The sequence below is a fragment of the Microcebus murinus genome, chromosome 14 (assembly GCF_040939455.1).
Source record: "Microcebus murinus isolate Inina chromosome 14, M.murinus_Inina_mat1.0, whole genome shotgun sequence".
Taxonomy (NCBI): domain Eukaryota; kingdom Metazoa; phylum Chordata; class Mammalia; order Primates; family Cheirogaleidae; genus Microcebus; species Microcebus murinus.
In genome coordinates, this window is record NC_134117.1 from 59,932,116 (window position 1) to 61,041,198 (window position 1,109,083).

Sequence of the window (1,109,083 nt, forward strand, 5' to 3'; positions counted from 1 at the left end):
TTTGTTGCGGAATGTCCTTAAACATCTAACATTTTAACATTTGTCCAATGAGTATGTTCTATTTTTATTATATATGCCACATTTGCTAGTTTTTTTTCTACTATGTATATTCATAGGCTTGGAACTTCTCCTATCTCAACTTTTTCTAAGATCAAGATTATTATATTTTGAGGAGCTCCTCTGTGCACCCATAATGATTTCAGGTGCCCTTCTGGAGTGTGCAGCCTGTTAACCTGCTCCGTGTGCTGACTCACTTCAGTGGCTGACGTGCCTTGTTCTAGCTACTAGTTGGGACTGGGATCTTCTATTTTGCCTCAACCTCAACGCCACACATGGAATGATAGCCTGTAGTAAACAGTCTGTAATGACGCCTAGATTTTGTTTCCTGAGCCATAACTGATGACCTGAAATAACAACTCTACTTCAGTTGATTTGTAGTTTTTAGTATGTCGCTCTGTGGCAGAAAGATTTGTTTTCACCAAATAGTCTCTGTGCTCCCTCACATTTCACAGCCTTCCTTTCTAGGTTAGAACCACATGGCTAGTTTCAACCACTGGGCAACAGGCTGAAGAAATGTGTGTTACTTCTGGTTTAAATTAAGAACCAGAGTGAGTCATTCTCATCCCTCCCTTCTCCTTCATTAGCATCTCAGAAGCCTTGTGTTCCAGATGATGAGCTACAAGTTGGCAGAGCTGCCATTAGCCTGGACCCCTGAGTCCTGAGGGTAACTGAGGGGAGCAGACTCCCCCACTTGCTTTGGCATATAACAGCAGAAATAAACCTTACTGTATTAAGCCAAAGAGATGTTGAGCCAGGTGCGGTGGCTCATGCCTGTAATCCTAGTATTTTGGGAAGCCAAGGTGGGAGGATCACTTGAGGCCAGGAGTTCGAAACCAACAAGAACAAGACCCCATCTCTACAAAAAATAGAAAAATTAAGATATAAGACAAAAAAGAAAGCAAAATTAGCCAGGCATGGTGGTGCGTGCCTATAGTCCCAGCTACTTGGGAGGCTGAGGCAAGAGGATGGATTGGGCCTAGAAGTTTGAGGTTGCAGTGAGCTATGATGATGCCACTGCACTCTAGCCTGGGTGACAGAGAAAGACTTTGTCTCAAAAAAAAATTAGACACAGTAAAAGATTAATAATAACTAATAATAAAATAGAACAATTATAATAATATACTCTAATAAAAGTTATGTGAATGTGGTCTATCTCTCAAAATGTTTTATTATACTATACTCATCCTTCTTGTGAAGTGGTGCAATGGATGGAAGTACTCTGAACAACATGCAATTTAAAACTTATGACTTGTTTATTTCTGGAATTTTCTATTTAATATTTTTGGACCATGTTCACTGTGGGTAACTGAAACTGCAAAAACCAAAACCATGGATGGAGGGGACTTCTGTATGGAGGGGACTTCCTAAATGCAATACTTTACAAATACTCTTTTTTTTTTTTTTTTTTTTGAGACAGAGTCTCACTTTGTTGCCCAGGCTAGAGTGAGTGCCGTGGCGTCAGCCCAGCTCACAGCAACCTCCAACTCCTGGGCTCAAGCATCCTCCTGCCTCAGCCTCCCAAGTAGCTGGGACTACAGGCATGCGCCACCAGGCCCGGCTAATTTTTTGTATATATATTTTTAGTTGGTCAATTAATTTATTTCTATTTTTGGTAGAGACGGGGTCTCACTCAGGCTGGTTTCAACTCCTGACCTTGAGCGATCCGCCCACCTTGGCCTCCCAAAGTGCTAGGATTACAGGCATGAGCCACCACGCCCAGCTACAAATACTCTTCTTAAAGCCACACTTTTTTGTCCTTCTACCTTCTGCCATGTGAGGACACAGTGGTGTTCAAGGCTGCCCCTTGGAAGTGGAGAGCAGCCCTCGGCAGATCCTGCTGCCTTGATCTTTAACCTTCCAGCCTCCAGAACTGTGAGAGAAATTTCTATTCTTTATGAATTACTCAGTCCTGGGCCAGGCTCGTTGGCTCACATCTCTAATCCTAACACTCTGGGAGGCCAAGTCCGGAGGATTGCCTGAGCCAGGAGTTTGAGGTTGCTGTGAGCTAGGCTGATGCCACGGCACTCACTCTAGCCTGGGCAACAAAGTAAGACTCTGTCTCAAAAAAAAAAAAAAAAAAATTAGTCCTGGGCATTTTGTTCATAGCAGCACAAAATGGACTAAGACAGAAAAATTGGTTTGTTGGCTTCCATATAATTAGCTTTCTTATCACTGTAAGTTGAGTTTTTTTGAAATATAGATGTTGATTGGAAATGCAGCTGCATCTTAAAGTCTGCCCCAAGTCAGTTCAGTGGCCTTTGCAGCTTCTCAGCCTAGTCTTGGAGCTCTAAGAAACAGCTAATGACTTTGGAGCTGATTTACAGCGTGGCTAGGGGAAGCACACTTTATTCCTGTGAATTAAAGGAGTTGGGGACTGATATTGGGCATGGTGTGTGTAATTCTGTGGCTCCACTCAAAACCTCTGAGGACCATGTGGGAACTCAGGACTGAGGGAGCATGTTTGCCCAACATGGCTTTAAAGTGTTTGGTGTTGGCCGGGCGCGGTGGCTCACGCCTGTAATCCTAGCACTTTGGGAGGCCGAGGCGGGCAGACTGCTCAAGGTCAGGAGTTCGAAACCAGCCTGAGCAAGAGCGAGACCCCCGTCTCTACTAAAAATAGAAACAAATTAATTGGCCAACTAATATATATAGAAAAAATTAGCCGGGCATGGTGGTGCATGCCCGTAGTCCCAGCTACTACGGAGGCTGAGGCAGTAGGATCGCTGAGCCCAGGAGATTGAGGTTGCTGTGAGCCAGGCTGACTCCACGGCACTCACTCTAGCCTGGGCAACAAAGTGAGACTCTGTCTCAAAAAATAAATAAATAAATAAATAAAGTGTTTGGTGTAGCAATATTATTAGTAGATGACACAGTCATCTACTAATCATCTTAGACTTACTAGTAGTAAGTCTTAGTACATCTTAGACATCTACTAGTCTAAGACATCTACTAAGACTAGTACATCTTAGACATCTACTAGTCATCTTAGACTTACAATCTAAGTGATTTCCCTGAATTGGCTTGTTTAATCCTCATAACAATCCTCTTTAAATACTGCTATTATCCCCCATTTTACAGACTAGAAAACTGTGGTTCTGAGGTTGTGAGCATCTGGCAGGAGATCAGAATTCCCAGCTGGGCTCTTTAGCATTGGACTCTACTTGCCCCTCGGTGGGGTCTGAACTCAGAGTCTAGGCCTGAGGCCGCTGCTCAGTGAGAGTGGCCCTGTCCAGTTGTACAGGAGCCTAGGCCAGTGATGCCCTGACATCTGTAATCCCAGCACCCTGGGAGGCTGAGGAGGGAGGATTGCTTAAGGTCAGTAGTTTGAGACCAGCTTGAGCAAGAGTGAGACCCCAGTTTCTACTAAAAATAGAAACAATTAGCTGCGTGTGATAGTGCATACCTGTAGTCCCAGCTACTCAGGACACTGAGGCAGGAGGATCACTTGAGCACAGGAGTTGAGGTTGCTGTAAGCTAGACTGACGCACGGCACTCTAGACCAGGCAACAGAGCAAGACTCTGTCTCAAAAAAAAAAAAAAAAAAAAAAGCAGCCCTGAGGAGCTCATGACCTTGCTCAGGCACAGAGGCCCAAGGCCCAAGGCCCAAGGCCTTTGGCAGAAGGGGAAGCAGGCACCACCAAGGACCGGGGTGCACCAAGGCCAGAGGCCAGGAGGACCAAGTGGTCTCAGGGATAGAAGTAAGGAGTCCCGGCATTCAATGGATGAGGGATAGAGAAGGCACTGCTGTTAGCCACAGAGAAAAGAACCCTCCCAGGCCAGGCCTTGGGGAGGCTGAGGGCCCAACCACCTCCGGGCTGTGAGGACACTGCAGGTACCACTTTTTGGCCTGCAAAAGCCCCCCTCTTCATTCCTATAAGAAATATTTTACAGAGAATGAGTGAGGACACTGACTGCGCCCAGCAGGCAGCTGCAGGAGTTGGGGGCTCCTGGGCGGTGCCAGCCCCTGCTCATCGTCCCTCACCATCTCTGCCACCAGGCCACCGATGCTCTGCGCCTTTGTCATTCTGCATCCCACAGTGCCAGCTAAGTCACTCAGCTGTCACAGTGAGGCCCCGAGCTGCAGGATACAAAATAACTCTGGGGAGACCTCCCTGGGGGCGGGGGCCGAAAGGCCGGGCCTTTGGGGCGCACAGGAGCACCAGCTGCATCTTGCAAGTTGCTAAATTAGCCGGGCTGTTGTTTTTCTTTTAATTTTTGTGTGAATTCAAGAATAGGTCGCGGATGTCTTGGCAGCGTGTGAATGAGACCCTTTCTGAAAGAATTCACCTTGCTGAAGGGCCGCTGTCAGGCACACAAAACTCTGAGCGAAGCAGGCTTTGCCCGAAGCCTCTGCTGGCGCTCCCCCACCCGCCCCGGTCCTCCCGCTGCCTCCCTGCCTCCCCTCCCTCCTTCCTTCCCCTTCCTCCCCTCCCTCTCCTGCCTCCCCTGGCCTGCCCTTCCTCTCCTCCCTCCCAGAGCAGTGGGCAGGGGAAGGAGGCAGGGTAGAAGGCTCTGGAAACTGACAGGCTCCCTTGAGCCCTAAGGCCATCACCAGTCTGGCCTCAGCAATGGAGGGCAAGGAAAGGGTCACTCCAATGATGGTGGCCCCAGACACCTTACAGAAAGCAATACATGGCTGGTGTGTATTGGTGTTGGTTTTATTTAAACCCCACATCCAACTCCTTGCTGCCACCTTTCCCAGTGTGAATGTGCCCAAGGCCTCCTGGACTTGGGTCTCCGGTGTTAAGCCAAGGACCTGGGCACCACAACAAGCCTCTGATTGCCTCAGCTGATGCTTTTGCCCACCAGCCAGTGTCTTTACTGAGACTAGATAAGAATTGACGTGTTATATTTTCAAAATGTTTTGTGTATTTTTCAAATATATAGCCCAATATGAACAATTAAAAGTACAGCAAGGCCGGGCACGGTGGTTCAAGCCTGTAATCCTAGCTCTCTGGGAGGCCGAGGCGGGCAGATTGCTCAAGGTCAGGAGTTCGAAACCAGCCTGAGCAAGAGTGAGACCCATCTCTACTATAAATAGAAAGAAATTAATTAGCCAACTAATATATATAGAAAAAATTAGCCAGGCATGGTGGCGAATGCCTGTAGTCCCAGCTACTCGGGAGGCTGAGGCAGAAGAATTGCTTGAGCCCCAGAGTTTGAGATTGCTGTGAGCTAGGCTGACACCATGGCACTCACTCTAGCCTGGGCAACAAAGTGAGACTCTGTCTCAAAAAACAAAACAACAAAAAAAAAGTACAGCAAATAAGCATATGAAAAGTGGTCAGATTCACTATTCATCAAAGACATGATAATCAAAACTATGAGAGGCTATTTTTTTTCCTTCCAGATTAGCAAAATGAAAATATTGTCATTCCCCACACTGGCCTAGATGTGGTTAGTTTTGCACTCTCAGTGGGAGTGTAAATTGATATCAGGTTTCTGGAGAGTAACTTGGCAATTTTTATCAAGAATCTTAGAAATGCCCGAACTAGATGAAGGGCCTCTAAAGCAGGAGTTGGGGAGCCAAGCAGATCTGGGTCACTCTCACCGTTCCAGCCATGTGCTTTGTGACAAGCAACTTCACTTCCTTTAAACCCCTCTCCTCAAGCACAAAATGGAGATGCTGCTCCCTAACTCAATTGCTGTGACAGTGAATAGAATAAAACTACTTAACAAATGGCGATGGCTGTTACATAGATTCACTTTTCTTTCTGCTTGGCCCAGGAATCTGGATTCTCCCAATAGATAGTCTGAGGTATGGACCAACATTTATGCACAAAAGATGTCTATCAAAGTGTTATGATATAATCGTAAAACAAGAGAACAATGTGCCTGGCATTAAGAAAATTGTGATATAGCCACGTGATTTGACATATAAACTCTATTGATAGTTTATGATATACATGGTTCCGTAGCTCACTTTTTTCACTTAACACGGTGACATTGTGCAAGTTTTATGTGTGTCTGTAGGATAAATTTTTGGGTACTAGGATTTGCATTTTAGATTTTCACAGCTAGGGCCAACCTGCCCTGCATGGGTGCTGTTCCAGTGCTCACACTGACCTGGAGAGGCAGGACCTGTTTCCCCAGCTCTCCCTCCGCGCCAGCAGTATCAATCTTTCTTCTTGGCCAATGTGAAAGTGGTATCACTTGTGATTTCAATTTGCATTTTCTTATTATGAGTGGGGTTGTGCACCTTTTCGTGTATTTAAGAGCCATTTGTATTACCTTTTCATTGAACTGTCTGCTCAAGTACAATTGGCCTGGGTTTCTAATGGGTAGTGCTTTTTTTTTTTTTGACATTGACTTAGCCCTTCAGCTGACACATATGCAAATTTCCCCCCACTTTATCACTTGTCTTTTGACTTTTTTTTTTTTTTTTTTCTCACCAACTCTTAGCTTTGGATTTTGACTTTTTTTGATGGTATTTGCCACTAAGCATTCTTTTAATCAAGAAAAAAAAATAATTTTTTTTTTTTTTTGAGACAGAGTCTGGCTTTGTTGCCCAGGCTAGAGTGAGTGCTGTGGCTTCAGTCTAGCTCACAGCAACCTCAAACTCCTGGGCTCAAGCAATCCTTCAGCCTCAGCCTCCCGAGTAGCTGGGACTACAGGCATGTGCCACCATGCCCGGCTAATTTTTTCTATTTTTAGTAGAGACGGGTCTCACTCTTGCTCAAACTATCTGCCCATCTCATCCTCCCAGAGTGCTAGGATTAAAGGCGTGAGCCACCGCACCTGGCCTAAAGAAAAAATTTTTAACTCAAAATATGAATACATATTATCTAGGCTCTAAGTAATCTCTTTCTGTACTTTGACATACTGTATAATTGTAACTCATTGACCCCTCTTGCTCTCTAAGCTCCCTGAAGGCAGGAACGTTGAAGATTTTAGTTCACCGTTTGAACCCCAGTAGGCATGCAATAGATACTTTTCAGTGACTGCAGTTCCATTTTGTGACCAGCGAGTGCCAAGAACTTGTGGTAACCTAGGCATATCTGCATAGTACACAGGGAGAAAACATTCTGGTATTCTATCAAGTTCTGCCAGGAAACAGTCATGTTCGACTTACAAAAAATATGTGGTACATTTTCAAGGTATTACTCCAGCCTCAAAGGTCAGCAGTTTAACTTTGAAGGGCACATGAGTGAGTGCGGACAAGTTCACCCCCAGCCTTTGGCCAGGCCCAACCCCACTTCCTAGCCCCATATTCAACAACTCTCCCAGCCCCTCCCAGCCCCACAGTGCTCCAGCAGGTGGGCTGACAAATCCCTACCTACGTGGCCTGGGGCAGCTAGGCGGAAAAGGAAGGTCCTTTTTTAACCGGAAAGAACTGGGTGGCCCAGATTGTTATGCAAATGATAACTCTAATCTATGGAATCTCCAGAGCATTCCAGGGCCTGGCCAGGAAGAAACAAGGGAAAAAAAGGTAAAGTGAGTAGGTACAGAATAATTTCCAGCCTCTAACAGAGGGGGCTGGGTTAGGCATTGCTGCCAGGGTCTCCTGTATTGCTTGCTGTTGGGGGCAAATTTGAACCGAAGTGCAACTATTCTCCCCAAAAGGGATTTCATTTGGGAGCGAGGGACATAGGTGTTGCATCAGGAGGGCTGCGTTCAGGAACCAGTACTGCTATCCGGACGTCGTTAGCCCCATCCTCCCAGAAAGCATGATGGAGCCACTCTAAACAATCACCCCTACCATTCCTTTACTTACCTTAAAAGGCTTTCTTATTTGTAGCTTTTTATTCTGAAAAGCATGTCAACAGAAAAGTTGCAGAAACAGTTCAATGAACTCCCACACACTCCTTACCCAGATTCACCAATTGTTCAGATTTTTGCCACATTTACTTTTAGCATTCTGTATACAATATATACCATTAATATCTTTTTTAAAATTAACCTACTCACTGCTTTTTATTTCTTCCAAGTCAGTTTTGTTGATGAGCTTTATTCAGTGTTGCCGTCTGACAGCTTTAATTGTAACCCAAACAATAAACAAGTAATTTATTCTACATAATCCTATGTAACATGTAAGCATATTTTAATTTTTTTATTTCGAAATATTAAGGGGATACATGTTTTGGGTTACATGAATGGCTTTTGTAATGCTTGAGTCATAGCCGTAAGTGTGTCCATCACCCAAATAGTGTTCATTGTACCCATTAGGTAGGTTTTTGTCCCTCCCCCACCTACCTTTTTAATAAACTATTTGGGAGAAAATCATAGACTTTTGCCCCTAAATATTTAGAACTTCATTGCTAACATGAAGGGCATCCTCTTAAATAATCACAGTACAATTATCAAATTCAGAAAACATTGTTAAATTACTGTTATCTAATCCCAAATTCATATTCAAATTTCACTAATTGTCCCATTAAAGGCCTTTATAGCTTCCTCTTTTCCAAACCAGGAGCCAGTTTAGGATCACGTGTTGCATTTAGTTGTGTTTTCTTCATTTCTTTTATCTGCAAGAGTTCCTCAGCCTTCCCTGGTCTTTATGTCTTGATGTTTTTAAGGACTTCGAGCCAGTTTTGTAGAATTTCCTTTAGTTTGGATTATCTGATACTTCCTCATGATTAGTTTTAGATTATGTATATTCAATAAAATACTTATAAGTGATCATAATTCTTGTATATTATAACCAAATTATCAGGCGAGTTATGTTTTAAAACAGGTTTTTTCATTATAGTTCATATTGATTTGCTGTTTACTTTCTAATAAGTTGGTTTTTTCCTACATTTTCATACTGTCTCCATAGGCAATCTTTAAGCTTTGGGGAATAAATATATATTTTTTACTTAGTGGTTTTTTTTAGAAACTCTTTGTTCTGTTTTTGCATCTGTTTATAAGATTTTGATATTGACAGTTAATTTTGAAATAAATGAGTCGTTTCCCCCAGACCAAGTCTCTCTTGTTCTCTGTGGTATCCTGTGTCCAGCCACTATACCTGGCAACACTTATGTGAACTAAAATAAGATCTTAAGGCTCCCCACATACACACTGGCTGACTGAATGGACCCCCTCCTGGCCAAGGGCTTATCCTAAAACTGAATTGCCCGTCGACAGGATGGAGGTCAGAAATGCCTCTTCATTCCACCCTCCCTTCTCGTGATATCTTTTGTAACTCATTAACAGGCCTAAAGCTATTCAAGGCAAACCTGCAGGTCCTCAATTTACATAACAAATCACTGAGTTGGGGTAAATGTCTGGCTTGTCTCTGATTATTAGACCTCCTTACTTTAAAACATTCCAAGGCTTTAGACAAAGCTTCCAGTCTTTAAGCAATTACAAGTCAAAGAATCTTTAAACCCACCTATAATCTGTAAGCCCCACCCCCTGTTTGAGTTGGCCCAACTTTTTGAGCCAAACCAATCTATACCTTCTGTGTATTGATTTATGACTTTACCAGAAACCTCTGTCTCCCTGAAATGTATAAAACCAAACTGTAACCCAACCACAGCTAGTACACTTGCTCAAGGCTTCTTGGGCGTGGCTTCAGTCCATGGTCCTCAAATTTGGCTCAGAATAAACCTCTTTAAATTATTTTACAGAATTTGGCTTCTTTTCCATCAACATTTATTTGAGAAACATTGGTTTCTGAATGAATGAATACAGTTGCTAAACACACAGAATTTTCTGAAATCAGGTTTTACACAGGGAATAATTTAGGTTAATATTAATTACTGTACATAGTGAGAATTACAGCATATGAATTCAGGTATTACAGTATTACAAAAATTTCTTCTAATAATTTAAGTGTTTACATCTTCCGATGAACCCTAAGTCCACCATCTTTGCCTGGAACCCCACTGGGCGCTGGTACACTTGAAGGGGGGAGGTTGGAGGGAAGAGGAATGCAGCTGGTCTGAAGCTGGGCCTCTCTGGGGGAAAGGCTTCTCCCAGAAATGAAGGCAGCAGAGGCTGGCTCAGAGTTGTCAGGCTCTGTCAGGACAGCAAGTCTGAACCCAAGGAATTTCACCCAGACCCTCTTTGGGTTGAACCTTCCAGTTGCTCCTTTTATATTGCAGTCTGGCCCAGCCTGAGGGCCAGGGCATTTGGCCGTGGACATCCTACCCACCTCTCCATGCTCACACTCTCCCTCCGAACTTCTCTTCTCCCAGCAACAGCACCTTGTCCACTCCCGCCCTGGAGTTCATGGTTGGTGGATAGTCAGAAAGAGGGTCACACTCACAGAGAACTAACCAAATTCAAATTATGATGAAATATCAATTTTAGTTTATCAGATTGGCAAAGATTAGATAAATTACTTCCAGGAATGTGGCAAAAGAAGTACTTTTATGTACTTTTCATACATTTTCATTCAGCATCTGTTTAAACTTAAGGTGCCTTTACTTGTGGACTAACCAATTCCACTTCTGGGATTGTTACAGCCTTACCAAGTTCACTGCCCACTGCTCAAGAGGAAGCCAATATACTGAGACAGTAGGGTTTAAAGAGTTTAATATCACAGGTACCATTCAAGGAGACTCAGGAGACAGGGAGGAGTTCTCAATCTGTCTCCCTGAGTATTTGGGGAAAAAAAAATTTTTAAAGATAGTTTGGTGGGCAAAGGGCTAGGCAATTGGGTCTGCTGATTGGCTGGGTTTGGGGTGGAACCATATGGGTGTAGAAATTGTCTTCTTGTCCTGAGTCAGTACCTGGATGGGGGGTAACAAGACCAGTTGAATCAGTTCCTTGGTATGGGTCATTGGTCTGGGTGGGTCAGCAGATCCACCAGAATGAGGGGCCTAGAAGACATCTCCAAAACTAGCCTTAGGTTTCATGTTGTTATCTATAGGAGTAATGAAGAAAGTTAAGAATCCTTATGACCAACAGCTATGTGACTTCTGAGTAACAATTAGAGGAAAGCAAACTAGGGAACAATGGCTGCTTATATATATTTTTTAACTATGCTTATACCTTTGCAGAGTTCGGGCCCCTACCACAGTTCCCACCTGTGGACCTTTATTAATTTTATAAGGGGTGGTTTCAGGATTCTTTCCTATAGAAATACTTGCACAAGTGCAGAAAGAAATATGTAAAAGCATGTATGCTGTTGTCTTGTTTGTAGTAGTGACAAGATGGAAACCACTCCCTCAACTGTCCACCAATAGAGGCTGGTTAAATAGATTATGGCAAAACCTATAGTGTAACACAATCCAGCTGTTAAAAAGAACAAGGTAGATCTGCAAGAACTAATAAGGAACTTGTCCAAGATATATTAAGTCTAAAAAGCCATTTTCAAAAAGATTAAGCATGGCTATTAATATTGTGAAAATATTAATTACTCTATAGGTTAAAATATGCACAGCACAAAATCTGATACAATCTACAGTAAGCTATGAACAATGATTATCTCAGGAACATTGGATCACGGGAAGCTTTCATGTTCTTTGTTCTAAACATTTGTGATGTTTGAAATTTTTATAAGAAACGTTATTTGAAAATCAGAAAAAGCAAAGATTTTAAAAGCCCATGAATCCAAAAATGGTAGCGTGTGGGGTCAGGGAGTTGGCAGGGGCCCAGACTCTACAGTGACAACTGCTAAAGCCACTGGAGGGGTTCCTGGTACGATCTGCTTTTGTATGTGTTTGCATTTTTCCATAATAAAACATTTCAAACAACAACAACCACCACCCCTGGGGACATGCGGGGGCAGAGGAAGCACACCCCAGTGTCAGTTGCTGAAGGACAGAAGTTCTTTAAATATCTAAGTTTAGAGAATGAGGCTCATTGTCAACTTTTTAAGATATAAAAACTGATTTTAGGAATCATTGCTTTGTGTAATTTAAGTTGAAGGAGAGAGGATGGGGGGGGGGACCAAGTAGAAGGTCCAACTACAGGCTGGCAGCAATAAGGTGGCAGCGAGGGGGCGGTTGGTTAGAGGTGGCGTGGAGGCTGCATGGGAAAGTCACGGGGACTGTGTGGCTGTGGGAGGTGGGAGAGGAGTCCTGGGAAGCAGTTCTTCTCCTGAGGCCCTGGGAGGCTGACGGGGCCATTGACACTCTCAGAGGCTAATTTCCTGAGCACCATGTTCCCTTGGCTCCCCCTGGGGGAATCCCCCTGGCCCTGGTTTATTTCCGTTTTTGTTTTTTTTTGGGGGGGGGTGAGCAATCATCAGAGCATCTAATTTATAAAAAGATGCAACAATTTTATTTTTATTGTAAATCAACAATTTATAATTGTATAAATGTGTGGGGTACAAAGTGATGTCATCATTTATGAATACAAGATGGAATAATTAAATCAAACTGGTTAACATATCCATCACCTCAAATACTTAACATTTTTGTGGTAAGAACATTTGAAATTTACTGTCTTTGCAATTTTGTTTTGTTTTTTGTTTTTTTTTTTTTAGACAGTCTCACTCTGTTGCCTAGGCTAGAGTGAGTGCCGTGGCGTCAGCTTAGCTCACAGCAACCTCAAACTCCTGGGCTCAAGCAATCCTGCTGCCTCAGCCTCCTGAGTAGCTGGGACTACAGGCATGTGCCATCATGTCCGGCTGATTTTTTCTATATATATTAGTTGGCCAATTAATTTTTTTCTATTTATAGTAGAGACGGGGGTCTCGCTCTTGCTCAGGCTGGTTTTGAACTCCTGACCTTGAGCAATCCGCCCCGCCTCGGCCTCCCAGAGTGCTAGGATTACAGGCGTGAGCCACCACGCCCGGCCTGTTTTTTGTTTTTTTTTTTATTTCAGCATATCATGGGGGTACGAATGTTAAGGTTACGTATAGTGCCCATGCCCCCCCATCTTAGCAATTTTGAAATGTATAATACTCTAGTATTAATACATTTACCACGCTGTGCAATATTTCTTACCATAACATCCTCGAGGTTCATCTATGTTACAACATGTGGCAGAATCTCCTTCCTTTTAAGGCTGATTCTCATGTCATTGTATGAATATACCATGTTTTGTTTATCCATTCATCCGTCTACCGGCACTTGGGTTATTTCCACTTTTGGCTACGGTGAATACTGCTGCTGTGCACATGGGTATGCAAATATCTCTTCAAGTCCCTGCTTTTAAGTGTTTTGGGCATATACTCAGAAGTGGAATTGCTGGATCCTGTGGTAATTCTATTTTTAACTTTTTGAGGAACTGTCATGCTGTTTTCCAGAGAGGCTGCACCATTTTACATGCCCACCGACAGTGCACAAGTGTTCCAATTTCTCTGCATCTTTGCCAACACTTGTTATTTTCTGTTTCATTTCATTTTTGTTTTTGTTTTTTGATAGTAGCCATCCTAGTGGGTGTGAAGTGGTAGGATAGGCTTTATAAAGCAAAATTTATTTACAGCTGAGGTGCTCAAGAACATATGATAACCCCCACCCGCCCCTGGCCCCAATCCGAAACAGCAGCAATGGGAGGCAGGAGGCTTTGGGGAGGACCAAGGTTTGCACCATCTTCTTCCCAGGTATCTAGTCCCACTATACTGAATGCAGCACGCCCAGAGGGTTCCATTCACTGGGTCTGGAGCTGCTCTTGAGATCAGTTTCCCCATCTATAAGATGGGAATAATAATAGTATCCACCTCATAGGGTTGTTACGAAGATTAAATGAGTTAATTAATAAAAGGACTTAGAAAAGAGCCTGACACATTGCAAGCTCTGAATAAGCACTTGTTAAACAAAATAATAAAAAGTGGTTTTCCAGTTTTGTAGGTTCTTTGGAGGCACTAACACGTGAAACTCGTTCACTACAATAGAAAGAAACATTAAATTGTCAAACCTTTACTGAAAGCCTGTATGTCCAGGATTGTTCTAGGCATTGGAAGGGGACATAGGAGATGGCCCAGGATTGTGTGCAAGGCTGTGGTCCCCAGTGAGAACAGCTTCTGAACATCAATTTTCAGATTCTTGCCTGGGCGCAGTGGCTCACACCTGTAATCAATCCTAGCACTCTGGGAGGCCAAGGCAGGAGGATCCCTTAAGGTCAGGAGTTCAAAACTAGCCTAAGCAAGAGTGAGACCCCCGTCTCTCTACTAAAAATAACAAATTAATTGGCCAACTAAAAATATATAGAAAAAATTAGCCGGGCATGGTGGCGCATGCCTGTAGTCCCAACTACTTGGGAGGCTGAGGCAAAGGATCGCTTGAGCCCAGGAGTTTGAGGTTGCTTTGAGCTAGGCTGATGCCATGGCACTCTAGACAGGGAAACAGAGTGAGATTCTGTCTCAAAAAATTTTTAAAGTTTCAGATTTTCTAGAACTAAAAACACAACTGCTCAGCTTGCACAGACCCTGTAACAGTACCACGTGCTGGCCACTGCCCTGGACATTTATATCCCATTTCCAATCCTTAAACACCTTTGTAATGCAAAGGTTATTAATACCAATTTACAGATGATGAAACTGAGGCTCCAAGGGGTTATGACCTGCCCAAGGTGGGGAGCATGTGGGAGGGAGGCAGGGCCAGCTCAGCTCAGAGCTTGGGACCTTCAGGGTTAATGAAGATTCACTGACCGCCTGCCACATGGCAGGCCTGGACTAAACCTGTACACGGGGAACTCGTCACGGGACAGGGCGAACCATCTCCCAGGCGGGATAGTACTATCCTTTTTTACCAAAGAGGAACCAAGGTGAGAGGATAAATCACCAGCTAACAAATAGTGGGTTTATGCCCAATGCCACACACCTGGGAGGATGAGTTAAGCAATATTTAGTAATTTAAAAGGAAAACTCTTAAGTCAAAATCACTTGGGTTGCAAATCAAGATGCATATTCTTAGGCCTCACCGCAGGCCCATTAAATAGAAATCTGCCTAGGATTTGGATGTTTCTATAGAACTTTCCTTGGAACCTGCAAATAAGGAGAATAGAACTGCCTACAGAGAGTTAAACCATGAAATCAACACTAAAGAATCCAGGCGAGATATGCAAAGTCACTTCTAAAGGGACAGCTCCAACTTCCCCTTCCCTCTTAACACTAAGCAGATTGATCCTATTAACAAATTTAAAGGAAGAATGAATAATGAGAAAATGTTATGACCTAGGTACAGAGGAACATTTCTTAAACAAGACATAAAAATCACAAGCCTTAAAAGAAAAGAATTCAAAATTCAACTGTGTAAAGATAAAAAACTTCTGGACAAAAAAGATGTAATTAAAAAAGGAAGCAGAGGCCGGGCGCAGTGGCTCACGCCTGTAATCCTAGCATTCTGGGACACCGAGGCAGGTGGATCGTTCGAGGTCAGGAGTTCGAGACCAGCCTGAGCAAGAGCGAGGCCCCGTCTCTACTAAAAATAGAAAGAAATTAATTGGCCAACTAAAAATATATAGAAAAAATTAGCTGGGCATGGTGGCACATGCCTGTAGTCCCAGCTACTAGGGAGGCTGAGGCAGGAGGATTGCCTGAGCCCAGCAGTTTGAGGTTACTGTAAGCTAGGCTGATGCCATAGCACTCTAGCCAGGGCAACAGAGTGAGACTCTGTCTCAAAAAAAAAAAAAAAAAGGAAGCAGAGCCAGAGAATGGGAGAAGATATTTGTCTTCCATATAATCAACAATGGGTTGTGTACAATCAACAAAAGATCAGTATCTAGAATATATAAAGAACTTCTAAGGCCGGGCGCTGTGGCTCACGCCTGTAATCCTAGCTCTTGGGAGGCCGAGGCGGGCGGATTGCTCAAGGTCAGGAGTTCAAAACCAGCCTGAGCAAGAGCGAGACCCCGTCTCTACTATAAATAGAAAGAAATTAATTGGCCAACTGATATATATATAAAAAAAAAATTAGCCGGGCATGGTGGCGCATGCCTGTAGTCCCAGCTACTCGGGAGGCTGAGGCAGGAGGATCGCTTGAGCCCAGGAGTTTGAGGTTGCTGTGAGCTAGGCTGACGCCATGGCACTCACTCTAGCCTGGACAACAAAGTGAGACTCTGTCTCAAAAAAAAAAAAAAAAAAAGAACTTCTAAAAATCAATTTTAAAAAGGGAGAAATATCTCCATAGAATAACGATCAAAGGACACAAACAGGCAATCAGAAGAAAAGCCCAAACCACAAATAAACATGAGAAAAGGTGTTCAACTTCACCAGTGATGGGGAAATGCAAATTAAAACCACAAAGAGATATTTCAGGGGTTGGCGAGGCTGTGCAGAAAATGAAGCTTCTAGGCTGGCATCTCCCTTCTCTTTCTTTGAGATGCCACACGGTCTTCCTGCTCTCCTCTCCCCCTTCTCTCTCTCTTTCTCATTCTCTCTGTCCTTCTAGAGGATAAAATAAATTTTACTTATATATTTAAAAAAATAAATAAATAAAACGTAACTTCTCTACACACCGGTTCCAGGTAAAGTGGGACATCCTCTTTACAGAGCACTTTGGCAATCACTACTAACATTGTGGAGGCAAATACCCCCCCAATCTAGTTATTCACCTCTTAGGAAAATTCTGCCACATGTGCCCCGAGGGACAAACACAAAAATGTCCACTGCAGCATTGTGTATGATAAAAATGGAAATAACTTAAATGCCTATGAATAGGAGAATGAATCAATACTTCAACATATGGTCGCACAATAGAACACTATGCAAAAGTTAAAATTAATGAAGCAGGCTGGCCCAGTGGCTCACGCCTGTAATCCTAGCACTCTGGGAAGCCGAGGTGGAAGGATTGCTTGAGCTCAGGAGTTGGAGACCAGCCTGAGCAAGAGGGAGACCCCAGTCCCTACTATAAATAGAAAGAAATTAGCCAAACAACTAAAAATAGAAAAAAATTAGCTGGGCACGGTGGTGCGTGCCTATAGTTCCAGCTACCTGGGAGGCTGAGGCAGGAGGATCACTGAAGCCCAGGAGTTTGAGGTTGCTGTGAGCTAGGCTAATGCCACGGCACTCTAGCCAGGGCAACTGAGTGGGACTCTGTCTCAAATAAATAAATAAATTAAATTAAATTAAATTAATGAACCAGAGCTACATGTATCAACATTTCAAAATTTAAGTCAGACCATCTTTCTCCTCTGCTCAAAACTCTTCAATGGCTCACCATTGCATTTGGGTGAAAGCAAAATTCCTACAATGGCCTACAAGTCCCTCCATGACCAGCATCCCCACCCCACCCCAAACTACCCCGGCATTTTTCTGACATTACCTGGAACACACTCAATTTACAGTTGCAAAGGCTTCCCCCCTTGCTCTTCTCTAGCCCACCTGCTCTGCACTGTTTTCCTTTCTTTGTAGCATGATCTCCTTTCAAACATAGGATATAATTCACATACAACGTTTTTTTTTTTTTTTTTGAGACAGAGTCTCACTTTGTTGCCCAGGCTAGAGTGAGTGCTGTGGCGTCAGCCTAGCTCACAGCAACCTCAAACTCCTGGGCTCAAGCAATCCTCCTGCCTCAGCCTCCCAAGTAGCTGGGACTACAGGCATGCGCCACCATGCCCGGCTAATTTTTTCTCTATATATTAGTTGGCCAATTAATTTCTTTCTATTTTTATTAGAGACAGGGTCTCGCTCAGGCTGACCTCGAACAATCCGCCCGCCTCAGCCTCCCAGAGTGCTAGGATTACAGGTGTGAGACACCATGCCCAGCCCACATACAACATTTATTATTTACTTTCTGTTTTCCCTGCTGCAAGTCCCATGAGGGCAGGATCTCTGTCAGCTTTGTTTACTGATGTATTCCAAACACCAAAAATGAACAAACATGGCTAAATCTCAAAATCATAATGTTAACCAATAAAATCATGTTGCAGAAGGATGTTTATGGTATGATATCATCTATATAAAGTTTTAAGACATAAAATGATGCTATATAGCGTTTATTTGTACAAGCATATATAGTGAAAGTATAAAAACATAAAGGAATGGTGAACACCAAATTTAGGATAGTAAATTTGCATGTGTGGTTGATTATAATAGGTTTGTCATGTGTTATCTTAAAAATTGATCTGAAACGAATATGAAAATAATCCTAAGACTTGACCAAGCTGAGAGGTGAGATGTGGCATCAATTCTATTGCTTTCTATTCTTTGAGTGTCTTTGAAATATTTCATAACTTCAGAAGAAAGAAATAATAAATGAATTTTTAAAACTAAGGTTGGCCATGCTCACTCATACAAGGGCAGGTATGGGGAGGGGCTCTCCCACCAAGAAATCACTGCCGTTGCTTTAGCTAAAACCATCTTAATCTGAGGGGCAGGGGTCAGCTATGAAACATTGAGCCACCAAAGGCCACTGAGTGCTGATGAGGATGCACAATGGCACTTGCATATACTACTGGAAAACTGTGTCTCTGCATTATTGAGGCTGAACAGACTGTGTGCTATGATGCAGCAATCCCACTTTCAGGGGTCAAACTAACAGAAATGCACTGTAAGGCCTCAAAAAGCATTTTTAAGAATATTCAGAGCAGCATTATTCATAATAACTCCAAACAGGAAACAACCCAAATGTCCATCCAGGGAAGAACAGATATATAAATGGCACTGTATTCGTGTTGGAGTAGTATACAGCCATGAAGATGAATTGACTACAGCTACATAGAATACCACAGCTAAATGTGGAAACAAAAAAGCCAGGGAACCAGAAAATACATACTGTATGATTTCATTTATATATGGTTAAAACCCACAAAACAAAGTCATGGTGTCGGAAGGCATGAAAGTGGTTAGTTTGGGGAGGAAGGAGGAGGCAGTTGTTGGGAGGGGTCACAAGGCAGGGGCTTCTAGAAAACAAGATACTGGATTTCTTAACTGGGAGGTGGTTCCAAGGCTTTGTACACTCTGTGAAAGTTCCTTGAGCTGCATCCTTATGAATTTTACATATGTGTGTGTGTATACACGCACACACACACACACACACACACACGCACACACTCCATGGCATTAGCAGGGACATGCTAATCTCCATACTGTTCTGACTCTGGTTTTTGTGCTGTCAAAACAAACCCTCTAGGCCGGGCGCTGTGGCTCACGCCTGTAATCCTAGCTCTTGGGAGGCCGAGGCGGGCGGATTGCTCAAGGTCAGGAGTTCAAAACCAGCCTGAGCAAGAGTGAGACCCCGTCTCTACTATAAATAGAAAGAAATTAATTGGCCAACTGATATATATATATAAAATTAGCCGGGCACGGTGGCGCATGCCTGTAGTCCCAGCTACTCGGGAGGCTGAGGCAGCAGGATCACTCGAGCCCAGGAGTCTGAGGTTGCTGTGAGCTAGGCTGACGCCACGGCACTCACTGTAGCCTGGGCAACAAAGCGAGACTCTGTCTCAAAAAACAAAACAAAACAAAACAAAACCCTCTGTACATGCTATATGTCAATTAAATTTTGTTTTCATTTTTTTTCTTGCAATTAAATTTTTTAAACATAGAGTATCTGATTTATTTAACTCCCCTTGCTCTTATTCTAACTAACTTTCTAAATTTGATTTGGTTCCTTAAGGAAAGGAGAGAAGATGTTAGCCATATTATTTGGGGTTCCAGTCTTTGCAAGTTACGTATTCATTAATTCAACGACTACTTACAGACAGCCCACCAGGCTGAGTCCCCTGCTACAGGAGGAAACACAGTGGTGAACAAAATGGTGCCGCACTCAGGGGGCTTACAGACTTGTGCTATAGGCACTTGCTAATGAAATGGTCACGTAAAGAACACTATGTTTTACATTTTTACATTAAATACAGAGTTTGGGGGCTATTATGAGTGGTGCTGTTATGAACCTTTGTGTAAAAGTTTTTGGGTGGACATATGTTCTCATTTCTCTTGGTATCTACCTAGGAGTGGAATGACTGCCACGTGATGACTCTTCTTCTTCTTCTTCTTCTTCTTCTTCTTTCTTCTTCTTCCTCCTCTTCCTCCTTTTCCTCCTCCTCCTCCTCCTCTTCTTCTTCCTCCTCCTCCTCCTTCTCCTCCTCCTCCTGCTTCTCCTCCTCCTCTTCTTCTTCTTCTTCTTCTTATTCTTCTTCCTCCTCCTCCTCTTCCTCTTCTTCCTCTTCCTTCTTCTCCTCCTCTTCTTCTTCTTCTCCTCCTCTTCCTCCTCTTCCTCTTCTTCCTCTTCTTTCTTCTTCTGACATGATCTCAGGGTCTCACTCTGTCACCCAGGCTGTAGTGCAGTGGCACTATCATGGCTCACTGCAGCCTCGAACTCCTGGGCCTTCTGCATAGCTGAGACTACTGTCGCACGCCATCACATCCAGCCCCAGACTGTTTTCTGAAGCATCTGCAGCATTTTACATCCACTTCAGCAGTGCACGAGAGTTCCAATTTCTGCACATTCTTGCTAAAATTTATTATTATCTGTCTGTTTGATTCTAGGCATCACAGTGGTTGTGAAGTGGTATCTCACTGTGGTTTTGATTCACATTCCCATGCTGGTACATGATGTTGAGTTGCTTTTCGTGTGCTTATTGGCCACTTGTATATCTTCTTTGGAGAATTTCTATTCAGATCCTTTGCTCATTTTTAATTATTTATCTTTTTATTATTCAGTCAATGATGTTTTGTAGTTTTCACTGTGCCATCTTGCACTTTTTTTGTTAATTGTATTCCTATTTTATTCTTCTTGGTGCTAGTGTAGATTGTTTTCTTACTTTCATTTTCAGATTGGTTAATGCCAGTGTACAGAAATGCAACTGATTTTAGTACATTGATCTTGTATTATGCAACCTTTTGAACTTGTTTATTAGTTCTAATAATTTTTTGGTGGGTTCTTTAGGATTTTCTATATAGATGGTCATGTCATCCATGAAAGAGGTAGTTTTATTTTTCCCATTCCAAATATGCATGACTTTTATTTCTGTTCTTGCCTAATTGCCCTGGTTAAAACCTCCAGTATAATGTTGAATAGAAGTTATCAGAATAGATGCTTTTGTCTTATTCTTTTTTTTTTTTTTTGAGATAGAGTCTCACTTTGTTACCCAGGCTAGAGTGAGTGCCGTGGCATCAGCCTAGCTCACAGCAACCTCAAACTCCTGGGCTCAAGCGATCCTGCTGCCTCAGCCTCTCAAGTAGCTGGGACTACAGGAATGCGTCACCATGCCCGGCTAATTTTTTTCTATATATGTTAGTTGGCCAATTAATTTCTTTCTATTTATAGTAGAGACGGGGTCTCTTGTTCAGGCTGGTTTCAAACTCTTGACCTCCAGCAAACGGCCCGCCTCAGCCTCCCAGAGTACTAGGATTACAGGCGTGAGCCACCACGCCAGTCTCTTTCTTCTTTTTAATATAGACATGTAAAGCTGTTAAGTATTCCTCTGAGCACTGCTTTTGTTGCATTTCTTAAGTTTTGATATGTTGGATTTGTATTTTCATTCATCTCAAAGTATTTTCTAACTTTTTTTGTGACTTCTTTGACCCACTAGTTGTTTAAGAGTGTGTTGCATAATCTCCACATATTTGTAAATTTCCTAAATTTCTTTCTTCTTCCTTTTTTTTGTGATCAGAGGCATATTTGTATGATTTCAATCCTTTTACGTTTATTAAAATTTTTTATGGCCTAACATATGGTCTATCCTGGAAAATGCTCTACATGCACTTGAGACAAAAGTGTATTCTGCTGTTGCTAGAGTATTCTATAGATGTTTATTAGTTGGTTTATAGTTCTGTTCAATTCTTCTGTTTCTTTGTTGATCTTCTGCCTAGTTATTATATCCATTATTAAGAAAAGGAAATTGAAGTCTTCAACTATTATTATTGAATTATCTATTTCTCCCTTTGACTCTGTTTTTACTTCATCTATTTTGGGGCTCTGATATATAAATTGACATATATATTTATAATTATTATGTCTTCTTGATATATTGGCCATTTTATAATTATAAAATCTTCTTTTTTGTCTTTTGTAATATTTTTTGTTTAAAAGTTATTTTATATTTGTACAGATATTCCAGCTCTCTTTTGGTTACTGTTTGCATGATGTATCTTTCTCCATCTCTTTTCTTTTACTTATTTGTGTCTTTGAATCTAAAATGTGTCTCTTGGCCAGGCACAGTGGCTCATGCCTGTAATCCTAGCATTCTGGGAGGCTAAGGCGAGACGACTGCTTGAGCTCAGGAGTTCGAGACCAGCCTGAGCAATAGCAAGACCTCGTCTCTACTAAAAATAGAAAAAATTAGTCAGATGTGGTGGCACGCGCCTGTAGTAGCAGCTACTTGGGAGGCTGAAGCAGGAGGATCGCTTGAGCCCAGGAATTGGAGGTAGCTGTGAGCTAGGTTGAAGCCATGGCACTCTAGCCCAGGCAACAGCATGAGACTGTCTCCAAAAATAAAATAAAATAAGTCTCTTGTAAAGAGCATATAGTTGGATTATTTATCCATTCTGCAAATCTCTGCCTATTTTTTTTTTTTTTTTTTTTGAGACAGAGTCTTGCTTTCTTGCCTAGGCTAGAGTGAGTGCCGTGGCATCAGCCTAGCTCACAGCAACCTCAAACTCCTGGGCTCAAGCAATCCTACTGCCTCAGCCTCCCGAGTTGCTGGGACTACAGGCATGCGCCACCATGCCCGGCTAATTTCATATATATATATATTAGTTGGCCAATTAATTTATTTCTATTTTTTTATAGTAGAGACGGGGTCTTGCTCAGGCTGGTTTTGAACTCCTAACCTTGAGCAATCCGCCTGCCTCGGCCTCCCAGAGTGCTAGGATTACAAGCGTGAGCCACCGAGCCCGGCCAAATCTCTGCCTATTGATTAAAATGTTTAGTCCATTTACATTTGATTACTGATAATGTAGGATTTACATCTGCCATTTTGCTATTTGCTAATATGTGTTTTAGGTCTATTTTATTCCATTTTTCTTTTTTTGAGACAGAGTCTCGCTTTGTTGCCCAGGCTAGAGTGAGTGCCGTGGTGTCAGCCTAGCTCACAGCAACCTCAAACTCCTGGGCTCAAGCAATCCTCCTGCCTCAGCCTCCCGAGTAGCTGGGAATATAGGCATGCGCCACCATGCCTGGCTAATTTTTTCTATATATATTAGTTGGCCAATTAATTTGTTTCTATTTATAGTAGAGACGGGGTCTCGTTCTTGCTCAGGCTGGTTTCAAACTCCTGACCTTGAGCAATCCGCCCGCCTCAGTCTCCCAGAGTGCTAGGATTACAGGCGTGAGCCACCATGCCCAGCCTATTTTATTCCTTTATTACTCCATTATTGCCTTCTTTTTTGTTAAGTAGATTGATTTTTAGTGCACCATATTCATTCCATTGTTATTTCTTTTACTGTATTTTTTTAGTTATTTTCTTAGTGGTTCTCTGGGGATTACAATTAACATCTTAACGTAAAACAATACAGATTGGAATCATGCCAATTTGATTTCAATAGTATATAAAACTTTGCTCCTACATAGTTCCATCCCCTGCATCTTCCTTTGTGCTATTATTGCCAAGCAAATACATCTTCATAGACTATATGCCCATCAACATATATATATATATATATATATATATATTTTTTTTTTTTTTTTTGAGATAAGTCCTCCTTCTGTTGTCCAGGTTAGAGAGCAGTGGCATCATCATAGCTCACTGCAACTTCGAACTACTGGGTTCAAGCAGTCCTTCTGCCCCAGCCTCCAGACTAGCTGGGACTACAGGTATGTACCATGATGCCTGGCTAATTTTTCTATATATATATATATATATATTTTTTTTTTTTTTTTTTTTTTTGAGGCAGAGTCTCGTTCTGTTGCCCCGGCTAGAATGCCATGGTGTCAGCTTAGCTCACAGCAACCTCAAACTCCTGGGCTTAAGCGATCCTTCTGCCTCAGCCTCCCGAGTAGCTGGGACTACAGGCATGCACTACCATGCCGGGCTAATTTTTTCTAAATATTTTTTTAGTTGTCTAGCTAATTTTTTTTCTATTTTTTTAGTAGAGACAGGGTCTTACTCTTGCTCAGGCTGGTCTCAAACTCCTAAACTCAAACAATCTGCCCACCTCGGCCTCCTAGAATGCTAGGATTACAGGCATGAGCCACCGTGCCTGGCCTGACTGTATTTTTAATTATTTCACTATCTATATCAAAAATGTACATCTTGAATATATACAATAAAAAATTTAAATCTTTTTATTTAAAGGTACTTGCTGTTTTACTTAAAAGTAATCAGGCTGGGCATGGTGGCTCACACCTATAATCCTAGCACTGTGGGAGGCCGAGGCTGGTGGATAGTTCAAGGTCAGGAGTTGGAAACCAGCCTGAGCAAGAGCAAGACCCCGTCTCTACTATAAATAGAAAAAAATGAATTAGCCAACTAAAAATATATAGAAAAAATTAGCCGGGCATGGTGGCACATGGCTGTAGTCCCAGCTATTTGGAGGCTGAGGCAGGAGGATCGCCTCAGCCCAGGAGTTTGAGGTTGCTGAGCTAGGCTGACACCACGCCACTCTAGCCTGGGCAACAGAGTGAGACTCTGTCTCAAAATAAATAAATAAATAAAATAAAACAAAATAAACGTAATCAAAGGGAAATTTTAGATATCATAAATAGAAAAACCAGTACCACCTGCCTTTATTAATTAAATAAACATACAAATATTCCACATAACAAGGATTCTTTTGACCCTTTTGTGTATCCCCTAAAGGGATCCTGGGAACTGTATTTTGGGAAACATTACTTCTCATTCAGCCCTTTCCCCACCCAATACATTGGTCACTTGCTCGGTAAACAAGAATTTCTGTTTTTCCTTGTCTTTTTCCTTCTGAAGGGCTGACATGCTGTGTCCCCCGGAAAATGAAATTCCTCAGGTTTCACTTAATGTGAATTTATCTGGGGTCAGCTCAGAATAGTCCCCCAGGCTTTAGTGCCCGGGTTTGACTCTGCTGCCCTTGGCCTTCAGCCTGCGGTTGTTCCTATTTCATTGCATCTCCCTGGTGCCCTCCCCTTGGTGAGTTCACCATGATCTACCTTTGAGCACAAGACATTAGATTTTTATTGTCTATACATCTGATTACCCAGGAAGATTCAGGATAAGAACTCAGGTGAATATTCAGACCCATCAAGATAAAACCAAAATAGGCCGGGCATGGTGGCTCATGCCTGTAATCCTAGCACTCTGGGAGGCCAAGGCGGGAGGATCACTCAAGGTCAGGAGTTCGAAACCAGCCTGAGCAAGATAGAGACCCTGTCTCTACTAAAAATAGAAATAGAAAGAAAATTAATTGGCCAACTAAAACATACAGGAAAAAATTAGACGGACATGGTGGTGCACGCCTGTAGTCCCAGGTACTCTGGAGGCTGAGACTGAAGGATTGCTTGAGCCCAGGAGTTTGAGGTTGCTGTGAGCTAGGCTGACGCCACGGCACCATAGCCCGGGTAACAGAGTAAGACTCTGTCTCAAAAACAAAACAAAAAAACCCCATGTCATTATTATGTACTCCGTCATTGTTTCCGATTCTCTCAGGATTCATGTTTTATGTTGTGGAACACAGAATATCCCTAAGCTTTCTAGGAGAATTCTTTCTTGTAAAACATACTTCATAATTATATCATTGCAGCTGATCTGTCATTTCCATTATAAGCAAGTTTGCTGAGAGGTTCATAACTGAGCTTCAGTTCCCATAAAGTATCTTGTTGGCAGGTAGGTGTTGAATTGGATGCAAATCCTCTCCCTAAATTAAGTGAAAACTTGTGAAGTCACTTTATTTAGATCAAGGAGGGATTTTGATCTCTTTTTGGAGAGGATACAGACACTTTTTGGTTCTGCCACTTCCCATAGCTGTAGATGGCTGTTTTATGAAGAGAAGCTAGGGAAGTTGGCCTTCGTCCCCGTGGGTAAGTACTGCCGAAAACTGGAAGGCACTTCTCCTTTGGGATGCTCAGGGCAGAACTGCCAGGTGACAGGTAGCTGGGAAACTGTCCTCCTGCACTCCGCGGGGGGAGACCCGAAGCCTGAGGTGGGATCTCCCCCTGCTCCTGGCTTTGTCCCGTTCCCTGTTGAAGTCACTGCGGTGCATCTCTGGCATGGGGGGCCACAAGTGGCCGCAGGCCTGGGTCTCTTGGCCACATACCCTCCAGACTCCCACAGCTTTGGTCCTTGCCTTCTGCATTGTTTGGTTGGGAGGACCCTAGGGGCCCTTGTGAGAGGGATACATACTCTGGCCAATCCGAGCGGCTGGTAATTTTGCCAATGTCCCAAACTGACAAATGACTGTGGCAAATAAAACACAGTCACTAATTTTGAAATATAAAATCTAAAAGTTCTATCCGGGCTTTCTGAAACAGTATTAACCAGAAGTTTTTCTCACGGGCTCCAGTGAAGATCAACGATAAAGTGGTTTTCTGCTTCGTGGATGGGTGTGAAGGGGAAGGAAGGCAGCTCTTGACACCTTTTGTGTTCTTTTTTATTTTTAGAGACAGGGTCTTGTTCTGTTGCCCAGGCCAGAGTGCCAGAGCATCACAGCTCGCTGCAACCTTGAACTCCCAGCCTCAAGTGATCCTCCTGCCTCAGCCTCGCAAAGGGATCACATTCACGAGCCACTGCACCCGGCCCTGCATTTATTCTTTTGAACAATTTTATTCTTCAGGGACAACAGCTCAGTGACCACACAAGGGACAGCTGCAGCTCTGTCTGGGCTCTGAGTCGTTCCCATGTGCTCACATTTTCATGTTGACACAGGAACAATTCCTATGCAGAATTCACACCCCTGTTGTTAATGCTGGTGATTCCTGCCTGTCCCCACTCGGATGCTGCAGTCCTAGGTGCCGTGGGGCTGCAGTTTCCCAGGCTGCGGCCGCTCCTCCTCCTGTTTCATCTGCTTGGAAGTCTCATCCCTGTTTTCAACTGCTGATCTCAAATGCCATCTTCCCACCTCTCCCTACTTTAAATATCCATAGCACTTTGAGCATTTCTGCTACAGCTCCCCCCGCCTGTGCTATTAGAGCTCCCTGCAGCTTGTGGTCTCTACCCGCTGGGCTGCCTGCGCCCTGAAAACAGGACCTGTCTCGTCCTGTCCTGGATCCCCCCAGAGGGGCTGAGTACACTCTTCGTTAAGCCAAACTGCATCTCTCTTTGCTTGTATGTCGTTTCCCCATTTGAACCCTTAGCTTCAATTTCACTATTCTGGAAATATCCTTCTCTTTCTATTCATTCATCTCTACATTTGTTGAAAAGACATTTATCAAATGCTTTCCAAGGCCGGGCGCTGTGGCTCACGCCTGTAATCCTAGCTCTTGGGAGGCCGAGGCGGGCAGATTGCTCAAGGTCAGGAGTTCAAAACCAGCCTGAGCAAGAGTGAGACCCCGTCTCTACTATAAATAGAAAGAAATTAATTGGCCAACTGATATATATATAAAAAATTAGCCGGGCATGGTGGCACATGCCTGTAGTCCCAGCTACTCGGGAGGCTGAGGCAGGAGGATCGCTTGAGCCCAGGAGTTTGAGGTTGCTGTGAGCTAGGCTGACGCCACGGCACTCACTCTAGCCTGGACAACAAAGCGAAACTCTGTCTCAAAAAAAAAAAAAAAAAAATGCTTTCCAAGTGTTAGGAAGCGGACTAGGCACTGGGAGGTCCCTAGAAGCAAAACCCTGTTGCAGGTGCCAAGGAGGCCCGGGTTCATAGGGACTGGGGAGTGGGGGTGCAGGGCGTGGTGGGAGGGGCTGCCGGTCCATCGACTCATCAGTCCATCCACTCATCAGTCCATCCAGAGGAAGTAGGAGGGCTTCTAGGGCAGGCAGGTGCTCAGGGACAGGATACAGGACACCCCCTGCCTGGGTGCCCCACCCTCAATCCAGGGATCAAATCTCTGTCTCTCTGGGGGGCGCTGTGCCGTCCCCTCCTCCTGGAGGCGGCTCCTGTCTCAGCTTTCAAGACGGGCGCCCTCCTGGTCTTCCTGCATCGTGCGTGGTCTCCCTTCTCCAGTGTCAGTGGTGTCCCCAAGCTTTTGCTCCTGACCTTGTCCTCCCTCTTCCCCACTCGGCTCTCTCCTCCATGCAGATGACCTTCCACAGGTGTCTCTAAGGCCCAGTCTTCCCCTGGGGGCCCGGGGTTCCTTCCTCACGGCCTGCTGGATCTAGCCTCCTACAGACATTCTGCCATCTCCTCAAAAGTCAGACCTGTGGGGCAGACGCGGTGTTTTCTTCCGAGCGCCCGCTCCTGAGCCGCTCGGGTGGTCGCGGGTAGCTGCCAGCGGCCTCGGTCTGGAACCAGGCAGAAGGCGGCCCACTTGCGTTTGTCTTTTCACACAAGCCACAGAAACTCTGCCTGGGCCATGTTCTCTCCCATGCATGGGCGTCACTTGGTGACAGGTACAGCCATACTATTTTATTATTTGCCCCTGTTCTTAGGAACTGTTGTTTTCCTATCCTGTTACGTCAGGAAGTAACTTCCTGCTCACAGCTGATCTAACGACCGAATGGGGGCGCTGTGGCCTGGGCCCCACCGAGTAGCTGTCTGGACACTAGCGGGCCTGGCAGTCTGGGGGAGCCACTCGTGCTATCCACCAAGCACTCCCAGCCCTCTGCACCTCCCAGTGCCTGGCAGAATTGCGGGGGCCCTCCTGAGGTTGGGCGGGGCCGTGTCACTCGCCCTGGCCCAGGAGTCCTGAGGGGAAGCGCTGTGCGTGCCTGGGCTGCGGCATTTCATCCGAGCGAGCGCAAGACCCTCCCGAGATCGCTCTCCCTTTGCCATGGCAACTGGCAGAGTTTGAGATGACAGCTGCTTCCCCAGCCTGGGTCCCAGAATGAGGAGACAGGAGACGGTGGCCCCAGCCAACTCATGATACACACAGAGTGTGAGTGAGAAATAAACCTTTGTTGTTGGAAACCCCTGAGGTCGGCTGTCTGTAATGTAACTTACCCTGGCTGTGTGAAGGGAAACTCTCTTTAGCACCTTTTTATTTTTCAAGTAAGCGTGGGTTTTGTAAGTAAAGAGCTGACGTATCCGTTTCCTCGAACTCTGTAAATGAAATGCCCGAAAGAAATAGGTATTCTCTTCAAACGGTGGCTGAAAACATGCACATTGGTAGCGCATATTTTACGCAAACCTCCCTCGCCTGGGTGAAATCAGTGTGCGTTTCACACTTACTGAGTATTTAGGGGACCACACTCACTGTTGAGCTCACCTCAAACTCAAGCTGTCTCTGTGGCCACGCTGCACTGACTCGACGGGCTGATCCAGCACGCGTGACCTGGTGACCGCCTCAGGGACGTCGTTTCCACGGTCACCCACCTCGACAAGTCAGAAGTGGTGTCTCAACTGGTGTCACCCCCGATCTTCTATCTTTCTCATCCCTGTGCCAACTGGAGTTTCAAGTGGGAAGGGTCCCCAGTGGTCACCCTCAAACCCCAGGATAGAGGAAGGGAGACTAGTGGGGCGGTCGCCGAGTGGCCCAGGACAGACCCCGGGTTCCAGCCACGGCCGGTCCATGCAGTTCCTGAGGCGGGTCAGGCCTCGTCCAGCCGCCTGGAGTGCAGCTCCCTCTGCCTGGGCCTCTTCGGATCCTCAGGACTTTGCTCGAATGCAGTCCCCCTCCCAAGGGGGCTGACTGCGGCCCCAGGATTTAAAATTGCAACCGGCCCCCCTCACATTCCTGAAGGCTCCCTCGCCCCATGTCTTTCCTCCACAGCCCTTATCTCGCCAGAACACACTATATCATTTACTAATTTCTTATGCTCATTGTTTCTTTCTCTCCCTGCTGGAACATGAGCTCTACAAAAGCAGGGAATTTTGTCTGTTTCTATCAGCCTTGCATCCCAAGTAAACAGAACAGTTCTGGGCGCAAGAGATGCTTAATGAATATTTGTCGACTGAAAGAACAGGGTGGCCCAGGCATGGGTGGTTTTGACGGGCTTCACCAGTGATTTCCAGCAGAGCAGGGTGGAGAAACACCGCCCTCTGGTCCCTGTTCACCTGCGCTGTGCATAGTTCTCGTGCTTTCCTTGATTTGATGTAAGCGGCCAAGCATCTTCTGGTTTATTCCTGCCTGTCAGGGACAGCACCCTGCCCACAGCCTTGGTAGAGCAAGGACATGGAGTTGGTTCTTGGGAGCTCATGATGGCTTCTTCCCTAAGTGCTCATATTCTAAGTGGACACATACCAAAAAAGGACAGCAATCTTGGTGATACAGAACAATTTTTAATGTCTATTCAATGTGGCAATGGAAGTGGAGGACGCTTTCTCTAATTAAATTTCCAGAACAGAGGTCTCCCTGGCTTCCTGCGGCTGCCAATAGCGTGTGATGCCTGTGGTGGCATTGGTCTTGTTCTGAACCTTGGAGTCGCACCAGGGAGACGCAGAGTCATGGTATAGTTTGTCCTTTGCAAGACAGGACACTTCACAGTTGGCAAGCACACAGACTGTTTTTAAAAATATCTTTTATTTAAAGAGTACCCTTTGTCGATCATTTTTTACCTGATTTTGTTACAGTCTTATAGATTTTTGATCTGCCTTTTGTTTGCCATATTCTTTTCTTTAGGTTTTTTTCTTTTTTAAATCAATAAACTACATTTTAGAGCTGTTGTAGGTTGATACTAAATTGAACAAATAGTAGGAAGAGTTCCTATATGTCTCTCCCAGCACATAATTTTTCCTATTGTTAACATCTTGCATTAATGTTGCATTTTTATTAAAATTGATGAACCAATATTGATACTTTATTGTTAACTAAAGTCCACAGTTGACATTAGAGTTCACTCTTTGTATTACAGTTTCTGTGGGTTTTGACAAATGCCTAATGGCATGCATCCACCATTACAGCATCATACAGAACAGTTTCACTGCCCTAAAATTCCCTTGGGTCCCATCTATTCATTGCTCACTCTCTGCCCTGAGGTCCATGGCAACACTGATCTTTTTACTGTCTCTATAGTTTTGCTTTTCCACAATGTCATGTAGTTGGAATCATCTAGTTGGAACCAGGAGGGGGAAGGCAATGGGGAGCAGCTGTAAATACAGATGAAGCTTCCCTGGCTTGGCCCCTACTCCACTGGTTGCTCACCTCCTGCTGTCTGCACCCCTTCCTAAGTTTCATTCATGGAAGACAATTTTTCCACGGACCGGACTGGGGCAGTTGGGGTGGGGAGCATTGTGGGGCTCTGCCGTATGGTTCCTAACAGGCCATGGACTGGGACTGGCCCAGGGGTTGGGGGGGACCACAGAAGTACATAACCACTTCTGGTTGATTTATCTTACTAAGCAACATGCATTTAAGTTTCCTCCATGTTTTTTTGTGGTTTGATAGCTCATTTCTTTTTATAGCTGAATAATATTCCATTGTAGGATTAACATAGTTTGTTTATTCATTCACCTTTGGAAGCACATCTTGATTGCTTCCAGTTTTTACAATTATGAACAAAGCGGCTATAAACATTTGTGTATGGATTTTTGTGGGGGCACGTGTTCGACTCATTGGGGTGAACACCTGGAAGCACCATGCTGAATTGTATGGTAAGAGTAAGTTTAGCTTTTTTTTTTTTTTTTTTTTTTGCGACAGAGTCTCACTTTGTTGTCCAGGCTAGAGTGAGTGCCGTGGCGTCAGCCTAGCTCACAGCAACCTCAAACTCCTGGGCTTGAGTGATCCTTCTGCCTCAGCCTCCCGAGTAGCTGGGACTACAGGCATGCGCCACCATGCCCGGCTAATTTTTTATATATATATATCAGTTGGCCAATTAATTTCTTTCTATTTATAGTAGAGACGGGGTCTCGCTCTTGCTCAGGCTGGTTTTGAACTCCTGACCTTGAGCAATCCGCCCGCCTCGGCCTCCCAAGAGCTAGGATTACAGGCGTGAGCCACAGCGCCCGGCCGTAAGTTTAGCTTTGTAAGAAACTGCTAAACTGTCTTCCAAAGTGGCTGTACCATTTTGCATTCCCCTAGCAAGGAATGAGAGTTCCACATCCTTGCTAACACTTGGTACTGTCAATTCTTTGGATTTTAGCCATTTTAAAACGTATGCAGTACTTTTAATTGGCAATTCCTTAATGATAAATGATGTTGAGCAGCTTTTCTTATGCTTATTTGCCATATGTATAAAGTCTTTGGTAGAGGTGTCTATTCAGATATTTTGCCCATTTTTATTTTATTTTATTTTTTTTTTGAGACAGAGTCTCACTCTGTTGCCCAGGCTAGAGTGCCGTGGCATCAGCCTAGCTCACAGCAACCTCAAACTCCTGGGTTCAAACAATCCTTCTGCCTCAGCCTCCCGAGTAGCTGGGACTACAGGCATGTGCCACCATGCATGGCTAATTTTTTCTGTATATTTTTAGTTGGCCATTTCATTTCTTTCTATTTTTAGTAGAGATAGGGTCTCACTCTTGCTCAGGCTGGTCTCCAGCTCCTGACCTTGAGTGATCCTCCCACCTCGGCCTCCCAGAGTGCTAGGATTGCAGGCTGCAATTTTTTTTTAATATAATAGATTTGAAATATTTACACACTACACAATTCACCATTTTAAAGTGTAAAATTCAATGATATTTAGTATATCCAGAGTTGTGCAGATGTGAACAAAATTAATTTTAGAACATTATCATCACCCCAAGAAGAAACCCATGGCTATTAGCGGTCACTGCCCATATCCTCTGACATCTACAGTCCAAGGCAACCATTATTCTACTTTCTGTTTCTATAGATTTGTATATTCTTTTTTTTTTTTTTTTTTTTTTTTTGAGACAGAGTCTCACTCTGTCTCCCCAGCTAGAGTACAGTGACGTGATCATAGCTCACAGCAACCTCAAACTCCTGGGCTCAAGCAATCCTCCTGCCTCAGCTTCCCGAGTAACTGGGACTATAGGTGTGCACCACCATGCCTGGCTCATTTTTTCTGTTTTTAATAGAGATGGCATCTTGCTTTTGCTCAGGCTGGTCTGGAACTCCTGACTTCAAGCAATGCTCCTACCTCAACCTCTCAGAGTGCTAGGATTATAAGCATGAGCCACCATGCCCAGGCTGTCTACTCTTTTTTTTTTTTTTTTTGAGACAGAGTCTCGCTTTGTTGCCCAGGCTAGAGTGAGTGCCGTGGCATCAGCCTAGCTCACAGCAACCTCAAACTCCTGGGCTCGAGTGATCCTTCTGCCTCAGCCTCCCGAGTAGCTGGGACTACAGGCATGCGCCACCATGCCCGGCTAATTTTATATATATATATCAGTTGGCCAATTAATTTCTTTCTATTTATAGTAGAGACGGGGTCTCGCTCTTGCTCAGGCTGGTTTTGAACTCCTGACCTTGAGCAATCCGCCCGCCTCGGCCTCCCAAGAGCTAGGATTACAGGCGTGAGCCACAGCGCCCGCCCTGTCTACTCTTGACATTACGTATAAATGGAATAATATAATATGTGAGATTTGGGACTAACTTCTTTCATTTAGCATAATTTTTCAAAGCTTATCCACATGCCAGCTTTCATCAGTACCTTATTCCTTTAAATGGCTGAATAATATTCCATTGTATGGGATATTTTGTTTATCTGTTCATCAGTTGATGGACATTTGAATTGTTTTCACTTTTTAGCTATTATGAATAATGTTACTATAGATTTTTCTGTACAATTTTTTGAGGACATATCTTTGTGGTAACATTTTGTTTCACATTTTGAGGGGCCGCCAAACTGGTTTTCAAAATGGCTGCAGATTTTTATCTAACCACCAGCAAGGTATGAAGGTTCCAGAATTTCTCCACATTCTCATCCATACTTGTTATCATCTATCTTTTTGATTAAGGTCATCTTAGTAGGAGCAGTGGGTGTGAAGTATATCTCATTGTACTTTGGGTTTGCATTTTCCTGATGATTCATGATGCTGAGCATCTTTTCATGTGCTTATTCACTATTTGTAAGACTTCTTTGGAGAAATGTCTACTCGGATCCTTGCCCATTTTAAAATTGAGTTGTTTTTCTTCTTATTGAGTTGTAAGAGTTTGTTTATTTATTTATTTGAGACAGAGTCTCACTCTGTTGCCCAGGCTAGAGTACCGTGGTGTCAGCCTAGGTCACAGCAACCTCAAACTCCTGGGCTCAAGCGATCCTCCTGCCTCAGCCTCCTGAGTAGCTGGGACTATAGGCATGCGCCACCATGCTCAGATAAATTTTTTTCTGTATATTTTTTAGTTGTCCAGCTAATTTTCTATATATTTTTTTTTTAGTAGAGACGGGATCTCACTCTTGCTCGGGCTGGTCTCAAACTCCTGAGCTCAAATGAGCCACCCGCCTCGACCTCCCAGAGTTCTAGGATTACAGGCGTGAGCCACCTTGCCCGGCCTGTAAGAGTTCTTTATATATTCTGGATACTAGACTCTTGAGGAATATCTAATTAGCAAACATTTTCTCCCATTCTGTGAGTTGTCTTATTACTTTCTTTTCTTTCTTTTTTTCCAGAAACACAGTCTCACTGTGTCACCCATGCTTGAGTGCAGTGCAGCTCACTGTAATCGCGAATTCCTGGGCTCAAGGGATCTTCCTGCCTTAGCCTATTGAGTAGCTGAGACTATATGCGCATGCCACCATGCCTGGCTATTTTTTCTTTCTTTCTTTTTTTTTTGGAAACAGGGTCTCACTATGTTGCCCAGGGCTAGTCACAAACTTCTGGCCTCAAATGAGTCTCCTGCCTCAGCCTCCCAAAGTTAGGATTACAGGTGTGAGTCACTGTGCTTGTCCTCACTTTCTTGATAGTGTTCTTTAAATCACCAAAGTTTTTAATTTTGAAGAAGTCTAATTTATCAATTTTCTTTTTGTTGATTATGCTTTTGGTATATATCTAAGAAACCCTTGCTTAATCCAAGGTCATGTTAGATTTACATCTATGTTTTCTTCTAAGAGTTTTATAGTTTTAGTTTTTTTCTATTCATTTTCTCTTTTTTTCTATCTTTCTTATTTTAATGTCCTTTCACTCAAAACAGATTCTGACAAATAGTTTTAGTTCTTACATTTAGGTCTTTGATCCATTTTGAGTCAATTTTTTGCATATGGTACAGATGAGGAAGGGGTCCAACTTCATTCTTTTTTCTTTTTTTTTTTTTTCAGAGTCAAGGTCTTGTTCTGTCACCCAGGCTGGAGTGCAATGGCATGATCTTAGCTTACTGCAGCTGCTAACTCCTGGGCTCAAGTGAGCTTCCCACCTCAGCCTCCCTAATAGCTGAGACTACAGGCATGTGCTACCATACCGTGATAATTTTTTCTATTTCTAGTAGAGATGGGTGTCACTCTTGCTCAGGCTGGTCTCAAATTCCTGACCTCAAGCAATCCTCCCCCATTGGCCTCCCAGAGTGCTGGGATTCTAGGTGTGAGCACCTGGCCTAATTTTTTATTTTTTGCAGAGATGAGGTCTTGCTATGTTGCCCAGGCTGGTCTCAAACTCCTGGGCTTGAGTAATCCTCCTGCGTTGGCTTCCCAGAGTGCTGGGATTATAGGAGTGAGCCATCGTGCTTGACCTTAACTTCATTCTTTTACATGTGGATATCCAGTTATCCCAGCACTATTTGTTGAAGTGACAGCATACAGACCTTCAGTGAAGCAGCTAATTATGTTACATTTGAAAGAGGCAGAAGTGAACTTCTTGGTTCTCTGACTCTGTATTTTCCTTTAATTCAAAATACTGTTTATAGCAAGGAGTCATATTTTGGGGTACAATTTCCTGAGCTTCTTCACCAGATCATTTTCTTTGTTATTGCTTCCTGAGTGTTGATCTTGTGGCACTGATCAGTTACGATCTCTTTAGGTCAGAGATCGTGTTTTACATACCTTCTGGGTTATTTTTTGAGACAGGGTCTCGCTCTGTTGTCCAGGTTAGATTGCCATGGCATCATCATAGCTCATTGCAACCTCATGCTCTTGGGCTCGAGTGATTCTCCCATCTCAGCCTCCCAAGTAGCTGGGACAACAGGCACGTGCCACCATGCCCTGATAATTTTTCTATTTTTTGTAGAAACGGGGTCTTGCTTTTGCTCAGGCTGTTCTTGAACTCCTGACCTCGAGCCACCCTCCTCCCTTGGCCTCCCAAAGCAATGGGATGACAGGTGTAAGCCAGTGTGCCCAGGGCATTTACTCTGGTTTTTAAAAGTTAATATTCAGTAGACTTTTAAGTTCAGTTGAAAACCCTATTCTATTTACAAGTCTAGATAATTTTAGCAATTACTTTTAAGGAGTTTTAAAATAATAATTTGGTCTCATTTACACATTCAGCTAAATGCCTTTTTTTTTTTTTTTTTTTTTGAGACAGAGTCTCGCTTTGTTGTCCAGGCTAGAGTGAGTGCTGTGGCGTCAGCCTAGCTCACAGCAACCTCAAACTCCTGGGCTTGAGTGATCCTTCTGCCTCAGCCTCCCGAGTAGCTGGGACTACAGGCATGCGCCACCATGCCCGGCTAATTTTTTATATATATATCAGTTGGCCAATTAATTTCTTTCTATTTATAGTAGAAACGGGGTCTCGCTCTTGCTCAGGCTGGTTTTGAACTCCTGACCTTGAGCAATCCGCCCGCCTCGGCCTCCCAAGAGCTAGGATTACAGGCGTGAGCCACAGCGCCCGGCCAGCTAAATGCCTTTAACCATTTAAAACTGCATTTATAAATGGAACAGATTCTATTTCCTTTTTAAAAGTATGTACTTTAATTGTCTAACTGACAAACCCTCCCAAGTACCTAAGTGTAATAATTTTTATAAATCTAATAAATTAAACATATAGATATGGTGAACCTAATTTGCATTAAATATTTCACTACTGTACATAAGCTTAGTAAGATTTTTACTTAAAAACCACAAATCTAAATGAATTGCTTGATTACACGTTTTTGATGCAAACACAAAATTTTAGGAAAGTTAAAAAGATAGTACGAGGAATTTTTTTATCTGAACCATTTGAGAGTAAGTTGCCAACCTAATGTTCCATCAACTCTGAATATTTGCTACAAACAAAGACATTCTCCTATGTAACCACAACACACCATTAAAACCAGGAGATTTACACTGATATGTTACCACCATTAGATCCTCATACCCCACTCAAATATTGCCAGTAGCTCCAACAACGTCCTTTACAGCAGACAGATCCAGTTCAGAATCAGGTGTTGCATTTCGTTGTCGTCTCTTCATTGCTCGTCAGCCTGGAATTGTTCCTCAGCCTCATGGCCTTGTTATTTTTGAAGGTTACAGGCCAATTATTTTGCAGAATATCCCTCGGTGTGGGTATGTCTGGTCCTCATGATTGCATTCAGGTTATGCATGTTGGGCAGCAAAGTGACAGACACGATGCTGTGTCTTAGTGCCTCTTCTCACCTGGTGTGCGACATCAGCTTTTCCCCCTTATTCATGATGTTCACTTAGGTCACTTGATGAAGGTGGCGCCAGCCAGTCCTCTCCACTGTAAACTTAACTTTTTATTCTCTTTGTAACTAATCAGTATTCTGTAAAGATATATTTTGAATCTATGTAAATACCCTACTTTTTGTAAAAGTTCCGACAAAACTTTCCATTAATTTACTCATTTAGCTATGTCTGTATGATTCCTATGTTATTAAATGGGTTATAATCCACTACTATCATCCTTTCTTTTGAATCTCATATTGTCTCTAATCAAGCTGACATGTTTCTCTTGACATGCCCCCTATGATCTTGTCTTTTTGTTTTTTTTTTTTTTTTGAGCACACTTTTGCTTTCTAGAACAATAAGAAGTTTCAGGTTTGTATTGCACTTTGCCTGCGTGACCCCCAGAATCATTCATTCCTCCAAGGAGCTGTGGGAAATAGTGGTTAGAAGCCAAGACCCGAGCTTTAGGGTGCTCACTGCTGTTGTGGTGATGCTGTTCCTGCATCCTCCCGGTGAAGAGAATCACAGAGAGCCTGGCTTACCACGTTTTACTTATTTCATCAAAACTCGTTATGTCATGAGCCTCCCACCTGGGCCACCACCCTCTTCGTCCTGCCTGGGCTCTGACACCTACCCTGCGCCACCCTCGCATGCACCCCCTCTTCATCCTGCCCGAGATCCGACACTCTGCTCCTCACCCTCTTTCTGCAGACTCAGCCAGTTCTCACTACTCACAGCAGTTGTGTGGATCAAGTCACCAGGAGCACTGCAGTGGTGAATGTTGACCCACCGCGCCTCGGGGAGACACAAGGCTCGGTTCCTGCCAGCCTCTGGTCGCAACATTTTTTTTTTTTTTTTTTGAGACAGAGTCTCACTTTGTTGCCCAGGTTAGAGTGAGTGCCGTGGCGTCAGCCTAGCTCACAGCAACCTCAAACTCCTGGCTCAAGCAATCCTCCTGCCTCAGCCTCCCAAGTAGCTGGGACTACAGGCATGCGCCACCATGCCCGGCTAATTTTTTCTCTATATATTAGTTGGCCAATTAATTTCTTTCTATTTATAGTAAAGACGGGGTCTCGCTCTTGCTCAGGCTGGTTTCGAACTCCTGACCTCGAGCAATCCGCCCGCCTCGGCCTCCCAGAGAGCTAGGATTACAGGCGTGAGCCACCGCGCCCGGCTTACACAACATTTTTTGTCAACTGATTAATACATAACCTTATTTGATGTGTATTTCTGTTTAGGGGCACCTTATGAATAAATATTGTTGGTTCCTTAACATTAAATTAAGACCACAGCGCTGTAACTCGTGCCTGCACGAAGCTCATCCGGCACTCGTGTTTTCTCCAGAAGGCGGGTCACACAGTCTCCTTGTGCTTAGGAGCACCGGGTGGCACTTCAGCACTGCGCTTGGGGGCCATTTGGAACAGCAAAATCAACCAAAAAAGGGGACAAAAGTGTGAAAAACATGGCACTAAATTGACCATGAAAAGGGCATTTCCTCACAAAACGAGAGCCGAAACAGGAAGTCAGAGCATTGCCTCGTTCGGCCTTGACCGCAAGTGTGCCTGTCAGCTGACTCAAATGCTTCGCTGCCGCGTGGGTGACATCTGCAAAAGTGTCGTGTTGATTTGGGGGTTACAGGTAAATTTTAATGAGAGGCAAATGCCCAAATGTGGAATCCACAAATAATGAGGATCAACTGTATCCACTTCGCTCTGCCTCATCTAATGGCTTTAGGACGAAGGGAAGGAAAGAGAAAGAGAAAGAGCTTGATGACACATTGAAAATGGAAGTCACAAGGCGGAACTGTTATACCAACAGGCCAGATTCTTTTAAGCATTTTAAGTACCTAAAATACTAAATATGTATGAACATATTTATACAAAAACTATTACTGCTATGAATATTCTTCTTTTAAACATTTCCACACTTAATTATAATTTTTTTTTTTTTTTTTTTTTTTTTTTGAGACAGAGTCTCGCTTTGTTGTCCAGGCTAGAGTGAGTGCCGTGGCGTCAGCCTAGCTCACAGCAACCTCAAACTCCTGGGCTTGAGTGATCCTTCTGCCTCAGCCTCCCGAGTAGCTGGGACTACAGGCATGCGCCACCATGCCTGGCTAATTTTTTCTATATATTAATTGGCCAATTAATTTCTTTCTATTTATAGTAGAGACGGGGTCTCACTCTTGCTCAGGCTGGTTTTGAACTCCTGACCTTGAGCAATCCGCCCGCCTCGGCCTCCCAAGAGCTAGGATTACAGGCGTGAGCCACAGCGCCCGGCCTTTTTTTTTTTTTTTTGAGACAGCCTCTCACTCTGTTGCCCTAAGTAGAGTGCTGCGGCATCAGCCTAGCTCACAGCAACCTCAAATTCCTGGGCTCCAGCGATCCTCCTGCCTCAGCCTCTGGAGCAGCTGGGACTACAGGCATGCACCACCACTCCTGGCTCATTTTTCTATTTTTAGTAGAGACAAGATCTCGTTTTTTGCTCAGGCTTGTCTCGAACTCCTGAGGCCAAGGGATCCTCCCTCCTGGGCCTCCCAGAGTGCTAGGATTACAGATGTGAGCCATTTCGCCCAGCTTCCGCACTTGATTCTAAATTGTACCAGGTTTGAAAGAAAGATACCCACTAAGGGAATTATCATATTATCTCATACAATTTTTGGAGTTACCTTCTCATAGAGTTTTCGAGGTTTTGCCGCATTGACTTACAGGGGTTGAGGCGGCTGCCAAACTACCAGAGAAGCGCGCCCGCTGCTGGGTTCTTGCTGGTGACCTTGACGGGCTGAGGGAGGTCACCACCGCCCATGTGCAGGAGCCAGGAGGCAGCCAGGAGCTGTGCAGTCTCCTCCCGCCCTGTGTTCTGGGCCTACCTTCTGCTTCGTTTGAAATTGGCTGTGGTGGGTGTGTTTACACCACAGAAATCTGCAAATGCTACAAGTCAGGACTTTTTGTTTTGAAGAACTGGTTGTTAAACTGTAACCAGCACACCACCGCCATGCACTCTATTTATAGTTGCTGTACCAATGACTTCATAACCCAAAAAGGGAACGTTCGCCCAGCCAGACACCCTTCTAACCTCTGCTCACGAGTCCTCAACCCTTGTATCGCTTGTTTGGATACTGCATTTCTTTGGCTCTTAAGATATGTAACCCCAACTCTAGAGGCTTAAATGTAATGGATTCCAGCATTCTTCCTACGACCACACAACTCTTACAGCCATGGAAATAAAATCCGAGTCTAGGTCCTCTCTCTTGGCTTTGTTCAGTTCAATCATGACCTCGAGGTCATTTTATGTCCCACAACCCCCCTGCCAACAACCTCCAACCTAGTACACGTCCCCCAGTAGCCCCCAGCCCCAGATCCCTATGCTATAAACTTTCATCACGTCTCTCTCTCTCTCTCTCTCTCTTTTTTTTTTTTTTCTGTTTAGGGTCCAGACAAGGGGTCCTTTTGCAGACAAGTCCCCTGGCCTCACAGCCTCCTGGGGTGCAGGCACCCCTCGCCCCCACCTGCAGGTCTCCTCGAGCTGGGTAAGTGACCGCAGCCAGTTCCCTCAACACCTGGCACCAGCATGTGGACAAAGGACCCATGCTGTTGTGCGGAGCCTAGTGATTCAGGCTGTAAAACTGCAGGCCAAGTTGTTAAACCCGGATTCAGGTAGACAGCCAAACAAGGCCAAGGCCGCCCTGCATCTGGGTTTTGGCAGACAGAGCAGTTCCCCATCTGCGGGAGCCTTGGTGTGGCCTCTCCCTCCAGGAGGCAATGCTGCTATAATTTACTGGGCCATAATTGTTGAAAGGAACAGTCCTTAAAGCCATTCATTCAGGCCAAAAATATTTCTTTATTGAGCATTCCCAGTTTCTCAGCCTTGTGCTATGTGGTGGAGGTGGTGTGGGGTGTGTGTGTTTGTGTATGTGTGTTTGTGTGTGTGCACGTGTCTGTTTGTTTGTGTATATGTGTGTGTGTGTGTGTGTGTGTGTGCGTGTGTGTATGCAGGTATGGAGGGGACAGTCACAAAAAAGGCCAAGACCCTTCTGTAGCTCAGCCGTTAAGCAAGCCAGAAAGCAGAGCATGCTAAATGCCAAATGAATAGTAGAAGCAGATAATGTTAATAAATTTCAAAGGAAGCCCTTCTCGTAGTGACCTTGAATGTCACTAGGTTTGAAGGATGAATGGGATTTAGCCAGTGAAGATCCCGGCACGGGCGCCGGTCCGGGGAGAGGCAGTACAGGAGGGGCCCAGGGCTTGTCCAGGGAGTGGCAAGGTGGGACCCTGGAGAGGGTGTCCCCAGAGATGAGCCAGAGATGTGAGCAGGTGCCACCTGGGAGGGGACCCCCAATGACAGGAGAAGGAGTTTAAACTCCATTTTGTAAGTAACAAGGGACCTAATTAACAGTTTTTGAGCACGGGAGCGGCATGATCCGGTCTATGTCATCTGAAGGCAAAACTGGTGTTTCCACTCCCACTGGGGGAGGTGTTTTCTCTAAGGGGAGCACCAGCCACGTACCAAGGCCATCAGCCTGAGGGGACATGCATGGAGGAAGGTTGGGTGTGTTTCCAAGAGCAGCTCTTCTGCACTCACTGGGCTGTTCCCATTGTCCTTCACTGTCTGTAGAAGTCACGGATAACAAGGTGATTCCTAATAATAATTGTAGCAATGACAGTAATAGCCACAAAAAATAATAACTATAGGTAAATTTCATTAAGTAATTCTTATGTACTGGGCCCTGAGCTAAGAATGCTACATGAATTGTAAAATACTTACAATACTTCGACCCTATGAAGTAGATGCTATTATTTTCTACATTTTACAGAAAATATGAGAAAAATGGTTTATGAAAAAATATGGTTTTGGCCGGGCAAGGTGGCTCATACCTGTAATCCTAGCACTCTGGGAGGCCGAGGCAGGAGGATCACTCAAGGTCAGGAGTTCGAGACCAGCCTGAGCAAGAGCGAGACCCCCTTTCTCTGCTAAAAATAGGAAGAAATTAATTGGACAGCTAAAAATATATAGAAAAAATGAGCCAGGCATGGTGGCGCATGCCTGTAGTCCCAGCTACTTGGGAGGCTGAGGCAGAAGGATCGCTTGAGCCCAGGAGTTTGAGGTTGCTGTGAGCTAGGCTGACGCCATGACACTCTAGCCCTGGGCAACAAAGCAAGACTCTGTCTCAAAAACAAAACAAAAAACAAAAACCCCCAAAAACAAAAACACAGTTTTTATGAGAAAAACCACAGCACAGAGAAGTGAATGCATTTTCCTAAGGTTACACAGCCAGGAAGTGGCAGAGGGAAGATGAGAACCCGGCACTGCCCGACTCCACCATCCCCCTCTGCGAGGTGAGGTGCCTCCCCTGCAGCAGTCCTGGTGCGTCAGGGCGTGATGGTGAGTGGGGATGCTGCGTGTCCACCCAGGTAGGTGGCTGGAAGACGCATCCCGAGGGCGTCCTCAGCCTGCCTCGGAGGAGGGCGGTCTGCAGTGCACTTCACAAGCTTGCACCATCTTCCTTCTGCTAACGTTAGTGTAACAGTGACACAAATGAAGTGATCGGCTGCTAACTGGTGGCCCAGAGGACATGCCTGGTCCATGGATATTTTTGTTTGTCCCACATGCAGTTTAAAAAAAGAAATGGAATCAATATTTAAAAAATGATTTTACATAAAAGTCCAGAATGGCAGATTCTCTTAGAGAAGCTGGAGACACGGTGCGTTGGCATCCCTGCAGGGCAGCACCCTGATGGCGCCAGCGCGGCCGCCCCGCCGGGAGGGGCGCCGGGTTCTCTCGGCACAAGCCCTCGCCAGCGTGACCCTACATCCAGCCCTGTTGATCCACTTATGTCACCTCCTTGGCGTCCATGGGTATTTGATTTCTCAGCTCCATCAACAGGCGCCTCCCCACAGTCACAGGGGAAGAGGAAGTGGGAGGGGCAGTGACAACATGGATCCCAACAGAAAGCTCCAGAAAGATCTAGTCAACAGACGCATCTGCTGAAAGTTAATAGGGATAAATGCAAAGTCTCGTAATTGTCGATTAAGTCAATGGGACTAGTGTGGACATGAGGGTATGGTTTTGTAGTAATAAACTGCAAAAGAAAAGAAAAGAAAAGAAACAAAAAGTTTTTTAGTTGATGAAAACCTCAATATGGGCCAGGCACGGTGGCTCACATCTGTAATCCTAGCACCCTGGGAGGCCGAGGCAGGTGGATTGTTTGAGCTCAGGAGTTAAAGACCAGCCTGAGCAAGAGCAAGACCCCGTCTCTACTAAAAATAGAAAGAAATTAGCTGGACAACTAAAAATATATATAGAAAAAATTAGACAGGCATGGTGGCACATGCCTGTAGCCCCAGCTACTCGGGAGGCTGAGGCAGGAGGATCGCTTGAGCCCAGGAGTTTGAGGTTGCTGTGAGCTAGGTTGACGCCACAGCACTCTAGCCCGGTCAAGAGAGTGCGACTCTGTCTCAAAAAAAAAAAAAGAAAAGAAAAGAAAACCTGAATATGAATGGACAGTATTTCATGAGTGTCAAAACAGCTGTGGCTGTGAGCCGTATTTTTTTTTTTTTTTTTGAGACAGAGTCTCACTCTCTTGCCTGGGCCAGAGTGCCGTGGCGTCAGCCTCGCTCACAGCAACCTCAAACTCCTGGGCTCAAGCCATCGCCCGCCTCGGCCTCCCAGAGTGCTAGGATTACAGGCGTGAGCCACCGCACCGGGACGGGCCATGTTAATTGAGGTATAAAGCAACTGCTTAGCTTCCAAGCGGAAGGGACGAGAAGTGTCCTGTGCGGCCTCTCTGGGGCAGCACTGGTCCATTTCACAGGGTAGACACTAATGGAAGCCCCACTTGGGCACAGTGGAAAGAACCAGAGACGGACCAGCCTCAGAGGAGCCTTTCCCGGCAGCCCGTCTAGAACTCGTCTCTCCCCGGCCCGGCTGCCCTTCCTCCCGCCCTTAATGTGACCTGACATGCGAAGGGCTTCCTTGTTAATCACGTCTTACCTCCGGGAACACGGGCTCCGTGACAGCAGGGACTTGGTCCCTGGGCTCTTTCCCCAGGTCTCCATAAACGTTTTTGGATCAGATGGTTTGCAGCGGCGTTCTGGGTGGCTTTACTGCTTCCCAGAAAACCCACCCTCCAAACCATCCTGAGTTCACACCGAGTCACGGGTCCGTGGCGATCAGGCGGTGTCTGGAGAGAGCACGCCACCCTGCTGGCGCCAGGACTGGCCTGCCTGGGGCCAGCTCCTCCGCCCGGCCTGCCGCCCAGGTGGTTGAACGGTAGCAGCAGGAGTCGCAGAGCAGGGCAGGGGCTCCTAGGAGGAAAAGGCAGTTACTCCCATGGAGGGGACCCCGCAGGACAAAGCACCGGGCTTCTACTGAGCCGGACAGAATGGGAATGAGGAGCACTCACCAGCCCTGCCTGTCGATGGCGCGATTGTCTGGCACCCCAGCGTCAGAGCGGTTCGCAGACCCGCCCTCGCCCCAGACCCGCCGGCCGCTGCAGGCAAACCTTGCACGGGCTCCTTTCCGCCCAGCTGCCGCCCGCGCCTCTCCGCCTCGGTCACGTTTACTCCTTTGGCCTTAAGGGGCTGAGCCTGTTGTAGCAATCATTCGCCAGCAGTTCGTGCGCTGTCTAAACCTGTATTTCAAAGCTGCATCTGGCTTTAGAAATAAATTCCATCGGCTTGCAGGGCTTTGTGTGTGTGTGTTGGCCTTTGGCCTTGTTGGGCAGTGGGAGCTTTCGAGCTGAAAACTCAAAACAGTATCTTCTTCTTCTTCTTTTTTTTTTTTTTTTTGAGACAGAGTCTCGCTCTGTTGCCCAGGCTAGAGTGCCATGGCATCAGCCTAGCTCACAGCAACCTCAAACTTCTGGGCTCAAGCAATCCTCCTGCCTCAGCCTCCTGAGTAGCTGGGACTACAGGCATGCGCCACCATGCCCGGCTCTTTTTTTTTGTATATATATGTTAGTTGGCCAATTAATTTCTTTCTATTTATAGTAGAGACGGGGTCTCGCTCTCGGTCAGGCTGGTTTCGAACTTCTGACCTTGAGCAATCCGCCTGCCTCGGCCTCCCATAGTGCTAGGATTACAGGCAGGAGGCACCGCGCCCGGCCTCAAACTGTATCTTCTCATGGCAAGTGACCACGTGGATGCGGCTGTAGGTCTGAAATGAGGAAACGGTTTCAGATGACTGGGAATAGAATTATGTTTTGCATGACTTTGCTTTTAAAAAATCTAAGCGAAACAACTCACAGGGAGTTGGACTGAGAGCTGAAAAACAACATTTCAACTTCAGTAAGAATTAACTCGGCGATTAGCTATGTTTGTATTCTGCATTCGTCCCTCACTGCTTGCACATTTGTCCTTATTGCCAGAGCCTGCTGCGAGCGGGATCTGGCCTCGCAGGACTACCAGAAGCTCCCCCTTGAAGCAAACCCCTTTCCTCCAGGGTAGGGGCTGGAAATGTCCTGAAAACATACGTTTGGTGACACTTCGTATGTTCACTGTCCATTTCCTGGAGTGCAAAAATGGTGGAGGCCAAGACGTGGGACAGGCAGAGCTGGTGGCCCCTGTCAAGGCTCCGCAGCGCGTTATAAATGAGCTCTGGGACGAGCACAGAGCACACACACCGGCTTCCTTCTTGTGCTCCTGCTCTGTCTCTCTCAGCAGGACGGCGGGGCCTTAACCAGTGGGGTCCAGGAGTCGCTCCCCTTTCCAGCTCATGGGCCTAGAAAGTGCCTGGCAAAGGCTCCACATGTCATTATTTGAGTGGAATTGAATTCACAAAACAGGACTTTAGAAACAGAGGGCCTCAGAGATCAGCTAGGCTCGCAGAGCCTGATTTCCTAGCACCGGGCGCGAAGAGGTGATGTAATTTGCCCAAGATCCCACGAGGCTGGTCCCACCACCAACCAGGGCTTTTGCTTCCCTGCCAGACTTTTTCCACGAGAAAAACAGATGTTTCCAAGTTGGAAGTGGCCTTGGCATTTGTGAACATGTCTTCCAGTTTTGTGTGTGAGTGTGTGTGTGTGTGTGTGTGTGTGTGTTTGCTGGGTCACAACTAATTTTTTTCTGGTCATACCATAAAAGAGAGAAAAACCGAAAGTCATCTCTCTGATGCTGTCATTTTATAGATGAAAAGACGAGGTCCAGAATCACAATGTCATTGCTCAGGGTGACGCAGCTGTGTGAGTGGCAGGCAGGGCCCACTCCTCATTCTCCAGGCCCTTCCTCTCTGGAGCAGCAGGCACCCACCGAGGTGCCCACGGGCAGGTGGGACTAAGTCACCCAGTCACACCCAACACGGTCCACAACGTCACCCAGGCCAGAGACCTTGAGCCTGTGGCAGTGCCCAGCCCCTACCAGGGCCTGGAAAGTATCTGTTGAATAAAGGAAACACTATGGGTATTTTGAGGTGGACCGAGTAGAGAACAGCTATAAAGCTACTGCACAGAAAACAACATACATTTTTATAGAACATTTACATCTAAATGAGTTTTGTCTTCCAAAGAATTCACCTTGTGAGGCTATATACATTTATTTCAATACGCTGCTACTGAACAAAATACTTTTAAAAGCTCTCTTTTGGCCTTCCCTCCTGAGTTCATTAATAAGTCATAGAAAACCAAAGTCTCATTACTTCACAGTCACATTTTCTTTTTGACCTAAACACAATTTTCTCAGTAAGATTTCCCATCATCTTCATCATATTTTATTTATTCAAAGATGTTTATTAAATGACTTTTGCATGCCAGCATCACTGACTTCAAGATTTAGTATCCAATCTTAATATGTGTATCTATGCAGTGAATATTTATTGAATGCCAGCCACTATGCTTATAAGCACTTCACATAAACTGGTTTGTTTAATCCCCACAACAACTTTTCATAGGTATGAAAACTGAAGCTCGGAGAGGTTACACAGATGGTGCCACGACACACAGATGGGAAAAGATGGGTCTGAATCCAGGTCTGATGCCACAGCCCAATAGCTTAAATATTTTAACATTCAGCAAGTCAGAACACACTCTTTAACATGATTTTTAAGGACGATTGGTATTCCGTCCTACACGTGGACCATGATTTACCAAGGTGGTCTTCTCCTGCAGAACATTTAAATTATTTCCATTAAAAATATTTTAAGGAATTCGGTGATGAATGTCACTTGATCTTTTCTTCAGGAAAAAATATTCTAGACACAGAATTTCTAGGTCATATTTTAATTTTTTTTATTTTTTATTCATTTGTTTTTATTTTGGGGGGGATGGAGTCTTGCTTTGTCACCCGGGCTAGAGTGCCGTGGCATCAGCCTAACTCACAGCAACCTCAAACTCCTGGGCTCAAGTGATCCTCCTGCCTCAGCCTCTCAAGTAGCTGGGACTACAGGCATGTGTCACCATGCCCGGCTAATTTTTTTTTCTATATCTTTTTAGTTGGCCAATTAATTTCTTTCTATATTTGGTAGAGATGGGGTCTCGCTCTTGCTCAGGCTGGTTTTGAACTCCTGGCCTCGAGCAATCCGCCCGCCTCGGCCTCCCAGAGTGCTAGGATTACAGGTGTGAGCCACCTGGCCTGGCCAAATATTTCTTTTTTTTTTAATTCATATTCCTTTTTTGTGAATTGCCTTTTGTGCATTTTTCTACTGGGATGTATACCTTTTTCCTTCTGTTTTGCAAATGCATTTTCTAAATTAAGGCTATCAATCCTTTGTCTGCCTTTCACACAGCCAACATTTGTCTCTGGAGTTTGCCTTTTCATTTTTCTTAAGTGGAATTTAAGTTTTAAATTTTTATGTAGGCAAATCTATGCATCTCTTATAATTTTTTCTTTAGGTATTATGCTTGGAAAAACCTTTACCGCTCAAGATGGTATAAACACTTCCTATATTTTCTAGTTATTTTGTCTATAGTATTTGAAGAAATAGCTTATCTATTTAGAATTTGCTGTGATGACTGGCATGCAATGGGAACTCCAGCTTAATTTTCCCAACAGAGACTATATCAACGTTATTTGCTTGAATAATATTTTCCCTCTCTAAGTTTAAATGCTACCTTTATCATGTGCAAAATACTTGTATATACTTGAGTTTGTTTCAAGGTTTTAAGTTTTATTTCACCAATCTGTCTATTCTATGCCAAATTTCTCTGTTTTAAATACTATGGCTTTATAATAGGCTTTAATAACTTTGCAAATATCCTCTAATATTTCTTTTTGCCCCCCAAAATTTATTGACTCCCTTCTCCCAAAGTCTCTTTGATATTTTTTTGTTTTTGAGACAGAGTCTCACTTTGTTGCCAGGGCTAGAGTGCTGTGGCATCAGCCTAGCTCACAGCAACCTCAAACTCCTGGGCTCAAGCTATCCTTCTGCCTCAGCCTCCCAAGTAGTTGGGACTACAGGCATGTGCCACCATGCCTGGCTAATTTTTTCTATATATTTAGTTGGCCAATTAATTTCTTTCTATTTATAGTAGAGATGGGTTCTCGCTCTTGCTCAGGCTAGTTTTGAACTCCTGACCTCGAGCAATCCGTCCACCTCTGCCTCCCAGAGTGCTAGGATTACAGGTGTGAGCCACCACACCCGGCCATCTTTGATATTTTAATGGGCCCTACACTACATTTATTAATTAGTTTGAGAAGAACTAACTTCTTTATGATGTTGCATTTTCTCATACAGAGATGTTTCTCATTTATTTGTCTTCTTTTATGTACCTTGGTACAATTTTGCTCTACCCTTCATGCAGATTTTACATACTTTTTAAAGTTTATTCCTGGGTGATATATATATATATATATATATATATATATATATATATATATGAGCCAGGTGCAGTGGTTTATGCTTGTAATCCCTGCACTTTGAGAGGCAGAGGCAGGAGGATTGCTTGAGGCCAAGAGTTCGAGACCAGGCTGGGCAACACAGCAAAAAATTTAAAAATTAGCCAGATGTGGTGGCATGCACCTATAGTCCCAGCTACTTGGGAGGCTAAGGTGGGAGGATCACTTGAGCCCAGGAGGTCAAGCTTACAGTGAGCTATGATCGCACTACTGCACTCTAGCCTGGGTGACAGAGGGAGATCACGTCTAAAAAAAAACACACACACACACATATACACAATATAGATATGTATATATATTTGCTATAATTAGTACATGAATGGGATCTTTTTCTTCTTAATTTATTTTCATACTGATAATTGATAGTGAATATTCATTTACTCATTCAATAAATACTTATTGTCTACTGAGTGCCAGGCCCTGTGCTAGACTATACTAGTTAGTGTACAAAACAGACACAGTCTGTATATACTATGGATAGATTCTAATATATTGATTATCCTTGTATTTCTGGGACAGGACCTGCTTGGGTATGAAATATAATTATTTTAATATATTGTACTAATGAATTAGGATGTGTGTTTTAAGATTCCATATAAATAGCCTCAGTGAGATTCGTCTGGTCTGGCTTGAGCTGTGTGTGTGTGTGTGTCTGGTTTCGGTAGGAGGGTTATATTGGCTTCATAAAATAAATTGGAAAACTTGTCATTATTTCTATAGTTTACACAGCATTGGAATTAAGTGTTTCCTTCTTTTTTTTTTTTTTTTTTTGAGACAGAGTCTCACTAAGTGTTTCCTTCTTATTCCTTAACAATCACTTTAAATTATAAAGTTCAAACTAGAAGACTTGAACCGAGAAAAGGCCTCAGGTGTTCTGAATCAGACTTTGAAAGAACTTGCTGAAATGGGATAGAATGGGGATTTATAAACAATAAGACAGATGACATGAAATGTCTTTCTTGTTTTGGTCCTATCCCCTCGCAGGGGAACAGTGGTCTTGTATGTTCACTTCTTGAAAGGACTGACTTTGTTCCCAGGGAGGAGAGGTGTGCCCTCATCTTAGAGCTTTGATACGACTGGGGACCGCAGGACAACTGGCGCTACCAGGCAGGGGACGACTGATTGGCTTTGTACAAAGTGAGCAGAAAACTCCAGTGTCAGCAAGCTGGGGGCAAAAAGCAGCATCATTACTGTACCCTTCTCGTAGAACCTGCAGATATCAGACACAAACGAGAGTCCAATGTCTCCCACTTGTCTTCACCATTTGCATCTTTCTGAACTGATACAACTGGCTAAATGTGTTGCGTCGGGCCAGTTCCATGTCTACAGCAGGGTACAACGTGAGGGCCAACACGTGAGCTCAAAGCCCTGATTCTGTGATCTAATATAATACACAGTGGTTTTGTGTATATCCCTGAATGTGTCTTTCAATTTTTAAATTTAAGAACCAGCCCTCTTACCTTCCCTAACTAAGAACCTCTACACGCATGGGGTTCCTAGACCTCTACTTGCAAATAGCTCGTGCATTAGTTTTCTGTTGCTGTGTAACAGATTGCCACACACTTAGTAGCTTAAAACAGCACCCATCTATTATCTTGCACTTCTAGAGTTAGAAGTCTGGTAGGCTTGGCAGGTTACTGTCCTTAGGGTCTTAAAATGCTGAAATCAAGGAGTCAGCAAGGCTTTTTGCTCACTGGAGGCTCTTGAGAAGAAACTGCTAACCAGTTCATTCAGGTTGTTGGTCAGATTCAGTTCCTGGTGGCCGTTGGGCTGAGGTCCTGTTTCCTTTCTGTCAGCCTGGAGCCTCTGTCAGCGCCTTGAGGTTTCCTGTGTACCTTGTCACATTGCCCCTTCATCTTCAGAGCCAGCCATGGCACACTGAGTCCTTCTCAAGCTTTGAATCTAACTTCGACCTTGTCTTCCTGCCTCCTGCCAGAGAAAGTTCTCTGCTTTTCAAGGGTCATAGGATTACACTGGGCTCACCAGCCAATCTAGACTATCTCCTCGTTTTAAGATCCGTCACCTTAATCACATCTGCAGTGTCCCTTTGCCATGGTACATAAAACAATACTCACAGGTTGCAGGGATTAGAACATGGATATCTTTGTGGGATCCTTATGCTCATCAAAGCTTTTGTCTCTTTGTTTTCAATATAGGGTATTTTAGGATTCTCTTTTCCCTTAAGGAGGAAGTAGAACGCAGTTCCATCCTTTTGGAAAAAATAAACTGCCAGACACCATCATGCCCCAAATTCACACAGACATCATGCTTTCCTCTTGTGACCATGGAGTTGTTTGATTCTGGCATCAAACTCAGTAAAATTTATTTGGTGGTTTTAAGACTTGAGAGAGTCCAATTTTGACACACCGTTAGGTAGCACTTGATTAGAAGAAAGCTTGTTTCTTTCTGAAATTTCCCAAGGCAGCAATCCAACAAGATGGAAAGGAAATGCTGATGTAAAAGGGGCAGAGTGGATATACAACTGTTATGTCCCCATATAATAAAAAATTAAAAATTAAAGAAATACATAAAAGGGGCAGAGTGGAGAATGCTGTCCTTAGTGATTATGGGAAAGTCCTCAAAGGCAAAAACTGTCCAAGACTTGAAAGCAATTTGTACATTCAAGTTAACTTTAGAGAACTTAATTATTACTTAGCAAATGTAAATAGAGTATTTAAAATCATTTATATATGGTAGTTTAAAAAAATCATGGTGTTAAAAACTTCCAATATATTTTTTATTGGGCATAGCATTTGTCTTGTGGTATAAATTTGTCTTGTGGTATAAATCCCAGAGGTAGGAGAGGAGGCATATGAAAAAGAAGAAAAGAAAAGAAAAGAAAAAACCAAGCAAATATTCACTGAGTACTTACTACATGCAGGACAGGCATATAATGAGCACTACTATGTGTTTCTGCCTAACACCAGCCAAGATTTTGCTCCAATCTGTAATCCTCTGAAACAGCACAGTCCAACAGAAATGTCATGCCAGCCATGTATGTAATTTTTCAGTTGCTTTATAGAGATATAATTCATATAATATAAAGTTCACCAATACAAAGAGTATGATTCAATGGTATTTACTATGAGTTGTGTAACTATCACCATAATCTAATTTTAGAACTTTTTCATCATCCCCCCAAAAAGCTTACACCCATTAATAGTCACTTTGCATTCTCCCCTACTCCCAGACCTAGCCAACCACTAATCTACTTTCTGTCTGTACAGATTTTCCCGTTCTATGCACAGGATCATACAATATGTAGTCTTCTGTGATGACTTTTTTGCTCAGTATAACACTTTTGGGATTGATTCATGTTGCAGCATGTGTCAGCACTTGATTTTTTTAAATGAATAAATAATATTCCATTGTATGTATATAGCACATTCCCTTATCTACTCATCACCTGATGGACATTTGAGCTGTTGCTGATTTTTGGCTATTATGATTAATGCTGCTATGGAGATTTATGCACAGAGGTTTTGTGTGTGTGTGTGTGTGTGTAAATATACTTTTATTTCTTTTGAGTAGATATGGAGAGGTGGAATTGCTGGTTTAGATGGTAACTCCACATTTAGCTTTTTGAGCAACCACCCAACAGTTTGCCAAAGGGGCTGCAACATTTTACATTATCAACATATATGCAATTTTAAAATTATTTATTCATATATGATTGACATACAATCATATACATGCATGTATATAAAGTATATGATTTTGTAAGTTTTGACATATGCATCTATAAACCATCTCCACAATCACTCCAAAGTTATCTATCATTCCAAAATTTTCCTCCTGCCCTTTGAAATCCATTCGTCCCATCTCTCCCCACTCCATCACTCCATTATTCCCAAGAAACCACTGATTCACTTTCTGTAACTATGGTTTATTTTGCGTTTTCTAGGCATTTTCATAAATGAAATCCTACAGTATTTTTTTTTTTTTTTTTTTTTTTTTTTGAGACAGAGTCTCACTTTGTTGCCCAGGCTAGAGTGAGTGCCGTGGCGTCAGCCTAGCTCACAGCAACCTCAAACTCCTGGGCTCGAGTGATCCTTCTGCCTCAGCCTCCCGGGTAGCTGGGACTACAGGCATGCGCCACCATGCCCGGCTAATTTTATATATATATATCAGTTGGCCAATTAATTTCTTTCTATTTATAGTAGAGACGGGGTCTCGCTCTTGCTCAGGCTGGTTTTGAACTCCTGACCTTGAGCAATCCGCCCGCCTCGGCCTCCCAAGAGCTAGGATTACAGGCGTGAGCCACAGCGCCCGGCCCCCTACAGTATTTTTGTTGGGCTTTATTATTTTAAGCATAATTATTTTAAGATTCATCTGTGATGTTGAGTATATCAAAAATTCATTCCATTTTATTGATCGTAAATATTCCATTGTAGGTATATACCACAATTATTTTACCCATTCACCCGTTGATGAATATTTGGGTTGTTTCCAATTTAGGGCTATTACAAATAAAGCTGCTCTGAACATTCATATACAAGTCTTTATAGAGACAGATACTTTCATTTTTCTTGATTAAATACCTGAGTGGGAATATTTTGGTTATGTGATAACTATATATTAAACATTTAAGGAAACCTCCAAACTGCTTTCCAAAATTGTTGCACCGTTATGCATTCTTACCAGGACGGTATGCAAGTTTCAGTTCCTCTACATCTTTACCAGTACTTGGTATGATCAAACTTTTGAATTCTATCGATTCTAATAGGTGTGAAGAGGGAGCTCTCTGTGGTTTTAACTTGCACTTTGTGATGCTGAGCATCATTTCATGTGCTTATTTGGTGAAGTATTAATATGTGTTGAAATCTTCATCTATTTATAAAATTGGGTTTTTTAAAAATCAAGTTTCGAGAATTTGTTATATATTCTTGCTGCAAGTCCTTTATCAGATATATACTTTGCAAAAATATTCTACTAGTCTGTGGTTTACATTTTCATTTTCTTAACAGTGTCTTTTGAAGAACAGATTTAAAAAATTTTCATGAAGTCTAAATTATTGATTTGTCCTTTTAGTCTCATATCTAAACCTTTTTTGCCTAATTGACCACAAAAATAATTTTCTCCTTTTTTTTGGTAGAAGTTTTATAGTTTTAGATTTTATATTTCTCTCTATGGTCCATTTTGAGATAATTTTGTGTATATGAGATATATAAGATATGATTTGTGAGATAGGGGTTCAAGTATTTGTTGTTGTTTTGCATAGGACTATCTAATTGTTCTAGCACTGTTTGTTGAAAAACCATCCTTTCTCCACCAAATTGCTTTGGGACTTTCTAACAAGTATCAGTTGCCACAGAATTGAAACATCATAAATAAACCCTTACATTTATGATCAAATATTTTTCAACCAGGGTGTCAAGAAATAGCCTTTCCAACAAATAATGTTGGGAAAATTGGATAATCACATCCAAAAGAATGAAGTTGTACCTGTATCTCACACTGTACACAAAAATGAACCCCAAATAACTCATAGATCTAAATTTAAGAATTAAGACTATAAAACACTTAAAAGAAAATGTGGAAGTAAATATTTGTGACTTTGGGTAGGCAAGGATTTCTTAGTTATAAGACCAAAAAAACAAGCAACAAAAGAAAAAAGTAGATAAATTGGGCTACATCAAAATTGGAAACTTGTGCTATAAATGATAACATCAAGAAACAGAAAAGACAATTTATAGAATGAACGAAAATATTTGTAGATAACATAAGAGAATTCCTTTCAGAATATATAAAAATACTTGTAATGCAACAATAAATAGACAAATAACCCAATTAAAAATGAGCAAAGGATTTGAAAATACATCCATCTAAAGCAGTCAGATAAATGGCCAATAGCACATGAAAAGATGCTCAACATCAATGGTGATTAAGGGAATGCAAATCAAAACCACAATGAGATATCTCTTTATATTCACTACGATGGCCATAATAATTTAAAAAACACAGAAAATAACAAGTGTTGATGAGGATGTGGAGAAACTGGAAAGCTGTACATTGCTGGTGGGAATGTAAAATGGTGCAGCCACTGTGGAAAACAGTTTGGTGGTTTCTCAAAAGTTAACCATAAAATTTCCAGATGACCCCTTTTTTTTGAGACAGAGTCTCGCTTTGTTGCCCAAGCTAGAGTGAGTGCCGTGGCGTCAGCCTAGCGCACAGCAACCTCAATCTCCTGGGCTCAAGCGATCCTCCTGCCTCAGCCTCCCGAGTAGCTGGGACTACAGGCATGTGCCACCATGCCCGGCTAATTTTTTCTCTATATATTAGTTGGCCAATTAATTTCTTTCTATTTATAGTAGAGAAGGGGTCTCGCTCTTGCTCAGGCTGGTTTTGAACTCCTGACCTTGAGCAATCTGCCTGCCTTAGCCTGCCAGAGTGCTAGGAGTACAGGCGTGAGCCACCGCACCCAGCCCAGATGACCCTTGAATTCCACTCCTAGCTGTATATCCAAAAGGACTGAAAACAGACTCAAACAGGTATTTGTTAACGAACATTGTAGCATTATTCACAATAGCCCAAAGGTAGAAACAACCCAAGTGTTCATCCACTGATGAATGGATAAACAAAATGTGGTATATACATACAGTGGGAGAGTATTCATCCATAAAAAGGAATGACATTCTGATACATGCTATATACCATGCTTGAAAACTTTATGCTGAGTGAAATAAGCCAGACACAAAAAGACAAATATTGTATATTTCACTTATAAGAAATATCTATAATAGGCAAATTTATAGCAACAGAAAGTAGATAAGAGGTTACCAGGAGCTAGGAGTGTGGAGAGATGGGGAGTTATTGTTAATGAGTACAGAGTTTCTGCTTGGGGTGTTGGAAAAGTTTTGGAAATAGTGGTGATGGTGCAAAACATTGTGAATGCGATTAATGCCATTAAATTGTACACTTAAAACCATTAAAGGAAAACATATGCCCATACAAAAACTCTTACACAAATGTTCAAAGTAGCATTATTCATAATAGCCAAAAAGTGGGACTAACCCCAGTGTCCATCAAATGATGAATGAACAAAATGTGATATATCCGTACAATGGAATATTATTTGGTAACTGAAAGGAATAAAGTAATAACACATTCTCTAACATAGATGAACTTGAAAAATTTATGCTAAGGGAAAGAAGACAGTTACAGAAGACTAAACATCATATGCTTCCATTTATATAAAATGTCCAGAATAAGCAAATCTGTAAATACAGAAAATAGATTCATTGTTACTTAGGGTTGAGAAGGAGATAGTAGGGGAAATGCGAAGTTATTGTTACTAAGTACAGGATTTCTTTTTGGGTGGACAAAAATGTTCTAAAGATTGTGGTGATGGCTGCACAATCCATGAATTTATTTAAAAAACTTGACTTGGGCTGGGTGTGGTGGCTCATGCCTGTAATCCTAGCACTCTGGGAAGCCAAGATGGGAGGGTCGCTTGAGGTCAGGAGTTCAAGACCAGCCTGAGCAAGAGCAAGACTCTGTATCTACAAAAAATGGGAAAAAAATTAGCCAGATATGGTGGCACATGCCTGTAGTCCCAGCTACTTGGGAAACTGTGGCAGGAGGATTGCTTGAGCCCCAGAGTTGGAGATGGCAGGTTGCAGTGAGCTATGCTGATATCATTGCACTCTATCTGGGGTGACAGAGCAAGACTCTGTCAAAAGAAAAAAAAACAAAAACAATACAAAACTTGACTTGTACATTTTAAATGGATGAATAGTATGGTTTGTGAATGACATCTCATGAAGCTATTTAATAATCACTTGTTCATATATATGTAGGTATATTACTGAACTCTCTATTCTGTTCTACACACCAAGAGCCACTAAGTCTATAGCTCCTACCCAAGGAGTCTCCTTAATGATTTTGCTCTTGGAGTTGATGGGGCTTTGCATTCCTGAGTGGCCTAGACCACAGAGCAAAGATGTGGACATACAATGGGTCCACTTCCAGCAGCTATCTCACCAGAACAGAAGATACAGCCTAAAGGTGAGTACAGGCATTTGCCATAGGTCCTCTCTTTGGTTTTGTGCAGACAGAGTGGGAGAAAAATGCCCACACTCAGCTTCGCTGTGAAGGCAGAAGGAAATGGAACTCATCCAACACCCCAACCTTTCCAGCTACATCTAGAAAGTCTGGCTTCTACCTTACTGGTTTTGGGGTATGGACAGGACACAGCACATCCTAATCTCCCAGGGGCCACCAAAAACAGAGACAGCAGTCTGGACATATACAAAGATTTCACAGGCACCTTAAAATCTCTAGCCAGTTGGATTGGTGAGATCCCTACCTGGGGCTAGTCTGATAAGACAGCTATCTTATCTAATGTACAGAAACTAACACAGAAAGTCAAGGAAAATAAAGAAATAGGAGAATATATTCCAAATAAAAGAACAAGATAAAACTCCAGAACCCAACCCAAGTGAAGGAGAGACACATGATTTACCCAATAGGGAATTCAAAGTAATGTTCCTAAAGATGCTCACCAAGTTTAGGATAGCAACATAAGACCAAACTGAGACTTTCAACAAAGGGAGAGTATAAAAAAGTACCAAACGGAAATCATAGAGTTGAAGAATACTATAACTGCACTGAAAAATTCAATAGAGGGATCCAACAGCAGACTAGATCAAGCAGAAGAAAGGATCAGTGAACTTGAAGACAGGTCACTGGAAATCATCCAGTCTGAGGAGCAAAAACACAGAAGAATTTAAAAGAATAAATGTAGTTTAAAAGACCCATGGGTACCACCAAGTGTAAAACATATACATTATTTGTGTACCAGAAGAAGAGAAAGAGAGAAAAGAACAGAAAACATATCAAACAAATAATAGTAGAAAATTTCCCAAGCCTGGGCAAGAGGATAGAAATACAGATTCAGGAAGCCCAAAGGACACCAAATAAGATGAATCCAAAGAGACCCACACTGAGAAACATCATAATCAAATTGTCAAAAGTTAAAGTCAAAGAGAGAATTTGGAAGGCAGAAGGGAAAAAAGCAAATTATTACATACAAAGAAACCTCAATATATTTTTCAGTAGAAACCTTACAGGCCAGAAGGATATGGGATGACATATTCAAAATCCTAAAAGAAAAAGTCTTTCAACCAATAATACTATATCCATTAATCCTGTCTTTCAAAAAATGGAGTGCCAAAAGATTCTCTCAGACAAACAAAAGCTGAGAGAGTTTATCACTACTAGACCTACCTTACAAGAAATACCAAAGGGAGTTCTTTAAGCTGAAAGAAGTGGATGCTAATTAATAACATTAAAGCACATGAAAGTATAAATCTCACTGGTAAAAGTAAGCGCACTGTCAAATGCAAAACACTTTAATACTGTAATTGTGGTGCATAAATCAATTATACCTCTTGTATGAAGGTTAAAAAGCAAAATTATTAAAAACAATTGAAGCTATAATTTGTTAAGCAAAACAAATAAAACTATGTAAATTATGACATTAAAAACATAAGATGTTTTAGATAAGCCTCAGAGTAAGCACAAAGCAAAAGCCCATGACAGATATATGAGATAAAAAGAAAAAATCCAAAGCATACCATCACAGAAAGCCATAAAACCATAAAACAAGCAAACAATAATAGGAAAAAAGGAACAAAAGATCTATAGAACAATTAGAAAACAATTAATGAAATGGCACTGGTAAGTCCTTACCTATCAATAATTGTGTTGAATATAAACGGATTAAAATTTCCAATAAAAAGTCATAGAGTAGTTGAATGGATAAGAAACAAGACCCAACTATATGCTGCCTACAAGAGATTCACTTCACCTTAAAAAGACACTCATAGATCAAAAAATGAGGCATGGAAAAAGACATGCCATGCAAATGGAAACCAAAGAGAGCAAGGGTAGCTATACTTATTTAGACAAAATAGACTTTAGGTCAAAAACTGTTAAAAAGAGACAAAGATGGTCATTATGTAGTGATAAAGGAGTTATCAAGAAAATATAATAATTGTAACATATATACATCCAATATTGGAGCACCTAAATATATAAAGCAAACATTAAGAGATCTGAAGGTGAAGGCCCTGTCTTCACCACAATGCAATATATCAATGTAGCAAAATTGCCCTTCTTACCCTATGTATACATACAAATAAAAAAGAAGAGATCTGAAGGTACCCATAGACTGCAATACAATAATAGTAGGGGATTTCAGTAACTCACTTTCAACAATAGACAGATCATCCTGACAGAAAAATCAATAAGAAAACACTGGACTTGAACTACACTTCAGACCAAATGAGCCTAACAGACGTATACAGAACATTCCACCCTACAGCAACAGAGTACACATTCTTCTCCAGTGCACACAGAATGGTTTCCAGGATAGATCATATGTGATGCCACAAAACAAGTCTTAACAAATTTAAGAAGACTGAGATCCTATCAAGTATCTTTTCTGACCACAATGGTATAAAACTAGAAATCAATAACAGAAGGAATTGTGGGAAATTAACAAATATGTGGAAATTAAACAAAATGCTCTTGAATAACTATTGTGTTGAAGAATAAATTAAAGAGGAAATTAAAAAATATCGTGAGACAAATGAAAATAAAAACACAACATACCAAAACTTATGCAATATTGCTAAAGCAGTTCTAAGAGAAAAATTTGTTTATTTTATTTTATTTTAATCTGTTGAGACAGAGTGTCACTCTGTTGCCTGGACTAGAGTGCAGTGGCATCATCATAGCTCACTGCAACCTCAACTCCTGGGCTCAATCAATCCTCCTGTCTCATCCTCCCGAGTAGCTAGGACCTCAGGTGCATGTCACCATGCTGAACTAATTTTTGGATTTTCTGTAGAGATGGGTTCTCACTATGATACTCAGGCTGGTCTCAAACTTCTGGCTCCAAGTGGTCCACCTGCCCTGGCCCCCCAAAGTGCTAGGATTACAGGTATGAGCCACTGTTCCTGGCCTATTTTACGAATTTTATTACTTACTTTTTTTAGAGACAAGTTCTCACTATGTTCCTTAGGTTGGAGTGCAGTGGTGTTATCATAGCTCACTGTAACCTCAAACTCCTGGGCTTAAGCAATCCTCCTGCCTCAGCTTCCTGAGTAGCTGGGACTACAGGCATGCACAACCATGCCTGGCTAATTTTTCCATTTTTCACAGAGATGTGGTCTTGCTATGTTGCTCAGGCTAACCATATATCCATTTTCATTGCCATGGTGATTCTTTTTAAAAAGTATTCTATTTTTAATTGACAAATAATTGTGTATGTTTATGGAGTACGATGTGATGTTTGAATATATGTATACACTGTGGAATAATCAAATCAGGCTAATTAGCATATCCATCCCCTCAAATATTTATAATTTCTCTGTGGTAAGATTTAAAATCCTCTCTTTTGGCCGGGGGCGGTGGCTCATACCTGTAATCCTAGCACTCTGGGAGGCTGAGGTGGGAGGATTGCTCAAGGTCAGGAGTTGAAAACCAGCCTGAGCAAGAGTGAGACCCCGTCTCTACTAAAAATAGAAAGATATTGGCCAAAGAAATTGGCCAACTAAAAATATAGAAAGAATTAGCTGGTGTGGTGGCACATGCCTGTAGTCCCAGCTACTCGGGAGGCTGAGGCAGAAGGATCACTTGAGCCCAGGAGTTTGAGGTTGCTGTGAGCTAAGCTGACGCCACGACACTCTAGCCCAGGCAACAGAGTGAGACTCTGTCTCAAAAAAAAAAGTCCTCTTTTAGCTGTTTTGAAATATACATTATTATAACTCTAGTCTCCATGCTATGCAATAGATCGCCAGAACTTATTCCTCCCATCTAAATAAAAGTTTGTGTCCTTTAACCAATACTTCCTCTTTCCCAGTCCACAGCACCCCCATCCTCCACCAGCCTCTGTTAACCACCATTTTACTCTCTACTTCTGTGAGTTCAACTTTTTAAAATTCCACATGTAAGTGAGATCGTGTTGTATTTTTCTCTGTGTGTGTGGCTTATTTGACTTAGCACAATGTCCTCAGGTTCAACCATGTTGTCACAAATAACAGAATTTCCTGTTTTTAAAAGTATTATTCTATTCTATTGTGTACATATTCCACATTTTTGAATCCATTCATCCATTGATGGGCACTTCTGTTGTTTCCTTATCTTAGCTATGAACAACCTAAGAACAATACTGCAATGAACAGGGAGTACAGACAACTCTGACATAGTGATTTCAGTTCCTTTGGGTATGCACCCAGAAGAGGGATTGCTGGATCATATGGTAATTTTATTTTTAGTTTTTTGAGGAAGCTCCATACTGTTTTCCCAAATGATTATATTAATTTACAATATTATCAACAGTATACAAGAGTTTCATTTTCTCCACATCCTCACCAACATTTATTATCTTTCATCTTTTTGATAATAGCCAATCTAACAGATGTGAGGTAATATCTCATTGTGGTTTTAAGCTGCATTTCTCTGATGATTAGAGATGTCAAGCAAATTTTTTTCATATATCTGTTGGCTATTTACATGTCTTCTTTTGAGTATTCAAGTCCTTTGCCCATTTTTATTATTTTATTTATTTTTTGTTTGTTTGTTTTTTTGAGACATAGTCTCACTTTGTTGCCCAGGCTACAGTGAATGCCATGGCGTCAGCCTAGCTCACAGCAACCTCAAACTCCTGGGCTCAAGCAATCCTCCTGCTTCAGCCTCCCGAGTAGCTGGGACTACAGGCATGCGCCACCATGCCTGGCTAATTTTTTTTTTCTATATATATTAGTTGGCCAATTAATTTCTTTCTATTTATAGTAGAGGCAGGGTCTTGCTCTTGCTCAGGCTGGTTTCGAATTCCTGACCTTGAGCAATCCGCCCGCCTCAGCCTCCCAGAGTGCTAGGATTATAGGCATGAGCTGCCGCGCCTGGAGCTTTGCCCATTTTTTTTTTTTTTTTTTTTTTTTTTTTTGAGACAGAGTCTCGCTTTGTTGCCCAGGCTAGAATGAGTGCCGTGGCGTCAGCCTAGCTCACAGCAACCTCAAACTCCTGGGCTCAAGTGATCCTTCTGCCTCAGCCTCCCGGGTAGCTGGGACTACAGGCATGCGCCACCATGCCCGGCTAATTTTTTTTTTATATATATATCAGTTGGCCAATTAATTTCTTTCTATTTATAGTAGAGACGGGGTCTCGCTCTTGCTCAGGCTGGTTTTGAACTCCTGACCTTGAGCAATCCGCCCGCCTCGGCCTCCCAAGAGCTAGGATTACAGGCGTGAGCCACAGCGCCCGGCCAGCTTTGCCCATTTTTAAATAGTGTTGTTTTCTTACTGTTGAGTAGTTTGAGTTCCTTGTATATTTTGGATATTAGCCCTTTATTCAACGTATGATTTGCAAATATTTTCTACTTATCTGTGGGCTGTCTTTTCACACTATTAATTCTTTCCTTTACTGCATAGAAGCCTTTCGGTTTGATGGAATCCCATTTGTTTATTTCTGCTTTTGTTGTCTGTGCCTTTGGGATCATGTCTAAGAAATCAATCCCCAGACTGATGTTTTCCCTATGTTTTCTTCTAGTATTAAAGTTTTATAGTTTCAGGTTTTACATTTAAGTCTTTAATTCACTTTGAGTTGATTCTTGTAGAAGGGGTGAGGCAAGGATCCCTTTTTATTCTTCTGCCTGTGTATATCCAGTTTCTCAACACCATTTATTGAAGAGACTATCCTTTCCCCAGAGTGCGTTCTTGGCACCTTTGGCAAAAATCCACTGACCATAGATGTCCATATTTTTGGACTGTCTATCCTATTCCATTGGTCATTGTGTCTTCTAGTACTAATACTCTGTTGAACAGCAGTGGCTCATGCCCGTAATCCCAGCACTTTGGGAGGCCAGTGGGAGGATCGCTTGAGGCCAGGAGTTCGATGCCAGCCTGGGTACCACACTGAGACCCTGTCTCTATAGAAAATGAAAAAATTAGAAAGACATGGTGGTGCACATTTGTAGTCCCAGCTATTCAGGAGGCTGATGCAGGAGAATCACTTGAGTGCAGGAGTTCAAGGCCGCAGTGAGCTACAATCATGCCACTGAACCCCAGACTGGGTGATAGAGCGAGAACCTGTCTCAAAAAACACAAAAAATAAAAAAAAAAAAACCTTCAGCTTTTCACCACTGAGTATAATATTAGCTGTGGATTTGTTATATATGGCCTTAATTGTGTTGAGGAACATTCCTTCTCTACCTAATTTGTTGAGAGTTTTTACTATGAAAGGATATTGAATTTTGTCAAATGCTTTTACTGTATCAATTGAGATGATCATATGTTTTTTGTCCTTCATTCTGCTAATATGGTGAATCACATTTATTGATTTGCATATGTTGAATCAACCTTGCATCCCAGGGATAAATTCCACTTGATTGTGGCAAATGATCCTTTTAATGTACTGTTTTTTTTTTTGAGACAGAATCTTGCTGTTGCCCCAGTTAGAGTGCGTTAGCATCATCATAGCTCACAACAACCTCAAACTCCTAGGCTCAAGCAATCCTTCTGTCTCAGCCTCCTGAGTAGCTGGGATTCAAGGGATCCTCCTGCCTTGGCTTCCCAGAGTGCTAGGATTACAAGGTGTGAGCTAACACACACAGCCCAATAAAATTTGCTGGTATTTTGTTGAGGATTCTGCATCTATGTTCATCAGTTATACTGGCTTGTAGTTTTCTCTTCTTGTAGTGTATTTGGTCTGACTTTGGTATAAGGGTGATTCTGGCCTTGTAAAATGAGTTTGGAAGTACAGGTGGTCCCAGGTTACTGTCAAGATATGTTCCTGAGAACGTCTTTAGGTCAGGTATGCATGTAACTAAGATCCCTGATGAACAACACATAAACAGTAATAATAATAATAATTCTATAATGGCTGAGATGTGGTAATAACCCAGTGAATAATGTAATAATAATTCACCTGTACTGTAATAAGTCATAGAAGCTGTGGTGCTCATTTTTTAAAATTCAAACAAATAGTACATAAAAACCAACTCATATAAAACATTTAGACAGGAGACAAGAGAAATTTCAAAAGAGAATATGGAAGGTTAACACCTAACGTTGCACCAGTGCTAGGCTAATAGGAATGTTAGCTTATTTTGATCTTCTAACCAAATCAATAATAATCTTTCCATTTCAATAATTAATCCACTATGCTGCTTAGTAATAATTGATGTTTTCATAGGAACACAGCCTTTCACATGTTCCAATATTCTCACTTTATCCCTTATAATTGTTCTGATGGTCAAGCGACTGAAGCCTGATGCTTTCCCAGTGAATAGTGGCATCTGGCCTTTCTCCAAATGCTTAATTATTTCTACTTTGGTTTCCATTGTAATCACCTTTCTCTTTGCTGCAGGCTCACTTGAACTTGCAGTAGACTTTTGCTTTGGAGGCATGGTCACAAGGGTAAACACAGACTCAAAAAATAGAACAAAAAAGTTAAAAGTGATGCTGTGTGGGCCAGGTGCGGTGACTCCTGCCTGTAATCCTAGCACTCTGGGAGGCCGAGGCGGGAGGATCACTCATGGTCAGGAGTTCGAAACCAGCCTGAGCAAGAGAGAGAGGGACCCCTGTCTCTACTATAAATAGAAAGAAATTAATTGGTCAACTAAAAATATATAGAAAACAATAGCTGGGCATGGTGGCGCATGCCTGTAGTCCCAGCTACTCAGGAGGCTGAGGCAGAAGGATTGCTTGAGCCCAGGAGTTTGAGGGTGCTGTGAGCTAGGCTGATGCCACGGCACTCTAGCCTGGGCAACAGAGTGAGACTCTGTCTCAAAAAAAAAAAAAAAAAAAAAAAAAAGAAAAAAAAGGGACAGTGTGTGTAAGTGACCTTATAAACAATGAGACTAGCCACTAGCATAAAGATGCTGCACCAAAGAACTGTTTATCCCATGCGGGTTTGTTTACATGTGTAGAAGAAACTAGTTCCTGAATTGTTAATTTAATGATGTAATTATAAATTGTCCTTATGGGGAGCCTTGGGAGCCCGTTCTTAAGGATGGATTCCATAAGTCAGGTCATCCATTACCTGGGGCTGCCTGTATTCCCTCCTCTTCAATTTTTTGGAAGAGTTTGAGAAGGATTGGTATTATTTCTTCTTTAAATGTTTAGTAGAATTCAATCATAAAGTCATCTTGTCCTGGGCTTTTCTTTGATGGGAGATTTTAATTCAATCTCCTTATTTATTATTGATCTATTCAGATTTCCAGTTTCTTCATGATTTAGTTTTGGGAGGTTTTATGTTTCCAGGAATGTATACATTTCTTTCAGGTTGTCCAATTTTTTGGTGTATAATTGTTCATCATAGCTCTTATGATCCTTTGTATTTCTGTGTTATCAGAAATATGTCTTCTCTTCCATTTCTGATTTTATTATTTAAATCTTCTCTTTTCTTAGTCTAGCTAATGGTTTGTTAATTTTGTTTAGCTTTTCAAAAAATCCAAGAGTTTGAGGCTACAATGAGCTATGATCCTGCCATATTTAAAAAAATATGGATATCAAGTTGTTGTATTAATAGGACCATCTATTGGAAAGATTTTCCTTTCTCCACTGGGTTGCTCTGACATATTTGTAAAATATCAAACTATTTTCTATCTAACTTTCTTACAGTCCTCAGTTTATGATGGTTCAACTTAGGAGTTTTTGACTTTACAATGGTGTGAAAGCCACATGCATTCGGTATGCTCCCAACTTACAATGGGGTTATACCAGATAAGCCCATTGTAAGTTGAAAATACTGTATTTTAGGTTGAAAATACACTTTTGACTTACAGTATCTTCAATTTACAATGGGTTTAATGAGGCAACATAATACCATTGTAAGAGGAGCATCTGTATTTATAAAATGTTTTCACTTACATATTCTCTTACCATTCTCTCACTGGGGATAGGTGGGGGAAATGAGGAAGTATTTTCCTCATTTTACTGTTGATAAAACCAGGGCTCAGAGCAGTGTAAGAACTTGTCCAGGGACTTCAACCTAGAACTATCACTGAATCATAAAGAATTGTTTACATATTAAGCCTGATTTATTCCATGGAAATATTAAATAGATGTTTTCTGAGAGTGATGGAATAACAGAAATGAGTCAGTGCATATTTTTATATTTTAACACTAGTGGTATTTTTAGACTGTCAGCCCAACTCATGCTTCCTTTGTAGCCTTGTATATTGTCTAAAACAATCTTTATATTAGTATCTCCATGTTTTGAAAGGGTAAAAAATATACTTGCTTTACAAAACTGGGTAAAAGTAATAGCTGTTAGCCAAGGTTGCTTGGACTTTAAGAGAATATATTTCCCTCACTCTGATCTAAAAAGTAAGTCTTACTCTTCTTTGAAAGAAATAAAGCAGTACTTAAAGGTAGATGTAAGAACTAGAAGAAAACACAATAACTGCTCTTGCTCTTTTTTCCTTCTCTCCTACTTTTATATTTCAATATTCTGGCATCTAGCTTGTCTCCAAATGCTTGGTACCATTTTTATTATCACCTCATAGAAGCAGTTTTCTGGTGAGCTTGATGACTTGCTAAGACTAGGCTGACCTCAAGGCTCTAACTTTCCAGATCAACTAGGCTCCGCTCTTAGGTATCAGTTTCCTGTGCCCACCTCATTTGCTCAGCTGTGACATACAAATGAGCGGCCCCCAGCCTTTCTGGATCACTCCTCAGGTAAGAATGTCCTTCCCCCTCATACGGGGAGGCAACCTTGTTAACATCACAAATCTACACTAGAACTATACTTTAGGGATGTCAGAACTGCAGCATTTATACCCTGCAAATTATATAGAATTAAAGGGTGATACCCCTATTTGGAGCCATGCTACAGTCAGAACCCAAGTGTTCTTGACAAGTTCATTATTCTTCCCCCATACTGTGTGTCCTCCCTCAAATGCCTATTAAACCAAGATGCTGTAAAATTCCCCATTGCAAGATGGAAAAATTTAGGCTACAGAAGGGAATGCCTAACAGCTTAGAGGCAGGTTTCCTGAGCTCTAGTCTGCTAGACTAGTCATTATTTTTCATTTGTCCTTTACCAAAAGAAAGTACGAAAAAAGTATGCCATTACTGAAGGTCAAAAGACATATCTCAAGCACTATTTTTTATTACAAGTTAAGTTACATGTGATCTATATACATGTTAAGTACTACTAAATAACATGCTTTGGAAGCTCCTACAAATAGTGATTGTCAGAAAGATCTATCTGGTGACTGGTGCTCGGTCAACAGTCTTGGGGTAAGAGATTTTCGCATCAAAAAAAAGAGTAAAGATTTGTCAGTATTCTTCCTACTTACCTAAGAGGAAGACATTCTATAGTAGTTTTAATGTGATAAAAATACCCTAGAGCTCAAACTAATTGCTCTTGAGGGACAAAGTTGGAAGACTCACACTTTCTGATTTTAAAATGTACTACAAATCTCCAGTAATCAAGACAGTCTGGACTGGCATAAGGATAGATACATAGACAAATGCAATGGAATTGCAGGTCCAGAAAGAAAACCTTACATTTATGGTTGTCATAGTCCATTTAGTGTTGCCATAACAGAATACCTGAGGCTGAGTAATGCATAAAGAAAAGAGGTTTATTTAGTTTCTAGTTCTGCAGCCTGGGAAGTTCAAGGGAATGGCCCTGGCTTCTAGTGAGGGCTTTCTGCTGTGTCGTAACACAAAGAAGGAGGTCAAAGGGGAGGCAGACGTGTGCATAGAGGCAAAACCCCAGGGCGTCCTGGTTTTATAACAACCCACTCTCATGAGAGCTAATCTAGTCTCACCAGACCAAGAACTCAATCTCTATCCTAAGAATGACACTATGCTATTCATGAGGGATCTGCCCCTATGAACTGAACACTTCCTACTAGGCCCCACCTCCCAACACCACCACACAGGGGACCAAATGTCAACATGAATTTTTGTGGGGATAAAGAAGTCATATCCAAACCACAGCAATGATGAATGTAATTGCCCTTGATTTTTGACAATTCAATAATGGAGAAAATAGTCTTTTCGATAAGGTGCTAGGACAACTGGATATCCACATGTGAGAGAATTTAAACTCTTATACCATATACAAAAATAAACTAAAAATGGGTCAAAGTCAAACACTTAAATGTAAGAGCAAAAACTATAAAACTGTTAGAAGAGAATATAGGCATCAATCTTTGTGACCTTGGATTAGGCAGAGGTTTCTTTCTTCTTTTCTTTCTTTCTTTTCTTTCCTTCCTTCCTTCCTTCCTTCCTTCCTTCCTTCCTTCCTTCCTTCCTTCCTTCCTTCCTTCCTTCCTTCCTTCCTTCCTTCCTTCCTTCCTTCCTTCCTCCCTCCCTCCCTCCCTCCCTCCCTCCCTCCCTCCCTCCCTCCCTCTCTCTCTCTCTCTCTCTCTCTCTCTCTCTCTCTCTCTCTCTCTCTCTTTCTTTCTTTCTTTCTTTCTTTCTTTCTTTCTTTCTTTCTTTCTTTCTTTCTCAGAGTCTCACTTTATTGCCCAGGCTAGAGTGAGTGCCATGGCATCAGCCTAGCTCACAGCTACCTCAAACTCCTGGGGTCAAGCAATCCTCCTGCCTCAGCCTCCCAAGTAGCTGGGACTACAGGTATGTGCCACCATGCCCAGCTAATTTTTTCTCTCTATATATATTTTAGTTGGCCAATTAATTTCTTTCTATTTATAGTAGAGATGAGGTCTTGCTCTTGCTCAGGCTGGTCTCGAACTCTTGAGCTCAAACGATCCGCCTGCCTCAGCCTCCCAGAGAGCTAGGATTACGGGCGTGAGCCACCGTGCCCGGCTAGGCAGAGGTTTCTTAGATATCAAATCAAAAGCACAAGTGACAAAAGAAAAAATAAAATGGACTGCATCAAAATTAAAATTCTGCTTCAAAGGGCACCATCAAGAAAGCAAAACACAATGGACAGGATGGAAGAAAATATTTGTAAATCATATACCTGATAATGGATTTGTTTCCAGAATATATAAAGAATGCTTATAATTTGACAATAAAAAGACAAATCACTCAATTGAAAAATTAGCAAAGGATCTGAATAGACATTTCTCCAAAGAAAATGTATAAATGGCTAATACACATATGTAAAGATGCTCAACATCATTAGTCATTAGGGAAATGTAAACCAAAAACCATAATGGAATATCACTTCATACCCATCAAGATGGCTATAATCAAACAGATAATAGCAAGTGCTGGCAAAGATGTGAAAAAACTATAACCTTCATACATTTCTGGTGAGAATGCAAAATAGTGCAGCACCTTTGGAAAAATGTTTAGTAGTTTCTCAAAATGTAAAACATAGGGTTACCATATGACCCAGCAATTCCACTCCTAGATATATACCAAGAAAAAAAAACATATATGCACAAAACAAACTTGCATGCAAATGTTCCCAGCAGCATTAGTCACAACAGTTAAAAAGTGGAAACAACTTATATGTTCATCAACTAATGAATGGATAAACATAATGTGATATATCCATACAATGGAATATTATTTAGCAATAAAAAGAAATGAAGTACTGATACATGCTAAAGATGGATGAACTTTGCAAGCATCATGCTAAGTGAAAGAAGCTGGTCACAAAAGGGAAAATATAGGCTGGGTGAGGTGGCTCACGCCTGTAATCCTAGCACTTTGGCAGGTGGTAGCAGGAGGATCGCTTGAGGCCAGGAGTTTGAGATCAGTCTGAGCACCATAGTGAGACTCTGTCTCTACAAAAAAAGAAAAATGAGGCAGGTGTGGTGGTGCATGTCTGTAGTCCAGCTACTTGGGAGGCAGAAGGACCGCTTGAACCCAAGAGTTTGCGGCTGCAGTGAGATATGATCATGTCACACTGTCCTCTAGCCCAGGCAACAGAGGAATATCTTGTCTCAAAAAAAAAAAAAAAAAAAAAAAAGGCACAAACATTATGATTCCATTATTCCAGATAGGCAAATCTATAAAGACAGAAAAGAGAATAGTAGTTGTCAGGAAGAAAGGTGAATTAGAAGGTATAGGGTTTCTTTTTGGAGTGATGAAAATGTTCCTGATTTAGATCATGATGATGGCTGCAAAGTTTTATGAATATACTAAAAACTAATGTTTTAAAATGGTAAATGTTATGGTAATTTATATTTGAAAAAAAAAAAAAGACAAGAAAGCATAAGAGACCTTAAAGTTTACCTAAATATGAAACAAAACAACAAAAAAATCAAACCTTTTTCTATTATTTGAATTCAATTTTTTAAAATTATTTATTTATTTATTTATTTTTTGAGACAGAGTCTCACTCTGTCATCTGACCTAGAGTGCCATGGCATCTGCCTAGCTCACAGCAACCTCAAACTCCTGCCTCAGCCTCCTGAGTAGCTGGGACTACAGGCACACGCCACTAGGCCCAGCTAATTTTTTAAATATATTTTTAGTTGGCCAATTAATTTCTTTCTATTTTTAGTAAAGATGGGGTCTCACTGTTGCTCAGGCTGGTTTTGAACTCCTGACCTTGGGCAATCAGCCTGCCTCAATCTCCCAGAGTGTTAAGATTACACTGCGCCTGGCCCAATTTTTTTTAAAAAATTTCAGAATACTGTGGGGGTACAGATGTTTTGGTTACATGAATTACTTTTGTACAGTTTGAGTCAAAGTTGTAAGTGTGTCCATCACCCAGAGAGTGTACATTGTACCCGTTAGGTGTGAATTTACCCTTCTGCTCCTCCCCTCTCCCTGAATTCAGTTTTATAAATGTTATCTTTTTTCTTTCAACAATAATCATAATGATAAAAATAGCAGCTACTTATTAAGCACTCACAAGACACTGTACCGACTATTTTATACTTGGTATTCTCTCCCAAATCATCTCAACGACCTTATACATAGAGGTTATTATCCCATTTTACAGAAAGAAAACTGAGGCTTAAAGATTTGCCCAAGGTCATATAAGGTAACTAAATCCAACTCCAGAAGTTCTCTTATACCGTTTTGTCTTCCTTAAAAGAATGTTTTATTGGTCTCCAATACTAAGTTATTTTTCACTGTATTATGTTGTTCTTCCTAATTCCATCAACAAATTAGATATCATTTCAAGGCCCAATATTAAATGATCTTTCTTCCTTAGTTTGTTGATCACAGGAAAAGACAAAAAATTCCCATATGACAAGTTTTCTTTTGTGTCAAAATTACAGAGTTCCATAAGTACAAGATTATGATTTGAATATTGTAATATAACTTAAAATTTGGCACATTATTTAATTATTCAAAGTTTATTACATGTTTGAGTGCACATTGAAGAGATTATTTGGCATAATTTGGCAAGACAAATATTTCTGTACCTATTTTGACTATTTATATCATGTATATATCTTGTATATTTATGTATGTATGTACATGTTTTATGTACATATACATACTCCTAAATTAAATATATTTGTATAAAAAGCTCAAGATTGATGTGTTAAGATTAATTCATTTAGAAAACCTATTATATTAAATTGCATCTGCATTCAAAGCAGAAATGTAAAAAAGACTAAACAATTTACTAAATACACATGAATTTACAAAGTGATTGAAAATGAAATAAAAATTTCTATTGAAATGTTATATTCTTGTTTAATTGACATTTAAGTGGCACTATCAAACTATGGAAATAAACATCATTTTTAGGTTGTTGAGATAATAAAGATTCTATGAGCATTACTGTACCGTCTAGATTAAGATTGAACATTATTATAGTAGGAAAAGTTGGCAGATAATTTTCTTCTTTATTAATATGGGAATTCTCAGGAAGTAATCAGGGGGCCGTGTCTGTACTCCTGGGCTTGGGTTTTTTGCGGTTCCATCAGTGGAAGTCTGGTTTCTCAGGAAAGGTGCATCCAGTCCGTCTAATTATGACACTTGCTGCGTAGTGGCCAGCACGGATGCATTCAGTCAGAGGCTTGTCAGAGACCAGTTGAGATAGAAAACCTAGAACACGCAAAAAAGAACATGAGTATTGTGTAACAGCATGAGAAATGGCATATTTGCTCAGACCAAGATATGGTCTAAGCACCTTGAGATGTAAGTGATATGTCTCAAGCATGAGGTCTTTCCCAAACTTTATGAGCTTCCCCTCATATTTTTTCTAAAGAGCTCAAGTTGGGACATGCCAATTTGCCATCAAGTCAATCTGGTCTTTCTAAGCCTAACCTATTATGCTTTCCTTTCACTTTTGAGATTAAAAGTTTATAAGAAAGAAATACTGGGCAAATAATATTACTTTGGGTCTTTATAGCTGAGAATTTATTAGTTATCCCTCTTCCCTTCCCTCTAGACTGTTGTTATTATTCCTAGATATTTGGACAAAATTCTATTATCTAGATGTCTCCCCAAATACAACTTTGAGAGATGAAAAGTTATAAAGGACTTTACATCTCCCTTTCATTCCCAGAAGTAAAAGTGAAATAATTTCTGTAGTCAAGCACAATGGACCAGCTTGACATTAAAATAAATTATGATTAGGTAAAAAAAAAAAAAAATAGTGTTGAGGACTTCTGCTTCTGACCAAGATGGAATAAAAGGGACCAGACTTACTTTTCTACCAGAAACAACGAAATGAGACAAAATATATGAAACAAAGTTTTTCAAATATTGTACATCAGCCGCAAAGGATTCATGAAAGAGGGGAAACAAATGAGGTAAAACATAAAATTGCTCTAGCATACTGCCTAGAGAGAGTTAGCAGGCTATAACACAAGGAAGGACACCTAGGCAGATCCTTGACCAGGGGTCCTCAAACTTTTTAAATACGGGGCCAGTTCACTGTCCCTCAGACAGTCCCTCCAATGGGAGGGCCGGACTATAGTTAAAAAAAAAAACCATGAACAAATTCCTACGCACACTGCACATATCTTATTTTGAAGTAAAAAAACAAACAGGCAAAAACACCCGCATGTGGCCCGAGGGCCGTAGTTTGAGGATGCCTGTCCGTGACAGTATCACTGTGTTGAGAAGATGGAATTGGGAGTATAAATAGGCCTACATTAGCAAATCTTTAGTCACACTGATAGATAGAGAGAAGACACAAATGATCAATATTAGGAATGATAGGAGTGGTATCACTATAGAATCTACATATATTAAAAATATAATTAGGAAACATCAACAACATAAGCCAATAGATTGACAAGTTAGATGAAAAGGACAAATTCCTTGAAAGTCACAAACTATCAAAGCTTACTCAGGAAGAAATAGCTAACTTGAATAGCACTGTATATCTATCAAATATATTGTTTTTGTAGCTAAAAAGTTTCCCATATAGAAAGTCCCAGGTCTAGATGGTGTCACTGGTAAATTCTACCAAATATTTAAGGAAGAAATTAATACAAATACTATACAAACTTCTCAGAAAAATGAAAAGAAGGGAATACTTCCCAATTCAGTCTTTGAGGCTAGCATTACTCTGACACCAAAACCAGAAAACTACAGACCAATATTCCTCATGAATATAGATACAAATTTTCTAAAGAAAATTTTAGCAAATAAATCCAACAATATATTTGAAAAGACAGTAAGTCACGATAAACCGAGGTTTATTCTAGAAATGCAAGCAAGGTTGGTCTAACATTTAAAAATCAATCACTCTCAGCTTTAGGCAATTAAAAAAAAATAAATAAAAACCAATCAATGTAATTTACCAGATTAACTGAAAAAGTCATAAGATCATCTTAATAGATGCAGAAAAAGCATTTGATAAAATATGACATCCATTCCTAATAAAAATTTTCAGTAAACTAGGAATAGAGGGGAACTTTCTCAATTTAATACAGGGCACTTAGGAAAAACTTATGGCTAATATCATTCTTAAGGTGATTGATGGAATGTTTTCCTCTTAGCATAAAGAACAGGCAAGAGTGTTTGCTCTGAAACACCAAACTGGAGAGTCTAGCCAATGCAATAAGGCAAACAAAAGAAATAAAAGGCATCAAGATGGAAAAAGAAGTAAAACTGTCACTGTTTCAAAATGGCATGATTGTTGACATCTGTGGTTCTCAACAGTGGGCAGTTCTGCCCTCTCATAAGACATTTGGCAACATCTGGAGATACTCTGGCTGTCACAACTAGGGTGGGGGATACTACTTGCATTTAGTACGTAGAGGCCAGGGATGCTGCTAAACATTGTACAGCTTCAATAACGCCAACGTGGCTGGGCACGGTGGCTCACGCCTCTAATCCTAGCACTCTGGGAGGCTGAGGCGGGAGGATTGCTCAAGGTCAGGAGTTTGAAACCAGCCTGAGCAAGAGCGAGACCCTGTCTCTACTAAAAAAAGAAAGAAATTAATTGGCCAACTAAAAATATATAGAAAAAATTAGCTGGGCATGGTGGCGCATGCCTGTAGTCCCAGCTACTTGGGAGGCTGAGGCAGGAGGATCGCTTGAGCCCAGGAGTTTGAGGTTGCTGTGATGGCACTCTAGCCCAGGCAACAGAGTGAGACTCTGTCTCAAAAAAAAAAAAAAAACAAAAACAAAAAACGCCAACATTGAGAAATCCCAGTCTATGTAGAAAATCCTAAGGAATCTAGAAAAGAGTTACCAGAACTACTACGTGAGTTTAGCAAAGTTGCACAATACAAAAATCAATTGAATATCTATCCTAGTAATGTGTATATGTGTTGCAATTGTATATACTAGAAAATGACTAGTAGAAATTAATATTAAAAATATTTACCCATAGCATTAAATACGTGAAATGTCTGGGAATAAATCTGATGAAAGTTATGTAAGACCTGCACACTAAAAACGACAAAACAATGCTGACAGATATAAAAGAAACCTAAATCAATGGAGACATATAAAGTGTGCATAGGTCAGAAGATTCAATATGCTTATCAGTTCTGCAGAAATTTTTGTATTGATTCAGTGGAATACCAATCAAAATTCTAGCAGGCATTTTTTCTAGAAACTGACAAGCTACTTCTAAAATGTGTATGAAATGCAAAGATTAGCTAAAATACAACTCTAAAAAAGAACAAAGCCAGAGGATTTATACTATCTGATTTCAAAATTTATTACAGAATGACAATAATCAGGACTCTATAGCATTAGCATATAAAAATTGACAAATAGATCAATGGAACTGAATAGAATCCAGAAATAAACCTATTTCTATGTGGCCAATTGATTTTTGACTCAACTGCCCAAGCAATTCAATGGAGAAAGGATACTCTTTCTAACAAATTATATTATTATTATTATTATTATTTTTGAGACAGAGTCTCACTCTGTTGCCCAGGCTAGAGTGCTGTGGTATCAGCCTAGCTCGCAGCAACCTCAAACTCCTGGGCTCAAGCAATCCTTCTGCCTCAGCCTCCCGAGTAGCTGGGATTACAGGCATGTACCACCATGCCCAGGTAATTTTTTCTATATATATTTTTAGATGTCCAGCTAATTTGTTTGTATTTTTAGTAGAGATGGGGTCTCTCTCTTGCTCAGGCTGGTTTCGAACTCCTGACCTCGAGTGATCCTCCCGCCTTGGTCTCCCAGAGTGCTAGGATTGCAGGTGTGAGCCACCACACCTGGCCCTAACAAATTATATTATTTTATTTATTTATTTTTTTGAGACAGAGTCGCGCTTGTTGCCCAGGCTATAGTGAGTACCGTGACGTCAGCCTAGCTCACAGCAACCTCAAACTCCTGAGCTCAAGTAATCCTGCTGCCTCAGCCTCCCAAGTAGCTGGGACTACAGGCATGCACCACCATGCCCGGCTAATTTTATATATATATATGCCAATTAATTTCTTTTTATTTATAGTAGAGACGAGGTCTCGCTCTTGCTCAGGCTGGTTTCGAACTCCTGACCTTGAGCAATCCGCCCGCCTCGGCTTCCCAGAGAGCTAGGATTACAGGCGTGAGCCACCGCGCCCGGCCAAATTATATTATTAATAGAGCAAATAGATGCCATATATGAGGAAAAAAAGAAACACTTCAATCTTTACCTTATACCATCTACAAAAATTCACTTGAAATAAATCACAGACCTAAATGTAAGAGATAAAACTATAAAACTCTGAGAAGAAAACATAAGAGAAAATATTTATGATCTTGGCTTTGCTACCAATCACTAAGACATAAAAAGTACAAACTTTTGGCTGGGCACGGTGGCTCACACCTGTAATCCTAGCACTCGGAGGATTGCTTGAGCTCAGGAGTTTCAGACTAGCTTGAGCGAGAGCGAGGCCCCGTCTCTACTAAAAATAGAAAAATTAGCTGGTCATCTTGGCATGCACCTGTAGTCACAGTTACTCGGGAGGCTGAGGCAGGAGGAATCATCCCTTGAGCCCAGGATTTTGAGGTTATAGTGAGCTATGTTGACGCCACTGCACTGGGGCGACAGAGGGAGACTCCGTCTCCAAAAGAAAAAACAATACAAACTTTTATAGAAGAAAAAATAATTTAGACTTTATTAAAATTAAACATTTTTGTATAAGAAACAACTCATTAAAAAACAGGCATAAGTATTCAACATTTCAGCAAAGAAGAAAGATGCCAAATAGCACACGAAAAGATGTTTAATATCATTAATCATTAAAGAAATGCAAATTAAAATCACAATTAGATATCACTTCACATCCATCAGAGTGGCTAAAATTAAAAAGACTGACCATCACCCACCAAAAAAAAAAAAAAAAGAAAGAAAAAAATAAAAAATAAAAAAGTTATAGAAAAAAATAAAAACAAAAAAAAGACTGACCATACAAGTGTTGGCAAGGGTTGGAACTCTCATACACTGACTGTGGGAATGTAAAATGGTAAGACCACTTTGGAAAACCATTTGTCAGTGTCTTAAAAAGCTAAAACATACATCTCTACTATATGACCTGTTCTATTTCTAGGTATTTACCCAAGGTAATAAAAGCATACACCCACACAAAGACTTGTAAATAAATGTTCAGAGCAGCTTTACTTGTAACAGCCCCAGACTGGAAACAATCCAGGGATGAGACGGCAGGAAGGCGGGATTACAGAAGGCCATGAGAGTAGTGATACATCCATAGTGATGGTTTCATGAGTGTATGCCCATGTCCGGATTTATAAAACTGTACACTTTAAACACGTGTAGCTTATTGTATGTCAATTATACTGCAATAAAACTGTAAAGAAAAGTAAAAAGAAAAAAAGTGTAGTTGGAAGTAAGCTAGGTCAAGAGCAGAAGAATCTGGGCTACTTTCCCCTTAGGGGAAACTTGAGCTGCTGCAGCGGTACTCAGATACTCAGAACAGATGATAATGAGAAACTGTTCTGTAGCCAGACTTCTGGGCCTTCCCGTAGGCCCTGGGCAGCCTGAGGGGGATGAAGGTTAATTGAGAAGCTGTGGTATAATGACCTGTAGAGAGCATTATAAGAGATTTATGTCCTTCCTCTTCTACAATTCTGACCACACAGGCTTTTCCCAGCCAGATTTGGGGAATGCTCTGTATTAGATGAAATAAATAAGTATTCCCAACCAAAGAATAAAATTAGTATGGTTACTAGGATGATATATTTTGAAGACATTTGCTTAGACTGTGAAATCACTCTCTCAAGAGGTTTAGTAAGAGTATTTTAGCACTGAGTTTTCAGGTAACAGTCAGAGGTCAATATTAACTTTCTGCCAAACTGTGAGACTAAAATGCTCAGTCTACACAGTGAATGGAGCAGATGCCAAGTTCAGAGTCGGATCAGCTTACAATGGAAACACGTCTACTAGACGCCTTACAAGCAACATCTGTTTTCCTCATTTCTCCTGGTATGATCTTTGTGAGAAAAAGAAAAGCTTACATTTATGAAATATTTTTGTGAAGCAAAAGGACTAGTATGCTCTTTTTAAGAGAAGAGCTAGCTGATGAATGAAGTGCTCTGAAGAATCTTTTGCTTTGTCAAGTAGAAAACCTGGATGCTGAAAAAAGCTAAGATATTTGCCCAAGGTGAATATCAGTTTTTCAATAATTGATTTTTACGAACCAACTAAGCTGAACGACAGATATTACATGGTCCATTATAAGCAGAACCTTCAAAAAGCTGATGTGACTCTTAAAAGTTGTATAAAATTATATTTTTTAAAAAGGGAGCTTATATTTAAAGAACTATAGTGAATCCTTTTATAATGAATAAACATCCCCAAGATACTATTTTATTGTGAAAAATATACATAAAATTTACTATTTTATCAATTTTCAAATGCATAATTTGGTGGCAGTAAGCACATTCACAATGCCATGCAATTATCACCTCTGTCCATTCTCAGAACTTTTGTAACAGCCCAACAGAAACTCTGTATTCTTTAAACAATAACTCCCCATTCCTCTTCACCTCTAGCCCTTGGTAACTGCTATGCTGCCTTTTTGTCTCCATGAATTTGCCTATTCTAGGTGCTTCATGTAAGTGAGATCATACAATATTTGTCCTTTTGTGTCTGATTTATTTCACTTAGCATAATGTTTCTCAATATAATTTTAAGATTAGATTTTCAATTATTAGCCTGCCTAAAGAATATTTTATTTGGAAAGAATTTCAAATTCAGACAAAAGTTGTAGGAATAAAAATAGTACAAAAGCGCCTGTATATCCTTCACCCAGATGCACAATGCTGTTAACATTTTGCTCCATTTGCATGTACTCTTTGTCATTATACAATTTTATTTCCCTGGACTATTTCAGAGCAAGTTACATTTACTATGGCTTTCTACCTCTAAATACTTCAGTGTACCTTTCCTGAGAACAAGAATATTCTTTTACATAGCCACAGTCCAGTTTTTAACTTCATTAACACTGTTATAATACTGCTGTCTAATTTACTGTCCATATTCTAATTTTGTTGATTACCGAATAATGTGCTTCATAGAAATTTTCCCCTCCAAGATAGAATCTAGTTTAGGATTTAACTGTTACATCATTTAGGTCTTCTTTAATCTGGAACATTTCCTCAGTCTTTCTGTGACTTTTGTGACAGGGACATTTTTGAAAATACAGCCATCTCTTACCCACTTTTTAATAGAGTGATTCTCATTTTGGATTTGTCTGATATTTCCTAATTAAATTCAGACTAGCATTTCTGGGCAGAATATTACATAAATTATGTTGTATCCTTCTCAGAGCATCACATTTAGAGGCACATCATGTCCATCTGCTGTTTACTGGTGACATTAATTTTGATCACGTGATCAAGATGTTGTCCTATTTCTCCATTATATAGTAACTATTTTTTCTTTGCATTTAACAAGCAGATTGTGGATAGACAATTTAAGACCATGCAAGTATTCTGCTCCTCATCAAAGGTCCCCACTCATCTCCTAGATTTAGTACCCACTCATGATGCTTAACTGAAGTCAATCATATTGTGATCATTTTCCAACTCCAGCACATCTTTCACATTTCCCAGTCAGCCCTTGCCATTCCACCACAAACAAGAGCTCACCCCTTCTCTTATTATTTTTAAATGTATTTATTATCAATAAGGATGCAGAGATTCTTTTCTGAAATTAATGGTTTATAATTCCTTATGGCCCTTAATTAATATGGTGCTTAAAATGTCATAGTTTTTGCCATGAGATCCCCTTCAGGCTGGTGGCTACTGTGTCCTTGGACATGCCTTCACATTATTTTTGATCATTTTTTTATGTCCTAGGCTCAGCTGTGCCCTGGAATAAGCCATTTCTCTGAGGATAGCTGATTCCTTTTGGCATGGAATGGTATTAGACCAAGATCTGGTAGGTGTATTCTGTGCTTCTGGACCCTAACGATGAACAGAGGTAGGAAGCATGCACGTGTACATACACACACACACACACACACACACACACACACACACACACACATATTCATAAATGCACACAGACCTATTTTAGAAACTGAACTGAAGACAACACTTCCAATTCTAATGCATCCCCACAGGGTTCTTCTTGCCTTTCCCCATTCCATTATTTCTGTGTTCTTCCTTCTACACTGAGAATCCTAGCTTCCAACAATATCAACACATTTATTTATTCACTCAGTTTTATAATACATCTAAACTGGTTTCAGAATCGCTTTACCTCTAATGCTACAAAAAAAAAAATCTAGTAAGAGTTAAGGGTGGCCAGGTGTGGTGGCTCACTCCTGTAATCCTAGCACTATGGGAGGCCGAGGTGGGTGGATTGCTCAAGGCCAGGAGTTTGAAACCAGCCTGAGCAAGAGCGAGACCCTGTCTCTACTAAAATTAGAAAGAAATTAATTGGCCAACTAAAAATACATAGAAAAAATTAGCCAGCCATGGTGGCACATGCCTGTAGTCCCAGCTACTCGGGAGGCTGAGGGAGGAGGATCACTTGAGCCCAAAAGTTTGAGGTTGCTGTGAGCTAGGCTGATGCCAACAGAATGAGACTCTGTCTCAAAAAAAAAAAAAAAAAAAAAAAGAAAAAGAAAAAGAAAAAGAAAAAAAAGAATTGAGGGCTGGTTTGCTGTTCTCCCATGTAGTGAAATACTGTGCTGAGTATGTTACTTAGATTAGTTCTCTTTTGTACCCTCCTTTGGGGGACTTCATTTTGCTTAGGAAAAGAGCTGGGTGAAATTGTTCCAGTTTGCTTTAAGTTTTAGTCCCCCTCCCTCCATTCTACCCTTTGATTTAATGTTATTTTTAAAAACATGTAGAACATTAACATGCTTCTAAAGGTAAAAACTCTATAAAAGGTATACTCAGAGAAACGTCATTTTTCTTTGCCCTATGCCTCCTTCCCCATCCCTTGTAGGTAACCAGTCTCACTGTCTTCTGGGTTATCCCCCTGCATTTTTTTCACGGAGGCAACAGATACATGTATATTTTCTTACTTTGTCTTCTTTTTTTTCTCTCACATAAAGGCGGTAGCTCTCTTGCCCTTTGTTTTTTTCACTCAAATATATCTCCTGGAAATCATTCCACATCAATTCAGAGACCTTCCTCATTCTTTCTCAGTTTTACAGCTGCATAGTATTACCTCAGTGTGTAGATTCGCCGTAGTTTACTGAATCCATCTCCTGTGTGGACATTCATATAGTTTCCATTGTTTTGCAGTTACAAATAATGCTGCAATGTATACCTTTTTTTTTTTTTTTTTGAGACAGAGTCTCACTCTCTTATCCAGGCTATAGTGCCATGGCATCGGCCTAGCTCACAGCAACCTCAAACTCCTCAAGCAATCCTCCTGCCTCAGCCTCCTAAGTAGCTGGGACTACAGGCATGTGCCAGCATGCCCAGCTGATTTATATATATTTTTAGTTGGCCAATTAATTTCTTTCTATTTTTAGTAGAGATGAAGTCTCGTTCTTGCTTAGGCTGGTCTCGAACTCCTGACCTTGATCGATCTGCCTGCCTTGGCCTCCCAGTGTGCTAGGAGTACAGGCGTGAGCCACTGCGCTCGGCCAACATTTTTCTTATGAGTGAAATGATACATCTTTTTGCATGTTTAAAGAACAAATTTTTATGAATTGTTTGTTTTTATCTTTTGCTTATTTTTCTATAGGATTTTTTTGTCTTTTTTTCCCACCCTCTATTTTTAAAAGTTCTTTACATTTTAGGGATATTATTCCAATAGTATTTTAGGAAAAAATACCAACAATAATAATAATATGCTACTAATATATACAAATACTGTACTGTGTCCTCAAGTAAACAAAGTATTCTTTCATATTTTATTCACCGAAACACAGCCACAGGCCCCAGAGTGTGGTTGGTAAACACTATAGTAGGTAAATATGGCTTGCAGATATAAAATTTTGTTTTAAAAGTTTACTCTTTTTAAGTAAAGATTTTGGGTTTGCCAAGAATCCAAGAGGCAAAATCTTAAATAACTGACTTGGAATGTGTGTTCGATACGAAAAAGTCTCTTAGGATTCCTTTTTGCTAGTGCCATTAGCTTATGGTCCTTCTCAGTATATACATTGAAAATGACGAGTAAGGCTCTGTATACATGCTTTTCAACATAGCGAAGAGAATAGGAATAGGACATGTTACACTGGAGAACAAGAAACATCAACACAGGTTTCCACATCAAGAATTCATGCGCTGAGGCAATCGCTACTGCCTTTTTACTTTGGTTCCTTCTATCTTTTTATAGATAGGCTTATCTAAGGGTCTCTCAGACATTTCCCAGCTTTAGACCATGTTACGGACTTCAATTCCAATAGCTATTGAGGCATATGGTAAGTGAGAACCTCTCACTGATGCTGATTTTGATTCCTAGGGTCACTGTTGGCTGGCTCTGAATCTTGGAATAATCTCTCCAAATAAACCTCTCTTAATTAACAAATAGTGAAGCCTATTATCTTCTGGTTGCTTTTCTTTGGACTTTTCTTTTACTGATGTAACTGTGTAATTATATGATCAATTTTAGCTCAACTATATCTAGAGTCCGAGATGAGGCTTGAAACCTATATTGTACAGAGGGGAGGTGCCAAGAGAGTTTCCCCTAACCACATAGAGGTGGGATTGTTGGTGTGGTCAAAAGGCAATTTGAGTGGCTAAGAGATGTAATATCTAGAATTTTCTTAGTGTCATTTACAGAGAGTTGAGAAATTCTGTCAGTGAGTTTGGAAGCCTTAATAGACACACTTAATAAGAGCTAGCAGCGGCCGGGCGCAGTGGCTCAAACCTGTAAACCTAGCACTCTGGGAGGCCGAGGCAGGAGGACTGCTCAAGGTCAGGAGTTCGAAACCAGCCTGAGCAAGAGCCAGACCCCGTCTCTACTAAAAATAGAAACAAATTAGCTGGACATCTAAAAATATATAGAGAAAAAATTAGCCAGGCATGGTGGTACATGCCTGTAGTCCCAGCTACTAGGGAGGCTGAGGCAGAAGGATTGCTTGAGCCCAGGAGTTTAAGGTTGCTGTGAGCTAGGCTGATGCCATGGCACTCACTCTAGCCTGGGCAACAAAGCGAGACTCTGTCTCAAAAAACAAAAACAAAAACAAACAGCTAGCAGTATTTTAGAAGGAAATGAACAAAATCTACAAGTCAATTTTTTTCTTTTCCATATATAGTTCCTGCACTAATAGTTTTTGTGGTGGCTAGAATTAAAAACTCAGTAGATTTCATTATTGTTCATTTTACCTTCAACAGCAAAAAAGGGTGTATTAGCATTTCTAGTTGTCAACAAGTAAGAATGCCATGCCACACTGACATTATAAACTTGGAAAAATAAAATTTTAATAATTTACTTTTGGCCGGGTGTGGTAGCTCACGCCTGTAATCCTAGCACTCTGGGAGGCCGAGGCAGGTGGATTGCTCAAGGTCAGGAGTTCAAAACCAGCCTGAACAAGAGCCAGACCCTGTCTCTACTAAAAATAGAAAGAAATTAATTGGCCAACTAAAAATATATAGAAAAAATTAGCTGGGTGTGGTGCCACATCGGTTGAGCCCAGGAATATGAGGTTGCTGTGAGCTAGGCTAATGCCACGGCACTCTAGCCCAGGCAACAGAGTAAGACTCTGTCTCAAAAAAAAAAAACAACCACACAAAAATTTTGTATGTATTAAAAAGATAAGTTTCTAGAGTTTAGATGACTTTTATTTTCTGCTGTTTGCTTTTACTTTCTAAATATTCTATAATATGCAAATTGACCAAGAGGTTTTAAAACAATTCTATAACAAGTATTACTTTTTTTTTTTGAGACAGAGTCTTACTCTGTTGCCCTGGCTAGAGTGAGTGCCATGGCGTCAGCCTAGCTCACAGCAACCTCAATCTCCTGGGCTCAAGCAATCCTCCTGCCTCAGCGTCCCGAGTAGCTGGGACTACAGGCATGTGCCACCATGTCTGGCTAATTTTTTCTGTATGTTTTACTTGGCCAATTAATTTCTTCCTATTTATAGTAGAGACGGGGTCTCGCTCTTGCTCAGGCTGGTTTCGAACTCCTGACCTCGAGCAATCCTCCCGCCTCGGCCTCCCAGAGTGCTAGGATTACAGGCGTGAGCCACCGCGCCCGGCCTACTTTTTTTTTTTTTTGAGACAGAGTCTTGCTTTGTTTCCTAGGCTAGAGTGAGTGCCGTGGCGTCAGCCTAGCTCAAGCAACCTCAAACTCCTGGATTTTTTTTTTTTTGAGATAGAGTCTCACCCTGTTGTCCATGCTAGAGTGCCATGGCATCAGCCTAGCTCACAGCAACCTCAAACTTCTGGCCTCAAGTAATCCTGCTGCCTCAGCCTCCTGAGTAGCTGGGACTACAGGCATGTGCCACCATGCCCCGCTAATTTTTTCTCTCTATATATTTTTTAGTTAGCCAATTAATTTGTTTCTATTTTTAGTAGAGATGGGGGTCTCACTCTTGCTCAGGCTGGTTTCGAACTCCTGATCTTGAGTGATCTGCTCGCCTCGGCCTCCCAGAGTGCTAGGATTACAGGTGTGAGCCACCACGCCTGGCCTTCTATATATATTTTTAGTTGGCCAATTAATTTCTTTCTATTTTTAGTAGAGACGGGGTCTCGCTCTTGCTCAGGTTGGTTTCGAACTCCTGACCTTAAGGGATCCTCCCAGAGTGCTAAGATTACAGGCGTGAGCCATCATGCACGGCCTACATTACTCTTATAATAAGAAAAAATCAATAAACCTTCTTTTAAAAAATAACATAAGAACATTTAATTACTCAGAAAAACAGCTATTAAACTTGTTCAAGAGTTTAACTCATTAACTTATATTCAAGAGTTTCAGCTAAGTAATGTTTTATTCTAACAGTTTTCCATTCATGCCTTTGGAGTTCATTAATAATTGTAGCCAATTGGGACAGAGATTTCCACAAAGTAAATCAGTACAAGTATCAGTGTAAGTACAGTGAAATTGGTCACTCTTCTTAGAAGATTCCTCAAGGACATAAAGATTGTCACTCTTTTCTGTATTCTACTCTTAGGCTTAGGGAAATACATGCAGTTTGAGAGAGGGCAATTTATAAACTTTCTTAGGGAACCTTAGCACAATTTTTCATCCCCAAATGAAATCTTCAGTTATAGAAGCTGTGTACCAAGTAAATCAGTATGAATCTTTTGAAATGGAAATTCAAGGACTAATGTCTCCCTCATAGGGAATGCTGGGAGAATTTCTAAAAGAATTAAGCAGAAAGGATCTCTGTACTTGGACAGAGTGGCTGTCATGTGATATCAGTGAAAACAAGCATTTTGGTAAAAACTGTGAGGTCACTGGCCATAGGACACAAATCTAATCCTTAGGATCTCAGGACACTGTAATTGATCAAGTTAGGAAACGTGGACCACAGATACATACCCAAGATGTTGTTGTAAAGAGAGAGGTGGAAGAAAAAATTTTCCACTCGGACTTTTTAAAAAATTTAATTAATAGACTTTGCTTTTTTTCCAAGCAGTTTTAGGTTTACAGGAAAACTGAGCAGAAAATAGAGTTCCCCATATACCCTCTCATCCCCTCACCCCCAGTTTCCCCTATTGCTAACATCTTGCATTAGCGTGTTACATTTGTTGTAACTGATGAGCCATTATTAATATATTATTATTAAATAATGTCTATAGTTTGCCTTAGAGTTCACTCTTTGTATTGTATATTCTATGGGATTTGACAAATGTATAGTGACCTTTATTCGCCATTAAAATATAACACAGAACAGTTTCACTGCCTTAAAAATCCTCAGTGCTTCACCTATTCATCCCTTCCTCCTTGTCCATGGGAATCACTGATCTTTTACTATCTCCATAGTTTTGCCTTTTCCACAATTTCATATACAGTCATGTGTCAATTAAGGACAGGGATACATTCTGAGAAATGTGTCATCAGGCAATTGTGCCACTGTGTGAATGTTATAGAGTATACTTACACAAACTAGGTGGTATAGCCTACTACCTACCTAGGGTTTATGGTAGAGGCTATTGTTCCTAGGCTATAAGCCTGTATAGCATGTTACTATACTGAATACTGTAGGAAATTATAACATAGCGATAAATTTTATATATATAAACATAGAAAGGGTACAGTAAAATATGGTATTATAATCTTGTGAGACCACTGCTGTACATGCAATCCATCACTGACTGAAATGCCATTATGTGGTGTATCACTGTAGTTGGAATCATACAGAATATAGCTTTCAGATTGGCTACTTTCATTTAGCAATATGCATTTAAAGTTCCTTCATGTCTTTTCATGGTTTGATAGCTCATTTTTTTTTTTTTGAGACAGAGTCTCACTCTGTTGCCCAGATTATAGTGCCGTGGCATCAGCTTAGCTCACAGCAACTTCAAACTCCTGGGCTCAAGTGATCCTCCTGCCTCAGCCTCCTGAGTAAAGAGGCTACTCACCACCATGACTGGCTAATTTCTTCTGTTTTGTTGCCTGCCTAGTTTTTTTTTTTCTTCTATGTTTTTCAGAGACAGGGTCTCATTCTTGCTCAGGCTGATCTCTAACTCCTGCTCTCAATTGATCCTCCTGCCTTGGCCTCCCAGAGTGCTAGGATTATAGGTGTGAGCCACTGCACCCCACAGCTCATTTCTTTTTATCAGCTGAATCATATTTCATTATCTGGATATGCCAGTATGTTTATCCATTCACTTATTGAAAGACGTCTTAGTTGCTTCTAAGTTTTGTCAATTATAATAAAACTACTATAAACATTTGTGTGCAGGTTTTTGTGCAGACATAAATTTGTTTTCTTTTTTTTTGAGACAGAGTTTCACTCTGTTGCCCTGGCTAGAGTGCTGTGGTATCAGCCTAGCTGACAGCAATCTCAAACTCCTGGGCTCAAGCAATCCTTCTGCCTCAGCCTCCTGAGTAGCTGGGACTATAGTCATGTGCCACCATGCCCGGCTAATTTTTTCTATATATTTTTAGTTGGCCAATTAATTTCTTTCTATTTTTAGTAGAGAAGGGGTCTTGCTCTTGCTCAGGCTGGTTTCAAACTCCTGACCTGAGCAATCCTCCCACTTCAGCCTCCCAGAGTGCTAGGATTACAGGCGTGAGCCACCGCACCCGGCCCAGACATAAGTTTTGACTCATTTGGGTAACCAAAGAGCATTAGATTGATGGGTCTTCTGGTAAGAGTATGTTTAGTTTTGTAAGAAACTGCCAAACTATATTCCAAAGTGCCTGTACCATTTTGCATTTTCACCAGCAGTGAATGAGAGTTCCTGGTGCTATACATCCTTGCCACACAGGCCACAAGTACAAACTCAAGATGTTGGTAAAATGAGATGAGTGAAAGAAAGGTTTTTCCATTAAAAAAAAATTCTTAACATTTACTTAAAAAAAAACTACCTCCCAAAACAAATTGAACTGTTTAAAATTATATGCATTATGTTTCAAACTCACTTATCTATTCCAGTGCTTTGTCAACCTATTCACTTTATTATATGTTTGTTGTCTTCAGAAAGTTACATAATTCACCTCAGACTATGTTGATATTCTCCATGGCTTTGGCTCAGATCCTTGAGGACCAGGTACAATGACCTAATTAATCATTTGCATTCCTGATTGCCATAATCCTAGGATTTCCCTGCTGCCTTCATCCCTCGCTCCACTCCAGCTCATTCATTTAAGTTACCAATGTTCTTTATACATGAGTAATATCAAACTTCACACTGTATAGCAGTGACAAGTTAATTACACAGTTATTAAGAGATAATGTGGGACTAGTAACATAAGTTATCATGTAATTGCCTTTGTTCTTAGAGGCATTACCATGTAATTAAAGCAGACCTGATACAGTATTTTATAGCAACTAATAGTACTAAACTCAATTCTCTCTGTCTCCCTCCCCACACAAAATTTGCTCTCAGTCATTTCTGGGTCAATCTGGTTTTTCAATTCTTTGTTTATTTTCTATCTTTTTTAGATATATGCTCTTTAGTGATGATTTATGGCCTGCTTAAACTTCTTACTTTCTATACCAATGGTTAGCAGATATATGCTGGCACACTGCACACAAGGCAGTCGACTTAAAGACTCTATTTTTTTTAAAGGTTGTATTTTTATTACCTCCAGCTGTTTTAGGAAAAGGAATAAGAAATAAACTAAAATTTTTACTAATTTGAATCCTCAATTTATTAGACTCATACCACTACCACTTCTACACTAGATTTTATTGTAAAGAAGCAAATGAAAAGAAAGTTAAACCTAGACTATATCAAAACTATCTTGATTCATTCAATCAACCAACAGCTATTAAATGTGCAGATACTAGGCTGGATGCCAAAGGATTCAAAAATGGATAAAACACAGTGTTCTTAAGGATTTTACAACTTTAAAAGAGAAAGTCACATATGTACTTTTAAAAGAGAATAACTTAGTTTGGGGACATTTAGAAATGTTTCCTGAAGAAGGTGACATGAGTTATGCCTTGAAAGAATAACATTTTGCAGAAAAGATGGACATTATAGGCAAAAGAAAAAACAAGTACTATTGACAAGACAAAGTACATTTTGGAAAATAGTAAGGTCAGCTGAATTTGGGACATGGTGGCAGGAAAGACAAAACTGTTAAGGATCTTGCATGATGTGATATGGATTTATATGATAATCGGTAGAGAGCCAATATCTTTGAGCAGGGGAGGCATATAATTACATTGCTTTTAGGCAGCCAATCCTGGCAGAAGTATGGAGTATAAACTTACTAAGAGGTTGTTAGCAGAGAGATAAAATAGGAGTCTACTGCAGTATTTTAGAAATGGTTCTCAAAGATCCTGGATTAGTCACACACACATCTTAGCACAGGTTAATCTTAGATCAAGGTGACCTGATACTAACGTATGGCCTACCCTATTTCATGACTCACTCCATCTCACTGACAACATATCTCAATAACCAAATTCCTACATATACCAACTAGAATGGTTTTTGTTTGACAGTAGAGAACCAGTTTGTTTGCAGCTGTGCATATGATCGATTGATCGATTGATACAGTCATTCCCAATTATTATTTATTTATTTATTTATTTTGAGACAGAGTCTCACTTTGTTGCCCAGGCTAGAGTGAGTGCTGTGGCATCAGCCTAGCTCATAGCAACCTCAAACTCCTGGGCTCAAGCAATCCTGCTGCCTCAGCCTCCCGAGTAGCTGGGACTACAGGCATGTGCCACCATGCCTGGCTAATTTTTTTCTATATATATTAGTTGGCCAATTAACTTCTTTTTATTTATAGTAGAGACAGGGTCTCACTCTTGCTCAGGCTGGTTTCAAACTCCTGACCTCGAGCAGTCTGCCTGACTCGGGCCTCCCAGAGTGCTAGGATTACAGGCATGAGCCACCGCGCCCGGCCCCAATTATTATTTATTGAGGGTCTACTTTATTTCAGGCACTGTGCTGGATCTTGTGGATACATTGGTGAATAAGACACACACAGTCCCTGTTCTCCTGAAACTTATAGACTATTAAGAAAAAGAACTGTGTGCAACAGTAAACAACAGTAGTCAAGAGACCCATGTTAGACAGGATGATTAGAGAAAACTTTTAAAGGGTAAGGGAAGAGCATGCTAGGCAAAGTCAACTCCAAGTGTGAGGCCTTAAGGCCTCAAGGAAGACTGGTATAGCTGGAGCATACAGGCAAGGGTGAAAACGGCATGTAATAAAGGTCGGGATAGTAGATCATGTAGATTTTTTTAGACCACTAGGGGCTCAGATTTTTAGTCTAAGAGCAATAAAAAGCAACTGAAAGTTTGTAGGAGGGGGAATGATTAATTCAATTTCTACCCAAAGTGATTATTTTAGCTACTGTGTAGAAAATGGAATGAAGTGTCAGAAAGAGTGGAAGGAAGGATATTACTTAGGAAGCTATGGTGGAAAATAGGCCTGAGCTAAAGTCATGGCAGAAAAATAGAAGTGGATGAATTTGTGATGAGGATTTGAGATACATCCTTAAAAATGAATCAAAAGAACTCACTGAAGGTTTAGACAGAAGGAATGAAAGGACTCAAGAATGACTCCTAGGTTTCTAGCTTGAGATACAAGGTTTTTTGATGTTCCATGTATTGGTGATGGATGAATCATGTTATAGGGAACATTTTCAGAACTATATACATGGGAAAACTAAAGTAGACAAAGCAGGTAAACACAATGTTTATAGAGCTACCCATCCATTATCATTTAAGAAAAATCACTCCCAGCACTGCTGAGGGTCAGTGGAGATGTTTTGTGAATGTAAATCAACCTTTACTACTAATTGTACTAAGGTGTCGGCATCTGATCCAGAGACATACAGCTTATGGTTCTTTCAGTGTCCTCCTTGACACTGCACAAAAAGTGAATTGAGCTAATAATCTAGTGTCCTCTTTTAGGAGCCAGAAAGGAAAACAAAGGCTGGGAAGCTGACTATGAGGCAGGAATAAGCAGACATGTAATGCAGCTGATAACATTAGTGAGTGATGTACAAAGATTCATGAATATCTGCAGCTGAGGTCTCTAGAACTAACTTGAATCTAGAATCGCCATTCAACTACATTCTCAGTGAAAACTTGTCATTTTGGATCTTATTTGAAATTTGAAAGTCCTCTTAATAATAGGTAATACTTAAAGAATCTTGACTACATGTCAGGCATTGTGCTTTAATAAACATTACTTCATTTAACTTTCATAATAACACAAAAGAGGTACATACTCATTACCTTCATTTTTATAGATGAGGAAACGAGCTTAGAGATGTTAAGCAACTTGTCCATAGTGCCTGCCTTTGTCTGTTTGTGCTGCAATAACAGAATATCTGAGACTGGGTAATATATAAAGAAGATAAATTTATTTTCTAGGAGTTCTGGTGGCTGCAAAGTTCAAGATCAAGGTGCTGGCACTTGATGTCTGGTGAGAGCTGTCTTGCTATGTTCTCACATGGCAGAAGGTGGAAAGGCAAGTGAGAACAGAAGGGCAAGCTAGCCAAATGCTGCACGAAGCCTCTTTTATAAGGGCCTTCATCAAATTAACATGGAAGGAGCCCTCATGGCCTGGTCCTCTCTTTTTTTTTTAAAAAAATTAATTTCGTTAGAGACCAGAGGATGAGGGGAATCTCTCTATGTTGTTATGGCTGGACTCAAACTCCTAGGCTCAAGCAATCCTCCAGCCCCAGCCTCCCAAGTAGCTGAGACTATAGGCACATGCCCAGCTCCTAATTACTTCTTAAAGGGCCCACCTCTTAATACTATCTTATTGACAACACCTGAATTTTAGACAGGACACATTCAAATTATAGCTGTCCCACAATTGGTCAATGGTGGTACCAGAACTCAAAACTATGTCTTTTGACCTTATGTCTTTTTTCTGTGAGACACAGTCTCACTCTGTTGTCCTAGCTAGAGTGCGTCAGCCTAGCTCACAGCAACCTCTAACTCCTGGGCTCAAGCAATCCTTCTGCCTCAGCCTCCTGAGTAGCTGGGACTACAGGCATGCACCACCATGCCCGGCTAATTTTTTCTATGTATTTTTATTGGCCAATTAATTTCTTTCTATTTTTAGTAGAGACGGGGTCTCAGGGTCTCACTCTTGGTCAGGCTGGTTTCAAACTCCTGACCTTGAGCTATCCACCCGCCTCGGCCTCCCAGAGTGCTAGGATTGCAGGCATGAGCCATTGCGCCCGGCCTTGACCTTATGTCTTAGCCACTAGGTTATAATGTCTCTCTTATAAAAAAATTCCCTAACCTAAGCTAGGTAAAATGGGTTTCTGTTCCTTTTGACCAAAGGAGTCAAATGAAACAGTGCCTTGAAGCTAAAGTATAGCTGCCAACCAGGCACAGTGGCTCACATCTATAATGCCAGCACTCTGGGAGGCTGAGGCTGGAGGATCGCTTGGGCCCAGGAGTTTGAGGTTACAGTGAGCTATGATCATGCCATTGCACTCCAGCCTGGGTGACAGAGTGAGGCCCCATCTCAAAATTAAATAAATAAATAAAGTATAGCTGCCCTACTATATCCTGCTCTCCTCCTGATGCCAACAAGCTCCCTTACCTAGTTATCATTTTCAAGAAAACTGAATAAAATGAAATAAATCACTGTGTGGTGGGGAGCTTGAAATGTACATATAAAAAATAAGATAATACACTATAATCATAAATCCATATCCTTTCTTTTTCTCTGCTTGTCTTTGAATACTTTAATATAGAAGAAAGATCTAAATGTAATTTAGAGGAGCGAAAACCAATTTCCTCCTCTATTTTTTGAAAAATTAAAAGAAAGAACTCTAGAGGTGTCCTCTTCTGCAGCAAAATTTTATAAACTGCTACTTCATGGCTTAAAGATTTAACTCAGGGTACTGGCTTAGAACTACAGGTAGAGATAAACACATGACATAGCATATCAAAAACAAAGAAAATCCCCAACATCTTTTTTTTTTGTCTTTTTGACACAAAGAGTCTGTTATTTGTAAGCTTTAGAACTGGTCATCCTTGAGATATCATAATTTTTATTAGTCATTTGGACAGGCTGAGGCAGTAGTGCAAGAAGGCATAAGAAGTTTATTATAAAGCACTAAATTATTGGAGATGTTAGAAGACTCACTTTAAATATAATGGTCAAACTTATCATTATTACTGTTATTAGAGACAAAGTCTCACTCTGTTGCCCAGGCTGGAGTGCAGTGGCATGATCACAGCTTACAGAAAGCTCAAACTCCTGGGCTCAAGTGATTCTCCTGCTTCAGACTCCCAAGTAGGCTGGAACTGTGGGAATGGGTCACCATGCCTGGCTAATTTAAAAAAAAATTTCCTTTTGTAGAGTTCGGATGTCTTGTTATGTAGCTCAGGTTGGTCTTGAACTCCTGGCCTCAAGTGATCCGATCCTTGTGCCTCGGCCTCCAAAGTGCTGTGATGTTTTTCTGTTTTTCTAGACATTTGCAAGAGGGCAGGTAGAGTGTTTTTTTTTTTTTTTTTTGAGACAGAGTCTCACTTTGTTGCCCAGGCTAGAGTGAGTGCCGTGGCGTCAGCCTGGCTCACAGCAACCTCAATCTCCTGGGCTCAGCGATCCTACTGCCTCAGCCTCCCGAGTAGCTGGGACTACAGGCATGCGCCACCATGCCCAGCTAATTTTTTGTATATATATTTTTAGTTGGTCAATTAATTTATTTCTATTTTTGGTAGAGATGGGGTCTCGCTCAGGCTGGTTTCGAACTCCTGACCTTGAGCAATCCGCCCGCCTCGGCCTCCCAAAGTGCTAGGATTACAGGCGTGAGCCACCACGCCCGGCCGGGGGTAGAGTGTTTTTATGAATACCTCTCATCAAGCTCAAAAGCTAATGCAATTTCTATAGAAGGGAAGCAACTCCTTGCTCTGACTCTTGTCTTTTGCATGATGTGCAGTATCCCTTATTGTTTAGATCAGGGGTCCTCAAACTTTTTAGACAGGGGGCTAGTTCACTGTCCCTCAGATCGTTGGAGGGCCGGACTATAGTTAAAAAAAAAAACTATGAACAAATTCCTATGCACACTGCACATATCTTATTTTGAAGTAAAAAAACAAACAGGCAAAAACACTGGCATGTGGCCCACGGGCCGTAGTTTGAGGACGCCTGGTTTAGATGATAACTAACTTAAAGCAAGCTAGAATACTTAGAATCTTCTTTAATGAAGGCAGTTAGAAATAAGAGTAGCATTGACAGTTTTATGTGTCTAGGTCATGTTGTGCTACGAAAACATTTCAGTGTAATAAATATGCTAACTGAGTAATTTTTTCTACGAAAACATGTTTTAAATTATTTTATAATTGCTTTACTACTTCCTTAAGTTAACTTTTCAGAAAAATCATGCATTTCGTCTGCTGGTATGAGTACAGATACTGTCCTATTACATTGCTGTTGGCTCTAACTGTATTCTAGTGGTAGTCTAATTACTAGAGTGAGAAAAAGCCTGAAAAATCCTTAGACATTAAACTCATATATTTAACAAGTCACAACCTTGAAATCTTGTTCTACCTGAAAACACTGTTAAAGTGCTTGGCTATTATTACTAAGGGAAAGTTTTAATAAAAGCTAATTAAGCTACAAAACTCCCAAGTGGTTAACTGATTTTAGGGGCTAAATTTCTGGTACTTCTAATTATCCTCTGATGACTTTACTTAGTGTTTCACAACCATGACAGATGACAATGAAAAACTGCGGTGAAATTCATCCACCCTGACACTGTGCTAAGCACCAGCTTCTTCCTCTCCAAGTAAAATCAATACTCTGTTTGAGTAAACACGTTTACAGCTTTATTAGGATGTCTTGCTTGTTCTGTAACAGCTACTTGAAGCTGTGGTAACAAATCGACTCGACTCAGTTAAACCTAGAGAGCTGGGTAAGAGGCCTATCGATAAGGTTGTTATAAAAATAAACTGCAGGAGATCAGAAAGCTGGAGCAAACAGTCTGGCAAATGTCAATATTTTCCCTTACAGAGGATGACAAAAACAGTGAGATCACGTAGAAAGTCTTTCCCCCTTCTTAAAAATGTTACTTGTTTCAATTGAATAAAGCATTTCTACTTTTTATGCATAGCTCTTCTGAATGAAAATTTCACTTCCTAATTCCCATGTGCATGTGGAACAGGAAGTTCCAAGATATAAATACTTGGTATTTTTCATGCCATTTCAGATTTTTAATTTTCATTTATATTTAGAGACATATTTTGGTCTTCACTAACTTTATAAAATGACCATATCCCAGTTATCTGGAATACCTTTGGTAGGCCAGTTTTACCTTCTTTTTATTAATGAAACAAAATTTTTATTTACATTTAGGAAACCATTTGAATGCAATGTTCACTCTTGATGTAATATCTGTAAGACTTATGTTGTACCTTCAAAATTAAGTCTTCCATATTTTTGCATTTAATGAGAGCAAATAGTGTCTTTACAGAGGCTGAACAACCTCCTGTCTAGTGGTTAGTACATAAAAAATGTCTGCTACCCATTAAGAGCAAGTCTCCACAGTGAGTATAGATCTACCAAACAAGGACTCATATACCCTTGCTTAGATGTTCACAGGTTGCTCAAAGAACATCTGGCAGGAAATTCCCACTTCAATTTGGCTAGCTTAGACTATCCAGATGTGACAAAGTAATGGTTTCCCCCTGCTGAAAAGTGCTCAGATGTAAACTTTTTTCTTTTATTTTCTATGTAGTCTAGTTAGTAAAATTTTGTTTTGTTTTGACTTCATATTGACTACCAATTAGTCATGAACTCAAATAACAATTTGTGACCCATATGTTAGAAAACAGATTTTTCAGGGGAAAGGAAATCAACAAAATTAAATTTTGAAATAACTTAAAAAGCTACTGTGCCTGTCAGGATAAGGTTTGACCTAGCAGGTATTTGCATAATGAAAACCAAAGCTTAAGTGGTGTCAGATGGTGTAGTGGCTGACATGTACAGGAAGTCAATTCAGAGCAAAGAAGTCTTTAAAATAGCTTAGCACAACACACCCTTCCACATAAAGTGAGAAACTGAGAAACAATGTGTAATATATAGGCACAGGGTCAGTGCTATAGCTGTGAGAATAACTTTATTGTCTTATAGCTATGAGAATAACTTATTATTCCCTTTTAGTGGTGGCTGAAAATGGAAACCTATCAAGTTCTATTAACATGGCCTGGGACACTGCATTTGAATTGAAAACAACCCCCCCCCCCAACTTAAAAATGCCCCTAATTCAGAACAAAGCTCCTGAAGAGTACAACTAAGCAGTATGTTATACTCATACAGATAAGGTGCCCTTTCCTCCCACAATCCCTTTCAAAATACTTCTTTAAAGATCATTTTTCTTCATGGAACAAAAATGTACAAGATTGAGTCAGAATTTGATTTGATTTTTTTTTTTTTTGAGACAGAGTCTCGCTTTGTTGCCCAGGCTACAGTGAGTGCCGTGGCGTCAGCCTAGCTCACAGCAAACTCAAACTCCTGGCTCAAGCAATCCTCCTGCCTCAGCCTCGCAAGTAGCTGGGACTACAGGCATTCGCTACCATGCCCGGCTAATTTTTTGTATATATATTAGTTGGCCAATTAATTTCTTTCTATTTATAGTAGAGATAGGGTCTCGCTCTTGCTCAGGCTGGTTTCGAACTCCTGACCTCGAGCAATCCGCCCGCCTCGGCCTCCCAGAGAACTAGGATTACAGGCGTGAGCCACCACGCCCGGCTCAGAATTTGATTTTAAATATAATGTGTGACCTTTTGATATGTTCCCCAAATAGAAGTATAGCATATGCTTCTGTTTATTGTTAAAGTCAAACATCAAAAAACAAACAAAAAAAGAAAACAAAAAACCCCTCTTTCTGTGCATTTGAGATACTTATTCTTTACCTATATATTTCCAAGAGGCCTATATAAAAGACTACATAACTGACAACTTTCATTTGGATTATGAACAGATATAATTACTGCATAATAAATTAAGTAATCTGGCTTCTGGTGCCATATTTGCAATGAACTCCCTTGAACAACTTTACCTTACTTTGGGCCTTACTTTCTTCATTCATCAAATGAGAACTTTTGAATAGAGCAGGGTTTTCATACTTTTTATCATGAGCCACCAAATAAAATATGGATAGGGACAACTGGGGGTTCATTTAATTTCATTTCATTCTGATTCAGCTAAGACCTCATTTGAAAAGAGTTTTACTACTGAAAACAGTTTGAAAACCTGAAAACCAAAAAAATGTGATTTTAAAAAACTTTCTTTTTAGCACTAACATTCTAAGCAATATAGTTAAAAAGAAAAAGACTCATTGGGGCAAAGTCATAGATGTTGGAATAAGGAGATGATAGTAAGCTTGTTTATGTGAGGCTATGCGTATGTCCTAATTTATAAGCAAGATAATTAATTTTGTTACTATTTAACTCAATTCAAAACCCTGCATTTGATCAACTGACAATTTCTCATAGTGGATGGTTCTAAAATTTTAAGAGCATTTGATGACAGAAATCGATTTTTAATTTGCCATTTATTTCATGGGCTAGAAATAAAACATATATCTAAATTCTATAAAAGGTCAACATTAACTGGATAATTAAATGAAAACTAAATTAAGAGCTTGTGTTCATACCCCAGGTTTGAGAACTCATATATCTGAAGTGAGAGTAGCTGCTAATTTGACAATCGTGTTGCTAATTTTGTTCATTGTATTTAGACCTCTGCTGATATTAAATAGCCTTATAACATCAAAGGTTTCATGATATAAATTATCATATGGTTTGGAATGTTGTGTTTAATGACATATTTATCACAGTGAAGAGTTCGGCTAAGTGCTGAGGCTGGCTAGGCTCTGCATCAGTGCTATACACATGTGATTTTATTTATTTAGAAATTATATTAATTAAAAAGCCAATATAGGCACATTGTAAAAAAAAGTCAAACATCATTGAGATATACAGAATAAAAAGTAATTATCTCATTTGCCTACATCCCAGTATATCAACTGTTAACTGTTTGGTGTGTTTCTTTTTATAAATATACACATAATATACATACATAAGGCCTTTTCTTTTCCTTTTTTTTTTTTTTTTTGAGACAGGGTCTTGCTCTGATGCCCAGGCTATAGTGCAGTGGCATGATGATAGCCTGAAACTCCTGAAGTAATTCTCCCACCTCAGTCTTCCAAGTAGCTGGGACTATAGGCACATGCTGCCATACCGGCTAATTTATTAAAAAAATTTTTATGTAGAGATGGAGTCTTGCTATGTTGCCCAAACTGGTCTCAAACTCCTGGCTTGAGGTGATCCTCATGCATATAGGCCTCTCAAAGTGCTGGGATTACAGGTGTGAGCCACTGTGCCCAGACACAAAAGGCCATTTTTAACAATATAAATGGCATCATATTGTATTTACTATTCTGTGACTTTTTTATTTCCGCTTATAAGGATACCATCCAGAAGGCTTTATATGAAGAAATGGAATAGATACCACATAAGCCAAAAGTCTAATACCATTCAGGTCATCACCAGCCTTTATTTCAGTGCCATAAAAAAACTAGCCAAATAATTTTGTAGAATTAACAAATAAATATGGTTGATCAGTGAATCCTAGGCTTTTGGATGTCATAGAACATTGAAACTTTCCCAAAAAATGTTAGGGATAAACACAGTGTTGCCAAAGTTTCATTATGCTAGGTGGGAATATTTTTTAAAAATCCACTATTACTGGCTGGACGTGGTGGCTCACGCCTCTAATCCTAGCACTCAGGGAGGCCGAGGCGGGCGGATTGTTCGAGGTCAGGAGTTCGAAACTAGCCTGAGCAAGAGCGAGACCCCATCTCTACTATAAATAGAAAGAAATTAATTGGCCAACTAATATATATAGAAAAAATTAGCCAGGCATGGTGGTGCATGCCTGTAGTCCCAGCTACTCGGGAGGCTGAAGCAGGAGGATTGCTTGAGCCCATGAGTTTGAGTTTGCTGTGAGCTAGGCTGATGCCACGGCACTCACTCTAACCTGGGCAACAAAGCGAGACTTTGTCTCAAAAAAAAAAATCCACTATTACCAATATTATTCATAAAGGATAATTTAACTTACCAAAAGTAGGAAGGGCAAGATTTAAAACTGAATGCAATTAACTTTATGAAAACTTACTATTTTCCCCCTACATTTTTATATTGACTGTCAAAACTCTGTTATATCATAAAGTGGTACCAGTTTACAGACCAGTTTACAGACCAGTGTTTATGAAACCACTTTGGCTGTTTCTACTCATTTGGAGGCGGAGATAAGACGATATAGTACTGGAAGGGAGTATAGCAAAGTGTTAGGGGCAGGAACTCTGGGGTCAAATTTTGAGTTTGAATCCTGGCTTTCAATGTGACCTTGGGAAATTACTAAATCTCTCAAAACTCCAAGACCAGAGGAACTGTCTAGCATACTGTAGGCCCAGCTGCCAACCCACAAATTGTTGGAGCTAAATAAATGGATTGTTGTTTCAGGTTACTAAGTTTTCGAGGTGGTTAGTTATGCAGCAAAAGCTAACTGATATACATTGTATGAATCAGACAGATAAGACAGTAAACTTGACTAGATTCATGCAATAGATGCTGGGACTATTACAGGACTCAAACTAGTTCCAAGTGGCTCACTAATATTCTAGGTCAAGAAACTTATACACATATATTTTGTCAAGTCACAATTCTAAGAAAATGAACTTTAGAAATTTGACTTATGACATTTCCTCTGGACCTCTGCCACTAAATAAAACCTTTTCATATTAACATCATTTTCCTGGAATAAATATTTCTCAATAATCATCAAATGCAGGAAACCTAAGGTTCACATTTGAGCTTTGAGGTCTGATAGCCTACATGGCTCAGACTGTCTCTGTCTTATCCGCATCCCCAAAAGATAAAGTCCTTTGAATTCCATTATCTATTTACAATTTTTTCTAGATGGAGACCATTCAGGATATTAGATCTTTGAGGAAACATTAGTGTTTGTGAGAAATTCCAGACTTCACTCTAAAATCATCCTATATTTCACATGAACCAAAGTGATTTCTCTTTCTTATCATGGTCACAAAAGGATAATCCTTATTTCTTTTAACTAACAAAGGCTCAAATAATCATAGACAGGGTTTGTGACATTTGATGCTGGTTCAACTTCAGCTTATCTAAGACTCTGGATGTGTAACACTAGTGTAGCATCTGATGAAGCAACCTATGACTACGGAAGGGTGTGAACATCTCTTCCTTTCCCTTGCACAAACTTGAACTGCTTACCTATGATGAATGTTTTATATTCCTAATGACCAAAGCAATTCCATACTTCACTTGATGATTTTGAGGAAAATTTCTGCTTAAGACATATAACACAGAAGATGTCCTACAAGAGTACAAAGACAGGAAAGGTATTGACATGGGTGGTTTAGCAGTGGGTAGCTGTCATCTTGGTTACCATCAAGTCAATCCTCAGTAGACAGTGGGTCATATGAAGGTTTCGGTTGTAGCGGGAAGAAATGTAAGAAGCAATATATTTAACATTCACCAAATTATTTTCTAGTCTTCTGAGTTAGAGAGCAAAGGAAGAGGGTGGTGCAGAAAAACAAAATCACAAGAATTCTGCATCTCTTCTACGCACAGCACAATGAAACAGCAACTAAGAAGAATGGGAAGAAGCTATAAATGTTTGGAAGCAAACAAAAAAGATGAGGATAGAAAATGTGAAGATAATTAGAGAATCTCTATGGCTCTCAGAAGTATAGACAGGTGCTTGAACATGAAGAGGAAGTCGCATCCTTGTTCTGGAAACAATTTTTTTAAACCAAAATTCTTTTCTAAACATGAATTAGAAAGTGAAATTAATGCTCATAGAAAGATATGAAATAGGAGAATTATTTACATTGTGATTGCTAAATGGCTTGAATCATTTGCATATCATAGGTAATCCTTTCTGGAATAATACATTTTCCCTGCTAAAGCTGTCATGAGAATATTTAAAATAAAAAGTGTTTAGAGGCAGCATAGTTACCTTACTATCATTCAAAATAAAATGTTCCAAACTATACATGGCTCTTAACTACATTTAATGAAGGTTTTTTTATCCGAAAAATGTTGGTTGTTGGGTGAGGTTTCTAGTCTTTTATCTGGAAGTTGTATATATGTGCCTGAACATAATCTGTCAAAGGTGTTCTTACTCTTAGTCTAAAGATGATTTGTAGGTCTAGTCCATATTCCTACAGCTGCCATAAAACATACGACTAAATCATATTAGATTAACACAGGCTGGTATTGACAGCCCAGTGGGAACATATTGATTAGGTCTCCTTTCATGTTATTTGTTATGATTTTTCTTCTCAGTTTCATTTACTGGGAAGACACAGGGGAAGAGATTTCACCAGGAACAATGACAGTGCCTGTCACAAAAATGTTCTCAATGTTTCCATTTGTCACTATGGCAGTGACAAAGAGGGTTCCAAATGAAAAGGCAGACCTGCTGTGACAAAGCACAGCAGGACAACAGGAAGAAATTTTCTCCTGACCTGGGAAATTAGGAAATCATACTTAGAGATTATAGAATTGTCTCCATTTCCAAGGGTACAATCCTAACACTTGGGCTTTTGAGGAAAAATGTGAAAAGATTAGTTCCATCAGAGCTGGCCAGCGACAAAGAGCAAATGTTACAAAGTGCTTAAGACTTCCAAACAGAACAAGGAGGTATGCTTGTAGAGGCTAGAAGGATTTGTCACTGTCACTAAATCCTTGAGATGGAATTATGAATCTAATTTATGTACATTTGGGGTACTCATTTTAAAATTATACATGAAAATCCATGATGTAGTCATGTATCTTTTAACTGGCTAAAAGGAACACATGGCACTTTGGTACTGGGATAGGCAATTAAGCACATGGTAGCTGGAGTGATACTTTATCCAAAAACTTGAAATTTATGAAAAGAAAATTATTGTCCTTCAGAGAGTTAAATTACCACAAAGTAGACTGGAATATAGATATGCAAAGTCAGAAAAGACAGAAATACTCTTAGGCCAGCAAAACTTGAAAGTAACAGGATGAATATATAAACTACTCAAATATAGAATATGTCAATCAGAAAGGAGATATGTTAATTGGGCAATGAAGCAAAGAAAAAAAACCACATAGTAAATGTAAAAGTTGCCACTGCTTCCCTGGAGATTCATGTCCAAGGTAGAGAGAGTCTTCAACAGCTGGAGTTATTTTTATTCCCAGTAAAAAGGCTCTCACCAGTGTAGAGATGTAAGCAGGGGGGTTTAACCAATGGATTTTTTAGTATTAATAGACCATCTCTATTGTAAGATACATGTATCAGGTAGCTTAGCCTGGTGTTATTAAACAGCTGATTCACATTACTTCCCTTATTTAGAGTCCATGCTAACAAAGCAGTTTATGATCTAGCTTTCTGTATCGCTGTAGTGCAATCAATTTTACTGCTTAGCAAAAAGCTCTTGGTTCAAATTCACCAGGGACCACAGTTGTTCGATTCTCTTCCCTTTCAGTTTCTTTCCTTTCTGCAACAATCTTACCTTATAGTCCTCAGAACCTTATCACATAACAAAAGCCCCTCTTCTATAAATGAAGTCATCTATTCAGATAATAGGAAGATTCTCTTTGGTGAAACCAGTTTTTGTCAAGAAAGCTGACCTGTGGTTCTCAGTTCTAATGATGATATTTCCTTAAATGTTTAGAGACGCAATAAAGTCCAGTGAGTAAGAGGATTGACTCTGGAGCCAGACTGCCTGGGTTTGAATCCTGGCTCTGCTACCCTGTAGCTATGAGACTATGGGCATGTTACCTAACCTATCTTTACCCCAGTTTTCTCATCAGCAATTATGTTGTAGCTTGACTCACATTGACAGAATGTGCTGAATATGCCAACATAAGTATTCCATTCATAAACTGACATGGGTGTTCATCTCATTGCATGACCCAGTGTTTCAGGATCTGATTACCCCTAGTAACTGAGTAGGTTTAAAGTGAGAAAAATGGCTATCTAACTGAAGAATGGCCAATTCCTGGTTTTTGCCTGCCTTCTACTTTCTCTATTCTGATTTCAACAGTGTGTAGTGAAATCCAGTGTTTGGAGTCAGATATGCCAGAAATGAATAAAGTGAGGAAGTTGCCAATGCTTACACAAGGGGTTGGCAACCTGTAGCCTGTGGGCTGAATCTGGCCTATGGTCTGTTTTTGCACAGCTGGAAAGCTAAGAAAGATTTCACATTTTCAAAGTCTTGTAAACAATAAAAGGCAAGCAAACAAACAAAACAAGAAGACTATGCAATACAGCATGTGGCTTGAAAAGCCTAAAACAGGGGTCCTCAAACTTTTTTTTTTTTTTTTGAGACAGAGTCTCGCTTTGTTGCCTAGGCTAGAGTGAGTGCCGTGGCGTCAGCCTAGCTCACAGCAACCTCAAACTCCTGGGCTTATGCAATCCTCCTGCCTCAGCCTCCTGAGTAGCTGGGACTACAGGCATGCGCCACCATGCCCGGCTAATTTTTTCTATATATATTAGTTGGCCAATTAATTTCTTTCTATTTATAGTAGAGACGGGGTCTCGCTCTTGCTCAGGCTGGTTTTGAACTCCTGACCTTGAGCAATCCGCCCACCTCGGCCTCCCAGAGTGCTAGGATTACAGGCGTGAGCCACTGTGCCCAGCTGCCTCAAACTTTTTAAACAGGGGGCCAGTTCACTGTCCCTCAGACTAGAGTTTTAAAAAAACTATGAACAAATTCCTATGCACACTGCACATATCTTATTTTGAAGTAAAAAAACAAACGGGCAAAAACACCCACATGTGGCCTATGGGCCGTAGTTTGAGGATGCATGGCCCTAAAATATTCACTCTCAACCTTTTACAAACAAAAGGTTGTGAACCTCTGTTCCACACTCTATTTCTTTTTTACTAACTTAACTGTACCCTAACAGTAAATATAATGAACTTAGGCAAGTGGGATAAACAGATGTTGAAAATCCTCTAACAAAAATCATAACTGCTTTGATGAAGTAGTTTATCATTCTAGCCACAATACAAATGGTAGTCTCCTAAGAATGGCCTCTCCCTCAAAAAGTATGTATGTTCTTGCCTTGTACTGGTAGCATTACAGGTGGGTGTCTATAAGAAAATCTATTGTTGCAGGGCCAGGAAGCTCAGGACCCCAGGGCCAGATGTAGTAACTAATTAGGTCACCATCATATCTATGATGGCCTCATTTGGTATTTTACTGAATGTCAAAGAAATAGAATATTTACTGTTTAAAGATTTTAAAAACTTAATGCACATACAGGGTACAACTTTAAAAGTTTCTAGACTAAGATTCCTGGTTTAACCAATTTCTAACTAAGAAATTATTAGCATTTCCTTAATGTATTACAGAATATGGCTTAATTCAGAATAAAATATTTTTAGCCTATATAGTATAGCTCTAAAGAGTATGGAATAGGAAAATTAGCCACAAAGTACTCTGATATTACCAATAATGAAGATTTTCAAAGCAAGGAAATAAAAAATGCTAGCATAATGGTAAAGTAGAATGTTCTCTGTGGTATATACTCTTTCCAAAGAATATAGGGCATGGAACATCTTTACAGTTCATTTAAGACAGTGCACAAATAGTTCCAGAGCAAGAAAAATGAAAAATTCATGTTAGTAAAAAGACCATTAAAATAATTTTTTTTTTCTTTTGAGACAGGGTCTTGCTCTGTTGCCTAGGCTAGAGTACAGTGGCGTCATCATTGCTTTGCTGCAACCTCAAATTCCTGGGCAGCAAGGAGTTTGAGGGCTCAAGTGATCTTCCTGCCTCAGCCTCCCTAGTAGCTGGGACTACAAGTACACACCACCATGCCCAGCTAATTTTTTCTATTTTTTTTGTAGAAATGATGTCTTTTTCTTGCTCAGGCTGGTCTTGAACTCCTGACCTCAAGCAGTCTTCCTGCCCTGGCCTCTCAAAGTGCTAGGATTACAGGTGTGAGCTACTGTGCCTGGCCTTAAAAGAATATTTTTTTTAAAAAAAACAATATTATGTTAAATCTATCCCACAAACTTAAATAAGTTCCTCACGATTCAAATTATCCTCCAGGGAAAGGGAACAATGGCCAGCTCCATTTGCCTTTTTTTTTTTTTTTTGAGATAGTCTCACTCTGTTCCCTGGGCTAGAGTGCTGTGGCGTCAGCCTAGCTCACAGCAACCTCAAACTCCTGGGCTTCTGCCTTAGCCTCCCAAGTAGCGTGCCACCATGCCTGGCTAATTTTTTCTATATATTTTTAGTTGTCCAGCTAATTTCTTTCTATTTTTAGTAGAGACGGGGTTTTGCTCTTGCTCAGGCTGGTCTTGAACTCCTGAGCTCAAACGATCCACCCGCCTTGGCCTCCCAGAGTGCTATCCATTTGCCTTTACCTTGTCTTGCCTCATGCTATGAGAAAGAAACGAATAGGAATCTCCCTTTGGGCTATCTTTCAGGAATCTAAAGCTTTCTAGGGACCATAACCTAGCTCAATTAACTACACTTAGTAGAAGCTTGGATTTTTCAAAAGAACTTGAGTTAGATTTTAGATCAATCTAAGTCATTGAGCCAAAAATCTTCTAATTGTTTTGATCTTATTTTTGATCTTATTTTACGCATTCCCAAAATTATTAGTCTTTATAAAATTTGCCAGTTCTTACTGAGCCTAAATCAGGCAAAAATTTAACCCTTCTTAGTATAATAAACACACACTATTGCATTAGAGGCAGATGTTTTAACCAAAGGATATCATCCAAAGACATCGTCCTTAGTTATTAGCATGCTGTTTAATATTCACCACAACTTGTTTTGGAGAACAAAAATGTGCTAACATTTAAGCCTGAAGGGCTATGAATGCTATATACTGTACTTGATGCAGCTTGTTTATGCAATTTTCTGACAGATACAATTAATCTTGTGAAAATGACTAGGGTATAGCATAATAGCAAATTATCTTTGCCAAACACATATTTTTCCTGCAGTAAAATCCCCTTATAATACTTACAATGGTAGCATATGGAAAGAACATTACAAGTTATTTAAAAGAAATTAAAAGTTATTAAATTAATAAATCTTGATTATGTGGTAGAACAAGGGTTAAAACATTTAACTTATACGTAAGAATGAAATAAATTAGTCTGTACCTCCAACAAATGCATCTCCAGCTCCATTGGTGTCAATAATTTCTTTCTGGTCTTGATCCAAGACAGCGAAAGCAGTGACTTCACTATCTGCAATTACAACCAAAGAAAGGCAGACTGACTTCTCTTTGTAACACTCAATACAAAATCACCCAGTAAAGCTTGAAGCTCCTTCATCACTTATTATTCAAAGAGAGAGACAGGACATGAGCTCCATATTCTGTATGTGAGCACTTGGGAATTGAGGTGCAAAGTCATCTGCAAGTAGTACTTTTTTATAATTTTCAGCATATAGATGTTGCTGTATGTGTCTTGTGAGAATTATACATACCTAGGTAGTTCACATTTTTTTTGAATGACTGTAAAGGGTAGCAATACCTTTTTGGATAGTACAAAGGATTGAACAGAAACTATGAGCTACAGGAAGTGTTTGTATGGATTGAATCATAGGTCTCTAATAAAGCTTTAAGCCTGACTGCATTCCTGGCAGTGAAATTTTGGACACAGTTAAAGAGCTGTAAGTTAAAAAAAAAAGTATATATTTGTGTATATATACATACACATTCATATATGTATAAAATGAGTCTTGGGTGTTTCTCTATAGAAAATCACAATGGCACAATAAAAACATTACTACTATTCTGTTACAATAGTTCATGCCAATGTCAATGATTACTGATTTTAGCTGGCTGATTATAAATAACCTAATCTAGTTATGTTTTGCAAAGGAGTCACTATCAACTAGCAAACGGGAAAGATAGCACTAAATGCATGGGCAGAACAAAAGGGACTGTGCAGCCAGCTCTAGGACAGTGCTCCAGATGTCCTAGAGCAGTCTGGGCCAGGGCTTGGTTGTTTTGACTATAGAGTAACCTAATTTAATACTTCAAACATGGCACGTAACAGTGGAATGAAGTTACTTGTGATGAAATATGGCCTAGAGGCCATATATAAATGATTGGATAGAATTTCTTATTAGGGGCTGGAACTTCTAAAATCACAAATTTGCATCTATATGGGGACAGATGTGGCTAAAGATTTATAAACTTTGATTTCACTGAAGATCAAGATCAACAGGTAAAAGGCGATCTTGAGAACCTTAAGAATCTTAAAAAGCATATTCTGTCTGCTTTTTGCTACCTGATATTAATGGATACTGTCAACAAGAGATAAACATAGATATATTAATGAAAAAAGACCCTACTGGGCCAGGCGTGATGGCTCACTCCTGTAATCCTAGCACTCTGGAAGGCCGAGGTGGGCGGATCGTTTGAGCTCAGGAGTTCAAGACCAGCCTGAGCAAAAGCAAGACCCCATCTCTACTAAAAATAGAAAGAAATTAATTGGCCAACTAAAAATATATAGAAAAAATTAGCTGGGCATGGTGGCACATGCCTGTTGTCCCAGCTATTTGGGAGGCTGAGGCAGGAGGATTGGTTGAGCCCAGGAGTTTGAGGTTGCTGTGAGCTAGGCTGACGCTGCGGCATTCTAGCCTGGGCAATAGAGCAAAACTCTGTCTCAAAAAAAACAAAAAAACAAAAAAAAATCCTATTGGAAGTATTGATATCCAAGAAGAGGACTCATTTACTTAGTGATTGCTTTTTGACTATATGACTATAGATGCTAAAAAAAACTCCATAACAAAAGCATCTATTTAAACTCTTTTTTTTTTTTTTTTTGAGACAATCTCACTTTGTTGCCTAGGCTAGAGTGAGTGCCGTGGCGTCAGCCTAGCTCACAGCAACCTCAAACTACTGGGCTCAAGCAATCCTACTGCCTCAGCCTCCCAAGTAGCTGGGACTACAGGCATGCGCCACCATGCCCGGCTAATTTTTTGTATATATATTAGTTGGCCAATTAATTTCTTTCTATTTATAGTAGAGACGGGGTCTCGCTCAGGCTGGTTTCGAACTCCTGACCTCGAGCAATCCACCCGCCTCGGCCTCCCAGAGTGCTAGGATTACAGGCGTGAGCCACCGCGCCTGGGCCCTATTTAAACTCTTAAAGTAACTAAACTTTTTACACTTTGTAACACTAGGGACTACATAGCAGTTAACAAGATTTTGATTAATTACAAGTTATGGCATAAATATCCAAGATTAAATTTTCTAGGGAGTATGTAATACATACTGTTACACAGGCCAAGAAAAAAAAGAAAAAAAGATGTAAGCAGATTTTATTAGAAATAATTGGGAAAGGGCTGTAGTCTGATTTAGGAAAAGGTCTGTACCATAAATATTTATAAAGAAATCTAGCTTTATTACTTCCAAGTACAAACCATACTATAAAGGGAACTAACAACTATAAACTATTATATATAAGAACAAACAGGCATTAAATATGTGAAATGAGCTAAGTTAATGACACCATTATTCTTTATAATAGGTTACATCATGTAATAATATAACATGTCTATAAAACATTTTAGATAATATAAGAATTACTAGATTTATAGATTTGAAAATTATGTATAAATTGCAAGTAAGCCACAATTACATATAATTCCCTGAGTTTTTTGTTTGAAAAAGTTATTCATTTTTGATTGCATAATCTTTATAAAATCTAATTCACAATGGAAGAGATTATTTTGAACTTTGTTCTTAAGAATCATGACTTCTTGGTCTAAAAAGCTGAAAATTCTAAATAAGTGCAGTTTACTAAACGTTTTTTTCTGGATGTATGTATAGATCATTGAGATACTTTATTCTTAGTTGTTATCTGAAATTCAATTTCCTGATATGTAAAGCAGAATTGTTTTCCACCTTTATACTCTTTATATAAATAAGTATATAAAAATATCATGTATGCAAATGATGTCACAAATTCAGTACAGGTACAGCTCAGTTTTCATTATTTTCTATATCTAGAGCACTCTGAGAACTTCTTTCAAAATAATGACCCTGAAAATCTGCAAGATCCTTAAATATGTTCCTAGTCATGGAATAAGGATTTAAAAATGTTCAATACTATTTATAATCAATTACATTTTTGGTATGTTCTGTTTTTTTGAAATGTGATGATCTAAGCTGGTTTATAGAGCTATTAAAAAAAATCACACAACTGGCTGGGTATGGTGGCTCACGCCTGTAATCCTAGCTCTCTGGGAGGCTGGGGTGGGCAGATTGCTCTAGGTCAGGAGTTTGAAACCAGCCTGAGCAAGAGCAAGACCCAGTCTCTACTATAAATAGAAAGAAATTAATTGGCCAACTAACATATCTAGAAAAAAAATTAGGTGGGCATTGTGGCACATGCCTGTAGTCCCAGCTACTCGGGAGACTGAGGCAGAAGGATTGCTTGAGCCCAGGAGTTTGAGGTTGCTGTGAGCTAGGCTGACGCCACAGTACTCACTCTAGCCTGGGCAACAAAGTGAGACTCTGTCTCCAAAAAAAAAAAAAAAAAAAAAAAAATCACACAACTAACTAAACTAAATAACATTTACCAGCATGACCTATCCCATAGCCATTCTAGGCAATTTACTATATGACCATATGAAGTACATTCACTAAATCTGAAGATATGCTTATAGGCATGGACATTTTCAGCCAATGAAGCCCAAGACGCACACTCACATGACTCTCATGGGGACCAATTTTCTTAGGCATAAAATGGTCCTGGACTAGCTATGGCAACAAGTAGCAAAAACTAGCTTTCTGCCCTAATTGTAGAAAATGGCACTGTTAGTTTTGATTAAGTACTTCTACTTAGCTTAAGATAAGTCATAGCAATTATTTCTCAATTCATTGCAAACTCTTCATAAAGTGAGAAGGAAAAGAATTAGTAATAATTATTATTCCTATTTCTCAGACTTCTATGAAACCACATTAAATCATGAGCTTCCCTAAGCAGACACGAAACAAGCACTAACAATTCAGCTGATACCAGATTTTGTTTGTGTCATTTATTAGTTAAGACTCTCAGGGTAACCGTCATTCAAAACAATGAAATTTAGCTTACTTAGAATACAAAATAATCAATCTTATACATTCGCCAGACAGTCTATACAAACAAATAATTTATTCTTCACTTTACTAAGAGACAAGCTTCACTGCCTAATCACTTAAGAGGCCAGTCTAGCTACAATGAAAACATCTTCATGCATCTATTATATAATGCCAAGTCAAAAATAGTAGAGATGGCTAAGTTTGTATGAATACAGTCTCTAACTGAAAAATAATAAAAATTCAGTCACTCAGTGCTAAACAATTAGATTAAATGTTTCTGTACTTCTACCTCTAATAAATTAACTATATATTTTAACATATCCATTGAACCTCATGATTATTATAATATTCCTAGACAATTTTATTCAAGGTATTTTTTTAAATTATTATTATTTTTTGAGACAGAGTCTTGCTCTGTTGCCCAGGCTAGAGTGCCATGGAATCAGCCCAGCTCACAACAACCTCAAACTCCTAGGCTCAAGCAATCCTTCTGCCTCAGCCTCTCCAGTGGTTGGGACTACAGCCATGCACCACTATGCCTGGCTAATTTTTTCTATGTAGATTTTTTGTTGTCTGCTAATTTCTTTCTATTTTTAGTAGAGACAGGGTCTTGCTCTTGCTCAGGCTGGTCTTGAACTCCTGTCCTTGAGTAATCCTTCCACCTTAGCCTCCCAGAGTATTAGGATTACAGGTGCACCTGGCCTGTTAAAGGTATGTTACTCTTTTGTTGATATCCTCCTAAATTGTAGAGAAGATATACTGGAAAAGATCCACAGCAGGTTGAAAGGCAGGTAGATAGGTGTTTTTTAATCTCAAGGTAGACTATAGTCACCATCTCTGCCACTACTTCTGATCCAGCATCAACAGGCATGGAAGAAGAGACAGAAAAGTAATAGCAAAAACTTTACTGGAAAGTGAAAAGTATGACTAGGAAAAACAAGAACACTTAAGATTCTTATAAGAGGCTCCTGTATCTTGACCATTCCTTATAATGATGTAATTTTCAAAGCATTAATGTTTTCATTTATTTGTTTTAATCTTTTATTTGGAAATAATTTTATTTTATTTTATTTTTTTGTTATTTCAGCATGTCATGGGGGTACAAATGTTAAGGTTATGTATATTACCCTTGCTCTCCCTCCCGCCTCGAGTCACAGCTTCAAGCGTGACCATCCCCCAGATGGTACACATCTCACACATTATGTATGTATATACCCATCCACTCCTTCCCCTTCCCACCTGCCCGATATACAATAAATGTTATTCCTATATGTCCACTGAGGTGTTGATCAGTGAAACCAATTTGCTGGTGAGTACATGTGGTGCTTGTTTTTCCATTCTTGGGATACTTCACTTAGTAGAATAGGTTCCAGCTCTATCCAGGAAAATACAAGAGGTGCTATATCACCATTGTTTCTTATAGCTGAATAGTACTCCATGGTGTATATATATATATATATATATATATACACCACATTTTATTAATCTACTCGTGTATTGATGGGCACTTGGGTTGTTTCCACAACTTTGCAATTTTGAATTGTGCTGCTATAAACATTCGAGTGCAGATGTCTTTTTTATAGAGTACCTTTTGTTCTTTTGGGTAGATGCCCAGTAGTGGGATTGCTGGATCAAATGGTAGATCTACTTGAATAGATTTGAACCTAAGGTATGAAACTATTAGAATTCTAGAGGAAAACATTGGAAATACTCTTACTCAGATATAGAAAAAATGATTTCATGCTTCGTATGGAACCAGAGAAGACCCCATATAGCAAAAGCAATCCTAGGCAATAAAAACAAAATGGGAGGTATCAATCTACCAGACTTCAAACTATACTACAAGGCTATAGTAATTAAAATATCTTGGTACTGGCACAAGAACAGGGACATTGATCAGTGGAACAGAACTGAGAACCAAATATAAAACAATCCTTATATAGCCATCTAATCTTTGACAAAGCAGACAAAAACATACACTCGGGAAAAGAATCCTTATTCAATAAATGGTGCTGGGAAAACTGGATAGCCACATGTAGAAGACTGAAGCAGGATCCACACCTTTCACCTCTCACAAAAATCAACTCACACTAGGTAAGAGACTTAAACCTAAGATGTGAAACTATTAGAATTCTAGAGGAAAATGTTGGAAATATTCTTCTAGACATTGGCCTAGGCAAAGAATTTATAAAGAATACCCCAAAGGCAATCACAGCAGCCACAAAATTAAATAAATGGGACCTGATCAAACTAAAAAGCTTCTGCACAGCAAGGGAAACTGTCATAAGAGCAAACAGACAACCTACAGAATAGGAGAAAATATTCGCATGCTAGATATCCAATAAAGGGCTGATAACCAGAATCTATTTAAAACTCAGGAAAATCAGCAAGAAAAAATCAAACAACCCTATCAAAAAGCGGGCAAAGGATATGAACAGAAACTTTTCAAAAGAAGACAGAATGGCCAACAAACATATGAAAAAATGCTCAATATCTCTAATCATGAGGGAAATGCAAATCAAAACTACAATGAGATATTACTTATCTCTAGTGAGAATGGCCTTTATCAAAAAGTCCCAAAACAATAAATGTTGGTGTGGATACGGAGAGATAGGAACACTCCTACACTGCTGGTGGGACTGCAAACTAGTGCAACCTCTGGTGAAAGCAATATGGAGATACCTTAAAGGAAATAATTTTAAACTAACAGAAAAGTTCCAAGAAACATAAAGATAACTCTCATAAAACATTTATCCAGATTCACTAGTTTTTAACATTCTGCCACATTTGTTTTATCATTCCTCCTATATATGTATAGTATTATTTATTCTTTCAAACCTTTTGAGCATAGGTTACATAAATTATGCCCTTTATCCCTTAGTACTTCAGTGTGTACTTCTTAAGAAAAAGGATATTATATTAGGTAAGAAGTGTATAGTTCATAAATTTAGAAAAAAATTTAATTTTATCTAATCTATAGTCTATATTCCAATTTTGTTAATTATCCTAATGTCTTTTATAGCAATTTTTTTTCATCCAGTACAGGATTCAGTCACATATTGCAAAAATCACATATTGCTTTTAGTTGTGTTTATTTGCTTTTAACTTTTTGAATAGGTAATGTATTGATATGTTTCAAAAATATAAAAAATATGAAAAGGTATCCTTATAAAATCTCCCTCTTCCCCCTCTCCCATTTAGCTGGTTTCCATGCCTTCTACTTCTAATCTGGTTATCACTTTTATTGCTTTCAGAATTTCTCTATGCATATACAAGCAAAATACATTCTTAATCCCTCCCTCTTCCCCCCCCCCCAAAAAAAAAAATAGGTATCATACTATTCAGGCTACTCTGGGCCATATTTTTTTCACTTGGAGATCTTTCTATATTGGTAAACAGAGAATATTCTCATTATTTTTTATTGCTGCATAATAGTCCATTGTACAGATATACTATAATTAATTGACCAGTCCTTTACTGATAGACTTTTAGGTTATTTTCATTCTTCTATTATCATAAACAATGTTGTGAAGCATTAATACTTTTATTTTAAATAAACCTTAAATTTAATTACTTTGCTTAATAGCCAAGTCAATAATATCATTCCTACTTTATAGAGGGAACTGATACAAGGAAACTAAGTTGTTATGCTAATAGCATGAAACATGCCTATGTCAAAGAACAGGAAAAAAACGAGAATCCAGGAAATGCTTTTCTTTTCATTAGGACACACATACCAGGATATGAGCAAAGACACCCTGCTCAGAGTGCCCTAATAAACAGGGTAATGAAACAGATGACAAACTCTGCTAATAATAGAGATTTATAGAACAATCCTAATTAACAAGGACTTTTGGGGAATGAAGAACTCTGAGTTAATTTAATTTTCTAGTTAACTAAAGAAAAAGCAGAAAGTCTTTTTAGTTGGAAATCTTTCTAACTGTATTAATATAATATAATAATATACCATGACATCTCTGCTTTAATTAGTTTAGTTTATTGAAGTGAATGAAATTTTTCTTTGATAATAGAGAATCCTACAGCACATCTTAATGTCATTATTATGAATATCAATTCTTAGTGTAGTTCCAAAAGGTATTTAATGTAAGTGCTTTCATGAAAAGCAGGATAAATGAAATGGTGGGAAGTATACTAGATTAGGAGTAAAAAACCCCATGGTTTTAGTCTGGTTTTGGCTCGGCTATTTTATTTTATTTATTTTTTTATTTTTATTTTTTTTTGAGACAGAGTCTCACTTTGTTGCCCAGGCTAGAGTGAGTGCCATGGCATCAGCCTAGCTTACAGCAACCTCAATCTCCGGGGCTCAGGCGATCCTCCTGCCTCAGCCTCCCGAGTAGCTGGGACTACAGGCATGCGCCACCATGCCCGGCTAATTTTTTTTTTGTATATATATTTTTAGTTGGTCAATTAATTTATTTCTATTTTTGGTAGAGACGGGGTCTCGCTTTTACTCAGGCTGGTTTCGAACTCCTGATCTTGAGCAATCCGCCCGCCTCGGCCTCCCAGAGTGCTAGGATTACAGGCGTGAGCCACCACGCCCGGCTTATTTTATTTAACAAATATTTATTAAGAGCCTATCATGTGTCAGGTACTCTATTAGGAACTGGGAATACAGATGTGAACTGGACAAATAAAAACTGCTTTTAAGGGGCCTATATTCTAGTGTGGATAGACAATACACAAGGAACAAATGAACAAGGTAAGTTGAGATATGAATAGAATCCACAGAGAAAATAAAACAGGATAATGTGTTGAAGTGTGACAGAGGAGGAAAATGTTACTTCCTCATTGAGGAGGTGATATTTGAGTTGAGACTTCAAGGGCAAGAAGAAGCAAGCCACCTGAAGGTCCAGGGGTAGAAAATTCAAGTGCAGAGGTCCTGGGCTAGTAGCAAGCTTGGTGAACTAAGCCTATTTAAGGTAGAGGTGGCCACTGTAACTACAGTATGGTGAATGTGGGGGGTTTATAGTATTTCATTCTACGTAAAATGGAAAACCATTGGTTTTAAACAGGGGTGTGACACAATCCCATTTTTGATTTAAAAAGATTATTCTGTCAGCCTTATAGAGAATGGACTGGAATGGTGCAGGTTGAGAGTAGGGTCAATGATGGTATTTACCAAGAAACCTTACGCAAATCACAATGTAACTTAAACTCGGTTATTATTATTTAAAAATGAAGATATTACTTGCTGCACCTATTTTCTGTGACTATTACATGGATTAGGTAATAACAACATTATGAAAACACCCTGTCAAATATAAAGCCCTATATAATTTTATAAGGTATTCTTCGGAGCTTATTTTCTTTAATCAGACAATAAATATTTGTTGAATAATAGCTATGAGCTCTTCATACTGTTAGATTCTTTGGGGGAGATGCAGAAGAAATATTAAAACAGGATCTGTCTCCTCAAGTAGTTTAGAATCTAGATGGAAGGAGAAATCTAGCATATGTGAAAGAATTTATAAAGTATCATACAATGTAATACCCATTATAATTCCAACGGGAGTTCAAGGAAGGGGAGAAACAATATGAATTTAATTAACTGGAGATGGTTTCATGGAGAACACTGAACTTAAGCTAGATCTTAAAGATGTGGATAATAAAGAAGAGAGGAAAAGAAAGGTGTGTATGTTCTAGGAGGACTAGAGAGAGAAGAAAGTTTATTTCCCAGGTAAGGCAAAAAATAAAGCAAGATAGGTGGAGTCTAGCCATTTCTAGGGAGACTTTGAAAGCCAGCAAAAGTCTGGATTTGATGCATCAGGCAAAGGAATGCAACTGCAGTTTTTGAGTGAAAAAGTACTGCACCTAGTGCTTTACATAGTGTATTTATAAAGCACTTACATATTCTATTTAAGCATTTATATACTACACAAGAATACTCATATAATTCATTCTCACTGCAATCCCATGTGTTAGGTATTATTGACCTTATTTTATAAACAAAGACATTGAGACTCAGAGTTTGCCAACTGCCTAGGGTCCTATGGCAAAGGCAGGACTTAGGAGCAAAATGAATGGGAGAGAAGCAGTAAAATATGATTCCAAAGTTGCCATTCAAGCAATGGTGCCACCATTTTTTCTGAAAAAAGATGGTCATGGACAAAACAGATTTTGATTAAACAGCATACAGGAGTTAACTGACATTTAAATTCTCTTAAGCCTGGTACTAAATTTGACAAAATTAAATTGACAAATACTCCATAGAGAACAGAGGCAGTGTAACATTGTGGTTACAAGTATGAGCCAGACCGCGTGGGTTGATATTCCAACTTTGCCATTTACTATCTGATAACCAAGTTAAACCTTCTACGCCTCAATTTTCTCATACAATAATTACACGGATTTTGTGAATGGTAAATTAGTTCATACATATAAAACCACTTAGAGCAGCGGTTTCCAACCTTTTTGGCACCAGGGACTGGTTTCAAGGAAGATGATTTTTCCACAGACTGGGGTGGAGAGGGGATGGTTTGGGGATGATTTAAGCACATTACATTTATTGTCCACTTTATTTCTATTATTATTACATTGTAATATATAATGGAGTATACAATTCACCATAATGCAGAATCAGTGAGAGCCCTGAGCTTGTTTTCCTGTAACTAGACAGTCCCCTCAGGGGGTTATGGGAGACAGTGACTCATGTGACAGGAGGCAGAGCGCAAGTGGTGATGTGAGCGATGGGGAGTGGCTGTAAATACAGATGAAGCTTCGCTCGCTCACCTGCTGCTCACCACCTACTTTGTGGCCCAATTCCTAACAGGCCATAGACCTGTACCAGTCCACAGCATGGGGGTTGGGGACCGCAGTCTTAGAGTAAAAGTTGGTATAAAGTAAGCACTCGATAAGTCTTTTTTATGATAAAATGGACAAGAATATTATTAATCTTAAAATAAGACTTTTGAGGATAGGGGATTCAGGTTTCATTTAAAATTACTGCTTCTGAAGGCATGGTTTTGACTTTGTGGACTATCTGACTTGATATCACTGTTTGTGGTGAAGTCTCTTAGTTTGTTCAAATTTTCTTCTAATGTTCTACAAATGTTTCAAGTTAATTCCAGTTGAAGTCTTCAATGCTAAATGTAGACAAATAAGAGAATTAATGAATGGTTGCTCTGCATATGAAAATAGTTTTTCATAGAAAAGTGACCAAGAAAATGATAGACAGAATTACTACTCTAAAACTCCTTTGTTTAGTGTGTCTGGGTGAGTGAATATTTTCTTCTTTAAGCAGTTTCTGATATCTTTAGTAAAGCATATAACTTTAATCTTACTGTAAAAGTAGTTCTCTTTCAACCTGTTCTCCCTCTGCTTCTTTATGTGAATCTGCTCCATTCTCTTATCTATGAGAACTGGTTTCCTCTACTGGTTTAGCTCACAGGTCACTGGTCATCTAGGAGTTGTCTAACTTTAGTAAGGTTCAGTCAGTTGTACACAGAAAAGGAACTAGGGCTCATGGGATAAAACTTGGCTGCCTAGATAAGAGGGCTACAGAAAAGGCAATAATTTGTCTGATGATCCCTAGCATTCAGAACAATGAATGCCTGGCACATTATAGGTGCTCAATAAATATTTGTTGAATGAAAAGAGTCATTTTTCATGAATACAAACCTGATCATGTTATTTCTCTGTTAAAATAAAAACCCTTCAGCCAGGCACGGTGGCTCACACCTATAATCCTAGCACTCTGGGAGGCCGAGGTAGGTGGATTGCTCGAGGTCAGGAGTTCGAAACCAGCCTGAGCAAGAGCGAGACCCTGTCTCTACTTTAAATAGAAAGAAATTAATTGGCCAACTAATATATATATATAAATTAGCTGGGCATGGTGGCACATGCCTGTAGTCCCAGCTACTTGGGAAGCTGAGGCAGGAGGATTGCTTGAGCCCAGTAGTTTGAGGTTGCTGTGAGCTAGGCTGACTCCATGGCACTCACTAGCCTGGGCAACAAAGTGAGACTCTGTCTCAAAAATAAAATAAAAACCCTTCAATGGTTCTTTACTGAATGAAGTCTTAACTCTAGGATATGAATTCAGCCTACTGTTCACACTTCATCTTGTGCCATTCCCTAGCTTGTGGTTACTCTTTGGTTGTACTCATAAGTTCCCCAATAGGCCATGCTTTCTTTTTATTCCTGTGAACACATCAAGTATACTTCTCAAATTGTCTTTTACTCCAAATCCCACATAAGGCCATGTCCTCTTGGCTGTTGTTTCTGACCTCTAAGCAGAACTGATTACTTTCTCTTTTATGCCATCACTTAATCTTCACATACTTTCATGAAAGTATTTATAATTATTTATTTACAAATGTCTTCTCAACTAAACTGTGAAGTCCTTGTGGGTAAGAATCATGACTTACTCTCATTCCTAGCTTTTGATACTATACAGCACAATTAACATTTATTACTGAATGATTATTCCTACTATATTTTAAGTTCTTTGAGACTGGTGTCTATATGTTTTATATTTGATTCTCCCCTGAAATCTAGTGTAGTATGAACTCACTATATATTGACTGATTTTGACTAAGTAGTACATAACTATATACTTCTCTAGCTTAGTTTAGTAAACCAAGTAAGCCAAATAAACTAAAGGTTCTAGTTGTCAATGATTCTGCTTTTTAGAGTTATTAGGATTTAATATAGCATTTTAGATGCTTGCATAAAAGGAAATTGTACAATTGCTTTAAATTCAGAGAGTAGTATGCCATTTCAACAGTGAATAAATTCAACCTTGCATGACCTTTTTCAAAAAGCTTTTCAGAATCTGTGTTGAACACATTCTGGAGAAATCATGAAAATATGATTTGACGGGCACCTTCATGAAAGTTATTTTCTACCATTTTGAAATGAGGACTTGTTTATGACTAAATAAACCTAGATTTAGATCCTGCTTAAAGGTAGAAGGCTCTGATAAGAGGGCTTTGAGTTAGCACTTGGATTGGATCAAACTAGGGCAATCAATCCTGGTGACACATGTGGGGTTCACCTCATGACAATGCCTTATAAATCTAACAAACATCTGTATTAATATGCATGTGATTCTTCTTTATAAAGAGATCATGGATTCTTATGGCTGGGAGAATGGGAAGAAGCATTTATCAGATAATGTGGACCAAGGCATCACAGCTATGAAAAATACTGAGAGACCAAACATTAATGGCTTTCTTAATATTTTAGTGGACTGGTCCTCATCATTGTAGTAGTAGGATAAAGAATATTACTGGTATTCTGAAGTATCTCTTCTAAAAATCATAAAACTTCCTTTGAGTGTACCAGTCAAGATTTTAAAAACAGACATGAACATACAAAGCTATTCTCTGTTTTTAAAGAAGAAGCTATTGATGACACTACTTCTAATCATGGACTTTATTTACATCAGTAAAATTCCTGTTTGAATTGTTGATGGTAGCAATAGAAAATGTTTACAAGTTTAAAAGGAAAACTTGCCTTAGATAAGAGGGGACTGCTGATTCATTTTTTCTTTATGGAGTAGAAGAAATCTTAGAGTGATAGAAGCATTGCTGAAATATCACTGATGTTCAGTATAATCTGGTTTATAGGAATGATAATGACAATATTTTTAAAACATTCTATACTATATAATAAAACTAAAATCCCCAAAGTATGGAGTCAGTTTCAATGGATACCGTGACCATCAAACACTGACAAAAGTTCTGAGTACTATTTATTGTCCAATAAACTAAATTGGATTCACAGATTATGTGTCTACTTTGAATACAGCGATAAACACCACCAGATAACCATTTTATCCAATTTAAGCAGAACACTTTTCTTTATTGAGTAATTTGCCAATCTCTCTTGCAGTTAAAACCAGATTAAAATGTGTAAACGTATGGTTAATTACCTGTAACAAAAAGAACTTCTCAAGTACAAAATTTTACACTGCTTTTAAAGCTTGGCTGTACTCCTCAGAATTCTTTATGAACAGAAGCTGTAGCATTGAGTTTTAATAAAAAAGTTGCAGAAATACTATAAGGATCATACTCATCCTTCTGTTAAAGAAGGTAGAGTTGAGCTGTAGCCTACCTAAACTATCTGTGGTTCAGTAGAGTTTCTGGGCAAAGATACAGTTCTGGAAAAGACTGATTAATCTAAAGAACTAAACTAAAACCAAGATAATTCTGTCCCTTGATGATAGTGATTGGTGGGAGCAGTTCAGAAACAGAGTTCACACCAGCTTATATGAGTTGATTGTGCATTTCTCTTCCCAAATCACCTTGGTGGATTGACATGGTGAGTCATGGTGGGAATATTTACACCATAGAAATTGGAAAACACAACAAACTTGGCTTGCTATGAGATAGTTGTTAAAATATATACTAGCATACCTTTGATTAGGTTCCATCTTTACTACTATGCTATCTTTAAATTGCTATATATTTTTTATTTACCCTAAACAGAGACTGAAAATACAATTGCTATGTTGATACTGCTCAGTATTTCTATCTCACAAATGAATAGTAATCAGATTCCTTTGCAATGTCTGCTGAAAAGTAAATCATCATTCCCCATTTGTCCCTCATTCAGTTCTCTCAAATGAAGTACGCTTAATTTGGAAACTTTTTTTAAATTTTTTATTTGTTTTAGAGACAAGGTGTGTCGCCCAGGCTGAGTACAGTGGTGCAATCATAGCTCACTGCATCCTCCAACTCCTAGGCTCAGTGATCCTCCCACCTCAGCCTCCCAAGTAGCTAGGACTACAGGGGTATGCCACCATGCCTGGCTAATTTAAAACATTTTCTTGTAGAGGCAGGGTCTCCCTATGTTGCTCAGTCTGGTCTTGAACTCCTGCCTTTAAGCAATCCTCCTGCCTCAGCTTCCCAAAGTGCTGAGATTACAGGCATGAGCTCAGCCAATGCTCAGCCAATTAGGAAATTTTTGCAATAGAAAATCCCATAATGGCTGGGCATGGTGGCTCATGCCTGTAATCCTAGCACTCTGGGAGATCGAGGTGGGTGGATTGTTTGAGCTCAGGAGTTCGAGACCAGCCTAAGCAAGAGTGAGACGCCGTCTCTACCAAAAATAGAAAAAAGTTAGCCAGGCATGGTGGCACATGCCTGTAGTCCCAGCTACTTGGGAGGCTGAGGCAGAAGAATCGCTTGAGTCCAGGAGTTTGAGGTTGCTGTGAGCTAGGCTAACACCACAGCACACTAGCCCAGGGAACAGAATGAGACTCTGTCTCAAAAAAAAAAAAAGAAGAAAAAAAACCCGTGATGAGAACAGAGCCAGTCTAGATACTCTTTTTTATTCTTTTTTTTTTTTAACCCATGATGAGAAGAGAACCAGTCTAGATACACTTTTTTTTTTTTTTTTTTTTTGAGACAGATTCTTACTCTGTTGCCCAGGCTAGAGTGCCGTGGCATAAGCCTAGCTTTCAGCAACCTCAAACTCCTGGGCTCAAGCGATTCTTCTGCCTCAGCCTCCCGAGTAGCTGGGACTATAGGCATGTGCCACTGTGCTCGGCTAACTTTTTTTTTTTTTTTTTTGAGACAGAGTCTCGCTTTGTTGCCTAGGCTAGAGTGAGTGCCATGGCGTCAGCCTAGCTCATAGCAACCTCAAACTCCTGGCTCAAGCAATCCTACTGCCTCAGCCTCCCAAGTAGCTGGGACTACAGGCATTCGCCACCATGCCTGGCTAATTTTTTGTATATATATTAGTTGGCCAATTAATTTCTTTCTATTTTATAGTAGAGACGGGGTCTCGCTCTTGCTCAGGCTGGTTTCGAACTCCTGACCTCGAGCAATCCACCCGCCTCGGCCTCCCAGAGAGCTAGGATTACAGGCGTGAGCCACCGCGCCCGGCCTTCGGCTAACTTTTTTTTTCTATTTTTAGTTGTTTGGCTAATTTCTTTCTATTTATGGTAGAGATGGGATCTCACTCTTGCTTCGGCTGGTCTGAACTCCTGAGCTCAAAGGATCCACCCACCTTGGCCTCCCAGAGTGCTAGGATTATAGGCAGGAGCCACCATGCCCAGCCGTGTCTAGATACTCTTAAATTTGTTGTCATATTCATCAGAGATTAGGCCTGCTGTTCTAAGAGTCACTGGGCCCAACTTGGTGTGGGATGCCATATTCTCTTAATTATATTTTAATAGCTGTAACAAACCTTTAGACTCATGGTTGGAATTTTTGGCCACAAAGCCTAGGGAAGTTGGTTGTTTCTTTCATTGCTCTCATCATTAAAGGTTTTGCTATTGTTTTAAGTGCTTACAACTAAACCTTTTTGTTTATCATATTTCTTATTGGAGTTTAATTTATATAAAGCAAAGTGCACAAATCTTAAATGTACAGTTTGATGAGTTTTGAAAAATATGTACTTGTGTAGTTGACATGCTTGCCAAGCTATAGAACTGTGCCATCCAATATATAGTCACTAGCCACATGTGGCTATTTACATGTAAATTCATTGATATCAAATAAAATTAAAAATATAATTCCTTGGTTACATTTGCCACATGTCAAGTGCTCAATAGTGACACAGGCTACCATATTGGACAACACAGATATAGAATATGGCCATCACTGTAGACAGTTCTATTGGATAATGCTGCTATAAATATACTGATCTCAGAAAGTTCTTTTATGTCCCTTCACAGCCAAATTCCTTCTCATTAAAACAAAACAAAAAACAAAAAGCCTAAAATCAGGCATATTTGGCCCACTGCGTCCACCACTGGGGTCCAAAGACTGGCTCAGCTAGAGTATAATTCACTGGCAAAACTTCACCACAGCCTCAACTAGTAACTGTACTCTAAGCCACCAAGGAAATCACAGATACCATTGATCTGGTGTACTGCCTAAGAAATCAGACAAAGATCACACTATTGTAGGCACCTAAAACCAAAGCCAGTGTCCTATTTGACTAACAACATATTAATATACACATGTTCAGGAAAAATTCTCTCATTCAAAAGCAATTTCAAAAAATCAGAATAAGCAACTGTTACATTAGGTGTGCAGATGTCAATGGAAGGACACAGGAAATATGAAACCACCCAAGGACCCCCAAATCACTTAGCAATGAATCTTAATCAAAAAGAATTCTTTGTAATGCCAGATAAATAACTCCAAATATTGATTGTAAAGAAGCTAGTGATATTCAAGAGAAATGTAGAAATCAATACAAAGAAATCAGAAGATCAATTCAGGATATGAATGAGAAATTTACCAAGGAGATAGACATCTTTAAAAAAAATAAATAAATAAACCCAAACAAATTCTGGAGCTGAAAAATTCATTGAGAGAAATATAAAACTCATTCAAGAGCTTCAAGAACAATAGACCAATCAGAAGAAAGAATCTCAGAATTTAAAGACAGGTCTTTTGAAATAATCCAGTCAGATAAAAATATTTTAAGAAATGAGCAAAACCTCCCAGATGCCTGGGACGACATAAAGCAACCAAACTTACAAATTATTGGTAATCCTGAGGGGGAGGAGAGATTAAAAAGTTTACAAAATCTATTTAAGGAACTAATTGATGAAAACTTCTCAGGACTAGCAAAAGAGTTAGACATTCAGATATAAGAGGCCCAACAATCCCCAGGTGAATACACTACAAAAAGGACTTTACACATTATAATCAGAATGACTAAAGTCAAAATGAAAGAAACAATTTTAAAACTAGCAAGAGAAAACTGTCTAGTTCCCTATAAAGGAAACTCCATCAGACTAGTAGCAGACCTTTCTGCAGAAACCTTATAGGCCAGAAGAGAATGGGATGACATTTTCAAAGTGCTGAAAGAAAAAAAGTGCTGACAGCCAAGACTTTTTTATCCTGCCTAAATAAGCTTCATAAATGAAGGAGAAAAAACATCTTTTCCAGATAAGCACGTGCTGAGAGAATTTGTCCCTACTAGACCAGCTCTACAGGAAATGCTCAAAGTTGTCTTAAACATGGAAAAGGAAGGCCAATATTCCTCATCAAGAAAACACATGAACGTATAAAACTCAAAGGTCTAATAAAGCAATTACATAAAGGAGGAAGAAAAGAATTAAATGGTACCACGACAGAAGTTCAGCATACCACAAAGACAAAAAGGAACAAAGAATATATGAAACACCTAGAATTCAATTAATATGTCAAGAACAAAGCCTCATAAACCAAATATTAACCTTGAATGTAAATGGATTAAATGCTTCACTTAAAAGATATATAGATTGGCAGAATAGATTAAAAAACCATGATCCGACTATATGCCATTTACCAGAAACTCACTTTACCCATAGACATATACAGACTGAAAGTAAAGGGGTGGAAAAAGATATTCAATGCAAACAGAAACCAAAAGCAGGAAAGAATAGCTATATTTATATCAGATAAAACAGACTTCAAATCAAAAACAGTAAAACAAGACAAGGTCATTATATAATGATAAAGGTATCAATTTAAGCAAGAAGATACAATGATTCTAAATATATATGTGCCCAACATTGGAGCACCTACATTCTCAAAACAAATATTATTAGACTTAAAAGAGATATAGAATGACACAAAAATAGTGGGAGACTTCAATGCACAACTCATAGCACTAGATAGATCATTGAGACAGAAAATCAACAAAGAAACCTTGTACTTAAATTGGACTTTAGACCAAATAGACAAAACAGACATTTTCAGAACATTCTGCTCAACAACTGCAGAATATACATTCTTTTCATCAGCACATGGAACAAAGATAGACCACATTTTGCGTCACAAATCTTAAAAAATTGTAAAAAACCAAAATCATATCAAGTGCCTTCTCAGACCACAACAAAATAAAGTTAGGAATCAATACAAAATTAAAAAAATAAAGCATTTCTATACATTGACAATGACCAAACTGAGAACTAAATCAAAACAAATCAAAAACTCAATCCCCTTTATAATAGCTGCAAAAAATAGAATACTTAGGAATAAATTTAACCAAGGAGAGAAAGATCTCTACAAGGAAAACTACAAATCACTGATGAACAAAATCATAGATGATACAAACAAGTTGAAAAACGTCTCTTGCTCATGGATCAGAAGAATCAATATTGCTAAAATGTCCACACTGTCCAAAGCAATCCACAGATACAACAAAATTAGAGGCATCACATTACCTAACTTCAAATATACTACAATGGCATAGTAACCAAAACAGCATGGTATTGGCATAAAAGCAGACACAAAGATCAATGGACCAGAATAGAGAACCCAGAAATAAAACCATATATCATATCTACAACCAACTGCTCTTTGACAAAGTTGACAAAACAGATCCTGGGGAAAGGACAAACTATTCAATAAATGGTGTTGGGAAAATTGGGTAGGCATATGCAGAAGAATGAAATTGGATCCTCATCTCTCACCATATAAAAAATTAACTCAAGTTGGATTAAAGACTTAAATGTAAGACGTAGGCTGGGCGCGATAGCTCATGCCTGTAATCCCAGCATTTTGTGAGGCCAAGGCAGAAGGATTGCTTGAGGCCAGTAGTTCAAGACCAGCCTGGGTAACATAGTGAGACCCCCATCTCTACAAAAACAAAAACAAAAAGAGAGAGAAAAATTAAAAATTAGCCAAGCATGGTGGTATATATCTAGAGTCCCAGCTACTGGGGAGGCTGAGGTGGGAGGATGGCTTGAGTCCAGGAGTTCAAGGCTACAGTGAGCTAGACTGTGCCACTGCACTTCAGCCTGGCTGACAGAGTGAGACCCTGTCTGGCAGGGGGGATTGAAGGGAAGCAAGACCTGAAACAATAAGAATCTTTGAAGAAAACCTGGGAAAAACTCTTCTGGATGTTGGCCTAGGCAAAGAATTTATGACTAAAACCCAAAAGCAAATCCAATAACACCAAAACTAGATGTGACTTACTTAAACTATAAAGCTGCTGTACAGCAAAAGAATCAAAAGAATAAACAAACTACAGAATGGGAGAAAATACTTGCAAACTATGTGTCCGACAAAGGACTAATATTCAGAATCTATTCTAGAAAGAACTCAAACAACTCAGCAAGAAAAAAAGAACCCCATTAAAAAGTCGGCAAACAATATGAATAGGCATTTTTCAAAAGATATACAAATGGCCAAAAAACATGAAAAAATGCCGAATATCACTAATCATCAGAGAAATACAAATTAAAACCACAGGGAGGCCAGACATGGTGGCTCACGCCTGTAATCTTAGCACTCTGGAAGGCTGAGGCGGGTGGATTGTTTGAACTCAGGAGTTCATGACCAGCCTGAGCAAGAGCAAGACCCCATCTCTACTAAAAATAGAAAGAAATTAATTGGCCAACTAAAAATATGTAGAAAAACTTAGCCGGGCATGGTGGCGCATGCCTGTAGTCCCAGCTACTTGGGAGGCTGAGGCAGTAGGATTGCTTGAGCCCAGGAGTTTGAGGTTGCTGTGAGCTAGGCTGACGCCACAGTACTCACTCTAGCCTGGGCAACAAAGTGAGATTCTGTCTCAACCCCACCCCCCAAAAAAAAAAACCACAAGAAGATATCATCATACTCCAATAAGAATGGCCATTATTAAAAAAGTCAAAAAACAATAGATGTTGGCATAGATATGGAGAAAAAGAAACATTTATATGCTGTTGGTGGGAATGTAAATTAGTCGAACTTCTACGGAAAACAGTATGGAGATTTCTCAAAGAAGTAATAGTAGAACTACCATTTGATCCTACAATCCCACTACTGGGTATCTATCCAGAGGAAAATAAATCATTATATCAAAAAAATACCTGCACTGATATGTTTATTGCAGTACAATTCACGATCACAAAGACATGGAATCAGCCTAAGTACCAGTCAATTGATGAATGGATAAAGAAAATGTGGTATATATATATATCATGGAGTACTAATGAATGACAAGGAATAAAATAATATCTTTTACAGCTACTTGGATGAAACTAGAGCCCATTATCCTAAGTGAAGTAACTCAGAACAGAAATATTAATGCCACATCTTCACTTACAAGTGGGAGCTAAACTATGGCTACACAAGGGCACACAGAGTGGTATAATGGACATTTGAGACTCACAAGGGGGGCAGGAGAGGGTGAGGGATGAAAATTTACTTATGGGGTACAATGGCCACTACTCAGGTGATGGGTACACCAAAAGCACAGAGTTGACCACTGCATAATATATACATGTTAACAGAATCCAACTTGTATACCCTAAATCTATTATAATTTTTAAAACAAAAAATAACTTCCAAAAGCCATCACTATAAATTAATATTGCCTGTTTTAAATTCAAATAAATGTAATCATATAGTATATGTTCTTTTATATATGACTTCTTACCTCAGTACATTTTTTTACTATTTTTTTTTTTTTTTTTTTTTTGAGACGGAGTCTCACTTTGTTGCCCAGGCTAGAGTGAGTGCCGTGGCGTCAGCCTGGCTCACAGCAACCTCAATCTCCGGGGCTCAGCGATCCTACTGCCTCAGCCTCCCGAGTAGCTGGGACTACAGGCATGCGCCACCATGCCCGGCTAATTTTTTGTATATATATTTTTAGTTGGTCAATTAATTTATTTCTATTTTTGGTAGAGACAGGGTCTCGCTCAGGCTGGTTTCGAACTCCTGACCTCGAGCAATCCGCCCGCCTCGGCCTCCCAAAGTGCTAGGATTACAGGCGTGAGCCACCGCGCCTGGCCCCTCAGTACATTTTTTTAATATAATGTTTTTGAGATTTATTCATGTTATTGGTCCTATCAGTCATCCATTTCTCTTTTTTTTTTTTGAGAGAGAGTCTCTCTCTGTTGCCTGGGCTAGAATGTTGTGGCGTCAGCCTAGCTCACAGCAACCTCAAGCTCTTGGGCTCAAGCAATCCTTCTGCCTCAGCCTTCCGAGTAGCTGGGACTACAGGCATGTGCCACCATGCCCGGCTAATTATATATATATATATATATATATGTTTTGTTTTTAAGTTGTCCAGCTAATTTTTTTCTATTGTTTTTAGTAGAGATGGGGTCTTGCTCTTGCTCAGGTTGGTCTCGAATTCCTGAGCTCAAATGATCTGCTCACCTTGGCCTCCCAGAGTGCTAGGATTACAGGCAGTCAATCCATTTCAAGTGTCCAGTGGTGTGCTGGAGCCTGCTCACATTGGTTAATGAGAATTGATTTTGCATATACAAACCTCTTCTCAAATATAAGTTCAGTGACCTCACATTGGTAGCCTGAAATTAGCCACGGTGGGAGTATTTATACTATGACACAATTACTACAAATCTAGTCTCTTTTTCCTGGGAGCCAGTCATGAAACATTTACCAACACATCATCTATTCTGTCTTTAAGTATCTCCATCAACAGTGATAAAAGCAGAAAGAAATGTAGGTTGCAACTCTGGGATCTGTTTAGGCAGGAATGGGCAGGGAAGTCTAGCTATCATCACTTAAAAAACCTAGCTATATAATTAATAAAAACCCCTTACATTTTCCTCTTTGGTTTAAAACCTAGTTTGAAAGGGGCAATTTTCTAAACAAGAGAGTAGGATGTTCTTTCTGGAATTTTTCATCTGATTTCTTCATTTGACTCAAGGGTCTATCAAAAATGTTAAAGAAGGAAATGTTCCTTTTATATGGGATGTCACTAGACAAATAGTTTCTCCATAATTCAGGATTGCCAATGTCTGTCAGGAGATTAAGAAGAATGGCACAATGTATTAAAAAAAAATCAAGACCCTGTGTAAAACAGGCCAGTATTTGTCATCCAATACTGTACCAATTGTTGGCAATTCCTCACAAAACTGGTTCTGCTAATTACTCCTAGCTGGTACTTCTATTTTCTTCCCCAAAGCATCATTCTAAATGTCTACAACCCTTCTTAAGCCACCTACTAATTCTGAATCTCAGAGGAAATAGAAGTCATGAGGTGTCAAGTCTTTACCATGAGGTGTCAAGTGTAATCTAAAAAACCCTTAGATTAGAAAGACTTTGCTAGCTATGTTGAACTACTAATATCAGGTCATTAAATATGAAATATCCAATTTTGAATCAAAAGTCTAGTTTATTATATCTCAAACAAGGCACAGCACTATTAATCAAAGTGTGTGCCTAAAGTATTGACTCAGTTTTGCCATCATATTGGTAGCTTGGTTATGCTAGCAGCAAAGAAGTCTGGAGAGCAAATGGCAATGAAATAGCAACAGGCATTTTCCACAGTTTGTTGAGAACTGAATATTTTTCCTGGCAAGAAATGGTCCGAAGCCTGGAAGAAGCGGTAGTCAGTTGGTGAATTATAGTGGATGACAGAGAATTTCCAAGTCCAACTTCTGTAATTTGAAGCAGCATTGTTTTTTGCAACATGTGGTCTTGCAAGAAGACTGGCCTGTCTCTATTGACCAACCTTGGCTCCTTAATCGCAAGCATCCTCATCATGTCTTCTAATTGGTTGCAGCAGACATCCATTGTAATCGATTGACCAGGTTTCATTAAGCTACTGTGGATAATACCAGTGCTGGATCGCCAAACAGACGTCATTAGCTTTTTTTGATGAATATTCGGTTTTGGACTGTGTTTCAGCACTTCATCTTTATCCAACCATTGTGCCGAACACTTGCAGTTGTCAAAAAAGACTCCATTTTTCATCACATGTAACAATACAGCGTAGAAATGGTTCACCTTTATGTTGTGACAGCAAAGAAAGGCAAGCTTTGAGGAAATTTCTCTTCTGATGCTTATTTAATTCATGTGGTAATCATACATCTAGCTTCTTTACCTTGCTGATTTGTTTCAATTGGCCCAATTTTGTTGGAATAGTAATGTCGAACCTTGCTGCTAATTCATGCATAGGTTGAGATGGATTCTCTTCCACTACAGCTTTCAGCTCATTATTATCCACCTTGGTCTCAGGTCACCCAAATGGCTCATTTTCAAGATTAAAATCACCAGAATGGAACTTCTTAAACCATTAACGAACTGTGTATTCATCAGCCACATCCTTCCCAAACACTTCGTTGATATTTTGGAGCTGTCTGCGCTGCTTTGGTTCCATGATGGAACTCATATTCAAAAATAACACAAAATTTTTTTTTTTTGAGACAGATTCTTGCTCTGTTGCCCAGGCTAGAGTGCCATGGCGTCAGCCTAGCTCACAGCAACCTCAAACCCCTGAGCTCAAGTGATCCTCCTGCCTCAGCCTCTCAAATAGCTGGGAGCTGGGACTACAGGCACATGCCACTATGTCTGGCTAATTTTTCTATCTTTAATAGAGACAGGGTCTCACTCTTGCTTAGGCTGGTCTCAAACTCCTGAGCTCAAGCTGTCCACCTGCCTCAGCTTCCCAGAGTGCTAGGATTACAGGTGTGAGCCACCATGCCTGGCTCAACAATTATCCCTAGTTTCACAAAAGTTGCTCTAAAAAAAAAAAAATAGAATTGAAAGAAAATAGGCCAAAACATGCGTTTGAAAGAAATGAGGATGTACCTTCACAATAAAAAAATAGAATAAATAAATAAATAAAAACAAGTGTTAAAGGGGAAACGTCAGAGATATCAACTGTCAAACTTAGTACTTAAGGAAATTGGACATTCCATACTTAATAACCTAATATTTTTCCATAGAACAATATAAGAATTAGTATCTTTGTTTCTGAGAAGATGGGAGAGAGTTCATTTTAGGGATACTACATCATATAGCACAGAGGATACTATTTATACTCTAGTCTACACAAATGGCACCTGCTAGACAGACAACAGTACTATTTTTACTTCCTCAGATGACCCAGAAACCATATACAAACTGAGCAGGATATAGCCATCAGTTCTGCAAGGTGTCATTAATTGTATGGTATGTGAAGTCTTGACATTGGTTATACCTGGACAGAAGAAATTTGTGCCATGCTAATTCTTGGAAAAAACAAAATAATGCCAACAAGTCTCTATTTTTAATGTACTGATAGGCTATGTTAATAGTACCCCAAAGAAATAAAAGAAGCAACTGCTTCCCAGCCCAGATATCAATTTGTTCATCTATTTTAATATTTCATCTTAGATAAAAGTAAATGTTCTATGTGAGCTGTAAAGACAACGTAAGTATTAGCAATTACTTGCTACTTTACCATAGTGACTGCTGATAAGGAAGAGAAAATAACCCCTGTTTTGGTTCACTCAATTTGAAAGCCTAGAATTTGAGTGTCTAAAGGTGAGATGCACATTTTCTGATAGCAATAGTATATTCTACATACTCTGAGAGGGAAGAGAACCATATAGGTGCTTTCTACTTTTCACAATCAGGTGTTTTGATATTAAAGGCATGGATTCAGAAATAATCTATTACACCTTTGGGAAAGTCATGGGCACAAGCTGTTACATTTTTTAAAGCATAAATGAGGCTGAGAAATCTGAAAATGCAAACATTTTTTCTAGCATATTTCAAGACAGGGAAGTCACTTGACATCTGACAACTCTTCTTTCTTGATTATAGATTTAGTGGGAAGAATTAGTGGGAATTTAGTGGGAAGAAATGTAGATAATTGTTGAAACCTAGCAGGATGCCTATTATACTAACTACTCAATAAATATTTGTTGATTGGCTGGCAGAGTTTTAAAAACTCTTAAGCTAGCAATCAAGTATATTTTCTGAAAATCTAATTTTTACATACTATTTTAACAAAATAGAGATAACTTCTGTATTTCTTAGATACTTTCTTAGTGGTTACCATGGGGATTACAATTAACATCCTAAATTTATAACAATCTAGTTTGAATTCATACCAACTTAGCTTGGACAGTATATGAAAACTCTGCTTCTATATAGCTCTGTTCCCTTTGTGTTGTTACAGATTACATCTTTACACATGTCTGCCCATTAACATATACTTATTGTTTTATGCATCTGTCTTTTACATCATGAATGAAATAAAAGAAGAGTTATAAACCAGCAGTACTGGCATTTATGTTTACCGGTGTAGTTACCTTTACTGGAGTTCTTTATTTCTTCATATAGTTTTGAGTTACTGTCTAGCATTCTTTCATTTCAGCCTGAAACATTTCCATTTAACATTCCTTGTGGGATGGACCTATTAGCAATGAACTCCTTTAGCTTTTGTTTACCTGGAAATGTCTTTATTTCTCCTACATTTTTGAAGGATAATTTTGTCAGATAATAGAATAACTTCATTCTGAAGCCCATTTTTTCACATGGCAAGTTATATATATTATTGCAAAAAAGCTAACTTACCAAGTAGATTCTCCACAATTCATAATACATTTTAATTTACTGAAGGTCCAAGAAGATAAAATTGTAATGTGGGCAGAGATCAGTGTTGAACTCACGATAGGAAAGCTTTTCGGAAATTAGTTGCTGATTGTACTTTGATAATTAAATACACAAACCTATGATCCTTTTAGACTCAACTAATTATTATCAAATGAGTTTACTTAATTACAGCTGTAAATTAAATGCATAGGGCTGTCTCATCTCAAAATAATTATATATGCATTGTAATGTGAATTACAGAACATTAATTTGTAGTTTATCGATTATTCCCTAAACAGAGACTGGGATTCATTAGGACAAAATTATTATCACAACAGTTTTGATAAATAGGTCCTAGAAAAAGTTCCTGAATAACATTTGCAAACAAGTTCTTTAAAGGAGAGGTATAATACATGTGTCAGAGTTGGTAGTGCACAGACATTGATTGCAAAGTCCCAGTCTAGAAAAGTACGCTCGGCCAGGAGTGGTGGCTCACGCCTGTAATCATAGCACTCTGGTGGTGGGAGGATCACTCAAGGTCAGGAGTTCGAAACCAGCCTAAGCAAGAGCAAGACCCTGTCTCTACTAAAAATAGAAAGAAATTAATTGGCCAACTAAAAATATATAGAAAAAATTAGCTTGAGCCCAGGAATTTTGAGGTTGCTGTGAGCTAGGCTGACACCATGGCACTCTAGCCTGGGCAACAGAGTGAGACTCTGTCTCAAAAAAAAAAAAAAAAAAAGAAAAGAAAAGAAAAGTATGCTCCCTGAAGTATTCAGGTAAAGGCATATACATTAATATCTCTACCCACATTTGCACAGAGCTAGAACTTTTTCAAGTTAATAGTTGAGGCTGTAATTACTTTTCCAAAAAAGGATCTTTTAGCATAAAGATAAATAACTACAGGTCAAACTACTACCTCTAATAAACTAGCTCTTAGCAGATGGAGAATGTAATAGATTCACTATCATATTAAGACAGCTTCTGTTATGTCTATTATACCCAAGAACCACAAAAAAAGGGGACAAAACTCTACATCTTCCTCTAGTCTGTGAAGTTATCTTTATTCCCCTTTCTTTTGTGATTAAAAAAAAAATCTGAGAAGAAATATTTGCTGCTTTAAAATGAAAAGAGAATTATTAACAGCATAAATACAGACTAATCAGGGAAAGAAAACAATCTAACTCTAGAGAGTTTTTTTAAAGGAAATGACTATGTTGATCAAATGGAAAGAAACAGCCCAGTCCAAATGGGGCTTGCTCAATATACAATTTAGTACCTTTTAAGGGGTAGGAGGGCTTTAACCACAAATTAAAATATTTCAAATGCAATTTTATGAACAGGCCTTAGATTTTTCCTTAAATATAAAATGGATTTAAGTAAAAATGTGAGATTTTTGTGTTTAAAATACACAAACTACACAGACTAGCCAGACCCTTGCCTCCCATGCTTTAAATGCACCCACTGTTTTCCACATTTTCCCTTTCCCGCTCTCTGGTGAGACACTTCCCAATAACCACACCAATAACTGTGACTGAGCTTATATTGCTTCCCTTCATTTTTCCTTCGATATTTTGCACTGTGAAACTCTCTGCTGCCACAGAACCTGAAGACCACACTTGATTGCTTACTTACTGTAAATACTAACACTTGCTAGTTAGGAGTAGTGGCATTATCAGGCTTCAAAAGCAACAGCAGTAAAGGCTAAGCAGATATGTCAAAGGTTTTCTCTGCATTTAGAATTTCTAACTTTGGCTACCATAGCTTTTTTTCTCACTTTTTTTGGTAGTTTTCTGCCATCTTCTTTCTTTAAATATAGAGACTTAGGGGAAGACCTTCATATAATAATCCTATTTTAAATCAGCTCAATTTTGGCCTAAAGCAAACATCTAGTTACTCATGATTACTTCTAAAGAACATAACCTACCCTCATGTTCAATGGGTCTATGTTTGAATCTAACTAGTGGCTTCCTCTCATCTTTCATTGCCTTTCAGTCTTTCTTTTTCCTGTGTTAACTTAATCCCCAAAGTGACTGAAGAATTATAAACTGCTATTCCTGTACTGCACAAAATTTCTGTATTATGCAACTCACATTTCAAGGAACTCATATTATTATTAGCCTTGAATCATGCGTTCAAATTCAGTTTAAATTCAGACTATTCTGTAATAAATGACAAGATGCATGAGGGCACTATGATCTAGGCAACCATAATTATACAATTATTGATGAAGTTCCTGTTGATAAACAATGCAAACATTAGGAAATACTATTTTGCAATTAAGTGACGAAGAAAGCTGTTTACTGCCTTCCATTCTATCCTCTGTTAATAAGATTGAAGTTGCAGATGTTCATGTATGCTGCATTGATGTTAAATGGTGCATGATGCTCTAGGTGGTTCCCATAACCTTGCTTTGTTTACTCTGAACTGACTCAATTGATATGATAATAGAGAAAAGAGCTGGGCTGAACTGGCATAATTTGCATAGCCTTGAAATTTGCCATTATTGGACAGCCAACTGTTCCTAAAAGTTCTTGTTCAGTTGTCACTGACAACAATGTGTCAGGCAAACAATACAGGGTGTCCCAAAGTCTCTATACAAAGGAAAAATTTTGTGAAATTTTATAATGAATATCTTGCAAGTTAAGGTACATTTAGCTACAATTTACCATTTTCCATATGAATGGTGACTTTTGGGGCACCCTGTATTTTGAAATTAACCACACAGGTAGGGACATCACTTACTGAAGCTTTTATCCCATCAAACAAGAGATAAAGCTAACATTTTTAAAGCTAACAATTGGGAATTTTGTGATGTGGGGGGGTTCAATTACTATTACAGCAAGTATTAATATAAAGAAAGCAGAATCATTCAGCTCTCACAAAATAGTCACTCGCAGCTTTTTGACACAGGTATAACATTTAAAGAAACACCTTTCTCCCTTTCACAAAATCTGTATTTCCATCTCATTATTAAGTAAATAACTATTATGTTTTACATAAGAAATACAATCTTCAATGTTGCTCAATACTGTACTTTACTCATAAAAAAAAAATCATCATTAAGAGACCTCATATAAGAATAGTAGAAATTGCTCTGATGCATGAAAATAAAATGACACACTAGAGAACCTCAAACACTGAAGAAAAGTGAAAAACTTGCAAAAATATATTGAACAGCAATAGGAGAACAACCATAAATATAATGGAGAACTGGGAATCTCTGAGTTTGGAATTTATGGGCATATATGATGAATAAAAGGATAAAAGATGGTACATGTACCTGGGGATGGGGGGAGAGAATGAACAATTAAACAATTAGGAGAGGAGAGAAGAATTGTAAATAAATGAGAAGAATACAGTTTTGAAACAAAAATCCCAGAAAATCTAATATAGAAAACTTTAGTGCTAATAAAGGTATAATATGAAAAGTAAAACACACTTGTACCACACGCAGGCTGATATTAAATATTTAACTCCCCAAGAGCAAATTCTCAAATGATCAGTTGGATCAGATATGAGATAAAAGAATTTAGAGAAGCACCAGATGAAAGAAACTGTGTATACATAGATTTAATATTTTAAAGAAGGGCATTAAGAGTGGTTTTTAAAAATAAACCCAATTCTTTAGATTGAGTCAAAGTTTGAACAACAATAGCTTGTTTTAACTTTTGTTTTTAGTCAGTTTAAATCCTAAATTAAACTGAGATCTTTCATTCTGAACATTACTTTTATTATAAGAAAACCAGAATATAAGCTTGAAGGGAAACAGGGCCACTGCACATTGTATTCACTGCCCCTTCTTACTGAGCTCATCCTTATGGGAGAACTGTAATCTATTCATAAGGACTATACTTCTGGCTGAGCACAGTAATTCCAGCTACTTGGGAGGCTGAGATGGGAGTATCTCCTGAGGATGGGAGTTTGAGACCAGCCTGGGCAACACAGCAAGACTCTGCCCCTAATATAATATAATTTAATATAAATATAATATAATTTAATATAAATAAATATAAATATAATATAATTTAATATAAAATAAAATAAATTAGCTGGGTGTGGTGGTGCAAACCTGTAGTCCCAGCTACTAGGGAGGCTGAAGCAGGAGGATCACTTGAGCCCTAGAGTTGGAGGCTGCAGTGAGCTATGATGTTATGATGCTACTGCACTCCAGCCTGAGTAACAGAGTGAGACCCTGTATCAAAAAAAAGAGGCAAATTTCTAACAGAAGGAAACATTTTCTAACAATTTAGGGTTTATAAAACTGAAATGAAATGAATCTCCCGGGTTGTGTTTTAGAGGACTCCTGAATAGAGTTGGGAATAGAATAAAATTATCCCCATGGCCCTTTCAACTTTATGACCTTAGGGTTTTATAAGAATTCAGAGTGCACAGGGAAAAAAATTAAACTGAATTTTCTTAGGAGAATAAGTTTGGAAGAGCACTATATGATCCTAGATATGTAAAATTATGTAATAAGTTAGTTGTGCACGTAAGCACTCAGTAGAAAGATATATGGAAAGATAATCACTAAACTGTTAACTTTTCATATCTCTAGGGGGAATTTTAATGGATATTTTATATAAGAGAATATGCCAAAGATGACATCACTAACCATGAGATCAAGTATTGGAACTAAGAGTACTACATTAGAACAGTCATTCTCAAACTTTTTGTCCTCAGGCTCCTATAATACTCTTAAAAAATTGTTGAGGACCCCAAATAGATTTTATTTATGGGAGTTATCATTATTAACACTTACTGTATTAGAAATTAAAATAGAGAACTTAAAAATATTTATTAATAAACCTACTGCATTTTAACATATTTTTACAAAAAAATAACTATATATTCCAAACAAAAATATTAGTGAAGAGTATAACATTTACATTTCTGCCAATCTCTTTAATGTCTAGTTAAGAGAAGACAGCTTGATTCTCATATCTTCTTCAGTATTCAATCTGCTGGTGTATCACACATCTCTGGAAAACTGTACTGCCATTGAGAGTCAAAAAGGCAAATATCATCTCTGGATTATTGTGAAATAGTTTTGACTTCATAGAAGAGACTCCCTGAAAGTGCCTCAGAGACCCCCAATGGGTCCACACTTTGAGAACCACTGCATTAGAGTGAGGGCTATAGCTGTCACTATGCTTGGGAGGGTGGCCCTGCTCACTCTGGACAAGCTGTAATTACTACGCACGTATCAGCTCTGCTGTGCTCACAGCTGTGGCTAGTGGGATAGGCCAATAAGGAATTCATGCTCTGCAGCTTAGAAAATAAAGATCCCAAACAGTGCTCATGGGAAAGCAAGCTGGCCAACAAGAATATTTTAGACTTCTCTAGGTGGGTACCACTGTGTTGTTTATCCCTTTATGTAATAATAAGCCTGAAGTAATTATCCTAATCTGTAGTTGCTTTTTCATTGTTGGAAACAGAAGTAAATTCACTAGACAAACTATACTAGCTGAAGCCTGATGTGGGAGAACTAACAAAGGTGTCCAAAGTGAAGACAAACTGATTTACATGTTAGAATTCCGATAATTGGAGACCAAGATATAAACCCAACTCAAGACAGACAAGGATCTGAAGCCTGCCAAGCATGGAAGTTGCCCCCTATGGGACCACCAAAAAAATTAAAAAAATAAAGGTTTCACTGCCCACCCTCTACTAGGAAAGGCATGATTTAGCTCATTTTATCAGGATGAAAATTAACAGGCCCTTGAGCCCCTCTCCTAGTAGACTCCAAAATTTTGAAGATTTAAAAGAACCCAATCACAAGTGTTGCAGATATTATTTTTTTCTTCCTTAATTGGGAAGGCACAGGGTTTCTCTATTGTAGAGAATTTACTAAAACAGTTTGGTGACAGGGTACTTTTAAATTTCTCCCCATGGTGTTAAATCCTGATAGTGAAATAATATTTTATATTGGCTAATTTCTTTTTTTTTTTTGAGACAGAGTCTTGCTTTGTTGCCCAGGCTAGAGTGAGTGCTGTGGCGTCAGCCTAGCTCACAGCAACCTCAAACTCCTGGGCTCAAGAAATCCTCCTGCCTCAGCCTCCCAAGTAGCTGGGACTACAGGCATGCGCCACCATGCCTGGCTAATTTTATATATATATATATTAGTTGGCCAGTTAATTTCTTTCTATTTATAGTAGAGATGGGGGTCTCACTCTTGCTCAGGCTGGTTTTGAACTCCTGATCTCGAGCAATCCACCCTGGGCCTCCAAGAGTGCTAAGATTACAGGCATGAGCCACCGCGCCCAGCTTATATTGACTAATTTTTAAAAATAGAAAGTCTGAGCCAATGTTCTCCTCTGAAATAAGGTTTGTATGCTATCCCTCAAAGAATTCTTTTAATATGACATTCCCATTACATTAATATCTAGATACAGGGGTTGTAAAACTATGGCCCGAGACCCAAATCTGGCTAGCTGCCAATTTTTATAAATGAAATTTTATCGAATAAAGCTACATCTATTTATTTACATGTTGTTATGTACTATTATTACATAGTACATAGTACATGTTATGTACTATTGTTATGTACTATTATTATACATATGTACATATGTATTATTACATATTGTTATGTACAGCTGTATTCACACTACAGGGGCAGAGTTGAGCACTTGCAGAGATTGTATGCCTACAAAACAGAAAATATTTACTATTTGACCGTTTACAAAAAGTTTACTAACTCTTGATCCAGACATACACTGGATACATTAGAGTGAAAGATACATTAGAGATTTTCTACCCAGTCCTTTCATTTTACAGTTGAGTAAAGTGAGACCTAGAGAATTGAAAAAGCAGTACACTGAGCACACAGAAGACAAGTGGAAGCTTCCTAGCACATGGGATTCCTTCTTTGTTATTTTCTAGCCTATTCATTCCACACGAGGAATACTCTGCCTAAAGCAAGAGTCCTGCTGAGTCTCTTAAAAGCCACATATGGTTTTGGCACAGAAATTGTTTTTTCAACACCTGGGTAACCAGGCTGTGTAGGTCCCAGGAGTGTAGCAGTGCCCTCAGCTTCAGCTCTAGCCAATCCCCAAGGAGTTAGATCTGAGAGAGAGCCACTTCCAAGGCCCTGCCTCATTAGTCCCTGCTGCCACCAATCTAGCTCAGAGAAAACTGATCCTTCCCCCATGTCTGCTGCACCAAGGCCAATCTTGGGTAAAGAGGTTTTGTTCATAGAGGATTTGTTAATTAAGTCATCACTATACTAATAAAACCCCAGAGCTTCAGCCAAAAGTAGTCTATGCTATTTTAGGGTAGCTGAATTTGTATATTTATGATTAAAAGGAGTATGTTCTTTTAGAAAAAACTGATATATTTTTTAAAATATAAAAATAAGATATGGAAAATTCATAGTATTTATCATTTCACCTGCAGCATACTCACTCTTGCTACTTTGATTATAATGGCAGGTAATTTTATATTCTGATTTGTTTATACTTAAAGGAAAGTCCTCAAATCCTAAGTGATGAAATTTTACAGAGTGAATGAACCCATTGTGTTGGTTTACTTTTCATCTAACACAACACAACTGAAGATAGTCTGAAGTTGCTATGTTATTTTTAATGATGGCATCAAATAAACAACATACTTTACTTATTCAGGTTGTTTTCATTTTTTTAGTATTATACATAAAGGTAACATGAATGTCTTCACATGTAGATGCTCCCATATTTTTGATTACTTTTATAATTAATTCCAAGAACTGATATTACTATATTAAAGGGCATAGTTTTATCAATTTTTCCGCTAGCAATATTATCTACACTTTTTTTTTTTTGAGACAGAGTCTTGCTTTGTTGCCCAGGCTAGAGTGAGTGCTGTGGCGTCAGCCTAGCGCACAGCAACCTCAAACTCCTGGGCTCAAGGTATCCCACTGCCTCAGCCTCCCGAGTAGCTGGGACTACAGGCATGTGCCACCATGCCCGGCTAACTTTTTCTATATATATATTAGTTGGCCAATTAATTTCTTTCTATTTATAGTAGAGACGGGGGTCTCGCTCTTGTTCAGGCTGATTTCGAACTCCTGACCTTGAGCGATCCGCCTGCCTCAGCCTCCCAGAGTGCTAGGATTTCAGGCGTAAGCCACCGCGCCCGGCCTCTGCTAGCAATATTAAAAGAGCATCTGATTGATCACATCCCAACCATCAAATAACAATTCTTTAAAAGATTATCCTATCTCACATATTCTAATTTCAACTTTACTGAAGTCCCTATGTCTTCTAACATATCTGGGTTTAACCTACAGAATTAATCTTCAATAACTACAGCTCACATTGGTCTCAACCACAGCCAGGATGACATTGCCAGAAAGCCATTAATAATCTGATTCTAAAAGGAAAGCTCATTAATAAAAGCAAAAGCGTACAAAGGTTAAAAAAAGTTTTATTGAAAGTATTTGTTATGATACGGGACACCTGAGACATTGATCTTTCTACATCTCTGACAAGGAAAAAAAAACTAATGTGGTATTAATATGTTATAAAACCTGCTTAAAATCCTGTTTAACATCCACTCCACAGATACCAATTCAAGAAAAATAATCATCCAGAATTAGCACAAATTCACAAATACACAAAATCTATACCTTAATAAAGTATACTGCTTTAAAGGAGTACTGTAGTTAAAAATCATGACACTCAATTCATTTAAACTCAAGTAGTCTAGATTGCTTCGAGTTGTGTATATATATTTACAAATAGCCAACTCTTTTTTATATGGATAATGATATAGGACTTAAAATAGTATATCAGACCATTTCAAGATAAAATTAATTTCTCTTATTAACATCTTTATTGAAGCATGATTGACATACAATAAAGTGTACATATTTAAAGTGTACATTTTGATAAATCTGAATATGTATACACCCATGAAGCTATCACCACCATCAAAATAATGAACACATCCATCAATTCTGAAAGCTTCCTTGTGGTTCTTTGTAAGCTTCTACCCCTTTCTGCCCTCTAGTTGCCAGGCAGCCACTCATCTAGACCTGTAGTATCAGAATTTGATTTGGATTTCTAATCAATTACCCTCTAATGATTCAAGTAACACTGCCTGTCCCCAGTAAGTTTTGTCTCCATAAACGGATATGTAATTTGAACAACATAGGTTACTTTCTAGGAAAATTTCTGAACTACAGATTCTTTGGATCAACATCAACTTCAAGCATTCTGCTAAGCAACGTACCAGTCTTCTGTGGAGACTGACAGCCTTGTCACACATTAACATGTAATTATAGGCTTCTAGTATTACCTGATGATTGGTGGTTCTTGAAACAACAGTATTTCAAAACAAATGAGAGAAGAATTAACTTGATTATTTAGAACCAGGCATTTGGAACATTCATAGTAATTCTGTTTCTTTTTCCTTCAGTTATGCTATATATTTAAAGATTTTTCTTCTGAGTTAAGAAAAAATAATTCATACAAGAGATTTTTTTCTTTTAGTTTGTAATTTTGAAAAAAATTGTGCCACTGGTCAATATCAATTCTAGATGTTCATAAGAACCTATGATTAACATTTGATATTCAGAATTCCATTGATGAAACACATTTAGTGTCATCTCTCTCTCTCTCTCTCTCTCTCTCTCACACACACACACACACACACACACACACACACACACACACACACACACACACAAAAGACCTCCTAAGTATTTGATATCCCCACAGATGAAAAATGTCTATAAGCCATGTAATTCTTAACACCAAATTTCTTCTTCTAGTCACTTAAATTTAATTTAATTTAAATTTAATTAGTCACTTAAATTCAAAATATTAAGGTCATCTTTGTCTTCTTAGTCACTAAATCTTCTTTCATGATGTCTTTGGCCTTTAGTAATGTGGCCCTTCTTTATCTTTCTGGCTGGTTGTAAGAATGCTTACTGTGCACATAATAGATACACTGAACTATGTCCCCCCATGAATGATGCTCTACTCTTCTTTGCCTATGACTTTGTACATGCTGTTTGTTCTTCCTAAAATGTTGTGCTTTGCCTTCTTTATCTGGCAAACTTTACTTATATAATGTTAAATCTTGTATATGACATGTCTTAGACTCCTCCATACTATTAGCTACTCCCCGTTCTTGCGTCCTTAACATTTTAAACATTTATCATTATAGCTTTTCCTACAATGATTTGTGATGATTTCCTTACACCTATTTGTATTTCATATATTGATTTCCTTGAATGCAGAGATTACCATGTACCTAACCAAGTGCCTGGAACAGAGTAGGTCCTCAATTCCTGTAAGATGCAATGAATAAATTTTATTGCCTTCTTTTCTATTAGCTTGCCACCATTCTATTTCAAATTCCTATTGGTGCATATCTAAATTGTTGCTTCCAAACTGGTCTGCCTAGTTATAACCTCTCTTTCCTCCAGTCCAATTTGTACAATAGCATAGAATTATATCTCCTAAACATATTATTCCTCTGCTCAAAACCCTTCAATAGTTTCCCATATCCTTTCACATAAAACCTAATTCCTTAGCTAAGCACTCAAACTGGCATATCTATATGTAATAGGTTAAATAGTGTCCCCCAAAATTCATGTCCACTTGGAACTTCAGAATGTGACCTTTTTTGGAAATAAGTCTTTGCAGATATAATTTGTTTTTTTTTTTTTTTTTTTATTATTATTTTTTTTTGAGACAGAGTCTCGCTTTGTTGCCCAGGTGCAGATATAATTTGTAAAGATGAGGTGATAGTAAACTTGAGTAGGCCCTCTATCCAATTACTGGTGTTCTTATAATAAAAGGAGACAACACAGACACACACAGGGGAAAAGGCCAAGAAAAAGGCAGATATTGAATTGATACAGCTACAAACCAAGGAAAGCCAAGGATTGACAGCCAGGAGCCACTGATAGCTAGAAAGAGACAATGAAAATTTTCCTAGACTCTTCAGAGGGAGCATGGCCCTGTTGATATTTATTTTAGACTTCTAGCCTCCAGAACTGTGAGAGAATACCTTTCTGTTATTAATATTTTAACCACTCAGTTTGTGATAATTTGTTATTGCAGCCCTAGAAAACTACTATGCCATGTGATGGAATAATATATGGCAACAAAAAGAAGTAAAATACTGATATGGTATAACATAGATAAACCTTAGAAACATTATAGTAAGTGAAAGTAGTCTGACACAAAAGATCATATATTGTGAGAATCCATTTATATGAAATTTCCAGAATAAGCAAACGCATAGAGACAGAAAGTAGATTAGTGCTTGCCTAGGGCTGGGAGAGGTTAGGGAAAACTGGGAAGAGATAGTTTCTTTTTGGGAAGATAAAAATGTTCCAGAATTGATTATTTAATGGTTGTACAACCCTGTGAATATGCTAAAAAACACTGAATTGTATACTTTAAACAAGTAAACTGTACAGTATGTGAATTATATCTCATTGATACTGTTAGGAGAAAAAAAAAAGAAATACAGGAAAGATCAGAGCCAAAAACTGAGACTGGTTACCAATAAGAGGTGAGTGGAAATAGGATGAGAAGAATGGGAAAATGGGAATGGGAAAGAAGGAAGGAGAAGGAAATGACACTTGTCTTAGTATATCTTTGCGAATAGTTCTTGACTTTTAGAACCATGGTAATTTTCTATATACTTTAAAAAATTAATCAAAATTAACCAGGATGTATGGGAAACTCTGTGGTGTTTGAGTAGATGATATCAGTATGAATTCATGTTTTAAAAATATATATACGGGCAGGGTGTGTTGACTCATGTCTGTAATCCTAGCACTTTGGGAGTCCAAGGCAGGAGGATTGCTTGAGGCCAGAAGTTTGAGACCAGCCTGGGCAACATAGCAAGACCCTGTCTCTGCAAAAAATAAAAAAATAAAGATTAGCCAGGTGTGGTGGCACACACTTGTAGTCCCAGCTACTTGGGACGCTGAGGCAGGAGGATCGCTTGAATCCAGGAATTTGAGGTTGTAGTTAGCTATGATCGTGCCACTGCACTCCAGCCTGGGTGGCAGAGTAAGACCCTGTCTCTAAAAATAAAATAAAAAGTAGATAGATAGATAGATATAGGAATAGAAATAGATGTGTGTATACAGTCATATATTTCCTAATCCTATCCTGAGCCTAGAAGACAATCCAGTAGCAATAAGTACACCTAATATCAATAAAGGAAACAGGACTTCTTAGAGAAATGGCTGACTCCATGGCTGGCACAGGGAAAATAAAAGATGAGCCTGGAGGTCTTGTGGTGACAGAATGTAAGGAAGTCAAAAAATGGTGGAAGAGCACTGGAAGTTCACAAGAACCAACCTGAAGGTTCTTCCAGTGGCCAAACTAGGACAAATTGAGGAAGAAAATAAATAATGATAATATATTTTAATCTACAGAATAAAATATCCATGAGTCCATTTAATATAATAAGTAAAAAAATGAGGGAGAAGGTAAAGCTCTTCCTGATAGAATTTCAATTAATGAATGTATGAGGTACAATAAAAATTTAAAAATCATTATTTGGCTAATGCCACTATAATAATTATCATAGGTAAGATTAATCAATGGACATATGGAAGATACATAATCTCAAATTATCTCCCTCAGAGATATTTATTCATTAAGAAGAGAAAAATACTAACTTTACAATGAAGAAACCTGGCAGGCACCACCTTCACCAAGTGAAGTGAATCAAAGTCAACATCACCACTAATGAGGCTAATTGATATCATATGTCTCTGGATATGATTCACTGAGTATAATATTATTTCTGTGATATTCTTGCCAAAAATGCATAACGTGAATTTAATCACAGGAAAACATTAGTCAAACACAAATTGAGAGACATTTTACAAAATAACTGGGCAATACTCTTCAAAATGTCAAAGTTATAAAAGGTACAGACAGACTGCCAGATCGTAAGAGAGTAAGAGGACATGATTATTACCTACTAAATGTAGTGTAAGATCCTGGATTCTATCCTGGATGAGAAAAAAAAATAATTACTGGGATAACTGGCAACATCTGAATAAGGTCTATAGCTTTAATAATAGTATTATATCTATAGTAATTTTCTGGTTTTAAAATTTTATTTACTATCTATACATTTTTAATTGGCAAAAGTGTATATATTTATTAACTTCCTGGTTTTGATGATTGTACTCTGGTTATATAAAATGCTAATATTCAGGAAAGCTGAGTGAAGAATATATGGAAAATCACTACTATTTTTACAAATTTTTTGCTCCAAAATGAGAAGTTAAAATAAAAAATTTGAGATCAATGCTATGATGAACATCCTTACATGTAAATCTTGGTGCATATGCTAAATTATTCCATAGGATTAATTCCTGTAAGTTACTGAGTCAATGGATATGCATATTTTAAGGCTTTTGATATGCATTCTCAAGCTGTCACCAAGAAAAATTGTACACCAAAATTTTTCCCATTAGTAGTGGGTCTTAATTTTTCTCAAATTTCTAAGATGTACCAGATCATATCTAAGGTCATTTCTAGTATTTATTTGCATCAAAATCTCACTTACATTCCACAAACCAATTACATATCACTTTTAAAATATATTGTTTCTATGATCACCAGTTTAAAGGGAACTAATGCGTGCATTTTCTGTAGTATGTTTTTTGGTATAATTTACATAATCCTTTCTATATACTGTCTTCTTTTGCTTTTATTTTGAAACGTTTTGAAGACTTTCTTTTTAATGTCGCCTTTTTATTTTTTTTCTTTCTTTTTTTAAATTTTAGAGACAAGGTCTCGCTCTTTTGCCCAGGCTAGAATGCAGTGGCATCATATAATATCCTCATAGCTCGCTGAACTCCAGGGCTCCAGCGATCCTCTCACCTCAGCCTACTGAGTAGCTGTGACTACAGACACATTCCACCATTCCCAGATAATTTATTTTCTTTTTCTTTTTTTTCTTTAGAGACAAGGTATTGCCATGTTTCCCTGGCTGGTCTTGAACTCCTGGCCTTCAGCAATCCTCCCACCTCAGTCTCCTGAGTAGCTGGGATTACAGGACCCATGCCCAGTTTTTAGGTACTGTCTTCTGGTGTACATTTCACCTGCCTTACTTGGTATAAGCTCTTTCAAATGAGGGCCATATAACTTTGTATCCAATATTACTCCAAGTATGGTATACACAGCAGTGGTTCAATTTAGCATAAAAAAGTTACACAAGTGCAACTGGCTTCCTGCCATAGACACGTTCAGATACCTTATCTGCTGACATTTCAAGTCCCCATTTTGCTTGCATGTGGCTTTCATTTTTGCTCTGCTTATCTTTCCCAGGTCTTCATAGTTTAGGTTGCACTTACAGAGTTGGATATCAGCTCTAAGCTAGTTCCAACAAGGGCAGAATACAAATCATTATTAGGGTGCAGAATTATTTCAGACATCTAGACATAATCTGTGATGACCCAACTGTGACTGTAAAGCTGTATCTCAACAGCTCCATCATCTGTATTAAGTTTTTTTCAGGTCCTGCTGGGTCTTACTGACTTTTGTATTCAACAGAACCACTATGCCTCCTTCTTGGACCAATAATCTAGTTTACTACTATCTAATTTCGGACAGCTTTGGCTTGTGAACTAAAAAACAACACAAGAGGTCAACCATCAGCTAGATAAATGGGTCCAAAAAAAAAAAAAAAAAGAGGTCAACCAGAACTATGGTTGGTATGACTCATTTGCAGAAAAATTATCACCTCAATAACAAATAGATATTTTTATTTTTCTCTCATAGGTAAAATCCAGAATAACTAGAAGGAAAAATCTGGCTATGCTTTGAAGCTGAAGTGAGGCTACCAAATACATAGTAACACATGGAAAGCTGAGTTGCAAACAGATCCCAGATTAAATGTCAGGACTGTCAATGGTGACAAATGTCTCTATGCTTTATAGATAAGCTTACAAGTGTCATGCTGGGTTGGGTTCTTACTATCACCTGTCAAAGAAACCTAATGACCCCATTATGATCCACTTCCTATGCTCAAATACCAAGAAGAAAGCTTCTAAAACCTTTACTGCAGCCAACTATTCAAAAGGAAATTATGAATTCCTTTTTCCTCCAAAACTGCTTTGTATTTAAAAAATGCTCAATCAAACAAATCTGAATATGTAGAGCAATGTTAAGACAGACATTGATAAACCCAAAGCCATTTAAAAGAAAGCTTTTTTGATTACCCTGTGTGCCAAATTCACTAAGTAGCTAGAGCCAAGGCTCTAAAAAGCTTATTATATATATGGATTTGCTATGAGGGCTTAAAACGCTTTGATAGATCCCAGAATAAATGAATGCAAAAATACTGTTTATTTGATCATAACAAATGGCAATGTTGATTCTTCACAGTAATCATGTAATGATTTCTAATTTATGGTAGAAATAAAATGATAAATCTTACTGCCAGACACAGAAAGTCAAGGCCATAGTTTATGTTCCACAATTTATGGGAATATTCAGATTAGCAAGCAGTATAGACAGAAATATGAACCTTATAGGGATCCATATAACTATTCCAGGGAACTAGCCATTGCACTCTAGCTCTCCACCCATTGTTCCTCACCCAATCTTCCTTAAGACTTAGATACTCTCTAGATAGTTAAACAATATCTGGAGGAAACAAAACAATTTTAAAATAATTCCTTCATTGAAATTTGAGTCACAGAAGGAATGATGTTCCATAGAAAATTCAATCACAAAGATTTATCTAAAAATTTTCATAAAAATCACTTTGACTCATTGAATATAATTACATTATACATCTTATAAATGTAGACTCTTTAGTGAAGATATATTTCTACTGCTCTAATTTTCAGGTGATTCTACCATTTATTTCTTGACCACTAAACCAGAAATATTTCCTGGAAGTAGAGACATTTTTGTAAAGTTAACTGCTGCCTCTATGTGGATTTAAAATGGGATGAATATAACTTATTTTCTTTTAAACATTATTTTAAAGTCCTAACTTCCAGACTCTATTATCAGAATTTCTATAATTTTATTAGCAGCTGTAGTATCTCCTAATTTAGTATCAACTATGAATTTTATTAATGGGTTATTTACTTTTTCCTTAAAGAAAAAAAGTGCTCAGGTGCAGTGGTGTACACCTGTAGCTACTTGGAATACTGAGACAGGAGGATTGCTTGAGTCCAGGAGTTTGAGGCCAAGGGCAACAGTGAAAACTCATCTCAAAACGAAAAAAAAAAAAAAAAAAAGTACAAAAAAATTGCTTAATAAAATCTCATCTAGTAGCAATTCTTTTGGCAAGCACTTTGGTATAAACTTTCTCCATGACTGAATTCATTAGCCTTTTACATTAGTCTTTGTTTATCATCTTTAAACCAAGCCAATCTTTACTAATTATCTAAGGCAATTTCCCTAGAGCTTTTAGCATAATTTTTCTCTACAATTTTCCTAACCCTGTCATATTTGTCTCACTCTAACCCCATGGTATTGTTCATCACTAATACTTTTTAGAGGAATTATTGCAGTTTTTATCCTTTAGCATTTAATTTAAAAGATTTTCATCTTTAGTATTTATTGGTTCCTGTGAAACAAGATTACATAAATAGAAGTGTGATTCCTTTCTTTTATGTGTTTCTCAGTCCACAGGATCTCTTCTTTCTCTGTATATACTTTAAGCACTTACTCATGTATTATCCAGCATAGCACTCAAGACCCATCATAAGTTACCATTTCATGCTTACCCACACCTCCTTCCCCAATAATTCTTGTTCATTATAACACATCATAGCCTTTCAGTACTCTTAGCCTTTTGCCCTTATTACTTCATTAACTTTGGGTACCTTTGTAATTTCAACTTGCCAAAATTGTAAGGATTCTTCAAAGCCTAGTTCAAACATCACTTGCTTTGTGAAGCCTTCCCCAACTTCTTGTTCCTTCTGCTCTCCTACAAATATTGGTTCATAAAAGTCATATACCACTTCTCACAATGCATTAGTGAACTATGTCTCTCCTTCTAGATTTCAAGATTTATCTTTAGAACCACAATTTCTGACACAGAGTACGCACTCAGTAAAACCATACTCAATTGAATTTATTTGTGCTGTCACTTTATTGCTTTAAACATGTGTCTTGCTTCTCCAATTGGTCCTGCTTGAGATTAGAGATTCTCAGACTTCTTTAAGTTCTATATTAACTGGCATATTCTTAGCACATGATCAAGAATATTTTAACTAAAAGAAATATTAGAAAGAACACAGTTAAAAACCTCAATACATTTTACCAAATACCTTTGTTTAAATATCCATAATGATTAGTGTGACCATATGGACTGGTTTGCCCAGTACTGTCCTAGTATAAGCAATAGCATCCCCTCTTTCACTCTTGGAAGTACCTGAATTTTGATAATAAGTTATATAGTCATCCTAGTAGTGAAAGCTGCTTACTTCCTCTCAAGTACTGGACAGCTGAACAGTTCTAATTATTGTATCTTTTGCATTATGGAACGTGTAAATCACCTATTGAAAAACCATTTTTTAAAACTGTCCCTTCATTATGGGTGGGTAAGAGGTAGAGTTCTAGGACTAGAGGAAATAATTAAGAATACAGGTAAAATTTGTCATGATAAATAAATTGAATAAAAGTAAAAATGCCAAATTATTAATTTAACAAAAGAATTTGGACGATTTCTTGGACACTTTAGAATTGTTTATTAAACTAGAAAGGCTCTAAACATAAGAATTTAAAATAGCTTAATAATAGTAGAGAAAAGCTAAATAAACTTTCTGGGGCAAGACTTGGCAAAGGGGGGATAGATAGAACCTTAGAAATAATGGCTTCTATTGGGTTATTTAAAAAATTCAGTGAACGGAAAATGATGTGAGCTTCTAAAGTGGTTGAAACATCATACAGCATCTTGGTTAAGTTTTAAAAGAAATAAGGAAACAGTTAAGTCTGAATTTAAGTACAGTTTTTAGTATTCCGTGCGCAACCAGTTTATTCCTTTTAACCGAGGAAAATTTTAGCTGTTCAGTTATCTGAATCAGACTTTTCTGCTACACCTCCAAAGATTTTTATCTGAGCCAAAAACTTGCATGCAGTATTTCAGCCAAAAGAAAATTTTGCCGCCAAGTTGTAATGCTCTGAAAAATGAATTTTAGATTCTAATTGAATTTCAGAAGATACACTGACTGGGTACAAACAATAATTATTCTGGAAAACATTTGGTAATATACTTCTTTAATTAAATATCCATTTGTGTTATATTTTCAAGAGCTTTTGATTATAGAAATTGATTATTTGGAATTTTAAAAGAAGATGGATATATTCTTTATGAACCATTAACCTAATGTATACACACATATCTATAAATGTGTAGGTAAATGTCACTATCATCTAAATATCCATTCATGCATACAAAATGCATTTATAAGATATGCACATACAACTCTACATCAGAAAGTTTTCCAGCTCTAACAAATTCAAACTAAAGAGAAGTCTTAGAATTAGAGCTTATTTGGCAGAAGATCTGAGAAACACAGTTAACCAAATATGAATTAGATCATATAAGGACATTTTCTTGGGTCAAGGGGATGTATTTCTACAAGAAGCTTTATCCTACTCAAGTCTATTGGCATTGTGTAAAGACAAGGCAGCCAGTGATCCTTTAAATATACATTTTGATGTGTACTGTAAGCCAAGGCTTTTTAACTTTGGTGAAATTAATATTTTGAGCCAGATAATTCTTTGTTGGGGATGGCTGTCCTGTGCATTATAGGATGTATAGCAGCATCCCTGGCCTCTACCCACCAGATGCCAGTGGAACATCCAACTCCTCTCCAGGCCAGTTGTCACAACCAAAAATGAGGGGAAAAAATCATTCCTGATTGAAAACCATGGATGTAAGCAACATGGTATACAACATGGTATAGACTAGACTATATATTAGACTAGACTGGTATTTAAGAGAATGGGCTCTAATATGGCTACCTTTGTCTCTAATTTCAAGGGGTTCAATAAAAAACCCAATCCAGCAATTCTCAAGTGGAATATGAAGAATAGTATTCCTAAATCACCTAATGACCTTATATATTAATAACAAATAAATAAGCCCACTTTAACTTTCTCTATATTTTTCTAAACCAACTCCCATACTAAAAACAGGTAGGAAACTTTAGAAAATAAAAAAATAAAAAAGGAAAGTATGAGAGAGCTGCCAAGGTAGCTAAAACTTGGTAAGACAAGATTCCAGAGAGAAAAGAATCTTAAAGAGATAAGCTAGTATTCTAAAATTATTTTTCCCCTCAGGCATTTGCAAATTCTTGTGCTGGGTGAGAGGCTAAGAATCTGGGCAATGGGGCTATTACTGAGAAGCAAAGAAGTCAACAGAACCTTTGGCAATCTCTAGGGGTTGTGAGACAAAAATTGGAGTGTGGGACTGTCAAGGCAGTTAGAATTAAGGGTCATCCTGAAGAGGAGGGGAAAACAGTGAGGTAAGTCTGATACTCAGGGGTTTTCCTCTTGAGGGATTTGCCAAATTTGTCACATAACACAGGACAAGAAAGAAGCCAAGACACTAAGTAGAAGAACTCTAAATGGCAGAGTGGTGTTTTTGGTAGTTGTATGTTGCCAAAAAGATAAAAATTAGAGTTCCAAACCCACCAATGAGTAAGAACCCTAGTAAATACCTTAGGGTTTCAGTTGAGATTCCCAGGGAGGCTATGGTATAGGAGTGAGGGCAAATTAGAGGTAGACTGAGCCTTATAAAAACTATAACCCAAACTTGAGTTGGCTTAATTCTCGATCTATCTTTACTCTAGCTGCCTTTTACAGTAAGACAGTATCACTCATAGAAACTCTATAATATATCATGGACAATGTTTAACACTTGATAAAACATTATCAGGCAAACCAAGAAACAAACCCCAAAGAAAAGAAAACAAAAGAAAGAGACATATATACTGCCCAAAGTAATCTGCAAATTCAATGCAATCCCTATCAAAATACCAATGACTTTCTTCACAGAAACAGAAAAAACTAAAATTCATATGAACCACAAAAGATCCCTAAGAGCCAAAGCAATCCTTAGCAAAAAGAACAAAGCTGGAGACACCACACTACCAGACTTCAAAATATACTGTGAAGCTGTAGCAACCAAAACAGCATGGCAATGGCATAAAAATAGACACAGAGAACGATGTAACAAAATAGAGAACCCAGAAATTAATCCATGAATCTATAGACAACTGATTTTTGACAAAGGTGGCAATACATTCATTGGGGAAAGGACAGTCTCTTCAATAAATGGTGCTGGGAAAAGTGAATATGAAGACGAATGAAACTAGACCCCTACCTCTCACCCTATACAAAAATTAACTCAAAATGGATCAAAAATTTAAATTTAAGACCATAACTACAAACTACTAGAAGAAAACACATAGAGGAAATGCTTCAAGACGTTGGTCTGGGAAAAGATTTTATTAGTAAGACCTCAAAAGCACAGGCAACAAAAACAGAAATAAACAAATTACATCAAACTAAAAAGCTTCAATATAGCAAAGGAAATAATCAACAGAGTGAAAAGATAACCTACAGAATGGGAAAAAATATATGCAAACTACTCATCCAACAGGGGATTAATATTCAGAATATATAAGGAACTCAAACATCTCATAGCAAAAAATTAAACAACCCAATTTAAAAATAGGCAAATGATCTGAATAGACATTTCTCAAAAAAAAAAAAGATGATATAAAATGGCAAGCAAATATATTTTCAAATGCTCAACATCACTAATTATCAGGAAAATGCAAATCAAATCCACATTGTGGTATGATCTTATCCCAGTTAGGATGGCTATTATCAAAAAGATAAAAAATAAAGTGTTGGTGAGGACATGTAAAAAAGGGAACTCTTATAACCTGTTGGTAGGAATGTAAACTAGTAGATACACTGTGGAGAATGGTATGGAGGTTCCTCAAAAAATTACATATAATACTACCATATGATCTAATAATCCCACTATTGGGCATTTATGCAAAGGAAAGGAAATCAATATACCAAAGAGACTTCTGCAGCCCTGTGTTTATTGCACCACTATTCACAATAGCAAAGATATGAAATCAACCCAAATGTTCAATGAAAGACAAATGGATAAAGTAATGTGGTAGATATAAACAATTAAATACTATACAGCCATAAAATGAAGTACAGTCATCTGTGGCAACATGGATGAAACTGGAGAACATTGTGTTAAGTGAAATAAGCCAGGAACAGAAAGTTAAAGATCACAAATTCTCACTGATATGTAGAAGATAAAAAAGGCTGATTTCATAGACGTAAAGAGTAGAATGAGGATACAAGAGGCTGGAAAAGGTAGCAGACAGGGGATATAGGGAGATTTGTTAAAGGCTATAAAATTATAGCTAGATAGGAGGAATAAGTACTAATGTTCTATAGCACTGTAAGATGACTACAGGGAACAATAATATATTGTATAGTTTCAAATAGTGAGGATATCGAATGTTCTGAACACAAATGATAAATGTTTGAGATAATGGATATACTAATTCTGATCACTATATATTGCTTGTATACATTGTATGTATTGGGTACATCACTATGTACCCCATAAATATGTGCATTTTTATATGGAAATTAAAAAAATAAAATATTTTTAAAAGTAGACCTACAGATGACTAAAATATTGTAGTTTTCAGACATGGGATTTATTATTCCTAGTGTGATTAATATGTTAAAGAAATAGATGACAAGGTAGAGGATTACACTATAGAACTGGGATCAATGAAAAACAATGTAATAATTTAAAAAATGCTACTGAAGTAAATAATTCAATAGATATTTTAAAATTTAGATTGGACAAAGTAGAAGAGAGTACTAATAAGCTAAATACCAGGTCGGTACAAAATATACAGGCTGAAGCTTGAGGAAGAAAAGGATAAAAATATAAAAAAGAGGGCCAGGCACGGTGCTCATGCCTGTAATCCTAGCACTCTGGGAGACCGAGGTGGGTGGATTGCTGGAGGTCAGGAGTTTGAAACCAGCCTGAGCAAGAGCGAGACCCCCATCTCTCCTAAAAATAGAAAGAAGTTAATTGGACAACTAAAAAAATATACAAAAAATTAGCCGAGCATGGTGGCACATGCCTGTAGTCCCAGCTACTTGGGAGGCTGAGGCAGTAGGATCGCTGGAGCCCAGGAGTTTGAGGTTGCTGTGAGCTAGGCTGACGCCATGGCACTCACTCTAGCCTGGGCAACAAAGCGAGACTCTGTCTCAAAAAAAAAAAAAAAAAAAAAAAAATATATATATATATGGATAAAAGACATAGGGGATACGATGAAAAGACCTAACATATGTATAATTGGAATCCCGATTGAAAAGAGATGGGTCTAGTATCTTAAGAGATACTGGCTGAGAATTTTCCAAAATGAGAGCCATCAACTAGAGATTCAGGAAGTACTAAAAACTCCAGCAGGATAAATACAAGGAAAACCAGAATGAAGCACAAAGTTAAGGCTAAAGAAGAATTCTAGAAAGCAGCCAAAGAAAATAGAAATACATTCAAAGGAGCAAGAATAAGACTAACAGCTAACTCCTTGAACAAAAATAAGACTCCAAAAGATAATGGAAGGCCATCTGTAAAGAGCTCAAAAAATATAATTCCCAACATAGAGCTCACTGAAAAGCAAAATTAAAAATTTTCAAACAAAAACTGAGAGAATTTACACACTGAATGAAATATTAAATAAAGCTGTTTAGGCAGAGGAAAAATGATTTTAGATTAAAACACAAAAATGCAGAAAGAGAATAAAAGCAATGGTAAAAGTAAATTATTTTTTTTTTTAAGACAGAGTCTCGCTTTGTTGCCCAGGCTAGAGTGAGTGCCGTGGCATCAGCCTAGCTCACAGCAACCTCAAACTCCTGGGCTCGAGTGATCCTTCTGCCTCAGCCTCCCGGGTAGCTGGGACTACAGGCATGCGCCACCATGCCCGGCTAATTTTTTCTATATATATCAGTTGGCCAATTAATTTCTTTCTATTTATAGTAGAGACGGGGTCTCGTTCTTGCTCAGGCTGGTTTTGAACTCCTGACCTTGAGCAATCCGCCCGCCTCGGCCTCCCAAGAGCTAGGATTACAGGCGTGAGCCACAGCGCCCGGCCTGGTAAAAGTAAATTTGACTGCATAAAAATAATAGTATTTTGTCTCCACGAGGGTTTAAAATATATTTAGAATTAAGGTAACTGACAATAACACAAAATATTGTAAGGCTCTACTATTGTATGAGAAGTAGCAAAAGTTATAATTTACATTAGTAATTTATATTAAATATAAATAGACTATAATTAAAAGATAAAAATTCTGAGAATAAATAAAAAAACAAAAAATATATTCTAATGACAAAAAACATATCTTAGATTTAAGAACACAGAAAGGTTGAAAGGGATGGAAAAATATATATCATGCAAACACTAACCAATAGAAAGCTGGCATAATTATATTAATAATAGATACAATAGATATAAAGGGCAAGATGCATCATTACAGATAAAGGAGGACTTTATTTTGGGGTTTTTTTTGGAGACAGAGTCTCACTCTGTCACCTGGCTAGAGTAAAGTATAATCATCATAGCTCACAGCAACCTCAAACTCTTGGGCTCAAGTGTTTCTCCTGGCTCAGCCTCCTGAATAGCTGGGACAACAGGCATATCCTGCCATGCCTGCCTAATTTTTCTATGATTTGTAGAAACTGGTTTTCGTTCTTGCTCAGGCTGGTCTTGAACTCCTTGCCTCAAGCAATCCTCCTGCCTCACAGTCTCTCAGAGTGCTTGGATTACAGGCGTGAGCTACTATGCCTGGCCAAGAAGGACATTTCATAATTATAAAAGGTTTAATGCATCAAAAAGACATAAGAATTCTAAATTTATATACTTATAATAAGATAGGTTCAAAATATATAAAGCAAAATTTGATAGAACAAAAAAGAGAAATATACAATTCTCAACCACAGCAGGAAACTAAAAAATACCAAGCAGTTCAGGCACGGTGGCTCAAATCTATAATCCCAGCACTTTGGGAGGCTGAGGCGGGAGGATCTCTTGAGGCCAGGAATTTGAGACTAGCTTGGGAAACACAGCAAGATCCTGTTTCCATAAAGAATTAAAAAAAAATTACCCAGGTATGGTAGTGTGTGCCTATAGTCCCAGCTACTCGGGAGGCTGAGGCGGGAGGATCGCTTCAGCCCAGGAATTTGAGGCTGCAGTGAGCTATAAACATACAACTACACTCCAGCCTGGGTGACACAGTGAGACCTTGTCTCTAAAAAAAAAAAAAAAAACAGAAAAAAGAGTACATACAAAATGGACTAAATGCTGGGCAAAAGGGCAAAATTTGAATAAAATTTAAAGAATTAAAATCACTCAGTATATGTTCTCTGATGATGGTGGAATTAGATCAAAAATTAACAACAAAAAGATAATGAAAAAATCTCCAGGTATTTAGAAATTAACTAGAACTTTCTAAATAACTTATGGAATAAAGAAGAAATCACAATGGGAATTAGAAAATATTTTAAACCACAAACAATAAAAATAGGATATAACAAAATTTGCAAAATAAAAAAATACAGAAAACATTAGAAAGAAAATAAGAAACACCAGAAAATTTTTAAATGGAAAACAAATATATAAATAGACAAAATCAACAAAGGCAGAGTTAGTTCTTTATAAAACTAACAAAATTGATAAACCTTGTGGTGACCATGGAAATGTACCTCCCAGGTCTGCTGTATGGAGCATAATTGTTGCTCTGAGTCCACTACTGCATTCAAGCTGAGGCCACACTTGCCATGGATGTGGGACTGAGCACAGGAGGAATACTATGAAGACCTATTCCTGGGTGATGTGGGACTCCTGTGATGGGCAGCTTTGGATGTAGGACTCCCCACTGGCTTTGTCAAAACTTTCTTAAGTATCCTGCAGTACACTAAGCCCCTTCCTGCCCAACCTTCCTTTTCTCTCTCTCTCTCCAAGGGTCAAACTCACAACACGGTTTGACAGGTCTTTCTGCCTTCTCACATTTGATTTTCTCTCACAGATGTTTTTCATAAGACATTTCTTGAATGTCTAACCCCATCTTGGTATTTGCTTTTTGGAAAATCCAAATCAAACAAACCTTTAGAAAGAATGATCAAGAGAGAAAGAACACATATTTCTAAGATCAGGAATTAGAAAGGGAACATCACTACCGATCCAAAGGAAGATGTGAGAATACTATTAATAATTTTCTAATAATTAATTCGTCTATTTAGATGAAGTAGACAAATCCTTAGAAAAATACAACTTATCAAAATAAGCATAGAAGTAAAAAAAAACAAACCCATACATCCTATTTAATTAAATAATCTGTAATTAAAAAAAAAAATCCTACAAAGTACTCTCCAGGCCCAGATATTTTGATGGGTGAGCTCTTCCATATATTTACATAAAAATAGCATAAATCTTATATAAACTCTTCCACAACAGACAAAAGACATTTTCCAATTCACTTTATGAGGCCATCACAATATTCCTACCAAAACTAAGAAGGATGTTACAAGAAAAGAAAATTATAAGACAAACTAACAGACAAACACTGTAAAATTCCTAAACAATCATCAGATAAAATCCAATAAACATTAAAAGGATATCATGACAATGTTGGGATTATTCCAATAATGCAAAGGTGGATTACCATTCCAAAATTAATCTGTAATTCACACATTAAAAGCAAAAAATCATATAGTAATTTAGATGCACATAAGTTATTTGATAAAATTAAACACCTATTCATGATTTAAAAAAAAATCTTAACAATGACAACAAAAATAGAACTCTCAGCAAACTATTAAAGGAAAGAAATTTCTGGCCAGGTGCAGTGGCTCATGCCTGTAATCCCAGCACTTTGGAAGGCTGAGGTGGGAGGATTGCTGGAGTCCAGGAGTTTGAGACCAACCTGGACGATATACTGAGACCCCATCTCTTCAAAAAAAAATTTTTTAAATAGCTGGGTGTGGTAGCACATTCCTGTACCCTCAGCTACTGGGGAGGCTGAGGTGGGAGGATTGCTTGAGCCCAGGAATTCGAGGCTGCAGTGAACTCTGATCTGTGCCACTGTGCTCCAGCCTGGGCTGGATATATATATATATATATATGATCTTTATACCAAAAATAACAAAACAGTTTGAAAAAATTAAAGACCACAAATTAAGAGGAAAATAATGTATGGATTAGAAGACAAAATACTATAAAGAAGTACCTAGTTTCCAATTGATTATAGATTAAATATGATTTAAAAAATTCTAGTAAGGAACAGAAAAAAATGTTTTGGTGGCAATTAACAAGCTGATTCTAGAATTTATGTACAAATGCAACGGGCCAAGAAAAGCCAAGACAATCTTGAAGCAAAAAGACCAATATTACCAGTTAAAAAGACTGATTATAAACCTAGGTAATTAGGAGAGTGTGAAACTGGTAAAGGAGAATGAGAACAATGGAATAGTCTAGAAAAAGACTCACAAATATAAGGTCACCTGAAACATGACAAAGGTGTCAATGTAGTGCAGTTGAAGAAAGGATGTTCCTGTCAATGAATGATGGTGGATCAACTGGTTATTCATATGGGCAAAAGAAATGAATCATGCTCCCTATCCCATACCATATATGAAAATTTTAGATAGACTGTGCTAGTTGAAGAGTAAAAGAATAAAAGTTTTAGATTAATCACAAGGGAAAAACATTATGAATTGGACTACAATAAAATTAAGAGTTTTTTTAATCAAAAGATATCATGAAGAGAGTGAAAAGGCAAGCCAAAGCATGGGAGAAGATATATGAAACATATCTATCTAACAAAGGACTTATATGTAGACTGTAAAAAGAATTATAAATCCATAAGACAAGCCAAGATGGGCAAAAGACTTCAAGAGGAACACTATAAAAGGAGATATCCAAATGCCAGTAAGTAGATTAAAAGGAACCCTGCCTCACTATACATCAGGAAAATTCTAAATGAAATCAGTATGAGATCTATTATATACTTATCAGAAGGTAAAAATCAAAAGATAGATAGTAGCAAATACTGGTAAAGATGGATAACAATTAGAGCTGTACCTTAACATGCTGATGGGAGTGTTCACTGATACAATTCCTTGGAAATCAGAAACTGAAAAATGGAAATCTTCTGTATCATATAACTATGGTGATGGTTACATTATATGATCTTATGTATTTGTCAAAACCCATGAAACTTGGCACTAAAAAGAGTGAATTTTACTTATTGGGACAAACAAAAACAAAAACAACATCTAGGATGTGAAAAGAAATCAAAATGGAATACAAGCTCTAACAAAAGACCTTTACCTGTATTACAAAAGAATAATGTAATCACACTAAAGTGGATGGAATAAAAGAACTAACTTAAGTTACTCTGGATACCAATATTTTGTCTGGACACCATAGGAGTAAAGACAAGAAGAGCTGTAAACAAATACTATACTCTAGTAAGTATTAACATTAATAAATTGGTTTCTCACAAGGGTATGGGTAAACAGTTCAAAACTACTTTAGGATGAAATAAATAAGTAAATATATTTTAGATAATGAAAGCCAAATTTTCAATGTCAGAGGAAGAAGTTATAAATAAGGAAAGGGTGAAGACTAGAATGAACCCTGTGTTGTTGGACTGGAATAAGAGTTGTCATTATGACCTCATGGTCTTTAAATATATAAACAGACAGACAGATATAGAAATAAACATAGATGGATGTGTATACATAGGTTATTAGACACGCATATACTGCCCAGCTCTATTTGCTAAGAGGGCCTAGAAGCAATGATATTCAAGGAACAAAGAGCTTATCTGGGCTGGGCATGGTGGCTCATGTTTGTAATCCTAGCACTCTGGGAGGCTGAGGTGGACGGATTGCTTGACTTCAGGAGTCCGAAAGCAGTATGAGCAAAAGTGAGACCCGGTCCCTACTAAAAATAGAAAAATTAGCTAAGGTCCTGGTGCGCGCCTATAGTCTCCGCTTGAGCCCAGGAGTTTGAGGTTGTGGTAAGCTCTGATGACACCATTGCACTCTGACCAGGGCAAAGGGGTGACAGAGTGAGATGCTATCTTTAAAAAAAATAAGTATTTCTGGTGCCCAGATCTGGGTTTCTAAATACCATTCTTCAGTAAAAGAAACCAGGGTTCCCTGGAGAAGTGGCTGATTCGAGGACTGAGGCTGAGAAAATACAATATGAACCTGAGGCATCTTATGTTGTCAAAAAGTAGGAACGTACACACAAAAAGGATGGGCACAGAGCCAGACAAAAAGTCTACATATTGGGTGATTCCATTTCAAAATGGGGCAAAACTAATTGTTAGTAGTAGAAGACAAGATACTGGTTACCTTTGGTGGGGATAATAATTAGGATGGGGCCTATGGGGTGGCTTCTAAAGTGCCAGAAATGTTATATTTCTTGATGTGGTTGTAGTTACACAGGTGTGTCCACTTAATGAAAACTTGTACCAATTTTGCAGGCATATTACATTCCACAAACCATATGAGGTGTTCTATATTTTGATTGTGGTGGCTGTTACATGTTATTTAGGAAAATATATGTGAATTTTATTATATGTAATTTATATCTTAACAAATCTAAAGGCCCTTCAAGGCCGGGTGTGGTGGCTCACGCCTGTAATCCTAGCACTCTGGGAGGCCGAGGCGGGCAGATTGCTCAAGGTCAGGAGTTCAAAACCAGCCTGAGCGAGACCCCATCTCTACTATAAAAATAGAAAGAAATTAATTGGCCAACTAATATATATGTGTGTGTGTATATATATATGAAATTAGCCGGGCATGGTGGCTCGTGCCTGTAGTCCCAGCGACTCAGGAGGCTGAGGCAGCAGGATTGCTTGAGCCCAGGAGTTTGAGGATGCTGTGAGCTAGGCTGACACCACGGCACTCACTCTAGCCTAGGCAAGAAAGTGAGACTCTGTCTCAAAAAAAAATAAAAAAATAAAAAAAAAATATAAAATAAAGGCCCTTCAAGAAAAAGAAATCAATGCTATAATAGGGCTTCATTTGCCTAGTGTAGGCTGTCTCTCATTCTGCCTTCTAGTAGGGTCCTATTTGATAGAAAAGTAGGAGTTGAAAGAAGTCTCATTTCTTCAGGCCTGAGATCATTAAACTATATGAACCAAGCACCAAAGATATTACTTTGTCAGGAATGTGACAGTTCCACATCAGTTATTTTCGACCTGTTGGCTAATTAATTAAAGGACTTTGTCTTTTGTGGTTACAATAATCTAAAACTGTAACAGCTAATAACTTAGTTGTTTATATTCATAGATTAAGAAATATATTTTCTTTAAAATCTCATCTAGAAGAACCTTTTTCTGTAAATGTCATACACAGACATTCTAAAAGAATGCTACTCAATTTGTTCTATCCTTACCACAAGATCCCATGCCAACAAGATCATCATTTAAAATTGATTTGGCTGTAGTAGAGATAACATTTTCAAAATGATTTATATTAATATTTTGTAGCAGTAGGAGTTGGGATGATGTGCTGACATTCTTCCAACTGCTGAAATTGTTTTCCTTTAGAGTTTGCATTTTCTATTGCACACTTTCTGTGCTTTATGCCTACTAGAATTGCAAATCACATTGACCTTTTCTTAGAGTAATGGACAGCATTGAGTGTTTTCATAGAACATGAAAATGTAACTACCAGATGAGGTAACATGTTTCTCTAAGGACTTAGGAACATGAAGACAAGTAACTTCAATACACCCATTTACTTATAATGAAATGACAAAGAGCACTGTGATGTGACTATCTTAAATTATAAGCACCTCAAAGGTGAGAGAGTAAAGTAATCTGTAGGTTGCCTATTAAGAGTGAATGGGTCCTTGATACTTTTTGATGGATTGAAAGAGAGAAGCATTTACCAAGTTCTGACTTATTGAAGAACTAGATGCTTAGCTGTCTAGTTTTTTAAGGTCTGTTTTTATCATCCCATAGGATCATAGAACTTGAGGCAAGATTATCAAATCATCTTATTCAATGATTCTCAAAGTGAAAGGTGGAAGATAGACAGCATTGCTATATGACCTAAGGAAATTTTCTCAACAAATACACAACCCTACACTCCGCTTTCTCCAGACCCTATCACCTGCATTTGTATACATCTCCTTGAGGATGTATATTCTAATAGTCTTTGCAGGGATGTATCAGATTGAGGGAAAGGTGCTCTGAAGAAGACAGGGCTGCATTTACTAAAATCTCACTAGGTGATTTTGATATGACAGCATAAGTCTTCTAGTTGAAAACCTCTGACTTAATATATTTTCTCCCTTTGTGTAAAATTACAATTCAAACAGCCAGAAAGAATTTTGAAAGTATTCAGAAAAGTCTACAATTTATTTTTCAGTGGACCTATTTCATTGTTTCACTTTAAGCACCACTGTGTGAAATGTATTATTTTCAATTTAGAACAAAAGTCCTATTGCTTTTTCCAATTTTTAGTGCAGAAACTTTGAGAAATTTAAACTTTCTATAAATCTCTACATACATATGTATGTATACATGTACATATATATAAAATTTTTTACTACAACCCTTGATATAATAATGTGTTAACATATGAAGACCTCATTAACAGTTTCTGTCCAATAAGTAAAGAATTTTATAAATTTCTCTAAAGTTTATAGATAGACACAGAAATGGTTTTTTTCACTTGACTCTAATGTCACTAAACAGGTTCATTCAACATTTATTAAAAGGATCAAATTGGACAGAGTCATCTTTTCTTTTCTGCCTTCATCCCTAGCATCTTATTCTGGTTGTTTTGATATGTTTATTTTTTTAAATTGTGATAAAATATACAAAACATAAAATTTGCCATTTTAACCATTCTTGAGTATACAGCTCAGGTGCCATTAAGTACATTCATATTGTTCTACAGTCATCACCACCATCCATCTCCACAATTTTTTTCATCTTGCAAAACTGAAACTTTGTACGCATTAAACAATAACTGCCTGTCCATCCCTTCCCCAGCCCCTGGCTGCCACCACTCTAACTTCTGTCTCTATGAAGTTGACTACTCTACGAATCTCCAATAAGTGGAATCATATAGCATTTATCCTTTTGCATCTGGCTTATTTCACTTAGCATGTCTTCAAGATTCATCCATGTTGTAGCATGTGCCAGAATTTCCTTTTTAAGGCTGAATAATATTCCATTGTATGTATATAACACATTTTGTTTATCCATTCTTCTGTTGATGGACACTTGGGTTGTTTTCATCTTTTGGCTACTGTAAATAATGCTACTATGAACATGGGTGCACATATATCTGTTCAAATTCCTGCTTCCAATTCTTTTGGGCATATAACTAAATGTGGAATTGCCCAGTCTGTTACTCTTAATACTCTCCAGTTTTGGAACTCAATTAGCCTGAGAGCACTGAAACAATGATTGATATGTGACATAACCTCTGGCTGGATGGTAACCCAATCTGAAAGAGGAGTGACCAATAAAACAGGGTGAATGGAAAAGACTTTAGATTCACAGACAATTTAAATAAGAAGAATTTAAAGAATTAAATTTTTATAATAAGGGAAAGTGGTTTATAGATACCATATCTCAAAAGGAGAGAGATCTATAGTAAAATTCCAAGGAAACTGATTTTGTTACATTATTGCTAAATGCCACAAATTTAACAGTCAGATCATTTAAAAATACTACAGTGTGAAGTTTAAGGCACAATGATTCCTAATTAGTGTTTTAATAAGTGTGTTAGCACTGCCTTGTGCCATTCTGGAATGTCACTTATGGCAAATTAAGGGACACTTTCTTTCCCTATTTTCCATTAGTATTTTAATGCTAGGAGGTGGGAAAAAGCTGATCCATATTCAAGAGGAAAGGAGGGAAAACAATAACAAATTGGCATCTCTTCTGTGAATTGCCCCACAGGCCAAGCATTTTTATGTTCTTAATCATTATTAAATGACTTAACATGACACCCAGAGCCTGGCGAATGATTGCATCCTGACATGAGAACGAATTACAAATGAAATGAAAGATCAAGCCGTATTAGAGGACTGCCTCTGGGAAATGAAAATCTTTAATTCTCTTTTATTATTGACATTTATTTGGCTGCCATGAATAACAACATAGCAAAGAGATTCAGCTATGCTTGTGCACTGAATAGCTTATCCCAGGGCTCAAAACTGCATTAACATTTATCATGTTTGCTTTTGTAGCTGACACCACTGAACAGATTCTCTATCCATCTTGTATTTATCATGCATTGCAGATATAGTGCATCCTCTAATTTAAGTTCATTTTCATATGGTAGGAACAGCAAAGATTAGCCAGTGTCTTTCCTCAAATAAATTCCTGCTTGTAAGCATTCCTAAGAATGGTTTAATAGATTTAATAAAGAATAAAATGAGTTCACAAAGAAATTCAGTCACAGGATGGGGAGGCTAATTTTCAATTTTGGGAAAATTGTGCAAATTCACAATGACACTTGTATGGTATGTATATCTGGAATATATAAAGCCTTAAAATGAATGTTTCCATAAAGAAAAACCAAATAGTATTTTATGAATCTGAAGGTAGTACTACAGTTCTTATAAGAAGCCTGCATGTTTTTCACTTTTTTAAACTGCTCATTTCTAAGACAGGAATAAGGCCACATACAGGAAGAGACAGCAATTCAGATAGTTTACATCAATGCATGGATATCCTTTCAAAGTTCATTTCTTTTCTCTCTTATGCAAATTAACAACATGGCTTTTCCTGCCATAACAATAAAAGATTACATGGTACCTAGTGCCTTTGCTTACATGATTCTCTTTGACTGGAGTGCCCTCCTTTCTTAAAATCCTTTCTAGAACTTAAGGCTTAGCAAGGATATCAATGTATCTTGGGAAAGCCACTTAACAACTCTGAATCTTGTTTGAAAAATTATTTTTAACTTTTCTTTCTTTGTAATGCTTTAATTATAGATATTTCAAACATATACACAAGTGGAGATAATAACATAATGACCTCCCATATAGCCACTGCCCAGTTTCAACAATTAATTCATGACCAGTCTCATTTCATCTATACCATTACTTTATTCTCACTGAATTATTTTGAAACAAATATTTTTTTAAGTGAATCTCTGAATATTGCTTTTAACTATTCTAAAATAAGAGAGTTGATCTATAGTATCTATGTATCCCACAACATCATGCTGTAAACCTTAAATATACACAATAAAATTTATTTTTAAAAAGAAATAAGTAAAGTAAGAAAGTTGGAATGAATTACTTCTAGGGTCCCCAAATACAATATTTCATCTTAGATACTTTTCAGGCTTTATATCTAATCCAACAAAAATGTACTGCATATTCACTGTAACATCTTTCTTCAAGCTTTAGTGATCTCCTCCAAGTCAATACAACCCATACAGCTTACACTAATAAATAAGTATAATTATACTTGACTTTGTACTCATATTTTATGTGTATGAATTTCATTTCCCAGTTAAATCTTTAAGACTCATTTCTTATATATTTCAGTGTTCACCAGAGTACTGAACAAACACAAAGGGTAATATTAATAATTGCTACCATTTACAACACTTATTAATTAATTAACTGATTGGTTTTAACCTGGATGGTTCAGACAGAATTAAAAGGGTTATATTTTGGCTTTAATAGTAGGTAGCAGCATATAAACAGTATTAATCATTTTAATCAATAACATGTTTGTTTATTAGAAAAGATTCCTGTTTTGCGAGTGCTATAAAATAGATGGCTAAGTAAAAGCAAAAATGAAATTTTCTTCTTGAAGGAAAATCTGAGGAAGTTAACTTATTTCTGGATTTTATTTATTCATAATTGAGTAAATTTATTTCATTCTAGCACAAGTATTTTATTAGTAAGATATATTCTTTTTTTCAGGAAAGACATTTCTTGACTGAAAAAAACCTCAAAAATTTCAAAGTAAATAAACTATAAACTATATCAAAGTGATTTTATTCAATTGAATTTAAATAAACTATCTTCTTGAAAATGAAATCTTTGCTACTTAGAGGGTAGGAATATTTAGTAAAAAATTATAAAAGGTACATTGCATTGAATATATTATAATAGAAAGAATACAGAATTTTTCTTATAAATGATTAATCTCTATAATACTGGATTTCTCACACTGTTCCCACATGTACCTGTAGCCATTATGGTGTCATCTCTCCCTTGGGTGAAGATCACAATTCTCTGCCTCTTTGAGTTCGCCTTTGGCAGGGCTTGCGTCTTTTTGGCTATCTCTTTAATGTCTTTAGTCTATTAATAAAAAGGAGGAAAAAATTTTCATAACCAGTATAGCAAAATATAACTTTATTAGATTAACACCTAACATCTATTAAGAGAGTTTTAAAAATAAAGTTAATCAAATACAAAAATAAACAGAATAGTACAATAATGTCTAAGAAACCTATCATCAATGCAAACATTTGAAATTTATGATGAATCTTATTTCATCTATACCCTCACCCACCTGCCTTTCCTATTATTCTGAAGCAAACCCAAAGTACTATATAATTTTATCTATAAATGTTTTAGTATGTATTTCTAAAAGGTAATGACTTTAAACACAACCATATAACTATTATCATTTTTAAAAAAATGGCCAGGCATGGTGGCTCACACCTATAATCCTAGCACTGTGGGATGCTATGGTGGGAGGATGGCTTGAAGTCAGGAGTTTGAGACCAGCCTGAGCAAGAATGAGACCCCATCTCTACTAAAAAATAGAAAAAAAATGAGCTGAGTGTGGTGAGTGCCTGTAGTCCCAGCTATTTGGCAGGCTACTTGGAAGGCTGAAGCAAGAGGACTGTTTGAGCCCAGGAGTTTGAGGTTACAGTGAACTATGATGATGCCCCTGTAGTCTAGCCTGTGCAACAAAGCAGAGTCAGTCTCAGAAAATAAAAAAAAATTCCTTAATAATAGCAAATGTCCAGTTTTCAAATTTGCAATTAAGGAAGGGTTTCTAAAGAGAGGAATATTTAATTATTTTAGAGGTTTATGTAGCATAATTATGCTGACTTTGGAAATAATACAGTTGCTAAAATGCCAAATGTTTGCAAAGAACTAAAATAAGAGAAAGAAATACTATCCCTTTCTGACACTGGATCCCCACCTCTCACCTCTCACAAAAATCAACTCATGATGGATAACAGACTTAAACCTAAGGCATGAAACCTTAAGAATTCCAGAAGAATATGTTGGAAAAACTCTTATAGAAATAGGCCTAGGCACAGAATTTATGAAGAAGACCTCCAAAGCAATCACAGCACCAACAAAAATAAATAAATGGGACCTGGTCAAATTAAAATGCTTCTGCACAGCCAAGGAAACTATCATTAGAGCAAATGGACAACCTATAGAATGAGAGAAGATATTTGCTTTCTACATATCCAATAAAGGGCTGATAACAAGAATCTATACAGAACTTAAGAAAATCAGTAAGAAAAAAATCAAACAACCCCATCAGTAAATTAGCAAAGGACATGAACAGAAACTTTTCAAAAGAAGACAGAATAATGGCCAGCAAACATATAAAAAAGTGCTCAACATTTCTAATCATCAGGAAAATGCAAATCAAAACTACAATGAGATATCACCTAACTCCAGTGAGAATGGACTTTATCAAAATTCCCAAAACAACAAATGCTGGCGTGGATATGGAGAGATAGGAACACTCTTACATTGCTGGTGGGACTGCAAATTAGTATAACCCCTGTGGAAAGTAATTTGGAGATACTTCAAAGAGCTAAAAATATAAATACCATTTGATCCAGCAATCCCACTACTAGGCATCTACCCCCCAAAAAGACATTCTATAATGAAGACATCCGCACTCAAATGTTTATGGCAGCACAATTCACAATTGCAATGATGTGGAAACAACCTAAGTGCCCATCAATACATAGTGGATTAATAAAATGTGGTATATGTGTACCATGGACCACTACTCAACTACAAAAAACAATGGTGATCTAGCACCTCTTATATTATCCTGGATAGAGCTTGAGCTCATCCCTCGAAGTGAGGTATCACAAGAATGGAAAAACAAGTACCACATGTATTTGCCAACATATTGGTACTAACTGATCAACACTAAGGTGCTCACATGGTAGTAATATTCACTGGATGCTGGTAAGGTGGGGAGGCTGGGGATGGGTAAACTCACGACTAATGGAGGCAGAGCACACCGTATGGGAGAACAGCACGCTTGTAGCCCTGGTTTGGGCAAGGCAAATGCATTACATGTAACTAAAATGTTTACACTCCCCTTAATATGCAGAAGTAATAAAAAAAAGAGGATAAAGTTAAAAAATTATAAATTAATTGTCAAACCTTGATGCTGTTTTTCATACCACATAAGCCATGAAGTTTTATATAATAAATGTTCTCGAATCTTGTAATCTAACTCATAAGCTAAAAGTTTTCAACCATTTCAGAGAATTTAAAAATCCATTCCTGCATTCAGCCGGCCTCTAAAACTGTCCATGGTTTGGGGTTTGTTGGTAGTTTGCTCTATCACTGTGCAAAGTTTCAAATAGTTATGGAGAAGATATACCAGATGGGAAACACATATGAGAGGGAAAATATATCTGAGTGGCATAAATAAAGGCTATATAGGAGAGAAAAAACAGGATATATAGGAGAGGAAAATTTAGGTAAGCAAAGCAGACAAGTCATGGTGGTTTACAACAGTTACAAACAGTATCAGAAACTATGACATTTTTAAAAGTATGACAATCTGTTGTGAAATATTTGTATGTTGTTTGTTCACTAAATACTTAAGAAATTCCAGATAATGTATGAAACTAACCTTCTAATACACCTAATATGATGATTTCCAGAAGACTGTTGTTTCTGGAAAGAATCGCCACTTGTGGTAGGACAATGCTTCTGACTTCTCAGACATGCTAACTATTTTGCTTTTCGGTTGCTTATTTTAGAACAGAACTAAGCCTGAACTCTGATGAGAAAAATTCCCTCTAATAGACAGACTATTAGAAATGACTAGTAACAGCTGAAAGGACCAAAATATGCTATATAATAATAATGTCTTCATTCCCTTAAATAAGTGTACACATTTAATTAAAATGATACACATATATTCTGCCAATTTCCTTAGCACAAATATATTTTACCAGTACAGGATTTTTGCTCATGATTAAGTACAGTTCATATTTAATAAAGATAAAAGAGGCAAGCATATTCACTTAATCATCTTAAAAGCAGAATGTTATGCATGTACTAGATGTTTTTTAAAAGGAAGTCTTTCTTTAAGGTGGTATAAGGAATAAATTAAGAATAAGATTCCATGGTTGCTTTCTACCAACCCTGTGCCACTAATTTTGTTATGGGATATTTGGTAATTTAATCAAAGAAACCTTTCTTATGTCTCAAATTAAATCTTATAAAAATGGCAATCAAAGGTTGAAGTAAACTTTCCAAATATAAAACATAAATCTCTCCAGATTTATGTAAACTTTATTCTATTTGTATCCCAATCCACACTTACTACAAAATCTCTTTGTCACTCACTCTCGGATCACAGTCAGTAAGCACCTAATCTGCATTTCACACTATGCCTTGAGGAACCATTGCTTGCCCACAATAGTTGATTCCCATCTAGTATAAAATTTTTTCTCAAAACCTCAGTTTTATCTTCCCATAGCTATGTATTTCTAGTTGTACAGTATTTCCCCTTCTTGTACCCTACACTAAGTTCTTCTCTCTTACACTTAAGCTCACTCATCTTAACAATGAAATTACAAGGAATTTTAGAGTATGACAGATCTGGACTTACTATTTGTGTGACCTTCAGCAGGTTAATAAATCTCTCTAAGGCTCCATTTCCTCATCTACAAAACTAACAAAATTCACATTAAAGGATGCTGGGAGCTAAATATGCTAAAATTAGTGGGTAAAGTTTGAAATGGGATATTTACATAGTCTCAAAGTATCTTTTCCTAATATACTTATTCATAAGAAGAAAAAATAGTAATGTTACAATGGCAAAAACTGACAGACATCACCTTAATCCAGGGATCAATTTAGTGATGTTAAAATTAGTGGATGAAATTGGATATTTGCATAGTCCCAAAGTATCTCCTCTAAGATATTTATTAATATAAATATAAGATAATTAATAAATATAAGATATTTATTAATACTATATATATTAGTTGACCAATTAATTTCTTTCTATTTATAGTAGAAACGGGGTCTCGCTCTTGCTCAGGCTGGTTTGGAACTCCTGACCTCGAGCAATCCGCCCTCCTCTGCCTCCCAGAGTGCTAGGATTACAGGCGTGAGCCACTGCGCCCAGCCTTAACCACTTTTCTATGCTAGCTATAGATCATATTCCTTCTGTGAATTCTGGCAATGTGCTTTTTGTTGTTCTTATCACAAAACTATAGCATGTTCATCCTAAATAATTTTCTGCAACATTCACAAATAATTCCTGATCTTGTATTTAAGTATGCCATTTTTCTTAACTATTTTGGCTTACATTTTATCCCAATGAATTTCAATTTTTGAGTTTCAAGATATTTCTCACTTTTCAAGGTCATTTTGAAATCTAATCTCCCTTTCCAATATATTAGAATGTGTGAGAGAAAGCAGTGCAGTTTACAGTAAAGAGTACTAGACATAGAAAGCTGAGCTCTGCTTTTGGCTCCATTATGTATATAACCTTGAACAAGTTATATAGCCTATTTTTAATCTGTTGAACTGATAGGACTATACATACCCTATGTACTTCCCAAGGTTTGTGTAACTATTAAATGTATTAATGATATGTTGGAAAAGATTTTATAAACTGTGGAGCATTTTATAAATATAAAATTATGCTTTTATTGTCATTGGTGATTATATAATTTAAATTTAGCATTGTCTTCCAAATTAAAGAATATACTCTCTTCATTCCATTTTTAACAAGCTGGTGATACAAACATTAAACAATTCTGTCAGAAGCTACCTACTTCTATAGAAAGCCAATTGTGGTATTCCCACACATTTCTTCACCTACCCATACCCTTTGCTGTTTTGTTTTCCAAATAGAAACTCCCATAATAGTTATACTGTTCATATGATGTGTCAGTCACCAGCCTGATCTCATGCTCCCTCCTCACACATTCCATGCCAGTCACGTTGGCCTTCTGTCACTTCCTGGAGTACATGGTACATTATGTTCTTTCTTGTTTGGATGCCTTTGTGCTCCTGTTCGCTGTTTGAAATTTGTTTCCCTGTTCGTCTGGCTTTTTTCTGTCATTGCTAGATATTTGCGTTTTTCAGAGTTTACTTTCTCAGAGTCATCCTATGACCATCATACCTAAAATAGGAACCTATCCCACGTTCTCTTTCACAAAATACTCTCTGGTCATTTCCACCTTGTCTTCAGGGATTATCAGCATGGTAGGCACATAGTAAGTGCTAAGTAAATATTTGTTGAATAAATAAATTATTAAATGGAAAGAATTAGAAGACTATGTTATCTCTTTCCTTTAATCTAACTATTTTTAAATTGTCCTCTTTTGGGGTCCAGGCACTTATAAAAGCAGCACTGTACTCTCTTAGCCAGCAGGACTTAATTTAGTGTCTTACTTTCAGAAACTCTGAGTGATCATTCATTGCATTCTTTATTTTATATTTGTGAGAACATAGGAAACTTAGAATCACTTTAGAGAATTCTGTGGGAATCAACACTTCTTGAATATTCTCTGTGGACTTTCAGTCTGGTGCCAATCAATGGAACTTTCTCTTATGATATATATATGTTCTGTATCTGCACTATCCAATAAAATAGTCATTAGCTACATGGTCTGGAGAGCACTTGGAATATGCATAGTATGACTGAGGGACTGAATTTAAATTTTATTTAATTTTTAATTAATCTTAATTTAAATAGCTGCATGTGACTAGTAGATGCTATGTTAGCACAATTCTATATTTTTTTCTATCAGCAGTATAAGATGATAGAATCCTTTTTGGTCAGAAAAAGACTACAAGTCTGGGATCTTCTAGGAAATCATAGGCTATGGACGAAGTAGGAAGAGAGAAAAGGATTGTTTTGTTTCTTCTATGAACAGAAGTATTATATCTTAGAAATTTAAGATAAAAAATTAAAATTTGTTGCTTGCAGTAAAACTGAATAAATACTCCAGTTGAGAAGATATGAATTCTCTTCATCATTTGGCATATGGCTGTTGCACAGACAATGAAATAGAGAGAGTATCTATATTTAGGTTTTGGAGGTATTTTCTTCACTTTATTTAATTTAAATCAATTTTCAATAGTTTTTAAAAGGCTTCATTATGAAACATGCTTTTAAGCACCTTATTTTTGTCTTAAAAATACAAACCTTTAATTGGTTCAGCTCAACAAAAGGTAGATTTAAAAACACACTGCAGTCTGAACTGATTTTTCAGAATAATAAAAGGTCTTATGAAACTTTTTACTCCAAGAATTGTCATTTTAAATTCTTAGCAGGTCTGTCATTTAAATCAGGCACTATGCAATTTTCCATCACCTATAAAAAAAAAAATCCTCTCTTTTCTGCTTTGTGCTCTGCCCAGCTCCAGTTTTTATCTCATTCTCCAGTGCCCTCCTAAGCTGCTGCTTCTCACTGAAAATTGTGCAATTCATTTTAAAGATTAAAGATTTTTTTTTAAAAAAATAAAGATTATCTAAAATTTGCAGAGAAGCTAACCATACTATCATAAACAATGCCACTGAGGATATTTCCTGATGAATAAACACTGGTTATTTTTAGAGGCATTTGGATTGGTCTGTCAGCAGACAGATCACTAGTGGCAATACTCAGTGGCTTTGGGAACTGATTGGGATTTACAATAGAAAATGAGGGTAGGAGCAGTACTGGTGGAAAGGAAAAACTGCTCACCTTTTCTTCCTTTTAATCTTTTCATTTCCCTCTTCTCATTGATGCTCCAAATTTAGAGGCAAAATTAAAGTTTGGAGGGATAAAATGCAGATTTTTGTCTAGTTTGTCACACTAGACTTGAGAGCATTAACACATTTCCCTACAGAAAACTGTTAAGTTGAAGTGATTTATTCTTGTTTTATTCCTTAAGAATACCAAGTTCCAAACCTATGCTTTTTTATTTCAGTCTAACAGACCAAGGAAATTTTAATGACATTATAAAAACACTGAATTTGTCTAGATAGCATTCCATACATGGATTATATTTTATTAACAATGCTTACTTGAGGTCATCCCACTCATGGCTCATATATATTCTGCAATGCTTGTAATGTTTTGGGGAACCCATGAAGGGACACATCAAAATACTATGTGCCTTATCCAATCTAACAAATCACTGTCAATATCATTGACAGAGCAGTTTTGCTATGTCAGGAGATAATAAGGTATGTGATTATAATCATCATCATTTTCTTTATATGCTATAATCAATTATGGCAGATGTATGGCAAAGAGAAACAATTTTGGAATCAGTAAGGAAGAATTAATGGAAAGGTTAATATAGTGCTGGTTAGTAGAAAACAGAAAAAGTAGTTTGTTGCTAAGACTGAATGTAAACCAGGAATATTTAAAGCAAATAGCTCAAGAGGGCAATAACATTACGAATTAGTTAGGCTTAATAAACCATTTTTAAAAAACTATTATCTAGGTATTATAGGATCATGATTATTTGTTAGGCAACATGCTATATTTCCAAGTACCTGTAAAATTTATTTTATAGAACCAAAATATATTTTTTATGATAACACAGTACACTGACAGGGAACAAATTTATGTTCTATAAGCTTTTATCTGTGGAGATTTTGAAGTATCAACAGAAAATATCAATTTTTAATATTAAACCTTAAGATCAATAAAACTTTTAAAAAATGACTGAAAAAATTTTTTTCTCTCTCTATTTTTTAAAACAGGGTCTCACTGTGTTGTCCAGGCTGGAATGTAGTGCCATCATCAAAGTTCAGTGCTTAAACTCCTGGGCTCAAGCAATCCTTTTGTCTCAGCCTCTCAAGTAGCTGAGACTATAGGCACATGCTACTATACCTGTTTTGTTTTGTTTTTTCTTTTTTTTGTAAAGATGTGGTCTCATGTTGCTCAGGCTGGTCTCAAACTCCTGGCCTCAAGTAATCCTCTCGCCTCAGCCTCCCAAAATGATAGGATTACAGGTGTGAGTCACCTCGCCTGGCCTCACTTTTCATTACATTCTCATGATGAAAACATTTGATTTTTATTTTATTTTTAGTTTTTTGAGACAGAGTCTCACTTTGTTGCCCAGGCTAGAGTGAGTGCCGTGGCATCAGCCTAGCTCACAGCAACCTCAAACTCCTGGGCTCAAGCAATCCTACTGCCTCAGCCTCCCAAGTAGCTGGGACTACAGGCACGCACCACCATGCCCGGCTTGTTTTTTCTATGTATATTAGTTGGCCAATTAATTTCTTTCTATTTATAGTAGAGACGGGGTCTTGCTCTTACTCAGGGTGGTTTTGAACTCCTGACCTTGAGCAATCTGCCCGCCTCGGCCTCCCAGAATGTTAGGATTACAGGCATGAGCCACCGCGCCCGGCCTAAAACATTTGATTTTTAAACTGAATATTCTCCTGATTATATTTTGTCATACATATAGTTGTCAATTTGGGAAATTACAAAGTGAAACAAATAAGGGAAAAAAAAAAAAAACAACCTTGTAAATCCTTTCTCTACATGTGACTCAACTCTGTATTCACCAGACTATGGTAAAACAAAAAATGCAAACTTCCAAGAAACTATCACAGTTCCCAATAATTGAGTATTACGTGGCAGGGTTTCCTACCCTGAAATAGTTCTTTCATAGAATCTTGAGAGTCAAATAGTTATACCACATGCTCATTGTCATCCTCTAGGAAGAGGAAGCTCTATCTCTGGTTTGTCAAGTCCTATGATGTGAATAACACACACGTGTATTACTCTGTTGCTCAATAATGAATCTGCCTTTACTACATTTAAATAACAGTTCCATCACAAATTCATACAACACCTTTCTCTGAAGAGTTCAAAGTGAGCTTATTAGTACTATCCAATCAATGCTCACTGCTTCTCTAGAAGAAAGACAAATTTGAGAATGCAAATAAGGAGGGAGTTCCTATATTCCACAGCTCTAGTTAAATTTTTAAGAACTACTATTCTGTAACATTTTAAGTTGCTATACAGATCAGAGCATTCCACATAGCTCTGGCTTAATAAATATCAGAGTCATAAAAACCTCATAAACTCAGCTAATTCTCTGTCACTTAACCTGGGTTCATATTAGTGTTTTCTAACAATCAATTAGAAGATGGATATAATACGGAATAAAAAACATGGTCTTGACTGTTATCTCAATTTTGCCAACAACTACATGAGGCTTTGAATCTTGACAGGATAATACTTGTATCAGGAAAATAAAATCAGGACCTGGAAATTAAATCCATTATTCGTATTTTGTTTCAGAATATTTATGTATATTTTATGCTATCAAGAAAAAAGAGGGGAAGAGAAGAAAAATAGGTTCAAACAGGAAGTTTATATGAGCAGGATTTAAATTAATCAGTTCCTAACAACTGTTAAGTACAACCTTTTGGAAATTAATTTGCATAATGATAATCTACATGTGATAGGGTTGAAACTATTTAAATGACATTATATTTCATTATTTAGTCTTGCTCCACCACTGCTTTAGCAGTGAATCCTTATGAAATGTAATGCAGCTAATGAGGTAGCTTTTTAACTGAACAAACTGACAGGCCCCATATCTGCAGAGGCAGCTTGAAACCGTGCCCAACCTCTTGGCTTCCCAAGAGGCTTTTCAAAATTCAATAAATAACATCTGTAGGCGATGTTGGGTGCAGACCTAGCAGAGTGCGTCATAACACTGTGCTGGCAGAACAAAGAAACCATGACGACTGCCAAGTTTCCATGGCAACTGCTGCGAGGCTCTGAGAGTATAATAGCACATCAATCACTGTCCAAAAGAACTTCATTATCAGCTAGAAAAAACCTTTAGGATCTGTTTAGTGTGCAATTGTGGGTTAACTCACCTCAAAGCCTTGCTCTCTAGCAAAAGTGGCAGCTTCCTGAAATAAAAAAAAAAGAACAGTTAATTATAAAGTGCTAGGTAATGAAGAAATAATCCATTTTTGAAACTCATTCAAATAGTCTTCTTTTTACACAATTATCTCAATATACCCACATAGTTCAATTTTTATTCTTACACCAATAAAGATTTCTTTCTTCCCTTGGAGTAAGAAAAAAAAAAAGGCAGCATAATGTCAACACACTTCACAAGTTGGAATAAAGATGTAGTGTATGTTTTTACTATAGCTGCCACAGTGAGTTCAGGTGTTCTGACCTTAGTAAAGAAAGACAATCATTTGAAACTTAAGGAACATGCTGGTGGTTATGTTTTTAATTAAATTAAAAAATACCTCTCAGAAAGCTCTTCTGTAGAGAACAATGTCTAATAAACATATAGATTTAGAATAATCACCATTTTATAATCCTCATAATGAAATTTATTATGGACAAGGATCATCAATGGATGTTAAATTCATTGGGTGAAAGCATGATAGGGAACTGGGTATTTCCATGGAATCAAGTATCACAGATTATATGCTGGTCATGAGGAGCAAAACATAACTTTATAATGGAAGGATCAAGCTGTCATCACTTTAACCCAGTGATCTATGCTATCACTTATCATCACTAATAGTGGGATCACCAACTATTCTGTGCCTTCTGTTATGATGCAGTATGAAGTTCACAGCACCACCTATAAAGCATTCTGACCAAACAATTTAACATGAATTAATCAAAACGTCAGTCCAATATTAACTTGCAGTCTACAAGAAATACAGAAGATGGGAGAACACATTAAAGGACATACTGAAAAAGCAACTGGACAGATCCATAAGGTAGGACATTTCAATGTCATGGTATAGCAATAAGGGGAAAATGACCTATGAACGTATGGACCTTAATTGGATTCTGCTTTTTTTTTTTTTTTGAGACAGAGTCTCGCTTTGTTGCCCAGGCTAGAGTGAGTGCTGTGGCATCAGCCTACCCCACATCAACCTAAATCTCCTGGGCTCAGGCAATCCTCCTGCTTCAGCCTCCTGAGTAGCTGGGACTACAGGCATGCGCCACCATGCCCGGCTAATTTTTTCTATATATATTAGTTGGCCAATTAATTTCTTTCTATTTATAGTAGAGACGGGTCTCGCTCTTGCTCAGGCTGGTTTCGAACTCCTGACCTCGAGCAATCCGCCCGCCTCGGCCTCCCTGAGTGCTAGGATTACAGGCGTGAACCACCGCGCCTGGCCTGGATTCTGTTTTGAACAAACCAGCTATAAAGACATTTTGGGGCCAGCTGGAGAAATTTGAATATGAAATAAAAATTAGATGATATTAGGAATTATCAGTTTGAAAAGGAAAATGTCCTTAATTTTTAGAAATGCATCCTAAAGTATTTAGGGATGAAATGTCATGATATATGTAATTTACTTTAGAATGATTCAGAAAAAAAGTAAAGTGAAGGAAAAATGGTAAAACATTAATGACTGTCAAATCTAGATACATGTGAGGGTTCAGTATCTCTACTTTTTTGTATGTTTGAAAATTTTTATAATGAACAGCCAAAAATCCTCCAATTTTCCTTTAATAGAAGATGACAGGGTAACAAAAGTTGAACACTAAAAAATATATACAATTAAAAAATTTTTAATAGACAAAATTCTTCTAGATTTTAAATAGCTGAAGGGTACAATCTGATAAACATTATTATATGCCCTAATCTCCTTATAACAGTTTATCAAATGGCAAAAAACACATCTGTGTAACCAAATCCTTTCCCTTTCTTTGTTTTGTGCATATATTTTAATTTTAAGACTGAAAGAAAATAGAGGCAATATTACTTTTCAACTCCACTTCCCTCTTGAAAAAGAAAAAAACTGCAGACAACTGTCAAGAGCCTCTACATCTTAACTTACATTCCTCCCAAATTATCTTTGCCAAGAGATATTAATAGAAGGATGGGATTTGAGCCTGAGTAGTGAGCAGATCCAACTCAACTAAAACGACTGCTGCACCAAACCATGTAAGGCAGAAAGTACAGTCAGTGTCTCCAGCACAAATTTGGGTATTATCTATATCCTGAAGAAAATATTGAGTACAAAAATATATGTATGCACTGATGGTCCAATATACTAATAATATATAGATTTAGAGAACCATTTTGAGAATTTAGAAAGGTCAAAATGCATGATTACAGCTGAGCACTGAGGTTAATGGAAAGTGATAAGCTGAATGTACAACTCCTTAGGCTATTCACTAGAGAAACAAAAGCCTGACCAAGTTAGCCTTAGTTGATGTAAACCAAAAAAACCAAACCAAAACAAAACTTGATTTATGATCTTGACACTGGTGCAAGCAAGGTTAGCCTCTTGACAATTTACTTACAATAGAACTTTGTACATCACATAGTCAATATTTTATTTGCTGGCCAGGTATTAAGGAAATAGGATAAGGTTCAAAAGATATCAATGTAGTGCTTTCTAAGCTGTCATAATTAAGCAAGCCGAGTCTTATATGAAAAAGACAACAGAAAAGCTCTGCCAGAACTACTTATTTATGTGAAACTTCATTGGAGGTATGAAAGAACCCCAGAGGAATGTAAGACAAAGTTAAACTGAAGCATCTGTAGGACTAAAATTGCAGCAAGACATAAATATTCAAAATTTACATGTAGTATTTAAATTGTTTTTTTAATGTCCAGTTTTACTCATACAAATGTATAAGAAATTAACTCTGATCTGTTATGGTATAGAACTAATTGTAGGAAAACATATATATAAATGTCAAACCATTATATTTTAATGGAACCAGGTCTTAGGACACTTCTATGTTTGTAAACTAATCTAAGCATCAACATATTTCTGACTGAGGAAGGATGTACTTATGAAAAGTCAACTCAATTTTCTATTTTAGTGCAGCCTCACACAGGTTTGCCGAGCTGTGCCCTATCACTAGAAAAGCTAAGCACTTGTTCTGTGGCTTAAAATGATCTTATCTTCTGACTTCCTCCCACCTTCTTTTGATCTTGGGCTGGTGCCCCAAGTCACTCCATTAGAGAAGGCAGCTGGCTCACATCACTGCAATCTTTCCCACAGCTAACCTCTGATCTGAAGGTGTTTGTAGATACAATGATGGAACAACATTTATTTTTCCCTCTCAGCAAAACAAAACAACACAGGGGAATAGTTTGACCCAGTAAGAATTTTAAGCAGAATTTTACTTGTCAGATTCACTGCATGAAGGGACAGAAAGAAAAGGCATTAGGTCAGAAAACAAGGAAGAAAGAATGGCCATAGATGGTGGGCAGAAGGGTAAGGCAGGTTCCAAATATCAGGGGTAATTCCAAGTGAACTGATCGCACTAAATTGAAAAGGACTTTTTAGTGTGCCTTCGCAGTAAAAGTGAGAAAAGAAAACAAGCAAGTCCCCATCTGTGCTGCCCCAGGGCGCCTCGTACTGAGTTTCACAAATCTAATGAAGCAGTCAGGTTAAAATCCAACCGCAGAGTGGATGTGACATGTGGAGAACAGCTCGGGTTAGAATAGAGAAGCAGGGCGGTTCCTAATGCAGGTGATTATCCATGTGATAATCATTATATTTACAGGCTTTCCATTTTAGATCTGACATCAAAAATCACAAAAGAGGAGGGATTAAGGAAATAAACAACCGACACAGAGGCTTTCCTGCTCCCCTGAGATTATAGCACTTTCATTCATGCATGACAAGCAACAAAAGCAAAACCAAACAGCCCAGGAAAGAGTATTTCTGAGAAGGCTGGATTTCACATTAACACACTTTCCATTTTGATAACTTTCACTATTATTCAGTTTCTCAGTCAGGTCACATTTTCAGAATCAGTTCTCATTGTTGTCTATGCTATAATACAGTATCATTTTTGGTTTACAATGAATGATACTCACATATGTCTTTTATAACAACAGAGTCATTTTTCCTTCCTGGAATTGAGTGTTGTGAATAAAAGGACATATAATTAAAGTCTTAGACTCTCATCTGTACCATGCCACTTAGGATTTACAGTAGGCTTGCTGCTTCACCAACCAAGCTAAAAGGGAGCTGGTAGGACAACCTCAAATATGATTTTTGAATGGAGGTTAAAAAAAAGGCTGGAAATTCATAGTTAATGAAAACTATGGAATACTTACATTAATAGCTATTTAAAGGGATTAGCAAACCATTATTAAAAAGCACAATCCTCAGATTATACAGGAAAGGAAAGAGAAACTCAAATGCATGTTTGTGTGTATGAAAGACAACTATGTCCTTTATATTAAAGTGAGGGAAAAAACTATTCCTTTATATTTTGTCTGATAACACTCAAGTTCTTATTTATAAAGTAGAATTATCTGTAATCAATATTAAACTAAAACTGTAACTTGCCCATACTCCTAATTCAATTCCAATTATTTGTTACAGTTATATAGAAATACAATGATTTCTATAAATTTACAAGCCAAAGGGGAATGAGTCACTAGACCAGTTCTGCTTTTTTACTTTCCTTGTTCATTTCTCCATCCAACAAAATTTACCTCCTAAGTGTAATTTTAGATTACCTGCATCTAGAGGCATATCACCATTACAGCTGTTGCAGACTTTATAAAGGTATTAGACTTTGATACAATACTTGAAACAATCATACTATAACTCTTAAACAGTGTGGTATGAATGAGAGCCTAAGACAAGATGGTATCTCCCTCTCTTTATATATACATATATAATAAAGATTCATATATTTGTATATAAATTTAGAGATATAATGTTCTCTCTGAATGGCTTTAAATGCAACATAACACTGGTTAAGAGGCAGTTATAGCCAAATGGAAAGATTATGGAGCTTAAAATCAAAAGACCTGCCCTAAAGTCCCAGTTTTATAGCTTATTTGCTACGTAGTCTTGAGCAAGTTACTCAATATATCGGTTTCTTTATCAATCAAATTGGGGTTAACAATATCTATTTAATTGGATTGTTGCTAGGAATACATGAAATGTTTTATGTGAAAGTATAAAATAATTTTGGCTACAGAATTCAGGTTCTTGGTAAGATCTTGGGATAATTTAACAAATGAGTGTCAGAGCATCCAAAGTACATCCAATGATTTGTCCTACCTGTGGATTATATATTTTCTTGTGATATTGCATTAGTATTATACTATTTAAAATTTTATACTATTTCTGTTAAGGAATAGTTTTAATTTGTAAATATAGTAATTGAAGGCTGGAAAACTTAAGTAAAATGTGATCTGGGAACCTCTTTTTAAAATAAATTTCATTCACAAAAATATCTGTACTGGCTTTTCCAAGGAATATAGCATATAACTTTTTGGAGATTTTCAACCTGTGCTCTGACATTTATTACCATGTGCTTCCTGTCTGCAGAATGCTGAATAAAAATATTATTTAACATTTATTGAGTGCCAAAAACTGTGGGACAATGAATAGCTATAAAGACAGTCATGGCCTCTATCCAATAGGTTTATAATAAAAAGTAGATAGACAGTATATAAATTATACCTCAATAAACATGACTGAAAAAAACATTAGGCAGCCAAAACATAGGCCAAAAAATAAGGTTTTGTTTATAAGAAACTTAACCCTTTCACAAAGTGATTTATTAGCTGACTTGTCTAGTCTAGCAAGGAGAATTGTTCATTCCCACCTTTAAGCATATTTAATTGTGGTAACTAAAGAAAAAATTCAGTTAGAAAAAGTGCTTCATCAAAATTTAAGATTGATTAGCTACCGAGGCTAACTTCTTCTAGAACAATCCAAGTTTTTAGTTATTAAAGAAGGAGAATAGAAAGGATAACACAAGAAAATTCTCAGGATAGTAGTGTTCTTATTGGGTATTTTATTTCTGTTTTTAATGAGATAATAAGTGCTTGACATAAAGGAGATATCCAACAAATGTCAACTCTTTTCCTTTGTCTCATTTGATCTTTACAGAAATCCTAAATATTGGCATTATTTTCATTTTCCAGATGAAAATTTGAAGGCTCAGAAAGATTAGAGTATGTCTAAGACCATATAGCATTGCAGGTAATTGTAATAGCTGGCATTTGGATCTGAGGCTTTCTGAATGGTCTGTGAAGGTCTGCTACTGATGAACTCTTTCAGGTTTATATGTCTGAAAAAAATCTTTATTTTGCTTTTGTTTTTCAAAGATATTTTCACCAGGTATAGAATTCTGGGTTGATAATTTTCTTTCTGTGCTCCAAGGTCTAGCTTGCATTGATTCTGATGTAAGTTTGCTGTAATTCTTATCTTTGTTCCTCTGTATGTAATGTGTCTTCTAAAGACTTTTTTTTCTTTATTGCTGATTTTATACAATTTGATTATGATATGTCTTGGTGTAGTTTTTGTTTGTTTCTTTGGTTTTTGGTTTGTTGAACTGCTTGGATTTCTGAATTTATGGTTTTCATCAAATTAGGAAAATTTTCAGCCTTTATTTCTTCAAATATTTTTTGTCTCCCTCACCCGCCCTAGACTCCAAATATGTATATGAGATCGCTTGAAGTTTTCCCACAGCTCACAGCTAACATTTTTTTTTTTTTGAGACACAGTCTCACTCTGTTGCCTGGGCTAGAGTGCCATGGCATCAGCCTAGCTCACAGCAACCTCGAACTCCTGGGCTCAGGTGATCCTCCTGCTTCAGCCTCCCAAGTAGCTGGGACTACAGGCATGAGCCACCATGCCCGGCTAATTTTTTCTATATATTTTTAGTTGTTCAGCTAATTTCTTTCTACTTTTTTAGTAGAGACGGTCTCACTCTTGCTCAGGCTGGTCTCAAGCTCCTGAGCTCAAATGATCCACCCACCTTGGCCCCCCAGAGTGCTAGAATTATAGGTGTGAGCCACCATGCCCAGCCCATTGCTTGTTTTTCTAGTCTTTTTTTTCCTTGCAGTGTTTCATTTTGAATAGCTTCTATTGCTATATCTTCAAGACCATTAATTTTTTATTCTACAGTGTCATATTTCATCCAGTGTGTTTTCGTCTCAGATATGGTATTTCTCATCACTAGAAGTCAGATCTTTTTTTATATTTTCCATGACTCTCCTTAATAGGCTCATGCTTTGCTTTACGTTCTTGAAATATATATTTAGAAATGCTGTTTTAATGTCTGGTCAACTAATCCTAACAACTGTGTCATTTCTGAGTCCATTTCTATTAACTAATGTTTCTCCTCAAAAGGGGTTGTATTTTCCTGCTTCTTTAGATGAAAGGTAATTTTTATTTACTTATTTATTTATGTTTACAGATGGGATCTCACCATGTTGCCTGGGCTGGCCTCATACTCTGGCTCAAGCTATCCTCCTACCTTACACTCTCGAGTAGCTGGGACCACAGGTGCATGCCACTCATTTATTTTTTTTTTAAAGTGGCTTTCTCACTGAATGAATGGTAATTTTTGATTAGCTACCTGACATTATGAATTTTTATGTTTTTAGGTGTTGGATATTTTGTCATCTGAAATTCAGTTAGGTTACATGAAAACAGTTTGATTCTTTCCATACTTATTTTTAAGCTTTCTTTGCTAGGGGATATGAGAGCAGCTTTTAATCTGGAGCTAATCTGGTCCCCTATTGACATAATATCTTTTTCAATACTAAAAAGATGTTCCATTTATTAGAGATTTTTTCCACTCTGGCTATTGGGTGCATAAGGTATTATCAGCTTTATGTGAGTTCAGGGAATGTTCTGCCTGTTCCTTTCTAGAGGTTTTATCCCTGGCTTTTATAGTAGTTTCCTCACATACTTATGCTGATCAGTACTCAGCTGAACAATCAAGGGGAACCCTCTGCAGATATCCAGTGTGTGAACTCTCTGTGCAGCTCTCTCTTCTCTGGCATTCTCTTTTGCAAATTCTACCCACCTTGACCTCCCTCAATTCTCAGCTCTGTCTCAATTCAGTTAGAACATGGGACTCTATTAGGGATCTCCTTCCTGCACTGCAGGCTGGAAACTATCCAGGCAGAATGATATGGCAATTGCAGGGATTCCTCATTTGTTTTCTTTCTCTCAGGGATCACTGTCCAGTGTTGTTTAATGTCTAAAAACTGTTGTTTTGTATAGCTTGTATGGTTTTTGCATTGTTTAAGGAAGGAGGATAAATTTGGCCCCTCTTACTCCATGACTTTCAGTAGAGGTTCTGCATGGATCTACCTTAAAGTGTAGATCCTAAAGGATCTGGGTACATAAATAAGCCTGTAGTCTACCATTTATTGGTTTAACACATTGCCACACTAGAAAAAAATTTTTTTCCTTGGGGCCATGATGTTTTATTACAAAAATAGAATAAAAACTTCGAAAATAAAATGATCCTTTCTAATTTAATGAAAAATTTGTTTTTAAAATTATTTTCTGCATTCTTTTCAATAAAAAAGTAATATAAAAACTTGAAAATTAGTTGCATAAAAAGTAATATTGCTTGAAAAATACCTCATAAGAGTACAGTAGTTTTTTTTTTGACATGTCAGGCTTAAATGTAATTTAAAGGTAAACACAAATATAAAAATGGAATTTATTGACTTCTATTCATTTAATCCACATTTTTAGGATTAAATTGTCAATATTAATTGTACCAATAAGAATATCAACAAGTAAGATTTTCATGAAAGAACTGCAGGGTTTTGCCCAGGGGGCCACCCATCATGTAACATGTATGCTACAACATGACTTGCCTGCACACCAAGTGGCTCCCAAGGTAAAGAGATGTGTGAGTTATATATGCTCCATGAGGCCCTGAGTTCAAAACTAGTGTGAGTTAAATGCAATACACATGGCAGTTAATGTGTTAAAAAGCTTATCTATCAGGTCACAGACAAGACAGATTGACTGATATATTAAAAGTCTCATACACTATTCTTTACATCTCATTGTACAAAGGATACAGCTCCTGCTGCACTAAACCATAAACATTCTACTTCACCAGTAATCTACATTTGAAACCATCTGAAGAAAATACTCTACTCAGTTCTGAACCCTCCTTTACTTTACATATTTTATATTGTTGTCATTTTCTTGCTTTTTGTCTTACCAACAAGAAAGCTCCATATAGCTAATTGCAAGCTTTACACTGTTTTTTCCTACTCCTCTCTTCCAACCAATAGAGAGCCTTCTAATCAATATACTATGCCAGGGTCAGCAATCTACAGCATGCAGGATGAATTCAGCCTGTCACCTGTTTTTGTAAAGTTTTATTGAAACACAGCAAATGACTATTTGTTTACATATTATTCATGGTTGTTTTTACGCTACCACAGCAGAGGTGAAATAATTGAATAGTTCAACAGAGACCATCCTACCTAGACTATTACAGAAAAAGCTTTCTGATCCCTGCATTATGCTATAATTGGGATATTTGTAAGTTTCAAAATAGACTTTTTTCTTCTTCATTGAGTTACCAGTGAATAACTGAAGGATATATATAGAGCAGGCTCCAGCCTGCTAACCTTAAGATAATTGAAGTGTATATCTTTTGACAGGCTTTACTTCCTTCATTCACCAGCAAAACAATCTAAAAACCAAATCACATATATTAATAAAAAAGCAGTAAAAGATAAGATAAATAACCAATTCTTATAAGTTTAGATACTTGTTTATGCAGGACCATGAGAAAGACTTCACTGCTCAATGCTTCAAATCAGATTAAAAGAGGAAGGGAAGACCTCAGATGGGAAGAGACAGCATCCTTGTTAAGTGCCTTTCTAGTAATTCCTTTCAGTTCAAATGTACACCAATGTCTTTATATTTTCCACATCACACATTGTGAAGGTATGATAATCACTGCCACTATAAACCATCCAGGGATGCTCTAATAGCCCTAACTTATTCTAGTCTGGAAGTTTTACAAATTTAACTCCTAGAAAATAAGGTAAAAACAAAATAAAAACAAATATTATATAAAACACAGAAATAGACAAGTACACAGGGTACAGTTTTGGGTTTTTTAAAATCTACTATGAGTAAAGTGGGAAGGTGTGAGATGTGGTAGTTAACATGGATTAAAAAAAACATGGATTTTAAAGATACAGCACTAGTTTTGAGTTGTTTTGACTAGAACATATCACAAAATCTCCACTATTCTTTAGGTCTTTGGTTTTTTTGTTTTGTTTTGTTTTTTTGTTTTTTGAGACAGAGTCTCAGTTTGTTGCCCAGGCTAGAGTGAGTGCCATGGCGTCAGCCTAGCTCACAGCAACCTCAAACTCCTGGGCTAAAGCGCTCCTCCTGCCTCAGCCTCCCGAGTAGCTGGGACTACAGGCATGCACCACCATGCCTGGCTAATTTTTCTATATATATTATTTGGCCAATTAATTTCTTTCTATTTTATAGTAGAGAAGGGGTCTCGCTCTTGCTCAGGTTGGTCTCCAACTCCTGACCTCGAGCAATCGCCTGCCTCGGTCTCCCAGAGTGCTAGGATTACAGGCATGAGCCACCACACCTGGCCAGGTCTTTGGTTTTTTGAGGAAGAAGAGAGAATAGAATTAGAATCCTAGTAATATTTACATTCTAAAGAACACTGGATTAAATAAACAAGAAACTTATAGTAATACATTGTAATTTATTAACATAACAAAATGTAGTAAAAACAGAGAAGCTTCTGGTTTCCTACTCTTAGTGAAAAATAAAGGCAATTTCTCCCACGGTCAGAATTTTTAAGTATGGATAACATATCCAATCCAAATAGTACCAATAACCACTGTATTATTTTCTTCTTTCTTGCCAGCTGACTCACAGTAATTATGTACAGAGTATATTATAATGCTGCTGTCTTAAAAACAAATCCAATATAGACAAAATTTTCACAATAGCCAGTGGCAAGTAGCAAGGACAACTGCAGAAGTAATCAATACAGGTTTCTTAAGTAAAAAATAAAACCAAAAAAAAAAAACAAACCAAAACCAAAAAAACCCCACAATTATAAACCAACAGAGAAAAATCTGGACAGGTATAGTGGTTCATGCCTATAATTCCAGCACTCTGGGAGGTTGAGGCAGGAGGATTGCTTGAGGCCAAAGCAAGACCCTATCTCAAAAATAAATAAATAAATAAATAAATAGAAATCTACACCTATCCTTGCTATAAGGAAAAGAAACAGGTTTTAAGAGATACTGAATATTCTGCATTTGATAATAAAATAGGAACCAATTATCTTGGTCTACAGAATAGAATCAAGAAATATATCTTTCTACTTCACAGACCCTCTTGCTGGAATCTGACATAACACATTATCCAACCATAGTGTTTGCTCGTAGTATTTTGTAGTCTCTATGATAAAGGATGAGTTTTGCTTTGGTACTGATAATACATTGGGAATTTAAGGTAGTACAGCATGGAGTTAGTTACAAAGTATTGGCATTTTTATTGTACTGAACATTATAAAATGATTAGGCTAACAGATGAGATGTAGGATTATTTTTGTTAAGAACCATTTTGATTTATTATATGTAGTATTACAAATTTCAGCTACACCTATCTCAGAAACTGTTTTCTCATAGGTCACCAATCTCAGTCCTTCTTGACCTTTTTGAATAGGACTTCATTCTTTTTTCCCAGGGAAAAAGAATTTCTGCACAGTTTAACATTTGGGAATATTTATTTTAAGAAATAAAATGAATACTCCATTCCCCTCTATTCTTTCAGAGTTTTAATTTCAACTCTCCTCCACATTTCTTTGTATCTCTAATTACTCTTCATTTCTTGGGTAAATATTTTCCCTCCTTCAATTCTTTGGTCACTTTTCCTCACTTATTCCTGCACATTTAAGTTCTCTCATTTGGATCTCCCAACTCCACTGGATAATTTAATAGGTGAAAAATGAGACTTTATTGGTGTTTTAGAGTTTGAAATTTCTCACCCTTTCCTAGGAACTCTCTTCCCTACTTTTCTGTCACATATCTTGTTTCCCTTCTCTTTCACCTTTCTGTTGCTTGCCTTCTTCCTCATTTGTTAAACTCCCTAAATGTAGTCTTTCTCTAGAAATTCATTTCTCAACCTTCTAATCTTTTCTCTCTTTACTTTTTCTGGGAGTAATTTTCTTTTTTCCTTTCATCTGACATCATCAAGAGATATCCTGTCTCACTTCCTGAGTCTTTTTGACACCTTCTTTCTCTTTGCATCTGACAAGTTCCAAGTTCTGCCACGTCCATTTTATAAGCATAAGACTTATAATATCTACACCCTTGTTTCCAATCCTTCTGACTCAATCTAGGTCAATCTTGTACTAATTCTTGCATAGATTACTGCTATAGCCTATTAACCAGTCTCTAGTAGCCATCTCACCTAGTTTGAAAACATCCTTGCATACAATCATTAGATTTATCTTCCTGAATATCAACTGTGATTATCTTTTGCTTAAGAAGCTATTTATTGCTTCCTGATAAAAGTCCCAGTTCCATAGTTTGACTTTCAAAGGTCCTTCACAATGTGCCCCTACTTTTCCTTTCTAGCCTGATCTTTTACTATTCTCTTATACATGTACCAGATGCCACTCAAACTTAGAATACTTGCTATTCTCTGAACATGCCCCAGGCTTTTCTGCCTTTGTGCTACCTTGCTCATGTAGGCATTAAATGAATTAGAATACCTTCAACCACTCTTGTCAGAATCTTACCCATCCCTCCAGGGTTAGTTCAGCCATCTTTTGCTTTAATGGAAGCCTTTTTGAATTGTTCGTGGTCTCTCTTCTCTACCTCCAAAAGTGGCTTTCTGCACTGTACAAGAATTTTGCTCAAGTTGTGAAGGCTTCTCTTATGGCAATTATGCGCAGACTGCAAGCATACTTATTTATATAGATAGTTTATCTTGCCTACTGGATTATACATTCTTAGTGAAGAAACTCTTTTTCGGTTTGTATCTTGAAAGCATCTAACATATTGCTCTGTACAGAATAGATAATAAATCCTTATTGATTTACCAAATGAGAAGGATAAAGCACTCACCTACATTCAGCAAAGAAGAAAAGAGAAGCCCTCAAATACTTCTGCATTAGATTGATATTGACTTGATTTCTTGTGGTTCATACTTTATTTTGGGATCAGAGTTGACTGACATTAGTACTCTGATTATATTCTTCTATGATGCTGTTTCTTATGTTGAATTATAATTTATTTATAATCTGTTTTCTCCCTTAGTTTATCAGCTTCTTTTGAATAAAGTTTTGCATCACATCTTAAAACCATGCCTCATATATAGTATGAATTAAATGTGCACTGGAATGAGTTAAGTTGATTAATTTAATAGAATCTTTACTAAAAAAGTAAAAAAAAAAAATCCATCCATATGCATTGAGATTTTCAAGAATGGTATCTAAAATTTGGCTAAAAACTTGGGAAACTGCTGGTCTGATATGTTCCATGAGAGTATTTACGCAGTCCATATTTTATGCCTGTCTGCAGTTGTCCTGTTCTGGGAATTTACCCTAAAGGATTTTGGCATTTGTCTCATTTCCAATATCACACAAATAATCATGGAAACAGATTTTCCCAAAAGAATATTTTACCCTGAATTTTTTATTATAATTATAATTTCAAAGATGCATGCAGTCCAGACATTATTGGCAGATATAGGATATTGAAGAGTACAGTATAGCAGAATAGTAAGGACAAATGCAAACAGTTTGCTATAAAAGTAACAAGATTAGCAAAAAACAAAACTAACTAAACAAAAACCATAAAACAATACCTTACATACAGACAAAATAACAGGGATAAATATTAAATAAGTCCTGATTTAGTTTGAGTACTTGGTAAGTTATCAACAGAGCAATTTTATTACAAGCTACTATTTTACTTTGTTGACATGCAATTTAGTTAGAAAGTTTACAGCATATGGGATAGAAACATAAGTCTAAATGAGTTTATAACCAGCAATAACCTGCTAAGGTACACTTTCACAACTTCAAAATGATACTTTTTAAAAAATCTAGTAAATAAATGCTAATATAGATCCTATGTAATCTGTCATTTTTTACTGCCAGTGCACACATCATAATCACAGACACCACCACAAGTGTAGCTCAAGATGCACTCCTTAATTTTCTTGTGTCAAAAGAAGGGATTATATACAATACATTGATCTTGTTAAATGTCCCAAGGACAAGACCTGATTCAGATACTGACAACCTTGGAAATATAAGCTAAGGACTTTTATGGTAACAATCCTAAAAACCTTTTTGTGAATGGAATGATCTAAGATACATCTCTAATTAACTTGAACTGTACCTCATAAACAAGGAAAATCAATTCTTGATTAGCCAGAGCAGATTAGAGATGATTTAGACACAACAGGGGCCCGAGATGTGCTCACCAACTGAGCTTATCCTGGTAATTAGGCAGTATTGGGTTAATAGCAGCAGCACTGAAGGAAAGGAGCCTGGATTTAGGACTGGGCTGCTGCAGAGAAGGGCTCCATTTCTCCCATCTCCACTTCAAACAGAATAACTCACTAATCCTCTAAGCATGGTTAATTTTCACCTGGACAACCAACACTTAACAGTGGTTTTGTTATTATAGAGATTTTGAGTTGTTAGTAACTTCTCTTTCTCCTCTGCTACATTTATATTATCCTCTGCTAATCAATAGGTGACGATAATATATATTTATTATTCCAAAAGAATGGGAGTCTCAAGAAAGCAATGGTCCATTCTTAGGAAGAAAACAATAAATCATGTATGTGAGAGATGTTCTATCATCTTGGCTAGAGTTCTAGCCAAGATTTTCAGAAGCATCCTAAATCCTTGAGTGTTCTGTTGGCACAGCATCTGAAAATATAGCTGCCACAGAAAATGGTATAACTTTCTATGTAATTGTGTAAGAAAATATGGACTGTCATTAGTATCTACAAAGCAAAATGTGTACGCTGTATATTTTGTAGGTATTGTTTAAATTGTGAGATTTGGTAACTATGCTAGATTTGGAGCAGGCGTTTAATAGTTGAATATCTCCAGTCTCCATGAGACCACTGTGACAATGATAGACATTATTTAGTGTATGATAGGCACAGGTAGGACAGGATTTCTCTTGGTTGTGAAAACCTGGGCAGATTTTTGATTATCTGATGTAGAATAAAGGAGAATAGCAATAACTGTCTTCCATCTGCATCAAGAATTTTAATAACCAATGTACACACTAGATACTATTTATCTCTATAGTTATAGGGCACTCTTAAAGGCTCATTTGATTAAATAGAAATAAGGCAAAAGAATTAAGATGAAAGCAAAATTTAAAATCAGAATATAGTACACTGCAATTGAAATTAGAAGAAAAAAGAACAAAAGAGAGCCGGCCTAAGTTTAGACCTAAGTCTAGAAAGATGGGTGAAATTTCAGGTGCAGCTGTTATGTAAGGAAGGGATACAGTGATATGGAAAATGTGAGGTGTGTCCTGAGAACAGCAAGAGGTCCAGTTTGGCAGGATCATAAAAGATAAGCAGAAGAGTGGAAAGCACTAAGATTTGAAAGGTAGAATTAGTGTGTAACGGTTAAGAGGTTGTATTTAATCAATTTAACTGTGTGGTAGATAGAAGGGGTGCGAGATATTAAGGTTTTTGAGTAAGTGACATCATTAGGACTTTACACTGTAGAAAGATTAATTTATCAAGCATAAGTATGGAGACTCAATGTTAAAAGGAAAGATAATAGGTGAAAATCCTTAGATGGTAGGTCAAAAAACAGATGATAAACACAAAATATTTTAATTCAAATAGTGAAGCACAGAAATGACAAATTCCAAGATATAAAGAATATAATGAACTTTAGGCAAACCATCAGCTTGCTTTTCATGTTTCTTAAAATAATGGTATAAAAAGAAAGAGTTCTGGACTTGGAATCAAGAAACTGGGATTCTAGTTCTTCCTTTGTCTCTTACTTTATTCCTAATATGACTTTGGGTAAGATATTAATAGAAACTCTTTTTCTCTGATCCTTCATCTCAAAAATGAGAGGCTTATAACACTTTCTAAGGTCCTTTCTATCTGTAAAGTCAATCGGTGACTAAAAAAAAAAAAATTTAAAAGTCCTTTCTAACTCTAAAATTCAATGACCACACAAATAATTTCTTGGGAGGTCCCTGGCAACCACAGACAGACTACTATTAGGGAGGGTACCTTAAGCAAAAAGTCTGGAGATTCTATTAAAAAATGACTGGCCTAGGTCAGTGAGCAGATTTAAATACCTGCCATTTTTCTACTGTTATCTTTCTGTAAAAGGTAAAGCATCTTTTTAAAAGGCCATAGGAAAAGATTAATTACTTCTTTCTAGAAGCCAACATTCAAGTAACCTTTCTCTTTATTCATAGATACTTAAACTCTTGCCAAGAAAAACAAATTGTAAAATATAGAAGTTGGAAAATGTGAATCATCACTAGTATTAAAACCTACATTTAATAATTATGTTGCATTTTCAAACTACTGCTGAATCCCATTACATTTAAACACAAATTCAATAAGAATTCGTGATTTTATAAATGGCATTTAAATGTATTCAGAAGTAGAAACAAAAACCATCTGATAGAGATGTGACTGTGGTTAGAATGAAAAGGAGAAAATAAAGACATAAGGAGGCCAGAAGGTGAAGGAGAGGAAGAACAAAGAAACAGACTGAGATTGAGTGAACTACAGTAATGATTCTGTGGCTAAAGTCAAGAGGCAAATGCTCATAAATTCATTTTTTGTATTGTACATTTTTGTATTTGATGGGATTCTGAATTAATACTACAATAAGAGATGAGGCACCTGTCACTTGAGAGGCAGAAACTGTTTCAGCAGAACTTTGTGCCACACTTTGTGTTCAGGAATTTTAGAACATATGGAAATATGCACCACGTGACTGAAAACCACAATTTGGTCTTTATTCTACAACCAATTTGGATTTTATTTAACTGCCTTTTGAAAATTTTATTCCATCTTAATTTTAATCATATTTATTAATCTGAAACATAGAATGGCATGTGGGCTCTTATTACACTGTTCTACTTCCTAAAGCAAGGTTTACACTTTTTTACTGATATGACAACTTGCTTGAAAATCATCAGTATCATGGGCAGCAACCTTAAATTGTTAAAATCTTTAAGTTCCTCATTTAGTTGTTAGGTGAAAAGTCATGCAAATATTGTCTCATCAACTCAACATGTACATGTTAAGGGTACAGTAATGTTTCAGGAGTAATGTTTTGGAGGTGGGCTGAATTCTAAGACTTGTAATTAGACTCTCTGTGCTCCAAACTCCTCCTTTGTGAACGCTTTTTACTTTCACCTTAACTTGTGGCTCCCTGAGCTTTAAAATCATCCTTTAAATAATTTAGATTCCCACAAACACTGTATCCCCTTTTCTCCTTGTTACTAATACTTAGCAATTTTCTCAGGCCTTTGGGCACAGAATAGGGAAGGAAAAGAGTAAAAAGTCTATCTGGAGGAGCCAATACAAAATATCCAACACAGGAAGCTACTGAAGCTACTAGCCTTGGCCAAGATGCTCACGTCCTAGGAAGCAGCAGAGCCACTGAACTCTAAAGGATCACATGGTTTAACAGTGGGCATCTCAGTATAGTCAATGTGGACAGAAGATTCCAGGGGGCTGGAGGGAAGGGGAGATTAATTTCCTGAAAGTTTTGCTTTGTGTGAGATTCCTGAGTAGGTGAAGAAAAGCACCTCAAAAATGACTTATATTTAATTTTCCATGAAAGGAATTTAAAATATTTCATTTAAGGAAAATAAAATCAATGTGACTTTTTTTGCACATGTAAAATCAAGAACACAAACATAAAAAGCCTACTTTCAATACAAAATAATGTATGTATGACCAAGTGTATGATAGAATAGTATACAAGTGTTGAGAAATATATACTAAAATGTTGAGAAAATTAGAAGAATTTTTTAAAAATTTAATAGAGTTAGTCAGGAAAGATTTATTGAGAAAAAGCATTTCTGTGTTGGACCTTGTAAGAGAATTCTGGGAAGAAAAAGAGAGTAAAAGCTTAAAAACAAAATGAATTACAGGCTGCTAAGAAATCACAGGACTGGGGCTCATGGGCCATCAAAGAGAATAGTTGCAATACCATTAGTTTTCATAGGATTGAGAAGGTTTCCAGGTTTTGAAAATTAAAAGTAGTAGAATGCAATATAGTGCTTTCTTGTTTCAAGTGGCCTTCCTCCAAATCTTGATGGGTACATTTGATGTAAATGGTCTCTCCGGGAGATTGCTGAGATTCTGGCTTTTGACTTCAAGCAAAGAACTGTTAGAAGCCAAAGATGTAGATAGCAGAGAGATGCTTGGGGAAACTGGTAAGTGAAACAGGTTGTTTTCTAGATGTGCTTGTTGGGAGATCATTATACAATAGTACCCACTAGCACAGTGGCTTTTACAATTTATGACAGCAATCAAGATAAAATATTAGTTATTTTGCAACTTGCCACACTCAGACATATGTATACACACACTTATATAATGTACATTCTTATATTTTAAAGTTCTATTTCATTAAAATAGGTTAATTTTGTTACCTAAAGTAAAACTAAAAATATTACAAAATAACATGACTCTTTGGAACTCAGACTTATGAAATTTCCTTGAGGGCATTTTATAATGACTGGAACATAGTAAGTGCTCAATATGTCAATCCATCCTTTCACTTACCAAGCATCCACTATGTGCCAGTACTGAAGAGATTATTAAGAGTGATCTGAGATTTGGAGGAGTGGATAAAGAAGGAATCTCTGAGAATATTTTAAATTGAGACTTAAAGAATGAGTAAAAGTTACGTTGGTGAATAACACTGAATATAGGGTAAAAATAGGTCAAAGCAGAGGGAAGAACATGTGCAAAGAGGATGAAGGGACAGGAGAAAGAGCTCAGTTGTTTTAAAAACTGAAAGCAGCTGGGACTGGTAGCATACACCTGTAGTTCCAGCTACTCACAAGGCTGAGGTGGGAGGATCACTTGAGCCCAGAAGCTTGAGGCTGCAGTGCACCATAATCACACTTGAGAATAGCCACTGTGCTCCAGCCTAGGCAACATAGTGAGATCCCCTCTCTAAAAAAATAAAATAAAAAAACCCCAAAACTGAAAGCAGGCTAGAGAACAGTTAGTGGAGAGATGGTGTTATGGGTTCTGAATTTTGTACTAAGTTTAAAAAAAAAAAGAACCAAACATAACACAAAGAAAAAAAATTATATTCATTGAATATAAAACCAAACACAAAAACAAAATTTAATTTTGCCCTTGAAATGGTTGATAAGGATAGTTTTAAAGTTACAGAGTATAAAATATAACAAGAGTGTACTTGACACAAAAACACTGATTTAATTTCTTGCCAAAGCAGGCATTTACTGAAAGCACATGTACTACATTAAAAAGGATCCTAAAATTTTATGTGCCAGATTTGATAAGGGATCTAATTTATATTCTGGCATTTAGCTGGAAGCCTGGATTAGTGATGCAGCAACATAATAAGGACTTGATTTTTCCTTATTCTTTTATAGATATGTCATATTCACTTGGTCACTGGCAATTGTAATTACTATAAACCAATGCACTAATTTCAAACAAAGGTTAAAAGTTAGGGACAAAGAATAAGACTATCTCTAAAGAAATATGCAAATCATTAATCAATGAAAGTATGTTTGTACCCATTCCAATATACTCAAGTTCTTGAATCTGCCCCCAAATCAGAACCCTCATTGTTTTTCTACCAGTTCCAGTTACCCTAGTTTTGTACCAAGTGTCCCATACATACATTTTTTTTTTTAAAAAAAGAAGTCCTTATTCCTTTAACAATGCTATACAAGCCTGTTTATTCAAAAAGCATTTATTAAGCACCTAGTATGGGTCAAGCAGTGGGCCATAAAGAAAAAGCATGGGCCAGGCGCGGTGGCTCTCGCCTGGAGTTCGAAACCAGCCTGAGCAACAGCGAGACCCCGTCTCTACTATAAAATAGAAAGAATTAATTGGCCAAATAATATATATAGAAAAAATTAGCCAGGCATGGTGGCGCATGCCTGTAGTCCCAGCTACTCGGAAGGCTGAGGCAGAAGAATCGCTTGAGCCCAGGAGTTTGAGGTTGCTGTGAGCTAGGCTGGCGCCATGGCACTCACTCTAGCCTGGGAAACAAAGCGAGACTCTGTCTCAAAAAAAAAAAAAAAAAAAAAAAAAAGAAAGAAAAAGCATGAACAGTGTCCTTGTACCTCCCCTGTAAGACAATTATTTTCCACAATTAGTGCTGGTGTTTCCCTGTTTTATTTTTCTACTAGACTGTCTTGCTCACCATTGTATCAAGAGAAGTACTTGGTATATAACAGGCATTTTAATATTTTTTTGAATTAAGAAATGGTTTTTAGGGATGAATGAAGGGTGAGAAGTTTGTACAAGTGCTCAAGAGTACCATATATAAACGATTAAGAATACAATCTCACAACCAAATTTCACTTAAACTTAACTCAAGACCGTCAAATCAAAGGGTAAATTCTAGGGATCCATTGTGGAAAATTACAAGGCAAAGTTGGGAGGCAAGACAATGGGAAGTAGTAAAACTGTGTTACTTATCCTTATCAGACCTCTTAGAACATGTTTTGAACCCCACCAAAAGGGCAAAACTCATTTTCATAAAGTCGTCACTATAAAAGTACATTAAATATTCAGATGTTTAGTTTTGCATCCTTTTGTATTCTTTGTACACAGGAACATATTTCTACATACTAGGACCACTCTCCTATACAATGGCAGTATAAAGTGGCAATCAGAATTTAACTGAAGTAAACATGGAGTACTTTTAGGGTTCTACCTACTTTCTTAGATAAATCCTACAGGGCCTCAGGTGAGAGACTGAATTGAGAAGTTACCCTTCTGTCTCTCTCTCTCTCTTTCTCTCTCTCTCTCTTTCATTCATTCATTTATTTATGACAGAGTCTCACTCTGTTGCCGGGGTTAGAGTGCCGTGGTGTTAGCCTAGCTCACAGCAACCTCAAACTCCTGGGCCCAGGCAATCCTCCTGCCTCAGCCTCCCAAGTAGCTGAGACCACGGGCATGAGCCTGGCTAATTTTTTCTATTTTTTTTTTTTTTTTTTTTAGTAGACATGGGTCTCTCTCTTGCTCAGGCTGGTCTTGAACTCCTGAGCTCAAATGATCCACCCGCTTCAGCCTCCCAGAGTGCTAGGATTACAGGCGTGAGCCGCCGTGCCAGGCCTTACCCTTCTTTTATATTACAAAAACAAAAATAAATTTCACAGCCTTACTGGGCTTTGGATTTTGCATCTGTAAATGAAGGGAACTCTTCTAGTTCCAAAGCCTATTATACGACCAGTGACAAACCTTATTTTCTGAGTGTGGCTGAGGCTACTGGAATATGATTAAATCAACTGAAAGTGATTTGTGGAGTTGCTACTTGAAGGGGAAATGTTTTTGAGAATCAGAGACAAGAAAAGGATTCTCAGCTGAGCATGGCGGCTCACACCTGTAATTCCAGCACTTTGGGAGCAAGAGGATCACTTGAGCCCAGAGGTTTGAGGCTGCAGTGATCTAAGATTGTGCCAGTGTGCCCCTACCTGAGTAACAGATTAAGACCCTGACTCTAAAAATTAAAAAAAAAAAATCTTGTTTAAATTATGTCTAAATGATTATGATATCTTAAAAAAATTTTTTTTTGATGTCTCAATTTGGCTAGGCTGAACTACCCTCTTCAGTTATTCAATCTGGCACTAATCTAGTTGCTGCTGTGATGGAATTTTGCAGATGTTATTGGAGCTCCTAATCAGTTGACTTTAAGTTAATCAAAAGAGAGATTATCTTAGGTGGGCCTGGACCTATTTAGGTGAGCCCTTTAAAAGAGAGCTTAGGCTTTTCCTGAGCTGAGAGACTCTAAACAGGTTATGTTCATGGGATTCCAGTCTGCTCATGATCTTCCCTTTTTGAATGAACTTTGGACTTGCTTTGCAAGCCTCCACAACTGTGTAAGCCAATTCTTACTGATGAATCTCTAAATGTGTATACTGTGTTGGTTCTGATTCTCTGATTTAACACTGACTCATATAATGTTATTAAACAGTGAACATCTTAAAATATTTTAACTGGTCCCATTGAAAATACTCATCAATTTCAATAAAATGAATGGGTTTGGGGATCAGAAACATATATTAGACAAATAAAGTCTATTTTCAGATAATACTGAGGCATGCAAAGGTATCTTTGACGCCCTGTCCCTTGATTCATATTCTTCATCTTCCCCTTACCTCAGACTCCTAGCCTTCTGTTTCTTTCCTTCCTTATCCAGAAAAGGATCTTAAACTTATTCACACTGTAGTATTACATTTGATAACATTTAGTATGCTAACATTTCCAGGAGGGTATTATCTTTAATAAAGATGAAAGCTTTAATATGAAGGAAAATGGTGGAATAAGCAAGAAAATAAGTGTATTATGGCACGCTTAAATTCACAAATTCACAGTGACCCCTTATTCTGTTTACTTGTAATACTGGCCGCTTTTGGGTTTGGTGTTTGTTGTTGTTTTAATGATTTTAATGATTTCTTCACTTTACATTCTAGAAGTGACCACAACCAAAGCTCCCCCAAAAGTAACATTTCCTTAGCAGACAATATTGCTCACAGAAGAGATAACACTGTTTTGTTCTATTTGTTTTGGTTTGGGGAAGGGAAAGTCTTTCTACACTGTTGGGTAATGATCATTTGTTTTATTATTTAACTTTTGATGTACTTATGCCAAACATTCCAAACTAGATCATGAGCTCTTTGAAGATAGGATCATAATTTGCGCCTTAAACACACACACACACAAACATGGCACCACCTCTTTCTTTCTTGGAAGAGCCTAGCAATAAAGAGGTATCCAATAAACATCTATTGATTTCATAATTTGTAGAACAGTATATACAGTGAGGTTAATTGTGATTTGGCTTTTATCTAAGTGAATTTTTTTCTGCTCCATGTAAAATGCCAGTAGCTATATCTTTCACAATATCATTAACTTGGAAAGATACATATTTTAGCTACAAAACTAATATTTATAAGGACATAAAAGACTAAATTAACTAAATTTCAGAAAAGGACAAACTACTTGTTGCATATTAGTTTTTATTCCTGCTGTACATATTACATGTTACTATGACTTTATGGCAATATGCAGAAGTAGCTGGTAATCATTCCAGAGAATTTGTTCTGTTGCTAGGCTAAAATATCATTGTTGCAAATATGATTACATTCTTCTTAGATTGTATAGGCAAATATGATTATATTTTTCTTAGATTGTATGGGCAGTAATGACCTATCAGCTAACAAATTCTTGGTATACTAGGACCCAAATGATTAGCATTTGTAAATAAGTGAACAAATGCATATATTAGACCCATATGAAATGTACAATTTTTTTTTTTTTTGAGACAGAGTCTTACTTTGTTGTCCAGGCTAGAGTGAGTGCCGTGGTGTCAGCCTAGCTCACAGCAACCTCAAACTCCTGGGCTCAAGCAATCCTACTGCCTCAGCCTCCCGAGTAGCTGGGACTACAGGCATGTGCTACCATGCCCGGCTAATTTTTTATATATATATATCAGTTGGCCAATTAATTTCTTTCTATTTTTATAGTAGAGACGGGGTCTTGCTCTTGCTCAGGCTGGTTTTGAACTCCTGACCTCGAGCAATCCGCCCGCCTTGGCCTCCAGAGAGCTAGGATTACAGGCGTGAGCCACCACACCCAGCCTGAAATGTACAATTTAACATTACTAAATAAGGGAAAAGCCAGAAGCTATAAAGAACAAGACTAACAAATATGACTAAACACAAACTGAAAACTTCCATATACAAGAAAGCACCAAATACAAAATCAGTGAAAAAACTGGGAGAAATATTTATAAGTCAACTAGAGATTTACTTCCCACTAATCAAGGAAAAGCAAAACAAAAGTTAGTAGGAAAAACTGAATCATCCAAAAGAAAAAAATAATATAAATGGTCTATAATATATGAAAAGAAGTGGAACTATAACAATAATTCTAGAAATGAAATTAAAACAATATAATACCATTTTAACTTTATCAGTTTGGCAAAGCTTAAAAAGACATTTAAACTGGAAATATGATTTGGTAGAATCTCTCTGGAGGGCAATTTGGCAAAATTTATTGAAAGTTAAATTTTCTTTTCCTAAGAATTGGCAGTTTGATTCTAGAGATTGAGCCTATAGAAATATTTACACAAAAGAACATAAGACATACATTCCTACACCTCTATTTATAATAACAAAAATCAGAAAACAACCCATAAGCCTTCAATAGGAGAAAGAATATGGTGTATTCATAAAACAATATAATTCAGAAAAAATAAGGCAGAAAGTTTATACTAATAGGGAAAGAGGTCTAGCTATTTTATGTAAAAACATACAAAACAGAATTATAGTATGACTTTATTAAAATGAATATCTTTAAAAGCTTTAAAAATAAAATATAACCTGGAAGGACATACTCAAAACTAATAACAGAGATTATCTCACTATGAGATATGGTGGGATTATGAAAGAATTTTCTTTCTGCATTATCTATTTCTGTAATGTTCAGATTTTAAACAATGACCAAAAAAAAGAAATAAGGTTCAAGTACAAGGTTACAATATTTCCAGCCATTTGTTCTACTCTGTTCCAAATTATGTGTATACATAGGTATCCAAAATTACATAGTTTATGTAATACACAGCTACATGGTGTTTAGATTATAACAGAGATGAAAGGGTAGACACAAATATTACACAATCGACATGTAGCTCTGTCAGTAGTACCTAGTCAAATATATATGCCTATTTAGCTTCCTAAATTTACTAATTTATGTTTGAGGACCTATGAGTTATGTCTTACAAGTTTTGGTCAAGAGTATAAGGCAGTGAGAGAATAAAGCACTGTATTCTACTATATATAAAATAGCTATTACAGTAGTTTCAATAAGAATATTTAAAGTTTTAAATTTATAGCTCCAGTGACAATAGGTATAGTGTAGCCAGCAGCTCCAGTTGAAATTTATTTTGCTTATTTTATATGTGGTTACAAAGAGTTACACAGTAGCACCATTCCCTAATATGCCACAGCACTTGGACTGTTTCAAATAAATATCTGAAAAGATCCACAGTAACAGAGCTGTGCTCCTCCTTTATTTCTGGAGGTCTATATACTCTAAAAAATGCAAGAGTAAGGCATAAGTAGTGACCTGACAGCAACAATTACAGAAATCTGAAGTCTTTTTCTATACATACAGTGCTATATAACCTATATAATAATGGCCCTAAAAGGAACTTAATGGCATGCCTCCAGCTGTGTCTGGCATCCTCTGTCCTCAAATTCTAAAACAGACTCCTAAATTTTTTCACTTGACACATAAATGGAGACTGTGGGAGAAAAGCTAAGATTGGTTAAGAACTGGTCAATAAGATTGAAAAAATGTCTCCATGAATGAATGCTATATATGCTTCTCCTGCCAAATCTTCTAAGTGGCACTGATATTCCATAGAAGATATTTGGTTAAATATACAACAGCAGAATCCCTGCTGGTCAAAGCTAGAAGCTGTTCTTTTAGCTCAGCGGCAAAGAACACATACTATATAGTACAAGAGAGACTAGAGACTTGAAATATACTCCTGCCAATTGCTTTTTACTTTGAAAGCTATATAAATCAATGATAAGCTATCAGTACTGAGAAGGTTATGGAATAGCCTCAACTTGTATATATGCCGTCCTTATGTAGAAAATAAGCAGAGCTCATATGGCATATTGCTGTTCTCTATTTTAGAACTAGCACAGGAACCATGTGATATGTTCATTGCTATGGTAACTACATTTCAGTAGTGAACAGGAGAGCAAATGGGCATGTAAAACATGTATAAGTTGTCAATATATAAGTAATTGCTGCCCTGCAGCTGCAATAACTTAAATTTCACTGATGCATGACTTATTAGAATAAAAGCTACCCCTTCTATTTTTTAAAATGAGATTAATAAGCCTTCACTTCCCATTCAAGAAAATAAATGAATAGTGTCTTTCATCGTAGGTTGCTTCTTAGAGAACTATTGTTATTATTAGAGGCCCCACCCCCCAAAAATAGATGTGCCGCATCCTGTGTGATATAAGAATGAATGGAGCCTTAGACTTGGTCAATAGGAAAAATGCTCTGCCTAGTCTTCTCTGAGGGTTTGTGTCTACTGTTAGAATCAACTAAGTCAAATTTTGATGTTGATTATAGGAGGGAAAATCTCTGATTTGGCACCAAAGTTATCTCAATCTTCTAGGTGTTTTCTGGCCAGAGCACTTGAGAAATAAGATTCTCCCAAGACTTGATTATTCTTGATTTCTTTTAGATCAGTCTTTGTCCTGCATTTTAACGATATTTATAATAGTGTATATTTAATTTTAAACTTTCTGCACGGTGCCACTTAAGACAAAAATCTTAACGAGTTTTTCTGACTATTCTCTTGACTCCTCCTTCTCTTTCCATCCATAATTTTGGCTTATGGGACAGCTAACTGGATCTGACATTAATGACTTTTCTTAAAAAGTTAACGAGTTGAATCAGTTAAAAATATAAAGAGGCTGGGCATGGTGGCTCACACCTGTAATCCTAGCACTTTGGGAGGATCACTTGAGGCCAGGAGTTCAAGACCAGCCTGAGCAAGAGCCAGACCCCAGTCTCTACAAAAAACAGAAAAATTAGCCAGGCGTGGTGGCACATGCCTATAGTCCCAGCTACTCAGGAGGCTGAGGCAGGAGGATCACTTGAGCCCAAAGGTTTGAGGTTGCTGTGAACTATGATGATGCCACTACACTCTAGCCTGGGCAACAGAGTGAGAGTCTCTCATCTTGAACCTCGCCCCGCCACCAGAGAGAGAGAGAGAGAGAGAGAGAGAGAGAGAGAGAGAGAGAGAGAAATATAAGCCCTTAAAATAATAATTATTATTATTTGGAACCTCTGGAATTTCTGACTGACCAGCTTTAATTTCAGTTTCCCATAACTTCCTCCCTCTTTGGGTTTGATTAATTTGCTGGAGCAGCTCCCAGAACTCAGGGAAACACTTATGTTTACCAGTTATTATAAAGCAGGGGTCCTCAAACTTTTTAAACAGGGGCCAGTTCACTGTCCCTCAGACCATTGGAGAGTGTGCACTGTGGGCCTGGGACGGGTGGGCTGCTAAGCAGGACAGGCAGCGGAGGCAAAAATACCTGGAGGGCTGGATAAATGTGTTAGGCGGCCTGAATGTGGCCCGCGGGCCGTAGGTTGAGGACGTCTGTTATAAAGGGTATCACAAAGGATACAGATGAAGAGATGTGTAGGGCGAGGTATGGGGGAAGGGGAGCGGAGCTTTCATATCCCTCTGGGCACACCACCCTCCAGGAACCTCCACGTATTCAGCTATCTGGAAGCTCTCTGAACCCAGTCATCTTGGGTTTTTATGGAGGCTTCATTACATAGGCATGACAACAGTGTAGAAATGTGATTGGATAAAAAGCACATGATCTAAACACAGCAAGGCCTATCTGTGTAGCATTTCTCCCTTCAGAGGATAGGGCAGGACCCCTCTAGAATGAGGGTCTTTTCACTGACAACCAGAGTAGAGTCCTGCCTTGAGCAGTACAGGAGGACAGGAGAAGGTCAGAGAGAAATTATACCTCCTGAGGCCTGCTCCGGAGGCCTAAAGTGTCCCAACATTATAACAAGGACTATGGGAGTTATGAGCCAGGAACTGTGGATAAAAACTAATATATATATAATACCACATACAATATAACAGCTATTGACATAGCATTTCCATTGCATTGGGCATTATAAATAATCTGCACATGATTTTTTTTTTGAGACAGAGTCTCACTCTGTTGCCCAGGTTAGAGTGAGTGCCGTGGCGTCAGCCTAGCTCACAGCAACCTCAAACTCCTGGGCTCAAGCGATCTTTCTGCCTCAGCCTCCCAAGTAGCTGGGACTACAGGCATGCACCACTATGCTTGGCTAATTTTTTCTATTTTTGGTAGAGATAGGGTCTCGCTCTTGCTTAGGCTGTCTCGAACTCCTGAGCTCAAATCATCTGCCAGCCCCAGCCCTCCCAGAGTGCTAGGCCGTGTCCAGCCTCTGCAGATGATTTAAAGTATACAGGAGGATGTGTGTAGGTTATATGCAAATACTATGCCATGCTATGTAAGAGACTTGAGACTTCTTGGATTTTGGTATCCTTGGGGGGGCCTGGAACCAATCTCCTCAGGATACCCAGGGAGGGCTGTGTATCGTATGCATGAATCTATAAGTCTAAAGAATGTATTAATATATTTACTAAATGGCATAAAATCAGAAAAAATATAGCCTCAAAATAGTTTCTGCCTTTAGTTAAATATATAATAGGATTCTGTATTCTTAGTATTGGTTATAGAGAAAAAATATTTCATAATACATGATAATTTCATAATATACATAACCATATTCCCTTCCACTAGTCTTCCCTGGTAAACTTCCAGTAACTCCTTTTTTTTTAATTTATTTTTATTTTTTGGGACTTCTCATAATTCTTAAGCTCACTTTATGTCTTTTGACTTTCATAATTATATATTTTGATGAAAAGTCCTTAATTCTAATGAGTCCAATTTATTTTTTGTTGGCATTTTTGTATTCTTCATAAAGAATTTTTGCCTACCCAGCCAAGACGATGACATTTTTCTATGATTTCTTCTAGTTGCTTTACTGTTCTATATTTTACACTTATGTACAATTCATATGGAATTAATTTTGGTGTATGGTGTAAGGTGAGGGTCAAGGTTAATATTTTTCCATATAAATATCCACTGACTCCAGTAGTATTCTTTCTTCTCTATATTCCAGTGGCACCTTTGCTTTAAATTAGGTGACTGTATATGTGTGGGTCTATTTCTGAGCTCTATTCTTTGTCTATTAGTATATTCCTTGAGTCAGTACCACACTGCCTTAATTACTCTTGTCATGCAAGCTTGTCTTCATATAATAAAAAGTACTTAAAAAGTAATTCCGGCCGGGCGCGGAGGCTCACGCCTGTAATCCCAGCACTCTGGGAGGCTGAGGCGGGTGGATTGCTCGAGGTCAGGAGTTCAAAACTAGCCTGAGCAAGAGCGAGACCCTGTCTCTACCGTAAATAGAAAGAAATTAATTGGCCAACTAATATATATATAGAAAAAAAAATTAGCCGGGCATGGTGGCACATGCCTGCAGTCCCAGCTACTCGGGAGGCTGAGGCAGCAGGATTGCTTGAGCCCAGGAGTTTGAGGTTGCTGTGAGCTAGGCTGACGGCATGGCACTCACTCTAGCCTGGGCAACAAAGCAAGATCCTGTCTCAAAAAAAAAAAAAAAAGTAATTCCAAGCCAGGTGTGTGGCACACTCCTCTAGTTCTAGCTACTTTGGATGCTAAGGTGGGCAGATCACTTGAGGCCAGGAGTTCAAATATCTAGCATGGATAACAGAGCAAAACCCCATTTCTTGAAAAAAAAAAAGTAGTTCGATTATATATGAGTATAGCATATTATAAACTAAAGCTCAAATGAATATTAATAAGTAAAATTATGTAAATTAACAAAAATACAAGTACTGGCAGACCTATATTATTTAAAACAAAAACTCTTTCAGAATTGATTGCTGAATTATCTTGCCTCCCTACTATACCATGTCAGCTCCCCTTTTACTATCCGCCTATTCCAATCTATTAAACACAATATAGCAATGTCAAAGAACAGAACTAGTAATGTTACCACCCCTACTTAAAAATCTTCATTATCTTCCTATTATTGCTGCAGAGGGGGCAAGACCGGGGCAGGGAGAGCAATTATGAGGCTATTGCAATAATCTGGGCAAGTGATGACAGCATCAGGAACTAGAAGGGAAGAAGTGAAGGTGGTTAGAAGTAGTTCGATTTTCAACATATATTGAAGTCAAAAGTGATTATTTTGATTTAAGTTAATATGTGACAGTGTTTACCAAAGCGCATTGGACGTCTATCCCTGACCTAAAATAGCCACACAAGGTCTGGGAACTAAGAATGAAAACTAGGCATCATAAACTTCTTCAAGAGGCTCAAAGAATCCAGAAATAGTCTCTTATGTGCACATGGCATATCTAAAGCTATTAAAAATCTCCATTAAACTTTCAAAGACTCAATATGTAAATACATAAACATGTAAATAATTAGCACCTATTACATACATGAAATTAAGGGAGAATAAAAGTAAATTGAAACAATCCTTCCCAAAGAATTTAATTTAGTAAACTAAATTGTCCATGTAATTTTTTAAATGCGTAAGAACAAATGCAATAGCCCAAAGAGTGTTCTATAAATTTAGGGGGGAGATTAGTGAATGAAGATTTCATAAAAGAGACTGGATATATTCTTAAAGACACAATACCATCCACACTCAATTTGATCAGGTTTTTTTTTTAAGAATTCCCCATTCATTCTATATGAATTTAAAACAAAGCAAGTACTTTTCCTTCAAAACACCCATCCATTTGTAATTATAAGTTAAATGTCTTAATTGAATAAGTTAAATGTCTTAATTGAATAATTGTTTGCCTCTATCATAGACTGTAAAACCCATGAGGGTAGGGACCACATATGTGCTTGTTCACCAAAGTATGCCCTGCATTTGACATAAAGTAGCCACTTAATAAATCACTATAAAACAAATGAATAAAAGAAGGTAGGAAGTCCAAATTCTTCTGCCAGGTTTTCCAAGCTCATGGAAATTTGATCCATATCTACTTAGTTACAATAGATAATCTTTGTTCCAAATACCATGGTTTTATATAGAGTGCAAATTCATTTATTCATTCAACAAATATTTATTGAGTAACTACAGTACACGGACACTGTTTAAAGGATTGGGAATATAACAAAGAATGACACACAAAGTCTTTATCCTTATGGAGCATACGTCACAAAAACCATGCTCATTCTTAAGTGGCAATCTCAAACCATTCCTTCTGGGTAAAACATCTTCTTTACTCCCTCCATTACCTCTACCATGAAAATTTCCTGAATACTCAAGCCTCTGGTAGGGTTGCCAGATAAAATACAGGATGCTCAGTGAAATCTGAGTTTCAGATATACAATGAATAATTTTTTAGTATAGGTATGGCTTAAACATTGTGTATCCCAACTGAAATTCAAATTTAAATGGGCACCCTGTATTTTATTTGCTAAATCTGTCAACCTCATTATCTGGCAGTTTTCCCCTTTTCCAAATGTCCATTCTAATTATATTCAGAATCAAAGAGATTAACACTCAATTATCCTCTCCTAAAGAGTTTTTGTTTTGTTGCTCTATGTTTTAACAAATACTTGATAGACAGATTCAGAAATTAAAATTACAAAGATTTATTTACAAAGATGTTATTCCTAACTGTATTTATAATACTGAAAAAACAAACAGTAAAAATATCCAACAATAGAAGACTAATGAAAATAAATGATATTATACAGCCATCCAAAATGATAATTAAAATAACAATGACACTGGCAAGTGCTAAAAATATAGTATCAAGTAGGTAAAAAGATATAAAATTATATCAGAAATAATCTCAATTTGTTAATAATTTGCATATATAGAACAGGTGGCTATACTCCTTAAAAATGTCAATGTCATAAAAGAAAAAGACCAAAATTGTAAAGGTAATGCATGATCCTGGAAAACAAAATCTCTAGAAAGGACCATCCTGGGAAAACTAGAAGAATTTGAGTATGTGCTATAGTTAGGCATATATATTTTGAGAAAAAGAAAGACAGAATGCTCAAAGCTTAGGGGAGAATTTTTGTACTCTTCTTACAACTCTTCTCTAGATTGAAAATCAAAATAAAAGTATGTGGAATAAAAGTAAAAATTAAAAATGTGTGGGAAAAAACGCTGTAAAGAAACACATGAAAGAAATTTAGAGTAGTTAATGCTGGGTGATATGATGAATGTTAATTAAAATTTTTTTTTTTGCATGTTTCTGTATTTTTCAATCTCTACAATAAGCATATATTGTTACAGTTGAAAATTTTTAAAAAATAACTTAAAGTTACCTTGATGAAATATATAACTCATAACTCTTTAAACTGTCAAATTTATCTATTTTGATGTCTTATAAACCTCCAGGATAAGAAACTTTTTTGCATGTTTTACTAATAATCATTGTAAAATAAATCCTTCTCAACATTTTTTCCCAACTTAATACATTCTTGGTTATTGTCAATGAAATACCAAAAATGAATATCAAATCAGTTTGTCTATCTACCTGACAACCCAAAATAAGTGACTGAGGCAAAGATCTCAATCAATGGAGGTTTATTAAGCCAAAGTTTGAAGATACACCCAAGAAAAATACAAACCACAGAAATATCTGTGCCTTTTTTCCAAAGAGGGAATTGGGAACTTCAGTATTTAAGGGCAGAGGGCATACAGAAATAAAAAGGATGAAGGGGTTGGGCAGGGAGGCAAAGGGTTACATTTTTGTGAGTCCCAGGAAATCTACATTTTACATAAGATAAGGTGAGTGTTTGAAGAGAAAAAGAGAGTGAAGAAAGAATCAAGTGGATAAGTGGAAAAAGGATTGATCTTGCCTAGTCTCTGTTCTGTACCAAGGAAGATAAACTTGTAAATCAACATTACTGGTCCTAGAATTAAACAGACTTTAGTTTTATAATAGTTGCTAGACTTAACCTGTAGGACCTAAAACTACAATTTGCATGTCCTTGTTTAGGGGAGGCCAACAAAGAATTTCTGTATGAATGATCTGTGGGGATAGTCCTTACAGATGCCTGAGGCCTTTTACCTTTTCATGGGGATCTGGCTAAGGTATAATGTTGGTAACAACTATTCATTTGGAAGGGGGTGCCGCATGACTTAGACTCCAGGCCTGACCTTCCCTTTTGCATAAGGAGTTGGGGGAGTGGTCCTGAGATTTTTATTTTCCTTTATATACCCTAATATGGGACATTCTACAGGTTCACATTATAAGTTATTTATTTATTTTATGGGGGGGGGGTGAAGTTCAATTACCTTTTTACTTTTCTTCTTCTTCTTTTTTTTTTTTTTTTACTGAGACAGAGTCTCAGTCTGTCTCCCATGGTAGAGTGCAGTGGTATCATCATAGATCACTGTAACCTCAAACTCTTGAGCTCAAGGGATTGTCCTGCCTCAGCCTCCTAAGTAGCTGGGACTATAGGCACATGGCACAATGCCCAGCTAATTTTTCTATTTTTAGTAGAGATGGGGTCTCACTTTTGCTCTGGCTAGTCTCAACTCCTAAGCTCAAGCGATCCTCCTACCTCAGCCTCCCAGAGTGCTAGGAGTACAGGTGTGAGCCACCATGCCCGGCCTATAAGTAATTTTTAAATATTATAACTTGAAATTTATCTAGATATCTAGGAAATAACCTTCCAGATATATTTCCTGTACTCATGTTACCTATTATACACAGAGATAAAGGGACTGTGATAACTAAATCAGTGACATCTTTAAATATTTTCCCAATGTTTAGAATAAAAGAATAAAATGAAAATCCAGAGCTCAGTTAATATAAATCTAAGTGAGAGCAATTAAAGAAACAAAGATAAGAGTATTTCTAGAAAAGACCTGCCTCTTACCATGCTCTTGCCAGATAGTAATTAATGCACTGAAATCACATTTTAAAAGTCAACTCAGTCTTTCCCTTCTTCCATTTGTTATTTGAAAAATAGTACTAAGTTTCATTCAGTTGTGACAACATTCTTTGGTAAGTTTATGTCTTTTTCACCCATTTTGAAACTGTCTAAATGTCCTCAGCAATAAGCAAAAGTTCAGCTAACTTATTTTACAGTATTCCTTGTGGTGCATTTCTAGGTTCCATATAAGAAGAAAGATAAACTCTGACTTCAGCATAAGAGATGTAAAGTTTGATTATAAAGGAGTAAATTGAATTCACCTCCTAACCAGCATTTCCATTTTGGAAGGTGGTAGGAAATGAAGAAGTCATTTTTGTATTAATACCATGCTAAGAAAAAGAAAACTTATCTTTCCTCATATAAGAAATTATTTTTCTATAAATGGTCAATCCAAATTTGGATTGATGCTGTAATGAAATAATTTTATTTATCAAATAACTAACAACTCCATGTTTAATATTTACTTTTATTCAAGTCAATTACAAAAACATACATTGCCTTTCAGAATGAATTATTCTTTACAGCTCAAAAAGAATAGTTTAACAATAATTAAAAAACAACAGTAATGGAAACACCATATCCATTTGTCCCTGAAAATATCTAACACAAATCCTATGAGAAGTCATATTTCCGAATGAAAATTAGAATCCTTCAAGGAAAATGTGTTAAAAAGGGAGGAGCCAATCAGTTCTTGTATATAGAAAAAAGCGATAGATTTAAATCTTTTGTTTTTTGGTAGCAAAATTTGATAATATCAGGCTGAAGACCCTTAGTTTTACTTCTCTATACTATGGATTGAAACCAGAAAGGATAAAAATTGTCAAAATGTTTTTGGTGGAAACTAGAGTCTCTGGGCTTGTTAAATTATTATAGGAGTACTATACTAATTTGAGGCCCTTAAAACTATTCATATTACCTGAGACTCCCCTAAGCCTGACTTGACTTCCATATGTAAAAACATACTGCAATTGCAATTTTGAAAAAAGCTGAGAGGAAAGAGAATGTGACAAGTAACTAACTATATAATAGCAATGTTAACATTCTTAGAGATCTTTGAATACCTAGTACAGAGCACAGTGCCTGGCTCAGAATATGCTCTCAATAAATTGTGGTCAAATTTAAGTACATTATTACTGATGGAAAATGGCTGAGAAAAATAAAAAAAATGAAAAAAATATAGAAAAAAAAAAAATTTAAGTACATTAAATCTCCAAGAGAGCATCTTAAACAAAAAGGAAGACGTTAAAATAAACTTTCAATTCTATTCTTTTGAAAATCTATTGCATAATAATTCTGTTTTTATATTGACCACTTTACCAAGTAATACTATTTGGGGGTATTACCAAAACTGTGAAGGATATTTATTCTTTCATACTTATGTCTATATTCAGGATCATACAGATTCTACTTTACTCATTTTTTATTCTATAGTAACAGAGAGAAGATAAAATTTACTCCCTCATATACTGCCTTGTTTTTACATAGCCCTTTGTATTTCTGAAATCATATTCACATATTTTACTAAATACTGACAAAAACAGAGTATGCTTATTACCATTTTCAGATCAGAAAATGAAGGGCTAGAGAAGTTAAATGGGCTTGTCATCAACACACAACTAAATTTGCTAACAGATCAGAGGTCCTATGACTCCCAGGCTAGTACTCTAATCATACTAAAGAGTATATCTGGCATAGACACAAAGCATTAACATGTATAGCTATACCATTCACTTTTGGGAAAAAGGCTGAATGCAAATGATAAATTTGGAAATCTACTATTCATGGTTGAAATCAGGTTCAATGTACATGAGCAAGTCCCAGAGGCCCTACATCATGACATTCTAATTTTGAAAAGGTGACAACTGAAAGCAATGTAAAAATCCTTGCCACAAATAGTAATTACCCTATGTGCTATTTTAACCAAAAGTTGCAGACATCCTTGACTTCTCTCTTTCAATCTCACATGCAATCTATTAGCAAATCCTGTTGGCTTCAAAATGTATCCAGAATTAAAACAAATTAACTTCTCACTATTTCTGTCACTACCACCTTGGTCTAAGGCACTATCATCTTTTGCCCAGATTATTGCTGAAACCTAATAATTAATATCTTTGCTTTTGTCCCTTAGAGTATATTCTTTCCCAGCCACCACGCCCAGCAGCTTTGACTTTTAATTAGGTGGGAGGTAGGAGGATCACTTGAGGCCATAAGTTTGAGACCAGCCTGGGCAACATAGTGAGACCCCATCTCTACAAAAAAATAAAAAATTAGCTGGGTGTGGTGGCATGTGCCTATAGTCCTAGCCACTCAGGGAGCTGAGGCAGGAGGATCACTTGAGCCGAGGAGTCTGAGGCTGCAGTAAGCTATGATCACGCCACTGGATCACAGCCAGGAACAACAGAGGGAGACCTTGTCTCAAAAAAAACAACAATAACAAAGCCAATGGCCTTCAAGCCCCCGTTAATCTAGCATCCCATACAACTCTGACATTATCTCCTACTGTTCTCCTTTTCTAGCCACACTAGTTTCACAGCTGATTGCTTCTTGTCCCTCTGCCTGGAATGCACTTCCCTCTGACGTATGTCTTCCAGGTCTCTGCACAAACACCCTTTTTTCAGTGAGGTGTTGTTTTTTTCTTTCATTTTTTAAAATTTCAGCATATTATGGGGGTACAAATGTTAAGGTTAAATATATTGCCCATGGCCCCCATCCCAACTCCAGTAAGAGCTTCAAGCGTGACCATCCCCCAAACGTTACACATCTCACTCATTATGTTTGTACATACCCATCCCCTCCCTCCCCCCCACCTGCCCAACACTGGATAAATGTTATTCCTATATGTCCACTTAGGTGCTGATCAGTTAATACCAATTTGCTGGTGAGTATATGTGGTGCTGGTTTTCCCATTCTTGAGATACTTCACTTAGTAGAACGGGTTCCAGCTCTATCCAGGAAAATACAAGAGGTGCTATATCACCATTGTTTCTTAAAGCTGAATAGTACTCCATGGTATACATATACCACATTTTATTAATCCACTAATGTATTGATGGGCACCTGGGTTGTTTCCACAACTTTGCAATTGTGAACTGTGCTGCTATAAACATTCGAATGCAGGTGTCCCTTTTGTAGAGTGTCATTTGATCTTTTGGGTAGATGTCCAGTAGTGGAATTGCTGGATCAAATGGTAGATCTACTTGTATCGCTTTAAGGTATCTCCATACTGCTTTCCAGAGGCTAAACCAGTCTGCAGTCCCACCAGCAGTGTAGGAGTGTTCCTATCTCTCCATGTCCACACCAGTATTTATTATTTGGGGACTTTTTTGATAAAGGTCATTCTTACTGGAGATAAGTGATATCTCATTGCAGTTTTGATTTGAATTTCCCTGATGATTAGAGATGTTGAGCATTTTTTTCATATGTTTGTTGGCCATGAGAGGTGTTCTTTGACTATCCTATATAAAATAACTCCCTTACACCCACTACTCCCTAATTCTTTACTCTGTTTCATTCATATTTACTAGTTTAGCTTATTATTTCGCTTCACTCACCATGGTATATGTTTTATAAGGTTAGATACTCTGTCTACTTCTTCACTAAGTGCCTAAAATAGCTTCTAGTAAGTAGTAGGAACTCACATATTTATTTACTGAAAGAACATATAACAATTTAAAAATACCAGAATCCTCAGAGGTAATCATAGATGAAATAAAAATTTATTGCTGAATCTAATTCAGCATAGAATGTGACCCCATCAATAAGCAGTTCATATCTGCCTGGTATCGAGGGCCATCTATTCAAAAGTTCTTTCTTTCTCTCTATCAGTCCCATGTAATATTCTGTCGGATATTTCCTTTTGTTTTCTGATACTTTTTTTTTTGAGCTAGAGTCTCACTCTGTCTCCTGGGCTAGAGTGCAGTGGTATCATCATGGCTCACTGCAACCTCAAACTCCTGGGCTCAAGTGATCCTCCTGCCTCAGCCTCCCGAGTAGCTAGGAGTGTGCCACCACACCTGGCTGATTTTTCTTTCTTCTTCTTTTTTTTTGTAGAGACAGTGTCTTGCTCTTGCTCAGGCTTGTCTCAAATTCCTGAGCTCAAGTGATCCTTCTGCCACGGCTGATACGGTTTTTTTTTTTTTTTTTTTTTGAGACAGAGTCTCACTTTTGTTGCCCTGGCTAGAGTGAGTGCTGTGGCGTCAGCCTAGCTCACAGCAACCTCAAACTCCTGGGCTTAAGCGATCCTCCTGCCTCAGCCTCCCAAGTAGCTGGGACTACAGGCATGCACCACCATGCCCGGCTAATTTTTTGTATATATATTTTTAGTTGGTCAATTAATTTCTTTCTATTTTTAGTAGAGATGGGGTCTCGCTCAGGATGGTTTCGAACTCCCAACCTCAAGCAATCCGCCCTCCTCTGCCTCCCAGAGTGCTAGGATTACAGGCGTGAGCCACCGTGCCCGGCCCTGATATGTTTTTAATGTCTAAAATGTAGGATTATTTTAAAAAACATAACTACCATATCATTATTCATATCAAAAAATAACAATATTTCCTTAATAATAATAATCCAATCATTGGTGACTTCCCCCATGCCTTGTAAGTTCGTTTGCTTTTTCAAGCAGTTTATTTTAATTGGGAATGAGACCCCTCCCTCAAAGTTTATCCTTTTTCATTGACTGGCGTATTTTTTAGGTATATTTTAATACATAGATTAACTCACTCTCTTAAAATTTTGGCTTAAAAGTGAGTCATTTGTCCTGTAAAGTGTTTCTCAGTTTAGATTTTGATGATTGCACTTCTATGGTGTTAACATGTTCATTTCTCACAACAGTTAGATCTAGAGGTTTATAGATTTAGGTTCAAGTTTTTTCTTCCCCAAGACTACTTATATAGGCAGTGTTGCATACCCTATATTAGACGGTACATAATGATTGAATAGATTTTTATACACATAATAGCTAGAATAAAAACATACAATGAAAGCATGCCAGAAAGACTGTTCACAAAATAGAGTGCAATCTACTAGTCCAGAACAATCTAAAATACATTAATTACATAGAACAAAAACATGTTTGAATTAGAAAAATCAGAAGTAACAGAACTTAGGAAAAAATTAAAAATTTTTAAGAAAGTATTTCAAATATGACCATTAAACTAGAAGGAACACAGGATTATACAAACATAAGAAATAGTGCCTTAATAAAAACAAAAGGTAAAAAAAGAAAAATTTTAAAGAGAATATGAAGAAAGACATAAACATTTTTGAAAGACAGAAACATATTGAAGCCAGGCAAAGAAAATCCATCATATGGATAAAAAGAATCCCTGAAAAAAGGAAACCAAATAAAGATAATGTAACAAATACTAAAAACTATATTTTAAGAAAACTTTCATTTAAAAAAAGATTTAAAACTATACACCGAAAAGTGTAGATACCATGTTGCTGAGAATACTGACCCAGAATGACCAACAAAAAGATATGCTCTACTAAAATCACTAAAAGGAAAAAAAGCTTCATGCATCTAGGCAAAAAAGAGTACATGGCTTACAAGGGAACAAAAATTAGGTTATTATCAGATTTTGACAGCAAAGAAAATGGAGCAACATATTTAAAAAAGACAAGGAAAGAAAATATGAGGCAAGCATTTTAAATCCAGGAAGACTGAGTTTCATTTATAAAGGTTACAAAGTGTTACCAACATGAAAGAACTCAAGGAATATTGTTCCCATGAGCCCATTCTGAGGAAACCACTATAACACACTTCAGGAAATCAAATCAACTGAAGAAACATCAACATAGGATTGGTGGTGGGAATTAAATATATAGTTACTTATAGAACTAAGAATAAATGAGGGCTAATGGGGTGAATAGCATATATAATGGCTATATACTCTAAAAATATAGTTCAACTTGTAAAAATGGGGAAAATATAGAGATCAAAAGTCAAAACTATTTTCAGTAATCATATTGGTAGTGACAGTATTACTAATATTGTCATGAAACTATTATATATATCCTGTGGTATAAAGTAAATGAGCAAATATGTGGATTTCTAAGTCTATCATATTCTGTGCAATGAAGATCCAAGATTCTTAGTGTGAAAGAAAGGCAATAAAAGATATATTATAGGAGAAGTAAAAACACTATAACCCTAAAGATGAATGAGAAGTATCAACATGATTTCATGAGCTTGGGCCAGGCATGATGGGTCATTCCTGTAATCCTAGCACTTTGGGAGGCTGAGCTGGGAGGATCACTTGAGGCAAGAGTTCAAGACCAGCCTGAGCAAGAGTGAGACCCCCCTCTACAAAAAATAGAAAAATTAGCCAGGTGTGGTGGTATGTGCCTGTAGTCCCAGCTACTTGGGAGGCTGAGACAGGAAGATCACTTGAGCCCAAGAATTTGAGAGTTTGAGGTTGCAGTGAGCTATGATGATGCTACTGCCCTCTAGCCTGGGAGACAGAACAAAAAACCCTGTCTAAAAAAAAAAAAAAAAGAAAAGAAAAACGAAAAAATATTCATGGGCTTGTTAGGTTAAAAAATTAAATATATGTACATATGCATATATGTGTATATGTATGTGTAGATCACACACATTTCTGGCTCTGTCCACTGCAGAGAACTATAAACAATAAAGGAACAACTTTGCAGTAATGAGCATCCCTAGTTCCCAGACTGTAGTCTTGAAATAAAAAATGTCCTTAGCTTCCATTCTTATTTCTTTCATCATTTCAAATGTTATGTATTTGTGCTTTCTTTCATTTTTAAATTGATTATCTTAAATGATTTTGCACCACGTGTCACCACAATTACAAAGCTTCTGTAAATAATAATCTATTAAGAAAATTGTTATGTGGTATCATTACATCCGTAATGTGGTAAAATAAGGAGTACTTCTAGACTAAGACCTCAAAAGCACAGGCAACAAAAACAAATGGTTTGAAGATTGGTTCCTTAAATAATAATAATAATAATGAGAATAATTGACAAAGGGGACTTTAAAAAGCTTCTTCCCAGTGAAAGAAATAATTGACAGTGAAGAGACAACCTACAGAATGGGAAAAAAATTTGCAAACTGTTAATCTCACAAGGGTCTAATAACCAGAATATACAAGAAACTCAAACAACTCAACAGGAAACAAATGCATTAAAATGTGGGCAAAGGACATGAAATTTCTGAAAAGACATAAAAATGGCCCAACGAATATGTGAAAAAATGCTCAACATCACTAATCATCAGAGAAATGCAAATTAAAATCACAATGAGATATCATCTTACCCCAGTCAGAATGGCTATAATTATTAATAAAAAGACAAAAAATAACAGATATTGATGAGTATGCAGAGAAAAGGGAACTCTTACACACTGTTGGTAGGAATATAATCTAGTAAAGCCACTAAGGAAATCAGTATGGAGATTTCTCAAGAAACCAAAAATAGAATTACCATTTGATCCAGCAATCCCACTACTGAGTATCTACCCAAAGGAAAAGAAATCAATATATAAAAGGGATACTTGCACTCATATGTTTGTTGTAGCACTACAGCAAAGATATGGAACCATCCTAAGTGTTCATCAATGGATGAATGATAAAGAAAATGTGGTATATATACACAATAGAATACTATTCAGCCATTAAAAAAAATGAAATCATGTCCATGTCATTTGCAACAACATGAATGGAACTGGAGGTCATCTTAGGTGAAATGAGCTGAGCACAGGCAGACAAATATCACATGTTCTCACTTACATGTGGGAACTAAAAATTTGATCACATAGAGGTAGAGAACAGAAAGATAACAGAGACAGGGAAGGGTGAGTGGAGAGACAGGGGGCAGGATGAAGAGAATTGGGTTAGAGGGTACAAACATAAAATAAGATAGAAGCAATAAATTCAATGTTTGATAGCAGAGTAGGATGATTATACTTAACAAAAATGTATTACACTCGGGTAATAAATGCCCTAAACACTCTGACTTGATCACTACACATTACATAGATGTAACGAAACTTCACATGTACCCTCTAAGTTTGTACAAATAAATTTTTTTTTTTTTTAAAAAAAGAATATACCTAGTCCTTATCCTGGGTTCCTAGCACAGAGCTTCAAAAAACATTGGAATTTCCTGAATGATAGGAGAGTCTTTTTATGCTAATGAGGCGACTCACCAAGGGCCCAAGATAGTTTCAGGATTAGGGTCTTTCACTAGAAAGACCAACCACATGATTAGATGGTTAGAACTTTGGGTCAGTCTGACCAAAAGGGAAGAAAGAAGGAGTCTGGAGATTGAGTCCAATCACATGGCCAATGATTTAATTAATCATATGCCTATGTAATGAAATCCCAATAAAAACTCTGTTTACTGAGGCTTGGTGGAGATTTCTTGGTTGGGGAATAGGCTGATTTGCTGGGAGCATGATGTGCCCTGATTCCACAGGGATAGGGCATAGAAACTGTACGACCAGGTCCCTCCCAGACCTTGTCCTATGCATATCTTCATTTAGCTATTCCTAAGTTAGATCTTTTATAATAAAACTGTAATCATAAATATAGTGCTTTCTTCAGTTCTGTTAGTCATTTTAGCAAATTATTGAAAGTAAGAGGATTCTGGGAAGCCAAGTTGGTCAGAAGTGTGGGTGGCCTGGGGGTACCCAAAGCTTGGCTGAAGTATGAAATGGGGTCAGTCTCATGGAGAACTGAGCCTTTAACCCATAGAGTCTAATGCTAACTCCAGGTAGCTATAGTCAGAATTGAATCCCAGTCTACTCAAGCTGGAGTAGAAATAAAACTAAGGGAAGTAATGATCAAGAAAAAGCAAAATATACAAATCTATATTGTACATGCTGTCACCTAATGATCAGCCTAGAGGACAGGAAAAGTATTCTGTGCATTTTTTAAACTACAGAAATGACAGGGATGAATATTTTTCAGTTTTGCTCTATACTTACAAAAAATTTCTTCATACTATTCCAAAAGTTATACATTTTAGTCATTCAAATTCAAGAACCAATCCAACAGCACACCTAATGTATAATTTTGTATTTTATGAAGTAAGAAGGAAGGTATGAGTCAGCAGTGAAAAAAATATTCAGAGTGTATTAGCTACTGATTAAATTTAATTGTGCATTATTATGTTAAATATAATATGTAAAATTGTCAAAATAAGGGTCAATTATTTTATTGTCTAAAAATATTTTAAATTTGTCAATTATAATCTAAAGTAGTTATAAAGTTTAGTTTGGCAGATTCAGACTAAGGATCAAATCTTAAGATCTTAAGTATTTCTAAGGTTAAAGGTGGAGGTTGGGCACAGTGGCTCATACCTATAATCCCAGGAAGGCTGAAGTAGGAGGATTTTTTGAGGCCAGGAGTTCAAGGTTAAAGGTGGTGATTAAATTGAGAAAATTATATTTGTAAAGACAACTATTCTCTAAAATTTGCAAAGATTTGAAATCTCCCAGCAAAGAAAAAACTCATTCATTTATTAAATGTTTAATAAATATATATTACTTGTCAGGCAGTAGGAACACAGTGAAGAGTGAAAGTCACTGCTATGAAGGAATATATTCTAGTGTAAGAGAAAACACATTAACAAGTAATTACCAAACAATGTAAGCTTTAAAATTACAAAAGATCACAGAATCACATTTTTAAAATGAGCAACTGAATGGGAGTAGAGGAGAGAGAAGAAGGAAGGTAGGGAATACCTGAAATGAGTCTTGATGATATATAGAAATTTTGCCAGATAGAATTGGAAAGAGGTGAGGATAAAGACAGAGAGACTGGCATATGCAAAGACATAAAGGCAAAAATGAACATGATACATTCTAGAAAACATGAATAGTTATGTAGTGGGGAGAAAGGAAGAAGTACTTGTGGAAGAGAAGCAGAAGATAAAGATAAAAAAATAGGGCCAGAAAATGAAACTAAAGAGTATGTAATGGGGATTCATTCATATTCATCTAATGTTTCTAATAAAACAGCTAAAAAGAAATGAAAGTCTTTAAAGTCTATACCTTAAAAAATGATCACCTTTTATTTCCTGGATTATTTTTATTGTGCTGAAGTGAATTGGCTGGCAGAGACTGAATGCTACATTCTTAATTCAGTTTAATTCTTGTAGCAACTAAGTATTTGAAATGAAGCCAGTATTTTACACTTGTAATGAATTCTATTTGATGTCAATGCTTTAAAAACAGTTGATAGCCAAACATTAAAATAACCCCATTAGAAGTAAGCATTTTTCTTCACTAGGGGTTGGAGAGTAATTTAGCAATATCTAACAAAAGTATATATGCACTTATCCTTTGATCCAACAATCCCATTTTTAGGAATTTACTCTGAAGAAATACCTCTAACAATAGAAAAATATTTATGAATAAGGTTATTCATTGAAAGATTGTTTTTAACTGCAAAATTCTGGACACAGCCTTAATGTTCATACATAAGAGAGTGATTGAATAAACTATGGTTCATTCACATAAGGGGGAACAAGACAACCATAAAAATTGAGGAGATCTCTATAAGCTTTTATGGAATGATTTCCAAGATATACTTAAATGAAAAAAGTTAAGTGCAAAGAGGACCTATAGCATGTTACCTTTCATGTAACAAAGAATAATAAAATATTTATTAATCTGCTAATTTGTGCTAAAAGAAATATAGGAACATGAGCCAGAAACTAACAGAGTAGGTGAGAAGAAGCAGGGTTGGATGACTGAGAGAATGGAGAAATAGGTGGAAGAGGGATAAGGGGGGAGTAATACTTCTGTATAAAACTTTTTGTATAGTTCTGACATTTAGAACCACATAAATGTCTCACCTGCTTTTAAAAAACCACTAAAGTAGTTGGGAGGGGGCGGTAGAAGACTAACTTAAGTAACTAAAAAACAGTACTTTAACAATATACTTCAAGGCTAAGACCAAAGGACTGTACGCAAACATTGAACTCTACTTAGTAAATTTGTTTTTCACAGTATGTATTAGTTATTTATTATTGTATGACATTGCTCCAAAACTCAGTAACTTAAAACAACAAGCACTTATTAACTCATAGTTTCTGTGGATAGGGAATCCAGGCATGGCTTAGCTGGGTGCCTCTGATTCAAGGTCTCTCACAAGGATGCAATCAAGGTGTAGGTCAGAGCTGCAGTCATCTCATGTTTGAGTATCACTATAGAAAGCCCTTAGGCTACTGACTGGGAACATCAGTTCCTTGCCATGTGGATCTCTCCGTAAGTCTACTCAAAACGTGGCAGTTTGCTCCCCACAGAGCAAAGCCTCAAAGAGAGTGAGCGAGAGGGAAATGAGACGGAAGTAACAGTATTTTTCTAATCTAATTTTGGGAATAATATGTCACCATTTTTGTCATATTCTATTTGTTACAAGCAAGTCACAAGATCCAGCCCACTCTCAAGGGGAGGAGACTACACTACAATGTGACTACCAGGAGGCAAGCAGGGATCACAGGGGACATTTTAGAAGCTGCCAACCACAGTTCATCCTCTGGCCCCCAATGATTCATGTCCTTCCCACATGTAAAATATACTCACTCTTTCCCAAGAATGGCTTTGTAATTCTGAAACTACTTTATGTGTATTTTAGGTTGGAGAAAATAAGCAACTAAATTATAGATAATGAAAGCCAGATTTCTTATTGCCAAAGAAAGGATTTATGAATAAGGAAAGAAGGAAGGTTAGTTTTAACTCAGTGGGGTTAGACTGCAATCTGAGGTATCATTATTGCCTCACAGCAACATTATTGTACCATGGTTTTTATTATAAATATAGATATACAGATAAATAGAAAAATGGATATAGATGTATATATATATACATGTATTTCTTAGATCTGTTTAGAGGGCACAGACATAAAGATACCCAGTAGCACTGAGTGCATATAGTACTCAGCTCTTGGTTTCTAAATATCAATTTCTTTTCTTTTTTTTTCTTGAGACAGAATCTTACTCTGTCACCCTGGCTAGAGTGCAGTGGGGTCATGATAGCTAAATGAAACCTCAAATTCCTGGCCTCAAGTGATCCTCCTGCCTCAGCCTCCCCAGTAACTGGGACTATAGGCACATATCGTGACCCTCGGCTTATTTTTCTATTTTTAGTAGAGACAGGGTCTCATACTTGCTCAGGCTGGTCTCGAACTCCTGAGCTCAAATAATCCTCCCACCTCAGCCTCCCAGAGTGTTAGGATTACAGGCCTGAGCCACTTTGCACCGGGCCCTAAATAATCAATTTCTAACAAACCAGTTTCCAAGGAACTAAGACCCTCTGGAGAAATGGATGATTCCAGAGCTAAAACAGAGAAAATATAAGATGAACTTGGAACAACTTGTGGTGCCAGAATGTAAAGAAGTACTCAAAAAATGATTAGAGTACAAGAAAAGAACACAAGCAGCCAATATGAAGGAGCCCCCAGAGGCCAAATCAAGGACAACTTGAGCAAGAAAATAACAATTACAATGGATTATAACTCAAAGAATAAAATAAATATCCACCAGTTATACTGATATAAATAAATAAATAATAAATCAGTGAGAGAGAAGGGGCAGTTCTTGCTTATATAGAATTCCGGCTAATAAATGTAGAAGAAATCAAAGAAATAGAAAAACCACTATTTGGCAAATACCATAGTAATTATTGTTGGATGCAAGAATGCTAAAAGTAATGGGTGAATATACAATGAAAGATAAAGATATTTACACAATCTCAAAGATTTATCTATAATATACTTATTAAATTACAAACAGAAATAATAATTTTAAAGTAGATAAACTGGGCCAGTATCTCCTTAACCAAGTGATCAAACTTAATATGACCAGTAATAGAACATTAAAATCTTGAAATAATGCATGAAAAAACATACAACAGCATTTCTGTGGTATTCTTATAAAAAATGCATTAATCATGAAGAAACCCTACATTGAAGGCCATTCTACAAATAATTGGCCAATACTCTTCAAAATTTGTCATGGTCTTAAAAGACAAAGACTGAGGAACTACTCCAGATTAAACAGATTTAAGAAACATGATAACTAAATGCAATGTAAGGTCTTAGATTTGAGCTGAATCAGAAAAAGGATATTAGGATTTTTCCAAATGTTAACATTTTACATGACCATAGTAAAATTATAATATCAAAACTAAAAAATTAATGATGATAAAATACTATTAACTAATATATGGAACCTATTTAAACTTTGCCAATTACGTCCCTAATGTCAAAGAATTCAGGCTTTTTGGCTTGTATTTTCTGTACCTTGAAAGGCAAAGAAAACTCAAGAGCTGAGTTAAAACCAGGTTTTCTAAATTTAGGTATAGTGCTCTTTTTACTGTGATAAAAGTAATTTTTAAAAGGCATTAATAAGAACTTTAAATATTAACTCATTTTGATATCATGGCATATCATACAAATAATACCAAAATAATCACTTATAAATTTATAGTACAGTAACTGAAATAATCAAATAAATAAAAAGATTAATTGACAAACTGAATAACAGAGAAAGGCATTACTCCATAAAATATGATTATCTCCATAGTAATTCAAACCATTTCAAATTATAGGTCGTTTTTTTCCCCTTGAGTGTATTTATTTTCCCCTTGAAATTAAATACATTTAAATTCTCCTATTGATATTTTTTAATTTTTATTTTTTTTAAATTGACACACATAGTAATTACAGGGCTTTTTTTTTACACAAATGATGAATGGTAGGTTGGGATGATTTAAAAGCACTTTGTCTTCAGAGAGGAAATGCATCTGGTGAAAATAGGGAGACGATGAAAGGAGTAAGAACAGAAGGATCTGTGGTGAGAGTGAAAGAGAAAAGGAGAAAGGAGAGAGAAAGGAAGACAGATGCAAAATATATAGTAATATAGCCTGTGGCTCTTTCTGAGTACATCCCACAGCATGTCTGTACAACATGCCACTGACATTAGAAGCCTCCCTTGTGCTACAGTGAATTCCATTTTTCCCAGATGAGTAAATATATCATAAAGACCCTAAGAAGAAAGTTAAATTCAGAAGCTAAGCAGCATATGATGCCATAGCTCTGTGTTAACTGAAATTTCATTATCCCCAACAGAAAATACAAACATGTTGGAATTTTATAAAAACACAATACATTTTTTAAAAAAAAGGATTATGTATATTCTCTGAAAAAACTTCTTCCCACTTTCCTTGATCTTACAACAATCTTAGATTTTGTTTGTATCATAGGCTTCTCTCACGGCTTATAACAGAAAAAGGGGAATGGAAAGATCTATATGAACAGTCTCAGAAAGGTGACTTCTGTCTCTCCTAGGAAGAAACAAGGCACTTTTGTATACTTTAAAGGGGAGACGTACCATTTTTAGATACAGCCTCATTTCCTGCACGCATGCTGAAAACACCCTGATAAGAGGAAAGGAAAGCCCATCTTTTCCACTGTCAGAATATGGATCCAGGTAATAGTCTTACATGCCTGGAAATGCTTGGAAATCACATTCTTTAAAGAATTAGACTTGACAAAAAGATGTAAAAATTCAAAAAGGAATTCTCCGAGGATAAAAGGTATATAGACTTGAAAAGAGACTGTCTAAAAATTAAAAATAATTTTTAATTACCTTAGTTAAAATAGAGTCTCCTAACCAAACAGAGAATATCTAAATAAAGATGTATGCATATATAGCACTTCTCTTATTTGGTACACATTTATAGATTTACACATTGAAATAGTAAATGACTTCTATTTTACAGATGTGTAGAAACTGAAAAGTTACTTCAGATAAGACATCTGCATCAAGATTATTTACAATTTAATGAAGGATTGCTGTTTTCAAAATATTAACTTGCTATTAGACATATTAAAATGGATTTAACAGTGTAAACAAATACATCAGTAAAGTCTCTTCCAATGACCACTGAAACAAAATATGTGAAAGAAAAAGCCAATGTTTGGTCAAAAGATGATTTAGAGTTTACTTATGCAGAAACACAGCCATCATTCAGGTTTAAAAGACATAGATTCAAACATCTAATGCCAATTCTACATTTTCTTTCAAAATGTCCTGATCTATCTAGTAGCATTCCTGTTTTTGGCTGTACCAAGCACATCACTGTCCAAATATAACTGAATCTACTCAACAAAAACAACCACAAGAAAAAACTGCAGAATTTTGTTCAATGTTTTGTAATTCATACACTGATAAACTAGATATTTTTTAACAAGTTAAATCACCACACAGGAAATAAAGAGTAATTTCAATTTTTCTGGTCTCTATTAGAGAGTTTTAATATACTGAATCCTCTGTGAGGTCAATTGGTAAAATGGCTTTCCCTGTAAGGAAATCTACAATGTGGAAATATTGCCAGGAAAAGGATTGATGAAGCAGAGCCATATATTATCTTTATAAATTGAAATTATATGTGAGATTCAAAATACTAGGTATAAGGGGAGATTTATCTAAAATGTACCATTCTTATCCATATGAAAAAATTCAACTGAATTCTTCTGCCCAATTTCAAAGTGTATTTTATTACTTAAACTATCTTAAAGTACATGGCATGGATGATGTGACTTTTCACTGTGGAATTAAGTGGTAACTCTTGACAAAGCAGTTATTATCATGAGATAATTGACCCTATTTGAGAGTTAAGCATCCTGAGGCAAAGTTGAGTGTACTTAATCCTGGCAGGTTAATTATCTAGTGATTATGGAGCCTTGAAAGGTATTACTCTTAAGAACCATTTGCAAAATGACACTATTCAAAAAAACTTCTTAATTTAATAAAAATGAAAAACAAGAAGAATAATCAAGTTCTTTAGTCATGTGTTGCTAGATAATGACTACAAATCAGCTTGCATTAGCAGGCATCAATGAATATAATTACCTGCATGTAGAATGTCCTTTATTAAGCTGATTTCATTCTAACAAATGGTTGTTGCTAAAGGGAAATGTTTCAAACTTTGAAGATATCAGAAACAAATTAAAAATACAACATAACACTTAAAGAGTCTATATGCTAAAGTAGTTTCAAAACTACTTTAACAAGGGTAACTAATCAATTCAGATGTGTAATTTAAAAGTACAAAATGCAATGTAACAGGTTACTAAAGATTTTTTTTTTTTTTTTTTTTTTGAGACAGAGTCTCGCTTTGTTGCCCAGGCTAGAGTGAGTGCCATGGCATCAGCCTAGCTCACAGCAACCTCAAACTCTTGGGCTCAAGCCATCCTCCTGCCTCAGCCTCCCGAGTAGCTGGGACTACAGGCATGCACCACCATGCCCGGCTAATTTTTTCTCTATATATTAGTTGGCCAATTAATTTCTTTCTATTCATAGTAGAGACGGGGTCTCGCACTTGCTTAGGCTGGTTTCGAACTCCTAACCTCAAGCAATCCTCCCGCCTCAGCCTCCCAGAGTGCTAGGATTACAGGCGTGAGCCACCACGCCCGGCCGTTACTAAAGATTTGTAATTGAGAAAACCGAAATTTGTCTCTATGCATTTCTGAATCTCAGTTAAAAGTAAACTTTGCAAATCAAAACCACAATGAGATGCTACCTCACACCCATTAGGATGGCTATTATTTTAAAAAATGGAAAATAATAAGTGTTGAGGAGGTAGAGAAATTGGAACCCTTGTATACTCATGGTGGGAATAAAAATGGGGCAGCTGCTGTGAAAAACAATTTGGTGATTCCTCAAAAAGTTAAACAGTTAACCATATGATCCAACAATTCTACATTTAGGTATATACCCAAAGAGCTGAAAGCAGGAACTCAAACACATACGTGTACACTAATATTCATAGCAGCACTATTCACAACCACCAAAAGTGTAAACAAATCAAGTATGTATCAACAGATGAATGGATAAAACAAAATTTCATATATACATATAATTAAATACCATTGAGGCCTAAAAAAGGATGAAATTCTGATTCATGTTATAACATGAAGCTTTAAAACATTATGCTAAGTGAAATAAGTCCGACACATCAGACTATTGTGTGATACTACTTTGTATGAGGTAACTAGAATAGGCAAATTCATAGAGACAGACAGTAAAACAGTGGTTACTAGGGGCCAGGGGAGAGAGAAAAGAGAGAATGGGAATTTATTATTTGGTTGGTACAGAGCTTCTGCTTGGGATGATTAAAAAGTTCTGGAAATGGATAATGGTGATAGCTGTACAACACTGTGAATGGACTTGATGCCACTGAATTGTACACTTAAAAATTGTACAGTGGCTCATGCCTGTAATCCCACCACTTTGGGAGGCCCAGGAGAAGGATTTTTTTGAAGCCAGGAGTTTGAGACCAGCTTGAGCAACATAGTGAGACTCTGTCTCTACAAAAATAAAAAATTATCTGAGCATGGTGGCATGCACCTGTAGTCCCAGGTACTGGGCAGGCTGAGGCAGGAGGATTGCTTGACCCAGGAGTTTGAGGTTGCAGTGAGCTATGATGACACCACTGCACTCTAGTCCTGGCAACAGAGTGAGACTCTGTCTCAAAAAAAGAAAAAAAAGAGAGAGAGGTTTAAATGGTAAATTTTACATTACATATTTTTATGACAATGAAAAAAGAAAGAAAAGAAAGTAAATCATATCATTTAGCAATTTAGTAGTTACAGTTTGCTTATGTCACAAAAATATAGCAATGTGTATACCTCTATTTTGTCTCAGGATGTAGCCAATCAAATAGTTTCAGATATCCCTTGGAGAAGAATATCTTTTCCCCTGGGCTAATTAAAAACAGAGAAAAGAAATAGTGGGGTTAAAAATGGGGAAAATCCAGCTTGAAAGGCACTACAGTTAAGCCTATAGTAATAATGAGAAAAAAACTATCTAAAATTACTGTGTCAGGCATTATATTATTTTAGATTTCAGGACAAGGACTTTCTTATAATAAAATTTGTCAGTATTACTGAATATTAGAATGTGGGGAAAAATGAATCACTAGTTTTTACAACTTTTTGTTTTTGAGACAGGGTCTCACTCTGTTGCCCAGGCTAGAGCATAGTGGTGCAATCATAGCTCACTGTAAGCTCAAATTCCTGGGCTCAAATGATGTTCCTATAAGTTGTGTCCCACCAGGCTTGGCTAATTTGGTTTTTTTTGTTTTTTTGTTTTTTTTTTTTTAGTTTTTGCAGAGACAGAGTCTTTCTATGTTGCTTAGGTTGGTCTCAAACCCCTGGCTTCAAGTGATCCTTCCATCTTGACTTCCTAAAGTGCTAGGATTATAGGCATGAGTTACCATGCCTGGCCAATAGCGAACTTTAAAAAACAATTTATCTTTATTGAGTTTTGCACCCAAACTTCACTCATTAAGTTAATTCTCATTCTACTTGCACTAATATTTTATCAGAATATATAATATTTATTTGAATAATTATATAATGAACACAAATTTCATTTAAAAGTTTCAAAACAAACAAAACTGACTTTTTATAAACAAACAACTTTGTGGGAAAAAAAATAAGGTGGTATACTACAGAGTAGCATAATAGCCATGAGTTTTCTCTCATTCACTTGGCACTACTTATTATGTTTTCAAAGGGAATGAAGAGTGTAGGTTATCCAAGCAAGTAAGTTAAGTGAAAATTAATAGAGGAACAAGATCAACACTCCTAATACTACTACCAATACCATCTAGCAAAAACTGGGTATAGTCTATGAGCCAAGCTAACACTTTACATGCATTAAAAAAACAGCCACAGAATTGCTGTGTAGAATAAATGATGGTTTTGTGAATACCCTTTGTAACTTCAAAGCATTATTCAATGGCAGGGCATTTGTTTATCAAGATTACAACCCAGAACTATCATAGTACTCCTCCTGTGTCTTGGTATTGCTATTTAAATATAAGGGTATTTTCATGTAAATAACAGAAATTTAATACAAGGTGATCAAAAAAGAAAGAAAGAAACTGGCACTTCTACATTTTAACAATGTGTTTTTAGAAGTTATCTGAATGGCTCTAAATTGATTTTTCCTATTTTTAAACATATAAGTAGAATCACAAAATATGTGTTCTTTATAACAGCTTTACGGGACTATAAATGTCATACAATAGTGTACACAAATTAGAAGCATAAAATTAGATAAGTTTTTACATATGTATAAAGTCCTGCAACCTCAACCACAATTGGAACACATACATTACTCCTAAGTTTCCTCATGCCTCTCTGTGATTAGTGAAACACAGCACATTCCTGAGCCTAGGCAACAATGGATCCACTTTCTGTCATTATAAATTAGTCTGCATTTTCTAGAATTGAATAAAATGGAATCATATAGAATACACTTTTGTCTGGTATCTTTCACTCAGCATAAATATTCTGAGATTCATCAATGTTGTTGGTTCATTTCTTATTGATAGTTTATATCTTTTATAGCTGAGTAGTATTTTACTGCATGGATATATCACAATTTGTTTATCCAGCCACCAGTTGGTGGCCATTTGGGTTTTTTCCAGACTTTGGCTATCAGAAAACAAAGTTGCTATGAACATTTGTGCATGTCTTTATATGGACATACGCTTTCATTTTTCTTAGGAGAATATCTAGGAGTTAGATAGCTAGGTCATATGATGGATATATATCTAACTTTGTAACAAACAGGAGAAGCATTTTCCAAAGTAGTTATACCATTTTACATTCTAGCAGCTGAATATCCTTGCCAATATTTGGTATGGTCACAATTTTAATTTAATTAAATAAATAAATTATTTTTTTTTGAGACAGAGTCTCAACTCTGTTGCCTGGGCTAGAGTGCCATGGCATTGGCCTAGCTCACAGCAACCTCAAACTCCTGGGCTCAAGCCATCCTCCTGCCTCAGCCTCCTGAGTAGCTGGAACGACAGGCATACACTACCACGCCTGGTTAATTTTTTCTGTGTATTTTTAGTTGGCCAATCAATTTCTTTCTATTTTTAGTAGAGACGAGATCTCACTCTTGCTCAGGCTGGTCTCGAACTCCTGACCTTGAGCAATCTGCCCGCCTCAGCCTCCCAAAGTGATAGGATTACAGGTGTGAGTCACCATGCCCAGCCCACAATTTTAATTTTAGACATTCTAAATAGCTGCACAGTTGCAAATGGATTGAAGTTTGCCTTTTTTTTCCCATTATTTATTTATTTATTTTTTTGACAAGGTCTTAAGGCAGAAGTGTAGGGGCATGATCACAGTTCACTGCAACCTCAAACTTCTGGGGCTCAAGCGTGCTCCTGCCTCCGCCTCCCAAGTAGCTGGGACTACAAGCATGTACTACCACATCCATCTAATTTTTAAAAAAAATTTTGTAGAGACAGGGTCTCACTATGTTTCCCAGGCTGGTCTTGAATTCCTGGCTTCAAGTGATGCTCCTACCTTGGCCTCCCAAAGTGCTGGGATTACAGGTGTGAACCTCTATGCAGGGCCTAGGTTTTTATTTTTATTCTGTATCTTACAATCTTGCTAAACTCACTATTAGTTCTAACAGCTTTTTCAAGATTACATTGGATTTTCTGCAAGGATGATCATAGTGTTTGATAACAGAGACAGTTTTACTTGTTCCTTCCTAATCTGGATGCTTTTTATGCCTTATTAGCACTGGCTAGAACTTCTAGTACAATGTTGAATAGAAGTGGAAAGAGTGAACATCCTTGATTTGTCTCCCATTTTGGGGGAAAGCATTCAATCTTTCACCATTAAGTATGATGCTAGCTGTCCATTTTTCATGGATGTTCTTCGTTGACATGAAGCTGTCAGGGCTTTTATCAGCAATGGGTGTTACTTTGTCAAATGCTTTTTCTATGTCTATTGAGATGATCATGCATTTTTTTCATTTTCATATGATGAATTATATTGATAGATTTTTAAATGTTAAGCCAATTCTGCACTCCTGGTCATGATGAATTATCCTTTTTATATATGTTGGGTATGATTTGTTAAAATTTTAAGAATTTTTATATCTGTGTTTATGAGGGATACTGTAGTTTTCTTTTCCGGTAATACTTTGTTTGGTTTTGGTATCAAGTTAATGCTGACTCCATGGAATAAGTTGGCTAGTGTTTCTCCCTCTTTAATTTTCTGAGACAGTTTGTGTAGAACTGGTATTATGTCCTTCTTAAATGTGTGGTAGAATTCAACACTGAAGCCATCTGGCCCTAGAGTTTTCTTTGCAGCAAAGGTTTTAACTATAATACATAACCTAAATATTCTTTTCCTATTTCTTTAGCATGCTTTAGTACTTTGTGTCTCTGAAGGAATTTTTCCATTTCATAAAGGTTGTCAAATATATTGGAATAATATTGATAGAAGGGACCAGAACAACTTCTAGTTTAGAGCTAATTTTGCCCAACAAACAGGGCAAAAGTATTCTGAATACTCTATTTGAAGCCCCATGAATTATGAGGTTATCCACTCTGGCTAGTAGAACAGGAATGCTGATCTGTACTCAGCTGAAGACTTGGTGGGACGCTCTGCAAACATCCTATGTTCTCTCTGTATGCAACTCTCGTTTCTCTGGTACTTTTAACTTACAAACACTACCTGTCTTAGACTCTTGAACTTCCAGCTCCATCTCCTCATTCAATGAGACTGCCAGGCTTTAATTGGTTTACCCTACTGTGCTGTACCCTAGAAGTCCTCTCCAAGTAGTTAGCTGGAACAATCACTGGGTTTATCTCATTTCTTTCTTTTTTTTTTTTGAGACAGAGTCTCGCTTTGTTGCCCAGGCTAGAGTGAGTGCCATGGCATCAGCCTAGCTCACAGCAACCTCAAACTCCTGGGCTTAAGCGATCCTTCTGCCTCAGCCTCCCGAGTAGCTGGGACTACAGGCATGTGCCACCATGCCCGGCTAATTTTTTTCTATATATATTAGTTGGCCAATTGATTTCTTTCTATTTATAGCAGAGATGGGGTCTCACTCTTGCTCCGGCTGGTTTCGAACTCCTGACCTCAAGCAATCCTCCCGCCTTGGCCTCCCAGAGTGCTAGGATTACAGGCATGAGCCACTGCACCTGGCCTCATTTATTTCTTGTCTCACAGGGATCACTGATCATTACCTGTGAAGAAGTAGTCTTGATGGATAAGGTATTTTTTTTAAATACTGAGGCCATCAGGAAAGTTTTAAATCATCACTACTAGCATACAATCCTTTGAGAAAGAGACATCGGGTAGGAAATAAGGGCCAACTGTGTCTGGTTTTAGCTAAGTGCTGACATTTTGAAAATTTATACTAAACAAAGTTGATTTTATTTTTTTGGTGAGGGGAAGGAAAGGTAAAACAATCCTATATATATTCCCTGAGAAATACATTTTATACTTCATTGCATTTTAGAACTGAAATATGCCCCCTTTTTTCCAGGAGAACTGAAGATAATTTATCATTACTATAATATTCAAGAAGAACAAGAGATGATGAGACTAAAGGGATAAAACATATTACTCTATTTGTTTTTTATAATCAAATATGGTATCATTTTTATTATCTCTATTACGTTTTATCAGTCAACTGATATTTGCAGTCTATTAACACTTTTAAAAATCTGATTTTGACATTCAACTTACTTGATATTTATTAAGGTGTTGCATTATTTGCATTTGCATTATATACAAATATAACTTTATCTGAATCATTGGTAGTTCATTTGATCAAAGCTCAGAATAAACACTGATGCATACTACTAGAAATCCATTTATTTGTTAGCAGATCTTTTGAGACTAGTTCAATAGAATACCAAATACATCTAATTGTCCTATAGCCAATCTTTATTATTCTATAATCCATCCATGACAGATCTTTTCAAATATACTATGTTATCTACTGTTTACTGGTCTGCCATACTAGGTACCACATGAATACTTACCGAAACAAATTCAAATGAACAATAATCACAACAAAAGAGAAAAAGTTTTCCTGACATGAATTGTAGTCATGTAGCAGCTTATAGTTTTATAACTTCCACTTCTAGGTGGAGAAAAATAATTTCTTTAATAATCTATAAAAAGCTCTAATCAAACTTTATTTATTTGTAGAATTAATCTATTTTCAAAATTATGGTAAATTACATAAGATAAAATTTACCATTTTAACTATTTTAAGTATTCAATTCAATGGCATGAAGTACATTCACAATATGATACAACCATAACCACTCTCAATTTCCAGAACTTTTTCATCATCCTAAACAGAAGCCCTGTACCTATTAAACAACAATAATGCTCCATTCCTCCCCACCCCCACCACCTGATAACCACTATTCTGTCTGTCTCTGTAATTTGCCTATTCTAAGTACCTTATATAAGTGGAATTCTTATAGGAAAATCTAATAGTTGTCTGATGTATCTGACTTATTTAACATAATGCTTTCAAGATTCATTTATATTGTAGCATGTATCAAAATTTCATTTCTTTAAGGCTGAATAATATTCCATTGTATGTATTTCTGAAATTGTTTATTCATCTGTTGGACATCTGGTTCATTTTCTACTTTTGGCTATTGTGAATAGTGCTGCTATGAACATTGGTGTACAAGTACCTAAGTCCCTGCTTTCAGTTATTTTGGGTATATACCTAGAAGTGGAATTGCTGGATCACGTGGTAATAATTCTATGTTTAACTTCTTGAAGAGCCACCTATCTTCCACAGTAGCTGCATCATTTTACATTCCCATCAGCAATACACGAGTGTTGCAATTTTTCCACGTCCTCACCAACACTTACTTTCCTTTTTTTTTTTTTTTTTTTGACACAGCATCTCACTCTGTTGCCTGGGCTAGAGGGCCATGGCATCAGCCTAGCTCAAAGCAACCTCAAACTCCTGGGCTCAAGCTATCCTTCTGCCTCAGCCTCCCAAGTAACTGGGACTATAGGCATGCACCACCATGCCCGGCTAATTTTTTCTATATATTTTTAGTGGTCCAGCTAGTTTCTTTCTATTTTTAGCAGAGATGGGGTCTTGCTCTTGCTCAGGCTGGTCTCAAACTCCTGAGCTCAAATGATCCACCCGCCTTGGCCTCCCAGAGTGCTAGGATTACAGGTGTGAGCCACTGTGCCTGGCCTATTTTTTTTGATAATTGCCATTCTAACTGGCGTGAAGGGGTATCTAATTTTGGTTTTGATTTGCATTTCTCTACTGATCAGGTATGTTGAGCACGTTTTCATGTGTTTATTGGCAATCTGTATATCTTGTTTGGATAAATGTTTAATTTTTTTGACTATTATTGAATTGGGTTATAGGTTTTGTTGTTGTTGTCACTGAGTTATATATTTTGGATACTAATTCCTTGTCAGATATATGATTTGAAAATATTATTTTCCATTTTATGGGTTGCCTTTTTACATTTGTGATAGTTTCCTCTGATGCATAAAAGTTTTTAATTTTCATGATGTCCAATTTATCTATTTTTTCATTTGGTCCTTACATCTTGGAGTCTTTTTGTTGTTGTTGTTAAGTAAAGACCATTTTGATGTTATCAGCGTCTTCTGCAAACCTAAATCATTCTTGGGTCTCTTCTTTTCTATTCTAAGTCTATGCCAAATTTTTAGTATCATTTCCTGGTTCTAAATATGCTTTATATCTTTTGTTTACATGTTGTTTACAAATATGAGCCCTAATGAAACAGTTTTCTGTGTGCTCTGCAATTTTTAAGGCCCATCCCCATTCTCTTCTTAATTAGAGGTCATTTATGACCATAAAGTTCGATTGCATTTTTGATGGTATTAATCCTATTTAAGCTGTCCTTGTTTCCAAAATCTCATTCCTTGGAATCATATTTATCTTTTTAAAAAGTTTTAAATTTTGTCTTCTTAAAGTTTAGAGCACACATTCAAATGTTGCCAATCTGATCTTTCTTAACTAGAAAGAACTCAGACTAAGTGTCACTTTCTCCCAGTGATTCTCAGACTGCTGAGACCAGTTCAGCCATACTGATGACAAATTCTTTCATGTTACTAAAAGGGCTTTCACAGCACTTTTCCGAGTTATTTCCTTACTCTTTAGAAAATAAAACTGTTAATAAGGAAAATCTAAAAGGTAGATTTTAGTCAAATGAGACTTGCAGTAGCTATCTAGCAGTTAAAGGCTTTCACTACCATTTCTAGCCAATATGTCAGTTTGTGAATTGTCAAGAATACAGCATTTCCTTCTAGTGGTTATCACCTTTGTAGATCCTCACACCATGATATTACTTCTATAAATCAGTCCTTTAATATTTACCCAGGTGATCTCATAAATTATTTTCAGGTCAATTTGTATGTTATTCTAGGCAGATAGTACAGTTATCTTATTTAGATATAAAATTGATGAATATATTGAAACCATGTTAGTACTGTGGATTCAAAAGCAGAATGAATCTCTGGGATGATTAATACAACACCTTCATTTTATATATAAAACCTCCAAGGCTCACAAGAGTTAGGTGATGTGGCCAAGTCATAAAGATGCACTAATGACCTCTTTTTTTTAAATTCATGAATTTTTAAAGTCTACAGTTTAAACATAAGCAATAAATACTAAATAAGCAAAAATATCATTTTCTATAATTCCGAATGGAAGAAAACACATTCTTGGTGAAAATAAAAAGCTGTAATAGTTCAAATGAAATTCTATTTTATCACCATCAACATACAAATATTAGCAAAAATATTATTAATAAAGAAATAGAATATAAATTATAATATTTCAACATTTATTCATCAAATTAAAAATAAATAAACTCACACTTTAAAGAGACTAAAAAGTGATGAAAGTGTTTTTACATGATCGCGGTCATAGTAACAGGTGAGGTATGCATCTGTTAAAACTCAAATGCACAGTAAAAGGGGTGAACTTTACTATGTGCAAATTAAACCTTAAATGCCTAAACTTTAAAACACAAATGTTTTACTAAGTAATAATTTACTATATACTAATGGAAATACTGAAAATACTGAGTTACAGCAGTCTACATTGAGACAATTTTGTTATGCAATTCTCAAGGATATCTATACAAAATTTAGGTTTTTATTTATATTTTTCTAAACATATATGCAGATCAGAAACAAAAAGAAAGGTTATTTTTTTTAAAGAAAGGGTACCTTACCGTCTCATTTCCAAAAAGTATGTCAACATAAGGCATAACTTTCATCAATGGTTCCTTGTAGAACTGGCTAATAAATGGTGCAGACAGATTCAAAGTGAAAATCCTGTTGTTTTCAGAAGCATGGTGAGCCACTTTTAATATTGACTCTGGGGAAACGGTAAGAAAAAAGCCCTGGATAAAGGTAAAAAAAGGAAAAATTAGAAATGCCATCTCCGCAGAGTCACTTCGGTGAGAATAAAAGAACCGTATACGAAATACAAAGCATATATAAAATATGATTATAAAACACAAGGCAGTAAACAGTAGCACTTGACTAGAAGAAATTTTATCATATGAACTATATGCTTGATACATGCCATTACTTCAGAGAATAAAACATTACTTATTATATTTCATATTATATTTATATGCTCATTACTGGAAGAATTTTGGGAATATACAAAACAAAAAAATATTTGAAAGGTCTCATTCAGGACAATAATTACATTTAAATTAGGGAAATTGTACTAAGAAAGCAGATTGAATTCTTTTTTTTTTTTTTTTTTTGAGACAGAGTCTCACTTTGTTGCCCAGGCTAGAGTGAGTGCCGTGGCGTCAGCCTAGCTCACAGCAACCTCAAACTCCTGGGCTCGAGTGATCCTTCTGCCTCAGCCTCCCAGGTAGCTGGGACTACAGGCATGCGCCACCATGCCCGGCTAATTTTTTATATATATATCAGTTGGCCAATTAATTTCTTTCTATTTATAGTAGAGACGGGGTCTCGCTCTTGCTCAGGCTGGTTTTGAACTCCTGACCTTGAGCAATCCGCCCGCCTCGGCCTCCCAAGAGCTAGGATTACAGGCGTGAGCCACAGCGCCCGGCCCAGATTGAATTCTTATAGCTTTTTATCAACATTGTAGATTCTTATAAGTGACTAAAAAGTAATCTGTTTATTAAGATCATAGCTTGTTATCTTAAGAAACATCTAAACTGGATTTTGAGGAAGATTCTGAATTATAATTTTCAAATCATGAGAAAATAGTTCAGTAATATAATAGAAAATTATGTTAATTAAAATTTCATGTCAGAAAACCTACATTTTAAAATGCTATTTATCTACATCTTTAGTATTAATCAGGGTCTCATTAAATATACTTATGCTTTATAGATGAAAGTATAAGAAAAATATGGATGCATATATAGAAAATTAGTTTGGATGACGCACAAGTGAGAAAAGGAATACACAAAAGGTAATAATAGAAGATGATCTTCGAAAGGTCAGCTGAGTTAAGAACACAAAGGACCTTGAGTAACAGAGTTGGAGTCTACTTGGTAGGCAAAATGGGAGTGGGATAGGGATGGATTAGGGTAATGAACTTTTCCTTGAAAGAAAAGAATAATACGTTTGTAAGGAAATTTAAAGGAAAGTTAAGCTGGACAGCAACAATTCGGCAACATTTAATAAAAGTCTGTATTTTGTTGTAAAAGAAAACCATACTGGGAACACTAGATACAGGACTTGGCAATTGCCTAAGATGTGACAGGCAAAGGAGAAAAGTCAAAAGATGACTGAGATTTTTAAATCTGGCCCTACTATTAACAGAAATAGAAAAGTCCTTAATAAGATCTGGCTTAGATGGTAAAGAAAGAGCGTTTGTAGTTGTGGTCATACTACAGTTGAGGTGCTAACGGATCTCCAAATATCTACCAAAAAGTTGGACTCAGGAGAAAGGCCATGGAGGAATGTGATGGTTAGAGGGGTTGCAATTACCAAAGAAGAGGATGCAGAACAAAAAGACAACAAAGGACAGAACGGAGAACAATAAAAATAAGAGGATGGAGGGAAGAACAAAAGGAAGGTAAGTGAGGAAGGTAGAAATGACGATGGAGAAATCCAGCAAGGAAAATTTCAAGAAGTTACGTAAAGCTGCTCAATGCTCTTAAGACATAGAGAAAGAATAAACTGAGCAAAAGGTATGGGATTTGATGATTAGGAGAAAGCACTCAGTATGAAGATAAAAACAGTTGTTAAAGAAGGAATGGTGAAAAACAACAACAAAAAAAATAAAAAGAAAAAAAGAACGGTGAGAAAGTAAAGGTAAGGATTATAAATTATTTGGGGAGCTTTATCAGTGATGATAATAAAATGATCTGAACTTTACTGAGCAATTTTTGCACCCAGGTACTATACTAGAAGCTTTATATATAGTAAGTCAGTTATTATTGTTTCTTCCTTATATCATACATATACCATTACTAGTCTTATTTTATAAATAAAGAAAGCAAGTTAGAGAAGTTAAGAAATGCCCCCCAGGGCACACAGCTTACATGTGAAAGAGCCTGGATCCAAATTATTCCACACACTATGCCTCTAGTTTGAGTAGACAATAGAGAAGAAAAGGGCAGAGAGGCTTTCTTTGGTGGAGGAGGGAATGAGAGGGTTGTTTTTTTTTTAAGTTTTTAAATTTAAAATTTTTTTTTTAGAGATGGGGTCTTGTTATGTTGCCCAGGCTAGACTTGAACTCCTGAGCTCAAGAAATCCTCCTGCCTCAGCCTGCTGAGTAGCTAGCATTACAGTCACACACCACTGTGTTGGGGAGAAGCTTGTTTCTAACAACAAGGTAAATCTGATCATTTTTGCTTTTCAAAGGAAAGGATTTATGGAGAAACAGACGAAAGAAGAAGCAAGGAAGGGAGGATAATTAGAGTAAAAAACCAGAGGAAATGGGGACACTAGAAACTTGAAGGGGAGAAGAGCTAGCTTATAAATGGAAGAAATAACCTTCAAAATATAAAAGAAAATTGTTTAAAAAATGTTATTGAAATATTCATTTATGAGGGGGACTAACCATTTCCATCATGCAAACTTTAAAAAGAAAAAAAGATCTTTTTCCATTATTTTCAAATTTCAAATAAAATACTGTAAGAATACTAAAAGAATTAATTTTGTGGCAGGGGTAATATATATTGGGATCTATCTTTGAAGGGAGGATTTACTACCTAACTTATATTCTGAGACATTAACAAAGAATTTTATACTATAATTGTGTCAGGGCTCAGAACATGATACCCCAAAATATGGCATGCTGGCAACTGAGAAAATTGTACAAGCAAGGTCACTGTGACCTTCCCCCGCCTTTCTGTGTGAGAGCTGGCCATAAAGGAATTCTCTGATCTACCTCACCTGAAAATAGGTCATAAAACCCTTATTCTAAAGGGGTCCTGATCTATACCTGGAGACTAAGAAGAATCTGAACGGACTTGTTAGGTTCCAATCCCACCTTCCCCTCCCCAGTTTATTGTCATTAGATCATACCCTTTTTATCCAATCATATTTTTCCATAACTGTCCACTTCTTTAATCAGACTTAACATAAAAATGCAGTTTTCACTGAGTCTTTGGGCTTCATCTCTGAAGACTCTTGTGTCAGGTAAAACTTTGTTAAATTTATTATGCTTTTCTCTTGTTAATCTCTTTTGGTACAGGGGTATCAGCCATGTTCCTTGGGATGGGTGATAAAAAGATGTTACTTTTTCTCTCCTACAATTGTCTCTTATCACTTTAAAGTATTCCTAATAAAATTCTAATAAAGATAATGTTTTTCTATCATAATAATATCTGCCCATCATTTAAAAATTCCAATTACTAATATTCAACTGTTTTAAAAGGCAACAAGTCTGAGTCTTAGTTATCATTATTTTTTAAATGTTTTCATCTTTCTTTTTTAACCAAATACCATGTAACTTACAAACTATGAGCATCCAAGCTGCTTCCTTTGCTATTTCTGTCACTTGGAGAATTAAAATGAACAGTTTATACAGCATCTTGTCTCCATAGTAATATGTATGTACTATACTGGCTTTTTAGTCTTTCTTTTAATGAGAAGAATTTAAAGCCACCCCCCACCCCATTTCTCCCCAAACTGCTCCAGCATGAAATAAAAACCTCCCAGAGCTAGCATTCTGCCAGCTGTGGATTAACCACAGACAGCCATAGAATGGTCTACATAAATAGTAACCTGGTCAAATAATTAGGCTTCTCACCAACTTCAGACTGAAAATTTGATCTGTGCTAAAATACATATGATTGTAATTTAAGGTACAGAACACTATGCCCCTGGAGTCTAAATTTGGCCTCATTCCAAATGTGTGTATGCTGTGTGTTTTACTTTAAAGTACAACACAAAAATATTGTGATATGGATAGTATAATGTCGATTTTGTTAATTTTACAAAGAATATACAAAAACTTGTCAGCTTTTAAGTAAGAGGAATATTCACAATTTAAATTTATTCTATTTTTGAATGATCTCATTTTTCTTTAAGTAAATATTTAGTATTTAAACAATTTGGGATTTGTGCTCTGTTAGATTGCAAAGACTATAAAAATTGATGCCAACCATAATTTTTCTTCCTAGATTTATAACCTTTGCTAGGCCACATGTTCCAGACTATATTATCACCAAAAATAAAACTAGTGCCATTACAAAAAAAATTTTTTTCACATGTAAAGTCTACAATAAAAACAGCCCTATAGTTTATACATTTATAGTTTAGAAAATATAACCAACAAAATCTTGTGCTTTTCTAATTAGGTATTTCAGTCTATACAACAGTTAACTCTGTTTATTTATAAGCAACAAAAAGAAAAGTAGATTCTAACAGAGGTTGGATAATGTTAATCAGAACTGAGAGTAAAGTGGGACATTTGTATTCATAACAATGGAAAATGAAACAAAACAAAAAGGCAGAGGTAGGAGGGACAGAGAAAGACTAACGTAAAGTCAAAAAAACCATTTTAGCAGAGCAAGATTTAATGCTTCGAAATCTCAAAAACTTACATCTGTTATACAACAACTCTAAGGATTTCTCAGGGTAGTTTAAACATGGGGAACATTAGAAACAAGCTTGTTGAATATACTATCAATAAAAGAAAAGGAAAGGAATTACCCTTTTTGCTTTTTACCAATGTTTACCTTTACTGAAGGTAATAATTAGGGGTTCTTTTCAATTGCCCTTACCTAAGAACATAATTTTTTTTTTCATTTCTGTTAACAATGAGGAATAAGAATGTGTATGTGTGGGTGTATGTATGTACACACACCTCTATGTAAATTTCAGGGATTTATTACTCTTGGAAGTATAAGTTTATATTGATTCAAAAGGAAATAAAGCTATGCAAAGTAGCCATGACTACAATTATTAATTGTGGATATATGGTGATATATAAAAAAAAGGCCTTTGCTCTTGCTTGTAAAAATAATCTGATTGGAATATAACAGGGAGAAATAGATGGTATTATTATGAAATATTCAGATCAGTGAATTTTTTTTGTTTTTCAAGAGACAGGGTCTTGATTTGTTGCCCAGGGGCTATAGTGCAGTGGCGAGATCATACCTCACTGCAACCTCAAACTCTTGGGTTCAAGTGATGCTTCTGCCTCAGCCTCCTGAGTAGCTGGGACTACAGGTAAACACCACTATGCTTGCTAATTTTTCCCTTTTTTTTTTTTGCTTAGTCAAACAATTTTAATTAAGTTAAAGGTCAGCAGAAAAGGTGCAATCTGAAAAGACCCAGATTTTGCACGTTTAAACTGTTTTCCACTGTCTTTACTTGTAAGGTGTTGAAGGTGGGACCCACTCCTGAATCTTCTTTCTAGTGGTGGAATAAGGTACATACTGTTGTGGGGTGCCACTCATGTTGAATTTATGGTTTGTACAAATGAATTTATGAGCGATAGGTGGTTTTGTTGTTGGAGGATCGTCAGGCATACAGTGAAGCCAACAATGCCATTCAGGAGGCACCTTGTTTCCATCCACGTCCCAGAATGTGTTTTTGCCATTCATTTCAGTAGTACATATAACCACTGGTGATGGCCAAAAAATTGCTTGTTGTCTTCATAGTATTTGTTTCCATATTTGTCTACCGATATTAACGTACCAACCCTCACATCATTTGCCCTGAACAAAACTCGTAGAAAGCCATGGAGGCCACCGTGGCCACTGGCCTGCTGCAGCCCGTGCTTCAGAACCTGCACTAACTCCATCTTGTCCAAGAGGTCCCACCTAATTTTTCCATTTTTTTTTGTAGAGATAAGATCTCATTGTATTGCTCAGGCTGAGATCAGTGGATTTTATCCTGTTTGGGTCCATCTACTCCCCAAATAAATACACATATAGATAAAACTCTGCATGCAGTGGTGGTAGGTGGGACAATGGGTAAGCACTGGGTTTGACTGAAAGTTAAGAACTTGTAATGTAGTATCTTTTCTCACAATTACATAGCCATATAAATTCCAGTTTAATTAAAGTTAAGTTTATTTTAAATATATAGAAAATCTATAGTAAAAGAGAAGTAAATATCAAACTTCTAGAGTGGGAATGACTTTCAAGCTCAGAGAAAATATTATCTAAAGATTTGTCACAGAAAAATTAAAGTCTTCAGTTGATACTCATCCCAGGAGAGACGGGGAAAAAAGGGAACTAATTACCAGGAAAAATGTGACAAAATGCTAATATCTTTAGTCCATAAAGAACTTGAAAATGGATTAAAAATTAAACAAATAAGAATATATTATCACCAAAAATAAAAATAGTGCCATTACAAAATTTTTTTTCACATGTAAAGTTTGCAATAAAACCAACCCAATAGTTTATATATCTATAGTTTAGGAAATACAACCAACAAAATCTTGTGCTTTTCTAATTAGGTATTTCAGTCTACACAACAGTTAACTATGTTTGTCTATAAGCATTAGGGCAGCAATAGATAAGCAAGCCAAGAACATGAAAAAGCAATCCACTAAAAGAGAAGCAATAGTTAAGTAAATACATAGACAAATATTCCTCTCTAGTAACTGAAGAAACAACATGGTAGTACTTAATGATAAAAAAAGATTGGTGATGGTTGGGAGTCGTGGTTAGTGTCTGTATTCTTATCACTCTGGGAGACCAAGGTGGGAAGATTGCTTGAGGTCAGGAGTTCAAGACCAGCCTGAGCAAGAGTGAGACCTTGTCTCTATTAAAAATAGAAAAATTAGCCATTCGTGGTAGCATGCGCCTGTACTGCCAGCTACTCGGGAGGCTGAGGCAGGACTGCTTGAGCCCAGGAGTTTGAGGTTGCTGTGAGCTAGGCCAACGCCATGGCACTTTAGCCCAGGTGACAGAGCGAGACTCCATTAAAAAAAAAATGATAGATTGGTGAAACAAATATTAATATTGCTGATGGGAGTACAAAAGACATAGTCTTACAGGAAACAATTGGAAAATCCACTTGAGGAACCATAAACACATTCATATTCTTTGACACAATAATTCTACTTCTGAGAGTTTAAGGAAATAAACCAAATCATGGAAAAATATACATTTGTGAAGTGAACATATAAATATAATATTTATTTTATTGAAAACCTGAAAACTATGTAAATATTTAATAAAGAGGAATAAGTAGTCAAGTAAGAATTGCCTAGAGTAGGGGTGAGGAAGCTGCAGCCATAAGGCCACATGTGGCCTTCTAGGTCCTTGAGTGTGGTCTTTTGAATCCAAATTTTTCAGAACAAATCCTTTTATTTTTATTAATACATTTTTTGTTGGTCTTTTATATTTCTATTTTATTTTTTAAATGAATATATTTAAAATACCAAAGAATAAAGTAAGTTTTAATAAAATAATCCTCCCAGATTGGCCAGCACAATTAGAACATGAGTAAGCCATAAGGGTTAAATTGACAGCTGCCATGCTCATGATTTAGTTCTAACTTCCCCTGCCTGAACTGGCACCACTGCCGCAGGAGGCTGGTTGGTGAGAGTTTATGGGGGTGGAGTATGGCAGTCTGTTATCAGCCTTTGACAACAGTGCACTGTGTTCATGTTTCAAATAGAATTTGTGAATAGTTCCACAGCTCGACAGTATTTTTTAATTCCGTCTGCTTACCAGCCCATCATGTCAAAGAAGACCAAGAGAATGCTGAAGGAAGAAAACAGATTTTTAAATGAGGATTGGGAATTGCAATATTATCTTGTTTCTGCTAAAGATAAGATGATTTGCTTGCTTTGTGATACTATAGTATCAACATTAAAGAAATTCAACCCTCATCTGCATTATGACACTCATAAGGACCACAGATATTTTAAATTAGAGGGAGAGGCATGAAATTGTAGAAATTAAAACATGAAAAGTAAAAGCAAACACAATTCTTTCAAGCAGCAATAAGACCTGGAAATAATGCCACTGAAACGACTTATAAGTCAGCTTATATACTGGGGGGGGAAGGAAAGCCAGTCAGTGATGTAGAAATTGTGAAAGAAAGCGTTATCGAAGTTGTAGGATGCTTAGATCCCAGTAATGTTTCAAAGTACAAACAACTGCCTCTTTCAAGGAGAACCATAATTAATTGGAAGCATGAATTAGCCTTCAACTTAACAAAAAAACTTCATGCAATACTTCAAAAAGAAAATATATATTATTTAATCACTTGGATCACTCAACTGATATGACAAACTCATTGCAGGTTTTATACTTCATTTGGGTCATGACAGAAGATTTTCTTTGCTACAAGGAGTTACTTGCTTTGGGCACTCTTACAAACAGAACACAGGGAATAAATATCATTAACAACTCTAAAGATATATGTTGTGAAGGTGGACTGAATTCGACAGATTTAGTGGGTGTATGTACATACAGATGGTGCACCTTCCATGATGGGAAAACACGAAGGGTTTACTGTACAGATAAAAAAAGTATTAACAGATCCAGATGCTCTCATTTCTTTTCCTTGTATCTTGCGTCAGCTAAATCTCTGTGCTAAAGCTACTATTTTAAGTGACGCTTTACAACAAGTTATAAGTATTGTTAACTATATTCGTGCAGGTGCAACATAGCATCATCAGTTTCATAACATGCTAAAGTTGAACAATGAGGTGTTCCGTATGGATTTGCCACATCATTCTAAAGTGTGTGGGCTGTTTCAGGGACAGGTGTTAGCCAAAATTTTATCTCTGCAAGAACAGATATTTGAACAGAATGGCAATCAGCAATTATTGAAAGAAGATTTCTATAAGAATGCAGCATTTCTGTGTGATATGCCAAATCAAAATGACCTGAATATTTCTTTGCAAGGTAAAATTAAGTCTATTTGTGATATGGGGCAAAATTTCCAAGCATTTCAAAAAATGCTATCTTTTTTTCAAAACACTTCTTCAAAAGGAAATTTCAGATGAACATTTTCCCTGTTAGCAAAGGTCAATGATGAGCAGGATGATAAATGTGAATCATCTGAAGAATACGCAGCTGTTATAGACCTATTAATTGGAAAATACAATGAAAGGTTCAGTGACTAAGAATCATGATATCACATTCAAATTAGCATTTCAGCCTCACCTAGTTCATATCACCAAAGCACCTATAGAACTACAGATGGAATTGATTGAGCTCTCAGTAGATGACATTTTAAAGTCATCATTTGACGCTAAGAAAGATCCAATTGAAACACAGAAAAATACAGAATACCAATGCCTGCGGCAACATGCCCCTAAAATGCTTTCTTGCTTTTTAACAACTTATTGCTGTGAATCTAAATTCTCCTGTCTAGTCCAAATCAAGATGCCCTTAGGTCACAAATGACAAATGCCCATCTAGAGGATCAATTGAAACCATGGCCCTCCATGCTGTAACCAAATATTCAAATGCTTTCCAACAAAAAACAGACACAACAAAGTCATTGAAAGGTTAGTTAACTTTAAAATTAACAATTTTCATTTTTTGAAATTATTAAGTACATAGCAGTTAGATTTTTATGAAATAATGTACATTTCTAAGAATATCTAATTGAAGTTTCTTGAGTTTGGCCTTATTTGATTACAGGTAAATTAATATGGCCTTACAACACACAAAGATTCCCTTGGGCTACATACTGTAAAGCCCACTGTTAATCATTTAAAATGTGACTAATGTAACTGAGGACCTGAATTTTAAGTTTTATTTATATAAGTTTAAATAAAGAAGCTACATGTAGATGAAAAACACAAGTAATGTGGCTAGTATGACTATGGAACTAAGTTTTTTATTTAATTTCACTAATGTAAATATAAAAATGGTGACAGTATAAAATATTTTCCTGTTAAAATTATATTGTTTGGTAGAACTACATTTCATTTTGACATTGAAAGTTCAGTGACTGAATTCACTGTGTTATAAATGTAAAATAGATAAAACATTCCAAAGAGTATGAAAAGAAGAATGTTAAAAATCTAATGAAAGAAATTTATACATAATACAGTATACAATTTTTACATGATGAAAAAAGAAACATTTTAGATATATTGAGTCAACATATTATTAACCTATTTCTTTTTACTTTTTTAATATAAACTATAAATTGTAAACTATATATGTGGCTCATATATTTCTGTTGAAGGGTGCTGCTCTAGAGAATATTTTGAAGACATTACAAATGATGATGATGAAAGTAAAGTAGCAAGGTAGAAAATGTTTATGGGATACAAATGTTCAATGAAACAGAAGACATATAAATAGTATTTGTATAGTATGATTACAACCTACATTAAATCAACTGTAAAAAGACTAGAAGGGATTACATCAAATAAAAACGGACTGGGCCAGGCGCGGTAGCTCGTACCTATACTCCTAGCAATCTGGGAGGCCAGGACAGGAGGATTGCTTTAGCTCAGGAGTTTGAGACCAGCCTGAACAAGAGAGAGACACCACCCCTCCCTACTAAAAATAGAAATAATTAGCCAGGGGGTGGGTAGGTGGGGTGGGGGTGGTAGCGCTTGCCTGTGTTCATCTCTACTCAGGAAGCTGAGGCAGGAGGATCGATTAAGCCCAAGAGTTTGAGGTTGCGGTGAACTATGATGATGACACTGCTCTTTAGATGGGGCAACAAAGTAGGACTTTGTCTCCAAAGAAATTAAATTAATTAATTAAATGGTTGAATTTTCATAGAAAAATTATGAATAATTTAAATATTTTATTTTTGAAAATTTAGTGATGTGATTATTCTTCTGATAAAAAAATGGAATACTTTCAGCTTATAAACAATTTTTATCAGAAGAGTACACTAACCGCATCATTAAATTTTGAAAAATAAAGAAAATATTATGTGGGTAGATGGCCCGTAGTCCCAGTTACTCAGGAGGCTGAGGTGGGAGGATTGCTTGAGGCCAGGAGTTCAAGGTTATAGTGCACTATGATTGGACATGTGAATAGCCATTGCACTCCAGCCTAGGCAATATAGGGAGACTATGTCTCTTTGAAGAAAAAAATAAAAATAAAATATTATAACTATTCATAATTTTTCTACCCAAATTTAGCCATTTTTACTTCTGTTATATTTAGTTTTACACAAAGAAGACATGTTTATGAATAGTAAGAAGCTTAATTCAATAAACAAAAGTAGATAATTAATAGTAAACAGCTGGAAGTAAGTCTATATAAGGCTATATAAGTCTATATAAGGCTCAAAAAGGAACAAACGGAATATGAGACTAGTGACTTTAGAAAGTATAAAATATTATTTATAGAGGAAAAAGAGAAAATACATAAGGATGTATGGTAACAGAAAAATATTTGGACAACCAGAGAGCCCTACCAAGCCTAGACTAGCAGTGATGAGGAAAGGGCTGAATCTACCAGATGCTTGTGTCTCAAGATGTACTATTATTGTCTGTCCTAAGGAACATAATTAGCTTGTTTTCCATGGCATAATTTAGGTGCCATAATAACAGTAGTCAGAGAATGGGGTTGAGAGAATGAATAAATCAGAAGTCAAAAATAACAAATATAACAGCCATACAGCATGTTTTCTTCCTTATAATGGGTACTACATGTTTTGTGAATGTCCCAGATAGTGTAAAATATATCTCCTTGTAGGTGTGGGAGGATCAAATATGAATTATGACAAAGCATAGTTACTATCTGCTTGTAAGAAAAATACCTGCTTTGACAACCATTAAGATAATGTATAAATCATTTGCAATTATGTTATACAGTATTTCAAACAAATAACAGCAATAGGATTACTAAAAGAAGAAAGCTAGAACAAATATATTAGTGAATGCTGTAAAGTCTGTGTCACCACTGACTGAACGTAATGCAGCAAGAGAACAGAAGAGAATAATTCACCTAGCTCTTCCTGCCTATGTGGTTCCTTTTGGAAGCTTAAATACAGTCACCTGCAACCTTAACTATAACCTGAATGAAGTCAGTTTTCTTCTAACCATATAACTCCCTCCAAAGACACAGGTCAAATGAGGCAAAAAGGTGTAGTGGAGGTTGGGTGTGGCAGCTCACACCTATAGTACTAGCACTTTGGGAGGCTGAGGCAGGAGGATGGCTTGAGCACAGGAGTTCAAGACCAGCCTTAGCAACGCAGGGAACCACTGTCACTACCAAAAAAAGGAAAAAATTAGCCAGCCATGGTGGTGCCTGCCTGTAGTTTCAGCTAATTAGGAGGCTGAGGCAGGAGGATCACTGGAGCCCAGGAGTTTGAGGACGCAGTGAGCTATGATAACGCCAGTGCACTCTAGCCAGGGCGACAGAGTGAGACTCTGTTGTCCTCTACCCCAAAAAGAAAGAAAGAAAGATGTAGTGGAAAGAAGATAGGTTTTAGGGGTACACAGACACATAGGAGCATATTTATCACAGTTCTGCTGAAAGTGAAGGGGAGTGTGATGCATTCTAGGACTCTCTTTCCAGGAGAAAAGATAAGAAGATGGTGGTGAATACACACTATTACATAGAAAAAGTAGAAATATATGCATCAAATTGGACAAGCTATAAAAATCATAACTCATCCTTTTATATATTATGTGTAAACATGTGCAAACATCTAAAACAACACAATACAGTGTTCAAGGATACACAGAAATGTAAAAACACGTATGAAACACATTACAATCCCATGGTGCAAAGGGGAATGAGATTTGGGATCAGAAATGATGTGAAAAATAAAATGAGAGGAGTTATACCTGAGTCAAATGATGGCAATTTGATAGGACTCAAAGAGAAAAATTACCTCAATTCTCTGCAGTTTAAACAAAGAAGTACACTAATTTTTAAGAGTTTTGCCAATCTGTTTACTTATGAACTTTGTGCCTTTGGGCAACGCAAGTTTTGTAGGCCTCACTGTTCTCATCTGCAAAATGGAAATAATGATATCTCTTAAGGTAGTTGTGAGAATAAAGTGAGTGCTTAATATAGTGCCTGGAATATAGTATGCATTCCATACATGTTTACATTGTATTACTATTATTATCCTATTAATAACAAGAATGTTAGAAAGTCTTCCTCCTCTCCCAGGAATGGTAAGTTCTATGTTACAGCTGTTAATTACAATGCTGAACAAAAGTATGCTCTTTAACTTCCATCTACAGTTTGGCATTTCTTTTGAAATACAAATACATAAAACAAAATCCATCATTCCCTTTTTAAAAGCTACTCCTGACTCCTCTCTTTCTTTGATTTAATCATCCTATATCCTGCTGACAGATTAATCACCCTAATCACTCTTCTTTTCCTAGTAAATTAAATCCAAATGCCTCACACCCCAGCATTCAAAGCTCTCCATAATATTCTCCAACTTACACAGTAAACCAGCTGTAATCTCCATTACACCATAACGTATGTCCTTGCTTCAATCATATAGAATGATTTGCTTCTCCCAAAATAAATCTTAGTCTTTATGTTGTTCCTTCTATCTAAAATGTCCTCTATCTCTACCTGTTAAAATGTATCACTACATTAATACTTATTTAAACTCTGACTTCCATCCCACAAAACCTTTCTTCATTTTCGCCAACAGAGTAATTCTTCTTTGAATCTCCATAATATGTAATATCATGAAATAAATGAGAGTATTTATTTTATTTTTTTGAGACAGAGTCTCGCTCTGTCACCCAGGCTAGAGTGCCTTGGCGTCAGCCTAGCTCACAGCAACCTCAAAGCCCTAGGCTGAAGCAATCCTCCTGCCTCAGCCTCCAGAGTAGCTGGGACTACAGGCATGCGCCACTACACCCAGCTAATTTTTCTATGTTTAGTAGAGACGGGGTCTCACTCTTGCTCAGGCTGGTCTCAAACTTCTTACCTCAAGAGATCCTCCCACCTAGGCCTCTCAGAGTGTTAGGATTACAGGTGTGAGCCACTTCGCCTGGTCCATTTTATTTTACTTAATAATATAAGCAATTTGCATTTGTTTTACCACCCTCAGTTGACTGTAACCTTAAGGTCAGGAGCACTTCTTACAATTTTTGTTTGATTGAGCATAAAGCACAATGTACAGATAATTTAAAAATACTTGATTAAATTTTTATTGAGATTCCAATAAGTTGCCATGTCACGAAAATGCTATTTTGAAAGAAAAAAGACTGCTATATTTTCACATGCTTATGAAGATATTTTCATTTTAGGGCTGAACGACTCTAATTCAGAAGATATGAAACTTGTATAGTTTCACAGTGTTTTCAGTGTTTTTGTGATTTGTTCATGATGTGCTAACAAATGCCTAACAGTTAGGTCCAAACAATTTACTAAGTACGATCTTTGTAACTCAATATCCAGTTTGAAAAAATAATACATATAAACTGAAAAAAAAAATTTATTTAATTGAAAAATAACCACACTGCAGTTGATCCTTGAACAACATGGGCTGAACTGCATGGGTCCATTAATACATAAAATTTTCTCAATACAAATATTAGAAATTTTTTGGAGACCAAGAGGCAGCAGACAGGTTCCTGGTAGCTGTTAAGAAAATCATTGCTCATGAGTGGATTAACAAAATGTGGCATATGTATACCATGGAATACTACTCAGCCATGAAGAAGGATGATGTAATGCCTTTTGCAATGACTAGATAGAACTTGAGACCATTATCCTAAGTGAAATATCTAAAGAATGGAAAAAGAAACACCACATGTACTCACTATTAAATTGGAACTGACCAATGAGCACACATGTGCATACATGGAAGCAAAACTTAATGGAAATCAAGCAGGTGTTGGGGGCAGGAAGGGATGGGTGAAAACCTACCTAACAGGTACAATGCATACTTCTGGTGATGGGCACACTTATAACCATGACTCAAGCATTATAAAAGTGATCCATGTAACTAAAAATATTTGTACCCCCGTAATACTTTGAAATTTTCTTTAAAAAGAATCTATGAAAAAGAAAATCATTGAAGAGAAAGGATACCTACTTGAACAGATTTTTAATGCAGACAAAAGTGACCTACTGTGGAAAAAAAAATGCCACAAAGGACATTTATTAGTAACAAAGAGAAGCAAGCACCAGGATTTAAAGCAGGAAGGGACAAGGTAACCCTAATGTTTTGTTCAAATGCAGTTGGGTTTATGATCAGGACTGCCCTTATCTATAAAGTTATTAATCCCCAAGCCTTGAAGGGAAAAGATGAACCCCAGCTGCCAGTCTTTTGGTTGTATAAGAACATCTGGACAACAGAGAACCCTTTTTCTGGATTGGTTCTACTGATGCTTTGCCCTTGAAGTTAGAAAGTACCTTCCTAGTAAGGGACTGCCTTTTAAAGTTCCCAGAACTTCATGAGTTCAACACTGAAAGCATCAAAGTGATCTACCTGCTCCCAAACACACTATCTCTCATTTAACCTCTAGATCAGGAGGTCACAAGGACCTTTAAGGCCCATTACACACAGTACTCTATGGAAGAATTGTCAACACTATGAAAGAAGACTGCAATTAAAAAAACATCATGAATATCTGGAAGGATTACACCATTGAAGATGCCATCGTAATTACAGAAAAAGCCATGAAAGTCATCAAATACAAAACAATAAATTCCTGCTGGAGAAAACTGTATCCAGATATTGTGCATGATTTCACAGGATTCATGACAGAGCCAACCAAAGAAATCATGAGAGAGACTGTGCATATGGCAAAAAGGGGTAGAGGTGGGATTAAGATATGGATCCTGGAGAAATTGAAGAGCTAACAGACACCACACCAGAGGAAGTAACAGAAGAGAACTTAATGGAGACAAGTGCTTCTGAACCAGTACCAGATGAGGAGGAAGACCTATTTAATAGAAGAAACAGTGCAAGAAAACAAATTGACATTAGACAATCTGGCAGAAAGGTTCCAATTATTCAAGACTGCATTTTACTTCTTTAATAACATGGACACGTCTATGAAACAGGCATTGAAACTAAACAGTGGAAGGATTGATACTGTATAAAACATTTTTAGAGAAATGAAAAATCAAATTCAGATAGAAATTTATGATAAATTTTCATATAGTTACATTGAGTGTGCCTGCCTCCCTTGCCTACCCTTCCACCTCCTCCATCTCTTCTGCCTCTGCTACCCCTGAGATGGCAAGACTAACCCTGGCCCAGGGTGGTGGCTCACGCCTGTAATCCTAGCACTCTGGGAGGCGGAGGAAGGAGGATTGCTTGAGGTCAGGAGTTGGAGACCAGCCTGAACAAAAGCAAGACCCTGTCTCTACTAAAAATAGAAACAATTAGTCAGGCAACTACAAATAGAAAAAAAAGTAGCCAGAAGTGGCAGCGCATGCCTGTAGTCCCAGTTACTCAGGAGGATGAGGCAGGAGGATCGCTTGAACTTAGGAATGTGAAGTTGTTGTGAGCTGGGCTGATGCCACGGCACTCTAGCCATGGCAAAAGAGATTCTGTCTCTAAAAAAAAAAAACCAAAGAATAACTCCCTGCTCTTCTTCAGCCTTCTCATCGTGATGATGAGGATGCAGACCTTTATAGTAATACATTTCCCTTTAATGAGTAGTAAATATATTTTATTTTCCTTATGATTCTTAATAACATTTCCTTTTCTCTAATTTACTTTATTGTATGAATATAGTATATTATACATAGAATATATAAAATATGTGCTAACTGACTGTTTATGTTATAGGTAAGGCCTTTGGTCAACAGCAGGCTATTAGTAGTTAAGTTCTGGGGGAGTCAAAACTTATATATGGATTCTCTATTGGGGCGGGAGTGTTGTTCAAGGATCAACTGAACCTACTAATAGAATATGTGTTGCGGGGGAACATTTAATATTCTTGAAGCCTTGGATTCCAACTGGATACTGCCACCCTTGTTTCCTGTTCTGCATTGATTTTCCTGTTCTCCTTGCTTCTATGTACTTGCTTCTTTGACAACCACCATTCTTAAGAATATAACATCATTCCAAAGGAATGTAGTATGATCTAATATTGAAACTGATACAAAATACCCAGTAGCGCTCTCTTGAGTTTGCTACAATACCATGGGGTAGACGTCTCAGTGCCAGTCTGGGAAATGTGGCTCTATCTGAAGAAAATACCTTGAATAAGCCTTTTTATGTAAGAGAGTTAGAGCCCTTCTTGAACATGGTTCAGCATATTTAGAAAATACCTCCATGAGATAGCATAAGTAAATTTGTGTATTAGGATGGCATTCTGGAGAGCAAGGTAAGAACATTTTAAAAGAAATGAACCCTCACAAAATGATGGCAGCCAGGTGCCCTGAAGAGAAAATATGGCCAATTAAAACATTACCTGTGGCTGGGATGATTTAACAACTTTAGTAATGGTAATATCTAGAAATCAGGTTTAATTTGTTTCCTATCCCATGTGATGTTATAATCCTTCTCCATTAATTTAACCCTTCTATAAAAATTAGCTCTTTACTTCTCTAATACATATAATAATTTTTCATTTTACTACCCAATGAAGTGTTTTTTTTTTTTTTTGAGACAAGAGTCTCACTTTGTTGTCTGGGCTACAGTGAGTGCTGTGGTATCAGCCTAGCTCAGAGAAACCTCAAAGTCCTGGGCTTAAGCGATCCTCCTGCATCAGCCTCCCGAGTAGCTGGGATCATAGGCATGAGCCACCACATCTGGCTAATTTTTTGTTTCTATTTTTAGTTGACTAGCTAATTTGTTTTTCTATTTTTAGCAGAGACGGGGTCTTGCTCTTGCTCAGGCTGGTCTTGAACTCCTAACCTCAAGCGATCCTCCTGCCTCGGCTTCCCAGAGTGCTAGGATTAGCAGCCACTAGGACTAGCTAGGATTAGCAGCTAGGACGCAGCCACTGCGTCCAGCCTGCCCAATTAAGTTTTAAGCTAAGAATTATCTTTGTCTTGAATTTTAGTATCTAATGTCCTATACATTTTAACTATATAGTTAACCCTTGCAACCATGCTATCTTTCTCATTAATGTAACTTCAGTTGATAATTCCCATTACTTTACAAATATTACTGTAACTGTTTCCTGTTTTGGCAAAGCTCCTTTGCTCAAAAACCTTAAATGGCTCATTTCCTCAATAATATAGCTCAAGTTCCTGAAGTGGCATTAAAAATCCTCTAAGTTTGATAGTAATCTATCTTTCCTATATTATCTCTGATGATTTATATTCATGACACTCTTTCTTTGACCACATGGGGCTTCTAGCTAGCCTAAGTACAAATCCTAGATCTATACCTTTCTGCATCCTTTCCTTTGCTGGTGATATTTATTCACTCAACACAACTTGTTCTTCAACTTCCACTTGGTCAACAGAAGCAAGGTCTGGCAAATGTTTTCTGTGAAAGGCCGAATAAATATTTTAGGTTTGGCAGGCCACATGTTCTCTGTTGTAACACTCACCTCTGCTATTGGAGAGTATGGCCCATAGGCCATACTTTGCTGACCTCTTAACTAAAGCAAAAGATGGAAATACATACTAAATATAAATAAAAACAATAACCCAGATAAAAAGAATGTTGGAGATAATTATTAACAGCAAATTCATGTAAATTAGTAATGAGAGTGTAGCTTCCTCTTAGTAATAAAGAAATAAAGAAACTGAAAATTAAAGTGGATTTAGAGAGAAAGAAATCATGTAATTACATTTCCTAATGTTCTCTCTTGAAATGAGGACATCTGACTTATTTTCTGAGGCTAGTACTAAATCAACACGATTCCTTTACATCTGAATATAACACTCGGTCTCCAGAGGGTACTACATTATCTTGCTTTAGTTGTTGCTGCTTTCCATCTCCAACACTCAGCCTGACTCAATGTTTCTCCCCTTTAGACCTTCCATAAGCAGTGTAGGATCATGTATATAATTTTTATACACTAAATGTTCTTGTCTACTGAAAGAAACAAAAATTGTCAAGTGGTGGAATGTGCTAGCCAATTATTTTGAAGTAATTTTTTGATTTTTAAAAATGAATCATAATCACGGTAAGCTGGGTACAGTGGCTTGCACCTACAATCCCAGCTACTTGGGAGGCTGAGGCTTGTTTGAGACCAGAGGTTCAAGATCCCATGTTTAAGAAAATGAAAAAATTAACTAGTCATGGTAGTGCACAACTGTAGTCCCAGCTACTCCAGAGGCTGAGGCAGGAGGATCACTTGAGCCCAGAAGTTCAAGGCTGCAGTGAGCTATGATTGCACAATGCACTCCAGCCTGGGCAACAGAGCAAGATTCTGTTTCAGAAGTTTGGGGTTCATAAACCAAGCAAATGTGGACTAGATTTAAAATACAGGTTGCCTTCTTTGATTATCAAGGTACTTGAGGGAATAAGTTTCTTCTAATTTAAGCCCCGGCTTGCTTTTTGGCAAATTACTATTATATAATGAATACCGATCTTTGGAAATAAGTGGCACAAATGAAGCTATGTTTCTTTGTCTTTATTTTAATGTAAAAGTAACACTTGGAGTAATATGCTCCCATAAAAAATTAAAAATATAGTAATAGATAATAAAGTAGCATGTGATAGTCAAAAAAAAAAAAAAACCACTGGGCTACATATCCAGTAATTCAAATTCTAGTCTGGGTTTTGGAATAGCTAGTATGCAACATGAGTGATATACAGTATTTAATATTGATGAGCTTCAGTTTCTTCATTTGTAAAACATAGACAGGAAATTGGGTGGGATGGCCTTGAGAGGCACTATCATTTCAAAAATTCTAGAATTCAGTTAAGTTTTAAATTAACTGATTTCTTTAAAAAAAAAAAAAAGCAAAAACCTGAGGTGGGGAGGTGGGAGGGACAAAATTCTACCTAACAGGTACAATGAACACGATTTGGGTGATAGGCACACTTATAGCCATGACCCAGAATTACAAAAGTGATCCATGTAACCAAAATCATTTGTACCCTCTAAATATTTTGAAATTAAAAAAAAACTGAGGTGAAATTCAAATAACATAAAATTATATTCACAATGTTATGCAACTATTACCTCTATCTAGTCTAAAACATTTTTAGCACCTCAAAAATAAACTCTACTTCCCCATTAAAAAGTTATTCTCCATTCCTCATTTTCCACCACCCTCTGGTAACCACCAATCTGCTGTTTATATGGATTTACCTTTTATGGATATTTCATATAAGTGGAATCGTATAATATGTGATCTTTTGAGTATGGCTTCTTTCACTTCCACAATGATTTTGAGGTTCATTCACATAATAGAATGTATCAGCAATTTCTTTTTTTTTTTTTCTTTTTGAGACAAAGTCTCTGTTGCCCTGGGCAAGAGTGCTGTGGAGTTAGCATAGCTCACAGCAACCTCAAGTTCCTGGGCTCAAGCGATCCTCCAGCCTTAGCCTCCCGGGTAGCTGGGACTACAGGCATACGCCACCATGCCTAGCTATTTTTTCTATATATTTTTAGTTGTTTGGCTAATTTCTTTCTATTTTTAGTAGAAACGGGGTCTCACTCTTGCTCAGGCTGGTCTCGAACTCCTGACCTTGAACAATCCTCCCGCCTCGGCCTCCCAGAGTGCTAGGATTACAGGCGTGAGCCACCTCCCCTGGCCAATTTATTTCTTCTTATAGACAAATAATAGTCCATTGTATGATCTATCACAATGTATTTACCCATCTTTCTGCTTATTTTGGTTGTTTCCGTAACTGATTTTTTACATAATATTATCAGAAGCAAAAGATAATATAAAAACATGTACACATCAAAGATATACTTTTACAAAATATTTGAAGAGATATTCTGAGTAGGGAGTCTCTTTTATGCAGAAATTGACAAATCTTAACCAGAAATAAAACCAATTAGAACTTTTGATTCATAAAACTAATTGAGGCATTAGTGAAAATTTTATAAATACAAAATTCTATCCGTGATGAAAAAGTTTAAGAAATACATAGGTTGGGCTCTGAAAGAGAAGTAATGGCGGAACACAAGTGATCTTTAAGTACTTGCACTGAGATGATTATTTTTTTGGGCCATGTTTTATTGTGAAGTGATTTTCCATAGTTGTACTTAATAAAACACAAAACAGTGATTTTTTCCCAGTTACTACTGGATATAGTTGTTTTAAATCTCTGTGTTAAAAATGGCAAAAATGCAACCATTTTTCTGGGTAATTGTTTTGGCTCTCTGAAGTTTGCATTGTTTATTTCTATGAAAGTATCACTTTACAAATGGAAAATGACTAAGCTGAAAGCTATTGTTTTATTATTCTAAGTGGCCAGTGTTTCTGTTTTTGATAAAAGCCAAATTTTCAAATAATTTTCTGTAACATAAGAAAGAGCTAAGCTGTCAGTAAATATACTGATATCGACCCTGACATTTTCTTCTTAGGTACTGGCAGCAGGTCAAAAGGAAAGGATTGCTTTTAGACATGAATAATTTCTTTATTGCTAAAGCAAACTCTGATTGCTTCTGGATTACTATCTATACACTCACAACAGTAGCACAAAAGTAAACAAGGTATAGCTAGCCCATGACATTTGGTAGGAAACCGTTAAACCAGTTTCCCACATTACTTCATGATATTGGAAGCTTTGTATGCCATTTAAATATATTTTTCAGATATCATATATTACTCAGACATTAATTATCTTCTGTGTATTACTAAGTCATATGATTCAATTTTTAAAATAAGTAAAGTTATTAAAGGAATTTTAAACACTGATATAGGATAGTAGTTCTCAAAGTGTAATTTCTGATTCACTTGGAAACTTGCTAAAAAATGCAAATTCTTGGTCCCATCTCAGCCTTACTGAATCAGAAACTGGTAAACAGGATACAGCACTCTGTGTTTTCATAAGCTCTCCAGGTAATTTTGCAAACCACTCATAAAAAATATTGAAATATCCATTTATTATTCTTAAGATTTTTATCCATCACAGGTATACTCAAAATCTCTATGAAGATGGCAAAAAGGAGGGCCACTACAAAATATATAACTTGGTTATAGTAGAGGAAAAAGAAGCGTAGTAAAGGTTGTAGTGGAGGCTATGTTTCTTTGTTCCAAGAGGCAGCTCTAATCTTAACCTGAACAAAAATGACACTTCGTTTTTCTACAAATATGGCATGAGCCTGACCACAGTAGTTCTATTATTTGGTTTATATATTGGGCTTCCAAATTATTTCCCATTAAAACAGTGTCCTGTAGCTAAAAATATTTGATCTATTAATGCTCTTATTTTGCAGATGAAATTAAAGCCCAGAAAGTTTGCCCATTGTTATGCAACTTGATCTGAGGAGACAATAGAACTCTAGACTACTTGACTCATCTATCTTCTCACTCCTTTATATACACCCCTGCCACTGTTCCACATAACTGTGAAACAACTAAAAAAAAAAAAAAAATCAGGGAAAATATAACTTAGAACAGTATAAGATTGGGGAGAAAAAGAAATAAGTGACAAAGAGGTCCTGAATTAGCTTTGAATTTGGTTCTAAGTTTCTTGACAGTAAAAGCAAAAAGTCAGATATATTCAGTTATTTAGCTTTCATTCATGAAGAGATGAAAAATGCCACTTTCTTATAAGAAATACTTGGTTCTCAAATAAACTTCTTGGCTGGGCATGGTGGCTCACACTTGTAATCCTAGCATTTTCAGAGGCTGAGCTGGGAGGATTGCTTAAGGCCAGGAGTTTGAGACCAGCATGAGCAAGAGTGAGACCCTATCTCTACAAAGAAAACTAGAAAAATTAGCCAGGTGTGGTGCTATGCATCTATAGTCCTAGCTTCTCAGGAGGATCACTCAAGCCCAGGAGTTTGAGGTTTTACTGAGCTATGATGAGACCACTGCACTCCAGCTGGGGTGACAGGGTGAGATCTTGTCTCCAAAAGACCAAAAAAACCCAAACAAACAAATGATAAAATAAACTTCTCATGGCGTGCTTAACATGTTGAACACTAATTAATACAGAAGACTGTGTTGTCTTCAACAACTTCTCAACAATAAGGTCAGTCTTTATTATAGTATTAAAGTATTGTAGTATTAAAGATCAAGCGAATAGCTTTTGATGGTCCAAGCATAATTTGTAGAGTTTCCAGAGAAAAAAGAGACTATATGTTCCTTATAAATAATCTTATATCAATAACAATTCTCTAAAGCAGGGTGAGAAAAGAGCTTAAGAGTAGACGGTTTGAGGTTGTACTTTTTGCAAGAGTCTTGTCATTTGATATGCATTCCATAACACCATGCTGCCTACAATATTATAGTGTTTTAGAATTAAATAATTTATCATGGAAATCAGATCAGTGGTAAAAACTTTATGATTTACATAAGGCAAATGCTAATATAAGATGCATATTATTGTCTTATAACAAAATTTGTTCAAATACACTTTCTCAAAGAGGTCATCTTCAACTCTTGTAGGTAGCACTACAACCTCCCCAACCTTATTTTTATCTGGCTTGTTCTTTCCATCTGTCTGTCTGTCTATCTATCTACTTCTATATTTTTACAGATAGGGTGCTACTATGTTGCCCAAGTTGAGTACAGTGGCTATTCACAGGTACGATCATAGCTTACTATAGTTTTGAACTCCTGTGCTCAAGAGATCCTCCTGTCTCAGACTTCTGAATAACTGGGACTACAGGAGCACACCATTACACCGGGCTTATTCAATTTTTAAAATATAGCATTAATCAATACCTAATATTATATTACGTATTCACTTATTTATTTTGTTCTTTGTCTCTACCACTGGAATGTAATATCTATGAGGGCAAAGACATCTGTTTTGTTCATTACTGTATCCCTAGAACAATGCCTGGCACATAGTAAGCATTCATTTAACATTTTTCCAATGAATCAGCTCAGAATGGAGACAGAGGTGGTAGAAAAGGTGGTATATAAAGTTAAAACAAATTACACTGAGGAATTCTAGAAGCAGTGGTTGCCATCTAAATCCTGTCTCCCTCTAAAATAAGGAGAGAAAAATAAATCTATAAAAACACCAGGCCCTCAGCATAACTTGAAGACAAAAGAATGCCAAACTTCAAAATAACTACAAGTAAAAAGAGAAAATTCACCAAATCTCAGTGCATGCATCACCCCTACTCTACTATAAGGCCTTGTGGAAACTAACATATAAAGTAATACATTGGGACAAAGTAGAAAGAATTAACTAGAAAAAGGAAGATAAGAGACATGGGGAAGAGGAAATAGAATAAGCTCATGGACCATTGTAAAGGCAATAAATGAGACTTAAAGGATACCAACCAAAACAGAGAAACTACATAGTAAAAGGTAAAATAAAATAACAGAGGATTTAGGACAGTAGAAAAGGTGTATGGGCCGGGCGCTGTGGCTCACGCCTGTAATCCTAGCTCTTGGGAGGCCGAGGCGGGTGGATTGCTCAAGGTCAGGAGTTCAAAACCAGCCTGAGCAAGAGCGAGACCCCGTCTCTACTATAAATACAAAGAAATTAATTGGCCAACTGATATATATATAAAAAATTAGCCGGGCATGGTGGCGCATGCCTGTAGTCCCAGCTACTCGGGAGGCTGAGGCAGAAGGATCACTTAAGCCCAGGAGTTTGAGGTTGCTGTGAGCTAGGCTGACGCCACGGCACTCACTCTAGCCTGGACAACAAAGCGAGACTCTGTCTCAAAAAAAATAAAAAATAAAAAAAAAATAAAAAAAAAAAGGCCGGGCGCAGTGGCTCACGCCTGTAATCCTAGCTCTCTGGGAGGCTGAGGCGGGCGGATTGCTCAAGGTCAGGAGTTCAAAACCAGCCTGAGCAAGAGCGAGACCCCGTCTCTACTATAAATAGAGAGAAATTAATTGGCCAACTGATATATATATATAAAATTAGCCGGGCATGGTGGCGCATGCCTGTAGTCCCAGCTACTCGGGAGGCTGAGGCAGAAGGATCGCTCGAGCCCAGGAGTTTGAGGTTGCTGTGAGCTAGGCTGACGCCACGGCACTCACTCTAGCCTGGACAACAAAGCGAGACTCTGTCTCAAAAAAAAAAAAAAAAAAAAGAAAAAGAAAAGGTGTATGTATAAAGGTAAGAACTAAAACAAAAATACAAACTTTCTTCAATATATATGCAAAGAAATTTAATTTAAAAGCAAAAATGTGATTTTCATAGCCAGACTCAATGAATGAAGTGAGTGATCTTAATTCAAAAAGTCATTTCTCTTCTCTTTATTTGCTTGCAGGCCCAGCAAATAACGAACATCACTGTTTCTGGCAAATAGTAAGTAATTAATAAATGTTTATGAAAATGAGATAAAATTTTTCAGCCTATTGTTAATAGTTTGCCATTATTTTAATGTAGAAATGCTGATACTAGTAATGCTAGTAATCATACTTTTGTTCTGGTCAAAGGGAATACTACCTTAGTTCACAAAATATTATTGATTCCTAAATCCTTATTTAAATGGGTTAGATCATATAAAAGTAAGAGATTAAGGACAACTTCATTATAGGTTTCTAAATACTCATAGATTATAATGATAGATAATTGAATGATGTGGAGTTGGTTTTCAGATAGCATTGAAGTATAAATATTTCAGCATATTCTCCTCTAAAAAGTCATCTGAAAAAAATAATGAGAAATTAAAACCAAACTCCTTTGTAAATAAAACTAAAAGATACTGACCATCCTGGATTACGGTATTTGAAGGCAGAAAGTCCGTGGAGAAGAGGTTCACTAGATTAGTAGAGAGAAAAAAGATAAAATATAATATAAATGTCTACAAGGAGACTCCAAGAAACACCAAGTTGATTCATCCCAAACATTCTGGAAAATTCAGAAAATGGTGGTACCAGATATCTAGTGGGGCTGAAAATAGGGGAGATGATAAGAGTTGAACTTTTAGATCCCATTCCCACTCCATATAGCCTTTCCCTACCTCTATGGGATAATGGAGGAAGGGGAGGCTAGTGAAGAACTAGAAAGGCTTCAGATTCAGGAACTACAAGAACAAAGGAAGATAGAGTTGAGGGTGAAGTGCTGGACTAAGAACAAGCTAGGGTGGTTTTCTGAAAATGTACATACCAAAGAGTCAGCCCCTCAGACCCTTTTCCTACCAGTATTCATATATAAATTATCTCCCTTATGAAAAAGCTGTCTTTTATTCAACCCTAAGAAGGTAAAAAAGTCTCATCTTGTACTAGTCTATTCAAGTACAACCTTCTTAAATATAAATGGAAAACCAGTATTACTAGACATTTGAGAAAAGTATCCAAAAAATCTGAAGATATAAAAAAGGAATTCCAATGAAATAGACAAAAAATGAGAAAAGTAGAGGATCAATCCAGGAAGTCAAATTTCAATTAAAGAATTCACTAGAACTGACTTACTATCTAGATTTATAGGGACACAATGAATGAATGACAAGAAACCTACACCATTATTATTTATCATGAAATTTTAGAAAACAAGAGATAAAGATAGATTACAAATGCTTTTAGATAAAAAGCAGATCACATACAAAGGTTTACGAACAAAAAGAATGAAATCAGACTTCTCAAAAACATATGAGGCTAAAATATAATAGAGCAATGGTTTCAAGATTCTAAAGAAAATAAAATTTTCTTTCTAAAATTCCATATATAGCTAAACTATTAATCCAGAGTGAGAGTGAATGGAGATACTTTGAGACATATTAGGCCTCAAAGTATGTATCTCCCTTATATTCATTCTCAGAAAGTTAATGAAGGCTGACAGCGATGAAGAGTTTAAGGAAGAATGTATGGACTCCGGAAACTCAGGATTTAATATATATCAGAGGTGAAGGGAATTCAGGATGATGGTGAAGGGATGTCCCAGGTAAACGCTTAGAGCAGAAAAACAAAAGGGCTTAGAAGCAAGGTCTTCAAGCCAAACAAACAAACAAAAATTCTAGTGATATAGGTTTAACTGATAACTGGTAGGTTTAACTCTGCACAAAATAAATGTAAGAAGCTATTGGAAGGTATGGGTGTAGAAGGAGCGATAGGCGTAAGAAATCTAAGAAAATAAAAAGAATTCTAAACTCCAGGAGAAACTAAAAGTTGTTAAGACATTATAGAATATAATTTGTTTCAATGAATAATAAATATATAATGAATAATAAATATATAGATATAATAATATTTATGCTACAAATTGATTTAGCCAAAAACCCTATTTGAGAATTGGAGTAGAAGAGAGGGCAGGATGTATGTGTATAAGAGATTTAAATGTTCATCTTATCATAGTAATGAGTCAGTAAGTATGTAATATCTAAATAGATTAGGAGGTAAATAATAGAAGAAATAGCTAAAAGGGTTGTTAGGGAATGGGGTACTGATGTTTTCCATTGTATATACCCTTAAGCACAAAATGAGTTAATTATGTACATATATTATTTTAAAATATTAATTTAAGGAATTTTTCAGAATGAAAATAACCATAAATAATTCCATTTCATCATTCAATGCACTGGATCAAAATTTAATTTACTATGTCTCTATGTTTCTCTCCTATTTAATGACTACATTACAAGAATTTTAAATACTGCATACCATGTGAAGTATACTGCAAATACATATTCCACATTAAATAACCAAAGAATGTCTCAGGTAAAAATAATACCAATAATAATAAAATACATACATGACAGCTATTAAGTCATCTCCCTTCTGACCAAAGGTAAAATAAACATTCATAGTGGGTAGACATAAAATATTTGATATTTTAACATTTCCTATGACCTTTCAAAGATCTTTAAAAATATCTAATTCTTTACCTGTCAAGTAGGTACTATCATAATAAAAATGATAATAACTAATGTTTCTGAGAGCTTACTATATACCAAGAATTGCCCTAAATCAATGTATTATCTTATACACTACATGATTTGGGCATCATTATCCTCATTTTACATTAATTAGGTTCATTTTACAGATCTAAAAATTGAGGCTGAAAGCCAGCTAACCAATGCATAAAAAATGACAAAATGAAGAAAAAAATCACTATTTGGCAACCTCCATAGTTATAATTATTTCCAGCAAGAATTAACAATGGATGTCCAAACTAGGATGAAAATGCGCGATGAGAAATAGGATATTTACATAGTGTCAAAGTACGTTCCCCAAACATATTCATTATAGAGGGAAAATGGTAACTTTATGGTAGAAAAATTTGAATAATCATCTTATGATCAAAGCTAACATCATTACCAACAGTATGAAATAATCTTATGTATCTCCTGATATATTACATGAAAGACACATCATAGCCATGGTATTCTACCAAAAACGTATAACCCAAATCTAATCATGAGGAAATTTAAAACATTTAAATTAAGGTATATTCTACAAAATAAATAGCCTGTACTTTTCAAAATATCAAAGTTATCAAAAACAAAGTAAGTCAAGATTAAAAAACACTAAACAGGCATGACAACTAAATATAACAAGTGATCTTGTATTGAATCTAAGAATAATATCATTTAATTTTTCTTGTGCTATGCAGGACATTAGTGGCATAACTGAAAAGATTTGAATAAGGTCTCTAGATAAGACTAATATCTTGTCAATGTTAATTTCCTATTTTTGATAATGATACTGTGGTTATTATAATAAAATATCCATTTTTCATAACTACACCTGAAGTACTTAGGGATCAAAGAGGCATTATTTCTGCAACTTACTCTCAAGTGGTTTAAGAAAAAAAACTACTCATGCATATACAGAGATCTCAATGATAAATCAAATATAAAATATTAACATATGGGAATTCAATGAACTATTTGTGCAATATTTCTAAAGGTATAAAATTATTTCAAAATTAAAATTAAAAATATAAAACATCTTTGAGGCTTGTCTTGGGTAAACTCAAAAGGTAAAGTATAGAACTGAGAGTCATATTAATTTTCCCCTTAACCACAATAATACTACAATTTAGAGTTTCAATGGGAAAACACACACACACACACATTGAAAGAACTCAAATAAGATAATCTACATCCCGTAGTTATCTACTTAGTTACCAAAGATAAGTTGAAAATAAAAGGTCATTCATCAAATTATTGGTAAGAAAAATCAAAATACAGTCAATTATTATAAAGCCATAAGATTTAGCTTGTCTTCTATTGGTTTATGCCACAAATCACAACTTTCTTTAAAATACAGACTATATAGGGTAAAAAACCAAGAGGTCAAGTATTTTAAAGCAAATCTTTCAGTAGAAAACTCCAAGTTCAAGCCAGCTTAGGCAATATAGTGAGACATCTTCTCTTAAAAAAAGATAAAATACATTTTAAGGAAATGGGATGCACTGAGTAAATACATTTTATTTACACAACAAACACTCCTTGAGTATCTTCTATCTATAAGGCACTGTAAAAAAAAAGGCAATGTATGATCTTTAAGGAAAAATAGCGTACATGGTAAAGAGTGTTTTTTTCCTTCCATTTTAATCTGATTTAGCATTTAATATTTAATTGACAAATGCTTGTATATTATTAAAATCTTACTATTAGAATTCTACAAGGCTATTATTTTGGGTGACTAATTAATGTATCTTTTCTTTTTAGAATAAAAAGATATTCCTTTCCATAGAGAAGTACATATTAATAATTCTTCCTATAAATAACAAGTAAAAATTAAAATAATCACAAATCTATGAGTGTAAATCTGATCAAACACCTGGTATTTAAATATGTACCTATCTTCATCCTGGGAAGCTATCTGTTGAGTTACTACAGGAAAGAAAGTCAATAGAAAATTTCAAGCTAGAAGAGGCTTTTGGGAACATCTTATTCAATCCTACCAGGAAAAGACTAAGACAAAGATCAACTATAACTGATTTATCCAAGGATAAAAATAAAAAACAAACCCAAAAAACTTTATTATCAGACAGAAATGAATGGTGTGGAAGTCTTTTGGACTTTGGGCCAATTTCAGTTAGGATACATAGGCTGAAACAGGATCAAAATTTTTCTCTTATTTATTAGCACTATGGAAATAACTGTAACTATAAATAAATTAGGCTTCACAACTTTGTTCTACTTGTAACAGTATATTCTGGGAGAACATACACTGCATAGGGATATAGTATCTCTTGTACACTTTAGATATAGAGAAGGCAAAAAGACAAAAAGACTGCATTTTTAACTATAATTTCTTCTGTATAATTAAATTTGTGGCTGTTGGTAAATCTCTGGCAATAGTTTGTGGGTTAACATAGTTCTATACTATCATTAATTGCATAATACATACCATATGTTGAACCTATTCGAAGTTAGCATATAGGTATTTTTTACAAAAAGACATTGACAAAAATCAATATTGTAATGAATGCATAAAGAAGTTTTTATTTCTTCAAACATTTTTATCTAATTTGGAAAATCTTTTCTAAAACATTTTAAAAACATGGTTATTTTCTTCCTTATTGAAATTCAGATGCCATGGATTTGGAAAGGAGGAATAAAGGGAAACAAAAGAATTTTAAAGTCTATAGATAAGGACTGGCACCATGATTCATTTTCAGAAATATTGGTTAAATGCTCTTGCTCTAATGCATTAAAAAATATGGGCTCAAACATTATTAAAGATAAAATTGATGTGGGCTATTTATGATTTTTAAAAGTCATAAAAACTCAAATTATTTTATATGATTAAAAAAAAATCTCTTAAGCGAGCATTCCAAAACCCATTATATTATTCTTACTTACACAAGACTTTTTTTTCCCCTAACATTTGGTAGTTACAGTGAATTAGATATAATAATGTATTTTAGATCTAAAAAAAATCTCTGCATGCCATTTTAACTTGAGAAAATGGAAATTGGTTTAATTTTGTGCGTTACCATTTAGTAGTTTTGCATAGAATTTAAGTAGAGCCATCATACTGTGATCCAGTTGGAATAGTCAAAAAATTATCCCATTTTGCTTTGTGTCTGGCACAATAATAGCAGCATTTTCAGGACTAGGTATATCCCTGTTTCAAAGTATGCCTTAAGAAATAGAATGCTACCAAAAACAGAATGCAGAGGGAAATGAATTCTTAAGATCAAAATCTAATTGTAATCTAAACATTTCAAAAAACTTTTCCTCACATATGCACAGAGAGAGTGAGAGAGACAGAGACAGAGGGCTGAAGGTCTAGTCCACTCATGTACTACATGTATCTGTACCCTTGTTTAAGTCATTAAGTCCTTGTCCTGAGCTGGGAATGTCTCCTTTCCTTACTTCTCTAAGCTCTATCCAAAAATATACGACCTTCCTTTATTTATCCCAATTTGCCCAATTTCTCTGGGTAGTATTATTATAACATTTATCATAAAAAAACTCTCTGCCAGGTATATTCTTACGTATCTTGAGCTGAAATCTTCCTTTTTACGTTGTAGAACTGACTGAAAAGATGACTAAGCATAAGTAAAATGTTTCATATGAAATTTCTTTTCATATAAAATGCATAATTATCATGTCTATAAGTCAAACTATTACAGTGAACTCCTCAGTGGCTATCATGTCTTATATTATTACTCATCTTTCCTCAGTGAAGATCCAAATGCTAGTATCAGTAGTAGTAATAACAATAACAGTAGCAGCTATGATTTTTAGAACATTATTATGTACCAGGCTCTTTCCTAAGTGTTCCAAATATATGAACTCAATCATCACTAAAACCTTAAAATATAGTTATGTACTATTTTTATCCTGGTTGATGTTTGAGGAGACTGAGGTATAGATATGTGAAATGACATGTCTGAGATCACACAGCTGGTAAGTGATGGAATCAGAGTTTGGATCTGGACAATCTTACTAGAGAACCTCTAAGATTAGCTAATCAATCTCAGTACCTAAATATTCAATACAGACTTGTTGAACAAAGCTAAACACAAAATCCCAGATAGATCAATTAAATGTCTTTAATGTTTTAAAAATCCAGTTTTCATTAGTATTTAGAAATGAAATGGAAAAAAATAATTTAGATGCCTCCATTTCTGATTTGAAATTTAGAAAATTTTTTATTATGAAGGGGAAAAAACCCTGCCATTTAAATAAATAATATTTTCTGAAAAAATAACTCATTGAAAGTTATAAAAAGTATATTTACAATATTAATTAATTATTATTACCATACTTTTAAAATGTTTTTCTCTGTAGGTTTTTCTTCAACTTTTTTCCTTGAGACAGGGTCTTGCTCTGTTGCCCAGGCTAGAGCCCAGTGGGATCTTCATAGATTATTACAACCTCAAACTCCTGTGCTCAAGTGATCCTCCTGCCTCGGCCTCCCAAATAGCTGGGATTACAGGTATACACCACCATGCACGACTAATTTTTCTATTTTTTTATAGAGACAGGGTCTCACTATATTGGTTAGGCTGGCCTTGAACTCCTGGCCTCAAGCAATCCTCCTTCAGCCTCCCAAAGTGCTAGGATTACAGGTGTGAACCACCATGCCAGGTCCAACTTTTCATTCTGAAAAATACCAAACCTACAGAAAAAATTGAGAGAATGGTACAATGAACACTCTTAGACCATTTACTTACATTTATGAATTGTAACATGTTCTGTACATACATACACTCACCAACACACACATGCACAGGTCTTTTTTCTCCCTGAACCACTGGAAAATAAGTTGTAGACATCATGATCCTATAATATTATATTCAGTATGTATCTCATAAGACCAAGAAAATTTTCCTATATAAGCAGAAAATATGACAGTGACAATATAATAATATTATCTAATGTATGGTCCATATCTAAAAATTTCATATATCTTAAAAATGCTCTTTCTAGCTAGTTCCTTTCTTCCATTTAAAAATTGTGGATGCAGTGCCAATTAAAGGTCTAGTATTACATTTGTTTGTCAAGTCTCTTTAGTTTTCCTTAATCTAAAGCAGTCTCCTCCCACCCTCCCAACTACATCTTTTATGACAATGGTATTTTTAAAGAGTCCAGGACATTGTCTTATAGAAATGTTCTGCAGTGAAGATTTGTCTGATATTTTCCTTATGATTAGATTCAGGTTAAGTATCTGAAGCGAGAATGTATACAATGTTTTGTACTTTTCTTTGTATTCCATTGGGAGACACATTAAGTCATTTTAGTTAGGATGCTATATTGAATCACTTGGTGAGGATACATTATGTCTCCTTAAATGATTAAATGTAATGACTATAAGTTTTGGTTGGCTAAAATATATGATTTTCAGATAAGCCAAATAGTATGTTGAATGTAAAAGATAATTATGTGGGCTTTAATATGTTCTTTTTAACTATGCTAATATTTTTTCTAATTTTCTACTGGCATTTCCCTTATTTTCATTATTTAAAGCCCGATACTTCACAGCTTGGGATAATACAATACTATGAGGTCTTTCCCAAAAGCTCTGATGGAAAGTAATCATATTATATTTTGAAGGAAGATATGTGGCTTAATTGTCCTATATTTAATGTGGTATTTATGAATAAGTTTAAAAAGATAGTAGGAATTTCCTACAGGTCATACAACTTTAGGATCTTGAGGAAAATATTACTAAATTAGTTTTCAAAATAAGATAGGTTAAAAAATAACAATAGCCAAAAATTAAACTAGTTTAATCTGCCATCTTCATCCCAGTTTTAAAGTGCCCAGAAAAGAAGCAAAATGAACTATTTCATAAAATATTATAAATACTAAAGATTAAGACTGTAACTCATTTTAATAATTTAAAATTTTTTCTATATGATAAAAAAATTTTAATGTAAGTACTATATTTTCTTTTTTTCCCTATCATTCATTCTGAAACAAAATCACCAATCCATATAAGAACAAAATTCTTAACAGCAAATATTATGAGCATGTACAAAAAATAGGTTCTAATCACTTAGTTTAATTACAAGGCTTATTGTAAAATATTTATAGCTAACCTTTTTCTACATTTAACTGCATTATTTTAAAGAATATTAATGATTTGAAGAGCTTTTAATTTCTCATAAAGATATGATAACCAGTGTTTACAAGACCATTTTATGAACACAGGGCAACAACAGGGCTCTTCCAGTTCACAAAAACTAATTATGACTAGGAAGCCACTCTGAAGGAGTTGCACATAATCAAAAAAGATCTAATGGCAACCACTACAAAGGACACAGTTTGATAAGCTTAAATATAATACACAGTACATACAGATCTGTGAAACATTAATTCTTATCAAGAATAAAAAGTAGTAAGTTTTGAGTTCCTGAGAAACATAATAACAAATTCCCATCATCAAGGGCATAACATGTGCTAGCCAGAGTATACCTGTTATTTCTAATTCTCACCATAATCTTGAGGTATTATTATCTCATGTTACAGATAAAGAAAGTAAGAAGCAGAATGGTTCAATAACTGCCCTGAAATATCCAGTAAGTACCTGACAGAACTGGGACTCAAACTCACATCTGGGTCATTATTTGGGTCAAACGCACATTATGGCTTGAGAGACCACAATCATCCACATCACTCTGCCTCTAAAGAAAATAGGTTTTGACTAAAAATTATATACATATTCATGATAAAAGTTTAAACATTTACTGAAAACAACATATGTTTAAAACATCTATCATTTTTTTTTTTTTTTTTTTTTGAGACAGAGTCTCACTTTGTTGCCTAGGCTAGAGTGAGTGCCGTGGCGTCAGCCTAGCTCACAGCAACCTCAGACTCCTGGGCTCAAGCGATCCTTCTGTCTCAGCCTCCCAAGTAGCTGGGACTACAGGCATGCGCCACCATGCCCGGCTAATTTTTTCTATATATATTAGTTGGCCAATTAGTTTCTTTCTATTTATAGTAGAGACGGGGTCTCGCTCTTGCTCAGGCTGGTTTTGAACTCCCGACCTCGAGCAATCCGCCCGCCTCGGCCTCCCAGAGAGCTAGGATTACAGGCGTGAGCCACCGCGCCCGGCCATAAAACATCTATCATTAGCTTCAACACACTAATCAAAACGGAAGACCGTATCTGTTGGTGTGTTTCTGGATCTCCTGTTCTGTTCCATTATTTATCATTGCACAAATGTCGCAATGTCTTTACAACTATGTAAAAAGACTCAATATCCAGTAAATTGAATTCTCCCATCTTGATTGTCTTCAAGAGGGTCTTGGTACTATTTACCTTTTGAATTTTGAAAAAAATTCACTCATCAATTTATACACATACACACCCCTACTTGTTAGGATTTTAATTAGGATTACACTGAATTTATAAATTTAAGAACTGACAATATTTAGTCTTTATGATATTGAGTCTTCTAATCAACAAACATTTTTAAAATACATCTCCATTTATTTAGGTTTTTCTTTAACTTCTCTCCATTATGTTTATAATAATCTGTATAGAGGGCTTGTCCATGGTTTGTTAGATTAAGTTCTAGATACCAGATATAATTAGTGTCTAAAAGAAACAAAATTTTCTGGATAGCAGGGAATTCATATTTTTAACTTTAATAATAAATGTGAAAGTGTTGTGCGAAGTGTGTAAGAGTTATTCGTTCTAATCTTAGGCAGCATTCAAAATTGTTAAACTTTAAATTTTTTGTCAACTGGTATAAAATGACATCTCCCTGTGGATTTCATATACATTTCCCTGATTAATAATGAGGTAAAACAACTTTTCATTCCTTCACAAGACATGTGATTTTCTTCTAATTTAAATCTTCTGTTGGTCTCTTTGACTATTTTTCTCCTGAACCACTGGAAAATAAGTGGTTCATATTGATTTCTAGGAATTTTTTTCATATTGATTTCTAGGAATTTTTTTTATACGATAGATACTAATTCTTTTCTGGTTACTTGTGTTGTGCATATCTTCTATTAAGAGGCTTGCCTTTTTGTCTTTTAAGGGTGTCTTTTGGTGAACAAAGGTTCTTAATTTTAATGTGGTGCAATCTATTAGTCTTTGCGCCTTTATGCTTCTGTGTCTTGCTCAAGAAATTTTTCCTTATCCCAAAGGTCATACAGATATTCTTCAAAGTTACCTTCTAGAAGCTGTCATTTTAACTTTCATATTTAGATCTACAATCTGCCTGAAATTGATTTTTGCATACAGTGTAAAACGGAAATTTGATTTCTTTTTTCTTTATATGAAAAAGTAATTATTCCAGCACCATTTATTGAATAATAAACCATTTCCTTGCTGAGCTGCAATGCCAGCTCTTCCATAAATCAAGTTACTGCATATGAGGTATGCAGAACCTCTGTCTCTGTCCTCCCTTATTCCATTGGTCTATCACTGTGTGAATAATACATTGCTTAATCACAAAATCACAGAACACTTGGATATATGATAGGATACATCCTACTTCCCTTTTCATTATTCTTGCCTTTTTGCTGTTCCATGGAAACTATGGCAAAATTTCACAAAACTAGTTTGCATTTTGACTGGAATGGCATTGATTTTATGGGTAAACTGTAGGAATAGCTGACTTTTATGGTTTTTTTTGAGATACAGTCTTACTCTGTTGCTTAGGGTAGAGTGCAGTGGCATTATCATAGTTCACTGCAATCTTAAACTCCTGTAGCAACCTCCTGCCTCAGCCTACCTAATAGTTAGGACTAGAGGCACACACCACGATGCCTGGCTAATTTTTCTATTTTTAGTAGAGACAGAGTCTCATTCTTGCTCAGGTTGGTCTTGAATTCATGAGCTCAAGCAATCCTCTCCCCTCAGCCTCCCAGAGCGCTAGGAGCACCTGGCTGAGAACTGACATTTTTAAGGACATTAAATTTTTAAATTTATGAACATGGTACAAGACTGACATTTTAAATATTACACTTAAATTTAATAACCAAAAAGAAGGCTATTTCTTTAATAGTTGAAAGTGAATGAAAACTATGGTGAATCTTCCCTAATGTCACTAAGGGTTAAGGAAAAGGAAATGTGATATAAGGTACTTGATGAGTGGTAAGAAAAGACAGTTACAAGAATGGATTAATAAAATGTGGTATATGTACACCATGGAGTACTATTCAGCTCTAAGAAACAATGGTGATATAGCATACCTTATATTTTCCTGGTTAGAGCTGGAACCCATACTACTAAGTGAAGTATCCCAAGAATGGAAAAACAAGCACCAGATATATTCTCCAGCAAACTGGTATTAACTGAGTAGCACCTAAGTGGACACATAGGTGCTACAGTAATAGGGTATTGGGCAGGTGGGAGGGGGGAGGGGGGCGGGTATATACATACATAGTGAGTGAGATGTGCACCATCTGGGGGATGGTCATGATGGAGACTCAGACTTTTGGGGGGAGGGGGGAAATGGGCATTTATTGAAACCTTAAAATCTGTACCCCCATAATATACCAAAATAAAAAAAATAATTAAAAAAAAAAAAAAGAAAAGACAGTTACTTACTATTTGTATCCTGCTGAGTTCAGACCATTAAATGAACTGGTGTAACTGTATCATAAAGTAAATTCTTGGTAGTAAGAAACACATCTGCAACTATCTCTTATTTGAACGTCTTACAAAAAAGTTTGTGTAGAAAAACATGTTATCCAAAGATGAAAAATGAAAAAGGAACCAATATAGAATTTGTACAAAAGAAAAAAATAACTGGCAAAATAAATGACACATAAAAGACATTTAACAGAAATACACAGTAACAGAACAAATAAGAACTATAACCAAATGTATTGACAAAATTCATGAAGCAGTGATCCCTATTAAGGAGAGATACTAAAATATGGAGAAGTTATGATTAAAGATATTAACAGATGGTGAAATATAAACTGACTGGGCTTAAAAGAGTATAAGGAAAAATAAAACCATCACAGAAACGGAGAAAAGACACTGATAAGAATATAGAAAATGAAATGGAGATCAGAATTGGGTAAGTAAAATGAAATGGGAACTAATAAAACCAATAGAATAAAGAGGTAAAAGCAGAAACAAGAGGAAAAGTGCATGTATGGCAACACAAATGATGTAATGGAGTAATAAAGCTGTAGCACATAAAAGCAGTTAAAAATCTATTTGGGGATAACAGCAATTATCTGAAACCAAATTTCTCTTCAGATCCTCTCAATAAGCCACAAGAAGCAAAAATAAAACAACACATGACTATGGTTTCAACATTAATAGGATGCAGAATTCACGGAAGAAATGTAATAAAAAGAAAACTATCCCTGAAATAAATTACTAAGTGCCCAAGGCAGAATACATTCATTCAAATGAAAATCAAATTGGAGAGATGAAGGCAAACAATAAAGAACATGAAAATGAGATGAGATTGCTTCTTGGTCTTTTGGCTAAGATCAAATGAGGTAAGAAAGAACCAAAAAGGGTTAGAGAGAAAGTGGATGAAATGGAAGTTAGACAAAGAAGATCCAACATATACACAATTAGAACCATTGAAAAAGAAAAAGAAAACAATGAAATATAAGTAACATTTAAAATATAATCTAAGAAAACTTTCCAGAAATAGAAGACAATTTAAATCTACATATTTAAAGGATTTACTGCATATCTGGGAAAACTGATGCCAAAAAATCAAATCTAAGATATATCTTGGTAAAATTATTTTAATGATAAAGAAATTATTCCCAGCCTTCCAGGCAAAAAGATAAAATTACAAACAAGGGTAAGAAAATTAGGCTGGCATTATACGGGGTCTTCTCTGGTTCCATACAAAGCATAAAATAATTTTTTCTATATCTGTGAAAAATGATGATGGTATTTTCATAGGGGATGCATTGACTATGTAGATCACTTTGAGTAGTACAGATACTTTAACAATGTTGATTCTGCTGACTCACAAGCATTGCATGGTTTTCCACCTGTTTATGTCCTTTGTTATTTCCTCCCTCAGTGTTTCATAGTTCTCCCTGTAGAGGTCTTTTACCTCCTTAGTTAAATATATTCCTAGGTACTTCATTTTCTTTGTTGCTATTGTGAAGGGAATTGAGTCTTTGATTTGGTTCTCAGTTTGACTGTTATTGGCATATATGAATGCCTCTGATTTGTGTCTATTGATTTTGTATCCTGAGACTTTCAAGGAGTCTCTTGGTTGAATCCTTGGGGTTTTCTAGATATAATATCATATCATTGGCAAAAAGTGAGAATTTGATCTCTTCTGCCTCCATTTGGATACCCTTAATTCTGCTCTCTTGTCTGATTGCAAGGACTTCCAGCACTATGTTGAATAGAAGTGGAGATAGTGGGCAACCTTGCCTTATTCCAGTTCTAAGTGGGAATGCTTTCAATTTTTCCCCATTAGACTTCTCAAGAGCAATATACAAAGCAAGTCAATAGCAGAACATTATTTCCATGAAATAAAGTCAAAGATTTTATATCCAGCCAAGTATCAAAGTTATAGAAAAAAGAAAACACAGGGAATACTGTTCACACATGCCTTTCACGAGAAATATATTAGAAGACAAACTTACTCTAAGCATGAGATTATTGGGGAAAGACTCACATAGGATTGTTAGTGAGCATTACTATATTTAATAATAGAATTATAATTATAAATTGATAGGATAGAAAGAACAGTTTGTAGACATTACATATTCTGACAAAGTAGAAATAATGTAATTTAAAAACTGAGAATGGAGAGAGAAAAACACACAAAAAAATCACTGCTTTACAGATAGATCAAAGGATACCATTTAAAATTGTTAGACGTGGCTGGGCGTGGTGGCTCACGCCTGTAATCCCAGCACTCTGGGAGGCCGAGGCGGGCAGATCGCTCAAGGTCAGGGGTTCGAAACCAGCCTGAGCAAGAGCAAGACCCAGTCTCTACTAAAAATAGAAAGAAATTTAGTCAAAGCAGAAGTCTAATATAAAAAAAAATAGAAAGAAATTAATTGGTCAACTAAAAATACACAGAAAAAATTAGCTGGGCATAGTGGTACATGCCTGTAGTCCCAGCTACTTGGGAGGCTGAGGTAGTAGGATTGTTTGAGCCCATGAGTTTAAGGTTGCTGTGAGCTAGGCTGACACCACAGCACTCTAGCCTGGGCAACAGAGTGAGACTCTGTCTCAAAAAAAAGAAAACAATAAAATTGATAGACTTATAGTAAAATGTTATAAGAAAAAAGGAAGCTGTGTGTTGTGGCTCATGCCTATAATCACAGCTGCTCAGGAGGCTCAGGCGGGAGGATTGCTTGAGGCCAGAAAATTGAGACAAGTGCCTGGACAACAGAGCAACACTTTGTCTCTTAAAAAAAAAAAAAAAAAAGGCAGGGGGATTAAGGCCACTATAAAAGGTATATACATTTTTAAAAGATGACAACAACTAGAAAAGAAATATAAACCTTCCAAAATGTCAAAATAAAAAAATCTAAAAACGGCAAAGAGAATACACCATAGTATACATAATACGTTCAGTAATTGTAACATAGAATAACATGACATGTGTCAACAGCTAAACTTTTAGGATAAAAGCATATTCTAATTGCCTCAAGAAGTGAACTAAATTCTCTGCTGTACAGCAAAGATACACTAAAACAGAGTGATGCAAAAGTGGCTAAAAGGGAAAGAGAAAGATAAACCAGGCCGATGGGAACAGTAAGAAAACAGAAGTTACAATCCTGATATAAAGATTATATGGGAAAAAACTTTCTAGAAACAGAACAACATTGACACATAGTAGTTAAGACTGAGACATATCCTAGTAAAGGCATGGGAATTCAAAATTTAAAAAGAGTCCTTTGGTGAGCGAGCAAAAAAGATCAAAGTACTTATAAGGATGGAAGATAGGGCTGAATTGGTCTGGCATCACTAATTCAACAAATGTTTATAGATATATCCTAAGTAGTAACCACAAACTTAAGCTCTTGGAATTCAACATGGAACAAATCTGACCAAATCCCTTTACTATTGATGTTTGCATTCTATGAAATGGAGATAGACAGTAAGCAAAAAAGCCGAGGAATATATATGCCAGGTGGTAGAAAAATAAAACTAGATAAGGAACTGAGAGTTACCAATGAAGAGGGAAGAAATATGAGTGCTCAGACTCTTCAAAGCATCATTTAAAGTTCTAAGAGAATGGAGCAATGCCTATCACTTCCTCAAGTAAAGAAAGTCTAGCTAAGAATTTGTTATCTGACCAACCTACCATCTAAGTATTAATATAAATTAAAAGATAAAGTTGAACATAAAATAACTTGTGAAATATGGTTTCTATGTGACTTTCTGAAGAAACCACTAAGAATAAACTTCAGCAAACCAAGAGATAAACTAACTACTTTGAAAGGCTTAGGTATGAGGATTGATTCTTTTCATTGCTTTTTAATGGTATGAATAAGATGAAAAATTTACAGGGGAGAGGGTGAGAGTAGGTATGGTTACAGAACAGAATGTAAATATTATAAATCCTAGCAATAAAGAAATACATAAAATCTAGTAATTGAGAGAGGAAGGTGCAAGACTATGAGAATAAGTAAGATTTCCTCATCTTTTATAGCTAGTGGTCAAGGAGATCCTGAAAAGTTGAGGATCTAAGTATTGAGGTCTAAGTATTCTTAAAAACACAAAGGGAAAGAAAAATTTTCTAAGGAAAAGGAACAATGATTTTCTAATAAGAATACTTAATATGTTTTTTTTTTTTTTTTTTTTTTTTTTTGAGACAGAGTCTCACTTTGTTGCCCGGGCTAGAGTGAGTGCCGTGGCGTCAGCCTAGCTCACAGCAACCTCAAACTCCTGGGCTCGAGTGATCCTTCTGCCTCAGCCTCCCGGGTAGCTGGGACTACAGGCATGCGCCACCATGCCCGGCTAATTTTTTTATATATATATCAGTTGGCCAATTAATTTCTTTCTATTTTATAGTAGAGACGGGGTCTCGCTCAGGCTGGTTTTGAACTCCTGACCTTGAGCAATCCGCCCGCCTCGGCCTCCCAAGAGCTAGGATTACAGGCGTGAGCCACAGCGCCCGGCCTTAATATGTTTTTATTATGGAAATTTAATTGTTTTATATGAAGTTACAGATCTAAAGGTAATAACTAGAATAAAAATACAAGCCTGATGAATTATTAGAAGAAACACACACACAAATAAAACAGGGGTAGTGGAAGACATGGCGAAAGATAAAAACAAACAAATGAACTTCATAGAACAGAAGTGTAGCATACAATGACAAAAGTCAGCTTTAAACTATATATATTTCACATAATAAACATGAGCTATCGATTCACACAAGAATGAATCTTAAATGCATTTTGATAAGTGAAAGAAGCCAGAACCCAAAGGCTACATATTGTATCATTTCATTTATGTGACATTCTAAAAATATAATATAAAACAACAGAGATGAAAACCAGCTTAATGTTCCCCAGGGCTTAGAGTTACAGGGACGAGTTGACTGTAAAGGAGTCACACTTGAGAATTTTTAGAGTGATAGTATTGTTCTGTATGGTCCTGTAGCAGTGCTTTACCTTTTTCAAAAATTAGAGAATGATGACTTATAAATACTTATAGTGAATACAAATTTTAAAATATCAATTAGGATGTTGGGGGAATGCAGGATGGAATGCAAACTGTAACAAATTATGATAGTCTGTGTTACATACATATGATATAATCTTACTGAAAATTGTGGGGAAGGAACCAAAAATAACTGTAGCAACCAGTATTTTCTATATGTATTATAGGCCTAAAGACAAAAAGAACTGTATATAAACACTGAACTCTAATTGGTAAATTTATTTATCATATGGGTATGATTTAGCAATATTCAAACTACTTTACATGTATCCTGTGGTTGAATAAATAAGTAAATAAGTCAAACAATGAGAGTCGGCTTTCTCACTAATAGAAAAAGGGGTTACAAATAAAGAAAAGGGAAACACAGCATAAAGTCTGTGGTACTGAATTAGAATGAGAGATACAATTATGAACTCATGCTTTTATGTATATTATACATATGCACACAGGTACAGGATGTGTGTGTGTGTGTGTGTGTTGTATGAGTTAGTAGACATAAATATATTTCCTAACTCCATCTCCTGAGGAAACCTAGAAACAATGACTGCCAGCTACAAGCACAAAGAATACCGAGATGTTGGTTTCTAAGTACCATTCTTTAATAAAGGGAACGAGTGCTCCTTGAAGAAATAGGCTGCAGTATGAAAAGCCAATATCATCTTGTAGTGCCAGAAAGAAGTACTAAAAAAGGGAGGGTGTCTGGCACAAGGATACAGAAGCCAAACTGAAAGAGCTCTCAATAGTTAAAGCCACAATATGAGCAATAAAATTAATATAGTATTGGGTGCTAACTGAAATTACTAAACAAATATTCACAAGTGCGTACTGATATAAATGATTTAATTTTTTAAAAATGGGAGGAAAGAGACAAATCTTCCTTACAGAGTTCTAATTATTAAATGTAGAAGAAATGAGGGAAATAGAAAATCACCACTAGAACACCATGGTTATAAGTCCTATAGGCAAGATCCATCGATAAATACTAAAAATCCTGTGTAAAACTCTAAAATAAAAAATAAATAGGGTATCTGCATAGTTTCACAATATCTCCCTGTAAATATTTATTAATACTCTAGCACTTTTATCATATGTCAATAATTTCTTTGATAATCCTTCCTCCCAGAGGTAGAGCTTAATTCACCTTTCCCTGAGTGTGAGCTGGACTTAGTGACTCATTTCTAATGAACAGTAGTATATGGAAAGAAAAAAATAGTAACTTTACTGAGTAGAAACCTGACAGATATCACCTTAACTTGATAAAGGTTAACATCAACAGTAACAAGTCTCGTTGATATGATGTACACCTTGATGTGATAAACTAAGAAGGCAAAATCACCTCAGTGGTATTCTCAAAAACCCATAACCTCAGTCTAATTATAAGAAAACAATTCAAATTGAAAGATTAAGTCAAATTGAAGTATACTGTAAAAACTGACTTCTACTCTTCATAAGCATCAAGGCCATAAAACACAAGGAAAGGCCAAGCAACATGACAACTAAATGCCAAGTGGTATCAACTGGATTCTGGAAGAGACAAAGAACAATACTTGAAAAACCAGGAAAATAAAGTCTGTAGTTTAGTTAATGGTATTATACCAAAGTTGATCCTACAGTTGTGTAAGATGTTAACATTAGAAGTTAAGTGAAGAGTACACAGGACTTCTCTGTGCTATCTTTGCACCCTTCTTTTTTTTTTCATTAGGCTAGTCAAGTGCACCTTTCTATAAATCTAAAATTATTCCAAAATAAAACTATTGAAGAAAAAATATTCATAATGAGATACTAATCAATAACCATTAGAATTGGTTAAAATTAGAATGTCTGAAAATATCCCAAAATGGTATTGAGATAGTTAGAAAATGGAGTACAGAAAAAAAACCCCAAAATACTGTTATATCAGTTCCTTACCTTGGACCACTTTCTGCAAAGATGAAAATGTTCCTTTTCAATGTCCACTACAGCAGCCACTATCCACATATGGCTACTGAGCACTGGATGTGTGGCGACTGTGGCTGAAGTATTTTAAATTAAATTTTAGTAACTTAAAGGTAAATAGCCACATGTAGCTAGTGGCTATCATATTAGATAATGCATTTCTAGATCTTATTAGGAATTACAGGTGATAGAGGAATAATAATACAGGGAAGCACTGAGCCTCACGGAACATTATGTAGGACAAATGAACAGGCTTCTCTAACAAACCAATGGTATATAAAAAAGAAATGGAGGGGAGAGGAGGAAAAGGACTGCTACAGAAAGAAGAATCTTATGAGACATCAAAATTAGATATCATCTCAGTTGATGCAGAAAAAGCATTTGACAAAATCCAACACCTTTTCATGAATAAAAACAAAACAAAAAACAATTCAACAAACAAGGCATAGAAGGAAATTACCTCAACATAATAAAGCATACATGAAAAGCCCACAGCTAACATAACATTCAATGGTGAAAAGCTGAAAGCTTTCTAAGATCAGGAACAAGGCAAGGATGCCCAATATTACCACTTCTATTCAACACAGGGCTGGAAGTTCTAGTCACAGCAATCAAAGAAAGGAGAGAGAAAGAAAGAAAGAAAGAGAGGAGAGGAAAGAAGGAAATGAAAGGCCCAAATTGGAAAGGAAGAAGGAAAATTACCTGTTTGTAGGTAACACAATCTTGTAGAAAACCCTCCAGACTGTACAACAAAATCCATCAGAGCTAACAAATAAATTTAGAAAAGTTGCAGGATACAAAGTCAACACAAAACAATCAATTGTGTTTTTATATATTAATAATGAATAATCTAAAAAGGAAATTAAGGAAACAGCTGCACTTATAATAGACTCAAAAGGAATAAAATAGCTATAAATAAACTTAACCAATGAGGCACAAGACTTTTACACTGAAAACCACAAAACACTGCTGAAAGAAATTAAAGACACCAATAAATGGGAAGACACTCTGTGTTCATAGATTAGAAGACTTAACATTGTTAAAATACCTATACTACACAAAGCAATGTACACATTCAATACAATTCCTATAAAAATCCCAATGACATTTTTTGCAGAAATAGAGAAAACCATTCCAAAATTTATATGAAATTTCAAAGGTCCCTAATAGCCAAAACAATCTTAAGAAAGATGGAGGCCTCATACTTCCTGATTTCAAAACATATTACAAAGCAACAGTAATCAAAACCATATGGTAATAGTACACAGACAGACATACAGACCAATGGAACAGAAGAGAGAATCCCAAAATAAATCCACATGTATTTGGTCAGATGATTTTTGACAAAGGTGCCAAGGTAACAAAATAGGTAAAGGATAGTTTCTTCAACAAATGGTGGTGGGAAAAATAGGATATCCACATGCAAAAGAATGAAGTTGGACCCATACCTTACTGCATATGCAAAAATTAACTCAAAATGGATTAAAGACCTGGAAATTTAAAACCTGAAACTATAAAACTCCTAGAAGAAAACCAAGGAGAAAATTTCATGGCAATGGATTTGACAATGATTTCCTGAATATGACACCAAAAGCACAGGCAACAGAAGAAAAAATAACACAAATATAACTATTAAACTTTAAAACATCTGTACAGTAAAGCAAATAACAGACTGAAAAGGCAACTTATGGAATGGGAAAAAATATTTGCAAACCATGTATCTGATAAGGGGTTAATATCTAGAATATATAAATAACTCTTATAACTCAATAACAAAAAACCCCCAAATAATCCAAGTTAAAAATTGGCAAAGGGCTTGAATAGACATTTTTCCAAGATACAAAATGGTCAACAAGTACACGAAAAGATGCTTAACATCACTAACTAGAGAGAAACACAAATCAAAACACAATTATATATAATCATCTCATACCTACTGGGATGGCTACTACCAAAAAAACAAAAACCCAAAAAAACAAAACCATAACAATAACAAGTGTTAGCAAGGATGTGGAGAAATTGGAATCCTTGTGCACTGTTTTTGGGAATGTAAAATGTTGCAGCCACTGTGGAAAACAGTATGAAGTGTCCTCTAAAAATTAAGAATACCAGCAATCTCACTTCTGGAAATATATACAAAAGAATTAAAAACAGGATGTTAAGAGATATTTGCATACTCATGTTCATTGTAGGATTATTCACAATAGCCAAGAGGTGGAAGCAATCCAAATGTCTATTAACAGATAAATAGATTTAAAAAATGTGGTATAGGCCTGGTGCAGTGGCTCACATCTGTAATCCTAAGCACTCTGGGAAGCTGAGGCAGGAGGATCCCTTCAGGTCAGAACTTCAAGACCAGCCTGAGCAAGACAGAGACCCGTCTCTACTAAAAACAGAAAAAATTAGCTGAGCACGGTGGTGCATACCTATAGTCCCAGCTACTCGGCAGGCTGAGGCAGAAGGATTGCTTGAGCCCAGGAGTTTGAGATTACTGTGATCCACTGCACCTCTACCCAGGGCAACAGAATGAGACTCTGTCTCAAAAACAAAAGAAAACCAAAAAAAAAAAAAGTGGTATATATACACAATGGAATATTATTCAGCCTTCAGAAAAGAAGAAAATCCTGTTATATGCAACAACATGGATGAACCTTGAGGACATTATGCTATGTTAATGTGAAATAAGCCAGTCACAAAAAGACAAATACACCATGATTCCACCTACATGAGGTATCTAAAATAGTCAAATTCAAAGAATGGGATGGTGATTTACAGAGGTTGTGTGAAGGAGGAAAAGAGGAGTTGCTGTTCAATAGATATATAGAGTTTAAATTTTGCACAAAAGTTTATATAACAAGAGATCTATTGTACAACAATGTGCATTTAGTTTACATTACTGTATTTTACACTTAAAAATGGTTAAGATGGTAAATTTTACATTATGTATTTTTGACTAACATTAAAAAACACAACTAGATCATATATATACATACCCCTGGTCTAGATTATAATTTGAATGAAACAACAACAAAGCAACTATATACCATTATTATTGAGATAATATCTTAATATGGACTAGATATTAATTGAAATATTAATACAGGCTAGATATTAAAAGATATGAAAGATTACTGTTGATAAGATATGAAGATGGATAATGGATACACAGAGGTTCATTATGTTATTTACTTTTATCTTATTTATTTTTGTATATGATTAAAATTTTTCTATAAACTGTTCAAAGAATTATAGTCATAGATTTTTAGATCTGGAATAAACTTTAAATATAATCCTATTCATCTTTGAATTTTATTTTATTTTATTTTTTTAGAAAGAGTCTCACTCTGTCACCCCAGGTAGAGTACAGTGGTGTCATCGTAGCTCACTACACCCTCAAACTCCTGGGCTCAAGTGATCCTCCTGCCTCAGCCTCCCAAGTAGCTGGGACTACCAGCTTGTGTTCTGATGCCTGGCAGATTTTTTCTATTTTTAGTAGAGACAGGGACTCACTTTTGCTCAGGCTGGTCTCAAACTGCTGAGCTTAAGCTATCCTCCTGCCTCGGCCTCCCCAAGTGCTAGGATTATAGGTATGAACCACTGTGCCCAGCCCATCTTTGAATTTTAGAAGTATACTATAGGTCCAGAAAGATCATTAAACTTACACATTATACAAATTAGCAAAACTATGCCTAAAATACTTGAAATCCAATTTGCCATCTAACACTGTAACCAGTGCATAATTCTAACTCCTTCATAAAAAGTTCTATTAATAAGCATAGAGTATATATAATAAATTTTACTAATTATAACTAGCCAAAACATTAAAATCGTTCTATTAACACCTATTATCAAAAACTAACATAACATTATGTCATATTTGGAGTTTGTCATATTTGGTGGAGTGTATTTGTTTTTGGACACAGAGTCTCATTCTGTCACCCCAGCTAGAGTGCAGTGGTGTCATCATAGCTCACTGCAACCTCAAACTCCTGGGCTGATGAGATCCTCCTGCCTCAGCCACCCTAGTAGCTGTGATTACAGGCACACGCCACCATGCCTGGCTAATTTTTCCATTTTTTGTAGAGACAGGATCTTGCTTTTGCTCAAGGTGGTCTCAAACTCCTGGCCTCAAGCAATCCTCCTGCCTCATTCTTCCAAACTGTTCGGATTGCAGGTGTGAGCCATCTTGCCTAGCCAGCTCGTCACATTTGAAAGGATCATTAGATATTACTTAGGAAGGTTTGGAGAGTACAACTTTGTTAAAATTACAAAAGTAAAGGAAGTTTTGGTTTATTTAAGTCCTTCACCTCAACAATATCAAAAACAATCCAAAGATACCCCTAACGGGCAGCCTCAAAAGTAAGCATGGCAAAAAGTCAGTTAAGACACACCTTTTGTCTTGAGAAAGAGGTGGGGGGAAAGGCTCTCTTTAAGAGAAACAACTGTACATCTACTTTCCTATGGGCCTTTTAATACCACTAGTTACAACACCATCTTGTCACTCTTCCCCATCAGAATCATTGCCCAGTTGGGACCCTTGGGTAGAAACAGTACTGAATGGTAAAGGGCACATGAAAAGAGAAGTATAGTTGTACTTTAACGGTGTAATAAAATATAAAAAGTTAAGAGGAGGAAATAGCCTATACAGTGTAGTGAGAACTAATGAAGAAATGCAGTATGAAAAAAAAAGACAGGGTACCTGGGTTTGAGAACTGGCTGACAGTGACTAATGAGCTATATGACCTCTCTTTACCTAGTTTCATAAAGACTCTAGTTACCATATTAATAGAAATGAAATTCCAAAATAAACTATAATACAAAAATAACATTTAATATTCATTGTGATTCCAGGGCACAAAAGATCAGTTAATATCAGTTAATGTTTAATATATAGATTTAAACAAAAATAATGAAAATTAATATTTTCCTTATAAAAATGTTTTACGTAAAATTAAACAGAGAAAAACATAGAGACAAGTTCCCCATAATCCTACTTCCTATGAATTGTTCTACTATTAATAATCAACTACCATAAAAAGGAAAAGATTTCATTTATTATTGTTCTATTATGAAATTATCGACATAAATTCATTGAAAACTTTTTACTATAGTACAGCAACAAATGCAATAAGTTTTAATTTTTTATCATATTCTCTTGAATTCTAAGTATTAATGATGAGGCCATTTAGACTTTGAAATCAAAGACACAAAGAAAGCCCTGGAGATATAAATAATCTTTAACTTCAGGCTAACACATGTTGTGGCTTTCTGTACTATCAACTCAAATAGCCCAGAATGGCAGTTAATTGTCTTTCACTGCACCAAATTTGAAGTACTCTAGTAACTCACAGTTTCTTTGATACAGGCTTATAATAGTGATACCATGTGAAAAGGTTGTTCAGAAGCTAAAGAGACCAGTAAAAGCATCCATGAATCTTGTTTTAATGCTAAAAGATGCCACCGTCGTTTCTTTGAGGTCATTTACCTTCACTGTAACAGTGTAACAGAATTAAATAGAAAAAAAAAAGAGGGTGGTAATTGTGCTGCTGGATCAATAACCTACACTTAAAAGGGGGACTTTGATTTTTACCTTTTCCTTCTATAGTATCCATAAATCATTTAGAAATACATACATACATAGTAATACAAACACATGCATATATATATTCATTTATCATTATGCTGTTCTTGGAAGGACCTGAAATTTCATGAATTTATTCATCCAGATTTGTTAAAGTGAATTGAGAATTTTATTTATTGGATGTAAATACTACTAAATCATTAAATGTCTCAGGTAACATATTAAATGAAGACATGACATTTCAGCTAATGAAGGAAAGCCATTTATCTTGAAATTTTCTTGCTACAGAAAAAGAAACCTTTAAAAATGGCCTTAAGTTTGCAAAAATCAGCAACTTTAATCTATCCACTTTCTTTTGACCTTTACACTCAACCTCAAAAAAATGTTCAGCAACATAAATTCGATCTCAAAAGGCTGCTGCAGATCTCATTTTCTGCTGTTTTTCCATTAGGTATTTATGGGACTTGCTAGTGTTACAAGGGACTAGTAAAACGCCAAAGTAATCCTGCAGTTCCTGTGTATGAATTCAGCTTTTCCCTTTGAGATGGTAACTTTTTTCTCCCTTGCCAAGGCCTTTTCTGTTCTGAGTATAAAACTAAGATTATAAGTGTAATGTTCTTCATCAAGAGGTACTATGGGTTAGTAGGGACTGAAGGCAGAGGAAAGGAAAATTAACCAGATTTAGTAGTTCAACTATTGAAACAAAATAATTTTTTAAGCCATTAAAGTGGCTTGTTACACATTGGCACTAACTGAAATAACAGCATGCTTACATAGGATAGAAACGGAATATAAGGAGTTCTGAAGTTGAGTATCTCAGCTGTGTGCATGATTTCTCTTAACTGCATAGGAAACCAGCTGCTTCCATTTATGACATGTATTGAACACATGTGCTCTAGTATACCCATGACATAACATGTAACACTATACTTTCAGACAAGTTTGCCAAGAGGGGGACGGGGAGTTCAAATATGTTAGTGAGACAAAAACATTATACAGTGTATGTTTATTATTATTTTTGAATGATCGTAAGGCAAGGAAAGAATTTAAGTTTGTTTCTATTAATGTGCTTTATAATCCATTATAAAATATAATGAAATCAATGAACTTAAAAAGAAATCCATTCATTATAAATGTAGGAATATATCAAAGTCTAAGTCTAAATTAACTCTGAGACAAAGAAAAATATTAAGTTACTCAATAATACCTATCACTTATCCACCAGGAACATGGTACTACATTAGCCATGGGATGCTGGACTATGAGACTAAAACTTTACCTAATTTACATGAAACTAGACCAAATTATCCCCATTTGTCTCATCTCAGTTAATAGAGGTTCCATCCTTGACTGATTTCTTTCTTTCATAAACTACTTCCAATCCAACAGCAAATTCTATTAAATCTATCTGCAAACTATATCCAGAACCTGACTGTTTCTTACCACCTTTACTGTCAGTACTCTAGTCCAAGCCACCATGTCTCTCACCTGGATTATTGCAATGACCTCTAAATTGAAATTACCTCTCACCTGGATTATTGCAATGACCTCTAAATTGAAATGACCTGTTTTTGTCCCATTTAGTTCTTTGTCCACACAACAGCCAGAATAATCCTACCAAAATATAAGTCATGTTTTTCCTCTGAGCAAAACACTTCAAAGACTTTTGATCTTATTCAGAGTCAAACAAAACAAAACAAAAGAAGAACAAAGTCTTTATGATGGCCTGTAAAGTCTTCTTTAATATGCCCCTCAACTCTTTCCCACTTTATATATCTCCCACTACTTTTCCCATTGCTCACTCTACACCAGCCAATTAACCTCCTGGCTGTTTCTTAAACATGTTATTTCCCCCATATAGAGACTTTGTACTTGTTATTTATTCCCTGATTGTTTGTCTCCCTAATATGTGCATGACTTGCTCCTTGAAACTTCTATCTAAATGCTTCCTTATTGGATAAGACTTTCCCTAATGATGCTATAGGAAAGTGCAACATCTCATTCCAGGGATAAGTGCTCTTTCTCCCTCTTTTCTGTTTTATTTTATGTAATTATTATTTCTTATTATTATGTAATGTACTACATATTTTGTTTAAAGCATTAGCCACTAAAAGGTGAACACCTTGAGGACAACAATTTTTATTGGGTTGCTGTTATATTTTCAACACCTAGAAAAGTGGCTGTCATGTAGTATGCCTTTAATAGGAATGAATTAAGCATGCAAAATAACATTTAAATTTAAGTACATTTCAAAAAGTATCTTTTGGCTGGGCAGGGTGGCTCACACCTGTAATGCAACCACTTTGGGAGGCTGAAGTGGGAGGATCACTTGAGGCCAGGAGTATGAAACCAGCCCAGGCAATAGTGAGATCCTCTCTCTACAAAAAATACAAAAATTAGCTGGGTGTGGTAGTGTGCGTTTGTAGTCCCAGTGACTCCAGAGGCTGAGGCAGGAGCAAAACTTGAGCTCAGGAGTTTGAGGTTGCAGTGAGCTAAGATGATGCCACTGAGCTCCAGCTAGGGTGAAAGAGCAAGACCCTGTTTAAAAAAGAAAAAGAAGGCCGGGCGCTGTGGCTCACGCCTGTAATCCTAGCACTCTGGGAGGCCGAGGCGGGCGGATTGCTCGAGGTCAGGAGTTCGAAACCAGCCTGAGCAAGAGCGAGACCCCGTCTCTACTATAAATAGAAAGAAATTAATTGGCCAACTAATACATATATAGAAAAAAAAAATTAGCCGGGCATGGTGGCACATGCCTGTAGTCCCAGCTACTTGGGAGGCTGAGGCAGGAGGATTGCTTGAGCCCAGGAGTTTGAGGTTGCTGTGAGCTAGGCTGACGCCACGGCACTCACTCTAGCCTGAGCAACAAAGTGAGACTCTGTCTCAAAAAAAAAAAAAAAAGGAAAAAAAGTATTTATTAATTCAGTAAACTTCCTGTTAAGAAGTTTTGCTTATGACATTTCTCTCATACTTAGACCCTATATGGTTTTCAAATAACCTAATTTCTTGCTAAGAATATTTCCTTGAGTCTTACTATTTTTATATATACCTTGCCTAATTCCTGACAAGGATGTAAAGAAGACAAAAAAACCAAGACAAAAATTAGGTAGTAAGGAAGAAAACAAAGTAAACATTAACTGCATGCCATAATCTATACAACACAGATTTGTTTTTAGCCTTCTACCAATTAATGGGGAAAAAGAAGTATAGAAAAACTTAAACTGTACAAAGAAGTCGAGTGAATCTAACAAATAATAGATGTTTTTTGTTTAAAAAAACTATACAAAAATAAAATAATCACTTTTTTTTTAAGACTAGGTCTCATTATGTTGCCTATCCTGGCCTCAAACTCTTGAGCTCAAAGGATCTTCCTGCCTCAGCCTCCAGGGTGGCTGGCATGACAGGCATGTGCCACGACACCCAACAAAAATAATCACTTATTAGATAGAAATTTCTCAAAACTTTTAGTTTTCTATGTTTAGTGATGAAATGTGAGTTGTCACTATTTTGGAATTCCAAAAGACAGCTTTGAGGTCCTAACAAAGCCTTAAATCCCTAAGTATGGACATGCTAAAACTTCTGTTTTATCCTAAATTTTATATGAGAGTCACTTTCCTTTTATATGTATCTCTAAACTTAATCAGTATTATATTAATAGTCCCCCCCGCCCCATTTAAAGGTTCTTTTTCTTAAAAAAAAGTTTCCACATTCCAGAAAAGCAAATGTATATTTATTTGATAAGCTGTGAATAACAATAAAACACTGGATGCTAGACAGTTGACTAGAATCCTACTCTACTCCTAGCAAATATATGTTGAACTACCAATGCTAAATTTGTGAATGTCAAGGGATTACCTTGTTCTTTGATTTTGAAGATGATGATTCCATTATGACTAAACTGTAGACTACATGATAGTCAAAACACACAAAAATTACCTAGATTTAAAAAATTAGATATGAAACATATATTAATTATCGAATTACTTTCTGAAACTTCAGTATTAAGTATTGGAGAAAATGTGGTCTGTATTTTTAAAAAATTTTTCTATACTTTCTATACTTCTGTCTCTGTAGATTGATCCACAAAATTTTAGAAAAAAATTTTAACTGTACTTTTAGGTCCCCAGGGGTGGGACACTTTGCCATGGAGACCTTGGAAAGCTGCATTAATTTAGCTCTGATCAAATAAGGCCACATTCAAGAAATTTCAATTAGATATACTTAAAAATGTATATTATTTTGTAAAAATCTACTATGTGTTTAATAATTTCAAAACATGAAAACTATTTGTTAATATAAAGTTAACTAACCCGTTAATAACTTTGTTGTACTGCTTTATGTTGGAAAGCATTTGAATATTTGCTGGCAGCACAGAGGTCTGCAGTTTTAGCTGATCCTCTATATGGGTGTCAGTCATTTGTGATCTAAGGGCATCTTGATTTGGGTTAGGTAGGAGAATGTAGATTCACAGCAATAAGTGGTTGAAAAGAAAGCATTTTTTGAGCATGTTGCCAAAGGCGTGGGTATTCCACTGCATTTTTCCATACGTCAATTGGATCTTTCTTTGCATCAATGACTTTAAAATGTCATCTACTGAAAGCTCAATCAATTCTATCTGTAGTTCTATAGGTGCCTTGGTGATAATCAACTACATGAGGCTGAAATGCTAATTTGGATGTGATGCCATGATTCTCAAAGTCAGTGAACCTTTCATTGTATTCTCCAATTAATAGGTCTATAACAGCTGTGTATTCTTCAAATGATTTGCATATATCATCCTGCTCATCAGTGACCTTTGCTAACTGGGGAAAATGTTCATCTGAAATTCCCTTTTGAAGAAGTATTTTGAAAAATGATAGCTGTTTTCGAAATGATTGGAATTTTTGCTATATATCATATATAGACTTAGTTTTGCCTTGCAAAGAAATATTCAAGACATTTTGCCTTGGCATGATATCACATAGAAATGCTACATTCCTACAGAAATCTTCTTTCAATAATTCACATTGCTGACTGCTGTGCTGATTGCTGTTCTGTTCAAATATCTGTCCTTGCAGAGATAAAATTTTGGCTAACGCCTGTCCCTGCAATAAACAATGTACTTTAGAAGGATATGGCAAATCTACTCTGAATGCCTCACTGTTCAAATTTAGCATGTTATAAAACTGATGATGCCCTGGTGCATTTGTAGGAATATAGTTAACAATACTTAAAACTTGCTGCAAAGTGTCACTTAAAATAGTAGCTTTAGCACAGAGATATTGCTGATGCAAGATATAATAAAAAGGAATGAGAGCATCTGAATCTGTTAATACTTTTTTTTTAATCTGTTCAGTAAACCCTTCATGTTTTCCTGTCATGGAAGGTGCACTGTCTGTACCCACACCTACTAAATTGATCAAATTTGGTCCAACTTTACGACATTTATCTTGAAAGTTGTTGAAGACATCTATTCCCTGTGTTCTCTTTGCAAGAGTGCCCAAAGCAAGTAACTCTTCATAGCAAGAGAAAATATATATTTATTACAGAAGATTTTCTGTTATAAATTTCTGTTATAACCCAGATGAAGTATAAAACCTGTGCTCAGTCAATTGTATTAGTTGATTCATCCAAAGCAAATGAATAATGCTGCCATTTGGTTATGGTTATCCTTGAAAGGGGCAGATGTTTGTACTTTGAAATGATATCAGGATCTAAGCATCCTACAACTTCGATAATGCATTCTTTCACAATTTCTATATTACCGAATGTCTCCCCTTTTTTCCTGAGTCTATAAGCTACTTTATAAGATGCTTTGGTGGCATTATTTCCAGTTCTTATTGCAGCTTGAAAGAATTGCCTTTGCTTCTGCTTTTCATGTTTTAATTTCTGCAATACGTTTTGTGCCTCTACCTCTTATTTAAAATACCTGTGGTCCTTATGGGTGTTATAATGCTGAATAACACTGAACTGATCTTTAGCGTTAACAAGATAATACTGCAATTTTCAATCCTCATTAAAAAAATCTGTTTTCAGGCCGGGCGTGGTGGCTCACGCCTGTAATCCTAGCTCTTGGGAGGCCGAGGCGGGCGGATTGCTCAAGGTCAGGAGTTCGAAACCACCCTGAGCAAGAGCGAGACCCGTCTCTACTATAAATAGAAAGAAATTAATTGGCCAACTAATATATATAGAAAAAATTAGCCGGGCATGGTGGCGCATGCCTGTAGTCCCAGCTACTCGGAAGGCTGAGGCAGTAGGATTGCTTGAGCCCAGGAGTTTGAGGTTGCTGTGAGCTAGGCTGACGCCATGGCACTCACTCTAGCTTGGGCAACAAAGTGAGACTCTGTCTCAAAAAAAAAAATCTGTTTTCTTCCTTCAGCATTCTCTCAGTCTTCTTTGACATGATGGGCTGGTAAGCAGACAGAATTAAAAAATACTGTTGAGCTGTGCAACTATTTACAAATTCCACTTCAAACTGAAACACAGTGGACTGCTGTCAAAAGCTAATAACAGACTGGCATACTCCACCCCCATAAACTCTCACCAACCAGCCTCCTGCTGTACTGGTGCTAGTCAGGTGGGGGAGGGCAGAACTAAAACATGAACATAACAGCCATCACTTTAGCCCTTATGGCTTACTCATGTTCTAATTGTGCTCGTCAATCTTGGAGGATTATTTCATTGAAACTTATTTTATTCTTTCGTATTTTAAATATGTTCATTTTAAAAATAAAAACTAAAAGACAAGCAAAAATAAATTAATAAAAATAAAAAGGTTTATTCTGAAAAATTTGGATTCAGTCAAAAGGCCTCACTTAAGGACCCAGAAGGCCACATGTGGCCTTAGGCCACAGTTTCCCCACCCTTGTCCTAGAAACAGGATTTAATTTTCCTGAGAATGTCAGAAGATTTTTTTCTTAACATTCTATATTACTTCTAATTTTTCAAAATTATTAATTTTTTTCCATGTTCCCTGAAATAGGTCAATAATTGAGATTTTATCTAATTAAAAAATCTATTAATGATATCATAAAACTATCAAAAGCAATGTTCTAAATTTTCTGCTGCTTAGAACTCAATGTTCTGATACAAAAACAAAATAACAAACAAAACAGACATATAAAAAAGGGATTAGATTGTTCTCAAAACCTGCAAGAAATTTGTGTAAGATTTAAAACAGACATATGCTTTTAAAGAACTTTCAAATGCAACAGTTAATCCACATAATAATTCAATAACCAACATAGATTCAAAGTTCTAACAGATACCATATGCAACCTGTAATAAAACCTGAGTTAAGATATTTCAGGCAACAGGATAATTTTATTTTCCATTTTAAATACTCATTTATTTGTAGTTAACTGGCTATAAGACAGCACATGAAAACACTGTCATTATTGTACAATAAAACCCTAGGACAGATAAGATGTTTTATTATTAATCAGGAAGCTAAAATTTGGGGATCAATATTACAAAAATATTTTTCTAAGTTTACTATAGAAGATATACATACTGAATTTACTATTAATTTTATGAAATCTAGTACTTGTTCAGATAAATCTAGCTAAGGAAGTAAACAGTAGGAGAGTTATATTTAGACTACAAAATGTATGAGTTTCAACTCATCAATTATGTTGAATACCTACTATGTGTAAAGCTCCATTTCAGTTATAAAAGGAATATATGTTTATAAGATGTCATGCTATTATATTGGGAAATATAAAAAAATTAGTATTAGTATTGAGATAGGGAAGGGTCAGAGATATATCTAATATGCCATACCTTTTAAATCAAAATGAAACAACTAACTGAAATGCCAATAGTATTATCAAGAGCTTTTTTCCTTGCCAAAATAATCAAAGCCTTTGTTTTGATAATTACAATAGTATCAGGTTACACAAGCCATTCAGACTAAGAAGGTAAGAAAGTATTACAATAGAATCAATATGCAGATAAAATCAGATCTTAGCTGAGTAAAGCAAGAAGTATACGTATTGGTTTCTGCTAACAGTTTTTGAAGCAAAGGAACAAATGTCTAGCAGCTGAACCAAGAGAAGCTAGGAACTTAAATGGCATTGTTAAAAAATTTTTTTTCTATTTCTGGTTTCTCAAGTTTATAGCTGGTTTACTATAAGGACTTACTCTAAGTCTTCTTTACTTTAACCACAGAAGATATCCTGCAAATTTAAAAGCAGAAAACTGGCAACCCCCATCAGCAGTATATTACAATAGCGTCTTTTATTAGAAACTCAGTACTCCTTATTCATTCATCAGCTAGACAGAACTTCCTGGCTAACAGTCCACTGTGATGACATAATTTCTAACAAAGACATTCTCAGTCAAATGGAGACTACTAGGACTAATCATTATAGTTTTATTTTAAACATTTTCTTAAGCTGTTTGTAATTCATGGAAAAAAAGAAACACTTTACTAGAACATCCACATCATGTCCTGTCATCCTTTGGGAACAACTTCACAAAGGAAAGAACACAAACCAAAAAAAGCCTTGCAGATTTCATGTTTATTAGGGACAATTTTGCTTATACTACTGTTGTTTACAGGAGAGTGTTTAAGTTGTGTATGGTGAGGGTCAAAGTAAACAGAATAATCTGACACAGAGATGAAACCATTTATATTGAATATAAAATAACTGAAATTTTAGAAAAAACTTAAGTATCCTTCAATATGTCCCCATCATTTGCATTATAAAAAACTAATGAAGTCAATGAACATCTGAAAAAAACTACAATCCTTTTATAATTATGACACTTTTTAAAGCAACAATACTAAACATATATGCACGTGTGTATGTAAGAAATAAAAATCAAACCCACAAATTGGATATACTAATGTCTGAAATTTCACACTTGCAGAATAACAGACTCATAAGCACAAAAATAAAACAAGCTCCAACTTCCCCTCCCACTCTGTGCAACCAAAATGAATTAATCTGTGGTCTGTGTGTGCCTATTAGTATTACACAGTTTATGTCAAGAGGGCCTTTTGGTACACAGAGGTATCACAACAGATTTTTGGTTTTTTTTTTAACCAATAAATGCATTATTTGTGATAAGCTTGGGATAACAATGCTCAAAGAGTGCTCAATAGCAGGTGCTCTTTCACAGTATTTTCCTCTTGAGGTAGAAGAACAGTTAGATAGCCAGAGGCAGAAACAAACTTCCAAACCCAAATCTCTTTCTAATTTGAAATTTGAAAACAAAGTAGGGTGGCTTCTACTTCTTAAAAGTGTCAGTATAATTATGTGATCAAGGGCCTGGGTGGGGGTGGGACCATATTTGGATACTTTTTCTATTTTAACTCATTGGGAGACAGGAAAGAACCAATAAAAGTTGGTATGGCAATTAAGCAAGGAAGAAAAAAAATGCCTTATTTTAGCAGTGAAAATGTCTGACATTTGTCTACAGAGAGCTGATATTTTTTTTGTATTTGTTTTTTCTAAACTGTGTCCTGTTGAACTCTAATGTCCCTTGAAATGTAAAAAGATATTCTGTGAAAAAGGGGTTTTATTCCACAGTAAAGAAATCTGTTCAATTTTTGCCTATCCGAATATTTGCCAACTAATTTGGAAGCAAAATGTTTTTTCATGGAATATTATTTAGGAGAAATTGCTTTTCACCATATGTTAAGGTAGGGTATGTATGTGTATGTTAAAAATATTTTAGTCAAGTTTTGGTGAATTATTTCCTGTTCTTTTCCATAATAAACCTTAAATGATCAAAAGAACTCTTTAGTAAGGGTAAAACAACTAGGTAGATATATGGGATAGTCCTAAAGGTAAGGCAGCTGAATACTATTTCAGAAAGAAGTGGTATGGAAAAAAAAACCATTTACTTTTATTTGTTTTGGGGGCTGAGACAAGCGGCTGGCAGGACAGGTACGGTGAAGAGAATGGCCTATATACCAAATTGGATCTGCATCACTTTACTAGAACTACAGGGCAATAATAAAATATCCAAAGCCAAACTGAACAGTAATGTACAACTTTTCTTTGGAATAAGTCTCAGAGTACCCATTCCTGAATGACAGAAAAGAGAAATAACTTCCAATTGGGTTGTGATATGGTAAACCTGAGGGATAAATCTAAAGTTAAAATTTCTTGGTCCATTTAAAAAAAATGAGAATTCTGCATTAAAATGTTTTAGTGAAAAGTTTAAAAAATTACTCCTAGTTTTACATGCAAGAAGACATAGTCAATGTTTTAAGTATTCAGTCAGTCATTCAACAAATACTACTGATTATATGTTACATGCTAACCATTGTTTTTAGGGCTACAATCATTCTCCCCTCACACATATCCATTCCTATCCCTCTCATCACAAAGAACTTTGAGGACTTCCTACTCCTCAAAAACATCAAGCATGCTATACTGTGTCCCCTCTGCCTGCAATACTGGTATCGCAAATATATACATGACTTGCTGCCTCATTTAATTTCTGTCTCTGTCAACAGTCCCTTCCTTACAGAGATCTTCCATGAGCACCCTGTTTAAAAGGGAACAGCCCCCAATTCTTGTCAGTCATCCTCTAACAGATTTCCCTTATTTAGTCTTCTACAAAGTACTTACTGTCTGTCTCTACATTTAAGCATGAAAAATAAAATATAAAGTACTTTCTTTTGTTTGTTTTCTTTTTTCCAGTAGACCAGCAGACAGAGTAAAGTACTTACTATCACCTGAAATACTGTATATTTGTTTATAGTAAACCCTCCTCTTTCCACCATTAAATGAAAAGTTTCCTGGAAGCAAGGACTTTTGTTCCTATGGTATACCTGTTACCTAGCATATAGTATGGACTTACTAAATATTTGTTGTTGAACTTGTGAATAGCACATAGATGGAACTGAAGGAAGTGATGAGTGAAATGAAATCTGATGAAACTGTACAGTTAACTAGATATAGGAAGGTGAAAATATGAAAGAGTTGTTCTAGCAGAGGAGAATAAAACCTGAAAGGTCAGTGTAGCTGGAGCTCAGAGAACACTGTGGGAAGACGAGTAAGAAAGGCAAGTAGAAACCAGACAGGAAGTCTTTTTTGGAAGTCAAAAGATATTTAAATTAAATTCTCCCTCAAAGATATGCTGAGAGGAAGAGGCAAAGAATAGTTTTATGTGTTTTAAGATAGAAAACATTTCAGAAATACTCATTTAATTTAGATGAGTCAATATTCTTAAAAAAGGAAGTTAAGTATTTTCTATGCTATATGAATGAAGGTAACTTATGAGTCAAGAAATCAAACCTGGATTTCTGATCATACTGTTGAATAAGCAAACCACTTTACTTCTTATATAAATGAAAATGTCAGCTCTCTAAGGTATTCCTGAACAGCCAAGGAATGGGCAGATGCTATTTATTCAATTTAACTCAACCATAAATGCAAGGGGTAACTACCTTTTCTAAATTCTGATGTTGCTTTGTACATAGTTCTATTCCAATGAATTACAAAGAACTGTCTTTATTCTTATTCCAATACTGTCAAAGATACTATTTTTTTTATGTACAGATTTTTGTTTTATTGGGATCCGATTTCTCTCTTGGAATCTCCTTCACTAACTTTAGAATAAACAAACTTTTGGGGGGATATATAAGCAAACTTTAGAATAAACAAACCTATATGTAAACATATATAATTTAACATAGAGCCTGGCATATAATAATATCTTTATAGCAAACATCTAGTGAGTGTTTCTTGTGGGCCACGAACTGTTCTTATTTTATCCTTATAAGGTAGATATTATCATCCTCCCTACTGTTGGGGTTCAGGACACACAAACCCAAAAAATGGGCACCTTGGCATATCAAGTATTTTAAGATGAAAGTCTCTCTGACCTTACCCCATCCTTTACTCCTGAAGCAGACGATAAAACCTGAGAACTATTTTCTGAATTTCCCTGGAGGAGGTCACAAGATCCTCCCTATAAAGGAATATCTTTTTTTTTTTTTCTTGAGACAGAGTTTCACTTTGTTGCCCAGGCTAGAATGAGTGCTATGGCGTCAGCCTAGCTCACAGCAACCTCAATCTCCTGGGCTCAAGCAATCCTGCTGCCTCAGCCTCCCAAGTAGCTGGGATTACAGGCATGCACCACCATGCCCAGCTAGTTTTTTCTATATATATTAGTTGGCCAATTAATTTCTTTCTATTTATAGTAGAGACAGGGTCTCGCTCTTGCTCAGGCTGGTTTTGAACTCCTGACCTCAAGCAATCTGCCCATCTCAGCCTCCCAGAGTGCTAGGATTACAGGCGTGAGTCTTTGCCCTATCTTATTTCTCTTTATCACTCTTTATCAAAGCTGCTACAAAAAACACTTAGGGTTTAACTGTTTCTTTGGGACTTCATTTCCTTATGAAGGCTCACGTATAACTTTCATTTTAAATACAGTTGTATGCTTTTCTATATGTTGATCTGTTTTTTGTTATAGGGGCCACAGCCATAAGAAAAGAAGGGTAAAAGAGAAAGATATTTTTCCTCTCCTACTCCATCTTGCAGATGAAGAAAGTGAGGTTCAAAAGTTAACTGCCGGCCCAGGAGTAGCTGCGGAGTTGGGGAGGGTGGAAAGAAGCGAGGCCTGCTGCAGACTGCGGGTCTCAGACAGCCCCACCCCCACACCCAGACTTTCTAGCTGAGCGGGACCATTCCAGCCCCGCCCTGACAGCTTTCCCTGGAAGCAGACAACAGAACTTTGACCCCTGCTAACGGCCTGAGGGCAGGCTTACCCAACCCAGCTCCGCCCAGAAGGAGAGCTGATAACAGGACTCAAAATCAACACCATAGCCTGTTCCTCCTAGCAAACGCCACCTACTGACAGGGACGGCACCTTGCACAGCCTTTCCACGGCACCCACTGACTCAATATACAGGGAGTGGTCCAATTTCACCCACAGGTACCACCTAATGCCTCAGAAACTAAACAAGGTGTGTGAATACCCAAACGATAACCTAAGGAAAGAAACAACAACTGATCGACATGGGAATAAATCAGCGAAAGAACTCAGGAAATATGAAGAACCAAACGGAAAACACACCCCCAAAGAGGAGCACCAGCCCCCTAGAAACGGACACCGACCAAAATCAGGCATCCAATATGACAGAAGAGGAATTTCGTATGTGGAACATAAGAACACTCACCCAGCTACAACAACAACTCAATAACCAACACCAAGAAACCACAAAAAGTCTCCAGGATATGAGAAAAGAAATAGACACATTGAAGAAAAGTGTAACTGAACTCCTGGAAATGAAGAATCAATTCAAGGAACTACAAAATACAGTGGAAAGTCTCAAGAACAGGGTAGATGAAAGAGAAGAAAGAATCTCAGAGCTTGAAGATAACACCCTCCAATTAAATAAATCAGTCACAGAAATAGAGCAGAGAAACAAGAGAAAAGAGCAAAGCCTACAAGAGCTGTGGGATTATGTGAAGAAACCTAATGTGAGGGTCATAGGGTTACCAGAAGGGGAAGAAGACAACACTCAAGGGTTGGACAAGCTGTTTGAAGATATAATAGAGGAAAATTTCCCAGGCCTTGCTCAAAATCTTGATATACAAGTTCAAGAAGCTCAGAGGACCCCTGGGAGATTCAATGCAAACAGGAAGACGTCACGACATGCAGTCATCAGACTAACCAAAGTATCAACTAAAGAGGCCCTTCTAAGAGCTGTAAGACAAAAGAAGCAAGTAACATACAAGGGAAAGCCAATTCGAATAACATCAGACTTCTCTAATGAGACTTTACAAGCAAGGAGAGACTGGGGCCCCATTCTCACTCTTTTGAAACAAAACAATGCCCAGCCTAGACTATTATTCCCTGCAAAACTAAGCTTCGTATATGAAGGAGAAATAAAAACATTCTCAGACAAGCAAAGGCTCAGAGAATTCACCAAGACAAGACCAGCCCTACAAGAAGTACTTAAAACAGCATTATACACGGAACATCATAATAATAACCCATGAATATAAAAACAACCATAACCCAAAGATATTAAAGGCCAGATATTACAATGGCTCAAGACAGAAATCATAGCAACAACATCCAACCCAACAGAATGATCAGTAATCTACCTTACCTATCAGTTCTCTCAATAAATGTGAATGGCTTAAACTCTCCACTCAAGAGACATAGGCTGGCTGAATGGATAAGAAAATACAGGCCAAGTATATGCTGTCTTCAGGAAACACATCTAACCTGCAAGGATGCATATAGACTAAAAATAAAAGGGTGGAGATCAATATTCCAAGCAAATAGAAGCCAAAAGAAGGCTGGTGTGGCAGTTCTAATTTCAGACGATTTAGTTTTTAAACCAACAAAAGTAGTAAAAGACAAAGAGGGTCATTATATAATGGTGAAGGGCACAGTCCAACAAGAAGAGATAACAATTTTAAATATATATGCACCCAACTTAGGTGCACCCAGATTCATAAAGCAAACCTTACTGGAGCTAAGCAAATGGATTAATAGCAACTCCATAATCGCCGGAGATTTCAACACCCCACTGACGGCATGAGACAGATCCTCCAAACAGAAAATTAATAAAGAAATAATGGACTTAAACAAAACTCTAGAACAATTGGGTCTGACAGACATCTACAGAACATTCTACCCAAAATCCACTGAATATACATTCTTCTCATCAGCTCACGGGACATTCTCTAAGATTGACCATATCCTAGGACACAAAGAAAATCTCAAGAAATTTAAAAAAATAGAAATCATACCATGTACCTTCTCAGATCACAGTGGAATAAAACTAGAAATCAACCCTAACAGACACACACATTTCTACACAAAAACGTGGAAATTAAACAACCTCCTACTAAATGATTACTTCGTAAATGAAGAAATCAAGACGGAAATAAAAAAGTTCTATGAAGAAAACGACAATGGAGAGACAAGTTATCAACTCCTCTGGGACACAGCTAAAGCAGTTCTGAGAGGAAAGTTTATCTCCATAAATGCCTATAACCAAAAGACAAGAAGATCACAAATAGACAATCTAATGAAACGACTCAAAGAGCTGGAAAAAGAAGAACAGACCAACCCCAAACCCAGCAGAAGAAGTGAAATCAACAAGATCAAATCAGAACTAAACGAAATTGAAAACAGGGAAGCTATTCAGGAGATTAATAAAACAAAAAGTTGGTTCTTTGAAAAAATAAACAAAATTGACACACCATTGGCTAAGCTAACGAAAAGCAGAAAGGAGAAATCTCTAATAAGCTCCATCAGGAATAAAAAAGGAGATATCACAACTGATCCCAAAGAGATACAAGATACAATTTATGAATACTACAAAAATCTTTATGCACACAAACTGGAAAATGTGGAGGAAATGGACAAATTTCTAGAAACACACAGCCTCCCTAGGCTCAACCAGGAAGAAATAGATTCCCTGAACAGACCAATCTCAACAGCTGAAATAGAAACAGCAATTAAAAATCTCCCTAAAAAGAAAAGTCTCGGTCCAGATGGCTTCACACCTGAATTTTACCATACTTACAAAGAAGAACTAGTACCTATCTTGCAGAAACTATTCCACAACATCGAGAAGAACGGAAACCTCCCCGACACCTTTTATGAAGCGAATATTACTCTGATACCAAAACCAGGAAAGGATGCAACCAAAAAAGAAAACTACAGACCAATATCCCTAATGAATATAGATGCAAAAATTTTCAACAAAAGCTTAGCTAACCGAATCCAGACACTTATCAAAAAAATAATCCACCACGACCAAGTGGGCTTCATCCCAGGGATGCAGGGATGGTTCAACATACGTAAATCTATAAATGCAATTCACCACATCAACAGAAGCAAAAACAAAGACCACATGATTCTTTCAATAGATGCAGAAAAAGCTTTTGACAAAATTCAACACCCTTTCATGATACGAACACTTAAGAAAATAGGCATAGAAGGGACATACCTAAAAATGATACAAGCCATATATGACAGACCCATAGCCAACATCATACTGAATGGGGAAAGATTGAAATCATTCCCACTTAGAACTGGAACCAGACAAGGCTGCCCACTATCTCCACTTCTGTTCAACATAGTGCTGGAAGTCTTGGCTACAGCAATCAGACAGGAAAATGGAATCAAAGGTATCCAAATAGGGGCAGAAGAGATCAAACTTTCATTGTTTGCTGATGATATGATATTGCATCTAGAAAACCCCAAGGATTCAACCAAGAAACTCCTGGAACTGATCAATGAATTCAGTAAAGTCTCAGGATACAAAATCAATACACAGAAATCAGAGGCATTCATATACGCCAACAACAATCTAATTGAGAACCAAATCAAAGACTCAATTCCCTTCAAAATAGCAAAAAAGAAATTAAAGTACCTAGGAATTTACTTAACCAAGGACGTAAAAGACCTCTACAGGGAGAACTATGAAACACTGAGGAAGGAAATAGCAGAGGATGTAAACAGATGGAAATCCATACCATGCTCGTGGATCGGCAGACTCAATATCATCAAAATGTCTATACTACCCAAACTGATCTACAGATTCAATGCAATACCTATGAAAATCCCATCAGCATTCTTCACAGATATAGAAAAAATAATTTTACGCTTCGTATGGAACCAAAGAAGACCCCGAATATCAAGAGCAATTCTAGGCAACAAAAACAAAATGGGAGGCATTAATATGCCAGATATCAAACTATACTACAAAGCTGTAGTAATTAAAACAATATGGTATTGGCACAAAAACAGGAATATTGACCAGTGGAACAGATGTGAGAATCCTGATATAAAACCATCCTCATATAGCCATCTCATCTTTGACAAAGCAGACAAAAACATACGCTGGGGAAAAGAATCCCTCTTCAATAAATGGTGCTGGGAAAACTGGATAGCCACCTGTAGAAGGCTAAAACAGGACCCACACCTTTCACCTCTCACAAAAACGAACTCACACTGGATAACAGACTTAAACCTAAGATATGAAACTATTAGAACTCTAGAGGAAAAAGTTGGAAACACTCTCCTAGACATTGGCCTGGGCAAAGAGTTTATGAAGAAGTCCCCAAAGGCAATCACAGCAGCAACAAAAATAAATAAATGGGACATGATCAAACTACAAAGCTTCTGCACAGCCAAAGAAATAGTCATGAAAGTAAACAGACAACCTACAGAATGGGAGAAAATTTTTGCATCCTATGCATCCGATAAGGGACTGATAACTAGAATATACTTAGAACTCATGAAAATTAGGAAGAAAAAGACAAATAACCCCATTAAAAAGTGGACAAAGGACTTGAACAGAAATTTTTCTAAAGAAGACAGAAGAATGGCCAACAAACATATGAAGAAATGCTCAACATCTCTAATCATCAGGGAAATGCAAATCAAAACCACAATGAGATATCACTTAACCCCAGTGAGAATGGCCTTTATCAAAAAATCTCCAAACAATAAATGCTGGCGTGGTTGCGGAGAGAGAGGAACACTCCTACACTGCTGGTGGGACTGCAAACTAGTTCAACCTCTGTGGAAAGCAATATGGAGATACCTTAAAGCGATACAAGTGAATCCACCATTTGATCCAGCAATCCCATTGCTGGGCATCTACCCAAATGATCCAGTGACACTCTACAAAAAAGACACCTGCACTCGAATGTTTATAGCAGCACAATTCATAATTGCAAGGCTGTGGAAACAGCTCAAGTGCCCATCAATCCAAGAATGGATTAATAAAATGTGGTATATGTATACCATGGAGTACTATTCAGCTCTAAGAAACAATGGTGATATAGCACATCTTATATTTTCCTGGTTAGAGCTGGAACCCATACTACTAAGTGAAGTATCCCAAGAATGGAAAAACAAGCACCAGATATATTCTCCAGCAAACTGGTATTAACTGAGTAGCACCTAAGTGGACACATAGGTACTACAGTAATAGGGTATTGGGGAGGGGGGAGGGGGGCGAGTATATACATACATAATGAGTGAGATGTGCACCATCTGGGGGATGGTCATGATGGAGACTCAGACTTTTGAGGGGAGGGGGGGAAATGGGCATTTATTGAAACCTTAAAATCTGTACCCCCATAATATGCCAAAATAAAAAAAAAATTAAAAAATTAAAAAAAAAAAAAAGTTAACTGCCCAAGATCACACAGCTGGTAAGTAGTGAAACTTGGATTTATACTGACTCTAGGGCACACCCTCTTAACCAATATGCTATTCTTGCCCTAATATAGAATGAAGTTCCTAATAAATACTTGTTATTATTGTCATAGATATTTTAAAATAAAAAAGTATGAAAACACCAATATTGTTTGCATAAATGAATATGACATTTCATATACTCATTGAAATACTTTAAAACTCTTGCTAGTTACCTCAAATCCACTCTATTAATACTAATGAAACAAACTGAAACAAGTACTGTAATTGCAACTATGCCACTGACAAATACTAGGGAAACTGGAACAATTTTTTTTAAATAGGGAAAAAATAATGAAATAGTATCAATGATTTCTAAAATATATAAATGAAGTTAAAAGATTTATCTAATTAATTCTGTTGCATTCCTTTCCACTTAAGTGGCCTTTATTTAACAGTCTTCTGATATGCTAGAGAAAGGTCCATTCACTACAAAAGTTAATGAAACGACAGTATTATGGACATCTGTTAGCTACGAGAAAGAAAATTTTAAGATATTAAAACCCCAATTTAGAAAGAGTTCTGGCTGGCAAAAAAGGCTTAAAATATGTGCCTTTAGAGTTTTTTTAGTAATTACTAAATAATTTTTAGATTCAATTTTTATCATTATTCTCCAAATTCATTATGGCTTCTATCATGAATATCCATAAGCATAAAACAAAGCAGTTCTTAGAAAACACAAAACCAAAAATTTAATTAGTCTTTAAAAATTGTGTTAATTAAAATATTAAGTTATTGAATTACAAGTTTATAGATTATTACTTTTTATGAATCAATCAATGAAGTAATTGTTTCCATCCTTTTTTGTAGAATGTTATAGGATGGGGAGGAGAAAGAAAAGAGAGGGAAAGGAAATAATCATAAAATGATGAAGTAATTTTTAAAAGCAAAATCACTGAAAGGCCACTAATAACTTCAAGTGAAATGCCATATAAAAGCTTTTAATTGCCTTAAATTTGTGAAAAACTACCCAGGAGATCAACAAATTCACATCAATGAACTGCATTATACTAATAAGAGACCCCTGGCCCCAAGCCAGGTAGAACAACAAAATGAACCATTCTCACATGGCTGCAAATTATCCAAAAGGAGGAGAAAGAGACAAAGTCAAAGTAACATGTTTGCACTGTGGGAAAAAGATCAAATATTGATCAGTCCAAGCTGAGGTAATTAGAGCCATTGTCAGGGAGATGGCATGTATGTTCTTAGTCCTACAGAAATGCATCTTAAATGTTGAGCGAATTATTCATTAGTTGGACTTTTATTAAAAATAAATTCGATAAAACATCTGGTGTTTCTACTTTTAAAATCTAGTAACTTATTGACCCTTTAAAAAATCATCTTATTTGTGAGATTTTAAAAAAAGATTTAAGGATGAACACATAGATGTGCCTGGAAAAAACAAAAAAGATTTAATGATTTGTTTGAATTTCAGTTAAACGCATCTCAATGACCATAAGACTAATCATGAGCTAGTATGTTAAACCATGGCTTGTGCAAAACATTGCAAAATGAGAACAATTTTTAAATTAGTATATCTGATTAAGTACACACATTGATAAAGTATGGAATTTATGTTGTTCTAATTTTTATTATAGTAAAACCTATCCATTTCCTTTTTTGAGTTTACTATCACTAATCATTGTTGAAAATTTTAGAGATTATAGTAACATTAAAAAAGTGAAAAAATGTCTTAATAGTTTATGGCAGGAAGCAAATCAGAAATTTGTCTATAACTTGTTCACTATGAATCCTTTAAGAGCTATTCTAGTTATAACCACTAAGTATATATGGTAGTCCAGCATGGAAATGTTCACCCAGAATTAACTTGCCACATGAGATTATTCTTAAAAACACCTGAATATAATTCTTATTAGTGTTTCTGTAGCTAAATGAAGCTCCCATTTATGTATTTCCTGATATATAACCAAAGGATTCGGTTTCTATCTCTATTTATAAATTCATTGTTTTATAATGTTTAAATAAAAAAGAAAGCTTGTATGCCTAATCTCATTTCTTCCTACTGCATTCATATGTGTTGATTAGAGACTGACTTAAAAAATTCAGGAACAGTAAATCATTGAGCTGTGAAGGCAGTACCACAAAGTTTATACCATAAATTAAATACCATAAATCAGTACTATAGAAGCTGTTGATGTGTAGAATGAATGCCCATTTTCATATTCTGGCTAAGGACATAATTCCAAATTCAGTTAAAATTCTAGGCTACTCTGAAAATTCAAAATTCATTTATCTAAAATATATTTTTCATATTTTCTTGTTAACTGAGTCTATTTCCTTTCTTGCAAATTTACCAAAATTACCATTATTTGTTCAAGGTAGGGTATATCTTTCTTTTAATCATGTATTTTATACGTTGCTTAAGTTTTGTGTAACATGTCTATATTCTGAGAAATTATTAATAATTATAGCTGGTCCAAGCTGAGCAAGCCTAACAGGCAATTAAAATTTTTTAAAATTTTCCTTTACTTACCAAGTTGTGATTTAATGAAATGTTTCATCAATATATTAGTTCTTGTTCTTTCAAGCTCCCTTTCCCAAATTACCAAATACAGGAAAAAGTAAGCAAATAATCATTAGTTTTACATTAAGAGCTATGTTACTATTCTTTTTAAAAAATACAATTTTTTGTTTTCTTCTTTTCATTTTTTTTTGGCATTTTACACCTTCATTTTAGAATGACTTTGTTCTTTCATTCACTTCTTTGTAAAACAGAATGAATTACATCCATTTGTGCCAAATTCTTAATCCCAATGAATCTCTGACAGATGGAATGAAATACGCAAATAGTCACGTTAGTAGCTTTGCTATATATTAACTTTCCCACCCCCATTTTTCTTTCTAAATTGCTGGCAAAAGTGGATCAGGTCATCTGATGAAAATGAACCACAAATCTGGATGTCACCTCAGAAAGATAGGTTTCATTTCTAACTTTTTAGTTATATCTCAAAGAATAGAAATTATACTCATCTTTCGTCATTAGCATTTTTCGTTATATAATCATCTGATAAAAGCTACCAGTGCTTCTTAGGAAAGAACACAGCAAATTGTTCCACTGGACCCCTGCTTTTATTGTCTCTTTGGGAAAAAGTGGAAAAATATATATACTGCTTTGTATTTCGTTACCTAGTTTGCAGACAATTTTATTGGGTAATATAAATATGGCAATGTTTATCTTTCTAGTAATAAAATCACTAAAAAGGCATCAGAGCAGAATACGCTTTGCTCCTTCCCTCTTCTCACAACAAAATCTCTGTATGTCATTACTTGACTAAAAAATCATGAAATAAGAATTATTTTGCTTTATTCATAAAATCCCAGGCAAAATTCACTTAATTATGAAAAAATAATCAGTAGAGACCATTATTCTCATAAATTTTAAAAGCATGAATAACAAAATGGAAGCTGAAGATTTTTTTTTTTTTTTTTTGCTTTTTTGGGGCATTGTTCTAATGCTTAATTAGAAGTGGAAATACAGTGGAAAATAAAGCAATTTCTATATATTAATAGACAAATGACCTACAGATAAGACAGGAAGGTAAAAGATAGCATAGTTAATTAATCTTTAAGCCATTTATCTATTAAAGCTTTAATTCCCAAACAAATATTTGTATTCAGTAGGATAAAACTATAGCTGCTTTCCTTTACATTCAATTGTTTTGCCTTGTTCTACAGAAAACCTATTAAGATGTCTTGCTTACTGAAAGATAATCAAAGCAGACAAATTCTATAAAATTTTAAGACAAAATAAGCATTCAAATACATAAAAACAGGAACACTGAAAAATCAGTTTACTAATCCTTATTCAATTACATGATATATTTCAAGTATTTTGGTTTCTCTTGTTCTCAGAGGAGATGTATTACAAAACCAAGTTTGGATTTCTTGTGTATGTTGTTTTTAATTAATTCATCAGTGATATTTATTAGGTTTCTTTTTAGTGCAAAGCAATAAAGTGCTTAAAAGCAGACAAAATTGCATAATTCTTACTTTCAAAGGGTTTACATTCTTTTGGAGGAAGAGAGGAGGATGTAATAGAAAATTGCATTCTCCAATTTAAATACTGGGACTGTACTGATTCTTTTATATATACATATTTTAATTTTAGAAGCCTCTTCCCAGAAGAACTGTATTGATTCTTAACACTAATTTGGAAATGGTACTTTTGACTCCAAGTACAATCACATCCCAAAACGTATGACAGATTATACTTCAACACAGATAGGTTTTAAGTTATGTTTTTGTTCATTACTTACTCTGAGTACCTAAACAACAAACAATTGTTGGACACTTTTCCTGGTACTATGCCAGGCCATGGTGATACAAGGATAAACAACAAGCAATACCAGCTTTTAGAAACCTTGTAGTCTAGTTTAACTCTTGATACTACCATCAGCGCACATAAATGCTTAGGGAAAATCACTCCATTTCCATCAATCTAAATCTAAGATACGTTTGTTTCCTTTATAACACTCAGCAAAATACTAGGCACTAAACAGATTCTCAAGAAAAAAAAAGATATAATTAAGCATAATACATAAAAATAAAGATCAAAATACCCTGAACTTGCTATTTTTCAAAAAAATTTACCCCCCGAGAAGGCTTTCTTGATGTGACACCTTGACTAGGCTGCAGACTCCAGTTATTCAGTCTAGCACTAATCTAGGTATTGCTTTGAAGGTATTTTTCAGATATAATTAAAATCCCTAATTAGTTGCCTTCTTTAGTAAGGAAGTATTCTGGATAATCTGGAAGAGCCTGACTGAATCAGGTGAAAGGCCTTAAAAGCATAGATGAGGTTTCCTTGAAAGAGAGAATAAATTATACCTATGGATAATAGTTTCTCTCTTCCTGGTTGCCTGCCTATGGTTTCTGAACTACTTGGCCAGTCTCTATATGCCAATTCTTTGAAATCAATCAATCAATAAATTAATCTCATTTTTGCTTTATATATCACCTACTGGTTCTGCTTCTGTGGCTGAACCCTGACTGATACAACCTTATTATTCCAAATTAATATAATTATTATGCTAATATGTTTTCAAAGAATATGTGCCTCTGCTTTTTTATTGGAAAAATGGATATTTTAATGATTAAGAAAGCCAATATACAATCTGTCATGGTTTTTTTTTTAAAGCCAGTATTTATTATTGTATGAGTGTATATATAATAAAAGATATACACAAATCTGAATGCAGGTGAATGCAAGAACTGGTATAATCCTGAATAGGGATTCCTGACAATTTTTGGCCTAAACTTCAGCTTTCAATGAAAAGAGAAAACAGACTGTCAACATACACTTACTTTTCTCTGTGCCCAGAGCACTTCGCTAGGCATTAAGGAGTGTCATAAAGGAAAAAGAGGACATGGTTTTATGTAAAAGTCACTTATCATCCTGGGCAAGGTAAAAGCCTAGAAAGTCTATACAGAAGAGGAGATTGCATATTATGAATATTTATCATATACCAGATACTACATATATTTAAAAATAATGTATATATTTCTCACCATATCCTCATAACAATCTAATAAGGTAAAAATTATTCCTATTTCACAGATGGGAAAGCTAAGGCTTATAGTTGTCGAAGGTCACAAAGCTAGTAGGTGGCATAATAAGAATCTGAGCACAAGCCTAATGCTAAAGTTCCAACTTTTCTCTTCATTATAGACTCTTAAGGAAACGATTCTCTAACAGTATACAAATTATTTATTGAGCATTTACTGTGTGTCAGATCACTTTATTAAGCATTTTTGTGTATTTTTATTGACTTTTTACTACCTTTTGAGGAAAGTACTATCATGATGTCTATTTTACAACTGCAACTGGTCCTGTGAAGAAATTTCAAGGACCCAACTTTTTTTTAAATCCTCTCCCTTAAGTAACTACTTTACCTTTTGAGTCCTTTCCCAGAAATGATGGATTTTCTACAAGACAAAGGAGTTGAGATTCTGAGGGCCCTAGGGCAGATTCACCACCCTCACCCCTCAAAAAAGCCCATGATCTCCTTTAGGTGGAGGGATGGATTTGAGGCAGCTTCTTCCAATCTCCTGACAAGATGTCTGTCATATAAAAATTTCTTTCTTCCCTGGCAATCCTTGTTGTCTCAATAATTGGATCTGTTAGGTAGACAGGGAGGGATTCTGGATCTCATAGGGACAAATGTGCGTACCCCATCTTGGTGCTTCCCCATCCATAATCCTGCCCCAAGCAATTGCCACACAGTGGGCAGGAGGGAAGGAGGAACCCCTGCTACTCTGCAAACAATACAGGGAATCCCCCAACCCAAAGGCCAGGCAGCCCAGGCACAATGGGATTTGGAAAGTGACCTAAGTGACCTAAAGTTACCTAATTAGTAACCTAAGACTAATTATCATATCATTAACTGTCCATCAAAGTAGTTCAGTGGTGACATCTGAACCACAGGAGGGTCCAATCAATACACTATAAAATAAGACACCAGACTATAACCAGAGCCCTTTTGTTATGACAAGGAGTCTGTCTGTCTGTGGTGAAAGTTCCTTGCTCTTGCTCTGTAAACCTATCTTGTCCTTCCTCAATAAACTTAATTTCAGGCTTGCCTTGCCTTTGGTGTATCTGATTATTCTTTGGCCAAGAGCACACCAAGAAGCAAGAACAGACAACTATGACCTAACAGATCTTTGTGTGACGAGCAACTAGACCTAGACTAAACCCCTCTTGTGGTTTCAACAACAAAACTAAGATAGGAAATTGACACAGATTGCCAAGGTATTAGCTAAGCCTTCACAAGAACCTTAATTCAGTGCCCTGGTATTCGAGAATAGTCCATAGTGGAAGGAATCACAATATAACACTACAAAATATGGCACTTTGGTATAAGGATTATTTTGAGCTAAATGTAATTAAGAAACAGCACACACAGGAAGAGCTCTTTGTCCCCCACTCCCCTTTCTGATTAAAAGCAGGGCATAGATTCCTTCCCTTCTCCTTTATCTTCTTTTCTTTTCTTTTTCTCTCTCTCCTTCCTTTCCTTTCTTTCTTTCTTTCTTTTTTTTTTTTTCTTTTGAGACAGTGTCTCACTCTGCTGTCTGGGCTAGAGTGCCATGAGACACTGTGACACAGTCTCATTCTGTTGCTCAGCCTAGCTCACGGCAACCTTAAACTCCTGGGCTCAAGTGATCCTCCTATCTTAGCCTCCCAAGTAGCTGGGACTACAGGCATGCACCACCACGCTTGGCTAATTTTTCTATTTTTAGTAGAGATGAGTTCTTGCTCTTATTCAGGCTGGTCTCAAACTTCTGGCCTCCTGCCTTGACCTTCCCGAGTGCTAGGATTATAGGCATAAGCCCCACCTGTCCCCCAATACATTTCTCTTTTGTGAAGGAAATTTACATTTGTAATGGTGTCCTCCACTCAAATACCAGAGAGAGGAAACAACTCTTCTCACTTTAGTATGCATCACAAACTTTACTAAACAACCTTTATCTACCATGAATTTCCTAATCTCCTCCTGTAACAGAAGAAATGGCTTGAAAAAACAGCAAAAACATTCCCCATTCCTTTTGGAGAGATAGGACCTGCATCCATGCCTCAAACCAGTGGTCCACAGGAAGAGGGGAGTGTCTTTTGTTCTTTATGCCACAGGAGATGGGATTAATCTGGGCAGAGATAATGAGATCATTTTAGTTAAAATGGAATTAATCTGGGCTGAGATCACATCAGAATGTTTAAAAGCTCTGTACTGAGGAAGGAAATAGCAGAGGACGTAAACAGGTGGAAAACCATACCATGCTCATGGGTCGGCAGAATCAACATTGTTAAAATGTCTATATCACCCAATGCGATCTACAGAGTCAATGCAATCCCTACGAAAATACCGTCATCATTTTTCACAGATATAGAAAAAGTAATTTTACGCTTCGTATGGAACCAGAGAAGACTCCATATAGCAAAAGCAATTGCAGGCAATAAAAACAAAATGGGAGGTATCAATTTACCAGACTTCAAACTATACTACAGGGCTATAGTAATTAAAACAGCTTGATACGGGCAAAAGACATTGATCAGTGGAACAGAACTGAAAATCCAGATATAAAACCATCCTCGTTATAGCCACCTAATCTTTGACAAAGCAGACAAAAACATACATAGGGGAAAAGAATTCTGATTCAATGCTGGGAAAACTGGATAGCCACATGTAGAAAACTGAAGCAGGATCACACCTTTCACCTCTCACAAAAATCAACTCACACTGGGTAACAGACTTAAACCTAAGATGTGAAACTATTAGAATTCTAGAGGAAAATGTTGGAAATACTCTTCTAGACATTGGCCTAGGCAAAGAATTTATGTAGAAGACCCCAGAGGCAATCACATGCATCAACAAAAATAAATAAATGAGACCTGATCAAATTAAAAAGCTTCTGCATAGCCAAAGAAACTGTCATGAGAGCAAACAGACAACCTACAGAATGGGAGAAAATTTTTGCAAGCTACACATCCAATGAAGGGCTGATAACTAGAATCTATTTAGAACTCAGGAAAATCAGCAAAAAAAAAAAAAAAAATCAAACAACCCTATCAAAAAGTGAGCACAGGACATAAACAGAAACTTTGCAAAAGAAGACAGAATAATGGCCAACAAACATATGAAAAGATGCTCAACATCTCTAATCATCAGGGAAATGCAAATCAAAACCACAATGAGATATCACTTATCTCCAGTGAGAATGGCCTTTATCAAAAAGTCCCAAAACAATAAATGTTAGCATGGATGCGGAGAGATAGGAACACTCCTACACTGCTGATGGGACTACAAACTAGTGCAATCTCTGTGGAAAGCAATATGGAGATACCTTAAAGAGATACAAGTAGATCTACCATTTGATCCAGCAATCCCATTATGAGGCATCTACCCAAAAGAACAAAAGACATTCTATAAAAAAGACATCTGCACTTGAATGTTTATAGGAGCACAACTCACAATTGCAAAGATGTGGAAACAACTCAAGTGCCCATAGATACATGAGTGGATTAATAAAATGTGGTATATGTATACCATGGAGTACTATTCAGCTCTAAGAAACAATGGTGATATAGCACCTCTTGTATATTCCTGGACAGAGCTGGAACTCATTCTACTAAGTGAAGTATCCCAAGAATGGAAAAATAAGCACCACATGTACTCACAAGCAAACTGGTATTAACTGATCAACACCTAAGCAGACATATAGGAATAACATTTATTGAGCATTGGGCAGATGGGAGGGGGGAGGAAGGGATGGGTATATACATACATAATGAGTGAGATGTGTATCATCTGGGGGATGTACATGCTTGAAACTCTGACTACAGGGGGGAAGTGGGGGAAAAGGCAACACACATAACCTAAACATTTGTACCCCCATTACATGCTGAAATAAAAAAAAAAGAAAGGAGAATTAGACCACTTTAGATTAGACTACACACAAGACACAAGACAAGATGCTTTGATCTAAGTAGTGAGAACACAGGAAAAAGGAGACAACTTTCTGCTAATGAGGATATGGAGGCTATTACAATTCATTAGTAATAATTAAAAGACATATGTGACAATATTTCTTACTTAAAGCTAAACATATGAGTTATTCTGGTTGTAATTCTACTGCACAAATGCTATTTGTTCAATACAGAATTTGTGGTGCCAATAAATAAATAAATAAATAAATAAATAAAAGCTCTGTACTTCTGCTCAGAAGATGTAAGCTGTTACTTTGAGACAAGGAATCTGCCATTTGCTAGCAAATTAATAAATTTCTATTTCCTTCTCCTCAAACCACTTGTCCTTGTTCTTCTGATGTGGCATTGGGGACAAGTGCTGAACTTTCAGGAACACTTCTGCAACTCTCCACCCCACTCCACCAGAAGCCCAAGCCCCCTTTTTGTCTAGTCTGACTTCACCTAGTCTTTTTTCCATACTTTATTACTCTTCGTTAAAATGGTATTTAAGCTCCTAGGTCTAACTGCCTCTTTGGGGCTTTCAATTCTTTCCTGAGATCTAGCAGGGACTCCTTTGAGGGACTCCTCTGAGCCACCAAGTGTAAAGGAAAATCTTGTTCTCTCGGGATGTTTCAGACACCTGCATAGCTTTGCAAAGTGAATGGGCAACCTGATTAGAACAATGCCCTTAGTCACTGTTATAGAAACTGAAACCACAAATGGGTTTTGGCCTAGCTCTAGTTGCTCAATGCAAAAAGATCTAATTATTGGGACAACTAAGACTGCTAAGGAAGAAAGGAATTTTTTTATACAAAAGACATCTTTTCAGGAGAACAGGAGAAGCTGCTCAAATCTGTCTCTCCACTGAAGGAGATCATAGGCTTTTAAAGGAGGCGCTGTGTTCCCTGGGGCAGGTTGCAGGGAATGGCAAGTCTTGGTGTCAGGAAGTATGCCTGAGGCCTTCAAAATCTCAACTCCTTTATGTTGTAGAAAATTCACTATTTCTGGGAAACAATTCAAAAGGTCAAGTCATTAAGGGAAAGGGTTAAAAAAATACAGGGGGTCATTGAAATTTGTTCATGAAGCCAGTTACATCAAGAAGTGTTTTGGTTCCCTATGAAAACTAAAAGATGGCATCTTAACATGATCTTGTTTTTCAGAAACCCTTACCAGATGGAAAATGTAGATAAGGGGGAACTGAGGAATTGAATTCTGACTACCATTCTTTGTTTTACATTTCCCTGAGGAGCCTGCCAGACCCATCTCAACACTCCTTTCCCCTAATCCAAGAATCTCTGAATTCACCTATTCCTCTCACCCTCACTTCAAGATATTCTGCCTTTTTGGACCAGGACTTCCTAAAATGTACCTCAGCCTTTAAAAACCCTAGTTTCAGATTGAGCATGGTGGCTCATGCCTATAATTCTGTGCTTTTGGAGGTGGGAGGATGGTTTGAGGCCAGGAGTTTAAGACCAGCTTGGGCAACATAGCAAGATCCCTTCCCTACATAAAAAAATAAAATAAAAGCCAGAAGTCCTAGCTACACAGCTACATGGGAGGCTGAGGCCTGCCACTGCACTGCACTACAGTTAGGGGAAAGACTAAGACCTCCTCTCTTTAAAAAAAAAAAAAAAAAAAAAAAAAAAAAAGCTCTCCTTCCCCCACTAGGGCTTGTAAGCAATCGGGGAGTTGAGTTCCAGTTTTAAGCATTAGATGCTCATTCTCCTTGCATAGCACCCTCCAATAAAAATGTCTCTCTCTCCTGCTACAACTCTTAGCTCCAGTGTCTAGCTTTACTGCGCCAGGTAAGTGGACCCCAGTTTGGTTCGATAACACTCCCAAGTGCATACAAAATAAACCTTTCTTCCTGTTAATCTTTTGTTGGTTTAGTTCACAGGCCCCAACTCCTGAATATAAGAGGGTAGAGGAAAAGTTTTTCCTCTCCTATAGTAATTGTTCTACACCTTTTATGGGAGAATGAGGTAGTGATGTTTAAGTAAATATTGTAAATAGTACAGCTATTGATTTAATAATCAGCATGCACATACCAAAAGATGTTTGATAGAAATTATTACTGTATGTTCACAATGTCAGGTACATAAAAAAAACAAAAAATAAACAAATAAATTATACTGGAGGATGGAAGATTTAAAATGCTTTGAGTAAAACATTTATAAAAACAAAAAAACCTCAAAGCTTCCTAAATGGAAATCAACAAGTAAGAACCATGGGGTGGTTATAGTGTAATCATATGTACTTTGGCTTATAAAATCAATGTAAAAGTTTGCTGAAAATCATTGTACTACATTGTCTTTGACTTCTGACAACTAAAAAAATTTTTAAATCATTGTGCCACACAAATAAGAACAAATTGAAATGATAAAGGTAGTTTCCATGTTTTAAAAGCAACCAGAAACTAAAGAATAGTTGAAGATATTTACCTTCTATATTTCATTCACTGTATGTACCTGGGAATCATTAGCATAAAGGAATAAAAGCAAATGTATAATTATTCACTCTTTCACTATTCTTCCAAATTAGTCTTATATCACACTGCTTCTCAAAAGGATTTTATAGTTCCCAGTATAGAGTTCACACTCCTAAGTATGGACTATAAGGTCCTTCTGAGCATTCTCTTCTTTCCTACCATCATCTCCCATCATTCTTCCACATGCAACCTAGCTTAGTATTTCACAATTTGATCCACAGGGGTAGTTAATAAGCTCTCTTTGAAAAATGGCTTGACTGGCAAATAGATTTCTAAAAGCTGCATATCACATCCCCTTCTTGGATTTTTAAAATGAACACCAGCATATTAAGGTGGAAGGGGCTAGTTGGCAGGATTCCTGAGAAAGTAAGTAAATTAAATAAGGCTTACACAATTATGACAAGATTGCCCTCTTCCCTCCAAAAAACAAAAACAAAAAACAAAACATGGTGAAGTAATTAGAATTACTGAGAGAAATTATCAGTCTTAAATCAGTGTAAAAGAAAAAGTTAAGGCTCTTTAAAGTACATTCTATCCATTTCATCATTTACCTGGCAGAATCGATTCCCAACTTCATTGTTGGGTTTCAGCTAACAAACTATTTCTTTGTTTTGCCAACTTTTTAAATGTAACAAAAAATATATTTAAGCTGTGTGCTTCAATTAACTCTAAGTGTTAATAGCTACTGAAGTAATTCAAATCAAAATATTATATATAGTCATTAGTATATATATAAACAGATCTTTTATAAAAAGGTAGGCTCATGATAGAAATTCAATGTGTGAATTGCAATTTCTTTAAGAGAAGAAAGTAGTTATAACTCTTTCATTTATACTTGATGTTTTCCATTATCCTTTCTTAAAATTCTCAGTAAACTATTACTTGCACTCACTTTATAATTTAGATAAGGCTTCTCGGCCACTTCCTTTAAATAAGGATGCCAAGGTTAAGGGAGGTTAAATGCCTCAGTGTAGCTCAGAGGTGGAACTACCTCTACCGAGCTGTAGAGTTCTCAGGAAATAATTTACTCTTTCCTTCTAGCAGGTGTAAACATACCAGACGTGTGTTATGATAGACATTCCAAGCAGCTTCTTTTACATTTCAACCACTTTCCTTCACTCAAAGGCACTTATAAAGTATTGTGTAACAGCAAAAAAACATATAAAAGTTCCTTAATAAAGGAATTATTAATATTATTAACAGCATCAGCAACACCTTTTTACTTCATGGAATAAAAATTACATCATTGCCACTTAGTTATAAACTTGAAAATTCATTTGAGGAATGAATAACAAGAAACATAAGGTGTTAATACTGAAATTAATTAATGGTACATCAATGACATTCACACTGGTTATTAACATGTTAATCACTAAGAACTCAAGATAGGCTGAGGCGGGCAGATTGCTTGAGGTCAGGAGTTTGAAACCAGCCTGAGCAAGAGTGAGATCCCATCTCTACTATAAACAGAAAAAAATTAATTGACTAACTAAAAATATATATACAAAAAATTAGCTAGGCATGGTGGTGCATGCCTGTAGTCCCAGCTACTCGGGAGGCTGAGGCAGGAGGATTGCTTGAGCCCAGGAGATTGAGGTTGCTGTGAGTTAGGCTGCTGCCACAGCACTCACTCTAGCCTGGGCAACAAAGCCAGACTCTATCTCAAAAAAAAAAAAAAAAAAAAAAAGAACTCAAGACATGGCAAGCTAGGGGCATGTGATTTTAACAGAAGGTCTTTTCAACAGAGGCTGTATATAATATCTATAAATTTTGTTTCAGCACAGGAAGAGAAAAATTTTTTTGGAAAAATATCTGAGCAAGTATGTCAAAAAATTAATAGGCATGCAATAAATTAATTCTTTAAGAAAATAATTGAATTATATATTTACAATCCACAGTTTATGTTTGTTTGTCTAAATTAGTGATTGTGACATTAAAAAAACAAATTCTACCATGATGTTTCTATTCTCAGTGTCTTCTTACTGCTTCTTTTCTAACCTATACCTTTAATCTTCTGCATGTGTGTGCTACTATAATCAGATGTTGTGAAAATTATTATACTGTCACGGAAAATGGATTTTGTGATTTCTGGTGGGAAATAAAGCAGTCAGACAAATGAACCATTACAGAAAAAAATCTTATCTTTTATGAAAAGTAATGGATCAAGATATTAATGACCATCACCCCCGAACTCACTGCTGGATGCTGAGGAAAAAGAATTTAAACTCCTTAACTCTGAAATAAATGAAATGGCTTCTTTAAAAGACCAAACCCTCTTTTTCTATATTATAAATTATATGTTTATACTATAGCCATAAGAAAGAGATGTTGCCAGAGGCAGAAGCTGCCTTAAGGTACACTATACCAACCTCTCCCTATAAAACAGTGACTATCCATATTTACTTATTTTAATAAATACTTCAAAATACTCTAGGGAAGTAAGAACTATTTCATTCTTAACAGGGAAGGCTAGAGAAAAATGTAAAGATATTTATTCTTTAAAGAAAAAGGTTCAAGGCCGGGTACAGTGCTCACGTCTGTAATCCTAGCACTCCGGGAGGCCAGGGCATGAGGATTGCTTGAGCTCAGGAGTTAGAGACCAGCCTGAGCAAGAGTGAGACCTTGTCTCTACTAAAAATAGAAAAAACTAGCCGGGCATGGTGGTGCGTGCCTGTACCCAGGAGGCTGAAGCAAGAGGATCACTTGAGCCCGGGAATGTGAGGTTGCTGTGAGCTAGACTAACACCATGGCACTCTAGCCCAGGCAAGAGAGTGAGACTGTCTCAGAAAAAAAAGAGAAAAAAAAAGGTTCAAATCAGTTAAACGATCAAGATCAAACAGGAGATAAGCATGTCTACTAAATCCCAAGTATGTGTTCATTGCAAAATGGATAACTCTGCCCCATTCAAAATTCAAAACCTCAAGCCAAGATCTATCCTTAGGAAAGACTTCTCTTTCTCCTTTCTCACTATTGATACTGGCTTTCTTACCTAATTAATGCTTCAATTTAGCTTCATTAATTGTTAAGCCTTTATGCAATAATAATAAATTAACCAGCATTTGTATAGGGTGTTCTTCTGTGTGGAAATGTATTTTAATCTCTAAATAACTAAATTACAAATAGATTTGGGGCATATTGCTCATTTGGACAATGGATGGTCTAGGAAACGACTGATAAAGTGCCGGAGAGTTATTCATTTCAACAGGTAAGTCAACTGTATATACCTGATATGGATAGGCAGGCAATAGACCTGGTGATCTATAAAGTTCTGGTATCCATTTTTCCTCACTGGCTTACCAATATGTGGGTTTCATTATAAATACTACAATGTATTTATACAATAGGGACTACAGTAGAATAAATAAGTTAATACTATCATGATATTTGATAAAATTAAGAAAAAATTAGCAATTCTTTTACATTATTCCTCAAGGTGTTACATGTCCCTCCCTCTATAAATTTATGCCTTTAATACTACAAATAAATATATGTATAAACATTAACCTCTTTGGATACTTTGTTCTTAGGTGTACCAACTGGCAAATAGTCTAAAAGCTCTGTTAATACCATCTGTTTCTCAAAATAAAAGCTTTTTTGAGATCTAATTCACATATCATACAATGCTTCCATTTAAAGTGTACAATTCAGTGGCTTTTAGTGTATTCATAGGGATGTGCAACCATGACCACAATCAATTTTAGAACACTTTTCTAACCCCCAAAGAAATTTTCTATCCATTAGCAATCACTCACCAATATACTTTTTGTCTTTATGGACTTACCTATTCTGGACTTTTCTCATGAATGAAATAATATATGGCCCTTTGTAAATGGCTTCTTTCACTTATCACAATGTTTTGACGGTTTATCCATGTTGCAGGATGGATGAAAGTACTTTATCCTTATTATCACTAAATTATGTAAATATAATACATTTTTCTTTTAGCTTTTTTGAGGTATAATTAACAAAAATTACATATATTCACCCTGTAAAATGTTATGTCTTGATATAGGTATATATTGTGAAATGATTGCCAGAGTCAAGCCTTACATTAATATTTCCATGCCCGCACAAACTTATCTTTTTGTATATGGTGACAACACTTAAGAGCTACTCTCTTACATTTTAAGTTTGCAGGCTGGCAATGGTGGTTCAAGCCTATAATACCAGCACTTTGGAAGCCAAGGCAGGAGAATAGCTTGAGGCCAGGAGTCTGAGACCAGCTTTGGACAACACAGTAAGATCCTGTCTCTATGAAAATAAAAAATAAAAAAAATTAGCTGGGTGTGGTGGCACACAACTAGAGTCCTAGCTACTCAGAAGGCTGATGGAGAAAGACTGCTTAGCTTAGGAGTTCAAGGTTACAGAGAGCTATGATCGGACCACTATACTCCAGCCTGGGCAACAGAGCAAGACCCTGCCTCTTAAAAAAAATTTTTTTTTCAAGTATACAATACATAATTATTAACTATAGTCACTACTATAGTTACTATAGTGAGGATCATACAGTATTTGTGTTTCTGGCTTATTTCACCTTAGCATAACGTCCTCCAGGTTTATCTTGTTGTTGCAAATGGCAGGAATTCCTTCTTTTTAAAGGATGAGTAATTTTCCATTGTTTACATATACATATATTTTCTTGATCCATTCATCTGTTGAGACATTTACTTTGTTTCTATATCTTGGCTATTGTGAATAATGCTACCAATGCTGTACCAATTTACATTCCCACTAACAGTGTGCGTAGACAGTGTGTGTGTGTATGTAAGAGATGAGGTACCCAGGCTGGCCTAGAACTCCTGGGCTCAAGCCATCTTCCCGCTTCAGCCTCTTGAATAGCTGGGACTACAGGAGTGTGCCGCTGTGCTTGGCTTCATTGTGGTTTTTGATTTGCATTTCCTTGATAATTAGTGAATTTGAGCACTTTTTCATATACCTGTTGGCCACCTGTATGTCTTCTATGGAAAAATGTCTCTTCAAATTCTTGGCTCATTTTTTAATTGGGTTGTTTTGAGTTGTATGAGTTCTTATATATTTTGGATAATTAACATCTTATATGATTTACAAATATTTTCTTCCATGCCTTTTCATTTTATTGACTGTTTCCTTTCCTGTGAAGAAACTTTTTAGTTTGATGTAGTCCTACTTGCTTAATTTTGCCTTTGTTGTCTGAGCTTTTTGTATTACATCCAAAATATCAATGCCAAGACCAATGTCAGAGTTTTTCTCCTATGTTTTCTTCTAGGAGTTTAAAAGTCTTATGTTTAAAGGTTTAATCCATTTTGAGTTGATTTTTGTGTATGGTATAAGGTGAGGATCCAATTTTATTTTATTTTATGCATGTGGATATCCAGTTTGGATAAATACATTTTATTTATCCATTCATCAGTTGATGGACATTTGAGGTATTTCTACTTTTTGGCTATTATAAATAATGCTGCTGTAACATTCACGAACAAATTTTTGTGTAAATATAGACTTTCATTTCTCTTCAGTATATATCTAGAATTGCTGGGTCACATGGTAAGTTTATGTTTAGCCTTTTTAGGAACTGCCAACATTTTCACTTAGCAGTGCATGAGTGTTCTAATTTCTCTACATTCTGGTCAATACTTGTTATTATCTGTCTTATTGATTATAGACATACTAGTGGGTGTTAAGATGAAGCTCCTTGTGGTTTTGATTTGCATCTCTGATGGCTAATGACAGTTAGCATCTTTTCACGTGCTTACTAAAACCCCTTGCTTCTTTATTCGTGTATATATGTTTTCATAAAGTGGAGATAAGGGCCTCAGTTTGTAAAGCTAAGACTAATACTAAGGTAATGAAACTATAGTTAACTTGCTACCTTTGAGAGCATAGCTGAGGAGACCCTCACACATACTAAATAAGTACTTGTCACTCTAATTCATATTCCAATAGATCTTATTCTTCTTTGAAGATTGGTAGTTCAATAAAGACAGCACCCATGTTTTCTTCATCTTTGTACCTGTCACATTGCTTTACAGGGTACATATAAGTAGGCAGACTCAATGAATGATGGTTAAATCAAAATATTTAACATCTGATCTCATATTACCTTCACAATGCCTAAGATAGAATGGACTGATATTATTCAATCCTCTTGAAAAATGATAACCATACACAATTATGCCATGAAATGGTAGGGACATTATAAAATTCCAAATTTCCTAATCCCAAATTTAGTTCTCAGTGTTCTTTTGATTAGGTCAGAGATTTTTCAATGTTCAGATCTAAGTTTTAAAATAGTAATACCTACAATAAAACAATATATTTTGGTTTATGAACATGAATGGTAATTCACTTAATTTTAAACAAAATGATAACTAGATATCCTGTCATTAGGATATGCTAATGCCTAAGTAACTTATTCCTTAATTTAAAAATAAGCATTCAATAGAGCCTTTTGTTCTTCTCAAATATAAGAGGACAAATTGGGAATAATTTGGTTTCTATAAACCTATATAGACTATGAATATGGGCTCTGGTGTTAGAGGACCTGAGTTCTAGTCCAAATCTACCACTTAGGAGCTGGGTGAATTTGAGCCAATTATTTAACCTCTCTGAGCTGCAGTTGCTGCATTTTTCAAATGGATAACAGAATTTAACTAAGAAGACTAATGTGAGGACTAAATATGCAATGTACTAGCATGTAGTAAACACATATGGAAGTAAGCTATTATTATTCAAAGAAACATTGTAAATATGTCTAATGTGGAATCAATTTTCAAATTAAAAAAATTCTGTAAACACTATGAAGCTATTAGGATTATCTAAATCTCTTAGCTTGGGGAAAACTAGGAAATAGGGACAGGAAAAAGATAAACTTGTGAACTTATATATCTTGAATTATATATTATTTATATGTATTATATATTCAAAATAAATCAATAAAAACAAATAACCAACTTTAATCATTGACTATTAAAAATATCTTATAAGAAAACTATTAATATTTCTACGATATAAGTTAACAGAAATTATATGGGCTGCTAATACCAAATATATATGTTTATAGGAAATTATTCATATCTATATAAATTAAATCAAATTGGTTTGTAAGGAAAATTTGTGATTATTTCAAATTGGGACAATAATTTAAACATCAAAATGAACATAAAATGGCTTAACATTAGAGATTTAATTTTATGTGATATCCCTAGTATGTTTGCTTGATTTATTGTAAATTATAAATATTATAAACATGAAGACATATTTGCTGATTTAAGTAAACACTTTCCATATAAAGGCAAACTTTCCTTTGGAAGCCAAGACAGATTATAATCCATTAATATATCTTTCAACAAAAAGGATGAAATCTTCCACTGGTTAGGCTGATAAACTCTTTCGTGTCAAAACTAAGCCTCTTTATCATGATAACCCAGAATAATGGTTGGCTGCTCCAGGCACTTTATCTACTTTACAGATGAAAAATCAGTTCTACTTTCACGGAATTAGATTAATGCCATAACAGGAAATACTTCTGGGGCTGAACTTGCTTCGTGTCTTCAAAGCTGCCTGTAAATTTAAAGTACTTCCTGAACTCAAAAGATAAGACAGGAGAAGGAAAAAGAAAAACAGTACAGTGACCCCTTTACTGAAGAAAAATATTGCTTCCTGAAAAAGATGTTGAAAGCTACTTGCTAAGGGCATTATGCTCTAGAAAGCCTAGGGCAAGTCTGTTTTAGTTGAACATAAGGATTCTGGTCATATATCAGACAGTTGCTATAAATCTGTTCTTTCTATAATCCTTTTTGATAAACTTTCTTTAAGTCCTCTTGGTGAAAGCTAAAGTAATAACTTTCTCACCTTTTAATACATACAAAATTGCTCACTATTTTACATATGACATTTTATAAAGGATTACAGTTTAACACATTTGGAAAAATGCTGACCACAAGCTCTAGAATTAAATTTTGGTTCAGAACATAGATCAAAGGAAGTGAATCCAGTTGACATATTATTAGGCAGTCTAATCTAACATAAAGAAATAAGAGGCATTGTCTGGAACATATAAAAGAGTTTTTAAAATGGTGATCATGATACTGAAGATGATATACAGAAGACATACAAAATTAGGAAGAATACTGTCTATATGTATGCATTTGAACATACCTATATAAAATTGAAGATGAATACAATTAAACAAATGATTACATAACCTGAAAAGGCAGGATAAAGAAGGAAATAAGCCCACCATAAAAAAAAAAAGAAAATCAAGAGAATATACTAAATCAAGAGAAAATACTATGTCAATATATACATACCAGGTTGCTGACAATGTGCTCATCACTGCAGAGTATATAAAAGAAATAATATTCAACAGATGCATACTGAGCATATATTAAATACTAGGCACTATGCTAGTTGCCAGAGGTCCTTACCTTCTCATTAGCTGGAGGTATTAAACAAGTTAGCTACCAACTGAAGATACTTGCAATAAAGGAGACAAGCATGGTTAATTGGGAAGAGGGTTGGAAGAGTATAATGACAATAGTTTATGGAGGAGCAGGGGAAGCTACTTTAGATACCTAGCCAGAAAAAGACTCTCTAAGAGGATGACATCTGAGTTGAAAGCTAAAGGTTATCAATGAGTCAGCTCTTAGAAAACATGGTCAAGATTATTCTAGGAAGAAGGAATAAAAGTTGGACTTAAGAAAGAAAAGAACTTAGATATTCAAGGAATAATCAATAAAGAACAAAAGTAGAATACAGTGGTATTAGACAGGTAGGACAAAACTATGTAAAAACATGTAGGACTTCACAAACCATGGCGAATTTTGGAGTTTATTCTATGAGCAATAATTGGCAGCCACGGAAGGGATTTAAACATCAAGGTGTCTTATGCACATTTGCATTAAAAAAAAAATCACTCTAGCTATTCCGTGGAGAATAGTTTGAAAGAGGTTACAAAGTAAAAGGAAGGAGACCAGTTAGGAGACTATTGCAGTAGGGCAAGAGAAAAATAATGGCCTGAAATAGAATGGTAACTGCTAATAAAGAAGAGTACCTGGATCCAGATATACTTTAAACATAGGGACTTCCTAGTCAAGAAAGACACTTTAAAGATTGGGACTTCTAGTCAAGTATAACTCCTAGGGTTTGTCTAGAGTACTTGAGTCAAACCCTATAGTGGTACCCTATACTGAGATGTATTAAACATGAGAGAAACAGGATACATCGAGATTCTTGTTTGCATACAATCAAGGAGACGGCTGGACATGAAGTTTGGGAGATTGGAATAGAGATATGCACTAAAAATAGACATTTGGAAATCATCTCTTAAGTGGCACTTATAGCTATGAATCTAACATAGCAATGACAGTATAAATATTAACACATATATATATAAAGAAATATGTTAAAAATTAGAAAATTTCAGATTTTGTCAAACTTTTAAGTTTATTGGTCCAGTTTTTTTCTTAGATTTGTTTACTGATTAAACACTGCTTTTCAGTTCTAATATTGCTAACTTTTACCTTTTCTTTTTTCTTACCTGATTAATTCTAACAGCACTTTATTTCATTAATTTTATTTAAAAAGCAAAGGAAATTAGGAATATTTTATCCCAAAATATGACATTTTAACATTCTGGACTCACTGAAGAAGCCTCAAGGTCTCTCTGACCTTCCACCCCAAAATCAGAGAAGTGTCTTTATTTGTCTGAAATCAGACCCCCTAAGAGAACAATTGTGCTTTTCTTCCCCTTCCTGTAAGATGGGGGTAAGGGGTGTGAGCCTACACCAAATCAGACTCTTTAACATGTCCTCCCTCAGACTCATTTAAATTCCAAAGGGAAACTATTTGCCAGTTAATCTTCATCCCCATCCATTCATCCTCCCAGGTGGTCCTAGGTTGTCCCTAGACATAATTCTTCTTTTTCCTTCTCCAATAACCCATTTTACCAGAAAGGCATGTAAGAATCATCATTTTCTATGAGTTACCATGTATACACATTAAATAAATTTGATAGCTTTTCTTGTATTAATCTGCTTTATTGTGAGTTGATTTTCCAGCAAATTTCCTAGGGTGAAGGGGAAGTTTTGCCATCCTACCATAATCTACTTCATAGTCATATAAACTTAATTCTACTGAAATATAGAAACTTTACTCCTATATCACGATTTCCCCTCCTTTTGTGCTATTATTATATACATATGAAATCTATATATTACAAACCCAGGAATACATTTTTATACTTATACAGTTGATCCTCAAATAACAAGGGTTTGAACTGCACAGGTTCACTTACACACAGATTTTCTTCCAATTCTGCCACCCCTGAGACAGCAAGACCAACCCTTCTTTCTTCTCCTCTGCCTACTCAACATGAAGACAATAAGGATAAAGAACTTTATGATGATCCACTTCCATTAAATGAATAGTACATATATTTTCTGTTCTCATTAATAACATTTTCTTTAACTTAACTTTATTATCAGAATACAGTACATAATACATTTGATATACAAAATATGTGCCCATCAACTGTTAATGTTATAGGTAAGGCTTCTAGTCAACAGTAGGCTATTAGCAGTTACATTTCTGGGAAGTCAGTACTTATACGCATTAAAAAAAATTTTTTTTTTTGAGACAGAGTCTTGCTCTGTCACCTGGGCTAGAGTGCTGTGGTGTCAGCCTAGCTCACAGCAACCTCAAAGTCCTGGGGTCAAGGGATCCTCCTGCCTCAGACTCCTGAGTAGCTGGAACTACAGGCATGTGTCACCATGCCCAGTCAATTTTTTCTATTAGAGACTGGGTCTTACTCTTGCTCAGGCTGTTCACCAATTCTTGACCTCAAGCGATCCTCCTGCCTTGGCCTCCCAGAGTGTTAGGATTATAGCCGTGAGCCACTGTGCCTGGCAACAGGCATTATTTTTGGCCACATGAGGTTGGTATCCCTCCGCCCCCATGCTGTTCAAGGGTCAACTATATATATAATTTTATATCATTTATAAAAGAAAGAAGAGCAAGTATGTATTCACCAAGTTTGTTATAGTAACCTTCTAAATTACCATTCTGTTTCTCTTTATTTCTTCTTGCAAATTTAGTTTGCTATCTGGTATAATTTTCCTACTCTAATACAACTTTGTTGCCACTTACCTCCTTTCTGCTGTTACTGCCATATATATTACATTCTGATAAGTTATAGTGAGGCAGGAGACCAGAATAGGGATCACAGGTGGGAGTAGAATGACAGGAACAAAATTTGGGTTATAGATCAATGAAAACAAAAGCTGTAGTCAAAATGTTTCCTGTCTTTTATTTTAAACATCAAATTGTTTTAGTTGATTTAAAAAGGAAAAAAAAATACAGAAGACCAAAAAAAAAAAAAAAAAAAAAAGGCCAAGGGTATTGTTGGGGCGTCTGTCTAATGTGGAGGGTCTTTCATGAGGGGTCTCCTAAAAGAAAATGTTTTGATAAGCAAAAAAAAAAAAAAAAAAAGCTGTAGTCAAACTGAAAATGTAACCATTGCAAAAACACCTTGTTTACTACAGTGTGGGGAAGCACCTCGGGAGGCACTGTGCAGATGCAGGGCTAAAGTATCCCCAAGTAACTCCGACTTCATTATATCATCATTACCATAAATTATTATCCCCCTGAATGGGCTTTGGAAGCCATGACACAACCAGGCCTAAGCAAATAAAGTAATAAAACTCCCCGGCAGGACAGATGGCCGGGGCTAACATTCTTATTGGTCAGGGAAACAACAATGCAAGAGAGAGAAAAGGGGAACCTAAAGAAACCCAGGGCCACTGTCTACTTGGATGTGTGATAGAATCCGATATCAGTGTACTATCAGTGTACTATCCTCTGTTTACTTAAATAACTTCATTGTTTATTTATCAATTTAACAGCCCATTTCCATGACTGTTTGGGAATATATTTGCTGAATAAAACTTTCTGTTCATGCTTCGCTAGTTTGGTGTTTGTTTTCAATTCTTTCCTACTGGACACAAGGACCGAGGGAGATCATACAGTGGTACAATAGGGGCAAAATACAATTATATACATAGTACTGCATGTATTTTCTTTTAAATGAGTTGAAAGAATAAAGATATATGTAATTATACTGTTTTTTTATTTTATTTTATTTTATTTTTTTCACAACCTGGCCTTCAGAGAATGTTTTTTTAATTATTTACATAATTACCTTTACTGATGCTCCTTTTGTGTGTGTGTAGATTTGAATTGCTATCTGTTATTTAATTTCAGCTTAAAGAACTTTCTTTAGTATTTCCTGTAGATGTGTTAGTAACAAATTCCCTCAGATTCGCTTATCTAGGATAATCTTTATTTCATTTTATTTTTGATATTTTTGCTGGACATAGGATTATTTGTTGATTTCTTCCAGCACTTTAAACATGTTACCCTACTACCTTTTGCCTCCAAATAATCCTGGTGAGAAGCTGTCAATCTTATTTGTATTCCCTTGTGACAGTTGGTTTCTTTCTTGTTGCTCAAGATTTTCTTTGTCTTTGAACTTCTTAACTATTATGTATCTGGGTGTGTATCTCTTGCGTTTATCCTATTTGGTGTTCTGTTAGCTTCTTAGATGTATACATGAATGTTTTCCAATAAATTTGGGCTATTTTCAGCTATTATTTCTTCAAGTATTTTTCTGCTCTTCTTTTTTTTTTTTGAGACAGAGTCTTGCTTTGTTGCTCAGGCTAGAGTGAGTACTGTGGTGTCAGCCTAGCTCACAGCAACCTCAAACTCCTGGGCCCAAGCAATCCTGCTGCCTCAGCCTTCTGAGTAGCTGGGACTACTGGCATGCGCCACCATGCCCGGCTAATTTTTTCTAATATAGTTGGCCAATTAATTTCTTTCCATATATAGTAGAGACAGGGTCTCACTCTTGCTCAGGCTGGTTTCGAACTCATGACCTGGAGCAATCCACCCGCCTTGGCCTCCCAAAGTGTTAGGATTACAGGCGTCAGCCACTGCGCTGGCCTGCTCTTCTTTTCTATTTTGGTTTTTGAGACAGAGTCTTGCTTTGTCACCCAGGCTAGAGTGATCATAGTTCACTGTAACCTCGAGCTCCTGGGCTCAAGTGAGCTTCCTATCTCGGCCTCCAAACTAGCTGGGACTACAGGAACCTGCCACGACACTCAGCTAATTTTATTTTTTATAAAGACAGGGTCTTCCTGTTGCCCCTGCTAGTCTTGAACTCCAAGCGTGAAGTGAGCCTCTCGCCTCAGCCTCCCAAAGTGTTAGGATTACAGCGTTGAGCCACTGTGCCCAGCTGCCTTTATTTCAGACATGGTAGTAGTTACAGCATAGATCTAGGCATGAAAATATTGCCATTCTCTACCCACGTGATTGTGGATAAGACACTTAACATTACTTGTATCTCTATTTCCTTACATGTAAAGGGCGATGCATTATACCAACCATACTCCAACTAATTCACAGAATGCCTGTGAGGAACAAATTACAAACCTAATACACCACAAAATATTATATAAATGTATAATGTATTTTTCCAAGGATAAAGCCTTTATCTATAAGCCTCTGATCCCATTTCCATCCAGTAATTGCCACTCTTCCATATGGCATCATCAGTCTCCTCTGTTCTATCATATCTTCCTTAGATGATATACAAACTCAAATCTCTTATATCTTTAAGCAAACTTCCCTCTCATTAACACTCTTTTACTCTATGTCATCTGCCTACTAACACCATCTCTCTGGAATAGTGATTCTCAGATTCTGTGGTGAAGGTCAAGTTAGTTTTTATTCCCCAGTCCAACATGGTCCCAAATATGGTGCTACTGGGCATCACTAATTCATGGATTATACTATAAGGAACTCTCTACAGGTGTTTCCCAACATCTGACATTTGTCCATTCCTTGTTCAATGAGAAATCTGATAGGCATGCAATAGGATGTTGGCAGTGTTAAATAAAATTTATATGAAGCTATTAGTTTGGACTAAGCTCTTGCACTAGGTCCAACAGACCAATCCAAAATGGAGTCTTTATGTTGGAGATCCACACCAAGAAGCTGAAACTAAGTTGTTTGACCTTCAAAGATATCAGGAGAAAGGGACAACAGCCAAATCCCCAAACAGGCTACTTTTAGCTAGTATAATAAGAACATCCCCTCAACTTTAATGTTTGTAAGAAAAGTAACTGTGAAATGACCAATCTGCTTTTTGTTTCCTGTTTCTGATTTCCTTAGCCTTTTTCTATGCATAAAGCCAAATTTCTCTGCTCAGATCATTGGAATACTCGTTATACTTTACAGAATAAGGTGCTGCTTGATTCTATTAATATAATTACAAATAAAAGCCAATCAAGATCTTTAAATCTGTTATAAGTTTATCTTTTGACAGGGGCAGTATAAATTTGCTAAAAAGTTTCTAACTATTCTCGATTTTGATATTTAACTCATTGCAGACTGAGATCAAATAGTTCTCAGATCACATTTTTCTCCAATGAAGTGGTTTTTTTGTATTTTTTTACTGTCACTAGTGGTATAATCAAAGCCCATCAGTCATCTTACTGAGGGATGAACTCCTATATCTCAGAACCATCCTTCTCTATTTCCTCTGCTGATTTTAATTTCTTCCTCCACCATATAGGAAGCATTCCTGAAGATGTTTTTTGACATTCTTCTTCGGGTATTCAAACTCATTATGTATATGCACAATCATTCCTTCCTCTAGATTTACTATGAGAACCATGATTCTCTCAAGTCATACAAAAGGGCAACCTGTAACTCGTTTCACTGGGCTACACTCAAATATTTCTTTACAAGGGCCCTTGCATCCTCTCCTAATTTCTTACTTATATATCTTAGTCAAGGTTCTTCTATTCTCTTGCTTCAACCTAAAGTAATACCTTCCAGCTGGGCGGGGTGGCTCACACCTGTAATCCTAGCACTCTGGGAGGCCGAGTCGGGAGGATTGCTCGAGGTCAGGAGTTTGAAACCAGCCTGAGTAAGAGTGAGACCCCATCTCTATTATAAATAGAAAGAAATTAATTGGCCAACTAATATGTATATATGAAATAAATAAATAAAGTAATACCTTCCAATTTATGCCCCTGTAACTATCTTTCTCACCTCCAAAGACAAATTAATGTATCTAACATACTTTTGATCATATTACTTCCCTGCCTACTCAAAACTTTTCAATAGTCCTTTATTGCTTTAGTGATCCATACCAATTTAAAATTTTACCACTATCTGCTACTCTTATATGAATCCATTTTGACAAGTAAACAATTCCCTTAATGTATATAGTAATTGTAAGCATCTGTAAATAGTTATTAAATGAATGACTGATTTCAATGATTAAAACATTTGGATTCAAATAATTCTGAAAATAAAAAAATTACTATGCTGTTTATATCATGATTATACAGTCTTATAATTCTTATTTTACTAAAACCATTCCATAACCAATGTTATTTTCACATGTCTAATAATATTGCTGCTGGTTTTACTCTTGGATGAACTACATTCTAGCCTCCTGCTGTTACTGAGAAATGCATTAAAGCAGGTCACATGGTTTTCCTCATGTCAACAAATGATGGCTCAATTAGGCAGATAAGTATCTACAGCCCTCAGCAGAATCTTCAGTCCATTCTTAGCAGTTTAGAAAAGCACTCTGGTTAGCATTAGAGCCAAGGAAAGGAACACTTGTAATTCTTTAAGCATTCAATTAAATTTTTTAATTCAAGACTGGCTATTGAATGTTTCCAAACACAAACAGTGTGGAAGTAGATGTTCATCATGAATGAGCACTCTAAAATCTGGTGTGTATGTAAATTTCTTAATGAAATGAGATTATGACATTTCTGATGCACTGTTTGCAGTATAAACACTTATGGATGATCCATTTTAGTAATTTTGTCATGAACAGATGATTCTATGTTGGGTTGCTAATTAATGGACAGTGTTTGCTTGCATAGAGCCAAAAGAATTTCCAACTAAAAGATACACAGAGCTATTGCTGAGTCACTTTGTAAAGTAAAGCCTTATACTTAATGAAAGGAAATTTCAGGAATGCAGAGTATAAAAGAAAATTAAGAAGCAAAAAAGGTCCCAGAGTAGTCAAACACCTGAATATTTACCCCTCAGTTTATTTATTCTTTTCTAAAAATCTTACCTTCTGCATTAGATTTTTCACACCCCCTAAGAATTAGAAATAATAAAAAAGAAGGAGGTTGTTGAGGATGACATATTAATAGCTCCAGAAGTAGTTAAATTATTAAAAAGTATATATAAGGACTCAAAATATATCAAACTTTTGAGTCATTTCAAATAAAAGCAAATAAATGTATATACTTGAAAAGACCCATAGAATAGCCCCATAAATAACAGATATTATAGATGATAATCTTGTGTCATAAAGAAAACTGAATTATAGGCCGGGCGCGGTGGCTCACACCTGTAATCCTAGCACTCTGGGAGGCCAAGGCGGGCAGATCGCTCAAGGTCAGGAGTTCGAAACCAGCCTGAGCTAGAGCGAGACCCCATCTCTACTATAAATAGAAAGAAATTTATTGGCCAACTAAAAATATATAGAAAAAATTAACTGGGCATGGTGGTACCTGCCTGTAGTCCCAGGTACTTGGGAGGCTGAGGCAGGAAGATCACTTGAGCCCAGGAGTTTGAGGTTGCTGTGAGCTAAGCAGATGCCATGGCACTCTAGCCTGGGCGACAGAGTGAGACTCTGTCTCAAAAAAAAAGAAAACTGAATTATAATATTCATGGAATTGATGAAGATTATAAATTTGAAACATTCTATATAGTTATGTCTATATCTGAAAGAATAAAATCCAAAGGTTTCATTTCTGCCCAGAACAATTTTAGATAAATGATACATCACTAAACAAAGTTTCAGTAATACTAATAGCACTGCTAAATTTATCTAAATGAAAAAAAAATGTCTAAAATCATTTATCACTACTACCAGTACAAGGATGCATTGTGAAATATCACTCAATAACATGGAAATAAAAGGTATTCATAATGTCTTTTAGTCATCCATAAAACCACACAGTAGGATCAGATATGTAATATGGCCTGTTTGAATATATTAACAAATCTAGAAAAAGGATTATGTTGTGGATAGGGGCGGTGTTGATATTGGTATATTATGAGAGAGGGACAAAAGCAAATGTTAATACCACATATTAAAGATGAGCTCAGGAAGCCGTTGTCTATGGACTTTAATTTTTTAGGTCACTACTAAGGAGATAAATATATCATATTCAGATGCTTTTAAAGATTGATTTATGCAAGTCCCTTTATTCTGATTCTAAATTCAGTAATACACAAAATATTTATGTTGCAATGCAAGTTTGTCTACAGAAAGAGAATGTGCAGATTAAACAGACATAAACATTTGAGTTTGTGTGACAATTATATTTCCTACTATAAATGAATAAGGCAACCTCTTGGTTTCTGTATATCATTCTCTGAAACTTGTTGAGTCTTCTTGCCTCCTCTCCTTCTCTTACATCCACAACTGTCAACTCATCAAAAACAATTGTGAGATCTCCTTTAAAATATATCCAGAACCTAAACTATATTTAAAACCTCCACCACTAGTCTAAGGCCCCATCATCTGTCATATGGACTACTGGAATAGTCTCCTAATTGTTCTCCCTGCTTCAACTCTTGCCCAGCTACCATCTATTTTCTATATAGCAGCCAGTGATTTTAAAATATAATTAAGAGCATGCCATTCCTTTACTCAAACTATTCAATGGCTGCTTGTTTCACACTAGAAAAATCTAAAATCTTACCAAGGCCCACACATCTCATAGACCTGGTTCATAGCTGCTTTTTGGAGCTCATCTCCTTCCACTCTCTTTGCTGTGTGTCACACTGCTCTCCTCGCTGTGTCTCAAACACTCCAGGTATATTCCTAGCTCAAGGCCTCTGCACCTGTCCCCTCTACTTGACATGTGCTTTCCCCAGATGGCTATATGGGTTTTTCCCCCCTATCTTCCTTCAGGCCTCTTCAGAATGTCACCTTACCAAAAAGTCATTCCCTACTACTTACTCTCTACTATTATATTTATTGAGAGATAGTAGCATGTTAAGATTAAAAATTTAGAAGTAGTCTAATGAAAAGAAAATTGATGGTCACACAACTTGTGTAAAAATATTAACAGCAGCTTTTTTGTTAATATCCCAAACTGGCACCAACCAAGATATCCTTCAATGAGGTAAATAGTTAAACAAATTTGTGGCACATTCATACCAATACTACTTACCAATAAAAAGGAATAAACTATTGATACATGTAATAATCCAGATGAATCTCCACAGGATTATGCTGAGCAGAAAAAAGCCAATTCCAAAAGGTGAAAAATGTATGATTCTGTTCATAATCATTCTTAAAATGCAAAAATTATTTTAATGGAGGACAAATCAATGGTTGCCAGGGATTAAGGAGGGGACTGGGACAGGAGGAAAGTAGGTGGGCAATATGAAGGATCACTGTGGTGACAGATATATTTGGTATCTTGACTGTATCAGTGTCAATATGATGGTTGTGATATTGTTCTACAGTTTTGCAATAAGTTACCTGAGGAGGAAAATGAGTAAAGGGTATATCAGATCTCTCTGTATTACAACTGCATGCAAACCTACAAATTATCTCAAAATAAAAAAAGTAATTTAAAAAGGCCATTTGACACAAATCCATATGATGGGTTCAAATCCTGGTCTGCCATTTGTTAACTTTGAAAACTGGAAAAATTAATGCCTCTGTGTCTCTGTTTCTTCATCAATAAAATAGAGGGCTGGGTGTGGTGGCTCACACCTGTAATTCCAGCACTCTAGGAGGCTGAGGCAGGAGGATCACTTGGAGTCAGAAGTTTGAGACCAGCCTGAGCAAGAGTGAGACCCATCTCTATTAAAAATAGAAAAATTAACTGGGTATGGTGGCACGTGCCTATAATCCCAGCTATTCAGGAGGCTGAGACAGGAGGATTGCTTGAGGCTAGGAGTTTGAGGTTGCCGTGAGCTAGGCTGATGCCATGCACGGTACTCTAGCCCAGGCAACAGAGTGAGACTTCATCTCAAAAAACAAAAAAGCAAAATAAACAAAAATCATGTAATATGATGCAATTATATAAAAACTCAAAGAGACACATTCATATAAAATGAACATGTATAGTAGGATTATCTGTGATTTTAATAATCTCTATACTTTTCTATATTTCTCAAAAAATAAAAATAATAAATTACACTTGCAAACAAAAAGAGGGATTTCTGTCTCTGGTAGTAAAGCTAAGTAGGTACCCTAACACAACTCTTTTGCTGAAAACAACAACAAATGCTGGGTTAAAAGAAAAAGAAATCAAAAGAATCTTTTTCGAAATATATTGCTGGGTTGACACAGAATACTCAGAAATCAGGACTCCTCCCCCCCCACACACACACACACAGAGCCAGTTTTCAAATATTTAGCAGCACACTACCGAGCTCAAGGTTTAGGAGATAAATCCTAGGTATATTGAAGATAGCAAGTCTAATTAGACTCTCCATATAAAGTCAGGACTCTAAAGAGCTACATGTTAAGTGTTAAAAGTTAAATAGAATTAAGCCTACACCACAGCAAGGAAATTAGACTGTTTTAAACTTGATGTTGGGTGGAGGTAAAAATATCTTCCCTGAAAATTTATCCACAAAGTTTCTGGATCTGGAACTCATGTTACCTATGCAGCCCACAAAACTTTAAGCTCAAAATTTATCTGAATGTGTTCCCAGGTTGACAGTATCCCCAGGCTTTTGGCAGATTCTAATGTAAATACTCTCTCTGGAAACATATCTTCATCTCAGTGTCTGAAATTACCACAAATAATGAATACAAGCTAGCACACAGGAAAAAAAGGAAGCTTGAGTAAGAGCCAGTGGAAATAACAGACAGCAAAATCAGAACTGCAAAAAAGTTAAATATTAAGCTAGGTACAAAATGGAAAATAAGTTTAATATATTTAAGGAAATAAAAAAGAGTACTGTAAATATGAGAATGAAGTGAAAGTATCAAAATGATGAAATAAACTGATTTGAGAAAGAAATGAAAATGCAACAATGAATATGAAAACTCCATAAATAGGCAAAACAGAATATTAGACACTGCTGAAGACACAATTTGCAAAATCACAAGATAGATCTAAAGAAATTACCCAGAACATAGCAGACAAACAAAACAAAGAAAAGGAAACTATATAACAGATTAAGAGATGTGATAGAACAATTAGGGATGCAGATGTGATTAAGCTATAAAGAAAACCATGGGAATAAGAATCATAAAATTCAGGATAACAGTTATCTTGGGATAGAAAGAAGCAGGGGAAGGCCGGGCGCGGTGGCTCACGCCTGTAATCCTAGCACTCTGGGAGGCCGAGGCGGGTGGATTGCTCGAGGTCAGGAGTTCAAAACCAGCCTGAGCAAGACCCTGTCTCTAAAAAAAAAAAAAAAAAAAAAAAAAAAAAAAGAAAGAAGCAGGGGATAAAGAGTGATGCATAGAGATTCAAAGATTCTGGTACTATTTTATTTCTTTAGATGGGTGGTAGGTATACAGATATTCTGTTTTGTTTTTAAGTAAAGTTTTTTATTTGGGAATAATTTTAGATATATAAAAGAACTATAAGTATGACATACAGAGTTCCCATGTACCCCTCATCCAGTTGACCCTAATGTTAATGACTTAATATCTCACATTATCATGGTACATTTGTCCAATCTAAGAAACCAATGTGATGCATTACTAGTAACTAAAGTTAAGACTTTATTTAGATCTCACCACTTTTTACACTAATACTTTTTCTATTCTGGATTCAATCCAAGAAACCACATCATATTTAGCTCTTTCCTCATTTTTCATGACCGTGACAGTTTTGAGGAGTACTATTAATGTATTTTGTAGAATGATCATCAGTGTGGATTTCTCTGATCTTTTCCTTATGACTATATTGAGGCTACAGGTTTGGAGGAAGAATATCAGAGAGGCCATATTTCCTCTTCTCCATATCAACATGACTTCTCACTGGTGATGTTAACCTCAATCACTAGGTTAACATAGTCATTTGCCAGGTTTCTCCAATGTAAATAAAGTTGGCATTTTTCCCTTGTCCAAATTCAATTCTTTTGACTCACTCTCAGGGGAAGGGAAGTATGATCTACCTTCTGGAGGGGGAAATATGTTATTTAAAATTCTTCTGTGGGCCAGGACGGATGATAGGAGGAAAAAGAAAAATAAATAAATAAATAAAATTTTTTTGTAAACATTTTTATCTCTTCTCTCTCACTTATTTATTTATACAATTTATATGGCTATGAACTCATATATATTTAACTTATACTTTAGCCTTAATACAATGCTTTCCATCATCCATGTTTTATTTTGTTGTTCAAATTACTTACTGCTTTGGTTATTGGAAGATCTTTAAAGTTGGCTCCTGTGTCCCTTTTGGCATGCTCTATCTTTATTTTTTTTTAAGTACTCCTTTGCCTTCTTGGTACTATAAGATACTACATGCTCATATTGTATTTTCCCTGATCCAGTCATTTCTTCAAGGAGCCCTGGATTCTTTTGTTGAAGAATGGGATTACAAACCTGGATCATAGTTCTGGGTGTTGGGTGTTGGGTGTGTTTATTGCTACTGAAGTATCACTGCTTCTCAGCCCTCTCAGTGAACAGAGCTAGGAAATATTTGTGTGTATACCAATCCATGCATATACACATATCTGTATTTCTATACCTATCCATCTACATATATTAACTTAAACATGAGTTCATACTGATATTTCCAACTCTAATCCAGTACAACAGGGTTCATTCTAGCTCTCCCCTCTTGCATATTTTGTTTATCTGCAACATCCTTTTCTCACCATAAGAAACTTGGCTTCCATCATCCATTATCTATTTACTTATTTGTTCAACCCCAGTATATATGCAAAGTGAATTCAGAATTGTTAACCCATACTCCTATGAGAAACAAATTTACCAACTATTAATAGAATACACTGTTTCTATAGTGTAACTTTGTCTTAAGCTTTACATTTTCCAGTCAAAACACCATTTTCCAAACTTACATAGGTCAGCTCCTTCTCCCCCACCGATTTATTGGTTATGTCATACATTTGTAAAATAATTAGATTCATTTGTCACAGTCTGCACTCTATCCTGAAATCCCCAACATTAAGAAAAAAAAATGCATACATTAAAATTAATCCCTTGTGATATACAATTCTATGGTCTTTAAGAAATGCACAGAATCATGTATCTACCAATGTTGTACCATACAGCATAATACCACCACCCTAAAAATTACCCTTTGTATAACCTTTGTCGTCAACTACTTCCATTCCCCATCATTTGTAATTTCAATATCTTAAATGTTCATAAATCAGACTGTAAAAATTAAATATCAAGATTCTTCACAGAATAAATCTAAAATTATAAGGAGAGTTATTCCTTTAAAGTTAAATTGTAGGAAGCGTTACTGCTTAAAATTTATTAGCATTGAGGGCTTATAATATACCAATTTAGCATTTTAGACAGGAGAACAAACAACTATATTCCATAATTATCTTTTCTATGGTGCTATTCTACAACATGCAAAATTATGAGATCAACTTTGACACCATTCATGGTACACAGATTTGGATTCTAGTCCTAAGTACCTATTTTCTGCATTTATAATATATTTACCAAGGATGGAATCTCTAAGCTTTGCTCACAAAAGGAACTGGGATTACATTTTTAATTGTTTACCAGAGAAATATTAAAAACAAAACTACACTCTAGTAATAAAAAACTAGAAAACTACCTTAGAGGCTATTCATTTATCAGGTCTTTTTTTTTTTTTTTTTTTTTTTTTTTTGAGACAGAGTCTCACTTTGTTGCCCAGGCTAGAGTGAGTGCCGTGGCGTCAGCCTGGCTCACAGCAACCTCAATCTCCGGGGCTCAGCGATCCTACTGCCTCAGCCTCCCGAGTAGCTGGGACTACAGGCATGCGCCACCATGCCCGGCTAATTTTTTGTATATATATTTTTAGTTGGTCAATTAATTTATTTCTATTTTTGGTAGAGACGGGGTCTCGCTCAGGCTGGTTTCGAACTCCTGACCTTGAGCAATCCGCCCGCCTCGGCCTCCCAAAGTGCTAGGATTACAGGCGTGAGCCACCGCGCCCGGCCATTTATCAGGTCTTAATAGATATGCTATGATAGCTACAGTTCCATAGATCTACAGCATTCAATTTCAGAAGAATAGCTTAAGAAGATTAACAGATAAAGAGAAAATCATTAAAAAAATTCATTCAGGTTGCTTATTTGCATTCCCCGTCGATTCCCCCAATTCCAGCAATCAAAAGAGTATGAAAGTTTCCATTTTTGTTTGTTTGTTTTGAGACAGGGTTGCACTCTGTCACCCAGGCTGGAGTGCAGTGGCATGACCATAGCTCACTGCACCCTTGAACTCCTGGGCTCCAGTGATCTTCCTGCCTTACCCTCCCAACTAGCTGGGACTACGGGTGTGAACCATCACAGATAATTTTTTAAAAATTGTTTGTAGAGATGGAGTCTCACTTTGTTGCCCAAGCTGGTCTTGAACTCCTGGCCTTAAGCAATTCTTCTGTCTTGGCCTCCCAAAGTGCTGGGATTACCAGTGTAAGCCACCACTAGGCCTGAAAGTTTCCATTTTATTTACATTTTATAGTGTGTTAAGTCTACAGGTTTCACATACTACAGGTTTTGAGAATCATGCCCTAAAAGGCAGTATTATCTGGGGGAGGTGGTTAACTATGTAGGTCTAATAAGTTTAATCTATTTTCTGGTAGTATTATCCTCAGTTAAGAACTTTAAATTTTTAGCTTCCTCCCCCTGGTGGTAGTATCTGGATGGATAAGTTTTAAAAAGCATATTCAGATAGCATCTTAAGGTTTATGGCTATTACAGTCAACTGTAGGTAGGCAATCTGAGGACAGAAGTAGATTTAAATGAAATAGAAGCAGATTTCAAAACTCTAATGGAAGCACTTGCCTCCTATAGTTCTCTCTTTTTTTTTTTCCAAAATGCAATTACAACCATTACATCATTGTAAATTACATGCTGAGGTTATCTCAGTCGGTATCTGCCAAATGTAAAACTTACAGAAGGTCTTCAATGTAATAATGATGTTTTATCATTTTAATTACAAACTCTTTTAAAAACTCCCTAAAGTGTACCAATTGGGGTGGTCTAAATTAACAGTGTCTTGGTAGCCCAAGGGTAGCAAAAATAGATTGAACTACCAAATTTCATCATACTTATAGCAGCTGTCTTCCTGCCTCTAGGAAGCTAAGTATTTAACAAAGCAGACAGCTTGGCATTGGCATCTGATTAGCAGTGTGTGTATTGTCAGATAGAATGTGTTTGGCTCTTTTGTTCCAGGGTTTGATTGGAAATCTGGAGAGCAGAGGCATCATGTAAACTTTATTCTTAAAGCTTCTTAAAGGTAAATAAACTGTGATGCTTCCTCTGGTATTATACCTGAAAGACTGACTAATGCTTTTCTAGTAATATGCTTTATCACACCCTAAAAAATTTAAATAAAGGATTTTATTTTTTGGAAAAGTACCTCAAAAATTGAAAGAGGCCAATCCTAAAATCACTTTAGGTAAATATTTTATATACCAAAAATGTTTTTCCAATAGGGTGGTTTGCATATTGAATCTTGTAATTAAAATACTGTTGTTAGTAAGGATGAAGAATGGTTATTTTAGAGTGTGTGAATACAAGATTCTTTCTACTCCTAAACAATATGAATAGCCTAAATGAAGACCGAATTTTTTTTCTAAAATCATGTGAAAATCTTACTGGAAAAATAACACTATCTGTAAGAATAATATTATTTTGATGAAAGTGCCCAAACATTAAACTATAAAAGGGTAACTCTCATTACCTTTTCCCCACAAATTTCTTTGAAAATTTATTACAAATGATTGTGCTTACTGGCAGAGTTCAAAATCAGTAGAGTCTATGCAAACAATCTATTTCAATGAGAAGTACATTCTTTTACTCTATCAAATCCATCGGAGGTAATCAGACTGGATGTTTTATTCAACAGGGATAAAGAAAATTGTTCTACAATAGGTTAATTCAAAATGGCAGCATAGAAAATGCATCTGTCAGTGGGGATCAAATTACAGGGCAAGCTCCTCTCAATGCTTAGAAAAACAAGTCTGCAGTTCTACAGATTATGTGCCTGTGTGTGTTTAAAGGGGTGGGAAAGGAGCTAAATATCTGAGCTAACCTCCAATTAAAGTCAATCATAAAAACAGCCAATTTAATGAGTGCGGATTTCTTTGGGTAATTATAACACCAACCACTTTTTTCTCTTTTAAATCTGTAATTCTGCCTTCTTGTTATTGCTTGCTTTGTCATTAATCGCCTCAGGACCTTGATTTCCTAGCAACAGACTGCCACCAAACATTTGGCTCCTGTTCAACATTTTCTTTGTGAAAAATGGCACTGCTGTTGCCGCCTGGGCTGCTGCAGCTAGACTAACTGTGTAAGTGCTCTAATAATGTATTCCACTGGAAAAAAATTCACATGATACAGGGTGCAATGACTGAGCTCAGTTAATTATTGAGCTGGGAAGTTTATCTACAATCTAAAAGATGTGCTGAGGGAAAGGGGGCTATAAGGATTGAAAAGGTATTCCCTCCATTATCAATAACTTGCAGGTGAGAATTTACAAAGAAATATTTTATTCTTGAGTGTACAAGTTTCTGTATAAGTTTATTTAGAAAAGGGTACAAACGGCCAACGTCCACAAAATGTTGCTTGATGAAAACCTTTCTTTACAAAACAGCCTCAAACACACAAAAGGATCAGAGAATAGTTTGCTGAAATTTTAAGAAGCAAAATAATCTATGTTATCTTTTGTCTGTTACTTTTCTACTTAAGGCAAAAATCATTTGTATATATACATATGCTATGAGAGACCAAAATGAGGTTTTGATTCACAACATGAACACCAGACACTAAGAAAATAGAATTCAAAATATTGTGTTTTGATATGTTGTACACTTAAATGCTTAATAACTTATTATAAAAGAAAAAAAGATGCTTATCACTATTTTCAAAATGATTCAAGTGGGATCAAAGGGAATCAGGCCTCATAATTGGAAACCTAGTGATAAGGTAGATTATTTTGCTATTTTATACTAAGTAGATTTATTGAGATTCTCCATGCCTTAGAAATACTACTACTCGCAGTAATGATAGTTATGGAAATTAACATGGCATGTCAGATATGGTTCACTGACGCCTTGCTTTAGTTCTCAGAAATATGGCTTTATAAGACTGGCATGTTTCAGGATTGCTGTCAGGAAATGATAATTTAATATACCCAAGAGAACACTAAGTATTATGGAAGCATCTGTGAAACTAATAAGCCAGTGGACATTCTGATTCTTACCAATGTCTACACACTGTATAATAAATTTCCCACAAAGTATAGTCCCAATTCACCTTATCCGAGGACATTAAAGTACACAGTTTACCTTAAAACATCACAACCACTACCCTAATTCACTGAAATGAAAACGAAATTAGAGAACATCTACAAAGGTGCACTAAGGATTAAAAAATCTTTAGTTATATTCAAGTAGTTAAAATATACAGAATGTTTAAAACACAGCAAAGGAATTAATGATATTTAAATGATTTCAATATTCTGTGTATTTTTTGCAATAAGTCCACATCATTTCATGACTGAGTCTGATTCCCCACTTTAGTATATTTTTACAAAAACCAATTCCTGTTTGATATAAGAAAGCAAATAAATTGATACCTCCCATTTTGTTTTTATTGCCTAGGATTTCTTTTGTTAAATGGGGTCTTCTCTGGTTCCATACGAAGCGTAAAATTATTTTTTCTGTATCTGTGAAAAATGACGATGGTATTTTAATAGGGATGGCATTGATTTTGTAGATCACTTTGGGTAGTATAAACATTTTAACAATGTTGATTCTGCCAACCCACAAGCATGGTATGGTCTTCCATCAGTTTACGTACTCTGCTATTTCCTTCTTCAGTGTTTCATAGTTCTCCCTGTAGAGGTCTTTTACCTCCTTAGTTAAATATATTCCTAGGTACTTTATTTTCTTTGTTGCTATTTTGAAGGGAATTGAGTCTTTGATTTGGTTCTCACTTTGACTGTTGTTGGCATATATGAATGCCTCTGATTTGTGTATATTGATTTTGTATCCTGAGACTTTACTGAATTCATTTATCGATTCAAGTTGTCTCTTGGTTGAATCCTTGGGGTTTTCTAGATATAATATCACATCATCAGCAAAGAGTGTGAGTTTGATCTCTTCTGCGTTCATTTGGACGCCCTTAATTCCGCTCTCTTGTCTGATTGCTATAGCAAAGACTTCCAGCACTATGTTGAATAGAAGTGGAGATAGTGGGCAACCTAGCTTGTTCAGAGGTATCAGACTTCAAAGTATACTACAAGGCTATAGTAATTAAAACATCTTGGTACTAGCACAAAAACAGGGGCATTGACTAGTGGAACAGAACTGAGAACCCAGATATAAAACCATCCTCATATAGCCATCTTTGACAAAGCAGACGAAAACATACATAGGGGAAAGGAATCCTTATCCAATAAATGGTGCTGGGAAAACTGGATAGCCACATGTACAAGACTGAAACAAGACCCACACCTTTCACCTCTCACAAAAATCAACTCATGCTGGGTAACAGACTTGAATCTTAGGTGTGAAACTATTAGAATTCTAGAGGAAAATATTGGAAATACTCTTCTAGATGATGTCCTAGGCAAAGAATTTATGAAGAAGACTCCAAAGGCAATCACAGGCATCAACAAAAATAAATTAATGTGACCTGATCAAATTTAAAAGCTTCTGCACAGCCAAGAAACTATCAAGAGAGCAAACAGCCAACTGACAGAATAGGAGAAAATCTTCACACGCTACACATTCAATAAAGGGCTGATAACTAGAATCTATTTAGAACTCAGGAAAACCAGCAAGGAAAAAATCAAACAACCCTATCAAAAAGTAAGCAAGGGACATGAACAGAAACTTTGCAAAAGAAGACAGAATAATGGCCAACAAACATATGAAAAAATGCTCAATATTTCTAATCATTGTGGAAATGCAAATCAAACCCACAATGAGATATCACTTATCTCCAGTGAGAATGGCCTTTATTAACAAGTCCCAAAACAATAAAAGTTGGTGTGGATGTGGAGTGATAGGAACACCCCTACATTGCTGGTAGGACTGCAAACTAATTCAACCTCTGTGGAAAGCAATATGGAGATACCTTAAAGTGATACAAGTGGATCTACCATTTGATCCAGCAATCCCATTACTAGGCATCTACGCAGAAGAACTAAAGTCACTCTAAAAAAGACACCTGCACTCAAATGTTTATAGTAGCACAATTCACAATTGCAAAGATATGGAAACAACCCAAGTGCCCATCCATACATGAGTGGATTAATAAAATGTGGAATATGTATACCATGGAGAACTATTCAGCTATAAGAAACAACAGTGATATAGCACCTCTTGTATTTTCCTGGATAGAGCTTGAACCCATTGTATTAAGTGAAGTATCCAAAGAATGGAAAAATAAGCACCACATGTACTCACCAGCAAATTGGTATTAACTGATCAACACCTAAGTGGACATATAGGAATAACATTTATCGGGTGTCGGGCAGGTGGGAGGGAATGGGTACATACATACATAATGAGTGTGATGCACACCATCTGGGGGATGGACACTCTTGAAGCTCTGACTTGGGGGGGGGCAAGGGCAATACACGTACCCTTAATATCTGTACCCCCATAATATGCAGAAAGAAAGAAAGAAAGAGAGGGAGAGGGAGAGGGGGAGGGGGAGAGGGAGAGGGAGAGGGAGAGGGAGAGGGAGAGGGAGAGGGGGAGAGGGAGAGGGAGAGGGAGAGAGAGAGGGCAAATATACCATGGAATACTACTCAGCCATAAAAAATGAAATCATGTCTTTTGCAGCAACATGGATAGAACTAGAGGGCTTTATCTTAAGTGAAGCAGCTCAGAAACAGAAAGTCAAATACAGCATGTTCTCACGTATAAGTGGGAGCTGAATAATGTGTACACGTGGACATATGGAATAGAATAATAAACATTGGAGATTCGGAAGGATGGGAAGATGGGAGGGAGGTAAGGAATGAGAAATTACCTAATGGGTACAATAAATACCATTCAGGTGATGGTTACACAAAATGCCCAGATTTTACCACCATGCAAAATATTCATGTAACAAAATTGCACTTATAACTTCTAAATCTAAGAAAGCAAGGCAAAGCAAATCAAAGCAATGTTCACAGTCAGAAAAGTTTTAGAAATAGGGGTAAAGACCCAGAAAAAATGAAAACCACTCCTTGAAGCATATCAATCTATCTGGAAAATGTCAGGTGACATTCATAAAAGAAATAAATTTTAAAGATTTAGTCTATTATAGCTTTCAAATTGATAAATGTTAAACCTATAAGAAGCTATATATCTGTGAGAAAATTATTATTTATTATTATTTTGAGATAGGGTCTTGCTTTGTTGCTGGGGCTTAGAGTATAGTGGCATCATCCCAGCACACTGCAACATCAAACTCCTGGGTTCAAGCTATCGTCCTGCCTCAGCCTCTCAAGTAGTTGGGACTACAGGTACACACTACCTTGCCCAGCTAATTTTTCTATTTTTTGTAGAGACAGGGTCTCACTCTTGCTTAGGTTGGTCTCAAACTCCTGACCTCAGGTGATCCTCCTGCCTCAGCCTCCCAAAGTACTGGGATTACAGGTGTGAGCCACCACATCCTGCCAAAAAATTTATTTTTGAGGAATAAACAATACAACATACGGTGCTCGTTTATCATATATGTAGCTTTCTAAAAAAGATGAACTAAAACTTTTTGGTGTGTTAGTCTACATTTGATATTTGATTGTTACTATTTCTGTCATGTCCCTTAAACAATAATATAATAATACAAGATGATCTTAAATTATTGATAGAATGAAGACAGAAATAACTGCTTAGAAAGATGAATACCAAAAATGATTACTTAGGACAGTTAGAGTTGAGAGAACAGGCAGAAATTAGATGTTTGAGGTGGCCAGGCATGGTGGCTTATGCCTGTAATCCTAGCACTTTGGGAGGCCAAGGCAGGAGGATTGCTTGAGGTCAGGAGTTCAAGACCAGCCTGAACAAGGGCAAGACTCTGCCTCTACTAAAAATAGAAAAAATTAGCTAGGCATGCCCCTGTTGTCCCACATACTTGGGAGGCTGAGATAGGAGGATCACTTGAACCCAGGAGTTTGAGGTTGCAATGAGCTATGATGAGACCACTGCACTCTAACCAGGACAACAGAGTGATACTGTCTCAAAAAATAAAATAAAATAAAAATAGAAATAGAAATAAAAATAAAAAAATAGATGCCTGAGGTTGAGGGTGTAATAGGGGAAAATGGGAAAGAGTTACAAAGTTACAGAGAAAAGTACCCAAAGGCTTATGAAAATTTAAAGAAAACTCTGCCAGAAACCTGTTCAGAGAGCAAGGTAAATAAAATTCAAAGAAGTAGCAATATATCTTTGAGAACATCTCCAACAATTTAGGATTTACTAATATCTCTAATTATTTAGGACAATGTTAGTGAAAAAGAGAATATGCATATGTTCCAGAAGTCTAGAGCTTCAAAAAGCCATTTCCAAGGTATAGAAAGAAAACATATGATAGACTTAAGAGGTTTGTATTAAAAGAGACCTATTATACAGATGAGAAACCCATATTGCTCTGAAAACAGATAATAGGAAATATGGATTTATGTAAGAACTTGACTTTCTGGGTAAGTGAGGGAAAGAAAGAAGGCTGTTCTTATTTTTTCCTTCCACTTCACCAAATAAAATATTTTTTGAAAACTTCATCTATGCATGTCATTCATTCAAATCAGAAAAAAAAAGTTAAATGATATTTCAATAAAGAATTGGCTGCAAAACATGGCAATATTATATACAGAAGATATAAATGAGAACAAACGTTTAAAAGACCCACTTTTATAATACCTGCAATAGAGAAATAAGCAAGAGCAAGAGATTAGAATAGACTAATTGTGACTTCTATTACACATGCCAACAAATAAAGACATAAATACATTATTTGGGTAATAGGAACACTGCTATTATTTGTTGCCATACTACTTGGTTATCACTGAAATTACTATGAGAGATGTGGATATAAGATTAAATCCAAAGAGCATGGGGCATTGTTGCTAATGAGTACAATGTTTCTTTTTCTAGTGAGGTGCATATTCTAAAATTAGATTATGGTGATGGTAGCAGAACTGTGAATTCACTAATGAACACTGAATTACATACTTTAATGAGTGAATTCATGGTACATAAATACCTTAATAAAGCTGTTAAAAAAGATTAAATTCAATTTTATTTATCTGAAACAATAGAGACAACAGAATATATAGGTTAACTCTGCAGCCTCCAACCCGTGGGCCATGGATTGATACCAGAGCATGGCCTGTTAGGAACCAGGCTGCACAGCAGGAGGTGAGCAGTGGGTGAGCCAGTGAAGTTTCATCTGTATTTACAGCCACCTCCCACCACCTGCTTCCACATAAGCTCTGCCTCCTGTCAGATCAGCAGTGACATTAGATTCTCATAGGAACACAAACCCTACTGTAAACTGTATGCTCCTTATGAGAATCTAATGCCTGATGATCTGAGGTAGAGCTGAGGCCGTGCTGGTAGACTGGGGAGAGACTGCAAACACAGATTATCATTAGCAGAGAGGTTTGACTGTGTAATAAATGTAATGCGCTTGAATCATCCTGAGACCACTTCAATCCCTGTCTGTGGAAAAACTGTCTTCCATGAAAGAAGTCCCTGGTGCCAAAAAGGTTGGGGACCACTGGGTTAAATCATATTAAACTATAAAGATTCCGTAATATGTTTAGTAAATATGTTGGAATACAGATACACTTCTGCAGATACTCTATTGTTTATGTCCAGTTTATACATAATTTCAAAGATATGACAACTAGCACATAAAAACGTATACCGCCATCATAATGTTTATGTTTTCCCTCTCTTAATCATGTTTATTAAAGAGATTTAGTAAACATTTCATTTTCTCCAGAAACTGCTGATTGGTCTAAAATACATAAGATAAAAAGAAGTGGAAATATTCCAACAGATGATTTGTTAATTCATTTGAGGCTCTGTATAAGTGCCTGTTATCTTAATGACTAAATGCTACACATATGTTTATTTTCTTACCATTATGAGGCCCATAGTGTGGTTTCCAATTTCACATAAAATTCTCAGACTTCATTATTACACCACAAGTCTACAATACAGAGTCTTCCAATCTTTATCTTTAGTGCTCTATGCCTCTATAACTAACACTATCCTAATAACTCTAAGTAAGTAAAAAGATTACTCTATTTAATGGAAAATAATAACATCACTTTAATATTCCCCAAAATTTCCTCTCACTCTTAGGTTTTATAATACTTTTGAGAGCTGCCAAAAATAAGACTTTAGAAAAATTATAAGAATATAGGATTAAATTTCCCAACTTGGAGAAAATTTTTATCTATAAAAATCAGTTACTCCAAAAAAATTATATTTTTAGAATTTAACTTGCTGAAGAAACATAGTTCTAGGAAAATTGGAAATGACCAGGATTTCTATAACCACACTCTCATTTGAAAATTTATCTAGCAAGAATCAAAGATTGTCCCTATTAAGGAAGAGTAAAAACAGCAAATCATTTGTGTAACTCATTGAACATCAATAACATATGGAAAATGAAAAATTGAACTCTAATGTTAATGCTTAAGAAGCAACATAATTAAGTCTTTTTTGGTGAGTATACTTTATTTTATTGTACTTTGCAGATGTTCTGCATTTTTACAAATTGAAGATTTGGGACAACCCTATTTGTAGCAACCCTGCATTGAACAAGTCTATAGGTGCCATTTTTTCCAACTGTATATGTTCACTTCATGTCTCTGTGTCACATTATGGTAATTCTTGCAATATTTCAAACTTTTACATAATTATATCCATTATGGCTACCAGTAATCTTTGATATTACAACTGTAATTGTTTTGGGGAGCCATGAGCAATACCCATAGAATATGGTGAACTTAATTGATAAATTTTTGTGTGTTTTCACTGCTCTACTGACTGGCCATTCCTCCATCTCTCTCCCTCTCCTGGGGCCTCTATTTTCTGAGACACAACAATATTGACATTAGTCCAATTAATAACTCTTGAATGGCCTCTAAGTGTTCAAGTGAAAGGACGAGTCACATGCCTGTAACTTGAAATCAAAAGCTAGAAATTATTAAGATTAGTTAGGAAGGCATGCCAAGACCCAAGATGGGGTGGAAAGCTAAGCCTCTCATGCCATCAGCAAAGTTGTGAATGCAAAAGAAAAGCTCTTGAAGGAAATTAAAAGTGCCACTCCAGTGAACATATGAATAATAAGAAAGTGAATCAGCCTTATTACTGATATAGAGAAAGGAGGTAGAAATATCAACATTAATAGGAATTTGGAAGAAATAGATTCCAACCCTTATGGATAACTTTGAGGGGTTCAAGACTTCAGTACAAGAAGTAATTGCAGATGGGTGGAAACAGAAAGAAAACTAGAATTAGAAGTGGAGCTGGCAAATGTGACTAAATGGCTGCAATGTCATGATAAAACATGACCAGGTGAGGAGTTGCTTCTTATGAATGCACAAATAAAGTGTTTTATGGGGATGGAATTTATTCCTGGTGAAGATGTTGTGAACATTGTTGAAATGACAACAAAGGATTTTGGATATTCCATAAGCTTAACTGATAAAGCAGCAACACGGTTTGAGTGGATTGATTCCAATTTGGAAAGAAGTTCTACTGTGGATAAAATGCTATCTAAACAGCATTGCATGATACAAAGAAATCTTCCATTAAAGGAAGAGTCAAGCAATGTCATAAACTTCACTGTTGTCTTATTTTAAGAAATTGCCACAGCCACTCCAACCTTCAGCAGCCAGCACCCTGATCAGTTAGCAGCCATCAACACTGAGGCAAGACCCTCCACCAGCAAAATGATTACAACTCCCTGAAGGTTCAGATGGTCATTAGCATTTTATAGCAATGAAGTATTTTAAATTCAGATATGTATTATTTGGGGCCAAGTGTAATGGCTCATGCCTGTAATTCTAGTATTTTGGGAGGCCAAGGCAAGAGGATTGCTTGAGGCCAGGAGTTCAAGACCAGCCTGAGCAATATAGGGAGATCCCATCTCTATGAAAAAATTTAAAAATTAACCAGGCATGGTGGTATATGCTGGTTGTCCCAGCTACTTGCCAAAGTGAGACAGGAGGATCACTTGAGCCCAGGAGTTTGAGATTGCAGTGAGCTATGATAACGCCCCTACACTCCAGCCTGGGCAAGAGAGTAAGATGTGTTTCGAAAAAAAAAAAAGTGTTTTTTAGATATAATGCTACTATATACTTAACAGACTAACTATAGTATAAACATAAGTTTTATATGCACTGGGCAACCAAAAAAATTATGTGACTCACTTTATTATGACATTTGCTTTATTGCAGTGTTATGGAACTGAACTTACAACATCTCCAAAGTATGCCCATATTCTCTATATGTTACATCTGAGTTAAACAAAGATGTCTTCACCACATAATTTGGAATTTACTTGAAGGGACGTCAAATTGACTCTTAAAATTCTAAATCCTTGAATGAAAAAGATTCATATGTATTAAGTGTCAAGAATTTTACACTAACATGAGAAGCTCCAGATAGAACAAACAATCCCAGGTATTTCTTTTCATTTTATTTTTTTACTTTATAAATGAAACAGTTATGGTTGCCTGCAAGGACATTTTCAAATAATAGCTTAACAATTCACAGTGAATCCCTAATGAAGTCAATGAAGCAGTCCAGAATAGGATGTTAAAAAACTTGAGGTAAAAATACAGATATAAAGCCATATGGTGATCACTGATTTGGCCAATATAATGGGAGTTCTAATATATAAGAGTTCAAAAACTGCACTTGGAACAATAATGAAATAAAAGGCCAGATGTAGTTTAGCCACCCCACCTCTTTAATAATCTCAGAAGAATATTATAAAGATTAATTTATAAATTTCAAAAGGACTTTAGGCCGGGCGCTGTGGCTCACGCCTGTAATCCTAGCTCTTGGGAGGCCGAGGCGGGCGGATTGCTCAAGGTCAGGAGTTCAAAACCAGCCTGAGCAAGAGTGAGACCCCGTCTCTACTATAAATAGAAAGAAATTAATTGGCCAACTGATATATATATAAAAAATTAGCCGGGCATGGTGGCACATGCCTGTAGTCCCAGCTACTCGGGAGGCTGAGGCAGGAGGATCGCTTGAGCCCAGGAGTTTGAGGTTGCTGTGAGCTAGGCTGACGCCACGGCACTCACTCTAGCCTGGACAACAAAGCGAAACTCTGTCTCAAAAAAAAAAAAAAAAAGGACTTTAACTCTACTTAAATAATATATAAAAACCTGTGACTTATTAATCAATTGTCATTCACATAATAGCTTAAAAATCCATTAGTTTACTTACTCTGCAAAAGTGTGCTTGTTATAATAGTATAGCTTTTTTTTTTTTTTTTTGACAGAGTCTCGCTTTGTTGCCCAGGCTAGAGTGAGTGCCGTGGCGTCAGCCTAGCTCACAGCAACCTCAAACTCCTAGGCTCGAGCGATCCTTCTGCCTCAGCCTCCCGAGTAGCTGGGACTACAGGCATGCGCCACCATGCCCGGCTAATTTTTTATATATATATCAGTTGGCCAATTAATTTCTTTCTATTTATAGTAGAGACGGGGTCTCACTCTTGCTCAGGCTGGTTTTGAACTCCTGACCTTGAGCAATCCGCCCGCCTCGGCCTCCCAAGAGCTAGGATTACAGGCGTGAGCCACCGCGCCCGGCCAATAGTATAGCTTTTAAAGGATGATATTTCAAAGGCTTGTTCTTATGGTCTAATAAGGTTTAAGGCAATGGATTTAAGTAGCTGAATATAAGTTGGTAAAACTTTTCTGTCTTCAATGGTCCAGATTTTTGGGTGTGAGGGGAGTTAAATCTGAAACATGTATGTTAAAGTAATATTCATCTTTCTTACTTTTTTCTTTTTATATTACTTATATTTCTATTAGGTTACCATACCTAACATGAATGAATTCACTCTTTATTTTATTTTTTATTTTTTTGAGACAGAGTCTGGCTTTGTTGTCCAGGCTAGAGTGAGTGCCGTGGCGTCAGCCTAGCTCACAGCAACCTCAAACTCCTGGGCTCAAGCGATCCTCCTGCCTCAGCCTCCCGAGTAGCTGGGACTACAGGCATGCGCCACGATGCCCAGCTAATTTTTTTTATATATATATCAGTTGGCCAATTAATTTCTTTCTATTTATAGTAGAGACGGGGTCTCGCTCTTGCTCAAGCTGGTTTTGAACTCCTGACCTTGAGCAATCCGCCCGCCTCGGCCTCCCAGAGAGCTAGGATTACAGGCGTGAGCCACCGCGCCTGGCCTGAATTCACTCTTTCATTAGAAACTTTCTCAAATCTTTTCATGACAGAAGTACCAGGTGACACATTCTAAATTTTGAGCATGAAGCAAGCTTTTAAATTTCTCGTCACATTTTAATATAACCATATCTTTTAGTAAACGCTGTCAAAAGATAACCAAATTCTAAAAAAAGTAATTGTTTATTTCATTACATATTCAAACTTGTTATTCAATGTTCACAGATGACACTACTGACATGTAAAATTTCAGATATATGATTTCTAAGATTAGATTTGTTACAGTTTATCACACCACCTCATTTATGGACTTTAGTTATTGGTTTCATATTACTGATGAAGATATTTAATTGTAACTGATTACAAGTAAAATTTCCACTAGGCCGGGTGAGGTGGCTCACACCTGTAATCCTAGCACTTTAGGAGGCTGAGGTGGGAGGAATGATTGAGGCCAGGAGTTGAAAATGAGCCTGAGCAAGAGCAAGACTACATCTCTACAAAAAATAGAAAAATTAGTTGGGCGTGGTAGAGCATGCCTGTACTTCCCGGCTACTTGGGAAGTTGAGGCAAGAGAATCGCTTGAGCCCAGGTGTTCGAGGTTGCAGTGAGCTATGATGACAACACTGCACTCTAACCCAGGTGATGGAGCAAGAATTACTCTCAAAAAAAAAAGAGAAAAGTTCCATTAAGATAAATTATTACTCATGGCATAGGTATGAATTGTAGTAGAAAACTCAACTAGACCAAACAAGGCAGGAGATGTAAAACCTAAATATTTGTTAATCATTACTACTTGTCCTTTATATACAAATACTTCTATTTCTTCCCAAGTATGGATTCTAGTTCTTCCCTCCAAGGTTGTACACCTCTCCAAACCATGTTTCTTTTACTGACCTATAATCATACTCCCCTTATTCTAGAAGCAAACGTTAATAACACCTGAAAAATCTATACTCACAAGAAGCATATTCCTCAAAATGGTCAAATACTAGGCTGAGAATAGATAAAAGTAGTCAAGATGGAGTTATCAAATAAATGCAGACGGGGAAAAAGAGGACCTATAATAAGTAATAGAACTGTAAAAATCACAAAAAGAAAAAAATAAGAATGAGTGCTAAAGGAAAATTCAAAGTACATGTCTCATATTGTTACAATTATTGACAAAATATGATTTATTATTGTTTCATTTATAGTGCTTAATTTTCAATAACTGAAAAAGGGTACAAATCTGGCTGACTTTGTCTATGCAAAGTAAGTCACAAGGTACGGAAAGCTTTTTTAAAAATTCTCTTAAATGTCTTTTTAAAGTTTAAAATTCTCCCTATAATAAGCCTAAACTTGCAAGGTGATTAGTTCTTTACAGTGTGTTTGAAACTGGGAACCTTTTCCCCATAAAGAAATGTTATTTGTGAACAACTGTATCTTAGCTGAGAACTTTCACAATAATTTTTAAGTGATAAAATGGCAGTTAGAGAATTTTATAGACTCTAGAATAATATTTGGGGAGTTTTTCAGGCTAAATTAACTTGAAGATGAATTTAAGACTACAGTTGACCCTTGAACGCGAGTTTAAACTCCACAGGTCCACTTAGATGTGGATTTTCTTTTGCCACTGCCACCCCTGAGATAGCAAGACCTACCCTTCCTCTTCCTCCTCTTTCTCAACTTGAAGATGATGAGGATGAAGACCTTAATGATCATCTACTTCCACTTAATGAACAGTAAATATATTTTTTCTTCCTTATGATTTTCTTAATAACATTTTCTTTCCTCTAGGATACTTTATTGTAAGAATATATTTTATAATATATACCATTAAAATATGTGTTAGTTTACCATTTATATCATATGTAAGGCTTCCAGTCAACAGAATGCTATAAATAGTTAAATTTTGAGGGAGTCAAAAGTTATACGTGGATTTCTGAATATATGGGCAGCTGGCTTCCCTAACCTCTGTGTTGTTCAAGGGTCAACTATACTTTCTTACCACAACTTGCAATTTCTGCTTTTACTCAAATATTCCCTGTAACACATTTATCAGTGATGATTTTGGACACTCCAATAAGTAAAGGAGAAATAAAATTTGGAGACGAGAAAAGAAACAGTTAACTATGTTAACTGAGAACTAAATCTGCAGTTTAAAATGAATACCGTGTTCCAAGAAAAGTCAATATAGAACAAACATAGAGATAAATCATAGTTAAGTTATTATCAGGTTCAAATTCAATGTAAAAAACTAGGCAATCTAGCAGAAAAAGTAAGTAGAAAAAGGCAGCCTAGTAGAAAAAGAGAAAAACCAAAACCAGTCCACAGATTTCCACTTCCAACCAATATGGAGAATCAGGAAACAGATTTACAATCCCATATTAAATATCTAGAACAATGGACAAAACATATTAAACAATAATTTTCAGACACTGGACAATAATCAGAGAAGGCAAAAATAAGGTAAGCCCCACAATTATTCAAATTTATTCCCTGAATAGAGTTTCTAGGCTGTAGTACAGAAAAGAACCTAAACAGAGTCAATTAATCTCCATTCAGGGAGGCCAAGATAGCTAACATATGCAGGGGCAGAGTACTGAAGAGGAGAGAGCTACTTGAAGAAGAAAGAGGTACAAAGAGAGAATTCTAGAGATCTGCAGGAGTTTCCCTTTGAGTCTTCAGCACATGTATATGAAGAAACAACCTATGCCAAGGGAATAATCAGAAAACAAAAACCCATGATAGAATTAGTAGACAAGTATATTAAAACAATTGTTATATCTATATTTTATATGTTAAAAATGGCAAAGGACAACATGTGCTTTAAGTAGAGACATGGCAAGAGTAAAAACGTCCAAATCAAAGTTACAGAGATGAAAACTATGATGTTGTAGATAAAAAGTAGACTGGATGGGATTAATGACAGATTAAACACTGCAATAGAGATGATTACTAAACTTTATAGCAATATAAATTATTCAAAATGAAGGACAAAGAGAAAAAAGAAAAATACTGAAAAGTGCATCAATTTCAAGTGGCTTACCATTGAAGAGTCCCCAAAGGTGGATGGAGGTAGAAAGAGAAAATTTATTGGAATAAATATTTCCAAAGTGAATGAAAACTATAAACTCACAGATTAGATAAAACTATGCTAAGATATATAATAATAAAATTACCTAAAACCAATGAGAAAAAGAAAATCTTAAAAGGAGAGGAGGAAAAAAAAGATATATTGCATAAGGAGGAACAATAAGGACTGGATTTATCTTGCAACCAGAAACAACAAAAACAGAAAGACACAACGCATGAAACAATGGTTTTTTAAGACACTGGACATCAAGAATAAAAAGCACTGATCTCCGAGAGATGGGAAACAATCAACGTAAGTTCTATCGCCACAGCAGTTTATAGCCTGAACTGAGTTTCCATAATATGGCAAAGGGCAATCAACGTAAGTTCTATCGCCACAGCAGTTTATAGCCTGAACTGAGTTTCCATAATATGGCAAAGGGAGGGCAACTGACGTAGAGTTGAGGAGACAGAGCTGAGAGTCTGGAACATCACAGCAGTTAGAATTGAAAGGCTACAACATCAGAGAAGGCAAAGTTTTACAGAGAAACTTTAAACTCTGCGAGGGTCTTCCTTGAGGATTTACTAGGTCAGTGTCTGGGAAAGAAAAATCCAAAAGTATTAAGAGGGAAAAAAATTAGAAAAAACCTAAGGCATCCATATGTCTGGGCATAGTACCTGTTTCTTCCACCTAAGGCATAAAAACCCATTGTTTATGGAAAACTGCATAGAGTACTCAGAAAAGTCTGGCCTCAGTATAGGGAATATTTAGCTTTAGATCAGGGTTTCTTAACTTTGGCTCTAATGGTATTTTGAAATGAAAAAATTCTGCCTTTGGGGTGCTGTTCCATGCATTGGAAGATGCTTAGCAATTATCACCTGTCCTATACCTATCAGTATCAACAGTCATCACAATCAAAAATGTCTTCAGACATTGCCAAATGTCCCTAAGGAACAAAATTGTCTCTGGTTAAGAACCATTGCCATAGACTAAGCACTACTCTAGACTTATCTAACAAATCAAAAGAGCAAGACTCCAAAGTATCATAAAGGTTCCACGCAACTTAACTGCATTCCAGAATAGACCTCAAGATTTGTGGTAACACAAAAATATTCTATACCCTAAAAGGTAAAATTCACAATATTGGACAGTCAACAATTACTATGAACACTAAAAGCAGGAAAATATAACCCTTAATGAAAAGGATAAGCAAACACTCAAAACCACCCCAGAATTGGCACATATGTTAAAATTAAAAGGGATCATTAAAAGTTACCTTAACTGTACTTTATATGTTCAAAAAGTCAAGTAGAACCAAGGAGGAGGTAAAAGATCCAACTCAATATTCTAGATATGAAAACAACAAAATTGAGATGAAAATTGCATTGGAGGGGATTAATGACAATTCAGATATTATAGAAAAACATATTAGTGAACTAGAAGGCATAGCAAAGAAAGTATCCAAAAAGAAACACAGAGAAAAACATGAATTAAGACCAAAAAAAAAATAAAATAAAAAATAAGAACAGACCAGAACAGAACATCAGTGAGCTACAAGATAACTTGAAGTGGCATAAAGAGGTCACAAAATAAATTTAAAGAAATAATGATTGAAATCATTCCAAACATAATAAAAACTATAAACAAAGAAGTTAAACAAAACCAAAGCACAAGAAACATAAAGAAGAATACACAAAGGCACAACATAATCACATTGATAAAAACCAGTAATAGGCCGGGCGCGGTGGCTCACGCCTGTAATCCTAGCTCTTGGGAGGCCGAGGCCGGTGGATTGCTCAAGGTCAGGAGTTCAAAACCAGCCTGAGCAAGAGCGAGATCCCGTCTCTACTATAAATAGAAAGAAATTAATTGGCCAACTGATATATATATAAAAAAAATTAGCCGGGCATGGTGGCGCATGCCTGTAGTCCCAGCTACTCGGGAGGCTGAGGCAGAAGGATCGCTCGAGCCCAGGAGTTTGAGGTTGCTGTGAGCTAGGCTGACGCCACGGCACTCACTCTAGCCTGGACAACAAAGCCAGACTCTGTCTCAAAAAAAAAAAACAAAAAACAAAAAAAACCCAGTAATAAATAGGAAATCTTAAAAGCAGGAAGAGTTGGGGGCTGGTGGAGTGTCAAATACAGAGGAACAAAAATAAGGATGTCAGATTTCTTATTAAGAATAAGCAAGAAATTCAGTTTAGTGGTATATAAGACAAAAAATAAAAAACAGAAAAAATATACCATAAAAAAAAGAATAAGCAAGAAAGAAGACAAAGGGGCAATTCTTTAATGTACTGAAAAACTGTCAAAGTAGAACTACCTATCTGGCAAAAATGTCTTTCAAAAATGAAAGTGAGGCCGGGCGTTGTGGCTTACACCTGTAATCCTCGCATTCTGGGAGACTGAGGTGGGAGGATCACTTGAGGTCAGGAGTTCCAGACCAGTCTCAGCAAGAGTGAGACCCTCATCTCCACTAAAAATAGGAAGAGATTAGTAGGACACCTAAAAATAGAAAAAATTAGCTGAGTGTGGTCGCACACGCCTACAGTCCCAGCTACTTGGGAAGCTGAGGCAGGAGGATTGCTTGAGCCCAGGAGTTGGAGATTTCTGTGAGCTAGGCTGATGCCGTGGCACTCTGGCCCACGCAACAGAACAAGACTCTGTCTCAAAAAAAAAAAAAAAAAGAGAAAATAGAAAAAATGATGGTGAAGTAAAGATGTTTTCAAACACACAAAAGCTGAAAGAAGTCATTTCCAAGAGATCCAAATATAAGAACTGGTAAAGAATGTCCTTTAGACTTCTTTTAGGAGAATGACACCAGATGGAAATCTGATTTTAACAAAAAAGAATGAAGAGCACTGGAAATGGTGATTACATGAGTAAATGTATGCTTTTTTTCCTTATTATTTTAAGCTCTTTTAAAAGGTATCTGACAATTTAAACAAAAATAAACTTAATAGCAATGTGTTATATTATGGCTATATATAGAAGTAAAATATGTGTTGTATATTATGAGAATTATATGGTAACAAAGCTGTTTAAAAAATCAAATAATTAAAAAGTGAGATTCCTACAAAAATAAAAGAAATTTAAAAAATCAGCTGGGCATGATGATGTGAGACTCTAGTTCTAGCTACTCAGGAGGCTGAGGCAGGAGGATTGTTTGAGCCCAAGAGTTTGAGACCAGCTTGGGCAACACAGTGAGACCCCCATTTTTACAAAAAATAGAAAAATTAGCCAGGCATGTTGTTGTGCACTTGTAGTCCCAGCTGGTTGGGAGGCTGAGGCAGGAGGATTGCTTGAGCCCAGGAGTTTGAGGTTGCAGTGAGTGATGATGATGCCACTGCACTCTAGCCCAGGCAACAGAGTGAGATTGTGTCTCAAAATAAAAATAAAAATGTGACAATGAGATAGCATAATGGGTAGAAGGGGTGAAATGCAAGTATACTATTAAAAGGTTCTTATACTATATGTGAAGTCATATAGTAGTAATTGAATTCAAACTGCTGTGCACCATAGACCCTAATGCAACCACTAAAATAAAAAAAAAGAGATTAAGCCAACTAAAAAGATAAAAATACTGGATTAACCCCAAAGAGAGCAGGAAATAGGAAAAGGAGAATGAAGAACAGATGGGACAAATTGAAAACAAATACCAAGACAATAAAACTCAAACTTAACCATACTAATAATCACATTAAATAGAAATGGTATAAACATTCCAATTAAAGAGTACACACATTGTCAAGATGGACAAAAAAGTAAGACCCACCTATATGTTGCCTACAAGAAATGCAGTTTAAAAATAAAGACACAAATAGGTTATAAGTGAAAGGGAGGAAAAACATATACTATGACATCAATAATCAAAAGTAAGCTGGACTGGCTATATTAATATCAAACAAGGCTCAGTTGACTCATTTCCTTGGCCAGATATGGATGTACTGTTTTGTCGTGCCATCTCTTTTGCTCTCATTCCCCCACTCTCCTGCGTACCAGCAGGATAGCCCCAAAGCATATATGTTAATGCTACTCGACAAGTACTTCAACCAGCACTATGAGTATCGGCATGTCATGTTATCCAGAGAACTTTCCAAACAAGTACCCAAAACCCATTTGATGTCTAAAGAGGAGTGGAGGATACTCAGTGTCCAACATAGGCTAGGGTGCGTTCATTACATGATTCATGAACCAGAACTACATATTCTTCTCTTTAGACAACCTCTTCCAAAAGATCAACAAAAATGAAGTATACCTGGGATCGTCAATTAAATCTTTTTCAAACTTAATGTATATATGTATATCAGGTAGTACTCAATGAATACTTGAACAATGTACAAATCATTCATCCATACCTATACATGAGCTGTATTCGTCACAGCAACAGAGCTCAGTTAAATGTAACTCCAAGTACATTACTGTAGAGTGTTTAAGATAAAATTTCTTCTAGTTAGTTTTGCTCTTAATACAAATGCCTGTTTGACTTTACCTGATACTTTTGTTAAAAAAAGTTGGCATGTTGCATTTAAAAAAAAATGTATCAGACAAAGTAGATTTCAGGGCAAAGTATATAATCAGGGATATAAATTTCAAAATGATAACCAACCCTAGACTTTGTCCACCTAATAGGAGTTTCAATATATATTAAGTAAAGACTGATAGAATTTCAGGGAGGATATACCAATCCACAATTATAGTCAGAGGAAGATCTCTGGAAAATCCCCGTATCTAGAAATTAAACAACAGACATATACACAACTAATGATTGAAAGAAGAAATAAAAATAAATTAGAAAGTATTTAAAACTGAATGAAAATTAAAACATAATAGTATAATTTGTGGGATACAGCCAAATTAATATATAGAAATATATAGCACTCAGCATCTATAGTAGGAAAAAAGTCATGAATCAATGAATTATTTTTCCACTTTAAAAAGCAAACCAAAGGAATGGAGTGGGGTGGTGGGGAAGAAGAATAAGGAGGAGGAGGAGAAGAACAACAAATGAAATCCAAAGTAGAAAAAAAAGAAATAGGCTGGGAGCGGTGGCTCACGCCTGTAATCCTAGCACTCTGGGAGGTCAAGGCAGGAGGATTGCTTGAGCTCAGGAGTTCGAGCAAGAGCCTGAGCAAGAGCAAGACCCTGTCTTTACTAATAATAGAAAGAAATTAGCTGGACAACTAAAATATATATATAAAAAAATTAGCCAGGCATGGTGGCACATGCCTGTAGTCCCAGCTATTCGGGAGGCTAAGGCAGGAGGATCACTTGAGCCCAGGACTCTGAGGTTGCTGTGAGCTAGGCTGATGCCACAGCACTCTAGCCTAGGCAACAGAATGATACTCTGTCTAAAAAAGAAAAAAAAAAGGAAATAATAAAGAACAGAAATAAACATCAATCTTGGTTTAGGTTTTCCAGAAAAAGTCCATGAAGCAATGTTTGCAAAATATTACACCAAACAAGTTGTCATTTATGTAAAAGCAACTGGATGTAAATACTCAAGAAGGGAGGCACTCTGAGTTCTTTCTGTAAATAAAAATAGTTTGATGACAAGATGTAGCCAACTGAGGGATAATCAAAATAAGCAATAAAAGAATGGGAAAAGTGATAAAATAATTCGTAGCACTTAACTCATTTAAATATAGAATTAAGACTGTAAGAATTGTGGTTATAGAACAAAATGCAAATGTTTAAACACCTAAAAATGTAAAAAAAAAAAAAAAAAAGTAAAAATAGAACTACCAAAATGTAAGAAGCAGTATGAAACAATGAGTGCTAATTTTCTCATTTGTCAAAGCTGACTAATATAGCTTAAAAACGAAATAGTTTAGAAAAATAAATGGCTCCGCTTTCCTAATCAATTTCATAAGTCTTTCTTAAATATCAAAGGTCTAATTTTAGAAATATTATTTCTTCAGTAAGAAGAAACAGATACATATACCGATCTGATTCTAAGGTGAAGAGTACCTGAGATTTATGTTTTTAAAACCATAATTAGCTAGTCACCGTAATTAGTATTCTCTAATTACCTACTAACAAGGAATCTGAGAATTTGGTTTAAACATAGAAAAACTGAGTTTACATTGCATAAATGGGACACTTGCTATGAAAAGTAAAAAAATAAAATTAAACTAAAAATATATCAACATTTTACCATGTTTCCCTGAAAATAAGACCTACCCATAAAATAAGCCCTAGCAGGATTTCTAAGCATTTGCACAATATAAACCCTACCCTGAAAATAAGACCTAGTGATGGGCGTGGCTACGCAGCATATCTGCACAACCCATGCATTTCGTTGTGGAGCGGTAAAGAAGATGAGCAGCCCTTCTCATCTGCCCCATGACAGCTCTATTGCTCGCCATGAGAGATTGGGGCCAATGGTTCTAAAGGAAACAGAGTCGCAAGACATTCAGGATGGAATTCGGGCTTTGGAGAGTTATGATGATGTTCCAGAAGAAGACTTAACTATATCTGAATAAATGTAGATTGTTGTACCATACTTAAAACAAATAACACATCCCCTGAAAATAAGCCCTAGGGTGTCTTCTTGAAGAAAAATAAATATAAGACCCTGCCTTATTTTCAGGGAAACACGGTACTTAAATCAATAGAAGATACTGGTATATTTACATACAATTTCAGCTTTTTGTCAGGAAGGTTTATGATATGAACTCGTTCACTGCATTCAAGGTTTTGAATTTTCTTAATGTTCATGACTATTGCTAGTTCATGAAATAGTGGGAAGAAATAGAGCTGAGTATATAGATCTATGTAATCTATATAATGCAGAGAGATATCTTAATTACAGAAATTTGTTGAATAAACTAAGTTTCTTAGATCTAAAACTTTTTAGAATTAAAGAGTTCCCAAATTTTTAACTTGTTAAACCTCATTAGTGTATGATGATAATTTAAGGAGATTGCTGACCCAATAGAACCTGAAAGCATGGTGCAACCCAATTAGTTTGAGATTTGCACATATGCTAAGAAAAGACTATGCTACATCTCATTTCTGAATGCTCTGAATTCAAAGGAAATTAAAGGCTTTAAAAACCTGCAGAATGTCTTAGTGAAAATAGTCTTACATTTCAAAAGAGTTCACAGATTTTTAACGAGTAAGAATTATATGCTTTTAGTTACTAGCCAAATAAACATTTGTTGAATGCTGACCAAGAATATAGAGCATCCCAGGTATCCAATATGAGAATACTATTTTCAGAACTATTTTGAAATAAGCCAAGCTATGAGCAGAGAATAAATTTACCTGGCAATGTGAAAGAGCATTCTTTCTATGAAATTGCTGAAATAGAAGCTAAGAGCTAACAGCTACCAACAGAGATATCAACTGGCATCCATTTTGATATTTATTCTGGCTAAATATACCACCTAAGTCTCAAAAATAATCCCATTTTCCTTATTAATTTGACTAAAACTGATTACTTTATGCCTTATACAAAACTGTACTTTAGCATAAATATTTAATACTAGTATAAAACTCTATTCACCCAAATTTGGCTAGATGTGTTATACTACATAATTGTTAAAACTATGAATTGTTTGCATGTTGGGTCTATACTTCCATAAAAATTCCATTCTCCCAAAGTTGGCTAGATGCATTATACTGTATAACCATTAAAATGATGAGTTGTCTGCAAGTTGGCTCATAATTCAGGGTTGAACTACTATATACTGAAATACACAGAACTGTAGTTGTCAGGTTAAACATACTTTTTTATCAGAGTATATTGTCATATTTCATAGGCAATGATAATAATATACCTAAGTTATGCCAAACTTTAAACCATATGCTCGTTGAAAAACAAACCCTCAAACATGAGATCATCTGAAATAGTACCTAAATCCCCCCTAAAGAATCACATTACAAAAATACACTACCAAGACTTGAAAACTGAGACACAAATGAGACCATTTTGAGAAATAAAATAAAATGGAAATAATAAAGAGGTAAAAATCTTTAATTCTTGAAATGTTTTTCCCACACATTGGCAAGTAGAGATAGATAGCATGACTTTTCATTATATCATCTTCTCAATATAAGCATGTATTTGACACTTATAAAGGGGTAGGATTTGGAATACAGAGGAATCAATAACAATGTTGTAAAGTCTACAGCAGTGCACATAAACAAGCTGTAGGAGACGTTAACATTAGACTGAAAAAAATAATTATATTTTCAATAAACATGTTCCTACTGGATAATCAATTTTTTACATGTCTCACCAGCTGTTTCACACAGCTCAGGTAGTGAAATGGCAGCAGCTGTTATACCAAAACCATATATTATATGCATATGAGATGCTTTTAATTTTTCATGGGTATCTACTTATTTATGAGCAGCCACATTTAACACATATTAAATAAAAACAAGGTAATTGTGAGGTGGTTAATTCAGTAGGTATTTAGTACAGTTTTATTTTAGAAATGAATTCTTAACCAATTATTTTTATGTCAGAAGACTTAACAATTCAAATTACATGCTGCCCTTATTCCCAGATTTAAGAGATTTGTCACGACCAATGTTTGTGAAATACTAAATTAAAAGGTGTCATGGTAATTACTATGGAATAAATAGCAATTAAGATTTTTTTAGGCAAATAAGCTCAAACTCTTTGCAGTGAATATTTATACTACTAATATTTTCCCATACAATGCATGTGTCACTCACAAGTTGCCTAAAAATATAAAACGTAAGTTTGTAGAATTATTACAAAATATCTGAAGAAACTGATTTTACACAGACTTCCGCACTCACTTGAGAAGCATCTATATATAATGTATCTAAAATGGGGTAGACTTGAAGGTAAATATAAATTACAGTACCCACAGAAAGATCATATTTCTGTTCTGTATTTACAATAGTGAATCTAACAAATGCTTTAAGATGGGTAAATAATTTGCAAGATAAATAAAAGACAATTAAAAAAAAATGTATGTCGGACAACTATAATCTATTATTTTACCAGAAATTTGAAGTAAGCAAATACTTACAGCTATATAATAAACTCTTGCTTTTTCTACCAACATCCAGTTTTTCTCCAGATCAAGATGTTTTTCCTTTTTATAGCAATTGGCGGCAGCAAGATTAGCTACAAGGGACCTAAAACAATCAAAGAAATAGCAAGTAGACTTTACTTACTATTTTCAAATTTGGCATATATTGTCTATACAGTTAATTACCAATATTTTTTTGCAAATTATTTGATTTATAACATTTTAACTTGTAAATCTTCAAAACTGATGTTATTGATTGTTAAAATAAATGTAAATAAGAGCTTCAAGCATGTCCATCCCCCAAACGTTGCACATCTTACTGAAGGGGGGAGGGGAGCATGGGCAATATATGTAACCTTAACACTTGTACCCTCATAATATGCTAAAAATAAGTAAATAAAAAATAATTTTAACATAAATGTAAATAATATTAATTTTGTTTTGAGAACTTTCTGAGACTTCTATGTTGGTTCTGAGGTAAACAGAGACATGTTAATCCTTGCTCTAAACACCTGGTATTCTGAGAAAGTGGCATTTAAGTTTCCTTTTGATACTAAAATAAGATCTACTTTTCACAATTTAATAGTTCAAAAGGCAGTCAAGACAAAAAGCTACTAAGTCAATATGTAAAAAGAAATCTAAGCAACTAAAAACTTCAGCTGGGCATGGTGACTCACACGTGTAATCCTAGCACTCTGGGAGGCCAAGGTGGGAGGATCACTCAAGGTAAGGAGTTCGAGAGCAGCCTGAGCAACAGCGAGACCCTGTCTCTACTAAAAATAGAAAGAAATTAACTGGCCAACTAAAAATATATAGAAAAAATTAGCCGGGCATAGTGGCGCATGCCTGTAGTCCCAGCTACTCGGGAGGCTGAGGCAGAAGGATTGCTTGAACCCAGGAGTTTGAGGTCGTTGTGAGCTAAGCTAATGCCATGGCACTCTAGCCCAGGCAACAGAGTGAGATTCTATCTCAAAAAAAAAAAAAAAAAAAAAAAAAAAAAAACCCTTAATTTTTTATAGTGGAAAAATATCTTTATAAAAATATCAACCTAATATAATTGACTATTTAAGCTTTAAAAGCCAAGTATGGGATTAATTTCACAAAACACACATTCAATGTAGACCTTATTTACTATGAGGAATTAATTTGCAAACCATTCCATTTTAAGGACTGGAATCAATTAGAATTAGTCTCTATGGTTGAAAATTCCCCAGGCTGCTTCAGTTTTACAGCTGGAAAATCTAAGCAGGATACTACATTTAAAAATCTGGCTAAAAGTGCTACCTAGATCATTTAATTATAGCCCAACAATTAAATTTATGAGATAAAATAATTATTTGCATTATATATAGACTACTAAAAATGGTTTTCTTCCGCATTCTGACCAAGAATTTATAAAATTACTTGCAAATTTTTCTCTTTTTCTAATTAAATGGTAACAGTTATGGCTTACAAAAAAAAACCATTATTTGAGACTTTGGTAATAGGTTCCATTCCTCTATTAAAAAAAAGAAAAAGATTAGATTCTCTTCCAAAACGTATTTCCACTCATTCATATGCCAATTTACTACTAAAGGATACAACTGTTTATGTTCAATTAAATGAAGGAAAGTAAGAGTAATAAGTATGTATTCATATGCAAAATAAGAATCATCCTTAATTTATAAAAATATTTTAGTAATCATAACTTTAGGAAAATTGAGAAAAATGGCTACTAAATAAAAGCAAACACTTCTGGTATCAGATATTAAACTCTATTTTGGTAATAAAACTACTTTTTGATAGGAATCTACACAGTTTCTACAAAAGAAAAATATAAGTATTCTTACTTGCCCAATATATTTGGTTTTGACTTTGAAGAGTAAGAACCTGGATCAAGAAAGACACTGCCTTATCCAAACTTCTCAATTTCTGAGTTTTGGATAGTGATGGTGAGTTTTACTGGCTCTATCTAAAACAATTTATCCAACTCTATTAGATTCTAGAATTTGGATAATGAATTAGATAGCGAGGGTTTCTCTCCAGTTTTTGACTTCTCATAACATCTGAACAATACTGATCACCATAACCATAATACCAGTGTATAAATTAAGTTTTTGACTTCTGGAAACCAAATATTATCATAACTGTTCTTTAAAATAGTAATTTAACACACCAAAACAATTTAGCAATTTTAGTTTAGCCTTAGCGAGAATTAAAGCAAGGGGTTTAGGGAGAGAAGGTATGGTGGCACATGCCTATGGCCCCAACTACTTGGGAGGCTGAAGCAGGAGGATTGCTTGAGCCCAGGAATTCGAGGTGGAGTAAGCTATGATAGCACCACTGCACTCAAGCCTGGGCAACAGGGAAAGACCTGGTCTCTAAAAAAAAAAAAAAAAAAAAGAAATGAATGAAAGAGATAATCTTTGATGAGTCTAACAAAATAATCACTAGGAAAGTTATTTTGTTTTTCCTTTGCAAAGGAGAAGAAAACCTATGCTGATATGGTATAATGTTAGCAATACGTGAATGTACCGAAGGATTATCTACATAGAGCTACAAAAGAACAAATATACCCAATACATGGAAGGCCCTGAGAGATATATTTCAAGTTCATATGAAGAAGAATTTCCTAATAAGTTATATAGAAATATAGTTGGTTGTTTCTTGAGTTGTACATTACCTATGACTGGAGTTGTTTAATACGGATGGATGAATGACTATTTGCCAGAAATGCTTTAGATGACCTAATTCCTATTAGACTGAATATAATATTTTTATATATAAAATACACATAGACACATATTTTAATATTCTAATGTCAGGATATGCTGAAAAGAATATTCTTTCTAATCCAAGTTCATCAAAAAACCAGCTACAAAACATAGAAATATTTTCCATTTCTGTTCCTAATTATAAAAAGTAGAGACTGGACCAGATAATCTCAAACTTTCATTCCATTATGCCTCATGTATTCAATAGCATGTTTAACAAAAGTAAATTTAAAAACAAAAAAGGAAAAATGATACGAGGAAGTGTTTAATGAACATTAAAAACAATTATAAACAAGAAGTCTAAATTTCAAACTCACAATGGAATCAGATTTTACCAGTGTTTATATAGTCAGTTAGTATAGGACTTCCCTTGCAATTACACTGACCTGTTGTCACCAGTGATGCATGCAGCACAAGTTCCTGTTGGCTGCTCACTCTGCTCATAGTAATGGGCATCCACGTGGGCTTCAGCAGCTTTTTTCTTCAGGATCTCCCCAAATTTATCTATCCCAATGCATCCAAAAAATGTTGCTGCTTTATGTGGCTGCTGAATCATCCACTGAAAAATAAGAACAAAAATAATTTAATGGGTCAGAAAAATGATACACATAGTTCAATACCCTGCCATGGATAGTGGTATGAAAGGGATGCTTTGTGAGAAACTGTGGCTGTTACAAATGGAATTTCAATTCTGTACTGGCTTTTGTGACAACAAACTTGATAGCAAAACCATGTAAGAAGTAAAGTACACGTAGTGGGTAAAGGACTCAGAGGCCACAGTCATATAGACCTTAAGTCAAATGCTAGCTTGATACAGGAAAATAACAGTGAGTCCCAATATAAAGGGACTCAATACAGTAGTATTAGAAAAAGCCCAGAATCTATCTTGAAGACTATCTACGTTCAACTCCTACCTTTATCACTTAGTAGTTACATGAGTTAGAGTATGTCACTTAAGATTTCTATGCCTCACTTTCTTCATCTTTAATTTATAATTACAAATATATCTCACAAGGTTGTTGAAGATTAATCGAAATAATGTAAATTAATGTAGGTGCATTGCTGAGCATATACCCAGCACACAGTAAACATATATTATTTAATAGCTGTGGTTGCCACTATTACTGTCACATTTTTATAGTAATTCATCAAGGACTAGGTGGAACAAAGAGAGGAAATTCATGTTTAATGAATATAAAATTTCAGTGTTGCAAGATAAAAAATTTCTAGAGATCTGTAGTGCAAATGTGAATATTCTTAATATTACTGAACTGTACACTTAAAAATTGTTAAGATGGTAAAATTAATACTATGGTTTTTTTTGTTGTTTTTTTTTGAGACAGAGTCTCGCTTTGTTGTCCAGGCTAGATTGAGTGCCGTAGCGTCAGCCTAGCTCACAGCAACCTCAAACTCCTGGGCTCAAGCTATCCTACTGCCTCAGCCTCCCAAGTAGCTGGGACTACAGGCATGTGCCACGATGCCCGGCTAATTTTTTATATATATATCAGTTGGCCAATTAATTTCTTTGTATTTATAGTAGAGACGGGGGTCTCACTCTTGCTCAGGCTGGTTTTGAACTCCTGACCTTGAGCAATCCGTCCGCCTCAGCCTCCCAGAGAGCTAGGATTACGGGCATGAGCCACCGCGCCTGGCCATTACTATGTTTTTTTACCACAATAAAAACGAACATATATATTCTTGTTGTGTGCACATATATTCTTCAGAATTTATATATAATTTTAAGTTTCCTAATTTTGTAAAAAGAAACACAGGAAAAACTAGAAATTAAAAAAAATGCTTTTCTATGAGGGCAAGTGGGAACAGAATAGAGGAATAGGACTAGAAGACTTCTCTAACTATATTAAATTTAAATTTAACTTTTGAAACGTCAAAATTTTGCATTTCCAAATAAAACTTAACTTGAATTTCAAATTCAATTAGAAGATAAACAAATTGTGAAACTGAATACAATAGAAACAAAAAAATCAAATCATAACATAAGAACATAAAAAATAATGCAAAAAACTTTTCAATATTCTATTACAACTATATACTGTTAGTGGGATATATTGCTAGGAACAAAAACAAAGAACATAAAACAAATTTAGTGGGTTTATTGTTAGGAATATTATTGGTGAAACTATTTTGTATTGTAGGATAGAGCAAATGAAAATAAAGTTGATGCTCCTGGGAACTAGATTAGGATAAGGAAAATACAATATGGAACGGAGAAAGGGAAGAAGGTTCCAGGCAGGACATCTGAGGGATATACTATCTTAACCAAAGATCAGAGTTAGCATCACCAATAAAGCAATAAACCTTATAATGATGCAATGAGAAATACACAGCGTTGCGCTTATGTAATATTATTGCCAAAAATGTTTAACCTGAATCCAATTATGAGGATACAACCATATAAGTCCATAATGTGGCATCTTTTCCAAGCAATTGGTTTGGAATCTTGAAAGAAGAAAATGCCTTAACCAAAAAGATGGGAGGAAGGACTGTTTTAGATCAAAGTAAATGAAAGAAATAGCACAAATACATGCAATGTGTGATTCTTATTGGATCCTTGATTGAGAATAAAATTAAATAGCTATCAAGGACATTATTAGAATAACTGCTGAAACTGGAATATTGATTATATATCAGAAAACAGTATCAATGCTTAATTTCTTGTATAAAGAATAAATACTTTAAAATGGTTCTGGGAAAAATAAAAATACATATATTTATATAAAAGAACACATGTGGTGAGATGTTAACAATTGATCGATCAATATAAAGGGTATAGAGAACTTAATTTTATTATTCTTTTTACTTTTCTATAATTAGAAAATTTTCAAAATTAAAGAGTAGACAAAAGATACTGTAACTAAATCATTCCCATTAAAGAATTAACAGTAACTTTTTAAACTTTTTTTTTTGAGACAGGGTCTTGCTCTGTCACTCAGGCTGGAGTTCAGTGGCCTAATCATAGCTCACTGCAGTCTTGACGTGATCCTCTTGCCTCAGCCTCCTGAGTAGCTGGGATTACAGGTGCGTGCCACCACCCCCAGCTAATTATTTTTGTAGAGGCAGACTATGTTACCCAGGCTAGTCTGAAACTCCTGGCTTCAAGTGATCTTTCTACCTCAGCTTGCCAAAGTGCTGGGATTACAGGTATGAGCTGCCACACCTGGCCTAGAATAACAATAACTTAAACTTAATTTATTACTTTTTTGATATTATCACTCAATTTATCAAAATGAGTAAATCTCATGAAGCAGTTAGTTCGTTAAAATGCATCAATATCCATCCCCAAAAGATTTTAAATGACTTGAACCCACAATTAGGGAAAGTATACATTTACCAGTAGAAAATATCTATGTGTTATTTAATAATGTACTTTTATTCATATATTAAATCTTAACCATATCTGCTTTATGCAATAAAATACAAAAAGAAAACTAAAGTCAACAGCAACTTTTACTATGAAAATTTAAATGATGTGCCATCAAAAGAGGAAAACTTTGTTCAGTGAAAGTGAAGTCATTATAATGTAATTCAGCCAAATTATAATCAGAGAGTTCAAAGTATATCTATAATAGGGCTTATATCAGCTCATGAACAGCCCAGGTTTAAACCTGATTTATTAACCATACTGTAATGGGACTTAAATGAATTGAAATATTTCCATTATAAATAAATACTATTTGAACCTGCAAGGCAAAAATGGATAAATAGTAGAAATATTCAGCCGGTTTTGTCATACATTTACTACTCAATTTTTCAACACAGGACACTGGCTGACCTTCTGACAATTTCTGATATTAAGACCCCGAAAAATGTGAGAACATTACTTTTGATCAGTGATTTCCACTCAAAAGTCACTCAACTTAAAATCAGAATTTAGTAAGGCAAAAAATCTGTTTCTTTCAGAGACACAAAATAGAAGCCATATTAACTGCTTCAAAGGACTTAATAATCTAGGCACATAAAAAAAGATGTTATAATTGAGAATGCAATCGATTTTAAAAATTTGATTTAGAAACATTTAAAAATTTGCCAAGATTTCTGTTAAAATTTTAGTACATCTCTAAGTACTCAAACACAATGTGTCACCTACATCTAACCAATCTATTTCCTACCATTCTGACATTCAATCAACAAACATTTAAAGTATCCTAAAAAATACCTATCGGTACATCCTAAAAAATATCTATCTTTAACTTCTGCTCTGGCCATGAAGGAGTAGTAGGGTGCAGAATTACCCTGATGCTATAACAACTAGAAAACAAAACCAGAAGGAAACAACTACAGATTTTTCAGACATTGGATAACAGGCACAGTAGGACTGTGATCTCTGATAGAAAAGAAACAAGGTGAGCTCTGACATCATGCAGGCTCTCTGCCAGGAGACAATTTCCAGACCATGGAGAGGGAGGAAAAAGCCAAACAGAGCCTGGTATTCTCACTGAAATGAGGGGACAGAAAGAAGTGTTCAAGGAGAGCCAGTAGACTAGAAATTGTGAAAAAGATTTTCAGAGAAGAATGAGACAAAATCTATAGAGTTAGCCTTGTGGGTTTGGCTGGATACCAACTTGTGCATGCTTAGGGAATATATAAAATCATAAGAAATCTATATAAATGCTCTAGAATTAAAAAGTGAGTTAATTAAAGTCTCAAGATTTCAGATCAAACAAAAATCTAACATATTTCTATAAACTATCAAGAAACAATTGAAAATTAAAATGAAGAAACTATTATTCACAAGAGCACCAAAAAATGAAATATATAGGGATAAATTTAACCAAGGTATGTGCAAGACCTATACATAGAACACTATAAAAGATTATAGGAAAAAGCAACAGCAACAAACAACCTACATAAATGGAGAGCTATACTATGTGCATGAATTAGAAAACTCAATATTCTTTTTTTTTTGGAGACAGAGTCTCACTCTGTTGCCTGGACTAGAGTGACATGGTGTAAGCGTAGCTCACAGCAACCTCAAACTCCTGGGCTCAAGTGATCCTCCTGCCTCAGCCTCCCGAGTACCTGGGACTACAGGCATGTGCCACCATGCCCGGCTAATTTTTTCTATATATTTTTAGTTGTCCAGCTAATTTCTTTCCATTTTAAGTAGAGACAGGGTCTCGCTCTTCCGCAGGTTGGTCTCGAACTCCTGAGCTCAAATGATCCTCCGCCTTGGCCTCCCAGAGTGCTAAGATTATAGGCATGAGCGACCACATCTGACTTGTATTCTTTCTCCTTTCCTTTCTTTTTCGTTTTGTTTCGTTTCCTTCCTTCCTTCTTCTTTCTCTCTCTCTCTCTCTCTTTCTTCCTTTCCTTCCCTCCCTCCCTTCCTGTCTCTCTTCTTTTCTTTCCTTTCCTTTTCTTTTCTCTTTCTTTCTCTCTCTCTCCCTCCCTTCCTTCTTTTCTCTTCCTTCCTTCTTTTCCCTTCCTTCCTTCCTTCCCTCCTTCCTTCCTTCCTTCCTTCCTTCCTTCCTTCCTTCCTTCCTTCCTTCCTTCCTTCCTTCCTTCCTTCCTTCCTTCCTTCCTTCTTCTTTCTTTCTATTATCTATCTATCTATCTATCTATCTATCTATCTATCTATCTATCTATCTATCTATCTATCTATCTAGAAACAGGGTCTCATTCTATCACCCAGGCTAGATTGCAGTGACATCATCATAGCTCACTGCAACCTTAAACTCTTAGACTCAAGTGCTTCTCCTTCCCTCAGCCTCTAGAGGAGCTGGAACTACAGGTGCATACCACCACACCTTGCTAATTTTTGTATTTTTTGTAGAGACTGGGTCTCACTCTTTCTCAGGGTAGTCTCAAACTACTGACCTCAAGCCATCCTCCTGCCTTAGCCTCTGAAAGTGCTAGAATTATAGGTGTGAGCCACTATGCCTGGCCTAACTCAATATTCTTGCAACATCAATTCTCCCCAAATTGATTCATAGATTCAATGTAATCCCAGTCAAAATCTCAGTAGGATTCTGAGGAAATCAAAAAGTTGATTCTGTAACGAACAGTAAAAGTATAATAGCTAGAATAGTTAAAAGTTACAAGTATGTCATTGTGAGAAAAACTAACATTGTGAAACCTCAATTTCTTCAAATACAGAAGGTGAATTATATAACCTACAATTTTTTTTTTATTTCAGAAAATTATGCAGGTACATTTTGGTTACATGAACTGCTTTTATAGTTTGAATCAAAGTTATAAGTGTGTTCAGCAGCCAGGTAGCGTGCATTGTACCTCTTAGTTGCGTAGTTACTCCATCTCCTCTCTTCCCCGCCCCCTCCACCTGCTTGGTTTCCATTGAGTTTTACTTTCATATGTGCACGAGTATTGAATAATTAGTTCCAATTTAATAGTGGGTACATGCTGTGTTTGTTTTTCCATTCTTGTGATAGTTCACTTAGAAGAATGGTTTCCAGTTCACCCAGGTTGTTACAAAAGGTTCACCGTATTTTTTATGGCTGAGTAGTATTCTATGGTATATATATACCACATTTTATTAATCCATTCATGTATTGATGGGCACCTGGGTTGATTCCACATCTTTTGTGATTGAGAATTATGCTGCAGTAAACATTCGAATGACTTTTTTCCTTTGGGTAAATCTCCAGTAGTGGAATTGCTGAAGTAAATGGTAGTTAGTTCTTTGAGGTATCTCCACACTGTTTTCCATAGAGGTTGTACTAGTTTGCAGTCCCACCAGCAGTGTATAAGTGTTCCTTTCTCTCTGCATACATGACAGTAGCTAGTGTTTGGGATTTTTTTTTTTAAATTTCAGAGTATTACAGGGGTACAAACACTTTGGTTACATAAATTATCTTTGCACCACCTGACAAGCGTGCCCCATCACCCAGACAGTGCATACTACATCAATTTGGTGTTGATTTATCCATCCCTCCTCTCCCTTCCCACCTGCCCAACACCTTATGAATGTTACTTCTGATATGTGCACATTAGTGTTGATCAATTAGTACCAATTTAATAGTGAGTACATGTGGTGTGTATTTTTCCATTTTTGTGATACTTCACTTAGAAGAATGAGCTCCAGCTCCAGCCAGGATAATACAATAGGTAGTTCATCATTTTGTTTGTTTGTTTGTTTGTTTGTTTGTTTAAGACTGAGTAGTACCCCATGATATATATATACCATATATTATTAATCCATACATGTATTGATGGGCACTGGGTTGTTTCCACATTTTTGCAATTGTGAATTGTGCTGCTATAAACATTTGGGTGTAGATTTTTTTAAAAAATAGAATGTCTTTTTTTCCTTTGGGCAGATACTGAGTAGTGAGATTGCTGGATCAAATGGTAGTTATACTTTTAGTTCTTTGAGGTATCTCCATACTACTTTCCACAGAGGTTGTACTAGTAGCTTGCAGTCCCAGCAGCAGTGTCTGAGTGTTCCTATCTCTCTGTATCCTCACCAACATTTGTTGTTTCAGGACGTGTGTGTGCGCGTGTGCGCACGCTGCGGGAGCCCCAAGGCCAAAGCCTATCCCTGGCCTCCAGCCTGGACCACTTCTGTTTTAGGACTTTTTGATAAAAGCCATTCTCGCTGGAGTTAAGTGATATCTCATTGTAGTTTTGATTTGCATTTCCCTGATGATTAGAGATGTTGAGCATTTTTTCATATCTTTATTGGCCATTAGTCTATCTTCCGTTGAAAAGCTTCTGTTCATGTTTTTTACCCACATTTTTTATGTGGTTGTTTGATATTTACTTGCTGATTTGTTTGAGCTCTTCGTAGATTATGGTTATCAGGCCTTTATGGAATGTTATAGCATGCAAATATTATCTCCCATTCTATAGGTTGCTTATTCGCTCTATTGATTATTTCCTTGGCTGTGCAGAAGTATTTTTATTTAATCAAGTCTCATTTGTTAATTTTTGTTGTTGTTATGATTGCCTTTGGGGTCGTCTTCATTAATTCTTTGTCTAGGCTGATACCTGTAAGAGTTTTTCCACATTTTCTTCTAGAATTCTTATAGTTTCATGCCTTAGGTTTAAGACTGTGATCCATCGTGAATTAATTTTTGTGAGTAGTGAGAAGTCCAGATCCTGTTTCAGTCTTCTACATGTGGCTATCCAGTTTTCCGAGGATCATTTACTTAATAGGTTTTCTTTTCCCCAGTGTATGTTTTTGTATGATTTGTCAAAGATTAGATGGCTACATGAGGATGGTTTTATATCTGGGTTCTCTGTTCTGATCCATAGTTTTATGTCTCTGGTTTTGGGCCAATACAATGCAGTTTTGGTTACTATAGCCTTGTAGTGTAGCTTGAAGTCTGGTTAAGTGATGCCTTCCAATTTCTTCTTTTTGTTTAAGGTTGCTTTGGCTATTTGGGGTCTTTCCTGGTTCCATATGAAGTATAGAACCATGTTCTCTAGATCTGCAAAAAATGACTGTATTTTAATGGGAATTGCATTGAATCTGTAAATCACTTTGGGTAGTACAGACATTTTAACAATGTTGATTCTGTTGATTCCTGAGCAATCTATGTTTTTCCATTTGTTTACATCCTCTGCAATTTTCTTCTTCAGTGTTTTAGTTCTCCCTGTAGAGGTCTTTTACTTCCTTGGTTAAATATATATATGCCTAGGTATTTTATTTTCTTTGCTCCTACTGTGAAAGGTATTGAGTCTTTGATTTGATTCTCAGCTTGACTGTTGTTGGCGTATAGGAATGCTACTACTGACTTGTGTACATTGATTTTGTAACCTGAGACTCTACTGAATTTATTTATCAATTCCAAGAGTCTCTTGGCAGAATCTTTGGGGTTTTCTAGATATAAGATCATATAGCTTACAAACTTTTGAGAATTAGAAATAGACTAACAAGACATACAGTTTAACTTAGTATATGGTACCTGTTATTTTATTTGGATCACTTTTATACAGAGACTGAAAGGGCTCTCATTATACTTTAAGTAACTATATCTAATGGGAGAATAGGAAAACCACAGCCATAACTGATAACTTTAAATAAATACCTGAATTAGTTTGTTTTAACTTAAATAGTAATAATAAAGGCAGAATGTTACTAGAAAATACCCATGAGGAAGATTAATTGTAGCTGAGAGGATTGGAAAAGGCCTCCAAAGACAGGTGATATTATCAAGTGGTCTTTGAATTGTAAGTGTGATTTTCAAATTGGTTATGAACCATAAAGAAAGTGGAGGCATACAATATAGCACATGACTCCTTTCTTGTCTTAGGAATTTTAACATGGTGCCCCTAGGACAAGAGAAATTCCATTTATTAAATAATCAGTTCCAGCCCAAAGCATTTATTTCCTAACAATTTAGTGCCTGTTGGGCACAGCAAAATTCTCAAACCTTGGAACCAAACTAGTCACCACTACCATCATTTCCTGCTTCATAATGATTTTTGTGCAGTATTTGTTTTTTATCACAGAAACTGTCCAAAACCCAGTTTTAAAAAATATATAATGTCACTGAAAGCAAAATAATAATCTAATGCTAAAACTGAAATATCTGGAGTTAGTGGTTCAAGCTGTGTCTCATAGATGTCACTGTGTTTCCCTTGAAAATTTAAAATACCCTGTAGACTCCATGTGGGTTTGCTATAGCACCTTAAGGGGACCTAGTACACAGTTTGGGAAACAAGAGTATAGTGTTAACAAAAACAATGAAAAAAAGAAATAAATGACTATTAGGAGTATAATGACAGAGCAATTATATGGGAGGGAAGAGACTAATAGGAGAGGTAGAAGTAGGCCAGATCATTAAATGCTGCTTTAAGAAGTTTAAGAAACATTCTGTAAGTAGAAGGCAGCACATGCAAGTTTCTGGGCAAAGGAGTAAGATGATAAGAAATTATGTCTCTTTAAGGTAAGAAACCAGAACTGAATTTAAATAGGGGATAAATAAATGACATATTAAACTTCACCTCAAGACTCTTTAATAACATATGAAAAGATTTCTATTAACTTCATCCTCAACATGAATTTCCTTTTCATCACCTAAATACAACATTTAAGACAATATAACTGACAATGATGTCCAAAAGCCAGTCACTTCTAAGATAATGCCATATACTTTCATTTAATTCGTAATAAAATGATGAAGAATGACACCTAGATACTAAAATAGTTGCAAGATAAGCCAAAGACTTGAAATTGTATACCAGAAAACCCAATGAGGCATTTCAGGAAAATGGTAATGCACAACTAAAAGAAATTAAATGTCAAAACTGGAAAATAACAGCAACAAGTAGACTGTAAAGGGTGATGAGGAAATCAAAGTTGAAGTAGACTGATTAGGAAAACATCATAGATCACATAGCTTAAAGGATTAACCCTCAGATAATTATAACACCACCAAGTAAGACAAGGTGAAACATCAGATTTTCATAAATATTAAGAATCCATTCTCGTTCAATAACTAGTATATTATTAATATCCTTCTCTCCTGAAAAAACCACTCCATTGCCTCTGTTGGCAAGTATCCTATTAATAAAAATTGATTTCTAATAATCCTATTATTTCCCCAATAATAGTCCTTTTGTTATTTTGGTTAGTAAGTACCTGCTAACATCTTTTTCTTGCAACAGATTTTGGGAAACTTTGGCCTAGTAGAAAAAACACATAAACTTTAGCCTCAGATACATAACAGTTCATCTAGCCCCTTTCAGAGATTACATTTCTTGCAGAATTATTGGGAAGACTGAATTAGATAATGCAACCAAAGTGTCTAAGGCAGTGCCTGTTACAGAGCACAGATGATGATGATGATAACAGGGCACTGAAATATGATAAAAGGATTTTTAGTCTCTATTAGTTCCATTTAGTCCATCAATATTTTTTCAGCACCTACTATTTGTTGGACATTATTGTAGTTAATAATGGATAAAGCAGTTTTCTCTATCTCTTTTGTAGGCTTCTTTTCCTCTCCCTACCTCATAGTATTCCTCAGGCTTGGATCCAAGCGTTACCTGCTCTTCTCACCCTATACATGTTCTCTGGATATGATCTGGTTTCAATTATCATCTATATGCTAAGACCCCTCAACTCTGTTTTAAGTCATCTTCAATGACTAATCTGATATCCAAATACCTACTCAACTCTATCTTGCCTGTTACATCCACATATTTCTACTTAGATCTCCACTATCACCATTTTAGTGCAGACCACCATCTTCTCTCAATTAGACTACTGTAAAAGGTTCTTTTAATTATTTTTATTGAAATATATTCATATACCATAAAATTCACCACTTCGAAATGTATAACTCAGTTGTTTCCATATGGTTATATAACCATCACCACTATCTAATTCCAAGACATTTTCATTATCTTAAAAAGAAACCTGTACCCATTGGCAGTCATTCCCCATTCTCTCCCTCATCTCATTCTCCCACTCATGCAGCCATTTGCAAAAGCTTCCTAACTCATCTCCTTGCTTGTAGTTCTTTTTTCCTCCAATCCACTCTTCCTAAAATGTCCTTCAATAGTTACCCAATCTCTTAAGCAAAATTCAAACATAAATAACTTTATGATTGAACCATTAACTTCTTCTCCAAGTGCATCCTAAGATATTAACACTCTTGAATGCAATCTTCCAGTACAATAAATTCTTCATTCTGTCTCTCTATGTTCTTTCTAGCTTCCTACTTAGGTTTCAGGTCACTTTCTTAGGCAAACTTTTCCTGAACTCTAGACTATATGCCCATGTTGTATACTGCCATAGCAAACTGTGTCATTCCTATCATAAAATTAATTCCACTTAATTATAATTTCCTGTTCAACCAACTGTTTTCTCGGCTTATTTGAAGAGTTTTAGGGTGTGTTTCCAAATCTAGAAGAGTACCTGCTATATTCTATGCTATATTCTATTCCTTGAATGACAGGAAACTCACGCTTGACTCTTCATAAAGCTTACAATTTTAGGGTACATAAAAATTACAGACAAAAGTACCTTACTATTTATTATAAGAGATGAAGGAGCTATTGCAGCACATGGGAGTAACACCTAATTCACACTTTGGGGAGTGGTCAAAGAAGACTTCCTAAGATAAATATGAGAAACTATGTCCAAGGTTACATTTAACTACAACAGGGGTCAGGACATGCTACCCCAAAATATGGTACTTTGCATACTCGATATTTTCAGCTGAAGGAATTTGAGAAACATCAGGTACAGGAAGGACTTTTTGATATCCTCCAAAGCAGGTCATAAGATCTTCATGTGAGAGCATGAAGAAAGGACATCTTTATCTCTGAAGGAGGGACACTAAGATGAATCCTACCAAACATGCTCTGCTAAATTTCCCCCAATTTACTATTTTTAGCTCATACCCTTTTGTCCCATCACATTTCCCTCTAATTCTCTACTATCATCAAACCTAGTGCAAAAAACACTCAGGTTTAACTATTTCTTCAGACTTTCATTTCCTTAAGAAGGCTCCATATCACATAAAACTTGTTACTATAAATTTGTATGCTTTTCTTTTGTTTATCTGTCATTTGTTACAAGGGCCTTGCAGCAGCTAAGAACTTAGAAGGAAAAGATTATTCCTCCCCTACAACTGCAATTAGGAATTACAGGACATGTGAGTCTTCAGTGGGATAGCTAATTTTTATATTTTCAGAGAAAAAGGGCAGAGAGGCACAGAAGGAAAAAAGAGACAGAGAGACAGAGAGAGAGAGAGAGACAGAGACACTATTGAAATTAGGAAACTAAAAGTAAGTTCAATATTCTAAAAAGGATTCAGGTACTTTTGAATGCAAAGTGAATAAGAAAAGATCTTATACTCATATGCTTATAATCTCTTACTTAAATTCTGTATTCTAAAACATGTAGTATTTTCTAAAGCAGCCAGTAAAAGTATAGTGAATACATTCTATGTGGAGATATCATTAATAATATAACCATTAATACAGGTTGAAGGTATACCATTAGAACTTGGCATAAGGTTGGCACAGAATGAATTTTAATTATTATGATTATTACTACTATAATTACTGTATCAGTATCATTTACACTATTGTTATTTGTAAGGCAAATTGTTAAATATCTGGAATACTAAGGAGTATGAATATTATTTTCTGAGATTTGTAGCATTCCTGAAGTCCAAGGGCCCCTATCATGGCAGGGTGTGGGAAGGAGGAAAAATCAATAACTTCCTGAAATTGTAGGAAACTTTGATGATATTTTTAAGGAGAGGATTCACAGATTTTATCAGATTACTAAAAAGGTCTAGGCCACCCATACCAAAGGGAGGTAGGGGGAGAGTATATGCAGAACCCAGGCATAGCCAGTGAGGAAGCCTTTTTATTTTATTTTATTTTTTGTAATTTTTTTTTTAAGGAAAACCCTGTTTCTACAAATAAGGCTTTTTCTTTTTAAGCAAAAGAGCAACAATGTTATATAGGACTGTATCATATTAAGCAAGAAACTCATTTAATCCAAAGATATTTATCCAAATTTTAAATACTATGTAAATTGTGATTTTAAAAACAACTTACATTATCTGAAACTTTCACTGAATTTTCTTAAGACTAACAAACATAGGTTAAAAATAGCCTGGATTTATCTACAAAAAAGTCCAAAACTAGGGAATGAAAACATAACATAGCACCTGATTTAGTGTTATAATAGGCTTCATGATTTTATTCACTCATTCACCAGAAGCCTCTAAGAAACAAGATTTCTATAAAATAAATGGACAGTATATATCCTACATTTCTATGTTCTCCCAATATTTTAAAAATCTTGGCTACTTTTGCTTTTTGTTTCTTGTTTATGTATAATGAAGTAAGTCTTTCCTTTAGGTGAGAATAAACAAGGATCTCTTAAGGAGAAATAAGATCTTTTTAGAAAACCTACTAGAAAATGTCTTGACAATCAGAATTCAATACAGCATTTTTATAACATTAATTAAAACTGTTAAATTCCCTTAAATAGTGAGATGATGTTGTAAATGTATACAGTAGTACACTCAAGCAACTTTAAAGGAAATGTTAGTAATAGCTGCTCTGGAGTTTAAAGGACCTTTTTGTTTATCCATATATTTATCATAATTTTGAAATAATTTTAAAAATCATATATTCTAACACTCTCCCCTGGTAACTTAAGAAAACTTGTGCTAAAACCAAAGGTTCAGCTAAAAAACACTGATTAGCCAAATATGAGTTAAAACAACAACACTTAAGAGTTAAATTACTGAGTATGTACTATATGTTGGGCATTATGCTTTATCTACTATGTAATCTCACTTCAATTTTACAGTTAAGGAATCAGAGAAGGTAGGTCAAAGCAAGGCGTTTGATTTTAGAAGGTATCCTCTTAATCATTACTCTAGACATGGGAATGAAAGGCAAGTAAAGAAAAGCATAATGGAAGAAGTGTCATCAGACCTAGATACAGAGTTGGCCTAGAAAAGAGTAACTCTGTGACCTTGTATAAGTAAGCTAATTTCTAGGAATTATTGTCCTCAATTATGAAAAATCAGAAATTATGGTGATCTTCTAAGATATTTATCATTTCCAGTTATGGAAAAACAGAAGAATATACTATATATAAAACAAGAAAAAAATCACCATAGAAGTTTACTGTAGCAAATTAAAACTGAGGCAGAAAAGTGAGGAAAGGAAGAAACCTTTAGACAAAAACCACAGTGGTCTTTAGAAGTAAGAATGTCACTTAGATGCATTTGCCTAGAAATTCTACAAAATCCGCAGAGAAGCATACCAACTAATAACCAAAGAGCGAGAAAAGAATTGAGAACAATCCTTCCCCTTTACTATTTCTAGCATACACTTTATAAAAAGCAAAATCCCTCAAGGCAGTAAACATCTGCCCATCAACACCTATCAGCTGCAACATCAAAAACATAAGGCAAAGGTCAAGTCAAAGTTTATTGACAATGATGAACTATGACAGCCTCTATTAAATTACCCCTTCCTTCAAGGTGTATGTGATCAAAGCAGCAAAGATATTTTCACTCAGTCACATAACAAGCTATTTGTTGAGATTGAAACATCTGGTCAATATCTCCTAACACTGCAATTTCATGCACAGTTAGCATTAGGGCACATTTCTTCTCTTCTTCTTACAGGGTCCATAAGGGTGGCACATATGGCTGATCATTTCATTCAAAAAGGATTCAATTCAAGGCATTACACACAATCGTCTGTGCTTTATGGTGTTTTAAGTCTACCTGCCATCGTTTTCCATCATCATTGCTGACTGCTGTTCTCTTCTACCATAAAAGCCTGCAAATAAGACAGAGCACTTAAAGCTTAACAGCTTTCCTTTACTGGAGTTACAAAGAATTTAAGGCAAGGAATCATAAAGTGCCAGTTCATTTTCTATTGTCAAGAACTCCTAATACATTAAACTATTTACCATTTTGTTTACTATTTAGCAGAGATCTAGTATATATTAGAAAAGTATTTTTTAATGTCAATTCAATGCTCAGCTTTCTGCATGATAGATCTATGAAAGCATATTCTTCATCACAATTTGAAGTTATAATAAACAATTTGAAAACAGTATCATATAAACATTTAAAAATTAATTTTAACAGACATTTCCAGAATATTTTTTTAACTTGACAAAGAACAATTCTATATCAAAGAGAATAGTGATGCTATAATCTTATTAGTCCCATACACTAAAAATTTTCCACTTGAAATTCATGCATTTGTTGTCATGGTAACAGGGCCCTTCCTTAAACACTTACACTAGTAAACTTGAACTCACACCATAGATTTCTCTTTTTCCCTTTCTTCCTTTAGGATAACAGCTTCAAAGAAAAAATGGGGTGAAGAGAGAGACCTCTTTTAAGCTGTTGTTTCATGTTTCCTTTGACATGTCTTCCTGACAGGGAGTATGACTGTATAAGAACAGTTATCTCCTGAAATTTAAGGATTTGCCTAGATACTAATAACTAAATGAATTTCAACAAGAAATATTCTTCTATTGATAAAGAATCACTTATGACTATCTTCAAATAAGCAATATGCAATGGCTGATTAAGAAAAGAGAATATCAAAATAACAAAGTTGAACTGAAACCTAAGGTATAACGTCCAGGACTGCTACTCTAGCATATAATGTAAATATTTTGCTCATTCGTTCATAATTTAGTCACTTTAAATTTGTTCATTCGTTCATAATTTAGTCACTCAATCCAATCTAATAATATTTACTAAGATGGTTCTCAGGGCCAGGCACTCATGCTTTCACTGGAACACAAACTTGAATAAGTCAGGCATGATCCCCATCTCATGGAGATTCTAAACAAAACAAAACAAAATGAATACCAAAGAAAACAAAAAAAATTAAACAGAGAATTAAAACATGCAATTATAAGAAATGCTATGGGCCAGGCACGGTGGCTCACGTGTGTAATCCTAGCACTCTGGAAGGCCGAGGCGGGTGGATTGCTCGAGGTCAGGAGTTCAAAACCAGCCTGAACAAGAGCGAGACCCCATCTCTACTATAAATAGAAAGAAATTAATTGGCCAACTAATATATATATAAAAAAAATTAGCCAGGCATGGTGGCACATGCCTGTAATCCCAGCTACTTGGGAGGCTGAGGCAGTAGGATTGCTTGAGCCCAGGAGTTTGAGGTTGCTGTGAGCTAGGCTGATGCCACAGCACTCACTCTAGCCTGGGCAACAAAGTGAGACTCTGTCTCAAAAAAAAAATTAAATTAAAAAAAAAAACCAAGAAATGCTATGAAGAAAAAATAAATGGCTGAGAAGGGGACGGGTGGGAAAGGGACAAGGAAAGAATATATTTTAAATAGGCCTAAGGACATTTGAGCTATAAAATATGCAAATGAGTTTATCAGGCAAAAGGTGAACTTGTGGTTTAGGAAACTTTCTCAACAGAGGGATGAGTAAGTATAAAGCTTCGGAGGCAGGAAATACTTTGGCATATTAAAATAATTGAACACCAATATGGCTGTGAGCTCACTGAGGGAGATGGAAATGGTTAGAAAAAAATGCAGGTGCTAGATTATACAGGCTTCGTTAGCTATAGTAAGGAGAATAAATTTTATTGGGAGTGGAACAGTATGCCACTGAAGGATTTTAAACAAGAAAGTGAAATTATCAAATGTAAATAAGGATCACTTTTGCCACTGTGTATAATGTATAATAGGATTAGAGGAGAAGCAACAAGACCAGTTTGGGGGGGGGGGTGTTATTCACATTCCACATCCAGTCCATTGGAAAAGCCTATTAGCTCTATCCTCAAACTATTTCCAGATTTCAACCATTTTTCATTAATTCCACTGCTACCACCAATCTGAGATACCGTAACTTTTTCACTAGACTATTACAATAGTTTCCTAATCTCCTTGCACATAGGGCTATCCTTTCAAAATGTATCATTCTTTTGCTCAAACCCCTGCAATGCTCCCCATATCACTCAGTTAGAAGCAAAAATCCTTACAATAGTCTATAAGGCCCTACAGGTTCAAGCCACTCCCTTTACCACCTATTGCCTCTCTAACCTCACCTCCTACTATTCTCCATTTCTCTGCTCCAAACACTCTTAACTCCTTATAAGATTGTGAAATATGCCAAGCATGCTCTCCCTTAGCAAGTACCAATCCCTCAACTGGACTGGATTTCCCCCAGCTAGCCACATAGATCTTTACTAATCTTCAAAGTCTTTACTCAAATCTCACCTTCTCAATAAAACTCTGTTTAATATTATAAAATGCTCCTTCTGTCCAACATTCCCAATGCCACAAACACTCTTCTAACTAATGCATCCCAGCATCTGACACCTATGAGATAATAAGTATTTGATGAATTGTATCTTATTAACAGATCAATGGAGAGAAATGACTTGTTTATCTCAATAGCTAACAAAAATTTATTTTGATGATATTCAAAACATACCACTAAAACAACTATTATGTATAATACCACAATAGCATAAAATACTACAATAAATGTTAGCCATAATTTTATTGCAGGATGCATTAATATCACTGTCATTTTTTAACACTGTTACGGCCCATATAATTATATCCTAAAATTAAATGCAGGACTAAAAGTATTAAAAAGGTAAAAGCATAATATCACAATCTGCAAAAGATACAGGAAAACTAAAAATGAACATGTATTTTCTGCATATTATGGGAAATAACTCAATCTTCATTATAAATAAACCCTGTGAGGTAGGTACATGATCTACAATTCACAGATGAAAAACCTGAGGCACAGAAAGGCTAAGCAACCATCTTAGGATTTAATTCTAGATACTCTACCATCAAAGCTCAAATTTGAACCACTATTCTGTAATGGTTACTGAAGAGAATCTATGAAAAAACTATTAGAAATAGTAAAGAGAACTTGGTAGGATGTTCAGTTACTGAAACACATGCTTTAAAAACTTTCTGATATCCAGCAGAGACTGTCACAGAAAAGAAAAAAACAAAAAAAAAAAACAAAACAAAAAAAAAACTTTCTGATATATCAATAACCTACTAGAAAAAACAGTCAGGAAAAAATTCCATATATAATGGCACTCAAAAGAAACCATACTTGAACCCATTGATTAATCTCAGAATCATTAAAAGTAGAACAAACAGATATGATGGGTCATGGATGAGATAAAAATGAAATGATACAGCATCATTTTTAGAAGATTCTTGCCTAAAGAAATGAAATTCGAATCTAACCAAACTTCTAGCTCTATCAGCAAACACTAAACATGAGGCAACTGACCAAATTCAGAAAGTGAGATATTCTACTGGACAAATAACCTAGTTACTGTTAAAAAAAAAAGGTCAATGACACTTTAAAAAGTATAATTACTTACTAAAATGCACAAGGTACAAATCAGATGTTTGAATTCTTGTTTAAATACTGATCCAAATAAACCTATCCTAAAAGGATATTTTTGAAACAATTATGAAAATGTAAATCTAAATTAGATACTAAATAGCATTAAGATATTAGTATTGTGGATAATATCATGGTAGATATTTTTAAAGTATCATGCTTAGGCAATCTGAAGCATTTATAGATAAAATGATAAGATATCTGGGATTTGCTTTATAGGGGAGATACATAAATCGAGTATGGAAAATGTGAATAATTATTGAAGCTAATAGCTAGATAATGGATACATGGAGTTCATTATACCTACTATTCACTCTACTTCTGTGTAAGTTTGAAATTTTCTATAATAAAAAGTTATAAGAAGCCAGGCGTGGTGGCTTACGCCTGTAATCCTAGCACTCTGGGAGGCCAACGCGGGAGGATCACTCAAGGTCAGGAGCTTGAGACCAGACTGAGCAAGAGTGAGACCCCATCTCTACTAAAAATAGAAAGAAATTAGCTAGACAACTAAAAATATATATAAAAAATTAGCTGGGCATGGTGGTGCATGCCTGTAATCCCAGCTACTTGGGAGGCTGAGGCAGAAGGATTGCTTGAGACCAGGAGTTTTAGATTGCTGTGAGCTAGCCTGATGCCACAGCACTCTAGCCTAGGCAAAAGAGTAAGATTCTGTCTAAAAAAAAAAAAAGCTGTAAGAAATAAAAATGGAAAATCTTCATGTAGGCCAAAAAGGAAGACAAACATTTACTCTAAAATATTATTACAAAAATGTTATTTCTCTCCCAAAAACCTATAAACTCCAATGTGATATTTTGAAAACATCGATATAAATTTCAAATTCTCCTGAAAGGATAATAAGAAAGTACATTCTGAAAAAGATGAATAATAGTGATCGGGGTATGTGGGGAAGATTTACTAGCAGGTATTAAAATACATCATTTGGCAACTGTAATAAAAAGAATTGGTACGAATACAGAGATCAATAGAAGAAAAAAAAAAAAGAGTTTGAACACAGACCCAAGTACCTATGGTAATATAGTATAGGATAAAGATGACATTTCATGGAAATGGAAGAGAGGGAATAACTCAGTACATTGAACTCAGTACATAAATATATAGCCATTTTGGGAAAAAGTTTTCCCTTCCACACTTTAGCCAAAAATATAACATTTCAGATTCCAGATTTTCAGATTAGAGATGATCAATCAGTAAGTATAGAATGCAAATATTCCAAAATCTGAAAAAAATCCTAAACACTTCTGGTCCCAAGCATTTCTGATAAGGGATACTCAACGTGTTGAGGAAACAGGAGAGAGAGAAGGAGAAGGAGAGAGAGAGAGTATGCCCACACACATAAGGGAATGGGGATTATCAGTATCCTTAATGTAGGAAGCACTCTCAAAAATCAATAAGAAAAATATTTCCCAGGTTGTAACAACAAGGGTGGTGACTAATGCAGTGATATCCACAAACATAGGCAATGACAATACCCCTTTCAATCTAAGTAAAGAATGCAAGCATTGAAAACACAGAGAGGGTGAACATAGTAAGAAAATCAGTAGCACTGTACAAACAGAAGAGCAATCTTCACTGGCTATCTCATCTGTATTGAGGACACCACCGTTGACACTATTTCCTGTTCAAAGTGAGGACGCCATAAAATCTTTTAAGACATTCTCTTTGCCATTCTCATGGTGATGATGAGCTGCTTATGCCACTCTGGCCCCTCCTGACTGACTCTAATAAGAGACTATAGCTCTGAGCCTGCCTCTCCACCAGGTGTAAATATGTGGTAACAACTGTATCATAGTCCAGAGAGCTGATTGTGAGGACAAAAGAATCAAAGGACAATTTCCCAGATATATTCACACTCTGGAGAACTCACATTTAGGCTGTCTGTATCTATTTTTGCAAAATTATATTTTTTAAAAAAAGAAAGTCAATTATATGAACAGCAATGGACAATAAACATATATATTCTCAGCACAGTAACTAAAGAACTGCAAAATAAAATAATGAGAAATCATTTTTTAATCTGACAAAGATGTCATTTTCATATGGGAAAAAAGCAGAATGACAGTATCAATTATAGGGGTGGTAATATATGTTTTCTGTAAATCTGTCAATAGACACCCAGAAACAACATTGGTGATTTAGTTCTTACAGATAATTAAAATGTATAGAGTTCTTTCAGAAAAAAGATTTACACACAGAAAGTCTGAGAATATGATTAGTATCTCAATTGTAACATTATCAAAATAAAAATGTTACTGGGTACCCACAATGAAATTAGACACTTATTAATAGAATAAACTCTATTATAAACTCTTATTATATCCAAAGTACTCTGTGGGGGAATACAAACATAAATAAAGCTTTGAGTTGTTCACAGTCTAGGGGAGGAAGATGAAAACAAAGTACAAGGAGTGTTACACCACAGTATGGACAAAATATTCTGAAAGCACTAAGGAGTATGGGGCATAATGATAAGGTCAAAGAGAAAATGATACATACGTTAGTTCTTCAAGTTTGAAGATTTTATCAGGCTGAGAACAAGAAAAATAAAGTGAATTATACACAGAGAAACTTATATGTACAAAAACACAGAGGGATACTATGGTCATAGCTTTCTCAAGGAATTAGTAAAACATGGGGTCCATAATAGCAAATTTTATGGAGATCTAATAGTGCATGACATCAAAACACAGGCTAGGATCAGAGTTATATGATAAATCTATATTTCAGAAACATAATTTGGCAACAATGTACAGGAAACTAACAAAAAAAAATGTTGGGAGACAATTCTCCATAGGTCTCTCACATCTCTGCAGGACTTGTATCAAGTTTTGTTCTCAACTATCTTAAGAATGTCCCAGCAAATTGACATTAATGGATCAACACCTAAGTGGACATACAGCAATAACATTTATTGGGTGTTGGGCAGGTGGGAGGGGGGAGGAACGGATGGGTATATACAAACACAATGAGTGAGATGTGCAATGTTTGAGGGATGGTCACGCTTGAAGCTCTGACTCGAGGGGGCAGGAGGGGCATGGGCAATATACATAACCTTAACATTTGTACCCCCATAATATGCTGAAATAAATTTTAAAAAAAGAATGTTTATATAGCAAAAAGTCTTAGAGGAGAAAGACAGCATCTCCCTCAGAGTAAGGGGTATGCAGATTTCAAAGAACTTCAAAAGCCCGGAGTTTCCTAAGTTTGCGATTCCTCAATTGTGACGCAAACTTGTGAGCATAACTTCCACCTGGGCCCATCAACACAATGCCCCTAACGACTGTAGAGGAAAATAGAACCAAGGGGATAATGAAGCCTTAAGATATCTGCTCTGCCTGGAGTAATAAGTTCCTTTTTCTCTGACCCAGGAAGTTCTTGTCTTCTGTCAGCACCTATGAAACTGTGGCAGTCTAATTTGTTAGCTTGCAAGTAGGGTAAAAGTCAAGACATTTCACAGTTATTGACAAGAAGAGAAGGACAAGACAAGGACACAGAAAGACCAATTACCAGGCTATGTAGTGTTACAGGAGAGAGACGAGGATCTCAACCTTAAGAATTCTAAGAAAAGAATAAAATAGATTGAAGAAACATTTTTTGGAGGCAAAATTAACAAGTACTGGGACTGGGCAGGTATGACAAGTGAGGGAAAGTGAAAGTTGAGAGTATAACTATAATGTCTCTAATGAGATGATTGATAGATGGCTATGTCATTAATGGAGAAGGATAATATAAGAACAGAGGAGCAAGTACAATGTGAAAAAGCAGAGACAGGTGAGATGAGTTTAAACATACAGAATTATGAGGATATTCAGATAACGTTATCTACTAGAACATCAGAAGTAAGAGTTTGTATTTAATAGTTCCAGACAGAGGTCCAGAATAGAGAAACAGCATTGAGAATCAGTGATTCTCAAAGACGGGTCTATAGACCCCTGAAAGACCCTGAGAAGTTGTCGGAGGATCCACACGGTCAACTCAATTTTCACAATAATAGTAAGATATTATTTTGGCTGCCAGGCCCACACCTCGGCCAGCCCCAGGTCCTCCCTGCAGGTCTCCTGTGCACGCCCGTGCGACTGTGGTGGCTGGCCCTGGGGTATGCTCTTCCTCTACCTGCAGCCTGGCTCTGTGGCTCCACACTGGCACATCCCCACGTTCCTTCAGGTGTCACCACCTGCACTAGCTCTACCCTGCCTGCAGCTGCATGCCAGCCTGCCAGGACATGGCACACATGCCTTAGTGTGCTGTCCTAATGCCCAGAGATGGCGAGATGGACAAGCTCAGGATGCTAGAGATGGCGCTCATCACTAGCATCACTGGCCAGGATGGTTCATACTTGGCCGAGTTCCTGCTCGAGAAAGGCTATGAGGTCCATGGAACTGTACTGCGATCCAGTTCATTCAATACAGGTCGAATTGAACATGTGTATGAAACTCCCCAGGCTCATATTGAAGGAAGTATGTTTTTGAATCCTAGAAACATGAAATTGCGCTATGGTGATCTCACCGACAGTACCTCCCCTGTGAAGACCATTAATTAAGTAAAGCCTACAGAGATCTATAACCTGAGAGCCCAGAGCCACGTCAAAATATCCTTTGACTTAGTTGAGAATACTGTGGATGTTGGCGGCATTGGCACTTCAGGGTTTCTGGATGCAGTTAGGACTCGTGGCCTTACCAACTCTGTGAAGTTCTACCAAGCACCAACAAGTGAACTTTATGGGAAGTACAAGAAATACCTCAGAAGGAGACCACCCCAGCAAAACTATATGCCTACTGGATTGTGGTAAACTTCGTGAGGCGTATAATCTCTTCACAGTGAATGTTATTATCTTCAATCAAGAGAGTCCCAGATGAGGAGCTAATTTTGTTACTCAAATAATTAGCTGGTCAGTAGCTAAGATTTACCTTGGACAACTGGAATGCTTCAGTGTGGGAAATCTGGATGCTAAATGAGATTGGGCCCATGCCAAGGACTGGAAGTGATGTGGCTGATGTGGCAGAATGATGAGCCAGAAGACTTTGTCGTAGCTACTGGGGAAGTCCATAGTGCTCTGGTGTTTGTCAAGAAATCATGATTGCACATTGGAAAAACCAGTGTAGGAAGGAAAGAATGAAAATGAAGTGGGCAGATGTAAAGAGATCAGCAAAATTCACGTGACTGTGGACCCCAAATACGACCCACCAACACAAGTGGAGTTTCTAAAAGGAGATTGCACAAAAGCGAAACAAGTTGAACTGGAAACCCTGGGGGAGGGGTGTGAGTCGCTTTTAGTGAGCAGGTGAGGGAAATGGTGCGCGCCCCACAGGGAGCACAGGAGGACCAACCTCAATGCCTGGGCACAGCTGTAGAGTCCAACGCTGCCCCCAGCTTGCAGTCCCCGCATGGAGTTGCTGGTGCGGTGCAGGGCTGTAGGAGTGGGCACACACCTCGGGGACCCGTCGGTTCCCCACAACCCCCATGGCCACTGCATTGTCCCAGCCAGCCCGAGCTGGGACCACTGAAGTGTGTAGCAGCCAGTATGTGACACTCTGTGGTTTGGGCCACTTTGCTTTTGGTGAAGCCTCCCTTCTCTGAATGGTTTTGGGAAATCAAGATGTTTTAATCACATATTCACTTTACTTGAAATTATGTCGTTAGACAATAAATTGTAGGGCCTTCAAATTGTTTCTCTCTTTTCTTATTAAAAATGGCCTTTCTGTGAAGTAGTAAAAAAAATGTTCTTTGAATTTTTTCACTGTGTTGACATTTGCTTTCACAATTCAAATTCAATGGTAGGTAAAACTGCTGGTGCTTAAGGAAGAAGGCAATGGAATGAAGCTACGCTAACACTATATTCTTCACAATCCTGTGCTGGTATTAGAAAAACACTAATTTAACTTTTTGAAGAAGCAGCAAAATTTGTTGATTTTTATTATACATTGACCCTCAAATAAACATCTATTTAATATTCTCTGTGAGAAAATGGAAGTATGAATGACAATGATTTCATGAGGAAAAGCACATGTGCAGTTGAGTTTCTACAGCTGATTTCCACAGTTTCCACAATTTGTTTTAACAGCTTTACAGAGGTATAAATTACACAAAATTAATATATCTAAGATGTAAAATTTGTCTTATGTACATAGCTGATATACAATTAATTTTTAATGAATCATTCTATTGGTGTCATATGTAAGAAATCTTTCCACTTCATTTCATTCAATAATGTTATACAGTTTTCAGAGTAATAGTCTTGCATACCTTTTGTCAGATTAGTCCCTACGTATTTTGTATTATTGATGTTGTGGCAAACATTGCTTTTATTAAATTTCAAATTTTTTTGTTGCTAGTACAGAAAACTATACTTTCTTTTTATTTATTTTTTTTGAGACAGTCTCACTCTGTCACCCTGGGTACAGTGCACTGGCGTCATCTTAGCTCACTGCAAACTCCAACTCCTGGGCTCAAGTGACCCTCTTGCCTCAGCCTCCCAAGTAGGTGGGATTACAGGTGTGCACCATGACGCCTAGCTAATTTTTCTATTTTTAGTAGAGACAGAGTCTCACTCTTGTTCAGACTGGTCACTAACTCCAAAGCTCAAGCAATCCTGACACCTTGGCCTCCCAGAGTGCTAAGATTAGCGTGAGCCATCATGCTGGACCAATATTTGATTTTTAAATATTAATCTTGTATTCTGCAAGTGTGCTAAATTCAATTATTAATTCTAATACCTTTCTGCAGATTCTAGAAGACAATGTAGACAATGTACATAGAAGATGTCATTGAAGAATTACAGATTTACTCCTGCTTTTCTACTATAGATGTTTTTCTTTTTCTTGACTGATGCCACTTGCTAGAACCTTCAGTACAATGTTCAACCAGAAGCAGTGAAAGTACATATCTTTGTCTTTTTTTTTATGGACTATATTGAGTATTGAAAGATATCCTTGTCTTATTCTTGATCTTAGTGAGAAAGCATTTAGTTTTTCACCAGTAAATATGTTACCATTGGTTCTTTATTATCAGGTTCTAATTATCAGGTTGAGGAGGTTCCCCTCATTCCCAGTTTGCAGAGTGATTTTATGAGCAATGGATGTTGGATTTTATCAAATATTTTTTCTGCATATTATGAGATAAACATAGGATTTTTCTTTAATCCTTATTTCAGGTGCAGGGTAAATCCATTACTTCTTATTTCACCTTGTCAAAAAGTGGGAGCACCAAATTCCTTTAGTTTTAATGAATGAAAAACATATGTTTACTGGTGAATGCAATCAACTATGCAAACATACAGCTCTTATTTATTAAAGAATTCTTCTCACTCTTTATTAATGAATTAGCAGACTGTAGGTAAAATGGCTAAACTCAGTTTAAGTGGCTATTAATACCCATGGCAAAATACAGCATAATGGTCCAACATACTGTATGATGAGTAGTAATAATATTTCAGATAGAAATTTGAAGTAGACTAGTGAATTCTGGCAGAGCTAGAAAGTATAAATATGAAGCCCACTAAAACAATAACATTTATTACGGTTATGTTAAAAGTATCTGATGTGTGACGTTATTAAGAGATGAATGACATATAGCCTCCATAATAGTAAATGTTCACACAAAAAGAAATTCTGAAATATTAAGATAAAAAAATAAACTTCAAAAAGTCTATTAGGCTAGGCTCCCTGGCTCTATCCAACTATAGCAGATTCTTGTTTGCAGTTCTTATGTTTTACAAAGTTGTGATAAACACTGAATTAGTGAATACTGAATCGTTGCTGCTCGGGAAAATGTAGGATTAGGTTCCTGCAATGCTTCTGTCACATTTTGATCAACCAATCAATACCAATATGTAATTTTTTAAAATGTATGTTTGTGGTTACATCCACCTTATTTTATTTATATCTATATTTACCTACATTTAACTGTATACACAGATTGATAACTTTATATTTGATTCATTAACATTGAAATCACCTTCAACAGCACTGTTTAACACATTGACTGCCACATTAGAAAAAAAAATTTTCTTCCTTGGGGCCACAGTGTTTTATTAGGAAAATAGAATTAAAACTTTAAAAACAAAATGATCCTTTCTAATTTAATGAAAATTTGTTTTTTATTGTTTTCTGTGTGTGAGTTACATACAACTCGGAAATGAATTCTCACGGCTCCCAAGGAGAAGAGACATGTTAGTTACATATGCTTCATGAGACCCCAGGCTCAAAACTAGCATGAATTAAATACATCCTCACATGATAGTTAATGTGTTAACTCATGCCTGAATATAGTTTACCTATCACAGATATTTACTCTGTAAGGCATATCATAGCCTTCTTGTGCTTAGAAACACTAGACAGCATATCAGCACTATGCTTAAGGGCCCTTTTAAACAGAAAAATCACCAGCAGAGTACAAAAATATGAAGAGCATGGCACTAAAGACACATTGAAAAGGACACTTGTTGCAGCTGAAATAAGCAGGCAGAGAGCCACCTTCTTCAACATCGGATAAGAATGTGCACATAAGGTGAATCAAATTTTTTTGCTGCTCTGTATATGTCTGTGAATAACTGCAAAACCACTCTGAGTACTGGTTTTGGATTTACAAGTAAATTTTAGTTAGTAAGCAAATTCACAAATATAACACAAATAATGAGGATCAACTATTAATATATATGTAATGGGATCCACTGTGGCCTTTTATCAACATTTTATATCAGTGATTCTTAACCATTTTTTGAGTTTCAGATTCTTTTGAGAATATGACAAAAATTATGTATCTTCAGAAAAAAAGACACAATAAAAAATGGTAACTTTTAGTAGATTTATGGATCTCCTTAAGTCCATTCAACTGATATCAACTGAATCCAGAACCACACTTTTAAAATACCCGCTTTAAAGGTTTTAGGCAAAGAATTTTTGATTTTTTTGAGACAAGAGTCTCGCTCTGTTGCCCCAGGTAGAGTGCAGTGGTGTTAACATATAGCTCATTGCAACCTCAAACTCTTGGGCTCAATTGATCCTCCTGCCTCAGCCCCCCAAGTAGCTGGGACTACAGGCCCCCACCAAGACACTGGGTAATTTTTCTATTTTTAGTAGAAATGGAGTCTCACTCTTGCCCAGGTTGGTCTTCAACTCTTGATCTCAAGTGATCCTCCCTCCTTAGCCTTTCAGAGTACTAGGATTCCAGGCATAAGCCATTGTGCCTGGCCTAGGCAAAGAATTTTTAAAGCATCCTTTGATACTCACTTCAGATTTAAACAATTGGTAAACTCTTCATATTTAAAAAATAGCCACTGCTGTACATTTTCTGAATGCATAGTGCAACAAGGGTTTACTAACTAAATAAAAGGTATAGTTTTATAATAGACAAAAATGCATTTTCAGTTTTCATGCTTTCCAGAGAGAATTTTTCTTACAGAGTACTATTTTAAAGAATATTCAGAACGTAAGCAGAAAAGATATAAATTAACTTACAGAGCTCTTCTTGCTTCTTAAAATGCTCCAATTTTGATGTATGAACATAAAAAATGTAGGGTTTGATAGTACATTGATATCAGCTTTATAATTTTATTTGGTTCTCTACATATGAAATTCTAAAAACGCTGATTGCCATCCAATATCAATCTAGTCTCAAAGAAAATTTTCTTTGAAAGACTGCTAAGAACACTTTCATATCAGTTTACCTGGCAATTGTTTGGGAAGTATTAAGAAGAAGCAATGAATTTTTTTTAAAAAAAAAAAAGTAAACAAAAAAATGAATATCAGGAATTTGTTCAATGTTAATCAATGAAAGCTAGCTAATTGGCAAAAGAAATTACACCCTTTTTATAATTATATTTTAGTACATGAAGAACTGCTAAGTAGAACGTTCTATATTTAAAATTTCAAAAAGTACTGAATGTTTTAGTACAAAGACTAAAAAATAATTTACTACATTATAAATATAGAGGGTCTAGAGACGCTGATAATATTAAAGTAATTATGAAAACCAAGACTGTAATAATAGAGAACTTCAAAGGTCAAAATGTGGCTATGCTTTGATAATCATTAAACCTGGTAAGGTTCTACATCTGATCATTATAAACATATTTCTAGGTTAAAAACAAAAATCAAATTAAAAAATAGGCAAATAAGTTGAATATACATTTCTCCAAATAAGATAGACAAATGGCCAATGAGTGCCTGAAAAGAATTACTGCCATTAGTCATTAGGGAAAGGCAAATGAAAAGCATAACAAGATGTAACTTTATATCCACTGAGTTGAACATAATTTTAAAAAGTGGAAAATAACAAGTGTTAGTGAGGATGTACACAAACTGGAACCCTCATATGTTGCTGATGAAAATTTAAATTGTTGCAGATGCTGTGGGAAACAGTTTGGCAGTTCCTTAAAAAGTTAAATATAGAATTGCCATATGACCTAGCAATTACACTGCCAGGTATACACCCAAAATGAATAAAAAACAGATATTCAAAAGGCAAAAACAACCCAAATATCCATCAACTGATGAATGGATAACAAAGTGGTATTTCCATACAATGGAATATTATTCAACCATAAAAAGAAATGAAGTGCTAACAAATGCAACAACATTAATGAATCTCCAAAACATTATCCTAAGTGAAAGACCAGACAGAAAAGGTCATATATTGAAATGATTCTATATACATGAAAGCTCCAGAATAGGTAAGTTCATAGAAAGAGAAAGTTGATCAGTGGTTGCCAAGGGCTGGGGACAGGGGAGAATGAGAAATGACTGCTTAATGGGTATGATTTTCCCTCTGGGGTGATGAAAATGTCTTGGAACTAGGTAGAGATTATGGTTGCACAACATGGTCAATGGAATAAATGCCAATGAGTTGTATACTTTAAAATGAATAATTTCATGTTATAGTAATTTTATGTCAATTAAAAAAATTTTAAAGACAAGGCTGTTTTTATCCTAAATGTTAATATTAACCAATGAAGCATCATGTAACATGACAAAATTTGCCTTTTAGTAGGATTTTCAAAACCTTCCATTGAAGACAGACTGGAGGAGGGCCAGATTGGCTGTAGGGAGAATGGAGGAAAATCGTTCTGTAATCTAGAAGAGAAATGAATAAACTGGAACAAGAGAGGAACAAATAAAGATTGTGGGAAATGGTGATAACTGGAAAGACTAGGGAAATGGCGGTAACTGGGGTAGATTTTGTAAGACTCCCAGGAAGATAAAGGAGAAGAAAACACAAATAGTGCCAGTGACACCATGCCAGCTTAGTGCTAGAATCCATTAGAATTCATTTGCTAAGCGGCTGTGAGAGCATGCATACATGCACATCCCCCATGTGATAGCCGTGGGCTAAAGATTTAAAGGAAAGAAACATTGGAAGACCTGTAAGAGGCATTGCCAGTTGTAGAAAAGAGGAGAAGCCAGAAAAAAAAAGAAAAACCTGAAGGGAAAAGTATTACAGAAGCTAAGCAAGACAGAAAAAGTTTCAAAGTGTTAAGATCAACACCAATAAATGCCATAGATAGGTCAAATAAGACCTGAAAAGTGTTCAGTAGATTTGGCAACTAAAAGGTCATGGGTGACTCCTGCCAGCTAGATTTCAAAGAGGTGAGAGCAGCTGAATGGATAAGAGATAAAGAACTGTGAACTAAATTGTCAAGAAATTCAGCTAAAAAGGAATGAGATAGATAAGGCAGATGTTAAAGAGACATTTTCATATTTTATATTGGGATGGGAGCATATTTTTAACAAAGTTAGTAGAGATCAGGGAGGGGATAATATTTGAGATTAGACTCAAGGCATGAGAAGAAAACATAGATGGGGGTTTTAAACACAGAAGGAAAAAAGAGAAGTACTTATTTCTCAAACATTGGATAGAAATAAGAAAGTATAAGTGTGAATGCAATTAAGTATGGTTATATATACTTAATGACTCAAATGACTATTTACTAGGAGAAGATGAAAAGTTGTCTCCTACGAATGCCCCTCTGAGCCAATGAGATGGGTATCCATCCCCCAGCAGATCCCAAGGGGGGCCCAGTCACAGCTCCAGCATCTCACACTGCAATCAAAGAACTATTCTGTCTGTGCAGAGTCCCACTGGGAGGCACGTGCCCATCTGAGCCAACGTAACAGGCATCTGTCCCACAGCAGATCCCAAGGTGGTCTCAGCTCTGGCCTCTCCGGCTGAAGTTGGGAAACTATTCTGTCTATGCTGAGACCTGCTGGAAGATGTGTACCTGTCTGGGCCAATGAGATGGGCTCTCCAGCCTCTAAACCACAGGAGATCCCACGGGGGCCCCATCTCAGCTCCAGCCCCTTCTGATGCAGTCAGGGAATTACCTAGTCTGTGCAGGGTCTATTTGGGAGATATACACCTTGATCAGGCTCTCTGGGCTCTATCCCACAGCAGATCCTGAGGGGGCCCAGTTTCAGCTCTGGCCCCCACCAATGAAGTCAGTGAACTATCTCGTCTGTGCTGGGACCTGCTAGGAAGTGTGTGCCCATCTGAGCTAACATGGCAGGCGTGTCACCTCCATCCCACAGCAGATCCTGAGGTAGCCAGTCTCAAGTCTGGCCTCTCCTGTGGCAGTTGGGGAACTATCCTATCTGTGCAGGAACTTGCTAGATGATGTGTACCCCCACTGAACTAAGATCAGACTCTCTAGCCTCTGTCCCACAGAAGATCCCAAGGGGACACAGTATCATCCAGGGCCCCTTCTACTGCAGTCAGAGAACTATTCTTTCTGTGCAGGGACCTACTGGGAGATGCATGTCCACCTGAGCTAATGTGACAGGCACACCCACTTCCATTACACAGCAGATTCTGAGGAGGCCCAGTCTCAGCTCTACTGTCCAGCTGCAGTCAAGGAACTACCTAACTTGTGCAAAGACCCACTGAGTGACACATGCCTATCTGAGCCAACAAGATAGGCTGACCAGTCTCCTTTCCACAGCAGATCCTTAAGGGGACTAGTCTAAACTCTAGTCCTTCTCATGGTAGTCAGTGACCCATCCTGCCATACAGAGATCTGTTGAGAGATACGCCTGTCTAGGATACTGGGACAGTATACTGGACTCAGGTCCTCGGTCAGCCTTTCCATATAGCCCTAGTACCCTCCTTGCATTTGCCCAGGTACATTTAGGCCAGAGAGCCACATCAACCCTTCGAACCCTCATGAGACTCACAGCAAATGTGGGCTTAGAACATAGTCTAGTGCTTAGATGGTGACAGTGGTCAGAGGTCAAGGAATGCAGGCCAGGTGTGATGGCTCAGGCCTGTAATCCTAGCACTCTGGGGGACTGAGGCAGGAGGATCGTTTGAGCTCAGGAGTTTCAGACCAGCCTAAGCAAGAGTGAGACCCCATCTCTGCTAAAAATAGAAAAACTTAGCTGGTTGTTATGGTACAAGCCTATAGTTCCAGCTACTCAGGAAGCTGAGGCAGGAGGATTGCCTGAGCCCAGGAGTTTGAAGTTGCTGTGAGATAGGCTGATGCCACAGCACTCTAGCCTAGGTAACAGAGTGACTCTCTGTCTTAAAAAAAAAAAAAAAAAAAAAAAAAAAGCTGGGTGTGGTGGCTCACACCTGTAATCCTAGCACTCTGGGAGGCTGAGGCAGGAGGACTGCTTGAGCTCAGGAGTTCAAGACCAGCCTGAGCAAGAGCGAGACCCCGTCTCTACTATAAATAGAAAGAAATTAGCCAAACAACTAAAAATAGAAAAAAATTAGCTGGGCATGGTGGCACATGCCTATAGTCCCAAATTCTCAGGAGGTTGAGGCAGGAGGATTGCTTGAGCCCAGGAGTTTGAGGTTGCTGTGAGCTAGGCTGACACCACGGCACTCTAGCCCGGGTAACACATAGAGACTCTGTCTCAAAAAAAAAAAGTAAAAAAACCCCACAAAGAATGCAATATTCAGATGGCTTAAAATCCCTAGAAGGTCTATGAAGAAGTACAGGCACAAAGAAAGCCAGACTACAAAGACTAAATAACTAACCCCTCAGTGTATAGAGAACACTCAGGGAAATATACTATAAAGCTATAGTAACGAAAATAATAGTAACCAAAACAACACGGTACTGACATAAAAACATACACATAGACAAATAGAACAGAATAGAGAACTTGATATAAATCCACACACTTACAGCCACTTCATTTTTTATAAAGGCACCAAGTACATACATTGGGGAAAGGGCAATATCTTTAATAAATGGTTCTGGGAAAAGTAGATATCCACATACAGAAGAATAAAACTAATTCTCCATCTTTCACCACATACAAAAATCAACTCGACTAAAGACTTAAATGTAAGACCTGAAACTATGAAACTACTGGAAGAAAACATGGGGGAAACAGCCCAGGACATTGGTGTGGTTAAATATTTTTGGGTAAGATATCAAAAGCGCAAATAACAAAGACAAAAATAGACAAATGGAATTACATCAAGCTTCAAACCTTCTACATAGCAAAGAAAACAATTAGCAAAGAGACAACCTACAGAATGGAAGAAAATATTTGTAAACTATCCATCTGACAAGGGATTAATAACCACAATAGATAAGGAACTTAAATAACAGCAAAAAAATCAAATAACCCAATTGAAAAATGGGCAAAAGACCTGAATAGATATTTTTGAAGGAACACATATATAAATGGCCAACAGGTATATTAAAAAAATTTTTAACATCACTAATCACCAGGGAAATGGAAATCAAAACCACATTAAGATGTCCTCTCACCTCAGTTAGACTGGGTATTATCAAAAAGAAAAAACGTAAAAGATGCTGGTGAAGATGCAGGGAAAGGGAATGCTCAGAAACTGCTGGTAGGAATTTAATATAGTACAGCCATTATGGAAAATAGTATGGAGGTTCCTCAAAAAATGAAAAATAAACCTACCATATGATCCAGAAAACCCACTAGTGGGTACATATCCAAAAGAAAGAAAATCAGTATATCAAAGAGATAGCTGTAATTCCATATTTATTGCAGCACTATACAGAATGGCCAAAATATAGAATCAACCTAACTATCCATCAACAGATGAACAAAGAAAATGTAATATATATAAATAATAGAACTTTATTCAGCCATTAAAAAAGAATAAAATTCTCACACTTGCAGCAACATGTATGGAACTGGTGGTCATTATGTTAAGTGAAATAAGCCAGATATAGAAGACAAATTTGTATGTCTTTATTCACATATGGGAGCTAGAAAAGTGGATCTCATGGAGGTAGAGAGTACAATGTTGGTCAGAGAAGAAATAGGGGGAGGGAAGAGAATGAAGAAAAGTTGGTTAATGCATATAAACATACAGTTAGAGAGAAAGAATGAGTTTTAAATTTAAATAGTACAGTAGTGAAATTATTATATATTTCAAAATAGCCAGATGAGAAGAATTATAATATTCCCAACAAAAACAAAGAAAGATAAACGTTTTAGGTGACAGATATCGCAATCACCCTGACTTAATCATTACACATCATATAAATGTATCAAAATATCACATTGTGGGATACAAGCTAACCGCTATCTTGGCTTCTGTACCTTAGCTTTTGTAATTCACTTGCTTGCTTTCCACTTAGCCTGACTGAAGCCATGACAGGCTTCTACAAAGTAAAAGAAAAGAAAAAAAAAAAAAAGAGAACAAACAAGGCTCCAGGGAGGAAACCGGTAAGGCACTACCTGATAAGGTAGTGCAAAGTCCCTGGGACCTAGCCAACCAATCAATAAGTCAATACACAGCCAGCATGATCAGTGTGTGAACAGCTTGAATGGGATGTGTGGGTGCTAGGTGGGCTCCGGATACCACTTGTACCCAGTAACCTGAGTTGCACAACAACTAAAAGTATAAAACCTGTGCTAAAAACCTTGCCAAGGGTCCTTGTCTAAAGAGACCACTGAGCTGGTGCTCTGGGACTTGGACCCTAGCTAGAGCTAACCCCAATAAACTCCCTGTTGCAACCTAAATTATTGCGTGACCCGCTCTCTGTTCTAGGGTATTGGGATTCAGACATAACAACATGTATCCCCCAAAATATATACAACTATATCAATTGTGAAAATACAAAAAAGAAAACTTGTAACTGAAAGAGGGATAGGAGGATGGGCAGGAATTTGAGGATAGGAATAAATTATTACTGTAAATTCTGAAGAAAATATGAAAGAAAGCTGATCAATAGTAAATAAAAGAATTGAAAAGAAGGTAGAAGGCCCAACTCAGTCTGGAAAAGATTATTTCCCTCTGTATCAATCAGCCGGATTTTATGCAAATAATATTTCCTATCCAGCACTTATTCTATTATCCTTGTTTCATCTGGTACTACATGCAATTTTAAATACCTATGATTTAAAATATTATAGAAAACAGATCAATATGTACAAATTATGGATGTTGGTAAGATTTTTTTCTCAATCATGCTAGTTCTATCTGTACTTCAAAAATATTGCTATATTTATGAATGGATCTGCAGGTGTATTTGTAAGAAGTATTTGTTGATGATAGCTATTTAAAACAATAATACTTTTCTGTTTTTCTCCTACACTAAACACAAGTTAAAGAATTCCTAGCAGTGAGGACTGAAGATTTAATCACTTTGCTACCTCCTACTATGAGTGTGTGTGTGTGTGTGTGTGTGTATATATATAGTGTGTGTGTGTATGTGTGTGGTGTGTGGAGAGGTTTTCATTATAAAATTATAATCATAAAGAAGTAATCCATATGATTTTGCATAAACTATTTCTAGATTTTCAAAACAGAACAAGATATATTCTTCTGGTCACAAATTTTTCACACCTATTCTGTGTATATCTGAAAATAAAATTTGAAATAAATGCACCAATTTTGTATTAGACACAATGTTAAATCAACTGCTCTATATCACAGTTAATTTTAGAAGCTTATATTAATGATAAATTAAGGAATTTCCCTTTAATGTTCCGTAAGGTTTACTTACAAAACATAAGATTAATAATACCTAGAATATTTCAAAAACACTGACACTTGACATAGTATTTATGGGTATGAGGCAATATCATAACAAGTATAAAGAAATGCTCTAATTTTGCATCTGTCACAATTATGGGGTAAATTTAGGATGAGTTATTAAACTGTAAATAAGTTGTGAACTAAGTCCAGTTTTTTTTAGCTTGGCTTATAATTCTAAGTGGTGAAAAAAATGAAAATTTAAAAGTTTTAGAAGCATTTCTATTTTGTGGGCATTAAGTAGATTATTTTAACAAATAATTTATTTTTATCAAGGTCAATAAGCTTTTATTTTTTAATGTATTCTGAAATATGTGTATATACATAAACTTTATTCATATAAATAGTATCTCACCACTAGATATCCCAGCCTCAGTCTATCAGGTTTTTAGTTCAACATATGAGCTTGGGGAGAAAAATATTCAGACTTATTATGGATCATAGATCATAAGCATGTAAATGTGATAAAAATATTTATTTTATCTACTTATACCAAATACTAGTCATTAACACCGTATTTTCTAGTTAGTTTGTACATCCAGGTAAGGCTGGAAGCATAGAAAGGGCTCCAGGTTTACAAACAGACCTAAATTTAAGTTGCTGTTCTGCTACTTACTAACCATACAGCCCTACATGTCTGTAAACCAGTGTTAAGTCAGAAACAATGAAGGGCCAGATATTCAACATTATTTGCAAGCTACCAAATTAGTCAGCAGTAGCATGTATTTTTCTATCTATCTGCCTCTCCCACCCACACACATTCTCTTTCTTCCTCTTCCTCTTCCTCTCCCTCTTCTTCTTCCTCTTCCTCTCCCTCTCCCTCCCCTCCCCTCCCTCTCTCTCTCTCTCTCTCTCTCTCTCTCTCTCTCTCTCATACAAGAACTCTGGATCACGAACAAAGAAACAATTTATTTAATTTACTCAGGCAAGAGCAGCAGCTACAACAACTTATTCAGTCCAATTCCCTGAGTTCTACCGCCATGGAGCAATGCAGTAAGGGCTAGATGTTACTAGTGCATACAGTGGAGAGCATCACAGGAGAGTAACCCCCAAGCTAATCAACTTTAATCTTCTAATGGGATGCAACTCTGCTGTGCTCCAGAGAGAAAGATTACTCATTACTATAGAATGTAAGTTTCTCTCCTTGGGGAAGGGAAAAGAAGGTCTTTTATTTTTATTACCCTGGGATGTCTCCAGGGAGGGACATGTCACTAGTTTTACTATCCTGGAATTTCTCCTTATACAAAAATTGGTACTATAAATGCCTTTGCTTATAAGACCTGGAATAGGCAGAAACGTGAAAAATCCATGAATATCTCTCAACAGTTTCCCATCTGTAAATGGGGATAATAATGTACACATTGAAATTATACTGAAGCATTATAAGCTTTAAATGTAAAGTGCTTAACAGAGCAACTAACATATAGAATAATGAACTATTTGAGACAGTAGGAGTTGGAATAGGCTTGTAAGAGATGTACGAAACAGGAGTGCTTTTGATTCACTTGGAACAAAATAAAAAAAGCAAAATCCTACTATCCATTTATAACAACATACAAACTACCCTATGAAATTGTTATCTTATAAAACAATCCATAATGTCTACTACATAAACAAGAAGAAAAAGACCCCTCCATTTATTCTAATTAAGTTCTTTAACAGTGATTTTCAAGTTGTAGAGTGTGACTCCCTATCGGAAGGTGTTAACTGTAGGTTGGTCACAACCATTATTTTAAAATCTAATAGAACAGAATAAAATATCAAAGTGCACTGTGGCTACCAACAATATAAATTATTTACTGAAACTTTTCAGTTGCACATATATATACATACACAGGCATCCTCACTAGCAATGTAAACTATATTTTTCAGTGTGGACTAACTGGCAAACATATTCATTTGGTTTTATGATACGATAGATAAGGGGTACTGTGTCCAAGAATTGGGAATTTAAAAATAATACCTAATGCTTACCAACAAACAAATACTTAAGAAAATAAAAGAAGAAACCTGAGTTTTCAACATAATGAAAATCAGAAATTATATGAACCCAATGCCAAATTTCAATTGAAGAAAAGATAATAGGAATAAACTAAATTATAATAGCAAAAACCACATAAATGGTCCTGATTTAAAAGGGCTAAACATCTTAATTAAAAAGTTAGACATTTTTAAAAACCTCCCAACAACAATATGCTTTTCTGCTCAGTTTCTGAAAATTCTGCTAATCTTCCTCAACTTGTGTGATCTTTAGACTACATTTCTAATAATATACTAAGCATTAAAGAAGATAAATGTCATAAGAAACAATTACTACCCCAAAGCAGCTTATAACAAAACAAAATTAAATCATAGTCAATATACATTATACCATAAACTCTTGATTGCCCAGGGCTAAGTATATACCTTATATATTATCTAAAATGTTTCCCCTTCTGTTCCTTTGGGTCATTTTATTAGTCAGCAGAAACATTTTTAAAAAGTCACCTAATACATATGCTGTTAATAATTGCAAGAAGTGATCTGATCAGAAAGTTAAGTCCTTTACTAATATAGGCAGTTTATCTTATAAGATTCAATTTAGTCAGGAAAGCTGGACTTGAATACTTAGTCGTATCATATATACCTAGCCATGTAAGCTTGGCCAAATATTAGGTCATTAAATATGAAATGTCCAATTTCAAATCAAAAGTGTAGTTTAGTATATCTCAAAGCAGCAGGACAATTAATCAAAGTATGCACCCAAACTATCAACACAGTTTTGCCATCCTTTTGGCGGGAGTAGGGGGATACAGACTTTCCATTTGTTGCCCCAGGTAAGTGCAGTACCATCATCATAGCTCACTGCAACCTCAAACTCCTGGGCTCAGGTAATCCTCCCGCCTCAGCCTCCTGAGGCGCTGGTACTACAAGCATGTGCCACCATGCCTGGCTAATATTTTTTCTCTTTTATGTAGAGACATGGTCTCGCTCTTGCTTAGGCTGGTCTCAAACTCCTGATCTCAAGGAATCCTCCCACTTCAGCCTCCCAAAGTGCTAGGATTACAGGCATGAACCACCTATTCAATACTAGTCAGCAAGAAAAAAACTAAAGGCTTCCAAATTAGGAAGGGAGAAAGAAAATTACCTCTATTCACGTGACATAATTTTATATCTAGAAAATCATAACGAATCCACTAAAGTATTACAAGTAAATGAGTTCAGAAAGGCTGCGGTATACAAGATTAATATTTTTAAAAAACACAATTGTTTCTCTACCCACTTTTAATAAAAAATCTAACATGAAATTATGGAAACAGTTCCACTTAGAATAGAATTAAAAAGAAAAACATATTTAGGAAAAGGTTTTCTTTAAAGTGTAAAAATTATCCTCTGAAAACTACAAAACTAAATTACTGAAAGAAAATAAATATGATCTAAATAAATGGAAAAGCAACCCATGTTCAAGGAAGACTTCATTAAGATGGCACTATTAACCCCTTATGGATCTACAGATTCAACACAATCCCTATTAGAATCCCAGCTATATTCATTGTATAAATTAACAAAGTGATTCTAAAATTCATTTGGAATTGCAAGGGACCCAAATAAGTCAAGGAAGAAGAACTGAGTGGTGGCAGAGGTGGTGGTGGTGTGACAGCTAAAGTATATGAGGTTTCTTTTTGAGGTGACAAAAATGCCCAAAATTTGACTGCAGTGGTGAGTACACATGTCTATGAATATAAAATAGACAACTGAATTATTGTACCCTTTAAATGAATGAACTGTATGGTATATCTCAACTAAGTTTTAAAACTAGCATGAAAATAAAATTAAAGAACAATTTAATTTCCTTTATGGGAAGAAGGAGTCACAGAAAGGTACTAAGGAGTGATATCACTTAGGATAAGTATATGTTTTACTGTTCTTTAAGTTTTTAGAAATTTGAAAATAATCATATAACAGTAATTAACCAGAATAGCTCAAACCTGAGCATGCTAGCCTTGCATTACATACTGCTATGCTAAGGACGTTCATAAATGAAGAATTTTCTAGATAATTTTCAATGCAATGACAGCCAAATAAATATAAACACACAAAACATGAAGAATAGTGATTTGTATCATGCAAGCAACTACATTACATGGGGAACTATCATGAGAGCCAATACACAGTAGATTTTGGATAAAGTAAGCCTAAACACAGCTGGGTACAGCGGCTCATGCCTGTAATCCTAACACTCTGGGAGGCCGAGGCAGGAGTATGAGACCAGCCTAAGCAAGAGTGAGACCCTGCGTCTACTAAAAGTAGAAAAAATCAGCTGGGTGTGGTGGCACATGCCTGCAGTCCCAGCTACTCAGGAGGCTGAGGCAGGAGGATTGCTTGAGCCTAGGAGTTTGAGGCTGCTGTGAGCCAGGCTGACGCCACAGCACTCTAGCCTGGGCAAGGGACCAAAACTGTCTCGAAAAAATAAAAATAAAAGAAAGCCTAAACATATTAGAAATCTCTGAAGAAGTCAAGATGGCCAACAATGTAAACAAACAAAAATAGACACAAAGAAGTAAGTATAATATTTGCAAAAATCCTATCATCACATACAATATATCTCGGCAAGTATAAGAGACCTTGGTATAAGCATTGTAAAAATGCAAATCTAAATATAAAAGAAACAAATCTAGGACATCACTTTGAATATATTTGTCATAGTATATTATTAAGGAGAAGAAAAATAACTATAGGTAGAAAATTGTAACTTTGGGTGTCAATATAGCACAGTAAGATGAAAATAAGTGCTGTTCAATCAAACTAGTCATAAAATTTCATTCTAAATTTCTGACACAAAGAATGCTGATAGATGTTTAATGAATAGAGTTAATTTTACAATCATTAAGAAATATTTTCTTAAGGAAGAAATTTATGGAATTGTTTTTAAAAAGTATTTCACAGACAATGTTCCAATATGTTCCAATGTTCCAAAAATGTTCAACATATCAAACTGTTGCTGGTATAAATGCATTTTGCAAATGGACAATAATTAAATATTGACTAAATAAGTATATCTTGTATAAATCTGCCAGCCATTTTAATCTTTCAGAATTATATATTTATTTAAAATTGCTAATATACAGCATGCTATATACTCGATCAAAACAGTAAAAAAATGTACTAAGCGGAAAACAACTCTCCCACAAAAAGCAATTCTTCAGTTTTCCTCCACTTGTTGCTGTTTCACATGTGTTCTTACTGAATTTCCATTTTTATTTGTGTTTATTTCTTTTTTATTTCTTGACTCTATTCTAATCTCCTGATCTGTCAATAGATGAACACAGATAATATATATATGTTGAAATGTATATATCTTAGATTTTCCGAACCAGTCTAGATGTCTATTTCTTTATCAAAGCAAATGCTACATATGCCTTAATTTTCAAATAAGGTATGTTTGCTGACAGTTTTGAATAGTAACAAAGTTCCCATATTGGGAACTAAAATATAGCATATGAAATCTGGTTGAGAAAATATTTTAAAAATGAAAAGTTACCAGGTGGTGCTTGTGTAAATGAAGACCATCATAGTACTCAAATTATCAAAAATTTTATGAGACTATAGAAAAACAACTGGGTTTTTCTCATATAACATAAACAATGCAAAATGTAGACACATGATGAAACAATGAACACAGTTCTTTAGATTTATAACTGGAATTTTATACTTTTTTCTTCCCCCTATACTCACCAACAAGACTATTTTTCTGATCAACAGAGTTGAATCCTAAAATTATCTTAAATGAATATAAATTAATATGCTGTTATATTTGAAATCAAACTAAAAACAATTTATAGTAATAGAATAATATCAACTCAAATAGTTTAAATTCCTTATGTGTAAGTGAAAATTTGCCCTTCAAAATGGAAGGGTATTTCATCAACTGGTTCAAAAATAACAATGAAATAAAGAGCAGCATAGACAGGACTACTTTTGGCCTATGGCTTCCTTCAATATAGAAATATTATAAAGGGGTTGGGGGAGGAAAAAAAAAAAGAAATATTATAAAGGGAAAAGGAAGCCAGTATTGATATAATAAAGAAACCCTCACTTTAATAAATCATTTCTTCAGGAAAAGGAGAAGTCTGCAAAATCTTTGAAAGTGATTTATCTTCAGGTGAATAAAATGAACAGCAACTGACTTTGTACCAAGGGAGTGATTCTTTTACCACTTACAAATGTAACTCTGTTAAATATCACTAGAATAGGTTGGGTAATCTCATGTTTTGAATAATTTATTTGTACATTTAAGATTTAGGATTTATTCTAAAGTTTTACATCCAATGCCATAGTTTCAGTTGGACAATTAACTTGCCCATTATTCCATCATTTTCTGCATTTGTAAGATGAGTCCAGATTGATATGGGAGCAATATAGTAATGACATCACACACAGATTTGGGGAGACAGAGGTATGTCAGATTTAAGACCACTATGAGAAAGTGATGCATAAGCTGAGACATATGAAATGAGTATAACTGATCACATGAAGGAAAAGATCACATTGATCACATGAAGGAAAAGAATGATATACACACAGGAGATTGTACGTTTGTTATGAGATACATGACCACCAAAAGTTTCAAGTTACAACAGAGAATTCTGGACAAATCATGACTGTCCTCTTATTTAGTCTATAAAGTAGATCATTTTGAAAATAAAATCTACTTTACTTACATTTGTAATCCTGAAATTCTGTGAAGTTAAAAAAGCAATTTAGACAAAGGAAAAATAGTATATATGAAACTTATTTTCATGTGATTACTTTCTTAGTCTTTTAAGTCCTTGCTTAAAAGGGCTTTTTAAAAATACATATTATGGGAACATTCTGTCATGAAGAGAGAATCAGTTTAGATATATGAGACAAAGGATATGAGAAAATAGGACTGATTGAATCAAATATTAATTTTAGATTCACAAGAAGTTTCAAAAATAGTACAGAGGGCTTCCATGTTAGGCTTCACCCAACTTTCACTAATGACATAGTATATAACCATAGTCCATTATAAAATCCAGAAAATTGACATTCATACACTACTAACCTACAGATTCTATTCAAAATTCACTAATTTTTACATGTGTTCTTGTTTTTGTACGTTTGTATAGTTCTATAAAATTTTATCAACTGTAAAGATTCAAGTAATCCCTACCTCAAAGAAGCCCTCTCCTGCAATTCCTTTATAGTCACACCAATCCCTCTTCTCCCTCATCATCTCTAACTCCTGGCAAAAAGTGATCTATCTTCCAAGACTAAAATCTATTTTCATTTCAAGGATATTATATAATTAAAATCATATAGTATGTAACCTTTTGAGATTTGCTTTTTTTATTCAGTATGATACCCTTGAGGTCTATAGAAACTTTATTCCTTTGTAATATTACAGTTTGCTTATCTATTCACCTGTTGAAGACCATCTGGATTGTTTCCAGTTTGGGGCAATTACAAATAAAGCTGCTATAAATATTTATATAGATTTATATATAAACATAAATTTCCATTTCTCTATGATAAATATTCAGGAATGTGATTGCTGAGTCATACAGAAAACGTATGTTTAATTTCATAAAAAATGCCAAACTGTTTTCCAGAGTGGCTGGGTCATTTTACATTCTCATCAGCAATGTAAGAGAGATTCAGCTGTTCCAAATTCTCATCAATTTTTACTTCTGGTATTCAAATATATATGCAGTGGTATCTCATAGTGTGGTGGGGGTTTTTTTGTTTGTTTCTTTGGGGACAGAGTCTCACTCTGTTGCCTGGGATAGGCAACAGTGCCGTGGTTTCATCATACCTCACAGCAACCTCAAGTTCCTGGGCTCAAGCAATCCTGCCTCAGCCTCCCGAGTAGCTGGGACTACAGGCATGTCGGATCCACCTTGAGTGATCCGCCTGCCTTGGCCTCCCAGAATGCTAGGATTACAGGCGTAAGCCACTACGCCCAGCCTCATAGTGTGGTTTTTAATTTGCACTTCTCTAATAGCTAATTATATTGAAAATATTTTATATGGCTTATTTGCCATCTTATAGATCCTCTTTGATCATTTAAGATTTTAAAATACGTGATCTGAAGAGGGAATATGTAATAATATCTCTAAGTTCACAGTAAGCTCTTCTATGTAAATAGTAAGACAACTGGGACACATATACAAAAAGTTAATGAAGCTAAAAAGTGGAGACAAGCATAAGTATAGAAAATTTAATCTAATTTACTTAGAAAAATATCATTATAGGGATGATTTGATTAAAGCTATTTTAACACCCAAGAAAGCCACTTAAGTCATAGGGCATAAATCAGATACTCTTAGAGTCCCTCCCGTCTCCTTTGGACCTAACCATTTCCCTAACTCCAGACACTTCCAATAGTCAGTATCTTGCTCTATATGCCTCAGGCTTTTTCCTCTAAAATGCTGAAAGCTGCTATGCCCACACCATAGCAGTGGGTAGGTGTAGAGTCTTCTGGATGGCAGTCCACAGCTAGTAACAGGAAATACATTCACTCTCTCACTCTTCAGGTGAGTTAATCCTGAAATCAATTTTGACACTGATTTTTCCCAGAATTCTCCCACAAAATAAAACTCCACTAATCTACTCTAGTAGTTAAGTATTCATTGGTTGTCTTGTTTTCTTTGTATCAGTTCTTGCCCCACTGCCAGTGGGCTTTGTTCTAAAATCCTTGTCCCTGGTTCTGCTGCTGGGAAAACCTGTGTTAAATTAAGCCACTCACCACAACAAAATAACTCTCATTAGCTGCAGGAAGAAACTGCGTGGAGACAAATGCTTCTGCTGGCCCTTGTCCCTCTTCTCAGAATGAAAGTTTTTCTTGCGCCCTTTGGATATGATTTGCTATACTTCTGGCTGTGAAGAGGACTCTTGATCTTAGACCTTCCTCTGTATCACAGACATGGAGTGAAATGTGGTGGTGAAAATGTTTTCAAGGATATGAATTGAGGAAAGGAAGACAAAACTGACTCGCCAATTCTGTAAGAGTTGACTGTGTTCTAATTTTAGGGTTTTTTGTTTTGGTTTTTTTTTTTTTTTTTTTTTTTTGCTTTTCTTTTAAACGTTTTTATGCTTTCCAGTCTCTAGAATGAGCCTGTATAATTTTTGTCATCAGAAAAATAAAATTTTACTATTTTCAAAAATTATTTGGAAATATTTGGAAGAAAAAGGTAGTGACAATAAATGAAATGTATGTATAATTAGTCCTCTGTATCTGTGGGTTCTGCATCTACAAATTCAACCAATCACAGATGGAAGATATCTAGCCAGGGCGGAGGGCAAGAATGGATGGTTGCATCTGTACTGAACATGTACAGGCCTTTTTTCCCCTTCTCATTATTCCCTAAACAATATAGTACAAAAACTGTTTATATAACATTTACATCATATTATGTATTATAAGTAATCTAGAGATGATATATGAAGTATATGGAAGGATATGTGTGCGTAGGTTACATGCAAATACTACAACATTTTATATAAGTGACTTGAGCATCTTGGATTTTGGTATCCAAAGAGGGTCCTGGAATCAATCTCCCACAGGTACCAAGGAACAATTTCACTTTCCTCCATCTATGTATTTACTTTTTCTACTTATTAGTTACTATTTCATAACTCTCATCAACTACAAATTAATAGCATCTTCCTATGCATATTGAAAACATAATTTCTAATATGTCCATTACACTAAAATTAATAGTGAAGAATTAGATGCCTACAACTACAAATGTAAGAAATTTTGACTTGTAAAATGTAATAATTTCAACTTCTAGATTTAATTTCATGATTAGAGACCATAAAGATCAACAGATATAACCATATAGTTGATTCTCAAAAAAATACAAAAGCAATTAAAGAGATTTAAAAAGAATTTAGGAAAGGGTACTAGAACAAATGGATATCCATATGTCAAAGAAAAAACAAAAACCTCAAAACCAAAAAAAAACCCTCAGCTTTGTTCCATACCTCACCTTATATACACAAGAATTAACTCATTAGATCATAGACCTAAGTATAAAAAGTTAAACTACATAATTTCTAGAAGAAAATATAGAAGAAAATCTTTATGACCCTGGATTAGGCAAAGAGTTCTCAGGTATGACACAAAAACATAAACCATTAAAAAAACTAATAAATTGGTAAGAACTGCTTAGTGAAAAGACAAGTCATAGACTAGGAGAAAATATTTCCAAATCACACATCTGACAAAGGACTTATATACAGCATGAGTAAAGAATTCTCAAAATTCAATAACAAAAATAAAACAATTTTTTTTAAAAAAAGGGCAAACGATCTGAACAGACACTTCTTCAAGGAAGATATACAGATACTAAATAAGCAAATAAAAATATGCTTGACATCATTAGGAAAGTAGAAATTTAAAAAAATGAGATACTCTTCTACCCCTATTACAATTCATAAAATAACATAACTGATAATACCAAGTGCTGACAAGGATGTGGAACCACTAGAACTCTCATACATTACTACTAGGAATGTAACATGGCACAACCACTTTGGAAGTGTTTTGATAGTTTCTTATAAAATTAAACATATAATTGTCATATGAGCCATAAATCACACGCCTAGTGAAATTAAAATTTATGTTAACACAAAAACATATACATAAATGTTTATAGCAGTTTTATTTATAATCACCCCAAATCAGAAACAATTCAAACATCCCTCTAGAGTAGATGGATACACAACCTGCATTACATCATGATGCTGGAAAACTCAATTAAAAAAAAAAAAAACGAATGATACACAATAAAGACGCACTTACATCAGTTGAAGAAAGTCAGATCCAAAGGCTATGTACTACCGTGTTTCCCCCAAAATAAGACCTACCCATAAAATAAGCCCTAGCAGGATTTCTAAGCATTTGCACAATATAAGCTCTACCCTGAAAATAAGACCTAGTGATGGGGGTGGCTATGCAGCCTATATATACAACCCATGCATTTCCTTGCGGAGCAGTAAAGAGATGAGCAGTCCTTCTCATTTGCCACATGAGAGCTCTATTGATGTAAGATGAGAGATTGGGGCCAATGGTTCTAAAGGAAACAGAGTCACAAGAAACAGTATGGAATTTGGGCTTTGTAGAGTTATGATGATGTTCCAGAAGAAGACGACTTAATTATATTTGAATAAATGTAGACTGTTGTACCATACTTAAAAAAAATAACACATCCCCTGAAAATAAGCCCGAAAGTATCTTCTTGAGGAAAAAAATAAATATAAGACCCTGTCTTATTCTCGGGGAAACACGGTATTTGACTTCATTTGTGTGTATCAGGAACTCAGGAGAGCTGGAGAAAGCTGAGTTGACAGGTTTTGGCACAGCCAATTATGATAACAAGCCAATATAAAAGTCACATTCAAGTCTTTAATCACTTACTGTGATACAAGAAAGAGGTTTAACCAGAGAAAATGTCAGCTATCCCCCTGTTCCCTTTTCCCCCAAGCAATGGCACTCTGGTCAAGGGTCAGGTGGACCAGCACAGCTGTGGGAGTTGTACCACTGTCAAGGGAACCCTCAACAACAAAAGACTCCTGCAGTTTTATAGACCTGGGGTCAGGTGAAGGCTAGAAGTGCAAAAGTTAGGAATAGAAAAGTACTAAGTCACAGTGGACAAAAGAGTTTTTCAAGTGTTTTCTGTTCCTTTCTCTGATAAGGTCTTGGCAGAGGCACCTGAGGCAGGCCTAATCAAAGGCCCTAGATAAAGACACCTCTGAATGAAGGTACCTGAGCTAGGAATGCAGCTATGTATAAAAACATGCCTGAGTCCGTGACTGCAACTCGCTTCAGTCTGTAAGAAGTGTGCACCAAGTTTGGCATGGGGAGAGCTTTCCCCATGAAGCATACCAGGTAAAATATTTGTAAATGCCTATGATTGAACCAGAAAAAAGCACACAGGTTTTGGCCAGGAGCAGGGATCCTCAATATGAGACATAGAAAAAAACAAAACTATACATTATGTTTAGAAAATTATGGAGTATGGGCTTTGATTTTATCCTATTTAAAATCTAACCAAAAAGCCTGTTACTAATTCATGAATTAGACAAGAGACTCCTGGGTCAAAGAAAAAAAAGACTATTATTTATGGCAAAGCACAAAAACATCAGCATATCTGCACCTGTTTCCCTCACCCCAAGTCCTATGGGGGTAACTCAATATGGCTCAGATGGATGCTGTATATACAGAGGGTTTGCACTGGCAGATAAGGAACACTGAGCCTGGGGAATCCACCAATTTTATAGCAAGCACTAAGTAAGTTTGCTCTTTGGGGAGAGATGTAATCTTATGTCTCAAGTTTACCAGCTGCATATATAAACCTGACAAATGTCCCAGGAAAAAGAGCCTTATAGTCTTGGCAACCTATGCAAGGAGGACTGTCTCAGTCAACAAAAACAGAGCAAGGATGGCTAAGAGCCGAGGCAGTGGAAAGGATGACTACAAAGGGGGCACAGGGAAAGCTTTAGGGTGATAAAACTATTCTATATCTTATTTCTGATAGTGATTTCATGACTGTGTGCATCTGTCATAACTTATAGAAATGTACGCAACAAAGATCATTTTACTGTATATAAATTATAGCTTAATTTTTAAAATGAAAAGATATTTTTTAAAAAGTGAATCTTAAAAATACACAAACATACACACACACACACACACACACACACAAACACTTAGGACCCTGTGTTAACACTCCTGGTGTCCCTCTCTGCATGTGTCCACTTTCAGTAGCCAAATACCTAATGTTTGCAGCATTCATTTAAAGTCAATTAATTATACTTTAAGATATACTTAAATACCTATTCAAACTTATTAAAGCCACATAATTTCTAAATCTGTTTTTTATAATAGTTTTTGAGAAAGAAAATAGATTAAACTTGCAAAACACAACAAATTAAAATCTAGTATACAACAAATTAAAATCTAGTATAGTTTACAGTTGGCTTTCACCTCTTAAACTTACAAAACACAACAAATTAAAATCTAGTATAGTTTACAGTTGGCTTTCACCTCTCTATAGCAAGAGGTGAAAAATAAAATAAATAAAATAAATAAAATAACATTTGGCAGGCATCCCTTCACCCTTCCCACCACCAATATTAACTCACAAACAGGATAAATCCTCAAAATTATTAAATTGACATTGTTCAGGTTTCTCCTATTGACTAGTGATCTAACCACTCATTTTATTAAAGTTTTTAATAGAATGGAACATCTGTTTTATGTTACATGAGAGGCAGCAAAATTCTTCCTCTAACTGGATTATTAATGCTTGTGCCTTCTATGGCATTATACTCCTCATTCATATCCCCACACTAGCTCTCTAAAGTGCAACATACCCCCTGATGTAATACATTTTCCTGTAAACTGTACAATACCATAGATGCCATAATTTTAATGTGACATGCTGGTATTTCTATTTCAAAACCACAAATACATTTCTTATTCTCAATCACAAATTTAAATTTCCTGTGTATTCCCAGCCCACTAGACATTTTTCTTTTAAAATAGCTGGAAAAAAATAGATGATTTCAAGTTTTTGATTTGTCATCTCATTTTTTATAGACATCTCTCTAACTACTAACTCTTAGAATGAAAAAGTGAAACATATTTATTTTTTTATCCTTTTACTATAAAACCAACTTAAGCTTAAGAAATATTATAAACTACTACTACTTCTTAAGATGAATAGAAATAAAGTCCACAATGCATATAAAATTATTTAAAATAATAGATTTGCATTAAATTTAAGACAAATACCCTAAGGCATTCTTCCAGTATTCAAGTCTAGAAATATTTAACATGAATGTTTTCATTTATAAAAGTCCTTAGAATTTGACAAATATTCTTCGTGTCTGAGATTTATACTAAGATTTATCTGAGACCAACTTACATTTCATTGGTTAAAATGAAGACAAATAGTACTTCAAATGGAATAATTATTGTATTTCTAATACCTTCAGTTTTTCTTGTTGTGCAATATTTTGTTCATTACAAACAGATTCTTACAAAATTGAGAAAAACCACATCACTACTGATGACTCTCAATTAGTCCTTCAGTTCATTTCCCTTGCCTAATTCTAACTACATATGGTTTAAACCACTGATATTTTTTTACTTTCTGCTAATACACAAACCATGCTTTTTTGTGTTGAAAACATTCCCATGAATAATTATACTAGTCTCCAAAGAGACCAGATGGTAATAAATTCTAGAGCAAATCTGGAAGCTTTCCACAAATTTACCTTTTCATAGTATCACCATCATAATACAATTCTTTGTGCTATGGCATTAAAAAAAATACTGGTGATAGAAACAATATGAATAAACTTTGAACTTAAAATAAAAGATATACAACCATATTAGGGTCCTTCATAACTATACACACCTGTCACCTGATGTTGTTAGCAATTTTTAAGAGGGTATCATTACTTGACAGAGTATAACACTACTAATCAAATTATATGATTTTTACATTAGCAAAATATATTACTATTAAAGTAAAAGTCAAGAAATATGACCCAGCCAATGGCAGCAAATAACATGAAGTTAAAGAAATAGAAATTTAGACTGTTGTACAGTATTGCCACTGATTTTATTTGGTTATTCTTCTGGAAAACATAATCAAATTATACTGGCATTGCTATTTCAATTGAAGTCAAATGACTTGCACAATTATTATTACATGTATTAATCATAAATCGCTCCCTTTATTTAAGAGTATGTTTGTGAGAAATAAAAATCAAAAGCGGTTTTTAAAACCAGAAGCATTATTCAAGACTTCCAAAACACATTGTGGTATATAAAATTAAATTTTAGGCATCTCTTTGCATCTGTAAAAAGCAAAACACAGCCAAAGAGTGGCTTACTTTTGTACCTATAGACTTAAGCTACAATATTGGTGTAAAATATTAGCTCTATCATTTCTGGGATTAAATTATTCTTATAGCTCAAAACAATTATTTATAAAAGAAAGAAATAAAAACAAGAGGAGAAAAAAAGTTTAAATAGAAATTGTGGATGGGAAGGAGCAGAGATTGCAGAAAATGGATAAAAACAATGTCTGAGTAAAAGGGTTTTTTATTTTTGCAATTATAAATGAAGCTTATAGTTTACAGATAGTCTATTAAGTGTTTCAATGGAAGTATTTCTAATTTAAGTGCTTCAAATTTTTAAATATAGTAACTTTATTGATTTTCAGTTTCTAACAGTTTTTCACTTCATTCTATTGGGTTTTCCATGATAGAATCAACAAAGATAGTGTTAATTTTATTTTCCTATTTTTAATATTATACCTAACTTATCTGAGTTAACTATTAATACTAACGTCAGTATGATGTTAAATAATAGCAGCAAGAATGGAAATTCTTGTCTTATTCCTGACTTTAATTAGAATGTTTTAGACAGGTATGGTGGATCACACCTGTAATCCCAGCACTTTGGGTAGTGGAGAGGGGCAGAACGCTTGAGCCCAGAGTTCAAGACCAGCCTGAGCAACATAGTGAGATCTCATCTCTACAAAATCTAAAAATAAATTTGAAATTTAAATGTTTCCATATGTAACCTACGATGTATGATACTGGCATTGGAATTGAGAGACAATTTCTATCTTGTTCAAAAAGCATACATCTATTATCATGAATGGATCCTTTTGTTAGCATTCATAGAGATGATACTATTTTCTCTTTTGTTTTATTGATATATGACCCAAATAAAAGATTTTCTAATATTCAGCCACCCTTGCATTTCCACAATTAATTCAACTTCCCAACTTGGTCATTGTCCATTATTAATGTGGTACCAGATTCTACTTACAAATATTGAGATTTTTATAATAGTTATAAATGGCACTAATACCTAGGTTTTTTATAAATTTTATACTTACTTCTTTCCTTTTTTTCTGTTGTCTTTTGGGTTATGGTAACAATGTACACTCAGCTTCATAAAAAAGAATGTACAAGCTTTTGTCCCCCTATGCTTCAGAATGGTTTAAAATTATCATCTGCTCCTTATAGATTTGATATATCTTCCTAGTGAAGCCACCTAGGACTAATAGTTATCTTGAGGAAAGGAAACTCTTTGATAACCTGCTCTACTTTTTTGTGTGGGCATTAATCGATTCAGATTTTCTGCCTCTTGTTAGAATGAATTTTAGCAATGAATTAGAAAACAGTTTGCTTCCATCCAAACATTTCATTTCATCCAGAGAAATGTAAATGGGAACTTTTTTTTTTTTTTTTGAGACAGAGTCTCGGTTTGTTGTCCAGGCTAGAGTGAGTGCCGTGGCGTCGGCCTAGCTCACAGCAACCTCAAACTCCTGGACTCGAGCGATCCTTCTGCCTCAGCCTCCCGAGTAGCTGGGACTACAGGCATGCGCCACCATGCCCGGCTAATTTTTTTTATATATATATCAGTTGGCCAATTAATTTCTTTCTATTTATAGTAGAGACGGGGTCTCGCTCTTGCTCAGGCTGGTTTTGAACTCCTGACCTTGAGCAATCCGCCCGCCTCGGCCTCCCAAGAGCTAGGATTACAGGCGTGAGCCACCGCGCCCGGCCGTAAATGGGAACTTTTAATGGGATATTATTTTTTGCACATCACATTGGTAAAAAATACTCTGAATATTCTCTGAATTGTTGAGGACGCATTAAAACAAAAACACTGATCTACTTCTAGTGGAAATAAAAATCAGTGAAAACGTTTATGTGGAGACATTTGGCAACTTCTATAAAAATTTACCATGCCTGTGCCCTTTGAGCTAGCAATTCCACCTACAGGAATATATTATAAAGATATACTTACATGGATGGAAAATGACATGTATACTAAGGTCCTCACTGAAGCCTCTATTATATATATCGTTTATATATAAACGATTAAATGTCCAACAATAGAGGATTCTTTAAACAAATTGTAATACTGTCACAAAATGAACTACTATAGCCATTACAAAAAATTAGCCAGATCTATATTGTAATGATATGAAACAATTTCCAAGACATAATATTAAGACAAAAAAATCGGAGTTAACAAACTGTATATATAGTATGCTAACATATATATAAAACATACATAATAGATATGCACATGGCAGTAATGGAATAGAGTATTTTCTGGAAGGATGCACAAGAAACTCATTACAAGGGTCACATCTCATGAACTACTCTGGGCGAATAAACTACTGACACAGGAAAAACTTCCTACTTTTTACTCTACAACCTTCTATACATCATTTTGAATTTTGGACTATGTACATATTAATCATTGTTACTTCAAAACATAGTGGTTTAAAAGAAGAAACATCATCTCTTATAGTTCTTATGGCTCAGGAATTTGTGAGCAGCTTAGAGATGCATTTCTGACTTGGGGTATCTCATCAGGTTGCAGTCAATAAGTCAGCTAGGGCTCCAATCATCTGAAGGTTTGACTGGGGTTGGGTGAGTCACATGACTAGCATTATGCTTGTTGCTACTGGAAGGCTTCAGTTTCTATCCATGTGGGCCTCTTCAGAGGCTAATTGGGTGTCCTAAACGACACAGCAGTTGACTTCCACATTATGGGTATCCCAAGAGAAAATAATGTGGAAGCAACAATGCCTTTAATGACCTAGCCTAAAAAATAGCATGCCGTCATTGCCATACATTCTACTTGTTAGAAGCAACTCACTAATTCTGTGCCACACTGAAGAGTAAGGAAATCAGTCTCCACTTTCTAAATGGAAGCGTATCAAAGAACTTATGAACATATTTTTAAATAAATAAAATGTACATATTACATTTGGGGAAAAAATGTAAATAATTTTATAAAATTAAATCAAAAGATTCTGTGGAAGACAAACTTGTATCATTAACCAAAAAGATGATAAAGAGTACTGGGATATTTCACTTTATGAAATGACAATACACACCTCGATCCAAGATGAACATTTGTTAACATCTAAAATCCAATGGATAATAATACTGTAATTCTATCATAGTAGGTAGAGCGGCAATAAGGAATATATAACTAAAAATAACTTCAGAAGTGTCTGGGAATACTAATATAGGACTATTTTGAAACTAGCATTGTCCAATGCAATTTATCAATATGTACCACCTATGTCATAAATATTTTGTGAAAATACTGAGAAGTTAAACCACAGAGTCTTTAATGATAATGAAATCTAATAACATCTATCATAATAATGCTTTTATGTGCCAACCTTTTGACTACTATTATATACTACTCATATCTTCACTTTACAGTATACAAATTGAGCACACTGAAGCACAGGAAGACTAGGTAAACTTGTGCAAGATCATACACGCAGCAAGTAAGAAGTTTGTCATGTTCCTCTAAACATATCATTCCCAGAAGTAAGCACCACACTCAGAAAATGTATTGTACTTAGTTCATTTGCCTTGTTTTGGAATATTATTCTCACATTATTTTCCCTAAGATTGTATGTGAAGGTTCTGCAAACTATGTGACACAAACTGAGCTTACTTTAAAACACAAAGCAATATCATTTTTTCTCAAAACAGATGTAAAATTTTAAAAACTATGTAAAACACACTCACATACAACAAAGGAAAAAACAAGAAGTTATTGTCATTTTTCTTTTCTCTCCTTTTTAGTTTTCTAACATAAGTTTAATAATATCACTTAAAAATTATAAATCCCACAGATATGGAGATTTGAGGGAAAGTGTTAAGTCTGCCATAACTTCTTAAATGTTGGATTTAATTATCTGTAGAAGAGTCTAACAGCAGAGTTTGCTTCTCTACCTATATATAGCCTCACCATAGTCCTGTCAAATCAGAAGCTTGTATATATTCCAAAGCACTTTATATTATTTGTAGCCATTGCTGCTATATAAAATGACAATTCATCCCTTAGGAACCTAAAGGATATGGTTAGGAATTGATAGTTCCTGCTATAAAAAATTATAACACTGACTACACTATTAGTGATTATGATCTTTCACATTTAGTAAATTTTTCCTCAAGGTAGGATTAAGTCCATAAATTATGGAAAAGGAAAATAGCCTATTTCAAATAATTTAAACAAGTGCTCTATATAAAATTTTTATCATTTGAGGTACATTACACATTTATATAAATGCTTCACAGAGATTTCACTTTTTAGTTTCCTGATTTTTTTAATACCTCACATATTTCAAATATTAGTTTCCTGTGTTAGTTATGGTAGTCTACCTGAAAAACGTTTCATTTGATATTTTTTAAGAGGTGGAGTCTATGCTGCCCAGGCTGGACTGCAGTGGCTATCCATAGGTGTGATCAGAGGGCTCTGCAACCTCAAATACCTGGCCTCAAGCCATCCTCCTGCCTCAGCATCCCTAGTAGCTGGGATTACAGGTGTGCACCACTGCTTTCATTTGATTTCTAATATGAGAGTGGATGACAACTCTTACATAAAGCACAAACCATATTAGTCAGTAACCATGAGAAATTATCATTGTTAACAGAACTGGAAAGTAATCTGATTCATTTAATAATACACACAATTGTTCATATTTGCATAAATGACATACCATCTTCATAAAGGTCAGCAATTAGTACTGCTTTTATAAAAATCAAATCTAAGTTTCTCTCATATTGTGACAGATCTCCATTTCTAAAATTCTCATAAATTCTTCTATTTTTTCTTTTTTTTATTATTTATTTTATTTTTGAGACAGGGTCTCACTCTGTTGCTCAGGCTACCGTACAGTGGTGTCACCATAGCTCACTGCAAACTCAAAGTTCTAGGCTCAAGCAGTTCTCCTGCCACAGCCTCCCAACTAGGTGGGACTATAGGCATGTGCAACTACACCTGGTTACATTTTCTATTTTTTGTAGAGATGGTGTCTCGCTCTTGCCAGGCTGGTCTCAAACTCCTTAAGCTATCCTCCTACATCAGCCTCCCAGAGTGCAAGGATTACAAGGTGTGAGCCACTACACCCAGCCACCGTAATTTTCTTTTACATGTTTAACTACATACCACCTGCAACCTACCTGCTACTCCTACCAAGAGTAGTTTCTTAGTGGTCAACTAACATCCACTCATCCAACAAATGTTGTTCCTTATTTGAAAAGTCTGCTGCATAGCTGCTAATTTTCATGTAGAGATTTTTAAGGCAGATGAAAATATTCTGGTTCATAATAGGATGGACAGTGATTTCTTCCAAGTGAGGCCTTTGAAAACCAAGTCAAAGCTTATATACCACTACATGTAGGTAGAAAAGAATGAATGAGAAAGTATCAGGTGACTTCCCCAAGTTTACACTTGCCTTGCTAAACTTAATTCCACAGTACATCCTCCTCACCCCAAATCACTGTGCTATTTTATAATTTAGATTATTTGGGTTTTCTTTTTACCTTGTTATCTCAAGTACCTTACCACCAAAAGTAACAAAGAACACAAAAATACTCTAAAAACATTTTCTTTAAATAAGATTACAGAGTGACATCAGTAAAATGGAAAAGTAGGAGTTCTCTGGATCTCTCCTCCCTATAGAATTTCAGGTAGTAACTATCCAGTGGCAAGATTACTACCCTGAATATCCCAGAACTTGGGAGTGAAGCTGTGATGTTCTCTTGTACTACAGAGTTTAGAAACACTGTAATAAGATGGTAAGGCAGCAGTCCCCAACCTTCTTGGCACTGGGGAGCAGTTTCATGAAAGACAATTTTTCCATGGCCGGTGGAGCATTAGAGTCTCATAAGGAGCGTGCAACCTAGGTCCCTCGCGTGCAGAGTTTACAACAGGGTTCACACTCCTATGAGAATCTAATGCCACAGCTGATCTGACAGGGGGCAGAACTCAGGTGGTGATGTGAATGATGGGGAGCAGCTGTAAATACAGATGATGCTTGGCTCACTCATCTGCTGCTCACCTCCTACTGTGCAGCCTAGTTCCTAACAGGCCACGGATTTATACAGGTCTGCAGCCTGGGAGTTGGGGACCACAGCAGTAAGGGAAATAGTGTGATCCTGACACCCTTCCACCAAATCCACATAGTGCCATACATAGAACAGTCCCCTGGATGCAGAGTTCCTACAGTGGAAAAAGTGGGTGGGAGATGTATATTTGCCTTCCTGTAATGTTGATAAGTAAACCACTAATACTTTCAGTATGAAGATTAGAAGACAAACTATTAAAAATAATAACCACAACAATTGGTTACAGTATATACAATAAAAAAGTTGTTAAATTATAATATCAAAAATTCAAAATGTAGGGGAAGAAAAGAAGTTAATGCACAGATTTTTTTTTACTTTTTTAGCAATCAATGTTAAGTTGTCATCAGTTTGAAATAACCTGTTATAATTACGGTTGTTGTAAGCCTCATTATAACCACAAAGGAAAACCATATAATGCACACTAACAAAAAAAGCAAGGAATCAAAACATATTAATCACAAAGGAAGACAATAAGAGAGGAATAAAGGATCCACAAAACAACTAAAAAACAAATCTTAAAACAGCAGTAGTAGGCTGGGTGTGGTGGCTCATGCCTGTAATCCTAGCACTCTGGGAGGCTGAGGTGGGAGGATTGCTCAAGGTAAGGAGTTCAAGACCAGCCTGAGCAAGAGTGAGACCCTGTCTCTACTAAAAAGAGAAATAAATTAGCTGGACAACTAAAAACATATAGAAAAAAGTACCTGGGCATGGTGGCGCATGCCTGTATTCCCAGCTACTTGGGAGGCTGAGGCAGAAGGATTGCTTGAGCCCAAGAGTTTGAGGTTGCTATGAGTTAGCCTGATGCCACGGCACTCTAGCCCAGACAACACAGCAAGACTTGGTCTCAAAAAAAAAAAAAAAAAAAAAAAAACCAGCAGTAGTAAATGCCCACCTATCAATAATCACTTTGAATGTAAATGGATTAAATTTTACACCAAATAGGATAAAGTAGCTGAACGAATTTTAAAAAATAAGACCCAATGATAATAAGTTGCCTACAAGACATACTTCACCTGTAAGGACACACAAAGATTGAAAGTAAGGAGAAGGAAAAAGATATTCTATACAAATGGAAACCAAAAGGGAGTAGGAATAGCTATACTTACATGTGATAAAATAGACTTTAACTAAAAAACTGCAAAAAGAGGCTGGGCACAGTGGCTCATTCCTGTAATCCCAACACTTTGGGAAGCTAAGGAAGGAGGACTGCCTAAGGCCAGGATTTGAGATCAGCCATAATGGGCAGCATAATGAGATCCCATCACTAAAAAAATAAAAAATAGTGAAAAGAAACAACAAATAAGGTCATTATGTAATGATAATGGGGTAAATTCAGCAAGAGGACATAACAGTTGTGAACATATATATACCCAACATGGGAACACCTAAATAAATAAAGCAAATATCAACAGATCTAAAGGGAGAAATTGACTGCAATACAATAATACTAGGGGATTCCAACACACTACTTTCAGCAATAGAAAGATCATTCAGACAGAAAATCAACAAAGAAACACTGGATTTCAACTGTACTCTAGACCAAATACACCTAACAGACATTTACAGAAGATTCCATCTAACAGCTACAGATTACACATTATTCTCAACTGAACATGGAATATTCTCCAGGATGGAGCACATGTTAGACCACAAGTTCTGACAAATTTTAAAAGATCAAAATCATATCAAGCATCTTTTCTGACAAGAGTGGTATAAAACTAGAAATCAAAACAAGGGGAACTTCAGAAACTCTATAATACATGGGAATTAAACAACATGCTCCTGAACAACCAATGGGTCAATGAAGAAACTAAAAGAGAAACTGAAAGATTTCTTGAGACAATGAAAATGGAAATACAGCATATCAAAACCTATAGGATATAGCAAAAGCAGTTCTAAGAGGGAAATTTATAACAATAAACACCTACATCAAAAAAGAAGAAATATCTCAAATAACCAACCATTGCACCTCAAAGAAGTAAAAAACAAGAGTAAACTAAATCCAAAATTGGCAGAAGGAAAGAAATAATAAAGATCTGAGCATAAATGAATGAAACAGAGACTAAAAACATAATACAAAAGATCAATAAAATTTAGAATTGGCTTTTTGAAAACTTTAGCTAGATTAAGGAAAAAAGACACAAATAAAATAAGAAACCCAAAAGGAGACATTATAATTGATTCCACAGAAATACAAAAGAACAAAAGAGACTACTATAAATATATACCGACAAATTGGAAAATCTAGAAGAAATGGATAAATTCCAAGACACATATAACCTACCAAGATTAAATTATATACAGAAAATACTAAAACATACAAATCAGTAGTTTTTCTATACAGCATCAACAAACTATCTCAAAAAATATCATGAAAACAATTCCTTTTATAATAGCTACAAATAAATGAATGAATAAAATACTCAGGAATAAATTTAACCAAGGCAGTGAAAGATCTCTACAAGGAGAACTACAAATCACTGATGAAAGAAATTGTAGATGACAAAAACAAATGGAAAAACATCCCAAGCTCATGGATTAGAAGAATTAATATTGTTAAAATGTCCATATTGTCTAAAGTGATCTATTGATTCAATGCAATCTGTCTCAAAATAACAATGATATTCTTTACAGAAATAGAAAAACCAATCCTAAACTTTGTATGGAATCAAAACAAGACCCTCAAAAGCCAAAGCAATCTTGAGTACAAAGAACAAAGCTGGAGGCAATACACTGACTTCAAAATATTCTGCAAAGCTATAGTAAGCAATATATCAACAGAACCCTTGTACATTGTTGGTGGGAATATTAGTATAGCCACTATGGCAAACAATACAGAGGTTCCTCAAAAATTAACAATAGAACTACCATATGATCCAGCAATTCCATTACTTGGTATATATTCAATGGAAATGAAATTAATATGTCCAAGAGATATCAGCACTCCCATGTTTATTGCAGCATTATTCACAATAGCCAAGATATGGAATCAACCTAAGAGTCCATCAGGGAATGTAGGGATAACAAATATGTGGTACATATACACAACAGAATACTACTCATCCATTAAAAAAGAATGAAATCTTGTCATTTGTGAAAACATAGATAAACTTGGAGAATATCATGTTAAGTGAAATAAGCCAGGCACAGAAAGACAGACAATGAATGATATTGCGCATATCTGGGATCTAAAGAAGCTGATCATAGAAGAAGAGAATAGAATGGTGGTTACCAGAAGCTTGGGTGGTTAGTGAGGTAAGAGGATGGGGAGATGTTTGTCAGTCAAAAGATATACAATCAGTTAAATAGGATTTTTAAAAATTTCTAGAATAGGCAAACATACAGAAACATTATCTGGAGTAGTGGTAGGCGGAATAGGATGGGAGAGAGAGAGAGTGAAATGGGGAATGGCTACTAATAGTTATGGGGTTTCTTTATTTGGTGATGAAAATGTTCAGAAATTGTGGTGATGGTTACATAGCTCTGTGAACATACTAAAAGCCATTGGATAATACATTTTAAATGAGTGAATTGAATATGTGAGTTTTATTTCAAAAAAGCTGTTTAAGGAAAAAGGAAATGCATACTAATTTGAATATAAGTTTCAAAATCCAAACAATTAATTTCTTTGCTTCAAAAGAAAATGGCAGTTGACAGTACCACCATATAATTTAATTGACAAAAATCATCCTTGTCTGATCAATAAACAAATGAGACTTTTTTCAGAAAAAGTATATGTTTAATTTGCAGTTCAATTAAAAGAATATATCACCCATAGGATAAAAAAAAAAAGTTTCTGAATTCTAATTCCAAAACAGAATGAAAAGGAACAGAACGTTGGCAAATGTTTTATCCCCTTGATGAAATTAGGTCCTGTTGCTTACAGTATACCTTACTGAAGTTTTCTTTGCTTTGTTTTAGGCAAGACAGATATAACATCCAGTTGTACCCATGTTTACTGTCACACCCTTGGACACTGCATGACATTAAAGCCCAAGAGCACAGAGGTATGCCTTTCTTTTATAAAGTGGATAATTATGGTATGTATATATAGATTTGTACAAGACAACCTCAGAGCAAAATCATAACTACTGACACAGAACTAAAATGTTTTTACTAGAAGTGGTAAAACAATTTATTAAAGTAGAAAACAAAGTCTAGAGGTCAAAAAACTGGAAGAAATTAAAAAAAGGAAAGGAGAGCAGAAGAGAGGAAAGGGAGGAAAGAAGAAGAGATGAAATACTGATTTTGCCTTATATTAAAAGAATCTGACAAATTAGAAGAATGTCACAAACACATCAAAAATATCATTTAGGAAAATAAAACAGTGCTTTCTTCATCTTATTTTAGATACTAAAACCTTACAATCTAATTTGACAAGAGAAAAATATCATTAAAAAAGGGAGGTGTTAATTCATATTTAAATTTTAAAATTACAGGAGATATCATAATTACAGCTTTATTTTATAGGATCCGTGTTACTTAAAAGTATTTATTAATCTGAAAATTGGCATTAATAGGCACCTTTTTAATGACAGAAAGGACTGATGAGACTCTGTTTTGCATCACCATCTGTCACATCCTGCTCAGATATTTATAAATATAGTTGTGCTATTGACATTTCTATAACTGCTCCAGGTGTAAGGCATTAGAAGGGAGAATTCTCTTTGATCACTTCAATATCATATCTTCTTTTTACATCTAAGTAGTCTGGACTGCTCCCAGATTCCCAGTGGTATGTCTCATAAAAAGCCTTTTAACCTCTAACTAGTTTTTCTACATGAAATAGGTCACAAAAGAGATATTCAGAAATATTAATATATGAAAACTATATAGATTAACTTTTCCCAAAAAAAGATCTAGAAATAGATAAGCAACATGAGGCATCTGACTTAAATCAATTTAAACTTTTGAATACTATAAACTCAATTGGTAATGCTACATGGTTTTTAAAATGTCAATTTTATAATTTTTAGTTCAATGTTTCTATTTCATTCAAACATAACTCCTAAACCTCATTTTTTGTTCAATGTTTTTAGAAAATCATTGTACACAGGGTTTTGGAAAGCTTTCCATACAATTCTGAACACTGATTTATTATATGATGTTTTGCATCGAAAAACAATTAAAAGTATCCCCCTGAGATGTATAAAAAAATAAACACACAGGCATTTAGGCAGTTCTCTCAAAATTTAATTAAAAGCAAAACAAAAACATGATTAAAATTTTACTATAAGTTAAATACAAATATGGAGGCTTATCTAACTGGGAGAGAAATGTGACATTGGAAAATGAAAATTAACTGATCAGAAAAGCAGATTAGGAATTATAAGATAGAAATAAGGACATGATAAATAAAGAACAGACCAAGCTAAATGTTTAATGCTTATGTGAAGAAAAATGCAAATTTATTACTGATAGTTTTATATATGTGATTAAGAAAGAAAAGCTATAATTAGGATCATAGCATTATCTCTACTACCTAAAGAAAAATTGAAGAGAGAAATCTATTTGGCAAGAAACAGAAAAATTTTATACTTTACATGAAATGATTTCCAGTATAGTAAAGAAAGAAGTATTATTTACCCAAAGATCTCTGGTTAAATGAGAAGGCAAATTTTATTATATTTAGAAAAATGGCAGTTATTAAAGTAATAAGAGAATGTTTACTCTTTTTTTTTTTTTTGAGACAAGAGTCTTACTCTGTTGCCCCAGCTAGAGTACCATGGCAACAGCCTAGCTCACAGCAACCTCAAAGTCCTGGGCTCAAGAAATCTTCCTGCCTCAGCCTCCTAGGTAGCTGGGAAGACAGGCATGCACCACCATGCCTGGCTAATTGTTTCTATATATTTTTAGTTGTCCAGCTAGTTTCTATTTTTTTTGTAGAGACGGGGGTCTTGCTCTTGCTCAGGCTGGTCTCGAACTCCTGAGTTCAAATGACCCACCCACTTCAGCCTCCCAGAGTTCTAGGATTACAGGCATGAGCCACCGCGCCTGGCCTGTTTACCCTTTATTATTGAATAATTATAAAATTCCATATAACCTCAATGTTGTAGTAATGACAAAGAAAAAATAATTGATCCTAATAATTACTTGCTTATATTTTAGTTAACAAAGGATAGTAAAGGACTTAAAATTTATCAGATACACACAATACATCACAAAATGTTACTTTTAAAATAAATAAAAAACACTAGAAAAACCAATAAATCAAATTGCAGGAAGCTTAAAAACAAGCAAACTTATATAGCTTAAAACAAATAGAAATACCTGGTCAGGCACAGTGGCTCATGCCTATAATCCCAGCACTTTGGGAGCCAAGGCAGGAGGACTGCTTGAGCCAAGGTGGGAGGACTGCTTGAATTTGAGACCAGCCTGAGCAAGAGTGAGACCCCGTATCTACTAAAAATAGAAAAAATTAGCTGGGTGTGGTGGTCTGAGCCTATATTCCCAGCCACTTGGGAGACTGAGGCAGGAGGATAGCTTGGGCCCAAATGATGGAGGTTGCAGCGAGGTATGATGATGTTAGTGTAGTCTACCATGGGTAATAAAATGAGACACTGTCTCAGCAACAACAGCAACAAAAATCCAAATAGAAATACTTCATGTAGCTGGGCCACTGGGCTTCTGAAAAATGCAATAAATCAGATAACACCATATATTTCCAAGGGACAGAAAGATATCCAAGCTCCAAGGAAAAATGTTGTCCCCAGGAAACATGAAAGAAAGAGTCCATTTACTAAGGAATTGTATTTAAAATGATGTATACCTTACTCTCCGACAACCTCCAATTCTTCCCAAATCAAAGAAGACTATAAGAAGTAGAAAGAGTATGTCAAACACTACTGAAAAATTTCTAAAATTTGGAGAAATCAATACTGAAGCCTTTCAAAGATGAAATAAAAATCTCTAGTAAGAAGAACAAGCTGAAGTTACTAGTTAGAACACCAGGGTTCTAATTCTGCTTTGCTTAGTTACCTACCATGAAATATTTTTCTTATTTAATCAGAATCCTCATCATTAAAATGAAGAGTGAATCTTGCATACTGCATAGGCTGACATAAGGATCTAACGATTGAGAGGAAAACGATAGTATAACACAGAGCTGCTAAAAGGTAATATAAATAATATAAATAAGTAAAGTAGGTGCAGGTTAAAAAACCAATAGCTCCAATGTGAATAGAAAACAATGGACCCTTGACCTTAACATAGGCTGACCAATGTTTTACAAAGGTTTAGAAACATTTTAGAAACAGCCATATCACACCCCATATATATATATATATATATATATATATATATATATATATATCATTATATATATATCATTATATATAATGATATATATAGTAATAGATAGTAAATAATTATGATAATGATAATATATAGTAAATAATTATGAAGTACATTGGTGGAGTAGGCTGCTCCAAACTGTCTTCAAAAAAACAACTATCAAGCAGACCAACATATTCATTACAGGAATATCAGAAGGAGAAAAGAAGAGAGAGAAAATAATAGAAAAAATATTTGAAGATATAATGACCAAAAACTTTCCAAATTTCATGAAAGAAATGAATCTACGCATCCAACAAGCTCAATGAACTCTAAGCATGATAAACACAAAGAGAGTCCTACCAAGACTCATTATAGTCAAATACTGAAAGACAAAGACAAGGGAAGAATTTTGAAAGAAGTGACAGAAAAGCAACTTGTCACAACAAGGGTCCTCAATAAGATTAAGAACTAATTCTTATCAGGAACCATGGAGGCCAGAAGGGAGTTAGTTGACATATTTACTGTACTAAAAGAAAAACACCAGCAACCACAAATTCTATATTCAACAAAAGTATCCTTTAAGAATAAAGGCGATATTAAGACATTCTCAGATAAACAAAAGCCAATGAAGTTTGTTAATAGCAGACTTGCCCTACAAGAAATGCTACAGAGTCCTTCAGTGTAAAACAAAAGGACACTAGATACTAAGTAGAATCTATATGAAGAAATAAAGAACCCTGGTAAAGGTAACTACATAGGTAAATGTAAATGCCAGTATTACTGAATTTTTCATTTATAATTGCTGCTCTTTTACTCCTATATGATTTAAAAGGCAAATGAATAAAACACTAAGAAAAAAAAAAACAAGAAAAATAACAGGTCATGAATTCTTGCCTGGGCTGATATTCTGAAGAGATTTCCCAACATTTTCTTCTAGAATTCTTATGGTTTCATGTTTTAGATTTAAGTCTGTGACCCATCTTGAATTAATTTTTGTGAGTGGTGAGAGGTACAGATCCTGTTTCAGTCTTCTGCATGTGACTATCCAGTTTTCCCAGCAACATTTATTGAATAAGAATTCTTTTCCCTGGTGTATATTGCTGTCTACTTTGTCAAAGGTCAGATGGCAATATGTGGATAGTTTTATATCTGGATTGTCTATTCTGTTCTATTGGTCTATATCTCTATTTTTTTACCACTACCATACTGTTTTGGTTACTATACTCTTGTAGTATAGCTTAAAGTCTGGTAAAGTGATGCCTCCAGATTTATTCCTTTTCTTTAAGGTTGCTGTGGCTATTGGAGTTCTTTTCTGGTTCCAAACAAAACGTTACATTTTTTTTTTCTAGATCGGTGAAAAATGTCAGTACTTTGATGGGGATTGCATTGAATCTGTAAATCTCTTTGGGTAGTATGGACATTTTAACAATGTTGATTCTGACAATCTATGAGCATGATATGTTTTTCCATCTGTTTACATTATCTGCAATTTCCTACTGATTTGTGTACACTGATTTTGTAACCTGAGACTTTGTTGAATTTATTTATCAATTCCAGGAGTCTCTTGGCAGAATCCTTGGGGTTTTCTAGATATAAGATCATATCATCAGCAAAGAGGAATAGTATGACCTCTTTGTCCATTAGGATACCCTTGATTTCCTTTGAGCTTCTTGTGCGTGGATATCTAAATTTTATGGCAAGAGCAGAGAAGTTTTCTTCTATAATTCCCTCAAATAGTTTTTCCAACCCTTGTGTGGTGATTTCTTTACCCTCAGGGATGCCTATAATTCTTATGTTTGGCCTCTTTATATAATCCTCTATTTCTTTGAGGCTTTGTTTCTTCCTCTATATTCTCTTTCCCTTATCTGTGACTGATTTATTTAATTTGAAGATGTTGTCTTCAAGTTCTGAGATTCTTTCTTCCGCCTGGTCTATTCTTAAAGCCTTCCACTGTGTTTTGTATTTCCTTGAAAGAATTTTTCATTTCTAGAAGGTTTACTTGATTTTTTTTAATACTTTGATTTCTTTAGAGAATTTTTCATTCATTTCCTGAATTTTGTGTGTGTGTGGTTTGTGCTGGTTTTCCATTTTCTCTTTTTTTGTTGTTGAGCTTACTTATAATCTGTATTTGGAATTCTTTATCTGTCATTTCAATATTCTGATTTTGGTTGGTATCCATTGCTAGAGAGCTGGTGTTCCCTTTTTGGTGTGACCTTTTTTTGATTCTTCATACTTCCAGAGTTTTGTTTGTTTGTTTGTTTGTTTTTTGAGACAGAGTCTTACTCTGTTGCCCAGGTTAGAATGCCATGGCATCAGCCTAGCTCACAGCAACCTCAAAGTCCTGGGCTCAAGCAATCCTACTGCCTCCCAAGTAGCTGGGACTACAGGCATGCACCACCATGGCTGGCTAATTATATATATATATATATATTTTAGCTGTCCAGCTAATTTCTATTCTTTTAGTAGAGACGGGGCCTCACTCTTGCTCAGGCTGGTCTCAAACTCCTGAGCTCAAATGATCTGCCCGCCTCCACCTCCCAGAGTGCTAGGATTACAGGCATGAGCCACCATGCCCAGCCACTTTCAGAGTTCTTTCACTGATTCCTTCTCATCTGGAACAGCTATTGCTTATTTTTGGATTTTCTTTTGTTTAGATAATGTCATGCCCAGTTTAATCTCTGAAATAGTATGTGGTGCCTGTGGGTGAGAATCAACCACACCCTGTAAGACTGAGTCAGAAAATGCTGTAAAGGGCATGCAAATTGACCTGTCAGTAGGTGGCACTTGCTGGAAAGAACAAGCTGCAATGTTGTTTTTGGGTCTTGTAACTGGTTCTAGTCTCTTAGGAAAAGCATTCCAATGTCCCAGGTGGTGGGTGGGTGGAACTTCAGGTGAGTCCTAATTCTCTGCCATAGCAAAGGCAGGTGAGGGAGTACAGCTAGGCAGAGCTGGGTTGGGTAAGCATGCCATCAGGCTCCATAAAAGCTGGCATGGTATGTCTGTATATTCTTAAGATACATAAATGTAAAGACTTTTAAAAAGAATAGGTAACCCCAGTTTAATAAAAAAAAAAAGAATAATAAAATGCTTCTTTTTCTCCCATGAAATAAAATATTTTTACTTTTGTGTTTCCCTTCCAATAAAACTTCTCTGAATTGACTAGAGCCTTTAGGTCATCCTCCTTTTATGTGTGGTAAAACTTAATATAGGCAAATGTAAAATCTACTTTGACTTGCACCTCTGATATATGAGGCCCACATTCTTGTTGTCAGTCCAATTTGCTAATATCAAGCTAAATGTCCTCTCAATAAAAGCATGTAAACATAAAATATTTAGAATTTTATTCACTAGCAACAACAGGTGTTTAGATATACAGGAATTAGTTTGTAGTTCTATAAAAACATTCATCTACCTTTCATGTAAATGTATGTTTTAGTATTGTAGCTACTTATTAATCATTTCTTTTTCAATTTATAGATGCATTATATAGGCTTCTCCATGTCTAAAATGTCCATCATTTTAAAACACTCTGAAGGACAGTGGATGTCATCCTAAGTAAAATATCTCTTTTTCATAGAAATTATTTCGAAGCACAGAGGTAATCTGAATTTGTGGTATCAAAATTGGATTTCAAATAAGTTACAGTTTTAGTGAAGAAACCAAGAGTTCTATTTAACTTGGCTGCCCTTTTCTGGTGACTTTTTTCCTTGAGTTCTGAAGCACTCTTATTACATAAAAATGAGCCATTTGCTCATTGTATAAGTTTTTTCTAGCCTCCTTATGGCATCTTCAAATGTCATCAAATATATTTGGAGAAATAGCATATAAATTTTTGTTTTACTTTAATCTTTTTTTCCATTCTCATCCTCAATATATTGCCAAGTTAGAGGGTATTCTTCTTGTCCCACATTTCAATAATATTTTACTACAAGGCATCTTTTCTATGTCCAGCAACAATGACAGCTATCTTTTAGGCACATATCCAAGGAGGCCATCTTCTTGTTTCATTCAAGTCAAAAATCACATTAAGTGCTTCCACACATTTTTTTAAAAAACTGAAAAGTAACCATAAATGTTCATTATGAAAGCATCATATCACAGGTAAGCAAATCACACTGATTTTTAACAGTGTTGTCTATGAGGTATGCAAGACTTTACACAGATAAGATCTTTCCAATTTCATTAATAAGAAGTTTAGACTTAATGAAATTTGCAAAAATGTATACTTCTACTGTCTATCAAATATGCAGGTATATAAATCTTGAATTGCATTTGTACAAAATAACAACATTATGTTTTTGTTGCCTATGGTTTCATTAAAATCTTTAAGAACATGATTTGACAAATCAAAATAACTAACAGCTTTGGGAACATTTTGTTGTTGACATGATTTGGAACATATGTAAGTATGATTACTGGCAAGATCTGATAGAATGAGTTCTACATTATAAAGGGCCAACACATTATCAAAATTTTCCCTCTGATTCTCCCACAGGTCATTAGAGTTCTGAATCAGGAATTGTAACTCTATTCAGTTTCATAAAACGATCAAGGGCACAACATAATAATGCATGTTCATTTGTGTGGTATGCCTAAGCTAACTCACAGGCCATTATTTTCAACGAAGTATCAGTATCTTTTCAGGATACTAAATAATTGTTGACTAATTAAGAAGTAATTGCCTGTCATTTTCTACATTTGCTTTCAGATCCTCTTCTCTACTGTGTCCAATCCCCAATTTTTTCGTGCATATTATGAGGTATGCTGTTTTGGTAATTTATCTCCCTAATCCAGTTATATGAGTTTTATCATTAAAACATCAGGGCCATTTATCCTTCTTTTTGGTAATGTATAGGCTATGGTGGTATTGGTATTGAAGTCTTATCTGAACTCTTAGCAAACATGGTTATAATAACCAAAATGCTAAAAAATTAAATTAGCATTATCTAAATTCAAAGTACACAATTACTCAACAAAGTCAAAGACTAACTTTTAACACTTAACAATTACAAGGTTAAATCGCATACTATATTATTAATAGTTTTCTACTGGTACCAAAACAAATTACTCCAAACTTGGCAGCTTAAACAACAAAGATGTATTATCTTACAAAGACAGGAAAAAAGTCTCAAAGAGGTGTCAGGTCATTCAGGCTGTTGGCAGAATTCAGTTCCTACCAGTTGTAGAACTGACTGTCAGCTAAGGATCATTCCCAGGTACCAGAGACTACCTTCATGCCTTGGCTCATTGCCCTCTTCTACCTTCAAAGTCAGAGGTTAAGTCTTTTTCATACTTCAAATCACTTGCAACCATTTTTTTCCCATTCTCATTCACTTTTAAGTCTACATGTGATTAGATTGTGTCCTACCAGAAGAATCCAGAAGAATCTCCCATCTCAATGACCATAATCTTAATCACATGTGCATAGTCCCACATGCCATGTAAGGCATATTCACAAGGTCCAGGAATTTAGGAGGTAGGCATCTTTGAGGGCATCTTATATTCTGCCTAACACTTATACTTAAGTCACTTCACTCAGTGATACAGCACTGGCTGATCCATTCCTGTGAACCACAAATCACAGTTCCCAATAGTTCCCTCAGTAGTCAGAGGAAAAAGCAAAAGGTCATTATCAATTGAACATTATAATCAGTATTGCTTTCAGTCCCTATTTTTGAAGCCATCTTATTTGTCCAACTTCTACATCTACCACCAGAAAATGTCTTTTGGTATCCCAGAGAAGGGTTTCCCAAGAAGCCAGACTTTCATTGTTAAAACTAGGACAGTCCTGGTCAAACAAGGATACCTGGTCACCTTACCTACATCAGAGAGTAATTTTAAAAGGTGTGTAGTCTGTAGTAAACTATTAATAGAAAACAAGACCTCCTGAAAGGGAAAGTCGCTCTTCAGCATGATGATGTACTGTCATTTAGACATTTTAGTCCAGATAAGCCTCAAAAGAGAAGCAAAATCCATATCTTTGTATTTAACATAACTTATATCATGAGTATTAATTGTTGGCAATCTTTAAAAAATTTTTAAAAACAATGTACAGGTCAGACCATCAATGTGGATCATACTTGGATATAAGCCATGACTTTGTTTAAAAGCAGACTCAACTCGATCAAATATTGGTTCAAATCCTGACTCCATCATTATTAGCTATATTTTTCAGTGACAGAGAAACTAGGAGTAAAGGAGAATTCAAACAGATAAGAAAAGAGAGGCTGGGCACCGTGGCTCATGCCTATAATCCTAGCACTTTGGGAAGCCAAGGTGGGAGGATCACTGAGGCCAGGAGTTTGAGACCAGCCTCGCAACAAGAAAGAAACATACAACATAATCCGGCACCTTTGCTACTAGGTTGTTCCTGTCACCTTTCTACTGGATTTGCCTAGCCTTATACAAAGCTTCAAGCCCAACCTCAATTTCATCATTCATTCAACCCATAGGATACAACCAAAACTGTATTAGGATTAATCACTTTGTGGCTCTAAATATTTTCTTCAGATTATACTTAAACATTTAGGAAAAACAGCTTAAGTTACCAGTTACTGACTAGAACAACAACAAGCACATAGCAGATGTTCTGTAAAAAATAATTCTATGTACAAAGGGGCTAGTACCACCTATTAATGGAAAATCTGAGAAAGTCTCTCTAAAAGATATTTCTTCTAACCGAATATTTTTCAAAGCTGTATGGATATTCCTATCACAAATTACATTTTTACAATGTAATCAGATCATCAAATAGAAAGGAAAAATAGTCCGAAAATCTCTGGGGAAGTGAAAAACCACACAAGATACTCAGTTGAGGACTAAATTCCAGTAAGTATTTTTAAGAGAATGAAATTCACAAATCTGGTTCCTCTGTCCACAAGTAAGTAAATTTAAATCATGTGAAGATGAATAAAATTTGGGAAATGGTGAGGGGAAGTCTTTAATGCTCATATTTTCCAATTTTCTTTTAAAAAGTAGTATAACCTTTCTTAAAACTCATTCATAATCTAATTTAATCCTTATAACTTCCATCTGAACTAAACTTTTACCTCTTCATTTACAGATAAAACCACAGGAAGGTGAATAAATTGATCATGTCTTCATAACCAGTAAAATGAAAAAGCTTGAACTCAAATTCAGTTCTAATGTACTCCCATGCTCCCAGGAACAAACCCATGCTCTTGGCCTGTTATATTGCCTCATTGATTACTGAATAAGCTAATGAAATGTGTAACTTAAATTAGGCTAATGTTCCCTATAGAAGCATTTCTAAAATCTGTATGTTAAGTTTTTTATTAATTGTGGTAAATTATACGTAACCCAGAATTTATCATCTTAACCACTGAAAAGTGTGTAGCCACAATTCTACTTTCTGTCTCTATGAATTTGACTATTCTTGGTATCTCATATAAGTAGAATCCTACAGTATTTGTTCTTTTGTAATTGACTTATTTCACTTTACATATGTCCTCAGGGTTCATCCACGCTGTAGCATATGTCAAAATTTCTTTCCTTATTGACAATGAATAGTATTGTTTTATATACATGTAAATTACACACACACACTCCCACACACACACCACATTAAATATACCCTTATACACACACATACATACACACACACATACATTTTGCCACGTGCTGGGCAACATGGCTAGACCGTAACTGTACAAAAAATTAGCCAGGTGTGGTAGTGTGTGCCTATAGTCCTAGCTACTTGGGAGGATGAGGCGGGAAGATCCCTTGAGTCCAGGAGTTCAAAGCTGGACTGAGCTATGATAGCGGCACTATACTCCAGCCTGGGTGACAAAGCAAGACCATATCTATGAATGAATGAATGTTGGTTGAACTAAACTGAATTGAACTGAACTGCTCTGCAAATGATTTAAAGGAATGACTGACAGTCTGAGAATCAGAATAGGATTTCAATTCCAAATATACCACCAATTACAAAGTAAAAATATTGTATGAGCTTACTCAAAACTTCTATTTTATCATCTTGCTAAAGAACAAATAAACAATTACAAGAATACCTTGTTACAAAGCACATGAAGTATTACAAAAAGTGCAAAAGAATAACAATAGGCAGGGCATGGTGGCTCACACCTGTAATCCTAGCTCTCTGGGAGACCGAGGCAGGAGGATCGCTCAAGGTCAGGAGTTCAAGACCAGGCTGAACAAGAGCGAGACCCCGTCTCTACTATAAATAGAAAGAAATTAATTGGCCAATTAAAAATATATAGAAAAAATTAGCCAGGTATGGTGGTGCATGCCTGTAGTCCCAGCTACTCAGAGACTGAGGCAGAAGGATTGCTTGAGCCCAGGAGTTTGAGGTTGTTGTGAGCGAGGCTGACACCATGGCACTATAGCCCGGGCAACAGAGTGAGACTCTATCTCAACAACAACAACAACAAAAAGAATAACAATAGGCAATGACTGTTGTATTAGTGAGACCAACATCAGATAGAAATCTGAGAGAGAACTTGATATTAATTATATAATTAATACATTTTGAGAAGATAGAAATTGATGAAGATCCCCCAGAAAGGAGATAATTTATTAGTGAACAGCTAATAGCTCCCCAAATCTAGGAGGAGAAAAGACTGAAAATGTAGCAGAATATGCTTTGATAAATTGAGGCTTTAAGAAAAATATCTGTTGTAAACAAAACTATGTTGGCCTCCACCCCTACCAAATTCATAGATTGAAGCCCTAATCCCCTATGTGACTGTATTAGGAGACAGGGTCTTTAAGGAGATAATTAAAGTTAAATGGGATCATAAGGATGAGACACTAATCAGTAGGACTGGGTTCCTCATAAGAGGAGGAAGAAACACCAGACATCTCTCTCTCTAAAGGTGCATATAGGGAAGGCCAGGTGAGGCCAGAAAAAGAGGCCTCCCAACAAAACAACCCTGACAGTACCTTGATCTTGGACTTCTATACTCCAGGACTGTGAGAAAATAAATTTCTGTTGTTTAAGCCATCTAGTCTATGGTATTTTGTTATGGTAGCCTGGGCAGACTAATATAATATCTAAGGACAAAAAAGTAAATTTTTTTTTCTATTAATCTGAGTTCACATAGTGACAAGCAGGATGTTTTACAAATTAAAAAAAATTACAAATATGACAAATACAAAGACTTTCTCTCAGGCCACTTCACAATAATGACCATCTTAAAGATTAATTTTTACAGCCTAAAATATTTTAAACACTATTATTAAGTTTGAGCTTTGGAAGTATGTGGAATAATTATACTATAGGTCTAAATCAACTAAGACTTACTTCAAAGGAAAAGAAATCATTTTGAATTTTCCTTGTCAATTTTCTACTCTCTAGTCCTTGAAGTTAATTAGAATTCAAAGGGAAAGGCATTAGTCAATGAAAAAGAAAAATGATGCTATTTCATCAGAATTGACCTATGATTGTAGTGAGTGGGATTCTGAGCTAGCTTTCAAATTGCAGAGGTCAAAACCAAGAGGCATATAAAGCTGTTTTGTATCTTTCAGAGTTGCAAGTTTAAACAGACTACCCACATTCTCATTCAAGTCACTAGGTTAAACTAGTGACTCAAAGAGTATCTCAAAATGGGTTTATTCAATTTCCCATTGGAAAATATGAGTATAGGTACTGATATATAGATTCATATATACATAAAGGATAGATCCCAAGTGTATATATACACATACTTAGATATAAATATATCATGTATATTTATGTATGCATATGAATTTATGTATCTGTACACAATACAGAAGAATTTGTAGTATCTTATGGTAGGCATGTCCTTTCTAAAGAGACAGGCAGAAAACACAGAAGCCATGAAGTTTAATTATATTAAAAACTTAGATAGTTATATTTAAGAACTTTAGCATGGTAAAAGATACTACCGAGTTAACATATATATAAGAAATAAGGAATACTTTCAACTTATAAAATAAAATCCATGATATGAAGAATTTCTACAAATTACATGAAAAATTATAAAATAGCAAAAGGATACAAGTAATAAAGAAAAGAAAATTAGCAACAAACATTAAAAGATGTTCAAGCTTACAATAACCATCTAATAATTTTTATTAGATGGAAAATGACTGTTAAATCCCAATTCAAAATGAACAAAACTATTTTGCAGCAACAAAATATACATTGGAATAATTATGCAGAATGGTCAAAAGTCTAGAATCATTTTAACTTTTAAAATAATCAACCAACCTGAGCAACTTTCATTGAATTCTGGGTAGAGCCACCAGCATGATATTCAACTTTGAATTTTTTTACAAGTTCATCAAACCTGTAAGGAAATCACAGTAGAAAAAAGTAAGTTAGCATCTGTTAGTTGTCACAATGCAAGTTTTTCTGGTTAGAAGCACATTAAAACACAATTAGTGGAATTTTTAAATTGTATAATTATTGTGAATAAATGACTTAAATATTGTATAATAAATATGCTAAATTTCACATATTTAAGAAACTTTTCCCATAAGTATACAACCAAAAGAATTAAAGTATATAGACTGTCCATATTCAACCATAAGACTATACAGAAAGTAAAAATACAAATTAATAAATTGCCAAATGCAAGTCACATATAGCAAATTGGTGAAGTCAAAATCAGAAACCCAGTCTCATAATTACTTGTTAACTACAAACATGCAGAAATCAGTATACATTTCTCCTCATTTCAGATAACTCAAGAGTTTTCTATACAACCAAAATTTCACATATTAATGTTACCCTTGGAATCAGTTCAAGATATATAAAAATTATAGGCCCTTACACTTAAAGATGGATGAAAAAGCATTATGTTCACTTCCTCTTCCATGTCTTACTGAATATCAAAAAATGTTTTATATATAAAAAATGAATAGAAGTATAAAAGCACTGCAAAGTAAATAAAGAAAGGTAACATAAGCAGACCGCAACTTTGAGAAATAACAAGTTCTAGTTTAACAGAAAGCAAATGTAGTAGAACTGACAAAACACTGATAGGAGACACACTAATGAGGGAAATTACTTTGAACATTGTATTTGCCCAACCATTTCTATCTTATTCAAAGGAATAAAATGTTTAAGTGTGCCAGCTATCCATAGTAAGCCCTCCTTACTTGGGCAATTGTATAGATTCCTAGCTATTACCTGCCTCATTTTTTTGTCTTTCTTTTCATCTTTTTTTTTTTGGAGCAGAGGAGACTAACAGCTTTATTAATATATAATTCACATACCACGTTTCTCCGAAAATAAGACACAGTCTTATATTTATTTTTCCTCAACAAGACACCCTAGGGCTTATTTTCAGGGGATGTGTTATTTGTTTTAAGCACGGTACAATAATCTACATTTATTCAAATATAGTTAAGTCGTCTTCTTCTGGAACATCATCATAACTCCACAAACCCCAAATTCCATCCTGAATTTCTTGCGACTCTATTTCCTTTAGAACCATTGGCCCCGATCTCTCATGTCAAGCAATAGAGCTCTCATGGGGCAGATGAGAAGGGCTGCTCATCTTCTTTAGCACTCCACGACGAAATGCATGGGTTGTGCAGACAGGCTGCATAGCCACACCCATCACTAGGTCTTATTTTCGGGGTAGGGCTTATATTGCGCAAATGCTTAGAAATCCTGCTAGGGCTTATTTTATGGGGAGGTCTTATTTTTGGGGAAACACAGTACTATAAAATTCCCCTATTTAAAATGTATAAGCCAACTGGTATTTGGTTACTAAATTCTTTCATTTACCGTTATTTTCAAGGTTCATCCATGTTGTAGCATGTTTCAGTACTTTATTGCTTTTTATGGCCACATAATATTCCATTATATGTATATACCATATTTTGTTTATCCATTCATCTTTCAGTGGACACTTGGGTTGCTTCTTTTGTCTATTATGAATAATTCTACTATGAATATTCATGTAAAAGTTTTTGTGCGGACATAATGTTTTTATTTCTCTTGGGTGTGTATGTATTAGAATTGCTGGGTCACATACCTCCAATGTTTACCTTTCTGAGGAACTTCCACACTATTATCAATGTCCTGCCTAGTTTTAACACAGAGACAATATAGGGAAACCTGCCTAATTATATGAAAAGAAGCAACTAGAGAATAATAGAATTTCTTTGCATTAACTTAACACTACTGAAATTTAAAAAAATAAATAAATCACTAGTTGCATGGATGATCTTAGCAGTAAAAGTATGCATGGATAACAACTAAAACGAGGCCAGGTGTGGTGGCTCACTCTTATAATCCTAGCACTCTGGGAGGCCAAGGCAAGAGGATTGTTTAAGCTCAGGAGTTCAAGACTAACTTGAGCCCTGAGCAAGAGTGAGACCCTACCTCTACTAAAAACAGAAAATTAGCCAGGCATGGTGGTGCAAGCCTGCAGTCTCAAGAACTTAGGAGGCAGAGGTAGGAGGAATGTTTGAGCTCATGAGTTTGAGGTTGCTGTGAGCTAGACTTATGCCATGGCACTCTAGCCTCCACCCTTCTACCCCCACCAAGAAAAAAAAAAAAAATAGGAAAGTTGGATTTAAAAATACCAAAGAAGTATTAATATACAGGAAATATAGAAGATGGAAAATTTGAAAGAAAAACTAAAAGGTGTGGAGAATTGATCACGAACCCCAAGATCTATTTAAGAGAAAATACAGAGAGGGAAAATAGAGATAATAAAGAGTAAAAAAGAAAGAATAGGAAAGAAATTTTTCAAACAAGATGAAACATATAATCTTCAGGTTTTTCCAGACACCAAGAAGCTTTACTAGTGATTGGGACTCATGCCTAGACACATCTTATTAAATCTCTAATATTAAGAGAAAACCCTAAAAGCTTATGAAGTAATAAATAATAAATTACCTAAAAAGAAATAAGAATCAGACTAATACCAGATTTATTTTAAAAATACAGGATGCTAAAAAATAATGGAGTAGTGTATTCTATGCTAGCAGTAAAAAAAATATTTTGAAGCTAGAAATCAATATCCACTCAAATTATTAACTTAATAGTAAGGAAAAACAATATTTCCCAATCCTTTAAGCTATGTGAGAAATAAAAATAACTGAGAAAGTATGCCAACAACAATAACAAAAAAAAACAGAAGAAAAATGGCATGTGGTTAAAAAATGAGAGCAATGTATGACTTTGAAAAGGGAAGCCAGAAAGAAATTAAAGTGTTCATTATATACTACTAAATGCAAAATTCTTCTTTTCATGGAAAAGAGTCTGTAAGTATCTCTAATGTTAATAATCAATTTCATAAACAGAGGTTTTAACTGTTATTTAAGTGATAAACTGTTAGAAGAGTTAAAATATATCAGATAAATAAAATGTCTTCCAGAATAGAGTCAATAGAAATTGTATAAATTGTATAAATCTGTTAATTCAAGTAATAGGGCATAACTATATTATTTAGATTTATAATGGTAAACTAAAAACATTAACTCTTATTTACATCTCTATGGAGTAGGTACAGAGGATGTTATTTTTATTGGTGTTGTTTAGTTCTGTTTTTTATAAATTTCTTGAGAGAATGTAAAATAAATGTGCAGTTTTTAAAAAGTGAACACTTGTGTAACCACCACTCAGGTTAAGAAATAGAACACTAAAGTGATTTATAAACTTTCCTGTCCTACAACACATACATATACACTTGACTATTTCTGTGGACTGTAGATTCTGACCTATTGATGCAGACATCTATCCCTACACACTCTACCATGTCTTAATTACTATTGCATTGTAAGTCTTAAATAACAAGTGTCCTTACCTTGTTCTTCTTAATGAGTGCTCTGACTATTCTTGGTTCCTTGCATTTCCATATAAATTTACAACTAGTTGTCAAACTCCAAAAACACCTTATCAAATGGGCATTTATTGAAACCTTAAAATCTGTACCCCCATAATATGCCGAAATAAAAAAAAAGAAAAAAAGAAAAAAAAAAACAACTTATCAGGATTTTGATGGGGATTGTGGGCACTACTTCTATATATCTACACTGGGAAAGCGGTATCCTTCCAATATTACATCATCTAATACATAGTCACAGTATATACCACAGTATATTTATTTAGGTTTTCCTTAAATATCTCTCAATAAAGTTTCATAATGTTTGCCATAAAGCCTGTATATCTCTTCTTAGGGTCACTACTTCATATTTTCTATATTTTAACTATTTTAAGCAATATTTTTTAAACTTAATTTTTAATTGCTGCTGGTATTTAGAAACATACTTCTTCATATCAATTTTTTCCAGCCAAGTTTCTAATATCTAATTAATCCCAATGAATTATCTGTGTTCTTGCCATATATAATCATCATTTGTGAATAATGACAATTTTTTTCCTCCCCTTTTCTCGTCTTAGTGCAGAGACTAGTACTCCCAGCACAACATGCTTAGAAAATAAATAACAGTGGTTGGTAATGGGCAAATTTAGTTTTGTTCTAAATTTTCGTCTGATAAATCCTGATGAATGGCAGGGCAGGTCCAAACTAAAAGTCTTAGAAGTGTTTAATTTTTCACCTTGATTTACTGTTGTATGTATTGCTTTTACTAAAGAGTTAAACTTTTTTGGGTCTCAAAATGGAGGTAAAACCGCCATCCGGTCGCCCCCAGCCCGACTCTGGCCGCCGCCACCGCCAGGGGGAGGAGGGCCATGATCCAAAGGAACCAGAGCAGTTGAGAAAACTGTTTATTGATGGTCTGAGTTTTGAAACTACAGATGATAGCTTAAGAGAACATTTTGAGAAATGGGGCACACTCACAGATTGTGTGGTAATGAGAGACCCCCAAACAAAACGTTCTAGGGGCTTTGGTTTTGTGACTTACTCTTGTGTTGAAGAGGTGGATGCAGCAATGTGTGCTTGACCACACAAGGGTGATGGGCGTGTTGTGGAACCAAAGAGAGCTGTTTCTAGAGAGGATTCTGTAAAGCCTGGTGCCCATCTAACAGTGAAGAAAATTTTTGTTGGTGGTATTAAAGAAGATACAGAAGAATATAATTTGAGAGACTACTTTGAAAAGTATGGAAAGATTGAAACCATAGAAGTTATAGAAGACAGGCAGAGTGGAAAAAAGAGAGGATTTGCTTTTGTAACTTTCGATGATCATGATACTGTTGATAAAATTGTTCAGAAATACCACACTATTAATGGGCATAATTGTGAAGTGAAAAAGGCCCTTTCAAAACAAGAGATGCAGTCTGCTGGATCGCAAAGAGGTCGGGGACGTGGATCTGGCAACTTTATGGGTCGTGGAGGAAACTTTGGAGGTGGTGGAGGTAATTTTGGCCGTCGTGGAAACTTTGGTGGAAGAGGAGGCTATGGTGGTGGAGGTGGTGGCAGCAGAGGTAGTTATGGAGGAGGTGATGGTGGATACAATGGATTTGGAGGTGATGGTGGCAACTATGGCGGTGGTCCTGGTTATAGTAGTAGAGGGGGCTATGGTGGTGGACCAGGATATGGAAACCAAGGTGGTGGATATGGCGGTGGTGGAGGAGGATATGATGGTTACAATGAAGGAGGAAATTTTGGAGGTGGTAACTATGGTGGTGGTGGGAACTATAATGATTTTGGAAATTATAGTGGACAACAGCAATCAAATTATGGACCCATGAAAGGGGGCAGTTTTGGTGGAAGAAGCTCGGGCAGTCCATATGGTGGTGGTTATGGATCTGGTGGTGGAAATGGTGGATATGGTAGCAGAAGGTTCTAAAAACAGCAGAAAAGGGCTACAGTTCTTAGCAGGAGAGCGAGGAGTTGTCAGGAAAGCTGCAGGTTACTTTGAGACAGTCGTCCCAAATGCATTAGAGGATCTGTAAAAATCTGCCACAGAAGGAACGATGATCCATAGTCAGAAAAGTTACTGCAGTTTAAACAGGAAACCCTTCTTGTTCAGGACTGTCATAGCCACAGTTTGCAAAAAGTGCAGCTATCGATTAATGCAATGTAGTGTCAATTAGATGTACATTCCTGAGGTCTTTTATCTGTTGTAGCTTTGTCTTTTTCTTTTTCTTTTCATTACATCAGGTATATTGCCCTGTAAATTGTGGTAGTGGTACCAGGAATAAAAAATTAAGGAATTTTTAACTTTTCAATATTTGTGTAGTTCAGTTTTTCTACATTTTAGTACAGAAACTTTAACAAAATGCAGTTTTGAAGGTGTTTCCTTGTGAGTTAACAAGTAAAGAAGATCATTGTTAATTACTATTTTGTATGAATTTTGCTAAAGTTAACTGTAAAGAAACACCTGCTGACTTGCAATTTAAGGGGAATCTATTCTCCCCATTTCCAAACCCTGATATGAATGGGCGCTGACATGTGGAGAGAATAGATATTTGTATGTTTGTAATGTGTGTTTTAGATAAATAGGATTGGGTATTTAAATTAGCATATTTGTGAATTTAATAGCATTAAGATTACCATCCAATGAAAATCTCAAAATTTCTATTTAGTTTTTGTGCATTTTCTTCCAAAATATAATCATATGATTTTAGTGTGTTAGATTTGCTGAGTCCTAGCTGTGTTTAGAACATCTTCATTCTACATTTACCTTGGTCACATTTGAACTGCTGCCATAGTTTTTGGGTATAAAGAATGTCTACTGCCCACTATTTAAATTCTGGGAAGGGATAGTGGGCGTTTTCCCTCTTCCTCCTACTTTATGAAGACAGTTCTTAAGAACGTTTCAAAATAGAGGACCACTAAGCCTGCTATATCAGAGGAAATTAGTGGGTACTTTTTTTTTTCCTTTTTAAAAGCACAAGAGGCCCATAAATATCTTATTTTCCTTGGTTTAATTTTTTTTTTTCTCTATACACACTTTCAGAGCAAGAGAATAAAAATCATGCGTTATTTAAACCCTTAACTGGCTGGCATGCTTTCTGGTTTGTACCCTATACATTTTGCTGGAGGAAACCAAGAACAGTCCTAGGTATAGTTGTTTAAAATAACTTACTGCAGCAGAAATGTAGCATAGTTGCTTAGTACACTTGGGTGATCTGGAGTTCCTAAATTCCCAACGAACACATTGTTACTTCTTGTGTATATTTCAACCTAAATCATGTTGATGTGAGTTATCAATTTTTTTGGAAGGCCCTGGTTGAGAAGTTTTAGATAATAAGGTCATATATATGTAAATATAAACCAATGTCTACTGTTTTGCGCCAGCTAGTGCTTACAATTTCATTCGAGCCCTAAGTATGTGCCCTGCTGTTATTCTTTCTTTGGCAGTTGAACGTTGAATTCGAGATTTCATATTTTTGTTTTAAGAAGTACTAAGCAAAACAAGCAATAAAAAGGGGAATGGGGCGTGCTAGTGTTTGAATATGCTCTCTTGTTGCTTCTAATTCTGTGCCTCTGTGCATTATTAATATTTGGGTGCATGCAATGCCAGCATGGAAATTGGTCTTCACACATACTGCAGTTTTCCAGAAACACTCACAAACGAATAAATGTAACAGACATTCCATTTGTTAATGGGCATACATGTGAATAAGCAGTGTAGAAAATAGGCTAATATTAGAAAATGGTTAAGTACTTAAAACAACTTCAAGTGTGGTTATATAAATGGACACTGTCAATGTTCATAATTTCAACCTGGGTACCTGGTCAAAATGCTTGGGGAAACATTTTATTAAAATTAAGCTAAATTGAAAAAAAAAAAAAGAGTTAAACTTTTTTAAATGTTAAAGATTTATGTCTACTAATATTGATAATATTCCATTATCATGTCAATTTAGAATGTTAAATTACAACAACATATGCACAATATAATCCCTTTTCTTGTGCAAACAAAATTACCCAATATACATTTCTCCTGAAAAGAACCTAGAAGAATACAACCTAAGTGCTAACAGTGGTTATCTCCAAGTCAGGAGCAATATATATCTTTTATATATTTGTTTTATTTGTGCAATAAGCATATAAATTGTTTCATAATTTAAAAAAAATTAAAAATCAACTTCATTTTATAATAAAAGAAGAACATAGCAATCTTCCACACAGTTATTCAAAAAAATTATATATAAAATAAAACTGAATAAAAAGCACACAGCAGAGACGTAAGTGAATCTGAAAGAAGGAGACAGGGAAACTTTAACATTTGAACTAAAATTTGACAGTTAAGGAAGAAAAAATATTCAGGGCAGAGGGTAAAACAAAAAACATGACATAGTCAAAAAAACAGGTTAAACACATACTAAATATAAGTTAAAATCAAAGTAGTAAAAACCAGCAAAGTTAACTGCTAGGCTAGTAAGTTCAGACATTGTTTCAAAACTTACTAGAAATTATTAAAATCTGTTTAGTAATAGTGTGAAAAGCATATATTTTTTTTTATTGTGATAGCACTGTTTGGAGCACAGGGTAAAAATAGGCAGATTGTCTGCCTTTAGAATAACTCAGACCAAAGAGGATAAAATACTGAGCTAAAGGGATAGAGAAAAAGGATCAAACCCAAGAATCATTCTGAAGTTGATGACACAGGATGTGATTAATAACTAGAAGTGGAAAAGGGGAAGAGGGATGATTATTCTGAGATTTCTAGTTTGGATGACCAGTTGGATGGTGTTAGGAAAGAGAATACATGAGAAAAGAAAATCATAAGGAGCAAAGGAGACTCCTAAATAGTTGACTAACAAAACAAGAAACATTTCTCTTCAGGAAACTGATTGTACTGTAACAAGATTTGTTTCCTTTAATTTCTTACATGGATTGGGCACCTACGTCATATCTTGGTTTTCTCTGTGTACTTTTCTCGCTGATACAAAATTTTTTGTTTACCCATGAGTAATTAGTCTAACTTGTCTGTATAAAAAAGTATCAATGCACCCACTGGAAAACAGAAAGGACCATGTATCTCTAATGAAAGAAAAGGAAAAGTTTAGGCTAAAATATTAATAAACTTCAAACTAAGATTATACAGAGAAATAATTATGTATAAATCTTAACTATTTTCTAAATTGTTTAGGGATAAAAGAGTTTATCGTATCTTTACATTTTATAGGAAATGTCTACATATTTTCCTTATGTGACTTTCTATAAGGAGTGAAGTATTTTAGTATTTTATAGATTGATTCTTTCTCCTGATTCTTACTTTCTCCTTTTAGTTGAGCTTCTTTGTCTGAATGGAGTGGACATACAAACACCTCAATCAAAAGACTGGCAGAATTAAAGGACAGTGTCTGATCGATTTTCCTATTAACAACCTATTTCCAAAGCCCAAATTAATAAAGTATTAATACATAGCAATTATGATATTTAAAAAACTCCAAAGGAATGTTATGTATATAAAATGCAAGAGAGAACTTGAATTCTAACTCCTGGATAATAGTTTCCTATTGATAGAAGCAAACAAAGAATAAGAACAAATTTGATTATATGAAAAATTTGCATTGAAAAAGATCATTTTCGAAGCTGTATAGAAAATGGAATTGCCCAGAGTGGTGGTGTACATCTGTGTGCCTGTTGCTAGGGAGGCTGAGGAAAGAGGATCACTTGAGCCCATGACTTTCAAGCCAGCCTGGGCAACATAGTGAGACCCAGACATAGTGAGACACAGTGAGTTTCCAAAATAAAAATTGAAGCTTTTCTATCTAAAAGTAAAACTGAACAGATAAAAAATTTAAGTAAAATATAAAGGAAAAGAAATGCTTAATAGGAAAAGGGATATTATCTTTATCAAAAATAAATGCTCATACAAAAGAAAAATAAAATATGTCACAAAAATGTTCATACTCTGTTATCATAAAATTCTATTTGGGGGACTCTATCCTAGCGAAGTAATCCAAATCATAAAAAAATGCTACATGAAAAGCTGCCCATCCTATATAATAAAACTAAAAACAACATGAACAACCAAAAATAAAAGAAATTAAGTAAATAATGGTAATTATCATTGAAAAAAATTAAACTTGTAATATTATAATTACTTATATGTTGCATTGTTACAAGTAATGACAGCTTATAAAATATAAATAATATAGTGAATAAATGCATTAAACAAATATATGAAAATGACATTAAAAATAAGAAGCAAATTAAGATAAAGTCAAAAGAACAAAAATGTACAAAGTGCAGCTTATGAAAGCTGAAATATAACATGGGATGTCCTTATACTTAGTGTTCAATGAAATTATCATAGTATAAAAATTCAATGTGACCAGTATTTTTTTCCTTTAAAAATTAATAGAAAATGACCAAAATTAATAGAAATTGACATACACACAGCCTTTTATTATATAAGCCTTTTCCTTATGTTTTTTACAATTTGATGATGTACTTATATTCATTTTATAACAAAAACATTTTTATTTAAGAACACTTTTAAATAAAAACTAATGTCACAGGAATGTAATTTAGAATTTCTTGAGGACTAACTTTATGGACAAAAACAAAAACAATACCATACCTTCAACAAAAGTTTTAATACCTGTTCTGACAGTACATAGGAGAATTTAAATTCTAAGTAATGCTTTCTTTCCACTCTCATATCACATATCATGAAATATTTCATAAAGAACTGATAACTGCTAGATAATTAACATGATAGCTATAAATCTGCTTTGCTTTTAAGAAGAAAAGCATAGTACAAGGAAGTGAAGAAGCTTTCAAAGAATAATGAATAATGTGGTAGGAAAAGCTGTGACTAAATACTGGTCTTTTGATCCTGGTTTAGTATTAAATCTCTTGAGATATTATACTACTTTACAGTGGCATTGTATACAAGAAAAGGCATCAAATGAAATGATTCAATGTAGAAATTTAAAGTCTACTAAAACAAAGACAGCATTAACTTCTGGTAAAAATAAAAATAATGCTGATGATCATTAGCTTCCTACTGCCAGCAGCAAGAGCTTTTAATTGTGGAACAGCTGGGCAGTGACTAAATGACCAAAGTAAACATAGGCAAGCTAACACAATCCATCATTTACAATAAAAGCCCTTTTGGCATTGAAATCAAGGCACAAGTATTATTGCAAATAAATGCAGGATGGTATATAACAGAGAAATTCACCTTTTCAAAAGCAATAATTATTATACTAACTACAACAGGGACAGATAGGTTATACAAAAGTTCATGAACTGAACAATTTGAAGGAAGAGAATTATGATGTTATATTGAAGAGAGAATAGTTAGATTTTGTTGCTTGTCATTAAAATATACAGATCATTTCATAAGACTTCCAACTAGTTTCCACATTATAAAGTTAGAGCAAAGAAAAAATAAATGATTCTAATGATTTTTAATAAGTGAGATACAGAAACATAAGAGACTAAATAATACTACATCTGTTGTAACATGCCTATTTAACTTAATAGAAAATTTAGCCCTCAAGAATAATGAATAGGCCGGGCGCGGTGGCTCACGCCTGTAATCCTAGCACTTTGGGAGGCCGAGGCGGGCGGATCGCTCAAGGTCAGGAGTTCGAAACCAGCCTGAGCGAGACCCCGTCTCTACCAAAAATAGAAAGAAATTAATTGACCAACTAAAAATATATATACAAAAAATTAGCCGGGCATGGTGGCGCATGCCTGTAGTCCCAGCTACTCGGGAGGCTGAGGCAGTAGGATCGCTGAGCCCAGGAGATTGAGGTTTCTGTGAGTCAGGCTGACGCCACGGCACTCACTCTAGCCTGGGCAACAAAGCGAGACTCTGTCTCAAAAAAAAAAAAAAAAGAATAATGAATAATCAGCACACAAAAGTAAATAAAATCAAGTATATGAAAAGTAAGGAGAACAATGTTTGTTGGGAGATGCTAATATAATAACTATTAAATATAAATGTGAGAAATTTAATAGAAAATATTAAAAATATAAACTTCATATTTTCTGACATTCCTTAAAAACCTAAGTGACTAACCAAGGTATGATATTTTTCATATTACATAAAGTTAATTCCTAACAAGTCTGGCAATCTATGTTCAGCCTAAATATGTCATGGTAACAGTATAGTAACTACTGGTCCTAAAGATTTATTCCTAATTTCTAATTTAAACATGATTGATCAACTATTATATTTCAAAAATATATCTATTACTAAAGACATTTTAATATTTGCTATAAATGTTGACTTTGAAAAGAATATATAAAGAACTCTCAAAACTCAATAATGAGAATGCAATTCAATAAAAAATGGGGTAAAACGATTAATAAAAATGTTACCAAAAGAAATATAGATAGCAAGGCCTGGTGTTGTGGCTCAAGCCTGTAATCCTCCTACTTTGGAAGGTTATGGTGAGAGGATTGCTTTAGGCCAGTAGTACAAGACCAGGATGAATAAGAACGAGATCCCGTCTCTACAGAAAATAGAAAAATTAGCTGTGCTTGGTGGAGTGTGCTTCTAGTCCCAGCTACTCGGGAGGCTGAGGTAGGAGGATCTCTTGAGCCCAGGAGTTTCAGGTTGCAGTGAGCTATGATGATGCCACTGCACTCTAGCCCAGGCAACAAAGCAAGACCCTGTCTCCAAAAAAAGGAAAAAAGCAATTATAGATAGCAAATAAGCATAGAGCTCAGTATTATCAGGCACAAAGGAAACCCAAAATAAAACACAAGGAGATACATTAGAATGGATTTTTAAAAAGATTACAATTCCAAGTACTGTACTGACAATACTAATTGCTGACAAGGCAGTGTAACAACTGAAACTCTCAGACACTGCTGATGAAACTGCAAAACAGTATAGCTCCTTTGGAAAACAATTTGGCAATTTCTTCAAAAATTAAACATATATTTACTTGACAACTCAGGTATATGAATGTTTGTAACAGCCTTATTAATTATCTCCAAACACTTGAAACAACCCAAATGTCTATCAATAAATAAACCAATTGTGGTACATCCAGACAAGGAATACTACTACTAAGGGATAAAAAGAAACAAACAAAAAATACCTTCAATAACATGGATGAATCTCAAAAGTATCATGCTATGTGAAAGAAACCAAACATAAAAGGGCTACATATGGTATGATTCCATTTATCTTACATTCTGAATAAGACAAAACTATAGGGACAGAAATCAGAGTATTGGCTGCCAGGGGCTGAGAGAAGAGAAGACAAACTACGAAGTATGAGTCTTAGGAGCAAAGGAAATTTTCTATTTTGATGATGGTTACAAAACTGTGTATGTCCGTCAAAACTCACAGAATTTTATACATAAAAAGTATAAATTTTATTGTATGTAAATTTTACTTCAACATACCTTAATAAATCTCACTTCTTGAAGAATATATATACTATACCTAGGGAACCAATTAAGGAATTCCAAAGGACCGTCTCTATCCATGCAATCACCCATTCACATCGACCTTTGTTATATATGTAGATATGTATGTGCTTACCTACCTACCTACCTACACAGAAAGACATACACATGGACACACAGAGATACATAAGCAGCTCAAAATAATCCTTTGAGACAAAATTAATACCATTATCTTAATTTTCTAAGTAAAGATTCAAACTTAATAGTTCTAGTGACTCATTTTTTAAACTTCAGATTTTGAAATACTTTTAATCTTGTGGACATGCTGAAGGAATAATACAATTAACACCTGTACACCTTTTACCAAGACTCAACAATTTTTAACATTTTATATATCTTTTATTCTTTTCTCTGTAGATAAATAAATATTTAGTTTTTCCAAATCATTTTGGAGTTGGTTGCATATATCATGCACTTTTATCACTTATGATACCTCAGTGGGGGAACTCCTTAAGAAGATGAAGTTTGTATCTATGAAATCATTGGAACACATGAATTTGTAAGGATGTCTAATTCCAATATAATGCAGCCATTGCCTTTGTCTTCTCCCACTCCTTATCTTCTCCCTTTCTAGTATATATATATATATATATATATCTTTTTCCACAGTGAGATTCTTGGCTCTGAGGTCCAGAACAGGGCTCGGTACTCTCTACTGGACAAGCCCCTAACTGGAATGGACTAGGGATGGTGCACTAGGAAGACAGCCTGCCTGATCCTGCCCACCATCCAAAACACAGGTCTGTGACCTGTAAATTGGACTACTTCTTCTCAGGAGTGATGGTGTCTATTCTTGATCTACATTTTCTATGCCCCTCTCCTCTTTTTCAATCTCTTAAGCCTTCCCCCACCTCTGTTCTCCAAATGTACAGAGTTAAAGAAGCAGTAAGAATACTGAAATATGACTCTACTTATATGTTCCCTCTCTTAGCACTTCTGAATGTACAAATTATGTGATTGTATTTGTGTCCCTTGTTTTGTGAAGGATGAGAAAATTCAGATTCATTATCCTCCAAGCCCACTTTAAGTGGCTTTTGATGGAATAAGTGGCAGACTCAGGACTGAAGATCCACCCAATACTTAAGGACACATTAATACCACATAAAATAAAGAATATCTAGCATAAAACACCTTGTATCCTGAAACTACATGAATTACTTTCAAATAAAAGGCAGTTATGGCTTAATTATTTTTAGAATGCAACCAGAAAATGTATCCTAAAAAGCTAGAAAAATAAAAGGTAAAGAAGACAAAAAGGAAGAGAAAAGAAATGAAAGAATAGAAATAGATCTTTAATTTTTAATGTGTCATTTTTCTATTTATCTGACATGAAACAAATATTCCTTGAAATAAAAAAGATTTCAGGATTAAATCTTTTAATGTAGTGTCAATTATTCCTATATGAATAAAATCACTAATAAATAAGATATAAGAATTTTGAAAAGGAAAATGTTCACAAAACTACACTTCACAACTTCTAGTTCTATCTAAGGGCAATTGCTTTCCATTTTCACAGAACAGCCAGCGTGTCATTACAACTGTGGGGGTAGGAGTGGGGAAGAGAGCACACAGCATTATATCAGAAGAAGAAAGAAGACCTCGCATTGTGCTCACATCACCATAGCATAGAAACAACATCAACAATTTTTAATATTTCACACAGATAGACATATGAGGTATAAGACGCTTGATTAAAATCTTTACAGTAAAACTCCAAAAATGTAACTTCCTTAAGAAAGCATTTATAACTACCGAATAGGATTTCCGATAAAGTTCTTTCTCAAACTTCTCATCTAAACAAATAATAAATGAAAAACATAAGTAATTCTAAACAGGTTATACTTATTAAGACCAAATGTTAATAGAATAACACAGGGGGGGTAAATCCATAGGCAAATTTTAAGATTCAAAGCTTTGAAATCTTTTACCACAAATGTTTGGTGAGGTTGAAAAAATTCACTTAAATGTCAGTTTGATAAAAGCCAAAAGAACATTTGCCACATGTGTTTATATTTAAGCATATTTTTAAAAGATGGAAAAAGTAACAGTCATTGAAAACTAAGGTTAAGTTATTACTTCATAAGGATTGTAATTTATGGGTATTTCTCTAACCTCTAATTTTATTTTCTTTGATAAGAAAGCAGTTTTAAGCATGTCTTACTTAGATAAACCCTTATTCAATTCTAAAATGTTTTCAAGTTTAATTATTCCCATTTATAACTCTGAAGATGAAATTTTTTGCACTTGACATAATCAAATACGCCATTGAAAAGCACTTTGTATATAAGAATAGATGATCAAAATAAAATGAATTATTCCTAAATTAAGATGCATGCTATGTATAGATATATTAGGATTCTATCATTATAAAAACATAACAAAATTTCACTAAACGTATTTATAACTTTAATTAAATAGCAAATTTTTTGACATTTTTATTGTTTTATTTTTTTATTTATTTTTTTATTTTAGCGTATCATGGGGGTACAAGTGTTAAGGTTACTTATATTGCCCATGCCCCCAACATTTAGTTTTAAACCACATAACGAAAAGTCATATGTAAGGAAAAGAAAAATACTGCAAGACAGTGGTTCTCACAATGAGATGGGTAGTCTTCTGGTAAACCTAGAGTGTCATCACAAGCGGTTCTAAAACACAACTTATACCTCCCACTTACTGGTTTGCTTTCAGCTGGTATTTCTATCAGCGAGTTCATGGTTTATAACTGGGCCTCAGTTTCTCTGATCATAGAAAAATTCTAGAAACATATGTAACAAATATGGAGAGGAGAAAGTAGCCAAGCAATAACTAATCATTTCTCTCTACCAAACTTTAAAAAATAGCACTCATCAGAAACACTCAAACATTTAAATCTCTTATCAAAACATAACATATGGAACTTCCGATTCTGAGTAGCATATGGTACATCACAGCCAACATTCCTACTGACAACACCTAGAAAAGCCATATAAACCATAAGTCATATTATTAATGGTGCCAAAGAGCTATGGAAGCAACAAAGACAAACTGGATAAATTTCCAGAGAGGTGAGAAGTGTTTGCAGAGGGCAAGCCAGAACTGGCAGCTTTTTGTCCCACCTGCCCACATTTGCAGCCAGTAGCATGAAGATAGACAAATTTGATATTTCCCAAACCTCAAACACACAACTCGTTGGCCCCAGAACACATTTGCTTAATTCTGAAACTGAATGGTAAGTTAAGAAGGTTAACCAAAATAGTCTCAAAAGCAGAACATTCTCCAAATCTGGCAAAGCTTACAAAACAAAAAGACAGGAGAAGAAAAGGGGAACTAAAAATATAATAGGCAAGAAATGAAAGCCCTAGAAGGAGTGGAGGATAAAAACCAAGGATCCACAGGCATTTTCCCTCTGGGGTGTAGGGGTGAGCATATACCCATGTTGGTGATATCTAGAACCTGAAAATTCAGACTTTGGGCTTAGCAGAAGACAGGGATGGGCTGGAGGGCAAGAGGGGAAAACAATAGAGTCTTTGACAGTTACATAAGGATGAAGTAATAACACTGGAACCTGAAAGCCTCAAACAAAAGGTCAGTTTCCCCTTTGAGATAAATACCAAACTTTGAAGGCAGAAAGATAAAGATAAAGCTGCAAACCTCAAATTAAGCTGGAACCTTTGTCAGTTTGGTACCCTCCTTCTGGTGGACTGTTTCAGAGCATATGAGACAAAAACCAACTGGTCTCAATTAGAAGTCATAGAGATTCAGGCCCTGGGAATAGAGGCAAACTATAAAAAATGAAAATCAACTTTGTCCTAGCTTAATCCTTGATTTTCTTAAGATGGTCAGCCCTCCCCTCACGCCATATCAGCTTCATAAAGCAAGGGATCAATACTCTGGTAGAAGACACAATTTGAAGGATCAACAGTTCTTATATAAACAGTGTCTGGTAAACAATAAACAACTGAAAGTTATACCAAGAGGTAAAATAATTGGACTAAAAAAAAAAAAAAAAAAGAGTCAAGACAAGAGAAAAAGATTCAGAAAAAACTCAGACACTTCAAAATAACTATGATAGCCGGGCGTGGTGGCTCACGCCTGTAATCCTAGCTCTCTGGGAGGCCGAGGCAGGAGGATTGCTCAAGGTCAGGAGTTCGAAACCAGCCTGAGCAAGAGCGAGACCCCGTCTCTACTATAAATAGAAAGAAATTAATTGGCCAACTGATATATATATATAAAAAATTAGCCGGGCATGGTGGCGCATGCCTGTAGTCCCAGCTACTCGGGAGGCTGAGGCAGAGGATCGCTTGAGCCCAGGAGTTTGAGGTTGCTGTGAGCTAGGCTGACGCCATGGCACTCACTCTAGCCTGGACAACAAAGCGAGACTCTGTCTCAAAAAAAAAAAAAATAACTATGATAAAAAAATAACTATGGCCGGGCGCGGTGGCTCACGCCTGTAATCCTAGCTCTCTGGGAGGCCGAGGCGGGCGGATTGCTCGAGATCGGGAGTTCAAAACCAGCCTGAGCAAGAGCGAGACCCCGTCTCTACTATAAATAGAAAGAAACTAATTGGCCAACTAATATATATAGAAAAAATTAGCCGGGCATGGTGGCTCATGCCTGTAGTCCCAGCTACATGGGAGGCTGAGACAGAAGGATCGCTTGAGCCCAGGAGTTTGAGGTTGCTGTGAGCTAGGCTGATGCCACGGCACTCACTCTAGCCTAGGCAACAAAGCGAGACTCTGTCTCAAAAAAAAAAAAAAAAATAACTATGATTAATGTTTTCAAGGAAGCAAAGGAAAGGATGTATAAATTATATGAAAGAATGAAGGATTTCATCAGAGAATTGAAATTGCTTTTTAAAAAGATAAAATAAACACCTAGAACTGAATAATTTGATAGGTCAATTAAAAATGCACTGAATAGGTTTAAACTTAGACGATTATCTCTGTATCTGCCTAGTACTTAGCACCAGACATGGGTGCAGTCATAAGTGTGTGGCAGAGCTGAGAAAATTAAGCTGCAGTTCTTTGCACAGAAAACTGAAAAAGAAAGCTTCATGAAACCCCAAAATACTAGGCGTCTTGAAACATCTAAAAAATAATGAAAGATTCTGCAAAGAAATAAAAGATAAAAAGAAGAATAAATAAAAATTTGGAACTTAAAAATTCAATAGCTAAAAATTTAAAACTCATGAGATAAATTCCCAAATTTAACTAAAGACATACTCCTACAGATTCAAGAAGCTCAGAAACCCCAAGGGGGATAAACAAACAAACAAACAAAAAACAACCCATGCCCAGGCACAACAGAAGAACCCAAAGGGTGGAACTTGAGGGAATACCAAAAAGAAAGAGAAGTTATCAGCAAAGAGGCAGAGAATCAGTCACCTGAATGAAAAAGCCAAGAGAGAGTGAGATTTCAAGAAGGAAAAAAGGAATACCTAATATGGCCAAATTCCTTACTCAGGACATATAAGACCAATTTAATATCGATATATAATTTCATATCACTAGTCAGGGTAGGCAGTCTTTCTCAATGGTTAAAAGCAAAGGCTCTTATGTCAGACAGACTTGGTTTTAAGTTCCCATTCATCTAATTGTATGACATGGCGCAAGTATAGCTGGACTTGTGGAATCCGTGGGTTCCACATCCATGGATTTACCAACTACAAATCAAAAATATTTGGGAGGAAAAATATTGCAAATGTAAGGAACATATACAAAGTTTTTTCCCTTGTCATTATTCCTTAAACAATACAGTATAACAACTATTTACATATCATTTACATTGCATTAGGTATTAATTAAATATAAGTAATCTACAAATGATTTCAAGTATATGGGAGGATGTACATAGGCTGTATGCAAATATTTTATATCAAGGACTATTTTATATCAAGGACTTGGGTATCCAAGAGATGTCAAAAGAATTCAGAAAAACAAGGATGTAGAACATTGTTTTTGGAGAGACATTTAACTATAAAGACATAAATTTTAGACTAACACACAGATTTGGTATTACCTGCTAAGAAAAAAAAAATCAAACTTATTTCTAAACAACTAAGATTAAATAAGGTATTCCCACTTGCTCCACCAAGTAAGTGTGTGTGTGTGTGTGTGTGTGTGTGTGTGTGTGTGTGTGTGTGTGTGTAGTGTACTACTTTACTCTTTGGTTTCATTTACCTTAAACATAGCAACCCCTCAACAAATGTTACCAATTATTTTTATAATTGTGGAGAAATAACTTATTTTGCAAAGAATTTTCAATGAGGTTACCATTTAAAAAAATAACTAAATGAGTGACATCTTTAAAATTTTAAATTCATACTTTCCAATATTTTGGAAAACACTTGATACAAAGCATTCTCAATCCCCACTGTACTAAATAATGAATAACAAAATCTATTAAATAACCCATTAAGCAATTATCCAAATGTTACAGCTATATAAAACAAATACTAACTTCAAAAATATATACCACACACAATATTATTTTTACAGCACTGTTAATGCAATTCTCATTTTGCTATTACCTTTTAAAAGCAAGGATTTTGAAAACTGATCAGTATGGAAGTTTTATTTTACACATGCTTTTCCAGCAAAAGACATTAAAACCAATATGAAAAGTGTTTAGATACTGAGGAGATATTTTCTTTCATCTTCCAAATACTACAAACAAAGATTCCAATAAAGAAAACCACAAGTTTGCCAAAGTTTAAAACATCTGGGGAATATCTTAAGATATTCATTCTTAAGAGCTCCATATTAAAGAATAGCCTGAAGGGTAGATAATAAATCAGCTCTAAAACTGGAAGTGTGTTTTTAATCCCACTGAATATAAACAGGCTTTTTTTTTTAAAAGGGGCAACTATAATTCAGAATCAGAAGCAAAGTGCCAAGAGACAAAAATACTCCATAAAAGGAAGCTTTAAAAATAAAGAGTAGGGCTCAATTATAAAATAATCATGAGTATATGGTGTTTTTACTGAGATATTAGCAATCAGAAGGTAAAGTCAGTAATCCTTTTGGAACTGCTAACTGAAAAATACCAGGTAATACATTCACAGTTGATCATATCATTATTATGCCTCATGATTTCTGAACAGATTGTAATCCCAGCACATTGGGAGGCCAAGGAAGGAGGATTGCTTGAGACCAGGAGTTACAGACCAGCCGGAGCAATACAGTGAGACACACACCCCCACCTTCATCTCTACAAAAAAATTACAAAATTAGGCTGGTATGATTGTGCACACCTGTAGTCCCAGGCACTGAGGAGGCTTAGGCGGGAGGATTGCTTGAGCCCAGGAGTTCAAGGCTACAGCAAGCTATGTCTGTCTCACTGCACTCCAGCCTGGGCAACAGAGCAAGACTCTGTCTCAATCAATCAATAAATAATTAATGTATTTTTATATGGTCAAGCATCCATCTCAAGAATATAAAAAAAACTTTCAAATGAAAGCCAAAGCAGAAAAAAGGAAACAAAGAGAGCTGAATATGTAGAAACAGAAAACATACATGTTCTACAGAAGAAAAACAAAGCCAAAGTTCGTTCTTTGAAGAGGCTAATAAAATTGATGAACCCTTATAAAGAAGGCACAAATAATCGTTATCAAGAATAAAAAAAGATATAGCACTACAGATCATATACATATATTTTAAAATCACTAAAAGGTACTATAAACAATGGGATGCTAACACATTTTAATGTATAGACAAAATGTACAAATACTTAGGAAAAAATAACACCAACCATAGGAAAAATCTTCCAGAGAGAAGAAAAAGAAAGGAACACTAAAAAGAGGGATCACCTTAAAATAAGAACGTCTGTTCATCAAAAATACCATGCAGAGAATAAAAAAGCAAGTCAGAGAAGTCATATGCCAACCAAAAAAAATCATAACCTGAGCATACAGATTTTCTATGAATTGATCACAAATTATTAAACACCAAATAAAGAACTGTACAAAAATCTTAAGCATGTATTTCATAAAGAAATATATTCAAATAGTTAATAAATAATTTTTTTTAAAATGCTTAATTTTATTAGAGGTCATGGTCAGGAAAATAAAATAAAAACTACAATGAGATACCACTATTCACCCACTTCAACTCACCTACCAGTATAGATAAAAGGTATTAAAAAAAAAAAAAGATTGAAAACAACAGTGAAACAAATGAACTGTCGCAGTCTTGCTAATGAAAATATAACATTTTGGAAAATTTTTGTTAGTATCATATAAAGTTTAAAAAAAGCATATTCAGTGATCCAGTATTTCCATTCCTACATATAATTCCAAATGTGTGCACATGAGCACTGAGAGACACATATAAGAATGTTCATATACCAACATTACTTGTAATACAGCCAAACTAGAAACAAACCAACTATCCATTAATGGTAGAATATAAAAATAAATTGAGATGAATTCAAACAATGAAATAGGACACAGGGAAGAAAATGAACAAGGCAGTACTACATGCAACAATGTGGATAAATCTTACAAGCAAAGATGAGCTAAAGAAACCAAAGACAAAAAATACACACTATATGATTCCATTTACTTAAAGTTCAAAAACAGCCAAGCTAATCTCTGGTGTCAGAAGTCAGGATAGAGATACCTTTGGGGAAGAAGGAGCGGGTCAGGGGGTAGTTCTGGGCCACTGGCCAAGTTCTATTTCTAGAACTGGATGGTAGTTAAACAAGTGTGTTTACTTTGAGGTTATTCTTTCAGTGTATACTTATGATTTGTATACTTTTCTATGTGTGTTATAATTCAATTCATAAAAAGTTAATAAAAGAAGAATGAATATTGAATGCTGTCAAATGCTTTTCTAGCATCTGGGGAAATAATTATATAAAAATTTCTACAAAAATCTACTAATATAGTGCACTGGTCTGTGTCTAATCAAAAGATATAAAACACAGTAAGTTAAACAGGGGAAGTTTAACAAAGAATTATTTTAACTGTGATAAAAGAATAATTATAAGATATAAGAAAGCTCCATATGGTACCCCCCAGGGCTGACTGAAGAATATCCAACAAAAGAAAAAACTTGTAAAGGATCAGACCTCATTGGAGAAGATGTGGTTCAGTAACCAGATAGCAGAGAAGTTCACTGGCTTAGTGCATATGGAGTCAATGAGTAAACAACAGATACTCCCTGAGAAGCATGGTAAATTATATTAAGAGATACTCTAATTTTGAACAATTCTTTCATTTTGGAATAAACCCCACTGGAACTAGTCTCTTGATATTTTGCTGTATTCTGTTTATATTGCTGTTCATTTACAATTTGTGGCTTTTCATATATATAAAAAAATTTAAAAACATATTTTTGTATATTAATTTTATAACCACCCACTGTATAAATGGACTTTTTTTTTTTCTTTTTTTGAGACAGAGTCTCACTTTGTTGCCCAGGCTAGAGTGAGTGCCATGGCGTCAGCCTAGCTGACAGCAACCTCAAACTCCTGGGCTCAGGCGATCCTCCTGTCTCAGCCTCCCAAGTAGCTAGGACTACAGGCATGTGCCACCATGCCCGGCTAATTTTTTGTATATATATTTTTAGTTGTCCAATTAATTTCTTTCTATTTTTAGTAGAGACGGGGTCTTGCTCAGGCTGGTTCTGAACTCCTGACCTCGAGCAATCCGCCCGCCTCGGCCTCCCAGAGTTCTAGGATTACAGGCGTGAGCCACCGCGCCCGGCCTAAATGTTCTTGTTTCTAATTATTTTTCAGTTTATATTTTTGGTTTTGCAGAAATATAATCATTTCACCTATAAATAATATTTCCTTTACCATTTTTATACCTTACTCATTTTTATTTATGAGTATCAATATCTGGCTTACATTTTTAGAACATCAACTTGTCTGCTATGCCAAGAATATAATAAAAGTGACAAGGGTGGAAGGAGAGAAACTATTGCAATCATTGAGGCAAAGGATGATGGTGGCATAAAAGGGGAGGGGGACAGATGACTTTAGTGGTAGAGATGGTACAAGTCATTAGATTTCAGGGTATATTTCACAATATATCCAGTAGGATGTCAATAGGATTTCCTGTAGGATGTGAGATATGAGAGACAGAGGGGAATCAAGAAAGACTCTAAAGTTTATATCTTGAACAACTAGCAGGATAAAGTTGCTATCAAGTGAAATAGAGAAGGCTGCAAGTAGAATAGGCAGGCTTTGAGGCAAAAATTAGGAGTTCACTTTTGGACACACTGAGTTTAGGATATCAAAAATACAAGCACAGGCCCAGGCGTGGTAGCTCACACCTGTGATTCTAGCACTTTAGGAGGCTGGGGTGCAAGAATTGCTTGAGGCCACAAGTATGAGACCAGCCTGAGCAAGAGTGAGACCCTGTTCAACAAAAAATAGAAAAATTAGCTAAAGGTGGAATTGCATGCCTGTTGTCCTCTCTACTTGGGAGGCTGAGGTAGGAGGATCCTTTGAGCCCAGGAGTTTGAGATTGCAATGATCTATGATGACACTGCTGCACTTTAGCCCAGGCAACAGACCCTTTCTCAAAAAAAAAAAAAAAAAGCATATTCATTAAATAAATGCTCAAAGAACAAATCAATCTTTCAGGCATGACTGACTCCAATATTCCAATATTGCTATGATTAAAGACACAGAATGCTATGCCAGAAGACCCATTCTACTTCAATGCAAAGAAATGATTCCTTGACACACAAAAAGCATACAGACTTGACAACAGGTGTCATCTTCTCATGGCAGAAACTGGCCTATACACTGATTGCCACGTTCAGGGAAAAACAAAATGTACTCTTCTATGGCAGAACCAAAAGACTCAAATTCCCCTCTAGTATATTCCTTATCATCTTTGTAAATGCAGAAAATGAGTAAAGGACTGGTATTCTTGGTACAGCAGACAGTACTAAGCTCCTAATAGTTTCATGACAGACAGACAGACAGATACATACACAGCTATATAAATAAATCTGAAAAAAAGAAAAAGAAAAAATAATCCCACAGTTCATGGTTCTAGTAATGTAGTCATTCTGTGTCCCAGGGAAACCTGGCAAGTTTACTTGAAAAAAGACATCGTGAATTTAAAAGCTGAACTCTAGGGCCTTAAAAGTTCCTGTTTTCCAGTATGACATACTTTTCTTTGTTCCATTCTATTTCCCTTGATTCCTGCAAGAAAAGTCATGAGCAACAAAATATCATGCATATAAAAAAATTGAAGCATGCGATCATTGTGACATATATAAAAGTGGCCAAAATTAGAATCATATCTCCCCCCAACTACCCCTCAAAGAATTTCTAATATTGTAAAGCTATCATATAAGTAGATATGAGATAGCAAAGAAAATTATAAAAAAATCACCTGTAATATAAAAATATTTGAAAAATATCAATATTCCAATAATCACAATACTTTCCCAAGTTACTGACAATTATCATTAAGATTTAACCACTGCTGTACATCCTACACATAAAAGAATTTCAGAGTTTATGCTGGCTTCCTACCTGTCTATAACTCATAATAACTTAAACAATGCCTTGGTAAAAAATGCTTTCTTTTTGTTATATATTTCATCAAGGTTATTATTTTTTTGTTTGTTTTCATCAGGTGAAGACAATAATGAGCAAAATGCTTCTATATCCTTTAGTGTGTATTTTACATATGGGTGAAAAAATGAATTACAAAACATGTTCCATTTTAAGTTTGTTACTTGGCAGAAAATCTCCCACAGCGCTTAACTTATTATTATTATTTGCTACAGACTCTTCCTAAAGCAAGAGGCGGCCCATTTTCTTCAGATGACTCATTAACTAAAGGCAAAGTAGAATGAAATGTTCCAACTTGAAATACCAACAGCTAAATATAACCTCTTCTACAACGTTAGAAAATTCAGTGTCTTTCTTTGCTCTATAAGAGTCATCTTAAAGGGTCACCATAAAAAACACAACTAGCACACTAGGTGATCAGCAAGAAGAAAAAGCTTAAACAATGTAAAGTTGTTTTTTCTTTTTCAAACATTCAGCAAAAAGGGAGAAAACCTCACAAATCACAAAAAATGAAATAAATTTTTTTCTCATTCTTTAGGTAAAGCACTTGCCTCTTTCATAAAATCACTTAATATCTTAATATATGAATACTGGTCATAAATACCAAAATCTACTGGCCCCTGTAGTAAATTGGAAGACTTTTTCAGCCAATGAACAAATCAGAATCCATTCGCAGTTATTTCATTTGAGATTACCCTTTAGAGGAAGAATAAGGAAATATCTTAAATCTTAAATATTAAATCAAACTATTTTTTTCTGGATGTTTATTTTGCATATAATTAAAATATAGAAACAATATCTGAAATTACTAGTTAACCAGAAGTACAGATAGTTTTTTCAAATGAACAATAAAAAACTATCCCAAGACCACTACAGACATAGTAAACCAGAGTAAAAAAGGAAGAGTATAAAGACGCAGGCTGATAAAGTGAAGCTAACATAGACAGAGGAAAGAATTAAAGAAAAAAATCTGACAGCTTTGAGTCGTTAGATTTAGTCATCCCTAAAGCACCACTGAACACTTACATGTGTGCATGTGTGTAGTTTAGTGATTTGGGTTACTAAATTTCTTTTTTAACCTAAGATAGTGCTGGTGAGATTTCCCGTGAATTGTAACAAGGATTCCTAATACAGTGTAAAAATACTATTTTAAGAAAGAGTAATTGTTCACAGGGCTACAGAAATATACGAATTTTCAGGTATACTATGACATCATACATTCTATCTTCTCTTCTTTTTCCACAAAGGAGAATTTTCTTTCTCTTTTTTTTTTTTGGTTACCTTAAGAAAGAAAAATTCATCAACATGGTAGTTCACTTCTGAGCCAACATTTTTGAAAAGCACAAATTTAAGAAAGTAAATTGATAGCAATTTTCCTGCACAGTCATCTCTTTAAAAAATGTAGTACAACTTTTAAAAGAAAAATTGGTTGGAAGGGAATACAAAATGGTAATATGAGCGTTATATTCATGGCGAAATTACTGATGATCTTCATATTTTTTATTTTATTTTTATGTATTTTCCAAATTTTCAACAAAAAGCATAACACTCAAAGTCAGAAAGAAACATGCTACTTTTAAAATAACGATACATTTCTAAGTACTTTTAACTTTCATTATGGTTCAAAGGATATCTTTGCTTAAGCCTAATCTTCCCAGAGTTTTGAGAGGTGAAAAGCTTATTTAGTCCAATTCAGCAGATATTTATCAAATACTTCCTATGTTTAAAGCAGAGTGTTATATAAAAAATGTAGTTCCTGGAAGAAGCCATAAGAAAGACTTCAATGAATGTGTTTGTTTATACAGCTAAAAAAAATTTTTTTTGGTGTGATGTTTGTTTGAGTAGCAATAACAATTCAGGGCTGGGCGTGGTGGCTCACGCCTGTAATCCTAGCACTCTGGGAGGCAGCATGTGGATCCTTTGAGCTCAGGAGTTTGAGACCAGCCTGAGCAAGAGCGAGACCCCATCACTACTAAAAAAATAGAAAAAAACTAGCTGGACAACTAAAAATATGTAGGAAATATTAGCCGGGCATGGTGGCGCATGCCCGTAGTCCCAGCTACTTGGAAGGCTTAGGCAGAAGGATTGCCTGAGCCCAGGAATTTGAGGTTGCTGTGAGCTAGGCTGATGGCAGGGCACTCTAGCCCAGGCAATGGAGTGAGACTCTGTCTTAGGGAAAAAAAAACTTAATTTAGGCTTTACGCCACAAACACTATGGCTCAATTCAACAATGTTAAGAATAAATTCTGAAGTGAGCTGCTTTATTCTGATATTTTAATTTCCTATCTATTGACAATTTTCAAAGTATCCACCCACTCCCTAAATCAGCTGCAATACAAGATTATAAAACAACATTACTTATTTTTCATATAAATAATCTCTGAAAATAATTTAAGGCAAAAAACCTTCCATGAATATTAAGAAAGAAATGCAAAGTACAACGTTACCCATTTTAGATGCGATTTTCTACTATAGTAAATAGTTATCAAGGTTCCATTCCAAAGGTATGTAAAGAGATACCTCTACCGTAGCTCAACTTCACTGAAATACTTTATTAGTTAATAAATTTTGGCAAAAAAAAAAAATAAGACTTTAAGATAAATGACTCTATCAGACAACTGACTTGTTTGGCAAAAAAGAAAAAATAAAAAAATAAAATAAAAAAAAAAAAGATAAATGACTCTATAGTTAACTTTTAAAAGCTTATGGTCACTTTTTTCTAACCATAACACATATGCGCACATGATCTCTACTAAAAATACCATTTAAGATTCCAATAAGCAATCATTTTGTTTCATTTTCATATATTTTCTATCAGTCGTGTTTCATGGTACTATAGGTTGATATAACAATTTCAATATTGAATTTTATTTTATGATTACCCCCAAAATAATGTAAACCAAAATTTGTACATTAAATTTTATTCTCCATTAATTTACAAATATTTCAAATATGCTTTATATTTATGTCTAATAATTCTTAAAATAGCCATACTGTCTATGCCCCAGGTTTCTGCATGTAAATAGACATATAACATGGTATTTGAAGTTATAAGTTTTTTTAAAAAGTATTTATAAATAATATTTCTAAATCTAATAACTTTATGTCAATGCAAATAATCTTGCACTCCAGTTTTATACAAAATATATTTATACAGGATAAAAATATATTTTTTTATATTTTTTCTCTTCCAGTCAGTCAATAACACTGATTCTTTTGCCATTTATACTCCTACTCTAGCTGACAGGACATAACGTCTTCCACTTTAATGATTAATGCTCAATTTCCCTTTATTACTTGTTTTTCTGGCCAGCCCATTAATGTGGATTTCTTTAAACTCTAGCTTTTGTCTTCTTACCCAAGAGATTTATCTCGAGTAATCATATCCAGCCACTCCCATGTATATGTTGATAATTCATAAATATATAACTCTAGCTGAGATCTCTATCTTGAGCTTCAAGATAAATGGGACCACCTAGATTCAAATCTCGCCTTTTCAATTCAATTCCTAGATATGTGACCATGAGCAGGTCTCTATGCCTGTTTTCTCCTCTGCAAAACAGAGATAATAATGGTAACTATTTCATGATAATATTTTTGTGAGCATTAAATGTGATAATACAAACAAATCACTTGCCACAACGCATAAATGGTAGCTCTGAGGTCTGAAGTTGACTGGCCTTTGACTATATAATGAACCATATTTCTATCCTTGGGCAAGTTAACTTCAAATATCATGGTCTATAAATCAGGATGAATGATTCCTTGCTTGACAATCTGTTGTGTCTAACAAGATTATCAGTTTGTTTTCAGTACTGGAGAATGTGAAAACTGGAAGTTCAGAAGCTGTTTAAAGTAAAGAGATTCAACTAGATAGGCAAGTCTTAGAACTTCCACTGTGTTCCCTCTTTTAGGACTGAGAATGTTCCTGGGCCCATGGGCATTGAGTAAAGCCTTGATAAATTAAAAGACCTAAATGCCCACAGGAGGCCAAGGTATTTAAAAAACTGGAAGACCATTTAGGAAGTAGTGTACACAAATATTTATGCAGAGCCCTACATTATTAACTATGTATTATCATTAACATCTCCAATTGACAACCACCCTCCCAACCTGACTATAACCTGAGAAATCATTCCTCTCGCTTTTTAAACCACTAAGCCTGTTGATTACACCTCCAAGATAGCCTTCAATTCCACTTCTCTCCTCTTCAATCTCAGTGACATGTTTCAGGGCCTCCCTATTTCTTATTTGGGCTATTCCAACAGTCTAACGAGTCTTTCTTTCTTGAGACAGGGTCTTGCTTTGTTGCCCAGACTATAGTACCATGGTGTCATGATAGCTCACTGTGACCTCAATCTCCTTGGTTCAAGTGAACCTCCTACCTGGGCCTCCAAAAGTGTTAGGATTACTGGTGTGAGCCACCCCACCTGGCTGTGTTTCTATACTTTTGCAAAGACTATTCACAAGCATAACCATGCCACACACATACCCATCTATCATTTTTTCTAAGTTTCTACTTGTCTTTAAATACTCAGCTTAAGACATTATGTTCTCTGTGAAGCCTATTCTAACTGCTAATCTTCCAACTCTAGATATCCTTCTTCTATGCTCTCAGAGGTCCCTTTCAAGTATTTAACAAAATTCTTATAATAATTCTTATAAAAATCTTATATAATTCTTATAACTTGCTTATTGGATTACCAAGTGAATACTCAGAAATCTCTGAGATTCTGCTCATCTATACAGTGACTAATAACATCTATACTAAAGGACTGTTAAAGTATATAGCACTTAATAAATGTCCCAGTAAATGATAGCTGTACTATATAATTAATATTTTTCTAAAAAGCAAGCACCTTAGCATTTTCTAACCTCGTAGCTAGTCCAGTACTTGGTAAAAAATAAGTCATTATACATTTGTAAAATGAATAAATCAATGCTTCAAAAAGAGGACTCCTATAGCATTATAAAAGATGGATTTGAGGAAATCCTGCAAAAGACTCTTTAGGACCTCAGAAGGAAGGAAGAGAATCACTTACAGGGTGTTTTTAAAACCAAGTACACCTTCTGAGAAGATCTGGCACCTCAGTTGAGAATTAATACCAAAGGGAGATTTTGTTAATTTATGTGGTAGTAGGGGTGGGGAATGGGGAGGTAGGTGAAAGGGGACCCAATCCTTCACTGGGATAGAAAACTGGAAAGAGGGAGCAACTGTAGAAATGCAGCCAGAGAGAAGAGGACTATATATAGCAATTATGCAAGAGAAGAAGATGACAGCATCAAACATGAAAGTATTAAGAGAAGTAATAGTTGAGAGCCACTCTAGATGGTAATGAGAGCTGGTGAACAACCTGCTTTGAAGGTTTAAAAAGTGAGGATCAAAGATGGTTGAAAACGTCTAGTATGACAAAATAAGTTTATTGCAATAACCAGTCAAGAAGCAAGGCACACGATTAAATTGACCCAGGTTTAAAACCGGCAGAGTCCAAAGGAAAAGAGAATTGAGAGCAATGGGAAGATGTAGCTGAAAATCTGACCATGCTATTCATGCTGGATAAAGAGAACAAAGTAAAACCAGGAAGAAGCTAAACAGGAAGCTGACATAGATGTTTTTGTTTAAAGCAGTTACAGGTAGAAACTAGGTTCAGAATGTTCATATCATAAAAGAGGGCTGCTCAAATGGAATGGTGATAAAGGTAGTTATAGGAGTTCAAGAAGTGTGAAAACTGATGCTAGAAATATCATCTACATGAGAACTAATAAAATAGCAGAAAATAGAATATTTGTAAAATAGGTAACAAAATTTTTGAAGAACTGACAGAAGTCCAAAAGAATGACACAGATGAAAACTCCAACACCCTCCCAACAATCTTTCCTTAGCCTGATACAATGTGTGCCTTTCAGTTACTAAAGGCTAACTGAAGCTTGCTTTTGCTTTAATAAATTAGAACTTTTTTCCAGAATGCTGTTTTCCAGAACAAGTCCCTGACTACTCTCTGATATTTTTTGAATAGATACTTGAGAGCTTGTCATGGCCAGAAAATTACATTCTACAATCGGTGATTTTCATATATTGTAAAACAAAAATAACAGCACAAAAATCTGATTTCAAATAATGCTCATTTAATAATCTTATACTAGAAGATATCAGTGAACAATTGTTTATTTTAAAGGTTCTGGTAAGGGAATATGAAAACTAGAAAAAAAATTCATGTATATATTTGGCACAACCATGAACACTTCTGCAAAAATACATGTTTTCTGGAAAACTTCAGCTGTTCTCATCATCATACTATATCAATGGTTATTCTCATTACTATGCACAACTTTAAAAGCAACAAAACAATTTCTTAGTAAGGTGGTTAAATCCAACAAAGAAATAAAACTAAATCTTACAACTCTTAAAAGCTTAAGGGAATTATTACATTTTATGGCTGTTCATAATATTTTAGCACATTTTAAATGATCCAACTACAGTGTCTTTTCATAAGTACTTTGGTATCACCATGCAATTTTAATCCATATGCTTAAAACCCCTTTCACAGTTTACAGGAACAAAGCAGTTTTGATTCACAAACAATGCCCTGCAGTCAAATACACTCATGCGGTATTAATTTACAACTTCATCTGTGATCAGTTAAACTGCATGTGAAATCTTAAACATCCTTAAAAAGCTCACCACAAATAGTTCAATAAGAGATTTTTTGGTAACATTACTTTAACAAAAAACATGTAAGATTAAATTCTATTGTAAAATAAAACCAAATGCGGCTTGCTTTTAAGAGTAACCCACTAACAAAACAATCTTTTAAACTGTCACCTTTTGCATCTAAAATATTAATTAAAAATGTAACACTGGTATCAAAAACATGTGCTTCATAAGCTTTGGCAAGACAAGCCACAGATAAAAAAGAAAACCAATTTCATGAAGAAAATGTGCATATTTCAACAAATAAAATGTTTGTTTAATCATTCCTAGCAGCCAGATTTATTAAAATGTCAGGTCAACCTAAATCATACCAAACAAAAGATTAAAATTACTAGTTTTTCTAAACAACTAAAATGTCAGGTCCATACAAGTTATGGACAAAGACAGCAATAATGAAAGAACATAATATAAATTTCCAATTCAGCTTACATTAGTGAAAAACAATAATCACTAACATCTTAAAAACTGGCAGTTTCAATCTTCATATTTATGTAATATGAACCTTACAATGATTCTTTACTCAGGGTTTTTGTTTTTTTGTTGTTGTTTTTTTTGCTAGCTACAAGTAATAGTTATTTTGATTGTTTTCTAAACCAATCAGAGGAATTATTACCTCACATAACAAAAAGTCCAAAGATACAGCAGCTCTAGAGTTAGTTAATTTATGGTTCAACATGATCATCATGGACCTAGGTTTTTTCCGTGCCATCCTTAGTGTGATGACTTTCTATCCCCTAACAGTTTCAAAGTAGCTACACTAATTGCAAATAACACTTAATATAATGTCTAATGATCAGAAGAGAGATTGCCTTCTCCTTCCTTATGTTTCTTTAAAAAAAAGATTAGAGGGAACTTCCCTAATAAACTTCTTCTTGAGGCCACTCACTACTGGCCACTCATTATTAAATCAATGGCAAAGGGGATGATATAACCATGACTGCCCTGAGTTAATTCAGACTTGGTGCCTGAAGGTAATGGAGGACCCCAGCTTCCCACAAAGCACATGGCTATCTAACAAGTGATCAAAACTAAGGTAGTAAATCAATAGTATCAAAAGGAAAGCATCAAATCAACATTATGTTCATACATCGCATATAATAATGTAGAATAGCAATTATTTCCTTTATATATTTCAAATGAATATTATACAGGTAGAGTATCTCTTATTTGAAATGCTTGGGATCAGAAATGTTTTGATTCAGATTTTTTTTGGATTTGAGAATGTGTGATATACTTACCAGTTGAGTATCACTCATCCAAAAATCAGAAATCTGAAATGCCCCAATGAATATTTCTTCTCAGTGTCATGTCAATGCTCAAAAAGTTTTGGATTTTGGAGCATCCTAAGTATCAAATCATGGATATTCAACCTGTACAACCTGTTCCTAACACCAATATGGCAAAGCTTTTTGTAACCCTTAATATCTCAATTCTGATTAACTAAATATCTCACTAGAAAACTTAATTTTGCACCTACATTAGAAAAGATAAGAATAAAAGCTATAATTCAAAATATGTTAGAACCACAATGTAAATGATAGGGAAAAAAGGAAACAATTAATTAAAAAATATAAAATTTTTAAGAAAGGAAAAAAATAAATAAAATAGATGTCAAACTTCTAGTAAAACCAAAGGGCTGAATACATGCATGAACTTTTGATTCTTCCTGAAATCCCACTAAAACTACTCTCAAGGACAAAAAGGGTTGGGCCCAGTGGCTCACGCCTATAATCCTGGAGGTGGGCGGGTCGCTCAAGGTCAGGGTCAGGAGTTCGAAACCAGACACCAGCCTGAGCAAGAGCAAGACCCCATCTCTACTAAAAATAGAAACAAATTAATTGGCCAACTAATATATATAGAAAAAATTAGCCGAGCATGGTGGCACATGCCTGTAGTCCCAGCTACTTGGGAGGCTGAGGCAGTAGGATCGCTTGAGCCCAGGAGTTTGAGGTTGCTGTGAGCTAGGCTGACGCCACAGCACTCTAGCCACACTCTATCCAGGATAAGAGAGTAAGAATCTGTCTCAAAAAAAAAAAAAAAAACAGACAAAAAGAACATAAGAGAAAACAATGGTGAGAAAACAATGTGAATACTGGAAAGTAAAATGAGAAGCAGTGATTAACTGAATAGATCCAAGAAAGTTAATCCTAAACAGCAGTGGAGAAAGCCAGAAGAAAGTTGAGAAGCAAATAAATTTACACTGCCATACCCCCAAAAAGGGACTACACTGGGTGTCATTATAACCTCTATGAATGAGGGAGTGAAGGTTGGGCTTTAAAGCTTGTCTGAAACACAACTAGACTCAAAGAAACCCTCCCATACTGTGTACATCATGGTAAACGTCCCTCTTTCTCATCCAGGTAGAAAACGGGGCCATTTTCTAAAGAGGATAGAGGACTAGAAAAACATGTTGAAAACAATGAGGAATAATAGAAAGTTGACACACTCAACTTTGGAACTTCCTATTTTATCCTCTTTCTTGGCTCCCAGAAGGTAAGAACCTTGGAAACAGCATGTTCCTATAGTCAACCTGGTCTAAGAAATTATCTAATGATATCAATATCATGGAAACCCACTACAAAACAGCCCAGTCAGGTCACATAACAAGGTTCAAACAGTTGACATGTCCAACTTTTAATTTCCCACTCATAAAAATAAGCAAAGAGGCAAAGATCACCAGACATTTCAAGAAAACTACTACTGTGAAAGACAGAGACCAAAATAAACAAAAATTTTAAATGACAACTTGGAGAAAAAAAAGAGACTCGTAGTGGAAAAGAATTTGAGAAAAAAATCTACCTACCATTGATAGACTCAGGGGAATAAAAGAAGATACTGTATCCATGAGACAAGAACAGATGCTATTTTTAAAAAAAGTATCAACATATGCTATTTTAAAAGTATCAGCAAATAACAAGAATCCTTTGAATATTAAAAATGACAGCAAACATTAAAATTTCTCAAAAAATAAAATAAGAAGAAAAAAGATAATTTAAAAGAAGAATCCAAAATGTCCAATACCCAAATAACTGCAGTTCTTTAAAAAGAGAGAGGGAACAAAAGAAATGGGAAGAAAGAAATGATTCAAGAAAATTTCTCAAAACTGAAGGATATGATACTCCATATCAAAAGATTCCACCACCAAAGATTCCATCCAGCAAAATGGATGAAAAGAGAACCATACCAAGACTTCACTAGGGCAAAGAGAATCCTACAAAGACAACGTTTGTAGAAAAAACAAGTTTCCAACAAAGGATTAAGAATCAGAATGGCATCAGATTTCACCACAGCAACATTGAAAGCTAGAAGACAATATAGCACTGCTTTGAAAATGCAAAGGCAATTTTGACAAAAAACAAAAATGAAACACACTAGTAAGACTTACAATAGCTTTGCACCAAAATGTTCGCTTTAAGTAAGATGGTTTTACAATAACCAGTAACCCCAAAAAAGAGAGTAATATCACTCAAATCTGAGAAACTCTATATTTCAATTCTATACAAAAACTAAGAAAAATGGAGTTGTGGTTTAATTCAGGGTGTTTCCCACTCTCATTTTGAAACTTCTGACTGGAACTTATAATGTTATGGAATGCTTTCTTCCTCCTAGTAGAAATCTCGTAGAATCAAGGGTAACAAAAATAGCATTTTATTTTCAGTGAAATTAGGGAGAAAAATATAGTCAGCAGGTTTTGCAAATTAATAAGGAAAAGATGGAATATCAATTATAGTATGAAATAACTATAAATGTAGGGTATAATCTCTGTCAAAAGTAACTGCCTTACAGTAGGAAAAAAAGCACATAATGTGGTAAGAGGGTCCAGTGGTGGAAATTCACTAAAAAGAGCCTGTAAAATTACTTTTGAAGGTGAGAAGAATAATGTGAAATGCATAACTATACTACTAAATTGCCAAGTTAGCAATAAGACCAAGATGCCCACTATCACCACTAATATTTAACATTATATTGGCATACTAACTAATATCATTAAACAAAATGAAGGAAGTTAGAGATATAAATATTGGAAATCAAGTGGTAAATCCATTACTACTTAAAACTGTTATTATTGCATAGCTTTAAAACAATAACCGAAAACTTACTACATACACTAAGACAATGTGATAAGGTAGATGAGTAAAGAATATATAGAAGTCAATAACTTTCACTTACATAAACTAAGCTTAAAAACCAGCTTAAAAAGATCTTGAATCAATGAAAGAGACAAACTTTAAAAATGTATAAGACCTATAAGAAAATAAATATAAAACACTTCTGAAGGCATTAACAAAAGATTTGAAACAGGAAGAATGACAGGACACAGATGCTTTTGGTTAGGAAGACTCAGTATCAAGATTTACCTTAAGCTAATTTCTAACTTTAACATAATCCCCACATCAAGGCCATAGGTTTCAGGGTATTTTTGCTTTAAGATGAGACAAGATGGTGAAATGTTAAAAAATACACAAAAATAATAATAAAGTAGGAAACTCTAAAAAACAGAAGAATGACAGAATAGCCCAACTCAGAATAAAACTATTTTAATACTTCAATAATTAAACTATCACCTGAATAAAAGAGTACACCAATGGAACAAGTCAACAGTAAACCAAAATAGACACAAGTAAAGCAAAATAAACATAGAAATTTAGATATGATATTAACATATGGTAAAAGTTATATCTCAAAATAATGAGGAAGAGCTGACATAGTCAGAAAATGGTATAGAACACTGAATGAATAGCCAGCTACAAAATATAAAGGAGGATCCACACCCCATAGTATATCTGAGGATAAATTGTAAGTGGATCAAATATTTAAGAAAAACTGAATTTAGAAGTCTTAAAAGAAATAATAAATTCAATTACATATCCATGGCTAAATTAGCAAAATAAAAACCCAAATCATAAGCCTGTAAAATGTTTCCAACTTCTATCACAGATCAAGGGCTTATGTTTCTGACATATAAAAAATTCTATAAATCACTAAAAAGATACACAATTCCCCCAAAAAGGAAGTGTGGTACATACGATGTGAGCAGACATTTAACAGAAAAGAGAAAAGCAAATGGTTTTTAAACAAGGTCCTCAATTTCACCCATTAAAAAAAGTAGAAATTAGTGGTAACATAAAACACCATTATTTAGTAATCAACCTGGCAAAAAAAAAAAAAAAAAAATCAGAAGTTGAAAAGTTTGTCAGTAAGGCTCTGGGTAAAAGGCGCTCATTTTTTTTTTTTTTTTTTTTTTTAATTTCAGACAGGGTCTGGCTCTGTTACCCAGGCTGGAGTACAATGGCATGATTACAGCTCACTACAGCTTCAAACCACTTGGCTCAAGTGAAGCAATCCCCCTGCCTCGGCCTCCCCAATAGCTAGGACTACAGGTGTGTGCCACCATGCCTAGTCCTTTTTTTTTTTTAGAGATGGGGTCTTGCTATGCTGCCCTGGCTGTTCTCAAATTCTTGGCCTCTAACAATCCTCCACCTCAGACTCCCTGCATAGTGCCGGAGTTACAAGTGTGAGCTACTGCATTTGGCCCAGTCGCTTTTCTAAAAAAAGCCAAGAAAAGAGGAAAAAAAGAGGGACAAACAAAACTCAAAAGTCATAATTATATTAAAAGAGAAAGATTATAAAATTGAAGAAAGAAATCCAACTAATGGCCATTATGAAAGACACATCAAAAGCATAAGGATACCTAATGTTCAAAAGTGAAAGAAGATGGCATGATGCTGAACACTTACAGTCCCAGCTTCCTAGGAGGCTTAGACAGGAAGACTGCTTTTAGCCAAAACATAGAGGCTGCAATGTGCCATGATCACACCTGTGAATAGCCACTGCACTCCATCCTAGGCAACATAGCAATACCCTGTCTCTAAAAAATAAAGTGAAAATTAAAAATAACAAAAAAGTGAAAGAAGGAAAAGGATATACTGGTCAAATATTAACCAAGAAAGAAAGAAGTTTAACTACATGCAATTATTTATCACATAAACTTTAATATTAACTGATAAGGGAACCCCTCCATCTATTACTTGGTACATCAGGCACCAGAGAACCCCACATCTCATGGAAGACCCACATCAGCATAATACCAACCAGTTTCCTAGCCCATCAACTAGTTTATTGCTTAGCATCAGCATAACACTAAATCTATTGCCTCACACATCAACATAATATTAACCTATTGTGTGACACATCAACTAACCTACACCTGGTACCCCACCCCTTGGACCACCCCAACTTAATAAAAGTGGGAAAAATTGGGTAAGGTACTCAGAATTTGGTGGCAAGGCCCCTCTGAGCCCACTGGCGAAATAAACTTTGATTCTCCTAAACTTTGATTCTCCGACTCTCCGTGTGCCGCTAGGTTTGTCCAAGGGACCACCTGCTGTATGTAACACTTGCTGTAACAAACTAGGATAGAAAGGGTGAGAACATAATGCTTTTTTCTAGTTCAGATTATCAGTGACACAGCTTAATACTAAAAGTGTGTGCACCTAATAATCTTAAAATATATTAACCAAAAAACTAAAAAATCTGGAAAAGAAATTGATAAACCTGGCATCACAGATGTCAACACACACTTTTTCCATTATTGACCAAACATAAATAAAACAAAAAACTATATGCAGGAAATAATAATCTTAAACATGCATGGATCATATGACATATGGAATATATGGATTTCTGCATCCACCAATTAGAGAATGTATATTTTTATCAAATATACATAAAACCTTACAAAAAATAATCATATACCGAGAATTAAAATTTCAAAACTTTCTAAACACAGATAGTGTTACAGAAAGTTTGGACTTGTCCCTGAGGCCACAACAGAAGAATGAGGACAAGTGGCTTGAGGCAAAGAAAAGAGAAGTTTATTAATTTGCTAGTAAATGAGAAGGCTGGCAGACTCCACTCTTAAAGTATTCAGCATCCTGCTTTTGAGAAGTACAGAGCTTTTAAAGGTTTTGATTAATTCCATAGTCCTGTCTTTGGATAAGACAATCTTGTAACTTCTGCCTGAATTTGTCCTATCATCTGCTAAAATGATCTCTTGACCTCCACCTGGATTAATCCCATCTTCTGTGGCACAAAAAAACAAAGGACAGCCCCCGCCCCTCCCATCTGCTGGCCTGAGGCAGGGACACAGGTCCCAGTTCTCCATAAGAAGTGGATGATGTTTTAGACAAATATTTCTGCCATGTTTTCAAGCCATTTCTTCTGTTACAATATCACATGGAACTTGTGCTCTAACCACAACGTGCAATTAAAAAACAAATAGATAACTTTTTCAAAGCCCACATTTCAAAACAATTCCCAAAAACCTAAGGTATGAAACTATTAGAACTCTAGAGGAAAAAGTTGGAAACACTCTCCTAGACATTGGCCTGGGCAAAGAGTTTATGAAGAAGTCCCCAAAGGCAATCACAGCAGCAACAAAAATAAATAAATGGGACATGATCAAACTACAAAGCTTCTGCACAGCCAAAGAAATAGTCATGAAAGTAAACAGACAACCTACAGAATGGGAGAAAATTTTTGCATCCTATGCATCCGATAAGGGACTGATAACTAGAATATACTTAGAACTCACGAAAATTATGAAGAAAAAATCAAATAACCCCATTAAAAAGTGGGCAAAGGACTTGAACAGAAATTTTTCTAAAGAAGACAGAAGAATGGCCAACAAACATATGAAGAAATGCTCAACATCTCTAATCATCAGGGAAATGCAAATCAAAACCACAATGAGATATCACTTAACCCCAGTGAGAATGGCCTTTATCAAAAAATCTCCAAACAATAAATGCTGGCGTGGTTGCGGAGAGAGAGGAACACTCCTACACTGCTGGTGGGACTGCAAACTAGTTCAACCTCTGTGGAAAGTAATATGGAGATACCTTAAAGCGATACAAGTGAATCTACCATTTGATCCAGCAATCCCATTGCTGGGCATCTACCCAAATGATCCAATGACACTCTACAAAAAAGACACCTGCACTCGAATGTTTATAGCAGCACAATTCATAATTGCAAGGCTGTGGAAACAGCCCAAGTGCCCATCAATCCAAGAATGGATTAATAAAATGTGGTATATGTATACCATGGAGTACTATTCAGCTCTAAGAAACAATGGTGATATAGCACATCTTATATTTTCCTGGTTAGAGCTGGAACCCATACTACTAAGTGAAGTATCCCAAGAATGGAAAAACAAGCACCAGATATATTCTCCAGCAAACTGGTATTAACTGAGTAGCACCTAAGTAGACACATAGGTACTACAGTAATAGGGTATTGGGCAGGTGGGAGGGGGGAGGGGGGCGGGTATATACATACATAATGAGTGAGATGTGCACCATCTAGGGGATGGTCATGATGGAGACTCAGACTTTTGGGGGGAGGGGGCAAATGGGCATTTCTTGAAACCTTAAAATCTGTACCCCCATAATATGCCAAAATAAAAAAAAAAAAAGAACCAAATAGAAGTTATTTTTTCAATATGGAATATTAGACCTGAGAGAAGTTTTTTGATGTGAACAACTCCTTATACATTTTAATAGATTAACATCAAAAATTCTTTGTGTTTTGATCAAAACTGTATTTGAAATTCTTTCAGTACTCTACCATGAAACAAATTTAGTAAACAAATGTCACAGAGAATATTTCCCAGTTTAAAAAAAAAAAAAACAACAATTCCCAAATAATTAATGAGTCAAAAAGAAATCATAAGGGAAATTTAAAACACTTAGAAATGAAGAATTAAAACATTATGTGGCAAAATCTGGATGACACAACACAAACATATTTTGGGAAAAAATGTATAGCTTTAAGTACTCATCTAACAAAAGAAAAAAAGCTGTAAATGAGTCAGCTAAGTGTTAATATTATATTTAAAAAGGAATAAACCCAAAGAAAGTAAAAGTAGATTAAAAAACCAACAACAAAAACCAATGAAATAGCCGGGCACGGTGGCTCACGCCTGTAATCCTAGCTCTCTGGGAGGCCGAGGCGGGCGGATTGCTCAAGGTCAGGAGTTTGAAACCAGCCTGAGCAAGAGCAAGACCCCGTCTCTACTATAAATAGAAAGAAATTAATTGGCCAACTAATATATATAGAAAAAATTAGCCGGGTATGGTGGCACATGCCTGTAGTCCCAGCTACTTGGAAGGCTGAGGCAGAAGGATTGCTTGAGCCCAGGAGTTTGAGGTTGCTGTGAGCTAGGCTGACGCCACGGCACTCACTCTAGCCTGGGCAACAAAGCGAGACTCTGTCTCAAAAAAAAAAAAAAAAAAACCAATGAAATAGAAAGGTATAACAGGCCTTTCAATTAAAATACACACACAGACTGGGCATGGTGGTTCAAGCCTGTAATCCTAGCACTTTGGCAGAGGCAGGAGGATTGCTTAAGGCCAGGAGTTCAAGACTAGCCTGAGCAAGGGTGAGATGACTCCCATGTACAAAAAAATAGAAAAATTAGTGTTCCAGCTACTCAAGAGTTTCAGGCAAGAGGATCACTTGAACCCAGGAGTTTGAGGTTGCAGTAAGCTAAGATGATGCCACTACACTCTAGCACAGGCAACAGAGCAAGGCTCTGTCCCCGTACACCTCCCCCCCCCAAAAAAAAATCACAACACGTACACGCACAACTACAGACACAGCAGCGACTAAACAGGTAAAATACCCTCCATTCCCCCCACCAACAGCCAGCAAGCAAATGGGGACCTCAATCTTATGACTGCAAGTAATTGAATGCAGCCAACAAGCAGAATGAGCCTGGAAGCCAGGAAACATTCATTCCTAGAGCCTCCAGAAGTGAACACAGTCCTGGCAATATCTTGACTTGGGCCTTGTGAAACCTGGAGCAGAGAACCAGCTCATCAAGACACTGTACCAGATTTCTGACCTACCGAACTATGAGATAAGAAAAGCTAATTGTTTTATTTATTTATTTTTTTGAGACAAGAGTCTCACTTTGTTGTCCAGGCTAGAGTGAGTGCTGTGGTGTCAGCCTAATTCACAGCAACCTCTAACTCCTGGGCTCAAGCAATCCTACTGCCTCAGCCTCCCGAGTAGCTGGGACAACAGTCATGTGCCACCATGCCCAGCTAGTTTTTTCTATATATATTAGTTAGCCAATTAATTTCTTTCTATTTTTTAGTAGAGACGGGGTCTCGCTCTTGCTCAGGCTGGGTTCAAACTCCTGACCTTGAACAATCTGCCCACCTCAGCCTCCCAGAGTGCTAGGATTACAGGCCTGAGCCACCGCCCAGCCAGCTAATTGTTTTAAAGTTACAAAATTTGTGGCAATTTCTGTCAGCAACAGAAAACTAATACACTCACCTAGCTTATAAGAGTTAAGTGCTACTTCCTAGTGTTGGGGCTCAGAAAGCAGTATCACCAAATACTGGCACTTTGATATACTAAGAGGTCTTAGAAGCTGTGTCAGAATCAAGGTCGCTCTGGCTCTGTCCTGTCCTCTACCCCTGTGCAGGGAGAGACTCTCTGGAATTTCCTTATCAGACCAAAAAAGTTTCTTTCAAAAGAAATTGTCTTAAATTCCCTGCCCCTAGGGGTCTCATCAAATAATCAGGAAATATCAACCACTTGAGAAGAGACTGGTAGTCATTATCACTGCCCAGAAAGACTTTTCATCTATTCTTCTGAGGGCTGCTCCTAGAGATTACCTTGGGGACTTTGTCTGCATAATGAGACAATTTTTGCTCCTGTGTAGCTCTACCTCTCTCCTTCCCTTAATGTCTGCCTCCCACCTCCATTCTGTCTCCCTAATAACTTATTGGCCCTCAAAAGAACAGTCTACATTCTCCCATCTCCCTATTTAAAAAAAGAGAGAGAGAGAATAACTCTCGTACTGAATTACTGGGTAACTCTTTTTCTAAGAATCCTCCATACTATGCACTTTAAAATAAAATTGGTATGTCTTTTCTCCTATTAATCACCTCTTCTGCCTCTACCACCCCTGAGACAGCAAGACCTACTCCTCTTTTTCCTCCTCCTCTTCCTTAGCCTTCTCAAGGTGAATACAACAAGGACGAAGACCTTTATGATGATCCATCCACGTCCACTTTATGAATACTAAATATATTTTCTCTTCCTTACAATTTTATTAACATTTTTTTCTCTAGCTTACTTTATTGTAAGAATACAGTATTATAATACAGATAACATGCAAAATATGTGTTTCAACTGTGTGTGTTATCAGTAAGGCTTCTGCTCAACAGCAGGCTATTAGTAGTTGTGGACTAAAATAAAATCTTAAAGCTCCCCCCACCAACTGATTCAGTAGACTCCCTCTTGGCAAATGGGATACTCTAAGATTGAGCTATTGGCCAATAAGAAGGGATATGCCTCATCATGTCCCCCTCTCTTCTTATGGATATCCTTTGTAACTCATTAACAGACCTAAGGCTGTATAGGACAAACCTGCAGGTCCCAATTTACATAACAAATCACTTGAGTCTGGGTGTACGTCCAGCAGCTTGTCTCTGATTAACAGACTTCCTTATCTTAACTTAAAATATTCCAAGCCTTTAGACAAAGCTTCATTTCTTTAACCAATTATAAAACAAAGTCTTTAAACACAACTATAACCTGTAAGCCCCCACTTTGAGATGTCCCACCTTTTTGGGCCAAAGTCTGCCTTTGTTTATTATTAACAATTTATGATTGTATGTGTAATTCCCATCTCCTTAAAATGTATCACATCAAACCGTAATATGGCCACAGTGAGTCCACTTACTGTGGCTCCAGTCCATGGTCCTCAAATTTGGCTCAAAATAAACCTCTTTAAATTATTTTACATAATTTGGCTTCTTTTCCATTGACAAAGTTAAATTTTCAAGGAGTCAAAAGTTATACGTTGGCTGGGCACAGTGGCTCACGCCTGTAATCCTAGCACTCGGGGAGGCCGAGGCAGGCGGACTGCTCAAGGTCAGGAGTTCAAAACCAGCCTGAGCAAGAGCGAGACCCCGTCTCTACTATAAATAGAAAAAAATTAATTGGCCAACTAATATATATAGAAAAAATTAGGCGGGCATGGTGGCACATGCCTGTAGTCCCAGCGACTCGGGAAGCTGAGGCAGCAGGATTGCTTGAGAGCCCAGAAGTTTGAGGTTGCTATGAGCCAGGCTGATACCACGGCACTCACTTCAGCCTGGGCAACAAAGCGAGACTCTGTCTCAAAAAAAAAAAAAAAAAAATGTTTTTACGTGGATTTTTGACTGTAAGGGCCGGGGCATGGGTGTGGCAACATGCAAACCCCTATGTTGTTCAAGGGTAAATTATATTTAGTTTCACCCTGAGTCAAAAAAAAATCAAAAGCCTTTCCTTCTTAAATCTTTGATAAGACCTGTAATTTTCAAGTCTACCTTTAATAATGTAAAAGCTGTAAACCTTCTAAGAAAAATACAAATTCACAAAAATATTTGCACATAATTTTACAGAAAATTTAAGGACAATACTCCATACATCTGCCTGTTACAAGCTGGATTCTGTGAAAACAGACGCTGAGATAGTTTGGGGTGTAAGATGTTTATTAGTGATCAACCTCTATGAAAGGAATTGAGAAGAAAGCAAGATTGTGCAGAGGGAGAAATCAAATTACAGTACAGGCCCAACAAAGCTTCAGGCAACCTGGAAGGAATCTCTGGAGGTATTCAGGTCTGAACAAAATGGCTGGGCCTTTCTATTTGTCTTGCTTGGTTGCAGGATGACAGATGCTATAGGGAGCAAATGCCCCTGTCCCCATAAAGTTCACTGAAAAATCACTGACATGAGGTAGATTGATTAATAGGAAGAAAAAGAGACAAATTTATTTTAACGTGTATACATAGGAGCCTTCAGAATGAAAACTCAAATAAACGGGGGAAATTATCCATTTGTTACCAAAAGCTCGGCACTTGCCCCTGAGAATGCATCAGAAGAATGAGGATAAGTGGTTTGAGGAGAAGAAAAGAGAATTTTATCAATTTCCTGGCAAATGAGGAGGATGGCAGACTCCCATCTTAAAGTACCAAGATCCTGCCTCTGAGCAGGAATACAGAGCTTTTAAAGGGGAGATTTTCAGCTTTAAGGTGATTACTGTTCAACTATAGTTGATGGTTCTGACTAAACCCATCTTCAGCTAAGACAATCTCTATGTGGCCTCCACAGGACAATTCCCTTGAGCCATCTTCTGTGGTACAAAGAACAAAGGACACTCCCCTACCCCTTCCAAACAACCACTGGCCTGAGATAGGGATGTGGGTTTTATTAGTAATTCCCAAAAGCAGTGGAGGAGGTTTTAGAGAGACAGAAAACATTTTTACCCCTTTTCAGGCCATTACACATTTTTACACTTAGGTTTAACAAAGTATAGACAGCTGTGTAGAAATATGATTGGACAAAAGGGTATGTTCTAATGCCAAAAGACTGAGTGGGAAATACCAGCAAGTCCTGTCTAGATTCCTCTTGGCCTCTCTGAGCATGCCTTCCTTCCTTCTGGGTGTGGAGCAGGGCCCTCTCTGGATCAGGGCTCTTACAGTCAAAGAAGGTAGGTCAGATAATTACTTTATGGCCAGTTTTTACATAAAATAATTTTAGGTTTTATCGCTGGCTTTTGGGAAAAGGGGTTCTGGCTTTATGGTCCACCTTGGAAAGACAGATTATAGTTTCTATGGCTTGCCTCAGGGGAAAATGGGACTGAGAGGCAGGAGGGCAAGGAAAGGTCAGGGGATAACTTTTGCTTCTGAGGCCTTCCTTTTGGGGTACTGTTTTCTGAACCCCATCACTGCCCTGGGGAGAGTGTGACCTTAGGCAAGAAGGCTCTCTGCAGATGAGATAGACTCAGAAGTAGCTAACAGCTGAAGACTTTCTGATGACTGTCCTCCAGCAACTGGGCTGCAATTCTTCCTTGGTGGAGGATCTGGGCTGCACCTCTCCCTTTCTACCAAACTTATACTTAAGAACCCTTATTTCAACCATTTTAAAATCCTCTCCTCTTTTAGACTTTTCACTCTTCTCTTTTTTCCATTTCTTCTAATTATACCAGTGTGCTTAAGGCCCAAGCATCTGTAGCAGAGAAGATACACACTGTAAAGACCTTGCAAAAGGTACACTGTATAGACCATGGGGAGGCTACAGTTGAATAGAGGTAGAAGCAGCCTCACCCAGAGCAATAAGAAGACTAAAGTTTCTTTGTAAATTGCTGGCCAAAGATGTAAACTCAATAAGTAATTACATGAGAATAACTGACAAAATGAACAGCAAACTTAAAGTAGAAGACCTTCCACCAAACTGAGAATTAAACACATGTGCTTTATAATTTAACCATCACAGCAAGAAGCAGTGCAATATCATTATTTAGGGGCTATAAAACTGAACATTTATATACTTTTAAATACTTAAAATTATAATCAGAATAAGAAAATAAAGCATTTTTGGAATGTTTTCAACAGATGGTATTTAAATATACTCTTCTTTCTTTCCCTCCTTGTTTCCTACAACAATATGTAAGGTTCTTCTGTGTGCCAACCAATTCCTAGGCAGTAGATATACAAGGAACAGGACAATACTCCAGCCTTCAGGGAGCTTACATTCTATTCATAGTTAGAGGAGACAAGATCAAACAAAGAAAATAAATCATTTTAGATAGTAATAAGTGGTATGAGAAGGTGTCATTTGAGAACTGAAAGAAGTACTTCTTAAAAAGAACTCAAAGGAAAAGAACATTACAGAAAGAGGAAACAGCAAATGCCAAGTCTCCCAAGGTAGTACATAAGCATCTGTTCAACAAAAAACAACAAAGACAGTGTCACTGAAGCACTGTGAGCAAGTGTACCCTTACATGAGGTCAAAATGTCAACAGTCATGATCAATCATCTGTCCTTCTGTTAATCTGTTGTTACCTAGAAAGTCATGTAAATGATTAAGAAGGAGAGCTGATAAGCAAACACTTTCAGATCTTGCCAGAAACCAGTGCTGCTTCCTATCATTTGTTCTACTGTTCTTATAAAAAAGATTAAATCTACATTTTCACAGAAATTGAAGAGAAGAAACAGAAAAGAGGAATGAAAAAATTTCTCACATTCCTTACAAGGAAAATTAATTTTATATGTAACATTCAGTAATGCAAAACATATTAGCAACATTTCCCCTTTATGCAAATAACTACACATATTTTGACTCAGTCACATTAGAGACAGTAAACAAATCATCTACACATCATAACATAAGTATATTCAGAATAATTAAGGTTTCCCTACATGTTAAATCCCTGCAATTAATTTAGTATCAATGGATTTGCAGCACAGTTGGTTTCTATTCAGAAAAAACAAGTATTTATTTGCTTGACATATCAATGGAAAGTTCAAGCTAATATGAAAATGTCAAGTGGCTTTGTCATATCAAATAATTATAATTTTGATAAACACTATTAGAAAAAATGTTATATTTAAAACAAAAAATGACTTAAAATATACCTGAATATGTACAATAGATATACTTTTAATCCCTAAACATAAAAACATAAATGATTTAAGTGCTTAATGAAATGTTACAGCAAAAATATCCAACATTAGAATTGACAGTTATTACCAAATACTAACCGAGGTCTGTCCTGTCTCCAGCCTTCAGCTGAACAACTGCCAATTTGTAGGTATCAAAAACCTCGACCACTTGATATTAAGGCACATGTATGTTACACTAAGAATAATTCTCAATATAGAAGCCCCTATTTATAAGTAGGTTAAGTTCTATTTTTTCCTTAATCTAAAATGACCAATCCCTATATCCATTCTTGCCAAATATTAATAGAACACAACATTGTGATCCTGTGTTCCTTCCTGCGATATGTATTTTAATGAGCATTTTCCCCTAAAATATTCTAATTTTATCTACACTAAAAACTGGTTATGAGAAATAATTCCTCTTTTTTAAATTTCATTTTATTTCAGAGTATTACAGGGGTACAAATGTTTTGGTTACATGGATTGCTTTTGCATAGTTTGAGTCAAAGTTGTTAAGTGTGCCCATCATCCAGATAGGGTGCATAGTACCCGTTAGGTGTGAATCTACCCACTCCTTCCCCTCCCCACCACCTGCTTGGTTTCCAATGAGTTTTATTTCCATATGTGCACATAAGTGTTGTTCCATTAGTTCCAATTTAATGGTGAGTACACATGGTGTTTGTTTTTCCATTCTTGTGATACTTCACTTAGAGGAATGGTCTCCACTTCCACCCAGGTTAATATAAGAGGTATTAGTTCACTATTTTTTATGGCTGAGTAGTACTCCATGGTATACATATGCCACGTTTTATTAATCCACTCATGTACTGATGGGCACTTGGGTTGTTTCCACATCTTTGCAATCGTGAATTGTGCTGCTATAAATACTTGGGTGCAGGTGTCTTTTTTTATAAAATGTCGTTTTTTTCTTTGGATAAATACTCAGTAGTGGCATTGCTGGATCGGATAGTAGGTCTACTTTTAGCTCTTTGAGGTATCTCCATACTATTTTCTATAGAGGTTGTACTAGTTTGCAGTGCCACCAGCAGTGTATGAGTGTTTCTCTCTCTCCACATCCAGGCCAGCATTTGTTGTTTTGGGATTTTTTGATAAAAGTCATTCTCACTGAAGTTAGGTGATACCTCATTGTGGTTTTGATTTGTACTTCCCTGATGATTAGAGACGTTGAGCATTTTTCACATGTTTATTGGCCATTAGTCTGTCTTCTTTTGAAAAGTAATTCCTTTCATCTTGATGATCTCTGCCCAAGTACCATAAGAAGCTTTTTAGTAGCTATGGTTCCACAATTGCTGCTTTGCCACTTTTTTGGATATTATCTGGATTTAAAGAGCCTTAAGCCTATAGAATTTTTTCTGGCTGTGACAAGTTTGACCAGCAGCACCTACATATTCTGCTTTAGCCTTTAAAATTCTTAGTCTTTTAACATAAGATCAATAGACATCTGATATTGGTGCCCAGATTCTACTGTAAATTCAAAAGAATTTCTACCAATGTCTCTTACTGTACTTACTTTCAATGGCAAAGTTCTCACAGTATAATCCAAGGACCACCAGTGTCCCTCAAAATTTTTTCAGGAAATCCACAAGGTTAAAACAAGTTGCCTTCTACAATTTTATTCTCACACAACTGTATAGTAAAGTTTTCCATAGGTTAAATAGCATGTAATGACATCACTTTAGTAGCTAATGAAACGGATGCTTGTGTATTCTTAGTTTTTATTGCTTTGTTTTGTTTTTTTAGGATTCTTTAAGGTAATAGATCTAGGATATTAATGTGTGTTTTCAGTGATTTTTTTCTTAGTACTTCTGTGCTCTTACTAGCAATACCAGCTATGATGTATCTATTTGAGACCATATTTCATTCATATACTATATACTTCAACCAAAACAATATATTGCAACAAATTGAATGCAGAAGCATAGGAAAATCCAGCTGTCCTCTACTAAATCAGACATTAAAGAGATTTGCAAAAGTGTAAGACAATACCTCTTTTTACTCTTAATTACCATCAGATTGATACCTGGCTTTTTATTAGCATTTTATATTCTTACTGCTTTCACACCTATATAACACAACATTCGTTTTGTTTTGTTTTGTTTTGTTTTGTTTTTGGAAATAGACTCTTGCTCTGTCGCCTGGACTAGAGTGGTGGGCACATCAGCCTACCTCACAGCAACCTCAAACTCCTGGGCTCAAGTGATCCTCCTGCCTCAGCCTCCCAAGCAGCTGGGACCACAGGCATGCCCGACTGACCATGCCCAGCTAATTTTCTCTATTTTTAGTAGAGATGGGGGCTCGTTATTGCTCAGACATGTCGAGAACTCCTAACCTCAAGCAACCCTCCTGTCTCAGCCTCCCAGAGTTCTAGAATTAAAGGTGTGAGCCACCGCACCTAGCCAATACAACGTTCTTAAAAATAAATTGCAACTACAACATAAATACAGCAAACATAGTACAAAATAGTACAAAATAACAAACACAATAACCAACAATAAGATGACCAACCATGTCAGTTCACACCATCATTTGGTCTCGTAGTTTTATTTGTGTCTAGAAAATGTTATTTTGTAAAAATTAGTAAAGAGATCTTTATATTTTACATTTATTCAATTCTGAACAAAATATACCAATATAACACAGCTTATAGCTGACCAGATTTAAGTATGCCATAAGTCAAATGATGATGTATCACTATATTATTTTATAACAAAAATAATTAGTTCTATTTCATCGCTATCAAGAGTTTCAGGTGTACTGTTAGTTACTGAAAATGTAGGTTACTACATCTCTAATGTTCCAACAGTTTAAAAACCATTATGGAGGCTCTTTTCTTCAGACTACACACCAGTTAACCTAAATGGATTATAAAAGCTTTATAGTTGGTAGGGAAAAAATTATGATAAATACAAGCAATATTTTCTAATAAAGATGAATGGTAATTGAAAAATTAATGTTACATTTAAAATACGTTTCTGAATATTGTACACAGCAATGAAGCACTTTAATTAAAAAACAAGTTTAAACCATACTTAATCATTCATCTTTCTCTCTTGCTGCCAACTTCCTTCTATTCTTAAAACATATGAAGCAGTTTATATTATTTCCCCAAACAATAAAACCATTCATCATAATTTCACAATATTTATTGCTAGTCTTTAAAGATAATTTATATTTCCCAACGTAGATTAATTACAAGAAACCTGCAGAAGCTAAATCTACACATTCAATACTAGTATAAAAACACAGGTAAGTCATGAATAGGACAGTATCTGCCAACTGTCATTTTAAGCACTGAAAATGGTAATCAATAAATTGGTAATTTGAAAATAGATCATTATAAATTTACTATATTTGTGATATTAACAGATTATAAACTAATTTAAAACAGCTAGCAAGGGCTAATAAAGTCCAAAAGTATCAGGCTAATAACCATGCTTATAAGTGAACTAATATTTCTGGAATATCTAATATATGCCAGGCAGTAGGCTAAGTATTTCACCTACATTATCTTATTTTATCATTACAATAACTATATCAATAGGTATCATATTACTAATTTTGCAGTGAGGAAATGGACTCTGAGAAACCACACAACTACTAAGTAGCAGAGATAAGCTGAAAGTAGAAACAAATTCTGCTGAAATAAAATTGAAAGAATGAAAACAGGTTTTTTGTAAAGACTATTCAAGGGAAACAGTTGTAAGATGACTTTCTTAAAGAAATAACTGCCATTTTACAACCACTCTTTATTCCCATAAAAAGATCCAAATTTGCTTTGCAGAACTTTCCCTCCTATACTCTTAATCCATAAATTTTGAGTAGTACTAACTCTTATCTCCAGTTTCAGGAGTAGGTGTAGAGCCCAAACTAAGCCAAAGAGCCTACCTAATGTAACATAACACCACACCTGATTTGGGAGTCACCAGAACAGATGCACAAAAAAAAATGAGAAGGATATAAGTAAATAGCTGATTGCAGCAACCCTACCTCCAGGAGATAGTATCCTATTTGTAAATGGAATTAATAACAAGGAACAGAGCTAACAGTTGAAGAAGGTCCAAATAACATTATTTGAACCACTTGATCAAGGCTTCACCAAAAATCATCCATATAATGGTCTTTTTAGATATGTGACCCAGTAAACTTCTATTTCTTTAATCTAGATTGAGTTGGGGTTTCTGTCACTTGCACAATGCACATATCAATAAAAATGTAATGGTGTAATTTCATCACCAGAAATCAAATAATGCATTTAATTACAGAATCTTACAAAAAAAAAAAAAAAACAGGAATCAAGGAACCATTTTCAGTTCAATCATCGTTCAGTCTCTGCGAGGGGATTGATTCCAGGACTGCTTGCGGGATATCAAAATCCACACATCAAGTTCCACAGTGGACCCTGCCCAACCTGCAGATATGAAAAATTGGCCCTCTCCTCCCTATACACAGATTTCTCATCCCTTGAATACTGTACTTTCCATCGATGTTTGCTTGCTGATGGTGAACCCACCACATGGAGGGCCAACCATATTTATAGAAAAAAATCTACCTATACTTAGACCCACATAACTTAAACACATGTTGTTCAAAGGCCAACTGTATGTGCTTACAACCTATGCACATCCTTCCCTATACTTTAAATCATCTCTAGATTACTTATAATACCAAACAGTGTAAATGCTATGTAAATATTCATTATACTATACTGTTTAGGAAATAATGACAAGGAAGAAGTGTGTACATGTTCAGTATTGATATAATTTTTTTCCCTAATATTGTTGCTCCACAGTTGGTTGAATCCACCAATGCAGAACCCACAGATACAGAGGGCCTACTGTATTTCACAAAGCTCAATGGAATTGTACACTGACCTAGAATAAGGCCACTAAAATTTATTAAAACACCAAGTTCTGGCCAGGCGTAGTGACTCCTGCCTATAATCCTAACACTTTGGAAGGCTGAGGCGGGAAGAACGCTCGAGCCCAGGAGTTCGAAAGCAGAATGGGCAACACAGCAAGACCCAGTAACCACAAAAAATAAAAAAAATTAGCTAGGCATGGTGGTGTAGTACACTTTTAGTCCCAGCTATTCAAGAGGCGGAGGCAAGAGGATTGCTTGAGCCCAGGAGTTTCAGGTTATAATGAACTACAATGACGTCACTGCGCTGGCAAGAGTGAGACACTGTCTCAAAAAATTAATTAATTAAAAAAAAAAATCACCAAGTTCCTTTTGACTGAATCATTTCAACATGAAAATTTCAATTACCTTTTTTTTCATTTAAATTCTAAATGAAAACACATTTTCATATACAATCTTTAATTTAAAATTAGAAAAAGATTGTTATTAATACTTTTTAAATACAGCCTATTTGTAGACAAACTGCTTTAAAACACAAATCTCAGGAAATTTTTCAAAATGAACTGTAATGTTACTTTGAAATATACTCAATAAGACAATTCACTCATTTAATACACAAGCGATTCCTAACTAACCCCTTAATTTGCAACTGCCTTTCTATCTTTCCTCCCTGAGCTACTCAGCTCTCCGAGACTTCAAATAAGTAGTCTAAGCTAATGGCACCACCTAGTGTCCTGTACTGGTCACTATCTGACTCACTGCCTTCCACTTCCTTTTGCTGCTGAAGGACACGGGCTAGTTTTCTCCTATTGTTCTGTCTTCAGTAATTCTTCTAAAAGCCATTTCTTTCTCATTCATATTTATATATATTCATATAAACATATGTTCACATATATCTCCTCACATCTCTCTCAATAATTGTCCTGATACTTGAGGAATAACCATTTAGTATGCCCTTGTTCTTTGCCAGGTACTTGGTGCTTAGCCTACATTATCATCACAAATGATTTGTAAAGCTAAAACTATTAATAAAAGTATACCTAGACCTACCTCAGATCACTGGACACACAATATGACTCAAAAACCCATTTGCTTAATTACTATCCATAACCCATGCTGCTATTTTTAAAAATTCATACAATGGCCAAATCATAATTCCAATTTGTAAAACTGGTAGTAAATGAATCAGTTATATCTCAGAAGAAAACAAATAGCATTAAAAGTGAAACTTAGATTTTTTTTAAAATTTAGGCTCATATACCACTTGAAAGCATCTAGAAGTTCTGACTTTCAAAAAGTTATGAACTTATTTTCATTCTTTGGTAATTAAGCTAAGCTTTTCTCAAATACCATCACAGAAAAAAATGTTCTTGTTCACTTAGGCTAGTTGGACTAATGTAGTAATTACAATCTTCTAGTTTATTGTCAGTTATATCAATTTTGGGAGAAAGGCCTATACCTAACCACCTGTTCTTTTCATTTTAAGAAAGTTCAGATGATTTTTTTTTTTTTTTTTGAGATAGGGTCTCACTTTGTTGCCCAGGCTAGAGTGAGTGCCATGGCACCAGCCTGGCTCACAGCAACCTCAAACTCCTGGGCTCAAGCAATCCTACTGCCTCAGCCTCCCAAGTAGCTGGGATTACAGGTATGTGCCACCATGCCCGGCTAATTTTTTTCTATATATATTAGTTGGCCAATTAATTTCTTTCTATTTATAGTAGAGATGGGCTCTCGCTCTTGCTCAGGCTGGTTTTGAACTCCTGACCTTGAGCAATCTGCCTGCCTCGGCCTCCCAGAGTGCTAGCATTACAGGCGTGAGCCACCACGCCTGGCCCAGATGAAATATTGATATATGGATAAACAGACTAATATAACAGATAGAACCAGAAACTGATCCCCCACATAAACAGAAAATTTGATATATGACAATGGAGTTTTCAAAAAATTGCGCTAAAATAATTGGTTATCCATATGCAAAAAAACTCAATCCCGAACTCTAGCTCACAACCTACACAAAAATTATATTCAACTGGATAAAAGATATGTGTAGAGCACATACAGGAAACTCTTTTACCTTGAGGTAGGAAGGAATTTTTTAAACAAGGCAAAAGAGCATAAAGCATAAAAGAAAATAATTGGTAAATTTGATTACCGTAAATTTTAAAACTTGTGTGGGGCAAAAGACACCATGAAGTTAAAGACAAGTTACACACTGGGCACAGATACATGCAATAAATACAATCAAAGAGTCCCAGCTACTTGGGAGGCTGAGCCAAGGAGATCCATTGAGCCCAGGAGTTTGAGTCCAGCCTAGGCAATATAGTGAGACCCTGACTCTATACAAAAAAAAAAAATTTGTAAATACAGTAAAATAATTAATATCCATAAAATATAAAAAACTCCTCCCAGTAATTTAAAATATTCCATAAGAAATAAAAGCAGGCATAAAACACTAATAGGTAATTATGATGTGGAAATCCTAAAAGGCAAAAAAATATTAAAAAAAAAGATGATCAACCCCACTAGACATTTCTAAAGTGTAAATTAAAATGACCATGAGATACATTTCATACCTATCACAACAGAAATTAAAACTACTGTTGATACTAACTCTTAGCAAGACAATTAAGAAAGGGAACTCTCAGACGCTCCTGAAAAGAACAATTCAGCAATATCTAGTGAAGTGCAAGATGTGCATACCCAATGACCCAAGAATTACACACACAGGTATAAACCTTTAATTTCTCCCCTTCTCACACAGCTTACTAACATCTGTCACTAAATACAATGAAATCAAATTTGTGAAGGCCTAAAAATACCCAGTTGTATTTTTATGATGAATCATACCCTGTCACTAAAATGTTTTCTACATCTTAGTAAAAGCAATAAAAAAGGCAAAGTTTCTCTTTTTCTTATGGCTTTTTGATGTCTTACTCAATTCACCTGCGTAGTATTTGTGGAAATCAAGTATTTTGGTGTATCTGGTGGGAAACTTTGCTATACTCCCTTGGGATAATTCATGGATTCTTGAAACAGGCCATTGAGCCATTAGGTCAACTATAATATGTGTTTTAAATAATATTTAATCTACTTTGCTGCACTCCTTATTAAATGTTTATGTTTTGCAAGTATTGATAAACTCATAGGATCACCTATTAGGTCTTTCTGCCAAACAAGATACTCTGTTCTCTCCTAGTTTTAAAAATCAAAAGCTAATAAATGTGTTTATGAAAACAGAAAAAAGCATCACATTCCATTTAAAAGAAAGCAAGCCTGTCTTCAATTTCAAGTTTTCTCGAATTATTCTATCTTTATATTACTAAGAAGCACAAATACATGCTTTATCAATTATACTCCTACCAATCCTAAGATTGTAAATTGTATGACAGCAAGTACAGTATCACTTTGGTATTCCTAAAGACTAATACAATGTGACTGAATGAATAAATGAATATGAATGAATAAATGAAACTACGCATTTATTCATCAGTACCAAATGGGTTCCATATTGACTTGTTGTGCTTCATGATTTGGTAAGACAAAATAATATGAAAAACTGGAAATAAATATGCTTAATGAAGCAATTCTAACTCAATGTTGGAATGTCACACCAGAATTTAAAGTTCAAGTAGGAGAATCTCAAAGCTTCTTCCTCTCCCTTCCTTCCCTGCCTTACCCTCTACCTCGAAAAGAAAAAGAAAGTAATAAACAGAATAAAAGGCCAAATCCTGATTTTAAGGTTAAAAATCTCTTGTGTCTTTTTACAAGGTCTTGTCTATGGCAAGGTCTTCTCTCAGTGCTCCATTTAGCTAGGGCACTTATACTTGGGGATGACCTCTATTGGAAAAATGAGCAAAACAGGAGAAATATTTGGAATAGTTGGTTTTATCCATTAACTTTTTTTTTTTTTTTTTTTGAGACAGAGTCTTGCTTTGTTGCCTAGGCTAGAGTGAGTGCCGTGGCATCAGCCTAGTTCACAGCAACCTCAAACTCCTGGGCTCAAGCAATCCTGCTGCCTCAGCCTCCCGAGTAGCTGGGACTACAGGCATGTGCCACCATGCCCGGCTAATTTTTCCTATATATATATTAGTTGGCCGTTTAATTTCTTTCTGTTTATAGTAGAGACAGGGTCTCGCTCTTGCTCAGGCTTGTTTCGAACTCCTGAACTTGAGCAATCTGCCCACCTCGGCCTCCCCGAGTGCTAGGATTACAGGCGTAAGCCACCGCGCCCGGCCTATCCATTAACTCTTGAAGTAATTCTCTTATGCTTGTTTATCCCCATCAAAATGGTGAAGTTATAAGAAATGATATTAGGGTATGAATATAGGAGAAAATGGCCCAAAAGGCCTATACGCAGAAGGAATAAAAAATTAGCCTTTTTCAAGATGCAGGATTACAAATGGCCAATAAAACAAAAATGCTCTCAAATTAGACAATTATCTCATACCATATTAAAAAATCAACTCAAAATGGATTAAAAACTTAAAATGTAAGACCCAAAACTATGAAACTACTAGAAGAAAACAGGGGGAAGGCTCTATGACACTGGTCTGAGCAATGATCTTTTGAATATGACACTATTGGGCAACAATAGACAAATATGATTACAGCAAACTACAAAGCTTCAGTACAGTAAAGGAAATAATCAACAAAGAGACAACCTACAGAATGGGAGAAAATATTAATTTTGCAAACTATACATCTGACAGGGGTTAATATCCAAAAAATATAACCAACTCAATCCAATAGCAAGAAAACAACCTGAATAAAAATGGGCAAAGGATCTCAATAGAAATTTCTCAAAGGATGACATACAAATTGGCCAACAGGTATATGAAAAAATGCTCAACATCACTAATCATCAGGGCAATGCAAATTAAAACTACCTTATACCTGTTAGAATAGCTATTAGCAAAAAGACAAAATATAACAAGTGTTGGTCTGGATATGGAGAAAAGACAACACTTGTACACTGTTAGTGGGAATGTAAATTAGTTCAGCCATTATGGAAAATAGTATGGAAGTTCTTCAAAAATTAAAAATATAATTACCATATGATGCAGCAATCTCACTATCGGGTATATATTGAAAGGAGATGAAACCAGTATGTCAAAGAGATATCTGCATTTTCTTGTTCACTGCAGCACTATTCACAACTGCCAAGATACGGAATTAACCTAAGTGTTCATCAATGGATGAATTAATAAAGAAAATGTTGTATATATACATAATGGAATACTATTCAGCCATTTAAAAAAAGAGAAGAAAATCCTATTATTTCGACAGCATGGGTAAATCCGGAGGACATCATGTTAAATGAAATAAGCTAGGCACAGAAACACAAATATCAAATGATCTCACTCATGTGGAATCAAAAAAAGTTGATTTCACAGAGGTAGAGAGTAAAATGGTAGTTACCAGACACTGGGGCAGAGTTGGGTGGGGGAGAGGAATTGGGGCTTGGAAGGTGGTCAAAAGATACAAAATTTCAGTTAGGAGGAATGAGCTAAAGTTATCTACTGTACAACAGGTGACAGTAGTTAATAAGAATATATTGTATTCCTAGAAAATGCTAAGAGAGTGGATGTTAAGTGTTCTCACCACAAAAATAACTATGTGAATATGTCTGTTAATTAGCTAGATTTAGTCATTCTACAATGTATATATACTTCAATATATCATGTTATACATAATAAATACATGAAAATTGTATTGGTCAATTAAAAACATGTTTTTAATGCTTTCAACCTCAACCTCATAAAGAAAGTTTACTAGAACTGTCAAATCTCACATTTCCACCTATACAAGAAATATCAAGAAATAATATATTACTGTAATCCTACTATAGGCCAAGGCAACCACAATAACAACTCGAAATAAAATTAATTAAAAGTGGCTGCCTTTGGGATAGTGGGAATAGAGAAATGTGGGGCAGGATTTCTCTTGTTTTTCATAATAAGCCTATCTGTTGTATTTGATTTTTTGTTTTTTTTTTTGTTTTTTTGAGACAGAGTCTCACTTTGTTGCCCAGGCTAGAGTGAGTGCCGTGGCGTCAGCCTAGCTCACAGCAACCTCAAACTCCTGGGCTTGAGTGATCCTTCTGCCTCAGCCTCCCGGGTAGCTGGGACTACAGGCATGCGCCACCATGCCCGGCTAATTTTATATATATATATCAGTTGGCCAATTAATTTCTTTCTATTTATAGTAGAGACGGGGTCTCGCTCTTGCTCAGGCTGGTTTTGAACTCCTGACCTCGAGCAATCCGCCCGCCTCGGCCTCCCAAGAGCTAGGATTACAGGCGTGAGCCACCGCGCCCGGCCTGTATTTGATTTTTAACCGTGTGCATATATTACCTCTGAGTTTTAAAAAAGTGGCCCTGAGATACAATGGATCAAAAGACTAGGGTTTCCCTGAAACCTGTTAACAAAAATAATTTTCTCAAAAGGATAAAATGCATTTAACATAGTCTTCAAAACCTAGAAAATCCCCATCTAGAACATTCTTATAAAGAATTACAAGATAGGTAAGCAAAGAAATACTAATTTATTGGGAAGAAAGCTGGGTATGACAGAAAGTATTCCCAATAATACAAACATGTATTAAAAGAATAACTAATGAAATTCAATCTGAATCATTTAATTCAATGACAAGATAACTGAGAAAAATGATTACCTTGAGTTTATAACTCATTTCTAAGAATTCTGAGGCAAACTCAAATCACTACCTCAACAACAAAAAAACCATAACAAAGATCACTTTACTAAAAATTTTGAAGTTAATTATATCTAATCATCTTATTTCTTTTTTTTTTTTTTTTTTTTTTTGAGACAGAGTCTCACTTTTGTTGCCCAGGCTAGAGTGAGTGCTGTGGCGTCAGCCTAGCTCACAGCAACCTCAAACTCCTGGGCTCAAGCAATCCTCCTGCCTCAGCCTCCCGAGTAGCTGGGACTACAGGCATGCGCCACCATGCCCGGCTAATTTTTTGTATATGTATTTTTAGTTGGTCAATTAATTTCTTTCTATTTTTAGTAGAGACGGGGTCTCGCTCGGGATGGTTTTGAACTCCCAACCTCGAGCAATCCTCCTGCCTCGGCCTCCCAGAGTGCTAGGATTACAGGCGTGAGCCACCGGGCCCGGCCTAATCAGCTTATTTCTTTAACATGATTCTGAAAACATACATTTGTGCACATGCTTACATGTTCAAAACTACTAATACTTTGTGTGTGCCATTACAAAGAGAAGGTTAAAAAGCAATGAATTAAGGTATTCACAACTAAGGAATTATGACATTACATATATGTTAAACACCATGTTATAGAAAACTAGTAACATAAGAAAATAATGATAATGATTTAAGAAAAAAGGTAGAATATAAAACTTATTGTTATTATCATCTAAAGATATTACATAATGCCCACTTCAGCCATGGCACTCAACAATAAACATAATTGGCAATTGCACTCCTTCATTTTCTAGCAATGAACCTCTTATCAGTGCTGATATTTAAATTACTAGACATTATGACCTTTCATTTATTTCCCAGCTAAATAAAATGATTCACCATAAAATTTTGATTACTTCTAAATCTGTTGTATTAAGTCTGAAACCGATTAATGATGTACTGTATCCTGCTAAGTAGAATTAAATTAGGGTATAATTGATTAGTGTATATTGAAGCAGTTGTAGATTTACCAACTTTAATTAGGATGGCTTATTACAGATAATTTATACTATAATATGACAGAAAATAGAAGCAAGAAGTTCATCAAAACCTTAAATTAAGATCAGAGACACAATATTAAAGATTAGAAAAAGGGCTATATGTTAATACCAAGTACTTTGAAAGTAAATCATTTTAGTACAAATCCTTTTAGGGGGAAAATTGATTATTAACCTTTTAGCCTAGATTTATCAAGTAATTAAACTATTTATGGTAATCTACTATAATAGGTGATGCTAGCTTGTGTAAGTGAATGAAGGAATACATATCAATAATATTTCATCTATTTGCAACATTAAATTACACTAAAAAGAACATAGAAAATACTTGAATATTTCTCATAACTCCTTTAATCAGGTACTTAAACAAGAGAAAAACCTCATAACTCTAATCCTAAAAATTAAATAAAAACTAATTTATCAATAAAGAAGTAAGTGAGGAGAAAGAGCATCTCAACAACAAAATAAGTAGTGTCTGCAATTCTCTCAATACCCTTGTGTGTGGTAACTATAGCCCAGAAAGTTCCACACATAAATTGCTAACTCCCCAGAGTTTAAAGCCATGGTAATTAGGTTCATTATCTTACATGCTAATGACACAAAGATAATAAGTTTGCAATGAATAATTTATATACTACCAGCTCTCACAATGATGCTCATTGCTAATAGTTTATTTACAGTAGAAGTTACACTGAATTTTTTCTATAGTTTAAATTTATTATCTAGATAAACAGTAATCATTTAGTGTGAAAAAATCTAATTTATTATCAGTAAATGATAATAATCTCAAATATATATTAGTTTGTATATATGTATAATTTTACTTGTTATTCATAATTAGCTATGATAATCAAACCACCATAAGAATGTCTTATTGAAAGATTAAGATATCTATATAGATGATTATCCTAAGTTAAATTTCAAAATGATATCCTGAATTGATATCAATAAATCACAAATTGCTTTAGTAATTCATATTTTTCAAACAAATATTAATATCCCCACATTCCTTATTTTAAAATGTACATATCGATTATTGTGGAACTGTGAATATCGAAGTACAAGTGAAGCACTTAGAATGCTTATTATGCAAATACTTACTGTAAAATACAGTTGGACCCTTGAACCAGGCAGGCGCACGTGCAGATTTTTTTTTTCAACCAAACACGGGTAGAAAATACAGTATTTGTGGAATGAGAAAACTGCATATGAAGGAGGGCTGAATTTTTGTATATGCAGGTTTTGCAAGGCCAATGGAAGGAACTAAATATGTGCTGACTTGGGTATATTCAGGGGTCCTGGAACAAATCATCCACATAGACCGAGGGACAACTATAATATCATAAGTAAGATAAAATTCAGTAACCCATAAAATTGCAGTTTTCTTCAATTTTTTCCGATCTTTGCAACGATTTTAATATAACATTTGTATTTATGTTAATAAATTATAGATAAGGTCATATTAATCTCTTTCCAAATACTTTCTTAGTTTTAATAACTCATTTAGTAGTTTACATATATTATTTAAACTTTTACATTACTATGTACCTGAATTATTGTGGTTTGAATTTCTCTAAATTAAATAGGTAAAATTTTTCTATTAGTTTCTGTACCTCTACCATGATTCCTTTTAAAATAATTTTATTTCCAAGCTAAAACTGTTCTAATATATAGGTTGCATCACTAAAGAGAGGTTAGGTAAGGTTCAGGTAATACCAGGTAAGAACTGCAAAATCTCAGTGGCTTAACACAATAAGGCCTTTTTCTTTCTTACACTAGTTTTCCATCATCTGAGGGCCCTACTCCATGTCTTTTCATTTCAGTACCCAAGACGATAGAGCTATCATTATCTCAAATTCTAGCAGCCATCTTGCCAAATAGCAAGAGTGCTCTGGACAGTCTTACACTGATAATTAAATGCTCTGGCACAGAAAAACATATTTTACATCTGCTCATAACTCAGCACATTATCTAAGAAAGTTAAACCTTCAGAAAGTTTAAATCTTTTACATTTCAAAAAAATTTGTTTTCAGCAAGACATCTACCTAAGTAGGCCATGATGATAGGTTAGATAAAGTTCATGAAGGTCTCTGAAGACAAACAGCATTCGAAATTCCTTTCTATATTGAATAACTATCGTATCATAACAATCAGTTCTTGCCAAATCTGCTAAACATATAACCAGGATAATATTAAGTATCCTTTGAAAACTACAAATTTGAACATATCACCTGCTTGAAATCATATAATCTCCTCAACATGGCTCTCCACGAAATGATTCCCTGACTGCTTTTCTGTCATCTCTGAATACTCAAAACAATTTAGAAAATGCTCCAGGGAGAAAATAAACTAATAAATATGCTACATTCAAGCTTTCTTGCCTTTTCTCATGTCAGAATGCTTTCTCTATCACCTCCAGTTGAAATCTTACTCTTCTTTCAACTAAGCCTAAGTCCATCTCCACTGTGAAGCTTTTTCTGACTGATTACCATAACATCCAAAGTTTGCACTCCCCCAACAGTGATTCCACATTTCCACTGTTCATTGATTGACTACCCACTAGATTGTGAGCTACTCAAAAGCAGACACTATTATTTATACATCTGAATCTCTAGCACACAACAGGTACTAATTAAATTTACTTACTTTAATTAGTAAGTAAAAAATATCTAGAAAATGACTAATGTTCCACAATGCCAAATGAATGATCTTAAAGAAAAGCAGTATGTTTGATAAATGAAAAATAACTGTCCTTACCATCTATGGAGATATAATTGCAAAAGTGAGTGTACTTGACAAGTTCCTTTCAGTATTTAAATGCTAGAGTCAATGTATTGGTAGCAATTCTGATAAAAATTTAAAAGTTATATAATTTTTTTCATTCATTCCTCAGACCTTTATTTATTCAACTCTCATATACTAAATGCCAGCATCCAGGAGAGGTTCTAGAAATGGTATTAGTAACTATTAGAAGTGTTGTTGTCAATATACCCATCAGACAAAAACAGGTTGTTCAATATTTTGCTTGTCTGATTTTTAGATATCTTATGTTCACTTTGATCATCACCATAACAAGAAAGTTAATATTGTACAGGGTAATTTTACATTAACATAATTCACTGTAGTTACAAAAAAATTTATAACAATTATCACCTACTGGCTATAAAAGTGTCAACTATGTTCTGTTTATAAATCTTTTTTTGAAATATATTATAAAATATTTTCCAGGTTTACAACAATTTTAACATGAAATATTTTAATTAAACAAAAGCAAATTGACATTAAAATAAATGATTTTGTTTTTAGAAAAAAAATTAAGAAATAAAAAGGCCAGGTACAGTGGTTCAAGTCTATAATCCTAGCACTTTGGGAGGCTGAGAAGGGAGGATAGCTTAAAGTCAGGAGTTCAAGACCAGCAAGAACAAGAGCAAGACCCTGTCTCTATAAAACATAGAAAAATTAGCCAGGCATGGTGGCACATGCCTGTAAGGCCCATCTACTAGGGAGGCTGAGGCCAGGGAATTCCTTGAGCCCAGGAGATTGCAGTGAGCCATGCTGATGCCACTGCACTCTAGCCCATATGACATGGCAAGACCCAGGCTCAAAAAGAAAGGGGGCGGAGCAAGATGGCGGACGAATAACACCGCCAGACAGAGTGTCTCTGCAGAAAAGACAGATTCTAGCAGAAATTAGAGGAAAGAAGCAAGAAGACGAGCATACAGCGGACAAGGGCCGGAAGGAGGGGTACCTGAGACCCCGGGAGACTCCACTGGAGGAGGCTGCAGAGGAGAACTGGAGGCTGAGACCACCGGAGCAGCCCGGAGACCAGCGGCAAGGGTAGGTGGATTTGCTGTTTCCCCTCCCCTGCATTCGGGACTGCTGGTGGGCTCCCCAGCGGGTGGAGAGACCTGCGGACACCAGCCCAGAGACTGCCGCCGCCTGCCAACGGTGAGCCTGTAGCAGACGTGGCACCAGGTTCCCAACTTCCTCCGGGCACCTCCGGGTGCACAGACCTGAGCTGCGGGGCAGGCACCATATTGCTTCCTCCTCCCCTCCCCTGACCCTACCCGCGGCTGCCCAGAGAGACAATACAGCCACCAGCCAGAGGCACCTCCAGGGAACGGGACCTTCCTGTTTGGGACCCCGCCCGCCCTCCCAGGTGCTGCTGGCACCGTGTTCCCAGGAGAACGGTGCCGACTCAGAGGCTGAGAGACATAGACCCAGCTTGGGCTCCCTGTGGGTGAACTGGGACCGGAAATCCTCTCCCTGGTGGGGATACAGCTTGAACTCTGGGACCCAGAGGTCGGACCTGCAGACCAGATCCCCTGCACTAAGGGCTAGCATTGCCCGGGGCACAGAAGGGTTATACGTGAACAGCCTACTGAGGTGTGTGTGCCTCCAGGGGCGGATTGGCGTCCTAGAGGGCAACCCTCCTCCCAGGAGGAGGCCATGTGCCCAACCCAGGTGGCGTTCCTCTGCAGGGAACCTCCTCGCCGGCATCATAGTCCGGGGAGGCCTGGTGGCTTGTGGTCTGGCCCGCTGGCAGAGGCCCAGGAGTAGCTGCGGAGTTGGGGAGGGTGGAAAGAAGCGAGGACTGCTCCAGACTGCGGGTCTCAGACAGCCCCACCCCCACACCCAGACTTTCTGGCTGAGCGGGACCATTCCAGCCCCGCCCTGACAGCTTTCCCTGGAAGCAGACAACAGAACTCTGACCCCTGCTAACGGCCTGAGGGCAGGCTTACCCAACCCAGCTCCGCCCAGAACAAGAGCTGTTATCAGGACACAAAATCAACAGTATAGCCTGTTCCTCCAAGCAAACGGCACCTGCTGACAGGGACGGCATCTTGCACAGCCTTTCCACGGCACCCACCAACTCAATATACAGGGAGTGGTCCAATTTCACCCACAGACACCACCTAACGCCTCAGAAACTAAACAAGGTGTGTGAATACCCAAACAATAACCAAAAGGAAAGAAACAACAACTGATCGACATGGGAAGAAATCAGCGAAAGAACTCAGGAAATATGAAGAACCAAACGGAAAACACACCCCCAAAGAGGAGCACCAGCCCCTTAGAAACGGACACCAACCAAAATCAGGCAACCAATATGACAGAAGAGGAATTTCGTATGTGGATCATAAGAACACTCATTGACCTGCAACAACAACTCAATAACCAACACCAAGAAACCACAAAAAGCCTCCAGGAAATGGAACAAAGGTTCAACAAAGAGATTGACACAGTGAAGAAAACTTTAACCAAAGTCCTGGAGATGAAGAATCAACTCAGGGAACTACAAAATACTGTGGAAAGTCTCAAGAACAGGGTAGATCAAGCAGAAGAAAGAATCTCAGAGCTTGAAGATAACACCCTCCAATTAAATAAATCAGTCACAGAAATAGAGCAGAGAAACAAGAGAAAAGAGCAAAGCCTACAAGAGCTGTGGGATTATGTGAAGAAACCTAATGTGAGGGTCATAGGGTTACCAGAAGGGGAAGAAGACAACACCCAAGGATTGGACAAGCTATTTGAAGATATAATAGAGGAAAATTTCCCAGGCCTTGCTCAAAATCTCGATATACAAGAAGCTCAGAGGACCCCCTGGGAGATTCAAATGCAAACAGGAAGACGTCATGACATGCAGTCATCAGACTGACCAAAATATCAACTAAAGAGGCCCTTCTAAGTGCTATTGTACTTTGTTATCAGACCACAACCTATGCTTTATTATTTCTATTTACCTAGTATATAGTAAATATCTTTATCCTTTTTGAATCATTTCATTTTAGGGATATCTCTTACATAAAGCATAGATTTGGGTTTTGCTTAATGACCCAACTTTAAAATCATCTTCTTTTAATGGACAATTGAAGCCAGCTCACATTTATTGACATAATTGATACACGTTTCAATGTCATGTTTTTTCACTAATGGTATAATTATATTTATTGTGTCTTTCTCTATATGTGAAATAATAAAAAAAAAATACATATTGGTCTCTACTCCCAGTCCCTGACACTGAGCTCCTAAAAGTCTTGTAATTTTCTGAGTGATAGGCTTGCTAGGAGAATCTTTTGTTATAAAATTTGGGTTTGTTTTTGTTTTTGTGATACAGTCTTGCTCTGTTGCCTTGGGCAGACTACAGTGGCATCATCATAGCTTACCACAACTTCTGGGCTTAAGCAATCCTTCTGCCTCAGCCTCCCAAGTAGCTGGGATTGCAGGTGTACACCACAAGGCCTGGCTACTTTTTCTATTTTTAGGTAGAGACAGTGTCTCACTCTTGCTTAAGCTGGTCTTGAACTCTGAACTCAAGCAATCCTCCTGCCTCCCAGAGCACAAGATTACAGGTGTGAGCCACCATGCCCAGTCAATATCTGCTTTTTGACCCCAGTTCCTGACATAAAGCTCCTAAAGCCCTTGGAATTTCCTGGGTGATATAAGTGTCTTTTGTTCTTGTGAGGTGATTCTTGGTGGGCTCCTCCTGTAGGTGGGCTGGTTACAAGAGACCAAGACATGATTACAAGTGTATAGAGCTTTTAGCTCCACCACCTGTTCTCCAAGGAGGGGAGAGGGGCTAGAAATTAATTAATAGTCACTCATGCCTATATGATAAACCCTTCATAAAAATCCCTGGACTATCAGCAGATACTTTGTGGCCAAAAAAAAAAAAAAAAAAAAAAAAATCCCTGGACTATAGGATTTGAGGGGCCTCCAGGTTGGCAAACACATCCTTCCACCAGAAGGATGGCACACCCCAACTCTTCAGGAACAAAAGCCCCTGCACTCGGGATACTTTCAGATCTTGTTCCATGTATGTATCTGTTTATCTGTATACTTTATCATTATAGTCTTTATTAATAAACCAGTAAACATAAGTATTTCCCTGAGTTCTATGAGGCCCTCTAGCAAATTAATCAAACCCAACAAGAAGATGGTAGGAGACTCAATTTATAGCCAGTTAGTCAGAAGTAGAGGTGACAACCTACTTCTTGCAACTGGCATCTGAAGTTTGGGGGGGGGAGCAGTTTGGGAGGACCGAGCCTGTGGAATCTGACACTATCCCCAGCTAAATATTATCAGAATCGAATTGAATTATATAGGACATCCAGCTGGTGTCCATTAGAGAACTGCTTAGCATGTGGGGAAATACCCGCACACATCTTATATCAGAAGTGCTGTGCTAAGTGGTATGTGAGTGAAGGGAAAAAATAATTTGTTTTTTCCTTAAACATGTGGCCTCTTTGTTTTAGAAAAAAATTCTTTGAGTATTTCATAAGGTTTACTTACATTTTTGTTATAGGGGTTAACTTTGGATTAATATAATTTTTAGTGTTTTTAATCCTCTTTTTCTTAATTTTTTTACTATCTGGTCTGTCAGTTTGAAAACTGTATGTTCATTTTATTCCACATTCTCTTTTTTCCCTTTTCTTCCCTTTTTCTCAGCCTTCTTTCCATAGTGTTTATATACTATTCTTCTACCAACATCCCCCAACCATCTTAAGTCTTAGCTCTTCAATTAAATACAAGGTGCCAACCATCACTGCCTCTACTGAAGCTTCCCCAGTTATCACTTAGTTAGATGAAATTCACATCCTAGCATAACGGTCAACAAACTACAGCCCATAAGCCAAATGCAGTTACCCCCACATACCTGATGTTTTTTATGGCATGAGAGCTAAGAATAATTTTAACATTTTTAATAATTATATTTGAAATGGCTATATAAGTGCTTAATAATATCCTTGATTTTACATCTTGGCTTGCAAAGTATAAAATATTGAGTATCTGTTCCTGTAAGAAATATTTGACGACACTGCTATTTAGTAGATTCCTCAGGAAGGACAAATGTATGCAGTATTCTCTGAATTCTTACATACTCAAAACTTGATTCAATAGCTCAATACTACAAGGACAGCCCGGCTAGATGTAAAATCTTTTTTTTTTAATTTTTTAATTCTTATTTTATTATCTTTTTGTTTTGTTTTATAACCCAAGACTTCTGTTTTAACTAGAAGATGTAAAATCTTTGACTCACACTTTTTCCTTAAGGTTCTTGAAAATGTTGCTCCATTTTAGCTTTACTGTTTATGTGATAAGTCTGATACAAGTCTAATTTTCTGGCCCTTCAATCTTTTTGCCTAGGGTTCTTTAAGATATTTTTTAATCTTTGAAGTGATTAATAGTTTACTAGTCTCAGGATTGCTCTGTTTCAGGTTAATATTCCCAAGGTCCTTTCAATGTATAGATCTGGTCTTTTTTCATTCTTATTTAGAATTTTAAATATAAGTTGTGTTACCAGTTTTTCTTTTTCAAGGACCTCAACTATATGTATATTGAATCTCCTTGGCTTTTCTTCTATTTCAACCACATTCTGTCTGACCCATTTTACTTCTTTATGTCATGTTCATTCTCTTCATTATTTTCCAGTTTTTCTTCAATGCTCTGTATTACTTTTTCATTTGTATTTACTCTCTCTTGGGCATCCTGTAATGTAGTTTTCATTTCTGATATGAAGTCTTTCTTTCCTGAATTCAATCAATTCTTGTTGCATTTCTTCCCAATATTTTTCCCATTTTTTTGTTTTGTTTTTTGGAGACTGGGTCTCACTCTGTTGTCTGTACTGGAGTGTAATGGTGTCATCATAGCTCACTGCCACCTCAAACTCCTGCGCTCAACTGATCCTCCTGTCTGAGCCTCCCAAGTAGCTGGGACTACAGGCACACACCACCACACCCAGCTAATTTTCTATTTTTTATAGAGACAGGAGTCTCACCATGTTGCTCGGGCTGGTCTCAAACTCCTGGCCTCAAGTGATCCTTCCACTTTGGCTTCCCAAAATACTAGGATTATAGGCATGACCTACTGTGCCCAGCCTAATTTTTTAAAAATTACTTTCTGTTCTCAAATTTTTTATTTCTCATTCAAGGTGAGTTATTATGTCCAAATACTTGTTTGAAAATATTTAATTTAATTGAGGACTGTATTATAGTTTTCATCAACACTGTGGTTAGATTTTAGAGGTGAATTCTCATCAGCTGATATGCTTTAATTTTTTTCTGTTTTCTTATAAGTTTTAACGATGTATTCAGCTTTCTTGTGCTCTTACCCATTCTGCAGGTAAGGTCCTTAATTCAAGAGTACCCTTTTCTTTTGCAGTTTCTTTTATTGATGATATTGCTGGAAGAGAGGGGTTTTATTCTATAGGACCTTTAATTTCTCCCATTTTATTTTCTTCTTACCCTTTACTACTGTGTCCCTAAGGAGTTCTATACCTTCTCTTTTTTTTTTTGAGACAGAGTCTCGCTTTGTTGCCCAGACTAGAGTGAGTGCCGTGGCATCAGCCTAGCTCACAGCAACCTCAAACTCCTGGGCTCAAGCAATCCCGCTGCCTCAGCCTCCCGAGTAGCTGGGACTATAGGCATGCGCCACCATGCCCGGCTAATTTTTTCTATATATATTAGTTGGCCAATTAATTTCTTTCTATTTATAGTAGAGACAAGGTCTCGCTCTTGCTCAGGCTGGTTTTGAACTCCTGACCTCGAGCAATCCGCCCGCCTCGGCCTCCCAGAGTGCTAGGATTACAGGCGTGAGCCACCGCGCCGGTCTATACTTTCTCTACATACTGAATCTCCCTCAGAAACAATGCTTCTCCAAGGCTGTCACTTGTAGTCCCACTTCCTTTCAATCCTCTTCCCTGTAGCTGCTGCTGAAAACTACCAAGTCCTAAATTGTCTTTTGCATTTTGGCAAATTTTAGAATTTAGCTTTCTAACGGTATTTCCTTCTAACCCCAACAGGTGTACTGCAATTCAATTCTGGCATTAACTATTCCTATAGCCAGTAACTACAGGACATGGTTCACAGCATGACTCCCTCACCTCCAGTACCAACTGTACGTTTAGGGGTCCTTATGCCATGCACATTTCTGACTTACAAATACAAATCTTAAGGTTCCCATTACCCCCTCAGATTCAACAATTCCCTTGAATAATTCACATAACTCAGGAAAGTACTATACTCACAATTAAAGTTTTATAAAAACGGGAAAAATTCAGGAATAGCCAATTGAATAGACAAATAAGGCAAGGTCCGGAATGGTACTGAATACAGAGCTTCCATGCCTTCCCGATGGAATTAGGGCACATCACCTGACAAACTGTTGTACTCATTAATCAAGAAGCTCCACTGAGCTCCCATGTCCAGAGTTTTTATGCGGGTTTCATTACAAAAGCATGATTGATTAAACCATTGGCCACATGACTAAATTCAATCATCAACTCTCCTCTGCAGTGGTTAGGCTGCCTCAAAGTCCCAACCCTCTAATCACATTCTTTGGCCTTCCTGGGTGACCAACCCTCATCCTGAAGCTGCCTAGGTGCCCACCATAAGTCACCTCATTAGTCAAATGATACTGATAACATAGAGATCCAAGGAGCTCATGAATAACAAAGACACTTCTATTAATTGGGAAATTCCAAGGGTTCTAGTTGCTTTGTACCAGGAACACAAGACAAATGTTCTTACTTAGCTGGAACATAGTACAGGCCGTCTTTCCCCTCACCAAATCTCTCCCATTCCAATTCCTGAAGAATATTAATGAAGGAAACATTATCAAGGTTGCCAGAGCCATGTACTAGAAATATGTGATAAACTACTAGGGGAAAATACTATTACTTAAACTCGCTATAGTTATTAAAATTCTCCAATTCTTTTTGTTCATTTCAAACTCTTTACTTCTATTTCCTTCTACCACAATATTAACACATAGTACCATCTTAATTGTCATTTGATTTTCCTATTTCAAACACATATAACAAAATGAATTTTAGCTTTTGTTTCCTATGAGGAATGGATCCAGGTTTTGGGGGCCAGAACCTTCTACAATTTGGGTGACTTTCTTTAAGGAAAAGAATACAAAATTAGATGTGAAGTAAATATTTATCTAGAATATAAAAATAAATTCCAACAAATCACAAACTTTAAAAAGCTGACAAATACCACAAACTTCATAAATTCCAAAAAGAATGGCATATTTTTATTAACTGCCTGATCAACCTCTAATAATGATCTTTTTTTTTTTTTTGAGACAGAGTCTCGCTTTGTTGCCCAGACTAGAGTGAGTGCCGTGGCATCGGCCTAGCTCACAGCAACCTCAAACTCCTGGGCTCAAGCAATCCTTCTGCCTCAGCATCCCGAGTAGCTGGGACTATAGGCATGCGCCACCATGCCCGGCTAATTTTATATATTTATATTAGTTGGCCAATTAATTTCTTTCTATTTATAGTAGAGACGGGGTCTCACTCTTGCTCAGGCTGGTTTTGAACTCCTGACCTCGAGCAATCCGCCCACCTCGGCCTCCCAGAGTGCTAGGATTACAGGCGTGAGCCACCGCGCCCGGTCCTCTAATAATGATTTTATTTTCTTACATTTCTGGCTGCATACTTTATTGTTTCTTCATATAACAATTTTGCAATATTAAGAGAACAGAAAGATAATTCAGTCTATTCACCAGCATGTTTGATCAATTTTTAGTATTGACACTTTAGAGAAGTTTATATCAGCTTTACAACTTATTGCTGATAATATCATGCACATTCTTAGCAATGCTATCAAATTTAGGAAAACCACTATCAAATGTCTTTATAGATGAGCTCTAAGACTTAGAAAAATTTTCCAGACCAACTTTTGACTCTAGATACTTAAACCATGTTTCTCTTTCTCTGCCTATATACGTCCAGTACCAGACACATAGAACTTAGTTATATTGCTCTAAGATCCCAGACGCTGAATCTATGTATTTAATATCACAAAGTCAGGAAAGTAGACATAGTGGACAATGAAAATATTCCTGGAAGTAATGCTTATATCAGAATAGCTGACAATAACTAGACACATAAACAACTGCAAACCATATACTCCAACCAAATGCATCCCCTACTTAATTTCCCCGAATGCTACACAATATGAGGGTATGATAGAGGGGAAGTCAAAGTGAAAAGGGACAGCAGTTTTAACTGATTAAAATATCTAAAATTTAACCCCCCAAAATTATAATTATGTTAACACATTACTTGAGATCCTCCAAAAGCCTTGGAAGACCCTGTGTAAATAAAGAACCCTGAAACTTAGGTTAACTAACTACAAAGTAAATCTATTTCTATTACGTACTCTAATTTGAAGACCTACTTTCTATTCCTCTTACCTACATAAATGGTCAGAATAATCAGACTCATTTCCTCAATGACCCTTTGCTACCTTTAATATATAACATCTATATTCTTTTTTTTTTTTTTTTTTTTTTTTGAGACAGAGTCTCACTCTGTTGACTGGGCTAGAGTGCCGTGACATCAGCCTAGCTCCCGGGCTCAAGCGATCCTTCTGCCTCAGCCTCCCGAGTAGCTGGGACTACAGGCATGTGCCACCATGCCCGGCTAATTTTTCTATATATTTTTAGTTGGCCAATTAATTTCTTTCTATTTTTAGTAGTGACGGGGTCTCACTCTTGCTCAGGATAGTCTCATACTCCTAACCTTGAGCAATCCACCCGTCTCGGCCTCCCAGAATGCTAAGATTACAGACATGAGCCACCATGCCCAGCCTATATTTTAGAGCAGGTGTCCTCAAACTACGGCCCATGGGCCACATGCAGGTGTTTTAGGCCGTTTGTTTTTTTACTTCAAAATAAGATATGTGCAGTGTGCATAGGAATTTGTTCATAGTTTTTTTTAAACTATAGTCCAGCCCTCCAACGATCTGAGACTGTCCCCTGTTGAAAAAGTTTGAGGACCCCTGTTCTAGAGCATGGTCATCTCCAACTACTATGCCAGTAAGTTAGGCACATTGCCACTAAAATTGTCTTCTATTTCTGTTTTAATTGTGTCTTAACAGTAATGCAAGCCCTATGATGGCTTTCTATTGTACTTCAGATCAAGGATAAACACTTTAGACCTCCATTAGGGTTCTTTCAGTGGTAAATATGGAAAAAAGAAAAAAAAACTTGTAATTACCTTAAAATTTTCCTTATTTAAAAAAGCCTAATAAATTTCTTCTAATGTCACATAAAACCTAGTCCTGAGGCAGCATAGATTTAGGACTGGGTAATTTAGCAGCTCAAAAATATTATTAAGAATCCAAGTTCTCCCCACCTTTTCACTCTGCCATCCAGTGTTTTCATTTTATCTTGAACTTCCCCCCATATGGTTTACAAATTAGCTTCCACAATTCCAAGCACTCATCTAGATGGAAACATCCAGAAATGGGGAGTGGGAAACAACCTTCTCAGGATCCCCTATCTAACCTCCCCTAACCTCTCACTGGCCCCATATGAGTCATATGTCCATGTCTTAACTAATGACTAGCAAGAAAAATAGGATAAACATGACTGGCCTAGACTAAACAGGATTTACTCAAGTCACAGGGTAGAGAAGTGAGTCAACAACAGCAGCAAAGGATCTGCCACAAAGACTGCAGCAGTAATGAATGGCTTGTTGGGTAAGCTTTTTATTAAGTAAATTGAATAGCTAATTTTGACATTAATTATAGATTTTGGCTAAGACATATATGTGATTATATAGAGAGGAAGGCTAGATGATGTTTTTAGATCCTTTACAGATCTTATGTTGTACAAGACAGGCAAACAGCATAGTGGTTAAAAGCTTGGGTTTTAAAGTCAGACTGTCCTGGCTTTGAATACCTATCCACCACTTATTTGCTGTACAATCTTTGTCAAGATTCTGTCTCTCTTCTGAAAATCCTCAGCCACAAAAAAAAAAAAAAAAAAAAAAGGTGAACTAATATCTTTTGTATTAACCTGGGTGGAACTAGAGAACATTCTTGTAAGTGAAGTATCACAAGAATGGAAAAATAAGCACCACATGTCCCCACTATTAAATTGGAACTAATTGATCAATACTTATGTGCACATACAAAAATAACACTCACTGGAAATCAAGCAGGTAGGAGGGAGAGGAGGGCATGGGAAAATTCATACCTAGCGGGTACAATAACTTTGACTCAAACTGTACAAAGGCAATTTATGAAACCAAAATGTTTGTACTCCCATAATATTCTGAAATAAAATAAATAAATTAAAAAATGAAAATCCAAATAGTAAAAATATTTAACTCATACTGCTATGAGAATTAAATGGATGATGAGTGCAAAATGCTTAGTACTTACCTAAACTTCACAGGAAGAACTCAATAAATATTATTAGTCTATAACATATATAAACTATAATTATTGTAACTTTTATAACACTAATTTAGAACTTATAATAACTAAAACACTGTTTATTTCCAAACCAGAAAAATTATTGATTCTACCTCCCATACATTATAAATAACAAACAGGATTTGATGATATATCTAACTGCTCTCTCTCTCCTAAGTTTCCTCCTTTCTCTTTAATAGGCCTTTCATCCACTTAAACCTTAAATGCCTCTAACATTCCCTTAGATTTTACTTCCACAAACTCAATATTACAAAATGAAATTCATTAGTTGCCTCAACTGATGTTGCTTTTTGTTTTGAAGTTAATAGCATCAGCATTTATCTACACATATGCCAAAGACAAAACCTAAAATCTCTCTGGATATCCTCTCTCCTCATCAGTCAGTCATTAAATCCTGTCAATCTTACCTCTGAATTATATTTTTAATCCATCCCTGTGTTCTAAAGTTACTACTATTACCCTGTAAGAGACTCTCTTTGTTTTATTCATATCTATTATGAAGAGTTTTCAAATTGGTATACCTACTTCTAGCCTCAACTTCTCTCCACTTCATCCTGTATTCTGTCAATTATCTTTATAAAATGCAGACTACATATGCGTGCCTGCTTGAAAACCTTCTACAGATCCCAACTACCTCTCATATAAACATCTAACAACTTTAGCCTCATATCTTCTCTTACCCCTCCATTACATACTCAGTGTTTTAACCAAACTATACAATGTCTCACCATTCTGCAAATACACCTTGCCTAGTCATGCTTGCGTGTGTTCATGAGCATCCCTGTATTTTGGGGCATATGGGTAACTGCTCCTTTGATCCCCTTGTACCCAACTGTTTCTGCTCATCCTTCAAGGCCCACCTCTAATATCAACTCTTTGAGATAGCTTCTTACATCTCTCACAGCTAGAGAAATTTACTGTTCTTGTAGAATGTTATACATAATTCTATCATAACAGTTATCATACTATATAATGGCTAGTGAATGCCTGTCTATAATCCCAGATTGACTGGATTTTTTCAGAGCAGGGTAATATCTTACTCATTTCTCCATTTCTGATACATATAGTAAACACTCTATAACTGCTAAATGGATGAACAAATAGGTAGTAGCACAATAACTCAAGTCATTAGACTTCAAGTCCTAAGCTTTTTTAGTTTACATTATACTAGAAATACCTACTGGATAGGAAATTTAAAGCTTAAGTCTGCCTTCTGCATGAGACTGTAAACTTTATGAGTGAATGAAAATTACAGTCTGGCACCACTTTCAGTGTCTAAGGTTTTATACATAGGAAAAGATTAATAAATATCAATTAAATGAATACATGAATTAATTAATAAATAGAAGAATGGAATGATCTGCTAATCTGTACAATGGCAAGATAACCAGGAAAACTTTTCATTCAGTTCTGGTTAAATTTCTCAACTATGTAAATACCACAGGCAGCAATCTCATTTTTATTGTATATCTGACAGCAAGATTCTACAATGCCACAGATCTTATTTTGAAGAGAAGTGATAATCTATCAATCAATCAATCTTTATTGCTTCAACCTGGCTCATTTCAACTCATTTATTTCCTACTTAAACCCTGTAGTAATTTAACTTTATAACTCCTATGCCAGGCCTTCAACAAATGTTTGATGAATAAAACTCTGTGTGTCTGTGTGTACACGCACACATGTGTACATAAAATAAGAAATTATAAGATCTCAAATTCCTTTTGAAAGTCTTAAGGATATAAATGACATATAGAGAGAAGTACATGCAAAATGACACATGAATACCCATTCACAAATGAAAATAAAGTCAGTATTTTGCTATAATCCATTTATTTCTAGTGTTTGGGCTTTCTACTCTATATTCATAAAAACGTTTAAAGTTAATATTAAGAACATACATTTCCCTCTAGCATGCCAAGAAAATAGATTAAGAAAAGCTACAACCTTCCCCTACTAAATACTCTGTTAAATTAGGAGGCAATACAATATGTTTTAATGCAGTCATCATTCTAGTCATTATATTACAAAAGACCCTATTACTTATAAAGCCAGCAACAATTAAGGAATATTTCACCAAATATTGGTCATGGAATATTTTACTGGAAGATATAATGGCTTTTATTCTCCTTTCTACTGTTTTATCACCAAATACTACTGTTTTATCTTCCAAATTTCTGCTACCAATTTATAATCTCTTTAAATGGCTTGCAATAAAATAAACAAAACATAATTCCTCCAGGAGAATCAATAACACTGATCATGGCAAGACCACAGATCCATAAAATCTTCAGGTTTATTGACCAGCTGATATCAAAGTAGAATACATTTGTTAAACCAACCAATTGCCTTTTTAAATTCTTAGACACAAAATCTTATTTTCTTTTTTTTGAATTTTTTTTTTAATTTCGGCATATTATGGGGGTACAGACTTTAAGGTTTCAATAAATGCCCATTACAAAACCTTATTTTCAAGAAGTATACCTAAACACATAATAATAGAATCTTAAAGGTCATCTAACCCAATTAACCCTGTCTTCTAATTCATTGGCCAACATTCCTGCCAAGAGTCAATGAAACCATGCCCCAAAGGGTTAAAGAAACCAGTGACTAACAGAGCTTATCTTAGGGGATGGCAGATAAGAAAAGAAACAGCTTGTTAAAATAGAAATAGCTTGTTAAAATTCCCTCTGCTTGTGAGATAAAACTAGCTAAAATCAGTTGGAGCCAATATGGCTGACAGGAGTTTGCCGTCATAGCCCAAATTTCCATGAAACATACTAACTTCCCCTGAATTTGCACATGATCCATCAAGAGGCATAAAGAGACAACTGCACACACCCAGAAGACTTTCCAAACCTCACCTTTCCCTCTGCCAATCACTAACCAACCCCAAAACCCTTCCCTAAAAATCTCTCATTACAAAGTGACAATTTGAGCTGGTCTCCTATCTCCTTGATTGGCTGCCTTGCAATAAACCTTTCTCTCTACAAAAATCCAATGCTTTGGTGTTTGGCTTTCCATTATGTGCAGGCAAACAGACAAGTTCAGTTTAGTAACATCAATAATTTGGTCTATGCTTTACCACCTTCTGAGAAAGAAAATTCATTACCTCCAAAATAAACTGATTCTATTTTTATATTTCTTTACTACTAAAGTTTTCATTTATTGAGCTAAAAATCATTCAGTCCATGTCTTCCACCCATTGGTTCTTTTATCCTTGAGGTTTTACAAATAAGTCAATAAATCTAATGTCACTTCTAAATGAAGAACCTCTTTGAATAAAGAGGGCTATCATGCACATCCTAATCACCTTTCTACAAGTTAAAATTACCCAGTTTCTTCATGACATAATTTTAAATTCCTTCAACAATTAAAAAAGTGGGTGGTGGTTTAGAATCTACCACCCTCACCACAAGTTTCAACATGAGAAACAGTATATCCATCAAAAAAAAAAAAAGCAGTATACATACACACACACACACACACATATATATATAATTCTTAACATCTTAATTTTTAAAACTTTAGGATAGAATACTTGTTCTTCTATGGGTAGGCTGCCATAAATGTCCAGGGGCACTTGTAACCAATGTTTTACTGTTTAAGGAGGGGAAAAAAATTAAATAAGATAATAAAAGAGTCTCTAAAACACAAGAAGCTACTCTTTGCCCTCAACTTTATTCTTGTCAGTAAGGCTACACTATTTCATCTATCAATTTTTAATTCCGTTTTCTGCTAGAAAGTTCATACTTTATAGCAAGATTATACTAGACATTTTATGAGTTTAAAAGGCACCATTTTATCGTTGTTGAAAACCAGGTCAGTATTCCCAATTTACTCATGTACTTAATAAATATTATTAATACCAAACTAAGAAACAGTTTAAGGAGTGCAGGGGCTGTTATTAGGTTGGAGAATAAACAGCAAAACAGCTAATAAAATAAATCAAAGCAGTCAGGAGTCAGTAATCTAAGTAAAAAACTGGCTGAGTATACTTAACTACTTAACTTCTCTGGGCCTCAGAGTACTCTTATTTGTGAAATGAGGATAAAAAATTAGGATGACAAATTCTCATATACTTTCATCTCAGAACCCCCTCAGAAAAAGTACTGAGTAGTTCAAGGAGCTTTAATAACTATCCCTAGTGACCATATTAGAAATTAAAACACAGAGCTTCCAAACTGTATGTGGGAGTGGAGGAGGAAGTGTATGTGAGAGAAACTGTGGCAAAATATCAGTCTCCTACTTTTTTTTTTTTTTAAGTCAGGAAACCCCTGTAAACCACTGCCTTGGAGACTGACATCACATTTTATGTCTTCCTGGGAAGAGGTAGCCAAGTCAAAGGAGGATGCTAAATAGACTCTCTTGGGACCAAACACAGGAGTGGAACAAAAAGAGTCCAGGCCTATAGGGGATGGTTTTTGAGCCATCCACCCTGGGGTATGGGCCCAGCACACTCCCTAGTGTGCAGGTTTTTCCTCATTCATCTTCAAGTTTCACTTTGTGTTCTCACTCTCCCACCCTCTCCCCATGGGAAATCCTCAGCCCCATTCCATACACTCAAGGCAGTAGCCTAGTTGAGTGATTTCATGTGCCTCCTCATCATCAATAAGAGGAAGATGGACAAACATGAATGTACCCCACTTAAAACACTTACAAATGGAAGTTATTATAGTAAAATGGGGGGTGAGGCTGGGTGTGCCTGTTGGAGGTGGGATGGAAAAAATTAAAATGTGACTTTTAAAAATGTTTATTTTTTTAAAATAATAGACATTAAATGTCAATTACTAACATTTTATTAAAAATAACTATTTCCAAACCAAAAATATTTAGTAAGAAAAGTAGTTTTATAATTTTTGCAAATCTCTTTAATGTCTGGTTTATTAAACAAAAATTATAGGCCATTGTTTTGGACTAAACTCCTGCACCAGGCCCCAACAGACCTGACAGAAAATCAAAATGGAGTCACTTGTGCTCATCAATTCAAAACTGAGTTGATATCTGGATCTCCAAGAAATTTAAAGAGAGCCATAACAGCCTAACTTCACAAAAGAGGCTAGTTTTAATCTTCAATTGGCATATAATGAAATTCACTATTTTAACCCTTAACCTGAAGCAACTGGATGTTAACCAGTTATCTTTCTGTTGTTCTGTCTTCCTGTCCCCACCTTATAAAGGGAGTAACTTTGAAATGACCAATCCATTTTTTGTTCATGTCTGCTTTCTTCAGTCCTTTCTGTCTATAAAACCAACCCTCTCTACTCAATTCATTGGACCACTTACTCTATTTTATGAAATGTTGCCCAATTATACATCACAATAAAGCTAACGAAGATCTTTAAACTAAATTTGTTGTAATTTTGTCTTTTGAGAAGATTAACTGAGAACTGCTGGATTCTCATAAAACATGTATTTTCAATCAATATAACATGTCATATAACCTCTGGAAAACTCTACTTACACTCACGAGAGAATGAAAAGAGCAAACTATGTCTTAGTATTATTTTGAAAATAGTTCTCCCCTAACAGAACCCCTGAAAAGGTCTTATGCCCTCCCCCAGGCCTCAACCACTACGTCCCACAGGAGACCTGAACCACTCTTGAGAACTCCTGGACTAGAGAATCTGCAATACTCAATCAGACTGACAACAAGATTTTGATTTTTTTTAAAAAACCTGAAAATACACTTATCCACATCATGATAGAATGCATCACTCTTATGATTCCAAGAGATTCCAATGAGTTGGGCCTTTTTAAAATCAACTATAAAAAGCCACTTTGGAAAAGTAAAAAATAAAAAAACTACAGAATACAATATTCTTTGCGACTATGGAAATTCCTAAAAGGAAGAAAAACTGTCTAAATCATTGCCTTTGTAATATAATATTAGTATTAGGTTATTAAGTTCTAAATGTCTGATTTCCTTAAGTACTAAGTTTAATAGTTGATATCCCTGAAATTTCACTTTGACACTCTTGAGGGTTTTTTTCTTAATTGTAACAGTACATCCTCACATTTGGCTTGTGATTATCTTCCAATTTTTTTTAGAGCAATTTTTGTGAAACCAAGGATAAGTAAAACATTCTTGTTATTTTTTAATATGAGTTCCATCGTGGAACAATGCAGCATAGACAGTCTGAAATATCAATTAAGGGTTTGAGAAGGATGCAGCCAATGAACATACAGTATGTCAATGGTTTGAGAAGTTCCATTCTGGTGATTTTAATCTTGAAAATGAGCCATGTGGGTGACCAAGGTGGATAATGATGAGCTGAAAACCAGTGAAAGTGAAGCCATCTCAATCTATACATTAATTAGCAGCAAGGTTTGACATTACTATTCCAACAATATTGGACCACCTGAAACAAATGGGCAAGGTAAAGAAGCTGGATAGATGGGTTCCACATGAATTAAACAAGCATCAGAAGAGAAATTGTCTCAAAGTTTGCCTCTCTGTCACAAAATAAAGGCAAACCATTTTCACACCATATTGTTAGGTGTGATGAAAATGGATTCTTTCTAACAATCGTGAGCACAACGGTTGGATAAAGATGAAGTGCCCAAACACAGTCCAAAACCAAATGTTCATCAAAAAAAGCTAATGGTGGCCAGGCACGGTGGCTCACACCTGTAATCCTAGCACTCTGGGAGGCCGAGGCAGGCGGATTGCTCAAGGTCAGGAGTTCGAAACTGTGGGGCGCGGTGTCAACGCCATTACAAGATGGCGCCTGTTTCCGGCTTTGCCTAGAGCACGCGCAATTGTCGGTTACCCTGTGGCGCAAGTTCAGAGCACGCGCAATTGTCGGTTACCCTGTGGCGCAAGCATGCAAATGAAGGATCCTACTATGGACCAATGCTTTGGCGGCTCGACAGCTGAGCGGCCTATCCCAGCTTAGGGGTTGTGCTTCTAGGGTATATAGCAGCCTGCGTGCTGCCGGGCTGGGTCTTCCGCATCATGTAAGTCTAAAGGGAACCCCATTAAAGCACTGTCAGAAGAACTCCAGTTGCCGCGTCTTCCTTGCTGGCGAGGCGGGCGCGACACGAAACCAGCCTGAGCAAGAGCAAGACCCCATCTGTACTAACAACAGAAAGAAATTAATTGGCCAACTAAAAATATATAGAAAAAATTAGCCAGGCATGGTGGTGCATGCCTGTAGTCCCAGCTACCTGGGAGGTTGAGGCAAGAGGATCACTTGACCCCAGGAATTTGAGGTTGCTGTGAGCTAGGCTGACGCCCTAGCAACAGAGTGAGACTCTGTCTCAAAAAAAAAAAAGCTAATGGTGTCTGTTTGGTGGTCGAGCACTGGTATTATCCACTACATCTTCATGAAACCTAGTCAGTTGATTATAACATATCTACTGCAACCATGTGGATGAAATCATGAAGATACTTGTGATTAAGCAGCTGAAATTAGTCAACAGAGATAGGCCAATCCTCTTGCAAGAACACATGTTACAAAAAACAACTCTGCTTAAACTACAGCAGCTGGACTTGGAAAGTCTCTGTCATCCACCATATTCACCAGACTTTGCACCAACTGACTACCACTTCTTCCAGGTTTTGGACCACTTCTTGCAGGGAAAAATATTCAATTCTCAACAAGCCGTGGAAAACGTCTTTCATGATTTCAGTGACACTTGCTCTCTAGGCTTCTTCGCTGCTGGTGTAAGCAAGCTACCATTAAGGTAACAAAACCACGTCAATAGTTTAGGTGCATACTTTAATTAATTGTACTGTTTCTTGTTTGAGATATAATAAACTATACTTTTGATTCAAAATCAGACATTTCATATTAAATGACCTAATACTTACTATGACAAAACTATTCATTTATGCAATAAATATATACATGTCATCTCCTGTATGTAAAGCTCTGTGCTAAGTGGAATGAGGAAAACAAAGCATGAAGAACTTTATATTATAGCCTGAGCAACACAGCAGGATCTGGTCTCTACAAAATTTTTTTTTAAATTAGCTGGGCGTGGTGGTGTATGCCTATAGTCCCAGCTCTCCGGAGGGTCAGGCAGGAGGATCGCTTGAGCCAAGGAGTTTGAGGTTGCAGTGAGCTATGCAGAGGCCACTGCACTCAAGCCTGGGAGACAGAACAAGACCCTGTCTCAAAAAAAAGAAAACTCCTTTACATTCTTGTATTTTTCTAGAAGGGATCTGATGTATACTCCAAAACTATAATGCAAACTGAAAAAAAAAAAAAAAAAGACATGCTATGAAACAAGTTCAAATGAAGAATTATGGTAGTTCTTAATCTTAAGGGTATGGATGAAAATTATATTAAAGTAATTATGATTAACATATTCATTCAAAAACAAAGTATAAAAATACAAGAAATTCTATCTAAATTTACTGGCCTATAGAGACATGTTTCATTCTGTTATAAATAATTGAACACTGAATTCAAAGTTATACGTATACTTTTCCAGAGGAAAAACTCAAATGCAAGATTTAAAAACAAGTTTAATCTCACACATGCCATAAAATCATTGTTGGTATAGACAACAATGATTTTGGCAAATAGTTATAACAGCACCTGCATGCCTTTATGCCTTATGGCCAGACAGAAACACAGAGTAATGACAATGATGGCAGGCAGGGGGACGGAGGGAGGGGAAGGAAAGTACATTAAGATCCTAGAAACATTCTTAAGGCCTGGCTAAATTACTCAGACTTCACTGAAAAGTATATTTCTTTGGCTTAAATGAATACTCATTCAAGTCTGCATCAAATGAATATTGCATAATTGCTTTCTTTCTAGTACACAAATTAATTTAGAAGAGGCATCTTTTTCCCTTGTAAAAATAAAGAATTCCAGCCTTACTTTCCTTTATTTGAGAAATAATTACTAACACATAAATAACTAAAATATTTTCCTTAATTTGTATATAACTATGTAACCCAGGTAATATAATAATATTGTTTACTTAAAAGTGCAAAGAAAGCTTGAGTCAAATTTTGGTCACACATACCTCTTCTAATAAATAATTTTAAAATTTAGGCTAAATAGTGGGTTCTCTGCCATAAACTTTGGCAATGAATCTTTATCTCTATTAAGATAAACAGTACCAAATATAAGTTTATAACATTTTAATACTTCCTTCTACTAAACTCATCCATCCCCAAAATACTATGCTCAAATAATTCTAGGAGATCTTCCATACACTTTTTAAAATATTCTATATTCATTTATCCTACGTATTGCCACAGACAAAACAGACGAAACAGCACCATCTGGTGGGTATCACCTTAGTTTTCAAATAAGTTTTGACATTTATTTTAATAATACTTCCTTTAAAAAATTGCATAATAGGAAATCATTTATAAAGTACTTATAAATAAATAAGGAAAAGTGGCTTGATTTTTTTTTCTTTTCCTTTTTTTGTTGTTTTATTTTAGCGTATAATGGGGGTACAAGTGTTAAGATTACATATTATGCCCATGCGCTCCCTCCCCTGGAAAAGTAGCTTGATTAACAAGCAAAACTATACTTGAAAATTCAACCAAGGTTACAGCATTGCCTTGGTTTTTGATTGTTGAGAAGGTAATCATTATTGTAGTATCATTAAGGCTAAAGTAACTCAGAAATTAACCTTGCGGTTGTCTTAGTTTTTTTTAAAAGGGTCAATTTTAACAAAAATTTGTATTTTTTATATATAGGTAATAAACCTACACAATTCACTGAAGAGAATGAGATATGAACATAATCTTCACAAAAGAGAGCGTCAGTTATTTATGTTTTTGTTTGTTTGTTTGTTTTGAGACACAGTCTTACTCCATCACCCCAGGTACAGTGCAGTGGCGTCAGTGTAGTTTACTGCAACCACCAATTCCTGGACTCAAGTGATCCTCCTACCTCAGCCTCCCGAGTAGTTAGGACTACAGGTACCCACCACCAAGCCCAACTAATTTTTTCTGGTTTGGGTAGAGATAGGGTCTCACTCTTGCTCAAGCTGGTCTTGAACTCCTAAGTTCAAGGGATCCTCCTGCCTTGGCCTCCCAGAGTGCTAGGATTACAGCATGAGCCACACTGCCTGGCCTGTTATTTATGTTTAAATTTTTTTAAAAATAGGTGTGTCGGCTGAGTGCGGTGGCTGACGCCTGTAAACCTAGCACTCTGGGAGGCTGAGGTGGTATGACTGCTTGAGCTCAGGAGTTCAAGATCAGCCTGAGCAAGAGAAAGACCCTGTCTCTACTATAAATAGAAATTAACCAAACAACTAAAAATACAAAAAATTAGCTGGGCACGGTGGTCTGTGCCTGTAGTCCCAGCTACCTGGGAGGCTGAGGCAGGAGGATCACCTGAGCCCAGGAGTTTGAGGTTGCTGTGAGCTAGGCTGACGCCATGGCACTCTAGCCCCAGCAACAGAATGAGACTCTGTCTCAAGAAAAAAAAAAAAAAAAGGTATGTCAGCCGGGCGCGGAGGCTCACGCCTGTAATCCTAGCTCTCTGGGAGGCCGAGGTGGGCGGATTGCTCAAGGTCAGGAGTTCAAAACCAGCCTGAGCAAGAGCGAGACCCCGTCTCTACTATAAATAGAAAGAAACTAATTGGCCAACTGATATATATATAAAAATTAGCCGGGCATGGTGGCGCATGCCTGTAGTCCCAGCTACTCGGGAGGCTGAGACAGAAGGATCGCTTGAGCCCAGGAGTTTGAGGTTGCTGTGAGCTAGGCTGATGCCACAGCACTCACTGCAGCCTGGGCAACAAAGCAAGACTCTGTCTCAAAAAAAAAAAAAAAAAAAAAAGGTATGTCAAACGACTGAAATTAATAAGGCTGATCTTAAGGTTCATTAACAATAAAAGCTCCTTGAGTACTAACAGTGTGCTGGATAATGGTCAAAATATAAATTAGATCACAATTTATGAACTAAAACAAAGGAAGATAAACAAACCTAAAACAAAATAAAAAATAAGGTGGTGTTATTTATTTGGGTAAATTTCATATCAGGCTTTTAAATGTGAAATGAAGAAGAGGAGCAGGATCAAAACATTAAGGCCATAAAAAAGGTAGCATATTTCCTAAATGCACATTTAACTGTCTGAAATAAAACACTTAAATATATTTTCCAATAACTATTAGTTAGCCATATACTGTGTTACCCTGTGGTAGGCACTGAGTATACAATGGAAAGCAAACACAAACAAAGATATAAACCCATTCTCTCACAGAGTTTACAATGTAGCTATTGTTTTTCTTCCTAGTGTCCGAGAACATTTCAGATACAATTCTCCCTTTTAATTATGTTACCTTTTCCTAATGTAAGGGAATTAAACATCTCAATTTATACAACTTTTATATTAAAAAATACACTCACTATTAACTTTTACTTCAACACAAAAGATTTAAAGCAAAGTTAGTCTCTGTTCCTTGCACTAAAATGACAATTAACTCACAAGAACAGTATTTTTGGTGAAAAAAAATCTATGGTATGTTGAAGGCTTTAAAGCAACAGAAACAAAGAACCATTATCTGAACCAGCACATCAGATAAAATCTAAAACCAAAGGCTAAGGAGGAGAAAGAGAAGGCACAAATAAGAACAAATAGATTTATTTGCAGAACCACCAAAACAGTCAGAAATTTCTAGAGTAGGGCCTGTGTATCTGTATTAAAAAACAGATTAAACAAGAGTCTGCCCACTGAACGGCAAAATAAACTCCAGCTCACTTGAGTTTCCTTTTTCTCCATCTCTCCTTCTCCTCCTCCTCTACTCGCCCCAGCCTACCCCCTCCCTCCCACACACTCTCACCCACCAAACTCAACCCTCATCATGCTGGTGATATCCAAGTCTTATACACTGTAGGTGGGATATTAGAGAATTCTAATTAGGCCAAGAAATAGAAGACCTGTAGATACTGACATCTGGGGTTACCTCAAGGAAAAGACTAATCTGAACCAAATCATTCTATGGTGACGCCTTTCCATCCACAAGGCTTGCCCATACACACAGGGCATGCACACCAGTCAGCTTCTTAGTGTCTCACTCTAGAATATGAGAGGAGAGCCAAGAATCACTTGACATTTGAGGGACACGCTAACATGAAAGAGACCAAAATGGAAAAAAAAGAAACTCAGATGGAACAGAACCAATACAAGAAACAGAAGGAAATTTTTAAAAAATATATAATCATGGCAAATGCATATAGTCTCAGCTACTTGGAAGGCTGTAGCAAGAGGACTGCTTAAGCCCAGAAGTTCGACACTGTGTGAGCTATGAGTGTGCCACTGTACTCCAGATAAATAAGGTATATTTAGATCAAGTAACACAGAGGCAGAAACAGCATTCCAGTCTATGGAAGAGGAAGCCTACATTCTTTTAGTAAGTCCATTGCCACTATCCAGCAGTGTGACCTTCAGTATTTTAGTAATTTCCATGCACCTAGGTTTCTTCAATCATCAAATAAGAGGATTCAATTACAAATCTCTAAGGTGCCTGCACTAGATTCTACAATCTAAATTGTAGTGTCCATCTTTACTCTAATATGTGATGCTTTGTAAACTTACAAAGTTTATGCATAACACAAAACAACTTTCAAGATCTATTCCAAAAGAGGTCATATTGCTAAAGCAGGTAAAGTCTTCTATACATAGTACACGTTACCTTGTTGAAAAGGATTACCAAAACGTATGATACAGTTTTGATTTTTTACATTTGACTTTGGAATAAATGACATGATCATCATCTTGATGTTCTCATTTTACTATCTATGAGTTCTGAAAATTTAGCATGCATGAGAATCACCTGTAGAGCTTGCTAAAACACAGAGCACTGCATCTCACTCCCAGAGTTTCATAGTAGGTCTGGCATGGGGCTGAAGAATTTGCATTACTAGCAAGTTCCCATCCCATGATGCTGATGCTGATGCTGTTGGTTCAGAGACCACACTCTGAGAAACATTCTTCTATACTTTATAAATCATATTAGAACCAGTAAAGACTCTCTCCTCCACTAAACTCTAGACAGGCTCCTCTGAGCCCTTTTCAACTAGGTCCTATCCTTGAGCCTGTGCTCAAGAGCCTAGTTGCAGCAAGAATCTGCTAAGTCAGTTTAGTGAGAATCACCCACCCTTGATATCTGATTTCCTAAACCCCAACCACACCCAGGTGATATTGATTATCCTGGCCTGCCTTCAGCAAGAAGCTTGTCAAGTCCGTTTAGCCAGAATCCCCTCTTATCCCTGATGTTTTCTCTTAGTAATTTTCCACCCCTACTTGGCTCCCTGGCTACAAATGCTCACTTGTCCTTGCTGTATTTGGAGCTGAGCCCTATTCTATACTTAGTTCTCTTTTCTCTTATTGCAATAGTTCCTGAATAAAATGTTTTTGCTACTTTAACTAATGTCCAGCTCTGATGTCTTTGATACCATATATCACTGACAACAAATAAGGTTGAAGGATAAAATCAGCCTGGGAATAAAGTTATGCTCTAGAAATATTCTGATAATTAACTCTAATTTTAAAAGAATTAAATTATACATCAAAATCTTTTTACATTTTATAGAACATTCGACATAGAAAAATCAGAATCATTTATTTTTTTTTTTTTTTTTTGGAAATGGGACACAAATGGTAAAGAATCATTTAAAATTGCCTAAAAATCTATCTGTACATACTAGATAAACAGGAAATAAAAATACTGTCTTTTGCTTATGCTTTAAAAACTAATGTAATTTTGCTAAAATTCCTAAGGCATCATTTTTTTTATTTTTATTTTTTTTGAGACAGAGTCTCACTCTGTTGCCCAGGCTAGAGTGCCATGGCATCAGCCTAGCTCACAGCAACCTCAAACTCCTGACTCATGGGCTTAAGCAATCCTTCTGTCTCAGCCACCCGAGTAGCTGGGACTACAAGCATGTGCCACTATGCCTGGCTAATTTTTTTTCCTATATATTTTTAGTTGTCTAACTGATTTCTTTCTATTTTTAGTAGAGACAGGGTCTCCCACTCTTGCTCAGGTTGGTCTCAAACTCCTGAGCTCAAACAATCCTCCTCCCTCGGCCTCCCAGAGTACTAGGATTACTGGTGTGAGCCACTGCGCCTGGCCCTAAAAACATCATTTTCTTAAAATTTAACTTGTAATTCAAGTATTATTTATTCCATAACCCACAGGAATTTAATTCAACAACATCTACCATGTTTCCCCGAAAATAAGATAGGGTCTTATATTTATTTTTCCTCAACAACACACCCGAGGGCTTATTTTCAGGGGATGTGTTATTACACATTCACTGAATGTGTTATTCAGTACGGTACAACAATCTACATTTATTCAAATATAGTTAAATCGTCTTCTTCTGGAACATCATCACAACTCTCCAAACCCTGAATTCCATCCTGAATTTCTTGCAACTCTATTTCCTTGAGAACCACTGGCCCCAATCTCTCATGCCAAGCAATAGAGCTCTCATGGGGCAGATGAGAAGGGCTGCTCATCTTCTTTACCGCTCTGCAACGAAATGCATGGGTTGTGCAGATACGCTGCGTAGCCACGCCCATCGCTAGGTCTTATTTTTGGAGTAGGGCTTATATTGCACAAATGCTTAGAAATCCTGCTAGGGCTTATTTTATGGTTAGGTCTTATTTTCAGGGAAACACGGTAATGAGCAGACCTTTGTAATACACCCAGGACTGAATAGGAAAGTCACAGGCCTCAAGAAGCTCAGTCTAATATAGGGGACATGCAGACAAATTATAGTACAATAGAAGCAAACATATTTACGATTGAAGAGGGAGCTTTCTGGATGAAGCAGCTAAATTCTAAAGTCATCAAACAAACAAGATTGGGGACAGGTAGGAAAGCACATGCAAATATACAGAAACAATCACAAGCAATTAGATGTTACTGGCTAGGCAGAAGGCGGCTGTTGGCAGGAGATATGAATAGAGGGAAAAGCCAAGTTCCAATTATTAACTACTTCTAAAGCCATACTTAATAATTTGAAACTTACCTGTAGGCAATGGAGAACTACTACAGTCTTCTAATAGCATGGTCAAACAATGGAACAAATTAGTGTTCCAGTAAAGTGGATAGTGAGTAGGACAGAAACTAAAGTACAATGAACATTAAAAGAATATGTAGTATGGAAAAGAAAAAGGTGCGAGAATTTAGAAAGGGTAATCACATGAAGTGCTACTATAAAATTCCAGACAAGAATTATGAAAAGAAGAATGGATAGAATTGGAGACAATTAAGTATGATATTTATTCATTAAAAATGTATTGAAGGGCCGGGCGCGGTGGCTCACGCCTGTAATCCTAGCACTCTGGGAGGCCGAGGCGGGCGGATTGCTCGAGGTCAGGAGTTCAAAACCAGCCTGAGCGAGACCCCGTCTCTACCATAAAAATAGAAAGAAATTAATTGGCCAACTAATATATATAATATAAAAAAAAAATCAGCCGGGCATGGTGGCTCGTGCCTGTAGTCCCAGCTACTCGGGAGGCTGAGGCAGGAGGATCGCTTGAGCCCAGGAGTTTGAGGTTGCTGTGAGCTAGGCTGACGCCACGGCACTCACTCTAGCCTAGGCAAGAAAGCGAGACTCTGTCTCAAAAAAAAAAAAAAAAAAAAAAAAAAATGTATTGAAGTTCCTAAAATTTTATTGACATATTATCATATCAAGGCCTGAGGATACAAAGATAAACATATGTTTACCTTCGGCTAGCTCATTATCTAGAGGAGATTTTTTAAAACCTAAACAGAATTATAAAATAATCTAGTGACTCCTCTAACATAAATTCTGGGCATACTCCCGATTGAGGAGGTCAAGAAAGCTTTCCAGGTAAAGATCTAAATCCTCAGGTAAGAAGAGTGGATCCTACAAGCAGGAGGTTTTTAAGGAGGCAGCAATGTATACACAGATATATGGGCAAGAGGGACATCTTCAGTGAACTGCAAATAGACGCCAGAACTAAGTAACAAAAAGTAGATGATGTCCTACAGGCTTCATCATGCAGACAAAGGGGAGATACTGAAATCTTTTAATCCAGAAACAGATCAGAGTTTCAGTTTAGAAAAATCAGCTTAGCATGGTGGCTTGTGCCTGTATTCACAGCGCTTTGGAAGGCTGAGGCAAAAAGAAGAATCACTTGAGCCCAGGAGTTCGAGACCAGCCTGGGAAACATAGCAAGACCCCATCTCTACAAAATTAGCTGGACATGGTGGTGGACGCTGGTAGGAGGATCACTTGAGCCCAGGAGTTCCAGGCTGCAGTAAATTGTGATTGCACCACTGCACTCTAGCCTAAACAACAGAATCAGACTCTGTCTCAAAAAAATAATAATAATAAAAATTTAAAAAATTATAATGGGCCAAATACAAATAATGTGCATATTTGAATGTCCCCATGCATGGGAACTAGTTAGGTAATTTACATGAATTATCTTACACAATACAAAAGCTAATGATGAAAAAGGAGCCAAGAGCTACATTGATTTAAGAGTGTTATTCAACAATGACATATACATTGTGATCTTGAGCAAGTATACTTTTTAAGTTTCTATTAATACAAAGAAATATTACTATGACTTCAAAGAGATCATGACAATATAGGAGAGACTTTTTAATCATTAGGTATTAGTATTTTATGTGAGCTTTCTCTACCTATATTCAAAACTAGAAATTCATGGTTGGAAAATAAAGAAAAAAGCTCCTTTTCTTAAAGGGAATAAATTCAAAATTTAATATGCTTTCCTAATGCATATACTAGGGGGAAAATACAAGTTGGTAAAACAGAAAGAAAAATGGACCAAAAAATCAGAATAACCAGCTTTTTTATTGCCAATTATGATTGTATGCCTCAGCTTCATTAGTAAAGTTAAAGGAATGGTACTAAATGTAGGCCAGGTGTGGTGGCATACGCCTTTAATCTTAGCACTCTGGGAGGCCCTGATGGGAGGATTGCTTGAGCTCAGGAGTTTGAGACCAGCCTGAGCAAAAGTGAGACCCTGTCTCTATTAAATATAGAAAAATTAGCTGGGTGTCATGGTGCACACCTGTAGTCTCAGCTACTTGGGATGCTGAGGCAAGGAGATCCCTTGAGCCCAGGAGTTTGAGGTTGCAGTGAGGTATGATGATGCCACTGCACTCTACCCAGGGCAACAGAATGAGACTCTGTCTCAAAAAAAATGGAGTCTGTGCACGTGTGGGGGCATGGAGTATATGGTAAATTTCTGTACCTTTGCTCAATTTTGCTGTGAACCTAAAGCTGCTCTAAAAAATAAAATCTATTTTTATTTTTTAGGATAAATCCACTTTTATTTATTCACTTTTCATTAGTTTAAATCCCTGGGAGGTACATCATCATATTGATTCTGTGTCTAATCGTCTTAGCAAGAAGGTTGCTTCAGAATTGGGCAAGAACTATGACTGAGTTACCCTTACCCCAGATCACTCTGGTTTTGTTTGCTTTGGCACAAGAAATCACTGTGTTGTTCTTTGCTTTGTATACACAAGCACATCTCTTGCCCAGATAGAATTTTCACCTCATGAATAAACAACTTCAATTTTAAGAAGAGCTGTATTCTCTCTTTGGTTCTGGACACCTTATAGCCAGCAAAAATGGCCTTGGACCATAGCCTTCCAGACATATCTGCCTTTTAGAAGTCCTGTTCCCAGCAGACTGACACAGGTTCCAAGATGGCAGAAAGAGAATAAAGTCTATTAAAAAAAGAGAACTTCTGCATAAAATTCTCACAGATTGACATTACACTGTATGCTAAATCATTCCTGGAATTAAACTTACATAATAGTTTTATTTATTCTGCCTTACAAATGTGGACAAAGGATAATTATGAAAGATAGTGATAACACGGTCAAACAAAACCAAATCCAAATCAGTCCTATTGATAAGTTTTGTTTTACAATATCAATAAAACACTCCAGAAAGAAAATAGTTAACATAGTTAGCATAACATAATAGTTATGCTTCCACACAAAAGTTTCCCAAATACTGAAACCTGAAATGAGCAATAAAAAGAAATGCTTTATATCATATAATATTCGTTTTTCCAAATAACTGACAGTGGGTTTAAAAGGCTTGAAATTATTACGGTTTAGTGATTAAGTTTAGTGGGGAAGGCATGCTGAAAGCCAAGACAGGGGGAAAGTTAGGCCTCTCACACCAAACAGCCAAGTTGTGAATGCAAAGGAAAAGGAACTTAAAAGTGCTACTCTAGTGGACACACAAATGATAAAGTGAAACAACCTTATTGCTGATGTGGAGAGTATTGGTGGTCTGGATAGGAGATCAAACCAGCCACAGCATTCTCTTAAGCCAACCTAATCCAGAGAAAGGCCCTAACTCTCTTCAATTCTTTGAAGGCTGAGACAGATGAGGAAGGTGCAGAAGAAAAGTCTGAAGCTAGCAGAGGTTGGTTCATGCGGCTTAAGAAGCTATCTCCATGACATAAAAGTACAAAATGAAGCAGTAAGTGCTAATGTAGAAGCTGCAGAAAGTTACCAATATGATTGATGAAGGTGGCTATACTCCACAACAGATTTTCAATGTACAAAAAACCACATTCTATTAGAAGATGCCATCTAGGACTTTCATAGCTAGAGAGAAGTAAATACTTGGCTTCAAAGCTTCAAAGGACAGGCTGACTCTCTTATTAGGGGCTAATGCAGCTGGTGACTTAAATTGAATCCAATGTTCATTAACCATTCTGAAAATCCTAAGACTCTTAAGAATTACACTAAAGCTACCCTGCCTATGCTCTATCAACAGAACAACAAAGCCTGGATGATAGCACATCTATTTACAGAATGGTTTACTGGATATTTAAGCCCACTGTTGAGACCCATTGCTCAGAAGAAAAAACTTTTCAAAATAGTACTGCTCCTGGTAGTGCACCTGGTCACCCAATAGCGCTGATGGAAATGTATAAGGAGATTAATGCTTTTTTTCATGCCTGCTAACACCACACCCATTCTGCAGCCTATAGATCAAGCAGCTATTTTGACTTTCAAGTCTTGTTAGTTAAGAAATACATTTGGTAAGGCTATAGCTACCATAAATAGGGATTCCTCTAATGGATCCAGGCAAAGTAAATTGAAAACCTTCTGCATAGGATTCAGTATTCTAGATGCCATTAAGAACACTCATGAATCATTGGATGACACTGAAATAGCAATATTAACAGGAGGAGTTTGGAAGAAGTACATTCCAACCCTCATGGATGACTTTAAGGGTTTCAAGACTTCAGTGGAGGAAGTAACTGCAGATGGGCTGGAAACAGCAAGAGAACTAGAAGTAGAGCCCAAAGATGTGCATCATAAAATTCGACGAGATAAAGAGTTGACTCTCATGAATGAGCAAAGAAAGTGGTTTCTTGAGATAAACTCTATTCCTGGTGAGGATGCCATCCGTGAATGCTGTTGAAATGACAGCAAAGGATGTTGGATATTCCGTAAACTTAGTTGGTAAAGCAGGGGCAAGGTTTGAGAGGACTGACTCGAATTTTGAAAAGAGTCCTACTGTGGGTAAAATGCTATCAAACAGCATCATGTGCTAAAAAGAAATCCTTCTGAAAAGAGTCAAGCAATGCAGCAGACTTCACTGTTGTCTTATTTTAATAAATTGCCACAGCCACCCCAACCTTCAGCAGCCAACACCCTGATCAGTCAGCAGCCGTCAATCAACCCTGAAGCAAGACCCTTCACCAGCAAAACAATTACAACTGGCTGAAGGCTCAGATGATCATTATCCATTTTTTAGCAATAAGATATATTTAAAGTAAGGTATGTATATTTCTTTAGATATAATGCTACTGCACACTTAGACTACAGTACAGTGCAAACATACCTTTTATATGCACTGGAAAACCAAAAAATTCATGTGACTTGCTTTATAAGGAACATCTGCTTTATTGCAGCGCTCTAGAACCAAACTCGCAATATCTCCAAGGTATGCTTGTATAGGAAAACAATATTACTACTTTAAGGGCATAATATGTGCTTTATAGATAACAAAGGATGGATTTATTGTATCAATAAAATTGTTCTATCTATTCTTTTAAGCAATTCTCTTATATCAAATTCATTCAAGATCAAGAAACATAAAAAGAATTAGAATATCCTTGAATTTCTTTATGCCACCATACTGTATGTCTGTCTGTATAAACCATATTATATTTTAACAGAATAAAGCTATTTAGTATTTTAAAGGACTTTAAATATAATTATCCTACAAAATTGTTTAAAAGCCTACTCACACATAATCCTAAGAACATTCTTCAGTCTACTTAGAAAAGAACATAGTTAAATATTTATAAATTGAAAAAGCATATGTACTTTAGTTCTTTTCCTATCCTATTATGTTTTAGTTCCTAGCTTTAGGGTTGATTACAGTTTTCTCACTTTTCTGAATTCCATGTTGCATGTCAATCATATTCCCTCTGCCTTCATGGAATTTACATTATAATTAAAAATTTATAGCTCTTTAAAGAGCTAATTATACAATTTATTATTTAATATAAAATCTTTTAGGTGAGTGTCTTTGCTGCTGCTATAACAGAATACCTATGATTGGGGAATTTCTAAAGGAAAAAAATTTATTTCTCACAGTTCTGAAGGCTGGAAAGTCTAAGAGGATGGCACCAGCATCTGCTCAGGGACTTCTTGCCCTGGCAGAAGGCAAGAGGGCAAGCAAGTGTGTGGAAAAAGAGAAAGCAACCCATTCTGGAGATAACTAACCCACTCCAATTTTAATCGATTGATGAGGGTGGAGTCCAATAACCTAATCACTTTTATTATTTTTTGAGACAGCGTGTTGCCCAGGCTAGAGTGAGTGCCGTGGCGTCAGCCTAGCTCACAGCAACCTCAAACTCCTGGGCTCAAGCAATCCTTCTGCCTCAGCCTCCCAAGTGGCTGGGACTACAGGCATGCACCACCATGCCCGGCTAATTTTATATATATATATATATATATAATATTAGTTGGCCAATTAATTTCTATTTATAGCAGAGACGGGGTCTCGCTCTTGCTCAGGCTGGTTTCGAACTCCTGACCTCAAGCAATCTGCCTGCCTCAGCCTCCCAGAGTGCTAGAATTACAGGCGTGAGCCACCGTGCCCGGCCCCTAATCACTTCTTAAATAACTCCACCTTTTAACACTGTTACAATGGCAATTAAACTTCAACATAAGTTTTAGAGGGGACAAATATTCAATCCACAACAGAAAGAAAGGAGAAAAAGTTGTGGTGAAAGAAATATCTGCACTCCCACACAGAGAAATTAGTAAATTAGTAGTAAAATTTGCTAACAAAGGATTTTCCTATAAGAGCATAAATTCATAGAAATAAATTGTATACATGAAGTTTTTTCACATTTCTTTGTTGGACTTTAGGATCTTGCTAAGATATTTTTCTTTGCTCTTCTTCCATGTAGAAATTTGCTTTTCCTTTTTTTTTTTTTTTTTTTTTTTTTGAGACATGATCTCACTCTGTTGCCCAGGCTAGAGTGCCGTGGCATCAGCCTAGCTCACAGCAACCTCAAACCCCTAGGCTCAAGCAATCCTACTGCCTTAGCCTCCCAAATATCTAGGACTACAAGTGTGTAGCATCATGCCTGACTAATTTTTTAATTGTTTTGTAGAGATGGGGTCTTGCTATTGCCCAGTCTGGTCTCAAACTCCTGAGCTCAAGCAGTCCTCCTGCCTTGGCCTCTCAAAGTGCGAGGATTACAGGCATGATCCACTGCACCCAGCCAGCTTTTCCCTTTTTTTAACAAGGCAAAAGGTAACACTTATACTAAAACAAAAAAAGACCCCATGGGAATTGATTAAAATAGGAAGTAAAGTTTTACAGGGAAATTTTATAATCTATTCTAAGTAATGTTTCAATCACTTTTCTAAATTACTGAAAAAGTCTAGCTGCAATCTTAATGAAGTTCTACAGAGGGAGCTAGCATCACAAAGAATAAAGTGATAATACACTGAACTTCGAAAGACCTAGTCTGTTGGAAACAGCAGATTTTCATTCATCAACATGAGCTCAGTTTATCCTCTAAGATTTTACCTTAATGACTAGCCAACTCAAAATAAAACACAGTATTGCCTACAAACTGCAACATATTTCTAGTGAACTATTCCAAAACTTATGTCATAAATACCTATAAACTGTAGTTATCCTCATTATAAACAATATTATTCCTCAAAAAAATGTAAAAATAATTTTCCTAAGTCACCGAACTTAGGCAAAATGGAAAGGAATCAAAAAGATCTAATATCAAATCACAGTTCTAGCCTTTTCTGCTATGAGACAAGTTGTGGAATATCTTTAACCCTCAGTTTCCTTGTCTGTAGAATGGAAATGATTGTATCTACTTCGTAGGATTGCTGTGAGGATTAAATTAGATCATGAAATTAAAATAATACCCTTCCATCCTTGCTCTTTAATGTTATTTATTCAATACTTTCCAAAAATAAATTAATAATTATAGTAAAAAATGTTTTCAAGGATTAGATTAGCTACTAGATGCTTAGAAGTTCCCTCAAGACCCTCAAATCTTTATCATTCCCAAAAGGTCTGACTCAATCCTTAAGGAGAAACAGATAGTGTTGGCATAACTCATACATTAATATCTGCCATAACTTCATTCTCAAAGTATTCTTATTTGTTGTAAACCAAGGAAAAGAATTCATGATACCAGTAGTTTCCGCTCTCTCAATCCCATGTTGCCCTCAATAAAATATGCATCCCATATATATCACACAGTGAATATTGTCAAGTAAATTGTAGCAAAGATCAATGAACTACACTTGGACTGAAAAACTTTGGATAAAGCTTCCAGGAAATATGTTACCCTTTCTTCTAAAAAGTAAAGGGGTAGACAGACCATTATCTTATTTTTTTCCCCCTGAAGAGTTTTATGCTAGAAACTCAGAAGGTATAACCACCAAAAGGATTACTGAATAGATTAAAAGATAAGTCGATAAAGAAATCATTTGCTTAATGGACAATAAGACAGCAAAACACTAATCTAAATCCAAAATGGGATTTGAGAGACAGCTTACCTAAGAGTAGAAGCCAACGCCAGAGGATATGTTTATAATCATCATCACAATCCAAAAAACCTACAGAACTAACCTTTATATAGTTCTTTGTACTTCAAAACTTTTTCACACATGTAATTTAATCTAATCTTCTTCATCAAATCTTATATGATAAAATTATCACCATTTTACAAATGAAGAAATTAAGTTCAGAAGACTGATTAACTCAAAGTTTTAAACTATGTCAACTACAACTACATTTCCAGGAATTTCCTCCCCTGATTGGTTTCATGTTAAGATTTGCCCCAAGCGATATCTGTGTAAGATTTGGGGATGCAAGTGAAGCAGCAGCCATTTCATTCCAAAGGTAGTCATTGGTTAGAGGTAGTAAAGGACAGACACAAGGGTGTGGGCAAAAGTTCAATTTGTCCTTACATATCCCTACTCCATCCCACATTTGCAACTACCAAGCCCAAACCTAACACCAGATACTTCACTGAAAACTCATAAAGGTGGAGCTGCAAAGAGCCATCAACCCACCAGCCTCCTTTACAGTTTGATTCCAGCAGTTAGACATGCCTACCTGAAAGCTCCAACTCATTCACCTCCATCAGAGCAGTTTAGGTGACTTTTCTCTGATCTTTTTTGAACCTTAATATACCTAGTTTTTCCTATAATTGAATAACATTTAATTCCTATAATAAATTCCTTATTTCTTAATACTCATTGTGGCACTGAATCCTAATTGATATAGCAAGGTTACAAGCCTGTGGCAAAGTTTATACAAAGGGATAATTTTGCAGTAAACTTGGCCTTTTAGCAAGGTTATAGCCTGTAGCAAAATTCATACATAAACTAAGTTTCTTCTAATGCTAAGTCCAGGACACTAGACATTTCTTCAAAAGAAAAGCAGAAGGTGGCAATTTAGGGTTAATCATTTAGAGGTTTTAGATTTTATCACTAATGACAAACTTTTTCATTTACCTATCATGCACAAATGTAAGGCCAAGGTTAAACACAAATTATCCCTTGTGCTGCCTTTCTTCATTACGGAGTTAATTATTTTCTTTTAAAGAAAATATTTAAGCAAACCTTTCAGAAGTTTAATAATTCAGGTATAAAAATTTCATAGAAGAAATTATGAAACTCTAGAATTTTAAAGTAAGATCACCAAAAAGTAAATTCTGGTCTCAACTGGTTGAGAAGCGTTTGTAGAATATGCATACACCTGAAATGACCTCAATCAATGCTAATTTAGGATACTTACAGAAGTCACCTGATGGTATCAGTAAAAAAGGAGCAAAGAAACCTAACATAGATTTTTAGTGCTTATGCCTGAAGATGCAACCTCATAAGGACAAATAATGAATGTTATTATAAAGAGCTCTTTAGAGCCTAATTTATAAAGCAATATAGTAAATGGTTACCATACAAAGATCACGACTATTTACAAAAACCAATTTTAAAAAAACTTTTATGTAAGAGGCATGTAGCTTAGGATAAAAGTACCAGTGAACGTATCATACACGGAATCAAACAACTAGGATGGAAAAAGACTGATGTGTTCTAGAGAAAAGGACTCCAGTAAAGACAAAGACACTGATGATGAAGATTCTGAATAAGATTGTTCAAATAAATGAGATGCAAAAAAAGAACAAGTAGTTTAAAATTATTTTACATAATATGTGGTTGTAAAATGTATAATGTAATTAAATTAAATTGTAAGTGTAAAATTGACTTATTTCACAAGCTTTTTGTACCAAAAGTTGGCCAAAAAGCTTTGACTTATATCCTCTCCCTGGAAGAATGTGAACTGCCTTGTATTTGAAAGTCAGTCATAGATAGCAGATTGATTCGCAACTCACTCAATATTGGCGATGGGTCTGAAATGGATTCTAAAACCACAGCACAATACTGTGAAATTAATTTAATCAGCTACTGAGTTCATTATAATCAGTTACTGCATCCTCCAATAGATATTAATGCCTTTTAAAAATTACTGTATACTTAAAGAGCTGCTTGGTATGACAAGAAAAATCACTTAAATGGAAACCAAGAGACTTGGATTCTCAGCCAGTATTGTCATTAAATAGCAGTATAACCTGTAGCAAGTAACCGTATCAATGTGAATCTCACTAGTAATGATAAAATATGGATAGTGGCTCAACGGTTAATTTCTAGAATCAAAGTAAGATAATTTAAAAGATATGAAAGAGGCCGGGCACGGTGGCTCAAGCCTGTAATCCTAGCACTCTGGGAGGCCGAGGCGGGCGGATTGCTCGAGGTCAGGAGTTCGAAACCAGCCTGAGCAAGAGCAAGACCCCGTCTCTACTATAAATAGAAAGAAATTAATTGGCCAACTAATATATATATATATATATATATATATATATATATATATATATAAAAAAATTAGCCGGGCATGGTGGCACATGCCTGTAGTCCCAGCTACTCGGGAGGCTGAGGCAGAAGGATTGCTTGAGCCCAGGAGTTTGAGGTTGCTGTGAGCTAGGCTGACGCCACGGCACTCACTCTAGCCTGTGCAACAAAGTGAGACTCTGTCTCAAAAAAAAAAAAAAAAAAAAAAAAAAGATATGAAAGAAAACAGCCCTGTGAATAGGATCATAAAAATGTTTATATTTTCAAAACTGTACTTTATTTATGAACACTGAAAAAATATTAAGAATTTAACTTTTTGTTGGTCCTAACTTCTTTATTTCAATTTTGACTTTTTTGTTTGCCAGGGTTCTTTTTTCTCTTTTGCTTTAAACAAATACATTTTGCCATGAACAAAATCTATTTATTAGTTTTACAGGCATTCAGTTCTTAAATCATGCTTACTAAAACAATCTTGATGTAGTCAAAGAAATGCAAAGTCACAACACTAATAATAATGAATTTAAGAGCATACCAGATGTTACTGATTGTCTCTAACTGCTCTGAACATATTCTTAAACATGCCCTTAAATACTTATATATCTCCCCTGCTATTTTAAAAATTGAACACTATGCTATAATAAATTATAATACTTTTACAGTGCATCAAAGAGCAAGGTCTAAGAGCTTCTTTTCCAATACTCTTGCATAATTTATTTTCTCCCATTTCATCATAATCCTAAATTGACAAAAACTTAAATACTAATTTTTATAGGACAAAATTTAAAATGTGAGAATTCTGACAAAATAATTTAATTTTGACATTAAAATATCATTATAGAATTCGTTCAATATCAGAAGGGAAAATATACTTCATATTTAGAACAGTATACACTGCTTATGTAAATTCACACTTTAACTTGGTAGCTATTTTGAAAAAAAGTAAATAAACGTGAATCTCTTTTAAAGAGGTTTTCCCCATGCCTTACATAGTACAGCAAAACTAAAAAATCCTCAGATGTGCTGTTGCTGCGTCTTTACGTGAAGAAAAATAAATTCTCAGATAACAAGTTATCTCCATATATGTTAAGTGCTATGGTTACATCTGAATTTAGATTTGCTTTTAGAATTTGCCCCTAACTTCAATCAATATTTAACTTTCCTTACAGTTAAATATTATAACTTATAATTATAACTAAATATTATAACTTATAATTAAATATTATAACTTATATATTATAAATATATAATCCTTATAATCAGATCTCAATATTCTTTTCAAGGTAATATCGAATTTATATGATTCATGGAAACAGAATGGTTCTATCTTCTACAACAGCAGATGTGTCCAACAATAAGAAAACCCACTACTGGAGAGTAAGTCTTCAGTTATAAATGAAGTCAGTATCTTTTTTTTTCTTAAATCACTTTATTGAGGTACAACTGATACATAAAAAGCTATGGTATCTTTTCTTTAAATAATGCCCAGTAGTGAAAAAGTAGGTGAAAAAAAATACATATTGCATAAAATGATGTTTCTCTAATTTATTTTAAATTTCTCCATTTACAAAACTAAAACTCTCATTTAAAAAAATCTATAGACGACTGATAAAACCAGTTCATTATTGGATCACCCATATAGCAAAGTATAAATCCCACAGTTTTAGATTAATCACATCACAACTTTAATTGCTCGGCTTTCCCTACTTAAAATCATCCCCTAGAGTCTGCAGTATGTAGAATAATGAAAAACAGAAACCTAAGAAAAAACATTTTTCTCAGAAAAACAAGTGTTACTGCTGACCAATTTTTCCCTGTTTTGTTGCATATCAGTCTTTCTCAGACAAAAAAATAACAAGTGTATTTGTGAAGCATGAATAGGTATAAATGCAATATGAATCATCAGATTTCAGGAACTAAGAATGTTTTTAATGAAAACATAGTTAATATTTACCATATACAACAATATAAGGTTAGTTCAATCTATGATTATACTTTTTTATTGGTACACTTATAGAATTAGAATACTTATCCTCAAAAAGCCAATGTGATGGTGCCAACACATTTTATACAACATGAGGATAAATCAAGACTGTCTTGAATAGATTAGAATTAAGAAGCAGTAATATGTTTTATGAGAATAAAGCATGAAACTATTGATTGTATAATTAAATTTAGTTTTATATCCTATCTCTTCTGATATTTTTAAAAACTTGGTCTTGAGCACAAAGAGATTTTAATTTTTTAATGAAGCAGGTGAGTTGTTATACATTCCTTAGTGGATTATGACTTCCATGGCCACTGTCCTGCTAAGAGATTTTGGCTATCTGAATTGCAAAGAGACAAATGAGATTATTTACAAACAGCTTTCATAAAGAGCTGCTGTTGAATTTTTTTTAATTAATATTCTGCTCTTACGGTGACATGTACAACTGAAAGTTTTCTTTAGTATGTAGGTCAAAAACTACAAGGCAGAGAGCCAGCCAGGCATAGTGGCTCATGCCTGTAATCCTAGCACTCTGGGAGGCCAAGGCAGGAGGATCGCTCAAGGTCAGGAGTTCGAAACCAGCCTGAGCAAGAGCAAGACCCTGTCTCTACCAAAAATAGAATGAAATTAATTGGCTATCTAAAAAAAAAAAAAAATATATATATATATATATATATATAAAAATTAGCTAGGCATGGTGGCACATGCCTGTAGTCCCAGCTACTTGGGTGGCTGGGGCAGAAGGATTGCTTGAGCCCAGGAGTGACAGGATGCAGTGAGCTAAGATCATGCCACTGCACTCCAGCCTAGGTGACAAAGCAAGACCTTGTCTCAAAAAAATATATATACACACACATATATTTGAGAACTCACTATGGAGATTATAATCAAATAAGCAAACAAGGATAGAACAAATATATAAATATTGATGACTGGCTATTAGTATAACATTGAAATATATAAATTGTAACAATTCTTAAAGAAATTCTCTCCCAGCACATTGGTCCTACCATTTTACAATTAATACTTAGCATAATATTTTTTTTTTTTTTGAGACAGAGTCTCACTTTATTGCCCAGACTAGAGTGAGTGCCATGGCATCGGCCTCCCAGAGTGCTAGGATTACAGGCGTGAGCCACCGCACCAGGCCTATAATATCTCTTTAATAGGAGAGAAGAAAAAAAATAATTTACAGAAGATTCAGGACAGTTTTTAAAAAGCAGTTTAAAGGTACTTAGAAAAAATATTACTTAATCTCAAGAGAAAATAATAGTCTTGAAATACTCTATAAAGAAAAAAAAGGTCATTCTCCATATAGATGAGTACATATGAAGATTACATTAAACTAAACCAAGAGGGATCTTAGCTATTAAACTATTTTTAACATTGGAATGTATCAAACATTAGGGAAACTCCCAAGGAAGTTTGTAAAATTCACCAATAAATTTATGAACAGGATAGACTCTTAAACATTATCAAGAATAAGTCTGGTCTAATCTGAAGGTGTAGTTTGCTTCGAATGCCTCAAATTCTTTTTTTTTTTTTTTTTTTTTTTTTGAGACAGAGTCTCGCTTTGTTGCCCAGGCTAGAGTGAGTGCCGTGGCGTCAGCCTAGCTCACAGCAACCTCAAACTCCTGGGCTTGAGTGATCCTTCTGCCTCAGCCTCCCGAGTAGCTGGGACTACAGGCATGCGCCACCATGCCCGGCTAATTTTTTATATATATATCAGTTGGCCAATTAATTTCTTTCTATTTATAGTAGAGACGGGGTCTCGCTCTTGCTCAGGCTGGTTTTGAACTCCTGACCTTGAGCAATCCGCCCGCCTCAGCCTCCCAAGAGCTAGGATTACAGGCGTGAGCCACAGCGCCCGGCCTCAAATTCTTAATTCTACAGTATAATCTGACATTAGGTGTTTACATAATAATTATCACCAAAATTTTTCTTATTGCACAATGGGAAAAAACTACACTAGCTAGAAAATGGACGCACATAATTTTTTTTTTTTTATTTTAGCTTCCCTCTTTGGATCACCCTAAGATATTCAAAAGGTTGAGAAATTTAAAAATTCCCAAGCCTATCACTTTCAATTAAAAGATGGTTCCTATAAGGAACCATCTTTTAAATACTACCTTAGGGCAGAAAAATAGCAATGGAGATAACCCAGAATCATATATACAGTTATTTTTTAAAGTAAAAGGTAGAATCCTAAGAGAGGTACATTAAAATTTTTAAAGGCAATGAAATTTTATTCACATTTCAAAGTTTATATCTAAATTGTTTTATATTAAACAATAGCTAGACATTTACTTTTTCATAAAGCAACAAAAGAAACAAAATTATATTTCTCCATCATTAGCATGGGAGTTGGGAAGCCATCTGAATAAGATAAAATTATCTTATAAGATAATAAAATAATAAAAATTAGCAAGGACAATTTAATATTTTATTTGGGGAAAGAAAATGAAATGACATATTTCCCAATGTGCCTTTAATCTAGATGATGGAATACAATACTACATATTTTCATGCACACACAAGAGCAATTACATCCTGTGTAAACCTTAAGTAGTGTAAATTACAGCTTTATATACTATATAATTTTAAAAACAGATTGTTTACATACATCTACTTCATAAAGTAAACTAGGTACAACTTGGGTTTAATGCACTTACAGTTCCTTGTGCTTATCTTCAGCCAAGATTTGGTCATTTGGTTTCAAAGAATATCTATAACACAGAAACAAAAATATACTGGTCATACAAACATAGCATCAACATACAGTCAGTTGACCCCTAGCAAACAAGTTGCTACTGCATTATTATAGGTCTCTAGCTTAATTGATAAAACACCAAAAATGCTCAAACAGATGTTTCTTTGCTGTTCTATTAGTTACTTCCATGAACACCACCCCAGGGACCAAAGGGAAATCAACTCAACCATGAATCATCTATAATGTCACACTCATCCACCAAGTCAAAAAATTCAAGAAACTATCACAACGTTAAATATTTTAGAGTTCACAAAACAATATTCATTCATTAAATACACAACAAGCATCTACTACGTACCAGGCTTTGTATTAAGTAGTGTGACACAGGAGAAAATATAAGCTTTGGAGTTTCTGACTGACCATTTACTAGCTTAATGACCACTGGCAAGTATTTCACTTATTTAAGTCTGTTTCTCTCTCCCTATAAAATAGAAATTGCTATAAATATTACATCAGGGATCTTTCACAATACCATATATTTTTACTGCTGAAGATAAACAGACTTTCTGAAGGGTACACAGAAAAAAATAAACAGCAATGGACAAAAATTCCCAGGTCTTCAATTTTTCATTCCCACTCAACCCTTTCTTAAAACAAATCTACCTGACAATGGATCAGAGGTCCCGTCCTGGTGGAAAGGTCATGTTGATTTTCTTTTCCTGCCTCCCCTTTCACAAGTGTCTTTACCCACTGCTATGGTTTGAAAATTTGTTTCCTCAAAAACTCACACTAAAATTTAATCCTCAATGTGGCAGTATTAAGAATTGGGGCCTTTAAGAGGTGATTGGATCATGAGGACTCCAACCCTTATGAATGGGTTAATCCATTCATGGATTAATAGGTTATGTGAGGGGAACTAGTGCCTTTATAAGAAGAGGAAGAGAGACCTGAGCTAGCATATCAGCATGCTCAGCTCCCTTATCATGTGATATCCTGTGCCTAAGGACCCTGTAGGGAGTCCCTATCATCAAGAAGGCTCTCACCAGATGCAGCCACTCGACCTTGGACTTCTCAGCCTCCATAACTATAAGAAATAAATTCCTTTTCTTATAAATTACCCAACTTCAGGCATTCTGTTATAAGCAATATAAAATGAACTAAGACAACGACTTTATAAAAAGAATGACACACTTCTCATCCATTCTGAATGGAACTGTACAGTATTTTATTGCCTGGGGTATAAAAACCTCTGAAGTGCTAAACAAAGAATGATTCATAATATTTTATCTGCAAAGTCTTCTTTAGTTAAAAAGCACAAACTTCAGGGCTTCCCATTTTATATTATTTCTGTAAAGACTAAAGCTGGAAATTAGAGATAGGGAATTCCCACAATATGTTCTATTAATACTTTCAGATATATTATAGAGTGGGGCAGAAGTGGATTAAAATCATTTTAAAAGTTTCTCTCTCCCATCTTTTGTTTATCATCTAAGAATGCATTACTTTTCAAGAAGAGTCCTGTAAAGCAATGCTAAGAGAGTTTCCAATAAGACAGATGGTGTTAACTTACTTCTTCCAGGCAACAAATCAACGCTCCTTGCCCTTCCACTTGTTTACTGAGAAATAAATATCAGAAGATGGCTGTCACAGGAAAATATATCAATCCATTTACTTGAATTGAAACATGAAGTTAGACTTTTGTTATTATGAAAAGTATTCTAATTGGTCTATTATGAAAGTAAATCTAATTGGTTTGACAATGAAGAATAGTTTTGCCAAAAAGGTTATGAGACAGACAATGGCCTTTAACTGAATAAACAGTTTTGGGTAAAACATGTTGACTAAACCTGACAAGGCACTTGATAAAAACATTTTATCAAAAAAATATCCTTTTGACATAGGTTTATTGAAATTAACAATATTTAACTTTTCCTAGCACTACCTGAAATATTCAGGTAAACATGATACCAAGTGAAAGGCTGATAGATATAATTAAAAACTACTTAAGAAGCCTTCATAAAGCTCTTCTTGGTATACTTTCCAGATTGCATGTCTTTAACAATTCTAATAACTGAAAGCCAATTGATTGCTAATTCTTTCCTTCTAAAAAAACTGAAGAGGGACCTAATCAAATTGTCAGCTGATAAATAAAATAATTTTTATAATAGAGTCCAAATAATTGAGTGACATTGCTGAAAACTCAGTCCATTACAATCCAATTAATTATGTGAATAGATTTCTCAGCACTTACACCTCCAAAAAAAGAAAAGAAATAGGCCAGCAGCTCATCCTATAATCCTAGCATGCTGGAAGGTTGACTGGAAGGATTGCTTGAGCTCAGAAGTTTGAGACCAGCCTGATCAACAGCAGGACCCCATCTCTACTAAAAACAGAAAAATTAGCCAGGCATCGTGGTTCTATAATCTCAAACAAGCTTTAAAGCTCTCTTTGGGTAAGGCCAAATTCTTTACTAAATATATGCCTATGTGCATGTCTATTTATTTACCTAAGTCTACAAATATTCTGATGTATATGTATGTGTATTTCTTTATTTATAAACTCTGTCTAGATCTGTACTTGTCATAGAAATCTCCCTTATAAATATCCACTTTACTCAATTTTAGTTAGGTCAATCACTATTTAAAATGTCACTAAAATAACCTACAGTTATTAATCAACTTTCTGCCTAAAAGAATATACTAATTTTAAAAACTGGAACACTGATTTAGTTTACAAATTAGAAAAAGGGGCCGGGCGCGGTGGCTCACGCCTGTAATCCCAGCTCTCTGGGAGGCCGAGGCGGGCGGATTGCTCGAGGTCAGGAGTTCGAAACCAGCCTGAGCAAGAGGGAGACCCCGTCTCTACTATAAATAGAAAGAAATTAATTGGCCAACTAATATATATACAAAAAAAAAATTAGCCGGGCATGGTGGCGAATGCCTGTAGTCCCAGCTACTTGGGAGGCTGAGGCAGAAGGATTGCTTGAGCCCAGGAGTTTGAGGTTGCTGTGAGCTAGGCTGACGCCATGGCACTCACTCTAGCCTGGGCAACAAAGTGAGACTCTGTCTCAAAAAAAAAGAAAAGAAAAGAAAAAGGGTGGTCTCAGAGGTAATTTGTTCCTTCAGGTACTTAAATACATTTCTAAAGTTCATAAACTATAATCAAACTCCATATTTATAGACAGTTACTTGTAAAGGAAAAAGTTTATAAAATACCTTTAAAAAGTACATGAAAAATAACATACATCTATAATTGTCAAAATTATGTTATAAACGAAAATGACTGCCTCAAATTCATTCTGAAAGTAGTGAAGTATAAACTATAAATATAAATATAAGGTAAATATGCCATCAGGACCATAAACCTTACTAATGAGATGGAGTTATTTCCCACTGAAAAATACAGTTATGTTTGTTTAAATGTGGGTTTATAATTTTATGTAGTTCTCATTTTCATTTAACATATCCTGTTCTGCCAACCTTACTGCTATTGGCAAGACAGAAGATACAATCAGCTTATATCTATGGGCTCCACATCTGCGAATTCAACCAGCCACATATTGAAAATATCTGAAGGGGAGGGGAGAGGAGAAGGATGGTGGTGTCTGTATAAAATTGAACACGTACAAGATTTTTTCTTGTCATTATTCCCTAAACAATACAGTATAACAACATAGCATTTACATTGTATTAAGTATTATAAGTAATCTAGAGATGATTTAAAGTATATGGGAGGATATACACAGGTTATATGCAAACACTACACCATTTTATATAATATAAGGGGCTTGAGTATCAGTGGATTTTGGTATCTGAGGAGGTTCCTAGAACCAATCCCCCATGGATAGTGAGGGACAGCTGTACAGCCTTTGATTCTATCATATTTAACTCATCCTCTAAATACTCAATGTTTAAATTAACAAACTTCAAAGGGAAAAGTCAGCTTAGTAGAAAGCTGTAACTCAACTTCCCACCATGTCTTTCCCAGAATGATGCAAAGCACAGGCTATTTTGCTTGGGTTTTATTTCCTAATGGCATAATTAGATAGATGTCCTGCTTTTACAGCCATTTCTTAGATTCAAACATGAATACAGACCCTAAAAACTAGAGATGGGAAAATGGTACAGTGGTAGTTCTCAACTTTTTTCTTCCCTAAACTTAGCAGAGGAAAACGATATACACACCAAAGAGCAGAAGATGGGAAGGAAGAGAGAACTCAGGGAAAGGCCCTCTTTATCCTGCCTCTAGCCTCCTCTAAGAGAACCTCTGAAGAAGAAACACTAGATTAAAATTCAAAAGACTTGCACTATTCTCCTGATTCTGCCATTAATTAGTTCTCTGAACTGGGCAAGGCATATAATTTCTCTAATGAGGATAAAACTGCCTATGTCACAGGGTTGCTCTCCAGATCAAATCACACACATGAAAAGTACCCAGCACATTATTTAATATGTAATAAATACTCATCACTGTTCCCCTTCTTAGAACCTTCCACCTCTGTAAAATGAATAATCCAATTAGTTCAAAGAGAAGGGAAAGGGCGATTTAAAGTGTTCATAACTTTTATAACAGCCTTTTATAAGAGACTGATATATTTTTTATTCAAATGTGCTCTTTCTCTGAAGATTAGCATGGCATAGAAATTAGTGTCTTGAAAGGTCCTTGTGGAGACTGTGAAGTCCAGAAACAAACAAGCCAGTCATGAGAGAAGTGCCATACCCAACGTGACCCAGCCAGTCAATACTATGCTAAGACTTGGTACATAGCAGGATGACAATAAAATATTCTATAAATAATTGAAACCAAAATTGCCTTCTAAGAAGTAAACAACCAAAAAAAAAATCTAGAAATCTACAAATATTAACACATCAGCCAAAGAATCCCAATAGTGTTAAGCAAAGTTTTACAGAATTGGCAAAACCAATCAAGTAGACAGTGTGAATGTGGTGAGATTTTAAACAACTTAACATGTTTAATTGGCTCTTCCAATCAAAAAATAAAAGTAGATTAAAATATATTAAAACGGGGCAGGGCACAGTTGGTCACGCCTGTAATCCTAGCACTCTGGGAGGCCGAGGCAGGAGGATCACTCAAGGTCAGGAGTCCCAAACCAGCCTGAGCAAGAGCGAGATAGAAAGAAATTAATTGGCCAACTAAAAATATATAGAAAAAATTAGCCAGGCATGCTGGCACATGCCTGTAGTCCCAGCTACTCGGGAGGCTGAGGCAGAAAGATTGCTTGAGCCCAGGAATTTGAGGTTGCTGTGAGCAGGCTGATGCCATGGCACTCTACCCCAGGCAACAGAATGAGACACTGTCTCAAAAACATATATATATTAAAACGGAAAAAAATGGGGCCAAGTGTTAATCACCACAACAATGTCTTCAGACTAAAGCTGGACTAAAATTTAAGAAGCTTATAAAGAAACAGATTAAGAGTAAATCACAGGGTTAGAATGAAAATAATAGCAAAAAGTTACAAGGTTATGAAAATAATATTTTAAATTCTCATTAGCAAAGTATACAAGAATTAAAACTCAATTAGAAAAAGCTGAAGGAAAAAATTAAACTAGATTTAAACCTAAATACATAGAACACTTTTTGTATTCCTAAATTTTTCTTTACTTATTTTTTTTAAGAGTCTCTTATCATGTATATTTTAGTGAAGCAAGACAGATTTAAAAAAAAGAGAGAGAGTGTGTCTCACTCTGTCACACAGGCTAGAGTGCTATGGCATCAGCCTAGCACACAGCAACTTCAAACTCCTGGGTTCAAGTAATCCCTCTGTCTCAGCCTCCCCAGTAACTAGGACTATAGGCATGTATCACTATGCCTGACTAATTTTTTCTATTTTTTATAGAAATGGGGTCTCACTCTTGCTCAGGCTGGTCTCAAACTCCTGACTCCAAGCTATCCTCTGCCTCCATCTCCCAGAGTGCTAGGATTACAGACATGAGCCACTGCACTCAGCATATTGACTACTCTTATACAAACTCACTATACTTTGTGAGACCCTTAGTTTTCCTGATAAGCTCACTATTTCTTAGTCTTCTTCCAAAATTATTCTTTATCCATCTATTCATTAAATATTCTACCTCCAGCCCACTTCTCCTTTTACTTTTCACCCTTTCTCTAGAAAAACTCATCTTATCAGTTGCTTTAAATATCACCTACATAATGATAATAATAATGGTAATAACAGCTCCCATTATTGAATGACATTGTGTCAATGCACATTAAAGAGTCGACCATGACTCTTCCACCCACCAAAAAACATAAATCAAACTGTATTCTGAATATGCTCATCCAGATATCACAGTCATCTCAAGCACAAGCAAAATTGAACTCAATCCCTTGACCCCTCCCCTAACAAATCCTCCTCCCATACTTCCTAACTCAATTGTAAATACCACCATCTACTCAGTCACCAAAACCAAAAATTGTGGTGTCATCCCTGTCTCCTTTACCCTATTCATTAAATCAATCAAGTCTTAACCTTTATAACAGTAAAATATCATTGTATTCTCTCCCAACTTTTCTACTGTAACTATTAATACAATGATCAGTCATCACCTCTCAACAAGTTTATTATTACAGCCTCCTCAAATCTATTGATCCACTACAGACATAATGATTTATATATTTCTAAAATGTGAATCCAACCATGTTATCCCCCTGCTTAAACCTCTCAAGTGTTCTCCACTACCCACCAGAGGAATAGGAGAGACATTTCAAGCTCCTCAGTAGTCAATAATATTACCTAACATGTGCCAAACACAAATTATCTCATTCAATACTCAAAACAGGCTGGCCACAGTGGCTCATACCTGTAATCCTAGCACCCTGGGAGGCAGAGACAGGAGGATGGCTTGAGGTCGGGAGATCGAGACCAGCCTGAGCAAGAGCAAGACCCCGTCTCTACTAAAAATAGAAAAAATTAGCTAATTAGCTGGATGTTAAGTTTATTCTCTGGAGAAATTAAACAGAATCAGTTCTGAACTAAGGTACAACAGAAGTAGGGAGGTACAGATGAAATTGCCTATTTAACTTTTCATACCTGTAGCCCCTTTCTCTGGCCAGCTCTAAGAATAAAGTGACCAGGCTTATACCTCCCAAAAGGAGCCTTCTTCATAGAGCAGAAGGCTGCTCTATGAAGAAACTGAACAGACTCAGAGAAAAGGCTCCCAGGTACTAATATTAGAGGTTGTTTCCCTCCCTCATACAACAAAAAAAAGTAGGCTTTCAGCATAATCAAGCCACAATAAAGTCCCACCAGTCAATAACCCAAGCATCATACCAACCTACCAATAAGTTTTTGCATGTGTATATGTGTTCAAACATTTGTGCTTTATTTATTAGTGCTCTTTGTGTAACAAAACTTAGCAGCTTAAAACAACAGTCATTTCACACCATTTCTGAGGGTCAGGAATCCAGGAATGGCTTAGTTTAGTGACTCTGGCTCAAAGTCTTTCACAAAGTAGCAGTGAAGCTGTGAAGCAGAGCTGTAGTCATCTCAGGACTCAACACAAGATGGAGAATCCACATCTAAGCTCACTTACATGGCTGCTAGTCAGTTTCTGGCTGACTGTAGTCCAGAGACCTCTGTGTCCTTTCATAGTGGAAGAAAGGGAAGGGCAAAGGAGCTCTCTCTTTAACCTGGAGCCCTTTCATAAGGATGCTAATCCCATTCATGAGGGCAGAGCCACACCTCTTAATACTATTACATTGGGGGTAAATTTTAACATGAATTTTGGAGGGGACATCATCATTCAAATCATAACTGTACAGAACTTATCAAACTGTTCTGGATAATTTATTTACACCGTTCAAATGTAAAATACTGAAACATAAGCTAAACATAGTTTAATGAAATCTGTAAGGCTCGTGGCAGGTCCCCTCCCTTCCCTAGATCAAAAAAGAAAAGGCTCATGAGACCAGACCCACCAAGGACCTGCCAAGGACAACTGCCCCACTGAAAACTACCACACCCAGATAAGAAAGTTTTGGCTCCTAGATTCCACAAATATCGCCGGCCCTCCTATTTCTCAATAACCACCAAAGGTTGCCCCAGCTCTTCCTGCCAAAAGTCCCTAGCCAGGCCCAAATGGTATAAAAGGCCTCACCCCCTTCAAAAGGAGGCAACTTCTGGGGCCCCCTCTCTTGGGACCCCAGAACCTCGTCCAGGAGTGCTAAATAAAGCCACATGGTTTGGCCTTACTCTTTCTCCGTCTGTCTTTTCTTTTCGCCACCACCAAAAAATCTTACAAAATCATATGAAACATTTTCAAAAGTATTTTGGAAGAAATGGTCAGGGATATAATATAGGCAAGTCTCTACCTTATATGGTCCAAAATCTTGCTTTTTATCTTCAAGTATGGATTTCAAAATCAGGGCTAAAGATCAAAACTTTTTTGAAATAAAATAAAACTTCAGTTAGCCATTTAGGATCAGCTGCTAGTAAAACAAAGAAGTTACTTGAGTTCCCAATAGTGTCACCACACAGCTGCCAGGTCATAATCATTCTGATCACATTTGTGTGAATTTTTAAAGAGATCCAAAACATAGTGTTGAGTGAAAAACAGCAAATTACCTAAATACTACACATAGTATTGTCCGAAATACATAAATCTCTGGGTTATAGATGCATAAGAGATGTCTGGAGGCATGTTCACCAAAATAATAACACTGGTTATATATGTGTCAAAGTTGGTCATACAAACAGCCATTCTTGTCATACCCAGCTAAGACAGAGGCAAGAGGCCAGAGGCGAAAAGCACTCAGAGCACATAATATTGGTCCAAGAATTTATTTCTCTGCAGGCCTGGCTGCTGAAACTGTCTGTTGTAACCTGAAACCAGTTTTATCTAATAGCTACTGAAACAACATGCTGTGGACTCTTAGACTATTTTTACCTAATTTTACCTAAGAATGGAATAGTTGAATCAAAAAGTATGTAGTCTCCATCTTATGTACGTTTAACTTTTGAAGAAACTGTCAAATTCGGTGCATCATTTTACATTCCCATAAGCAAAAAGTTCCAGTTCTTCCACATACTAGCCAACATTTGGTATGTTCTGCTTTTATATTTTAGCTCTTCTAACATATTTACAGTGGTATTTTGTTGTGCCTTTAATTTATATTTCCCAAATGACTAAAGATGTTAGTATCTTTTTTTGTGCTTATTAACCTTCCATATATCCTTGGCAAATGTTTATATATTTTGCCCATTTTTTAATTGGGTTTTCTAATTATAACAAATACGAAAAATATATTAACAAAGTAATAAGCTCTTTATATATTCTGAACACAAAGTCTTAATCAGATATATGCTTTACAAACATTTCTCCCAGACTGTGGCTTGTCCTTTTATTCTCTTAACAGCGTCTTTCCAACAGCAGAAATTTTCCATTTTAATGAAGTCCAATTCATCAATTATTTCCTTTTATGGAACATGCTTCTGGTGTTTCTATATATAAGAAATTTTGGTTTAAACCAGTCACAGAGACTTTCTCCTATGTTATCATCCAGAAATCTTATAGTTTTAGTTTTTACATTAGTTTTATCAGTTAATTTTGTATATGGTGCAAAATATGGAACCAAGTTCATTTTTTTTTTGTTTTTGGTACATGAAGATCCAATAGTTCCAGTACCATTTGTTAAAAAGGAATCCTTTCTCCACTCAATTGCTTTGCCCCTTTGTCAAAAATCAGCTGTTCATTTATGTGTGGGTGCATTTTTGGGTTTTCTATTCTATGCCAATAATCTATTTTTGCATTGATACACTGTTTTGATTACAATAGCTTTATAATTCTTGAAATCAAGGTAGTAAAGCTTTTTGTAGATTCCATTAGATACTCTACATAGATGATCATGTCTTCTGGAAATAGAAACAGTTTATTTCTTCCTTCACAATCTGGGTGTCTTTTGTTCTTATCTGATTGCAGTGACTAGACTCTCCAGTATCACTCTAAACATTGTGAATAGAAATAATGAAAGCTGACATCTTTGAATTGTTCCTGATCTTAGAGGAGAATTTTCAGTCTTTCAGATAAAAATGATGCTGTTAGGCTTCTCCCTAAAGTAACATTTATGAAGTTAGGCAAGTTTCCTTCTATCCCTAGATCATTGTAAGTTATTTATTTTCAGGCCTAGATATTAGTTTTTGTCAAAAGGTTTTTCTATGTCTGTTGAGATGATTTTTTTTTAATTTTTTAGTCTGTTAATAAAATGAATTACTCTAATTACATTCCAAATGTTAAACCTTCTTTACACTCTTAGTACACTGTAATAAACGATATATACAGTACAAGTAGCATAAACGTAAGTCATTTTCAACTTGCACTATCAATTTGAATTCAAAGTTGAAAACGCTTAACTACAGATAGATAAAAGAATGAAAATATATCAACCTTAATATAAAAATTAAAAATATAGTTAACAGAAGTCAGGAAATAGAAAGAGGGAAGCAGTAGCTGAAGGAAGAATAGAGGTAGCAGTAATTTTATCCTACATAATGAGAAGTCAAGAGATTCTATTGAAAGTTGATAGAACAAGAACTTTAAGAAATTTGCGTATATTATTTAAAAGTGCAAAGTAACCAGAAGAACTAAAATTATTAACATTAACAATATACAGGAGTGTTTTCTGATTTGTATCTGATGACCACAGGAGGTCTACAGAAAAACAAATTGTTTAAAGATAAAAGAAAAAACAAATTAAAAAAATAAAATTTGTATCTGAATGTTTTAGGATAAGACACATCTTCTAGTTTATCCTAGGCCCGAACACATTTCCTATTATATTACAATAGATCAAATTTACACATGTATAAGTTTTTGCCTGACCCTTTCACATTAGGTTTATTCAAATATAGTTGCAAGGGTAATCTCCAGGATATCAAAAAAGCTTGTTAAAAATTGTCTTCCCCTATAATCAGTAGGATTTCTATACACTAGCAATGAACAACCCAAAAAATGAAAGAAAACAATTTCATTTACAATAGCATCAAAAATAATGAAATAATTAAGATTAAATTTAACCAAAGAAGTAGAAGGCTTATATACTAAAAACCTAACAAATGTTGTTGAAAGAATTTTTAAAAGACCTAAATAGGCCGGGCGCGGTGGCTCACGCCTGTAATCTCTGGGAGGCCAAGGCAAGCGGATTGCTTGAAGTCAGGAGTTCAGAACCAGCCTGAGCAGGAGCGAGACCCCGTCTCTACTATAAATAGAGAGAAATTAATTGGCCAACTAATATACATAGAAAAAAATTAGCCGGGCATGGTGGCGCATGCCTGTAGTCCCAGCTACTTGGAAGGCTGAGGCAGCAGGATTGCCTGAGCCCAGAAGTTTGAGGTTGCTGTGAGCTAAGCTGATGCCACGGGACTCACTGTAGCCTGGGCAACAAAGCGAGACTCTGTCTCAAAAAAAAAAAAAAAAAAAAAACCCTAAATAAATGGAAATATATTTTGTGTTATTGACTTGGAAGACTTAATACTATTAAAATGGCAATACATTCAAAATTGATCTATAGATCCAATGTAATTACAATCAAAATTCGAACTGCATTTTTTGCAGAAGTGGACAAGCTGATACAAAAATTCATATGGGATTTCAAGGGATCTTGAATACAAAAAACAATCTTGAAAAACAACAAAGTCAGAGAACTCACAATTCCTAACTTCAGTATTTACTACAAAGCTACATTAGTCAAAACAGTGCAGTACCGCCATGAGGACAGACATAGATCAATGGAATAGAGAATCCAGAAATTTACCCATACATCTATGGTCAATTGATATTTGTCAAGGGTGCCAAGGCCATTCAATGGGGAACACAATAGCCTTTGCAACAAATGGTGCTTGGGACTAGATTTTCACATTCAAAAAAATGAAGATGAACCCTTACTTCATACCCTATACAAAAAATTAGCTAAAAATGGGTCAAATACCTAAATTTAAGACCTAAAACTCTTAGAAGAAAACAGAGGAATAAATCTTCTTGATCTTGGATTTAACAATGGATTCTTAGATATGACAGCAAAAGCCTAAGCAACAAAAGAAAAATAAATTGGACATCATAAAATTTAAAACTTCTGTGCATCAAAGGACAAAAAAATTAAAGACAATCCACAGAATAAGAGAAATGTTTGCAAATCATACACTAGCCAGAATACAAAAAGAACTTTTGCAACTTAACAACAAAAACAACCCAATTAACAAACGGGCAAAGAACTTCAATAGACATTTTCCCAAAGATATACAAATGGCCAATAAGCAAATGGAAAGATGCTAACATTCATCAGTCATTAGAAAAATGCAAATAAAAAACACAAAAAGATATCACTTCACACCTACTCATATGGCTATAATTTAAAAAATGGAAAAGAACAAGTTTTGGCAAGGATGTGGAGAAACTGGAGCCTTTATATTAATACAATGCTGGTAGGAATGCAAAATGGTACAGCTGCTGTAGAAAACAGTTTGGTAGTTCCTCAAAAAGTTAAACACAGAATTACTATATGACCAAGCAATTCCACTCCTATGTGTATACACAAGAGAAATGAAAACATATTTGCACACAACAGCTTGTGCACAAATGTTCATAAACCAGCACTGTTCATAACAGACAAAAATAAAAACAACCCAGTGTCCATCAACAAGTGAATGGATGAATACAATGTGGTATATTCGTACAATGGAATATTATTCTACCATAAAAAGGAATGAAGCACTGATAATTGCTACAACATGAATGAATCTTGACAGCACTATGCCAAATGAAATAAACCAATAGACACAAAAGGTTACATATTATTGTAAGATTCCATTTATATAAAATGCCCAGAATAAGCAAATCCATAGAAAAAGAAAGTATATTGGTGGTTCCCAGGTAATTGGGCCAGAGGAGGGAATAGTGAATGACTGCTTAATGATTATGGGGCTTCATTTTGGGATGACAAAACCATCAAGAATCAGATAGTGGTGGTGGTTGCATGACATTGTAAAGTGCTGGCAGTCACTAAATTGTATGATAAATTTCATGTCATGTGAATTTTACCTCGATTTTTTCTTTTTCTTTCTTTTTTTTTTGTTTTTTTGAGACAGAGTCTCATTCTGTTGCCCTGGCTACAGTGCCGTGGCGTCAACCTAGCCCACACCAACCTCAAACTCCTGGGCTCAAGCGATCCTTCTGCCTCAGCTTCCCTAGTAGCTGGCACTGCGGGCATGCGCCACCATGACCAGCTAATTTTTTTCTACATATATTTAGTTGGCCAATTAATTTCTTCCTATTTTTAGTAGAGAAGAGGTCTCGCTCTTGCTCAGGCTGGTTTCAAACTCCTGACCTCGAGCGATCTGCCTGCCTTGGCCTCCCAGAGTGCTAGGATTAACAAGCTTGAGCCACCACCCCCAGACCCAATTTTTTCAAAAAGTGGTTTTCCTGGGCACAGAATTTAGAGTGTGAGAGTGGAGGGAGATCTTGATTTCTCTTCATTAATCCCCTTTTCCTACTTAATTTTTCCATGTCCCTTTATCTGAGGACACAAACTAATTTCTTAGCTAAGCTAAAAACACTGAAAGTGATTTATTAAGAGAGAAATAGAGACTCGTGGCCTTTGAATTATATCCTGCATATTCTCATCTTCTCTAATAGTCCTTCTTTCTTCTCTCACTTATGCTATGGATTATAGATTTAGTTCACTGACAGTAATTTAAAAAATTGAGGAATTAAATCCTTAGGTAAATCACATATACTTCTTCCTTTCAAATAATAAACAATAAATTTTAAGTGAAAATAGTAATCAGAATGAACAAATGTATATAAGTTTTCCCAAGGAAAATTGTGGTCATTACTCAATAACGACTTTGCACTTGCTACAGATTCCAATTTCCTGAGTTTTCCTCCAATTGAAGGTATTCGACAATAAATTCACTTCTTCAGTTTTCTTCAGACACAAGTTTTGCATAGTACATATGAAGAATTTAATACTTACTTATGAAGGAAATCTTTGTCCACTACAGCAGAGATGTCAAGCAGAGGATTTCCCATTCCAAAGAGGATATTTTCACTAAACAAATACAAACAGAATACAAGCACAAGTTAGAAATACTTCTGAAAGTTGATATGTAAAATGCACATAAATATAAAAATAGATATCTTCATTTTATCCTGAGAAGAAATGTAGCAAGGTTTATTAAGCCTTTGGGTTTTTGTTGTTGTTGTTGTTTTCTTTTTGTATATTTATTTTAGCGTATTATGGGGGTACAAGTGTTAAGGTTACATATATTGCCCATGCCCCCCTCCTCCCTCAAGTAAGAGCTTCAAGCATGTCCATCCCCCAAACGTTGCACATCTTACTCGTTGTTAAACCTTTGATTTGCTTATTACATGTAGAACATTTTAGAAATAGCAAAGCCATTTAGGAAAACAATAACTTATGAATTGGATGGAATAAAATATAACAAAAGAAGAAACCAAATCACATGACTTTATTCATAGTATTCAACAGCTAATGATTAAAACTACTATTAATAATTTCAAAGTTCTTTTGGGTTTTTTTTTGGTTTTTTTTTGAGACAGAGTCTCGATTTGTTGCCCAGGCTACAGTGAGTGCCATGGCGTCAGCCTAGCTCACAGTAACCTCAAACTCCTAGGCTCAAGCAATCCTGCTGACTCAGCCTCCCAAGTAGCTGGGACTACAGGCATGCACCACCATGCCTAGCTAATTTTTTCTATGTATATTAGTTGGCCAATTAATTTCTCTCTATTTATAGTAGAGACGGGGTCTCGCTCTTGCTCAGGTTGGTTTCCAACTCCTGAGCTCAAACGATCCACCCTCCTTGGCCTTCCAGAGAGCTAGGATTACAGGCGTGAGCCACTGTGCCCAGCCTCAAAGTCCTTTTTTTAAAAAAGGCCTATTACAACACAGTCCTATACTCCATAAACATGATGAACAATTAACTCTAGCTAGTAAGATACTCAACCACCAAGAGCTATTAGAAGCCAGGAGTGGTGGTGCACACCTACAGTCCTAGCTACTCAGGAGGCTGAGGCAGGAGGATCACCTGACCCAGCAGTTCAAGGCTGCAGTGAACCATGATTGCACCACTATACTCCAGCCTGGGCAACAGAGTGAGACTCTGTCTCTAAAAAATGAATGAATGAAAGAATAAATGTTATTAGGGAGCATGTGGCAAATCCTGGAGGAGCCCAAGCATAAGCTCTACCCTTGACAAATTATAAATGACTGTGTAGCACTTCACAATAGGTATCAGAGATGATAATTATCCATCATGTATATTGAGTGATTTTGTGATTCTAGGTTCTGACCTGAGAATACACTGCTGCCTTTCTCAGGTTCTTATAAGTCACGGTTGACTTTAGAGTAAAGTTAGATTTTTAAAAGTTCTTACATGGAAAATGAAGTGATATAACACTAATTCAAAACAGGTTTTGATAAGTTAAGAATGAATATTGCACTTCCTAGAATAATCACTAAATGTCAATATATGGAAGTATAATTAAAAATCCATTAGAAGATATGTTAATAAAATGAAATACTAAATTATACTCAATTTTTTAAAAAGATAAAAAAGAAAAAAAAGGATAAGACAAATAGTAAACAAAAAGATGGTATACTTATACCCAACCATATTAGTAATTACATTAAATGTAAGTCGATTAACCACTCCAATCAAAAGACAAAGACAGCTACACTGTATGAAAAAAAAAAAAGGCCAAATTACATGCTATTTAGTAGAGATACACTTTAAATATAAGGACATGAGGAGTTTGAAAATAAAAGGCTGGAAAAAAGATATACCATAAAAACATTAATCCTAAGAAAGAAAGTTGCAGTGGCTCCATTAGTATCAGACAAGATAAACTATCACCAGATACAAAAGGATTTCATAAAAATAGGTCAATTCAACAAGAAAATATAACAACATGAAGTATATATGCACCAAATAAAAAGGTTTCAAAATACTTGGGAAAAAACTTGAGAAAAACAAAAGAAATAGACAAATGTACAATCTTAGTTGATTTTAATACTCCTCTTTTATCAGTAATTGGTAAAAAAGGCAGACACAAAAATAAGTAAGGAATCACACTACTGGTTAGTTATCCTAAATAAATAGCTTCACAGAGAACTAAGCTTCACACAGAAACCTGGACAAAAATGTTCATACTAGATTTATTTATAAGTGTAAAAAACTGGAAACAACCCAAATGCCCTTCACCAGGTGAATAGGTAAACAAACTGTGGTATACCATAATATGGACTACCACTCAGCAATAAAAAGGAAGGAACTATGATATACACAGTAACTGGGATGGATCTCACAGGCATTGTGCTGAGTGAAAAAAGCCCTACATATGGGTTATATACTATATGATTCTATTTACATAACACTTTCAAAGTCACAAAATTACAGTGATGGAGAACAGATCAGTAGTTGCCAGAGGTCAAGGTTTGGGGAAGGGCATGATTATAGAGATAGCAAGAAGGAGTTTCTTTGTGGTTACAAACAGTTTGGTACCCTGATTGTGGCAACAGTTACACAAATCTAGACATGATAAAATTTTATAGAACTATACACCACTTCTTCCTCAATAAAAAGAGTATATTAAAAAACCTTATGGGGGCGCGGTGGCTCACGCCTGTAATCCTACCACTCTGGGAGGCCGAGGCAGGCAGATTGCTCAAGGTCAGGAGTTCAAAACCAGCCTGAGCAAGAGCGAGACCCCATCTCTACTATAAATAGAAAGAAATTAATTGGCCAATTAATATATAGAGAAAAAATTAGCCGGGCATGGTGGCGAATGCCTGTAGTCCCAGCTACTAGGGAAGCTGAGGCAGAAGGATTGCTTGAGCCCAGGAGTTTGAGGTTACTGTGAGCTAGGCTGATGCCATGGCACTCACTCTAGCCTGGGCAACAAAGTGAGACTCTGTCTCAAAAAAAAAACAAAAAACCTTATGGGAACCCAGTCTTGTCCAATAAAATAAAAGAACAAAAAATTAAAAAAAGAAAACTGGTGAAATTCTAATAAGGTCTATAGTCAACTTAATGGTATTGTACCAATATCAATTTCCTAGTTTTGGTAAGATACTATGGTTTTGTAAGATATAACACTAGGGGAAGTTTAGTGAATAGTACACAGCAACCCTGTACTATTTTTGCAATTTCTTGTGAGTCGTAAACTATTTCAAAAGAAAAGAGGGAAAAGGATACAAAAATAGATATAAAAATGTTTAGGAAACAATTAAGATGACATCATTGGGAATGGTGGAGTAAGGACCTCCAAAAATTCTCTCTTCCATAAAAGGAACAAGAATACTGGCAAAAAATGTCAAAATCAACTTTTTCAGAACTCTGAGTATTAAACAAAGACTTGCAACAATTGGAGTAGGATTTATTCAAAAAAGACGGCTGAATCTCAGTAAGAACAGCAAACTTTGTGGCATTTTACCTTGCCCTAATCCCATTCCCCTCTCCCCAGCTCCATGGTAGCCTTGAAAAGCAACAGCCCTCAAATACAGTGTAATACAGGAGACTTGCAGCCACTGGAGGGGTCAGAACGGGGTTGGAGCTCTTTCAAAGACCCAGTTTCAGAGAACTGCTATTATCTGAGCTGACTGGCAGTTCCCTGAAAAACCCCACTCCCATGGCTTCCTGTTATTTGACCTCATTCAGAGCTTGTCCAGTGCTGGCAGCCTTTTCCCCAAGGGTATTTATTTGTCAAAAACAATCAGCTGCAATGGGTTAACATTCCAGCTACCTAATGCAGCTGGGGCAAAAACAAGGTAACCAAAAAACACAAAAGGAAAAGTAGAATGGGATGTCCATAGAGGGTTTTGAAAACTTCTGAAATTCCTGAGACTTTAGAAGGCCATATGCATGTGCCCAAAGCTGGAGCACACTGGGAAAAACCTCAGAAGGCCCTAAGCAATCACCTCTGACTGAGTATAAAGCTTTGCACAAGCAGGAAGTGAAGGCTATGGCAGAGCTATAAGCCTGGCTGAGTGTTGAAGGTGTGTCCCAACAAGCACACAGAGCCTCTCGGCAAAGACTGGAAAACAACAAGTATTGATAAGAATATGGAGAAACTGGAATCTTCATACATTGCTATTGGGAATGTCCTCAAAAAACTAAACATTATGACCCAGCAATTCCATTCCTAGGAGAAATGAAAACATATGACAACACAAAAACTTATACATAAATGTTTATAACACCATTATTCATAACAGCCAAAAGTGAAAATAATCCAAATATCAACTGATAAGCAGATAAACAAAATGTGGTATAGCTATACAATGAAACATTATTCAGCCATAGAAGTAATGAAATACCAATACATGCTACAACATGGATGAACCTTGAAAACATACTCAGTGAAAAAAGTCAGCCACAAAGGGCCAAGAATATGATTCCACTTATGAAATGTACAGAATAGGCAAATTCATAGAGACAAAGTAGAGTAGTGGTTGCCAGGGGTTGGGAGTTTGAGAGAGATGGAGAATAACTGCTGACAGGTATATGGTTTCATTTTGGGGTGATGAAAAAAATGTCCTGGAATTAGACAGTGATGATGGTTGTACAACTTTGCGAACATAAAAACTGCCAAGCTATACAGTTTAAAAACAGTGGACTTTATAGCATCTGAATTATATCTCAATATAAGTAATAAGTAAACTATTTGACCTATTGGTAGTTTTTGGAACACTAAACTCAACAACTGCAGTATATATTGTATTTAATGAATGATGTACAAAGTAACCACATTGAAAACTTCAAAATATGTATGTCCCTTGGCTACATAAGGCCAATCCTTCCATTCTAGATCCTATCATTCTAGTTTCTATCCCTTCTTGCATATTCAAGAATACTGATCTCTCTATCCTGATTTAGATACCAAAAAAAAAAAAGAATATTGATCTCTTCCCTCTGTCAAGCATCATCTATGTTTTTGCTTTCTAATGGATCATTTTTTTCAGCAAATGTTAAATATTTTTTTTTTTTGAGACAGAGTCTCGCTTTATTGCCCAGGCTAGAGTGAGTGCCATGACATCAGCCTAGCTCACAGTAACCTCAAACTCCTAGGCTCAAGTAATCCTACTGCCTCAGCCTCCAGAGTAGCTGGGACTACAGGCATGCACCACCATGCCCGGCTAATTTTTTCTCTATATATTAATTGGCCAATTAATTTCTTTCTATATATAGTAGAGACGGGGTCTCGCTCTTGCTCAGGTTGGTTTCCAACTCCTGAGCTCAAACGATCCGCCCACCTTGGCCTCCCAGAGAGCTAGGATTACAGGCGTGAGCCACCACGCCCAGCCTGCAGCAAATGTTAAAAATGTCAACCTCTCCCCCAAAAACCTCAACCCAGCATGTATTTCCAACTACAATTATTTCCCTGCTCCTCTTTACAGCAAAACACTTCTAAAAAGTTGTCAATGCTCTATTAAATGGCAAGTTCCCCTAATCTAAATAAAATGATTCATTTTAAATTCAATTTTCAGGAACACATGTGTGACATAATGACTAACACACAGCAATTTCTGGCTTTTTTTAATAATGCATTTTTTTATATGTTATCTCTTTAAAATCCTCAAAATAACTATGTAGTGTATCGCTATTATCTGTTTAACAGATGAGAAAACAAGAGGTTCAGCAAGGTTACATAACCTGCCAAAGGTCTGACAACAAATAAATGATTCCTAACTTCAAATCATGAGCTTTCTTGTGCAATACACTACATTTAGACACTCAGAACTTTTTCTTAATACGATAAAAATGTCCAATTAGAAATATACAAATCTAGCCAAAACAGACTAATATTTCATTATCTTATGGTCCTACTTCGAATAACATTGCAACAAGCAAAACCTACTATGACAAAATGATTATAATGTATGAGTAGGTAACCAGATAATTTATTATCCAAATGGGACGCTTTTGAAAGTAAACGAGATGTTATTAATCATTATGTCAGAGTAACAGGCATGATCCAGGATTGTCCAGGGCAAACTGGGACATACAGTCATCCTATTCATAAGCTAGCTTTGCTATTTTAAAAAATTAAATCTGCACTTGTGTTTTATTACAGTATTTTTTAAATACTTTAAAGCCAAGGAGGTATGAAAAGGTAAAGAGACATGACTGTTAACCAATATTGCAGGAAACAGTTAACATTCAGTCTAGACAATCATTTTGTTTCAGGTTTATCTTTGACAGTTCTGCTTAATGTAGCAATACTGTGGCTGGAAAGATTTGGACTTAGAAAACCTTGTATACTTTTTTCAAACAAAGATGACCTATTTATAAACATGAGCATTAATAGCTGACAACACTGTACATAAGAGAAAGATTCCTGTTTTAGTTCTTCAAAATATTTCATAAATGATACAATTTCATTTTATTTTAAAAGCTCATTTGCCTAAGAAATGCCATAGCATAAAAAAGTTTGTGCAGCAATCTGAATTTACAATTCTTACTTTAAACCCAGGTCAAAATGACTTTGAAAACTCTTTTGAAAGGTTCTAAAGGAAACAACAAAGACAGTTTCAATCTTAGCCAGATTTTAGTCTCCATATGAATGTCCTCTGAGTGGCTTGGCAGATTCTATCTCGTACCTCAAAGTCTAGAATGTTAGGAAAAAAATACTCCAGACCCTACCCACAGCCCACATAAGCTTTCCAATGTAGGCCTAACCCACAGAAGTGGTTTCAGAATCATCATGCAGGGCACAGTCATGTCCGGAGTCCCAGAATAGTCTTAAACCAAATTTGTTTGACCTGTCTGGGAAGGCCAAAGAAGAGGTCTCCTTAGCTCTACAGCAAACACTCTCCCTGTCTCCCCAGCTCCTTTCCCCAGTCTCTCTGGCACAAACACAAGCTATAAGCAATGCCCAAAACTAGACTAGACATTGATTGTTAGGAAAACAAGGCAATATTCAGAGGGGAATTTTGAAATAGTGTTGCTCAGTAAAAAATGCCTAACGTAGGAGTCAGAAGATCCAAATTCTATCTTAGGCTCTACCACTATCTAAGTAGGACATACTTCACTTTGGACACATGGGCCGGTATAGAAAAAGAAGAAAAGTAAAATGCCCTTTAAGATCCTCTTTCAGTCCTGATATTCTACATTTTCCTGTGTCTCCTGAATTAAATTCAGGCTTCAACTTTCTTATTGGGCCAATTAAAAATGACAAAAGCATCAGTTTATCAAATATGTTCTATCATTTACCAAATGAAGACCAGCTGGAATCTGATATACATAACAAAAGATAAAAGTTGTTCTCCAAGGATAATTGGTTTAGGAGGCTGTAAATTTAGACTTTTTATCAGTAATTATGTATTAATAGAATACAAATGATGAAAGTCCCACTATCTTCAGTAAAATTCAAAGATCTTAAACTTTTTTAAAAACCAGCTTTTGTTTAAAATCACCATTTAGGAATTCTTAATAGTAGAATGCTACACTAGAAAGGGCATTGAATGAGGAATCTAGAGATCTGGGTTCTAGTTCAATATATGCAACTATTTATGTAAACTTGAACAAGTCATAGTATCTCTGGGCTTCAGTTTCTTCAACTGTAAAATGAGAGAATTAGATAGGTAAGTTTGTTTCCTTTCTAAAATTTTAAGATTTAAACATTTCTTTTCAGATAACACCATTTTCTAGAGGGCTCAGAGAGCTTTTAATAAGAGGATATTCCATTTACAAAATGCTAATTTACTAACAAAAGCACTTTTACACTTATCCAATGATGCTATAGGAAACATATTAGTATCATCACTACTGAATTATTAAACAAATGTCCAGAGCAGAAAAGAGAAATAGAAGATGAGTAACTCATAAAAAGGCCTCAAATAGACCCCAGGTATGCTGACCACTCGTCCTCATTGATTTCCAATCCTATATTCTTAGTCATTGTATAGAGTCACATAAAACCAACATAACAACAATTATTTTAAGTGTTGTATAAAAACAAGAACATTGGATATGCAGTCAGATTTGGATATCTTATATCCAGTAAAGGGGGCCCATAATACTTATCTTTTAGGCTACTGTCAGACTGAGCACAAAATGGGAACATACCTAACACGATGATTGTGAAAACTAAAGATATGACATAACTACATTAAATGCAGTACTCACTAGGAACTGGCTGGAGTGTGTAGGATTACCAACTCATGCAAAACTGTCATCATATACAGTCTAGAGTCGCCTCACCTTCAGTGGTCTCCTGAGTAGCTGGGACTACAGGCATGTGCCACCATGCCTGGCTAATTTTTTCTATATATATTAGTTGGCTAATTAATTTATTTCTCTTTATAGTAGAGATGGGGTCTCGCTCTTGCTCCGGCTGGTTTCGAACTCCTGACCTTGAGTGATCTGCCTGCCTCGGCCTCCCAGAGTCCTAGGATTACAGGCGTGAGCTACTGCGCCCGGCCTCCCTGCCTACTTTTGAACCTAACTTATCAAGTTCTTTGCAGGACCAGAGGAAAGCAAAACAGTTATGACAGTTGTCTCTCATAATGCTCTACAATTTTACAAAAAAGCAGCAGCTTTTTCAGGAAATTTTAGTATAATGTTTCTATAAAGGCACCATGCAGAGCAATAGATCTGGAGATCAAGATTCAATTCCTACCTTTGCCACTAACTGATTTTGCACAAAGAATTCAACTTTTCTTTGTCTTAGTTTCCTTGGGTATAAAATGTAATAGCTGGTTTAGATTACATCTAAAAGAGCTGTTTCGAGCCATGTCACTATAGTTCAAGACCATGTAAAATGTAGACTAACATCTGAAGAAACAAGCATAAGTAAATTTTACTATCACTTAACTGTTCTTTCAAAATATTAAATATGTCAAATAAGGCTGAAGTCAACCTTCACATAGGTCTTTTAAAAACAACAACCATTCACCTCCTACATTAAAAGACACACCCTGCTGTCACTTGCTAAACAGCAGCGTTAGATTTGGCTGCTTCTCCAATGAAGAACAGCCAGGAAGATCATGGTTAATTAAAACTGAATTTAAATAAGAACTGATTCTTAACATAGAATGTATTTGACCCATAGCATTCTGTAGTGATGGAAGTGGGAGTGGGGAGAAGAGGAATTAACTCTTGGTATAACAGCATAATCCTAATTCATCCTAAAACACTGTTAGCTTTAAAAGCTCAATTTATATACCCCAATATAGTTTACTGTGAAACCTTTCCATGTGGGTCTTCATGTTTCAGCACCTGTATTTCTTCTTCTGCATAATGAGATGAGAACTCTTTGTCTATGTTAACATAGAATTACGCAATTTAAGAGAGGGACTGTGTCCATCCATGTTCAGCACAGTTATATCTTACCTTATCTTACCTGAGGGTTAGGTGCTAAAACTATTTCTTAAAATACGGTGTAGTCAAAATTACCATTGAGAAGCCTTAAATCACCAGGATTTAGGGCCCTGGAAAGCTCACAGACCAAAAATTAACTTATTTTATTTCTCTTCACATTTGTGCTTGGGCCTCCCTTTCTCGAGGACAATTTAAAGGCCAAGGTCTGCTTTAAAAGAGGCAAGTCAGAACACTGGTCAAATAAGGCAATTTATCTCTTTTTATAAATAGTGCAATTAGCATAAGTTAAACATTCAATTGAAGCTACTGGCAGAAAGTGGACAAGCCCATTATCCTGTCGCCCATTAACCAAAAAAAAACAAAAACCTTTAAAACTCTGGAAAGAGCAATTGGGGGGAAATCTCCAGTTTTATTGCTCTCCTTACATGCCTACTATCTCACAACTCATTTCACTTGAGAATCTCAGATAAATGGAGGTAAACAAGATGGTACCTTTGGGAACCAGGGTACTAATTCGTGCCATAAGGGCAAACATTTCAGGGACACACAATTTCACAACTTGGGGACAATACACCTGCATCAGAGAAGGGCCAACTTCGCAGGTCTGCTCGCGGCCAACAAAGAAGTTCTGTCAGAGGGCACGACACGCGGGCAGGGACACACACCGTGCACGTCACGTTCCCTCGGGCCGTGGGTCACCGCCGGGGGCGGGGGGTAGCTACATTTTTCATGAGAAATCCACTTCACACACAAGAAAGCTTCAACCCTTGGAATCTGGGCGAGGGTCACCTCCACGAAGCAGCAACTAATAGCGCCACGTGCCACAGAGCCAAAAACTTCTGAGGAAAGCAGAAATGCCCACACGAAAAGTGCCGAGAGAACCTCCAACACGAGGGGGACTGGTGGCAAAGGGAGGCTCCAGACCACTCAGAAAGGGCGACAGCTCTCGGTCGGGAGGCTGTCGCCCAGCCCGGGAGCAGAGTAAGCCGCCGCCCTCTCATTACCTGACGGACGTCATAGCTTCACCTTCCTGCCCCAAGCCACAGCGCCCGCGACCGATGCTCCGCGTCCGCCCGGGCAGCTGCAGGTACCACAGCAACTGCTCCTCTGCTCAGGCACTCAGCAACTGGGAGCGCGTCCTCACACACCCCGCGCGCGGGCGGCCCCGGGCGAGCCGGCTCTGCGCGCTGATTGGCCGCGGCCGGAGAGGGCGGGCGCTCCGCCCGGGGCGGACCGCAGACCACCCCCGGGCGCCGCGGGCCAAGGCAAGCAGCCCACACGTCTCATGCTGGCTCGCGGGCTCGCGGGCTGGCTAGCGGGCGCGGTGGCCATCTTGAGTCTCGGTAACAGCGCGCCCCCCGCCCCCCGCCCCCCGTCCCGGCTACAGGGCACGAGGTTGGGTGCCCGCCTCAAAAATGGCCGCGCCGCTGGCTACTGGTTTGGCAGTCACATGGCCACAGTCTACCTCTGCAAGCTCAGGTCTCTTTTAACAGCACTGGGGACGCTGTCAGGGCAAATCTTCGGGGATGGGGTTTAACAGTCTGCAAAATCCATTTCCAGAAGAAAAAAAAAAAAAGCAACAGCCTAGGAAGCCTCAGCCGGGGAAAATCGAACGCGTGGCAACAGCAGCATGACGTGCTAAATTCCAATTCGCAGCCTTTCAGAGTCAATTGCTGGGTCTGATGTTCCCAAATGTTCTTGAACTTCAGAAACACTTTGAGCAGCTTACTTATTATGGAATTGTCCGGAGTTCACTCTAAACTTTACGAATCAGAATCTAGAAAAGTGAAGCCCGGACATTGGTATTTTTAGCATGTACCTGATGACACAGGTACACAGAAAATTTTACAACCGTTGGGCCACACTAGCCCCACTCAGACTATCCTATCTGCCACACTTATTTATCAGACTACCTGGCTTTCCTGAAAAGTATGCAGGCTATAAAACATCTAAGGCCACAGGAAAAATATTGGAAGGTATTCTAACTCCTGGCTCTAACTTTACAATTTTGTGCGGTTAAAGGGCTAAGAAACGGACTGTGAACCACTAATGGAAGACGGGCTAAATTAATTCCAACGGGGGTGGAGGGTGGGAAGGGTTGGATCAGTAAGTGCTTTATGACCAAAATAGCTTTTCTTTATTCCTCCTTTATTCTCTGTACAATAATATTATATTATTAAACTACAACATCTTGTGGCATTCATATACTGACCATACAGGATGGTTATCAATTTTATAGGTCTGAAATCAGTTGCATCATAAACACAAGGAAACACCATGTGATACTGAAATGTAGCTGATGGGACTGAAGAACTGAATTTTCAATTTATTTAATTTCAATTCATTTAAATTTTAAAACTAAATCAATATAAAATATTGTCCCATTAAACACAATTCTACTATTTTGGTTGAACTACATTTCACTTTTTAACCGTTGAAAATTTAACAGTCAAAAGACATGAAGTGTAAAATACATACTGGTACAAGTACAAAATATATGAAATATCTTCTGATAATTTTTTATATTAATTACATGTTGAAATGATATGTTGGGATATACTGTGTTAAAGAAATCATTCAGATTAATTTAAACTGTTTCTTTTTACTTTTTTAATGTGCCTACTAGAAAATTTAAAATTATGTGTCTTGCATTATATTTCTACTGGATAGTGCTGTTCTACAATCTAAGTTAAGTTAGCCTTACTTCTTTTCTTACCTATCACTGCTCCTGTGACAGAATAATTATGTTCACAAAATGAAATTAGTAAAAGGCAAAAGATTTATACAATCTGAAGAAAAACCAGAATATCACAAAATGAAATTAATAAGGGAGCCATTTTATACAAATCTGTGTTTCCTTGCTAATCACATAAAACATCAAAATTTCCAGAGGATTTTAAGTTTCCTTAGAAAATGCTATATTTAGCATTGTTCTCTTTAATTTGGGAAATACCTATCCAGAATGGCGCCATGGATTATAAATCTGATACATTCAAGCCATGAGTAAAAGTTGAAAACAAGAAGCTATACTTGGCAATCTGAGACTTTGACCAAATGCCCACAAGCAGAATTAGTCAGTTGTTCCTCTGGATTAAACAGGACCCAAAGCCAAGAAGCAGCTGGATAGCAATCTGAAGTGGTGGAGACACTGATCCTCTTCCTCTGTGGAAAATGTTAATTGTTAATTCATATAGACTAAAACCCCCTAGGAGTAATCCTTAGGATTTCAAAACCTCAATGTAACTTTTAATATGGAGCATAGTATATTGTAAACCAGTGCTTCTCAAACTGTAATATGCAGACAAATCACATGGGGGATCTTGTTAAAATGCAGGTTTGACTCAGTAGGTCTCAGTGGCCAAGATTTTGCATTTCTTTATATTTCCAGGTCTCACCAGTTGCTTCTGGTCTGTGGACCAGGCTGAGTAGCAAGGTTTTAAAGGTACCAAGACAAATCTGCTTGAGAATTCCTGCTTGACTTCCTATATAACCTATGTGACCTGGAGCTGGTTCTTAACCTGTTTATCCCTCAGTTTACCCATTACATGCTTTTCAGGGTATTGTGAAGGTTAAAATTTAATTACCTGTAGTAAAGTGTCTAATAGAATCCGTGGCACATGGTGTAATTATTACTTTGTTATTATCATACCAGTTAAAATTAAATCTCTGGGAAGCATGATCCAAAAGCTAACATGAACTTGGCTCTCTGAAAAATCAAATGCCCTTTTGCTCATTCTCAACATACTTTGGGAACTCGTACTTTTGATTTTTAATATTAAAATTTTCAAATTAAAAAAATCTAATTGTGATACCAAAACAATTAGACTTAAAACTTTAGGTTTTTTTTTAACAAATATACTAAATTCTGTGTCACTGAGGGAAGACATGAGTCTGCAATATTCAAATTTTTAATAAAATTGAAGCTGTACCACAAAGATTTTTTTCAAAAAAAAAAATCCTCATTTTTGTTAAGTAATACTTTGCATCTTACTTAAAATTTTAAATGTTTTTAACTCATAGTCGACAAAACTTTCAAAAAGTTTATTCCCTCAAAATGTACTTAGGTATCAGTCATTTCAGCAGATATAAACACAAAAATATTATTTCAACAAATGGGACTCATGTGTGATTGTTGTTTCAGAGTCAATCAGGTAGGGACAAAAGTAAAGGTATGTTTTTCCAGGTAAAGGCAGAAGTTCCTTCTATTTTCAGCAACGTCCCTTCCCCAGCCTCTCATGTTTTTTCTAATCTGTCTCTATCCCCCATCCACCCAGTTTTTCTTAAAACACACACAGAGTTGACTACTGAGCACTACTTTTGATCAATTTTCTAAGCAATTTATTTCAACCCTATTGTTTTCCTAAAGGCCTTGCTTATCTACCACTTTAAGGGAAAACAGTCAATGGAAATCTTTAACTTTCAGAAACCTTAAATTTAAAATAGTTGAATCAAGATAAATGGGGGATCAGAATAGTATGTTCTTGGTAAGACTGATAAGTAAATATTCTGTCTACTTTATCTAATCTTGTGGTTAGTCTGTCCCTGTAAAAGCAAAGAGATCCCTAGCTAGTATAACAAAAGATGTGGACCTACATACTAATCTTTTCAACAAGTGCTTCAGGCCCCCAAATAATATCAGCCTTCTCTTAAATACAACCAGTTTGTTGTTAAGGGTGCAATAAAACAAGCACTCCCCTACATTATTCATGGGAGTATAAATTAGTACATTTCTAGAAAGCTTACTGGCAATAAATGTCAATAAATTTCATTTTTCAGGCAACTAATGTAAAAAAAGAAAAAAAGAGACCAATGTGAACAAAGATTTGTATACCCAGTTATTCATTTCAGCATTATTAACAATAATAAAAATTTATTATATCTTAAATAACCAGAAATAGGGTAATATTTAAATAAATTACAGAAGAATGTTACAGAACTATTGTGCTTCCATAGACTTTTTAGGAACATAGGAAAATGGGTCAGGCCAGGTAGCTTGTAATCCCAGCACTTTGGGGGACCAAGATGGGAAGATCACTTGAGGCCAGGAGTTCGACACCAGCCTGAGCAAATAGAGCAAGAGAACTGTCTCTACAAAAACAAAAAGTTAGCCAGGTGTGGTGACATGTACCTCTAGTCCCAGCTACTCAGGAGGCTGAGGTAGAAGGAATAATTAAGTCCAGAAGTTAGAGGTTGCAGTGACCTATGAATGTGCCACTGCACTCCAGAAAGAACATAGGAAAATGCTCATGATGCAATGTTAAATGAAAAAACACAAAACAAATGAAATGTGGAGTATGATCTTGGCTGTGTTAAAAAAAAAAAATACATGCCATATATGCACAGAAAAAATGATTTGAAAGAAACATACCTAAATGTTATTGTTTCTCAGGGAAGTAGTATTATGTATAATTTTTACTTCATTAATATATTAATCTAGCTTATAAATGTTCTACTACATATTGATTTTATAGTCATAAATTTATATAGTTATTACTAAATTTTAACTCATCGTTCTGGTTTGGTTTAGTTTTATTAGAGACAGGGTCTCGCTGCCACCCAATCTGGAGGGCAGTGGCACTATCATAGCTCACCATAACCCCGAACTCCTGGACTCTAGCGATCTTCTTGCCTCGGCCTCCTGAGAAGCTAGGACTATAGGTGCACCACAACACTCAGATAATTTTTCTATTTTTTGTAGAAACAGGTTCTTGCTATGTTGCCGGGGCTGGTCTCCAACTCCTGAGTTCAAGCATTCCTCCTGCCTTGGCCTCCCAAAGCACTGGGGTTATATTAATACGTTTTGTAAATGTTTTAGAAATGCAAAACTTATTCCTGCCATTTTTTTTAATGACAACCATCAAAATTACTCTTATTTTCAGAGGAATTGGGCTTATTTTATAAATGTCTTTCCATTTGTAAAGATTCTTTCAGACAAGAATAACAAAATGTCTCTATGATTTTCTTGGTTAATTTTAAATTATAACTTGACAAAAGTTACAAGTGTAAATACCACTTTTGGAGCTTTGCAAACCCTTTTAGAGCCCAGCTGTCATAACATGAATGTTACCCTTACTATTACTTAAAAAAATCTCTTCATTTAATATGAATTAAAATATTGATAAAATAGGCCGGGCGCGGTGGCTCACCCCTGTAATCCTAGCACTCTGGGAGGCCAAGGCGGGCAGATTGCTTGAGGTCAGGAATTCGAAACCAGCCTGAGCAAGAGCGAGGCCCCGTGTCTACTATAAATAGAAAGAAATTAATTGGCCAACTAATATATGGAAAAAAAAATTAGCCGGGAATGGTGGTGCATGCCTGTAGTCCCAGCTACCCAGGAGGCTGAGGTGGTAGGATCGCTTGAGCCCAGGAGTTTGAGGTTGCTGTGAGCTAGGCTGACGCCATGGCACTCACTCTAGCCTGGGCAACCAAGCGAGACTCTGTCTCAAAAAAAAAAAAAAAAAAATTGATAAAATAATTTGAAAGCAATCTACATCACATTCCAAAAAGAGAAGCTTCTTAAAACGTGTCTCCCTAAAATGGTGTGCCACAGTGTAAAAGTTCAGGAGCCTGGGAATCAGGCAAAGGGATTCTATTTCTGAACCTACCAATAATTTATTACCTCTGACAAACCATTACCTCTTTGGCCATCAGTTTCCTTATCTGAAACACAAAGGAGTTTGTTATAAGGTCACATCCCAGATCCCTTTCAGTTCTTATTAGACAATGAAAGAAAAAACTTTCCACTTGTGTCTCAATACCAATCGGGTTGTTTTAAAGAGTTAATCAATTTTAATGCAATTTTAGTTAGCTTTCATAGGACAAGGTTATTCAAAGAAACACTGCTAAATATATAAACTCTCTCACCCAGAAGACATTTTAAGAGGTCCATTATTTTTATTTCCTTTTAATTATCATCTGTAGATTCTTATGTCACATTTCACTTTAACATCACATATTCAAACAGAATACAATCTTTTTTTTTTTTTTTTTTTTTCCTCATTGATTTGGTGAAATAAGAATACAATCTTTAAATGGAACCTGACAATTTATTTCTCTGGAGAATTTGAAGAATACAATAACATTTGATTGATTGAACTTTATTTAGTAAGAACTCTTAGCAAGACTCATTCCCAGGCACACCCACACAGTGCTTCTTTATTTTCAGTGAACTACAAATCCCTGAAACTCAAAGAAAACTCCAATCTAAAAGTACAGGACAAGAGAGCTTCCCAATTATTTATGCTTCAAAGAACATTATTTTTAAACTATACAATTGAATGTCATTATCATTCTATAATAGAAAGGGCATTTTAATACAAAAATATAAGGACATGACAGAAATTAAAAAATAGCCCTCCCCAAAGGATTATTGGTAACTTTATGAAACATATTTTCTACATAAAAGGTTTTAGTTATGTTTATAATTTCATCATAGATCTAATCTATGATATTTTACAAACAGGCTCTTAGGATTCATTCATTAACTCAACAAATATTTATTGACTATCTACTACATTAGACACTAGAGAGTGAAGAGAGATCAAGAACTTGTGCTGCCCTTATGCAACTTACCTTCTAAGAGGATACAGGTGAATAATGAAGTAACAAGAAAAACAGATGATCATAAGTGATACGCAGAGAATTAAAACCAGCAGATCAACATAGAGGAGAAAGGCTCCTTTACACTGAATAGTCAAGGAAGTTCTCTCTCTACCAGGGGAGAACAGGGTGACCAGGAACAGCCAAGTGGGCATTCCAGAAGGAACAGCCCTAAAACTAGAAGGCCTAGAACAAAAAGGGCATTCCAGATGGAACAGCCCTAAAACTAGAAGGCCAGTATGAAAAAAAGCAAGGGAGAGAGGAAGAATGGTATGTGGTAAGAGCAAGAAGCAAATCATTTTAGACTTCATGAACCTAAGTTTTGATTTTGTTATGAGCATGTCAGGAAGCCACTGTAATTGAGTTTTCAACAGAGAAATGACATAATTTCATTTTGTTTTAAAAGATCGCCCTGGCTGTAGTGTGAAGAATGAACTAGAGGAGCATGAAATCAGAAAGACCAAATTAGAAGCCTATTACAATGATCCAGATGACAGATAATATTAGTTTGAACCATGGAGATGGTGGACAAGAAGAAGATAGATCCAAGACATATTTTGGAGGTAGACTGGCAGGACTTGCTGGTGGACTCCATATGGAGTACTAAGGAAAAGGAATCAAGAGTAAACCCTAGATTTGGAACCTGAGAAATTGGGTGAATGGTTCTGCTATTTACTGAGATAAATGGAGAGGACAGGGAGAAGCTTAGAAGACTGGAATTCTGAGAAAGGTCAGGAAGGGAGACAGACACTTGGGAAACAGATTTTTCTTTCTAGTCTTTCTTACTCCATAGTGCCTACTGTATTATATTGACAGACTAAAAATAAATATCTAGAATTTTTTATATGCAGTTTCACCTGGACAATACCCTAAGAGGGGAACAATTCTACCTTGGCATCTGAAAGCAGCCATAGGTCTGTATATAAGCAGAATAATAGGTAAAACTTACTGAGTGCTTAATATGTGCCAGACGCCATACTAAATATCTTTCACGTACTATCCCATAGTAATAAATTTACTATCAAGCTACGTCAGTCCCCCATCAGCTTGTTCAAATCAGTTTAGACTTCAGCTGGGCACAGTGGCATACGCCTGTAGTACCAGTTACTTGGGAGGCTAAGGCAGGAGGACCATATGAGCCCAGGAGTTTGAGGCTGAAGTTTGCAATGATTGCATCTGTGAATAGCCACTGCAGCTCAGCCTGGACAACAAAGTAAGACCTCATTAAAAAAAAATTTTTATACTTCAATAAAAATTACAAATTATTTCATGTCAAGATCTTTCAAGACTCAGAAATTGAGACCACAAATGTTCACAAAAGGTTCCACTATAAATTTTTTTTTTTTTTTACTTATATAGTCCTTGGGTATATCCTTAAGTCTAACTCTTAGTGTTCACCATTTTCCATGTAAGGGTAAAAATGTATCAAACTGAATATGCAGTTTCATCTGAAAAATGTCCTAAAAATAATCACTTCTATCTGGTTGTTTTCTAAATGCTGGAGCTGATATCAAAACAGTTTTCCTTTATCCAACGTTTTTGTTTTCTTTACTGAGGGGAGGGATTTGGGGAGGCAACATGGGAGCAGATTTCTCATTCCTTAAGGTCTCAACAAGAATATAACAGCCTCAGATTGACTGTACATGAAGGGAGAGAATAATTAAATCCAAATGTAATCTTCAGGCATTGTGAGAAGGCAGATCCTTTTGCATGCCAAATGGACTTTTTAGGTAGTAGTAAGCAGTAAACTTAAGATGCCACAGAAATGTTTAAACCTTAAATCATTTCATCAAAAACATAAAACCATCAGTATTTCATGGAAAAATAATATGCATATTTAAACTGAACTTTCAAACCATAAATAGACACAGTTCCCAATGAAGGAGGAAAAGCACCATTAAAAGCAACCATCTTTCAAAGGACAATAACAGAATTAAAAAGCTTAGACATATTAATATAATTCAGTCATATTTTTCTAAACTATTTTACCATAATTTTGGCAGGTTTTAAATGGTCAAATCTTCTTCTTCTTCTTCTTTTTTTCTTTCTTTTTTTGTTGTTGTTGTTGTTTTTTTTTTTTTTTGGTTTTTTTTTAGACTTGATCTCACCCTGTTGCCCAGGTTGGAGTACACTGGCACAATCATAGCTCACTGCAGCCTCAAACTCCTGGGCTCAAGCCACCCTCCATCCTCCCACCCGCCTCAGCCTCTCAAGTAGCTGGGACTACAGGTACACACCACTGCATTCAGCTAATTTTTTTTTTTATTTTTTTTTTTGTAGACATCGTCTTGCTATGTTGCCCAGGCTGGCTTGAATTCCTGACCCCAAGTGCTTCAACCTCTCAAAGTGCTGGGACTATAGTCGTGAGCCATCATGCCAGGCCATAAAATACAAAATGGCCATGATTTCTTAGAGATAAGAAGCCCATGCCCTCTCCTCTTAAATCTGAGCTAGCCTGGAACTCTTCTAACCAACAGTGTATAATGGAAGTGATGCTGTGCCTGATTCCAGGCTAGCCTGTGAAGAGGCTGCTAGCTCCTGCCCAGATCTCCTGGAGCCCTGAGCTGCCATGTAAGAAGTTCAATTACCCAGCTAAAGAAACCACACAGAGAGGCTCTCAAACTACATGAAGAGGGAAAGGAGTCGAGTTGAGCCAAGCCTCCAGTCATCCTCATCAAGGCACAAGACAAGTGAGTAAAAGACAAGTGGGACTCTCCAAACCAGATCTGTTGGCAGCTAAATACTCTCAAGTGATCCCAGTCTCCACATGGAACAGAATAAATAGGCCAAGCTGTGTCTGAATTCCTGGCCCACAAAACTGTGAAATCTAATAAAATGGCTATTTTAAGCCACTAAATTTTGGGATAGAAAATCAAACTCACTGTGAAAAATACATTTTACATTGCAACCCAGTACCCTGTAAATATATATAACTGAAACAATGCTTCACAAAGTAATACTTACCCTTATATACTCAATACATTGATAAGTTTATTCTATTTGTTTTATAACATGCCAGTAGTTTGAGACTCAAATTGATTCATATTCTAGCTTGAGAAACACTTTAGTCTATGCAACTCACTTCACAGGTGCATACACAAATCTAATAGGACCCAGGTGTCCTGATTCCTAATCCAAAGCTCCTTTCTTTGTACCTTGCTAACAGCCCATAGTTATTAGAGTTCATAACCTTAAGTTTCTCACAAACTTACATACATACTTCAGAGCTAAGTGAAAGCTGAAAAGCTGCTTGGAGGTCATGTAAATATCAGAACTAAGAGGAACTGAGACTTTTCCTCTTTTTTATCACCTCTTGTGTTTCTCCTCTCCTTCCCTGTTCATAGATCTATATTTCCCTCCCCTACTTCCTCTTTCCTGTGCTTATCAAGCATTACGAAATTGAGGTTTTTAAATATAATCAGTTGTACTGAACGAAATATTATACTCCTATTCTTTAAAATAGGCTAAGTGAACATTTTATCATTTTTCAAAAAGATTGCTTTATTTCATTGTATGAGGTCTAAGGTTAATTGTTACTGTGGGTCATTTCTAACGAAAAAGACAACTTCTCATTGCACTATCTCACACCTGGTAGAACATTTTTATAGGATTTTATTTTTTATTTTTATTTTTTTGAGACAGAGTCTCAGAGTCTCGCACAGGCTAAAGTGAGTGTCGTGGCATCAGCCTGGCTCACAGCAACCTCAAACTCCTGGGCTCAAGCGACCCTGCTGCCTCAGCCTCCTGAGTAGCCGGGACTACAGGCATGCGCCACCATGCCCGGCTAATTTTTTCTATATATATTAGTTGGCCAATTAATTTCTTTCTATTTATAGTAGAGATGGAGTCTTGCTCTTCCTCAGGCTTGTTTTGAACTCCTGACCTTGAGCAATACACCCACCTCGGCCTCCCAGAGTGCTAGGATTACAGGCGTGAGCCACCATGCTTGGCCAGGATTTTAAATTATTAATAGTATTAAAAGATTAACAGCTTTTTAGAAGATTACTAGTAATTGTTTCATGTATAAGAATACTTTTTGAAACAAAGGGCCTGTTTAACTTTTTTAACCCTATAAATACCATTGATTGCTGTTGTTGCTTATATAATACCTGAAAACTGGAGATAATTACTAATAATATTAAAGTAAGACAGCTTCAGGTTTGAATCCTATCCCTGCATCTTACTGTGTGATCTTGGGCGCATTATATAAACTCTCTAAAACTGAGTTTCCTCATCTGCAGAAGAGTAGTTATGTTATGTTAGTATAATAATTAAAACACTGAAATCAAACATCAAGGAAAAATACAAAATCTCCAAAGTATTAAAAAATGTTGTTAACTGGGACATTTTAACTCTTAAATATAGGCAAAATTGGTTTGTCCAAAGTTTTAACTCGAAAACACAATCTGCTCAAAATTTAAGTTAAATAAGTTAGTTATTCCACTTGTAAAGCACACCATTAAGTATATCCTACCAGAGAAAATTTATTCTTAGGAAAAAAAGGTATGTGTGAAGAAAACTTGAAAGACACAGGTCTAAACAAAATTAAAAAAACACATTGCCACAGAATTTCTTTAAATAGTGTGCTTATCTAGCACACACAGAATTCATTTTGACAACTTCTCAATTTATATCTTCATAGTGTAATATAAACAACAAGAAGTATGAGTCAGAAGTCCTGAGTGTGTAATGAGCGTTTAATACTTAGGGACTCTTTTTTTGTTGTTTTGTTTTGTTTTGGGGTTTTTTTGTTGTTGTTTGTTGAGACAGGGTCTCACTCTGTCACTCATGCTGGAGTGCAATGGCACAATCATAGCTCACTGCGGCTTCCAACTCCTGGGCTCAAGCAATCCTTCCACCTCAGCCTCCCAAGTAGCTGGAACTACAGGTGCATGTCACCATGCCCAGTTCATTTTTAAATTTTTTTGTAGAGACAAGGCGCTATGTTGACCTTGAATTCCCAGCCTCAAGTGTTCCTGCTGCCTCAGCCTCCCAAAGTGCTGGGTTTAGGGACTCTTACTCTCTCTCTGGGTCTATTTTCTCAGCAAAAAGACAGTTTAACTGGTGGCCTTCTTGTGAGGAGCAATAAGAAAATATAAGTGAAAGTAGTTGATGTTTTCTTTAAATATGTTATTCTTATCTTTAAAAAAAAAAGTCCAAAGTAAACTGATGCTTCATTTCTTGTTCCAGAGCCTAGTACTATGGGAAGTTATTAAGACTTGGGATCAAATCTCAGCTTAGATACTTACTACTGAGCGATAAGTAACTGACTGTGTTACCTTACTGATATTACTTAACCTCTCTAGACCTCAATTCCCTCAACTGTATAATGCAAATACTGGACTCTGATTTTAAGTACCTCATCAAGTATAACAATCTAAAGAGTCTAAAACATGTTCAAAGAGTTTTCAAAAATCACACAACACGGTCAACCACCATTTCAAAGCCACATCTGGCTGATACTGAGATCCACTGATGCTTCCACAGTCCAACTCCATGATTCGCAGGAAATCTCAACTGTAGGAGAAAAAATTTCCCATTCTACCTGGGAATTTGCACCCTTAGGCATCTCCTCCCACACCCTGCTTCTACCCCCATTCCCACCAGCATACCTAAGCAGTGTTTGGAAATACCAAAGTAGCTTCTCAAAGGAAAAGGCTTAGAGGACCTGTTTGAACCTGTTTCATGAGAACAAAGCAGCAACATCTTGGCCAAAAAGAAAACACTTAAAGACCTCTGAATCTCACTGATAACTACAGGATATTAACAAGTCTTCTCAAGAATGTGGTTTATTCAAGCTTCACATAGAACTGAGGTCAAAGGTCTCAGAAGTGGTTGGTGTTTTCTTTTCCACTAATGGAAAAATGTGGAGAGGAATGCTACACAAATAAGGGGGAAAGAGTGCTAAAGAAGGGATTCCTCTTTTCCAGAGGAGGCTAGGCAAAGATAAAGATCGGTGAGTATAACTCTGGAATTTACATGTTCCTCTATAGAACACACTTAGGATATTCAAACACAGGGATGAATTCACCCAAAGAAATCAAACTTACCATGTAAAAAAGAACCTACACCTCCCACAAAAAAGGATAAATGTTTTCCTTTGAGTTTTTTTGCCTACTAAAATACTATTTTTTAATACTAAACATTTGTACAAAAGGCCAGGTATGGGTGGTGGCTCATGCCTACAATCCCAACACTTTGGGAGGCGGAGGTGGAAAGACCACTTTAGGCCAGGAGTTTGAGACAAGCCTGGGCAACATAGCCATATGCCCTCTCTACAAAAATATTTAAAAAATTAGCCAGGTGTGATGGTGCATGCCTATAGTCTTGGGTGCTTAGAAGGCTAAGGCAGGAGTGTCACTTGAGCCTAGGAGTTAGAAGTTACAGTAAACTATGATTACACCACCGTATTCTAGTCTGGGTGACAGAGCCTGTCTTATAATAATAATAATAATAATAATAATAATAATAATAACAACTGGTACTGTTAAGCAGATAATGACGGATTCCAGGTTTCCTAGGGACAAAAGTGGGTGCTTTGCCTTGGTGTAACTGCTCTACCCTAACCCTCTCCATACCTGGGGAAGAAGGTAACACCCTACCAATCTGCCAATCGGAACTTAGCATGCCAGCTGCAAAAGAATGCCAAAGACTCTCTAGCCCATGGGCTAAGCAGCATAGGTACCATAAAGTCTGGAAATTGACCTAGAACAACCTACATGTAGCAAAACGGGTCACGCAACTCCCAACTGTCCAAACAAAGTGGTTCTATGGTGACCTCTGAACCACAAGGGAGGTCCCAATCTGGGCACTATAAAACAAGACACAGACCATACCAGTCCCTTTTTTTGGCCCCTTCCTTTGGTTCTCCCTTTGCTGCAGCAATAGGTCCTGTTGTCATCTGTGGCTTATGTACCATGCTCTATAAACCTATATCTTGCTCTATAATCCTATCTTTCTCTGCTCAATAAACTTCATTTTCATGCTTGCCTAACTTTGGTGCATCTGGTCATTCTTTGGCCATGAGTGCACCAAGAATCGACATTTTCACACTAAAACCTGACAGTACTATTTACTGAATTTAATATTGTAACCAAGTTTTATTGTAATATTTCAAATCTAAACAATCCAATTCATACATTTAGGTGAGCAAGCACTAAGTAAAATAAACAAGACAAAGTAGAATTTTGTCAGCATACTTTAATGTGCACCACCGTGCTATCCCATGCTAAAATACAATATCATCAGTTCATCCTGAGTGGGTGAGAACAGACATAAGCAAGAGTGTAACTCTTATATCACTTCTACAATTTAGTGGCTTCAATCTTCCACAAAACTAGGAACCAAAAAATGAGAACTAAGGTCTCGGCTCTGCTGAAAAAAAGAATTTTGAAAAACTCTATTTTAGGAGGAACCTAAGACTTCCTCAGTCATGGCTATAAAACAAGAAAATATTCAAATCTCTAATGTGGTTAACTTCAAAGACAACACATGTGAACTGTTTATTTGTAAAGAAGATAATTTTCTTGTATTTCAATGTGTTTACCCAGATGGTTTTTCAGACTTCAGCTCTGTTTCTGAGTGAAACACAATTTATTTTGCTATATCAAGCTTAAAGGAATTTGAGAAAAGCTAAGACATCTGAATTTGATTCCTTTGCCATATTTTGTTTTCAGGTCACCTCTCCCGGATGAATCAATACAGACAAACTTCTTAAAAAGGCCATTTTGAGGTATTTTCCATTGATAACACAGTAAATTATGTTACACAATACACTATGAAATTCAAAACAGTATTGCTTAACTTCAATGTTCTTGGAGCCCTAATTACACTGCAAACAGCCTTACTAATTTTTTTTTTTTTTTTTTTTTTGAGACAGAATCTCACTTTGTTGCCCAGGCTAGAGTGAGTGCCGTGGCATCAGCCGAGCTCACAGCAACCTCAAACTCCCAGGCTCAAGCAATCCTTCTGTCTCAGCCTCCCGAGTTGCTGGGACTACAGGCAGGCACCACCATGCCCGGCTAATTTTTTATATCTATACTTTTAGTTGTCCAGCTAATTTCTTTCTATTTTCTTAGTAAAGACAGGGTCTCGCTCTTGCTCAGGCTGGTCTTAAACTCCTGAGCTCAAATGATTCCCCCCTCCACCTTGGCCACCCAGAGTGCTAGGATTACAGGAGTGAGCCACCACCGCCCAGCCTAGCCTTACTATCGTGTTTCCTGGAAAATAAGACCTACCCATAAAATAAGCCCTAGCAGGATTTCTAAGCATTTGTGCAATATAAGCCCTACCCCGAAAATAAGACCTAGTGATGGGTGTGGCTACACAACCCTTGCATTTCGTCCCAGAGTGGTAAAGAAGAAAGCAGCCCTTCTCATCCGCCCCCTGACAGCTCTATTGCTAGACATAAGAGACTGGGGCCAATGGTTCTAAAGGAAATAGAGTCGTAAGAAATTCAGGATGGAATTCAGGGTTTGGAGAGTTGTGATGATGTTCCAGAAGAAGACGACTTAACTATATTTGAATAAATGTAGATTATTGTACCGTACGTAAAACAAATAACGCATCCCCTGAAAATAAGCCCTAGGGTGTCTTGTTGAGGAAAAATAAATATAAGACCCTGTCTCATTTTCGGGGAAACACAGTAATTAAGGACTTGCTAAACCCAGAGGAAAGAGATTCACCTTTCTTATAGGTCATTGAGATCTTCTTTGTAAATTCACTTACAGAAAATCCACTGCCCACCAAATAAGTAATTCTAATAAGAAAAAAGAAAAAGAAAGGAAAGAAAGAAAGAGAGAGGGAGGGAGGGAGGGAGGAAGGAAGGAAGAGAGGGAGAGAGGGAGGAGAAGGAAGGAAAAAACATTTGACTGCTGGGCCTTAATAAAATGCTACTGTTTATATAAGAGAAGTATATTCATTGTGAGGGAATTTTCTGCATGGACAAAAACAAGAAATTATTATTATAATCAAAGCTCCCAATAGTCATCAGAAAGAGCAGAAATGCAATCTAAGAGTACATTTCTTGCCTCTACTGTCCTCCAGAATCAGACTGATTTTGCACACAAGGTCACTCACTCCATGTAACAGGAAAAACAAAAGGCCCAAGAACCATGTAGTATTTTCAGGTAAGGGTTTTATCAACTCTCACGAATAGATAAGAATTTACAGGTAATACCCGAATCCATTTTGCACCACTGAGTGCCACAAACATAACCTTAAAACATTGTTAAAGAGTTAAGAATTCATTAATTCAACAAAAATTTAGAGCCTGTTATATTGCAATGAAGTAATCAGCTATAAGGCACTATGAGGTTATTCAACTAGTTTCCTGACAACTGGTAAGATAAAACATGCATGTACTATACACTGCAGTAATTCAAAGTATAAAGTACAAACTGCCAGAGAAGGCACCATTTCCAGGCTGGGTGAGTAGGAAAATTCTACAGAGAAGATAGACTTTGACTAGACTTTGAAGAATTAGGTTGGTTTTTTAGGTGGGGTGAGGAGGGAAGTTGTTTAACAAATTTTTTTTCTTTTTTTTTCAGATAGTGTCTCACTCTGTCTCCTAAGCTGGAGTGCAGTGGTGTGATCATAGCTCACTGTAGCTTCCAACTCCTGTGCTCAGGCTATCCACCTGCCTCAGCCTCCTATGGCACCCAGCCTAATAAATATTTTCTATACATACTATTGGATTGTTCTTTTGCTAAGGGAACACCACCGCTCTCACTCTAAAAGGTCCTGGTGGAGTTGCTGATCACAGTGTCCCCCTGGACATCCATCATCTTCCCCTGCATATGTGAACAAGGCCAACAGTCACTGGCTCTCCATATATACTAGTACCACCTACACATACATACACACACACACCACGTGCACATGTGCATGTGCCCATACACACTGGATTGACTGGGGGTGAGAATGTATCCAAGGTTAACCATAATCTCCACCTCTGGAGCTATTGGTATAGCTATTGGTACAGCTATAGCTATTGGTTCAATGGTGCTATGTAACCCAGACAGAAACAGAGTTCTCTCAAAATTGATAAATGAATGTGGAAAAGTCTCTTCCTTTGGGTTCATGAGATTTTGGGTTAGAGTTGAGAACTGTCATCTTTCTTGTTACACTGATGGCCCGTGTGAAAAATAAATCCAATACCAAAGGACAAAAGAGGTAAGAAGACAGGCATGGTAGATAGCTTACACCTACAATCCCAGCACTTTGGAAGGCCAAGGCAGATGAATTGCTTGAGCCCAGGAGTTTGTGACCAGATGGGCAACATAGGGAGACCTGTCTTTACAAAAAATTAAAAAATTAGCCAGTCCTGTGGCACACACCTGTAGTCTCAGCTACCTAGGAAGATGAGGTGGGAGAATCGCTTGAGCCCAGAAGTTTAAAGTTACAGCAAACTATTCTAACAGCTCTATGAACAAATTTCAATGACCCCTATATTTTTTTATAATTCTCTCCTCCCTTAACTAACTACTAGACCTTTCAAGTTTCCCAGAAATGGTGGATTGTCTGCAAGACAAAGGAGCTGAGATTCTGAAGGCCCCAGGGCAGACTTCCTGACCCCCCCCCCCCCCCCCAAGATTCACCATCTCCCACAACCTGGCCTCAAAGCACTTAGCTTCTGGTTAGTTATACCATGACCTGATATACGCCCATCCTTTAAAAGCCCCAGATCTCTGATAGCCTTGGATTTCAGGCAGTTTTTTTCCCTTCTCCCAACAAGACATCTTTCATATTAAAAATTAAACATCTTTCATATTAAAAATATTTCATATTAAACTCCCAAGGAGCTGATACTACAGGCATACACTACCATGCCAGGCTAATTTTTCTATTTTTTGGAGAAATGGGGTCCAGCTCTTGCTCAGGCTGGTCTCAAACTCCCAACCTCAAGCAATCCTCCCACCTCAGCCTTCCCAAGTGGTAGGATTACAGGTGTGAGCCACTGTGCTTGGCCATCATCTCAAACCTTTTTAAAAAACTTTCAGTTTCCAGAGCTTTGGAATTTCAGATACATAGATTCAAAGATCACAACCTAAAAGTCATAATAATTATTTTACAAAATTTCAGATGTATTTGGCATCCCAGAGGTTCAATCTGTAATGGTAATGGCCAATTAGCACTTGGCCAAATATGTATTTAGTGCACATCAGGTTTCTCCAGCTTAAAAATCAACAGTCCTAACATATACATTCAGTGTAGAAAAGTTGGAAAATACAAAAAAAGAACTAAAAAAGAACTCACAATCCTTCTACCTAGAGATAACCACTATTAAATTTGGGATGTCTAAATTTTCAGACTCTATCCATTAATAAATTAGAATCAAAATGACTATAGTTTTAGTATGTATTTTTGTTTTCATCTTACTAGGGACATGGAATGCCCTCTCAACTTGAAGACTATTCTTTTTTTTTTTTTTTTTTTGAGACAGAGTCTTGCTTTGTCACCCTGGCTAGAGTGCGGTGGCGTCATCATAGCTCACTGCAACCTCAAGCTCCTGAGCTCAAGCAATCCTCCTGCCTCAGCCTCATGAGGGAAAAAAAAAAGCCAATTTTGATAATACAGATAAAAAATGAATCAAATATCTAGGTCCCAAACTTAAGAGAAAGGAAGGTTAGTGATGCCATTAACAGATGCAGAAACCATCAGAGAAGGTACAGATTTAGGACAACAGATGAATTCAGTTTGGTATATAAGACTTTGAAGTGTCAGCAAGTCACTGACTAGGAAATATTCAGCAGATAGTTAACGTCAGGATCTGAGAACTATTATAATAGAAAGACCACATGTGAAAGCATCTAGTACAAAACCTGGACCCCTATACCTCTGCTTCGTTCAGACCAATCATCTGCAGTTCTCCAACAGAGGCAGCTCTCTCCCAGCTCTGCCTCCAAACAAACTTTCCTATAAAGGCAGAGACATACTACTTCACCTCTGGTTAACTCCTAGTCATCTTTAAGAATGCTTAGGTGTCATTTTTCCAAACCCCACTTATTTCCCACCAGGAGGATGACACCTTGGTCTTAGTTCTCTCTCTCTTGCTCTCGCTCTCGCACTATACACACACACATACACACACAGTTTTTAGCATCATGCCTAAAATAGCAGGTATTTGAAAGACAAACCAAGGAACAGACTTGGCACGTCCTCAACAAGACTTGGAAGGCACTGTATCCTCTTAGAGGTGACCGCTAGAGAAATGAACTTGGATGAGATTTCCAAAGGAAAGAAAAGAAAACTAAGTGGTACTAAATATAGGTGATCATCATGAAACATCTTCATCTAGGGAGTAGTTCCCAAAAATGTTTCCTGACTTCTTTCGGTCATAAATACTTCGTCTGTAACACAGGGATCATTATTCCTACCTCATAGGTCACTGGGAGGATTAAATGAGATAGCATATATAAAGTACCTTATGTTTAACACTTAATTAAGGTTTCCTTCTTTTCCTCAACTCTACCTGAAAACATATTAGAGCATTATTTATTCTTTCTTTGCAACTTTAGCAACTGCTATACCCTGAAAAGCAACCCAGTCTAGAAAAATAATGGCTATTTGAGAAAGGGTAACTAGATTTATGATATGCTCCCCCTACAGCAGAGTTTCTCAATCTCAACATTAGTAACAATTTTGGCCAGAAAATCCTTTATTGAAGGGGCTGCCCTATGCACAGTAGGATGTTTAGCAGCATCCTTGAATTCTACCTATTAGGTACAGTAGCACTCCTCACCAAAAATGTTTCCAGACCTTGTGCAAATGTCCCCTGGAAGGCAAAATTTCCCCTGGTTGAGAACTACTGCCCTGGAGCTAACTGAAATTCTCACAGAACCCTAAATCCTTTCCCTGACATCTACAAATATATCTCATTAAATATACATCTCTGTGCCTGTTTCCCCATTGGTAAAATGGAGATAATTATACTGTCTACCTTATAGGCTGTTATGGAATTAAGTGATTTAAAATATGTAAGGTGCTGAAACAGTGCCTGGCACATACATATTTAAATATTAAGCATTATTATTTATCATTATATTTGAGGATACATAAGCAGAGAAAATCATATCTTGGGTGGCTGTGTAAAAGTAAGAACAGTAGAGTCAAATAATAAAATTGCATGTAGATGCCCTGGGTTCATACTTCTGTTCCTTAACTAGTTGTTTCCATTTGGGCTTCAAAATCCTCAGCCGTAAAATAGGAGTAATTCTTGCTTTCCTCCAATCACAGAGCTGTGCAACGAGATAATAAATAGGAAAGCACTGTGAAAATGGATCAGCATTATATATATTTATTTTGATTACAGAAAAACCTAAGGGGTGTATGTTTAGTAGGATAGCAGGGAAAAGTTGCATCTGTCTTCCAATTTGGTTGGGAAGCTTGGTGAAGGAGGTGCCTTTTAAGGAATATTCTAATAAAGGGCTGAGTAGGAAAAGCACATGCCTTGAACTCAGGTAAGTCTAATTCAAAAGCCCTTGCTGTTTTATTGTACACATAGTTTGAAAGCTTAAAATAAAAATATAATATCCTGACTTGTTTTTTTAAAAAGTTTATGTTCTTGGTTTAAGGTAAGCACAACTAACCGTTTGATGGTAGTAGGACTACATTAAAGGCATGGGGAGGGATTTAGTCACCCTCCATTCAAAACAGCCAGAACACACACCCAGGTCCTTAAGTGACCTATTCTTTTCAATTGTGAATGACTCATTCTTTCTGAGGAGAAGAGTGATGCTGGAAGAAACGGGATTTTTCTTGTATAATGAGAAGTGCCCCAATAGTTTCTTGAATCAGTGGATGTCTATTTTTAGACAGAAAAACCATTGTCTTCCAACGAACATTTCAAAATCATCAAAGACTGTTCATGCTGCACTTATTAGGAAGGAATACTTTAACAAACAACTTTTTATAAGTAAAAGTTGCAACATCAATCACATGTGAAGCAGGTGTTAGGAGCAGTACTATCTCCGCTCCTGCCAAAAAGTGCAAACAAAAAGGAAAAATCAACCTTTCCTATCCATTCAGCCAAATGCTGACCCTGCAAAGCCTCGGAGGTGGAGTCTGGGTCCCTGGTACAGGGCCTTCAAAGGTGCAAGCTTTCAGAACGTGTAAGAAAAGGTCAAGGTGTCCTTCTGCGACACTTCCCAAAAAATCCCCAAGAATTCTGTCTTTGCCCCAGGGTAAAACAAGCACTGGACCTCCTCCCTGTCATGCCCCAGGGAAGAGAAGGTGGCCGCGAAGGTGGCGGACTCTGCTCCGGTCGGGTCCTACCGGGTCGTACCAACCCAGCCGGGACAGGCTAGCACGTGGCGCCTGCTGCTTGACCTCAGCCGGCTCGGCCCCTGGGCCGGCCGCTCTGATTGGCCAATGGCTGCACGGGAGCAGGCGGCGACTCTGCCAGATTGAGAGAGCTCCAGGCAAGGGGTCGCGGCCTCGCGGGCAGATCCCTGAGCTGCAGGTCTTGCGTGTTGGCCCCACGTGGGTTGTGGGACACCACCCAGCGCCGGGGCCGAGCAACCCAACTTGGGCCCTGGCTTGCAGCAGGCGCCGTCACCCTCCTCCCACGTCCAGCAGCGCTCACCTCAGCGCTTGCGGCGCCTCCACCTTCAGCTTTTTGGGCTTCGGCTCCTCCTCAGCAGCTGCCATCTTCGCGCTCCCTCCCTACTTTGGCTCCACCGCCCAGGCCCGCCCCCCACTCTGGCCCCGCCCCCTCCTCACAGCACCGCCTCCTTCTCCCCAAATCCCTCCCCTCGCGACTCCGCCCATTTCGTGTCTCTTCCATCTACAACCATTGGCTCTACCCCTTGGCCCACACAGCTAATGCCCCACCCCTTTCCCAACCCCGCCTACCCACTGCGGGGGACCCCAGACTGAGTTAGGCTGCAGATTAACGCCTGAATCCAGGTTGTGCGAAGCCCACCATTCTTCTATATCCTTGGTGATCTAGAAGATTTATATCTTAAGTTTCAAGAGCCGTTTTTCCTCTCATTTAACGTCTTCCTGCTTATTTAATCTTTCTAACACCGTAGACCAAAGTCGGTGTCTTTGAAGCTGTTAAATCAGGCAAACTCCTGGGCACTCCAACTGCGGGGTCCTCACGGTCTTCTCTGCTGTCTCTGGTTTGGTCCGAGGGGACCCGGCGCCGAATCACTGACCTGCCCAGGTGTCGAGGTGAGTACGAGGGGCGGGAAGCCTGGGGACTGGGAACAGCTCGAAAATTGGGGAGTAGGCTGAATAACTAGGGCTCTAGACTCCAGCCTGGGCTCCAGGAGCGCCTCTGGTGCTATGGGCCAGGGCCGCGCTTCCCCACTCCCCCAGCCTTCCGGGCTTTCTTGCCAGCAGGGCCGGAAGGGAGCGGTGCACCTGCAGCCCAGTGTTTTCAGGCACCCAGGCCCAGGAGGTCAAGCTTGTTAGGCTTTCTTTCCTTACTCTGGCGAGGGGAAAAAGGTCTTGCCATCCGTAGTGAGAGCTAAAGTACCAATGACTGGAACCTAAGCCCAAGGCTTCCGCTCTGGAGGACAAAAACCCCTGACGGACCTGAGCGGACGTCCTATTAGAGGATGGCGCCTGGAAGAGCGTGGTGTGGGGAATACAGTGAGGAAGGTGTTACAGTTCTTCAGAAGAGGGGTGACAGGGATCTAAACTGTGGAGGTGGCAATGAGTATGGCAAAGTGATGACCGATGTAGCTTTGGTGGATGTCGCCTTTGATGGATTTGTTTGAGCCTACATGATTAAGAAGGTGGTGCCACTATAAAATTAGGAGCCCTGACTTGAGGAGGGGGAATTTTGTGGCGTTTATATTTATTGAATTTAAAACAGTGCTTTAAGTGGATGTGGTAGAAAGATTAAAAGAATAAAAAATAAAAACCTGAGAATTAAGCTGGAAAAACTTTAAAGATGAGAACCAAAACAGGTGAAGTTGCATATAAAAGGGCATTTGTTTTGTTTGGGGGAAAGTTGCCATTGGCATAAAATGCTGCAAGGGTCAAAGGAGGAAGTTGAAGTCTGAGAATAGGTCGTTGGATTTGGTAATTAAAAAGTCATTGAGCTATTCGAGAGCTGCTCTAGTAGAGTCAGTGACTGAGGAAAGACTAAGTGTAGACTTATACTTCATTCGGAGCATGAAGCAAGATTACTGAGAGTGGCAAGGTGGGGGAAAAAGGGTTTGGGTTTGTTTTAAAGAATACAAGACATGTTTGAGCGCAGGAAGCAAGTAACCAATGTATAATAATTAAGGTTTCAAGAAAGGAGAAATAAGATCCCAGAAGAGAAGGAAAGGAATGGGATCAAGATTACAAGTGAAAGGATTAATTTTGGGAAAAAAGAGGGAATTGAGACCATAGGAAAAGTGGAGTGAATGAGGTTAATGAAGAATTATCTGAAACTTACATATGTTTAGTAGGAAAGCTCTCTTTGCAGCAAGGCTAGTTTTTCTTACTGAATCTTTTGATTTTTGTTTCTAACATTCAACATAATATACTGTTAGAGTTCCTTGCTTTTTAAGTAGCTCAGTCTCAAATCGTGAGTACCAAATGGTATTTGTAGAGGAAGAGAGAATTTCTTCTCTCCTGTTACACAGAAAATAGAAGCCATCATCTTGCAGCCAAATATATAAACCTTCCCTTCTATTTGAAGAGGAAAAAATGTCTCCTTAAGGAAAGCAAACCGTTTCACCTAGTATCCCAATACCAGCCACTCCTGCCTTCTTAGGGTCCTCTTTCTTTCAGTTATTCCCTTGCGCACTCTTTCAGCTTTTCCTTTTCTATTCAAACCTTCCCTTCAGCATTGAAATATATTCTTCCTTTGCTTTAGGCACTACTTCATTTATTTTCCTGTCTTCTCATCCCCTTCACAGCTAGACTTCTTGAATCTACTCTACTTATCTCTATTTTTTTCATACTTCTTGCTGTTTATTTCTTAGTCCTCTGCAATGTCTCATTTCCAGCATTCCACTGTACTACCACTGAAACTATTTTTACCAAGCTCACCAATGTCCTCTATGTGTTAAATCGTGCATTCTCAGTGTGGACAAAAACTTCTTGTGAGGGTGAAAAAAAAAATCATACTCTTTTTGTGTATAAAGCCTACTTAACAATACATAAACAGACACTATTCTGTTGTATTAATATTGTATGGGGATATTAATTAGCTTGATTTAATTCCACATTTTATTCATAAATCATAATATCACTTTGTATCACTAAATATATACAACTATAATAATTTGATAATTTATAATTGAAAAAGTAAGAATTATTCTTCCAAAAAAATTTTATAGGAAAGGTGGAGGGAGGGGAGAGTAAAGTCTAAAAAGGCTCCTTAGCAGGCTGTGAGGAATAGAAAGTTGAGAAACACTGCTAAGTCAACAAATGTTTTCAGTTTTTCATATTGCTTGACCTCTTTGTGCCATTTAATAGTTTTTACTACTCCGTTCTTCTGGAAATACACTAACATGCTCTACATGCTCTAGTTACTAAAAACAACCCCCCTACTTGTTTGTTATGCCTCTTCAGCCACATCTCAGTCTTTTTTTAGGTCCACTTCCTTGACCCACCTGCTATTCAAACATTGGAGTTCTTCCCATAGACTGTCTACTTACTATGCACAGTCTTTCTTTTGTTTTAGTTCTCTTTATTTTATTTATTTATTTATTTATTTATTTATTTATTTATTTTTGAGACAGGGTCTCACTCTCTTGCCTGGGCTAGAGTTCCATGGCGTCAGCCTAGCTCACAGCAACCTCCAACTCCTGGGCTCAAGCGATCCTCCTGCCTCAGCCTCTCGGGTAGCTGGGACTACACACATGCGCCACTGTGGCCAGCTAATTTTTTCTATTTTTAGTTGTTTTTTTGTTTTTTTTTTTTTTTGAGACAGAGTCTCACTCTGTTGCCCAGGCTAGAGTGAGTGCTGTGGCGTCAGCCTAGCTCACAGCAACCTCAAACTCCTGGGCTCAAGCGATCCTTCTGTCTCAGCCTCCCAAGTAGCTGGGACTACAGGCATGAGCCACCATGCCCGGCTAATTTTTTTTTCTATATATATTAGTTGGCCAATTAGTTTCTTTCTATTTATAGCAGAGACGGGGTCTCGCTCTTGCTCAGGCTGGTTTCGAACTCCTGACCTCGAGCAATCCGACCGCCTCGGCCTCCCAGAGAGCTAGGATTACAGGCGTGAGCCACCGCGCCCGGCTATTTTTTAGTTGTTTTGGCTAATTTCTTTGTATTTATAGTAGAGATGGGGTCTCGCTCTTGCTCAGGCTGGTCTTGAACTCCTGAGCTCAAGCAGTCCTCCCACCACGACCTCCCAGAGTTCTAGGATTACAGGCTTGAGCCACCGTGCCCAGCCTTGTGACTCCTTTTTTTTTTTTTTTTTTTGAGACAGAGTCTCGCTTTGTTGCCTAGGCTAGAGTAAGTGCCATGGCATCAGCCTAGCTCACAGCAACCTCAAACTCCTGGGCTCAAGCAATCCTACTGCCTCAGCCTCCCGAGTGGCTGGGATTACAGGCATGTGCCACCATGCCTGGCTAATTTTTCTATATATGTTAGTTGGCCAATTAATTTCTTTCTATTTGTAGTAGAGACAGGGTCTCACTCTTGCTCAGGCTTGTTTCCAACACCTGACCTCGAGCAATCTGCCCACCTTGGCCTCCCAGAGTGCTAGGATTACAGGCATGAGCCACCAAGCCCCGCCTTGTTTTAGTTCTCTTTATAGTTCCAATTCCCATTAGCAAAAAATCTTGATTATTCACAAATCTGTCTCCAGCCTGATGTGTCTGCAGCACCACATGTGTATATACAATAGATGATTTGTTTTATTTTTTCTTCAATAGATTTATGGGATTCAAGTGGAGTTTTATTATATGGATATATTATACAGTGGTGAGGTCTGGGCTTTAGGTGTACCCATCACTTGAATAGTGTATGCTATACCAATAGGTAGCTTTTTTATCCTTCACTATCTTCCACCCTTCCCCATCCTTTGTCTGCAATGTCCATGTGCCACTCTGTATGACCATGCATACCCATAGCTTAGCTCCTACTTACAAGTGAGAACATGCAGTATTTGGTTTTTATTCCTGAGTTACTTCATTTAGGATAATGGCCTCCAGTTCCAATCAAGTTGCTACAAAAAAAAAAAAAAAAAAAAACCATTTCCTCTTTCTTATGGCTGAGTAGTATTCCATGGTGTGTGTATATACATTTTCTTTATCTAGTCCTCAATTGATAAACACTTAGGTTGACTCCCATATCTTTGGATTGTGAATTATGCTGCAGTAAACATACAGGTGCAGGTATCTTTTTGATATAATGATTTCTTTTCCTTTGCTGGATCAAATAGTAGATCTACTTTTAGTTCTTTGACAAATCTCCATACCAATTTCCGTAGAGGTGGTACTAATGTACATTCCCACCCACAGTGTGTAAGCATTCCCTTCTCACTACATCCATATCAATATCTATTTTTTTTTTTTTTGAGACAGAGTCTCGCTTTGTTGCCCAGGCTAGAGTGAGTGTCGAGGCGTTAGCCTCGCTCACAGCAACCTCAATCTCCTGGGCTCAAGGGATCCTCCTGCCTCAGCCTCCCGAGTAGCTGGGACTACAGGTATGCACCACCATGCCCGGCTAAGTTTTTCTATATATATTAGTAGGCCAATTAATTTCTTTCTATTTATAGTAGAGACGGGGTCTCGCTCTTGCTCAGACTGGTTTTGAACTCCTGACCTCGAGCAGTCTGCCCGCCTCGGCCTCCCGGAGTGCTAGGATTATAGGTGTGAGCCACCACGCCCGGCAATATCTATTATTTTTGACTTTTTAGTAATGGCCATTCTGATTGGAGTAAAATGGTATCTCATTGTGGTTTCAGTTTGCATTTCTCTGATAATTAGTGGTTTCTTCATGTTTGTTGGCCATTTGTATATCTTTTTTGAAAAATGTCAGTTCATGGCCTTTGTCCACTTTTTAATGGGGTTGTTTGTTTCTTGCTGAATTGTCTGAGTTCCTTTTAGTTCTAGATGTTATTCCTTTGTCAGAGGCATGATCTACAGATATATTCTCCCATTCTGTAAGTTGTCTGTTGACTCTGTTGATTATTTCTTTTGCCATGCAGGAACTTTTTAGTTTAAGGTCCATTTGTTTATATTTGTTTTGGGGGTCTTAGTCATAAATTCTTTGCCTAGGACAATGTCCAGAAGAGTTTTTCCTAGGTTTTCTTCTAGAATTTTTTATGGTTTTGGGTGTACATTTACATTGGGACTTACATTTAAGTCTTTAATCTGTCTTAAGTTTTATAGATGATGAGAGATAACAGATCCAGTTTAATTCTTCTGTATGTGCCTATCTAATTTTCCCAGCACCATTTATTGAATAGAGTGTCCTTTCCCCAGTGCATCTTTTTGTCTGCTTTGTCAAAGATCAGTTGGTTGTCAGTATATGGCTTTATTTCTGGGTTCTTCGTTCTATTTCATTGATCTTTGTGTCTATTTTTATGCCAATACCATGCTGTTTTGGTTACGATAGTATTGCATAATTTGAAGTCAGGTAATGTGATCCCCCTAGTTTTGTTCTTTTTGCTTAGGATTGCTTTGGCTCTTAAGGCTCTTTTAGTTTCATATGAATTTTAGGATTGTTTTTTCTAATTCTGTGAAAAATGACATTGGTATTTTCATAGGAATTGCATTGAATCTTTAGATTGCTTTTAGTAGTACGGTCATTTTAACTATTAATTCTTCCAATCCATGAGCATGTCTTTTATTTCTTTCTCTTGCCTGATTACTCTGGCTAGGATTTCTAGTACTATGCTCAATAAAAGTGGCGAAAGTGGGCATCCTTGTCTTATTTCAGTTCTTAGGGGGAATGTTTTCAATTTTTCTCTGTTCAGTATGATGTTGGCTGTGGGTTTGCCATATATGGCTTTTATGATGTTGAGATATGCTCCTTCTGTGTCTAGTTTGTTGAGGGATTTTATCTTGAAAGGATGCTGGATTTTATTGAATGCTTTTTCTGCATCTACTGAGATGATTATATGGTTTTGTTCTTAATTCTTTATATTTTTAATTTTTATGTGGAATCACATTTATAGACTTGTACATCTTGAACCATCCTTGCATCGCTGGGGTGATACCCACTTGATCATGGCGAATTATCTTTTTGATTTGCTGTTGGATTTGGTTTGCTAGTATTTTCTTGGGGATTTTTGCATGTATGTATCAGGGTGATTCTGGTTTCATAGAATGAGTTAAGGAGGATTCTTGATCTTTTGGAACAGTTTCAGTAGGATTGGTGCTAGTTCTTTGTACATCTGGTAGAATTTGGTTGTGAATCAGTCTGGTCTTTGGCTTTTTTTTGGGGGGGGGAGCTTTTTTTATTACTGATTCAGTCTCGCTACTCGTTATTGGTCTGTTCAGGATTTCTATTGTCTATTTCTTCCTGATTCAAGCTTGACTTCATTGTTGACCCAAAGATCATTCAGGAGCAAGTTGCTTAATTTTGATGTATTTGTATAATTTCTAGAGTACCCCTCGGAATTGATTTCTAGTTTTATTCCACTATGGTCTGAAAAGATACTTGATATGATTTCGATTTCTTAAAACTTATTGAGACTTAATTGTGGTCTAACATATAGTCTACCTTGGAAAATGTTCACATGCTAATGAGAAGAATGTATGCTCTAGCTGTTAGGTAGGTTTTTCTGTAAATATCTGTTAAGTCTATTTTTTCTAGAATCCAGTTTAAGTCCAGTGTTTCTTTGTTGATTTTCTGCCTTAGTGACCTGTCTAGTGTTGTCAATAGAGTGTTGAAGTTCCTAACAATATATTATTGTACTGTTATCATTCTCTTTTCTTAGGTCTAGTAGTATTTGTTTTATGAATCTGGAAGCTCTGATGTTAGGTACATATATATTTAGGGTTGTTATATCATCTTGTTGAATTGATCTGTTTATCATTATATAATGACCTTCTTTATTTTTTCTGTTGTTGATTTAAAGTCTGTTTTTATCTGATATAACTACTCCTGCATGCTTTTGGTTTCTATTTGCATGGAAAATTTTTCCTACTCCTTTACTTTTGATTCTTTAAAAATATTTACCAGTTAAGAGTTTCTTGAAGGCAGCAGATAGTGGATTGTGTCTTCTTATCCGTTTTGCCAATCTATATCTTTTAAGTAGAGCATGTGGTCCATTTACATTTAAAGTTAATATTGATATGTGAGATTCTGTTCCTGCCATTGTGTTGTTATCCAGTTGCTTTGTAATAGTTGTTTGAGTATATTGATTTGAGTCAAATATATCCAGAATTGGGTCAAATTATCCAGGAATAGGGATAAATGCCTCATCTTCTCTCTTATCTCCACCCCTCCCCACAAGCCAAAATGTTTTTTTGCTCAAAACCCTAAATGTTTTTCTTTATCTTTTCACTTTACTTCATCCCTGACATCAAGCATCTAGTCTAGGCAATCACCACTCATTTCTTAACTGGTGTCACAGTATTTAGATCCCTGTTATCCAATTTCCACAGTGTAATTAGTATAGTCTTTCTAAAAATGTAAATCAGATTGCCTGATTACCCTGCAAAACAAAAAAAAATTAAAGATGACTTTATGTTGCACTAAGGATAAAGTTCAAACTTCCTAATAAGTTTAGCATTGCCCCATGAACCAATCTCTGCTTAACTGCTTCGTTAGTTTCATCTCACCATGTCCCGTCATATTCCAAAATGGCTTAATTTATTCTGGATTTCTTTGACTTGTGTTCTCTCTCACCAGCAAGCCTTATAGATTCTGATAGCACACTGTACTTCCTCTGTCATATTAGGAATTACGTCTTACTGTATTCTTTGTCTTCTCTGCTGAACTCTAAATGCTGTGAGGGTACAGGTATTCCATTTTGTTCATCCTTGTACCCCCAGTGCCTAGTATATAAAACATATTCAAAAGTATTTTTCCTTTTTTTTATTTATTTTTTTTTGAGACAGAGTCTCACTCTGTTGCCCAGGCTAGAGTGCCGTGGCATCAGCCTAGCTCACAGCAACCTCCAACTCCTGGGCTCAAGCAATCCTCCTGCCTCAGCCTCCCAAGTAGCTGGGACTACAGACAGGCATGTGCCACCATGCCCGGCTAATTTTTTCTATATATTTTTAGTTTGCCAATTAATTTCTTTCTATTTTTTAGTAGAGACGGGGTCTCAATCTTGCTCAGGCTAGTTTCAAACTCCTGACCTCAAGCGATCCGCCCACCTCGGCCTCCCAGAGTGCTAGGATTACAGGCGTGAGCCACCGCTACCGGCCAAAAGTATTTTTCTAGATGAATAAATGGCCAAGATATTGGCTGAGAATCAGAAGAGCTAGATTTTTTCCTGGTCTCATTCTCTCACTTTCAATATAGGCCCTTCTATGCCTCCATTCTATTATATATAGAAAGAATACATTGTCTTTTTTATATACTGTCTTCCAAGATTTGTTTGTTTTGTTTTTGTTTTTGTTTGAGATAGGGTCTTGCTCTATTGCCCAGGCTAAAGTACAGTGGCATCATCATATCTAACTGCAACCTCAAACTCCTGTGCTCAAGCAATTCTCCTCCCTCACCCTCCCAAGTAGCTGGGACTACAGGCATGTGCTACCATGCCCAGCTGATTTTTTCTATCTTTTGTGTCTTGGTATGTTGTTCAGGCTGCCAAGGATATTTTGACTATTTTAAATGCATTGCTTGTGAATTAGCAGGAGGAGTATACAATGTTTAGTAAAGAAGATTTATAAAGTATTTAATCTACAGTCAAATCTCTGACGGGACTGCCTGTTAACACAGTTTCTCGGTTGACATTAAAGTAAACTGGGAGAATTCTGTTTTAAGACTCAAAAGTCCCTAGGAACAAAAAGATGGTTGTGGTGGTAGTGAGTGTGCAGCTTTTCCAGAAAGTTTATTAAAACAATGAAAGAAGTAACTACAGCTACTAAAAGGATGGTAAGTAGCTAAAGAGACCGGACGCAGTGGCTCACGCCTGTAATCCTAGCACTCTGGGAGGCCAAGGCAGGTGGATTGCTCGAGGTCAGGAGTTTGAAACCAGCCTGAGCAATAGCAAGACCCATCTCTACTATAAATAGAAAGAAATTAATTGGCCAACTAATATATAGAGAAAAAAATTAGCCGGGCATGGTGGCACATGCCTGTAGTCTCAGCTACTTGGGAGGCTGAGGCAGCAGGATTGCTCGAGCCCAGGAGTTTGAGGTTGCTGTGAGCTAGGCTGACGCCACGGCACTCACTCTAGCCTGGGCAACAAAGCGAAACTCTGTCTCAAAAAAAAAAAGGATGGTGAGTAGCTAAAGAAACAGGCTATGCATTAGGCCCTTGGTTATTCATGTTCATATTCATAATATAAATAGAAGAAATAAGCTCTCTTTTCCTATTACAAAGGGTTAAGATTGATTTTAAAGCTAAGCATTGTTGAGAACTATAAGTGTTATGCTTTCATCTCAGCACTAAGGATAACAACAATAAATCCAGCAGGCTGGTTTAACTTACTGTATTCTTCTGAGACCTGAACTACTGCCAATGAAAACAACTTTGATGGAAACTTTCCTGGAAAGAATTTTTCACCAGCTTAAGAGGATGAGTGGAAAGAAACTACAAAGGCACTTGCTTCAAGAACAAGCAGCTCTTTCAGGGTATATAGTGAGAGTGGAGTACTGTAAATCCATCTACAGGATGAATAGTTTCAAATAACCTGTGTCAGCTCTTTTAAATATAATGTCTACTCTAAATAATTCATTAAACTTTCTCAGCATAAAAACTAAAACATGTTTTGGTTTCCAGCTAACCAAGAAATACATCCTTCAACTCTTCTCTTAAACAGCACATTCACTGTACCGTTCAATATGGTGACTACTAACTACATGTGGTTATTTAGATTTAACTAATTAAAATTAAAACTTCAGTACATCAGTTACATTAGGCACAGTTCAAGTGCTTGGTAGTCACATGTCCAGTGGCTACCATATTGGACAGCACAGATATACGACATTTCCATCATTGCAGAAAACCCTATTGGACAGTGCTTCATTAGAATGTGTTCCTAATAATTAGTCTCTAGGCCTGGCGCAGTGGCTCACGCCTGTAATCCTAGCACTTTGGGAGGCCGAGGCAGGTGGATTGCTCAAGGTCAGGCGTTTGAAACCAGCCTGAGCAAGAGTGAGACCCCGTCTCTACTATAAATAAAAGGAAATTAATTGGCCAACTAATATATATAGAAAAAATTAGCCGGGCATGGTGGCACATGCCTGTAGTCCCAGCTACTCGGGAGGCTGAGGCAGTAGGATTGCTTTGAGCCCAGGAGTTTGAGGTTGCTGTGAGCTAGGCTGACACCACGGCATTCACTCTATCACTGTAGCCTGGGCAACAAAGCACAACTCTGTCTCAAAAAAAATAAAAATAATTAGTCTCTAAGAGGCAAATGAGAGCAGGAGCTCAGGATTCAGCTGGATCTAGATTTAAATTCTAGCTCTGACATTTACTATATGATCTTAGGTAATTGACTTAACTTTTCTGAGACTTTCTTGTCTTATCTGTAAAATGCAGATAAGAGCAATATTTATAGTGTAGCATTGTTAAGATAAAATGAGATAATGTAGGTAAAGTGTCTAGCATAATGTCTGGCCCACAATAAGTACTCAATACATTTTAGATATTATTTCATTTATCCTTAATGAATAAAACATTTTGGAGCAAAGGATGCCCTATCCCATACCTGACTCACCTGAATTGCTCAAATGTAGGTCTCTGAGTTGATTACAGTGCTCCATTTGAAGCCATACTTTATATTTCAGATGCTGATTTTATTCCAGGAAAAAGGCATAATAATAAAAATTTAGTTGCAGATCTTATGGCTGGATTTTTTTTTTCATTTTAAAAAGGAAAAGTTTAAAGTCTCAGGTTCTGTCTAGCAAGTCTGTGTATTCCAGTGACACTTACTGTATTAATACCCAAACAGAAATATAAGGCTGACACAAAGCAAACCTTCTCAGCAAAGTATCTGCTAGATAAACTTGAAAACTCAAGTTGATTGCTTGGCTAAATAGAGATGGCTGTGAACAAAGAAACTTTTTTGTTACTAATAAACAGGAACCTTAAACTATTTTTTTTCTTGCCTTATGTTTTTTTTTTCCCCAGCATATTACGAGGATACAAATGTTTAGATTATATATATTGCCTTTGCTCCACCCCAGTCAGAGCTTCAAGTGTGTCCATCCCCCAGATGATGCGCACTACATCCATTAGGTGTGAATTTACCCATCCTTTCCCCTTTCCACCTTCCAGACACCCAGTGAATGCTACTACTATATGTGCACATAATTGTTGATCAGTTATTACCAATTTGGTCGTGAGTACATGTGGTGCTTGTTTTTCCAACTATTGAACATGTGCCAAATGGAAAAGGGAAATCATCAACAGATATTTAAGTCTTAGCTGCTTTCATAAAATAAATGACTTCTTCTGAAAAGAATTAATCAGGTCGATGTCTTTGTTGTGTCAACAGAACTGAATGAATTAATTCTGGAAAGTCTTCCATTCTCTTTGGAATTTATTTTAATGCATAGAAACTGTAATCTTAGGGTGTGTGTGTGTGTGTGTGTGTGTGTGTGTGTGTGTGTGTGTGTGTGTGTGTTTTTAAGAGACAGGATCTTGCTCTGTTGCCAAGACTGGAGTACAGTGGTACAATCATAGATCACTGTAACCTTGAACTCCTGGGCTCACGTGATCCTCCCACCTCAGCCTCCTGAGTAGCTAGGACTGCCAGCATATGCTACCATGCCTGGTCGACTTTTTTAGTTTTTTTGTAGAGACAGGGTCTTGCTCTGTCACCCAGGTTGGTCTTGAACTCCCAGCCACAAACAATCTGCCTGAGGCTCCCAGAGTACTTAGATTACAGGTGTGAGCCACTGTGCTGGGCCTGTCGATTTTAAATTCTTTCTCCTAAGGCTACATTTATCATACAATACTATTAATATAATTGGACCACTGGACTAAATACGTAATACTGGTACTTATAAAAGATAAGAACAGATTAAGGTAATTAGACATTTTTTCCACTGTCCTCAATTTTGTAGGGACAATAAACTTCTTATTTGAAGCATAACTAACACTTGGAAAAGCATACAAATCATAACTATAGCCCAGTGAATTACCACAAAATGAACATACCTTGTAAATATCATCAGATCAAGAAATAAAACATCAGCACCTTGGAAGACCATCCTCTTGTCCCTCTCAGTCATTACCCTTTTTCATAAAGGAAACCATTTGATTTCTTAAATGATAGATTAGTTTTACCTGTTCCAGAACTTTATACAAGTGGAATCATACTGTATATATTCCTTTGCATCTGACTTTGCTTGTTTCAGTTTCTTCCCATCTTGCCAATACTTTTTATTGTCTACCTTTTTGATTATAGTTAGCCTCTTGGGTATAAATGTTATCTCGTGATTTTGATTTACATTTCCCTAATGACTTATGATATTGAACATCTTTTTATGTGGCCATCTATATCTTCTTTGGAAAAATATCTTTTCAAATCTTTTGCCCATTTTTTAATTGAGTTGTCTTTTTATTATTGAGTAAGAATTCTTTATACATTCTCTCATTTTGTGGGTTTTTACTTTGTTTATAATGTCCTTTGAAATAACAAAATTTTAATTTTGATGAAGTCCAGGTTATCAATTTTTTATTTTTCTTGTGCTTTTGTTGTCATATCTAAAAATTTGTCAAAAAGATTTATGCATAATTTTTTTCTAATGGGTTTTATAATTTTAGCTCTTCCATTTAGGTCTTTAATACATTTTGTGCTACTTTTTGTATAGGATGTGAGGTAGAGATCCAGTTTTATTCTTTTGCACGTGGAAATCAGTTGCCCCAGCACCACTTGTTGAAAGGCTGTTCTCTTTCCAAATGAATGGTCTTGGCACCCTTGTTAAAAATCAATTGACCATGAATGTAAAGGTTAATTTTGGAACTCTCAATTCTGTTCCTTTGATCTATCTGTCTATCCTTGTTCTAGTACCACTGAGTAGCTTTGTAGTAAGTTTTGAAATCAGGAAGTGTGAGTCCTCCACCTTTATTCTTCTTTTTAAGATTATTTTGGCTGTTTTTGGTCTTTTTCATTTCCATGTGGATTTTGGGATTAGCCTGTCAATTGCCACAAAAAAGGCAGCTGGGGTTTTGATAGGGATTGCATTGAATCTATAGATCAGTTCTGGGAGTATTGCCATCTTAATGATATTAAATCTTCTAATCCATGAACATGGAATGTCTTTCCATTTTTTAGATCTTTTCAATTTATTTCAACAATGTTTTGTAACATATAGCGTATAAGTCTTACAATTCTTTTGTTAAATTTCCTAAGTATTTAAATTTTTTGATGCTATTATAAATAAAATTTTCTTAGTTTCATTTTCAAATTATTGCTATAATATACAGAATACAATTTATATTGACTTATATATTGCAACCTTGTTGAACTCATTTATTAGCTGTAATTGTTTTGTGTGTGTATGTGTGTGTATTCCTTAGGATTTTCTATATACAAGATTGTGTCTTCTACAATAGAGACAGTTTTACTAATTTCTTTCCAATTGGAAGCTTTTTGTTTTATTTTCTTACTTAACTGCCCTAGCTAGAACCTCCACGTTGAATAGCAATGGTGAGAGTGGACATCCTTGTTGTTAAATGTAATGTTACCTGTGAGGTTTTCGTAGATGCTTTTTATCAGGTTAAGGAAGCTTCTCTGGAATAAATCTTACTTGGTCAGGGTGTATAATTTTTTTTTTTATATGTGACTGGATTCAGTTTGCTAGTGTTTTGTTGAGACTTTTTATATCTTTATTTATAAGTGATATTGGTCTGTAGCTTCTTTTATTTCCTTTGGTTTTGTGTCAGTGTAATACAAGTGTATGTTTTGATGTATAATAAATTTAAACCTTTTTTGTCTCCAACAGAAAATGATCCACAGTCTATTTCTCATAAACTGTTCTGGTGACATATTTCTAGAGAAGCACTGGAAGAGTGTTGTGAGCCAGTCTGTCTGTGATTATTTCTTTGAAGCTCAGGAAAAAGCTGCTGATGTTGAGAATGTACCACCTGTCATTTCAACACCTCACCACTACCTCATCAGTATCTACCGTGATAAGCTCTTCTTTGTGTCTGTCATACAGACTGAGGTACCACCTCTCTTTGTAATTGAGTTCCTACATCGAGTTGCTGACACTTTTCAGGTTGGTTATCCATCAAACCTTTCTAACTTAAATTACCCAAGTTAGTTGGAGGTGAAACATGATTACATTCTTTAATTACTCAGCTCTTGATGTATACTCTCTGTCTCTCGTTTTAACTAAGATTAAGTTCATAAACTCTTTTCTGTGTGGTGTATAGTGGCTCACATGGTTGCTGTTTTCACTATTTTTTACGTGTATTACAAATTACAGTTGGCCCTCATATCTGTGGGTTCCACATCCATGAATTCAACCAGCATCAAGAAAAAAAATTGCATCTGTACTGGACATGGACAGAATTTTTTTCTTGTTTATTTCCTAAACAATGCAGCATAACAATTATTTACATAGTTTCTATATTACATTAGGTATAATAAGTAATCTAGAGGTGATTTAAAGTATATAGGAAGATGTGCATAAGTTCTGTGCAAGTAATATGCCATTTTATGTGAGGGACTTAAGTATCTGTGGATTTGGGTATCCATGGGGGTTCCTGGAACCAGTCCCCACAAATACCCAGGGCTGACTGTATATCATCAGGAAACAATAGTGGCCTCCACATATAGTTCTCTGGATGGTCCCAAGATTTTTTTTATTGGTTATGGAAACCCTTCTGTATTTACATTTTATTATATCCTCTTGTCTTGCTGAATATACCAAATAATTTAAACTTATCCATTTGTGTTTCACAGTAGTTAATCAGGGCAAATGAAGTTTGTAGTTCACTTTCCAGTTTAATGTTTCAGTAGTTTCTGGTATGATACGTGATGTGAATGCAATTCAATCTACAAATTTTAAGAAAATATTAAGGAATAGTGTTAGGACTATAGAGGGCTTTCCCCCCCCTCTGCTTTATATATATCCAGCATCTTAAACAATGAATTATGCTACAGTGAGTTTATTATGTATATTTTGTTAGGACTACTTTGGTGAGTGTTCAGAGGCTGCAATTAAGGATAATGTGGTCATAGTATATGAACTCTTAGAAGAAATGTTAGACAATGGATTTCCACTGGCTACTGAATCTAACATTTTGAAAGAATTGATTAAACCACCAACAATTCTACGTTCTGTTGTCAACTCTATTACAGGTAAGATAAAAACATTACTAGGAACTGAGCAGTTAAAACTTTATGAACAGGCTGGGCGTGGTGGCTCACACCTGTAATCCTAGCACTCTGGGAGGCTGAGGCGGGCAGATTGCTCGAGGTCAGGAGTTCAAAACCAGCCTGAGCAAGAGGGAGACCCCTTCCCTATTATAAATAGAAGGAAATTAATTGGCCAACTAATATATACAGAAAAAATTAGCCGGGCATGGTGGTGCATGCCTGTAGTCCCAGCTACTCGGGAGGCTGAGGCAGTAGGATTGCTTGAGGCCAGGAGTTTGAGGTTGCTGTGCGCTAGGCTAATGCCACGGCACTAACTCTAGCCTGGGCAACAAAGTGAGACTCTGTCTCAAAAAAAAAAAAAACTTTATGAACAACTTCTTGTTGCTTATGATCTGACAGATGATTAAAGTAGTCCAGTTTGGCCAGAATTAAAGTACTAGTAATGTGAAAAATGGATGTACTGTGTATTTCTTTCCATCGAAAGAGGCTGGGTCTTAAATGGTTTTGGTTATTTTGGTTATTACTCTTCTTGTGAAAGGTTTTTTTCCCTACAAGACCATAATAGTATTATTACTATTATTTAACACAAAATAATAAGACTGAATAAATTATCCCAGTTAATTCTAAAGAAGCTAGTATATGAGCCCACTTAGAAGAGCATTTAGTCTATTTATAGCCTGGCATTTTAATATTTAAAATAGCATTATATAACTGGCATGCTGCTACCCCACAATTACTAGAATATAGAAAATTTAAGACTCTTTGCCATACAATATGTACTGTCTCCTCCAGTTTTTTGTTTTCATACATGCAAAAGATGTATTAAAACAAGAGGAAATAGGGAATTAGTTTACTTGTGAGAGCTCATGCATTGTGGGCCTGTACTTCTGTGATAAGCTTCCAGTTGGGCTTCATTCTTGAGTATAGCTAGAAATTAGGTACATCCAGATGGCAATATTCTTTTGAAAGTATTAAAGTCTTTTAGAGAAAGATTCCTATGAAATGTTATATGCCACTATGAAATGTTATACTGTCCACCATTGTAAACTCCTCTCCAGTACATTGATCTAAAAATGGGATGAGAACAGCCTAAAAGAAAATGATCATTCAGCAGCTCTTTATTCATCCTCTGTGCAAGAGTGAGTGCTAAGAAAAATTCAGAGAAAGATAAGGTGGAGTGTCTGTGCTCCTAAAACTTAACACTCTGAGTGGAAGACTGGAAAAGAAATTCAAACACATAAATAACAGTATAAGACTTGAAAAAGCAATTCCATACTTTATAGATAATGTGATGACATTGGAAAGTACACATGATATAATATTAAATGGAAAACCCAGCACAAAACCATAAAAAGTTATTCTTAGTTATATGTAAATTTTCACACAGACAAAAAAGTTCTAAAATATTTACAATGTTTATCTCCAGCTAAGGAAATACAGATTATCTTTTTTTTTGCTTTATACTTTTTAATTTTCCAAAATAAACATGTTTATAGTCAGAAAAAATTACTAAAATATAGAATATAAAAATATAGCATAGATTCATGAGGCAGTATGTTACAAAGTTCAAGAGAATGGTTCGATAGATGAAGTAATCCCTCCTGAACTGTACTGGGTGACCTTCAACCACCCTAGAGAATCAGAATTAGGAAGATGGGGGAAAAGAGCATTCTTCACAGCTGAACCTCTATGAGAAAAAACACACATGAAGTGAAAAACCTTGAGTTATATTAACCTCTTTAGCAGAAATAGAGCTGTTTTTGGTTGAGAAGTTTGAGATAAAATTGAAAAGTTGAGAAAGTCCTTGAATGCTATGCTAAATATTCAGCTTTTTTCATAAAGCCAGTGGGGAAACATTGAAAGTTTTTGAATAGGAAGATAACATGATTAAAGTAGTGCTTTTTGAAAATTCTTCTGGAAGGCGACAGGTTGGAGATAGGAACACCAACCACAAGTAAACCACAAAATTGTGTTAATATATACGGTATTATTGCTACTATATTTTAAAGTGCAATTAAAAACAAAATTATAAAATAGAAAAAATAATAAATGCCACCTATTCATGGGGGATATGTTTAAAGAAATTTGCCAGAATACTATAATGTAATATTAAAATGTTAATACCATTATGTTAACAGAAATGTTAATGATAGTTGTATTTTGGTAGTAAGAAGATAGTTTATTTTTAAAGCCACATTTCTGGACTTCCTACATTTTTTTTTTTAATTTTGATTAAGCACATACTACTTTTGAATTGGAAATGTAAATTAACCAATACAATGTTAAGTTAGTCACAGCTCAAGGATATATATTTTGGATAACCAGATTTATTTTTAGTTGCATGTCAGTTTACCAGGAAATTAGCCAGATATTAAAAATTAGCTATATGGCAGCCATATGAATGTGCTGACCTGAAAATGAGAAAAAGCCAGAGTACATTCTTCATCTAGTTCCTCCACTGAGGCCTGCTTGGCAGCATCTCATATAGAATTAAGCTGAATAGGGAATGGCCTAGTTATAACTCCGTATTCTCAGTGGAGGTATTTTATTGGCAGAAGAAACAACCAGCCTCTTTTTTTCATCAGTGGCATCAGGATGAGATTCTGTTCTTGAGCCACTGGAATTAGGTTAAGTTACCATTAACACACAGGAAGCAAAAGATAAGTAAATGAATTTAACGTGGTTTGGCAGGTAGACAGACAAACACATGGCCTATTTCTGTCTTCTGGAAATTTGATCATGTTAGCATGGATATGCCTCTGACAATTCTGGAGACCATCCACAACTTCAATGAAGAAAAACCCAAACACTGAAGAAGCAGCTAAAGCATTCTTTGTTTCTTTTTTCTGGCAATAGCTTTTCTGATGACCATTTTATATATCAGCTTTGCTTTCTCCTTTTCCGGTTTCTAGGCAGTAGTAATGTTGGGGATACACTCCCCACTGGGCAGCTGTCCAACATCCCATGGCGTCGGGCAGGGGTAAAATACACAAACAATGAAGCCTATTTTGATGTCGTTGAAGAAATAGATGCAATTATAGATAAATCAGGTAATTATGTGCATGTGGTCATATTTGGGGGAAAACAATTCAGCTGACACAAGCTAAATAGAAAATTGAAATCCCTTAGCAATATGATTTCAGTGGAAAGGCATTTGTCTTCTAATGATTTAAAACTCTATTTTGACCAGAGGCTACATATAATTTTCACAACCACTAGTTGAAATCTGCCAAACATTAATAAATCAGAACTTATGATGCCTTACTTTAAGTCAATTATTACCTTGGATACCTCTCCCACTTGTTTATTCATTGTAACATTTATTGCATATCCACCTTATACCATACTTTTGCTACTACTTTATGTACAGTACTTCCAGGAAGGGCCCCTTTCTGATTATTTTGGAACCAGACAAAACAACAATACTCTATTGGGATCATGATATTTTATTATTAAAAAGATCTAATCTTATCCTTACCTTTTATACACAAGGAAACTGAGGCACAGAACAGTTAAGTGAACTGCTCATGGTCACGCAACTAATTGTTATGTGATAATGACTTTTTGTAAATTATAAGCCAATATCTTTTTTCAGTGAGTGCCCTTTCCATTATAACATTCCATGTTATAGAATAATAGATTTTCTATTATGGCTCCTATTTCCTAAAAGCTAACAAGTAGTTTAGTCCATTTCTTATGAAACTTGCCTCATTTTAAAATTCTATTACATTCAGTTCTGTGATGTTCCATGAAAAGAAAAAAAATAAAATAAAATAAAAATAAAATAAAATTCTATTACAAATGTTTTAAACTCATAGCCAGTACTCTTAAAGGGTTGACTCTATAAAGGAAACAGTTTGATTTTCCTTAGAATTATCATATTCTAACCTGAGTTAGGTACGGACCATAGCACTTCAGTAAAGAAGCTATCTGAACTCGTGTCATGGATCCTCTGTCCACTGATTTGTTAATATAGGTACAAAGCTTCAGTAAGTCTGACACCCAGGGGGTATGTCCATTACCCCAGATATAGCAGTAGCTCTAGTAAAGACCCAGATTTCATTGTTTTAATCTCCCTTTTTATTTCTTTCTTCAGGATCTACAGTCTTTGCCGAAATTCAGGGAGTCATTGATGCTTGCATTAAGCTATCTGGAATGCCTGATCTCTCCCTTTCCTTCATGGTAAATTTTATTCTCATGTGCTGTAGTCCCTTGTATGCCTAATACATGTGAAGAACAGAATGCAATGATAAATACTGTGATAAGTTTGTATCTTAGATTGGAAAGGATTATCTCAAAAATATTCCTAGTACAGCTTCCCATTCAATCACTTAGAAGATGAGCATGGCCTTTATGGAAATGAGGAGAGGGCTTTGCCTAAGTGTGCTAGAAGTGGCTTAAAATTGGCTGGCTGGCTTATGCAGATCTCCCGTATCATTTTTACTGAATAATTATTTGCTTTGCTGATATGAAAGGGGATTGGTCTTTTGTGTCATTTTAGACTCAGCATGAAATACTGCTAAAAACAATTTAGAGAACTGATTTCTGGTGCTGTCTCTGTCACCAGTTTGTCCTGACCTTAAGTTCTTTGAACCTCAGTTTTTTCATCTATGAAATGGAAATGATACTACTGGCCTTTTATCCCTAATAGTTATAGAAATTCAAATAAAATAATGTATATAAAATATTGCAAACTTTAAAGCATTATGAAACAATAAGGTTGCGTCATAGTAAACTCTTATATGACTGCTTTATCTTTAAGGAGCATATCAATCTTTCATAGTACCAGAGTAGAATTTCCATATTCATCATATTATATGAATACAGCTCTCTTCTGTTTTCCTGGCAGAACCCCAGGCTTCTGGATGATGTCAGCTTCCACCCCTGCATCCGGTTCAAGCGCTGGGAATCTGAAAGAGTTTTGTCATTTATTCCTCCAGATGGAAATTTCCGACTCATATCATACCGTGTCAGCTCACAAAAGTATGTTAATACATCAACCATAGTCTGCCATCAAATATATCAGTATATTGAGTAGAACTCACATTTCCCTGTTTCATTCTGACATTTGGGTGCTTGAGTTCATCAATACTCACTTTAACCATGGCTCACCAGGAGACCCAGTGAGAACTGCTGAATGTATGTGCCTAGAATAACCAATACACCTTGAATCTAAGAGTGTAGAGTAGTAGTAAATGAGACTATAATATAATCTGTAGCTGAGAGCAAGCATTTTTGGACCACACATAATCTAGGCAAAACTATGAACTGGTGCCATAATTTTACTATGGTCTGTAGACTTTGTGGCAAATAGGAGACACATCTACCTATAGCTCCCTCCCCAGGACATTCCCCAAATTACCTGCTTCAAGTCACTGCTTGAGTTTTAAAGGAACAATTTAGTATTGTGGGTCATAGCTAGCTTGTCCCCTGAAAATATCAGAAATTATTTCAGTAACATCAGAATAGGTCTCAAAAGTAAAGGAATTATTTCTTGGTTCTTATCACATAGGAACTGTTTTATATTTAAAAAATCAGATATTTTAAATTATCTTTCAATGGGATTTTAACTCATTTTTTTTAAGCTAGAGGCATTTGCCCCAAATGTTTATGCTATAATTAAACTTCAGATTTCTGTCTTGATTTTATATACTTGTTGCTGAAAAATCACACAGTTCCTAGCACAGTGGTACCATTGGGCTACACTCAGCACTCCCTTGCCCAGATGCTGAATCTCCAGTTCTAGAGGTACAGTTGTCCCTTGTTATCCTTGGGGGTTTCGTTCTAGGACCACCACCCACCCCATGGATACCAAAATCAGCAGGTGCTCAAGTCCCTATATAAAATGTAGTATTTGCATATAACGTATGCACAGCCTCCTATATACTCTAAATCATCTCCAAATTACTTGTAATACTTAATACAATGTAAATGCCATGGAAATAATTGGTATATGCCATGTTGGGTTTTTTTGCTTTTGCTTTTGTTCTTGTTTTTGTTTTTGTTTTTTTGAGACAGATTCTTACTCTGTTGCCCAGGCTAGAGTGCCTAGCTCACAGCAACCTCAAACTCCTGGGCTCAAGCAGTCCTTCTGCCTCAGCCTCCCTAATAGCTGGGACTACAGGCATGTGCCACCATGCCTGGCTAGTTTTTTTTATATATACTTTTAGTTGTCCAGCTAATTTCTATTTTTTTAGTAGGGACAGCGTCTTGCTCTTGCTCAGGCTGGTCTCGAACTCCTGCCCTCAAGCGATCTTCCCACCTCAGCCTCCCAGAGTGCTAGGATTACAGGCATGAGCTACCGCGCCCAGCCCCATGTTAGTTTTTTATCTTCTTTTTTTTTTTTTTTTATTGTTACTGGCTTATTTTTTCTTAAATATTTTGTTTTTGTTTTTGAGACAGGGTCTCGCTCTGTTGTCCAATCCAGGATGTAGTGGCATCAGCATAGCTCACTGCAACCTCAAACTTCTAGGCTCAAGCCATGCTCCTGCCTTAGCCTCCCAAGTAGCTAGGACTACAGGCACACACCACCATGCCTAGCTAATTTTCTTTTTATGTTTTATAGAGACAGGGTCTCACTATTGTCCAGGCGGGTCTTGAACTCTTGGCCTCAAGTGATCCTCCTACCTCAGTCTCCCGATGTGGTAGGATTATAGGCCTGAGGCACCACATCCAGTCCCAAATATTCTCAGTCCACAGTTGGCTGACTTCAAGGATGCAGAACCACAGATAAGGAAGGCCAACTGTATAGAGCCCTATTGTGCAGTCAGAGGCAGGGTAGGCTACTCTGGACTGAGGTTTTCAGGCCATCTCTGAAGCTGTCCCACACCATTAATTGTGTATATGTGTTCTTTTGTGTCTTTGTTTCTCTATTTAGTCTAGTGGCAATACCAGTATATGTAAAACATAATATCAGCTTTAAGGAGAACAGTTCTTGTGGCAGATTTGATATAACAATTGGACCAAAACAGAACATGGGAAAAACTATTGAAGGAATTACAGTGACAGTTCACATGCCAAAAGTTGTGCTGAATATGAACCTGACACCAACACAAGGCAGCTATACATTTGATCCAGTCACCAAGGTACAGCCACTTCACATCAAGAGTGAGCAAGTGTTTCTGCAATATATTTTGTGATTTGTGGGGAGGGACAGAGGGAATGGTTTAGAATCTTATTTAAAAGTAAAGCTCCTATCAAAACCTAGAGAGTACTGTGCTGTGCTTCTGCCACTGGCTGTGGAGGGAATCCTGCATCTGCTACTGAGTGGGTAAATGGAAAAGTGAGACTCATTCTGTCCTTTTTCAGAGTGTGCTTTACTCATCCATTGCTAATCCAGAGACTCCACTATCTAATGAGATAAAAGAAATAAAAGATTTTTTAAAAGAAATTTATATTATGTGGATACAAGAAGCTATTATGCTAGTCTCTTATTAAAATTTCCATAGAAATTGATCAAGGCTTTTATCTTCCCTTTTAATTTAAAAGCATCATTTCATACTCTTTCACAGGGGATGTTGGCTAGGAAAGTTGCTTCCTCCCCCTACTTATGCCTCTAGCAGAGGGTTTTCAGAGAAACCATAGAAGATTATTTTCTCTCAGCTTCCTGTTGGGTAAAAAATATGATTGTTTTCAACAGCAAGGTCATTGAGCTGCCTGATAAATGATAAGGCATATTTTTTAATAAAGTCATGGAATTTTAAAAATCATTTAACCCAGTCCTAAGGATTCAAAGAACCTCCCCAGAGACTACATAGGGGTGAGAAGGGGAGCTTCACATTCCTGGCCCTTTACCCAGGCTTCAACTTTGCTTCCTCATCTACTGTTGAGCTTACACACTAAAGATTTCATTTGAACAGAGGGTTCCATAGCTAAGTTTAAAAACATCAACCTCAGTCAGTCTTAATTTACAGAAAAACAAAAAGGTCCAGAGAAAAGTAGTGAAGATGGTATAATGGAAGGAACATTTGAAATCAGATGGCCTTAGGTTCACGTCCCAACTTTGCCTCTACCTAGCTGTGTGACCCTGTCATTTGATCTCTCTGACCTACTCATTGGTAAATAGAGGACAAAATCTACTTCCCTGCCTTCTATGAGATAACATGGGAACAGTGCTGAGCACCGTGCTAATCCAAAAGTAAATGCTCAACAAATGTGGAGTCTCCACCCTCCATCTCTATTCAAAATCACAGAGCTAATTAGTGGTAAACTCAACATAGCTCTCAGGTCGCTTGTTCTCAAGACTGTGCTTCATTTTGTATAGAAGTTATGGTGTCTTTGAGCATTTGTCTTTAACAAATGGTTTTGATTGTTTTTGATTGTATGTCTTTTTAAGGTACTAACATGGGATGTAGGGAAAATTACTCCTCAGAAGCTCCCAAGTCTTAAAGGACTGGTAAATTTACAGTCTGGAGCACCCAAACCAGAAGAGAATCCAAGCCTCAACATACAGTTCAAGATCCAGCAGCTTGCTATTTCAGGTAAGGATAAGTCTGACTTGTGTTTAAGGGTAATTGAGTTTGCTGAGCTCAATTATTAAGAGGCTAGAAGAGTAACAAACATTCCCTCTCTAGAAAGTGGAAGGGCTCCAGTTTGCCTTTTACACTGCTTGGGAGCCAGCCCCTGAGACATTAATGGTTTTGGAAAGAACTTTTATTTCAGAGCTTCCCCTCACCCCCACCCTCATTTGAGCACCAAAGAGGAAGTCAATTCATTTTTACAAAGAGTAGAATTATCCTTAACAGACATTCCCTGCCTATATGGGAATCTTAACTAAAACCATACCCTCACAGTGCATTCATTCACAAATGGTAGAAGAGCCATTGCTTCCAAATGGCGGAAGGGACACTGGTTAATGTCAATGTAGTGTTCATTGCTAACAATGAGTTAGCATAACTGTATTGGTGTGACTGTAATAATTTGTTCCTTTTCATTCTTTTGGACACAGGCTTAAAAGTAAACCGCTTGGACATGTATGGGGAGAAATATAAGCCATTTAAAGGAGTCAAATATGTCACAAAAGCTGGAAAGTTCCAAGTGAGGACATGAGAAGAGGCCAAAATTTCTCAAGATCAGTTTGTTTTCCAAGTGTCATTACAATTTATTACTATTAGGTACCAAGTGGGTGGGAATACGTATTCTAGTTAAAGCATTTGTGTCGAGCTACATACCGCTAACAAAGTAGCTTAGTAATTAATGTAGGGTTCTTAAGGAGCTTTAAGCTAAGGAAACTTTTTTAATGACTTAGCTTATTTTGTATCTTTTCACTTAGGAAGATTTTGGAGGTAATTTCTTCCACAGTGGGGTACCACCTGGATGCTGTACATTGTAACAGGAAAGGCAGAAACTACAGTGATAACCTCTCCTAAAACAAGTTAACTGGTCTCATCCAGCAGGAGCGATCTTAATCTGTGACATGATGTGTCAGGTGCAGTCAAATGTCACACCTTCTGATCTTAGCCATCCCAAATCAGTGTCTCTCCCAACAGAGGGAATCCTTCCCCACCGCCCAAGAAGTTTACAAAAAACTGCCTCTTCAAGTGTTTGCCTTATTCAGCTTTTCACTTGTGCCATTAAGCAAGCACTGTAGCAAAAGCCACATCCACATGGCCCTGGCAGGGAGCACTGCTGCTCCATGCTCCATTCTCACTGTACTTGGTATTGTATTTTTTATAAATAAGATTTTTATGTAAAGCTCAGATTTTGATTTACAGGGACCTTGCTGCAGTAAATAACATCTCAATTTGTGCCACTGGTTCAGCTGTTAGCATAATAAATATCATTTGTATCAAAGGGGCAAATGCTTTATTAAGGTAGTAAAAGGGAACACTACTTCTGCTTTTAGGAAGTTTTTGCAAGCACAAGCATTTGCACTTTTAAGCAAATTAAAGTAGTAAAAGAGAAACTTAAGTGAAACCTTTGTCATCTTCATGTTTTATAAAGCTTATCTAATACCACTTAAACCATAGTCAGCCTAAATGCTTCATGCCCCAGTTCAGCAAAAGGAGGAAAACGTGCCTGCCTCACTATGCTCAGTCTTTATTAATCTTTTATCTTTTTGTTGCTGTTCTGAGGGGGTTGAATTTGCCTGCATCCCTCTTTATACTGTGTGCTTCCCAAGGGTAGAGTCATAGATTCCTTCCTAAACTATTGTCATAATTATTACTTGAGTAGTTAAATGTCTCTACTGACAAAATACATGGAAGTGCATTATAATGAGGCAGAAACAAAACTCTCAGTAACATTGATGATACCACACTGATCATCATGGTTAGAAAGTCAGTCAAGAGTTGTATCATTTCACTCAACTTCATTGTGTCATTTCATTCAACTTCACAGGCTTGGGAGTCCTGGCCTGGTTATTTTGCCTCATTAGACATGAAGAAATGGAGAAAGGCTGAAGGTTAAGATATAAGTGCTTGTTCTTCACATTTCCTTCTTGTTCTTACGTATACTATTAGTTTTCTTCTCCTTGTGGCTCCATTATTTTCTTTCAATCTTCTCAGCTTGTAGCTGACTTGCCCTATTACGCTAAAGACAGCCCTTACACTCGATCCTGTTTGTGCTGTCAAGGACTAGGTGGTTGGTGCCGGTAGAGGGAGCCCACTGCACAGCGGCATTCTTACCTTTGCCTGCCCAGGGTGCAGCCTGCTTCTCATCTCCTAAGAAAGGCCACTTTTGCAACTTCTGAATTTCTAGAGTAACCAATCTCATATTAGCAACTAAAGTCAAAATGTTGCCAAATATTTATTCCTTTTGCCTAAGGTTGGTTTTACCCAGTGCAATTGCTTTTCATTGTTAATGTCTTACTCTTCAGAGTTCTTACCTCAAAAGAGCAGCAAGAACATTTGCTTTTCTTTCTGTATAATCCCTAATCCCAACAATCCATCCCTGGACTGTCAAGTTTCCTCCTATGCTGTCTTCTCTTCCATTCAAGCAGAATATATGCTAAGAGACCCTTGCCTCTAGCAGTTTCTGCTATATCCAAGTAGACTGTTTCCTTTCACAATTAAATTATTATATTTATTAATTTGATAGAATTCAGTAAACCATTTCTCTAGCTCTGGCTATACTATCAATAAAAAGATGAAAACAACAAATCGTTTTTGTTTTTGTTTTTAAGCCTCACTGTTGTTCAAACATTCTGAGATGTGTGAGGCTCAGTGTCAGAGCAGGCTGAACATGACCAGATTTTTTCTGTATCATCACACAAGCTTTGACAGTTGCTCACCTAACCTCAATATCTTAACAGCCATTCTTACTTTCTTTAAGCATCACACTTCTGGCCACAGACTGAGATCAAAGCTACCTTCCGAACTACCACCTACCAATAACAAATATTCATGAATACTTAGTAGTAGTATTTTTCAAGGTTTTTCAATATTAGAAAATATTGAAATCCCAGCTAATCCCAGATTATTCCCTTTTCCTAAATTCATAAAGGAGTCTATCCCAAGAGCAAATGAAATAGATTATTGTCTGCATGAGGGCCTCAATATCATCTTAATCAAAGGGAGTGCATCTGATGGGCTCATTCCTTAACCGGTGCTATAGAAGAACCCTTGGAAAATGCTAGTCTTACTGCTGCTTTTAGAGGCAACAGATCTGAGAGAACAACTATAATGCAGCAGGAAGGCAGCACCAGTGAGCATGGTAAATAGCAGAAATGAGACAGTTTTAGCGATTGCTAATTCAGCAGCTTTGGACATTTTTCTTTACTTCAAACAGCCTGGGATCTGCCTCTATAGTCGGCAGCTTTTCTGAGTTAAAGCAGTGGTAAAAGCATTTGGCAACACTAAATATGAATATCACCCTTTAATGATATTCACTCCTTTCAGATCTAGAAAAACAGGCAAAAACAATGATGTCCCAATTCTACTCCAAGTACCTGCTCCTACCTTTATAGCCAGTGCTCCTCAAGCAAGAAGAGGAATATGTCCCCCAAAACTAACTCTGCCTCATAGCCCTGTTGGATCCCTGACAACTGTACTATTCTATACTAGGCTTTGGAATATGAAAAATGGACCTGTGGTGCTCCTGCATATTTAACAACTTCAGCTTTTTAGGGGATAGTGATGGTCTCCATGAATAGCTAGAATCTTCTGAGATGAAGACAAACTACTCCCCCTGGGGGGTAATTCACATCATCTGGCTGCCTTCTGCCTACTGTTAACCTTTGTCACTTCGTTCCTTCTATGGTATGATCCCCAAAGTTGTCCATTATCACACAGATCCTCATTAAGCAAATATACTACTGTTGATTTCTTCTTCTAAAACATTTGGATTAAATAAAAATCTTTAGTTTTCAGATCTTGAAGATTAGTTTCATTGGCTATTCTTCAAAATGAAGGAGAAACCTGACCTAAAAGTTCTTACTAAAATAACATACCCATCGTTTAAACCATTATTTATACAAATGCATTTTATTGTTTTAAACAGAACAAAAGAGGCAGAAAATATTTGCATATAATAAATCTTAGCTTATAAATGTAGTTTTTTAGTGGTGACATATCTAATCATTCAGGGATTTTTTTTTTTTTTTGTCTTTTAAATTGCTTCACTGTGTCTTGAGCACTGATACTAGAGAAAAAGCATATCTGGCATGAAGTATAAACCAGTGTCTCGAACCTCTGGAAGAACTTGGAGAGCAAACATGATTTTTCTTATTTCCTCTAATCTTTAGTAAAACAAAAGGTGATCTTTGGCATAGATTCATACTTTAAAGGCATTAATATTGCATTTATATCAGGTAAGCACTATACAAATATGCTGAGGGCTTGGAAAATAACCTTCATCAATTAAAAGGAAATAAAGGAAGCCTGAGTGTACAGGACTAACCACCTTAACACAAGTTCTACACATTCAGTGTTGGGATCAAACACACATTGAGGGCTGGAAGGAAGGACATTTAGGCTAGAGTTCTTACTCCTTTATCTCGTTCTGGGCTCCGGGAGGAAATATGGTTTCATATGCTAGGAAATACTTAGCAGTGATAGGTACAAAAAAGGAAAAATTGTCCTAACTTTGCCTAATAGGAATCTTACTGTGGTGATAAATATTATACCCATTACTCTCTTGAATGTACTTGGATGAGAATGTAGGGGGCTTGGTTGTGGCTGGCTGAAGGGGGGAAGGAATTACAAAGGAGTATTTCCCACTGATTCATTCCTAGTAGCACCAGAATTCTAGTCTGTAGATACCACTCTGCCTTAGGCAGGAAATGTCCTTCAGACAGGATTACCTTTCCACTAACACTCTTGGGAGGCAAGAATAAATTCTTAGGACTTAATTTCAAAAGGATCTTCCAAAACTACAGATGAACACCTACATATCTTTAAAATCTTGTTTAGGAAGGGTATGGGGGAAGACTACAAAAACCAGGATGGGAGACATGATTTGGTTAAAAAATAAATGCAGCATTTCAGCTCAGAAAGAACAATTAAGAGCTAAAAATGAATGATAAGGCCTCAGCACAGACCTCCGCAGGCAGTGACAAAGCATAGAGCGCCTAGGAGTGGCCCCACCAGGAAGATGGGCAGGGCCACACCCCAGCTACTCTGCCCCTCCAGTGGCAGAGAGCACCAGGACACAGTGTTTGTGGGATGGCTACCTTGGTGGCCATGGCAGGATATGGGATGGGAAGTTTCCCTAGCACAGACATTGCTCGGGGGCATGGTAAAGACAGGATCATATAATTCTGATTTCCTCTGTGAAATTTGGTTTTGTACACTGTGGAAAACTAGAAGGATTAAATTGGGGAAGGGCAGGAAATTAATCCAGGCCCCATATGCTGGGGCTCCCCAGAGGCCACCTTCCCCTGCAGCAGCGAAGCTCACTTCTGAAAAGGACCCAAGTAGCACAGCCCAGGGAAGGTAGGCAGGGTCAGCAGCAGCATGGAAAGCTCAAAACAATTGTTGGAGGCACAGTGATTTCCTTCTTAACTGACTTGCCTGGGCCCTGGGTCTTGGGAACCAGAAGGGTAAATGGGGTCCAGCAGAGGCAGACAGAGGGAGATGCCTCCTAGGGATCAAGGGCAGAGCAGGGTGTCTGGCTAGTATTCACTCTTGGATTCTGAGCTCATGTGAAGTCCATGAGCTAGAAACCCAGCCTGCCTATTTGGGATTGAGTGTGCACGAGCATAACTGTGTTTGAGAATACAGGCTTTATACGGAGACACATTTCAAAGTGTCCATGAAAAAAGTATAAATGTTTTCTAATGTGAAGAGGCCCCTATTCCTTTCTGATGTGCCAGGCCAGGATGTGGCTTTCATTGCCCAGCAAATTTGGGTGGCTCCTGGGACTCAGATCATTTTCCTTCTGTTTAGTAGGGGTTTCTGTCCCAGCAGGCTCAGCCAGGTGCCTACTGGTACCAAGGAGTCTTTCTAACCCAGCGCAGTGTAAAGCCAGCATCTGTTCGAATTTTGATTGAAGCAGCTTCTGCTTCTCGCACCGTCTCCTTCACAGACTGCATGAGGTTCTGGGCGTTGTGAACCAGCATCTCTGTGGCCTGCAAGGAAAGAGGTATTCTCCATTACTCACAGTCCCTGATGCAGCCCTGCCTCCAAAATAGGTTTAAGCCAGGTGTAGACTACAGTTAACCCCATTGGTACCTGGCATACCCTGTACTTGCCCATATCACTGGTGGTTTAGCTGGATCACCAAAAAGGACCCAAAAGTGGACCATCACTGACTGTGTACCTTCACATGGCCTATAGCATATACTCTCTCTTCATCGTCAGACATGCTCATCCTTCAGGACCCGCTGTTCCCTCTACCTGGAAGGTTCTTTCTCCAAGTATCCCCCATCTCCCCCCTCACCTCCTTTAGATCTTTGTTCAATTTTCACCTTGGTGAGGCCTTCCCTGCTCATATTTAAATCACAAACCATCTCCCCAACTCCCAGCATTGCTCATGCTTCAATTCTTTCTTCATTTTTCTCCATGGAACTTATCATTACTGATAAACTACATAGTTTACCTAGGTTGTTTGGTTTTTTGTTTTGTTTTGTTTTTTGAGATAGAGTCTTGCTCTGTGACCAGGGCTAGAGTGCCGTGGCATCAGCCTAGCTCATAGCAACCTCAAACTCCTAGGCTCAAGCAATTCTCCTACCTCAGCCTACTGAGTAGCTGGGATTACAGGTGCTTGTCACCATGCCAGGCTACTTTTTTCTATTTTTAGTAGAGATAAGGTCTCACTCTTGTTCAGGTTGGTCTCGATCTCCTGACCTCAAATGATCCGCCCACCTTGGCCTCTCAGAATGCTAGGATTACAGGCGTGAGCCACTGAGCCCAGCCAGTTGTTTGGGTTTGTTTGTGGTTTGGGGGGGAGGGGTTGTTTGTTTTTGAGACACAGTCTTGCTCTGTCACCCAGGCTAGAGTGCAGTGTATGATCATAGCTCACTGCAACCTCAAACTCCTAGGTTCAAGCGATCCTCCTGCCTCAACCTCCTGAGTAGCTGGGACTACAGGCACATGCCACCACACCCAGCTAATTTTTAGCTATTTTTAGTAGAGATGGGTCTCGCTCTTTCTCAGGCTGGTCTGGAACTCCCGAGCTCAAGGGATGTTCCTGCCTCAGCCTCTCAAGTAGCTAGGATTACAGGCACATGCCTCCATGCCTGGCTCATCCTTATTTCTATCTCTATCAGAGAAACTTAAAGAGAATACAAGAGAAGCACCTCCTTTGAGCTATCATTTCATTCTCCGCACAGGCCTACCCACCTCCTGTCAATGATAAAAAAAAACCTACCCTATTCATCCTCCCTGAGGCACTAACTGCCCAAGGCTGGAAAGCATGCAGTGGGTGAGAGTGAATAAGCCCTGGAGGCCTCAGAAAACCAAACCCATTCCCAGGGGTAAACAACTGAGTCCTAACTGCCACTGATTCATAGTGTTACTTCAGACACTTAAACCTCCCTACACCTCAATTTCCTATCTGCTGGCTGACAAAAGTTGCACAAGAGCTTTACTTTCAATTCCAAAGTTCCAATGTGTCTCCCCAACACATCTGTCCCCTCCTGAGAGTAAGAGTCCATCCAAATACTGAATACTCAATTCAGAAGTAAAATTCCCCCAAAGCTGTATAAAATTGCTGCAAAATGGCAGAGGCTGCTGGCAAGAAACCAAAAGCAGCAGACACATACCTGCTCAGACTCCTCATCACTGATGTTGGTCCGGCCCAGCATGGTGGCCTTCACTGTGGACAGGATTTTGAGCTGGGTGCTTATGGTTGGAATCCGCTCACATACCTAAAGAGAAAGTTGAAGTGGGTATGTTTCCATTTGTCTGCCCTGGAAGCTGCTTGAGGACAAGACTTATCCACCTCTGCATTCCCAGTGGCTGGCCCCCAGAAGACACTCAATACATTAGCAGCAAGATTCCACTTGTTTTCTCCCTGGGTCAGTATAGTCCCTTTGTCCAGAAACAGAAGCAGTCAAATTCTTTCATCTGATTAGGAAGTAAACTTTCCTGACTCTGTTTTTCCCAACTACATATGTGCATTTCCCTTCTGCTGCTATTCTTTCCCCTATGAGGTGCCTCTTCTTCCTCTACTCGCCTTTCTCTCTCCTGCTTTTCTTCCTCTCATATCCCTCCCACTCTGAGACACGCACACGCACATGCACACACAGGGTCTCTTTCCTGAGTACCTGTAAGAGATTGGTTCTAATCCGCTTATCTGTGCACTGCTTGGCAACCTCCTTGGCCAACCGTGTCACCTCGTCTGAGGCCTTGGCGATGTCCTTGGCACACTGGATGAGTGCCCGCTTCGTACCACTGCCCCCTCTTACCAGCCGAGACATCTCAGCCATCAGCAGAGCCATGCGCTTGGCTGCTGCGATGATGTCATTGCCCTAGAGAGAAGCAAAGACACAGTGTGAGCTCTGCCCACGCTCTGGCCAAGTTAAGAAAGGAAGTGGAAGTACAGAGAAGAGAGGAGGGAGCCTGCCACTCCAGCATCCCTCTGGAAGGGGGAGAAGAGGAGAAAACGACCATTCTTGAGTGATATGGATAGCACTGGAGGAACAACGAGAATGAGCCAGGGCACTCGCCCCAGCTCTCCATGTCAAAGAGAGAAAAATGACACAGTCTGAGAGAAGAGGGGGGAGAGAGAAGAGGGAAGGATGGACAGAGACATCTGCTGACTGAGAAAAAGAAGACCTAGATATTAGTCTGAGGGCAGCATGTGCGCCCCAGGCATGGCACAGAATAAGCACTTCAGCATCTCCAGGTTAATCATGTCAATAACATGGGGCCGGGGCCAAGGAGTTGGTTAAACAGGCATTTTCATTTCCACATGGAGAAAGCAGCAGAGCTGACCTGAGGGGAAAAATACAGAGGAGCCTTTCCAGGCGCTAAAATCAGCCCCCTCATCCTCACCCTTGTTGCAAACAGCAGCCAAGGACTCTTGGTGCTTAACCAGAATTTAAAACCCCAAGTAACTATTCTCAGCTTGAGTGAGAAAAAAAAAGATATTTTCTGATCTAGACTGCTTCAGCCCTCCCTCTACTGCCTCTTGTTTTTCCCATCAGCCTGAAAGAACATGTTGCTTTAATTTTTCACATGTAAAAGGGTAAAGAATCAATTCTTCAGGCCCCTCAGCTAAGTGAAGCCTCTGGTTAAGGGAAGCTCCAGCTAAGAGGATGCTGGGAGAGAGGCATCAGGAAAGCAGAAATCCTCCATCAGGCTAGAACTGGAACCCCCTCCAGCCAATGGCAGTTTATCTTAGACTTGGCATTTTGGTTTACTAAAATCTTCATAGGTCATAATAAAGAAATACACAAGTCATTGATTTTATGCCCTGAAAAGGCTCATCTTTTGGCTAATAACCCAAAATAACAGCCACTGCCATGTTCAAAACTACCTAAAAGGCCAGGCCCGACTCATTTTTCCCCTCATGCTCTTCAATTTCTACACAATGCAGTGAGGCAAACACAGACCATGCCACTGCAGGGTGCTCTGTGAGAGACTCCACAGCACCTTGAAGTCGCTGATCACTTATGCCGGAGGGGGGTGTGGCATCTCAGGCACTAATTGGGGCCGGAGGGAACACAGGTATGAGAAGGAATCATGAGGCAAGAGGTGTGTTAGATGAGCCCTCTGAGTCTGCCTCTTCCAGTGCAGACCTGGGGTCATTCCAGGATCTCACGACCTTGGTTAGAAAACAGCACAGTGCCACAGTTAGTTATTACCCATCACTCTGCAAACCCTTTCTTCTTGTAACATGCCACCTTGAAATGGAAAACAGTGATCACTCCCATCCCCCTACTCCCCAAACTAGCTTTGCTTCAGTCCCCAAGGACTGCAATTGCTACCTGTCCTACAGCCTTGAGCGTTCCCTGTTTCCCACCCCATCCCACTTAGACACCTGGACAAGCAGTCAGTGAAGCTCCCTTCTCTGTGGGCTCCCATCAAGGCCAGCATCTGCCACACAGCCAAGTGCAGGGCAGCAAGCAGTCCTCCCCAGAGACCCTGCCATGTAAAGCTGCTCCCAACCCTGACCAGCTCTGCCTAAGCCAACAGTGAGAGGTCAATGGGAGGCTCAATGGTCAGGCCAGGTGACCTTTTAATGGTCTACAATGGTTCTTGACCTGGGAGTCATTGAGACACACATCCATGGCTTCCCCAGGGATTTAAAGTTCCATTGATGGCCACAAGGTCAGTAAGAAAATGAATCTTTTCAAACAATGACCCCACCTCTCTCCATCCCCAGAACATAAATGCAACCCAATTAATCTGGCATTAGCAGACCTAGGAAACTTGTGAAGCCAGTCCTAACAACATGGTGCAGACACACAGATTCCCGCCCTGCTCAGACTCACAGGACCCGCACAGATCATGAGTGATGCAATGTGTCAAGGCTGCACATGGCAGGATGCATTTGGAGCAGCCCCCAACTGGGGGTGCTGATCAGTACCTTACTAGACCACTTGGTAGCTTCCCGATGCAAGGACTGAGCCGCGGCCAGAATGGGCTGGTTGACTGGCTGATTGGATGGCATTAACAGCAGCTCAGGTTCGTAATCGTCTTCCATGTCAGGGGGGACAGGGAACCCAACAGCATCAGCCGCATCTGCCTCAGCTACAACACCTATACCCACCTGAGCGGCTGGGATACCCGGCTTTGTCGATGGCGGGAAGGATGAGAAACAGGGATAGTGTTAGTAAGAGCAAAAGGACTTGGGAAACTGAGCTTCAGCTAGTTTAGTAACCAAAGCTTGCCTAGGATGGGAAAGAAAATGGCGCACACTCCAGAAACCAGACACCTGGCTCCACAGGAAGGGGGACTTGGCCTCCTGCACCACTCGGTCCAGGCCACCCTGTGGTGAATGAAGAAAAGGGACTCACTCCACTGGCAAAGGGTTTGCAGAGAAATATTTATACCAAGAAGCAAATGGCATTCATTTTTTAATACACTTACTACCAAAGTTAACTTTGACAAGAGTAATTCTCACATCAGAATATTTCTGAGGAGCCAAACGACCAAACAATAGTAGCCAATTACCTTTAAAAGGAATCCAGAGAAAAAAAGGAAATGCAGCCACATAAGTTGCTTTGAACAAAGTGAACACCCTGCTGGATCATATGGTCACTGTTCTACATTTTCCCGGGACACAGGAGGTAACTTGGGTCAGCTCTGTAGCTGCCAGACACAGATATCTCCTTCATGAGTTAAAAGTCCCAGAATTTAAAATGATAACATCAGAGGTAACAAATAACCAGGAAAGAGGCAGGAAAACAAACATGATGGTGAGTAAAGAGGACTTACCAAGTACCCAGCAATCACCCAGCCGGAAGGAGCTTCAAGAAGACACCCACCCACCCACCCTCCCATCTCAGGGAACCCACGTGTCAGACCAGCTCCTTACACTGTCAAGGTTTGCAGCGACAAAGCTTCCCCAATCTCTTAGCGCATCCACTGCCAGTACTAACGCAGAAAGCTTTTCCTTTGGTACAACCCAAATCTCTTCTGTTGCAAAATAGGTTCTCACTCAGCCCAAACTCAACTGATCTAATTCGCAGACAGAATAACATGTGGACTTAGCAACCGACCAGCTGAGCCCAGAGAAGCCCTCATAGGAACCCACAATTGGTGCTGATGAAAGAACAGGAAGCATGATGGGAAGAACATGAATTTAGCACCGGGGTGGGATTATAAAAGGCCAGGGAGAAGGCAAGGGGACCAGATGCTAAAAATAGCTGAGGTGGAAAGAAAATAAAAGGAATTGCCTCAATGAAGCCTAATCATTTAGATGAGGAATGGTGAAAATAGGTTTTTTACATCAAACATCTATAACCAAGAGGAAGTAGGAGTTTGCGTGGAATTTTGAGATTGCTGTCACTCCTAAAAGTTTTTTCTGCACATGAAGCCTTTCTCCCAAAGGGTGACGAAGAAGTTGTAGGACTCAGAGCCTGTAAGGGGTTCAGATACCATCTAAACTCTTTTTCCTAAACTCTGTCTCAACCATGACTTGTCGATAACACAGATTATTTCCTTCATGAGTTAAAAGGAGAAGAAGCCAGCTCACTGCTGCTAGGGTTCAGGGTACCAAAGTATACAGAGACAGATTGACAGTACACACATATATTCCTCTCTATCACCAAAGGAAAAACACACACACACACACACACATACAAGATTCAAGTAGCTCCTAACTTCACACAACTCAAAGTCAGCAAATCCTTGATGCTCCAAACCTCAGACAACAGACAGACCTAAGGACTTATGATCACAAACAACACAGTGGGGTAAATATGTAGGTCAATACTGTCTATGTATATTTTGTGTTTCACTGCACAATGTATCTGGGTTTATTGTAATGAAATGTTAATTTCCTTTAAAATCTTTGAGTAAAATCAAGCTTCACTGTCACCCTCCACCAGCCCATGGGCACTGGGACTCTGCCACATAGTCCCAGGGGTGTGCATGCCCCAGTTGGAGAGATACTATTACAAATAATTCCACACGTCGAGTCCCACGCCAGCAAAGTCTCCGTTCCTTCTTAGCACCTAGGCTTTCAGCTAACAGTTCTGAAGAACACAGAGTTAAAAATCAAGGTGAATTTCCCAGCCTGAAAAAAATCCAAGATTAGCTGCAGGTGTGAGAGGTTCCTGAGGACATACAATCAACACAAGAGCTTGAATGCACTGAGGATATGAAAAGAATGAAGGCAAACAGATGGTAGGAATAAAGATCTAGGGTTGTGTGAGGAACAGTTTAGGACTAAGTCAGAACAACATTTCACTGCAAGGTTAGCAATAATATTTTGCTCTAATCTAGAAAAGCTACCATTCACTTTTCATCATTTAGGGGAAAATAGGCAAAGTTTATTCATGGGACATGACGGTTGCAACATCCAAATGTTCACCAGCCACATTAATATCTGCACCTTCAGATTTGCGGAGTTGGAGTTAGCCTGGAGCTGCCTTAGTTGAGAAGATGATTGTGAGAAAGGACAGAGCATATAGCTTCTAAGATACCAATCTACCTGCTTCAGTGAAAAAAAGGAAAGAAAATGCAAACATTTCCTCTAGATGTAGCACACTGAGCTCTGATGATAAGCAATGTAGCAACTAAAAACACTCAGCAATCCCAAGAAAGATAAGCAAGTTCTAAAAGATCCCAAATGTCCAGGGCAGGATAGCTGACACACTAATGAACAGAGAGGAAAGGAACCCTGTTCTCAAAGCTCAGGCATCCTCGCTCTCACTTTGGCTGTGAGGAGAAATCATCGAGCACTGTAAACATCTCACTAAACCCAAGAAAGAACATACTATCGGCAATATAGGAACCAAAGCAGAGAGAGAAGGCAAGTCCTAATAGACTCTTGTTCCCAGGCTGTGCATGTGGTTGTTCATCTTTGCTCAGAAGACATCCTTTCTCAACAAGAAAAGCCTCGTTACTTACCTTGCTGGACCATTTGCGAGCTTCATCGTGGAGCTGCCTGGCAGCCATCATCATCGGCTGGTTAATCACCTCCCCGGCTTTCTGCTCAGGGAACTCTTCATCCTTCTCCTCTGGCGGTGGAGGCCTGGGCGGAGGGACTTCACCCTCAGGCAGAGGTGGTTTTGGAGGAGCAAGCTCATCTGTTAGCTAAAAAAGAGAATATGTAGGTTGTAAGTAAAGCCTCAGAAACTACTCCCCCTAGTATTCTTTCCTTTCCTCTGAAAAGCATCCCTGGAAAAGCCACGCACACCCACTCCATACAAGACTACCCACACTGAGCAACAAGGACCACCTGCTTCAATCTCAACAGAAGCATATTTTCTTCATTTTCTTCTCCACAAAAAGCTAGCAGCTACTGTTTTGGTCACAACCCAGGGAGGCATGTACAACACTACCAGATCAAGGATTCTGAAAACGTCCCCACAGATGTAAGTTCTGGTCCTGGTTCTGTCAGACAGCAGCTGCATAGGCAAGAAACTTCTTTCCCCATGGCCTCAGGTTCCTCATCTGTCAGTGGTGGGTAGCTAGACCAAATGCCCTCTAAGATTCTCATTCTAAATGTCAAGACTATTGATCACAAAAGAAAGCATTGCCCAGGAATAGCCTGGCCCTAACCACCCACGAAGAACCCAGCTGGAAAGAACCAAAGGAAGCGTTGGAGGTTGGGAAGCACTGTTCCTTAGCTATGTGTGCAATGACCCAATTTTGTCCTCAGCCAACTTAGAAACTTAACATCTTACACTAACATTAAATATGGAAAAGTATCAAAGAGAGTAAATCAAATTATTGCCTTAATAAGCTACTCCAAAGGTCAAGGTGTTTCTAATAATACTATCAGAGTAAATATCTAAAAATAATCACGATTTCTGTTTTTAGGATTTGTGTCTGCAAGATATTGCCCAACTATTCTCTTCCTACACCATGGAAAAATATATCCATGGTACTTTGGGGAAGCGGGGTATACCAAAAGATTTTAAATTATGGTTGGAAAAAAAATGTTTTTAAAGCATGCATTACTTTTGTTACTTAAAAAAAAAAAAGTCAAGTAAAGGGAAGAACCTACATAAAATTTCAACCACCTCAGTTTTACCATTATCAACTAGGAACATAGAAAACCTTCTTACCATAAGCTGTGCAGATTATTTTACTACAACTCACTACTTCATCACTCCTCATTTCTACACTTACCGAAGCCAGTTCCTCTGCTCCAGCCACTCCCCGTCACGGCAGGCCAATGCCACACATTGGCCTGCTACCAACCCGTCCATAAGAACTAGGTTATAACTGCACTAGATTTAGGAATGAAAATCAAGATCTGCCTCCCTCTAAGCTTCAAATAAAAGCTAAACCAAGCCACAGTGACTGAGGCTCAAAAACAATCTTCCTCTCTCTTGCTATAGTCACAATACCATACTGCTCAATTCTCCCATCTCTGAATTCACTTACTCGGAGCTGTTCAAGGTCTGGTGGAGGAGGCGGGAAGTCAGGCTCCTGAGGTTGGAAGGCTTCTCTGACCTTGGCCACTGCTCCCAGGATCCGATATCCCGAGTCCAGGAAGCTCTTTTGCAGGCCTAAACACGAGACACCCTCACTTTCAGCCGGGCAGGTCAGTGCCCCAGAGCACTGTCTATCCAGCAGCAGAACTGGTTTCCATTAACAAAAGCCGGTGACGCTGCCAGTAAGCACCACAGGCAGTGATTGGAGGGGAAGGAAGGTAGGGCACGGCAGATACCCTGAGGCCTGCAAAGAGTTGGAAGTGTCATAAACCGGCTCTTCTGTAGTGTTCATGGTGCCTTATTGGCCCTATACAACTAACAAGTACTTAGGAGATTCTTGGGTGTGAACACTGTGGGTTCAGGTGGCCCCCACTGCCTCTCATGATGAGGCAGTCGAGAGATAAGCCTGCCCAACTCAGAACACGGGAGATGTCCGTTTCAGATCGGGCATACGTTCCCTATGGTACTTCTCAAGTTTCTCTCTACTCCTTTGCTCTACTTGGCATCCAGCATGTTAACCCTTATGTTGAGCTGCTGCTACTGTGTCCGGTTGCCTGGAATTCAGTAATCCACTCAAACTACTAGAAACTCCAATTAGGAAACCAAGCATGTCCTCAGTGATGGTAGAATGAGGATGTTAGAAAGATTCTGCCTGAGCCAGGGAGGAACAGGGCAGGCAGCCCCTCCTTCCCACTCTCGCCCACTGACTACACTCTACTCATAGATGAGCCTAGAAACACTAGATGTTCAAAACAGGAAGGAATTCAGGTGATTCCAACCAAAGGAGCAGCTCCAATGATTATCTGCTTTGGATCATATCCAAAATATGATCAAAATTCACCTAAAGGAAACCTGGATCATTCAGTGTACAATGTAGGAGACCTAGAGGTCAACTTAAGCCCTCCAGAGTTAACAGCAATAGAGAATGCTTTACAGAGAAAAAAACATTTTAAGAAAAGCATAAGAGAAGTTAACACAAGCTACATAAATTAAATGGATGGCAAATTGGTTAGCACGCATCTTTTGAGAAATTTCCAAAATAAGGACTGACTAGAGCAAGGAGCTCTTTAGCCAGACAACATTAAGAAGCATAGGGAAGTTGGTACAGAGAAACTAACTTATGACAAGCCTGCCAATACTGCAGAGATTTGGATAGAAAAAGATTAATCTAGCATTCTTGAACTAAGTGTGATTTTTGCTCCCAGACTTTGTACGCGGTGACTGTGGGGTACACATTCTCCCACTACCTTTCCTGAGTCGCTCTCAGCCGAGGGGAGCCCCAGTGCCAGCACTGCTTACCAGGGTCAGAAATGTTTCCAGCCACGGCCTTTGCATCCATGACCATCGGGGAGATGGTTTTGCTCAATTCATCAGAGGCAGCTTTCACGGCCTCACGGAACTTGGGATCCTCAGAGTTCTCCACCTCCCTCTTAGCCACCAGCAGGATCCGGTTGGCCCGACGAGCAATGCTGGTTGCCCCAGCAACCAACATCTGGGGCTGAATGTTGGCCATGGCTACCTTACACTTGTCCAGGTCTTTTTTAATTGCTTCTTCAGAAGCATCCAACAGAGATTTGGTATCAATGGCTTCGTCCACCAGCCCTGTTAGAACAAAAATAGAATTTAGTTTCAATTTTAGAAGAACAGAGACTCCAAAACACTATTGTCCGCTCAAGTGTCTCACAAGAAAGTATAATGCCCAGAATTCTCTCCTTCAGCTCAGAACTCTTCCTAACACACAATCAAAAGCTTCCAGGTAAACACGACAGTAAAACAATTTTTAGAAAGTGAGGATGCAGCCCAGAAGGCCATATGGATTTGCAGCATTGACACCAACCGTGGTCACTGGCCTTCCTGTATCCACCACAGACAACCAGAAACGCAACATCCGGAGGAAACAGGGAAGGCGTCTGAACCCATCGCCGCATCACCGCATTATCTATTGTAACACTTTCTCCCTCCCGTCTCATTCCCCAGCCATCTGTTGCTTGTTGGCAGCTTGTAGTGCCCAGGATGAGCCACGCAGAGGACTCCAATAACCCTAGCAGCCTGCGTCTTGTTTCTGTTACCTGTCTTCAGACACCTCGGCAGCTCTGCTTTCATGTCTGGCTGCCGCGGACCCCTGTCACAGCAGGTTCTGCAGGGACAGCGAAAAGCCTACATTCCTCATTTCTTCCCATCCCTCCTATCCCTCCCTCCACGGAGAACGAAGAAGAGTCAGAGGTGCCACTTCAATGGCACAGACACAGGTTTGTTGGTAGTTGGTTTCTCCTTTTTTTAAAAAAAGAAAAACTACGTATTTGATAAGTTGGAGGAAACGCTGAGACAAGTTGTATTAAATGGTAGCTATTGTGGTTCCTTGAAATGTGAACCCGCTGACAATGACAGGGACACTTACTGTATCCACAAACACCGCCTCCCAGCCTCTGAAACCAAACTCTGGATCAGACTGAGCAAAGACACTATTCAAAGAGAAGATAGGAGCTGTGACAATAAACATCACACTGGGAGGCCGGCATTAAAATAAAAGAGACTCAAAGAGTCTCTCTTCTGACAAAGTTGCAAGGCTTGAATGAGAAGCCGCCACCGCTCAGCAGCCTTAATCAGAGCCAAGTGCACTGTCGAGCACGTGACTGTCCCTTTATCCAGTTACAGCTGAGTCACATAACCAGTCCCGCCTGAGGAACTCATTCCTCATGGATTAGACAACAAGAACTTTATACAAAATTCTACCTGTCATTTTTTCAACATTATCGATCCACTGGTTCTTCATGGTCTCAAAATGTTCATGAGCAGCTTGATTTCCAGGGTTCCTAAGTAAGATACGAGCAGCCGAGACCACCTGGCAACGATAAAACAACCTTTAAACAACACCAGAGCACGCTCATGCTCCAAATCAAAGCAGCAGTGAATCTTTCTCCTCTTTACCTACAGATGGCACTATAAAGCCAGAAAGTGACAGGTCTCTTCATGCTGAACACTACAGGTTTGGTCTCATAAACAGCTCCCCAGAATGGGCCCACACACAAAGTTTTTACTGTCACAGCCTGATTTTAAGAAGGTAATAAAGTGACAAAGTAAATGCATACTTATTTGATACTTCAGAAGCCCATATGCAAAACTGACAAATATTTAAATCACTGGTGTCAATTCTTCCACTTAAAATTCTTCCACTTAAAAAACAGCATTAAAGGCTGGGCATGGTGGCTCTTGCCTGTAATACTAGCACTCTGGGAGGCCACGGCGGGAGGATCTCTTGAGCTCAGGAGTTCGAGATCAGCCTGAGCAAGACTGAGACCCTGACTCTACAAAAAAATAGAAAAAGTTAGCTGAGTGTGGTGGCAGGTGCCTGGAGCTCTAGCTACTCAGGAGGCTGAGGTGGAAGGAACCCTTGAGCCCAGGAGTTTGAGGTTGCAGTGAGCTATGATCAGATCACACCACTGCACTCTAGCCAGGACAATAAGGCAAGAAGACCCTTTCTCAAAAACAAAAAAACAAAAAGCAGCATTAAGAAAGATACTAAAAATTACTCAAAACTGATTTATGAATGATATTAATAAAAATACCTGTCTATAGTTAACAAAGTGCTTTCACATCCATTATCTTACTGAATCCTCACAAAAATCCTCTGAGAGAAATAGGACAAGTAATATTTCTACTTTATAGCTGCAAAAAACAGACTCAGAAATTTTAAATAGCTTCCTCTAGAGGTCTGGGCTGGTCAGGGATAGCAGTTTGGAACTATACTAATATTTACTAAGTAAGAACTAATATTTACTAAGTATTTGGTAAAATAAAAGCTGTACATGCATATTCTTAAGCCTCAAAATAACTCATTAGAAAGAAATTAGCTCCATTGTACAGATGAGGAAACTAAGCCTCCAGGTCACAAAGGATTCAAGTCTAGATCTGTCTACAAAGCCCTCATTCATTTCCATAATTGCTATCTTAAGCCTAGTTTGTCTTTTTTAGGAATCTCAGTTTTATACTAAATTTTATGTTTGATATTTTATGGAAGCTTATTTAAAAAGTTAGACATGTTCATATTTTTTAAAAGTTGGAAAAAGTATGACTATTTAAGAGATTCTGATTTGTTAATATACCACGCAGGCAAAAGTTGAACAATTAAGAAACATGTCCCATCTCTCCCCACAAGTTCCCACATAAGCCAGTGTCACAGACTTGTATAGCCTAGCATAATTCCTATTACAGGCACTTAATATTTGAATAAATGAATGAAAAAAATGGCTCTTCTATAATTTGAATAGAAGAAAACTGCACAAACATCACACCAAATGATGTTGAGTTGGTATTTTTAAGAAAATCTATTACATATTAGACGTTTAATTCCTGTTCTTCCTGTTCCGTTAGTTTCTTTTGTTTCCAATCTTCTTTTGCTCCCACACTTACTACTTATACCTTGGTTATACAAATGACTGTATACCTTGGTCATATAATTAAGTAGAAAAAAGAAAATAAGTTATGGACACAGCTGAAATTTTTTAAGTATCCTCACAGAGATGTGGGGAAAGATATAAACTCTAAAATCAACACAAACTAACCTCTCAAAATTATCCAAATATTTTCCTAATTATGTGTGTGTGGCACACACAATTATGTATACGTATAAAGTAGAAAGTCCCCTATAATCCTAACCTTAAAGATTACTAAGTTTGACACTGGAGTACATATGTTTTTATTCCATCTAATAATAAATGTTCAAAAATGTAAAGGAACTGTTCTGTAATTGACTTTCTTTACTGAATAGTGTATGATGAGTATTGAAATGAAGAGTGAGCAGAACCCAACCTGAGGTGTGAGTTCCCGGGCCGTCTTCACTGATGCCTGAATGCCTTCCACCGTTGACTTATTAGCAGTACCAACAGCAGCCGCCTTCTCTGCTGTGGCACCAAGCCTTCCTGAATGGTTTTCAAAGTTAGCTGCCCTCTCGTCAAATACCTTGAGGAAAAAACAAAGACATCAAGAAAATGTATTTTAATAAAATGGATCAGGCAGCCTGAGAAAAAGTCTCTCTCTTTAGCAAAGGCAGCAAATGTTCAAACAAAGACTTTAGAGGTGAAATCAAACCCTAGTTAATAAAATAATCAAACTCCAAATCTTGGCCTTGGCAGATCTCCTCAGAGGTTTAAGACAGACATAACACACACACACACACAGCTGCACACGCACGCTTTAGTTTCAGTTCAACTAGTGCTTACCAAGTACAAGCAGAACACACAGCATGGTATACTCTGCAACGGGTAATTCACAGAATGTGAATTCCTATTCTCAAAAGCTTATCCTTTAGTTTGAAGAAGACAGTCAAACCCACTCCAGGCTCTACTGTAGGTGGCTGGGTGCACTAACAGCCCAGAATATCCAGAGAGAGTCCTAAACTGAGCTCTACCCTGCCCAGAACAGTATCCCTCATATATCCCATTACCATTAATGTTGTAAAAACTCTGCCCCTGACCTCCAAGAGAAAAACAATAGCTAGGACTCACTCTCGGGCATGACACAGGGCAAGGATTGCTGATTTTTTTAACCCCAAATGCAAAACCATCTACGTAATTGTTCATTCTGCTCTCAAATTTTAAAAAAGTTAATTTTTCCTTCAACATGGGTATTATGTAAGGTTGCATCCCATGAAGGGGACTATTTAATTCTTTAAAGCTCTTTAGTCATTTATTTACCTCTGCCTAAAATCCCTAATTTTCTAGTCCCCTTCTCCTGGCCTCAGTCCTTTTACCCTAGCTGGGCTCCCACACTCTGGATTTATAGGGCTTCTGTCTGCCCTGGTTAACCATCTCAATCCCGGACCACATCTGCTGATCCCTTTGATTTCAGTGACTGCTTAACTTGCTTTTCTTGTCACTCAGCCAAAATTTGCTGAGCATCTACTACATGCCAGACCCTGGGATAGGTACTGAAATGAATAAGATACAATAACTGCATGTCAAGGAGCCCAGAGCCTAGTGAGTGAAATGGACCTATAAACAGATATTTATAAAGCAATGTGCTATGTACAATAATAGAGCTAAACATTGATATTATGGGAGCAAAAGGAAGAACTTAATCTATCTAGGAAGCAAACAATCACAGGATAAAGGATAAACAGGAATTAGCTTGAAGAGAAAAAGGCGAAGATAATTAGGCAGAGAGACAGAAAGTAAAAAGACATGGAACAGACAGAGTAAGCCAGAAACAAGCAAGTAGGTCCTGCCAGGGCAAGAACAGAGAGGCAGGGGTTTGTAGGAAATAAGTATCGAAAGATTATTAGAAGCCAGGTCACAGAGCTCTGGCTTCATCCTACGTGAAAGGGAAAGTTCCACTGAATGGTTTAAGCAGAAGAATATCAGGATCAGATTTGTATTTTGATTTTATTGGTGGCCTAGTGACAGATTCAAAGACCAGTTAGAGCACTGTAGTCATACAGGAAGCAGGGGACAAGGATCAGAATTTGAGCTGTGGCAAGACAAAAGGAAAAAGGAAAGGATTCAAGAAGCCTTAGTGAGGTCAATTTTGCATGCCCTAGCTGTTTACTGGTATGAGATGATGAGGGGAAAAAGGGAAAACTCAACAGAGACTCACAAATGTCCAAGAAAAAACAGAAGACAACATATACTGAGCTATCTATGAAGCTTCTAGGTGGAAAGGACCAGCAGATAGTTGGTCTGAAAGTCAGAGAAGAAGTCTGGAATGAAAAAATAACAAATCAGACCGCAGAAGGGTTGAGCTGAACTGCCCAGTAACCTAGGCTAGAGAAAAAAATTGGGGTCATTTGGAAATAAGAATAACACAAACGTCGACCCACCAGTCCTACATTATCTTGAGTACCTGACCCAAATCCCTTCTCCTTTGCTGCCAATACTATAAAGACTAGAAAACCAAATCCTTATTTTCCTAAATTACTATGCAGCTGAGATGGCCATGAGACAGAGTTGTAGCCAATGAGATAAAAGCAAAGCTCTCCTGGAGGATTTCTGGGAAAGCCTTTACTTTCATTCATTCATTGAGCACCAACAATGTGCCAGGCATTGTTCTAGGAACTGGGAATAAAGCATTGAGGAAACAAAGTCTCTGCCTGGATGAAGCTTTCATGCTAAGGGACAGGAGACCGACAAAGGAGAAAAGTAGGATATGGAGATTAAGAAATCCCTGGGGGTGGGGTTGTTATGATAGGTGGTCACCCAAAAATGACATTTCAGTAGAGACCTGAAGTGAGTGAATAATAGATACAGTTATCTGTGGAAAGACCAGACAGAAGAAGTAAAAAGGCCCTAGTATTTCTTGTGTATGTTCAGAACATGTAAACATGTTATATGTTTAGAATATATAAACATATACAAGGAATACTAGGAACACAATTCAAGGAGGTCAGCCTGGACAGGAGAGCATGAGAAGGAAGGGTGGTACCACACAAAGTCAGAGAAGGAGATGGGGAACTAGATTCGGTATTGTGCTGAAGCCACTTGTACTGACTCCGACACCAGCTTACGAGAGCCAAACATGCCCATCTCCTCCCAATTATGCTTCCAGTGACTTCATGTTGACACAGTCATGGTGGGAGTATTTACATCATGGAAATCAACAAATATTACAAATCAGGGCTGTTTGTGTTCCTGGAGAGTTGGTTTACCAGCACATCACTGACACTGTTAGGACTCCGGCTTCACTCTCGGACAGGGAGAGTCACTGGGAGGGTTTGTGTAGAAGAATGACATCAATTTATTTAAAAGATTGTCCTGATTTCTGGATTGAAAATAAAGTGCCCTAATAAAAGGGACAGTTGTGACTGGAATACCCCCATCCTTCATTTCTTCCTGACTTTAACAGGATGCCTGAGGCTGCAACAGCCATCCCACGCCATGAGGGAAAGACCAAGAAAATCATAGAAATGCCAGTTTTCATGATGTTAAGCGGCTGAACCACTGCCAGAACTATCTATTGTCATGTTTCTTGGTTTGTGATGAAAATAAAGCCCTTTTTCATCTCTGATGGTCAGGTCTTCTATTGCTTACAACTAAAGACATTCCTAACTGATTTACTTGGTGACTAAAAGAAGAAATAGTGAGGCCTTCCTCCTTCTACTCTTCCTTCCACCCTTCATCTATAATTTCCCAACCACTGCTCCTGCTGTACACCGTAATCGCATTTCACCTTTACATGTGTCTATAGGGCAGGCCAACAGAGAAAATGGAAGCCCTCAGATACCCACCTCTTCCCTACCGGGTGCATCGGGAGGGGCAGTGGCCGCCACTGCCAACAGCTTGATGGGAGTTGTGGTATCGCTGAAAACATCCGACACCTCCTGAGTCATGGCCTCCTGCATCCGAGCTTTCAGGTCCTTAAAAACATTGTTTACAAATGAAAATGTTCAGAAATATCCCTAAAGCATATCTGCTAATGTCCTTAAGTCACTAACACATTGATTCATTCATTAGGCCTTTCATTCAATAAATATCTGAGCGTCAACTGTGTACAAAGCACTGAGCTAGCACAGAACAGGTATAACATGAATCCTGCCCTCTAAGAGGTTAGTGGTCTAGTAGAAGAAGTAAGACATGACCCACATGTCCCAGAGACTCTTCCACCCAATCAAGGGATCTTATTTCCTTTCTTGGTGGCCTCTATGAAATGATACTGAGAATTACAGGGTTGAGCCCAAAGAAAGCCCTGAGAAGAGAGAGTTTCACACCATTCCCAATGCTGGAGGGGCCTGGTGACAGCCAGGGTGACTGTAAGGATTGTTTGGTGCACATATTATCAACTTGCTAAGCAATTTATGTCCTTAAGAAAAAAGAAATAAAGAATGAGAATTTCTTTTATCCAGGTTTTTTCAACCAAGTTTCTAATATACTAACATACTTAGGAATTTCTTAACATGGGACCAAAGAAGAGGATTCTTGATAGCCTCGAAAAAGCACTTTTTCATAGTTATCACACATAGTCCAATTTAAGTTTTCTGGATTTATACAAAGACATCTCTGTCATCCTCATTGTTTCTCAAGATGGGTGGCGGGCAGGCTGGTGATGCCTGAGATGATTCTAGGTGTTATATAGACAAATGTTTTTATTTTAGTAATTATGTTATTTAGTAATTAAAGGATAATAGAAAAACTAGCTTATCGAAGCCATGATTTCAGGATTATTATGAAGTTTTCTTTTAAATTTTAAGTTTTAAAAAGGAGACAATTTTAAGATAAACACTAAATAACAGTACAAGTGATATGTGGATAGAACAAAATTATGAAGCGCTATTGAATGAGTGAAATTTGGGAAGGACAAATTTGGTTGCAAGCACATACTGGTGAGCTTTTTCCTAATAAGGTCTGGATTTCCGTATATCTTTTACTTTCCCCAGACACAAGAAATTATATATTTTTAAAAACTCCATCTCTCCTCACTCATTTTTCAATAATAGTAAGCATAAAAAATATAATGAAACTTTGGGAGGCTGAGGTGGAAGGATCACTTGAGCCCAGGAGTTCAAGACCAGCCTAGGCAATATTGAGACCCCCATCTCTACAAAAATAAAATATTTAGCCAGGCATGTGGACATGCACCTGTAGACCCAGCTACTCAGGAGGCTGAGGCAAGAGGATCACTTACACCTAAGAGTTTAAGCTACGAGGACGCCACTGCACTGTAGCCTAGGCAAGTATAAGACCCTGTCTCAAAAAAAAACAAAAAATGAGTTCTACCTTTAAGGAATCTTGGAGCTGAGATGCAAGTGCTCGAGCCTGAGGACTCTCCCCTTCCCCTCTGGCAGCCAGGTCAGCCAGCTGGGCCGTCAGCTGATCCACTCGGTCACACTTGGCCAGAAGATCTTGGCGATAAGGCCCCATCATGACATTAGCCAGACGATGCCCTTCAGCCACAAGCCCCCGGATGGCAGCCTGGCCTGGCCCAAGAGAAAAACAATGAAATTTTCATAGACCCAGAAAAAGCAGCTGAAATTCTTTTTTTAAATAATGACATTTAATAAGTGGGAATTTTCCTAAAAAAGAAAAAATTTGGAAAATACAAAAAAAGTATAAACAAGAATATATAAAACACCATAATCCCATCACTTAGAGATTAATATATTAGAAGATTTCCTTCTAGTCTTTTTTAAAATTCATTCCATATAGCTATACACATATATATTTCTTTTACAAAACTAGGATTATACATTAACTTTTGTTTCTTGATCCTTTTTATTTAACATTTTAATTCCTTTTTTTCCCACTATCTATTTTAGTTAGATATTTAACTAACTATCTTTGAAAATCATGATCTAAAAATCTATGCAACATTTTATCATATTAACTATAATCATTTCACCTTTTACTTATCATTAAACATTTATACTGTGTACAGACATCCTTATGTGTAACTTTTTGGAAACACATCTAATTATTTCTTAGGAAAAAATCCTTTAAAGTCAAATTGTTGAGTCAATAGGTATGAGCTTTTTGAAAGCACTTGACATATAATACCAAGTTCAAAAAGTTTGTACCGGCCGGGCTCAGTGGCTCACGCCTGTAATCCTTGCACTCTGGGAGGCCGAGGCGGGAGGATTGCTCAAGGTCAGGAGTTTGAAACCAGCCTGAGCAAGAGTGAGACCCTGTCTCTACTATAAATTTAAAAAAAAGAAATTAATTGGCCAACTAATATATCTAGAAAAAATTACCCGGGCATGGTGGCTCATGCCTGTAATCCCAGCTACTCGGGAGGCTGAGACAGCAGGATTGCTTGAGCCCAGGAGTTTGAGGTTGCTGTGAGCTAGGCTGACGCCACAGCACTCACTCTAGTCTCGGCAATAAAGCGAAACTCTGTGTCAAAAAAAAAAAAAAAAGCTTGTACCAATTTATTTCTCTACCAGTAAATTATACATCTGCCTGATTCCCCAACCCCTCACAACTCTGGGTACCACTAATTAAAAAATTTATCTTTTTATCCAATGGACATAGCAAATGAAGTAAGTAGACCTTTCAGCCGGGCAGGCTTGCTATCATAAAATGACCTTAAGTCTTCAGATCCATTCCTAAAGCCTCCCCAAAATCAAAATTTTAGGTTATAAATTTCACAGGTGACTGTGCATTGCAAGAGCTCTCACAACTGAAATAACCTTGGTAGTTAAGTGCCTTATACTTGTTTTCAAAAATTCTATACTTTGCAAGGACAGTAATAACAGAGATACTATAGAATGGATATATACATAGGAGTGGCAATAATTAGTTCAGTTTCAATTTCAACATAAGGACCTTTCTATTTGCCCACAACAAAATCATCTATTCTCTAATATTTCTTGATTAAATCACAGGAATTTTATTATCTGCATTTGGAAATGGAATCACATTGAAAAATGACTGACTGACGAGGAGCTAAAAAACCCTTTCTGCACCTAATTACAGATGTTACAGGACCCCTATCAACAAAATGCTTATTTGCACTGAGACCAACTTAATGCGGGTTAAGTGCACTGATGCCCTTACCAACTCCCCGGTCATCCAGTGTGGGATTATCGATCCACCGCTGCGCTTGCTCAATCTTGCCCTCGAGGTGCACAGCTGCTTTGGCGGGTCTGCTGTTGGCCACAGCCCTGTTGGTTTTGGTCTGCAAGTTCTGCAGGGCTGTGGCCACCTGCTTGGCCAATGCTCGAGCCTCTGGGGAATCTCCTTTCCCCCTGCAGAGAAAAAAACAGCCCTCTTGTCACACACAGACGCGGTTCACATTGAGATAATTTCATTGCTAATACAAATGCTAATGAGTTGACAAATTGCTAATTATTACTATTAAATTGGTTTGAAAGGGATGGTTTCTTTATTTGGACCTTATATAAGTAATCAATAATTTGAAATCAGATTATTTCATCCTAGTTAAGAAATCAAATATGAGTTTGCATCAATCTAGCACAAACAAATTATTCGGTTAGCTGAGCTCAATCAATCATCACTAGGTTAGCTGCACCCTGAGCCTGTCATCCCTGAAAACACTGGCTCCCTTTGGAATTAGGTGGGCCCATACTGTTTTGTTGCAGCAGTTGTAACAGAACTAGTTGTAGTACTATCTTTTGAATCCTAACTCTGCCAGGTACTGTTGCAAGTACTCTTCTTATACTATTTAATCCTCACAACAACCCTATGAGGTAAATAGCAGTATTATCCCTTTTACTCAAAACACAAAACTGAAGCACAAGATTGGATAACTTGCCCAACGTCCCATTACTTACTTTGATGGAGTCAGGATGCAAACCCAGCCCTGTGACTTCAGAGTCCTCACTCTTAAACTATTATACCTTTGATATCACATAATCACCAATCTTCGCCATAACTGATTGAACTGGGTGGTTATCTAATTCAAAGACAACATATCCACAGCCAGACAGGGCATTCAATTAGATTCTGGTGGTTCTCAAAGTCCAGTGTGAATAAAAGTCACCTGGCATCTTGTTTTTGAGACAGAGTCTCACTCTGTTGCCTGGGGCTAGAGAGCAGTGGCACCACCATAGCTCACTACAACCTCAAACTCCTGGGTTCAATCAATCCCCTGCCTCAGCTTCCTAAGTAACTGGGACTACAGTCACATGCCATCATGCCTGGCTAATGTTTTCCATTTTTTGTAGAGCCAGGATCTTGCTTGTGCTCAGGCTGGTCTTGAACTCCTGGCCTCAAGTGATCTTCCCACCATAGCCTCCCAAAGTGCTAGGATTATAGGCGTAAGCCACCGTACCCAGACTTATTTTTAAACACAGATAGTTAAACCCACCATCAAAAGAGATTCTGATTAAGTATGTCTGGGGTGGGGTCCAGGGGTCTGCATTTTTAACTTTTTCAACTGATTCTGAGACAGGTGACCCTTAGTCCATACTTGAACAAACACTGCATAATCAACCAGTGATAGGATCTGGAGTTGAAAAGTCATATTAAGCCTGAGCCATGCTAGCTCAAAGCCAGAGGAACAACCGCCCAATAAATAAACAAGGTCAACACAACGAGTGAAACAGACATAGAGGACACCAAACAGACCCTTAGAGGTAAAGGGAGGGGCTTCTAGTTGCCACAAGATCTGGTCATAGTTCAAGCTGTTGGGTTCCATTAGATGCCTGTATTTTCAGTAAACCTCCACTTTTTACTTCAGCTAGTTCCTTGCAACCAAAGAACCTGAACAAGAATATCAACACAAAAATAAAAAGACAACCACAATTATATCACAAAGAGAGATAACTGCCCCCAAAACCTTACTGCAGAGATGTCCACTTCTAACCACTATGAAAATACCAAGAATCTGACTCATTTTACATCTCAAGTCCACTTAGCCACAGAAAAGTCGCCTTCAGGCCATCTTATCTATCTCATCTGTAAAAATGAAAATATTAGCCTCCCTGTCAAAATGACTAATTTAGTTACTCTATTAAGAGCACCTTTACAGTATAGATTTTTATAACATTGTCCATTATGAAGTTGGACAAAGCAGGCATTTAACATGGTTGTGATCATAGCTACTCCTGCTACCACGAGGTTACATACATATACGTTTGTGTGTGTGTTACAGTAATAAACAATGATGGCAAAAGTGACCACACATGAAGGTCTGCTGTTACCTCCATTACCATTAATTACCTCTTCGTCACTAAGAAACATTAACGAGTGCCTATTATGTGTATGGACTTATGTTAGGTCCTGAGAATACAGAATATCTGACTTCGAATATTTTAAAATCTATTATGAATATACACACTATACTAATGGGTTAATATTAATGAACACAGGCCTAACTATATAGACATTATATTTCACAATTGATAAATGGTATGTCTTCCCCACCTAAATAATTCAAGATTTGAGGCATAAACAGTGCTCTCCAAATGACTGAGCTTGATACATGATCAAATTTGAGCTGTTACCCAAGTTGGTGTCTATCACCGTAACCTCCTCCCACCAAACTTATTTCACGATCCTAGGCAGGACTTTGTTTTCTTAGCCAGCATTGCCCGCTTAGTCAATAGAAGACTTCAAAGAACTTTGAAGCACCCCTCACTGGAAAAAAAAAAAAATTAGGTTTCTCCCATGGAAGAACAGGAGATGAAACATGTAAGTTAAATGAAAAGCAAAATATCTCAAGACACTTGACCGTAGTTATCCCTGGAGAATGGGGCTGGAAGACTGAGGAGGAAAAAAGAGCAACTTTTACTTTGGATGCTATACTCTTCCCTTAGTGTTCTTTTAACATGTTTTGCAGTTTTGCTTTGTTTTATTTAAAGAGAGAAAAATACCTATCAAAAGAAGAAAGCAACCCTTCTTTTCCATATAATCAAAGTAGATGCCATGAAAGCCTTTAAGAGCTATGGTAAGTAAGGATGTTGTTACAGGAACAATCACCCAGGAAGTGCAATTTAAGGATCTTTTATAATTACTACTTACAAGATAGCATTGCTGTAAAGGAAGAAAGTACCTGCTTATGCCTCTCCCCTGCCCTACCCACACAAGAGTCTTTGCGTAGCTAACCATAAAAATTTTCCGCCTATGTCTGTGAAACAGGCATGTCACAAATATGATAAAGCAGGGAAAATCCTAGCTTAGCGATTTCAAAATATATCTCAAAAAAGGAGTCGTCAACATATTGTATTTATTAATTTAAAATTGTGTGACCAGCAATAAATCATTAAACCTCAGTTATATCACTGACACAATAGAAGTAGTATCTGACCCAGCCAGGTCACACAGAATCAATGAGGATACAGTGGAGAAGCATCATACATGCATTTAGCCTAGAGGAATCCAAACATGTATGTTCTTAGGCAGAAAAAGAGAAAGGGAGAGGAAGGGGAGAGAGAAAAAAATATACTAAAGGGCAATTTAAGGGATTAAATACATACTGTCTTCGTAGATCTGCTAATTTAGAAGTCAGAGCAGATATTTCTCCAAGGGAACGTAGAATGTCATCTCTTTCTTTAGGATCATCACACAATTCTGCTATTTTCCGAGCTTCAGCCAAAGCCCCTCGAATCTGTTCTTCTCCTTCCGGTCCACCGTTTGGATCTGCGAGCCAATTCTACACACACAAATGGAAAAGAAGCACACAGTGATCTCCTCGTGAACCACATTACATTAAACTTAACAAGGCCATCAGAAGTATTTCTAAAGTAATCACAAAGCACACCAGTAGTCATTTTATAATGCTGAATCTTATTGTACAGAGGTTCTTAGCTCAGGGAAGATTGAATCAATCCCTCATGTTTTTAAAATCAATTTTTTTAATCCCCATTAGAATAAAGTGCCTTCCCAAGCTTTATCTCATTTTTAAATTAACCACATCTTATTAGGTCTTCAATTTCTCAAACATTTGTGTTTGTGCAATGCTTTAAAATCATTTACAGTAGAGCAGCAGCAGAAAACTTTAACCCTTTAACATTGCTATGACCAAACATCTGTGGATTCTGAAACAAAGAATAGTTTTAATGTTCTGTAATCTATATCAGGAAGTAGCATTCTCTTGGTACTCAAAGTGCTTACTTTTAACTAATTGAAGTACTGAAAATTAAGATCTTTATTTCAAGATATAAACATTAGTCTAAGTCTGTGGTGGCAAAGGAGGTGTTAACATTGGTAACTACTGGGAATCAGTCATCACTTAGAAACAACCATTATCCAACCACAGTAAATGATGAAAGAGAGGATATTAGGATATTTATGGAACATTTTCTCTTCTATTTCCCACCCTCCTAAAAATCATCATCACTACCTGAGCAGCATCAATCTTCTTCGCAATGCTCTGCTTTGAGTTTGTCATGGCTTCCAGCTTACGAGCTGCATTTTCCACTTTTGCTGTGAGCACATCCAGACCCTGAGACACCTGCTGGGCTTTCTGCATGGCCACCGGTGAAGATCCTTGTCCTCTACTCAAAACAGACAGACGTAGTCATTGTACTCTCTCAAATACCTAATAACGTAATATTTCTAACACCATAGTACATGTTATTTTTGTTAACATGCATGTCTTTTTCCTTCTCACCAGTAGATCTGGGGTAGCACAAGAAAAAGAAACAAACAAGGCATGACACCCAAACCATCTATTTTCTCTTTTGCTTATAAAAATATGCATTAGCTTCATGGAATTAAATAACCACTTTGAAGACCAGACCAGCAAATTTTGATAATAATTATTCTCAGCTAGGTGCAGTGGCTCACACCTGTAATCTCAGCACTTTGAGAGGTCAAGGTGGAAAGACAGCTTCAGGCCAGGAGTTCAAGACCAGCCTAGGCACCATAGTGAGATCCCATCTCTACAAAAAACTAGCTGGGTGTGGTGGCACATGCCTGTAGTCCCAGCTACTTGGGAGGCTGTGGTGGGAGGATTACTTGTGCCAAGAAGTTCAGGATGACAGCAAGCTATAACTGCACTACTGCACTCATTACACTCCAGCCTGGGCAACAGAGCAAGCAAGACCCTGCCTCCTAAAGAATAAAAAAAAAAAAAAAAAAAAAAAAAAAAAAAAAAAAATGCTCTTGGTGGTGATTACATAACCAAACCCAAACTTCAGTGGGAAAACGTGCTTGTGATCTTATTGCTATGCAGGAGCTTTGTTACCATAGTAATATGTGCTTTAGCAATAAGTAGCCTGTTAAATTGTCTTATTTACAGGCAAGTATATATTGAAAATGTTTCAGAAGGCAGCACACATAGTATTTGAAAAGCATACCATACTGGGAACAAGCAGATCTGTGTTCAAATCCTGACTTTTTGGTACTTATGGATCTTGTTTATGATGTTTAACCTTCTTGGGCATCAGTATTTTAACTTATAAAATGAAGGCAGGTAAAAACAATTATCCTGCTTCTTTAACAGAATGGCTTCAAGATCAAGATAATATACTTGAAAATACTTTGGCAATAAAACAATACAAATATATAAATTACTATTATTGAATTATCATCACTATTATAATGAATCTAATGATAATCTTAAATGTCTACCTTCTAGTTCTAGGCAGCCTATAAATATCAAAACTAGTTTGTATTGAAGAGTAAAAAAGCACATTTTGATAAAAAAATATTGTTTGCCACCAATTTACTAAAGAACTAATTTTACTATTTTCCTCTCTCAGATATGGTATACTATTACTCCAAAAAATGAGGAGTTAGTGGAAACCTTTTTCTCTACGCAAGAGACTTTCCAAGTCATAAAGTAAGATTTGCCATCATTATACAAGCTTAGATTTTTTTAATCCACTCAGCCTGGTAAACTCACTGATAGGGGTGGCAATATTATTTGGTAGAATGGCATGGCTGATCATACTAATTTAAACTTCTAATTTTTGGATGAACTCTAAGACATCTTTGTTTCCATTCATAATATTGATCTGTTATTCATTTTTCTATCCTCTTTTCTAAATTCATCTCTGTTTTTCATCTATACCAATACTTGAGGTAATGAACTCCATAAATTTATTGCCAGGTATATAAAAGGTGTATATATATACACCTTTTACTTGGACTTGAGGCCTTCCTTGTACATAGCAGAAGAGTGGAAGACTTTCAGGAAACCTACTCCTTTATAATTTAATTTGCTTTTTTTCCTCAAAGCTAGTAATTCATGATGAGGGATCTTTTTGGTATAAGACTCTAACTGTGAAAAAGTAAAAATATTTATGAGCTACATAGTTTATTCATTCAAAATAAAAAGTTTATTGAGTCCTATGTGGGTAAAAATATATACTTACAACTAGAAACCCTACATAGCTGAATAGAAAAATATCAATGAAGATACTCTTACTATATTTCAGCCACTAAAATGTTAAATAGCTGGGTATATTTAAAAAGGGCTAAAAGGGAGGCAGCTTTCTGATCTCTCACTGTGAAAGGATAGTGCAGGCTCCACTGTGAAGCAGGCCCATAGCTACTCACTGTTCTAAGCCTTTTCTCTTTCCAGATTAATGGCTGATCACATACAAGTACCTCATTCTCTTGCTCATATTCATCTTTTTCTAAACACACACAACTGTGTATTTGAGAATTCCAAGTGAAAACTGTCTACCACACTGTGAAAAGGCACAAAAAGTAAGAAATCAGAAGAGCCAAGAATCTTGTCAAACTGCATTGGCATTTTTCCGAATGAGAACAAAACTTCTTTTTGTCCCTTCTACAAAGTTCTTGTCATGCTCGTGGGGTGGGGGGACTGCTTCTCAGCAGAAGAAAAGATTCACTGAGTTCAATAAGATCACATTTATTGAAGCTGTTTCTTCTTGCCTTCCAGATAGAGACTCAACCTGAAATCCCTGAAGCTTCCAGGGCTACAGTGATTCCACAAACCTCTGGAATTACATATAATATTGTATGGACATGTTTATATGCATCTTTTTAGGTAGAAATGAATACTTTCAACAGATTATAAATGTGATATTGGTATAAAAAAAGGTTAAGAACCATTCCTTTAAGATCTGTATTCTCAAAATTCTGGAGGCATCAATTTGCCAGACTTCAAAAGCTATACTACAAGGCTATAGTAACCAAAATACCATGGTACTGGCACAAAAACAGAGACATTGACTAATGGATCAGAACAGAGTACCCAGATATAAAACCATTCTCATGTTGCCATCTGATCTTTGAAAAAGCAGACAAAGACATACACTGGGGAAAAGAATCCCTATCCAATAAATAGTGCTGGAAAAATTGGATAGCCACATGTAGAAGACTGAAACAGGATCCATACCTCTTTCCATTCACAAAAATTAATTCACGATGGATAACAGAATTAAATCTATGGCATGAAACTGTAAGAATTCTGGAAGAAAATGTTGGAAAAATTCTTATAGCTATTGGCCTAGGCAAAGAATTTATGAAGACCCCAAAGGCAATCACAGCAACAACAAAAATAAATGGGACCTGATCAAATTAAAAAGCTTCTGCACAGCCAAGGAAGCAACCAATACAGAGAAAAACAACCTACAGAATGGGAGAAAAAATCTGCATGCTATACATCTGATAAAGGGCTAATAACCTAAATCTATACAGAACTCAAACAAAATAGCAAGAAAAAAAATCAAACCACCCCATTAAAAAGTGGGCAAAAGAAATGAACAGAAGCTTTTCAAAAGAAAAAGGACTAATTAATAGCCAAATGAACATATGAAAAAACGCTCAATGTCTCTAATCATCAGGGAAATGCAAATCAAAACCACAATGAGGTATCACCTAACTCTAGTGAGAATGGCTTTTATCAAAAAGTCCCAAAACAACAGATGCTGGCATGGATGCAGAGAGAAAGGAATGCTTATACACTGTTGGTGGGACTGCAAACTAGTACAACCTCTATGGAAAGCAGTATGGAGATACCTCAAAGAACTAAAAGTAGAACTACCATTTGATCTAGCAATCCTATTATTGGGCATTTACCCAAAGGAAAAGAAGTCATTTTATTTTAAAAAGACACTTGCACTAGAATGTTTATTGTGGCACAATTCTCAATTGCAAAGGTGTGCAATCAACCCAAGTGCCCATCAATATATGAGTGGATTAATAAAATGTAGTATATGTATACCATGGAGTTCTACTTAGCCATTAAAAAAATCAGGAACTAATTCCTTTTGTAACAACCTGGATGGAACTGAAGACCATTCTTCTAAGTGAAGTATCACATGAATAGTAAAACAAACACCGCATGTACTCACTATTAAAATGGAACTAATCAATCAACACTTACATGCACATATGGAAGTAAAACTCAGTGGAAATCAAGCGGTGGGAGGGCCGAAAAGGGGTTAGGTAAATTCACACCTAATGGGTACAATGCACACTATCTGGGTGATGAGCATACTTAAAACATTGACTCAAACTATACAAAAGCAATACATGTAACCAAAGCATTTGTACCTCTGTAATATTCTGAAATTTAAAACAAAAAATCTGTATTCTTAAATCTATTGCATTAATACTTTGAGATCAAAAGGTATAATGGTGCACAACATGTAGGGGAGTGTTTCTGAGCCCTATTTGAGTGGAGACCCTGAGTATCCCAACTATCTCAAGATGTTTCAAGACATTCTCAAAGCAAAATTAAACTTCATCTATACTAGTATATCATCATACTTCAATTTTTCTTAAAGCTTATATTGCAAAATTCTATAAAATGAAGATCTTCAATCCTAGCACTCTGGGAGGCCAAGGCTGGAAGATTGCTTGAGCTCAAGAGTTCAAGACCAGCCTGAGCAAGAGCGAGACCCTGTCTCTACTAAAAACAGAAAAAATTAGCCAGGCATCATGGTGCACACCAGTAGTCCCAGCTACTCAGGAGGCTAAGGCAGGAGGATTGCTTGAGCCCAGGAGTTAGAGGTTGCAGTGAGGTATGATGATGCCACTGCACTCCACATCAGGCAACAGAGCAAGACTCTGTCTCCACAAAAAAAAAAAAAGAAGAAGAAGAAGAATCTTTTAGAACTTAATTAACTCCATTAATCCTATAGATGAATTCCAAACAAATCTGTATTATATTGCATTTTCTTAATAGCAACTATGTACATTTAGTTTATGGGGGGAAAAGTTCTAAAAGTCAAGACTTGAGGAGGGCATAAGGAAGGTAAATTAATTATGAAACCAAATAAATAAGGGGCAAAATAGTGGGAAAAGAGGGGGGAGGGGAGGGAAGGGGAGGGGAGGGGAGAAAAGGCGTGGTGGCTCACGCCTGTAATCCTAGCACTCTGGGAGGCGGGAGGATCGCTCAAGGTCAGGAGTTCGAAACCAGCCTGAACAAGAGCGAGACCCCATCTCTACCAAAAATAGAAAGAAATTAATTGGCCAACTAAAAATATATAGAAAAATTAGCCGGGCATGGTGGCACATGCCTATAATCCCAGCTACTCAGGAGGCTGAGACAGGATTGCTTGAGCCCAGGAGTTTGAGGTTGCTATGAGCTAGGCTGACGCCATGGCACTCTAGCCAGGGCAACACAATGAGACTCTGTCTCACAAAAAAAAATAAGAAAAGAACTTTCATGTGAGGAATGCACGTCCTTTTACATTATCAGGCCCAGAGAGAGACATTAAAATGAGACAGCAATCATGTCCTACACCTCCTTTTGAGCTATGTATTCACCTCTTGAGACTGCTTGCTATTGCCACAAGTGGGCTCTAAGTTAACCTAATAATGCTGCATTGGACACCATAACCCATATCCTATAGCTTAACAACATATAGTCAATCACTAATCAATGTTATTTGTATAAAACAGTGAGAATTCCTGACAAAAGACATAATCCCACTCCCTGTCCACCCCCCCCACCCCCCCCTTTTTTTTTGCCTTTAAAAACCTGTTTATAACACAGGCCAGATGGAGCTCATATCCAAGGTTACTTGGGTCTGAGTCTTCCAGGTAGCTGTCCTTACTTTGGCTCAAGTAAACTCTTTTTTATCTGAAAGGGTCTCGCTCTGTCGCTCAGGATAGAGTGCAGTGGCATGATCATAGCTCACTGAAACCAACCTCAAACTCCAGGGCTCAAGTAATCCTTCTGCCTCAGCCTCCTAAGTAGCTTGGACTACAGGCACGTACCAGCATGCCCAGATAATTTTTTTTTTTTTTTGTAGAGATGGCATCTCACTATTTTGCCCAGGCTGATCTCGAACTCCTGGCCTCAAGTTATCCCCCTACCTCAGTCTTCCAAAGCACTGAAATTATAGGCATGAGCCACTGCATCTGACCTCAAACTCTTTTTTTTTTTTCTTTTTTTGAGACAGAGTCTCACTTTGTTGCCCAGGCTAGAGTGAGTGCCGTGGCGTCAGCCTGGCTCACAACAACCTCAATCTCCGGGGCTCAGCGATCCTACTGCCTCAGCCTCCCGAGTAGCTGGGACTACAGGCATGCACCACCATGCCCGGCTAATTTTTTGTATATATATTTTTAGTTGGTCAATTAATTTATTTCTATTTTTGGTAGAGACGGGGTCTCGCTCAGGCTGGTTTTGAACTCCTGACCTTGAGCAATCCGCCCGCCTCAGCCTCCCAAAGTGCTAGGATTACAGGTGTGAGCCACCACGCCCGGCTTGACCTCAAACTCTTTAAATCATGTCTTGTGCTTTAGCCTCTTCCTTTTAGGTCAATAACAATAATTTTAAAAAGCCCAGAAATTACCAACTTAGAGGATAACCTAAAAATGACATGTGAAACAATTCCAATGTTTTCACTCTGTTCCTTTCTATTCATCCTTCATAAAACATATCTACCCCAAGCAAGACTTCACCACTGCCCCTTACTTTTTATAAGCCTATGGCTAGAAACTAAAAAAAAACAAACAGATTTGTATTTCATTTTCAATTACAGAATAAGTTTCAACTTTATTATTAGGCAATTGTATATTTTAAAAGTCATTCAGCAAAGGGGAAGCTCACCTCAATTTCAAAAACATTAACAGACTATATCTATGTTACCTATTAGCCAAGACGAGACAGTAAAATTGGCAGAGACTTGCTTTCTGAGGCACCCCATTAGGAACGAGTTATCCACTGCTGCCCTGCAAGGGCAGAGGAACCTTACCTGGCTCGGAGGTCAGCCACTTGATCAGTCATCTGCCCTAGCATTTTGCACGTTCCCAGGATCTCCCTGCGTTCTTTGCCTGCACAGAGTTCACCAACTTTTCCAGCTTCATCTAAGATCTGTCTGATGGCCTGCTCACCGGCATCTCCTAAAATAGAGAGATTCAATATCTACATTGTTGATAGATTCATTAATTATTTAGAGAGGATACTTTACAAGTCATTTCATTCATGAAGGAATGGATGGTTTTAAACAAGACAAGTGAATAGAAGGCAATATATCTGACAGCTAACAGCCAAGCGGTGCCCTTACAACCATAGGGTGAGGTTTCAACCACAGATACTGCTAAAAAAGAGACTTGGAACCGTATTTATTTGGAGATACTATTATAAGTAGCTTGTGGTAAAATGTGAATGATGAAAATAGGATCTAAGAATTTAATAGTATTTAGCACCTCCAACCTCCATTAGGGTTTTCACATTCATTCAAATATTACTCTAAAACAGAATAAATATTAGATTAGGAAATCCATAAAGCCTTGTTCAATAACCTATTTGGGTCTTATCTTTATATAGTCAACTTCACTTTCCAATTCTTATTGGCATCACCATTTAATCTGCTTAATTAAGGACTTTGTTGACATAAATGGAAGTCTGCTCAATGGGAACTAGAAGAGAACAGCTTTCATTCAAGATAAATTACCTTTCTGATTCAGGGAAGGGGTAAACCAACAATTTTACGAAGAATGCCCAGCTCAGCTTGGTTTATTCCTCCATGAAGAGAAGCAATATAGTCCATGCCTTTCATTCTTTTAAGGCCCAGTGTTGCTTTAATTAGTCAAAACTATCAGAGAATGGAGTGTGCCTCAAAAATGGTAGAGTAGGTATCTTAGGATTATGAGATTACGGGAGGATTTCTTTCTTTGTTTCATTAGCTTGGTCTTTAGCTTACTGTATCTGTCAGAAAAACAGAATTAGAGGATTACCTGGAGAGGCATTGGGATCACGGAGCCAACCTTTGGCCTGGTTTAGTTTGGAGTCTATGGAGGCCAATGCTCTCTTCATGGCTTCAGTGTCCTTTTGAAGAGAAATCCCATAATTATTTTTTTGCAAAAACTGGGATACCACAATGCAAATTAAGACAGAAACGAAGTTACAGCATTAACATACAATAGCTAAGGTAGTCAGTCCTACAAGAGCCTTTAAAATATTGTCATCACACCACAATTCTTATTTCTGTCCAAATGCAGCATCTTGCATGCAAATCTTCAGTTAATTCTACTCTGTTTCCTGGTGTCCCTATTGCTAAAACTGTGAAAACTGGTAAAACTGCTCAAGCCAAAAGATGTTTAATGTCTTCAGCAGGAAAAAGCCCTGTTGTCACATGCCTTGTCATCAGCCTTGCCACCAGTCAACAGTCATCTCCTGCAGCCTTGCCAAAGCCCTCTCCACTTCAGGGAAGCCTCATTAGTATGTGATGCAACAAATCACAGTCCTTTTACGTCTTGTTTTGAAATATACACAATAGATGATATTTCACTAAATTTAATTAATCTGAAAAACTTGGAATTACTAGTTGGGGAAAAAACTAAAAATATTAATCTAGCAATTTAATTTTAACTCTACAAATAAACCGCTAAATGTAATATAATAAAAAAGTATTTTCTGGCCTTCCCTGCTACTCCTTATCCTTAGTTCCCTTACCATCCCTAACCTGGAAGAAGAGGCAGGATAAAATAAATGGGTCTCAATTTATTGTTTACAGCCAGGATTCATGATGACTAGCATAAAATCTTCCACAATCCAGTATAGGGAGCTGAAACAACAGACGAATCACTTTAAAATATATATATATTTTTAATGTATTTTTTAAGATATAGAAAAATGCATAGAACAGTATAATAAATACTCATGTGCCCATCCTCTAAATTGACAGACTGGTCATCTCTTAAGTCTCTATTTAACAACTTAAAAGACTACCTATCTCCTTTGTACTGTAGGGAACTGACTCTTACAGAGTTAATCCATCAAAGCACAAAGTTAACTTCTGAAATTCTAGACAATGTCCCAGATCCCTAACTTCTTTCAGTTTCTAAACCTGCAGAACTGGGATTCCTAAAGGTGTTATACCACCAGTTTTCCACATGAGGGCACCAAGAGCATCCCCCACTTTGAATTCAACAAGCCCCCGCACTAACACAAATGAGCACTGGCAGCACTCAGAGTTAGGCTTAAGGTCAGCAGCTTGACATCAGCTTTTCCAAGTATCTATTCAAATGATAGGACCCTCAGCTTTAGAATTTTCTCCTTCCCCATCTACACAGACACAGATAGTTCTCCTCTTGTATCCTTGGCTATGTAAGACTTTAAATAGCAAACTCTCAGCCACAGCAACAAAAAAAGTACTGAAAAATGGAAATATTTTATTACCAGGTTAGATGTAATTATGATAGCTATCAATAAAAGGCAAAGTTTTTAGAGGATCTATTTCAAAATCCACTTGTAATTACCACAAGTAGATAAGTAGCATTTTTAAAGTACTTTGATTCTCAAATGGTTTAAATATCTGCTTCTCTCTTCTACCGTGTGTTTTACATTAATTTGTACAGCAAATCTTGCCTTCAAAAGTAAAGCAAAGGACAACTTTAGCTTAATTCTAAATTAGCAAAGCCCAAATTAATATCTTTTTTAAAGAGAGTCTTAGGGTAACTCATAACCTCAGAGAATTGGACATCCTCCAGGGTCTAACACAAGTTATAGGGTATAGCATTAAGTTGTCTAGGTACAGATTTTTGAAAAACCACAAGCTCTTAGGAAGTAGATGCACACGCTAGTGAATTATGTCAATGTAAAAATACTTCATTTAAAACCTGTTAATAATCATTTTCATAACACAATTTTATTTTCAAAGAGAAAACCAACAGATATTTATTGCCATTTCAAAAATCTAATTGAAAGGGAAACAAAGGCCAGAAATTTTTGTATCTAGAATTAAAGGCTACTACTAGTTAGGAAACTAACTTTAATTGACATGTATTTAATTTAACATGCATCTCCTGCAATGTTAAGTTCTGTTTTAGCCACTTTTCTCCTCATTATCTCATTGAATCTCAAATTTAAATGTATTAAATAATTTAATATTACAGATTAAGAAACAGAGACTCCTAGAAACCTAATTTGATCTCTGGTTTGTTGACTCCAAATTTCATTATTTTATATCAGATGAAACTCAAGAATTTTTTTCTTTTGTCAAAGAGAATTACCAAAGATTCTGCTAACCTTCTATAATAGTCAGCAAATCTCTGCCTTGTCAATTTTGATTTTGGCTAATACTACATAGAAAATAAGCTCTAGAAATCAAATTCATAATCCTCCAATGCCCAAAAATGATTTGAAATACAATGGAACTAGCTTTGCTCTATTTAGCATCCTAAAAATCTTTTCTTTTTTCTCCCTAATAAAGCTCAAATGACCCTGCACTACAAGGAAAGAATGTGATTCTCAGGAAGTGAATAATTTACTCCTGAGTGAGAGATGTGACAACATCAAGAAGTTAAAATTAAGAGATGCTCATTTTCCCCTAAAAGGAATTAATGGCAAATTTGGAGTGAAGCTGCATTTTAAAACTGGGAATTTCAATGAGTTACCATACCCTAAGTTTTTAATAGCATGAATTTTAGACAATTATGGAGATTTAAAACAGTCACTGAAAGGGCCACCTTAAATTCTTTGTGGAACACAGCAGAATTTAAACACAATATATTTGAAAGTCATATCTACTAAAAACAAAATATATATGGGAACAAATTTTTTTTTTTTTTTGAGACCGAGTCTCCCTTTGTTGCCTAGGCTACAGTGAGTGCCGTGTCGTCAGCCTAGCTCACAGCAACCTCAAACTCCTGGGCTCAAGCAATCCTTCTGCCTCAGCCTCCCAAGTAGCTGGGACTACAGGCATGCACCACCATGCCCGGCTAATTTTTTCTATATTTATTAGTTGGCCAATTAATTTCTTTCTATTTATAGTAGAGACGGGGTCTCGCTCTTGCTCAGGCTGGTTTCAAACTCCTGACCTTGAGCAATCCGCACGCCTTGGCCTCCCAGAGAGCTAGGATTACAGGCGTGAGCCACCGTGCCCGGCCAGAACAAATATTTTGATCTACCAAGAATCTCATATCTATTTATTTTGAAGGGCAGTATTTTAAAACACAATCAACAGAAATCTGTTATAAGCAACATAAGAAGTATACAAACATCGGATATGATATAAACAAATTCACTGGACAACAACCAGGACTAGAAGTCAATCTGGAAATATATTTATAAAGGATGAAAATAACTATAATCCTGTGGTCAACTATATTGTGTACCACAAAGCATTTCACTAAACCTTGTCATGTAAGTCTCTAAGTACCTACAGTACAATCTGGGTATGAAATAGAAGAGAAAAAAAAAACTATACCTTCATTTGAATACTGTTCTTTATAAAAACTCATATATGGGAAAGAGAAGAGTCCCCGTCAATCTCTTACCTGTTTAGGTTTTATTTTGTGTAAGAACGAATTTAAAAAGACCAGATCTAGTCATGCAGCTTTGGGGACAGCTGGAAGGAATCTATCCGGTTCCCTACCTCTACGGTTCTTTTTACCATAAAATTCTTATGGGTTGAAGTTTTTTTATTTTATTTATTTATTTATTTATTTATTTATTTTGAGACAGAGTCTCACTTTGTTGCCCAGGCTAGAGTGAGTGCTGTGGCATCAGCCTAGCTCACAGCAACCTCAAACTCCTGGGCTCAAGCAATCCTCCTGCCTCAGCCTCCCGAGTAGCTGGGACTACAGGCATGCACCACCATGCCCGGCTAATTTTTTTTTTCTATATATATTAGTTGGCCAAATAATTTCTTTCTATTTATAGCAGAGACAGGGTCTCGCTCAGGCTGGTTTCAAACTCCTGACCTCGAGCAATCCACCTGCCTTGGCCTTCCAAAGTGCTAGGATTACAGGTGTGAGCCACCACGCCCGGAAGTTTTAAACAAAAAAACACAGTGCCTTTCCCAGGAACTGAAACAATCCTAAAACTTAATATAGACTTAGACCTCAAGAACACCTGTGAACAATAATGAGATCCTCCTATGGATAATCAAAAGGAACTGTGCTTAGAAATCTTAGAAATCTTGAAAACTCCAGACTCTTGAAAACTTCAGATATGGGGAATAAGGACCCCTCTCCATCACTGTCCAACATGCTCTCCTTCTACTAACACCTCCCTTCCCACTCCATCCATTTCTGACCACATTTCCACCCTCAAATCAATGTTTTAAACAAAGATGTTTCTAGAAAGAATAGACTGGGCAGTAGAACAAAATCTTACAAATTACATTTAAACAATGAGAGAAAATTATCTAGTCCTCCTGCGCATGGTGACTCATGCCTGTAATCCTAGCACTTTGCGAAGCTGAGGTGGGAGGATCACTTGAGGCCAGGAGTTTAAGACCAACCTGATCACGAGCAAGACCTCATCTCCACAAAACAATGAAAAAATTAGGCGAGCATGGTGGCACACACCAGTAGTCCCAGCTACTCCAAAGGCTGAAGCAAGAGGATCACTTGAGCCCAGGAATTGGAGGTTGCAGTGAGCTATGATTACACCATTGCACTCTAGCTCAGGGAACAGAGACAAACCCTGTCTCCAAAAAATAAAAAATAAAAAAATTATCTAGTCCTGAGACTTCAGGCAAGTTACCTTCTCTGGGTCTCAGTTCCTTATTTCTAAGAATATCTTCTTAGCTCTAAAAATCTGTGCTAACTATGAGTGTACAATCAGATGTACCAACTAAAGATAACTTAGATCAGAAGGGAAATGTCAATTTCTTTAACATTTTAGGATTTTCTCCTTATTGGGGGGGGTGGATAAAGTATCATAAATGCCTGATCTCAAACCCCTAGAGCTGCTAAAATAAAGCACTAGAACACTCACTCATAAAAAGCTCACACACAACCTTATTTTTTTTTAAAAAAATCAAATAAAAATCAGCCCTTAAGTCCCAATGTTCTGCAGTAAGGGCTAGTATTACACAATTGCATATTCTAACCAATATTTCCTTCTTTGGTTAAGTATAGTAATCTTCTGTGTAAGACATCTGAGTCAGTCACTACTTTAACCCACCACCAGCTTGGGACCACAGTGGGAGGAGACTCACCACAGGTACTAATTCTGAATAGTAGTGTCTAATGACTCAAGGTGCAAAGCTGCAAGAGCACCTATGTAGGGTCCAGAAAGTCTTAGCAGTGAGATGTTTTTAATTTTCTCTCACTTCCACTTAATTCTCAGCATGCATCAAAAAAAATTAATTAGAATTGTGTTCAACTCAAGTTCTTTTGATTCATAATGTATTCCCAGGGAAAATGCTAACTTTATTTTTAATGACCACTGATTTAAGAAAGGGTCAATTTTTAGTTTCAAAATAAGTGAAGTGCTTAAAGTCAAAGACACTTTTAAACTTATAAATCTGCAACTTGAATGTAGATATAAAAGGTAAAATAATTAGTTACTGCATTGCCTCTTTAAAAGTCTTAACTTATTTGGCAAGACGTAGTTTTACCAAGAATTTTTTCCACTTACTTTCTTCCCCCACTTTTCTAGAGGAACCATCACTTTCCAGAAGAATACTGCACCAATGGGGAAGCATGAAACAAGTATGGTAAAACAAAGTTAATTATTTATTGGTAGGGGCGAAAGGAAGTGAAAGACACTATACGCATTAAACAGAATGGGAACCTGGTGGTCACAGTCAGACAAAAGGTCTGATCAATTCACTGTTTATACTTGAGCAGTGAAAGCTGCATAATGCTACAAAACTGAAAATTAGCCAAAATTCTTATTATCAATTTCCATTTTCAGGGTAAAATTTTTTTCTAAATATTTTTGTAACTATTAACAATAATTACTCCTGGGGGTGAGGAGAGGTAGAATGGATGGGAATGGGGTTGAGAGGAAAATCTGTTATGTATATCTTTTTATAGCATCTTGATTTTTGAACCAGGTAAATATTTAACAAAAACAAAATCAAGTTTAAAAATGAACATCCTTTGTTTATGCTGATGTCATTATGTACTTGAGCTTGTTTTGGCTGAACTAATTTAATTTACTTCTCTTTCATTTCTGATGTTAGTTTTGCAGCATCCTAACACACTGATTTCCTCCCAGATCAACATCAAACTGGACCATCTACAAGTCTGTACATGTTAAGGACCAGGTTTGTTTCCCTTGTATATTCGTCCCCAAGAGCACGATCCTAGTCCTGAAAAACTCAACTGACCACATTTTTAAAATAAAAACAGCTCTTGATGGCATGTGCACAAAATAAAGCTCAGTAACATTTATTCACTAACTGATGGATGACTTCCCCCTCTGAAAATAGAGATACGTTAAAGTTAACTGCCTGTTCCTCCTTATTACTTTCCCATCTGCTAAAAGCAAAGGAAAGAGAATAAGGAGAGAGATTACGTTAGGGAGACATGAGGTCATGGAGAGCTATGACTGACTCACAGTTTAGACAGCAGAACATGCAGTAAGCCATGGACTGTAGTTAGGAAAACCTTTAGATACACTTAACTTCGTTTTTCCTTTTGATATTGAAGGCTAGGATTATTATGGAAGACAGCTACCTCACCTAAGCTCTCTAGCTTATCCATTGTCATTACGGCTTAAAATCTCATTGATGCATCTCCACAAGCAAATTTTAGAGCCTGCAAAGCAGACTGGTGGGAGAGGCAAACACAGAGATAGCATCAGCTGCCAGTCTCCTTTCCCAGGAGTAGGGTCCACAGGTAACTCAGGAGTCACCTAGCTACCTGAGCAAACCTGTCTCTCAAATGAAGTCAGTGAGAAAGACAAGGCCAAAAAAGATCTCAGGAGCCTGCTCAAAGAGATGAAAGCACCCACCAAATATAGAAAGCCTAATAGCCCACAGTAATGTCTTTCCTTTAGCTTTCCCCAAAGAAATAGCTCAAGATGAGACACAAACAATCTGCTCAGCACAGCCCAGAGTCCCATATTAAGTCACATTCTGACGCATGTTCGAGCACAGTGTCACACACTGGCACACAGAATAAGGCACAGCACACAGCACAAGAAAACCTCACAGACATGCTTTTTCTCTTTTTAAGCGAAAAAGAAACTAGATGGCAAGAGAACGCTTACCTTCTAAACGTGAGAAAAAGAATACAACAAACAAGAGAACAAAAAAAGATGCATAAAGAAGTCATAACAGGGAAGTGAAAGTTGTCAAGTGTGCAAAAGCAAAATTAAATAAAATATCAAAGACTTGAAATGATTTTACCATATAGATTTGAAACAAATTCTTAGAACCTATTTGAGAATTTCACATCTATGAGAAAATGCCTTTCATAGTTTAGATAAGCTGATGAATGTACTGACATAGTTAAATTAGCTTTCTGGGCAATAAGAGAGAGGGCTAGTGATTTCAGCCCCCAGCTTTTTACCTTACCTTACAGGTGTCCTGGAGGTCAAATGTAGCTCTATTGAGCACTCAATAGGAGTCAAAGTACACAATGCCCTTTTTAGTCTGTACATTGGTGGCCCTGGAGACAACATCTGTGTCATATGTGGGTAAGCTAGATCCTGTAGACAGTGTGTCTCTCCCATTGTCTGCATCTTGGGCTTCCAGAAGGACCGTAAACCCAAGTATCTCTGTTCCCTCAGACCTGGAAGCTTTGTTCCCAGTCACTACACCAGGAGAAGCAGACCAGAGCAGCAGCAACACAAAACCGTTGCTGATGGGCTCTAGAAGGAATCTACCAGCCCCTTTGTAGTCCAAGAAGAGAGTCTAGACAAAGGGTGAAGGAACCCCTCAAACTAACTGATGAATGTGAAGACTCATATTTAAAACAAACTTTCCTTAGGGAGGATGGAATGATCAAGGGAGACATACAGAAGTGCCAAGAGTTTCCTCTGTACATTTCTCTGGATCAAAGATTGGTTTTCCATAAAGTTCAGAATTATAGGCATATTCTACATCTTACTTGGTCACCTGGCAACAGCCACCCTCATAAAAGGCAGAGCTCTCACCTAGGAGAACATACATACCGCAATTCCTCCACAGCCCAAGCAGTGAGACTCTGGCCTGAGGGAAAAGCTACACATCTCATCCTTTAACCAATATTCACTCCATATGCCTATTTATTTGTTCTACCTTGGAACAAAATAAATTTGCAAAGGCAGCAAATAACCCATGAAACAAAAGCGAGGAAGAAATTACTTTCACAGTATCTAAGTACTCTTATGCTACAAACAAGTAACAAAATAGAATGAGAGACAGGGGACAAAGTCCCCAGGAGGGGGCAGTTCTGGACTTCACTTATTTCTTCTCCAATAACCCTTACCTTGCTGGCCCAAGCATCTTCATCCCAAGAAGTGAGTTGTAATACACGAATGATCTCATTAATTTCAGCACTCATTTTTTCTACAGTGAAATTTCGATTTTTCAAAGCCTCTTCTATTCCTTGGTTTTTTGAGTTTTTAGTTGTAACAAAAATCTTCATAGCTGTAAAAATAAACAAAAGATCAGGAACTAAGCTTAGAATTTAATCTGGCTGTATAACAATAGTCACATAAGACATTCCACACTTTGAACATGTTTTGGGTTTCTAAGGTCTTAAAAAGAATACACAAAACAAATACTGCAAGTCTGCTAATAAAATTCCAACATCAGCAACCTTCATGGTGAAAACAAACAAACGACAACAAAAAAAACCCTCAAATTACAAAACATCACCACAATTAGGGAACCAATTTAACATATATATATTGATAACCTATAATCATAAAATATCTAATATCTTTCATAAGATAAGTCAGTTATCATCCTAGCCCTCACACCAATTCCATCCACCATAAACCTAATGGGACAAAGTGAAAACCATCAGTAAAGCTGTGAATGCTACTGCCCCTAATCCCAGCAGATTCCAAATTGTCAAGTTTATCAACCAGGATTTCTCTCAGCGTATAGCAGGGACTTGCTAACCCCTAAAAGTAAAGCAGAAGAAATAAGAATAATAATACAGAATATGGAAAAAGAAAATATCTTCCCATAAAATAATTAAAATTTTATAAACAAAGATTAATCAACATGTTATTGAGTTACCCAGATTAGAAAGAAATGCTCTTCCCAACAACCTTCTGCCACAAAGAACAGTTGGCCTCAAAACATATTTCCCATGGAGATTATAAGATTCTATTTACAAATTTTTGTTTTCTAGTGTAACAGTTTCTGAACTCTTACATTCATATCTCCTTTTTTAACCACTACTTGAAACACCAGAGAAGGTAGCTGGGGAATCGCAGTGGCATGCATCGTAAGATTTTTAAAATAAAACTGCCTTCTGAGAGTTAAACTAATTAACCCATAACTTGACTAAGATAACTTACGTAAACCATGAGGTGTTTGACCTCATGAGGTGTTTGACACATACTAGACACTCAATAAGGGCAACTGCCTTTTGCTAGTTGAGAGAGCAGCCGCCATGTTTGCATTTCTGGACTCTGCTCAAAGGGAAGGTGGTCCCAGCTGGTGACCGAAGAACTCATCTATTCATAATTTAGAGAACAGTTGAATATCTTATAGAAAGCCTTATGTTAACATAATTTTTGAAAAGGGATATGAATTCATTTCTTTATCGTACTGTGCTTTATAATATCCATTCTAGCTCCTAATTATTTTTCTACAACACAAATAAAGATATAAAAAGTTAATGTCCCAGACTAGAGTTTCCAGAAGAGATTCCATCTCCCAGGATAGGGGCTTGTTAGAGCTTTAGGAGAAGAGAACAAGGCCACAAAAAGGCAATTTCAAATGAAGAGCAGAAGGACAGGATTCAAGAAGATGAAGACTAGCTCTAAGCCAATCAGCTGCAGCCATCATGTAATACCCTCACAATCAGGTCTCATTTTCACCTAGGCTGAAGGACATGCAGTGAAGCAGCAAAAGACAGTGAACCTCAGAGTTTAGAACATGCTAACATTTTTGCCCCTACCAAGAACAGGCAGGAAATACCTGAAATGAGAACTGGCAGCAACTCTTTCACCGTGTTCATCGAGTTCACCAACATCACTCGGTGCTCCTGGTGCGTCAACTCCTGCTGTCTCTCATCAATCATCTTGGCCATCTTAGTCATTCCTGCGGCACGTGGAAGAAATTGTGCAGGATGAGTAGTCAAACAATCCACGGTCTGGCTTTCTCAGCCTAAATTCATTATAAAATACTATGAAAGTCCAAACTGTCCACTTATTTAAACAACAGAAACTATCGCTGAACTCTAGCATTTATGCAATTTTATTCTTTTCAACAAAAAACTCTTGCTCAGGCTGGTTTCAAACTCCTGACCTTGAGCGATCCTCCCGCCTCAGCCTCCCAGAGTGCTAGGATTACAGGCGTGAGCCACTGCACCCGGCCTTATTCTTTTCAACAAAATTTATTAAATGTAAATGGTAAATGTGATATAATTTTCACGTTTGACATAAATATATTCACATGAAATTTTGAAATGAATAAATATGTATTTGTAAAAATAAATTCACAAGTGGGAGGATATTTTGCCAGGCTTCTATGCATACAGGTTTCAATGTGGTCACTGTGTTGTTATGTAAGAATCTCATGTGAGCCTAGCACTGAATGTAGTAGCTGGGAAAAGTTCTCAGAATGTCAATGATGTGTTTTGTTTTCATCTTTACATTTTTCTGAACTTTCAAATTCATCCAAAATAAGCATGTACCACTGTTATAATTAGAAACAAATAGAAATATTATAAAAATAATTATAGTGATGACAGTGTTGGAAAGCATCTGGTATTTTGGAATCAGCCTACTAGCATTTTTTGTTTACTTTGGTTATTATTCAGAGGTGCTATTTGATTCTCCAAAGCTTTGATTTTTAAACTGCTCCTAGGATTTCTCGTCTCATAGTCCATTAAGACCAAAAGAAAGCAAAAAGGTAGGGCTACCCCTGCTTCACCCAGAGTAGCTCCATTTTGACTTTTACATGATGGGATTCTGCATAAGATTCCATTTGGAGAAATAAAGTCTTTTGCCAGTGCTATGAGAAAGTTTAAAGAGGACTGCTCTAAAGCTACCAAAGAAAGCCATTCAATGATGGCCCCAAGAAATTCTTTACCACCATAAGTTTATAAAACAACTACACTGGAAACTTGTGAAAATACTGTTAATTAGAAATCAACCAGCTGGGTGTGGTGGCTCACGCCTTGTAATCCTAGCACTCTGGGAGGCCTAGGTGGGAGGACTGCGTAAGGTCAGGAGTTCGAAACCAGCCTGAGCAAGAGCAAGACCCCATCTCTACCAAAAATAGAAAGAAATTAATTGGCCAACTAAAAATATATATAGAAAAAATTCACTAGGCATAGTGGCACATGCCTGTAGTCCCAGCTACTTGTGAGGCTGAGGCAGAAGGATCGCTTGAACCCAGGAGTTTGAGGTTGCTGTGAGCTAGGCTGATGCCATGGCACTTTAGCCAGGAAAACAGAGTGAGACTCTGTCTTAAAAAAAAAATAAAAGAAACCAACCTTACACATAAAACAAAAGAATTTTATAAGGTGGTAAACATCAAGTTAAACAAGCTAAACATTGAATGCATTTTATCATTGGTTTCATTCATACTTTAAGGACCTTTAAGTTCACGTTACATGTCTATAATATCAAAAGCTGGTAACTGCCTAGTTTGAATATTTAATACTCAGGTGCCTAAACAATCATTTCCTAATGAGATTTAACCACAATTGCTCATCTCTCCTTCTAGGTCTGATTATATTATGCAGCCTTGGGCTAGGGCATGAATCCATAATAGTAGGCAGGCTAATTAGCAAGCTAAGAGGTCATAAAGCACTCCAGGCCAGCTGGCAGACAGTGAGGGAATGCTGTGGAATGTGGAAAGGAGAGGTCAGGATTCAGGGTGGCCTTGAGCATTACAGTAATAGAAAAGTATTTCCTACATTCTCCAGCAACATTTGCAATATCTGGTTTAGTTCATTAGGATGGGGCCAGGATTTATAGAAAGCAGATTCATATTTCAGAGACAATGACACCTCCTCAGTTAAAGCACAGAGTCAGCTCCATCAACGCAGTACAGATACCTGAAAGCCCAACACAGCATCATCCACGTGATACCAAAAGTAGGAGGAAGGGCACCCTTTCGTCTTGATCCAACAAGGACAGTCCATAAAAAATTTTACTATAAAAATTGAATATGACTAACCTGGCCCAAGATTCTTTGTGTAAGTGACCAAATCTTCCATAGTCTCCACCACCTCTGCCACTGTAAGATACTCCAAAATTCCTTTGCAAACTCTAATAATTTTACGAACCTGAAAATATATTTCAGAGTATTCAGTCGAGTGGACAGTAAGTATTACAGAAAACATGGTAATGTAAATGTGTGGCTATTCAGTATTTTTTCATCCTAAACAATTATCAATCCTCCATGATTATCTTTAAGACTAGGCTTTTTTTCTGGAAGAGACTGGCATGGGCCTCAGGTTGCCTACCTCTGCCTCATCGAAGGTAAGGAGCAGGTCAGATGTGCCAGAGAGAATGCCCCTTGACCCGTCGATTAGGTAATCTCGAGCAGGCACTGAGTAAGGGTCTGACTGAAGCATCTGGGCTGCCTGGACAAGCTTGGTGCAAGCATTCTCAACCCTGTGTAGAGGAACATAGGTTAACTCGCCCGGCAGAACCAAGCAGAAGAATATCATATGCAAATGAATAGAATGTAAATGTATATAAATTCACATTATTTCCCCTACATGGAAAATAGCCAAGACCAAGTAATAATAGGACCTGAGTTTTTACATTTAAAACTTTACAGTTATAGGCAGCACATTCATTCATTCATTCAATGTACTAAGCCGTTATTCTTCATTACCTCCTGGCAACAAAAATGAGCAGCAAATATTTGAGGCCTTTTAGGTTGCAATACGTCTATAACATCTTTGTTTCCTTATTCCTCCCAACTCTATCCATACTGCTATTAAAACATACTACAGAAAAAACGGAAATCTTTGACAGTATTTTCAGATCTAACAACTGGAAATAAAATGCCAAAGTATTATGTTAAGTGAAATTTAATAACCAAAGCAAAGAAATGGGAGGAAACACAAAGTAGAAGTTTGAAGTAATACGTAAATTTCTCATTTATCTAGCCGTTTGAAAACAGCTATATAAAACTCTGTTGTTAACTAAAAGGTCACTAGTATTAATAACTGAATCAGTTAATAATAGTTTAATATTAATATAGTTTAATATAGACCACTAGAACAGCCAACGGTTGCTGGGGTGGAGGGAATTCATTTAAAAGAGGAACTCAGGCCAGGCACGGTGGCTCACGCCTATAATCCTAGCACTCTGGGAGGCCGAGGCGGGTGGATCGCTCAAGGTCAGGAGTTTGAAACTAGCCTGAGCAAGATTGAGACCCCGTCTCTACTAAAAAATAGAAAGAAATTAATTGGCAAACTAAAAATATATAGAAAAAATTAGCCGGGCATGGTGGCGCATCCCTGTAGTCCCAGCTACTTGGGAGGCTGAGGCAGCAGGATTGCTTGAACCCAGGAGTTTGAGGTTGCTGTGAGCTAGGCTGACACCATGGCACTCACTCTAGCCCCACTAACAGAGTGAGACTCTGTCTCAAAATAAAATAAAATAGGAACTCAAAATGCATAAACCACATATTCTCCTTGACCTTCTTGTACTACTAACATGTATTCATTCACTCAATTACTCATCCATACAGAGTTAAAAAGAATCTAATAGATCATCTCTTCTAATCTCATATTCAATATACCCATTATGTTATCACTGAGTAACTTATAAAGATAAGGAACAAATTATTTAAAGTTAAAATGCTTAGCCAAAACTATATATTCTCATTTGAAAACATAGAAAATGTCAGCCAGACATGGTGGCTCACTCCTGTAATCCTTGCACTCTGGGAAGCCAAGGCGGGAGGATCGCTCAGCGTCAGGAGTTCGAAACCAGCCTGAGCAAGAGAGGGACCCTGTCTCTACTAAAAATAGAAAGAAATTAGTTGGATAACTAAAAATATGTAGAAAAGATTAGCCGGGCATGGTGGCGCATACCTGTAGTCCCAGCTACTTGGGAGGCTGAGGCAGAAGGATTGCTTCAGCCCAGGAGTTTGAGGTTGCTGTGAGCTAGGCTGACACCACAGCACTCTAGCCTAGGCAACAGAGTGAGACTCTGTCTCAAAAAAAAGAAAACATAGGAAATGTCACATGCAAATAAAAATCTCCCTCACAGGGTTGTTTTGAAGATCTATTAAAATAATGCAAAAACTCCACAAATATAAAGCAGGGCTACATTGTTAATAAATAGGATTAAACCAACTTATGAATTTCATCTACATAAAAAACACTGGGCTGTGGACACTGTAGGTATGTATATAAAGATGTAAAAGCACTATATTAACTCTCATGGAGCACGCTTTACTAAGCTAAGACAAACACTGGTGCATAAAGCCGTGTATTACAAATATCAGTGAAAGGCAAGGCCTCTTTGATATGGCTTTTGATTAGTCTTAAAGGACTGGGTTTTGTTCTTTCTAATTTTAATTTAAATTTTAATTAAATTTTAAATAAATAAAATGTATATTCACATATACATATACACATATTTAAAACTAAAAGGGTATACAGTGAAAAATCTCCTTCCCTCCACTATGTTCCAGACACTGAAATTCTATCCCACTTAAAGCCAATGGTGAGTTTCCCCCAAAGTTGTATTTCCTCTGTATGTAATGCCCTTCATGGGACATTTCAGGTAGACAGAAGCAAACTGTACATTTCCCCCTTTTTTACACAAATAGAATCATACCATGCACACTCTCTGCATTCTGCTTTTTTCACTTGGAGATGTTTTATTACAATAAATGTACATAAAGAGACTCCTCATACTTTTACACAGCTACATAATAGTCCCTAATTTATTAGTCTCCTGCAATGACTCACCTTGCATATTTATCATTTTACCCTGTATATCTGTAGGATACTTTCTAGACATACAATTAATTGAGTCAAAGGTATGAATGTTTATAATTTTAACAAACATTGCCATATTGCAGTCTGCAAAAATTATAGTAATTTACATTCCCACCACAATGGATAAGAGTATCGAAACAGTTCTCACCGTCACATCAATTCGAATCAAAATTTCACATCTGTAATCAGTTTTAAATCTTTACCAATGATAGACCAAAATTGGATCCCAATATAGTTTCTTTCCAATTGAGGTGAAATTCACATAACATACAAATAACCATTTTAAAGGGTAAAATTCAGTAGCATTTAATGTATTTACTATATTGTACAACCACCACTCTCTTGAGTGTCAAAACTCATCATCTCAGTAAAGCACCCAATACTCACTAAGTAATCACTCCCCATCCTTTCCTCCCCCCACCCCCTGACAACTACAAATCTGCTTTCTGTCTCACTGGTTTGCCTATTCTGGATATGTCATATAAAAGGATTCACACACTATGTGATCTTTCTTGTGTGGCTTCTTTCATTTAACATAAGTTTCAAGGTTCAAGTTATATCCTGTATCAGTACCTCATTCCTTTTTATGGCTGAATATTCTACTGTATGAATATGCCACTATTTATTTATTCATTCATCCACTAATGGACATTTGGGTTGTTTATACCTTTTGGCAATTATGAATAATGCTGATATAAACATTCATGTGCAAACTTCTGCATAGGTATGTTTTCATTTTGCTTAGGTATGTACCCAGGAGGGGAATTGCTAGTTTATATGGTAGTTCCATGTTTAACATTTTGAGAAATGACCCAACTGTTTCACAGCACTGTACCATATTACATTCCCACCAGCAACATACTGATTCTCCATATCCTCACCAAATTTTTTAAATTAAAGCCACCATAGTGAGTGTGATGTGGCATCTCACTGTGGTTTTCGTTAATAACCAATGATGGTAAACATCTTTTCATGTGCTTGTCAATTTTTATCTTTTCTGGAGAAATGTCTATTCAAGTCCTTTGCCTGTGTTTCAATTGGGTTCTTTATCTTTTGTTGCTGAGTTATAAGAGTTCTTTATGTAAGCTAGATATTAAACCCTCATCAGATATACAATTGTAAATATTTTCTCCCAGTCTGTAGGTTTACTCAACACAGTTTTAACTTCCATTCTTATGAATGAGGTTGAGGATTTTCATAGTTTTTAAATTACAAAATAAAATCACACACATAAAAGATCATAAAAACTTTCATTCAAACAAATACTAATAATCATGCTTCAGAAATAAAATACCACCAGACATGGTGGCACGTGCCCATAATCCCAGCTACTCAACCAGGAGGATGACTTAAGCCGTGGAGTTCAAAGCCAGCCTAGGCAACATAGCATGACCCAGACTCTAAAAACAAATAAATTTTTTTTAAAGAAATATAATAATACCAAGTACTTTAGAATCCCACCTTAACCAAATCCTCCTTCCTATTCTCCAGAGGTAATCATTACTCTGAATGTTGTGTTAATCATTTTCTTGATTTTCTTTATATTAATATTTTTGTCACCTATATATGTATATACACATAAGCAACATATAGTTTAGTTTTGCATGTATTGGAGCTTTGCTTAGGCAGAATTATACTATTATGTATGTTTCTATGATCATTCTTTTTGTTCACTATTGTATTGTTGAGACACATAATGTTAACAACTGTAGTTACTCTGTTGTATTTCACTGTATGGATATACCGTAATTTACTTACCCATTCTACTTCTAGTGGACATTAGAGGTATTCTAAGTTATCATTTGTGTTATTGGTGCCAATATGAATAATATTGCTGTGGAATGTTTTATACTGGCTTCTGTTACACACACACAGAGTTTAAATTATATATCTAGTAGTAGAAATACTGAGTTATAGAGACTACATATATTCAACTTTATCAGGGAATGCCAAACTGTTTTCCAAAATGATTGTATTAATATCAATTTAATACTCCCACTAGCAGTGTTCACAATCGGTCCTCAATGTCTGAAATTTTAATTTGCCAGTCGGTCAATGTGAAATGATAATATTATTGTGAATTTAATTTGCATTTTTCTTTTACTAGTGAAACTCAAATGTGTTTTTTTCATGTTTATGGGCCCATGAGTTTTGATAGGTAGCATTTTTTGTTACTCAGTCTAAATAATTTTCATTATGATTTCTTTAATAATAAGTTGTTTGGAAACTTGAAAATATACTTCAAAATATTGGGCACTCTTCTACTTACTGTCTCATTATTGATGTATCACTCAAATGCATTCTGTCAGAGAATGTGATCTATGAGACACTGAAATGTGTTTAGGCTAGTTTAATGTCTTAACATATGGTCACTTTTTATAGATTTTCTATGTATGCTTGGAAAGAATGAGGGTGATCCAACTTTTAGGCAAAATATTTTACATATTCCATTAGCTCAAGCTTGTTAGTTGTAATGTTCAAATCTTCTACATCCTTCCTGATTTCTTGGTCTGTTTTATCCATCAATTACTGAGTGTTAAAATCTCCCACCATAACAATGGATTTGTCCATATCTTCTTGTAGTTCTGTTTTTGTTTTATATATATTGAGGCTACCTTATTAACTACATATAAGTTTATTATCATTATATCTTTCTAGTGACTAGAACCTACTTATAATTATACAGTGCCTTCTTTATCACCAGTAATGTTTGCTGCCTTAATATCTGTTTTGTCTGATATTAATTGTACAAACCTGCTTTCTTTGGTTATTTTATCTGACTGGTATATCTTTTCCATCTTGTATTTCAAGCTCTCAGTACCCTTATGTTTTAGGTGTATCTTTTAGAAATACCATACAGCTATATTGTTAAATCCAGCCTAGCAACTTCTAAGTTAATAATTTATCTCATTTACATTTATTGAAATTACTGATATATTTAGAATTATTACCATATCTTATTTTTGTTCTATATATGTTTCAATTCCCCGCCCCCTTCTTTATTCTTTTTGTGGATTCAGAAGGGTTTTTTCTCACTGTTTTTTTTCCTTTTTTGTTGTTTTTTTGTGTTTTTTTGAGACAAGATCTCACTCTGTTGCCTGGGCATAAGGACAGTGGCATCATCATAGCTCATTACAACCTCAAACTCCTGAGCTCAAGCAATCCTGCTGCCTCAGCCTCCCAAGTAGCTAAGACTACAGGCGTGCGCTACCATACCTGGTTAATTTTTCTATTTTTTTGTAGAGACAAGGTCTCACTTTGTTGCTCAGGCTGGTCTCAAACTTCTGACCTCAAGCAATCCTCCCACCTCAGCCTCCGAAAGTGCTGGGATTACAGGCCAGGCATGAGCTAAAGCGCCAGGTCATATTAACTTTAAAGAGTCCCAACCTTGATTTTTATTTCCAGGAAATGTGCATGTTGATAAAATTATAGCAAACAAACTAAAGAATCACAGAATGCAACTCTTGTTATATACCTATTCATGAGGACCTGGTTACTGTATGAGTTTTTCAAACTTGGAAAAAACAAAAACCAAATGATGGGAATAACCATTACGGAGAAAGGAAACTGAAAAAGAAGAGATAAAATGAAAAAGGTTTGCAGGAATCAAATTGATTTTTCACTAATGGTTCCCTTGTGTGGTAAAATGATAGGTCCAAAACAGACACTGCACCATTTTTTTGTACAATAAGACATCTGATCTGCACATTAAAATTTAATGACATTCATAAAAGCCAAACAAATCCCACTATGACTAACCAGCAGTCAGAAACAGGAAGAAGTCTGTCTTGTCTGTGGAAAATTTGATTTTATTTAAACATTCAATCTGCCTGGCTTCTTAAAGTGATCTTCTACAATAGAAATTTGAATTTTTTTTTTTTTTTTTTTTTTGAGACAGAGTCTCGCTTTGTTGCCCAGGCTAGAGTGAGTGCCGTGGCGTCAGCCTAGCTCACAGCAACCTCAATCTCCTGGGCTCGAGTGATCCTACTGCCTCAGCCTCCCAGGTAGCTGGGACTACAGGCATGCGCCACCATGCCCGGCTAATTATTTTTTTTATATATATATCAGTTGGCCAATTAATTTCTTTCTGTTTATAGTAGAGACGGGGTCTCGCTCTTGCTCAGGCTGGTTTTGAACTCCTGACCTTGAGCAATCCGCCCGCCTCGGCCTCCCAAGAGCTAGGATTACAGGCGTGAGCCACCGCGCCCGGCTAGAAATTTGAATTTTTAAAAAGCATTTTAAAGAATGAAAGTAGAGATGCAGTCAGTTTCCTAAATAATCATGGATCTTAACTATATACGAATAATATTTGCTTCAATACTTTAAATGAATCAATTAGTATAGATTAAGGCATCTCTCTGCCTTTGAGTCTTCAACCTAAATAACTAGAAAAATTCTTATAGTATATATCAAATGGACCAATGACAGCGTCATGGGATCCCAAAATATGCTCACTCATGAACCACTAACATATTCTTCCCAGAATTACCACCTGATCTAATTTGAGACAACTTAAGAAGCCAAACTCCTCAACTCCATGTGATTTCAATGATCACTAATCAAGCTGCTTAAACTTATGCTGAATTTTTTTAAGAAGAAAAAGAGGAAAATACATCCAGAGATTATGAAAATTCTGCCATTAGTCCTTCTTAAAGCTTCTTTAAGACTGTACCCAGAAAAAGTGAGTTACTAATCTTAAATTCCTTTAGCTGAATTCTTTCATATATTTATTCATCTGATATATTAAGGACCTTCTATATCTTATGATTCCTAGAAATAGGAAGTTTTGGGTTTTTTTTTTAAGTCCTTACCTTTAAGGAAGATCTTGGTAGCAGGAGAAAGACATATAAACAAACTAGTACAAATTAGTATTTAGAATTATGGCCAGTGTGTACTGAGGGCACAGAAGCAGGAATAGTCATTTTCACCTAAGAGGTTAGGAAAGTTGGGATGGAGACAGTAATGACTACGCTGCCTCTGCCTTCAGAAGCTCAGCACTGTTTAAAAAGATGATTCTCTCCACAGCATCTCTGAGGGGTTCTTTTTCCCCAGTGGATCTCTCTATATATAATACACACACACAAACACACATAAAGTCCTTTCTGTGAAAAATAACATGCATTTGCAATAGAACCAGTTCGACTAGGGAGGGCAGTCTACCATCATAAAACACAGGTAACTCACTCATTCTGAAGCTAAACAAGCTCAATCTGTTTCAATAAAAGTCAATCATGGTATCCCAGCTCACTGGTTTAGCCATTTAAAGGAGAGAGAGCTTTAGACAAAATAATATAAAGGAGATAATCTAATTAGTCTATGTAGACATGCACAGTCCATAATTTCAAACTGGAAAGCTCTCTAAAACAGTTGGCAAATTAAACTTTCACCCTCGCCCCCCCAAAAATGTTGGGGAAGGGTGGAGGTAACTCATCCTTTATCAAATTCACTGTTTCAATAAAAACAGAAAAACAAAAACTGACCTTGAACAGTATAGCCATTTAGGTTATAAAAACTGTCAAGAAAAATGCATTCTGTTCGCTAAAGACTGAAGTGCTACGGAGCAGAACACCTGCAAATTTGATTTCATGGAAGTCGCAGTGTCCTGGAGCACATCCAAGGAAACAGGTGTTTACATCTTGGGACCTCTGTTTTAGAAAGAGAGCACACTGGTGGGACCACAAACATATCTGATCACAGAAAGCATTGACAACACTTGGGAGCCAGGAAGGAAACAGGTGGAAGGAAGGAAGTTAGAGAACATGATCAGCTGATCAGTGGTTTTCTCTGCTATGGCTACGGCACGCAGCACCTCCCTCACTGTCATTTCCAACCAGTCTGGCCCTGACATAATTATGTGGCAGGCAAAATCGATTGTCAGGGCTATTTCTGCTCTGTTCTTTTTTTCTTTTTTGAGACATGGTCTCATTCTGTCACTAGGGGTAGAGTGCAGTGATGTCATCATAGCTAATTACAACCTCTAATTCCTGGGCTCAAGCAATCCTTCACCTCAACCTCCCAAGTAGCTGGGATTACAGGCATACGCCACTGCACCTGGCTAATTTTTCTATTTTTTGTAGAGATGGGGTCTCACTCTTGCTCAGGCTTGTCTCAAACTCCTGACCTCAAGCAATCCTCCTGGGTCTCCCAAAATACTAGGATTACAGGTGTCAGCCACCACGCCTGGCCCCTCTGCTCTGTTCTTAACCCTTGTCGAGGCCTTCCTTCTCTTCCCATCTGAACAGGGTACCTCAGAGATCAAGGCCCAGATCACTTCCAAGTTTGAGAAGCCTATCACATTTAAAAATGAAGAAATGCCAAAACAGGTTCATAAAATTGGTGGTATATTCAAGTGCTTATGTTTAATAATTTTAATTGCATGATAATATCTTCTTTTAAGACTCCTTTTCTCTGTGACTACATGCATGGCCTCGTTTGAAGACGTTAAGATTTAAATTGTTAGGCTGGATGTGTTGGCTCATGCCTGTAACCCCAGCACTTTGGAAAGCCAAGGTGGGAGAAGGTGGCCAAGGGAGAGCCAAGGTGCTTGAGGTCAGGAGTTCCAGATGAGCCTGGGCAACATAATGAGACCCCATCTTTAAAAAAAAAAAATTTTTTTAGTTAATTAGCCAGGTATGGTAGCACACACCTATAGTCCCAGCTGCGGGAAGCTGAGGTGGGAAGATCAGGTAAGCCTAGAAGTCCAAGACTGTGGTGAGCTATGATTGCATCACTGCACTACAGCCTGGGCGACAGAGTGACACTTCATTTCTTTAAAAAAAAAAAAAAAAATTGTTCCCCTGAGGAATGAGCTCCAATAAAATTTTAGGCATCAGCAACTGGTAGTTCAGCCATTCTAGTACATCCCTCAAACAGGAAGTACTGTCTTTTTCATCAACTCATTCCCTCCATAGATCTTTTTGTGTATATACATATGGTTAAAAAAATAAAAATAATATATGTCAATATTTCAAGACTCAAGGAGATTCATGAAAAGAACGTTTTCTTTTATATATCAGCCATTTTGCACAGATTTTACTTTAAAACAGTAGAAATAGACTCATTCTGTGGCAGCCCAGTAATAGCTAATATGCTTTGCTCTGGAGTTGCCGTTTTGGGAAAGGTCAAGGATCTTCAGCCATTAGTCATCTACAGACCTGCATGAAGGCCACAGCATAGTTGCAGTTTTTAGGAGGGAGTTGGGAACACAGAGTACAATGACAAGCTTTAATCTAGTTCAAGTAGCAAGTGCACAGCACTGACTCACCCACGTGGACACTGTGTGATAATACTAAAACATGCTGTTCCAACCCCATGCTCCTAGATTTAAAGATCCTACAGACCTCATCCATGAAGTATTCCTTTCCCTGTCCCAACGCTCTCTTTTTTTTTTTTTTTTGAGACAGAGTCTCGCTTTGTTGCCCAGGCTAGAGTGAGTGCCGTGGCGTCAGCCTAGCTCACAGCAACCTCAATCTCCTGGGCTCAAGCAATCCTTCTCCCTCAGCCTCCCAAGTAGCTGGGACTACAGGCATGCGCCACCATGCCTGGCTAATTTCTTCTATATATATTAGTTGGCCAATTAATTTCTTTCTATTTATAGTAGAGATGGGGTCTCGCTCTTGCTCAGACTGGTTTCGAACTCCTGAGTTGAGCAATCTGCCCACCTCAGCCTCCCAGAGTGCTAGGCCAACTCTCTTATTAAAGTAAAACATAATGCAAAATAGTCTTCTTGCTCTTCTCAAGGCCACACAGTGACAGTACAGGACACTGCATGTGTATACCCAAAACTAAAATTAGAAACATACTAATACATCTTAAATATATACAATTTTCATTTGTCAATTAAAAATAAAGCTCCTGTATTCCTAGCATTCTGGGAAGCCGAAGCAGGAGGATTGCTTGATGTTAGGAGTTGAGACCAGCCTGAGCAAGAGCGAGACCCCCATCTCTACAAAAATTAGAACAATTAGTCAGGCATAGTGGCACAGGCCTGTAGTCTCAGCTACTCAGGAGGCTGAGGCAGAAGGATCACTGGAGCCCAGGAGTTGGAGGTTGCAGTGAGCTATGATCTCACCAGTGCACTGTAGCCAGAACAACACAGCAAGACCCTGTCTTAAAGAAAAAAAAAAATGCTGAGGGGAAAAAATAAGTTAAATGAAACCCTTACAATGAGTCATATTGAAAACAGTCAAAAACACTTTAAGGTTTTTACCAAATTCTCTTTTGCTAGAACATGTAGATTGAGATAATAAGGCTAAAATACGCATGCACACACAACCCTCAGGCTCAATAAATCCTTTTATTTCAGATTTGATTAGGAAGGTATGCAGCCAGTTTTGACTTCACCTTCAAACAAAACAGGATTTTGCCTGAGTCAAGAGATAATTAATGGAAGGGGAAGCAGCATGTGGGGAATGAGAGGGTTACAAATGTTACAGCTGCCCAAGATTTATGCTCCTAAAGGCGTTGTAAGCAGCTTATTTGAAAGACAGAGTATGAGTCACAACCCTTGAATCCTTTAAAGCCTGCATGAAAGTCCTGTTCCTTTTCCCCTCTTCCTTGACCTCCTTGTCAAATCTGGCATCAGTGCAAGAAGACATTCTGAGCCTGCAAAGTTCAATCAAGAACACTGGTCCGTCAGCTCCTAGTCCTTCCTCCATCTCATGCTAGGGTTATAGCAGAAAAGATTGAGTATACTAGTAAGTATGTCTTACAGATACTAGTAGTTTTCAAATGTATGGTGATGCTGTTGTGATGATAAAATAAAAAATTATTTTAAAATATTACTAGGTTCTTTGTATCTTTTTGTTCTTATTCATTTCTTAACCAATGAATAAATAAAAATCTTTAGCTGTTGTTTCCCATTCAAAAACAAATAAATAAATAAATAAATAAAAATTTAAAAATGAAAAAATAAAAGTGTCGCTATTATTTGAAGGTCTTTAGGCTGAAAAAAATTGACAATCACTGTTCTATTGGAATGAAAGAGTTAGAGATGTGGCTACCTAAATACAAAATGAAGTGGAAGAGACACAATAATAGGATATTTTCACTTATGAAGAAAACTGCCCAAAACTAGGATGGGATGTGGATTAAAAAAAAAAAAGAACAAAATCTGGAGATACAAGCCAACAGCAGGCTGACATTAATCAAAAGTCATTCTAAAAAAAAAAGATAATAAATAACAAATCATTAACAGACTTCAGAACCCAGGAGAATAAAAAACTTATAACCTAACAATATCACTTTGAAATATATAAAGCTAACACTGACAATTATAAGAATAATTGACAAGCCTACAATTAGTGCAGGAGATTTTAACATACATCAATTATAAACTGATAGTTCAAATGGACAAAATAGTAAGCCTATAAACAGTTTGATCAGTAATACTTACATGTTGACCTAAACAATATAAATAGAATGGTATACCCAAAGCAAAAGAGAATACATTTTCTTGTTAAGCACACATAGTTCACTAACCAAAACTAACCACATACTATGTCACAAAATAATTTCCAAGATTTGATATTATATAAACCACGTCTTTGGGCACAATGTAATTAAAAATCAGAAATATAACAAAAAGATAGTAAAAAGAATTTTTAAAACTTTAAAATGTACTCATAAATAAAATACATGGTTAAAGAAGTATTCGCAACCAAAATTACAAAATATTTAGGGTTGAATGACAGTTAAAGTAGGTAGGGTTTATCATAGAAATGCAAGGATGGTTCATAATCAGAAAATCTACATTCATGTAGCAGACCACAGACTATCTTAACAGAGTAAAGGATAAAAATTGTATAATCTTCTCAACAGATACAGAACGGGTATTAAATACAAACTGGCAATCATCATCAAAAACAAACATTCAAACTACAGAAGACTATAAGTTAGGGGAAATATATCTGTGAGAAAAGCTTAAAAAGTAACTGAAGAATCAAATCATTTATTCAAAGAAAACAATTGAGAAAAAAAGATTAAGAAGCTATGGAAGGAAGCTAATATGTAATCACCGTATATCGTTTTTTTCCTTTTCAGGTACTTTCACATACATTATTTCACTCATTTAAGCCCCACAATAACTATTACATCAGAAGAAGAGATTCTTGGCCAGGCCCAGTGGCCCACACCTGTAATCCTAGCACTCTATGAGGCCGAAGTGGGAGGATCAAGTCACTGGAGCTCAGAAGTTAGAGACCAGCCCAAGCATGAGCAAGACCCCATCTCTACTAAAAATAGAAAAATTAGCTGGGTGTGGTGGCACATGCCTGTAGTCCCAGCTACTCAAGAGGCTGAGGCAGGAGGATCACTTGAGCCCAGGAGTTTGAGGTTGCTGTGAGCTAGGCTGACACCACTGCACCTCTACCCAGGCCAACAGAGAAAGGCTCTGTCTCAAAAAAATAAAAATAAAAAATAATTTTTAAAATTGAAAAAAAAGAGATTCTTGTGAAGAAGAGTGAGAAAATGCCTTAGCATACTGTAATTAGAATTCTACTTTTGCCATTTCTGTACTGAGTAGCTTTCAACAAGTTACTGAGCTTTTCTGAGTCTCAGCTTCCTCAACTGCAAAATGAGGTGACTAAATAACACAACTTAAAGTACTCAGCACTTAGAAGGTATTTAAGAAATTGATCTATTTTTATAAGGTTCTTTTGGCTCTATTAAGGAAAGAACAACAAAGATTTTAAATGACTGCAGAAAAAAATCTTAAACCTTGAGAGCTTCTTAAATTAGAACAATATATAGGAAAAGTAAAGGTAATTATTAAGTGAATACTGTATCTAACTGCTTTTAGTGTTTGTTTGTTTTTGTAGGGTAGGGTTGGGGCAGCTGATGACCTCAAATCATCTATAAAATAAAGCAGTGGGTTAAATAATCTCTGATTCCTTTTAACTTTAAAATTTTTATGACTTTAATTTCTGTAGAATTTAAGAGTTGCAAGACAATGCAGTACATCACAAATCACATCCGTACTGTTCCTTCTTTGTAAATACTTAGGAAAAGTGTAAACTGTTATCCTCTAAGAGTAATACAAAGTTAGTACTACCTACAATGCAAGGAATGGGCTACATGACTTCCTGGAAGGTTGGATTATGGAAACAACATGGACTCGGAAGCCATGAGACCACCAATAGGAAACCTGTCCTGCCATTTACTAGCTGAGCAATCTTGAGAGTTTGAGAGTTAAGTTTATCAAATCTCAGTCTTTTTATCTGTAAAGTGAGTTTATTAACACCTTGAAATTGGTGTTCTCAGAATTATATGAGTAAACGAAAATACCATATATAAGTACCTGGTCCAATAATAGGTATTCAATAACTGTAAGTTCTGTTGGCCCCTTGAGTTCTTTTCAATTATGTAATTTTGATTACTCTGTAAACAACAAAAATTAAAGCACAGTCACGTGACACATAATGATGCTTCCATCAATGACAAATGGCATGTAAGACAGGGGTCTCAAAAGATACTGTACTGTTACTGTACCTTTTCTATGTTTAGATATACAAATACTGATCATTGTATTACAAATGCCTACAGTATTCAGTACAGTAACATACTGTACAGGCTTGTAGACTAGGAGCAATACACTATATATATGGCCTAGGCATATAGCATAGTAGGTATACTATCCAGGTTTGCATAAGTACTTTCCATGATGTTCGTATTTCTCAGAACATATCCCTATCATTAAACAACACATGACTATATTACCTAACGTTTTATTTATTTCTTACTAATAAAGGATATACAAAGTAAACCAAAGATTCAATCCCTGCTAATCTATTTAGAACTCCTCTTCAAGAAGACTCAAAAATTCACAAATCATTTTGTTTGAGAGTCTGTGAAAAACAGTAGTACCCAACTATGTTTAATGTGGCAAGTCCAAAGGTGAACTATTTAAAGTTTGAGTGCTTGCTCTAGGTCAAAAATGTAGCAAGGCAGCTGACAGAGGTGAATGATTGTCTCACAGAAACTTGGTCACCCATGTTAACAGACAAAAATCTTCTCTTATAATACAGTACCAGTGGAAAAGACCACAAAAACTCAAGATAAAAAAAAAAACACACATTAGAATTACACATTAGCCTCAGGCAAACAAAGGGCAATAAGTGGTAAGATCAAAGAATTAATTGTAAAAAAAAAGATATTCTAGGCACTTTCACCCACAAGTGTGTTTAAAAATACAAATTTCATCACAAATTATTTTGAGTGTTCAAGATCATAAGCAAAGAAAAAACTAAATATAAGAGCTGGTGGTCTAAAAATACGACGCTATTACTTTAGGTCAAAAGAGATCTAAATTAAGTACAGGCATGTTTTAATCCTTTTCAAATTTCTTCTTTGTACATGAATATAAATTCTGGTAAAATCACACAAGTATATACCATAATTGTGCTTAACTTATAAAGTTTAAGGGTTAAAACAAGGTAATTCCCAGGAAATGTGATTAATGGCAATCATGTAGCAATAGCGTACCCTTTCCCACAGTATTTTAGGAACATTCTTTTATTCAATAAGCCTAGACAATATGTTTCAAAAAATAGTCCAAGCTGGTGAATCAATCCAAGTTTTGATGATTTAAAGTTTTGACTGTTGAGAGCAGCACTGAGGCAGAAATTGACAACACTTCAGTTCTATGTGAAACTGTCATTTGCCTGCTTACAATGTGCACTATGCCCTTTTCAAGGCGTTCATATCACAAGACCCCCTCAGCAGTGATGTCTTTTGATCCATTCAGATACTGAACACCTTGGAGAGGGTCCAAGAACTGCCTTCCTCATTCATTTCTGCTCCGTTGCAGAAATAAGAATGAAATTCCATTGTATACTGCAGTGGCAATTTTTCCATGGCACATAAAATAGTTTGCCATAAACATTTCTCATCTAGAAGGAATCAAATTGAAGCAAATCCAAGCGGACAGAAAACGAATCTGGCTGGTTTGACATACAGCTTATTCTTCCTCATTACAGCTCTGGCACCTATTACTCATTCTGTATTTGGTTATGAATCTTTCTGAAAAATGACTTTCATGTTGTCATCCTCCTGCTCGAGAACTGCAGTACTTCTTTGCTGCTCAATTCTAAATTCCTCTGCCTGGCTCTGAAGGACCTTCACCACTTAGCCCCACCTACCTATCCAAGCTTGGTTCCCACCCCCTCCCGGTGACTTCTCTTTCCTCACAGGCCCTGGGGACCTGCTCCTGCCATTCACTGCCACCAGAGTTTTCTCCCTTCTCCCTACATTTGTCCCTCCTCCCAGGTCCCACTTCCTGCATAAACCATCTTTCTACTCCTCCTTCTTATAGTGATAGACCTCTGTAACTATTATAAAGTCAATCTGTGTTACAACTTTTGAATTTGAAACTTCTTAAAATATTTCTTTTTAAAAAATTTCTCTGCAGCAGCAGTTTCCACCTTTGCTCCTCCATCATACATAGAAAAGGAATACATGTATGTGACATGCCCCCATGGGTGTGCCTGGGATGATGCACAATTTCCAGCCACAACACCTGTCATTTCACTCATTTCTCTCCCACTAAAGAAAGCATAATAAAAAGCAAATGAGCACATTATATTTAAATGAAAGTTAACAAAAATACATAGTGAGCAGGAATAAGAGGAACTGACCTTAAATATGTTCAATTTTTTTTTTTTTAGTAAAGCATTAGTATACTTTGGCACTTTATTACTATTAATAAATCATTTGGGCCAGGCGTGGTGGCTCACGCCTGTAATCCTAGCACTCTGGGAGGCTGAGGTGGGCAGATTGCTCGAGGTCAGGAGTTCGAAACCAGCCTGAGCAAGAGCGAGACCCCGTCTCTATTATAAATAGAAAGAAATTAATTGGCCAACTAATATATATAGAAAAAAAATTAGCCGGGCATGGTGGCGCATGCCTGTAGTCCCAGCTACTTGGGAGGCTGAGGGAGAAGGATTGCTTGAGCCCAGGAGATTGAGGTTGCTGTGAGCTAGACTGACGCCACGGCACTCACTCTAGCCTGGGCAACAAAGTGAGACTCTGTCTCAAAAAATAAATAAATAAATAAAAATAAATCATTTACAGCTAGGAGTGGTGTCATGTCTATAATCCCAGCACTTTGGGAGGTCCAGGCGGGAGGACTGCTTATAGCCAGCAGTTCGAGACCAGCCTAGCAGCATAGTGAAACCCCGACTCTACAAAATATTAAAAAAATTGGCTTGGCACAGTGGCTCATGCCTTTAATGCTAGCATTCTGGGAGGCTGAGGCAGGAGGGTCACTCAAGGTCAGGAGTTAGAGACCACCGTGAGCAAGAGGGAGACTCCGTCTCTACTAAAAATAGAAAGAAATTAGCTGGACAACTAAAAATATATATACAGAAAAAATTAGCTGAGCATGGTGGTGCATTTCTGTAGTCCCAGCTACTAGGGAGCCTGAGGCAGAAGGATTGCTTGAGCCTAGGAGTTTGAGGTTGCTGTGAGCTAGGCTGATGCCATGGCACTCTAGCCTGGGCAATAGAACCAGACTCTGTCTCAAAAAAATTTAGCCAGGCATGGTAGTGCACACCTGTAGTCCCAACTTGGGAAGCTGAGGAAGGAGGATCACCTGAGCCCGGGCATTAGAATTTGCAGTGAGCTATGATCAGGCCACTACACTCCAGCCTGGGCAATACAGCAAGACCTTATGTGTCTCTAGAAAAACAAAAATAAAAAATAAATTATTTGTAATACTTCTCACAAGTGATCATTTGTTATACACTGGCAAGAACAACTATTCAACATAGCACTTCGCATGCTGGGCACACAGATGGCCAACATGAGTGTCTAGCCCATTAATCAATCAATTGCACATATATATTAACTACTGCTACAGCTGTCTGATGATGATGGGGAGGAGGATGGTGATGATGAAGATGATAATGATACAAAATGCAAACATGGAGTACCGTAGCTGACTCCCCTGCTGACAGTCTCAAATGGAACAAATGACTTCTTATGGGGTGAGTCTAACCAATATTTTCACAGTACAGCATGGCTGTTGCACTCCTGAAGATTATGACAATTGGGGCAGTTTCCATGGCAATCATCATGCAATCCTACACCTCTTGTGCAACAGTGTAGCTATTATTGGAATCTTGGGTAAAATTAGTAAATTGTGAACTCTACCTGCCAGTGCAGTTAGGGATCAGATAACTTTCATTCTACCCAAAAGAAAGGCTATAACAATGCAAATCTTGTTCTATTAATATATTAAAATCGTTCTCACTTTTATAATAAGGAATTGCCTGAGTACTTGGAAGTCCCTCATTGACAATGATAATCCAAATATATCATTTTTAAATAATATTAAACTCATTTTCCAACATGTCCTTAATTGCCAGTTACACAAATAGCCTATATGATATGATTTTGAGACCCCCCAAATCCTGAAAACGTTATATCCTTTCCTGAAAAAATCTTTAAATATACATCAGATGACTATCTACAGGCCAAGTATCAGCTGTTTTCTCTAGCACTGGTATCCTAACATACTAGGAGTAGAGATTGATTTAATAATAAATTTTTAAAATTTATTTATTCTTTCGTGTTGTCTAAGCAGTCACTATTTAAAAATCCTTATAAAAGTAGACTATAGAGTAAGCTTCAGTCGGTCATGCCCTGGAAACTTCTAAACATCAACTAAACAGCTCAAAAGAATGTCCTACTGAACAGTTCCAAGGATGTCATTAATTGCTTCCATCTGTTTCCCTCTCTGTCCCTGCCCTCTCCAAGTCAAGGCACCTACTTTTTCCTGCTTCATTTTGCATTCAACAGAAAAGCATAAAGAGCCATCATGTTTTAAATTATAGAATTTTTACTTAACCCAAAAGTTGTTTGACAACCACAGCCATATTGTTGTTTGTACTCCAGGCTATTTTCAAGTAACATTTCAGAGGGTGACATATTAAGATTCGTGGTTTTTAAAAACTGCTCAGCAAATGTTTCAGTTGGTCCTAACACACTGTTTTTCCCTGATCCCCCCATGAAGATCAGGTTTTTTCCCCATGGCACAATAAAAGTTCAAACCTCTGAATGGTTTCATCCATTGTCTATCCTTACCTACAACAATTATTTCATTAAAAGTCACAAAATGGGCCGGGCGTGGTGGCTCACGCTTGTAATCCTAGCACTCTGGGAGGCCGAGGCAGGCGGATTGCTCAAGGTCAGGAGTTCAAAACCAGCCTGAGCGAGACCCTGTCTCTACTATAAAAATAGAAAGAAATTAATTGGCCAACAAATATATATATATAAAATTAGCCGGGCATGGTGGCGCGTGCCTGTAGTCCCAGCTACTCGGGAGGCTGAGGCAGGAGGATTGCTTGAGCCCAGGAGTTTGAGGTTGCTGTGAGCTAGGCTGACGCCAGGGCACTCACTCTAGCCTGGGCAACAAAGCGAGACTCTGTCTCAAAAAAAAAAAAAAAAAAAAAAAAAAGTCACAAAATGATGATTTTCTAATTCTGTTATTCCCTCCACTTTTATTGGTTAGAATTTCCTTTGACTACGGCCAGTGGGCTACTCTGAAATAAAATATGTCAGTTAAGTCAGGAAAAATGGTTACTTCTTTCCTTTAAACTAGTAATGCCAGAGTAAGAGGTTTGTGCCCTAGTTACCACCAAGGGTGATCAATGAAGCTTTGTTTGTTTTAAAGTTATCTGGTTTTTTTGCAAATATTATCACAACTAGGGCATGTTCCTCTTTAATTTTTCTAACTCCCCAACAAAGTCTGTGAGAGCACGTAGCATATTTCAAGAATATATCTCTGGGAATGAACAGCAATGAGTTTTCTGACAAAATCCACTTACCAGTCAAATGATATCCATAGACTTGGGTTGTCAGGGTTAAAAGAAACATTTTATAGGATCACCTAGTGCAATTACCTACCTGATAGTAAAATCCCCTGCTCATTCTCTCACCACATTCTGAACCTTCCAAGAGGTGATGGGCAACCTGGTATAATCTGGAGGTGTATTTTTAATGTAATGTAAATGTAAGTTTAATTATATATGTTTAACTGACAGTATAAGAGTCCTCTTAATACTAACAGATTGATAGAATGTTATATAAACAAATTAGACTCATGTTGGTTAGATTTTGAAGAAACCTTAAAGTCACCAATTCCAATGGAGGTAAGACAAAAAAGATACTCACACAAAACAGGCTCTATAAAAAAGATGCTTCCAGTACCTTACTTCCTGACACATGAAGACATTTTGCAAAATTAACAGAAACACTTCTATAGAATCACCCACCCACTCAAATAAGTTAGAAATAAGAACACACCAATATGAGTGAAAATTTTGCATCTGTCCAGTGAAATGATAGAACATAAGGAGGATAAAAATAAATGAACAGTTTTAGCTTTATTCAAAATTGTGATATATAACACTTTTAGCTTTATTTAAAATTATGATATATAACATGCATATAGAAAATTCCATAAAACAAATACATAATAATTATAAAATAATCACTCATGTAACTCATCACCTAGGTCAAGAAATAGAACATTATTACTATTTTAGAAGCCCCTGTGTGCCTCTCCCTGAATATAAGACTCTTCCTCCCTCCCAGAGATACCACTATGCTGACTGTGGTGATTATTATTTTCTTATTCATCTTTATCTTTTTACCATATAAACAGGCATATCTAAACAACATAGTTTGTTTCTGCATGTTTTTGAACATTAAATAAATGGAATCTATTCATTTATCCATCATTTGTTTCCCCAATTGCTTTCATTCATTCCTTTTTTTCCCTTTCTTTCTTTTTTTTTTTTTTTTGAGACAGTCTCACTCTGTTGCCCTGCATAGAGTGCAGTGGCATCATCATAGTTCACTGTAACCTCAAACTCCTGGGTTCAAATGATCCACCTGCCTCAGCCTCCCAAGTAGCTCAGACTACAGGCACATGCCACAACACCCAGCTAATTTTTCTATTTTTAGTAGATATAGGGTCTGGCTCTTGTTCAGGCTGGTCTCGAAGCTCAAGCAATCCTCCTACCTCAGCCTTCCCAGAGTGCTAGGATTACAGGAGTGAGCCACTGCACCCAGCCCCATTCTTTTTTTCAATTTAGGTGAAACTCATATAACATAGGATTGACCATTTTAAAATGAAAATTTCTCATTGCTTTTTGTTTTTTATTTTTAGAGACAGGGGTCTCACTATGTTGCCCAGGCTGGTCTGGAACTCCTGACCACAAGCAATCTTCCCGCTTCAGCCTCCTAAAGTGCTAAGGTTACAGGCATGAGCCATTACACCTGGCCTTATTCCTTTTTATTACTGATTAATATTACAATTTATACCATGATTGTTTCTATTCGTTCTACTCTAAATAGACCAGTGGGGTCATCGTGAACAATGCTGACAGAAGAGTTTTGTATATGGACTATGTACACATGCAAGAGTATTTCTAGGGAAGATACTTGTGAGTGGAATCTCTTATCTTCCATTTCACTAGTATCAAATTGTTTTCCAAAATAGATGCAAAAATTCACATTCCCAACAGCAGTGTAAGAGCATTCCGGATGCTCCACATCCTTATCCACAACTGATAATACCACGCTTCTTAATTTAGGGGTTTCTAGTAGAATAATTTGTACTTCCTTGATGACTAATAATAGAGAACACCTTTTCATATGTTTATTTGCCATTTGGATTTCCTCTCTTTTAAAGTGCCTACTGAAATCCTAGGGGCCCCACACACACACACTTTTTAGTAGTCTTATTCTTACTGACTTCTCTGAGTTCTACTCTTGTGTGTGTGTGTGTGCCTTTTTTTGTTTGTTTTGAAAGACAGGGTCTACCTCTGTACCCTGGCTGGAGTACAGTGGTGTGATCATAGATCACTGTAACCTCAAACTTCTCGGCTCAAGCCATCCTCCTGCCTTAGCCTCCCAAGTAATGAGGAGTACAGGAATGCACCACCATACTAGGCCAATTTTTAAAAATGTCTTTAGAGATGGGATCTCACTTGTGTTGCCCAGGCTGGTCTTAAACTCCTAGATTCAAGTGATCCTCCCACCTCAGCCTACCAAAGTGCTGGGTACATCTGGCCTTTTTCTTTTTCCTTATTCACCAGCCTTTACTTTTACCTAGGACTGACTGCCACGTAGAACAAAACTACTAATAAAAGATAACATAAGAACCTGAGAAGCTTTAATTAATTAAAATTAGTATCTCTGCTTGTTTTACATAGGATAGGCCTAAATGTCTGGAAATTATTTGTAGGGGTACTAGGAGGTATGCAAATATAACTTAAATTTAAAATGCTACTGAAATATACAACAATACTTTTTTAAGTTTAGTTTATATCTACTGTCATCCCTTATCTTCAAGCAAAGGTCTTCAGTATACAATTCAGACTCATGCATGCTATAGTCAGAATGTGTATCTGAATCCTTTCCATTTTGAAAAGCAAAACTCAGAAGTCATAGTTTTATTAAAAATTATTATGTCAGCTGGGCACAGTGGCTCACACCTGTAATCCTAGCCCTTTGGAAGGCCATGGTGGAAGGAGTGCTTTAGGTGAGGAGTTCGAGATCAGCCTGAGCAAGAAAGAATGAGACCCCCTCTCTACAAAAAATAGGAAAAATTAGCCGGGCATGGTTACATGTGCCTGTAGTCCCAGCTACTGGGGAGGCTGAGGCAGGAGGATTGCTTAAGCCCAGGAGTTTGAGGTTGCAGTGAGCTAGGATAACACCACTGCACTCCAGCCAAGGTGACAGAGCAAGAAAAAAAAAAAAAAAAAATGATGTCAAAAATGTCTAAAACCGGGGGGGAAATGGGCATTTACTGAAACCTTAAAATCTGTACCCCCATAATATGCCGAAAAAAAAAAAAAATGTCTAAAACCAATGCTAAAATCAACAGTAAAAAACAAAAAATGTTAAAAGACAAAAAAGTTGAAATTTCAATTGTAAACACAAGTCCTAAGTTTTATACCCCCCCAAAAAAAATTTGTTCCTGGAATCAGTTACTTTTTCTTTCCAATAAGAGTATTATTCTGCTTAGCAACAGAAGAATATTTTAATGACTCACTTAATAAATGCTGGTGGCATGTCTCTCTTCAAAATCTGATCCTCAGTGGTTTGAACAGTCTCTTTTCCAACCTACAAGGGGGAAAAAAATTCATGATTCAAATATAAATTCTCAGACTTTTAAAAACTATTACTTAAACATTTTGTTAAAATATACATATAACCTACCATTAAAGTTTCTGGATTCAAAGGACATTTCTGGATTTTTAAAAATTATTAAGATTGCTCCCATAATATCCTTCCATAATATACTCAAATAACAATATGGAATACAAACAAAATGTGGTATTACCCCTTCTCCAGAATAACTAAGGTATTATTGAACACAGTAAGAAAAAAAGAGAAATTCATCACTGAGAATATATTAAATATATATATGTCTGTTTAATTGAAAAACTCAGCTACATGTCTAAAAGTTTACATGAAGTACATGAATCAAGTTAGACTAAACTGTTTTTTCTATACAGAAAAAAACAGAAGTTACTGGAACTGGGAAAAATATTTTAAGCAATTATACCTCTGAAACTAGAAACCAAACATGAAAATATGCAGCTTCATTAGTAATCAAAAAAAAACTGAAATTAAAACAACATGGTATTTTTCCCTAATTTTAGAGCAACTTAAAAAGAAATAACATATAATGCTGAATGCAACAATGGAATAGTTACATACCCTGCATGAGGCAATATAAATTGTTATATTCTCTTTGGAAAATCGTTTGCTAGTGTGTGTTAAGAGATATAAAAAATGTCATACCTAGGAATTCCACTTATGGAGAATATAACCTACAAGCGATTACACCAAATGTGGTAATAACAATACTCAGAAAAGTATTCACTATGATGTTAGTTATAAAAGCTAAGATACTTTTTAAATAACTAATCCAAAATAGATTGAGTATTATGGGGGCCATTAAAACAATACTTATAAAGACTCAGCACTAGGGGAAAATGTTTATGACATTACATTTCATTTAAAAGAAGGAATATAAATGACAAATACACCACGATTACAACAAACAAAATAATCCATATGTATAAAACAAAAACACTGAAAGAATATAAAACAAAATGTTAACAGAGGTTATATTAATGCTTGGGAAATTTTGAGTGAATTTGTATATGCATTTCCTGTTTTTTCTGAAATGTGAGTTGTTTTTACAAGTTTTGTAATTTAAAAATACTAAAATGTTACTCTAAGTTATTCAGGTATAATTATTTCCTACCTAATAATTTTAGTGCACAATTATCTGTCATTTTGTATACATTTTCCAAATAGTAATGGTCAAAAAATTTTAAAAATTATCAAAACATTAAACATCACACTAAGTAGATTATATATGTGCACATGTAGGTATAATATTATATCACAAATAGTACACATACTCCATTCTTCAAAATTATTCTTATGTAGGGCTTGGATATCAATTTTTCTTCCACCATATCACATATTACAAAGTACTACATAAGAATAAATTTTAATATAGTGAATGGTGAAAGTCACCCATTTTATCAATAGAAGCCACCTAAGAATGCTAACCATAAATATAAACCATATCCAATGTATTATAGAAATGGGTAAAATTTTTAAACCCATAATAGAAAGTATCTCAGTCCTACTATTTAATCATTTAACTCTTGATTGAGTTTAAAGAGGGGGAAAAAAATGAAGAAAAAAATCCCTAAGTGCACAGTAAATCAGCTAAAAAAAATAACACAATAAACTATTCTCAGGAAATACAAGTATGCATAAGTTAGTGAATACAAGTTTTTTTTCTCTCAAGTTAATAGCTCAGAAAAAGCAACACACATATACCACTGTGTAATAGCCAGTGCTTTTGCAGACAATAGATTGTCTGTATCATAATAACAGGCTTTCAAATCAACAGCTGGTTCTCTGGAGTTTCTCAGATCAAAACATGACAGAATATTTCCAGATGTATTGTTCACTATATTTTCCAACTGAAACCAACCATTCAAAAAGCTGTGGCCATGATTTCATGAAGCAGAAGATGAAGTTCAGCCACAAAGTCACTGGTTCATACTAAGTATAAAGGGACTGGAAAGGACTATACTAAAGGGCCTGGAAGGACAGTCATATTTAAGAAACATGGAGATTTCTTTTACCTACGTGGGGGAAGAGGGGACACAGACACACAGAGCAAGGGGAGGGAGGGAGAGTGAGTTCCTCTTATATCTCCTTTAGAAAACAGTCATTCAGCACAGCGCTATTAAACATTTTTTGAACACAACTACATGTGCCAAGCACTGTTCTAGGTACTGGAGACAGAGCAGAGAATGAAAATAAGTTTCTTGCCATTATGGAACTTGTATTCTAGTGGGAGAGACATAACATACCTAAGTAAATAAACAAACAATATAATTCCAGACAGTAGTAAGGATGATGCTCTAGAAAGTATGGGATGGAAGCAGAGGGGAGCAGAGGGAGGCTACTTGTAAAGCAGGGACAAAGTGATATGGAAAATGTCGGGTGCCGGACGGGCTGCTTGCCACCTCCCCTTAGCTCCGCATTTCCTTGGGCCAGCGCTAAGCATGGCCAGTTGGAGGGCACGCTGCTGGAGCCGGCCCCATGGCAGACAGCCGTCTGGGACCCTGTGGCAGAGAGCCCGCTGGAACACCTCGTGCAGCCCTGCCGCAGGGACCCCAAGCCATGTGCTGCTGCCTGCTTCCGGCCCCCACTGCTTACGTAATCCTGATAGGGTCATTTTTGAATCCCACTGCTTTTGATTGGATGTTAAAGCTTGTAGTTGATTGGACGCTTCTTGAGCCCTTCCAAGGGTATAAAAGCAGGAGCAGAAGGAGGGGAAGGGGCAGAAGATCAGAAGATGTGAAGAGAGCTGTAACACTAGGTATGCTGAGCCTGCTGTAGAAGAATAAAGGCTGTTCTCTGACTCTTCGTGTGCCGCCCGGTTCTTTCCCTGGTCAAATGAGTAAGAGCTGTAACAAGTGCTCTGATGCTAGCTGTACACACTGCCGCAACAAAAGCATTCTCTGAATAAGCAACACTTTCCTGAGACTTTGAAGCTAAGAAGAAACCACTCAAGCAAGAGCTGGGAAAGAAGGGCAACTAGGAAGAAAAACACCCTAAGGCAGGAAAAATTGGGTGTGTTTTAGGAACTGGAACGAGGCCAGAATGGCTGAAGCTCAGGGAGGGAAGGAAGCTGGTGTGGTGATGCGGTCAGGAAAGCAAGGGTCAGATCGCAGAGTCTGTCAAGTCAGCTTGAGGTGTCTGGAATCCTTTCTAAGGACAATAGGAAGTTCTAAACGAGACACTAATATGATCTGATTTTCTTTTTAAAAGGTCAGCTTCCCTATGTGAAGAAGTGATTAATCTTAAGGGGGAAGGGGGAAGCAGGGTGACCAGTTAGGAGGCTACTACAGTCATCCAGGGGAACGACAGTAAAACAAGATGTGAAGATGAAAATGGAGAAAAGAACAGAATTACAGTATTTTTTGAAGGAAGAACTATTATTAGGACTTGCTCTTAGACTGAGTGCGATGGGGGATGAGGATTACATTGAGGTAAAAAAATAAAAAATGACTTATAGGTCAATGAAATGAAAAGCCTTCAAAGGTAGCAATGCAAAGATTTGTCAACAAAAGGTAAAACAATCATGACTTTCCCAGGCAACACCATTAAAATAGTTTTACAAATAACCAACATTCTAACCCCAGTAGAGGTCATTACTAAAAAAATGAATTGCATTTTATTACTTTATGTCTTCTTTTGCAAGGATAGGAGTAGGTGGAGGAAAGAAAATGGGTAATGAAAACATATTCAAGGAATATTTATTTAAAAGCTGCTTTTGAGTATTCATGTGACAGACACTAAATCTGATTTTGTTATTCTAGGCTACATTCATACTTGAAGTGATAGTATCCACTATCACTCTGATTCTCAATACACTCAGCCCAGAATTAGGTTAGGTACAGCAAATAGCCCAGTTTTTAAGGTATAACACATAAAAGATGACTATGAAGAATGAATGCCATTTTTACTTTGGGGGTTGATTTTAGGCAGTGTTGTCCAACAGAATTTTCTCTTATGATAGAAATGTTCCATTTAATCGGTGTTGTTCCATTTAATATAGTAACCATTAGCCACACATGGGTATTGAGCACTTGAAATGTGGCTAATGCAAATGAGGAACTGAATTTTTACTTTAATTACCACATGTGGCTAGTGGTTACCATATTGGACAGCTCAGATCCACGGGACCTTCACCATCTAAAACTGGTCTTCCTGCCTCCAGACTCTTCCTTCTTCTAATTCATTCTTCACACAGCTGCTAGATTAACCTTCATTTATGTCTTTGCTATGAGGTCTCTTCATAGAAAGGAAAGGAAAAGCCTGGAAAGATAGAAAGTTGCCCGTCAAGAAGAGAAGATCAGAGAGCCCATACAGAAAGAAGAGCCCAGGCAAGGCTCAGTCGGATGTGTGAGTACAAGGTTGTCTGACTAGAAAGACGGGTGTGCCTCAGCAAAGGAAATAAGGCTAGAAAGAAAGCTCAGTCAGTCCGGGAAGGGCTTTGTATATTAAGTGAAGTCAGAGAGGATTATGTTACCTTGACCTGCCCATTTAGTCAAAGGTTGTCATTCTCTGTTCTAGATTTTTCCAATTCATTGTTCTATCCCTGAAGTATCAAGTCAAGAACTTCCAAAGAAGCCAGTTTCTAAAGACAGAACCAGAAAGGCATGTCCTATTTGTGAACAACTTGCAAAGCCTGTCTAGGAGAAACAAAGACAAAGCTTTACATTTTTAAGCCATTAACCACGAGATAATAGGAAATGCACTTTCCTCCTCTCTCCCCACATCATCAAAACAGAAACAGTTTCTATAGTACCCATCTGTTCCAAATAAAAATAGAGTAGAACAACAAGAAAGGGACTAATTCACAAAATGCTCTTTGTTAACTAGCAAGAATCTTCATGGCTGTGGGAAAACATTATTCCTGGAGGTCAGCTTAGTATGGGGAAGCATATGATTTCCAATATAGCCTACAATTTTGCAAACAAATAGCTCAGTAAATCAACAAATGGGAGTCTTGGTTACTGATTTTTTTCACTCAGCAAATTTCTAAGATTCAGTGACCTTTTTTCACTCAACATGTTTCTAACATTTTGTTGTATTATAGCTGTCATTCATTCATTTTCATTGATATATATTTCATTGTGTGATTTTATGATATGTTGCTAAGGAATACATATTAATACATATATGATGATAAAATTATACATCTAAAAAATAATCAACAAATGCCCTTTTTTTTTTTTTTAGAGATGGGGTCTTGCTATGTTGCCTAGGCTAGACTCGAACTCCTAGGATCAAAACATTCTCGCACGTCAGCCTCCCAAGTAGCTAGGACTACAGGTGTCACACCACCATGCCCAGCTAACAAATGCTTCTGGAACCTATACACCACCAGCTCATCTAAACACCCAACATGTTAAGCCAAAATTTTTACTACATAATGTTAAAAGCACATGCACTGGAATTTGGTCCAGCTTAACTAATAAATGACTATGTGTCCTCAAATAAGTCATTTAATTACTCGGATATTTCTTGTACCACTTCTGATCTAGGTTTCTCCTTACTTGTCTACTGGTGGTTGGCCAAACTCCATTTTGGCTCTCTGATAAAGGAAACATACTTTTAACTTTCTCTTTTCTACCTTACGTTCTCATTTATTACTTCAGATTCTTTAAGGAACAAGACAATGTATAAAACAATTCATAAATACAAAATTTAAAACTCTCACTTCCTGTATATTTTACATACACATTTTACAATTATGAGATTCAACTAAAATCGATGCCTGATTTTTTTGTATCCTTACAATAAGTCTTATTCCTTCTGAAAAAAGACCTATGGATTAAAGGGTAAAAAAACACAAGAGAAAAGAACAACACATAGGTCTTATTTATGGCCTAAGTTCTGAGCAGGTTTTCTAGGTTGGTATTTAAAAGCAATCCTCACAGAATAATCTGACTTTATAGCAAACATACTTGTCCCGAGACATCTGTGGGGAATTGGTGTCAGAACCCTCTCACCCTCATGGATACCAAAATCCACCAATGCTCAAGTCTCTTGTATAAAATGGCATCACATTTGCATAACCTGAGAACATACTTTACAACATCTCTAGATGTCTTACAGTACCTACTTAATACTATGTAAATAGTTGTTATACTACATAGTTTAAGGAATGACATGGGGGGGGGGGAGTCTGTGCATGTTCAGTCCAGATGCAACCATCATTTTTTCCCCAAATATTTTAATCCACAATTGGATGAATCCAGAGATTCATGGACCCCACACATACAGAGAGCCAACTGTACATGTTATCCTTTCCTCTCTTTATTCCACTGCTGAGAGAAACCCAAATGTATTGGTTCTATTCACTGCTGAAATTATTTCTCCTTTATTTTCTTCTTCAGAGAATAGCCTTTAACTCTTAAGGCCTGATTCCATTCAATTCAATAAACAGGCAGTAAGTGCCAACTATGTGTCCACTAGGTGGTGGGAAGAGAATGAGATAAGAAATAAAACATCCTTAGACATAAACTGAAATAATGGTAATGAATGAGTAAGAGGCCTGGGGGCATTTTTACGGGGCTTGGCAGGAAGCCCTGTTTCTTTTGAAGGGCTCTTACTTTGTTCTGTAGTTAATTTAAATATCTTTTGTTCAATAAGTGACTTTAGTTCAAAATTCTATGTGAGAGGCCTTTTGTCTTCTGCTGTTGTTATTATTACTCCTTTCAACACAATCTACTCGATTTGGTTCAGTAATGTAGAGAGACTTGGTCTCTTTCCAAAAAAAAAAAAAGCTTGGCTGGTTCAAGTTACTACCTAGACTAAAAAATATGTTAATGTAGATGTATATAAGAAAACAGAAAGATAAAACACAGCAGGAAGGACTTGTGTTACCGATTTGTACAATGTAAGTGGTAACCATAGAGCATTACATTAAAAAGGTGGCAGGGAGATGTTTTCAATGTATCTAGACAAAAGGTTCTTAATGCATTTTGAAAAGAGGATACATGTGATGAAAATGTAAGTATTTACAGTGTGCCAACCCCTGGGGCCAACTGATTGTGACCAGACATGGGAATGTGCACCCATTTGTCTTTCTTACTTAGGCTCCAATCAATGTCTTATGGCACAAGTGTTATGCTGATCAATCTATTGTACCCAACAACCATTCTGATATGGAGCTGTGTTCAGTGCCAGGCCTGGGCCATACAGAATAATAATAATGTATGTGACCCACCATCAGCAATGCTTTTGATTGTTTTCCTATAGTGGCGATGGGCTTGTGATCCATCCACCCCTCACTGATATCCTTTGTATCATTTATATATGTCCAGCAAGAGTCCAGTGTCTAAGAGGCCACATCCAGAAAAACTAAGACTCTCTAATCTTCTCTGATTTCCAAATCATTCATTCTATCAAGCATTTAATGAGCACTTCCTATATGGTAGCCATTGTGTCTGTCACTCTGTGATGGGGATACAAAAGTAAGTAAAACTCAGTCCTTGCCCTTCATAGACAAGACAAATGCTTAAACAAGTAATTGTAATGCAGTGAAATGCATGCTCTAATAGAGATATTTCCAAGTTTCAGCTCTGCATAAGTGAGGTACAAGAGGTTTCACAGAGGAAAAAACTCTAGGAACGCTGAATAACAGTTATCCAGGAATAATGGGATTCAAGGTAAAAAAGAGAGCTTTCCAGTTAGTGGGGCAGTATATGTGAAGGCATAACCGGTTCAGGGAACATAGATCCACATGGCTAGAACACAGGGTACTTGGTGGAGAGGAGGTGTGGAGAAGATAGGAAGTGGAGAAGCAGAAAGGGGCCTTGTATACAGTGCAAGACTTTATCTTCTAAGCAATGGAAATTATTTAATGATTCTATGCAAAATATATTGTTAGGTTTGCATTTCAAATAGAAAAATCCAGCACCAAGAATGGACCAGAGCTAAGAAAACTAGGAAGACAAGTTTGTTTGCAAGTTCACTTATTCACTCAACAAATATTTATATAACATATAATGTATCAAGTATTATAGACAGTGATGAAGAAAATAAACATGGCCTCGATCTCATGGAGCTTAGAGTCTTGGTGTAAGATAAACTAGAGATAAACTAAAGCAGCAGCAGTGTGGGTGGAGATAAGAGCGCAGATGTAAGAGATGCATCTACACATGAAACTCAATGTGGAGGGTGAGAGAGAAATCTAGGATGACTCCCAGCTCCTAACTAAAGGGACTGGGACAATAGATAACATAGGAAGACAGCCAGATCTAGGAGGCAAACTAATTAGCACTGGGATGTTCAGATGGAGATGTCCAATAAGCAATTGAATAGATGGTTCCTCAGTTCACTTACCAGGGCTAACGAAATGGATCTGAAAGAAACAAGCCATCAAGTGGTTCTAAAAGCCATGGACAATGAATGAAATCAAGACCCAATAACATGGGAGGGGGGCGAGTATATACATATATAATGAGTGAGATGTGCACCATCTGGGGGATGGTCATGCTGGAGACTCAGACTTGTGGGGGGAGGGAGAGAATGGGCATTTATTAAAATCTTAAAATCTGTACCCCCATAATAGGCTGAAATAAAAAAAAAAATGGGATAAAAAAAAAGACCCAATAACACCAACAGATAAGTAGCTGGTGGGAGAAGCAGCTGGTGAAAAGAACTGTGAAAAAAATATGAGATGGGGGTAAGGTGAATGGCAGAACTATATCACGAAAGTCAAAAGAACAGAATTTTGAGAACAGTCAATAGTGTCAACTGCCAGAGAGAGGTTAATGGTTTCTATTAATTCACAGAGTTGTACCACCATCACCACAATCAATTTTTGAATATTTTCATCACCCCAAAGAGAGACCCAGTAACCCTTAGCAGTCAACACCAATCCTTCCCCATTTAGCCCCAATCCTTTCCTACTCCTACCCAGCCTTAGGCAACTACTAATCTACTTTCCCTCTCTACAGATTTGCTTATTATGAATATTTGATATAAACAGAATCACGGCCAGGCGCGGTGGCTCACGCCTGTAATCCTAGCACTCTGGGAGGCCAAGGCGGGCAGATTGCTCGAGGTCAGGAGTTTGAAACCAGCCTGAGCAAGAGCGAGACCCCGTCTCTACTATAAATAGAAAAAAATTAATTGGCCAACTAATATATAGAGAAAAAATTAGCCGGGCATGGTGGCGCATGCCTGTAGTCCCAGCTACTCAGGAGGCTGAGGCAGGTGGATTGCTTGAGCCCAGTAGTTTGAGGTTGCTGTGAGCTAGGCTGACGCCAGGGCACTCACTCTAGCCTGGGCAATAGAGCGAGACTCTGTCTCAAAAAGAAAAAACAAACAACAACAAAAAATACCAGAATCACATAAGTTGTGATCTTTAGTGACTGGCTTCTTTCATGCTGTAGCATGTATCAGTATTTCATTTCTTTTTATTGCCAAATAATATTTCATTATATGTTTATACCACATTTTATCTATCCATTCATTAGTTGATGGACATCTGAACTGTTTTCACTTTTTGGCTATAATGAATAATGCTGCTATCAACATTAGTGTACAAGGTTTTGTATGGAAATATGTTTTCATTTATCTTGGTGTTAAATTGCTGCATCATATGATAACTCTATGTTTAACCATTTGAGGAACTGCCAGACGACTTTTTCAAAGAGGCTGAATCATTTAACATTCCCACTAGGAAATGTATGAGGGTTCCAATTTCTCTAACTCTTCTTCAGCAACTCTTGTTGTCATCTATCTTATTATAGCCATCCTGGTGAAGTGGTATCTCATTGTGGTTTTGATTTACGTATCCCTGATAGCTAATGATGCTGAGCATCTTTTTATGTACTTATTGACCATTTATGCATCTTCTTTGGAGAAATGTCCACTCAGATGCTTGGTCGCCTGGGCTAGAGTGCAGTGGTGTCATCATGGCTCACTGCAACCTCAAACGTTTGGCCTCAAGTGATCCTCCTGCCTCAGCCTCCCAGAATGCTAGGATTCCAGATGTAAACCACCACACGCATCCTGCCCATATTTTAGTTTGAGTTATTTGTTGTTTGCAGATATCTTTCTCAATCTATGGGCTGTCTTTTCACTTTCTTGATAGTGTCCCTTGCAGCACAAAAGTTTCTAATTTTGATGAAGTCAAATTTATCTATTTCTTCTTTTGTTGCTTATGCTTTTGGTATAGTATCTAAGGTTTCGCCTAATCCAAAGTCATGCGATTTACTCTTGTGTTTTATACCAAGAATTTTATAATGTTAGTTCTTGCATTTAGGTCTATGATCCATTTGGAGTTAATTTTTGTGTTTGGTGTAAGGAAAGTGTTGTCATTTTGTTCAAATAGGAGAAAACCAAGCACAGTCTTAGGTTAAGGGAAAGGGGGCAGTAAATAAGAGACTGATTCTGAAGCAAGGTTCCTGAAAAGGCAGGGATAGAACCTAGAGCAGGTAGAAAGATTAACATTTACCTCTACCTCAGGAGAGATGATGGGGGAAATGAGTAGAGATAGAGATATAACTGTAGGAAGTGTGTATTCAGGGCAACGTGAATCTATGCTCACAGTTTAAAAGAGTGACAGAGAGAAAACCGTAACTGTGGAGTAATGGGCTGCTTCTTAGGAATTTCTAAGGCACATCAGCATATTGAAGGATCTCAGATAACCTTCAGTCAGGAAATCTGTTCAATTTTGTTTAACTCACTATTTTCCAAATTCATTTGACCAATAATTCTTTATTTCTTATTTCTTTCACATCTATTAACCTGTGATGGAATTAAGATTTATAGTACATACTTAGGAAACAGTGATATAGGCCATTTTGCACAATTAGTGGCCTTTGCACAGAATTTGGGACAAGTGTGGTTTTTGTTTAGTCCACACACTATTTTTAAAATTCAAGAAATTTTACAAAGATCCAAATTCTGATCTCTTGAAATATCAGAAGATCTAGCCATATTAGATCTAAATTGCAGTGGGGAAAAAAATTGCTGGAACCCAAATGTCCCATATGGAGAATATAATCTCTGAACCACTCCCTATACCCTTAACATCTAATCCATTTTACTCATTTATGTCACAGCCTGATTCCTGTATCTGGGTATATCAATTCCTAAACTAAGCAACCCTCTTGGTGTCTATACAGAGTAAAAAAAGTTCCTGAAGCCACTCCTAGAAACTCTTCATCCAACTCCCCTCTAATTGGCTTTTATATTACCTTTTAATTCATAAATAGTAACTATACATATTTCTGAGGATACATAGTCATGTTTCCATATATGCAATGTATGGTGATCAGATCAGGGTAATTAGCACATGCATTATCCCAAACATTTATCATTTCTATGACTAAACATTTTCTTTAACATTTTCTTTAATAAAAAGTGCCAATCTTGTGAGAGCTGTGAGAAAGAATGAGAAGCATTTATATCAGAAGTGACAAAATCGCAATATATGGGCCATGTACAACATACAGACCTATTTTGTTTTACCTGCACAGTATTTTTAAACATGGGAAATTTCACATTAAAGAGAAATCGAGATTTCTAAATTTTCTTGAAAATTAGGAATGTAAGGCTGGTGGCGGGCCCCCTCCCTTTCCTAGATCAAAAAAGAAAAGGCTCATGAGACCAGACCCACCAAGGACAAAACTGCCAGGCCCCGCTGAGAGGATCCACACCCAGATGTCCACCTGGATAAGAACGGTTTGGCTCTTGGATTCCACAAATACCTCCAGCCCCTCCTAAAATCCCCAGCTCTTCCCGCCAAAAGTCCCTAGCTAGGCCCAAAGGGTGTAAAAGGCCTCAGCCCCTTCAAACAGCGGCGACTTCTGGGGTCCCCCTCTCTTGGGGCCCCAGAACCTCGTCCACGAGTGTATAATAAAGCCACGTGGTTTGGCCCCCACTCTTTCTGTCTTTTCTTTTAATCACCACTGAAAAACCTTACAAAGAAGATCTGGTAACAGGCCCTCTTTCTACATGAACATAATAAGCTAAAGATGGTAGTAACTTAGTCTTCAGTCAGGGCCTGCACCACAGTCCTGACCACACCCCAGTGTCCTATAATTGACCTGACTCACTCATTAACCATTTGGCCCCTAAGGCATGAAGTCTGTGCCACCTGATTTAGCAAACAAGATTTAATCTTAATTAGCACAGTCCTACTCCCCAATATTATAAGTGCTAAGTGAAATTTTACTTAAGCCTCAACTATTTCATTAATGATGAAACATTCCACTCTTCCCCAAATACATATCTGCATTAAAAAAAAAAAAAATGACTGGAAGGAAACATATAATGGAAGTAGAATTTCAGGTGATTTTTATTTCCTTCTTAATCCTTTTCTGTCTTTTCTAGATTTTTTTTTTAAATGAGTATATATTGCCTTCATAATCAGAAAAACACAGACCAGATTCTAAAATGTATCAACAATATTCTTGGTAAATAACAATCTATAGGCCAGGTGTGGTGGCTCATGCCTGTAATCTTAGCACTCTGGGAGGCCAAGGCGGGAGGAATGCTCAAGGTCAGGAGTTCAAAACCACCCTGAGCAAGAGTGAGACCCCCCCCCCATCTCTACTAAAATTAGAAAGAAATTAATTGGCCAACTAAAAATATATAGAAAAAATTAGCCGGGCATGGTGGCACATGCCTGTAGTCCCAGCTACTCGGGAGGCTGAGGCAGAAGGATCGCTTGAGCCCAGGAGTTTGAGGATGCTGTGTGCTAGGCTGATGCCACGGCACTCTACCCTGGGCAACAGAGTGAGACTCTGTCTCCAAAAAAAAAAAAAAAAAAAAAAAAATCTATAAAGTTATGAGAAACCACTAGTGCCTACAGGTTCAAATTTTGACCAAATGCCACAAAATTAACTTAAATGTACATCAGTGCGAACACAATCACATGGGTTAAACAGCAGATGTAGTGGCAAGTTGTTTTTGGTTTTTGTGAGATAGGGTCTTGCCCTGTTGCCCAGGTGGAGTGCAGTAGCCTCATCATAGCTCACTGCAACTTCAAACTGCTGGGCCCAAGCCATCCTCCTACCTCAGCCTCCTGAGTAGCTGGGATTACAGGCCCGTGCCACCATGCCCTGCTAATTTTTCTATAGTGACAGAGGTCTTGCTCTTGCTTACATTTGTCTCAAACTCCTGGCCTCAAGCAATCCTCCCATCTCAACCTCCCAAAGTGGTAGGATCACAAGCGTGAGCCACTGCGCCCCGTCTGGCAAGTTCTAATGTCAACCAATCATCTGATGCCACATACTTTCCTTAGAACTAAAGTTAAGCTGCCTTGGCAGCAGCTGTTTATTCTAACCCAACATGAGTCTGAGTGTATCAATTAAGGCTAGATAAATGTTAGCTGAGCAGCCTTGCTCACCAGATCCCCATTATGAAGATACTGTGAATAGGTTGCCAGTGTGCAAATACTTCATTCTCTCCCTCAAGATAGTTCTACAAACTTAACAACCACCTACATTTGTCTTCTGGAGAACCAGCGAATTAATAGTAAACAGGTCATCAGCACAGGGAACTTCTCCCCATCACCCACTTTCTACCCCAACTGCCTCAGAGAAACACAAGAGAAGCTCCTCTCATTTCACAGATAGAAGATTGTAGAGTGGGAGAAAAATTGGCAATCTAACCCAAATGGTTCACTTTATAAATAAGGATTGGAGAGATTATTTCTCTGAAAGTTACAGAACTTGAATTTGAATCCAAGCAAGTGGTTCCATTTCCAGTGTTTTCAGGTTCACTTCCTAACTTGCAAGCAAGACATCTGTTAAATGCCAACCATCCCTCCACTCATTTGAAGTACATTAAATCCTACTTAAAGTGATTTCCATTTTGGTTTCAAATATTCATAAGCAAATGCTACATAACAAAACACAATGGTCCCCTGGACGTCTAGTGGTTAGGATTCAGGACTCTCAAAACACAAAGGTCCCCCAACTCCCACCATTCAGCCCTTATTTTAGTGACATGAAGTCAAGCAACAATTATGGGAAAAGAAAAGGAACTTTTTTACTCACAATCTCCTTTAGTTTTCCCAGTTTTCTTAGTTATTAAACAAATTATTTAAATAAGAAGTATTATTCCCACTAGTTATAATTAAATAACCATTATATACTCATAAACATTGGTGGGGAGGAAAAGATCATTGGATGATCTAAATGTAATCTTTAGCAAGTGCTTCAGGTAAAGAGCAAATTCCTTAAGGAACTTAAGACTTAGGATCCGTGACTGTTTTTTTCCCTCATAGCCATGACACACAGTGACTGGCACATAGTAAGTGCTCAGAAATTAAGTGCCAACTGAAGTAAGTAAAATAGCCTAACATTTAATTCTACTATCCTCATACCTGTACACACATTAAATCTTTAGCTCCTCTATTCCACTGAAGTCCTACACAATTAAACTCAGAAAAACCTTCTTTCTTTTATTTTCATTCTTTCTACGATATACCTATAAACTTTAATACTGCATGACTGTATGAAAGTGACTACCTGGGTTCCCACATGCCATTTTTTAAAAATGGGTAAACATATATAGTTTTAAAAAGGGAAAGCTAAATATTGCCAAGGGAAATTAGGTCAACACCTGTCCTCTCTCTCTCTCATGCTGAACTAAGGAAAAGGAAATAATACTCATGAATGTCTAGTCTCTTAAGGAATCCCAGAAGCCCCACCAGAATTAAACAGTCCTCATCTTCTCCCCCAAGGCCCACTAACCAAACCTGCTTTTCTCAAAGTAATATCATCCCACAGTATTTAAAACATATTCTTGTTATTTTTTTGTTTTTCTCTGCTTTAATAGCTAGAATCGTAAATACATTTTTTTCCTTAACAGTTTTAGTTTACAAATGTGCAGAATTTCAATTACATTGTAGCATTGGCACATAAACCTGGGCATGTAACCAACATTTATAACACTGTCTCTATAGAAAAATAACTCCAAACAACCAATTTATAAATGAATTTTTTAAACTGGACCCATTTTCATGATAGGGAAACTAGATCCTACTCCTCATCCTGGAAAGTAAATGGAGTAATGGAAAAAGAATTGAGGCTTTGGAATGAGGCAGTCTGAATCTCACCACACTCTGCTACTGCTACCTTTGCGTCCTTGAGCATGTAAATGAAGCTCTTTGATCTTCAGTCTCCTTACAGTAAACGGGAAAAGTAAAATCTCCCTCAGGGCTAAATGATGTAATACATATAGAAATCACATAATATAGGGCCTGCTAGATAACAGGCGCTAAATAAACTTTAATCTCTTTTTCTTTCTCTCAGCCATTGCAGTAGTCATTTGTGCTTTCAGTTTTCTCCTTTAAAAAAATGATTTTTTTTTTTTAGCCAAGCACATGCTGTAAGTCAGGAGCACTTTATTACCTCATTAAATCCTTATAACAACCCTATGAGGTAGGTTCCACTTACTATCCCATTTTACAGATAAGGAACAGAGGCACAAAGAGGTTAAACTGATTTGCCTAAAGTCACTGGGATACAGCACACCCATGCTTTAATCCCAAATAACTATACTGTGTCTTTTCAAATGAGAGAACAGGATTCAATGAAGTCTAATGTTTTCTGCTGTTGTACCGCACAATTCTATAAATCCGCGGAGCTATCTGATGGCAGGAAGGACAAGAAAAATTTCAAGGGCACAATAGGCAAATATTAATATACACCATAAGGATGCAGTCTGACCAAACTGACGTCCAATTGTCCTGGTTTTCCTTCCTGGAAGCTGGCAGATTTCCACAGCCAAGGTCGATTAGGCTTACTAGGGCTTCAACTCCTTATTGCTCAGTAAAGATCCACTGAATCAACCTGGCCTAAACTAGGTTTTAAAATTAAACCAGGACTAACCAACAATGTAGCCTTGCCCACCACCCCACCCCACCACACCTTTTGTTTTTCTTTTTAAATTGCAGGTGTGGTCAAAAGTTGAAATAGTAACCCAATGGCAAAAGTCTTTACTAATGTTGGGAGCCACCCTGCTTACTAACTGAAGATTATTCAGAAATCATTTTCACAATATAGTAATTGAATTTGGCTCCAGGCCATAATAAACACTCTGACCCATTAAATTAGGGCCACAAGCAAAAAATCACTCGATTTCTTTGCTCAAGCTACAAACACATTTCTTACAGGCAGCCAGAACTGGAAATTCTATGTTTTATAATATCCGTGTGTCAAATGGCAAGGCTACCAATTAAAATTCTCATAGAAAGAATCTTTTATGGTACCTATACTAAATAAGCTTCCAAAGTTTTACCTTCAGGCTTTTCTTCTTAATGTTTTTATCTTTTCTTTTCGACTACTAAAAAACACAATTTAATGTGACTACATATGAACTGAGCAATTCTAAACTTGCTGAAAAGTGAAATAAGAGAACAGCTGCAGCACTTACAGACCACACTGGCCAAGATGTACCAATAGAAAAAAAAGCTGAAAACCATCTTCAGCAATACTATTTGTGTTTGTGCCTTTTGCAGATTGTATTTCATTACTGCTCTTCATCTAACATTAATAGATTAGACACAGCCTTGGTCTAAACCAAGAGAAAGACTCTTCAGGATTATTAAATTTATTTCCTTTTGTTTCACTTGCTTACCAATATAAAACATCAATACTGCAGCCTAGATCTTCAACAGTTGTCACAGACGACAAAACCCATTAATTAAGTTCTGGCTCTACTACCTCAGATAACTTATTCCCTTATTCTACTTGAGTAAAAGGAAGAAACAGAATTAGTCAGAATTGAGAAAATTATACTGTAATGAACATCCATTAGTTTATCTAGTTTGTTGTTGTCTTAAGGAAAGCACAGTTATACACTGCTTAATGACAGGTATATGTCCTGAGAAATGTCTGGCGACTATGTTGTATGAACATCATAGAGGGTACTTACACAAACCTAGATGGCATGGCCTACACCTAGGCCATATAGTATATAGCCTATTGCTCCTAGGCTACAAACCTGCCCAGCATGTGACTATACTGAATACTGTAGAAAATTATAACACTATGGTATCTGTGTGTCTAAACACAGAAAAGACTCAGTGAAAATACAGGACCAGTGTCACATATATGGCCCGTCATATTTATTTATGGTGTATGATTATATTAAAGACAGTGCTGGTAAAGCACTTATTCACTAAGCTACTATCCTTTATCTTCAGTGCTTAATAAACATAAAGTTCACTCCTAATGATTCATTAAAGAACAACACAAGTCTATATTGAGTTCATAAATGGGAACCATCTCAAACTGAGAGTTTAAATGGACAATATAACAGCAGAGAGTCTCTGGAGATTGAAAGAGAGGGTTTTCATTGTTGAATTTGATTTTAAAATGCGAATTCCTACCTTAGCAGGCAAGTTTCTATAAACCTAGTAATCAACAAATATGCTAACGGCTTAAATAATCATCATACAATTGCCTACTCTTCCTTAGGACAAAGCTAACTTTTCACCCAGGGTGTACATACTATATCAATTGCTAGGTGGATGTGACAGATAAACTCTCTATGACACCTAAATAGCTGATCCCATTTTAAAAATATCATCCAGTGCTGCTATAATTTCTCTTTCCTTTTCTTTTTTTTTTTTTTTTTTTTGGAGACAGAGTCTCACTCTGTTGCCCGGGCTACAGTGCCATGGTATCAGCCTAGCTCACAGCAACCTCAAATCCTGGGCTCAAGCAATCCTACTGCCTCAGCCTCCCAAGTAGCTGGGACTATAGGCATGTGCCACCATGCCTGGCTAATTTTTTCTATATATTTTTAGTTGTCCAGCTAATTTATTTCTATTTTTTTAGCAGAAACAGGGTCTTCGCTCTTGCTCAGGCTGGTCTCAAACTCCTGAGCTCAAAGGATCCGCCCGCCTTGGCCTCCCAGAGTGCTAGGATTACAGGCGTCTCTTTTTTAATAGAAGAGATGTAAATTAGAGATGTTTAATGCATCGCTTTTATCTGGCTAATTTTTAGATTAGTTCATTCTTGGAATTACGTCCTGAGAATTCTATGTATACGGCCCTGTGCAGATGACACTTCTTCAGGTAACACAAAGATGCACAGTTAGGGAGCTTACAGCCTGGAACAGCATCAGGACCACATCAATGACTGCTAAGTACCAAAAGGGAGGAATAACTCAGCACTCCTGGGGGGTCAGTGGACAAAGAGTTTATCTAGTTCTTGGGATCAGGAAAGCCAGTACTTGAGCTGAGATTAAAGCATGGGTATAATTTCTGGAGGGACAAAGGCATCTTATATGGAAGGAAATGCAGTGTATGTAGAATCAGAAGTTTGTGCATGAAACTGGAGTTTGGGCATGAAATGCCAAGCAGTGTCACTGGGCTGGTCCAGACTTCATGGGAGGGCACCACTTCATGGTGGGCTAGGATCAGCACTGGATTCTGATTTTGGCTTCTCTGCTACCAAAACAGAAGGCACTCTACCAGTGCCTTAGATACACTGTTGATTATGTCTGAGAATATATTTTCTTATTCTTAAAATAAGAATCTCAGCCTGGCGGGGTGGCTCATGCCTGTAATCCTAGCACTTTGGGAGGCCGAGGCAGGCGGATTGCTCGAGGTCAGGAGTTAGAAACCAGCTTAAGCTAAGCCTAAGCAAGAGCGAGACCCCGTCTCTACTATAAATAGAAGGAAATTAATTGGCCAACTTATATATACAGAAAAAATTAGCCGGGCATGGTGGCGCATGCCTGTAGTCCCAGCTACTCGGGAGGCTGAGGCAGTAGAATTGCTTGAGCCCAGGAGTTTGAGGTTGCTGTGTGCTAGGCTGATGCCACGGCATTCACTCACTCTAGCCTGGAGAACAAAGTGAGACTCTGTCTCAAAAATAAAAATAAAAAGAATCTCGTAGGTGTATTGCCAACTCTATAAATGTATGACTCTAGGTTATGGGTTGGCAAATATTTTCTATAAAGGGCCAAATAGTAAATATTTTAGGCTCTGTGGGTCATATGATCTCCGCTACAATTTCTCAACATTGTCGTTGTAGTGTAAAAGTAGCCATAGAGGATACACAAATGAACAGGCATGACTGTAGTCCAATAAAACTTTATTTATGGGCCAGGTGTGGTCGCTTACCCCTGTAATCCTAGCACTCTGGGAGACAGAGGTGAGTGGATCGCTCAAGGTCAGAGTTCAAAACCAGCCTGAGCAAGAGCGGCATCCCCTGACTCTACTAAAAATAGAAAGAAATTAATTGGCCAACTAAAATATATATAGAAAAAATTAGCTGGGCATGGTGGCACATGCCTGTAGTCCCAGCTACTTGGGAGGCTGAGGTAGGAGGATCGCCTGAGCCCAAGAGTTTGAGGTTGCTATGAGCTAGGCTGATGCCACAGCACTCTAGCCCGGGCAACAGAGTGAGATTCTATCTCAAAAAAAAAAAAAAAAAACTTTATTTATGGATGCTGAAAATTTAATTTTGCCTAATTTCTTGTATCACAAAACATTATTTTTCTTTTGATTTTTTCCAAATATTAAAAAATGTAAACACTATTCTCAGCTCCTGGGCAGTACAAATTTAGCAAGCAGGCTATAGTTTGCTGACTCCTGCTTTCCATAGAGAAAAAGATCAGGAAGGGGTTAGGGATGTGATAGCCCTTAAGAGCTAGAATAAAGACCAGGCTCACAGGCTCACACCTGTAATCCTAGCACTCTGGGAGGCAGAGGCAGGAGCTTGAGATGAGGAGTTGGAGATCAGCATGAACAAGAGGGAGAACCCATCTCTACCAAAAATAGAAAAAATTAGCCAGGCATGGTGGCATGCACCTATAGTTCCACCTACTTGGGAGGTGGTGGCAGGAGGATCCCTTGAGCCCAGGAGTTTGAAGTTGCAGGGAACTATGATGACGCCACTGCACTCAGTCTCACTAGGCTGGTCCAGATTTCATGGGAGGCCATCATGGTGGGGTAGGACCAGCCCAGTGATCAAATCTTATAGGAACACAGCAAAGGGAGATTAATTATAACTGAATAGCCTGGGAAAGCTTCATGGAAAGAGTGGTATCTGCATTGGGTCCATTCTACCAAGAAACAAAGGACACTGTGCAAGACCCTGTCTCCAAAAAAAAAAAAAAAAAAAAAAAAAGCTAGCATAAGGAATTTAGATGAATCTAGAAGACAATGGGAAGAGGGATAGAAGGTTTCTGATCAAGAAGGTATTGAGATCAGAGCTATACTTAAGAAAGATCTACTTGGCAGTAATGGAGAGGAAGGAGAGATTAGAAGATAGCAACCTACCTAATCTAGACTGGTAGCTTTGAGGAAGGAAAAGAAGAAAAAAAGATATGCAAGGAAAGATCAACAGAACACTAGTTGAAAAAAAAGGAAATGGTTTATTTATCTGGCAAGCATAAATAAAATAGGTCAATTTCCAGACAAGGGATTTAAAATCGGTGATTTTTGCATTCTCATTCCCAAATGCCACCAGTTGTGGTATATGACTGCAGAAGACTAATTGAGGAATTTGCCTTTTTATGGAAGCTTTACGACAGCCCAAGTTGGAGCTTCCAGTCCAAAAACACAGTCTTCTGGTATATGTCAGGTAGAATGCAGCAATCATGTTTTAGTTTTAAAGATGTAATAGATATGGCAGTTTTACAGATGATGTTTGCTTATTTATGGCTCTTTTTACTCTAGAGACTTCCCAAATTAGGAAAGAGTATTCATCTGGTGTGCATTAATATATCATTACCCTCAGAATTTTAAATGACTCTGCTGACTATGACTCAGAATTTTTATCTATCTTTTCTCGTTCTGACAGAAAAAAACTGCAGTGCTGCAAATGCAACCAATTCAACATTAAAGTATGTAACTACTGTGCAAATAATCCTACTCTATGGGAGTACTAGATGCCTTCTAGAATTCAAATCTGGAAGCAAGATGGAGATTAGAGGAAGTTGAGATGAAACAGACATGAACACAAGTAGTTCTAATTCATGATCGTATCTGCTAAGAATCATAGTCAAATCTTACAGGAACACAGCAAAGGGAGAGATTAATTTCAACTGAGCAGCCTAGGAAGAGCCTCATGGAAAGAGTGGCATCTGCACTGGGCCCGTTCTACTGAGAGATGAAGGTCAATCACCATCAGTCAGAAGAGTACAAACAATAACAACAAATAGATGGGGGGTGGGTGGTTCTTATTTCAAAAGTGGCACAAGTTGCTAGGAAGAAAGCATGAATTGTGGTAAGAAAAAACTTTTTTAACCTGAAATCCCATCACTCAATCCCACCACATTTTTGCATATTCTCTTCATATATAGCATAATACAAAATGGGATAATTCTAAACATATTATCCTACTGTTTTTTTGCTTAATATCTTATCAGCATAGATATCTGTTCCATGCCAGCTTGGAATACATATTGCAGTGATTAAAAACCACTGGCATACCTGAGTTCAAGCCCTCTTCTTACAGATCTTCCTTTGAGCTCTTGCTTCAAACTTTTTTCTTCCAGCATCTCTGGAGGTGGATCCATGCTACTAGCTATTGTATTTAGGTTTTTTTCATCCAAATGAAATCAAAAAGGTATGGGCATGACTTGTTTCATATACAACTTCAATAAAATCATTGTTGAGATCTTTTATATTTGATAAGGATTCTAGGTTTTCTGCCCTACATTTCAAAGTAAGCTCATCTGTGTAATTAAAATACTTAAGTTCTGGCACTGCCAATTACTAGCTCTGGACAAGTTACTCAAATTCTTTGAGGCTTAGTTTCCTCACCTGTAAAATGAGGACAATAACCACATAGTGTTGCTCTGAGGATAAATAAGTTAATAAATAAACATTTGTTTTATTTATTCATTTTTGAAATTGAGAATATTATGAATCCAAATATAAATTATGTAATAAAGAGGCTGTTCTAGAATCTGTCCCTCCCCTTTCTATATCTGCACTCCTCCCACTACCTGAAGGCAGCTTTTACTATCTCTTGCTTGGATGAATGGTTCTCCAACTCCAGTGTCTCACTGGTGTTCCATTCTACCTGGTAATTGCTGTTAGCAGGATTATCTTACCCAAATTTATAGCTCAGCTTAAAATCCCTCTGTTGCCTAACATTCAATTTTTAGTATGTTCTGCTTCTAGAAATTATCCTATAAATGTACTTGTACACACAAAATGTCATATTTGTGTCATTCTAAATAAATTATAACACGTTATAACCATCAAAGGACTATTACATAACTATCAAAAGAAGAGAAAGCTCTGTATGTACTGATAGAAAATATTCTCCAAAATATGTTAAAGGGGAAAAAAATCCAGAAACAAGACAGTATAACAGGTCACCATTTGTATAAAAGGAGAATACATATTGCATGAATATGCACAAACTATCCTAGAAGCATAGACATTAGGTTTCCTAAGTCCATTGGTTTCCTATGAGGAGAGAAATTGGATGGCCAGAGTTCAAGGGTGAGAAGGAGACTTTCCACTACATACCTTTTAAATTTTGAACCAGGTGAATTGTTTGGCTATTCAGAATTATAGTGTTGTTTTTTTTTAAACTGATTTATAGGCCATGTAAGTCCCTTCCTAAACTGGCACAATCTACCTTAACAGTCTCACTACTAAAGCTCCCCCATTCCCTAACTGCACATTCACACTCTTCTATCTTTGCATTCACACTGCTCAGAGCGCTTTCCCATTTTCTCTGGCTGGCAAAGTTCCTCATGTTTCAAACACTGCCTTTCCAAAGTAGCATGAGAACTTTCCTTTCTGTCTTCCCGCCATATTCTTTCAAAAGGGCCTTTGGCCTACTTCAATTACATGTTTGCTCTCTGACATCAGAGGTTGGGCTCACAGTCCTAGCCCAAGTCTATCAGAAGCTTACAGCCTTCAGGGACAGAGTCCAGACCTTATAAGGCAATCAAAGTATGATGAAATAGCAGCATTATTTACAATAGCCAAAAGGTGGAAGCAAATGTCCACGGCACTCTAGCCTGAGCAACAGAGTGAGACTTTGTCTCAAATGTCCATCAATGGATGAATGAATAAACAAAATGTGGTATGTACACAGAATATAACTCAGTCTTAAAAAGGAAGGAAATTCTAACACATGCTACAACAGATGAACTTTGAAGACCTTAAGCTAAGTAAAATAAGCCAATCACAAAAAAACAAGTAATATATGATTCCACTTATTTGAGGTACGCAGGGTAGTCAAATTCACTGAGATGGAAAGAATAATGTTTGCCAGAGGTTTGGGGCAGGGAGAAATGGGGAATTTCAGTTGGGGAAAATGAAAAGGTTCTGGAGGTATGTGGTAGTAATAGTTGTACAACAATGTAAATGGACTTAATGTGACAGAGCTATACCCTTAAAAATGGTTAAGATGGGCCGGGTGCGGTGGCTCATGCCTGTAATCCCAACACTCTGGAAGGCCAAGGCAGGAGGATCACTCAAAGTCAGGAGTTTGAAACCAGCAAGAGCGAGACCTGGACTCTACTATAAAATACAAAGAAATTAATTGGCCAACTCAAAATATATATAGAAAAAATTAGCTAGGCACAGGAGCATGCCTGTAGTCCCAGCTACTCAGGAGGCTGAGGCAGGAGGATCACTTGAGCCCAGGAGTTTGAGGTTGCAGTGAGCTAAGCTGTCACCATGGCGCTCTAGCCTGAGCAACGGAGTGAGACTTTGTCTCAAAAAAAAAAAAAAAAATAGTTAAGATGGTAAAATAAAATTTAAAAAAAAAAAAAAGAATGAGGGATTTTTACAATCTCAAGACAGTAATATTATCCTGGCATTTCACCTGGTTTTAAAAGTGTCTTGCTATTCTCCCCCTGGTATTAAACTCTTGCAGTTTCTATAATCCAAGAAAAAAAAAATAACAATTTTTTAAAAAGCTTGATTAAAGAACAAGAGACTATCAAAAGTGAAGCAGATTTTGAAAAAGATCCAAATGGAATTCTAGAAGTAAAAAATACTGTCATTTAAATTTAAAACTCAGTGGATGTATTAAATAGCATGTTAGACACAGCTGCATGAGAATTAGCAAACTGGAAGAGCTGAAGAAATTACCAAGTGGGAAATATAAACTGTTACGAGACATGGAGGATAAAGTGAGAAAGTCCAACATGTCTCTAATTACAGTTCCAACGGGAGAGATAAGATCTTAAAAAATCCAGGGAAAAAAGACATAACCTGCAGGGAAACAACAGTTAGATGGCTGATATGATGGTAGAAGATACTGATATAATATCTTCAAAGTGCTGAAAAAAATTACTATCAGCCTAGATTAGTATAGGCAATTAAACTGTCTTTCAGAAAAGAGGGCAAATAAGGATATTTTCAGACAAATAAAAACTTACAGTGTGGCCGGGCGCGGTGGCTCACGCCTGTAATCCTAGCACTCTGGGAGGCCGAGGCGGGTGGATCGCTCTAGGTCAGGAGTTCGAAACCAGCCTGAGCAAGAGCGAGACCCCCGTCTCTACTATAAATAGAAAGAAATTAATTGGCCAACTAATATATACAGAAAAAATTAGCCAGGCATGGTGGCGCATGCCTGTAGTCCCAGCTACTGGGGAGGCTGAGGCAGTAGGATTGCTTGAGCCCAGGAGATTGAGGTTGCTGTGAGTGAGGCTGACGCCAAAAAAAAAAAAAACTTACAGTGTATATTGCCCAAAGACCCCACTAAAGATATTAGTGAAGGATAGACTTCAGGAACAAGAGAAACGGACTAGAAGGAAAGTTTGTTCATCATTTCTCTTGCATCTCAAAGAAAATGGTAAATTTGGGTAAACTGGGGAGAAAAACTATATAAGACAACAATAGTATCTAATTCGTGGACTGAAAAAATATCAATACAAATGAAATCTTAGACAACAGAATATAGGGGACAATGGAATTAAAAGTCTGTTAAGATCCTTTTATTACTCAGGAAAAAAGTGAAGATCCTAATTAATTTAAGACTTCGAAGTTAAATATGCATGGTAAAAAACTTCTAGAAAGCCACTGAAAGACTAGAAATAATAGGAATAACTTCCAAACTAGTTAGTTAAGGTCTCCTTAATCTCATTTTCAACTCTATTACTCCTATATTTGATAGGAAGTCTGAAAGTGATTTTATCCCTCCTTTCAGGCAAGAGATATTAAGCTGGTCCAGTATCTGACATAGAAGGTACTAATTAAATATTTGTTAAACTAAATTGGCTGGTCTAGAATATAACAAACCCACATCACAAATGCATCATCATACTTCTCCACTTTGCCTGCAAAGCTGGGTCCATCTTATTATTTTACTGAGTAGCCTAGCTACCCCTTTGGTTTTATGAGATTTTCTTTTTCTTTCTTTTTTTTTTTTTTGTTTATTTCTTTAGAAAATAGGACGATGAATGCTTGCACTAAAATCCCAAAACCTAAGCTCCAATTCTTGCTTCTAACTTGGAGAAGAAGAAAAAAAAATACACTTTCCCCTTACTATTTCTCCCAACAAAAGAGATATAAAGTAGAAATTCAGACATTTATCTTTAATCACGGGAAACTGGCAATCAGAGGTTCAGACACCTAAAACTGTGAGTGGTATTTTCCCCACAGTTGGTAAAACTGTATATTCCACAACATATGGAATCCTACTGAAAGCTTTCATTGGCATTTTGCCTTGTTGGGTAAAAGAAGCTATGCTTAGACATTTAAAGAAAAAAATCAACACTGCCTTTTCATTAGACTAACATTTAAAATATGACTTCAAAAATCACAGGAAAATATATTAATGATAATAGCTAACACTCAATGAGCTCTTAACTATGTGTCAGCAATAGTCCTAAACATTTTAATGAACTCGTTTAATCCTCACAATAACATTATGAGTCAAGTACTATTTTTATTGTTGTTTTGGGTTTTTTTTAGTGAGCCATGCAGTTTAATCAGGTACTATCTTTAGCTTTGTTTTACAGAGGAGGACCATGAGAAATGGAGATTAAATAACTTCCTCAATGTTACCTATCTCAAAGGTGTTAACAGTGGGATTTGAAACTAAGGAGTTTAACTCTTAACCATTACACCCCAGTGGTACAATCATAGCTCACTATAACCTTAAATTCCTGGGCTCAAGCAATCCTCCTGCCTCAGCCTCCCAAGTATGTAAGACTACAGGTGTGCACCACCACACCTGGCTAATTTTTTTATTTGTATTTTTTTAGAGATGGAATCTTGCTATATTGCCCAGGCTGGTCTTGAACTCCAAGCCTAAGATGAGCCTCCGGCCATGGCATTCCAAAATGCTGGGATTACAGGCATGAGCCATTGCACCTGGCCTTATTTTTATTTATACTTATATATTCTGCATAATCCTGTGTTGGGCTAGACAGGATTATCACCATCTGTACCCCAGGACCCTGACTAGAATTTATTCATTCAGAAAACATGAATTGGACGATCCTATTGCATGCAATGCCCTGTGTTAAGCAATGATTCACAGCTACTTTCCTAATTGGCAGTTAAATTTCACCAAGATTTAACCACAGCATAATATATACTTCTCCAAAGAAGCTTAAAACCGTTTTTTGGGTCAGGCATGGTGCTTATGCCTGTAATCCTAGGACTTTGGGAGGCTGAGGCAGAAAGATCACTCTAACCCCTAGGCAACAGAGGGAAACCTTGTTTCAAAACAAAACAAAAACAAAAAAAAACAGTTTTTGGTAGGGAAGCAGCAAATGGTCTTCCCATTTGTATGGGAATATTTCTCAAAACACTACTATGTGCCAAGCACCATAATGGGTACTAGAAATTCAGGGGCAAACAGCAGAGTCAGTATTTGCCTCTAGGGCTCTGGTGGGGGGGAAAGATGTAAAACAATTACTAATCATACAAATAATTAATTATAATTGTGATAAGCATAATAAGGAAAAAATATAGAAAGCATATGATAGAGGGACATAACTTAGTTCAAAGGTAGATAGGGAGGCCGGGCGCTGTGGCTCACGCCTGTAATCCTAGCTCTTGGGAGGCCGAGGCGGGCGGATTGCTCAAGGTCAGGAGTTCGAAACCAGCCTGAGCAAGAGCGAGACCCCGTCTCTACTATAAATAGAAAGAAATTAATTGGCCAACTGATATATATATAAAAAATTAGCCGGGCATGGTAGCGCATGCCTGTAGTCCCAGCTACCCAGGAGGCTGAGGCAGAAGGATCACTCGAGCCCAGGAGTTTGAGGTTGCTGTGAGCTAGGCTGACGCCACGGCACTCACTCTAGCCTGGGCAACAAAGCGAGACTCTGTCTCAAAAAAAAAAAAAAGGTAGATAGGGAAAGTGTCCCTAAAAATGGGACATTTGATATGGAAACTTATCCATATCATTTATCCAAGTAGAACTTATCCAAGTGAAGAAGTACAGAGGAGCTGTTCAGGCAGATGGAACAGTACATACGAAGCATACCAGAAGCACTGTGCTTTGGAGGACATGAAAACCCAGAGAGCCTGGGGTGCCACAAGCAGAGAGCTGCAGAGGCCAATGCTCAAAGGTCTTGTCCTAACTTTGGGTCCACCCTCTGCTCACTCCTTCCTATTTGCTGCTGGCCCATTATGTGTTTGTCACTTTTCCCCTCACATCGTTACAAGTTCACATCTTTTCCATGACTCCAAAGAATAAAAACCACTGTATTTACAGTAGTAACATACAACCCTTTGAGATGCATAATTTAAATTCTGCAACAATTTCATTGGTGGAGAGAATGTAGACAAGTATTTTGTAAGATTACTAATTTTATCTGTATTTTAAGCAACTTGAGGCCAGAGATCATAACATAGATATCCTAGTATCGTTTACACCATAGAAATGCACATAGCTAGAGTTTGACAGATAATCTTGCTATTTGGGGAGAAGAAATGTAGAATGAAAAATTTAAGTGTTGCTGGTCTAGATTTTTTTAAAATAAGATTGACTAGCCCATTCATATATCCTTACCCACTTAAATTGCATGAGTAAAAACATGTCTGCCTGGTAGATAAAAGATGAGCCAATTTTCCAGTGATGGGGAGGGGACAGAAAGATGGCTGGAAACATAGGGAACCTATATAATAGAGGTCCCTCAACTCTCAACTCTAAGAACAAATGTGCCATTTCTCTTTCTTCACAGAAAGCTTACTCGTGGGAATAATTTAAGCTTATTTCAAAAGAAGGAATGACTTTGACTTGGATTATGGCCAGCTGTGGTAAGAACTGCTGTGAAATCCAGCCACTTTCCCCTTAAAAGTCTTTCAACTGGAAATTTTATCAGTGGGAAATTCTCCAAGGGTCAAAGACTCTATTTTCTGCAACTTACTATTTGTAAAACATTTTTAGTTCTAAGATTCACCACATCTCATCCTCTATACACACACACACACACACACACACACACACACACACACACACACACTCATACCAATCCAACAAGCTGACTTCTGATAGAAGTGACATGGAATTTTTTGGAATCTAAAGATCTAAAATATATAACCAACACAATACAATGTCATTTATGAATCTTTGTTTCTCTTTACAATTATGTAGGCATTTGGTATATAGCAATATTTGAGGGCAGGAAAAAAGAATCACCATGCCTTCCAATGAAGGCAAGAGATAGTAAGGTAGGTATCCTCATCATCATGAAATAACCTAGTACACCAAGTATCAAAGTACAACACACTGGGCCAGGTACAGTGGCTCACGCCCGTAATCCCAGCACTCTGGGAGACTGAGATGGGTGGATCGTTTGAGCTCAGGAGTTCGAGACCAGCCCGAGTAAGAGCGAGACCCTATCTCTACTAAAAAAATAGAAAAGAAATTAGCTGGACGCCTAAAAATATATAGAAAAAATTAGCCAGGCATGGTGGTGCATGCCTGCAGTCCCAGCTACTCAGGAGGCTGAGGCAGTAGGATTACTTGAGCCCAATTTGAGGTTGCTGTGAGCCAGGCTGATGCCACAGCACTCTAGCCCAGGCAACAGAGTGAGACTGTCAAAAAAAAAAAAAAAAAAAAAAGGTACAACACACTTATCAAGGGACTACCATGAGCAAGGGACTATGATAAGCACAATACTGAGAATATTGAGAATACAACCCAGCTTTGCCCTCAAGAAACCAATAGTCTAAAGGCTGAGAAACACTTGGGAGAAGATTGTGACTACACATAGATCTCTAAATTTTGAACAATAAAAATGTAATACTTTCATAACAAGAAAAATTCTGTCCTAATTCTACGACCTTGAAAAAAAAAAAAAAAAGAAAAGAAAAATTCTGTTATTTTTTTCAAAGACTGTATGAAGACTGGACATGATAAAAAATGATTACTAATAGTATACTGTTCAATAGAATTTTTTGTGTTATATGAAGATTAAAATGCTTTGTGATAAAAATACAAATGAACAAAATTCCATATTTAAACGTTAATCTCATCTTCCTTCTCTAATAAAACCTTTATAACTTAAGAAGAAAAAGGACAATCTTCCTCTCCATAACCATTCCCAATGGAAACAGAGTAAGTACTAAAATGGCTGAAAAATAAAAAGAAGCATCCACTTAGAGAATTTGAAACTTATGTTATCTGAACTTATATAGCCCAATATTGCAAGAATTCTACTAGTTCGGGATACAACACAAAGAGAAAGACTGATGAAAGCTTCCAATGGGAGATATTTCCTCAAATATGTCAACTTTCTTCTCTTGGTGTTTCAGAGTCTTTTTTTTTTTTTTTTTTTTGAGACAGAGTCTCACTCTGACCCCTTGGTAGAGTGCAGTGGCATCATCATAGCTCACTGCAGCCTCAGACTCCTGGGTTCAAGTGATCCTCTTGCCTCAGCCTCCCCAGTAGTTACGACTACAGGCATGCAATGCTAAGCCCAACTAATTTTTTCTAATTTTAGTAGAGATGGGATCTCGCTCTTTCTTGCTCAGGCTGGTCTCCAACTCCTCAGCTCAAGCAACCTCCACCTCCACCCTACCTTGGCCTCCCAGAGTGCTAGGATTACAGGCATGTGCCACAGCTCTCAGCCTTATTTCAGAGTCTTATTACAGACTTGAACTTTCCTCCCAAAGCTCATTCTGAAGGATTTATATTATACAGCAATGAAGCTTGTTGAAACTTGACAATGCCAAGGCATTTTGCTTTCTTCTTCTAGTCCTGTCTACAGGGGAAAGTTTAAGAACTGACCTGCCTGAAAGCAACAAGAACTGATTGAGTGATCATTTTTTTATCAAAAGTCCTAAGCACAGAGCATAATTCAAGAGAGAAACCAGCTAGCAAATCTGTGACATTTGCTCATTAAGAGCTGCTTCTTTTGATACTGCCCTAATACTGGTTTATTATGTGAAAATATATCCCACTATCATAACAATGGCATAGAGGTTTAATGAAAAGGTGGGGCCCAAATCAACCAGAAAGCAAAACAGCAGATCAACTTTATGATATCTTTGTCGGTTGCCATATGGTTCAAGGAAATAAAGATCCTTTAATGAGGAATTCATGACTCATAGTATGAGACTACACTGTAACCAGCAAGCCTCCAAATAATATATCAACATCTGGTCTAAATCATTAAATTTTAAAGAGACACTCCCAAGAAGAGAATGCAAAATCCCAATGCCACTTTCAGATAGAAGGCAACATATTCTCAAGTTATGAATTTAGTAAGTGGCCTGCATAGTTGAAATGACTCTGAAACAGAGAAACCACAACTCAAAATAGCCTGAACACTTTTGTTATCTCAAACAATGGGCAGTTAGCCATTCATTCCTCCCTCTTATATATATTCTACTTGTTTTAGTCAAAGCACATTATAAATTTGATGAGACTCTTCAAATTTGGCTATACCAAATGTTTGAAAGCTAGGGACTGGAAATATTGCTTGCACAATAATTCTTATTACTGTTATTTTATACATAAAAAAAAATGAAGCCAGGCATGGTGGTTCATGCCTGTAATCCTAATACTCTGAGAGGCCGAGGTGCAAGAATCCCGTGAGGCCAGAAGTTCAAGACCAGCTTAGGCAAAAGTGAGATAGCCCATCTCTACAAAAAACTTAAATTAGCCAGGCGTGGTGGTGTACTCCAACAGTCCAGGCTACTTAGGAGGCTGAGGCAGAAGGATCGCTTGAGCTCAGGAGTTTAAGGTTGCAATGAGCTATGATACCACTGCACTCTAGCCCAAGCAGCACAGCAAGACCTTGCTGTCTCCAAAAAACAAACAAAATCAATGCTATGCCTATGTTTATTTAATTTAAAAAATTATATTGCATACGTCCAGGACCATGCCACTGAAGAACCTGCAATCTCGTGGAGAAGACAACCCCAGAACAAGTATGATGAGTGCTACAGAGCGTATACATGCTATGCTGGACTGGAGGCTGTGCATCATAAGGACATTTCCATCCTACCCACTTCCTAAGGGTGCAAGGAAAGACCAGGAAGTTGTCCAATGGCTTTTAAAATGACGACCCTCTCAGTTGTGATATATATAAAACATAAGCATTTTATAATGATATAAATGACCAGTAATCACATTAAATACAGGTTGAATATTCTTTATCCTGAAATGCTTGGGACAGAAGTGTTTCAGATTTTGGATTTTTTTTTCAAATTTTGGAATATTTCACATTTTGGAATATTATATACATAATGAGCTATCTTAGGATGGTACCCAAGTCCAAACACAAAATTCATTTATGTTTCATATATACTTTATACATATAGCCTGAATGTAATTTAATAACTGTATGTACTAAAGTTTTTTTGTTTTTTTTTTGTTTTTTTTTTTTGAGACAGAGTCTCGCTTGTTGCCCAGGCTAGAGTGAGTGCCGTGGCGTCAGCCTAGCTCACAGCAACCTCAAACTCCTGGGCTCAAGCAATCCTGCTGCCTCAGCCTCCCAAGTAGCTGGGACTACAGGCATGCGCCACCATGCCCGGCTAATTTTCTATATATATTAGTTGGCCAATTAATTTCTTTCTATTTATAGTAGAGACGGGGTCTCGCTCTTGCTCAGGCTGGTTTCGAACTCCTGACCTCGAGCAATCCGCCCGCCTCAGCCTCCCAGAGTGCTAGGATTACAGGCGTGAGCCACCGCGCCCGGCTGTACTAAAGTTTTGACTGTGACCCATTACATGAAGTCAGGTGTGGAATTTTCCACTTGTGGTGTCATGTTCACAACTCAAAAAGTTTCAGATTTTGGAGCATTTCAGATTTCAGATTTTCAGACTAAGGATATTCAACCTATATAAAATGACCAGGCTAATTTGTTTTTAAACAAATATACAAGAAATACTAAAACCTAAATGAGTCCTATCCTCATAAAATTAGTTGCCATAATGCTTTACTTACTCCAGGACTGTAACAAGAGGACCCAATCTAAGCTACTTGATTGATACCATAAGACTTTTGCACTAACTCTTACTTTGTCCATTTAAAGTTATACCAGTGCTATTTATAAAACAGTTTTAGAAAAGCCGAACTTTCCACTGTGTAGATATAAACAAACATTTAAACTGGAGCTCCAATAAAATTATAACTATAGTTGTGGAAACCTATGCACTTGGCCCTCTGTAGCCACCAGTTCCACATCCACAGATTCAATCAACCATGGATAGAAAATCCTCGGAAAAAAATACACAGTATAACAACTATTTATATAGCATTTGCACTGTATTAGACATATATATAAGTAATCCAGAGATGACATCAAGTATACAGGAGGGGCCAGACATGGTGGCTCACACCTGTATTCCTAGCATTTTGGGAGGCCAAAGTGGGAGGATCACTTGAGGCCAGGAATTCAAGACCAGCCTGAACAACATAGTTGTTTTCTACAAAAAATAGAAAAATTAGCCAGGCTTGGTGGGGCACACCTGTAGCTCCAGCTACTCAGATGGCTGAGGCAGGAGGATTGCTTGAGGCTAGAAGTTTGAGGTTATAGTAAGCTATGATGATGCCACTTACTCTACCCAAGGCAACAGAGGGAGACACTGTCTCAAAGACTAATAAATAAATAAGTAAATAAATAAATAGCATACAGGAGGATGTATGTAGGTTATATGCAAATACTACATTTTATATAAGGCTGTGGTCTCAAACCCCTGGGCAGAGGACTGGTATCAGTCCATGGCCTATTAGGAACCGGGTCACACAGCAGGAAGTGAGCTGCAGGCCAGTGAAGCTTCATCTGTATTTACAGCCACTCCCCATCACTTGCATCACTGCCTGAGCTCTGTCTCCTGTCAGATCAGCTGCATTAGATTCTGCATTATGATGAGTTGTATAATTATTTCAATATATATTATAATATAATAATAATAGAAATAAAGTACACAATATATGTAATGTACTTGAATCAACCCCAAACCATTCTCCCTTTCCCCCGGGGTCTATGGAAAAATTGTCTTCCATAAAACTGACCCCTGGTGCCAAAAAGTCTGGGGACCACTGATGAGACTCGAGCACCCACAGATTTTGGTATCTAAAGGAAGTCCTGGAACCAATCCCCCAAGGATACCAAGGGACAATCTCCAAAAATCTTCTGCTTTCTCAGCCACATGATTAAATATTAAATATTACTGGAGTAAATTTCACATCTGTCTCAATCTTGTATCTCTTTTGACTGGGAAACAAAGTTTTTCAAATGAAAACTGATCAACCCAAAGAATTGATTCCCCAAAGAATCTATAACTTTACTTTAAATACTATTTAGTTCTAATAAGCTTCAAACTAAGTAGTCACGTATACTATAAAAAGCCTTTATCTGTTCCGCAGGCATAAATAATTTTGTGCTGATCTTTATCTACCCCTACTTCTCAAAAAAGTAAATGCTATGAAATCGAGTATGGCTATGAAACAGAAGCCTACAGCCACATCATTCTCACACAGGCCCTTCTTGCTAGTTATGCCAAGGCTAGGCTCTAAACAGATACTGTTGCCAGGCCCAGAACAAATGGAAACTCTTTGACTAACAGCATTCTTGTTGTTTCTGATTCTAGGTGGAAAACCTCCGTTGATATTTAACAATTTTGCTCTAAATGGATGTGGAATAGTGGAGTGAAAGAAAACAGAGGATCTGGAATAACAGGAACAGAGTGTAAGTCCAGGCTAACTAGCAGTGCCACTATGGGCAGTTACTTAATTTCTCTAAACTACAGTGTCCTCATCTGTAAAATAGGGATCACAGTAATACCACCCATGGGATTGCTATAACATTATAAATATGAAAGTATTTTATAAGCTGTAAAGGATTATACAAATGTTTTTGTTTTGTTTTGAGAGAGAGTCTCACTGCCACCCTAGATAGAGTGCAGTGGTATCATCACAGCTCACTGCAACCTCAAACTCCTGGGCTCAAGCAATCCTTCCTCAGCCTCTCGTGTAGCTGGGACTACAGGCCTGTGCCACAATGCCCAGCTAATTTTCCTATTTTAGCAGAGACAGGGTCTCGCTCTTGCTCAGGCTGGTCTCGAACTCCTGACCTCAAGCACCACCAGCTCAGCCTCCCAGAGTGCTACAATTACAGGCATGAGCCACCATACCTGTCTAAATGGTCTTATTATTTACTTAATTTTTTCCTTGGTATAGAAATTACATATTAATTTTAAAAATTGGAAAATACAGAAAAGTATTAAGAAAAAAAAATCACCTACCCAATACTGTTATTTATTTTAACTGCAATAAAGTCTAATGCCAACCAAAACAAATTAAAGCCAAAATATTTTCAGATGTTAATATTGATAATTACAAGTGACAAAATTAATTGCTGATCTCTTTTTAAGGGTAGAGCAGCCTTTCCCATCTATCAGTTTAAAGTGAAGACAATGCTACTATTTGTACCAGAGCTGGTCCCAAGAGCATATGATATATGGATGAAGCCCATAAAAGTCAAGGCCACAAAAACTCTCAAGATAAATATTTCATGAGCCCGAGGACTAGTTACAACACATGCCCTCAGATGCATTGGAGAAGGCAAAGTATCTGATGGCCCATTAATAAAAATGGCATGACTGTTATGGTCATATCAAAGGCTGACATTTCTATGGGCCACTTTAATGAGGAAAAAAAGAAAAAAATGTATATACCATGCTAAAAAATAGGCAATCTAAGACTTCTAACTTTTTCACATTGCTTATCGAATCCCATCTTTCTTAGAACTTCTTATGCCCCTCCTCTACTTTTCCTTTCCCACCCTTCCTTTTCCTACCTCCTCTCCCTCATTTTATTATTGCATTGGACTTGCTCTATGTGTTTAAAATGGCCTCATTCCATGTAATGGAATATTATTCAGCAATAAAAAGGAATGCAGCTCTGATGCATGCTGTATCTATCACGGGTGAATCTTGAAAACATTATGTTAAGTGAAAGAGGCCAGACACAAAATACCATGTATTATATGATTCCATTTATATGAAATGTCCAGAACAGGCAAATCCACAAAGATAGAAGAATGTTGATTAGTGGCTGCCAGGGACTGGGGGCAGGGGAAGAGAATGAATGAAGACTAATGGGTATGGGGTTTCTTTTTAAAGGGTCAAAAGTGTTCTAAAATTAGAGTGCAGTGATAGTTGTACAACTCTGGCAATGTACCAAAAAACATTGAATTATATACTTTAAACAGGTGAATTGTATAGTATGTGAAATCATGTTTCAACAAAGCTATTATTAAAATGATCTTTTTCAGGATCCTGAGTAAAAAAAAAAAATGGCCATGTGAACAAATATTCCAACCCTACCCTCTAGCTAAGTATGGAGTAAAAGTGATGACTCAGTTGTGATATGCTATGTATATACAGTGACCAGACTACTTTGCTTAACAAACATACATGAAATCACAAACCCAAATGAGTCCTGCCCCTGTAAAAGTAGTTACCTTAATAATGCCCTAAGTTAAATTCTAGAAAATTCTGTGCCTTTGTTTGGATAGTTTCTTCCACTTGTAACACCTTTCTTACCACATCTTTAAATGTTCAGATCTCACCTATCTTTAAGGCCCAGCTCAAACCTTACATCCTCCATGAAGCCTTCCCTGATTTTTTTTTTTTTTTTTGAGACAGAGTCTCGATTTGTTGCCCAGGCTAGAGTGAGTGCCGTGGCATCAGCGTAGCTCACAGCAACCTCAAACACCTGGGCTCAAGCAATCCTACTGCCTCAGCCTCCCGAGTAGCTGAGACTACAGGCATGCACCACCATGCCAGGCTAATTTTTCTATATATATTAGTTGTTAAATTAATTTCTTTGTATTTATAGTAGAGACAGGGTCTCACTCTTGCTCAGGCTGGTCTCAAACTCCTGACCTTGAGCAATCCGCCCACCTCAGCCTCCCAGAGCACCTCAGCCTCCCAGAGCGCTAGGATTACAGGTGTGAGCCACTGTGCTTGGCCCCTGATTCTCCCATCAAAAGTAATCTCACCCCTCTGAACTTCCACAGCACTTCCTGAGTGCAATTTAGGACTTGCAATCCAGTATCACACTTATTCTGCCCAGTATCATTCTTATTACTTTGACATTCGAAGGGGTCTCAATAAATACCTGTTTGATAAGTCAATGACTATGCACAACAATTGATAATTTAATTCCAGAATATTTGTTCAAAAATCAGTTTCAGGGAGGAGGGGAAAGGAGGAGATAGGTGAAAACCTCTACCTAATGGGTACAATGAACACCATCTGGGTGACGGGCACACTTTTAACCCTGACTTGAGTATTACAAAAGCAATCCAGGTAACCAAAAACATTTGAACCCCCCATCATACTTTGAAATTTAAAAAAAATCAGTTTCATTATTTTATATCAATAGTAATACCACACTTTTCCTAGCAAATTCAGTTTAATCATCAAGTTCTATTATTTCTTCTTCTAATATATATTTTTCTTCTTTTTTCTTATTTCTTGAGACAGGGTTTCATTATGTTTCCCAGGCTGGAGTGCAGTACAGCCTTGAACTCCTGATCTCAAGCAATTCTCCTGCCTCAGCCTCTAAAGTAGCTGGGACTACAGGCATGCACCACTGTGCCTGGCTTCTAATATATTTCTGATTAATTCCTTCTTCATTTTTCTCTGCCACATCCCAAATCCAGGCCATATTCTTCATGACCAACCAATTTTAAAAGTCTCCTAATTTTTCTCCCTTCCCATAGTGCCTTCTTTCCTTCAACAAAATTTATCAAGCCATCCTGTGTGCCAATGTTGAGGCAGGAACTGGGGAGTAGATAAAGAAATATCAAACAAGGTCTGTTCTCCAGATACTATCTTGAGGCATGAACAGGATCCATACATTTAAGGGCCACAACTGGTACTGAGAAATTGAAGCCCTGAGTAGGTCCTCTGGCCTCCCCAGAACACAACCCATATAGTCTTCCTCACACACCATTCTCATCCTCCCTCTCTCACTCTCTTGGTTCCTCTTACTGATAAGGCCTTTTGCTAAACTGCCCCTATGTCAAACACCAACTTTATCTCCAATTTCTCTCCAACTTGCCTCCTGAGCTGCAACAAGGCAATCTACTTGCTGTAACCTGGAAGTTGCTAACAAGTACCTTTGTTCATGGCTGACTATTCATCAGCACACTCCTCCCCACTTTCTCTCTGCCAACAAATATTTATCACCAATCTTAAGTCCCTTCTTTTGTTTGTGTTGGGAAGTTTGTAACTATGTAATTTTTTCAGCTTATGACTGGCCTTTTTCTTTTGTATTTGTCTCACAGTGTCTATTACAGTATTTCCTAAGGGTATATCAGAATCACCTACAGAGCTTCTTAAAATTGTAAAGGCCTTGACCTTACCCATGAAGAGCTCCTCAGTCAGGCTGAGGTGGGAGCTGAACATCTTTATATCTAAAAAGTCCTTCTGATCATTGTCATGCACCCTCCAAGCTGAGAACTACTGATTTACTGCAATGCTCTCTATACAGCAGACATTCAGTGCTTATTCATTCATGGCATGGAGGCCCATAAATAACTTTTCTCTAAATAGCCTAACCAGATATCAACCCCTAGACTACACTAGCTCTGTTCCAAGTGCAACATGTGGTTTTGAGATTTCATTTCCTGAAGTACTACATGGAGGGACACTGTTACCTTGTCTCTTTACATTGTTTCCTATTTGGTGAAAAATGGAGGCCTGGAATGCAGCCATGTTAGACAACACTACATAAGAATGTACTCTGGAGTGTTAGATTAAAATTACTTATACAAAGAACAAGAACAATGTAGAACTAGAGATTTTGAATGAATACAGTATGCTTACTGAATAGACTTTCTAAATTTGTACAGAAAACAAGACCAGGAATTTGTTCAGTGGTGTCACCCTAGCTACCAGTCTCCTCAACTGCTTAAGGCAGTCCAGGGGCCCCTGTAGACTGAGGAAGACTTTCGGCTTCTAAAGTGCCTCTAAGTGCAGTGAAGTGCTCTAATCAGATAAGTATTAATAACCCAGGCCCCACCCAGAGCCACAGTTGCTTCCAAGCACCAACTACCAAGACGGTACACTATTTACAGAGCTCAGTCGGGAAGCAATAGGAACTTTTTGCAAAGTTGTTCCTCACAGGCAGGAGCAGTCTGAGTCACCCACCCAGGGTGGGAAAGAAAACTGTGACATTAGCCAGGGCAACGTTAGGAGTCTGATCTCAGCACCTCTTTTCCCATTTCAGGAATGGGCTCCACCTCCTCCAGGAATCGCCTCAGTTATTAGTCACAGCTGTGGCTATAGGGGTCTGCAGAGCCACTCAGCCACCAGGAAAGTTGTGGACTGGGAAGGGGACGACCCCGCCTCCTCTCTGGCGGGCCGCAGATCCCAGATTCCACAGGCCTCTCCCGGAGCTCCATCTTGCTTCCTGCCAGGAGGAGGGGCCGAAAGAGGAGGGCCCTCGAGTCTGGAAAGGCCCCAGTGGGAGGAAGCCGTTTGACAGCAGGTAAGGCCAGGTGGAAATCTCCACGGCAGGGAACAACATGCAAGGCAGCAGGGTTAAGCGAAAGGAAAAGCGGGGCTCGTGGTCATGAATTACTGCATAAAGGTGTGGGAGAGTGCCAGAGGTGTGAGCCTAAGTGCGAGCCCAGGAGGGGAGCAGGAGGCGACAGAGGGACGACAGAGGGACGTGTGGCCAGTAAGACAAGTAGAAAAAAGGGCCAGACACAGGGAGGGCGGGGGTGGGGGTGGGGGCGGCAGGTTTCAGGGTGAGGAGAAGTATTAGAAAGGAGAACAACGTGGCTCCAATAAGAATCTCTGGAAGGAAAGGCAGGGAATCAGTAGGAGAATCCGCCCCCACGCCCCAAACACAAGCCAGACTGGGGAGGCCTCAAAAGGAGCTGAGAGCAAGGTAGAGGGAGGGACGACAGCCTGCGGAGGGGATGGGACCACCGGACACCTATCATTTACTGGGCGCCTGCTATGGGCCACACGCTGCGCTAGGCACTTCGCAAATAATGCCCCACCGAGTCTTAACAAACCCACAAGGCAGGCTTTATTATGATTGCCCCCATTCCACAGATGAGGAAACTGAGGCCCGGAGAGGCTCAGCGTCTCGCTCAAGGTCACGGAGCGGGGGACCGGCACTGGAACCCACGGTGTCTGGCTCCAGAGTCCACGCGCACAGCCACAGCAGGGAGCCGGCGAAGGGGAGTCGCGAGGCGGGCCGGGACGCCGGGACCCCTCCCGCCCCCGCCCAGCGCGCTCACCCGAACGAGGTTGCTGACGGCCGCCTGCACGGCGGCCACGGGCGCGGTCAGGTCAGGGATGGCTTTGCCGTCCACCTCGCCCTCCTCGTGCATGATCACCAGGTGCGAGATCTGCTGTGCCACCGGCTCCAGGATGCTCTCGATCGTGCGCGTGTGAAACACCGGCATCGCGGCGGCGAGCGGGGCGGCGAACCGCGGGCGACAGAGAAGTGGGCTCGGCGGGGCCGGGGACCGGCAGGAGGGACAGACTCCGAGCAGAGACTACGGAGTCGGGGCTTCCCTCGGCGTAACCAACCTCACGGAGGCCCCGCCCCCTCGCGTCGCCGCGCCCAATGGCAGCGCCGCTCAGACCTGGGCCGCCACTCCCATTGGCCCCGCTTCCAGATGCTCCGCCCCAGCCACCGCGCCGCCAAACCCCGCCCCGCCCCCATTCCCAAGGGAGGGGGCTGGGATTGGGGCTGCGCCGCAGGGATTGCGACCGGATTCCCGAGCCCTAACGCGGGCGCTCCTTATAAGGGCATGGTGGGAGCGGAGCGAGCGGCTGGAGTCGGCGGGCCCCGCCCCCGAGGCCGCCTCCCGCCCCGGCTCTGCAGAGCTCCGCCCCTCTGCAGAATCACCTCAGCGGGGCGGCGTCTCCTCACCTCAGGCGGCGCGAGAGTCTGAGGAGACCTGGGGGCCGCGGGTCTCCCTCGCCACCTCCTCTACTTTTCAGTTCTCAAAATACGTTCAAAATACTCCTGCATTTCCTCCCAGCGACACATGGAAACGTTTTCTGGTAAGAGAGTTAAACAGTAGAAGTGCACGGAGAGACACCAGCGTCCCATTCATTTACACACAGGCTCCACCCACGGCCCTCCTGGGAGAGACTCGCTGTTAAGTTTGATGTTAGCCTTCTACACCTTTGTGCATTTACTTGTACATACATATTTTCTAAAGTAATGAGATTAATAACTAGGTATTTTTTCCCCTTAATGAAAATGTCCCTGATTATCTTTCACTGTTGGTGAATATAGGTTTATCTCGTTCTTTTTAATGACTGTATGGTATTCCATTGCATAAAATAAAACTATATAACCAACTTTCTAGTAATGGACTTGTGTTGGGTTCTGGTTTTCACTATTAAAAAATAATTCTGCATGGATCATACTTGCCTGTCTGTTGTGTGCACGTGTATTTATCTAGGACAGATGCCTCCAAGTGAAGTGAAAATGCAAAAGTATGTACATTTTACATTTCGATAAGCAATACCAAATTACTCGATTCCCTCACAGCATGCTTTGCATAAGATATCTTCCGAATGTCTTCCTCACCTCAAATTCTCTTTTGCCCAAGCTTCCCCATTCTGAGATGAAACACTTTCGCTAATGCCTCCAAGCAAAAGATCCTCAAATCAAATGAAAACTTTGGTCTAGTACAACCACAGCTACCAAAGCTGTTTCCCCTGCCCATTGCTTCGTGTTAATAGTATTGATATTGGGTGATGGAACTATTTATGATGATTTTTCTGTAATCCCCACTCTTTCCCCACTTTGCTGATTGGATACTTACATACAGTTTAACATGTTCTTCTGTGGTATGCGTTTCCTGAAAATTGGCACCAGGATACAGAGGCTTGATCATGGCATAGTCTTTTATGTGTAACATATCATCCCTGCTTTCAATCTGTAACCAGGCTACTCCTGACTGGCCATATTAACCCCCCCCCAAAATCACACATTGCACATCCAGCCCACTTGCTCCCCTCCATGCACTTTCATATCCCCCTCGTCCTCACATTCACTCACACCCTCTAAAATCTTTCTTGGCACCTGTTAACACATGCGCCACTGCCCTCCACAATCTTGGTCCAGAACAACCTTACTGCCACCTGCTCACCACCCAGAGCCACAGACAGGAGGTTAAACAGCAAAAGCACAACAAACTCAGAGTCATCCAGAGCTCAACCTACAATCCCAGCTTTACAACGTGATTCAGATATAACTCTGGCAAGTGGTTTTCTTGTCTCTGCCTGAATTTCTCTCTTCATAAAAGTAGGATAATACTACCTTCATAAAGCTGATGTAAGGACTGGTGAATGAATTGATATAAAGTGCCCAGGAGACCCTCAGTAAAAAAAAAAAAAAAAAAAAAAGCCACCAGTAGAGCAGTCACAAGCAGACATATTCAGTCTCCAAAAATCCCTCGTGGAGTTTCACTTTTGAGATTTTAGTCTATATTTCTTTCCCACCAAAAAGCTCTCTATTCTCATCTAAATCTTACCTATGGTGCTAGACAGAATTCTAAGAAGTCCCCCAAGATTTCCTATCCCTGGTGTACACACTCTGTATAATCTCCCAGGACTGTGAATAAAATGGAATTTACTTTCATGATTAGATTATGTTATATAGCACCATGTTTTGTTTTGTTTTGTTTTGTTTTTTTTGAGACTCTGTCTCACTTTGTTGCCCAGATGAGAGTGAGTGCCGTGGCATCAGCCTAGCTCAGCAACCACAATCTCCTGGGCTCAAGCAATCCTACTGCCTCAGCCTCCCGAGTAGCTAGGACTATAGGCATGTGCCACCGGCTAATTTTTTCTATATATTTTTAGTTGGTCAATTAATTTCTTTCTATTTTTAGTAGAGACGGGGGTCTCACTCTTGCTCAGGCTGGTTTTGAACTCCTGACCTCGAGCGATCCGCCTGCCTCGGCCTCCCAGAGTGCTAGGATTACAGGTGTGAGCCACCGCGTCCAGCCTATATAGCACCATTGACTATAAAATAGGGAAATACCCAGGTGAGCCATGCCTAAACAGAGCAGCTGGTCACAACAGAAGAAATCAAAGGTTATAGCTGGGCAAAGTGGCTCCTGCCTGTATCCTAGCACTCTGGGAGGCCAAGAGGGGAGGATTACTTGAGTTCAAGAAATTGAGACCAGCCTGAGTAAGAATGAGACCCGTCTCTACTATAAATAGAAAAAATTAGCCAGAGGTAGTGGTTCTGGCCTTTAGTCCCAGCCTCTTGGAAGGCTGAGGCAGGAGGATAGCTTGAGCCCAGGAGTTTGAGGTGGCAGTGAGCTAAGATGACGCCACTGCACTCTAGCCAGGGTGTCAGAGCGAGACTCTGTCTCAAAAAAAAAAAAAAAAAAAAAGATTAAAAGCAAAAATAGGATTTGATGAGCTGTTGCTGGATTAAAGATGCAGGAGATCAGAGGTCAAGGAATGTGTGCAGCCTCTACGAGCTGAGAGTGGCCCCTGGCCAAGTAGCAGTAAGGAAACAGGTAGCTCAGTCCTACAGTTACAAGGAACTGAATTCTACCAACAAGAAGAATGATATTAGAAACAGATTTTTCCCCAGAGCCTCCAGGTGGAACTCAGTCCAGTGGACACCTTGATTTCAGCCTTGTGATGCTGTGCAGAAAACCCAGTCACACCATGAGGGACTTCCAACCACTATATCTATGAAATTGTGAGATAAATAAGCGTTTTTGCTTTTGTAGTTTTTTGAGACAGAGTCTCACTTTGTTGCCCAGGCTAGAGAGAGTGCCATGGCATCAGCCTAGCTCACAGCAACCTCAATCTCCCGGGCTCAAGCGATCCTACTGCCTCAGATCCTAGTGCCTCACCATCCCGAGTAGCTACAGGGACTACAGGCATGCGCCACTATGCCCAGCTGATTTTTTGTATATATGTTTTTAGTTGGTCAATTAATTTCTTTCTGTTTTCAGTAGAGATGGGGTCTCACTCAGGCTGGTTTCGAACTCCTGACCTCGAGCAATCCTCCCACCTCGGCCTCCCAGATTGCTAGGATTACAGGCGTGAGAATAAGTGTTGTTTTAAGCCACCAGGTTTGTAGTAACTTGTTACATAACAATAGAACACTAATATAGCTACCTTCAAGGTCCACTTCTTCTAGTCCTTTCTGTATGATTTCCCACGATAAGGCCCTGGCATGAGCTGTTTGTACTAATCCTTTCTCCTTCACAGCACTTATCACTTGTCTTTTTTTTACTTTTCTCTCCTGTCTATGACAGAGGCTGCTAGATGTCCTCCAATATCTATTCTGCTCTTTCTCCACAGTTATAGAATCCCAGATTTATAGCCCAGAACATAATAACCACCAAGTGTTCTAATTTGATATTAATAGTTGGCATATTACAAATCCTTGATTCTCTCATGTCTAAAATGGAAATAATAAAGTTTTCAATCTCATTAAACAAAAAGCATATATTAAAGGACTCAAAAAGTGTTACCAGAGAGAGAGGTTAATTCATAGCAGGCACTAGACTAAGGCACCATCATGAAACTAAGTTGCAAATATGTGGCAAAGACCAAGTGGGCTTCAAATTCCTAGTAGAAGGAGATCAGCATGGGCCTAAGGGTAAGAGTCTATGGGGCAGTGGAACTAAATCTTCCCTCAAAGGAAGAACAATGTTTGGTTAGGCAGACAAAAGGGTAGACATTCCAGAATGAGCAAGGCAGGAAGTGGGTGAATGTTTCAGGTCAGTGATTAAATTAGTTACAGTGAAGTGAATGTTCATGCAACTCAAAGATAAGGATGAAAAGGTAATTTCTACAAAATTATAACTTACAGAGGTTAAGGACTGTGTGACATATGCTCTTGGTTGTGGCTAGCTCAACATGACTCCTCACCATGTAATTAGTTGGAAGACCACTGATGATAGGGAGCATTGTAAGATACATAAAAATTTAGCATTTCCAAGTTAGAAATAATTGGGGAAGAGTTTTTGATGGTGGCAATTATATTACACACTGCTCTATGGCCTGGGAAACTTTCGATTCTTTGAAGTCCATAGCAATTCTCTGAGGTAGGTGAAAAAAAGAAATCTCTCTCTCTTTCACATACAGACTGGGAAATTGAGACATAGTTGCAACTGTCAGTTGTGAGTACAATTTGTGGAATTTTTAGTCAGGGATAGAACTGCATATAAAACCTGAGCCATCTTTATTTTGTTGGGATGCTCACTTTCTCTCCTGGTTTTTATGCTCTCCCTGATTAGATTTTGGATGGCTGTATATAGGTGATGTAGCTAAGAATTTACTAACATCTTTCAACACACTCCAGTACACTTTGTGCCCACATGAGTGAATCTACAACTTACACATACAAACACACACACACACACACACACAGAGTGCATCCCCCAGCTCACCACAGACGAACCCTCCGTCTCTATCTAGAGGACCTCACCAGCCCTGTCCCCACACCGTCCCCCACATGAAAACCACACAGTGGCTTGGTTAGTAGATCTTTCTTCCCCTCCTTAAATGCTGACAAGTACACCACGCCCCACCCTCCACCTCCACCCAAACCCACAACCATTTCCCCCCATCACGTTGAAAACAATGTGACTCTTCTCTTTGCTTGACCATTTTTTTAATTCAATGTGAATTTAAGTCATTTTCAACTTTACACATTTTCCGATTATCACACTTCTTTAGTACACTTCAATTTTCTGTATTGTATGAGAAAGCCACAAACAAGGCACTTAAAATTTTATAAAATTCCAGTTGCTAGAGATAACTACTATTAGCATTTTCATGTATTCTCTTTCACCTTATTCCTGTTCATATTTATTTCATGTGTGTGTTCAATTTTTTTCCCATATAAATTTTTATTGAGATCATTTACATACCATAAAGTTCACCCCTTTAAAGTATAATGTTCAATTTTTATTCCTGCTATTTTCACCTTATATTAATATATCAAGAACATATGTCTAGGTTTTGAATGTGTTAAAAAAATATGTCCATGACATTAAATATTCTTCAAAAACATGATTTTTCATGGCTATATAATATTTAAAGTGCACAAGAAACACAACTTATTTAACCATCTCCCTATTATTGGACATATAGGTTGTCTCCAACCTTTTATTATTATAAGTTATACATTGAAAAATACCCTTGGCCAGGCATGGTGGCTCACGCCTGTAATCCTAGCACTCTGGGAGGCCAAGGTAGGCAGATCGCTTGAGGCCATGAGTTCAAGACCAGCTTGAGCAAAAGCAAGATCCCTTCTCTACAAAAAATAGAAAAATTATCCAGACATCATGGTGCATAACTGTAGTCCCAGCTACTTGGGAGGCTGAGGCAGGAGGATTGCTTGAGTCCAGGAGTTTGAGCTTGCAGTGAGCTAAAATGACGCCACTGCACTCTAGCCAGGACAACAGAGCAAGACTCTTCCTTGAGTTTTTGTTTTTATAGGCATTGAATTATTATTTGAACACATTTATTCTTATGACAGGAACAAACACTGTTGGTTTCCCATCCAACAGGCATTCTCTCCTTCATCTTTACATAATGGAATCCAAGATTGTGAAGAAGTGTATTAGTTATCTGTTGCTGCATATAAATCACTCCCAAACAATAATCCTTTGTATCTCTCCCAGTTTCTTTAGCTCAGAAATTTGAAAGTGGTTTGGCTGTGATGTTCCAGCTCAGAGTGAGTTTGCAGTCAGATGGCAGCTACAGCTGGGGTCAGCTCCAGAGCTTCTTCACTCACATGTCTGATACCTGAACTGCAAAAACTTGAAGAGCTGGGGATTGAACAGATGGATGTCTTCAGGAATCTCTTTCTGTTTCTGTGTGTTCCCTAAGCATGGTCTTTCAAGCATGGCAGCTTCAGAGTAGCTATATTTCTTATATGGGATTCAGAACTCCAAAAGTATATCTCCCAAGAGATCAAGAGCTAGGCAGAAGCTGTATCACTTTTTCTATCGAAGCCTTGCAAGTCACAAACATAACTTCTGCCCATGTCATACATCTGGGCTTGCCCAGATTTCAGGAAAGGAAATATAGACCTCACTCCTTAATGAAGACTTATCAATGTAACATTGTAAGAAGAGTATTTGGAAAATATTAATACAATCTGCAGAAGAAGACAAACGTGCCCAGAGAATCTGGGTCCCTATCCCAACCTAAGCATAAACTATGCTTTATCTAAGGACACTGCTAGTTTGTCCACCCAAAATTTATTTCTACTTCCTCCTGTTGGAACCCAGCTAAACATACTAAATTACATAGGCTCCCTTGCAGCTAGGGTAGCCAAGTGACATGTTTTGCCCAATGAACTAAGCTCAGAGATCTAAGAAAGCTTTTGTTTTCCTGATGTAAGCATTTGCCCCTTCCTGATGCACAGGAATACAGTCTATCCACCTGGTTCATAGTGATTGATTCAGAAATGAGCAATGGACCCAGATTGATCCGATGTGAGAAAGAGTGACTCCTAGATACCAAAGTACCAAAGACATGCTTTCTATTCCCCTTGATGTACGATGTAAAATGGGAAGCATATGCAGCCATGTAGCTTTTATTAATATAATGGGAAATCCTGGAGATCTAGGAAACATCATAAGGAGCTTAAACTTGAAAGCAACACCATGGAGAGAGACAAAAAGAGAGATAGACAAAAAGAGAGACAGAGAGAGAGAGATGTTTTTGGTGAAATTTTGATTTTGAACTCAATCCTCACCTGATATCAGACTGACCTTAGGATTTTCCAGTTTCTGAGTGTATTCATCAGAATTTCCCAGAGAAATGAAATCAATAGGAGATATACAGTTATATCTCCTATTGTCTCACACAATTATGGAGGCAGGAAAACCCAAGATCTGCAGAGTGAGTTGGCAAGCTGAAAACCAGGAGAGCTAATGTTACAGTTCAAGTCCGAAGGCAGGAAAAAAGCCTAGTTCAAAAGCAGTCAGGTAGGAAAGAATTATCTCACTTAGGGGAAAATCATCCTTTTCCCTACATTCAGATCTTTAACTGATTGGATGAGGCTGGCCCAAATCTTCTTTACTAAGCCTATCAATTTAAACATTAATCTTATCGAAGAACACCCTCACAGAAACACCCAGAATAATGTTTGTCCAATTATCTGGGCGCCCCCTAGCCCAGTCAAGTAGACAGGAAATTAACCAACACACCAAATAAATAAATCCCTCTATGGTTTAGGCTAGTTTGACTTGGTTTAACTTTCACCTGCAACCAAAAGAGACTTATGTGATTGTATTTATCATATTTACTGTTTTAGAAAAAATTGATAAATCTTTTATGTATTTATTTATGAATTCATTTGAAACAATAATAAACTTATCACCTTTTAATATAAATAACATTTTATGAAAAAATAATGAGAATCCCTTAAAAGCGTCTCAAAGACCCTTAGGGTTTCTTAAACCACACTTTAAGAGCTACAGGTACATGCTGACGAGTTTCTGCCCTTATTGTAACATTTTGTAGCAGTAATCTCTTATTTTGACTTCCCAGGATCACACCCATCTTTGTTTGGTGACAAAATTCTTTCCTAAAAGTAATCTATTTGAGATGACATATGAGGCTGGCCACAACTCTTTTCCAACTCAGTGGTAAACATGTGATCTATGGTTGGTCAGAATTTCTTCTGGAACTCTGATGCTGAGCTATTAGAAAACTCTCTCTCTCACTCTCACTCTTACTCTCTCCCTCCCCCCCCCACCACGACCACCTAGCAGCTTTGTGAATCTTGGACTGAAAATGGCTTTCTTGCCCATTAAGTGGAGAGGCAGCCTTCTTAGAAGTGAGAAGACCCATTCACCAAATAAGTTCACATTAAAGAAAAAAGAAAGAAAGAAAAGAAAAGAAAAGAAAAGAAAAGAAAAGAAAAGAAAAGAAAAGAAAAGAAAAGAAAGAAAAAGAAAAGAAAAGGACCTAGTCTTTGAAGACATAATTTGAGTCTTGGAGCAAGCTATGACTGAAAAGTCTCCCTTCCATCTTCTTGGTTGTGTAAGCCAGTTTGCCTAAGTTGGGTTTTCTATCACTGACAACTGAAGGAGACCTGATTAATACATATCACTAACATTTGTACACCAGTTGTGACCTCCAGTACCTTAAGAGTGATGTGAGAATTTCAGGCACTATCATAGGACAACAGGAAAAATATTTGGGGGTATGGAATCTTCCAGAAATCTAAAAAAAATTGGCTGCACCTTAGAATCAACAAAATTCCTTTTTCACAACACAAATTCCTAGGCCCTGCCCATAACAGTCTGATTCATAAGGCCTGGGGTGGGGCCCAAAGAATCTATATGGTTCCTTGATGATCCTGATGCAACTAATTCAAGATCAGCATTTGGTAAAAACTAACCTATGAAATTACTAACTCCATCAGAAGAATAATTCTTGCTACAGTGTGGATTTATATGCCTCTATAAAGAAAACTTCCTTGGCTGATACAGAAATGCCAGGATTTTCAGAAATTCACTGAAGAGAAATCCTGAAGTTTATAAATTTAGTAAAATGTTCCCACAAGGTATAACACCCACTTACTTCCAACCCCCTTTCAGGCTAGATTATTTAAGAGTTTCTCAATGTCATCTTCAACTTTCTATCTTGTCCACAGTTTTGCCAGTGAAACTGTTAACTGTATGTGTCACGCAGTCCAATTCTGCACAGCATCTGGCAACTCAGCATTTTGCCAACCATAACAGACATCATTCAAATGTGCTAATCAAATGTGCTAAAAACTACTAATGAGGACACCATATTGAACACCGCTATGTTGGGCACCAAAGCAAAATCTAGAAAACCCAGGCACAACTTTCGAATTAATTGATCATTGTCAGATTTTAGCTGATCAGTTTTGTGGTTGGGTGGATTTTGTGAGAAAATTCTCAGGATGCCTCCCTAAAAAATATATAGTTATGGTTTTTCTAGATATGGATCCTGTAAAAGGATGATCCTATATAATCATGATTATAAAGGTTTTGTTTTGTGTTCTTTCAATAAAGTGTTATTGCTTTTTTCACTAGATGCACCTATGTTATTAAATTTATTTATTGGTATTCGTAGTTTGTTGACAGCTAGAATGGCTTTTTTAAAATTACTCTTCCTAGGAAATTATTTCTGATTTAAAGAAAAGCTATTTTTAAATTCCTATAAGATAAATTATCTTATTAACTATAAATAAGGTTAAGTCTTGGTAGAGTCTTTTTTTTATTTTTTATTTTTAGAGACAGGGTCTTGCTCTTGCTGGTCTCAAAGTCCTGAGCTCAAGCAAGCCTCCCGCCTCAGGCTCCTAGAGTGCTAGGATTACAGCTGTGAGTCAGCACACCCAGCCAAGTCTCTTAATATTTTCTTTTTATGCAATTATACCATATGAAAAAAATTAAACTTTCTTTGCCCATTTGTTTCCAATATTTATTCCCATATGTTTTGTTTTCTTATCTTATTGCATTATCCACAACCTTCAACACATCCAATACAGAGATGATGATAGTATTCTTCTTTTTTACTGATGATTTTATCATATCACCATTTAAAATAATGTTATTTTTTGTTTTGATAAATAGTAAAGATTATATTTTAGTTAAAATACATATGAGCTACCTAAATGATTGTAAAGATGGCATATATTCATTAAGAATGCTTTTAGCTGCAAAGAGCAGAGAATTGAACTAAGACTAGCATAAACAAACAGGAATTACACTTCCAATCTTGACCAACAACAGACTAACAGAGACTATCTTTACCTTCTTGTCTAAAAACTAAAAAAGAAGACAAATATATGAAACCATTTTCAAAATATGGATAAGAGGCAGTGCCTGACAGCAATCCCTAAAGGAAGGGAAACAAGTGAAGCAAGCTTTACACTTTGCCTTGGCCTTCCAAAATGCTGGGATTACAGGCATGAGCACTGGCTTACTACCAATGCAGGAAAGAGAAACTCAAAGAGTCCATAGTTTCCCTGAGTTGAGGAAGGGGTGGCTAGGAATACTAAGAGGTCAGGAAGACTATAATTCACTGTAAAAAGTACCAGAGAGGCAAGAGCTGCACATGAAGAGAGCTCTGAAGATTTGCAAAGGATCACCTGTGGGTCCTTAACTGACTACTATTTAGGACATGCATGTGAGAAAACTACCCAAGGCTAGGAAAAGAATCATCTGAAAGGAGCGAGTGAAACAACTCACAGAATTCAAATGGTGGTGGGAATAGTTCCTGTTCCCAGTAGCCAGAATGGAAAAATCTTTTTTTTTTTTTTTTTTTTTTTTTTTTTTTTTTTGAGACAGAGTATCACTTTGTTGCCCAGGCTAGAGTGAGTGCCCTGGCGTTAGCCTAGCTCACAGCAACCTCAAACTCCTGGGCTCGAGCGGTCCTTCTGCCTCAGCCTCCCGAGTAGCTGGGACTACAGGCATGTGCCACCATGCCCGGCTAATTTTTTTTTATATATATATCAGTTGGCCAATTAATTTCTTTCTATTTATAGTAGAGACGGGGTCTTGCTCTTGCTCAGGCTGGTTTTGAACTCCTGACCTTGAGCAATCCGCCCGCCTCGGCCTCCCAAGAGCTAGGATTACAGGCGTGAGCCACCGCGCCCGGCCGGAAAAATCTTTTAATGCATGGGTCATCAAGTAGCATACTGTGTTAGTCAGCACTCTCTAGATAAACAGAACCAATAGGAGATGTAGATGTAGATATAAACATAGATACACATATACACACTTACATAAATATTTATATATAATATATGTATATATCTATACATATATAGAGAGATTTATAATGGAAATTAGATAAGAATCACAGAATACTTCTCATTGGAAACAATGAAAGCAAGAAGTCAATGGAGTGATATCTTTAAAGTACAGGTATGCATCCCTTAATGATAGGAATATGTTCTGAGAAATGTATCGTTAGGCAATTTCTTCATTGTGCAAACATCATAGAATGTACTTACACAAACCTAGATGCTATAGCCTACTACACACCTAGACTATATGGTATAGCATATAGCATATATATGTGATCACAGCTAACTGCAACCTAGAACTCCTGGGTTCAAGTGATCCTCTTGTCTCAGCCTCCTGAGTAGCTAGGACTACAGGCATGTGCCACCATGCCTGGCTAATTTTTTTATTATTATTTTTTGTAGAGATGAGTTCTTGTTATGTTGCCCAGGCTGGTCTCAAACTCCTGGCATCAAGCAATCCTCCTGCCTTGGCCTCCCAAAGTGCTGGGATTACAGGCATGAGCCACCGTGCCCAGCCTATCCATTTTCTGATAACATACACATTCATTTGCTTTGGAGAATTCCTCTCATACTTCATATAACCTTGTGAGGATCTTAATTGTCATTATCTCTTTTCTCTAACCACCTTACCTGGACCATTACCAACTGGAATGTATATGACCCAGGATTAGCCAATCATAGTATCCCACCTTGGTAATAGTCAACCATTCAAAAGTAGACATATAACCCTAGCAGAGCCAATTAGAATCCTTCCCTGAAATTAATATATGGCTACTGAGAGAGAATAATTCTTTTTGGACTTGCTATGTTTGAAAGACATGAAATTGGAATTGTTGAAGCCATTTTTTCCAAAAGTCTGGAGAAAGCAAAATGGAGGCCAAACCACTGAAAGAAGCAGGGAACAAAGACTGGGAAGGAGGGAAAGATCTGACTCATTGTTTGAGGCCCTGAAACCAGTTATGCTTAAAGCCAGAGCCTGAACCACCCAAATATAGATACCAATAAATTCCCTTTGGCTTTAGCTAGGTTAAGTTAGGAGTCTCCCTTCTGCAGTCGAAAGAGCCTGATTAAGGCACATTGCGATTCCCGAGTCTTGTCGATGTCCCTAGACTGAGAAAAGAAATATAGAGTACACTAAATGGTTTGTATCTTTATCTTGGAAGAAGATAAATGTATTAAAATCACCCAAAGAAGAAGAGTATTGCTTCCCTTTACCCACCACTCCCAATCCACACCCTCTAGCATAAGGTACACAACTAGTATTTTTATTTAGGGACTCATTTTGAGAACAGCACAGTACTGTAGTTTGGAGTTTTGTGGATAATGATATTAGTAAATTTTCTAAGGGAGTTTTTATTTTCTCTCTGGTAGGTGATCTATAAAAACTTTGCTTTTTAAAAAGGTTTTATTTTTATTGTACTTCCTAAATATATGTATAATTAGAGTGCTTAAGGACCCCTGGATCTGGTGATTTTTTTTTTATTTCGGTATATTATAGGGGTATAAATTTTAAGGTTTAAAAAAATGCCCTTTTCCCCTGGTGCACATCTCACTCATTATGTATGTATATACCCGCCACCCACCCCCTCCCACCTGCCCAATACCCTATTGCTGTAGTACCTATGTGTCCACTTAGGTGCCGGATCTGGTGATTTTTAATGGGAGTTGATAACAGAATGTAAGCCACATAGCAAAATTCCTAAAGCGCAATTTATATTTCTAAGCCAGGGTGTCTACTGTATGTGCTCAGAAGTGATTGCTTCAGAAATTAGAGTAGATTCATAAATAAAGTGATCCTGGAGCATGGTATTTTATGAATGACAGAGAATCTTAGAAAGTGGGTGAGAAATAATTAATATTAACCGTCCGCCTGTTGTGAAGCAATTATTTTACCCAGGTAACCCAAATGTCTGGGCCTCATTAGCCTAGCACTGCAAATTTTCACCATATTTCCATTAATACTAAAACAACTACTCAATACTTATTCCTCTGACTGCCAAAAGTTACCTCTCAGTGTGACCCAGTAGGAGGGGGCTGTGTGTTGAGGGGTCAGGAGTAGGTCTGCAATATTCTGTCTTCTCTCCTCTTGACCTCTCTCAGCCCCCCTCATAAGATCACCCCTGCAGAAGACACTGAAGTCCCCCGCTGGTCCTCGCCATGGTGACCCACACTCTGGTGTCATGGGGAATGGGGTATTGCTCTCCTCCTAGCTACTATTCCAAGTGTGGTGGTCTTAGCCAGAAATCAGATTGACTTAAACAAAAAGCCACGTGTTGCACAGAGAGAATAATATCTCAGCATCCAAGGGTAGGATTTACAGCCTAGCCTCGTAAGAGACAAAACAAAAAGAATTAGGAAGTGGTCAAGTACTGAGGCAGATCCCTTCTATTTCTGCATCTTCTTTTGGGGCCTCTCGGTTTTGTGGGCACATGCTTCATGCTCCTCTCTCTAAAGTCTGATGTTCTTTACTTTGCCATCCACAGCGTGGAAAATGACTGTCCCGGCCTCTCTTGGTTCCCTCTTCATTTTCTTTTTCAGGCACATATCCTAATAAATTTCTTACATATTTAATACCATCTTCATTCTACTTTTCAGAGGTCCCAGACTAACACAGCCAGCATCAATACATTCTAGTTATTTAGTTTTTTTAAAAATACCACATGAAGGGCAGCAATAGCCCCAAGCAGTCACTGTGTACAATCTCCCTCCAACATGAGGTGAGGTTCACACCTATGGCCTCTCCTACAATCCCAGGTTCCTTCATAAGCAATAACTGGGGGAAAAAATGAAACACAAGTCTCTAAGAACAAGCAATAATTTACAGGCATAATGCAGCCTAAATTCATAAAGAACAGGTTCTCCTTCAAGTTTGCTAAAACAGACACTCAATTTACATGATAAAGCACTTAATTTCTTGGTCTAAAACAACTGAATTTGAGTTAGTTTACTGTCTTCAATTTTTCTCCCAGGAACAATGGGTGGATACTTTGTCATTTGCATAATTTAAATAAACACAAAGTGATGTCTCTCCCAGAACAGAAAGCAGTTGACCCTCAATGTGTTTCCAAAACTTCCATTTTTAGCAGGCAGGAACTGCTTGTAACTTTTAAGTAACAAGTTTGTAGTCTACTTTTAAAATCTTCCCCCATCCAGTCTCTATCAAAAACAATCCATTGCACATACATTCTCTCATTTAATCCTAAGAACAATAATGTCTTTCATTAATCCCCATTTTACAGAAGCAGAAAATGCATTTCAGAGAAATTGGGAAAGTTGCCCAAGGTTGCTGCACTAACTGCTAGACACAGAAATTAAAGCCAGCTCATTCTAGCTCATAATCTTACATCTTTTTTCTGATTTCAGAGAAGCTGCTGAAATTCTAGTTTACTAAGATCTCAGTTAATAAAATACGCAGCATTTAAGCAAACTTGCTTGTAGTACTTTTTGTTATTTAAGAATGAATGGTCTGTTAACTACTTGGTCAAAATAGTTGAATAAATGTTGGCCAACATATATTGCTTAAGTTTCTGACACACTGAAGAAAAAAAAAGCCTTTTTTCTTCCTCTTCCCCTTCATTTGTACTGAGCTTTCCACTGGTGGCCAGTGAGGGGTGGAGGTCAGCATGTTTGGAGTTAAGCAAATAAATGATTGCAAGTTTCTCACTTTCAGAGAAAGGAGTTACAAATATGGAAACTGGGAAGCATATATCCTGTAGTGTTGCATAGAATTGGAGGTATCAGTTTCGTGGTCTGATTAGATAGACAAAGAAATACAGGGTGTGGGGGGATGGGTGTTTTTGTTTTCTTTCTCTTTCTTTCTTTCTTTCTTTCTTTCTTTCTTTCTTTCTTTCTTTCTTTCTTTCTTTCTTTCTTTCTTTCCTTCCTTCCTTCCTTCCTTCCTTCCTTCCTTCCTTCCTTCCTTCCTTCCTTCCTTCCTTCCTTCCTTCCTTTCTTTCTTTCTTTTCTTTCCTTTCTTTTCTTTCTTACAGAATCTCACTGTCTTGCCCTGGCTAGAGTGCCATGGCATCAGCCTAGCTCACAGCAACCTCAAACTCCTGGGCTCACGCGATCCGCCTGCCTCAGCTTTCCGGATAGCTGGGACTACAGGCACATTCCACCATGCCCGGCTAATTTTTTCTATTTTCAGTTGTTTGGCTAATTTCTTTCTATTTATAGTAGAAATGGGGTCTCGCTCTTGCTCAGGCTGGTCTTGAACTCCTGAGCTCAAGCAATCCTCCTGCCTCGGCCTCCCAGAGTGCTAGGATTACAGGTGTGAGCCACCACGCCCGGCGGAGACCACAGGTGTTTGTGTTTTCTAGGTCTGTCCATGAGAGGACCTACATGTAATGACATTCTAATAACAACAAGCACAGATCTTGGTTTCTAAATACCATTATCCACTAAAAGGAACCAGAGCTCCTTAAAAAAATGGCTGACTCCAGGGCTGGAGCAAGGAAAATACTAAATGTGTTTAGAATGTTTTATGATACCAGAAGGCAAAGAAGTGCTTGGGGAATGATGGAACATGTCTATGAGACACAGTAACTAGCTGAAAGGGGCTCCTGCTGGAGAAGTCTGGGACAATTTGAATATCAAGATAAATTATGATAACAGATTGTAACCCTGTAAGTAAAAAAGGAGACCTGAGCCCATACTGATATTAATTAATTAATAAGGGAGAAAGGAAAGCTCTGTCCCACCTAATAAATCTAGAAGGAATAATAGGATAGAACATTCCTATTTGGTAATCATCAGAGTAATTATTTAGGTTAGAGTCATTGATGAATGCTAAAACTGGTGCAAGTTTGATGAGAAACATTTTTTTTTTTTTGAGACAGAGTCTCCCTCTGTTGCCTGAGCTAGAGTGCTATGGCATAAGCCTAGCTCACAGCAACCTCAAACTCCTGGGCTCAAGTCATCCTCCTGCCTCAGCCTCCCTAGTAGCTGGGTTTACAGGCGCTTTCACCAGGCCCAGCTAATGTTTTGTTTCTATTTTTAGTTGCCCAGCTAATTGTTTCTACTTTTAGTAGGGACGGGGTCTCGCTCAGGCTGGTCTCAAACTCCTGACCTCAAGTTATCCTCCTGCCTCAGCCTCCCAGAGTGCTAGGATCATAGGTGTTAGCCACCGCGCCCCGCTGAGAAACAAGATATTTACATCATCTTATTCTAAGATTCTTGTTTCAAAATAATTAATAATTACTTTACAGTGGAGAACCTGGCAGACACCATGTTAGCTAAATGATAAAAGTTAACATCACCATTAATGGACCATATCAACATCATGTACCTCTTTATGTGCTGCACTGAGACTAGCACAGCATAATTTCTGTGATGGTTCTGCCCAAATGCATATATTATATACATCAGACAAATCCCCCAAATTAAACGACATTCTCAAAAATAATTGGCCTGGGCTCTTCAAAACTATCAAGGTAGCCGGGCATGGTGGCGCAACTTTCCAAACACATTTAGTATTTTCCTTGCTTCAGCCCTGGAGTCAGCCATTTCTTTAAGGAGCTCTGGTTTCTTTTAGTGGGTAATGATATTTAGAAACCAAGATTAGAAACCAAGTAGCTGTAGTTCCAGCTACTCTAAGGCAGGAGGATAGCTTGACATCAGCTATTTGAAGCTGCAGTGGGCTATGATCGCACCACTGCAGTCCAGCTCTGGCAACAGAGTAAGACCCTGTCTCTAGAAAAATGTAAACGTTTTAAAAACTATAAAAGCAACGTGTGTTCCTGGATTGGCTCCTGGACCTGTAGGGACATTATTGGGAAAATGGGGGAGGTTTGAATTGAGTCTGTAGATTAGATGATATTATCAGATCAATGTTATTAATAATTTCTCGATTTTGATTGTCGTGCTGTATCACTGAACTCAAGAAATGTAAATTGAAGTATTAAAAGGGAATAAGGCATCATGTCTACAACTTATTCTCTAATGATTCAGAAAAAAATAATATGTGGAGGATCTAGGTGAAGGGCACATGGAAGCTCTGTGTTCTATTTTGCAACAATTTCTGCAAGTACAATTATTTCCAAATAAAAAGTTTTAAGAATGAAAAACTGTGACAGTTTTTTCCCTGAAGAGCTCTAAGAAGAGCAAAGCCCACAAACACCTGTGAGATTATGAGATTTAGAGAAAACAAAACAAAAATATTCATCTCAGTTATTTATGGCTGCATAATAAACCATTCCAAAATTCAGTGGCATGAAACAGCACCATTGTATTGTCCTCATGAGACTGTGGATTTACTGGGCTCAGCTGGGCAGTTCTTCTGCTCCATGTGATGTCAGATGGGGCTGCAGTCATTTGATGGAATGTGCAACATGGTACATTCACATGTCTGGTGTCTTGGTGAGGATGGTTGGACAGCTGGGGTCCCAGCGCTGGGCTGCTGGGATGGCTGGGCCTTTTTCCCCATGCAGTCTCAGGGCCTCTCCCATTCTGCATGGCCTCTCCAAGTCCCTTCTCCATGTGATCGCTCCAGCAGGGTGGCCAGACTTCTTACATGGCAATTCAGGACTCTTTTCAAAAGTGCAAAACCCAAAATTGTCAGGGAGTCTTAAAGCTTAGGTCCTGAACTGGTGCAGTATCACTTTCACTATATTTTATTGGTTAAAAAAAAACAAAAGCATATACATGTGTTCGAACATACAAAAAGTACATAAGCTCTCATGTACCCATCATCCAGCTTCAAAATTTTATATGATATTTTAATTCTAATTAAAATTATTAGTAATTTAGAAAATGAATTACAAGGTAAATCTAGAGTCTATGTGGGAGGGGATTACACAAAAGCATGAATAGCAGGAGGCATATCAGGTACAGGAGCCATTTCTGGAAATTAGCTATCGATCACACCATCACAGCTAATTTACTTGTCTCCTTGCCAGAAATATGTTATATTTTAAAATCATGTTAAATGAGGTCTTTAAAAGCCAAATATAAGCTGGGCATGATGGCTTATACTTACAATCCTAGCACTCTGCGTGGCTGAGGTGGGAGGATTACTTGACCTCAAAAGTTTGAGACCAGCCTGAGCAAGAGCGAGACTCTGTCTCTACAAAAAATAGAAACATTAGCTAGGCATGATGGCAGCACCTATAGCTCCAGCTACTCAGGAGGCTGAGGCAGGAGGATCAGTTAAGCTCAGGAGTTTGAGGTTACAGTGAGCTAGGATGACGCCATTGCACTGTAGCCAGGGCGACAGAGTAAGACTCCATCTCCAAAAAATAAATACAATAAAAGCCAAATATAGACCAAAGCAAAATAGATTAAAGCTTTTGTTTTTAGAGACATACTTTAGATTCTTGCATAAATTGTCTTCTCTTCCCTCTGCCTGACTAGTATATAATTTTGTGGTTGTTTCTTGTGGTTTCTAGAAATTTACTTTCTCTCCTCGTTATAACTTTGTCATATCTGAGTAACAAAGTACCTACCTTGATTTTTGAAGGTGTTCTTGATTATTTTTATTAATTCTTTTGATTTCAAGGACTGGTTAAAACTTTATACATTTAAACTATATGTTCAAGGTTTTTAGCATGTTTGCAGTTTTACAACCATTGCCACAATCAATTTTGGATTTTTTTTTTTTTTAGATAGAGGCTTGTTCTGTTGCCTGGGCTAGATTGCAGTGGTATCATCATAGCTCACTGCAACCTCAAACTCCTGGCCTCAAGCGATCCATCTGCCTCAGCCTCCCCAGTAGCTGAACTACAAGCACACACCACCATGCATGGCTAATTTTTCTGTTTTTTGTAGAGACAGGATCTTGCTATATTGCCCAGGCTGCTCTCAAACTCCTGGCCTCAAGTGATCCTCCCACCTCTGCCTTCCAAAGTGCTGGGATTACAGGCATAAGCCCGTGCCCAGCCCAATTTTGGAATATTTTTATCTACCACGAAAACTCCTACCCATTTGTAGTCACTCCCCATTCCACCACCCCCACCCCTCGTCCTAGGAACCACTAATCTACTTTCTGTCACTATAGATTTGCTTATTCTGGACATTTCAAATAAATGGAATCATAAGATATATGGTCTTATGATGTGACCAGCTTCTTTCACTTAGAAAAATATTTTCATGATTTATCCATGTTGTAGCATGTTTTCGTTCCTTTTAATGGCCAAGTAATATTCCATTATACAAATATACCACATTTTGTTGATTAATCACCAGTTCATGGGCTTTTGGATGGTTTCACTTTTTGGCTATTATGAGTAACTTTGCTATGAACACTCATGTACACATTTTTGTATGGACATGTGTTTTCATTTCTCTCAGAAAGGTACTTGGGCTTGTGAATTGATATTTTTATGAGAAAGTCAATGATTATTTTCCAATTATTAAACTCCATCTTTCTGATATATAGTGAACTATAAATAATAGTTAATTTGGGGGAAGAGAGGTAAGAAAAAAGTTAATGGAGAACTTCACCTAAAGTATAAAGGAATTTAAGAGAATAGGTGCTGAAGTATGTATGGTTTAAAAATCTTGATTCTGTCTCTTATGTCTCCTGAGGCTTCAGTTTCCTTGTCTATAAAATGGAGAAAAACATAATAATACTTATCTCATAAGATTGTTGTTGAGGATTGAATCAGATAGCTCTAAACCCAATGTTGGGCACTTTATAAATGCTCATTAATAGTTAACAATTATTATTCATAGTTTACATACGACTGTATTTTTATAATGAGCATGCATTACTTTTGCAATTTTAAAAACAACTTTAAGATGTGTGAAATAAATCTCAGTTTTGTATGTTTACTAATGTAAATGCATTTTTACCTTATCAAATCATGCTTTAAGCTGGAAAATAGTGCTTTGACCCTGCTTCCTTGCCGTCTGTGTTTTAGATTAACCAAGGAAATGGAGACTGCTGACTTCAGGTCTGAATCGTACTTTAGTTATTCTTTTTCATTTTATAAATCAAGAGAGAGAATTCCCTGGACCAAAAATATTCATGAAGTAGCAGTGCCGTTTTCACCAAAATTGATCCTGAGACAAATATGAACAATATTAAATTTTGCAGTCTACAAAGAGTTACTTTTATTTTCCCATTGATACTTTGGATCTTTGAAGTGAAGCAATTCTAACTAAATTTCCTTTTGACCCTTAAGCCTTTTTGTTTTTGCGCAAAAGAAACGTGTTAATAATCTAGCATCTTGCCAAAGAGCCTGTCTCATCTCCCCATAGCTGATTTGAGCATTCCATTTTAATTCATTGCCTGTGGAATTAGTAATTATATGATTTCTCCAGTGACTCCAATCTTAAATAATGATATCCTTCTAATAAGGCTTATTCTATTTATAGAGCTTAAAGAGAGATTAGATTTTTAAGAAGAAACAGTAGAAATAATTGTTAAAATGTACTGTAGAAGCCATTTTCTGGCCTGTTTTCTTTTGTTTTATTCATATTTCTGGCCAGAAGAACAGGAGTACAGAATGGTGAATTTGTGAGGCCTTTTTCCTGCTCCTCCCACCTGTGCTTGGACCCAACAAGTGGCCACTTACTAGGAGCTCTGAACAGGACACCAGGTCCATTTTCCAGATCCCAAGAACCTGTAGCCTTTTAACCAATCAACTTGCAAGTACCTGCAGGGTAATAAGTACTGTGCTCAAGACTACCTTTGTGTGTCTGTGTGTCCGCGTGTAACAGCTTTATTGAGATATAGATGGGAAAAAGGTTCAAAAAGTTAAGTATTAATAACTTACTAAAAGTCATTTAACAGATTATATGTGGAGGACTGGGATTTTAACCCAAATCTATTTGTGGTTTCGACAACACTATGATCATACCACTGTACTCCAACCTGGGTGACAGAGCAAGACCCTGTCTCTGAAGAAAAAAAACAAAAAAGATTCAAGTTTCCAGAATTCTTTGATCTCTTATGGAGCACTTGCATCTTCTAACCCTGAGAGATTGAGCAGGCCCTAGGAGTAGATGGAGCAAGGCACAAGGGTATAAATTATAGGACATTGTAATGTGTCCCCCTGTCTTAATCAGCTTGGGCTGCCATAACAAAATACCGTAGACTGGGTGGCTTAAACAATAGGAATTTATTTCTCACCGTTCTAGAGGCTGGGAAGTCCAACATCAAGGTGATGGCCAATTCAGTTCCCTGGTGAGGGCTTTCTTCCTAGCTTACGGATGGCCGCCTTCTCACTGTGTGCTCGCATGGCATGGGGGTGGGGGACGGCAGTTGGCGGGGAGCAAGCTCTGTCCTCTCTTCCTCTTTTCATGAGGACACTAATCCTCATGGGAGTCCTATACTCATGATCTCACCTAAACCCAATTTCCTCCCAAAGGCCTCACCTCCAAATACCATCATATGGGGTAGGGCTTCAACATATGAATTTTGGTGACACAAACTTTCAGTGCATAAGACCTCTATATCGCAACAAAATTCTTCATTTCTCTTGCAGCAGCATTCCTGGTCACAGCAGTTAGAAGTTCATACAGGCTGGGTGCGCTGGCTCACGCCTGTAATCCTAGCACTATGGGAGGCCAAGGAGGGAGGATTGCTCAATGTCAGGAGTTCAAAACCAGCCTGAACAAGAGCAAGACCCCGTCTCTACTATAAATAGAAAGAAATTAATTGGCCAACTAATATATATAGAAAAAATTAGCTGGGCATGGTGGCACATGCCTGTAGTCCCAGCTACTCGGGAGGCTGAGGCAGGAGGATTGCTTGAGCCCAGGAGTATGAGGTTGCTGTGAGCTAGGCTAATGCCACAGCACTCACTCTAGCCTGGGCAACAAAGCGAGACTCTGTCTCAAAAAAAACAAAAAAAAAAAAACAGAAGTTCATACAGGCTAGTAAATTTTTTGTTGTAGTCACTCACCCCTTAGTGCAAATTAATAACCATGCTTTCCTTCTAACCTCTGTTTAAATACTGTTGGCTCAAACTAGGGGGCTCTGATAACAGAAGAAGTATTTAAAAGGGATGGGAAAAGAGTAATTTTAGAGTCTTAGAAGGTTGATTGAGAATATACTGCATGCATTACATTTATTAGGTCATTTACTCCTCATAGCAACTATATTGATACTAATAGCAACTAGTAAAAACTGTTATTTTTACGTTGCAAGAAAGGAAAAAGGCTCAAAAAGTTCAGTACTAATAACTGACAGAAGGTCATTTAACAGATTATACGTGGATAACTGGGATTTTAACCCAAATCAATTTGATTCAAAGGAATCAAAGCATCCTTTCTATTCTGAATAGAGAGCAGGCACTGGTGGGAGTCTGGGGCTGGGAAGAGGGACGGGGAGGGTAGGGGTGTGTGCCAAAGCCAAATATTGCCTTCTCTACAAGTTTTTTTTCATGTTCCTGGTTGTCACAACCATTTGCTGGCAGCACCCCCGCCCCCCAATGGTTTGGCTGTGCAGAAGTGCTAATGAGTCCCTAAATGCTGCCCGGCTTAGTGGAGCTGCTGTACTCAACTAAGTTAGTGCTCCAACTGCTGCTGCCCGGCCACACACGCTCCAGCCAAACTTCCTTATTTGGAAAAGCCTTTTCCATCCTATTCGGGCAGAAAGAATACAATCTCATATTTAAGAAAAACAAAATGCCTTGACCTACAACAGAAGGGGCACTTGAAAACACTAAAAAGATCAAGTATGTTCTGAACTGCTTCGGTTCATGTGGAAGGTAGCAGGGGTCGGGGAATGCTTCAGCAGAGCTAAAAGAACATTCACAAGTCCCTTTTTCTTTAACCCCAGAAGCTGTTCTAGGTAGCAATACGCTTTGAATCTCGGTTATATGAAATGCAGCACACTTTTTACTGGAGTGAATAAAATATACATTTTTAAAATTGTTTATACTTGTCAAAGCCAAGAGAGGCCGGAGCGGCAGGAGAATATACTTTCTCAGATGGGATTTAGCACTGCTTCTGACAGCTGGTGCAGAGGTAATGTTTGAAAAGACAGGAACAAGTAGGCATCTGCAGGGTGAGCCAGTGGGGTCAACCTGAGCACCCACTCCTGCCACTCCTGGAACTTGCCTGGGAGCAACTTGGTAGAAAGATGAAAAGCGGAGACTTGAGTCAAGTCTCAACTCTAACCTTGCTGGGTGAACTTGAGCAAAGTACTTAACCTCTCTGGGCCTGTTTGCTCTTCTCTGAAGAGGGGTTGATTAAACAACTTCCAGAGGCCTTCCCTGAACTGGCATTCTATTTTATGATTTCGGTGATTGTGGAAAGGGCTTGTCTAGGCTCGAGTGTGCAATAGAAGACATGGGTTTCCAATGCCCTCTAGATCCACTCCCTTTTTCCCAACTAACCTCTTGGTCTTCTCACCCCCTCAGCCCTCAGGAGCCTGAGGTCTTGGTGTTGCTTCCCGGCTTCCTGGAGCAACCCTGAGGGCTCCATTGGTATGCAAAACATAAAAACCTCTCTCCCCCATGCCTACCCAATCTATCTGTGCCATGTTTCACTGGCCCGGAGTCTGTGCTCAACCACCTGGTCCTGGGTGATGATGGATTAAGTCAGATAAAATAACCCTCATTGAAATTTGCTCATGTGTGTGACCCCTTCTCACAAAAATACCTTTAAAAAATCAGAATATACATATTCCCCCCCCCCCAAAGGTCCTAATATCTGCATTCTTCGTTTATGTGGAGGTAGAGTGCTGATCCAACCGGGTTCTTCTGCTGCTCAGATTGCATGAGGGTTGAGCTGCCCTCTCTAATAAGGGAGACTTGGAGAAGTTGTGTTATCTTGGCAGGAATATTGTAAACGCAAGATGGAGATTTTGTTTTCCTCCGCATTAATCTGCAGCTAATGCCAGTGAACATTATCCTTGTTTAATTACATTCGCTAACCAACTGACACAACTTCCCCTGGGAAGACGCTTATCCGACTCTGACTCATGCTTTACAGCATGTTGGATTTGAGGAAATGGATAATATACGCCCCGCTGGCTTTGGAATTTTAAACAGAAACCCACATGCCGCTGAGTCTCAGGCTTACTCCCAAATATGGGAGAATGTGTGCCCCAGCCGGGGTGCAGGAGGCTCGCTCAGTGTGACAAAAGGCCAAACCCACGGTGTGTGCGGGGAGTGCCAGGCAGGGAGGGCCGGAGCCAGCAGCCACTTAAAGGAGAAGGACCGAAAGGGCAGGGAGGCTGACACCCCTCAGGCCTGTTCCCCTTTTCTGGAGTTATCTTGATGATGTCGTAACAGTGAATGTCTTATTGAAAGTAAAACACGTCCCCAGCATCCGGGACCAGAGAGGGGCCAACTTTTAGAGGCTTTTAGAGCAGTGTTCACAGACACAGCGTGTCAGAACAGGAGATGATTCAGTGACAATGCTGGTATAAATTCTTGAAAAAAAAGAAAAACAAAATAATTGAAAGAAATAAAACAAAAAAAGAAAAAGAAAAAAAATATATATATATAAAGAACAGGAGATGAAATGATATAAGCCTCTTGGACTGGTCGGGTCACCCTGGCCCCAGATCATGGTGAGGAACCCTCTGGAAGCCAGTGTGGCCCTGGATTCTCTGAGAGGTTGAGCTGTCCTCAGGGTACAGCAACTGGGGTCACTGTTCTTGTCCCTGAAGGCAGGTGGAGGGTCAGTGTGCCTGGGCGACTCCCGATCACTGCAGTCCCCCAAGGCTGCACCCCATCCTCCTTCTGCCCACACCCCCGAGCCTCCACGTGCCCTCTCACAAACTCTCTTCCCTTCATGACTGTCCTTATGTTTCTTTTCTTTAAAAAAAACTTTTATTGTTTTTATTTTTAAAATATGTATGTTCATTGAAAAACAATCCAACAATGTAGAAATATAACAACGATCACTCCCATTTAGAACATTTTCTTTGCATAAGACATTGTACAAAAGCACTAAATGTGCCTCATTTTATTTAAACTTCCCCAAATCCCCGTGAAGTAGGAGTATTATCATCCCCATTTCCAGGTAAGAAAATTAAAGTTCATACAGGTGAAGTAACTCGCCCGAAGTCACAGAGCTAGCACTTGTCGTGGCAAAGCTGGGACCCAGACCCAAGCAGTCACTCCTCAAAGGCTGTGTGCTTGAGCATTGCAGATGCTGCCTTCAGAAGCACAGGGGCAGAGAAATGCCAGCCCACCACTAGGATGACCACTGTTGTCATCCTTCCAGGCCTCCCTTTATAAGTACATATCCTGATTTCAGTAGAATGAAATCTAGGGTTGGTTGGGCTTCCGAGAAGAGAGGGAGCTGAATGTAATTTTCCCATATTTCTCTTCCCCTTAAGAAGCTCTAGCTCAGGGAACCTGCACTTGGCTGAGTTCCATTGTTCTGGTCTCTGACAGGCTCCAGTGTCATGCCAGGTGCATCATGCCAAGCACACAGTAGGCACACAATGAGTTCTCTCCAGTGGTATTGTCAGGGGTCAGAAATAGTTTTTTATTTTCATTTCATTTTTTTAGAGACAAGATCTCACTCTATGGCCCAAGCTGGAGGGAAGTGGATGGATCATAGCTTGCTGCAGGCTTGAACTCTTTTTTGCTCAAGCAATCTTCCCTCCTCAACATCCCAAGTAGCTGGGATTACAGGCACGCACCACCACACTCAGCTAATTTTTTAGACAGGGTCTTGCTGTATTGCCCAGGCTGGTCTTGAACTACTGGCCTCAAGTGCTCCTCCCACCTGAGCCTCCTGAGTAATGGGCAGGTACTTCTGTGATCCATAGGTTCTGCTCCCATGTAGAAATTTAAGAGCTGTGAGTTCTTTCCCCTCTGTGGATGGTGCTGGGTGCCAATGCTATAGAACCAGTAGCTCCAGTGAGCCTAGAACCTGCAGGCGTGTCATCACTCAAAGAGCAAAATTGATGCCACTACTTCGGTCTCAAGACTGCCATTTAAAACCCTTGCTGCATTTGTAATCCTGTTTTTCTCATGGCTGCTGATGAGGAGAGAAGCTTTGGGGACGGAGATGGACACAGGCCAAGCTGTATGTGTAGATTCTGGGAGTGGGGGGAAGGGAGTTACTGCAGTGGGACCTGGATTCAATGGCACTTCTGGACCTCACAGGAGCTCCTGTCATCTGGGCCAGCCTGGCTTCTGGGGGATGGAGAATCACCCATAGCCAATGAAGGGACTGACTTCAAGGGACAGTGACATTTCCCTGCTTGGTCATGAGACTTTAGCTGAGCAAGCAGAGCAAGTGCTTGTCATCTCAAGGCAGGCCACGACAGAAGCTAATCGGTACTCCTCACCAACCAGCAACCCCCCACCCCCACACACAAAACCACACATTTTCTCTGGAAAAAAAAAAGATATCACAAAACGGTAAGTTTTGTTATGTATATTTTACCACAATTTTTTTTTTTTTAAGACAGAGTCTCGCTTTGTTGCCCAGGCTAGAGTGAGTGCCGTGGCATCAGCCTAGCTCACAGCAACCTCAAACTCCGGGGCTCAGGCAATCCTTCTGCCTCAGCCTCCCGAGTAGCTGCCACTACAGGCATGTGCCACCAAGACCGGCTAATTTTTTCTATATATATTAGTTGGCCAATTAATTTCTTTCTATTTATTGTAGAGACGGGGTCTTGCTCTTGCTCAGGCTGGTTTTGAACTCCTGACCTCAAGCAATCCTCCTGCCTCGGCCTCCCAGAGTGCTAGGATTACAGGTGTGAGCCACCGCACCCGGCCTTACCACAATTTTTAAAAAGATACCAAACTAGGTTAAATAGTCTATTCTCTCTCCTTATTCCTATATCTATATATTCCTGAGGTTTTTTTTTTTCCCAAACACTGTAATGCACATTTTTTGCATTTGATTCCCTTAACTTGTGATATAATTAATGGTTATTATTAGTTACCTAAACCAGGTATTACTAATTAGTTTTTTGCTCTTTGTTAACTTTCTATTGATGTACTAATATATATAGGGAAGTGTATAGATCGTATAAAATTACATTAATATCTATAAATTTGCAAAAGGTAAAACAGCCCCATGTAACCAACACCTAAATGAAGAAGCAAAACATCACAATCACCCAGAGGCCCCCTCTTGAGCCCTTGTAGTCACTAATCTCCAGTAATATTTATCCATAGATTAGCAGCATAGATTGAGTTTGTGTGTTTTTGAACTTGACATAAATAGAATGATAAGGATGTACTCTTTTGTGTCTAACTTTTTTTTTTTTGAGACAGAGTCTCGCTTTGTTGCCCAGGCTAGAGTGAGTGCCATGGCATCAGCCTAGCTCACAGCAACCTCAAACTCCTGGGCTCAAGCGATCCTCCTGCCTCAGCCTCCCGAGTAGATGGGACTACAGGCATGCGCCACCATGCCTGGCTAATTTTTTCTGTATATATTAGTTGGCCAATTAATTTCTTTCTATTTATATTTTTTTTCTATTTATAGACACAGGTGCCAGGCCTGTGTCTAACTTCTTACACTTAATATTGTGTCTGGGCCGGGCGCAGTGGCTCATGCCTGTAATTCTAGCACTCTGGGAGGCTGAGGCGGGCAGATTGTTAGAGCTCAGGAGTTCGAAACCAGCCTGAGTAAGAGTGAGACCCTGTCTCTACTAAAAAAATAGAAAGAAATTAATTGGCCAACTAAAAATATATAGAAAAAATTAGCCGGGCATGGTAGCACATACCTGTAGTCTCAGCTACTCAGGAGTCTGAGGCAGGAGGATTGCTTGAGCCCAGGAGTTTGAGGTTGCTGTGAGCTAGGCTGACCATTTGAATATTCTAGGGACTTTCTAAAGGTTTTTTTCCCCCCTTTGGTTATTAAAGTAATATACGCTAATTAAAGAAGGTTTGGCAAATACTGAAAGGAATCATGGTAGTTCTGTACTATGTCAATTTGGCTAAACTAGAAAACCTGTTTTTCAGAATTCCTTTCCCTGTATGGTTCTGAGCTAGGGTTGGCCACAAGAAAATTTGCACAAGATTTAGAAGGCAGACGTACAGCAGGCACAGCTATGCTCAGAAGGTCGGTGGAGAGTCAGAAGCTGTTGTAACTTGCAGGTCTCAGACCCGCTGTCACCGTGGGACAGCAGTTGAGTCCATATCTCTTTCACTTCCTGATCTCCTCCTTCAGCTTTGTAAATTCTTGAGCCAAGTGTGTGTTCACCTTCGTGACAAAGGGCCCCACAATTTCGCTGAAGCAGGAGGTTTTAGAGGCAATGGAGAGACTGAAGCAGGTTCCCGTTCATCCTTGCTGGTGTCCCCTTGCTCTTTCGGGTTCCCATCTGTCCTTGCTCTCCCAGCCTTCACATCTATCTGTTCTTCCTGATTTCACACCCAACACCAGAAGCAGAAGCAAAAGTTTTACACAAACTGCTTAACCAGTACCCACAGCAGCATAACATCAAAGCCCTGTAAGAAACATCTCGCTCTGTGCCATTCCTGCTAGCTCTGCTTCTCTGATTAAATCCCGGCTGATAACAGGCATTAGGAAGTAAATGGAATTCACCTGTAATCCCAACCCCCAGAGAGGACCACTCCCAACGTCTTAGACTGTATTCTTCCTGCCTGAGATATGTTAACTGCAGGGAATGAGCCTGGGACAGGTTAAGTGACTGCTCAGGGCTCAGCGAGCTGGTGGCAGAGCCAGGCCTTCAGAAGCCTGGTTTCAACCCTGCTAATCTTTACCTCTGCCATTCCTGGGGGGCCTCCTTGCTCTGGGCACAGGCCCCGGGACCTGCCAGGGTAGCTTCTCTACACATTTCTCCCTGGGCTTTGCAGCCACCTGCTTTTACAGCTTCCCCATTTTGTTCTCACCAGACTGTAGGAGTTTCACCTTCCTGTTCCTCTTCAGGAAAAAAAAAAAAAAGATCTTTTAAACCAGAGTCATGCTATGTCATCTACATCTGGGGCACTAACTGAGAATTGGTGGCCACCAGGGGGCCAGAGACAGCCCTGTGGCTTTCCCTCCCTGCAGAACACAGATGTCAGTTGCAGAAGTCCTCAGATTGAAGCATGGCTCTCTCAAGGTTTCCCTTTTAAAATATAAGTACTCCTGAGAGAGGGAGCATGTGAACTCCTTAATGCTTCCGAATGAATGATTCAGAAGGTGCAGTGATAAGTGATATGGTGTCATAAAACTTTTGGCAAATTGAGTAGGGAGGGCACCGGGGGGGAAGAGGAGGCCGAGACAAATCTTGTCTACTTTGCCATTTGGCTGGGAGCCTCCTAGACTCTGAGTTTTACAAGAACTAGAGTTAACAGGGCTTTTCTGCCCAAACCTGAGTCCTGGGCCTGGGTCGAGTTCCTCACCTGGAGGTGGAAGCCTGAGGAAGACACGTGTGCTTTCCTGAGAAGAGCAGAACCCGCAACTAGGGATGGGGTGTAATTTAGAAACCAGTGACAATGAGAAGTAACTGGTGACACACACCCCACTGGCATGTCAGTTCTGCCTGGCTGGTTTCTTGAAGAGGAACGAAAAGTGGATGTTATAGTTAAGGGTTTCTTGCTTTGTTTTCTTTTCTCTTCCAACAGCTGTGAATTCCGGTGGCCTCTCTCTGGGCCTGCTCCTGTCCCTGCCCCCTGAGTGGAGGGGCCAGTGGCCCCGCAGGTTGGCTGCCAAGCTGGAGACCCAGGCTGGCAGGGAGGCCACAGCCCCAAGCACAGGAGCACCCAGGGGTAACATTATCCTGCCAGAGCCAAACAAGGAACTGAGTGTTTAGAATAACTTCAAGAAACTTGTGGGTGTTTCCCCTGTCAGGGAAACAAGAAACCACAGTGAGATAATGGATAGCTATATTCAGGTCACAGATTATCAGCTGCTACTGCTGCTTCCTGTTCAGAATTTGATGAAACTTCTTTCTAGTCACTGGAGCCTCATGGATTCCGTGAGTGTGGCATCGTTTAGTGATGTGGGGCTTGGGATTCCACCTGGGGATCTGACATAGCCCAGGTGGGGAGGCTTCAGGGGCCAGGTCCTGGCAGAGAAGATGGTGGGTAAGGGACCAACAGTAAGAATAACTTTTACTGAACTTTGCAGGCACTTAGGCTAAGAGATCTTTGTGTATTTTTTTTTTTTTTTTTTTTTTGAGGCAGAGTTTGTTGCCCAGGCTAGAGTGAGTGCCGTGACGTCAGCCTAGCTCACAGCAACTTCAAACTCCTGGGCTCAGGCAATCCTCCTGCCTCAGCCTCCTGAGTAACTGGCACTACAGGCATGCACCACCATGCCCAGTTAATTTTTCCTATATATATTAATTGGCCAATTAATTTCTTTCTATTTATAGTAGAGACTGGGTCTCGCTCTTGCTCAGGCTGGTTTTGAACTCCTGACCTCAAGCAATCCACCTGCCTCGGCCTCCCACTGTGCTAGAATTACAGGCGTAAGCCACCGTGCCTGGCCAAAGATTTTTGTGTATTTTCTCATTGGACTCTCAACCCAACCTCCATGAGAGAGGTACTATTATTATTATTTAATATTAGTATTATTTTAAAGAGACAGGGTCTCTGTTTTATGAATATATCAACCAATTTATTTCTCCATCCTCCTATTGTTGAATATTTGGATGTTTTTCCCAGTTTTAGGCTATTTGAATAACACTTCCATGGACAGTCTTTTTTAGCATGAATTATGTTTACTTTTATGAAATACTGCCAAACAGTTTTCCAAAGTGATTAGGCCATTTTATACTCCTAACAACCCTGCATGAGAGTTCTAGTTGCTCCACATCTTTGTCAACACATGAATTTGTCAGCCTGTTCATTTTGGCCATTAGAGTACAGGTGAGAGTCGGGTCGCTCTGATTGCAAAGCCTGAGCAGCGTCACAAAATGCTGGATCTGAGCTTCTGCTCCATCCACAGCTCTCTATCTTGGGTGGGAGCAAGAGGCCTAAGTACCACTTAATCCTGGCAGCTAGAACGGAAAGTAGCTCCCCAGGATGGCTGGGTGCCTGGAACTCTATCTCCTCCATCATTTCTGAAGGGTGTCCACCAACTTGAAGATTGAATGTGTACATGCCATTTTCTAAGAAAGACTCTTGCAGAAGCTCTCTTGCGGCTTCTGGTACAAGTGTCTGCCAAGTGTGTGGCCAGTGTGGTCAGAGCCCGCTGTGGGATCAGCCCTGTTCTTCTTTCCTAACAGCTTGAAGTGGTTCAAGCCAGAACATCAGAGGCTCCCAAGGATGGGACCTGGCCCAGGAGGCACTGTGATTTGAGACATAGAAACCCTCCAATTATGTTCCAGCTTGGCTTCACCCCCTAACATGACCTTGGGAAAGTCATTTAACCTCTCCGTAACTCAGTTTACTTTCCTCTTAAATGGGGCAACAATGCCTGCCCGCTGTATCACACAAGGTCCGTCAAAGACTTCTTGCTGTTTCAAGGATGTCTGTTTCTCTAGCTCATCTTCTCCACATGTCCCCTGTGCTTTTGCCACACTGACCTATTTAACATCCATAAGCAGGATATCCTTTTTACTTCTCTGTCTTGTTATAAAAGGTGTTTTTATACACGGTGTTCTCTTTCTCTGTAATGGCCTTCCTCACCCAGTCCGGCTAGCAAACTCCTCCTCATTCCTCAAGACTCGGCTTAAGCAACACTTCCTCTATGAAGCCTTCCCTGGTCATTCCTGAGCTCTCCTGGCAGACAGATGCCCCATGATATTTTGTGTTATACATCCTCGCAAACCACAGTGCTTTCTTGTGACTCTCCCTGCCAGACCATGAGCCTAAGAAGCAGCACATGTCAGGCACAAGCTGATGCTCAATAAGCATTTATTGAATGAATGAATGAATGAATGAATGGAGATATGGAAATAGAAAACAAGGAAATTAACTGTCATTATTGTCTCTGACAGTAAAAAAATATATATGCATATTGTAAAATATTCAAGCAATAGAAAGGGGTGATTTCCTTTAATCCACCCTACACCCACGGATAGATCTTTTTCTGTATATATACATATTTTTCCCAAAAAACTGGGGTTATACTGCTTGAATCTGTTTTTTGTTATATCATGAACATCTTTTGGAAATGGTTTTTAAAAATTATTATTCAAAAATGAGTTGAAAGAACAGGTCCCAAAGTTGGTAAATAGATCAGAGAGAAACTTAAGGACTGAATTTCCTTTTCAATTTACCCTTCTGAGAACCCCCCAAAAGTCCCTTATATACCTATTAATTCATTTACTCATTTATTCATTCTAGTTACAAAAGTAACACATGTGCATTATGACAAATTCAGACAATACAGAAATATGTAAATAAAAAGGTAGACATCGGCCGGGCGCGGTGGCTCACGCCTGTAATCCTAGCACTCTGGGAGGCCGAGGCGGGAGGATTGCTCAAGGTCAGGAGTTTGAAACCAGCCTGAGCAAGAGCAAGACCCTGTCTCTACTATAAATAGAAAGAAATTAATTGGCTAACTAAGATATATATACAAAAAATTAGCCAGGCATGGTGGCACATGCCTGTAGTCCCAGCTACTTCGGAGGCTGAGGCAGTAGGATCGCTTGAGCCCAGGAATTTGAGGTTGCTGTGAGCTAGGCTGACACCACGGCACTCACTCTAGCCTGGGCAACAAAGTGAGACTCTGTCTCAAAAAAAAAAAAATGTAGACATCTCCCAGATATGTGTGTGTATGTGTGTTTATAATTTTTTAAAAGAAAAATAATACTGTACTCTATGGATTCTGTAACTTGCTTTTTTCACTTACTAGCTCATGGGCATCTTTCTATGTCAATAAACATATAATACCTTATTCTTTTTCATGGTTGCATAGTATTCCATTGAATAATGTACCATCATTTGGATGTCTTCTAATCCTGTGCTAATATAATGTATCTGTTTAATAGACACTTACTGAGAACCAACAGGAAAAACTCAATGACGGCGTGGGGCTTCTGATGGCAGGTTTAGACCAGGATGGGAGCCCAGAGGAGGCACAGGCCTGTTTGACAGCCCCCGCATCATCACGAATGGAGCTGGACGGTGGGAACATACCCGGCCAGCTGCCCAGCCCAGCACTCTCCCTCCCACCAGGACTCGAATTTCATTGGCCACAGGGCAAGGCAGGATCCAGGACCCCCAGAGGAAGCATAGTTTGCTTTGCATGAACAAATTGGTTTTACAGAAACAGGAAATTTCTCTCATACTTTAGGTCCTAAAATAGAAGAGATACGCTGGGATGCACAGGGATTTGGGGAATTTGGTTAACATCATGAAATAAATTTGATGTGCGTTCTGAACCTGACAATCTCAATGTGCGCTGTTACACGCTTCTCAAAAAGGCTTTTATTGAAAAATCAAAGAATGTTCACACTGTAATAGATTAGAGTGAAGAAAACACCTCTAAATATTGCTGGTCTCAAAGGTGCAGGTCCCTCTGAGTGCTGTGGGGAAACTACAACCTGGCAGCGCAGAGGGCTGACCGTGGCCTGGCCCTGCCTTCGTCTGCACCCCGGCTGCCTCGATCTCCTCCCTGCACAGGGGCCTCGGTGTTCCCCCACTTCAGCACACTCTGTTCCACCTCAGAGCCTCCACACAGGCCCTCCCTTTGTCTGCAAGGCTCTTCCTCCCTCAGTCGTGCCCCGGTCTCCCCGGTCTATTCCTATTCATCCTCTAGTTCTCAGCTCAGTGGAGGCTGCCCACCCCCAGCATAAATCAGTTTCCTCGGTCTGCATTCTCTGACAATCCTATTCTTCAGAGCAGTTACCACAGTGGCAATAATGTATTGATTCGTGTGATTATTTGTGTAGTGATAATGTTCTCTGCTAGGAACTGGGTCTGTTTTGTTCATAGCTAAATTCCTAAGGCCACATAAATGTCTGTCTGAGACAAAATAGACATCCAATAAATATTTGTTGAATGACTGAATGCTTTTAGAAGGCAATCTCTATCAAAATTGTAAATGCGATAGCGTGTGACTGAGCCATCCAAATGAAAGAATCTGTCCTTCAGAAATAGCACAATTGCACTAAGATACGGGTGCAAGGGTATTCATGGATGGAACATTCTTATCAGCAGAGGGTTAGAAAATGCCTGCATTGTGGTACATTATTCAATGAAATGCTATGTTACTATTAAAAAGGATGGCATAGATATACATTTAGTGATACAAAAAATGTGGAGGGAGGGACGATTAGACAGTGTACAAAGGATTTTTAGGGCAATGAAAAGACCTATGATATTATTGAGGTGGATACATGTCATTACACGTTTATCAAAACCCATAGAATATATGACACCAAGAGTGAACCCTAATGTAAACTATGGATTTTGGGTGATAATGACGTGTCAATGTAGGTTCATCGATTGCAACAAATGTACTGCTGTCACCCAGGATGTTGATAGCAGGGGAGGGGAGGCATGCGTGGGGCAAAGGGACAGGGACTCCCTGTTCCTCCCACTCAATTCTACTGTGAACCTAAAAGTGCTCTTAAAAATAAAATCGATTTTTTATAATAAAAATTCATGAGCCATATATGGGATATTTCTAGTTTTTAATTCATATATTGACATGTTTTCTGAATGTGTCACACTGCACATGTGTTATAACACTTTTGTAATTAAGAAATACTGAAGATCAAAGCAAAGGAAGAATAAACACAGTCAGTCCACGCATACAGTCCATACTGTGCATCCAAATACATGCAGAGTAACAGACAGACATGTACACATGCTCACAGTCTGGAACCAACAATAGCAGCACGCGAGCTTTTCCCCAGACACCCGCAGGCTGACACATTTTCATTGACATGTCGGCTTCTCGGAGGCAGAAGATAGTTGCTCGTTTCCAGAAGATTTGCTCAAACCGGCCCCTGGGAGAAGATGAGCCCAGGACTCTGTGGGGGGTAAGAATCTGTGCAAGACACCCAGGAAGGTATCTTCTGAGCATGACATTGTATTCTTCTAGGCAGGCCCAAATGAGGTTTTTTCTCATACTTATAAAATGTATACATTTTTATTGTAAAATATTCACACAATACAGAAAAGCACAGAGAAGAGAATTAATCACTTAGCAGTTCCACATCTTAGTAATAAAATGATCTAGAGATAATAGCATGTTGGTGTAAAATCTTCCAAACTTTAAAATTTTAGCAAGGTGTGGTGGTGAGCACCTGTAGTCCCAGCTACAGGGGAGGCTGAGGCAGGAGGATTGCTTGAGTCCAGGAGTTTGAGGTTGCAGTGAGCTATGATGATGCCACTGCTCTCTAGCTCCAGCCACAGAGTGAGACCCTGTCTCAAAAATATAAAAAATTTAAAATTAAAAAATATAACAAAATAGAATTCATATGTATACAAGCACATATGTACACATCCATATTATGTATATGCACCTGATTGACATATTTACCTATTTTCATTTATTTTATATGCCTTTGGGTGCAGCTTTTACAGTTTTCTTTTTCATTCTTCTTTTGGAATAATTTTAGAATTACAGAAAAGTCGCAAAGACGATACAGAGTGTTCCTGTATACCCTTTCACTCTGCTTGCCTTAATGTTAACACGTTACATTACGTACTGTGGTACATTTGTTGAAACTAAGAAATTAACATTGGTACAGTACTACTAACTAAACTACAGACATTATTCATTTTATACCAGTCTTCCCACTAAGTCTTGTTTCTGTTCCAGGAGGCCACACTGTGTTTAGACAAGTTTTTATGAATTTCAACTCTTCCTTGAGTTGCTCCTTTTCTTTCCCCACCACGTGTAGTAACAGGGGTCAGAATGCCTTCCTTGCTTGCAGGCCAAATGTTTGTTTTCCTTACATGTTTCTCCACATATCCCCTTTGGGGACTCCTAGATGTAAAGTCTCCCCAAAGACTTCTCTGATGGAACAAATCCTACTCACTGTCCCCTCTCTGAGTAGTTTCATTCCAGCCAGGAGGTCCGCCCACCGGGAGATGGCTCACCCAAGACTGCACTGAGTCCCTTGCATTCTGCTTCCCTTCAGCATGGGTCTGCTCTGTACCTGTCACTCAGATTCCAATCCCAGGACTCCTCTGCATGTCCCCTGGGGGGGGCTGATCCTTTACCTGCTTTCTCACCCATGTAAAACCTGTGCCACCTTGAAATGCCCGTAAGATGCCCGAAGTGTTTCGTGATGATCTTTGCTGTCTTTCCTTTGAAATCCAAATTTTATTTAGCTACCAATCTTGCAGTTATTAAGGGGTCATTCCTTAAGGGGTCACTCCTAATGCCCTTAATGTTGACTATCTGTGTAAAATTTTTCAAGGACAATTTCCCGCCCCCACCCCCATACAGAGAGTTGAACAAATCTTTTCGGTTCATGGTATATATACCATTATTTACCTTTGGTAGCGAGGTGTCCTCTCTTTTTTTCCCCCACTCATTCATCCCCTTCTCATTCATCCTCTCCCCATCCCCTAAGGGGCTCAATATAATGTGTTTAAAGAATGTCCTTAGGTATATAGGCATTCCTAAAGACACACAACACTCTTTTGTGAGTAGATGTGACTTTAGCCTACATAAATGGTATTATACCATAGAGCTTATTATATTTCTTCTTTAGATGAGACATATTTTAAGATTGTTGTATGGCTCTAAGTACATCTAGCTCACTGTGGCTGACTGCTGTTCAGTACTGCAAAGTGTGCATTTATACATTTTACTTCTCCATTCTCCAGTGATGAACCCCTAGGTGGCCTCCATACACAGTCCTTTGATGAATATGCTTGTTTATGTTCCATTAGGGACATGAGATTGCTGGCTCATTGGCTCCATGCATATTTAAATTCATGAGATAGAGTCAGATGGCTTCCAGAATGGCTCTACGAGTTTGTACTCCCATCAACAATGGTTCCCTTTTCACTCCACCCTTGCCAACACTTGCTAGGAATTATCTGACTTGCCTAACTTTTGCCAATCTAACTGGGAAAAAGTGATATCATGTTTTAATTTGCATTGCTCGGAGCGTGTCTAAGGTCGAGCATCTCTTCACACACTTTGCCAGACATCCTGATTTTCCTTCTGCCATTTCCTACTTTTTTTCTGTGCTCACTTTTCCATTGGATTTCTGGCCTTTTTCTTGTTGCTCTGCAGGAGTGTCTTGTACATTCCAGATATTAACCCTGTGCAGCTTTAGACATTGCAAATATCTTCTCCTACTTGGAGAAGGCCTACTTTCCTGGGTTTGAGCTCAGTCCCAGGAAATTAATTCGTTTGCTGAGATCTAGCCTCTCATTGTCAGCTAAATCTCTCAAGCCCCAGTCATCCTCCCCGATCCAAAAATGACTAAACTTTCCCCTTTGTTGCTAACCTATTTGTTAAAAGACACTTAGGTATATATATCTAGCTTGTTTTCCAAAATATCCACCTTGATTGCTACAAAACTCAGGATACTGGTGGTTTATGGGAGGAGAGAGGAAGTTGTGATTGAAGCAGAACACATGGAATGTCTTCTGGAGAAGCTGGAAAAGATTTATTTCTTAACCTCGGTAGTTTTACCTTATAATAAGCTAAACATTTTATAGTGCGTTTTTCTTTTCTATGTCTTATTTTACAATAAATGAAAGCTATGCTTCATTTTTCCACTGCTCTTCTGATTGCAAGACCAAAATTCATTTTTCAAACAAATCTAGTTTCTCCCTGAGTCAGAGGAAACCTGATTCCTAGAGTGCTCTGGAAATGGGCTTTTAAAATTATTACAAATCTGCTTTTCCTCTTTATTGTCCATTAATAAAACTGACCACCCTGCGGTGGTGGAATCCACATCCACGGCAAGGGCCTGTGCAGCCAACCCTGGGCCAGTGGCCGTGGGAGGGCAGGGTTTCAGCAGCCTCTGAATCTGCCTCAGGAACCTGGAAGTTAGCTCTGCACAGGCCCCAGGAGGCTCGGGGAACATAAAAAGCAAGAGAAAGAATGTGGGGAGGTTGCTACTTCTAGAAACCTAAGGGCCCAAAACTTCACACCCCCACAAATGTTTTTTTGACCATGTGAAACTAAGCTGCTTTTTCTACAGTGTAGAGTTTCCATTTGCAATATTGGATGAGAATCGGGGTGAAGGGGCAACAGCAAGCTGTGGTGGCATAAACCGCTTTGCTCATGGTGACCAAAACCCCTGTCTATTTGAAGTGAGCCTTCGCCAGACCTGAAAGGCTCTGTTTTCCCAACAACCTGACACCAGCTCCGGTCAAGGCACTCGCCGCAGCAGCTGCACTAAGCCACAGGCTCCCATGTGCTATTTTCATCTCAGATGCCCATTGGGACCCACTGGGTCACCAGTATGCTCAGGGAAGGGCTTGGGGGCCTGAATCCTATCATCTACCCCATGGGGAGAAAGGCCACAGGGACAACGAAGAGGCATTTTAATTAAATGGCTGATGAAGGCTCCTGCATGCCCTCAGAACAAGGTTCTTTAGTAAAAGCTGGATGGGAGAACCCAGCTTTAGCCAGGAGCCCTCCGCGAGCCCTCCTGCTCCCTGTCTCTGAGCCTGAGAGTTCACGACCCGACCAGCTGTGCGGAGGAGGACGGCTGCCCTGCTCAGAGAGGCCAGGTCCTTTATGGTCACCATATGGGGTCAGGAAGCAGAAGAGAAGAAACTGAGTCATGAATTTGCATCCAGCAATAGAACATTCCTGCCCTTGGGTTCAGACATCTTGCCCTCAGGCCTGGACTCCCTGCCTCGCCCCCAGCAGCACTAGCCTAACCACGTATTACACCCCTAGCGTGGCCTAGACAACCCTGAGGTAAACAACGCTTGTCTTCTTTGAGTCCCTTCTGACCCCAGGGTCCTTGCGCTGCCCACCAGGCCACCCCACCCAGCCACTCCTTTCTCGGCAGAGTTTGGGCACCACCCATGCTCGGTCGCCTTTCATCGCCAGCCCAGCAGGGGCCGCCAGAGCGATGCAGATGGAGCCGGAGCTGGCCGGTCACCAGGAGAAGGGCTCCCACAGGGCCGAGCCCTCCAGTGTCCTGTCCTTCGGAAGCTCGGAAGCTCGCAGGCCAGCGCCCGGCGGGACAGGCACTCAGTCTCCCACGTCAAGCTCTTTTTCCCCTTCCCAGAGGTGAAGACAGGGCCAGGCTACTTCTGTTTTATCACTTTAAAAAATTACGTTTACTACTTTTATTTTTTTAAGACACCTGATATATTTTTTAAATACCAAAACAAGGTTACTAAAATTGTGGTACTTTTGAAGTTGTTTACATTTAGCAAATTAAAACTGTGACACCCCCTACTATACACATACATATACATAGTCACACACGTGTATAGACATATACACACACGTATACATAGTCACACACGTGTATAGATATATACACACATATACATAGTCACACACATGTGTATAGACATATACACATACATATACATAGTCACAAACACATGTATAGACATATACACACATATACATAGTCATGTGTATAGACATATACACACATATATACATAGTCACACACATGTGTATAGACATACATATACATAGTCACACACATGTATAGACATATACACACACTTATATACATAGGCACACACATAAGTGTATAGATATATATGCACACATATAGTCACACACACATACGTGTATAGACATATGCACACACATATATATAAGGCAACATAATTCACAAGCTGTACGAAAATAATATGAATTTACAGCACTCTTGTGCTGGTAATGGGACCGAGTTTAGGATGTGTGTCTTGTGTTGATCCCACTGAGTGAGGCTCAGTGCAGCTCTGTGACCAGTGCGCAACTCCACACCTTTAACGAGGCCCTGTGTAAACGTGAGGCCTTACCCCATGGCCCTCCTGGTCCACTGACTGCTCCCCCACCCGTGGTCCAGGCCACCGGGAGGTATTGTACTAAGTGTAGAGTGAAGAAGAAGGAGGGGCATCAAAAGTTACTTGGCCGCCCTCTTCCAGTTCCAACCTGTCACACAGCGGAGAAATGCTCTCAGCTGGCTTGAGGAATAGGGGTGGACAGAGAGAAAAAAACGTCTCTGCTTCCCGACTGTTGTCTGTATCAGCCTTCTTCTCAAAAGTCTGGTCCATTATCCCCTCTCCTTAGGCCCCAGAGCACTCTTCCTGTGTTTGTGCTGTTTTTGTCAGAGCAGGAAATCTTCCTGGAAATCCTCCAAAAATGCAACATCCTCCTCCTTACCCAGGGGACCCTGGCCGTAGGCGTGCAGCCCACCCCACCTCGGCCAGCTGAGGTAGTGAGAAAGAACAACAGGAAGCCACTTCCTAGGAACCCAGAGCCTCACCTGGGGCGAGCATCACTCTGGACCTGCCTTCCCTCTGCAGCCACACTGAGAGCTGTGACAGCTCACGGTAGAAAACGACAAGAAGGGAGGGAAAGCTTGTCATTTTAAAAGGAAACTTGAAAACTGCAGAAGAGCACACAGAAGAAAACAACAGTGACCCTTGTGTCCATAATGCTGCTCTTCTTGGTGTCCCTTTTCCCACCTGAGCCTGAAGGCTGAGTCAGAACTCCCTGACCAGCTCTGCACCGTGCTCGGGCTCCCAACCTCTTCCTCTGTGTGTGACGGTCAGGGCCCTCGACTCGCCTAGGCTCTCGGTAAGGCTAACGTGTGAACGGCCGATGGTGCCCACCCTCCCCGGGCATAGACCGATAGCTCGGGGCGTCCTCCGCGTCCATGAGACGCCAGTCCTGTTAGATGCTCTGGAAAAGGGGATTCGGAGGCCAAACGTTCCATTGTAACCAGATCAACCACCCTGTATCCAAGTGCCGACGGCCAAAAAGACCTGAAAACTAAAAGTTTTTTTTTTTATAACTCAGGGGTAAAACCTGACCTAAATTGACGTATGGCTTTTCAGATTCATCATTCGACCTGCACACCCGTATGTTTTGCTGGAGAAATGTGTGTTTGCTCACAGAGCCTTCCCCACTCTGCTGGGTGCTATGGAATAAATAGCATATTCACCATTTTAATGTATTCAAATCCAAAAAATTCTGAATTCCAAATACATCTGGCCCCAAGGGTTTGGGGTACTAGATGGTGAGCTGTATAAAATCCTGCTATTTTTCTTTTGTTTGTTTGTTTGTTTTGAGACAGGGTCTTACTCTGCTGTCCAGGCTGGAGTGCAGTGGCACAACCATAACTCACTGTAACCTCAAATTCCTGGGCTCAAACAATCCTCCTCTCAGCCTCCAGAGGAGGAGATAGGACTACAGGTGTGTGTCACCGTGCCTGGCTAATTTGTTTTATTTTAGCTTTTGTAGAGTGGGGTTCTCACTATGTTGCTCAGGCTGGTCTTGAACTCCTGGCCTCAAGCCATCTCCTACCTCAGCCTCCCAATGTGCTGGGATTACAGGCATGAGTCACTGCGACCAGTGTGAGGGGTATAAATTATTTTTATGGACTGACTTTTAATCTGTTTATAGCATTTTAAATGCTCTGAGAAACCTTGTAAACAGTCATTCCCCAAACTTATTTGGCTACAGAAACCTTTTGTTCCACTTGGTACTTATGAACAGATCACAGAATTCCCATGTGGACACTTGGGAAACATGGGATATTGAGAATTTAACTCTCTAGCAGTGAGTTTTGAGATGTAGGAAGAGGATGGACCTTCCTGGGGGCTCTGAGATCCCAGGCCCTAGGGACACTTCATCCCTGTTCTCAGGGCTAAGACTGCAGGCAAGATGAGAAGCTGGAATAGGGATGACTGAGGCAAGACTTCGATGGCTCACGTGGCCCTGAGACAGGGCCACAGCTTGCTGGAAAACCCAATTGGGACGGACCCGTATATTGAGAGTCAAACCAGAAAGCCAAACAAGAACCAGGAGAAAAACAGTCGAAAGTTGAGCTAAAGATCAGAAACCAGGAGATCTGCAAGATTTAAAGCACTCAGGAGTCCAGGTACCCAGTAACAACAGATCCTTGAAAGTAAGGCTGCCTGTTGCCTCATCCTGAGAGCTTTTACATGCTTCCTAGAAAGGCCTGCACCCATTCTCGAGTTTACAGGTTGAAAAACAAGTGAGAGCTCCTGGCTGGTGTGTTAGACCAGTGAATAGGCAGCTGGGACCCACCTGGTTAGTATTTTCTCTGGACACAGGTGAAGGTATTATATCAAGTGATGCTACTAAGGGACTGACAAGAATACAGATTCAGGCAATGAGGAATTGCATATATTCCTTGGGTCTCTGGCTTCCCAGCTGCTAATGTTAGAATTCTTTGAAATTATGCATTGACCAGAAATGTCATGCTTGGGTATCATGTCTCAGCAGGATGGGAGCTGGGAGCCCTGGCTTGTCAGAATATGTCTGTGGGGAGTTGGCCACCTTGGCGAGTACCCCTTAACAGGGAGACTGTGGGGTGACAGGAAACCCTTCAGAGCTGGCCCTGAGGAACTAGGATAATTCATTAGCAGTTTCCTCTGAGCTCTTAAGGCTGCTGCTTGGGAGCTGCAGGAACACACTGGGAAAGGACATCCTTCCAGGCTTTGTGATAGCTGACCCCTGTCTCTTAATGCTGTAAGTATGGTACATACAAAGCCTTTTAAAAAATGTCCCTTCCAAAACTGTGACACTCGCCTGTTGGCTACCTCCCCATGCCTACCCTCAATAACTTATTCTCCATTTCAGGATTTCTCAGTCTTGGCACTGTTGACATTTTGAGCCAGATATTTCTTTGTTGTGTGTAGCTGTCCCATGCATTGTAGGATGTTAGTTACCCACTAGATGCCAGTAGCATGCTCCCAGTTGTGACAACCAAATATGTTTCCAGACACTGTCAAATGTCTCCTGAGGGGCAAAGTCCTCACTGTCATTGAGAACCACTGCTCTATCCAAATGGGGAGGTCACATGTCCGGGTGAGACTCTCTTTCTGTCTGGGCTAGCCGTGTGCCCAGACGTCTATACTGTTTCTTTTGTCGCCTTATAAGAGCTCCTGCTGAATTGAACCTCTCTGAACCTAATATTCCTTACTCATAAAATAGAAAAAAATGACAGTAAAAATCTCAGGGGCTTCTCGGGAGGATTAAATGAGCTAACTCGTAAAAAGATTACAATGCCTGGCACAACAGAGCATTCTAATACACGTGGATTATTGTTAACCCCTGTGGCCTGGAGCTCGACGCCTGTTTTCAAGGTGACCACTAACTGGCCCTACATTAAGTTATAAAATACTCCCTGATCTGACCTTACCTCTCTAGCTTCATTGTTCCACATACCCCTTCCAGACTCGTCACTCCAGACCTGTGGACTGTTTGCCAAGGTTTTTATGGCCCCTGCCGTCCTTGCATATGTCACGTTCCCTATGCCTGGAGCTGCTCCCGTTGGAAAAACTCCTGCGCACCCTCCAGCTCTCAGCTTGGACATCACCCAGCCAGGAAGGCTTTCCTTCCCCATGTCTGGGCAGAGGAGCCTCTTTGGCGGTTCCCTGGTGTCTGTACTTGGCTTCACACTTCTGACACTGCACGGTCATTGCCTGGTTGTCTGTCTGAATTGGGATCCCTGTGAGGCAGGGGTCGCCGTCTTGCCGATGTGGAGTCCCTAGCACGGTGCCTGACATCCAATGGGGACCCCACAATGTTCGTCCAGTCAGTGATGAACTTTATGCAGTGCTTTAGCACTAATATGGAAAAAGACTCTTTTTTTCTTTCTTCCCAGGTAACCACGTATTATTCTTTCCATTTGAATAGGTAGTACTCAGAAATGGAGCACAATTTAAAAGATACCAAAGGGTGTGTGAAGAGTAGGACTTCCTTCCCTGTCCTCCAGCCATTCAGTTTCCTATCGTGGGGGCAACTCTATTACCAGTTCTCATGCAAACTTCTGGAGAGAATCCAACTGAATGTTATTTTATTTTTTTGAGACAGGGTCTTGTTCTGCTGCCCAGGCTGGAGTGTAGTGGTGTGATCACAGCTCACTGTGGCCTCAAACTCCTGGGCTCAAATGATCCTCCTGCCTCAGCCTCCTGAGTAACTAGGTCTATAAGTCGGTGCCACCACACCTGGATAATTTTTTAATTTCTTTTTTAGAGACAGGGTCTTGCTATGTTGCCCAGGCTGGTGTCAAACTCCTGGGCTCAAGCGGTCCTCTCACCTTGGCCTCCCAAAGTGCTGGGATTACAGGCATGAGTCACCGCTCCCAGCCCCAACTGTGCATTTTATATGAAGCCTTTGTAATCCAAAGACTGACTGTCCTCAGTGCTGTCTCACTGTGGGGACTCCAGTCTGCACAGTCAGCAAAAAGCCCTCCCAGGTTGCCTTAAACCCACCCTGCCTAAGCAACAAAAATGGACTCACTGGGGCAGGAAACAAACTTTTGGCTCTCGTCAAAGGGCGTCAGGGTGGGAGGAGGCAGAGGACACACACACACACACACACACACACACACACACACACACACACACACACACACAGTGAAAGCCGAAGCTGTGGATGCTCTAGGGCAGCGGTCCCAACAATTTTTGACACCAGGGACCGGCTTCATGAAGACAGTTTGTCCAAGGACAGAGGCAGCGCCTCTTCAGCTTGGCTACCCCTCAGATCATCAGGCGTTGGATTCTCATGGGGAGCACGCAACCTGGCTCCCTCCGCACTTTGGGGTAGTTCGCATCCTAAAGTGATTCCCCGATGATCTGCTGGAGGGGTGGGGTGGGGCACAGACGGTGATGCGAGCGATGGGGTGCAGCCGTGGGTGCAGGCGGGGCTTCACTCACTTGCCCACTGCTCCCCTCTGGCTGTGCAGCCCGGTTCCCAGCGGGGCACTGGGGATGGCAGCCCTAAGGGACACCTCTGGAGCACTGTCACCTGCAAAGCCCCACCCTCTCTCTCCCTCCCTACCTTGAGAAATCAAGGGGCAGGGCCAGGCACACACAGCTTGGGGCTTCCTCCTTTAAACCCCCCTCCCCAGTGAGAGGAAGGGAACTTCAATGCTTAGTCATTTCCCATCGGGTTGGGCTTTACCTGGGAGTCTGAGTCACCACCCAGGTGCCAGGGAGGGAGAGGTGCTGCCCAACATGACACATCTGCCTGCCCAGGAAGGAGGTCAGCCACTGGGGGTAAGGTGTTGGGGGTCAGGGGCCACTGCAAGTCTGACCCTGGGTGCTAAGAACCCTTGCTGCTCTGTGAGGGGTTTTGGAGTCGCAGGCCAGGGTGGAGGCCCCAGGGCATCAAGAGCCCAGGGCTTCTTGCTATCCAACACCTCTTCCCATCTCTCCCCCTCCTCCCCTGCACCGCCAGGGAGCCAGCCAACCTGGTCTGCATGTCCCAGTACCTCAGGAGGCAAAACCACAGCCCTCCTAGAAAGCTTGGGCAAATGCCCCACAGACCCAGGCATGGTAACAACAGTGACATTTACCTTCTGCCCTGTGAGTTGAGAAGAAAGCCCAGGGCCTGAGCAGCACTAGGAAGAGTGCCGATCCCACGGCAGTGGCAGTGGCTGACCTAACTTTTAGCCATGTCAGGGGCTTCCTGGAGCTGACCAGAGCTGACCACCCCCCCCCAGTGCCAGGAGGGACTGGACTCTAGATTAGGGATCTCTACCTCCGCTTGACTTTTTAAAACAGTTTTTAAAAGTTTTTAAGGGTTGGGCGTGGTGGCTCACGCCTGTAATCCTAGCACTCTGGGAGGCCGAGGTGGGAGGATCACTCAAAGTCAGGAGTTCAAAACCAGCCTGAGCAAGAGTGAGACCCCGTCTCTACTAAATATAGAAAGAAATTAATTGGCCAACTAAAAATATATAGAAAAATTAGCTGGGTGTGGTGGCGCATGCATGTAGTCCCAGCTACTTGGGAGGCTGAGGCAGAAGGATTGCTTGAGACCAGGAGTTTGAGGTTGCTGTGAGCTAGACTGATGCCATGGCACTCTAGCCCAGGCAACAGAGTGAGACTCTGTCTCAAAAAATAAATAAAATAAAAATGTTTAATTGACTAATAATAATTTAATTGACTAATAATTTAATTGACTAATATATTTAGGGGGTACAATGTGATATTTCAATACATGTATATATTATGGAATGAGCATATCAGGCTAATTAACATATCCATCACCTCCAATATTTATCATTTCTTTGTGGTGAGAACATTTAAAATCCCATTTTAGCTATTTTGAAATATACAAGCGCTTTCTTAGGGCAGCAGGCAGCATGTTGGTCTCATAATTTGCAATATACATGATTATTAACTGCAGTCACTGTACCGTGCAACAGATGTCAGAACTTACTATCTGAAACTTTGTACCCGCTGACTAGTGTTTCCCCTTTACCTGTCCACCCGCCCACTGCTTGACTTTCATGGTCCTTCCAGCAATTTCTTCCACTCTTTTTAAAAAAAATCTGTGCTGACTATAGTAGGCTAAATAATGTCCTCCTAAAGATGTCAACATCCTTGTCCCTGGGACCTATAAATATGTTCCCTTACACAGCAAAGCAGTCTTTGCTGTGTGATTAAGTTAACAATCGTGAGATGGGGAGATTATCCTGGTGGACCCAATGTAATCACTAGGGTCCTTATAAGGGGGAACAGCAGGACCAGAGTAAGCAAAGGGGATGTCATGACGGAAGCAGAGGTCACAGTGGTCCTGGGCCATGGGCCAAGGAATGCAGGAAGCCTCTCGAAGTTGGAAAAGGCAAGAAACAGAGTCTGCCTAGAGCCTCCAGACCTGCTGACCCATTTTGGACTTTTGACCTCCAGAAGCGTAAGATAATACATTTGTGTTGTATTAAGCCACTGAGTGTGTGGTCATTTGTTACTACAACAATAGGAAATCAATACAGATTTTGGTACCAGGCGTAGGGTGCTAATGTAATAAATACCTAAAAAACCAAGTGGCTTTGGAATTGGGCAGTAGGAAGCGGATGGAAGAATTTTAAGGGCCATGATAGAAAAAGCCTAGATTGCCTTGAACTAAGGATGTTGAAAACTTTTGTGAAGAGATCAAAAGGAAGTGAGGGGCCGGGTGCGGTGGCTCCTAGCACTCTGGGAGGCCAAGGCAGGAGGATTACTCGAGGTCAGGAGTTCGAAACCAGCCTGAGCAAGAGCGAGACCCGTCTCTACTATAAATAGAAAGAAATTAATTGGCCACCTAATATATATAGAAAAAATTAGCCAGGCATGGTGGCGCATGCCTGTAGTCCCAGGTACTCGGGAGGCTGAGGCAGCAGGATTGCTTGAGCCCAGGAGTTTGAGGTTGCTGTGAGCTAGGCTGACACCATGGCACTCACTCTAACCTGGGCCACAAAGGGAGACTCTGTCTCAAAACAAAAAACAAACAAAAAAAGGAAGTGAGGGGCGGGATGTGGTGGCTCATGCCTTTAATCCTAGCCCTTTGGAAGGGTGTAGGGGGGGAATCGCTTGAGACCAGGAGTTCAAGACCAGCCTGAGCAAGAACCTGTCTCTACTAAAAATAGAAAAATTAGTGGGATGTGGTGGCACACGCCTGTAGTCCCAGCTACTCAGAGGCTGAGGCAGGAGGATCCCTTGAGCCCAGGAGTTTGAGGTTGCTGTGAGCTACGATGATGACGCCACTAGACTCTAGCCTGGGCGACAGAGTAAGACCCTATTCCAAAAAATAAAAAAAGGAAGTGAGGAGTACAGTAAACCTATATTGCCTTAGATAATATCTAATCATCATGAATAGGATATTGGTAGAAATATGGACATTAAAGATGCTACTGGTGAGAGTTTATAAGAAAGTGAGAAACATGTTATTGGAAACTGAAGGAAGCACAGAGGTAATTGGTATACAGTGGGAAAAAAGTTAGCCGAATTGTGTCCCACCGCTATATGGAAAGTAGAAGTTGTAAGCAATGAACTTGGATATTTAGCTGAGGAGATTTCCAAGCAAAGTGTTGAATATGCAGCATGGTTTATTCTTGCTGTTTGTGACAAAATTTGAGAGAAAAGAGATACATTACGAGGAAAACTATAAGCAAAAAAGGAATTAGGATTGGGGGACTTGGGAAATTTTCAACCTATCCACATTGAAAAAGGTGTCAAAATTAGGAGATTCACTGTGAGGAGAGAATGGTCTGGAGAAAAAGCCACGGGTGTGCTGGACAGACTTTTGCTAGTGCTTTGGAAGGATCATAAGCTCAGAGTATTCAGTTACATGGAAGCCTCTTTGCAAAGACTAGGCTCTGACTCATGGACCCCCCTCAGCCACCTAGAGATGGCATTACCCAGGACAAATCTGTGGAGATGCTTCTTGTCTAAAGGAGTGACTGTCTGTGAAACATGAGAAACTCATACAGGTCTTAAGAATTTAATACTAACAGAAACATTGCCAGCTTGGACTAAAAAGAACAGGGAGGATGAAATGAAAGAAGGCGGTCGGATTCCCAGCATTCTACAGTTAGGAAATAGGCTAAAAAATTACTCAGCTACCAACATGAGTTACCCTTTTCCAGAAAAAGGAAGAATGATTCTAAGAGTGGATGGGGCAGGCCCAGAGGACAGAGCCTTGAGCCACAGAAAATTATTCTCAGGGCTTGAGACCTAAAGGTGTTTTCCCAGCCAGATTTTGAAGTTATGTGGCAACTTCTTTTCCCTTTTCATTTTCTCCCTTTTTGAATGGGATAGATACTTGTAACTGTTTTTCTATGCATGTCCCTTGGAGCAGATAAAATGTTTCTTGAGTTTCACATGTTCACAGATGAAAAGCATTGTGCCTTAGAGTGGAGTATACCCATCACCTCACCCATCCCTTATTGAGATTTAGGTAATGAGTTTGGGGGCTTTTGAACTGATGAGATTTGGGGCTTTGAGTTGATGCTCTACTGGGTTGATATTTGGGGGGATGTTGGGATAAGATGAGTGTATTTTGCATCTGAGATAAATGTGAATCTTTGGGGGCCAGAGAGCAGACTGTGGCAGGCTGTCCCCAAAATATCCACATCCTAATCTCTGGAATCTGTGAATATGTTAGCTCACATGACAAAAAAGGACTTCACAGGTGTGATTAAATTAAGGATCTTGAGACAAGGGGATTATCCTCAGTTATCTGGGTGGAGCCAAAGTAATCACATGTTTTAGGGAATCCTTATAAGAGGGAAACAGGAGGGTCAGAGCCAGAGAAGATGTGATGACAGAAGCAAAGGTCAGAGTGATGTGAGGTCATGAGCCAAGGAATGCAGAAAGCCTCTAGAAGCTGAAAAAGGCAAAGAGATGGATTCTCCCCCACAGCCTCCAGAAGGAACCCAGCCCTGCTGACCTATTTTGGATTTCTGACCTTGAAATTTTTAAAATAATACATTTGTGTTATTTTAAGCCATTACGTTTGTTACAGCAGCAATAGGAAACTGATACACTAACCTCTTCCAATACCAAGCTCCACAGCGTCCAAGCCAGCACACTCACTCTCCCCCTGAAGCGCCTCCTACCTTTCTCCCCCCTCCCCCATTTCCAACATGAAAATGCCTAACTGGCCTCCCATAGGCTTCCACCAAGCGTTTCCTTGGCACTCTTTCACTTTCTCCTATTTCCTGACCCTTCCCAAATCTACCTCTCTCTTTAACCTTATAGTTTTTAACTCTAACTACCCAGTAAAATCACGTGGTGTGAAGCATTTAAAAAACACTGAAGCCTCAGCCTGGATCAATTAAGTCAGACTCTATAGAGGTGGGGCTCAGGTTATCAGATAATTTTTTTAAATTTCCCTCAGGTGACTCTAATGTGCATCCAGCATTGACAACTCTTGCCAACCTGTTGCGTGATGGTCATCAAACTTCAGAATGCAAAAGAATCACCTGGCAAGCTCTGAATGTAGATGCCAGTACCTCAGGCCCAGAGATTCTGAATCAATATATTGGATACAGGCTCGAGCTCCTGCTTTTCTAACAAGCTCCCCAGAGGTTCGAGTGCAGGTGGCATTTGGAACATTGAGAGACATCTTAACAGCCCTTCTGTCTGTACCCTCCCCAGGAGACTCAGCTAATAGATAAGATGAATTCTTTAGATCAATGAATCCCAATGTTTGATGAATATCAGAATCACCTAGGGAACTTACTAAAAATATAGCTGCCCAGACACCAGTCCAGTTTTGTTGAACCAGGCTATACCTAACAAGCTGCCCAGGCAGGTAGGAGGCATACTGAAGTCTGGGGATCAATGCCTACAATAGTGGTTCTCAAACTTGAGCGTGTGATAGAATCACTGGAGGGCTTATTAAAACACAGACTGCTGGGCCCCCCCTCCAGAGTTGCTGATCCAGTGAATCTGGGATGGGGCCCAAGAACTGGCACTCCTAACAAGTGATGCAGAAGTTGCTCACTTGGGAATTGTACTTGCTTTAGATTGATGTTCTCAGCAAACTGTTTTTCCCATTGCCTCTCCATTCCACCATTTCTCCTCATTCTCTCAGCCACAAGAGAGTTCAGTAGAACAGAGAGAAAGGGCTGAGGGAGTACCCAAGGAATTATTGACTCGAGGGAATTACAAGAAGGGACTTTCAGAGAAGAACTTCTGCTAAGCTCACCACTGGGGCACCCTGGCATAATTCTAATAGCTCTCCAAGGCCAGGGATGGTGGCCAAATTCTAGTGGAGAATGAAAGTGATCTGATCAATAGCTGTTAACTCCACACATGTGTCTGCCCCAATGGGACCAAAGAGTTCAGAGCTTCCCTGGCAGAACCTTTCAGCCTGTGGCGGTGAGAGGTGTGCAGATATAGTGAAGAATAGGAGAAAATTTGAGGTTGAGGCTGATACTTGTCACCAAGATAATTAAAGGGAAAAGCCAACTGGAGATACAAAGTCCTGCTCTCTCATGGCATCAACCCCAGTTTGCACACACGCCCTGGAGCAAGAGAGCTAAGACTGTAGGGTGAGGATGGGAAGAGTCAGGTGAGAGAGAGAAGTCATTCCCTTTTCCTTACATGGAGAAGGAGTGAGAAATTAAGGGCACTGGCAGACCACAGGAAAGAGGGATGCAGGGAGCAGGCTGAGAACCCCACCAGCCAGAAGCCGTAGAAAAATCTGCTCCCTTCCCATACCCTGCATGCTAGAACTTGGCTCTGTGCTGAGTTCATATGATCTGTTTACGCACCAGAAGTCACATTTCCGATGAAGGAAGTCAGAAGGCAAACATCTAGATGTAGAATCTGCTGATCCCCTTATACATACCACAGATCTACCCCCTAGTTCACTAGCAGTGCATCACAGGACCAGGAGGTTTGGGAGAAGTTCCTGGAGTTAGAGCCACAGTCACAGGGCTGAACAGGCCTGGGGTATTTAGGGGAACAAGCATCAGCACTGCAAGTCATCACTGCTTGGTGATTATGGTGATGGGGAAATTCTCCAATTGGGTGGACAGAGACAGGGACGTCATTAGCAGGGCTAGCTGCCCTGAGGCACTGATTCTCAAAATTCTACCAGTGACAACTCTAGCTTGGTCAACCACCTACTAGATATTGCTTTAGGGAATCACTTATGGTGGAGCCTCAGTTTATTACCTGTAAAATTATATCTTAGCTGCCCAAAGGCAAGAGACCAAACCAAATGATACCTCCTTCTCCTTCCATCCCTAGCCAGGTGCCAAGTCTATTTTATCTTCACAAGATCTCCCATGTCTGTACCCTTCCCTGATACTCCACTGCCACAGTCCTGGTTCAGACACACTTCTGCCCCTACCTGGCTAATTGTAATAGTCTCCAAACTGGTTTTCCCTGTAGTCTCACCCAAGCCCAAGAATGTTCCTTTGATCAATTTTTCACACTGCTCCAAATTCTTTTTTTTTTTTTTGAGACAGAATCTCGCTCTGTCACCCCAGTTAGTATGTAGTGTCATCATCTTGGCTCACTGTAACCTCAAACTCCTGGGCTCCAGTGATCCTCCTCCCTCAGCCTCCCAAATACTTGGGACTACAGGTGCATGCCACCATGCCCAGCTAATTTTTCTACTTTTTGTAGAGACGGGGTCTTGCTCTTGCTCAGGCTGGTCTTAAATTCCTGTTCTCAAGCAATCCTCCTGCCTTGGCCTTCCAGAGTGCTAGGATTACAGGCATGAGCCACCGTGCCTGGCCTCCAAACTCTTTAACTATTGCCCATCTCAATAAAGGCCAGAGTCCTCTAGGCCCTTAGGTTCCAGCCAAATCTTGTCTTCAATGCTAGCCCATACCCTAGCCACTTGAACAACCTGCAATTCTTTGAGTGCCCTGTGCTTCCTCCTTCCTCTTTACCTTGCATGTGCTATTTCCTCTGCTCAGACCGGCATTTCTCTCTTTCATACTTGCCCTCCAGGATCCCCCCTGAGGTCACCTCCTCCTTGCTCCCTTAGCCCTCCGTGCCCACCTTGCACATCTTCCTCACCACGATGCTCTCACTGTACTCTATTCATTTACACATCTCTTCCCCGACTTGACCTTTAGTTCACTGAGGTTGAGCCCTTTAGCTCATTTCAGTAGAGCTAAAGGGCTTTCATCTCTATACCTAGTACTTTCATCTCTATACCTAGTACTTTCATCTCTATACCTAGTACACAGCACAGTGCCAGGCTTACGACCAACTCCCAGTAAGTGTTTGTTCCATGAACGAGTGAATCATTGAATCAGTGAAACCCTCGGGTCCTCTTTTAGCCCCCAAACTGCATCAACTTTGGCTAAGAGTGCCGCCCTTTTAGCGATCCTTTTAAAAAATGCAAACCTCCTTGGGCTGGTAGGACATTGAAGTTAATAAGTTACTTTAGACCGTAAACCGGTGATCAAGCAGAACAAGGGCACGGAACAAATGCCGGAGGAAAAGAGGTATAAAAGCAGGGGTGGGGAGGGCACCAGAGATAAATGCAACCCACGTCTCATTTGAAATGCAAATAATACTGTCTCCTGTCTACATATAGTTTACCAAGTACTTTCACATACTTTATCTATGATGCCTCAAACCTGAAAGTTAGGTTGGATGAGTGTTATTATTAACCACGTTGTATATAAAGCTTGGAGAGATCTGTAATACGATAGGAAAACTCTAATGATAAAATAGTCAAAGGAAAAGATGATATACAAAATTATGTGTAGAATGTAAACACAACTATGTGAAAAAGAAGCAGAGGAGAAGAAGGAAATACACCAGAAGCATTCATTCAATGAATATTTATTAACTGTCTGCCATATCCCAAACATCATGCTAGGAGCTGGGGCTGGAATGGTGATCAAAAACACACTGTCCTTGACCTCATGGAAGTTTCAAGTTTGTGGGGGCAAAAACCAAACGTTAATCAAATACCGATACAGCAAAGGTAAAATTACAACAGTGACAAGTGTATCAAAGAGGTGGTACATGGTACAGTGAGACTGTAGACAAAATAATGGGATCTTATATAGATACAGGTGGCCTGGGAAAGACTTCCTTGAAGAACTGATCCTGAAGCATGAGCAAGAACCTATCTAGCCCAAGAAAGTTAGGAAGAAAGTCCCAGGCAGAAGGAACATCATGTGCAAAGGCCCTGTGGGGGGAGAGGGATTGGCCAGTAAGAGAATGGCTGAGTGGGGCAAGCCTGGGGGAGTTGGTGCCAGGTGGAGCTAAGAGAGGTGGGGGGAGCAGACCCTATAAAAGCTTGCAGGCCACCCTTAAGGAGCACTGGGAGTCATTCAGCATATTTACATTTTCAAAAGATTACTCTGCTTTAGGTAAGCAGAATAGAATGGCAGGGGTGTGGGAAGGAGTGGAGGGAGAGACACAGTGGATGGGGAAAGCCAGCTGGGAAGCTATTGCAGGAGTCCAGGCAAGATCTGATGGTAGCTTGGGCTCAACTAATGGTGGTGGTGGAGATGGAGAGAAATGGATGACTTCAGGAGATATTAGGCAAACTGCCCGGATTTGGTGGTGGAGGGGAGGCAGGGGGCGAGGAGAGAGAAGCATCAAGTTTCTGGCTTGTGTAATTGAATGGATGTGGTGCCATCATCTGAGACAGGGAGTGATGGAAGAGGTCCAGGTTGGGGCATGAAGACAGGGCCAATTTAGGGCAGGCTGACCTTGAGGTGCCTTGTGTGTGACATCCAAAAGTGGTGTCAAGTAGACAATAAAAAACAAAAGTTTGGAGTGCAGAGGAGAGGTCTGGCTGGAGATAAGCCTTTGTGAGTCATCTATTTATTTGTGGTAATTTAAGCCTGTGTGTGAACGAGATGGTGAGGGAGAAAGTTGAGAGTGGGAAGAGGAGAAGATTTAGGATCAGGCTTTGGGGAAGCCAACATTCAAGGCCAAATAGAGGAGGTTGGGATTGCAAAGGAAACTCAAGAAGCCAGAGATGTTAACAATGGCTGTGGAATGCTATGAAAGTGGTTTGCTTTTATAGCTATTTCTATAATTGGGTGAAAATTTTTAGATAAAAAAATAATTTTTTTTATGGCTCCTTGACCTTAATTAACTAACTTTCTAGATTTTACAAAATAGTATGAGAGGGCAAGAGGCGATATTCAAAATATTTTAACTGGCAAGACTTCCCAATGTCAACACTTTGGCAGCTGGAGGAGGCCCCTACTGTGCCAGGCATTAACCCTGTGGTTGTGATCATGAAGAAGGGGACAGAGGCTGATGGCTCAGAGTCACGAGAAGAGGATCTCAGGATGGCAGTTCTTTAGTGACTGAGCAGAAGCAGTTCCTGCTGCTGGGCCTCAGCCCTGCCTAAGGGTCCCCACCAGCTCCTTGCCCCACCCCACTCTCTACCTGCTCCTTGCCCCCAGATGCTATTCTACCACAACAGTCTGTTCATTTCCCGAGAGCGCCTTGCCTTTTCATGCCTCCATGATCCTTCCTGTGCCTAGATTGCCTTTCTCCCTCTTGTTTGGCAAATATCTATGCACATTTGAAGGCCCAGGTGGGCCTGGATGGAACTTGAAAACATCATGCTAAGTGAAAGAGGCCAGTTACAAAGGTCCACATATTATAGGATTCTATTGATATGAAATGTCCAGAATTGGCAAATCCGTAGAGACAACAGAAAGTAGATTAGGGGTTGCCTAGGGCTGAGAAGTTTGGGGAGAAAAAAGGAGTGATTGCTAATGGGTAAAGAGTTTCTTTGGGAGGTGATGCATGTACTAAAATCCATTGAGTTGTCACCTTACATGGATGGCCAGGCACACGGCTGTAATCCCAGCTGCTCAGGAAGCTGAGGCAAGAGGATCACCTGAGTCCAGGAGTTTGAGACCAGCCTGGACAACATAAAGAGATCCTGTTTGTACTAAATAAAAAGAATAAGTGGGTGAATTGTATAGTATATGGACTATATCTCAAAAGAACTGTTATTTATAAAACAGCAACTGCTCTCACTGTGTCTGACTCTAAGGGAGGGCTCCAGTGCTGCCTGCTGGGGAGGAAGAGGGATGCAGTGGGGGGGCGTGTGCAGGGGTGTAGCTGGCGTGCCCTGATAATACAACGGCCGCAGAATATTTCAGAAGGAGGGCTTCTGGTGAAAACGGAAACCACTTCAATGAAACCAGATTTCAGCAGAGAGGCTGAGGTTAGCTTGAGAAGGGTGAACTGTACTTTGAAACTGGTGGCTGAATGTGGTCTCCTCACCTGGCCTGGGAATCTTTTAAGAGAAAAGAATTATGAGCTAGGAGAGGGTTGGAATTCTGATATATTTTTCCTGGAAACCCAGCATCCCTGAAGTTGGATGCTTGAAAGGAAGGCAGCTCTCCAGGCCCCCATTTGGGCCCTCCTGAGAGGTGATCTGTCATAGTGCCAGGCGTGTGGACCCAGGTTCAAATCCTGCATCTTTGAGTTTGCACCTGCATTGATTTGTGCAAGTCACTCAACCTCTCTGTGCATCCATTTGCTCTACTGTTAAATGCGGCTAATTAATGATAGCACCTTCCTCATAGGATTGTTGTGAGGGTTAACTCAGACAACATGTGAAGAATTTAGCACAGTGCTCAGTCATGTAAGCACTAGCAGGTAATCTCTAAAGTGAGAATCTGGAGCCATGAAACTGGTTGCCAAAGAAGTGGCCGGTGAGAGTCCCGAGTGAGATCTAGGATGGAGGAAAGAGACAGCAGATAGCTGGGGGTCGGGTGGTGGCTGGGAAATGGTCTGAAGATTATTAGCAGCCTCATTGCTCAACCCTGTCAGTGGGGCTCATACTTCCTGTTTTCCGTGTCTTGGAGCCCTGATGCTGGAGCTGCACAAGTTTGAACAAGATCTTTCTTGGCCCCTGGGGGGAATGCAGAGGCCACGCAGCAACTCAGCCTGGGCTGGGCCCCTTAGCTTCAAATCATGCATTTCTTCCCTAGGAAGTTTCCATTCCCATAAAACAACGCAATTCTGAGGTGGGTGAGGGGAGGAAGTTCCCATCCAATGCTACAAGAATTTACTTAGCTTTGTAATAACAGCCATCATTTGAAGGCTTTTATTAGATGCCAGGGTTGTGCTAAGAGATGTATGAACTCGTGAATCCTTATATCAATCCAGGGAGGTAAATATTATTATCTCTTTTTTACAGGTAAAGAAACCGAGGCACAGAGAGACTAACAGTCTTCCCCAAGTCACACAGCTAGTGTCCGAGCCGGGATTGCTGTCCAGGCCACCTAACTCCAAAATCATGCTCTGAACCCCCGCATCGCACTGTAGAAGACAACACGGAGATTAAGGGGATTAAAAACTGAATACTCTGGGTTCTTCCTCTGCTGGGAGCCACAGTCTGGGGAGCTCTGAACCCTATTCAGAAACCAGCTGTTGATGCAGAGAACTCATGCATACCATATCTGGAATTCGGGTCCTTCATATATTTTGACCAGTTGTTCCCAAAGGTTCCTAATCAGTGCTGCATATCAGAAATACCTGGGAGTTTTCCTAAAACCACCAGCCCTTGGCACTAGCCCTGACCTGAATCACAATTTTACAGGTGGAGCACAGGTATGTATATAGTTTTAAAAGGTTCTCAGGTGACTCGGTTAAGAAACACTGCTAAAACCCATTAACACAACTTGAAAATTCCAATATTTCAGCATCCAACTATATCTCCCAGCCTGCCTATACACCCCAGTTCTTCAGAACCTGATTTTTTTGTTTGTTTGTTTCTGTTTTTTTGAGACAGAGTCTCACTCTGTTGCCCAGGCTAGAGTGCCGTGGCATCAGCCTAGCTCACAGCAACCTCAAACTTCTGGGCTCAAGCGATCCTTCTGCCCCAGACTCCTAAGTAGCTGGGACTACAGGGATACGCCACCATGCCCCGCTAATTTTTTCTATATATTTTTAGTTGGCCAGTTAATTTCTTTCTATTTTTTAGTAGAGTCAGGGGTCTCGCTCTTGCTCAGGCTGGTTTCAAACTTCTGACCTTGAGCGATCCTCCTGCCTTGGCTTCATAGAGTGCTAGGATTACAGGGGTGAGCCACCGTGTACAGCCAGAACCTGATGTTTTATTTCAAACATATGGTCCCCCCATTGGACATCACCCAGCTTTAGATTCTGAGCCCCCTAATGGTAGGGCTAGCAAAGGCTGGTCCACACATCACTGCCTGAGCTCTGTACCACCCTCCCCCCACCCACCACACCTTACCCCTCCACCCCTGGTCTGTGGAAAAATTCTCTTCCATGAAACCAGTTGCTCGTGCCAAAAAGGTAGGGGACTGCTGCATTAACGCACTGAGAAAACTAAGCTCCAGCCCCACACACAGATCATGGGAAATTATGTTTTCTGTTCACTGAAAGTCACAAACTCAAGCTGGAGTTTTAGATCAGCAATTTTCACTCATGCAAGTGTTCTTGGTTGAGGTTAGCCCAAAGATCAATGAGAGCAGAGTGAAGAGAATGTGGAATACAGTTTATCCTAAAGAGGACCACTGTGTACAGTTGTACAAGATGTGCACTGCACAAAGGCATCAGGTTAAGGAGGCAATTGGGAGCTGAAACTCAGCCTGCACACCACTTACCACGCCATGGGCCCCTGGCTTGGGGCACCTTTTTGTACCATATGTATTATGGAGGCCCTGCCCTATAACTCTCCTAACATCTACCTCCCAAAGCCCCATTAGGCCCAGAGATGCAGCCCCAAAGACACTGCAAGGTGCATGCCACCCTCATCATTTTCTACTTCTTAGGCTCCCCAACTCCCTCCCATACAAGCACCAGGGAGAAGCCAAAGTCTTCAGAAAAATCACATTTTATTGATCAGTTTTATTCAAAATTATAAAAATAGATATAAATAAAAATAACAGAAAATAGTTATTAAATATTCAGTGTACAGGAGTGGTCCTCACCCCACTCAGTGAGGATTGGATGAACCAGGCTGAAAGGTAAAAAGGGATAACTGGCCAAGAAAGGAACATCTGTGTGACAATGAAACTGAGCCATTGAAGTGCTGGTCACAGGTCATGCCCCGGAATAATATGTTCACAGGCATCATCACGTGGGGGCCTGCGGCCCTGAGAGTGACGCAGAACCTCTCCAGACAGACCGTCCTGTGTGGCATCACAGTTCAAACAGTTTAGGGAAATCTCTAGACTTGCAATCCGACACCAGCTCTTACTCACACTCACACTCACAGCCGGGGCACAAGTGTACAAAGGCACACGCATACATAACGTTTCCTGGCACATTTGTACAATGTCAGAGCCTGTCCCCCAAGTCATTAGTGTCTCTACTCCCCAAACTGCTGTTCCCACATTGGTCAAGCTCCCCCAAGAGACCTCAGCTGTTACACTTCCTAATTGAGAAATTATTCATTTCTCAACAATGGGCCTCATGAATGCCCATTGTCGGGGGAGCTGACTGTCCTTCCACCCATGCCCGAGAGATGCCATTTTCAGCTCCTGAAGGCTTTAGTCTAGAAAAAGACAAATGACTGGTCAATACCAGCCTGAGTCAGGACCCCCCCTGCTCCATCCTGGCCGGGGGGGTCTGGGCGGCCAGCACCCAGGCCTGCGTCCTAGGATAAAGCGGTTGTCGCTCGCCCTGGTGGGCAGCACAAGCAAACCCATCTCTGCAGAGCCTGTCTTCCCAGGCTCTTCTGGCAGCTGATGGAGACGACCCTACTGCAAAAATGACGGTCAGCGAGGGAGCAGGTGGTGTCCATTTCCTCCCTCGGCACCCTGGGGGCCCTCAGAGGCCGTTCTCTTCCCCAGTGTGAGCACGGATCCAGGGCAGGAATCGTGAGACCCTGGTGTAGACGCCTGGCTTGTCCTTCAAAGCACACCCACGGCCCCAGCTCACGATCCCAGTCAGAGTCAGGCGGCCTTGGGTGGAGCAGATGAGGGGGCCCCCCGAGTCTCCCTAGAAAACCAAAGACACAAAACAGTGAGCTCTGGGACAAGTGAGGAGGGGGCCTTCTGATCCCACCACCCAACCGTGCCTGAGAGAGAGGGGAGAGTTTCCTAGAGTCAAAGTCCTCAGTGGCTCCCTGTTTCCTACCACAGCAAGTTCAAAATCCTCTGCTGGCTTTCAAAGCCTGTCCCCTGCCACTGTGCCATCTACACTCCCAGACCCTCCTTGTCTTCCCCATCTTGGACGTAACAGGCTCCTTCAACGTTTTGTATATTTCAACTGAAACACCGTCTTTTCTCCCCCTCCTCATCAAATCCCCATGGAGTGACATTCTCCTTAAAGCCGCCCCTCCCTGGCCACCTAGTCGGCACTCACCTCCCTCTCCTAAACATCTGGTCATTTAAAATTCACAGCACACCCTGAGCACTGAGCTATACTGTCTTCTACTCTTTCCTCGTTCTATGGTCTCAGTCCTCCCCCGTCTGAAGTCCCCAGCACAGAGCTGGGCTCATGATGTTTGGCAAACAAATAAGAAGTCAGCTCCTGGGGCTTTGGCTGAAGAGAGACTCCCCAATGCTGGCAGGGATGAGCCCAGGAGCGCTGGGGAGGTTTGGGGGTGACAGAGAGAGAAGCTCGGAACCCTCACCTGGCAGGAATCTGTCTCCCACTGTGGGTCAGCGGCACACAGCATTTTGGAAGTGACTTCAGAGCCATAGTAGTGGGGCTGCTGGCACTGCTGGTGGGAAATCAGCTTCACAACAGTCATTTTCAGCTGCTCTGGATACAGATAGTCGGCTAGGTGGAGGGAAGCGGGAGGAGTTTGTGTTAAGATGTGTCTGTTCATTGAGACTCTCAGCCAGGGAGGGAAACAAAAAGCGTCTCTACCAGGGAAAGCCCTTATTCCTTTCCACCCAAATCTGAGCCTTCACCCCTCTGACAGTCTCTCACCCCTGTCTACTCCCGCTTGTGGCCCGTCACTCCCTAAACAACACCCCCACTCCACCCCGCACCCGTCTGCCGCCCCATAGAGCTCCCATCTCTGACTCCACAGTCTTCCCTTGGTCATACTGGGCTCACTTCCAGGTCACGACACTCCCCCAGGACCCCTCAGTCAGCCCCAAATGTCACTTACTGTGATTTTCTTTTCCAAAACCAGTGATCTCACAGCTTGTGCCAAAACGAGCATCGCCATACATCGGGGGCAGGCAGATGGTCTGTATGGACCGGGAGGGCTGCGCACACTGGCCCTCACTGGTCCGGATCTTCAGCAAGGCTGGGGGAGGAGAGACAGTCAGAGGGGAAAGATTACCACCTAGTAATCAGATGGCCCCCATCTCGCCCCTCCAAATGCTCAGGGAGTCTCTATGTCTAGCCCTAGGTCAGTTATGGTCAGAGGTCATCCAGGGAGGTCTGTTGGTAGCTTGTCACCTGGAGCCCCTCATGCCCCAAGGACTTTGCTCCAGCTGCTGACAAAGGCTTGGACAGTCAGGGCTGCCATATACAGCTGTACAGGTGGTTTCCTGCAAAAAGCCCCTGCTAAAGTACCTGGGCTGAAATCCAGCCCAAACCTTTCTCCTCCGAGTTCTGTATCCTGGTACCGACAGGGGCTGCATCCAACAGAGAAAGGAACGTCTTCTAATTCCCATAAGCAGGGCATTCCCAGCCATAGACCCACGGGGGACCAGGCCCCTCATATGCTCCACTCTGAACTCTTCTCCTCCACTTCCTTTGTTGCATAAAGTAGGGGCTTCAAGTTCCCTGACAGCCTCAACCTCTTCTCGGGTCTTTCCTTGGACGCCTCTTTCCCCAAGCCGCCATCATCCTGGCGGCGACGGTTTTCCACTCACCAATATCGTTATGGTGAGCAAGAGTGTCAGCACTATAGTCCTCATGCAGGATAAGCTCTTCCACCTCAAACTTCATCTCCCCATGCGTGTTGGAGTTAAGTCTTGACCGGCCCAGGTAGACGATGTAGTCCTCCTTCCGTGGGGAATTACTGTGGGAGGTGACACCTGTCAGACAGGCTGTTCCCTTGAAATCCTGTCCCCTCCTCCACCCCACCTTAGAAGCCTCAAAGCATGATTTGTCCCCAAGGCCATGGGACACATGGCGAGGGGCTGATGAGGGAGAATCGAGGGGGAACCCTCCGCCAGGAAGGAGAAGGGGTGGGGCAGGAGGGTCAGAGAGAAGAGAGGGAGGACGCACATGAAGCAGTGCGTGGCGCTGAGCACCCAGCAAGGGCTGATGAGGCTGCCCCCGCAGAAGTAGCTGACGGAGCCTCCCCGGTGCCTCCTGTAGATGGCTGCAAACCAGGGCTGGTTCTCGATGGAGGTGAACTCTCCTCCGACAATCTTAAAGCGGGGCCTCAGAGCCTTCTGGCCACACTGAAACTCCGACTGTTCTGGAGGAGAGAAGGGCCTTGTTCCTGGAGGATTAAAGAAGGGGATGTCTTGAGGAGGCAGGTAGGATAATGCATCCCTCTCGGGCAGCATCCCTTCTCGCCCCTCCTGTGATGGCACAAGGGGGCATATGAGTTGTCCCCTCCACACCACTGTCACAGGCACGTCAGTGACACTCACCAACAGAGCAGTCGGGCACCTTGCACTCTTGGACAATCTGCTTTAGGCCCACCTGCACGTAGCACCAGGGCCGCCTCTGGTTGTCTGGGTTCCTGGCAACACAGAGGGGCAGGGGTGTCATTCCAGCCCAGAAAGCCTCCCCGGCACCCTCCCCTCCAGGGAAGACACCACCAGAGCCCTCGCTTTTCTCATGCTATGACCTCTGGGAGCAGAAGGGGATGGTAACAGGGTTTCTGAGGCCTGGCGAGGGCTCTTGGGCCTTGTGGCCCCCACCTCACCTGCAGTAATTGTGTTTCCCCAGGCCCAGCTGAAGGGCGTCAGGTCTGTGGGCGTGGTATGTTTGCAGAAAGACAGGGTTAGAGTTCCAGGCCAGGCAGGGTCGGCCCCTGATGTCGGTGTTGGCCTTTCCTCGGTAAGAGTGACCATTCCCATGATAGCAGGTTTTTGCGGTATCTATGGAAGGACATTAGGACAAGAGAATATTAGAAAGAAGAAAGTTCACACAGGCATTTTAGAGATTACCTGATTTCAGACCTGGCAGAGAAAACTAGAAAGGGTCTCCTTCCATCCCCATCTCACATTCGTGGAACCACTGCACACATGAGAGTGTGTGTGTGTGTTTATCTTTGATTGTGTATGTCACACAGAGATGAAGATGTCACCCACCCCATCTCCAGCTCCTGACTCCTGCCTGCTCTTGCATCCTGCCCATCTCTCCCTGGCCCCAAATGTCTGGTGCCTCCACCTTCCCAGTTAGAGCCTGGATCTCCATACCTATCTCACAGTGCTCCCCTTGGAATTTCTTAGGGCAGTTGCATCGCCGAATGTTGGAGAAGTACTTGTAGGACACACATGTTCCTCCATTCAGACAGCCGCAGTTCGCTGGGGAGCACAAAGGTGGGATAAGCAAGGAGCTGGGGAGAAGGGGGAGGGGAGCCAGGCCTGCAGCAGGGCCTGGGAGGTCCCCCTGACGCTTTTCCAAGATGTCTGTGCAGCCAACTATTGTGCAAGGGGTGGATACTCACATGCATCAGACCCTCGGTGAAGCTCGTGGCTGTCCTGGAAGAGATTGGGGGAGGGGGTCACCAAAGATCCCATGCACCTGGCACTCCAGGGTGAGGATAAATTGGGCCCAATCCCCAAACCTACTTTTCCTTCCAGCTCCCTCTCTCCTCACTCGGTTTGGTTCAGTTCGTAACTAACTAGCCCTCAGATGAAAGATCATGGGTTTCCAGCAGGGAGAAACGGATTGACTCAGACAAGCTTCACATGCCAGGTGCCCTCAGGCTGGGGCAGTCCCTGGGGCTTCTTCCTGCCTCACCAGGAGTGCAATCCCCTAGTTCGAAGACCCTCGCTGCCACACCTGTCCTATTTCCCCCCCTGCGCAGCCCCTCCCGTCCCCCGGCGCGGTTCAGAGGTCCTGCAAGCCCCCTCCTGCGACATGTCAGGACCGGGCAGCCACTCACTTTGGAGGCGCTCACGACCAGGACGCAGAGGAGCAGGCAGGCGGGCAGGACTCTCATGGTGGCGAGGCGGGGGCTCTGGACAGACAGCGGCTCTGCAAGGGAAGGAGAAGTCAGGGCGAGAAGCGGAGGCGCGAGGAGGCGGGTGGGGTGGGTTACTGCACTTCTGGGGAGGAGCCCGCGGTGCCCAGGCTCCCCAGCCCGCCGCCCTGGGGGCTCTGGGCTCCCGGCGCAGCACGGCCGGGCACCGCAGGGGCGCGCACGGAAGGGGACCGCGACTCGTGCGGCCGCGGTGCAGCCCCGGCCGCCCGAGGTGGGGGAAGGGAGGCGCACCCGAGCGCGGCCGCCGCGCATCCCGCCGGGGCTCCTAGGGCCGCCGGCACTCACCGTGGCTGCGGCGGGAGGGCGCGGGCCGGCACTGCGGGGACAGGTTGGGACTAGGCCGGGCTCTGGGGCTCCAGTCTCCGCGCTGTGCCGCCGGCCGGCGACGCGGGCTCTATATTAGGACCCGCCCAGCCCCGGCCCCGCCCGCCAGTCGCTCGCTCCACTCCCTTCCCTCCCCTTCCCCGCGGCCGGCGGTGACCTGGACCCCACGTGCTCCCGCAACTTCGACAAAGTTGGGGTGGCAGCGCGATCCCAGCGGGGGACGAACGGAGTCTGGACCCGGGGCTAGAGAGGCATACCCGTTCTGCGCCCTTCCTACCTTGCGCGCGGCCGTGGGCCCCGCGCCAGCGCAGGGGACCGTCCCTTCCCCCCAAGTGCGGAGAAGAGAGGGCGCTCGGAGACTCCCTTCCCAGCCCAGCTCTGATTAGGACCTCCTTTGGGGTCCCCTAATCAGTTCTTCTCCAGCTTCGCCACCCTCGTCCCCCACCTGCCTAAGAGTGATTCAGACCCCTGGGTGTTGGGGCAGAGTCCGCAGCTCACGTAGTTGCAAAGTGTCTTGGTTGATGTGAAAATTGTAGGTGACTTACGCGCACCCCGAAACACAGACACAGAAGCCTGCCAGCAGGGGCCCCCTCCGCCCAATGCCAGGTCACCAAATACCACCAACACACCAGTGGGTAAGACAAAGCTTACAGTGGCTGCGGCGGCGGGAGTATGGTTTAAAGTCAGTCTTTGAAAGTGGGGGATTGATAAGGATTGAATAAGGGTCATGTATGATATTGTAGGATCATAGGAACCAAGTCCTAGGGCACAAATTATTGATGCTTCTTATTGAAATGTTGATGGATCTTGGGAAGTTCCTATAATGAACAATCCATATCCCCCCCACTCCAGAGTAAAGTTAATTATAAAGACAATGGAATAGTAAAAACTTATTATTGTAGACAGTAAACTGTGGAGGGGTAGGATGTTCTGTTCTCTCCTCTGAGGAGTGGGGACTGGAGGACAAGATGAGAGGGAGACTTCTTTTTCACTGCATGTCCTTTTATACTGTTTACATTTTAAAAACACATCCTTGTATCACCCATTCCAAAAGGATAATTATTTTTTTAAATGTATGTACATTTAGTATTCTACTTCCTCATATGGCCTTGTTTCTATTAAAACAAGAACAATTGTTTATCAAATAAAATTGGCCTCCAGAATGACAGATCGTGTGTAAATGATTCCACCTGCCCTTCCTGTGTGAGGATGAGCACACACATTTCTGTACAGACACACACATGTGCATGCACGCACATCCCATGGGCACCGCTGCAGGAGCACAGCAGGCACCCTGTGGTTCAGTCACCCCCGTCTCTTTCTGCTAGTGTCAGGAACCAGGGTTGGGGTCACTTCAATGCCACCTGGCAGGACTGGCTCCCTTAACGGGAGGAAGGAGGCTGAGTTCCTATAATTCATTAGAGGCCCAAGGTTTGGTGTCTTTCCCTGCCTAGGCCTGCAGCATTTTGCTGGCTTGCAAACCTGGACCTTGGGTCTGGGTCCACTTGAGAGGGGCAGAAGGAAGGCAGGGAGAGCACCAGAGGGCAGAAAGGAGGAAGGTTCCTTTGCTCTACCCCAGCTAGAGGTCTCAGGGTGCCAGCCACTGGCTGGGGGGAAGCGCAAGCTAACCATCCAGACTTTGGGACTCAAGTGACCCATTGTCCTCTGGAAAGAGTTTTGCTGTGCCTGCTGACCTGCTAGCCTCCCAGGGGGTGCAGACTGAGTCAGAGGAGCTACAGGCCTCAGAGCTGGCCTTGCTACTTCCTCTAGAAGACTGTGGCCAGTTTTGTTTGAATTTGAGAACCTATTAATTGTAAATAAACGTGATCGCAATGTAAACAGAGATGTTGCAGCCTGAGGACTTACCCCGAAACTCCTAGGTTAGGTATCAGGAAATTCCCAGAGGCTGTCATGATTCACGTTGCTCCCCTAGCAGCTCTCATGACTCCAGATTACTTGGCTGGAGGCTGTCATGCTGATTCTCCAGGGCAGGATGACTTCATTTCCTCCTGGACAAAGGCGAGGAGACCAGACCGTTATGCAGCGTGACACCCCTCCTCCCCCTCCACCCCCTTCTCCTCTCCTTCCTCCCCCCTACCATCTCTTCCCCTAGCTCCTCCCACTCTTCACAGAGCTTCCTTAATCCACTGGCTGATCCTGGCGCTCTCTGAAATCTCTGTGACCGTCTTCTGGTGCTCAGTCTGTGCTAGACTTTCAGTTGCTTGAGGGCAAAGATCTCCCTCAGCACTTGGTACATGCCTTGTTCTTGTAGATGCCTTATTGTGCCTGAATCAGTGCACGAGTAGGAAGAGAGAGCTTTGGGGTACCTTGGAAGGTTCCTTCCTTTGTCTTTTTTTTTGTTCTCTTTTCATAAAAAATAGTACCGGCTTGTACCATTTTTTGTACTCTATTTCTTTCTTGTGCTTAAAGGATCTTTGTTGTAAACCATTCCTCTTTAACCTCATAACTGCCTTGTGATGTAGACTGGGGTGGTTGTTCCCATTTTACAGATGAGGAAAATGAGGTGGAGAGATGAAACATAGTCGATGAGTGGTAAAGTGGGCACTGGAACTAGAAGTCTTCTGATCCTTGTTCCTATGCTCTACACCTCACTGTCTCCACAGAGACACAGACCGCTGAGAAATAAGGACCAGGTAATGTAAGGTGTCCCAGCTCAGGGGAGCCCTCCTACAGACTTTGGAGACCTTCTAGAAACACTACTCAAACTATGGGTTCAGAGGTCCTAAGGTGCCCTCCCTGTCGCGTAAGTTAGTTGCTTGCCTGAATTTCATGAATTGACTTTGGGTCTAGGCTAGCTGAAATTTCTATCGAAGGTAAAAGAATAAGGAACTGAATGTGTGTGATTTCATTCTTTTCCTGATTCCTAGAATGAAGCCACCCACCTCCTGCCTCTGTGGCTCCGGGGACCAGGCCTCCTGAGTCAGATGGCAACAGAGACTGATGGAGAGGCTGCCTTTCCGGAGCTGCTCATAAAAGGGCAAGCAGATGCCAGCTGTGCAGGGAGGGGCAGGGTATCTGAACCTGGCCCTGAGACCGTGTCCAGGAAACTAGGCCCCGGAAGGGCTATTTTCTGACCAGCTTGACCCAAAGGGAAGTTCCCATGGAGTCATAGGATATATTCCGGGGTTACTATACAAAGAATATTCAGCATGGTACTATAGAAACACCACAGTGTCTAGCCATGAGTCTGCCACATCCAAGTTGAATGATCTTAGTCAAGTCGCTTAACTGTTTTGATCTCAGTTCTCGCTTTGGTAAAATGAAGCAACTCCCGTCCTCCCGGGCCTTGTTTTGCAGATTGCGTGAGATCGTGCTTGGGTGTACAAGCACTCATTCATTCCTTTATTCATTCAGTATTTGTCATGGACCTACTATGTGCCGGGCACAGTTCTAGATGCTAGAGATAGGAGGATGAACTTTGTAAACTACAATTCGTAGCTCAAGTGCCTGCCTTCCTTTCCCGATTATGGCTGTGTTGGCGCAGAAGAGCAACTCGTGCTGGAGACCATTCCAGGATTCCAGTTAAGTGGGGATGCCGTGTCCTTGGACAGCAGTTCCCAGCAACTAGGCAGCCAGGACACACAGCTGCATGTGCTGCTCACCCCACAGCCCTGACTCCCACCCCCTCTCCCTCCTCTCTGTGGCTCTGCGTGGCCTGACGCTCTTCTCTCTCCCTCCTACACACAGGGCAGATGGACTCCTCAGCAGTTCTGGGAAGGAGGCACCTGGCTTCCGAGAGTCTGAGGACCCCCTTCCGCCTGCATGCTTGGTGCGGAGGTGAAGCTGGCTGGCGACAGCAGGCAGGGAGAGCCACCTCTGGGCCTGTAACGGGATAGGGGAGGTGCTGGAGCTGCTGGGCCCCCAGCGGCCTGTGGAAAGGGTGGAGGGAAGTCACATACTTGCTTCCTTACTCATGGAAAGCAAAGAGCCCAGAGCTGGACCCTGAGGTTATACTCTGTCGTCAATAGCACCATCCACGGGAGCCAAGTTTGTTCCTCCAGCATCAGCCTACGACCCCCAACCCACCTCGCCGTTTCCCGACTCACCATCTCTGACCCGATTCCTAGGCCCACCCAGGCCAGCCAGACCTCTCCTTGAATATCTTGAGCCTTGGCCAAATTTTTCTTTGTCCCTAATCCAAACCCAGTTACTACCCAAGTCAGGAACTCATTACCGCAAAGGAGTATTGGTCATGACTTTGCAGACCTTCGGGATTCTGAGTCCCTCACCAGGAACCAAGGTCAGGCCCTGCTCCTAGAACATCTGCTTTTAGCTCAGGCTACCATGTTGGATGGCGATGGATGCTTAACTGGAAGGTGAGGGGCATACCCAGGAACAAGGGGCTGTGATAGTTACCCAGAAACTGGGGGGTTTGCTGAAGACTTCCAAGAAGTTGATAATGTTTAGGGAAATATGTTCAGCCAGGAGCTGAAACACTAAAAAACTTCTGATCAGAAGAAAACCAACATAGCATCCATAACCCGCATGATGTATAACTTTCCCAAGCTGGACTCTGTACGCTTCTCTATCTTCAAAGCAAGTGCAAGTCCTCCCCTTTCCATTACATGGAAAGGAAAACGGAGGCTAATGTAGGGAAGTGAATCATCTGAGTTCATTCACAAAAATGATGAGATTCAGAATTCACAGATTTTTTAGGAACTTAGTGACACATTTCCATCCTCTTCTCTCCTATTCTGAATCCTCAGCTCCTCCCTTCCTGGTCATTGTCCACCTCACCCTCTATCTCTTTGCCTTCCCTACCCTCCTGTACAAGGTGCTTCTTTTCTCTGGTTTGATGAGCCTCTGGGTAGGGTTTGGAGGCAGCCAAGTCCTGTGAAGAGGACAGTCTCCTTTTAGAAGGCACTGTAGGACTGAATGCATGGATTTGGGTGGGAAGAGGAAGCAGGGACCCAGCAGGAACCCCTGGGGACAGGTGTGTGTGCAGAGCGAGTGGCAGGAGCAGTACGTGGGTAGTCCCCTAGCCAGGATGCTCCTTGGTTATTCTGGAGGCAGTGATTGAAGGAAATGTAGCAGAAGCTAAAGAAGAGGAAGTCTGTTGTCTCCAGGGAACATTATAATCTATCCCTTATTAAGATAGATAACAATAATCCACTTTTTTGGGGGGAGGGGGAGACAGAGTCTCACTCTGTTGCCTGGGCTAGAGTGCCATGGCATCAGCCTAGCTCACAACAACCTCAAATTCCTGGGCTCAAGCAATCCTTTTGCCTCAGCCTCCTGAGTAGCTGGGACTACAGGCATGTGCCACCATGCCCGGCTAATTCTTTCTATATATTTTTAGTTGTCCAGCTAATTTCTTTCTATTTTTTTTAGTAGAAATGAGGTCTCACTCTTGCTCAGGCTGGCCTCGAACTCCTGAGCTCAAACGATCCTTCCACCTCGGCCTCCCAGAGTATTAGGATTACAGGCGTGAGCCACTGTGCCCCGCCCAATTATCTACTTTTAATTGCATTACATTCATTTAACAACAACCTTTAAGGAGGGTACTATTAATATCACCATTTTATGGATGGGAAAACTGAGGTTCACAGGGTTTAAGCAATTTCCCCAAATTTACACCATAGGTAAAAGGTAGAGCTGAGGCCGGTCGTGGTGGATCATGCCTGTAATCCTAGCACTTTGGGAGGCCGAGGCCGAAGCATCCCTTGAGCTCAGGAGTTCGAGACCAGCAAGAGTAAGAGCGAGACCCTGTCTCTACTAAAAATAGAAAGAAATTAGCCAGGCGTGGTGGTGCGCGCCCTAGGATAGCTTGAGCCCAGGAGTTTGAAGTTGCTATGAGCTAGGCTGATGCCACGGCACTCTAACCTGGGCAACACAGTGAGACTCTGTCTCAAAAAATAAATAAGTAAGTAAATAAAAAATAAGTAAGTAAAAAAAAAAAAAAAATCTCAGTTAGAGCTGAGATTCACACCCAGACCTGGTTGGTTCCAGAGTTTGGAGACCTATCTCTGAGGCAGCATCAAATTCAGTCAGGAAGATGGGGGTGGTTGTCCATATAGCTGGGAATCTTCTTACTTCTACCCATGGTGACATCCCAGGATAGCTCCAGCTGTCCAAGTCATGTCTGCATGGGTTCCTGCCTGCCCAACTCGAGCCAGAGTTTGATAAAAGTGTTCTTTTTGTTTAATATAACTAGCCGCAGTCACGTCTGCTGGGTCTAGTCAGAGAAGTGATCACTGGGTCTTCTGCCTGTGCTTATATATCTGTGTGGCTCCCTGGAGCCATCCATGGCCCATCTTCCTTTTTCACAACCATTATTCACCCACGTTTATATCACGGGGATCCCCTAGGGTTCCTCTGTGGAGAAATAACAATAGCATCTATTTGTTGAGCATGTCTTTTATGTAGCAGGCGTTGGGCTAAGAGTCCTGTACGCATTATCTCATTTAATCCTCAGTGATGGAGATGCACTATCAACCCCACTTTATGGATAAGAAAACTGAGGTTCTGAGAGGTTAAATTACTTGCCAAGGCAGGTCAAACCCAGGTTCCTTGCTCTAAAGCCTGTGTTGATAATCACTAGGATAGTGTTGTCTCTTTACCCCTCCCTGAAGAAAAAAAAAAGTGCCTTGTTGAGTAGATGCCCAAGTATCTGAAATAATAAGTATTCACTGTTGTTATGTTTGCCAAACTTGTCTGATAGTAACAGTTACCTGGCTTGAGGGTTAAAAAAGTACAGATTTTTAGGTTACCCCCTTGTAAATTGTGATTATTTAGTTGTAAGATGGGGCCCAGAAATCTGATTCTTAACAAACAGTCACTCCAGAGGATTCTTGTCACCAGATAAGTTTGGGGAAAATGTCAGCCAATGCATATCTAGGAGTGCTGGTTTATTTTTTCACCTGAGAATGCCCAAATACACCATAACCTTTCTTTCCTTTTTTTTTTTTTTTTTTTTTTTTTTTTTTTTTTTTTTTTTTTTTTGAGACAGAGTCTCACTTTGTTGCCCAGGCTAGAGTGAGCACTGTGGTGTCAGCCTAGCTCACAGCAACCTCAAACTCCTGGGCTCAAGCAATCCTTCTGCCTCAGCCTCCCGAGTAGCTGGGACTACAGGCATGTGCCACCATGCCCGGCTAATTTTTCCTATATATATATTAGTTGGCCGTTTAATTTCTTTCTGTTTATAGTAGAGACAGGGTCTCGCTCTTGCTCAGGCTGGTTTTGAACTCCTGACCTCAAGCAATCTACTCACCTTGGCCTCCCAGAGTGCTAGGATTACAGGCATGAGCCACCGCGCCCGGCCACCATAACCTTTCTATTCTATCTTCGGGGGCTTCTACTCGATCTCCATCTTTTGGAATGGGGGCCAGAAAACATGCAGGTGGGAAAGGCCCAAAGCTGAAGGCAGAGCTGGGAGCAGAATTCCCCAGGCAGGGATGAATCAAGGGAGGGATGTGCACCTGAGACCTTGTGCCAAATGATCCGCCTGGAGGCAACTTTTCTAAAGAATCTGTTCTCAGAAAGTTAATTGCTTCAGCACTCTTGTATGTGTTCTTTTTTTAGATTCCCAGTGATCATTTCATTTTTAAAATGCCAAATGGTTGGCTAAATGGAGGGACTTTTCCATACAGACTAAAAGAGCTTGGAGACTCAGGGTAACCTTCAAAAATCACAGCATGGATGAGAAATTGGCTCCCCAAGACCTCAGGAAAATTGGGGGAGGCTAAGTAGGGGTTAGAACAAAGCAGACTTGAGAATTCCTGTATTCACTAGTACCTGTCTATCTGGGATATTTCCTCACTGTCCCTGGGCTGGTCCTCTTCCCAGCTTCTCAAGGTCTGTTTTTGTTTTTGTTTTTATTTCTAAGGTCTTTGGGTTCCACCTGAATAGACTTGTGTCTCCAGAGCATTGTGCTTTTGCAGGGAGGGTAGAACTGGCAGCTTCTGGGATGACCACAATATTTGCATTCGGTGCATTTGCACTGAAGGAACAGTGACATTGTCCCCATGAAGACTCTCTGCTCTAAGGTGTGTAGTGTCCTGAAGATGTTTTAGTCTGTATCATGGCAGTCAGCTTGTTCTATTTGTGAAGAAAATTCTACCGCAAGTTCTAAAAATAAAAAAAACTGAGCTCAACTCAAACTGTTAATTTTATCCAATCAACCAGAAAGTACTTTCAAATACCTAAGGCGGGCCTAGGATGGCTACAATAATGGGAGGAAAAAAAAAAAACCCAGAAAATAACAAGTGTTTGTGAGGATGTGGAAAAATTGGAACACTTATGCATTGTCGGTAAGATTGTGAAATGGCACAACTGCTCTATGGCAGTTCCTCAAAAAATTGGAACTACCAAATGATCCAGCAATTCCACTTCTGGGTATAAATCCAAAAGAAGTAAGAGCAGGGTCTAGACGAGATATTTGCCCACCCATGTTCGTAGCAGCGCTATTCACAATAGCCAAGCAGTGGAAGCAACCCAAATATCCATTGGCAGATAAATGATTAAATAAAATGTGGTATATCCAAATAATGGAATATTAGTCAGCCTTAAAAAGGAAGAAATCCTGTCATATGCTACAACGTGGATGAACCTTAAGACACTATAAGTGGAAAAAACCACTCCTAAAAAATGCAAATACTGTATGATTCTAATTATATGAAGAATCTATAAGAGTCAAATGAACCCATAGAAAAAGAAAGTAGAATAGTGGGGCTTAGGAAGGAGAAATGGGGAGTTATTATTTAATGTATATAGAGCTTCAGTTTCGCAAAATGTAAAAGTTCTGGAAATCTGTTGCACAATAAGTAAATGTACTTAACACTACTGAACTGTGCACTTAAAAATGGTTAACATAGTAAATATTATGTTATGTGTTTTTTACCAAGATTTTTTAAAAAGTTGTTAAGCATTAAACAGTCTGACCACTGGCCATAAATGTAGCAGAAGCTTACAGAACTGAGATAGTCAAGTTAGACATTTCCTGGCCCACTCAATTTAAAAAAAAGTGAAGAAAGAAAAAAATTTCCACAGACCCACTCAATTTTAAAAAAGAAAAAAAAAGAAAACAATTTCCTGGACCTGAACAAATCTTGAAAGATGGGTCAGGTTGGGATTGGGAGAGGGCAGGAAAAAAGAAGTTTTAGGCAAGACTCCTGGAAAGAGGCAGGAGCTGGGAATAAACGTTTTATGTGTTGTGGAGAATAAACCTGTATGTGTTTAACTGTGGGGAGTGTGTATGTGTATGTTTGTGTGTGTACATGGGTACACAAGCAAGGAAGGTTTACATTGCAGATTAATGAGAACTAAGTACAAATGGGTAGGGTGAGGTCAGATTGTAAAGGGACTTAAAAGCCAAGTAGAAGTCTGCACTTGATATCACAGGCAACAGAAAGGCATTATAGGTTCCTGAGCAAGGATGTATGTAAGTTTTTTAGTAAAGCTGAAAATTCCCATCAGTCTCAGTTGAAATATGGGAAGCAAGAGACAGTGACTTGAATTCTTTCTGGGCTTGGGCTGGAAAGGATGGGAAAATGATAACCCCCCAGGCTTTGTACAGCAGTGGGAATGAGAAATGAAATGAGCGAACGCCCCGAGAGGAAGTGAGAGTGCAAGGGAAGAGATGAGGACTCGTATAGCTGTCATCTTTCCTACGTTTAGTTTAGGGGCTTTTGTCTTTCCAAACTTGGCAGTCACGTGCTTTGCTTCAGAAAAAGTCTTAGAAGTCTTCCTTTTAAAGGACTGTGCCATAACATCCATCTTCGAAGGCCAATAGTGTCCTAGATTGGAGTGGGAAGGGTGGAGAGCCCCGCTGCCCAATCCCAGCGGCACCTGTCAAGTCCAAATGTCATGTCTCCGAGCAAGATCTGAAGCCTCCTCTCGAGGAAGCGAGCAACTGCCTTGCTGAAGGCTGTGGTTTCGGAGTCAGAGAATGAGCCCTGTTCCCGGCTAGTCGCTGACTCCATCTGTGAACCTGGCTGAGTCACTTCCCTCCATAGGCCTCTGTTTTCCCTTGCGTGGAATGGAGAAGGACGTTTTTCCCACCTGCTTTCACAGAAGACAGAAGTGGCTGAAAGAAAAAGAAATTTACATCAGATACCTTTAAGTGAAGGGGTGAGGCCGGGGCTGAAGCAGAGCCCAGGATGTCTGCAGCCCGTGGGGGCCAGGTTTGACGCGCCATGCCTTGACATCAGAAGTCCGTAGAGAGGATGTAAGTAGTAAACACTATAAACACATGTTGCCCCAGAGAGCCTGGGTTCTGGGAATATGAACAGGGAGTCCTGACCAAAATTCCAGGTCTCCAAGTTCCCCTCAAGGAGTCATGAGGCTGCTCAGGCCGGGGGTGAATCACCACACCAAGTGGCTGCCTTGGAGACCTCAGCCTAAATCTGAGCTTTGGCGGAGGAAGGGGCTAGAGGGAGACCTGATTCAAATAGCTCGGGGGTTGTAGCCAGAGAAATATAAGATGTTCCCTTGGGTTTGGATGGGACCGAGAAACAATTTTGCCCAAGGCTCTAGATGCTGTCCTAGTTCTGAGGTCAGTGGCAGGTCAAAGCCATAGTCGGTCCCCATGGAGTCAGCACAGTTGCCTCTGGTCTGGAACACAACATGGAAAAAGGAACTCAGAAGATTATGGGCCTAAAGAAATTGCATTCGTATTCTTCCCAGAGTCTGTGTTATTTCTTGGCACAACTCTACATCAGCAAAATGCAGAAAAGTAAGTAGCTCTTCAGAGCTTAGAAGAGAGACCAGAGGGTGCAGGAGAAAGAAGCACGTTGGCTGCCCAACTGCAATGGTGGCATCACTGCCACTGAGAAATCCCAATTGTCAGAGCTGCGAGGGGCAGACCCTGTGAGCCTGGGACACTCGGGTTTCTGGAGCGCTGTGTTCAAAAAGGATCTCACGTACTATCTCACACCCATTAGGATAGCTATGATCCAAAATAAATACATACATAAAAACCCAGGAAACAAAAAGTGTTGGCGAGGATGTGGACAAACTTGAACTCTTGTGCATTGCTGGTACAAATGTAAAATGGTGCGGCCACCGTGGAAAACATTTTGGTGGTTCCTTGAAAAGTTGAACACAGGCCAGGCATGGTGGCTCATGCCTGTGATCCTAGCACTCTGGGAGGCCAAGGCGGGAGGATCACTCAAGGTCAGGAGTTCGAGACAAGCTGAGCAAGAGGGAGACCCCCGTCTCTAATAAAAATAGAAAGAAATTATCTGGACAACTAAAACAATATATACATATATATATATATATTAGCCGGCCATGGTGGCACATACCTGTAGTTCCAGCTACTTGGGAGGCTGAGGCAGTAGGATTGCTTGAGCCTGGGAATTTGAGGTTGCTGTGAGCTAGGCTGATGCCACAGCACTCTAGCCTGGGGAACAAAGCAAGACTCTGTCTCAAAAATATAAAATAAAATAAAATATAAAAAGTTGAACATAGAATTACCACATGATCAAGCAATTCCACTTCTAGTATACACCCAACAGAGTTGAAAGCAGGGACCCAAAGAGATATGTGTGCAACCATGTTCACAACAGGCAAAAGGTGGGAGCAACCCAAGTGCCCATCGACAGATGAATGGATAAACAAAATGTGGCTTATACATATAGGGGATATTATTCAGCCTTAAAAAGGAAGGAAGGAAGCATAGTGCTGTGTGCCTATAATCCCAGCTCCTCGGGAGGCCAACACAGGAGGATTGCTCGAGCCTAGAAGTCCCAGGCTGCAGCAGCCTGGGCAACCTAGCGAGACTCTCTTAAAAAGAAAGAAAGAAAGAAAGAAAGAAAGAAAGAAAGAAAGAAAGAAAGAAAGAAAGAAAGAAAGAAAGAAAGAAAGAAAGAAAGAAGGAAGGAAGGAAGGAAGGAAGGAAGGAAGGAAGGAAGGAAGGAAGGAAGGAAGGAAGGAAGGAAGGAAGGAAGGAAGGAAGGAAGGAAGGAAGGAAGGAAGGAAGGAAATTCTAATACCTGCTACAATGTGGATGACCCTTGAAAACATTGTGCTTAGTGAAATAAGCCAGACACAAAAGGTCACATGTTGTATGACTCCACTTACATGAGGTATGTCGCATAGGCAAACTCATAGAGACCAAAAGTCGAATGGTGGTTACCAGGGGCTGAGAGGAGAGGGACTAGGTGGGAGTTATTATGCATGGGAAGATGAAAAAGTTCTGGAAATGGATAGTGGTGATGATTGCACAACAATGTGAATGTACTTAATGCCACTGAACTTTCCATTTAAAAAGGTAAATTTTATGTTATTTATATTATATTTTACTACTAAACAATTGCCAGAGAGAGAGGGAATCCCACAACACAGGGATCTACCAGGCTCTGAGGGTGAGACTCAGAGACACAGGACATGGGAAGGCAGCAGCCACGACATTCAGAGGTGTGAGCTGAGGCGGAGATGGAGACAAAGTAGCCCGTCCACAAGGGAAAAGGACCAAGTGTAAGAGTCAGAGTCAAAAGACGGAGAAATTAACCCAAATGGAGCCCTGTTGGGGGTAGGGTTGAGTTTGGAGAAAGAAATGGGCGTTGCCAGGACTGATTTTAAAAATGAATCTTGAGTCTGGGTCTTTTCCTTGGCAGGCACATGGGTTTCCGTGTTTAACCCCGCAGGGCTTGTGGTGGGATGCTTCTAGAACCTCCATCCGCTCTGCAGTGGTCAGCCCGCAATTCCCCTCTGAGGCTTCCTGTCTCTTTTTAGAGATGATAGACACCACAGTGAGTCAGTCCTACCAAGGCTTGACTCATTTTTAACCCAGTTCTGGTGATCAAACATAATACCCTGGAATTTGGCACTACAGCTCAAAAGGTATGGCGGACACGTGGTTGGTAAGAAACCCAGGCTCCCAGCTGCTTCCCGTAGCCCCATCCCATTTCTTTGTAAAAGCTGATGTGAACTGCATTTAAAGTCTGAGAGACGTGGGTTCAAATTCTGACCTGAACTCTTGCTCGCTGTGCTACCTTGGGCACGTGACTTAACCTCCATAAGCACGGTGTCCTTGTCTGTAAAATGGGCTGCAGAGCTGCACTATTGTGGGGATTAGATGGATAATATATGCAGAGCTTCTCAGTGCTCTGTTTGTTCCAAAGAAATTACCCAGTAAGTTAAGGTTGTTATTATCACCACTACTATTATTAATAGTACTCCGAGATCTTTGGTTACCTAAGATCACTCCACCAAAAGGGAAACGGGAGACATATCTGGGGAGTTTCAGCGACCCAGACTCCTGTAGTGCTGGATGTAGACTCGGAAGACCTGAATCTGATCTGGATACCCCCATTGCTAGCTGGGTGACCTTGGTCAGTTTTTTCATTTGTAAAACAGGGATGATTACACAGAGTTGTAAATATCAGATGAAATAATATATGCAAAAGCTTTATAAATGGCCACACACACAAAAAAAAAAACCACAAAGAGGTATAATGTACTCAGGATCAGAAGCAAGGATGTACCTGGGCCAACGTTAGGGTCAAGACAGGAATCAAAGCCAGGCACAGTTACAATCCCAGATACTACAGAGGCTGAGGTGGGGTGATCACTTGAGCCCTGGGCAACATAGCCAGATCCCATCTCTAAAAGTTTAAAACCAAAAAGATCCAGAAGTGGACACTTCTGCCAAAAATAAAATAATAAATAAATAAAAACAAACACAAAAAGAGATGGGAACCAAGGTTGGGATTGGCCCTAGAGCTGGAAAATCAAGATCAGAGGTAGCATGGGGGTCACACAAAGTTTTGGGCGAGGGTGAGGGGGAGAGTGTCAAGAGCAGGATCATGGCAGGGGGGTGGGCGTGGTCTGGGTTTGGGGTAGGAATCCAGGCAGGGAGGTGTGCACTGTCTGAGCCCTGAGGGGACACAGCAACGCTGCAGTGACTCAGAGGCCACGGTGCTGCCTTGGTTAAGGCACTAATCCAGTGAGCCTGGTTTGGGGGAAAGTAGAGCGTGGGATTTAACAAATCCTAGGAGACCTGCAAAAGCATAGGCTTTTACAGAGACAGGTCAACTGGAGTAGTTCAACCACCTCATTTTCTTCATCCTCCTCCCCTGACCCTGGTAGGTAGCTGTCAGATCAAGTATCAGGGTGTCTCCGGGGACGTCCTGCGCAGAGCTGGTCCTCACAGCTCTGATCATCCCTTCTCCGCCAATCATCCATCATCCTGTCAATCACCCACATATCATTGTCGATCTATCCAGCCAGCCAGCCAAGATTTATTGAGTACTTACTATGGGTCCAGCACTCTGCTAGACCCTGAGGATGGAGCAATGACAGAGGCAAGGCATGCTGCCTGTCCTCGTGGACCTTCAATCTAGAAGGAGAGAACAAAATGCTGTGGATTTCCACCTTCTGCATTTATGTGTATTTGTGGGAGTAGTGGGAGATTCTAAAATCAGTTCAGGAAGTGAAGATTGCAAATTTATTCTTGAAAATCCCTTAAATTACCAGGATCTGGGCATTTAGAAGCACAAGAGCCAAGAAATAACATCCATTTCTCTTTGTACTTTGAATGTGACCCTGAGGCAGCAGATGTCACGATCTGGCTTTAATGGCAGCATGTGTCTTCAAATCAAGGATGTCTTTGTTTCTTGCTCTTTTAGCTGAGTATGTCTAGTTGGGTTTAACTTAACTGCATTAATGATGGGCCCCCACTATAAACACAAATTAAAGCAGTGTGTATGAAATTATTGTAAATATGTTAAGGAGGAACACAGCAGAGGGACATAACCTGATAAGGGGTGGAGGAGTGAACGATGTGGAAGGCTTCACTGAAGAGGTGACATTTAAGCTGACTCCTAAAGAATGAGTATGAGTTAGCCTGTCACGAAGGGGAGAAAGAACTTTCCAGACAGAGGAATTGACACAAGGCAGAAAGGAACACAGAGCATCTTAGGAACGGAAAGCCAGTCGGGTTGGAAATGTTGGAGAGATAACTAAGGGCCTCCCCTCATTAGTGCTCAAGCTGAGGCTCTATTTCACATGCTCTGACATAGTGCATTTAACATCATGAAGGTAAGGCAGTCTGGGACTCAATGAACTAAATAATTCAGAGTACAGGGCTAGAGAAACAGAAATAATCAGTCAATATATTTTGGAATCACTGGGCTAGCTATCCTGTGGGATGAAAAGAAGAATAGGACACAAACTATTGGATCCAGAGATGGTGGGATTCATGGCTATGGTGGAGTAGCCTACACATAGACGTAAACCAGGGCATGAGCACCCAAGAAGCTAAGCAGGTAACATAAAGAGAAAAGCAGTCTGAGTGTAGGACGATAGGGAGGGGTAGAGACTATGGCAAACTGGAGAGCTCTTACCTTGTCTAACAGGGCAACTGCTACTGGGCTCCCACTAACCATTGCCAAGTGGGAACTGAGGACCAATTTTGCTAGGTCTTCTGTATTGTAGCAGACCCTGTCTATGTCAGCTTCCTCTGGCCTCTGGAGCCCACTCTTTCCTACTGTGCAGCAGCCCAGAAGTCCCCCAGGAATTACCCCTGCCATCACGCCTCCGTCCCCTACACCATATCAGCCCCCAACCAATGGCTGATGAGTTTGGTGGACAAATTCCCAAATGCCCTTGCCTCTCAGGTGTGGTAACTCTGAGCCACATGTTCAACACTTTTCCCAGAGTTCCCCAGGAGAATGGAGCTCCAGTTGCCCCTCTGGTAACTTCCTTGGTAATCATCCTTACTGACTGCCCCCTTCCTGTCCCTGTCTCACTTCCTCATTGCAGTTTCCTAGGCTCAATTCCCAAATAAACCACTGGCCACAAAAGCCTGTCATAGGCCTGCTTCTAGGAGAAACTGACATAAGGACACACAATACTAAGAAATATTTGAGATCTGGGTTTTTAATGTTAAAACTTCCCAATTAAAATTATGCATGTCAACAAAAACAGGTCTGAGGGCTGTTTGGCCAGCATCCCAACAGATTGGGGATTCTGACATAAGCTAAGACTTTGTCTTGCTTACAACCACCACCCAGAAAAGGAACATGTGAACTAAAGAAAAGTGCTTAAGAAAGAGCTGGATGAGAAAGTTCTGAGGGTGGAGACTTGTGCCACATGAAAATGGCTGCAAACATTGGGGGCATTAGAGAAGGGCTCAGCAATGATGAATGTTCCTGCTGGAGCCGCAGTTCCTGTCCATGGCTCCCTGCTGCAAGCTTCCTCCTTTGAATCCGCCTTCGGCAGCCACTATTCGCACGAAGGTAAGTCATATGAAGGCGCCGTGGGAAGTCCCAGACCCTGGCAGCTGCACACCAAACTGGTTCTGTAGCTACATTGACAAGCCAGGGCCTGCCAGCTGTAGGGTCCTCAGAATCAAACTTTCCTAGTACCCAGGCCACAACCCTCCCTGGCGCCATAATCACAGCTGTTTTCCGCATGAACTTAGCCCAGTTCACCTGGCCTCTCGGCACAAGGAAAGGTCCCAAGGGTGCAGGGATGAGGAGCTGATGGGGGGCCAGGGAGCTGTAGGCCCCCTCCCTCTAGCCAAGCCAGCTTTCTAGGTAGTCATCAAATTCAGCCACTCAAAATGCTGACAAGAGGCACTGTCATCCTGGTGCTGCATACAGGAAGACAGGCCAGACCCTGGAGGGTGGAGGGCTGCACCTGGCTGGGATGCCCAGACAGGCCCACTGGTGACAGACAGCACCTTATGCCCCAAGCCCAGTCTCCAGCGGTGTTTGCAGACCTTGTGCTATTTTAGGTTCCTTTGTCATCACTGCAGGCAAACTGGACTGGAGGAGTCTGATTAGAAGGGAAAGAACTGGTTTAGCAGAGCTGGGGTGGTGGGGGTTGCCTCCCGAAGTTGGCACTTAGCACCAGGCAGAAGAGCCTGTGTCAATACTTCTGAGGCTCAGGATTAGGTTAGGATTTCAGCGCTGGTTTCCGACAACTTGTCAGATAAAAGAGGCAAAGAGGAGAACTTTGAGCATCAGGGGCCAGATGCTATAATTTCCATCTCAGGAATAATCATGACAATAATACCTTGTTATAAATGTGCTTTTTAATATATAAGATACCTTCATAGACATTATCTCATTTGACCCATACTGCAGTCCTATTAGTCATTCTACCTTAAACATAAGAAATATAAGGAATCTAAGTCTCACCAAAGTGAGTGACTTGCCCAAAGTCACAGTCCTAAGAAAGTGGCAATGGTAGGGCCTGAGTCAGGGAACTTAGACCTGTACTTCTAGAGGCCTTTGCAGCAAGAAGGGAACTCAGGGAAAAGGGGGAGCCCTGCCCTTAGGCTGAGGACCCAGAAAATAGGGGCCTTCCTGGATCTGTGGCTGGAGGAGTGGACCCATGCACAGAGCCTGTTGGTGGTCTGGCACTACGGGGCCATCACAGCGGGCCTCAGGGCAGCTTCATCTCCTCCCGTAGCTGGTGGGTAGGAAGGGTTTTCTGTTTCCCTCATGCCGCCCCCTGAGTCAGCTCTCTGGCATTGCCCTGGCATGTCCTGGGCCCCACGCCCAGGCAGTGAGGAGGCGCTGGCAGATTGCCTGGGAATGCTGCTGTCTTAACTTAGGCCAAGTCCTAATTACAGCCCCCTTCCCAGAGGCAGCCTGACAATGGCTGCATTGGGGGCTGCAACTTGTAGGCACCGGGTGAGTTTCCCCTGCCCCTTGGACTTCCTGGTACAGGTGTCACTGGGCACACGTCTTTACCTGATGGCTGCAGCCCTAGAGGGGATGCAGGGACCGAATCCATTTTATAGACTTTGGCTGAGCCAGGCTTCTACCCCAGGGCCCTGCTTGGGTTTCTGGTCACATCCAAAGAGCTAAGGAGGAAGTTGCTTTTGTACAGAAAGGAAAGACAGCCAAGACTCCAGCCTGAAGCTGCCTCAGCTGTTTCTGGGGCTCTGACTCAGAAGCTGCTTCTCAGGAATGTTGAGCACCTGGGCCTCCGAGACCCTTGTCCAGCCACAGTGGAATGAACAGCTGGGCGTGGGAGATGTTTTACCCTCCGCTCTCTTCTCTGAAAACATCCTTGCAGAGAAACCCACCACTGGCCAGGTTTCAGGCTCATCCCGGGAGGCGCTGGTTAGCTCACCTAGGAAGGAAGCCTTCCCACACCGTCAGCTCCCAGGGATCTACCCCTAGCAATGACCATTGGCAACAAACTTGCCGTTAGAAAAATGCTGCACTGGGTAGGAGGCTGTCTCTACCCCTCTATCTTATCTCCCCAGCTCTGTTGTGACTTCCTGGACCTCGTGTTCTCTTTTTTGTACCCTGAACATCACACTCATTTGATAAGTGCATTGATTGACTGATAATCTAAGAAAAAGGAGCAAAGAAAAGAGAGGCAAAGAGAAATCAGTGAGAAAACAAGCAGGCTGGGTCACATCCCCAAATCTGGAGAACCTGCTTCCCTTCCCAGGCAAAGTTCCCAGGCCATTTGGAGAGAGGAAAGCAGAAGAGCTCTGTGGAGATGGCCTGGCACTTCCTCGTTCCTGGTGCCCAGCCCAACCCCAGATGCCCTGAGATCTGCCAGAAGACACCAGGGATCCATCCACCTCCAGAGAGGAGGGGACTCTGCAGTGATTCTCCAAATGTGGGCAGTTTTCCTCTCTCCGCCTCTGGCCTTTATTTCCTTGCCCTACAGCAGGTAAATGTCCTGCAGGATAATCCACAGTGAAATGAGATCCAGGGAGATCTAACCCTGGAATAGAAATCCTGTCAGCAGTTCATTACACAATGCAGTAATTTTAGGTTTGCGTGCCTCCGTTAGATCAGAAGAGCTGGGAGGGCAGGAATAGAGTCTGTCTTGTTCACCAAGCTAGTCTCAGAGTAGAGCATGCTGCACAGCAGGCCACAGACGCTCAGTTGGGTGTTCCAGATACATTTGTTGATTTGGTTCACTGAGGGGCATCTGGAACCTGCCAGTACACTCCTGCCATCCAGCTGCCATCAGCAACTTTTATTCTGGAGCTCATTCCAGGTCTGAGATCTGATGATCTATTAGAAGAAAGGGAGGCCAGAGGCGCTCATAGACTGTTTCTGGGGCCTTGGGTTCTAAGACAGACTTGGTATTGGAGATGACTCCTGGGGCGGGGTGGGCTGAGTAATCCGGTAGCCCCGCTGGCTCTCTAAAACCAGGCCTGAGGCGGCCTCTAGTGGACAAGCAGAATCACTGCCCGCTTGGGGCGGAGGCCCAGCTCCCTCACCTCCGCGGCAACAGCACCCTCAGGTTCGCCATCCTCGGGCCCAGGGTCAAGAGCATTCAAGATGGCAGCACTTGCAAGGAAAGTGGACTGTATCAGAGCGATAGGCCAGCCATCCAACAGACCAATCCACTAAAAAGCACTCGTTGGCTGGGCACAGTGGTTCACGCCTGCAATCCTAGCACTCGGGGAGGCCAAGACTGGAGGATCCTTTGAGCTCAGAAGTTTAAGACCAGCCTGAGCAAGAGTGAGACCCCATCTCTACTAAAAATAGAAAAATTAGCTGGGCGTGGTGATGTGCACCTATAGTCCCAGCTACTCTGGAGGCTGAGGACAGAGGATCGCTTGAGCCCAGGAGTCTGAGGTTGCTGTGAGCCAAGATGACACCACAGCCCTCGAGCCCAGGCAATAGAGTGAGACTCTATCTCAAAAATAAATTAATTAGGCTGGACGCAGTGGCTCATGTCTGTAATCCTAGCACTCTGGGAGGCCAAGGCAGGAGGATCACTCAAGGTCAGGAGTTTGAAACCAGCCTGAGCAAGAGTGAGACCCCCGTCTCTACTATAAATAGAAAGAAATTAATTGGCCAACTAATATGTATAGAAAAAAAAATTAGCCAGGCATGGTGGTGCATGCCTGTAGTCCCAGCTACTTGGGAGGCTGAGGCAGGAGGATCGCTTGAGCCCAGGAGTTTGAGGTTGCTGTGAGCTAGGCTGACGCCACGGCACTCACTCTAGCCTGGGCAACAAAGCAAGACTCTGTCTCAAAAAATATATTAATTAATTAATTAAATTAAAAAAATAAAAAGCACTCATAATGTACATACAGTACATAGTACATAGTTTTCTGCTGAAAGCTGTGAGGAAAGGGGAGAGGGAGATAGAAGGATAAAACAAAGACTCTTCTCTTAAGGAGCCTATGCTCTAAATAGAAGGCAAAACCAAAACTTTAAAAAAAGCAAGCAGGCCGGGCGCGGTGGCTCACGCCTGTAATCCTAGCACTCTGGGAGGCCGAGGCGGGCGGATTGCTCGAGGTCAGGAGTTCAAAACCAGCCTGAGCAAGACCCCGTCTCTACCAAAATATAGAAAGAAATTAATTGACCAACTAAAAATATATATACAAAAAAAAATTAGCCGGGCATGGTGGCGCATGCCTGTAGTCCCAGCTACTAGGGAGGCTGAGGCAGTAGGATCGCTGAGCCTAGGAGATTGAGGTTGCTGTGAGCCAGGCTGACGCCACGGCACTCACTCTAGCCTGGGCAAGAAAGTGAGACTCTGTCTCAAAAAAAAAAAAAAAAAAAAAAAAAAAAAGCAAGCAGACAGCCCATAATGAGGTGCCAATGATCTCAAAGGCTGAGTTCAGAGAATCAGCACCACCTCTCTGTGCCTCGGTTTTCTCATCTGTAAAATGGACACAATAAAACTTACCCTGTAGGGTTGTTACAATGATTAAAATAAGTTGATGGGGAAAACATATGACATTCTTGTTGTTCAAGTAGTCTATGTTCAACATAAAATATGTAGAAAGCACATTTAAGGAAGAAAACAAGTTCACACCAATACTACCATCAGAGAAAAGAATTATTAATCTAATGGCATACATGCTTAAGCATGTGGAATCTGTCTACAAAAGCAGGGGCATTTTGGAAGTGGAACAAAACCACAAGATTGACTAGAATTACGGAGGTTCTAGGAGGTTATATGTAGGTGCTCACAATTAATTCTGAGGAAACAGCATTTTAGCAAAGATGTGGCCATCGAAAGTGATATTATTTCTTGCAGCTCTCTGCCTGTATGTTCATCTCAGCAGCGGGGCCTTCCCTGACCACTCTATATTAAATACAACCCCCCATCACTCTCTAATTCCTTTTCCTGCCTTAATTTTCTTCATAGCACTTACCACTACCTGATGTATTAAATATGGATTTGTTCATTTGTTCCTTTTTTTTTTTTTTTTTTGAGACAGAGTCTCACTCTGTCACTGGGGCTAGAGAGCCATGGCATCAGCCTAGCTCACAGCAACCTCAAACTCCTGGGCTCAGGTGATCCTCCTGCCTCAACCTCCTGAGTAGCTGGGACTATAGGCATGCGCCACAATGCCCAGCTAATTTTTTCTGTATATATTTTTAGTTGGCCAATTAATTTCTTTCTATTTATAGCAGAGACAAGGTCTCACTCTTGCTCAGGCTGGTTTTGAACTCATGACCTTGAGTGATCCACCCACCTTGGCCTCCCAGAGTGCTAGGATTACAGGCGTGAGCCACCACACCCAGCCTCATTTGTTTCTTTGTTATCCCTTTCATGAGAAGATAGGCTTCTTGAGGGTAGGGATGTCATCTATTTTGTTTACTGATATATCCCCAGCACCAAATCAATGCCCTGAAAAGTGTTCCATTCATATTTCTTAAAAGAATAAATAAACAAATGAAAGTGGAAAATAAAATGGGTCAGCAAAATTAGAAGGAGGGCCACTGCCAGAAATTCAGGAGGGCAAGTAGACCTCATCTAGGGTGGTGGGAGGGAAATTGAAAAGAAGGGATGGAGACAGGGACATTTAAAGGGAAAAATACATGGGTGTTGGTTCCTGATGACACACAGGAGGATAATAACGACCATTCATTTATCATCAGGCACCAAACCATTCACTTATAAATATTATCATTAAATTATTATAGTAACACGATAGTGAAAGTTACCATCTTTATTTTAACAATGAGGAACATGAAGCTCAGGGAGCTTCAGTAACTTGCCCAAGGTCACACAACTAGTAAGTGGCAGTGCCACAATTCAAACCTGGCTATGCCCCTTAAGTGAGATAAGGGACAAGTCAAAGTTGACTCTAAGATTCTGAACCTAGGTCATTGGCAAAGTAGTCCTGTCACTGTCAGAGCCAAGGGAGCTGGAGGAGAAAACTGGTTAAGGGTGGCAAGGGGACTAGTTATAATAGCTAATGTTTATTGAGCCCTAACTATTCAAGGCACTATTTTACCTTTTATGTGTACTAATAATTTACTCCTCATAAAACCCTATGATTAGATAGGAGGAATAAGTTCAAGAGATCTATTGTACAGCATGGTGACTATAATTAATAACAATGTATTGTATTCTTGAAAATTGCTAAGCCAGTAGAGTTCAAGTGTTCTCACCACAAAAAAATAAGTATGCAAGGTGATACGTATGTTAATTAGCTTGGTTTAACCACTCCACAATGTATATATATTTCAAAAGAATGTGTTGTACACAATAAATATATATATAATTTTTTGTCAGTTAAAATAAATAAACAAGATGTTAATTTTTTTTTTAAAAACCCAACCCTTTGAAGTAAGTGCCATTATTATTCTTATTTTGCCAGTGAGAAAACTGAGGCTACCGTGGTTAGTAAGAGGCAGAGCCAGGATTTGGTTTCAGTGTTCTTAACCACCATGCCATACTGCCTCTCAATTTGATTAATTTGGATTTGGGTCATGTTGAATTTGGGTGGCTGGCAGGATATTCAAGAGGGAATGTTTGGTAGGTAACCACTCGTAGCTCAGGTCTGGGACCTGGCGGCCTCTGGACCTGCCCAGGAGTCCAGCACGTGGGACACTGGTCCTTCCTGAGGCCCACCCTATCCTGGCCTGTCAGCCCAGCCGCAGCCAGACACTGTTTGTACCTGGCTGGTCCCCAGCTTTATGGCCTGTTTCTCCCCTCATCACCCCCTCCCCTCCAGTTCACCTGACAACCCAGTTTCCCAGACACCTGCCAAGTTCTCAGTATCTCAGGGACTGATTCACACTCGCTTTTCCACTAGCAATGCCCCCTCTACTCCCCTCCATCTGCCAACACCCTTCCTCTCCTCCCATCTCCTCCATTAGGTCTTTTCTGACTGTTCCAACTGATTTGGTTTCTCCCCCTTTGAAAGTCCCACAGTGCTTTGCTTGTACCTTCCAAGCATTATTGACTCCTTACCGCAGCCCAGGCGCTTTGGACGCCGGGGATACCAGGAAGAACACAAACAGACACAGACGTACCCCCATGAGGGCTACACTCATACAAATTACACATGTAAAATGACACTTGGGACAAGTGCTTTGCAGAAGTGGCAGATGGTAGTTTGGAGGCTGTCATTGCAAAGATTTGATCTGGCCAGGAGGCCAGGGAAAGCCACTCTGAGGAGGTGATGGTGGAGCAGAGACCTGGGGGATAGGCAAAGGGGGAGGGGAGAGCAGTCCAGGCAGCCACTTGTACAAAGAGCCAGGGGTTGTCCGTGGTACTAATCTTTTGGCTTGTATCATCGTTTCATTATCGTGCTTATCTTCTTGCCCCCAGTGAGTAAAGCTCCTTAAAGGCAGGGCCTATTTCTGGCCCATCTTTCTATCAGCTACAAGAGTTAGGACTTAAGCTTGCCCAGGGCAGGGAGATAGTTGACTAAATGAATGAGGGGACACTGACTGTTTCTGCAGAGACCCTCAACATACCGCCCCCAGAGCCCCTGGAGCACTGAGAAGGCATCCTTTTTCCAGTCTCTACCAATCTCCTTTGTGGTGGCCAAAGAAGAGTGTCGTTTCTGGCTCCAGGCCCACATTTATGTCTGTCCTCGATGCATCAGGACAGCCATCAGCTTCTCACCTGGAGCTGGGGTTTCAGGCTTCATGCATTTGTGAGCATGGAGGGAGCCTGCCCTCGTGGACTCCCTGTGAGCTGCAGAGTTTGAGGACTCATAAGAAACACCAGGGTGGTTGTACCAGGACAGAGAGGCTTATTAGGGCCTCTGGGTCCTATTCTACTGCCGCCCCCTTGCTCACTCTGTTTGGCCACCAACCTTCTTTCTACCCCTTGAATACACCGTGACCGTTTTTATCTCAGGCCTTTGCCACTGCTCCTTTCACCAGGAATGCTCTTGTTTGGATCTTTAAACAACCACCTCTCTATCATCATTTCTAAATGTCATTCCTAAATGTCTCCCTTAAAAGTCACTTTCAGAGGGCAGCCATGTCTGAGTACCTCAGTTAAAGGCGTTCTCTGTGTTCACCTCTCCTGTCATGATCTGTCCTCATTACTTGATTTTATTTTCTCTGTAATAGAAAAATTACCTCTTTCTAGGTTCGTTGCCTACCTACAAGAATATAAATTCCACGAGAACAGGAATTTCTCTGGATTATCCTCTTCTGTTTCCCAAGTGACTGGAAGAGAGGAGGTACTCATAAAATGAATGAATGAATGAATAAGTGAGTGAATGAATGTCCCCTCTAAGTGCCTGGATTCACAGCTGGGATGATATTGAGTTTAAGATTAAATCTTAAACTCCTATTTGGAGGTGTGAGCACATCCGAATTGTCTCCCCACACCACTTAACCAACCCCATTATCTCTTTTTATATTCACTGCCCTTCAATGACATTATCCCAGCCAGTACCACAAACTACTAGCTATTTGCGGTAGGCAGGCGACTGCACCTCTCTAAACTTCGCTTTCCTCCTGCATAAACGGGGCTGAGGGCTCCTACGCTCGCGGCGTGGCGGTGAGGGTTCACTGGCATGGCTTAGGGAGAGCGCTTAGTGCACGTGCCTCGCAAGTAGCACGCTCTCCCTAAACGTTAGCCGCCCCCGTGGTTTTTGTCATCTTCACCACGTCTCCCTCCGTCATTCGCGGCCGCTGCCTTCCAGTCTCTCCCGCGCGCTGCTCGCCCGCCCGCCAGGGGGCTCCACGCGCCGCGCCGCCCGTCCCGGCGACGAGCGCGGGCGCAGGCAGCCAGCCGGGGGCCTCAGGGCCGCCCCGCGCCTCTGACGACAGCTCTGTCACCTCCCCACCCGTGCTGCCTCTTCACTCCAAATTTCTCAGTCCCTTGCCCCCACACTTCATTCATTCCACACATATTTACCCAGCGCCCACTATATGCCAGACGTGGTCACGGCAGGTGTTGAGGATACAGGAGACAGATCGGGTAGCCCTGCCTTCAAGAAGGGATGGCAGAGCCGGGTCAGAGGCAGAGGGAGTCTGACCCGGGCTTGGGGGCTGGGAAGGCCAGGTTCAGATCACTGTTTGGAATCAGCCCTCTGGAGAATGGAAGGGAGCTCCTCCCCTCAGCTCCTGCCTCTAAATACCTGGGCTCCTCATACCATGTATGCTACAGCTCCCCTGAATCGCCCAGCTCAGCTCTTCGTGCCCAGTGCCTCGCCTAGGACCCTATTCTACACACCCCAGCTCCTCGCCCCAAATGCTGCAGCCCGCACCCCAAACAGCCTCTGCATCTCACCCCAAAATCTCAGTCCCCGATGCTCAAGCCCTCAGGAGCTCAGCCCTCACCCCAAATCCCTCAGCTCCTCCTTTAAGAAACACTATAGTTTTGCTGATTTAATCTGGGGTTCTTAGTCTTTTTTCTGCCCTTAGACACACAAGGGATGCGGAAACACTCCTACTGAGGACAGCGGCTCGGTTGGGAGCAGTTCTTCCCCAGGGCTGGGGCCTACCAGCTTTTCTGTGCATGGTGGAGATTTGAAAAAGCCCACTGGCTTTTTCTAATGTGTCTTCCAGGGGAGAGAGAGGTATCCCTCACTCCTTCTCGGTTTGACAATTGCTTATTTAAATGCTTTTATTGGTCTTTCTCACTCTATCCTAGCCCCATTATTACATCTTTTCTCTAGTTTCAAATACCTCACCACTAATAATTTTCTCAGAGTTCCTGGAGAGAGGCCACGACCTCATTACTCATAATTCTCCAAAACTAGTCATAGAATCTTAAAGTAGGAGGGAACCCCAGAAGTCCAGTGGGTATCACACTTCTTTTTAGCCAGGGACTCTTCAACTAAATCTTAAGCGGAACCCCAATATATATGTTGAGTAGCTGCTAGGACCTGGCCATGAAACCCCCAGGATTCTGCCAAATATGGATTGAAAAACTCTCATGGAGACAAGACTGCAGAGGTTTCCAAGAGAAAGATCAGGATGACAGAGGGTCCCAGCCAGTGGGGCACCTCTGGTGATTATCAGGGCATCGATTTCCTGTGTCATTCCCTGTTCTCTGAGCTCTGGGCACAGCCTGAGTGCTGGCGCTGCCCAGGGGAGCGGCTGCAACCGGAACAGCGCAGCCCAACGACCCCATGAGGTTGCCATAGATACTGATGCGCAGGGAGCTGGTGAGCTCGTTATTATTTGTCTGTATCTTCCCTCTAATTGCTGTGGGGTAGCTGGAGGTTGTGTGGGTGCTCCAGCAATGGGGATTCAGGAGGGTGTGTGCGAGGGTGTGTGTTTGTGTGTGCACACACAAGTGTCTATAGGCTCCAAACTGGCACTGTGGATGCATCAGAGTACGTGCCATGGAGGGAAATAGTGAAGGAGGAAGGGAGAAGTGAGGTAGAGATAGAAGGGAAAAAAGTGAGAATGGATTGAATTTCCTTCTAATTGTGTAAATTCTGACTTTCCACTTTATTTGGATACTTTGCAAAGTAAAAGGCAGTGCCAAGCCCATAGTAAGCAGTTGATAAGTATTTGTTGAAAGACAGCTAGCTCCACTTACATAGTATACTGTGAGTTGTCCCCAAGGCTTCACCCCAATATTTTTCTCATCGCTCTTCCCTTTACCTAGAGACACAATGTAAAATGCTTTATATGGTTACCCTGAAAGGGCCAGTGTAGACCTCTCACCCTCAGCCATGATGCTATACCTTTCACAGCAGGCACATGAGATTGGTCAGGGCTGTAGTCCTGTTTTTACATTTGTCTCAGGGGTCCCCTTAGGGGATTCCATGGCAGCCTTAGTCTGTGCTTGTTCTGACCTCTCTGGTCTCCTCATTGCACCTTACATTAATGACTATAAAGTTTCAAGTATCAGTCTGGAGGTCAGGAACCAAGTCGCCTTGAGCACTCGGGAAGGGCACATTGATGATCAACTGATATGCGGCCCCCATTTCTAGAGTGCAGGCTAGCAGTTGCTTTGCCTTTGAGATGGATGACAGAAACTCAACACTTACTGGCATCCCCATGTACAATCTCATTGCCCTACCCCACGCTGGGACTTGGGACCTGGCTCTCTCCCAGGTGCTCTGCGATAGGAAGTGGCCTTACTCCCCACCGCTTTACTTCCTGTTGCCCTGGGGAGGGGTGGGGCATGGTGCTCTGTCACCTCTACCCTTTCCCTTGGCCCTCTCTGCCCTCCTCCCTAGCAATCTGCTAATGCTTTTCCTCTTGTGCTCCACTCCCTCCTGTTCCCTAATCACTCTCCCTGGGCAGTCTGCTTCTCAGAGCAGCTCCCAGGGATGCTGGATAAGGACCGGAGGGGAGCCCTTCCTGAGAGCTTTGCTCCACCTACCTCTCAGGGAGGTGGCTTAGGAGGCTGGGACGCCTGTCAGCCTCTCAGCTGCCTCCTCTGGCTTCTGGCGGAGCCAGCCTGCTGACACTGGAGGCCAGACTCCCAGTGGATGTCCTGCTGTAATCAAAACTGAGCTGCAGCAGTTGGCTAAGCTCTACTCTGCCCAGTTGAGGCTGGCCCCCAACTCCGACTGGGTACAGCAGCTGCCCAGGCAGGTAGGGAACCTGCCTAGCCTGTTTGTCCTCCATCAAGACAGTTATGTGCCTTTGTCCCCACCAACCTGTGATGGTGGGGACAGAGGAAGGAGTGGAACTCCCTCTGCCATTCTGCAAATATTTACTGAGTGTGTGGTGCTGAGTGAGTATACAATGGTGAACAAAGGAGGCAGGAGCCCTGCCCTATTGGAGCCTACAATTTATTGGGAAGGCAAATATTAAATAAATAATAACAGCAAACATAGTTCTAATTAGGTACCAGGCACTATTCTAAGTACTTAATGTGATTTGGCCCATTTAATGCTCATAGCCTGTGCAGTAGATACTACTATTAACCCCAGTTTTCAGACTAGGTAACTGAGGCACAGAAAGATTAAGTGACTTGCTCAAGGTCACGCAGCTGGTCAGTGAGTTGCGCAGAAATCCAAGCCAGGCCGTTTGATCCCAGAGTTCACTCTTTAGACAGCTATGCTTTTGCTCTTCAGCCTCTGAGACCAGTAAATGTATCAACAAAAATTTGTTAAGTGCCATAAAATAAAAGTACATGGTGCCCCACAAGAAAATGGGGATAGTTCCTCCTTTTTCCCACTTGCTCTTCTAGCTCCTAGCGCACAAAACCTTTTCAAATCGTTCCCACTTTACCCCTTTCATTACTGACCTGACAGCGCAACATTTTTCTCACCTCTAAGGTTGAAGTGCAGGAAGCCAGTGTCCCACCTGCATCCTTGCTCCTGGCCTGGTTTCCCTGATTGAAAGGAGCCTAAAGTGTTTATTTGTTTTCCTAATAATGGCCCCATGCTTGCACGAGTCTAACTGTCAGATCCCCGAGGGAAGGCTGCTGGCATCTGGCTCTGCACAGGCTGGGGGGCACCTCCTGAGCGTGCAGTCCGACACAGGCTCCTTGACCTTGGCCCTCTCTCCACACTGTGAGAGCCAGGTTGGGGGCTTGGGACCCTCTAGTGGGGCCCCACCAGAGACCTATGTGGTCTAAACCCCTACGCCACTCTTAACACACACACTCTCGCCCGCACATTCCGAGCCCTTGCAGGGTCCGACTCTTTGCTCGCCCTTGTGGGACAAGCGCACAGGTCGCGCGCGAACCTTTCAGCTCTGTCAGCCTGGGCGGGTGGCCCAGATTGGAACCCCCTCCCCTCGGCTCCCCCACGCGCCCTGCCCAGCCCGGGCGGCTCCCGGGGCGGGGCGGGGCCGGCGGCGGGAGGCCCCTCCCCGGGGGCGGTCCGGGGGCCGGGCGGGGGGCCGGCGGGGCTGGGGGCGGGGCGGGCGGGCGGCGCGGGGGTGTCCCTCCCTCCCTCGCTCTCCCCGGTAAAGTCTCGCGGTGCTGCCGGGCTCAGCCCCGTCTCCTCCTCTTGCTCCCTCGGCCGGGCGGCGGTGACTGTGCACCGACGTCGGCGCGGGCTGCACCGCGGCGTCCGCCCGCCCGCCAGCATGGCCACCACCGCCACCTGCACCCGCTTCACGGACGACTACCAGCTCTTCGAGGAGCTCGGCAAGTACGGCCCGCCCGCCGCCCGTCGCGGCCCCCCACCCTGCCCCTGCCGCCCGGGCGCTATGCGGCTCCTCGCCCCGCCCCCCGGCCCTGCACCGGCCGCTGCAGCGCCCCCTCCGCCCGCCCCACCCCCAGCCTTTCCCGCCCGCCGCCTCCGGGGGCCCCAGGGCCCCCAGCTCCCAGCCCTGCAGCCCCCTCTGCGCCCTGCAGCAGCTGCCCGGGCTGCTGCACCCGCGCTGCCGCTGGCACTGCAGCCCCCGGACCGCTCCTGGGCGCCCTCCAGCCCCGCCCCTCCCGCACCCCTCAGGCGCCCCCACCCTCCGGCGACCCCTCTTTCTCGCTGCCCCCTCCCCACCCTGTTCTGGGGCTCACTCTGCACACCGAAGCCAGGTCCCACGCGCCTGGCACTCAGGACCCTCCCCAGCCCTGCAGCTCCAACCCCGCTGCGGTGCTCGGGTGTGGGGGGATGTTTGGTCCCGGCCCCGCCCCCCGCTAGTGTCGCTTCCAGGATCCCAGCCCTGGTGCTGGGCAGTGCTGCGGCACCCCCGTCCCCTCCCCCCATCCCTGCAGTGGTCCCGGGAGCCGCGCCGCAGCCGCAGCATCCCCCTCCCCTCCGCGCCGAGCTGGCCGCAGCGGCAGCCCCGGCCCCCCACCCCCACCGGAGGCGCCGAGCCCGGCCACTGCAGCCCCCGCCCTGCCCGCCCCCTCGGCATTTCCAGAGCCGGAGAGTGCCCGCTCCCATTTTGGGGGGGCATAAAGGAAAATATCGTGGGGAAGGGGAGCTGTGGACGTCACTCTGTGCCCTCTCTTTCCTTGCTGTCAGTTGAGCCGGGATGCAGTGGGATGAAGCTGATTGTGGGGGGTTGAGCCTCACTTTCCTCCATGGTTGAGGGAGATTTCTCTCTCAGGGGATTATACCCTCTTTTTAATCACTCCTTCCCCTGCCCGCAACTCTTCCTCCTGAGAGAAGAGTGGGGTCTCTCTGGTCGCTTCTCTCTCCTGGCTCTCTTGGCCAGGACTGCGGGGCTACCAGTGAGATGCAGCAGGTGTGTGTCTTAAGCGTCGCCCACCAGCTCCTGATGCACAGCCTGAGGTTGGGGCTGTCGCTGTGCGGGGACTCACGAGGGGGTGGGAGCCGGGCGGTACACCACCCACATCTGTTCAGTGTCATGCGGAGGCCTCATCCTTCTGCTTGGTGTTGGATGGTGGTGGTCACTGCGCTGGTGTGTGCGTGTGACTAAAGGGCTGGTGGTGGGAGCAGCATCACTGTCCTCAGACCTGAAATGTGTCTGTGTCACTCTGCCCTGCTCCGTGTCCCAGTTCTTTCCCCCTTCTCCCTCCAGGGGTGCTTTCTCTGTGGTCCGCAGGTGTGTGAAGAAAACCTCTACGCAGGAGTATGCAGCAAAAATCATCAATACCAAGAAGTTGTCTGCCCGGGGTGAGTGTTCCTCATCTTGGCCTCTTCCCGGGGGTGCCTCCAGGGGCTATGGCTTCTTCTGAAGATGCCCCAGGAGTTGGGGCTTGTGTGTTTTAGCACTTGAAGAAGAGTTGGAATTTCACAATGGGTGAACTTTGAAGTCAGACAGGGAATTGCGTGGGGAACCCGAAGTGCTCAGGTAGAAAGAATGAAGTCAGAGACGTAGGTAGTAGCTGCAGTGGTCCTCAGAGGCTCAAGGGAGTTCAGTCCTTAGGGAGGTGGAGGCTGTGTAGGTAGTGAGTGGCATGGAATGGAGAGATCTTAATTTGGGGCATTTGGAGCCTCTCTCTTTGGGGCAGTGGTGGCCACTGCAGGCTTGTCCTCATCCCTGTGCCCCAGTGGTGACATAGGATAGAAATGCAGTAAGTGAGCAGCTCTGACAAAGCCAGCCTCCCCTGCCCACCAGGCGGCAGAACAGACTCCCAAGGGAAGGGAATCTGTAAACATCAGGGGAGGCTGCTACTGGCGAGGGCTTCTCGGGAACAAATCCTGCCAGATGAACTTGATTGCTTTTTTGATCAAATTACAAAGTTGGTGGTGCAGCAGCAGATGTAGTCTGTCCTGGGTGGAGGGTGATGCCTCCTGGTCTAGAAATCTCAGTGGTCTGGGCAGGAGCTGCACTGCCTGGGGGTGTGAGGAGTGTGAAGGCCCAGGCCTTGGAGCCTCGCTTGTGAGGTCCTCCCAAGTAGGGAGGCTGGGAGGGTCGGGGCCTGTCTTTCACACCTCTACAGTAAACTTTCTGAGCCCCGTGTTGGGTGCTCGCCAAACTCACCTCATCTGATAGGTGTAGACCCAGCAATGTGTGACGTGCTCTGGGAATAGGGCTGGTGGGTACGGAGGTGGGGTTGTCGAGGGCTGGAGGGTGTAACTAGGGGACAAAGGTTATGAGACTCAGAGAAAGGAATTAGGGCTGGGCGACAGGACACCGTAAATGTATTAGGAGCCGGGACAGATGCCCTGGGGAAGATGTGGGCTTTGGCCAATAATGACGTGGGCATCTCTGGGGTAAGAGATGTAATAGATGTCCCAGGCTCTCAGAGAAGCTATAAAATTCCACAGAGATGACAGTGGGCTTCTGTCATGTTGGCAGTTGTTCTGGGACCTGTTTGGCAGGGCCGCGTCTGCCCCTGGCTGGGGAGTCTCTCTTCATCGCCACCAGCAGGGCTTGTCTGGCTGTCTCCTACCCAGCCCTCGTCTCTTGCTGTTCCTGTGCATGGGCTGTAAAGTTGACTTGCTTGTTTTCTTTCTCTCTGGGTACCTTGAGTCCGAGGACAGTTGCCATAGAGATATGTGGATGGTCAGATGCTCTCCTCCCCTGGGATGGGGGAGCACTGGGGGCTGGGCTCTCTGGCAGACGTCCTCTGGCCAAGGATGGAAGGTGCAGGCAGGGACGATGGTCTGAGGGTGGACACCTCCCTGTGCCCACACAGCAGCGCCCTGGTGCATCAGAAATGGGGCTGGTGTCTGGTGTCTCCAGCTGATGATGCAATGCTTTGCTCTGCTCATCTCACCAGTGTCCTCCAACCCAGGGCTGAGGGAGGGAGAGACAGCTGGGAGCCCGAATTCTGGGGTGTGAGAGTAGCTGCTGTGGTGACTTTGTGGGGCTGCCTGACTCGAGCTTTCATTTTCCACTCCTTCCCTTCCCACCTGAGCGTTCCTGGCCTGCGTGACACCATCCACTCCTCACCTCCCTTTAACCTTGCCTCATCTTTCCCAATTGGTATCTTTTCTCTCCTGCCCAAACTGAATGAGGTTTGATTTCTCTTTGATTTCTTTCCCCCTCAAGAAGAGGATTCTTGTGTAAAATTCCATGCTTCACACAGCAGTTTTCCCTCTCTGCAGGTGCTTATGCCAAGTCTGGGCTCTGTTATGTGGCCTGTGTACCAGGTTAACTTTGGGACAGAGGTCTGGTCCTGGCCGATAGGCACAGAAGCCACCCAGAGGGGTCAGGAATGTGTGAGTGCCAGCCAGTACTGCTCGGAGGTGGGAGGATGGGAGGGGGTTGTCTTGGAGGTGGAAGGGGTTCTGGGCTGTGAGTGTGGACATGGGGCATGTGAGCTCCTGGGAGGGTTGGGCCGGGGTACCCACCATGGGGTTAGGGAGTGAGGGCTGCGGCTTCCTGCAGCCTCTCGGTTTACGCTGTATATTTTATAAAGGTGCAGCAGCTGGGGCTGGGTTTCAGTCGTCACTGTCTGTCTAGGGCTCCGCAGGTGTTGGATTTCCGTGTCAGGGTATGGCGTGGGCCCACCAGGGTCATCTCTGAAGGTCTGAAGGGGCTTGCTGTGTTTGCTGGGTCTCCCTACCTGCTTGCTTTCTTGTTTGTGATTCTCTGTGCTGCAAACCGAAAGGACAGAAAGGGTACAGAGCTGTTTCTCCTTGACTTCCATGCTGAGGTGGCCCAGGAGCCAGGGAGAGAGATCACCTGGTTTTCTGGGGGGTCAGACCCAGATGGGAAGCCTTCTTTTGGGCTGTTGTGTCTTGACATCGTGGCCTCCGAGGCCCACGTTGGCAGCTGGGTTGCAAGGTAGGGAGTTCATGCGGATGTGTGTTGAGCATCATCTTTATCTGTGGGCCTGTCTACATAAAGTCACTGAAAGTCACATACGTCACTCCATTTGCTTCAGAACAGCGATAGGAGTGGAGTTGGGGCTCTTAAGGGAGCCCATGGTTCCAAGCTTAGCTCCGCTAGGCCGAAGGAGGCATTTAAAATAGGCTTGGATGCAGGAGCTAGTGGGCCAGGTGATGGCAATGATAAGTCGTTATTTTAAGATTTAAGAGCACCCCCCAAGGAGCCTGAGCCCTTATGTCTCTTTTTATTTTTAAATCTTCATACTCCCTTCTTATCTTTATTCATATGCATACATATTTTCACCTCGTGGAGCATAACATTTTATATCCTGCTCTCTTTGCTTATATCCAGAACATTTCCCCATATCGCTGCAGTTGAAGGGCAAATGATCCTTTCTTTCTTCTACATATTTTAGAATTTACCCTTGGAACAATCAGCATCATAAGAAACTCTGTATTTGGACCATTTATCTGGATGCCAGTTGCTTTCACTAAGATGGATACTGGGCTAATGCCCTTGGCCTTACTAAGAGATGCTACCCGAAACAGTGTTTTGAAATATGTTACAGCACTTGCTATATTTATTTATTTAATCTGTATACCCCATGTGAAGAAATTTCTGTTGAAGCTAAACGTAAGCAAAAGCTTTCCTCTTTGTGAGAACTTGGAAGGAGAGGTAAGAGTCCTCATCTGTTTCTCTATTTCTGCGTGGGCAGGCCCTAGCAAAGTGCCCGACAGGTACCAAGCGCATACACGTTACATGAATGGATTCAGAGGACTGTGTAACCTGTCATGCTTGCGTTTTGGCTTTGGCTCCCGGGAATCTCAGAGTCAAGTTGCTAGAGCCCGTGTACCCTGTTGCTGGCTTGGGTCCTCCTTTTCTGATCCAGAGAGCCAGGCTGCAGACCTGATATGGTGGCTGGAAGAGAGGACAGATGAGGATAAAGACCTGTGCTTAGGGCATAAGGCTGGGTAGGAGATGCAGGAAGACAGTGTAGTTTAGGATTCCTCCTTCCTGGTCATTAATGGCCTAATCTGCCACTGTTGGGACTTCCTCTAAGGAGTGATTTTCGATTTTTGTATATGTAAGTTTCACCTTGAGTATTGTTTAAGAATGCAGATTCCTGGGCTTTATTCACAGAGATTCTGCTTCGGGAGGTCTGGGGTGGGGCCCCAGAATCAGTGTGTTTAATACATGCTCTGGCAAAATTTCACACAGGTGGTATGCAGTGTTTAAGAGATGTCATCTAAAATCAGCAACAGCAGTGACAGTTGCTCTTGCCATGCTCTCTGGAATTTGCCAGACACACCTTGGCCCAGCCTTCCCCAGGTGGTGTCTCTGCTAGTCTGTGGACATCTGTGCACATACATGGGCTGTTCTGTGATTAGGGGCCTCATTCTGGGCCCCCAGATTGGGGTGTCAGTCTGTGGCTGGCTGGGTGGCTGGGGTTGTGGCATGTTGGCCACCAGAAGGATAAAGGCTGTCCCTTTCTGGGTCCAGCTGGCCCTGGGGACTGAAATGGGATCCCCCTTGATGGTGCCAGCTGAAAGTCCCCACCCCCTTAGAGTTGGCCTGAGTAGCCCCCATGACATTTGTGTCCCCTGTGTTATCTCCAAGTGAGACTCTCCTGTTAAGGGTCTGGACGAAGGGCGGGAGAGAGGAGGAGGGGGATAAGGAGGAGAAATCCATGCAGCTCAGGGCGCTGGGCTTCGAGGAAGCATTTAAGGAGGCTGTGTGCAAAATCGTGCTTTCCTCCTGGGGATAAAGGAGGCCAATTTCTGTAAACACAGAAATGGGCATCCTGCTTATGAGTGATGATTGAACGCCCCTGACTCCTCCTGAAGAGACGAGGAAGGGAGGTCCCCCCTCTGTGCCAAGGCTCCTGCTGGGCTGCTTTCATGGTGCAGTCACGACGCAGGCTGTGGGCCTTAACGCACACAACACTGGCCTGTCACTCGGCCCTGCCGCCCACCTTCCCAGAGTGACTTGGGGTGCTGCATTGCGGGGTGCGGGGGACAGAGGTTGGAAGGTGGCTCCATCCTGTAAGAGAGGCTTCTGCTCTCCCCCTGCTGCTTGCTCTGGCCCCAGGTCACCATACCCTTGTCAGAAAGCTGGGCTGAAACCCTAGAGGTGAGTGGCTGACCCCGTTCTCTGCTGAGGCTGGAGATGGGGAAGGGGAGGGCTGGGTGTGCCCAGCCCCTGCCTGCCCCCGCCTCTGTGCTTGCTGCGCTCTGAACAGCCTTGGCAGGCCGACAAAGGCCTGATCCCATGGGTGCCAATGGGGTGGTGACAGGAAGAGATGGGCACTTTGCACCTCTTGAGTGCCTCTCTGCAGAGGTCCTCTGTCGTCTGCCCATGGCCAGAGACAGATCTGCCCCATGGCTAGTGGGGAAACCAAGGCACAAAAGGATTGACTGGAGGTGTGTGGGTTTCATTTTTGGCTTTGAGCTGTGGGTACACCTGTGATTTTGTCTGTGCTCAGACCCAGCATCCTCAGGCCTTCACTTGCCCTGTGTCTCCTCTCTTCGACACACAGGTTCTGGGTACTCTGTTCCCATGGTGCATGCTGGCATGTCGCCCCACACCCCTCCGTCTAGGCCCAGAGCTCCAAGCCCGGTGGAGCGGATCCCTCCTTGTTGCTGGCTGAGGGCCCGCTCTCGTCTGAACCCACTCTCCGGGCGCTCTGTGGGGAGATTTCCAGCCACTCCTCCCCAACACCACCTCTACTTCCTGGGCCCTATCAGCAGCAGCCGCAGCTTCCCATCTGCTCCCCTCTTTTCTCCTCCCTGTCTTCCCCTCCCCCATGCTTGCTGCTGCCCTGGGAGGAGCTATTTTTAGGGGCTGCTTCCTGGGATGTTTTACTTGGGGCTGGTTACCATGAAGGAAATGTCACCAAAACAGTGGGCAAAGGCTGCAGGCACCAGGAGCCCTGCCGGGGGCACAGAGAACTCGCAGGCTGTGACCCTGTTCTGGCCCATGAGAGTGGCCAGAGTGTCCACAGGCAGAGCCTTGCCTTCTTGGGGCTTGCTAGTGACCCTTGGGGATTTTCTCGTCAAAGCTGGTTGAGCTGTGGGCACTTCTTGGCGCCTGTCCCCTTTCCCTCCTTAGTTAGAGCTTTCCTTGTCTCGAGGTCCAGAGGCCAAAGTGGGGCCCAGGTCTTTCTGTCTCCTGGTTAAAACTGTTCGAGGTAGTGTTGAAGAGGGGGGTGCTAGGTTAAGGGTCAGGGCCTTGGGGGTGCACAGGGGCACGTTTCAGGCCTTGTCTTGCTGTAGTCACAGCCCTCAGCCAGGCCCTGGGTGCACAGGTGTGAAGCCATGGCTTGTGGTCTTACATGGCAGATGGACTTTGCTCTTAATTGGAGATTCTTTGCACCTTTAGCATGAAATTCGAAGAGGAAGGGATGTGGCGTTGCAGTGTCAGGGTGGAGGCAATGGGACGGTGGCCTGTGACTGCCACTGGTCAGTACTCAAGGCCTGGGGCTGTTTATAAGCAGCTGGGGAGGGTGAGTTATGACACCAAATCCCTGCGCTGCCCTTGTTTCTACTCTTCAGGGTGATGCTCACGGGGGCAGAGGGGACCTCTTGCTGCTTGGGAAGGAGACGAGCAACACTCGGGAGGGCAGGAAGCTAAGGCCACCCCCAGCGAGCGTCTGAAATCAGTGGGGCTACAGGAAGCTTCTCACATCCGTGATAGGGTCACCGGCACAGACCTGTGAAGCACCTTTGGAAAGTGAGGGTGTCTTTGAGATTGGGGAACTTGAAAGTCCTCATAGCCAGAGTGGGCTCTGTGTCCTTTCCCACACACAGAGGGTTGTATGTTTAGGTGGCAGCGGGCTCTTATTTGAAGCTAGTGCTGGCATTTGTGGTTTTTTAGAAAAATATCACTAAATCAGTGGGCACATCCCTGTGGCGGGGCCATGGAGAACCAGTGGTCTTCCCTGGCCCCCGACCCTGGGAAGGAAAGAAAGTGCATCTGGAGCGGGCTTCTCTCTTCGAGCTGGAAGGGGGAGCTGGTTCTAGGGCCCTGTGCACCCCTTTGCTGCATGATGTCACTTCACTATCTGCTTCCTCTTTTCTGCCTCCCTTGGTGCATCTTGTCACTCCTTGCCGTCTTTCCTGTGAAGTCGCGGTGCCCTGGACCAAGTCCTGAAGCACTTGGCGGGAGAAGGCAAGGGAGGCCAGGTTTCCGGGATCCTTGTTTCCCAGGGCCTCCTGGCTCTGCCTGGGCGGGCTGTTGGGGAAGGGCCCAAGCTGGGCCTGGAGGGTCCCTGACAAGCTGCTTCTGCTTTCTGCTCCTGGGGCCACCTCTGCTCTTGAGGGGAAAAACCTGCCGAGTGCTGTGGTTGGAGCTGGGCTGAAGGCCGGCCGGGGTGGGTCTCTCCATGGCAGTAGCACACAGGCGGGCAGGAAGTGGCCCTGTGCAAAAGCGGGAAGTGGCTGTTGTCAAACAGGAAGAGGGGGCTGGGCTGCAGAGGGGGCGGGGACCAGCCTGGTGGAAAGGTGAGTGGGAGCGGGGTCAGCCTCTAGAAGGTCCCTGTAGTGGTTCTGGAAGGAGGGGTGACTCAGAGGAGGAGGCACCTTTGTGGCAAGAAGGTCAGCTGGTGTGCTGTCTGTCACCTTGGGATGCTGAGCCAGGGCCTGTTCCTGCCACTGTGGACCAAGCTGGTTCAGGGGCCTCGCGCCTCTTGGAGTTGGGGACGCTGTGTTCAGCGGGGACGCCCTTGCAGTCAGGAAAGGCACTCGACAAACCGTCGCTTGTTCCTGAAATACCGCTTCTGCCGCTGCTGGGGTGGAGCGCTCGGCTTCTTCCCAGCCATGGACCAGCCCTGGAGGTGACTACAGGACAGGAAGTGTGGGGGGAAGAGACGGGAGACAACAGCTGGAGAGGCTGGGGTGGAGGCAGGAGGAGGGAAAGCGTGGTGGGCAGAAACTGCTGGGATCATTGAGCAGAGCTTCTGGATGGCAGGGCGCCACGGCCAGCGAGGAAGAGGAGGGATCGAGATCCCGTGGGCAGCGGTGCTTCCTGCTGTCGCTAACCTTCACCTGCAGAGTGTAGACGTGGTGGGCCCCACCCCCAGGGAGAAGCCCCAAGGCCAGGTTGGAGGCTCAGTTGGCGTGTTGTGGATCCTGCATCTGCCCAGGGTGAGGGGAGAGTGGGTCCCGCTCTTAACGTCTCTGGTGGTAGCTGTGGCCACAGCCTGGCCCAGGAGACCTTGTCCGCCGTGTCACTGGGCCCCTGGGAAGGAGGCTCTTACTATGTGCCAGGCCCTGTGCTAAATACTCTCCCCATATTACCTCATTTCAACCTCAGATATCGCTGTCTTCATTTTAGAAGTGAGGAAACTCTTGCCCGTGAAATGTGCCTGGCTCACTCTCTCACCTCCCTTGGATCCTAATCAAATGTCACCTCCTCACTGAGGCTTTCCCCGACCACCCTGTTTAAATGTGCCCTCTCTCCCTTCCCTGCTTTATTTTTCTACATAGCACCTGCCATGACATCTCACATGCCATTGAGTTTGCTCATTGTCCGTCCCTTCCCCACACCCGGCCCACTTAGAATGTCAGCTCCACGAGGGCAGGGAATTTTGTCTGTTTTGTTCACCACTGTCTCCCAGCATCTAGAATGGTGCCTCAATAAATGTTTTTTCAAGGAATGAATGAGACTCGGGTGGGTTTAATAACTTGACAGACGTGGCCAAGCTGGACTCAGCCCAGGGCTGTCTGACTCTGTAACGGATGTGTTAGTTGCCGTACTCCATGGCATAGAGTCAGAGCGAGGACCAAGGGACAGCCCCAGAGAAAAGAGAGGATGTGGGCCTTTTCTGCAACGTAGGGCTCAGCTCCTTGGAGTTACGGTTGAACTAAGAGTGTAACAAGGACCCTGTGGACCCTGGGCAGCTCCTTCGAGGAGCTGGGAGCCTGGGTCTGTGTCTCTCCTCTCGCCACTCTGAGTCACTGGTAAAGCCAGAGTGTCCTTATTTTTAGTGCTGTTGCTGTTGTGCGACTGTAACCATTAGCCAGTAAGAGACTTAAGGGAGGAGATAAACATTAATCTTCTGGGCCTTCCCCTCAGCTGCCACCTCCGCATTGCAAGATGCTGTTCTCCCACACCTGCCTGGGCAACCAGGCCCACGAGCTGTGGGCTGGAGGCGGGGGAGGTGAGTGGCCAGAGCGGGCCTGTGGGTCTGTAGCTTTAGGGCTGGCTAGCTTGGTACCTCCAGCTCACGTCCAGGGGCTGGTGGGGGAGGAAGTGGGGTCACGCTAACATCCATCCAGATCTAGAAGAAGCAAGCCCCCCAGCCACCAAGTATCGCTGCTGCCTCCAGTCCCCAGCTTCTGGCGATTGCTGGCCACATCTCTGTGCCTGGGACCAAGGAATATGGGCGATGTAGGAGTTGGGGGTTACCTGGGGTTCTCTTGGCTGCATTGTGGTCAGTGGTCATGCCGGACCGAAGGACAGGAAGGAGGGCCTGACCCAGATCTTTGGGCAGCTGGGATGGATTAGCTGGGCAGCAGGAACTAATCTCTGCCTGTTCCCACCTCCTTCCACAAAGCAGAGCTGTTGCTGTAGGAAAAGTTTAGGACAAAGCTGGGGTTGGTTGGTGAAACAATAAATATGAATTCTTTCTAGCCTATAATCTACATTATCTCAAACTGACTTCTTGGGTTTGAATCCCAGTTTTATCCCTTTCTTGCTGTGGGACCTCAGGCAAGTTACTTAACCTCTCTGGGCCTCAGTTTCATCATCTGTAAAATGGGGACAGTCATAGCACCTACCTGATGAGATCACTGTGAGGGTCATGGGAGGCTTTATAGAGGTTTTTTTTGCTGTTTAGGGTAGAGGCAAGGTGGGGAGAAACCCCTACCAAGGGAGACAGGAATCGCTTGGCAGGTGTGGATGTGAGGGCACCTGCTGGGCCTGGAGCAGTCAGGGCGAACTGCACCCTGCCCTCCAGTGCCTGGAGTCTTTACTTGATGCTCTCCCTTTTCTTTATCTGCTCATCATAGCATAGTGGTGGAAAAAGAGGGCTCTAGACTCAGACCACCTGCATCTACTACTGCCTGTGTTACCTTGGGCAGGTTACTTTATCTTTTTAAACTTCAGTTTCCTCATTTGTAATGCAACGGAGCTAATCAAATCCCTGGTTCACAGAGTTTCTCGGGGGATAAAATATGACAGACAATCTGTACCTCTGCCTGTTGTGTAGTAAATGCTTAGTAAGTGATAGTTACTGCTACTCCTGTTGTTATTGATAAACCCTTAGTAAGCCCTGTTTACGGAAGGAACTCTAGGAAGCACTGCTCAGAAAGGTCCCCTCCTTTGAGGAGCTCGTGACCGAAAGATAACTGATGTAATATATGAAGTGAGAACCACGAGAAGTGCAGCGGGAGATTGGGCAGGAGACGGTCACAGCAGGGAAAAGGCACAGTCTACCGAGAGGAGACTTCGGCAGGATTCTAGCAGGCAGAGATGGGGAGGGGGCCTGGGCCTCCCTGCTTTGAGTGGCGTCCTCTCCTTCCGCTGCCTGGAGCTCTGCCTTCCTGTTCCACGGAAACAGGACTTGGCCCGTGCAGCTCACTTGGATCTGGGCACTCGTGGATTCTGGTCATTTCACCAAAACAGAGTGAGCCCAGAGCCTGAGTGTGAAGAGGTCAGAGCTCACAGCCTTGGGTGGCCAGGACAAGCAGGATTTGTGTCCTGTTTCTCCTTCTACATTATGGGCATCATAGTAGCGACAACCTCCTAGAGTTGTTACGAGGATAAATTAAAAGGTGTATCTGCCCAGTGTAGAAATAAGCTCTCAATAAATGTTAGCTGCTGTTATTATTATAAATCATCATTGTCTTGATCATCAACATTTTTATTGTCAGCATCATTATGTCTCAGGGTTACCATGAGTACTACACCGAGAATATACGCGAAACTCCTAGCACGGTGTCACGTAGACATTAGGTCCCCAACACAACTTAGCTATTATTAGTATTTCTAACAAGAAAGAGATTCTGGACACCTTGGCCCAGTGAAATCCCTGTTGTAGTAGAAAGAGCATCAGAGGGCCGGGCGTGGTGGCTCACGCCTGTAATCCTAGCACTCTGAGAGGCCAAGGCGGGAGGATCGTTTGAGCTCAGGAGTTCAAAACCAGCCTGAGCAAGGGTGAGACCCCCGTCTCTACTATAAATAGAAAGAAATTAATTGGCCAACTAATATATATAGAAAAAATGAGCCGGGCATGGTGGCACATGCCTGTAGTCCCAGCTACTCGGGAGGCTGAGGCAAGAGGATCACTTGAGCCCAGGAGTTTGAGGTTGCTGTGAGCTAGGCTGACGCCATGGCACTCTAGCCCTGGTAACAGAGTGGGACTCTGTCTCAAAAAAAAAAAAAAAAAAAAAAAAAAAAGAGCATCAGAGTTTGAGGTGAAAACCTGGATTCAGATCCCAGCTCTGCCACTCACTGGCTCAGAGTGTTTACCCTCTCCGGTCGTTTCCTCATCTGGAAAAGGTGGTCACATAACTGTCTCCGGAATGGCTGTGCCTTGCCGCAGGAAGTCAGCACGTCAGCACAAGTGCACAGCTGGTGCCTACAAGTGGAAGGAACGAGGATCGCCAGGTGACTACAAGGAGAATAGGTGGTTGATGGCTTTGTTTTCTCTCTTCTGCTTTTAGATCACCAGAAACTAGAACGTGAGGCTCGGATATGTCGACTTCTGAAGCATCCAAACATTGGTGAGTGCCGCTGCACGGAGTATTTTGAGGGTGTTTTGTGGAAGGTGGTAAGGACAGAGATCTACTGCTTTTGCGTGTGAGATCGTCTCCGTCCACGGACCTTCATCTGGTGTCTGTGTTTGCTGGAGCAGGGCGGCAGCTCCGTCTTGCGGGGCATCCTAGTTGGGGGACCTGCGTGTCCTCGTGGACATGGCGCCGTCTCAGGGCCGGGCTGTGTGGCATCAGAACAAGGTTTCAGACTCTTTCTTCTCTTTCTCCTTCTGTCTTCGGGCTGAGGTCCAAGGTTCTCAGCGTGTGAGGTTCCGGGCTACTAGCCTGCCAGCGTCCCTCACAGGGGCCATCCACCGCCCTCATGAGAGGGTCAGGACTTTGTTTCTGGACCTGAAAGAGTTTTGTTCCTGCTGCAGTGTCCTGCACGCTCTGGGGGTTTCCATGGTGCTACCGTTTTTATTTCTGTTTGCTGCCCACCCGCCTGGCTTCCCTGGAGCAAGGATGGCAGGAGCCACTCAGATGGGAAAGGAGAAAAAATTAAGAGGATTTCTCCCTCTCCTACCCTGACTGGGGGGACAAGGGCACATTGTTGGCTGTTCTAAAGGCTGAGGAGTTTTGCCTGCCACAACCCACTCCAGCTCAGTTTTACATTGTTCAACTGAAACAGTCTTTGCCAAAAGCGTTGGCCCTGATTTGGGGCTCCTTGCAGAAGGGACAGAAACTGGGCTGGCTGCAGCGTCTGAGCAGAAACCCCAGTGTTGACTTGAGGCAGAGCAGGGAGCATCTCCTAGGTTTTCTCTGAAAGCCCTGAGTCATCACAAAAGACAACACGTATCCTGTGCTCCTCAGGCATGGCCTAAATATCGGGGCTCCCACAGTGCCCCGCAGGCTGCCCGCTCTGCTCTCCTGGCGACCAGGGCTGTGAGGCGACTTGCCGAAGCTTGATGCTTCCTTCTCCAGAGCTGCCCAGCCTCTGGCTTCCCAGACCTCAGGCTAGAATCCTCCCTGTGAGCTCTGGCGTGGAAGAGCCGAGGTCGCACCCCGGCCCACGGGGAGAGGAGCAGTTCTGAGGTTACCACAATGACAACCACGCAGGGCTTCATAGATGGCAGTCGGCAGCTGGGATTATACCCAAAGCAGATTGGCATTTCCAGTGATCGGCTCTGCCTGGTCCAGTGTGTTCCACGGGCCAGCGCCTCTCAGCTGGCAGGTCCCGGCCTCAGAACTGCTGGAGCTCCTGGGTGGTCTCTGAGGTTAGACCCTCACCTGCGAACAGCGTGGTGGGAACCCACGTGTTGCCTCAGGTAGGAGAGGGCAAACAGACAGAAACACCTAGAACAGCAGTCACAAATTCAGGCATGTTTTGCTTGGCTGGCCCAGTGGTCTAAAAATATTTTTATTATTTGCCAATATTTAAAAACGAGATTTCACATTTTAGAAAAAAAAGGCTATTTCCCCGCCTTTCAAATCAGAAGGCTGGGCTCATGGCCAGAGTTGCTGCGGCTGAGCGGTGGCTGCTCCCTCAGCCCACTGGCCACTGCCCCCGCCACTCCCTGTAATCTCACATTTGCATTGCCTACCTGGGCCCCGTAGGCCTTGTGAGCTTGTATCCTCTGACCTAGAAGTTCCAGAACAGGAAAAAAAAAAAAAAGCATGTGAGTGACTAAAGCTGCTCATGAGCACAGAAGCATTTTGGTGGTCCAGTCCTGGGTCTCAAGGTCCGGGCAGTAACTTCCTTTCCTTTGTGCCCCTTGTGACCGGCTCGTACAGCAATGATAAGTTGTCCTCATGTAGGGAGGAGAGCCAGGGGGAGGGGCTGATGATGCAGGAGGCAGAACCACGTCTGCATCACCTGTGACACGGGCGCGGTTGACCACAGAAGGGTCAGGGTATAATGAAGACAATTGAGAAGCAAACAGGAAGGACAAAAATGGGACTCTTGCTGAAAAAAGTCCTAGCCTTCCTTTTATGTATTTCTTTCTTTTTTTTCTTTTTCCTTTCTTCTTTTTGAGAAAGAGTTTGTCTCTGTCACCCCCAGTAGAGTGTAATGGCATCATCATAGCTCACAGCAACCTCAAACTCCTGGGCTCAAGTGATCCTCCTGCCTCAGCCTCCTGAGTAGCTGGGACCACAGGTGTGCACCAGGACACCTGATTAATTTTTCTATTTTTAGTAGATTTGGGGTCTCGCTCTTGCTCAGGTTGGTCTCGAACTCCTGAGCCCAAGCAATCTTCCCACCTCAGCCTCTTAGAGTGCTAGGATTACAGGCATGAACCACTGTGCCCAGCCCTTTGTATGTATTTCTAGAATTATGCTTTTTGACTTCTTAGACTTGACTTGGTTTGGTAACTCTTTCCTTTGGGCCCCTGCCCCCAGCTCAGAATAGAGGCAGCCAGGGGCACTGTCTGTCCTAGCCATCTGCTCTGTTAGGAAGGCAGCGCGACCCAGGAAAGGCCAGGCGTGGCAGGGTCACTTCGTTGGCATCTGATTGCCTAGAAATGTGCTTTCATTTTGTGACTGCTCCCAGGTCCTGAGCGTTGTTGGTCTGAGGACCTGTTCTGGGGTCAAGGGCAGGCAGAAGGGCAAGAGAGTCAGGTCCTGGGAGCCTGTGTCCTGGGAGCCCTGGCATCCAGTGAGAACCAGGACTCCTGGAGATGCGGCCGAGCTCAGGTCCAAGAGGCGGGGTTGCCATGGATCTGGACCTGGCTCGTGGCAGGGGAGCAGGCAGTTTTGTGCCCCTTAATTCACTATTCCTCTCCGGTCTCCACTGCTCCATCCTTCAGAACTGTGCCCCTTTTGGCTCTGGCCTCTTGAGAGGGAGACTAGCAGAGCAGCCCGGGAACGGTGCAGTTGAGGGAGCTGAGAGCAAAGAGCACAGGTCAGCCCGGCTGACTCGGAGGCACGTGGGTTCACATGGGGAACTCGGTGCTAGGGGCCAGGCATCCTCCGCTTTTTCCCTGATAGATATTCTGTCCCAGGAGTTAAAAAGCCTGTTCGAAGAGCTGACCCTGATGTAAACCGTGGACTTTGGTGATAATGAGTTATCAGCGTGGGTTCACTGACTGTCGCGAAAGTACCACTGTGGTGCGGGGTGTTGATGGGGGGGCTGTGTGTGTGTCGGGGGGTTGGGGGGACCTGGGGTATTTGGGAACTCCCTGTACTTTCCGCTCCATTTACTGTGAACCTATAACTGCTCTAAAAACAAAGTTTATTAATTAAAAACAAACAAACACACACAACAAAGTGCCTGTTGGGTGTGAGACATAGTGCTGTACTCAAAACAGCCCTGGGAGAGTGGCCAGCAGTGGGAGTGGAGAGCAGACTGCGAGCGAGTGCCCGAGTCCGAGGGCTGAATGAAGTGCCGGCCACCTGTGATCTGCCCGCTCCCTGCTCCACATTTCTCTAATGAATAGGCTCTGTCTTCCTTCGTGCTGAGCAGCCCCAGCAGTTTCTATCACAGTCTGGCCTTGTGGTTTAGAGCAGCACTTCTGAAACTTTTATGTGCGTGTGACTCACCCAGGGATCGTGTTAAAATTCAGATTCTGACTCGGTAAGTCTGGGGCGGGCCCTGAGATTCCGCGTGCCTGACATCTCCAGGTGGCGCTCTGGCTGCTGGTCTGTGGTCCATACTTGGAGAAGCCAAAGGTCTGTGGCTTTGGAGTCACATCCAGATTTGGGATTTGAATCTGGGATTTGCTAGTTAGTGACTGTGACCTCCAGCAAGTTATTTAGCCAGTCTGCTTTGTCACCTGAGCCCCTTCCTTATTGAGAGAGAGTCAGGAATAAAGGAGGCTAGGACACGCAGAGATGAGGAGAACGGAAGCGGAGAGATCCCAGCCCCCAGAGGGGCTTGCTCCTCCATCCGAAGCCCCAACTCTGTTTCCAAATTATCCAAGCCAGGCTACCATTTACCTTGGGCCTGTTCAGCTAACAGTAAGTGTAGCAAAAATAGTTACAAAGAAAGAGAAGGAAACATTGAATCATGACTGAGCTGCTTCTAAATCCCTGCTGGGGGTGGGTGGGTAGAGGGGAATCCTGCTACCACAGCTCCTGGGGGCCGGCTGAGTCCCCCACAAGCCCCCCACGAGCCCCAAGAGCAATGGGACCTCCTTCCCACTCTGTTATTGCTGTAGACATTTTTAACAGTGACAGTTTTTCAGTGCTTTTTTGAGAAAGATTTGTTAAAATGTGGCATATTGTTGGGTGGTTTTTAAAGAATTGGAAATAGACACAACATTTGGGTTGTGGCTATCTCAGTCCTTGAAGGTATGAAATATCAAGCAAAGATATTTAGGTGTTTGGGCCTGTCCTATCTTCCACAGCTTAAAAGAACAGTGATTAGGTTTGTGGCTGAGATGTAGTGAATGCTTTATCGTCATTTTCCCAGGTCTTCTTGTCCGCAGACTTGGTCCGGCCCTCCTTGGCCATTACGCCCTGTCACTACCCGTGGAATGGGCTGGGTGTCAGATGATCTTATTCCACGCATCCGTATTAGCCTTTGCTTCTGCCTCACAGCGCTCAACTCCATTGTGCTTAGTTACATATTTGTGTAATTGCTGGTTTAAAGTCTGTCTTCCCCTTGCCTGGAAGCTCGGGGTAGCAGGGTGCGCTCCTCTTCTTCCCAGCTGTTTCCATGGCACGCACAGCCTTGCCCCTTCAGGGTAGGTGCCTAATGGGCGTTGTGAAGCCAATCAGAATTGCTAGGGGCGGTAAGAACAGTTTGGAGCTCTTTTGCCTAAGAGTTTGGAGAAAGTAACTACCCAGCGATTCTGCAATACGGGGGTCTCGATGTCAGTTTGTCTTGGCTTCAAGTCCTGGTTGTGCACATAGTATGATTTGGGGCAGGTTTCTTTTAGAGCCTCAGTTTCCTCTCCTGTCCGATGGGCATGTATAAGTAGCTACCCTACAGAGTTCATGGGAGGGTTCAATAAAATAATGTCTGTGCAGCACATGGAACAATGCCTGGCGTGTAGGAAGAGCTCAGCTAAGTGTTAGTTTTATCATTTCAATCATTATCAAAAATCTGCTAGTTGGGTATTTAGGATGATACAGTCGTTTCTCCTCTTGTCCTCAGTTCCTGTTAAATTCTTTACGAATTAAAAAAAGATGAGCGCAGTCTTATTCAGATATGAGGGCCCCCCTTCCCCCTTGTCTTGGCGGGTGCCTTGCTCTGGGGCTCACATCAAAGCTGTTCTCTCCGCTGGGTGGCCTGGGAGGATTAGTGTTCCTTTGCTGCTCCTCTCTCCTAATTCCCCTCCCCAGCTTCCTCCCACCTGGGCTCTGTGTGTGGCCTTCCTGGAGAAGGGCAGATGCCAGGGACTCCATGTCTGGGCAGAGGCATGGGTGCCTGTGCCTTTTGCCCTGTTCTCAGCCCTGCTGGGCTGGGATGGGGGGAGGGAGTGGAGGTCTGGGTCAGGCAGGGCTCAAAGCCAGGCCTGGGCAGGGCCCAGAGCTGTGCGACTCCCCTGGGAGTGGTCGTTAGCATTGTACCTGCTGTCCCGTGAGCTCAGCATCCTGCTGCCGTTAGTTACCTCCCTAATGAAGCTGGTCGTTAGCTTCTGGGACAGCTGATTTCCAGGGGATTATTTGTATTACACACTTTAATGCTTTTTAATAGCAAATTTTTAATTAAATGGAAAGTCCTTTTGGAAGTGAGGGAGCAGCAGCTGCAGTAAGACTCAGCGTGTGGCTCTGACTGACATCAGAGACGCAGTGAGGACTTGTGGGACGTGACCGAGCGTGTCCAGGTTAGGTGGGTGGGAGGGAAGCAGGGTCTGGCTCTGGTACCCTCCTTCTGTCCTAAATCCTTCCTCTGTCATCTGCAGGTCTAAGGAAGTGGTAGCTTGTTTGCCCAAATACAGGAGAGAACGGTTTGAGGAGGAACATTAGAAGTATCACCTGCCTTTGATCCTGTGCACAGAAATACTGAGATTGGGGTGGGATTTGGGGGTCGAGTAACCACACCAGATCCAATAAGGTAGCACTGTGACCTGGCAGGCCTGAGTCCCCGTTGGAGTGAGAACCACCAGGGGCCTGTCTCGATGGTTCAGTGCCTTGGGGTGGGGCAGTCTGGGCTGTGCATTTTGCCTTCTGCCCATCTTGCTTCGGTGGGGAGGGCTGGGAGAGGACGTGGGGAAGCGCTGAGGAAGCGCTCTGACGCTGGCAATGGAAGCAGCGGGGCCTGCCAAGGAAGAGACATGGCGACGTCCTTGTCTCCAAGCAGCTTACCAGTCGGTTTGGTGTCAGGCCATTCCTGAAGTGCTTCATGAGGTGCTCCCGGAACTGCCAAGGATCGGAGCAAAGGTCAGTCGGAGGGAGCCCTTTGGAACAGAGGTTCCCCGGCAAGAGAGTTCAGGTGAGGGGACAGACAGGGCACGGGCGGCCAAAGCATAGTCGTGTCTGCATTAGAGTGATGCTCAGGGGTTGGCATTTCACCCAGAGGTGGCTTTGTGGGCAGAAGCTTGAAGAGGAGACCTCAGAAGACATTAGGTTGGTTTTTTGCCCAAGAGCTTTGGAGGCGGGGAGTGGAAAGGGCTTCTGCGGGCCAGCCTTTTCTCATGGTTGTGAATTGTCCTGGTTATCTCCGTGCACTGCCCTCTCGGACCTGTCCACCACGCTGTTGTAGGGACACGTGTGAGCAGTCTTTCTTGCAGGCTCCTGGATGTGTGGGCTGCCCCATGTTTCTTGTAGGAAGCGGTGGTGTAGACCAGTCTTTGGAGTCACAGAGCACTGGGTTCACATCTAGACCCACCACTTGGAAGCTCTCGTGGCCTTGGGCAAGAGACCTTGTATCCTGAGCCTTGGGTGTTTTCATCTGCTAATTGGGAATAACATTCGTCTCAGGGTGGTTGGGAGGAGCAGTCAGCTCCTCAGAGGCAGGTGCTGTGTCTGTCCCTCCTGAATCCTACCACCTAGCACAGGATCTGGCACACAGTAGGTGCTCAGTAAACGCTTGTGGAATCAGTAATGTATGCCAAGAGCTGTACACAGGCCCGGCACATCGTAAGCACTTAATAAGTGGTTATTCTCGTGGTTGCCTGAAAGTGCATGTGGCTCCTGGCCCTCCCCCATTTCCCCGCGCTGGGCTTGGCCTTTCCACTTTCTCCCCCGCCCCTTCCTGTCTACCCCCCTGAAAGAGCTCTCTGCTCCCTGGGCGAGTCGCTGTCCGCCCTGCTGTCAGCATCCCTAGGTGCTGCTCTCTCTGTGTCACACCCTCATACATCACTCACATCCCAGGGCCACCTTCTCTGAGACCAGTCCCTTCCAGGAAGGTTCCTCCTCCTCCTCTTCTCCATCTTGACTGACTTCTTAGCCAGGAAGCTTCTGTCTCTTGCCCGAGTCTGAGGGGGCGACCTGAGCGCCGGGGTCTCTGGCTCAGAGGCCGTGTAACCCAGATGGGGGGGCGTCGGGCATGTTGCCACTTCTCCCCGAGGCTCCGAGAGCTGACAGGACCGGGCAGGGGTGGGGCTGCTGGGGCGGAGGAGAATAGGATTTCGGAGTTTTCTCTCTGTTAATCTCTGTCCCCGTCTCCTCTCTTGCAGTGCGCCTCCATGACAGTATTTCTGAAGAAGGGTTTCACTACCTCGTGTTTGATCTGTAAGTGCCACTCTCTGCGGGTGTAGGGGCCTTTCCCTCCAGCCGGCTCAAGATGAGGGCTTGGGAAAGGCCTGAACAGGGTCTCCAGCCTCTGCCCAGGGTCCCTGTCCTTCGCCTGAGGGAAAGGATTTGAGTGTGAGCTTCTCCGGTAACGAGGTCGCTGGCCCAGAGCCCCCAGGGGTCCTGCTGCTCACTCAGTAGCTCCCCGGGGCTCAGTCCCAGCATGGCATGGCCCTCGCCTCTCTGTTCAGCAGCACACCTGCCGTAGATGCCTTTTTATTGTTTCTCGTGTGCTCCCCTTAGCGGAGAAATGAAATCCAGCTAGCTCTTTGCATGGCCTTAACCATTCTGGGAAATTGAAAGTAGCTTTTATCAGTCGTAAGCCAGGCTCCATTTGGTCTCTCCTCCACTTTGCTTGTGTTTTAATTTCTTAAAAGTAGCTCTTCACCTCCTGGAAACTCCTTTCTGGCATTTCCAGGGTTGGAGCTCTCTGTCATTGGTCTGATTATTCTTCAACTTCAGGAGTATGTCTGTCCTTCTCGGGCAGCTGTATTTTAGTGTTCATACTGGTCTCAGAGCAATGGCTTTGGGGTAGGTTGGCTGTTTTCTCTAAGATCCCCACACCTCCATCTCTGTTTGAGTATTAGCTCACCTGTGGGCTATAGAAACAGCAATGTCCAGAAGGAAGGGAGGGCCCATGATACCTCAAGGAGAAGCCCCATGTCATTGAAGGATTGAGCCTGTTCTAGGCTCTCAGACAAAATGCATGTGGAGTTGCGATTTCTCTAAAAGCCATTCTACACTGTGACCCTGTTCCGCGTTGGACATTGGGGTTGGCCTACGGACCCCTGCCTCCTCTGACCCTCTTCTTCTGTTGGTTGCAGTGTTACCGGTGGGGAGCTGTTTGAAGACATTGTGGCCAGAGAGTACTACAGTGAAGCAGATGCCAGGTGAGATGAGGGCCCAGTAGTTCAAGTGTAGCTCTGGAGTTTGGGATTGAAATAAATCTTGGCCACCTTGAGGGGCCTACATTGCACCTATTCAAATAGTCTTTGGGGAAAGATCAGAGAGCTGTTGTCTAGATAGCAGCTAGGCTAGGGCATCATACTGTGGACAATATTAGAAATTAAAAATTCAGGGCCAGGAAGGGTGGCTCACACCTGTAATCCTAGCACTTTGGGAGGTCAAGACAGGAGGATCACTTGAGGCCAAGAGTTTGAGACCAGCTGGGCCAACATAGCAAGACCCTGTCTCTCTAAAAAAAAAAACAAATTAGCCAGGCCCAGTGCCGCATGCCTGTAGTCACAGCTGCTCAGGAGACTGAGAGGCAGTAGGATTGCTTGAGCCCAGAAATTCAAAGTTACAGTGAGCTATGATCAGGCCACTGCACTCTGGCTTGGGTGACAGAGTGTAACCCTGTCTCAAAAAAAAAAAAAAAAAAAACATTTCCAGGTCAATTTTTTACAAAGCTCTTATAAGTCTCCTTTACCCCGTCATCCCAGAATACCATGTTTTGTACTACCGAGTCCTCACACACATGCACAAGGGCTCACTCTACCCCCTTCTTTCCTTTGACAAGTCCTAGTATGGACAAGCCACTGAGCTGAGGTCCTGGTGTGATCCAGAGATGGAGAAAACATGGCTTCTGACTGAGGGAGTGTAGGGTTCTGGGTTAATCTAACCGGGGAGCCTCCTCAGGAGCTGTCAGCCTCTGCCACCCTGTCTCTTGACCTCCATGACCAGCCTCCGTGTGGGGCTCCCTGGCTGGGGACCATTCCCTGGCCACATGCCTCAGCTCCCAGCCCTCCCTGGAAGCCCTGGAACCTCCTTCGTGTGACACAGCAGAATTCCTCCCACACCACCGCGCTCGGCGTCTGTTTGGCCTGCCTTTCCCGCCTCGGCTCTTCCCCCAGCCGCGCTGTTCTCCGAGGGCGATGTCCTTACAACCTGGTTTTGATCATCCTGCCTGCAGCTTATCTGGCTTATGTGGCAGCTCTGCTGCCGCTGGAGAGGGGGAGTGCAGCTTCCTCACAGATTTCTCAACCCTCAGAGGCCAATGTTTGCTGATCAACTTCAGATGCTTCAGCCTCGGGAAAAGTTCTCAAGTGGGGAGATGAATTCCAGTGCCAGCAGGGGAGGACCAGGCTCTGGGGCGGAGGAGGCAGCGATAGCTCCATAGCTCCCGGGAGCCTGGGAGGAGGAGGGAGAGCTGGGGAGGGGGGCGGGCCGAGGCCGGTGACTGTACCAGTGGGCTTGGCCTGGCTCTGCTGGGACACTTCGCACTTTTGCCATTTTTGGCCAGAAGGCTCTCCCTGCTAGCCCGGCTCTGTTCTAATTATACATTTCTGTGGAGACTCGCCTGTTCAGCTCAGTCTTAAAGTCTCTTTGGCCCATTCTCGGGCTGTGTCCTATGGGGAGGCCTGAGCCTCAGCCTCCAGGGTCCCATTAAGACCCCCATGGCTCTTGTGGGAACCCCAGCATTGGATTTTAGAGAAAGGAATAATAAGCCCAAGCCCCCCAGGCCAGCACAGCAGGACTGCATAGCTGGTGGTCCTGGTGTGGGAATCTGTTTTCTCGACCAGGTTTCCTCAACCTTGGTGCTACTGACGTTTTAGGCCACAGAATACTTTGTTGTGAGGGCCTCTCCTGGGCATTGTAGACATTTAGAAGCATCCTTGGCCTCCTACCCACTAAATGCCGGTAGCAACCCCCTCCCTCAGTTGTAACAATCAGAAATGTCCCTAGGCATCGCCACATGTCCCCTAAGGAGGCAAACTCAGTTGAAAACCACTGCTCTAGATTGCCTTCACTCCCTGCCAGGAGTTTGACTGCAGAGTGAGCAGGATGGTTTGCAAGGTGGACAGTCTAATTCAAGAATGTGATCCTGGCCTGCCATCCTAGCTACTTGGGATGCTGAGGTGGGAGGATTGCTTGAGCTCAGGAATTGGTGACCAACCCGGGCAACATAGCAAGACCCCACCTCTAAAAAAAAGTGACTCTGGGTTAGTTTGTCTTTTTCTTTACAAAATCATCAGAAACACTCCTCCTTGAGTACCCTGTTTGGAACCCTCTTAAGTACATTGTTTCTTAAAGGTATGTGTATACTTGTTTTGTCTCCCCTACCAGATGATAAACTTTGGCGCAGGGACTGTGTCTTGCTCATCTTTCTATCCTGTGTGGTCCCAAGCGCAATGCCTTCTAGGCACTCAGTAAATGTTAGATAAATGAACACGTGCACCCACCTCCAAAATTACTTAGGTGGTTTATTTGAACTCTCCTTTCTAAGTTGCTAGTACAAGCCTCTCCTCCAAGGACAAAGTTACTATATAGGGAAAGAAAGGAAAGGAAGGGGTTGGATGGTCTCATCTTTCTCAAGAGTCTGGGGGAGTCTCCTACTCTCTTGGAAGTGAATTGGTTATGTTAGACCTTTATGGTCAAAAGGAGGTGGGAGGTGTGGTGGACCCGTTCTAGTCTGTCCTCTGCCATTATCTAGCAAGTGATGGTGGAAAATCCACTTATTCTGCTGGGCCTCAGTTTCCTTTTCATGAAATAAATTGAACCAAAGGATGTCTAAGGTCGTCGTTCAATGATTCTGCATGAACCTCTGACCCATCGTTACGTGCCTTAGCCCACAGCGGACGAGACCGTTTAACTTTGCACTGACGTTTCTTTTCCTTCTGCTTTTCCAGCCACTGTATACATCAGATTCTGGAGAGTGTTAACCACATCCACCAGCATGACATCGTGCACCGGGACCTGAAGGTACTACCCAGGCTCTCCCCTGCCTCCGCTTGTGGGGTGTTGGCGCCACCTGGTGCCATGCAGTGGTACTGCATGGACCCAAACCAGGCCCACCTTGGGTGGCAGGGCGGGTGCCTCACAAGGTTCTCTCTGCTCCTTCTGCAGCCTGAAAACCTGCTCCTGGCGAGTAAATGCAAAGGTGCCGCCGTCAAGCTGGCTGATTTTGGCCTAGCCATCGAAGTGCAGGGAGAGCAGCAGGCTTGGTTCGGTAAGGGCAATCTTGTCTTCCTGGAATACAGCCCCCACCCTTCCTCCTCTTCCTGAGCTGCCTTCCTCCTGTAGAACCAGAAGCCAGACTCTTAATGGTCCTGGCCTCCTCAGAGACCGGAGGAGGGTGGGAGGGCGCAGAGCTCCCTCCTGGCCCCGTGTGACTCAGTACAGTGAGTCTAGCTGCCGTCAGCACTTCCTTCTTACTGCCTCAGGGGAGGATTTGGGAGTTCCTGGTAGGCATGCGGACTTGCCCTCTGATTTAGATTCCAGACACTCCAAGGAGCCCAGCCTGTCATCTCTTGCTGCCTGTGTGCGGAGAGCTTATGTAGCAGAAGCAGCAGGAATGAGAGGACACTTGGGGGAAATTGCTGATGTAGGTTTCATGAGAGAGAAAGCGGGTTCAGTGTGCCTCTGCCCTCTCTTCTGTACAGGTTTTGCTGGCACCCCAGGTTACTTGTCCCCTGAGGTCTTGAGGAAAGATCCCTATGGAAAACCTGTGGATATCTGGGCCTGCGGTAAGCCCATTCCACACTCTCAGCTTTTCGGTGTTAAGGGCCCTCGACTTCCGATGATGGCGAGAAAGAGGCATCGCTATTCCTTGCGGGTCGCACGAGTGGCTGGTGTGTGTGAAATCACGGTGTTTGCTCTAGTGCCCCTGGGGTGGCTGTTCCCATCACACTCTCCTCCCCATGTACTTCCTGGATTGTTTTGCATCCTTCTTGGAGAGGGATTTGCCCATGCCTTCTTGGAGAGGGATGGGTTGTGCCTAGAGAAATCCACGAGGAGTGAGGCAGAGCGGCAGCAGGGGCTAGTGGCACAGCGTTACCAGCTGGTATCCACTTCCAACTCTGGTACGGCCCTCGCCTTTCTGGGTGGCTCTGAGCCCTGCATGGCTTTTCTTGGTTCCTCAGGGAGGGAGGGAGTGACCCCAGTGACCTCTGTGTTCTGTCTCGCAGGGGTCATCCTGTATATCCTTCTGGTGGGATACCCTCCCTTCTGGGATGAGGATCAGCACAAGCTGTATCAGCAGATCAAGGCTGGAGCCTATGATGTAAGGACCGGTTTGCTGGAGAGCTGAGCAACCGAGCAGGTCCCCTGCTCCTCTGGCTCTGTCCACAGGAGGAAGCTTGTTTAGTGTGTCACATGATACGGGGTATCAGGGGACTTTGAGGACCCGGAGATGGGCATACAGGGCTCGATTCTTGCCACCCCATGTCCCAGGAGCAACTTTTTTTTTGCCATAGCCTTCTAGGTAGCTATAAAATTGAGGAGCCTGCTGAAGCCCTTTGACCTTTATTTGCAAAGACTGGAGCAGCCTCAGGGTGTGCTGCATGACACAGGGAAGAGAAGTCTGGAGGCTCCTTCCACCGCAGTGGTACCTTGGGCCCATCACTGAGCCTCTGTGTTTCTTCCTAAGTCGAGAAATGAACCAGAGAATGTTGGTGTCCCCTTCCTGCTCTGATCTGATATTCCGCATTCTTTTTTTTTTTTTTTTTTTTTTTTTTTTTTTTTTTTTTTTTACATTAAAGGCTCACATCAGCATGATATTCCGCATTCTAACCATGATTGTTCTGTCTTCCTTTCTTAGTCTTTAAGCTGACACAGGTTCTGGGATATTGCCAGGGCTTCTCCAGCTCTCTGCTGGGCAGAATTAGGTACCGCAGAGTATCCCAATTATAGGAGTGGGGTCCAAGGCAGAGGCTACATTTCAGGCTGTGAGGCTCACAGATTTCATATCCCTTCTCCCCCTGTTCCTTCTCCTTAGTTTCCATCACCGGAATGGGACACGGTGACTCCTGAAGCCAAGAACTTGATCAACCAGATGCTGACCATAAACCCAGCAAAGCGCATCACGGCTGACCAGGCTCTCAAGCACCCATGGGTCTGTGTAAGTGCCTTGGCCTGGGGTCGATGACCTCAGGGATGCCAGCCCTCCACGTGCCTTCAGGACCCCTCCCCCTTCTTCCCATCAGAGAAGCACTCTGGGTCCTGAGCAAGGACTCAGCAGGAGGGCAGGGGACTGGTGAGGCTCAAGGCCAATAAATGTCACCAGGAGGGACTCAGGAGGCTGATTGGGCTAACAGGGCCTCTACTCATCTCACCCCACCCACTGTTGTCAGGTTGGGGTTTGGTTCTGTTCTTGAAGGGAGGGCTTGGGTTTGACCCATGCAGACTCTGGGTAGTTGATATTAGAAAGCCACTGATAGGACCCAAAGTGAATCCCAAGCTTAGGGTGCACACTCAGGTCTCAACTCACACAGCTCTAATGGAACTGTGATCAAGACCCAACGAATCATCAAAGGGGGCCTCTCACGCCTGTAATCCTAGCACTTCAGGAGGCTGAAGTAGGAGGATAGCTTGAGGCTAGGAGTTCAATATAAGCCTGAGCAAGAGTGAGACCTTGTCTCTACCAAAAATAGAAAGATGAGCTGGGCGAGGTGGTACAGGCCTGTAGTCCCAGCTACTTTGGGAGGCTGAAGCAGGAGGATCACTTGAGCCCAGGAGTTTGAGGCTATAGTGAGCTGTGATGGTGCCACTCTAGCCAGAGTGACAGAGTGAGACTCTGTATCAAAAAACAAAAGAAAAAAAAGAGGGGGCCTCTGAGTCATTATAAAGAGCACCCTGAAGCTCAGTTATAAAGTTTCTGTCTGAATTCCTAGGAGAGCTTTCCAGGCTATCAATGTGGGGCGGCAGGCTCTGTTTTCCTGCGTAGTCCTATTGAGTTGAAAATCTACTTTCACACAAAGAAGAGTCTGGTACAGTTAGACATCTTGACAACCGTAAGGCATTATTTATTTGTCCTTTCCTGAGTTTATTGAGTGACTCTTTGATGCTGGTCGCCAGGTGGGTATTAGAGATACAAAGATGAATGAGGCATGGTCTCTGCCCCGAAAGATCTCAAAGATTATCTGGGAAGACAGACACTCAACCACACTATGATGTGATGCGTGTGCACAAGAATCTGATGAGAATATAGAAGCTCCTACTGTCCATGGTGGGCAGTGTGGTTACTGAAGGGTGCATGGAGAAGGTGACCTCTGCTCTGGTTCTTGGAAGACAACTAGCAGGTCCCCAGGTCCTACAGATCGAGGTTAGCGTGGACCAGGGTGAGAGGTTGTGGGGAATCCTGGAGAATGTAAGAAATGTTAAGTAGTTTAGTTGCAGATGAGGCTATGACTACTGTGAGAAAAGATGATGATTTTAGTTTGCACATACTGAGCATGGTGTCTGGGGACCTCCGGCTGGAGATACCCATTGAGCAGTTAGAAATAGGGTTCTAGAGATTAGAAAATAAGTTAAAAATTGGAAATACTGGTCCTGTCATTTCTGTGTAGTTGGGAGTCTGTAGAAACAGGTTCGATTGTTCCTGTGCTGATTGAATTTTTTTTTTTTTTTTGAGACAGAGTCTCACTCTGTTGCCAGGGCTAGAGTGCTGTGGCATCAGCCTAGCTCACAGCAACCTCAAACTCCTGGGCTCAAGCGATCCTCCTGCCTCAGCCTCCCGAGTAGCTGGGACTACAGGCATGTGCCACCATGCCCGGCTAATTTTTTCTATATATTTTTAGTTGGCCAATTTCTTTCTATTTTTAGTAGAGACCTGGGTCTTGCTCTTGTTCAGGCTAGTTTTGAACTCCTAACCTTGAAGGATCCTCCCGCCTCGGCCTCCCAGAGTGCTAGGGTTAGGGGCGTGAGCCACCTCGCCCGGCCTTGAATTCTTAATGTGAACTCGAATTGCTTCAGTCAGAGCAGAGATGGGCACCAGCATCGAATGACACTTAGGAGAGTTAGGGGAGCCAGCAAAGGTGACTGAGAATGAGAACTTCCGGAGCAGGAGGGAAATCAGGAGCAGAAGATCCAGAAGCGAAGGAATAAGAGATCTCAGGAAGGGAGTGTCAGCAGTGGGTCTCTGATGACGATGGAAAAGAATCCACTGGCTCTGACCAAGTAGAGGCCATTGCTTCATCATTTCACTGTGTAGACAGTGGAGTGAGGGAGACAGAAGCCCGTTTTCAGTGACGTGAGGGAGTGTGAGGAGGGGTGTGGGAAGCTAGGCAGTGAAGGGCAGGAACTGTCTTACTTAGAGGAGTCAGGGCAGGGGGAGAGGCTTGAATATAATGTATAGACTGCAGAGAAGCATCTAGTTCAGAGGAAGGGTTTGAAAATATTGGCTAATTAGTCTTAAGCTCTTTTAGAATTTGTCTAACAGGTTTTCCAGTCCTCACTGGAAGACCCCCCCTAAAATTATTTTTTAAAAAATTAAGAGGCCGGGCATGGTGGCTCACACCTGTAATCCTAGCACTCTGGGAGGCCGAGGCGGGAGGATCGCTCAAGGTCAGGAGTTTGAAACCAGCCTGAGCGAGACCCTGTCTCTACTAAAAATAGAAAGAAATTAATTGACCAACTAAAAAGCATATATAGAAAAAATTAGCCGGGCATGGTGGCGCATGCCTGTAGTCCCAGCTACTCGGGAGGCTGAGGCAGGAGGATCACTTGAGCCCAGGAGATTGAGGTTGCTGTGAGCCAGGCTGACACCACGACACTCACTCTAGCCTGGGCAACAAAGTGAGACTCTGTCTCAAAAAAAAAAAAAATAAGAAAATATTGGGTAATGGAGGAAGCAAAGGGGTTTGGATAGCGGAAAAGAGAGGGGGGCCCAGGCATGCGCAATGATGCGTCTGGGACTCAGATCAGGTTGCAGGCGGTGGAAATCAGCTTGTGGGGAGGTGGGCTGAAGTCAAAGGTGTTCTCTCGTTTCTTTTTGTGGTGAAGCTTACACCGAGGAGGAAGTGGAGGAGGAGGTGAAGTGAGAGAGTAGGGGGAAGGTGAGAAGGTGGGGAGAGCTGCCTCAGGAACCAGGAAATGGAGTGGGCCAGGGATGAGGGGACGGGTTGCGAGGCAGCCCCCCCCCCCCGGGGGTTGTGGGCACCAGGCTGCAGGTCCTAGGATCTGTTTTTCTAACACTCTGGTGAAGACAGCGACAGCAAAAGGAGAGGGTCAGCAACTTAAAACAGGCACTCAAAAATTAGAGAAATGTTATATTCTGGGGGCCATTGTTGTAGCCCCCACCGTCTACAATCCTGAGTATCTCTGTAGCCCCTGAGGACTTCACTGTGTCGTGATGTCATATAATAACTGGTGCTCGTATTGACAACCTGAGTCATCAGGGAAATGCAGACCGTGTCTGATGGACTCTGTATGAGGAGTCCAGGAAGTTAGCAGTAAAAACACTGAAGAAAAATTTCCATTCAAAATGGTGAAAAGAATTGATGCTCCAAGATAAAGACCCTTAGCTTCTGGGGATGCAGCTTCCTTCGGGACCTCGCCGGGGAAGTGCTGAGCGGGGCTCCTGGAAGGAAGGAGCCCTGCCGGATCCCCCCTGCTGAGAATCTGGACCGTAGTGGGTGGTCAGAAGTACTGGGCTGGGGATCACGACACACAGGCTATACCCTCCCGTCCCGCAGCCTCCGTTTCCCGAGGAAGGTCAGAGTGCTCCTTGAGCACCTTCGCCCAGCATCAGTGGTTATCAGTGGTGTTGTCATGTTCAGATTGGGATCTCGGGGTAGTGCTTTCATCTTAAAAGTATTTTCACGTCTGTGACCTCATTTTATCTTCAGAGCCACTCTGGGGTGGCCGAACGCATGACCCTGTCCTGGGCATGGCCGTCGGCGCAGGGACTGTGGTGGGGGGGCCAAGGATCTGGGCTGGGGGCTCACAGGCCTGTCTGTTCGGCTTCCAGCAACGGTCCACGGTGGCATCCATGATGCATCGTCAGGAGACTGTGGAGTGCTTGCGCAAGTTCAACGCCCGGAGAAAACTGAAGGTGAGTCTTGGCTCTGGGCTGCCAGCCTCCTTGAAATCATGCCGTGTAACTGTGAGGCTCCTGCCCCGTCACAGAAGGAAGCTCCCTCCTGCCTGGAGCTGAGCTATGAAGGTTACACATGTTGGGGGTGGGGGGAGCCCCGAGACCTGATGTCTTCAGGTTCTAGCCAGGAGCTGCCTTTGCCTGAGACCGGGCTACCGTTTTCTGGAGTCAGATGAATTCACAGGTCCTTCCTCTTCCCCCAGGGTGCCATCCTCACCACCATGCTTGTCTCCAGGAACTTTTCAGGTATGTTTTCCCAGCTGTGCACTTTAAGCCCGCCGAGGTGAGTGGGTCAGGAACGGGGCACTGCCGTCCTGTGTGGTGCTGGGGGGTGGGGCAACACCTTAACCGGGATGAATGAGGGTCCTGTTTTGAGGGGCTGCTGCTGAGCACCATTACTGAGATTCTGGGGGCTTTGGTCGGGCTCACATTTATGAATTCTGTTCCCTAGAACCTCCCAAGCCTGCCCAGCCTCCCACATACCTTGTCCCCGTGGATTCTTATTTCATTCTCTGAAGACGCTCAGCACTTCAAGATTTTAGCCAGTCTAGGTGTAGTGGAGGATGCGCTGGGGGAAGAGAGATGGAATATAGTGCATCTTCTCAGTCTCCGCCATTAATCTGCCAGCTGGGATGATCTCTTACTCTATTGTGTCCAAGTGGAGATGACTAAGAAATTATTCCAGTTGTTTAAACCTTTGACAGCAACTTGTACTTAAAATATTCTCTGTGATACTAGCAGTAAAAAGTGAAGGAATAGCCGGGCGAGGTGGCTCACGCCTGTAATCCTAGCTCTTGGGAGGCTGAGGCGGGCGGATTGCTCAAGGTCAGGAGTTCAAAACCAGCCTGAGCAAGAGCGAGACCCCGTCTCTACTATAAATACAAAGAAATTAATTGGCCAACTGATATATATATAAAAAATTAGCTGGGCATGGTGGCGCATGCCTGTAGTCCCAGCTACTTGGGAGGCTGAGGCAGAAGGATTGCTCGAGCCCAGGAGTTTGAGGTTGCTGTGAGCTAGGCTGACGCCACGGCACTCACTCTAGCCTGGGCAACAAAGCGAGACTCTGTCTCAAAAAAAAAAAAAAAAAAAAGTGAAGGAATAGAGACCAGCAGGAGAGAGGGAAAGGAACTTGCTTCAATTTGCATAAGGAATTGGGAGAGCTGGGACCAGCAATTTGTAAATCACACCTGACATTTCTTTTTAAGATGCAAGACACTCCACTGCCCGCCCCTGTCCCCACCCTCACCCCAACCCCATCATTGTTTGCCTTCAGCGTGGGAAGCGCCGTGGCTTTTCTGTGAGGAAAAGATTAATGTCAAGACTTAACCGAAGACAGAGGCCTCTCCCTGGCTTGCGTTTCCCCTGGTCTTCCCTCCTTCTAACCCCTAGCCTTGCTGTTTTGATTCAAGAACACCCTCCCCACCCTCATAACAAGACTCCTTCCCCTGCTGTCCCTCTGCACCGCCACGGAAGGGGGTTGTGCAGGAGCGCCAGCCACTGCTGGGCAGAGGGTGCGCCCCTGAGCTCGAGTCCTGGGACTCGCCTGTGCTGCTTCCAGGTAACCCACGGCCTGGGCTGGGAGGCTGCTGCGGGCAGGCCTAGCGCTTCACAAGCTCCAGCCTCAGGCCCCAGATCTTCACAATGCCAGGACTGGATAGTGAGCCGAGTGCCCCACCTCAGGCCCACCCCCTGGGACCCCAGTTTGGGGCGCGCTCTCTGGTTGTGGGTACCCACAAGGGGGAAGATTGTGGTTCTGGACTCAGGTGTCACAGGTGGGAACAGGAAAGCGCAGTTGGCCACCACCAACAGAACTGTAGTCCCACACTGCGCTTCTTGTCCTTTAATCACTTGCAGCTTCTACTTTCTGGGTTTGACACCTTTCTAGGGGACACTCAGGACATTTCTGTGCTGCCCCTGGAGTGGCGATCGTCCTCTGTTCTCTGAGGCAAAGGCAGGCTATGCTGCTTTTAGCCTGGCCAATCAGTAGCAAGCACCCTGTCCCGTGGCCTCAACCTCCCCCTCATCCACATCAGCCTCCCCCTCCATTTCAGGAAATTGCTGTTGTGGTTTCAGGAAACCAGGCTCTCTGTCAGAACAGAGCACTTTTATTCATCCCTAAAGAGCCTCCTGTCCTTATTACCTGGACCTTTACTGGCCTTTGAGCTCACTTTGCCCTGGGTCAGAGGAGACCAAAAAAAAAAAAATTTGCTGCAAACGCTCCAGGATGGCCTCTTCTGCCCTGACTGTGGGACAGGTGAGGACAGAGCCTGTCTCCGGAAACTTATGCAGAAAGAGGTGTCTACAGATGTAATTAAGAAGGAAGGGCACCTGTGTGTTCCCTCAGGCGTGAGCTAGTCTGGTTTCGGAGCCCTGGACTCCAGCCGCTTGGCTGATAGTGAAATCAGGGCTTCTAGAACGAACGCATTGCATCAGCAGCCTTTGTTTTCCTTCTGGTGGCTCGCTTCACCCTCAGCACGCTGTGAAATGCAGGCTGAGAAAAGCTGCCTCTCCTGGCTACCACCTAAAGAAAGGGGCCTGTGTCTCTGAGGAGCTGGGGCCCATCGGCAGCTGCACAGGGCCATCCCCCACCCCTGCCCGTCCCCAGACCCCGAGTCCGGCCTCTCCACTGTGAGGAATGTGCTGAGAGGATGGGGCAGCCCTGTGCTGCAGGCTCTCTGATAATGGGCTCATTTAGGTCCAGGGAGGGAAGGTCTGAAGGTGAGGCTCAGTCTCCTCATAGCCTTAAGCTAGGGCTGGGCCACCTCCGAAAGGCCACCTGCCTCTCACCAAGTCAGGCTTTTACCCGTGGGCCTGAGGTCGTAGGACGGGCACTGACGCCATCTCCGTGAAGCGGAGACGTGGTACTCCCTACGCCCTGGCCAAGGCCCGTCTTCTCAGGCCCCCGGGCTGCTGCAGGGCTGGCTGCACCTGCCCCATCGGCCTGCCCCCGGCGCCTCCGCTCCCCGGCTCGGCTGGCTTGGCCACGCCGCCTGGGCCCTGCTGCGTGTGGGCGGCCGGCCGGCGGGTTCCTGCGCCTCGTGCTGGGGCATGCTCGCTGCTGACGGGCCCCCGTGGCTTTGCGGCAGCTCTGTGCACTGAGAGACTGTATCCCCTCAGTTGGCAGGCAGAGCTCCGCCCCCGCCTCGCCTGCCACGAGCGCCGCCGGCCTGGCCGGGCAAGGTACGTGGCATGAGTCCTCCCCGACCGCCTGCCTCGGCTCCCTGCCACCCCACCAGGAGGGCCAGCATGCCAGGCCCACTCACCAGGGAGGCGAGTCCCATGCTTGCGGGCTGAGATGGGCATGCCGACGGACCACCTAACTTGGCATCTGCGAGCGCATTGGTGTTACGGAGCCCCCTAACCAGCCGTGCATGCTGGGCGCTTGCCAACTCGCAGGAGGCAATAGCCTGGGGACGTGGAGCTGGGCAGCGGGAGCCTGTCCTCCAGACGGCCGAGAGCCTGACCTGCCTGTGCGGGCTGCAGCTGACGTGGCCCCCAGAGACAGCCCTGGGCGTGGCCCGGAGCTGCCCAGTGCTAGGACTAGCCTTCTGCAGCACTGTTTAAGACCCCACAGAGAAGCCACACCCCTCAAAATTATGGAGTCTGGCATTTGCCAGCCTCCAGGTCTGAAAGGCTCTAGAAGGCAGACGCCTTGGAGTCAGCCATCCCTGGGTTTGGATCCTAGCCCTGCCACACCCTGAGCAAGTCACATCAGCTCTTCCAGCCTCAGTTTCCTCATCTCTCCCATGGGGATAATGAATAAGCTGGCGATGCTTAAGATCACTGTGTCAGAGGCTCTCAACCCTTCCCGTACAGGACAACCAGTTACCTGGGATCTCATAAAAATTCTGATGTTGGCACCCCACTCAGACAAAATCAGAATCCCTAGGTGACGGGATAGGTATAAGCATTTTTTAAGCTCCCCAGATGATTCTAATGGGCAACCAGAGTTCAGAACTGGCTGCTGTCTGTAAAGCACTTAGACAGTATGTGGTCAGGCATAGCAGTAAACACATTAAAAAAATTAATTTTCGAATCCAGCATGACTGGAGATAGGACTAAAGGCCATTATTAAGAGTCAGAATTCTTGTGATTTAGAGTCAGCATTCCTGTTCTCACTGGAGAGAGATGGGACACAGCTTTGGAGGAATGGCCACCTGAAGAGCGGGAGGGTAGCAGTTATAGTGACAATGGTTAACACTTACTGAGTACTTGCTATGTGCCAAGTACACTTACTGAGTACTCTGCTAAGTGCTTTTCATGCATGATCCCATTGGCTCCCCACCACTGCTCTGTGACCTAGACCCTGGTTTATCCCCTTTTATAGATAAAGAAATTGAGGCTCAGAGAAGTTAAGTAACTCACTGAAGGTCACACAGCTAGCAAATGGTAGAACCAAGATGCAAATGCAGGACAGACCATGTGGATCAGACAGTTGGGTTGATTCCATCTCCCCGTGCCTCACGGACTTTCCACCACTGTCTGCTGCCTTCCTGTGGCCTTTGTGGCCAGCCAGGGTCACCAGCCTTCTGGCACAGAGCTCATCAGCCTTGAGTGTCACCCCATGCCTGGCTAGAATCTATTTGACAGCTCATTATTCTGCCCAGTCCTTCCTGCTCATGGGTCCAGAGAGTGGACTCTGGGGAAAGGGTGGCAGCTAGGACCCACCCCTCAAACCTGGTCAGGACCTGCCCAGTGAAGGCTTCAACCCCCTGGCAAAACCCTCCTGTAGGTGGTCCTGGTTTCTGTGTCTGTGTCTGTCTGTCCTCACGTCTGGCCTTCTTTGTGAACTGTGACACTCTGTTTCTTGAGAACACTCAGGAGATGTCTTGCATTCTTTCAGTCTGGCCATCCAGAGACCCTCCGTGGCACCTAGGAGCGGAGCCCTCACCCTTTCGCCTTGGCAGTCTGCTTCCAGGCCTGGGTGGCAGCTGTCAGAGGCAGAGTCCCCTGTGCCCCAGGCAGCTCCAGTACTGAACACGGTTTCTCCTCCTAAGCGCAGTGTGTCCATTTCCGCTGAGCCCTCTTCCATGGCAGAGGAGATCCTGGGGTGCCACCCAGAGGGCTCTGGCCGCTGGAGATGCCCTTCTTGCTGAGGGGCTACTTGGAAGGGCCTCCTCCGGGGCTTTTGGGAGACCCCGGCCCTCTTGTCAGACACAGCAGTCTCTTGTGGATCCAGCTGCCAGGCTTCGGGTTGGGATCGGGTACAATGCAGGGGACGTGATTTTCCTCTTTGTTTTCACAGCTGCCAAAAGCCTACTGAACAAGAAGTCAGACGGTGGTGTCAAGGTAGGTGTCGCTCCAGCTCCCTGACCAGAGACTGGCCTCTCTCTCCCCCAGCAGTCACAGTGGGGAATTCTGGTACTTTCTCCCCCTTGCCCGGGAACCCTCCTGTTCTTGCTACTCTGCTTTAAACCGGAAGGCTTTGTGCTCGGAACAGCAGGTCCCACTGGCCTGAGAGGGCGGAGGGAGAGGTGTTGCTCCTGACCCTGGCTGGGTGGGAAGGACTCGGGGGACGTGACCCGAGTTGCAGGTCACTAGATCCGAATCCCAAACCTGACTTCTGCACACGTGCCTCATCTCCAGAGCTTGCCTTTCTTTGTTTTTTAGGCCATTTGGGTCATCTTTTTGTTGTTGTTTTTCTTTTTTCTTTCTACAGCACAAACACTTTTAATCAAATGAGAGCAAGCTTTGCCTGAGTGGGTCAGGCAGGGCATAGGGCGTGGAACCCAAAGCCACTCTCCTTGCGTTCTTTTTCCTTATCTCTATGGTACGTCCAGAACCCAGTCAGATGCCAGCAAATGAAAATGTCTTAAGTTCTCTTGGGGCGTAGGCTCCTCAGGAAAAGGCAAAGGACGCGCTGTATTGCGGCTCAGTCCTGTTTGATGAGGGAGCTTTTCCTGTGGGGCTGGGGCAAGAGGAGGGGGCCGGGGCCCCCACAGGGACCAGCAGGAAGCCCTCGCTGGGAGCGGCTGCTTGGCTGAGGTAGAGGAGAGGTGGCTGGGGGTACCCACAAGGCCAGGGTGTTCTGCAGGTGCTGTGGAGGCAGAAAGGGTCTTGGGGTGGGGGCATTGGATAGGGGTTCATGCTATCTTGAGCCATTCAAACCACGAAACTATTCAAACCTTCACATCTCCAACAGAAGTTTAAGTTGGGTCTTTTTGCCAGGATCTTGTGTCCACAGCTGAGATATAGACACCTGCCCCGTTCCCTTCCCCCCCCTTCCGTCTTTCCCTCCATGTCTGCATGCCTGCTTTGTGTCCGTCTGCCCCCTGGAGGGGAGTTTGGGCTCCGTGCAAACCTTGTGACATGGAGCTGGGGTGGCCACACAGACCCCCAGTTCTGGGCCTGAGCTAGATGGGCAGAACCAAGTTAGGAAAAAGGGGCAGGTTTAGTTTGAGAGAGATTTGGGATATTTCTCCCTGGGGAAAATGTTAAAAATCAATCAGTCTTTACAGAGTATTGAGTAAGTATCAGAGGTCCAGTGCTGTCTTCAGTTTTTATTTTTGTTTTGTTTTGTTTTGTTTTTTTAAGTCAGGATCTCCCTTTGTTGCCCAGGTTAGAGTGCAGTGGTGCAATCATGGCTCACTGTAACCTTGAACTCCTAGGCTCAAGTGATCCTCCCAAGTAGCTGAGACTACAGGCATGCGCCACCATGCCTGGCTAATTTAAAAAATGAGGGTCTCACTATGTTGCCCAGGCTGGTCTTGAACTCCTGGCCTCAAGCAATCCTCCTACCTTGCCCTCCAAAAGCACTGAGATTACAAGCATGACCCACTGTTCCCAGCCTACACACAGTTCTAAGAGGCACACAAAAGAGATAAAATAGGCGGTGCGGTTTTCAGCTCACCTTTAGAAGAGGAAAACAGGTGCACCGGAATCAACTAATCACTGGTGCTGGACTCTGCATAGGATGATTTGGCCCTACAAACCTATAGGTAAAAGCTTACTGGAGAAAGCTGAAGGGATATAGGGAAATTAGAACCACATCAGTGATTGCCTCTAAGTGTGGAATTGGAGGTGAGGGCAGGGAGGCAAACTATTCACTTTTACTTTGTACTATGTGTTTGTTTTTTTTTTTTAAATGAGGATGTATATTCTATAACTTAAAAACAAAGATTTTTATGGGTTTTCTTATACATGTTGATGTTCTCTGCCCAATGGGAACACAGGGTGTGTGGTAGAAGAATGTCAAAAATATGGCAGGGGGCTGGGTGTGGTGACTCATGCCTATAATCCTAGCACTTTGGGAGGCTGAGGTGGGAAGATCGCTTGAAGCCAGGAGTTCGAGATCAGCCTAAGCAAGAGCAAGACCATGTCTTTACAAAAAAAAATAGTAAAATTAGCTCGACATGGTGGCACGCACTTGTTGTCTGAGCTACTCGGGAGGCTGAAGCAGGAGGATCACTTGAGCCCAGGAGTTTGGGGCCACAGTGAGCTATGATGACACCACTGTACTCTAGCCTGGGTGACAGTGTAAGATCATATCTAAAAATAAAAAAAGAGGTGGGGCAGAATTGGATGTTTCTGTGTTAGACCACAGGAAATACCAAAGGTCACCCAACAGGGGTGCAGTGATAAGAGAGATTTGACTGAGGGTGTAAGGGCAAATGGAAAAGGGGACACAGAGGTAGACACAGAGGTATCAACTAGTATTTGTTGGAATCTAGGGGTAGGGTGGAGAAGAAAAGGTGATTAGAAGTATTATAGAAAAGTATAATATTTAAAATAATTAAGCAGCAGGACAGCACAGGCACCCACCGAGCAGAATAGGTGTTGCCTGTAGGAGACTAGTCCAGCTGTCCCCATGATGCTGGAAATAATCAGCTCTGGTTAGAAGCAGGAATCTCACACTGCATATGGGGGATTAAAAAAGGATCCATCAGAGATGACGTCAAGGTTTCTAGCCTTGAATGTTGGATGAATTGGTGGTACCTCTACTAGAAATGGGAGTAAGTTATGAAGGAAATGCCCATTTAGGTAGGAAGAGTTTTGTTTTGACCACACTGAGATTGAGGGACAGGTGGAGTATCTGGGTGGAGATGTTATAAGAGGCCCTAGGAAACACCTGGTGTAGCCCAGGGAAGAAGCCAGCACCAGACATGTAGACTTGGGACTCACATGAATGAATCACACACGAGTGTACTCCATCAGCCTTTGTTTGTTAGATGCCGGCTGTGCCCCAGGAGCTGGGAAGGCAGCAACATGATCTGCCTTTTACGGTGTTTACAGTGGAAGAGACAGGGCAGCCTCCGGTTCTGGTGCAGGCTGATAAGGTCCACGGGGGAGGGGAGCACAGGGCCGATGCCAGGGCAGCAGAGAGATGAGCATCCAAACCATGACACGAAATCTTCCTAAAGGAGGTGGCCCAAGAACTGGGCTTAAAGCACTGACCAGTTGGATTTTGCCAGGTTAAGGAGAGAGGAGGGGAAGGGTGTTCCAGGCAGAGGAGATAAGAAGATAAATGAGATTGAAACCGTTTGGTGATTCTGGGAGCTTCAGTAGCTTCTGCATGGCTGAAGGGAAGAGCAATTGCACAAAGCAGGACCTGAAATAAAGCAGTAACTGCTGAGGTGGAGGGGAGCGGTTGGATAAAGGAGCCATTAAGGAACAGGTTTCTGGCAGAACTTTCTAGGCACCAGTTCCAAAGATGAATGTCAGGTACAGTCATATAAGATTAGCCCAAGGAACTAACTAAAAATACACACATTCCAGGGCCCAGATTACAGTTCAGATTCCGGAGGTCTTGGGCAGGAGGCAGGATCTGAGAATTTTAATAACACTTTCCTTCCCCCACATGACTCCAAAGCACATGAGATTTAAGAGCCTGGTAAAGGCAAAATTTCTGGGTTGTTTTAAGAAGGGGCTCAAGGCAGGGTGCAGTAGCTCACGCCTGTAATCCTAGCACTCTGGGAAGCTGAGGTGGGAGGATCACTTAAACTCAGGAGTTTGAGACTAGCAAGAGTGACACCCCCTCTCTACCAAAAAAAAAAAAAATTAGAAAAAATTAGCCAGGCATGGTGGCGCACACTTGTAGTCCCAACTACTCAGGAAGCCGAAGCAGGAGGATCACGTGAGGCCAGGAGTTAGAGGTTGCAGTTAGCTCTGATGACGCCACTGCACTCTAGCCTGGGTGACAGAGCGAGACCTTATCTCAAAAAAAAAAAAAAAAAAAAAAAGAAGGGGCTTGAGAAAGACAAGTCAGCAAAGGAAGTGGAGAAAGAATAGAGAAGTGGGGGAAGAACAGAGATATGCAACAGTGTCAGGGTGTCAGGTCTACAGGAATGCTGAGGGTGAGAGTTGGGCAGACAGAATCGTTAAATAAATTGCTTTCAATGAGGATGTGGGGAACTAGCCCTGCTCTGTGTTAGCTGTTTGACCCTGGTATGTGCTCATTTATGCTACTCTTTGGAGAAAAGGGTTTCAATATCATGGTAGGACCAGAGGCCAAGATACAGGTGCTTCAGAAGAGAATGACCAATGAAAATTAAAAGCCCAACAGCAGATAGGCTGGGGAAAATATTCACAGCAGTTGTGATGGGAGGAGTTAATATTATTTTTATTAAAAGAGTTTCTCTAAGAAATAAGAATCTCCCCCTACCCAGCAAAACCCAGTAGATAGATCAAAGAAGATGAATTTATAATCTGAAAGCAAGAAAGTAGAACTGGATAACAAATGTGTAAAAATTTCTGGGCTCACTAGTATCAGCGAAATGCAAGTTGAAACAAGGTGCTATTTTTGGACTCTTTAGTTAGTGATGGTTGTGAAAACCAGAATGGTCCTTTCTCAAACAGCCCGTGTGTCCAAAACCATAAAAATATTTCTACCTTTTTTACCCTATAATTCTACTTCTAGGAATTTTTCCTAAAGAAATAATTGAAGATAGGGAAAAGCTGAAAGCAGAAAGATGTTCACCATGACATTATTTATAACTGTGAAAAGACTGGAGACAATCTCCAAAGCCAATGAGGAAATGACTGAATAATTATGGGAAATCCATTTAATAGACCATTACAAAGTTGTTAATTTTCATGACTACAGTGACAGACATGTTTTATATTAAGTGAAAAATATAGTGGGGAATATTTTATAAAGTGGGATAATAAAGGAGTACACACACTGTCATCTAAATTTGGTTTTAAAAACATGTTTGTAGATACTTATTATAATATGTGGGTAGAAAAAGAACTGGAAGAAAGCCCACTGAAATGTTAATAGTAACTTCACTGGGTGATGGGAATTTGGGAAACTTTATTTTTTTTTTATACATTTTTCCATATTCTACATGTTTACCTAGATCATGCATTACTGTTAGAATAAAAATCAAAATACTATTTATTTTTAAAGTAAGGTATAAACTTGTATATAGCTTATAATTATGTTTTTTAATTGCATTTTTTAAAAAGATTAGAAAAGTGATGGAAGTATGAGTGTTTTTTCCCCTGTTCTCTGTTTTCCAAATTGCTTGTGATGTCGCTCTAGTCCTTGTATAAGCAGGAACATGGATATAACAATTAACGGCGTGGTTGCATCAAAGGGCTGAGAAACGAGAAGGGAAGGGCAGAGTGAAATGTGTGGAGTTTGGCCTTTCTAGGCTCTCTTGAAAGTTGAGGTGATGATCTGTGCTGTGAGGGAGGCCTGCAACGTTGTTCAGAAGGTCTTGAACTTTTAGAGCTCATCTTCCCTTCCTAGCTCCCCCTTCCCCAGTTCCTACTGGTCAAGTGTCCATAGGGAGGTTTCTTTCTTACTGTTCAGAAGCTTTCTGCAAGATGCTGAAAATACTAGCATTGGTTTGAGCAGCTAATCTATCTTATGCTCTTGAATTTGGGGATTTCACCTTCTGTTTAGGTTTCTTTGAAGGTAGATGCTGGTGACCACAAGCTGTGGAAGAGTAGGAGTCACTTGTGAGGACAAAACTCTCAGGTCCCAAAAGGCCCCTAGTCTAGGACAGCTCATGCCTTCCGCTGCTCCCAGGCCGGAATGGGACTAGCAGAAGTTTAATGTTTAAAAAAGAGAAAGCAAGCAAGAACAAAAAGAGGTTATAGTTATTTCCGTACATACTGTTTGAATATTTCTCTATTTAAATTAAGTATGCAAAGGAGGCTTGAACACTTTTCTGGTCTCAAATTTTAAATAAATAGACAGTTTTTAAATAAAAGTGAGATATGTTCTTTAACAGTGATCTGGCATTTAGACAGTGCTGCAGCGTGCTGGCCAAGCTGGCATCCAGCTATGCATGGCTGAGGGCAAAGCCCTGAAAGAATGGAGAGAGACACTGAAAATGTAAACTAACCTGAGAAACCACCTTTGAATGGAAAAGAGTGATCTCAGGTTCACATGCGAGGCAGTTTAGGAGGAAGAGAGCCAGCTAGGGGAACGTTAGGAACTTATTCCCCATTGAGTTGAAAGTCTTCTACTTTAAGGCAAGATGCAGGTAAAAGTGGCCTGCAATGGCTTTTGACAACAAGCCCCTGAAAATCACCGGAACAAAGACTGGGCCTGGTGAGTGGGTTTCGGGACAGAGTTCTCACTGCTGTGATTCAGTGTGAGTTCAAAGCCTCGCTCTGCTTTAGCCTGGGAAAAACCAGAGCCAGCAAACCCAGTTCAGCTCGGCAAACTGTTGTTGATCATATGCTGACTGTAAAGTGTTTTGCTAGGAACTGTGGAGATTACAAAGATATATAAGATATGCACCTTCCCTCAAAGTATTAACACTCTAGTTGGGCAAAAGGATAAGGAGATATATATTAATATACATAGACATATATATATATATAGAGAGAGAGAGAAAGAGGGAGATACACATAAATATGAAACATTCGTATCTATATATAAATGAATGTAAGGCAACTCCCTTTTGAGGGATAACTTTGGAAGTAAAATCTCATATTTAGGCATATTCTAAAGGCTAATGCAGAAGAAGCCTAATTAAATTAGGTTTGTCTTTTTCTTTAGATTTAATTCTAAATTGTAGACCATTCTTTTAAATATTTGTAGCCTCCTTTTAATTATAGTACATGCCTGAAAATGTCTTTTAAAGTAGAATGTCAGTCTGTTGAGGGCAGGAGCGATTTGTCAGATGTGTTTAGACTGTGCCTAAAACCACCTTCAATAAGTGTTTGTTGGGTATTAAATGAATATGCAAAAGTCAAACAACAGACGGACATATTCCAAGGGGCTGTCTCCCATTGAGCTAATTGTAAAATTAATAATTACTCTTCACCTTTTAGGCACAGTCTTCTGAGATATGTTCACAGTGTTCCGTGTGGTCTTTATTTTGATGCTCTTGTTTCACATCTGAACATAAAGTCGTGAGCATCTCGTTGAGACCAGGGAATCACTGCATTCAGCGTTCTCTGTGGCTTACATCTCTGCGTCTTTGTGTCACTGCAGTTTTAATCACTGGCACTCCTGTGTTTCCATTTCCCACTCATTGCAAAATGCAAAAAAATGTTCACATCTTTTTCTTTTTTTTTTTTTTTTTTTTGAGACAGAGTCTCGCTTTGTTGCCCAGGCTAGAGTGAGTGCCGTGGCGTCAGCCTAGCTCACAGCAACCTCAGACTCCTGGGCTGAAGTGATCCTGCTGCCTCAGCCTCCCCAGTGGCTGGGACTACAGGCATGCGCCACCATGCCCATCTAATTTTTTCTATATATATTAGTTGGCCAATTAATTTCTTCCTATTTATAGTAGAGACGGGGTCTCGCTCTTGCTCAGGCTGGTTTCGAACTCCTGACCTCAAGCAATCCGCCCACCTGGGCCTCCCACAGTGCTAGGATTACAGGCGTTGTTCACATCTTTTAAACAAGCATGGCCATACTGACAAAGCAGGAGAAGCCAAAATTTAACAGTTAGATGATTTTCAAATGCTCAACATTTGTATCTGAAAAGCGGTTTAGGGGTATGGCGAAGTCTAGGTTCAGAAGTCAAATGTTATTAAAGCTGAGGACAGCCTGTAGCAGCTTTTTCTGTATACCTGGTAGCTGCTCACTCAAATTGCAGATAGGCCTAGTAATGAGAGAAAATAAATAACCTTATAGGTGAGTTAGCCTTATAAACCCAAACCTGTTCATTTGTAGCAAAATGTTACTTACCCTCATAGACTTGTGACCTAACCTTAAGAAGCTGTCTCTGGGCAAGGCTGAGACATCTCAGTACATACCAAGTCTGTGTCTGGGAAGCTGACAGCAAAGGAGCTCTTCCTCTCCCGGGGTCTGGAGGGGTGTGAGTGCCTGTCTGTCCACGTGCTATTTTAACCTCCTGGCGCTGGACTCCGAGTCTCGTCCTTCTGCTCCTCTCTCCCGGTGATGCAGAGCCCAGCGCTGGTGCACTAACCTGCAGCGTCTCTGTGCTTCTCTTCTTACCTCCTCTTTCCCCTTCTCTCTCCCTCTTGCTGTGGTGTGTCCAGAAAAGGAAGTCGAGTTCCAGCGTGCACCTGATGGTGAGCCTTGCCTGCCCACCCATCCACCCACTCCATGCTGCCTGCGCCCGCCTGCAGCCACGCAAACCCATTCTGCCATGTGCGTGTGCTTCACTCATCCTCACTGCATGTCTGTGCTGTGTGGGCAGGTGTGGCCTGTCCTGCCAGGCCGGGGCCGTTGCCCAAGGTCACCCAGTGGCCTAAAAAGTGGGCATTGGAGGGTGTGGTGTGGCACCTGCCGCTGTGGAGGTTGAACAGCCCCCAGCAGCCCAGAGCAGGAAGTGACGCTGGCAGAGACCGGGGCTAGGTGGCAAGCACAGGGAGAGACCCTCACTCATGCCGCTCAGGAGGAGAGGCCCTGCTTACCAGGCATGAGCAGCTGCTTCCTGCAGACTGGCAGCCAGAGGCCAACTGTGTGGTGGGCAGAGAGAGGAACTGGTAATAGGCTCCTGGCTCTGAGCCTCTCTCTCCTGACTTTTCCCCTGTGCAAGTCCTGTCGTCTAGCTGTGCCCAAAGTTTCATCCTGCCCACTCAGCCCTCATCAGGGAGGGGACAGCTGAAGGGCCACAGTGAGCTTATCATCTTTGTCATGGTGCACAGGGCACCAAGGGGAACCCAGCAGCCTGAGTTGTTATGAAACCATCCATGAAAGCGAGAGGTGGGGGCACATGGTGACATCCCAGCCCTCTGCAGTTAAGGCAGGTTTCACGGGCACCCTGGAATCCTTGCCCCCTGCGAGGCTCTTGGTCTCAGCTGGGCTTTGCAGGCGAGGCAGCCTTCCTCAATCAGCCCCTAACAGGGGCTCAGCATTGGCCGCTGAGGTAGGAGGACGCTGCTCCTTCCTGGGAGGAGTAGGGCAGAGCAGAGCTCGTGTGCGTTCAGACCTGTGGCCTGACTACTCCTGGGACCCTTCTTCTCCAGCCTGCAGAGCCCAGTGGGGCCTTGCAGCACTTGGTGCCTGGCTTACAGTTCCGAGTCTTGCCCTGGGTCTGGGGATGTCAGCCAGTGACAGCAAGCTGGGGGGGGGGGATGGCTTCAGGTCTGGTCCAGGAGGCCTCCAGGTGCGTAGAACAGTCAGGATGCTATCGGTGTGTGTCCTAGGAAAGAAGAAGTGTCCTGTCAGTGTGTCCTCGTGCACCCTGCACAGAGTCGGTAGCCACGTATTTGTCTCACTGCCTGTTGAAGAACTTGCAGGCCTCAGGCCACACTCTTCAGTGGCCTCTGACTCCACTGGGACTTCCAGCGAGACCAAGTGCACTGGTTAGGGAATTGGAGAGGCAGAGAGCATGGCATTGATATGGTTCCTGTCCTGGACATGCGCCTCCTTCCTTCCTACCATCCTGCTCCTGCCCCTTCTTTGCTGTGCCACTCAGTATAACATTTTGAAACGCAAGGAGATACCCCTGGTGATCCTGTTGCTGCTAGCAATGTTGGACTTTGGGTATCCTCTTCTGTCCTATGGGCTGGGTTCTTGGAGCTCTGCCCTCACTTGCAGCTGATCAAGTTCAAGCTTTATCAGGCAGAAGGGTAAAGAGCACACAGCCCTGTGTCTGCTCCTTGGGGTCAGTGGATGCATTTTTATCCAAAGTCGACTTCCACCCCTGTCCTTTCTGGACACCAACTCCTAGGCCAGCTATTCTTTCTCTTCTCCTTCCTCTTCTTTTCAGGTCAGGCTTCAAGCTGGTGTTGTAAGGGGAAGGAAATGTGGGTGCTGAGTTGAAAGGGCAGCAGGAGGTCCCACAGATAGAGGACCCAGAATTTCTGAATTTCTGCTTTCTTACAAACCACCCTCCTTTCCCCCTGTAAAGTGGGAAGAAGATCTTGAGTTTCTTTGGGTCAGGAATGGTTGTGCAGTGACCTGGCACCTGGCACAAGCAGAGATTTCTGGAGAGATGTTTTAAAACAAGTCTTTGGTCTGGGGATGCCTCCAGAGCTAGGTCTCTGGGCCGCTCCAGACACGCCCTTCCTCTGCCCATCTCTCCAGCCATTGCTCCCATCTGCATAGAGTTATGGAGGCCGCCTCGGGCCTCACTCCCCCAGGCCAGGCCGGGGGGCAAGGGAGGTCTGGGAGTTGAACCTGAGCAGCTTTGGTGACTCTGGAGAAACTAAACCATCTGTTTTCTTGTCTCAGCCACAGAGCAACAACAAAAACAGTCTCGTAAGCCCAGCCCAAGAGCCCGCGCCCTTGCAGACGGCCATGGTACCTCCTGACTACAGCTTCTCCGCCTCTGCCCCTGGCTGTCCCCTGCTCCTTCCCTCTTCCTCTTCTTGCCCTCCCTCCCAGGCCGCCTCAGCTTGTTCCTTTCTCGAACCCTGCAGAGTAGGCTGCTCTGTGTGCTGCCCTGTAGGCCCCTTTCCCATCATTGTCCCGCTTGGCTGCCCTCATCCTGCATGGCAGAACTGCTGCTCCTGCTCCTCTCACTGTGCTGTTGGGGGGAAGAGTTGCCAGGGCTCTCAGCTAAACCTCCCAGCCCCAGCCGGGGACCCCCAGTGGGTCTGCTGTGGGGGCCGGGAAGGTGAGTCGCTTATAAAAGGAGAGAGTAGGAGCTTTCTTGGAACCTGTACATTAGTTCTTGGAGGCCTCTCTGTAAAACCTGTCCCAGCCTCTCCTCTGTAAAGCCAGGAAACAGGAAGGAGGGCTGGGTCCCCACCTCTGGATGGTGCTGAGGGCTCTGGGTTCCTGGAGAGCCCTGTGCTGTTGGGTTCTCTCTGGGCTCTTCCGAGGCGCGCTGTGTGCTCTCGAGCTCTCTCTGCTAGTGGGGGCTCACTGGAGAGTGAGCAGGGTGTGACCGAGAGAGAAGGAGGGGTGACTGTGCCTGCTTCTCCCCTCCTTCCTGCAGTCCCTTGTGCTGCCCGATGTGGTGCTGCTGTAGGGCCAGGAATTTGGGGGAAGGCCAAGGGTAGGTGAGGCAGGCAGCTCCCTGGGCTCAGTTTGCTGAGGGGGCTTCCTGGGTCTTTGGGGGAGACCTTCTCCTTCTACTCCCGTGTCCCTGCTTTCTGTGCACCTGTTGATGAGCACTGTGGGCAGGGCTGGGCCTGTGTTTTCAGTCCCGCAGCTCCTCCAGTATACTGATCCGCGGGACCCCCATGTGGAAAGAACCCTCAGAACCAGTAGGAGGCAGAGGCCCTGGTCCTCCCGGCCTCCTGGGCAGCTGCTTCTGTTAAGTGCCAAGCCTCTCCTTCTTATCGGCAGTGCTCCTGCCTAAATTCAGGGCTCCCCAGCTGTCTGGGACCCGAACTGAGCCAGACTATTTTGTCTATTGGGGATGGCCAGTGGGCAGGCCTCAGTGGTCATCATAGGGTCTATGGGGGTACCAGGGTGGGGTTGGGGTCCCTTAGGGAAGACCTGTGGGTCTGTCCCCAAGTCAGGAGGATAATCTTCATTTTCTCTCGCAGGAGCCACAAACCACCGTGGTGCATAATGCTACAGATGGGATCAAGGTGAGTGGTTCCTGAGCCTGTCTCCTGCGCTCCAGGTCAGTAGGAGACAGGTGGGCTGGGTCACAGGGGTCTAGAGGTCCTGCAGGTGGCAGGCTACAGGCTGGACCCCAAGGCCGAGCTGTTGTAGAGGCCGGGCGGGGGGCAGCGTGTGCCTGCCAGCTGTTCCGTTCCAAAGAAGGGCCTTACCCCCGAGTGATGCGGGCCCGGCTCTGCAGACACATAGACCTGGTTTGAATCCTGGCTCGGTGCCACCCAGCAAGTCACTTGACCTCTCTGCACCTCAGTTTTCTTTATCTGTAAATTAGGGAGAATAATAATAGACTCTTCCATGAATTGTGATGTTTAAATAAGGATAAACTTTAGCTAAAAAACAGGCAAGAAAATTATCAGACCCTAGAGCATTCTCCATTACCTCACCCCTGCGTGCCCTCTGTATCTTCACTAACATTAGTAAATGTTTATTGAGCCCAAGCACCATCTGGTTCGAGCTTACAGAGGTGACAAGACAAATTCCCTGTCCACGGGGTGGGGGAAGGGGCAGATAGCAAACCAGTAATTGAATAAGATAAAATCCAACCCTGATAAGTGCTCTGAAGAAAATGGCACAAAGTAAATAGAGAGGGTGAACAGGGCCTTTAATTAAGTGGTCAGGAAAGTGCCTTGCCCCTGACTCTCTGGGTCATGGGGTGCCCTAGGCGGAGGGAACTACAGGCAAGAAATCAAGCCAAGTGAGCAAGGGGGAGAGTGGTGGGAGGGTAAGGAACCGGAGAAGCAGCAGGGCCTGCCACCCCAGGCCCTTCACAGTGTGTGTGTTTTCTCCACCAGCAAGGGGAAGCTGTTGGCATTCTTAGCAGGAGTAACAGAATCCAATTTACAATCTAAAAGGTCACTCTGGCCTTATCCTGGGCCAAGAACTCTAGGGGGGAGGCAAGCATGGAAGTGGGGAGACCAGGAAGCTGCTGTCATAGTTTAGGTGCAAGATGCTGGTGGCTCGGGCTCAAGTTGTAGCCGTGCATTTGAAGAGAAGAAGTAAAATGTAGGATTTATTTTAAAGGCAGAACTGACAGGTTTTATTTTAGATTGGGTGGTCAGGAGATAAGGGAAAGGGAGAAAGAGAAGAATCAAGGATGACTTCAGGTTTTCATGAGTAACTGGGTGGATGGTGCCAGTTGCTGAGTTGAGGAATCCCAGGGAGGGGATGTGGGATGCAGAATTTTGTAAGAGTCGGGTAGCAAGGGTGCAAGTAGGTTGTCTGTGATTCCTCCGTGCGCCTCTTGTTAAGAGCACATGCTCTGCTTTTGTTCTGCTCGGCTCCTCTGGTGTCTAAGGGCCAGAACATATAGAAACATGTGCTTTTCGGCCTACAGGGCTCCACAGAGAGCTGCAACACCACCACAGAAGACGAGGACCTCAAAGGTAAGTGCTGGCCCTTCGTGGGGAAAGAACCCCAGCAGTGACCCAAGTACCTTGTCTCCAGTGGGGCACTTGTCTTGTCTGCCCCCAGAACTGGGAATGGTGGCCCCTTAAACCCCCAGGAGAGATAAAAGTAGCCAAAAAAAGCTACTTGCCATGAGCCAAGACATGAGGCCCCTGTCTGGTGTTCTTGGGCTGGGCAAGAGGCTTCTCTTCTTTGACTCACTCCAAGTCTAGAATATCTAAATTAGAGATTCTCCAGGGTCCAGGGCTCAAAAAAACGGTTCCTGTTGCTGGTAATGATGTGGCATCCCAGAATAGGGGCATCTCAAGTCCCTGCAGAGGTAGCCCACAAGTGTCATAAGCTATAAGTAGAGTGACCAATTCTTCTGTTTTCCCAGAACTGAGTTGATTCCCAAGATGCAAAACTTTCCATTTTAAAACCAGGACAGTCCTGGGCCCACTGGGACGAGGTGTAGTCAGTCTGGTCCCAAGATCTTGGCCTGAATGATGGAGTCAGAAGTCAGTCTGACAGCTGTGAAGCCACACATGGCTGTGTCCTAGTGGTCTGCTAAGGACCACCAGCCTAAGCTTGGGGCTGGCCAGAGTGCCAGCGGTCGTGGGAGGGCATGGCAGGCCAGAGCACTGGGAATCTCTGTCCTGCTCTTTGGTTTGGCCTCCTGGAATTGCTCCCTTTGCCTTCCTTAAGTGACCTTAGGCTAGACTATCAGATAAGATGCAGGAATGTCATAGGACAGAGCTGAGAGAACATGCCCAGGAGCTGTACGGGGCCACTAAACCTTTGGGAACGAAAAAAACAAAACAAGTAGAAGCATAAATGATTACAGCAGTAAAGAATGGCACTGTCAGGCTGCTGGAGTGTGGTCAAATCAATTTGACCCTGGCGATGCTAGCAGAATGGGAGGTGCCTTCACTGCTGGGCTCTTGACCTTGTGGCCTAGCCCACTCAAACATCTTCCCCAGGAGCAGGGGTCCTTGTACAGGCTGTTCTTAGGCTCTTCTGGAAGCCATAAACCCAGGTCTGTGCACCGGCCTGGTGCTCTCGGCTGGGAGGCCTCTCTGGCAGAGGTGGCGGCATGGGATGTGGTCCAGTGTCCACAGCAGCCCGAGGCGTCACCTTGCCCCGGCTCTGCAGTGCCACGGGCTCGGGTCCTGTCCGGCTTGCTCGCTCACCTGCCTTGTTCTGTTTGTTTTGGCTGCTCTGCCTTGCCCTGCCCTGCCCTGGCTGGCTAGCTGCCCCGCTCCGCACTGGGAATGGCAGCTTGGTGCCTGAAGGACGGAGCTCCCGGGACAGAACAGCCCCCTCTGCAGGCATGCAGCCCCAGCCTTCTCTCTGCTCCTCAGCCAGTAAGTGTGAGGGAGGCACATTCTGGCTTCCGTCTCCCTGGCTCATCCTGAAGCCCCTCAGGGACCCCCACCAGAGCCGTCAGCCCAGCCCGCTGCCCTTCGTCCTAAACTCCGGGAGCACGGCGTCCGCTGGGGTGGGGGAGCCAGCTGGAGGCTCTGCTAATCCCAGGCAGGGCCCTGAGTCTGGGGCCCAGAGAAATAGCAGAAGAGTGGGTGGCAGACCATGGCATGGAGGGAGGGAGTAGAAGGCCACTGGGATGTGCAGTGGCCTTGCCTCAGCACCGAGCCCGGAGGAAGGGCAGAGGCAGAAGTCAGGTCTGCAGACACGGGAGGGGGGCTGATGGGGAAACCGCAAGAGCCGAGAACTGTGCTGGGCGTGCAGTGTTTCCTCGGGCTCAGGGTAATGTCAAGAGCATGGGGTTTGGGGTGAGACAAACCTGAGTGTGAATCCCAGCTACACTCCCTTCAAAAGTGTGTGAAGTAGTTTAACCTCCCTTAGCTGCAGTTTCCTTACCTGTAAAGTGGAAACAAAAATGGCACCTACCTCGTAGTGTTGTCACAAAAAATAGAAGAAATAGTAGAAAGTCTTGGTGCAACGCCTTGCTGGGCTAATGGTAACTCGTGTTTATATTTTTAGTTCTGTCTGTGTTAGAGGATGCCCTTGTCTGCTTCTCCTCCCACCATCTCTCCTCTTAGTTTCTAAACACAACCCTGTTCACCTACAGGGCCCCAGTCAGGTCCTGCAGGTGGGGGTGGAGAGGGGACGTGTGTTGTGTGTGCTTACCTACCTGATGCTTCTTTAGAAAGTGTATCCACTTTCTTGTTTGGTGGTTCCCCTAACTGGCTGTTTGTCCCCTGGAGCTGCCACCTAGTGGTGCTGATGGCTGTGGGGCCCCCTCCTGGATGCACCTTTGGCTGCACCGCCCCCTCCCAGCTGTGCTCCTGGGCTGTGCTGGCCCAGCGGTGCCATGGTGGTGCTGTTCTAATGCTTGCATTTGTCTTGCAGCCTCTCGCTCCCGTGAGGAAAAGCTTGTGGCCTGGGCCAGCCCAGGGCTCAGGTCAGGGTTAGCCCGAGCTCAGTCTGAGCCCTTTCCCCTGGCGGCACCCCTTGCTAATAGTGGTGCTCCCTGTAAGTGAGCTGCCCGTGAGACCAGGATGTCACCAGCTGTCCCTTGGCTTGGGATAGGGTGGGGAGGGGCATCTGAGGGCACCAACTCTGCCCGCTGGTCAGTTTGAGCCTTGTCTTGGTTTTCCTGAGGAACACATCCCAGCACGAGAGTTAGTGTGAAATATATAGCTTTCCGGGGTAAATGGCGTGGTCTCTGGTGAGAGGCTGTTCAAGAGATTTTATAGTTCCAAGACCACTGATCCCAGAAAAGCATGGCGAAGCATCCATTCTAGGGCTCTGTTCATCCTGTGGAGCCCTCATCCCTGGCTCGATTCTGCTCTCAGCAAATGTGAAGCAGTGTTACTGCCCAAGGCTAAGTTCTGGAGCACTGAGTGAGGGCTAAGTGTGGTAACTGAGACCTGACTGAGCCCCTTCTGGTGAAAGAAGGCAGCAGGGGTGGAAACAGCCACACAGGGACATGCTTCTCAGAGAGGCTGAACCTGCTGGGGACGGGATGCACAGTCTCTGTTCCAGGACCCTCACCTGTTAGAGACAAGAGTGTTTTCTGCAACCCGGTTGTTGATGGAGAGGAAGGCAAAGGCCAGAGAACCATAACTAACGGGTTATGGAGGAAGGGTCGTTGTCTCTGCCGACACCAGAGGAGGGGATGGAGGGAAAGGCGGGCTCACTCTTCCTGCCAAGGGCCTTAAAGACAGAGAAGAGGGATGTCTGTGTCATCACAGGGGACTCCCTGAAGGATTGAGGGAGGCTCGCTGTCACTTGGGAGGTTCCCCAGCAGGTAAATTGGTGGATTTTTCCCTCCACAGTGCGAAAACAGGAGATCATTAAGATCACGGAACAGCTGATTGAAGCCATCAACAACGGGGACTTTGAGGCCTACACGTGAGTAGAAACCATTTCCTTATGACCTAAGTCATCTCTCAAGGCCTTCCTTGCTTCCAAACAGCAGTTAGGACCCTGGGGAAGGGGAAGGCTGGGCCTTGGGCATAGTTTCTGAGTTAAACCCCAGGCCCCTAGGCTGGGAGCCCTTCCAGGTAGATTCCCTGTGACTGAGCTCACCCAAGGTGTCCTGGCAGTGGGCAGGTGGAAAGGCCAGGGCTGAACAGCCCAGCAGGCAGGCCCTGAGGACCTTAGCAGTCTTGTCAGGCGTGGCCCACGGCCAACCTGCTGCTATGGCATAGCTACCACTGATGAGGAAGAAAGACAAGGAACGCCATAGCAGCCTGACAGGTTTTTTGGTTTTGTTTTTTTTCCCCCCTACAGGAAGATTTGTGATCCAGGCCTCACTTCCTTTGAGCCTGAGGCCCTTGGTAACCTCGTGGAGGGGATGGATTTCCATAAGTTTTACTTTGAGAATCGTGAGTGGGTTCGTGCTGCTGATATACTCCTGCCTGCCCCTTCACCCCCTCTGCCTCTGTCCCCTGCTCACCTCCTCATCCCAGTTGCTCACTTTTCCCTGATTTGACCTTTCTGCTGCACCCCTACTCTGTCTGCTTGCCTCCTTGTGCCCTGATGGTCTTAAATGGACACCTCCAAAGGCCCAGCTCCAGAGCCCTAAGTGCCCATTCATTCTGCAGCTGCCTCATGGCAGTGCTGGTGGTCACAATCAGGGTCACTGTACTTCTTTAAGCCTCACTTCTTTCCAAGACAGATTGGAAACCTTTTGAGATTAGGTTGAGATGATCTGAGCAAGTAATAATAAAGCTCTATGTGTGTAGGTTTCATAATAGAGAAAATTAAAACCAGGATAAAGAATGTACAAGCAAGCAACAGGCACTGTTGGTGATTTGTGAGGTCAGAAGTTGTGGCTAGGATCTCCCTGAATATCAAGCAAGGCAGGCATCCTGGATGGGCCTGGGGCATACATGCTGGCCAGTTTGTGGAAGTCCCAGGGAATAAGAAGTGAATCATCACTGCCTCCTATCTTTCTCTCCACTTTCTGAGACCCTCACTCTCCTTATTTTTTTCTCTTTCCTACTTTATCCAGGGCCTTCCCTGTCCTGCCCTGAGTTTTATTTAGTCACTATTTTCTGTACTGATTCCCACCCTCTCCACATCTCAGCTGCACATGTAAACCCTTGGCTATCTAAGTAATTCTGTTAGCCAGAAGCAATGCTGAAGTTTATATTATTTCTAGGGAAGGTCTCATGTAGCCCCTGTCTAACATTTGAATTGAACTAAAATGTGAATTTCAATAAAAGCAACACAATTTGCACAGCATGTGCTGATAACGACACTCCAGCTTCTTTTGCCTTTCTCCTGGAGGGTCCTGGGAGCCCTGGGACTATCCTGAGCTTGGTGCTTTGGTGAATGGTGTCTTTTAAAAGAAAATCACATCAATTTTATTGGATAAGTTCATGATTTTTCTCTGCAGCCCTAATTAGGGACAAGCCAATCCTTATGAAATCTAAACATCAGCCTAACAGAGTAGAACTGTAGGCTTTAGTTAGAGTCACATGGCCCTGAGGTCAAATGAGTGATTTGGGCAAATTACTTAATCTCCTTGAGTTTATTTCCTTATTTTATAATGAAGAAAATATTATGGACCAAGCAAGAAATACAGCTCATGCATGTAAAACCCCCAGCACAATGCCTTATTAAAAGAACAGCTGCTATTATCATCGTTACCCACTTTTCTCTTCCTTTTGGATAATGGAGACTAATGTAATGGGTATCCTGGCCTCTGGAGGGTGTATGGGAGGATTTGGAGAGTCTGGGAATGGTTGCTGGACAGAGGGTGAGACGTGGAAGTGCAGGCTGGGTGGAAAATGCAGGTGCCCAGGCCTGACGCCCTCCTACCTGCCCCGCCCCCTGCAGTCCTGTCCAAGAACAGCAAGCCCATCCATACTACCATCCTAAACCCACACGTCCACGTGATTGGGGAGGACGCAGCTTGCATCGCCTACATCCGCCTCACCCAGTACATCGACGGGCAGGGTCGGCCTCGCACCAGCCAGTCAGAGGAGACCCGGGTCTGGCACCGCCGGGATGGCAAGTGGCTCAATGTCCACTATCACTGCTCAGGGGCCCCTGCTGCACCGCTGCAGTGAGCTCAGCCACAGGTGCTCCTGGTTTGGGGGGAGAGGGGCTGGGAGGGGCTGGGACAGGTGGGGTCAGAGGAGGAAGACAAGGCTGGGAGGTGGCTCTGGGAGAGGAGGTGTGGGCCATCCCAGAGGAGCAGCAGAGGCTGGGGAGTATGGTTACAGTAAGTTATGCTCTGAAATGAGATAGACTTGTGTCTGGCTCCATAACTTCCAATTGGGTGGCCTCAGACAGGTTACTTCCCCTCCCCAAGCTCAATTTCCTGTGAAAAAGAGAGAAAGAGTGATACCTACCTCACTGAATTGTTGTGAGGATTAGATAAGATATTAGAAGTAAGGTACTTAGTAAGTGCTCAGCGAATGTGAAGCAGTGTTGTATTTCACATTAGCTTCACCCTTTCCCCATCTCCTCAGGCAGACTTGGCCACATGTGTAGTGTGCAGTGTGCTTACGTCCCTGGAACTCATCTGTGTGCTCACTGTCCTCTGTTCTGTTACCACGTTCTGTCCTGTTTGACAGGGGCATTAGGAGATTCCAGCTGGAGGTCGAACCTTCGCAGCCAGTGGCTCTGGAGGGCCTGAGTGACAGCGGCAGTCCTGTTCGTTTGAGGTTTAAAACAATTAAATTACAAAGCGGCAGCAGCCAATGCACGCCCCTGCATGCAGCCCTCCCGCCCGCCCTTCGTGTCTGTCTCTGCTGTACCGAGGTGTTTTTTACATTTAAGAAAAAAAAAAAGAAAAAAGATTGTTTAAAAAAAAAAAAATGGAATCCGTACCGTGATGCGTTTTAAAACCACCGATAGCCCTTGGGCTGGCAAGGAGGCAGGAGTTTGTGTGATGCCCATCCTGGCAGGAGCGGCGGGCTCACCCACCAGCCTTGAAGAGGGTGAGCTCGGCCTCTGGCCCCCATGGACTCAGGGGGACCAGGCAAGAACTCTGACAGAGCTTTGGGGGCCGTGATGTGATTGCAGCTCCTGAGGTGGCCTGCTTACCCCAAGTCTAGGAATGGACTTCTTCAGAACTTGCATGGGCGCCTAGAAGGAGGCTGATGAGAACGTCGTGGCCATCAGATCTACTTGGGAGAGAACACAGAGCTCCCAGCCTGCTGTGGAGGCAGCTGAGAAGCAGTGGCCTCAGGCCTGAGAGCCCGGACATTGGTGTACTGTTTCATTTAGCGTAGAAGGGAAGAGAATTGGTGCTGCAGAAGTGTGTCCGCTACGAAGCCGATGAGAAACCTCATGTTAGTCTGACATGCACTTACTCACTCATCCATTTCTATAGGATGCACAATGCACGTGGGCCCTGATACTGAGGCCTGATCCCTGCAGCTAGAAAGGGGGAGGGGTTGCTGCTTTGCTTCGTGTTTGTTTTCTTACAACTTAGCGAGGAGAGAGCCAGGCCCTGGTGAGGGCTCCCCTTGCCACCTTTGGCAGTTCTATTTCTGTGCGGATCTGAACCATCTTTGTCTTGCCTTTTCATGGTGGTGGTCCCCTTGCTGACCCTCATCTGGGCCTGGGCCCTCTGCCAAGTGCCCCTGTGGGATGGGAGGAGTGAGGCAGTGGGATAAGAGGTGGTGGTTGTTTCTATGCATTCAGGTTGCCTCAGGGCAGCCTCCCTTACTCTATCCTTACTGCACGTCCATCTCTTTTCCTGTCTGCTCTGGCAAGAAGTGTCCTCCTTAAAGAGGCCTCTTTATTGACCAACTGAAGTGTAGACTTACTGCTGGGCAATCTGCATGGGCATCACCCCACACACACACCTGCATGTACCCAAAAGAGGTATCCAGAGCCAAGGCTTCTACATTCATTGTCACTCTCTGTGCTCAAGGAGTTCCATTCCAGGAGGGAAAGATCTATACCCTAAGCAGATAGCAAAGAAGATAATGGAGGAGCAATTGGTCATGGCTTTGGTTTCTCCCGTAACAACTCTGCAGATTTATCTGCACAAATGTCTGCACTTTGGGGAGAAAGGTTGGTAGACTCTGGCTCCCTGGACTACCTTCAGGAGGCACAAGAGCTGGGAGAAGAGGCAAAGCTACAGGTTTACTTTGGAACCAGCTGAGAAGAGAGCAGATTCATAGGTGCTGGTGCTTGGATTTAGCCAGGCTCCTCTGAGCACCTCATGCATGTCCCAGCCCCTGGGCCCTAGCCCTGTCCTGCCCTGCAGCCCGCAGTGCCAGCACGCAGATCCCTTCACCACCGGGTTTGGTTTTGCTGGCTTGAAGACAAATGGTCTTAGAGTTCATTGAGACCCATAGCTTCATATGGCTGCTCCAGCCCCACTTCTTAGCATTCTTACTCCTCTTCTGGGGCTAATGTCAGCATCTATAGACAATAGACTATTAAAAAAAATCCACCTTTTAAACAGGAAATGGAAGGCATTTGATGCAGAATTTTTGCATGATGACATAGAAATAATTTAAAAATAGTGTTTGTTCTGAATGTTGGTAGACCCTTCATAGCTTTGTTACAATGAAACCTTGAACTGAAGATATTTAATAAAATAACCTTTAAACAGTCCATTGTGTTACTGCTGTTGGAGGCTTATGGCCAGTGGCTTAGATTTCAGCGGCCTGGGTTACAAGTCTTCTGATGTAGAGAAGGGACCTTCTCCTACTCCCTGTGGGCCCTTTTTAGACTAAAACTTCCTCACGAACCCATCAGCCTCCAAGCAATCTCCGGCCTGGTCTGGGGTGGGCGGGGGAATGTGGGCCCTGGAGGGACGGGCTGAGGCGTCGCCCCGCCCCCGGGCCCGCCCCACCCCCTCCCCGGGTGGGCCGGCCGGCCCGGCTCCCCTTCCGCGGGCTGAGTGGACGAGTCCGCGCCTCGGCCCGCCCCTGCCCGGGAGCCGCGGCGGCCGACGCTCGCCGGACTGTGCCACCGGGCAGGGAGCGGGGGGTGCGCCTTTGCAGGCGGGCGCGGAGCCAGCCGCCTCGGAGGTCGCGGCTTGGCTTAGCACTGAGGAGGACCGTTTGGTCTCCTCGCATCTTGGTCGCGCGGCTGCCAGATCTGGAGCCGGTGGGGACCCAAGCGGTGCCACGAGCGGCAGCGCCGCTTCCCCCCCTTCCGTGGGAGCGGTGGTTGGGCCCAGCTGCGGCAGAGCGTTCGCTCGGAGATGGCGGAGCAGCCGCGACGCCGCCGGAGGCCCAGAAAGCTGGGAAGCCGGGCAGCCCCGGGACGCGGCGGAGCCCGGGGACAGCGGGGACGCCGCCCAGTCCGCCGGGTGAGCCGCCCTTTAGAAGAACCCCTCCCCCGCCCGTAGTGTGGCTCCCACCCACGGTCGCCTTCCCCTCACAGACTTCCCTTGAGTGTTGCCACCAAAACCACCCGCAGGGTCGTCCCGGGCGGCGCGTCAGTGCGGCCCAGCGCGCCCCTCGCCCCTTGTGTCCCTTCCACTAACCTCCCTCCTAGTTACCTTGTTCCCCTCAGTTCGTCTCCTCAGTACGGGGCGCCCTCCTCCCCTCGGGCTCTTCCAGCCCAGTGCCTGTCTCGATGTCACCCCAGAATCGCCTCAGCGCGCCCCTTGCCCTTTCCCCTTGAATGTCCCACCTCGATGCGCTCCTCATATCCACCTGTGACGCCTTATTCCCCCTCAACAGGGTCCCTCCCTCCGCGAGCCCCAGTCCCCACTCGGTCCCCCTGCTCCGTCTCGTCTCGCAGCGCTGGGCCCACACCCCAGCCTGCCCCGTCCCCGCTGGTATTGCGCGCTCTGCTCGGCCTGGGTGACCTGTTCAGTGTCGCCCCCAGAAACCTCCCGCCGCTGCACACACGCATCCTACCTACACACACCCTGTTGCTGCTTCAATGTTTATCATCTCGCCCCTGCGCTGCCCAGCAGCGCTCTCAGCGCCCCTTCCCTGAATGTTGTTGCTTCTTCTAGGAATGAAGCTAAAATGCAGTGGTTAAGAGCACCGGCTCTGGAGCTCCACAGGCCCGATTTTGAATCCCAGCCCCTCCGCTGACTGAGCCTGTGCGATCCTGGGCAAGTTACTAAGTTTCTCTGGGCCTCAAATTATTCGTTCATAGAATGGGGATAATTATAGTATGTACCTATACCTACCTCTTAGGGCTGTGTGAGGAGGAAATATATGTAAAGGTCTTATAAGAATGTCTGGCAAGTTCTGAGTTCTCAGTAACTGTTAACTGTTATTAATGCTATCTATGGCTGATATACCCGGAATATCAACTTTCCCTTAGTGACTTCTCATTACTGTGTTTTCCCTAAAAAGTTTTCTCTAATTCTTAGGATTCACCTCTTCTTGTCACCATTTTGATCCTCTCTTCCAGCTCTTTTCTCATGTCCATTAGTTTTACACAGGCCAAAGCTGAACTATTCCTTTTTTTCTTCTTTTTTTTAGAGACAAGGTCTTGCTCTGTTGCCCAGGCTGGAATATAGTGGGCTGATCATAACTCACTGCAGCCTTGAACACCTGGGCTCAAGTGATCCTACTGCCTCTGCCTCCTACGTAGCTAGAACTACAGGTGCACACCACCATGCCTGACTAACTTTTTTTTTGTAGAGACAGGATCTTGCTATGTTGCCCAGGCTGGTCTCGAACTCCTGGCCTAAAGCAGTCCTCCCCACTTAGCCTCCGAAAGTGCTGGGATTACAGGTGTGAGCCACCGCACTTGACCTTTGGACAGTTCTTAAATCATCTCTGTCAATTCTGAAGAATTGACACCTAATCACCCCTGAGATGTGTGCATATGGGAGTGAGTGGTAGAGAAGGATCACTAGCCACTGGCCTTACTAGGAGTGGCTAAGGTAGGGAGAGTAACAATAAAGCTTATAGAAGCAGTGCACTTAAAGAAAAAGGCCCGGCATGGTGGCTCACACCTGTAATCCTAGCTCTCTGGGAGGCCAAGGTGGGAGGATCGCTTAAGGTCAAGAGTTTGAAACCAGCCTGAGCAAGAGTGAGACCCCCGTCTCTGCTAAAAATAGAAAGAAATTAATTGGCCAACTAAAAATATATATAGAAAAAATTAGCCAGGCATGGTGGTGCATGCTTGTAGTCCCAGCTACTCAGGAGGCTAAGGCAGAAGGGTTGCTTGAGCCCAGGAGTTTGAGGTTGCTGTGAGCTAGGCTGACACCATGGCACTCTAACTCAGGCAACAGAGTGAGACTCTGTGTCAAAAAGGAAAAAAAAAAGAAAAGAAAAAGAAAAAAAGATGTCCCCCAAATTGGGTTTTCTTAAAACCTAATAGATTTTCTGATCACACTGTCCTTACTCTTTTTCTCTTTCTCTCGTTGATTAGATATGACTTAAGTTCCAGTTACTGTCTGTCATCCAGCCCTTCTCAGGTTGTTTTGTTTTTATAAATGGACTCAATCCCTCATGTTTCTCCAGGCTGGGTCAGTGACTGTTCTGAGCTATTAGGATTAGGGGTATAGTACCACCTTGGCTAAGTTAGGGAGGAGAACTAGAGTGGACAGGAAGAGAAACTCTGGACTCAGCTTGCTGACTTTTCTCAGGTCTCTGTGATGTGGTCTGCTCTGGGGTTACATTTTTATTTCCTTTAGCACATGTGAGGTGAAGGGCAAGGGTGGATAATTTTTTACAAGCAATGGGAAGGAGAATCTTCAAGTTTGGGGTTTGGAAGCTAATAGAATGATTAACTATCATGATCTCTCTTTCCTCTTGAATTCCCCCTCCATAGTGAATTCCCCCACCTGACTGCAAGTTCATTAGTGCTGTTGGCTGTGATGTTGAGTTTGACTGATGAGGAAGATTAGCAGACTCATGAGTTTCCTCTTATCTGATATTTCGTTGGAGCATGGGACTTCTTGGGCTTCCTGTGCCTTCTTCACAGACCAGAGGCCAGCTGCTCAGTCACAGGCTAGGAACTCTGTTCAGAGAAGGCCTGTTTTCAGCCTCCTGGGCTGTTTGGCCTCTTGATGATGGGAAATTTGCTCCCTCCTAGCACCTGAATATACTCTAGTATATTCAAGTGAGCTTGCTTTAGGAAGAATTTGGACATTCTTTGGGGAATTCTTTTTTGGATACAGAGTCTTGCTCTGTCACCCTGGCTCGAGTGCAATGGCATCATCATAGCTCACTGCAACCTCAAATTCCTGGGCTCAAGCAATCCTCCTGCCTCAGCCTCCTGAGTAGCTGGGACTACAGATGTACACCCCCACACTCAGCTAAGTTTTCTATTTTTTGTAGAGATGAGGTCTGGCTTAGGCTGGTCTCGAACTCCTGAGCTCAAGCCATCCTCCTGCCTCAGCCTTTCAGAGTGCTAGGATTATAGGCATGAGCCACTGTGCCTGGCCTCATTTGGGTATTCTAAGAAGGGGAACAAGCTGTGAAGCTAAGCTTTAGGACTCAGCTTGTGTTCTTATCCTACAAGAGCTTTTTTCTGGAGAACAAATCATTCAGTAAGCAGGAGGTAAGAGATGGGGTGAGGAGGATTAATGATGTAGTTTCAAGGGGAGAAGTAACCCATTGATTTCTCTGTCTTACAGATAGTGGGAACAGAAATTGTGAACTTTGCTGATCTCCAATGTGAGGAGCTCAGTCAGGACCAAGGGTGGAGCCTGGCAAGAATTGCAACCTGAAGCCATGGGCCAGGGGGCCATGGTGACCTGAGACTAGTGGACTCTGTCCAGTTGCCCCCTGCTTCCCCTTTTACCTCTCCTACCCTATACTAAGGGGACTTGTCTCCACTTGTTCAGGGAACTGCCCCTGAGGGAATCCCTTTCCCCTCTTTTCCTATCCTTCTACCCTTCCAAGACAGTACTAGCCTATAGAACTCCTATCCCTTCCCCTGAGGTGGTCCCCATCCCTCCCTCCCTTCCTTACCCGCCATGCTCCAGCTGTGGAAGGTAGTACGCCCAGCTCGGCAGCTGGAACTGCATCGCCTCATATTGCTGCTGATTGCCTTCAGCCTAGGCTCCATGGGCTTCCTGGCTTACTACGTGTCTACCAGCCCCAAGGCCAAGGAACCCTTGCCCCTGCCTTTGGGAGACTGCAGCAGTGGTGGGGCAGCTGGCCCTGGCCTTGCACGGCCTCCAGTTCCACCTCGGCCCCCCAGGCCTCCAGAGACAGCTCGAACTGAACCTGTGGTACTTGTGTTTGTGGAGAGTGCATACTCACAGCTGGGGCAGGAGATTGTGGCCATCCTGGAGTCTAGTCGTTTTCGCTATAGCACTGAGCTGGCACCTGGCCGAGGGGACATGCCCACGTTGACTGATCATACCCGTGGGCGCTATGTCTTGGTCATTTATGAAAACCTGCTCAAGTACGTCAACCTGGATGCCTGGAGTCGGGAACTGCTAGACCGGTACTGTGTGGAATATGGTGTGGGCATCATTGGCTTTTTCCGAGCCCATGAGCACAGCCTACTGAGTGCCCAGCTCAAGGGCTTTCCCCTTTTTCTACACTCAAACTTGGGGCTTCGGGATTACCAAGTGAATCCTTCTGCGCCTCTACTGCATCTCACACGCCCCAGCCACCTGGAGCCTGGGCCACTGCCTGGTGATGACTGGACCATCTTCCAGTCCAATCATAGCACATATGAACCAGTGCTTCTTGCCAGCCTTCGGCCAGCTGAACCCCCTGTGCCAGGACCAGTGCCTCGTCGGGCCCGGCTTCCCACTGTGGTACAGGACCTGGGGCTTCATGATGGCATCCAGCGGGTGCTCTTTGGTCATGGCCTTTCCTTCTGGCTCCACAAACTTATTTTCGTCGATGCCGTTGCATACCTCACTGGCAAGCGCCTCTGCCTAGACCTTGACCGCTACATCTTGGTAGATATTGATGACATCTTTGTGGGCAAGGAAGGAACTCGCATGAAGGTGGCTGATGTTGAGGTCAGTCTTTCTTTTTCATTACTTAAATTTGTTTTCTTAGAAACTATTCAATCTCTGGCCTGTCAGACTCCCTTCCCTTGATTCTGAGTTTGTCGTAGATACACTCCTTGCCCTGCCCTTTCCAGGCAGGAAGAATGCTACTTCTCATATATTCCTCCTCAGTCTGCTCTTATCTTATTTCTCATGTCCCTGTTACTCTTCCTAGGCTCTGTTGACCACCCAGAACAAACTCAGGACCTTAGTCCCTAACTTCACCTTCAACTTGGGCTTCTCGGGCAAGTTCTATCATACTGGTGAGCTTATTTATCTGTTCCTTCAGTGTATCATTCTTAGTTTGGTCTGTCCCTTCACTGTCCATCTCCATGGGCAGATAAGTTGGAGGAAAGGTTCAAGGTTTGGGGTCAGAGTCCTGTGAGGAGCCAGTAGTGGGCATGAATTTAGGTTAGCATGGGTGGCTGGAGGGCAAGTTGGCAATGGGGCAAATAAAAAATCTTAGGTGGGCAGGGGTCATTAATGTCACAAGAATGGAAGGTAGTCAATGTTGTCACAAAACAAAGGAGGGCACAGGGGCTGACTGGCTGTGGTCAGTGGTCAGTGTGTGGTCATAGGGACAGAGGAGGAGGATGCAGGGGACGACATGCTGCTGAAGCACCGCAAAGAGTTCTGGTGGTTCCCCCACATGTGGAGCCACATGCAGCCACACCTGTTCCACAATCGCTCCGTGCTGGCTGACCAGATGAGGCTCAACAAACAGTTTGCTCTGGTGAGACTCTTGGATCTCTTCCCCATACTTTCTCCCAGAGATAAAGCTTCCTTTTCAACCGTCCCCTAATGTGATACCCTTTCCCTACCCTTTCCATTTTTCTTTCTGTGGAGGCTTCCCCACCCTCTTTACCCTCTACTCCTCAAACCTCACCAGGTCCTGGTGAGAGTCTATGCCATTCCCAGGAACATGGGATTCCCACGGATCTGGGATATGCTGTGGCCCCCCACCACTCGGGTGTGTACCCCATCCACACGCAGCTCTATGAGGCCTGGAAATCTGTGTGGGGCATCCAGGTGACCAGCACTGAGGAATATCCCCATCTCCGTCCTGCCCGCTACCGCCGTGGCTTCATTCACAATGGCATTATGGTGAGGGACTCCCAGTACAAACTTGAATCAAGCCCACATTTAGACAGTCTCCAACCTCCATTCACCTATGTCCTGTCTACTGCCAGTCCATGTTCATTCACATAATGGGGGTAGAAGGGAGAAAAGTCAAAATGCACATAGAGCTTTATCACTGTAACTTCAGACTGAGTCCTCTATAAACCTAGGGAATCCCGGTGCCTCAAGACTTTTGTCCTTCATCTACTTCTCATTCTATCTATTAAATCTCATCTATCCCTGTTTCTTGTTTTCCCTCGAGGTGCTGCCCCGGCAGACATGTGGCCTCTTCACTCACACTATCTTCTATAATGAGTATCCTGGAGGCTCTCGTGAACTAGACCGGAGCATCCGAGGTGGAGAGCTCTTTCTGACGGTGCTGCTTAATCCGGTAAGGTGCCGAGAGGAAGGGCTAGAAGATTGGAGAGCCAGGGTGTTCGCAGGCTGGGAGCTTTACTCAACAAGGCTGATTCTGAGGTGGGGTAGGCTCTCCAGATCTGACATGCAGACACCCTCTTACAGATCAGCATCTTTATGACCCATCTGTCCAATTATGGAAATGACCGGCTGGGCCTGTACACCTTTGAGAGCCTGGTGCGCTTCCTCCAGTGCTGGACACAGCTGCGCCTGCAGACCCTTCCTCCTGTCCCTCTTGCACAAAAGTACTTTGAACTTTTCCCTCAGGAGCGAAGCCCACTTTGGCAGGTAGGGGAGAGGAGGCTAACCAGAGACGTGTTGAGGGCAGGAGGTTAAGAGAAGACTAGGCCTTATCTGATTCTTGGCGTCTTCAGAATCCCTGTGATGACAAGAGGCATAAAGATATTTGGTCCAAGGAGAAAACCTGTGATCGGCTCCCAAAGTTCCTCATCGTGGGACCCCAAAAGACAGGTGAATTATCCTTAGCCAACTTCTCTTGCCCTGCCGTAAACCCAAAGGATCCTTTTGCCAAGGAACTCCTTTTTCATACCCACTCCTTATTAATCCAGTCCCTTGAGGCAGTGAATCTTAACCCTGATTGTATTTCTGAATCATGTGTGAAGTTTTTAAAAGATCAACAAGTGATTCTGATGCACAATTGAGGCTGAGAACCGCTGTTTAAACCCTTCCCTGGGCCTCTCAGACTTTCCTCCTCTCGTTGTAGTTTGGCCAAAGGGGATTTTGCTACTCTGAGTGGTTACTTTCTCACTTCCTTCAAACTCATGCTGTTGAGCCAGCTTCTCTCCTGCAATGAATGACCTGGTCTTTCTTTCCCATTTAGGGACCACAGCTATTCACTTCTTCCTGAGCCTGCATCCAGCTGTGACTAGCAGCTTCCCTAGCCCCAGCACCTTTGAGGAGATTCAGTTCTTCAACGGCCCTAATTATCACAAGGGTATTGACTGGTGAGACTGATCCCTTGAATGCTTCTCAGAGGAACACTCCTTCTGTAAAAATACCCCATTCCAGCTTCCCCCAGCACAGATATCTGGCTCCTTTACTTAGCAAATTCCTCTGCCTTTCTTCTCTGTTCTACTTCTTAGGTACATGGACTTCTTCCCTGTCCCTTCCAATGCCAGCACTGACTTCCTATTTGAAAAAAGTGCCGCCTACTTTGACTCAGAGGTTGTACCACGGCGGGGGGCAGCCCTCTTGCCACGAGCCAAGATCATCACTGTGCTCACCAATCCTGCTGACAGGGCCTACTCCTGGTACCAGGTCTGCCTAAAGCTAGGGACTTAACGTTGGGGCTTAAGGTGGAGGGGAAGTGGTGACTACTAGAGACAGCAGGAATGAAGGTAGAGAAACTAGATTAGTGCCTTGGAAATAAGGGTACCTATGCTGTCTATCACCAGAACAAGAGTAAAGTCAGAATAATACTGTCAAATCACCATTCCTTTACTTTCCTACTCCTTGTCTTTCAGCACCAGCGAGCACATGGAGATCTAGTTGCTCTGAACTATACCTTCTACCAGGTGATTTCAGCCTCCTCCCAGGCCCCTGTGGCACTTCGCTCCCTGCAGAACCGTTGTCTTGTCCCTGGCTACTATTCTACCCATCTGCAACGCTGGCTGACTTACTACCCCTCTGGACAGGTATAATCCCCCAAGATCCCTCAGTGGGGTCCTCCTTCCCCTCCTCTTCCCTTCAGCCCAGAGGCTTCTTAGGAACATAGAGGGAACCACATCCCTGTCCCTTTAGTTGCTGATTGTGGATGGGCAAGAGCTGCGTACCAACCCAGCAGCCTCAATGGAGAACATCCAGAAGTTCCTGGGTATCACACCCTTTCTGAACTACACACGGACCCTCAGGTGGGAGAGCATGACCCAGGCGAGGAGTACTCTGGGGGAAATGGGGAAGCAGGTTGACCATGTCTGGAAGAGACATGGATTTATTCTGTCTCACAAGCAGAGACATGTGTCCCTGTGGGCTGGGAGGGGTAGTGTGCATTTATGGTGCTTGAATTTTTCTTCTTGCTACCTAATGGCTTCTTCCTGTTGAGCAGGTTTGATGAAGATAAGGGATTTTGGTGCCAGGGACTTGAAGGTGGTAAGACTCGCTGTCTAGGCAGGAGCAAAGGCCGGAAGTACCCAGATATGGACACTGAGGTAAGCAAGCCTAGGCCAGGGTATCCCCTTCCACCTCTAGGATCTAATTCTGTCCTCTTCCTTACCACGTCTGCCTTCATTTTCTCCTGTCAGTCTCGCCTTTTCCTTACGGATTTTTTCCGGAACCATAATTTGGAGTTGTCGAAGCTGCTGAGCCGGCTTGGACAGCCAGTGCCCTCGTGGCTTCGGGAAGAACTACAGCATTCCAGTCTGGGCTGACATCCCAGCCTTCTATACCAGCAAAAAAAAAAACAAACCCTACATCCCTAAGGGGCAAGCCCAGAGCAGGGTCCACAAAGGGCTTAGGATGGCCTGGCTCCTCCCCCTTCTACCTCAGTGGCCCCCAGGCCTGAGATGGGGCCTGATAAAGGGGCTCCCTTGGTACCCAATTTCATGGTACTAGGCATCTTTGACCCATAATCTTGGGAGGTGGGGAGGAGTGAGAGGGTCCAGGCAGGGTGTAGAGGAATGTATTAGTCCAATGATTTCCCTCTTCATTCCCAGCAGTGTATCTGTCTATACCTGGCTATGGGAGGGGCCCCTTAATGTGGCCCTTTTAGTCAGGCGGTGGGATCTACCTGTGGCCCGGCCTCCTAATGTCATTCACATTGAATGGGGATGAGGTCGGACAGTGGCTCATAGAGCTGAGTATGAGCCCTAGCTGTGGGCTAGAAATGTCCTTAATAAACATCCTTATTTTTCTGTTTTGTCTGCCTCACTGGAGTGGGAAAAACCTAGAATAAAGCAAGTGTCAGACATTTCCTCCCCCAGTTCAAAGTTCATCTGCACATGGAAGGAAAGAAGGGAAAGGCCACACAGACTAGAGTAAAAAAAGGAGTTTATATATTTATAAATGCCAAATAAATACCAGAGGCTACCCAACGCCCCCTCCCAGACAGGGCTGACTCTCCCAGCCCTAGGCTTCTAGGGTCTGAAACATCTTGGCCCCAAGCTACAGCCCAAGAGCAGCTGCCAGTCTGGGCTACCAGGGAACTGAGTGGGGATGATCTGTCCAGCCAAGATTCACTCCCCCTGTGTGAGGGGCCCCCATAGCCACAGGCCTGTGTCCCCGTATAGGGCCCTAGCAGGGAAAGACTCAGGGGGAGAAGGTAGTCATCTCGAGTGAGACCCGCTGCCACAGCTCCTTGGTCTGTTTGCTGCGCTTGAGGTTCTGTAGGATGTCGTTGAACTGCATCATGCCCATGGGCGTCAGGCAGAAGGCGCTGCGAGCACTGCGGATCGCATTCACAAAGTCGTCGTAGTCGGCAGGAGTCAGGTGAATCAAGCGATGGTGGATGTACTAGAGGAAAATGTGTGCAAGATGAGCCTTAATACAAAGCACTGAATGAGGCCCCGCCTCCCTTACATGCTAGGTGATCTGGTCCATGCCACCCAGGAGGTACTCCACCCTGCTCCATACTTCTGGATTGTCACCTGCATGTACGCCTGCTGGCAGCGCTGCACCAGCTGGTGGAAGGCCGGGGCACGCAGGTGGTTGTGGGCATGAGCAGGGCTCAGCCGCTGCAGCGTCTCCATGACGATCTCCTGCAGCACAAACGGGCTCAGCACCCCCTTGGCTGCCCCCACACAGAACTGGTGCACGTAGTTCACTCCTGGGGGGCAGGGGGGAGGGGCATGAGACGGGGGTGGCCACCTCTGCCCTAGGGACCCAACTTATTTATCTCAGCTCTGGCCTGGCAGACAGCCTCCCTCCTCCCCAGGAGCTGAGGTAACCCTCCGCCCCCCGCGCACGCACACATACCCGACCAAGGCCTCAACTCTGAGCAAGAGCTAGGAAGGAGGTCTGGGATAGGAAGGTGGGGGGAGCAGGTGGGGGGGACAATGGTCCTGGGGAGGGGAGGTGTTACCCAGCTTTGCTGCCAGCCCCAGCAACCATTTGACATCATCAGTGTAGGGGGGGGAGCGGGAGAAGTTGTTGGGGTGATCGTTGTGTGCCCGGCGACCCAGCATCTCCAGTGCCAGCATTCCTGGAAGATAAGGGGGCGCACATGGTGGGGTGCATCCTTTTTACCCTCTACCCCAGCCTGGTACCTGACCCCACAATGAACAGATTAAGAGTTCGTGGAGGGAGTGCCCTGAAGAGCCTCTGGCACAACTGCAGGTGGGAACACAGAAAGGGACCTCCTCTCACCAACACGGTAGGCAGCGTGCAGGTGATGCAGGCTGTGCGGATTGACAGGCTGGCTGTGCGTCTCTTCCTCGGGTGGTGGAAAACCCCCGCTCACCAAGGGGCTGGGCTGTGTGGTCAGGGCAGGCAGTGAGGCACCCTGGATGGCTGGAAATGTGGATGCTGGATGGACACTGCTCACTGAGGGTGAGATGGAAACCACATGAGGAACTCAGAACCCAAGGAAGGGCAGAGAAGATTCCCTCCCCATCTCCCCTGCCCAGTGTACCGCCCCCTCCATTCACCTGCTCCCTGTCCCCACAACTCACAGGCCACACTGGTGGTCAGCGGGAGCCCTGGTTCTGTGTGGTAGGGATGTACTGTGATGGGTGCCATGGAAGGGACGGGGAAAGACACAGCAGTGGCAGCAAGTGAGGGAGGAGTCACCGAGTAAGGATACTGAGCCCCCAGGAATGCAGGATGCACACCCTAGAGGCAGGGGGAAGAGGGGAAGGAAGAAACCAAGTTATATGAGAATGCAGCTCTCCTTTGCTCCACAAATGGGCATGCCTCTGTTTCTTATATTAGTTGGGCTGGGTCCCCCAGACTCCCCCACCTCATCAAGACTCGTAGCCCTATTATTCCCCGAGTACCCCACTCCAACCCCCCATGAATTCCCAATATTCTCCCCCATGCCCCACCCCCCAGAACACTGGTCTCACCTGTGGGTATGCAGAGCTGGGCACGGGGAAGACAGCAGGCCGGGGCATGTGAGGCATGGGGTGGGCGGGGTGAGCTGGGTGGGTGAGGTACTGAGGGCTGCAGGGCAGGTGGGGCTGTAGAGCAGTGTAGGGGTGCAGGCCAGGGGAGTGACCATGCCCCAGTCCTGGACCCGGATATAAACTGGACCCCACTGAGATGACTGGCACCACTGTGGCTGCCGCTGTCACTGCTGCTGCCGCCACGGTAACTGGCTCAGTCCCTGGGCCCCCTCTGCCCTCAGGCAGCCCCCGCCCAGCCTCCCCAGCTGCTCTGATCCCACTGGCACTACAGCTTGTAGCCCCTTCACGAGCTGTGGATGAGCCACCTGCTGTTTGCTCATATAGCCAGAACCACTGGTGAGCAACCTCAAACAACACTTCGGGGTACACGCCCCCACCCTTAGCCGCCTCTTCCACTGCCATGCAGGCCTTCTCCAACATCAGGTTATCCTGAAAGGGAGGGGCACACAGTGTAAGGGGAAAGGCCTTTACCCCAGGGATGGTGTCAGATGACATTCCAATGTCTCCCTCAGAGCTGGCTAGTTCCCAGGGAGGCATTGGAGGTCAGGGTCAATGCTCAGAGTCAGTGTCAGCAGTGAGGGCTCCACACAGACACTGAACAAATACTTACTGATGAAAAGACTCAGGTTATAGTCCCAGTTCCAAGCTAATTTAACAACCCCCTCCTATCCAAGGCCCATTTCTCTGAGGCCTGCCCTAAGTTTTCTATCCTGGGTGATCATCTTTGTCCCTAAACTATAGGCTTCCATTTCCTTATCTGTAAAATAGGAATAACCCTAACCTTACAGTTATAAGGTAAAGGAAATTAGGATGTGAAAGCACATTAAGATGTAAAATATCACCATGTGAGGACAAACGACAGTTTGTAAACTCTAGGAAATGGAGATTAAGAGCTGGGCCCTCAGCTTTCCCCATCTTCAGCCTCCCTGCCCAGATGCCCGAGACCAGATCCCCAGATTGCCTGTAGAAATACCTGCTCCTTGCACTGCACCAAAGCCCGCTGGATCTCATTGGGGTTCAATGCATGGGCATGAGGCAGGCAGCTCAGGGCCAGCTCCGCCGCTGCCCTCACCATATTGGAGTCTCGTGCTCGTGATGCCCTGTCAGCCAGGGATGCAACCTCAGGGGGTGTCAGGTGCCCATCCCAGCATTCTACCAGTATGGTCAGGGCTGCACTGCCGATCTCCATTGCCTGGCCTTCAGGGAAAGGAGAGATGAGCAAAGTGGGGTTAGCGTGGGCACCACTGGGGCATGAGAATGATGTCTATCAGAACAGTAATTCTAGAAAGATAAGGTTCTTATCTCTACCAATTAATCCCCCTCCTGTACCCAAATCAGGACCAGGATTTACCTGTAATCCAGGAAACGTGGGAAGAATAGGTACGTGAGAGCCAGTTGGGAGAAACAAAGTTGTGCAGGCCAAGGGCATAAAGCCCAATCTCGAAGGCGCAAAGGTGTAGGTTGCGGTGAGGACCCTGGTGGCCCCCTGAGGAAGATGGATGTGTGAAAATGGAAGTGCTGCTGTTGCCCCCTGCCTTGATCAGCACCGTCTTCGCCAGCTCGAAGTAGAAGTGTGCAGCTGCCTCTGACGGCTGATTGGGTACATGAGGGGCATGACTCTCGGGGCGGCGACCCTTGTACCTGAAGGGGCAACGGGGTAGGGACGGGAGTTGGGGCTTCTTTGAAATGGGTGTCCACGTAGGCTGGGAAGGACCAGGGTAAGTGAGGATGTTGGGGGACAATGGTTGGATTACACCAGGGATATGGCTCTGAGGGTGGACCAGATCAGGCGAGATGGGTATTTCTTTCCACTGACCTGCCAACTTCAACTGTCTTTGCCCGGGCACCTCCACTGGCACTGGCCCGGCGACTTCCACTTGAGGATGAGGAGCCCAGGGAGTCGGAAGAAGAGCTGCTAATGCTGTCACTGTCTTGTCCTCGACCCCAAGAGGTGGGAGCCCAGCCCCCTCGAAGTGGCCTCCGGCTTAGGGTGGGGGAGCTATCTGATGTTGTTTCAGGGGCACTGCTGTCAATGCTGGCCATGCCTAAACTCCCAAGACAAGTCAGTCTCAGGAGTCAGACTCCAGCCTTCAGGGATACCTACCCTCCACGCCATCCCACAGGCTGCCCTACCTGTGTGCTTCTTCTTAGGCCGCCCTGGGGAGCCCCATCCTCGTCCATTATATCCTCCACGACTGCCAAGTGCCAGGCGGCTGGGAACCTTCCCCTCTGGCCTTGGGGTCAAAGCCACCTCAGATGGGAGACCCTCACAGGGGGAATGTGGGGAACTCTCTAGGTGGGGAAAATAGGACATTGGGATGAGCCCAAGAAAGGTGACCCCAACGTGATTCCATACCATTCATCCCCCCTGCCCAGTGCCCCCACCTCACCAGGCACATTCTTCTCTGTGAAGCCCTCAGTGGGGCCTGGCCCAGCCCCGGCCACACTCCCTGGCTGGGCAGGCCCTGCAGAGCCTGAGGTCAGTGGTGGCAGAGCCCCTGGGGCAGATGGGCCCCCGTGCTTTGAAGGAGACCTCTGACTAGCTGTGGCTGGACGGCTAGATGAGTAGAAAGAACTCAGTGTCTGTGGCTTATGCGTCTGGCTTTCTCGGTCCAATAGTTTGTCTAAGATCTGGAAGACAGAAAAGCAGTGACCGCCAGAGAAGCAGTGATAGGTTGCCCTTTATTTCCTGACTTCTGTTACCTTCCTTTCTCCTTGAAATAGCCAACTGCTACCTCCTCAGGAAGGGTTCCCCAGTTAAAACTGCAGGATAACTTCCTGTTCACATATCCTGGTATCCATTATAACGCCACAGGGCTGAACACACTGATATTAAATAAATGCTGAAGTAAATTAATGAATGCCCTCTGCTCTTCTTCCACTCCATGCCCAAGCACTCCTATGAGAACCACTGGTGCCTCTTGTTTATGAGATGTCCTCAGGATTCCCTACTTACTGCCTGCGGGCAGAGTAGCACTTTATTCATTGTACTGGAAACCCCTTGAGAAAGGTGGTGAAATTTTCTGTCCCAGTCAAAAGACCAGTATCTGAGTCCCTTACCTTCTTGAGCTTGGCCTGGTCATCCTTGTAAGTGATCATTAGTGCTAATGCCAGGTCACCCTTCTCCCGACGTGTGCCTTCACATAGGAGGGGATGTTCTGCTTCACTCACTGTTGTCTTCATGCCTGTGAGAAGGAGGGCTTCATGGGGCTTGAGAGCAGATGTACAGCAAAGGCAAATGGGCCAGGGTCCCTAGCCACCAGCATGTGAGGGAAGGGGTTCCCAGTCCAACCCACATCACCTAGAGCATTCTATAAGTACCTATTATATCCAGCCTAACCTCTGGTCTGCTTTTCAAGATGTTTATAACCTGGCCCCCTCTAGCTACCCAGCATGCACCTATCACTTCAGGGAAGCTGCTCTCCTCACTCTCATGAAGACTTGATTGCATTATGTCTTTATTCATGGTATTCCCCCATCTAGAACCTACAGATCTTTTGGCCCACATTCCATATTCTAGCACGTCCCCAAGGCCTTTCCCTAGATTTTTGTTTGCTGCCCTTCTAACACCTGACACCATACCACACATTTTTGCCTTAGATTACTGTCTTACAGGCCCCTAGTTGGCTCACACATGTCACCCTAAATTTCCTATTACCATAGAGCCCTTAGCAATAAGGCCCAGATCTCATGCCCATCAAGGCCTGGGCCAGCCTGAGCTCATGGATATGCTCAAGTCACTGACAGACTCACCCAAGGCAGCAACTGCTGCTTCAAATCCCAGCTCCTCATCCCCAGGCATCTCATTGTTCCAGTTGCGACTTGGGGGCCGGGAACCTGTGGGAGAAACTACTGGATGAAAGATGTGGTTATCCTAGCTTTGGGGGAAAAAAAAGAAGAAGAAGAAAGTTGGGGTAAGTCAGGTAGACAGAAGTATCACAGGAAAGAATGGAAGGGAACCCAAGATGCTCATCATAGACCTGTACCCAGCTGCTTGACAGTCCTAAAGGTGACTCAGAACCTTGGGGCTCTTGGTTTTTCCTTAGAGAAAGCTACCCCTACCCTAGCTCCCCATTTACTATAAGGTCAGACACCTTACCTGGAGCACAGAGAACGTCAAAGATGAAACTGGCCAACATGAGGGGCAACACAGGCCGATAGTCACAGAGGGTCCCCTCCCGAAGCTCCTCTGCCCGGCACCGCATGGTACTCATCTCACTCGGGCCTAGAGGGATCTTCTTGAGCAGGGCAGCCACCTCAGACTCCTGATATGCCAGCTTCACCTAAGGGCATGGGAAGGAGCTCAAACTTCCAGTACCTCAATGGAGTTCAAGGTGCAAGGATCTAGAGAGATTGAGGTAAAAGGCTCAGATAGGACCTCTGACCTCCAAGGCCTTGGTAGAAGCTGGGGGCCGCTGTAGCTCCAAGGCAAACATGCCGACTTGGAAGGCCAGGTTGTGGTGCTCTGGGCGCTCACTTAGCACTGTCAACAGGAAGGCTGCCTTGGTCAGGGTGTTGGTAGCCACCCAGGTCTGACGGCTCGTGGATACCTTGTTCTTCTTGCCCTAGAGAGGGAGACACAGGAGACAGGCAGATGAGTCTGACTCACCTGGGTGTCTGCCTCAGAAGGAGGCTCTCACTTGGGGTGGGACATGGGAGCAGGCCAGGGGTAAGGGTGTGTCAGGAAGGTAGAGGAAGGGGGTCTCTCACCTTGGCAGGGGGCGGCTCTACCTTGAGGTCAGGAGGGTTGGCTAGCAGGTCCTGGGCAAGCTCCACAGTGAGGCGGGAGGCCTCATTGCTATAGCCATGTGCATGCAAGGCCTCAGCACAGGCAAATAATACCTGGAGAGAGGACATGGGACCAAACAGATTGAAGCCCCAACTTCCAGGGGCAGGACATCATGCTCAGTCATGTAGCAACATTCCTTGAACACTTAGTATATGCTGGGCCCTATGCTGGTCCTGGGTATACCACAAGAGCTCAGTTTGGTTAGAGAGACAGCACAAAAGTGACTGATGCCAGCTACTACTAGAAAGGTCAAGAGGGGAGCAGGAGGGAGGACACCTCACTGGGTCTCGGGGCAGAGGAACAGTATGAGGGAAGAATTCCTAGAGGAAGTGATCTTTATGATCTCTGAGACCTGAAGAAGGATAGGAGCTACCCAGGCAAGATGGGAGAAGAGCATTCCAGCAGAGAAGCCGATCTGCACAAAAGCATGAATGCAAGAGGGAGCATGGAAGGCTACAGGCATGATCCAGCTGACTGAAGTGTAAGGGACAGAGTAGCCAGATGAGCAGGCAAAGTTCAGATCAAATGGAACCGCACAAGTCATGCCAACGACCTTCATTTTTAGCCTAAGGGTAATGGGAAACCACTGAAGGGTTTTAACAGCAGCACGACACAATCAGACATTCCAGAAACATCATGTGGAAGCAGCGAAGAGAATGGACTGCAGGCAGGGAGGCCAGTTAGGAGCCTGCTACAGGATTCTAGCAGTCCTGCTAACAGTCCTGACACTCCCAACTACAGCTAGATGGTCACCTCCACCTGTGGCTAAGGAGCACCCAGCCCTCCCTCCCTCAGTCTCCCCAGAGTCCCCTCACCTCCATGCGGCTCTCCTGTTCCAGTGGCTTCAGCCCAGCAAACAGGTCGTGCTCCTCCCCAGCCCCGCCCTCTGCCTTCTCCTCCTCGCCTCCAGCCCCATCCTGGGCATTCATATAATATGCCTGGTAGTCATCATCTTCCTCTCCAACTGCAGGGGCTGCCTCTTTGGTTTTGAGAAGCCCGTTGCCACTGTCATCTGTGGAAGGGAGGTCGTCCCGGGTACAGACCTCCCCAGGCAGTAGGCCGGGGGAGCCAGCAGAGGCTGTGGGAGGCTCAGGCCCTTCTGAGAAGTACACACCCCCATCTTCTTCATAAGCATCTGGGGGCTCAGGAAGGAAAGTGGAAGCGCCTCGGGAGCCACCAGGTGGAGGACAGGGGGGAGGGCTCTCAGGGAATCCACCAAAGGTGCTGGCTTCTGCACCCAGGGCCAGGCTGCTGTCATCCAGGCTCATCTCTGCCAGATCCGGCTCCAGGGAGCTGTCCTCACTGCTCAGCCGCCGCTTGCTCCCGCTGCCTGCTGAGCCCTTGCTCCCACTGCCAGCCCCACCCAGTGCCTTGGCTTTGCCCCCACTTGGACCCATCTTATGCAGAGCCTTATCTCCCCCTTCAGCTGAGAGGCGGCGGGGACCCCGCTGCGATGAGGGGACCCCCTCACCCAATCCCTTGCGCTTGGCACCAGGCTCTTTGGGCCGCACAGCTGGTTCAGCAGGAAGAGGTCGGGGCCGGTCCCGGGATTCCTCCAGGCCCCCAGAGCGGGAGGCAGCTGGCCTAGAGGGCAGGGCCCGGGCCCAGCACATTGCCAACTTCCGGTCAGTGCCGCTGTAGGTGACACCAGGAAGTGGGTAAGCCTCTTCCCAGTTAAAGTAGCAGGCCTCCACTGCTGGCCGGAAACCAGGGAAGAGTCGATCCAGGGTCTTCTTATGTTGTCCTCGCTTTACATTCTCAATCACCTTCAGCTGCCACTGACGCAGCTGCGTGCACAGCTCCCGGCGGCTGTGGGAACAAAGGGCAGGAGGCTGCTGGGGAGGCTACAGTCTGCACTGGGAAGGGAAAGGAGGGGATGGGGTAGGTGTATACCCTGAAGATGGGCATGGGGAAAGGACACAGGGAGATATTTCTTGAGCTAGCCCACAGACATCACTGCAACACTTGGGAATTTTGGAAAGTTGATGCTACTTAGGGGAGGGAAGAAATAAAGCCTTTCAGGAAAAGGACTCAGAAATCTTTGGTAACACTAGTGCTCAGCATCCGCCATCTCCCTAGATCTAGAACAACGGCATGTCCCTGTACACAGAGATGAAGGCTCAGTATGTCCTCAGCTGGCCCAGGCTCGGTGCTGTGGTAAGCCTTGGAGGAGACTCACCGCTGGGGGCTGAGTGCAGGGTCCAGCACGGCGAGCCTCCATAGTGTTACCATCTCGTCACACATGCTCGCACAGGCATGGGCTGCCACCTCTGACTGACCATTGCTGCGGCCGGTGTGCCCGCTGGCACTGCTGTGTGAAGCTGAGGTGCGCACGCTGTACCACCAACCTGTTATCTAGAGCCAAAAGGAACATGAGATGCACCTGAGAGCTCGGAAAGACAGAGGAGCCCTCCCTGGTGTCCCTTCCAGAAAGAGAAGCATGAAGTGGAGGGAGGGAGAGAATGAGCCCCACTCTGAGGGACTACCTGTTCGTAGGTGAGGCACTGGTCAGTGAGGATTTCCAACAAGGGGGCAGCATTGCTGTCCCTCCTCTTGAACATCTCCCGCACAATGCTAAGCAGGTTCCAGACACCCTCTGGCTCCCGGCCCCTCAGAGGGCGCAGCAGACACGCCCATTCGGCAGCTGCCGGAGGCTCCGTGGAAGACAGATACATGGAGTTCACGTCACTGGAAGTAGTAGAGCAGAAAGTGATGACTCTAAGATGGAGCTGAATGAAGCAGGTGAAAATGCAATAGGCCTGTGACCCAAAAGGGATTCTAACCCCAAAATACAGAGCATAGAGAAAAGGACATCACTAACAAAAATTCTTAATCTTGCCAGGTGCGGTGGCTCATGTCTGTAATTTTAACACTCTGGGAGGCTGAGGCAGGAAGATTGCTCAAGGCCAGGAGTTTGAGACAAGCCTGAGCAAAAACAAGACCCTGTCTCTACAAAAAACAGAAAAATTAGCCAGGCATGGTGGCACCTGCCTGTAGTCTCAGCTACTCAGGAGGCTAAGGCAGGAGGATCACTTGAGCCCAGGAGTTTGAGGTTGCAGTGAGCTATGATGACACCACTGCACTCTAGCAGGGTGACAGAGCGATACTCTGTCTCTAAAAAAAGAAAAAAAATTCTTAATCTTTCTCTGCCTCAATTTCCTGATCTGTCAAAGGAAAAAAAAAATTCTTGCTCTAACTGGATAAGAACAGACCACTCTGAGCCTATACAAGGTCATCATCTATTGATTGATTAGTGACATCTTCTGTATGCCAGGCACTGTGCCAGTGCAGGGAGTAAAAGGTGGGGGTCACAGGCATTAACAGAACTGTGGATCGAGCAACAGCCTGAGGGATGTTCCCCCTACACAGCAGATGCAAGTAGACAGAGATCCGATTACCTGAAGACCACAGGGGAGGGGCCACAGAACTTGTGCAGTGTCTTCTTAATGTTGTCAGTGAGCGTAGATTCATCCAAATACCAAGTACTCTGGTCCGATGCCGAGGGTCCTGCTGTGGGGTCTGGGGATGACAGCCAATCAGTCACCTAGAGAAGGGGCCTGGATTCCCCTGACAGCAGCGCTGTGTGCTACCAGCTCCTTCCTCCTGCTGCCCATCTTTCTCAGCACACTCACCCGGGGCTCCACACACCGTATTGATGGCTGTCGACTGGGAGGAGAGGAGTTCATCCAGGAGACGCTGGGCTGTGGGGAGGATCTAAGGGGAAAGGACAAAGGCAGAGAGAACAAGGCATAGGTGAACCCACGGCGGCCTGGGGCTAACAGCAGTCTGATGTGCCCTGGAGCTAGTCGTAGGGAGGGCATGCCAACCTTGCTCACCTGCTGAGGGAGCTCACTGATGAGGTACTGAGCAAACTTCTGCAGCTGGTCCCTTTGTAGCCGAGACAGGGACTCTGAGACTGGCGCTCGCAGGCAGACTGCAGAAGCCTGAAGGGGACAGAGAGAGAGAGAGAATAATCTGAGAAAAGGCTTGCTGGAGCTGGAGCTGGAGCTGGGGACGGAGAGGCAGAGTAGGGGAGGCGAGGGGGCTCACATTGTGGCCAGCATGCAGCAGACAAGGGGGGATGGAGCACAGGATAGGGCCAGGATAAATTGGGAGGGCCTCACGTTGTGGATGCGGAAGAGACAGAGTGCCACGACGTGGGTGCACCATTTGGCCCCAGCCCCACAGGTACAGCTGCAGGAAGTGACCCGGCAGCGGTCAAACATCACAGCCACGTTGTAGGCCCCTTTGGGAGGGACCATCTGGGGTGGCACCACTGTAGCACTCAGGTGGAACCCTGGGGAGAAATGTGGGCATGGTCAAGGAGAGTAGCCAAGACCTAGGTCTCTGCCCTTGACCCTAGCCCTGCAGTTATTCAGACAATGTGTTCCAGCTTTTGCAGTGCATCCTGAATTCAAAACACAGGGGATGGGATGAGCAGGGGTTGCCACACGGCATGAAGGGACCCTCACCTATCTGCAGTGGGTCCTTCACAGCCCTCATGCGGAATAGCTGGTCCCCTCGCTGGAACTCATCTGCACTGCCATTGGCCAGGCATGAATACAGCCTGGGGGGTGAAGAAGAGGACATAACCCCAAGTCAGCAAATAACATTCAGCAGACCCTGTCAGAGACCATAATGTCTCAGCACTTTTGTGCCAGCGTCACTCCTTCTTGGGGAAAATCCCAAGCACTCTCTCCTCCCTTGTCTCCCTCTCACCACAGCCCACATACATCTCCTTTGTTCTGCGGGAAGCCCAGCAGACAGTGGAATAGCAGTACCCCCCTTCCCACCACCAGTCCTTAGCCTCACCTAATGTCTTCTTCATTCTCAGGGAAGCTCCAAAATGCAATTCTGAGCTGTAGCTGCTCAGGCACTGGGGGGTAAACTTTCTCCACCACTTCAAATGGGATGTGGAATGCCACCTGCTTTGCTGATAGCTCCACCAATGGGATCACCAGTCCATCTTTGGAAACAAAGGTTGGGGTCAGCAAACAGAAGGGGAAATGAAAAGGGCCATGAGTAAGTGGCACCCATGCCAGTGCCACATCCTCGGGCCCCACCTTCACTATGAAAGAAAGAGGAGACCTAGATGAAAATCCTAGGGATCATCCTGTCAGGATACACCACCCTTAAGATTCCATCTGGGGGAAGGGAGCTGGACAATCCCCAGCCCACAGCCTGCTCCCTAAGGTCTAGAACGGAAGATACCAGGGATATCCCAGAAAACTTCTGGCCAGACAGGTGAGTTCCAGGACCCTAGGAAATAACCCTGTTCACTTGGCTCAGCATTGAATTTCCCACATACCACAAACACTTTAGATTCTTATTACATTGTTGATGTCTCTCCTCTGCCATTCTCATCTCTGATTGCTTTTTCACTATCCCTTTCTCTCTACATGACTCTAGGGCCCATCTAAGGAGAAAAAACAGGCCACTGCCCAGAGAGTTTAAAAGGAACCCCAAGAAGCAAGAGGGGCTGCACTGCCTTTGGGACACCTAGCTGCTGACTTCCTACCCTGGAAGCCCCTCCTGGGGAGACAGTTATCCCAGGGACCTGGCTGCTGCTGCTCCTGGAATCACCTAGAGTAGGATGGAGTTACCAATCAAGAAGGCTTTCCACACTGTTTTAATCAAAAAGCAGTGATAACACAACAGACTGCACATCTCACCAAATTGCCAGTCAGATTAGAAGACCGATCAGAACATCATAGAATTGAAAAAAACCTTAAAAAAAAAAGTTAACTCTTCTATTTTACAAGAGAGCAATTGAAGGTAGCAGGGGGTGGGGGATATGGCATGCTTTCCCAGATTTTAACCTGTCTAGGAAAATACCAACATGTGGAAAATCTTCACCATTATGACTCCAGTTACGTCCCCCAAAGTAAGGGCGCTCTAGTCCCCAAGGCTACCCACGCGTACAAATATGAAAGAAGTGGGCAGGCCACAGAAGATGCAAAGTGAAATCACCTATGACCTGTGTGTGTGTAACCACTCCTAACAGTCCTAAAAAGTGACACATGTAAATTTATTTCTGTTCCAAAGGGGCACCAGAAATCTCTGCAGCACAGTTTGGAATGGCCTGAGTAGAATCATGCAAATTAAACCGAAGAAAGCCAACTTCCACTGAGGCCCAGGACAAAAACTGTGCCATGAGGAAAGAATGGAAAGGATGTGCTGAGTGCTGAGCCTGTGGAGCTTCTCTTACAATCACTCTCCCCTCCATCTCCTCTAATAAAAACAAAATTTTTCACAGCACTTATCAGTTAATTCAATGAAAGACTCAAGGATAAAAGAAACTCAGGAAAAATGTTTCATGAGAGCCTACAGACAATTACCCACAGGCTTCCCCAGGCCCCAGAAATGGAAATCTAAGGCTCCAATCCAGTGGTCCCAGCTGTGGCTTCTGACAGATGAATGGTATGGCCAGGAGCAAAGCCTCTAATGTATGAACTATGGAATCTCCTCTCTCAGACCAGTTCACCTCCACTTTCCTCTGGGTGGGATCCCTTTTTGGTGCATCTGGGATCAGAGATTATTACCCTGAAGCAAGAAGCTCCCAATGCACTTTGCACCTCAGGTGGTCACTTCTTCACAATCTGGCCCCTACACACATTCTTTTCTGTCTGCTTTCTGGTTTGCCTTGGGCTGAACTCAGTTAGGTATTCCCAAGTCAGACAGGGGCTTCTTCTCCCTTACCTCATCTCTAAGGCAAAAGAACGACAAAAGATCTTTCTGTCCTACACAGAATTTCCCTGCCATAACACGCGCGCGCGCGCGCGCGCGCACACACACACACAGACACAGGTGTGGAGAAGCCAGGCCACCCAAGGAAGGCCCGAAAAGCAAGTCCATTCTAAGCTTGGGACAGCTCCCAGCTGAGGACAGCTCCGCTCCCGGTACCGGACAGCTCCCGAGCAAGGTCCGACCAGGGCCTGCACGCAGCTCCCCTCCTCCCCTCTCTCACCTCGCATTCTGGTACCGCCACTGCCACCTCCGCCACCGCCGCCAGTGGGGGAATTGGGCCCCGCTGACTGTTTGCGCCATCCCCGCCAGTTCTGGCAGAGGCTCTCGGCCTCGGAGATGAAGGAACAGAGTGAATCCTCCTCAAAGCGGTCCGAATCCTCGAATGAGAAGCGCTCTCCGTCCTCCCACTCCGCGAACATCAGCTCCATAGGGCCCGCACCCCCCGGGGCCGGGTCCCCCCCCGCGGATCCGGGGCCTGGGCCGCCGGCCGGGGGCTGAGGGGAGGCCCGGAGCCTGAGGGGCGAGCCGGGGCTGGGGGTGGCCGGGGCGCTCAGGGCGGCCGTGCCGGGCGAGGATCTCAGGCCTGGGAGAGAGACCGGACCGGGCCTCGCCCAACAGCGAGGTGCGAACGGTGATCTTGGCTAGTCTCCGAGACTCAGGGCCGGGACGAAGCGCTCGGCGGCCGGGGCCTCTAGGCGGCTGCGGCGCCGCCTCCCCCATCAGCTGATCTGAACTTCCGGCCGCGCCGGCCACCGCCACTTCCGTCCTCGGGCGCTCAGAAATCAGATCGAGTACGGGCGGAGGAAGGGGACATGTTTGTTTAATTGCTGCATTTTTCAGCTTTTTTTCTCGAGCCCACCCTCAGACATCATAAGGGGAGGCCAACCCCCAACGATATACGAAACGACTACAGATCCCAGCAATAACTCGGCGTCCACAATGTCTCCAAGGCATAAACAGCCGCCATGTATGTTGGGAATTGTAGGCTGTCAAGAGACAGCAAAGGAACTATTGGATAGAGTTGTCGTTCTAACTCCGGGTAGGCCCCGAGGCCGCATCACCTTCTGGGAATTGTAGTCCAGAGCCCTGCACGCCAACGTATCCTTTATAGCTTCGGTCCCTAACCCTCTGACCCTCTAACCCCAACACCCCCCCCCCCCCCCCCCCCCCGTCACCCGCCGCCCTCCCCCGACCGACCCTGTTAGGGACGGGGCCGCAGAGCTCCGCTGTCCGACCCGTGAAAAAATTGTCTTCCATGAAACGTAGGAAGAGGGGTGGAAAGGGGGGCGAGCAATGAGGGAAGCTTCATCTGTGTTTACAGCTGCCCCATCGCTCCCATCACCGCCTGAGCTCCTCTCCCGACCCTGCAGTTCTGGGGAATTCGTGGAAAAATTGTATTCCCTGAAACCGGTCCCTGGTGCCAAATAGGTTGGGGACCGCTGCTTTATAGGGTCTAATTGGGGAAACACCAAGAAAGAAAGCATTTGATTTAAGGAAACAGTTGTACTGTTTGTCAGCACAGCCTTTGAGTCTAAGAATTCTTAACCTTTGTCCAATGGACCCTTTAGGAGTCTGGTGAAGTCCCTGGACCTCCTTCTCAGATTGTTTATAAATGCATACAATAAAACACAAGTATTACAAAGGAAACCAATGATATTGAAATACAATCATCAAATATTAATACAACAAATTGTAGTAGTGCTTCTTTATTTATGTATGAAATGACAAGATCTAGCAGGAAGTGTAAAAACTATCTTCACTTTCAAGCTAGGGCCCGTCTCAGGTGGCTCATGCCTGTAATCCCAGCAATTTGGGAGGCCAAGGACTGAGAATCACTTGAGGCCAGGAGTTAGAGACCATAGTGAAACCCCACCTTCATAAAAAATGAAAAATTAGCTGGGCATAGTGGCATGTGCCTGAAGTCCTAGCTACTGAGGAAGTTGAGGAAGAAAGATCATTTGAGCCCAAGAACTGAAGGCTGCAGTGAGATGAGATCTGGCCACTGCACTGGGCCTGAGTGACAGAGACCCTAGCTCAAGAAAAAAAACCAAATTCTTTTTGGCTGGTCACAGTGGCTCACGCTGGCAATCCTAGCACCCTGGGAAGCCAAAGTGGGAGGATCACTTGAGGTCAGGAATTCCAGACCAGCTTGAGCTAGACTGAGACCCCCATCTCTACAAAAAATAGAAAAATTAGCCGGGTGTGGTGGCACACGCCTGTAGTCTGAGCTACTTGGGAGGCTGAGGCAGAAGGATCACTTGAGCCCAGGAGTTTAAGTTTCAGTGAGCTGTGCTAGAGCTGCACTCTAGCCAGGAGGACAGAGTGAGACTCTATCTCCAAAAAAAAAAGTTTTTTTGAAGCTTGTGATGACTATAAATGATATTTTGAGTATTTGTAACTATAAAATGATATGAAAATACCATGATTTCATATAGGTATTGCTAATGCTACTGTGGTTTGTTTCCTACAGTCTTATTTATTTATTTTTTTTTTGAGACAGATTCTCACTGTGTTGCCCGGGGCTAGAGTGCTGTGGCATCAGCCTAGCTCACAGCAACCTCTAACTCCTGGGCTCAAGCAATCCTACTACCTCAGCCTCCCGAGTAGCTGGGACTACAGGCATGCGCCACCATGCCTGGCTAATTTTTTCTCTATATATTTTTAGTTGTCCAGCTAATTTCTTTCTATTTTTTTAGTGGACACGGGGTCTCACTCTTGCTGAGGCTGGTCTTGAACTCCTGAGCTCAAATGATCCACCCACCTTGGTCTCTCAGAGTGCTAGGCTACAGTCTTAATTGAAATGCTAAATTTCAGTTGTACTTAAAAATATAATTTTTTCCCCCATCCAAGTTCACAGACCTCTTACTGGGAGTCTATTGACCTAGGTTAAGAAGTCCTTAGTCCAAAGCTCTTAAGTAAGCACTGAGCTTCTTCCCATAGCTAAAAGGCTCAGACTGCAGAATTAGGCAGTTGCCCAGTTCTCTACCCATGGAATATGAGGAGGGGGGTGCAGTGGGGGAGGCAGCTGCCAGGGGGGTCAGGAAGGCAAGACCCTTTCTCACATTAATAATTATCCCACTGGAGCATTAAAAACCACTGATCTCTTTCTCCTTTATTTCATGTTGTAAGGTACATACAAAGGTTAACTCTATTATGCTTGAAAGAGGCAGGAGGATCACTTGAGGCCAGGAGGTCAAGACTAGACTGGGTAGCACAGTGAGACCTTGTCTCTAAAAAATTTTTTTTAATTACCCAGGTATGGTGGCATATGCCTTTAGTCCTGGCTACTTGGGAGGCTGAGGCAGGAGGATTGCTGGAGCTCAGGAATTCTAGGCTGTAGTGAGCTGACTGAGCCACTGTACTAGCCTGGGTGAGATGCTGTCTCTAAAAAAACAGAAAATAATAAAAAATTTAAAAATATAGATCAGTATTGAGAAAAGGAAAGAAATTTTAAAAAATAAATGAATAAAAATAAATTTAAATATTATGCCTGCAAGGGCAGAGTATGCATAAAATGCTATGTAATTCCTAATATTGGGGGATCACAAAAGTAAATGCTTTCAGCAACTAGGCAGATAACTTGAGAGAAGTGAACAGGTAATAAGTCTGTTTCACTATTTAGGAAGGTCCAGTGATAAGATCACTGGAGAACAGGGACGAATGATAACTGGCTCTATTGTGAGGTACAGTGGCTGATGCCTATAATCCCAGCACTTTGAGAGGTCAAGGCAGGAGGATCACTTGAGGCCTGGAGTTTAAAACCAGCCTGGGCAACATTGCAAGACCCTATCTCTAAAAAAAAAAAAAAGAAAAAAAAGATCATCAGCTCTACCTGTTATTGTCAGGTGGGAATAAGAAAAAAGGGCTACTTTTAGTTTTTCTAAAAAAGGAAAAGCTAAAATGTGGATTTTTTAAATGACCTTTTTTCCCCATTTTTGAATGTGGTGAGCTAATTTAAAAACATTTTTTTAACTACATAGATCAAATAAAATACATCTCAGAACCTCTGGTCACCAGTTTTGTTTTTTTTTTTTTTTTTTTTTTTTTTGAGACAGAGTCTCGCTTTGTTGCCCAGGCTAGAGTGAGTGCCGTGGCGTCAGCCTAGCTCACAGCAACCTCAAACTCCTGGGCTCAAGCGATCCTGCTGCCTCAGCCTCCCAAGTAGCTGGGACTACAGGCATGCGCCACCATGCCTGGCTAATTTTTTCTATATATATTAGTTGGCCAATTAATTTCTTTCTATTTATAGTAGATATGGGGTCTCGCTCAGGCTGGTTTCGAACTCTTGACCTTGAGCAATCCACCCGCCTCAGCCTCCCAGAGTGCTAGGATTACAGGCGTGAGCCACCGCACCCGGCCCTGGTCACCAGCTTTTGAAAGTGATTATTCAGGGAGTACCTTGCAGGGGCTATGCACAAAACAGGCAGTCACTAAATACTTACAGATGATGGTAAACTTCAACATCTTTAGTGCATCCAAAGGCAAGGGCATTCAGACATTGTCTTCAGAAATGGGATTAAAAAAAAAAGAATAAAAATAATATAAATAAAAAAGATTTAAAAAGTAATTTAAAAAAAAAAGACAAAGGCAAGGGCATTAAATGCTGTAAAGGACTTCAAATGCAGAAAAAGACAAGATGAAAGTTTTTGTCCTGCTCCAGGGCAAATCAGGGAGCAAAGAACTTCCAGGGTCTAGGAGAGGATACAGGGTTCAAGAATGGAGCACATAATTCACAACAAAAGGCCAAATTCTCTTCAGGGGACTTTATTTCAAGATAAAGCATAACTTCTACCCAGGCCACGATTCCAAAGGTATGGCAGTGCAAACGTCTCTAAAATGCCTCTGCATGGTTCTCAGAGGGTATAGTCCAGTCATTGAAAATGCTTCTCCATTTTCAGCTGAGGTTAGATTTGTTAGGAAACCTCTGTAACAACTTATTCAATTTCTTGGGAGGTAAACTCCCAGACTCTCCCAGGGTCTCCTGGATTGATCTCATCCTTCGGGCTTCCTGAAAATACAGAACAAAAACAAAAATGACAGTTCTAAAGTTTGTTCTGACCTAGGCCCATAGTTCTCATTCTCACAAAGCCCTAAAGTGCACCAATATATTAACCATCCCAGAGAGATCTGTGTCAGTTACTTTCAACAGAAGAGACTTGGAAGCTACAAATGACTGTATAGTCAGAAGCTACTATGCCAGCTAGCAATTAAATATAGGCCAGAAACCAAACAACCCATCTTTAGATAACGTCACTATCTTTAGTTCTATTTCAGGAAATAATGTCTACTTAAGCAGTATAATTCCAAAGTTTCAAAATGGTTTTCCTATTCATTATTTCATTTGACACTCACAAAATTCTGTATGGTGGTTATTAATATGAACCTCATTTTACATATGGCAAAGCTAAAGAGCAGAGTAGTAAATAAATCGGTCAACATAACACAGCCTTTGGCGGGGTGCGGTGGCTCACACTTGTAATCCTAGCACCCTGGGAAGCAGAGGCTGGAGGATGGTTTAAGGCCACGAGTTCAAGACCAGCCTGAGCAAGAGCAAGACCCAGTCTCTACTAAAAACAGAAATATTAGCCAGGCATCGTGATGCATGCCTGTAGTCCCAGCTACTCTGGAGGCCAAGGCAAGAGGATGCCTTGAGCCCAGAAGCTTGAGGTTGCTGTGAGCTACGATGACAGCATTGAACTCTACCTAGGGCAGAGTGAGACTCTGTGTCACTAGTGAACTCTAGGGCAGAGTGAGACTCTTTGTCAAAACAAACAAACAAAAAAACCCTTCAAAACTAGTTTTCCCTCCTTTTCTATGTGTGATGTAGCTCCCAAACGAATGAGAGGGGCTTTTCTATTACTTAGCAAAGGGCAAGGAGAACTATTACTTGTATCCCCCCATTCTCTTCCCAAGAAGGCACCCAAGAGCCATGTCACCTGAGCTTTCGAAGCACAATCGAAGAAGCTCTGGATTTCTTTTCTGCATGCATCGTCGCGGAATTCATTCTGCTTCCAGCAGGCCATCATCACCGACATCTCCGTTATGCAGGTCGCCTCTGAAGGGGCAGAACAGCGGGACCCTCAGTGACGAGAAAGCACCTACCTTTTCACCCTCATACCCAGGTGCCCTTTCCCCCTTCTGGCTTCCACTCCGGGGCTTCCTCAGCTCCAAATGCTCACCGCCCCTCTCCCGGCGCCGCTCCCCGACGCGGTTAGCTAGGATAAGGGGTTTGTTGGGCTTCAGTACAGGCCTCCGCGGGTTCCCAAGGCGCGCCAGGCGACCCCGCAAGCTGGGCGTCGCCATTGTGCGCCGAGCTCCCAGCAGGCTCCGCGGCTGCGTGCGTGACCTCACGTAACCCCTAAGGGCAGGACGAAGCTCGGCGCGGAGCTGGCGGAAAGGTGGGTAGACTGCTGCTGTGCACCTCTTTCTTTTCGTCGCCTGGTCAGCAGCAAGGCTGGTGTTCATGCCCAACAGTAGGTTAGGAGAAGACTCTGTGCTCTCTGAGCTCTTAAATCTCGGAACAGTATTGGGCTGGGGACTTCCAGGAAAGGGCCCTGATAAATGGACACGTTTCTGGTGGATGACAACTGGTCTACAGAGTGATTGACGTGGTCAAGGGCAGAAAGGATGGGAGCAAATCAAAACATGAAACTTTTAAGATGTAAGATTCGGAAAGATTTCTGTCTTTTTTTTTTTTTGAGACAGAGTCTCGCTTTGTTGCCCAGGCTAGAGTGAGTGCCATGGCGTCAGCCTAGCTCACAGCAACCTCAAACTCCTGGGCTCAAGTGATCCTACTGCCTCAGCCTCCCGAGTAGCTGAGACTACAGGCATGTGCCACCATGCCTGGCTAATTTTTTGTATATATATTAGTTGGCCAATTAATTTCTTTCTATTTATAGTAGAGATGGGGTCTCGCTCTTGCTCAGGCTAGTTTCGAACTCCTGACCTTCAGCAATCCACTCGCCTTGGCCTCCCAGAGTGCTAGGATTACAGGTGTGAGCCACCGCCCGGCCAGATTTTTATCTTAATAGACCTACAAGAATTGTTTTTGATTACCTTCAGGACCATTCAGAAGCTACAAAGTAAAATTAGGCTCATCTATTTTATTTATTTATTTATTTATTTGTATTTTATTTTATAATAACTACTGCTAATACAGACACTGTTTGCTCATTTGTAACGATCTCATTGGGTACAGTGAGGCTTAAACATTTTCTCATTCATCGTCTTTTTAAATCCTCTCGCCAATCTTGTGAAGGTACTTGGTAGTATCATTCCTATTTATAGACTTGGACCTTCAGTAGTTCATAAGTGACTTCTGGCCGTTTACAAAATTCATTCCAAAGATGTGCCGTGTATTCTCTAGGCTTTTCTAGATTAGCTCCAAGAAATGTTTCTAGTAATGAAAGCAACTTGAACACGCCTGTAGTCCATGACTACTTTGGAGGAACAATATTTATCAAATTGTCTTTTGGGGTTTTTTTGAAATGAGGTCTTGCTTTGTTGCCCAGGCAGGAGTGAAGTGGCGCAATTCACAGTTCACTGGAGCCTTAAACTCTTGGGCTCAAGTGTTCCTCTGGCTTCAGCCTTCTAAGTGGTGGGCATTACATGAGTGCTGCCACCACACTGGGCTTTTTTTTATTTATTTATTTATTTATTTATTTATTTATTTATTTATTTTTTTTTTTTGAGACAGAGTCTCGCTTTGTTATCCAGGCTAGAGTGAGTGCCGTGGCGTCAGCCTAGCTCACAGCAACCTCAAACTCCTGGGCTCAAGCAATCCTCCTGCCTCAGCCTCCCACGTAGCTGGGACTACAGGCATGTGCCACCATGCCCGGCTAGTTTTTTTTTTTTTATATATATATATCAGTTGGCCAATTAATTTCTTTCTATTTATAGTAGAGACGGGGTCTCGCTCTTGCTCAGGCTGGTTTTGAACTCCTGACCTTGAGCAATCCGCCCGCCTCGGCCTCCCAAGAGCTAGGATTACAGGCGTGAGCCACAGCGCCCGGCCTGGGCTTTTTTTTAATTTAATTTTTTTTAGAAACAGGCTCAAATTCCTTGCCTGAAGGGATCCTCCCATCTTCTTACTGTCTCAACCTATTTATTTTCTACCTAGCACCTATCACAGTCTGAATCGTCTAGTTCATTTGTTTATGGCCTTACCTATCCCCAACACTTATTTTAAAATGTAAACATGAGAGAAGGGCCCTTGTCTATATTGTTCATTACTGAATCCTCAGTGCCTAGAATAATGCAGATAAATACTTGTTAAATCAAATGTTTGAAATACTGTTTTTACAAGTTTCCAACTTTATCATCCCCACCCCCCAAAAAATAACCAAGCAGACGACACTATGTAAAAAGCAATTTATTATACAAAATGAAGCCCAAGATAATAGAAATAGCAACACTTCCAGTAATAAAGGCATCAGCCTAGCACTCCACCTCCATATTCCAGAAGTGTGATTAAAACAGACTCTGATTAGACACTTCTACCACCAATAATCCCAACATGTACTAAGTCTGCTGCTATATACAGAGCAAGCTAGGCCCCAAATCAGAGAAAATTCACATTGCTTGCTTTCTCTGTAGGGAAAGTGAAGCTTTTAGTTGTTAAGTACCTCATGGCTATTCCTGGTTCTATAATACTTTCTCCTGTGGAAATGTAACAGGTTTACTCTGCTCTTTTGTGAATACTTACATGGTGTTAAGGATAAGGGAAAAAGTCTGGGAAGCACCCAAGCACAAAGAGGCCTGAGATACTAGCACCAGTGATTCATAAACAACTGCCCTATTTTGTACACAAAAGTGCTAAAAGAATGCCAATATGAGCTGATGTAATTAGGAGAGGTAAGGATGATTCTACACCTTGTATAACTGTCATTTACCCTTTTTTTTTTTTTTTCGAGACCAAGTCTCACTCGGTTGGCCAGGCTAGAGTGCCATGGCATCAGCCTAGCTTACAGCAACCTGAAACTCCTGGGCTCAAGCAATCCTCCTGCCTCAGCCTCCAGAGTGGCTGACTACAGGCACTTGACACACGTCCGGCTAATTTTTTGTTTCTACTTTGTAGTTGTCTGGCTATTTTTTTAATTTTTAGTAGAGACAAGGTCTCATGCTTGCTCAGACTGCTCTCGAACTCCTTAAGCAATCCTCTCACTTGTCCTCCCAGAGTGCTAGGATTACAGGTATCAGCCACCATACTTGGCCTCATTTACCCTTTTTATTGCACATAATGAAATTTAAGTCCTATCCTAGGTCTGCATTTGTGTGATATACATTTTGCACTGTAAATCAGCATCTGCATTTAAAAAGATTGCAAGCATAGAAATCACAGTCCTGCATTTGACTTCTGTCAGTGTCTGTTATATCAAATTTTTTTTTTTTTTTTAAATAGAGACGGGGTCTCGCTATGTTGCCCAGGCTGGAGTACAGTGGCTATTCACAGGCGCGATCCCACTACTGATCAGCACGGGAGTTTTGACCTGCTCCGTTTCCGACCTGGGCCGGTTCACCCCTCCTTAGGCAACCTGGTGGTCCCCCGCTCCCGGGAGGTCACCATATTGATGCCGAACTTAGTGCGGACACCCGATCGGCATAGCGCACTACAGCCCAGAACTCCTGGGCTCAAGCGATCCTCCCATCTCAGCCTCCCGAGTAGCTGGGACTACAGGCGCGCGCCACCGCGTCCGGCTGTTATATCAAATTTTATTAGATGTTTTGATTGTTTTTTTTGTTGTTGTTGACAGGGGGCATCTTGCTTTGTTGCCCAGACTGGAGTGCAGCGGCTATTCACTGCACAATCATAGCATACTGCAGCCTTGAACTGGGTTCAGACAATCCTCTGGCCTGAGCTGTTGCGACTACAGCCATTTACCACTGTACCTGGTTCAGATTTATTTCTAAAGATCAGTCTCTCCCTCTTGTTCTTTTCTACAAAAGGCTGAACAGGTTAAGCAAAGTTTCCATGCTGTTACAAAGGACCTATTTTATAAAGAATTAAATGAAAAAAGAACAACTTTGGCAATGAAAGGAATCCAGCCTAAATTACAGCTTTTCTTGGCCACATCCTTAGACGTCAGAATATTAAATGTGGACCCCAGTTGTTGAAGCATCTAACATACATCTATTTTTGTATCTATATATAGATATATAGGTATAAATTTATAACCAGATATGTTGATAAGCTATGGAACTTCTCTAGTGATAATCGATTAAGAAAACAGTACAACCAGAATAGCACTAAGGTCCAAGGTAATCTTTCTTGTTCCACTGCCCCAGAGAAAGCACGTGGTCTCCTTGCTCTTTAGGCTGTATGTTCAAACCACAGCAACAGAAGGGTTTGGCTTTATGCCCAAATCTGACTAAGCTTTTTATTCAGTCAGCCTCTTAGGGTGGCTTAAGTCTTTTGCTTACCTTCTCATCCCCTTGAGCAGATGCCATCAAAAAGTAGGCTCAGTACTATAAAGTTGTATGTAAGTAATAGAGTGAATGAAGGTGGACTGTTCATTGCACTTAAAGTGAAAAGTGCTACAGATTATGAGACTGCTGGGCTTTTTCCATGACTCTTTGCAGCAAATAGGACTTTGTAGTATATAAAAACAGTAAAATAGAAGAGTTCATTAGGTAGACAGAAAAGAACAAAGATCTATAAAAATTTGCACTCCTTTTTTCCTTTTTTTTTTTTTTTTGGTCAACCTACTCACCAAAATTTGCACTTTGATTCATATTGGCCTATTTTAACATTTCAAAATCATTTAAATTTTTAAAAATGTATATATGTGTGTGTGTGTGTGTGTATATATATATATATATATATATAACTATTTCTGCCATGATTTCCAGCCTTAGTCTCCATCTTTGATCTAAAACAGAACAGGAAAGGCCAGGTGTGGTGGCTCACACCTGTAATCCTAGCACTCTGGGAGGCCGAGGTGGGCAGATTGCTGAAGGTCAGGAGTTCGAAACCAGCCTAAGCAAGAGTGAGACTCTGTCTCTACTATAAATAGAAAAAAAATTAATTGGCCAACTAACATATATAGGAAAAAATTAGCTGAGCATGGTGGCGCATGCCTGTAGTCCCAGCTACTCGGGAGGCTGAGGCAGGAGGATCGCTTGAGCCTAGGAGTTTGAGGTTGCTGTGAGCTAGGCTGATGCCATGGCACTCACTCTAGCTTGGGCAACAAATGGGAGACTGTCTCAAAAAAAATAAAAATAAAATAAAATAGAACAGGGCAATACATTAAATTGACATGGCATATAATAGCCACTGAATCCTACTATTCTTGAGATGAGAAGGAACCCCAGATATACCCTAAATAAGAAGTAAACCAGCAGTAAGAATAATTAATAGCAAAGTTTCTGTATCACCATCACAAATTGTGGGAAATGGCCTAAAACCAGGAAAGGAAAAGCCATTTAAAATAAAAAGTTTCCCAGAAAAACAAAGTAAATGATATAAAAAAATACAACCCTAAAAAAACAGAATACAGGCCGGGCCCAGTGGCTCATGCCTCTAATCCTAGCTCTCTGGGAGGCCGAGGCGGGTGGATCGTTTGAGCTCAGGAGTTCGAAACCAACCTGAGCAAGAGTGAGACCCCATCTCTACTATAAATAGAAAGAAATTAATTGGCCAACTAATATATATAGAAAAAATTAGCCGGGCATGGTGGCACATGCCTGTAGTCCCAGCTACTTGGGAGGCTGAGACAGAAGGATCGCTTGAGCCCAGGAGTTTGAGGTTGCTGTGAGCTAAGCTGACACCATGGCACTCTAGCCCAGGCAACAAAAGCGAGACTCTGTCTCAAAAAAATAAAATAAAATAAAATAAAATAAAATAAAATAAAATAACATTTTATAGAGGAAGAGATGAGGAAAAGAAATTATTGGGAAAGGTACTGAATAATGAGGGGCTTGGGGACTAGAACAGAAGTTATAAGTCATAACCTGGCCCATATTACTTTACTGGTAGTGAAGAACAGTCGAAAGGATAAAACAGAAAAGTGGGCAATCCTTTTAAAATTCTTTTATTTTTTTTTTATTTTTTTATTTTTTTGAGACAGAGTCTCGCTTTGTTGTCCAGGCTAGAGTGAGTGCCGTGGCGTCAGCCTAGCTCACAGCAACCTCAATCTCCTGGGCTCGAGAGATCCTTCTGCCTCAGCCTCCCGAGTAGCTGGGACTACAGGCATGCGCCACCATGCCCGGCTAATTTTTTTATATACATATCAGTTGGCCAATTAATTTCTTTCTGTTTATAGTAGAGACGGGGTCTTGCTCTTGCTCAGGCTGGTTTTGAACTCCTGACCTTGAGCAATCCGCCCGCCTCGGCCTCCCAGAGAGCTAGGATTACAGGCGTGAGCCACCGCGCCCGGCTAAAATTCTTTTAGACCAGCACCTCAAATCAAATGGGTGTTTCAGGCTTCTATTTCCCACTGAACCAAGAATTATATGCCTCTGTCTCTCCTTGATGCCCTATTTCCATAGGCTGAGACCTTAGCTCTCCATCATTAAGATAAAATAGCAGTGGATATAATTGGAATTCTCTGAATCCACGAAAAGATAATGTTTAGTAAGGGTCTGTGCAGTGGATGTTCCTTATGTTCCATGGCAGAATAAGATCTCCTTTGCTCTACCAAGTTAAAGAATCTTGCAAGGGCAGTTAGAGATTTTGGTTCCTTTTCATGAAGATCTTATGTAGGTAATCCCAAAATTTCCTTTCCTGTGTTTCATTGTTGTGGATCATAGCAGTGAGAGCTTCCCCCTGGTCCAGACCTTGCCAATAATCTTGCAGCCACATGTCCTTCCAGCTGAAATATCAAAATGGGGTTGGATTATTGAACTGTAGCACAGCTATAAGTCCTGCTTTTCTCTATATAGGGCCAAAGAAATCTTAATCAGATACAGTAGTCTTTGGACAGGACAAGATTCTGCTCTGAAGGGAAGGAAATGTGAAGTAAATCCACTAGCCCACGTGACAGGGAGTAAGCCACAAACATAAAGATATTACACAGCCATCCAATGACTTAAAAATCCTGATCTGCCTTCTTCTGGCTCCCAGATGTGGAAGGAGTTCACAGGCAGGCACAGCAGTGGCCAAACTATGGAAGCAGTAGTCTCCCTAAAGAAAGTGAGGGAGCACGGGTCTTCATATGGATAACTTTTAAATTTCACTTTTTTTTGGTTTGTTTTTTGAGAGACAGGGTCTCACTCTGTCACCTGGTTGAAGAGCAGTGGTACCATCATAACTCACTGAAACCTCAAACCCCTGGGCTGAAGTAGTCCTTCTGGCTCAGCCTCCCAAGTAGCTGGGACTATTGATGTACCACCACTACTAAGCTCAGCTAATTTTTTTTTAAGAGACAGGATATTGGCCAGGCGCGGTGGCTCACTCTTGTAATTCTAGCACTCTGGGAGGCCGAGGAGGGAGGATTGTTTGAGCTCAGGAGTTCGAGACCAGCCTGAGCAAGAGTGAGACCCCGTCTCTACTAAAAAAAATAGAAAGATATTAGCTGGACAACTAAAAATATATAGAAAAAATTAGCCAGGCATGGTGGCACATACCTGTAGTCCCAGCTACTTGGGAGGCTGAGGCAGAAGGATTGCTTGAGCCCAGGAGTTTGAGGTTGCTGTGAGCTAGGCTGATGCCACTGCACTCTAACCTGGGCAACAAAGTGAGACTCTGTCTCAAAAAAAAAAAAGAAAGGGACAGGATCTCACTATGTTTGCCCAAGCAAGCCTTTTTTTTTTTTTTTTTGAGACAGAGTCTTGCTTTGTTGCCCAGGATAGAGTGAGTGCCGTGGCATCAGCCTAGCTCACAGCAACCTCAAACTCCTGGGCTCAAGCAATCCTGCTGCCTCAGCCTCCAGAGTGGCTGGGACTACAGGCATGTGCCACCATGCCTGGCTAATTTTCATATATATATATATATATATATAATTTGGGCAATTAATTTCTTTCTATTTATAGTAGAGACGGGGTCTCGCTCTTGCTCAGGCTGGTTTTGAACTCCTGACCTAGAGCAATCCTCCTGCCTCAGCCTCCCAGAGTGCTAGGATTACAGGCATGAGCCACCACGCCCGGCCTTATTTTCTTAATGTTTTACATTTTTAAATACTTTTCCTCTAGGAAATCCCAATATTATGTTCGGCATAGAGTAGGTAGAAATTACTTGGTTAGGGACTCCACCATCAGGACCAAACTGTGCCAGTGGCATAGTAACAAAGAGCCCTCTGCTGCCATCCACTGTCCAAGTCAGTCTCTGCAGGCCATTCTAGCAACCTCTCTTTCTCCAGTTTAATTATTTTTTTAGTAAATATATATATTTTTTCTAGAGACAGGATCTCACTATGTTTCCCAGGCTGGACTCAAGCGATCCTCTCCCCTCAACCTCCAAGTAGCTGGGACTATAGGGACTACAAGTGTGTGCCACTGCACCTGGCACTCCAGTGTAATAATCTTATTACCTCTCCCCCGACAGGTATGGCTTGCTGCAAGTGGCTTCAACCCCACCTCCCATGCCTACCTTGTTTTCTGATGCCACCACCTGCCACCTACTATAGCAGCCTACTCACTTCCCTTCCAACCCATACTGCCCACCATTATTAATCTTTTGAAAGCATTCCTCCAATTCTGTTAAGATGAATATAATGTATCATCCTAATCAGGGTACTTTTTTTTGAGACAGAGTCTCACTTTGTTGCCCAGGCTAGAGTGAGTGCCTCGGCCTCACAGCTAATCAGGGTACTTTTAAGGGTGAAAGGAGGTGCTACTAATAATTAATCTTGGCTCTTCTAGTTATGCTCTTCTAGTGTCCCCATACACAGTAGCCACCAGGAGCTTTTTCTCAACACAGCTGCTTTAAAAAGAGGAAAAAAAAAAAAAAAAGAGCCAGGTGTGGTGGCTCACGCCTATAATCCCAGCAACTGGGAGGCTGAGGCTGGAGGATCAATTACTTAATGCCAGGAGTTCAATACCAGCATGGACAAAGGAGTGACACATGGTCTTACAAAAAAAAAAAAAAATTAATGCCTGGTTAACAGGTGTAAGCCTATTGCAGGAACACCTCCCTTAAAATACTCATGTCTGCATTCCCCACCATATAAAAGGTACTCAAATAGCTGAGTTAATTTTCAGGACAGTCCAAACTCCTGAGCCTAGTATTCAGAATATTTATAGTCTGGCCACAGTTTATTTGCCAACTTTCTCTCTCCCTCATCACCTCCCTGCACAGGCCCTGTGCTCTAATTCAAGACTTTTTTGAACCACTATTGCAAATGTCCATATAAGCCAATCTTCATATGTTGTTGCCTTGAATTATATTTTACAACCCTCTCTCTCTCTTTTTTTTTTTAAAGGCAAATTCTTTGCTCTAGTGCCCAGGCTGGAGTACAGTGCCATAATCATAGCTCAGGGCAGCCTGGAACTCCTCGGCTCAAGGGATCCTCCTACCTCAGCTTTCCTAGTAGTTGGGACTACAGGCATGCACCACCACACCTGGCTAATTTAAATTTTTTTTTTTTTTTTGAGACAGAGTCTTGCTTTGTTGCCCAGGCTAGAGTGCCGTGGCATCAGCCTAGCTCACAGCAACCTCAAACTCCTGGGCTCAAGCGATCCTCCTGCCTCAGCCTCCCGAGTAGCTGGGACTACAGGCATGGGCCACCATGCCTGGCTAATTTTTTCTATATATATTAGTTGGCCAATTAATTTCTTTCTATTTATAGTAGAGACGGGGTCTCACTCTCGCTCAGGCCGTTTTCAAACTCCTGACCTCGAGCAATCCACCCGCCTCAGCCTCCCAAAGTCCTCCCAAAGGATTACAGGCGTGAGCCACCACGCTTGACCTTAATTTTAATTTTTGTAATGAACGAGTCTCATTGTGTAGCCCAGGTTGGTCCCAAACTCCTGGCCTCGAGTGATCCTCCCACCTCGGTCTGCCGAAGTGCTGGGATTACAGGTGTGAGCCACTGCACCTGGCTATTTTACATCTTTACTCCGTCTTCTCAGTTTGCCTATCTCCCCCACTACACTCTTGATACCGTAAAGGGAGACTGAGTCTATGTGATAATTTCCTCCTACACTCGCCTCGACACCCAGTGCTAGTTCACTGCTCACAGTAAGTTGATTTGATAGCCGCGGGGAACCCCAGCAACTCTTACCTGTCATTCTCAGGAATCTCTTCCACACTGCCAAACCCAGGTGTGGGCATTGGACAGTCCATGTGTGAGGGCTGGGCGATGTGAGGCTTAGGGACAGGGATGTCCCCAGGAGAGGCTGCGTGGGCTTTCTCGGCATCTAGACGAGCCAGCTCATGGTCACAGATGAAGCACTCAAAGCCGTTGAGATAGTTAGGCAGTAAAGGATCATTCACTCCCCACTCCCGGTGCTTCAGACTATCCAGAAGGAACTGGTTGGTGATGCCCCCCGGTTGCTTGTATGCCAGGTATTTCATATATTCCTCATCATTCTTGTCTAGAAAGTCAATAAATTCTGCCAGCTTCTGAGGAGACTCAAAGTCATCAATAAGGATGATGGAGTGATTGTTCGGCATCCAGTCCCTCACAGAAGGAGAGCCTCGATACACGGGCACTGCACCCAGATGCATGGGGCGCCACAGTTTTTCTGTCATGTAGTCGTTACAGATGGCATTTTCGAGGGCTAAGTGGAACTTATAGCGGGACAAGAAGGCCAAGAGCTCTGGATCCTCGGTGGTGGCCGTGGCCGTGTCCTGTAATCGCGCGGTGGGCAGCTCCCGATTCTGTAGGCATTTCCCGTATGAGTCCACCTGAGCGGGGCAGAGTAAGGCGGTCAAGAGGGCATGGCCTGGAGGCCTGGACACCTGGGGTCCTGGCCTCTGCCCGGCCCATCCCCTCCCCGCCCTCACCCACCGGGATGTAGCGCATGAGCTCCCGCACATAGCGGTCCCGGTCCGCAGGCACGTCGCAGTGGGACTGCAGGTACAGCAGCGGCGCGTAGCCCCGGCGGCGCCACTCCGCGCGCTCCTGCAGCGGAGGCGCCGGGCGGCGCAGATAGCCAGTCCCGGGCAGCCACTGCAACGACAGCGGGTAGTCCGAGTGGCGGCTGAAGGTGGAGGTGAGATTGAAGAGGCGGATGCCCGGACCGTGGCTCAGCAAGAAGTTGTTGAGGGGCGACTCCTCGTGCAGGAGCGCCCAGCTCTGGTGCGCCAGGCGCGGCAGCGGCGCGTCGGACGCGCGGAAGTCGGTGCCATAGAAGAGCAGCGCGCGCGTCCGCGAGTCTCTCTGCAGCCGCCTGTCCCGGGACGCCACGCACGCGCCACGCGCACACTCGATGAGCTCCGAGTCTCCCGGGAAGTGGGGAAACAGCCCTGGACTCCACCACAGCAGCACCGGCAAGTCTCCCGCCTCCTCCCTCCCCGGCCGCGGGGTCCCGGGATCGCGCACCACCCCCACCGAGCCCAGCGCCGAGGGAGGCCGGAAAACCGCGCCGTCCCACGGTTCCGCCCACTCCGCCTCCCCGCCGGCCTCTCCCTCTGCCACAGGCCCAGAGCTGCAGGCAGCACACACACTGAGCACCCCCAGGGCGGCCAGCACAACCCCCGTGGGGCCGGCCGCCATGTCCACTCTGGCAGCCGGCGCCCCTCGGACAACACAAGTCCCCGCCCCGCGACCAGTCGTGACCGGACGGGGTCCTACGCCACAGGGGCACGGGGCGCATGCGCGACTCCACACAGCTGACAGGGCCAAAGGGGAAGTGAGACTTCGCATTTAAGAATGAGCCTACTGGTTACATCTTAATTTATTTCTTTACAAATTAAAGATGCATTGAAAAATAAACCAATGAAGAGAAATGAGAATCCAGAGCAGGGGCATCCCAGGCTGGGGGCAGGCAAGCCTGGCCACCATCAAGCCTAGCCCTTGTCCTGCCCCAGCCAGTTGGAGTTGGAAGATAACTGTCAGCCACTCAAATCAATACCAAAGCCCAAGTAGTGTCCTGGCGGGAGAGAACAGAGAGCTCCAGCTGCCTCTGCCTCTCTCCCCAATAACCCCCGGCTTGTGTTTCCAGTGGGAGCTCAGAGTGGGATGTGAGCTGGCTCTGTGAGGTATTGCAAGTTGATGACCAGGCCCCCTACAGAACCATCCAGTGTTGAGGCATCTCCAGATGGAAACGAGGCTGGTATCTCTCCCAAGTTTTAATATACTTTGCAACTCAGTTCCCAGGCTCATTCAACTCTGATAATGTGCCTCTATCCATGGAGTGATCAATCATTGCAGAGAGAGTGAGTGCAGTGGAAACAGAAACACACAAACCACCCTCATTAACTGACTCGACTGCTGACTTCCAGGCCCAAGAACAACTGATCGATCACTTTCTCTTCACCACCTATGGTCTATACCCCAGCTCTTGTGCACCTGTATGTTTTATCCCTAATATAGGAAGTTGTTGATGACACTGAGCTGAATAAACCATCCCCTGTAGTAACCCTGGGATCCCCACTCTTTCCTGCCTGCCCCTCTCCTCTTGGAGGCTGGTCCAAAGGGACACAAAGTATTGCCAGAGTCTGGGTGCCTCCAAACCCCCAACACCAAATCATATACAGTGAACTGAGAAACTACATTCATTATGACAGGATTAGCAGGAAAAGGAGGGTAGAGTAAGGGGACAGGGGCACCTTCCATCAGCAGGACATGACAGAGTGGTAAGATAATTGAGCCCAGAAAGAAGGTGTCTCCTTACATCTCCCCCTCCCCCCAAAGAGACTGAGGTCAGCTTACATAACTTATAACATATAGAACTGTCCCAATTTCTCTGTTGTCCTGGGGTACTTTCAGGAAGCTGGCCTGGGACGCTATGCCATTTACCAACTTGCTTTAGCTCAGTAGTTGCCGAATCTCCTTGTGCATATGACAGAGAAAGTCCACATAGGATGCTCCCCCACTTAGGCTCTTGTCTTCCACGAGGAAGTGCTTGAACAGCATCTCCAGCTTGTCCTCCTGTTTCACCACGATAAGCTAAGGCCAGAATGCAGGGTCATGAAGTAAGGCCAAAGGAAATTAAACATGCCCAGGAATCCTATTATATTACCCAGTTATTTATTCATTCCCCACCCCACCCCCCTTCCAGGTGAGGACTTGTCAAGGTACGAAATCCAAGGTGCAAGGCTGGGCGCAGTGGCTCACGCCTGCAATCCTAGCACTCTGGGAGGCCGAGGCGAGTGGATTGCTCAAGGTCAGGAGTTCGAAACTAGCCTGAGCAAGAGCAAGACCCCATCTCTACTATAAATAAAAAGAAATTAATTGGCCAACTAATATATATAGAAAAAATTAGCCGGGCATGGTGGCGCATGCCTGTAGTCCCAGCTACTCGGGAGGCTGAGGCAGCAGGATTGCTTGAGCCCAGGAGTTTGAAGTTGCTGTGAGCTAGGCTGATGCCACGGCACTCACTCTAGCCTGGGCAACAAAGTGAGGCCCTGTCTCAAAAAAGAAAAGAAATCCAAGGTGCAGATCAGTGTTACCTTCATGTACCGTGATCTCTGTGCCCTCAAGCTATCGATGAGGTCTCGAACCTTCTTGGACAGTGGATTATCCAGAACTGGCAGAACACTCTAAAACACAAAATTCATTCATCCTTATAATAAGGTGCTCTGAGTTCAGTCAAGATGGGGCAGCACAGATTTATGCATCATCTGAAACTAGGAAGCCTAGGAAGAATGGCAGCACCCTCCCTTCTCCCCAGGTGTTCCCTGACATCTAAGAGTAGCACACTAAATTAATTGGCTCCCACTCATTTCACAAAGCATATTTCCACACCCATATTCTCCTTGACTCCCTGCTCTCACCAAGCCACTGGTGATCTGACTGAAGGAGGAGACGCTGAAAAGGCTCTGGACAACACCCTGCTGGACACTTGCTCCCACCCAGAGGAAGAGGTTGAGCCCATTCTCCAGCAAATACACATCCCCGTTGCTTAGACGCTCTTCAGATGCTCGAACTGCTGGTGGCTCAGTAGTACTCTCGATGGGAGACTTTGTCTAGACAAAAAGAAGGGGGCAAAAGTTTACCAAGGACTATAAGATAAGCTTGCCTCCAACCACACACAAAACTCAGAAAGCTAAGTCCCCAGACACCACCCCTTCTGTGGTCTTAGTAACTCTCTCAGTATGAGAATTATACCCGATAATGTATATAAAAACAAATTCATTGGTGTCATACACAGATAATATTAACCATTCCTTTTGTCCTTCTAAAAGGGCCTTTTCTCAGTGCAATGTCTCATACTCCAACCCTCAATCGCACCAACGGTAGGAGCCGAGGGTAGAAGAAGACATTGGTCTCAGCCACATCCATGGAGGTAACTAGCTGTCGGACATAGGCACGATCATCAGTAGTGACTTCAGCTCCAGGCTGCAGGACATCACTCTTCAACACACAGTTCAGGTAAACTGGGAGTAGCTTCATGCACTCAGGAAGGATCAACTGAGGAGGTTATCAAAATAAAGTCGATGATCATGAGAAAACCTTCTCAAATGCAAACATTTGTCCCCGCATCCCCTGCTACTTGCCCCACCTGTCCTGCAGAGGAGGGGCTGGCACAGTTCTTTCTGTAACAGGCCAGGATCTGGGCACACTGGGTGATAAGAGTGTCACGAACAGCCTTCACAGGATTACTTAGGACTCCCCGGTATGCTGGATGGGAAAGGGAGATACACGGTCACTGGTCAGCTGCCCATCACATACACCTTCCCACCGCCATACCTACTCAGGCATGCTGAATCACTGACCATCCTGGACCTTTCTCTCAGCCCCAGTCCCACCCTGCCCTGCCTCTGTCCTCACCAAATTTGGCCATGTAGTTGATGAGCGTGTCAGTCTCACAGTTTCGATACAGATCAGCCAGCTGGGTGCAGCAGTTCAGAGCCAGGTTATGAATTCGGAGCCGACGCTGCCCTGCACAGCTGGTATAAAGCAGGGCACACTAGGAGAAAGGAGAAAGGAGGAACTTACACTCCTCCCTCACAAGGCCCTCTGAAAAACTGCCCCTTTGCTATGTTACAAACTACAAGAGAGAAATGAGCCACTCCCCCACCCAGTCTCTTCTTCTAGTGCTTTCTACCCACTCCTCACCCTTTTTTTCCCTGCAGCCTATTGATACCCAGCAAATGACACCTGACACCTCCTCCCTAACCCCTGACCCCTGGCTGACACCTGCAGGAGGGCTCCACTCTCTTCATTGAGCCGATCATCATGCTTGAACTCCACAGTCACCGTCTTGTCCCCATCCAGCCCAGCCAGCTCCACATCTGTTGTGTTGCTCATGTAGAAAGCTCCAAAGAAATCTACAGCACGGATACCTGAGGCCACATGCATATAGGGTCAGAACTAAAAGTATGACAGGTACCATATGCCTCCCTCCTAGACTTAGCCCCCCACCTGCTCTTCCGCAACTAGGACTGACCAGTGCTCGTCCGGACCCGCATCACAGCATCAAAGCCAACAACCTTCTGGACATCACGACGCAGATCACTCAGGAACCGTTCCTGGTCATTCTCCACCTGCAGCCACACAGGCCCAGAGTCACCTCACTATGTAGCTCATCCTGCAGACAATCTCTCTGCACCTCTTTTTTTCACTCTACAAGGCTGCTTCATCATAAGGATAACATTGAAGATGATAACAATGTTGATGACAATAACTTACTTTTTTTTTTTTTTAAAGAGACAGGGGTCTCGCTCTGTCACCCAGGGTGGAGTGCAGTAGCACAATCATAGCTTGCTGCAGCCATGAACTCCTGGGCTCAAACAATCCCCCCAACCTCAGCCTCAGCCTATAATAACTGGGTCTGCAGGTGCAAACCACTGCACCTGGTGGCATATATGGTGATAGCTTTCAAGCACTTACTACATGCCAGATACCACACTGAGTGCTTTACATACAATGATCTAATTCTATAGACAGATCTTAATAAGTATTAGTCCCCATTTTTGGCCGGGCACGGTGGCTCACACCTGTAATCCTAGCACTCTGGGAGGCTGAGGCAGATGGATCGCTCAAGATCAGGAGTTCGAGACCAGCCTGAGCAAGAGCAAGACCCCGTCTCTACTAAAAATAGAAAGAAATTAGCTGGACAACTAAAAATATATATCGAAAAAATTGGCCGAGCATGGTGGCACATGCCTATAGTCCCAGCTACTTGGGAGGCTGAGGCAGGAGGATTCCTTGAGCCCAGGAGTTTGGGGTTGTTGTGAACTAGGCTGACATTACGGCACTCTACTCAGGGCAATAGAGTGAGACTCTGTCTCAAAAAAAAAAAAAAAGAAGAATACATTTCCAGCCCTGCTGCACGTGCCACCCAGAATCCCACAACATACCTGAAAGCAAGCATATTTGTAGACGGAGCCACCAGTGAGCTGGGGGACAACAGAGAGCGTCGCTACATCCACATACTGATTAGGAAAGAGGAAGAGATCTACACAGCAGCCTTGGGCTACGCACTCTTTGGCCAGGGTCTGATAGGCACCTGTCTGAGGCTGGAACAGAGTCTGGGGAGAAGCAAAAGAAGATGCTCAAGTATCTCAGCTCTTCCCTATTTGAGAACTGTATATGTAATATGAGATACTCAAACACATGTAAGACTTCAGATCTACTTCCTGGGAGTTTGCTATAGTAGTAGAAAGTTTTCTTTAAAAAACAAGAGGCTACCAAGATGGTAGACTACTATGGATGGTAAGTGAGATAGGTGACAGGGTAGAGAGGTGTGGCAGCAGTAGAGAAGGTTGGCAGTCACAGATGTGACATATGAAAGCAAAGTGACTGGTCCTAGTTCCCATCAAGAAAGTTAAGAGTATGGCATTTTGAAGAGTCCCCACTTTCCTCCATAATGGAAAGTCCTCCTCCAACCTATCTTCTAGTTCCACACCTTCTCCTTGTCTGTGTTGATTAGCTTCCTGTCATCTCTGTTCTTCAGTTTCCCTGGGGCCTCTGCCATGGGCAGTGATGTATGGAACAGAAAGAGCTTCCCTGCACACTCAGCAGCCTAGGAAAAAAAGAGAGGATTACTTGTTCATTCTTTCTTTATTCATCCACTATTCATTCATCCCTTCCCTTGCCATGTATTAAGCACCAACTATGTCAAGACAGGTTAACTACTGGACAGTCATCAATCACTGAAGCAGCAGAGGTTGTATTCCAGAGAGTAAGATGGTCAAAAGAAAGTGAGGAAGAGGAGGTTGCTGGGGACTCAAGCTTACCTTCAGAGCCTCCATCCCAGCTTGAATAACTGGGGCAAATACTGTCTCTGTTTCCCTTGTGTCTGCAAACATTTCTGGAATCTGATCCAATAAGCTGAAGAGACAGTAACAGGGAACAATCAAAATTGCTACATAGATTCCAGATGCCTCAGTTCTCAATTCCCTGACGAGTCATCTTGCCTCCACATACTGACAACTCCTGAGCCATACTCCCCCATCCATCTACTGTCCAACCCCTCTGCTCAACTCTCTGGCCTTCTATGATTGTATTCATGCCAGCCCCATGTCTTCCCTTTACCTCTATAGCCTGACTCTTACCTGGTGATGACTGCCCGAGACTCATTGACATTGACCAGGAAGCCATCCAGCAGTGGCACAAACATGTCAGCCACATCAGATACAACCATCATCTGTGGCTGGGCCAATGAGCTCTTCACATTGTAGAAGTGGAGCACCTTATTGTAGGTGACAAAGCCAACGCGGATTGCTGACTCTTCTGCCCCGCCCTCCCTGTAGAAGGTGACATTGTTACCCAGACCTGCCACCTTGTCCACCACCTACAACTTCATGATATTAGGCTCTATCTGTCCAGTCAACCCAGACACCCCCATCACCAACCAAAGGAAGCACCTTGGCTCCATAACTCTCACCTAGGTAGAAAATCTAACAGTGATTTGAGCTCCTCACAGAGGAGCCTAACAAGACCAGTCCTAATGGCATTGTAGGAGACGTCAATCATGAAGATGAAGGCAGGAGGGCTGGGGAACTTATTGTTCTGTGGAGGAAGGAAATGTTGGGGGGAGAGGGGTATCGGTAAGCAGGCTAGTTGCCTAAGGGGAAGTCAGCATCAAAGGGGTGAGGGAAATAACAGCAATTCTTAGCTGTCTCATTATCCTCCACCCACTGCTCCTCCCATGCTACCTTCCCTCACCTTGCAGTAATCTACAGTGGCCAAGAATTCATAAGAGCCCAGGGATAACTCAGGACGGTCATAAGCATCCACACGTTTGCCGGTATGATCCAGATGTTGAAAATACTGGGGGGGAACTGTGGGGAGTATGGCAGTGTGTTACTCAAAGATCCACTCTCAATCTTAGTATGTCTAGCTCTGGCTAAAGTCACTCTGCTGGCCCACATTCCCACGTGCGCCCTACTCCCCCAGCTCCTGAAAAACAGACCCTATCTATCTAACTAGAACAAGAACAATGAAGATGCATTCAAGACCTTCCCCTGCCCCAGATCACAGCTTCTGTGAACATACCATCATTGATACAGCTACAAAAGCAGCACTGGAAGCGCCTCCCTCCCTCGATGAACTGCATGAAGGGGCACATGTATGCTTTGCAGCGATTGCAGCGCAAAGGGCCAGATTCCCCATGGTCCACAACATATGGTGAAGCCTAAGGAGCAAAGGGGAGGGGATCAGACATACAGGGAAGCTACAGTAGGTTCAGACATGTGCCAACAGATGAAGAAGAACAACCTGGAAGGAGAAGGGGCGTGGCTCAGATCTGTGCCTGGGGAGGGAGTACAATAGAAGGGAATGAGGACAAATGATGAGGGTACTGATCACAGGAAAATATCCCTAAGAGTCTAAATTCTATAGTTTCCTCTTTCTATTCCCCAGCCCCAGAACTGCATGTCTCACTGAAAGAGAAGAGGCACTGTGAAACTGGCCATACCAAGCCAGAGGCTGCCATGGGCATATGAGGAGAAAGCTGAGATTACCTAGGATTCATGTTTCTGGCCCCATCTTCAAGCCTCTTCACTCTTGCCCTACGGATCTTGACTTCTGCTTCCTTCTCTAACCAAGTCTCTATAACACTTCTCCTCCCCCATCCCTGGGATTCTGTGACACCAAGCAGATGTCACTCTGCAGATAAGAGACCAGTGTCCAACCATCCCCAATGGGACCCAGAAAGAAACAGAAAAACACACAAAGGGAGCAGAATATAAACTGAGCCTTGAACTTCCAGTTATAGAGAACTCTATTTAGATAAGTAAAGCTTGAACTTGAGGGTTTCCTACCAAGGCCTGGTGCAATAGCGGTCTAGCTGTCTCTTTTTTCATACTGATTTCAGATACTGGGGTGACAGATCAGGGCCCAAGCCAGGTGAGGGAAGAACTACTGGATCCTAATCTACCTTTTCTCTTATATCCTATCCTAACATGCCTAACCTACCTGGGATGACAAGTCAGCATATAAGGAAAAAGTAGAATAATGTCCTTATCATCATCTGGGGATGACCATGATATGAGTGGTTCCTACACTCAGTGGTCTTCTCCCCTATTAAGCTGGCCCTGCCTGTTTTCATATTGTTTATTTCCTCTATGGACCCTGTTCCCACCCAGCAATTTCTTGGACTTTGCTCTCTTCCCTACCATATCCTCCGGGCATGGGGCCTGGGATAGAAAGCTACTAAAACTACTCTCCCCTCTTGCCCAAACAAGATGTCTTCTATTGTGACAGCTAGAATCACATCTAGGAAGAAGGTTTATTCTCCCTCCTTCCCTTCCTTTCATTATACCCTAGCCCCGTCCCTGACTCACCTCCTCTGGGGGCAGCCTTGCCAGCGGCTTGATAACAGCTGCCAGGGGCACCTGAGCCTGCTTAGCCATGTCAGACGTGCAAGGGATATTATAGGATGTGCATCGGATGTATCGGGGACTTGCATTCCCTGACGGAGGAGGTAGAAGACATGAGTTAGATCACAGAATCCCTCCAGACACCAGGACTCCATTGGGGATCTACCCCATCACCTCTGCAAATGCTAGAGCTGATGGTGGTTTTTCCCCCCTAGAAGGACTGGGGGGAAATGGTCTTTGGTTCAAGACTGACAAAAGCCCCATCCAGAGTTAATAATCTTGAAGAAAAAGCCACTGTAGGGAGGAGTTAATACCCTTCTCACCTTGATCTTTCACCAGGAAGTTGGTGGTGACTAAGGGTGGCACCTGGCCCCGTACTCCAGTAACAAATGGCTCTGTACCCCGGTTGTTCCTGTCATCTTCAATGACCTGAATCTGCAGGGAAGAAGTGAAATGAGTGTAGTGACAGAAGAAAAGGAAGTGCCTGGTCCCAGAGTACCAAGAAAAAGAAAGGCTAGAGCTGCAGCACAGAAACTAAAAATTTGACAAAGAACACCCCATGCACCAGGCCTGCTGTCCTCGCGAGATCATATAAAATGCTACAGTGCCAGTCTTCCACTCTACAGCACCAAGATACTGGGCAGGCAACACTGAGAATGGGCTACTTTATGAATTACCCCGACCCCCAATCAATGCTGAGCACCCTCCTATTCCTCCCATTCCAGGAAAGCTCCAGCTCTCGTCACAAATCTTCAGACACGATTAGATTCCACTCCCCTGCCCCATCAAGCCTTCCTCCCTCCTTTCCCCAAGACACATTCTGAGTCAGAGCAGGAAAACAGACAACAGTAACCATGTATAAATGAATCTACCTAGAATGACTCTACACTCAGTGAAATTACAAGGGACAGGGTGAGAAGAGGATTAAACAGCCAGAAATGATCAGGTACAGTGAGGAAATAGATGCTGCCTTACTTTCAAGTAAGCATCAGTGTGGATATATGGGAGGAGAAAATAAGTACCCAATTCCTATAGCTCAGTCCTCAGTCCCCCACATTGTGACAGCCCAGTGAAGGGAAAAAAAGGATTTGCAATGCTAGTAAGACCCTTGTGCAGAGTGATGACCTTTGGTCAGTTACTTCAAGATGGGTTTGGTAAAACCAGAAAAAGTAAAGGGCAAATAAGACTTTGTATCTCATAGCAGAAACATTGAAGTTTAGAAATATATCAGAGTCAAAAAGACTCTCTAGATGAGAAAGTGGCCCACACTTTCCCAAACCAGCAGTCCCTTCTCCTGCAAGAAATGCCAGTTTGGGATACCATGAACCTGTACATAAGTAGCCACCTACCCAACTGCTTCTCAACAACAAGCTATATACAAATCAAACCCAAAGGGGAAGGATTTACCACTCAACTTTGTCCTGTTCCATCACACATCACATGCAGGCTCCTGGAGGAGGCAGCAAGACTAAAACCAAAGCTTAACATGCCACCTGGCCCACCCTTAGAGCCTGACCTTCTACCATCCCATACTCAAGGCACTGCTAACACCTTGCTACCTCTTCATTACATGGTACCTTGAGGCCTGGATATCCTTCTAGCTTGTAAAAGTGAGGATCTAGAAAGGCTAAGGGAAGAGAATGGAGAGGGATGGACATGGTGGATGAGGTGAAGATGAGGTCACAGGCATGCATGGATGGCACTAACAAAGGAATGACACACACACACCCACCCTCTGCACTTACTGGACTAGGAATGGCATCAGGGTCTATTCTGTGCCTGGTTTTCTGCTGAGGAGGCAGCTCATTAAGTTGCTTTTAGTGTTTTAATAATAAAGGCAGCAGGGGAATACAGGGAGGGAGACAAAAGAACAAGAGGCAGATGTTACTTCTCTCAACCCTGATGAGTTAGACATGAGCAGCTGGAGCCTAGCTTACACTGCTGAAACAAGTCCCCTCTAGATATGAAATTCCAAATCTTTCTGGCCTAACACAGAGGCTTTAATGGCTCAGACTGTGATGTGGAAAGTTAAGGGAATGGGGCAAACAGGAGGCAAGCAGGGGTTATACAGGGCGGGGCTCAAGGGAAGAAATCTTAAGGAAGAGGAATGTTCCAAAAGGCCAAACCTCCCATCTAAGGATGCATCTTATACTGAAAGAAGCCTCCCCTCACATTTAACTAGAATCTTCTTCTCACTGAAGGAAGGGAAAAGAAGGAGGGGCTGCTTAATTCTCTCAAGTCCCCCTTAGCCAACAGGCTTCCTCACCTGGTAGTTCCCCAAAGGAAGAGGGAAGAGAACAGAATGGAATATGACAATGGCTAAGCATGGTGAGGTAACCGACGTAGCAAATGTTACAGACAGAACTATAAAGTCACCCCTACTTGGGAGTACAGTCCCAGTCTCTGAGTCTGATGAGGAGGGCCTCAGGATCCTGATGGCTCTGGGGGTGAGATTCACCCTCTTCTTCAGAGATGCAGTTTCCCCAGTGGGGCTTTACACACACACTGCCATCGTAAACTGTAGATGATGCCTCCCCATCCACACAGCAGGGACTACCAAACAAGAGTACCGGGGGCTTCCTCCTAAAACTGCCCAACTAAGAGGAGGGAGAAAACACTGAAGCTTTCCTTCATTTAACATCTAATATTAGAGAATTTCCACCTGCCCTACCTATTAGGAAGAATGCTAGCCTATTAGATCTAAGGGGACACGAGCCAGCCACTACTCCACATAAGGGCAAAGGTTCCCATGCTATGTATATCCAACAGTGACAGAATGCAGCCCTCAACCCACAGTGATCTACTGACACTGATCACTCTTGGCTTCCCTTCCCCATCCCTGCCCAGCTATAGAGTAAAACTGCCCCTAAAAGACTCCTGGAACTTCAAGCTCTAGTTAAAAGAATCAAAAATCACATTTAGATTCTAGGCCTACAAGATGATGAACAAAAAGGGAAAATTTTCAGAAAATGCTGGGCAAACATCTCATCTAGATTGACCTGCTTATCTGGCAAACACAAACTCCTTCCCCAGGACCAGGTAAGTATCTACTCACAGGGCTTGGGATGGCATCCGGGTCCAGGCGCTTAGGAGGCAGAGGCTGAGGAGGCCCAGGCTGACTGCCAAAGGTGGCTGCTCCAGGATAGGGGCTTCCATAATTAGGTTGAGGGCCCCGGGCTGGTCCAAAAGAACCTAGAGACAAGGGCACAAGGTTGATAAACTCAAAATCCCCTCCCTACATCTTCTTAAGGCCTTGCAAAAATGACTAGATTCCTATAAACATAGAATTATGAGGTACACTAGTGCCTGGTAAAGCCATTCAGAGAAAGACCACACTTTGAACTATGAGAAAAAAAGACTATCTTATAAACCCCACATCCTAGTAATAATACCCTGAATTTGTCCACCTAGTGTACCACTTAGCAAGCAACACTAAAAACAAAAACCAAAAAACATCTGAATAGCTGAAGCCTTTGGCTTTTAGCTAGACTTTGGCAAAGACTCACCATTTTGTTGCAGCTGATAGCCTGGCTGCTGGGGGGAGTGCATAGGTGGTGGTGGTCCCGGGGGCCCAGTCATTTGGGTGCCAGGGGGCAGAGCTTGAGGAGAGGGTGAGGACACATGGTTGGGCTGGCTCACTGGGGGCCCTCCAAAACCCTGTCCAGGCAGGAGTGGACCAGTCACTGAAGGCATCCGAGGACCCCCTGAAGCTGGGGGTGTGAAGCTGGAGGCCTGTGATGGGGCAGATCGCTGGGGAGTCTGGACCCCAAGATAACCTTGGGCCTGGCCAATGGGAGGAGCCTGGCCCTGAGGATAGGAGCCATACAGACCAGAGTTAGGGAAACTTCCTGAGGCTGAGGCCAGCGATGTTGGTGGGCCTAAGAAGTAGAAGAGGTAGAGTCAGAAGCCCAGTCATTCTGCCTTCTTGTTCAGTAAATCACTTCCCTCTCCACACAAGAGGGGCAGGTATGACTGTCTCGTCTTCTGGGGCTCAGAGGCACAGGAAATAAAAAGAGATTCAAGTATACTCCCAGAGCCTAATGCCTCTGAAAAGAAGGGAACAGTATCAATCTGTGGTCACAGCTACTTACCATAGCCCAGCCCTGAAGTGGGAGGAGCTGGGGCCACAGCACCGCTGATCTGCATTCCAGCCAGCTGTGTGGTCACCTGTGCACTTGTCGGGGGAGGGCCATAGGGCTGAAGCACAGCTGGCTGGCTGACCACAGGGGCCAATGGGGACCCAAATGGTTGAGACCCAGGTAGCCTGTGAAGATGAAGAGAAGGAAAGAAGTGACTAGTGGGACTGGGACAGCCTTTGAAGTTGGCAGGAGCTCTACATCATAGAGGAAGCTACTTTGTTTTGCAGCATCTTACTCCCACCCTGAGCTCTTTTATTGCTTCATACTTTATTTGCAGGCAAATTACATTCCTGATTATCTACACTATGATTATTTTTAGACCTGTTTTGTTTTTTTTTGAGACAGAGTCTCGCTTGTTGACCAGGCTAGAGTGAGTGCCGTGGCATCAGCCTAGCTCACAGCAACCTCAAACTCCTGGGTTCAAGCAATCCTTCTGCCTCAGCCTCCCAAGTAGCTGGGACTACAGGCATGCGCCACCATGCCCGGCTAATTTTATATATATATTAGTTGGCCAATTAATTTATTTCTATTTATAGTAGAGACGGGGTCTTGCTCTTGCTCAGGCTGGTTTCGAACTCCTGACCTCGAGCAATCCGCCCGCCTCAGCCTCCCAGAGTGCTAGGATTACAGGCGTGAGCCACCGCTCCCGGCTTACACTATTATTATTAATGGAAAATCTTTTTTCCACTAGGTTCACTCGACAAACATATGCCGAGCACCCTCAGGTCAAATATTATTTTTCTCTGCTAATTAAATTATTGCCTCCTCTGCCTCAATTCTTTGTTGACAAACCTCCTCAGCGTTGTGATCTGAAACCCTGAAGGAACTGAAAGGGAAGGCACACATAAGCATGTACACATAGGCACTAATAAATGTGGTATCAAACAAATGCAATTTGATTATTCAACTTTTAAACCAAAGTATTTATTAGTTTATCCTGGGAAAAGTGTTAGAAAAATCTGTAAGATCAGAGAAGCAGCCCAGCTGAGTTTGGCATTCAGTATTGATCAGAATGATGATGCTAACTGTACCAGAAATGGACTACAGAAACAGGACATAAACTGGGTAGCCTTCCAGCTGGGTCTATTTAGCAACACCTTGTTACTTGGATAGCTATGTTGGAAACCTGCATGGTATCAGACAGCACATTTAAATATAAATAAAAAAGTCATTCCAATATAATTGCATGCTAACTATAAGCAACTGCACTGATATTTTATGCTGATATTACTGCAGATGTCTACAGCATAGGATGGTTTTTTCTTAATTTTTTTTTTGAGATGGCAACTTACTCTGTTACCCAGGCTGCAGTGCAGTGGCATCATCATAGCTCACTGTAGTCTTGAATTCCTGGACTCAAGAGATGTTTCTGCCTCAGCCTCAGTCCTTGAGTAGCTAGGACTACAGGTGTGTACAACCATGCCTGGCTAATTTTTTTTGTTGTTTTCTTGGTAGAGACAAGGTCTTGCTATGTTACCCAGGCTGGGTGTGAATTCCTGACCTCAAGGAATCCTCCACCTCAGCCTCCAAAGGTGCTGGGATTATAGGCATGAGCCACTGTGCTTGGCTTGAATAGCTTTTTAAGTGTTCTTTGGCCAATTATATCTCTTATAAAGTACTAGTTCTAGTTTTTTCCATTATTTTTTTCAATTGAATTGTCTTTTTATTGGTTAGCAGGAGTTTTTTATATATTGTGAATATGACTTCATCTGTTTATGTCTATTTTATGTGTAAATATCTTTTTCCATTCTACAACCTATCTTTCCAGTACAGTTTCCACTCAATGTCTTCCTCTCTGATTATTTCCATCAGCACAAAAGCATACAAACATCTCAAAAGAATAACCAAGTACAGTGGAGACAACTCAAATGTCTCTCAACAGAAGAATGGATAAACAAAATGTGGTGTATAACCACGTAATGAAATACCACTTGCTCACCCAAAGGAATGAAGTTCTGATATATGCTACACAACACAACACAGATAAGCCTTGAAAACATATGATTCCATTCTTCTTTTTTCATTCCTTAGAGACAAGGTCTCACTATGTTGCCCAGGCTAGTCTCAAACTTCTGGCCTTGGCCTGGCGTGGTGGCTCACGCCTGTAATCCTAGCACCCTGGGAGGCTGAGGCTCGAGGGTAGCTTGAGGTTAGGAGTTCAGAACCAGCCTGAGGGAGAGTGAGACCCATCTCTACTAAAAACAGAAAGGAAAAAAAAATATGTTAGCTGGTGTTTTGGCACACACCTGTAGTCCCAGCTCCTTGGGAGGCTGAGAAGGAGCATCACTTGAGCCCAGGAGTTTGAAGATGCTGTGAGCTAGGCTGATGCCGCTAGGACTCTAGCTCAGACAACAGAGTGAGGATGTCTCAAAAAAAAAAAAAAAAAAAAATCCAACCAAATGACCTCACAGCCCCTTCAATCTTTTTGCTCCCCTTTTTGTTAAACATTACCAAAAAATTGGTTTACTTTGTCTCTAATTGCTGTTTCTTTCTCTCTTTAAAGATCCTTCTTCGGCCGGGCACGGTGGCTCACACCTGTAATCCTAGCTCTCTGGGAGGCCGAGGCGGGTGTGAGCCACCGCGCCCAGCCTAGTGGGTTATTTTTCTGAATATTTTCCATCCACAGATGATTGAATCCACAAATGAGAAACCGATGAATACAGAGGGCTGACTATATTTTCAATACCCCTATTACTACCAAATCAAGATTATCTCTTACCTGAACTACTACAGTAGCCTCCCAATAGGATTCCCTACTTTTCCTTTAAAAAAAAAAGCAGATCCCATGGAGAACTACCTATTTTTACTCTTGAATCCAGCAAAGGGATCTCTTTTGTTTTTAATTTTTAATTATTATGGGTACATAATAGTTGTATGTATTTAGAGGGTACATGTATATTTTGATACAGGTATACAATGTGAATTAATCAAATCAGGGTAATTGGGGTATCCATCAACTTATTTCTTTGTGTTAGGAAAATTCCAATTCCACTTTTAGTTATTTTAGGGCTTTCTGTTGTTGTTGTTGTTGAGACAGAGTCTCACTCTGTTGCCCGGGCTAGAGTGCCATGGCGTCAGCCTAGCTCACAGCAACCTCAAACTCCTGGGCTCAGGCAATCCTTCTGCCTTAGTCTGCCAAGTAGCTGGGACTACAGGCCCATGCCTGGCTAATTTTTTCTATATAGTTTTAGCTGTCCAGCTAATTTCTTTCTAATTTTAGTAGGGGCAGTGTCTCACTCTTGCTCAGGCTGGTCTCGAACTCCTGAGCTCAAACAATCCTCCCTCCTTGGCCTCCCAGAGTGCTAGGATTATAGGCGTGAGCCACTGTGCCTGGCCATCTTTTAGTTATTTTACAGTGATCTGTTTTTTAAAATAAATTTTTTTTTGAAAATTATTAGAGAATGGGGAGAGCATATACAAAATAAATTTGACGTTTTTAGCAATAACATTGATGATCATGTTATTACTGTTGTATTGATTACTGTTGCATGTAATAAAGGATGGAATAAATGAGAAATTGTGGCATATTCCAATATTCTATCATCCCCATGTCCTTAAGAACTAATATTCCTGGTATGAAAGAAAAGAGATACAGATGTAATAGAGAAAAGGTTAAGTAAAGGCTCTGTAGTCTTGAATTTGAAGTACAAATATAAGCAAATGAGGTAGTTTATCTTTAATATACATAAATGCATGTTTCTTAGCTCTGGTTAGCTAAAGGGCCTAGAATATAATGAGTCCAGGAACAATGAGCATTCCTTATGCCCAGATTATAGCCTTGAAATATCATTTCTCACTAAAAATAAGGATTTCTTGGAAAAATGGCTAATTTCTAGCCTGGAACTACTAGAGTCATGTCAAAAGGACTTAGGAGCCAACCTGAACTTCAATGATGATAACTGCAGTACACTAAAACCCACCAAATACATTGAAACCTAATATTCATAACAACATTTAAGAGAAGAAGAGAGATGGGGTGTGGTGGCTCAAGTCTATAATCCCAGCACTTTGGGAGGCTGAGGTGAGAAGATCACTTGAGGCTAGGAGTTTGGGACTAGCTTGGGTAATATAGCAAGATCCTGTCTCTATAAAAAGAAAATTAAAAAAAAAAAGAAGTACCTAGCAGGGAAAGGTGGTACATGCCTATAGTCCCAGCTACTTAGAAGCTGAGGTGGGAGTATTGCTTGAGCTCAGGAGCTCAAGGCTACAGTGAGTTATGATTGTGCCACTGCACTCTAGCCTAGGTGACAGAGCAAGACCTTGTCTCAAAAAAAAGACTGGTCATGTACAGTAGATGACAGGGAACCAATGCATTCCCTTGTAAACCAGTAAAGAAAGGTAAAGAATCAAGTATTTATCCTACATGAAGTGGTAGGATATGAAACTGGTAACCAAATAACAGATAATGAGAATTGACTATAATGGTATTCAAACAAATAAAAAAGAAAAAAGAAATGTTATCACCGTTTTGTAAACTCCTTGAATTAACACATATAGGCATTAAGCATCAACAACTGCTAACATCACAAAAAGATAGAAAGCAAGACATTATTCGCCTTCTATAGTCTTGTCCCACACTATCCAAAGGATCAAATCTAAGTCTGACACAGTCTCTGGATCTAAATGCCAATCTGCAGAAAATACAGAGGGATAAGAAACATGTTGACCTATAACATGAATATGCAACTAGAAGAATCCAGACTGCGGGAAAATCTTCTGGCCAATTGGCTTGTTTTCTTCAACAGATAAATAGTAAGAAAAAAAGTAAGGGAGAGGCAGAACCTATAAACTTAAGACACATCAAATTTTTTCATGTGGGCAAAACTAAATCATGTTATCTAGGGATGTACATTTTAGTGTAAACTATTTTAAAATCACAAGAAACTAGTTACTATAAAAGTCAGAATAATAGTTACTTATGGGGAAGGGAGAGAGCAATGGTTGAACTGGGGCACATAGAAAGGATTCCTAGGTGGGGGGCAGGGTTCCATTTCTTGAATCATAATTTACTAAGACATATATTTGTTTTATATGGGTTTTTTAATGGGCTTCATATCACAATGAAAAGATCCACTACATAAACAAACAAATAAATAATGGAAATGTTTTTCTCTCCAGCTTAAAACTCTCCAATGGCTTCTCACTACTCCTAAAATCAACTTTAAACTTCTTACTATGGCTTATAAAGCACTATATAATATGACTCCGCCAATGTTTCTACCTTGTCTCTTCCGCTCTGCTCTAGCCACACTGATCTTCTTGCTCTTCCTCAGGGCCTTTGCACTTATTGTCCCTTAATATACTCTTTCCTGGCTGGGTGCAGTGGCTCACACCTGTAATCCTAGCACTCTGGGAGGCCAAAGTGAGAAGATCGCTTAAGGTCAGAAGTTCCAGAGCAGCCTGAGCAAGAGTGAGACCCTGTCTCTACTAAAAATCGAAAAAATTAGCCAGGCAAGTAAATAACAGATTTATTTGGGTGTTGTGTCAAGTACCTGTAGTCCCAGCTACTAGGGAGGCTGAGGCAGGAGGATTGCTTGAGCCCAGGGGTTTGAAGTTGCTGTGAGCTAGGCTGACCCCACGGCATTCTAGCCTGAGCAAGAGAGTGAGACTCTGTCTTAAGAAAAAAAAAAAATTCCATAGAGGTGGTACGAGTAAAAATAAATAAATAAATTAAAAAAAAAAAAAAAAAAAAGATACTCTTCCCCCCAGGTTTTTGTATGGCTCATAACTCACTTCACTGAGGTCTCAAACATCACTTTGGAGAGGCTTTCTTTGATTAGATTATTTAAAATAGCTCCCTATCTCCTCACTAGTCAGTCTCTATATCCTCACTGTGTTTTATAACTTTATGTATATTTGTCAACTTATTATCTTGTATGTACTCCACTCATTTGCCTTACCAAGGCTTACAGTCAATGCTAAAAATATGTATTCTGGACACCCAGTGAAAGCATCAGAAAGTGACTCTTTCATTACCACACCCTCTACCCAGTTATACCTTATTCTTTATTTACCAAAAACAAACTACACTCCAACAGAGATGACTGCCCTCCTTTAATGAACTTCCATGCTAAGATGAGTTTATTGGGTCATGCACCACTGAAGTTTTCATGATTTACTTGGTTTTCTTTTGAGTATCTTTTGGTTCATAAATGGTCATTCCCAAATTTAACCAGTCAGTCCTATTAAGTGGCTAGTAGAAGAAAGAGGAAGTCAGAGGAGACAAATAATCCTGAGGTCGCCTCTTCCCATTTCTCCCTTAGAGTGGGTTCAGTAGGACTCTAACCATTATTAAAGATATATGTCAGCTAACAAAAAAAACCTCGAGTTTATAGAAAATGAAGAACATGAAAAGGAACCCAGGTACTAAGATAGGTCAATAATCCACATGGCCGGACATCAGCAGCACCTGTAACTTGGAAAAAAGAACAAAAAATACAAAAGGGTAAAGAAAAAAGGGGATATGTAAGAAAGGCAAAGGGGAAAAAAAAGGAAATAGACCCCCACACATACCTAGCCTTTCTACTTTTCACCAGATCCACTTTAGGTTGACCTAAATACATACCTTTGCATCTGAACAGTGGAGCTTGGCCCATTCTGTACATCTCCTTGGCCAAACTGGCCATATGTAGGCTGGGCACAAGGGGCCTGTGTTGTTGAGGCTGGAGCCCCTGAGGAAGGTGGGGCTCTTGACATACCTGAGGGTAAAGGACAGAAACTAAATTATTGGGAAATAACTTTCACCTCCACCCCAAGCCAGGAATGTAAAGCAAGGATCGATAAGCTCAGACCTTCACTGACCCAATACCACAGCTTCAAAGCAAAAATGACACTATAACATGCAGCTCTAGCTACAGCAGATTCTGAACACAGATGTCTAACAGAGGGCCAACACTCTCCTAGACAGGCATCCTAGAAGTGAAGCAGTAGCTACAGCCACAAAAATGTAGGGCCTTCCTGTTATCACCATACTTTCTCACTTAATCCAGGACAGTCTAACATTCTTATCATAGACAAAAAGTCAACATTTTTAAGGAAAAGATCTAACTCCAGAACTCAGAAACCTGGAGCACATATGGCACATATGTGCCACAGAAGATGACCAAGTGATATGCTGAACTAGGTTTTAAAGAAAGGCAGCTCTTGCCAAGTGCAGTGGCTCACACCTGTAATCTCAGCACTTTGGGAGGCTGAGGCGGGAGGATCCCCTGAAACCAGGAGTTTGAGGTTACAGTGAGCTATGATCACGCCACTGCACTCCAGCCTGGGTGACAGAGTGAGACTCCATCTCTTAAAAAAAGAAAGAAAAAGAAAAAACAAAGGCAGCTCTTGGGGAGAGTATTTTGCCACCCTCTTCTCCATTCATTCTCCTTATACTAACCATATCCATTTTAACCAGTTCAAAGTATGGAAGCTTCCAATAGCACATGACTGAGCAAAGTGTCCCCATAGGCTGGAGACCTTGTTTCTCCCCAATAGTTCAGTCAGGACAGTTGGCCTGTCCTCCCATTAGTGCTGTCACCTATAGGCTCACAAAAGCTGTACTCTGTCCTTTTCAGTCATCAGAGCTGCCAGCAAAGTTACTTCATTAACGAGGAATGAAATGTAGGAAGTGATTAGTTATTTGGCACATCACTTTTGAAATGTTCATGACCCCTGTTCAAAGAATTGCTTTTCGTTTGCTCTGCCTCAGTAGAGATTAAACATTATAGAACCTGCCTGCTGGACCATGATTTGTAAACTTTCTCACTAACCATCACAGAACCAGAATGTTTTCCTCTCCATAACAAAGCTTTCTCTTGAGAGAATGCCAAACTCCATCTTTTTTTTTCTTAAAACAGAGACGGAGGTCTTGCAATGTTGCCCAGGCTGGTCTAGAATTCCTGGCCTCAAGCAATCCTCCCACCTCAGCCTCCCAAAGTGCTGAGATTATAGGAGTGAGCCACCACATTGGGCCTCAAATTCCATCTTGATAAGTCAGGACTTGACAAAGCAGGGATGAACTCTGACCAGCCAAAGTCCTAGCCCAGAGTACAGCTCTTCTAAAGATCTGAGACCTAATTTCACCACTTCAAATTTATTTTTCAGTTATAATTAAAATGGTAATGATTCATTTCCCAACTCTTACCTATGCCTCCGTGGTGCCTTCTTTTTCCCATATCTCTTTATGGAATTCATTCTCTTAAAAAGCATAAAGAGTCGGGTGTATCCTAAGTCCTCAGGTAGCCTAGAGATCTGCTGTTAACTACTTTCCAAAAAGCCTCTCTGGATAATCTGTAGAGTACCAGCTGCTCTTCTTGAAAAAGTAATGTAAAAGTCAAACACTAAACCTTAAGGAGCATCAAATTAGTCTTCTCTGATTGCTCTGATATTATAGAGCAGCTAAGAAGCAGAGGAAACTCACACAAAGGAAAAGGAATGATATCAGAAAAAGATATGAGAGGTACCAAAAGTCAGGCACACAAATACCACATTTTTCTAACTATCTCTCCTTGCCCCAGAGTCATTTATAGATAGAACTAGCAGTCCAATGAGAAGCAATCTCAATATATATGAGCAACAGGTGATTTCAAGGAGACTTTAGGTCAACAGGAAATATTCAATCCTGGCCATAGACTCTGGAGAAGCTGTGACCACAACCCTTCCATTCAGCTCTGAACAATGCAGCAAGGTGAGGCTGCACCACGTAACACCCAGAGGAAGTGATCTGCCATTGAACCTGGAAGATGTGCTCCCACTACATGTCTTAAGGCAGAAACACAGTCACCCTACCTAAAAGCAGGGAAGCGCAAACTGCCCACAGGGGTCTCAGTTACAGAGACCCAGATTCATGTCCCTCAATCCCAGTCACCCAAACTCTCCAACTAAGGCAGCTTAGCTAGAGCAAACAACCCAACCTGAAGACTTCTTTTCCTAGCTCAAAGGAAACTTAGAAACATACCTTGGGGAGGTGTCTGCTGATAGCCTGGTACTGGGCCATTGTAAGCTCCATAGGGAGTGGGGGGTGCTGTGGACCCTGGCTGCCCACCATAGCCAGATTGATGATACCCTGGATAGATGGGCTGGGGTTGCCCAAATGGCGGCACAGGTGGAGCTGACTGGTTGACGTTCATTATGAAAGCATCCCCGATTTGGTCTCACCTATTAGATAAGAGAGAAAAGAGAAATTAGTCAAAAGGAACTTTCTAAAGAAAGAGCAACTAATCAGGGCTGGAAAAAATGATAAAAAGAAACTGATCATATCAGGCAGTGGTCAGTTTAATCATTCCCACACTATCACAGGATTTTAGTAATTTTCTGCCCCAGCCAGTACCCAAATTACCTCCTAAAAGCAGGGATTTTGTTACTCTGAATGTCATGTTTTGTCACTGCCAGGAGGGTATAAATTTCAACTTCAGACAGGCCCACTGGAATGGAGCAGCAGTCTCCATTCCCCAGTGGTATGAGTTCTAGTGTCTAGTCACACAAGGTGTCCTGTGGCTGATGAATTACTATGTTACAGGCAAGTGAAACAGTGTTCTAACTTTCCACTCATTCATTCTAGCATCCATTCATCCATTCATTCGACAAACATTAAGTACTCTCTAGTGTGCTAGTCATTTTAAATCACTCAGGCTAAATGTCTACAACAGATCAGCTAACATTGTTCCTCTTCAATGACAAAATTTTGAGTAATGACATTCTTTGGCTAAACTGACATAATCCCTGCCAAGGCAGTGGACTTGAGCTAGCAAGAAAAAAATAATAATAAAATAAATAAACTGCCATAATCCAAATGCTACTCCATCCCCAGTCTTTCCACCAAAAGAGTGGATGGACCTTAAAATTGAAACCTTAAAATCACGAAATGCAAAGGACACCTGAAAACTCTATCAAGGCAACAGATTAGAACTGAATGCAGGCCCGGCACAAAAACTTCTTCACATAATCAAGGGAAGCAGTTCAAGAATCAGTGGCAAATCTAGATTTCATGGAAAAGATCACTTATCTTTTCCCTCAAGCAGGAGACTGTAAGTATTGTGAATCCCAATGCACTTCTCCAACTATCCTGTTTCTGCTCCCCTTATATGATTGTTATAAATCTAGGCCACCATCAAAATTATTACAATCTTGCTCAACAACAGAGGGATGAGGATGCCTTTCTAGGTCGGGCCTTTCCAAGAAGAAAACTATCTGACCACATCTAAACAGCCTTATCATTCCAATAGACTTCCTATAGACTGAAGTGGCCCAGGAAGCAGGAGTGCTCACAATTGCTGCAGTGGAACAACAGGCCTCACCCTTTTGCTAGGAAGGGCCATCTTCACTAAGAAAAGCAAAGCTGATTCTGGACTAGAACTTTATAAACTCAAAGCCATCTCAGTAGCTGTTCTTCCAAATCTTAAACCTTACACAGATCATTGACATTAAGCTTGACAGACGTCCCCCTTCCTTTATCTTTCTAAAGTCAGCAGGGAGGGGAAAGGAAAGGATCTTCTTCTCCAGGAAATAATCTCCTCAAACACACTCAAGAGTCTGAAATCAGGCTGAAGTCTCGACTCTATTCTGGGTGGATAGTTGAGGGTGACAACCCAAAGGGGCGGGGCAAGCTTCCTAGAACTCTGAAAGTAGTCAAGCTGTGGAGGCTGGGAGCGCCGAGGATCAAGATCAGGAAGCCGGGACGCCAACTTCTAGGGCCACGATAAGAGAGGCGGCTGGTCTGTTAAGCATAGAGCCCGAGCGTCTTGCGCCCCTCAATGGGCTAGGGGCAGGAAGCGGGAGCCGGAATCTGGGCCGGGAGGCGAAGGGAGGGTCTAGGACCTATCCAGGATCGGGGATGCGTGAGGGTCCCTTCCTGGGCCCCGCCCCCAGGCCCCTCCCTTCCTTCTGAAACCGTACCCCGATCTGGCCAGTAATACCCTGGCCTCTCCTTTGCTTTCCTACCCACCAACGTCCCAATGCCACTCCTCACCCGGCTCCAGATCCAGGTTCGACTTCGTTCCTAACGTCAAGGCTCCCAGGCTCCACTTCCGGTTCCGAGGGAGCCGTTGCGTCACCCCCGGAAGTTCCTCCCCCACGCTCCAGGGCAGGACGACTACTTCTGCCACGTCTGCACTAGGCACACATTCAGAAACCCGGATGCCGCGCATGCGCCACTGCTCTCTCCCATCATGGCCGCCCCGGGTAGGCTCCGCTGGGTCTGATGCATTTTTTTTTTCTTTTTGTTCTTTTTGTTTTTCAGGTGTCCTGGTCACTTTATGGCCTCACCAAGTGAGTTGCGATTTAAAAAGCTGAGTCAAACTATCTTTAGTAACGCCCCTTCAATCCATCTTTGTCATATTAGTGACCTCTGATCTAGAGTCTTGTCATTTCCTGTTGACCCCTGACCCCATTGATTTCCATCCTCTAGGTGGATTTCACCCACGACCTTTGCTGGTCATGAAATTTGCAGAACGTGTGGTGGTGGTAAAGGGCACTAACTCTGCTATCAGGCTGAGCATGGGATTGAGTTCTGGTTCGGTAGTTTGGGCAACTTAATCTGTGCATCCAGTATTTTTATCTGGAGTTATAATGGAGATAATACCCATCCAAGCTTGTTGAGAGGATGGAATTAGATAGGTCGCATAGATTGCATGACATCATAGTAAGTGCTCAGTAAAGGTCAGTTGTTATTAACCATTTTTATACAGCACCTGTTTAGGTACAGAGCTCTACCACAGCCAAAAGATCTCTGCTCTCTGTAGAAGAGCTATAGTTCCTGTAGCAAGTATTATTACCCCATTTAATAAGAGTAATTGTAGATAACATTTGCAGGATTTTTTTTCATATACATGATCTCTTTTAAGCCTTTGAATACTATTTATTCGCTGTGAACTAAAATAAAATCTTAAGGGACACCCCCACACACACTGAATGGACCTCCTCTTGGCCAAGGGGATATCCTAAAACTAAATTGCCTGCCACAAGGAGGGAGGTCAGACAAGCCTCTTCATGCCCCCCACTTCTTGGAGGCATCCTTTGTAACTCATTAACAGGCCTAAAGGTATGCAAGACAAAACTGCAGGTGCTCAATTTACACAATAACTATATGTCCAGGGGCTTGTCTCTGATTAACAGCTCCTTATCTTAATCTTAAAACATTCCAAGCCTTTAGACAAAGCTTCATGTCTTTTAGCCAATTACAAGTCAAAGAATCTTTAAACCCCACATATAACCCATAGCCCCCCCACCCCCCAACCCTGCTTTGAGATGGCCCCCCACCTTTATGGGCCAAACCAACGTATGACTCCCACATATTGATTTATGACTTTACCTGTAACCCCTGTCTCCCTGAAATGTGTAAAACCAAACTGTAACCCAACCACAGCCAGTCCACTTGCTCAAGGTTTTTTGGGCGTGGCTCCAGGTCATGGTCTTCACATTTGGCTCAGAATAAATATCTTTTTTTTTTTTTTTAAGCTTTATAGGTCTTGTACAGAATAAATATCTTTAAAGTTATTTTACAGGGTTTGGCTTCTTTTCCATTAATATCACTTAATAATTTTTTGAGCACTGCTGTGTGCCAAGCCATGTTACAGGTTCTGGAAATACAATAGTGAACAAATGTTCTTGCTCTCATATTGTTGGCAGTTCATACTAGTTATTCTGAGACACAGAATGGTTCATTCATTGAAAAATGTATACATTAGTCTGTACTGGAAACTATATTAGTCATTGAGGAAACAGACATTCTGTATCAGTATATAGTTGAGGTCAGTGGTTATCAAAGTGTGATCCTGGGATCAAAAGTATCGGTATCACCTGGGAACTTGTTAGAAATGCAAATTTCAGACTTACCCTAGATATATAGTCAGAAATTCTGGAGGTTGGGCCCAGCAAGCTATAGTTTAACAAGCCCTCCAGAGGATTCCGTTGCCCACTGAAGATCGAAAACCACTGGTCTAGAATAATTTGCCAAATCCAGCTAACATTTGTTGAGCACCTGTCCTAGGCTGGGCCTTCTGCTAAGCACTGTCCCATTATTATCCCACTTAACTCTCATATCAGCATAGGAAAGTAGGTATCCTCTGTCTTGCTTAAGATTTCACCCCTATTTGAACATTAGAACTCATGGGAAAGAAAAAAAAAAAAAAGATTTCACCCCTAGTAATTGGTAGATCCTAGATTCATAGTATCTTGAGGACAGAGGCTTATGTGTTGCATTTAGTTGAGTTTTGTAGCTCTACTCAGTGATTCTCAACCTTGGTTGCACATTAGAATCATCTGTGGTGCTTTTAAAATTCCAATACTGGTTGGGCGCAGTGGCTCACACCTGTAATCCTAACACTCTGGGAGGGCAAGGTAGGAGAATCCCTTGAGCTCATGAGTTCAAGCGAGACCATGAGGTTGCTGTGAGCTAGGCTGATGCCACCACACTCTAGCTCAGGTGACAGAACAAGACTCCATCTCAAAAAATTTGTTTTAATTTAAAAAATTAAAAATGTCAATACTGAGTAAGAGACCAATAAAATTGGAATCTCTAAGGCTGAGGCCTTGGGGTGGGGGGTAAGTTGTATAAAATCTTATTACACAATCATCTAATCCTATATGGTTCTGTCCTTTTTTTTTTTTTTTTTTTAAGAGATGGATTTCTTATGAATGATCTGTGGGGCAAAAAAAAAAAAAAAGAGAGAGAGAGATGGAATTTGGCTCTATCACCCAGGATGGAGTGCAGTGGCACAATCAGCTCATTGCAACCTCCAACTACTGGGCTCAAGCAATTCTCCCACCTCAGCCTCCCAAGTAGCTAGGACTACAGGCACATGCCACCATGGCCAGCTAATTTTTTAATTTTTTGTGGGAACTGGGGTCTCAAATTCCTGGCCTCTCAAAGTGCTGGGATTACAGGCATGAATCACCATACCCAGCCTATGCTCTCTTATCATAGGGAATTAATAGCTTTAAAAGTTTTCCAGGTGATTGTATTATATACTGTGGGTTAATTGAAAATCACTGGTATAGCACAATGACTCACTCACATGTAGCTGACACTCAATAAATGTTTGAATAGCGAATGAATGGAATATTTCGATTCTTTCTTTACTGATGAGGACAAGTGACTGCCTGAGGTCACACAGCTAATAAATAATGGAACAAGAACTCAAATCCAGTTCTGAACCGAAATCCCAAATGTTTTCTATGACTACATCATACATCAAGGCAAACAGCATTTAGTGCACTAGGGGAGCAGCTATTCCACAAAACTGTGTAGCCCTTTGTACAGTTACAGCACCATGTCATGTTTTGTAACAGAAAAAGATCTCTTAATGTAGGGCACATTCGTGTACTGGAAACCTAGAAACAGGTACATATTTTCATAACATTGGTTAGCATATTTATACACACCCGTCTGGGTCTACTTTTCCATAATGACCTATGTATGTGTTGTAATAGGTAATTTAATTCGGCAAGCATTTATTGAGTACCCAATATATCAGTCATTACCCTGTGGGCTGTTGATTGGTTGTTGTCCTTGCCCTCAACTTTCTCACAGTCTGGGAAGGAAGATAGGCAAACACACAAACTATACTAGTGGCTGAGAAATACAACAGTAGAAATATGAACAAAATACATATGTTGCCCACAGAAAGGAAGGATTAATTCTATAAGTGGGGAGTCGGGAGGTGGTCAGGAGAGTTTTTACGGAAGGAGAAACAGTTCAACTTGAGCAAGGCTGGTCAGAATTCCTCTTTACGGCACCAAGCACTGCAATAGAATATAGATTTCCATTTTGATGAACAAGTACATTCATATAGCAAGGGGGCACTCTTTCCTAGAAGTCTCGGACTTTGTGGAGCCAAACAAGCCATCGTTGCCACCTCTGAAATTGAAGCCTCTGCTATTGCCACTTTGAAATGGGCTTTGGAGAAAAGTGGTTGGAATTAGTCCATGATCCTATCAGGGAAAGTGCAGTTCCTGAAAGGGTGTACATTAGGTATAAAGCTGGGAGAGTACTCTGAGTCCTGAGTAAAAGGCTCATACAGGAGAATGAGGGACATGGAGGGCAGAAGTCTGTACTATAATTAGCTCTAGGAGTAACACAGATGGGGGAGGGGGAGAGGACAGCAGGCAACTATTTTGAGCACAGCTCCGATTGACGGGACACGTGTGCTGGACTGTACTGATCCCAGGGCCGAATTGCCTGTCTGTAATGTGTGTTGTGGGGGAGGCCCAGGGCAACAGGAACAGGACAGCCGGACAGGCAGGCCGGACCGAGTACTAGCACCTCGACTTCTCTCCTTGGGACACTGTCTAACCTCCAGGGGCCATAGACCAAGCTGAGCGATGGGTGCTGAGGAGGAGGTGCTGGTCACACTATCAGGGGGAGCACCCTGGGGCTTCCGACTTCAGGGGGGGGCCGAGCAGAGGAAACCCTTACAGGTGTCCAAGGTAAGGGAGAGCCCCTGAAATGAGGTTTCAGGGAAAGGGGAGCCCAGTGGATCCTGGGAAGTCTCATGTATTGGCCGATGGAGTGGGGGAGGAGGCTATGAAGATGGGGTGGGTAGGTGGGCAGGGAAGCATGCTCAAGTCTGGTAGAGGGAGTAGTGTCTGACCACAAGTTTTTGGGGGGTTATTAAAAAAAGAGAATTCCTGGATTCTAGGGAGCAGAGAAAAAGAAAGGCTCTGCGTTTATTCCCTACAGCACCATAGTAGTTGAGGTCTGGGTCTGGTCATCTAGTGTTTGCTCTCCTGCGTATGTGCTTCTACTCCAAACTCCAGGAATGTAGGGAAGGTCCTAATTTCTCTCTCTGATGAAACTGATGTATAATGAATTGAGGCTGTCTCACCCAGCCCAGCCCTGCCCTGCCCATGCCTTCACTGCCCCTCTTTCCCTAAGTTAGACCCTTTCTCTCACTGGGTAAGACTCTTTTAGGTACTAGGAGGGTTATAGGCTGGCCTCTCAGATGAGAGTCATTACCCTTTTGGCTTCACCCTACAGACTAGTTTTCTGAATTGTAAGATGTGGATAATAATAGTATCTGTACCATTCTAAGGATTAAATGCAGTAATACATATAGTATGGTGCCCAACACTTAGCAAGAACTCAATAAATGGTAGTCACTATTTTTTTTTATTATTTTAACATATGTACATGTGTGCACACATGGCACACACAAACACACATAATCACAATCTCCTAGAATCTGCTGGACTCCCTCCAATCTAGAATACCATTCTAAAATCTTGACTGTGTAACGGCACCTGGAATTCCAAGGCCTAGGAAATATTGGCCAGTATAGACATTGCCCTTTCTCATGCAGTTTTCCCCAAGCCTCTTTCATTCAGTGGTTACCCTTCCTCCCATCATGTGATGTATTACTCCCTTCAATCTGCGTACCTTCTTCCCCCTAGACAGACTCCTTCAACTGCAGCTCCACATACATCCCCACCCATCTTACTCTGCAAAGTAAAATCCCTTCACGTGGGTCCTTCCTGTCCTCTCTTTTCATTCTTTCCCCTTTGGAGCCCTCCTTCACCTATTATCTTTCCTCCAACATCTCAGATCCGAAGACGTAGCCAGGCTGGCAGAGCAGGACTCCGAGAGAGGGACCAGCTCTTAGCAATCAATGGGGTCTCTTGCACCAGCCTCTCTCATGCCAGTGCCATGAGCCTCATCGATGCCTCAGGGAATCAGCTTGTCCTCACTGTGCGGCGGTATGGACCTCCCTCCCTTCTTTTTCCCTAGTCTAGGACTCCTATTGCCTGTCTCAGTTCTATGTCTCCCTGGCCTGGCTTCAGCAACTAACAAGTGCCTACTTCTGCTTGTGTATTTCTGCTGGAGTGTGGATGTTTGTGAATGTCTCCCAAAGGGCTTGATTTGTATCTGCAATTAAGGCACGGGGGTGTCAAGTGGATATTTGAGTGATGGGCCTACTTCGACCCCTGCCTGACTCTTCATCACATCTTCCTCTAAGCCCATTTCTAAGCACATCTGCCTCACAGTGTGTCTTCATATCTTCACTTTTCTCGGCCAAGCCATTCCAACTATGTACCAGTCCCCTCTGTCTCCTTTACCTCTTCCCCCAATCCCCTCCAGAGCTCTCAAGCTGTCAGTCACCCAGTACATCTCTCAAGTTTTGGCATCTTTTCCATCCAGGGCAGCAGACGAGGGGTCTGTGCGATCTCCATCTCCTGGTGAGCTTCAGGTGCTGTCACCCTTATCTCCGCTGAGTCCTGAACCCCCTGGTGCTCCAGTTCCCCAACCTCTTCAGCCTGGGAGCCTTCTCTCACCTCCTGACAGTGAGGCTTACTATGGAGAGACAGACAGTGATGCTGATGGTCCAGCCACCCAGGAGAAACCCCGCCGACCTCGCCGCCGAGGTCCTATGAGGCCCACTCCTCCCGGTGCCCCACCTGATGAGGTCTACCTGTCTGACAGCCCAGCAGAGCCAGCACCTGCAATCCCTGGCCCTCCGAGCCAGGGTGACAGCCGTGTGAGCTCACCATCTTGGGAGGATGGAGCAGCCCTTCAGCCACCTCCAGCTGAAGCCCTGCTGTTACCCCATGGCCCACTCCGGCCTGGCCCTCATCTCATCCCTATGGTGGGGCCTGTTCCCCACCCAGTGGCAGAAGATCTTACTACTACCTACACGCAGAAGGCCAAGCAAGCCAGTGAGTGCACAAACCCTTTTTCCCCAGCCAGGGTCCTTCAATCTGAGCCCTAACTCTACCCCTTCATAACCATACATTCTACCTACCTTATGTCCCTCAGATACAGTCTTGAGGACAAAAGGGAAAAAGTGATGGCTGGAAGGGAAGCATAGTTACTGTCATGGTCCCCATTATTTTTGTTGTTTGAACCAATCTAGCAAAAAGGTACAGCAGGTTCAGTCCAACCCAGGAACAGGATAAGGAGGGAAGTTGGAAAGGGACATGAATAGATGAAGGGTTTGGTGGTGGTTGTTGCTATAGATTGTCAGGATTGTATAAGGATGGGGTGAGGGCAGAGTATGGACTCAGGGCAGGGAAGTATTGGAAAGGAGGGTGAGGCTATAGGGGTTCTTTACAGAGTTAATTGCAGGCATAGCATCAGAGCTACCTTTGAGTAAGTTCAGTTAGGATTCCTGGCAACTGGGAGGCTATGGCATAGTCATAAGATCCCTAGGAAGTGGTAGAAGGAGAGATCTCTACCTCCTTATCCTTATCTCAAGCAAGAATGTTGGCCTGGACAGAAAAAGCCAGTTCTACTTATCTCAGGCTCTTTGCTATTTTTGATGTGAGCTACAGAACAAGGTCTATGGGTGAACTTTCTCCCTGCTCTATGCCTCCCATGCCCCTCCCACAGATACCTTACTTGTTACCCTGTAAATCTCAGGATTCCCCCTCTGGTTTTCATCTTTCTTTCCTCCCCTCCACCATTCTGATTCCTGATCCATAGAATTTTGTGCCTCTAAGTTTGGAATACAGGCCAAGTACATGATGGTTTAGAGTCTGACATCCCTGAGAGTGACCAATATCCCACAAAGAAATTCCAGAGGCAGACTCAGGATCCCATGCTTTCCCCACATCTCAATTTAGCACCCCCTCCCTTCCTATCATGCTGGGTGAGACTGTAGTTAGTGGCTCAGAGATATTTTTAGCCAAGCAGACCTCATTGTCCACTGAGGTGGAGTTGGGGGAAGGGGAGGCAGGTGCCCACGTCCATCACACCAGGGCTTGTGGGGCAGTGGAGAGAAGGGAGGGGGCCAGGTTCCAAAAATAGTACAGTGAGCTCATTCAGCTGCCAGCTCTTGGGACAAGACAAAGGGGCTTTAAAAGGCGTGGGGGGTGGCTCAAGCTGGTCCTGCTCCAGCCAACACTGCCTTTCTCGGCATGGAGACCTTTGAGCCCATCAGCCAAGAGCCCCTCAGTCAAGCCTACTGCGACAAAACCCCAGACCCAGTTCCTGAGCTCCAAGACTCATTCTATGCAGGTACTATACTCCCATGTCTAAGAGAGTTCTGGGGTCTAGAATGAAGGGGAAAACATCAACAGTTTAAGAAGGGCAGTCTTTGGAAAGGTCTTATTCTCTTGTTCCCTCCTTTTCCTGTCCTCTTTCTCCTTTTCTCAGGAGAGTTTTAGTGCTCCTTTCTCAGTGGTGCTATGGCCACATGTCAAAGGGTTTTATGACCACATGAGCCATAAAAAACTCATGAGAACAGACTATGTGTGTGACAGGTCTGAGTACACTATGAATACACGAAGGCATGCAGGCATGAGTCTGTGGGAGAAGATGTGTGAATAAGAAAGTGCCTATGTGTGTGCTAGAGAAATCTTTGACAGTAGCAGTTCCTCACAGTGGACCATAGTGTTGTGTTCAGTGCTAAATTTACCTATATTATGGTCACTTAATCCTATTAGCAATCCTGTGAGGTAGCCATTATCACCTTCATTTAAAGATGAGGAAACTGAAGTTCAATGAGGTGAAGTAACTCTCCCATTATCAAAATCCTGAACAAACCTGTCTCTAATGCCTGTTCTCTCATCCACAGTACTGTTCTGTGGTATAAACGTTGGGATCAGAGGAATAAGAATTTGGTATCTTGAGTGGAAAATAGATGGAATTTCGAGAATTTTTCAGGAGGAACTGGGGACCATCAACCAGAGAATATCCATGGCCAAGACAGGGTCCTAGCTGGAGAGCAACCTCTCCCATTTCCTGGCCCCACCTATCCAGGCCCCACATGGCATGGGAAGCCCTGCCCTGGCTCCCTTTAGCACATAGTCCTTGCGTGCCTGCCTGGCAGCAGCTGCCAAAGCTCTTTACCTAGAAGGCTTGAAAAATAGGGGGCAGCTCTGAGGCCCAAAGAAGCCTACCCACGACCATCCCCAGCTTGGAGAAAAGGACAATATATTTAGCTGATGACCTTGAGATATTCTAAAGATTTGGAGGGTTACTTTGGAGACCAGCACTCTGGGTTTTCCTGCATCTTGGATTCAAGACTACCCCTGGCTGTGAGTAGCAGGGATGTAAAGCACACAGGAGTGCCCTGGCAACTGGAAGGCCAAGATAAACTCTAAAATTCTGTCCAAACTGTTAGCAACAGGATCTCCACAACGGAAAGTCTGGGAAGAAGGGGCACCTGGAGCATGTAGGTGTATTTGAGTGTGTGTTTTTGTATGGGTATTTACATATTACACATGAGTATTTACATATGTGTGCGAGAACTGAGGTGTACATAAGCTGGGGTATATGTGAACGAGAAAGTACGCCTACAGTCAGCTTTCTAGACTAGACTGCTATTCTCGTTGAAATGATGTGTGGTGGGAGTTATTTCTGTGAATGTTTATCATGTTTATCATGATGGGGGTGGAATTGTGAATGAAGATCTTCATTGCTAAGGGTCCTTTGTGTCTTTATCATAGGAGTAAGGGGTGGAGAGAGGGCATGAGTCCTAAACTTTGTGAGAAGTCTCCTAACATGGTCTCTGTGGTGGGAGAAAAACGTCACTTCTCATCTTCTCTCTCCCTGGGACCTGCCTCATCTCCCTGCCTGCCATGGAGAGTGACACATTCCCCCCTCCCCCAATTGCCAGTCAGGAATGGGAGGCAGGTGAGGAATGTGTGGGGTGGATAAGAGCACATCTCTGGGAAGCTAGAAGCAGAATAGAGGAAAGAGAGGCTAGAGGAGCTGTGGTCAGAGTAGTGTCAGGGCAGCCAACTGGACTCTGCCTTCCCTTTAACTGTCCTTGATTTCACCTTTCACCCTCAATTGTATCCCCAAGTCAGAGGTCTTTGCCACAGGCTGGAGACATTGTGGATCAGGCCAGTGAAAGACAGGAGGTAGGAGATGGGAGGCAGGAGGTGGGAGGTGTGAGGGCGCTGGCTGGGGCACTGGGTGAAAGTCTTGGAGAACAAGGCTGAGGAGCTGGCTGGGGAAGCCCCACTGACAGTTCTCCCTCTTGCCCTCTTCAGAACTGCAACGTGCGGAAAGCCTCCAAGAGAAGAGTGTGAAGGAAGCCAAGACCAAATGCCGGACAATTGCATCCCTGCTAACGGCAGCCCCTAACCCCCACTCCAAGGGAGTGCTTATGTTTAAGAAACGCCGGCAGAGAGCCAAGAAGTACACCCTAGTGAGCTTTGGAGCTGCTGCTGGGACAGGCGCCGAGGAGGAGGACGGCATTCCCCCCACTAGTGAGTCAGAGCTCGAGGAAGAAACCTTCTCCGACGCCCGCAGCCTCACCAATCAGTCCGACTGGGACAGCCCCTATCTGGACATGGAGCTGGCCAGGGTGGGCTCAGGCAAAGCGGAGGCGGGAGGGCAGCTGAGCGAGGCCTCTGGGAGAGGGGTCCAGCTCTTTGAACAGCAGCGCCAGCGCGCAGCCTCCAGCACCCAGGAGTTGGATAAGGTTGGCTCCGCAGCCATGAGCAATGGGCAGGGCCTGCAGTCACCACCTCCACCTCGGGCCCAGAGTGCTCCTCCGGACGCGGCTGTGCTCCCACCCAGCCCTTTGCCGGCCCCTGTAGCTAGCCCCAGCCCCTTCCTATTGGGTGGTGGGGCCTCCACCCCAGCTCCAAGCGTTTTTAACCGGTCGGCCAGGCCCTTTACCCCGGGCTTACAAGGGCAGAGGCCAAGCACCAGCTCGGTTATTTTCCGGCCCGTAGCCCCCAAGAGGGCGAATGAAAGCCTGGGAGGCCTCAGCCCCGCCCCACCCCCCTTTTTGTCCTCTCCACAGGGGCCCACCCCTCAGCCCAGCTTCCCCTCAGGGGTTCTCAGCCACATGCCAACCTCGGGTTCCGGCAGCACCTCCCGCGCCTCTGGGCCTGTGACGGCCACCAGTTCTCTGTACATCCCAGCCCCCAGTCGGCCTGTTACCCCAGGCGCAGCCCCAGAGCCCCCAGCTCCTCCTAGCGCAGCTGCCATGACGTCCACCGCGTCTATCTTCCTATCCACACCTCTGCGACCCTCTGCGCGCCCAGAGGTGCCAGCCCCGGGCCCAGCGGCCCCCGAGTCCCGCAGCGCCCGGGAACAGCGCATCTCGGTGCCAGCTGCACGCACCGGCATCCTGCAGGAGGCCCGGCGCCGGGGGACCCGGAAGCAGATGTTCCGGCCGGGAAAGGAGGAGAAGAACTCGCCCAACCCCGAGCTGCTCTCGCTGGTGCAAAACCTGGATGAAAAACCCCGGGCCGGGGGTGCTGAATCTGGTCCTGAGGAGGACGCTCTGAGCCTCGGGGCTGAAGCCTGCAACTTCATGCAGCCACCAGGGCCCAGGAGTTACAAGACCCTGCCTCACGTGACACCTAAAACCCCGCCTCCAATGGCTCCCAAGACCCCACCCCCGGTGGCTCCCAAGACTCCACCTCCAGTGGCTCCTAAACCTCCATCTCGAGGGCTCCTAGATGGGCTAGTGAATGGGGCAGCCCCTTCGGCTGGAATCGCTGAGCCACCAAGGCTTCAGGGAAGGGGTGGGGAGCTGTTTGCCAAGCGGCAGAGCCGTGCAGATAGGTATGTGGTGGAAGCTACACCTGGTCCCGGCCTTGGTCCTCGGCCCAGAAGTCCTTCTCCCACCCCCTCACTGCCCCCTTCTTGGAAATATTCACCCAACATCCGTGCCCCACCTCCTATTGCTTACAACCCACTGCTCTCCCCCTATTTCCCCCAGGCTGCCCGAACTCTCCCAAGTAAGGCCCAATCCCAGGGGCCTCGTGCAACCCCCAAGCAGGGCATCAAGGCTCTGGATTTCATGCGGCATCAACCCTACCAACTTAAAACTGCCATGTTCTGTTTTGATGAGGTTCCCCCAACTCCTGGCCCCACCTCCTCAGGGGCTCCCAAAACTGCCCGAGTCCAGGAGATTCGCAGATTTTCCACTCCGGGGCCCCAGCCTACTGCGGAGCCCCTGGCTCCCACCGTGCTTGCCCCCAGAGCAGCCACTACGCTGGATGAGCCCATCTGGAGGGCAGAGCTGGCCTCAGCCCCTGTTCCTAGCCCAGCCCCGCCTCCAGAGTCTCCCAGGGGCCTTGGGACTCCTCCCAGCTCTTGTGGTTTTCAGGTAGCCAGGCCCCGATTCTCAGCCACCAGAACAGGATTGCAGGCTCATGTATGGAGGCCTGGGGCAGGGCACCAGTGAGCAGGGCACGGGTCCCAGGACCAAGGAGAAGTGGAACATCCAGTTCCTAAAGTTGCTTCTCCTACCCTATCCCACCCCTTCTTTTCAAGCACCTGGAGGCTAAATTTCCTCCCGCCAGAGATAGTTTTAGAGTTGGTGTCCCATCCCCCAGCTTCCTCTTCACTCCCCACTTCCCTGCTGCTTTCCAACCTACTATCTCTGCTTTGATATCTTTGCTTTCCTTTGTCTCTGTATTTCCTTGCCTGTACCTCTGTCTTTATCTCCAGGCTTCTCTGCTCATATTCCTGCACAGGTCTCTGTTTCTTTACATTTGTGCTTTTCTCTGTGGGCCTTACTTTAATGTTCAGTGAGAAGCACACAGAAGTTACCACTGGGACTTCAGGCAAGAAGCTGGCCACCTGGCAGACAGCAGAGGGACTGACCTGTTTGCACTAAGCTCCTCCCTACTCTTCATTCTGCTTTTCCAAGCTTGGGTGGCATATACCTTAGGCCTGTACATGTGTGTGCAAGTATGTGCAAGTGTGTGTGTGCACAGATGTTCTCTTCTGTCTGAGGCAAGAATAAGAGCGGAGCTCTAAATAAAGACCGAATCTGGGTCTTATCCTTGTACTGAGAGAAGGGTCAGATATTCCCACATAGAGCTTAGTGGGGAGAAACAGATTCACTAGAGGATAACTGCTTAGAGACCAGTGTCTGTAGCAGGTGTACAGCATCTTGTGAAACTAATGGAGTATGAGAAGACTGAAGGCCCAGGACAGTTTGCATGGGCTGAGTTATACCAGTTAGACAAAGAACAGAACTAAGACTTCTTCTAATCATCAGGATTTCAGAAAGTTAGCAACTTGAGAGCCCCATGCTGAGCAACCCAGTATCCAGGAAGTGAAAAAAATAAAGAAAAATTCCTCTGAAAATGAACAAATCATTGGCTTCTTTGCCTCTTGAGCCTAAGACAGTAAGGAGGGAAAAGAGAGCCATGGTGTGGAGAGTGAGGCAGAAGCCAGGAGCAGAGCAGAAATGAGTGACAGTGTGACAGGAGCGTGTGAGGGAGAGTGCAGTGTTGGCAGAAAGTAAAGTTGGGTAACAAGAAGCCAGCCAGGAAAAAATTGGGGGAATCAGGAAAAAATCTGAGGGAAAAAACTGAATTTGTTCAAGTAAAGGGGGATGATGGTGGGAGGGAGGTGGGAGGGTGTGTGCTGAATGCTGAAAGAACAGTTGGTGTCTGTGCGACCTCCTTTGAGTCTGTCCTTCAGTTTGTCTTCTGCAGCTTGTCATGACTGCCTGGGAAGGAGCAGGGAAGCACCAAAAGCCAAAACCTCTTTTCAGTCCTACCCTATCCTCAAAACCCTAGTTCTTGTTCATTTTCAGCTTCAGGTCCTGATCTCTGACCCTACAGGGATATGGACTCCCCCTTCACCAAGACCACCGCCAGCCACGTTTGCTGTTTCATCTGGAAAGTGAATAATCCCATTTGCATATTGCGCGTGCGTCATGAGTCACAGGACTTTGGTTTGTGCACAAGAATAAACTTATGCCCCGTGCCTTCTGTTGCTGTTTTCTTTTCTAGTTTTATACCCAAATCCTGATCTCTCCTTGATCTTCTCTAACCCATTCCCCTGATCTGATTTCTGATCTCTGTCTCTGTTCCTGTCCTCCCATTTTCACTCTTTTGTCCTCACCTCCAGGTCTTTTGCTCTTCCCTACCAATTCTGTCCTGCTCCAATTTAGCCAACTCCACCACTCCTTGTGGTTCCTTCTCCCTGCTGCAGTCTCTATTTAGGTTCTCCCCTTTCCTTTCCCGTTCCATACTTTCCAGGCAAGGCCTCAGTTTACAGAACTGAGAGAAGTTGGAAAGGTCCTCTGAGCCCTTTGCCATCAAAATTTCTTAGCTCCCTGGAGAAAGCAACTATGTTAATAGTCTCTGGAAATTAAAGGAAGAGAAAGCAATGGCTGGAGGTGAAAGTGGGATGGGAGAGGGAAGGAGGAGAGAAAGGTAGACCAGTGTGGACTGAGATTGATAAAGAAGAGAAGGCCATGGAGGCAGGCTAGAGTTAAAGACTTCTGAGAAGGAAAGTGCCAGTGCTCCCCTTCTACCAGCAGAGGGCACATCTGTACCAAAGACCAGACCCATGACGTATAGTCTACATTGTAGACGCTCCCAAGTATAGTGTCTCAGAATTCCAAAGAAAGGGCCCAGATACAGGCTAACTAGCTTGTTTTCACCCACTCAGTCCTTACAGGTACCCAATCATAGGAGATCAAACTTTCCCTTTGTTTTTGTTTTTGAGGGCGAGGGTGGTAGTGATAATGAAATCACCTTTTGCTATTTATGGTTTTTCTTCTAATTGCTTCCTTTGTGTTGGAAAGGAATGGAGAAGGACAGAAGATGAGGGGTCTGGAGGCACAGCTGGTCTGGGCAGAGGCCAGCTGAGAGGGGTATATTTTAGCCCTTAGCCTGAACCCGAAAAAGTACAGGATTGGGGAAGGTGTGGTCAGCAAGAGAAGAGAGTTCACAGAGAACAAAAGAAAGCTACAAAAGCTACTTCCTGGCACAAGCCCGTAGTCCTAGCTACGCAGAGGCTGAGGCTGGAAGATCAGTTGAGCCCAGGAGTTCGAGTCCAGCCTGCACAACATACCAAGACCCTGTCTCTTAAATATATATATATATATATATATATATATATATATATATATATAATTTTTTTTTTTTTTGAGACAGAGTCTCACTTTGTTGCCCAGGCTAGAGTGAGTGCCGTGGCGTCAGCCTAGCTCACAGCAACCTCAAACTCCTGGGCTCTAGCAATCCTCCTGCCTCAGCCTCCACAGTAGCTGGGACTACAGGCATGCGCCACCATGCCCGGCTAATTTTTTCTATATATTAGTTGGCCAATTAATTTCTTTCTATTTATAGTAGAGACGGGGTCTCGCTCTTGCTCAGAGTGGTTTCGAACTTCTGACCTCGAGCAATCCACCGCCTCTGCCTCCCAGAGTGCTAGGATTACAGGCGTGAGCCACCCCACCCGGCCAATAAATATATTTTAAAAGCTACTTCCTAAGGCAGCTGTAACAAGGTGGTCCTGGCTGTAGCAAAGATGCAGCAGCAGCTGGTTCCAGAACCTAAGCAGAAGGTAGAAGACCCACGGTGTTCCTGCAGCTACTGAGGAAGAGGCTGGGCAAATAACAGGCTTTTCCCAAGGGAGCTCTCATGTTTGTGCCCCTACCCAGAGGCTCCTTTGGAACAGTATGGGACAGTCCAGATCCTATGGGGTGTGTTCTCCATTTGAAGGAAATATGAAATAGGAACCTCAGAGAACAAGCCCCTGTCAAGTTAGAGGTCTACATGTGCTTCTCAGGGAGACATGGATGTCTGTCCTTCACAGCAGGCCAAACTGAACACCCCAATAGTAAATGGGGGTTAAAAGGCAGATCCAAGTATTCACCTGTACTTAGAGCTGCCAGAGTTTAAGAGGAAAGAAAAGGGAGTCAGGCAGACAAAATAATTGCTCAAATCTTTCCCATATCATTCCCACATTCCATGCCTGGGAAACACTGGGTTTGATTAATTTGGTATCTTCTTCTGCCAAGAGCTGGCCCTCACAGAGAAAAGACCAACTTATGTAGGAACTTAAAAGAGCAGTTCCATTGTGAAGACTTCCTGTCCCCAAACATAGTGTTTTAAGTCCTCCCTCCCAAATATACCCCAGATCTCTCCAGTTTTGGCCTGGATTGGCTGTGAGCAGCCCTCAGGGCATGTTCTCCAGGTTCTCTCTCTCCCATTCTGAATTCCTATCCACCACTTGCTGCCTGCTTCCCCTCTTCCTTTCAGTCTTCAATTTCTCCCTCAGTATTTTTCTGGATCTAGATTCTAGGTGTGAAGGGAAAGGAAGTCGCTGGGCAGACTGGTCCCTGGCTCAGACAGCTCAGCGGGAAAATCCCAAAGGTCTTTTCTACCCTTCCAGAGCCTCTGGGCAAGGAAGACACGATCTTGGTTCCAGGGTCTCAGTGCCCCCTGTGCCATTTGAGCTGCTTGCACTCATCATCTCTATTAATAACCACCCTCCCTCCCCCACTGCCAGTGCTGCCCCCACGCCTGCCCAGCTCGTGTTCTGCGGTCACAGCAGCTCAGTCCTCCAAAGCTGCTGGACCCCAGGGAGAGCTGACCACCGCCTGAGCAGCCGGTAAGTCTCCAGCTCTATGGTCAGAGGGGCCGGAGCCCACTCTGTTGACTTCTGTGTCTGTGCCTAAAACTTTGATTCTTGATCTGGGGGAGTACCCTCCTCTCCATCTATGCTTAGCTCCCAGCTGTCCAGTTCAGGGGAACCACAGAGAGTTGGAAAGAGAGAGGTCTAGGAGGTTAGGGGGAATGGAGATGTTGGGGGGGGCACTAGAAAAAGGGGAAAGTAGACCCTACTAAGTTTACAGTAGAGTTGTGGATGTGTTTTTGAAACAAGATTCAGCAGAGGACAGCATTTTGCTAAGTGCCAACTTCTGTTAAGGAGGGGCTGAAGTCTGTATCTTCTCCTAGTTTGTCCTCCTGCACTGCCAGATCCTATTACTATGTTTCTGTCCTTCCTCAACTCCCCACTGCTGCAATGATATTGCTGAATTGACATATATCAGCGTTCAAATGCCACCCCCCCCCACTCTGCTCTGAGGTCTGGAGTGGGAGAGACTGAAGGAGCAGAGAGCACGGCTGTGACCTCCCAGGCCATGTTCCAGCTGGCCCAATGGAAGAGCAACAACTCTCCTTCCTATGGAGAATGTTTTTGGCTGAATCTCCTCAAGCTTGGCAGAACATTTCTCTGCCCCCCATGGGGCTTAGGGGAAGACTGAGGAGAGACCAGAGCCTGGAATCATAGCCCCCCCCAGTCTGATCTCTCAATGCAAATAAAAAGTTCAAATCATGCCAAGTCAATGAAACTTGGGTGCATGCCTTGCTTGTATTATTGTTATTTTTCAAACACCCCCCCACTATGTTCTTAAGCTCTGCATCCACTCTATGTAAAACAGCTCACAGGAGGCTGGGGGCTGGGGTACCCAAGATGTACTCAAGATGGGGGCTGGGGTACATCTATACTTCCTGCCCTGCTTCCCAGGAAATTGAAGCCATAAAGTAGTGAGTTTTCATCTTTTGGCAGAATACATATTTCTTTGAAAATCTGATGAAATTTTGTACCCTGAAGCCTTTAACCTAAGGTTAAGAAGTCTACCCTTGGCTAGGCGATGGCTCATGTCTGTATTCCCAGCCCTTTGGGAGACTGAGGCAGGAGGATCACTTGAGCCCAGGAGTTTGAGACCAGCCTGGGGAACATAGCGAGACCCCCATCTCTACAAAGAATTTTAAAAATTAGCAGAGTGTGGTGGTGCATGCCTGTAGTCCCAGATATTCAGGAGGCTGATGCAGGAGGATTGTTTGAGCACAGGAGGTGGATGGAGCCCATAGTGAGTTTAGATCGCGCCACTGCACTTAAGCCTGGGTAACAGAGTGAGACATTGTCTCTTAAAAAACAAACAAACAAAAAAGCAATCAGTCCCTATCCATGCTCCAACTCCTCCTTATCCAGGGTGAATCCACCTCCACAATGCCGCTCTCAGGAACCCCGGCCCCCAACAAGAAGAGGAAATCCAGCAAGTTGATCATGGAACTTACTGGAGGTAGTGCATGTTTGATTTACCTAGTGTGGGACTTCCTAAGAGCACCCCTGACCCAAGAGTCCTGGAAATATCATAAAGTTAGATATGTCTTAGGGTGAACAAACAAGAGGAATTCCAGTAGCCGGAGGGAGGGGGGTGGGAAGGGTAAGAAGGGCAGGGAGAAAGGATTCAACACTGTCTACTCATCCTTCCACCATTTTCACCTTGTAATCTGAAACAATATCCTGCCATATCGCCCAGCACAGGTCCAGAGCCAGAGGACCCATGGATCAGTGAGGTGTATTTCAGAAAGAAAATATGGCACAGACCAAGTTCTCAATACTTTCCTTACTTCTTTCGCCCAAGGCTAGGAAGCCTGTGTAAACACTTAAAATGGAAAACTGCACAGGCATGTTTCCTGGGGGTGTGCAGGAGTGCACGCATGGGAAGAATTGTCCCTATACCGAGGTTCTTGGGAGCCAGAGCTCACTGAGGGGAAGAAAAGGGAAAGGAGTTAAGACAGGCATCTGGGCTGGGTGCTGTAGCTCATGCCTGTGATCTTAGCACTCTGGGTGGCTGAGGCGGGAAGATTGCTTGAGGTCAGGAGTTTGAGACCAGCATGAACAAGAGCATGACCCAGTCTCTACAAAAAATAGAAAAATTAGCCCGGCGTGGTGGCTCATGCCTGTGGTCCCAGCTACTTGGGAGGCTGAGGCAGGAGCATCACTTGAGCCCAGGAGTTTGAGGTTGCAGTGAGCTGTAATGATGCCACTGCACTCTAGCCTGGGCGACAGCGTAAGAATCTGTCTAAAACACACACACACACACACACACACACACACACACACACGACAGGAGTCTGTATTTAGGGATGGCCAACTCCACACAGGACTGGCTGTGGGCCCTCCTCCCATGCTATAGTTTCTCCAGGGGCCTCCATTTATGATGTTCCTTTACCCTTTGCTCTGCTCTCGTGCCCTTGCCTCTTTTATCCAATTCACCTCTCCACTCTAGTATCCCTGCTGTCTCTCCTCTGCACCCCAGATCCCATACATTGTCCCCAAGTCCCAGGAAATCAGAATCCCTCACAAACAAGATAAAGTTTGGTCAGATATCACAGATAGCGTCTGCCCCTCTAAATAATCTCTTCCAGGAGACATATACTTAGTTGTGGATGGGGTCTCCATTTAGAGCCCAGAAAACACTGCTTTCCTATTTCCCTTGCCTCTTTCTCCCCAATTCTCCAAAAGGTGGACAGGACAGCTCAGGCCTGAACCTGGGCAAGAAGATCAGCGTCCCGAGGGATGTGATGTTGGAGGAACTGTCGCTGCTTACCAATCGGGGCTCCAAGATGTTCAAACTGCGGCAGATGCGTGTGGAGAAATTTATCTATGAGAACAACCCTGATGTTTTTTCTGACAGCTCAATGGTGAGCTTGGAACTTTACCACTGTCTCAAAGCTTAGTGCCTTGTTTAACAGCTTCTTAGGAAGCCCAGAAACTCCAAGATACCATCAACCTCTCCTCCCTGAAAATTTATAAAGTTGCTAAGCCCCCAGATGTATTGAGCCCCCAAGAGCTCCAGGGTGAGTGGCAGCCCACCTCTGAAACTCAGTCTCCATCTTAGAGCCAGTGATGGGGTGGGGAGCCCACATCCTCAGGGAGAAAATTCCTTCCCTGTATGGGTAAGCGTTAAATATAGGGTTGCGAGATAAAATACAGGATGCCCTAGTCCTATATTTTAAAGTTGAGATATATAATGAATAATATTTTTAGTAAAGTATGACCTATGCAATACTTGGGGGCATATTTACACTAATAAAGTGTTTATTGTGCATCTGAAATTCAAATTTAAGTGATATCCTGTAATTTTATTTGCTAAATCTGGCAACCCTAGAAAGAGTTCAGTGGGTTTTTATAGCTATCTCCTGCTGGAGCCATTCTTTCATATAAAGGGTCAGTCTCTTTCCTAAGGATCCCAATGTAGAGACTGAAACTGTCCTTCTTCAAGATCCTGCATCTTCTAGTCAGGCTCTTTGTCCAAAGAAAGAGAAATAGGGATTGGAGAGAGCCCAGGCACAAGGTGTTATAGCTGAGAAGGAGGGGACCTTCTCCATTTCCTTTCTTCCTCCTCCACCTTCTCTGGATAGCTGGGGGAGAGTGGAAATAGATTCCTATGTGGGGCCAAGGGCAGAAATGTCTGCCATTAGCCATTATGTAGGAGCAGAGTAAAAGTGCTGAGCTGCTCGTATCTAACTTTAGGAGGCCAAAAGCCCTCCTCCCTGCCTGGGTCTGATTACACTGGGTGGGGCATGAGGATGTATGTGGTGAGATGGCCAGGAGAGCCTCCTGAAGGAGTTGGCCAGGTTATTTTTAGGCTTTGGGGCTGAATCTAGTGTTGTCCTTTTGGCCACCCTTCCCTCCACCCGCTACAATTTCACTGTCAGGAAGTCCTGGTCCAACAGGCACCAAGGGGACAGGAGAGAGAGAGAGAGAGAGAGAGAGAGAGAGAGAGAGAGAGAGAGAGAGAGAGAAGAGAGAGAGAGAATACGATTCTGACTTTTGAACAAATTGAGGGGAGGGAGGCAGAAATCTCTCTAGTTCTTCTAATTAAGACTGGGTTCTCAGCCGGGCGCAGTGGCTCACGCCTGTAATCCTAGCACTCTGGGAGGCTGAGGCAGGAGGATCGCTCAAGGTCAGGAATTCGAAACCAGCCTGAGCAAGAGTGAGACCCCATCTCTACTAAAAATAGAAAGAAATTAATTGGCCAACTAAAAATATATAGAGAAAAAATTAGCTGGGCCCAGTGGCTCACGCCTGTAGTCCCAGCTATTCTGGAGGCTGAGGCAGGAGGATTGCTTGAGCCCAGGAGTCTGAGGTTGCTGTGAGCTAGGCTGACGCCACAGCACTCTAGCCCGGGCAACAGAGTGAGATTCCGTCTCAAAAAAAAAAAAAAACTGGGTTCTCCATGGCAACTCCATCCTTTCAAATTTTAGTTGAGCAGAAAAGTCTTGGTTGTCTTTGCCTGGGTACAGGTGGGAAAGGGGAATATGGAGAATGAGCAGCCCTCAGTGTAAGGTATAATTGGAGAAAATGAGCCAAGGGGGTCCTACCTCTTACATAGAGTTTAATTCCTCTAAGTTAGCCTATCTATTATCCATCTGTTGCAGGGGAGAATCTTAGTGTCTTCTGATTGGCTACTGTCTCTGATCATCTCCTCCTTTGCTATACATACTTCTGTCTTTGTATATTTGCCATACCTGTTGCTAACCTTCCCCTCACTTTGTCCTTTCTTTTCAGGATCACTTCCAGAAGTTCCTTCCCACAGTGGGGGGACAGCTGGGCACAGCTGGTCAGGGATTCTCCTACAGCAAAGGCGGCAGCGGCGGTGGTGGCGGCCAGGCAGGAGGCAGTGGCTCTGCTGGACAGTATGGCTCTAACCGGCAGCACCATCAGGGCTCTGGGTCTGGAACTGGGCATACAGGTGGTCCTGGGGGCCAGGCTGGCAGAGGAGGAGCTGCTGGCACAGCAGGGGTTGGTGAGACAGGATCAGGCAAGTACTCACATCCAAAAGTAACATATTTGGTTAGAGCAGAGATGTCCCCAGGAATGAGGCCTAGGCTTGGTGTGGGGAGCAGGGGAGGCCAGCTGACAGATCTTGGTAGACTCCCTGAGTCCAGGAGGATACAGAGATGTGTATATTTTACCTAGAAGCCTTGTCTTTCAGTCATCTTTCTGGCTTTTCAGATTCAGTCACCGATCTGACTGATCTGACCCCAGACTGTTGTTACATCACAAGCAAACAGTTACCAGGATATTATACCCTTGGTCCCTGGCTCCAGCAACTTCTCTAGTATAGGGGTGTGGGATTAACTTTAATTGGCAATTAACAGCTATTATTTGACTTACTTTTCTCTCCTATGGCTAACAGGAGACCAGGCAGATGGAGAAGGAAAACATATCACTGTGTTCAAGACCTATATTTCTCCATGGGAGCGAGCCATGGGGGTTGACCCCCAGCAAAAAGTGGAACTTGGTATTGACCTGCTGGCCTATGGAGCCAAAGCTGAACTCCCCCAATATAAGTCCTTCAACAGGTAGGGGTGGTGGGGAAGGAAGACATACATTCCAGTGTGGCACCATGCCCTTAGTTAGGATGGAGACCTTAGTTCAGATGTTTCAGATGGAGGTTAAGGAGGCATGGTAGGAATATGGGGGCCTCAATCAAAGGCTTTTGCTCTGTTTACTCTAGCTTAGCTTCATCACAGCAGTGTGATGAAGGAAAAAATTGCAGGAAGGCAAGATTCGAATTCTAGTTCATAGGCCACAATTCTAGTTCATAGCTATGTGGACATTGCAAAGTTGCCCTGCTTCTGAGCCTTGGTTGCTTTGAATATAAAATGGAAATAATATGTTAAGTGTTTGAAGGCCTCTTGAGGGTCCCTTCCATTCAAGGTTATGATGCCATTATTGTCCCTGTAGTATGATTCTATTTCCTATACCCTGCTTTAGAAGGCTTTAAGTATCTGTTCTGGAATTGGGTTTCTCTAGACCATGGAAAGGAGATCTATGTGAAAGCAAGCTAGAGAAGTGCTTTTGCAATTGGCCCTAAGGAGCCTGGATTTTCCAGGCAATATTAATTCCTCTCAGCTAGTCTATCTACTATCTGGGGTTGTAGGTAGGGATTAGATAGAGGGGGTGGTCTCTACATTGTAATTTAAGGTGGCTCCAGTCCCTTGGATCTATAGTGTTCTGGATCACTTTCTCTGAAATGCTGGTCTGGGTCACAACTATCCACAAGACTTTTTTCTAGTACCCACTAGATGCCTTTTCTCCCATCCAAGTACTAACTGCTTAGCTTCTGAGAGAGACTCCTTTTCTCATTATTAGCTTTGGGGAAACAAGCAAACCAGGAAGACAAAATGGGGTGCTAAGGGGAGAAGAAGACTAAAGAGTGCAGAAGCAATCTCAAACTAGAGTTCAAGGACTTGTCCATTTTCAAGACAGGGTAACATCTCATTGCTAAGGCTCTGTCTCTTTTGTTCTGATTCTTAATTACATAATGTTTCGCCTCTTCAGGACAGCAATGCCCTATGGTGGATATGAGAAGGCCTCCAAACGCATGACCTTCCAGATGCCCAAGTTTGACCTGGGGCCCCTGCTGAGTGAACCTCTGCTTCTCTACAGTCAGAACCTCTCCAACAGGCCTTCTTTCAATCGAACCCCTATTCCCTGGTTGAGCTCTGGTGAGCCTGTAGACTACCATGTGGATATTGGTGTCCCCCTGGATGGAGAAACAGAGGAGCTATGAGGTGTTTCTTCCTCTAATTTGCATCAAGTTTCCCCTCTCTGGTTCCAATTTGGAGAGGGAATGCTGAGCAGGATACCCTCACTGTTAATCCAGTATCCTTGTGGGAATGGAGGGAAAAAGGAGAGAGATATCTGCCTTTCCATCCTTCACTCCAAGTCCCCACTCCAAGCATCCTTCCTCACCAACTCAGAGCTCCCCTTCCACTTGCTCCATATGGAACCTGCTCTCTTATGGAATTTGCTCTGCCACTGGTAACAGTCAATAAACTTCAAGCAAATGAACTCATTCTTCCTCTGATATTTTTTTTTTTTTTTTTTTTTTTTTTTTTGAGACAGAGTCTCGCTTTGTTGCCTAGGCTAGAGTGAGTGCCGTGGTGTTAGCCTAGCTCACAGCAACCTCAAACTCCTGGGCTCAAGCAATCCTTCTGCCTCAGCCTCCCAAGTAGCTGGGACTACAGGCATGCGCCACCATGCCTGGCTCATTTTCCTATATATATTAGTTGGCCAATTAATTTCTTTCTATTTACAGTAGAGACCGGGTCTGGCTCTTGCTCAGGCTGGTTTCGAACTCCTGACCTCGAGCAATCCGCCCGCCTCGGCCTCCCAGAGAGCTAGGATTACAGGCTTGAGCCACCGCGCCCGGCCTTTCCTCTGATATTTGAGGGCAGATGAAAGCTCAGGATAACAATGCATAAAGACTAATTAAAGCCAAATATTAAACATTCATTATTCAGTCATTAAGACCAGACCTGAGCTCTGGTTGCTTACATACCCACACCCACAAAACCACACTCATAGGTATACACAAAGACATGTTTATTCAACAGTACATTAAATAAATAATCATGCACAAACACATGTGCTAGCCCATATGTGGACAAAGCTAGAAAGCTACTGTGCATTGCAGTTAGGAAACAGGTGTTGGTGACCCTGGTGTTATCTATTTATGTAGTTGATTAGAAGCTGAGATAATCAGGGTTACCCTAATTCTCATAGAACTAGAGCATGCCATAAAGTTTACAGATGACAACAGAGTGGGTTTTGGGATATATGTATCAAAGGTAACAGATTCTCAAAAGGATGAAATAGAATACGCAGCCATGTGGAATCCAGAAGGGAATGAGATAAATCAGGTACAGTTGTAGTATACCTGGCTCTGTGTAGATACAGCAAGAAAAGATCTAAGGATTATGGGGTATTGCAGTGATGCCCAGAAAACACTGTGATTGGGAAGAAACCATGAGAGCCCACCAGAAATGAGCAACAACATTCTTTTTTATTGATTTCAAGCATGAGGTCTCTCTAGAGTCCCAGGCTTACTCCCACATTCCATAAAGTAAGAGTGATGTAGACCAGGAAGAATAAAGAGATGTTAATAGGGTCTGGGAAAACAACTTCTAAGGAGAGCTGACTGAATTCAGCCAACTCCATGAGCTGCTGATAGTTAAAGTTGCCAGACGTGCATTAGACTGACCAAATTTTAGTGGACCTTGGGTTGTGACATTTATCTGGGTCATCTTCATTTATAACCTGAAGAATGAATTTTGAGGCATTCATATCTCCCCTAAACTTTTTTGTTTTTGAGACAGAGTCTCACTTTGTTGCCCAGGCTAAAGTGAGTGCCGTGGCATCAGCCTAGCTCACAGCAACCTCAATCTCCTGGGTTCAAGCAATCCTACTGCTTCAGCCTCCTAAGTAGCTGGAACTACAGGCATGTTCCACCATGCCCAGCTAATTTTTTGTATATATATTTTTAGTTGGTCAATTAATTTCTTTCTATTTGTAGTAGAGATGAGGTCTTGCTCAGGCTGGTTTCGAACTCCTGACCTTGAGCAATCTGCCCGCCTCGGCCTCCCAGAGTGCTAGGATTACAGGCGTGAGCCACCATGCGGGTCCTCTTCTAAAGTTGTAAACAAAACTCTATTGCTGGCCGGGCGCTGTGGCTCACGCCTGTAATCCTAGCTCTTGGGAGGCCGAGGCGGGCGGATTGCTCAAGGTCAGGAGTTCAAAACCAGCCTGAGCAAGAGCGAGACCCCGTCTCTACTATAAATAGAAAGAAATTAATTGGCCAACTGATATATATATAAAAAAAAAAAAAAATTAGCCGGGCATGGTGGCGCATGCCTGTAGTCCCAGCTACCCGGGAGGCTGAGGCAGAAGGATCACTTGAGCCCAGGAGTTTGAGGTTGCTGTGAGCTAGGCTGACGCCACGGCACTCACTCTAGCCTGGGCAACAAAGCGAGACTCTGTCTCAAAAAAAAAAAAAAAAAAAAACTCTATTGCTAGGCCAGGCGTAGTGGCTTAGGCCTGTAATCCTAAACTCTCTGGGAGGCCCAGGCGGGGCAGATTGCTCAAGATCAGGAGTTCAAAACCAACCTGAGCAAGAGTGAGACCCCGTTTCTACTACAAATAGAAAGAAATTAATTGACCAACTAATATATATAGAAAAAAAAATTAGCCGAGTATGGTGGCACATGCCTGTAGTCCCAGCTACTGTGGAGGCTGAGGCAGAAGGATCGCTTGAGCCCAGGAGATTGAGGTTGCTGTGAGCTAGGCTGACGCCATGGCACTCACTCTAGCCTGGGCAACAAAGTGAGACTCTGTCTCAAAAAAAAACCCCAAAAAACTCTATTGCTATGTGTATTTTTATAAAAAGAAGGCTGTTATAGTTTGGATTTTCCCCCAAACAGACCCTGAAACAAAGATTTGGATGCAAGTAGTTTATTTGGGAGGTAATCCCAGAAATCCAAGCACTATAAGGGAGTGAAAACAAAGTCAATAAAGGGTTCTTTGGGTAACTGGGGCAGAATCTCACTGGGGAATCTCAGGGAATACTACTACTCAAAAATGTGGTTCATGCATTGGCAGAATCAGTAAATCCTAGGAGCTTAGTTAGAAATGTAAGGATGGGTATGGTGGCTCACTCTTGTAATGCACTTTGGGAGGCCAAAGTGGGAGGATCGCTTGAGGTCAGGAGTTTGAGAGCAGCCTGAGCAACATTGTGAGACTGCTGGACATGGTGGCTTGGGAGGCTGAATGAGGTAGGAAGACGGCTTGAGCCCAGGAGTTTGAGGTTGCAGTGATCTATGACAACACCACTGCATTCATGCCCCGTTTCAAAAAAAAAAAAAACCAAAACCAAAAAAACAGAAAAAGAAATGCAAACTCTTGGGCCCAGGACTATGTATATTATGAATCTCTCTAGGTGATTCTCATATGCTAGAAAATTTTGAAAACCACTATAGTAGAACATACCTCAGAATTGCTCCACTAAGGTATGAGGAACTGGAGTATTTAGCTACTAAATCTCATCTCTCATTGGTTGTGGATTGTTCCCGTTAAAGTTAACTCGGCTGGCCCTTTCAAACAAAGAGATAATCAGGTATGAGGTAGGAAGCTCTGGGCCTGTACAGAATCTGTCTACCAAAGTTGTAGTGATCTTTGGGTGGGGTAAGAGGATATGGGTAGGGCACAGATAAGATCTGGATAAGGGTTCTTTTTTTTCTACTTTTTAATCTGATGAGCTTACGGACTAGACATGGATAAGGGTTCTTATCCTTCATCAGATTCTCAGGTTTGTAAGTCTGTGAGCCCTTCAAAAGGTTAAGGACTATATTCATGGCTAGGTATGGTGGCTCATACCTGTAATCCTAGCACTCTGGGAAGCTGAGGTGGGAGGATCACTTGAGGTCAGAAGTTCAAGACCAGCCTGAGTGAGAAGGAGACCCAGTCTCTACCGCCCGTGGTGGTGCATGCCTGTAGTACCATAGTCCCATCTATTGGGGGGGCCTAGGCAGGAGGATGGCTTGAGCACAGGAGTTTGAGGTTGCAGTGAGCTATGATGATGCTACTGTACTCTAGCCAGGGCAAAAGAGAAACTGTCAAAAAAAAAAAAAAAACATAAAAAGGACTTGCATTTCTTAGAATGCATCCCTGTTCAAAAAAAATTTTAAATATAAATAAAAAAAGGACTATATTCCTTTAACAAATGTTTATTGCGTGCCTACTGTATACCAGGTACTGTCAGGCGAAACAGGTACAAAAAGTAACTTTCATGTGAAAAAAAATTTTCAGTTAACCATAAAATGATAATTAAATGCCTTTTCTTAAAGTTGGAGAAAAACGTTCACAGTCTGCTAGTCAATAGCTCTGAAAACCCAGAAACTTAATTTCTTCAGGCTCAGAACAAAAAATCATGATGCAAGCTTATTTATTTATGGGGATCCCAGGTTGGTTGTAAAATTATCTCCTGAGTAGAAAAGTCTACTTAGAAGTCAAATTATGATCATAAGTTGCAATGTGGCTTAATGCATTCAACTGTACCCTTGTACAGAATCCAGCCAGAAAGCTAATTCTCAAGCTTTGACATCCCCTTGCCCAGGTACTATTCTTCTGTTAAAATATTCTTTCTTCAAAAATGTTCCATACATTTGAATACCATGGATCACAGAGGCCATACATTGGTAGCAAGCAGAGTTAACTGTTTATCCTGCTGATAGACATTTTCTGTTTGCCATCACTGTGTTTTAAAACTCAAGAGAGGTAGCCCTTTTAGACAGGAACTTGTAGTCTCAGGGTGTCCTAGTCTCCCCTACTACCTACTGTTTTGCTCCAGGACATCTTTCATTGTTACTTGCCTAGCCTCTATAGCCATGTGAGTTAGCAACTTCAAGGGTTTCTTTTACATGATCCACACACCCATGATACCACTCCCCACCCCACACAGATTGCTCAATCATTACTCTAGAGTCCAGGTCAATGCTGTTCAAAACTGTAGTCACTAGCCACATGTGGCTCATGAGCTCTCAAAATGTGCCTACTGTGAACTGATATGAGCCCTAAGTATAAACACCAAATTTTGAAAACTTAGTACTAAAAATATGTAAAATATCTCATTAATAACATTGTTTATATGTTGAAATGGTATTTTGAATATGTTGGGTTAAATAAAATGCATTACTAAAATTGATTTTTTTTTTTTTTGAGACAGGGTTTTGCTTTGTCTCCCAGGCTGGAGTGCAGTGGCACAATCAGCTCACTGTAATCTTGAACTCCTGGGCTAAAGCGATCCTCCTCCGTAGGCCTCCCAAAATGCTGGGATTACAGTCCTGAGCCACAGCACCTGGCCCTAAAATTAATTTCATGTTTAAAAATGTGGCTACCAAAAATTTTAGATTGCATAATGTTGCTTGCAATGTATTTCAACTGGACATCACTGGTCTAGACTTATGCACCTTATGAGAGCGATTTAGGACCTTTAAGAGTTGAAAACGTATTCTCCATTATTTCTATTCCTTTGTTTTAGTTTCACTCTTCCTTGTTGATCAGCGTTCTTTTTTTTTTTTTTTGAGACAGAGTCTTGCTTTGTTGCCCAGGCTAGAGTGAGTGCCATGGCGTCAGTCTAGCTCACAGCAACCTCAAACTCCTGGGCTCAAGCAATCCTCCTGCCTCAGCCTCCACAGTAGCTGGGACTACAGGCATGCGCCACCATGTCCGGCTAATTTTTTCTCTATATATTAGTTGGCCAATTAATTTCTTTTTATTTATAGTAGAGACGGGTCTCGCTCTTGCTCAGGCTGGTTTCGAACTCCTGACCTTGAGCAATCCACCCGCCTCCGCCTCCCAGAGTGATAAATGTTCTTTAAAACCACTTTCTGGGCCTGGTGCAATGGCTCACCCCTGTAATCCTAGCACTCTGGGAGGCTGAGGTGGGTGGATCGTTTGAGCTCGGGAGTTCAAGACTAGCCTGAGCAAGAGCCAGACACCCCCCCCCATCTCTACTAAAAATAGAAATTAATTGGCCAACTAAAAGTATATAGAAAAATTAGCCGGGTATGGGGGCACATGCCTGTAGTCCCAGCTACTCGGGAGGCTAAGGCAGCAGGATTGCTTGAGCCCAGGAGTTTGAGGTTGCTGTGAGCTAGGCTGACGCCATGGCACTCACTCTAGTCTGGGCAACAAAGCAAGACTGTCTCAAAACAAAACAAAAACTACAAACAAACCAAAAACTCCCTTGCTCTTCATTTAGTCTGCATTTACAGTTGTCTGTGAGCAAAAGGAGAAAGCCCTACAATTAAATGTTGAAAAAGGCACCTGGTAAGGGTGCATCCACAGGCAGCAAGCAACAAGTGCAAGGTTCAAATCACACACCAAAGCCGTCCCCTTCCGCATCCAAGACGAAACACCTGTGCTTACGTTCAAAAAAATTTTTTTTGTAACTTATTTCCTTTTTTGGTCTAGAGAACTGATGGGGCGGGGCACCCGCGAATAAACATTTCTGTTATGCCAAATACCATTTACAAACCAGGAATGGGTTGGAAGAACGGATGAAAACTTGAACGAAGGAATGAGAAGATGGGAAAGGTCAATTTCTAGCTTGCCTTCTCCATCTCCAACTACTCTGCCTGTATATGGAAAATGCTGGAGAGACGACCTCCAGCTAAAGGCGACACTATGAGTTTGAGGCAGTTGGGAAAAGGCCATATCCCTAAAGTTATTCTAGTGTAAGGTCAGCCATAATAACTTTCCCCAGCTCCGATGGACCGTCCGGCCTGCAGTAGTATTGCGACTCTTAGCCTGCTCAAGCTTCATCTTAGCCCGCGCCCCACCTCCAAACCTTTCCGGACTATCCCCAAAACGCCTTGCGGCCGCCATTTTAAACACTACTATCGCGAGATATACTTAGCAGCCTGCAGCCTGACTCATTTACTTTCTTGCGAGAGTCTCTTTTCGGCTGTTCTCGCCATAGTTGAGGAAAGTGTCGCGAGAGCTGGTTGCCTTGGCTCCCCGTAGCTATAGCAGCCGCGGCGGTTAAGTATGCGGCGGCGGGAGCAGTGAGTGCGACACCCTCAGGGGGGCGGGGCCGGAGGTAATGGGGTGCGGGAGGGTAGTGCCTGGGGAGGGGGGCGTGTGGGGAGGGTTGGGTCGCGGGAGGAATCGACCTGAGTGTGACGTGTGGGGAAGGACCCAGGTCCTGTGGCTACAGGGACGGGGCGCCAGTCTGCGCTGGGGCACGCGGCGAGGGCTAGAGCTGCTGGGAGGTCCAGGGGGAGGGACCCGGGTGTAGTGAGGTTGAAGGGGCACGGGCCCGAGCTTGGAGGGTGTGTATATTGGGAGCAAGTTGTTTATTTACCCTGACTCGGAACTGGATAAGGGACCGGGCTACATCGGGGAAGAAGTGGGAAGAAATGGGGTACAGCGAGGAGGAGGGTATGTTGCATGGGAGCACAGAGGTTGGGCCCAGTTTGCTTTTCACTGGCTAGGAAGGTGGGGAGAGAAGGGATCAGACCTTTGCAGCTCTCCGGCTCCGCCAGAGGCTGATCGGGTACAGCGCGCCAGGACCTGGGTCCTAAATGGCATGGCGGGAATGGTGGCGTCCCAGACCTTCACTGCCTCCCTTCCCTCTTTCCAGAGAAATTCCAGACGGGCACTCTGAAAGGGGAAAACAGAGTTCTGGTGAACTAGTATTAGTTGGGAAGGTTCTTTTGGCGGAGACTAAATGGGGCAATGAATGATTGCTATTCTAAAATAAAGCGTAGTGTGGGGGGGCGGAAGAGAGATTCTTGAGAAGAAAAACTGAGGTTGTTTCCTCTGTAGTGTGTTGAATTGGAAGAAGTGGGTGTGTGCTAAGATAACGTTTCTTACCAGATTCATTCAAGTGTACAATTCCTTTACGGTGTACTTATGAAATATATGCAGTGTAAAATCAGTTTAGATGATACAGCGAAGAAATGTGCAGGACGACATTTAAACCTTCCGCAAATATAACTTTAAAACTAAGTGTTTGTATTGCAGCAACAGGCTGAACACTAAATCTAGGGATAGTTTTAGTTACTTGGATGTAAAACCTAGTGTTCCTAAAGTGTGCCTATTCAGGATATTTGCTTTTTAAAGAAATGGATGAGGTTTTATTTTGGGAGATGGAACATGTTTTGAATATCTTGTCAATGTGGAAATAGTTGTATCCCAGAAGCTAAAATCACTGACAGGGAAACATTTAGTCTCTGAGTATTAAGGACTGTTTGCTGGAGACAAATTTGGACCACTTTGCTTGTTAACTCTTATTTCTAGAGAAAACAGTGGCTTCAAGTGAGGCATAAAAATAATTTATCCATTTTAATCTTTAGGTACAAGCTTTCCGATCATTTTTCTATCTTATGTAGGTATAAATTTGCAAGGGATAACCTTTTTTTTTTATTACATAACGGGATTTTCCCATGTTAAGGTTCACAAATTCATTAATTAGAATAATGGCTTTTTAAATCCTTCTTGAGCTGACCTTTTTTTTCTTTTTTCTTTTTTTCCCACCCCACCTAACTCTGTTGAGCTGATCTTAATGTGGTTAGTCATTGAACCCATTTATTTGACATATGTTAGAGTAAAACTTTTAATTTGTAATGTCAGTAGCTAAACTTTAAAGTAGAAGTGCCTTTCTAAGGCAAGTTAAAACTTTGTGTGGTGGTTGGATCCAAAAGATTTCTGCATGAATCCAACAAGCTTTACTGAGTTCCTATTATGTATAGAGTACTGTGTAAGCCATTGCAGGGGAAAAATGATTAATTAATTCATTTATCCATTCAACAAACATTTATTGAGATCTATTTTGTGCCTGATTATTAAGCCTTCAAAATACAGGTAAAACTTGATCTCTGCCTTGGAATTGCTCAAACTTTAGGAGGACACACTGATAGAGAAAAAAATAATTACAATGTTATAAGCACAATACCGTGTTTCCCCGAAAATAAGACAGGGTCTTACATTTATGTTTCCTCAAGAAGACACCCTAGGGCGGGCGCGGTGGCTCACACCTGTAATCCTGGCACTCTTGGAGGCCGAGGCGAGCGGATTGCTCGAGGTCAGAAGTTCAAAACCAGCCCGAACAAGAGCGAGACCCCGTCTCTACTATAAATAGAAAGAAATTAATTGGCCAACTAATATATGTAGAAAAAATTAGCCGGGCATGGCGGCACATGTCTGTAGTCCCAGCTACTTGGGAGGCTGAGGCAGCAGGATTGCTTGAGCCCAGGAGTTTGAGGTTGCTGTGAGCTAGGCTGATGCCATGGCACTCACTCTAGCCTGGGCAACAAAGCAAGACTCTGTCTCAAAAAAAAAAAAAAACCAACAAAAAAGAGAAAAATTTGCTAGGTATGATGGCTAATTTTTTAATTTGTATATGTTTACAAACAGGGTCTCGCTCTGTTGCCCAGGCTGGAGTGCAGTGGCCTGATCATAGCTCATTGTAACTTTGAATTCCTGGGCCCAAGTCATCCTATTGCCTCAGCCTCCTGAGGAGCTGGCAGCAGCTAATTTTTTTTTTTTTTTTTTAATAGTGATGAGTGTCTTGCTGTTGTTGCCCAGGCTGTTTTTGAACTTGGTCTCAAGTGATTCTCCTGCCTTAACCTCTCAAAGTGCTGGGATTACAGGCACAAGCCACTGCATCCAGCCATGAACTTCTAAGTGACTTACCCAAAGTCACATAGCTGCAATGTCCCAGATGTCCTGGTTTCCAATTAAGTGTTCCATGTATCCTACCACACTGCCAAATTATATTTAATAATAATTGCTATTATGTGGACTTATAGATGCTTTTGGCTAATTTTGGGAAACCAGTGTTGTCAGGAGGTTATTAATAGATGACAGGGTACAGACTGATTACTTGTTTACCTTGTATTGCACTTATACTTTCTACTGAGGATAAATGCATTCAGATAATTTATTCAAGTGCTTCCCATATTTGCTTCCTATATTTGGATTGGTATATTACTGTTGCGTTTTTCTGTGTCCAGTTACATTGTCAGGCCATGTTAATATTTATGTGTCTTAGAAAAAAGTGGAATTGTGATACATAATATTTTAAGGAAATACATGCAGATTTCCAAGGTGAGTCAGTGATGTAGTTTTCATTGACTTTATGGGACTTCTCCAGTTGGGTTAAAAACCGAAAGAACAGTTGATAATGTATAAAAACTGTGGTCTAAAAGCATTCTTTTAAAATATTTTTAAGAGACAGGGTCTCACTCTGTAGTCTTTTGCACAGGCTGGAGTGCAGTGCCCTGATCATAGTTCATTGTAACCTCCAATTCTCCCACTTCAGCTTTCCAAGTAGTTGGGACTATAGGTGCTCATCCCCATGCTTGGCTTTTGTTGTGGTTTTTAATTTGCATTCTTTTTAAAAATTATTTTTACAGCCGGGCGCGGTGGCTCACGCCTGTAATCCTAGCACTCTGGGAGGCTGAGGCGGGCGGATTGCTCGAGGTCAGGAGTTCGAAACCAGCCTGAGCAAGAGCAAGACCCCGTCTCTACTATAAATAGAAAGAAATTAATTGGCCAACTAATATATATATAAAATTAGCCGGGCATGGTGGTGCATGCCTGTAGTCCCAGCTACTCGGGAGGCTGAGGCAGGAGGATTGCTTGAGCCAGGAGTTTGAGGTTGCTGTGAGCTAGGCTGACGCCACGGCACTCACTCTAGCCTGGGCAACAAGCGAGACTCTGTCTCAAAAAAAAAAAAAAAAAAAAATTATTTTTACTAGGCCGGGCGAGGTGGCTCACACCTATAATCCTAGCACTCTGGAAGACCAAGGTGGGCGGATTGCTCAGGAGTTCAAAACCAGGCTGAGCAAGAGTGAGACCCTGTCTCTACTAAAAATAGAAATAAATTAATTGACCAACTAAAAATATATAGAAAAAATTAGCCAGGCATCGTGGCACATGCCTGTAGTCCCAGCTACTTGGGAGGCTGAGGCAGGAGGATTGCTTGAGCCCAGGAGTTTGAGGTTGCTGTGAGCTAGACTGATGCCAGGGCACTCACTCTAGCCTGGGCAACAAAGCGAGACTCTGTCTCAAAAAAAAAAAAAAAAAAATTAGTATTACTTATGAGGTTGAACAGCTTTTTATTTTATTTTTCATTTATTTTTTTAGAGACAGTCTCTGTCTTTCACCCAGGCTAGAGTGCAATGGCACGATCAAAGCTCACTGTAACCTTGAACTCTTAGACTCAAGAGACCCTCCCAAGTAGCTGAGACTACCGGTGTATGCCACCATGCCCAGCTAATTTTTTAATTTTTTGTAGAGATGGGGTCTTATTTGGGGTCAGCCTGGGGTTGCCCAGGCTGGTCTTGAACTCTTGGCCTCAAGTGTTCCTCCTGCCTCGGCCTCCCAAAGTACTAGGATTATAGGCATGAACTACTGTGCCCGGCCCATGATACAAATATTTGATGAAATAGAAGGCTTGCTATAATTTAGGGGGTCTGTTTGCTGCTGAACCATCAGTAACATGGATCTAATCAGGTCAGAAGTTAGGAGAGCTAGGTTAGGACCATCTAGAAGAACCTAGAAGAAATGCAGAATTAGGCCAGGCCTGGTGGCTCACACCTGTAATCCCAGCACTTTGGTAAACTGTGGTGGGAGGATCGCTTGAGGCCAGGGGTTGAAGACCAGCCTGGGCAACATAATGAGACGTAGTCTCTACAAAAAATAAATACCCCCTTCCCAGCCTCTGGTAACTATCATTTTGTTTTACTCTTTACCTCATGAGATCCACTTTTTTAGCTCCTGCATACGAATGAAAACATGCGATATTTGTCTTTTTGTGCCTGATTTATTTCATTTAACATAATGACCTCTGGTTCCATCCATGCTGCTGCAAATGACAGGATTTCATATGTACCACGTTTTCTTTATCCATTCATCTGTTCATGGACACTTAACGTTGATAGGATTGGCATTTTAACAAGATATCCAGGTGATTTGTATGCACCTGAAAGTCTAAGAAACAGTGATCTAATATGCAGTATCTAAAGGAGTGTGGTAACTTCAAGCCCAAAAAGTCTAATTTAGAAGTTGGAGCTAGTGCAGTATCTTGTACCTGTAATCCCATCTACCTGAAAGGCTGAGATGGGAGGATTGTTTGAGCCCCGGAATTCCAGACCAGCTTGGACAACATAGTGAGACTCTGTCTCTTAAAAAAAAAGTTGGGGTAAAGCAACAGAAGTTGAGATGATGGGAGCTATAGAAATTTAGGCAGGTACTAACATCATAGTTCTAGATGATTCACTTATTCACTGTAGGACCTGCTCAACAAGCTGGGAATACAAGGAACATCTTGCAGGAGAGAGGGCTGGCAATATCTTGGAGATGTGAGTGGTCACCAGCCAAGAGTTTGTCATTCAGAGCAGGAGTGTTAGCTCCTGCAGGAATCTAGATTAGCTATGCTCTTCAGTATGAAGGCCACTAGCCATGTGTGGCTATTAAAATTAAACAAAGGTAAAAATTCAGTTCCTCAGTCTTACACACCACATTAAAATTGTGCAGTAGCCACATCTGGTTATTATATTGGACAACTCAGATATAGAACAATTCCATCAATGCAGAAAATTCTATTGAATAGCACGGGGAGAAATAGGCAGAGAGACCAAGACAGGATGTCTCCCTTAAAGGCTGTGTCAACATGGCCAAGTGTAGATGTAGGTAAAGATCTGTGAGTTACTGGTTACACATGTAACTCCACCTCATTACAGCAATCTGAAGGACATCAAGAGGAGATGAGGGCCGGGTGAGGTGGCTCAAGCCTGTAATCCTAGCACTCTGGGAGGCCGAGATGGGAGGATGGTTTGAGCTCAGGAGTTTGAGACCATCCTGAGCAAGAGCAAGACTCCATCTCTACTAAAAATAGAAAGAAAAAGTTCTGGGAGCAGTGAGTTTCAAAGTGATTTTCCAGATATCTTTAAAAGAAATTCCAGAGCATTGGGAAGAGTAGGAATGGTTGAGTATGCAGTTGGGAAAATAATATGAAGTTAAATAATATGAAAATAATATGAAATAATAATAAGAAGAAAATAATATGAAAGGAATATTTAGCTAATAGAAAAGCAATATTGTTCCTGGTAGAAATAATACTGGAAATGAATTCTAATGTCCAGGTTAATGTGGAGCCAGTCACAAATTTTATCATATCTTCACTAAAGTTTTAAATTTTATCAATATTAAAAATATAGAGACATTTTTGATGTTTAATAAGAATTAGTGGAAAAGTAGAATTTACTTTGAGGTTTTTAATCTTTTCCTCCCGGAGAGTACATCTATAGCAGTGGTCCTCAAACTTTTTAAACAGGGGGCCAGTTCACTGTCCCTCAGACCGTTGGAGGACCATTGGACATTGCGGCACACATTCCACACATGCGCACTGTGGGCCTGGGATGAGTCGGCTGCTAAGCAGGACAGGCAGCGGGCAAAAACATCCGGTGGGCCGGATAAATGTCCTCTGCGGGCCACATGTGGCCTGTGGGCCGTAGTTTGAGGATAGGCCTGATCTATAGAAAAGGCGATTCAAATTCTATTATATTTATGTTAGGTTTGGGAACAGTTCCACATAGTAAATTGGTGAATAATTTCTTGTTTTCTTTTATGTCTTATATCAGACACACACATAAATATTTATATATTCAGGAGATATGATTGTGGTATATACAAAAATGTTTTTAGTTCTGTATTACTCTTACTAGAATTTTTCTCATTTCTTTCAGTTTGGCAATATAAATATTCTCTGTAGACAAGTGGCTTTTAAGGAAAGCTATTACATCCATTACTTAGCTTTTTACAAATAGGAAATCTGGCCCTCTCATTGCTGCTATGAGGCTAATTAGCTTTTCCAAAGCCCATGTTTCAGTACTTTGGCACTTTGTGGTAGGAGTACCTTCCTGTATCAGGTTGAAAGCAAGAAACATCCTACAAAGCACATTTTTTCAAATAGCATTTGAGTTTTTAAATGAAAATAGAAGCTGAAGGTGAGACTGTATTGGACTCTTGCAAAATATATTTTTGTCAGTCTTATGACCTGTGTATAGGTTCATATTTTTCTAAGATGTGAAAGATAGGTTTCTAATATGAAGCTGTCAGAAGTCAGTGGCTTATTTACAATTCTTGGAAGAAAAATATTTTCTCCTGAGAAGTTTCTGAAGAAACATCTTTAGATAATGAAGTAGTTTCAAAATTCATTCACTGTGGAAACTTATTTGTGTGCTATTATCTTATTTCTGACCTGGGCTCAGCTTTTATTTCTCTGTGCAGATCCATTTCCTTTGGTGGTACAGCCTGTCTTGGATGGTGACCCCAGTCAGAGCTGTATAGTGCCAAAAGGTGATCCTCTTTTGCCATTTATTTCAGCCCCTTATTTATCTTTACTTGCAGTCATTGAAAACCAGAAGGGTATTTATGAACAACAGAGAATTCCATGTTTTCCTTCAGTATAGGAGGAGCCCCAGAGAGAGGTAATATCATTTTTGTCTTTTGTTGTTGTTGTTGTTGTTTTTCCATTCTTTTTTTTTTTTCTTGAAGTTCATTAGGATATATTTTAGTCTTGGGTTTTCATCTTCCTGGGACCCACCAGGTCTAAGGGAAAAGTCAAGCTTATTTCACAGACTTGAAATAAGAGACTTTGTATTATAATTACAATATTAAGCTATAGACCCCTCAGTGTTTGAGAGTATTTACTGACATCTAGAACACATATTTCTAGGGTCCATGCCTTTTTATATAAATTTTAGAATGAGGTTTTATATGTTTACTTTAGAAAGCCTTGCTGCAATTTTGATAGGCATTGCATTAAACCTACCGATCATTTTGGGAGAGAACTGACATTTTTTATTATGTGAATCTTCTAAACTATGAACAAGTCTATTTAGGTTTTCAGCTTATCAGCATTTTGTAATTTTCACCATACAGACCCTGTACATGTTTTGATAAGTGTGATACCTGAGTATTTAATTTTCTCTGGGGTCACTATAAATGATAATATATTTTTAATTTCACTTTCTTCATTGTTAGTATATAGAAATATGATTGATTTTTGTGTTTTGGTCTTGTATCCTGTGACGTTGTTGTTACTTCCAGGAGCTTTTTTATAAATTCTTTGGAATTTTTTGACATAGATAATTATGTCATTCACAAATAAGATGGTTTTATTTCTTCTTTTTCAATCTGTATGCCTTTTATTTTTCTTTTTTGCCCTACTGCAGTGTCTAGAACTTCCAATACTATGTTGAATAAGAGTGGTGAGGGTGGACATCCTTGCTTTGTTTCCAGTCTTAGGGGGAAAGCATTTAGTATTTCACCATTAAGTGTGATGTTAGCTGTAGATTTTTTTTTTTTTATATCATGTTATTCTGTTTTTTTTTTTTTTAGCTGTAGATGTTTTATTAGATACTCTTTATCAAGTTGTAACCACATACTTCTAAAAAGTCAGCTGAAATAGTATTTCTTCTGCAGTGCTCTTTCAGATTACCCCAAGCAGAGTTAGTATTTACCCTCCATGTTTCAACAGCATTCTGCTTACACTATCATTGACACGTTGATTTGTGTTCATTCGTCCTTCTCGTCCCTTTCCTAGACACACATACCTTCTAGGCTATGAGAACAGAGGCAGTTTTATTCATTTTTTATCAATAGCTTATTACAGTGTACCTGGCACATTGAATTTCTTGATTGAATGAAGGAATGAGTGAATGAATGAACCAACAAGTGAATGAGAGACTCTCTCTCATGGGACTTAAGATAGTTTTAGTGGCCAGGGCGTGGTGGCTCACACCTGTAATCCTAGCACTCTGGGAGGCCGAGGCAGGCGGATTGCTCAAGGTCAGGAGTTCCAAACCAGCCTGAGCAAGAGCGAGACCCGTCTCTATTATAAATAGAAAGAGATTAATTGGCCGACTAATCTATATAGAAAAAATTAGCCAGGCATGGTGGCACATGCCTGTCGTCCCAGCTACTCGGGAGGCTGAGGCAGGAGGATTGCTTGAGCCCAGGAGATTGAGGTTGCTGTGAGCTAGGCTGACGCCATGGCACTCACTCTAGCCTGGGCAACAAAGTGAGACTCTGTCTCAAAAAAATATATATATAGTTTTAGTGATAAGAGTGTGGGTTTTGAAGCCAATCGCAGCCCTTTCCATTTAGTACTACTCTGGGAAGTTGGGCAAATTGTTAAATATTTCTGAACCTCAGTTCCCTTATGTGTGAAATTAGGATAATAATAACAACCTGCCTGAATAAATTAAGTGAAGTAATAGATGTCAGTTCTTAGCACAGTAGCTATCATGTAATAGGCACACAGATTTTAGTTTTCTCTTTTCCCTTCATTGAACTGTTTTAAGTGTTAAGAGATAAGTGATTATAAAATTACTTTGTAAACTGTGTACAGTTATTTCAAATATTTGTTCGTGTTTGTGTTAAAAACAGTCAAACTAATTTTGATTATATTGGTTTAAGGGGGGAAAACAGGGAAATGATAAAGTGGAAAGTTTGAATAACTTGTTAGCAATACCATGTGCCAGGAACTCTGCTTAATGCTTTACATGCAGTAATCCATTTAATCCTTGCATCTCAATGAAGCACCTTTCTTCCTCTGAAGGATTATTTCTTAGTATTTTAATTATAGTTTTATTTCTACCCTTTCTGAATAAGCCTCAGGAATGGGGTTAATAAAAATTTAATGCAGACTTCAAATTTTGTGTAGAATATGACAGATAATTAACAACTATTTTTTTTCCAAGCTACTGTCCTTAGTATTTGGGGACTATGTTCTTTCTTTAGGCTAAGTCTTTTTTTTATCAAACCCTAGTGGTAGTATTTACTTTCTACCTCCAGTCTCTAGAAGTACATTAGCTGCCCCAAATATATTAGGTTCTTTGAGTATATGAAACTGATCAGTTAAGAGTAATGATTTGTTGCCTGTGATACAGTAGTTTTTTCTAACAAATATCACCAATAAAGCTTGAATTGATTTTTGATAGAGGAGAAAAGCAGCAGACTGTTTGCATTTTAATTTAGAGTGTTTCTTATTATCTTATATTGATCAGGCTAAGACCTGTATTTTTTGTTATTGTTGTTTTTTAGAGATGAGAGTCTTGCTGTGTTGCCCTGGCTGGACTTGAACTCTTTTTTTTTTTTCTTGAGACAGAGTCTCACTTTCTTGTCCAGGCTAGAGTGAGTGCCATGGCGTCAGCCTGGCTCACAGCAACCTCAATCTCCTGGGCTCACGGGATCCTACTCCCTCAGCCTCCTGAGTAGCTGGGACTACAGGCATGTGCCACCATGCCTGGCTAATTTTTTGTATATATCTATTTTTAGTTGGTAAGTTAATTTCTTTCTATTTTGATAGAGACGGGGTCTCGCTCAGGCTGGTTTCAAACTCCTGTCCTCTAGCGATCCGTCTGCCTTGGCCTCCCAGAGTGCTAGGATTACAGGCCTGAGCCACTGTGTCCCTTGGACTCAGGTGAACTTTCCACCTCAGCCTCCTGTGTAGCTGGGAATACAGGCATGTACCCATGTGCCTGGCTTTCTATTTTAATTAGTTCTTTGTTTTTTTTTAAATTGTGGTAAAATACATATAATGTAATATTTACCATTTTAGCCATTTTTAAGTGTACAGTTTAGTAGTGTTAAATACATTCACATTGTCATGCAACCTATTTCCAGAGCTTTTCATCTTGTAAAACTGAAATTCCAAGCCCATTAAATAACTCCCCTATCCTCCTTCCCCTGAAGTCCCTTGCAACCACCATCCTACTTTGTTTCAATGAACTTATTCTAGGTGCCTCATATAGATGGAATCCAAGTATCTGTACTTTTGTGACTGGTTTATGTCACTTAGCATAATGTCCTCAAGGTTTATCTACCTTGTAGCATGTGTCACAGTTTCCTTCCTTTTAAAGTTGGAATCAATTCTATGTATATGTGACATTTTGCTTATCCATTCTCTCAGGTTGCTTCTACCTGATGGCTGTTGTGAAGATTATTGCTATGAACATGTGGTACAGTTATCTCTTTGAGATAGTGCTTTCAGTTCTTTTGGATATGTAACCAGAGATGGAACTGCTTAATCATATGGTAATTCTATTTTTTCTTTTTGAGATGAAGTCTTCTGTGTCGCCTAGGCTGATGTTGAATACCTAGGCTCAAGCGATTTTCCTGCTTTAGCCTCCCGAGTAGCCAGGATCATAGGCACATGCCACTGCACCCAGCTTTATTTTAAATTTTCTGAGGAACTGCCATACTATTTTCTGTAGTGGCTACACCATTTTACATTCCCACCAACAGTGCTTGAAGGTTCCAATTTCAATACATCCTTGCCAGTACTTTGTTGTTTTGATAGTAGCCATCCTGATGGGTATAAGACAATATCTCATTGTGGTTTTGATTTTCATTCCCCTAATGATTAGTGATATTGAGGATCTTTTCATGTGTTCATTGGCCATTTGTATATTTTCTTTGGAAAAATGTTCAAGTCTTTTATCCATTTTTAAATCATGTTTTGTTGTTGAGTTGTAGGAGTTCTTTACATATTCTGGATATTAACCCTTATTAGATTAATGATTTGCAAATATTTTCTTCCATCTAATGGGTTGCCTTTTCTATTGATTGTGTCCTTTGATTCATAGAAGTTCTGTTTTTTTTTTTTTTTTTTTTTTTGAGGCAGAGTCTGACTCTGTTGCCCTGGCTAGAGTGCCATGGTGTCACCCTAGCTCACAGCAACCTCAAACTCCTGGGCTCAAGCAATCCTTCTGCCTCAGCCTCCTGAGTAGCTGGGACTATAGGCATGTGCCACCATGCCTGGCTAATTTTTTCTATGTATTTTTAGTTGTCCAATTAATTTCTTTCTATTTTTAGTAGAGATGGAGTCTCACTCTTGCTCAGGCTGGTTTTGAAGTCCTGACCTTGAGCCATCCACCCGCCTCGGCCTCCCAGTGTGGTAGGATTACAGGCGTGAGCCACTGTGCCTGGCCTAGAAGTTCTGTTTTTTAAAAAAATTATTACATATTATTTAAGGCATTTAAAAAGAAAAATAGAAGAAGCATCCTTGTAACCACCATCTAGAACATTACTAAATTAGTTGGCCCTTGGGTTTTGCCTTATTGATCACAAGTCTCTTACCATTCCTCAAAGGTAACCACTAATGAATTTGATGTTTCTCTGACTAGTTTATACTCCTTAGACAGCCTGGTAGTGTTTTAGTAGGTAATCATGGCCAAAGTAAAAATAGTGCAGAGGTCCTCTGGAGAAGGCTAAGGTAGAACAGATTCTTTCTTTTTTTGTGGTGTTGTTCAGAGCCCAGTTCAGTGCCCTGTCAGAGTACATAAAAAGTGCACAGAAATACTTGTTTTTATTTATTTATTTATTTTTTATTTCGGCATATTATGGGGGTACAAATGTTAAGGTTTCAAAAACCTTCCCCCCCTAGAAATACTTGTTGAATGACTATTTGGTACCCATGTACTTTTTTTTTTTTGAGATGGAGTCTTGCTCTGTCATCTGGGCTAGGGTGCCATGGTGTCAGCGTAGCTCACAGCAACCTCAAACTCCTGGGCTCAAGCAATTCTCCTGTCTCTGCCTCTCAAGTAGCTGGGACTACAGGTGTGTACCACCATGCCCGGCTAATTTTTCTATTTTTAGTAGAGACAGGGTCTTGCTCTTGCTTAGGCTGGTCTCAAACTCCTGAGCTCAAGCGATCTTCCCGCCTAGGCCTCCCAGAGTGCTAGGATTATAGGTGTTAACCACTGGGCCCAGCCGCTCATGTATTTTTTTTTCTTGAGACAGAGTCTCGCTCTGTTGCCTGGGCTAGAGTGCCGTGGTGTCAGCCTTCCGTCTCAGCCTCCTGAGTAGCTGGGACTACAGGCATGTGGTGCCATGCCCGGCTAATTTTTTCTATATATTTTTAGTTGTCCAGCTAATTTCTTTCTAATTTTTTTTTTTTTTTTTTTAGTAGAGATGGGGTCTCGCTCTTGCTCAGGCTGGTCTTGAATTCCTGAGCTCAAACAATCTGCCCTCCTCAGCCTCCCAGAATGTCAGGATTACAGGCGTGAGCCACCACGCCCAGCCCTCATGTACTTTTGATTGAAGATATTTAGTACCATTGTTATATTATTTTGAAGTGAAATGAAGTCTACATATCTTTGGGTTAGGATTATTGTGTGCTTTATCAATAAATAGACAGCTATGGCAAAGTAAATGTTTTCTTGGTGGTAGTATAACTGAGAGGTAAACCTGAATTTGGAATAGTTAGCCTTAACTGCATGTAGCACATTTAGCTACCTTGGCTAATTCAGACATGTAGACAGGGCAAATGGAATAGAGAGATGTTGAGGCACTGCATTCGGTTCAGGAAAATGGGTTGTAAGTTATGAAAGAAGGGGTGATTCTGGTAAGGTCTGACTGTGGGCAAGGGACTATTGATAAAAACAGTGCCATGTTTCCAGGGTAGTGGTGAAGGACCTGTCCTCCATTATAGCTGAAAATGAAGTCCTTCTGTATCGAGGCCATAATAGCAGCAGCAGCAGCAGCTGCTGCTGCTGCTGCTGCTGCCACTGACGTCTGAATTCGGTGGCCATGTGAAGTGTCTAGAGCAGGAAATGATTCCATGGCACTAGGCATATATAAGGAAGGACTTGTTTTGGCTCTGGCTAAGTGGTTGTACAGGTTGTGGGTGTCACTTTAAACATACAAGGATCTGCTTGCTGTAGGAGGAGCAGCTTCTTGAGGATCAGGTGCGTGTCTGAAGGGATGAGCTCATCCTTCTAACCAGACCTGCCCTAGACGCTGACTGAATGTTTTCCTAATTGCAAGTCCTGCAGCTGGGAGAAGCAGGAAATGATTGAAGCTTCGTGCACTTTGTGAGTAGCAAGGAAAAAAAAACATTTTGGGGAGTTTTTTGAAACATGTGGCTCTAAATATCAGGTTGAAGGTCACACTCACACACTCTCTTAGTCTCTAAGCTGAGGATTGCAGTAAAGTATATAGTAGATTGAGGAAAGCTTTGGTGGTTCTAACTTTATGCTAGTGCTTCTATTTGAGCTGAGTTTTCATGACTTAATAAATTTGTTTTCTATATTGATTTAATTGCTTTCGAAAATAAGAATCCTTTGGCTCTTTTTTCTTTCTTTTTTTTTTTTTTGAGACAGAGTCTCACTCTGTTGCACAGGCTAGAGTAAGTGCTGTGGCGTCAGCCTAGCTCCCAGCCATCTCAAACTCCTGGACTCAAGCAATCCTACTGCCTCAGCCTCCTGAGTAGCTGGGACTACAGGCATGTCCACCATGCCTGGCTAATTTTATATATATATATTTATATATTTTATATATAATATTATATATATATATTTTATATATATAATTATATATATATTTATATATATATATATTTTTTTAGTTGTCCAGCTAATTTCTTTCAATTATTTAGTAGAGACTGAGTCTCACTCTTGCTCAGGCTGGTCTCGAACTCCCGAGCTCATACAATTCACTTGCCTCGGCCTCCCAGAGTGCTAGGATTACTGGTGTGAGCCAGGTCTCCTGGCCCTCATTTTTCATTTTCAAGGATCTTGATCTTTTTTTTTTTTCGTTCAATGATAGTTTATTGGTCCGTAGCATTAACATCTTAATTACCAAGGTAAATTCACATACACAACTGCAGGTAAAAACATGTAAAATAATATAAAAATAATTTGAAGGCTACTTTTATATATTTACTGAATTAAGTAGTGTAATAAATACTATAATAAGCAATACTGCTAGAGTGCAGTATCATAGCTCATTGCAACCTCAAACTCCTGGGCTTAAGCGATCTTCCTGCCTCAGCCTCCTGAGTAGCTGAGACTATAGGCATATACCAGGATGCCTGGCTAATTTTTTCTATTTTTAGTAGAGATGGGTCTCACTCTTGCTCAGGCTGGACTTCAACTCCTGACCTCAAGTGATCCTCCTGCCTCAGCCTCCCAGAGTGCTAGGATTATAGATGTAAGCCACCGTGCTGGGCCATGATACAAATATTGAACCTAGGCACCATAATGTACAATGATTATAATTAATTTTTTGTATAACTTTTTATTATCCTATGATGTAGTAACTTTCTTGCTTTTTTTCATTTGTCTAGTTTTAAAACTTTCTTTTTCTTTTTTAGACTACCGACACAAAAGCCAAAGTTTTAAAACTTTCAATCACTAAATCATTCCTAGAATCCTAGCTAGAACCATTAAACTCTGCTCCATTCATGTAAAACCAGTAGACAACCTGCCAGTCCTTTTTTTTTCCTTTGAGACTTCCCTTGTATAATCTTCTTCATCCTGCTTTAATATGGGTTGGTTGTTACTTAGGCCTGCTTTGCAGCTGTTACCCTGGGAATTCTGTTTCCTGAATTATATGTAATCTTTCTTGGTTTATTTCCTCATTTTGATGAAGCACATCTTCCAGAAGCCTTTTGAGAGCTAAACGTTTATGAGAGTTAACATTTTTTTTTTTTTGAGACAGAGTCTCGCTTTGTTGCACAGGCTAGAGTGAGTGCCACAGCATCAGCCTAGCTCACAGCAACCTCAAACTCCTGGGCTCAAGCAATCCTCCTTCCTCAGCCTCCTGAGTAGCTGGGACTACAGGCATGCACCATCATGCCCGGCTAATTTTTTTCTATATATATTAGTTAGCCAATTAATTTCTTTCTATTTATAGTAGAGACGGGGTCTCGCTCTTGCTCAGGCTGGTTTCGAACTCCTGACCTTGAGCAATCCACCCACCTCGGCCTCCCAGAGTGCTAGGATTACAGGCGTGAGCGGCCGCTCCTGGCCGAGAGTTAACATTTTTGAAACCTTGTATATATGAAAATATTTTCATTTTATCCTCAAATAATACTTGGGAATAGAATTCTATGTTGGAAATAATTTTCTTTTATAATTTTAAAACGCATTGCTGGCCGGGCGCAGTGGCTCACGCCTGTAATCCTAGCACTCTGGGAGGCCGAGGTGGTGGATTGCTCAAGGTCAGGAGTTCGAAACCAGCCTGAGCAAGAGCGAGACCCCGTCTCTACTATAAATAGAAAGAAATTAATTGGCCAACTAATATATATATAGAAAACACTAGCCGGGCATGGTGGCGTATGCTTGTAGTCCCAGCTACTCGGGAGGCTGAGGCAGTAGGATCACTTGAACCCAGGAGTTTGAGGTTGCTGTGAGCTAGGCTGATGCCATGGCACTCATTCTAGCCTGGGCAAAGTGAGACACTGTCTCAAAAAAAAAAAAAAAAAAAAAAAAAAGGCATTGCTATTTTCTTCCTATGTTGCTGATGAAAATCTGATGCCATTCCTTTGATCTTATTTTTATAAGAACAAATGGTAGTTTATTAAATAAAAATATGTAATTAATTTCTAGCAAAACAGTAACTATGGATAGGATTTACAATGCATACATTTTACTTTTGAAATTCTATAGAAAAGGTAGTATTTTTATGGGAGCTGATTCTTTTTTTTTTATTTCAGCATATTATGGGGGTGAGCTAATTCTTATTATAGGGACGGGGGCGGGGGGAAGGCAAGGGGAAAGTTCTCTTTGGCCTTCTGAAGGTTTGGTGAAAAACCCATTCGCAAATGCAGGTTAGTTGCAGAAAAGGCATACAAATTTATTTAATGCATATACATGGGAGACTTCAGAATGAAGACCCAAAGATACAGGGGAATTGTCCATTTTTATGCTTAGGTTCAATAAAGTATGGACAGCTGTGTGGAAATACGAGCAAGGTATGATATGTTAATAGACTCAGTAGGGAAACCTAGCAATGCCTGTCTGTCTAGATTCTTCTTGGCCACTATCAGCATGCATCCTTTCCTTCTGGGTATGGGTTAGGACCCTTTCTGGAATGGAGGTCTCATGACCTGTAGTCAAACATGGTAGGCCAGATAATTTCTTTTTTTTTTTTTTTTTTTTTTGAGGTAGAGTTTCCGTCTGTTGCCCTGGGTAGAGTGCAGTGGCATCATCATAGCTTACTGCAACCTCCAATTCCTGGGCTCACATAATCTTCCTGCCTCAGCCTCCCAAATAGCTGGAACTACAGGTGTGCATCATAATGCCTGCCAAATTTTTCTATTTTTAGTAGAGATGGGGGGGTCTCATTTTTGCTCAGGCTGGTCTTGAACTCCTGAGCTCCAGCAGTCTTCCCACCTCAACCTCCCAGAATGCTAGGAGCCACTGTGGGTGAGCCACAGAACCCAGCCTAAATTTTTTTTTGTTGTGGTTAAATATATACATAACATAAAATTTACCATTTTAACCATTTTTTTGTTTTTTAGAGATGGGGTCTTTGTCACCTTGGCTGAAGTGCAGTGGTGAGATCATAACTCACTGCAGCCTTGAACTCCTGGGCTTAAACAATCTTCCTGCCTCAGCCTTCCAAGTAGCTGGTACTACAGGTGCACACTACCTACCATGCCTGGCTAAGTTTTAAATTTTTTATAGAGGTGGGGTCTTGCTATGTTGCCCAGGCTTTAAGCAAACCTCCTACCTCAGCTTCTCAAAGTGCTGGGATTATAGGCCTGAGCCACCACACCCAGCCTTAACCATATTTAAATGTATAGTTCTATGGCATTAAGTACATTCACATTGTTGTGATGCCATTCTGATTCCCAATTCTTTGTATGTGATCTGTTTTTTTTTTTCTCTCTAGAAGCTTATACAATTTTCTCTTTATCCCTAGTGTTCTGCAATTTAGTATTTTTTTTTTTTTTTTTTTGAGACAGAGTCTCGCTTTGTTGCCCAGGCTAGAGTGAGTGCTGTGGCATCAGCCTAGCTCACAGCAACCTCAAACTCCTGGGCTCAAGCAATCCTCCTGCCTCAGCCTCCCGAGTAGCTGGGACTACAGGTATGTGCCACCATGCCTGGCTAATTTTTTCTATATATATATTAGTTGGCCAATTAATTGCTTTCTAATTTTATAGTAGAGATGGGGTTTCGCTCTTGCTCAGGCTGGTTTCGAACTCCTGACCTCGAGCAATCCACCGCCTCAGCCTCCCAGAGTGCTAGGATTACAGGCGTGAGCCACCGCGCCTGGCCTGCAATTTAGTATTGTTTATGCCTTAGTATGAATCTTTTTTATTCAATATACTGGGGACATTGTGGTTCTTTTAAAATGGAAAACTTATGACCTTAAAATCTGGGATATTTTCTGTTTTTTTTTCTTAGATACTTTCTTCTTCTCTTACCTCTTTTAATCTTTTTATAGAAAGTTGGATTGATTCTGTAGTTTTCTTACCTATTATCTTTTCTATTTCTCTTTTTATTTCACTTTTTGGGAGGTTTTCTTTTTCTCTTTCTTTCTTTCTTTCTTTTTTTTTTTTTTTTTGAGACAGAGTCTCACTCTGTTGCCTGGGCCAGAGTGCTGTGGTGTCAGCCTAGCTCACAGCAACCTCAAACTCCTGGGCTCAAGTGATCCTCCTTCCTCAGCCTCCTAGGTATCTGAGACTACAGGCATGCACTACCATGTCTGACTAATTATATATATATATATATATTTTTTTAATTGTCTAGCTACTTTCTTTCTATTTTTTTTAGTAGAGATGGGGTCTCGCTCTTGCTCAGGCTGGTCTTGAACTCCTGAGCTCAAATGATCCTCCCACCTTGGCCCCCCAAAGTACTAGGATTACAGGCATGAGCCACCACACCTGGCCGGGAGGTTTTCTTAACTTTGTCTTTGAAGCCTCCTTTTGAACTTTGTATTTCTTGTTTTACAGATAAAAAATCTTATTTCTTTGAGGAAATACATTTTAGGTTTTTAAGTTTTCTTGTATTCCCTGGAGTGTCTGTTTCCTTCAAGCTTTTTTTTTCTGTTTGAAGTAGTACCAGTTATTAGTATCTGTTGTTGTTCTTTTGTACTGGTCAGTTTTCCCAGATAGAAATCCTCCAATGCAAGTGAATTTGGTGCTGAGAGGGAGAAGAGAGATTGGAGATCTCATCCCTTTTAGTATATAGACTTTCACTTAATCTCCCCATGCTTTTTTTTCTTTTTTTGAGACAGAGTCTTGGTCTGTTGCCCAGGCTAGTGCATCATCATAGCTCACTGTAACCTCAAATGCCTGAGCTCAAGTGATCCTCCTGCCTTAGTAGCTGGCACTACAGGTGTGTACCACCACACCTGGCTAATTTTTAAAATGTTTTGTAGAGACAGGGTCTTGCTTTGTTGCTCAAGCTGGCCTCGAGCTCCTTGTCTCAAGTGATCTTCCTGCCTTGGCCTCCCAAAGTGCTAGGATTATAGGCATGAGCCACTATACCCAGCCATACCTGATTTTTAGAAATTATTCTTTTTTTTTTTTTTTTTTTTGAGACAGAGTCTCGCTTTGTTGCCTAGGCTAGAATGAGTGCCGTGGCGTCAGCCTAGCTCACAGCAACCTCAAACTCCTGGGCTCAAGCAATCCTTCTGCCTCAGCCTCCCAAGTGGCTGGGACTACAGGCGTGCGCCACCATGCCCTGCTAATTTTTTGTATATATATTATTTGGCCAATTAATTTCTTTCGATTTATAGTAGAGACGGGGTCTGGGTCTTGCTCAGGCTGGTTTCGAACTCCTGACCTCGAGCAATCCGCCCGCCTCGGCCTCCCAGAGAGCTAGGATTACAGGCGTGAGCCACCGCGCCCGGCCAGAAATTATTCTTTTATTTAAAAAATTTTAAGGCTAGTCAAGTGAAAAAGTGAGAGTAGAGATGGAACAAATAAATCTGTAACTGGCTATGATCAATTGTAAACACCACTGGGCCAGCCGAAATCTCCGTTTTTGATAAGGTGTTTCACCCAGTTTAGCTCTGGCTGGTGTCCCAGAGTCATACCCGCCTTTGGCTCACATTCTTCAGAAAGTAAGCCTACAGTCTTCTGCTGTAGGGGAGGGGCATTTGCCTGGTTATATCTGGTTGAAGGAGAGAATCTGAAGCATCTAACTGCTTCTTAAACACGTTTTAATCACTCTTCCATTTTTAAGTCCCATCCCAAATCCCCACCTGCAAAGGCTTTCAGTTCCTGAGCTTTTCCTGAGTTCTGTAGTGGGAGTAGGTGTGTTTCTGGTTGCCACTATCTACCTTCTACTTCTTTCTCTGATAATGTTCATCAGAGCATTTATCTGCTTTCTAGCTTCCAAAATTTTGTGTCAGATACACTCTTGCAGTCATTTAATTTCCTAGTTTTTTTGTCCTTGTGGATTTATACCTTTTGTATGCCTTTATTCTTCTTCTTTTTTTTTTTTTCTTTTTTTTTTTTGAGACAGAGTCTCACTTTGTTGCCCAGGCTAGAGTGAGTGCCGTGGCATCAGCCTAGCTCACAGCAATCTCAAACTCCTGGGTTCAAGCAGTCCTCCTGCCTCAGCCTCCTGAGTGGCTGGGACTACAGGCATGTGCCACCGTGCCCGGCTAATTTTTTTCTATATATATATCAGTTGGCCAATTAATTTCTTTCTTTTTATAGTAGAGACGGGGTCTCGCTCCTGCTCAGGCTGGTTTCGAACTCCTGACTTGAGCAATCCACCAGCCTTGGCCTCTCAGAGTGCCCTTTATTCTTAGTTTTAGTGAAGATTTAATTTGGGAGGAAGAAGAGATAAATGTATATGTTTAATTACCATGTTTAGACAGAAATGCCAATTCATTTATAATATTTCTATATATATAAAGATTAAATAGATCTAGTTTATTCATTTTTAAATGATGCACAGTCTTAAATCTTAAGACTATCACATTATATTTATCTGTTCCCCTTTGATGAGCATTTAAGTTGTTTTCAGTTTTTCTCTGTTTAATGAAGATACATGTGTGAGAATCTAGGCTATGACAAGAAGTGAAATTGCTAAATGCATTAGTTGTATTGTTCCATAATAAATTGCCCCCAAATTCAGTGCCTTAAAACAATAAACATTTGTTATCTTATAGTTTCTTTTTTTTTTTTTTTTTTTGAGACAGAGTCTCGCTTTGTTGCCCAGGCTAGAGTGAGTGCCATGGCGTCAGCCTAGCTCACAGCAACCTCAAACTCCTGGGCTCAAGCAATCCTCCTGCCTCAGCCTCCCAAGTAGCTGGGACTACAGGCATTCGCCACCATGCCCGGCTAATTTTTTGTATATATTAGTTGGCCAATTAATTTCTTTCTATTTATAGTAGAGACGGGGTCTCGCTCTTGCTCAGGCTGGTTTCGATCTCCTGACCTCGAGCAATCCGCCCGCCTCGGCCTCCCAGAGAGCTAGGATTACAGGCGTGAGCCACCGCGCCCGGCCTATCTTATAGTTTCTATGAGTTAGGAATCTAGGTGGTCTTAGCTATGTCTTCTGGCTCAGGATTTCTCACAAAGCTGCCATCAAGGTGCTAGTTGGAGGCTGAGTGACTCATGCCTGTAATCCTAGCACTTTGGGAGGCTGAGGCAAGAGGATTGCTTGAGGCCAGGAGTTTGAGAACAGCCTGAGCAAGAGCGGGACCCTGTCTCTACATAAAAATAGAAATATTATCTGGGTATGGTGACACACATCTGTAGTCCCAGCTACTTGGGAGGCTGAGGCAGGAGGATCACGTGAGCACAGGAGTTTTAGGTTGCGGTGAGCTATGATGAGGCCACTGCATTCCAACCTGGAGAACAGACAGAGACCCTGTCTCAAAAAAAAAAGAAAGAAACAAAGAAAAGAAAAGTATTAGCTGGAGCTTTAGTTTCATTTGAAGTTTTATGGAAGATCTGTTTCCAAGGTCTTTCATATGGTCGTTGGCAGTATTCAGTTCTTCACAGGTTGATAAACTGAGGGCCTTAGATCCACACTGGCTGTTGATTAGAGGCCTCCTTCAGTTCCTTGCCCTTATGGGACTTTCCATAAAGCAGTTTACAATGTGGCAGCTGGCTTTCAAGTGGGTAAGAGAGCGGGAGAGAGCGAAGTAGGTGGAAGCCAGAGTTGTTCTGTAACCTAATCTTGGAATTGACATCCCATGGTCTTTGTGGTATCCTTTTCATTAGAGGTCACTAGATTCAGCCCACACTCAAGGAGGGTGCATTACACAGGGGCAAAAATAAAGTTGTATACCACACAGGATCATAGGTATACTAGGATACTTAGTGTGAAAAGATGATTAAGGGAGCACATGAGATCTGCCTTATGTATTTGAAAGGCTCGTGTAAAGACAAAAGAGTCTATCTGCTTTGTTTTGGAACTGAGATTGAACTAAGACCAGTGGGTGAAAATTAAAATGTGCTGTTTTATGGGATAATGTGCTCTCTATCCTAGGATATATTTTGGCAGAGGGTAGGTGACCCCTTGTAGAAAAGTTAGTGAAAGGAGTTCTTGCATTAGGTTTGAAATTTAACTAGATGCTCTCTAAGGATTTTTTCTAAGTTTCTATAATTATACATGAGTGAGTTTCAAACTGTTAGTATTCAAATAGTTTGTCAGTTATTGTTGAGGAAGAACTATATAATTAAAGATGTGTATTTGCACATGTGAAGTTTCATTTAGAAGATTCAGGTTTAAGAAGTTAAGATTTATGAATTTATACTTTGAGTTATTAAAAATTCACTGTTCATATCCTATTTTTTTTTTTTTTCTTTTGAGACAAAGTCTCACTTTGTTGCCCAGGCTAGAGTGAGTGCCCTGGCGTCAGCCTGGCTCACAGCAACCTCAAACTCCTGGGCTTAAGCTATCCTTATGCCTCAGCCTCCCAAGTAGCTGGGACTACAGGCATGCGCCACCATGCCTGGCTAATATTTTCTATATATATTAGTTGGCCAATTAATTTCTTTCTGTTTATAGTAGAGACGGGGTCTTGCTCTTGCTCAGGTTTCGAACTCCTGGGCTCAAACAATCCACCCGCCTTGGCCTCCAGAGAGCTAGGATTACAGGTGTGAGCCACCATGCCCGGCCTTTATCCTATTTTTATTTTATATTCCTTTGGCTACCGTAGAATGCTTACTAGTATAATTCTTATTTTAAAAAATTAGGCTGGGCGCGGTGGCTCATGCCTGTAATCTTAGCTCTCTGGGAGGCTGAGGCAGGCAGATTGCTCAAGGTCAGGAGTTCGAAACCAGCCTGAGCAAGAGTGAGACCCCCGTCTCTACTAAAAATAGTAAGAAATTAATTGGCCAACTAAAAATATATAGAAAAAATGAGCCGGGCACGGTGGCGCACGCCTGTAGTCCCAGCTACTCGGGAGGCTGAGGCAGAAGGATTGCTTGAACCCAGGAGTTTGAGGTTGCTGTGAGCTAGGCTGATGCCACAGCACTCTAGCCTAGGCAAGAGAGTGAGATTCTGTCTCAAAAAAAAAAAAAAAAAAAAAAAAAAAAAAAAAATTAAAAACATGCAAGTACAGAGAAGTTCAAAAAATAAAATAAAAACAACTCTGAATTTTTTTCTTCTAATAAATAATATTTTCATTGCAGATAAAAAAGAAAATACAAACAAGGAAAAAAGTAAATACCCTAAAATCTTTCTACCCAAAGATTATATGCACTCTATTAACACCATGATATAATATAACTTCTTTGACCTTTTAATTTGCATACACAAACACATATATATACTCTCATTATTTGCAGTAGTTATGTTTTATAACTATAAAACATAAAGCTGCTGCAAACACAGAATTAGTGAATACTGAATCATTGCTCCTAGGGTACAGGATTAGGTTGCTATGAGCCTCTAATCACAGTTTTGTTAACTGATCAACATTTTAGCTTTCTTTTTTGTTGTTGTTGGCCATATAATTTCTATTTTAGTAGAGATGGGGTCTTGCTCTTACTCAGGGAGGTCTTGAACTCTTGACCTTGAACAATCCGCCTCCCAGAGTGCTAGGATTACAGGCATAAGCCACCATGTCCATTCTCACCTTGTTTTTTGTATGTTGTTGTTTAAAGACACCTTACTTAATATATGTTATTGATTTGTTAATATTGAACTCACAGCAAATAACACTATAACTCATGCCTGAACAAATCTTATCTTTTCTCTAGAAGACATGTCACAGTCTTCTTGTATGTAGGAACATTAGACAGCATTTCAACATGGGGGTCATTTGAAACAGCAGAATCACCAACATAAACCACAAAAATGCAAAAAACATGGCACTAAATAAATAGACTCACCACTCTGTTTAGTATGAAGGCTGAAACAAGAAGTCAGAACATTGTTTTGTTAGTCGCCAGCTGGGAATGTGCACACCAGGCAACTCAAATTTCTGTGCATGCAAATGTCTGTGAATGACTGCAGAAATGCTGTAGGCATTGATTTCAGGGTTACGTGTACATTTTAGTGAGTAGGCAAATATGGAATTCATAAATGAGGATTGGCAGAATGTGGAGTATGTGTGTGTATGTATTTGTTTTCCATTTTGTTTAATTTTATAAAAATGAAATAATTTTGAAAATACTGTTATATTCTCTTTTCACCTGACATCCTAATCATTCATTCATTCAACAAGTATTTATGGAGTACTCACTATGTACCATGCACTGTACTAGGCTCTGGAGATACAGTAGCAAACAAGATAGGCAAGATCCTTGCTTAGAGAGCTTATATATATTTTTTTCTTTTTTCTTTTATTTTTTTAAAGGCTGGTCAAGTGAAGCAGTGGGAGTGGAGAAGGAACAAAGGAATCCGTAACTGGTTGTGATCCATTGGTTATAAATACCACTGCACTTGGACCAACCTGGGAGCTTATATTCTAATGAGAAGATAGGTAATAAGTAATGTCTGTTAGTGATAAGTATGATGAAAAAAACTAAAGCAAGATAAGGACAGGGAGGCAAGTGTTAATTTTAGATGAGATATTCAGGGAAGTCCCTTTGTGGATGGTGACATATGAACGAAGAGACCTGAACGCAGAGACCTGAACGAAGTGAAGAAGCAGGCTATATAAACAACTGGGGAGTGAGTGTTCGAAGGTGAGGGACTAAATAGCAGGTGAAAAAGTCTTGAGATGGGAACTAGCTTGGCATCTTTGAAAAATGATGGGCAGAGAACAGTAAAGCAGTAAAGATGAAATCGTTGAAGTAGGTAGGGGCCAGATCATGGGGAATTTAAGATTAAGGAATTAAGATTTTGTTCAGAATGTCATGGGAAGACATCAGTGTTTTACCATAGAGTAATGACATGATTTGATTTATATTTTTAAAAGTTATCGTGATTGCTATGTGGAGAAATAATTGTAATGGAGGCAAGGAGACTAGATAGGAGGCTATTGCAGTATGCTAATAAATGGATATAGTTGGCTTTGTCAAGGATGGTAGTAGTGGAGGTAGTGAGGAGGGATATATTTTGAAAGTAGCACAAATAAGATTTGCTGATAGATTGATGGAGGTGTTAGGGAAAGAAAGGAGGCAAACATGATGCAAATTTTGGCTTGAACAAGTGATTGAAGGAGCTGATTGGGGTGTATATGGTGAGAACTAAGATTTCTCCTTTGAACATGTTAGGTTTGATATAACTGAAAGTGTTTTTCAGTTTTTAGTAAACTGAAAGTGTGGTGATTATAACTCCATGTCAATAAATTTTTATCTATAATTTTTTCATGGTTGCATAACGTTTCATTCTGTGAATGTATACTGTACTTTGTTATGAATAACATTGCAAATTCTTACTTTAATTTTTCCAGACTGTTTGCAGTGCAGTTCTGACACTACCTGGAGTTACCTGAAATTTTACAGGGGCATAGTCCTCCCTTACACACTAGACACAAGGTTGGGAGTCCCCAGCCCACCTATACTTCTAACCAAGATGCTACAAATTCAAGGATTCCCACAACCCTCTCAAGATGCTAGAACAACTCAAAAAACTCAAGAAAGAGTTATACTTAATGTTTACAGTTTTATTATAGCAAAAGGATACAAATCTGAACCAGCAAAAGGGAGAGATACATAGGGTGAGTTCTGGAAGGGTCCCAAATGTCAAGCTTCTATCTCCTCAGGATGTTACCCTCTGGGTACATCAATGTGTATCCCAACAAGTGAACCTCACTGAGCCTTGTTGTTCAGAGTTTTTATTGGGGCTTCATTACATAGGCATGATTGATTGAATCATTTGCCACATGATTTAACTGGGTCTTCAGCCTCTCTCTGTTCCCCAGAGTTCAGGCTGACATCCTATGGAGTAAAGCCCCAATCCTCTAATCATGTGATTGGTCTCAAAGACACTCATATCATTTGGGAAATTGCAGAGATTTAGATGCTCTCTCCTAGGAACAAAGTACCAGCAAAATTCTTCATTATACAACAATGTTAAAACCCAATTCAGATATTACTTTCTCTGGAAAGCCTTTACAGACTTTCCGATGCATTTTGTTCATATCTCTATTATAGTTTTTTTCTCTCCTTAGTGAATATTTTGAAGGACCCATGCCTTTGGTCATCTTTGTATCTCTAATATGGTTAGCACTATATCTGGATTATAGTAGATGCTCAGTAAATAGTTAATAAATTAAAATATTTACGATATAACTCATGAGTAGATGGGAAGTTCAGTGTAAAATTCTCTTAGAGTTATTTTAAGATGAAATAGAATCAAATTTTACTTTATTCCTTCTATATTCGTCCTCATTTGCTTTTCAAATATTTTTATACTTTTTAATGTGGGCATCAGATTTACAAAAAAAAAAAATGAAAAGGAAATTTTGCTTTTTAAAATAATTGATCAACAAAATAGCAAGATTTTCGAATGCATTTAAAATATACCAAAATTCCATTTACACACAGTTTGTAAGAATTATATTATCATGTAATCATTTAAGCATTATCATGTTTAACACATTAACTGCCATGTGAGTTATATTTAAATCTTGGCTAGTTTTGAGACTGGGGCCTGCATTTGGTTCATGAATATCTTACTTGTTGATGTTCTTATTGTTATAATTAGAATATTGACAATTTAATTGCATATAACTCATACACAGAAAACAATTTTAAAAAACCAAATTTTTCATTAAATTAGAAAGGATCATTTTGTTTTTAAAGTTTTTGTTTTATTTTCATAATAAAACACTGTGGCCCCAAAGGAAATTTTTTTTTTTTTCTAGTGTGGCAGTCAATGTGTTACCCTGTGTGAACCTCCGAGGCTCTTTATGGTTTCTTCTTCTGGTTCTAAGGATAAGTTCTAATGGCTTCTTGTGTGTGTCTTATCTGTGTTTAGGAATAGTACTTAATAAAAACAATTTAAAACCATTGCTTTTAAATATCCAGCAATCTGAGATATATATGATATGATATTATATATTAGATTTAATAATATTCGCTCAACTATTTTCTTTGTGTTATGATTTAAAATTTTTTTTTTTTTTTTTTTTTTTTGAGACAGAGTCTCGCTTTGTTGTCCAGGCTAGAATGAGTGCCATGGCGTCAGCCTAGCTCACAGCAACCTCAAACTCCTGGGCTCAAGCGATCCTTCTGCCTCAGCCTCCCGAGTAGCTGGGACTACAGGCATGTGCCACCATGCCCGGCTAATTTTTTATATATATATCAGTTGGCCAATTAATTTCTTTCTATTTATAGTAGAGACGGGGTCTTGCTCTTGCTCAGGCTGGTTTTGAACTCCTGACCTTGAGCAATCTGCCCGCCTCGGCCTCCCAAGAGCTAGGATTACAGGCGTGAGCCACCGCGCCCGGCCTTTAAAAAATATTTTGAATATCTTTATCATTATTTGGGCTAATTTCTGTTAAACAATATTTCACTGGGAATTATTCTTTTTGGAGTATTATATATACTAGAAGTTACTTGCATGTGATTTATTTTTACTTTGTATTTAATTTTTTTCATTTGCATGTGAGTTTTAAAAAATGTTTTTAAAAATAGTTAATTCATAGTTAGAAGGTCCCTTTTATGTTACAGGATCCCATCCAGGATACCATTACATTTACTCATTTGTACATTTACATGTGTAGTGGTTTCAGAATGTTAATCTGTATGCCTGTGGGAAACAGTTCTATTAACTAGAGTACACTGCTAATGTGTAGTTCCTTGTGATTTTAGTCTCAGCAGACTCCAGTCATTTCTAAAGTTACTTAGGTTAGTACCTTTATCCACCACCCCCTTCAGTGCAGTTGTTTTATACATTTGTATCTTCTTTTTTTTTTTTGAGACAGAGTCTCACTCTGTTGCCCTGGCTAGAGTGCCATGGCGTCAGCCTAGCTCGCAGCAACCTCAAACTCCTGGGCTCAAGCGATCCCCTGCCTCAGCCTCCGGAGTAGCTGCAGGCTGGCTACTTGGCATGCGCCACTATAGGCATGCGCCACCATGTCTGGCTAATTTTTTCTATATATTTTTAGTTGTCCAATTAATTTCTTTCTATTTTTAGTAAAGATGGGGTCTTGCTCTTGCTCAGGCTGGTTTCAAACTCCTGACCTTGAGCAGTCCACCCACCTCAGCATCCCAGAGTGCTGGGATTACAAGCGTGAGCCACTGCGCCCTGCCTGTGGACTTTTAGATTGCTTCTAGTTTTTACTTATTATAAACAGTACAGCTATAAACATCCTTTTAATTTATCTTTGCAAACTTGTGTAAGGTTATTCTTGGGGTAAATTCCTAGACATTGAATTGCTGAAACAAAAGATGTAAGCATTTGAAATTGAGATATACTGCCAAATTTATATTCCTACCAAGAGTGGGCCTGGTATACTTATAATGCTAGCACTTTGGGAGGCTGAGGTGGGAGGATCTCTTGAGACTAGGATTTCAAGACCAGCCTGGGAAACATAGTGAGACCCCATTTATATAAGAAATAAGAAAAATTAGCTGGGTGAGATGGCATGTGTCTGCTGTAGTTCTAGCTACTCGGGAAGCTGAGTCAGAAGGATTGCTTGAACTCAGGAATTCAAGGCTGTAGTGAGCTAGAATTCAGCCCAGCCTAGGCGACAGAGTGAGACCCTGTATCAAAAAGAAAAAAAGAGAAAATTAAGATTTCTCTTTCTTCACACTCTCATCTACACTAATTTTACCCAACTTTTAAATATTCAACAATCTAAAGGATAAAAAACGATAGTTTCCTTTTGTATTTTGTTAATTATGAATGAGATAGGACATTTTCCCTATCTTTAAGCCATCTATTTTTTTTCCTTCTGTGAACTGACTATTTAAATTATTTGCTTGTTTAAGAAAAGAAAACAGGACTAAGGAGGCGGCTGTGGTGGCGGTGGCGGTGGCTGAGGCGGGGACGGAGGAAACAAAAAATTTAAAAAAAAAAAAAAAAAGAAAAGAAAAAGAAAAAAAAAGAAAAAAAGAGAAAAAAAAGAAAAAAAAAAAAAAGAAAAGAAAACAAATTGGCACAAAGGGCCAATTTCCTATTCCAAACCATTAATACCATGCTCCCGCCTCCATTCCCCTTTCCAGGTCTGATCACCAATTCAGGAGTGGTGCTTCAGTCATTTTAATGAAGGTAAATGGTGGCCCATTTTTTCCTTTTCTTTTTCCTCCCCACTTCCAAAGGTTCGTTAGCTCTCTGTTTTTTGTCCACCCGGGGTATGATCAGATTATTAAGCAGATGGTTTTAATTTGGCTTCTGAGTAGAGAAATATGCTCAATAAGCAATAGGAAGGCTTTCTACAGACCTGTGGGGGAATGTTTGTAATTGTTTAGCAGAGGGTGTGCCCATCAAGCATCATCACTTCAGCCTGCCTTGTTCATCTGTTGTCTTTCCACCCAAACATAAAACATGTACTCTAACTTTTGCTGCTGTGCCATTTCAGTGCATTATCAGCCTTATGTTTGTGAGGGTGCATTTTCTGTCTTCATCCACCATGGACATACGTGTAACAGATAGTATTGCTGTTGGCTTCTTGACTGGGGAAATGGTGATTGCACTCTGTCTTAATTTAAATGACAATGTCAGAAAAGTGAGAATGGATTGACAGCCTGATTTTCTTATGTATTCTTTCAAATAATTATTCAAAATCTTGTACACACAGAAGTTGTTTGCTGAGCATGTGAAGTCACCCAGTTTTACCAGGTGGCAGCTGCTGTCGTTTATGGGGACCTGATTTAAACCACAGACTTGAAAACAAAAGAGTGTCCTTATTTCACAAAAAGGGAAACTGATTTTTAGAAAACAACAGCTTTATTGAGATACAATTCACATGCCATACAATTCACTCATTTAAAATGTACAATTTATTCCAAGCTTGAGATCTGCCCAAAAAAAAAAAAAAAAAAAAAAAAAAAATAAAATGTACAATTTAGTGGTTTTTAATATATTCACAGCATTGAGCAACCCTCACCACAATCACTTTTAGAACATTTTCATCACTCCAGCCAGGCGAGGTGGCTCATGCCTGTAATCATAGCACTCTGGAAGGAGAGACAGGAGGATTGCTTGAGGTCAGGAGTTTGTGACCACCCTGAGTGAGACCCCATGTCGACTAAAAATAGAGAAATTAGCTGGGCATCCTAGTACATTACTCTAGTCCCAACTACTTAGGAGGCTGAGGCAGGAGGATCGCTTGAGCCCAGGAGTTTGAGGTTGCTGTGAGCTAAGATGACACCACTATACTCTACCCAGGGCAATGGAGCAAGACTCTGTCTCAAAACAAACAAACAAACAAACAAACAAACAAACAAACAAACAAACAGAACATTTTTATCATCTTCAAAAGAAATGCTGTACCTATTAGAAGTCCTAATAGGTATTTAGATTCGCCTATTTTGGACATTTCATATAAATGGAATCATACCATAGGTGGTTTTTGTGACTGGCTTCTTTTCCCTTAGTGTGATGTTTTTAGGGTTCATCCATATTGTAGCACATATCAGTACTTCATTCCTATAATGGCTGAGTAATATTCATAGTATGAGTATAACACATTTTATTTATCCATCAGTTTATGGATGTTTTGGTGGTTTTCATTTTTTGGCTACTGTGAATAATGCTGCTGTGAACACTTGTGAACAACTTTTTGAGTGAATATACATTTTAATTTCTCTTGGGTATATACGTAGGAGTAGAATTGCTGGGTCAAATGGTAAGTCTATTTTTAATCTTTTGATGATCTGCCAGACTATTTTCTAAAGTGACTGTGCTATTTTATATTTCCACCAGCAGCATATGAGGGTTCAGATTTTTCCGTATCCTTGTCAACATCTTATTAACTGTTGTTTTTTTTTTTTATTTTTTTTTTAATATTTTTTCTTATCCCCATATGATTGCATTGATAACTGTTGTTTTGATTATAGCCATCCTTGTGGGTGTAAAATGTTCTCATTGTGGTTTGATCTTTATTTCCTTGATTTAATTTAACCTGTGTTTAGAAACTTTTTTTTTATTAATAGACTTTATTTTTTAAAGCAGTTTTAGATTTACAGAAATATTGAGAAGATAGTACACAGAGTTCCCACATTCCTTTTCTTCCCCCAGTTTTCCTTCCTTCCTGATTGATTGATTGAGACAGGGTCTGTCTAACTCTGTTGCCTGGGCTAGAAGTGCAGTGGTATCACCATAGCTCACGGCAACCTCAAACTCCCTGTAACAGCCTCCCCAGTAGCTGGGACTACAGTTCTGCACTACCATGCCTGGCTAATTTTTCTATTTTTTGTAGAGCGGGGTATCTTGCTTTTGCTCAGGCTGGTCTCAAACTCCTGAGCTCAAGCAATCCTCTCGCTTCGGCCTCCAAGACTACTAGGATTATAGATGCCAGCCATGGGTGCCCAGCCTCGTCTTAACTTTTTAATTTGATTTTGTGAGTCTGTGTTTACCCTTATGACCATGCCTCCAAAACTTAAGTTCACTCTAAGTCCAGGAGAGCCTGCAGCAAAGAGAAAGGTGATTACAATGGAAATGAAAGTAAAAATAATTAAGCGTTTGGAGAAAGGCCAGATACCTTCATTCATTGGGAAAGCATTAAGTTTCAGTCTCGGGACTATCAGAACAATTATAAAGGATAAATTCACAACAGTGAAACATGTAAAAGGCAGTGCTCCAGTGAAAGCATCATTATTAAGCAGCGTAGTGGATTATTTACTGAAATGGAAAGGTTATTGTTGATTTGGTTAGAAGATCAAAATAAGTGTAACTTTTCTATTAGCCTAGGGTTGATGCAACATTAGGTGAGTGTTAACCTTTCATATTCTTTTTTGACATTTCTCCTGTCTCCTTTCTAAACTTTTTGTGTGAATTTGTTTTTCTGTTATGTATGTTTGAATTGAAAGAAAGAGCACAGTCGTTTCTGTAACATTATTACAGTACAGGGGAATTATTGTTAACAGTCTTACACTGTGTTTTTATTATCATATATCATCCTTTATAATATTATTATTACTATATATGTATACTGTTCATGAGGGATCCAAATTACATACAAATTTGACCTAAAGATGTTCTCAGGAATGTATCTCATCTGTAACTTGGGGACCACCAGTACAGTGCATTTGTTACAATTAATAACCAATATTGATGTTATTAACTGAAGTCCATGGTTTATTCAGATTTCCTCAGTTTTTATCTATTGTCTTTTTTTTTGTTTTGAGACAGAGTCTCACTCTGCTGCCAGGGCTAGAGTGCCATGGCGTCAGCCTAGCTCACAGTAACCACAAACTCCTGGACTTAAGCGATCCTCCTGCCTCAGCCTCCTGAGTGCTGGGACTACAGGCATGTGCCACCATGCCCGGCCAATTGTTTTCTACATATTTTTAGTTGTCCAGCTAATTTCTTTCTATTTCTTTTTTTTAGTAGAGATGGGGTCTCGTTCTTGCTGAGGCCAGTTTGGAACTCCTGAGCTCAAACGATCCTCCCGCCTTGGCCTCCCAGAGTGCTAGGCCACTGCACCCAGCCTGTCTTTTTTGTCTGTTCCAGGATCCCATGTAGAATCCTGCATTACATTTACTTGTCATGTCTCCTTAGGCTCTTCTTGGCTATAAGAGTTTTTCTGATTTTCCTTTTTTTTTTCTTAAATACTATAGTAGTTTTCCCCTTATCCATGGGGGAGGGATGTCCCAAGACCTCCAGTGGATGCCTGGAACTGTAAACATACTAAATCTGATTGCTGTCAATTAGAACATGTGTCTGTTCATGTCTTCCACCCCCAAAGTTAATGCTGTTTCCATCTTAACTAAGCACTTACCTCACACACTGTGCTGTGACTTTTGCAGTTTGAGGTGTGACAGCAAGCTAGCACAAATTTTTGTTTCCTTCTTAGCAATTTCACGGGTAGATTTTGTCAACGGAAAAGAATGCAAACTCTGTAAAATAAAGAGGTTTATTTTCAGGCAAATATGTGCAACCATTCCATGGAGAGCCACAGCCAAGAAACCTTGTGCAAGTGGTCTTGCTGTGGTTGGGTTATAGTTTTGTGTTATACATTTTAGGGAGACAGGAATTATATGTAAACTCATAAAGCAATATGTGGAAGGTGTACATTGGTTTGGCCTGAAAAGGCCTGAAAAGCTGGTTATTACAGGTTATAGGTGGGTTTAAAGATGCATTGATTTGTAATTGGTTAAAGAAATGAAGCTTCTTCTAAAGGCTTGGGATGTTTTAAGATAAGGAAATCTGTTAATCAGAGACTAGCCACCCAGACATATACAGAGAGACTCAAATGATCTGTTAAGTAAATTAATGACCTGCAGGTGTGATTTAAACCTTTTCTTGCACAGCTTTAGGACTATTACAAAGGATATCTCCAAGAAGGGAGGGGGACATGAAGAGGCATATATGACTTTCCTTCCCACGGCCAGCAACTCAGCGTTAGTGTATTTCTGGGTTCCCTTTGGCCAAGAGGGAGTTCATTCAGTCAGCTAGGGGTGCTTAAGATTTTATTTTAGTTCATAATTTGTTCTTACTGTGGATCTTAGCAGCCTTCGTGTATGATTTTTTCCCCTTAAGTCAAGAACTTCCCTTTTCACTTAAAGGAAGCACTTTATAGCTCCTCTTTGACCTATTCAGATTTCCAGCATCTATGCTCTTGCACTTTGGGGCCATTATTAAGCACAGTAAGGTTCACTTGAACACAAGCACTGCTAGACCATAACATTTCATCTGATAACTGAGTTGCCTACTAAGTGACTAATGGGCAGGTGGCATAGATGGATGGCATGGATATGCTGAACAAAAGATGATTCATGTCCCAGGTTGGACAGAACAGGATTTCATCATACTACTCAGAATGGCAAGTAATTTAAAACCTAAGAATTCTTTCTTTTAGGAATTTTCCATATAATACTTTGAGATCCTGGTTGACCTCAGGTAACTGAAACCTCAGAAAGCAAAACCATGGACAAGGGGGAACTACTGTATTTTTCATACATTGAATTATCCTGGCACAACTGTGCAATTCTTAAGGTTTGGTGGAATGTGGGGAAAAATATAGCCTTTGCATCTTAATACCTTATTAGTAACCTATGCAAAATGGGTGAAGTTTCATAAAGTGAGGTAGAAATCTCAGAGGCTTTCACTACACTTAGATAACACCAAAAATGATAAAGTAAACAATGTTGCCAAAAACATAAATTACTCTGCTAATAGTTTACCGCACTATAGACTTGATTTAGTTCTTGAGAAATCTTTTAAAGTGGGAGCTTTTCTTTTGGAATCTTCTGTTTTAGCATACAAAATCATTTCAATGACAAAGGAAGGTGTTAGCAGAAATAGGAGCAAATTGCTCTTCACATTGTTCCTGATTTTACTTGATGCCCATCCTGGACTTTTGGCACCCTCACCACTTGTCCCCTACTCCTCTTATATGTGCCTATCTCAGATCTTCTCAGATTTAGAGAATGAGTACTAGAAGAAAGAGCTCTTGAAGTGGATGTGGGGCCTAAAGGTTTGAAGAGGTTTGGCATAATAGCAATAAGGATAAGAAAAGAAAAATAGGCCAGGTAGGCTCTTGCCTATAATTCTAACACTTTGAGAAGCCGAGGTGGAAAGCTTGCTTGAGGTCAGGAGTTTGAGACCAGCCTGAACAAGAATGAGACCCTGTCTCTACTAAAAATAGAAAAATTAACTGGGCATGGCAGCGTGACCTATAGTCCCAGCTACTTGGGAAGCTGAGGCAGGAGGATCTCTTGAGCCAGGAGTTCGAGGTTGCAGTGAGCTATGATAATGCCACTGCATTCTAGCCTGGCGGAGAGAGCAAGACCCTGTCTAAAAATAAAAATAAAAGAATAGGTGAAAATGAAAACATTATAGGGTTTATAGGGTTAGGGACCAGAAATGGTCTGAGAAAATTGGAAGGAGAGTGTTAGATGTAGAAGCAGCATAATTGGGCCTCAGTGACTTTTTCTACTTATATAATTTATAGGAATTTCCTATAATTTATAGGAAACTCTGTGTGGTCTGATGAGCTCACCAGACAGGGTCTCTTTGTTAACTTATTTGTTCTGGGGTCTGTAGAACAGAATAGGCTACCAATATAATTTTTATTGGCACTCAGTATGTGGTCAGCTTCCCTTCCCTTCTTATCATTTTCTTCCTCTTTTTCTTAAGCATGTCTCTCTTCTTCCTTTGATTATGCCTTAAACTTGCAGGTTTAAAGTTTAAAAGAGAATGAGAGATTCATCTTTTGACCACTTTTGGTGAGACAAACATTTAGGTGATCCTGTGGTATACTTGAGGGATTTTCATTCTTCCTGTTTTCTAGGAGTTTTAAGTCCAGTTGGAGATATTTTTTAACCCTTATTCTAGAGATGCATTGATTAATGCTCATAATGGCATTTCATATAATTTATGAAATTATTAAATGCTATTTCATATAATTTTTAGAATTATGTGTTGACCTAAAAGAAAGAGGCTAAAGCACAAAATACATTTATATGGCTGGGTGCAGTAGCCCATGCCTATAATCTCAGCATTTTGGGAGGCTGAGATGAGAGGATCACTTGAAGCCCAGAGTTAGACACCAGCCTGTTCCACATAGTGAGATCTCATCACTACAAAATAAATAAATAAATAAATAAAATAAATAAATAAAATAGCTGGGCATGGTGGCACATTCCTATGGTCAGTCCTAGATGCTCAGGAGGCTGAGACTGGAGGGCTCTTTGAGCTGAAGAGTTCAATGCGGCAGTGAGCTGATTGGGCCACTGCATTCCAGCCTGGGATACAGAGCGACACTCAGTCTCAAAAAAAAAAAAAAAAAAGACTTTACTTAAGCCAAAGTGAGGATAGCTGCTCCCAAGAAGACTCAGACCCAAGTAACCTTGGAAATGAGCTTCATTGGCCTTTGTTACAAGCAGGTTTTTTTTTTTCTTTCTCCCCACCCTATAAGCAGGGTTTTAAAGACATAAAAAGGGGATTGGGAGTGGGCTGATACAAAGTTGTCTGTCATGAATTCTGATTGGTTTATAGAAATAATATTGATTACATGGTACTCGCTCTAGCCTGGGCAACAAAGCAAGACTCTATCTCAAAAAAAAAAAAAAAAAAAAGGAAATAATATTGATTGGTAATTGGTTATACATTGTTAAGCTATGGGGTATGTGTTGTATTGTCCAGCACAGCATCAGGTTAATTTACAGCTACTTGTGGCAATAGCAAGCAGTGTGGAGAGATGTATAAATAGCTGAAAAGGGAGGATTAGGTTGTGATTGCTATCTCTCTTTTTTTAATACTTTTTTTTTAGATAGAGTCTTGCTCTGTTGCCTGGGCTAGAGTGCCATGGTGTCAGCCTAGCTCACAGCAACCTCAAACTCCTGGGCTCAAGTGATTCTCCTACCTCAGCCTCCAGAATAGCTGGGACTACAGACACACGCCACCTGGATGAGATATGAAAAGTCATGTTATTGTAGTTTCATTGTAGCCAGAGTTGAAGCTCTATAACTCTGTCCCTATAGTCTGGTTTTATTTGATTAGTTCCACAATGAATAAATACTAATCTCTTAACAACTTGATTGAAGAACTTGGTCTTTTTTTTTTTTTCTTTTTGGTAGAGATGGGGTCTCACTCTTGCTCAGGCTGGTGTTAGAACCCCTGAGCTCAACTTATCCTTTAGCCTTGGCCTCCCAGAGTGCTACGATTAAAGGAATGAGCCACTGCACCCACCTAAGAACTTGGTCTTGATGTTCGTGTATCTTTCTTTGCATTTAGCACTGATAAATAGAAATCCTGTTTTACACTTTGAGATGGCACTACCATCCCCTTCCCAACCTGGTACTTAGAATGCTAATTAATGGTTAGCAAGAAAAGAAAAGCAACAGTTTTTTAAAATTTTTGGCATTTCTCTTGTTGCCAAAGGACTACCTTAATTTAGTATGCTGTATTGTTAAAATTTAAGAGCTTAATTAGTTTTGGACTGTGCCCATGTCTGTTTAATTTTACCAGTAAATCTTAATTATAATAAGTTTTTTTTAGGCAATTCACATATTTTCTCTCAATCTATAGAAATACAACAGATTTTCATATTTGGCAAGGATTCTCCTGATGAGTTTTTTCATCAGTATGCTTATAAAACAACTTTTTTCAATAAAGCTGTTTTATAACCCAGAGTAATACATAGAAGGGTGTGTGTTAGTCCTCTGGGGCCTTTGTGCCCTGCCTGCAAATGCAAGTTCTGGGGTGACTGATCACATGTCTAGGGGCAGGGCCCTGCCTGCTGTTTGTTCTGGGTGATATAACTAGGTCTCTTCCCTGACAGAGGGGTGGAGATTTTTCACTGTCCTGGACTTTGGGGCTGAGAACCTTTAGATCCGAAGCATTTTTAAATTGACTTACTAAATTCCAGCTGCTTAGTTTACATAATAATTTTTGTTAATAGTGTTTCCCGTTTGAGATATTAAAATGATCAGATATAATTTAAGTCCAGACAGTCTTGGAATTCTGAATTAGGGATTCAAACAATGACATTAACATTGAAATAAACAACAACAACATTGTTTTGATTATTCTCTAAAGCACTACAGAAGTGTCTTCTAGGATTCCCTTTGACTATAGTGTGCAAAGGACTGTTTTTATAGCACTGGCCCTTTGGAAGCAGCTGCCACCCTGCAAACCTTATTGTTTGGATGACCTTTGTCATCAGGAATGCCCCTGGAGGAAACAGCCTCATAATTGTTTTTCTTAAGCCTCTGGTTGAAGTTTGTGACATGTTCTTTCAAGTTACTTTTGGTTAGCTTCTTAAGTTTACTTTGTTTGCATTTAATTGGAAGCTCTACCTTTGTAGCTTTATTATAAATTGTTCGGACAGAGTTCCTGGTAGTTGGTAAAAAGAATTTCGTTCCCCTGATATCCTGTTCTTCTAGAAGCCTTTGTGATTTAGAATCACAATTTCCCATTGTTGCTAGCTGTGGTTGTCCCCTCCCTCCTACTCTTCTCTCCCCACAGCTCAGCTATTCCCTTGTCCCTCCGCATTCCTGTATCATTTGTCCCACAAAATGTCCTAATAATTGGAGGTCTTTTGCTGGAGGTTGAATGTGCTTTCTGGTAAGTATCGTAGTTGTGGTAAAAATGGGTAGAGGGAGGGAGGCAGCAACTGGTCAGTCTTTGTGAAGTGTTTCTTTTAACAGCAACAGTTTAAACTTTGAAGTTAAGAGTTTAGGACTCTCTCAACTTTCAGGATGCATCTTTTATGCTGGCTGTTGTTTCTGCTCTTTTCCACTTCTCTCTGTTTCATTTATTAAATTTAGGAGATTTGATATTTTTATTATTGGTTTAAAAAACCATTTTTATAGCTTTTCTTTAGCTTGTTAGAATTAAAGGCAAGAGTTGGGTTCCTTCTGAAGTGATGATAAAAAAAAGAGTTGGAGATTTAGTATTTTAAATTTCCTTCAAACAAGGTTATTTGTGATTTTTTTAATATTTATTTTTAGTATTAACATACTGGTTAAAATAATAACAAAGAAAAGAGCCTATTTTTATGGCTAAACTAGAAAGTATCATTTACTTCCAGAATCAGAGTAATTCTTTATTCCTATTAGTAGAATGTTGTTGGCAAAATTCACTAAGATTTTGGCAATATGTTGTCAATTCTGGGAAATGGTTTGCTGAATACTTCAGGATAACAGATGCTTCTGGGAATTATTTTTGGGAAGTTCGATTTGTTGATTAGCACTTCCTCCCTTGATGTGTGGCCCTATAATCCTTTTAAAAGTAAAATATTTAATATTTGGTGTTTAGATTGAGTCAAACATCACTTTAATAATGGGCTTTCTGTTTCTTTGGGCTGTATGTTTTGATCTTCTACTAAGAAACAGTATTAGTGTGTGTATTTTTAAAAAAAATACTGCATGGTTGATATTTTGGTATTTCAAGCAGTTGTAAGTGATGAGCCTTGAATTCTACAGAAGTACTGCTAATTACAAGTTATCTTCATGGTAGATAATGTGAGAGAAAACTTGTTTGTGGGATTTTACTGCTGTTCAGTTGACTCACTTATTCAGGTGATGGCTGTACTTGTATAATAATGATTTCTTGAGCTGCTACTATGAGTCAAGTGATAGGTCCTGTTCTGACTGCTTTGCATTGACTTCTTTTTTTTTTTTTTTTGAGACAGAGTCTCACTTTGTTGCCCAGGCTAGAGTGAGTGCCGTGGCGTCAGCCTAGCTCACAGCAACCTCAAACTCCTGGGCTCAAGCAATCCTACTGCCTCAGCCTCCTAAGTAGCTGGGACTATAGGCATGTGCCACCATGCCTGGCTAATTTTTTTTTCTATATACATTAGTTGGCCAATTAATTTCTTTCTATTTATAGTAGAGATGGGGTCTCACTGTTGCTCAGGCTGGTTTTGAACTTCCGACCTCCAGCAATCCACTGCCTCGGCCTCCCAGAGTGCTAGGATTACAGAGTGAGCCACCGTGCCTGGCCTGCATTGACTTCTAATTGCCAGGACAACGTGGCCAGGTAGGTAGCATTATCCCTCTGGGAAGTGGTTATACATAGGTAGAAAGAACATGGGTTTTTCTTTTCTGCAAAATGAGGAAAATAATCACTATTTGGCAAGTTAATTGTGAGAATTAAAGGACATGCTGTGTGTCCAGTGCCTAGCACAGTGCCAAACACATGGTTGGTGTTCATTGAGTGGTAGCCACTATTATTATAATTTTACAAGTGAAAGAACCAAAGAGAATAAGAAACTTGCTGAAGGTCACTCAGTGGTAAGAGCTAGGATTTGAACTGGCTTAAAACCTCTAGTTTGGTAGCCTTGGAGGAAAGGCTTTTAGAGCAGATTTCAGCAGAATCAGGGCCCACCACCCAGAGAGGAATGCATTCCCCTGTGGTTAGGGGTCTTGAGGACACCAGCTCTGACAGGAAGTAACCACATCCCACACCCGGTCATCCCAGTATGGACACAGGCTATAGCCAAGCTGACCTATAGTCCAGGGGAAGGACCACCAGTGACACAAGTGCTGATGACACAAGGTTGCTGGGGGGCCAGAGAGAGGGCAGGCAAGATAGGTGGATCTACTCATCCCTCTACATCCTGCCCCTACAGGTTTTTTGTTTGTTTGTTTGTTTTTTTAGTCAGTCTCTCTGTCACCCAGACTAGAGTACCCATGCTTGAGCCTAGCTCACAGCAACCTCAAAGTCCTGGACTCAAGCAATCCTCCTGCCTTATCTTAGTAGCTGGGACTACAGGCATGCACCACCACACCCAGCTAATTTTTTCTATTTTTAGTAGAGATGGCTAATTTTTTTTTTTCTTTTTCTATTGTTAGTAAAGATGGGGTCTTGCTCTTGCTTAGGCTGGTCTGGAACTCCTGACCTCAAGCAATCCTCTGGCCTTGGCCTCCCAGAGTGCTAGGATTACAGGCGTGAACCCTCCACCCAGCCCACAGATGAGCAGTTCTTTATGGATGCTTTTCTTTCTTTGGTATCTTCTGTCACCTTCCCAGTCAGTCATGTGCTTGCTCTCTCACACTGGAGTTGCTTGTGCCATTCAGTACCAGTGTTCTCCCAACAGAAATGAGTCAAGCTGGTTCTGTCAGTGGCTTCCCTTCCTATTTTCCTCTTGTTGATAGAGCTGTTGTACTTTCATTATTGTTTGTGCTGAAATAATTTGAGTACTGGTATGCTTATAATGAGTCATAACTAGTGCATAGTTGCAATCAAGTGTTTAAATTTAAAAAGCCTTAGTGATTTAAAAAATTAGGGGAAAAATTCTCTGGTTCTAAGTTAGTGAACCAGAGAGGGTTATTATATAGGGCAACTTTATGGAAGTCATGCTTATTGTTTTGTTATCCAGGGGCCTAATAAATTGGTATTGATTCTCTTTCCTTTAATCACTGCTGTTATTAGTTTGCTGCTATTGGCAGTATAGTTGAGAGAGAACATTTTGTTTGTCCTGAGGGCCATAAAATAGAGTATCTTTCTTCCAAAGATATTTTTAAAACACAGAGTATGATTTAGATGTGCATGATTTAGGGCAGGAGATTCAGGTAAGAGCTAGAGAGCTGATTGGTTGTGCCTATAACTGAGCTATCTCTAAACTGAAAAAACATGAGTTTGGTTTGTTTCACAAAAGCTTAGTTCTTTTTACTCATTTAACAAGTAATGAGCATTTGTTGAGTATAAGTCAATGTAACTTTCTACATTATATTCTAAGTACTGATATTCTGGTTAAATATTGATCAATGAAATTCCTGGGAGGGAGAAAGAAGTTCCAACTGGCGGAAAGAGGTATTTAAAAAGAATCCTTTATACCCCTGGCAAGGCTAAAAAAAAAAAGGAAAGAAAAAAAAGAAAAGGAAAAAAAATAACAAGAATCCTTTGTCACCAGCCTGAACAAGAGTGAGACCCCATCTCTACTAAAAATAGAAAGAAATTATCTGGACAACTAAAAATATATAGAAAAAATTAGCCAGGCATGATGGCGCATGCCTGTAGTCCCAGCTACTCAGGAGGCTGAGGCAGAAGGATTGCTTGAGCCCAGGAGTTGGAGGTTGCAGTGAGCTAGGCTGACTGCTCAGCACTCTTACGGGGGCAACAAAGTATGAAACTCTGTCTCAAAAAAAAAAAAAAAAAAAAGAATCCTTTGTCAATCACTTATAGCATACATTTTTTTTTCAGTCTTACAGAGTTTCCAACTAAAAGTATCCTAGATTTTTGACTGAAAACTTATTCCAACATAGAATGAGCAACTGAATTTATGTTTTTCTCATTTATAAATTAATACTTTCTAGTAATGAAAGGATATCCATTGGGATCCCTATTGTTTTAGAAAAATCATGCATATACTATATACTGGAATGGAAAATGTAGTTTCTTTTTTTTTTTGAGACAGAGTCTCACTCTGATGCCTAGGCTAGCGTGCCGTGGCATCAGCCTAGCTCACAGCAACCTCAAACTCCTGGGCTCAAGCAATCCTTCTGCCTCAGCTTCTTGAGTAGCTTGGGACTACAGGCATGCGCCACCATGCCCGGCTCATTTTTTTTTTCTATATATTTTTAGTTGGCCAATTAATTTCTTTCTAGTTTTAGTAGAGACGGGGTCTTGCTCTTGCTCAGGTTGGTCTCGAACTCCTGACCTTGAGCGATCCACCTGCCTCCCAGAGTGCTAGGATTACAGGCGTCAGCCACAACGCCCAGCCTCAAGGCAGTTTTAAAATTATTATTTTTTCTTTTTTTCCCCCAAGATTCATATATTGAAATTAAATTATTATTATTATTTTCTAGATCCCATGAACTTTGTTTTCTTTAAGATATATAAGCCTTAAATGAAACGTACAGCTGCTCATTTTTGTAAGTGAATTTGGAAAGTTTAGGAATGGATCCAATTTTAATATTGGTTATATGGTGAATAATTTGTAATAATACTTTAAATTGCTAATATACATCTATTGGGAAAAAAATAAAAAGAATCCTTTGGGAAATGAATTAGCATAAATCATTACTCCTTTTTGGTGAGTTATGACTATCATTAGTCCCCATCATTGTAAGTAGTCAGAATGACTTCTTCAGACAGGTTTGCAGAGTGAAAAGGGTTGTTAATATTAGGTAGGACTGGATAGATGAGAGTAGAGAAGGGGGGCATTCCTGAATTGAGCAAAATGGCTAGCCATGTGCATGGAACAAATCTTTTTTTGTGTTTTAAGGGGAGTAGTGGTAGATGACTTTGGAAGAATACATGAGATAAGATTGTGGAAGGCCATTCAAAGCCAAAGAGTTTTGACTATATTTTGTCACTTAAGTTTTCTAAGCTAAAACAGTGATTGATCAGAGTTTGCTTTTGGCAATATTGTATAAATGGGATAAGAGGGGAAAGATAGGCCGGGCGCTGTGGCTCACGCCTGTAATCCTAGCTCTTGGGAGGCCGAGGCGGGCGGATTGCTCAAGGTCAGGAGTTTGAAACCAGCCTGAGCAAGAGCGAGACCCCGTCTCTACTATAAATAGAAAGAAATTAATTGGCTAACTGATATATATATAAAAAAAATTAGCCGGGCATGGTGGCGCATGCCTGTAGTCCCAGCTACTCGGGAGGCTGAGGCAGGAGGATCGCTTGAGCCCAGGAGTTTGAGGTTGCTGTGAGCTAGGCTGACGCCACGGCACTCACTCTAGCCTGGACAACAAAGTGAGACTCTGTCTCAAAAAAAAAAAAAAAAAAAAAAAAGAGGGGAAAGATAGTTAGGAAGTTAATTACATTAGTCTAGGTGAATTGTATTGAGAATGTATTATTTTTAGGATACATTTTCTCCCATTTAGATATGGCTTTGGGTTTGTGCTATCAATTATAGTTTAATCTTATGGAATTCTAACAGTGGGTTTATGTTTGTGTGTTTTTGTATGTAAGAGAGAGAGGAAGAGGGAGGGAGAGAAAAATGGGTATAGAGGATGGTCAGTTATCATCATCATAGCTACTACTTATGGAACTCCTATTTTCTATTTGGCCTTACATGTTCAGCATACATTATTTTTTTGAATCCTTTCAACAAATCACATTTATTATAGGTAGTAAGTGGCCCCAAAGTGATGGAGTCAGGATTGGAATATAGACTCATCTTATTCTTCATTGTCATCAAAACATTTATTCCATACTTACCACATACTAGGTATTGGGCTAATAAATTATACATGTATATATTATTTGATTTAATCCTCATAACAATCCTATGAGATATTATTTATTTTACATTTACATTTACAGATATTATACATTTTACTGATGAGGTAACTTAACTAAGACAAATTCAATAACTTAGTCAAGATGAGATAACTGTTAAGTAGTGGAGTCCAGACCTCTTGTAATCCAATACCTCTGTGTCCCCAAATTGTATAATTCACATTGTGTTCTCTGGGAATGGCACCTATTGGATGTGCACTAAAAGCATGGGCCTCCTTAGATTCTACAATGTGGTTGACCTTGCAGAGGCTATACTTTTAGTCACTGTGTTCTTTCTACTACCATGCTGCCTCCTTTAGAAGTCAGTAAATTATCTACATAGCTCTGGATCTTTATAAGGAGAGGTTAAGTTGCCTATAACTGTCATTTCTTAGTTCATACACTTTGTTAGTTCTAACAAAGTGAAACATGCCATCTTTTTTGGCATTTTCTTTCCAACTGGTTTTGGACAAATTTGTTATATGACAGTTTTCTAAGTTCTTATAATAGGACAAATAAGATTTTCTGTCCTTTATCAGCATACCATTCTTCGTGTTGTACATGATGTAATAATTTGAAGCTGCCAAAGTCCAGCCCTCAGAAAATTGTTTGAGTTGAGTAACTGTTCACTGGGGAGTTTAAGATAACCAGCCCATAAATCAACAAATAGCATGGCCTTTTTATGGTTGTATTTGTTTATCTCTTTATATGTTCAAGCTTGAATCAGAAGCAAATATTGATTCCATTGATATAGTCTTTTTTTTTTTTTTTTTTTTGAGACAGAGTCTTGCTTTGTTGCCCTGGCTAGAGTGAGTGCCCTGGCATCAGCCTAGCTCACAGCAACCTCAAACTCCTGGGCTCAAGCAATCCTCCTGCCTCAACCTTTCGAGTAGCTGGGACTACAGGCATGCGCCACCATGCCCAGCTAATTTTTTTTCTGTATATATTAGTTGGCCAATTAATTTATTTCTATTTATAGTAGAGACGGGGTCTCGCTCTTGCTCAGGCTGGTTTCGAACTCCTGACCTCGAGCAATCCGCCCACCTTAGCCTCCCAGAGTGCTAGGATTACAGGCGTGAGCCACTGCACCTGGCCTGATATAGTCTTCATTAGAAAAAGTTGTTAGCAGTATCTCAAGCTAGGTATGGACATTTTGGGGGCTGTTTAAGGAGAGTCAGAATTTATCAGGTTATTAGAATTAGTTGTTCTAGGTAGTTATTCCTTCAAACAAAAAGTTTTCTCTTTCAATTAAACTCTGAATGGTTCAATGCCTACGGTATCCAACCTCTGTGTGGAATAAAAAGATGCCCTTCAGGAATGTAAAATGTAGTCCATGTACAGAAATAACTGTAACATGAAGGAGAATGTGAATGTTTTAATCTAAGTCCCACATGCACTGAGAGCACCGAGGAGGATAAAATAAATTGGAAGATGGGAAAGGTGAGAGGGGAAGAGGATCTGAGAAGACTTTTAGTATAGCTGTTCCTTATAGGATAGTTATGATTTTCAAGAAGAAGGGGAGAAGCAGAGACCTTCCAGGTAGAGGCAATGTTAGAGCCAAGGCAATGAGAAAGTAGAGAGTTTATTTATTATACAGAAAGGAATCCAGTTCACTTGTAGTGGACGATGAGTGAGGGGCACATAATAGATGTTAAGTGAAATGTCTGATGAATGAGTGAGTAGAAAGTGAAGCTGGAAATGATGGTAAGGTCCAGTGATTCTTAAACTTTATGCTGGTGCTAGACATGTTTAATTCCATCTTACAAATTAAGAATTTTATTGGCAGAATATGTGAATTTCAAAAATATGTTGTATAAAAATCACAATCCTGAACATGAGTCAATAAGGGAAAAAAGCTGTCAGAATTGGTCCGATTGACTGTTTTGATTTTTTTTTCCCGTTAAGTTTGCTATTTGTTCATGTTTTTACTTGCTAGCAGAATAATTATATAAGAAAACATTATGGGAGAAAAGCTTGTGAAAAATCCATCCAATAATTTTCTCCCTGGTGAATTAGAAAAATATCATTATTTCTAGCCAAAAGAACATCCCCTTCTAGAAGCCATTGAAGATTTTGAAAAGGGGAGTGATGTGGTCTGAACTGCATTTTAAGAGTACTTTGGGGGTCACATGTAGGATTGGAGGGCTGGCAATGAGTCAGTAATGTGGTGCAGTGGTCCAGAGGTGGAGAGGATCTGAACCGTAGCAGCAGCAGCAAATATAGAATGAAAGGCAATAGAAATCCAAATTTGGCCCTCTGTTTCTAAATAGGAAGTAGTTATTAATTATTAAATAGCTTTTATATTGTTAGGATATTATGTGTTTCAATGGTTGGTGGCTTCTGGTCTGGAGTCCACTCTATTTTGAAGGAAAATGATTATAAATCCCTACTTTTAGTTTTACAGATTATGGATTATTTATGAATTATAGATAATTTAGAAAATAAAGAGGGAAAAAAATCCACAATTCCATCATCCTAACAAGACCCCTGTTTTTTATATTTACTTACCCTTAATCTTGTAGATTTTAAAACTTCTTTATTAGTTCATTCTAGGTATTTCAAGCTCTGAGAAACAGGTTCCTGAACTAATAAAACTTAACCCATTAACTGCAATACTGTAATGTTAAACATAGTGAACCAAGAGGTTTCACATGAAACCTTCAGTGAACTCAGGATTACAAACCATGTCAATGTCTCCTCTATTCCTATAAATTAATTGGTCTTGGTCTACCTACCTTTAGACATATAGATACTAATCTTCCAAAAGCCTTAATTCTCTTTGGGCCCAAGTTTCCATCTCCCTCAATGAATTATTTACATAAATGAAGAGTTTTTTAGTTTGAACCAATTTTGGGCTTACAGAAAAGTTGCAAAAGGAGTACAAAGCGTTTTATTTTTTAAGAAACAGTGTCTTACTCTGTCGCTCAGGCTGGAGTGCAGTGGCACGATCGTAGCCTGCTGCAGCCTTGAACTCCTGGGCTCAAGCAATCTTCCTGCCTCAGCCTCCTGAGTAGCTGGTACTACGCATATTGTTTTTTTTTTTTTTTTTTTTTTTTGAGACAGAGTCTCGCTTTGTTATCCAGGCTAGAGTGAGTGCCGTGGCGTCAGCCTGGCTCACAGCAACCTCAAACTCCTGGGCTCAAGCAATCCTCCTGCCTCAGCCTCCCACGTAGCTGGGACTACAGGCATGTGCCACCATGCCCGGCTAATTTTTTTATATATATATCAGTTGGCCAATTAATTTCTTTCTATTTATAGTAGAGACGGGGTCTCGCTCTTGCTCAGGCTGGTTTTGAACTCCTGACCTTGAGCAATCCGCCCGCCTCGGCCTCCCAAGAGCTAGGATTACAGGCGTGAGCCACAGCGCCCGGCCCGCATATTGTTTTCATATGTTCCTCACCCAGTTTCCTCTAATGATACTGTATTATGTAATCATAATACAATGATCAGAACCAGGAAATTAACATTGGTACAATACTATTAACTAACGATCTCTTTTGAACTTCACCAGTTTGCCCACCATTGTTTTTTTGTGTGTGTGTTCCAAGATCCTATTTAGGATCTCACATTGCATTTTAGGTATTTTTCTTGTTTAGTCTCCTGCAGTCTGTAAATGTTTCTTAATCTTTCTTTGTCTTTTATGACCTTGACATTTTTGGAGAGTATTGATCGGTTATTTTGTCAATGTCCCTCAATTTGGATTTGTCTGATGTTTTCTGATGATTGAATTGAGACTATGTGGTTTAGGCAAGAATCCCACAGAAATAACATTGTGTACTTTTCAGTGCATCATATCATGCCATTTATGATGTCAATATGTATTATTACTAGTGATTTTGACTGTGATCCTTTGGTTAAGGTGGTTTCTGCTGGGTTTCTCCATTGTCAAATTACTGTCTTTTCCTTTGTAGTTAATAAATATCTTAGTGGAGATACTTTGATACTATGATTTGCAGAAATGCCGTGGAGTTCTCTACACATGGAATTATTAAAAGTAGTGTCTATTTAGAGACCTCACTGACTTCAGTTACTGTGAAATGAATTCCTGTAAAGACCATCTATCCCCTTCTAAGCTTCCTGTACTTTACACCTGGTTTACTTAAAGGGTCCCTGGGCTTTGCAGGAACAAATCGTATCTAGTCTTCATTGGTCTCAGTTCCCTTCAAGCCTCATTCATAATGGATCTTCCATGCTAATAACCTGTAGCTCTCTGTACCTCACTTACCCCACTGTCTGTTAGGGTTCCAGGCTCTTCCTGGCCCTGGCCTCAGCGTCCTTTATGCACAAGCCAGTATCATTTGATTGACTACTTGGGGCTTTTTCAGAAACCGAGGCTAAGAGAAACTGATTTTGTTGGTGAGGAATACAGTGGGGGATAATTAGGATAGCTGCAGCTGCAGCTTGGTTTTATTACTTTGGCCTGAGGAAAATGGCAGCATATTAAGCTGTACTGTGTATACTTTTGTGAAGGACTCATTCTTTGTATTTCATTAATACAGAGAAGATAAGTTTTTTCTATAGGCCGGCAGCTTCTACAGCTGTACCTTTAATGCTGCAAGTCTTAGTCTGAATTAAGATCTTTTTAGTTTAGCCCTGTATTTTATACCCTGTGGACTGTGGATCCCTAGTAGAATTACTACAATGAGCATAAGAATCCAAGATCCAAATGTGGACCAAACTTTGTATTTAGATCTATTTAGTGCTAACAAAATTTATACAATGAGTAACATTATATGTTTCTTTGATTAATAAGCTACAGATGTATTAGTATTACTGAATTCAAGGTAACATTTGAATTATGTACTTTCTCAAGTAACATACACTATGTTACAGAAAAGTCCAGTTTCTGTAACATAGGCAGGGGCAGATTCAGATTCTCTGAGGCCTGAAGTTTATATAGCTCAGGGGTCCCTCTTTAAGGAAAATATTTATTAAAATAGAAAATTAGAGACTAGGCCTTGAGGATCCATGTAAGAGATGAGCCATGACACTTAAGTTTCATTAGTGTATTGGTAAATCAGCCTCTAGATGTGGGGGTCTGCCAAAAGGTTGGAACCTACTGTTTTCTATTGTCTCATGCATGGAAAGGTTTTTGGCCTGCCCACAGAAGGCTAGTATTTTAAGATTGGGAACAATGGACATATAACTTAGTAACTCTATTACACAAGGAAATAGGTAATAACATGACATGCTTCCTTCTCAATTTTGGCTTCTACCTTCCTAGAAGTTTAGCTGATGTCAGGGACAACAAAGTACTGTAGGCTGTTTTGACTTAGTTAATCTTAGGAGGTAGGTAGTAATGATTAACTATGAGAATTTGTGAGCAAACTTATTTGGAGTTCCTCAGAGTTTGTTTAGCAGTAGTAAAATATAGGTCACTATATGTTTTTCAGAGTTGAGAGTAACACAGTAATAAGATCCTAATATGATCTTTCTTCTTCCACCTATGACTGATTACTCCATAGTTTAGTTTTAGGAGTTGGCCAGAAACTAGTAAATGTGGGTAAAGATGATACTTTTTCTGTAAAAAAGACTTTGGGGATAAGCAGTAAGTTATTCTAGCTGCCATGTAGCCTGCTATTTGTGTTTCTGTAGGCTAGAACTATTCACTGCAGGATGCTTTGAGCCCTTTGTTTGCTACTGCTACAACGGCAAAATCAATGAGACAGGAGTACTAGGTAATAGACTATGAAGCAATTTTAATTTAAATTTGGATAAATTTATATATACAACTTAGTTGCTATTATCAGGTGGTAGTTTTTTAAAATATTTTTTATAATTTAAACAATTTTTTGTTCTTTTTTTTTCTTTAGCTCTGTTCACTCCAAATTCCTTTCAAAGGTGGTAGTTTTTAAAAAAATTTTTTGAGATAGAGTCTTGCCCTGTTGCTAGAGGTAGAGTATAGTGGTGTCATCATAGCTCACTGCAGCTGCGAACTGGGCTCAAGTGATCTTCCTGTCTTAGCCTCCTGAGTGGCTGGGACTGACTATAGATAGATGCCACCATGCCCAGCTAATTTTTTATTTTTGTAAAGACAGGTGTCTCACTATGTTGCTCAGGCTGGTCTCAAATTCCTGACCTCAAGCAGTTCTCTTGAGAAAACTCCCATAGTGCTAGGATTACAGGCATGAGCTACTGTGCCTGGCTTCAGATGGTAGTTTTTTTTTTTTTGTTTTTTTTTTTGAGATAGAGTCTTGCTCTGTCACCTGGGCTAGAGTGCTGTATCGTCAGCCTAGCTCACAGTAACCTCAAACTCCTGGGCTCAAGCAGTCCTCCTGCCTCAGCCTCCCAAGTAGCTGGGACTACAGGTGAGTGCCAGCATGTTTGGATAATTTTTCTATTTTTAGTAGGGACAGGGTCTTGCTCTTGCTCAGGCTGGTCTCAAACTCCTGAGCTCAAGTGATCCTCCTGCCTTCGCCTCCCAAAGTGCTAGGATTACAGGCGTGAGCCACTGTGCCTGGCCTCAGGTGGTAGTTTTTAATAATCTGATTATCTGGCATGAAAGCTAAGCAAATTCCGTGCTGAAAACTGTTTGTGAACAACTTCTTCAGAACAGATTGGCATTGGCAAATAAGGCAAGCTTACCATTTTTTTTAAACCAAGTATCTAAGGGTATGTCTCTTAGATGCCTTTGTGCAGAACTACCTTGCTAGGATCTCATCAGCCCAAAACTGTGTGATATTCCATAAAGTTGCGGTCTCCAACTCCTGGGCTGCTGACCAGTGTCAGTCTGTGGCTTATTAGGAACCAGGCTGCACAGCAGGAGGTGAGCAGCGGGTCAGTAAGTGAAACTTTATTTGTATTTACAGCTGCTCCCCATCACTGGCATCACCACAAAGGTCTGACTCCTGTCAGATCAGCGGTAGCATTAGATTCTCATAGGAGCGTCAACCCTACTGTAAACTGTGCATGTGAAGGATCTAGGTTGTGTGCTCCTTATGAGAATCTAATGCCTGATTAACTGAGGTGGAGCTGAGGTGATCATGCTAGCGCTGGGGAGTGGCTGCAAATATAGATCATTAGCAGAAAGGTTGCACAATAAATGTAATGTGCTTAAATCATCCCCAAAATATCACCCCGCCTTGTGGAAAAATTGTCTTCCATTGTCTTTCATGAAACCATTCCCTGGTGCCAGAAAGGCTGGGGACTGCTGCCTGAAAGTGTTTTGTTTTTTTGAGACAGAGTCTCGCTTTGTTGCCCAGGCTAGAGTGAGTGCCGTGGCGTCAGCCTAGCTCACAGCAACCTCAAACTCCTGGGCTCAAGCAATCCTCCTGCCTCAGCCTCCTGAGTAGCTGGGACTACAGGCATGCGCCATCATGCCCGGCTAATTTTTTCTAAATATATTAGTTGGCCAATTAATTTCTTTCTATTTATAGTAGAGACAGGGTCTTGCTCTTTCTCAGGCTGGTTTTGAACTTCCGATCTTGAGCAATCCGTCCGCCTTGCCCTCCCAGAGTGCTGGGATTACAGGCGTGAGCCACCGCACCCGGCCCTTAAAGTGTTTATATCGACAGTGAGAAATGTCTAAAGTTTCAACTTAGTCATATTACTATAAGAATATCTTGCCTTTTAAGGTAAAGCAATTGTATGAAAAAGTTAAAATATGTATATATATTTAGAATCATGCTTTTAAATTAGAATCATAGTTTATAAATAGAAAGATGGGTTATATGGCAAATAAAAGAATCAGTAGTAAAATCCTGTGATAATTTGTCACATAATAACAATATGAATTTGGATATAACACAATTGTCTTCTGACCTCCATTCATTTCCCATGCTTAAATGGGATGGGATAAAGCCCCTTATTCACTGAGGTTAAAGAGGGACATGGAGGGGGAAGGGGCCCTTAGAAACATTGGTATAATATATTAGAAACATTAATTGTCCATAAAATTAGAGAAAATTTATATAGGAATTCAGAAATGGAAGAGATGCCTTCAAGCTTGGGATGGTCATGGAAGGTTTCACAAAGAGGCTGGGTAGCATATAGAGGGGAAGAAAGATAGTGAACATCCTAAGTAGGTAAAACAGAATTAATACAAACACAAACATAGAAAAACACTTTGGGAAGAAGGCTCATATAGGAAAATAGCAGGATAAAAATGGAAGAGGTAAGTTAAAAGTTCAGCTCAGATTGTATTATTGAGAATTAGGGTACAAAGTTTGGACATTATTCTGCAGGAGAGACCTGGGAAAGTTGTGTGTGTGTGTGTTTGTGTTTAAATTGACACTTTAGAACATGTTTTAAAAAATTATTTTAAAAATCTTTGGTAATTTACATAAAGCTCACTTTTTTTTGGTGTAGAGTTGCATTTTGTCAAATGTACGGAGGTAGTATAACTACCACCATAATCAAGATACAGAACAGTTCCTTCACTCTGGTGCCGCCCCTTTGTAATCAACTCCTACCTTCACCCCCAACTCCTGGCAATCTCTGATCTATTTTCTCTTACTATAATTTTTGAGTTTTCCAGAATGTCATATAAGTGAAATCATATAGTATATAGTCTTTTTTTTTTTTTTTGAGACAGAGTCTCGCTTGTTGACCAGGCTAGAGTGAGTGCCGTGGCGTCAGCCTAGCTCACAGCAACCTCAAACTCCTGGGCTCAAGCAATCCTTCTGCCTCAGCCTCCCAAGTAGCTGGGACTACAGGCATGCGCCACCATGCCTGGCTAATTTTATATATATATTAGTTGGCCAATTAATTTCTTTCTATTTATAGTAGAGACGAGGTCTTGCTCTTGCTCAGGCTGGTTTCGAACTCCTGACCTCGAGCAATCCGCCTGCCTCAGCCTCCCAGAGTGCTAGGATTAGAGGCGTGAACCACAGCGCCCGGCTTAGTATATAGTCTTTTGAGTCTGGCTTTTCACTTAGCATAGTACATTTAAGCTTCTTGTTGTCTATATCAGTATTCTTTATCTTATTAGGTCATGGTCTATAGTATGGATGTATCATTCACCAGTTAAAGACCATTTGGGTTGCTTCCAGTTTTGGGTGATTATATGTAAAGCCACTATAAACATTTGTGTACAGGTTTTATGTGGATATACTGTAAGTTCTCATTTTTTTTTGGGTAAAATACCTAGGAGAAGTATTGCTAGGTCATATGGTAAAAGTACAGGTATGTGTCACTTAATGATGGAGATATCTTCTGAGAAATGTGTCATTAGGCAATTTTGTCATTGCATAAAGATAATGGAGTATACTTGGACAAACCTAGATGCTATGCCCTGTTATACACCTAGACTATTGCCTATTGCTCCTGGGCTGCAAACTTGTTCAACATGTTAACTATACTGAATATTATAGGCAATTGTAACACAATGGTAAGTATTTTTGCATCTAAACATAGAAAAAGTACAGTAAAAATATGGTATTATAATCTTATAGGACCACTGTTGTACTTGTGGTCTGTTGTTGACTATTATGTGGCTCATGGCTACATATTTAAGTTTATAAGTAATTGCCACCTGCATCATTTTATACTTCCATCAGCCATTTAGGAGAGTTCCAGTTGCTCTGATTCCTCATCAGCACTTGTGTTGTCAAGTTTTACATTTTTTTGTTTTTAGCTGTTCTAATAGGTGTATAGGATGGTTTTAATTTCTATTCCCCTAATAACTAGTAATGTTGAGCGTCTTTCCCTGTGCTTATTTGCCATCTGTGTATGTTCTTTGGTGAAGTATCTATTCAAATTTTTTGTCCATTTAAAAAAAATAGGCAGTTTTTTTATTCTTAAATTTTGAAAATTTTATTTATATATTTTAGATATAAGCCATTTATCCATTATGCACTTTACAATGTTTTCATCTAATCTTTTGGCTTGTCTCTTCATTAACAGTGTTTTTCACAGAGCAGAAGTCCTTAATTATGATGAAGTCCAGTTCTATGATTATTTTTTCTTTTATGGTTCATGCTTTTTTGTTGCTGTATCTAAAGAATCTTTGCCTAACCAAAGGTCACAAAATTTTCTCCTGCCTTCTTCTAGATTTTATAGTTTTAGGTTTTCCATTTAGGACTATGATCCATTTTGAGTTATTTTCATAGAATATTTAAGGGATGGGTTAAGGTTCAATATTTTTTGCATGTGGTGGGTGTCTCAATTTGTTCCAACATCATTTGTTTAAAAGACTGTCATTTCTTTATTAAATTGCCTTTGTACCTTTATCAAAAATCAATTAACTACATGTATAGGTCTATTTATGGGCTCTCCATTTTGTTCCATTGATCTGTCCTTTCACCAGTACCATGCTGTATTACTGAGTCTTCCAACTTTGTTCTTTTGTCTGAAAATTGTTTTTGTTATTGTAATTCCTTTGCCTTTCCGTAACTTTCATAATCAGCTAGTTAATTTTCTAAAAACAAAACAGTCTTGCTTGGATTTTTTATTGGAAATTGCATTGAATCTATGGATCAATTTGAGTGAATTGACATCTTAATAAAAATGAGACTTCCAATTCATGAACCTGGCTTACCTATCCACTTATTTAGGTCATCTTTGATTTCTTTGACCAGTGTCTTGTAGTTTTCAGTAGGTCCTACACGTAATTTGTCTGATTTATACCTAAGTATTTTATATTTTTGGTATTACTCTAAATGATACTTTAAAAGAATTTTGATTTCTAATTGCTCATTGCTAGTATATAGAAACACAATTGATTTTTTAATATGATTTTATATTCTTTGACCTTACTGAACTCACTGATTAGTTCTCAGAACTTTTTTATAGATTCCTTGGATTTTTAAATGTAGAATTATCATGTTGTCTGTGAATAAAGACAGTTTTATTTCTTTCTTTCCAATCTACATTTTTTAATTTGTTTTTCTTACCTTATTGCGCAGGCTAAGACCTCCAACATGATGTTGAATGGGAGTGATGAGAGTAGATATCTTTGCCTTGCTTGGGACCTGGGAAGATGAGAGTGATCCTGTAAAAATCTATTTTGGCTGACAACTAACATTGCTCTACTGCTAAGGAACAATTCAAGCCTTCTGCCTTTTCATGTAAAATGCACACAAATAAATAATGAGAAATATTAAAGATAAATATTAATTAAAAACTTTAGTTATATAACATGAATTTGAATAGTAAGAGACAGGCCAGAATGAGTGATCTGTTGCAATAGTTTAGATGGAGGTAATTGGTGGGTAAACTAGGCTGATGACATTAGAAGTGAAAAGGAATGATCAAGGCCAGGCACGGTGGCTCATGCCTGTAATCCTAGCACTCTGGGAGGCCGAGGCGGACGGATTGCTCGAGGTCAGGAGTTCGAAACCAGCCTGATCAAGAGCGAGACCCCGTCTCTACTATAAATAGAAAGAAATTAATTGGCCAACTAATATATTTAGAAAAAATTAGCCGGGCATGGTGGCGCATGCCTGTAGTCCCAGCTGCTCAGGAGGCTGAGGCAGGAGTTTGAGGTTGCTGTGAGCTAGGCTGACGCCACGGCACTCACTCTAGCCTGGGCAACAAAGCGAGACTCTGTCTCCAAAAAAAAAAAAAAGAAAGAAAGAAAACAGCAAAGGAGAGAGAAAGTGACCTGTCAGAGTAGTAGAAAAACCAGCATTTATTTATCATTCTTTCATTTTCTTATTAGCCTACCCAGTGAATCCAGGATCATATAGTATCAAAGTAACTTGGAGGGTGGGATGGCCAGCAGTTCTAGGTGTTGCAGAAAAGTTAAGAAGAATGAGACTTGCGGAAAAAGCCGGTAGGTTCTGAAATTAGGAGATTTCTTTAGAAAGCAAATGTTCCATGAAGTAAAATTGTGTTGGTAGGGTGAGGGAGCAGTACCATGTTCTGAAGAGATTGATGGTGAGCAAGGAGAGACAGCAGTTGTAAATTATTAATTCTAGAGACATTTAGTAGTGGAAAGATGAAAAGATTTAGGATAACAGGCATTGAAGTTAATAAGTTCAAGGTGGTCTTTATTGTTGCTATTGTTTTTAAGAATATAGGATATCAGTATGTAGTTATCATTAAAGGGAAAGGAGCTCATGATGATGGAATGTTTGAAAGGCAGTAATGACAATAACAATCATTCATCTAGAAATTACTATATGCTGGATATTGATATTAGCACTTCACATGTATTAACTCATTTTAGTTCTCACAATAAACTCTAAGATAGATATCATTTGGATTTACTGACATGTAGGGTGTATGTACCAATGCAAACATAGTTTCTTAGATAAATAATAAGTTGCTATAAAGATGAACAGAAACTAGAAATGTGAACAACTATCCCTGCTTAAACTGTTTGGATATTTCAGTGTGGTACAGTTTGTCTTCCCAACGTTTGGATTACTTTTGGCTTTAATCACTAGTAATCCTAGCACTCTGGGAGGACAAGGCGGGAGGTTTGCTTGAGCTCAGGAGGTTGAGACCAGCCTGAGCACGAGCGAGGTCCCATCTCTACTAAAAGTATAACAATTAGCTGGGTGTAGTCAGTCGTGTGTGCCTGTGGTCCCAGCTGCTCGGGAGGCTGAGGCAGGAGGATTGCTTGAGCCCAGGAGTTTGAGGTTGCTGTGAGCTAGGTTGACACCAGGGCACTCTACTCAGGGCAATGGAGTGAGACTCTGTCTCAAAAAAAAAAAAACAAAACACACACACACAAAAAAACGCTCTTTTTCGTGGCGCCTGGGAGGCAATCAGCTGCTTCACGATGAAGCTGAATATCTCCTTCCCAGCCACTGGCTGCCAGAAACTCATTGAAGTGGACGATGAACGCAAACTTCGTACTTTCTATGAGAAGCGTATGGCCACGGAAGTTGCTGCTGACGCTCTGGGTGAAGAAGGGAAGGGTTACGTGGTCCAAATCAGTGGTGGGAACGACAAGCAAGGTTTCCCCATGACGCAGGGTGTCTTGACCCATGGCCGTGTTCTCCTGCTACTGAGTAAGGGGCATTCCTGTTACAGACCAAGGAGAACTGGAGAAAGAAAGCGCAAATCTGTTCGTGGTTGTATTGTGGATGCCAACTTGAGTGGTCTCAACTTGGTTATTGTAAAAAAAGGAGAGAAGGATATCCCAGGACTGACTGATATTACAGTACCTTGTCGTCTGGGGCCCAAAAGTGCTAGCAGAATCCGCAAACTCTTCAATCTGTCTAAAGAAGATGATGTTCGCCAGTATGTTGTGAGGAAGCCCTTAAATAAAGAAGGTAAGAAACCTAGGACCAAAGCACCCAAGATTCAGCGACTTGTAATGCCACGTGTCCTGCAACATAAACGCCGGCGTATTGCTCTGAAGAAGCAGCGTACTAAGAAAAATAAGGAAGAGGCTGCAGAATATGATAAACTTTTGGCCAAGAGAATGAAGGAGGCCAAAGAAAAGCGCCAGGAACAGATTGCCAAGAGACGTAGGCTGTCCTCTCTGAGAGCATCTACTTCTAAGTCTGAGTCGAGCCAAAAATAAGATTTTTTGAGTTAAATAATAAGACCATATCCTAAAAAAACAAAACAAAACAAAAAAAACCAACTAGTAATAGGACTACTCTCCCTTCATTAGAAACTGAGATACTGTTCATGGTTTTTCCATTTGAATCATTGATCAGTTGAACATGGTCATTCTTTATAGACCTTCTAAAATGTTAACCTGTTCCTTGTAATAGATTTAGTTATTTGCCTTTTTAAGTTAAACTTTGCATTTCAAAATTAATTGTGAAATTCAAATCTTTCTTCTAGCATGTAGTTAATTTGTGTTGACATACCACTTATCCTAGGTGAGGCCAGTTTGTTCTTTTTATACAATTAGTGGACGTACTCTTGTTGGCTTACAACTTTTTAGTATCCTGAGGTCTGCAAAATAAAATTTACCTTTTTACTTTTACACATAGCAGTACACTCATTTCATGAACTCATTCATTCTTTGTTTTCAAAATTTGCTAGTACTGTATTTTCTCATATTATTGCATTTAATCTCAACCACTGTGTGAAATAGTATTATGCCACTGTTTCACAGATCTAGAAAACAAAGTTCAGGACAGCTAAGTGTTGTAGTTTGTCTGGGATTATACAAAGTATTAAAAATGTGGAAATTGAACCCATGTCTTCTAACTCCAAGTCTAGCCCAAGTGCTCTTTGTATTATATCAAAGTTACTCTACATCACTTGCTTCTTGCAACAACTTGGCATTATGCTGTATTTGGAGCTAGTTTTTCATGTAAATAGTATTCACGCTTTATTCCATTTTGTTTTGTTTTCATATCTATACTCTTTTTGTCTTTTTCTTTTCTCTCTCTTTTTTTGAGATTGCCAATGTCATCTGGTTATTATCCACTAGTGATTTTAGTCATACTGTTGCATACAGTGTGAGGTAATTCTTACATAATTTAAAATTCTATCAATTGCTTTTCAACTTAAAAAATACAGTAATTTAAAGCATACAGAAAAGCTGCAAGAAGGCCGGGCGTGGTGGCTCATGCCTGTAATCCTAGCACTTTGGGAGGCCGAGGCAGGCGGATTGCTCAAGGTCAGGAGTTCGAAACCAGCCTGAGCGAGACCCCCGTCTCTACCAAAAATAGAAAGAAATTAATTGACCAACTAAAAATATATATACAAAAAATTAGTCGGGCATGGTGGCGCATGCCTGTAGTCCCAGCTACTCGGGAGGCTGAGGCAGTAGGATCGCTGAGCCCCGGAGATTGAGGTTGCTGTGAGCCAGGCTGACGCCACGGCACTCACTCTAGCCTGGGCAACAAAGTGAGACTCTGTCTCAAAAAAAAAAAAGAAAAGCTGCAAGAAATGGTACAAAGAATTCCCATATATTCTACAGCCAGATCTACCTATTGTTAAAATTTTATTGTGTTTGCTTTACCATGTGTTCTCTTTCTTTCCCTCCCTCCACATATACATATACAGAGTCATGAGTCACTTACCAAGGGGAGTATGTTCTGAGAAATGTGTTATTAGGTATAGTATAGTAAATATTAGGTAACTATAGTAAATAAATACATAAACTAGTAACATAGTCATTTATTATCATTACCAAGTATTATATACTGCACATAACTGTGCTATCCTTTCTTTTTTCTTTTTTTTTTTTTTTTTGAGACAGAGTCTTACTCTTTTGCCCGGACTAGAGTGCCGTGTCATCAGCCTAGCTCACAGCAACCTCAGATTCTTGGGCTCAAGCAATCCTCCTGCCTCAGCCTCCTGAGTAGCTGGGACTACAGGCATGTGCCACCATGCCCAGCTAATTTTTTTTTTTTTTTTTTTGAGACAGAGTCTCACTTTGTTGTCCAGGCTAGAGTGAGTGCCGTGGCGTCAGCCTAGCTCACAGCAACCTCAAACTCCTGGGCTTGAGTGATCCTTCTGCCTCAGCCTCCCGAGTAGCTGGGACTACAGGCATGTGCCACCATGCCCGGCTAATTTTTTTATATATATATCAGTTGGCCAATTAATTTCTTTCTATTTATAGTAGAGACGAGGTCTCGCTCTTGCTCAGGCTGGTTTTGAACTCCTGACCTTGAGCAATCCGCCCGCCTCGGCCTCCCAAGAGCTAGGATTACAGGCGTGAGCCACAGCGCCCGGCCGCCCAGCTAATTTTTAAGTAGAGACAGGGTGTCACTCTTGCTCAGGCTGGTTTCGAACTTCTGACCTTGAGCGATCCTGCCTTGGCTTCCCAGAGTGCCAGAATTACAGACGTGAGCCACTGCACCCAGTGTGCTATACTTTTGTACAACTGGCAGTGCAATAAGTTTGTTTACACCAGCATTGCCACAAATGTGGGTAATGTTGCACTGTGACATTAGGATGGCTACCACATCAGTAGGTTATAGGAATGTTTCAGCTCCATTATAATGTTATGGGACCACCATGTGGTCCATTGTTGATTGAAATGTTGTACAGTATGACTGTGTGTGTGTGTGTATATATATATATATATATATATATTTTTTTTTTCCTGAACCATTTGAGAGTAAGTTGTAGACATTATGCTCATTTATACCTAAATACTTCAGTATTGCCTAAGAAGTTCTTTTTATATAACAAGTTAGACATTAGAGCAATATATAGATAGAATTATGATTTTCTTTCTCATCTTCAGTAGATGGCATTTTAGAAGGATTATGTTGTTTGATGCTGGACCTACAACTTAAGTGAGAAGTTTTTTGTCATCTGTTTTTCTCTGGACCATTTGTTACTGCCTCTACCTTTGTTCTTTTTGGCTTTTACCTCTAGTTTCTGACACACCTAGAGCAGGTGTGAGAACTTATTGCCTTACCCTACAATAATGCTGCCATTCAGAGCCTGGGAATCTTTTTTCTGCTACTGCCTTTTTTTCCCTTTGCTCCCTGTACTCAGAGGTATGTGTCATAGGGCAGGCTGAGTTTCAGTAAGCTCCTAATGTGGATACTGGAAACTCCACCTGCCTGCCAAGTCTTTTTGGCTACAAGCAAAGTGGAGGCTTGGTACTTGTCATTCCTTTGCAGTAGTTGAGCTGAAGGAATGCTGAATGGCTTGTTGGAAGTTGCTTAGCAACGTCAAGTCGGGTGTGTATGAGGGTGTGTGTAGAGAGGTGAGGGTCTTGTTGTCTGTGTGGGAGATATGGGTTCTTTCCTGGTGTCATGTTAATTATGAGGCAGTATTTATTGAGTGCCTCCTTATAACTACCACTGTGATGGGAGCTTCTGGAATAGAATAATAAAATACATAATTTAATCACAGTGGGTAATAGGTAAATAATTCTAGTTCTGCAACTTAACCATCTTTGAAGTGGGCAAGTTAATGTCTTTATGCCTCACTTTATTCTTTTGTAAAATGGAACCATTAATACCTACCTGATAGGGCTGTTATGAAGAATAAATAAAGAATGTAAATATAATGATTAGCACATGCCTGGCACTAGTTACTATTTCATTTTGTGTAGTCAAATTCAGGATTTATGACTGATACCATATAAAACAGAGAATAATAAAAACAGAATAATATGGCAGTATAATGTATAATCAAATACTTTAATTGTGACATGTAGATTATAAATAGTCTGGGAATTTAGAGAAGGGAAAGAACAGTCTTATGCAACCATTTAATACTCCTGTGCCTCAGTTTTTCCACTGGACACACTGTGGATGATGCTAGGTGATCTCCCAGAGAATGATAAAGATGTTAAAACATTTTGCTTTTTTAGGTGGTGCATATGATGGTGGGAAGGAAAGGAGAAGTTTGAGGAACTATTAGAAACCAAATTTAGCACTTAATATTCTTAATTTTTTCCTTATGCGGACAAGGCAGCTTTACAGGAAAACTTAAAGCTGGAGATAAGGTGCTTTCCTTCCAGAAAAGGTGCTTGCTTTGATATTCTCCCTGTTGCCTCACTGGCATTTTAATTAGTTGAAAACTAAAGTTGGTCAATGGATCGCCTCTGATTGTGAGCCCCTTTCATATAATAATCTGGGGATTTAAGTGATTTATAACCCACATTGTCTTTCTGATCCTCTGGCAGAAATTAAACAAACAAACAAATAGGGCAGAAGTAGATTTAGTTCTCTTGGACTAGATGTTAAGGACATGTGAGTTACTCACCGTCAGTGTTTCTCTGGGATGGGATGTCTTTGCTCAAAACAGTTTAGACTCCTAATTTGGCCCTTCTACCGTTAAGCAGGTTTTCATAACCATACAACTGGAAAACACCTTTTAAAAAGTGTTTTATTCACAACATCCAAAGGAAAACTGTTTCAATTCCTAATTTGGTGTGTGCATACTTAGTGATTTTTGTTTTGTTTTAAAAGTTTGTATTTGGTTTTTATTTCTGTTAGGATCAACTTTCTTCTCCTTCAAGAAAATTTCAGAGAAGTTTCCCCAAAAGTAAAGTTATTCATAGCCTTTTTTTTGCCTCTCTAGTTTGAGTGTTTCTCTCTTTTGTTGTTGTTATAGTTTTTTTTTTTTTTTGGCATTGTTTGCCAAGGTTTCAAGTTTATAGTGAGAGGTGAGGCAACGTTGATCTTGGCAGAACAGACAAAGCCAGTAGAGTCATTAAGTGACGCAAGCTTTTGATTTTTTTTTCTTTCTGTTAAAGTTCTCTGACACAGCTGGCTATTCTAGTCCCAGAAGAAAAGAGAAGAGACGTTCTGAAGATCTGGATGAGACGATAAAAGTTTGGGGCACATTAAAAAGAAGCAGTGAAAACCTCAACAAAACCTCAGATAATTCAAACAAGCTTCTTGGCTTTGTGGAGTCTTTTTCAGTTGCTCAGAACTTGAATTTTTACTTCAGAGGATGATGGGACAAGGCAGTAGTGGGAGAGGAGGGTTATGTTGGATTCCTGCTTATCTGCCTGCGTCTCCTTCCAGTTGGAAAAATCTTCAGTCCACAAAAAGCATTATTAACAAGACTGAAGAATACATCTCACCTGATCCTGGATGCTGTTGGCATTGAGGATTACATCCAGTGCACCAGGACCTTATGGAGGCAGTTCAAGAAAAATAGAGAGAAGCAATACTGTTTGCATTAGTCCTGTGCTGTGTCACATTTTGGGGATTGTTTGGAACAAGTGAGGGATGGCTCTGTCATTTGGATCTAAGAGGATATTTCGAGTACCTTGAACTACATATATGATGTTTGGAAGACAGTAAACTCAAAGACTTTCCACATAAATTCACTAAATTTTGCATTCTCTTTCTTTTGAGAATTCAGCAGACAGAAATTGCCTGCCAAAAAGATATAAGACTTTCTCTGCGTTTTTGGGTTAAATGTGAACAATAATGTCTTGGAAGAGAAATTATTTTTCAGGGGGCCGTGGTAGTGTCCAAGGGATGTTTGCACCTCGGAGCTCAACCTCCATAGCCCCCAGCAAAGGCCTCAGCAATGAGCCAGGACAAAACAGCTGTTTCCTCAACAGTGCCCTGCAGGTAAGGGTAATTTCTTTCTTTTTGGTGAGTTTTGACTTTTAATTGCTAATGCTGTATTTCTGATAACTCTTTTAAATATTATACTTGACAGTCTCTGAAGTCAGTAACCTGAGGTCATTTTTTAAGTTTATCTGTATAATCTTAGGCAAGTCACTTCATCTCTTTGTTTTTTTTTTTTTTTTTTTTTTTTTTTTTGAGACAGAGTCTCACTTTGTTGCCCAGGCTAGAGTGAGTGCCATGGCGTCACCCTGGCTCACAGCAATCTCAAACTCCGGGGCTCAGCGATCCTACTGCCTCAGCCTCCCGAGTAGCTGGGACTACAGGCATGCACCACCAGGCCCGGCTAATTTTTTGTATATATTTTTAGTTGGTCAATTAATTTATTTCTATTTTTGGTAGAGACGGGGTCTCGCTCAGGCTGGTTTCGAACTCCTGACCTTGAGCAATCCGCCCGCCTCGGCCTCCCAAAGTGCTAGGATTACAGGCGTGAGCCACCACGCCCGGCCTGTTTTTTTGTTTTTAATTTTTTTTTAAACTTTGTAAAGTTGTACAGTACACTTCATCTCTTTGAATCTCAATTACTTCATTTGTAAAAAGGAGGATTAAAGATAATAAGAGAAATAAATAATAACTATTATTTACCTGCCTAAAGGGAGGTACCAGGTGATCTTTCTACTTGTTTATCAACTTTTTCTTGAACTGACTTTACCATTTCCTTTTTTTCCTTTTGAGATCAAGGTGTCTTATCACTCTCGTTGCTTTTCTCTAGTATAGAAAGCAAAATTCTTTCTACAAGTCAGAGACTTCCAGGTATGTTTTTCTCGTCTCATAATATTTAGGCTCTTAACCCACACACTGAATGGAATCTGGTCTTTGTCCGCTTCTTCATCTCTTCTTTTTGAGCTCTCCTATATTGGCTTAGGATTGGTGTCTAGTCAGATATGCTTGAACAGAGCTAGAGGAAAATAAATTCCTTTAAGGTGATTATCTACCCTAGATTTTCCTTTTTGCTGTTGCTTGTTATTTTACTGGTCTCATAATCCCAAAGCTTCCTATTTGTCTGTTTGTTCTGCTTAGTCAGGCCCATGGAGTGTTAGGTTCATCTCTCTTGGCCTAACTTTCAAGTAATTATTTTCCCCTTTTGCTTTTCAGAGTAAAAGTAAATGAAATTTGCCACCCAAGGTAATTATAGTTGGGTAAAATATTAGCTTGACTGACTTCTCAGATGTAATGAGAAAATAGGTTACTATGAGAGAAGACAAGATAATGTATATTTGGTATAAAGAGCATTGGACTTGGGAATAAGGAGACTTGGATTCTAGTTTTAGCCTTCTATAGTCTAGTTGTGTGACCTTGTACAGGTAATAGTGTCTGGGTTTCCTCATTCATAATACAAGAATCTTGCCAAGCTTATCTATGTAATAAAAGTTTCAACTGGGTGTGGTGGCTCATGACTGTAATTCTACCACTGTGAGAGGCCAAGGCAGGAGGATTGCTTGAGGTCAGGAGCTTGAGACCAGCCTGACCAAGAGCGAGACCATGTCTCTACTAAAAATAGAAAACATCAGCAGGGGTGGTGGTATACACCTGTAGTTCCAGCTACTTGGAAGGTTGAGGGGGGAGGTTGGCTTGAGTCCAGGAATTTGAGGTTGCAGTGAGCTATGATGATGTCACTGCACTCTAGCCAGGGTGACAGAGGGAGACTCTGTCTCAAAAAAAAAAAGTTTCATCTTTCTGTTTTCAAGTTTTTATTTGAAAACATTTAAAAATCCTGTGCTGTCAAACCTATAGAAAGAATTTAGCTACTTTGCCCAATTACTACCACAAATTTCACGTAGTTGGGGAGATTGGTTAGGTTTTTTTCCAAGATGATATACATTACGTTTTTGAGTGACTTGATATGTTGATAAATCTTTTGTAATTTAGAAGCAGGCAAAATAAAGTATTACTATAGATGTATGTGTTTACCTTCTTCCTGGCCATAGTTCAGGTTTTTGTAATTCTGTTTCTCTCTATATGTTCTATCTATATTGTCAATTGAAACAATAATATTTATGACTTTCCATTCTAATTTATATAGTATATAAATTATTTTAGTAATATTTAGTAATTATTTAGTAATGTTTTATTAGTATATAAAGTATTCTAATTTATAATTATATGTGCCATATACAACATATATATATATACATACATACATATTTCTGTTTTCCATACTTCCAGGTTGAAGCATTGATGGTTTTAGAGTACCTACTATAATCATATTACGTGTTGAAAATAATTATTGCTATGAGTTAATATTCTGACTTTTGCCATGAAAGCTTTGTTTGCCACAGATGTGTTGAATGTATTACATTTGTGAAAAAAGGGATTATTTAGTTGGAGGCATAGTCTGTTTCACAGGACTTTTAGAGGCCAGGCATGGTTGTTCATGCCTGTAATCCCAGCACCTTGGGAGGCTGAGGCATGAGGATCACTTGAGGCCAGGAGTTCGAGACCAGCCTGGACAACAAAGTGGTACCCTGTCTCTACAAAAAGTAATAAAAAAATTAGCCAGGCATGGTGGTATGTATCTTACTTGGGAGGCTGAGTAAGGAGGATCACTTGAGCCCAGATGTTGGAGGATGCAGTGAGTCATGATTATACGACTACCACTCCAGCTAGGGTGACAGAACAAAGATCCTGTCTCTAAAAAGAAAAAAATCCTAGCACTCTGGGAGGCCAAGGTGGGAGGATGGCTTGAGCTCAAGAGTTTGAAACCAGCCTGAGCAAGAATGAGACCCTGTCTCTACTAAAAATATAAAAATTAGCCGGGCGTCATGATATGTGCCTGTAGTCTCAGCTACTCAGGAGGCTGAAGTAGGAAGATTGCTTGAGCTCAGGAGCTTGAGGTTGCTGTGAGCTAGGCTGACACTACGGCACTCTAGCTTAGGCAAGAGAGTGAGACTCTGTCTCAAAAAAAAAAAAAAAAGAAACCAAACCTTTTAGAGTATGTATCTTGAGACTTAAGTAAGATGAAGCTCCAGAGCTATGCTGTGATCTGGGGCTCCAGAGGTAGTGCTTTTCCATATTCATATTTCTTTAGTTTTTTACCTGGTGTCCCTTTTTCCAGGATCCCATCCACGTTACCATGTTTACATTTATTGGTCATGTGCTAGTTTCTCAGAATGTTCTTATTTTTGATGACCTTGATAGTTTTGAAGAATACTGATCAAGTATTTTGTAGGATGACCCACCCTTTATTGGAATTTTTCTGATGTTTTTCTCATGATTAGATGGGGGTAATGGGTTTTGGGGAGGAAGACAACAAAAGTAAAGTACCAAAGTACCATTCTTTTTTTTTTGAGACAGAATCTCACTCTGTTGCCCGGGCTAGAGTGCCATGGTGTCAGCCCAGCTCACAGCAACCTCGATCCCTGGGCTCAAGCGATCCTACTGCCTCAGCCTCCCCAGTAGCTGGGACTACAGGCACACGCCACCATGCCTGGCTAATTTTTTCTATATGTTTTTAGTTGTCCAGCTAATTTCTTTCTATTTTTAGTAGAGATGGGGTCTTGCACTTGCTCAGGCTGGTCTTGAACTCCTGAGCTTAAACGATCCTCCTGCCTCAGCCTCTTAGAGTGCTAGGATTACAGGTGTGAGCCACCATGCCCAGCCCAAAGTACCATTCTTATCCATCACATTAAGGGTATGAGCTATGACTATGATTTATTTATAACTGTTGGTATCACTATGATTTTTTATCCTATTGACTTAAGGAGGTCACCTCTCTCAGAAAGGTCCAAAAATTGAGAATTCAAATGAAGACAAAATTCTACACTATGATTCAAGCTTCTAATATAAATTTTAAAATAATCTTGCTTTTCTTGTGTGGACCATTAAAATAAATCCTTATTCTGTAGCTTTTAACCCATAAATTTCGTCTTCAGGATCACATTTGATGTTTGTTTACCATCTTTTTATGTGTGACCCTCACTTTATGATCAAATTAATATATATCCCAGAATATGGCCATTCATTCTTGTTAGATACCTCACTTTTTTTTTTTTTTGATACTCAAGAGATCTTTATTGATTTAACTATAACAGCAACCATTGATGAGAACTGAATTTTTTCCCTAATTTCCAAACACCCACTGGTTTGGAAGGACAGTTAAAAAAACAAATTGATCATGGGATCACACAGGACTGCCTGAAGGACTGCATGGTGCCCTCTGCTATCCATCCACAATAGTGGGACGGATGGGATGGGAGGGTGGGTGAGGAGACGACACATCAGAGAGACAGAGGGAAGACGAGGAAAGTGCTGGCAGTCTCCGCTTTTCCATTCAGAATGGATGGAACTGGGCCATTGGTGGCACTAAGGGAAGGGCTATTTTTATTAAATAAAATCTTTTAAGATGCTTAAAATGGACACCTTAGCATGTGAGTGTCCTTTGGGCTCTTCAAGACCCCTTCTTTAAGGTTTACCCCTGGGGTGGCAGAGGGTCTCCTCACCCAGGTGGACAAGGTTGGGCTCCATCTGCAGTGAAGGAAAGGCACTGGCACACGGTGCTGGGTGATCCCGATACAGACACCAGGTAGGAGCAGGATGGCTTACCCACAATTTGCTTAGTTCCTTCCCTCCCCCTGGTTTCCAGTTAAAATTACCCTTGATACCTCACTTTTTTGACATTTGTTTTAACATACTAGAATGAGCTTTTCTCTTGGAAATGAAGATATTTTCTGCATTCATTACCTATGTTTGCTTGAACTCTTTACTTTAAAATTAAATGGTACCTCTTCATAGAGTAATGAAGTATTTTCCCTTTTTTGCCAGGTTTTGTGGCACTTAGACATCTTCCGACGTAGCTTTAGGCAGCTTACAACTCATAAGTGCATGGGAGATTCCTGCATCTTTTGTGCTCTCAAAGTAAGTACTTCAAATTTGTTTCTTCTCACTACCTTTAAGTTGCCAAATGGTCAGTTTAGGTGGTTTGGTTAATTGGGGTGATGTTAAAGAATTTATTACTGAATTACCTGCTTGTGGTTTAGTGCAAAAATGAATATGATTATTTTTGCTTGCTTCAGAGAATTATTACTTGGCTTGGGTTATCTCTTTTTCTGAAACTTTTTTGCTTTTATAGCTTTAGTTCATGTGATAGGGTACTATTTAAGTGTGCTTCTAATTTGAATATTTACCCTCTGAGAAGCTAATTCTAAATTTTCATTTTAAAAGAACAGACAACTAAGTGTTTTTAATGGAATTTACTATTGTTAGTTAAAGCGAAGTTTAGCAACAAACTCTTCCTATTGAGAAATGCCAGTACTAAATATTTCCTATTTTCCCATTCCTTAATGTTTCCCATTACTACATTTAATAGATTCTTTATACCAGTTCCCACTTAATGCATTGTCTGAATTTCTGAATAAAATAAAACCAGGGATTTGTTTAGAGTCAAAGAAAATGGCCTAAAGTGAGAGATTTCTGGTATGCTGTTAATGAAAGAACTATGTATGATGTATAACAGGCCAATTCTCTCTTGCTTTATCTGTTTTCCCAATATGTAGCATCCCTTTGTTTTCTTGGTCTAGACATATAATGGATTATTTGTGTTTGGATGAGTCTGCCTGATTTCTGAGTAAGCTTCCACAGTAATTTTTCAGTCTTATAAAGTCTGAATTCTTGGTTTGTTACAGGGATGCTTGGATGTGATCCTTATATGTTTAATTTAGTTGCTTTTACATCTTCAAGTAGGAATCGTGACCAAAATTCTAGGAGAATTTCCCAGTTAAATTGGATATTTGCAATGACTGACTCAAAACATTTTTTTGACCAGCATAACTTTGGAGTTTTAAGTCCACGATAGGCAGATATCTTTAGAAAGAGATAAGTAAGTCTACTGAACTTTTTGCCACTTGGGTCACAAACATCTTTTTTTTTTTTTGAGACAGAGTCTCCATCTGTCTTCCCAGCTAGAGTGTAGTGGTGTTATCACAACTCATTGCAACTTCCAGTTCCTGGGTTCTAGTAATCTTCCTGCCTCAGCCTCCTGAATAGCTGGGACTACAGGCACACACCACCACGCCCAGCTAATTTTTTCTATTTTTAGTAAAGATGGGGTCTTGTTTTTGCTCAGACTGGTCTTGAATGCCTGACCTCAAGAGATCCTCCCACCTTGGTCTCCTAGCATGCTAGGATTACAGGCATGAGCCACTGTGACCAGCTACAAATATCTTTTTCTTCCCACCTTTTGTTTGGAACTATTGTAACTTATAACAAAACATACAATATAAATAAATTATTGGTTAGTTGGGGAGTTCAAATATGAATTTTAATAAAACCAAAATATTTTACAAGGTGATTATAACATTTCTTACTCTGCCTATTCAGACAGAAGCCTATCCAAAAAGTGCATTTGATCTAATTTTTCTGAAATATACATTGAGTATCTAATCTTAGATAAGCAAGAAACACAGTGGCTCCTTGGTAAATAAGTCCAAGGGAGATCTGATTCATGGCATTAAAACCATGCTAGGGAGATAATTTACTAGGGACATGTGAATCCTGGAGAAATCTCTGGTAGAAGAACTTCCTGAAACTAGAAACTTAATCTGTACTAAGAAGAGATGATAGAAATTGTATAACCTCTGACATGTCCATGCCTATGACTAGTCAGGACTGTGCTACACTCTACGTTGACCCAGGTAGGACCCTGGAGAACTGGCTGCCATATTCTTGTTATGTATGTTTCATTTTTCAGAAGGACAAATTGTAACTCTAATATAAATCAGTATTATTATGTAAGCCAGAGATAGGAAAAAACAGCCACTAGACTTTATGGTACAACCTCTGAGACACTGAAGTACAGAAGAGAAATTGTTTTTCAGCCCCTTGGGGCTGAGGAGACATCTTGGGACCCTTTCAGAGAAGCAGTTGCTTGTGATGGATAGGTGAATGGGCTTAGGGGATCAAAGGTTGTATTTTGGGTCTTGATAACTCTGGGGATATGTTAGAATTCTGGTACTTTACTTTGTACATCACTGCCTGATCTAACCAAGAGATTTATTTTCCTTCACTGACTCTTTTGTTATATTGAGAGTATATTAAAGATTTGATTATTTTCCCTAAAGTCCTTTTCAATCCATCCATGCTTATATAAATGTTAAATATAATTAAGCTCTAGTTTGTATAGATTTCACATTTTATTTATTTATTAATTTTTTAATTTTTTTGAGACAGAGTCTCACTCTGTTGCTCAGGCTAGAGTGCTGTGGTGTCAGCCTAGCTTACAGCAACCTCAAACTCCTGGGTTCAAGTGATTCTCCTTCCTCAGACTCCTGAGTAGCTGGGACTACAGGCATGTGCCACCATGCCTGGCTAATTTTTTCTATATATTTTTAGTTGGCCAATTAATTTCTTTCTATTTTTAGTGGAGACAGAGTCTCCCCCTTACTAAGGCTGGTTTTGAACTTCTGACCTCGAGCAATCCTCCCGCCTCAGCCTCCCAGAGAGCTAGGATTATAGGCGTGAGCCACCACGCCCAGCCAATTTCACATTTTATTTTATTTTTTTATTTTATTTTATTTTTTTTTGAGACAGAGTCTCACTTTGTTGCCCAGGCTAGAGTGAGTGCCGTGGCGTCAGCCTGGCTCACAGCAACCTCAATCTCCGGGGCTCAGCGATCCTACTGCCTCAGCCTCCCGAGTAGCTGGGACTACCGGCATGCGCCGCCATGCCCAGCTAATTTTTTTTTTTTGTATATATATATATTTTTTTTTAGTTGGTCAATTAATTTATTTCTATTTTTGGTAGAGACGGGGTCTCGCTCAGGCTGGTTTCGAACTCCTGACCTTGAGCAATCCGCCTGCCTCGGCCTCCCAAAGTGCTAGGATTACAGGCGTGAGCCACCACGCCCGGCACAATTTCACATTTTAGATGGCATTGTTTCCATTCTTTTAATTATCATATACTTGGCTGGGCATGGTGGCACATGCTTGCAGTCCCACCTACCTGGGAGGCTCAGGTGGGAGGATTGCCTGACCCTAGGAATTTCAGGCTTCATTGAGCTATAATTGCACCACTGTACTCCTGTTTGGATGACAGAGCAAGACCCTGTCTCTTCACAAAGCAACAACAACAACAACAACAACAACAAAATATATATAGTATACTTCATTTGAAAAAATTATAGACTTGCAATACAGATGGATTAATTTGAAAATGTGGAAGAGCTGGGCTTGGTCTTAGTAGATAAGAAGTTTAAATTGTTCGAATAGCTATAGTTTTTAGGAAATATTCCTTTATCCAGGCTGGTGGGCTTCATTTCCTTAGAAAAGGGAAGTGGTGATTAATGTATGAAGGAGTCAACTTGGGATGGATCATTAGCACTCAGATCCTCCTGTAGGTTGTCTCTTTTGTTCCCCACTTAAAAAATACCTTTATAGAATAGGAAAATAATACAACTCAACATTGAACCAGATTCTGGTCAGTGTGAATAAGATAACAAAAATATAAAGATTATAAAGGAAGAAATAGTTGTCATTATTTGCAGATGATATGTCTATTTAAAAAATCCCAAAGAATCTACTGATAAATCAGAAGAATCAATATGAGAGTATAAGACCTGCAATCCTAGCACTCTGGGAGGCTAAGGCAGGAGGATCACTTGAGCTTAGGAGTTTGAGACCAGCCTCACTAGACCCCATCTCTACTAAAAATAGAAAAATTAGCCAGGTGTTCACGTGGTGTGCGCCTGTAATCCCAGCTACTTGGGAGGATGAGGCAGGAAGATCACTTGAGCCCAGGAGGTTTCAGTGAGCTGTTATGACAGTACTACATTCTATCTAGTGTGATAGAGCGAGATTCTGTCTCAAATAAGAAAAAGAAAAAAAGAGTATAGCATATTGCTACATATAAGATGAAGGTGTAACTTTCAGTTGTATTTCTGTAACTAGCAACAAACAGAAAATGCAATTTAAAAAACTTTTATAGAAGCAAAGAAGTAAAGAAAAAAAAAGCAGCGAAGTATATGAGGTAGATACGAATAAGTTTTACTTTCTATGTAATCCATTCTTTACATTACTGTTTTTGAAACTTCATTATAAATGGAATCATTCTATGTAAATTTTGTGTGTGTGTGTGTGTTTTCTTTAGCTCATCAGTATGTTTATAAGATTATCCATATTGTTTTTTTTTTTTGTTTTTTTTTGAGACAGAGTCTCGCTTTCTTGCCTAGGCTAGAGTGAGTGCCATGGCGTCAGCCTAGCTCACAGCAACCTCAAACTCCTGGGCTCTAGCGATCCTGCTGCCTCAGCCTCCCGAGTAGCTGGGACTACAGGCACGAGCCACCATGCCCGGCTGATTTTTATATTATATATATTAGTTGGCCAATTAATTTCTTTCTATTTTTATGGTAGAGACGGGGTCTCGCTCAGGCTGGTTTTGAACTCCTGACCTTGAGCAATCCGCCCGCCTCGGCCTCCCAGAGTGCTAGGATTACAGGCGTGAGCCACCGCGCCCGGCCTGTTTTTTGTTTTTTTTGAGACAGAGTCTCACTCTATTGCCTGGGCTAGAGTGCCGTGGCATTAGCCTGGCTCACAGCAACCTCAAACTCCTGGGCTCAAGCAATCTTCCTGCCTCATCCTCCCAAATAGCTGGGACTACAGGCATGTGCCACCATGCCTGGCTAATTTTTTCTGTATATATTTAGTTGGCCAATTAATTTCTTTCTATTTTTAGTAGAGACGGGGTCTCACTTTTGCTCAGGCTGGTTTTGAACTCCTGACCTTGAGCGATCCACCTGCCTGGGCCTCCCAGAGTGCTAGGATTACAGGCATGAGCCACCAAGCCTCACAATCCATATTGTTTATAGGTCTATTTTGTTCATTTTTCCTTTTAATATATGGAATTTCTTTATGTAAATAAATTACTATTTATCCATTCTACTGCTGGTAGTCATTTGGATTTTTTCTATTTTTTTATTTTTATGAACAGTATTACTAAGAATATTCTTGTATATGTTTACATGTATATACATTTGTTTTGTGTACATGCCCAGAACCGGAACTGTTGGCTCATAGGGTATACATGTCTTCACCTTTTAAAGATAATGCTGTTTTTCCAATATTTCCATGTGTTTCCCAATGTGGTGGTACTAATCTATAATAATCAGGCTTTTTTTGGAAGTTGAGAACAGTCAGGCCTGAAATTTATTTGACAAAGAGTGAAAAATAGGGCACTCCTGAAGAATAATAACAAAGTAAATGACTTGCCCTATAAATCAGTCAGAGTAGGCTAAGTTATGTTGTGGGAACAACAGTAAAATCTCAGTGATAAATATACCAGAGATTTATTTCTCATCATGTTACTTGTCCACTGCAGGTTAATAGGGAAGCTACAGCTGTGACTACTGATTATATTCACTGAGGATCTCAGTTTCCAAAGCTACAACCATATCGAATAGTTTTTTTTTTTTGAGACAGAGTCTCACTCTGTTGCCTGGGCTAGAGTGCCATGGCGTCAGCCTAGCTCACAGCAACCTAAAACTCCTGGGCTTAAGCGATACTACTACCTCAGCCTCCTGAGTAGCTGGGACTACAGGCATGCGCTACCATGCATGGCTCATTTTGTATATATATTTTTAGTTGGCCAATTTCTTTCTATTTTTTTTTTTTTAAGTAGAGACGGATTCTCGCGCTTGCTCAGGCTAGTCTCGAACTCCTGACTCAAGCGATCCTCCCACCTTGACCTCCCAGAGTGCTAGGATTATAGGCGTGAGCCACCATGCCCAGCTGCATATCGAATATTTTTTTTTTTTTTTTTTTGAGACAGAGTCTCACTTTTGTTGCCCAGGCTAGAGTGAGTGCCGTGGCGTCAGCCTAGCTCACAGCAACCTCAAACTCCTGGGCTCAAGCGATCCTCCTGCCTCAGCCTCCCAAGTAGCTGGGACTACAGGCATGTACCACCATGCCCGGCTAATTTTTTGTATATATATTTTTAGTTGGTCAATTAATTTCTTTCTATTTTTAGTAGAGACGGGGTCTCGCTCAGGATGGTTTCGAACTCCCAACCTCGAGCAATCCGCCCGCCTCGGCCTCCCAGAGTGCTAGGATTACAGGCGTGAGCCACCGCGCCCGGCCTCGAATATTTTTAATTGCTATGCCAGAGGGTAAAAAAGATCTCTGGACAGTTTTGTGCAGGCAGTTAAATGCTCAGCAGGTCACTTCTGCTCACAGCTTGTTGACCAGAGCTAACATCTTGTCCCAGAGAACCATAAGGGAGTCGGAAATGTGATCTTTTTATGATCTTTGACAGGGGGAAGAAGCAGAAGTATTTGCCAACCAGTAGTAATGACCACCATACTTTATCAGATATCAAGAATTATTATAAAACTATAATAATTAAGATAATATAGTACCTATAAAGTATGACAAATAAACCAACGGAACAAAATCAGTTCAGAAATAGTCATATTGAAAACTTGTTATTTGTCCTGTGAATCAACAGAGAGAGTGGACTTTTCTATAAATGGTACTTAGACAATTGGTTATTCACATGAAAACAAAAAAAAGAAAAAAAGAAAATTAGATTCCTACTTCATACTGTATCAAAAATAAGAATTTCAGATGAATTAAGGACTAAAATATGAAAGACAAAATTTTGTAAGTTTTAGAAGAAAATATGAGAGACTATCATGACCTCAGAGAATAGGGAAGGAATAATTAAATATAACATGAAAAGTAGAAAGTTAAGAAGTTGAGGCCAGGTGTGGTGCCTCATGCCTGTAATCTTAGCACTCTGGGAGGCCAAGGTGGACGGATCGTTTGAGCTCACAGGTTCGAGACCAGCCTCAGCAAGAGTGAGACCCCATCTCTACTAAAAAAATAGAAAGAAATTAGCTAGACAACTAAAAATATATACACATAAAATTAGCCAGGCATGGTGGCACATGCCTGTAGTCCCAGTTACTTGGGAGGGTGAAGCAATAGGATTGCTTGAGCCCAGGAGTTAGTGGTTGCTGTGAGCTAGTGATGTGGCACTCTAGCCCTGGCAACACAATAAGACTGTGTCTCAAAAAAAAAAAAAAAAAGTTGATACATTTAGTACAGAATATTCTAAAACTTCTGTTCGTCAAAAGTCTCCATGAAGAGAGCAAAGAGACAAAACTATAAAGTGAGAGAAAATGTTTGCATATATATAACCAATAAAAGTATCCAGCATAGAACTCCTGAGAAGAAGAACTGTAAAAAATAAGTAAAAGACGAATGAGTCAAGAGAAAATTGGGAAAGGTATAAATAGGCATACCTGAGGATAGGAAACTCAAATAATCCCTAAGCATATGAAAGATGCTTACCTTCATTACTAATCTAAAAAATGTGGGCTGGGCGCAGTGGTTCACGCCTGTAATCTTAGCTCTCTGGGAGGCCAAGGTGGGCAGATTGTTTGAGCTCAGGAGTTCGAAACCAATCTGAGCAAGAGTGAGACCCCATCTCTACTATAAATAGAAAGAAGTTAATTGGCCAACTAATATATATGTAGAAAAAATTAGCCGGGCATGGTGGCGCATGCCTGTAGTCCCAGCTACTCGGGAAGCTGAGGCAGAAGGATCGTTTGAGCCCAGGAGTTTGAGGTTGCTGTGAGCCAGGCTGACGCCACGGCACTCACTCTAGCCTGGGCAACAAAGCGAGATTCTGTCTCAAAAAAATAAATAAATAATGTAAATTAAATTATACCCGTTAGGTCGGTAGAAATTTAAAAATCTGATGAAATTAAGTGTTACCAAAAAGATGGAATAATGAGAACTTTACATACATTGCTGGTTGGAATATAAATTGATACTACTACTTAAGAAAACAGTTTGTCATTATGTGGTAAAACTGAATTTCTGTATAACCTACCACCTAGCAATTCTACATGTAGATATACTTTGTAGAAAACTTGATGCATAATGTTCCAGAAGATGTATTCAAGAATATTCAAGGTGATATTTTTGTGATTTATAGAAAAATGGAAACAACCCATTCTAACTATAGATAGATTTTAAAATTATGATTTATTCCTATAGTAAAGTGCTATATAACAATGGAAATGAGTGACCTGCAGCTATATACAGCAACTTGGATTGATCTCAATAACATCACATTGATTGTTAAAAGCAAGTCACAGAAGACTACATAAACCATGATTCCATTTATATACAAATCAAAACTAGGCAAAACTAAACACATTGTTCATGGATACATGTGTATGATAAAACTGTAGAGAAAAAGGGAATGCTTTTCACAAAATTCAAGATAGTGGTTACCTATGGAAGGTTGAGGGAAGAATATGTAACCATTTGGGGAGCCTCAAACTCATGCTTAGTTTTTCCATTTCTTTCTTTTTTTTTTTTTTTGAGATAGAGTCTCACTCTGTTGCCCTGGCTAGAGTGCCATGTTGTCAGCCTAGCTCACAGCAACTTCAAACTCCTGGGCTCAAGCAATCCTTCTGCCTCAGCCTCCCGAGTAGCTGGGACTACAGGCATGCACCACCACGCCTGGCTAATTTTTCCTATATATTTTTAGCTGTCCAATTAATTTCTTTCTATTTTTAGTAGAGACGGGGTCTCACTCTTGCTCAGGCTGATCTTGAACTCCTGACCTTGAGCAATCTGCCTGCCTCGGCCTCCCAGAGTGCTAGGATTATAGGCATGAACCACTGCGCCCGGCCAGTTTTTCCATTTCTTAAATTGGATGGTAGGCACATGAACATTTATTATTCTTTGGCTATATATGTATACACATTATGTTTGTTCTTTTTTTGTATGATGATTTTTGTTATAAGATATAGAAAAGTACTATAACCATTCTAGAAAGCACACTGAAATATAAAGAAGAAAACTGAAAATTGCCTGAATTCCAGCACAGTGATTGTCATTTCTCTTTGTGCTTCCCCTCTGGTTTATGATATTTCTGGTAGTAAGTTTTTTGCCCACTGTTTTTGTAAAAAGAGTACTTTTTTTCAGATCCCTAAATTGCCACTCTATCTGTAGTATCTCCCCACTTCATTTATTTTAACCTAAGAATACCCTGGAATGCTATTTTGAAGGTACTATCTTATAACCTTCAAGTGGCTCCCACTTGTCTCTTAAATCACTTAAAAATGTCCGATTACAGACATTTTAAAACCTAATTTCACACTTTCTTTTCTTCTCCATTCCTATCCCAGGCAGTCTCCATTTCAGCTATGATAGCAGATAGTGCACTTGCTTTGCCTACCTCTTAGACATTTCAACGCCATTGACTTTGCCTGCAGTGTTCAATTTCCCTTTTGCTAATTCACATCACCTTTCAGAACTCTGCTTCAGAAGTTACCCTTTTCATGAAGTTTTAGAAATACTATCTCTATCTAAATCTGTGATGGTTTTACTTAATAGTATTTAGCATGGCTGAATGAGTTTTTGGGAAAGTAGCTCAGCTCTTCTTCCTTCTTGGTGTTCCTCACAATGCCTAGTACAGTGCCTGGACCATAAGGTCGTATAAACAGTCTACTTTTCTGGGTTGATTGAATCTTTTAGTAGTTCTTGGGGTTTAATTATGGAGTTTTTGATATTTGCCTTTTTCTTCTATTTTTCCTTCCATCTTTTATGATCTTTCTCACTTTTCTCCTATTTAATTGGAAAGAGATTTTCATACTGTGACTTTTGATCTTACCTTTTTTCATGGGTTTACTAATCTAGACCTTTCTGCCTTATTTGGTGAGGGAAGGGTAAGATATGTGTGTGGGGGGGCGGGATGGATGGGAAAGATCTGCTGAACGGAGCATGAAGGCCTGGGATTCTGTCAGCAAAACAGTTATCTGGTATCCTTAGGTTAAGTCACATGTTACCTTTTGATGTTTCCAGTGTGGGTGTAATTCTGTATATTTAAATCCCATTTTTTTACTGTTTCCCACTTAAAAATGAGAGGAATGTTTGGTAAGGCTAATAATTCCTTTTTTGCTGGCCCTTCACGACCTGTTTGCATTCTCTAATGCTAAATTTGATATATAAAATTCTTATTTCATAGATTTTTTTTCTAAAACAGGAAGCTCTAAAATTCCTCATTTGAAGTATAGTTGGCCCTTGAACAACAAGAACTTTTGTAGGTCTGGTTATACATGTTTTTTTTTTTTTTTTTCCTAATAAATATATCGGAAAACTTTTTAGAGACTTACAACCGTTTGGAAAAACTTGCAGACAAGCTGTGTAGCTAGAAATATTGAAAAAATATTAAGAAAAAGTAGGTATGTCATGAATACATAAAATATATGTAAATACTAATAGTCTGCTTATGTACTAATCACCTATTTATGTTATTGGTAAGGCTTCTGGTCAACAGTAGGCTATTAAGTTTTTAGGGAGTCAAAAGCTACATGCAGATTTTTGACTGAGGTTGGTGCCAGTGCCCCTAAACCCTTTGTTGTTGAAGGTGCAACTGTACTTTGTAATAACTTGCCAGTTCTGTAAAGTCAGGTTTCTTTATGTTGGAGCATAATTGTTCACTCTAGTAACCATTATTAAAGACAAAACAAAACAAAAAAACACTAACATGTTTCTAGGTGAATCAAAGTCTAACCAACTTTCCCTTAGCCTGATGTTTAGATGAGGGATTTGCCCTTCCATATACGATTGAAAGATGTGTCTTCCTGCCCTTTCTTTAATTATGTACTTTATCTAGCACCAACTCCTAAAATGCTCTTAATGTTGGCCTTATGTGAATACCTTTTGGTTCATGTCTTTAATATTTTGTATTTTTTTTCCTGCTCTTTGAACGTCTGTCAGTATTTTTGTGTCTTGTGATCTTTACCAAGTATTATAGTATATGTTGTATCTAGTGCTTATAATTCTTTATTTGTATACAATATTTATGATAATCTATTACATTTAGTCCTGTAAAATGTACTGTTTTTTTTTTCTGTTACTTGATATTGAGTCCCTAAGGTAAATTCAGCCTCAAAATCTTTTTTTTTTTTTTCTTTTTTACTTTTTTTTTTTTTTTTTTTTTTAGCAATCAAGACCCTAGTGAATGCCTCAAAATCTTGCTTGCAAGTTACTAATGATGCCTTTTATTGAAAGGAATTTGTGTCAGTATGTCATTCTGCTTACCTTGAATCATGATGTCAGTCAACTCTGACCTAAAAATTGAAGAAGTTTATGTGTTAATAACCCTGTTACCTCAAAAACCCCATTTAAGTTTTAACCCTGTACCCTCAAAAACACCTCAAATTTAATCCATCTAGTATTATAAAAGATCTTTTCTGACCTAAATTGTTGTCATGCCTATAGTCTAGAGCTCTATTTATTATTCATATTGAATCTGCTCATACACCCTCAGCCCCCAGGGTATGACTTTACTTTGGTGTTGGCTTATTTATTTATCTCTGTTCAGGGGAGGAAATCCGTCCTCTGTACTTAGTATGCCTCAAAGATTTTGTTCTTCTTCCAGGGATTGTACTAGAGGCTTTGCAGTGCCAGGATGTAGGACAGAGTGTTTTTTGTTACAGGCAAAGCAGAATGTGCGTTGATTGATTAAAATCAACAGATCTTCTCAATTAGTGATTTTTCTTTTATGAATGCTAGTATAAGGCATAAAAGCCTGGGAATGGTGCTTGAAGGGCATGGGTAGGTGGGGAGGAAATAGGGTTTTTTTTATATATAACATGTCCTATAATGTCTGTATATGCAGAGCAGTTAGACTGTTCTTATGGGGAAATTTGTGAATTCAGGGTATAAATCCTTTAGTATTTTTGAGTTATACCATGTATGTGTTTCTCTATTAGTTACTGAAGTATAAGTGCACAGGGAATAAAGTGATGTAAATTACTCATTCTTCTTCTTCTTCTTCTTCTTCTTTTTTTTTTTTTTTTTTTTTTGAGACAGGGTCTCGCTTTGTTGCCCAGGCTAGAGTGAGTGCCGTGGCGTCAGCCTAGCTCACAGCAACCTCAAACTCCTGGGCTCGAGTGATCCTTCTGCCTCAGCCTCCCGGGTAGCTGGGACTACAGGCATGCGCCACCATGCCCGGCTAATTTTTTATATATATATCAGTTGGCCAATTAATTTCTTTCTATTTATAGTAGAGACGGGGTCTCGCTCTTGCTCAGGCTGGTTTCGAACTCCTGACTTTGAGCAATCCGCCCGCCTCGGCCTCCCAAGAGCTAGGATTACAGGCGTGAGCCACCGCGCCCGGCCTTCTTCTTCTTTTTTAAGAAACAGGGCCTTGTTCTGTCACTGAGGCAATGTAGTGCAGTAGTGTAGTCATAGCTCACTGAAGCCTCTAACTCTTGAGCTCAAGTGGTCCTCCTGCCTCAGACTCCTGATTACCTAGGACTATAGGCATGAGCCCTTGTGTGCCCAGTGTCATTATTTAGTATTGATCTAGTCCTTTCTTCTGTAGATTGTAGGAATGGAAAGTTTTTCATTGTTCTAGTATCAGAGAAAAGTAAACTCATTATCTTGGACTGGCTGTTTAAACCAGGAAATTAGATTTCTAGTATGTTCCCTGGAAATTTTAGCTAGCAATAAACAACTCTCACATAAGGAAGTATGTCCTTATGTCTAATCCAGATATCATTTATTTGAGTTTAACTTTTTTGTTTTGATTACCTATGTGTGGATTTGAACATATTTGTGTGGTCCTTTGATTATCCTTCCTTAGTTTTAAATTGATATTAGGCTGTGTCTAGTTTAAATATTCTCAACTAATTTAACCATTAACATAACTTGAATAGTAGAAAACTGAATCCTTCATCCTTTTTAAAATTTGGAGTTCAGAATTATACATGATATGCAAATAGAGGGGTATGGATACAAGGAAAAATATAGAAGATCATGATTCTTTCCATTCCAGAATTTATGGCAGAGCCTAAAACTTAGATAATCTTAAAACCTTTGTGTATGTCCAGAAGGATTCTTGCTTTTAGTTTTCCCTGTGGGATAAGTGGTTATGTATTGATTCTCAAAATTTGACTTGAATATTGTTGGTAATCTATAAGAGTCCTGCATCTTTGATCTTGGCAAAAATAACTTGTTATATTTTATTAATTGTTATATTTTATAAAATCTCAACATTAGTTTATGATATACCATGAAAAGCAGTGCCATCCTCAGGTGAATTTGGCCTGTTTCTGTCTCTGTGTCTCTCTGTCCATCTTCTTGAAGTTGTGGTGTTTCTGTTCATCTGTATTTCTATCTTTGTGTGTATGTGGGTGTTTGTCTCTTTTGCACAAGTAGCAGGAATGAGTGTGTGATGTAGCTTATTATAGTCTTTAACCTCACCACTGCAGGTCCAAAATATTGAGTTATGAACTGAATGCAAATAAAGCCCTAAAGTCATGAGGTGATATAGTATTGATAACTGAATTTAATTTTGAGGAACTGATAAAGGATGTGTGAGTGCTTTTCTAATCAGGAAGTCCAGAAGGTAGCTGTTTTTAGACATAGAGAATCCCAAGGAAGAAACTAGCCAGCTATTTGCTTCCTTCCCCAAAGTTGGATCAAGAATTTATATTGGCCCAGTGCGGTGGCTCATCCCTGTAATCCCAGCCGTTTGGGAGGCCAAGGTGGGAGAATCACTTGAGGCCAGGAGTTTGACCAGCCTGTGTAACACAGTGAGACCTTGTCTGTACAAAAATTTTAAAAATTAGCTGGGCGCGGTGGCACACACCTGTAGTCCCAGCTATTTGGAAGGCTGAGGCGGGAGGATCATTTGAGCCCAGGAGTTGGAGGCTGTAGTGAGCTATGACCGTTCCACTGCACCCCAGCCTGGGTGACAGAGCAAGATCCTGAATCTTAAAAAAAAAAAAAAAGATCGGGTGTGGTGGCTCACACTTGTAACCCTATCACTCTAGGAGACCAAGGTAGGTGGATCCCTTGAGGTCAGGAATTCAAGACCAGCCTGAGCAAGATCAAGACCCTGTCTCTCCTAAAAATAGGGAAAAATTAGCCAGGCTGTTGGTGCATGTCTGTAGTCCTAGCTACTCTGGAGGCTAAGGCAGGAGGATTACTTGAGCTCAGGAGTTTGAGGTTGCTGTGAGCTAGGCTGACACCAGGGCCCTCTAGCCTGGGTGACAAAGCAAGACTCTGTCTCAAAAAAGAAAAAAGCTTATATTAAAATGACTGGATATTTAACATACTGAGGAATTATTATTACCTTTTTTGGGTATGGTAATGATATTATGGTTATATTTTCAACAAAAAGGGTTCTTATATTTTAGAGATAAAATATTTACACATGAAAAATGTCTGACATCTGCTTTAGAATGATCTGAGAGTGGATTAAGTGGGTGGGTGGTATAAATAAAATGAGATTGGCCACAGGTTGATAATTGTTGAAGTTGGATGATATATATACATGGGAGTTTATTGTACTATTGTGTTGACTCTTATATATTTGAAATTTTCAATAAAATGTTAAAATCCTATGTTATTGTTTTGGGATGCCAAAAGGGCAAACATTTGCCTACTTTTTCCCTTCTTGAAAGAGAACTTTCTACATTCTTTTGAACACACAACCAGTGAAAGTTCTTTTTTCCAGTAGTCAGTGATCCTCAAGAACTAGCTCCCTTATATTCCTTCCTTCCAGAGGGTTGTATTTACAAACAGGCTAGATGGGCCACATTTAGGTTCTGTGATTTCCAGGAGGTACAGAGAAAGGAGTGATTGTGACAGCCAAAATGGTAAGTGATTTGGGGAGTCTAGATCAAGAAGGTAAACCCTAAGAATTGAGTTAGTGGCACGGCATAGTGTGTCACACCTTTGCACAAGATATTGCTGGATACCTCACGGGTGAGTTGGGCTGCTAACTAGGGCACTTACAAAGATCTTGGGTTCAAAAGCAGCAAGATTAGTGACAGCTCTTCTCTTTAATCTTCACCTCTCTACTCATGACTTCTTTTAGATGTAAGACTAGGAAATCTTGAAAGAGAAATAAACAGCTGTTCCCTGATGAAAGACAGAGTCTGCGTTTTAGAGAAAAAAATACTTAAGCAACAGCTGCATTTTTAGATGCCAAAGCATAGAGACTTACTGTCTTTATGGCACTTTTCTCTTATTTACTTGGTTTTTACTAATCCAAATAATTATGTGTTCATGTGGATAGAATTGTTTGCTACTTGATCCAAGAGAGGTGGGTGGGGAAGCACCTGCTTTTAGTCATTAAAGTCTTGTTGCTTTTGTACTGCATCCAAGAAAATAGTTAACAGACAAAAAGTAATTTGCCTTTTCCTGAAAATGAAAAGGAAGACCTCTTTGGTTTCACTCTATGAAGAGCAGAGAGAAACCTCAAGGGTGGGTTTTTTTCTGCTTATTGAAATGGAACTATCAGGGACCCAACAGGGAAAAGTGATTCCTTGGTTTCAGTTTTTCCTGCCTTTTTTCTCTGCCTACCATAGAACTCAGCAATTGGAAGAATACCAGTTTTTGTTCCTTATTGGTGCTGCCACCTGTTCTTACTGCTGAACTAAATGTTCTTGGCTTTCTTTGGTGTGAACAGGATCTCCCTCTGGGAAAGGTGGGAGGAGGGTAAAATGGGAACGAGAGGAGGCCTGTTCCAGCCCCTGTGCTCATGTGAGAGGGACACACAAGGGTTAGTGTGCTGCTCTAACAGAGGGGCTTTGTGCTACAGCCTCATCCGGAGCTGTAGCTCCACAGATGCATGCTGGGCTGGCTCAGGCTGCTTTATCCCTAATACACTTGCTTCTTCCTAACAATAGCAGAGCAAGACTAGCAGCAATAATTAAAATAAGAAAATAAGGAAGATTCAGTCCGAGGCCATCTTGAATGCATTCAGATACTCAGTGTGTATGGAGAAGGCTGCCTGTAATTAAGAGATGAGTAAAGATTATAGCATGGAAATATTGATGCTACTGAACACAAGAGCCAGATCTGTTGTTACAGACCCACTGTGGGTACAGACAGAGCTCTGACCCTAGACCTTTCCCTTTCTCTGCTGAAACCCTTGTTATCCAGGTCATGGTAAATCTGCCTCTCTTGAATGGGAGCAACAGAATAGAGAATAGAAAAGAGTTTAGTTCTTCCTATCCAGATCTCAGAGACTGAAGAGTTAGCTCAAGGGAGAAGAACCTGACTCAGAGCCCTTCTTTGGCATAGCGTAGTGGCAGACAGGGTCTTCAGTAACCCAAAACAACTCCCAAATAGAATAATAATATAATAATAATACCTAATACTTAGCATTTACTATACTTCCAGGCATTAGTCTTAACCCTAGGTGGTAAATACTATTATTAACCCTCTTTTAAAAGAGAAAATGAAGCCTAGAGAAGTTAGGCTTAGAGACCTTGCCCAAGGTCACATAGCTAGTAAAGTACCAGGGTTGGGATCTTGAACCCACTTTGGCTCCAGAGTCCATGCTCTTTACAATTACATTGTGCCATCTCTGAGTGGCATGCTGTCTTCTCAATCAGGGTCCTCTGAACTACAGAACACAGAGAGTGATTTGAGTGCCTATTTTCTTAATTCTCCCTAGGATGGTATGTAAGTAGTACTATCCGTAGGAGAGAAGTTAAATTCATTAGTTAACAGTTGAGGCCTTAAAGTATTAGGACTTAATTCTTAAGGAAACCCAGTTGAGAAAGATTAAAGGGGCCGAAGTTTGCAAATGTCAGATTTGTACAGAGCTATCCTGGACATAATTTCCTATTGGTTTGTTTTGGAAACAGTTTTGGACTCTGAACAAAGGATCAAGCCTCACCCATCCTTTACTCTGAGGATTGAGCCCATGTCAGCAGTAATGTCCTACCAATAACAATTGAGAAAGACTAGTAAGTTGGGATATAATACTGGTCACTAAGTTTTGCTAAGCTGGAGTGACTTTCAGCAAGTCTTCAGGTTGTCAGGTCACTATGCAATTTGTAGAAGTGGTCACTGCTTTTCCCATCTTCCTTTTCCTTTGTTTCTCTTTATTCCTCTAAAGTTTCAAAATCCCTTAGGTCACTGGACAGTTATCCAACTTTTAAACTGTGGACCTAAACTTTCATTTTGGTCAAGTTAAAGAGGTCACTGAAAAACATTCTTCCCCTTCTAGCAGCAAATTATGGAAGGCCCTGCACTGCCTTTACCTGACCTTATATTAGACTCGTGTGTAGATTCCTAAGGTTGATCCCAAATAACTTGTAGTGATTATAATAGATTTCCCCAAAGCTTATTAAGTAATGCTAAATATGTATTGCTGGCACTGCCTCCTCCACATCATATGGAATCATTTGTAGGGAAATAATAGGTTACAGCAATTTCACTACTGGGCATCTACCCAAAAGATAAAATGACACTCTACAAATGGGACACCTGCACTCGAATGTTTATAGCAGCACAGTTCATAATCGCAAAGGTGTGGAAACAACCCAGGTGCCCATCAATACATGAGTGGAGTAATAAAATGTGGTATATGTATACCATGGAGTACTATTCAGCTTTAAGAAACAATGGTGATATAGCACCTCTTGTATATTCCTGGATAGAGCTGGAACCCATTCTACTAAGTGATGTCTCTCAAGAATGGAAAAACAAGCACCACATGTACTCACCAGCAAATTGGTATTAACAGATCAACATTTAAGTGGACATATAGGAATAACATTTATTGTGTGTCAGGTGGGTGGGTGGGGGCATGGGCAATATACGTAACCTTAACATTTGTACCCCCATAATATGCTGAAATAAAAAAAAAAGAAATAATAGGTTACACAGTAATCTGTTCTTAAGCTACTGCAGGGGTAGATATTCACTGTGTATGAGGAGGAAAGATGTTAGTGAGAGAGTAGAATGGTAAAAACAGTTTTGTCTTGAAATTAGCAGGACTAAATTTATTAATAATATCATTTTGCTCTAACCAGTTATATAGTACCTTAAGAAAGTTTTTCAAGGCCAGGCGCGGTGGCTCACGCCTGTAATCCTAGCTCTCTGGGAGGCCGAGGCAGGGGGATCATTTGAGCTCAGGAGTTCGAAACCAACCTGAGCAAGATCGAGACCCCGTCTCTACTATAAATAGCAAGAAATTAATTGGCCAACTAATATATATAGAAAAAATTAGCCGGGCATGGTGGTGCATGCCTGTAGTCCCAGCTACTTGGGAGGCTGAGGCAGTAGGATCACTTGAGCCCAGGAGTTTGAGGTTGCTGTGAGCTAGGCTGACGCCACGGCACTCACTCTAGCCTGGGCAACAAAGTGAGACTCTGTCTCAAAAAAAACAAAAAAAAAAGAAAGTTTTTCAGCTTTTCCAGATGATTCTTCACATGTTTAAAAAAGAGATAGGAGGCCGGGCGCGGTGGCTCATGCCTGTAATCCTAGCACTCTGGGAGTCTGAGGCGGGCGGATTGCTCAAGGTCAGGAGTTCAGAACCAGCCTGAGCAAGAGCGAGACCCCATCTCTACTATAAATAGAAAGAAATTAATTGGCAAACTAATATATAGAGAAAAAATTAGCGGGCATGGTGGCACGTGCCTGTAGTCCCAGCTACTCAGGAGGCTGACGCAGGAGGATTGCTTGAGCCCAGGAGTTTGAGGTTGCCGTGAGCTAGGCTGACGCCACGGCACTCACTCTAGCCTGGGCAACAAAGCGAGACCCTGTCTCAAAAAAAAAAAAAAAAAGAGATAGGGAACTTAATAATGTTTCCCCTTAATTGATCTACTCACATCACATGATGAATTGAGCCATCCATTCATTTATTCAAAGGTAGTTATTGGTTGTTCTTTATATGCCAGTACTGTCCTAGGTGTTGGGAGTATAGCAGGGAATAAAAGGATTAAAATTTATGTCCTCATACTTATATTCTAGAGAGTGGAGTCAGACAGTAAGTAAAATACATGGTATGACAGACAGTAATAAGTGCCATTGAGAAAAATAAAACAGGCTGGTTGTGGTGGCTCACCCCTGTAATCCTAGCACTTTGGGAGGCTGAGGCAGGAGGATCACTTGAGGCCAGGAGTTCGACACCAGCCTGAGTGAGACCTTGTCTCTATTAAAAAAAAAAGGAAAAGAAAAAGAAAAATTAGCCAGGTGTGGTGGCAAGTGCCTATAGTTCCAGCTACTTAGGAGGATTGTTTGAGCCTAGCAGTTTGAGATTGCAGTGAGCTATGATGATTCCACTGCATTCTAGCTCTGGGTAATAGAGTGAGACCTTATCTCAAAAAAGAAAAAAAAAAAATAAAAACAAGTAATGGGAGTTTGGGATGGGAGAGTAGATCTTGAGATTTTAAATAGGGTGATCAGGAAATACTATACTGAGAAGGTAATATTTGGATAAAAACTACAAGAAATGAGTGACTGAGCCACACATACCTAGAGGAAGAGTGATCCAGGCAGAGAATTCAAGTGCAAAGGCCCTGGGTCCAGAACATGTGTGGTGAGTTTGGGGCATGGAAAGGGGTCAGTGTGGCTGATGTGAGGTGAGCCAGATGTAAAATAGCAGGCCAGATTATGTAAGGACTTACTACTTTGGCTTTTACTGTGTATGCAATGGAAATCTTTAGAGGATTTTGAGCAGAGGAATGACATGATCTGATTTATATTTTCAAAAAATCATCTGACTATTGTGTTGAGACTACTGTGTGTTTCCTCAGGGAGACAAGAGGATCAGTCAGGAGACTATTACAGTCATCCAGTGAAGAGATGAGATGGCTTGGACTAGGGTGATAGCAGATAAGGTGGTGAGGAGTGTGACGACTAGATGTATTTTGAGGGTAGAAATAAGACGATTTGCTAATAGATTGGATGTGAGTTTAGAGAGCAAGAGAAAGGTCAAAGATGACTTCTACCTGGGAGGCTTAGGCAGGAGGATTGCCTGAGACCAGGAGTTTGAGGTAGCAGTGAGCTATGATGATGCCACTGCATTCTAGTCTGGGTAACAGAGTGAGACCGTGTCTCCAAAAAGAAAAGAAAGACTTCCAAGGTTTTTTTTTTTCTTTTCTTTTTTGAGACAGAGTCTTGCTTGGTTGCCTGGGCTAGAGTGAGTACTGTGGGGTCAGCCTAGCTCATAGGAACCTCAAATTCCTGGGCTCAAGCAATCCTCCTGCCTCAGCCTCCTGAGTAGCTGGGACTACAGGCACAAGCCACCACACTTGGCTAATTTTTTGTTTCCATTTTTAGTTGACTGGCTAATTTTTTCTATTTTTAGTAGAGATGGGGTCTCGCTCTTGCTTAGGCTGGTCTTGAACTCCTGACCTCAATCGATCCTCCCGACTCGGCCTCCCATAATGCTAGGATTACAGGCGTGAGCCACTGTGTCCAGCTGACTTCCAGGCTTTTTGGCCTAAACAACTGCAGGGATGGTGTTGTCATTTATTGAAGTGGGGCACAATACAGATGTATCTGATTTTAGGGGGAAAGAGAAGAAATTTAGTTTGGGGGATGTGAAATTTAAGATACGCCTATTGATACTGACATGTAGATATGAGTATATAATTGGATATACAAATCTGGAATTCAGTAGGGAGATTTGGGCTGTTAATGTATATTTGGGAATTACCAATTTATGTATGGTATCTAAAACCACAATACTGGCTGGGCGTGGTGGCTCACGCCTGTAATCCTAGCACCCTGGGAGGCCTAGGTGGGCGGATTGCTTGAGGTGAGGAGTTCGAAACCAGCCTGAGCAAGAGTGAGACCCCGTCTCTACTATAAATAGAAAGAAATTAATTGGCCAACTAATATATATAGAAAAAATTAGCTGGGCATGGTGGCGCATGCCTGTAGTCCCAGCTACTCGGGAGGCTGAGGCAGAAGAATTGCTTGAGCCCAGGAGTTTGAGGTTGCTGTGAGCTAGGCTGATGCCATGACACTCACTCTAGCCTGGACAACAAAGTGAGACTGTCTCAAAAAAAAAAATAATAATAATAAAACTGTGATACTAGATGAGACCACTGAGAGTATGAATGACTATAGGGAAATCAAGAGGTCCAGGGCCTGAATCTTGGAATTGAAAAGGAATCAGCAAAGGAGACTGATAAGGAGTGGCCAGTGAGATAAGAAGAAAACCAGGACCATGTGATGCTCTGGAAGCTAAGGGAAGAAAGTATTTTAAAGATCAGCTGAGTCAAACGCTGCTAATAGGTTAATAATTAAGGTAAGAACCAAGAATTGACCACTTAAGGTTGGTAAGGTTTCCTATTCTTAGATCACATAGGTAGATTTGTAAAGTAGGGTGTCATTTCTGGTCTCATTAGTAATGTGTCTGAAAAATAATACTGAGTTTTTTTAAATGAAGAAATCACTAATAATTTGGAGTAAGAAACATTCTTCTGGTCTGTTAGTATGTAATACATTGCTGAGTAAGTCATGTATCTGGGTGGTTTAGTGAGGATCTGGGATTCATGATGTCAAGGAGCACATTCTGTTCTTGGAGGAGGATCCAATACCACCTAGGAAGGACTCAGCAGCTAGGTGCCACTTGTTGCCACCTTTGATTTTATTCTCTGGACATTGTATTAATCAGGGTTCAGGTATAGGCAAAAATGGAGAAGATAGATGTATTTAATTACACCAAAAGAAAAAACTGTGCATTAGAATACACCATAACCAAGATTAGTAGACTAGGAGAAGATATTTGCAACAAGTAATACTTACAAAGAACCCAGAAGGACTAAATGTAGTTAGATTAAAATTTACCAGTCTGACAGTATTAATTTTTGAAAAGAATATGAGAAAGTTTATATTGTGTACTGGTGGAAGTATAAGTTGGCATTGTCTCTTTATAATAGCAAAACAAACAAACAAACAAACAAACAAACAAAAACAACAACAAAAAAGAGACTGACAAAACTTTTGTCAATAAAGAAATCGATAAATAGATGTACTAGGTTTGTGTATATTATCACGGCTAGATCTCAGAAACAATGCTGAATAAAAAACCCCACAAAATTCAGTGTGATACTTTCTATATAAACCAAAAGTACACATACATACACACAAAAGTATACTATGCATTATTTAGGGATTATATGTGTAAAAGTATTAAAAACAGGAGGTTATGCAACAAACTCATGATACTGAGTGGCTGATAGAGAGTAGAGCAATCTTTGCTGGGTGCAATGGCTCATGCCTATAATCCCAGCACTTTGGGAGGCCAATGCAGGAGGATCACTTGAGGCCAGGAGTTCGAGACCAGCCTTGGCAACACAGTGAGATTCCATCTCCACAAAAAATTTTTAAAAATTAACCAGGTATGGTGGTGCGTACCTGTAGTCCTGCCTACACAGGAGGCTGATGTGGGAGGATAACTTGAGCCCAGGAATTTGAGGTTACAGTGAGCTATGATTGTGCCATTGCACTCCAGCCTAGGCGACAGAGCAACACACTGTTTATTAAAAAACAAAGCAAAACACATTTGTTCTATGCCTTAATGGAATGATTAGATCAAAATGTGGGGCATAAATAGGGCCTATTATATTTTTTTTTGGGGGGGGCCTATTATATTAATACAAAGAGGATGGTGAGGTGATAGAGTGTGAGCGTGGGCAGTCTTGAACAGGGCAGTCTTGAATAGGAGTGTGTAGACTGGAAATAAACCTGGTGGGATGTTTATTTCTGGGTGTTAGACACAGGTTTGGGTTGTATCCTTTGTACTTTTTGGTAATTTTATATTAGCTGATAAATTTAAAAGAGGGAATCCAAGTTTCATAGGATGAGCCCCCAGGGAATTATTTGCCAATTCATATGTAACTTATCCTTTTTCACCTAAACATATACTTCTGTCTGTAACTGTATTATGTTAATTCTGACTATGGGTTCTCCTAATGTGTCCTTGACAGCATCACAATCAGGTGTAGGATTAAGGATCATTATTTTTTTTTTTTTTTTTTTTGAGACAGAGTCTCGCTTTCTTGCCTAGGCTAGAGTGAGTGCCGTGGTGTCAGCCTAGCTCACAGCAACCTCAAACTCCTGGGCTCAAGCGATCCTGCTTCCTCAGCCTCCCGCGTAGCTGGGACTACAAGCACGAGCCACCATGCCCGGCTGATTTTTATATTATATATATTAGTTGGCCAATTAATTTCTTTCTGTTTTTATGGTAGAGACGGGGTCTCACTCAGGCTGGTTTTGAACTCCTGACCTTGAGCAATCCGCCCGCCTCGGCCTCCCAGAGTGCTAGGATTACAGGCGTGAGCCACCGCGCCCGGCCTTAAGGATCATTATTAACACAGATTCTTACTCTTGATTTTTTTTTTCTTTCTATTACTATCTACAGCCATATCAATCCATGGAAAGCACATTTGGTTCCATAGCTATCAGCATGGAGATGCTAGCCTGACAGACTAGAATGTGTAGAAGCTTAATAACCGCATTGCACTTTTTCTCTTGTCTAACCTTTTCTCTACAGGGAATCTTTAACCAGTTTCAATGTAGTAGTGAAAAAGTGCTTCCATCTGACACTCTCCGCAGTGCTCTGGCAAAGACTTTCCAGGATGAACAACGTTTCCAGCTGGGAATTATGGATGATGCTGCGGAGTGCTTTGTAAGTGCTGGCCTCTGGCCCTCTTTGATATGGGGTGGGACTGTTGATGGTCTCAGGGACTGGCTACTTTAAGGTGGAATTTAGTGTGTCCTTACCTTTGCAGTTAGAACTAGGAGGGGTTTTTATAGTTTTTCAGAGCTCTAAAGTGTCTTTTATTATAGTGTAAATTGCCTAAAGGATTTATTATTTTTTTCCTTTAGGCTTAGGGTTGTTTTGTGCTTGACATTGTCCAAAACAGTAGCTCTTACCTTTAGAGTAGCCAGGGCTCATTAAAATACAAATTGCTGGGCTGTACCTCTAGAGTTTCTGAATCAGCAGGCCTGGTGCGGAGCCCCAGAATGTTCATCTCTAACAAGTTTCCAGGTGATGCTAATACTGATGCTGCTGGTCTGGGGACCACACTTTGATAACTCCTCCATTTCTAAAGATAATTAAACAGGGAATAACTGAGTCCCTAGCACAAGTGTGGGTATGCTATATATTAATAGATAACCACCTTGTCCCTAGTGCCCCTGATTCTTCTGAACTCTGTATTCTATCCATCAATGTTTAAAAGATTCTCTATCCATTTAGAAAATCTGAGAGTGATATACATCCCATCACAGGGCCAAAATTAGAGGTACTTCTGAGAAACTGGATCACTGATACATTGCTGGTGGGAATGTAAAATGGTGTAGCCAGTCTGGAAAACCATTGGTCAGTTTCTTTAAAAACTAAACATGCAGGCCAGGCGTGGTGGCTCATGCCTGTAATCCTGGGAGGCCAAGGCAGGAGGATTGCTCAAGGACAGGAGTTTGAGACCAGCCTGAGCAACAGCGAGACCCGTCTCTACTAAAAATAGAAAGAAATTAATTGACCAACTAAAAATGTATATACAGGCCGAGTGCCGTGGCTCACACCTGTAATCCTAGCACTCTGGGAGGCAGAGGTGGACGGATTGCTCGAGGTCAGGGGTTCGAAACCAGCCTGAGCAAGAGCGAGACCCGTCTCTATTATAAATAGAAAGAAATTAATTGGCCGACTAATCTATATAGAAAAAATTAGCCAGGCATGGTGGTGCATGCCTGTTGTCCCAGCTACTCGGGAGGCTGAGGCAGGAGGATTGCTTGAGCCCAGGAGTTTGAGGTTGCTGTGAGCTAGGCTGATGCTACGGCACTCACGCTCATCTGGGCAACAAAGTGAGACTCTGTCTCAAAAAAAAAAAAAAATGTATATACAAAAAAACAATTAGCTGGGCATGGTAGCGCATGCCTATAGTCCCAGTTACTCAAGAGGCTGAGGCAGTAGGATCGCTTGAGCCCAGGAGATTGAGGTTTCTGTGAGCTAGGCTGCTGCTACGGCAGTCACTCTAGCCTGGGCAACAAAGTGAGACTCTGTCTCAAAAAAAAATACTAAACATGCAAACTACCATATGATTTAGCAGTTGCATTCCTGGAAATGTATCCTAGAGAAACGAAAACTTATGTTTATATAAAAACCTGTACATGAATGTTCATAGGAGCTTTATTCATAATAGTAAAAACTAGAAACAGCCCAAGTATCCCTCATGGCTAGATGTTTAAACAAACTGTGAGCCGGGCAAGGTGGCTCACGCCTGTAATCTTAGCACTCTTGGAGGCTGAGGCGGGCGGATTGCTCGAAGTCAGGAGTTTGAAACCAGCCTGAGCAAGAGGGAGACCCCGTCTCTACTAAAAATAGAAAGAAATTAATTGGCCAACTAATATATATAGAAAAAATTAGCCGGGCATGGTGGCACATGCCTGTAGTCCCAGCTACTTGGGAGGCGGAGGCAGCAGGATTCCTTGAACCCAGAAGTTTGAGGTTGCTGTGAGCTAGGCTGACGCTATGGCACTCACTCTAGCCTGGGCAACAAGGTGAGACTCTATCTCCAAAAAGATAGATAAATAAATAAATAAACTATGATACTTTTATAACATGGCATACTAAGCAGCAATAAAAAGGAACCATTGCTTTATACAATTTATATAGATCTCAAGGGAATTATGCTAAGTGAAAGGTGCAATATCAAAAGATTATATACTGGCTGGGTGCAGTGGCTCATGCCTATAATCCTAGCACTCTGGGAGGCCGAGCTGGGTGGATCACTCAAGGTCAGGAGTTCGAAACCAGCCTGAGCAAGAGTGAGACTCTCGTCTCTACTATACATAGAAAGAAATTAGCCAAACAATTAAAAATAGAAAAAAATTAGCCGGGATGGTGGCATGTGCCTTAATACCAGCTACTCGGAAAGCTGAGGCAGAAGGATTGCTTGAGCCCAGGAGTTTGAGGTTGCTGTGAGCTAGGCTGATGCCATGGCACTCTAGCCCAGGCCACACAGTCAGACTCTGTTTCAAAAAAAAAAAAAAAAAAAGAACATTCTTGAAATAACAATGATAGAGATGGGAGAATAGGTTAGTGATTGCCTAGGAGTTAGGGGTGGGGTTGGATGAGTAAGGCTCTATAGGGGTAGCATGAAGGAGTCTTTGTGGTGATGGAACTGTTCTATATTGATTGTGGTGGTGGTTACCGTGTTTCCCCAAAAATAAGACCTACCCACAAAATAAGCCCTAGCAGGATTTCTAAGCATTTGCGCAATATAAGCCCTACCCGGAAAATAAGACCTAGTGATGGGTGTGGCTACGCAGCCTATCTGCACAACCCATGCATTTCGTAATGGAGCGGTAAAGAAGACTAGCAGCCTTTCTCATCTGCCTCGTCGTGACAGCTACTATCCCAGAGGTGACGGGAAAAGTGCTGGCAGCCCCACCAACAAGGTTGGCTCCCCTTGTCAGGTCCCGACCATCCTATACGTGCTGCAAGCTGACGCTTTGAGGGGAAAATAACACATCCCCTGAAAATAAGCCCTAGGGTATCTTCTTGAGGAAAAATAAATATAAGACCCTGTCTTATTTTCGGGGAAACACGGTACATGACTGTAACATGTGATAAAATTGCGTGGAGCCACTCATACACACAATGCATACATACACAAATGAGAGCATGTAAAACTGGTGAAATCTGAATAAACTCTGTGGATTATATCAATGTCCCTTTCTTCGTTTTGATAATGTATTATAGTTAGGTAAGAGGTTACTGTTGGAGGAAACTAGGTTATTGTTGGAGGAAACTGGGTAAAGGATACATGGGACCTCTTGTACATTTTTTGAAACTTGCTGTGAATTTATAATTATTTCAAAGTAAAAAGTTAAAAAAAAAAAATCTGAAGTATTTCTACCTTCCAGAAAGGCTGCTGTTTCTCTGGGTAAGCTGCTTACCGATTTGTATATTTATCTGTTAAGTATTATTGGTGTACTTTTTTGTTCTTTCCCTGTCAGGAAAACCTCCTGATGAGAATTCACTTCCACATTGCTGATGAAACCAAAGAGGATATATGTACTGCCCAACACTGCATTTCCCACCAGAAATTTGCAATGACATTGTTCGAGCAGGTGAACCCTACCTCTATCCCCATCTTTTCTTAGTCCTCTTCTTCAAGAACACTTTATCCTGGGTTGTGGGGTGTTAAATGGGTGCCCAAACAGTTCATGACTGTGGCTTCTTGGTTTTGCTTTTTTCTCCCTGGTTCAGTGTGTATGTACTAGCTGTGGCGCCACATCTGATCCACTGCCTTTCATCCAGATGGTACATTATATCTCTACTACTTCCCTTTGGTGAGTCTTACAGGGGTCTCTACTGTACCCTTAGGCACTCCTCCAGTTGATTGAGTTTTAACTGAAGGCATTCAAATAGCTGATAGCCTTATTGCTGAGTCTATGCTATATAGTGGATACTCAGAACAGTACTTTTAAAATAACTTTTGGCCGGGTGCAGTGGCTCACGCCTGTAATCCTAGCACTCTGGGAGGCCGAGGCGGGCGGATCGCTCAAGGTCAGGAGTTTGAAACCAGCCTGAGCAGGAGTGAGACCCCATCTCTACTATAAATAGAAAGAAATTAATTGGCCAACTAATATATATAGGAAAAAATTAGCCGGGCATGGTGGTGCATACCTGTTGTCCCAGCTACTTGGGAGGCTGAGGCAGGAGGATTGCTTGAGCCCAGGAGTTTGAGGTTGCTGTGAGCTAGGCTGACGCCATGGCACTCACTCTAGCCTGGGCAACAAAGTGAGACTCTGTCTCAAAAAAAAAATAAAAAAATAACTTTTGTTCTCCTTCTTTCCTTTCCCATGCCTCCCCTTTTCTTTGGCTCAGTTATGGAGGAATTGGGATTTTATGAGCTTTGGATTTTGGGATAGGTAGAGGTACTCATTGTGTTTGTGAGATACTAAGCCTGGTCAGAACAAGGGGCTTTGGTATAGTGAGCAGAGGAAGAAAGTCAAACATGTAAGTTAGGAGTTTACATGAATGGTATATTTGATTTAGCAGTAACTCAGTACATCTCCCACTATCATCCCCCTTCCATTCTCCATCTTGAAGCAATCAGGCTATTTGTATGCTGGAAAGAAGAGAAAAACCTTCACCAAGTATGTTTGGTGAGCTGCTACAGAATGCCAGTACCATGGGGGATTTGCGGAACTGCCCGGTGAGTTAAATAGGGTTGGGATTTTGAGTAGGAAGGGGAATCCTGGGATTAGTGGAATTGAGGCAGGGCCAATTCAGGAAACTTGTTGAACTAGCCTTATATGTGTATTTCAGAGCAACTGTGGAGAGAGGATCCGAATTCGCCGAGTATTGATGAATGCTCCACAGATTATCACAATTGGGCTGGTATGGGACTCGGACCACTCAGACTTGGCAGAGGATGTTATCCACAGCCTGGGTACTTGCCTGAAGCTTGGTGATGTGCGTGTTAATTACCTAATTACCTTTTCTCTGCTGTAAGAGTTCTTGTGTCTTAATATTGGTTAAGGCCAGTGAGAACTGAATGAACAGGCATGTCCTAGATGACAAGTATTTATACTCATTATGAGTTTATACCAGTATACAGTAGGGAAGTGTATTCAACTATGGGAGGTTTAAGGTCAAAGGAGTGGACAATCCTGACTAGAAACCCACTATGGAATGTGAAAGAAATAAAAGTTGATGACCTGAGCCCCAAAATAGGAAATTCACAGTGAGGAATCAATGTCTGTTGAGAAGATAATGAAGCTGCTTGGAAGAGAATTTAGTGGCTCAGTGGTTTTCTGTACATCTATTCAGAGAAACAAACAGGGAAAAAGACTTTAGACCCGAGTCTCTACCTTATTAGCTCCATGCCCCAGTATAGGGACAGCCAGGATTTTCCTTCAGTTCAAGAGAAGAACCAGAAACTCTGTGGTTTTCTTTCTACTGGTTTTCCCCTGGGATAATCCTATGACTAAGGAGAGCTTTCATTGTTGTTTTTTAATGTCATTAAGCCACAATTGAGAATAAATGAACTATATGGGATCTTATTTTAGGTTTACTTCCTAAGGAATCTGACCGGATTAGGATGTGGACAATGAAATCTTCTTTTTTCTAAATTCCTGTAGCCTATATATTCTGTACTGTAATAGTTTAACTTTTTGTTTTTTTTTTTTTTTTTTGAGACAGAGTCTCACTTTGTTGCCCAGACTAGAGTGAGTGCCGTGGCGTCAGCCTAGCTCACAGCAACCTCAAACTCCTGGGCTCAAGCAATCCTCCTGCCTCAGCCTCCAGAGTAGCTGGGACTACAGGCATGCGCCACCACACCTGGCTAATTTTTTCTATATATATTAGTTGGCCAATTAATTTCTTTCTATTTATAGTAGAGACGAGTCTTGCTCTTGCTCAGGTTGGTTTCGAACTCCTGAGCTCAAAGGATCTGCCTGCCTCTCGGCCTCCTAGAGAGCTAGGATTACAGGCATGAGCCACCGCGCCCAGCCATGGTTTAACTTTTTTTTTTTTTTTTTGAGACAGAGTCTCGCTTTGTTGCCCAGGCTAGAGTGAGTGCCGTGGCGTCAGCCTAGCTCACAGCAACCTCAAACTCCTGGGCTCGAGTGATCCTTCTGCCTCAGCCTCCCGGGTAGCTGGGACTACAGGCATGCGCCACCATGCCCGGCTAATTTTTTTTTTATATATATATCAGTTGGCCAATTAATTTCTTTCTATTTATAGTAGAGACGGGGTCTTGCTCTTGCTCAGGCTGGTTTTGAACTCCTGACCTTGAGCAATCCGCCCGCCTCGGCCTCCCAAGAGCTAGGATTACAGGCGTGAGCCACAGCGCCCGGCCATGGTTTAACTTTTGATTGTTTTCTCAACCAAATAAGTTTGTCAAAGCCAGAATCCTTTTCTTCAGAAGAAGTTTTTTTTATGTCTGTTAGTACTTAGGACTATGTTGGGCACCTAGAAATTGAAAAGCTGATAAACCAGCATGGCTATATTGTTCCTCCTTAGGGTTTTCTTACCCCCTACTTAGGTTCTCGACAGGAAATGTTGTTTATGGGGCCAGCTGATAAAAAGCCTTTGAAACTAGAAAGAGTTGGTTTTTTGTTTTGTTTTATTTTGTATTATTTATTTATTTTTTGAGACAGAGTCTCACTTTGTTGCCCAGGCTAGAGTGAGTGCCATGGCGTCAGCCTAGCTCACAGCAACCTCAAACTCCTGGGCTCAAGTGATACTACTGCCTCAGCCTCCCGAGTAGCTGGGACTATAGGCATGTGCCACCATGCCCGGATAATTTTTTCTCTATATATTAGTTGGCCAATCAATTTCTATTTATAGTAGAGACAGGGGTCTCACTCTTGCTCAGACTGGTTTTGAACTCCTGACCTTGAGCAATCCGCCCGCCTCGGCCTCCCAGAGTGCTTTTTTTGTTTTAACTTTCCTGGCTCCTCTTATGATGGGACGCAGTAAGAAAATATTGTTGAAAGGTATGTTATCTGGGCATAATGGCTTGCACCTGTAGTCCCTGCTACTTGGGAGCCTGAGGTAGGAGGCTGCAGTGTGCTGTGATTGCACCACTGTACTCCAGTCTCGGTGGGAGGAGGAGACCCTGTCTCTAAAAAATTTAAAAATAAAAAAAGGTATGAAGAAACATCACACCTGCAAGTTTACTGGCCATTATCCATCTTGCTTTTCCCTACTTTTTGCTTTTGTAGGTTAATTTCTGATGATTAGACTAGCAAAATACCTTAGACTGGAGTGAGAAGCAAGTCATTGCCTTAATTAAGAAATGTTGATGGAATCTGGGGCTGAGAGATGATGTGAGATGATTATCTGACTGTTCTTTCCTTTCTATTCTTTCCTCACAGCTGTTTTTCAGAGTGACAGATGACCGGGCCAAGCAATCTGAATTGTACTTAGTTGGAATGATCTGTTACTATGGCAAACATTATTCTACATTCTTTTTTCAAACAAAGATCCGCAAATGGATGTATTTTGATGATGCTCATGTCAAGGAGGTAGGAATATGCAAGCCTTCTTGAAGTGTTTGGTGACTATGACAAAAAACCAAGGATAATTATTTGTCTTCAGTATTTATGCCCCCAAAAGCTCTATAAGACATAGTATATACTTTATATTTTTCTGTCATTGAATTTATGAGGGTATTAGTCTTTTTTTTTTTTTTTTTAAGAGACAAAGTGTTGCTCTGTTGCCCAGGTTGGAGTGCCGTGGCAAGATTATAGCTCACTGCAGCCTCCAACTCCTGGGCTCAAGCATCCTCCTGCCTTAGCCTCCCAAGTAGCTGGGACTACAGGCATGCACCACCATGCCTGGCTAATTTTTTTCTCTATATATTTTTAGTTGTCGGCTAATTTCTTTCTATTTTTAGTAGAGATAGGGTCTCGCTCTTGCTCAGGTTGGTCTCAAACTCCTGAGCTCAGATGATCCACCCACCTTGGCCTCCCAGAGAGCTAGGATTACAGGTGGAAGCCACGGGCCATCATTAATTGTTATTTCCCTGAAGTGTCCTATCACAGATAAACATGTTTTTTGGGATTGTGTAGGAAAAGTAGGGCTATAATTATACTTAAAGCTGGAAACTTGATACTATGTAAACCACAGTGTCTGGGGCTGAAGTAGTTTAGGTTATCTGCAAGAGTTAGGAAGCCCTTATGATAAGGTTAGCAGCAAGGGGGACATGGTATGACTATAACCTATACCAATCCATGCATGGACTTTAAGCAGTATGTTCCACAAATAATAAAGTCTTTGTCAAATTCCCTCATTAGTTTCTTCTTTGTATCTTTTGTGCTGTTGTAATTTGGGACAATTTATATAAGTTCTTCGAACTTTAGGTTTTTCATTTGAAAAAATACCCTTACAAGGTATTAAATAAGATATACATGTGAAAAGCATATAAATATTTTTTAATTAAAATGCTGGTAATTCAGTTAAAAATATACTGAACTATTATGAACAAATCACTATGCTAGTTGTTCAACTCTAAGAGCACATCATCTAAGAAACGTGACTGGTTCAAGCTCCTCAAATGGGGTGAGTTTGGGGGTTTGGTTGGATTGTTTCCTTGTCTGTTCTGTCAGTCTTTTACACTGTGGTTGCAGGGTTGTATCCAGCACACGGCTAAGGCCGAGAAGTTCAGCTGTCTATTCTAAGCAGTTTGACATTTTGTGTCCTGCCATGTGTGAACTCTGAAAGCGAAAGTCATGTATTCTGAGGCAGTCTATCTGTAAGAGAGTTTCTGTCTGCTTTTCAGCTTTATTAAAGTGATTTTAATATTTAGGAGGAAATTATGGAAATGCAAATTTCTAGTGAGGTCTTCAACATGAAGTCTGTCAGAAGAAATTGGTCACCAAGGCTGCTGTATTTCCTTCACATAGCATATCCCCTCTGAGAACTTTTATTTATATTTTACAACCGAGTTGATGTTTCACAGAAATAAAAATAATTTTATTCATCCTTCCTTTCTCTTAAAAGGATTTTAATGCTTTCTAAAAGGATTTTGCAAAATAATAATAATAATAATAATAATAGTAAATGTGTTGAGGTCGAAGATCCCTTTTGTTGTCTGTTTTTCCAATTCTTATCTTTTCATCTCTTCTATGTCCTTTAGAAAAGCAGAACAAGAAGATATGTTTTGAATTGTAGATGTGAAGTATAATTGTCATGTTCTTCTGGTTGTTTCTGGTTCAGATTGGGCCCAAATGGAAGGATGTGGTGACCAAATGCATCAAGGGGCATTATCAGCCCTTGCTACTGCTTTATGCAGATCCCCAGGGTACCCCAGTGTCCACCCAGGATCTGTTTCCCCAAGCTGAGTTCCAGTCATACAGCAGGATGTGCTATGACAGTGAAGATTCAGGTGAGCAGCCTACCTCTTTACCTCTGCCCTCCCTCCATCCCATGTGATCAGACAGTTGGGACTCACACTTTTGTGCCTAGCATATAACCTAGCTTGGAGAAGGAGGGCCCATTAGAGGTAAGAAAGAAGTGCCAACTTGTGCTGAAGCCTAACTTACTCATGCTGGGCTTTGTTTTCTTCAGCCTTCGAGAGAGTGTGTTATCTAAATCACTTGGCCCCAACTCAAAACTGAGAAGGAAATTATGTTTAGACTGAGATATCAAGTTTGTAAGGCTTGGTAGTTAGCCTTCTAATACTGGTAAAGATGACTGGTTTTTTTTTTATTAGCAATTTAACAGTGACTTAGTGAATTGTTAAGACAAGAAAAATTATTTGAGTCACTTCAAAGCTGGTTATTTTGCTTGAGATAAAAGATTTTTTAAAAAATTCCAAATGCAGTAGTGATATACATTGGCTTATGAATCAGTTGTTCACTTCTTTTTTTTTTTTTTTTTTTTTTTTTTTTTGAGACAGAGTCTCACTTTGTTGTCCAGGCTAGAGTGAGTGCCGTGGCGTCAGCCTAGCTCACAGCAACCTCAAACTCCTGGGCTTGAGTGATCCTTCTGCCTCAGCCTCCCGAGTAGCTGGGACTACAGGCATGCGCCACCATGCCCGGCTAATTTTATATATATATATCAGTTGGCCAATTAATTTCTTTCTATTTATAGTAGAGACGGGGTCTCGCTCTTGCTCAGGCTGGTTTTGAACTCCTGACCTTGAGCAATCCGCCCGCCTCGGCCTCCCAAGAGCTAGGATTACAGGCGTGAGCCACAGCGCCCGGCCCAGTTGTTCACTTCTTAAGTCAATTGTTTGGAACTTAAATAATGTTTCCCTATAGAAACAATTTTCAGCTTAATGGCTAAACTCTTAGGCTAGCCCACAGAGGCTTATAATATATTTGAATTGTAACGTAATAGTTTTGGCTTGATTTCTGAAAAGGAAGAAGAAGGAATGTTCTTTTAACTCTTCTGGATTTAGGGCTGGCCCTTAGTATAATTTTGAAAGAGAAGATACTTGACTTTAAACCTTTCTCCCTCCCCTTTGTACTTTCCTGCTGCTTGGTACCTGGTGCTTTCTTCCTACTCTTATACCCCACCCAGACCTGGTCTGCTTCTCTCTTCAGTCAAACACCCATTTGTCCTGTTGTGCTTATCTCTGCTGGGAGTTCAGAGGAAAGCAGCCTGATTGAACTAATTCACACTAATGTATTAATATAAATAATAGCCCCATAATTTCTCAGAGATATTAAAATCCATATAATATCAATTAAATTTTTAAAGTGATATTCCCAACAGTACAGGAGAAGATTATGGGATAGGGGAACAACTAGTTATATATGACAGGTTGGCCAGACTTTCCATCTAAATAGGCCTTACTTTTCACTTTTTCATTTCTTCTACTTTCCCCCATAGGTTTTCTAAAAACCCCTACAGTTTTTCACAGTGGCAGGCAAAGTGAGGGCTTCAGCAAGGTAGGGGAAGGGGTGGGAGGAATTTTATGTGTGTCTGGGTTATTTGGAAGTTGGGCATTGGGAAGAATGGCTCTATGGCATATCCTACTCACACTTCCATCTAGGAAGTTCTTGCCTTATGGACCTATGTTGTGTCCATATCTTTTCCTTCTCTCTGCCACCGTTCTCTCTTTCCTTACTTTTGCATATGTGTTTCCTCCTTCCCTCAGGGAGGGAGCCCTCCATCTCAAGTGACACTCGAACAGATTCTTCAACAGAGAGCTATCCCTACAAACACTCTCACCATGAGTCTGTGGTCAGTCACTTCTCTTCTGATTCTCAGGGGACAGTCATCTATAATGTGGAGAATGATTCCATGTCTCAGAGCAGTCGGGACACAGGTAGGGACTTATACAGAGGATAATTTAATTCCTTCATAGAAGGTCTCCCAAGAGAAAGAAACAGGTCAAAGTCAGAAATGTTTGCCATGCAAAGGCAGAAAAGCACAGAATTTGGGTAATTGAGTGGGATACAAAGAAGCAACATAGCTCTGAATGAACAATGATGCTCCATTGCACATACTGCTGTCAATAGCAAATCAGTAAGGACCATTATAATGTGATATTGATGTGATTATTCTAAAGTTTGTTTTTCTAGTGCTGTCCTCTTGATTCCTGTTTTTCCCATAGTGCCCTATTAAACCCTTGTGGTCTTACACCTAGTAACGTTCTTGTGTCAGCCTTTGTCAGGAGTGAAGGGCTTTTAGAGAAAGGGCATATTTATGGGGTAGGGGAGGGATAGCTGCTCATCACCTTGCTAGGCTTCCTGAAGGACAGAGAAGCAAAAGAATGGGAGATAGCCTGTTTGTTATTGTGAGCTCTATGCAGATAATATTCTTGAATTATTTTGTTAGTCTGTAGAAGAAAGTGCCTGTGTTAGAGAAAGAAATAAATATAGGGCATGAAAAGAAAAACAGTGAATAACTATGGAGATGCAGTTCTTTATGGGAAGTAGAACACCTAAGGCATAGGACAGTGCCCATACTCTTAGGGACTTTGGGAATTAGTGAGCTCATTGTTTCAGATGGGTGGTTTATACTCTATGTGTTGGCTTTTTTTATTTTTTAGATCAAGAATTTCAAACATATTTAAAAGTATATAGGATAGTGTACTGCCCCTCTACTTTTTCCTCTCCTGGATTATTTTGAAAAATCTGACATTATGTCACTCTTTTTTTGAGGCAAATTCTCACTCTGTTGCCCTGGCTAGAGTACCATGGCATCAGCCCAGCTCACAGCAACCTCAAACTCCTGGGCTCACGCAATCCTTCTGCCTCAGCCTCCCGAGTAGCTGGGACCACAGGCATGCACCACCATGCCTGGCTAATTTTTTTTTATATATGTTTTTAGTTGGCCAATTAATTTTTTCTATTTTTAGTAGAGACAGGGTCTCACTCTTGGTCAGGCTGGTTTTGAACTCCTGACCTTGAGCGATCCTCCTGCCTTGGCTTCCCAGAGTGCTAGGATTACAGGTGTGAGCCACCACACCTGGCCGTATGTCACTCTTTCTATAAGTATCTTGAATCACTCAAACATAAGAAATCATTTTTTTAAAATAGCATTATAACACTTAAAAGTAGTAATGATAGTTCCATAAAACTACTAAGTAACCAATGAGTGTTCAAATATCCAGTTATCTTATAAATATCATGATATTTTCATGGTTTTGTGTGTTTCACTCAGCATCCAAATGAAGTCTACTCATTGTCATGGGTTGATTAAGTCTTTTACATTTCTTTTATCTATTGGTTTTTTCCCTCTATTTTTTCCTTGCAATTTATTGTTTTTTTGGAGGGCGTGTTATTTGAGATGGGATCTTTCTATGTTGCCCGAGCCTTCTTGGGTAGCTGGGATTATAGGCACATGCTATCATGCCTGGTTTCCTTGTAAAATATTGTTGAAGAAGTAGGTTTTATAGTTTGTCCTGTAGATTTCCCACATTCTGAATTTTACTGATTTCATTCTTATAGTATAATTTAACATGTATTTCTGTTTTCTATTTCTTGTTAATTGGCTGTTGGACCTCAAGGTTTGGTTAGGTTCATGTGGGATTTTTTTTTTTTTTGATGACTATTGCATAGCTTGTGTCAGGCGTGAGTTTTTTTAGATCATATATTTGAAATGGAACCAGGCAGAAGCCAAGCCATAGGATAAAATAGGAGGCATGTTTTCTAGGAGAGTCAGATTGATGTTAATGGTTTGTGGGTTTGGGGGGGAATGGGAGGGAGGAAGAGCATCCCCACTGGTTTAACATTTTTAAGATTTAGTTGCTCCATGTGATTTGCTCCTTTTTTAAATCTTTCTTGTGGACTCAGAGGTAGCAAAGGATCAGATAAAAGCGATAAAAGATTTCATGGGCAATTGATTGAAAATTTGTATCCATATCACTATATTACTGATATCTGAATATGTATAAGAATTTTTATATACTGTCATATGAAAATAAATTTCTGTTAGCTCTCAGTGCATTTGGGAAAATATCTAGGGTTTTTTCCTAAGCCTATCTTCAAACTTAATTCACCTGCTTAATTCATCTCTGGCTTCCAGTAGTTTAGTTGATTATATCCTTTAGAATCTGACCTTTGCTGTTATTGAATCATACTCATATGTGCATACTGTGGGCATGAAGCAGGGCAAGTTATGTAAAAGAGCCCAGCTCTCCTGGGTTTCCCAGTGATTAGTATTAAGGATCTATGAAGTATAATCTCTGGATGAAGCCAAAATTGGTGATGCCTGGGATGGGGATGGGAATGAGAGTTAATCAAAGTTGAAATGTCCTTTTAAATAATCCACATTTTAATTTTTTAGAGACAGGGTCTCACTCTGTTGCCTAGGCTGGAGTGCAATGGCATGAATCATAGCTCACTGAATTCATTGCAGCCTCCAACTCCTGGGCTCAAGTGATGCTCTTGCCCCAGCCTCCCTAGTAGTTAGGGCTACATGCACGTAATTTTTTATTTTTTGTAGAGATGGGGTCTCGCTATGTTGCCCAGGCTAGTCTCAAACTCCTGGCTTCAAGGGATGCTCCCGCCTCAGCCTCACAAATTTCTGGGATTACAGGTGTGAGCCACCACGCCCAGCCTAAATGATCCCCATTTAGGGAAAGTTTAGAACTAGGTATTAAAGCCATATATAATCAGAGCTCTGTGGGCAAAGGATGGGGCATCTAGGATAATACCAGAGGTACTGAAAATCAGGCTTTACTTGGTATGTTTTGCTAAATAAATAAAAGGAAAGCTCTGTCTTCAGCTTATGAGAATGAAAATATATGGTTATATGACATTTTTATATAATTTTTAAAACTTTCGTCTTTTAAAAATTATCTAGAGGCCGGGCATGGTGGCTCACACCTGTAATCCTAGCACTCTGGAAGGCCGAGGTGGGAGGATCGCTCAAGGTCAGGAGTTCGAAACCAGCCTGAACAAGAGCGAGATCCCCATTTCTATTAAAAATAGAAAGAAATTAATTGGCCAACTAAAAATATATAGAAAAAATTAGCTGGGCGTGGTGGTGCATGCCTGTAGTCCCAGCTACTTGGGAGGCTGAGTCAGAAGGATTGCTTTAGCCCAGGAGTTTGAGATTGCTGTGAGCTGGGCTGATGCCACGGCACTTTAGCCCAGGTAACAGAGTGAGACTCTGCCTAAAAAAAAAAAAATATTACCTAGAAATATGTCCTTAGTCCTTCTGGGTCACTGGTGAAGATTTTGAGTAGGATCGAGATTTGTAATTGCTGAGGAGACACTGTAAATTTGGAAGCACTCATTAAATACTTGGGCTTCTCTGCATTTATCTACTGAGAGATATCCTACATTTAAATCAGTTAGCCATGGTCCCTACACCTGATCTAAGATACACTAAATTTGTGGCACTGCCATGAATCCCAAAGGGAGTTTAGGTTCTCAGAAGGATGAGGGTCAGTCTCAGATACCAGCTTACCCTCATTTCCTTGTTCTTTCAGGACACCTGACTGATAGTGAATGTAATCAGAAACACACATCCAAGAAAGGGTCACTGATAGAGCGCAAGAGGAGCTCTGGCCGGGTTAGGAGGAAAGGCGATGAGCCACAGGCCTCAGGGTACCACAGTGAAGGCAAGCCACTCTGCATTGCTTCTCTTTCTTCATTCACTCTGTCAAACCTTTTCCACACTCCAGGCTATTGGCTTCTCCTTTTGGCTCAAAGGGCTTTTCCTTGCTTTTTAGACATTGGGGTCTGGGTATTTGTGATCATTTTAAACATCTATATTTGTTTCATTCTTTTGTGTCTTCAGGAGAAACACTGAAAGAGAAGCAGGCTCCTAGGAATTCCTCCAAACCATCCAGCAGCACCAATAGGCTAAGGGATTTTAAAGAGACGGTCAGCAATATGATCCATAACAGACCATCCCTTGCTTCTCAGACCAATGTAGCTTCTCCCTTTGGGGGGAGGGGAGGAGGCCAGCATGACAAAAAACCTCCTAGGAACCTGCCTTTACACTCTCGTGACTGGGAAATAGAGAGTACCAGCAGTGAATCAAAATCCAGTTCTTCCAGCAAGTATCGTCCAACATGGAGACCCAAACGGGAATCTCTGAATATTGACAGTATCTTTAGTAAGGACAAAAGGAAGCATTGTGGATATACCCAGCTTAGCCCCTTTTCTGAGGATTCAGGTGAGGAGTTAATCAAGGAAGAATTGGGCTTTCAAATAAAGTTGATTTAGTATTTTAAAAACTTGGGTTTTCTGGTAGATCTGGCAAGAGGCATTTTTATTCTGATGTTGGGCTTTTCAGGGATATGAGTTCAGTGAATCAGCAGCTGGAGGGTGGGGGTGAGGGTGTGTGTGTGTGTGTGCACGGGCACGTGGTATTAGTTAAGTCTTGATTTTAGGCAAATGCTAAATCTTACCTCCTCTTCCATACTTGTTCTTTGTTCGGGATAGCTAAAGAATTTATACCAGATGAACTAAGCAAGCCACCTGCTTATGACATTAAAAGTAGTGGACCAAGCCCCCAGTACAAGCCCTGGGGCCCAGCACGGTCAGGCTCTCACCTTTTAGAGCAGCACCCTCGTTTAATACAGCGAATGGAATCTGGCTATGAGAGCAGTGAGAGGAACAGCAGCAGCCCTGTCAGCCTGGATGCAGCCTTGCCCGAGAGCTCGAATGTCTGCAGGTATTGTTTGGCCTTTGAATAGAGGCATTGTCCTTCACAGCAATGTAAGCCACCTGCTTGGGGCTTTCAACCATGACTTAGACAAGTGGAGGCGTGGGCTTTATTACCGTCTCTCTATGTGTTCTTTCAACTTTCTGTAGCAACAGCACCCTCTGCTGGTAGGAAGAGCAAAGGCACTTGAGAAAGGAGAGAGAACTTTAAAGGACAGTACTATGTATAACATAATTGTTTTGCTTCAGCAGTTCATATACTAAAATTGGAATGATAGAAGATTAGCATGGCCCCTGCTCAAGGATGACATGAAAATTTATGAAGTGTTCCATATTTTTCAGATGTGTAGGATGAACAAGTCTGGAGATCTAATGTAAAACGTTGAGGACTATAGTTAATAAAATTGTACTGTATATGGGATTCATGCTGAATGAGTAGATTTTAACTGCTCTTGCCATGCAGAAAAAAATGGGTAACTATGTGAGATGATGGATATATTAATCTGCTTCACTAAGTAACCTTTTTTCTATCTACATGTATCTCATAACATTGTGTTGTATACCTTAAAAAATATACAAATTTTATTTTAAAAATTGTTAGTAAATAACTTCTAATGAAAGAGTAAAGTTGTGAATTAAAACTTATATAATCGTAAGATCAGAGAAGAAACTCAACTCTTTTTTTTTTTTTTTTTTTTGGAGACAGAGTCTCACTCTGTTGCCCAGGCTAGAGTGAGTGCCGTGGCGTCAGCCTCGCTCACAGCAACCTCAAACTCCTGGGCTCAAGCAGTCCTGCTGCCTCAGCCTCCCGAGTAGCTGGGACTACAGGCATGTGCCACCATGCCCGGCTAATTTTTTCTATATATATTAGTTGGCCAATTAATTTCTTTCTATTTTTATAGTAGAGATGGGGTCTCGCTCTTGCTCAGGCTAGTTTCGAACTCCTGAGCTTGAGTGATCCGCCCGCCTTGGCCTCCCAGAGTGCTAGGATTACAGGCGTGAGCCACCTCGCCCGGCCTCTTATTTATTCTTGCTTTTTCTTTTGGGATAGTTTTGGTTTTGTTTTGTTTTAGGGTCCTTGAGGATTTTGTGTTTTATGAAGGCTGTGATATTCATAATCATATAAGATAATGATGACTGTTTGATCCATACATTTCAAGTCTTTGTACAATGTGTTTACTGAATTGCCACAGAGGCAATTTTCCTAAAAGTATAGCTGCTTTGAAATGAATTCATTGTGTTTTCTGCAAGGGTGATAACCACATCCTCACACTTTCCCAGGGTTCTTCGCTGTCCACGAATCCTGTTCAGTTTACTTATGAGAAGATACTATGAAAGTTTAGTAAGAAAGAGGAAGGCAGTACATATGATAGCAATACGTCTGTTAATTCATTCAGTAGATTTTAAATGTCTGCTATGTGCCAGATACTATGCTAGATGCACAAGATGTGAATGAGGTGGGATAAGATGGAGGATTAAGTGGATATTTCTGTTTCTCAGAGACATAAAGCAGAAGCTTTAATTATATTACTTCAAATGTTTTGTTGAGGGATTTAGTCCTAGGAATGTTATTAGTAACCATTCTTCTGATGCTTTCATTAGACTCTGGGTTCTCTTTTGTTTTGAAGGGATCCAAGTGCTAAGAGATCAGCTGGATTCGTCCCTTCTTGGCGACATATCCCAAAGTCTCACAGCAGTAGCATCCTGGAGGTGGACTCCACAGCATCCACGAGTGGCTGGACAAAGAGTCACCCCCTCTCAGGTAAGCAGAATGATTCTGGATTTGGGAGACTGGATTTGACCATCAACTCTATTTGAGCACATCTGAAGTTAGAGGACAGGTACAGTTTGAGTATTCCATCAGAATGTAAATGTGGAGGTATTTGAGTTGCTCCATCTTTGGACTTATCTGTTTTTCATTCTCTATTATATCTAGCCTGAATGTTTCCTTCCACTTTGGAGAGAGCCCTGTGCAAGCAAGAGGGGACATCAATATGGTGTACAGTGTTAATAACAGCTTCATTCCTTGGAAGAATAAATCCTAGGGCTTTCCTTGGTGTAGTTGACAGCCTCTTGGGAAATGGAAATTTCTTATTGTTTAGTATTATGAATTGAGATGCCAAAGGGGGACATGTAGGCTGTGTACAAAACTGGGAGATAAGCAATTCAAACTTACCCTTATACCTACTTATATATCCTAGTCTGACTACCAGTTCTCTTCATAGTTACTGAAAGTTCTTAGAGGTGGTGGGAAGGGAGGTATGCAACAGTAGTAACAAAAAAGGCACAGACCCTTTAAGGTATGAGTGCTATAGGTTGCTGACATCTGGCAGAGCAGAATAAAGCCTGTAGAGATGATATCCTGGAATGCTGGGCTTGAGAAAGTTATAGTTAGCGACCTGTGGAAGAAATTTGTGCTTCCCAATGAAATTATACATTTGGTTTATTTCTCACATTTTAAATTTATTTAATGTTTAGTAACATTGCTTTGAGAAACCTGTGCTCATACATGTGCCTAGGCTCCCTTCTCTTCAGATAGCCAATACCTTTTCAGTATGCTAAAGACTGAGTCTCATGATTTCCCAAATAGTTCTCAATTCTGGACTAGCTAGCTAGAATCTATCAACGGGATTCCTCAACTGGTAAAAAATATTTAGCAAAGAGTTATGATAAAATTCTTCACACACTGTATCACCCTACCATCCTCCTTGTATAATAGGACCTATTTGTGTGCCACAATTTGATTTAAGGCACAGAACAAAACTGGTTTTTTTTTTTTTTTTTGAGACAGAGTCTCGCTTTCTTGCCTAGGCTAGAATGAGTGCCGTGGCATTAGCCTAGCTCACAGCAACCTCAAACTCCTGGGCTCAAGCAATCCTCCTGCCTCTGCCTCCTAAGTAGCTGGGACTACAGGCATGTGCCACCATGCCCGGCTAATTTTTTCTATATATATTATTTGGCCAATTAATTTCTTTCTATTTATAGTAGAGACGGGGTCTCGCTCTTGCTCAGGTTGGTTTCGAACTCCTGACCTCGAGCAATCCGCCCGCCTCGGCCTCCCAGAGAGCTAGGATTACAGGCGTGAGCCACCGCGCCCGGCCTCAAAACTGTTTTTAAATTAAAAATTATTATTATTATTTTTTTGAGACAGAGTCTTTCTCTGTCACCCAGGCTAGAATGCTATGGTGTCAGCCTAGCTCACAGCAACCTCAAACTTGTGGGCCAAGTCATCCTTCTGCCCTAACCTCCTGAGTAGCTGGGACTACAGTCATGCACCACCATGCCCAGCTAATTTTTTCTATTTTTAGTAGAGACAGGGTCTCACTCTTGCTCGGGGCTCAGGCTGGTCTTCAACTCCTTAGCTCAAGTGATCCTCCTGCCTTGGCTTCCCAGAGTGCTAGAATTACAGACGTCAGCCACTACACCCAGCCTTTTAATTATTATTTTTTTAATAAACAGGGTCTTGCTCTGTTACCACAGCTAGAATGCAGTGGCATGATCATAGCTCACTGTAACTCAAACTCCTGGGCTCAAGCAATTTTCCTGCTAGGACTACAGATAGCTAGGACTATAGGTGTGTATCACTATGCCTTGCTAATTTTTAAAATTTTTTTAGAGATGGAGTCTTGCTATATTGCCCAGGCTGGTCTCAAACTCCTGGCCTCAAGTGATCCTTTTGGTTAAGCCTCCCAAAGTGCTGAGATTACAGGTGTGAATCACCATGCCTGGCCAGAACAAACATTTTTACCAATTTCTTTTTTTTATTTTTTTGAGACAGAGTCTCGCTTTGTTGCCCAGGCTAGAGTGAGTGCCATGGCGTCAGCATAGCTCACAGCAACCTCAAACTCCTGGGCTCAAGCAATCCTTCTGCCTCAGCCTCCCAAGTAGCTGGGACTACAGGCATGCGCCACCATGTTCGGCCAATTTTTTCTATATATATTAGTTGGCCAATTAATTTCTTTCTATTTATATTAGAGACAGGATCTCGCTCTTGCTCAGGCTGGTTTCGAACTCCTGACCTTGAGCAGTCCGCCCGCCTCGGCTTCCCAGAGAGCTAGGATTACAGGAGTGAGCCACTGCGCCCGGCCTTTTACCAATTTTTTTTTTTTTTTTTTTGAGACAGAGTCTCACTCTGTTGCCCAGGCTAGAGTGAGTGCAGTGGCGTCAGCCTGGCTCACAGCAACCTCAATCTCTGGGGCTCAGCGATCCTACTGCCTCAGCCTCCCGAGTAGCTGGGACTACAGGCATGCGCCACCATGCCCGGCTAAATTTTTGTATATATATATTTTAGTTGGTCAATTAATTTATTTCTATTTTTGGTAGAGACGGGGTCTCGCTCAGGCTGGTTTCGAACTCCTGACCTTGAGCAATCCGCCCGCCTCGGCCTCCCAAATTGCTAGGATTAAAGGCGTGAGCCACCATGCCCGGCCCTTTTACCAATTTCTTAACCTGCCTTTTGCCTCCTGAAATTGAAGGAACTAGTGTTGCCATTATGATATATATTTTTCTACATCTTTTTCTATGTTTATACAAGTACATGAGGAAGTTTACCAGCATTTTTTTTTTTTTTGTTTTTTTTTTTTTGAGACAGAGTCTCGCTTTGTTGCTCAGGCTAGAGTGAGTGCCGTGGCGTCAGCATAGCTCACAGTAACCTCAAACTCCTGGGCTTAAGCAATCCTACTGCCTCAGCCTCCCGAGTAGCTGGGACTACAGGCACGTGCCACCATGCCCGGCCAACTTTTATATATATATATTAGTTGGCCAATTAATTTCCTTCTATTTTTTATAGTAGAGACGGGGTCTCGCTCAGGCTGGTTTTGAACTCCTGACCTTGAGCAATCCGCCCGCCTCGGCCTCCCAGAGTGCTAGGATTACAAGCGTGAGCCACTGCGCCTGGCCTGTTGTTTTTTTTTTGAGACAGAGTCTCGCTTTGTTGCCCAGGCTAGAGTGAGTGCCGTGGCGTCAGCCTAGCTCACAGCAACCTCAATCCTCCTGCCTCAGCCTCCCAAGTAGCTGGGACTACAGGCATGCATCACCATGCCCGGCTAATTTTTTCTACATATATTAGTTGGCCAATTAATTTCTTTATATTAGAGACGGGATCTTGCTCTTGCTCAGGTTGGTTTCGAACTCCTGACCTTGAGCAATCCGCCCACCTTGGCCTCCCAGAGTGCTAGGATTACAGGTGTTGTTTTTTTGAGACAGAGTCTCACTGTGTTGCCCAGGTTAGAGTGCCGTGGCGTCAGCCTAGCTCACAGTAACCTCAGATTCCTGGGCTCAAGTGATCCTTCTGCCTCAGCCTCCCGAGTAGCTGGAACTACAGGCACGCGCCACTATGCCTGGCTAATTTTTTCTATATATTTTTAGTTGGCCAATTAACTTGTTTCTATTTTTAGTTGAGACGGACTGTCTCGCTCTTGCTCAGGCTGGTTTCAAACTCCTGACCTTGAGTGATCCACCCACCTCGGCCTCCCAGAGTGCTAGGATTACAGGCATGAGTCACCACACCTGGCCCACATAACCAGCATTTTTTTAAAAAGTAAAATGAGGCCGGACATGGTGGCTCACACCTGTAATCCTAGCACTCTGGGAGGCCAAGGCGGGAGGATCATTTGAGCTCAGGAGTTTGAGACCAGCCTGAGCAAGAGGGAGATCCGGTCTGTTCTAAAAAAATAGAAAGAAATTAGCTGGACAACTAAAAAAATATATATCAGAAAATATTAGCTAGGCACGGTTGTGCATGACTGTAGTTCCAGTTGCTGGGGAGGCTGAGGCAGAAGGATCGCTTGAGCCCAGGAGTTTGAGGTTGCTTTGAGCTGGGCTGACACCACGGCACTCTAGCCCTGGCAGCAGAGTGAAACTCTTTCTCAAAAAAAAAAAAAAAGTAAAATGAAGTCATGATATATATATTATTCTCTCACTCTATTTTTTACTTATTGTGGACATCCTTCTAGATCTATTTATATCCATCTATGAACACTTATAAAGTTGAGTTTTTACTCGTGTGGCCCTTTTACAAACTCATTAAAGAGATAATGGAAATTCATGCTTGAAGCTCCCCAGTAAGTCCCAGTGACAGCACCTGGTAGAGAGTGCTCCTTAATGGTTGATAACATGAATACTGAATTTAACCTACTTGACTTTAATTCAGCTCCACCATTTCCCACCCGTGTTACCTTGGGCAAATTATTTATCCTCTTTGTGACTCAGTTTCCTATTTCTAAAATGGGGGTGATAATAGTTATCTACTTCATAGGTTATGAGAATTAAATGAAATAATATATGTAAAAGTGCTTAAAATTGTTCCTGGCACATAGTAAATGCTCAACAAATGTTCAGTGCCATATTATTGTTACTATGAAGCACTCAATAAATATTTGTTTTTATTGTTATTATTATTACTGATCCAAGTCTGCCCTGAATTTGATATGGAGAGTGCTATCCATAACATGAACTCCAATTTGAAGGCAAGAGTACCAAAGGAGAAGCATCACAGTGGCCATAAATTCAGGTGGTGCTTAGTCTTGGAAATGTGGTGACTTATCGTTTCTCTTGCTTGTATTCCAGGTGGAGAATTATCTTCTAAAAGTGAACTGGATGAATTACAGGAAGAGGTGGCCAGGAGGGCCCAGGAACAGGAACTTCGAAGGAAACGGGAAAAGGAATTAGAGGCAGCTAAAGGGTTTAACCCTCATCCCAGCCGCTTCATGGACTTGGATGAACTGCAGAATCAGGGTAATTGTTGTGTGCATTAGGTTGTGGGTAATTGGGACAGAGATAAAGGGTAGAAAAAAAGATCCAAGCTTCCATATTCCTTGTCTTCTCTTTAGCAGTTAAATTTTATCTTAATTCAGCCATTCCAGTAAGAGCTAGTTAAAGTATAAGGAGACAAGCCTATTGATTGGAGATAGGCACTGATTTGAGGGCACATCTATTAAAAGCCTATAGATTAGACACAGTATATCATTCATGGAAAATGTTTCCCTTGAACATCTGTAGAAAGTATAAAAATTAATCTCAACTGAGAAGCAGCAGAAAAGGGCAGGGAGCCACACTGATAGTACCGGGAATTCTACTTGCTGGGAAGAAACATGCCCTCAAGATATTCCACCTGGAGCTTCAGGGGAGTGGGTCTGCCAAACAGGAGCAAGAACACAAAGCCTAATTTCCTTCTGATGCCATCTGATACGATCAGGATTCATTCCTGAATCTCATACGATTTTCATGGCCTTTAACTTAAGCTTCCCCAACTGCCTCATGTTAGACACTTCTTTTTATCCTAGAATTTCATTAGGATGTTCCCTATACCAAGAGAGACTAGCTTTCAAACTAGGAGTTCAGCAAGGCTGAGGTATCTACCTTAAATAGGCTGTGAAACCTATATCTCAGTTTTTCCTTCTATAGAATGAATTTATCACTCTTGTTATTCAGAATCTCCAGTTATAACAAATTGTGCTAAAGCAGTATATAGGATAGGACTCTATGCTATTTGGGTGGCTGCTACCTGTAGACCACTTCTCATTTTATAAACACTTGGGCCGGGCGTGGTGGCTCACACCTATAATCCTAGCACTCTGGGAGGCTGAGGCAGGCGGATCGCTCAAGGTTAGGAGTTCGAAACCAGCCTGAGCAAGAGCGAGACCCGGTCTCTACTAAAAAATAGAAATAAATTAATTGGCCAATTAAAAATATATAGAAAAAATTAGGCCGGGCGTGGTGGCTCACGCCTGTAATCCTAGCACTCTGGGAGGCCGAGGCAGGCGGATTGCTTGAGGTCAGGAGTTCGAAACCAGCCTGAGCAAGACCCTGTCTCTACTAAAAATAGAAAGAAATTAATTGACCAACTAAAAAATATATATACAAAAAATTAGCCGGGCATGGTGGTGCATGCCTGTAGTCCTAGCTACTTGGGAGGCTGAGGCAGGAGGATCACTTGAGCCAGGAGATTGAGGTTGCTGTGATCTAGGCTGACGCCACGGCACTCACTCTAGCCTGGGCAACAAAGTGAGACTCTGTCTCAAAAAAAAAAAAAAATATATATATATATATATATATATAGAAAAAATTAGCCTGGCATGGTGGTGCATGCCTGTCATCCCAGCTACTCGGGAAGCTGAGGCACAAGGATTGCTCGAGCCCAGGAGTCTGAGGTTGCTGTGAGCTAGGCTGATGCCACTGCACTCTGTCCCGGGCAACATTGAGTGAGACTCTGTCTCAAAAAAAGAGAAAACACTTGGAGAAGCTTCTGGGCTAAGTAATCCAATATGGGGACAGCTTTTCTCCTCTAATCCAAATGTTTTTTGATTCAAGGCAATTGTTGCCTTATATTTCCCAAGGCATTGTATTTGTTTCCAAATTAGTTTTAAATTCCTTTTTTTTTTTTTTTTTGAGACAGAGTCTCACTTTGTTGCCCAGGCTAGAGTGAGTGCCGTGGCGTCAGCCTAGCTCACAGCAACCTCAAGCTCCTGGGCTCAAGCAATCCTCCTGCCTTAGCCTCCCAAGTAGCTGGGACTACTGGCATGCACCACCATGCCCAGCTAATTTTTTCTGTATATATTAGTTGGCCAATTAATTTATTTCTATTTATAGTAGAGACGGAGTCTCACTCTTGCTCAGGTTGGTTTCGAACTTTTGACCTCAAGCAATCCGCCCGCCTCGGCCTCCCAGAGTGCTAGGATTATAGGCGTGAGCCGCCCGGTGAGGCCAGTTTTATATTCCTAATTCCTTAGCTGTCTCAATATTTGGAGAGTCTTTTTTCTTTTTTTTTTTGACCTCAAGCTGTATCACATTGGTGTCCCAGGTTATTTCTGGAAAGAGGGCCTTGTTATCTCCCTCCTTGCCTTTTTCTCCCCTCTGTTAGTTGGGCAGTACATTAAAGTTGAGAGGAAGTCCTAGTGGCTAAATTTCATTGTCCATTCTATATATACTTTGGCTCCGCATCTGCTGGAAGAACAAAAAAATGGAGTGCTAAGATTCTAGAGGATAAGGATTAAAATTTAATATACAGTGATTGACCAACTACAGTTTGCCTAGATCTCTGTAAAGTAGAAATCTCTTTTTTTTGTTAAAAATGGCTATCACTACCACCTCTGATTACAAAGGTTGTATGGGTTCAGTTGATACCAAATACTGTGAAAGAACTTCAGGCCTGGAGGGTGGGGGGGGGGAACCACACCCTTAGAGATAGGGTGGAACCTGAGTGCCACATTCTTTAGAACCAATCTATTACTTCTAGTATCTTCTCATTGCTCTCAGAGAGCCATAATGAATTAGAAACCGAGTGCTAGAGGTGTGGAAGAGCCTTTCTTACCATGTCCAGCTGGAGGTAAGTGGAGGATGGGGGGACATCGTGGGAGAAATGACTGAGGCATTTTGATTTTTTTTTCCTGTGACCTTGCAAAGGATCACTGGCAATCCCAATTATAGGTGAGTGTACATTATAGCTTGCTGCCCATTTATGGATATGAGTGAGTAGAGAGCAAGGGGTACATAAACTTGAGAATTCTTTTACAACAGTTGCTCTTACTGTGCTTCTGAGCCGTTTCATCTGGTATTGTATTTGGACTCTTCTGTACCTGCTTTGGCACACATTTACTTTGAGAAGAGGAGAGAATATCCCATGCTTGTTTTATGGGAAGGTGACATTTGGGGGTACTTTTGCTGAGCAAAGCCATGATAAAAGTAAATACTTAGCAGTGCTGATGAAAGATATGTGCATGCAAACCAACAACAAAGCCAGTTTAACTGCCTTGGTAAATACGTTGAGGTAGGAAATGTAGACCATCTGTGCCTAAGAGTTGTACTGATTTTCCAGTTTAGGATAGTGCCGAGAGGACTGTGAACTGGTGAAGGAAACAAGTGGTATGGATGGCTTTCCACAGAATACTGAAGCCATCTTTGCCATAACAAAGCAACTGTCTCAGTGGAGGTCCGGGGTATTCTGACACTGGTTGGTGAGAGCTCCACTGTGTGGAAGAGCAGTTCATTTCCAGGCATGAGACCCATCCTTCTGTTATAGGCAATACTTTGTTCTTTCCTTGAAGGACTCTGTAAGAGGTCTTGGAGTTAGAATATGTCGCTGGCAATGGCATGCTTCTCTTTCATGGTCTTGGTAATGTGGTCAGGGCAAAAAGGGATGCCCTGCTTGTTTCAGAGACTTTTAATAGCAATGGACAGTTGGAATGGTAGAGCAATGGCTTAGTAGCAAGGATCTGTGAGTACTGAAGGGAAACAACACTACATAAGAAAAGTTGGAATAAATTGTAATGAAAATGAAAAGTGCTGGCCCTTTCAGGGAGGAGTGACGACTTTGAGAGATCCCTGCAAGAGGCAGATTCAGTGTTTGAAGAGTCATTGCATCTGGAACAGAAGGGAGACTGTGCTGCAGCTTTGGCTCTCTGTAACGAAGCTATCTGTAAGTAACTCTAACCGCTATGGCTATGGCATTTTTGACTAACTTCACAATAGGTATTATTAGTGCTGTTATTCAGATGGGATGAAAACAGTTTTTATGTCTTCTCACTCTTGGCACTCCCAAACCCAGGCCTTTTAGCTATCTTTGCTCTTTAGATTTCTAAATGTGCCTGGCACTGTTCCTGTGGCCTATGGATATTTACTGGAATAACCTCAGCAGGAATCCACAGATGAATTCTCAAGCCATGCCTAACTTCTTATCCCAAGATAAAGTTACACCTCTGATGTGAGATTAGTCTCCTCTTTCTCTAGTCACTGACTAGTGAGTTGGAACTTAGGGTAGGAAAACAGAATAAATTGACGGTGACTTCCCAGGCCTGTGACTTTTCACTGTAACATGTGATTCTTTCTGTTACCACCCCGCCCCCAACCTTCCTGGTATGTAGCACCATAAACTTACAGCAAGGGACTATGGCTTAGAATTGGTATCTGATTCTTAAATGTGACCAGAAGAACTAGTGCTTTATAAAGATAGATGCTGGTTTGGATCTTATTTCTGCTATTGGCCACCAGTAAGGGGAATTCAGGAGTAGAGTGTGGAGACCAGAGTCAGACAGATCGGTTACAGAGGACAAGAGTGGCAATCTCTAAGAAAAGCACTAGTTTATCTTCCTGATTCATTTTAGTTTTGTTTTGTTTTTTAATTTGGATTAACCTGTTTGGCCTCCATGGCTTCCATGAATGTTCCTTGTAGCCAGAGCCAGCTCTGTGCCCTGGACAGCATATGCATGGTCCATGCCTTGCATTTCTGCTGCATATTTTGAGTTTTATTGCATATCTTTGCTCATTTTTGTTCAATTTTATTCTTTTTATTTTTGTGTTTTGTGTTTTGTTTCTGCTGTATTTTCTTTTGCATTTTAGCTAAACTAAGACTTGCCCTGCATGGTGCCAGCTCTAGCACACACAGCAGAGCCCTAGTCGATAAGAAGTTGCAAATCAGTATTCGAAAAGCACGGAGCCTGCAGGATCGCATGCAGCAACAGCAATCATCACAGCAGCCGATGCAACCCTCAGCCTGCCTCCCATCACAGGGGGGGAGCCTCCCTCAGCCGACAAGGTAGTGCTTGGGAACCACATTAGTTTACAGAAGCCAGGGGAAGAAGTGACCATAAGAATTCTATAGCAAGAGCTCTCATTGTCTTGGCCACTACAGGGGAGAGAGGGAGAGATGAGTCCTGAAAAGATTTTCTTCTCTCAGGTCAGACATACAGTGAAAAACACATTGTACTGCTGGTCTTTTCTTGAATAATTCCTAGAAAGATACAAAAAGTATATCATAATAAATAGACTGCTTTTACAAATATCCTGCAGGTGAGTTTATCCCTGGACTTGTATAATAACATGATTATTGTATTTGTATATATTATGTTCTTAGACATTATAATCTGGGCTACATTTCGTGTTGCAGTAGCAACCATGATTTATTTTGGGATTTCAGTGTTTACTGTCCCTTATGGAAGCAGAGAAAGCAGTCTTTTCCTTGCTTTGATGAACTATAGAGAAGAGACAAAGATTCCCTTTGCTTTGCTTCTTTGTGGTGAGGACTAGTAGCCATTAGCGTAGTTCTCACATCTTAGCCCTGAATTTGGCTTTTACTTAGAAGCCAAATTCAAATTTATTTATTTTTCAGACAGAGTCTTGCTCTGTTGCCTAGGCTACAGTGCCGTGGTGTCAGGCTAGCTCACAGAAACCTCAAACTCCTGGGCTCAAGCAATCCTTCTGCCTCAGCCTCCCAAGTAGCTGGGACTATAGGCATGCGCCACCATGCCCAGCTAATTTTTTCTATACATTTTTGGTTGTCTGGCGAATTTCTTTCTATTGTTAATAGAGATGGGGTCTCACTCTTGCTCAGGCTGGTCTTGAACTCCTGACCTTGAATGATCCTCCTGTCTCGGCCTCCCAGAGTGCTAGGATTATTACAGGCATGAGCCACCGCGCCTGGCCCCAAATTCAAATTTAAATGAAAATTAATTTTAGCTGATAGTAAGATTGAGTAGTTTTCAAAATATAAATATAATAAAAGCAGTTAACATTTTGAACATTTGCCTAAGGTCCAGGTACTGAACTAAGTACTATTTATCTATCTATACAATTTTTTTTTTTTTTTAAAGATAGGGTCTTGCTCTGTTGGGGTCTTGCTCTGTCACCGAAGCTGGAGTGCAGTGGCATGATCATAGCTCACTGCAGCCTCAAACTCCTAGGCTCAATTGATCCTCTTGGCTCAGCCTTGCATACAGCTGAGACTACAGACATGCACCATCATACCCAGCTAATTTTTTAGATTTTTGTAGAGATGGGATCTTGCTCTGTTGCCCAGGCTGTTATATATTTTATGTTATTTTATTCTCACAATAACCTTATGAGATAGGGACTATTATCTAGCATATTTTACAAATAAAGAAACTCAGTCTCAGAGAGGATAATTATGTAAGGTACCCAGATTACTTAGCTATTAAGTGTTAGAAGCGTGGACTATAAATCTAGATCTGTTTGTGAGTGTCCTTAACCATTATGTAATACTGCCTTCTATGATTAGGTTTCCTAAATAAGTATATAATATTCTTCATAATGTGACTGGGTGACTATACTCACAACACTTCATAGTATATTCTCATTCAGATTTAGAGAGTTGTTTCAAATATGCGTAATTTAGATAGCTAAACCCTTTCCAGAAAACTTATATCACCTGATGAATGTGAGTGATTGAGGTTTTATCTAAGTGCTTACAACACTGAGTTTTTTAGGTCAGAAATATAAAATAATTAGTGAGAAACCAACTAAATGCAGTTAATCTCTACTCCTACTCCTAAATCTCAAGTCATAGTATATTACTTTGGGGAAACATCTCAGTGAAGAATACAATCAAATCCAGATTATGAAAACACAATTGAAATGGTTGATTTCTGTGTAATCCCATGAAGCTCAAATCACCCTGTATTTTATAAATGTTGGCCTCTGGGTTCCTTTAGCAGGGGTGCCTCTCAGGACTCCAGGTAGGACTTTTCTCCCTGTATAGCATCCTGAATTTTTGCTGTTTGGTGTGAGTAATATTCTGGTTTTGCTTACCTTCCATGTCATCTGTATGTGGGACTAGCAATTTTTGTTTCATAATTTGCAAATAGGTCATGATTGGAATGGGACTTCACAAATAGGGAAGAATATTGGCAAGGGCTCCACTTAATATTATTGTGTGCAACTTTGGTGAGGGCATTTAAGAAAGAGGATTAATATTACCTATTTACCTAGGTGTGAGCTGACTATGGCATTTTCTTTTGTGAACCTCTGAATTGTTGACTCTACTTGTATGTGTCTTTCTATTTATTTTCACTATTCCCTCTGTGGATAGCTAGAAATGGGAATGGAATGAACAGTTCTTTTTATAAGTGTTCCTATCAATCAAGGCAGCTTATGACTGGCTCTCTTCATTTGTTTCAGTGAACAGCCTATCCCGCTCCAAGTATTGTTAAGCCAGGAGGCCCAGCTGGAATCCTGCACAGATAGAGAGTTTGGAGCCAGTTCTTTGTTCCACTCACCTGCTTCCTGCCATGAGTCACACTCATCCCTCTTCCCAGAGTCATCTGCCCCACAGCAAAATTCCCCCAGTAGATCTGCCTCACAGCTTCTGACTTCGGTTGAGGTGGACAACACTGACCCCTCTGCATTCCATAGGCAGGGTTTACCTAAAACACCATGCAGGACTGAGAAGAATTCTCACCATGGTTGGGAGCCATTGGATGTCCCAGAGGGTAAATTGCAAGGCTATAGGGGTGACAATAGCAGCTGCTGTAAATTTCCTCCACGAGAAAGAAGAGGCATTACTCAAGAACAACTGTTCCAAGAAAAGAGGGATCCCACTGACCCATCTCTGGTGATGCCTTGGTCATGCCCAACTGGAATAGCCACCTCTGAGAGAGGAGATGAACACATCCTAGGCTGTAGTCCTTCAAATTCATCAGCTCAGCCCAGCCTTCCCCTGTACAGAGCCTGCCATCCCATCATGCCTGCTACTGCTTCATCTGAGCGTCACTCTTCTGATCCTGTGCAGAAAACTAACCACTGCCTCCAAGCCCAAAGCCTCAAAACTTCATTGACTTCAAAAGTGGATGGAGGCAGCGAGGAACCTTATAGGCCAGAATTTCCCAGCACAAAGGGGCTTGTTCGCTCTCTGGCAGAGCAATTCCAGAGGATGCAAGGTGCCTCCACGAATGATGGTACAGGTTCTAAGGACAAAAGTTTGTCAGATAGTTTAAGGAAGAACTCTTCCCTTTCTGACTATAAGCCTCCTTTCTCACAGGGTCAAGGGAAAGGCCAGTGGTCTTGGGCAAGACAGCAACCCCCTCTGGATGGTAGAGACAGACTGCCTTCCTGGGAAGAGCCTGCTGAACATCCTTCGTTTGCCATAAACTCTGGGCTACCTAATGGTGAAACTTCTAGAGGAGGAGAGTCCAGTTTGGCAGAGCCAAGTATATACCAAGGGAAGCTGTCCCAAGTGAGAGATGCTAGGCCTAAGGAGCTGGGTAGCAGTATGGACTTGGGGGCTTCCTTGCCTTTGGATTCCTGGGTGAATGTCACAAGGCTCTGTGATTTTCAGCTTAAACATGGGGCCCCTGGGCCAGGAATGAAGTCCTCTCCCCATGATTCCCATACCTGTGCAGTATATCCAGAGAGAAATCACATCCTTTTGCATCCACATTGGAACCAAGACACAGAGCAAGAGACCTCAGAATTGGAGTCTCTCTACCAGGCCAGTCTTCAGGCTTCTCAAGCTTGCTCTTCTGAATGGGGGCAGCAGGATGTGGCTTGGCACCCACTTAGCCAAACAGGTAAGAGTGCATACAGTGGTAGGGGGAGTGAGAATCATATAAAAGCTAAAAGGAGGATGACAAGATTAGAAGAAGGATGATGTTCTGTATAGATGATATCTCCAGCTTAGTAGGAGGTAGTAAAACTTCTGACTTGACTCAGAAAGCCTTCAGGACAAAGGCTAGACATTTTTCTGGCTAGAGTGGAGAATAGGGACAGAACTATCACTCATAGATCAATTCCCCCCTTCTAAAGAAAGAGACTGCTAAGTATTTGCCCATGGCTTCTCTAGTAGGCCGTGCTAGCTAAGGAATAGGTCTTTGAGGGTGACTCAGCATGAGATAGGGCAGGCTGAGCAGAAAATACATTCTTCTATGGCATAAGTAATCCCAAGATTGAACTTCCAGGTCCACCTTGCAATAGGATGTCCACACTGAACCTAATCTCCAGTGTGGTATTTCCAGATCATACTGAACCAGCAATATCAAGACCTTCCATGATCCATTCAGGAACTGCCAAGTGTAGTGTTCACAGATTTTTCAATGCCTGTAGGGTAGCCATTCACTGATTCTCCTTAAGATAATACTGAGGAGTGGAGCCTACACCTTAAGTGCACATCACAGACTTAATTCTGGAAATGATAAGAACAATGTTTGTAACTTAGATTGTTGCTTTTTTTTTTTTTTGAGATAGGATCTCATTCTATTGTTCGGGATAGAGTGCAGTAGTGTTAAAATAGCTCACTGCAACCTCAAATGCCTGGGCTCAAGTGATCCTACTGCTTCAGCCTCCTGACTAGCTAGGACTACAGATGTGCACCACAACACTCAGCTAATTTTTGTAGTTTTTGAAGAGACGGGGTCTTGCTATTTGTTTATGCTGGTCTCAAACTCCTAGCCTCGAGTGATCCTCCTGCCTCAGCCTCCCAAAGTGCTAGGATTACAGGTGTGAGCCACTGTGCCTAGCCAGATATTGATGCTCTTAACTCCAAAGCCTCAGCTATTTTCCTGGTTCCAACACTAACTCTCAGTATTAATTTGGACAAGTCATTTAATTTCTCAGTGCCAAGTTTTTACCTGTAAAGTGAAAGAATCAGCTCAATGATTTTTGTTAAGGTACGTTCCAATTCTGAAATGGTATGTATAATTCTGTGAAATTGAACTCAGAGAACTTTTATCTTTAGCTTGGGTGTGACAATTTCCATAATGGTATAGGTTTTGAGGATCTGCATTCTAGTGTAGATTTTGCAGTAACATCTATTAAGTGGTCTTTAGCTACATGGGACAGTATAATATGGGAAGTTCCTAAAGAATGAGGAAAAGCTGGAGTCTGCCTCAATGAGCTTCCTATCTAATATAAGGGAAAAAGAATATACAAATATTAAGTGTTTTAAAGAAGAATAATAAGCATATAAAATAATATATTGCAATATTGAACTAACTAGTTGAATGTTAAACATTATTTTTAAAAACCAAAGGCCCCGGGGGGAGGGGGGGAAATGGGCATTTATTGAAACCTTAAAATCTGTACCCCCATAATATGCCGAAATAAAAAAAAAACAAAAAAAAAAAACCAAAGGCCCCTTATATTACCCAAAATAGCAACATTTTTCATTGTAGGTAATTTTGAAAATATATTATCAAAAACCATTGATAATCTCACTGTTAATATTTTCATGAGTTTACCTTTGCTTTTTTTTTTATACCTATACACTATATATTTTGTTTTGTTTTTTGCAAAAAGCAGGATCATTGCAATATAGATATACAGTTTAGTCTCATTATTTTCTTAAGTTATATCTATGAGCATTTACCATAAAAACTACCTTTAGGCTGGGCACAGTGGCTCACACCTGTAATCCTAGCACTTTGGGAGGCTAAGGCAGGAGGATCTCTTGAGGCCAGGGGTTCAAGACCAGCCTAAGCAACAGCAAGACCCCGTCTCTATAAAAAATAGAAAAAAATTAGCCAGATATGGTGGTGCATACCTGTAGTCCTAGCTACTTGGGAGGCTGAGGCAGAGGATTGCTTGATCCTAGGTGTTAGAGGTTGCAGTGAGCTATTGTGATACCACTGCGTTCTACCCCAGACAATAGATTGAGACCCTGTCTCAAAAAAATAAAACAAAATAAAAAACTACCTTTAATGATAATAGTATGCTACATATGAATGTGCCATAATTTATTTATTCAACCATTCTACTATTGTTAACTATTTAGGTTAATTCCAATTTTTTAATAATAAAGCACTGTGATGAATATCTTTTCCCTAAGTGTTTGGCCACATGTCTCTTAAGGTCCTTAGAATAAACTTTTAGAAGACTGATAACTAGTTAAAGGTTAAAAACTTTTAAAACTCTCTTGATAAATACTGGCAAATTAGCCTTGAGGAAGATTACATTTCTGAAAAATATCCAAGAGTACCTATCAACTATTTTTTTTTTTACTTAATAGTATACAAAAACTAATTTAAAGACTCCACCAAGTAAGTCAGTTAGTTCTCAAAATACTTGTCAAATCAAAGTAGTCTTTATTTTGACTAGAGTCCCTGGTTTGAAAACTTGTGTCCTTAAGAATTGATATGACATAGAATAAAGAAATGATCATGTGGAATTAATCAGGAAGTGGATGATGAAGGAAAATGGCAATTAGGTTCCATATATGAAAGAATATAATTTTGGAGGAGTTCTTTATCTTATTATAAAGCATTTATTAAGTACCAAATTACTTTTTTTTTACCTTGCTTTGTTGCCTTGGTTATAGTGCAGTGGCATCATCGTAGCTGCAGCCTCCAACTCGGAGGCTTAAACGAGCCTCCTGAGCAGCTGGGACTACAGGTGCACACCACCACAACTAACTTGCTTTTTTATTTTTTGTAGAGTCAGGGGTCTTGGTATATTGCTCAGGCTGATCTCAAACTCCTGGCCTCAAGTGATCTTCCTGCCTTAGCTGCCCAAAGTGCTAGGATTATCAGATATGAGCCATTGTGCTCACACCTTTTTTTTTTTTTTTTTTGAGACAGAGTCTCACTTTGTTGCCCAGGCTAGAGTGAGTGCCGTGGCATCAGCCTAGCTCACAGCAACCTCAAACTCCTGGGCTCAAGCAATCCTCCTGCCTCAGCCTCCCAAGTAGCTGGGACTACAGGCATGCACCACCATGCCTGGCTAATTTTTTCTATATATATATTAGTTGACCAATTAATTCATTTCTATTTATAGTAGAGACAGGGGTCTCGCTCTTGCTCAGGCTGGTTTCGAACTCCTGACCTCGAGCAATCTGCCCACCTTGGCCTCCCAGAGAGCTAGGATTACAGGCGTGAGCCACTGTGCCCAGCCAACTCACACCTTGTTTTAAAAAATTACTTTATTGATATATAATTTACATACTATGCATTTTACCTATTTAAAGTGTACAATGAGTGTATTAGAATTCAAAGTATATTGGAGTTCTTTATCCATTACCACAGTTTTAAAATGTTTTCATCACCCCAAAAAGAAACCCTGTGTCCATTAGCAGTCACTCCCCATTTCTCTCTCCTCCTCTCCCCAGCCCCAGGCAACCACTAATCTATTTTCTATCTCTATAGTTTTGCCTGTTCTGGACATTTCATATAAATGGAATCATACAGTATGTGGTCTTTTGTGACCAGATGAATTTTGACATGATCATAGTTCCTAAAGTGTTATATAAATACTGCTCTTGACCTATATTCTGGATTTCATAGTATTTTGAAGTTGGGCAGACATCATCTTATAGATACCTACTTAAAAATAAAAAAGAACTTGTTATGGAGAATTTCAAATATATTCAAAAGTAAAAAGTAAGAGTAAATGTTGTAATAACCTACTCCACTAAGTACTTATCACCAGCTTCCATGGTGATTGTCTTGACAAATTATTGATGTATAGCCAGTTTGATTTAGTTATAGCCCCCCTTTTTTTCTTCCCCATTAGATTATTTTAAAGCAAATCTCAGTATATCATTTCATCCATTAATAATTTAGAATGTATCTCTCAGAAATAAAGACTCTTTTTAAAAGGCAAAACTATATTATTATAACTAAAAAATGAACAGTATTTTCTTTCCTGTTTATTGGTTTTGGGGAAAAAATTAAAAATAAAATAAAATAATAAAAAACCAAAAAAACAATATTTATTTATTTATTTATTATTTTTTTTGAGACAGAGTCTCACTCTGTTGCCCTGGCTAGAGTGCTGTGGTGTCAGCCTAGCTCACAGCAACCTGAAACTCTTGGGCTTAAGTGATCCTCCTGCCTCAGCCTCCCGAGTAGCTGGGACTACAGGCATATGCCACCATGCTCGTCTAATTTTTTTCTATATATTTTTAGTTGTCCAGCTAATTTCTTTCTATTTTTTTAGTAGAGATGGGGTCTTGCTCTTGCTCACGCTGGTCTCGAACTCCTGAACTCAAATGATCCGCCCACCTCAGCCTCCCAGAGTACTAGGATTACAGGTGTGATTTCTTAACACAATACAATAGCTAGCCAATATTCAGTGTCGCTGGGGCGCAGTAGCTCACACCTATAATCCCAGCAATTTGAGAGGCCAAGATGGGATGATTGCTTGACACCAGGAGTTTGAGACCAGTCTGGGCAGCATAGTGAGATCTTGTCTCTACCAAAAATTTAAAAATTGGCCAGGAATGGTGGCAAATGCTTGTATGTGCCAGTTTCTTACTCAGGAGGCTGAGGCAAGAGGATCACTTGAGCCCAGGAGTTTGAGGTTACAGTGAGTTGGGCAACAGAGTGAGACCCTGTCTCGAAAAAAAAATTATTGGGCAAGAGGGTAAATATATTTTCATTTTAATGGAGATTTTCAGGTTGCATTTAGGAAGACTAACACAAGGATATATTCCTATACTTTTGGGGGAGTCTTTTAAGGAAATAAGGATTCCTAGGCTCTAATTGCAAACATTCTGATTTAGGTCTGTGGTGAGGTCTAGGAAGCTGTATTTTTAGTAGCTCCCAGATCAATCTGAGGTGGTTCTGAAACTGCATTTAAGTATCAGGAAATATTGAAAATAACTGGTCTTCATTACTTACATCAGCAATATTATGCCTATATATGCCATATATATGTGTGTATCTATACACATATATGAATCATAGTATCAAATCAAGATGTGAATTGGCTACATATGTAGCAAATATAGGTCAAGAGCATGTACATTTTCAGAATGGAAGACTTAATTAGTCAGATTGGGGACATCCCTTTGGGAGTTACATATCCCATTTAGATCAACTCTTCTCTGAACAATCTAGAAAGATTTAAAGAGGGGATAAGCATTTAGTGGGTGCTTAGAATTTAAGTGATTGAGAGAAGCTAAGTGGGGCGGGACATAAAAGACCATTACACATGTAAAATGTTTCTGAAAAGCTTCTGTTTAGAATAATAAGCAGTTACCAGTGAGATGATAAAGAGTACCATGCTGAAAATCAATAGACTTGAATTATAATCCTGGTTAAACTACTTACTACCTGTCAGATGCTGGAACTCATTTTCCTGTTATATAAAATGAGGAGGTATGATAGATGATTACTATGATCATTTCAGTTTTTAACTAGCCCAGAGATAATAGTTTACTTTGTCACTACGGATTCTCTAGAAAATCACTGTGTTAGATCATTTCCTCTGTATATATTATAAGTCTTGGGCCCAAATCTGACAGAAGCTGATTATGTTTATAAAAATGAAATGAAGCAAGATGAGAACATTCAGCTATCTGTCCACAGAGCCCTTTCTCTACAAAGTTCTTAAAGCACTGTGAGCCAAGACCCTTGTGGCCTACAGGAAACTATCCATATTCTGAAAATCTTGTTTCTAAATTTCAAGAGCATATCCTCTATTGGATTTACGGATGCATATTTTTTTATTTAATGAAACAAGAACTCCTGAGTTTGTGCTGCCAGGCTCAGGGTTTAGACTATAGAATAAGAGATGGCTTCAACTTATATTTCTTTTTTCCTCCTCAGGTTCTGCAGATGGCATGGGGAGGAGGTTGCATTCAGCCCCTGGTCTTGGTCTCTCAAAGACCCCAACAGCAGAAATGGAGCACAGTCTCCATGAAGCTAGCACAGTGCCTGCTTCTCAGGTAGCAGCCTCAGATGCTAAGGTGCTGAGCCTGGGGATTGTGTTGGGGAAGGGAGTGTAGAGAGATGTTGAGTGGGAGGGCTGATGGTAAGGCAGAGACTTGGTAATGTAGGGCCATCAGAAGAAAACAAGGTCCATGATGGGGCTTCTTTTGAGTGAGAAGAGATTGCCACATGGCTACTACCTTACAAATAACATCGAATTTGGTGTCTACTATTGAGTCTTTTCCTATTCTTTTCCATATCACTGAGGACGGGGTCTGAGGGAAGACCACAGGTCTGGTGTTATGTGTCTGCTTGTATGTGTCTGTGTGTTTGAAGGGTGCACTTTGCCGAGGCCTCAGCAGGGAGTATGGGGAGGATGAACAGTACAGTGCAGAGAACTTTCGCCGCATCTCACGCAGTCTCAGTGGCACCGTTGTCACAGAGAGGGAGGAGGCTCCAGTTTCTTCCCACAGTTTTGTAAGTAGAATCAGGGTCTGTCTATTCAGAGCATTCTCCTCCTTGCTAGGTAAAAATACAGTGCAGGTGAAGAAGCAGGGAGAAAATGAAGGTTGTAATTTGAGGGAAAGCCGTGTGCTCTCAGCAAAAATGAGGATCTGCAGCCATTATTTTATTTATACATATTCAATTGGAGCCCAGAGGAATGTTCATTTCTTGTAGCAGTTCTGAAAGGGAGTGTTATAGGATACCCTAGGGTGAGAAGAGTCATAGTAGCCTTGGGAGGAATCTGGGAAGCAAAGGCTACTGATTGGTTCAGAACCCACTGCCCTAATCAAAGGAAGAAGGGAAGAAATGGGATGGAGTATTATTTTGCTTTTTCCTCCTCACCCCACTACTCAGTACATTTTTGAGTGGTGTCCAGTGTGAATTTAATATAAAGTGAAGCATGTGCATTAGTGAGAAAAGGAAAATGATTTAAAACCCTCTCCTTGAGGCTTTTCATATGGTATTAATGCAATAATCTGTAGGAGGAAGGGACAGGAAAACCTAAGCTAGTAGAGATCAACAGACTTAAATACTATCTGTGGCTAGGTTTGTAGGTTATTGTTCCTTTTGAGAATTTCACACACTTGTCCAAGACAAGTTGAGTTTTCTTTACAGTAAAGGTCAGGATACAAAGCATCAGTGTATTAAAGCTTTTCCAAAAGGTCAGTTCAATAAAAGTATAAAAGCAAGTTTTAAATACATAGTACAAAAAATAAAAAGGTATAAAAGAATATACAGTGAAAACTAAATCTCTATCCTACTAGCCCTTCAGATCTAGTTTCCCTCCCAAGAGTCAATCATTTCTTTTTATTTTGTGTAAGTTCTTAATTCTGAACAGCCTGCCACTCTTTATTTTGGAAAAGGTGGTCTCTTCTGCCTAGCATTTGCTCTTATATACCTTCAATGCATTTAATGGCAAATTATTATTTTCCTAGGAGAGTTGGCTTCCTTTCCTCTGACCTCTATATCATGGATTAATTGATTCATTCTTTCAAACAAATGCATTTGAGCTTATGTTCTAGGTATTGTGCCAGGTGCAAGGCAGTGGTGAGTTAGATCCCTGCTTTTGTGGGCCTTACAGTCTACTGTGGAGAATAGATAAATAAACAAGCAATTATAATGCAATAAGGATTTGATGCTATGGGAGCATAATAGAAGGGACATTTAAACCAGGCTTGATGTGTCAGGGAAGGCTTCCTAGGGAAAGTAAAAAGAATATAGCAGGTAAAGGTACCTGAAGCAAATATTAACTGAATTAAAAGAAGCTCATTTGGGATGGTACAATTAGAGTGTCTGGTAAGGGGAGATGATGGAGAGTGTTGACAAGTGAGACTGAAAAGAATAAAAACAAAGGGTAGATCGTAGACCACAGAGAAACCTCACAGTAAGGAATTTGAAAGGATAGAAAGAAGTAGACAGGCTGGGTGCAATGGCTCACGCCTGTAATCCTAGCACTCTTGGAGGCTGAGGCGGGCGGATCGCTCGAGGTCAGGAGTTCGAAATCAACCTGAGCAAGAGTGAGACCCCATCTCTACTATAAATAGAAAGAAATTATTTGGCCAACTAAAAATATATCGAAAAAATTAGCTGGGCATGGTGGTACATGCCTGTAGTCCCAGCTACTCGGGAGGCTGAGGCAGAAGGATTGCTTGAGCCCAGGAGTTTGAGGTTGCTGTGAGCTGGGCTGACACCACGGCACTCTAGCCTGGGCAACAAAGTGAGACTCTGTCTAAAAAAAAAAAAAAGAGAGAAAGAGGGAAGGAAGGAAGGGAGGGAGGGAGGGACATATTGGAGAGCCAATTAGGCAGTAAACATCAATGAGACTTGGTTCCTGCCTTCCTGGATGTTGGGAGAAGAGTATAAAGGACGAGGGCCAAGTGTTATAGGTTCATAGTGATATATTTGAGAGAAGGTATGTCTTCAGTTTTGGATACATTAAGCTTGAGTGGAGATATCTGGCGGTAGGCCTTTGAATATGAGACATATGAGCTAGAAATTGAAATTTTAGAATTATAGCCCTTGAAAGGAGGAAAAGAGTATTTCCAAAAGAGGAGAAGAGCCAGGATATATCCCTGAAGAGCATCAGATTTAAGGTGGTTCTTCTTCTGAAGAACCCTAAAAGGAGACTGAGAAAAAGAGACCAGAGAGATTGAAGGGAAACAAGGGAAGTGTGATATCATGGGTACCAAAGGAAGAATGTTTCAAAAAGGAAAGAGTAATTAGCTGTTTTAGATGCTGAGAGGGCTGGTCCTTAAGTTGTATGGTAAATGCCTACTATCAGCCACTCTGTGGTAGGTGCTGAAAGCATACACTGCTGGGACAATACAAATTCTGCCCTTGAATAGCTTGCAATCTAGTAAAGGAAATTAGATACACTGGCACATAGATTATTTTATTTAATGTATTACTTACTAAGTGCCTGCATTGTTCCAGGTGCTGTTCAAGGTGCTGGGTTATGGAAATGAAAAGAAATGTATGCTCTTAGGGAAGAAAGACAATAAACAAATAAATGATATAACTCCAGACAATATTGATTATGATAAAGAAGAATAAAATAAGACAAGGGAATAAGGAGTAAAGAGGTAACAGTGGTTTTTCCTATGGCTATTTCTGATAGGGTAATGAGGGAAATTAGCTCTAAGGAAAACACTTAATCTGAGACCTCAGTGATATGAAGGTGTGAACCATGGGAAGAATATTCCTGGTAACAGAAACAGTAAGTATAACAGCTCTGAGGTAGGAATGAGTTTGGTATGTTTGAGGAACATTAAGAAAGAGTATAAAAGGTACAGAAATAATAGGAGATAAAGCAAGAAGGAGTAGCAGGGCCATATCACATAGGACCTTGTAGGCCATAGTAAGGAGGTAGATAGGTAGATCAGATTGAAGGCTGTTACAGCAGTGGTCCAGGAGAGTTTAAATATAAAACCCATAGGTAGAAATGACAGTACTTGGCAACTAATGGAATTGTGGATGGGAAGTGGGAAATCAAGGGCAATGCCAATGTATGAGTATGGGTGACTTAGGAAAATGAGGTACCAGGAAGAGGAGAATGTTGGTTCAATTTTGGATATATTATTGTTTTTGATGTTAAAGGAGATATTTCTAGGTTTTTACCATGAAATTGGATAACTAATAGACTGTAGAGCAGGATATAAGCATCAGTGAATACAAATTTGATGGGCAAAAAAGGAAGCTATGGAATGTAGCAGTGACAGGAGAGAAGATGGAGTAGAGTTCTTGATTCTACATTTAAGCATATATATTTTAGTTCCCAATACTTAAGAGAAGTATAGAATTATTTTCTCAATCTCTCAGGCTTCCTGAATTTCTCTCTCACTCTCCTTTATTTTTAAATTTCTATCACAGTCTCTCTAATTCTACTGTTAACATTAAGAAGTTTGCTAAAGACCGGATTTGCAGGTTTAGAAAGGCGAGGGATATGAGGAAGACTGGTTAAGGGAAGAGAATCTGGAGTTTGGAGTTTCATAAAGGAGCTGCCAGGGAGAGTGGCTGAGTAAATTGGGTTCCTCTCCAGAGCAAGGCACGTTTGTGCTCTAGTTCCCTCCATTTCCCTCTGCTTGCCTTACTGTGTTTACCCACCACATCCTGCTGTGTGTTAATCCTCATCTCTATGTTTTCTTTTTGTCTTGTCTCATTATAAGGATTCATCAAACGTGAGGAAAAAGCATTTGGAAACCGGGCACCGTTGTTCCAGCTCCTCTTCCCTCCCTGTCATCCATGACCCTCCTGTGTTTCTCCTTGGTCCCCAACTCTACCCTCCCCAACCACAGTTCCTGTCCCCAGATGTCCTGATGCCCAGCATGGCAGGGGAGCCCCATAGACCCCCAGGTAACTCCCTCCAATCTAATATTATATGCCAGTGTGGACCTCTAAGGATCAAATCAGTATTCCTGGGGGTGGGCGTGGGGTGTCCCAAGGTGGGGTGGTGTAAGGATATAAATTACTACTTTAAGGCAAAGCATTGATCTAGATGCATTGTGACTGAATCATTTCTTGGGCACCATGGTTCTTAGGCTAAGGGTCTAGACCAGCACCCCTAGAATCTGTCTACCTATGAGAATGAACTGCTTTAGTCATGATAAAATAAGCTTTTAAGTGACAAAGAGGAATTAATATCTAGTCTTTGGGATTCCCCAAAAAACAGAAAGTGTCACCTCTATCAGTTAGTCTTCTCCCTTTCTATGATCTGAGTCTCAGCTAAGGAGTGGTCTAGGAGGACAAGGAATGAGTGGGAGATTTGGAAAGACCGTTTTACATGGAGTACCCATGCCCAGACAATCCTGGGGAAGGTAGGCAGCATTGTTCTGTCTTTCTTCGACCCTCCACAGTAAGATGTTTTTGTTTTTCTTCTCATGAACTGAATATACAACTTAAGGCAGTGATTCTCAATGGGGAAAGGAGAAGTCCTACTGCATCTAGTAGGTAGAGGCCAGGGGTACTGCTAAACATCACACAGTGCACAGGGCAGTCCCTCCACACCCCAATAAAGAATTATCAGCTCAAGATATCAATAGTGCCAAGGTTGAATAAATGTATAGAAAAGGCATTCCATATTGGGTGTGTGGGAGGAGTGGTGTGAACAAAAGCAGAGATCTCAGAGATTGAACAAGAATGTAAGCAGAGGCAGTTTAAGGTGAAGGTAACACGTTAACAAAAGCTGAGTGAGGTTTCAGAGTGGTGGCTCCGGGAGTAGAGTCATAACAAAGGGAGTACACATTTACTATATTAGGGAGCCATTCTTGTGTGTGTAGGGAAGGATGGAGGAGGGATTATAGTGGAGTGAGGTAGAAGTATGGCAACTGTTTCATTTGCCCAGGTTGGAGGTAAGAGACTTGATTTTGATGTATATTAATATATTTTTTAAATGAAATAAAATGCTAGTTCCTTCTTTCTCTTGTGTATCTGCTCTTGGAGGAGTGGGGAGTTCAGTGGAATAGCCAGGAATGGTCCTCTGGGAAGGAGAATGGTTTTCTGAAGATACTCAGTCTTTGGATTTCTTTTCTCTCCCCAGGAACTTCGAGGAGCGTCCAGCAGTTTCTGGCTATGTGTGACAGGGGTGAAACTTCCCAAGGGGTCAAGTACACAGGAAGGACGTTGAACTACCAGAGTCTCCCCCATTGTTCCAGAACAGATGCCTCCTGGGGACCCCGGTCAGAGACCAACCAGCACAGTGGGGCCAGATTCCTGACTACTCCAGGGTGCAATCCTCAGCTAAGCCACACTGCCACACTACCAGAAAGAAGCCAGGGCCTTCGGGTTCCTCATGCTCAGTCCTGGGGCGATCTTTTCCACTTACCTTCCCACCTTCGCATTGTTCACCCTTTGTCTTCACCATCCAGCAGTCTTCACGTGCCCCTGAGGTCAGCTTGGAATTCAGGTCCTAGTCCAGGGCCCCGAACTTCTGGTCCTCGAAGAGTAGATATGCCCCCGGATGATGACTGGAGGCAAAGCATTTATGCCTCCCAATCTGGACACAGGAGGACACGGGGAGAGGGGTTTCTGTATGTTTTAGCAGATGCCCCTGGGAAAGAACAGATCAGGGCTCGAGCCCTGCAGCACAGCTGGTGGTAAGGGTCACTCCTTTCCTTTCCTGGAGCCACACCTTTCTCTAAAAAACTGTGCCTGTGGCAGAGTTGGTACCCTGCATCCCTGCCATGGTTGTACTATTCTCATCTCAACATAGAATTGGCAGTTTCTCCTAGGGCTGCTAGGAACCTCTAAAGATACCTGGCTCCTTGTGAGGGGATATTTGAAATTCCAACTTCCATTCCCCTAGCAAAAAGAAGCAGCTGCTGTTTAAGGACTTTATTTGAGCCACTTTAAAGATGTATTCATGATATTACTCTGGACACTAGCCATTCTTTAGGATCTTAAGATCACTATTTCACTATTTTATTCCTGGATGCTTTTTGCCCCCACCTCCACCTGAGCCCTCATCCTCTGTTCCCTACTATATTCCCAACTTCTACTCCTATTTTATCCACTTATCCCTATTACCTGACCCTCTATCTTCCCCATCTCCCATCCCTGGAGGGACATGTAGCCCCGTGGTCACTGTTCTGACCACATCATTCAGAACAGCCCACCCACCTGCCCAGGTATTATGGCCTGTCAGCCTTCCCTGTGCCCTCAAACCTTAGGCCTAGAATGTGGAGCTGCCAACATAACATTTGCCCTTCTGAACAGATGGAGTCAGGCATACTAACATACCCTCCTATCTTTAGCAGCAGAGCCATTACTGCCACTTGCTCATTCGCCATTGTAAACCCTCAGATTCAGCTGAACTATTTTAGGGCCAAACATACTGTTTTGTAAAGTATTTTTCATTAATAAATCTTTAAGATAGTTCTATTTAATCCCTTGTCTTTCTTCCCTTTTGTATGCTCTTGCGTTTTGGTATTGGGGTGGGAAGGCCTGGACATATATATGAAGTGGCTTTTGGCTGAGTGGAAGTGAGGAGCCAAAGAGGAATTAAAGGATATACACTCAAGGTGGGAGTCAATGAGCCCTAAAATAGAGTGCCTTTCCTTGTCATTATGGATACTAGGATGTTTCCTATCCCTTTCCTGCCAGAGGCACTCAATACTCAATATATTACACACTTCCTTCCCCCCTTCCTTAGGAAGATTTTGTGGGGATTCAAATTCCTCTTACAAATTCACTCCTGACCCATGTATTCTTGGTGCCCTCCTCTACTGTACAGATTTGTGATGTGCCTCCTATCCCTTGCTCTCTTCCCATGGCAGCCCCTCTTCTACTTTCCCCTGTGGTATAATGGTACTTCCATGCCAGAAAGATCCATTTTTACCCCTGCCTCACTCCCAAGAGTCCTTTTCCTCTAAAAGATATTTTGTGGGCTCCCTTTGTGAAAAATACCCATTGTTGGGCTTTCCTTTCTCTTTTACCTCAGCTCTCAGGATCATTGAGATTGACACAAAGAAGAGGTAGGAAGATACTCTTTGAGACCTCGGACTACTACTTACCTAATTATCACCATCCATTATGAACAGATTTTGAGCACATGTATTATTGAACAGGAGGCTGGGCAAGAATTTTTCACTCTATCCCACTTGGATCCTATATACATCAAGTTATAGATCTTCGTAGATATCCTTTTCCCTTTCCATGATTCAACATATCCCCTGGTGTCATACACTTTTCTAATAATTTCTGATAGAACAGTCAGTTCTTCCTCATGAATGTCAGTCACCTTGGGCTCTATGAAGTTTCCATAAGTCACCTGGATCCAAATTCTGTGCATGCACATAAATAAGGAACTAATTTCCAATGATCTCTTTACTCCCTTCCAAATCTATTTTCGGAATGAATCAAGAAGGAGGCTGTGTCCTTTTCAGGTGAATTCTGCAGATTCTTTGAACACCTCTTGGTGTCATTTCTTCTCTTCCCTTTACCTCTTTTGATTCTGCTTCAGCTGCTTTCTTATTTTGTGCCTTCAGACTCTTGACAATTCCAGACCCCAAACACAAGGGGCCAGAATTCTCTTTCAAACTCCATTTTAAATGGTCACTTCTCTGCTCTAGAACCTACAGTGCTTCCTCTTTGCTCCTATCTCCTGTCGACTCTTTAGTACTCAGATCTGGTAGCTAAATTGTTAAACATTTATTTCTCTGTATTAGTAGGAGATTCTAA

General features: G+C 39.8%; 14 protein-coding genes, 2 long non-coding RNA genes, 2 other non-coding genes and 4 pseudogenes across 75 annotated transcripts; 13 read left to right on the forward strand and 9 right to left on the reverse strand.

The window, feature by feature from the left end:
- Positions 1-71,594: 71,594 nt before the first annotated feature.
- Positions 71,595-590,978, reverse strand: ADK (adenosine kinase). Of its 2 annotated transcripts, none has more exons than XM_012759893.2 (11): positions 590,861-590,978; positions 559,311-559,385; positions 545,281-545,334; positions 441,618-441,696; positions 367,692-367,864; positions 364,550-364,658; positions 235,600-235,770; positions 175,834-175,869; positions 165,933-166,047; positions 105,518-105,604; positions 71,595-71,974 (listed from the first exon to the last, which is right to left on the reverse strand). In XM_012759893.2, exons 1-11 carry the CDS (start codon positions 590,923-590,925, stop codon positions 71,850-71,852), a joined length of 1,089 nt encoding a protein of 362 aa, XP_012615347.1. In that variant the 5' UTR covers positions 590,926-590,978; the 3' UTR covers positions 71,595-71,849. The 2 variants fall into 2 exon arrangements, with proteins under 2 accessions (XP_012615347.1, XP_012615348.1); XM_012759894.3 differs by lacking the exon at positions 590,861-590,978 and adding an exon at positions 569,682-569,838.
- On the forward strand, positions 176,433-270,290 carry LOC142875556 (uncharacterized). Its single transcript, XR_012922908.1, has 3 exons — positions 176,433-176,706; positions 260,982-261,019; positions 270,090-270,290. It is a non-coding gene; the product is annotated as an uncharacterized LOC142875556 (long non-coding RNA).
- LOC142875555 (NADH dehydrogenase [ubiquinone] 1 alpha subcomplex subunit 12 pseudogene) lies at positions 236,468-253,312 on the reverse strand (annotated as a pseudogene).
- On the forward strand, positions 390,398-391,700 carry LOC105868786 (GDP-mannose 4,6 dehydratase pseudogene; annotated as a pseudogene).
- Positions 445,973-447,149, forward strand: LOC105868788 (heterogeneous nuclear ribonucleoprotein A3 pseudogene; annotated as a pseudogene).
- On the reverse strand, positions 530,730-536,185 carry LOC105868791 (large ribosomal subunit protein eL33 pseudogene; annotated as a pseudogene).
- Positions 590,979-591,139: 161 nt separating the features above from the next.
- Positions 591,140-616,546, forward strand: AP3M1 (adaptor related protein complex 3 subunit mu 1). Its single transcript, XM_012759890.3, has 9 exons — positions 591,140-591,450; positions 605,256-605,531; positions 606,448-606,619; positions 609,550-609,687; positions 610,734-610,819; positions 611,487-611,620; positions 613,515-613,722; positions 614,973-615,117; positions 615,585-616,546. The coding sequence occupies exons 2-9, from the start codon at positions 605,259-605,261 to the stop codon at positions 615,683-615,685; spliced, it is 1,257 nt and encodes a 418-aa protein (XP_012615344.1). The 5' UTR covers positions 591,140-591,450; positions 605,256-605,258; the 3' UTR covers positions 615,686-616,546.
- A 2,485-nt stretch (positions 616,547-619,031) lies between these two features.
- VCL (vinculin) lies at positions 619,032-728,705 on the reverse strand. Of its 2 annotated transcripts, XM_012759889.2 has the most exons (22): positions 728,423-728,705; positions 688,719-688,789; positions 666,158-666,308; positions 665,869-665,977; positions 663,658-663,780; positions 661,988-662,148; positions 653,570-653,660; positions 652,585-652,732; positions 645,804-645,957; positions 644,938-645,113; positions 641,555-641,745; positions 639,779-639,978; positions 638,293-638,421; positions 634,884-635,033; positions 632,808-632,916; positions 631,374-631,676; positions 630,025-630,149; positions 628,540-628,725; positions 625,550-625,753; positions 623,283-623,486; positions 622,779-622,883; positions 619,032-621,143 (listed from the first exon to the last, which is right to left on the reverse strand). In XM_012759889.2, exons 1-22 carry the CDS (start codon positions 728,588-728,590, stop codon positions 620,997-620,999), a joined length of 3,405 nt encoding a protein of 1,134 aa, XP_012615343.1. In that variant the 5' UTR covers positions 728,591-728,705; the 3' UTR covers positions 619,032-620,996. The 2 variants fall into 2 exon arrangements, with proteins under 2 accessions (XP_012615343.1, XP_012615342.1); XM_012759888.2 differs by lacking the exon at positions 625,550-625,753 and having other exon boundaries at positions 620,153-621,143.
- A 58,131-nt stretch (positions 728,706-786,836) lies between these two features.
- PLAU (plasminogen activator, urokinase) lies at positions 786,837-794,304 on the reverse strand. 3 transcript variants are annotated; one of them, XM_012760291.3, is made up of 11 exons: positions 794,287-794,304; positions 791,998-792,089; positions 791,557-791,590; positions 791,306-791,413; positions 790,810-790,984; positions 790,532-790,623; positions 790,158-790,377; positions 789,800-789,948; positions 789,085-789,225; positions 788,599-788,747; positions 786,837-787,961 (listed from the first exon to the last, which is right to left on the reverse strand). In XM_012760291.3, the coding sequence occupies exons 2-11, from the start codon at positions 792,052-792,054 to the stop codon at positions 787,791-787,793; spliced, it is 1,296 nt and encodes a 431-aa protein (XP_012615745.1). In that variant the 5' UTR covers positions 792,055-792,089; positions 794,287-794,304; the 3' UTR covers positions 786,837-787,790. The 3 variants fall into 3 exon arrangements, with proteins under 3 accessions (XP_012615745.1, XP_012615744.1, XP_075866243.1); XM_012760290.2 differs by lacking the exon at positions 794,287-794,304 and adding an exon at positions 792,382-792,491; XM_076010128.1 differs by lacking the exons at positions 791,306-791,413; positions 794,287-794,304 and adding an exon at positions 792,382-792,491.
- Positions 794,305-821,408: 27,104 nt separating this feature from the next.
- Positions 821,409-878,154, forward strand: CAMK2G (calcium/calmodulin dependent protein kinase II gamma). 33 transcript variants are annotated; one of them, XM_012760103.3, is made up of 23 exons: positions 821,411-821,596; positions 822,936-823,030; positions 834,302-834,361; positions 841,894-841,948; positions 842,833-842,898; positions 845,638-845,710; positions 845,855-845,957; positions 846,391-846,474; positions 846,916-847,010; positions 847,725-847,847; positions 851,697-851,780; positions 852,026-852,068; positions 854,943-855,005; positions 857,071-857,114; positions 865,233-865,265; positions 867,376-867,444; positions 868,641-868,685; positions 870,053-870,101; positions 871,353-871,466; positions 873,402-873,477; positions 873,859-873,953; positions 875,413-875,657; positions 876,156-876,290. In XM_012760103.3, exons 1-22 carry the CDS (start codon positions 821,532-821,534, stop codon positions 875,643-875,645), a joined length of 1,767 nt encoding a protein of 588 aa, XP_012615557.1. In that variant the 5' UTR covers positions 821,411-821,531; the 3' UTR covers positions 875,646-875,657; positions 876,156-876,290. The 33 variants fall into 33 exon arrangements, with proteins under 33 accessions (XP_075866248.1, XP_075866255.1, XP_012615557.1 ...); XM_012760106.3 differs by lacking the exon at positions 867,376-867,444 and having other exon boundaries at positions 876,156-878,154; XM_012760104.3 differs by lacking the exon at positions 865,233-865,265 and having other exon boundaries at positions 876,156-878,154.
- On the forward strand, positions 850,134-850,194 carry LOC142875792 (U7 small nuclear RNA). Its single transcript, XR_012923078.1, has one exon. It is a non-coding gene; the product is annotated as a U7 small nuclear RNA (small nuclear RNA).
- A 3,671-nt stretch (positions 878,155-881,825) lies between the features above and the next one.
- NDST2 (N-deacetylase and N-sulfotransferase 2) lies at positions 881,826-887,888 on the forward strand. Its single transcript, XM_012760102.3, has 13 exons — positions 881,826-883,447; positions 883,653-883,740; positions 884,056-884,210; positions 884,396-884,581; positions 884,859-884,987; positions 885,119-885,301; positions 885,388-885,484; positions 885,855-885,978; positions 886,117-886,291; positions 886,498-886,668; positions 886,775-886,884; positions 887,079-887,181; positions 887,275-887,888. The coding sequence occupies exons 1-13, from the start codon at positions 882,443-882,445 to the stop codon at positions 887,398-887,400; spliced, it is 2,652 nt and encodes an 883-aa protein (XP_012615556.1). The 5' UTR covers positions 881,826-882,442; the 3' UTR covers positions 887,401-887,888.
- Positions 887,889-888,145: 257 nt separating this feature from the next.
- ZSWIM8 (zinc finger SWIM-type containing 8) lies at positions 888,146-902,404 on the reverse strand. The gene is made up of 26 exons (XM_012760101.3): positions 901,848-902,404; positions 899,693-899,846; positions 899,353-899,447; positions 899,005-899,177; positions 898,717-898,824; positions 898,513-898,594; positions 898,279-898,399; positions 897,367-897,568; positions 897,060-897,235; positions 895,696-896,689; positions 894,802-894,933; positions 894,477-894,656; positions 894,191-894,374; positions 893,845-893,928; positions 893,152-893,276; positions 892,482-892,722; positions 892,225-892,383; positions 891,908-892,136; positions 891,443-891,732; positions 891,065-891,288; positions 890,032-890,520; positions 889,639-889,798; positions 889,334-889,510; positions 889,050-889,169; positions 888,616-888,794; positions 888,146-888,481 (listed from the first exon to the last, which is right to left on the reverse strand). The coding sequence occupies exons 1-26, from the start codon at positions 902,053-902,055 to the stop codon at positions 888,278-888,280; spliced, it is 5,490 nt and encodes a 1,829-aa protein (XP_012615555.1). The 5' UTR covers positions 902,056-902,404; the 3' UTR covers positions 888,146-888,277.
- Positions 902,405-906,375: 3,971 nt separating this feature from the next.
- On the reverse strand, positions 906,376-907,940 carry CHCHD1 (coiled-coil-helix-coiled-coil-helix domain containing 1). The gene is made up of 3 exons (XM_012760188.3): positions 907,807-907,940; positions 907,564-907,682; positions 906,376-906,635 (listed from the first exon to the last, which is right to left on the reverse strand). Exons 1-3 carry the CDS (start codon positions 907,928-907,930, stop codon positions 906,522-906,524), a joined length of 357 nt encoding a protein of 118 aa, XP_012615642.1. The 5' UTR covers positions 907,931-907,940; the 3' UTR covers positions 906,376-906,521.
- Positions 907,941-907,949: 9 nt separating this feature from the next.
- On the forward strand, positions 907,950-922,832 carry LOC142875558 (uncharacterized). Its single transcript, XR_012922909.1, has 3 exons — positions 907,950-908,025; positions 921,855-922,041; positions 922,746-922,832. It is a non-coding gene; the product is annotated as an uncharacterized LOC142875558 (long non-coding RNA).
- On the reverse strand, positions 913,640-919,267 carry POFUT4 (protein O-fucosyltransferase 4). The gene is made up of 3 exons (XM_012760185.3): positions 918,514-919,267; positions 917,785-918,410; positions 913,640-914,436 (listed from the first exon to the last, which is right to left on the reverse strand). Exons 1-3 carry the CDS (start codon positions 919,219-919,221, stop codon positions 914,289-914,291), a joined length of 1,482 nt encoding a protein of 493 aa, XP_012615639.2. The 5' UTR covers positions 919,222-919,267; the 3' UTR covers positions 913,640-914,288.
- Positions 919,371-942,611, reverse strand: SEC24C (SEC24 homolog C, COPII component). 5 transcript variants are annotated; one of them, XM_012760175.2, is made up of 24 exons: positions 942,528-942,611; positions 940,518-940,717; positions 938,142-938,274; positions 931,529-931,701; positions 930,944-931,315; positions 930,493-930,629; positions 929,183-929,251; positions 927,761-927,872; positions 927,402-927,529; positions 926,113-926,251; positions 925,783-925,898; positions 925,502-925,626; positions 925,170-925,361; positions 924,852-924,945; positions 924,521-924,637; positions 923,973-924,143; positions 923,060-923,156; positions 922,810-922,955; positions 922,441-922,579; positions 922,172-922,290; positions 921,901-922,080; positions 921,444-921,635; positions 921,120-921,209; positions 919,371-920,616 (listed from the first exon to the last, which is right to left on the reverse strand). In XM_012760175.2, the coding sequence occupies exons 2-24, from the start codon at positions 940,687-940,689 to the stop codon at positions 920,476-920,478; spliced, it is 3,354 nt and encodes a 1,117-aa protein (XP_012615629.1). In that variant the 5' UTR covers positions 940,690-940,717; positions 942,528-942,611; the 3' UTR covers positions 919,371-920,475. The 5 variants fall into 5 exon arrangements, with proteins under 5 accessions (XP_012615629.1, XP_012615631.1, XP_012615630.1 ...); XM_012760177.3 differs by having other exon boundaries at positions 942,504-942,573; XM_012760176.2 differs by lacking the exon at positions 942,528-942,611 and adding an exon at positions 942,455-942,474.
- Positions 942,612-946,741: 4,130 nt separating this feature from the next.
- SYNPO2L (synaptopodin 2 like) lies at positions 946,742-957,272 on the forward strand. 3 transcript variants are annotated; one of them, XM_012760183.3, is made up of 4 exons: positions 946,742-946,984; positions 948,099-948,250; positions 948,693-949,207; positions 952,490-957,272. In XM_012760183.3, the coding sequence occupies exons 1-4, from the start codon at positions 946,880-946,882 to the stop codon at positions 954,643-954,645; spliced, it is 2,928 nt and encodes a 975-aa protein (XP_012615637.1). In that variant the 5' UTR covers positions 946,742-946,879; the 3' UTR covers positions 954,646-957,272. The 3 variants fall into 3 exon arrangements, with proteins under 3 accessions (XP_012615637.1, XP_012615636.2, XP_012615638.1); XM_012760182.2 differs by lacking the exon at positions 946,742-946,984 and having other exon boundaries at positions 947,426-948,250; XM_012760184.3 differs by lacking the exons at positions 946,742-946,984; positions 948,099-948,250 and having other exon boundaries at positions 949,081-950,507.
- Positions 957,273-958,729: 1,457 nt separating this feature from the next.
- Positions 958,730-965,867, forward strand: MYOZ1 (myozenin 1). The gene is made up of 6 exons (XM_012760186.2): positions 958,730-958,820; positions 960,207-960,297; positions 961,527-961,705; positions 963,576-963,828; positions 964,207-964,372; positions 965,355-965,867. Exons 2-6 carry the CDS (start codon positions 960,225-960,227, stop codon positions 965,584-965,586), a joined length of 903 nt encoding a protein of 300 aa, XP_012615640.1. The 5' UTR covers positions 958,730-958,820; positions 960,207-960,224; the 3' UTR covers positions 965,587-965,867.
- Positions 965,868-972,311: 6,444 nt separating this feature from the next.
- On the forward strand, positions 972,312-1,107,789 carry USP54 (ubiquitin specific peptidase 54). Of its 16 annotated transcripts, none has more exons than XM_076010153.1 (24): positions 976,278-979,852; positions 983,341-983,465; positions 1,034,337-1,035,168; positions 1,039,987-1,040,079; positions 1,063,495-1,063,629; positions 1,066,965-1,067,078; positions 1,067,218-1,067,300; positions 1,068,064-1,068,169; positions 1,068,283-1,068,429; positions 1,070,838-1,070,987; positions 1,072,681-1,072,849; positions 1,074,569-1,074,739; positions 1,078,355-1,078,486; positions 1,078,666-1,079,046; positions 1,079,316-1,079,547; positions 1,081,166-1,081,299; positions 1,086,105-1,086,272; positions 1,089,832-1,089,951; positions 1,090,872-1,091,067; positions 1,093,446-1,094,833; positions 1,100,804-1,100,922; positions 1,101,242-1,101,382; positions 1,105,075-1,105,261; positions 1,106,445-1,107,789. In XM_076010153.1, exons 3-24 carry the CDS (start codon positions 1,035,022-1,035,024, stop codon positions 1,107,002-1,107,004), a joined length of 5,073 nt encoding a protein of 1,690 aa, XP_075866268.1. In that variant the 5' UTR covers positions 976,278-979,852; positions 983,341-983,465; positions 1,034,337-1,035,021; the 3' UTR covers positions 1,107,005-1,107,789. The 16 variants fall into 16 exon arrangements, with proteins under 16 accessions (XP_075866264.1, XP_075866266.1, XP_075866268.1 ...); XM_076010148.1 differs by lacking the exons at positions 976,278-979,852; positions 983,341-983,465 and adding exons at positions 1,001,747-1,010,704; positions 1,011,971-1,012,120; XM_076010149.1 differs by lacking the exons at positions 976,278-979,852; positions 983,341-983,465 and adding an exon at positions 972,312-972,453.
- On the forward strand, positions 1,028,856-1,030,719 carry LOC105868801 (small ribosomal subunit protein eS6-like). Its single transcript, XM_076010166.1, has one exon. The coding sequence runs from the start codon at positions 1,028,982-1,028,984 to the stop codon at positions 1,029,729-1,029,731; it is 750 nt and encodes a 249-aa protein (XP_075866281.1). The 5' UTR covers positions 1,028,856-1,028,981; the 3' UTR covers positions 1,029,732-1,030,719.
- On the forward strand, positions 1,079,775-1,079,876 carry LOC142875759 (U6 spliceosomal RNA). The gene has a single exon (XR_012923053.1). It is a non-coding gene; the product is annotated as a U6 spliceosomal RNA (small nuclear RNA).
- Positions 1,107,790-1,109,083: the final 1,294 nt, after the last annotated feature.

Bases quoted from the DNA above. Each gene is read 5' to 3' on its own strand.
- MYOZ1 (XM_012760186.2), top strand. From the start codon at position 960,225: ATGCCGCTCTCAGGAACCCCGGCCCCCAACAAGAAGAGGAAATCCAGC. The intron at 960,298-961,526 runs GTAGTGCATGTT...ATTCTCCAAAAG, and splicing joins GATCATGGAACTTACTGGAG to GTGGACAGGACAGCTCAGGC. The intron at 961,706-963,575 runs GTGAGCTTGGAA...CTTTCTTTTCAG, and splicing joins TTTTTTCTGACAGCTCAATG to GATCACTTCCAGAAGTTCCT.
- AP3M1 (XM_012759890.3), top strand. From the start codon at position 605,259: ATGATCCACAGTCTATTTCTCATAAACTGTTCTGGTGACATATTTCTA. The intron at 606,620-609,549 runs GTAAGATAAAAA...TCCGGTTTCTAG, and splicing joins TGTTGTCAACTCTATTACAG to GCAGTAGTAATGTTGGGGAT. The intron at 610,820-611,486 runs GTAAATTTTATT...TTTTCCTGGCAG, and splicing joins ATCTCTCCCTTTCCTTCATG to AACCCCAGGCTTCTGGATGA.
- PLAU (XM_012760291.3), bottom strand. From the start codon at position 792,054: ATGAGAGTCCTGCCCGCCTGCCTGCTCCTCTGCGTCCTGGTCGTGAGC. The intron at 788,748-789,084 runs GTAAGTGACATT...CCCTCCACCTAG, and splicing joins TTTTGGAAAAGAAAATCACA to CCGACTATCTGTATCCAGAG. The intron at 787,962-788,598 runs GTGAGGGTTCCG...TTGGTTTTCTAG, and splicing joins GGGAGACAGATTCCTGCCAG to GGAGACTCGGGGGGCCCCCT.
- POFUT4 (XM_012760185.3), bottom strand. From the start codon at position 919,221: ATGGCGGCCGGCCCCACGGGGGTTGTGCTGGCCGCCCTGGGGGTGCTC. The intron at 918,411-918,513 runs GTGGGTGAGGGC...TGCCCCGCTCAG, and splicing joins AGCTCATGCGCTACATCCCG to GTGGACTCATACGGGAAATG. The intron at 914,437-917,784 runs GTAAGAGTTGCT...TTGATATTTCAG, and splicing joins GAGATTCCTGAGAATGACAG to CTGGAAGGACATGTGGCTGC.
- CHCHD1 (XM_012760188.3), bottom strand. From the start codon at position 907,930: ATGGCGACGCCCAGCTTGCGGGGTCGCCTGGCGCGCCTTGGGAACCCG. The intron at 907,683-907,806 runs GTGAGCATTTGG...CTGCCCCTTCAG, and splicing joins GCGGCGCCGGGAGAGGGGCG to AGGCGACCTGCATAACGGAG. The intron at 906,636-907,563 runs GTGACATGGCTC...CTGTATTTTCAG, and splicing joins ATTGTGCTTCGAAAGCTCAG to GAAGCCCGAAGGATGAGATC.
- LOC105868801 (XM_076010166.1), top strand. From the start codon at position 1,028,982: ATGAAGCTGAATATCTCCTTCCCAGCCACTGGCTGCCAGAAACTCATT.
- VCL (XM_012759889.2), bottom strand. From the start codon at position 728,590: ATGCCGGTGTTTCACACGCGCACGATCGAGAGCATCCTGGAGCCGGTG. The intron at 663,781-665,868 runs GTTAGTCATATT...CACGTGCCGCAG, and splicing joins CACAAAGAATCTTGGGCCAG to GAATGACTAAGATGGCCAAG. The intron at 625,754-628,539 runs GTAAGTAACGAG...CCATCGACAAAG, and splicing joins CTCGCAAATGGTCCAGCAAG to CCGGGTATCCCAGCCGCTCA.
- NDST2 (XM_012760102.3), top strand. From the start codon at position 882,443: ATGCTCCAGCTGTGGAAGGTAGTACGCCCAGCTCGGCAGCTGGAACTG. The intron at 884,211-884,395 runs GTGAGACTCTTG...TGCCATTCCCAG, and splicing joins TCAACAAACAGTTTGCTCTG to GAACATGGGATTCCCACGGA. The intron at 885,485-885,854 runs GTGAATTATCCT...TTTCCCATTTAG, and splicing joins CGTGGGACCCCAAAAGACAG to GGACCACAGCTATTCACTTC.
- CAMK2G (XM_076010129.1), top strand. From the start codon at position 821,532: ATGGCCACCACCGCCACCTGCACCCGCTTCACGGACGACTACCAGCTC. The intron at 834,362-841,893 runs GTGAGTGCCGCT...CCTCTCTTGCAG, and splicing joins TCTGAAGCATCCAAACATTG to TGCGCCTCCATGACAGTATT. The intron at 857,115-867,375 runs GTAGGTGTCGCT...TTCTTGTCTCAG, and splicing joins AGTCAGACGGTGGTGTCAAG to CCACAGAGCAACAACAAAAA.
- ZSWIM8 (XM_012760101.3), bottom strand. From the start codon at position 902,055: ATGGAGCTGATGTTCGCGGAGTGGGAGGACGGAGAGCGCTTCTCATTC. The intron at 892,723-893,151 runs GTAAGGGACTCA...TCTGTCTTCCAG, and splicing joins ACCAGGCCAAGCTCAAGAAG to ATCTTAGACAAACTATTGGA. The intron at 892,384-892,481 runs GTGAGGTGGGGG...TTCCCCACCTAG, and splicing joins CACAGAGAAGAATGTGCCTG to AGAGTTCCCCACATTCCCCC.
- SYNPO2L (XM_012760182.2), top strand. From the start codon at position 947,907: ATGTATTACTCCCTTCAATCTGCGTACCTTCTTCCCCCTAGACAGACT. The intron at 948,251-948,692 runs GTATGGACCTCC...TTTTCCATCCAG, and splicing joins CTTGTCCTCACTGTGCGGCG to GGCAGCAGACGAGGGGTCTG. The intron at 949,208-952,489 runs GTGAGTGCACAA...TGCCCTCTTCAG, and splicing joins GCAGAAGGCCAAGCAAGCCA to AACTGCAACGTGCGGAAAGC.
- SEC24C (XM_012760175.2), bottom strand. From the start codon at position 940,689: ATGAACGTCAACCAGTCAGCTCCACCTGTGCCGCCATTTGGGCAACCC. The intron at 927,530-927,760 runs GTGAGAAGGGTA...CTCCTCCGTCAG, and splicing joins CTTCCTGGTGAAAGATCAAG to GGAATGCAAGTCCCCGATAC. The intron at 925,362-925,501 runs GTGAGAGTTATG...CACCTTCTACAG, and splicing joins CTGTTAGATTTTCTACCTAG to GGAGGGCGGGGCAGAAGAGT.
- USP54 (XM_076010149.1), top strand. From the start codon at position 1,035,022: ATGTCTTGGAAGAGAAATTATTTTTCAGGGGGCCGTGGTAGTGTCCAA. The intron at 1,068,170-1,068,282 runs GTGAGTTAAATA...TGTGTATTTCAG, and splicing joins GGGATTTGCGGAACTGCCCG to AGCAACTGTGGAGAGAGGAT. The intron at 1,074,740-1,078,354 runs GTAGGGACTTAT...TTGTTCTTTCAG, and splicing joins TCAGAGCAGTCGGGACACAG to GACACCTGACTGATAGTGAA.
- ADK (XM_012759893.2), bottom strand. From the start codon at position 590,925: ATGGCAGCTGCTGAGGAGGAGCCGAAGCCCAAAAAGCTGAAGGTGGAG. The intron at 364,659-367,691 runs GTCAGTGTAATT...TGATTGTTTTAG, and splicing joins TGCATCACTGGTGACAACAG to GTCCCTTGTAGCTAATCTTG. The intron at 71,975-105,517 runs GTACAGACTAAT...TGCGTGTTCTAG, and splicing joins TGGAGATGCATTTGTTGGAG to GTTTTCTATCTCAACTGGTC.